We start from the raw sequence: 1153433 nt of genomic DNA, 5'->3' as shown, positions 1-1153433 counted from the left end.
GCTGACCCTCGCTGGGTCTGATCTCTGTATTATTATTATTATTTATGTATATATAGCACCATTAATTCCATGGTGCTGTACATGAGAAGGGGTTACATCAAAATACAAATATCACTTACAGTAAACAAAACTAACAATGACTGATACAGAGGGAAGAGGACCCTGCCCTTGCGGGCTTACATTCTACAGGATTATGGGGAAGGAGACAGTAGCTCCGATGGTGTTCAGGTGGTCGTGTGGTCATTACAGGCTGTAAGCTTCTTTGAAGAGGTGGGTTTTCGGGTTTCTTTTGAAGGATCCAAATGTGGTGGATAACTGGATGTGTTGGGGCACAGAATTCCAGAGGTTGGGGGATATTCGGGAGGTCTTGGAGGCGATTGGGTGAGGAGCAAATAAGCGTGGAGGAGAGAAGGAGGTCTTGGGAGGACCGGAGATTACGTGAGGGAAGATATTGAGAGATTAGTTTGGAAATATACGGAGGATAAAGATTATGGATGGCTTTGTAGGTCAGTGTTAGTAGTTTAAACTGGATACGCTGGGAAATTGGGAGCCAGTGAAGGGATTTGCAAAGAGGGGGGAAGCAGGAGTGTAGCGAGGAGAGAGATTAATTAGTTGGGCAGCAGAGTTAAGGATGGACTGGAGGGGTGCGAGAGTGTTAGAAGGTAGGCCACAGAGGAGGATGTTGCAGTAGTCGAGGCGGGTGATGATTAGGGCATGCACAAGCATTTTGGTAGAGTGAGGGTTGAGGAAAGGACGGATTCTGGAAATATTTTTGAGCTGGTGGCGAGAGCTTGGATGTGCGGTTTGAAGGACAGGGCAGAGTCCAGGGTTACTCCGAGGCAGCGGATTTTGGGGACAGGGGAAAGTGTGATTTCATTTATTTTGATAGATCAGGTAGGGAAGATATGCGAGATGGAGGAAAGATAATTAGTTCAGATTTGTCCACATTGAGCTTGAGGAAGCGAGAGGAGAAGAAGGAGGATATGGCTGATAGACAGTCTGGGATTCTGGAGAGCAGAGAGATGACTTCTGGGCCAGAGAGGTAGATCTGAGTGTCATCAGCATATAAATGGTACTGGAAGCCATAGGACCTTATGAGTTGTCCCAGGCCGAGTGTATAGATTGAGAAGAGTAAGGGCCCAAGGACAGTGGAATGCTGGGGACGGAAGCCAGATTGTAGGTTGTCGAAGAGAGAGTTAGGCTGCTTTCACATTAGCGTCGTACGGCGCACGTCGCAATGCGTCGTTTTGGTGAAAAAAAGCATCCTGCAAAGTTGTCTGCAGGATGCGTTTTTTCCCCATAGGCTTTCATTAGCTACGCATTGTGATGCATTGCCACACGTCGCAACCGTCTTGCGACGGTTGCGTCGTGTTGTGGCGGACCATTGGCACCAAAAAACGTTACCTGTAACATTTTTTGGTGCGTCGCAGCCGGAACTCCGCCCCCTCCTCCCCGGACATCACAATGGGGCAGCGGATGCGTTGAAAAACTGCATCCGCTGCCCCCGTTGTGCTGCGCTTTCACAGTATGCGTCGGTACGTTGGCCCGACGCACTGCGACGGGCCGACGCTAGTGTGAAAGTAGCCTTAGATGCAAAGTGAGAGGAAAGTTCAGCATGGACGTGCTGCTAAAGGAGTTTGGATGCAAATGGGAGCAAACATATGGGGCGATAGCTGGACATAGCGCTTGGGTCAAGGGATGGCTTTTTGATGGGTGTGATTGTGGCATGTTTGAAAGCAGAGGGGAAGGTACCAGAAGTTAGTGATAGATTGAAGAGGTGGGTTAGGGATGGGATTAGTTTGGTGGTGAGGTTGGGGAGGTGATGGGATGGGATGGGGTCAAGTGCACAAGTGGTGAGGTGTGATTTGGAGAGAAGATGAGCAAGCTCCCCTTCAGTGATTTTTGGAGAGGGAAGTTATGGGGTTAGGGCATTGGTCTGGTATACAAAGGGGTTGTGGTGGTTTGACGACAAAGATTTGCCTTGTTTGGTCGATCTTATTTTTGAAGTGTGTGGCAAAGTCCTCGGCAACGATTAGGGAACTCTGAGGGGGCAGTGGGGGGCAGAGGAGGGAGTTAAAGTGTTGAACAACTGTTTGGGGTTGTGGGATAAGGAAGATATGAGGGTTGTGAAATAGGCCTGTTTAGCGGACGTGAGAGCTGATTTGAATGCCAGTGTTGCTTGTTTGAGTGCAGTGAGATCATCTTGCGAATGTGTTTTCTTCCGACGCCGTTCTGCAATTCTGGATACTTGCCGAAGCTTTTTAGTGATGTTATTGTGCCAGGGTTGTCTATTGGTTCGTCGCACTGCTATGCATGACAGGGGCGACCATGTCAATAGCTGATGCAAGAGTGGCATTGTAGAAAGCAGGGTCTGTGTCGTGGAGTGAGGATATGGATGCCAGTGGTAGGATAGTCAGAGAGTGTGTGGGTGTCTAGGTGTGCGAGGTTCCTGCGTGGGTGCGCATGTTGCTGGCCATGGGTGACAGGTGAGGAGTAGATGTTGCTCAGATAGAGGGAGAAGGGAGGTTGTGAAGTTAGATAAGGAGCAGAAATGGGTGAAGACAAGGTCTAATGTATGTCCGTCTGTGTGGGTGGCTGAGGAGGACCACTGAGTAAGTCCAAAGGATGAGGTAAGGGACAGGAGTTTGGAGACTGTTGACTGGTGGGTGTCAATGGGGATGTTGAAATCACCCATGATGATGGTGGGAATGTCAACAGACAGAAAGTGAAGGAGCCAGGTGGAGAATTGGTCAATAAAGGCAGTGGTCGGGCCCGGAGGTCGGTATATGATGGCCACTTGGAGGTTGTAGGGGGAGTACATGCGGACAGTGTGGGCTTCAAAAGAAGGGAGTATAAGGGAGGGTAGAGGTGGGACTGGATTAAAGGTACAGTTGGAAGAAAAGAGAAGGCCCACTCCTCCACCATGTGTGTTGCCAGGGCGAGGAGAGTGGGTGAAGTGGAGGCCACCAAAACATAGTGCAGTGGGGGAGGCTGTGTCAGAGGATGTCTGCCATGTTTCGATGATGCCCAGAAAGAAAAGATTACGAGAGGTAAAGAGGTTGTGAATCACATGGAGTTTATTGCAGATGGAGCGGGCATTCCATAGTGATCGAGAGAGGGTGCAAGGGGGTGGGTGTCATGGGCACAGATTTGAGGTGGGCAAGATTTTGGGTGTTTATATTGGGTTGGGAGCGATAGGAGGGGGTAGTAATGGGAGGTATGAGCTGTGGGGGTGCAGGATTGGGAGATATGTCTCCAGCAGTGAGGAGAAGCAGAGAGAGACAGAGCAGGTGGGAGAAGGAGAGTGGGCGGCTTGTTTTGTGTTTTATTAGGAGAGATCTGAGGTTGAGGAGCAGGTCAGCAGAGGAGGTCAGGTGGAGAGGCAGGAGGGAAGGAGAGATTATTACTTCGCTAGGGGGTGCTGGGGTTTGGGGATAGCGAAGGAGAGTGTGGAGTAATGGAGCCAAAACTGTTAGAGCGTATGTCAGCATGATGAGTAAGTGTGGAGGAAGAGCAAGAAATTCAGTACATTTATTAAGTGGTTAGTCTTGCCTTCTGTTCACTTCTGGCTCATTTCTGGCATATTTCTGCTGTCATATTTGCTGTTATCCTTTTTAGAGACATCCTTCTAGAGACAGACCACGGTCCAGACAGACCTGTGTCTCTATATGAGCGAGGCCTCAGCTGACGCTCGCTGGGTCTGATCTCTGTGTGAACGAGGCCTCAGCTGCCGGACACTCAGTTTATGGCAGATTTAGAACAGTCGTCGTTGTTTTCCAGAATACCAAGGCCCTTTCTTCCCAGCTGAAGGACAGCATACCGATCACTGAGCTCTCCACAGAGTATGGGGGCTATGGAGTCCAGGACACCCTCCGAGCCGGGTACGTGCATCACTGCATCACACTTCACAATGTACAGGGGTCATGTACACACAGGTTTAGGGGTATCGGGCTTCATTATAGGACAGATAGAACTCGTCCCCATTATAGTTTATGGGTCTGTTCATGTGACCATTTTGCACTAAAAGGCCGCTTCATCAAAGCTTTTATTCCTGAAAACTGGCATAAGCGCTTTCAATGGGAGCATATTTTTGTGCAGTGTAGACCTGTGTGACTTGGGGTTTTCACTCAATTTTAAGCAGCTTCACCAAAATTGGCAGAAGCAGACACCCAGAATTCAGGCCCAAAATAAATTTGTTGCGTAACTGAAGCAAAAGAAAACAGCGCCCAGTGATCATTCTGAGGGTCTCTCTAAAAACTGACACATGACAGATCTGTCAGACCCCATAATAATCAATGGGGCTCTTCTGCTTCTGTATAACTCTGTTACCCAACACTGTAGTGGCTGTCAGGAGCTGGGAGAAACTAAAATATGTAAATGTATTGGAAAGTCCTATATAGTCGTGGATCGTGGACAACCTCTTCATTAGTGAAGAATAATATCTCCATCTTCCTCCATTGCAGGTTTAGCAGTGTGCAGAGCGACCTCCTGCCCAGTCATTCACTAGAGCTGTCAGAGAAAAATGTAAGTATCCCCTAGAAGGGGCGCCGTCCGGTCTGTGTACCCCCCACAGGAGTACTGTAGGGCAGTGTCAGAGTATGGGTCACCTCCAGAGCAGCCAGAGCGCTGCAGACTGCTGACTCCAGTCCTGTGTGTACTGTGTGTGTCCGAGATAGGAAAAGTAGGGTTCATTGTGAGCCTCAGTCGGGATTGGTGTAAGAGGCACGGCTCTGTACATCACGGTCTCCTCTAACCACCATTATATTACCATCCATATGCCTTAATACTTTCTGTCCTACAGATATTACTAATGTATTGATCTTGTTTAGTTTCAGATAAACCAGGAGAACGTCAATTTCTCTTCTCTGAGAAACATCCAAGGCTTGCACGCTCCTCTGAAGCTGCAGATGGAGTTTAAAGCAGCAAAGCAGGTACATATACATATCTAGGTATAAAGGTGTGCGTGCTCATATGAAAAAATGGGCATGAAGATGGCGGGAATTCTAGAAATGCTTTAACCCCTTCATAATGTAGGATATGCATGTACGGCTGCCATTGAGAGGGTGAATGGTGGGCTCAGCAGCTGAGCCTGCTCCTTAGGCTAGGTTCACATTGCGTTAACAGCAGCCCGTTCAACACATGCGTTAACGGGCTGCTGTTAACGCAAGTGCCGATATGTCATATCGCTAGCGCAGATAGAGCACCTGCTAGCTCCATCTGCGCTAGCAGTGACAGACCCGGAAACGTTGCAGCCCGCGTCCCAGGGTCCGTCACTCAATGATGGCACATCGCTAGCGCACACCCATTTTGGGCGTGCACTAGTGATGCACCTGAAATAGAGCTAAATGGCAGCGTTAACGGACTGCTAAAACGCAATCTGAACGTAGCCTTACACAGTGGTTGTTGGCTGTTTTGCACAGCAGGCACCTCAGTGAGCAGTGATAAGAGCTGACGCTAATTGCTGCTGATTAACCCTTTAGTTGCCATTGCCAGGATCTTAGGGCCGCATTTGAATGGTTCCCCTGCGTGTGCACCCCTGTTTGGGCTCCTATCGGCTAGTTCCGATAAGATCTTGTGGTGTCAGTGGGTTACAGCCAGGGGCTTTCTGCAGGCCGGTGTCATCACTATCTTTGTGGTTTGGCTTTGTAACACCAGGTTCACACAAATGTGTAAAAAAAAAAAAAAAAATTGTCCGTTTCATGTAGAAAATGCAAACTTTTTTTTTTTTTTTTTTTACTTGTCCGTGTACATGCATATTTTTTTTTTTCTCAACAGCAGCTATTAATAATTTACAAGACCATTTTACAGATTCTTATTTTAACCCATCCCACGGCTGTTTTCCATTTTCCTTTTTTTTTCTATTCTTCCAAGAGAACAGCTTTTAAATTTTTTTTTCCATCGACCTAGCCATCTGAGGGCTTGTTTTTTTGTGGGACAAGTTGTACTTTAAATTGTCAACATTTTTTTTTTTTTTTTTTTTTTTTTTTTAAATCATACAATGTATTGGGAAAAAAAAAATTCCAAGCATGGCGAAATAAAGAAAAAAGTTAAATTCCACAATTGTTTTGGGTTTACTGTGTTCACTGTATGGTAAAAATGACCGGGCAGTGTGATTCCCCAGGTCAGTACGATTACAGGGATAACAAACATTTGTCACCATTTTCTGAGACCTGTAACTTGAACGTGCGACTCTCATCCGATTTACAGAAAAAAACGGTCCTTGCTGTGTAATTTTTTTTTTTTTTTTTTCTTTTTGACACGGATCCGGTCATTGAAAAAGATTGTTCATCTGCACTGCCCTATAGAATAACCAAGTGCAGTCCAGGTGTTTGTTTTTTTTTTTTTGTTTTGTTTTTTTTTTTTTTTCAGACAGCATTTGGACCAAAAATATGGTCGTGTGAATAAGTCTAAAGAGTAGTTTTTTGTTACTTTTTTCCCCCCACTGTATATAAAAAAAAAAAAAAAAAAAAAAAAAAAAAAAAAATTTGATCCCTTGCTGATTTTGTAAGTTTGCCCACTGACAAAGACATGAACAGTCTATAATTTTAAGGGTAGGTTAATTTTAACATTAAGAGATACAATAACAAAAATAAAATCCAGAAAATCACATTATATAAATTATACAGCTCTGGCAAAAATTAAAGAGACCACCACATCAAAACCCTGTTATGGGCAGCCCAATCTCCAGACCTGAACCCCATTGAAAACCTCTGGAATGTAATCAAGAGGATGATGGATAGTCACAAGCCATCAAACAAAGAAGAACTGCTTACATTTCTGCGCCAGGAGCAGTGTGAAAGACTGGTGGAAAGCATGCCAAGACGCATGAAAGCTGTGATTAAAAATCATGGTTATTCTGCAAAATATTGATTTCTGAACACTTCCTGTGTTAAAACATTAGTATTGTTGTAAATGATTATGAATTTGTTTTCTTTGCATTATTTGAGGTCTGAAAACACTGGGTTTTTTATTTTCACCATTTTTGTCAGAAAAAAACCCAAAATGTATTGCTTGGAAATTCGGAGACATGTCAGAAGTTTGTAGACTAAAAGAACAATTTACATTTTACTCAAAAATATACCTATAAAGAGAAAAATCAGAGAAACTGAACATTTTGCAGTGGTCTCTTACATTTATACAGCTCTGGCAAAAATAATTTGCATTTTGCAGTGAGAAATAAGTATTTGATCCCTCTGGCAAACAAGACTTAATACTTGGTGGCAAACCCCTTGTTGGCAAGCACAGCTGTCAGACATTTTTTTGTAGTTGATGATGAGGTTTGCGCACATGTCAGGAGGAACTTTGGTCTACTCCTCTTTGAAGATCATCTCTAAATCATTAAGATTTTGAGGTGGTTGCTTGACAACTCTTAGCTTCAACTCCCTCCATAAGTTTTCTATCGGATTAAGGTCTGGAGACTGGCTAGGCCACTCCATGACCTTAATGTGCTTCTTTTTGAGCCACTCCTTTGTTGCCTTGGCTGTATGTTTTGGGTCATTGTCTTGCTGGAAGACCCAGCCACGACCCATTTTTAATGTCCTGGAGGAGGGGAGGTGGTTGTCACTCAGGATTTTACGGTACGTGGCTCCATCCATTCTCCCATTGATGCGGTGAAGTAGTCCTGTGCCCTTAGCAGAGAAACACCCCCAAAACATAATGCTTCCACCGCCATGCTTGACAGTGGGGACGGTGTTCTTTGGGTCGTAGACAGCATTTCTCTTCCTCAAACACGGCGAGTTGAGGTAATGCCAAAGACCTCAATTTTAGTCTCATCTGACCACAGCACCTTCTCCATTCACTCACAGAATCATCCAGGTGTTCATTGGCAAACTTCAGATGGTCCCAGCTGCCTTGAGATCATTAACAAGTTCCCACCATGTAGTTTTAGGCTGATTTCTCACCTTCCTCATGATCAAGGATACCCCATGTGGTGAGATTTTGCGTGGTGTCCGAGATCAATGTCGATTGACAGTAATTTTGTATTTCTTCCAGTTTCTTACTATTGCACCAACAGTTGTCTCCTTCTCACCCAGCGTCTTACTTATGGTTTTGTAGCCCATTCCAGCTTTGTGCAGGTCTATGATATTGTCCCTGACATCCTTATATAGCTATTTGGTCTTGCCCATGTTGTAGAGGTTAGTCTGACTGATTATTTAAGTCTGTGGACAGGAGTCTTTTATAAAGGTGACTATGTAAGACAGCTGTCTTTAATGCAGGTAACGAGTTGATTAGGAGCGTCTAACTGGTCTGTAGGAGCCAGAACTCTTAATGGTTGGTAAGGGATCAAATACTTATTTCTCACTGCAAAATGCAAATACATTTATATAATTTATACAATGTGATTTTCTGGATTTTATGTTTGATATTCTATTTCTTAATGTTAAAATTAACCTACCATTAAAAATATAGACTGTTAATTTCTTTGTCAGTGGGCAAACTTAAAAAATCGGCAAGGGATCAAATACCTATTTCCCCCACTGTATATACTGTAATATATGCTATAAGCAATTGCAGGTTCATGTCTCCTAGGGAGACTAAAAATAAATGTGCCCCTTTTTTTTTTCTCCCAGTTAAAAAGTAAAGAAATAGGAAAATTACTTGATGTCTGCAATTTATTACAGTATAAAGTTAATCTACAAAGAAATAAATGTTATGAATAAAAACTTTCTTTTTCGGTTATCTGGCATCACAAACGAAATGAAAGGCTATCAAAATGGTACCAATAAGGATTACATGATGGGTTTTTGGAGCTGCGCATTTTCCCTCTGTTCTTCTTACCCATCAGTGTAAAGTGACCTGTGCTGCGTGTTCCATATCTGCAATATGTCGCTTTCTCTTGCGAGGCCGAGTACAGTGAGTTATGTGTTCAGATTTTCTCCATAGGCCTTTGATTAGATGTTGGGAAATCCACAGGTAAAATTGCACATGTGTGGATTACATGCATTTCTGCAGCAGGAACGCCTGTAACCCACACTTGGCTGTATCAATAAAATTTTGTCTAAGCCAAACAGCAGAAAGTATGAAACCAAAAATGATTTATTTTAAAACGTGACACCTCAAGAAAAGACAAAAAAAATCGCAGCGATAAAAGCGCATATAAAATGCACACTCAAAAACGCAAATAACCTGATTTACATGACATAAACTACAGTTCAGAGTGGAGAAACAAGTCCTCGCACAGCTGCATCACTGGAAATATATCTCAAAGTGGAGACTTTATAAAAAAAACAAAACAATAAAGTTTAGAACTTTTTCAACCACTAAAATCTAAATGTTTGGAACTGTAGCAGTTATACTGACCTGAAGAACTTACCATGCCATTGTCACTGCACAGTGAATGCTGTAAAAAGAATAAAAGGCATGTGTTGTTTGTTTGTTGTTTGTTTTTTTTTTTTTTACTATTTTGAGTAATTAGATGTCAAACCAAAGTGAAAAACTTGGTTCCAACAAGAAGGGGTTGAACTGCATACTCTAGAAATGTGACCGTTCTCTTGACTGGGCTTAGCAGTCATGATCATTTAGATTGCACAAAACGTCTGAGCCAAGTGATTGGCTGCAGCGGTCGCGTGCTGTATTCATGACATCAGCGTTGTTGCAGGGGGATAAGAGGATGATTCTTGTCTTTAGACAGCGCAAGCCTTCGAATTGTGGTAGGAAGCCTGTGATTATTGTACTAATTGTTGTCCTTTTGTGATTAGATTCAGCGCCTCCCATTCCTGCAGAGCTCTAACATCGCTCTGGACACCTTGAGAGGGAACGACGAGTGTATCAGCTTTGAAGATATTCTTAATGGTAAATCTCTTTCTGCATCCGTCTGTACTGTCGCCTCTCGTCACATTTACATTGTGGTTTCCAACCAAAAAAACCCCATAAAGCTCAACTGAATGTGAAGACTGATGAGAGGCCCGGTGCCCAGCAGACCTTGGGTAGCAGTGGGATACGTCTGGGTCTGCCGAGGGATCGCTCATATTAATGAGACAATAGCGCTGTTTTCTTGTAAGATACTTCTCCGATCGCAGAGGCTCTGGTAGCCAAAAGTTCCGTTTGCTATTACTCCCCAGCCTCCCCACTTCTGCTTTCTGGGGAAAACGTTGCATTTCCGCTTCAATGACCGTTCGGACCAGCGGCATTGCTGCACTGATGGCTTGAACTGTGTAATCTTGAGGTTGCCAGACCCCACGGTTACATCCACCTCGTCATCATAAGAGCAGCACTTTGTAGGCACTGGGTCTATTTGGCCACCCCTGCTAGATCAAAGCAGTGGCCGGTAACCTAGACCACAAAATAAAAATAAAAAAATCACTCCATTTTGAAACAGAATTTTTAACATAAAGTTGCTTGTTTTTACAAGTACTTGGTGATTGTATCTAATATAAGGTACGTGGGAATAGCTCTAAGGAGATCTGCAGGACTAATAAACAGGATGGCAGAATTACCCACTGATAACAAAACAGTAAATTCCCAATATGTGTAATAAGTAATTAACGCCATGGTAGATAACCAGTAATATACAAGAAAGAATAAAGAGAACACCGAGAAGGTGATGATCCATATATACCAGAGTCGCAGTGCAATGATGCACATGGATACTACCAGGAGTCTGGGAACCAGGAGAACATCATCTTCCATATTTATGCATCATAGCCATCCAATAGATACGTCGGATGAGCTGTGATCTACCCATAAGATATGACTTAATTGCTGATTTTGGTAAAACCCCTTTATCACTTTACAGAACAGGTGATTAGTGCCTGATTTCTGGGCGTCCAGCGTCCCCTTCTCACTGCAGTGACGTCCAGACCTATCCCCCGAACACTTGGGCGCTGTACTCTCCTATCTGTCAGTCCCGTAGACTGAGAGGAGCTGCAGTGACTGAGCTCAATAACTGTGAACTTTACTTTTGTAATCTGTGTATTCTGGATCCCAGTTATTTCTTCTTGCAGAGGAGAACATTGGGGTTTTTTTTGACCAGCTTCTATTTTTGTTTTGCAGAGCCTTCTCAGTGTGAGATGATGGGAGAGCCGCACATGATGATGGAGCACAAGTTGGGCTTGTTGTAATAAATTATTCCAGCTACTTGAATAAAATGTTCAGAATCTTTTGTAAAAATCAGAGGGACTGTGTTTTTGTAAGGTTTTATTTCAGGTTGTCATTTTAGCCATTATTTCATTTATTAATAAACCAGTAATAATTATTTCAAAATCTTTTGGTTTTTCCTTATATTTGGTCCTTAACAGTGGTAAGGAGATACTGGGAGTTGTTACCAGCCATCATCAGACTGTGGCCCATACAGAAAACGGCACAAGTTGTTTCTCTCTCGCTTCATTGGGGGACACTGGAAACTACTGAAAAAACGTTAGCTCCTCCTCAGTATTATACACCCACCAACCGGAACCAAGACGATCAGTTTAGCTTGGTGTCAGTAGGAGGCAGACATGGGTCTTTCATTAGACCCCATATCTACCTCGGTTTTCACCATTTTTCAGGTTTCCTCTTCTATTCCTTGGAGGGAAACAGTGTGAACATGAACAGTCACTCTGTTACCCCACACAGAAACAGAATACAGCGCAGACTGACACTCTCTTTCCTCATCTGTCTATCTGGCAGAATCCTAACACACTAGATGTGTTCAGGTGATCCGAGGAATGATCCCGGCCCCCCACTCCTGCCTGCTTGTCTACCAGAGCCAGACTGTTTCAGGAGCTAGACGTCCTGCAATCCAGTGAGTCTTGGCCGTCTGACCTTAATCTCTGACATCTTCAGGGTTGAAGGGGTGCCTTTTTTTTTCTGCCGCTGCCGCCCCTTTGGCGCCATTTCCCCCCCCCCCCAGATGTCTGCACCAACCGTTATATGAAGAAAGGTGAGCTGCACTATTAGTGTGTGGGCCGGTTCCTGGCTGACTAAAAGCTCTTTATTCTCAAACAGTCTAATCCATATTAGATCTTGCAAGAGGCCTTGAGCGTTTTTCATCACCTCAGCTCCTTGGCTGTTTGCCCGTACTTACCCCTTCTGTCAGATATCTGCTTGTTAGTGATGAGCGAACGTGCTCAGGTGTTATCATAGTATCTTGGACGTGCTCATATATTATGTTCGAGTCTTTGCACCTGCATGATTTGCGGCTGTTAGACAACCTCAGAACAGGCGGGGATTGCTTGTTTTTTTAGTGAATCTCCACATGTGTTGAAGCTGTCGTAACAGCCACAAATCATGCAGCCACTGGGACTCGAACATAATACGAGCACGCCCAAGATATTCGGATAACACCCGAGCATTCTCGGATAAGACGTTATCCAAGCACATTCGCTCATCACTACTTAGTCCTTCGCAAGCTACAACCAAGAGTACGATAACCTCTTCAGCCCTGGGATGCGATGCCGAACGTCATGTAAAGCAGTTTTCTACTCTCCGACATCGCAAATTACAGCCATAGTTTGAGAGCTGCTTCAGTCCTAGATCCGATGTTTGAGCACCACAAAAACAAGTTACTTCCATCAATAATTGTAGCCTTCTTGGTATTTAGAGTCATAATTTATTTTCCTCTCCCAGTTATTACATTTTGACTCCACATCTGGTGATTAACACTTTGCAGTGTTTTGTTGTCTTAACATCATTTTTTTTTTTTTTTGTCATCTCGTTTCATGGAAGGTTCTTTCGAGAATGATCTCTCCACCCCAGTACTTTCGCTTTCCCTTCCTGACTGCTCTGGTGGTACTGATTTCGGTTCTCTTCCTTTATTGTGGGAGATAACCTTTTCTGGCTCCCGTTTTCTTTTTTTTTTCTCTCGTCCCAATATATTGTAATTGGTTAGTGCTCGTCTCTGAGCCGGATCTGTCGAGAACAGTTTCTTCAGATGCTCAGATTCCCCTTTGCGTCTGGGGAATCATCATAGGATCTGCACTACATTTCTGGAAGCACATTCACAAGGGACAGAGCTCCATCATGGTCTTCCTACTTTTCATCTGGGCCTTCCACACCTATCTTCATCAGGCTTCTATTAGCAGCTCTCTAAGCAGCTCTGTTATCAGTTTTATCCTTTTCCAGGTTCAACAGAATATTCACTTTCTTCCATCTCCTGGCATTTTCAGGCCTGGGCAGAAATGTTTTGCACATTAGTGGCCGGTCTCCAAACTGAGATTCTCGCCTCTGCTTATACATTTGACCAGCACTTATTTTTTCTTCCCACCATTGTCGACTGCTTTTGGAGGTCCCATGGTTACCTGTGTCCCCCCAAGATTTTGGGTTCTTACTGTAAAATGTTTCTCAGAGCCTTCATTGGGGGACACAGGACCCGACCTTTCTTGATGTCTGCATTTTATCTTTATTTGCTTCTCCTAGTGTAAAAAGCAGTAACTGATCGTCTTGGTTCCAGTCGGTGGGGTGTATACTACTGAGGAGGAGCTAACTTTTTTTTATATTTCCTAGAGTCAGCCTCCTAATGGCAACAGCATACACCCATAGTTTCCTGTGTCCACCAATGAAGGCTCCGAGAGAGATTTTAGAGTTGACATTCTGCAGGTGTTTCCCTCATCGTCGGTCAGTATCTGGATGATTTGTTCATAGTGGAGAATATATTGCAAAGTTTTTCCCATTATTTGTTATATACTGGACAAATTAGGAAGAAAAACAACTTGTGCCGTTTTCTGTTTTGCATGGACTATAGTCAGTTGGTGGGAGCAACTGCTATGCGGCTATTATAGATGTGGGACTCTAGCATTTAATAAGCCTTTTTTTTTTTTTTTTTTTTTTTTTTTTTTAAACTATTGGACCATACAGGAACCACAGCACTGATGAGGTGCAGTCAGTATCACAAAAAAAACAAAAAACATTCAGGTACCTTTTATAAGTGACATCTTATGTGATCATTTCCACCATCTTGTCTCCATTTAGTATAGATGTCATGATGAGAGTTCATGCCTAGTGCTCTTCTCTGCAGTCTTCCCTCTTCTCCGGCTTCAATAGCATTTACCAACATGATGGCCTTAAAAAAAATTATACTGTCCATAACTATAAATATTTCCTATGCTGCGCCCCTGGACAAATAATTGCCCCCCAGTGTGCTTCCTGTACAAAATATCCACCCCTCACTGCCCCTCCGTACTGTCCTTAAAACACCATACCTCTCCATCATATTCCCCCTCCCACGGCTCCTCTCCATTATTTATATATAACACACACACACACCTCTACTTTATATCCCCCCTCTCTAAAACTCTTGTAATATTTCCCCACACACGGCTGCTAAATCATATTTCTCTCCCCCCCCCTTCCCCCCCCAAAAACATACACCTAGCTACTTTCCTTCATACCCCACCACCACAGATGGCTCCTGTCATACTCCCTCCCCACACACGGCTTCTTTCCGTCATATTTCCCCACACAGACACACATCTTCTCTGTCATTCCACCCCCCCTCCCCCCCCCGCTCTCCATCATATTCCCCCCACAAACTCGCAGCTCCTCTATATCGTATTCCCACCCCACACACACACAGCTCCTCTCATCATATTCCTTTCTACACATAGCACCTTTCCTTCATATTCCCCTCCCATACACAGCTTCTCTCCTTCATACTTTATCCCTCCCCACGCCACACAGCTCCAGTCATATGCCTTCACCCACACACAGCTCCTCCGTCATTTTCCCACCCACACACAGCTCCTCCATCATTTTCCCACCCACACAGCTCCTCTGTCATTTTCCCACCCACACAGCTCCTCCGTCATTTTCCCACCCACACAGCTCCTCCGTCATTTTCCCCACACACAGCTCCTCCGTCATTTTCCCCACACACAGCTCCTCCGTCATACTCCACCCACACACAGCTCCCCTCCATCATTTTCCCACACCCACACACAGCTCCTCCGTCATTTTCCCACCCACACACAGCTCCTCCGTCATTTTCCCCACACAGCTCCTCCGTCATACTCCACCCACACACAGCTCCCCTCCATCATTTTCCCACACCCACACACAGCTCCTCCGTCATTTTCCCACCCACACACAGCTCCTCCGTCATTTTCCCCACACACAGCTCCTCCGTCATTTTCCCCACACACAGCTCCTGTCATACTCAACCCACACGCGGCTCCCCGCTGTCATATTTCCCTCCCACAAACACAGATCCTCACCGCCATACCCCCCCCCCCCACACAGCTCCTGTCATATCCTCCCCTCCCCACAGCTCCTCTCCCGAATATTCACCACCACACAGCTGCTCTCGATCATATCCTCCCCCCCTACATTCACATAGCTCCTCTCCAACATACCCCCCACACGCGCCTCTTCTCCGTCATACACCCCCCACACGCGCCTCTTCTCCGTCATACACCCCCCACACACGCCTCTTCTCCGTCATACACCCCCCACACACGCCTCTTCTCCGTCATACACCCCCCACACACGCCTCTTCTCCGTCATACACCCCCCACACACGCCTCTTCTCCGTCATACACCCCCCACACACGCCTCTTCTCCGTCATACACCCCCCACACACGCCTCTTCTCCGTCATACACCCCCCCACACACGCCTCTTCTCCGTCATACACCCCCCACACACGCCTCTTCTCCGTCATACACCCCCCACACACGCCTCTTCTCCGTCATACACCCCCCACACACGCCTCTTCTCCGTCATACACCCCCCACACACGCCTCTTCTCCGTCATACACCCCCCACACACGCCTCTTCTCCGTCATACACCCCCCACACACGCCTCTTCTCCGTCATACACCCCCCACACACGCCTCTTCTCCGTCATACACCCCCCACACACGCCTCTTCTCCGTCATACACCCCACACACGCCTCTTCTCTGTCATACACCCCCCACACACGCCTCTTCTCCGTCATACACCCCCCACACACGCCTCTTCTCCGTCATACACCCCCCACACACGCCTCTTCTCCGTCATACACCCCCCACACACGCCTCTTCTCCGTCATACACCCCCCACACACGCCTCTTCTCCGTCATACACCCCCCACACACGCCTCTTCTCCGTCATACACCCCCCACACACGCCTCTTCTCCGTCATACACCCCCCACACACGCCTCTTCTCCGTCATACACCCCCCACACACGCCTCTTCTCCGTCATATTCCCCTCCCACGCGCGCACACACGTTTTCCATCACATTCTTGCCCACACGCACACAGCTCCTCGCCGTTATATTCTCCCCCACACACCCTGCCCCTCTGCATAACTTTGTTATCCTTACAATACTCTGCCCCTTCCCCATAATGTGCCCTCATAGTAACAGAGACCTCTATCCTTCCTCCTTTATAGTATATTTAATCCACGGCTTCTCCAGCACTTTCTGGTGTGTCCTTGCCTCTTCTGCGCTGTGACGCTGGCGACAGCAGCCGTGCGATAAGGTCACAGTGTGGAGTGACGATCTCCTCATGCTGCTGGGGCAGGGGCTGCCGAGCGCTTTGCCTCTGTTCTGGCGCCAAAGTGTCTCTGTATTCACATCTGACAGAGGTGAATACAGCTGAACACAGGACGGTGACGGGCCGCACCACATCCTTCAGTGGGCCGTATGTTGTGTGACCTGACATAGCAGCTAGTCTTCACCCACCGGCTCAGTCAACTTATAAGTAGGGAGTCTGCAGAGGGGAAAACTGTTGGAAATGCAGAATACAAGCTGTGAAATGGCCAGAAATATCGTTATTCTTCATATACATACATGACCGCTTATTCTGAAAAGTCACCTGAAATGACAGATTCTTCTAACTAGTGTGAATTGTTGACAGTGGCGATGCTGGCATGCTGTTGGTGCGGGGCTGCTTGTTTTTGTTATGAGGATCAGACAGATCGTTGGTTTTATTTGCTGAGAGTCATCACTTCGCTCCCATGAGAAGAGCACTCTGTTTACCCTGCAGTTTTTGGCTCTGGAGCTCGTGATTCTGCAGGTTTCTTTTGTGCAAGGTCTGAGTTTTTGCGCCCAGAAACTGCTTAGTCACTAGTGGGGCTGCTGCGCGCTGGCTGGAGGCCTCGGCCGCTGTGTATGGGAAGCAGGACTTATTTCTCACTGTCGTTAATCAGGGAAAAAGGCTGCAGTAAGCAGATTTCATTCATTTCATCGCGGAAATGTATTCTGATCGCTTTATGCTGCTGGTGCCTTTTTCAATTTCAAGTACGGTAGATTAGATGCTATAAAACAATGCTGAAAGTATAGTTGGCACACACTGGGCGTCTGACATTATGTGGTGCAGTGTATGGCAGGGATGCACAGCCTGGTCTACTCTCGAGGGCCACGTCCGTGAGGTAAATGTTGACAGGTTCGAGTCCTAAAAGCTGAAATGTGCATGGAGCGGAACAATGGAGGATCCCTTCATCCCAGAAAAGAGAATTGCCTGCAGCTCTCTCCATTGCAGTTTAGCAGTGTGGTAACAAGCACTTGCCCTCTTAATCTATCCTGTTCTGGAGTGACAAGCGCCAGGAGAACATCATTCTGTTGATATGAGGATCCTAGAAATGGCAACACATCACGGTTAAGTCTCTCTCCCACTTGCGATTAAATCGGATGAACGCAATCTGATGAAAAATCATATTGCATTTGTACCAATTCAATCCTATGGTTTTATTCTCAATTGCGTTTTTTCTCCCTACTCCGATCGAATCGCGATAATACTGGAAAAAAATCGCACGCCACCATATACCGGTAAGTCTATGGGTGCGTGTGAAACATCGCACCGCACTAGGATATCACCCGAGTGCAGCCCCATTCCCGCCGACGCCAATAACAAGAGGATGGAGACATTTTTGTCTACTCTGCTGCAATTGTCTCATGCAAGAGGATCAGAGCACAGAGCGCTGACACTCGGCTCCCGGTCGCAGCAGAGCAGGAGCGCTGACACTCGGCTCCCGGTCGCAGCAGAGCAGGAGCGCTGACACTCGGCTCCCGGTCGCAGCAGAGCAGGAGCGCTGACACTCGGCTCCCGGTCGCAGCAGAGCAGGAGCACTGACACTCGGCTCCCGGTCGCAGCAGAGCAGGAGCACTGACACTCGGCTCCCGGTCGCAGCAGAGCAGGAGCACTGACACTCGGCTCCCGGTCGCAGCAGAGCAGGAGCACTGACACTCGGCTCCCGGTCGCAGCAGAGCAGGAGCACTGACACTCGGCTCCCGGTCGCAGCAGAGCAGGAGCACTGACACTCGGCTCCCGGTCGCAGCAGAGCAGGAGCACTGACACTCGGCTCCCGGTCGCAGCAGAGCAGGAGCACTGACACTCGGCTGCCGGTCGCAGCAGAGCAGGAGCACTGACACTCGGCTCCCGGTCGCAGCAGAGCAGGAGCACTGACACTCGGCTCCCGGTCGCAGCAGAGCAGGAGCACTGACACTCGGCTCCCGGTCGCAGCAGAGCAGGAGCAGACTGTCATTAGCATCTCTCATCGGATGTGATTCGCTAATGGCACCCCGGCATTACTGTCCCAGCTCTACTCATCAATCCGCTCTCATATGGAAAATGCTGTAAGCAGACAAGCATATGTCTATGATCAGGTGCTCGGGGGCCACACACAATGGCATTACAGGATCAGCACCCCTGAGCACCAGCCAGCCTGTGTTAAACAGATCTGACGTGGCAGCCATAACAGCAATATTGCAGGCCATAAATTGGTATCCACATGTGGTAACAGATACGGATGAGCAGTTATAACGTTAAACTAGAGACAAGCAAATTGTCACATTTTGGTTGGAAAATTCTATCAAAAGTGCCCCTATTGCCATTAAAATACTTTTCTTTGTTTCAAGGTCCCTACAGACCCTAAGGTTGAAGAAGCTCTTCCAAAGTTTTTATCGTTTTTATATATTGCAATCACATTATATAGCACTTTGCTCTTAAAATTGCTCACTTTTCCTATCTACCCAGTTAATTCTTCTCTTTTCCATTAGGCCTAGGACATCAAGTGATTAAAAACAGACTAGCTGAATCTTGTGGCTCTGTGTAGAAACAGGAGGTCTCTTTTCCCTGCAAGAGTCATCATTAGGCTAAGGTCACACTATCAGTATTTCACATCATACAGAAGTGGTGGAAGTGTTTCTATTATACACTGGGAGCACTGAAACTACACAATGTATCTCCAAGTCAATCACACTTCTGCTGTTCTGCAAATGGAACATGCAATAGGTAGAAATGATAAAGCAATTAGCAAGACAACCCCTACAAAAGAGTGGTTCTGCAGGGGGTGACCACAGACCATTTCTCTGTTCTCATCCTTTTTGGCTGTTGTGGTCACTTTTGCATTTTGTCTTTGTTCTCACCCCTAGATGGACTGTACAGTAGCATGATGCAATGTCTACAACCCACAGAAGTTGCTCAGGTAGTGCAGCTCATCCAGGATGGCGCATAAATTTGATCTATGGCAAGAAGGGTAGCGGTGTCTGGCTGCACAATGTCCAGAGCATGGAGCAGATACCTGGAGACAGGCCAGTACACCAGGAAACATCGAGGTGGCTGTAGGCAGCAGGACCGCTACCTCCTCCTTTCTGTAAGGAGGAGCAGTGCCACAGCCCCATAAAATGACCTCCAGCAGGCCACTAACATCCATGTGTCTGCTCAAACTGTCAGAAACAGATTCCATGAGGGTGGTATGAGGGCCAGATGTCCACAAGTGGGTGTTTTGCTTACAGCCCAACACTGTGCAGGGTAATTGGCAGTTTTGACATTGGCGCCCTGTGCTCTTTACGGATGAGAGCAGGTTCACACTGAGCACATGTGACAGACATGACGAAGTCTGGAGACGCCAAGGAGAACATTCTGCTGCCTGCAACATCCTCCAGCATGACTGGTTTGGCAGTGGTATCCAAGCAAATCAAGAAGGACCGCGCCACAATGGATAGTGATGAAGCACAGCTCACATTTTATTCTGCCTCCTGCAGCAACGTTTCGGTCAATAGACCTTTATCAAGCACCGAAACGTCGCCGCAGGAGGCAGAATAAAATGTGAGCTGTGCTTCATCACTATCCTATATTGCGCTGTCCTTCTTGATTTGCTTGGATATGGTATGCTATCTGGGATGAACTCCCCGGTTTTGGTACATGTGCTCTGAAGTCCTTGGAGACTGAATGCCTTAAGGGTGCTGTTTGAATTTTCTATTTTTCTGACATTTATGGTTTGGCAGTGGGTCAGTAATGGTGTGGGGAGGCATTTCTTTGGAGGGCCACACAGCCAGAGGTACCATGATTGCCATTTGTTAGCGGGATGAGATCCTCGGAACCATTGTGAGACCATATGCAGTGGGATCTGGATTCCTTCTGATGCATGACAATGCTAGGCCTCATGTGTGTCAGCAGTTCCTGCATGATGAAGGTATTGAAGCTATGGACTGGACCGCCCGTTCCCCAGATCTGAATCCAATCGATCACATCTGGAATATCATGCGCTATCCACCAATGCCACGTTGCACCAGACTGTCCAGGAGTTGACTGATGCTTTAATCAATGACTGGGAGCAGATCCTTCAGGAGAACATACACCGCTTTCAACAGGACCATACCCAGGCGTTGTAGGGAGATCATACAGGCACGTGGAGGCCACACACACTGCTGAGCATCATTTCCTTGTCTTGAGGCATTTCCACTGAAGTTGGATAAACCTGCAACTTGATTTTCCACTTTGATTTTGAGCATCATTTCAATCCATGGGATATTAGTTTTGATTTACATTGGTCATTTTTATGTTTTATTGTTCTCAATGCATTCCACTATGTAATGAATAAAGATGTGCAATTGGAATATTTCATTGACAGATATCTAGGATGTGGTATTTTAGTGTTCCCTTTGTTTTTTTGAGCAGTGTACTTTTTCCTGGTTTTAGCCTACAAATACGGATGTAAATACTGATTAAATACTAATACTGTGGCTGCTGCCTTAGAACTACAATTCTACATCAGTGCACAGTCCTTGGCAGGGAAAGAGCAGGAACAGTTGGGTCAGGAGTTGAAGAGGGGCTGGAGCTGGGCTGCCAGGGACTTTGCAGTGATGAAGGATTGTAGTTCCAATGATGACTCATGTACTGAAAAGAGACTTATTGTTTCTACATAGAGCTTAGAAGGATTCAGCTAGTCAGTTTTTAAATAATGTGATGCTATAGACCTAATGGAAAAGAGATTACAATTGCTCCTTTTACCTCTCTACCAAGTTAATTATGGTACGTACACAGTGCCATATAATATGATAATGAATATATTAAGGATATAAACTTTGATGGGGGGGAGGAGGAGGAGGAGTGCTTCAAGTTTGGAACTGACAGTGTAACCCAACATAGACCCTAAAGTACGGCCGCTATATGGTCTTGTGAAAAGAGCCTGACGACTAGTTGGAGTTTGAGTGTCAGTAATTGGGTGAGTTTTATGTCCTTTTTGCTTTGTTATTTTATTCCTGGAAGAACAACATTAAAACATGATTTTTTTTTTTTTAATGATTTAATGAGAATATTTTCTTTGCGTATTTACATATAAATTACAACTATCGCCGGCTGGTGGTATACATCCGCCTTCACAATATTTTGTATCGTATGACATAATTTACTGATTTTTTTTTACCAGCCTTTCCTTTATTTTTAATAAATATACATTTATCCCAGAGATATTTATAGCCAAAAATACATTTGATTTAAAAGAAAATATACATCTGTTATAGAAAAAGCATTACAAATATTTGGCAATAAATACAATTACTGTCCGAGACCTCAGGACAGACATAACTAGTGCAAAGAAATCAGGAATCCCTTCTGTTTCTAAGAAAACAAAGTTTTATTATTATTAAAACTGTATTTTAAATGCCTTGCCCTCTTTATGATCTCTGTTTGCTGTCAGTGAATAGAAGCTTTCTCCTCTACATCCACAACCAATAGGCTCATTAGTGATTTCTCTACATTTGTTTCTAGTTCTGATAGTTTGCTACAATGTATCGGCAGAGGATGGTCTACTCTGTGTGCAAAGGTGTACAAATCTAGGAAAAATGTGTCCAGATGAATGTTAACATTCACTGTCAGCAAGCGGAGATCTAAAAGGAGAGGAACCGGAAATAAATGATAAAATAGGCACTGTTACATGTAACCACAAATCCCTTTGAAGTTCATGTTCTACAGTTTTATGTAGAGAAATTCGACATCTACAAATACTGTAATTACTGCATTATAAAACCTTCGCAGGCTTCAGAGCTGAAATCTCCCAGCTTCTTCACTGTGCATGAAGCTGGATCTAGCAATGTTTTGGTTTTTTTTTCTACACTAATATCAACAATTTCGCAACCAAAAACGCTTCCAAAATGCTCAAGATATGTCCAGGTATGTGCACACTATGGCCCAGATTCAGCCTTTAGGATCCGCAGCGTTTTTTTCCCGCGAAGAAACGCTGCAGATCCGCAAGTGAGATTTACAGAACAATGTAAATCAATGAAAAAAAAAATAAATGCTGTGCTAATGGTGCGAAAAATTCCGACGGAAAACGCTGCGGATTAAAAGAAGGAGCATGTCATTTATTTGTGCGGATCTGCAGCGTTTTTGTACCCATTCCATTATAGAAAGCCTCCCTAAGAGACTACAAGTCTCTGTAACTCTCTCGTGGTGCCGTAATGTATGATGGAAAAACACGGGTATTACATACCTGGTAATGTGTTTTTTCATGAGACATGACGGCACCCTTATATTATATTATTATATTCCCGCCCTTTTTTTCACGTCATTAGTTGGGTGCATTATTAGCATTATACACTCCCTCGGGTGTTGGTAATTAGTGTACACATTAATAATACATCCTTTATTATTCTAACATGCGGAGTTCCTCTCGTGCTCTGTAAAACAACTGATGTGGAGAGAGGAGCAGCCCCTTTTATCTTGAAGGTTTTCTGTCCCCTGCGGATCCCCTATCTCGTGGTGCCGTCATGTTTCATGAAAAAACACATTACCAGGTATGTAATACCCATCTTTCCTCTGTTTCCCACGTTGTTGGTACAGTTCTGTGGTTCCAGGTGTTTTCACCTGATTTATCAATTGCATCTTTTTAAAAACTTGCACCATTTTTTGCACAACTCTACTTCAGTCCTCCGCAGGAGTAAATTTCTGCACTTAAATCGAAAAGTCGCATCTTTTTACCACATTTTGAAAAAGTTGTGACTTTTTCCTCAAAGTCACAAAAATGATAAATGACAAAAAAAATAAATAAATAAAACAGAGCTTTTCCTAACTTTCATCAAATGGCACACATGGTACATGAATTTGGTGCAAAGTGGGGCAGTATACATCAGCAAAAGCCACAAGGGAAAAAAAAAAAAAAGTGACAACCCCCCCCACAGGGCCAATGTCATTTTCAGGCAGATTTTGCCAGGAACCCACTTGAATAAGCGCTAAAGCCATCCTCAAAAATGCACATCAATGTAAAAGCGACCTCCTGTTTATATGTGTGTAGCCAAAACCCATGCCCATCTGTAAGGGCAAAGGAGCGCACTAATTTGCAGGTAACTCCTGCACGCTACCGCCAATCTCATGTGCTCGTTGGTAGGAGGGAGCCTGCTGAATGTGGGGAAGCTCAGCCTCAGGGCTCATTCAGATGGCCATTTTTCAGATAGCACTCATACCAATAATAGTGAATTGGGCCAAGCGTTGGATCAAAATTGGCCATGGAAGTCGGTGGGACTGTGGAAAAATCTGAGTGCGGTCCGATTTTCACAAACTGTGAAAAAAAAAAAAAAAAGTTCCTCCTTTCTGATAAACAAGAAAAACTGCTAACTTGTACCAAACCCTGATAAATCTTTGTTCCTTTTTCATATGGTTTCATACGTCAGGTTTTTTTTTTCTCTTAAGTGAAAAATGGTCCATGATTTTTCGATGTGCAGGACCCATTTTTAGTCCATGTATACATTTTTACAATCCATGCTGCTTCAGTTTATCTAGTATGAAGAAGAAAAAACAGTAATTAGACTTACTGGTAATTGTATTTCCAGGAATCCATCCTGACAGCACACTGGAGGACGTCCTTCTTAGCCATGATGGGACAGGAAACACGAGAGGTTAAAAGGACCCTCCCCCTACCACCCTTCAGTGTTTTTCCAAAGTAACACATCTGGATGGATGCAAAAACAAGTTTTATTACAACAAGATAATCAATCATACAAATGTTACATCACATAAGTATAAAGATCAAACCATAGGGAGGGAACTAACAGTGCTGTCAGGATGGATTCCTGGAAATACAATTACCAGTAAGTCTAATTACTGTTTTCCAGGTCACCACCTGACAGCACACTGGAGAAATACCAAAGGAGAATGGTATTCAGGGTGGGACCACTGCTTGAAGTACCTTCCTACCAAAAGCCAACTGAGGCGAAACTACATCTAGTTTATAGTGTTTAGAAAAGGTACTAAGATTAGACCATGATGCAGCTCTACAGATCTGGTCTGCCGTAGCCCCCCCTTTCTCCGCCCATGATGTGGCCATGGCCCTAGATGAGTGGGCTTTAAGATTAACCGGGGAATTTAGACCTTTAGCTTTGTAGGCTAAATCAATTGTAGATTTTATCCACCGTGCGATAGTCGCTTTAGACGCTTTTTTCCCCTTATTTGAACCCCTGAACTGAACAAACAAGTTATTGTCCTGTCTCCAGGGTCTAGATAGATCAAGGTACCTGAGTACTGATTCTCTTACATCAAGGTTATGAAAAAATCTTTCTTTTTGATTTTTAGGGAATTGGCAAAAAGACGGTAAAACAATCTCCTGATTCATATTAGTATCAGAAACGACCTTAGGGAGAAAGGCCGGATCAAGCTTTAGTACTATTTTATCATCGAAGATCTGTAAATACGGGTTCTGTACCGAAAGAGCCTGTAGTTCCCCCAACCTTTTTGCCGATGTGATCGCAACTAAAAACGCGGTTTTAAGAGAGAGTTTGTTGATGTCTATGTCTCCCGATATATCCCAGGACTGATCACAGAGAAAATTCAGGACCAGATTAAGATCCCACGGTGGGACTGATTTCCTAATAAATGGCCTTAGCCTCTGGACTGCTCTAGAGAATCGACTAATCCAGGGGTGAGTAGATAAAGAAAAATCAAAAAATACACTTAGGGCCGCTATCTGGACTCTTAATGTACTTGGTCTGAGACCTTTCTGAAATCCTGACTGCAAGAAGTCAAGAATTTTTGGGATATCTGGATGGTCAGTATCAACTGTCATCTTCCCACAGAATCCACAGAATGTTTTCCATATTTTTGTGTAGATGGCAGATGTCACCGGCTTCCTGCTGGCTTGAAGGGTAGAAATGACGTCATCTGAAAGACCTTTTGCCCTCAAGACCTTCCGTTCAGGATCCAGGCTGCCAACTGAAGCGCTCCTGGGTTCTGGTGTAGAACTGGACCTTGTAGAAGAAGATCCTCTCTGTCTGGTAACCGGAAGGGTTCTTCCACTGATAATCTCTTTAGCATTGGAAACCAACTTCGTTTCGGCCAGTGAGGAGCTATGAGGATGACTTTGGCCCCGTCCTCGCAGATTTTCCTGAGTGCTCTTGGAATCAATGCCAGAGGTGGAAACGCATACAGAAGACCGTCGTTCCAAGGCTGTGACAGGGCATCGATCGCAGCTGGGCTTTCCCAGGGGTTTAGGGAGTAAAAGGTCTTGACTTTTGCGTTTTGCTTTGTAGCAAATAGATCCACAGCCGGCTTCCCCCAACGATGACAAAGATCCCTGAATACTTCGTCGTTTAGTTCCCACTCTGTAGGGGATACACTTTTCCTGCTCAGGAAATCCGCCAACTGGTTCTTGGATCCCTCCAGATGTACCGCCGAGATTGACCGCACCGACTTCTCTGCCCACTTGAAGATCTGTTCTGCTAGATCTTGCAATGCCAGATGTCTTGGGCCCCCCTGGTGTCGAAGGAAGGCTACGGTCGTCGTATTGTCCGAGAAGATCTTTACATGCTTGTTCTTCAGCAAATGTTGTGCCGCCGTTAAGACCTTCCAAACCGCATGCAACTCTCTGTGGTTTGATGACTTCTTGCTGTCCTTTCTTTCCCAGCGACCTTGGAAATATCTTCCCAGGACATGACCTCCCCAACCTTCCTGACTTGCGTCTGTCGTGACTGACACACTCGGAGTTTGGAGCCATGGTACTCCCAGCCGGAGATTTTTGGAGAGAGTCCACCATACCAGAGACCTCTTGATCTGAAAAGAAAGATTTAGTCTTTGATTTAGAGAATTTTGCGTTCTGTTCCAGCTCTTCAGAACTCCCTGCTGAAGCTGTCGGGAATGAAACTGACTCCATCTCACGCAAGGGATACAGGCCGTCATTAGCCCCAGTATTATCATCCCGTCTCTGATCGTATTTCGGCCTCGGGAGAAAAGATGGACCTTTTTTACTATACCCTTTAGCCTGTCTTCCGGAAGGTAGGACATTCTTGTTTCCGAGTCGAGCATGACTCCTAGGAATTTTATTCTGGATTTTGGTATTAGATCTGACTTCTCCCAGTTTATGATCCATCCGAGACTCTCTAGAGTGGATATGAGGAACTGACAGTTGATCCTGAGCTGGTTTACTGACTCTGCCGCTACCAAAAAGTCGTCTAGGTAAGGGATTACCAACAAATCCTGATTTCTCAGATATGCGACTACCTCTACCATAAGTTTTGTAAAAACTCTGGGAGCCGACGCCAGGCCGAAGGGGAGACAGCGAAACTGAAAGTGATAGATTTTCCCTTCCATGTTTACCGCGAACCGCAGGAACTTTTGGTGGTTTAAGTAAATGGGAACATGGTAATATGCACTCTTTAGGTCCAGAGTGCACATCACCATACCCTTTCCCAACAGAGGAATGGTAGACCGAATCGACTCCATTTTGAACCTTTTGTATACCACCCAGTTGTTTAGGTGCTTCAGATTTATAATTGTTCTCGACTCTCCTGATGGTTTTGTTATTGAGAAGAGATTCGAGTAATGACCTCTGTACTCTTCTTGAGAGGGGACCGGAACAATTGCTGCCATTTTTAGGAGGTCCTGTATATCCGACCACATGGGGGACGATGATTTTAGATGTGTACTGGACACCAGAAATCTTTCGGGCGGAAGGGAGGAAAATTCGATTTTGTACCCCTGGGACACCACTTGTAACACCCAAGGACTCGTTGTTATTTCCCTCCAACCTTCTAGGAATCCGGCTAGACGACCCCCTACTCTGATGGCGTCATTTTCTATGGTAGCTGGACCTTGGACCTGAGTAACTCGAGTCCTTGGTTTTGGGTCTACTATCTCCCCCTTTCTGGTAGCTCCATCTACCTTGCTTCCCTTTACCCCTGTAATCCTGTTTCTGATTATAGCGGGGTCTCCGAAAGGGCTGGAATTTTTTAGGCTTTTCTTCGGGGAACCCCTTTTTTACATCTGCGGCTTTCTCTAAGATATCGTCGAGGACTGGTCCGAAGACCCTGCCCCCAGAGAAGGGTATGGAACATAATTTATTTTTGGAGTGCATATCACCCGACCAGCTTTTGAGCCAGATAGCTCTTCTGGCTGCATTAGAGAGAGATTGCCCTCTAGCCGCAAATCTAACAGTCTCTGCGGACGCGTCTGCTAAAAAGGTGGTTGCCAATTTTAACAGAGGCAGAGATTTCAGGATAGTATCTCTAGGAGTTTTGGCTATTAATTGATCCTGAAGATCATTTAGCCACAGGTCCATGGAGCGAGCCACTGATGTTGCTGCAATATTAGCTCCGATAACCGCCGAAGAACTTTCCCAGGCCCGTTTCAAAAGTCCATCTGCCTTTCTGTCCATGGGCTCTTTTAAGTTGGAAGAGTCCTCAAAGGGGATTGAGGTTCTTTTGGACACTTTCGCCAATGGAATGTCTATTTTAGGAACATCGACCCATTCTTTAACATCCTCCGGGTCAAACGGCAAGCGGAGTCGGAAATCTTTAGGAATAGTCAATCTCTTCTCCGCCTCCTCCCATTCATCCAAAATCATGGATCTAATATGGGAATTTACAGGAAACACCATCGCAGTTTGTGAGCGCAGGCCACCAAACATTTCATCTTGAACCGAACAAGATGGTTGTGGATCCTCAATCTGCATAGTATGCCGTACAGCTTCCAACAGTTCTCCTGTGTCTGCTGCGGAGAATAAGTATTTCCTCCCTCTCTCTGGAGGGTCTCTGCTCTCCTCTTCCTCCCCTATATCCGATACCGCAGATAACGAGTCTCCTGAAGAGTAATCGACCCTCTGCCTTTTGCTCGGTCTCTCTGAAGGTGAGGCTTGCGGTAGTACCAGACTTGATACCGAAGCCTGGACCTCCTCTCTTATCATGGCTCTCATATTTGACATAAGAGAAGCCTGCTCCTCTCCTATGATTTTGCAGGTGCACGCTTCACATAGGGGTTTCTGCCAGGTATCTTTCAGCTTGGCTGCACAAATAGGGCACTTCTTGCTTTTGCCAGGTTTCTTTAACGGTTTTTCAGGTAATGAGGCAGCCTATAGAAAATAACAAACTCTAGGATAATGCCCCATTTTTTTTTTTTTTTTTTTTTTTTTAAGATATCCATAACAAAGAGCCCTGCTCTACTTACTAGCGCTGTGGACTCCTGCCCCTCTGCTCTAGCTGCGTCCTCCATGTTACTGCACTGGAGATCGCTTACTGCCCCTGCACATACCTTTATACTTCTGTTCCTCTTTTCATCTGTACAGCGCTCCCGCGCTCACTACCGACTGCAGAGACGCCGCCCGCCCCCCTCAGCCGCAAACCGGAAGTGACGCGCGGCCGGAAAGAGAGGATGGTGCAGCGAGGGTTTCCATCCCCATGCCGGCCGCATGGAGACGCCGACATCAGCAGAGGCCGCCGCTGGGATCGCATGCACCAGGGGGCGTGACGGAAGGATCGAGAGCCCCCGGCAGGGGGAAGCGATCCTCATACCAGGAGCAGCGCTACACTGGTAGGCAGAGGGACCCTCGGTCGGGTGTCGGCCAGCGGGCGCCTTATGGAGGGAAGGGTGAGGCAAAGCCCCCCCGATCCACATCCCCCCGCACAGAACGGTAGTTTCCTCTCGCCGTTCCTATCCATAATGGGACAGGAAAAACACTGAAGGGTGGTAGGGGGAGGGTCCTTTTAACCTCTCGTGTTTCCTGTCCCATCATGGCTAAGAAGGACGTCCTCCAGTGTGCTGTCAGGTGGTGACCTGGAAAAAATCTTTGCTTCTCCTTCTCCCTAAAGCAGTAAAATACTGACACACATGACATCTATGTGAGATCCATTTTGTCTTCATGACTTGCGTTTGGGGGGGGAAACAATTCAACTTCCCCTGCTCTTTTTACGTTTGCAAGTGTGTATTTTTTCATGCACTCAAAGTTAGATCATGTCTGCGCTTCAGAAATGAATCCAGCAATTTTGTTCACAAGTCACTATTTTTTTCCAGACAAAAAAGCCTTTTGTTTCTTTTAACGCATTCCTTTTGTTTCTCCTGACTCAAAGCATAGTGTAATTCAATTACTGTTAATTAAATTAATGAAGCGTATCGAATAAACAATGCCCTACCTAATAAACATAAAAAGCAGAACATTTTAGTTCATTTTTCTTTAAACTTGATTAGTAACGTTCAAAGAAGAAACATTGACTCAATGCAAGATGTTAAACGTAATACATGAAAAACAAGAAATCTAGTTCCAGCTTGTTTTACTTCCCTTTAAGTAGGCTTTTTAAAGGGAATGTGTCATCAGAAAACGACCGGTTACATCTTTTTTTTATTGTTACTTCTATTTTTAAAAAGTTTGGGCAATGTTACGATTTTTTTCGTATTATATTAGTTAATACAATAAGGAATCTTACAGGTTTCACACTGGCCACTGGGACTTTTATATACTCATACTTCCTGTCCTTTCACAAAGTTTTCAGCAGACTCATTGTCATCAGAGGCAGGACTACACTGACAGGTAACACCCTAATACACAGCTAATTCTGTGATTGGTGGATCATGTGTTAAGAGATGTCACACCTTATTCTGCTCCCCCTTTCCTTTCAGACTTACCATTGCACACGCTCATTAGATACTTCAATACAAAGATATGGTCAGGATACAACCACTGTGGCTATGGACATGTGTTGTTTCCTGAAACAATGGGAAGCTGAAGTCGTAAAATACCCACAAGCCGGTGTGATAATTGCAGGATTTTTTATTTTTAATAGTGACCAAACTAATTGTAATTATATTTTTGTGCCTATGAGACTGTCTAGTCCTAGTCAGTAGAACCACAGCTAGTCCATGCACCGTGGTGGAGCAAGAAAGATTAGTGAAATAGACCCAATTTATGATTTATTGAAATCCTGCTCATTGTGGGTTTATAAACTGATTACAGATGGCTTGACTTACTCAATACTTGATAGCTGCCTTCCTTTTATGATCCATAGACCATTATCAATTTCGGATTAGGACCGCCTACTGGACTCCTTAGACTTACACAGGTTTTAGTTAATATTTCTCCACAAAACTATACATAAATCTGCTCTTGATCTATAACCTGAAGCCTATGATGGGACAGTATGTTCAACATTACATAATCTTACATAAAAATAGTCAGTTAAATAAAACCTATTTTGGGACAGGGAAGTTAGGACGGCTGAAGTTCCTCTTCATGGTCGTTTCCACTTCACTACACTGTATATATGTTACAGTTACCGTAGATTCTTATTTTGTGTCTGGGAAGACCTGCAGATATCTCTCGACCATTACTGAATCTGACGAAAAATCAAAACCAAGCTCATGTTGAGAAGAGCAGTAATACAATAATTCATAGCACATTTCCCCCAAGAGTGAAAGATTCACCGATTCTCCTAAAGGTTTCCGACGTTGTGTTACGATTCTCCTTCAGTGCTGGATTCCTCATTAATCAGGAGAACGTGGTCCCGTTCTTGATACCCGATGCACAGCAAAAGCCTGAAGTAAGAGAAATAAGATCTTAGCTGGAGATGTGGCTAACAGAGCCGACATGATAGACCCACAGGAGTGATGTAGGCCGTAGTAGGAGACCACAGCCCACAAGAGCACTTCAAGGGGTATTCCACTCTACATAAATTACAGATTAAAGTGGTTCCAATCACCAGAACAGGGAACTGTCCTCTCTTGGCCACAAGACTGCAGGAAGGAGCAGATTAATGGAACGGCTGCTCTCGCATGCGCCCTGCCCCTTCATTCTAAGTGTATGGAGTGCTGACCAGGAGCTCCATTCAACTACTCCTGGCCGCAGTCTAACATATACCTCTAATTGAATAAAGGCACGTATAAATACAAATGTGAGGGCTGGTTTGCTTCTATATAAGTGCAAGAAACATGTAGTAGTCTGAAATCCCTGATAAAGGGCACTGCTGAGGTTCCCAGATATTTGGAGTCTTCACGTTTCCTCCTATCCGAGTGTCTGCACGCAGTGAATGACAGTTCTGCCGTTCAATCTAGGAATGGGGCGTGCTGAGCGGTGTCTCTTGACTGACAGCTCTGACGTCCAATAGGATCCTGTCGAGTACTCAGCTGTCAGTGTTTGATAGTTTAGTCGTCCAATCAGGACCAGGGTGTGCCGGGACTTCATCCAGGTCTCTTGTCCACAGAAATTACTCTGCCTTTGATTGCTGCCAGTTGTAGCTTTGATCATTAGGCGAGTGCTTGCTCTGTGCTCCTTGTCTGGTATTCTGATCTTTGCTGCTCGACCTAGGATTTGTCTCGACCATCCCTTTGCCTAGCTCTTTTGTTGTGATCCGCTACCTTCTTGGAATAGTAACCTCAGACGGTTTCCTGACTACGCCTTTGTCTCACCCCTTTGTCAAGGACCTACCCTCCTGGCTTTTGATCTCAAACCTCTTCACTACCCAGAATCACAGTTTATCCATGATTAGTGACCAGCTTCTCAGCACTGAGATCTCATCTCCCGAGATCTTGGTGCCAAGATCTCCATCAGCGCATGCACCGCCCCCTGGCAGCCATTTTCCCCAGAGTCCACCGCATAGGAAACGATGTAAGTGCGGGGGCTTTGGGCTTTCACAAGATGTCGGCAGAGCCCCCGCAGCACCGAACACCGGCAACGACGCACTGCACATCCGAACACCCCCTCATCCCAGCCTGCAGCAACGCTCCACTCTTGCCACCTCCAGCAGCGACCCTGGGACCCAGCTCCACCGTGGCCACCACATCCGGTAAGCAAGAAGACGCATGGATTTTAAAAAAAACACCATCATTTTATTAAAAAAAATTTTTTCCCTATTTTTCTCCTCAAAATTTGGGGTGCGTCTTATAATCCGGTATGTCCTATAACCCTCAAAATACGGTACTTCTCCCAGCGATCGAGGAGTACTTTGGTGATGAACAATGATTTTTCCACTATGATGGACACTAAGTTACAAGGCAAAAGTGATAATTAAGTGAAATTTTGGGACCATGGTCAGGAGTCTCCCCAGAGCTCAGTCCCATTGAGAACCTGTGGTCAATCATCAAAAAGCGGGTGGACAATCAAAAACCCAGAAACATTTGCAGCAGAAATCTCTGCATCTCTTGGCAGGAATAACGCTGCGTAAAACAAGCAGGTTTTTGCCACGTTTTTGGTACAGATTTTTCCCCACTTATTAGATCTTCAGCAAAATGCTGAAAGAAGGACAAATAAGCTCAAGATTCTCATTCAATTTACTGGTACAAGGAAATCCTTCAGGTTTTGTGTCATATCTGAGCACAACAAACTGCAACGTGTGCACAGCCCCTTTAAGATCTAAATCTCTGAAGTAGCAAACTTTTTGAAAACCAAAATTTGCATCAATCTCACAATGTTTGGCCACAGCTGTACCTGCCTCCAAAAATAATTTTGCATATATTTTTAAAGTTGTCGTGTTGTTTTGGGAATGGTATAACTTGCTCACGCTAATCACAGGCCTGGATGTTCATCGACGATAGAGCTGCCGAGGGTGTGCAAACCATAAAGGCCATGCAGAGGTGGGCCAGATGGTCTCCTCACTTTTAACTGTGCGAGGACAGCAGGTTTCACCAGAGGAACAAATAAATGGATGTGAAGAGAACGAGAGGTCATGAAAAACAGGATACAAAGTGAAATGCACCTAGATCCATCTTTTCTTGCCATAAATCTCTGCATATTCATAATTTCCTACGCTAATATAATAAGGTTAATGTACGGCTCGTGCTCACTGCCCATCACAAGCCAATTCTGCTATCTACAGATCATTACATTACGGTAACGCAATTATGGAAGATTAGATTATCATTCAATTACTAGGGAGAAATTAAGGTTACATAGAAGAGATGAAATTCACGAAGGTTTCTATATTCTGTACAAAGGTTGCTCTTACCACACCAGGCCAAACGGGACCAAGCTGAGGACGGCCGATAACAGGAAGGAAAACCCAGGAAACCACAGCACCGTGGCTCCATAGATGCTGTTAAACACGGCAACGGTCAGGCTTCCTGTTAGACTCTCCAGACAGGCGATGCAAGCGAACAACGCTCCTGTAACACAGGAAGGAGCTCAATTAGGGAGGAAGTTCAGAGGTTCACAACCGTAATACTCAGGCGAAGGACCTGCACATGCCACCATTATTATTACAAGGGGTCTTCACATGCCACCATTATTACAAGGGGTCTGCCTTTGCCACCATTATTATAAGGGTCCTGCACATGCCACCATTATTATTACAAGGGGTCTGCACATGCCACCATTATTATAAGGGTCCTGCACATGCCACCATTATTATAAGGGTCCTGCACAGGCCACCATTATTATAAGGGGTCTACACATATTCCCCCGCAGACACACACACAGCACCATTCGCCTCTCTGTTCGTTCTCCAGCAACATCTTCGTTGCCAGTAGCTTCCTCTCCGGCACAGCCGCGTGCTGATCGATGACGTCATCCAGCCGCGCTGCTGTATCAGGCAGGAAGCACCAGGTTGGAAGCAGGACGGATCCCTGCAGCTTCTCTGCCATTTTCTCCGGTAGGCAGCGGAGCTGCAGGCATCGCTCCCTGCCCACCGCATATGAGGGCAATCTGGCCAGTGGCCCCCCCGAACCGGATAAACAGGCCAGATTGCCCTCAGTGTTAGCTGCCTGCAGGACACCCCCCCCCCCCCCTCCACCTCCGATGCAGCCACACTGGCATTACATGCAGTATGTTAGCCGCAGTCTGTGGCTAACAGTGGCAGCTATTACAGTGAAATTAATATTCACCCCTCTCCACGCCCACGGGGGTGTGGGGAAGAGTGAATATTAATTTCTGTTTAGCCTCCTATCTCCTGCTGCTGCTCTGCTGGCACTGGGCGGGTCCCATGACTCACGGGCCCCATAGCAGCTGCATGGTGTGCCGCTATTGGAGACACGCCACTGGCTGGGGGCCCGTGGAGCAGCGGGGGCCCTAGGCAGCTCCTAGCCCGGTATGCCAGCTGGTGACAGTGCCTGGGCCCACCGGAGAATCCTCCAGTTCTCCAGTCCAACCCTGCATATAAACTTGCTGGGGCGGATCTATGGTCGTTTCTGGAATTCCATTTTTTACCTTGCTCATTTTCCAAAATCACTTTGGACATCATTGACCTCAGGACAGGAAGGGGCATTGCAGAAAACAAGAAAGGAAGTCTCACTGCAAAACAAAATCGGAAAACTCAAAGCTCATAAAATGTACAAAAAAAAAAAAAAAACGACAATATACGTGCATCCGTTTCTTCAAAAAGTGCTCATCTGGGACTTTTACATATCTGAACGGCTGGGGACCTGACACCCGGCACACCCTCCATTACGATGTTCTCTATGCACAGCTCCATCAGTGGTATAGTGGCCGCGCCCGGGGACTGCACATCCGCCACCTATTCAAATCAATGGGGCGGATGTGCAGTACGCGGCTGTGGCCGCCATCCAGCTGACAGAGCCGTGCAGCTCCACAACTGGGCGCTTCCGACCACTGCCGGCATCGGGATCAGCTGATCAGCAAGGGTGCCGGATGACACACCCTCAATCAGATATTGATGACCTATCCTAATGGCCATCAATGTAAAAGTCTTGGACAAACCTGTAATTCTAGGTGTCTCATATTGCTATTAAACTGATATATGAAGTATGTAAATAAATCATCGCTGTCTCCGGATGTCCTCCTCACTGTCCTGTGTGTGGCGGCAAAAGACTAAACTCCGCCAAACCCACCAAAATCTAAATGAGCCGACAGTCCAATGAGAGAGAGAAGGCTCTGGCCTGCTGAATTTCAGCAGCCGATTCTTTTGTTTTCTGGCAGCGGCTCATCAACACAAAGAAGTCCGACAATGGCTGTCTCAAAGAATACAAGGGCCTTTGGCCAGAGTGAGTATTGTGGATATGGAGGAGTCTGGAGAAATTGCTGTCTGCCGAATGATCTTTTAGCAGGCAGCTATCTAATGTATATGGAGGGTTTTAAGACAAGTGGCTGCAGCAGGAGCCTCCCCCCACTCATGTGGTCTGTCTGCAGTAGATTGCTAAACCATGCTCCTTGGATACGGAGGCAAGTCTTCATTTGGCCACCAGCTGAAGATGGAACTAATCATCAGATTAATCTCTTGTTTTCTGCAGGATTTCCACAAGACTGAACCTTTCAGGACTCCAAATTCTACAGACAGTGAAGGCAACTTATTATTTAATTTGGACATTTAAAGTTTAGTGTTTCTTTAAATTATATTTTCACCTATGTTTGCATTGTCAGGTTGCTGGAGATACTGGCATAACAAACTGGAAATGGCCACTGTGGGGTTGTCGCTCGACTTTCTCAGACTCCTGAATATCTGCAGAACCATTGGGAAGAGCCATTTTAAGACTGGCTAGTCTAAAGGTTTTATTTATTATGCATTGATTATATAGAGCCATTAAATCCGCATCACTTTACAGACCTTATCGGCACTGTCCAGATTGGGGCTTGAGATCTAAATTCCCTATCAGTAGGTTTTTGGAGTGTGGAAAAAGAAAAAAGTAGAACCTGGAGAAAACCCAAACAAACATGGGGAGAACATACAAGCTCCTTGCATATGTTGTCCTTGGAATTTGGAATTTGAGCACAAGACATCAGCACTGCAAAGCAACAGTGCTAACCACTGAGCCACCGTGCGGCATGATGTGCTAAGAATTAGGCTGCACTTATACGTCCATGTACAGACTGCAATGCACAGACTGGCGGTGGGTCTCCAGACCTGAAGCCAGCAGCCTTATATTTGCCCATGACGCTGCCAAGTTCAGGTCAGGAGACCTGCGGCCCCCAATCCGTGCATCGTGATCTGTACTTGGACAAGGTTTCTCAAATGTCAAAATTATCCCTGAGATAGTATTGACAAATATGCTTCAGTGACTTTAAATCTATAAAAAACCTCACATCTCACAAACATGGAATAAATCAATAGATAACTAAATATTTGGTGTCTGTTTAAAAGTCACAAGGCGCTGGAAGCCAGCCAGTGACAGCTAAATGTCAACTAAACACAGTATATTAAAATGATGTAAAATAATAGTTCTAATATCACTTCTTGTATAAATACACAGTGCTGTGCAAAGTTTTCGTCAGGTGTGTAAAAAAAACAATGCAAAGTAAGAGAAATCTAAACACATCAGATCAATATTTGGGGTGCCTGCACTCTGCCTTGTAAATAACACCACAGCTTGTATTCTTCTAGATACACTTGACACAGATTTCGAAGGGACTCGGCAGATATGTTGTTCCAAACATCTAAACATCTTGGAGAACCAATGGTAGATCTTCTGTGGATGTCGCTTGTGCAAATCCATCCAGTCTTCATGTAATCCCAGACAGACTCAAGGTTGAGATTCTACACACAGAAGATAGTTGCTAATGACATTGGCTCCAAAACATACAACCAATCAGATGCCTCCCTGATGGTATTACATGATGGATAAGTATCTGCCATTATTTCATACCATTGTGGAAACTATCAACCTTGACAAAATCCAAACTCCACTAGCTGAAATACAACTGCAGAATTGCAAGGAGCCTCCACCATGCTTCACTGTTGCTTGCAGACACTCCTTATTATACTGCTCTCCAACCCTTCGGAGAGCAAACTGCTTTCTGTAACTGCCCAGAGCACTTGCTCTCATTTTTCTCCATCCCAGTTCCTATGCGTTTGTGCACAGTTGAGTCATTTGGCCTCGTTTTATGCAGAAGATGTTAGGCCATCATTCTTCTATGAAGACCACTTCTGATCAGACATCTTGAAACAGTGGATAGGTGTAGCTGGGTTCGACTGGTTGCTGGACATCTTCCGCTTTCAAAAGGGAAGTAAGCGTGATGTGTTTGTTGTTCATCTACTGCGCTACGTTTCTTTGGCCGACTGCTGCACATACGGTTCTGTGCAGCATTCTTTTCCACGCCTGTCTAAAACTTTTGCACATTACTGAGATAAATCTATAACACCCATCCCCCCCCCCCCCCAGTTAACAAAAACTTGCAATACCAAGTAGAAAGAGTTGTGGGAATTATGAAAATAAAAGGATAGACATATTAGTGATATACAAACAACATTTTTGAAACATCTCAATTTATTCAGTATGGAGTATAAGCGTCATATGCAGAAATCCCCGTACTTACAGCCTTGGCTGCTATTAATGTGATTATTAATGGTTGTCTAAGAAATGTTCTGCTGTGCTGAATGCACTTGGGCAAATCATCAAAATCTGCCGTTGGCAGCTTCCTGTGCAATTCTGGAATAATGACGTCCCAGATGTGATCGATGGGAGACAAGTCTGGAGACGCTGCAGGTCATGGTAGCACATTAGGCAGGCTGCTCAGAGAAGCACAAGCAACATGCAGCCTGGTGAGGTTGTGTTGAAACACATCTCCTGGTGGGACACGTTCACGTTTCTTCCTGAAGGGTTCTTCATAGCGTTGTCCACATTCGTCTCCAGACCAAGTATGATGTCCAAGACAAAAGCAGGACCCGCAGCTGAAGTGGATAGTGGATAGTGTTCTCCATCATGATAGCTTCTGAGAGATATGGTCAATGAAACACTTGTAACTTTACGTCTGGCTAATAGCCCAATTTTGTGAAGATGCCTTGTGATGGTTTGTGTAGACACTGACACTTTGGATATCTAATTTTACTTGCAGTACAGAATTGAGCACTAGTCGCCATTCTCTGAATCTGATGAGACCACATGAAAAAAGCCATAAAGTGGGAACATCGCACTAATTCTACTCTGTGGGCAGCATGGTGGCTCAGTGGTTAGCACTGTAGCTTTGCAGTGCTGGGGTCCTGGGTTCAACTCCCACCAACATAATCTGCAAGGAGTTTGTATGTTCTCCCCGTGTTTGCGTGGGTTTCCTCCCACATTCCAAAGACATACTGATAGGGAATATAGATTTTGAGCTCCATCGGGGACAGAGATGATGATGTTTGTAAAGCCCTGCAAAATTAATGGCACCAAATAATAAGCAATACATAATATATACTCCCATGGTTATGGCGTGGGGTGGCATAATAGATGGTAGCCGGACACCTGTAGTCTTCATTCCACTAATAACTCAGCAATACATGGGTTTGGTGGTGGAACCAGAGGAACGGCTGCTTCTCTAAAGTGTCCATGGAGCCATTTTTCAAATATGACTACACCGGGCCACATGTTGCTTATGCTACTTGGGCAGATCTTGATGATTTGTATAAGTGCAGATCATTTCTCAGACAGCCATTAATAACCTAATTGATATCACCAAGGCTGTAAATGCACAGACTTCTGCGTGTGGCGCTCATACTCGATATTAAAAAAAGAAAAAAAAAAAAAATAGGTGGAGAATTTACAAAAAAAAAAAAAAAAATAGATTCTATTCTCTGATTTTCCCAATTCCAATATTTTTTTCTTGCAATTTCAAATGTAGAATATATATACAGATATATTACATATCTCCGATTTTGGTGGAGATCTTTAAATTTCCACCCAAGCTCCTGTGAAAGTCACTATTATTATAAAGATATAATATAGTAACCGGCGTAAAGAGTCTTGTGGGTGATAGGTGACTTATTTGTACTTTGCTTTAAGTCTTATTTAATCCATAAATGTTCAACTGGAAAATCAGCAGAAAAACAGAAAACAGAGTCGGTGCTTATCTGGAAAAATGGGAATAAACTGCACTATAGATACAGAGAGGGCAGATTTCGGATTTCTGTTTTGAGTAAATTATGAATAACATAAGAGTCAGCAGTGATCAGCTACCTGCAGCTCTGGCTACATTACATACAGGGGATATCTTCTTGAAATAGCCCCTTTGACTAGCTAACCTATGGCGTACATTTTCTTGGTGGTTGAACAAAGTATGTCGCTGGCTCAGGAGCGGAGCCTGTTTCCTACATGGCTGTGTCACATAGCCGGCACCTGCCTGTAGATGCAGTGACAGGAGCCTGCACCGATCGCTGCTGTTTAACCATTTCACTGCCGCTGTCAATCTTTGGGGACTTAAAATCATTTTCTATCAAGGGAAAACATATTTAAAAGCTTCTATTCCAAATACAGGAGACTGATCAGAGAACACTGCCCTATAGTACGTGTCACACGGTAATGCCGTCTCTGATCTCTAGATAGGTAAAGGCAACTTGTGGACGTTTCATTTGCCAAAAAATACAATCACAGGTAGGGAATTGCAACATATTTGTGAATTCATTTTCTGATAACCTCCCTTTAAAATGATTAACTGACCCATGGTTTAAACCAGGTGTTCGTTTTTTTTTTTAAATTTGACTTTTTTTTTTTTTTTTTTAATCATGGTAATAAAATATCGCTATGCGAATAAGGTGGACCGCGCTCAGGGGTTCGTGTACTATGATAATGGACAGTGGGAGGCTAATGATAGCATACGATAAATGGTGCTTAAATCGCTACTTAATGCATACACCTGCTGTAGATGACATACGAGTCAAAATGTATTAGATGTACATGCCAGTGTCGGCTATGCAGAAGGTGCTTACTTGTGATTGCTGCGCTATTCCAGCGTCCTGAATGGACCCCGATCTGGAGTCCGCTGTGAGGTGAGATGCGGCGTCCGTGCAGGGCGGGGGGGTTGTTGAAGGAGGACTCGGCAGCTGTAGCGGTACCTGGGAGCCCCGGCCGAGGCGTCCCTGGCAACCGCGAGGAGAAAAAAGATGGCCGCTAGCGCCGGCTCACTGTTGCCTACAAAGTGACGTCACTAAGGTACGGAGCGTCAGCCCTGACGAAGAAGGCCGAGCACCTTCGAAACGCGTTGGTTTGTCGCCACCTTTTTGGCTCCAACGCCGCTCCGTACCTTAGTGACGTCACTTTGTAGGCAACAGTGAGCCGGCGCTAGCGGCCATCTTTTTTCTCCTCGCGGTTGCCAGGGACGCCTCGGCCGGGGCTCCCAGGTACCGCTACAGCTGCCGAGTCCTCCTTCAACAACCCCCCCGCCCTGCACGGACGCCGCATCTCACCTCACAGCGGACTCCAGATCGGGGTCCATTCAGGACGCTGGAATAGCGCAGCAATCACAAGTAAGCACCTTCTGCATAGCCGACACTGGCATGTACATCTAATACATTTTGACTCGTATGTCATCTACAGCAGGTGTATGCATTAAGTAGCGATTTAAGCACCATTTATCGTATGCTATCATTAGCCTCCCACTGTCCATTATCATAGTACACGAACCCCTGAGCGCGGTCCACCTTATTCGCATAGCGATATTTTATTACCTACATTTCCTTTCCAGGATAGGCACAGATCCTGGGTGGTTCCAGCAGCTAGGGGTATTCCATTCCACTGCCCACTCTCCCTGCCACCAACTTGTGTCCCCCCCCCTTGTGGCGAGCGCCATAGTGTGTACAGTTCTCTCTCGCTTTTTTTTAATCATATGATCTTTATAAAGAAAAAACAAAAACAAGCTACATTTTTAATCTTGCAGTTTTCACGTTGGCCTGTGGAATTTTGTGAAAAAGTTTTTTTTTCTTTCAATACAGACTGATATACAGCTCTGGCAAAAATTAAGAGACCACTGCAAAATGTTCAGTTTGTCTGATTTTTCTCTTTATAGGTATATTTTTGAGTAAAATGTAAAATTGTTCTTTTATAAACTACTGACAACCTGTCTCCAAATTTCCAAGCAATACATTTTGTATTTATTTTCTGAAAATGGGAAATGGTCAAAATAACAAAAAAAATGCATTGCTTGCAGACCTCAAATAATGCAAAAAAAACCAAGTTCATAATCATTTAGAAACAACAATACTAATGTTTTAACTCCGGAAGAGTTCAGAAATCAATATTTTGTGGAATAACCATGATTTTTAATCACAGCTTTCATTCGCCTTGGCATGCTTTCCACCAGTCTTTCACACTGCTTTTGGGTGACCTTATGCCACTCCTGGTACAAAAATGTAAGCAGTTCTTCTTTGTTTGATGGCTTGTGACTATTTTCCTCTTAATTACATTCCAAAGGTTTTCAGTGGAGTTCAGGTCTGGAGATTGGGCTGGCCATGACAGGGATTTGATGTTGTGGTCCTTCAGCCACACCTTGATTTACCTAGCTGTGTGGCATGGCACATTGTTCTGCTGGAAAAAAAGAGTCCTCAGAATTGGGGAACATTGCCAGAGCAGAAGGAATCTACTGTTTTTCCAGGATAACCTTGCACGCGGCTTGATTTGATTCATACGTTCTTCACAATGAACAAACTTCCCTATTCCAGCCCAATTCCAGCCTTGCTGAAGCATCCCCAGATCATCACCGATCCTCCACCAAATTTCACAGTGGGTGCAAGACACTGTGGCTTGTACGCCTCTCCACGTCTCCGTCTAACCATTAAATGACCAGGTGATGATCTGGGGATGCTTCAGCAAGGCTGGAATTGGGCCGGTTAATCTTTGCGAAGGACGTATGAATCAAGCCGCATACAAGGTTGTCCTGAAAAAAACAGTTGATTCCTTCTGCTCAGGCATTGTTCCCCAACTCTGAGGACTGGTTTTTCCAGCAGGACAATGCACCATGCACACAGCTAGGTCAATCAATGTGTGGATGAAGGACCACCACATCAAATCCCTGTCATGGGCAGCCCAATCTCCAGACCTGAACCCCATTGAAAACCTCTGGAATGTAATCAAGAGGATGATGGATAGTCACAAGCCATCAAACAAAGAAGAACTGCTTAAATGTTTGCACCAGGAGCAGTGTGAAAGACTGGATGAAAGCATGCCAAGACGCATGAAAGCTGTGATTAAAAATCATGGTTATTCCACAAGATATTGATTTCTGAACTCTTCCGGAGTTAAAACATTAGTATGGTTGCTTCTAAATTATTATGAACTTGTTGGGTTTTTTTTTTGCATTATTTGTGGTCTGCAAGCAATGCATTTTTTGGTAACTTTGACCATTTTTCATTTTCAGAAAATATATATTGCTTGGAAATTCGGAGACATGTTGTCAGTAGTTTATAGAATAAAAGAACAATTTACATTTTACTCAAAAATATAACTATAAAAGAGAAAAATCAGACAAACTGAACATTTTGCAGTGGTCTCTTAATTTTTACCAGAGCTGTATATGAAAAAAGCCAACTTTTTTTTTTTTTAACTACATTTAAAAACAAGAAATAAAAACACAAACCAGATATACACAAGTAATTTTCTCATGATAGCCTCTTCAGACACTTTCGGGCCTTTACAAAAAAATTAAAAAAGTTGTTTTTTTTCTTCCCAGCAAGACCTTTTTTCTGTTGACAAAGCAAGGAGCACATTTCACACTCCATTTTAGGGTCCAAATACGTGTTTCAGCTTTTGGTAATTTTTGCTTGCTTTTCCTTAAGGCTATGTGCACACGTAGAATAATACTCTGTGGATTTTTCCGCAGCGGATTTGATAAATCCGCAGGGAAAAAACTGCGCGTTTTTTCCTGCGGATTTATTGCGGATTTACCACGGCTTTTGTGCAGATTCCACTGCGGTTTTACATTTGCGGTTTTCTATTATGGAGCAGGTGTAAAACCGCTGCGGATTCTGCACAAAGAATTGACATGCTGCGGAATGTAAACCGCTGCGTTTCTGCGCGTTTTTTTCCGCAGCATGTGCACAGCGGATAATGTTTCCCATAGGTTTACATTGTACTGTAAACGCATGGGAAACCGCTGCGAATCCGCACCAAAATCCGCAGCGTGTGAACATAGCCTTATTTTTCATTTCCATTTTAATGTATTTATGAAAAAAAATTTTAATCAACCTCTATTTTTTTATGAGAGCAAAGGGGTTTTTTTTGTAATTAAAATGATAGTAAATTTATTTATTTATTTTTTTTTTTAAAGATGGGAACCTTTGTTTAGACATTGATATGGAAAACATTATAAAGACCCAGGTGTAATATGAGAAATAGAAAAAAAAAAAAAATAATAATAAGAAGAAGTGGCCCTGTGTCTGGTGAAGTCCAAAGGGATTATGAAAAAAAACTCATTGTCCTCATGATCAGTGGGTTTCCCAGTGGTCAGACATACAACAACCAACTATTGATGGCACATTAATTGCAAGTAATCATGGGACGCATAATATCATGTGGGAGGTAATATTTTAGAAAAGCGGGAAAACCTTACCTAACATCATGGTGACTGTTGTGGTAGCAAAGGCCGCCATAGTCATGCCTCCAATGCAGGACACTATTCCAATCAGGACAATGTAGGCATCTTTCAGACAACGGGTAAAGAGGACAACACCTAGAAAACTAAAAACAAAGCAGAACATGGACAAGGCAGACCCCCATCCAACTCGTACAGGATCCCAACAAAGCGGAGAGTCCAACTCATAAAGGGTGAAGAGACCCGCGGCTCCAAGATTAGAAAACAGATAGGCCATGAAAGCGAACATGAGCATGCTAATGGCCACCCGCTTCTTGTAGGACGCATGCTTAAAGAGCAGAAAAACTCCAGAGAAAAGCTCCTTGAAGCCTTCTTTACTCATCACGTTCTGCTGAAATTCCGATCTTTTCACAGTCTCTTCTAGTATAAAAAGGATATATAAAATATTCAGGGTGTGTAGAAGAGCTGGAAGCAGAAAGGACCACTTAAATCCCAAAGCTCTGAGTATATACCCAGACGTGATCCCCGCCACTCCGCTCGACACCCCGAGGATCATGTCAACAAATGCAATGCGTACGTTCTTCGTCTGCATGTCTTTAGCTATGTCCGCTATATAAGAGAAGCATCCACCAACAAATGTAGCAAATCCACCCAAGAATCCACTGAAGACAGAAGCTACGTATAAGATTTCAAGGGGCAGGCCAAAGAAAGAGGCTGAGCAGTATGCACTGATAGTCAATAAGGCACCTATGGAGGGAAGCAGCAGCGATGCTTTGCGCCCATGTTGATCGCCGTAAGACACCAGGATTAACGCCATTAACAGACTTGGGAAAAGTGCAGTTAAATCCAGAGTTGTGTAGAACGTGGACGATTTCTTCTGGACCTCCTGAAAGAACATGAAATGAAAAGGATTCTTAGTGTTAAGACTTCCCAAAAACCATCCACAAAAATCAGCAACTCAGGACTACAACTTGCATGTATATGAGATATCATCAGGTAGAGTTCCAAACACATGTACGTTTTGTCATGGATACCAGACCCTTCGCTTAGGGGCCACAACAATCATGCTTGGGTCTTATTCACACGTGTAATTCCAATAAAAAAGAAACCATAGCGTTTTTCAGTTTTTTGTTTTTTTTTACCACCTGGGTTCATTCGTTATTCATTAAAAAAAAAAAAAAAAAATGCAATGAGGTGCAAGAGGGAGCCCCCGAGCATCTGGTAGCAACTGGTTCGAGATGGCTTTAGGGTGTTGCGTGTAATTTTAGAGGACTCTTTCTCGGGTCCTCAAACCATACCGGAGTGGGACCTAAAGACAGTCGATGAGTAGCCCCAAGATTTATGATGGGCACAAGTGCGGTCTGTGGAAAACACAGACGGCACACACTTCCAGAAGAGAGCGCTCCTGATGAGTGACAGTTCAGGCCCGCGGCATGGTTGGGCCACTGACCCTTACTGGGAACTGTCCGATGCTGCACGCAGAAGCAACTCCGCTTCTTCAGCATCAGAGGAGCTCAAGGGCACAAACTGTCCAAATCCAGCAGTATGGCCTGCTTCAGAGCAGCATTCATGTGTTTTCTAGCAGGAGGATAGAGAAGCCGCCTCACAAGCTCTGGAGGCAGCTTAACTCCTCAGGAGACGTGATCTGATCGGACCATGTTCCTGCACGGTCAGACACAGCCATTACACAGTACACCTTTACAAAAGTATCTCAGCACAGGAACATATTAAAAAAAAAAAAAAAAAATCACATCCAATTATGTAAATTATTTTCATTCAAAGATCTAGTGAATGATCTTTTGTTCACGGAAAATCCCCTCTAAATATTAACCTTTCAGTCATCATCCTGAGAGTTGGGAGATCCCTGTCCAGTCCCACTGTCCAATATTATTTCCAAATATGATGTGAGCAAGTAGAAAGACAGCAAGCAACTTATCGGTGGATGTTGTTGGTGATGGTGTTCCATAACGGTATGTGCACACGTTGCAGATTTGCCTGTGGAATTTTCAGCACAGATTGTTCCTCTCTTGACAGAAAATACAGTTGAAAATCCACGCGGATTTTCATGCATTTTTTTCATGCGGATTTGTAAGATAAATAAAGATTTATTATTTATTTAACAAAAAAAAATAATTGTGATGTCATTTTTTGTCCAACCTCTTCATTTACATACTCCATTGAAGAATGATGTTTACACACACAGATAGATAAATAGATTGAAAGATAATAGATAGATACAGTGCCTACAAGTAGTATTCAAACCCCTGCAGACTTAGCAGGTTTAATAAGATGCAAATAAGTTAGAGCCTTCAAACTTCAAACAAGAGCAGGATTTATTAACAGATGCATAAATCTTACAAACCAAACAGTTTTGTTGCTCAGTTAAATTTTTATACATTTTAAACATAAAAGTGTGGGTCAATAATTATTCAACCCCTAGGTTTAATATTTTGTGGAATAACCTTTGTTTGCAATTACAGCTAATAATCATCTTTTATAAGACCTGATCAGGCCGGCACAGGTCTCTGGAGTTATCTTGGCCCACTCCTCCATACAGATCTTCTCCAAGTTATCTAGGTTCTTTGGGTGTCTCATGTGGACTTTAATCTTGAGCTCCTTCCACAAGTTTTCAATTGGGTTAAGGTCAGGAGACTGACTAGGCCACTGCAACACCTTGATTTTTTGCCTCTTGAACCAGGCCTTGGTTTTCTTGGCTGTGTGCTTTGGGTCGTTGTCTTGTTGGAAGATGAAATGACGACCCATCTTAAGATCCTTGATGGAGGAGCGGAGGTTCTTGGCCAAAATCTCCAGGTAGGCCGTGCTATCCATCTTCCCATGGATGCGGACCAGATGGCCAGGCCCCTTGGCTGAGAAACAGCCCCACAGCATGATGCTGCCACCACCATGCTTGACTGTAGGGATGGTATTCTTGGGGTCGTATGCAGTGCCATCCAGTCTCCAAACGTCACGTGTGTGGTTAGCACCAAAGATCTCAATCTTGGTCTCATCAGACCAGAGAACCTTGAACCAGTCAGTCTCAGAGTCCTCCAAGTGATCATGAGCAAACTGTAGACGAGCCTTGACATGACGCTTTGAAAGTAAAGGTACCTTACGGGCTCGTCTGGAACGGAGACCATTGCGGTGGAGTACGTTACTTTTTGTATTGACTGAAACCAATGTCCCCACTGCCATGAGATCTTCCCGGAGCTCCTTCCTTGTTGTCCTTGGGTTAGCCTTGACTCTTCGGACAAGCCTGGCCTCGGCACGGGAGGAAACTTTCAAAGGCTGTCCAGGCCATGGAAGGCTAACAGTAGTTCCATAAGCCTTCCACTTCCGGATGATGCTCCCAACAGTGGAGACAGGTAGGCCCAACTCCTTGGAAAGGGTTTTGTACCCCTTGCCAGCCTTGTGACCCTCCACGATCTTGTCTCTGATGGCCTTGGAATGCTCCTTTGTCTTTCCCATGTTGACCATGTATGAGTGCTGTTCACAAGTTTGGGGAGGGTCTTAAATAGTCAGAAAAGGCTGGAAAAAGAGATAATTAATCCAAACATGTGAAGCTCATTGTTCTTTGTGCCTGAACTACTTCTTAATACTTTAGGAGAACCAAACAGAATTCTGGTGGGTTGAGGGGTTGAATAATAAATGACCCTCTGAAAAGACTTTTCACAATTTAAAAAAAAAAATAAACAAAGAAATAACATTCTTTTTTGCTGCAGTGCATTTCACACTTCCAGGCTGATCTACAGTCCAAATGTCACAATGCCAAGTTAATTCCAAATGTGTAAACCTGCTAAATCTGCAGGGGGTTGAACACTACTTGTAGGCACTGTAAATACCAAGCCCGATGTTTAGTAATGGACATAATAAAATGGTACATAAAGTGTTAAATAAAGACACACACACGATCCAGATATGCAGCGCTTTGGGCACAGCAGATACCCGCTCCGTCCAAAGCGCTGCCGGCTTTTATACGTGCTGTGATTCCGCAAGGGTTCATTGAACACATGTGGAATCACCGCATTCTATAGGCTGTCAATAAAGTAACGTTTATTAAATATCATTAAGTATTAAAATTTAGGAAACTCATTGAAACAGAACATCCAAAAAGGGTTTCTTCAAACATAAAGAATACGGGTAACAGTGCCCACACATAACACCTATGGTAAACGATTTAAGGTCACAGGTTCATTAAAGTATGCATGCTGCCGATAGAGTACTACTTGTCCCACAGTGGAACATCCCTGATATAAATATGTTAGACAATCTACGACTGGACCTTACCCATATCAATCGTGGTGTATGCGTGGTATACCAGCCCCTACGCGCGTTTCGCGTAGGCTTCTTCCGGGGGCCGTATAGCGTGTGTCACAAACATGATATATAAAGAAATACCGCACCTGCAGCTAATAAAGGACTTGGTGGTCGGCGCATGCGCTAATGACGTCAGCGCCGGAACTAGCATCGCCGCACGGCACTCCGGGTGCGGCGACAAGCCAGGGTGCCATAACCATGGCAACCATGACTCACACGCCTAGCCCAATGGAGGCCGGCCATGATGCACCGTCACGCCGACGTCACAGGCATGCGCACAAGTCCTGGATGAGGAGACACTAAGAGCGGAGAATCGTAAGTAATGTGTGATAGAAAAAAACTCTACAAAGTGAACAAGTGCTAAAGTGCATTATATTATACCTATCACACATTACTTACGATTCTCCGCTCTTAGTGTCTCCTCATCCAGGACTTGTGCGCATGCCTGTGACGTCGGCGTGACGGTGCATCGTGGCCGGCCTCCATTGGGCTAGGCGTGTGAGTCATGGTTGCCATGGTTATGGCACCCTGGCTTGTCGCCGCACCCGGAGTGCCGTGCGGCGATGCTAGTTCCGGCGCTGACGTCATTAGCGCATGCGCCGACCACCAAGTCCTTTATTAGCTGCAGGTGCGGTATTTCTTTATATATCATGTTTGTGACACACGCTATACGGCCCCCGGAAGAAGCCTACGCGAAACGCGCATAGGGGCTGGTATACCACGCATACACCACGATTGATATGGGTAAGGTCCAGTCGTAGATTGTCTAACATATTTATATCAGGGATGTTCCACTGTGGGACAAGTAGTACTCTATCGGCAGCATGCATACTTTAATGAACCTGTGACCTTAAATCGTTTACCATAGGTGTTATGTGTGGGCACTGTTACCCGTATTCTTTATGTTTGAAGAAACCCTTTTTGGATGTTCTGTTTCAATGAGTTTCCTAAATTTTAATACTTAATGATATTTAATAAACGTTACTTTATTTATAATTGATTGACAGTTTGTTGACTCCTTTTTTCGTATGAGATATATTGCTGGGGAGTTGTTTTCTCTGTCCGTATGAGGACCTTTATGTGGCTCTGGTCTAATTTGTTATATCCTATAGGCTGTGTAATTTATCTGAGCGTCTCTGCAAGACAAATAGACATGCTGCGGTCTGTAAAGACGAGCCGCATGTGCGTATACGCAGGTCTGCCACCTGCATCTTTGACTGCATAGTGGAGATGGGATCTCATAAAATCCCATCCACTATGCTGTAACTGACGCTGCGAATTGGATGCTGCGGCTGTACATAGCAAATACTGACTGTGGAAACATACCCTAAGGCCGGGGTCACACTTGCAAGAAACTCACGCGAGTCTTTTGCATCAATTCCCGGAACTGCCGCCAGCACTTGGACCAGAGCGTTGAGCTGCATAGAAATACACGCAGCCGCACACTCTGGTCCCGAGTGCCGGCAGCAGTGCCGGGTATTGAGGTGCGAGACTCGGGCGAGTTTCTTGCAAGTGTGACCCCGGCCTTAAAACACAATATGTTTAATTTAAAAAAGGGAAAAAAATGTTTGCGTAGTTTATAGATGTCCAGAGCTGCATTTACAATTCTGCATACTTCAGAGCTGAGATCGCCCAACATTCACTGCTGGATCCATATTAGTGGAAAATATGTAATGCAATTATTTACCAAGGAACACAGGTAAAAGCGGGATTCAGCAGTACTGGACCGCAGTGATCATTCAGTCACCATCTCCCTGGGTTCAGTGCTTTTATGATGAGATAGTTGTGGTTGTTGTTGCTGTGTACTCTACATGTTTACTTCAGACTTTCCCAAGAACACGAGATCGGCCCTAGGAACGCGCTGATCTTCATGTGTACAGATGCTTAGTATAAAACAGAATTGTTATAGAGTCGTTTGCTATCAGATTCCACACACTGATATGAAGCAGATAAGGTAACAATACATGAAGGAATTGGAAGGGATGAGCGCACAACACAAAATTATTAGTAAAGGGACACTCCGGCAACAGATATAAAGTCCTATTAAAATTATTTGGAAGAAGTCTTTATTAACTTTTTCAATGTTTGTGCAGAAGTTGTTTGTGCCTCTATTCAGCCACAAGCAATGTGAGCGCCCAGAAGACCACAGCGAACCGCCATCCTCGTTACATGCTCTCTTGTCTGGATGAACAAAGTGATGAGAAAGTACAAAAATAACAAAAACTGGAAATAATAAAAATTCTCCAAAAAGGTGGACATTTATTTTAAGCCTGATATTTACCCCTTCTATCCCCAAGCCTGTTTTCACCTTTCATGACCAGGCCCAATTTTAAAATTCTGACCAATGTCAATGTGGAAAATAACTCTGGAACGCTTCAACGGCTCCCACTGATTTTGATTTTCCGTGACATACTGTACTTCATGATAGTAGTAAAATTTGTTCGCTAGGACTATCATTAATTTGTGGGGGGGGGGAGAAATGAAATTTGGGGAAAATGTTTAAATTTTCAAACTTTTAATTTTTTTAAAAAACCACAGGGATACGTCACACAAAATAGTTAATATATAAAATTTCCCACATGTCTACTTTACATCAGCACAATTTTTGAAACATAACTTTTAATTGTTAGGAAATTAGAAGGGTTAGAAGTTGACCATCGATCAATAATAAGACTTTTATGAGGGATAACTTTTGAAGTGACTTTGGGGGGGCCTATATGACAGAAAATACCCAAAAGTTACACTATTCTAAAAACTGCACCCCTCAAAACTAAATTCAAGAAAATGATTAACCCTCCAGGTGCTTTCCAAGAATTAATGCAATGTGTAGGGGGAAGAAACTACTGTTTGAACGCATGGCAAGGCTCAGAAGAGAAGGAGCACAGTTTGACTTTTTGAATGGCTGGAATCAAGAGCAGACGCCATGTCCTGTTTGGAGAGAACCTGATGTGGTTAAACAATAGAATCCCCCACAAGTAACCCCATTTTGGTAACTAGACCCTTCAAGGAATGCATGTAGATGTGTGGTGAACACCTTGAACTTCCAGTTTAGAACGTTGAACTGTGAAAATTAAAAAAAAAAAATATCTCACAAAAATGTTGGATTTGCCACAAATTTTTCAATTTCACAAGGATAAGAAGAGCAAAATGGACCATACAATTTGTTGTGCAATTTCTGTTGAGTACATCGATACCCCATATGTGTTCGAAAAACTACTTTTGAGGCACACTGCAAGGCTTAGAAGGGAAGATGTGCCATATTGACGTTCAAATTTTGCTGGAATGGTTTGCGGGTGCCATGTCACATTGGCAGAGCCCTGATGTGCCAGAACACCCCCCCCCCCCCCCACAAGTGATATCTTACAAACTACACTTCTCAATGCATTCATCTAGGCGTGCAGTGAGCATGTTGACACCACATGTGCCTCACAGACATTTATACCATTAGGGCTGTGAAGAATAAATAATTACATTTTTACTGCTAAAACGTTTTTAGCATCAAATTTAAAATTTTTATAAGGGCTAATAGGAAAAAACTGGACCTATTAGTTTGTTGTGAAATGTCTCCTGAGTACACAATACCATACATCTAATCGGGAACTACTTTTGAGGCACAGAGCAAAACTCAGAAGGGAAGGAGCGCCATAATTTAGTGCAGATGTTACCGTAATGGTTTGCGAGTGCTATGACCCACTGGGAAAACCCCTGAGGTGCCAGAACACAGAAACCCCCCCCCCCATGAGTGACTCCATTTTATAAACTACACCTCTCAATGAATTCATCCAGGGGTGCAGTGATCATATTGACACCACAGGGGTGTCACAGAATTTTATACCATTGCGCAGTGAAGAAAATTACATTTTTATCATAAAAATTGTTTTAGTCCCAGATTTTACATTTTCCCAAGGGGAAATAAGTTAAAATGGCACCAAAATTTGCCACAATTTCTGCTGAACGGCGAAATACCCAACAAGTGACTGTTTAGCCACACGGTGATACTCGGGAGGGATGGAGCACTATTTGCCTCCTGGAGTGAAGATTTTTCTAGAGCAGTTTGCAGACTCCATACACAGAGCCCCCCAAGTGCTAGAAGAGCAGAATCGCCCCTCAGATGACCCCATTTTGGAAATTAAACCCCTTTGGGAATTTATATACAGGTGTATTGATGATGTGTCCCAATGGGTGTTTCCAGAAACAAGCAGCAGTGAATGGTGGAGTGAAAATTGCAAATCTGCTATTGTACTGCCCTGTACATTGTGCCCAGCTCATGCACCGGTAAATTAGGAGGGCTCTCATCACTACAGATATGCAAAACATGTGCAGGCTAAATGTGGGTTAGGCACACTGGGCTCAGAACTGAGGGGGCATTTAATTTGGGAGTGCAAAATTCGCTGGGTTTCTATAGTGAGGAGCCATAGTGCTTTTCCAGAGCTTTTGTACTACCAGTAACGTGTGCCCTCCTATTTTTCCATTAACAGATTGCAGATCTGAGTGGGGATTTGCTTTTTTTGTGGATTGAGTTGAAGCTTTTATTGGAAACATTTTACATAACATTTGGGATCACATTTATCCTGCGCTCTACGCTGAGCACTTATATCGGGGTTTCCATTTAATTTCCTAATTGCATGATTCAGATTAAACCCCCAAGGGATCCATTCAGTATAATGGAGGCAGAAGAGTTACTCTTGACTCCGTCTGGCCTCTGTTCAGTGGTGCCCTTTTCTGAAGAATTGTGGCCGACCACACTTTTATGCACACCTGAACAGACAAACACCGCCGTATCATAGGTCACAGTGCCTCCATCTGCTTCATTATAGGGAATCTTCTGCCGGGGGGGGGGTTTGTTTTGTTTTTTTACACGAAAACCTTGGTGTAAATGCTCAGCGCAAGATAAATGTGAGCCGAGCCTTACTGCGATCTTTGGGAGGCAGAATGATCAAATCAACAGCAAGTAAAGAATTGGTTTTATTTATCTTTTACGTCGTTCCTCGTGCAGTGTAAGCGATTAGACGACTTTACTCTCCGGGTCGGTGCGACTACAGTGATACCAGATTTATATTGGTTTTTGCATCACTATAACTTCTCTATATTTCAGCTGACAGTCATGTGAGGGCTTGCTTTTTGCAGGACAAGTTGACGCTTTATTGGTACCAATTTCTACTACATGACATTCTTTGATCGCTTTCCACTCTGATTTGTGAGAGGTAGAATGAACAAAAAACAGAAAGTCAGGAATCTTTTTTTTTTTTTTGGGGGGGGGTGGCTTATGCCATTCCGCATGTCGTAAAATTGATAAGGCAGCTCTATTCTTCAGGTGAGTACGATCACAGCAATACCACATCTATATACGGTATTTTTTAATTTTTTTTATGTTTTGGCACTATTACACAAAAACTTTTACGGAATAAAAAAAATATTTTTGCATCGCTTTATTCTGAGCTATAACTTTCTGCAAATGGAGCTGTATGTCAGCTTATTTTTTGTGGAACAAGATGTTTTCAGCTGTACGTTTTTATTAACATTTGTCTTTTTGATCGTGTCTTATTACATTTTCTGCTTGTCTGTATGATGAAAAAGGATCATTTTTTGCTTTTCTTTTCCCTCTCTTTTATGGTGTTCTCTGAAGGGGTAACTAGTGTGACAGTTTTATAAGTCGGATAGTTCCAGACCGAAATTTATGTATTTTTTTTTTACCACAATAAAAATACTTATTCATGGGTAGTTACCGTATAAATGTATTTTTTTTTTTTTTTTTTTTAACTTAGTCCCTCTCTGTGACCCTTCAGTTTCATGTGCCTGATCGCTGGTATAATGCATGAGCACCGACACAAGCCTCTTAGACCCTGCTCTGCACATGGTCTAAAGGGGCTTGGTGTAGCCTGGTGACCCAGACCACCATGTTCACATTGGCCATTAAACAGACAAAACTTACAAGAAACAACATGAGCATATACCCTGATGTAACTAAATAAGTGAAAAGCAAAAGTGCATTTAAATAACATTGGGTTCTTAGTAACACTGTTTTTTTATTTAAAAAAAAAAAAAGCATAAAAGCCATCCTACCAGCGTCAAGGTGACCCTATTCGGGACAGTCCTACACTGTCTAATATTAAAAGCTTCCCAAGGCTAAGTAAGGTGTCCAGAGTTTGAGACACAGTCCTTTGCCCTTATTCACACAGGTCATGTCTGACATATGGTAAGGCTTTAATATTAGACAGTGTAAGACCATGGGTCATGTATGAACAGGGTCACCTTGCCGCTGGTGGGATGGCTTTTATGCTTTTTTGATAAAAAACAGTGTTACTAAGAACCAAGTGCTATTTAAATGCACTTTTGCTTTTCACTTATTTAGTTACAGCAGGGTTAATTCTCATTTTGTTTCGGCTTTTTACAGTATTCTGTACAGTGTGTGAATACCAACACTAGCAGAAAACCCTGTTATCAGCCATCAACAGCCTCTCCTCCCAGATGACCTACAGTAACCCTTAGTGTTACCTTACAGGGTCCTAGTTATATTACCAATAAACAGAACAAAAAGTGTCTAATGCTATGTGCGATCATTACACACTGACAGTGAATTATAATCATGTTTTCCTCCTCCACATCTTCCAATGACTGTAGAGATGCAGAAAGTATAGCAATCACAGGAACTACAGTTATTCTAAAGCTTGTGATTTACATGGAGAGGTTTATATATGTAGGAGAGATGGCCGCCCTGTACATTGCACATTATGTATATGGACTCCATACAGACCACACTGGAAGGAGGGGGGTGTACTGTACCATATATTATATGGCAAAATATCTTATTCAAGACTAAAACAGCAAAAATTGCAGAAAGCCCTTTAATGAAGCCATATCTAGGGGTACATCAGTATTATCCTGGTACAGAATGTAATAGGAAATCATGGATAGAACTTTGCAACTTTCAACATCCAGTCCTGTGGCACGACCCTGTTTTGTAGGATGGCCGACATGGTACATGGTATATATAAGAAAGGTAAAAAAAACAGGGAACTACCGTCTTGTAAGCCTGACATCAGTAGTGTGCATAGTTTTTGAGGGCCTTATAAGAGAAGACCTGCGGAAATATAAATCGCAAAAAATAATATAGTCATGGCTTAACCCCACAAATATGAACCCCACGTGCCACCACTGCAGGGAAAGGGGGAAGAGCGAGGCTAAACGTCAGATTTGGTGAATCTTAAAGATGCGTCTTTTCTGGGGAGGCTGAGAGCTGATGTTTTTAGTCTGGGAGGGACCAATAGCCATGGCCCCTTCCTAGGCTATTAATATCAGCCCCCAGTTGTCTGCCTAGCCTTTGCTGGTTAGACTTTATAGGGGGACCCTATGTCAATTTTTTTCTGGGGTCCCCCTGTAAACTAGCCAGTAAAGACTGAGCAAACAGCTGTGAGCAAGATACTAATGGCCTGGGAACCTTTATGGTTATTGGTTCCTTCCCAGAATATTAAGACCAGCCCTCAGCCGTCGGCTTTCCCTCTGCTAGCTATTAAAATTACGCGGGAGCCCACACAAATTTTTTGTTTCTTTAAAATTAACAGTTGCTGTCTGGTTACAGCCTATGTACTTTCGTTCTGTTAACGCTCCTATATAGGCTGATGACAATGTGTGCGTTTGTGTTTACTTATCTGCTTAGTGATGAGGGTGTCTGTCTGACACCTTTTCATTACTAAATGTACCTTCACACTAAGCGACTTAACAACGATAATGATAGCGATCCGTGACGTTGCAGCGTCCTGGATAGCGATATCGTTGTGTTTGACATGCAGCAGCGATCTGGATCCCGCTGTGATATCGTTGGTCGTTGCTAAAAGTCCAGAACTTTATTTGGTCGTCAGATCGCCGTGTTTGACAGCAAAAGCAACGATGCCAGCAATGTTTTACAATGGTAACCAGGGTAAATATCGCGTTACTAAGCACAGGGCCGCGCTTAGTAACCCGATATTTACCCTGGTTACCATTGTAAAAGTAATAAAAAAAACACTACATACTCACCTTCTGATGTCTGTCACGTCCCCCGGCGTCCGCGCTGCTGCTCAGAGCTTCCTGCACTGACTGTGAGCGCCGGCCGTAAGGCAAAGCACAGCGGTGACGTCACCGCTGTGCTTTAGGGGCTCACACAGTGCAGGGAAGCTGAAGGCGAGGGACGCGACAGGCACCGGAATGTAAGTATGTAGTGTTTTTTTTTTTTACATTTACACTGGTAACCAGGGTAAACATCGGGTTACTAAGCGCGGCCCTGCGCTTAGTAACCCGATGTTTACCCTGGTTACCCGGGGACTTCGGCATCGTTGGTCGCTGGAGAGCTGTCTGTGTGACAGCTCTCCAGCGACGCTGCAGCGATCGGCAGCTGCTGACACCAAGCCATAATCCCATTATCCTGATGTCACTGCATCAGCATGAAAAAAGGTGGTGTTGAACCAAGAAATTACATCACAAAACTTTTTTTTTTTAAATATCCTTATTTAGCTAAGAAAAAAAAAAAAAAAAAGCATTCATTGCTGTACAAAAATGCAAACTAAAAACGTGCATTTTTCCTGCCAAGAAATCCAGCAAACCCTAAGGGTATGATCTTTTTTTTTTTTTTTTTTTGAATAGCAGAAAATGCTTAGAAAACTCCTTTCCTCTGGGAGTTTTGGCAAGCTTAAGAGTCTTTTGCTAGCCATTTTTTGGTAATTTCCTGAGCAATCTTTCCTATTTTTTTTTTTTTTTTTTGGGGGGGGGGGCAGTATTCTCCAAACTGTTTTTGAACTCCATAAAGCAACCAAAAAAAATGGTAACGAAAAAACCAAAAAAAAACCCCAAAAAAACAGGCGTCCTTTTAGCCTTTTCATATTCATTTGTATTGCAAGTATTTAGAATCTTCCTAACGGAAAACGCTTGAAGAACGTACATTACTTCTTAGAGGCGCATTGTGTGTTTTACAAGGCCGGAATGTTTAAAAGAAGCTCAAAAGCCTGAACATGTGAACAACAAGTCGTTTTTTTACACAGAAAATAAATAACTTCATTATTTTGATCATTTTCTTTACAGTTTTTTTTTTTATTTTTTGTAGTTTTTCCCACACCCAAAAAAAATTGCTGGGAGTAAATATAACAACAACAACAAAAAAGGAGTGAGAATATACCCCAAAGTGCAAATACGATAAAAATCATTGACCAATGAAGCAAAATGAGTCGTCTACTCCCGAGATCATGATTGACGGCAGTCTTTATGGACACAAACAATCGCCTCCATGTTTCGCACACAGATCAGAGTGTTCGGTCAGCTGTAATATCGAATGATAGGACCAGTATTAACTGTAATAACACAAAACACTTAATATACAGACCATACACTTACCAGCTGTAATGCGGATCTGTCATATAGGACAATAATTGTGATACACAGAAACCCGTTCCTGCTCCTGATGGGCTACAGGCAAAACATGGCACCACTGCAAAGGATCCTGTCCTACCGCTCAGCAAGGGACTGGCAGATTGGCAATGGTGCTGCTAGGACCAACTACTCCTCTGATGACCCATAGTGACCCTTATTCCGCTGATGACCTATAGTGACCCTTATTCCGCTGATGACCTATAGTGACCCTTATTCCTCTGATGACCCATAGTGACACTTACTCCTCTGATGACCCATAGTGACCCTTACTCCACTGATGACCCATAGTGACGCTTACTCCTCTGATGACCCATAGTGACCCTTACTCCTCTGATGACCCATAGTGACCCTTACTCCTCTGATGACCCATAGTGACCCTTACTCCTCTGATGACCCATAGTGACCCTTACTCCTCTGATGACCTATAGTGACCCTTAATGCTGCCAATATATGGTCCTAGTTATACTCCATGTACCCAACAGCGAACCAAGGTGTCTGATGCTGTGTGCAAACATAATTATTCACCAACTACGCACCAAGTAAACGAAGCCTAAAGAGAAATATAATCACATGGTTGTATCCTATGACTAAGGATAGAAGAAAATAGTAATTAAAGGAACTGGTCTTACTAAAGGTATTTTTACTAAATGGATCATCCTTTTTAAAAAGTTAGAAGTTTCCAGTATATGTAATGACTATGGTGGCCCTGAACATTGCGCACACTATAAAGGAGGAGGGTAATGTATGGACTCCGTTCAGTTAGCACTGGGGGAGGAGGATTATATTTTACCATATAATATATTGCAAAAGCACCTTATTTTTTCAAAAATGAAAGAGCAGCATTTGAGAAAGCCCTTTAACGAAGCCATAAACGTTGGTCATAAGGTTTAGATCTACACTATCGCCGTGACCCAGTGAGGGGTAAGCCACATCCTGGACACTCGTGAAATATCCATTGGATATAACTGAGACTCACCTTGTGAACGAGGCCCCATCTCACGGCTGCTGGGAATGGCGGGGTGTCCACACACGGCGTCTCCATTTACTCCTTTGAAAGTTCCAAAAAGTCTTGCACAAATGTGCTAGGCTGTTGTGAAACTCCCATAGGAATTAATGGATCAAGGCCCCAAAAATAACAGGGCAAGGATAAAAGCAGGTAGAGAGCCATGCATGCCTGGCCACCTCGCAATTTCCAGAGATGGGGTCCAGTGATTGAAATAAATACAAGTCCCAGTAGTAGGATTCACATCTATCAGACATTTATGGTTATGCCATGGATTTCTGAGACGGGAATATTCCCAAAAGCCACATTCAGACATCAGATTTTCATGTACGAGGGCCAGCTTTGGTTTTCGCAGATCGCACATGTACCTGTAACAGTCTATGGGCTCATTCACAAGTCTGGGATTTTTGCTTGGTCCCCAAAAAATCATGGACACATGTCCGATTTTGATATGAGGAGCGGATCAAAATCAGCAATGCAAGGCTATGGCTCTATGAAAAATAAATATCAGACCGTACTTGGATGACGTCCAAGTGCGGTCCGATTTTCACAGACTGTCAGAAAGGAAAAGGTGAAAAATACTTTTTGCTCCATGTATGAGAAAAACTGATGCAACTTGGACCAACCACACTCTGATCAGGAGAATCGGACAGTTTTTCTTGTATGTGAGATAATCAGACGTCTGAATGAGGCCTAAGACCTAGACAGACTTAGCACTGAAGAGAAAATGAATTCTGCTGTTTATGTACAAAAGTTTGGAAATGTTGTAAGGGCCATTACAGGCCAAGTGCTCTCGGACTTCCCGGTAGATCCTGAGCCTTGTCTTTTGGCCATACTGGATGCCTGCACCCCTGACGGGAACAGAAGGGTCAGGGCTTAATGAGGAGAGCCGGCGCACGTCCCTGGCCCCTATCTCTACAGTACGTGTCTGCACATATCAGTCAGGGCTCTACTCAGGGCCATTGCTCTTAGTGTACAGGGGACAAATGCCCCGGCAGACTTCTAATATGGAGGCACTTTCCTACATTCTCACCTTCTGATGTGCAAAGTTGGGGTTAGTTTGGTTCGTCTCACAATGTGATATGTTGTCGCTGTAGAAGACCGTGGAGTTGAACTCTTCCTCCCAGAACCTCTGGTACACGAACTGCTGCATCAGAGGGTAGCTGGCAAAGCAGGCGAAGCAGTAGAAGGCCATGACTGGCTCCACCAAGTACACGAGGCCCATCTTTACTTCCGATTCTTTCACAGGGGAACCATCACATGTCTACAGTTACTGCTGGAAAAAGAAAGATCTGTTATTCTGCGCCTTATGAATGCAGAACCTTTTACAATTTTTGGACACATTTACAAACATTTCATTTTTTTGCCACTTTTATTAATGTTTGCAGATTTGCATCACAACTGAAACAGTGACAGATGGTCGTCATATACAGCCAGAGGTGTGAATTCCCAATTAAACATGTCCCACTGCTTTGTATCTGCAGCTGCTCTGCACATCCGTGTCTCCATGGTTACAGACTACACACAACCCGTGTAGTCTGATCCCCTGTGTCTCCATGGTTACAGACCACACACAAACCCTAAGTAGTCTGATCCTCCGTGTCTCCATGGTTACAGACTACATACAATCCCTGTGTAGTCAGATCCTCCATGTCTCCATGGTTACAGACTACACACAACCCCTGTGTAGTCTGATCCTCCGTGTCTCCATGGTTAGGCTAGGTTCCCATTGCGTTAATGGGATAGCGCTAACGGACAGCGTTGCACGGCGAAATTAACGCAGTGCACCGCGTCCGTTAGCGCTCCCATTGCCGGCAATGTTAGAGCGCATTGCTAGCGCGTGTCATTTTCGGCACGCGCTAGCGATGTGCCGGTCTTTTGTAGCGCGCCTCGGACGCTGCTTGCAGCGGCCGCGGCGCGCCAGAGGTCCGTTCCCCGCTCTCGCAGATCGGGGATCTGCGAGAGCGGGGTCGTTAACGCGACCCCTGAACGCGGCCCCGAAAAAGACATTGCGTTAGCGCAATCCGCTAGCGCTCGCGCTAAACGGATTGCACTAACGCAATCTGAACCTAGCCTTACAGACTACACACAACCCCTGTGTAGTCTGATCCTCCGTGTCTCCATGGTTACAGACTACACACAACCCCTGTGTAGTCTGATCCTCCGTGTCTCCATGGTTACAGACTACACACAAACAAATACATGCAATAAGTTAAAGAGGATGCCCACGACTATTTTATTTATTTTTTACTATGGGCCTAAAAGCTAGCAGGCAGGTACAGTAGTTGCTCACGGAGTCCTGTTTTACCAGGCATCAGTTCAGAGCGGTCACTAACCGCTCCTGCTGGAGATTCAGCTGCTCAAAGTCAGCAGACAGCTCTTTTTCTATCAGGCTGCTGTGTGGATGGGGGCGTGACTGCTGACGTCATGCTGATTGACAGCCGGTTCCCCACAGTTTGGAAGCCAGATCCCTGCCGCCTATCAGCATGACATTGGCAGTCACTCCCCATCAACACAGCAGAGGGGAAGAGAAGCCACTGCTCTGTAGACATGACGTCAGCAGAAGCTGCAGAATCACAAGCAGGAGCGGTCTGTGACCTCTTAGTGCCGGGCAGAGATCGCCGGGCACAACAGGCAGGTAGGGTAATTAGAAACTACCTCCCTTTCAGTGCTTATACCCGTAGTAAAGAAATTAAATAGTCCTGGATAATCCCTTTAAATGACAGACAGTGAAGCACACCCCATACATTACAGGGGGTGATATGTAGTACTATCTTCATATTTCAGCCCAGCAACCAGATTGCCAACCCCAGAAAACCACTTTATTGTCCCTATCACTGATCTCCATAGGTTTATTATCCAATTATTGAGGGTATACGTGGGCCCAGTAATACCAAGACCCAAAGCCAAGAATCACTGGGGGCACCTGATAGTAGCATCCTTCTATATGACTGGTGGGACCTCGCTACCACTTACAATGGAGAAGACATTATAAAAGCATTCAAGGACAAGAAAAGCATAAAAAGGTGGGGCTGACATATCACTAAATCGGAATACTAACCATCTTAAAGGGATTGCCCAGGGCAGAGACTGTTGCAATACTCAGACACCCTATAGCTCCCCATCTCATACTGACCCAGTCCGTGCAGGTCTCATCGTTCTGCAGACAGTCATCCAGAATCAATCACTGGATAAGTGGGGCGCCCAGGTTTCAATTAATGATTTGTTAAGTGGGCACTTAACCATTTCCTGTTTGTCAAGATAGGAACAAGGAGCAGAAACCAGCAGGAGCAGGGTAAACATCAGAAGGGGAGCTTCAGAGAATTGATGGGGGTGAATATTACTTATTTAAAGGGAATGTGTGTCTGGGATTTTGCTTTCCCAAATGAGAACAGCATAATTTTGGGGCAGAGACCCCGATTCCAGTGATGTGGCACTTACTGGGCTGCTTGCTGCAGTTTTGATAAAATCAGTTTTATCAGCTGCAGATTTAGCAGTTCTCTTGAATGCCCAGCCCTGTAAAACTCTGCACACACCACTGATTGGCAGCTTTCTGTGTACTGTGCGTAGGCAGAAAGCTGCCAATCAGTGGGGACGGGGTTATACAGACCTCATCAATATTAAGGACTGCATGGTAGCAGGTTTACTAGATCTCTGGTGATAACCTCCTGCTGATCAAACTACAGCAAGCAGCCCAGTAAGTGACACATCGCTGGAATCGGGGTCTCTGCCCCTCTACATCATGCTGCTCTCACATGAGGTGCCAAAAAACTTCCCTTTATTTAGTTTGTGCCCTTTAAACTTTAAAACATTTTTTAAATCTCCTTATAACTGCTTTAAATTAAAAACATAAATGTAGGTCATCCAAAGCATTTGCAGAACGCAGACTATTGAGAAAGATCACATTGTAAAACTGGCGAGTCACACACACATATTCGCTTCTCCACGCTGGAAATTTAATACAATGCAGCAAGAATTTTTTTTCCTGCTAACTTGATTTAAGCGTTATAACAAATAAGGGGAAATTGGAAATTAATTTATACTTTATTCAGTAAAACAGAAGAAAAATATGACTGCTTTATATCAGAAACAGCGCCACACCTGCCCGTGGGTTGTGTCTGGTATTGCACATCAGCCCCAATGAAGTGAATAGACCTGAGCTGCAAAAACACTTATAACCTGTAGACAGGTGTGGGGCTGTTTTTCTAATAGTGTATAACCCCTTTAATTTACTAATACCGATGCTATCAGAACAGATGGACTGAAATAAGCCGATTCCATTAGGCAGAAATGACTGTATACATGAGATCCTTATGTGTAGTATTATGGCAGAAGGAATCACGATAAACCGGTCCTTCCACTTTTGCTCTATTATTTGCCCTGATTCATGGGTATAAGTGATCTAGGTAGAATAAGAATCTTAACTCTGCATACAGATTAAATCTTCTCACAAACGAAATAATAACAACAAGGGAAATAACAGTGGTTTACGAAAAAAAAGCCCCCGTAAAAATATATAACCTTTATTAACATTACAGTACAAATACATAAAATACCCAAACGTAGAACAGCCTATATGTTAGGGCTCCAGAAGATAGTAGGGAAATATCCACCACTGATGGGACTAGGGTAATGTCTACTATAAAAAAGGTAAAGAGGTAAGCCCACCTTCACATAACATATAGAAGTGCCATAGATGTGCAGATACAGGCGATATATCCCTAGACACTATATTCTAATATTATGCCTACCTAGAGGCGGAGGTTGGCACCCTAAAAAATGCGAGAATGGTGCCCCTGCTCGTGCGATGGCTATCCCCAATCTCCTGATTATGCCCTATAAGATGATAATTAGAAATAGAAAGCCAGACGGCTTGTCATAGCAATGTACTAATGTGTTAGATTTTATAACAAAGATGGGGTCAACCAAAAATGTGACGTAAGTAAGGCGATAGAAAGTATCACTCTATACATGTCTAGTCGGAATGTGCCCGGGAATATGTATACAACTCCGTCTCACCTCTAGCATGCAATGCGAGGATTCAGAAGTCTGCAGTCACACAGAGTAACTGCAGACTTTCGTGCCAAACCTGGACAACTTCTGTAAAGGGTTCTATCCCATCAACTGGAGATGAAGCTACAGAAATCAGATGAGGGTTCCGGAATCAGAGCAGCTTCCTGAGAGTTGCAGGTCGCACCCTAGGCCGATTCTACAGCTCCATCTTCGGTGGTCGGAGTTCTTCCCATTCCCAGAGATAGTCGGGCAGGGTCCTCTCTCCTCCTGTAACAGTTATGACTTGTATGATTATTGTACTTGTTTTTATTATGTACACCCCTCCTCACATGTAAAGCGCCATGGAATAAATGGCGCTATAACAATAAATAATAATAGTGAAGAGAGCAGAGTACATGGCTTTTAGGTCAGGTCAGTAAGTTAGATGTGAGCAGTTTATGAGCGGCTGGTTATATCAGTAAGAACTGAGGAAGTCAGGAGATGAGCAGCTACCAGAGGTTTCGGGCTTATTCCCCTCTCACCTCAGAGTACATGCACACCCCACCGAGCCAACAGTACATGTACACGGGAAAATGGAGGATCAGCTGTTGTCCGACAGCAATCTAAGGGGATTTGTTTTGATCATTTCATACATGTGAGTGGGGAGACTTCTTCAGCGGATGCATGGATTCCCATAAACTTTAAAAAATTTCTGCGCAAAATTTGCCGCGTGTGTATACATCCTTACACGAACCACCCTTGTGACCCAAGGTGCCACCGAGTGCTCATCTCACATGGACGTTGCCCCCATCATTGCTCAATTTTAGACAGCAAAGGAAATGCTTTGTATCTAACCCTAAAATGCAAATGTGATAACGATCCTGGACCTCCAGGACAACGTTAGTACGACTGAATGCAGAAGATGAAAACACAGCGCCGATGTCTCCAGAACTAATATATCTAATTATAAGGCTTGTAACAAAATACTTGTAATCACAAACAATAAAACACGATCCCGCCTAATATAAAGCGCAGGTCATACAATTACCAGCTGTAATGTGGACCCGTCATCTAGGACAATGACTGGTAGCCTGTGACTCGCCTGCCGCTCAGGGCTGGAAGGTGACATCCGTAGCTTCTTGTGCTAGGTACAGCTCTGTACACACAGTGGGGGGTTACATTATGGAGAAGAAAGAAGTTAGAAAACACTCCTGTACCCCATCAGGGAATTCGGAGCTCGTGTTTGTGCACATGGAGGGTTTTCGCGGAGTCTGTGGAGCAGAACTGTGCAGAAACTCCCAAGTTTTCAAAGAGGATATAGAGAATTACTGCTCCAATTCAGTGTGCACATACCCTTAACATATATTTTCTCATCTTATTAAATGGGTAAAATTACAAAGTGCTTGTAAAAACAAGAAACTTTTGCAATTTACGGTACTTCTTATTAAAAATCCTCTCCATTGTTGGCATTTTTCATTTCATTGTGTACTGCTCGTTGCCAAGGATCCCGGCCACCTGAGCGGTGGCCCATTTCCTAGGCCAGGAGCGCCCGCCTGCAACGCTGCTCTGAAGCTGGACAGATTGCTGGATCCGAGAAGCCTCAGAGTACAAATCTCGGGAGAGTGGGCACAAGCGATCAGACGATCGCAGCTCCAAGTTCCCTTAGGGGACTATTAAATACAGTAAAAGAAGGTTTTTTAAAAATATTAAAAAAAAAAAAAAAGTTCAAATCAGCCCCATTAAAAAGAAACAAAAAAAAAATCCATACATTTAGTATCGCTGCGCTCGTAAAAGAAAAAAATATAATCTATCAAACTATTAAGTAAATTAATCTGATCTGTAAATGGTGTAATGATAAAAAAAATAGAAAGGTCATAATTATGTTTTTTGGCTGCTGCAACCTTGCAATAAAATGCAATAAGAGGCGATCAAAACATTGTATGTACCCTAAAATGGTATTGGTCAAGAAATCAGCTGAGGGAGCAAAACATAAGCCCTCACACAACCCCGATCCCCAAAAATGGAAATATTATCGGTCTTAGAATATAGCAACATAGGCACTTTTTTTTTTTTTTTTTTTTTTAAACCATTTTCCAATTCTTTTTTCACCACAAAAAAAAAAAACAAACAAACAAAAAAACAACAAATAAAAAAACAACACTATTAATGTATGGTATCTGCGCAATTGTACTGACTGGGAGAATCATATTACCAGGTCATTTTTACCATATAGTGAACATAGTAAATAAAAAAAAAAAAAAAAATCATTGTGGAGTTGCACTTTTTTTGGCAATTTCAACGCAACTGGAATTTTTTTCCCCGCTTTCCAGGGCATCACGATAAAATTAATGAGGCAATTAAAAAATACAACTCGTCCCACAAAAAACAAGTCCTCATACGACTATGTGGACGAAAAGAGAAAATAAAATAAAAAAAATATGTCGCTCTTGGAAGAAGGGGAGGAAAAAACAAAAGTGAAGCAACGGAAAATCACCCAGGGTTGAAAGGGGTTATCTCAAGTTTGGAAGTTATTATTGATAGGGGATAATGTCTCGGTCATTTGGGATTTAACCACTGATCCCGAGGACCTGGGGGGTGCGACTGGAGCAGTGCTCGAGCATGTGCTTATCCATTCCATTCACACTTGGGCTCATTGGGGACCCAGCAGTCAGACCCCCAGCAATCAGTAAATTACCCCATGGATAGGGGATCACTCCAACCTTAAAGGGGTTGTGCCATGAACAAAAGTTTATTTTAATCTACAGATCTTGGAATAATAATAATAATAATGTCCACAATTGGATGTGATAAAATAAAATGTTGCTTTGCTGAGATAATCTGATAAATGTGCCCCTGCTGTGTACTGTGTAATGGCTGTGTCTGACTGTGCAGGAACATGGTCTGATCATACCACAGCTCCTGGGCAGGGGAGGAAATAAGAGTATACAGACAGGACAGCATGGGAATCACAAATGATTCATTGTGGTAAAACAGTTTTTAAAAATAGACAGAGAAATACTTTATCTCACACAAATAATTAGATGTGACCCCATTCTGTCCTGTCTGTATACTCTTTTCTTCCCCCCTGGCCAGGAGCTGCGGTATGATCAGACCATGTTCCTGTACGGTCAGACACGGCCACTACACAGTACACAGCAGGGGCACATTTATAACATTATCTCAGCACAGCAACATTTTATTTAAACAAATCCAATAGTGGAAATTATTATTATTATTCCAAGATCTATTGATTAAAATGAATTTTTGTGGCACAACCCCTTTAAGACAACTCGATTAAAAAGGAGGGTTTTTTTTTATAAATTTGTTATTTAAAAAGGAAAATAAAAGATAGTAACCAGGGCTGTGCAGTCGGTAACCCAAACCACTGACTCCGACTCCTCAGCACTGGTCACTAGGGTTGAGCGAAACGGATCGGTCATTTTCAAAAGTCGCCGACTTTTGGCAAAGTCGGGTTTCGTATGACGCTTTCCCCGCCATTTTTTCAGCCAATGAAGGAGTGTGGGCAGCGTGATGACATGGGTACCGGCTCGCTTTGTGCGGCGTCACAGGGGGTAAAAGCGCCATCTTAACGTCTGGGATATAGCGATTCCCACAGTGAAACACAAATTTTGCAGGGACGGGAGAGAGGGAGAGAGAGAAAAAAAAAAAAAAAAAATATCCTCATAGACTTGCATTGGGTTTCGTGTTTCGGTCGGCCCCCCGACTTTTCCCAATAATCGGCCGATTTCACAGGATCCGACTTTCGAGACGGTCGGGTTTCACGAAACCCAACTCGATCCTAAAAAAGCAAAAGTCGCTCAACCCTACTGGTCACTACTGAGCATGTGCATAACGTGCAGCACAGATTCATCTCAGCTAAAATCCTGAGACCAGGAACAGAACTGACATTTATTGGACATTTCAGAACTTTCCCAAATTCTTAAGAAACCTTTACAGCACATCCTGCACTGAACTACTGCACCCAATGTATTATATATTTTAGGAGTCGGAGTCGCTCCATTTTATACCAACTCCACAGCCCTGACTGTAACATAAAACAACTCACTAGGATACGTACCCGAGCACCCACGATCCCGGATACGTAGCCGAGCCCCCACGATACCGGATACGTAGCCGAGCCCCCACGATACCGGATACGTAGCCGAGCCCCCACGATACCGGATACGTAGCCGAGCACCCACGATCCCGGATACGTAGCCGAGCCCCCACGATACCGGATACGTAGCCGAGCCCCCACGATACCGGATACGTAGCCGAGCGCCCACGACACTGGATATGTACCCGAGCACCTAGGATAATGGATACGTACTCGAGCACCTCGTTGTCACTCAGGTGGCGGGCGCGCTCGCCCGTCACTATTGGACACTCCTGATTTAAAACACGACAAAGCTAAAAGTGACAAAAAAAATGCAAGTAACCGAATTTAGCTAAAAATGCTGCAAACAACAAAGTCTCACAAAAACCTTGCCTGAAGCAAAACCCTACTCTAAATTCTAGTGACCGCTGCAGACAATCAGAAGCGACGCTGGCACGTGATCTGCAGCAATGAAGTGAACAAAGACCAATAGGGACCATGAAAGCCACAGTGCCGGGGGCAGCGACCTGCGGGACGCACAGATCACCCACACAGGCATTTTAAAGGGGAGTTATTTAGATTAAGGAACTCCCTTTAAATTGTTCTCTCGGTCACCCCTTTAACGTGTATCTGATAGCCCTGTTCCTACAGATACCAGCCCGCGCTGTGCTGCAGACCCCGGGCGGCCACTGTCACCCCCTAACCACTTCCCAGCCATCTTCTTTCACTTTCTGTAAGTTTCCTTCCTCTGATCATTTCCACCCGGTAATAAGTGACTCCCGCAGACAGCACGGACACTGCGGTACCGCGTGTGACACCGCAGACATGTGAATGCATAAGTCGCCCAGCAGCCGGTAATACCTGTATGGGGATCCCAGCGCCGCACTGAGCAGAGGCCGGTCTCACAGCAGCGCGACCCGTAGTGACACAAGCCGCCAGCACCGAGCACACTGGCACACTGAGCCGCTGTCACGCAACCTGACTGTTGTTGTCCCGCGGGTCCCCGCCCCACGCCTGTGCTCATTGGTCCCTGGTAATCCCCGCCTACTCAGCTCAGCAGGAGCTGCGAGCTGATTGGTGGCGAGCAGTGTCACTCTAGTGACGCGGCGTGTGTCCTAATTTCGAGGGGTAACTAACTAGAGAGGCCCCTATAGTGAGGGCAGAGGTGGAGAGTCACGGCGGACACGGCCGCGCTGAGGTGACGGAATTGCACACATTGCAATTTTGATCCCGTTTTTTTCAGCGCAGTTTTAGCTCAGAATCTGAAGTATCTCCTTGTACCAGCAGAATATTGAATTTCTGTCGATTTACTTTTCGTTCATTCATTCAGAGTTGTTGCAGCCAGAATTTTATCATTTTACCGAAGTTTCACTACATGCGTTATTTTGTGAGATGAGGTGTAGTTGTATTACAGTGGCATCTGTAAGGCCATGTTCGCACATAGCGTAATGCTAACTTTTTTTATTTAGTTTTTCGTGCAGATGTGAAGCAGCGTTTTTACTGCTTTTTTTATAGCACAGAAAAGCTTTGATACTTTGGTTCTTTATGCAGCGCCCCAGAGTCCTGGTCGTTGCAGTACTGATGCTCCGCCGCTATGGGGAGCTATGGTACGTCTGATGGCACTGAAGGAGTTCTTCTGACCAGGTATCACAGTCACCAATACACTTCACAGTCTGGCCTCCAGGGGGAGCTAAGGGTGCTATGTATTAGGCCACTCCTCACAGTCTGGTAAAACTGGGGGTTAGGCAGAAAGCTGACTGGGAATCGAACAGGCAACATCCAGTGGCAGAGGGTGTTGCAGGGAGAGACTCAGGGGGGGGTCCCTGTCAGGGGTGGGATCCTGACAGAGGCCTAGCGAACAGAGAGAACGCTACGGGACCGCGCCTGCCCTAGATAGCGGCGGTGCCCTAAGAAAGGATAAGAAGCGAGGTTTATTGTGCTGAGTGAGAAACGAGATCAACGCAACAAGGAGAAATACCAGTAGGAGTCGTGCTGTAAGACCGAGGCAACATCCTACTGAGGCGCATAACCGGTGGCCGGAACACCGAGGAAGTATAGAGCTCCAGGCCTAACTTCAAACCTACGGCAGGACAGTCAGTTATAGGCGGTGTTGTGAATTTGGATTCTGGGCTCCCCCGGTGGCTACTGGTGGAATTGAACTGGTGTCTTCATCTTCTCTGTTCACCTGTTCCCATCAAGATGTGGGAGTCGCTATATAACCTTGCTGCTTTGTTAGTTGCTTGCCGGTCAACAATGTTATCAGAAGCCTCTCTGTGCTTGTTCCTGCTCCTAGACAACTACTAGATAAGTTGGACTCTTGTCCATGTTTGTTTTTGCATTTTTGTTCCAGTTCACAGCTGTAGTTTCGTTACTGTGTCTGGAAAGCTCTTGTGAACAGGAATTGCCACTCTGGTGTTATGAGTTAATGCCAGAGTTTTAAAGTAATTTCTGGATGGTGTTTTGATAGGGTTTTCAGCTGACCATGAAAGTGTTCTTTCTGTCTTCTGCTATGTAGTAAGTGGACCTCAAATTTGCTAAACCTATTTTCATACTACGTTTTGTTATTTCATCTTTATTCACCGCCAATACATGTGGGGGGCCTCTGTCTCCTTTCGGGGTATTTCTCTAGAGGTGAGCTAGGACTAATATTTTCCTCTGCTAGCATTATTTAGTCCTCCGGCTGGTGCTGGGCATCTAGAATCAACGTAGGCATGCTACCCGGCCACTGCTAGTTGTGCGTTAGGTTTAGTTCATGGTCAGCTCAGTTCCCATCTTCCAAGAGCTAGTTCCTATATATGCTGATGCTATGTTCTCTTGCCATTGAGAACATGACAGTTTGACCGGCCCACAAAGTGTTAATTGTTTGGGCTGAAGCAGGAGATAGAGAAGTGTTTAAGGGAAATTTTTTTTTTTTTTTTTTCCCTTCAGAGTTTTGCTGCCTAGCCCTTAATTGCTGTCTAGCTGCTTCTTACCTCCTCTTAACCCTTGAATGGCTCTGTGTCCACCTGTTTGTAATGGATCTTCAGAGTGTAACTGCAGGTTTGAATAATCTCGCCACGAAGGTACAAAATTTGCAAGATTTTGTTTGTTATGCACCTGTATCTGAGCCGAGAATTCCTTTGCCGGAATTTTTCTCGGGGAATAGATCTGGGTTTCAGAATTTTCGAAATAATTGCAAATTATTTTTGTCCCTGAAATCTCGCTCTGCCGGAGACCCTGCACAGCAGGTCAGGATTGTGATTTCCTTGCTCCGGGGCGACCCTCAAGACTGGGCTTTTTCATTGACACCAGGGGATCCTGCGTTGCTCAATGTGGATGCGTTTTTTCTGGCCTTGGGGTTGCTTTATGACGAACCTCATTTGGAGCTTCAGGCAGAAAAAACTTTGATGTCCCTATCTCAGGGGCAAGATGAAGCGGAAATTTACTGCCAAAGATTCCGTAAATGGTCCGTGCTTACTCAGTGGAATGAGTGCGCCCTGGCGGCGACTTTCAGAGAGGGTCTCTCTGATGCCATTAAGGATGTTATGGTGGGGTTCCCTGTGCCTGCGGGTCTGAATGAGTCCATGACAATGGCTATTCAGATCGATAGGCGTTTGCGGGAGCGCAAACCAGTGCACCATCTGGCGGTGTCCACTGAGAAGTCGCCAGAGAGTATGCAGTGTGATAGAATTCTGTCCCGAAGCGAGCGGCAGAATTTTAGACGGAAAAATGGGTTGTGTTTCTATTGTGGTGATTCTACTCATGTTATATCAGCATGCTCTAAACGCACTAAAAAGCTTGGTAAATCTGTTTCCATTTGCACCTCACCGTCTAAGTTTATTCTATCTGTGACCCTGATTTGCTCTTTGTCATCTATTACCACGGACGCCTATGTCGACTCTGGCGCCGCTTTGAGTCTTATGGATTGGTCCTTTGCCAAACGCTGTGGGTATGATTTAGAGCCTTTGGAGACTCCTATTCCTCTGAAGGGGATTGACTCCACCCCATTGGCTAATAATAAACCACAATACTGGACACAAGTAACTATGCGTACTAATCCGGATCACCAGGAGATTATTCGCTTTCTGGTGCTGTATAATCTACATGATGATTTGGTGCTAGGATTGCCTTGGCTGCAATTTCACAACCCAGTCCTCGACTGGAGAGCTATGTCTGTGTTGAGCTGGGGATGTAAGGGGGCTCATGGGGATGTACCTGTGGTTTCCATTTCATCATCTATTCCCTCTGAAATTCCTGAGTTCCTGTCTGACTATCGTGATGTCTTTGAAGAATCCAAGCTTGGTTCGTTACCTCCGCACCGAGAGTGCGATTGTGCCATAGATTTAATCCCGGGTAGTAAATACCCAAAGGGTCGTTTATTTAATCTGTCTGTGCCTGAACATGCTGCTATGCGAGAATATATAAAGGAGTCCTTGGAAAAGGGACATATTCGTCCATCGTCATCTCCCTTAGGAGCCGGTTTTTTCTTTGTGTCAAAAAAAGACGGCTCTTTGAGACCATGTATCGATTATCGGCTTTTGAATAAAATCACTGTTAAATATCAATACCAATTGCCGTTGCTGACTGATTTGTTTGCTCGCATAAAGGGGGCTAAGTGGTTCTCTAAGATTGATCTCCGTGGGGCGTATAATTTGGTGCGAATCAGGCAGGGGGATGAGTGGAAAACCGCATTTAATACGCCCGAGGGCCACTTTGAGTATTTAGTGATGCCTTTTGGTCTTTCAAATGCTCCGTCAGTTTTCCAGTCCTTTATGCATGATATTTTTCGCGATTATTTGGATAAATTTATGATTGTGTATCTGGATGATATTCTGATTTTTTCGGATGACTGGGACTCTCATGTCCAGCAAGTCAGGAGGGTTTTTCAGGTTTTGCGGTCTAATTCCTTGTGTGTGAAGGGTTCTAAGTGTGTTTTTGGGGTACAGAGGATTTCCTTTTTGGGATATATTTTTTCCCCCTCTTCCATTGAAATGGATCCTGTCAAGGTTCAAGCTATTTGTGATTGGACGCAGCCCTCTTCTCTTAAGAGTCTTCAGAAATTTTTGGGCTTTGCTAACTTTTATCGTCGATTTATTGCTGGTTTTTCGGATATTGCTAAGCCATTGACCGATTTGACTAAGAAGGGTGCTGATGTTGCTGATTGGTCCCCTGATGCTGTGGAGGCCTTTCGGGAGCTTAAGCGCCGTTTTTCCTCTGCCCCTGTGTTGCGTCAGCCTGATGTTGCTCTACCTTTTCAGGTTGAGGTCGACGCTTCTGAGATCGGAGCTGGGGCAGTGTTGTCGCAGAAAAGTTCTGACTGCTCCGTGATGAGGCCTTGTGCCTTCTTTTCCCGTAAATTTTCGCCCGCTGAGCGGAATTATGATGTTGGGAATCGGGAGCTTTTGGCCATGAAGTGGGCTTTTGAGGAGTGGCGCCATTGGCTTGAGGGGGCCAGACATCAGGTGGTGGTATTGACGGACCACAAAAATTTGATTTATCTTGAGACCGCCAGGCGCCTGAATCCTAGACAGGCGCGCTGGTCATTATTTTTCTCTCGGTTTAATTTTGTGGTGTCATACCTACCGGGTTCTAAGAATGTTAAGGCGGATGCCCTTTCTAGGAGTTTTGAGCCTGACTCGCCTGGTAACTCTGAGCCCACAGGTATCCTTAAGGATGGAGTGGTATTGTCAGCCGTTTCTCCAGACCTGCGGCGGGCCTTGCAGGAGTTTCAGGCGGATAGACCTGATCGTTGCCCACCTGATAAACTGTTTGTTCCTGATGATTGGACCAGTAGAGTAATCTCTGAGGTTCATTCTTCTGCGTTGGCAGGTCATCCTGGCATTTTTGGTACCAGGGATTTGGTGGCAAGGTCCTTCTGGTGGCCTTCCCTGTCACGAGATGTGCGAGGCTTTGTGCAGTCTTGTGACGTTTGTGCTCGGGCTAAGCCTTGTTGTTCTCGGGCTAGTGGATTATTGTTGCCCTTGCCTATTCCTAAGAGGCCTTGGACGCACATCTCGATGGATTTTATTTCAGATCTGCCTGTTTCTCAGAAGATGTCTGTCATCTGGGTGGTGTGTGACCGTTTCTCTAAGATGGTCCATTTGGTTCCTCTGCCCAAGTTGCCTTCTTCTTCCGAGTTGGTTCCTCTGTTTTTTCAAAATGTTGTTCGTTTGCATGGTATTCCTGAGAATATCGTTTCTGACAGAGGGACTCAATTCGTGTCTAGATTTTGGCGGGCATTCTGTGCTAGGATGGGCATAGATTTATCTTTTTCGTCCGCTTTCCATCCTCAGACGAATGGCCAGACCGAGCGGATTAATCAGACCCTGGAGACATATCTGAGGTGTTTTGTGTCTGCTGACCAGGATGATTGGGTTGCTTTTTTGCCATTGGCGGAGTTCGCTCTCAATAATCGGGCCAGCTCTGCCACTTTGGTGTCCCCGTTTTTCTGTAATTCGGGGTTTCATCCTCGATTTTCCTCTGGTCAGGTGGAATCTTCGGATTGTCCTGGAGTGGATGCTGTGGTGGAGAGATTGCATCAGATCTGGGGGCAGGTGGTGGACAATTTGAGGTTGTCCCAGGAGAAGACTCAGCTTTTTGCCAACCGCCACCGTCGTGTTGGTCCTCGGCTTTGTGTTGGGGATTTGGTGTGGTTGTCTTCTCGTTTTGTCCCTATGAGGGTCTCTTCTCCTAAGTTTAAGCCTCGGTTCATCGGCCCGTATAAGATATTGGAGATTCTTAACCCTGTTTCCTTCCGTTTGGACCTCCCAGCATCCTTTTCTATTCATAACGTTTTTCATCGGTCATTGTTGCGCAGGTATGAGGTACCGGTTGTGCCTTCCGTTGAGCCTCCTGCTCCGGTGTTGGTTGAGGGTGAGTTGGAGTACGTTGTGGAGAAAATCTTAGACTCTCGTGTTTCCAGACGGAGACTCCAGTATCTGGTCAAGTGGAAGGGATACGGCCAGGAGGATAATTCTTGGGTGAATGCATCTGATGTTCATGCCTCTGATCTGGTTCGTGCCTTTCATAGGGCCCATCCTGATCGCCCTGGTGGTTCTGGTGAGGGTTCGGTGCCCCCTCCTTGAGGGGGGGGTACTGTTGTGAATTTGGATTCTGGGCTCCCCCGGTGGCTACTGGTGGAATTGAACTGGTGTCTTCATCTTCTCTGTTCACCTGTTCCCATCAAGATGTGGGAGTCGCTATATAACCTTGCTGCTTTGTTAGTTGCTTGCCGGTCAACAATGTTATCAGAAGCCTCTCTGTGCTTGTTCCTGCTCCTAGACAACTACTAGATAAGTTGGACTCTTGTCCATGTTTGTTTTTGCATTTTTGTTCCAGTTCACAGCTGTAGTTTCGTTACTGTGTCTGGAAAGCTCTTGTGAACAGGAATTGCCACTCTGGTGTTATGAGTTAATGCCAGAGTTTTAAAGTAATTTCTGGATGGTGTTTTGATAGGGTTTTCAGCTGACCATGAAAGTGTTCTTTCTGTCTTCTGCTATGTAGTAAGTGGACCTCAAATTTGCTAAACCTATTTTCATACTACGTTTTGTTATTTCATCTTTATTCACCGCCAATACATGTGGGGGGCCTCTGTCTCCTTTCGGGGTATTTCTCTAGAGGTGAGCTAGGACTAATATTTTCCTCTGCTAGCATTATTTAGTCCTCCGGCTGGTGCTGGGCATCTAGAATCAACGTAGGCATGCTACCCGGCCACTGCTAGTTGTGTGTTAGGTTTAGTTCATGGTCAGCTCAGTTCCCATCTTCCAAGAGCTAGTTCCTATATATGCTGATGCTATGTTCTCTTGCCATTGAGAACATGACAAGGCGGGCTGTCTCACCCAAATCACCTAAGAAGACATAGGGGGCAACATTGCAGAGGGGCGACTCTAGGGTCCCGGAAGAACTCCGAGCCTACCCGTCATACGGGTGCGTCCTAGCCATATCATCTGGGACGAAGAAGAACATCATAATACAGTTGTGAGGGAACACGAGAAACAGACACAACAGTTGTGGGGACTATCCCGTAAGCACAGCAGGGGAGGACCGCAACACACAAGCGCTAGAAGGTAGGCACAGATTTCCACCTGCAAAGGGAACTCTGGAGGTGCCATCGGACCGGCCGGACTTGCGCAGCCTGGTGAACCGTATTCCGGATTGAGGAGCCTTCAGTAAAGAGGTAAAGAGACTGCAACCTGTGTCCTCGTTATTCACTGCGACCGGCACTTCATCACACCACCATCACCCACACATTGAACTGTTATCCCTTCATTGTGCGCCCCTCAGCAGGGTCACAGACCGGGTCTAGCCACCGTGACCACCCCAGAGCAGAGACTCAGAGGCCCGGTACCGGGTACCCATCGGCCCTGCGGCAGTGGGGGCGCTACATTTACCTACATTTTTTCATGTTCCACACAGAAGCCTCTATGTAACAAACCTGTGACCGTGACTGCAGTGTCTTGTCCTCTGCCCTGCAGAGTGAGTAAAAGTCGCCAAAGCCCTGACCACTGGGATCCATCCTGTCTCATGGGATCCAGGATGGTTGGGAGCTATGAGGTATGATGGGAGATGTTTCACAAACTGGATTACTACCCAGATAGTACTGTGACTGCACAAGAACAAGAAACAATGACACTGTGTGACTTTATAGGTGACATTGTGAATTATTTTTTTTTCTCCATCTGCTACTGGCCTCCATGAAAACGTCTCCTGGGTAATGGCTTACTCCGGAGTGTGCTGCGTGATGGACAGCAAGGTGCATGGTGGATGAAGAGACAGGGACAGCGAGGCACGTGGCAGACAAAGAGACATTACGGTGTCAGCCAGGTTCGTGGCGGATGAAGAGACTTGGGCAGGGAGGCACATGGCGGATGAAACATTAAAGGGAGAGTGAGGCACGTGGTGGATGAAGAGACATTACAGGGGCAGAAAAACACGTGGTGGATGAAAAGGCGTTACAGAGGCAGGGATGCACATGGCAGATGAAGAGACATCACAGTGGCAGCGATGCACATGGCAGATGACACATTACAGCGACAGCGCGATGGATAGCAGATGAAGAGACATTACAGGTGCAGTGAGGCGGGTGGTGGATAAAGAGACATTATAGGACCAACGAGGCGCATGGGTGATGAAAAGACATTACAGGGGCACCATAGCGCGTGGCAGATGAAGAGAAATTTCCGGGGCAGTGAGGCAGATGCCAGATGAAGAGGCAATACAGGGGTAGTGAGACGCGTGGAAAAAAACTTGACAAGTCAACAGCCCCATTGACTATCATAGTTACGACGACTATCCATGAAAAAAGGATAGCACTCGTACCTGAAAAACTGACGTGTGGATGAGGCCTAGGGGTAGGTTCACAAGAGCATTTTGAAAAGAAAAAAATCACTCAGAGTTTCATTTAGAAAAGTGGAACATATTTTTATCACTTGTCATCCATGTGTAATCTGCTTTTTTTTACATCAGCTATTAATCATTTACAGTTTCCTATGTTAAAGGATTGAAATATATCCAAAATAATTTATTCTATTTTAACCTCATCGGTCCACAGGACTTGTTTCCAAAGTGCATCAGGCTTGTTTAGATGTTCTTTTGTATACTTCTGAAGCTGAATTTTATGGTGAGGACGCAGGAGAGGTTTTCTTCTGATGACTCTTCCATGAAGGCCATATTTGTGCAAGTGTCTCTGAACAGTAGAACAATGTTCCACAACTCCAGAGTCTGCTAAATCTTTCTGATGGTCTTTTGCACTCAAGCGGGGGTTCTGATTTTCCTCCCTAGCGATGTAACGAGCAGCTCTCATTGAAATTTGCATTGTCTTCTATACTTTATCTTGACCTCCACAGTTCATGTTAACTGCCATTTCCTAATTACATTTCTAACTGAGGAAAGGACAACTTGAAAACACTTTGCTGTCTTTTTATAGCCTTCTCCTGCTTTGTGAGCCGCCACCATTTTTAATATCAGAGTGCTAGGCAGCTGCTTAGAAGAACCCATGGCTCCTGTTTTTTCGCACAAGGTTAGAGGAGGCTGGGTTTATATAAAGCTAGGAAATCTGCATCACCTGTCCTTTCCTAACGATGATAGTGAACAAGCCATAACCCTAATTCGCTAATTAAGGACTGAAACCTTAGTCAAAGTTATCTGAGCACACAGGTCTCCACGGGTGCCCAAACTTCTGTATCTGCCAATTTTCCTTATTCTAATTTCTGTATATATATTTTTTTTTCCTAAAATACAAAGGAAATGTCTCATCTTTAACTTTAGGCCTTTTAGAGATCATTTCATCTTCAATTTGCCTATTCACAATAACAGTAATTTTGACCAGAGGTGCCCAAACTTTTACATGCCACTGTATACCATACATGCTTTGGGTAAAATGAATAATGGAAGTATTTACAAAGATATCCACAAATTAAAAAGTCCCAGCGGACTCTCAGTAATCACAGAAACCAGATATACTTGACAGTAGTGGATAAATATTTAGACGTAAAGACTACTTGGCGAGTATCAGGGTAAAGGACTTGCATTTTATAAGGAGCTCTTGTGATCCCCACATGCCATGGCTCTAGACGTCTGACAAGTGCCACTCGTCTGCCATTCTTATGCTTTCAGAGCTATACATTGACATAATTCTGCATTCCTGCCCACATTACTAAATAGACTTTCCTGTAAAAGTCAAGGTCAAAAGGGTGTGGAGTGTTTTATGTGACGCCTTCCGTTACTTTTGTAAAGGTAGTTTATAATGCATTTACCGTAGTTATTTCAGTGACAATGGAATTTTGAAGCATTAATCTAAGTCCCCTGTCCTTAGTCTTATACTTACCGGTCGCTGTCCTGTTCTGTTCTTCGCTCCCCTCCGGTCATCTTCTGCAGGTTCTGACCTGTCGGATCTCTCCAGTGATTGCTGTACGATCTGGAAATCACAACTCCATGTAAGTGTATGAGGCCAGACTGAGGATCTCATGGACTTACACTGAGAGCTGATGACTCTTACCTCTGACATCCATGCAGTCAGAAGTTGCAGTCACAGGATGTATGATCGGGACTGGGATGAGCAGAAGACTTTATCTGTTGAGTATAATACTAGGGTCAGGGAACTTATATTTGTGGTACCACTCCAGTGCAGAAATAATAAAAAAGACCTCTGGAGTGCTATCCCTTGATGTAGCCAATATTTTTTTTCCCATTTTTTAATTTCCTCCTCTTCTTCCAAGACCCATAACTTTATTTCTCGATCAGCATAGCCATGTGACGTCTTGGTTTTCTTTTTGCGGAATGAGTTGTAATTTTGAATGATGCCATTTATTTTTCCATAAAATTAACTGAAAAGCGTTAGAGTTAAAATGGTGAATGAAAAAATCCTGCCATGTTTTTTGCCTTTCGTTTTTACAGCGTTCATTGTCCAGTAATTATGACCTGACAACATGATTCTCCAGGTCAGTAAAATTACAGCAATACCAAACTTGTATAGTTTTTTTTTTTTTAGATTTTACTTAAAAAAAAATTCAAAAGTTTGTAAAAAAAAAAAAAATAGTGGTTTGTGTTGCTACTTTTCAAATCCACATAAAATGAGGCTTCAAATACGCTTTGAATAAGCTTTCTATTATGGCATGTGCTTTGCACTTCTTTTTCAGGTAGGCGAACCCGCTGAGTTTTTCAAGAGGAAGACGTTTCAATAAACACTGCCGTTTTGTTTCCTGAGAAGTCTTTTTTAACTGTTTTATTTTTCCCATTTCCTGAATGCATTTTTTACCACTGTATTAAAAAGTAACCTTTATTTAGATGCCATTAAAATACTGTATATAGAGTGCAAAAATAGTGCCGTGAATATACAGACAAACGAACAGGTAGTGAGATAACTGGTAAGTTTATATAACAACGAGCTGGGTAGATTGTTAGTTGAGTAAGATGCCGCCTTTGTCTGTACATAGTATATTGTGCCAAGTACTTCTCATATGAGAGGGTGGTGGCATACTCTTGCACAGGGGCCCACCGGAGGATTCTCCTGTGGGCCAGTCCAAGCCTGTGCATGAGTATCACCTTTGTCACTCTCTTTGTACGGATAAATAGCTGAGAATATGTCTATCAGTCAGTATGAACTAAACAAGTAGCTAATTCTAGATATTGGATCCAGAAAACGTTTAATGATCAACCAGGGTATCAGCAGTTTAAGTGTATTCCCAAGTAGTCATTGCATCAATATACCCAATCTCACCTACCCTTTCTGTATGTAATTTGCGGTAAGGAGTTAAGCTCATTCTTTATATCAGTGTCCATGAGTAGGACCAGACAACGCTTCTTCAGAATTGTTCTAATTTTATTTGCCCTATTAGAATATCTTGTGATAGAACGAAGAGTCATTTCTTCTGTACTCTGTACTACTCCATCCCTCATGAGAAGGGCCTGATGGCTGTGGACCATTATCTTAGTACTAGGGGTCGCCAATTTGACCGGCACAACAAATTTGTCCTAAAGGTCTTGGAATTCTGTTTACCAAAAAAAAAATATTTCTCTTTGACAAGAAGTACCTCCACCAGCTCAGGGGCACAGCTATGGGCAGCCCATGTGCCCCTTCATATCCTAATTTGCTCCTGGGCTGGTGGGAGGAAAATATTGTCTTTGGCGATTTCCCTGTGTGTCCCGATGACAAGATTGTATTGTGCTAAGCTACATTCCCAATATTTTTGTCATATGGAAGTTGAGAACAGTGGAATTTGGGGGGTTTGTTTATAAGCTTAACCCAAATGACATTGGACTTCACTTTACATTTGAAGTGAATACATCCAAATGTGCCTTTTGGGTTATTTGTATACAAAAGAATTATAATGTCGCCAAAACCTATCATAAACAGACGGCCACCACTTCTTTCCTGAGGTGGGAAAGTAACCACCCTGCCCTCCTCAGGAGAGGAATTCCTAAGGGACAGTACTTAGGAATATGTCGCAACTGTTCCACCTTGGAGTCTTTCAAAGAGTAAGCCGATGATCTACAAAAAAGGTTCCAAGAGAGGGGATATCCCACAAAAAGTTTTGGGAGAGGCATATAAAGAATCCCTTTCAAAAGAACAGAGACAATTACAGATCCCTATCTTGAAAAAAAATAAGAAGAATCGACTCTTTTTTCTATCACAAGATATTCTAATAGGGCAAATTAAATTCGAACAGTTCTGAAGAAGCGTTGGCCGGTCCTTCTCATGGATACTAATGTAAAGGATGAGAATATCCCCTTTTGCAAATTACATACAGAAAGGGTAGGTCCCTTAAGGATAGGCTGGTCCATAGCCATCATCAGTCCACAGGTACCTCCACCTGACTTGATGTGCAGACAATGGGCAGTTTCAGATGTGGGGGCTGGAAGGCATGCAATGGCAATTCTCCGTGGAAAGGACTTTAAGAGCAACATCACAGGAGCTACATACTCTATTAGACACTTCATAAACTGTCGCACTAAGGACATTGTGTACAAAGCCAAATGTGAATGTGGTATAGAGTATGTAGGAAAGACAAGAAGGGAATTTCACAACAGGGTGGGAAAGCATTTATGTGATACTATAAATAGGAGAGACACACCTGTGGTCACCCACCTTAATCAGATACATCAAGTCAATATGACACTCAGATCTACCTCCCAGGCCCAGAAGTCATCTCTCTGCTCTCCAGAATCCAAGAGTGTCTATCAGCCATATCCTCCTTCTTCTCCTCTCGCTTCCTCAAGCTCAAATTGGACAAATCTGAACTAATTCTTTCCTCCATCTCACATAGCTTCCCTACATGATCTATCTATCAAAATAAATGAAATCACACTTTCCCCTGTCCCTAAAATCCGCTGCCTCGGAGTAACCCTAGATTCTGCCCTGTCCTTCAAACCGCACATCCAAGCTCTCACCACCTCCTGTCGCCTCAGCTCAAAAATATTTCCAGAATCCGTCTTTCCTCAACCCTCACTCTACCAAAATGGTTGTGCATGTCCTAATAATCTCCTGCCTCGACTATTGCAACATCCTCCTCTGTGGCCTACCTTCTAAGGCTGCCGTCACACTAGCAGTATTTGGTCAGTATTTTACATCAGTATTTGTAAGCCAAAACCAGGATTGGAACAATCAGAAGAAAAGTATAATAGAAACATATGCACCACTTCTGTATTTATCACCCACTCCTGGTTTTAGCTTACATATACTGATGTAAAGTACTGACCAAATACTGCTAGTGTGACGGCAGCCTAACACTCTCGCACCCCTGCAGTCCATCCTTAACTCTGCTGCCTGACTAATTAATCTCTCTCCTCGCTACACTCCTGCTTCCCCTCCTTGCAAATCTCTTCACTGGCTCCCAACTTCCCAGCGTATCCAGTTTGAACTACTAACACTGACCGACAAAGCCATCCATAACCTTTCTCCTCCGTATATTTCCAAACTAATCTCTCAATATCTTCCCTCACGTAAGTCCTCGCAAGACCTCCTTCTTTCCTCCACGTTTATTCGCTCCTCACCCAATCGCCTCCAAGACTTCAACCGAATATCCCCCATCCTCTGGAATTCTGTGCCCCAACACGTCCGGTTATCCACCACATTTGGATCCTTCAAAAGAAACCTGAAAACCCACCTCTTCAAAGAAGCTTACAACCTGTAATGACCACACGGCCACCCCAATACCATTGGAGCTACTGCACTCCCCAACCTACTGTCTCCTTCCCCACCATCATGTAGAATGTAAGCCCACAAGAGCAGGGTCCTCGCCCCTCTGTATCAGTCTGTCATTGTTAGTTTTGTTTACTGTAAGTGATATTTGTATTTTGATGTAACCCGTTCTCATGTACAGCACCATGGAATTAATGATGCTATATAAATAAATAATAACATTAACAAGATAAGGTTTGTAGGAATAGACAAGATCATCCCCTACTCCATCAGAGGTGACAACTGGCACAGACTCTTATTACAAGGGGAGACTCACTGAATATTTAGATTGAGCACCACCTACCCCCCAGGATTAAACAAGCAGCTCTCCTTTACCCCATTCCTATAATGTGTAGGAAAAGGGTCAGTTATATTAAGGACAGCCGCCATTGAGTGGGGGCGCCACTTTGCGCAGGACTTTAGGGTGCCAACTACCGCAATTGGTAGGGCTCCTTATAGAATAGACTTAACACAGGGTGAATTAGACTCTCCTACCCCCTTTTACCTGCCCCATCTAGATTGGTGCCGTGACATGTATTTACTGATTGCTTCTAACCCCCACACATCTGTTCTCTCGTTTCTATTGCTCACCCAATGAAATTGCAATCCCATTGTGTTATTATCGAGTGATTTGTTCTTTTTCACCGAATCGGAAAACATTGGTGCATTACTTCCTTGTGCAGATTATTTCTGTACTGTTTATTTAGGGTATGACATGTTGGATCTCCTAATATGGACTAATGTCATTAGGATCAGAAATTTATCAGTCTCAGCCGAAATATCAATCAATGTTCCGGCACGACTACTACGCTAAGAAGTTGGTCCTCTGGATGCAACTACCGGAGGTGACGTTTTGTGTGTCACCTTTAGCATTCTTTGAGTTCTGGCGGCCGGATGTGCAGGTCAAATGCCGGATATACGGTCCTCTGACCAAGCCATGGGTGGAGACATTATGGCCTGATGGGTTTAAAGAGAAACAGGTTGGTGAGTTCATCACTACAGCATGCATGAGGTTTTTGACCACCTATAAGCATTATAGGTCCTTGAGTGATGGACTGTTTGCTTGGAAAGCTCCCCTGATGGATCAATGAGTTTGAGGAAACCTGTCAGTGGAGAACTCTTGCGTTTGATACCAGTGTGGTCAGACTTATATACATATGGTTCTGAAAAGAATCACTAGATAATTGAATGAGATCAATCCTTTATTTAGGATAATCATATGTTTACACAGTGTGACATCCTCATGCTTTTCATAGTATGATATCCATACTTGGTTTAAGTAGATAAAACGGCACTGTTTATGGTGTGCTCATGTTTATATATCTTTGCTGTATAAAGCTGTGTGTCCTTTGGGGATTAGCAGCTTGTTTTGTATAATCTTAATCTGTGAGATTGGGTATATTGTAGCAGTGACTACTTGGGAATACGCTTAAACTGCTCATACCTGGTTGATCATTAAACATTTTCTGTGTCCAATTTCTACAGTCACCTACTTGTTTAGTTAATACTGAGTGATAGACATATTCTCTGCTATTCAGCTGTACAAAAAGAATGACAAAGGTGATACTCATGCATGTACCCGTTACTATCATTTAGATTGGGCGATATACAGTACAGACCAAAAGTTTGGACACACCTTCTCATTTAAAGATTTTTCTGTATTTTCATGACTATGAAAATTGTACATTCACACTGAAGGCATCAAAACTATGAATTAACACATGTGGAATTATATACTTAACAAAAAGGTGTGAAACAACTGAAATTATGTCTTATATTCTAGGTTCTTCAAAGTAGCCACCTTTTGCTTTGATGACTGCTTTGCACACTCTTGGCATTCTCTTGATGAGCTTCAAGAGGTAGTCACCGCTCCCAGAGATGCTTAGCACTTGTTGGCCCTTTTGCCTTCACTCTGCGGTCCAGCTCACCCCAAACCATCTCGATTGGGTTCAGGTCTGGTGACTGTGGAGGCCAGGTCATCTGGCATAGCACCCCATCACTTCTTGGTCATATAGCCCTTACACAGCCTGGAGGTGTGTTTGGGGTCATTGTCCTGTTGAAAAATAAATGATGGTCCAACTAAACGCAAACCGGATGGAATAGCATGCCGCTGCAAGATGCTGTGTGTTATGACCCCAATGGCAGAGGGTCTCAAAAGTACATACCAAGTCTGCAAACATAAAAAACCAGCTCATAGGGCAGTGGTAACTGGGCTAACCGTATATCTAATCCTAGCACCACAAATAGCAGCAGCCGGGGAACGTGCCTACGTTGGTTCTAGACGTCTCGCGCCAGCCGGAGAACTAACTAACCCTAGAAGGGAAAAGATAGACCTTTCTTGCCTCCAGAGAAAAGACCCCAAAAGTTGGATACAAGCCCCCCACAAATAATAACGGTGAGGTAAGGAGAAAAGACAAACGTAAGAATGAACTAGATATTTAGCAAAGAGAGGCCCACTGACTAATAGCAGAATATAGTAAGATGACTTATACGGTCAGCAAAAACCCTATCAAAATTTCCACGCTGGATATTCAAGAACCCCCGAACCGTCTAACGGCCCGGGGGGAGAATACCAGCCCCCTAGAGCTTCCAGCAAAATCAGGAATCACATTTAGTACAAGCTGGACAGAAAATAAGAGCCATACAAATAACCAAAAAAACAAGGAAGCACGACTTAGCTTAATTTTGCAAGAACCAGGACCAGCAGACAGGAGCAAACAGAAAGGATCTGATTACAACGATGCCAGGCACTGGACTGAGAATCCAGGAAGCTTATATAGCAACACCCCTGGACTAACGACCCAGGTGGGTGCCAAACTGAGAAAGACAATCCCAGAGTCATATCACCAGTGACCACAAGAGGGAGCCAAAAAAGTCTAATTCACAACAGTACCCCCCCTTTAAGGAGGGGTCACCGAACCCTCACCAAGACCACCAGGGCGATCAGGATGAGCAGCGTGAAAGGCACGAACTAAGTCGGCCGCATGCACATCAGAGGCAACCACCCAGGAATTATTCTCCTGACCATAGCCCTTCCACTTGACCAGATACTGAAGCCTCCGCCTGGAGAGACGAGAATCCAAGATCTTCTCCACCACGTACTCCAACTCGCCCTCAACCAAGACCACCACACGATGCTTAGCACCCTCGAGCCAATGACGCCACTCCTCAAATGCCCACTTCATGGCCAACAACTCCCGATTGCCAACATCATAATTCCGCTCAGCAGGCGAAAACTTCCTAGAGAAAAAGGCACATGGTCTCATTACAGAGCAACCAGGGCCTCTCTGCGACAAAACGGCCCCTGCCCCAATCTCAGAAGCATCCACTTCAACCTGAAAGGGCAGTGAGACATCAGGCTGGCACAAAACAGGCGCCGAAGTAAACCGGCGCTTCAACTCTTGGAAAGCTTCCACGGCTGCAGGAGCCCAGTTAGCAACATCAGAACCTTTCTTGGTCATATCCGTCAAAGGTTTAACAACGCTAGAAAAATTAGCGATAAAACGACGGTAGAAGTTAGCAAAACCCAAGAACTTCTGAAGACTTTTAACTGACGTGGGCTGAGTCCAATCATGAATAGCTCGGACCTTGACTGGGTCCATCTCCACCGCAGAAGGGGAAAAAATAAACCCCAAAAAGGGAACCTTCTGTACTCCAAAGAGACACTTTGAGCCCTTAACAAACAAAGCATGCTCACGCAAAACCTGAAATACCATCCTGACCTGCTCTACATGCGAGTCCCAATCATCAGAAAAAAACAGAATATCATCCAGATAAACAATCATAAATTTATCCAGATACTTCCGGAAAATATCATGCATAAAGGACTGAAACACTGAAGGAGCATTAGAGAGCCCAAAAGGCATCACCAAGTACTCAAAATGACCTTCGGGCGTATTAAATGCAGTTTTCCATTCATCTCCCTGCTTAATGCGCACAAGGTTGTACGCACCACGAAGATCTATCTTGGTGAACCACTTGGCACCTTTAATCCGGGCAAACAAGTCCGACAACAGAGGCAAAGGATACTGAAATTTAACAGTGATTTTATTCAGAAGCCGATAGTCAATACAAGGTCTCAAAGATCCGTCCTTCTTGGCCACAAAAAAGAATCCTGCACCAAGAGGGGAAGAGGATGGACGGATATGCCCCTTCTCCAGAGACTCCTTGATATACGAACGCATTGCGGTATGCTCAGGTACAGACAGATTAAATAGTCTTCCCTTAGGAAATTTACTACCTGGAATCAAATCTATGGTGCAGTCACAGTCCCTATGAGGAGGCAGAGCACTGGACCTGGACTCGCTGAATACATCCTGATAGTCAGACAAATACTCAGGAACTTCCGAAGGAGTAGAGGAAGCAATAGACACCGGCGGGGAATCACCATGAATTCCCTGACAGCCCCAACTTGACACAGACATTGCCTTCCAATCCAAGACTGGATTATGGGTCTGTAACCATGGCAGACCCAAAACGACCAAATCATGCATTTTATGCAGAACAAGAAAACGAATCACCTCCCCATGTTCAGGAGTCATGCACATGGTTACCTGTGTCCAAAACTGCGGTTTATTTTCCGCCAATGGCGTAGCATCAATACCTCTAAGAGGAATAGTATTTACTAACGGTTCAAGAACAAAACCACAGCGCTTGGCAAATGACAGATCCATAAGACTCAGGGCAGCACCTGAATCCACAAACGCCATAACAAGGTAGGAAGACAATGAGCAAATTAAAGTCACAGACAAAATAAATTTAGGTTGCAAATTACCAATGGCGACAGGGCTAACAACCCTTGTTAGGCGCTTAGAGCATGCTGATATAACATGTGTAGAATCACCACAGTAAAAACACAACCCATTCTGACGTCTATGATTTTTCTGTTCATTTCTAGTCTGAATTCTATCACATTGCATTAAATCAGGTGTTTGTTCAGACAACACCACCAGAGGATTAGCAGTTTTGCGCTCCCGCAAACGCCGGTCAATTTGAATAGCCAGCGCCATGGAATCATTCAGACTTGTAGGAATGGAGAAACGCACCATCACATTCTTAATGGCTTCAGAAAGGCCATTTCTGAAATTTGTGGCCAGAGCACACTAATTCCACTGAGTAAGCACGAACCATTTCCGAAATTTTTGGCAATACACTTCAGCTTCATCCTGGCCCTGAGAAATAGCCAGCAAGGCTTTTTCTGCCTGAATTTCAAGATTGGGTTCCTCGTAAAGCAATCCGAGCGCCAGAAAAAACGCATCAATATTTGCCAATGCCGGATCTCCTGGCGCTAGCGAGAAGGCCCAATCCTGAGGGTCGCCCCGTAAGAAAGAGATAACAATTTTAACTTGCTGAGCTGAGTCTCCAGATGAACGGGGTCTCAGAGATAGAAACAATATACAATTATTCCTGAAATTCCTAAACTTGAATCGGTCTCCAGAGAACAGTTCAGGAATAGGTATTTTAGGTTCAGACATTGGACTACTGGTAACAAAATCTTGTATGCCCTGCACACGAGCAGCAAGCTGATCCACACTTGTAATCAAGGTCTGGACATTCATGTCTGCAGCAAGCACAAGCCACTCAGAGGTAAAGGGGAGGAACAAAGAGAGGAAAAAAAAAAAACTCAGAATTTCCTTTCTTATTATCCCACTTCTGCAATGCATTAAACATTCAACTTTGGCCTGGCATACTGTTATGACCCCAATGGCAGAGGGTCTCAAAAGTACATACCAAGTCTGCAAACATAAAAAACCAGCTCATAGGGCAGTGGTAACTGGGCTAACCGTATATCTAATCCTAGCACCACAAATAGCAGCAGCCGGGGAACGTGCCTACGTTGGTTCTAGACGTCTCGCGCCAGCCGGAGAACTAACTAACCCTAGAAGGGAAAAGATAGACCTTTCTTGCCTCCAGAGAAAAGACCCCAAAAGTTGGATACAAGCCCCCCACAAATAATAACGGTGAGGTAAGGAGAAAAGACAAACGTAAGAATGAACTAGATATTTAGCAAAAAGAGGCCCACTGACTAATAGCAGAATATAGTAAGATGACTTATACGGTCAGCAAAAACCCTATCAAAATTTCCACGCTGGATATTCAAGAACCCCCGAACCGTCTAACGGCCCGGGGGGAGAATACCAGCCCCCTAGAGCTTCCAGCAAAATCAGGAATCTCATTTAGTACAAGCTGGACAGAAAATAAGAGCCATACAAATAACCAAAAAAACAAGGAAGCACGACTTAGCTTAATTTTGCAAGAACCAGGACCAGCAGACAGGAGCAAACAGAAAGGATCTGATTACAACGATGCCAGGCACTGGACTGAGAATCCAGGAAGCTTATATAGCAACACCCCTGGACTAACGACCCAGGTGGGTGCCAAACTGAGAAAGACAATCCCAGAGTCATATCACCAGTGACCACAAGAGGGAGCCAAAAAAGTCTAATTCACAACAGCTGTGGTAGCCATGCTGGTTCAGTAAACCTTCAATTTTGAATAAATCCCCAACAGTGTCACCAGCAAAGCACCCCCACACCATCACACCTCCTCCATGCTTCACAGTGGGAACCAGGCATGTAGAGTCCATCCGTTCACCTTTTCTGCGTCGCACAAAGACACGGTGGTTGGAACCAAAGATCTCAAATTTGGACTCATCAGACCAAAGCACAGATTTCCACTGGTCCATTCCTTGTGTTCTTTAGTCCAAACAAGTATCTTCTGCTTGTTGCCTGTCCTTAGCAGTGGTTTCCTAGCAGCTATTTTACCATGAAGGCCTGCTGCACAAAGTCTCCTCTTAACAGTTGTTGTAGAGATGTGTCTGCTGCTAGAACTCTGTGTGGCATTGACCTGGTCTCTAATCTGAGCTGCTGTTAACCTGCGATTTCTGAGGCTGGTGACTCGGATAAACTTATCCTCAGAAGCAGAGGTGACTCTTGGTCTTCCTTTCCTGGGGCGGTCCTCATGTGAGCCAGTTTCTTTGTAGCGCTTGATGGTTTTTTGCCACTGCACTTGGGGACACTTTCAAAGTTTTCCCAATTTTTCGGACTGACTGACCTTCATTTCTTAAAGTAATGATGGCCACTCGTTTTTCTTTACTTAGCTGCTTTTTTCTTGCCATAATACAAATTCTAACAGTCTATTCAGTAGGACTATCAGCTGTGTATCCACCAGACTTCTGCACAACACAACTGATCGTCCCAACCCCATTTATAAGGCAAGAAATCCCACTTATTAAAAATGACAAGGCACACCTGTGAAGTGAAAAACATTTCCGGTGACTACCTCTTGAAGCTCATCAAGAGAATGCCAAGAGTATGCAAAGCAGTCATCAAAGCAAAAGTGTTGTGAATTCTGCTTTTGGGTTCCCTCCGGTGGTAGTAGGTGGTAATGCAGTTGTCCCTGGGTTGCAGTCCTGGTCAGGTGTGTCTGCTGATTGCAGTTCTGACTGGGGTATTTAGGTGTGTAGGATTCATTAGTCCTTGCCAGTTGTCAATTGTTGTTGGGAGGTGTTGGACCTCTGCTTGGTTCCTCCTGCCTTTCTGCCAAATCAGCAAAGATAAGTGTCTGGTTTTGTTTCTGTGGCACACATGCTGTGTGCTTCATAATTCAGTGCTATTCTTTTGTGTTTTCTTGTCCAGCTTAGATTGTGTCAGTATTTTCTCAGTCTTGTTGGATTCTCTGGGGTTGCAGATATTCATTCCACGTCTTTAGTTAGATTGTGGAATTTTTTGTATTATCTGCGGTGGATATTTTTGGAAGGGTTTTATTACTGACCGCCTAGTATTCTGTCCTATCCTTTCCTATTTAGCTAGAGTGGCCTCTTTTGCTAAATCCTGTTTTCTACCTGCGTGTGTCTTTTCTTCTCCTACTGACAGTCATTATTCGTGGGGGGCTGCCTATCCTTTGGGGTTCTGCTCTGAGACAAGGTAGTATTCCTATTTCCATCTATAGGGGTATTTAGTCCTCCGGCTGTGTCGAGGTGTCTAGGGTTTGTTAGGCACACCCCACGGCTACTTCTAGTTGCGGTTTTAGTTCAGGATTTGCGGTCAGTACAGTTTCCACCTACTCCAGAGAAAGTTTAATGCGGCTCCAAGGTCACCGGATCACAACAGTACAACTGGCCCATAATGAGTTAAATGCATCTCAGAAGAAGGGAAGAAAGGTGTTGAGACATTTTTTTTTTTGCAGTTTGCTTTGTCTTTTCTTCCCTCTTTATCTATGGGTGGCTGAGGAGTCTTGTGCTAGCATGGATGTTCAGGAATTAGCTTCTCGTGTAGACCAGCTTGCTGCTAGGGTACAGGGTATTTCTGATTTTATTGTTCAGATTCCTGTTTTGGAGCTGAAGATTCCTACTCCTGATTTGTTTTTTGGTGACAGGTCTAAATTTTTGAGTTTTAAAAACAATTGTAAACTTTTTTTTGCTCTGAGACCGCGATCCTCCGGTGATTCCATTCAGCAGGTTAAAATCGTCATCTCCCTGCTGCGTGGCGATCCACAGGATTGGGCATTTTCCCTGGAATCTGGGAATCCGGCCTTGCTTAATGTAGACTCCTTTTTTCTGGCTTTAGGATTATTATATGATGAACCGAATTCTGTGGATCAAGCGGAGAAGACCTTGTTGGCCCTGTCTCAGGGTCAAGAGGCGGCAGAATTGTATTGTCAGAAATTTAGAAAATGGTCTGTGTTGACTAAATGGAATGATGATGCTTTGGCGGCAATTTTCAGAAAGGGTCTTTCTGAATCCGTTAAAGATGTTATGGGGGGGTTTCCCACGCCTTCCGGTCTGAGTGATTCTATGTCTCTGGCCATTCAGATTGATCGGTGCTTGCTTGTGCGGCGAACTGTGTGCGCTGTGGCATCGTCCTTAGAGCAAATTCCTGAGCCAATGCAGTGTGATAGGATTTTGTCTAGAACAGAACGACAAGGATTCAGATGTCAGAATAGGTTGTGTTATTATTGTGGCGACGCTTCTCATGTTATTTCAGTCTGCCCTAAGCGGTCAAAAAGGATCGCTAGTTCATTTACCATCAGTACTGTACAACCTAAATTTCTGTTATCGGTGTCCTTGATCTGCTCATTGTCATCATTTTCTGTCATGGCGTTTGTGGATTCAGGCGCCGCCTTGAACTTAATGGATTTTGAGTTTGCCAGGCATTGTGGTTTTCCCTTGCAGCCTTTGCAGAACCCTGTTCCTTTAAGGGGGATTGATGCTACACCTTTGGCTAAAAATAAGCCCCAGTTTTGGACACAGGTGACCATGCACATGGCGCCAGCCCATCAGGAAGATTGTCGATTTCTGGTGTTGCATAATTTGCATGATGTTATCGTGCTGGGTTTTCTGTGGTTGCAGGTACATAATCCTGTGTTGGATTGGAAGTCTATGTCTGTGACTAGTTGGGGTTGTCAGGGGGTTCATAATGATGTTCCTTTGATGTCAATCTCCTCTTCTTCCTCTTCTGAAATTCCAGAGTTTTTGTCTGATTTTCAGGATGTATTCGATGAGCCCAAGTCCAGTTCCCTTCCACCGCACAGGGACTGTGATTGTGCGATTGACTTGATTCCAGGCAGTAAGTTTCCTAAGGGCTGACTTTTCAACCTGTCTGTGCCTGAACATACCGCCATGCGGAGTTATGTTAAGGAGTCTTTGGAGAAAGTGCATATTCGGCCATCTTCTTCACCGTTGGGAGCAGGTTTTTTTTTTGTTGCTAAGAAGGATGGCTCCTTGAGACCTTGTATTGATTATCGCCTCTTGAATAAGATCACGGTCAAGTTTCAATACCCTTTACCTTTGCTTTCCAATTTGTTTGCTAGGATTAAGGGGGCTAGTTGGTTTACGAAGATTGACCTTCGGGTGGCATATAATCTTGTTCGTATTAAGCAGGGTGATGAATGGAAAACTGCGTTTAATACGCCTGAAGGCCATTTTGAATACCTTGTGATGCCATTCGGGCTCACTAATGCTCCATCTGTTTTTCAATCCTTCATGCATGATATCTTCCGGACTTATATTGATAAATTCTTGATTGTATATTTGGACGATATTTTGATTTTTTCTGATGATTGGGAGTCTCATGTGGAACAGGTCAGGATGGTATTTCAGATCCTTCGTGACAATGCTTTGTTTGTGAAGGGGTCTAAGTGTCTCTTTGGGGTGCAGAAGGTTTCTTTTTTGGGCTTTATTTTTTCTCCCTCATCTATGGAGATGGATCCGGTTAAGGTTCAGGCCATCTATGATTGGATTCAACCCACATCCGTGAAGAGCCTTCAGAAATTTTTGGGTTTTGCAAATTTTTATCGCCGTTTCATTGCTAACTTCTCCAGCGTGGTTAAACCCTTGACCGATTTGACGAAGAAAGGCGCTGATATGGCGAATTGGTCCTCTGCGGCTGTCTCTGCCTTTCAGGAGCTTAAATGCCAATTTACTTCTGCTCCGGTGTTGCGCCAACCGGATGTTTCTCTTCCATTTCAAGTTGAGATTGACGCTTCTGAGATTGGGGCAGGGGCCGTTTTGTCTCAGAGGGATTCTGTTGGTTCCTTGATGAAACCGTGTGCCTTCTTCTCCCGCAAGTTTTCGCCTGCTGAACGCAATTATGATGTCGGCAATCGGGAGTTGTTGGCTATGAAGTGGGCGTTTGAGGAGTGGCGACATTGGCTTGAGGGAGCTAAGCACCGTATTGTGGTCCTGACCGATCATAAGAATTTGATTTACCTCGAGTCTGCCAAACGGCTGAGTCCTAGACAGGCTCGATGGTCCTTGTTTTTTTCCCGTTTTGATTTTGTGGTTTCGTATCTTCCGGGTTCTAAGAATATTAAGGCTGATGCCCTTTCTAGGAGTTTTTTGCCTGATTCTCCTGAGGTCCTTGAACCGGTCGGCATTCTGAAAGAAGGGGTGGTCCTTTCTGCCATTTCCCCTGATTTATGGCGGGTTCTTCAGGAATTTAAGGCTGATAGACCTGACCACTGTCCTGTGGGGAAATTGTATGTTCCTGACAGATGGACTAGAGTGATTTCTGAGGTTCACTGTTCTGTGTTGGCTGGTCACCCTGGTATTTTTGGTACCAGAGATTTGGTTGGTAGGTCCTTTTGGTGGCCTTCTTTGTCACGTGATGTGCGTTCTTTAGTGCAGTCCTGTGGGACTTGTGCGCGGGCCAAGCCTTGATGTTTCCGTGCTAGTGGCTTACTTTTGCCATTGCCGGTCCCTGAGAGGCCCTGGACGCATATTTCTATGGATTTTATTTCTGATCTTCCGGTTTCCCAGAGGATGTCGGTTATCTGGGTTGTTTGTGACCGGTTTTCTAAGATGGTTCATTTGGTGCCTTTGCCTAAATTGCCTTCCTCTTCAGAGTTGGTTCCGTTGTTTTTTTCAGCATGTGGTTCGTTTGCATGGTATTCCGGAGAATATTGTGTCCGACAGAGGTTCCCAGTTTGTTTCTAGGTTTTGGTGGGCCTTTTGTGCTAGGCTGGGCATTGATTTGTCTTTTTCTTCTGCATTTCATCCTCAGACAAATGGCCAGACCGAGCGAACTAATCAGACTTTGGAGACTTATTTGAGATGCTTTGTGTCTGCTGATCAGGATGATTGGGTGGCCTTTTTGCCATTGGCCGAGTTTGCCCTTAATAATCGGGCTAGTTCGGCTACTTTGGTTTTGCCTTTTTTTTGTAATTTTGGTTTTCATCCTCGTTTTTCTTCTGGGCAGGTTGAGCCTTCTGGCTGTCCTGGTGTGGATTCTGTGGTTGACAGGTTGCAGCAGATTTGGGCTCATGTGGTGGACAATTTGGTGTTGTCTCAGGAGGAGGCTCAACGTTTTGCTAACCATCGTCGGTGTGTTGGTTCCCGGCTTCGGGTTGGGGATCTGGTTTGGTTGTCTTCCCGTCATGTTCCTATGAAGGTTTCTTCCCCTAAGTTTAAGCCTCGGTTTATTGGTCCTTATAGGATTTCTGGGATTATTAATCCGGTGTCTTTTCGATTGGCGCTTCCGGCCTCTTTTGCTATCCATAATGTCTTCCATAGATCTTTATTGCGGAAATATGTGGTGCCTGTTGTTCCCTCTGTTGATCCTCCGGCCCCTGTGTTGGTTGATGGGGAGTTGAAGTATGTGGTTGAGAAGATTTTGGATTCTCGTTTTTCGAGGCGGAGGCTTCAGTACCTTGTCAAATGGAAGGGTTATGGCCAGGAGGATAATTCTTGGGTTTTTGCTTCTGATTTCCATGCTGCTGATTTGGTCCGTGCCTTTCATCTGGCTCGTCCTGATCGGCCTGGGGGCGCTGGTGAGGGTTCGGTGACCCCTTCTCAAGGGGGGGTACTGTTGTGAATTCTGCTTTTGGGTTCCCTCCGGTGGTAGTAGGTGGTAATGCAGTTGTCCCTGGGTTGCAGTCCTGGTCAGGTGTGTCTGCTGATTGCAGTTCTGACTGGGGTATTTAGGTGTGTAGGATTCATTAGTCCTTGCCAGTTGTCAATTGTTGTTGGGAGGTGTTGGACCTCTGCTTGGTTCCTCCTGCCTTTCTGCCAAATCAGCAAAGATAAGTGTCTGGTTTTGTTTCTGTGGCACACATGCTGTGTGCTTCATAATTCAGTGCTATTCTTTTGTGTTTTCTTGTCCAGCTTAGATTGTGTCAGTATTTTCTCAGTCTTGTTGGATTCTCTGGGGTTGCAGATATTCATTCCACGTCTTTAGTTAGATTGTGGAATTTTTTGTATTATCTGCGGTGGATATTTTTGGAAGGGTTTTATTACTGACCGCCTAGTATTCTGTCCTATCCTTTCCTATTTAGCTAGAGTGGCCTCTTTTGCTAAATCCTGTTTTCTACCTGCGTGTGTCTTTTCTTCTCCTACTGACAGTCATTATTCGTGGGGGGCTGCCTATCCTTTGGGGTTCTGCTCTGAGGCAAGGTAGTATTCCTATTTCCATCTATAGGGGTATTTAGTCCTCCGGCTGTGTCGAGGTGTCTAGGGTTTGTTAGGCACACCCCACGGCTACTTCTAGTTGCGGGGTTAGTTCAGGATTTGCGGTCAGTACAGTTTCCACCTACTCCAGAGAAAGTTTCATGCGGCTCCAAGGTCACCGGATCACAACACAAAAGGTGGCTACTTTGAAGAACCTAGAATATAAGACATAATTTCAGTTGTTTCACACCTTTTTGTTAAGTATATAATTCCACATGTGTTAATTCATAGTTCTGATGCCTTCAGTGTGAATGTACAATTTTCATAGTCATGAAAATACAGAAAAATCTTTAAATGAGAAGGTGTGTCCAAACTTTTGGTCTGTACTGTACAATCCCTTAACTTTATTCGTTTTTTGACATTTTTCCATTGCTTCATGGAACATCTTTTACTACTGTTTTCTGAATATTTTTTAAATTCCATTCAACAATGATGAAACTGTGACTGCTCAATAAGACATCCGGTTGCCTTCTCAGTTTTCCCATTGACCTGTATTATAAAATTTGGAGAATCTTAAGGGCGGAAAACGCCAGGAGAATGATCACAAAAAACAATCGGTGATAGAACATCCTGTGCTCAGAGACTGCCATTGTTCTCGGCAGCGCATGCGGTTTACACAAAAGAATGTGTTGCCGAATATGATGATTTTTTTTAAGCTTGCTTATAAATAATTTCCCTCAATGAATGAGCATTTTACTCATTTAGTGAGTGATTGGCAGCCTGTTTACACTGCATAATTATCTGGAGATTGTTACTTTCATCAGCGCCTGTTCCAATGGGTGAGGGCGAGTGTCGATGCTTTTCTTCAGCTATGTGCACATGTTCAGGATTTGCTGTAGAAAACTCTGCTGGAAATCCTGATGTGTTGGCAGGAAAAACGCTGCTTAAAATAGGCACACTTTTGCTGCGTTTGTGACATGCGTTTTTGTTGCAGATTTTTCCCGACTCATTAGTATGTGCGAAATCTGCTGCAAAAACGCTGAAAGAATTTATAGGCTGCAGATCTGAATCTGCTGAACATCCGCAAGAAAAAAATAAACAACGTGCGCATGAGACTCCAGGAATTTTATTTTCTTTGCTTGTATTGTAAAACAATGCGTGTGGAAAAAACGCAACAAAAACACAAAATAAAAGCAATGTTTGCAAATAGCTCTATGCTGAGCCCTATTAAAGAATTTTTATTTTAAACCAACATTTTTTTTACCAAATCTACAGTCACTATTTTCTGCTAGCTACTGATCCCTTTTCAAGGCTGTTGATAGTCACATAAAATAACTGCTGTATTGTTTTTTTTTTAATTAGATGGTCGCATATGTTGGCAATAATTAGCAAGCTGTTCGTGCCAAAGAACAGATATGTGCCCCATAAATAGCAAAAATAAAAATAAGAAGGGAAGAGGGGATATGGAAAGTCAGCTCACCATGTCCAGATGCACCTTCTTTAGTAGTTTTTCTCCAGCAATGACAAAAGCAAGTAAACATTAAAAACTTGCTTTTATTGATCCAATATTAGTACATGAATGTACTGGTCATCATGAGTTATCTGTAGCAAACAAAACAACGCATTTCAGCTAAGAGCCTTAATCGTCTCCTGATTCGTGTTTTGAGTGGTTCAATGGTGCAATCAATATATTGTATATTACATTCTACACATTCAACATTGTAAATGACTCCTGTTGTGTTGCAGTTAATAAAGCTATGTATAGGAAATTTTCTTGATTAGTAGTGCTCGGTTTGAACTTGTATTTTTTATTGTCCGCATTAGAACATGCCTTGCATGCATGGTATATGTTTATAAAACACTTTAAGGGAGAGCCATGTAGATTGATTGGATTTTTTATTTTGTTGAAAATAATTGGGGAAAGAATATTCCCTAATGTGGGTGCTCTTTTTGGCCACAAACCTAATCTCTTATTTTTTTTAGGACCTCCGAAAGCTTACTATCTTCATTCAATATTGGTAGATATTTTTTTAGGATATTTATAATATCCAAATACTATGGGCTGTACTGGGTTGAAAATGTTATGGAAGTTCCATTTTTATTATCCTTGGTATGCTCTGATAAGAGGTTTTTCCGATCTATATTATTCACTATGGTTTCAGCTCTTTTGAGGGTGCGATTTGTGTAACCTCTGTATTTGAGTCTGTTCACTACTTTATTAGCCTCTATAATATACTTTTCCTGAGATCAACAGTTCTAATTAATTCTCCGATTGGAATGTTTTTTACTACATAGTCAGACGAGGTGGGTGAGGGATCGGCGTAGGGCCCCTTTGCTGGGAGCCCTGATACCACATGCAACACCTCTACCTGCTTTCAAGCTGAGCAACACTCAGGTGGCACAAATATCAGTTTTCTAGACTACCATTGCCAGAAAAATTTAAGGATAATAACAGGAGTAGTGGAGTCCAAGGAAGTGGAGGCCTGACGGTCTTGGAGGCAACACGCATGAAGGAGACACAAACACGATAAAACCTCCGAGGCATGTGAGGCGAGCTCAGGCCACTCATCAATTATGGAAGACCAAAATGTGAAAGGGTCCAAACCCTCCCTGAGTGTATTGATATTTAGTTCTAGATACTCCTGCACCATCCTCTACATTCGTTCACCACGTGTAAGACTTGGACTCTGTTGTGCTCGTGCATGAGTTGGTCTAAAAAAAGTGTCAAAGGACTCACAGAAATTGCTTCTTCCACCGCTGCTGCTGCTAATGTTTTGGCGTTGACGAATTGATGTGCCGGAGGTTGGAAGTCTATACCTGCGATGCGAACTGTGTGCTTCACTGCTGTCTTGTGGACATTGTAAAAGCGTGTTTCGATACTCCACCATTCGTGGGTCCCTTTCTAGGGCAGGAATCATCTGCCAAAATTTGGTTTTATAATGTGGATATAATAAAGTGGCAACCCAGTAGTCAGAATTATTCCTAATCATAACTATATGGGGATCATGTTGCAGCAAGAAGGAACTCATATGTCGGCCTCTACCATGAGATCCGAGACCATGCTGTGTTGGTGGCTGGGTAACAGTGAGACTTGTTTCCTCTGTCCCCTCCAGCCAACCACGAACAACAGAGGGGGGGGTTATCCTCTTCATGTGACAGTTGCTTTCCCATCACCTCTTCCTCTATTTGTTCCTCGGCTCTTGCACCTTCCATAACAGTTTATCACCAGCCCCCTCGATCGCAGTAATCCACCCTCCCTTGGCACCCACCTGTGTGACAACAGTCTTGAACTTAGAGATAGTGTTATACCTTCTGCATCATCCTCTGCTATATCCTCTTCTTCTGGGACCACCATCTCCTCCCCCAGGCTATTCAAAGTCTGCTTCAGCATATAGGTGACCGGAATAGTGATGCTGATGACACCGGCATCAGCGCTAACCATCTTAGTAGCCATTTTGAAACTGTGCAGAAGGGTGCAGAGGTCTTTAATCTGTGCCCACTCTGTAAATGTGATATGCACCACGTCCGTAATGCATTGGCCCAGGCTATACGACATGACATACTGCGTCAGGGCTCGCTGCTGCCACAGTCACTGCAATATGTGCAGAGTAGAATTCCACCATGTCGGCACATCGCATATGAACCTGTTATTTGGCATGGACAAAGACCTCTGTATCGATGCAAGTCGATGAGTGGAGGAGTGCAAACGGCGGAAATGAGCACACAGCTTATGTGCTTTCTGGAGCAGCTCCCCCAGGCCAGGATAGTGTCTGAGAAAACGTTGTACCACCAGGTTGAGGATGTGAGCTGTGCAGGGCACGTGTGTGAGCTTGCCTCGCCGTAGGGCCGCCACCAGGTTGCACCCATATCGGACAGGGTCTTTACTGGATGCAGGTTCAACAGAGATAGCCATTGATCAAACTCAGCCTGGAGAGCTGTCCACAACTTTTCAGCTGTATGACTGCGATCTCCAAGGCATATCAATGTTAAGACGGCCTGATTGCGGTGAGCTCTGGCTGCGTAGTACGGAGGTGGTGGGGGTTCACTCTGCACTGTTGGAACGAGTGGCTCGTTACGGCAGACGTTGAGGGTGCAGATGGAGGCCCTAGAGGAGATAGAGGAGGCAGAAGCAGTTGAGAAAGTGTTAAATGTAGAGGTTTATCCTGCAAGCCTTGGGGATTCCAAGACCTGTGGAGCAGTGCATGACCCCAGAGCTTCCAGTCGCCCAGTGCCCAGTCAGAGAGCTGTAACGCCCTTGGCCCATGCTTACTTGTCCAAGTGTCTGTGGTGATATGCACCCTGGCAGACAGAGATTTTGTCAAGGAATGGGTGATGTTGTCTGCTACATGCTGGTATAGCATAGGTACAGCTTTCTTAGAAAAGTAGTGGCGACTGGGTAATTGGTACTGGGGGACTGAGACGGCCATCAGCTTTCAGAAACCGTCTGTATCTACCAGGCAGAAAGGTAGCATTTCTATGGCCAACAGAATGGAGATGGTGGAGTTCAACCTCTTAGCTTTGTCAAGCGTAGCAGGATACAGTTTTTACGTGACCACAACTGCGGAACCGTGGGCTGGCTGCAGTGTGTGAGAATACAGTGAATAGTGAATTATGTAATGCTGTAGATAAGCCCCCCGATGTTACCTGAAAGAGGAGAAAAAGAGGTTATAATATACTCACCCAGGGGCGGTCCCGCTGTGGTCCGTGGTCAAATGGGCGTCTCAGGTCTGCTCCGGCGCCTCCTATCTTCATTCCCTGATGTCCTCTTCTGGTCTCCGCGCTGCTGCTTCGGCGCAGGCGTACTTTGCCCTCACCGGGCCTCTCTGACCTTACCGGCGCCTGCGCACTGCAGTACTTTGCTCTGCCCTCAACAGGGCAGACAAAGTACGCCTGCGCCGAAGCAGCGGCGCGGAGACCAGAAGAGGACGTCATGGAATGAAGATAGGAGGCGCCGGAGCGGACTTGAGACACCCATCGGACCCGGACCGCAGCGGGACCGCCCCTGGGTGAGTATAATATAACGTCTTTTTCTCCTCTTTCAGGTAACATCGGCGGCTTATCTACAGCATTACAGAATGCTGTAGATAAGCCCCTGATGACGGTGAGCTTACCTCACCATCGATTTTGGGGGTGACAGGTTCGCTTTAAATAAAAAATACTGTGGTAGACGCCGAATACTACAGTATATTTTTCCTGTCCCTAATCTAGCCCTATTAACTAATCTAAATTATTTTTTGTATTTTCTTTATATACTTTACTATCTGACACAACCCTTACAATATTCAGTAAACAATACTGTAGTAGACGCCGATTACTACAGTATGTTTTTACTGTCCCTAATCTTGCTCTATCAACTAATCTAAATTTGTATTTCTATTTGATTTTTTTTTTCACTGATCAATGCTTAGCGGCTGTAGAACGCAAGCACGGATTTGGTGCAAAAAGGGGGAAAAATGGACAGGAAAAAGAAAAATTCCTGGCCAGAAGCAAGCATGGATACCAATCAGTGATGTGCATCACTGATTAGTAGGGTTGAGCGAAACGGGTCGATCATTTTCAAAAGTCGCCGACTTTTGGCTAAGTCGGCGTCTCATGAAACCCGATCCGACCCCTGTGCTTGTCGGCCATGCGGTACGCGACTTTCGCGCCAAAGTCGCGTTTCAATGACGCGAAAAGCGCCATTTCTCAGCCAATGAAGGTGAACGCAGAGTGTGGGCAGCGTGATGACATAGATCCTGGTCCCCACCATCTTAGAGAAGGGCATTGCAGTGATTGGCTTGCTGTCTGCGGCGTCACAGGGGCTATAAAGGGGCGTTCCCGCCGACCGCCATCTTACTGCTGCTGATCTGAGCTTAGGGAGAGGTTGCTGCCGCTTCGTCAGAAGCAGGGAGAGCGTTAGGCAGGGTCCACTAACCACCAAACCGCTTGTGCTGTAGCGATTTCCACTGTCCAACACCACCTTCGGTGTGCAGGAACAGTGGAAGCTATTTTTTTTTTTTTTTCCTCAGCGCTGTAGCTCATTGGGCTGCCCTAGAAGGCTCCGTGATAGCTGTATTGCTGTGTGTACGCCACTGTGGAAACCAACTGCTTTTTTCAAAGCACATATCCTCTTGTTCCTTTCTGCACAGCTATCTTTTTTGTTTGTCCACACTTTTTATTTAATTTGTGCATCAGTCCACTCCTATTGCTGCCTGCCATACCTGGCTTAGATTACTGCAGGGAGATAGTAATTGTAGGACAGTCCCTGTTTTTTTTTTTTTTTTTGTGGGAGATTAAGATTGGCATTTCTGCTACAGTGCCATCCCTGTGTGTGCCATCTCTCACTGAGTGGGCCATAGAAAGCCTATTTATTTTTTCCATGATTTGTGTTCTAAATTCTACCTCAACACAAAAACACTACATCAATCAGTGGGAGAAAAATATTGGCCTCAGTCAGGGCTTGTGTGCCACTGCTGTGTGTGCTATCTCTTATTCAGTGGGCTATAGAAAGCCTATTTATTTATTTATTTTTTTTCTTATTATTTGGTTTCTAAAGTCTCCCTGAAAAAAAAAAAATAAATAAAAAAACAGTGGGAGAGTAATATTGCCCTTTCAGCTTGTGTGCCAGTCTTGACTCCTTGGTGTGCCACCTCTCTCTCTAATTGTGGGCCATAGAAAGCCTTTTTTTTTTTTTTTTTTTAAATATTATTGGGTTTCTAAAGTCTCCCTTAAAAAACAAAAAATACATAAAAAAACAGTGGGAGAGTAATATTGCCCTTTCAGCTTGTGTGCCAGTCTTGACTCCTGGGTGTGCCACCTCTCTCTCTCATTCAGTGGGCCATAGAAAGGCTATTTATTTTTTTGGTTTTTTTAATATTATTTGGTTTCTAAAGTCTCCCTGAAAATAAAAAAAAAAAAACTTAAAAAAACAGTGGGAGAGTAATATTGCCCTTTCAGCTTGTGCGCCAGTCTTGACTCCTGGGTGTGCCACCTCTCTCTCTAATTGTGGGCCATAGAAAGCCTTTTTTTTTTTGTTTTTTTTTTAATATTATTTGGTTTCTAAAGTCTCCCTTAAAAAACAAAAAATACATAAAAAAACAGTGGGAGAGTAATATTGCCCTTTCAGCTTGTGTGCCAGTCTTGACTCCTGGGTGTGCCACCTCTCTCTCTCATTCAGTGGGCCATAGAAAGCCTATTTATTTTTTTGGTTTTTTTAATATTATTGGGTTTCTAAAGTCTCCCTGAAAAAAAAAAAAAACATAAAAAAACAGTGGGAGAGTAATATTGCCCTTTCAGCTTGTGTGCCAGTCTTGACTCCTGGGTGTGCCACCTCTCTCTCTCATTCAGTGGGCCATAGAAAGGCTATTTATTTTTTTGGTTTTTTTAATATTATTTGGTTTCTAAAGTCTCCCTGAAAAAAAAAAAAAACATAAAAAAACAGTGGGAGAGTAATATTGCCCTTTCAGCTTGTGTGCCAGTCTTGACTCCTGGGTGTGCCACCTCTCTCCCTCTCATTCAGTGGGCCATAGAAAGCCTATTTATTTTTTTTTTTTAAATATTATTGGGTTTCTAAAGTCTCCCTTAAAAAACAAAAAATACATAAAAAAACAGTGGGAGAGTAATATTGCCCTTTCAGCTTGTGTGCCAGTCTTGACTCCTGGGTGTGCCACCTCTCTCTCATTCAGTGGGCCATAGAAAGCATTTATTTTTTTTTTTCCTTGATTTGTGTTCTAAAATCTACCTCAACACAAAAACACTACATCAATCAGTGGGAGAAAAATATTGGCCTCAGTCAGGGCTTGTGTGCCACTGCTGTGTGTGCTATCTCTTATTCAGTGGGCTATAGAAAGCCTATTTATTTATTTATTTTTTTTCTTATTATTTGGTTTCTAAAGTCTCCCTGAAAAAAAAAAATACCTAAAAAAACAGTGGGAGAGTAATATTGCCCTTTCAGCTTGTGTGCCAGTCTTGACTCCTGGGTGTGCCACCTCTCTCTCATTCAGTGGGCCATAGAAAGGCTATTTATTTTTTTGGTTTTTTTAATATTATTTGGTTTCTAAAGTCTCCCTGAAAAAAAAAAAAAACATAAAAAAACAGTGGGAGAGTAATATTGCCCTTTCAGCTTGTGTGCCAGTCTTGACTCCTGGGTGTGCCACCTCTCTCTCTCATTCAGTGGGCCATAGAAAGGCTATTTATTTTTTTGGTTTTTTTAATATTATTTGGTTTCTAAAGTCTCCCTGAAAATTAAAAAAAAAAAAACTTAAAAAAACAGTGGGAGAGTAATATTGCCCTTTCAGCTTGTGCGCCAGTCTCGACTCCTGGGTGTGCCACCTCTCTCTCTCTAATTGTGGGCCATAGAAAGCCTTTTTTTTTTTTGTTTTTTTTTAAATATTATTTGGTTTCTAAAGTCTCCCTTAAAAAACAAAAAATACATAAAAAAACAGTGGGAGAGTAGTATTGCCCTTTCAGCTTGTGTGCCAGTCTTGACTCCTGGGTGTGCCACCTCTCTCTCTCATTCAGTGGGCCATAGAAAGGCTATTTATTTTTTTGGTTTTTTTAATATTATTTGGTTTCTAAAGTCTCCCTGAAAAAAAAAAAAAACATAAAAAAACAGTGGGAGAGTAATATTGCCCTTTCAGCTTGTGTGCCAGTCTTGACTCCTGGGTGTGCCACCTCTCTCCCTCTCATTCAGTGGGCCATAGAAAGCCTATTTATTTTTTAAAAAAAATATTATTGGGTTTCTAAAGTCTCCCTTAAAAAACAAAAAATACATAAAAAAACAGTGGGAGAGTAATATTGCCCTTTCAGCTTGTGTGCCAGTCTTGACTCCTGGGTGTGCCACCTCTCTCTCATTCAGTGGGCCATAGAAAGCCTATTTATTTTTTTGGGTTTTTTAATATTATTTGGTTTCTAAAGTCTCCCTGAAAATAAAAGAAAAAAAACTTAAAAAAACAGTGGGAGAGTAATATTGCCCTTTCAGCTTGTGCGCCAGTCTTGACTCCTGGGTGTGCCACCTCTCTCTCTCTAATTGTGGGCCATAGAAAGCCTTTTTTTGTTTGTTTGTTTTTTAATATTATTTGGTTTCTAAAGTCTCCCTGAGAAAAAAAATAAAATAAATTAGGTGGGAGATTAATATTGACATTAGTGCTTGAGTGACAGTCCTGCGTGTGTGTCATCTCTGTGATTTTGTGCCACAGAAAACAGAGTGTGTAACATTGTGCCTGATTTTCCTTGTGGTCTCACCAACCTGTTAAGGGATATTGAAATCATACTGAAGTTATAGCTCACCGTGTAAGTTGTTTGACAGCAACAAATAAAGTTACTTTGGTTAAGATTTTAAAACAATGAGGAAGTCTGGTGCAAGAGGTCGTCGTGGGCGTTCATTGTCAGCTGGTAATGATGGTAGTGGTAGTGGAGCATCAGGTGGTCGTGGGGATAAAAATATTCCACCTAAGTCTGGAGCTGTGGAGCCAGTTTCGTCGTCAGGCTACACAAGGCCTCGAACGCTCTCTTTTCTGGGAGTAGGAAAACCGCTTTTAAAGGCGGAGCAGCAACAGCAAGTTTTGGCTTACATTGCAGACTCAGCCTCTAGCTCTATTGCCTCCTCTTCCGAAACTGGTAAATGTAAAAGCAGCGCGTCGCTTGTGGATGTTCACGGTCAGGGACAAGTCGCTTCCTTGTCCTCCTCAGCAAAAACTACAACAAGAGAGAAGGATGCAGCAGGCGACACAACGGGTCACTCCATGGAGCTCTTTACACATACTGTCCCTGGCTTAGAAAGTGAAACATTTAACAGGCCATGCCCATTACAAGTAGATTCTGACATGGAGTGCACTGATGCACAGCCACAGCCAGAGTACTATGCTGCTCCTTTGACTCAGACCACCACATTGCCCTCTCAGGGTACAGATCCACAATCAGACCCTGATGAGACTATGTTGCCCCGCCACGAACGCTATACCACCGACCGACACAGTGACACAGACGAAGTTGCACACGAGCTCGAAGAGGAGGTAATAGATGACCCAGTTATTGACCCCGATTGGCAGCCATTGGGGGAACAGGGTGCAGGCGGCAGTAGTTCAGAAGCGGAGGTGGAGGAGGGGCCGCAGCAGGCATCAACATCGCAACAGGTTCCATCTGCCGGGCCCGTATCTGGCCCAAAACACGTGTCAAAGCCAAAACCTGTTGGAGGACAGCGTGGCCATCCGGTTAAAGCTCAGTCTGCAATCCCTGAAAAGGGATCCGAGTCTAGGAAGAGTGCAGTCTGGCATTTTTTTAAACAACATCCAACTGATCAGCGCAAAGTCATCTGTCAAAAATGTTCAACTAGCTTAAGCAGAGGTCAGAATCTGAAAAGTCTAAATATTAGTTGCATGCATAGACACTTAACCACCATGCATTTTCAAGCCTGGACTAACTACCAAACGTCCCTTAAGGTTGTAGCACCCTCGGCCAATGAAGCTAGTCAGCAACACAACATCCCTTCCGTCACTGTAAGGCCACCATTTTCCGCACCACCGGCAGTATCTGTGCAGGTTTCTTTGCCAGCCAAAAGCAGTCAGGGTCAGGGAACCACCAGTTTTGTAGGAGGAAATATTGCATCTAGGGCACCGGCGGAAACAATACCGTCTCCAACCGTCTCTCAGTCTGCCATGTACACCGGCACACCCGAAAGTTCCACGATCTCCAGCTCTCCAGTCCAGCTCACCCTACATGACACTCTGGTTAGAAAAAGGAAGTACTTATCCTCGCATCCGCGTACACAGGGTTTTAACGCCCACATAGCTAGACTAATCTCGTTAGAGATGATGCCCTACCGGTTAGTTGAAAGCGAAGCTTTCAAACCCCTGATGGAGTACGCTGAACCACGATACGAGCTACCCAGTCGACACTTTTTTTCCAGAAAAGCCATCCCAGCCCTGCACCAGCATGTTAAACAGCGCATCGTCCATGCACTCAGGCAATCTGTGAGTACAAAGGTGCACCTGACTACAGATGCATGGACCAGTAGGCATGGCCAGGGACGTTATGTGTCCATCACGGCACACTGGGTGAATGTGGTGGATGCAGGGTCCACAGGCGACATCAATTTAGGGACAGTTGTGCCTAGCCCACGGTCTAGGAAACAGTTGGCTGTAGGCGTTCGCACCCCCTCCTCCTCCTCCTCCTCGTCCTCCTGCAGAAGCTACAGCTCTTCCACAGAACGCAGTCTGCCAACCACTCCATCGGCAGATGACACTGTTGCACACCAGTTGTCCCATTATGGGCCAGCTACTGCCAAGCGTCAGCAGGCTGTATTGGCTATGAAGTGTTTGGGTGACAACAGACACACCGCGGAAGTTCTGTCCGAGTTCTTGCAACAAGAAACGCAGTCGTGGCTGGGCACAGTAGATCTTGAGGCAGGCAAGGTAGTGAGTGATAACGGAAGGAATTTCATGGCTGCCATCTCCCTTTCCCAACTGAAACACATTCCTTGCCTGGCTCACACCTTAAACCTGGTGGTGCAGTGCTTATTGAAAACTTATCCTGGGTTCTCCGACCTGCTCCTCAAAGTGCGTGCACTTTGCTCACATATCCGACGTTCGCCTGTACACGCCAGCCGTATGCAGACCTATCAGCGGTCTTTGAACCTTCCCCAGCATCGCCTAATCATAGACGTTGCAACAAGGTGGAACTCAACACTGCACATGCTTCAGAGACTGTGCGAACAGAGGCGTGCTGTTATTTATTTGTGGGAGGATACACGGGCAGGCAGTAGGATGGCAGACATGGAGTTGTCAGGTGTGCAGTGGTCTAAGATACAAGACATGTGTCAAGTCCTTCAGTGTTTTGAGGAATGCACACGGCTGGTTAGTGCAGACAACGCCGTAATAAGCATGAGCATCCCCCTAATGCGTCTGCTGATGCAAAGTTTGACGCACATAAAGGAGCAGGCGTCTGCACCAGAGGAATAGGAAAGCCTTGATGACAGTCAGCCATTGTCTGGTCAGGGCAGTGTACAGGACGAGGTAGCGGGCGAAGAGGAGGTGGAGGACGAGGAGGATGATGGGGATGAGTATATTTTTAATGCCGAACCTTTCCTGGGGGCACAGGAAATTGGTTGCGTGTCACGGCCGGGTTCTGGTTTTTTGAGGGACACAAGTGACGTAGATTTGCCTGCAACTGCCCCTCAACCAATCACAACCGGAGATTTGACAACTGGAACTTTGGCCCACATGGCGGATTATGCCTTACGTATCCTAAAAAGGGACACACGCATTATGAAAATGATGAACGATGACGATTACTGGTTGGCCTGCCTCCTTGATCCACGCTATAAAGGCAAATTGCAAAATATTATGCCACATGAGAACTTGGAACTAATATTAGCAACCAAACAATCAACTCTTGTTGACCGTTTGCTTCAGGCATTCCCAGCACACAGCGCACGTGATCGTTCTCACACGAGCTCCAGGGGGCAGCAGACTAGGAGTGTTAGGGGTGCACACATCAGAAGTGGCGTTGGACAGAGGGGTTTTCTGACCAGGTTGTGGAGTGATTTTGCTATGACCGCAGACAGGACAGGTACTGCTGCATCAATTGAAAGTGACAGGAGACAACATTTGTCCAGTATGGTTACTAACTATTTTTCATCCCTTATCGATGTTCTCCCTCAACCGTCATTCCCATTTGATTACTGGGCCTCCAAATTAGACACCTGGCCAGAATTGGCAGAATATGCATTGCAGGAGCTTGCTTGCCCGGCAGCAAGTGTCCTATCAGAAAGAGTATTCAGTGCTGCAGGTTCAATATTAACCGAAAAAAGGACTCGTCTGGCTACCCAAAATGTTGACGATCTAACATTCATTAAAATGAACCACAACTGGATTTCGAAATCTTTTGCCCCACCTTGCCCGGCCGACACCTAGCTTTCCTATGAAAAGCTCTTGCCTGTGAATTACTTTTCTAATGTCTAATTTGCTGCAGCTGATTGTACAGCATACGACATGTTTACACCTCCCTAAATGGCAAAACTCCCCACACGGGGCCGTGGTATCGCGACTTGGCGCAAGCACCCGTGAGACTGCTGTTTGTCTGAAGAGGTGGGTGTGCTCGCTTTTGGTTGACGGCATTGCTACTGGGTCCCTCATAGTACAATGTAGTGTCTCTGGCGGTGGTGGTGCGCACCCAACGTCAGACACACCGTTGTAACATGAGGGGCCCTGGGGCGGTCCCGCCGGCCTCAAGAGAGTTCCCCCCTACCCCAGCTCAAAATGTGCTCTACCACGTGCAAAATTATGTCGCACAGCTCCACCAATCTTTAGTCTATTCGCTGACATCATTCAATGTCTGGCACTGACAATACAAATTTGTAGACATCTATGATGCAACTTAAAGTAGTCTGTGTCTGTGTCCTATATTGGCACCATTAAATAGTTACTGCCAAATTACTATGTCAGAAACTCAGTAGATGAGCCCACCCCTGTACCTAAGTATGCCACCTTTTTTTTTGTTTTGGTTGTTTTGCGAGACATTAACATCTATTTATATTTTGGGAGTACTGGGACAGACACTCCTTGCACTACTCCTCCACTCACCACCAAGCTGCCTGTGTATCCATGTAACCGCTGTAAAGCTGCCATGAGCCTATTGTTTGTTATTTTAGGCCTTTGATAGCCTGTCTGCGGTCCCTACTTTAAATACTCCTCCACTCATCACCAGCTGCCTGCCCGTGTATCCATGTAACCGCTGTAAAACTGCCATGAGCCTATTGTTTGTTATTTTAGGCCTTTGATAGCCTGTCTGCGGTCCCTACTTTAAATACTCCTCCACTCATCACCAGCTGCCTGCCCGTGTATCCATGTAACCGCTGTAAAACTGCCATGAGCCTATTGTTTGTTATTTTAGGCCTTTGATAGCCTGTCTGCGGTCCCTACTTTAAATACTCCTCCACTCACCACCAAGCTGCCTGTGTATCCATGTAACCGCTGTAAAACTGCCATGAGCCTATTGTTTGTTATTTTAGGCCTTTGATAGCCTGTCTGCGGTCCCTACTTTAAATACTCCTCCACTCATCACCAGCTGCCTGCCCGTGTATCCATGTAACCGCTGTAAAACTGCCATGAGCCTATTGTTTGTTATTTTAGGCCTTTGATAGCCTGTCTGCGGTCCCTACTTTAAATACTCCTCCACTCATCACCAGCTGCCTGCCCGTGTATCCATGTAACCGCTGTAAAACTGCCATGAGCCTATTGTTTGTTATTTTAGGCCTTTGATAGCCTGTCTGCGGTCCCTACTTTAAATACTCCTCCACTCACCACCAAGCTGCCTGTGTATCCATGTAACCGCTGTAAAACTGCCATGAGCCTATTGTTTGTTATTTTAGGCCTTTGATAGCCTGTCTGCGGTCCCTACTTTAAATACTCCTCCACTCACCACCAAGCTGCCTGCCCGTGTATCCATGTAACCGCTGTAAAACTGCCATGAGCCTATTGTTTGTTATTTTAGGCCTTTGATAGCCTGTCTGCGGTCCCTACTTTAAATACTCCTCCACTCACCACCAAGCTGCCTGCCCGTGTATCCATGTAACCGCTGTAAAACTGCCATGAGCCTATTGTTTGTTATTTTAGGCCTTTGATAGCCTGTCTGCGGTCCCTACTTTAAATACTCCTCCACTCACCACCAAGCTGCCTGCCCGTGTATCCATGTAACCGCTGTAAAACTGCCATGAGCCTATTGTTTGTTATTTTAGGCCTTTGATAGCCTGTCTGCGGTCCCTACTTTAAATACTCCTCCACTCACCACCAAGCTGCCTGTGTATCCATGTAACCGCTGTAAAACTGCCATGAGCCTATTGTTTGTTATTTTAGGCCTTTGATAGCCTGTCTGCGGTCCCTACTTTAAATACTCCTCCACTCATCACCAGCTGCCTGCCCGTGTATCCATGTAACCGCTGTAAAACTGCCATGAGCCTATTGTTTGTTATTTTAGGCCTTTGATAGCCTGTCTGCGGTCCCTACTTTAAATACTCCTCCACTCATCACCAGCTGCCTGCCCGTGTATCCATGTAACCGCTGTAAAACTGCCATGAGCCTATTGTTTGTTATTTTAGGCCTTTGATAGCCTGTCTGCGGTCCCTACTTTAAATACTCCTCCACTCACCACCAAGCTGCCTGCCCGTGTATCCATGTAACCGCTGTAAAACTGCCATGAGCCTATTGTTTGTTATTTTAGGCCTTTGATAGCCTGTCTGCGGTCCCTACTTTAAATACTCCTCCACTCACCACCAAGCTGCCTGCCCGTGTATCCATGTAACCGCTGTAAAACTGCCATGAGCCTATTGTTTGTTATTTTAGGCCTTCGAAGCCTGTCTGCGGTCCCTCCTTCCACTAGGCCTCCACTGACCAGACCACTGCTGCCCGTGTACCCCTGGAACCAATTTTAAAGTGCCTACAGCCAGCCCATTTTATTGTGTTAGGCCTTCGAAGCCTGTCTGCGGTCCCTCCTTCCAATAGGCCTACACTGACAAAGGTACACCTGACAACAGACACATGGACCTGTAGGCATGGCCACGGAAGGTTACGTGTCCTTTGTGGCTCAATGGGTTAATGTATTGGATGCATGGTCCACACAGGGGACAGCCTGCTAAGTCTGTATGCAGTCCCTAATTCAAGTTGTCCTCAACTGAATAAAGCTGAGCTTCTACCTTCTGGCTCTCATTAAGTGTTTTTTAAAAAACAAAATGGTGGTTAGGGCCTACTAACGGCTTCTGCCCCTCCCTGGTGTTGCCCTCAACTGAATAAAGCTGAGCTTCTACCTTCCGGCTCTGATTAACTGCTGTTTTTAAACACATTGCTGGTTCCGGCCTACTAACCGTGTCTGCCCCTGCCTGGTGTTGCCCTCAACTGAATAAAGCTGAGCTTCAACCTTCTGGCTCTCATTAAGTGTTTTTTAAAAAACAAAATGGTGGTTCCGGCCTACTAACGGTGTCTGCCCCTGCCTGGTGTTGCCCTCAACTGAATAAAGCTGAGCTTCAACCTTCTGGCTCTGATTAACTGCTGTTTTTAAACACATTGCTGGTTCCGGCCTACTAACGGTGTCTGCCCCTGCCTGGTGTTGCCCTCAACTGAATAAAGCTGAGCTTCTACCTTCCGGCTCTGATTAACTGCTGTTTTTAAACACATTGCTGGTTCCGGCCTACTAACGGTGTCTGCCCCTCCCTGGTGTTGCCCTCAACTGAATAAAGCTGAGCTTCTACCTTCCGGCTCTGATTAACTGCTGTTTTTAAACACATTGCTGGTTCCGGCCTACTAACGGTGTCTGCCCCTGCCTGGTGTTGCCCTCAACTGAATAAAGCTGAGCTTCAACCTTCTGGCTCTGATTAACTGCTGTTTTTAAACACATTGCTGGTTCCGGCCTACTAACGGTGTCTGCCCCTGCCTGGTGTTGCCCTCAACTGAATAAAGCTGAGCTTCAACCTTCTGGCTCTCATTAAGTGTTTTTTAAAAAACAAAATGGTGGTTAGGGCCTACTAACGGCTTCTGCCCCTCCCTGGTGTTGCCCTCAACTGAATAAAGCTGAGCTTCTACCTTCCGGCTCTGATTAACTGCTGTTTTTAAACACATTGCTGGTTCCGGCCTACTAACGGTGTCTGCCCCTCCCTGGTGTTGCCCTCAACTGAATAAAGCTGAGCTTCTACCTTCCGGCTCTGATTAACTGCTGTTTTTAAACACATTGCTGGTTCCGGCCTACTAACGGTGTCTGCCCCTGCCTGGTGTTGCCCTCAACTGAATAAAGCTGAGCTTCAACCTTCTGGCTCTCATTAAGTGTTTTTTAAAAAACAAAATGGTGGTTAGGGCCTACTAACGGCTTCTGCCCCTCCCTGGTGTTGCCCTTAACTGAATAAAGCTGAGCTTCTACCTTCCGGCTCTGATTAACTGCTGTTTTTAAACACATTGCTGGTTCCGGCCTACTAACGGTGTCTGCCCCTGCCTGGTGTTGCCCTCAACTGAATAAAGCTGAGCTTCAACCTTCTGGCTCTCATTAAGTGTTTTTTAAAAAACAAAATGGTGGTTCCGGCCTACTAACGGTGTCTGCCCCTGCCTGGTGTTGCCCTCAACTGAATAAAGCTGAGCTTCAACCTTCTGGCTCTCATTAAGTGTTTTTTAAAAAACAAAATGGTGTTTAGGGCCTACTAACGGTGTCTGCCCCTCCCTGGTGTTGCCCTCAACTGAATAAAGCTGAGCTTCAACCTTCTGGCTCTCATTAAGTGTTTTTTAAAAAACAAAATGGTGGTTAGGGCCTACTAACGGTGTCTGCCCCTCCCTGGTGTTGTCCTCAACTGAACAAAGCTGAGCTTCCACATTCTGGCTTTCGGCCTATACTATCAGATATTAAACTGCATTTGGCCTACTAGTGTGGTTAGGCCCTTGAAACAGTGTCTGCTGCTCTTGGGTTTGCTACTCCACTGAACAAAGCAATGCCGCCTGTTTAGTCCTGTTACCAATTTTGATCTGCATTTAGCCTACTTTATTCTTTGGCCCTATATCTGTTTCCTCATCATCCTGCCCATTGCCCAGCCACTGCTAGATGAGTCTGCTGGTACATTGACCTAGACCACTACATTCCCCTTGTACTCTACACAGCCAGAATCTGACCCTGCTGAAAGTAAGGTTCCCCTTCCCGCATATTATACCACCTTACACAGGGACAAAGAGGAAGGTGCAGATGAAAGTGCAGGTTCCTTCATCAGGTGGGGGGGCATACTCGTTGGCGACGTCACTGGCACAGGGCCACTCAGAGTACGCAAAAGTGTCGCTGCTGGTGGGAGGCGCCCCCGCCATGCAAACACACCGCCGTACTTTGAGGGGCCCTGTGCCAGTGCCAATGCGAACGAGTGGGCCCCCCCTGCTTGCTCAGGATCACAGCACTTGCAACGTTGAAATACTTACCTCTCCCTGCTCCACCGCCATGACGTAGTCCATGTTTCCTGGGCCCACTAAAACCTTGAACCAGCCCTACCCCCACAACTTTTGCCAAATGACCCCCAATTTCCAGTGCCCAACTATTATTATAAAGTTAATTAAGATTGACAAGCTTCAGAAAACAAGAATGGATGTTTTTGGCAGTAAAATGTGCACTGTAGGTGTTTTCCTGGCCTCCACTCACTGCCGGCTATGCTTCCCCATTGACTTGCATTGGGTTTCGTGTTTCGGTCGATCCCCGACTTGTAGCGATAATCGGCCGACTTCACTCGACTCGACTCTGGACTAAATCGGGTTTCACAAAACCAGACTCGATCTTAAAAAAATGAAAGTCGCTCAACCCTACTGATTAGCGCTCAGAGGCTGCAGGACACACACACAAATGTGGCGCAAAAAAAATTGCCAAAAAGCAAGCAATCAAGTACTGATCAGCGCTTGGCGGCAGATGGGGGTGGGGAAGAGGTTAGGATGAGGGAAATGGGGCGAAGGGTAGAAAGGGGGGAAAGAGGGATTGGGGTGGACTGGAAAAAGCAGGGAACAGGAACAATACAAGAACAGAAAAATTCAAAGTGTGGTGAAATTGCAAGAAAAGTGCAATTCCACAACAATGTTTTTTTTTACCATGTTTGCTAAATACTAAAACTGACCTGCCATTATGATTCTTCAGGTCACTATGAGTTCGTAGATACTGAACATGTCTAGGTTCTTTTTTATTTAAGTAGTGAAAAAAAATCTAAAGTTTGTAAAAAAAAAAAAAAATCGCCATTTTCCGAGACCCGTAACATCTCAACTTTTTGTGATCTGGGGCTGAGTATGGGCTTATTTTTCGTGTGCTGAGCTGATGTTTTTATTGATACTATTTTGGGGTAGATACAATCTATAGATCGCCGTTATTGTATTTTAATGCAATGTTGCGGCGACCAAAAAAAAAAAAAAAACTATGGCGGTTTGATTTTGGTTCTTGTTACAGCATTTACCAATTGGATTAACTCTTTTTATATAATGACTAGCTGTTTCCAGCCAGCTAACGCTTGGCATGCTCATTGCTATCTAATTAACGCTGCTAGTGATTAAACTAAAGTAAATAATGACAACATTCAATAGCACTTACGCAGGTGGTAAATTAGCTTAAAATGAAGTTAATAACAATAATAATAATTAAAAATCAGAATAATACTAATACATATTATTCACAGTGTAAAATCAAAAGCAAACTGGATTCGTGTGGTAATGTGTGGGGACGAAGCCTTGTGTGGTAATGTGGAGAGACGGAGCCTCGAGTGGTAATGTGGGGGGACGGAGCCTCGTATGGTAATGTGTGGGGACGGAGCCTCATGTGGTAATGTGTGGGGACGGAGCCTCGTGTGGTAATGTGTGGGGACGGAGCCTCATGTGGTAATGTGTGAGGGCGGAGCCTCGTGTGGTAATGTGTGGGGACAGAGCCTCGTGTGGTAATGTGTGGGGACGGAGCCTCGTGTGGTAATGTGGAGGGAAGGAGCCTTGTGTGGTAATGTGGGGGGCGGGGTTATGTGTGGTAATATGGTGGGGGGGCGGGATTGTGTGTGGTAATGTGGTGGGGGTGGGATTATGCGTGGTAATGTGGGGGGACGGGATTATGTGTGGCAATGTGGGGGGACGGGATTATGTGTGGTAATGTGGTGGGGGGACAGGATTATGTGTGGCAATGTGGGGGGCGGGATTGTGTGTGGTAATGTGGTGGGGGGCGGGATTATGTGTGGTAATGTGGTTGGGGGCGGGATTATGTGTGGTAATGTGGGGGGCGGGATTATGTGTGGTGATGGGGTGGGGGTGAAGCTACTGCGCAGGGTGCGGGATTATCTGTGGTAATATGGAGGGGGGCGGGATTATGTGTGGTGATGTGGTGGGGGGCGGGATTATGTGTGGTAAGTAATGGGGGGGCGGGATTATGTGTGGTGATGTGGTAAGGGGGCCGGATTATGTGTGGTAATGTGGTGGGGGGGCGGGATTGTGTGTGGTAATGTGGTGGGGGGCAGGATTGTGTGTGGTAATGTGGTGGGGGGTGGGATTGTGTGTGGTAATGTGGTGGGGGGTGGGATTGTGTGTGGTAATGTGGTGGGGGGCGGGATTATGTGTGGTAATGTGGTGGGGGGGCGGGATTATGTGTGGTGATGGGGTGGGGGGTGAAGCTACTGCGCAGGGTGCGGGATTATGTGTGGTAATGTGGTGGGGGGTGGGATTATGTGTGGTAATGTGGTGGGGGGTGGGATTGTGTGTGGTGATGTGGTGGGGGGCGGGATTATGTGTGGTAATGTGGTGGGGGGCGGGATTATGTGTGGTAATGTGGTGGGGGCGGGATTATGTGTGGTAATGTGGTGGGGGGCGAGATTATGTGTGGTAATGTAGGGGGGGCGGGATTATGTGTGGTAATGCGAGGGGCGGGATTATGTGTGGTGATGTGTGGGGGCGGAGCTACTGTGCAGGGGGCGGGATTAGCGAGTAATCTCGATGCCTCTTATATATATAGATAGATCAGGCAGTTTTGAACTCGACAATACAAAGTATGTGCATTTTTTTTTTTTTAAATGTTTTATTTTGAATCCCCCATTCAAAATAAAACATTTAAAAAAAAAAAACTTTTGTATTTTTTTTAATTTTTTAAATATTTTTAAAAAACATTTTTTTTTCACTTTTCACTTGCTTTAACCCCTTAACCCCCAAGGGTGGTTTGCACGTTAATGACCAGGCCAATTTTTACAATTCTGACCACTGTTCCTTTATGAGGTTATAACTCTGGAATGCTTCAACGGATCCTGATGATTCTGACATCGTTTTCTCATGACATATTGTACTTCATGACAGTGGTAAAATTTCTTTGATATTACTTGCGTTTATTTGTAAAAAAAATGGAAATTTGGAGAAAATTTAGAAAATTTCACAATTTTCCAACTTTGAATTTTTATGCCCTTAAATCAGAGATATGTCACACAAAATACTTAAGTAACATTTCCCACATGTCTACTTTACATCAGCACAATTTTGGAACCAAAACTTTTTTTTGTTAGGGTGTTATAAGACTGCCGTTACACTATCAGTATTTGGTCAGTATTTTACATCAGTATTTGTAAGCCAAAACCAGGAGTGGAACAATTAGGGTGAGTTTCCACGGTCAGGAAACGCTGCTTTTTTTACGCTGCGCAGAGCTGCAGCGTCAAAAAAGCAGCGTCCAGATGTTCCAGCATAGTGGAGGGGATTTTATGAAATCCCGTCTCCACTATGCGTGGAAACCCGCACGCGGCGGCCCTGCGACTCCGGACATGCTGCGCGTCTTTTCAGATCGCAGCATGTCCGTACACCTTGCGGGGACGCAGCGTCCCCGCAAGGCATATCACAGGGCGCTATGGGAGCGAGCGATCATCCCGGATGTGAAGAGTTAACACATCCGGCATGATCGCGTCCCAGAAAGGGGGCAGGGCTTAGCGCCGAGCGGCTTCGCCGCTGCGGCGATACCGCCGGCCATCCTGAACGTGGAGACATACCCTTAGGGTATGTGTCCACGTTCAGGATTGCATCAGGATTTGGTCAGGATTTTCCATCAGTATTTGTAAGCCAAAACCAGGAGTGGAACAATTAGAGGAAAAGTATAAGGCCGGCCTCACACTAGCGAGTTTTACGGACGTATGAGCGCATAAACTACGTCCGTAAAACTCGCAAAATAAACTGCACAATTATTCTCAATGGGGCTGCTCCTATTAGCCGTATATTACGTTTCAGTATTATACGGCTTTCTACGGCCGTACAAAATCGCAGCATGCTGCGTTTGTCACCGTATTGCGCAAAAAAATCGCCAATGAAAGTCTATGGGGGCGAGAAAAATACGGATTCCACACTGACCAGCAGTGTGACTTGCGAGAAATACGCAGCGGTGTTAGTGAAAAGTCGGTAATTCAATTGCCGGCTTTGCATTTCTCCTTCACAAACCCGACAGGATATGAGACATGGTTTTCATACAGTAAACCATCTCATATCCCCTTTTTTTTTGCATATTCCACACTACTAATGTTAGTAGTGTGTATGTGCAAAATTTCAGCGCTGTAGCTGCTGAAATAAAGGGTTAAATGGCGGAAAAAATTGGCGTGGGCTCCCGCGCAATTTTCTCCGCCAGAGCGGTAAAGCCAGTGACTGAGGGCAGATATTAATAGCCAGGAGAGGGTCCATGGTTATTGGCCCCCCCTGGCTACAAACATCTGCCCCCAGCCACCCCAGAAAAGGCACATCTGGAAGATGCGCCTATTCTGGCACTTGGCCACTCTCTTCCCACTCCCTGTAGCGGTGGGATATGGGGTAATGAAGGGTTAATGCCACCTTGCTATTGGAAGGTGACATTAAGCCAGATTAATAATGGAGAGGCGTCAATTATGACACCTATCCATTATTAATCCAATTGTTGGAAAGGGTTAAAAAACACACACACACATGATTAAAAAGTATTTTAATGAAATAAACACAGCGGTTGTTGTAATAATTTATTGTTCTCTCAATCCATCAGGAACACCCTCGCTTGGAAAAATAATAAACGCACAAGATACATACCTTCTGGTGAACCGTCTCGTCCCACGAAGTAATCCATCTGAAGGGGTTAACTAATATTGCAGGCAGGAGCCCTGCTAAATGCAGCGGTGCTCGTGCTTGTAATTCCCCAGCGAATTAATGAAATGTAGGTCATTGACCTACATTTCCTACAGTCGCGGTGATGCGCCCCCTGGTGGATGTTCTCATGAACTGCAGCCTGGGAACTTTTTCCCACGCTCCAGGTCATATGAGGACATCCACCAGGGGGCGCATCACCGCGACTGTAGGAAATGTAGGTCAATGATATATAGGTATAAGAAACTTCTTAATGATCTATCCTAGATCTATTTAATCAATATCTTAGTCCTGCACAGCCCCTTTTGTTCCTTTTTTTCCACTTTCTGTATCTATATAATGATGAGATATGACTATGTTCTCAGGTGGAGTAGCTGTCCAGCCGAGTAAAAGGTTAAATACAAAGCAGCAATCAAGATTATAAATTATGATGAATGCTCTAAAAAAGCAAAAAAAAGTAAAAATAACATAAAAATACAAAAAGGTGAATTTCCATACATCCTGTATGAACAGATGTGCTCCTAAAGCCACTACTATTCCATATGATTAATTCTGGTTGTGATATGTTATTTCACTGTGTTGTGAACTGTGAATAAAATGTCTGAATTATTTAGAAACCGGTTAATGTGGCTTTTCCAACCAGAAGAGGAGACCTATAGTCCTTGGCATGAGTGACTTCTGCCTCACATCTGTTTCAGAACTGATTCAATTTCACCTAAATTAATTTAAGGTTGTTCTTGGTGAGTAGAGGGGCTTTTCTACCCTTTTCGGAGACTTACCTATGACTTGACTCTTATAAATCCTTAATAGAGTTGTCACATAACATTTCCAATGTCAGTATTTCCTTGAAAGGGCTCTAGGAATTGTCTGATCTTTTTCTTCAAAGCCACAATAATCTCAGTGTTCAAACAGTCCTTTTGCTTGGATGATCTCTCATGTAGTTTTAAGGGTCCTTTTCCCCCAAATACTGCCTGACGATACTAATACTTTCCAGCCCACTGCTTTGAAATGACGTGTTTGTTCTGGCATCTGCTATGGGGCCTCGATATGTTAATTCAGCAAATATTAAATCAAATAGTTAATGCAGAATCAACATAGAAACCTGAGAATTATTATGATGTATCTCACATATCTTTTTTTTTACATAGTACATAGGTACATAGTTGCATAGTTAGTTTGATTGACAAAAAAACACTAGGGATGAGATGACCCATGGAATCTCTCTCTCTCTCTCTCTTAGAGAGAAGGAGTAGAACATTTTTTTTTTTGATCAGTGAAAAAAACTGATGAAACTCTGATCAAACTCTGATCAAAATCAATGGTAAAACTCTTTCCTGGGTAGGCTTTCTTGTAATGTCCAGATTCTCCATAATTGGGTACTAAGATTGTTGTTGCTTGTCCCTTTGTGGTTGATGGGAGAATGTCATCCCGATCTGCATCTGCTCCTCAGTAAGGGTAATAGGAACACAAGTTTTAGTTGGAGGTACAGAGTCAGCGGTGGGTTCTAGTCTGCGCTTGCGCAACAGCCTGTCGAGATGAATTGCCAGTGACATGGTTGTATCAATGTAGTCAGGAGACGGGGACTGAACTAGCATGTTCTTAACTTGGTCATAAAGGCAAGTATAAAACCGATGGCGTAGGGCCTGGTCATTCCACTGTAAGTCTGTACCTCAATGCCAAAATTCAGTGCAGAAATCCTCAGCAGTACATAAAACCTGATGGAGAGTAGTTAATTTACTTTCAGCTAAATCAACTTTGTCAGGTTCGCCGTAAAGGGTCCTAAGACCTCAAAAAAACAAGTCAACTGTGGAAATTTTTAGACCGTCAAAGGGTAGAGGATAGTTCAAAGCCTGGGAATCACCCTGCAGCAAGGAAGTGATGAAGCTCTCAAAACCAGGTGAATTTGGATTGAACTGGAAATGACAGCTTTCTCCAAAACAATGTTCCTCAGCTCCAGTCCTCCTCCACCAACAGATCATGTTATTTGGTGATCACCTGTATTATACTAAAGAAATCCTAAAAATATGACCTATTAGTGGGTGTTGAGGACTGGAATTGAGGAACACTGCAGGTTAATTCTAGATTCAGAAATTATCAAAAATGGTGTTGCAGAGGCTTGGGCCTGAATGGTTTCATGATGCTAAATCTGCTTTACTGTTTTGAGGGCACTGTTCGTGGTCACATGACAGCTCTAAACATCGCTACCACAAACAAGCTTGACAATAGGTATTGTTTACCAGCTCCCAGGATTTGCACTGGTATTCACTTTTTAATAGAAAGAGATTAACCAACTCACCCCAGCTAGGTGTCCCTGGAGGAACGGATCTGCAAGGAACCACTTGTAGGAATGAAGAGAGGAAATGATGCAGCTTCCAAGCTTGCAAAAATTTAATGGATTAAAAAATATTCATATATTCCATCAGGAGTGTAGACACAGCTATGCGTTTCGAACATCCATTGCGTTCTTTGCTTTGTTAAAGAACGCAATGGATGTTCAAAACCCGTATGTATGGTGTTCTGTGAAGCCTGCAAGCTGTATTTTGGGCTTCGTCCTCATTCATTGGGGTGGGATTGTTATTTCTCTCCTTCAAGGAGATCCTCAAATCTGGGCCTTTTCACTTCTGGCAGACTCACTGTCTCTTCAGTTGGTTGATGGTTTTTTTTGAGGCTCTAGGCCTCGTGTATGATGATCCGGACTGTGTCTCCTTTGCTGAGTCTAAGCTACGTAAGCTCCAGCAGGGAGACCAGCCGGCAGAGGAATTCTGCTCAGGGTTCCGTACATGGGCCACTTACACCCAAAGGAATGATCTTGCTCTTAGGAGTCAGTTTTGTCAGAGCCTGTCTGAAACACTAAAAGACGCACTAGCGGTTTATGACATTCCTGAGTCATTGGAGGCCGCCATGGCTCTGGCCATACGCATTGCAAAACACATCAGGGGTAGACCTGTTGTGACTCCGCCCCCCATAGTGCTCCCTAAAACCAAGTTTGTCCTTGTGTGCTCTGAAGAACGATGCAGTTAGGAGGGCCTCCCCTCGATATGAGTCTCTTATGGTTCGCCGCAATACGGGGTTGTGTTTTTCTGAGGTAAAAATGGTCATTTCATTGGGATCTGTCCTTTACCTACAGCACAAAAATCCATTGGAAAACTTCTTACCCCAAGTTGTGTGGAGGATAACAACCTGGGGGTATATAACTCCTCCGCATGTGTATCTCAGTTTTTCATACCCGTAGAAGTGGTTATTGGTATGAAAACTGAGAAAATATCCATCCTGTTGAATAGTGGGGTGGGAGCCAATATGGTGAATGCTCGGTTCACACAGGACCCTGATCTTTCCTGTAGTACTCTGGCAAAGCCCATCCCCATAATTAGAATTGACTCTGTGTCTCTTGGTCAGGGAAATTTTATGCAAGTAGTGCATGGTGTGAACTTGCGTGTAGGAGCTCTTCACAAGGAGCTCCTTTCTTGTTATATTTTGAAGTATCTCCCTACTCCTATTGTGCTGGGTCTTCCCTGGTTGACTAAACATAATCCGGTCATAGCCTGGCAAGCCAGAGAGATTATTAAGTGGAGAGATTATTAAGTGGAGTGATTTTTGCAAAAATAATTGCCTAGGTGCTATTATCTCTAGTGTTTCCACTAAAATTATTCAATTTTTCCTGTCTGATTTTGAGGAAGTGTTCTCTGAATAGGGGTGTCAAGAATTGCCTCCTCATCATGTGTATGACTGTCTTGGGATTAAGAGCGTCAAAGTGAATGTTTTCTCAGAGTTTCCCTGGGGGGGGGGGGTGTACTGACGATGCTGTCCTTATTTTTCAGGAAGGAGTGATCATCTCCACAGTGTGTTCTGAACTTGAGGGTGAGGATTGAAGGCTCAGGGGGACGCCCCTGCTGATCCTTCAAGGAAATTGTTTGTACCTGTTCAAATGCGCCTTAAAATTTTGAAGGCACATAATGACTTGGCTCTGGCTGGCCACCGAGGCGACCTTGAAGCTCCTTTCTCATAATTTTTGGAGGCCAAGGTTGCGTGAGGATGTAGGCGACTTTGTGTTTTCATGTTTGTGCGCATTCCAAGACCCCGCATACTCGTCCATCTGGGGCTCTTTTGCCATTGACCATTACTGACCAACCATGGATTTTTCCTTGGATTCCATTACAGATCTTCCTTTGTCCTCTGTTAAAACTTATCTTAGTTGTGGTGGATAGGTTTAATAAAATAGCGCACTTTATTGCTTTACCTGCTCTCCCTGGCTCAGGTGTTTATCACTGAGATTATGAAGTGTCACAGGGTTACCAGATCCTTGATTAATTGCACAAAGTGCATCTGACGCTAGCGGAAAGGCAGAGCGCTGAAACTCAAGCCCAGGAATGGTTGGCCAGTCACATGGTGGATTTCTTTAAGGATCCGTGTTCTCATTGTTATAGCGCTATTTCTTCCTTGGTGCTTTACATGTGAACAGGATATACATAATAAAAAACAAGTACGATAATCTTAAACACTACAAGTCAACGATTTGTACAGGAGGAGAGAGGACCCTGCTAGCTCAGTCTACAAGGAATGGGTGATGATAGAGTAGGTGAGGGTGCAGGTGGTTGTGCAGTGGTAGAGTGGAACGAGGGTTACATGGAGATGGAGAGGTAACCCTCTATGATTGAAGGAGAAGGTATGGGTTCATCCATTTGCATGGGGCCAGTGATGAGATGTATGTCAACAGGCATGTGGTGAAGGAGTACTTACCCCATTGGCGATATGATCTCTTCCCAGGTGAACGGGAGACTTTCTTAAATCTGTTCAGATTCTGTGGGTGGTACTTTGTTGGGGTGACTCCGCAGTGTACGACAGCTGAACTGGAAGGGTGGAAGGCAGAGTAGTAGCTAGAAAGCGCTTGCACCCACAGAAGAAGGGCCACGGAAGGAAGACAAAGTGGAGACTGGGTTCCACAGCCATCTGTTAGGCCTCAGGACCCTTGATATGGGATCAGTAGAGTTTGTGAAACATCTATGATGTAAAGGGGAAGCTGAGAGCCGCCTACAACTTCTCAGGGGTCTGTTGCAGTTCAAGTAACACATGGGGCTTTAGCTTATATGTACATGCACTGGGCTATTCCCGCACCTGTCATGGAGAATGGGGTCCACAAAGTGGACAAAGATTATACTCTATTGCTTCAGTGGAGGAGGAGGAAGTAAGACCAAAAACAGACCCCTGAGTGAAACTAAAAGTGAGCCGGAAGCTGTAAAAGCTAAAATTGTTGTGCTTATTGCACCCCTATGCCTGGAGTAGTTCAAGGCTCCAGAATACTGAAAACCAGCAGACCTACAGTGGGGAAAAAAGTATTCAGTCAGCCACCAATTGTGAGTTCTTCCACTTAAAAAGATAAGATAGGTGTCATGGTATAGGACATGGTTCATGTCCTGCTCTCCCCGGGTTAATATTACTGGCATCTCTTTGGATCTGGGAGGGGTATTTATACACACTCCAGACTAGGATTCCCTGTCAGCTATACTTCCATTTAGTCTGTGTGTCTGACCCCTTGAGTGTGTGCTTGGTTTGCATTTGCTTGTTTTGCTCTCCGTGCTTTACGCTGCTTGTTTGTTCGGTTGGCTTTCTGACCTTTGGCTCCATTTCTGACTATTCCTCCATCGCACCCCTCGGTTACTGTGTTACCTCCTGGTTTTGATCTTGGCATGTTTAACTACTCTCCAGTGTTTATCGTCTCCTCGGCACCCCGGCGTCTGGCGCCGCCCTCGACCACCTCCTACCCAGTCACGTGGTTCAGGTCCTGTTTGCTACCCGGTGAGTTCCCCGCCGCTCTGCTCTCAGCTCCCTTGCTGCAGCGCCCAACTCTCCCCGCAGCAGTATACCTGGGAGCCATGACAAGAGGCCTGTAATTGACATCATAGGTAGACCACAACTATGAGAGTCAAAATGAGAAAACAAATCCAGAAAATCACCGTGTCTGATTTGGCAAGATTTATTTTGCAAAATATGGTGGAAAATAAGCATTTGGTCATTAACAAAAGTTCATCTCAATATTTTGCTATATATGCTTTTTTGGCTTTCTGTAAGTCTTCTCAAGGTTGGCACACACTGTTGTTGGTATGTTGGCTCATTCCTCCATGCAGATCTCCTCTAAAGCAGTGATGTTTTGGGCCTGTCGCTGGGCAACACGGACTTTAAACTCCCTCCAAAGGTTTTCTATGGGGTTGAGATCTGGAGACTGGCTAGGCCACTCCAGGACCTTCATATGCTTCTTACGAAGCCACTCCTTCATTGCCCTGGCGGTGTGCTTGGGATCATTATCATGCTGAAAGACCCATCCATGTTTCATCTTCAATGCTCTTGCTGATGGAAGGAGGTTTGCACTCAAAATCTCACGATACATGGCCCCATTCATACTTTCATGTACAGGGATCAGTCATCCTGGTCCCTCTGCAGAGAAACAGCCCCAAAGAATGATGTTGCCACCCCCATGCTTCACAGTAGGTATGGTGTTCTTTGGATGCAACTCAGCATTATGTTTCCTCCAAGCACGACGAGTTTTATTTTTACCAAACAGTTCTATTTTGGTTTCATTAGACCATATGACATTCTCCCAAAATTCTTCTAGATAATCCAAATGCTCTCTAGCAAACTTCAGACAGACACGGACATGTACTAGCTTAAGCAGGGGGACACATCTGGCACTGCAGGATATGAGTCTCTGGCAGCGTAGTGAGTTACTGATAGTAGCCTTTGTTACGGTGGTCCCAGCTCTATGCAGGTCATTCACTAGGTCCCCCCATGTGTTTCGGTGATTTTTTGCTCATCGTTCTTGTGATCATTTTGACCCCACAGGGTGAGATCTTGCGTGGAGTCCCAGATTGAGGGAGATTATCAGTGGCCTTGTATGTCTTCCATTTTCTTATTATTGCTCCCACAGTTGATTTCATCACACCAAGCTGTTTGCTAATTGCAGATTCAGTCTTCCCAGCCTGGTGCAGGGCTACAATTTTATTTCTGTCCTTCGACAGCTGTTTGGTCTTCACCATAGCAGAGTTTGGAGTGTGACTGTTTGAGGTTGTGGACAGGTGTCTTTTATACTGATAACAAGTTCAAACAAATGCCATTACTACGGGTAATGAGTGGAGGACAGAGGAGCCTCTTAAAGAAGAAGCTACAGGTCTGTGAGAGCCAGAAATCTTGCATGTTTTTAGGTGACCAAAAGCTTATTTTCCACCATTTTTTGCAAAATAAATCTTGCCAAATCAGACAAGGTAATTTTCTGTATTTGTTTTCTCATTTTGACTCTCATAGTTGTGGTCTACCTATGATGTCAATTACAGGCCTCTCTCATTTTTTTAAGTGGGAGAACTAGCACAGTGGCTGACTAAATACTTTTTTCCCCAATGTATAGTCCAATAATCTGACTGCAGCATCTGATTTCTCCTGCTCCTGCACTGATTAGAAGCACTTCGCCTTCATGTTAAACAGTGTAATTTTTGGGGCAGTGCAGGGGTTAATATGATCCTGGAGCTAAGATTTTAGCTGTGCACTGTTAGCCACTCCTATCTCCTATAAAATCTGCCTCCTGGCTAGCACTCATTGTCTGAGTTAACAAATGCTGCATGACTGGAGGTTGTTATTGGTTATTATAAGAGAAGGCGTTTAGTGGGTTTATCTGTGAGTGTTGCTAGGTTTTGATTGTGTAATAATTTCCTTTCTTCTCCTACTTTGGTTTAACCCCATTCTCCACTCCCCGATAAATTACTCTGTTATATGTGTAAGTATATTTGTATGTTTGGTATTTTCCTTTATCCCTGTTCGTGTTTCCTTGTTAGTTTGGTTGGAGTAGTATAGTATACTACTACTCCCCTTTTCCCTGGGTGGGGGAAGGGTGCAGACTGAGGGCAGATTCAGCAGCTAAGGCAAGATACATGGCCCCTGCATCTTCATCATAAGTAATTCGGGGAGCAGGGCGAGCTAGCGTGCCCCCTAGCGTTAGGGACAGGGAAGGAGCCCCTGGTTCTGAGACTCCCGACAACAAAGTCGTGACACCAAGTACTGAACGTGTGAATGTGGTCTTTAGAGATGTTAATTCATGAAATTTTGTGGGCAACTTTGTCTTAATAGTTTTTTTGCAATAATTGGATACCATATCTACTGCCTTATTCATTCCCCACAGTTCACTTCTCCACCCTTTAATAAAACCTGACCTCTTACCTACCTACACATTTATTTTCTGTTTAGGCTTTCCCTTGTCTCTAGTTGAAATGCTCCATCGCCTCTGCTAGAATTGCCTCCTACAGCACAGCAAACCCCCTTCCATTCAGCTGCAATTCATCTTCTGGCTACACCTTGTACCCCAATGACTAATAAGCCCACTGTTCTAGAAGCCCAAATCTTTCTGCACTGTTCCAAGACTTAAGCCCAGCAGTTAACTCTTTATGTTCTCGCTGTCTCCTGTGTTGCACATGGTACAGGCAGTATTCCACAGAATACTACCTTGGAGGTCTTTCCCTTCAGCTTGCAGCCCAAGGCTTTACAATTATTACTAAGGATCCTTCGTCTAGCTCTTATTCTGTCATTGGTTCCCACATGGACCATGACAGCTGGGTCATCACCAAACTCCTTAGTAATTTATGAATCCATTCCACCACATGCCTTACCTTGGCACCAGGAAGACCACAAACCACAAAATTGGCGACATACTGTACAACGTAGAATTGCCTATAACCACCAACTGTCTTTACCTACCTACATTACCATCCCTAGGTTACTCGCTTGGCTATTCTGGCTGTTAGGGAGTGGAGTATGCACTAATATTGCCATTTATGAGACTGTCACCTTTATATCTTCACCCAATTTGGTAATTTTGCTTGGAAATACAGAAACAGGAGCTGCCTTCCTTTTCTAGATTAACTCAGCTACTTACGTGCTCCTTGTGACTCACTTCTCCACCATCTATGTCTACCCCATTAAATACCTGCTCAGTGAGTAGCATGCAGCTGTCAATAGCATTCAGCATTGCATTTTACTCCTCCCGATCTTATACGAGCTCCCATGTGGGAAACATGCTCATATCTGCTACAGCAATATCAAGCCTGGAACTCCTGCTCCACTTGTGTAAACATATGGTATATGGAAGGAAACCTGGAATCCTGCTATCCTTTATCCACTCAAACAAAAAACTGTAAAGAATAATGAAGCGAGGGGAAAAGTTGAGTACGGTAATTTAAGATCTTGGACTCCTACTTTCAAACCCTGTTTTTTAACTCCCACTCTTTCCACAAACTGTTTAGTTTAACAATTGTATATATAGTCCCCAGAGCATTTTTATCAAAATATATTGCATTGTATAAATTTGCATATATATACTAATTGCATATTCTGAGAAAAAAGCGACTCAACAATATATTGCATTTTAAGAGGAAAATGAGTTGATGATAATTATCAAACATATGAAACACTTTATTTAAATCGATTAATCACACATAAAATATTGGAAATTTTGTTAAAACAAGAGCAATTTACAGAGCAACCGATATATAAACATGTAAATTATGGGTTAGTGACAAATAATCCAAATAGATGAGTAGCGGTCACAATACCAAGGCACAGAGGGCAGACATTAAGTCATAGTTGCTGCAATAGACAAAGTTTCATATTAGGGCAGATAATGGTTCATTAGGTCAAGGGAAGTTCTGCATCTATCAGGATAATGAAAAAAACCTAGCAGTCAACTGATGCTTATGTGAAATTTTATTGTAGTACCCAACAAACGTTTCGGTCCATCATACGGACCTTCATCAGTAACGTACTATACTTCAGCTTGGGCAAAGGAGACAATAATGTCTCGGGGTACTTATACCTGCAGCGTCTTATAAGAACGCTGGGCCGGGTTACAGACTGAAGAGGATAAGGCGTGCTGTGCCACTGTCAGACGCGGAATCCACCGCTGGTCTGCATCTATCAGGGTCACAAATAAATAAATGCCTATGTAGGCTTTATTTTGAGGGTTGAGGGTGTAAGCAAATTCCTGAATGTAACACACAGACAAAGAGAAGGCGGAAGTAACCAATTTAACTACCGTATTTATTTTCCTAACACATATAAGGAAGGGTGGTTTGAACAGGAAGTCAATTGTGTGAAAAATAGAATATATACAGCATACAATATTCACAAGGTTGATATTGAACTCTTGCGGCATGAATCCTCTACACTATGTAGCTAATTTTTAGTGGGTGCAATGTTCACTGTCGCTATAGTGCTCCCACTTAAGTTACAGGCAATAACGGGGTCATTTCCCGCTAAGCCACAAGTCCTTCTAAGAGAGTCTAGTAATGCTCTCTGGGCCCACCCCACACTGGTCGGCCCCCATCCCATATCCTGCAGAACCCTGGACCGAACCTTGTACCTTACGTCAGTGTTGGAAGCAAGAGCCCGGCTCACTTGTGCATCCTGATCACCGCAGCGGACATCTACTTCCAGATTGGGATCCACATCCAGTCTTCGGTGCTTGACCTGCGACGGTCATCTATCAGGCCAGAATGAGTGAGAGCTGGGGCTTGCATCTTGGCCAGCGTAGTCTGGTTCGTGGGTCTTGCTTGGTGTGCAGCTAGGCCTCAGGTATTGACCGGCATAGTCTGGTTCTCGGGTCTTAATCAGCATCGTCTGGATCCCGCTCACTGGCACACAACGTTCTACGGCATCTGCAGCAGACATCCTGTTCGTTTCACTTATTGGTGTCAATCTGCTTCCCGTCTTGTCACTTCGGCCTTTTATATCGGGGGGCTGCGTTACAGAAGTCACCTGACCCAGTGCTCCTTTTAAACTTGTCCTTCCTGAAACAGTTTCCCCTTCCTTTGGTTCCACTGGGTTTTGGTTGAGCAGTAGGTGGCAGACTCCCGTCACAAATGCTGCACAGCGCGGAGGAATCTTATTTTCCATTGCAAGCCCTCCCACATGAGCACGTAGAGAGGTGAACTACAAGAGTTAGGGGCCATCCTGATTGGGTACACTTTGTCGCGATGGATTGGCTTTTACACTTTTTTGATGAAAATAGTGTCAACTAAGTACTCTGTTATTTACATGTACTATTATTATTTACTTATTGCAGGGTATTTGCTCATTTTGTTTTTATCCTAGGTTATGTTTGTTAATGGCCACAGTGTGAATGTGCACCTACACATTGCACTTCATTAATTTCTTTGGTTTTGCTTAGTTTAATAAGCCTACACTGTCCAAGCCCACACGGAGTCCTCTGGTTTAATTTAGGCACAATTAACTCCTCCTCCTAATTAAGTACACAACATACAGGAAAAAAAGTTTGTAAATTGTGTCATTAGTTATAAAGCAAACAAAGCCTTGCTGAATGGTATAAACAAAATAAAACTCTGCTAAATGTGGCGCTCAACCAGCAGCATATTCTGCAGCAACTCCTGTTTTTAAACTCCCTCTTTGTTACAAATCATTTAGTTGGCAAGCCCAGACTGAGGATTGCATAATGTACAATTTAATTACACGATTCACACAAGGAGTTATTTTAAAGAGTTTAGTGGAGAAGGGCTGCTCCAAAATCCTCTTCAAAAACCAGCTTCTAAACCACTTGGATAAAAAAGTTCATGTCACTTCTATGAAACAGATCCTGATAGAATCCTCTCCAAACTAGGCACTGGCAGATCATAGGGACACAAATAATGCTTTTTGAAAAAACTCTTCAAAACTACTTCAGAAACTCCTCAGGAAAAGAAAACAACTCCAAAAGCTCCCTAAAAAGAGGTTTTCTACTTAAAGGGCCACTGTCACCCCCCTCCAGCCGTTATAAACTAAAAGAGCCACCTTGTGCAGCAGTAATGCTGCATTCTAACAAGGTGGCTCTTTTAGTTTTAGGTTCAAGTATACCCCAAATAAAGCATTTTTATACTTAGCCACAATTCCTGTCTCTAGCCACGTAGGCGGGTCCTCACTCCCCAGCTTGGCCAGCTCCTCTGCCGTCACTCACATCTTCCTGCGCTTTCGGTGCCGCCCCCTCAGCGCTGTTATCGTTTCAAACCGGCGCCTGCGCTGTGTACTGGTGTCCTGCACAGACGCAGTAAGCTCTGGCCGTCTGATGTAATGGCTGATACCAGAAAACAAAAGACATCCACAGAACACCAGGATGGATCTGCTGCACAGCAAATAGCTGTAGGACCTGCGATGACGTCACTGCCATGGCAGTGACTTCATCGCAGGTCCTACAGCTATTTGCTGTGCAGCAGATCCATCCTGGTGTTCTGTGGATGTCTTTTGTTCTCTTATTGATTTTCTTTGCAACTAATGCATGCTGTCTTTGCTACCGAGTGTTCATCGCAAATGGGTTTCACCCAAACCACACAAGACTTTCTAGTCTTGTTTTCGCCTCAGGTCTCGGCAGACATAGCAACTACCAGCAACAGGGGAGGGTCCACGACTACCATGAGGTATTTGAGGGCCAGCTGCTGCTTGCGATGCTACCAGAATGCATCATCCAAGCACCATTTCTACTGCACCTCGAAGAAAATGGTTTCTCATCATCATTCGGTTTGTACTACGATCTTCAATTGCAGGCATACACAGCTGATTTGCGAGATCTTTCAGGAACTTTCTTCGTTGATCCTTTGTCCTGAAGCTTGGATTGTGTTCTCTGTAGATGATGTAGGATGCTAACCCAGTGACGTCAATCATATTGTAGAAAAATGCCAGAGGCCAACGTAATGTTCGTCGTTTCACAGTGTACTCTCCCAACATTTTATCCATAACATAAACTCCGCCTTTTGTTTTGTTGTAGTATTTTATTATCTCTGGCTTGGCTGCTAGTGTGTCTTCAACTTCTCCCGTCATGTGCATAGATGATAGAAGCACGACTGATTTGTTCTTCTTTGGTACATATGAACAGACTGTTGCATCATGATTGTAGGCAAAATTTGTCGAGTTTACAGGCCTTTCTTTGGCAGGCTGCATGTTGCTAGGTAGGAACCTTTTGTTTTTTCTCACTGTACCAACTAGTGTCATGTTCCAGGAGTTCAATACCTTAGCTAGTTCCATGGTTGGAAAGAAGTTATCGGTGGTGACATTTCTTCCACAGCCTTTATACGAGCTCACTAGGTCCAATATTGTTCGTTCACCACTGTTTACTTGTCGAGGACCATCAGTTGGTTTCCCAGTGTAGAGCTGACCTTGTAATGGGTAGGCGTTTGACGAGTCACAAGCCCAGAAAATCTTTATGCCATATTTAGCTGGTTTTGAAGGTATATACTGGGTAAATTTAGTATGGCCTCTAAATGGAAATAATTGCTCGTCGACGGTGATACAATTATATGGCTTGTAGGCTCTCTCCAGATTTCTGTTCAGCATTGTCCAGATGTCCTGTATTGGTGCAGCTTTATCTGTTTGCACACGTTCTGCACGTGTATTTTCGTTGTCAAATCTGATAAATCTGAGTATCATCTTGAAGCGGTCACGAGACATGGCTGCACGTATAAGAGGTGGACCAGCAACATACCACATTTCCTCCAGATTCTCTTTGTTGTCTCTGTGCACACCAGCAGCAATCAGTATGCCCAAAAATGCATGGCGTTGTTTCAGTAAATTGCTTGAATGGTTTTTGTGGTGGCCGTTCAGAAGAATCAGGAAAACGTACCAGTTCGTTGTTGTAAGCATCACAAACTCTCTTGGCCTTTCGATTCGTTTCTCATAATATGATGTCACACATCTTGGGAGTCATGATTGACTTGAATAGCTCTTTTGCTGTATACAGGTTGCTGATTGCTGCAGGGCCACCTCTTTGTCGTAGGACATTACGAGATTTTGTTTGTGCATTTGGCAGTGGATCACTACACCATTGAGTTTTATCCTTAGCAGTCCAAATGTCGCCTGCGCTTTGAGGCACAGACTCATCCTCAACACTTTCGTCTGAGTCGTATTCTTTTTCCTGCTCTATGACCATTTCTTGTTCAATGTCTGAATCTTCTTCAGTAACATCTAGTGTTGAGCGATACCGTCCGATACTTGAAAGTATCGGTATCGGAAAGTATCGGCCGATACCGGCAAAGTATCGGATCTAATCCGATACCGATACCCGATACCAATACAAGTCAATGGGACTCAAGTATCGGACGGTATCCCTGATGGTTCCCAGGGTCTGAAGGAGAGGAAACTCTCCTTCAGGCACTGGGATCCATATTACTGTGTAAAATAAAGAATTAAAATAAAAAATATTGCTATACTCACCTCTCCGACGCAGCCTGCACCTTACCGAGGGAACCGGCAGCCTTCTTTGCTTAAAATGCGTGCGTTTACTGCCTTCCGTGACGTCACGGCTTCTGATTGGTCGCGTGCCGCCCATGTGACGGCGACGCGACCAATCACAACAAGCCGTGACGTAATTTCAGGTCCTGAATGCCTAATTCTAGGCATTCAGGATTTGAAAATTACGTCACGGCTTGTGATTGGTCGCGTCGCGGTCACATGGGCGGCACGCGACCAATCAGAAGCCGTGACGTCACGGAAGGCAGTAAACGCGCGCATTTTAAGCAAAGAAGGCTGCCGGTTCCCTCGGTGAGGTGCAGGCTGCGTCGGAGAGGTGAGTATAGCAATATTTTTTATTTTAATTATTTATCTTACACATTGCTATCAATCCCGATACCGATTCCCGATATCACAAAAGTATCGGATCTCGGTATCGGAATTCCGATACCCGCAAGTATCGGCCGATACCCGATACTTGCGGTATCGGAATGCTCAACACTAGTAACATCCACTTGTGGTACATAGTTTTCATCATCAGATGCAACATATGGTTCTTCCTCATGCTAAGAATCAGATTCTTCTAGCATTCGCATTATTTCGTCAGACGAAAATCTGTAAATATGAAAAAATGAAAAATAAATAATTTTCTGAAATACTACACAATACTACATTATTGGCTTTTCACAAAATGATACTAACCTGCAAACACGTTTTCTTGGATTATGGCGGAAACTAGATCCAGCATCACTATCACTCATGATGATTTGGTAGATGAATTTTGGCTTCGTAATTTAGTTCAGTAACACGTGGCAAGTAGAATGAAACTCGATTCTAAAGTGCAGATAAAAAAGTACATTATTTCTAGTGATAATTATTTATAAATGTCATTTATATATTATGTAAACCGTATACGGTTTCAGAATTTTCATTCCATCTTCGACTGTTTTTTCGACCAATAGGAAAATTGTAACAGCCACCATCTTTATTTTGTGCTGAATATAAGTAAAACATCGTAAAACAATATGTAGATACTAATTATTATCCATTTTTTGTATAAAAATCATACATATAGTGATAAGTTTCATACAAAATATATCTGGAGTGGGGTCTAAGGGGTAACGTTTCTCCTTATGGAGAGTGACATACCATCTCTGGCTTGTCAAGGTAAGGAGGCTTATTCGCCGTGCAATGCTCCTCTGGGAATTTAAATATGCAAATTGCCTCTTCTGAGAAAAAGAGGACTTTACTCTATAGCGCCACCTATTGGAAGTAGCGATCCTACAAGTCACAATCAACCCTTTAACGAGTCGTGCAATATGACTTAGGATAAAAGCCAAATCAGTATCTCAATTCGCAAATGCGAATTGAGATACTGATTTGGCTTTTATCCTAAGTCATATTGCACGACTCGTTAAAGGGTTGATTGTGACTTGTAGGATCGCTACTTCCAATAGGTGGCGCTATAGAGTAAAGTCCTCTTTTTCTCAGAAGAGGCAATTTGCATATACAAAATATATGTAAGCCAAGTCCAGGCTCAAAGACAATTTCTGACTGTTCTGTACCCACATAAGGCGAATGAAGGTATAACTGGCTGTTAGATGCTGTGAGACTTTCCTACCTTCGTATCCAAGAAATTGAAGACTTCACAAGCCTAGAAATGTGTGTGCTCACAGCAATGAGATGAACAGCAAAATGGCTACTGAGAGGAGGGAGGCAGGAAGAGAAGTAGAAGCCACTCCCAGTTTGAATCAACTTTTGACAGCAACATAAGTGAGCAGTAACAACACTGGCCAATAGATATCAGCATAACATTTGTAGCTGAATGAACTTTAGTTTCTGAAACCAAGTAAAGGAGAAAGTCTTCCCACAGTGGAGGTATATATGAAGGTACAATTGTACCTCTGCAGCCTGTTAACGTTGTAAAATTATGCAGCCTGACGAAGGTTAAAATCAGTGTCAAAATTGCCTTATTGAAATATTCTCAAAGGTGTTGCACAAAAAGAACTTTTTTTCTATATGACCTATTCAACCATATCCACTTCACAGAGAGTGGTCCGCCATCCAAGATTCCCCCCTATATGCAAAAATGGAGAGCGACTATGTTTCTGATCTGGTGAACCAGGTGTATCCATGCATTTGAATGGCTAGGCACTTACATTTGCATATGGACAAGCCATAAAGCTTCTGGGAGAATGTCCTTTGTGCACAGATGAGTCAAAACTGAAACTTTTTAGCAAGTTACACCAGCTCTATGTTCATAGATGCAAAAATGAAGCATACAAATAAAAGAACATTGTACCTACTGTGAAACATAAAGGAGGCTCAGTTATGTTTTGGGGCTGCTTTGCTGCATCTGGGACAGAATGTCTTGAATCTGTGCATGGTACAATGAAACCTCAAGACTAAAAGAAATTCTGGGGGAAAATGTGCTGTACAGTGTCAGAAAGCTTGGTCTGACTCACAGGGCATGAGTCCTCCAACAGAATAATAACCCAAAACACACAGCTGAAAACATCCAAGAATGGCTAAGAGCAAAGCACTGGACTATGCTGAAGTGGCTTCTATGAGTCCCAATCAAAATCCTATCCAACATCTGTGTAAGGAGCTGAAGCATGGAGTCTGGAGAAAGCACGCCCTTCACACATGAGACACAAGGTGCAGTTTGCTCATGAAGAGTCGGCCAACATACAGTTACGTCTATATATATTTGGACAGAGACAACATTTTTCTAATTTTGGTTATAGACGTTACCACAATGAATTTCAAACAAAACAATTCAGATGCAGTTGAAGTTCAGACTTTCAGCTTTCATTTGGGGGTATCCACTTTAAAATTGGATGAAGGGTTTAGGAGTTTCAGCTCCTTAACATGTGCCACCCTGTTTTTAAAGGGACCAAAAGTAATTGGACAGATTAAATAATTTTAAATAAAATGTTCATTTCTAGTACTTGGTTGAAAACACTTTGTTGGCAATGACTGCCTGAAGTCTTGAACTCATGGACATCACCAGACGCTATTTTTCCTCCTTTTTGATGGTCTGCCAGGCCTTCACTGCGGTGGTTTTCAGTTGCTGTTTGTTTGTGGGCCTTTCTGTCTGAAGTTTAGTCTTTAACAAGCGAAATGTGTTATGACCCCAATGGCAGAGGGTCTCTGCAATAAATACCAAGTCTGCAAACACAAAAAACCAGCTCATAGGGCAGTGGTAACTGGGCTGACCGTATATCTAATCCTAGCACCACAAATAGCAGCAGCCGGGGAACGTGCCTACGTTGGTTCTAGACGTCTCGCGCCAGCCGGAGAACTAACTAACCCTAGAAGGGAAAAGATAGACCTTTCTTGCCTCCAGAGAAAAGACCCCAAAAGTTGGATACAAGCCCCCAACAAATAATAACGGTGAGGTAAGAAGAAAAGACAAACGTAAGAATGAACTAGGTATTTAGCAAAGAGAGGCCCACTGACTAATAGCAGAATATAGTAAGATGACTTATACGGTCAGCAAAAACCCTATCAAAAATATCCACGCTGGATATTCAAGAACCCCCGAACCGTCTAACGGCCCGGGGGGAGAATACCAGCCCCCTAGAGCTTCCAGCAAAATCAGGAATCACATTTAGTACAAGCTGGACAAAAAATAAGAGCAATACAAATAACCAAAATACAAGGAAGCAGGATTTAGCTTAATTTAGCATGAACCAGGACCAGCAGACAGGAGCAAACAGAAAGGACTGATTACAATGATGCCAGGCACCAGACTAAGAATTCAGGAAGTTCATAGAGCAACACCCCTGGACTAACGACCCAGGTGGGTGCCAAACTAGGGAAAGACAATCTCAGAGTCATACCACTAGTGACCACAAGAGGGAGCCAAAAAAGTCTAATTCACAACAGTACCCCCCCTTTAAGAAGGGGGCACCGAACCCTCACCAAGACCACCAGGGCGATCAGGATGAGCAGGGTGAAAGGCACGAACTAAATCGGCCGCATGCACATCAGAGGCAACCACCCAGGAATTATCCTCCTGACCATAGCCCTTCCACTTGACCAGATACTGAAGCCTCCGTCTGGAGAGACGAGAATCCAAGATTTTCTCCACCACGTACTCCAACTCGCCCTCAACCAACACCGGAGCAGAAGGCTCAACAGAGGGAACCACAGGTACAACGTACCGCCGCAACAAAGACCTATGGAACACGTTGTGAATGGCAAACGACACCGGAAGATCCAAGCGAAAGGACACAGGATTAAGGATTTCCAATATCTTGTAAGGACCGATGAAGCGAGGCTTGAATTTAGGAGAGGAGACCTTCATAGGAACAAATCGAGAAGACAGCCATACCAAATCCCCAACACGAAGTCGGGGACCCACACCGCGGCGGCGGTTGGCAAAACGCTGAGCCTTCTCCTGTGACAACTTCAAGTTGTCCACCACATGATTCCAAATCTGCTGCAACCTATCCACCACAGAATCTACCCCAGGACAGTCAGAAGGCTCCACATGTCCCGAGGAAAAACGAGGATGGAAACCAGAGTTGCAGAAAAATGGCGAGACCAAAGTAGCGGAACTAGCCCGATTATTAAGGGCAAACTCAGCCAACGGCAAGAAGGTCACCCAATCATCCTGATCCGCAGAAACAAAACACCTCAAATAAGCCTCCAAAGTTTGATTAGTTCGCTCCGTTTGTCCATTAGTCTGAGGATGAAAGGCAGACGAAAATGACAAATCAATGCCCATCTTAGCACAAAAGGATCGCCAGAACCTGGAAACAAACTGGGATCCTCTGTCAGACACGATATTCTCAGGAATGCCGTGTAAACGAACCACATTCTGAAAGAACAAAGGAACCAGGTCGGAAGAGGAAGGCAGCTTAGGCAAAGATACCAAATGGACCATCTTGGAAAAGCGATCACATACCACCCAGATGACAGACATGCCCTGAGACACCGGAAGATCTGAAATGAAATCCATGGAAATGTGTGTCCAAGGCCTCTTCGGGACAGGCAAGGGCAAGAGCAACCCGCTGGCACGAGAACCGCAAGGCTTAGCTCGAGCACAAGTCCCACAGGACTGCACAAATGATCGCACATCCCGTGACAAGGAAGGCCACCAAAAGGACCTAGCCACCAAATCTCTGGTGCCAAAAATTCCCGGATGCCCTGCCAACACCGAGGAATGAACCTCGGAAATGACTCTGCTGGTCCACTTATCAGGAACAAACAGTCTGTCAGGTGGACAAGAGTCAGGTCTACCAGCCTGAAATCTCTGCAACACACGTCGCAAATCCGGAGAAATGGCTGACAAGATTACTCCCTCTTTAAGAATACCAACTGGTTCTGCGACTCCAGGAGAGTCAGGCACAAAGCTCCTTGAAAGAGCATCAGCCTTCACATTCTTTGAACCTGGTAAATACGAGACCACAAAGTCAAAACGGGAGAAAAACAATGACCAACGGGCCTGTCTAGGATTCAGGCGTTTAGCAGACTCGAGATACATCAGATTTTTGTGATCAGTCAAGACCACCACACGATGCTTAGCACCCTCGAGCCAATGACGCCACTCCTCAAATGCCCACTTCATGGCCAGCAACTCCCGATTGCCAACATCATAATTCCGCTCAGCAGGCGAAAACTTCTTAGAGAAAAAAGCACATGGTCTCATTACAGAGCAACCAGGGCCTCTCTGCGACAAAACGGCCCCTGCCCCAATCTCAGAAGCATCCACTTCAACCTGAAAGGGAAGTGAGACATCAGGCTGGCACAAAACAGGTGCTGAAGTAAACCGGCGCTTCAACTCTTGGAAAGCCTCCACGGCTGCAGGAGCCCAGTTAGCAACATCAGAACCTTTCTTGGTCATATCCGTCAAAGGTTTAACAACGCTAGAAAAGTTAGCGATAAAACGACGGTAGAAGTTAGCAAAGCCCAAGAACTTCTGAAGACTCTTAACTGACGTGGGTTGAGTCCAATCATGAATAGCTCGGACCTTGACTGGGTCCATCTCCACCGCAGAAGGGGAGAAAATAAAACCCAAAAAGGGAACCTTCTGTACTCCAAAGAGACACTTTGAGCCCTTAACAAACAAAGCATTCTCACGCAAAACCTGAAACACCATCCTGACCTGCTCTACATGCGAGTCCCAATCATCAGAAAAAAACAGAATATCATCCAGATAAACAATCATAAATTTATCCAGATACTTCCGGAAAATATCATGCATAAAGGACTGAAACACTGAAGGAGCATTAGAGAGCCCAAAAGGCATCACCAAGTACTCAAAATGACCTTCGGGCGTATTAAATGCAGTTTTCCATTCATCTCCTTGCTTAATGCGCACAAGGTTGTACGCACCACGAAGATCTATCTTGGTGAACCACTTGGCACCTTTAATCCGGGCAAACAAGTCCGTCAACAGAGGCAAAGGATACTGAAATTTAACAGTGATCTTATTCAGAAGCCGATAGTCAATACAAGGTCTCATAGATCCGTCCTTCTTGGCCACAAAAAAGAATCCCGCACCAAGAGGGGAAGAGGATGGACGGATATGCCCCTTCTCCAGAGATTCCTTGATATACGAACGCATTGCGGTATGCTCAGGTACAGACAGATTAAATAATCTTCCCTTAGGAAATTTACTACCCGGAATCAAATCTATAGCGCAGTCACAGTCCCTATGAGGAGGAAGAGCACTGGACCTGGACTCGCTGAATACATCCTGATAATCAGACAAATACTCAGGAACTTCCGAAGGAGTAGAGGAAGCAATAGACACCGGTGGGGAATCACCATGAATTCCCTGACAGCCCCAACTTGACACAGACATTGCCTTCCAATCCAAGACTGGATTATGGGTCTGTAACCATGGCAGACCCAAAACGACCAAATCATGCATTTTATGCAGAACAAGAAAACGAATCACCTCCCGATGTTCAGGAGTCATGCACATGGTTACCTGTGTCCAAAACTGCGGTTTATTTTCCGCCAATGGCGTAGCATCAATACCTCTAAGAGGGATAGGATTTACCAATGGCTCAAGAACAAAACCACAGCGCTTGGCAAACGACAGATCCATAAGACTCAGGGCAGCACCTGAATCCACAAACGCCATAACAGGGTAGGAAGACAATGAGCAAATTAAAGTCACAGACAAAATAAATTTAGGTTGCAAATTACCAATGGCGACAGGGCTAACAACCCTTGTAAGGCGTTTAGAGCATGCTGATATAACATGTGTAGAATCACCACAGTAAAAACACAACCCATTCTGCCGTCTATGATTTTTCCGTTCATTTCTAGTCTGAATTCTATCACATTGCATTAAATCAGGTGTTTGTTCAGACAACACCACCAGAGGATTAGCAGTTTTGCGCTCCCGCAAACGCCGGTCAATTTGAATAGCCAGCGCCATGGAATCATTCAGACTTGTAGGAATGGAGAAACCCACCATCACATTCTTAATGGCTTCAGAAAGGCCATTTCTGAAATTTGCGGCCAGAGCACACTCATTCCACTGAGTAAGCACGGACCATTTCCGAAATTTTTGGCAATACACTTCAGCTTCATCCTGGCCCTGAGAAATAGCCAGCAAGGCTTTTTCTGCCTGAATTTCAAGATTGGGTTCCTTGTAAAGCAATCCGAGCGCCAGAAAAAACGCATCAATATTCGCCAATGCCGGATCTCCTGGCGCTAGCGAGAAAGCCCAATCCTGAGGGTCGCCCCGCAAGAAAGAGATAACAATTTTAACTTGCTGAGCTGAGTCTCCAGACGAACGGGGTCTCAGAGAAAGAAACAATTTACAATTATTCCTGAAATTCCTAAACTTAAATCGATCTCCAGAGAACAGTTCAGGAATAGGTATTTTAGGTTCAGACATAGGACTACTGGTAACAAAATCTTGTATGCCCTGCACACGAGCAGCAAGCTGATCCACACTTGTAATCAGAGTCTGGACATTCATGTCTGCAGCAAGCTTAAGCCACTCAGAGGTAAAGGGGAGGAAGAAAGAGAGGAAAAAAAAAAAAAAAAAAACTCAGAATTTCCTTTCTTATTATCCCACTTCTGCAATGCATTAAACATTCAACTTTGGCCTGGCATACTGTTATGACCCCAATGGCAGAGGGTCTCTGCAATAAATACCAAGTCTGCAAACACAAAAAACCAGCTCATAGGGCAGTGGTAACTGGGCTGACCATATATCTAATCCTAGCACCACAAATAGCAGCAGCCGGGGAACGTGCCTACGTTGGTTCTAGATGTCTCGCGCCAGCCGGAGAACTAACTAACCCTAGAAGGGAAAAGATAGACCTTTCTTGCCTCCAGAGAAAAGACCCCAAAAGTTGGATACAAGCCCCCAACAAATAATAACGGTGAGGTAAGAAGAAAAGACAAACGTAAGAATGAACTAGGTATTTAGCAAAGAGAGGCCCACTGACTAATAGCAGAATATAGTAAGATGACTTATACGGTCAGCAAAAACCCTATCAAAAATATCCACGCTGGATATTCAAGAACCCCCGAACCGTCTAACGGCCCGGGGGGAGAATACCAGCCCCCTAGAGCTTCCAGCAAAATCAGGAATCACATTTAGTACAAGCTGGACAAAAAATAAGAGCAATACAAATAACCAAAATACAAGGAAGCAGGACTTAGCTTAATTTAGCATGAACCAGGACCAGCAGACAGGAGCAAACAGAAAGGACTGATTACAACGATGCCAGGCACCAGACTAAGAATTCAGGAAGTTCATATAGCAACACCCCTGGACTAACGACCCAGGTGGGTGCCAAACTAGGGAAAGACAATCTCAGAGTCATACCACTAGTGACCACAAGAGGGAGCCAAAAAAGTCTAATTCACAACAGAAATGCTGCTCAATTGGGTTGAGATCAGGTGACTGACTTGGCCTTTCAAGAATATTCCACTTCTTTGCTTTAATAAACTCCTGGGTTGCTTTGGCTTTATGTTTTGGGTCATTGTCCATCTGTAGTATGAAATGACGACCAATCAGTTTGGCTGCATTTGACTGGATCTGAGCACACAGTATGGCTCTGAATACCGCCGCAGCCCACATCAATGCAGGGGATCTGGCCTCGGACGTACTATCCTGTACAATGTCTGCATAGCCTTTGCTGGTTCTTAATTATGAGGGGACCCCACGTCATTTTTTTGAGGGGTCCCCCATTTTAATAGCCAGTAAAGGCTAAGTATACAACTGTGAGCTGATATTAATAGCCTGGGAAGCTCCATGGGTATTACCCCCTTTCCAGGCTATAAACATCTGCCCCCTGTCGCTGGCTTTCCCCCTGCTGGTTTTTGAAAATTGCGTAGGAGCCCACACCATTTTTTTTTTTTTTAAATAATCTTTTATTAAATACATACATGTCCCCTAATTTGCACACACACTGTACTAATTGTATTTATCACTGAAATCTATATATCTACCTATTCTATATGTATTTACTGTATGTAATCCATCACTTCTATCCTGTCGGCTCCTGCAGTGAATTTACAGAACCCGACAAATGAATTACCGGCTATATATATACAGTATGTCTGTCACTGACATGTATATACTGTATATATGTATTCTACAGTATGTGTATATATCTATTCTATCTTTTCTATTGTAATCTGTCAGTGTGATTTTTACAGTAGCCAAAAATGAATTGCCGGCTTTTCAAAGGACACCGGTGCATAAAAATCGACATTGGTCCAAATTCAATCTGATTTTTTATCGGATTGAATTCTTCCGATTTCATTGCAAGTGGGCATGAGCCCTTATTGTGACATTCACCAGACAAGAGCCATCAGAGAAACATTGATTGCCCCCTCCAGCAGTGATTGACGGCTGGTTCCCCATGATGTATATAGAAAGCAGCCTGCAATCAGCGTGAAGAGGGCGAGGGAAGCTGAATAACATGAATACGCTGGACTCAAAACAGTAAGGTTGCAGATGTGATAAAACATAGTGATTTAAGATTTAATAATATTTTCAAAAAGTTTAATTCCATAGAACAATGCACCACCAAAGAGACCAAAAACGCAATAAAGATAAAAGGAAAAGGTATTATTACCACTGACAGTTGCATGATCACATTGCCAATGTACACACAAAACACTACTGTTCTCATATTTATGTGGCTGTACTTACAAGCACCTTCAGATTAAAAGGGGCCCAATGGCCCCACTGCTGCACATATAGAGACTGTGAATAAGGGGGTGTTTACACCATTTGGTGCAGTAGATAGGAGGCCCACTTTTATATTTGGCACTCAAGGGTGCGGATATTCCTGGGCTTGGATCTAGAAACGACATTGAGCTCCCCCTTTTTCTATGAGGAACATAACTTTATGTGGTTTGCTTGTTGATTATGTGACATAATGAAAGACGATATTTGCTTCCTCTTCTCTTTATCATTTGGTTCCTGTGAACGTTACAGTTCCTGTGAGCACGGCAGATAAATCAGAAATGTCATATACAACCATATTGTTGAGAGATCATAAAAACAACAGGCAAACACAGTAGGAAGCCGAGGTTATTCTAGCATCTAGTTCCTTGCTTTTTGCCATTAAAAGCATTGCCCGGCTTCGGCTTCAAGTCTGCAGTCGTTATATATCACTTCAGACTTGTGTAACCTCAAAGCACGAAGTGTGTTCGCTGTCAGGATTCTCCCATGCTGGTGCCCAGGACAAGGTGCATGTGATTTGCATTAATGCGGTCACGTGCCGACTAGACGTGCATGTCCTCTCTCAATGCAGGTGAAATGAGCGAGGCCGGACACGTCTAGATGGAATGTGGCTCGAAGTATGCACATAGCTCGCTACTGCTGGCACCAGCGAATCCTGACAGTGCACTCTGTTCACGCTGTGAGGATTCACAAGTCTGCAGTCACATAAAGTAAAGTGCCTGCAGACTTGAGTTCCAAGCCTGGACGACCCTTTTAATTACATGAGTCAATGGTGAGGATGTGAATATGTGTGACCACCACTCCAGTAGGCAGTGAATATAGCAGTGGTCACACATGCTCACTAACACTCCATTCACACAAAGGACTTTGTGACCCCTATTCTCGTGATCTATGGGGACCCCGGTGATTACTGATTATATATTTAGTTGTTACAAGTAAAAAAAAACTTTTATTGTAAAGGCTATATCCACTGACATAACTAGAGTCCGATGGACCAGGTGGAAGATTTGGACAAGGGCTCCATGCCCCCATCCCATTGTGTATAGTTATATGTCCTTCATCCTGATATATAAATTCCCCATCATGGTATATATATCTCCCATCCTGATGTATGTCCCTTATCCTGGGCCCCATCGTGGCATGTATATCCCCCATACTGGCATATATACACCCCATCCTGGTTTATGTCCCTAATATTCGGCCCATCCTGATATATATATATATATATATATATATATATATATATATATATATATATATATATATATATATATATATACATACAGTATATATATATCTACTTATATATTCACCAACCTGGTATATATATGTCCCTTATCCTGGGCCCCATCCTGGTAATATGTCCCTTATCCCCTTATCCTGGTATATGTCCCTTATCCTGGGCCTGTCATTACGCCCCTGGCTATTGCCAAGAGGAATGATGAACGTAACATATTGCAGCACATGCAATAAAAGATGTGTTTTGAAAAATAAATGTACTGAGTCAAGTGGTTCCTGCCACATATAGAAACAGAACAGTGTAAGAAACTTATCTACAGCAATTACACCATAAAACTATATGGTGAAGGTAGAAAGAGCTGGTCCCATGATGCTGTTACTCACAGATGATTCATTGGGCAAAGGAAGTAATGGTGTTACTCATCCAGTTGCAGATTTTTTTTCCTGGCTTGTAATGTTTCATGCAATAGTTAACTCTGAGGCGAAGAGCAATGAGGAAAACCAGGAGACACAACTTTGGAGGTCAGAGGGATTCATATCATATAGAAATCTAATCAAGTGTGCCCCATAACACTGTGTATAGGGGCATTGCCATAATAAATGGTAAGATGACTTCAATTTCAGCTCATATTTGGGGTAAATATCTGTTAGATCTGACCAGTAAGCCTGATGTATATGTAGCTGGGCAGCTTTGTGATGGTATTGGGAGGAGATTTTCATTGGTACAGTGAACATTTCCTCCTAATCATCTTTGATTATTTTTTCGACCACTGCTGCATATTTGGATTAACTGTTTCCAATTAGTAAACCCAAGAAAAAAAAAAAGTAAATGAATGAGTAAATAGTAATGGTACATGTAAATAACATTGGGTTCTTAGTTAACGCTATTTTGATCAAAAAAGCATAAAAGTCATCCCACCACGTCGCAGTGTACCTAACGGGACGGTCCTAATCTGACTAGTATTAAAACCTTACCGTATGTCATTGACGTCATGAATAAGGGCAGAGCAGGATAGAGCCCCGAATAAGACACCTTTGTGACTATTTTGAGATCTACCACATATTTTCAATGATGTTCAGATCAGGGGACTGTGAGGGCCATTGTGAAACCTTCAGCTTGAGCCTTATGAGGTAGTCTATTGTGGATTTTGATGTGTGATTAGGATCATTATCCATTTGTAGAAGACATCTTCTTTTCAGCTTCAGCTTTTTACAGTATTATGTTTGCTTCAAGAATTTGTTGAAATTTTCCTAGGGATTCCTTTTAGTCAATGTTAAATATATGACCTCCAAGAGATGGCTATAACTAGGTCATAACATTCCACGTCATTCCCCCCCCACCCTTTCCTTTTGTCTGAGTCTGTGTGTTTGTTTGTAAAATTTTACTCTTTATCTACTTGAAAATGTTTAACTATTCCTATAGTATAAGGCTGGTTGTTATCCTATAAATGATAGTGGAAAAATCTAAAATGCTTAATTATTTTTTCTTTTCCTGTAAAGTTTGAAAAATTTTCAATAAAAATTACAATTTTGAAAAAAGAATTTGTTGAAATTTCATTAAATCCATTCTTCCCACTACCCGTGAAATGCTTCCCCTGCCATTGGCTGCAAAAGAACCCCAGAGCATAATTGATCCACCCCCATGCTTAATGGTTGGGGAGATGTTTTTCTAATGAAATTCTGTGCCCTTTTTTCTCCACACATACCGTTTGGTCATTGTGGGTAAAAAGTTCTATTTTAACCACTGGACATGTTTCCAAAATACATCAGGCTTTGGTTTGTTGTTTTTTGCATACTTCTAATGTTAAATTTTATGGTGAGGATGCAGGAGAGGTTTTCTTCTGATGATTCCTTTGTGAAGGCCATATTTGTGCATGTGTTTCTGAACAGTAGAACAATGTACCACAACCCCAGAGTCTGCTCAATCTTTCTGAAGATCTTTTGCAGTCAAGCTGAGGTTCTGAATTGCTTCTCTTGCAATGTAACGAGCAGCTCTCACTGATATTTTTCCTTGATCTTCCAGATTTTATCTTGACCTCCACTGTTCCTTTCAAGTGCCGTTTCTTAATTACATGTCATACTGGGGAAAGGACAACTTGAAAACACTTTGTATCTTCTTAAATCCTTCTCTCGCTTTTGGGACTCCACCACTTTTATATTCAGAGTGCTAGGCAGCTGCTTAGAAGACAGCTACTGTTTTTTGAAAGCACAAAGTTAGAGGAGGCATTGACACAGTCAGGATGTTCTGGCTCACTTAATCTATAAAGCTGGGTCCAAAAGCATCTATTGTGACCCATTCATATGGGCATTCAAGCAAGTTAAAAGCACTTGCTGTGTCTGATAATGCAACTACCCTAGTTCCAATGTTGTCCTGTCTGGTCTGTATATTAAAGTACAGGCGCCTACCACTAACAACGTGGCTTTAATGATCATAAATCCTGTATGGTTGTGTTGAATCCAGCAGAGTATTAGGAAAATATGTCGGTATGAGTTGCATGTTGAGGGATTTTTTCCTGGTTCAGGTATAACAATGATAGGATAGACAAAAGTAGAAAACCCAGCTCACGTGTTAGGCATGTGTTGTGGGGAAGCACGGATATCGTGTAGTCATCACGTGGAACAAATGTAGCAAGGAAAGGAAAAATCCAGTTTCCAAAAAATTCAAAATTTATTGTGAATAAAATAGAGAGTCCAGTCGGATGAATTCACATGATGATGAGTAACATATTACTCATCATCATGTGAATTCATCCGATTGGACTTTCTGTTTTATTCACAATTAATTTGGAATTTTTTGGAAGCTGGATTTTTCTTTTCCTTGCTACATAACAATGATAGAGTCCTCATAATGAAGGGGAAAAGGTTCTCAATTCTTTGGGTATGGGAACACACCGCATAATTGAGGTATTTGAGATTTGTCAAATTTTTTTAATAAAATTTCTTAGGAAGGCCATTTGGGCCTGGTGATTTGCCATTCCTTAGAGAGAGCCTCCTGGATTTTCATTTCAGAAATTGCTCTTTATTGAAGAGTAGGTTTTGGCCTTCACTCTGTCACATAGCGAGGTGCTTGTGTAATGGGCCAGATGACCTTTAGTACATACAGTCAAAATTCACCGTGTTAGGGTTGGCTGAACGCACCGAGTATATATATATATATATGTATTAATAGGTGCGTTCACAACCCGGGGTCCACCGTGCAGGAGAGGAACCTGCTGCTGGCAAATGGCGGCGCTATATGGAGGTATAAGCGAACTCTGTTAACTCCACAGATTCGCTAGAAACAAGATGCTGTGCCCTGTTAACCTCACAGAGGTACACAGCTACCAAACAGAGCAAAACTGTGGTCATGCAGTCAGAGAAACAGGCAAACAACTCCTCACCGGAGGTGCTGGAATTCTAGCGGCTTATTTCAGCCAAGGCCCTGAATACACACATACAAACTCCTCACCGGAGGTGCCGGTATTCTAGGGGCTTATTTCAGCCAAACCCTAACCACATCCAGACATGACCACACTGGCGCTGAGCTCATAGACTTTGGTTTGATACTAGCGCATGGCCGTGCGGCCATGCAAACCTTTTATAGCTGCAACAACTTCAGGACCTTCCTAGAGGACCAATGGGAGCTGCTGCAGTACCTGAGCATGTGACCCCTGACCTCCAATGAGAGGTCTTACCTTGGGCATGCTCAGAAGGGGAAAAGCAGGACTTAGTCCCAGAGACGTCTGCTCGCCGCTGACCAGTACTGGCTACAATGGCTGAGCCTGAAGAGGCAGCAGTAACCCTTTGCTGAGCCAGATGCTGGGACTGACGTCTCCGCTGAGCAGGCTCCACTGCGGCTGAAGCAAAATGGGAGACCACAGCAGACATGGCTCGAGATTCCCCCTGTGCAGCGGCGGGAACTCGACTCCTAACACACCGCACACTTTAATGTTTAGGTGATGCAAGGAAATCATATTTATTATAGTCCATGAAAACAGGAAACAATAGGCAAGATGAAGGAAAACATTACAGAGCGACTATACTCAATTGTAGACCTTTCAAATGTCCTAGGTATTATTCATTACGTCGCTGTAAGGAAGAAAGATGCATAAATGACATGTTCATACAAAACATAAATATAAAATGATCATGATACTGAATGACAACTGAAGTCAAAAGGTATTAGATATATTACAATCCCTGATTGTAAATGCTAAAACAGCATAATTGTAATGCAACTGCAGAGCAGTTGAGCTCAGCTACAACCAGGGGGTGCTTTAAATGGGAAAAAGGGTTGCACTTACTGTGTAGCATTATGGTGCAGAAGTGCAGGCTGCCACCAGGAGGCGGCAGAGTAGTCTGACAGGCCGAAGTCAGCAACAAACAGGGAGATGAAGTACCAGAGGTCACAGCAAAGTACGAGGTCAGAGACAAGCCAAAAGACAGAGCCAGACTGGAGCGCGGTATCCAAAACATGAGATGAAAGAGGAGTCAAGGTAAAAGCCAGAAGGTCAGAAGCCCGTCTGTGAACGCAGTAGCAGAGACAGAAAAGCCGGAGGCAGAGGTCAGAGTTCAAGCCAAGTCATACATTGTAGGGAAATCACTAAGCGTACACATTGTCAGGGACACACACACGGGAAGTCAGAGGAAGAAGGATCACTAGGGTATATGGATCAGCTGCTCCAGCCAAGGACCAGAACTATCACTAACAAAGGCTACCTAAAATGGCACCAATAAATAGCCACCCAAGAACCAAAGAGAGGCAGGAAAAGTTAACCCCTCCACAACCAGGCCGGGGAAAGAGAAGCAAGAAGCAAACCCCAACCTGGATCATGACAGTAATGACATATGTGGAGTATAAGGTGAACCTGATGTGTCCTCAATGGGGTGGGGGAGGTTAGTAGGGATGGTCTACAATATAGAGTCAACCTGTCCAGGTGTTGTGAAGAAGGTAATGGTCGCCGACCTATAGTTATGAAGAGAGATTACTTGTATAACGTTGGAGATAAAGGAAACTGTGGTCTGTAATGGGACACTCCCCAGAATGCAAAATAGTGCGTGCAAAGCTGCAGAGAAAGCAGAGGTTTAGAGGCAAAAACTGTAGGATTTCATGGGATAAGTAATGCCATTTAATGAAATACCTGTACAGTCTTCAGTTCGTAAGGGAAGTTGTGGTTAGCTGTAGGAAGTAAGGTAATAAAGTTAGAAGATGGAGGCAAGCACATGTCCAGAGTAGGGTTGAGCGAAATGGGTCGGCCATTTTCAGAAGTCGCCGACTTTTGGCAAAGTCGGGTTTCATGAAACCCGACCTGACCCCTGTGTGGGGTCGGCCATGAGGTCGGCGATCTTCTGAATCTGGTATCGGAATTCCGATACCGAGTTCCGATATGTTTGCGATATCGGAACTCGGTATCGGAATCCACATTTAAGTGTAAAATAAAGAATTAAAATAAAAAATATTGATATACTCACCTCTCCGACGCAGCCTGGACATCGCCGCTGGTAACCGGCATCTTCCGTTCCTAAGAATGGCGCTTGAAAGACCTTTCGATGACGTCACGGCTTGTGATTGGTCACGGCGGCCCACGTGACCGCTGAGCGACCAATCACAACAAGCCGTGACGTAATTCTCAGGTCCTAAATTCCTCATTCTAGGAATTTAGGCCATGAGAATTACGTCACGGCTTGTGATTGGTCGCTGAGCGGTCACGTGGGCCGCCGCGACCAATCACAAGCCGTGACGTCATCGAAAGGTCCTTCACGCGCTGATTCTTAAGAAGGAAGGCTGCCGGAAAGAAGCAGGGTGCGTCCGAGGGTGAGTATATACCTAATAGGAATATACTCACCCTCAGCTTCTTTCCGGCAGCCTTCCTTCTTAAGAATCAGCGCGTGAAGGACCTTTCGATGACGTCACGGCTTGTGATTGGTCGCGGCGGCCCACGTGACCGCTCAGCGACCAATCACAAGCCGTGACGTAATTCTCATGGCCTAAATTCCTAGAATGAGGAATTTAGGACCTGAGAATTACGTCACGGCTTGTTGTGATTGGTCGCTCAGCGGTCACGTGGGCCGCCGCGACCAATCACAAGCCGTGACGTCATCGAAAGGTCTTTCAAGCGCCATTCTTAGGAACGGAAGATGCCAATTACTACCAGGGCGCGTCAGAGGGTGAGTATATCAATATTTTTTATTTTAATTCTTTATTTTACACTTAAATATGGATCCCAGGGCCTGAAGGAGAGTTTCCTCTCCTTCAGACCCTGGGAACCATAGTATCCCATTGCACTGCATTGGGTTTCGCGTTTCGGCCGACCCCGACCCCGACTTTTTTATAGGATCGGCCGATTTCACTCGACCCGACTTTTGAGAAAGTCGGGTTTCGTGAAACCCCGACCCGATCCTATAAAAATAAAAGTCGCTCAACCCTAGTCCAGAGGTATGCTCCGGCGTTGGTATGGAACAGCGCTCCTGTACCTGCTGATTGAGATAATGGCGGCGCTCCCGCACCTTGCTCCCTGTTACTGGTGTGTCGCTTTTGTGGATCAGGGGATTTTAAATACTGATGCTAGGTGCCCTTGCCGGAAGTTCATCACTGGAAGTGATGTGGTGCCCATACCTCGGCGCCAGTATGGAGGACACTATGGGTTGGAGCCCTAGACCGGAAACGCATCACCGGAAGTGACGCGGGGCTGGGAGTATCATATGTAGCGCTGTGTGCTGTGGTGGTTGCCAAGGAGACCATTGTCATGGAGGCTTCTCCTGCTTAAGTCTACTCTGCATCTATGAACCCCGTTTTACATGGGATATGTATAGAAAAGTGGAGAATGTATAGCAACGAAGTCCCGTTGAACTGTTATAGTGATAAGCATTGTAAAGTGGGTAATTTATATGGAATAAAATGACTTGGACACCTAATGCCCAATACTACTCTCCCTGACAGAAGTTATGTTGCTTATCCATGTTATGTAAATAAAAGCTTATAACCTGACATTAAATTCATCCTTTGGTTGTATAAATAATTCTTTTAAAATCTGAAACCCTCCGAAATGTGGTTTAGGTTAAGAAAATAAATTGGCATCAATGCAGAAATATTGATCAGTTAATGGACACAGAATGGTCAGATTTTGGCAAGACAAAAGTTTTGTCGCCTGGTCATATAATGCACCCAATCCTAGTTTACATCCTCATCTGTGCTCAGTAAATGAACGGTTAATTAGTGTGTGTGTGTGTGTGTGTGTGTGTGTGTGTATGTGTGTGTGTGTGTGTGTGTGTGTGTGTGTATAAAAAAAAACAGCACCCCAGACCTTCACTTGCAACTTGAGCTCTGACAACATGCCAAAAATCCACCCTGTGACCAAAGCCTGGATTATCAAGAGGCTGAAGACTAGATCCACTGCAGAGGTGGCTGGCACCTTTAATGTGTCTCAGCGTCAAGTACAAAGAATTAAAAAAAAGATTTGAAGAGACTGGAGATGTGTTTTACAGGCCCAGGTCTGGCAGACCCCGCAAGACAACTGCTCAGGAGGAACGTTTGTTGGTTAGAAAATCCAAAACAAGCCCCTCTTCCACTGCAGCAGAGCTCCAACAGACCTGGTCACCTCAAGTCCCTGTGTCAACTAGAACAGTTTGTAGGATTATGTCTCGAAATGGCGTCCATGGTCGAATCAGTGCCCAGAAGCCAGCACGAAACAAAAGGCAAATAAAAAACCGTGTGGCATTTGCAAAGTCCCACAGCCTGCTAAACAGATGAACGCTGGAAAAGTGGCAGAAGGTGGATTTCTCTGATGAATCTTCAGTAGAATTACACCACAGCCGCGGGAAATACTGCAGGAGACCTACTGGAGCCCGTATGGATCCAAAATACACCCAGAAAACAGTTAAATTTGGTGGTGGAAAGATCATGGTCTGGGGTTACATTCAGTATGGGGGTGTGTGAAACATTTGCAAGGTGGAAGGCAATATCAATAGCCTAAAATATCAAGAAGTATTAGCTACCCCTTATATTCCAAATCATAAAAGGGGTCAAATTCTGCTCAGGATGGTGCTCCATCTCATACATCCATCTCTACAACAAAGTTCCTCCAGGCAAAAAAGATCAAGGTGCTCCAGTACTGATCCGCCCAGTCACCAGACATGAACATCATTGAGCATGTTTGGGGTAGGATGAAAGAGGAAGCTTGGAAGACAAAACCAAAGAATCTAGATGAACTCTGGGAGGCATGTAAGACTGCATTCTTTGCTATTCCTGATGACTTCATTAATAAATTGTATGAATAGTGATGAGTGAGTGTACTCGTTGCAGCATGATTTACAGCTATTAGCCTGCTTGATTACATGTGGGGATTACCTAGCAACCAGGCAACCCCCACATGTACTCAGCCTGGCTAATAGCTGTAAATCATTCAGCTGCCTTGATGAAAACTAAATCTCCAAACACTATCAAATACTCGGAGGTCACGCGAGCGTGCTCGGGAAAACCTGTGCAACGAGTATACTCCCCTATCACTATGTATGAATCATTGTTGAACTGCTGGGAGGCAGTCCTTCAAGCTCATGGACGTCACACAAAATATTAAATATGACTCTAATAGCACCACAACTTCATTCACCAATATTATGCAACATATATTTGTATTTTAAGTTAATTATTTGTTTGAATATCAGATTACTTTCTGTGGGTGACAAAACTTTTGTCTTGCCAAAATCTGACCATTCTGTGCCCATTAACTGATCAATATTTCTGCATTGATGCCAATTTATTTTCTTAACCTAAACCACATTTCGAATGGTTTCAGCTTTCAAAAAAATAATTTTCAGGGAGTGTAAGGATGGACAACCCCTTTAATCCCTTTACACTGCAAGATAACTGTGAACGAGTGTTATTAAAAATACTCATTTCCCAATCATCTCAGCTGCCAACCACCAGATGAACGAGCAAAACGCAGCACAAAAAAATCCTCGTTCTGTGCGGTGCGTTGTCTTGTTTAAACAGGACTTACACTGCGGAGAACTATGACATCGTTCACTCTGGTCTGCCTGTGTGAACAGACATTTAAATAACCACCGATCAGTAAAAGTTTACCAATCAGCGCTCATATTGTGCCACCGATCGCTCCATGTAACATGGACCCTTACATTAGTCGGTCATATGAGTGTCCTTAGGACAACCTCCTGGTCTGCATTTACTGGTACAATCAGAGATAATGTGTGCTGCTGTAAGGCCAGTCTCACACGTCCAGCTAATTCTGGTACCGGAATGGGAGGTGGAGCCGCATATTCATCACTGTAATGAGCGGCACCTCGTGACCGCTCACACAGGACAAGCTGCCAGCGCTGAGAGGAAGCATCGTGGGAGCTGGGTGAGTATTTTAATGCAAGCGGGCGGGCGCACAGGGGGTGGGAGGCAGGAGGTGACCACAAACTTTATTTTAAACACACACACAAAAAAAAAACACCTTGATTTTTCATTCCTTCTCTCCAGCGAACGCTGCTGGTGAGAAGGAATGAATGCCGGCTTCAACACCACAAGCAGGGGGGACAGCGCTTACTGTAGCGCTGTTTCTCCTGCGGCGGTACGTGCACACAGAGGAGAGTGCACACTGTTCTCCGTGTGCACGTGTGTGGGATGCTTTGCGGACCGTGTTTCCGGAGAAAAACGGACATGTCTCCGTGTTTTGCACGCGGACACACGGTCCGTGAAAACACGGAGACATGTGCATAGACCCATTCATTTGAATGGATCTACGTGTGTCAGTGTCTCCGGTACGTGAGAAAACTGTCACTACACGTACCGGAGCCACTAACGTGTGAAACCGGCCTAAGGGGGTGGCAGTTGCGCCCTCTCCTCCTTCTGTGTGACCCCCGTGCCCTTCATATATATATATATATATATATATATATATATATATATATATATATATATATATATGTTATGCACTTGAATATACTATGTATTATGTGGATGTTCCCTTCAATGTGCTGTGTCTGCCATGTATGCAATACATCTAATAGAAGCAGGGACAGCAACAGTTAATATTGTGGGCTGGGCCAGCAGCAGAGAGGGAACAAGAAACTGCTGCTTCCTAGTCAGAACTGCCCTGCTAATTATGTGGGACAGGGAAGATGTGTTTCACAGACAGGGCACTGCCAGACCCCCCAGACAGGAGAGGTCTGTTGCCCCGGACTTCAAGAACTCCCGCCGGGACTCCTGGGACTCAGGAGGGGTCCTGAAGATTACAAGGCTAAGGACTGCAACACGGGCCTCAGGATTCTGAAAGGGTCCCCGCTTCTGAAGGGGTTATCCCCGGCATGTGGAATTCCACTAAACCTTGGCTGCTGCAACTGCTGTGGGTGCGGTTGGAAAGCGTGACAGGGAGAGAGTAGGAAAACCAGTGTTGTACTTGTGCCCTAGTTCCTCATCACTGTTCAATAAAAAGTTATTTTCCTTGTTGGACAATGGCCACCTTTCGGATTCTTATTCGTCTGGACCGCTGTGACCAGAGGAGAAGGTAATTTGTGGGGAAAGATCTGTGTTGGTCCCGTCTGCCTTTGTGCAAGGGACCGGGGGTGCTCGCTGATAGTGTGCTCAGTGTACTCTGTTGGTGAACTGTGCCTTTAAATAGCTCGGCCACAACTACCTCCCTGGTTGCCCTTGTTACACTGCATTTAATGTAGCTGCTTCTTTATTTAAAGCATTTAAATAGTAGTTTTTGCTGACTTAGTTAATTGCTATAAAGAGTTTACCAAGGATGAATGCTTTAAGCAATGTCACAATACAAAAAAAAGTCTGTAGTGACACTGTTTTCCTGAAAAAAAGAGGGATATCTAAATACAACGAGAAAAACCATCTGAAAAAAAAAGAAATCAGTCTAAGTTTACATGCTTTTCCTGCACCATCGGCCTATTGATTCAATGCATCTCTAGTAACTGACCAAACCGCTGCATGACCAGCTCTATCCTCGCCTACTGTATTCTCACCCATCCCTTGTAGATTGTGAGCCCTCGTGGGCAGGGTCCTCTCTCCTCCTGTACCAGTTATGACTTGTATTGTTCAAGATTATTGCAATTGTTTTTATTATGTATACCCCTCCTCACATGTAAAGCGCCATGGAATGAATGGCGCTATAATAATAAATAATAATAATAATAGTATTCTGCAACCGAGTTAAAACACCACTGTAAACATCTGTTTTATGTAATGTAAAAAAGTCTTACCAAAAAAAATCATTACAGAACGTTTTCAACCTTTAATGTCTCCCATAATCTGTATAAATCCATTGAGAAAGATAGAAAGATACTAAAATCAGTTTAAGAGGCAAAATAACAAGACTAAAATAATGTAGTTGCATAAGTGTGGTCGTTTTCAGAATTAGGCAATCAAATGTAAACTGATGTTAAATTGTATGGTAAAGAAGTATGGCACTCCTAGCAATGGTTGGTGCTCGCAGGCTTGGACTGGCCCCAGTTGTGGCTCCAGGTTTTCGTGGGCCCCGGGTGAAAAGGTTTCAATGGGCCCCTTTAACATATACCACGATTCATGATGCATAGATACAGCAGAGAAATATAGGTATAGTACAATGTCAAAGATTTCACTTACTTCTTACATTACATGAGTGATAACTATTGTACATTCTACAATAGCTCAGAAACCAGACAGTATAATCCTCTATACAGTATTATGGGCACCACATAGTGCTCCATACAGAATAATGAGGCCCATATATCGCTCCATACATTATAATGAGCCCCATATATTGCTCCATACAGAATAATGAGCCCCATATATTGCTCCATACAGAATAATGAGCCCCATATATTGCTCCATACAGAATAATGAGCCCCATATATTGCTCCATACAGAATAATGAGGCCCATATATTGCTCCATACAGAATAATGAGCCCCATATATTGCTCCATACAGGCTAATGAGCCCCATATATTGCTCCATACAGAATAATGAACCTAATATATTATTCTATACAGTATAATGGGCCCCATATAATACTCCATAAAGAATAATGATCCCCATATATTGCTCCATACATAATGAGCTGCATATATTGCTCCATACATAATGTGTCCCATATATTGCTCCATACATAATGTGTCCCATATATTGCTCCATAGAGAATTGGCCCCATATAATGATCCATACAGAATAGGCCCCATATAATGCTCCATACAGTATACGATGGGCCCCATATAATGCGCCAGTATATGATGGGCCCCATATATTGCTCCAAACAGAATGGGCCCCATATAATGCTCCAAACAGGATATAATGGTCCCTATATAATGCTTTAGTATATGATGAGCCCCAGATATTGCTTCAAACAGAATGGGCCCCATATAATGCTCCATATATAATGGGACCCATATGATGCTCCAAACAGTATATAATGGGCCCTATATAATGCTCCAGTATATAATGGGCCCCAGATATTGCTCCAAACAGAATGTGCCCCATATAATGCTCCATATATAATGGGCCCCATATGATGCTCCATTTTTAATGGGCCCCATGTAATGCTCCATATATAATAGGCCCCATATGATGCTCCAAACAGTATATAATGGGCCCCATATGATGCTCCATATCTCCACATATAATGGGCCCCATGTGATGCTCCATATATAATGGGCCCATATAATGCTCCAAACAGTATATATGGGCCCCATATAATGCTCCAGTATATGATGGGCCCCAGATATTGCTCTGAACAGAATGGGCCCCATATAATGCTCCATATATAATGGGCCCCATATTATGCTCCATATTAAATGGGCCCCATGTAATGCTCCATATATAATGGGCCCCATATATTGCTCCAAAAATAAAAAACTGAAATCCTCACCTCTCCTCGCTGGCCGCTGCTCTGCTCCAGACTCCTCAGCATCACCATCTTCCAGCTCTCTGCACTGTGACTGTTCAGGGAGAGGGTGCACACTAGTCACGTCATCGCGCCCTCTGACCTGCAACGTCACAGAAGACACGGAAGACGTGGCAGTGGAAGATTGAGGAGAGTTAAGTATCGCAAATTCTAGGGCCCTGAGCATGCGGAAAGGAGGGGGCGCTAGCACTGGCACCAGGCTCTCATAGCACGCTGGTGTCCCCAATGGCGAGTGGGCTCTTGCACTTGCTCAGGTGCACTGTGTGCTGACCCAGACCCTAACTGGCTCACAGGAGAACAGGAGAATCCTCCGGTGGGCCCCTGGGCCACCACCCTCTTATATGAGCAGTACTTGGCACTATATACGTGAGTCACTATGTACAGACAAAGGTTGTATCTTATTCATTTTCCAATCTCCCCAGTTCAGTGTTATATGAATTTGTGATTAAAGATAATGTCAGATTTGCATGCAGTTGAAAAGTGGGGCCTTGGAGTTGGTTACTGGTGGACCCTTGGCACTTCAGTCCAACACTGGGTACTCAGATAGGGTCCAATCCTTGACAATATTGAATAAAAAATCCAGCAGTTAAAGTGGAATGTTGTTAAGAAATTCTTTGTAATGGTGTGGTCCAAAAAACAACGTAACAGTCAATGACATTTGGGTCAAGCAGATCTTCCTGAAACATACACTGTAAATTTTTTTGAACCACGCCATTAAAAATAATTTCTTCACAACATGCCCCCCTTCCCGACCTTTGACGCACCGTATGCGTCATGAAAACCAGTGCCAATCCAACCTGTGACGCAGCATATGCGTCATGGCCGGATCGCGTCCCTGCAGGCCGGGTGAAAGGGTTAACTCCAATTTCACCCGACATGCAGGGACAGGGGGAGTGGTGCTACAGCCCAGGGGGGGTGGCTTCGCCCCCCCGTGGCTACAATCGCTCTGATTGGCTGTTGAAAGTGAAACAGCCAATCAGAGCAATCTGTAATATTTCACCTATGAAAATTGGTGAAATATTACAATCCAGCCATGGCCGATGCTGCAATAGCATCGGCCATGGCTGGAGACCTCGATCTGGCCCTCCCACCGACTGGCGGCGGCGATCTGCAGCCGCCGTCAGTGTTCCCTACCCCTCCGTCCTGTTCTAAACGCCTTCCTCTCACCTCCTCCCCTCCGTCCCCCCCGCTGTCCGATCGCACCCCCCCATACTTTCCTAGTCCCAATGTCCCTCCCGGTGTCCTCCGTCTTCTCGCATGGGTGCCGCCATCTTGGAAAATGGCGGGCGCATGCGCAGTGCGTTCCCTGTACATTTTGATCGCTGTGATAAGTTCTATCACAGCGATCAAAATAAAAAAAATAGTAAATAAACCCCCCCCTTTATCACCCCCATAGGTAGGGACAATAATAAAGTACAGAAAATATATTTATTTTTGTTTTTCCATTAGGGTTAGGGGTAGGGTTAGGGTTGCACTTGATAGGGTTGCACTTAGGGATAGGGTTGCACTTAGGGATAGGGTTGCACTTAGGGTTACACTTAGGGTTGCACTTAGGGTTAGGGTTGCACTTAGGGTTGCACTTAGGGATAGGATTGCACTTAGGGTTGCACTTAGGGATAGGGTTGCACTTAGGGTTGCACTTAGGGATAGGGCTGCACTTAGGGTTGCACTTAGGGTTAGGGTTGCACTTAGGGATAGGGATGCACTTAGGGATAGGGTTGCACTTGGGGTTGCACTTAGGGATAGGGTTGCACTTAGGGATAGGGTTGCACTTAGGGTTGCACTTAGGGTTGCACTTAGGGTTGCACTTAGGGATAGGGTTGCACTTAGGGTTGCACTTAGGGCTAGGGTTGCACTTAGGGCTAGGGTTGCACTTACGGTTGCACTTAGGGCTAGGGTTGCACTTAGGGCTAGGGTTGCACTTAGGGCTAGGGTTGCACTTAGGGCTAGGGTTAGAATTAGGGTTACAATTAGGGTTAGAATTAGGGCTAGGGTTGGAATTAGGGTTAGAATTAGGCTATGTGCACACGGTGCGGATTTGGCTGCGGGTCCGCAGTGGATTGGTCGCTGTGGATTCGTAGCAGTTTTCCATCACGTTTACAGTACCACGTAAACCTATGGAAAACCAAATCCGCTGTGCCCATGGTGCGGAAAATACAGCGCGGAAACGCTGCGTTGTATTTTCCGCAGCATGTCAATTCTTTATGCGGATTCCGCAGTGTTTTACACCTGCTCCATAATAGGAATCCGCAGGTGAAATCCGCACAAAAAACACTGGAAATCCACGGTAAATCCGTAGGTAAAGCGCAGTGCGTTTTACCTGCAGATTTTTCAAAAATGGTGCCGAAAAATCCGCCCACAAATCCGCAACGTGGGCACATAGCCTTAGGGTTAGGGTTGGAATTAGAGTTAGGGTTGGAATTAGGGTTAAGACAAGGGTTAGGGGTGTGTTGCGGTTAGGGTTGTGGTTAGGGTTAGGGGTGTGTTGGGGTTAGTGTTTGAGTTAGAATTGAGGGGTTTCCACTGTTTGGGCACATCAGGGGGTCTCCAAACGCGACATGGCGCCACCATTGATTCCAGCCAATCTTGCATTGAAAAAGTCAAATGGTGCTATCTCCCTTCCGAGCCCAGACGTGTGCCCAAACAGTGGTTTACCTCCACATATGGGGTACCAGCGTACTCAGGAGAAACTGGACAACAACTTTTGGGGTCCAATTTCTCCTGTAACTCTTGGGAAAATAACAAATTGCGGGCTAAAAAATTATTTTTGAGGAAAGAAAAATTATTTTTTATTTTCACGGCTCTGCGTTATAAACTTCTGTGAAGCACTTGGGGGTTCAAAGTGCTCACCACACATCTAGATAAGTTCCTTTGGGGGTCTAGTTTCCAAAATGGGGTCACTTGTGGAGGGTTTCTACTGATTAGGCACATCAGGGGCTCTGCAAACGCAACGTGACGCCCGCAGAGCATTCCATCAAAGTCTGCATTTCAAAACATCACTACTTCACTTCCGAGCCCCAGCATGTGCCCAAACAGTGGTTTATCCTCACATATGGGGTATCAGCGTACTCAGGAGAAACTGGACAACAACTCTTGCGGTCAAATGTCTCCTGTTACCCTTGGGGAAAAAAAAATTCAGGGCTAAAAATTTATTTTTGAGGAAAGAAAATGTATTTATTATTTTCACGGCTCTGCGTTATAAACTTCTGTGAAGCACTTGGGGGTTCAAAGTGCTCACCACACATCTAGATAAGTTCCTTCGGGGGTCTAGTTTCCAAAATGGGGTCAATTGTGGGGGGTTTCTACTGTTTAGGCACATCAGGGGCTCTGCAAACGCAAAGTGATGCCTGCAGAGCATTCCATCAACATCTGCATTTCAAAACGTCACTACTTCACTTCCGAGCCCCGGAATGTGCCCAAACAGTGGTTTACCCCCACATATGGGGTACCAGCGTACTCAGGAGAAACTGGACAACAACTTTTGGGGTAAAATTTCTCCTGTTACCCTTGGGAAAATAAAAATTTGCAGGCTAAAAAATCATTTTTGAGAAAAGAAAAATTATTTTTTATTTTCATGGCTCTGCGTTATAAACTTCTGTGAAGCACTTGGGGGTTCAAAGTGCTCACCACACATCTAGATTAGTTCCTTGGGGCGTCTAGTTTCCAAAATGGGGTCCCTTGTGGGGGAGCTCCAATGTTTAGGCATACAGGGGCTCTCCAAATGCGACATGGTGTTCGCTAACGATGGAGATAATTTTTCATTCAAAAAGTCAAATGGCGCTCCTTCCCTTCTGATCCTTACCATGTGCCCAAACAGTGGTTTACCCCCACAAGTGAGGTATCAGTGTACTCAGGAGAAAATGCCCAACAAATTTTAGGATCCATTTTATCCTGTTGCCCATGTGAAAATCAAAAAATTGAGGCTAAAAGAATTTTTTTGTGAAAAAAAAGTACTTTTTCATTTTTACGGATCAATTTGTGAAGCACCTGGGGGTTTAAAGTGCTCACTATGCATCTAGAAAAGTTCCTTGGGGCATCTAGTTTCCAAAATGGTGTCACTTGTGCGGGAGCTCCAATGTTTAGGCACACGGGGCTCTCCAAACGCGACATGGTGTCTGCTAAAGATTGGAGCCAATTTTTCATTAAAAAAGTCAAATGGCACTCCTTCCCTTCCGAGCCCTGCCGTGCACCCAATCAGTGGTTTACCCCCACATATGAGGTATCAGCGTACTCAGGATAAATTGGACAACAACTTTCGTGGTCCAGTTTCTCCTTTTACCCTTGGGAAAATAACAAAATTGTTGCTATAAGATCATTTTTGTGACTAAAAAGTTAAATGTTCATTTTTTCCTTCCGTGTTACTTCTGCTGCTGTGAAACATCTGAAGGGTTAATAAACTTCTTGAATGTGGTTTTGAGCACCTTGAGGGGTGCAGTTTTTAGAATGGTGTCACTTTTGGGTATTTTCAGCCATATAGAACCCTGAAACTGACTTCAAATGTGAGGTGGTCCCTAAAAAAAACGGTTTTGTAAATTTTGTTGTAAAAATGAGAAATCACTGGTCAAATTTTAACCCTTATAACATCCTAGCAAAAAAATTTTGTTTCCAAAATTGTGCTGATGTAAAGTAGACATGTGGGAAATGTTATTTATTAACTATTTTGTGTCACATAACTCTCTGGTTTAACAGAATAAAAATTAAAAATGTGAAAATTGCGAAATTTTCAAAATTTTCGCCAAATTTCCGTTTTTTTTCACAAATAAACGCAGAAATTATCGACCTAAATTTACCACTAACATGAAGCCCAATATGTCACGAAAAAACAATCTCAGAATCGCTAGGATCCGTTGAAGCGTTGCTGAGTTATTACCTCATAAAGGGACACTGGTCAGAATTGCAAAAAATGGCCAGGTCATTAAGGTCAAAATAGGCTGGGTCATGAAGGGGTTAAAAATAATTTCTTCACAACATGCCATCTCATGTTAAATAGTAGTCAGTGCACAGCTGCCAACATTTATAGTGATTCTGATTATTCCCATATAACGTTTTGTTGTTCTAGGAGGATTTTACTGACATTTTCTTAATAGCATTTTCCAGCAAACTTCATGGTGAGTAAACAGCATACAACACAGCAAAGGGATCTCATTACTGAAAGCTTTCAGTCAAGAGAAGGGTACAAAAAAATCCCAAGGCATTATATATAACATGGAACACAGTGAAGGTGTTTATCAAGAAGAAACTTACATTTAACACAAAAATGACATTACCTAAAACTGGAAGTCATTCAAAAATTAATGAAAAGACAAAAAGAAAATTGGTTCGGGAGGCTGACGAGCGGTCTACTACAACATCAAAGGAGTTCCAGAAATTTCTGGCAAGTACTGGTTATGTACTGCATGTGACAACAGTCTTGATATATTCTTCATATGTCTGGCTACTGGGGTAGAATGGCAAACAGAAGGGTTTTCTTACAAAGAATAACATCCAAGCATGGCAATGTTTCGCTAAAACCTACATGAAGTCTGCTAAACACTAGTGGGAAAACGTGTTAGGCCGGCGAGTTTTATGGACGTATGAGCGCAGAAAATACGTCCAGAAAATACGCATTGCACACGGCCCAATGATTCTCTATGGGGCACCTCCTATCTGCCTTATATTACGCATCCGTAATATACGGTATGTTACGGGCGTAGAAAATCGCAGCATGCTACGTTTGTCAGCGTATTGCACAAAAAATACGCCAATAAAAGTCTATGGGGCAAAAAAATTACGGATTACACACGGACCATGCGTGTGACTTGTGAGAAATACGAATCAGTGTTTTATAGAAAAGCCGGTAATTCAGTGCAGTGTACAGTAAAATCACACTGACAGAATAGAATAGGTAGAATAAATGTGTACACATAGAATAGGTATATATATATATGTATATATATATATATATATATATATATATATATATATATGAGTGTGTATATATATATATATATATATACATAGAATAGGTATATACAGTTAGGTTCATATATATTTGGACAGAGACATTTTTCTAATTTTGGTTATAGAAATTACCACAATTAATTTTAAACAAAACAATTCAGATGCAGTTGAATTTCAGACTTTCAGCTTTCATTTGAGGGTATCCATATTAAAATTGGATGAAGGGTTTAGGAGTTTCAGCTCTTTAACATGTGCCACTCTGTTTTTAAAGGGAAAAACAGAAAAAACCCATCCGAGAAATTGCTACAATATTAGGAGTGGCAAAATCTACAGTTTGGTACATCCTGAGAAAGAAAGAAAGCACTGGTGAACTCATCAATGCAAAAAGACCTGGGCGCCCATGGAAGACAACAGTGGTGGATGATCGCAGAATAATCTCCATGGTGAAGAGAAACCCCTTCACAACAGCCAACCAAGTGAACAACACTCTCCAGGAGGTCGGCGCATCAATATCCAAATCTACCATAAAGAGAAGACTGCATGAAAGTAAATACAGAGGGTTCACTGCACGGTGCAAGCCACTCATAAGAATCAAGAATAACAAGGCTAGACTGGACTTTGCTAAAAAACATCTAAAAAAGCCAGCACAGTTCTGGAAGAACATTCTTTGGACAGATGAAACCAAGATCAACCTCTACCCGAATGATGGAAAGAGAAAAGTATGGCGAAGGCGTGGTACAGCTCATGATCCAAAGCATACCACATCATCTGTAAAACACGGCGGAGGCAGTGTGATGGCTTGGGCATGCATGGCTGCCAGTGGCACTGGGTCATTAGTGTTTATTGATGATGTGACACAGGACAGAAGCAGCCGAATGAATTCTGAGGTATTCAGAGACATACTGTGTGCTCAGATCCAGCCAAATGCAGCCAAACTGATTGGTCGTCGTTTCATACTACAGATGGACAATGACCCAAAACATAAAGCCAAAGCAACCCAGGAGTTAATTAAAGCAAAGAAGTGGAATATTCTTGAATGGCCAAGTCAGTCACCTGATCTCAACCCAATTGAGCAGCATTTCACTTGTTATAGACTAAACTTCAGACAGAAAGGCCACAAACAAACAGCAACTGAAAACCACCACAGTGAAAGCCTGGCAGAGCATCAAAAAGGAGGAAACACAGCGTCTGGTGATGTCCATGAGTTCAAGACTTCAGGCAGTCATTGCTAACAAAGGGTTTTCAACCAAGTACTAAAAATGAACATTTTATTTAAAATTATTGAATCTGTCCAATAACTTTTGGTCCCTTTAAAAACAGGGTGGCACATGTTAAGGAGCTGAAACTCCTAAACCCTTCATCCAATTTTAATGTGGATACCCTCAAATGAAAGCTAAAAGTCTGAACTTCAACTGCATCTGAATTGTTTTGTCTAATATTCATTGTGGTAATGTCTATAACCAAAATTGGAAAAACGTTGTCTCTGTCCAAATATATATGGACCTAACTGTATATATATGTATATATATATATATAATATATAGATATATGAGTGTATATATATATATATATATATATATATATTGTCAGTGAGACACATACAGTATATTCTGATTAAAATATTCTGATATTTTCCCACGCTCGAGTTCATATGAGTTCATCCAGCAGAGGGCGCATCACCGCGACTCGAGGTAACTACAGTACATTCCCCTGCATTCCATTCATTCACCAAGTTTTACAGTCAGGAGCACAGCTGCATTAGCACAGCTCCTGGGTGTAAAATGATTTAACCCCTTCAGATGGATTTACATCGTGGGGCAAGACTGTAATGACGGAAGGTATGGAATATTGTTGTTTGTTTTTTTTAACTTTATTTCAGGTGACAAGGGTCTTCAGGTGGATTAAGAGGATAATAAAATATTAAAACACCATGTGTCTTTATTTTGATAAAATACTTTTTAATAATGTGTGTGTGTTTTATTAACCATTTCGTACTATTGGATTAATAATGGATAGGTGTCATAATTGACGCCTCTCCATTATTAACCTGGCTTAATGTCACCTTACAATAGCAAGGTGACATTAACCCTTCATTACCCCATATCCCACCGCTACAGGTGAGTGGGAAGACAGAGGCTAAGTGCCAGAATAGGCGCATCTTACAGATGTGCCTTTTCTGGGGTGGCTGGGGGCAGATGTTTTTAGCCAGGGGGTCCTATAACCATGGTACCTCCCTAGGCTATTAATATCTGCCCTCAGTCACTGGCTTTCCCACTCTGGCGGAGAAAATTGCGTGGGAGCCCACGCCAATTTTTTCCGGGATTTAACCCTTTAATTTAATAGCTAGAGCCCCAAAATTTTACACAAAAACACTTCTTACATTAGTAAAGGGGAATATGTAATAAAAGAAGGGATATGAAATGGTTTACTGTATGTAAACCATGTCTCATATCCTGTCGGGTTTGTGAAGGAGATAGGAAAAGCCGGCAATTGAATTACCGGCTTTTCTGCTATCTAGCTCTGAATTAAATATAAATATATATATACTAGATGGTGGCCCGATTCTAACGCATCGGGTATTCTAGAATATGCATGTCCACGTAGTATATTGCCCAGTAACGTAGTATATTGCCCAGTGACATAGTATATTGCCCAGTGACGTAGTATACAGCACAGAGCCACGTAGTATATTGGCCAGTTACGTAGTATACAGCACAGAGCCACGTAGTATATTGCCCAGCGACGTAGTATACAGCACAGAGCCACGTAGTATATTGCCCAGTTACGTAGTATATTGCCCAGTGACGTAGTATATTGCCCAGTGACGTAGTATATTGCCCAGTGATGTAGTTTATTGCCCAGTGATGTAGTATATTGCCCAGCCACATAGTATATTGCCCAGTGACGTAGTATATTGCCCAGTGACGTAGTATATTGCCCAGTTACGTAGTATACAGCACAGAGCCACGTAGTATATTGGCCAGTGACATAGTATACAGCACAGAGCCACGTAGTATATTGCCCAGTTACATAGTATATTGCCCAGTGACGTAGTATATTGCCCAGTGACGTAGTATATTGCCCAGTTACGTAGTATACAGCACAGAGCCACGTAGTATATTGCCCAGTTACGTAGTATACAGCACAGAGCCACGTAGTATATTGGCCAGTTACGTAGTATATTTCCCAGTGACGTAGTATATTGCCCAGCCACGTAGTATATTGCCCAGTGACGTAGTATATTGCCCAGTGACGTAGTATATTGCCCAGTGACGTAGTATACAGCACAGAGCCACGTAGTATATTGCACAGCGACGTAGTATACATACAGCACAGAGCCACGTAGTATATTGCCCAGTTACGTAGTATACAGCACAGAGCCACGTAGTATATTGCCCAGTTACATAGTATACAGCACAGAGCCACGTAGTATATTGCCCAGTGACGTAGTATATTGCCCAGTGACATAGTATATTGCCCAGTAACGTAGTATATTGCCCAGTGACGTAGTATATTGCCCAGCCACATAGTATATTGCCCAGTGACGTAGTATATTGCCCAGTGACGTAGTATATTGCCCAGTTACGTAGTATACAGCACAGAGCCACGTAGTATATTGGCCAGTGACGTAGTATACAGCACAGAGCCACGTAGCATATTGCCCAGTTATGTAGTATATTGCCCAGTGACGTAGTATATTGCCCAGTGACGTAGTATATTGCCCAGTTACGTAGTATATTGCCCAGTGACGTAGTATATTGCCCAGTTACATAGTATATTGCCCAGTGACGTAGTATATTGCCCAGTGACGTAGTATATTGCCCAGTGACGTAGTATATTGCCCAGTTACGTAGTATATTTCCCAGTGACGTAGTATATTGCCCAGTTACGTAGTATATTGCCCAGTGACGTAGTATATTGCCCAGTGACGTAGTATATTGCCCAGTTACGTAGTATACAGCACAGAGCCACGTAGTATATTGCCCAGTTACGTAGTATACAGCACAGAGCCACGTAGTATATTGGCCAGTTACGTAGTATATTGCCCAGTCACGTAGTATATTGCCCAGCCATGTAGTATATTGCCCAGTTACGTAGTATATTGCCCAGTGACGTAGTATATTGCCCAGCCACGTAGTATATTGCCCAGTGACGTAGTATATTGCCCAGTGATGTAGTATACAGCACAGAGCCACGTAGTATATTGCCCCGTGACGTAGTATACAACACAGAGCCACGTAGTATATTGCCCAGTGATGTAGTATACAGCACAGAGCCACGTAGTATATAGCACAGAGCCACGTAGTATATTGCCCAGCCACGTATGTCACAGGTTAAAAAATAAAAAATAAACATATACTCACCTTCCGAGGGGCCCCTTGTAGTTCTGTTGCCTGTGTTCGGTTCAGGCGGCAGCTTCCGGTCCGAGGGTGTGATGACGTCACGGTCACATGACCGTGACGTCAAGGCAGGTCCTTGTCGCACGCCAACCTTAGCACCGGAACCTGCCGCTTGCATGGACCGGTCACCGGAGCATCGGAAAGGCGGCGGAAGGTGAGTATATAATGATTTGTTACTTTTTTTTATTATTTTTAACATTAGATGTTTTTACTATTGAGGCTGCATAGGCAGCCTCAATAGTAAATACTTGGTCACACAGGGTTAATAGCGGCGGTAACGGAGTGAGTTACCCACGGCATAACGCGGTCCGTTATCGCTGGCATTAACCCTGTGTGAGCCGCGGGGAGTATGGAGCGGGCGCCGGGCAGTAACTGCAGGGGAGTAGGGAGGGACTAATCGGACTGTGCCCGTCACTGATTGGTCGCGGCAGCCATGACAGACAGCTGGCGAGACCAATCAGCGAATGAATATCCATGACGGAAGTTGCCAACAGAAAGACAGAAGTACCCCTTAGACAATTATATATATAGATATGTGTCTCACTGACATATATATATATATATATATATATATATATATATATATATATATATATACACATCTGTATATATGTTTTTAAGAATATTTGCACCGATGGATCCATGATATGTCCATTTTGCAAGCCTGCGAGAAAAGAACGCCGTACGGAAGCTATACGGATGCCATACGGATGACACACAGATAAATTTGTGCGTAAAAATCGCATTGAATACGGAACAGTGTTTTGAAATAATTACTGCGTATTACGGCCGTAAAAAACGGACCGTATTTACTTACGCCTAGTGTGACGCTGGCCTTATGGTCTGATGAGATAAAGGATGAATTCCAAAAGTTCTGTCTGGTGCAAAGCCTGGTATGTCTGGTGTAACTCCACCGCACCCAAAAGCACTACAAGTTTGGCTGATAAATAAAATGAAAGAAAAGACAATGTGTGCATATACCCAAATGAAAATAAATAAGTGAAAAAGCAAGTACATTAAATAATTAACATAGGTTATTTAGTAAACACTGTTTTTGATCAAAAAAAGCATAAAGTTGTCCCACCGTGACAAGGTATACCCAATTGGGGCAGTACCTACACTCTCTAATGTTAAAACCTACCTAGTGTGAACAGTGGCAGAGAGTTACCGGGTCCCAACCAGACACCCAGCTTTGGAGGAACTATATATGAACTACCCAGCTCAGTGAAAAGGGGACCATAACCTGTTTGTACTGAATACAAAAATACTGAAGAAAAACAAAAAACTGAGCCAGAGTATGACTTGAAAACATGCATGATGTAAAGGCATGTTCACACTGGCCATGGAAACAAATAAAACCAAACATGCATGATGTGAAGGCATGTTCACACTGGCATGGCCAGTGTGAACATGCCTTCACATCATGCATGTTTTCAAGTCATACTCCGACTCAGTTTTCTGTTTTTCCTAAATATTGGATGATGAATAGCTCATGCAGTCTTTAGCTATCCACAATTCTCTCATGATGGCTGGACCATCATGGTAAATAAGCACCTGTACTTTGTGTCACCCCCACCTCATTGTAGAGTGTAAGCTCTTACGAACAGGGTCTTCATTATTTTTGCTTTAATTATTGTATTATCTTTAACTTTGTTACTTATGACTGTTGAATATGGACCTCTGAATTGTAAAGTGCTGCAGAATATGTTGGCGCTATATAAATAAATTATTATTATAAAGCCAACACTGTGGATCACCAAAAGAATGCAATACCCACAGTGAAGCATGGAGGAGGCAGCATTATGCTTTGGGGCTGTTTGTTGGCAGCTGGAAATGGAGCTTTAGTCATGATGGAGGGAAATATGAACAGTTCAAAATATCAGTTAATTTTGCATCAAAACCTTCAGGCCCCTGCTAAAAAAAAGAGGATTTTCACTTTTCAGCCCAATATTGACCTTAAACATACTGTACTTAAAATCAACAGTGTTTGCCAGAAGGAGATTAACGTTTTGGAATGGCTCAGCTAGAGCACACACCTGAAACCAATTGAAAATCTGTGGATGACCTGAAGAGGGCGCTGTACACAGGTGATACCTTCGTAAGCTGACAAATTTAGAGCGCTACTGCAAGGAAGAGTAGACAAAGATTGCCAATCCTAGATGTGTCATGCTGATAGACTGATAGTTTGTTTTTCAATCGATTTGCACAGATTATGGGCGACATTAATGGTGGATAAAGTTCTGAAATTTTTCTTCTTGGCATAAGTTTTTTACATGACAAAAGTCTGATGTTTTGATAGGAGTGCGCAAACTTTTAATATACAATGTGTGTTACTTTCTGCAGTGACGAGTCCTGGCTGAATGAAATCATAGTAATTAGTGATCAAGCGGTAAAATGCTTGAGTACTCAGAACCCAAATTGAGCTTGTTGGACGCTCAAAACCGTTCAATTCGAGTACTGAGTATAATAGAAGTCAATGGTAAACTCTAGCATTCTTCCAGCAGGCCCTAACAGGAGGGATGGGGGGGGGGGAAAGAAAATCGCTGAACTGATTTGAAACAATACTCAGCCGCGATGCCCAGATAAACAAATGTAAATTTAAAAAAATTCACTGTTCACTTTTTGACATCTAAGAAGATTTTTACCATCACTGACCCAACGCTGAGAGAGGGGCATGGGGAGCAGTGAATCTTCATTTTGAATTTACATCTACTTAACTATTCACCGCGCAGCTCTCATTTATCCGGTGCTAACAACAAGAAAACCAGAGAAATGAGAGCAATAAAAGTTACATATCCTGAAACGGCTGCCCAAGGTCTATTTCAGGATATCATTAGTTTAATTAAAAAAAAAATCATCTGACAGATTCCCTTTAACGTATTAAGTAAATAAATAAGTACATAAATAAAGAAATCAATAAGTAAATTTTGAAAAACGACGCGCATCCCCCTTATTTTTAATAACCAGCTAAGGGAAAGCAAACAGCTGTAAGATTGTATTTTTAGGCTAGGAAGGGCCAGATAGACATGGACCTTTACAGACTATTAATATCAGCTCACAGCTGTCTGCTTTGCTTTTGCTAGTTATAAAAAATGGGCAAGGGTCCTAAAATAATTACATGCCCCCATTTTTTATAAATGGCAAAGCAGACAGATGTCAGCTGACATTAATACACTCGGAAGATTCCTGGTTATTGTGACCTTCCCAGCCTAGAAAGAACAGCTCGCAGCAGCACATAAGTGGCGCATCACATTAGATGCACCAGTTCAGGCGCTTTGTCTCAGCTCTTCCTGATTTCCCTGGTGCAGTGGCAATAGGGTAATGGTTTTAGGTTTGATGTTAGTAGCTAATGTTGACATCAAGCCCTGGTGTTATTAATGGAGAAACCCCCATTACTATCCCAGTAGTAAAAACAAATGAACACACACACAATCAATCTTTATTTTGCAAAAAAAATCCCCAACAATTTCCCTCGTTCACCAATTCATTAAGATAAAAAAAACACGGTCCACCATAGTCCACATAGAGGTCCCACGATGATCCCTAACTCTGCCATCCAAAATCTATGGAGCTGCATTTAGAGAATGAAGCTCCTTAGATTATTGCAGCAGTCACTGCCGGGTCTCCCGCTGCACTACACGAGACCTGATGGCTGTGATGAGCGGTGACATCAGTAGGGTTACCGGATTTCACAGCCACCGGGTCACATAAAGGGCAGTGCGAGAGCCGGAATAATAACATTACATCACCGCTTATCATTCCATCTCATGTGCTGCCCTGTGTGTGACCTGTTGACTGTGAACTGTTACATAGTTACATAGTTATTACATAGTTATTAAGGTTGAAGGAAGACTGTAAGTCCATCTAGTTCAACCCATAGCCTAACCTAACATGCCCTAACATGTTGATCCAGGGGAAGGCAAAAAAAACCCATGTGGCAAAGAGTAACTCCACCATGGGGAAAAAAATTCCTTCCCGACTCCACATACGGCAATCAGACTAGTTCCCTGGATCAACGCCTTATCAAGGAATCTAGTGTATATACCCTGTAACATTATACTTTTCCAGAAAGGTATCCAGTCCCCTCTTAAATTTAATTAATGAATCACTCATTACAACATCATATGTTATGATTTTCCCAATGGCAGGGAAATCAAAATAACAAACGGACTAGCTCTCGGGTGATGGGAACTAAAGTGACCGTGACCTGAACCTGACACGACACTGGAAGTAGCCGGGGAGTGTTTCCTACGATGCCCTAGACACCACGCGCCAGCCGGAGATCTAACTACCCCTATCAGAGGAATATACAGGCCTGCCTTACCTCCAGAGATGAACCCCAAAAGGAGATAGCAGCCCCCCACAGATATTGACGGTGAGTCAAGAGGAAAAGACATACGTAGGATGAACAGCAGATTTAGCACAGTGAGGTCCGCTTACTAGATAGCAGAAGTACAGGAAAGAGTCACTTCACGGTCAACTTCAAAACACTACTCAAAAACACCATCCTGAAATTACTTTAAAACTCCAGTGACAACTCATGCCACTGGAGTGGCAATTTCAGTCCACGAGAGCTTCCAGCTACAGAGAGTCACATTGCAAATAGCTGGACAAAAATAGCATAAACTAGAAACAAAATTCAACTTAGCTGAACAGGATCTTGAGGCAGGAGAATGCAACAGAATGCTACTGATACATTGTTGGCCGGCATCAGACCAGCAGCCAAGCAGCCTTAAATAGGAAACTCCCCTAATGGGTGTCAACAGGTGATCAAGGATAGAAGAAGGCAAATAAGTGGCACTACCATAAAACACCACCGGGGGAGCCCACAAACAGAATTCACAACAGTACCCCCCCCTTAAGGAGGGGGCACCGAACCCTCACCAGAACCACCAGGGCGATCTGGATGAGCACTATGAAATGCACGAACCAAATCAGGAGCATGAACATCAGATGCTGTCACCCAAGAATTATCCTCCTGACCATAGCCTTTCCACTTAACCAGATACTGAAGTTTCCGTCTGGAAACACGGGAGTCCAAGATCTTTTCCACCACATACTCCAACTCACCCTCAACCAGCACAGGAGCAGGAGGATCAGCAGACGGAACAACCGGCACCTCATACCTCCGCAACAATGACCGATGAAAAACATTATGAATAGTACAAGATGCTGGGAGGTCCAAACGAAAGGACACAGGATTGAGAACCTCCAGAATCCTATAAGGGCCGATAAACCGAGGCTTAAACTTAGGAGACGAGACCTTCATAGGAACAAATCGAGAAGACAACCAAACCAGGTCCCCAACACAAAGACGAGGACCGACACGCCGATGACGATTAGTGAACTGTTGAGTCTTCTCCTGGGACAACTTCAGATTGTCCACAACCTGTCCCCAAATCTGATGCATTCTATCAACCACAGCATCTACTCCAGGACAATCCGAAGACTCCAATTGACCGGACGAAAAGCGAGGGTGAAACCCTGAATTACAAAAAAATGGAGAAACCAAAGTGGCAGAACTGGCCCGATTGTTAAGGGCAAACTCTGCCAATGGCAAAAAATCAAGCCAATCGTCCTGATCAGCGGACACAAAACACCTCAAGTAAGTCTCCAAGGTCTGATTAGTACGCTCAGTCTGGCCATTAGTCTGAGGATGGAATGCAGACGAAAAAGACAAGTCGATGCCCATCCTGGCACAGAACGCCCGCCAAAATCTAGACACAAACTGAGTACCCCTGTCAGACACTATATTCTCAGGAATACCATGCAAACGCACAACATTCTGAAAAAATAGAGGGACCAGCTCAGAGGAGGAGGGCAATTTGGGCAAAGGTACCAAGTGAACCATCTTGGAAAAACGGTCACACACCACCCAGATGACGGACATCCTACGAGAAACAGGAAGGTCAGAAATAAAGTCCATAGAGATGTGCGTCCAAGGCCTCTTAGGAATAGGCAAGGGCAACAACAACCCGCTGGCCCGGGAACAGCAGGGCTTAGCCCGAGCACAAACATCACAAGACTGCACAAAAATACGTACATCTCGAGACAAGGAAGGCCACCAGAAGGACCTAGACACCAGATCCCTGGTGCCAAAAATTCCAGGATGACCTGCCAACGCGGAAGAGTGAACCTCCGAAATAACTCTACTGGTCCAGTCATCAGGGACAAACAGTCTACCAGGCGGACAGCGATCAGGCCTATCCACCTGAAACTCCTGCAAAGAGCGCCGCAGGTCTGGGGAGACAGCTGACAATATCACCCCATCCTTCAGGATGCCAGTAGGTTCGGAATCACCAGGCGAGTCAGGCTCAAAACTCCTAGAGAGGGCATCCGCCCTCACATTCTTAGACCCAGGCAGATATGAAACCACAAAGTTAAATCGAGAGAAAAACAACGACCAGCGCGCCTGTCTAGGATTCAGACGCCTGGCTGACTCAAGATAAATTAGATTTTTGTGGTCAGTCAAGACCACCACCTGGTGTCTAGCACCCTCAAGCCAATGACGCCACTCCTCAAATGCCCACTTCATGGCCAAGAGCTCCCGATTTCCAACATCATAATTTCGCTCAGCGGGCGAAAACTTTCGAGAGAAAAACGCACATGGTCTCATCACTGAGCAGTCAGGACCTTTCTGCGACAAAACTGCACCTGCTCCGATCTCGGAAGCATCTACTTCAACCTGGAACGGGAGCGAAACATCAGGCTGGCGCAACACAGGAGCAGAAGAAAAGCGGCGCTTAAGCTCCCGAAAGGCCTCCACAGCCGCAGAGGACCAATTAGCAACATCAGCACCCTTCTTGGTCAAATCAGTCAAAGGTTTAGCAATGGCAGAAAAACCCGCTATGAATCGGCGATAGAAATTAGCAAATCCCAAGAATTTCTGAAGACTCTTTAGAGAAGTAGGTTGTACCCAATCACAAATAGCCTGAACCTTAACAGGGTCCATCTCCATAGATGAAGGGGAAAAAATATATCCCAAAAAGGAAATTCTCTGAACCCCAAAAATACACTTTGAGCCCTTCACAAATAGAGAATTAGCTCGCAAAACCTGAAAAACTCTCCTGACCTGTTGAACATGAGATTCCCAGTCCTCCGAAAAAATCAAAATATCATCCAAATACACAATCATAAATTTATCCAGATATTCACGGAAAATATCGTGCATAAAGGACTGAAAAACGGAAGGGGCATTCGCGAGACCGAAAGGCATTACCAAATACTCAAAATGGCCTTCAGGCGTATTAAATGCGGTCTTCCACTCATCCCCCTGCTTAATCCTTACCAAATTATACGCACCACGTAGATCGATCTTAGTGAACCACTTCGCCCCCTTTATGCGAGCAAAAAGATCAGTCAGTAAAGGTAACGGGTACTGGTATTTAACTGTAATCTTATTCAGAAGTCGATAGTCGATACAAGGTCTCAATGAACCATCCTTTTTACCCACAAAGAAAAACCCTGCCCCCAGTGGAGACAAAGAGGGGCGAATATGACCCTTTTCCAAAGATTCTCTGATATACTCCCGCATAGCAGTATGTTCAGGTACAGACAAATTAAACAAGCGACCCTTAGGAAATTTACTACCGGGAATCAACTCAATAGCGCAGTCACACTCTCTGTGAGGGGGGAGAGAATCAGTTTTAGGCTCCTGAAAGACATCATAAAAATCTGACAGAAATGCTGGGATCTCAGAGGGAGTAGATGAAGAAATGGGAACCAAAGGTGCATCCCCATGAATCCCCTGACATCCCCAGCTCAGCACAGACATTGATCTCCAGTCCAAGACTGGATTATGAATTTGTAACCATGGTAATCCAAGTACTAATACGTCATGTAGATTATATAACACAAGGAAACGAATAATCTCCTGATGGTCTGGGGAAAGATGCATAGTCACTTGTGTCCAATATTGTGGTTTATTGCTAGCCAAAGGTGTAGAATCAATACCCTTTAAGGGAATAGAAACCTCCAGAGGCTCTAAATCAAACCCACAACGCTTGGCAAAGGACCAATCCATGAGACTCAGAGCGGCGCCAGAATCCACATAAGCATCCACAGTAACAGATGATAAAGTACAAATCAATGTCACGGACAAAAGAAATTTAGACTGCAAGGTACCCATAGAAAAAGATTTATCAACCTTTTTATCAACCTTCTTTATGCGTTTAGAGCATGCTGATATAACATGAGCTGGATCTCCACAATAGAAGCACAACCCATTTTTGCGCCTGTAATTCTGTCGTTCGCCTCTAGACAATACACTATCGCATTGCATATGCTCTGGTGCCTTTTCAGAGGTCACCGCCAAATGATGCACAGGTTTTTGCTCAGAAGATACCGCCATATGGTGCACAGGTTTTTGCTCAGAAGATACCGCCATATGGTGCACAGGTTTTTGCTCAAAAGATACCGCCATATGGTGCACAGATTTTTGCTCAGAAGATACCGCCATATGGTGCACAGATTTGCGCTCCCGTAAACGCCGATCAATCTGGATAGCCAATTTCATGGCATCATTCAGACCTGTAGGCACAGGGAACCCCACCATGACATCCTTCACGGCATCAGAGAGACCTTCTCTGAAATTAGCTGCTAGAGCGCACTCATTCCATTTAGTAAGCACCGACCATTTACGAAATTTTTGGCAGTATATCTCAGCTTCATCTTGCCCTTGGGAAAGAGCTATCAAGGCTTTCTCAGCCAAAATCTCTAAATTAGGTTCTTCATAAAGCAACCCCAAAGCCAGAAAAAACGCATCTACATTTAATAACGCAGGATCCCCTGGCGACAATACAAATGCCCAACTTTGTGGGTCACCCCGCAATAGAGAAATAACAATTTTAACCTGTTGCGCAGGATCACCAGCAGAGTGAGATTTCAGAGACAAAAACAATTTACAATTCTCTCTGAAATTCAAAAAACGGGATCTGTCTCCGGTAAAAAATTCAGGCATAGGGATCTTAGGTTCAGACATTGGAGCACGTATAACAAAATCTTGTAAGTTCTGGACCTTTGTAGCCAGGTTATTCAGACCTGCAACCAAACTCTGTGGATCCATGATTCAAACAGGTGTAACCAAAGCCATTCAGAGATTAAGAGGAGAGGAAAAAAAAAAAGGCTGAAGACTGCAGTTTAAGCAAGGAGTACAAATAAGCACTAAGGTGCACTTTCCAAACACAGAAGGAAAAAAAACCTTTTCATATCCTTTCCTGCTTTAGTGCATAGTTTTAACACATGTGGGCCGGCCAAACTGTTATGATTTTCCCAATGGCAGGGAAATCAAAATAACAAACGGACTAGCTCTCGGGTGATGGGAACTAAAGTGACCGTGACCTGAACCTGACACGACACTGGAAGTAGCCGGGGAGTGTTTCCTACGATGCCCTAGACACCACGCGCCAGCCGGAGATCTAACTACCCCTATCAGAGGAATATACAGGCCTGCCTTACCTCCAGAGATGAACCCCAAAAGGAGATAGCAGCCCCCCACAGATATTGACGGTGAGTCAAGAGGAAAAGACATACGTAGGATGAACAGCAGATTTAGCACAGTGAGGTCCGCTTACTAGATAGCAGAAGTACAGGAAAGAGTCACTTCACGGTCAACTTCAAAACACTACTCAAAAACACCATCCTGAAATTACTTTAAAACTCCAGTGACAACTCATGCCACTGGAGTGGCAATTTCAGTCCACGAGAGCTTCCAGCTACAGAGAGTCACATTGCAAATAGCTGGACAAAAATAGCATAAACTAGAAACAAAATTCAACTTAGCTGAACAGGATCTTGAGGCAGGAGAATGCAACAGAATGCTACTGATACATTGTTGGCCGGCATCAGACCAGCAGCCAAGCAGCCTTAAATAGGAAACTCCCCTAATGGGTGTCAACAGGTGATCAAGGATAGAAGAAGGCAAATAAGTGGCACTACCATAAAACACCACCGGGGGAGCCCACAAACAGAATTCACAACAATCATACGGCAGAGAGTTCCATAGTCTCACTGCTCTTACAGTAAAGAATCCGCGTCTGTTATTATGCTTAAACCTTCTTTCCTCCAGACGTAGAGGATGCCCCCTTGTCCCTGTCTCAGGTCTATGATTAAAAAGATCATCAGAAAGGTCTTTGTACTGTCCCCTCATATATTTATACATTAAAATAAGATCACCCCTTAGTCTTTGTTTTTCCAAACTAAATAGCCCCAAGTGTAATAACCTATCTTGGTATGGCAGACCCCCCTATCCTCTAATAACCTTGGTCGCTCTTCTCTGCACCCGCTCCAGTTCAGCTATGTCTTTCTTATACACCGGAGACCAGAACTGTGCACAGTATTCTAAGTGTGGTCGAACTAGTAACTTGTATAGAGGTAAAATTATGTTCTCCTCATGAGCATCTATGCCTCTTTTAATACATCCCATTATTTTATTTGCCTTTGTAGCAGCTGCCTGACACTGGCCACTGAATATGAGTTTGTCATCCACCCATACACCCAGGTCTTTTTCATTGACGGTTTTGCCCAGAGTTTTAGAATTAAGCACATAGTTATACATCTTATTACTTCTACCCAAGTGCATGACCTTACATTTATCCCCATTAAAGCTCATTTGCCATTTATCAGCCCAAGCTTCTAGTTTACATAAATCATCCTGTAATATAAAATTGTCCTCCCCTGTATTAATTACCCTGCAGAGTTTAGTGTCATCTGCAAATATTGAAATTCTACTCTGAATGCCCCCTACAAGGTCATTAATAAATATGTTAAAAAGAAGAGGGCCCAATACTGACCCCTGTGGTACCCCACTGCTAACCGTGACCCAGTCCGAGTGTGCTCCATTAATAACCACCCTTTGTTTCCTATCCCTGAGCCAGCTCTCAACCCACTTACACATATTTTCCCCTATCCCCATTACTCTCATTTTATGTAAGAACCTTTTGTGTGGCACCGTATCAAAAGCTTTGGAAAAGTCCATATATACTACGTCCACTGGGTTCCCTTGGTCCAGTCCGGAACTTACCTCTTCATAGAAGCTGATCAAATTAGTCTGACATGAACGGTCCCTAGTAAACCCGTGCTGATACTGGGTCATGAGGTTATTCCTCTTCAGATACTCCAGTATAGCATCCCTTAGAATGCCCTCCAGGATTTTACCCACAGTAGAGGTTAAGCTTACTGGCCTATAATTACCGAGTTCAGTTTTTGCTCCTTTTTTGAATATTGGCACCACATTTGCTATACGCCAGTCCTGTGGTACAGACCTTGTTATTATGGAGTCTTTAAAGATTAAAAATAATGGTCTATCAATGACTGTACTTAATTCCTGCAGTACTCGGGGGTGTATCCCATCCGGGCCCGGAGATTTGTCAATTTTAGTTATTTTTAGACGCCGCTGTACTTCCTGCTGGGTTAAGCAGGTAACATTAAATTGGGAATTATTATCACTAGTCATATTGGCTGCCATGGGATTTTCTTTTGTAAATACTGATGAAAAAAAGTCATTTAGCAGATTGGCTTTTTCCTCATCCTCATCCACCATTTCACCCAGACTATTTTTAAGGGGGCCAACACTGTCATTTTTTAGTTTCTTACTATTTATATAGTTAAAGAATATTTTGGGATTATTTTTACTCTCTCTGGCAATGAGTCTCTCTGTCTCAATCTTTGCTGCCTTGATTTGCTTTTTACAGAATTTATTTATATTTCTGTATTTATTTAATGCCTCCTCACTACCTACTTCCTTTAATTCTCTAAATGCTTTCTTTTTGTCCCTTATTGCGCCCCTTACAGCTCTATTTAGCCATATTGGTTTCCTCCTATTTCTAGTATGTTTATTCCCATACGGTATATACTGTGCACAGGTCCTATCCAGGATGCTAATAAATGTCTCCCATTTTCTTTGTGTATTTTTGTGTCTCAGGATATCGTCCCAGTTAATTGCACCAAGATCCTCTCTCATCCGTTGGAAATTTGCCCTCCTGAAGTTTAGTGTCCTTGTCACCCCCCTACTACCCATCTTATTAAAGGTTACATGAAAACTTATTATTTTGTGATCACTATTCCCCAAGTGACCCCCAACCCTTATATTTGATATGCGGTCTGGCCTGTTGGTTAATATTAGGTCTAGCAGTGCCCCCCTCCTTGTTGGGTCCTGAACCAGCTGTGAAAGGTAATTGTCTCTCATAGTTGTCACAAACCGATTACCTTTACTGGAACTGCAGGTTTCTGTTCCCCAATCTATTTCAGGGTAGTTGAAGTCCCCCATAATAATGACTTCTCCTTGAGTCGCAGCTTCATCTATTTGCTTTACGAGGATATTCTCCATTGCTTCCATTAGTTTTGGAGATTTATAACAAATCCCTATCAGTAATTTATTATTTTTTCCCCCTCCCCTTATCTCCACCCACAGGGACTCTACATTTTCATTAAATTCACCTATATTATCACTCAGGATGGGTTTTAAGGAAGATTTTACATATAGACACACCCCTCCCCCTCGCTTATCTGTACGGTCATTTCTGAACAGGCTATAGCCCTGCAAGTTAACAGCCCAGTCATGGCTCTCATCCAGCCACGTCTCAGATATCCCCACCATGTCATAATTATGCTCCAACAACATTAGTTCTAATTCATCCATTTTGTTGGCGAGGCTTCTGGCATTAGTATACATGCACTTTATGTATTTCTCTGTACCTCTATTCTTTCTTAAATTACTAACTGTTCTAACCCCACCCCCCATGCCACCGCCACCCCCAACTTCCTTATTTGTGCCCAGGTCTCTATCAGCAATATCTCCCCCTCCTATAAAATGAATACCCTCCCCCCCAATCCCTAGTTTAAACACTCCTCCAACCTTCTAGACATTTTCTCCCCCAGCACAGCTGCCCCTTCCCCATTGAGGTGCAGCCCGTCCCTAGCGTAGAGCCTGTAGCCAACTGAGAAGTCGGCCCAGTTCTGCAGGAACCCAAACCCCTCCTTCCTACACCAATTCTTGAGCCACTTATTAACCTCCCTAATCTCCCGTTGCCTCTCTGGCGTGGCACGTGGTACAGGCAGTATTTCGGAAAATACCACATTGGAGGTCCTTGCTTTCAGCTTGCAGCCTAATTCCCTGAAATCATCTTTAAGGACCTTCCACCTACCTCTAACTTTGTCATTTGTGCCAATGTGCACCATGACTGATGGGTCCTCACCAGCCCCTCCCAGTAATCTGTCCACCCGATCAGCGATGTGTCGGACTCGAGCGCCAGGTAGGCAGCACACCGTCCGACGATCCCTGTCTTTGTGACAGATTGCCCTATCTGTTCCCCTAATAATTGAGTCCCCCACTACCAGCACCTGTCTGGCCTGCCCTGCTCTCCTATTTCCCTCCTTACTGGAGCAGTCACTCCTCCGGCTTTCAGAGGACATGCCTGGCTGCAGCAGTGCTACCCCTGTACTGGCAGCCCCCTCATCTGCCAACTTAGCAAACTTATTGGGGTGTGCCAGATCAGGACTAGCCTCCCAGGCACTCTTCCCTCTACCCCGCCTTCTATCTGTCACCCAGCTAACTGCCACACTGTCCTGCAGCTCCATCCTACCATCCCCCTCCTCATCTATCCCATTGAGCGTCTGCTCTGTGAGCAGAAGACTCCTCTCCATATTGTCTATGGATCTCAGTGTTGCCAGCTGCACATTTAGATAAAGTATCTGGGTTTCCAAATGCACAATGTGCTCACATCTCGCACAGCAGTATGCACCCTCGACCGGCTGGTCAAGGACTGCATACATGTGGCAAGATGTGCACTGGATGGCATTAACAATTGTGGAGCACATTTCCTAATGGGGATTGCACCACACAGAAACGTTAATTAAAAATAAATACAAAGTATTAATTAAACCAAAAAAACACAAAAAAACCCAGAAGCAATTCCTCCCTTGGAAACTCCCTGATTCCAAAGTCACTGAATCACAAGTCACACTTACCGCCAATCACACTTACGCTCAGGTCACACTCAGCTCGCTCACACTCGCTGTGCTGAAGATTTATAGATTTTTTTTTTTCTCTATCTCCCCTCAACAGCAATTCACCTTGCTGTTCAGATGCACTTCCAAAAAGTGTGGTAACATTACTGATGTCACCGCCCATCACAGCCGCTGAGTCTCGCGGAGTGCAGCATGAGACCCAGCAGTGGCTGCTGCTAAAGCTATAAAGCTTTGTTTTCAGAACAAGGCTCCATAGGTTTTGGACAATTTGGGACCTCGTGGTAATCCATGGACTACGGCGGTGCAGCGTGGCAGTTTTTTTTCTTTAATAAGTTGGTGAATGAGGGAAATTGACGGGGAGTTTTTTGTGTGTGTTTATTTCTTTTTACTACTGGGTTAGTAATGTGGGTGTCTGACAGACATCTCTCTATTACGATAACCAGGGGTTGATGTCAGCACCAGCTGCTGACATCAACCCCAAAAACAATACCTCGATAGCCACCACACCAGGTCAATTGGGAAGAGCCATGGCAAAGCGCCAGAATTGGCTCATCTTATGAAATGCGCAACTTCTGGGGCGACTGCAGGTTAATATTTTTAGTCTGGGAAGGGGCAGATAACCGTGGACCTTCCCAGCTTCATAATATTAGCCTGCAGCCATCTGCTTTGCCTTAGTCAATCAAAAATAAGGGGACCCTTCATTGTTTTTTCATTCATTCAGTCATTCATTCATTCATTTATTTATTTATTTAATCATAAAAAGCTGCCGGGGAAGTTTCACATACAAGTCACTAAAGGGTACAACGTTATAATGTGTTGTGGAGTTGTGAAATTATCTATCTATCTATCTATCTATCTATCTATCTATCTATCTATCTATTTATCATCTATCTATATTTTTATATGTTTTTTTCTCTTTTTTTTCATCTAACTTTAAGCTACAATAGCGGTCATTGCTTTTCAAAAACACTTAAAAAACACAGGTAAAAATGCACACAAAAAAGCGTCAAAAACGCACATATTGTATGCCAAGAGATGCAGAAATGGTGCAGCACTTTCTGCAATCAAATGCAGTTCATAGCTGCTGGGTCACCCAGAGGCAGCGTGAGAGGCAGAATGATAAGCGACGACATAACGTTATGTCAACGCTCATCATTCTGGCTCTCACGCTCACTGCTCATCATTTCGGCTCTCGCACTGCCATCTATGTTTTTTGATCCTAATAAATTGGTAAATGAGGGAAATTGTCTGGGATTATCTTTTCAAATAAAGATTTTTTTTCTGTGTCTGATGAACACCTCCCCATTACTAGGATCAGGGCTTGATGTCAGTGCCAGCTGCTGACGTCGACCACAGAACCATTACCCTGATTGCCACCGCACCAGGACAATAGGAAAAAGCTGAGGCAAATCCCGCATCTAATGTGATAGCCACTTTCAGAGCACCTGTGGGCTGGTGTTTTCAGGCTGGGAAGGGCACAATCATCATGGACCTTCAAGCCTATTACTATCAGCTCACAGCTATCTGCTTTGCCTTTGCTGGTTTTCAAAAATGGGGGGACATCACAACATTTTTTTTATGGTACCCCCATTTTTTATAATCAGCATAGGCAAAGCAGACAGCTGTGAGCTGATATTAATAGGCTGGGAAGGTTCATGGTTATCTGGCTACAGGAGCCTGTACTTTTGACCAACATGGGGTCCAAATTTTGTATCTAGGCCCAAAGGACTCCACTGCAAGGACTTGTTGTGGACAGCAGGTTTGGAGGGTTGGGAGAATTGTGAAATATATCTGAAAGTTTATGAAATTGTGAATGATCCATTTAAATCATAAACTTGGCAGCATGTGTACTGAATCCTTCCTTCTTTGGATATTTGATTTTTTTTTTCATTTTTCGGTAAAAATAACAACAAAATATATTTATGAAATTTTCCCCCAAAATATGAACAAGAAAAAAAAAATGCTGTACAAAACAATGTTATGTCATATCAATGTACCGAGAGGCTGAGAAAAAATTAAAAGGCATAACTTTCTAAATACATGAGAAGCACTCTGAAGACCCCGTTTGAATGGAGCGTTGGTCAAGCACAGTCCTTCGCTATCTCAGGTGGTTCCATTGAGAATTGAGGGAGTGGAAGCGCCCAAGATTTACCACCACCCCATTCGGACGGAGCCCTTCAGAGTACCCGTTCTTAGGATCGGTGGGAGTCCCAGTAATCGGGAAGTTATCACCTATCCTATGGAAAGAGGATACCTTTTTTTCCCCGGTACATAGCCTTTGAAAGATAAGGGGACGCCATGCGACTCTATTGCCCACGTGTCTACCTAAACCCGGAGCCGGCGCTGGCTGTGTATCTAACCATGATGGAGTTGGCTCCTGAAACCCCGACGAGCAGCTGATTTTGCCGGTGATACAATTCCACTACAGAGACTAATATTTTTATAGTGGGTACAAGGCAACTGCAGACTAATGACCAATGTGAATGCGTTCCGATAAAATGGACAAAACCCTTTACTAAAGTACCACCTCAGTTGGTTTTATTTACAACCTGGATTTGATGAACCGGTGAAGACACCGGCATTGAACAAAACACATCTAAGTGTTTCCATCTGAAAGTGACAAGCATATTAGTCTCACAGCAGGCTCTCTTATATCTCGCATTTCTGAATTTTAAGCAGTCTGTAAGACATCTAAAGCAATTTACAGGCTTTAATGTCTGAGGTGTGCACAGTAAGATTGTGACACTTCTGGGATGGTGGTACGGGAGGACAATCATCTTCATGAGATCGGATATTCATTCATTTACCTGAGCTGAGATTTCTCTTTTATGCTGGGAAGACGTCTACATGAATAACAGAGCGGTGTCATGGGCATCCATCATAGATACGTCTATATCTATCTGTCTCAATGGGGCGATAAACATGAAGAAGGATGACAGAGAAGGGCAGATACAGTCAGATCTAAAGAAGAAGGAGGGCATCTTAAAATTTCGGGATGTGTTGTGATTGTGAAACATCATTGTCAGACTTTTTTTCTTATTCTCTTGCCTTAAAGAACCCTTCTCCAACAATAAAATGGGAGTCATTCGTTTTTTGCATACATGTTCTAGCCATAACACGTAGTTGTTAATGTCGATGAGGCTGTTCGTATTTCTATGTTTTTTTAGTAGACCGGCAAAAATGGCGGAGACGCGCGTTTTTTACCTTCATCACGGATAAAAAGTTCACATATAAATCTATCGGCTCATGAAAGTGATGGACAGCACACATGTATCGCATCGGTGTATAATCAGTGCGCTGTCCATGGCTTTCCATGATGTAAGGACACATTTACACATTCTGCAACAAATACAGAAGTGGTGACATGTTTCTATTATGCTTCTTCTCTGGTTGTTCCACTCCTGGTTTTGGCTTCCAAATACTGATGTAAAATACTGACCAAATACGGATAGTGTGAATGTGGCCTAAAGACATTTGATTTTTCTTTTATTCGGTGACATAATTGTGAAACTGAGGAGCATGTAAAAAAGAAATGAAAAACTGTTCCAGAATCAGTAATCCGCGCCATTTGGAGGAGCTACTCTATTTAAATTAAAAAGTCCAGTGAAAGCTCTTCTCTACATGGCTGATGACTTGTCGGCTTCCTGATATGTTACCTTTGGTAGTTTTGGACAGAACATGCTTTAGCTATATAAATGACAGTAGCAGGATACACATCCTCGTCTGGGGCGTACCTATAATAGGTGTAGGCAGTAGCGTAGCTACCGGGGGGGCAGAGGGGGCCATCGCCATGGGCCCAGAGCTCAGATGGGGCCCACCCGGAACTAAGCTACTGTAACTGTATCGGCATGATACAGTTACATTCTGCGGCAGAGTAGGGAGAATCAATCTCCCTGCTCTGCCACCGGCCGCTAGGGGCCCCTGAGCAAGCAGGGGGCCCTGCTGGGGGCCCCCGCCCATCATCGCTGGTTCACCTGTATCAGCTACATGCCGCTACAGCTGAAAGCATTGATGGGAGAAGGAGCGTAACACTCCTCCCATCATCCCCCTGTCAGCGTCTGATGTCGCCGACACTGACAGCGGGCGCGATGACGTCACTGCCCGGCGCCTGAAGTACGGAGGTGAGTGGGAGCAGGGAGCAGCGCAGGAACCAGGAGGAAGAGAGGTGAGTATTGATTTATTATGGGTGCTGCCTTATTACAGGGTCTGCCTATGAGGGTGCTGCCTTATTACAGGTTCTGCCTATGGGGGTGCTGCCTTATTACAGGGTCTGCCTATGGGGGTGCTGCCTAATTACAGGGTCTGCCTATTGGGGTGCTGCCTTATACTACAGGGTCTGTCTATGGGGGTGCTGTCTTATTACAGGGTCTGACTATGGGGATGCTGCCTTATTACAGATTCTGCCTATGGGGGTGCTGCCTTAATTCAGGGTCTGCCTATAGGGGTGCTGCCTTATTACAGGGTCTGCCTAAGAGCGTGCTGCCTTATTACAGGGTCTGCCTATGGGGGTACTGCCTTACTACAGGGTCTGCCTATGGGGGTGCTACCTTATTACAGGGTCTGTCTATGGGGGTGCTGCCTTATTACAGGGTCTGCCTATGGGGGTGCTGCCTATGGGGGTGCTGCCTTATACTACTGGGTCTGCCTATGGGGGTGCTGCCTTATTACAGGGTCTGACTATAGGGGTGCTGCCTTATTACAGGATCTTCCTATGGGGGTGCTGCCTTATTACAGGGTCTGCCTATGGGGGTGCTGCCTTATTACAGGATCTGACTATGGGGGTGCTGCCTTATTACAGGGTCTGACTATGGGGGTGCTGCCTTATTACAGTCTGCCTATGGGGGTGCTGCCTTATTACAGAGTCTGCCTATGGGGGCTGCCTTATGGCATAGAGTCTGCCTATGCGGGTTGCCTTATGCTATAGAGTCTGCCTATGGGGGCTGCCTTATGCTATAGAGTCTGCCTATGGGGGGCTGCCTTATACTATATTGAGGACTAGCTGGTGCATTATACTATGAGGAGTGCATTATACTATATTGTGGACTATTTGGTGCATTATGGTATATGGAGGCTATCTAGGGGGCCATCATACAGTATGAAGATTACAGTGAGGGGGTCATCATACAGTGTTGGAGCCATCAAACAGTTTGGGGGCTACTAAGGGGTCAGTATACTGTGTGGGTGGTACTATACACTGAGGGGGCATTATACTGTGTATAGAGGAGCTGTCCAGGGGGAGACTAAGGACATTATTAAATGTAAAGTGGGCACTTATTGTTATAGGGGAACTCAGGTTACTGTGACTAGCAAAGGGGCACACAGGGCATTATTACTTTCTAGGGGACAAAATGTGGGCAGTGTCTTCTAGGGCACTTGCACCCGGCATTGCTATATTCTAGAGAGTTGCTTTAGAATTTAGAGGGCACAGAGAACCACAAAGCAGGTGCAGTAATAGGGACACATACGGCAGCAGCGGCTCAGTATTGGGGTTTCAGGTGCAGTAATAGGGTCACATATGGCAGCAGTGGCTCAGTATTGGGGTATCAGGGGCAGTAATAAGGACACATACGGCAGCAGCGGCTCAGTAGTGGGGTATCAGGTGCAGTAATAGGGACACATACGGCAGCAGCGGCTCAGTATTGGGGTTTCAGGTGCAGTAATAGGGTCACATATGGCAGCAGTGGCTCAGTATTGGGGTATCAGGAGCAGTAATAGGGTCACATACGGCAGCAGCGGCTCAGTATTGGGGTATCAGGTGCAGTAATAGGGACACATACTGCAGCAGCGGCTCAGTATTGGGGTATCAGGGGCAGTAATAAGGACACATACGGCAGCAGCGGCTCAGTATTGGGGTATCAGGGGCAGTAATAGGGTCACATAAGGCAGCGGCGGCTCAGTATTGGGGTATCAGGTGCAGTAATAGGGTCACATATGGCAGCAGCGGCTCAGTATTGGGGTATCAGGTGCAGTAATATGGACACATACGGCAGCAGCGGCTCAGTATTGGGGTATCAGGGGTAGTAATAGGGACACATGGCAGCAGCGGCTCAGTATTGGGGTATCAGGTGCAGTAATAGGGACACATGGCAGCAGCGGCTCAGTATTGGGGTATCAGGTGCAGTAATAGGGACACATACGGCAGCAGCAGCTCAGTATTGGGGTATCAGGTGCAGTAATAGGGAAACATACGGCAGCAGCGGCTCAGTATTGGGGTATCAGGGGCAGTAATAAGGACACATACGGCAGCAGCGGCTCAGTATTGGGGTATCAGGGGCAGTAATAGGGACACATACGGCAGCAGCGGCTCAGTATTGGGGTATCAGGTGCAGTAATATGGACACATACGGCAGCAGCGGCTCAGTATTGGGGTATCAGGGGTAGTAATAGGGACACACACGGCAGCAGTGGCTCAGTATTGGGGTATCAGGTGCAGTGATAGGGACACATATGGCAGCAGCGGCTCAGTATTGGGGTATCAGGTGCAGTAATGGGGACACATACGGCAGCAGCGGCTCAGTATTGGGGTATCAGGTGCAGTAATAGGGACACATACGGCAGCAGCGGCTCAGTATTGGGGTATCGGGGGCAGTAATAAGGACACATACGGCAGCAGCGGCTCAGTATTGGGGTATCAGGGGCAGTAATAGGGACACACACGGCAGCAGCGGCTCAGTATTGGGGTATCAGGGGCAGTAATAAGGACACATACGGCAGCAGCAGCTCAGTATTGGGGTATCAGGGGCAGTAATAGGGACACACACGGCAGCAGCGGCTTAGTATTGGGGTATCAGGGGCAGTAATAGGGACACATACGGCAGCAGCGGCTCAGTATTGTGGTATCAGGGGCAGTAATAGGGACACATACGGCAGCAGCGGCTCAGTATTGGGGTATCAGGTGCAGTAATAGGGACACATACGGCAGCAGCGGCTCAGTATTGGGGTATCAGGAGCAGTAATAGGGACACATACGGCAGCAGCGGCTCAGTATTGGGGTATCAGGAGCAGTAATAGGGACACATACGGCAGCAGCGGCTCAGTATTGTGGTATCAGGGGCAGTAATAAGGACACATACGGCAGCAGCAGCTCAGTATTGGGGTATCAGGGGCAGTAATAAGGACACATACGGCAGCAGCGGCTCAGTATTGGGGTATCAGGGGCAGTAATAAGGACACATATGGCAGCAGCGGCTCAGTATTGGGGTATCAGGGGCAGTAATAGGGACACATATGGCGGCAGCGGCTCAGTATTGGGGTATCAGGTGCAGTAATATGGACACATACGGCAGCAGCGGCTCAGTATTGGGGTATCAGGGGCAGTAATAGGGACACATACGGCAGCAGCGGCTCAGTATTGGGGTATCAGGGGCAGTAATAAGGACACATACGGCAGCAGCAGCTCAGTATTGGGGTATCAGGGGCAGTAATAGGGACACACACGGCAGCAGCGGCTCAGTATTGGGGTATCAGGGGCAGTAATAGGGACACATACGGCAGCAGCGGCTCAGTATTGTGGTATCAGGGGCAGTAATAGGGACACATACGGCAGCAGCGGCTCAGTATTGGGGTATCAGGTGCAGTAATAGGGACACATACGGCAGCAGCGGCTCAGTATTGGGGTATCAGGTGCAGTAATAGGGACACGTACAGCAGCAGAGGCTCAGTATTGGGGTATCAGGGGCAGTAATAGGGTCACATAAGGCAGCGGCGGCTCAGTATTGGGGTATCGGGGGCAGTAATAAGGACACATACGGCAGCAGCAGCTCAGTATTGGGGTATCAGGGGCAGTAATAGGGACACACACGGCAGCAGCGGCTCAGTATTGGGGTATCAGGGGCAGTAATAAGGACACATACGGCAGCAGCAGCTCAGTATTGGGGTATCAGGGGCAGTAATAGGGACACACACGGCAGCAGCGGCTCAGTATTGGGGTATCAGGGGCAGTAATAAGGACACATACGGCAGCAGCAGCTCAGTATTGGGGTATCAGGGGCAGTAATAGGGACACACACGGCAGCAGCGGCTCAGTATTGGGGTATCAGGGGCAGTAATAGGGACACATACGGCAGCAGCGGCTCAGTATTGGGGTATCAGGTGCAGTAATAGGGACACGTACAGCAGCAGCGGCTCAGTATTGGGGTATCAGGTGCAGTAATAGGGACACATACGGCAGCAGCGGCTCAGTATTGGGGTATCAGGTGCAGTAATAGGGACACATACGGCAGCAGCGGCTCAGTATTGGGGTATCAGGTGCAGTAATAGGGACACGTACAGCAGCAGAGGCTCAGTATTGGGGTATCAGGGGCAGTAATAAGGACACATACGGCAGCAGCAGCTCAGTATTGGGGTATCAGGGGCAGTAATAAGGACACATACGGCAGCAGCAGCTCAGTATTGGGGTATCAGGGGCAGTAATAAGGACACATACGGCAGCAGCAGCTCAGTATTGGGGTATCAGGGGCAGTAATAAGGACACATACGGCAGCAGCGGCTCAGTATTGTGGTATCAGGGGCAGTAATAGGGACACATACGGCAGCAGCGGCTCAGTATTGGGATATCAGGGGCAGTAATAGGGACACATACGGCAGCAGCGGCTCAGTATTGGGGTGTCAGGTGCAGTAATAGGGACACATATGGCAGCAGCGGCTCAGTATTGTGGTATCAGGTGCAGTAATAGGGACACATACGGCAGCAGCGGCTCAGTATTGTGGTATCAGGGGCAGTAATAGGGACACATACGGCAGCAGCGGCTCAGTATTGGGATATCAGGGGCAGTAATAAGGACACATACGGCAGCAGCGGCTCAGTATTGGGGTATCAGGTGCAGTAATAGGGACACATACGGCAGCAGTGGCTCAGTATTGGGGTATCAGGTGCAGTAATAGGGACACATACGGCAGCAGCGGCTCAGTATTGGGGTATCAGGTGCAGTAATAGGGACACATACGGCAGCAGTGGCTCAGTATTGGGGTATCAGGTGCAGTAATAGGGACACATACGGCAGCAGCGGCTCAGTATTGGGGTATTAGGTGCAGTAATAGGGACACATACGGCAGTAGCGGCTCAGTATTGGGGTATCAGGGGCAGTAATAGGGACACATACGGCAGCAGCAGCTCAGTATTGGGGTATCAGGGGCAGTAATAGGGACACATATGGCAGCAGCGGCTCAGTATTGGGGTATCAGGTGCAGTAATAGGGACACATACGGCAGCAGCGGCTCAGTATTGGGGTATCAGGTGCAGTAATAGGGTCACATAGGGCAGCAGAGGCTCAGTATTGGGGTATCAGGTGCAGTAATAGGGACACATACGGCAGCAGCAGCTCAGTATTGGGGTATCAGGGGCAGTAATAGGGACACATACGGCAGCAGCGGCTCAGTATTGGGGTATAAGGTGCAGTAATAGGGTCACATACGGCAGCAGCGGCTCAGTATTGGGGTATCAGGGGCAGTAATAGGGACACATACGGCAGCAGCGGCTCAGAATTGGGGTATCAGGGGCAGTAATAGGGACACATACGGCAGCAGCGGCTCAGAATTGGGGTATCAGGGGCAGTAATAGGGACACATACGGCAGCAGCGGCTCAGAATTGGGGTATCAGGGGCAGTAATAGGGACACATACAGCAGCAGCAAAATGTGTCTTTGTTGTATTCTCTGCAGACGAGTCGTTGCTGGAAGAAGATGTCATGTCGGTCTGGGCCAGATGGAAAAGACGGGAAAAATTAACAATCGTCATCAGAAAGAACGTCATCGGTAAGTGACTATTTGTAACTGTGCTGTGATCACTTATCTGTTCCGTAGGACTGGTATTTACCACTGACCATATGGCGGTAATATCCATGTTGGTCTTTATATAGAGATTATCTTCAGTAATAGCGCTGTCATCTGCTGAGGTTCTCTTCCACTATCCGGGTGCGTCACCCAGTTGTAATCAAGGTTACCTCATTAGGGGCCCACTCAGAAGCTTCGCCCCCTTGAACCAAAGCCCTAGCTACGCCTCTGGGTGTAGGGTTTGCAATTGCAGCAGGGTCCTGGAGCCTGGAGGGGTCCTAAAGACCACTTTGGACCATATGAAAAAACAATACTATTAAAGATTTGCAATAATTGGGGGTCTCAGCGTTTGCCTTTGGGCTGGGCCCACATGTTTCAAGCTACTCCACCAATTCTAATGTTTTACGCTGCCTATAAATAGTTATTTTGTGATGGATTGAGTTAGATGTAATGGGTAAAGTTGCACAAATGAGCGCTTCAAAGTGGTCCCACAAATATTAAAATGAGCAGAGCTGCGGTACCGAGGATTCCCAGCAGAGGGAGCTGTGGCTCACTAATCCCAGTGTACAGAGCTCTGGGCTGATGCAGCCACTGGATGTTGCAAGCTTCCAAGGATGAGCATTATCTGCTGCGCTGCAGCTGCTGCTCCCTCCATCCTGTGGCCAAGGACAGCTGATTAGGAGCGTGCGAGGAGCTCACTGCTGGCAGAGCAGGCGCTCCAGGATCTGAGCAGGGTCTGTGCTGCCTGAAAGCATCTTGATTCCAGCCTCCAGGTCTTCTGCTTTGGTTCTTTGTCTGTGAATGGACGGTGACGCCTCCAGGTTAGGTCGATCCAGTCTGTGGTGCCATCACCCACAGGGCGAGCCTTGCAGGAGTGCGTGGGAGGATGCGTGGGAGAAGCCCCAGCTAAGGTGAGCTGAGAAAGTGGAGGAGCGAGACCCAATCTGGCTGCTGCCCTGTCATCGCCTCTGGTGACACTTCTTCCATCTCAATCATCCACTGTCTGCAAAGTTAGGAAGTTGTGTTCCTCCTGCACAGATCCTGGGCATGTATCTATAGTCTTATTGTTCTCTGTCTATTGTCATGGCTGCTCACGGTGGATGGAGCTCACTGCCAAGAGATGAAAGTTTTCTGAGTTGGGGGATGAAGATCTAACCCAAGATCTTGTGTGTTCCTCCAAGGCTGCCCTGGTGTCTGCAGGGCTGGGGAGGATACATGGTGGCAGTGTGGGAGGATGCTGTTTGTTTTGGCTCTTTGTGTTTTGTTTGTGGTGCATTGATTTAACCCTTCAGGGTAGAAATTGTATGGAGGAAGCCTCGGTGGGGACAGGGATTTATAGTGTCTACATGTCAAAAAATGGAAAGAGCAGGAGGCTGAGGAATTGTCAGCAGATAACCTTTATATGGAGGGATCATGGCTGGTGGGGTTATAGGAAGTTCGGGGGAGAAAGTGAAGATTTGAGTATGGTGAGACATGAGATAGATGATAGATAAATAGATATAAGATAGATGGATAGATAGATAGATAAATAGATAGATATGGGATAGATGATACATAGATACTGTAGATAAATACTAGCTATATAAATAGCAGCTATAGAATATTATACAGATTGATATGAGATAAATTAGATCTACTGTATAGATAAATGAGATATATATATATATATGCAAATATTGAATTTATAGACAAATATCTATTGAATAGTAAGGTACTAAATGTACAGAAAGAGATATTAGATATGGAAAGATAGATCTGAGGTAAATTATATCTATAGACATAAAGATAAATGTGACAGATAGATAGATTTTTATCTCTGTCACTTTTTCACCATTATTGATTTCTTCCTGTTTGTTAGTTCTGACTTGGATGCTATGGGGCTTGTTGTCGCTGTACTATGGGGCTTGTTGTGGCCGTAATAGGGCTTGTTGTGGCCGTACTATGGGGCTTGTTGTGGCCGTACTATGGGGCTGGTTGTGGCCGTACTATGGGGCTAGTTGTGGCCATACTATGGGGCTTGTTGTGGCCGTACTATGGGGCTTGTTGTGGCCATACTATGGGGCTTGTTGTGGCCGTACTATGGGGCTTTTTGTGGCCGTACTATGGGGCTTGTTGTGGCCATACTTTGGGGCTTGTTGTGGCCGTACTATGGGGCTTGTTGTGGCCATACTATGGGGCTTGTTGTGGCCATACTTTGGGGCTTGTTGTGGCCGTACTATGGGGCTTGTTGTGGCCATACTATGGGGCTGGTTGTGGCTGTACTATGGGGCTTGTTGTGGACGTACTATGGGGCTTGTTGTGGACGTACTTTGGGGCTTGTTGTGGCCGTACTATGGGGCTTGTTGTGGACGTACTTTGGGGCTTGTTGTGGCCGTACTATGGGGCTTGTTGTGGCCGTACTATGGGGCTTGTTGTGGCCATACTTTGGGGCTTGTTGTGGCCGTACTATGGGGCTTGTTGTGGCCGTACTATGGGGCTTGTTGTGGCCATACTATGGGGCTTGTTGTGGCCATACTTTGGGGCTTGTTGTGGCCGTACTATGGGGCTTGTTGTGGCCGTACTATGGGGCTTGTTGTGGCTGTACTATGGGGCTTGTTGTGGCCGTACTATGGGTCTGGTTGTGGCCGTACTATGGGTCTGGTTGTGGCCGTACTATGGGGCTTGTTGTGGCCGTACTATGGGGCTTGTTGTGGCCATACTATGGGGCTTGTTGTGGCCGTACTAGGGCTTGTTGTGGCCGTACTATGGGGCTTGTTGTGGCCGTACTATGGGGCTTGTTGTGGCCGTACTAGGGCTTGTTGTGGCCGTACTATGGGGCTGGTTGTGGCCGTACTATGGAGCTTGTTGTGGCCGTACTATGGGGCTTGTTGTGGCCGTACTATGGGGCTTGTTGTGGCCCTACTATGGGGCTTGTTGTGGCCATACTATGGGGCTTGTTGTGGCCGTACTATGGGGCTTGTTGTGGCCGTACTATGGGGCTGGTTGTGGCCGTACTATGGGGCTTGTTGTGGCCGTACTATGGGGCTTGTTGTGGCCGTACTATGGGGCTTGTTGTGGCCGTACTATGGGGCTGGTTGTGGCCGTACTATGGGGCTGGTTGTGGCCGTACTATGGGGCTTGTTGTGGCCGTACTATGGGACTTGTTGTGGCCGTACTATGGGACTTGTTGTGGCCGTACTATGGGGCTTGTTGTGGCCATACTATGGAACTTGTTGTGGCCGTACTAGGGCTTGTTGTGGCCGTACTATGGGGCTTGTTGTGTAAAGTGTTTCCAGTAATGCTAAAGTTGGAATTTGGTTTATAAGTGACCGAGGTCGGTGACTGGAGAAGCTCTTGTGACGCCCGGGAGACCGAAGTACCCAGCACCAGATCAATGAGGTCCGTCTCTTGAGGGGGATGTCACTAGTGGCTTGACCCAGTGCTGTGGCCTCAGGCGATGCACAGTGTAAGGGATATCATGAAGGAACAGACCCTTACTTGATTAGCAGCAGGTCCTCTCAGCTGTGATGACCCCGATCCTGGATCCAAATGAAAGACTGAGGCGCTGAAACGTTTAACTAATTTACTTCAACAAAAAGGGATTTGCCACTAATACTGTCACCGGAGTCTGTATAAGAACCCCGAATTACTTTGACCCTGTCAGGATTTCCACCTCTTATTATGCGCAGTTTCTGTATGGCCCTGCTGCTGTATGTGAACTGGCTGCCGACCCAATCTGTCTCTTCTGTGCTCTGGTTCGACGGACAACCCGAGTCCTTTTTGTCAGCTTACCCCCTCTGGGAGTACTGCTGAACTCTGTGTCTGTTGCTGCGTCTTACCCTGGTGAAGCTGATATCACCTCACTTCCTTCCGGTTGCTGTATTATGTATAATGAATATAGCCACGGATCCGGTATCCGTCTCTGCGCCTATTCTGGGTAGAGGTTATTGCTACCCGGTTCTCACAATGTCCTTTTTCTCTATTCCTCTTTTCCTACTATGGGTATTACGGGCCTATAATCCGTCATAGGGCTGTTAGGAGTTCAGTTACCTCTCACTTTCAGCTCCTCAACCCAACTGCCAGTCCGTCTCTCAGACCAGAATAGATCAAGGGGAGTCTCTGGAGCTCCCCCTTCTGGCCGGAGATGGTAGTGCAGTCTTGCTATTTTAGTATTTGTATTTGGTGTCAATAACTATTTTTGTGGCAAATACCCCTAGGGGCGCCACACTCTCAGTAAACGTCTCAGTAATTTTGCGTTATTTTGTTGTTGCAATTTACTTCCAGAGATCTATGAGGGGATGTTCCCATAATTACAACTTATGACCGACGTTTAGGATAAATGATGCTAATCTCTGTGCTGGAGGTGCCTGCACTGGAGATTGCACTAAATCACAAGGAAAGGATCGACATGTGAGAGAGTGCTGCCTCTCTATTCAAAGCTACAGGGGTTTTCCAGTCTACGAACAGTCTGCAGTCAGTCATTGTGACTGCAGATTGCTGAATCATAACCATGTGTGATGAGCATACAGTCACGATTCCCCTGTTTTCCCCATGTGGGTGGATGGTCATCTGACCCCATGTACACAATCTGCATACTTGCAGTCATGTGCTTATCTAGTCCCATTCGGCTTCTTTTAATTCTTTATAAGTATGAAAATCACATATATGTGATCACAGGATCGTCCAATCATGGGGAATAAAGGGAAATCGTGACAGTGTGCACATCCCACATGTCACGATTCATAAATGAGCAGCTACAAAGAGTGAGTGTAGACTTTTCTTCTTAAATGGGTTTTCCCACGAAAAAAAAGTTCATTTTAAACAATAGATCTTGGAATAATTAGAAGTTTCACAATTGGATGTATTTAAATAAAATGTTCCTGTGGTGAGATAATCTTATAAATGTGTCCCTGCTGTGTACTGTGTAATTGCTGTGTCTGATCGTACAGGAACATGGTCTGATCATACCACAGCTCCCAGGCAGGGGGAGAAAAGAAAAGAGTATACAGACATTACAGTGCAAGATCGCAGCTGATTCTTTTTGTGAGGTAAAACATGGCAGGGAAATGTTTTACCTCACAGAAATAACCAGCTGTGATCCCCTGCTGTAATGTCTGTATACCCTTTTGCTTCCCCCCCACCCAGGAGCTGTGGTATGATTAGACCATGTTCCTGTATGGTCAGACACAGCCATTACACAGTACACAGCAGGGGCACGTTTATAAGATTATCTCAGCACAGGAACATTTTATTTAAACACATCCAGTTGTGGAATTTATTACTATTCCAAGATCTATTGATTAAAATCAACTTTTGTTCGTGAGAAAACCCCTTTAAGACTGAAGAACCCCTTTTAGGATCTGACAAAGATAGTCATGGAATGCACTCGGCTATCCTGGTCATTCCCATAGATTGTGCATTCTCAACAGCAAGCTCTGTTCAGACTGGACACCAGACCCCCTTTTTCATGATTAGGGAGAGTTATGGCAATGAGACCTCCAGTAAGTAGATGCCAAGTCTAGCCAGAGAAGAGTGGTATTGTGCCATCATGAAAGATCGTTTGGGAGTGTGGAAGAAAATCAGTGTAAACACTACAAGCAAATATTTTCCTGGATTTAAACCTATATTTAAACCCATGATACCTTGCTAACCAGTGGGATGTTACTGTATATAGTAGAGGGGAGCGGATCATTTGAAATTCGATTTTGCCGAATTTTCTCCAAAAATATGATTAGCGGTTAATGCATTTGCATGAATCTCAATACTGCAAAGCTTGTAATTGTGCAGAAAAACATGTGGAGGAGAGGAGAGAGAGAGAGGACGCTGCTGACCATAAGAGCTTACAATCCACAGGAGAGAGAAAGAGAGAGAGGATCCCGCTGACCATAAAAGCTTACACTCTACAGGAGAGAGAGGACCCCGCTGACCATAAGAGCTTACACTCTACAGGAGAGAGAGGACCTCACTGACCATAAGAGCTTACACTCTACAGGAGAGAGAGGACCCCACTGATCATAAGAGCTTACACTCTACAGGAGAAAAGACCCCACTGACCATAAGAGCTTACACTCTACAGGAGAGAGAGGACCCCACTGACCATAAGAGGTTATACTCTACAGGAGAGAGAGGACCCCGCTGACCACAAGAGCTTACACTCTATAGGAGAGAGAGGACCCCACTGACCATAAAAGCTTACCCTCTACAGGAGAGAGAGGACCCCGCTGACCATAAGAGCTTACACTCTACAGAAGAGAGAGAGAGGACCCCACTGATCATAAGAGCTTACACTCTACAGGAGAGAGAGGATCCCACTGACCATAAGAGCTTACACTCTACAGGAGAGAGAGGACCCCACTGATCATAAGAGCTTACACTCTACAGGAGAGAGAGGATCCCACTGACCATAAGAGCTGACACTCTACAGGAGAGATAGGACCCCACTGACCATAAGAGCTTACACTCTACAGGAGAGATAGGACCCCACTGACCATAAGAGCTTACACTCTACAGGAGAGAGAGGACCCCGCTGATTATAAGAGCTTACACTCTACAGGAGAGAGAGGCCCCCGCTGACCATAAGAGCTTACACTCTACAGGAGAGATAAGACCCCACTGACCATAAGAGCTTACACTCTACAGTAAAGAGAGGACCCCACTGACCATAAGAGCTTACACTCTACAGTAAAGAGAGGACCCCACTGACCATAAGAGCTTACACTCTACAGTAAAGCGAGGACCCCACTGACCATAAGAGCTTACACTCTACAGGAGAGAGAGGACCTCACTAACCAGGAGAAAGACTTACCTAGTGACTCTTAAGATGGAAAACTACTCTACTATACAAATTGTGCTCTGCTGGAAACTGCTGATCTGTGATGGCCCAAGAACTGACCACCATTGTACTAGGTGTGATAATCCCCTAGATGTGATAGCTGCAGGGCATTATGAGGAAGCCCACATGGCCACACAAAGAGACATTTCCTCACTCTCTCATCTTCAGCAGTGTGGGAAATGGTGTCAGGCAACCTTTTTTTGTGAACCCTGAATTGAATCTCAAAGTGTTTGAATTTGCATGAAACCACAAATTTCAGGAAATTAATCTCTATCTGCCTCAGATCCATCCTCTCATCTCTGGTATCTAGCCGTTTGCCCATCTCAGGTTTGTATTTGCCGTCAATTATGGCACATGTGTAATGTAAGGTCACATTCTACATAACGATATCTCCAATCTGTGCATACTTTGTTTACTTTGTTATGAGACAACACAGGGCATATTGTGCATGTCTCAAGTTATAGGACACAAGGAAGCTCATGATGGAGATGTTGTTGTCATTCTTTTGGAATAAAATCCCTTCTCTCAGCATTAACACTAGCTTTTATTACAAACAGATGTTAGATCAACACTCCAGCCAAAAAACAATGCAAACTAGTTAGTGATCTGTATCGTCCTGGAGAAAGAGGGAGAAATCATGCTCCCGAGAGAGCTGTTAGCCCGGTCTCCTCCAGATGCATCCCCATCTCTTCAGAAAACTTTCCTCTCTACTCTGCTGGCAGCTCTCAGAATGCCGATGACGTGGGTGACGAGTGGAGTTCATTTGTAGCCGTGATATGCCTTTTGTACAGAGAGAGAAGGGTAGGAGAATGGAACATCCGTTTTGTGAGCCAGTGACACATCGTTTGTAATTAATTGTTCACAAATTAATTATCAAAGATGTTTCTAAAACTGAAGCGAGAAAAATATTTCAATTTTTTTTTTTCATTGATGATCACATTTGTTTCACTTTGTTTAGTGCCGCCATGAAGTATCTACTAATTATGCAGTAAATAATTTCCACCTAGTAATCCATTTTGTATATTCGGTGGGCAACTGAGGGCATCGCATGATCATTATGAAACATACAGATTTTGTCATCAAGAGGAGGAGTTGTCCATCAAGGCAAATATGGCAGCTTTAGGTGGCGCTTAGAGAGGAGAGTGGGGCTAGTTTTGTCCCTCGGGGGTTGGCCAGCCCATTGACGTATTACAACAAATTGGATTTTCTCGTCATTCTTGAGGCGTTTGGGTTCACATCATATTCTCTTTCTGGTTCTGCCTTTCATGGGAGATTTCCATCTGAATAACTGAAACGTAGTTGTCAGATATGTCATCATGTATCATATGATTTTTTTGAATCTTAAATATGAAACTTTGCTGTGTGTTTGACCTCCTTTCTGATGGTGTCCATTTGTTTTGCTAGAAGCACTGGCTAGTCTTCAATGCTGTTGTGAAATATGGAGTGCTGTTCAATGATGGCTGTTCATTTAGTATAAGTGTAGTTGAGCAAAGAGATCCCTAGTTTGGCATCCATTATAGTGTTTCCTGGATGGTGGACCTGGACTGTCTTTACCTTGGTGCCCCTGGTCCTTGGTCCGACATCCTGGGTGTTTCTTCTCCTTGTTAGGTCCTACAATGTCATGACATCATGGAGCTTAATAAGCACAAGAGGGACACAGGATGCCGAGCCAAGGATGCCAGAAGAGAAGACTGCCCTGGTCCAGGGTGCAATGGAGGGAGAGATAGTGACCTTTGCAGCCAGTCAGTGACTGTCCCTGCCTGTCTCCACCATTAGTGAAAGCAAGGGACCAGCGAGGAACCTGGGCAGAACTCTATAGAGGATCATTAAATGAGTATTTTTTATTAAATGAGCATTTTTTTATTTCTAAACACTGCTGGGAAACCCCTTTACATGGGCTTTTATTAACTACACTTTCTACAGTTGTGATTAGGAAAGTTAATTATATTGTCACTGTTCCTATTCATAGTATTTATGTTGTTCACAGTCTTGGTAATTGTGTCTATTGCTGAATATCATGTGTTATATAAAATAGGGATCTGTCCATGGTGCTGAAAGAGATTATCCCATCATTTTCCTGGGCAGAGCCTCTATCTTAAATTCCATTTTTCTCTCCGTTACTTTGACACTTCTTTGAGAAACTGCCAAATGGTTTTGCTAAAAATGTTCAATAAACTGGGCTGGCGGGTTTTGTCCTGTTCTATGCACCTTAAGACTGTAGGAGTATATCAAGGAGAAGACATATCTATTAAGCTTTGGCACTCGTAATCTGGCAGAAGAGAGCTGTAATCAATTTCTTATCTTGAGTGGCAGAGTATTCTACTTCTAGAAATTTGCATTGTTTACTGTCTACATGTGATGAGCGAATGTACTGGGATAAGGCATTATCGAAGCATGCTCGTGTGGAAGCTAGGTGTCTTCGGCGTGCTCGAAAAATATGTTTGAGTCCTCGCTGTTGCATGTCTAGACAGCTGCAACTCGTTTGTTAGGCAATGCCGGCATGTGTTGCTGGAAAAAGTAGAAGAAAAAAGGCACTCTCCGTCTTTCAAAGCATTTCTTCTTTATTGGAAAATCAAAATATATGGTTTGCAAGGGTGACTGCAATGTTTGCAGGACTACAGTCAATTCTCACCAACTGGTGCTTCAACAGGTCCTTGTGTAACGGTTGTCGAACAGCCATGAGAGATGCAGCCTCGGGGACTCGAGCATATTATTCGATCACGCCGAAGACACTGGGTTAGGACCTTAGCATTGCAGATAACACCTTATCCGAGCACGTTCAATCATCACTAGTGATGAGTGAGTATACTCGTTGCTCCCGAGCACTCTCGGGTGGTCTCCGAGTATTTGTTAGTGTTCGGAGATTTAGTTTTCATCACCTCAGCTGCATGGTTTACGACTGCTAGCCAGGCTGAATACATGTGAGAAAAGCCTGTTTGTTAGGGAATTTCCACATGTATTCAGCTTGGCTAGCAGCTGTAAATCATTCAGCTCAGGCGATGAAAACTAAATCTCCGAACACTAACAAATACTCGGAGATCACCCGAACGTGCTCGGGAAATCCCGAGTAACGAGTACACTCACTTATCACTAATCATCACTAATGTCTACCCATTTGACAATGTTATAATGAATGGCAGAAAGAGATGAAATAAGTAATTAAGCCCCCCATGCCAGGGTCAGACATATCATTGGTTCAACCTGTTGTCATGCCTCGGGATTCGATCCGGTGATCCTGTGCTCTTTTGTCGGCGTCTCTGTGCGCTGTGCCACAGCAGGTTCTGTCGCTGTCACCTTTTGCCTTTGTCCATTCCTTTCGGACAGCAGTTGTTTTTCATTTTCTATTTAGCCTGTCTTATCTCATTGCAGGTGCTACTATATAAACCTCCCCCTTCAGGTTTTCTCTGCTGGTGATAGTCTTTATTGGATCCTGCTTGGAGTTCTAGCCCTCTTCCTGAGGTTGAGTCCAGTCAGATGCATGTACTTCTGGGTTTCTTTCTGGCGCTGCATTCTCCCCTGGTTCCTAAGGAGGTACATGAAACACTCGATGGCCTTTCAGGGAGCCAGGTCTGAGTTGTGTTCTCTAGTTTTACTCTCAGGGTTTATCCAGGTCCAGATCCTTTAGTTTGAGCAAAAACTGTATGGGGTTTATGCAGTTTTTTCTTAGATTCTTCACCCCCGTGTTTACTACCACAAGTGCATAACACCTGTGTGGTCGCACAGGGGCCGAAAGGGTTAGACGGCCCACTTTTACCTCGGAAGCAGGTAGAATTATGCAATATGATGACATATAGGACTGGAAGAGGCCCATATATTGTTCTTGCACAGGGGCTCTGTGTCCTCCACTGCCCCATACACATTAGATGGTAATTAAACGAGACTTCGGTCGATCCTTTGGCTATCTGAGCCATTTCTCTCATACACAGGAGCACTCTGTGTTCTCTATGAGAGAGCCGAGAGCCACTGTCCGAAATGTTTGGGAAGGGCTTATCTCATGAGTACAAAGGGATCATCAGTCCAAAATCTGACATGTTGGATCCTTACCTCTCCTGACAATCAATTGTAAGGTGCTCCCATACACATCAGACTGACGGCCGAACTCGTTATTATTGGCAGGTTCAGTTGACATCAGTCCAATGTTTATAAGGGGTCAGTAGTGCAGAGAAAGGATGGTATCTTTCCAATATACCTACACAGCTGATACATCTCAATTCTCAGCTTCGTGAGTCTTTTTTTGAGAAGTTTTTTGGGGTCGGTCATCTTCAAGAAATGTCTGAATAATTACTGAAAAATTCTTGAAAGATTCTTCCTATTCAAGTTTATTATACTGCCTCTGCACAAATCCCTGGTTAGACTGCACATGGAGTACTGTGTACAGTGTTGTGCACCGGTGCTGGGCAACAAAATTAATAAAGGGGATGGGGGAACTACAATACCCAGAGAGATTAGCAAAATTAGGATTATTTAGTCTAGAAAAAAGACGACTGAAGAGCGATCTAATAACCATGTATAAGTATATAAGGGGACAATACAAATATCTCTCCGAGGATCTGTTTATACCAAGGAAGGTGACGGTCACAAAGGGGCATTCTCTGCGTCCGGAGGAGAGAAGGTTTTTCCACCAACATAGAAGAGGATTCTTTACTGTTAGGGCAGTGAGAATCTGGAATTGCTTGCCTGAGGAGGTGGTGATGGCGAACTCAGTCGAGGGGTTCAAGAGAGGCCTGGATGTCTACCTGGAGCGTAACAATATTGTATCTTACAGTTATTAGGGTCTTTAGAAGGACGTAGATCTGGGGATTTATTATGATGGAATATAGGCTGAACTGGATGGACAAATGTCTTTTTTCGGCCTTACTAACTACGTTACTACTGTGAAACCACTTTGCTGTTCCTATGTTCAGTCTTTTGAGCATTTTTTTGCTGCTTCAGGTTTTGAAAAATGCTTAGTCAGTTGCCAGTCAGTTCTTTGAAGCTGCTCCTGATGGGAAACACCCCAACCTAGGCACTGTCCAAACAGCTGCAAAATAATTCCAAAACTTCTTGAAAAACTCTACACAACCGCTTTCAGGTAATGAAAAAAAGAGAGAACGTTCACTGAAATGATTTCCACTAAAAAACGCGTCGTTTTTAGCCGTCTCAAGAAAACTTAACATGCACATAACCTAAAACCACACTTAGGGTATATATGCAAGATTTATGAGATGATCCATGGCAGAAATTCTAAGCCTATATTCAGATTCCTGCGGCGAATCTGCAGCTGATGTGCCATAGATCCAGTTGAAGTTTTAAAAGGAGTGAGATCTTCAATGGGTTAGTCTGCGTCTTTTCTTTGCAATAGAAAAATTAACATGCTTATTTTTGCCATGGATGTCACAGACATATCATATAATTTGTACTGCACAGTCAATTTAGCAAAACTCACCAAAAGTCTGATGATGTCCCCTCCTCAAAAATCAAAAAAAGTAAAATCAATAAGTAATATGTATTCTAAAATTATGACACCACCTACTACAACTAGTCCTGCATAAAAGAAAGATCACAAAATATACTTTTTTTGTAGATGAAAAAAATTAAATATTAAGCTCTCATAATGCGGGCGACACAAAAATTAATTTGCAAAATTTATGGTGCAAAAACACGAAAACATAACTGTAAATATTTCATACTGGTATCATTGAGACGAACCAAATGGAAGGATGGTCTCATGTTTATGCTGCATGGTAAACAGTGCACATAAATGAAATTGTGCCACAAAAATAATGAAAAATGAATGAATTATATATGGCAACCCAAAACATTTAAATCAGTCCTCATACAGGTATGGCAATGGAATAAAAGAAAAACTGGAATGCAGAAATGAAAAACAAATGAAAATAAGTAAGAAAATAAGCCATATCCTTCCCTGTTCTAATTTCCTACAATGACCACAAAGTTAATGAACTTGACAAACTTCCCGGTGAAGGTTATAGAGCTTGGAGCAGATTTATATGCCAGGTCCATAACGTTGCAGTGTACTTCATCTCGAAGGACAGCGCAGAGCTGAGCATATAGAGGGGAAAACTGTGTCTTATATCATCACGAGAAAGAACATATCTGATAATTGCTTATAATCCAAAGACAATGAAGGTATATGGTGGAGAACATTACACAAGACCTTCATCTGCGAGGAATAACAATTAACGACTCATCTGTATTCCACCTCCCTCTATTGTTAAAGGCAGATGAATAGAATCCTGGCTGTAAGAAATGTAATTTATCATTATACCTTTGTGTTATGCTTCCCAAATACAAGTCCTTATTATTGGAGCAATGACTTTAAAGATTTTTTGTATAGCGAATCTTTACCTCCGAAGCCTTTTTTTGCTTGCTAATTCTTTTTCATAAAAAATGAGGTTGTGGTTTACAGATGTAAAGATCCAAATCTTCGCTATATAGCCAGGCTTGGACTGGCCCACAGGAGAGCAGGAGAATCCTCTGGTGGGCCCCTGTGCACACATGAGCCACCACCCTCTTCACTATGTACAGACAAAGGCGTCATCTTATTCATTTAACAATCTACCCAGCTCATTGTTATATATATAAGTTTGTGATTGAGGATAATGTCACATTTGTATGTAGCTGAAAAGTGGGGCCCTGGAGTTGGTTACTGGTGGGCCCTTGGTAATCTAGTCCGACACTGTAATATAGCCATAAAGCCATGGGATAGGTCATCAGTTTCTAATGGCCAGACAGGGGTCTAACTGAAGGGACCCTCAGCAAATCTTGAGAACAAAGGTCCCTAAGTCCCCTGTGTAGATAGAATATAGGTCTTGCATGTGCTCTACTGTTTTTTTTATATTTTTTTTTGGGGGGGATGGATAAAAATATCCTTGACTATCTCCAAAAGTCCAGTCGAAAATCAATAGGGCTTTAGTACACGTCTGACCTTCCTTTTTTTCATACACGATCCCCATTCTCAAGATCGCTGGTGGTCGCAGTTGGGACTTCCCTCAATCGCAAACTTGTGATTTTTAACTTTTTATTTTAATACAACCACTTTAAATGTAAAAAAATTCTGCCCGCAGCTGGAACTAAGGGAAGGTTAGGAACTGTTTTCCTATCGAATTAGAAAAACTCCTGAACACTACTTACTAGCTGCCATGGGCAGACAGAACTTTATCATTTATTTTAGTAAAAAAACAAAAAAACGAAGCTATGAACGCTATAATATATTCTGAAAATGATGTAATCAATAAGGCACAAAAACAAAACGTGGATCATAGGTGGAAATTGACTTTAAAGCCTCGTTCTGATGTCTGTTTTTCATGTACATATTCTGACCGCAGTTTTCACGGATACCACGTATACTATACACAAATACAACCACACAAATAGACAAAAACTGCAATAAAAATTCATCTAACCTGATGTAGCCAATTCGCGCAGAAATGCTGCAGGATATCTGCACCAGCAGAATCTCAGCAAATTCTACATGTGAATTGGATTTTTCTGCAGCACGTGCTTGGTTTGATATTCTATGAGGATACCTCATCATAACCTGTGATATTCAATCCTCTGCTCTTTCTGGGATTTTGGGTTCAATGGTGGTCCTATCAGTGACTGACAGCTTTCTTTGCATAAGATTGTATACAGAGATGGCTGTCAGTCAGTAATAACACTGCCCAGTGGACTGAAAATCCCAGAAAGAAAAGCTTTAAATTATGAAAATCCAGGTGTACTTTGCTCCCCCTGCTCTATAACATGGTGACGGCATTTTCATGGTGAAAAGTTCCCTTTAATGCTTGTATCCTCCGTTCTTTGCCTGTATCCCACATTACCAATTAACCCAAGCATTGTATATTTGACAGTGTAAGGCCATGTGCACATGCTGAGTATTTGATCAGTATTTTACATCAGTATTTGTAACCAGGAGTGGATGATAAATACGGAAGTGGTGACGTGTTTCTATTATACTTTTCCTCTGATTGTTCCACTCCTGATTTTGGTTTCCTATTACTGAGGTAAAAAACTCATCAAATACTCAACGCGTCTTCTCTATCTTACTGATCAGAATAGGGGCAACCCTGGAGGCACTTACCGAGTAGGTGAGGGTCCTGTGTGGCCAGGCAGATGTCCAGACGTATGAATATGTGATGGACTCCAACATCCAAACAAAATGAATCCAACAGAAACACACAAATTAAATAGAGGAAACATTGAAATTACCGTAGGTGTCAAACGGTCACAACTTTATTAAAATTTACATGACACCAAAATGGCACAACCCCCGACTCAAGAAGAGTCACCCCGACACTCAGGAGAGGAAAACCCCTTGTGGAGGAAACCTCTAGGGAACCATGGCTGGAGGATCGCCCTTCCCTTGGGCTTAAAGAGTTAGTGCCGATATACCGTATAACAGATGTAACAGTGACGTTTTACAATTTGTACATTTTATCAGATTTACAAAGAACAATATAACAAATATAGACTATAAATGTGATATACCGGATGTGGGAGAGATCCGGCTGCGATAGATACTAGAACTAAGTTGGTTGATCTGATTGCCCAGGTGGATATACGAATTCTCCTTTACAGGTCTAGGTCCACCTCTCAAGAAGTTGGACAATTGGTTACAGGGGTTGTTCGTTATAAATTACCCCTAATAGGATAAATACCCCCTCTGCCCTTCCTCCCTCCCTAACACAGCACCCATTGAGTCATAGGTCCATCCATGAACTTCCAAAGGAGAGCTGCTCTTGGTGGAGGGTAACAGAAGGGGATCCTGTGCTGCAGACCCTCCTCTGTTACATTCACATGCTAAGGGGGTATCTAAAGTAGACAACCACTTTCCTGCTAGAACTTCCCAAATGCACCAAGGTCGGCACATTACATGGCGTGATCAAGCTCGACATCCTCAGGTGCATCAGTATAGGCGCTGATTGTGGCAGCGCGCCCGTGTTTTATGGAATCTTCTTTATGTCATACGTTTATGACCTCATAACAGTTGTCATGGTGATTACAGGGGCCTATTATTAATTCAGCGCCCATGTATTAACCTTTTCACCACTGGCAATTCGCTTTACTATAGAGGCAATTAAAGTTCTCTTTTTACCAAGTAGCACCTTATTGTTTTGGCATCCCTTAGGCATCCTAAGATATAAAGATAACATGTAAAGGGAGTTTAGGTGTGATATGGAATTCTGAGGTATTTTAACTAATACTGGTTCTGCATTAGGTATAACAGAGATTATTAAAATTGCAATCCAGTAAGTGATACATCACTGAAATAAAGGTATCTGCTCCTTCATCATGCTGCTCTCAAATAGGGTGGCAAAAACCTGCTGACAGAAACCTTTTAAAGGGGTTGTACCATGGGCGGACATACCGCCGGTTCAACTGATGTGGCTGCACCGGCGGGACCCGGAGGCTTGAGGGGCCCCCTGCAGGTTGGCTAATAATGAGGGCAATCTGGCCAGTTTATCCGGCCCCGAGGCTCTGGGGGGCCCCTGGCCAGATTTCCCTTATCCCTGCAGCTACGCTGCCTGCAGGAGAAAATGGCAGTGGAGAGGAGCTGCAGGGAATGGATCTGTCCTGCTTCCTGTCCGCGCTTCCTGTCTCATCTCACACAGTGGTTGAATTACATCATTCAGCGCCACGGCTGTGCGAGACAGGAAGCTGTCGGCGATGGTGCGGCTTCAGGATACCATGCGCAGAGGTATGTGTGTGTGTGTTTGTAGGGAAGTGAATGCTGCTGTGTGTGTCTGTGTGTGTAGGTGTAGGAGAGGGTAATGATGGGGTGATGGGGCAGAAGGCAATAATTGGGTTGACGGAGAGGGCAATGATGGGAGTGATGGGGCAGAAGGCAAAAATTGGGTTGACAGAGGGCAATAATGGGGGTGATGGGGCAGAAGGCAATGATTGTTTTGACAGAGAGGGCAATGATGAGGGTGATGGGGCAGAAGGCAATGATTGGGTTGATGGAGAGGGCAATGATAGGGGTGGTGGGGGAGAAAGAAATGATGGGGTGGTGGAAAGGACAGTAATGGGGGTGGTGGGGTAGGAGGATATGATGGAGGTGGTGATTGGGCAATAATGGGGGTGGTGGGGAGGACAAAATGATGGAAGCGGTGTAATGGGCAATGATGGGGGTGGTGGGGGAAAAAACAATGCTGGTGGTGGAAAGGGCAATGATGGGGATGGTGGTGGAGAAGGAAATGATGGCGATGGTGGAATGGGTAATGATGGGGAGAAGACAATGATGGCAGTGGAAAGGACAATGATGGGTAAGAGGCAATGATGGAGGTGGTGGAATGGGTAATAATAGTGGTGGCGGGGAGAAGGAAATGATGGATGTGGTGTAATGGGTAATGATGGGGGTGATGAGGGAGAAGACAATGGTGGTGGTGAAAAGGACAATGATGGGGTGGTGGGGGAGGAGGAAATGATGGAGGTGGAGGAATGGGTAATGATGGGGTGGTGGGAGAGAAGGCAATAATGCTGGCAGTAGAAAGGACAATGATGGGGGTGGTGGGGAGGAGGAAATGATGGAGGTGGTGGAATGGCAATAATGGAGTGGTGGGGAGAAAGCAATGATGGAGGTGGTGAAGAGGGCAATAACAGGATGCAGGGGGAGGAGGACAATGAGGGGTGTGGGGAATTGGGATTGGAGTGAGGGGGATTTTTAATGGATTTAGGAACAGGGGGAGGTGGAGGAAGACATTATTGATTATTATGTCTAACACAGGCGCTTAGCGTCTATCTATCTATCTATCTATCTATCTATCTATCTATCTATCTATCTATCTATCTATCGCTTTGTTGCCTTAAAAGGAGGGGGGGGGGCCCAGACACATTTCCTGACACGGGCCCCAAGCTGTCTGTGTCCGCCCTTGTTTTGTCGCCTTAAAAGGAGGGGGGCCCAGACACATTTCCTGCACAGGGGCCCCAAGCTGTCTGTTTCCGCCCCTGGGTTGTACACTACTAGGACGACCCCTTCTCAATCTCAATGTGTGCCTCCATTAAAATAAAAACACCTATACTCACCTCTCATGCCCCATATGAAATAAACACAACATATATTCACCTGCTGGATTGGCGCTATTCCAGCAATGTCAGCACTATAACTCCTGGTAAACATGTGACATTATGTCATATGAGACCTAAGTACTAACATAGTTACAAGACATTTTTTACCAAAATTTTGAAAAAGACCAACATGATCACTGTGTAAGCTCCTCCTAGACCCATGGGGGACCATACCACAGGATGAGAATCTGGGGTCTTGAGCTCCGTTATTGCCCCTCTTTTTTGGAGTAGTCCCTTCGTGGCAGTTGTGTTTTTTTACTTTTTGGTTTACATTCTTAACCATTTGCGGGTTCTTTGTCATTGGGTTTAAATTTTTGTCTTCCTAAATGTTAGATAATATTTTTTTTGTGCTGTTGACATTACAATAACTAAATCACTATGATGACAATATTGAATGATGTTGTATGTGGTGGACACACAATGAACATATTAAATTTGCTGCTGGGAGTTGACTCAGAAAAATCCTGATACCGTTATACGTAGTGAAGTGCGTGAGTGGGAGACGAATGACGCAAGGATTCAAAGACCACCAAAGACAGATTCTTTGTTGTGTGTCCTCCTCCAGGCCTGCTCTACATGTGTCAGTTTTGCCTGGAGTGTTCCCTTAAGAATTAAGGTAGGAACGAGGTCTGGTTGTTCTTTAATTACATGTCTAACCAGCACGTAGGCTGTAACCGGAGCAGAGATCTATGCTATGATTGTCCATCTGACGTTCCTGTAATTCCCGCAGACCATGCAGAAGATGATGTGATCATATTCCCATTGCTTCTGGGTAGGGAGCTGGGTTTAGTATCTTTCGGACGATTTCATATCTACCCAATAGCCTTTTCCAGAATTTGTTAACCTATTCTGTATACCATGGTCTGTCGGCTAGATCAAGGCCATCGAAGCACTACTTCTTCCTGTGCCGTGCGTTTCTTATGTCGGAGGCAGCAAGGCTGGCAGATAAACATGTCAGTTACTGAGTACGGAGGGCGATAATAGTTCATCACAGATAAGTCGTATTTCTCCTGCAATGTTTAGAAGGCTTGTCATTTCTATAAAAGATTATGGAAGTCACTAATGTCATGCAGCGTCCCTGGCAGAGTTAATAATGCTGACTTAATTAATTTGTAACCCCGAAGGTAGATGAATCGATACAGCGGTGAATGCTGCCTCAGAACAAAGCCCTGGCTAATTATGGCTCTTATTAGAATAACTGCAATAGACCGTGCAGCATTATATGAACACATATCTGGGGTTTGCACTTATTCCTCCAATTAGCCTCATATCCAGAGCCAATGAAAGCCTGCTATCACATAGGTATCATATTCACACTACAGTCATGGTGATAATGGTGATCATCAGAAGAAATGGAATACATTCATTTTCCAAGGTAGTTTTCATACCTACACTCTGTACAATTTAGATTCCGTGTGTCCACCCAGCAGCAGATATCTGATTCCATTTATGTAATAATCCCAAGGACATTATAGTTCCTTGTTGAATAATGACTCATGATCGCTATGGCCTTCTGCATGAGGCATAGATCCATAATACAGCACCCATACAATTATATAGACCCTGCGTAATCATTTACCACCATCGGTAAGATAAGAGAGGTAACAGAAAAAAATTATGAAGCCAAACAACCTTGTATATGGTGGAAAGCTCACACCTTCTATTTTTGTGGTTGTGTGCAAAAGGGATTGAGTGGCTCTGCTTTCTTCTCCTCGGTCTGCTGCCCTCTGTTGTGCTCCGCGCTGGGTTTTGCAGGTTGTCCAGCATGGATCAGTTATGTCGCTTCCTTCATACTATTTAAGGCCCACTAAGATGCACACCTGTGCCATAGTATTAAGACTCTAGTCTCCAGTATTTGGTGTGCTCAACCATTGTTCGGAGTCCCACGTTTCTTTCCAGCCTGCTTCACCGATGCCTTTGACCCATGTGGCTATTTGGACCTCAGGCTTGGAAGATCTACCTCACCATGTGAGCCTACACATTGAGCTTGGTGATATCATTACCACTTTGCAGTGCCATTTTGTTGTATATTTGTAAAGCACAAATGCTTGTCGAAAATTCAGCATGGCACCCCATATTCCCAACTATGGCACCAACAAGATCCTTCAGTGCAGCGGCACTGGAAATTCCAGGCTCCCTATCGCATCTGCAGGATCTTCCAAATAGCAGCCACAGTATCTTTGAGGCTCTAGACATAGAGGTGCTTCTCACAAAATTAGAATATCATCAAAAAGTTAATTTATTTCAGTTCTTCAATACAAAAAGTGTACGCTTGCAGCGCAATCACGTTAAATGCCGCTGTCAGAGATTGACAGCGCCATTAAATAAGTTAACAGCCACGGGTGGATTGTGATTCCACCCTCGGCTGTTAGAGGCACACGTCAGCTGTTCAAAACAGCTGGCTTGTGCCAGGAAAGATGTGGGCTCAGCGCCAGAGCCCACATCAGTGGAGGGATTCCGACTTGGGTGTACTATTATGCCCAATGTCGGAAAGGGGTTAAGAAAGCGACATCACTGAGCCATGCTGGACAACCTACAAAAACCAGCGCGGAGCACAACTTTTGGGTTTTCTTTGGCTGTAAGCCATAATCATCAACATAACAGAAATAAACACTTGAAATAGATCACTCTGTTTGTAATGACTCTATGTAATATAAGAGTTTCACTTTTTGTAGTGAAGAACTGAAATAAATTAACTTTTTGATGATATTCTAATTTTTTGAGAGGCACTTGTTTGATCCTTTACTCCCTCATCTCCCATTGTGATGGTCGCAGACACATCACAGGCTATATGTGCCAATACTGGATTTGTATGCTCAATAATGCTACTAGTACTGATCAGTGGCTGAAAAAAAAGATCCAACTCACCCGACAAGATTTTTGAATGTTAGTTGTCGGTCAAAATTGTCCTTTATTTCACCAAAACAGTCAACAATCATTTGTTACGGTAAGAAATCTGGCATTTAATTCTTGTTAGGTAATTTATATGGGCTCCTTAACACCATGGACTGTAAGCGCCACACAGTGGCCATTATGTTTTTTTTTAGAGTGCCGTTGTGTGCTGGAATGATGGCCATGTCCTCAGTTTGTTATTTTGGAACATGTAATAGTTATTTATACACATATTTGGCTACCATTTGCTCACTTTGTAGCTGTGATGTTATCGCAGTACAGTCCAAGGTTTCAGTGCTCTGCTTTTATAAATGTTTATAACTGTTGTAATCATGGAAATATTTGTGGTTTCAGCTGCGGCATCAGACGGTTGTAGCTCTACAGGTCCTTCTCAAAAAATTAGCATATAGTGTAAAATTTAATTATTTACCATAATGTAATGATTACAATTAAACTTTCATATATTATAGATTCATTATCCACCAACTGAAATTTGTCAGGTCTTTTATTGTTTTAATACTGATGATTTTGGCATACAACTCCTGATAACCCAAAAAACCTGTCTCAATAAATTAGCATATCAAGAAAAGGTTCTCTAAACGACCTATTACCCTAATCTTCTGAATCAACTAATTAACTCTAAACACATGCAAAAGATACCTGAGGCTTTTAAAAACTCCCTGCCTGGTTCATTACTCAAAACCCCCATCATGGGTAAGACTAGCGACCTGACAGATGTCAAGAAGGCCATCATTGACACCCTCAAGCAAGAGGGTAAGACCCAGAAAGAAATTTCTCAACAAATAGGCTGTTCCCAGAGTGCTGTATCAAGGCACCTCAATGGTAAGTCTGTTGGAAGGAAACAATGTGGCAGAAAACGCTGTACAACGAGAAGAGGTGACCGGACCCTGAGGAAGATTGTGGAGAAGGACCGATTCCAGACCTTGGGGAACCTGAGGAAGCAGTGGACTGAGTGGTGTGGAAACATCCAGAGCCACCGTGCACAGGCGTGTGCAGGAAATGGGCTACAGGTGCCGCATTCCCCAGGTAAAGCCACTTTTGAACCATAAACAGCGGCAGAAGCGCCTGACCTGGGCTACAGAGAAGCAGCACTGGACTGTTGCTAAGTGGTCCCAAGTACTTTTTTCTGATGAAAGCAAATTTTGCATGTCATTCGGAAATCAAGGTGCCAGAGTCTGGAGGAAGACTGGGGAGAAGGAAATGCCAAAATGCCTGAAGTCCAGTGTCAAGTACCCACAGTCAGTGATGGTGTGGGGTGCCATGTCAGCTGCTGGTGTTGGTCCACTGTGTTTCATCAAGGGCAGGGTCAATGCAGCTAGCTATCAGGAGATTTTGGAGCACTTCATGCTTCCATCGGCTGAAATGCTTTATGGAGATGAAGATTTCATTTTTCAGCACGACCTGGCACCTGCTCACAGTGCCAAAACCACTGGTAAATGGTTTACTGACCATGGTATTACTGTGCTCAATTGGCCTGCCAACTCTCCTGACCTGAACCCCATAGAGAATCTGTGGGATATTGTGAAGAGAAAGTTGAGAGACGCAAGACCCAACACTCTGGATGAGCTTAAGGCCGCTATTGAAGCATCCTGGGCCTCCATAACATCTCAGCAGTGTCACAGGCTGATTGCCTCCATGCCACGCCGCATTGAAGCAGTCATTTCTGCCAAAGGATTCCCGACCAAGTATTGAGTGCATAACTGAACATTATTATTTGATGGTTTTTTTGTTTGTTATTAAAAAACACTTTTATTTGATTGGACGGGTGAAATATGCTAATTTATTGAGACAGGTTTTTTGGGTTATCAGGAGTTGTATGCCAAAATCATCAGTATTAAAACAATAAAAGACCTGACAAATTTCAGTTGGTGGATAATGAATCTATAATATATGAAAGTTTAATTGTAATCATTACATTATGGTAAATAATGAAATTTAACACTATATGCTAATTTTTTGAGAAGGACCTGTATGTTCTCATCATCATCATTATAATACATTATGCAGCCTCCAAATTGCTCATTATTGATTATTTGCATAATTTCGAGTAATAGCAACAATTACTTTATCAATTCTGTCTTGTGTTGCTGGTGTTTATATCACTTTATACAGAAACAAGATTTCAGCTCCGTATCTGTTAATTAAAATGATGTCAGTAGAAGTTCCTCCTTGTTTAGAGATGATCTCCGGGTTTCCTCTTACTGGGGATTATTCTCCGTAAGATCTGGGTGACATTATCCTGTTATTCTTGCTTCTCTCGATGATGTTTTTTTACTTGTAGTTGTTCATATCTTTACAGATATTAGACTATGTTCTGCAATAAGTACTCCTGATCGGCCATTGGTCAGAGTTTAGGAGGTTCTTCAGAATGAATAAGCTATATCCAATATGTTCACAAGCTATATCCAATATGTGTAACTCAAAGCTCTTGAACACTAATTGACAATGTATAACAGGGGATTTACCTGGACAAAGCATCTATATGCGAAACGTACGTTGGATGTGGTGGATGCTCAAACTTGTGGCTACTTGAGGTATGAGCTATTGTTCATAATTTGATCTTTTACTTAGTTGGCATACGTGCTGGCATATATATGGCTTATGGAGGCATAGGTACTCTCTCACTAATATAGTTCACTCTAAATATTGGTAATAATTATCTGCACTATCCTTGTACTTTTTATACTCATTATATTTTATTATATTTCTACTATGGATTATTGAATATCTTGAGCACTTGCTTGGTTTATTTATGCTTGTTATCTTTCTCCTTATGATTTATTTACTATATTTATTGACATTGTCGTTGCACTAGCTTCTTCACTTTATATGTAATTTTCTGTATTTTCATGACTATGAAAATTGTACATTCACACTGAAGGCATCAAAACTATGAATTAACACATGTGGAATTATATACTTAACAAAAAAGTGTCAAACAACTGAAAATATGTCTGATATTCTAGGTTCTTCAAAGTAGCCACCTTTTGCTTTGATGACTGCTTTGCACACTCTTGGCATTCTCTTGATGAGCTTCAAGAGGTAGTCCCGGGTCAGAAACCAGCGAATTCCCGCAGCGCACAGTGCCTGCTCTGGGGGGGATTCATAAGTGTGCAGTCACACACAGAGTGACTGCAGACTTATATATTTGGACCGGACAACCCCTTTAATGTTGGTGTCTTGTAATTCGGCAGTTGCTTTGAATACGGACATAAACTCAATCATATACTAGAAATTTGGAGCTAAAATCCGCATTAATGAAATATCCAAGTGACCAAATAGAGCCTTATTTATTATCCTGATTCCATAATTAGGGTAAGGTTTTGGTAATGTATGTGAGAATTTGAACAATGTAGAAAACTTATAGCATTTTATATTGACCTATCAATATAAAATTTAAATTTTAAGAAAATTTAAGAATAGGCAAATCTTTTCTATACAGGTTTGGGTAGATATCTCTCTGGCCAACTGAACTGGATTGATATCAGACCATACCAGTATATCTCTGTAGTTGTTTCCATCATATCCAAAACTTTATGTGGCCGAAGTGACATATTTGTGTGCTCCAGTAACAATATTGCATTGGGTAGGATCAACAGTATGGTATCTACACTAGATAATGTGGGCGATGCATTAATCCCAAATATTTCAGAATTAACATGTTCTATGATGGATAAATAGTGAATATTTGTTTTTATGTGTACTATTTTGCAGCGTGATAAAGTAGGAGAAATTCATGGCTTATGACGCAATAACGATCTAATGAATAATTATTTAAAATTAAGTGATTCCTAGAGCATTGGGTCCATAGTTTTGGTAGTTACATAAATTTAGATTTATGTTGAACCCTCTGATACCCCCATGTTTGAAATCCAATTACCGTATTCATTTATTATGGAACATATGTAAAAATTTGGAGATGTCTCAAAGTGGGCCATCAAGAACAGTTGACAAGTGCCTTATTCTCACTGCAATGTGTGAAAATAAGTTCCCACCTAGACTGAGAACCAATGACAACCAGACTTGTCATTAACAACATGTTAGTAATTGCTTGTTAGCAGGTCAGGAGTTGACAAGTTACCTTATAATAAATTAGCATAAGGGATGTTTTCTTATTAGCACCTATAGATGAGACAGATGTGTTCATTTGGATTAATGTAGAGATCTTCTACCATTTGGACAGAATAATAAGGTATAATGTTCCTAGGGTTGTGAAGTGAGGGATTCTAGACTGCCAGAGGAAACAGTAAGTACAATGCCGGACTAGGGCTCCATGGGCGAGGCAAGTGAAAATGTTTCTGGGGTCTCATTTTCCATTACATAAAGCTTTCTACATGTCTACTTTTGACTTTGCAGTCATTTCACACACAGGGCATTTCATCAATACGATATTTATGAATCCCCCCAAAAACAAATAGACTATACTGGAAAATGATTGTTTGCAAAGATAGCACCACCTGGGATCACATTCTCCTGGAACTTTGGAACCCTGCTACATGTGGGGTCCATGGTTGCATCAGATCAAGCCATGTCTACTCTGGTGGGCCAATCCAACCCTACGTAAGTATTGAGTAGTTGTCGTGGAAGCTATACATTTTGTAAACTTTACAAACAATGCTATTAAGGTCACTGTCAGACGACTATATAAATCGGACCGAGATCGGACGGTCTGGCTGGTGGCTCTCTCGACAGGAGCTTGACAGCTTGATATATTTCCGCTGGAGAGCCGCGGCCAGTACAAGCATTGCGGTCCAATCTCAGTCCAATTTATACGGCCTTCTGACCGCTCATCAAGTTAGCTAAGTTGGTTACTTTTAATGTGCAACTTGAGTTATACAGAAAAACAGTTTTTGTACAAAAGTGTGCACAATAAGCATTTTTCTACACCACATTCATAACGAGTTGCTCTCAATAGCAGCATAGACTGTCTGTGTTGTCTCCAATGTTTCCATCCCCCATTGCTGTAGAATATGATGTGATTGTACAGCACTGGAGACAGAAACTTAGTATAGAGCTTGGACCACAGTCTGTATGTGCTGATACTGAGAGCAAACTAGTAATTAAAGTAATCTAGAAAAATAATTATTGTGCACACACCTGCTCTGCAATAATATATAAATGGAGGTATGTTTTAAAATGTATTTGCCAATTCTCCTAGAATGTTTCGGAGGCTCCTGAAAAAGGGACTGGGACTCCAGGAGGAGCTGATATGTCTCTCAAGTGGCTCTGAAAACTTCCCACAAACACTCGGAAAGCAGGTTTTGAAAGGTTTTGGCAGTGGCTTAATGAACGTTTAGGGTTCTTGACTAGAGATGAGTGAACCCCAAACTGTAAAGCGAACCCATACATCTAGTGTCCAGTGCTGAACTCCGAACATTGACTTCTCCTGGAAGTTAGTTTTACAGTTCAGGAGTCCGGAGAGGGAGAGGGAGAGAATTTTTTCCCATCTCCAAAGGATTTTGGGTATAGTTCTGGCACCCAAACTCAACTTTGGTCTAAAGTTCGGTCTGGTACCAGAACCCAGACTTGCACAGGTCCGCTCATCCCTATTCTTGACCAAAGCACCATGCATGTAGGAGATGCCGCAACAAAGACAAAAATTGGATAATGCACTTCACTCCCAGACAAAACTTCAAAAGTTGGTTTAAGGGGTTGTACTCTACTAGGACAACCCCTTCTTGATCAAAATGTTTGACCCAAAAAATAATAAAGCCTGTACTCACCTCCCATGATGGTGCCATTCCAGTGTCGACTGTCGCTCTCAGCGGGGCTGTTGTGCCCAATCAGCGCTGGAGTCACTGTCTCTGCCTTTGGACAAATTGATCATGAAAAGGAAAGAGAAAGGCTTAACTAACTTTGGATTTTTACATCTTTAATAAGAGACTTTGACAGTTTCTTTGGGGAATTTTTGCACCCATTTATTTTGTGCTGCTGTTTTTCTAGAGATATTTAAAATGAGGTCTTGGGCTATAATAAAACACTGTCCATTGGCAGCAATTGGAGCAGGGTAGACGTTTTTCATATAGATTTTTTCTCATTACGTTTTGTCTTTTCTTGCCCTACTTAGTCTGTCTTGAGGGTTCAGTGCTAGTAATGATCTACATACCCAAACACAAAGGAATAATTCATGAAAAACATAAAATTGTGAACACAGTACTATGCAAGGTTACCTTAAATGACTGTGCGATCCCACTAAGGAATCCATAGCTGGAGGTGTTTCCCTCTTTTCCGTATCTTAGGGAGAGGGCCTATTTCACAGAAAGGCAAAAATATGATAACTCTACACCTTCTTGGACTGTCCCACAGGGGTACAGTGGAATCCTTTGGTGGTCCCCTATGCAGGAGTGGGCCCCCACACTTGTATGTGAGCAGCAACAGGCACAATACACTTTATTGTCAATGTACAGACAAATGTAGCAAGCCATCATTTAGTTAACAAACTACCCCGTTTATTATTTATATACCGTATATAGAAGTCGAGGACATTTGTGAATGAGAGTAATGTAATATTTGTATATAAGTGAGAGGTGGGCCCCAAGAGTCAGTGTTACCAGTGGGCCCTTAGCACCTCAGTCCGACACATTCATTATCTGTTATTTATCATCGTCTCTCCACAAAATCTTTATTATAAAACTACTTGAAATGACAAATCATCTGACATCTAAACTCAGCCACTCCAGTGTATACAGTATATAATTGTGTTATAATCTGCCATATCATTTTATAGAACTGTCATCACTGGTTGCGTAACGACATGTAATGGCTGAAGTCTAATCCACTAGTGTTTTGTGCCTTAGGGTTAGTGACAGGACTTCTCTTTACATAGAATATGGAGAGGTATATCAACAAGCCTAAAAGTAAATCTGTCCTTGGTGCTCATAGCAAACAATCACTGAACTGGTTTCATTTCTAATAGTGCTGTAATATAATGATAGCTGTGCTAACACTGCACATCACCCTGAAAACACCATCCCCACTGTCTAACGTGGTGGCAGCATCATGTTGTGGGAATGGTTTTCTTCAGTAGGGACAGGGAAGCTGGTCAGAGTTTATTGGAAGATGGATAGGGCAATCCTGGAGGAAAACCTGTTATTGGCTGAAAAAGGCTTGAGACTGGGGTCTAGGTTCACCTTCCAGCAGGACAACGACCCTAAACATACTGGGAGATATATAATGGAATAGTTTATACCAAAGCATATTAATGTGTGTGAATGGCCCAGTCACAGTACAGACCTAAATCCCATTGAGAATCTGTGACAAGACTTGAAAATTACTTTTCACAGACGCCTCCATCCAATCTCACTGAGCAACGAGTGTGCAAAGAAGAATACAAATGCACGGCACAATTTACAGTTTTATGTTTTTAAAATATCTGGAAGACTATGTATAATTTCTTTTACACTTAGCAAATACTTGCTCTACTTTGTGTTGACATTTCACATAAAATCCCAATACATTTATGTTTGTGGGTGGATTGTGAAGAAATGTGGAAAAGTTCAAGTGGTATGAATACGTTTTCAGTGCACTGTATATGTGCGTGTATGTATATATATTCCATACAGACTTCTGAGCTCCTCTAACTGTCAGATGTCTGTGACTATGTTTTTATTTAGTTCTTTTGCACATTGTTCATGTAAGTAATAATTAATGCCCTGCATGTACTTCCACTAAGTTTTCATGTTAGGACGTGAGTTGCGGGTGTCTGCGAGCTGCTGAGTATCACACGTTTGATTCTCAGGGGTTATGATGCACAAAAGTGTTTCTATTTTCCAAGGCAGCATACTGTATGTTGTAATAGAAGACGTTGAGTAAGGCTAAGTTCACTTTTCCAATTATCTGATACAAATGGATGCAGAGGAAACGTACTAAGTATTATGGGGTCTGTCTGGTTTTTGTTTGGTGTCAGATTTTTTTTTAGGGCACAAAAAAAAGTTTTTATTGCTGCCCTTTTTCTTCCATTCTAAAAAAAAAGAAAACCAGACAGACCCTATAATAATTAGTGGGGCCCATCTGCTTCTGTTTGCATTAATTAGCTAAAGAAATCCATTTTGGGAACAAATTCTGTTTCTTCCAAAAACAGAACAAATTGACGGAATAGACAAATGACCATGTGAACAGAGCATGTACAAGGTTTGGGTTAAAGGAATTGTGTGGCTTTAGGCTACAGGTCTGCAGTCTTGTGAATCCTCACAGTGCGCGCACTGCACACTGTGAAGAGCAGGCATGTGACCACAAGTACGTAATTTGCATACACGCGGACACATGCTGACAGACAGCTGATAGGCTTTGCCTCGCTCAATGTAAGTACATCGAGTAAGGTCAGATAAGTCTAGTCAGAATGTGGGCGGAATGATGCAAATCGTACATTTGCAGTCCCGTTACTGCTGCTCCTAATAATTCTTAGAGTTCACATGCTGTGAGGACTCACAAGTCTGCAGTCACAAAGAGTATATACCCTACGTGACAGGGCACTGGCACTGTATGTAAGGGGAGTTATGTGTCATGAAGATTGCTTTCTTCCGTGATCTAAAACCAATAAGTTTCTCTCTAGCATGCTATGTGTTGAAGGGGTTAACTAGCCATGATAAGGGACTAGGTTTTTGGTGATTAGGTGAGAGATGGGCAAGACGCATACTCACCATATCTCCACCCCAAGGGTGTGACAGGGGAGTTAAATGTTCAGCGACTGTTTTTTTACTCTGTGTTGTGGGTTTGGAGAGGAAAGTCTCCAGACGTGGCTCCAGGAGGAGCTGAGGACTTTGAGTGTTCCCTGAGGGTGAATCTTGCAGGACTAAGGACTCTATTGCACTTTATCTCTGTTTTGCCATTAGGCCAGAAAGGCCACATTTACTTTGTTCAACCCTGCTACGGTTTATGCTTTGCTCTAATAAACCAGCAGGTTACCACGAGAAGCCTTCCTGTGTTTACCTATGCAAGCAGCTGAGTGAGTAAACCCCTCACACCTATTAGGGATTTCAGAGTTAATAGATGGAAATCTATCAGCCAGAGAGCATTGGAGCTGAAAGCAGTGTGTGCACCATGTAGACAATCCATACATTTCAACTGTGTAATACCTAATTTTGCCTGTGGTGGCGCTGCAGGGGCATTAAATACTTATTGCTAAATTCTCACAGACCTCTCCCTGTGGTCTGATTATTGTATGGGGTCATTTCTGACAAAACAAGACCTGAAGGGGTTGTTCAGTGAAATCGCATTATTGTCTATCCAAAGGATAGGTGATAACTTATTGATTGGTGATGGTACAACTGGTGGGACCTCGGAGAGCGGCAGAACAAGGCACTGTTGTCCCTGGTAGAATGAAGTGGCAGTGCGCTTGGTCTACCGCCGGTTTAATAATTTCCTATGTTCCTGTAAAAATGTGCTTCATCCTTATGGGCATAAAATTGCCCCCTTTTGTTGATTGGTGGGGTTCCAGGTTGTTGTGGAAAGATAATAACTTCTCTTCACCGGAAAACCCCTTTAACTATAGCAGACAAGCCTTTTAGGACTGTGCAGTTTAGGATTTTGTGTTTTCCACCATATATTTAACATTTATCCATAGGTGTGAAATGTATGATTGATGGGATCCCTACTTCTAGAATGGCCACTGATTACTATAAGGACCGTAAGGGTGCGTGTCCACGCTCAGGATGGCCGGCGGTATCGCCGGAGCGGCGAAGCCGCTCGGCGCTAAGCCCCGCCCCCTTTCTGGGACGCGATCATGCCAGATGTGTTAACTCTTCACATCCGGGATCATCGCCCCCATCCCATAGCGCCCTGTGATATTATGCCTTGCGGGGACGCTGCGTCCCCGCAAGGTGTACGGACATGCTGCGATCTGAAAAGATACACAGCATGTCCGGAGTCGCAGGGCCGCCGCATGCGGGTTTCCACGCATAGTGGAGACGGGATTTCAACAAATCCCCTCCACTATGCTGGAACATCTGGACGCTGCGTGTTTGACGCTGCAGCTCTGCGCAGCGTCAAACAAGCAGCGTTTCCTGACCGTGGAAACATACCCTTAGATGATAAATGTAGATGATGAGAAACCCATTTAAAAGGGAATTCCTCTTATATTCCCTTTACCAAAGTCAAAAGTGTGTTAGAATTTTTGATAATACTCTTCATTTAAATCAACATATTCCACAGTTCTTTACAATTGATGGACGCAGTAAGTATACAAAATGACTACTATAGCAAAACAACCATCCACTGGTACTGAAATGAATGGAGGGAGAACATTGACCCAAGTTTTCACAATCTGAAGGAGATAAGGGAGTAAAAAAATAGGAACACATTTCTGTTTTCATCTAGTGGACCAAAAGTTTTAATATAAACAGAAAACCTTAATAATTAGGTGTTGATCAGATGATGCAAGGCAAATCATTCCATAGCATATGTGCAGCACAGGAGAAGTCATGGAAACTAGAGTGAGAAGTTGTGATAAAGGGGATAACAGCTGCAGGGTACTGAGCGGGAGCGTTGGTGGGGGGTCGGCAGGGGTGTGATATGCTGGAGGTCATGTGGGATTCTCACTTAGGGATAGATAACATCTACAGTTAGATTTTGCATATCATAAATTACTTAGCACCTACAGTATTCCCACTAATTATGTACAATGTACCCTGTTATTATGGCAACTTTCCTATTTTATACTGGATTTTGTAGTTGTAGCTTGTGTATAGCTTTACGCAAATATACCCAAGCACATAAGAATGAATATATGAGTAATACATGGTGGGTAATATTTCTCTTATACACAGTGGGTAAGAATTTTAAATAGTGTTTCTGAATATGTCCCGAAGTGGATGTTTGGGCTGTTTTTTTGTTTTCCTGGGTGTGACATCATGGAGACTTTTTAATGCACTGGATATTGGGTTACAGGATAGCTGCCTACAGATGATTCTATAGAAACAGATCTTTTCCTTCTGGGTGAGCAAATTTGTACATTTTTTTCCCAGTAAGTATTGTCTGTAGGGTTCCCTACACCAGCTTTATGTCCTCAATAAGAAGTACATTGGAAGAGCTGCACTGCCATACAGAAACTTCTGGGGGATCGTGCTGCCATATGTAAAGAGTTTTATGGAGCTTATCATGATCCATATGTCTCTATTAGCCTTCTTACGGCTCAGGACAAAACAAAGCCATAATAAGGCTGTGTACACCAATACACATTGCATAAAAGTTGGCCAAACCCACAGATTTTGTCAGGATCAGCTGACCATCTAATATGTATGCAGACTTCCCCACTCTTCCCCAATAGGTGATTTAATGAGAGAGAAGGATCCGGCCTGGTGAATTTCAATGGCCAATTCTTTTCTTTGCTAAGCCACTGCCAGAAGTGGCTTTTTCATTAAGAACACAGGAACTCTAGGCCAAATAGGGGAAGTATGAGGGAATCCTTCAGCTGACCAACATCAAATGTGTATGGCCAGCTTAACGCTGACCCTGATATGTCCATGTATGTAACATGAAATGTAATGTAAGTGAATTGGGTAATTTCTCATCTGCCTATAATACATCAAATCTTTTACTCTACGTCTCAGGTGGTATTACATTTGCCATAACAGTAGAGAAGAGTTATATCTAAGTGTCCCATTATAATGCTCTTTGATTTTGCTCTAGAATTGGCTTTCCTCGACTAGTTCTACTCTTCCATTTTTCTCTTGTCTAATCCCAATTATCATGGCCATAAAGCCGTGAACAGCACAAACTCAGCCCTTCGGAAATATTTTACATTACATCAAACATAATGTGTGGGAGAGATGTTTTAAAGATTTACATTTAATTAAACAACAGTCCTGTATCTTCCATACTATGGATCATCAAAGCTCCAGCACAAGCGCGTTTGAAGTTTGCGATTTGTTCTCTGAAACACTAGATCGGCAGAACACATGTACATTATTGTTTTATGGGCAGGAATAATATGACACCTGTAGTTCGATGGGAAAATACATAGCCTGTCAGGCATTTTTTTTTACATTTAGCTTTAATATTTGACTAAGAGCAGAAGAACATCCATACAAAGAGTATATGACAATGTGTGTTCAGCATGTATGCTCATGTAAAGAAGACCTGTCTCTTCTTCTGACTTGTCCGTCTTGGTAAGTACTTCCCTTCTACTCTTCCTGTAATAATAATTTAGGCGTAGAGATGAACGAATGTCCTGAAATTTATTTAGGCCGATTCAATCATTTTGACGAGCAAATTCGATTTGGTCAAAATAAAATAAGTCCGAAATGAAAGTCCAGCAGTTGCCGTTCATTATTTTCTGGGGTCCTTCCAGAACTCAAAACGTAGAAAACACAGGGAAGGGGTTTAAAAAAATAAAATAAAACACACATTACAGTAAACTCTTCTGTCCTAGGCTCTTATCGAACTCCTCATTCCGTCTTCTCTGCACCTTGATCCATTGTGTGGTCTTCATTTCTTCCATCAATGAGGGCAATGATTAGTCTGATGAGATCGTGTTTGTGGGGAGGTGATACCCGTCTCTGATGTCAAGGACGTGCGTCACTTCCCCCCCACATGTTCTGTCCTGGACAAACTGATTTCCCATGGGGCAGGAGCGGCAAGAGTGGTGTAAGGAGGCAGGTAGGGCCTAGAACAGATGAGTAAAATGGTTCCGAGTTGGCCGAAATTTTGCTGGATTTGTGCAAATAAAATTCCAAAAATGTCAATTTTCGAAAGAATCTGAAATATTGGGGAAAGTCATAACATATTTGCTAATTTAAAATCAATTGAATCATCTCTATTTAGTAGCATATATTCTTAGACCTAAGCCGTTCCTCTGGGGCTGCTGTTTGGGATAGGGTATTAAAATGATTATACAAAAAAGTAATAAAATGTTAAAAAAATATATAACAATCTATAACTTGTTTTTTTTTACTTTTTGTCTAATTACATCAAAATGCAGGAAAAAAACTAGAGGGTCAGAGGGCAAACTATAACTATATCAGTTTTCCCCCCAGAATGCAATACATGTGCTTGAGGTATAAAGGGTTCAGTACTAGATTGGTGGAATGGACTTGGGTAATGCTAGAGGTTGCCCTGGTTGCTGGCAACCCATGCTACACCACTGCCTCTACCACCCAACCATTCAGCGGAACAAAGGTGATGCCGGTCTCTGGAAATGGCACCGCTCCGTACATTTTGTAGTGGCCATGAATGTTACTGGAAGCCCGCTCTCATTCCCTTTGAGCCTGCAGAACCAGTAATATACCCTGGAATACACCATGGATATTTTGGAGATCTATGAGCTTTCAGCTGAAGAAGATACATTGCCTCAAACATTCCTACACATATGAGATATCAGCACCAGGATTAAACAAGATCACTTCTATTAAAAGACAACGATAATGCATAAGAAACATATTAAAAATAAGTATAGAGCATAAAGTTTCAAAAATTTTCATTGTACAATATAAAATATTTACAAAAAAAAATTAAAAAGCCCCTTTAAGAAATTGATAAAAAATGGAAAACTCCAAAAAAGTAGATTTACTTATGGTGAAGACCATTATGAAAGTATTACCGGTATTTTAAAGTTTCTAAGTTATCCAATATATATTGTATAGGGGATAACATCGTGATTGCTGGGGGTCCGACTGCTGGGACGCACACCAATCCTGACAATCCGTTTGAATGGAGCGGTGTTCGATCATGCACAATATTGCTCCATTTATTCTTGTGATGGTGCCGAAGACCAGCTGACTCCAGTAATTGACTATCTGGTTGTCCCACTAAGGGCCCAGGTTCTCAGTATTAGGTGGGGATCCAGAAGTCAGTCTCCCATCGAACAGGAAGTTATCCCCTATGCCAGGAATAGAGGGATCATTTCCAAACTTGAGGATACCCTTTAAAGGACTCTGCACCCTCTCTCCTTCAGAATGGAGGTCACCACCCTTTTTTATCAGATACCACTATGGAGACCAAGCTAAGGTAATGGACGTCTTTGAGATTACGCAGAACACCCTTTGGTTAATTGGCCAGTGTTTTATAATGTTTTATAGAGGTAACAAGCATCATTAAGGAATTCTTTAACATTGCTTTCCATTAGAGATTTCACAGATTTGTCAGAACCATTCATTTCTACGTTCACCGAACATAACACATTGCAGATTGATGTGAGACCGTCCATACCTTTCCATGCCATCAGCTCATACATTATTCAAATGCATGCTCTAACTCATGATAAATACCATCTACCTAATTATCAGCTCTAATAAATTCAGTAATATAATAAATTAAATTAATTTAACTATATGAATTAAATGATACATGCTATGGCTAGTCTGAGGAAAGGTGATTCACTCAGTAAAGGTTTTACTCACATTATTCGTTAAACGGTCTTGCTAGCTCTCCTGGCATTCCCCCTGAATAACAATTATGGAGCATCTATTTTTTTTACTGCATTGAGTTTTTCCTCCTGGAAAAGTTTGAATAAATTGGTATTGGAGGTTATTATTTCCCTTAGGGCGCACTCGGCCATCCCTGCAAATCGGTCCAAGATTGGACTGTAAAGCACGGACTGGCCATGAGTCACCTGACCCGAGTGTGATAGCTTTAAATGAAGCTGTCACACTCAGTCCGTGCACTGGGGTCCGATCTCGAGCTGATTTGCACGGACGTCTGAATGTGCTCGTATTTATAGGTTAATCAGTGATGACAGTATCATACTGTAAAGTGCACACCCAATTGACAAGGAGACTGGTAACACCCATCTGGGAATTTATTTATACCTTTACAGGAGGAATAATAGAGGGATGGCATAATAACTAGAATGCAGTCTATCAATTCACCAGAAACTGGAGAGCGGATATAATGGATTCTGGCAGGAAAAAATCTACTTTCCCTAGGAAATTAAGTAGAAACATCAATGTTAAGTCACATATGCAGATATTTGGCCTTTGTACAGATATTTTACCCTTGGACAAAGCATTTCAGGGCGAAACTTGCGTAGTGTGAGGTGGGTTCTTGGATGTATATTCTTAAGATAATACTCTCCTGCATATACACTTATGATCATGTTATATTATATGTATCTGCAGGGGGTGGAGACTGACAGCATAAATAAAGAACCTCATCCACAACTACCACAAAAGACTTCAAGCTGTCATTGATGTTAGAGGGGGCAATACATGGTATTAAGAAATGGGGTATGTGAACTTCTGATCAGGGTCCTTTGGATGTTTTGGGTTGTCATTATGATTTAAAAAGAGAAAACACAGTCGTTTGACAATAAATGGCTTCACCCAACCACTAACCATGAGTGGAGACAAAGTTTTGGTGTTATCATTCATATTCTCTGAAAAAAGGCAAAGAAAGCAAAAATTCTGCCAAGGTATGTATACTTTTGAGCACAACTGTATTTATCTCATAGTCTCCTCTCATTATGTATAGCACTGTCCCTTATTACATGGTGCCCTCTTTTGTTATGTACAGCACTGTTCCTTACATATCAGATTTTCATGTTATTTATATCGCCCTGTATTTATTTCTTGTTAGATATAAACTGGCATCACGGCTGATGGACCATGGTAAAGCTTCTTTTCTGATGGACTGGTCTTCTGGTCAAGTGCTGCCCCATGAGCAGTCATTTTCTATCTAACAAGAGAAGACTACGTAATTAAGAGAGGGCGATGTGATTAATTCTATAGAACACATAAGTTGGCGTTTCACATATCTGTATAAAGGACTCCAATAAAGAAAAAAAGCGTATTCTCGTTATTATCTCGTTAAGAGGTTGTCCTCTACTTTATCAATGAATCATGTCCTTAATGTTTGATCAGTGAGGATTCCACACTCGGCACCCCCGCCGATCAGCTGTTCTCTGATAGTGGCCGTGGATGGGTGCTGCACATCCGCCTCCTATTCAAATCAATACTGACAGGCCATCAATGGTAAAGTAGTGGACATCGTCTTTAACATTCACTAGACAAATCGTGTAGACTTGAGAACAAATATTCGGCAGGCCAAGTAAATGTAGCACATGTAAAAAAATTGGCATGTACAAACTCTGTTTGTACAGTACAGTGTATACAGGGCATATGCTGCACACACTATGCACGTGTATATTCAGGAGAGTAGTATCATAAAGACAAATATAACATTGATTTCCATTAGGATGAAGCTCACTAAAACTTATCAATATCTAGTGTTCAGTGAGTGCAGAGACACTGAGTGCTGAACATTGATTGGCCTTGTTCTTCAACTTCATACATTATATGATTACTATCTCCCTTGGGTCTGGTTCACATAGTACAGATTTGGTACAGTTCAGATTCTTTTCCTGTTTATTTCTGTTTATACTGTGTAGATGAAACATTTGTGGGTGAGCCAGACAAGGAGAATTAACAATATGTAATTACTTTAATGCTGATCTTGATACACGGGCAAATTGTGCATGATCCGTGTTCTTGAACATCGAAGTCCTTTGGACGTCAAACCACGAGACACCTGAATTGTGCTCATAAATTTTTTTTGGCTGACTTTGCACTTAAAGTGTAGTCATCACCTACATGCAGTTGTTTATTTAAGAAAATACACTAATGGCTTGTCTTCTCAAAGTCTGGACACTAGCGGACACTAGGTCTAGCGAGAGTTGGTTCAGTAGTTCCAAGCTGTGCATGCATGCCACCACCCTCTACGGCTGTCTCTTGGTATCGGGACGCGAGATCTTGTGCTTTTCACCTTAGTTTACTGCTCTAATAATGTTACTGATCATTTACTCTTGTGTCAATGATGCAGACACTACTGGTATAGTCAAAAGCGCTAGATCTCGAGTTCTGATGGCATAAGGCTGCCTTGGTAGGCTGTATGATCCTCCTCAACATACCAGGTTCCCACAACCTGGAAATTTGGACGCAAGATTTGCTGGAGAGTCGTTCCTTTTAGAAGATGGGTAAGGACTATTAGTTCATTACTTTGATTATTACCCATATTTAGACACATAATTAGTGTGTGGCAGCCATACTTATCAGTACCTAGTAACATTGTCAATATACTAAGGATACAGCAGGCCCCTATGATAAATGGCAAATGCAGCATAGGTGTAAAATACTGACGAACAACCACTCCCCTGCCACTGATAATAGGGGGTGTGGATTGCTCAATATTATGAATGCACACAGATACGGCGTGTATAAGGTGCCCGTGCTCCCATGAATGGTAGACGAGTGAGTACTTTTTCATCAGTATTTTGCACATGTGCCCCCTATCATGGGTGACCTGTTGCATCCTCAGTATATTATCATTATAACCACGTTTTGGTAAGTATGGCTGTTTTTTTGTGAATTTTTTAATTTGATTTCCTTTTCAGTGATTTTTTTTTACATTTAAAAGACTACACTCAGAAGATGGGGAGGTTAAGGAGATAGCAGAGAACATTGGGGGCTAAATGGGTCAAACAAGGGGTATACTTGAATTTATACAGCTTGAAAACAATCACACCTCAGAGTAGACAACTTTTAGATTGCCTGGGTTATGGGGACATTTATGGGAACCAGTGCTTGATTAAAAACTGTGGAGGACCTTGGGCAGTTGAAATCTTGGGGCCCCACCAGCAAATTATTTCCTAATACTCTGTTAAATTTACTAACAATAATTTTAATACGCCAATAAAGTTTTATTAAACAGAAGAAAAATTAAATCAAACTTCAATACAGTTCAGAAATGGTATTTAACATGTACCTCGGGTATAGTCCTTTATATACTCCTCTGTGTTCCTAAAGCTTCTACTCATGAATGATCTACTGTGATCTATTCTAGAGTTGGTGTGAACTCCTGGCCACTTACCTCTCCTCCCCTCCCACTGCTTTTTCTGGCCAATCACAGTTGCCATGCCCTATCACATAGATTCCCTTCTCACTCAGGAATTTTGGAATATACCCAACAACAGCCGAAAGATAATTTCACTGCCGCTTGCTGAAATGTTCACATCGAAGCTTTGCTGCTCCTGCTGGCCTCCAGTGTCACCCGAGTCGGCACACCAATTGAAAATCTTCTTCTATATCAAATATTATTTTTCATACATTGCATGGGACCTCCAAAAGATGCATGGTCAAAAGACCAGTACGTACTATTCCTGTTTGGTAATCTTCCACTTGTAGTAGACCCAGGCAAGGAGATTCAAGTATTAACCGTAATGTGACTAAGGTACAGACGCAACGTAGTCTAAACTGGGATCAACTTTTTACTTTTTTTTACTGCAAGTTCTATATCTGATATCTGAATGCTTGATTGTTGACAGCTGTCTTTCCCGACTCCTAGATACACATGAACGGTTGGCTCAGCCAGGTGTCTGGGTATTCTCTATGGGAAGAGGGGAGTATGTTGCTGTCAGACATCACTGGCAACTGGTTATCTCCAGGAAGGACAAATGGTTTGGGTGTTTGAATTCAACATGTCGATTCTTGCCTCCTCTCACATCTGTCATGGCAGAGTTGGGAGGCCCCTATGCACATTAGATGGTGCATCTAATATTGATGAACCCAACCATCTTTGATCAACGTGTCTGGGTGGTGGGAACTTAACCTCTGGTCCCACCAATGTCTGAAACAAAGTGGGTGTGACTTTTTTGAATTAATATTCCATTTATTAATATTCCATAATGTACAAACTGAACATCGGTCTCTCAACCACAACTTACAGCCTCATATAAACCAATGAAACTGCCAAGTTCAGGTCAGAAGACTCCACCATACTCTGACCATGACACCACGCGCAACTTCAATATGTACCAGCATAACTCTACATCTTACCACTGCCCCCTCTGTACAATGCTTCATTCCCCAATCTGCAGTTTTTCAGATTCAAAATCATTTTTTGCTTGTGGTGGAATATGATTTCTTGTTGCCTGATTTAGACTGCCAGGCTTCATGGAGCTTTCTGTGTGGGAGCAAGTCTGTGCTGCCTGGAATCGTGACACAAAACCTAATGTTAGGAATGTCACATTTACATGGCCATAAACCTTCATTTTATTTTCGGGCCTTATATAAATTTACTAGAGATAAGTATCTCTGTGAAGAACGATATCAATAGTGTGATTTGTAGCTTCTTGGCAATGGCAGCATTCATTGTGTCGGGATTACTTATTTATTACTGTGAAACATATTGCAAAATGTGATAAAATACATGTTTATCACAGCTTGATTCCTGGAGGAATCTCCATCGCTCCGCTTTCTAATGTATGAAAGGAAGACAGTTCTAAGCATTACGCCATTTGTAGAGAAATTAGTATTCATAGCACCTAATGCATTAGTGAAAAGGGACCCAGGGCCGTGTAAGAGACAGCGTCGCCCTGGCTAGAATGGAAAGGTGGGGCACAAATGCTTTTGTTTTAATTTTTGTGTCCAAATATATGAGATTTAGGTTACCTTTACATATTGCAATTTTTGGTAAATTTACTTGCCTTCTTTTTTTTCCTAAGTCAGATGTTAGCTATCAGCCATTAGGGAATATTACATTGCAACGCAAACATTGTGGTGGTTTTGTGTCTTTTTGAGGCATTTGTACTTTTTTATTGTTTTTGACATTACTTTTCCTCATGCTCTAGGTGTACAGATTGATTTTGTCATTTTCCAAAGACTTTTGTATAGCATATCATATATAATGCCTGAAACAAAGTTAGAAAAATATGTAGAATTGAGAGTCCTCAGTGGCTGATACCTTATAATGGCTAACTGAAAAGATGGTAACAAATTGCAAGCTTTCGAGACTACTCAGGTCTCTTCATCAGGCATAGACTAATACAAAATCTGAAGAATCACATTTATACACAACACAGCACAGAAATAATGTGTCTATATGCAGCTCATAGACAAAACTGTCAATGTTTCTGGGGGGGAAAAAACACCAGATCCTTTTTTTCTAATCCTAGAAACTCTTCTAAATTGTACTCAAGTGGTTGGTACTAAAGGCCCCAATACTTATTACACCAAAAGGCTATCCTTATGTTAGTAAATTGATGAAGTTAAACAGCATGAAAATAAGCAAGTTTGCAATTGACTTGCTTTTTCTATCTGCTGTTTCTCTCTTGCTGTGTTTTTTTTTTTTTACAGAGGAGGATATTGCAGTAGTCGAGGCGTGAGGTAATGGGGAAATGCAAAAACATTTTAGTAGATTCAGAGTTGAGGAAAAGGATTTTGGAAATGTTTTGGAGTTGGAGGAGTTGAGTACTTGAATGTGAGGTTCAAAAGAGAGGTCAGAGTCAAGGATTACTATGAGACACTGGACTTTCTGACCAGAACTGCCATTCAAGGAGAAGCGTGCACCCCCCAGAAACAAGAAAGGCAAGAGGCTGAGGAGCGTTCACTTATAAAGACACGTGTTGAGACTACTTCTTTATTGTCTTCCGAACTCACTGTGTATGGGCGAGCCTCCCAACTCTCCCGCTCAGATAATGCCACAAATTTAAATATATTAACTGCTGCCAAAAGAGTCTGGCAGTGACTTTCCATAGAGAACTCATTGGCTGAGTTTAATGTTAATGGGTATTAGGGAATCAGGAAAAAGAACTGCCGGACATATAATGGTTCAGCCAACAAAAATCTAACCTGTATTGGCACTTTAAAGGGTAACTTTTTAGAATAGGCTGTCGTGTGTACCTGAGGAATAACACAATTTCTCAACATTATATTGCCAGTATGCAAAATTTTGCCATGAATACTATTCATTTCTTACATTGCAATTTACTCTGAACTGGTAGGCCGAGACTAGCTGCTATGTTGTCTCCCATACACAGCCCAAAACACAGGGATGGATTCCTGTTCATTCCTTAGCACACATAATCTGCAGCATCATGGAGGACTATATACAGCATTTCTGTACATTATATAGATTATATGTAGGGATAATGGTGTGCACTCAGGTCAGGGACAGGGAAGTGCTGGTAAAACAGACCGTGTGGTCTAGTCAATCATAAGGAGAAAATTACTGCACACTCAATACTGGTATGATGCAAAAGGGTATATGCCAAGTTTATTCAGAAGAACAAAAAAAAGTTGCCACATCGATATTTGTAGATAGAACCCAACGTTTCGACCCTCCCGGGTCTTATTCATGGGGTTGCTAGGAAAGCAAAGAGACAGTATAAATAACTGTTTGTCATGTAGCAACATTATAGACATTTTTAACTGAACCACAAGAAAAATTAAAAATTAAAAACAACAGTAACAATAACCAAAGAATTAACAAACACCAGAGAAGGAAGACAAAATTATTTACAACAAAAAACAAAAGAACAAAAGTAAAAAAGGCAACCAGGGGTGATGAAGGACTTGCGATCGGGAGCAGCGAAAGCAAATATTTAGCAATAAGGTAGGACAGGTAAATCAAGTAAGTAATGACAGGTAAAATGCACATTGTTTACCTCTGATCCTTTGATACACATACATAAGAGTGGCAGTAGTATAGGGTGAGCAAACGATCCCTTTAAAACATAACCTGTCATTATGATAAGATATCGATATTACATAGTGTAAAGATAGACAGACAGTATATGTACAGGAATCTTATTTGTATTTCGGGGTGTAGGGGTCCCAGACACGTGTAGTCATAGAGGATATGCTGTGTACATAGTCATGGTAATGGAGTCCCCATACTGCTGAAGAAATAGTGGTGTGCTGGGATATCAGGTATAAGTCCCATGAGATGTGCCCTTAGTAGTCTTGGATATATATGGCCGTACACCAAGGAAATAATGAAGCAGATTGTTGATAAGTGTGGCAGCTTAAAAATCCCCTCAGGTGTTAATTATGGTGTAAATGGTTAGGGTGCCACCGGATACCTTATTGTCGGGCCAGTAAAGACCTCTGTGTCCCGGGTGGAAGGAGCCTGGTTGAAGGGGGCCGTAACTTTAGGAATGGCCTGTAAGTCAGGTAGGTATCAACAAGTAAGTGAGCGGTAATGCAAGGTGACCGGAAAAGGAAGATAAGGGGCAAGCAGCTCGAGTACCTGTAATGTCCTGTGTCCTGTTCAGGAGTCAGCGGCGCTTCCCGCGCCCTGCTGTGCTGTCCTGGATGGGAGGTGAGGGTGGGCTGGAATGCCGCCCTGAAAAACCGCCGCACCTGAAGTGCATACTCCCGGACCGGAAGTGATTATATAGATTAATCCATCTCTGGGTTGAGGAAAAAGACTTGTCAGAAAGCTCAGCATGATTTTTGTATGTCTCCCTCTGCTTGATTTCTTACTCTGCTCCTCACTCCGCCTCCCCCCTCCTCTCTCCGTAGAGTATAATAAGAGGTGTAACCTGACACCTCACTGTTCTGGCTGTCATTGTTACATAGTAGCATAGGTTGAAAAAAGACATAGGTCCATCAAGTTCAACCTTTCTCCACCAAACATTTTGTCACTAATTTAACTATAACCCATAATGTTATGTGTATCGGAGAAATCGTCCAGCCCCCTTTTTTTAAGTCTGGCCTAGAGCAATACAAATTTGAACTGTTTATTTCAGAGTGAATTGTGAGTTCAGGAGGTGGGGAAGGGTAAGAGTGGCTCATAAGTGGAGAAAGCATAATTCTCAGATAAGATGTGACAAAGTGTCTTATGTTTGTATGTACTACTTATTTATGTAAATTTTGTTAAAAATACAGTTCTCATTTAAGTTTGATCATGGCCTTAAATATAGCATCTGAAAATAGAGACACAATGGGCAGACCACTTCAAATAGAGGCAGGTGCTGCGCTTTCTGACTGTTCTAGTCTTTATACATAAAGTGATTCATCTTTTTTGCATTTGCTAAATTTCTTGATCTATACTAATTGGCAGTCATTTCTTTTGTTTATTAATTTTGAATTTTGTTAACTGATAAAAATTAACGTTTAACCCTTTTTTAAAGTCTTAATTTGCAGCATTTATCTACACTTGCCTAAAACTTTTGCACAGTACTGTACTTCATCTTACCGGCTGCTGATTATCTTAGTGGTTCTGCACCTCTTACTTGCTAGAGAGGAGCATGAGGATGGAGGCAGTGTATAGAAGGACTGAGGAGCAATGTTCTACTGCTCGGTGCTCTGTATAGAGGGCTGAGGAGCAATGTTCTACTGCTCGATGCTCTGTATAGAGGGCTGAGGAGCAATGTTCTACTGCTGAAGGCTGTGTATAGAGGGCTGAGGAGCAATGTTCTACTGCTCGATGCTCTGTATAGAGGGCTGAGGAGCAATGTTCTACTGCTGGAGGCTGTGTATGGAGGGCTGAGGAGCAATGTTCTACTGCTCGATGCTCTGTATAGAGGGCTGAGGAGCAATGTTCTACTGCTGAAGGCTGTGTATAGAGGGCTGAGGAGCAATGTTCTACTGCTCGATGCTCTTTATAGAGGGCTGAGGAGCAATGTTCTACTGCTGGAGGCTGTGTATGGAGGGCTGAGGAGCAATGTTCTACTGCTCGATGCTCTGTATAGAGGGCTGAGGAGCAATGTTCTACTGCTCGATGCTCTGTATAGAGGGCTGAGGAGCAATGTTCTACTGCTGAAGGCTGTGTATAGAGGGCTGAGGAGCAATGTTCTACTGCTCGATGCTCTGTATAGAGGCCTGAGGAGCAATGTTCTACTGCTGGAGGCTGTGTATGGAGGGCTGAGGAGCAATGTTCTACTGCTCGATGCTCTGTATAGAGGGCTGAGGAGCAATGTTCTACTGCTCGATGCTCTGTATAGAGGGCTGAGGAGCAATGTTCTACTGCTGGAGGCTGTGTATGGAGGGCTGAGGAGCAATGTTCTACTGCTCGATGCTCTGTATAGAGGGCTGAGGAGCAATGTTCTACTGCTCGATGCTCTGTATAGAGGGCTGAGGAGCGATGTTCTACTGCTCGATGCTCTGTATAGAGGGCTGAGGAGCAATGTTCTACTGCTGGAGGCTGTGTATGGAGGGCTGAGGAGCAATGTTTTACTGCTCGATGCTCTGTATAGAGGGCTGAGGAGCAATGTTCTACTGCTCGATGCTCTGTATAGAGGGCTGAGGAGCAATGTTCTACTGCTGAAGGCTGTGTATAGAGGGCTGAGGAGCAATTCACTGCTGATCGGGGCTGTGTTTATAGGGGCTGAGGAGTGATGGTCTACAGATGTTCCTCTATGAGGAGCAATATATTGTTGGAGGGAGCTGTATGTAGAGGGGCTGAGGAGAAATATACTGCAAGAGGGGGCTTTATGTTATATAGCGGGCTGAGATGAGGGCTGTTCTGGCAGAGGGAGCTTAATGTATAGGCTTTGAGGAGGAGGCTGTATATAAAAGGGCTGCAATGAGTGATGTAATGCAGGAGGGGCCTGCATATAAAGGACTGAGATGAGTGATGCACTACACAAGGGGCTGTATATAGAGGGCTGAGAGGAGGGATGTATTGCAGTATGGGATTGTATATAGAAGGGGAGAGGAGTAAGTCACATGTGGCCACATCACAATTTGTAAGACACACTTAAGCAGCAACATGCCTGTACATCCTATCCGTCGCAATGCAGAGCTTGTGGGCTGGGAGATGCCATTGTCTGTGGCCGGCTGTGACACCAGGTGAGGTTGATCACTCATTCATTAGTACTCAGGTTGGTGAGCACCGCTGTCAGTGTGCCACTGGTTTGTGTGTATCCTGTTGTGCCACACTGGTGGCAGTGCTTAACTGGTTATGTAGATATTTAATGTAGCAAAGTGACAGTGCTCTGGGTCATTTGAGATGGTGGTTTGGCAATTGATTTATTATATCAATCTGTGGGAAAATAATTAAAGGATTTTTATTAAAAAATTAAGTTACTCACTATTGATAGAATAGAAGAGAACTTGTTGCTTGCTGTTCGGTGGAGATCTGACCACTGGGACCCCCTGAGCTCCCACAAGCATGGCTCTGGTTCCCCAAGAATGGCGCTCTTGCAGTGGCTCCTGAATGGCGGGAAGGTGCGCATGAGAGGCCTCCACTCGAATCACTGTATGTGGGGCTGCTGGAAATAGCCAAGCACTGTACTCGGCAGTCCCATGCACAAAACGTTGAGCAGATTCTGTACATGTGTATCTCCACTGTATTGAGGATGAGATTCCAGAGCCCCTCAGTGGTTGGCTCCCCAGCGATCACCATGTTATCCACTGTCCTATACATAAGGAATAACTTTTTGGGGAATAACCCTTTAATCATTATACTTCAGGGTGTGTGTTTCTTCAGGGTGTGTGATGGCTGCAGGGAGGTACGTGGTGTATGTTATAACCTGTGTGTAAGGGATCAATTATTACTATGGGTGGTCCGTGCAAGGAGGTATGTTATAATCGAGAGGGAGATTGTTTTCTTATTATTCTATGGGGGAATTATCACTGTTAGGGGCTTAGTGATTATGATGAGGGGATGATTCAAACTGTAACCTCTTTCTACTTTATAATTGGATATTTAGTGCAAATTGCTTTATTTTTAATGGCTGCATCATTTTGCTGAAATTGCCCTTAACAATATGTAAACCATTTGTGATTACTCTCTAAAAACACAGCAGAACGGGGCTCGGAGTTTTATGCAATGAACTGTTGTTAGACGCATCTCGGAGCGCTCTTTGAGGACCAAGCCTAAAGACGGGCTGCACCACTCATGGGCCAGTACTTTGGGCTTGCCCCCCAGGGTAAGATTTGCAGCCAGTCCTGCTTACACCACAATCTATAACAAGAAGGTCCCCTGTATTTCTGGCACAAGTGACTGTACACATGCCCAAGGTCAATATGTGAGTTTATATCTGAATGACATGCTCTTTCCCAACCTTTTTAATCATTTCTCTGCTGTTTTTTTTTTTTTTTTTTTTTACACTTTGCACCTTTGGTACCCAGGACAATATTTTTTTAAGCTGACCTGCGCAAAAATTCTTAATAATTAAAACAGTAAATCATACTAAACGCTCATACCTGTGAATATTCTGGAAGTAGACACCTGGCACATTGTCAAGATGCTACTCAGCACTTTATGCGCTCAGTGCACCTTCATGCAGTTTTGTGTTGATTTTGTGTGATTTTTTTTTATAAATAATGCATACAAATTGTTATTAGTGGCTAAAAGAGTGACCTTAGCAAAAAAATTTGAAACACAACACCTCCTCAAAATAAAAGTTGAAGAAGTGCCGATTTTTCTAAGCATCAGTTTGTCCACTTTCACATATCTTCATAAAATCACCATAACCAAAGAGATCAAAATCTAGTTTCAGGTTAGAAATTTAAAAAAAAAAGTCATAAGAAAAATAACAGTAATGACTTATCTAAAAAAAACTACATGTACCACAATCCCTTTATAGAATGATGGTTCCAGACATTGCAGTACATTTTTATAAAATTCAAATACAAATGGAGGCTTATGCACAAAAACAATGTAATAATAAAATATCAAGGTGTGTAACATTGATGTATGACACAATCATCTACACAAGGGGTGGGGAACCTTTTTTTTTTGCAAAGGGACATTTAGATATTTATACCATCTTTCGGGGGCCGTACAAAATTATCAACTTGAAAATCACCCTGATATATTTCTGCTAAATTTGTTCAAACAATTAATTAACTTACCCCTAACGTGATGGCTGTAGCTGCTTCCCTTTGGTGTGACATTTGATGTTAGGTGGTATAGATGATGTTGTTACTAGTAGCTGCTTTTCATGGGGCTGCATTATATACATCACTGGAGACACTGGGCTGGGGCATATGCATCACTGGAGACACTTGGTTGGTGCAAATACATCACTGGACTGGAAACACTGGGCTGGGGCATATACATCACTGGAGACACTGGGCTAAGACATATACATCACTGAGACATTGGGCTAGGCATATACATCACTGGAGACACAGGGCTAGGGCACAAACAGCAGTGGAGACACAGGGCTGGGGCATATATATCACTGGAGACACTGGGCTGGGGCATACACATCACTGGAGACACAGGATTTGGAGCATATACATCACTGGAGACACAGGGCTGTGGCATATACCGTATATACTCGAGTATAAGCCGAGAATTTCAGCCCATTTTTTTGGCTGAAATTACCCCTCTCGGCTTATACTCGAGTCATACCCAGGTGTCGGCAGGGGAGGTGGAGCAGCAGCTGTGTAATCATACTCACCTGCTCCTTGCGCAGTTCCTGGTTCCCCGGCACCGGCAGCTTCTTCTTGTTGTGAGCGGTCACATGGTACCGCTCATCACAGTAATGAATATGGACACCACTCCCATAGGGGTAGAGCCGCATATTCATTACTGCAATGAGCTGTACCATGTGACCGCTCACTACAGGAAGAAGCTGCCGGCACCAGGGAACCAGGGACCGTGCCAGGAGCAGGTGAGTATAACGCAGTGCGCGATATTCACCTGTTCCCCGTTCCACCGCCGCCGGCCACTGCTGCGTCTTCCCCATCCTCTGCATTGACGCTCAGGTCAGAGGGCCCAATGACGTGATTAGTGTGCGCGCCACCCTCTGCCTGAACAGTCAGTGCAGAGGACAGGGAAGATGGAGTGGCGGCCGGCGGCAGTGGAACGGGGAGCAGGTGAATATAGCAAGTGCCGGGGGCCTGAGCGACGAGAGGTGAGTATGTTTTTGTTTTTTTTTATCGCAGCAACAGCATATGGGGCAAATGTCTACATGGAGCATCTTATGGGGCATAATCAATGTTTGTGCAGCTTTATATGGGGCAAATATCTTTATAGAGCATCTTATGTGGCCATTATCAACGTTTGTGGAGCATTATATGGGGCAAATATCTTTATAGAGCATCTTATGTGGCCATTGTCAACGTTTGTGCAGCATTATATTGGGCAAATGTCTGTATGGAGCATCTTATGTGGCCATAATCCGCATTTGTGCAGCATTATATGGGGCAAATGTCTGTATGGAGCATCTTATGGGGCCATAATCAGCATTTGTGCAGCACTATATGGGGCATATTTTAATATGGAGCATCTTATGGGGCCCATCATAAACTTTATGGAACATTATATGGGGCTCCTGATTCAATATGGATATTCAAAAACACTTAACCTACTGATGTCTCAATTAATTTTACTTTTATTGGTATCTATTTTTATTTTTGACATTTACCAGTAGCTGCTGCATTTCCCACCATAGGCTTATACTCGAGTCATTAAGTTTTCCCAGTTTTTTGTGGCAAAATTAGGGGTCTCGGCTTATACTCGGATCGGCTTATACTCGAGTATATACGGTACATCACTGGAGACACTGGGCTGTGGCATATACATCACTGGAGACACAGAGCTGGGGCATATACATCACTGGAGACACACGGCTGGGGCATATACATCACTGGACACAGTGTTTGGAGCATATACATCAATGGATACACAGAGCTGGGGCATATACATCACTGGAGACCCAGGGTTGGGGCATATGCACCACTGGATACACATGGCTGGGGCATATACATTACTGTAGACACAGGGGTGGGGCATACACAGCACTGGAGACACAGGACTGGGGCATATATATCACTGGAGACACAAGACTGGGGCATACACATCACTGGAGACACATGGCTGGGGCATATACATCACTGCAGACACAGGGCTGGGGCATATTCATCACTGGAGACCCAGAGTTGGGGCATATACATCACTGGAGACACAGATCTGGGGCATACACATCACTGGAGACACAGGGGTGGGGCATATACACCACTGGAGACACAGAGCTTGGACACATACATCACTGGAGACACATGGCTGGGGCATATACATCAGTGGACACAGTGTTTGGAGCATATACATCAATGGATACACAGAGCTGGGGCATATACATCACTGGAGACCCAGGGTTGGGGCATATGCACCACTGGAGACACAGAGCTTGGACACATACATCACTGGAGACACTGGGCTGGGGCATATATATCACTGGGCTGGGGCATACACATCACATGAGACACTGGGTTTGGAGCATATACATCACTGGAGACACAGAGCTGGGGCATATACATCACTGGATACACAGAGCTGGGGCATATACATCAACTGGAGACACAAAGCTGGGGCATATACATCACTGGAGACACAGGGTTGAGGCATATACACCACTGGAGACGCAGAGTTTGGACACATACATCACTGGAGACACATGGCTGGGACATACACATCACTGGACACAGTGTTTGGAGCATATACATCAAGTGAGACACAGAGCTGGGGCATATACATCACTGGAGACACAGAGCTGGGGCATATACATTACTGAAGACCCAGGGTTGGGGCATATACACCACTGGAGACACAGAGCTTGGACACATACATCACTGGAGACACTGGGCTGGGGCATATATATCACTGGAAACACTGGGCTGGGGCATATATATCACTGGAAACACTGGGCTGGGGCATACATATCACTGGAGACACAGGGTTTGGAGCATATACATCACTGGAGACACAGGGCTGTGGCATATACATCACTGGACCGAACATCTCCAAAACTGCCGTGCATCAGCCTGGGATGGATGTGTAGGGGCTCTGGGATTTCCCAAAATGTCAGCGGAGCCCCCGCACCACCGAGCAGCTGCTAAACTGCCGTGCATCTGGAGCGCCCCCACACCGCCGCAGGGCCGAGGGGTACCCGGAGCCGGGCCTCTGGGTCTCAGTCCTGGGGTTGTCACGGTGGCTAGACCCGGTCCGTGGCCCTGTCTGTCAGTGGGGGACGTCCGGTGCAATAAGTGGTGGTGTAGCGGTGCAGTTGTGGGGTGCAGGTCGCGGTAAATAACGAGGACACCAGGTTGCAGTCTCTTTACCTCTTTACTGAAGATCTCTGGGTCCTCAGTCCAGAATACGGTTCACCAGGCTGCGCAAGTCCGGCCGGTCCAATGGCACCTCCAGAGTTCTCTTCACAGGTGGAAATCTGCGCCTTCCCCCTAGCGCTAGGTGTTGTGGTCCTTCCCTGCTGTGCTTACGGAAAGTACCCCACAACTGTTGTGTCTGTTTCTTAAGTTCCCTCACAACTCGATTAGATGATGTTCTGCTAATCCTCCGTCCCTCCCTGATGTTCTGGTTGGGACGGCACCCTGTTATGACCCCAATGGCGAGGGTCTCAGAGAAACAAGTAAGTCTGCGACGTACAAAAATCCAGCTCATAGGGCAGTGGTAACTGGGTTGACCATATATCTACTCCTAACGCCAACACTAGCAGTAGCCGGGGAACATGCCTACGTTGGTCGCTAGATGTCTCGCGCCAGCCGGAGGACTAACTACCCCTAGAAGAGGAAAACAAAGACCTCTCTTGCCTCCAGAGAATAGACCCCAAAAGTAGGATAGCAGCCCCCCACAAATAATAACGGTGAGGTAAGAGGAAATGACAAACACAGAGATGAACTAGATTTTAGCAAAGAGAGGCCCACTTTACTAATAGCAGAATATAGTAAGATAACTTATATGGTCAACAAAAACCCTATCAAAATCCACGCTGGAGATTCAAGAACCCCCGAACTGTCTAACGGCCCAGGGGGAGAACACCAGCCACCCTAGAGCTTCCAGCAAGGTCAGGAAACAGATTATATACAAGCTGGACAAAAATCCAAACAAAAACAAATAGCAAAAAGCAAGAAAGCAGACTTAGCTTAATCAAGCAGGAACCAGGAACAGAAGACCAGAGCACTACAGATTAGTTCTGATATCAACGTTGCCAGGCATTGAACTGAAGGTCCAGGGAGCTTATATAGCAACACCCCTGACCTAACGACCCAGGTGAGCATACAAGGGATGAATGACATACCCAGAGTCAAATCACTAGTAGCCACTAGAGGGAGCCAAAAGGTAAATTCACAACAGTACCCCCCCCCTTAGTGAGGGGTCACCGAACCCTCACCAAGACCACCAGGGCGATCAGGATGAGCGGCGTGAAAGGCATGAACTAAATCGGCCGCATGCACATCAGAGGCGACCACCCAGGAATTATCCTCCTGACCATAGCCCTTCCACTTGACCAGGTACTGAAGCCTCCGCCTGGAGAGACGAGAATCTAAGATCTTCTCCACCACGTACTCCAACTCGCCCTCAACCAACACCGGAGCAGGAGGCTCAGCAGAAGGAACCACAGGCACAATGTACCGCCGCAACAAGGACCTATGAAATACGTTGTGGATGGCAAATGACACCGGAAGATCCAGGCGAAAGGATACAGGATTAATGATTTCCAATATCTTGTAAGGACCAATAAAGCGAGGCTTAAGTTTGGGAGAGGAGACCTTCATAGGAACAAATCGAGAAGACAGCCACACCAAATCCCCAACGCGAAGTCGGGGACCCACACCGCGGCGGCGGTTGGCAAAACGCTGAGCCTTCTCCTGTGATAACTTCAAGTTGTCCACCACATGCCCCCAGATCCGCTGCAACCTATCCACCACGGAATCCACCCCAGGACAGTCAGAAGGCTCCACATGTCCCGAGGAAAAACGAGGATGGAAACCAGAGTTGCAGAAAAATGGCGAAACCAAGGTGGCGGAACTAGCCCGATTATTAAGGGCAAATTCAGCCAACGGCAAGAAGGTCACCCAATCATCCTGATCAGAAGAGACAAAACACCTCAAATAAGCCTCCAGAGTCTGATTAGTTCGCTCCGTTTGTCCGTTAGTCTGGGGATGGAAAGCGGATGAAAACGACAACTCAATGCCCATCCTACCACAAAAGGATCGCCAGAACCTGGAAACAAACTGGGATCCTCTGTCCGACACAATATTCTCAGGAATGCCGTGCAAACGAACCACGTTCTGGAAGAACACAGGAACCAGATCAGAAGAAGAGGGCAGCTTAGGCAAAGGAACCAAATGGACCATCTTGGAGAAACGATCACATATCACCCAGATGACAGACATGCCCTGAGACACCGGAAGATCAGAAATGAAATCCATAGAGATGTGTGTCCAAGGTCTCTTCGGGACAGGCAAGGGCAAGAGCAACCCGCTGGCACGAGAGCAGCAAGGCTTAGCTCGAGCACAAGTACCACAGGACTGTACAAATGACCGCACATCCCTTGACAAGGAAGGCCACCAAAAGGACCTGGCCACCAGATCTCTGGTGCCAAAAATTCCCGGGTGCCCTGCCAACACCGAGGAATGAACCTCGGAAATGACTCTGCTGGTCCATCTAGCAGGCACAAACAATCTGTCAGGTGGACAAGAGTCAGGCCTACCAGCCTGAAATCTCTGCAACACACGTCGCAGATCTGGAGAAATAGCAGACACGATAACTCCTTCCTTAAGAATACCCACAGGTTCAGCGACTCCAGGAGCATCAGGCACAAAGCTCCTAGACAGAGCGTCGGCCTTCACATTCTTAGACCCTGGTAAATACGAGACCACAAAGTCAAAACGGGAGAAAAACAATGACCAGCGGGCCTGTCTAGGATTCAGGCGTTTAGCAGACTCGAGATACATCAGGTTTTTGTGATCAGTCAAGACCACCACACGATGCTTAGCACCCTCGAGCCAATGACGCCACTCCTCAAATGCCCACTTCATGGCCAACAACTCCCGATTGCCCACATCATAATTTTGCTCTGCCGGCGAAAACTTCCTAGAGAAAAAGGCACAAGGTCTCATAGTAGAGCAACCAGGGCCTCTCTGTGACAAAACGGCCCCTGCCCCAATCTCCGAAGCATCCACCTCAACCTGAAAAGGAAGTGAGATGTCAGGCTGGCACAAAACAGGCGCCGAAGTAAACCGGCGTTTTAACTCCTGGAAAGCCTCCACGGCAGCAGGAGCCCAGTTAGCTACATCAGAGCCTTTCTTGGTCATATCCGTCAGCGGTTTAACAACGCTAGAGAAATTTGCGATAAAACGACGGTAGAAGTTAGCAAAACCCAAGAACTTCTGAAGACTCTTAACTGACGAGGGTTGAGTCCAATCATGAATAGCTCGGACCTTGACTGGATCCATCTCCACAGCAGAAGGGGAAAAAATGAACCCCAAAAAGGGAACCTTCTGTACACCAAAGAGACACTTTGAGCCTTTTACAAACAAAGAATTTTCACGCAGAATCTCAAAAACCATCCTGACCTGCTCCACATGCGAGTCCCAATCATCAGAAAAAACCAGAATATCATCCAGATAAACAATCAAAAATTTATCCAGATACTTCCGGAAAATGTCATGCATGAAGGACTGAAAAACTGAAGGTGCATTAGAGAGACCGAATGGCATCACCAAGTACTCAAAATGACCTTCGGGCGTATTGAATGCGGTTTTCCATTCATCGCCTTGCCTAATGCGCACAAGGTTGTACGCACCACGAAGGTCTATCTTGGTGAACCACTTGGCACCTTTAATCCGGGCAAACAAATCTGACAACAGCGGCAAAGGATACTGAAATTTAACAGTGATCTTATTTAAAAGCCGATAGTCAATACAAGGCCTCAAAAATCCGTCCTTTTTGGCCACAAAAAAGAATCCCGCACCAAGAGGGGAAGAAGAAGGACGGATATGCCCCTTCTCAAGAGACTCCTTGATATATGAACGCATCGCGGTATGTTCAGGTACCGACAGATTAAACAGTCTCCCCTTAGGAAACTTACTGCCAGGAATCAAATCTATTGCACAGTCACATTCCTTATGAGGAGGCAGTGCACTGGACTTAGACTCGCTGAAGACATCCTGATAATCAGACAAATACGCCGGAACTTCCGAAGGCGTAGAAGAAGCAATAGACAAGGGCAGGGAATCTCCATGAATTCCATGGCAGCCCCAACTTGACACTGACATAGCCTTCCAGTCCAAGACTGGATTATGGGTCTGTAACCATGGCAAACCCAAAACAACCAAATCATGCATTTTATGCAGAACAAGAAAACGTATTACCTCCCGATGTTCGGGAGTCATGCACATGGTAACCTGTGTCCAAAACTGCGGTTTATTTTTTGCCAATGGCGTAGAATCAATACCCCTAAGAGGAATAGGATTTTCCAATGGCTCAAGAACAAATCCGCAGCGCTTGGCAAATGACAGATCCATAAGGCTCAGAGCAGCACCCGAGTCCACAAACGCCATGACAGGATACGATGACAGTGAGCAAATCAAAGTTACAGATAGAATAAATTTAGGTTGCAAATTACCAATGGCGACCGGACTAACAACCTTAGTAAGACGTTTAGAGCATGCTGAGATAACATGTGCAGAATCACCACAGTAGTAACACAAGCCATTCCGGCGTCTATGAATTTTCCGCTCATTTCTAGTCAGGATTCTATCACATTGCATTAAATCAGGTGTCTGTTCAGACAACACCATGAGGGAATTAGCGGTTTTGCGCTCCCGCAACCGCCGGTCGATTTGAATAGCCAGGGCCATAGAATCATTCAGACCTGTGGGAATGGGAAAACCCACCATCACATTCTTAATGGCTTCAGAAAGGCCATTTCTAAAATTAGCAGCCAATGCACACTCGTTCCACTGGGTCAGCACGGACCATTTCCGAAATTTTTGGCAATACACTTCAGCCTCGTCCTGGCCCTGAGACATAGCCAGCAAGGCCTTTTCTGCCTGAATCTCAAGATTGGGTTCCTCATAAAGCAAACCGAGCGCCAGAAAAAACGCATCAATGTCAGCCAATGCCGGATCTCCTGGCGCCAGCGAGAAGGCCCAATCCTGAGGGTCGCCCCGTAAAAAAGAAATAACAATTTTTACTTGCTGAGCGGAGTCTCCAGATGAACAGGGTTTCAGGGACAAAAACAATTTACAATTATTCCTGAAATTTCTAAATTTAAATCGGTCTCCGGAAAACGGTTCAGGAATCGGTATCTTAGGTTCTGACATAGGACTTCTGATAACATAATCTTGTATGCCCTGCACACGAGCAGCAAGCTGGTCCACACTTGTAATCAAGGTCTGGACATTCATGTCTGCAGCAAACACAAGCCACTCAGAGGTAAAGGGGAAAAGAAAAAAAAAAAATGAGAGAGAGAAAAAAAAACTCAGAACTTTCTTTCTTATAATCCCGCTTCTGCAATGCATTTAACATTTAATTCTGGCCTGGCAAACTGTTATGACCCCAATGGCGAGGGTCTCAGAGAAACAAGTAAGTCTGCGACGTACAAAAATCCAGCTCATAGGGCAGTGGTAACTGGGTTGACCATATATCTACTCCTAACGCCAACACTAGCAGTAGCCGGGGAACATGCCTACATTGGTCGCTAGATGTCTCGCGCCAGCCGGAGGACTAACTACCCCTAGAAGAGGAAAACAAAGACCTCTCTTGCCTCCAGAGAATAGACCCCAAAAGTAGGATAGCAGCCCCCCACAAATAATAACGGTGAGGTAAGAGGAAATGACAAACACAGAGATGAACTAGATTTTAGCAAAGAGAGGCCCACTTTACTAATAGCAGAATATAGTAAGATAACTTATATGGTCAACAAAAACCCTATCAAAATCCACGCTGGAGATTCAAGAACCCCCGAACCGTCTAACGGCCCGGGGGGAGAACACCAGCCACCCTAGAGCTTCCAGCAAGGTCAGGAAACAGATTATATACAAGCTGGACAAAAATGCAAACAAAAACAAATAGCAAAAAGCAAGAAAGCAGACTTAGCTTAATCAAGCAGGAACCAGGAACAGAAGACCAGAGCACTACAGATTAGTTCTGATATCAACGTTGCCAGGCATTGAACTGAAGGTCCAGGGAGCTTATATAGCAACACCCCTGACCTAACGACCCAGGTGAGCATACAAGGGATGAATGACATACCCAGAGTAAAATCACTAGTAGCCACTAGAGGGAGCCAAAAGGTAAATTCACAACAGCACCCGTTTGACGGGTAGGCTCGGAGCTCTTCCGGGACCCTAGAGTCGCCCCTCTCCACAAGTTGCCCCCCAAGACTGCATAGGTGATTTGAGTTAGACAGCCCGCCTGAGACTGACTGTCCTGCCGCTGTTTAGAGTATTGCTTGAAGCTGGATATTATTATACTCCCTCGGCGTTCCGGCCACCGGTTATGCGCCTCAGTAGGATGTTGCTTTGGTCTTACAGCACGACTCCTACTGGTATTCTCCTATTGCTATGATCTCGTTTCTCACTCAGCACAATCTATCTCGCTTCTGATCCTTTCTTGGGCACCGCCGCTATCCTGAGCAGGCACGGTCCCGTTACGTTCGTTCAAGTTGCCAAGCCTCTGTCAGGATCCCACCCCTGACAGAGACCCTACTGTATCTTCCCCCACAACACCCTCTGCCACAAGGTGTTGCCTGGTTCCAACCCAGTCAGCTTCTGACTAACTTCCTGCCTGACCCCCAGTTTACCCACTATGGTGGGGAGTGGCCTAGTGAATAGAACCCTTAGCTCCCCCCGGAGGCCCGGCTGTGAAATGTATTGGTGTCTGTGATACCTGATCAGATGAACTCCTTCAGTGCCATCAGACGTACCATAGCTCCCCATAGTGGCGGAGCCACAGTACTGCAACAACCAGTACTCTGGGGCGCTGCACATCAGCCTGGGATGGATGTGTGGGGCTTTCACAAAATGGCGGAGCCCCCGCACTACCGAACCTGCTGCACCAGCCTGGGATGAGTCAGATCTTCGCCAGACCACCGAACACCTCCTGTGACCCTGCTCCACCAGTGCTCCCGATCACACCCTACCCCCCTCTCTGGGAAGCTGAATAATTCGGACTGTAAAACGGAGACTCATTTGAAGATTTTAATTTTTTTCCCTATTTTTCTTCTGAAAATTTGCAGTGCGTCTTATGGTCTGGTGCGTCTTATAGTCCGAAAAATACGGTTTATAAAGAAATGTTCTGTATGTAGTATCCCAAAAGATCAGACACATTCACCTTCCTACTTATAATTGTTACTCACCTGACCTGGCTTAGGTGCCAGCACTTGGTTCCTTCCCCTAGGGCAAGTTTTTTTTGTGCAAGTCCTTGGGTTACTCCTGTGACCCTCTTAACTACCTTTCACATGATCACCCAAAGCCATTTTAAAGTCAGATCAGTCAGCTATCTTCTGTTTGAGTATTTATTAAGCTTTTCATTTAGTTCCATGTGAACATCTGGAGTTTAACTCACCACCCAGTTTTCTAAGCTGTCTAATCATCTCTTCAGCAAACTCCTGCTTCATTTGCATTTACTTCCTGGCTCAGACTTGCAGTTAAACATTAATCTGCTGTAAGCATATCAAACTGCTATACTTGTGCTTTTCAGACTTTAACGCTTTTGCAACAGTGTGTAAACTTTCTGCAAGCAAGTATCCAGTTTGCCTGTTCATTACTCCTGCCTACAGTTAATAATTTGTTTGCTAATTGCTGGTCTCTGCCATTGACCATCTGTCTGCTAATAGTATACAACTCTGCAGTTAACCATTTATTTGCTGCCGGTCCTGGACTGATTATATATCTACATTTCCTCTGTATAGCCAGACTCCAGGCTCTGTGTCTAAAGGTGTTTCCTGCTGCACAAGTCTGCCTGCTAACGTGTATACCTTGCTGCCCTGGTCTTTTCTGAACTAAAAACAACCCACAAAAACCCATTCCCAGGCCTGTAGTAGAATAGATTAGGAGGACATGCACCTTTTTGTATTCTGCAGGTACTTTCAGTAACCAACAGAAAATTTTACAGGCTAAAAAACAATCATTCATTTTTAGGTTGGGAGGTTGAGGTTTTAAGTGATCCTTCAGCAGGTCATGGCACTTGTAATAATAATCGTACTCCTACACCATTATCTGGAGTTATAATCTTCAAATTTTTGAAGCACCTAATTTCAGCTTTTAGATAATGAGAAAATTCTGTTTTTAGTTACTTAGACATGCAAGAATATCCTAGTTGGCACATCTTATCAATTTTGTTTTCATTTTTCCAGTACGTGCCCATGATCAGTAATCTCTGCGGGATAGTCGCTGCGTCCAACCCGCAGCGTCCAGCTGCTACATCATAGTGAATGGGATTTCAAGAAATCCCATGTTCACTATGCGTCCACAGACGCCGGCGAGTCACCTGCGAAGACGGACATGCGGCGCGTCTCTCCAGACCGCAGCATGTGAATTTCTCTTGCGGAAACACGAGTCTCCGCAACCAAAATTTCACCCATACAATGTATTGGACGCAGTGAATCTGCACGGTTCAGTGAACACATGCGGATTGACCTGCGTTCAATAGCTGGCAGCACTTTGGATGCAGCGAACATGAGCTGCGTCCAAAACGCTGCCACTTCTGGTTCATGGGCACATACCCTAAAGAGTCAGCTTAACTCCAGGTGTAGTCACCTTGCTTCTTGGTTCCTCCTCAATCGCTGAAGAGCATTTGCTTTTAGACTTTTTTTTGGCTGCAGATGTAATGCCTTTCTGGGAGACGGCATGCCTTCATCTCCTTTACGCGGTTATCTTGGTAATGGCACCAGCTATGGTGACGTTCTGCCTATTTAAACTGGCTTGGCAGTGATGTCACATATGATCCACAGTCACACTCCACATTTTGATTTAGATTTTTTCTGCAACTTTTTTAGCCATACATTGAAATAAATCCAAAAACAAACTCTAACTAAGCTAAACTTATCTCTCTAGGCTTCACTTCTGTTTTTGGCTAATATAGGTGTGAACAAAGAATAAATATTAGAGTCACGACCCTCCCACGTGGTCTCATGTCTTACTGGTATCAATGTGACTGAATCAGATTATGTAAAGAACAAATATTCAGTATAAAACCTCCCAAGTGAATGATGAAGCCAAGCTGTGTCCTTACATAGAGAACTCTGCTCCTTCTCTCAGGTGGGCTATTTCTAATCAGTTTCTCAGGAGTATCTCCAGACTAATTCCTGGCATAAACCTGAGCATAATGAAAATGTGAGATTTATGTAAAATAAGCAGAAAGACATTTTCATTTGCATAGCAAGCATATATTTGCATAATTGAGATGCTGATCTGCTCTGTTTCTCTTGGAACCATCTGGGGTCTCTAGACACAAGTAGCATATGTCGCAGTACGGGTCCAGCCCAGGACCTCTCCTCTGCTGTGTAGAACACCACCACTTGTGCATTTATCATGGGCTTCATTGTTATATCTTGACACCTTGGTAAATAAAATAATTCTAAATTCAATATGTTATGTGTCTGGCTTCGCCCTGGCTTCACTTTGAACTGTTTTATTTCTAGACAGGTCCTCCAGGGACGTCTGCATCAAACGGACCCTATGGGTCTAAACTCCGGGAGTCAGCTGGAGAAAACAGTCTGTTGGAAAACTGTATATGATACTCTGGAGTTTTACTTAATTAGTCCCTTGGCTCTGTCACTGCAAGACTCAAAGTAAACTCTGAGCATCTAGTTGTCTACACATAATACTGTATAACTGTATACTTACATTTTCTGTATCATATGCAGGACACTGCTCTTAGTAACATGCCCAACATCAGAGGCTTTTAGCAAACGCACATCTAAAATGTAATCGAGCTCCTAGAACATAGCGGTAGCCCGTGTTTCCTACATTAGATTACCATTCAATGTCTCATTAGCTCTAGCGCCATACATCAGGAAAAGGGGCAGGCAGGGTAGCCACCAACAGAGAATGGGGTACAGCTAAGGCCTCTTTCACACTTCAGTCTTTTTGTTTCAGTCAAAATCTGTCATTTTGTGAAAAAAACGGATCCAGCTAATTTGCCCACTGGATCCGACTTTTTCTCATAGACTTGTATTAGCGACGGATTATGACGGATGGCCTCACGTTTCGTTCGTTGTGCGCTGGATCAGTCGGTATTTGTTTATCCGTCGTCTGGAGAGGACGGACAAAGTAAAGTTTTTTTGTCTGCGTCGAAAAGTCGGACAGCGATGGATCCAGCGGCGTCCGTTGTTGGCTAGAATGGAAGCCTGTGGGCGCAGGATCCATCACTGTCCGTCAAATGACGGAATCCAGCAACGGATTCCTTTTTTTACACTGAGCATGTTCTGTATTTAGTAGCAAATTGGCCAGACAGCCCCAAATCTATATAAACCTGCCATGTGGCTTCATTCCTCAATGTGCCAGCAAGAAGCATACAAGCAAGAAGCCTGCCAGCAACCTGCCTGATGGATAGATGCATAGATGGTCACAATATTTGCTAGAACTCCTTCCATTTGTGCCACTTGCTCTACAACCTCTCAAAGATGGGGTGTTAAAACACTCAATATATAGGTTTCCATTATTTTCCAGTAGCCAATCACATTTGGGAGCCTCCCATTTGGAGGTGTGGAAAACTGATCCGTCAAAAAAATGGAAGAAACGGATGGAAAAAACGGATAAGACGGATGTAACAGATCCAGTTTTTTGACGGAACCGTCTAGCGGATCCTTCGAAAAACTGGATCTATTGCATCCGTTTTACACTATTTTTGACGCATCCATCGATACGTCGCGCTGACGGATTGTGACGGCCGCCAGACGACGGAAGTGTGAAAGAGGCCTAAGAGTTTTCTGATGTTGGATACTTTCATCCAATACTACTTCTATAGGTTGAGATTAATATAATGCTCAACTTCAGCTAAAAGTTTGTGTTATGACTGTCAACAAGTTGAAAATTTCCAAAAGTAACCAGTAGAATTCTGAAATCAGCTCTGAAGTATATTGTAGCATGAAATTGGTTTTACGCAAAGCTACATCCACAATCCTATACAGTTTAGATTGCCGTCAGCCGATCATTTGTACGATCTCTCGGCTGACCGGTATCCCGCCTGATTCTTACATACGCAGGAGTGTTCGCTCTGCTGAGAGCTCCTGTGTTCTCTTTGAGAGAACTGCTGTCAGACATCTATGGTGACTGCTCATCTCTTAAAGAACAGAAGCATAAGCAGTCTGAGATCGGACAAGTCGGATCCTTCTCTCCCTCATCTGTCGGAGGAGAGTCAGGGGTTCCCCATATACATTAAACTGTCAGCCGAACCTATCGATATCATTAATCTAATGTGTATGGGGGCCTTTAACGCTCAAGAGCTGAACTCTCCCACCATTTACAGCTGTCTCAGAGCCTGTTCTGGTCATTTTATTTCTGGGATGTGTAGGCCAGAATCTTTAGATCAGATTGGTGTGGATTTATTTGTTTCTTAAATTTAACTTAAACTAAGACCAGACAGTCAAAATATATGCCAAATCGTTCATAGTTTCTCACCCTGTGTGATAGATTTGGCACATCTGGCTACAAATTTTAGAAAATTTTTTCTTACTTATGCCTCCCTTTGGCTTTCTCTCGTTTATTGTTTACAGCCAAATTTCTGATACATTTTTTGTGCGATTTGGAACATTTTACGTTGCTTCAAATTTCCTGTAAGACTCCATTTTTCACATCTATCTACAGTAGTGAGGCACAAAAGTGTCTCAACCACAAAATAAATCTGGTGTTAGGACTCTCCACCAAGTTTCTTTGGTGAAAATTGAGTAAAAATTCGGACACTTTCCCCCTCGCAAATATCCCCCATTTTGGTATAGCAGCCTCCCGACTGTACTATGAATGCTGCTCTGCAATAATATCGGCTATAATTCACGATCAGTCGGTAAAAGAATATAATAACTTGTTACTAATGTTGATTTATTCACATCTGACCATTGACAACGTATAAATGCAGTTCGTAAATCTTGTCTATCTTTACAAGGACATGCACTTATTGACTTGTGTATGTGTTTGTAAGAAGGAATTACGATTGTGGCTTCCACCAAGGACAGGGACTGATAGGAATGATTTAACCTCTGCGGAATATGTTGGCAGTTTATAAACTACAATATATAAACGAAAAAAAATATTTAAAGGGGTTGTCCAAGACTTATAAATTGATGGCCTCTCCTTAGGTTAGGTTCTCAATGTCTGATCGGCGGGGGTCCAAAACTGTTCATTTGCGGCACTGCACAACTTTTATCACCTATATAGCGGCTGCAGTTGGGACTGCGCATCTTCCCCATATTCTAACCAATAGGAAGCAGATGTACAGCACCTGGTAATGGCCACTATTCTGTTGATGGAGCTGTGCATCTCTGTAATTGAGCAGTTACGGCCACCTTCGACACTGAAAACAGCAGATCGGCGGGGGTGCCGGGTCTCACACCCTCACTGCTCACACATTAATGACCTATCCTAAGGATAGGTTACAGTTCTGGACAACCTCTTAAAGATGGTCTAAAATAAACTCACATGTATAATATCAATGCACAGTTGGACTGATTGGGTGTTGTTATTTTATCTCTTCTCTCACATGTAATAAATACCGTATGTTTTTTTCTTCAATCCAGTAAAATAATTAGATGCAAACTCATCTGTCCTCTCCAAGCAATGTCAGGCAGAAATAATTCTAATTGCAATTTTCATACAGAGAACTGTTTCTATACTTCATCTATTTTTCTTCCCATTTCTTGTTTATTTCAATGTCAGCTGAGATTGACCCGCCGGAATGTTGTGTGTGTCGGTTATCGCTGACCTTAAACTGTCATCAATCCTCCGAGCCTCTCTGGTCTTACATTACCTTGTTGTGGTGCCCTGCAGCCGAGCGCGCCGACACTCCTACACGTTACACTTACAACGCGCTTTGATGTTACAAGACTTGCAAAGAGCTCATCTTGTTGAGTGATCTCCATGCTCCTTCTGGTTTTACTTGGCAGCGTTTGTGTTCTTACGGAAATCAATCTCAGAATTTATTTCTGGCTTTGTCTATTTATAACGCGGTAAAGCAATCGGAAGTTTATTGTGCATGAAGTTATCCTATAGTATTGTGAAAAAAAACGTATTCATAAACCTTGGAAATGTTGATGATATGGTTATATCTAGTGATGAGCGAATATACTCTTTGCTCGGGTTTTCCCAAGCACGCTTGGGTGGTCTCCGAGTATTTGTCAGTGCTCGAAGATTTAGGATTTAGTTTTTGTTGATGCAGCTGCATGATTTACAGCTGCTAGCCAGCCTGAGTACATGTGAGGAAAGCCTGGTTGCTAGAGAATCCCCACATGTAATCAAGCTGTGTAGCAGCTGTAAATCATTTCGCTGAGGTGACGAAAACTAAATCTCTGAGCACTTACAAATACTCGGAGACCACCCAAGCGTGCTCGGGAAAACCCGAGCAATGAGTATACTCACTCATCACTAGTTATATCCTGAAGAAGATGCGTGTCAACTTTAAAACGCGTTGATAAAACCGCAGTAATACAGTTCTTGTGCGTCCTGGATCCTTTCCATCAGTCCACCAGCAGTTTGGAAAAATCCACTCATTTTCCTTCATCTATGGAAATGTTCGTGGCATATGTAATATAAAACTTTTTTTCTTAAAATGTTGAGATTCACTATGGGGGATATCAGAGACTTTACAAAAAACAAAGAATGCACCTAAACACCAACAGGCAGGTACCTGCAACTTACCTGCCTGTTGTGCACAGCGCCGTTCCTCGCCGGCACAGACCGCTCCTGCCAGGAATTCAGCTGCCTCTGCTGACGTTACATCTATAAATTGGTGGCTTCTTTTCCGCTCCACTCGGTCGACGGGGCAGGACTCCCGAGGTCAATATGATTAACAGCTGGATCCCTGCTGCCTAACTGGGGGAGCCAACTGTCAGAATCACATCAGAAGTCCCGCCCCATCACGTCAGGGGAGGTAGCTGAATCCCTGGCAGGAGCGGTCTGTGACTGCTCTGTGCTGAGGAAGAACTGTGCCATGTACAACAGGCAATTACCTGCCAGTTAGTGCTTAGGTACATTTTTTTGTTTTTTGTAAAGTCCCAGATACCCCCTTTAAAATATTGTGGATGCAATTAATCTGTACCTTGTTTCCTTTCTGAATTGTTATATGTAGGTATTGTTGTAATGATTTAGCTCCTCTAAAGCTTCTGAATCGTTGAGGCCGGACTCACGTGCTCCATAGGTGTAGTGGAGGCAGCTTTTAGAGAAGTGATCAAATGCCGCACGGTCCTTTCTATGGTCACAAAAATCTCTATTTTATCAACATCCCGCTCAAATTTTTCAACTCTGACGTGTCACTTTATGTGTCAATAACTCTGGAATGTTTCCATGTTTCTCAGTGATTTTGCAATTTTTTTTTTTTGTAGCATATTATACTTTATGTTAATGGTAAACTTACGTTGATATGTTTTGTGTTGATTTCTAAAAATTTCAGAAATGTGAAAAAACGACAACAAATTTGCAATTTTCAAACTTTTAATGATTTATTCCCTATGATCCAGATGGTCATACTAAACAAAATAGATAATAAATAACTTTTCCTTCATGTCTGTTTTATATCAGCACCATCTGTAAAATGTTCTTGTATTTTGTTAGAATTTTCGAAGACTTAAAATGAAAGCAGTCATTTTTCATTTTTTCAAGGAAATTCCAAAGACATATTGGCGGTCACTAAGGGGATATAATTGATCAGTTCTGTACTTATTAATGTTATAATGGGTTCAAAAGGCAGAAACAGTAAAATTAAGAGATATTTTGAGTATGGACTTACATACAGAAAGGGAGACCCCAGTAGAAAAAGATTGAGAAGACCTGGTTTAGGGACATGTAATAATGAAGACCGTGCTGTCCTTGGTGCTGAACTTCATTTCTCTTCACCTTCCTTCAATAGCAAATTTCCATCAATCGGATGATACTTTTAGGGTATGTGCACACGTTCAGGATTTTTCGTGGTTTTTTTAGATAAAAATGCAACAAAAACGCATAAAAACCGCATACATATGCATCCTATCATTTAGAATGCATTCCGCAATTTTTGTGCACATGATGCCTTTTTTTCCGCTAAAAAAACGCATCGCGGTAAAAAAAAGCAGCATGTTCATTAATTTTACGGATTTTTCACGTTTTTCCTGCTATTTAATGCATTGGGAAGCTCTGGAAAAAAACAAGCAAAAAAACGCGTAAAAAAAATGCATGTGGATTTCTGGCAGAAATGTCCGGTTTTTGTCAGGAAATTTTTGCAAGAAATCCTGAACGTGTGCACATACCCTTAAAGTTAAAATATTAAGATTCTGTATGTTATTGTGAGGCAACATGAAATATTTAGTCCCTTCTATAAATTATAGGTATATAACAGCCTCAGAGGTGATCTCATTTACATGTATAAATACATGTGTGGTCAGTACTGAGGACTGGCGCATGACTTATTCCAAGACCTTACAAAGGACCAGGGGACACTCATTACATGTGGAGGAAAGGTGATTCCGGCAGCTAAATAGGAAAGGGTTCTTTATAGTTAGAGCAGTCAGACTGTGCTTTGCCTTAACCACAAGTGGTAGTAATGGCAGAAAATATAACAGCTTTTAAAAAAGGGCTGCATGCTTTTCTCACATGAAATAGCATTGTGCCGGTAAGTAACGACTGCAGATGCAGCTGTTGCTGCTGCGACCGGGCCCTGCGGGTCAAGGGCCTGTCAACACCCCTCGGAGGTACATTCAGCAGAAGTGTATTGCACCACACAGACCCATTGGTCCGTGCACGGCAATACACACTGCCAGCCAATCAGAGGCCAGCAGCTGATGTCGATACACACAAGACCAGGGATCCATGGCAATGAAGTCATATGCTCCCATCACATGCTGAAGTCAGCTTCCAGCTGACTACGTGGCTGTGCTATATACTATGTGGCTGTGTTATATACTACGTGGGCTGTGTTATATGCTACTTGGCTGTGCTCTATTTCTCTGCTGTATCTGTGCATCATGAATCGTGCTATGTGTTAAAGAGGAGGGCCCACTGAGACTCTTTCGCCTCGAGCCCTCAAAAACCTGGAGCCGGCCATGGCTTCACTGATTGGTCACGCCCGGCCGCGAACAATCAGCGACAGTCGCAGTCCGCCCGCGAGTTGGCGCGGAATTTGAACCACGCTTCACTAATTGGTCCCGGCCGGCCGAATCTTGTGTATATATTGCATTATTCTGAAAACTTCATAAACTACATAGAATACCCGATGCGTTAGAATCGGGCCACCATCTAGTCTAGTATAAGTATAAAGTCTCAGGTTGAATAAATTTATACCAAGCACTCTGGGCACTTTATAATATTCTCTATCATGCACAGTAGATATTATTCCTCTATATAGACACATGAGCTCCTTCAGAACCTTTTTTTCAAGAGTAAAAGGAAAAATCAAGTTTACTATTGATGGACTGATATCACCCACCCTCATAATTGTATAAAAGAAGATCTGGAATTGCAATTGGTTTTATAGAGAGGTGTACTTTCTTCAAGGACAATGTCCTGGATCATAGAGATGTCATGGTTAATGAGTATAGACCGCAGTGTTAAACACAGCATTAGGTAATGCACACAGTGATGTCACAGCAAGTGGATACTAAGCACAGCACAATAATACAAGGATAATGCACACAGTGATGTCACAGCCAGTGGATACTAAGCACAGCATAATAATACAAGGATAATGCACACAGTGATGTCACAGCCAGTGGATACTAAGCACAGCATAATAATACAAGGATAATGCACACAGTGATGTCACAGAGCATGGATAATGGTCTAGAATATTGGTATATCCCAGTTAATGACTATAGATCACAGTGATGTCACAGCAATGGGCAAATACATTCAGCTACATAATACAAGGATAATGCACACAACAATGTCACACGATAGGGTCAATAAACCAACAATATAATACAAGAATGCTTTACAAAGTGATGTTACAGGACAAGGAAAACAAACCAAAGATAGTGAGTCCCTGATCACAGGGAGAATAAGGACAGCAGCACAATACAAAGACAATGCACTCAGGTATGTGGTCTGTTCACAGGAGTGTACATCCTGCTGTGCAACCGTGTGCATCAGGAGAAATTGCTGTTTTACTTCTTCAGATTGTGTCTCAGCCTGAAATCTTCTGCTTTTCTATAATAATAATAATAATGTTTTTTTTCTCTTAGTGTTAATTTATATACAGTACATACATCTAAATACATATCTAATTATCATATTTTCTCCTTATTCATCTTATTACCAATAATTAGGTTACTATACAAGCATAAAATGTAGATATTGCTCAGCTCGCTGCTCTGCCTGTAAGTCATCGTTATTTCATATCCTAAAGCTATGCTATTAATTTGCCTATATGTAGTCACTCTCACACACTATTTATTATGTGTTTTATTTTATTCTGATTTTATGCTACTGAATATATATATACACACATATATATATATAATATTTTATGTAGCGCGGCAGGGCTGGTTTAGTGCAACAGATAGGCAGGGACCACATAAAAGTTCAAAGTAAATGTCTTAATGTCCAAAGAAACTCACAAATGGAAAGCAAGTGGTGACCTCCGTATCACAGCCGGGGCGTCAAGACTGTCCGAGACGTGTCACACTGGGGGGTGCCACACGTATTTGCTTCCTTTGGCTCCGTGTTACTTCACACAAGCCAGCTGTTGCAGAGCCACCTGCTCTGCAGTTTGCAAACCAAGACTGAAACACCCAACCCTTTGCTGAAAGGTTTTTAAATGGAATCTGTGGCCATTGACCACTTGTAAGTCCCAGCTGGAGAGAGAGAACAGCCCCACTACCATCCTGTAGTTCACTCCCCCCCAAAAAAAAACCCCTTAACAGGTTTTCCTAAACATTGCCTTGGCCAAATAACTTGACCAGGTCCACACTTACTTTTATTTTGCACTGCAACCACAGCTATGCCTGTGACTGCAATTCACTATAACAGCCTCAATACACTTCTATTCTCATCCTGGGGGATACATATCAACCCTCGCTTATGATCCCCCTCACTGCCTCCCTATATATATATAATTTGTATGATTCCCAAATATTTTATCATTTATTACATTTATTGTTTATCATTAAACTTATGAAAATATATACGTTAAATGGTGTTGTCCACGGATTGGACAGCTCCTTCTCAATCCTTATGTTTCCCCCTTGTAAAATAATAAGACTTTTACTCTCCAGTGGTGTCAGCACTGACTCTTCCGGGGCTCTTGTGACATTATGTCACGCGATCAGTGTGGCCAATCAGCGCTTGCTTCACTTTCCCTTTATTTCACTCATACAATATTTTACTGGGGAGGAAAATGGGTTGCCCGACTCCAAAGTAGTGGACAACCCCATTAAAGTGGTGATCCACTACTGGACAACCCTAGCTTAATCATTTCAGGCCCCTAATTAAAATAAAAACAATACTCACCTACGGGAGCAGCACCGTTATAGCGATGTTGGCGCCGCTGTTCTCGGAGAGAGTGATGTGACTTGTGTGCCCTCTGCAGACAATGAGCAGCCGCTGTTTGGCTAGGTGTCACCAATATTCTGTCAGAGTGGACATCTGCTATGAAGAAATAGTAAAGGTGGCAGGTGTCGGAACAGCCACTCATTGGCTGCAGCCATCACTTGTCAGAACAAGTCATGTCAATCTCCAGGAACAGCAGCGCCGACATCAATTGAACAGTGCTGCTGCAAAAGGTATTGATCATATCTTAGCAATATGCCATTACTTTACAAGATAGGACTATCAATTTAAAGAAGCCCTCCTCCTCTCATCAAAGTTTTTATCTTCTTAATATATTGCAGTCATCATATTATATGGCACCGAGTACTTACAATTGCTCATTTTGCCTTTCTACAGAGCTAATACTTCTCTTTTCCATTTGATCTATGACATTACATGATTAAAAACTGACGAGCTGAATCCTTCTAAGCTCTACATAGAAACAGGAAAACTATTGCTTGCATGAGTCACCATTACACCATTAGAAGGTCAATTCTTCCCAACTAGAAGGTTCCCTGGCAGGGAGAGAAGCAGAGCAGCTAGGTCAGGAGATGAAGAGGGGGTGGAGCTGGGCTGCCAGGGACTTCGCAGTGATGTGGCATTGTAGTTTTAATGATGACTCATGCAGGTAAAAGAGAATTTCTGATTCTACATGGAGCTTTTCTAGGAGTCAGCTAGTCTATTTTTAATCACATGATGTCATAGACCTAATGGAAAAGAGAAGAATTAAGTGGGTAGAAGGGCAAAATGAGCAATTGTACGTACACAGTGCTGTATAATATGATGACTGCAATATATTAAGAGGATAAAATCTTTGATGGGAGGAGGAGAGCTTCTTTAAGCAACATAATTTCTATGTAAAAGTTTGGCTGGTTTGGGCACATGGAAAGTAGGTCCAATACCCCTAGTACACTTTCCATACAAATTGTTTGAAAATGAACTTTGTGTTTCATAGACGAAGAACATCTAGTTCCTTGGTTGACAATTGCTTGGGTAGTATAATGCCCTCACATACTGATAGGGTAATTGGCATCCTGTTGTGTATGTGGACTAATAAAATAAGATAAAAAGGCCGTACAGGGCCACGGGTCCTAGGGGTGGCCGACATGACGTGGTTAACGTGGGAATTAGTGAGCTAACTGGGGTTTGTCTCTGGGTTGGGATGATGAGTCTGGGGTTAATAATACAGTATGAGTGGGAAGGGGTAATGTTTAGTTTTGAAATCTTGAAGGAGGCGGGGTTAAGTTAAAGGGGAGGGGCAATATAAGAGGGGGCATCCATCTTTTGTGGGCAACCATTTTGAGTACCCAACTGAGGAGTAAGGAAGCTGTAGGATACTTTGGTGATGGAGGTTGAGGCCTTGCTTCAGCGCTTGAGTGATGCAGCAGGCTCCCAGGGTACAGAGTGGCTGCAGGCATCGGTTTCCAGCCTGCTGCAGGGGACAACAAATGGATCTTCTCAGGAACCTCCAGGGGGCGCTGGCGGCGGAGAGCCAGGCCTCTGGCGCGCTTGAGCCCCGACATTACTCCCTGGGTCCAGCGCCGAAATAGGAGCCCCTCCGTGGACCCTCCGGTTAGCGACGCAGGCCCCGAGCCTTTCACCTCGAGTCGCAATGCCGGGAGGAATCCGCAAAAGCGGCGGGGCCTACAACGAGGGGAGGAGCCAGCTTCCCCTTCGTCTTTGGTGACGCAGCGAGGAAGGACAGGAGCAGGAGCTGCGGGCACCAGCATGACGGCTGGGCCTGCTCTGCAGGGGAGACCACGTGAGTCTAGAAGGTGGGGGCCATATCTGGTGGCCCCTCAGCGCCGGGACGAATGCAGGCGGCAGCAGGCCTGCCCTGTTGTCAGTGCGCTGCCCGAGGTAGCGCAAAGTGCCAGGTATGGAGGGAAATAAATGGTTAAGGTGTCAGTCCATTTATGTTCGTGGCGGGGGGAGGTCCTCGAAGTCGGTGGAAGTGGAAAATGGCGGATTAATGGGGGGGATCTTGAGAGGTCCTGGACTCTCCCTGGGTGAATCTAAGTAGGCAGGATTCGGATATCCCGCTGGAGTGGTATTCAAGGGACCCTTGGATGGGTTTTTGGTTTGACCAGGTTGGTTGTTATCTATCCCTGAGCTGGTGCATAGCGGCTGGGGGTAAGACTTAACCTGAGGGGCGAAAGTGGGATTGGGATGTTTGAGGTTTATAATTTCGGGCATCGAGGACCACCCTCCTTTTTTGGTTGTTTATTGTTAAAATTGTTTTATACTTTAATTCAGTGGCCAGTGTCAGGCAGCTGCTACAAAGGCAAATAAAATAATGGGATGTATTAAAAGAGGCATAGATGCTCATGAGGAGAACATAATTTTACCTCTATACAAGTCACTAGTTCGACCACACTTAGAATACTGTGCACAGTTCTGGTCTCCGGTGTATAAGAAAGACATAGCTGAACTGGAGCGGGTGCAGAGAAGAGCGACCAAGGTTATTAGAGCACTGGGGGGTCTGCAATACCAAGATAGGTTATTACACTTGGGGCTATTTAGTTTGGAAAAACGAAGACTAAGGGGTGATCTTATGTTAATGTATAAATATATGAGGGGACAGTACAAAGACCTTTCTGATGATCTTTTTAATCATAGACCTGAGACAGGGACAAGGGGGCATCCTCTACGTCTGGAGGAAAGAAGGTTTAAGCATAATAACAGACGCGGATTCTTTACTGTAAGAGCAGTGAGACTATGGAACTCTCTGCCGTATGATGTTGTAATGAGTGATTCATTAATTAAATTTAAGAGGGGACTGGATACCTTTCTGGAAAAGTATAATGTTACAGGGTATATACACTAGATTCCTTCATAGGGCGTTGATCCAGGGAACTAGTCTGATTGCCGTATGTGGAGTCGGGAAGGAATTTTTTTCCCCATGGTGGAGTTACTCTTTGCCACATGGGTTTTTTTTGCCTTCCCCTGGATCAACATGTTAGGGCATGTTAGGTTAGGCTATGGGTTGAACTAGATGGACTTACAGTCTTCCTTCAACCTTAATAACTATGTAACTATGTTAATAAAAGGCTGCTGTGGCCATTTAAAAATCCAAATAATGCTTCGAGTGTTTATTGGGGTAGTGTATTTTATATTAGGTGGGTTGAGGTTGGAGTTTTGTCATAAAAGGTAAAAAGGAAGTTTATCTTTTGGCTCACAGGAGTCACGTATACGCTTTTGTCATGTGTGCCCATCGGAGACAGGGAATGATGTGAGCCATTATAATCTGTGTACGTTGCTTCAGAGTAGATTAGCGCTATATAAATAATGGGATTCTTTCCTCTATGGAAATTTATAGTAAGGGTACCGTCTCACATAACGATTTACCAACGATCACGACCAGCGATACGACCTGGCCGTGATCGTTGGAAAGTCGTTGTGTGGTCGCTGGGGAGCTGTCACACAGACCGCTCTCCAGCGACCAACGATGCCGAAGTTCCGGGTAACCAGGGTAAACATCGGGTTACTAAGCGCAGGGCCGCGCTTAGTAACCCGATGTTTACCCTGGTTACCAGCGTAAAAGTAAAAAAAAACAAACACTACATACTCACATTCCGGTGTCCACCAGGTCCCTTGCCGTCTGCTTCCCGCTCTGACTGACTGCCGGCCGTAAAGTGAAAGCAGATCACAGCGGCGACGTCACCGCTGTGCTCTGCTCCGGCCGGCAGACAGTCAGAGCGGGAAGCAGACGGCAAGGGACCTGAAGGACACCGGAATGTGAGTATGTACGTTTTTGTTTTTTTTTACTTTTACGCTGGTAACCACGGTAAACATCGGGTTACTAAGCGCGGCCCTGCGCTTAGTAACCCGATGTTTACCCTGGTTACAAGCGAACGCATCGCTGGATCGCTGTCACACACAACGATCCAGCGATGACAGCGGGAGATCCAGCGACGAAAGAAAGTTCCAAACGATCTGCTACGACGTATGATTCTCAGCAGGATCCCTGATCGCTGCTGCGTGTCAGACACTGCGATATCGTATGGATATCGCTGGAACGTCACGGATCGTACCGTCGTAGCGACAAAAGTGCCACTGTGAGACGGTACCCTAACAATGATTAAGCAGGGTTAAAAAGATGAAATGAAGACCATTCCTTTATTTTTTTTTTTTCTCTTTTCTCTTCGTTTTCTTTTTTTCGAGCTTCCTGAACAATAAATAGAGGAATGCTTTCTTAACACCTGGTTATGGGACACTCCATTCATATACAGACTAAGGCCACGTTCACACATTCAGTACTTAGTCAGTATTTTACCTCAGTATTTGTAAGTCATAATCAGGAATGGGTGAAAAATACAAAAGTGGTGACGTGTTTCTATTATACTTTTCCTCTGGTTGTTCCTTTCCTGATTTTGGCTTATAAATACTGATGTAAAATACTGACCAAGTGCTGACTGTGTGAACATGGCCTGAGACACTTGGGGTTTGTATGAGTGGTTGGTAATATTCATATTATGTCTGCAACACCCAGAGCTCCTGCAACTCATGCAAATTGAATATACATCACCATGGGGCTCTTTAATTATGGTATCTAAATTCATGCGGACCACAAGAGATCCAGGTACTATTGTTGTAAAAAAATAAGCTACTTGTTGTTACTGGTGCTACTAAGTTCCACTCAAGTCTAGAGATTTCATGAATCCATTTGCAGGAACCTGGTTCAACGGACAGGTTAATCATCCATGACCGCTGGACAGAAGCCCAGCAAACTGCCACTTACCTGATGGCAGTCACGCCTCCTCTTGATGGGTCAGCCTGGTGTGATGTTGTCGTTGGCCGGTTAATCCAAAAGAGGGACACTATATTTCACCGTAAATCTCCTGTTTGAAGTCATGTTTTTATTTTATTTTTTTCAATAAGGACAGGAGAAAAAAAAACTGTCAGACACCAAGGATTGGACGTATTGAAGTCCAACATGCCCAATTCTGCTTTACCTTGACATGTGCTGTTACAAGACAGTCATGAGACCACCATGCACAGTAGATTAGCATGCTGGTAGGACGTAAGTGAATCACCTCAAGTTGAATTGAATTAGCTTTAGATTTCACAAAAAGTTTTAAGTTCTCCAGAATTTGCCAAATTTGTACAAAGTTAAAAATGGTGAATTTAAAAGGGCCAGGAAAGTTGTTGTTTGGAAGCGCAGCAGGACAGGTGGGGGATCAGGTGACTATAATTTCTTCATTTTTTTATTAGATATGTTTTTACCCTGAGGTCTGGAGAGACCAGATAACAGAAGAATATATATTTGATTTTCATTGAATACATTTGCTGTAAATAGAATTTTCTGGCCAATTTTGAGCAAACTGTTGATTTTAAATTTTTGCGAATTAGTCCATCACCAATCCCGATCCTTCGGAAATTCGTTGAGTTTCCCAACTATTATGGCCAGTATGGAGCTGCAAGTACTCTATATGTCACCGAACTATCTCTCTATATATCACTGTATTACAAATATATTCAAGGGGAGAATATCTCTGTAATGCAGCATGGAAGCAATAGTATGTCCACATAGCGTGCCATGGATGCCTTACTGTCATCTGTTTGGCGGTCATACGGAGCTGTATACAACTGTGTGCATGATTATTATATTATCCGCATCTTCACACAGAGCCAAAAGTCTGCTTACAATATATCACAGTGGCTGTGGTCTTCTACACATGTTGTTCGCTCTGGTAATATATTAAATATTATGTTCTCATTATTCACCCACCCAGAAGTCATGTCGGGCTGGATGTGGCTTGGGTAGAAGTGTTTTTCTTCATGGCTTTGAGAGTTGAGGTTTTCCCTTCAGTGCCCACGTGAAAAAGAATAGCACTAGTGAGTTAGCATAAAAGGCTCGGCTGCCGCGGATCTGTGTAATTGCTATTCTCCCGTGACTTGCATTCTCCGTGAACTAAAATGTTTTTCTCCAGCAGAGTCGATGTGGTGAATGGTGCGGAGGGAGGGAGAAGAATGATTCGTTTCTTTAGCATTTCAGAAAAAAATCTGGTGCGTTTTGCAGCAGTTTGTTCTCGACATCATTTTTCTCCGCGTTTGCATGATTGATCTGAGCTCTCAAGGTCTCTTGTGGTCTTCCTTAGGGGTGTCAAACCTTGTCCGCGGCAACTGTGCTTCAGTTTCAATTGTTCGACATTAACATTGCATGAACTCGCAGTTTAGTGCCTCCCTAGATAGGTGGCCCCAATGCTAATGAGAAAGGAAATGGCTTCTGCATGCACGCCACACGTGCACGACGCTTCATGGTTCAGTTAAACAAGTGAGGACGCGGGAGACGGTTTGTTTACCGCCGACGTACAGAACATTTCTGTTGTGTCTTTGGCAATGACTGACTGCAGCAGCACCAGATACCCAGCTGTGTGTCAGTCAGAGATAAGCTGCACAACCAGGTAAGCGCTAATGTCCGCCTTCTGCAAACCATGCTCTCTGTTTCCGATATTGTCTGTAAATAATACCGCACCTTCTGTTATCCGGTGACCCCCGCTATACACCTGTGTTGGTGTTCCTTCTTCATCAGACATGTTTGACATTTTAATATTTTCAGAATAAGGAGCGGACATATCATTAGCACAACCTCTGCAGCCTCACAGGGGCCCAGGAGGTACGGGGGCCCGATTCCACCTCCGAAGCAGGTTGAATTGTGCATTATGATGAGCTATTGGACTGCAAAGGGCCCATATATTGTATGGTCTGTGTCCACCAGTATTGAGAATAATTGATATTTTAGCTTTACAGAACAAGCAAAACTGGTAAAAATATTACATATTCATCTGTGTACATATATATATACATGCTAATAAGCATTCCCTGACATTTAAGAGTGGCTACACTAGTTGGCGAACTCCACAAGGAAAAGACAGAGCCCCTGTTCTTGAGAAGCCATACATCCGCTATGGGGCACCAAGCAAAGCTGTAGGGAGCGCGCTTCAGCATCTGTTGCAACTGAACCTTAAAGCATATGGGGGGCGAAAGGACCCTTTGTTGCATCTTGTAAATTGATCAGTTGATGAGGGCTCTGGAGATTCAAATTGCCGCCTACTGCCCCTGAACCTAATTGGCAGCATCCTTATGTTTCTTGATAAGGCAAATTTTGCAGGCATCGCTTCTCCACAGTCCCTACCAGCACAAATCAGCAAGTGCAGAGGCCCAAAGCACCTGCATGGACCCCTTTACCCAAGTGTAAATTTGCGACATTTTCTGTATATGTACAGCGGATATATGTGTAAGGTGCCCAAGCGGGGTAGCCTTGGGCAAGCTGTGGCTCCTGAATGCTCTGCACCCTACAAGAAAACTGTGTCCCATTCCCAGTGTGTTGTTAAGTGTGCAATGCGTCACATTCACTTGTGGGTCATAGTCCTCCGCTCACTTCCATCTTCAGGAACCGCTGCACACAATCCAATGGGACACCAAATGCTTTTCAACAGTCAAACTTTTACTGAACAGTTCACTGTCATAACTGTGGAGCATGTGCGACAAAACAGGTTACAGTCTTTCCCTCAGGTACCGGACGTAACTTGAGCCCTATCACTCGTTCCTGCCATCTCCACTACCTCTAGGGATCCCTCTCCCTCCACGGCAATGCCCAAGGATTCCATCATCCTCTGACTTTGAAGATCCTTATCCATCTTGGCCTGCAGGTGTGATGTGTCCAATGTCCCTGGCGCCAATCTCAAGGTCCTGGGCTCGATGAATGGATCCGCATGAAGAAGTTGGCAATCCACTGACCCGAGTGATAGGCCCATGTTGGCCCTAGCAGCCCACTGCACTTGAACTCCACAGAGAACTTGCTTAAAACCTTCCACTTCTCCTAACATCTATAACCAGGAAGTACCTCTCCTTTTATCAACACCATTCCCCTCCCATCTGTGGGCCTGTACCTGACATTAACTATTCCTTATCTATTTCCTACCTCTACAGTATATTACTAAGAATCCTTGCTTCCTTTTATCTATAAAACACATCTTTATACACTATGATGGGGTTTCCAAATTTGCCCCGCTATTCTACACATTACCATAACATATTGCATAGGGATTATGCACATACACATTAAATGCATAAAACGCATAACACTGTTCACGTTACACATATGCATATGGCAGTTGTCTTTAATTATGCAGATCACTGTGATTTTTTTTTGTATTTCTATGTTACAATATTTTGACTTTCCATGATTGGTGTTGATTTTCAGCACCAGTTTATACGTTGCTAATATTTTTCTGTAATGAGCAGAAAGGATAATGTAATCATTATTAATAAAGAGGATTGTATCACCAGGGACAACCTCTTTCACCCACAGTCAATCAGACGTGAGTCCACCACCATAATGATGAGCCAATATTGCGGAGTAGTCCTTAGTTCTGGTTCATAAAGAGAGGTTCTGAGTTTCATAGGTATGGCAATGGGGTTAGACTGGTCACCTCTGGGCCAACCCATTGGACTGACCACCTCTTGGGCTAGTCTTTCCCTCTCTGTGGGCACTGCACATAGTTCACACGAGTAGTGATAATCGGTTGAAAAATACCCTTTGTGCTTTGATGTAACATGGCGTAGTGTGCACACCCAAGATGGGACCATCATTTAAATCTTTTTGTATCCTCTATGTCTAACCCTGCATTGTGAACTTCATATCCAAAATTCAATTTTATACTTCCTTTGATATCTGTATCATTGTCTGCCCTTCCTTTCTCCGCTTCTGCCGCCGTTGCAGCCTACGTGATTCAACCACTCTAGTTCTGTGTCCTCTGGCACTTGTAGTTTCATCTGGGCTGGGAAATCGAGAGTTAACTTCAATCAGTGTTTGCTTCCTGTTGTGTGGCTTGGGTAGGGCTGCAAACTATTTAAACTCCTGAAATCCTGCCATTTATAACTTGACTAGCTTCAGTGAACTTCTGTGTATTTTACATGTATTCCAAGAGGACGTTTCGGATTTTGACTTTGGTTCATGTTTTGACAACTCTACTGCCTTAGAATGTTATCCCTGCACCAACCTCCTTGATCTAAACCCGACTTCCAAGCTATTGTTTCTGCCAGCCTGCACCTCGTCCAGAAGCTGACTCTGTGAACCCAGCCCAGGGGCCCCTGTATAGTCCAGATCCCAGTACATGGGTTAAAGATTGAAGGCCAGAGCTGCTCCTGGTATCTGGTAGTGGCTTGCACCAAGTCTGTCAGTCATAGACATCCAGGTGACAAGTGAGATCCCGCATTGCACTTCCGTTTTATAGCAGATACTGTACATCATGATATCACAGTACTGTAGTGCATAGTATATATTGGTGATTGGGAGAGATATAGTTTTTTTCTTCAGTGCCCAGGAGTTTCATCCTCCCCTCTGGTATTCTTATTATCATTGGTAAAGACAAGATTAACTTGACCTGGATCGTGGGTAATGGGATCTTCATGTTCAAGGTTTGAACAATTGTGACAACTGTTTTGTGCATAGATCACGAACCTTCTCTTAGTATTTGCCTGAATAAACTCATTGCTGAGGACAGAATGAACTTTACATGGCCAGCTAGCTGGAAAGGAAGCAACGATGATCTCGTAACGTTCGCCTCTTACTTCACTGTGTGAGTCTGTGCTAATAATGCTGTAGCTTTAGCAGCAGGAAATCTGTAAAATTGATGCATTTGCAATCCAGTAACATGAAAAGGGAGATTTTAAAGGGGCTATAAAAAATATGTTGCGTAACATAAAACAAGCAATCCACTGCTGACCTGATGCTCTCCAGGTCCGTGCTGGTCTTTGCTCCTTGGTCCCAATCACTGGCTGAGGTGGGTCATTAATGGGCTGATCAAGAATTGCTCCTTCCTTGAGATGGGACCCAAACGCAGAGACAAGTGGGGAGATTAGGAGTGTGAAAAATCATTATGACATTTGTAACCTTCAAAATAGATTGACCAGACAGATCACTGAAAGGGTTTGTCTAGGAAACTCGTGAGTAAGGAGGATGATCTTTATTCGGTACACGCATTTATTAATATACATGGAGAGCAGCTACAGAGAGAATCTTTGGGAGACCCGAGATCAATGATATTTTGATGTCAATGATCATTGTGTAATGCATCATATCTCCTGTAGTGGCGCTGTAGCATCACAAGAACACCCTAATGACCTATTGCAGTCATGTGACTTGATGCTTCAATGGATGTGATGCCACTATTTGACGGACAAATTCTCTGAGGGGCAGTAGCACCAAATAAAGTCCTTTTCAGGTATAGCAAACAAATGTTTCTGTCGTCCTGTAAAAGAGTTTTTTTTGTATTGTTTGGAAATCTCTTTACTGCGTAAAATATCCTTTTTCTACATAGGGTTAGTATAGCAAGCTGTAAAATAGCACGAGCAATAACAGAACCATAGTAAAGAGAGTTTCTGCCTTGAACATCCTTGTGTATTGTGGTAACAACATCTGTAAACGTATAAGTGAGGTGCAGCAGGGGAACAGCGCTTCCTGTATGTTCAGACATCCTGATCTCATTTGTTAGATAATTTAATAAATAGACAATCTGCAAATCTCTTTATTTAAAAATTATGTTGGCCTGCATCCAAAGTGCCGGCCTCTAGGTGTCTCCCTTTACTCTAACTTGCTGCCCTCTGCCTGTTGTTCAGCGTAATCCGTCATCAGCCTTGCTGTCCTCTGCCTGTTGTTCAGCGTAATCCGTCATCAGCAGCACACAACCACAGAGACAGATTACAAGAAGATGGGGAGGGTTTTTGTCATTCTGTTCCTGCTTTCCTGTCTGTCATACTGCCATAACAAAGAGGTGGGCTTTCAGTCCAGCGCAAGCAAGCCACTGGGCAATAGCAGGAACAATGCATGCTGGGAAGAGAAGGAAATGAAGTTCCAGCATCAATAGTGCTGGATGAATGCCGATAAATATGAACTGCCCACTCAAAAAAAGAGTATGGCGAGTTTAAGAATGTGAAAATTGTAACAGTTCCTGGACACATTGGACCGGTATAGGCACCAACAGGGACGGAGGGCAGCAGGACTATAATTTTCTACAGATATTGTAAGAAAAGAAAGGTACAATTTAAATACAAAATAAGGTATCAAAGCCATGAATACTGTATATTAAGAAAATGATCCTAATCACTTATTTAGGTGGTTTATTAGAAAACAAAAAGGTATGTGCAGATGCATTATATGTTTTACTTCTACACAAGACAGTTTGAGTGGTGTAACATAAAATAATGCATTAGTTTGTGAAAGATGGCTAATGCTGATTCCTATGACATGTCAGGGAAAAAGAGCAATAACTGTACAGTGTAGAAGTAGGTGACGCGTCACAATGAGTACAAACCTACATTATAGTTAGAGATGGACGGACACCTGGATGTTCGAGTCCGGCAGGTTCCGTCAAACAGTTACAAAAAGTTCGGATTCGGGTACCAGAACAGCCCACACAGCGGGAATGCGCAGCTGTGATCGGAGGTATAAAGTTTACCTCCAGTCATTGGTGTCCGCTGATGGGACTACATCTCCCATCGGCCGACACCTGCTGCCGCTAATAACAGTGAGAGCAGGAGCGGCTGATGGAAGTATTCATTAGACTGTGCTGTAAATAAATATATATATTTTTTTTAATGGCATGGGTTCTCACAGCTGGGGGCTGAAACCCTCAGCCATCAGCTTCAGCAAGGCTGGTTATCAAGAATAGAGGGATCCCCATGCCGTATGTTTTACTTATTTTAATAAATAAGTTAAAAAAATGGCGTGGGGTCCCCCCCATTTTTGACAACCAGCCAAGCTAAAGCAGACAGCTGGAGGCTGTTATTCTCAGGCTGGTAAGGGGCCATGGATATTGCCCCCTCAGCCTGAAAATAGCACGCTGCAGCCGTCCAGAAAAGGCACATCTATTAGATGTGCCAATTCTGGCACTTTGCCTGGCTCTTTCCACTTGCCCTGTATCGGTGGCAAGTGGGGTTCATATTTGTGGGGTTGATGTCACCTTTGTATTGTCAGGTGACATCAAGCCCACAGATTAGTAATGGAGAGGCGTCTATAAGACACCTCTCCATTACTAATCCAATAGTTGTGTTGTAAATAAACACACAGCCGGAATAACCAGAGGAACACTTTTTACCTCCGGTCATAGCTGCGGGCTAACGCTGTAATTTGACAGCGTGGGAACTGCGGCTGTCTGACCGATGGTGATGATTTTACTGCAAATCAGAAGCAGTGTTTGCAGCTCTGTTATGCACATGACAGCGATACACTGGTAAAACTGACTTCCTGGTGAAGTCCATGTTCGATGTCCGTGCCCGAACAGTAAGTGTTCAGTACAGATGCCAAACTTTACTGTTTGGGTTTGTCCATCTCTAGTTATAATCACTGTAGAGGGTTGTCTTACTGTAATAATGCATTAATGGTTATGAATCCCATACAATGCAGACGAGCTGAAGGCTGCTATCAAAGCAACCTGGGCTTCCATAACACCTCAGCAGTGCCACAGGCTGATCGCTTCCATGCCACACCGCACTGATGAAGTAATTGATGCAAAAATAGTCCCGACCAATTATTGAGTGCATTTACTGAACATACATTTCAGTATGCCAACATTTCGGATTTTAAAATCATTTTTCAAGCGGGTGTTATAAAGCATTCTAATTTACTGAGATATTGACTTCTGGGTTTTCATTGGCTGTAAGCCATAATCATCAACATTATCAGAAATAAATACTTGAAATTAGATCACTCTGTTTGTAATGACTCTATAATATGAGTTTCACTTTTTGTATTGAAGAACTGAAATAAATAAACTTTTTGATGATATTCTAATTTTGTGAGAAGCACCTGTATGTCAAGTTAAAGGGACCTGCGAATTTGATAGAATGCAACTCAAAGTCGATCCTCTACTGATTGATAAAATCATCTCTAGTTATAGCAGGACAGAAAAGATGATGAATGCTTCATTATTTTGTCCTAAAAAGCGGAAATTCCAGTGTCACAATTGTTAACACCAGACGCAAAAATAATCCCATAGGGAATTATAGGATCAGTTTTATCACCATTTTTGCCTCCAATGTTTATCAGGCTGGCGAGAGCTATAATGGAACTTCAAATATATGTGATGCTTTATATAAATGAATAGATTAAAGGGGAATTCCAAGGAATGAAAGTTATTTTCTATTCGTAGATTCTGAGAATGAGAGCACAGTTGCGCACGCTCAAGTTATGCCCCATTCATTGTCTATAGGACTGTTGAAGAAAGATGAGAACATTGCTCGGCTACTGTGTTTCCGGCAGCCCCGAAGACAGTTTCTGCTCCATTTGAGATGCCCATTCTTGGGATCCAGAGCACTGTTCAATGGATCTTGGGTTGGAGTCTCAGCAGTCGGACGCCCAATGAATAATAATGGGGTTGTCTGACCTTAGAATGCAAGTCTGCTGTCACTCTGTTTCTCCATTGTAAGCGCCCTTTGCGTGAACACAAGTATGTGATTTGCATACATCAGATGCCGACTAGACGTGCACGGCATTGCTCAATGCAAGTATATTGAGCAAATGTGGACATGTCTAGTTGGAATGTATTGTATGCAACTCACAAACTTGCCGTCAAGTGACAGCCCACTTCCAGCACTGGCATAGAGTGACTGCAGGCTTTTATCTTAAGGCCGGACAACCCCTTTAATTTATCCCGTGTCCAATGGAAAGAGAATACATTTCAGTGCTGGGAATTTCATTTTAAATTCCAATCTATAAATCACAAAATATATACACAATGTGCTATGTGGAATGACAGACTCATCTTTGCTACATCTAGTCTGTTTGCCATTCAGGAAAAGATTGTCCTGCCGCTAATACTCACCTTTCTACCTCAATTAATCCTTCAGTATACGGGTTGCACACAATTCATGTTACAAATATTCTTGAATAATGTCAATCAGTGCTTTAGGTAGAAAACCCCTCTAAAAAATATTTCGGAAAATGTTCTTTTAGTAGATTGATTCCTTCTGTCTGTAGGGGTTTTTTGTCACACAGGGGTAATCTGACCGGAGCGCAGGATTATTCATCGCATTTCTTCTCAATAATTCATTTAGTGAGAAGGCGAATAAATGGTGTACAATGGTCGTTGGCTTCTGTTTCACCTTCTTTGTGGAGCTGAACACTCTCCCGTCTGATGAACATCTCGTCTGCAGTAGCACATGATGATGATGTTTATAGAAAATGCTTCATTCTATAAACTCAAATATGTTTCATAATAAGAACTGATTCACAGAAAAAGCAGAAGATCTTGTCTAGATGATGACGGTAGGATGTTTATCAGGCTCGGGTCACAGGACTGTTTTCTCTCCATATGCTAATCAGACTCTGATTAGAATGTGATCCGATTTTCTCGAAGGTGGAGAGAAAAAAATAAAAAAAGTTATTCCACCTTCTCTATCATTGCAGTCCATGAAAATTTGAATGCCATCAAAGTGTGTTCTGATTTTTTTCATAGACCCATATACCTGAATGGAATGGGCGAGTGCCATCTGATTCTTGATGGCAATTCGGGTATGCTGTAATTTTTTTTTTCATCGGACATGTGCACAACCTCATTGATGTACATGGGGACCGTGACACTGAGTCACTACTCACTGACAAGCTGTGAGACATGGTAGTCAGGATGTCAGAGGTCAGATAGCAGGAAAACATGTAGTACAGATTGGTCAGACAAAGGTGTCGTCAGGTAACAGTCCGGGGTCAAATGCTAGGAGGGTACGTAAAGATAAGGGAGTCAGACAAAGGGATGGTCAGAGGCCAAGTCCGGGGTCAGGTACCTGAAGTCAGAAAGCTTCAAGAGCAGAAGGGATAAACCACAAGAATAGTCACAACAAATCCAAACAGACACAATGCTAAGCACTAACATCACACAAAGCTAAAGCTGACACCAGACTGCTTACAGCTAAATAGCCAGCAAATCACTGAGGACAGGAAGCACCTGGGGAAACACCCGCAGGCTAGACCAGATTGAAAAGAAGGGTTGTCAATCAAAATGCTGACAACCCAGTATCAGATTGGATGACTCACAATACTGACACTCCAGGACACTCTAGATCCCACCGTCACTCAGAGCATCCCTAGGCCACAATGATGAAACTGTGACACAGACGAGTGCTATCCATGAAAACCACAGATAGCACTCATCCGATTTATACAGTTATCTGCATGAGCCCTTAAGGAGTTACTAAAACTTATCACCTATCCAAAGGATTGGTGGTAATCTGCAGATCGGGTCAGTGTGGGAGTCCCAATAATCCCGAGAACAAGGCTCTCAAATTCCCCATCAGGATGGAGTCATAGCCAATTACATACATTTTTATAATCAAATTTTTAAATGCTTAATTAAATTATTTTTAATGCTTACTGTAATTTTTAATGCAGCCAAAATAAAAAATGAAGAGACTTTACAAACTGCTTTGATTAAAAACAACCGTTTTGTGTTTATAGCTCCTATGCAGAGCAATGCGTCTCAATGTAGCCTGATCCTGCAGCCGTACCAAGTGTATAGGAGCAAATGAGAGACGGATGCAAGGCAATTATGACCCCATGATCAGACTACACAAGCTTTGCTTATATTATGGTGTGTAACGATGGTTACAAATAAAAGAGCCCTGTACATAAAATGGAAGGAAATTATTAACATTATTTTCCAGGTTGCTTCCTTTGTTAGATGCATTGGAATAACAAATTGGTTGGAAAGGTAGGGATTCTTTTTTATAACTGAATAATATGTCTTCTATTTTTGGTTCACAGCTCCTTTGCAGACCAATATGTCTCCTGGTAACATACTAAAGACAACTCTGTGCAGTCTGTTCCAGCAGTTACACTTCTGGCCTGTATTTTTCTTTCTGGAATGGAGAAATGATCAAAATTAAAAAAAAATCCCAGTGCTTTCAGACCTCAAATAATGCAAAGAAAACAAGTTCATAATCGTTTAGAAACAACAATACTATAGTTTTAACTCAGGAAGAGTTCAGGAATCAATATTTTGTGGAATAACCATGATTTTTAATCACAGCTTTCATGCGTCTTGGCATGCTTTCCACCAGTCTTTTCACACTGCTCCTGGCACAGAAATGTAAGCAGTTCTTCTTGGTTTGATGGCTTGTGACTATCCATCATCCTCTTGGTTACATTCCAGAGTTTTTCAATTGGGTTCAGGTCTGGAGATTGGGCTGCCCATGACAGGGTTCTGATGTGGTGGGCTCCTAATTTTTGCCAGAGTTGTATAATAGCAAGAATTAGGGAAAAGATACAATGCAGTATGACCACTGCAGGCTGCACTGCGGCAATTCACTTGTTATACTTGGTGCTGTTATGTGCTGATGGGTATTACAACAATTGTAGTGTACATCTGGAAGGGTGCGACAGAGACTGTGGTGTATCTGCCCCTGAAGACAACAATTTGTGGTGTGAACATTTATACGTGGTTTTATTGTGTAATGTGATTAATGCAAAGTGTTATAAATACTGATGCTGCTGTGTGGGTACTGTAAGGTAACGTCTAAGGTAACTGGTGCACTCATCTCGGGTAGGGAAAGTGTAGAATATAGGCTAGTGCTTAGGTAGTGATAGATAGGAACATTAGGTTGGATAAGCAGTGGCGGTCTTATTGGTGTACAGTAATAGGAATAGTGTGGAATATCATTAGATGTTTGGGGCAAGCCCAGCATGCGAGGGGATGGGACAAGTAAAGGAGAAACACTTCCTCATTTAGTTAGAGAGAGTTAGGGATGTAGTGTGAGGTTTGTGTGAAGATTAAGTTCAAGTGGCAGTAGGTTGGAGGCACGAGGTGTACATATCATTCTGACAGCATGAGGTTATACCAAATTTCCTGCATGTTTTTCTCTAGGGCCTATGGCCTGAACTAGGCACTGTGGAGTGTGCCATAATCTCTTCCATACAGAGGAAGCTGGATGGTGAACCGTGAGTGGGAGGTGTAACAGATCATGGGAATGCTGTGGTGCTGGACGGTAAATGCCTGGGGCTGACAGGAGGATGAAGCGTAGGGATAGTCCAAGCTGAACGTAAGCAAAGGCTTGAAATGTGCTGTGTAGATGTAACTGGAACCGGAGGGTGCTGGGGCTGAAACTGCATGTTTCGAGACTGATGTACTTGAACAGTCCAGTAAAGTTGATCTTGTCAAAATGACCCGAGTGTCCCCTGATGTATGCGGCTGATGCTGGAATCAAGGTCATGAATGTAGTGCAGGCGTCTGGCCTACAAGTGAGTGCAAAGCAAGCCTCACAGCCCAACACATATGGACCGAGACACTGTTTGTATGGAAAGTGCCAGGGCATGGAGAAGCATCAGCCTGCCCACGACTACCTCCCTTACACATCATCGATGCATTACAGAATATAGGCTGCCATTCTGTATTCTGCTGAATATGAATTCTCCTCTCTAGGCTTCATACCAGTGAGTATATAAAGGGGTTGTCCTCTTTCTGAAAAAAATTCACATACATTAGTAAACAAAAATATAATTGTGTGTGGGTTTTTTTTTCCCCGCCTGGGTCTTTGCTGAGGCTCCCGGTGTCTGCTGTTGTCCGCAGCTTTGACATCACATTGATGGCACCAGAGATAACTGATACCGATGTACCACATTATGGATTTCCTTTGTGGAGTTTTTCCTGGTTCTCACTTTTAGAATCTGTTTCAGTTTTTGGTTGAATAGAATCTGAAATGAAAGTTGTCCCCTTTAATCAATGGTGAGAATGTAGGTTCAGCGACAGGTACCGATGTATTATAAAGACCTCACAATGCAGAAAGATATCCTGACGTGGAAGAGTGTGTATGGATAACTAATAATGATGAGCGAGTGTACTCGTTGCTCGGGTGACCTCCGAGTATTTATGACTGCTCGGAGATTTAGTTTTCATCGCTGCAGCTGAATGATTTACAGCTACTAGCCAGGCTGAGTACATGTGGGGGTCGCCTGGTTGCAAATGCAATGGCTTTGTTATGTTAACCTAAAGTGAGCTTGACAGCTGATACAAGCTGTCCGATCCACAAGCAGCATGTATCAGACTCTGGCTGTATGATGTCAGCCAGGCATGTTTGAAGCAGCTCTCTGCCTATATGCCATCAATCCACGGCAGTGGGAGGGGAGACGTCTGACTAGTCTGCTAGGTTATTGCGCTGTGATAAGTTTCTTCTGGCTTAGATTAAAGAAGCACTCCTCCTTCCATGAAAGGTTTTACCCTATTAATATATTGCAAACATCATATTAAATAGCACTGTCCATTTACAATTGCTCATTTTGCCTTTCTACACAGCTAATGCTTCTCTTTTCTCTTCCATATATAGAAAAAGGAAGTCTCTTGTCCTTGCATGAATCATTACCTTCTGAGCAATTGTAAGTACACAGTGCTGTGTAATATGATGATGGCAATATATTAAGAGGAAACAAATTTTGATGGAGTGCTTCTTTATCCCCTTCACGCCGCAGTCCTTTTTCGGTTTTGTGTTTCTGTTTTTCGCTCCCCTTCTTCCCAGAGCCATAAGTTTTTAATTTTTCCATCAATATGGCCATGTGAGGGCTTGCTTTTTGCAGGATGAGTTTTACTTTTAAAACAACACATTGGTTTTACCATGTCATGTACACAAAAACGGGAAAAAAATTCCATTTGTGGTGAAATTGCAAAAAAAGTGCAATTCCACAACTGTTTTTTGTATTTCTTTTACCATGTTCACCAAATGCTAAAACTGACCTGCCATTATGATTCTCCAGGTCGTATGTCGTGAAGAGGTTAAGCATGCTACATCTGTATGTTCATACAGATCCGTACTGTTTATACTGTGTGTGTGTGTGTGTATACATATATAATGTATGTGTGTACATTTTTTCCTGTTTTAAATAAAATCACAGCACCTTGCTTTACTGTACCACTATCCTATTTCGGAATGACCCAGTTCCAGGTGCGCAGAACCAGTCAGTGCCAAAACTTTATTACAGTTCATTAGGCATGAAAATGTTTACAGATGTATCATGTTCTGGGGAGCAATTTCTGTCTTTAGTACCCAGTCAATTAGGTCCTAAAGCATTACAGTGTCATTAGCATTCACGTATGTGGCAATAATTACAGGATGTTGTTACTGGAACACTAATGGTTTAGCTTTGGTGAGATGTAGGGTGAATCCCTGAATGGCTGCTACTATTGAAAACTATGTCATCATTAATTTCACTAAAATCCTATCAGGGAAAAAATATATATATATACAGTACAGACCAAAAATTTGGACACACCTTCTCATTTAAAGTTTTTTCTGTATTTTCATGACTATGAAAATTGTACATTCACACTGAAGGCATCAAAACTATGAACACATGTGGAGTTATTTACTTAACAAAAAAGTGTGAAACAACTGAAATTATATCTTATATTCTAGGTTCTTCAAAGTAGCCACCTTATGCTTTGATGACTGCTTTGCACACTCTTGGCATTCTTGGCGTGTACATGAAAGAATGAATGGGGCCATGTATCGTGAGCTTTTGAGTGCAAACCTCCTTCCATCAGCAAGGGCATTGAAGATGAAACGTGGATGGGTCTTTCAGCATGATAGAGTTGGATCCTTCTTGCCCTTTATATTTGTACGGCTATGCCCAGGAGAAGTAAGTCTTCTAGTGTAGGGTCCAATTTGAAGCGGTTACTTTGTCATTGGCAGATGGGCTCACATAATTAGATAAAAATCTGTTCAAAGAACTTCAAATTTATGGGGAAGCATGGTGGCTCAGTGGTTAGCACTGTAGCCTTGCGGCGCTGGAGTCCTGGATTCAAATTCCACCAGGGACAACAACTGCAAGGAGTTTGTATTTTCTCCCCATGTTTGTGTGGGTTTCCTCCGGGTTCTCCAATTTCCTCCCACATTCCAAAGACATACTGATAGGGAATTTAGATTGTGAGCCCCATCGGGGACAGCAATGATGTGTGCAAATTGTAAAGCGCTGTGGAATATGTCGGCGCTATATAAATAAAAGATTATTATTCTTTTTTTTTTTATAAGTATAGCCTATGTACAGTAACGATATTGCAGTTCATATATTCAATATATACATACTGTATAGCCTAGTGACAAATTGCTATAAGGCATGCATAGAGTGTAACTTCGGTATGTGTAGAGTGCATGTTGAACATGTGTAAACGGCATGTACGGCATTTCGGGCATGTGTACACTGCATGTTGGCAGGGCCATCATCAGGGCATTACTGCTCTTAGTGGCATATGGGGCCCGGCGAGCAGAGGGAGCCCTCTCTTCTGCTCACCGGGCCCCAGCGACAGGTTTCTGCAGCTTCAGTAACTGATCGTACGTCCTCCCATACCGGTTTTGGGGGTGCATTATACTGGTATGAGGCTGCATTATACTGGGTTGGGGGTGCATTATACTGGTATGGGGCTGCATTATACTGGTATGGGGGTGCATTATACTACTATGGGAGTGCATTATATTACTATGGGGGTGCCTTATACCACTATGGGGTTGCATTATACTGGTATGGGGCTGTATTTTACTATGGGGGTGCATTATACTATGGGGCTGCATTATACTGGTATGGGGGTGCATTATACTATTGTAGGGGTGCATTATATTGCTATGGGGTGCATTGTATTACTATGGGAGTGCCTTAGACTACTAAGGAGTTACATTATACTGGTATGGGGCTGCATTATACAGGTATGGAGGTGCATTATACTACTATAGGGGTGTATTATACTACTATGGGGGTGCATTATACTGCTATGGGTGTGCAGTTTACTACTATGGGGGTGCATTATACTATATATGCCTATGGGGTGTATTATACTACTATGGGCGTGCATTATACTACTATATATGACTATGGGATGCATTATACTATAATGAATGACTATGGGGGCAATATGGAGAGACATGAGGCAGAATGGGAGGACACATAGGGTCCAGAATGTGGAATATTATCACTGTTGGGTGCTAATTTAGGATATTTATTTTTGAGGATACTGTTTTCAGTGTGGGGAGGAGAGGTCCTGTTGCTGTGCGGGGCGACACAGTCACTTTTTTTCTTCATCTGGTGTAGTGTGGATGTTGGGGAATGTGTTCCAGATAACTGTATTATTTTCTGCAGCTGGCCGAAAATGAAAAACGAAGATGAAGGACTTCAACTAGAGACGTCACCGGTGAGTCAGTGTGTTACCTTTACACGAACACTATACACTGTATACTATATACAGAGTTCCTGTGTATAATGTCACTGGTGATCACTGTATTACCTGTACACTGACACTATATACAGAGCTCCAGTGTATAATGTCACTGGTGATTACTGTATTACCTGTACACTGACACTATGTACAGAGCTCCTGTCTATAATATCACTGGTGATCCCTGTATTACCTGTACACTGACACTATATACAGAGCTCCGGTGTATAATGTCACTGGTGATTACTGTATTACCTGTACACTGCCACTATGTACAGAGTTCCTGTGTATAATGTCACTGGTGATCCCTGTGTTACCTGTACACTGACACTATATACAGAGCTCCGGTGTATGTCACCGATGATCACTGTATTGCATGTACACTGACACTAAATACTGTGTACTATATACAAAGCTCCTGTGTATAATTGCATATATGGTAAAATTAGTATTGTTTTTTTTATTAATGATCAGTATTGTAGTGATCGGTCAGTGTGTGGTTGTAATATGTGGTCTGGACATGGTGCGGTGGTATTTGTCCCTTATATGTGATATTATTCAGTCACTGTTATGGTAATATGTGGTCCGGCCATGTTGTGGCCATATTTGTCCCTTGTATGTGGTATTATAGGTCACTATGTGATGGTAATATGTGCTCTGGTCACGGTGTGACAGTATTTGTCCCTTGCATGTGGTATTATTGTTCATTTTAAAAATTGTATGTGGCACATTCTCTTAAAGAAAAATAGAGAAAAATATACTTAAAAAGAGTATTGTATATTTTAACAAATATTTAATAGGTTACAGTAGAATAGGGCAAGGCCAGAAGAGTCTACCTAGTCGTGGTGGCGGCTTATTAAAAATCTTTTAGCCAAAACAAAAGCTGCTTGCTATGTATATGATCTGGTGTTAGATAGGAACTGATAATGTGTGATTGGTGAGGACAGGGTGCAGAAGTGGAGTTTTTCTATGAGTGGGAATATAGGCTGAACTGGATGGACAAATGTCTTTTTTCGACCTTGCTAACTATGTTACTATGTTACTATGGGAGGTGGGAATGTGGAAAGTTCAAGGGTTGAAGGCAGAGCTGGGGTGGAGCCTGGGCGGAGTCTCAAGGGGACCCGAAAATTTTGCAAGCATGGAGCCCCGAAGATCCTAGTGGCAGCCCTGTATGTTGAGCCTGTGTAGAGTGCATGTTGGGCCTGTGTAGAGTGCATGTTGGGCCTGTGTAGAGTGCATGTTGGGCCTGCATAGAGTGCATGTTGGGCCTGCGTAGAGTGCTTTTTGGACCTGTGTAGAGTGCATGTTGGGCCTGCGCAGAGTGCATGTTGGGCCTGTGTAGAGTGCATGTTGGACTGGTGTAGAGTGCATGTTGGACCGGTGTAGAGTGCATGTTGGGCCTGCGTAGAGTGCATGTTGGGCCTGCGTAGAGTGCTTTTTGGACCTGTGTAGAGTGCATGTTGGGCCTGCGTAGAGTGCATGTTGGACCGGTGTAGAGTGCATGTTGGGCCTGTGTAGAGTGCATGTTGGACCGGTGTAGAGGGCATATTGGACCGGTGTAGAGAGCATGTTGGGCATGTAAATGTACCATGCCATTCTGTTCTCTTCATTAAAACAGTGGAGCGTCGTGGTGTGACGGGCGTAATACAAATGCTAAAATTAGCTGATAGTACTGCTGATAGACTATACACAAGACTATCTGCTGTACATGCCAGTTATAGGAGGCATCATTCTGTCCCGAAAGAGTAGGCATCATGCCAGCAGCAGATCTCTTGTTTACTCTGGCAGATGTGCTGCTGACAATGATGAGAATGTCCCACATAATTGAGCTGACAATTTTTTTGCCCTTCTGAATGCACATTTGTCCGATATCAGCCCATGTAAAGAGACCAGTACTCTCGGTCTATGGCATTTTTTAATGTAGACACGTGGAAGCAACATAAAGGTCTCCAGTTGATAAATGGATAAAAATCTGCCCTGGTTGCTCTATGTCCATTGAATAGCACTAACAATCACAATATTAATTTATTTTCAAATGAAAAAACCTCTTGAAAACTGATTATCTCACAATTTTGAAAGCAGAACATGCAGTTCAAGAGGTATTATTGTGTTTGATCATCAGGACTGTGATCCAGATATGGACAATAAATCTATAGCCATCTGTAATTATGGAAATCCAGACAGAACAGAGCAGTCAGTTTTAGTTATCTGTCCGTCTTTTTGCCTATTATTGATAATCTGTCTATAGATCATCGATCATCCATCCATGCATCCATCCATCCATCCATCCATCCATCCATCCATCTATCTATCTATCGCATTTATTTGCGGCCTAATGACGACATATCTTGCAAAACTATCGGACGGTTTTGTGTGTCTGCAGACACCAATCTTTCCATTTTACAGATTACATCTGGCAGTGAACAGCTGACAACTGTTGCTGCAGGGGAAAAGCAGAATAGGGCGGCATATAGGATAATGTAATAGGGATAATGAGTTACACATTATAGGACAATTTTAGCGGCTGTGCGTGAACCTTACCATACAGAATAACTATACTCTATAGAGATGCCCTAGAGCAGGAATGGGGAACCCTTTTTTGTGCGGAGGCCATTTGGATATTTATACCATCCTTCTGAGACCGTCCAAAAATTATCAACTTGAAAATTATCCTGCTATGTGTGGTCAAACATTTAATTAACTCACCTCTAATATGGCTGGAGCTGCTTCTCTTTGGTGAGGTGTGATGTTAGGTGGTATGGATGATGGTGTTACTTACAACTGATTTTCAAGGTTTTCCATCAGTCTGGAGTGCAGGCTATTTTTTTTTTGCAATTTGGTAAAGAACTTGCAGCAGTCATACCGAACACAGATGTTTATATCAGGCCTGGACTGGCCCACAGGAGAACAGGAGAATCCTCCGGTGGGCCCCTGTGCCACCACCCTCCTCTATGAGCAGTACTTGGCAAAATATACTTGAATCACTATGTACAGACAAAGGAGGCATCTTATTCATTTAAAAATCTACCCAGTACATTGTTATATAAATTTGTGATGGAAGATAATGTCACATGTGCATGTAGCTGAAAAGTGGGATCCTGGAGTTGGTTACTGGTGGGCCCTGCAGGTCTCCTCACAGTAATAAATCCATCACTGCTCACTTTAAATTTATAGAACTCAAGCAGTGAGATGTCTGCAGTCAGGGCTGGCGTCACCACCCGTCTCGCCCATACAAGTTACAGGGTCCTGGACAAACGAGAGGGCCCATTTGTCATAGGGGACACCGGCGTGTTATGGGGCACGTGAGGTCGGGTACCAAGCACCGCATACTGTTTCATATATCTCTTTGCATTCCACACTTCTTCTGTCTCCACTGCTCTGGTATCCGCTGCTCCAGTCTCCCCAGCTTTTTCTGACTCTCTCTGACGTCTCAGTGCAGAGGGCGCTATGATGTCAATACAGCGCGCCCTCTGTGCAGAGAGTCAGAAGACGCTGAGCAGACCGATACAGCAGATACTAGAGCAACGGGGAACGAGAAGAGGTGAGTATTTGATTTTTTTTATGAATGGAGCAATATATGGTGACCTTATACTGTATGGAGCACAATATGGGGCCATTATACTGTATGGGCCAATATATGGGACCCATTTACTATGTCTAGCACTATATGAGACATATACTGTATGGAGCAATATATATGACCTATTATACTATATTGAGCATTTTGTGGGGCCCATTATACTATATGGAGCACTATGTGGGGCCCATTATACTGTATGGAGCACTATGTGGGGCCCATAAAACTGTATGGAGGATTATACAGTCCTGTCTAAAGTGAAAACTCTGCGTGACTGCAGATTTTTGAATCCCTCCAGTGCATGCAGTGAGCGCTGCGAGGATTTGCTGGTTTCTGAGCTATTGCAGAACTTACTTGCAATAGATAGTTCTCTCCCAGGACTCGTTTCCAGAGTCACTATGTCTCTTAGTAATTTCTGCTCCAGATCTCGCTATCCCTTTTACTTCAGTCTCTTTTCACTTAGGGACACCACCACTACAGTATAGACATTACAGGATACATGGGGCTACGGTATAGACATCACGGGAGACTTGGACTGCGGTATAGATGTAAGGGCAGCTTATACCCTTGCACCTGTTTCTACGTTCTTGAATGTCTGCTATATACATATATATGATGTTATGTTGTATAATGCCTTGTATCATAATGCTGCTATGCTGTATAATATATATATATATATATATATATATATATATATATATACTAGATGGTGGCCCAATTCTAACGCATCGGGTATTCTAGAATCTGCATGTCCACTTAGTATTTTGCCCAGTCACGTAGTATAATGCTCCATGCAGTTATGGCCCCATAGATGCCCCATATAATGCTCCATGCAGTTATGGCCCCACAAATGTCCCATATAATGCTCCATGCAGGTCATTATGGCCCCATAGATGCCCCATATAATGCTCCATGCAGTTCATTATGGCCCCATAGATGCCCCATATAATGCTCCAAGCAGTTATGGCCTCATAGATGCCCCATATAATGCTCCATGCAGTTATGGCCCCATAGATGCTCCATATAATGCTCCATGCAGTTATGGCCCCACAGATGTCCCATATAATGCTCCATGCAGGTCATTATGGCCCCATAGATGCCCCATATAATGCTCCATGCAATTCATTATGGCCCCATAGATGCCCCATATAATGCTCCAAGCAGTCATGGCCCCATAGATGCCCCATATAATGCTCCATGCAGTTATGGCCCCATAGATGCCCCATATAATGCTCCATGGAGTTATGGCCCCATAGATGTGCCATATAATGCTCCATGCAGTTATGGCCCCATAGATGCCCCATATAATGCTCCATGCAGTTATAGCCCCATAGATGCCCCATATAATGCTCCATACAGTTATGGCCCCATAGATGCTCCATATAATGCTCCATGCAGTTCATTATGGCCCCACATAGATGCCCCATATAATGCTCCATGCAGTTCATTATGGCCCCATAGATGCCCCATATAATGCTCCATACAGTTATGGCCCCATAGATGCCCCATATAATGCTCCATGCAGTTATGGCCCCAGAGATGCCCCATATAATGCTCCATACAGTTATGGCCCCATAGATGCCCCATATAATGCTCCATACAGTTATGGCCCCATAGATGTCCCATATAATGCTCCATGCAGTTATGGCCCCAGAGATGCCCCATATAATGCTCCATACAGTTATGGCCCCATAGATGCCCCATATAATGCTCCATGCAGTTCTTTATGGCCCCATAGACGCTCCATACAGCATTGTGCCACATGTAATGCTGCTGCAATAAAAAAAAAATCACATACTCACCTCTCGTCGCAGCTCCTCAGCGTCCCGTCTCTCCGCACTGACTGTTCAGGCAGAGGGCGGCGCACACACTAATACGTCATCACGCCCTCTGACCTGCACAGTCACTGCAAGAGGAAGGGAAGATGGAGCAGCGCCCAGCGGATGGAATGTGGTCAGGTGAATATGAAATACTCACCTGCTCCTGACGTTGTCCCTGCCTGTCCCATGGTACCGCAGCTTCTTCGCGCCTGCGCGAGAAGGACCTGCCATGACGTCACGGTCACATGACCGTGACGTCATGCCAGGTCCTTCTCGCGCAGGCGCGCAGGGCCTGTGATGAGGTCACGGTCACATGACCGTGACTTCATGGCAGAGCCTTCGCGCATACTATCCTTGCCAACGGAAGGTGAGTATATAATGGTTTTTTATTTTTTTTATTATTTTTAACATTAGATTTTTTTTACTATTGACGCTGCATAGGCAGCATCAATAGTAAAAACTTGGTCACACAGGGTTAATAGCGGCAGTTACGGAGTGCGTTACCCGCGGCATAACGCGGTCCGTTACCGCCGGCATTAACCCTGTGTGAGCGGTGACCGGAGGGGAGTATGCGGGCGCCGGGTACTGAGTGCGGGGAGTAAGGAGCGGCCATTTTCTTCCGGACTGTGCGCGTCGCTGATTGGTCATGGCAATGGTCGTGGGCGTTTTCCCACGACAAATCAGCGACTTGGATTCCATGACAGACAGAGGCCGCGACCAATGAATATCCGTGACATAAAGACAGAAAGAAGGACAGACAGATGGAAGTGACCCTTAGACAATTATATAGTAGATATATATGTTCTGGTACTGTATAGATAGGCAAAGTGTAGTATTTGGATTAGCCCACTAGAGGGGGCACTTCTAGTTTGAGCATAGCTCCTTTGAGGTACGTGGAAGGAGTGGGGCTGAGCAGGGAGGGATGGACACACTCACAGCCTCCCTGTTTGCCTCAGCTGCTCAGTGCTCACTGCTGTGTTATTGCAGAGCGACAGATGCAGATCAGTGAGTAGTCGATGATGCCTTGTGTGGGGTCAGGTGTACAGTGTGGATGTAGCAGAGCCGTGTGTGTGTGCGAGGTGTATGGAGCGGAGCTGTGTGTGTACGAGGTGTATGGAGCGGAGCCGTGTGTGTGCGAGGTGTATGGAGCGGAGCAATGTGTGTACGAGGTAGATGTAGCAGAGCCGTGTGTGTACGAGGTGTATGGAGCGGATCCGTGTGTGTACGGGGTGTATGGAGCGGAGCCGTGTGTGTGTGCGAAGTGTATGGAGCGGAGCAATGTGTACGAGGTGGATTTAGCAGAGCCGTGTGTGTGCGAGGTGTATGGAGTGGAGCCGTGTGTGTGCGAGGTGTATGGAGCGGAGCCGAGTGTGTGCGAGGTGTATGGAGCGGAGCTGAATGTGTACGAGGTGTATGGAACGGAGCGCGTGTGTACGTAGCGGAGCCGTGTGTGCAAGGTGTACGGAGCGCAGCCGCGTGTGTAGGAGTAGCTATGTGTGGCCATTATATGGTACGAAGTATCATGTGCGGCCATTATACAGTATGGAGCATCATGTGCGGTCATTATACAGTATGGAGCATCATGTGCGGTCATTATACAGTATGGAGCATCATGTGCAGCCAATATACAGTATAGAGCATCATGTGCTGTCATTATACAGTATGGAGCATCATGTGGCCATTATACAGTATGGAGCACTGTGTGGCCATTATACAGTATGGAGCACTCTGTGGCCATATTTTTTTGTTTAGAATTATTGTATATGAAACAGTGTGATCAGCAGTGCTAAATGGGTGTGGTTGGGACGTGGATATGGGTGTGACTAATTATGAATGGGTGTGGTCAGAGGCGTGGCTTAAAATTTGCCGCGGCACGCATTGTGCGCCGCTAACTTTGTCCCTCTTTGCCATCTTCAAAAGTTGGGAGGTATGAGTAAACTACGTGGGAAGATGCCTAAATGTCTGGGGTGAAACGGACAAGGAACCTCTGAAGGTAGTTAGACTGGCCAGACAGAACGCTGCAATACCGGAGACAGCGGTATGACCCTGCGATAATCCTGGGGGTGTTAGGGACGGCACAGGGAAAGGAAAGGTTATGATGTGTGAAGGATCCTGTGTTGTACCTGTGGCTTAACTGGATGAACTGAGAAAAGAATTGAGTAAAGTTGTTTGTTTAAAACTGGATTTGAACTCTGCCTGTCTTTGCATGATATTTGGGAAAGGAAACCCCCAACAGACTGGAGAGGACTCTGATGTGCAAGTAAGTGAGCCATCCAATACACAACAGAAGGGACAATGTATTTATGTGACAGAGAGCCAGGGTGTTCAAGTACTGCCACTCTCAGCCATGACTACCCCCCTGGCCTCTGTTACATAGACATCACAGGAGACATGAGGGCTGAGATATAGATATCACAGGAGACATGGGGCTGCGGTAAAAACATCACAGGAGACATAGGGCTGTGGTATAGACATCACAGGAGACATGGAGGCTGCGGTACAGACATCACAGGAGACATGGGGCTGCGGTACAGACATCACAGGAGACATGGGGGCTGCGGTACAGACATCACAGGAGACATGAGGCTGCGGTACAGACATCACAGGATATACGGGGCTGGGGCATAGACATCATAGGAGACATTGGGACTTTGGTATAGACATCACAGAAAACATGGGGAGTCAGCATATACATCACAGGACAAACCAGGCTGCAGTATACCGTATAGATATCACAGGAGACATGGGGTTTCTGCTGTCTTGTTCTTTGCAACAAGAGCGCATCGTGCGCTAACTCCACCGACAGGGAATGTCCTGACGCCGGCACTTGCTTGTGTCAGGATGTAATATTTAATTGCATTTGAACCTACGGCCCAAACACTGCGGCCCTTTGGAATCTGCTCTACAGTACGATATATAGCACTGACAGTTTATTCTATCGCACACTTTCCTTCCGTAAAAAAAACAATTTAGTTCCATGCAGAGTTTATTTCATAACTGATCAACTGAAAACCAATTTGTGCACTCGTGTCTAAACTGAAGATTGAGCATCTCTTAACCTCGCTGTTTTCATTAAGTGTCTCTGTTTCCGCATTAATAAACCTGTTTTCTTTCCATTTTTATAGTATATTTAGTTTTTAACTTACATTATCAGTGTCACTTCTTCACTTCTTATTTGTAGACAGGGCCACCGTCAGGGCAGTACATGTATACCAGTGCCAGACAATACACCCAACCATGAAAGACACATCACATCAATTTATTTTACATACAAGGCAGTCCCCTGACCCTTCCACAAAATATAGTGGCATTAATGAAGCCTCTTAGTGTTCCTACACAGTTTACCACCCCTTATCTGGCCCCCATTACCCTGCAGTGACCCTCACATTAATTCCACAATAATTTTTTTGATCACTGGACGGATTGTAATGATATTTATGGTCCTTTGCATTTTGACACTGATAAGTCCTTCACTATATTTCCTCTTGGCTCAGTATATTCTGAGATAATTGGGTTGACATGACAAGCATAGAAAAAAACAAAAACAAACAAACATAATGTTGTGATATTCTGCCAGGAGATGTTTCTGCTATATGTATTTATATGTGGCCACCTAGTGGTTGTGAGGTGTATTACAACCTGTCAAAGGTTTTGCAACCGTTTAGTTAGAATGGATTGAATTTGTATTGTGAGAAAATTGAATCCTTAACAGAATTTGCAAAAAGGTAAGAGTGCGCAGGGACGGGCATAGCATTGGTTCAACTGGTGTGGTCGCACAGAGGTCCAAGAGGGAAGGAGGCCACTACCACCCTCCAAAGCAGGTGAAATTGTGAATTATGATGAGCTGTTGGACTTAATAGAGCCCACGTGCTGATTTTGCACTGGGGTAGCAGCTTTTACAATTTTTAATTACCAAAATTAAAGAGAAAAAAAAAATAAAGATAAATAAAAATATAATTCAAAAGAACGTGATCTCCTTTATATAATGATCCCGGATGTGTAATCTTCCCTGAAGTCTGACCAAAATCAAATAAATTCAAATTAATCATCTAGAATTGAATTGTTCATTATACCGTGGACACTTCAGCGCTCGGCAGCAGCAATTAGACAAGGCCCATGGAAATACATAGAAGAGATTCTCCTCTAAGCTTAAAATCAAAGGCTTGATGACCCAGATCATTCACCTACAAAGTATTCAGTCTACCTAGGGCATGCTTCAACAAAGGGAAACAATCCTTGAAATATGATGTTTCTTCTGAGCTTTTGGGTTGAGGTATTCTTACAAATAAATGTAGACGGCGGCGTACAGAACGGATCCTTATATTTCAGCATATTTTGTATATGGGATTGAAATGCAATTTACAATTTTGTCTGATAGATGCGTAATTCCTCTCCGGCCATGCCTGACAGATTGCTTGTGTACATATTAGCATTAGCATGGTGCTGGATAATAGCACCAATTTATTTACATGTCACCCACCCAGGCAGTGGTGGAACGCATGGACGCCTACGTTGTAGAGTGAGCGGATTAGATGATCAATTTATATTTCCGAATGTCAAGTGGGCAAGATGGATGGGTGATGCAAAATGCAAGGAAGACGGGTCTACTATAGAGAAAAGGCGCTACTCAGGGGTCCGTTGAACAACAATTCCTTTTTGGGACTACCAGCAATCAGCTGTAATCTGCTGGTAAACTTGGCATTATGGCCCCGATTCGTCATTTACATTTTTTTTAAGTCGTTTTTTATTTTGGCTTATAGTATTTGTTTCCGTTTTTAAAGGCAAATTCATTAAAATAGCGCACACGATTCATGAATTTGTCACAAAGCCCAAAATTATCTTTTTTTTTTTCCAGCCCGTTTTATGAAAATTTTTAGCGCAAAAAGTTGCACCTTTTAGAAAAAAAAAGTTTAAGAAAAAATGTGACTTTTTAAATGGCGTACATAAAATCACTCCAAAGGTGGACTGGAGTGCATAAAAAAAAAGTTGCATCTCATCAATCTGTCTGAAACACCAAGTAAAAGTACATCAATCTAAACACCAACAGACAACTTGAGAAAAAGGGGCAAATTGTTTGATGAATTTGTCGTAAAGATAAAAAAGTCAGTAATTGAGAGGTATTCTAGCCAAAAAGCAGGCGGAAGTGCAATGATGAATCGGACCCTGTGGGGTGATAATATATGGTCACGGTGTGGTGGTATTTATTCCTTGTCTGTGGTATATTGGTCTTGGTATAGTGGATGGGGTTCAGTAACAGGATGGTGGTTATTCTCAGACACTATACGGTGATAATATATGGTTAGTTATGAGCAAATATGTTCAGCACTATTCGTTACTTGCACGAATGGTACGGTATTCTGGCTATTTGTTACTCGGCAAGTAATTTGCTAATCGCCTGAGTATATTTGAGTGACTCGCTCAGCATGTTTGGCGCTTTATTTGCTTGCTAATCACAGTACCGGCACCATCTTTAGTGTGGCATTGCTGTGATTGGCTGCCCGAACACCGGGGGTTTATTGCTCTGTCATGTGCATGACAGCGCGGCAAACACCGCTTCTGATCGGCGGTGAAATCATCACTGCCGGTCAGAGAGCCGCTGCTCCCACGCTGTCAAAAGACAGCGTAAGCACGCCGGTGTGATCAGAGGTACAAAGTTTACTTCCGGTCACTGGTGTTACTGATGGGACTACTGCTCCCATCAGCCAACACCTGCTGCCTCTAATAACAGTAATAATTTTAAAAAACAGCATGGGTTTCCTGTATTTTTGATAACCAGCAAGGCAAAACTCACAGCTTGGGGCTGCAAACCTCAGCTGTCAACTTCAGCAAGGCTGGTTATCAAGAATAGAGGGTTTTTTTAATTATTTAAATAAATAATTTTAAAAAATGGTGTGGGGTCCCCCACATTTTTGACAACCAGCGCTGCTAAAGCAGACAGCTGGGGGGCTGGTATTCTCAGGCTGGTAAGGGGCCATGGATATTGGCCCCCTTCTAGCCTAAAAATAGCAGCCCGCAGCTGCCCAGAAAAGGCACATCTATTAGATGGATCTATTCTGGTGCTTTGCCCGGCTCTTCCTACTTGTCCTGTAGCGCTCTCCTCCACCAACTTTGGTCGCATGCCGCTCTGTGCTGGCGCACACAGGACATTTCAAGGTATCCAGGCAACTTAAAACCATTGGATCTGCAAACGGCAGGATATTGATAATATTGACTATACGAGTAAAATTGTTCTGATGAAGGTCCGGTGTTATGATCCGGTGACCTTGGAGCCGCATGTGAGACTTTCTCAGGAGTAGGTGGTACCTGTACTGACCGCAAACCCTAAACTAACACCGCAACTAGAAGTAGCCGTGGGATGTACCTAACACGTCCTAGACACCTCGACACAGCCGGAGGACTAAATACCCCTATAGATAGAAATGGGAATTCTATCTTGCCTCAGAGCAGAACCCCAAAGGATAGGCAGCCCCCCACAAATATTGACTGTGAGTATAAGAGGAAAAACACACGCAGGCAGAAAAACAGGATTTAGCAAAAGAGGCACTTCTAGCTAAATAGAAAAGGATAGGACAGAATTCTAAGCGGTCAGTATTAAAATCCTAAAAATATCCACAGCAGATAATACAAATATTCTACATCTAACTAAAGACATAGAAAGTATATCTGCATCTCCTGAGAATCCAGCATGACTAATCCAAACAAAGTCTAAGCTGGACAAAAATACAATGAATTGCACTGAATTGCAAAGCACACTGCATGTGTGCACAGAGACAAAAAACCAGACACTTATCTTAGCTGAATTGGCAGCAGGGCATGAGGAGCCAGAGAGAGATGCAATCCCTCCAAGTACAATGGACAACTGGCATGGACTCATGGATCCTGCACACCTAAATACCTAATAGAGCTGCAATCAGCAGAAACACCTGCCCGGATTACAACCCCAAGACAACTGCACTACCACCAACAACCACCGGAGGGAGCCCAAGAGCAGAATTCACAACAGTACCCCCCCCTTGAAGAGGGGTCACCGAACCCTCACCAGAGCCCCCAGGCCGATAAGGACGAGCCAGATGAAAGGCACGGACCAAATCAGCAGCATGGACATCAGAGGCAAAAACCCAAGAATTATCCTCCTGGCCATAACCCTTCCATTTGACAAGGTACTGAAGCCTCCGCCTCGAAATGTGAGAATCCAAAATCTTCTCAAGAAGATACTCCCCATAAACTAACACAGGAGCAGGAGGATCAACCGAGGGAACAACGGGCACCACATATTTCCGCAATAAAGATCTATGGAAAACATTATGGATGGCAAAAGAGGCCGGAAGGGCCAAACGAAAAGACACCGGATTGATAATCTCAGAAATCCTATAAGGACCAATAAACCGAGGCTTAAACTTTGGGGAAGAAACCTTCATAGGAACATGACGGGAAGACAACCAGACCAAATCCCCAACCCGAAGCCGGGAACCAACACACCGACGACGGTTAGCAAAACGCTGAGCCTCTTAAGGAGACAACACCAAATTGTCCACCACATGAACCCAAATCTGCTGCAACCTGTTAACCACAGAATCCACACCAGGACAATCAGAAGGTTTAACTTGCCCCGAAGAAAAACGAGGATGAAAACCAAAATTACAAAAGAAGGGCGAAACCAAGGTAGCTGAACTAGCCCGATTATTAAGGGCAAACTCGGCCAATTTCAAGAAAGCCACCCAATCATCCTGATCAGCAGACACAAAGCATCTCAAATAAGTTTCTAAAGTCTGATTAGTTCGCTCGGTCTGGCCATTTGTCTGAGGATGAAATGCGGAAGAAAAAGACAAATCAATGCCCAGCCTAGCACAAAAGGCCCGCCAAAACCTAGAAACAAACTGGGAACCTCTGTCGGACACAATATTCTCCGGAATACCATGCAAACGAACCACATGCTGAAAAAACAACGGAACCAAATCAGAAGAGGAAGGCAATTTAGGCAAAGGCACCAAATGAACCATCTTGGAAAACCGGTCACAAACCACCCAGATAACCGACATCCTCTGGGAAACCAGAAGATCTGAAATAAAATCCATAGAAATATGCGTCCAGGGCCTCTCAGGGACCGGCAAAGGCAAAAGCAACCCACTAGCACGGGAACAACAAGGCTTGGCCCGCGCACAAGTCCCACAGGACTGCACAAAAGAACGCACATCACGCGACAAAGAAGGCCACCAAAAGGACCTACCAACCAAATCTCTGGTACCAAAAATACCAGGATGACCAGCCAACACAGAACAGTGAACCTCAGAAATCACTCTACTAGTCCATCTATCAGGAACAAACAGTTTCCCCACAGGACAGCGGTCAGGTTTGTCAGCCTGAAATTCCTGCAGAACCCGTCGCAAATCAGGGGAAATGGCAGAAAGGACCACCCCTTCCTTCAGAATGCTGACCGGCTCAAATACCTCAGGAGAATCAGGCAAAAAACTCCTAGAGAGGGCATCAGCCTTAACATTCTTAGAACCCGGAAGATACGAGACCACGAAATCAAAACGGGAGAAAAACAGGGACCATCGAGCCTGTCTAGGATTCAGCCGCTTGGCAGATTCGAGGTAAATCAGATTTTTATGATCGGTCAAGACCACAATACGGTGCTTGGCTCCCTCAAGCCAATGTCGCCATTCCTCAAACGCCAACTTCATAGCCAACAACTCCCGATTGCCGACATCATAATTGCGTTCAGCAGGCGAAAACTTACGGGAAAAGAAGGCACACGGTTTCATCAAGGAACCATCAGAATTCCTCTGAGACAAAACGGCCCCTGCCCCAATCTCAGAAGCGTCAACCTCAACCTGAAACGGAAGAGAAACATCTGGCTGACGCAACACCGGGGCAGAAGTAAATCGGCGTTTAGGCTCCTGAAAGGCAGAGACAGCCACATGGGACCAATTCGTTACATCAGCGCCTTTCTTCGTCAAATCGGTCAGGGGTTTAACCACACTGGAGAAGTTAGCAATGAAACGGCAATAAAAATTAGCAAAGCCCAAAAATTTCTGAAGGCTCTTCACAGATGCGGGTTGAATCCAATCATGAATGGCCTGAACCTTAACCGGATCCATCTCTATAGATGAGGGAGAAAAAATAAAGCCCAAAAAAGAAACCTTCTGCACTCCAAAGAGACACTTAGACCCCTTCACAAACAAAGTATTATCACGAAGGATCTGAAATACCATCCTGACCTGTTTCACATGAGACTCCCAATCATCGGAAAAAATTAAGATGTCATCCAAATATACAATCATGAATTTATCAAGATAATTCCGGAAGATATCATGCATGAAGGACTGAAAAACAGATGGAGCATTAGAGAGCCCGAATGGCATCACAAGGTATTCAAAATGGCCTTCGGGCATATTAAACGCAGTTTTCCATTCGTCACCCTGCTTAATACGAACAAGATTATATGCCCCCCGAAGGTCAATTTTAGTAAACCAACTAGCCCCCTTAATCCTGGCAAACAAATCGGAAAGCAAAGGTAAAGGGTATTGAAACTTGACCGTGATCTTATTCAAGAGGCGATAATCAATACAGGGTCTCAAGGAGCCATCCTTCTTAGCAACAAAAAAAAATCCCGCTCCCAACAGTGAAGAAGATGGCCGAATATGCCCTTTCTCCAAAGACTCCTTAACATAACTCCGCATGGCGGTATGTTCTGGCACAGACAGGTTGAAAAGTCGGCCCTTAGGAAACTTACAGCCTGGAATCAAGTCAATAGCACAATCACAGTCCCTATGCGGTGGAAGGGAACTGGACTTGGGCTCATCAAATACATCCTGAAAATCAGACAAAAACTCTGGAACTTCAGAAGAGGAGGAAGAGGAGATTGACATCACAGGAACGTCATTATGAACCCCCTGACAACCCCAACTAGTCACAGACATAGACTTCCAATCCAACACAGGATTATGTATCTGCAACCATGGAAAACCCAGCACAATAGCATCATGCAAATTATGCAACACCAGAAAACGACAATCTTCCTGATGGGCTGGTGCCATGCACATGGTCACCTGTGTCCAAAACTGGGGTTTATTTTTAGCCAAAGGTGTAGCATCAATGCCCCTTAAAGGAATAGGGTTCTGCAAAGACTGCAAGGGGAAACCACAACGCCTGGCAAATTCAAAGTCCATTAAGTTCAAAGCGGCGCCTGAATCCACAAACGCCATGACAGAAAATGACGACAATGAGCAGATCAAGGTCACAGATAACAGAAATTTAGGTTGTACAGTTCCGATGGTAACTAAAATAGCGATTCTCTTTGTACGCTTTGGGCAGACTGAAATGACATGAGAAGCATCGCCACAATAAAAACACAACCTATTCTGATGTCTGAATCCTTGTTGTTCCGTTCTAGACAGAATCCTATCACACTGCATAGGCTCAGGCATCTGCTCTGAGGACAACGCCACAGCGCGCACAGTTCTGCACTCCCGCAAGCGCCGATCAATCTGAATGGCCAGAGACATAGAATCACTCAGACCAACAGGCGTGGGAAACCCCACCATAACATCTTTAACGGATTCAGAAAGACCCTTTCTGAAAATTGCCGCCAAAGCATCCTCATTCCATTTAGTCAGCACAGACCATTTTCTAAATTTCTGACAATACAATTCTGCCGCTTCTTGACCCTGAGACAGGGCCAACAAGGTCTTCTCCGCTTGATCTACAGAATTTGGTTCATCATATAATAATCCTAGAGCCTGAAAAAAGGCATCTACATTAAGCAAGGCCGGATTCCCAGATTCCAGGGAAAATGCCCAATCCTGAGGGTCGCCACGCAGCAGGGAGATGACAATTTTAACCTGCTGAATGGGATCACCAGAGGAACGAGGCTTCAGAGCAAAAAACAGTTTACAATTGTTTTTAAAACTAAAAAATTTGGACCTGTCCCCAAAAAACAAATCAGGAGTAGGAATCCTAGGCTCTAAAAGCGGAGTCTGAACAATATAATCAGAAATACCCTGTACCTTAGCAGCAAGCTGGTCTATACGAGAAACTAATCCCTGAACATCCATGCTAGCACAAGACTCCTCAGTCACCCAGAGGAAAAGAGGGAAGAAAAGACAAAGCAGGCTACAGAAAAAAAAATGGCTCTTTCTTCCCTTCTTCTGAGATGCATTTAACTCATTGTTGGCCAGTTGTACTGTTATGATCCGGTGACCTTGGAGCCGCATGAGAGACTTTCTCAGGAGTAGGTGGTACCTGTACTGACCGCAAACCCTAAACTAACACCGCAACTAGAAGTAGCCGTGGGATGTACCTAACACGTCTTAGACACCTCGACACAGCCGGAGGACTAAATACCCCTATAGATGGAAATGGGAATTCTATCTTGCCTCAGAGCAGAACTCCAAAGAATAGGCAGCCCCCCACAAATATTGACTGTGAGTATAAGAGGAAAAATACACGCAGGCAGAAAAACAGGATTTAGCAAAAGAGGCACTTCTAGCTAAATAGAAAAGGATAGGACAGAATTCTAAGCGGTCAGTATTAAAATCCTAAAAATATCCACAGCAGATAATACAAATATTCTACATCTAACTAAAGACATAGAAAGTATATCTGCATCTCCTGAGAATCCAGCATGACTGAAAAATCCAAACAAAGTCTAAGCTGGACAAAAATACAATGAATTGCACTGAATTGCAAAGCACACTGCATGTGTGCACAGAGACAAAAAACCAGACACTTATCTTAGCTGAATTGGCAGCAGGGCATGAGGAGCCAGAGAGAGATGCAATCCCTCCAAGTACAATGGACAACTGGCATGGACTCATGGATCCTGCACACCTAAATACCTAATAGAGCTGCAATCAGCAGAAACACCTGCCCGGATTACAACCCCAAGACAACTGCACTACCACCAACAACCACCGGAGGGAGCCCAAGAGCAGAATTCACAACAGTACCCCCCCCTTGAAGAGGGGTCACCGAACCCTCACCAGAGCCCCCAGGCCGATAAGGACGAGCCAGATGAAAGGCACGGACCAAATCAGCAGCATGGACATCAGAGGCAAAAACCCAAGAATTATCCTCCTGGCCATAACCCTTCCATTTGACAAGGTACTGAAGCCTCCGCCTCGAAATGTGAGAATCCAAAATCTTCTCAAGAAGATACTCCCCATAAACTAACACAGGAGCAGGAGGATCAACCGAGGGAACAACGGGCACCACATATTTCCGCAATAAAGATCTATGGAAAACATTATGGATGGCAAAAGAGGCCGGAAGGGCCAAACGAAAAGACACCGGATTGATAATCTCAGAAATCCTATAAGGACCAATAAACCGAGGCTTAAACTTTGGGGAAGAAACCTTCATAGGAACATGACGGGAAGACAACCAGACCAAATCCCCAACCCGAAGCCGGGAACCAACACACCGACGACGGTTAGCAAAACGCTGAGCCTCTTAAGGAGACAACACCAAATTGTCCACCACATGAACCCAAATCTGCTGCAACCTGTTAACCACAGAATCCACACCAGGACAATCAGAAGGTTTAACTTGCCCCGAAGAAAAACGAGGATGAAAACCAAAATTACAAAAGAAGGGCGAAACCAAGGTAGCTGAACTAGCCCGATTATTAAGGGCAAACTCGGCCAATTTCAAGAAAGCCACCCAATCATCCTGATCAGCAGACACAAAGCATCTCAAATAAGTTTCTAAAGTCTGATTAGTTCGCTCGGTCTGGCCATTTGTCTGAGGATGAAATGCGGAAGAAAAAGACAAATCAATGCCCAGCCTAGCACAAAAGGCCCGCCAAAACCTAGAAACAAACTGGGAACCTCTGTCGGACACAATATTCTCCGGAATACCATGCAAACGAACCACATGCTGAAAAAACAACGGAACCAAATCAGAAGAGGAAGGCAATTTAGGCAAAGGCACCAAATGAACCATCTTAGAAAACCGGTCACAAACCACCCAGATAACCGACATCCTCTGGGAAACCAGAAGATCTGAAATAAAATCCATAGAAATATGCGTCCAGGGCCTCTCAGGGACCGGCAAAGGCAAAAGCAACCCACTAGCACGGGAACAACAAGGCTTGGCCCGCGCACAAGTCCCACAGGACTGCACAAAAGAACGCACATCACGCGACAAAGAAGGCCACCAAAAGGACCTACCAACCAAATCTCTGGTACCAAAAATACCAGGATGACCAGCCAACACAGAACAGTGAACCTCAGAAATCACTCTACTAGTCCATCTATCAGGAACAAACAGTTTCCCCACAGGACAGCGGTCAGGTTTGTCAGCCTGAAATTCCTGCAGAACCCGTCGCAAATCAGGGGAAATGGCAGAAAGGACCACCCCTTCCTTCAGAATGCTGACCGGCTCAAATACCTCAGGAGAATCAGGCAAAAAACTCCTAGAGAGGGCATCAGCCTTAACATTCTTAGAACCCGGAAGATACGAGACCACGAAATCAAAACGGGAGAAAAACAGGGACCATCGAGCCTGTCTAGGATTCAGCCGCTTGGCAGATTCGAGGTAAATCAGATTTTTATGATCGGTCAAGACCACAATACGGTGCTTGGCTCCCTCAAGCCAATGTCGCCATTCCTCAAACGCCAACTTCATAGCCAACAACTCCCGATTGCCGACATCATAATTGCGTTCAGCAGGCGAAAACTTACGGGAAAAGAAGGCACACGGTTTCATCAAGGAACCATCAGAATTCCTCTGAGACAAAACGGCCCCTGCCCCAATCTCAGAAGCGTCAACCTCAACCTGAAACGGAAGAGAAACATCTGGCTGACGCAACACCGGGGCAGAAGTAAATCGGCGTTTAGGCTCCTGAAAGGCAGAGACAGCCACATGGGACCAATTCGTTACATCAGCGCCTTTCTTCGTCAAATCGGTCAGGGGTTTAACCACACTGGAGAAGTTAGCAATGAAACGGCAATAAAAATTAGCAAAGCCCAAAAATTTCTGAAGGCTCTTCACAGATGCGGGTTGAATCCAATCATGAATGGCCTGAACCTTAACCGGATCCATCTCTATAGATGAGGGAGAAAAAATAAAGCCCAAAAAAGAAACCTTCTGCACTCCAAAGAGACACTTAGACCCCTTCACAAACAAAGTATTATCACGAAGGATCTGAAATACCATCCTGACCTGTTTCACATGAGACTCCCAATCATCGGAAAAAATTAAGATGTCATCCAAATATACAATCATGAATTTATCAAGATAATTCCGGAAGATATCATGCATGAAGGACTGAAAAACAGATGGAGCATTAGAGAGCCCGAATGGCATCACAAGGTATTCAAAATGGCCTTCGGGCATATTAAACGCAGTTTTCCATTCGTCACCCTGCTTAATACGAACAAGATTATATGCCCCCCGAAGGTCAATTTTAGTAAACCAACTAGCCCCCTTAATCCTGGCAAACAAATCGGAAAGCAAAGGTAAAGGGTATTGAAACTTGACCGTGATCTTATTCAAGAGGCGATAATCAATACAGGGTCTCAAGGAGCCATCCTTCTTAGCAACAAAAAAAAATCCCGCTCCCAACGGTGAAGAAGATGGCCGAATATGCCCTTTCTCCAAAGACTCCTTAACATAACTCCGCATGGCGGTATGTTCTGGCACAGACAGGTTGAAAAGTCGGCCCTTAGGAAACTTACAGCCTGGAATCAAGTCAATAGCACAATCACAGTCCCTATGCGGTGGAAGGGAACTGGACTTGGGCTCATCAAATACATCCTGAAAATCAGACAAAAACTCTGGAACTTCAGAAGAGGAGGAAGAGGAGATTGACATCACAGGAACGTCATTATGAACCCCCTGACAACCCCAACTAGTCACAGACATAGACTTCCAATCCAACACAGGATTATGTATCTGCAACCATGGAAAACCCAGCACAATAGCATCATGCAAATTATGCAACACCAGAAAACGACAATCTTCCTGATGGGCTGGCGCCATGCACATGGTCACCTGTGTCCAAAACTGGGGTTTATTTTTAGCCAAAGGTGTAGCATCAATGCCCCTTAAAGGAATAGGGTTCTGCAAAGACTGCAAGGGGAAACCACAATGCCTGGCAAATTCAAAGTCCATTAAGTTCAAAGCGGCGCCTGAATCCACAAACGCCATGACAGAAAATGACGACAATGAGCAGATCAAGGTCACAGATAACAGAAATTTAGGTTGTACAGTTCCGATGGTAACTAAAATAGCGATTCTCTTTGTACGCTTTGGGCAGACTGAAATGACATGAGAAGCATCGCCACAATAAAAACACAACCTATTCTGATGTCTGAATCCTTGTTGTTCCGTTCTAGACAGAATCCTATCACACTGCATAGGCTCAGGCATCTGCTCTGAGGACAACGCCACAGCGCGCACAGTTCTGCACTCCCGCAAGCGCCGATCAATCTGAATGGCCAGAGACATAGAATCACTCAGACCAACAGGCGTGGGAAACCCCACCATAACATCTTTAACCCCTTCATGACCCAGCCTATTTTGGCCTTAATGACCTTGCCGTTTTTTGAAATTCTGACCAGTGTCCCTTTATGAGGTAATAACTCAGGAACGCTTCAACGGATCCTAGCGATTCTGAGATTGTTTTTTCGTGACATATTGGGCTTCATGTTAGTGGTAAATTTAGGTCGATAATTTCTGAGTTTATTTGTGAAAAAAACGGAAATTTGGCAAAAAATTTGAAAATTTCGCAATTTTCACATTTTGAATTTTTATTCTGTTAAACCAGAGAGTTATGTGACACAAAATAGTTAATAAATAACGTTTCCCACATGTCTACTTTACATCAGCACAATTTTGGAAACAATTTTTTTTTTTGCTAGGAAGTTATAAGGGTTAAAATTTGACCAGTGATTTCTCATTTTTACAACAAAATTTACAAAACCATTTTTTTTAGGGACCACCTCACATTTGAAGTCATTTTGAGGGTTCTATATGGCTGAAAATACCCAAAAGTGACACCATTCTAAAAACTGCACCCCTCAAGGTGCTCAAAACCACATTCAAGAAGTTTATTAACCCTTCAGGTGTTTCACAGCAGCAGAAGCAACATGGAAGTAAAAAATGAACATTTAACTTTTTAGTCACAAAAATGATCTTTTAGAAACAATTTTTTTATTTTCCCAGCGGTAAAAGGAGAAACTGGACCACGAACGTTGTTGTCCAATTTGTCCTGAGTACGCTGATACCTCATATGTGGGGGTAAACCACTGTTTGGGCGCACGGCAGGACTTGGAAGGGAAGGAGCGCCATTTGACTTTTTGAATGAAAAATTGGCTCCAATCTTTAGCGGACACCATGTCATGTTTGGAGAGCCCCCGTGTGCCTAAACATTGGAGCTCCCCCACAAGTGACCCCATTTTGGAAACTAGACCCCCCAAGGAACTTATCTAGAAGCATAGTGAGCACTTTAAACCCCCAGGTGCTTCACAAATTGATCCGTAAAAATGAAAAAGTACTTTTTTTTCACAAAAAAATTATTTTAGCCTCAATTTTTTCATTTTCACATGGGCAACAGGATAAAATGGATCCTAAATTTTGTTGGGCAATTTCTCCTGAGTACACAAATACCTCACATGTGGGGGTAAACCACTGTTTGGGCACATGGTAAGGCTCGGAAGGGAAGGAGCGCCATTTGACTTTTTGAATGAAAAATTATCTCCATCGTTAGCGGACACCATGTCGCGTTTGGAAAGCCCCTGTGTGCCTAAACATTGGAGCTCCTCCACAAGTGACCCCATTTTGGAAACTAGACCCCCCAAGGAACTCATCTAGAGGCATAGTGAGCACTTTAAACCCCCAGGTGCTTCACAAATTGATCCGCAAAAATGAAAAAGTACTTTTTTTTCACACAAAATTTCTTTTAGCCTCAATTCTTTCATTTTCACATGGGCAACAGGATAAAATGGATCCTAAAATTTGTTGGGCAATTTCTCCTGAGTATGCCGATACCTCATATGTGGGGGTAAACCACTGTTTGGGTGCATGGCAAGGCTCGGAAGGGGAGGCGTGCCATTTGACTTTTTGAATGGAAAATTAGCTCCAATCGTTAGCGGACACCATGTCGCGTTTGGAGAGCCCCTGTGTGCCTAAACATTGGAGCTCCCCTACAAGTGACCCCATTTTGGAAACTAGACCCCCCAAGGAACTTATCTAGATGCATAGTGAGCACTTAGAACCCCCAGGTGCTTCACAGAAGTTTATAACGCAGAGCCGTGAAAATAAAAAAATAATTTTTCTTTCCTCAAAAATGATTTTTAGCCCAGAATTTTTTATTTTCCCAAGGGTAATAGGAGAAATTGGACCCCAAATTTTGTTGTCCAGTTTGTCCTGAGTACGGTGATACCCCATATGTGGGGGTAAACCACTGTTTGGGCGCACGGCAGGGCTCGGAAGGGAAGGCACGCCATTTGGCTTTTTGAATGGAAAATTAGCTCCAATCATTAGCGGACACCATGTCGTGTTTGGAGAGCCCCTGTGTGCCTAAACATTGGAGCTCCCGCACAAGTGACCCCATTTTGGAAACTAGACCTCCCAAGGAACTAATCTAGATGTGTGGTGAGCACTTTGAACCCCCAAGTGCTTCACAGAAGTTTATAACGCAGAGCCGTGAAAATAAAAAATGTGTTTCCTTTCCTCAAAAATATTTTTTAGCCCAGAATTTTTTTATTTTTGCAAGAGTAACAGGAGAAATTGGACCCCAAAAGTTGTTGACCAGTTTCTCCTGAGTACGCTGATACCCCATATGTGGGGGTAAACCACTGTTTTGGCACACGTCGGGGTTCGGAAGGGAAGTAGTGACGTTTTGAAATGCAGACTTTGATGGAATGCTCTGCGGGCATCAGGTTGCGTTTGCAGAGCCCCTGATGTGCCTAAACAGTAGGAACTCCCCACAAGTGACTCCATTTTGGAAACTAGACCCCCAAGGGAACTTATCTAGATGTGTGGTGAGCACTTTGAACCCCCAAATGCTTCACAGAAGTTTATAACGCAGAGCCGTGAAAATAATAAATGTTTCCTTTCCTCAAAAATATTTTTTTAGCCCAGAATTTTTTATTTTTGCAAGACTAACAGGAGAAATTGGACCCCAAAAGTTGTTGTCCAGTTTCTCCTGAGTACGCTGATACCCCATATGTGGGGGTAAACCACTGTTTGGGCACATGCCGGGGCTCGGAAGGGAAGTAGTGACGTTTTGGAATGCAGACTTTGATGGAATGGTCTGCGGGCATCATGTTACGTTTGCAGAGCCCCTGATATGCCTAAACAGTAGAAACCCCCCACAAGTGACCCCATTTTGGAAACTAGACGCCCCAAGGAACTTATCTAGATGTGTGGTGAGCACGTTCAACCCCCAAGTGCTTCACAGAAGTTTACAACGCAGAGCCGTGAAAATAAAAAATCATTTTTCTTTCCTCAAAAAAGATGTTTTAGCAAGCAATTTTTTATTTTCACAAGGGTAACAGGAGAATTTGGACCCCAATATTTGTTGCCCAGTTTGTTGTGAGTATGCTGATACCCCATATGTGGGGGTAAACCACTGTTTGGGCGCACGTCAGGGCTCGGAAGGGAAGTAGTGACATTTGAAATGCAGACTTTGATGGAATGGTCTGCGGGCGTCACATTGCATTTGCAGAGCCCCTGATGTGCCTAAACAGTAGAAACACCCCACAAGTGACCCCATTTTGGAAACTAGACCCCCGAAGGAACTTATCTAGATGTGTGGTGAGCACGTTCAACCCCCAAGTGCTTCACAGAAGTTTACAACGCAGAGCCGTGAAAATAAAAAATCATTTTTCTTTCCTCAAAAAAGATGTTTTAGCAAGCAATTTTTTATTTTCACAAGGGTAACAGGAGAATTTGGACCCCAATATTTGTTGCCCAGTTTGTTGTGAGTATGCTGATACCCCATATGTGGGGGTAAACCACTGTTTGGGCGCACGTCAGGGCTCGGAAGGGAAGTAGTGACATTTGAAATGCAGACTTTGATGGAATGGTCTGCGGGCGTCACATTGCATTTGCAGAGCCCCTGATGTGCCTAAACAGTAGAAACACCCCACAAGTGACCCCATTTTGGAAACTAGACCCCCGAAGGAACTTATCTAGATGTGTGGTGAGCACTTTCAACCCCCAAGTGCTTCACAGAAGTTTATAACGCAGAGCCGTGAAAATAAAAAATAATTGTTCTTTCCTCAAAAATTATGTTTTAGCAAGTAATTTTTTATTTTTGCAAGGGTAACAGGAGAAATTGGACCCCAACAGTTGTTGCCCAGTTTGTCCTGAGTACGCTGGTACCCCAAATGTGGGGGTAAACCACTGTTTGGGCGCACGTCGGGGCTTGGAAGGGAGGGAGCACCATTTGACTTTTTGAATGCAAGATTGGCTGGAATCAATGGTGGCGCCATGTTGCGTTTGGAGACCCCTGATGTGCCTAAACAGTGGAAACCCCTCAATTCTAACTTCAACACTAACCCCAACACACCCCTAATCCTAATCCCAACTGTAGCCATAACCCTAATCACAAACCTAACCCCAACACACCCCTAACCACAACCCTAACCGCAACACACCCGTAACCCTAATTCCAACCCTAATCCTAACCCTAATCCCAACCGTAGCCCTAATCCCAACCCTAACCACAACTGTAACCCCAACACACCCCTAACCCTATCCGTAACCCTAACCACAAGCCTAATCTTAACCCTATTTCAAACCCTAGCCCTAATTCCAACCCTAACTCTAATTCCAACCCTAACCCTAAGGCTATGTGCCCACGTTGCGAATTCGTGTGAGATTTTTCCGCACGATTTTTGAAAAATCTGCAGGTAAAAGGCACTGCGTTTTACCTGCGGATTTACAGCAGATTTCCAGTGTTTTTTTGTGCGGATTTCACCTGCGGATTCCTATTGAGGAACAGGTGTAAAACGTTGCGGAATCCGCACAAAGAATTGACATGCTGCGGAAAATACAACGCAGCGTTTCTGCACGGAATTTTCCGCACCATGGGCACAGCGGATTTGGTTTTCCTTAGGTGTACATGGTACTGCAAACCTGATGGAAAACTGCTTCGAATTCGCAGCGGCCAATCCGCTGCGGATCCGCGGCCAATCCGCTGCGGATCCGCGGCCAATCCGCTGCGGATCCGCGGCCAATCCGCTGCGGATCCGCTGCGGATCCGCTGCCAATCCGCTGCGGATCCGCGGCCCATCCGCTGCGGATCCGCTGCCAATCCGCTGCGGATCCGCTGCCGATCCGCTGCGGATCCGCTGCCGATCCGCTGCGGATCCGCGGCCGATCCGCTGCGGATCCGCTGCCGATCCGCTGCGGATCCGCTGCGGATCCGCGGCCGATCCGCTGCGGATCCGCGGCCGATCCGCTGCGGATCCGCTGCCGATCCGCTGCCGATCCGCTGCGGATCCGCGGCCGATCCGCTGCGGATCCGCTGCCGATCCGCTGCCGATCCGCGGCCGATCCGCTGCCGATCCGCTGCGGATCCGCTGCCGATCCGCGGCCCATCCGCTGCGGATCCACGGCCGATCCGCTCTGTGTGCACATGCCATAACCCTACCCCTAATTACCCTACCCGTAACCCTAACCCTACCCCTAACCCTACCCCTAGTTCTAACCCTAGTTCTAATCCTAACCCTAGAGGAAAAAAAAAAAAAAAAAAAAATTCTTTATTTTATTATTGTCCCTATGGGGGTGATAAAGGGGGGGGGGGTTATTTATTATTTTTTTATTTTGATCGCTGTGATAGAACCTACCACAGCGATCAAAATGTACCTGTAAGGAATCTGCCGACTGGCAGATTCGGCGGGCGCACTGAGCATGCGCCCGCCATTTTCCAACATGGCGGCGCCCAGCGAGGAGACGGACGGACACCGGGAGGATCGGTAAGTATGAAGGGGTGGTGGGGGGGTGGATCGGAGCACGGGGGGGGGGAACGGAGCACAGGGGGGGTGGGTCTGGGCAAGGAGGGAGCGGACAGGACGGGGGAGCCGGCAGGCGGACGGAGGGGACCGGACCCCATAACAGAGGACGGGGGGGGCGATCGGTGGGCGTGGGGGGGGGGTACTTCAGTATTTCCAGCCATGGCCGATGATATTGCAGCATCGGCCATGGCTGGATTGTAATATTTCACCATTTTTTTAGGTGAAATATTACAAATCGCTCTGATTGGCAGTTTCACTTTCAACAGCCAATCAGAGCGATCGTAGCCACGGGGGGGTGAAGCCACCCCCCCTGGGCTGAAGTACCACTCCCCCTCTCCCTGCAGATCGGGTAAAATAGGAGTTAACCCCTTCACCCGATCTGCAGGGACGCGATCATTCCATGACGCCACATAGGCGTCATGGGTCGGATTGGCACGGGTTTTCATGACGCCTACGTGGCGTCATGGGTCGGGAAGGGGTTAACGGATTCAGAAAGACCCTTTCTGAAAATTGCCGCCAAAGCATCCTCATTCCATTTAGTCAGCACAGACCATTTTCTAAATTTCTGACAATACAATTCTGCCGCTTCTTGACCCTGAGACAGGGCCAACAAGGTCTTCTCCGCTTGATCTACAGAATTTGGTTCATCATATAATAATCCTAGAGCCTGAAAAAAGGCATCTACATTAAGCAAGGCCGGATTCCCAGATTCCAGGGAAAATGCCCAATCCTGAGGGTCGCCACGCAGCAGGGAGATGACAATTTTAACCTGCTGAATGGGATCACCAGAGGAACGAGGCTTCAGAGCAAAAAACAGTTTACAATTGTTTTTAAAACTAAAAAATTTGGACCTGTCCCCAAAAAACAAATCAGGAGTAGGAATCCTAGGCTCTAAAAGCGGAGTCTGAACAATATAATCAGAAATACCCTGTACCTTAGCAGCAAGCTGGTCTATACGAGAAACTAATCCCTGAACATCCATGCTAGCACAAGACTCCTCAGTCACCCAGAGGAAAAGAGGGAAGAAAAGACAAAGCAGGCTACAGAAAAAAAAATGGCTCTTTCTTCCCTTCTTCTGAGATGCATTTAACTCATTGTTGGCCAGTTGTACTGTTATGATCCGGTGACCTTGGAGCCGCATGAGAGACTTTCTCAGGAGTAGGTGGTACCTGTACTGACCGCAAACCCTAAACTAACACCGCAACTAGAAGTAGCCGTGGGGTGTGCCTAACCCGTCCTAGACACCTCGACACAGCCGGAGGACTAAATACCCCTATAGATGGAAATGGGAATTCTATCTTGCCTCAGAGCAGAACTCCAAAGAATAGGCAGCCCCCCACAAATATTGACTGTGAGTATAAGAGGAAAAATACACGCAGGCAGAAAAACAGGATTTAGCAAAAGAGGCACTTCTAGCTAAATAGAAAAGGATAGGACAGAATTCTAAGCGGTCAGTATTAAAATCCTAAAAATATCCACAGCAGATAATACAAATATTCTACATCTAACTAAAGACATAGAAAGTATATCTGCATCTCCTGAGAATCCAGCATGACTGAAAAATCCAAACAAAGTCTAAGCTGGACAAAAATACAATGAATTGCACTGAATTGCAAAGCACACTGCATGTGTGCACAGAGACAAAAAACCAGACACTTATCTTAGCTGAATTGGCAGCAGGGCATGAGGAGCCAGAGAGAGATGCAATCCCTCCAAGTACAATGGACAACTGGCATGGACTCATGGATCCTGCACACCTAAATACCTAATAGAGCTGCAATCAGCAGAAACACCTGCCCGGATTACAACCCCAAGACAACTGCACTACCACCAACAACCACCGGAGGGAGCCCAAGAGCAGAATTCACAACAGTCCGGATGTGGACCGAAAACGTTCAAACTTTTTGCTTTATGAATGCACAATAAGCAAGTTGTCTTTTAAAGCCACAATACCATTTGAGTGCCAAGTTCTTTTCAATTTTTGGGAGTAATAGTCCCATCAGCCACCGCCTGCTGTCATTGTTCTCACTTGAATACAACTCTCATCTTTCTCCCTGCTCGTGGTGATTGCCAGCAGAGCAGGGGAGAATGATGAGAGTCGTCTTCAGCACCCAGTGCCGGGGAATAGCGCTTATTGTACTGCTGCTTCCCTTGCACCCGCCATGTGGTACTCATGCGGCACACGGATGGCACATGGTTGCCACATAATACGCACACGGACACACACATCTCTGGTACTGATTTGACCTTAGTGTGAGCACCGTAAAAAATTTATCTTAGCACTCATGCTAATGTCAGATAGACGCTGCTCAGTGTCTTTGCTGGATGACAGGCTGTATGGTTGCATCATGTAACCATGCAGCCTGCCATCTAGATGTAGCAGAGTTAGACTTGTTGTGGGACAAATGGATTATTATTATCTTGTCTGCGGAAAGGTGAGGAATATCGTTTTTCTTTTAAACTTTTGCAGAAGACATTGGCGTCAATGGAATGGGCAATGTCGTAAGTGTGGTTTAATTAAGATTTATTAAAGGAGTCTGTCATTCTTTCAATTAAAGGACTTTTTTCTGAGCCTCTGTTTTTGTATACAGTATGGCTATGTATGGGGGTTAGTAATGGGGGCATCTTATTGGCGCCTCTCCATTACTAACTTCTGGGTTTGATTTCACGAGACAAAACAAAGGTGACATCAACCCCCCAACTATCACCCCACTTGTCACCGCTACAGGGGAAGTGGGATGAGCAAGGCTAAGTGCCAGAATTGGCACATCTTAGAGATTCACCTTTTCTGGGGCAGCTGAGAGCTGATATTTTTAACATTGGGGGACCAGTATCCATGGCCCCTTCCTAGGCCATTACTATCAGCCCACAGCTGTCTGCATAGCCTTTGCTGGTCATTAATTATAGGGGGACCATATGTCATTTTTTGGGGGTGTCCAGTATACAGCTGTGAGCTGATATGAAAAGCCTGGGAAGCTCCATGGGTATTACCCCCTTCCCAGGCTAAGAACATCTGACCCCAGCCATCGACTTTCCCTCTGCTGGTTAAGAAAATTACACAGGAGCCATTTTTTTCTGAAAAATAATCTTATAATATTTAAATACATGTACAGTAAGCTGCACACACACTGCACTAATTGTATATGTCACTAATTGTATAACTATCTATTCTATGTGTGTATACTGTATGTAATTCATCTATGCTGTCGGCTCCTGCTGTGATTTTACAGTACGTGGTTGCTGAGTGGTGGCTTTTCTTAGATAGATAAATAGATAGTAGTGTTGAGCATTCCGATACCGCAAGTATCGGGTATCGGCCGATATTTGCTGTATCGGAATTCCGATACCGAGTTCCGATATTTTTGTGATAGCGGAAATCGGAATCGGAAGTTCCCAGTGTATGGTTCCCAGGGTCTGGAGGAGAGGAGACTCTCAGGCTCTGGGATCCATATTTATGTAAAAAATAAAGAATAAAAATAAAAAATATGGATATACTCACCCCTCTGGCGGACCCTGGACCTTAGCGGTGTAACCGGCAGCCTCCGTTCCTAAGAATGCAGTGAGCGTAGGACCTGCGATGATGTCGCGGCTTGTGATTGGTCGCGTGAGCGGTCACATGAGCGGTCACGCGACCAATCACAAGCCGCGACGTCATCGAAGGTCCTTCACTCTGCATTCTTAGAAACGGAGGCTGCTGGATACATCGCTAAGGTCCAGGGTCCGCCGGAGGGGTGAGTATATCCATATTTTTTATTTTTATTCTTTATTTTTTACATGAATATGGATCCCAGGACCTGAAGGAGAGTTTCCTCTCCTTCAGACCCTGGGAACCATCCAGGATACCTTCCGATATTTGTGTCCCATTGACTTGTATTGGTATCGGGTATCGGTATCGGCGAGATCCAATCCGATACCGATACTTTCGAATATCGGAAGGTATCGCTCAACACTAATAGATAGATAGATAGATAGATAGATGTAATATACAGTACAGACCAAAAGTTTGGACACACCTTCTCATTTAAAGATTTTTCTGTATTTTCATGACTATGAAAATTGTACATTCACACTGAAGGCATCAAAACTATGAATTAACACATGTGGAATGATATACTTAACAAAAAAGTGTGAAAATACTGAAACTATGTCTTATATTCTTATATTCTTCAAAGTAGCCACCTTTTGCTTTAATGACTGCTTTACACACTTTTGGCATTCTCTTGATGAGCTTCAAGAGGTAGTCACCGGAAATGGTTTTCACTTCACAGGTGTGCCCTGTCAGGTTTAATAAGTGGGATTTCTTGCCTTATAAATGGGGTTGGGACCATCAGGTATGTTGTGCAGAAGTCTGGTGGATACACAGCTGATAGTCCTACTGAATAAACTGTTAGAATTTGTATTATGGCAAGAAAAAAGCAGCTAAGTAAAGAAAAACGAGTGGCCATTAGTGTTGAGCGATACCGTCCGATACTTGAAAGTATCGGTATCGGAAAGTATCAGCCGATACCGGCAAAGTATCGGATCTAATCCGATACCGATACCCGATACCAATGCAAGTCAATGGGACACCAAGTATCGGACGGTATCCTGTATAGTTCCCAGGGTCGGAAGGAGAGGAAACTCTCCTTCAGGCTCCTTCAGGCCCTGGGATCCATATCAATGTGTAAAAGAAAGAATTAAAATAAAAAATAGGGATATACTCACCCTCCGACGCAGCCTGGACTTTACCGCCGTACCCGGGAGCCGTTGTACCTAAGAATGAAGGGCCTTAGATGTACCTAAGCTTGAAGGGCCTTAGATGAGATCACTGCGCTCTGATTGGTCCGTAGCGGTCGCGTGACCGCTACGCGACCAATCACAAAGCAGTGACGTCACCTAAGGTCTTTCAAGCGCTTGAAATACCTTAGAAGACGTCCGCAGCTTCTGATTGGTCGCGTAGCGGTCGCGTGACCGCTACGTGACCAATCACAAAGCAGTGACGTCTTCTAAGGTATTTCAAGCGCTTGAAAGACCTTAGGTGACGTCAGTGCTTTGTGATTGGTCGCGTAGCGGTCACGCGACCGCTACGGACCAATCAGAGCGCAGTGACCTCATCTAAGGCCCTTCAAGCGCGCATTCTTAGGTACAACGGCTCCCGGTTACGGCGGTAAAGTCCAGGAGCCGCCGGAGAGGTGAGTATATCCCTATTTTTTATTTTAATTCTTTATTTTACACATTGATATTAATCCCGATACCGATTCCCGATACCACAAAAGTATCGGATCTCGGTATCGGAATTCCGATACTCGCAAGTATCGGCCGATACCCGATACTTGCGGTATCGGAATGCTCAACACTAGTGGCCATCATTACTTGAAGAAATAAAGGTCAGTCAGTCTGAAAAAATTGGGAAAGCTTTGAAAGTGTCTCCAAGTGCATTGGCAAAGACCATCTAGCCTTACAAAGAAAATGGCTCACAAGAGAACTGCCCCAGGAAAGGAAGACCAAGAGTCACCCCTGCTTCTGAGGATAAGTTTATCCGAGTCACCACCCTCAGAAATCGCAGGTTAACAGGAGCTCAGATTAGAGACCAGGTCAATGCCACACAGAGTTCTAGCAGCAGACACATCTCTACAACAACTGTTAAGAGGAGACTTTGTGCAGCAGGCCTTCATGGGAAAATAGCTGCTAGGAAACCACTGCTAAGGAAAGGCAACAAGCAGAAGAGACTTGTTTGGGCTAAAGAACACAAGGAATGGACATTAGACCAGTGGAAATCTGCTTTGGTCTGATGAGTCCAAATTTGAGATCTTTGGTTCCAATCACCGTGTCTTTGTGCGATGCAGAAAAGGTGAACAGATGGACTCTACATGCCTGGTTCCCACCGTGAAGCTTGGAGGAGGAGGTGTGATGGTGTGGGGGTGCTTTGCTGGTGACACTGTTGGGGATTTATTCAAAATTGAAGGCATACTGAACCAGCATGGCTACCACAGCATCTTGCAGCGGCATGCTATTCCATCCGGTTTGCATTTAGTTGGACCATCATTTATTTTTCAACAGGAAAATGACCCCAAACACACCTCCAGGCTGTGTAAGGGCTATTTGACCAAGAAGGAGAGTGATGGGGTGCTACGCCAGATGATCTGGCCTCCAGTCACCAGACCTGAACTCAATCGAGGTAGTTTGGGGTGAGCTGGACCGCAGAGTGAAGGCAAAAGGGCCAAGAAGTGCTAAGCATCTCTGGGAACTCCTTCAAGATTGTTGGAAGACCATTCCCGGTGACTACCTCTTGAAGCTCATCAAAAGAATGCCAAGAGTGTGCAAAGCAGTCATCAAAGCAAAAGGTGGCTACTTTGAAGAATATAAGACATAATTTCAGTATTTTCACACTTTTTTGTTAAGTATATAATTCCACATGTGTTAATTCATAGTTTTGATGCCTTCAGTGTGAATGTACAATTTTGATAGTCATGAAAATACAGAAAAATCTTTAATTGAGAAGGTGTGTCCAAACTTTTGGTCTGTACTCTAGATGTTAATGTGTGCAAACTGTAAAGCGCTGCGGAATATGTTGGCACTAAATAAAAATAAAGATTATTATATATACAGTGCCTTGCGAAAGTATTCGCCCCCCTGGAACTTTTCAACCTTTTCCCACATGTCATGCTTCAAGCATAAAGGATACCAAATGTAAATTTTTGGTGAAGAATCAACAAGTGGAACACAATTGTGAAGTTGAACGAAATTTATTGGTTTTTTTTAATTTTTGTGGAAATTCAAAAACTGAAAAGTGGGGCGTGCAATATTATTCGGCCCTTTTAACTTAATACTTTGCTGCGCCACCTTTTGCTGCAATCACATCTGCAAGTCGCTTGGGGTACGTCTCTATCAGTTTTGTACATCGAGAGACTGAAATTCTTGCACATTCTTCCTTGGCAAACAGCTCGAGCTCAGTGAGGTTTGATGGAGATCATTTGTGAACAGCAGTTTTCAGCTCTTTCCACAGATTCTCGATTGGATTGAGGTCTGGACTTTGACTTGCTCATTCTAACACCTGGATACGTTTATTTGTGAACCACTCCATTGTAGATTTTGCTTTATGTTTGGGATCATTGTCTTGTTGGACTCTAACAGGTTTTCTTCAAGAATGGTCCTGTATTTGGCTCCATCCATCTTCCCATCAATTTTAACCATCTTCCCTGTCACTGCTGAAGAAAAGCAGGCCCAAACCATGATGCTGCCACCACCATGTTTGACAGTGGGGATGGTGTGTTCAGGGTCATGAGCTGTGTTGCCTTTACGCCAAACATATCGTTTGGCATTGTTGCCAAAAAGTTTGATTTTGGTTTCATCTGACCAGAGCACCTTCTTCCACATGTTTGGTGTGTCTCCCAGGTGGCTTGTTGCAAATTTTAAACAACACTTTTTATTGATATCTTTGAGAAATGGCTTTCTTCTTGCCACTCTTCCATAAAGGCCAGATTTGTGCAGTGTATGACTGAGTGTTGTCCTATGGACAGACTGTCCCACCTCAGCTGTAGATTTCTGCAGTTCATCCAGAGTGATCGTGGGCCTCTTGGCTGCATCTCTGATCAGTCTTCTACTTGTTTGAGAGGAAAGTCTAGAGGGACGGCCGGGTCTTGGTAGATTTGCAGTGGTATGATACTCCGTCCATTTCAATATGATCGCTTGCACAGTGCTCCTTGGGATGTTTAAAGTTTTGGAAATCATTTTGTATCCAAATCCGGCTTTAAACTTCTCCACAACAGTATCACGGACCTGCCTGTTGTGTTCATTGGTCTTCATGATGCTCTCTATGCTTCAAACAGAACCCTGAGACTATCACAGAGCAGGTGCATTTATACGGAGACTTGATTACACACAGGTGGATTATATTTATCATCATTAGGCATTTAGGACAACATTGGATCATTCAGAGATCCACAACTTCTGGAGTGAGTTTGCTGCACTGAAAGTAAAGGGGCTGAATAATATTGCATGCCCCACTTTTCAGTTTTTGAATTTCCACAAAAATTTTAATAACTAATAAATTTCGTTCAGCTTCGCAATTGTGTTCCACTTGTTGTTGATTCTTCACCAAAAATTTACATTTGGTATCTTTATGTTTGAAGCATGATATGTGGTGTAGCGTGGCTAAAGGGTGTCTAATCGACGGGAGATATGTGTCGCATAGATGGCTTGCTGCTGTGATGTAGCCATAGCTAGCTATATGTCTGTCAGGACCTGTGGTGATGTCACAACCACATGCCTGATCATGTGATGGGTTCTGGGTGTGGTTAGACCTATAAAAGAAAGCCTAATACTTAACACAGTGGATATGTGTGGAGCTGCTAGCGTCCAGAGTGTGTTAAAGTTCCAGGTCTGAGCCTGGCGGACTGGACACTTTGTTTTTCCTTTTCCTGAACTAAAGGCTATTTGTTTGCTGTTATTTTGCCACATGGTTTATGATGTAATAAACCTATGAACTTTTTAAAGGAACGTGCCTCCTGAAGTGTCAGCCATCGCACCTGAGTGAGTGAAATCCCTACAATTGGTGGTAGACGTGCGGGCAGCGTTCCCAGTGGAGACGTAAGTCTATTTTTGAATGTCCTGGGTCAAGTCGGCTGTAAGCCAGCAAGCATTGCCGGGGAAAATGGAGGACCTGCTGAAACACTTGGTCCAGTTGCAGTCACAGCAGGAGCAACGGCAGCAGGAACAGCAAGAGACCAACAGGCTGTTGCAGTCACAGCAGCAGGAGACCAACAGGCTGTTGATGCAGCAGATACAACAGAGCCAGCAGGAGCAACGGCAGAGCCAGCAGGAGCAACGGCAGCAGATGCAGCTTCTGGCAACCGCCATCCAGGGCAAGATGAGTACCCCAACCCCAGGTTTGGCTGATGACACCTACATCCGGAAGACGGTAAGATGCGCATTGCAGAAAATGACCCCCGGGGATGATGTTGAGGCCTTCCTGACGGTGTTTGAGAGGGTTGCTGAGAGGGAAAAACTCCCGCCAGTGCAGTGGGCAGAGGTACTGGCGCCATACCTGACGGGAGAACCCTCAGAAGGCGTACTATGATTTGACCTTGCAGGATGCCAAAGAGTATCACAAATTGAAAGCCGAGGTTCTAGCAAGTTTGGGGGTGACACTGACTGTTAGGGCACAGCGAGTTCACTCCTGGGCTTATCACCGGGACAAACCGCCTCGCTCCCAAATGTTTGACCTGTTGCACCTGGTCCAGAAATGGCTGCAGCCAGAGTCCTCTACGCCTGCACAGATGGTAGAACGAGTGATGATGGATCGGTTTGTGCATTCCCTCCCGAGGTCCATACAGACTTGGGTTGCCCAGGGTGATCCCCAGAATGCCGACGAACTGATCGGACTGGTCGAGAGATACCAAGGGTTGGAAGGCTCCTCCGGGAGACAACCCATGCCGTACTGGGGGTCCCAGAAGAGAGCGGAGTCCCAAAAAGGGGTGGTGCGTCCAAGGTCACAAAGGGCGGGGGAGGTGGTGCCCAAGGTCCCTACGGGTGATATTATTTGTTGGAGGTGCCATGGGCCAGGACATATAGCTGCCCGTTGTTCCCAGACCACTGAGCAGATGGACTGCAGCATGGGACGCCGTTGTTCATACTATGCGTATCCAGCCTGCAGTGTGAACTCTCCGCCCAACGAGGGACCTCAAGCGTGTCCCGTAAAGGTGAACGGTCGAGCAGTAACGGCACTGTTAGACTCGGGGAGCCTAGTGACCCTGGTGAGGGCCACTTTCCCTCTCCACCTACTCCTGGGAAAGAAGGTCGGCGTGCGGTGCATACATGGTGATGCCAAGGACTACCCTTTGGCCAGGGTGGACATTGAAACGGCATGTGGCACTGAGTCCCACATAGTCGGCGTCGTGCAGGACTTGTTGCACCCTATAATTATTGGCCGGGATTTCTGTCTGTTTTGGGATTTCTGGGGAAAAGGTTCTGAGCTCCCTAGCAAGAGTAGGGAACCAGTGAACCCTGGAAGGGTGTCACCACACCCAGAGACAGACAGGTTTCCTTTTTGTGTGCTGGTTGGGGATGAGGAGGAAGTGTCCCCTGCATCTGACACTATGGAGTTAGAGGTAACCGGTGAAAATTTTGGGACTGCCCAACATAGGGACCCCACTCTGAGGGAAGCCTTTAATAATGTCACAGTTATTGACGGGGTGGTACAGGAGCTGGGGGCAGACACAAGGTTTCCCCATTTTCTGATGAGTGGGGAGCTGTTGTACCGGGTCACGAAAATAAGGGAGGAGTTGGTAGAACAGTTGGTAGTACCGGGTCCATATAGACGGAAGGTGTTGGACATGGCCCATTCACACATCTTGGGTGGACACCTAGGGGTGGAAAAAACGCAGGAACGGGTTGTGCAGAGATTCTATTGGCCTGGGTGTCACCGAGAAATAGTGAACTATTGCAGGTCCTGCCCTACATGTCAGCTAACTGCTCCCACTCCTCATTTCTGGAACCCCCTTGTGCCACTGCCCATTATTGAGGTACCGTTCGAGAGAATTGCCATGGACTTGGTTGGTCCATTAGTTAAATCAGCCCCGGGCCATCAGTATATATTAGTCATCCTGGACTATGCCACACGCTATCCTGAGGCAATTCCCTTGAGAAATTCTTCCTCGAAGAGTATAGCCCGCGAGTTGGTCCATGTCTTTTCCCGGACAGGTCTGCCGAAAGAGATCCTGACTGACCAGGGGACACCTTTCATGAGCAAGGTGATGAGGGATTTATGCAAAGCCCTGGAAATCTCCCAGTTGAGGACCTCGGTGTACCATCCCCAGTCAGATGGTCTTGTTGAGAGATTTAACAAGACACTGAAGAGCATGCTGAGAAAAGCTATAGAGAAAGACGGTAGAGACTGGGATTGTCTCTTACCCTATCTGATGTTTTCCATTCGTGAAGTTCCACAGGCCTCCACAGGGTTCTCACCGTTTGAGCTTCTATATGGCCGACATCTGCGAGGACTCCTGGATGTAGCCAAGGAAACCTGGGAAGCCGAAGCCACGCCCCACAGAAGCGTCATTGAGCAAGTGGCCCTGATGCAGCAGAGGATTGCAAAGGTGATGCCTATCGTGAAAGAACACCTCCTCCAGGCACAAGAAGCTCAGGCCAGAATCTACAACCGGTCTGCAAGAGTGAGGCAGTTCAATCCGGGAGACCGAGTTCTTGTGTTAGTTCCGACGGTGGAAAGCAAGTTCTTGGCCAAATGGCAAGGGCCATATGAGGTTGTCGAGAAACTTGGTGAAGTAAATTATAAAATTCACCAACCAGGAAGACGGAAACCATTCCAAGTATACCATGTCAACCTCATCAAGCCGTGGCAAGATAGAGAGCCGACAGTAACTCCATCGTTGTTAAGCAACCCAGAAGGTGAGGTTGGAGCGGTTACTATAGCGGAGACGCTATCGAAGACCCAGAAACAACAGTGTCGGGAGTTACTCCAGAAAAACAGGGACCTGTTTTCAGAGTTGCCAGGACACACGAAGGTCATAGCGCACGAGGTCCTAACAGAGCCACATATGCAGGTAAACGTGAAGCCCTATCGTATTCCTGAGGTTCGTCGATAAGTTATCTCCAAGGAAGTGGAGTGTATGTTGAAGCTTGGAGTCATTGAGGAATCCAAGAGTGGTTGGTCGAGCCCAATTGTCCTGGTCCCAAAACCTGATGGAGAGTGGAGGTTTTGCAACGACTATCGGAAGTTGAATGAGGTCTCCAAGTTTGACGCTTATCCCATGCCCCACGTTGATGAGCTCATCGAAAGGCTTGGACCTGCCAGGTACATAACCACCTTGGATTTGACGAAGGGGTATTGGCAGATCCCCATGGCACAGGAGGCCAAGGAGAAGACGGCGTTTTCTACACCAGATGGATGTTTCCAGTATGTCCGGATGCCGTTTGGCCTACAGGGAGCTCCGGCGACCTTCCAGAGGGCTATGGATAGAATCCTTGCACCCCATAAGGCATACGCTGCTGCGTACCTGGATGATATCGTCATCTTTAGCCCGGACTGGGAGAGTCATCTGGAAAAGGTCCAAGCGGTGTTTGATGCTATAAGAGAGGCTGGTTTTACAATAAACCCGAAGAAGTGTGCCTTGGGTAAAGAAGAAGCTAAGTACCTTGGATACATAGTGGGTCGTGGAGAAATAAAACCCCAAATCAGTAAAGTGGAGGCAATTCAAACATGGCCAAAACCAGTTTCCAAGAAGCAAGTTAAAGCCTTCCTGGGAATCGTGGGATATTACAGGAGGTTCATCCCAAACTTCGCCACGATGGCTGCGCCTCTGACTGACCTGCTAAAAGGGACAAAATCAGTAATGGTTAAGTGGTCCGAAGAAACAGAGTCAGCCTTCCAAGGAATGAAAGAGGCTTTGTGTAAGCAACCCGTTCTGATGGCCCCAAACTTCAAAAAAGAGTTTATTCTTCAGACAGACGCCTCAGATGTCGGGGTGGGAGCAGTCCTTTCCCAGGAGCTACATGGGGAGGAGCATCCTGTCCTCTATCTGAGTAGGAAGTTGTCCTCGTCTGAAAAGAACTACTCAGTCGTTGAGAAGGAGTGCTTGGCCATAAAATGGGCGGTGGACACATTACGGTACTATCTGCTGGGACGTAAATTTAGATTGATATCTGACCATGCCCCACTTAGGTGGATGAGGGAAACGAAGGGTATAAATGCTAGGGTCACCCGTTGGTTCTTAGCCCTTCAGGACTTCTGTTTCCATGTGGAACATAGGGCCGGAAAGCTGCATGGTAATGCTGATGCCCTGTCAAGAATCCCTTGTCTAGTGGGGGAAAGTGCCAAGCCCCACGGCTTTAGGCAGGGGGGGAGGTATGTAGCGTGGCTAAAGGGTGTCTAATCGACAGGAGATATGTGTCGCATAGATGGCTTGCCGCTGTGATGCAGCCATAGCTACCTATATGTCTGTCAGGACCTGTGGTGATGTCACAACCACATGCCTGATCATGTGATGAAAGCCTAATACTTAACACAGTGGATATGTGTGGAGCTGCTAGCGTCCAGAGTGTGTTAAAGTTCCAGGTCTGAGCCTGGCGGACTGGACACTTTGTTTTTCCTTTTCCTGAACTAAAGGCTATTTGTTTGCTGTTATTTTGCCACATGGTTTATGATGTAATAAACCTATGAACTTTTTAAAGGAACGTGCCTCCTGAAGTGTCAGCCATCGCACCTGAGTGAGTGAAATCCCTACAGTGGTTAAAGGTTAAAAGGTTCCAGGGGGCCGAATACTTTCGAAAGGCACTGTATATATACAGTACAGACCAAAAGTTTGGACACACCATCTCATTTAAAGATTTTTCTGTATTTTCATGACTATGAAAATTGTAAATTCACACTGAAGGCATCAAAACTATGAATTAACACATGTGGAACTATATACTTAACAAAAAAGTGTGAAACAACTGACATTATGTCTTATATTCTAGGTCCTTCAAAGTAGCCACCTTTTGCTTTGATGACTGCTTTGCACAGTCTTGGCATTCTCTTTATGGCATTTATATAATTCCAGATGTTTTAATTCATAGTTTTGATGCCTTCAGTGTGAATGTACAGTTTTCATAGTCCTGAAAATACAGAAAAATCTTTAAATGAGAAGGTGTGTCCAAACTTTTGGTCTGTACTGTATATGTACACTCACCGGCCACTTTATTAGGTACACCATGCTAGTAATGGGTTGGACCCCCTTTTGCCTTCAGAACTGCCTCAATTCTTCGTGGCATAGATTCAACAAGGTGCTGGAAGCATTCCTCAGAGATTTTGGTCCATATTGACATGATGGCATCACACAGTTGCCGCAGATTTGTCGGCTGCACATCCCAAAGATGCTCCATACAAGGCAGGATGGATCCATGCTTTCATGTTGTTTACGCCAAATTCTGACCCTACCATCCGAATGTCGCAGCAGAAATCGAGACTCATCAGACCAAGCAACGTTTTTCCAATCTTCTACTGTCCAATTTCGATGAGCTTGTACAAATTGTAGCCTCAGTTTCCTGTTCTTAGCTGAAAGGAGTGGTACCCGGTGTGGTCTTCTGCTGCTGTAGCCCATCTGCCTCAAAGTTCGACGCACTGTGCGTTCAGAGATGCTCTTAGGCCTACCTTGGTTGTAACGGGTGGCGATATGAGTCACTGTTGCCTTTCTATCAGCTCGAACCAGTCTGCCCATTCTCCTCTGACCTCTGGCATCAACAAGGCATTTCCGCCCACAGAACTGCCGCTCACTGGATTTTTTTTCTTTTTCGGACCATTCTCTGTAAACCCTAGAGATGGTTGTGCGTGAAAATCCCAGTAGATCAGCAGTTTCTGAAATACTCAGACCAGCCCTTCTGGCACCAACAACCATGCCACGTTCAAAGGCACTCAAATCACCTTTCTTCCCCATACTGATGCTCGGTTTGAACTGCAGGAGATTGTCTTGACCATGTCTACATGCCTAAATGCACTGAGTTGCCGCCATGTGATTGGCTGATTAGAAATTAAGTGTTAACAAGAAGTTGGACAGGTGTACCTAATAAAGTGGCCGGTGAGTGTATATATATATATATATATATATATATATATATATATATATATATATATATATATATCATTGACATCTAAATATCTATCTATTCTATGTGTATATATCTATTCTATTTATTCTATTCTAACCTGTCACGCTGTTTGTTGGGTCCAGGAGAAAAATATTTGGCTTTCCCATTGACTTACTTTGGATCCATTATTCGGTACAAATGCAGGGATATTAGAAATTTGTGCCGATTTTCCAGAATCTAAATATTTCACTGTTCGCTCATCACTATATATGGTCATGATGGGGTGGTATTTGTTCCCTTCATGTGGTTCATTATTGGTATATTAGTTACATTTTTACAAAGGTTGAAAAACAATCTAGGTCCATCAAATTCAGCCGTTCTCCACCAGTTGTACATTTTTTGTCCATAATTTAACTATAACCAGCAATGTTATGTGTATTGAGCAAATCGTCCAGCCCTTTTTTATAAGCTGTTATAGTGTCGGCCATTACTACCTCCTGTGGTCGGCATTCCACATTGTGACTGCTCTAACTGTAAAGAACCCTTTCCTATTTAGCTGCCGGAATCAGCTTTCTTCCACCCTGTAATGAGTGCCTCCTAGTCCTTAGTATGGTCCTTGGAAGGAACAAGTCATGTGCCAGTCCTTTGTATTGACCACACATATATTTATACATATATAGTCTTTTTTCTAAACTAAACAACCCAACTTTTCCAACCTCTCATCATATGAGTGGCCTCCATTCCTTGTAATAATCTAGTAGCCGCCTTTGACTTGACTCTAATTTCTGAATATCCTTTTTAAAATGTTTAGCCCAAAACTGGATCCCGTATTCTAGATTTGGTATAGTGGACTTGCCCAGTAACCGTATGGTGGTATTTGGTAACTGTATGTCTGCTATTGAGAGAATTATTACTTAGAAAACACGGCAATAAGACCATTTTCTATCAGATTTATACATTTTATCTGTAGTCTTTTTTTTAACGCGGTGGAAGAGCAAACACATTTGTCTTTATAGGATCAAGAACGCTTCTACAGCTCACATGTCTGAGAAACATGCTGGTGAGGACCCTCTTCCACATTTTGCACTGCGGCCCAAAAACACCATATGTGCCTTTCAATTTTTACCAACCTAAACCACCTGAATCAGGTATGATCTGCCCTAGGACATCAGGGATAATACCCCATAGCGTGCTAGATATTAGATATTATTAACCCTTCAATGTCTCTACGCTACAAAAAGGGAAAACCATCTTATCAGGCATTCTTGGCAAATAGAAGTGGGGGACCAATACATTTGGACACCACCCAACCCCTCGCTCAGTTTTCATTGTGTCCTACATTGCTGACAATTTCTCTTATGGGTACGCAGATTTTTCCATAAACTTGAATTAGATGCTGAAAAGCCATAGGTAAATAATGTTTTACAGTGGAAACACATCAAAATCACATGTGATCCACACCTAAGTGTATCAATAAAGTTTTATCAAAGAAAAAAAAACAGGATGCATCAAAAACAAAGCAGCTTTATTTAAATCATGACGCACCAAAAAAAGAGACAAAAACTGCAGCGTCAAAAGCATGAAAAAAACGCAATGAAAAACCACAAGTATCTTAATTTAAATAACAGGTGCACAAATGGTGCGGAAATTCTGCAGCGTCAAAAATCTCATCATGGGAACGTAGCCTTAGATGTTTATTAACTTTGACCACTTTTTGGGACACACAGCCTTTATGAAGCAATATTTCTGCTGCTGCCATAATAAACAGGTACATTCTTACTCTATCATGCAGAGGTTCTTGTTTGTGGTTTATGGACTGCTGAACAAGAGGAGGAAAAAAAGGAGAACAGGACTCGGAGAATTTCCACTGGCTGCTGGGATCCGTCATCGTACTTCTGCTGAGCTGAAGAGATAATAGAAAAAGCACTCGGGAAAGAAGCGAACAATCAAAAGGCGAGAAAGGAAGAACATGGTGAGAAATCCATCACATAGTTGATAGAAGGCGGATTTCTATATCACTAATTTGGGAATAGTATGCTGCATATCACTTCTGGCCCTTGGGATGAACTCAAGCCAGCAATCTATCCGTTTTCACAACATGCATATAAAACAATGAAGACTGGATAAATATAACCAGAAATTCATTGTGGAGTTCGATGAGATGACTGAAATCAAACCATGCAAAAAAAACAACTAAAAACAAATAATAATGAATTTAGCACCAATGGGAGCTGTATAAATCCTGATGCTGTGTGCTCCCTCTAGTGGTGGTTTCAGGAATGTAGAGTTTTACATTTTAAAGGGAACCTGTCACCCCTAAAATCAAAGATGAGCTAAGCCCACCATCATCAGGGGCTTATCTACAGCATTCTGGAATGCTGTAGATAAGCCCCCGATGTATCCTGAAAGATGAGAAAAAGAGGTTAGATTATACTCACCTGAGGGCAGTCCGATCCGATGGGCGTTGTGGTCCGGGGCCTCCCATCTTCTTACGATGACGTCCTCTTCTTGCCTTCACGTTGCGGCTCCGGCGCAGGCGTACTTTGTCTGCCCTGTTGTGCGCAGGCCCCGGGAAAGGTGAGAGAGGCCCAGCACCTGCGCACTGCAGTACTTTGGTCTCCCCTCAACAGGGCAGACAAAGTACGCCTGCGCCAGAGCCGCAGCATGAAGACAAGAAGAGGACGTCATCCTATGAAGATGGTAGGCCCCGGACCGCGACGCCTATCTGACTGGACCGCAGCGGGAACGCCCCTGGGAGGTTATAATATAACCTCTTTTTCTCATCTTTCAGGTTACATTGGGGGCTTATCGAAGATGAGCTAAGCCCCTGATGCCGATGGGCTTAGCTCATCTTCGATTTTGGGGGTGACAGGTTCGCTTTAAAAGGAACCTGTCACTTCATTTTTTTTTACTGCTCTAATCCACTAGCATAGTGTTATACTGCTTTGCTTTCTAATTGCTGCCTTAATATGTTCTTGTGTAACTGGTGCATTCTAGCTTTCAGTTGTAGAATATTAAAATCAAATAGGGCTAATTATCCTCAAGGCTGTGGGGTTAGCTGTGGCAGCACCCAGTGCAAGAGCAGTGGAGCAACGTTTACTGGCCCGAGCCTCAGCTACCCTCCGCATATGGCCGTTGCGCTGGATGCCACGGCAGCTGACCTATATTGATGTATCCCAGTGTGTAGGACATCATTTAAGCTCCCTGACGACTCTTGGAGCACACAGGACCACAGGTTATACTTGTTTGCAGTCTTTTGCCCTGCCACTATGATATTACACAGTGTTGGTAATTTAAAGCTTAGCAGTGAAGCGAACATGTATGTAACTGATTTGTAATATTAAATCACATTTTATGTTGTCCTCCATAGGATTACTCTGTCTCGGAATTGATGCTATTAATTAGTTTTCTAATTATTAAATTCAATAATTGTTTTATTTTATCAGACGTCATGAACCTTTTGCTTTTTCTTGATGGTATCTTCAGGACATCAATTAAGCCAGAAAGGGCATGGCACCCGAACAGCCCCACCCACATGACTCTTGAAGTGCAATTCAGGGGCGGACACAATTCAGACAGCTTGGAGCCCCTGTGCAGGAAATATGCCTGGCCCCCCCTCCTTTTAAGGCGACATATATGTATAGCCACACACACATACATGTATATATTACATAGTCTCCTTTATTATGTATATTGCTGTCCCTTATTTTACAGTGCCCTCTCTTGTTATGTACAGCACCATCCCTTACATATTGGATTTTATAGAGTCCTGTTTTTTATCACATACCATCCTGTCTTGTTAGCTGTATAATGCAATAATGGCTGATGGAGCATGGGAAAGCTTTTCTAAAAGAGGAGCTGATGGACTGGTAGTCTGGTCACTGGCTCCTCCATCAGTAGTCATTTTATATCGAACAAGTGAGGGGACTACGTAATAAAAGAAGGTGCTGTGAATAACAAAAATAACAAGAATACACTATGTAAGAGACAGCACTGTACAAAAAAGCAGAGGAAGCTATATAATAAGTGAGGGCATCATATATAACTACTGTAGAGAGTATGGCACATAATAAGGGACGGTGTTATGCATAACAAAAGGAAACTGTAACTAAGGATGGTGTTATACATAATAAGTGAGTACAGTATACACTAAGGGACTGTGCTATACATAAGTGAGTACACTATATACTAAGGGACTGTGCTATACATAATAAGTGAGTACACTTCATACTAAGGGACTGTGTTAGACATAATAATCGATAATCCCATTATTGCCCTCCCCACCACCCCATCATTGTCTTTTCCACTGCCATCATCATTGTCTTCTCCCCCAAAACCCCCATCATTGCCCATTCCATGACTTCCATCATTTCCTCCTCCCCCACCATCCCCACCATTGCCCTTTCCACCACCACCATCATTGTCTTTTCCCCCGCCACCCCCATCATTGCCCATTACACCGCCTCCATCATTTCCTCCTCCCCACCACCACCATTATTGCCCATTCACCACCTACATCATTTCCTCCTCCCCATCACCCCCATTATTGTCCTTTCCACCACCCCATCATTGCTTTCTCGAGCACCACCCCTATCATTGCCCTCTCCGTCAACCCAATCATTGCCTTCTGCCCCATCACCCCATCATTGCCCTCTCTGTCAACCCAATCATTGCCTTCTGCCCCATCATTGCCCTCTCCTCCACCTACACACACACACAGACGCACACAGCACCATTCACCTCTCTGCATACACACACACCTCTCCTCTGCGCACGGTATGCTGAAGCCGCACCATCGCTGGCAGCTTCTTGTCTCGCACAGCTGCGGCACTGAATGATGATGCATTCCCTGCAGTTCCGCTCCACTGCCATTTTCTCTTGCAGGCAGCGGAGCAGCAGGGATTGCTCCCTGCCCACCGCACATGAGGGTAATCTGGCCAGGGGCCCCCCGGAGCCTCGGGGCTAGATAAACTGGCCAGATTGCCCTCAATATTAGCCGCCCTGCAGGGGCCCCCTGGAGCTTCACGGGCCCCGGTGCGGCCACACGGGTTGAACAGGTGGTATGTCCACCCCTGGTGCAATTAACACATAGCACATGCACTAGTATACATTTTTTTACGCAATTCTTTGGAGGAGAGCACTGATTACCCATTGATGGTCTTGTATACTGAAAATGTACTTTATATTTACATAAAATTGTATTTTTTCCCATTAAAGTAGTGGACAACCAAACCTGTGCCAATGCTCCACTCTCATCCCTATGTCCACTGCCTGTCTCATGATATAATGTCTCGTGACATCAGCAGCTGCTAATCAGCTGCAGCCTTCACATTTTTGTCAGTGTTTCTTCAGCTCAGACATAAAGGTGAATACTGCAGCCAATCAGCCTCCGCTGATTGACTGCAGCAGTCAAGTGACAATGTTTATGTTAGTAGAGCGGCCTGGGAAACAGCAAAGCAGCGGAAGGTAAATAGAGTTTTTTACAGTATGCAGCACCCTGGGGACATTTATAAGGGATTGGACAGACAACCCCTTTCCTCAGGGCTGTGGAGTTGGAGTCGTGGAGTCGGAGCCCATTTTGGGGGAGTCGGAGTCGGTGTCATGGAAATTGAGGAGTCGGAAGTTTTGCTTACTGACACCACAGCCCTTTTCTATATATCATACCGGGAATAGCTGTCTCAAGCTCTAATTGCGTAAATCATGGAGCCTTATTTAAATACATTAACTTCAATTATACATGCAGGTCAACGAAGCAAAGCACAAATTACAGCCGGTTTTGCATGATCCCTTGCTATGCTTTCCACCTGACCTGTAAAACACTGGTCCTGAACAACAGAAAGCAAGCAAGGTCATCTGAAACACCTGGCTATAGAGATGTGTGTGCAGATCTGTAGTGGCGTGTGATGTCAGCAATGTGTACAGCTCGGACTATCCCCGGTGTATGCTTCGAGATTAAATCGGCCTCATTAGCTTTATTTTCAGCACAGTCCAGAAAGAGAGAAGAATTCAACATCTTCTAGAAATATTTCCTGATACATTCTATCGAGTATCTATGGAAAACCGTCAATGCACCGCAGAGCGGAAAAGAGGAAGTGAGAATAGCAGACACGGGAAGGATCTGATCTCGGGATCTGGTAAACAAATCTCTCCCTAGCAAGCACTTTCATGTCGTCTCAGAAGAACCGGAGGGGAAATAGTTTTCTATTTCTCTGATTTCCTCTGGTGAAATCATTAGTAACGCTCAGTTCATCTCATGAGTTTGGAAGTGCCAGATGCCACCAATTAAATGCATTTGTCACACTCTAAATTATTAGACATTTCTTCAAAGCACGAACAGTGAGAAAGGAAGAAATGATCCTAAATACCTTAAGATGATTGTGCCAATCCTCATAAGCCTTTTACTAGAAATAATATTCCCGTACAAATCTTGGCACAGCGCTCAGGCCACATTTCATTATTTTCTAACTAAGAGAAACATGAAAAGACAAAATAATGATAGTAATGGAAAAAAAGATAACTCTAATAATAACAATAGTAATAGAATGATGAAGTGTTATTCTTTTTTTTAGGAATATGTTGATTTTTTTCTCCCACTAAACCATGTTAATTAAAGGGAAAGGTACCTTCAAGCGGCTTGCCTGCTTTAAGCATATTTTTTTTTAGAAGAGCCCCCCAAAGAACACATTTCTCACATGCTATCACACCGATGGGGTCCCTAGCACCAGCTGTAATCTGCTTAGTACTCTGCACAATCTAGCCTTCTGCGCCCCCAGAGGGGAAATGAAGCATTACATTGTACTTGGGTAAATCTTTGTGCAAGGTCCTCCAGAGAGAGAAATGCTCTTTGTAGCTACTCTCTGCTTTCACTAAAAGGATCTTTTATTTTTCAGAAATGCTGTTGCTTTTGTCCAGACTTGTCCATGGGTGCATTGTGGGATTGCAGCTATACTTCACTCACTTAAAGAGAATCTGCCAGCAGGTTCTTGCTTTGTAACCTGAGAAAAGGATAATGTAGGGTAAAAGAACCTGATTCCAGGGCTGTATCACACTTAGTGGGCTTCTTGATGCTGTTTTGATAAAATCAAGTAGGTTGTCGTCCTTTAGGACTTCCAGTTGATCACCGTCCATCTTGAATGAGTGCAGGTCGTATCTGGCAGCAGTCAATATCTTTGTCTTCTTTGTGTTGAGTATCAGTCCCATTTTGACCTTTCCATCTTGACACTCCATAATAAGTCCTTCATTCCATCTACTCTTCTTAAGGTATGTGCACACGTCCGGATTTCTTGCAGAAATTTCCTGAAGAAAACTGGAAATTTTCTGCAAGAAATCCGCATTTTTTTTTTGCGTTTTTCTTCCTTTTTTTTCGCGGTTTTTTTAGCATTCTGCAAGCGTAATTAGCTTGCAGAATGCTAAAGTTTTCCAAGCGATCTGTAGCATCGCTTGGAAAACTGACTGACAAGTTGGTCACACTTGTCAAACATACTGTTTGACAAGTGTGACCAACTTTTTACTATTGATGCTGCTTATGCAGCATCTATAGTAAAAGATAGAATGTTTAAAAATAATAAAAAAAATAAAAAAAATGCTTATACTCACCTGCAGACAGCTGATCTCCTCAGCGGCATCCGTTCCTATAGATGATGTGTGTGTGCAGGACCTTCGATGACGTCGCGGTCACGTGAGCGGTCACATGACCGGTCTCGCGACCAATCACAGGACCGCGACGTCATCGCAGGTCCTTCACCGCACACCAGCTATAGGAACCGAAGCGGCAGCATGCACCTGAGAGGCGGGAAGACATCGAAGGTGAGTATATCACTATTTTTTATTTTAATTCTTTTTTTTTGACCAATTATATGGTGCCCAGTCCGTGGAGGAGAGTCTCCTCTCCTCCACCCTGGGTACCAACCGCACATAATCTGCTTACTTCCCACATGGTGTGCACAGCCCCGTGCGGAAAGTATACAGATCAATGCATTCCTAGGTGTGCGGAATCCCCGCAATTCCGCATTTTTAATGAACATGTTGCTTTTTTTTCCGCGATGCGATTTTTTTGCGGAAAAAAATGCAACATTTGCACAAGAAATGCGGAATACACTGTAAATAATAGGAGGCATATGTTAGCGTTTTTTTCGCGTTTTTATCACGTTTTTATAGCGAAAAAAAGTGAAAAAAACGCGAAAAATACTGAACGTGTGCACATGGCCTTACTGTCAATAATGTATCTTCTGCGTATTTAAGATTGTTGATGATTCGTCCAGCAATTTCTATTCCTTCTTTTTCGCAAGTCTAGCCTTCGTTATCTACAGCTATTAGACCACATGGCCGGTTCTGCTACATCACAGTAAATAAACCTTGGATCGTGTACTTACTTTTCTGCTATTGTACCTCATACCTGACTCTACTGGATGATGTAGGATAGCCTAGTAACAACATGGAAAATCCCATGTAGCATTAGGTAATACATAGTGACATAGTGATCATCACGCTTGTTATTACTAAGTATTATTAATTTGGACATCCTATAGAAAAGACAGCATTAGATTCCGAAATGTAATATAACCGAAGGAGAGTTTAATTAGAAAAATGTCATCCTCTTTATAGAGACAGTCAGTTAAATTGCAGCCTGGGTGTAAGAAAAGGTCTACTGTATAATCCTGCGCAACGTCTTATTGTAGGATGGAAGTCGATACAATTCTATTCGGAAAGATTAGACTTTTAATCATCATTGGACTAGCTGAGCCTTCAGTGTCTTAGAAAATGACCCGATATATTAATTTGCCATAAAGAGATTTTGACTGTAAGGAAACTTTCTATCAATTATCCTCTCCACCAGTGTTATATATACCGTATATCCTGATAAAAATGACATCACAATGTAATTATATTAGGAGTGGTGATTTGTGCCTTGAATTATTAAGACGTTGGAATTCCATCTAGTCCATGTAAGGATGTCTCTGAAAAGTCAGACTTGCATGCAGTTTTATATTACAGGGATTGGCCACTACATTTTTATTGATGGCCTCTGGGGACAATAATCATGTAGGCCCAGGGTTTGGGAGATCTCTCCAGCGACTAGGAGGAGAGAAAAGAGAGAGAGTAGGTGGTGCAATGATTTGTATTAACGTTTTGAGTGCTGTATGGTGGTTGTGGATGGTTTGGAGTGAGTGAGAAATGTCAGAGCCTCAAAGTTATACATGGGACAGGGGAGAAGAGAGGGCTGATGTGGAGAGAGTGCACAGAATGTGTAGAAGGGCGAGAGAGGTGAGAAAGCAGAAGTTAAAACTTACAACTGACCAAGAAGCATGTTCGTTTGAATGTCTGGTGCAGCTTACCTGTTTCCTGCCCTGTCCAACCGCCATGTATATCTGCAGATGCACATTAAGGCTATGTGCACACATAGGAAGGGTCCTCAGTGGGTTCTCCCGCAGCGGATTTGATAAATCTGCAGGGCAGAACCGCTGCAGTTATCCCTGCAGATTTATGACGGTTTGTCTTGCGGTTTCCGCTGCAGGTTTACTCTTGCACTTGTTTTACTATTGATGCTGCATAGGCAGCATCAATAGTAATGTTAAAAATAATTTAAAAAATGGTTATACTCACCCTCCGACATCCCGATCCCCTCGGCGCTGCACGCGGCGGTCCGGTTCCAAAGATGCTATGTGAGAAGAACCTTCGTGACGTCACGGTCATGCGACCGCAACATCATCGCAGGCCCTGCTCGCATAGCAACCCTGCGACCGGATGGACGCGTGCAGCGCTGAGAGGCGGGAAGACTTCAGGGGCCATCAGAAGGTGAGTATATCATTATTTTTTATTTTAATTCTTTTTTTTTTTACGCAAATATGGTTCCCAGGGCCTGGAGGAGAGTCTCCTCTCCTCCACCCCGGGTACCATCCGCACATGACCTGCTTACTTCTCGCATGGTGGGCATAGCCCCATGCGGGAAGTAAGTGGATCAATGCATTCCTAAGAGTGCAGAATCGCCACGATTCCGCACAAAGACGTGACATGCTGCGGATTGTAAACCGCTGCGTTCCCGCGCTTTTTTTCCGCAGCATGTGCACAGCGTTTTCGGTTTCCCATAGGTTTACATTGAACTGTAAACTCATGGGTAACTGCTGCAGACCCGCAGCTGCAGAAATGCTGCGGATCCGCAGCAAAATCCACAACGTGTGCACATACCCTAAAAGCATTGTACTTAAAATGTATTGCACACATGACCCAGAGCATGGCTCTCCTTAGCCAGATCTGAATACATAGGAGCTGTATGCTAGGGTCTAGCACCAATTGGCATCATTGAAAAATTAAGCAATTAGCACAAGACCAGAGCCGGAATTACTATGCAAGACAAGCAACCCCATGTTAAACAGAGAGACCATAAAACAGCAGTGAAAGAGATAACTTTGAACATAAAAAAAAACAAAAAACAACCACACAGGAATAATGGATAAATAAAAAAACAAAAATCTTGCAAAATGGTATGATGATGTTCACACATAGCAGATAAGACACACAAGCAGAAGGATGGATAAATACCTGTGTGAAGAGAAGAAAGATGAGTATTAGCTTCATGCCATGTATAACTGCACATACACTTTAAAAGTATTGCACTTAAAATGTATTGCACTGTGATGTACAGTACTGTATATACCCCAGCAATTCCTGTGATGTGCAGTACATGCCCCAGCATCTCCTGTGGTGTGCATGCCTCAGCGTTTCCTGTGATGTATATGCTCCCAGCGTCTCCTGTGGTGTGCATGCCTCAGCGTTTCCTGTGATGTATATGCTCCCAGCATCTCCTGTGGTGTGCATGCCTCAGCGTTTCCTGTGATGTATATGCTCCCAGCGTCTCCTGTGGTGTATATGCTCCCAGCGTCTCCTGTGATGTATATCCTCCCAGCATCTCCTGTGATGTTTATGCTCCCAGCTTCTCCTGTGATGTATATGCTCCCAGCATCTCCTGTGATGTTTATGCTCCCAGCATCTCCTGTGATGTTTATGCTCCCAGCATCTCCTGTGATGTATATGCTCCCAGCGTCTCCTGTGATGTATATGCTCCCAGCGTCTCCTGTGATGTATATGCTCCCAGCATCTCCTGTGATGTATATGCTCCCAGCGTCTCCTGTGATGTATATGCTCTCAGCGTTTCCTGTGATGTATATGCTCCCAGCGTCTCCTGTGGTGTGCATGCCTCAGCGTTTCCTGTGATGTATATGCTCCCAGCGTCTCCTGTGATGTATATGCTCCCAGCATCTCCTGTGATGTTTATGCTCCCAGCATCTCCTGTGATGTATATGCTCCCAGCGTCTCCCGTGATGTTTGTGCTCTCAGTGTCTCCTGTGATGTTTATATGTGAGGCGACCAGGGTGGTAGTTGTGGAGAGGTGCTGTGGTGATCCCACTCCCTGGCACCTCACAAAGGTAACACAATGTCCCTTCTGCCGTATGTGCAACGTGCGCAGTAGAACACTCACATTAATTGGCTGATTCCTCTCTGCTTCTGTCATTCCAGTTCCAGATTCACACGTCTCACAAACAACTCCAGACTCTGTCCATTCTTAACAGTTCAACTTTACTTATCAACAGGGTTTCCATTATAGATGCGGCACAGTGCATACACAGTGACATTCCTGGAGCTTTCCCTGTATTCCCGGCAATCTTTTCTTTTCCTGGCAATCTCTGCCTCCCTGGACAATACATGTCCCATCCTGGCAATCGCTGCCTCGCTGAACAATCTCTGTCCCGTCCTGGCAATCTCTGCCCCTTCTATGACATCCGTGCCTTTAGGTCCACCAGCTTCCTCCCATTCCCCTTGTCCGGTTTCAGAAGGAAAAGGTAAAAGGCTCGCCATCTCAGCTCTGCCTAATCCCAGCCATAGACTCTGGATCCTCCTTGGAATGGTTACCATTTAAGATAGTGACCGCCTACATGCCACTCAGCTTGGGGTCCCTTCTTGCCTAAGCAACTTCACCTCCAGGGCTATCTGTCTGTGTTCTTTCACTGCTGCATCACTACTCCCCACTAACCAGAAAGTACCTTCACTATATCCCATTGTTCTGTACTACACCTATCTGTAACTCCTCTCATACTGAAGAACTCCCTTATGCTGACTGTACTTATCCTAACACTCTCATTCCTTTCTCTATGGTGTCCCACTATTCTATGCCAACTATTGTACAATGCTGTCCCTAATCCTTTACACAACATATGTCAAGTACATACACATTACAGCAACATTACATGAATACATAAACAGTCATAAACACTATGGAACCGAACACATTCAATGTGAATATTGTTCAAAGATGGGGAGGCATATGACAGCCTTTGTCACCTCCTTACACTCCTCCCTCCTAAAATATGGTCATCCCTGACCATGACGGCACCTGTAAAACACCAATTTGTCAGATTTAAAACATTTAGCACATTTATACAGTCAATAAGTGTCCAACTTTTTGCTGTTGGTCAACCGTGACCTCGGTTCCACTCCGTTGGAACCCTGGAACATAAAGTTCAAGTTCCTTTTTAACATGGGTCCTACTGACCCCGGTCCCCTTGCTCCTAGGACCCATACACATATTGTGCTTACTTGCAACATTCCAGGCCCGTTGGCCAGTCCTTTCCTGCTCTGGGTACCCAAACACAGGAAATCAATATAAGCAACTCACCACTGCTCTGACAGTTCATGTAGTCCTGACACGGCTCGCCCCTCGGGTCCTCCTGCTTAGATTTCCCCCTCCCTCTTTTAACAGAGTATGGTCCTTTTAAAACAAGTGCGTTGCTCCTACACTCTCAGGGACAGTTCAAGGATAAAACAACAACAGTTCAGGGTTAAAATACAAAATTTAGAGCAGCCACACACAGTCAATTCTTGTTAGCAAAGGTGATTAACCCTTTTAGCATTGTAGTCCCGCAATCCAGCAGGAAATGCACAACCGTGCGCAAAAAAACTTGGAGGAGGGGGAAAAACAAAGTCACTCAACTGTGACCATTATGGTCAGTACCGACACCTGGTCCTGGTGCCGCTCAAGACTCCTTGCCCCCCAGGAGACACAGAACAGTCTCTCAATTCTGCTTGGTGCAGCTGGCCCAACACAAAAAGGGGTCGCCTCTATCCTGCACCATCCCTGCGACCAGAGTAGGGGGCGGCATGTCATCCGGCCGGCTATGGCTCCTCCACCGGGGTGCCGCAGCTCATCACGTATCTGACGCTCCCGATATTTCTTTTCCTCAATGACTTCCGTCACCCACTGAGCATCTTCTGCTGTGGGGGCCCCAGGTTCGTCTGGGTTGACGCTGCGGGGAGATACAGAGACCGAAGAAGGTGCCAGAACAGGAGTAAGTTCGAGGCTAGGGTGAGGGGAGGTGTCACACTCACTGCGGTGGCTGCATCCGGCTGCAACGATCCTCCACTTTGGCCACGCGAATTCGGAATCACGGCCGCGATGATCCCGCTTTCTGCTACTTCAGCTTTCCCGACTGCTTTCTTCAGCTGCTGTGACCCAGGACCCTCTGCATCCATGGTGCTCATGCTCTCGATGAGCTTCCTCACCGGCCACTCAAACAGGAACCGATCTTCTGGGAGCAACGACTGTCCGATACCTCCCCAGAACGACATGCTCCGCCACTGCATGGGGAGAGCGACTTCACTGCAATGACGTCTCTCTTCCGGACACGCCGTCCTGCCTTTTTGGACCCTGTCCATTCGTGGGTGGAGCCACTTCTGGCTTCAGACTCCTCCCATTCCTCACAAATCTGCTGCAGGGGTCAGGGCTTCTTCCTTCGCCGCGCCCATCTCACCATTCATCCGCACCAGTCACCAGGGAACGTGCCCTCGCCTCAGGCCACTGCTTCTGCCAAGCTTGTCTTCGCGTCCTCTTCTGTTAGGAAGCCCATGATGGGCGGCACCACTCCCATCCTTCGCGCCTTCTTCATGTCAGCGTTCGGTGCCATCTTAAAGTCTCTAATGGCCACCATCTTTGCCATTTTCGAAGCTTCTCCGCTCTCTGCACACAAGGAATTGCAATCCTGCCGACTGCAACAATTTTGTGAGGCGACCAGGGTGGTAGTCGTGGCGAGGTGCTGTGGTGATCCCACACCCTGGCACCCCACAAAGGCAACACAATGTCCCTTCTGCTGTATGTGCAACATGCACAGTAGAACACTCACATTAATTACCGGAGTCCCCTCTGCTTACATATGCTCCCAGCATCTCCTGTGATGTATATGCTCCCAGCGTCTCCTGTGATGTATATGCTCCCAGTGTCTTCTGTGATGTATATGCTCCCAGCACTTCCTGTGATGTATATGCTCCCAGCGTCTCCTGTGATGTATATGCTCACAGCATCTCCTGTGATGTACGAACCCCCGCATCTTCTCTGTTGTATGTGCCCCAGTGTATCCAGTGGTATGTATATGTTGCAGATGCAGTGCCTCTATGTGATGTATATGCCCCAGGCCCCAAACTGCTTGAGTTCTATAAATGTAATGTGAGCAGAGATTTCCCCGTGAGGAGACCTGAAGTGTAATATGCATCTGTGTTCAGAACTTACTGTTGCGAGTTCTTTTTAAAGGGAACTTATCACCCGCAAAATCAAAGGTGAGCTAAGCCCACCGGCATCAGTGGCTTATCTACAGCATTCTGGAATACTGTAGATAAGCCCCTGATGTATCCTGAAAGATGTTAAAAAGAGGTTAGATTGTACTCTCGTGGGGGGGCGGTCCAATCCGATGGGCGTCGCGGTCCGGTCAGGGGCCTCCCATCTTTCTTACGATGATGTCCTCTTCTTGTCTTCACGCTGCGGCTCTGGTGCAGGTGTACTTTGTCTGCCGGGACCGCAGCGGGACCGCCCCTGGGTGAGTATAATCTAACCTCTTTTTCTCATCTTTCAGGATACATCGGGGGCTTATCTACAGCATTACAGAATGCTGTAGATAAGCCCCTGATGCCGGTGGGCTTAGCTCACCTTCGATTTTGGGGGTGACAGGTTCCCTTTAAAATTCATCGCAAAGAGTCGACTGCGCTCCAGACCCACGCAAATCTGGAAAAGCACTTACAAATAGAACCATCATCAATACAACCTACCATCACAGCCGCACCACAGAGAAGCGGTTCTAGCCATTACATTAGGGGTAAGTTATTTCAGTGCTGTAACTGTGCACCTTCTTAACTTTATTTTCCTACAGAACCTGACATGTTCCATTTAACTGACTACTCTGTCTATGGTCCTTAATGTTGCCCATTTCTTGGTGCCTATTCAAAAGAGCTTGAACAGCACATCTAGAAACCTCAGTCTTCTTTTAAATCTTTCCCTAGGAGAGACCTTTGTGATGCAGTATAACTAAGTTGTGTCTCGTTGCTGTGGTCAGTCGTGCCATGGTGTATGACTTGTCACTTGAAACTGTTTTCCACAACCTCACCTTTATACCAGAGTTTGACTGTATCTGTTTCAGTAGATAACTGGTTCAACCTACAAATGAAAATGGTGATCATTATCACCTGTTTGGTATAATTGGTTACTTATACACTTACTTATACACTTCACTATAATCCTACGAAATCCTTGACTTTGTGCAACTGTACCTGGAAAAATGGAAAAGTGATTGTGTCCCCCATGCAGCTCTGATTTAATCATCGAGTCTTTCTGGAATTTTATGAAGAGACAGAAGGATTTACACAAGTGACATCGACAGGAGATATGTCGTTAGTTCTTCATGATGTTGATTCATTTTATATTTTGTTAATTGACAACTATTGATAACCCCAGTGATAGAAGGCAAGGCTGTAAAAGAATATATTTCTGCATGTAGCGCTCATATTCAATACAGAATAAATCAAGATGTTTTGAACAATTTGTTTCCATTTTTCATCTTTCGCATATCATTAACGTCTATCCATCCTGTGCTTGTCATAGTACAAAGACTTTTCCTTCTTGTTGTAGTAATTTAGATGCCGAAGAGTGTATTATTCATGAAGGCTGTTTTTTTTTTTTTTTTTAATCTGTCGGAATTTATATAATTATATATTACCGTACAAAATTTATAGTAAAAAGCAATAAATTATAGAGGTTACATTTACATTGTTAGATAAGTTACAATTAAGTGTAATTATCTACAACCGTTATAATATTGTAGACATAAAAGAAAATGAACTGACTATAGAATAGGCTAATTATACAGTATAACACAATTACGAAAATAACATACAGAAATGTAATTATGAAAAGTGTTTACAAAACAGGGTATCAGCCAGTGAATTCATTTCAATAGACAATGCTCTCTTAACTATTTCTGGATTGCCTATCTATATATATAATTGTCTAAGGGTCTGTTTGTCGGTAACTGAAATCCCACGTCACTGATTGGTCGAGGCCGGCCGGGCGCAACCAATCAGCATTCATAAATAAACTACATACATATACTAGAACGAGAATAACATGAAGGACAATCTGTGAGGGAAAGAATAACATGGAGGACAGTCTGTGAGGGAGAGAATAACATGGTGGACAGTCTGTGAGGGAGAGAATAACATGAAGGACAGTGTGTGAGGGAGAGAATAACATGGAGGACAGTCTGTGAGGTAGAGAATAACATGGAGGACAGTGTGTGAGGGAGAGAATAAGATGGAGGACAGTCTGTGAGGGAGAGAATAACATGGAGGACAGTCTGTGAGGGAGAGAATAACATGAAGGACAGTGTGTGAGGGAGAGAATAACATGGAGGACAGTCTGTGAGGTAGAGAATAACATGGAGGACAGTGTGTGAGGGAGAGAATAAGATGGAGGACAGTCTGTGAGGTAGAAAATAACATGGAGGACAGTCTGTGAGGTAGAGAATAACATGGAGGACAGTGTGTGAGGGAGAGAATAAGATGGAGGACAGTCTGTGAGGGAGAGAATAACATGGAGGACAGTCTGTGAGGGAGAGAATAACATGGAGGACAGTGTGTGAGTTTGAGAATAACATGAAGGACAGTCTGTGAGGGAGAGAACAACATGGAGGACAGTGTGTAAGGGAGAGAATAAAAATTTTCCCTGTTTTTAAGTTTATCATATGGTAAAATACATGGTGTCTTTGAAAACTATAAGTCATCCTGTAGAAAACAAGCTGTCATACAGCAATAGATGACTAATAAAGTTTTGACTCTTAAAATAAAGACAGGAGAAAAACAATGGCAGTGTGTCCAATGGGTTAAAACATAAATGTAAGCACCAATGTTTATATGAATTGGCCGCGACCAATCAGCGATATTGGCTCGGGATTTAAACCGCTTCACTGATAATGTATATATTTTACCCGGAAAATCCTGTGTATTCATTGCATTATTCTTAAATCTTCATAAATAAACTACATACATATTCTAGAATACCCGATGCGTTAGAATCGGGCCACCATCTAGTGGACTATAAACATCCCGCGATCCGTGTTGTAATCTGCTGTGATATTCTAAAGCATTCCTAAAAGAGCAGCTTCTTGCAATCATGCAGGAGCACGGATCCGGCTGACAGACACAGCCAGACTCCCAAAAGAGAAGGCAGAAACTGTTTATTACCATCTCTGCCTTCCCTACAGACGGTGCTAAACTAGTGCTGTGAATGCAGTGATAAACACATATGACGTTGCTTCATTTTCTTGACCCAGCAGTCATCTGGTCTCTGTGTCCAGGGAGGGATCAACTGGGTCCTAGCCCCAGTTCCAGTAAACTGGGTCCTAGCCTCATACTAGCCCAAGATAAAGTAGAAAAGTATTTAAATGTTGAAATGCCCCTCAAATGTCTTTTTTATGGGAAATAAATGAAAAACAGATAAATAAATTAAATAAAAAGCAGTTAAAAAATAACAAAAAAAAAAATCCAGTCAGTTCACATCGCTGTTAATAGCCCCGTCCTATTAGAAAATGCATATCTAATATATAAAAGTAATTGTTAAAGAAAGAGTAACACATTTGTAAATGTATTTTGGAGGTTTTTTTGTGGACATAAAAAAATAAAAAACGTGAAAAACAGTGATACAGTATATAATTTCTACATTTCACAATTTTTGCATCTTTTTTTATCTATTTTTTTATGATACATGGGGCTTCATTGTTAGTTTTTTTTTTCTTCATATATCAGGCAATATTAGTGGAATATTGCCTGATATATGGAAAAAAAAAATAAAAACTGTACCTTAGAAAAATGAAGCCCCATGTATCATAAAAAAAAAAATAGATAAAAAAAAACAGATGCAAAAATTATTTGAATATCTGAATGAGAAAAAACAATTACAGTTCTTTAAGCAGTTTGTGCGGAAAAAAACCCTGAAAATGTGCCTGGTCAGGAGCGGGGAAAAATGGCTTGGTCTTGAACTAGTTAATGGTAAATCTATCATTAATATGTTGTGAAACACAAAAAAGAAGATCTATGATGATATAGGAGATAAGTGATCAGGACGGGGTTAAGATTATATATATATATATATATATATATATATATATATATATATTAGAAATGAAAATCCCTTTAACTTGCTAATGTTCTTCCTACACGAAGGCGCTCCGGTAATTTCCTTACCTCACATAACCTCCCATGCTCTGCTTTAATTAAACATGTTGCAGGCTCTCTGCAGTACATGGAGTGGCCGCCCTGCCGGTAGCTGCTAATAGCGCCTGCTTCACTGCCCACGGGCCTCAATCCGACCTGACTGCTTTACTTCATTACTGTGTTATTACTAGTTCCCCAAATGACTTCAGCCTGGCTCTGTGCTCAGTCTATTCGGCTTTTTAGGCGCCTTGCAGAAAACATATCATTTTTTTTAGGATACAGCCTTATGTTTTCTTTTCTTAAGAGGTTTTGCTTATTTTATGTAACTGAGAATGTAAAAGTTCAACGTAGTGTAATGTAGATGTCAGGGGGAGAGAAGGATCTGGCCTTTGGAACTTCAACGCCCGATAATTAAATTTTCAAGGGAGATAAGTCGCTGCCAGAGATGTCTGGCGGCAGCTTTCTTCTCTCTCACAATTGAAAACACCTGAATCTGTGAGTGCGCCGAGTTCTCGTGTTTATGGGGTATCCAGGACTATTACATTTTTTCACTATGATCCTAAGAATTTAAAGACAGATAGTTCCCACCTAGCTGCCTGTCGATCTGCCGGCGCAGAGCAGTCACAGACCGCTCCTCCTGACGTCACGTTAACAGAGCAACGGCTTCTAATGTGCTCTGCTCTGTCAGCACAACGCGGTCATAGGGAAGACGGCAGTCAGTCAACACGATGTCAGTCACGCTCCATCATCAGGGCAGCTCAGAAGAAGAAGAGCTGCTCTTTTGATATGTAACAGCTGATATGCTGGTTGGAACAGTTACCATTCTGAACTGGCACCAGGTTGAGCAGACAGGTAGTTAGTTACCTGTGTTAGCAACTTCCCGCCTGTTAGCCTTTGTGCCCATAGTAAAAAAAAAAGATGTCCTGGATAACTTCTAAAAGGGGGAGTCAGTAGAGATAGCTGCCACCAGCAATGAATAGCCAACAGCCGATCTACTTTGTATGGCCAACGGGAGTGCAAGTGGAAGGTTGTTGACTTGGAGGTGGTGACTCTTGGCTTGTGAGAAGCGGTGATAGAGGATCTTTTGTAGAGGATCTTCTGTGGGATCTAGTGCTAACCTCATAATGAGGGATGGCTACTGAGTGGAAGGTGATCTTAATAATCTCTTAGTGAGCTCATGCCAATCAGGAGACTTAATAGCTGTCTATAAATATCTGATGGGATCTCACCATGTTGAGGGATCATCGTTATTCTCATTTGCACATGGAAACACGAGAAACAATGGAATGAAACTGAAAAGGAGAAGATACAGATTAGATATTAGAAAAACTTTTTGACAGTGAGGGTGATCAATGAGTGGAACAGGCTGCCACGAGAGGTGGTGAGTTCTCCTTCAATGGAAGTCTTCAAACGGAGGCTGGACAGACATCTGTCTGATATGGTTTAGTGAATCCTGTATTGAGCACGGGGTTGGACACGATGACCCTGGAGGTTCCTTCCAACTCAAAAATTCTATGATTCTATCCTATCTGTCACAGTAGTGATTGTGTCCTCATAGGATCCTGGACTAATCTTATACCATTCTTCTACATGGCACCTGAAGCTAACTTTTACCATCATTATGTGCTTAAAGTCACGGCCAACACTATCCATGAGGTTACTCCACCATTTACTATAAGCACATGCGTCAATATTGTGGCCATTTTAAAGAAACAGTGGACCAAACTGCAGCCAGTCGTTTATGGTATGTTACTACTACTACTAATTAACACAAATGGCCCTTTAAAGCTTCATATAACAATGCAAAATCTTCCATTTTCTGCAGATTAATAAAGGCACATGCAAAACAATTATCCAACTACAGTTTCATTATGGTAAAGTAAAATGCAAACAACAAACATAATAAAGCAGCTGTTATCGACCCCAATTTGATTTGAATATAATTTGTATATGTCGCATATTTGTCAAGATGCTTCTAGTTTTCTACATTTTTAAGGCATCAAATATTTGTGTGCAGATTTTTCTGCTATATTTTCATATAGGATCTATGATAATGTGAGTACGTAATATTCCGATCAGACATATATAATATGGAGATGTCACTTGTCACAAGTGCTTAGGATAAAGCAAGTTACAGGATTGTATACAGGTTAGGGAATTACTGCATGACCAGATCTGCCACTGTTTTCATTGGATGCTTCTAGGTGATGACATTATGGCAAAGAGTGCACATCTCCAGAGGAATAAGGCTCATGTCACTTTACATTTATGTTTTATAATGATTAGATATTACCTATGTTAAATCTACTCTTTACACTGGTATACAATCAAAGGATGTATGTACTTATCAGAAATGCTGCCCTATCAGTTGTATATAGCATAAAGAAAATCATAATATCTGCATTTTCAGCTATAAAGAATATTCTAACTTTTCAATTTTTATTATAGTGTGACTTAGTTTATTATCTATTGTATGTACTGTGACTACTCTGGTTTTTTTTATCCATTTAGGCTGGGTTCACTTTGGCATGTAGTAAGTCCAATGTCTGTTCTGTTTTACAAACAGATACAATCATGTCCAAAATAGATCACTTGCATAGCTAGTGCAAACAGAAGCGTGAGGACTCCACTGACTATAATGGGATTTGTCTGGTTTTTGTTACCAGTCAGTTTTTAGACCAGAAAAACAGCATATAATACAGAACTTTCCGTTCTGAAGGTTGACACATAATGAAACCCTAAGTGGTCAATGGGGCCCTTCTACTTCCACTCATATCAGTTATGTAACTTATTCTTTTTGAGCATGAATTTCGTTCGTCTGTTCTATTTCTAACATGGGACAAACAGCGTACTGAATGCAGATGTGAACCTGATCTAAAATGTGTGTCATTGGGGCTTTACCTCTGCATTGTTACTTCACTGTAAATATTCTCCAATTTCCATGTTTTGTAACTCTGTATTGTGACACTTTTGTAGTTTTATTCTTGTACTGTGGCTTCAAAATGTTTATTATCCCTCTACTGTGATATCACTGTATTTATTGTCTCTGTACTGTGACTTCATTCTGTTTATTTTCCATTTACTTAGTCCATCATCTCACTGTTCATTATTTCTATACTGGGACATCATCGCTCTATTATCCCTGTGCTGTGACATCACTGTGTCTATTATCCGTGTACTGTGACATCACTGTGTCAGGGCTGGCGTTATGGGCAGGCAGACCAGGCAGCTGCCTAGGGCTCCTGCTCCTCCAGGGGCCCCCAGCTGAGCCAGTGGCGTGCCACTAATATCAGCACACCACATGGCTGCTGAGGGGCTCGACGCCACCCCCCATTGCTGATTCAACTTATCGGCATCATAGACGCTGATACAGTTGAAAGCTGTGATGGAGGATAGAGCATCTGTTGACACTCACTCTCCCATCATTCCCCATGCCTGTAATTCATCATGTCACTATATTGTGACCCATGCTGTGCCAGCAGTGTAGACGATGAGACTGGAGCAGCAGAGCCTGGAGCAGCGTGGGGAACAAGGTAGAGGGGTGACTATTGTGCGAGTCTGTGTGTGTATGCATTTTTGTGTGTGTGTGTCTGCACTATACTGTGTTTTGGGGGAGCTGCACTATACTGTGTGTTGGGGAGGGAGCTGCACTATATTGTGTGTTGGGGAGCTGCACTATACTGTGTGTTGGGGGAGCTGAACTATACTGTGTGTTGGGGAAGCTGAACTATATTGTGTTTTGATGGAGCTGCACTGTACTGTTTGTTGGGGGAGTTGCACTATACTGTGTGTTGGGGAGCTGCACTAAACTGTGTTGGGGGAGCTGAACTATATTGTGTTTTGATGGAGCTGCACTGTACTGGGTGTTGGGGGAGTTGCACTATACTGTGTGTTGGGGAGCTGCACTAAACTGTGTTGGAGCTGAACTATACTGTGTGTTGGGGGAGCTGCACTGTAACTGTGTGTTGGGGGAGCTGCACTATACTGTGCTGGGGGAGCTGCACTATACTGTGTGTTGGGGAGCTGCACTATACGGAGTATTGGGGGGAGCTGCCCTATACTTTGTGCTGGGGGAGCTGCACTATACTGTGTGTTGGGGGAGCTGCACTATAGTTTGTGTTGGGAGAGTGTTATGACCCCAATGGCGAGGGTCTCAGAGGAACGTGGAAGTCTGCAGAATACAAAAATCCAGCTCATAGGGCAGTGGTAACTGGGTTGACCATATATCTACTCCTAACGCCAACACTAGAAGTAGCCGGGGATCATTCCTACGTTGATTCTAGATGACACGCGCCAGCCGGAGAATCTAGCTACCCCTAGTAGAGGAAAACAAAGACCTTTCTTGCCTCCAGAGAAAGGGACCCCAAAGCTGGATAGAAGCCCCCCACAAATAATGACGGTGAGGTAAGAGGAAATGACAAACACAGAAATGAACCAGGTTTAGCACAGAGAGGCCCGCTTACTGATAGCAGAATAAAGAAAGGTAACTTATATGGTCAACAAAAACCCTATCAAAATCCACACTGGAAATTCAAGAACCCCCGAACCGTCTAACGGTCCGGGGGGAGAACACCAGCCCCCTAGAGCTTCCAGCAAAGGTCAGGATATAGATTTGGAACAAGCTGGACAAAAATACAAAACCAAAACAAATAGCAAAAAGCAAAAGGCAGACTTAGCTGATATAACTGGAACCAGGATCAGTAGACAAGAGCACAGCAGACTAGCTCTGATAACTACGTTGCCAGGCATTGAACTGAAGGTCCAGGGAGCTTATATAGCAACACCCCTAACTAACGACCCAGGTGCGGATAAAAGGAATGACAGAAAAACCAGAGTCAAAAAACTAGTAACCACTAGAGGGAGCAAAAAGCAAATCCACAACAGTACCCCCCCCTTAGTGAGGGGTCACCGAACCCTCACCACGACCACCAGGGCGATCAGGATGAGCGGCATGAAAGGCACGAACTAAATCGGCCGCATGAACATCAGAGGCGACCACCCAGGAATTATCCTCCTGACCATAGCCCTTCCACTTGACCAGGTACTGAAGCCTCCGCCTGGAGAGGCGAGAATCCAAGATCTTCTCCACCACGTACTCCAACTCGCCCTCAACCAACACCGGAGCAGGAGGCTCAGCAGAAGGAACTACAGGCACAATGTACCGCCGCAACAAGGACCTATGAAATACATTGTGAATAGCAAACGACACAGGAAGATCCAGACGAAAAGATACAGGATTAAGGATTTCCAATATCTTGTAAGGCCCAATAAAACGAGGTTTAAATTTGGGAGAGGAGACCTTCATAGGAACAAAGCGGGAAGAAAGCCACACCAAATCCCCAACGCGGCGGCGGTTGGCAAAGCGCTGAGCCTTCTCCTGTGACAACTTCAAGTTGTCCACCACATGATTCCAGATCTGCTGCAACCTATCCACCACAGAATCCACCCCAGGACAGTCAGAAGGCTCCACATGACCCGAAGAAAAGCGAGGATGGAAACCAGAGTTGCAGAAAAAAGGCGAAACCAAGGTGGCGGAACTAGCCCGATTATTAAGGGCAAACTCAGCCAACGGCAAGAATGTCACCCAATCGTCCTGATCAGCAGAGACAAAACACCTCAAATAAGCCTCCAAAGTCTGATTGGTTCGCTCCGTCTGTCCATTAGTCTGAGGATGGAAAGCAGACGAAAACGACAAATCAATGCCCATCCTACTACAAAAGGATCGCCAGAACCTAGAAACGAACTGGGATCCTCTGTCTGACACAATATTCTCAGGGATGCCGTGCAAACGAACCACGTTCTGGAAAAACACAGGAACCAGATCGGAAGAGGAAGGCAGCTTAGGCAAAGGAACCAAATGGACCATCTTGGAGAAACGATCACATATCACCCAGATAACGGACATGCCCTGAGATAGCGGAAGATCAGAAATGAAATCCATGGAGATATGTGTCCAAGGTCTCTTCGGGACAGGCAAGGGCAAGAGCAAACCGCTGGCACGATAACAGCAAGGCTTAGCTCGAGCACAAGTCCCACAGGACTGCACAAATGACCGCACATCCCTTGACAAGGAAGGCCACCAAAAGGACCTGGCCACCAGATCTCTGGTGCCAAAAATTCCCGGGTGACCTGCCAACACCGAGGAATGAACTTCGGAAATGACTCTGCTGGTCCACTTATCCGGACAAACAGTCTGTCAGGTGGACAAGACTCAGGCCTATCAGCCTGAAATCTCTGCAACACACGTCGCAGATCCGGAGAAATAGCTGACAAGATAACTCCATCTTTAAGAATACCAACAGGATCAGCGACTCCAGGAGCATCAGGCACAAAGCTCCTAGAAAGAGCATCGGCCTTCACATTCTTTGAACCTGGTAAATACGAGACAACAAAATCAAAGCGGGAGAAAAACAATGACCAGCGGGCCTGTCTCGGATTAAGGCGTTTAGCAGACTCGAGATACATCAGATTTTTGTGATCAGTCAAGACCACCACACGATGCTTAGCACCCTCGAGCCAATGACGCCACTCCTCAAATGCCCATTTCATGGCCAACAACTCCCGATTGCCCACATCATAATTTCGCTCGGCAGGCGAAAACTTCCTAGAGAAAAAGGCACAAGGTTTCATAACAGAGCAACCAGGGCCTCTCTGCGACAAAACGGCCCCTGCCCCAATCTCCGAAGCATCCACCTCAACCTGAAAGGGAAGTGAGACGTCAGGCTGGCACAAAACAGGCGCCGAAGTAAACCGGCGTTTCAACTCCTGGAAAGCCTCCACGGCAGCAGGAGCCCAGTTAGCTACATCGGAGCCCTTCTTGGTCATATCCGTCAAAGGTTTCACAATGCTAGAAAAATTAGCGATAAAACGACGGTAGAAGTTAGCGAAGCCCAAGAACTTCTGAAGACTCTTAACTGACGAGGGCTGAGTCCAATCAAGAATAGCTCGGACCTTGACTGGGTCCATCTCCACAGCAGAAGGGGAAAAAATGAACCCCAAAAAGGGAACCTTCTGTACACCAAAGAGACACTTTGAGCCCTTGACAAACAAAGAATTTTCACGCAAAATTTTAAAGACCAACCTGACCTGCTCCACATGCGAATCCCAATTATCAGAAAAAAACAAAATATCATCCAGATAAACAATCAAAAATTTATCCAGATACTTCCGGAAAATGTCATGCATAAAGGACTGAAAAACTGAAGGCGCATTGGAGAGCCCAAAAGGCATCACCAAGTACTCAAAATGACCTTCGGGCGTATTGAATGCGGTTTTCCATTCATCCCCTTGCTTAATGCGCACAAGGTTGTACGCACCACGAAGGTCTATCTTGGTGAACCACTTGGCACCCTTAATCCGGGCAAACAAGTCAGACAACAGCGGTAAAGGATACTGAAATTTGACAGTGATCTTATTTAAAAGCCGATAATCAATACAAGGTCTCAAAGATCCGTCCTTTTTTGCCACAAAAAAGAATCCCGCACCAAGAGGGGAAGAAGACGGACGAATATGTCCTTTTTCCAGAGACTCCTTGATATATGAACGCATAGCGGTATGTTCAGGTACCGACAGATTAAACAGTCTTCCCTTAGGAAATTTACTGCCTGGGATCAAATCTATAGCACAGTCACAGTCCCTATGAGGAGGCAGTGCACTGGACTCAGACTCACTGAAGACATCCTGATAATCAGACAAATACTCCGGAACTTCCGAAGGCGTAGAAGAAGCAATAGACACAGGCAGGGAATCCTCATGAATACCACGACAGCCCCAACTTGAGACTGACATAGCCTTCCAGTCCAGGACTGGATTATGGGTCTGTAACCATGGCAGCCCTAAAACGACCAAATCATGCATTTTATGTAAAACCAGGAAACGTATCACCTCGCGGTGTTCAGGAGTCATGCACATGGTAACCTGAGTCCAATACTGCGGTTTATTTGCTGCCAATGGTGTAGCATCAATACCCCTAAGAGGAATAGGATTTTCTAATGGTTCAAGAGTAAATCCACAGCGCTTAGCAAATGAGAGATCCATGAGACTCAGGGCAGCACCTGAATCTACAAACGCCATGACAGGATAAGATGACAGTGAGCAAATCAAAGTTACAGACAGAATAAATTTAGGTTGCAAATTACCAACGGTGACAGGACTAACAACCTTAGCTATACGTTTAGAGCATGCTGAGATAACATGTGTAGAATCACCACAGTAGTAGCACAAGCCATTCCGGCGTCTATGAATTTTCCGCTCATTTCTAGTCAGGATTCTATCACATTGCATTAAATCAGGTGTCTGTTCAGACAACACCATGAGGGAATTTGCGGTTTTTCTATCACATTGCACCGAATTAGGTGTCTGTTCAGACAACACCATGAGGGAATTTGCGGTTTTGCGCTCCCGCAACCGCCGGTCAATTTGAATAGCCAGTGCCATAGTATCATTCAGACCTGTGGGAATGGGAAAACCCACCATAACATTCTTAATGGCTTCAGAAAGGCCATTTCTAAAATTAGCGGCCAGTGCACACTCGTTCCAATGTGTCAGCACGGACCATTTCCGAAATTTTTGGCAATACACTTCAGCCTCGTCCTGCCCCTGAGACATAGACAGCAAGGCCTTTTCTGCCTGAATCTCAAGATTGGGTTCCTCATAAAGTAAACCGAGCGCCAGAAAAAACGCATCAAGATCAGCCAATGCCGGATCTCCTGGCGCCAGCGAAAAAGCCCAATCCTGAGGGTCGCCCCGTAAGAACGAAATAACAATTTTTACTTGCTGAGCAGAATCTCCTGATGAACAGGGTCTCAGGGACAAAAACAATTTACAATTATTCACGAAATTCCTAAACTTAAACCTGTCTCCGGAAAACAGTTCAGGAATCGGTATTTTAGGTTCTGACCTAGGATTTCTGATAACATAGTCTTGTATGCCCTGCACACAAGTAGCCAGCTGGTCCACACTTGTAATCAAGGTCTGGACATTCATGTCTGCAGCAAGCATAGCCACTCTGAGGTAAAGGGGAAGGAGAAAAAAAAAACTCAGAATCTTCTTTCTTATAATCCCTCTTCTGCAATGCATTAAACATTTAATACTGGCCTGGCAAACTGTTATGACCCCAATGGCGAGGGTCTCAGAGGAACGTGGAAGTCTGCAGAATACAAAAATCCAGCTCATAGGGCAGTGGTAACTGGGTTGACCATATATCTACTCCTAACGCCAACACTAGAAGTAGCCGGGGATCATTCCTACGTTGATTCTAGATGACACGCGCCAGCCGGAGAATCTAGCTACCCCTAGTAGAGGAAAACAAAGACCTTTCTTGCCTCCAGAGAAAGGGACCCCAAAGCTGGATAGAAGCCCCCCACAAATAATGACGGTGAGGTAAGAGGAAATGACAAACACAGAAATGAACCAGGTTTAGCACAGAGAGGCCCGCTTACTGATAGCAGAATAAAGAAAGGTAACTTATATGGTCAACAAAAACCCTATCAAAATCCACACTGGAAATTCAAGAACCCCCGAACCGTCTAACGGTCCGGGGGGAGAACACCAGCCCCCTAGAGCTTCCAGCAAAGGTCAGGATATAGATTTGGAACAAGCTGGACAAAAATACAAAACCAAAACAAATAGCAAAAAGCAAAAGGCAGACTTAGCTGATATAACTGGAACCAGGATCAGTAGACAAGAGCACAGCAGACTAGCTCTGATAACTACGTTGCCAGGCATTGAACTGAAGGTCCAGGGAGCTTATATAGCAACACCCCTAACTAACGACCCAGGTGCGGATAAAAGGAATGACAGAAAAACCAGAGTCAAAAAACTAGTAACCACTAGAGGGAGCAAAAAGCAAATCCACAACAGGAGAGCTCCATTATACAGTGTGTTGGGGGAGCTGAACTATACTGTGTGTTGGGGGAGCTGCACTATACTGTGTGTTGGGGGAGCTGCACTATACTTTGTGTTGGGGGAGCTGCATTATACAGTGTGTTGGGGGAGCTGAACTATACTGTGTATTGGGGAGCTGCACTATACTTTGTTGGGGGAGCTGCACTATACTGTGTGTTGGGGGAGCTGAACTATACTGTGTGTTGGGAGGAGCTGCAATGTACTGTGGGTTGGGGCAGATGCACTATACTGTGTGTTGGGGGAGCTGCACTATACTGTGTGTGTTGAGGGAGCTGCACTATACTGTGTGTTGGGGAGCTGCACTATACTGTGTGTGTTGGGGGAGCTGCACTATACTGTGTGTTGGGGGAGCTGCAGTATACTCTGAGGGGGCTGCAGTATACTTTATGAGGGGGTTGCAGTATACTCTATGAGGGGGGCTGCATTATACTCTATCACGGACCATGAAGAGCTGCATTATACTGTATCGAACAACTTCAATGCCATCTATCGTGCTCGTTAAATGGCCTGAACGCTGCAACTGTAAATACAGCCGGAATGTTTGTGTGATGTGGAATATGTGAGCATTTGGGGCCCCTCTTTAAACTTTTGCCCAGGGCCCCACTTTCTCTAAAACCAGCCCTGCACTGTCTATTATCCCTGTACTGTGACATTAATGTGTACATTATACATGTACTGTGTCTATTATCCCTGTACTGTGACATCACTTTATCTATTATCCCTGTACTGTGACATCACTGTGTGTATTATCCCTGCACTATTACATCACTGTGTTTATTATCCCTGTACTGTGACATCACTGTGTTTATCATCCCTGTGCTGTGACATCAGTGTTTATTATCCCTGTACTGTGACATCACTGTTTATTATCCCTGCACTGTGACATCACTGTGTTTATTATCCCTGTACTGTGACATCACTGTGTTTATTATCCCTGTGCTGTGACATTAATGTGTACATTATCCCTGTACTGTGACATCACTCTCTCTATTATCCCTGTACTGTGATATCACTGTGTTTATTGTCCCTGTGCTGTGATATCACTGTGTTTATTCCTGTGCTGTGACATCACTGTGTTTATTATCCCTGTACTGTGACATCACTGTGTGTATTATCCCTGTACTGTGACATTAATGTGTACATTATCCCTGTAGTATGACATCACTGTGTACATTATCCCTGTAGTGTGACATCACTTTGTCTATTATCCATGTACTGTGACATCACTGTGTTTATTATCCCTGTACTGTGACATCACAGTGTTTATTATCCCTGCACTGTGATATCACTGTGTTTATTATCCCTGTACTGTGACATCACAGTGTTTATTATCCCTGCACTGTGACATCACTGTGTTTATTATCCCTGTGCTGTGAAATCACTGTGTTTATTATCCCTGTGCTGTGACATCACTGTCTTTATTATCCCTGTGCTGTGACATCACTGTGTTTATTATCCCTGTGCTGTGACATCACTGTCTTTATTATCCCTGTGCTATGACATCACTGTGTTTATTATACCTGTACTGTGACATCACTGTGTTTTTTATTCCTGCACTGTGACATCACTGTGTTTTGTTATCCCTGTACTGTGACATCACTGTGTTTATTATCCCTGTACTGTACAAATATAATAGTTAAAAGTATAGAAGAGGACTCATGAAAGACATTTTTTTTTCTTTTTCAGCATTGATGGAACAAATAGGTCCCAGTAGTTGAAAAATAGGAAGCCCTGATATAGAGAGAAATAATAATTATCTGTAGATGTGGAGAAACGGGATCAGTGGGTGCTCTCGTCCGCTGGCCCAGCTGTCTTTAGCAAGACTGCATGGACCAGGGCTCATACCACTGAACGCTCGCTCTATCTCCCTCTGGGCAATACACTACACAGACAACACAGGGTTAAGGTAAAACAGTGGCAATACTTTATTGAACCACAACACACAACAGCAAACAGAACAATCTCAGCAATTACCCCAAGATGGTGCACATTACAGGGCCTCACCCTTCCACTGACTCGCCAAGATAATGGTAGATGTTATATCAGAGCTCACAGGGTCGCTATTCCACCTGTGATATACACACAGAGAAGAGATATCGACAAGCGTAGGGAGATGACCAAGAGCTGTCCATAGAGTCCATACAAGGTCCAAAGCCAGTTGACACAAGAGTCACCACTTGGCTTATCTAACCATCCCCCTGGAACCAGGCGACCAGCGGGTCCCAAACCTGGCTTTCTCCAAACATATCCATGGTTCAGAGATGGTCACTGGATCAGATCTGTGTCCTTCCAACCGGAGCCGAAAACCCCTAGGTTGTTTCCTATAGAATCATAGATCAGTGTCCCTCGTGATGGTGCCATGATGAATTGGCTGCAGTCCTTTCTCTTGTCTGTTGGGTGGTTTGCAGAATGTCCGGCTGGTAGCTCTGTGTTACTTCAGTCTCCCAGGATGTGATCTCTGAGTCTTTTTATACCCAAGGCATGTAAGATATTTTTAGAATTACCCAGGGTCCTTCAGTCCAACATCAAGATAAGGTAAATAATGGTGTGTTCAAGGTAGCACTATTAGCATATCAGCACACATCAACAAACAAAGCTTAACACACCCTATGTACAGTCACTATTACAGACTTACACAGTATGTTAGATAGTATATCAGTTGGCAAGTCTGTCTTCTTGACCCACCAGACATAAACACTTAAATTCACAAGCCAATATACAGATAAAAAGCAAGTTCTTTTGGTTTGCAAAAACATGGTTGTCTGGGAAATTAAGATATAATCTGGTTTCTTCACAGATCTTAGAATGACTAAATGCATCTGGTTAGATATGTAGGACCTTATTTGGTTTATGCACAATTTATTATGGGGCTATAATTGTGAGCAGGTATCATGTACTTTTCTCTCTTTTGTCACAAATATGCAAATTATTAGTTGTTACCTATTAAGATATTTCAATGATTGTGGCAAACCCTCTACTGGACAGACATGATAATGGCTATCAATCCTAACAAATAGCTCACTCCCATCATAATATGTACACAGCAGAACTAGACTAAACAGTCCGAATATGCACCAAACACGTCTTTAGACACACTTGTCTAATCTTACCCATATTTTTAGTGTTAAAATGTTTTTGCAGGTCGAGGAATCTTAAATTATGCTAATTTCCAGCTGATCCACACCCTCCTTATAAAACCATACAATGTAATATGGTGAGGTGTGAACAGTGTTTTAAACACAAAAATGAAATGCGACAGTTTACTCCAAAAAATGTCTTAAGGCTGACTCATAATATTAAATGTACCCCATTGTGTTTGTGTATGTCTCCATTCATAAACATGGTTACATCTCGACCTTTTGAACATTGCTCAGAATTAATACGCAGTTTCCTTTTTTTATTGTAATCTTTAATAATCAAAGCAAATATAACATTAGCATTCCGAAACTTAAAGAAGAAAGGGAATGCAAAATCAATTATAATTTATTATCCTTGATGAATATATTTTATTCTGAATTCATTTGACCTAATTAGATCTTCCCAGGAGATTACGTCATATGAAGATAGTGTTTGCCCTGAGGAGTCTTTGATCATAAAATTAGGTTAAAATAAAAAATAAGTGAAATGCATATTATTATATGCAAGAAGCAGCTACAATGTATAACGAGGGTCTTCACAAAATACACAAATCCACTCCAGTAAACAATATCTCCTGTTCTTCAGAATTGTATATTTGCACACAGAACGAGTTCGAAAGTCATTTGTATCTTTCTGCAGCCTCTCAATGAGTTTTTCTTGCATGAAGATTAGATAACAAATCTAAAGTAAATGGGACCATTCCCTGGATTTTTGAATTACAACTAAGTTCCTCCTCCACTGATTCTGGAACAGTTTTTCTTTTTCTTCTGTGATCCTCCATTCCAAAGTTGTAACCCTCGGTAATAAAGAAGCTCATTTTGCCTTCAACCAACTGTTCGTAAATCACAGAACTGCCTTTTCTCCTCTATGACAGAAGTTCTATTGTTTAAGGCAATATTTGCTTCTTTATTCCTGCCGTGTACTGGGAACGGAGGGGCCCAGAATTACATTTTTAAATGTAAAAATCCAGTGAAAGCTTCTCTTTAACCCCTTCAGGACCTTGGGATTTTCCGTTTTTTGCATTTTTGATTTTTGCTCCCCTCCTTCCCAGAGCCATAACTTTTTTATTTTTCTCTCATGTATGGCCATGTGAGAGCTTGTTTTTTGCAAGATGACTTGTATTTTTGAGTGACACAAAGGACTTTACAATTTAGTGTACTGGTAAAAATTACAAGAGCAGTGAACTTGCCAAAAAAAAGTGCAATTCTACAATTGTTTTTTTTTTTTTTAACATGTTCCCTAAATGTTAAAACTGACCTGCCATTATGATTCTCCAGGTCATTACGAGTTCATTGACACCAAACATGTCTAGGTTCTTTTTTATTTAAGTGGTGAAAAAAAAATGCATAATTGGTAAAAAATAGAAAAAAATTGCTCCAGTTTTCAAGGCCTGTAGCGTCTCCATTTTTCGTGACCTAGAGATGGGTGAGGGTTATTTTTTGACGTTTTTATTGAAACTATGTTGGGGTAGCTACAAAACGACGTAATTGTGGCATTTTGATTTTTTTCTTATTACGCCGTTTACCGATTGGACTAATTCTTTTAAAATTTTTATAGATCGGGCGTTTCTGAATGCAGCGATAGCAAATAAGTGTATTTTTAATTGTTGTATTATTATTTTAGTTTGAATGGAGCAAAAGGAGGGTGATTTGAACTTTTATATTTTTAATATTTTTAAAATATTTTTAAAACCATATTTTACACCTTTACTTGATTGAATTTATAGAATTGAACCTGTGATCATCTGATCGCTTGCGCTACACATAGTAGGGCTTCAGCTCGGCTATGTGTAGCAGAAATGCTTATCTACTAAGAACGCCGACCCTGTGATCATGTGACTGGGGCGCCGATGGACACGCATCCGGGGCGCGATCATGTTAAATGCTCCTGTCAGAGATTGGCAGTGGCATTTGACATGTTAACAGCCGCAGGTGGATTGCGATACCAACTGTCATGTGCCTGAAAACATGCAGGCTCAGCGCCAGAGCCCGCCGTCAAACAGAAGAAAGTGACCTATGTTGTATATATACGTCATAGGTCTTAAAAGGGTTAACGGGAACCTGACAGCTGATTTGTGAGGCTATTCTGCCAAAATCAGTCAGCATGAATCAGAGGCTGGATCTGTTATTGCATCCATGTCTATTTCACGCTGAAATGTTGTGATGTTTGAGAGAAAACACAAAAAATGGCAAGGTATGTGTGACAAGGTTAATCCAAGAGACAGGTCCTCGGCGGTATGTCCCCTCCCTGCTCCCTTTGACTGACAGGTCTCTCCCTGTACACACCCATGAGAAGAGACCAGTCAAGCTAAAGGAGTGGAATGGGGAGAAGCTGCCGGTGACCTACCTTTTGAACTAGTCCTCCAAGTTGCATAGTCCCCGGACAACTTATAAAAATATGTTTATAAAAAAGTATGTGTCTACCCGTGGTGCAGACAACATGAATAGATTCCCTTTAAGGAACACTTAGAGAAATACTGATATACTGCGTTATGCCTAGTTAAGGGCTCGTCATGAGCTTCTCTGAATCAGCTTTACCTGGAATATATTTTCTTTTGCTGGAAACAATCTTCATTTTTGTCTAGCCTCCATACTCCAGAGCATGAATCTCTAGATTGTTCCCCGGTCTGATGTTATTCCTCCTTGTTCACACAATGTCTTTTTTAAGGGGAAATGGGAAAAGATTTCCCCAAACAGAATTCCTGCCTGTCGAAGTATAATCCCATTTTAATCATAGTCTATGAACTAAAAAATGACTGTTCAAACCAAGCACAGGCATTTGGTGCACCCCTGACCCCTGCCTTACAGTCCAGTGCACTTTAACACCTACTCGTTAACCATCGGTCTTGGTTTGAACAGTCATTTTGTGGTCACAGACTCCCTTTACTTTCACGTCAAAAGCAAATTAGCAAATTTGCGTTTTATAAATAGAGGACAATTCTGGGAATGTTCCGAACAAATAAATAAGTGGCTGCAGGAAAAGATTGAGGACAATCAGCTAATCCAGGATCCCAGGATTGTCTTGTAAATAAAAGCGACTTATTAAATCAATATTTCTGGCCTAAAGATCAGAAGGATGCACTGAAATTCAAAGCTTACTTGAAAGGAATTACCAAAATGAGATATTTTCAATGAAAAGTTGGTTTCTCATCAAGTTTACGATAATTAACTTCAGTCTTTGCTTTATTGTGTCAATATTTTGATTTAGAGCTATTAATTTTCCTTTGGATTCAAAAACATCAAATGTTCTTCTAAAAATAAAAAAACCTCAGAAACGCAAATGAAACATTGTATAGTGATAATAATAGTAATTTCCCTAAAGGGTATGACCACACGTTTGCTTTTTTAATCTAAATAGGAATTACATTTTGTGTCCAATTCATTTCTTATGTCTGTTTATCATTATTAATGAAACTGAAATCAAAATCCCTTGCGCTGTGCAGTATTATAGCATTCTCCCAAGTTAAGAACTTGTTGCATACTTTTTATACATTGAGCTCAATAATATGAGAGTATGCAGGAAGCTCCTTATCTCCCCCTAGTGGTGGCTGCAGCAGCCAGCATTTTATAATTTAGCTTTATGTTTATACAGGACTAGATGGTGGCCCGATTCTAATTATACAGGATGAAGCTGCCACCATTAGAATGAGATCAAACCCAAACACAACATGGGTTTTAAAGGGTTACATTCACTTTAAAGAGGACCTATTGTTTATGACTTTTTTCAAATATGTCATTAGCAAATCAGTGAGATTCACTTCTTTGGGAAATACCAACTGTGAGGAAGGAGCTGATTATATGCAGCATCTGAATGGTAGAAGTGGAGCTTTGTGCTCTATTATGGCAGAATTTGGTCTGTTTTATTGAATTTATAATCCATTGAATACATTGGAAATATCCACTCACCTGTTAGTCTCATTAATTCACCTAAAACTAAATCCGCAAAACACAAATTGAGCAAAAATGTACTTCAATCTTAATATTATTATTTATCAGCCATATAATATGACGCTCCTACATATATTGCAGCCCATATAAAGGAAGGAGACATAGCTGCCTCTAAAGTGTTAATCTGTAAAAGGAGGTCATTGCTGCTTGTAAAAGGTTAATCTCCAAAAGAATGAATTAGCAATTTGTAAAGGGTTAATCATAAATTTATTTACACTGCCCAATTATCGTGAAAGAATGGTCCTGTGAATGTTCACTTCCTAATAATTGTCTAGTGTAAACAGGCTGCCGTTCACCCTGATTCCAGCGAAATATTGCTTGCTGCAGTTTTGATAAAATCACCATTTTATTTGCTGCAGATCTAGAAGTTATCCAAGCTCTGTATAACCCGCTCATATACTTATTGACACCTGTCTGTGTACACTGTACACTCCAATCAGTGGTGGAGGCGGGATTATACAGAGCTCATGAATATGGAGGACTATATGGCAGCAAGTTTACTAGTCCTCTAGTGATAATTTCCTGCTGATAAAACAGTGATTTTATCACTGCAGCCCAGTCATTGACAAACTTCCGAAATAAGGTTCTTTGTGTCCACATTATGCTGTCCTCAGATTATGTCGCAAAAACCTGGTGCAAGATTCCCTTTAACAATCATTGTTCTCGGCAGAACATCACTTGCACAGGATAATGTGCTGCCAAAAAGGAGAGCAACATAATGTGGAGACAGAGACCCTAATTCCAGTATTTTGTGACATACTGGGCTGCTTGCTGTAGTTTTGGAAAAAACAACAATAGCCGTTTATACGCACTCTACCATCTATTTCTAATGAATCTGATCTCGTAGGAAATGCAGTATGCAGTCTGCCTGTGTAAACAGGCTATTAAATGACTGCCGATCTGCAAACTTGCAGCTATTCAATGGTTGCTTAATGCCACAAGTCAGGGTGAATGTAAACCTGACATTAAGGCTACTTTCACACTGTTTGGGTTGGCGGAACGCACCGAGTATAAATATATGTAATAATAGGTGCGTTTGCAACCCGGGGTCCACCGTGCAGGAGAGGAACCTGCTGCTAGCAATTGGTGGTGCTATATGGCGGTATTAGCAAACTCTGTTACTTCACAGAATCGCCAGGATAGGGAATCGCTGTGCCCTTTAACCTCACAGAGGAACACAGCTACCAAACAGAGCAAAACTGTGGTCATGCAGTCAGCATAGCATACAAACAACTCCTCACTGGAGGTGCCGGTATTCTAGGGGCTTATTTCAGCCAAGACCTGAATCCAAACACACAAAACTCCTCACCGGAGGTGCCGGTATTCTATGGGCTTATTTCAGCCAACCCTGACCTCATGCAAACATGACCACACAGTAGCAAGGCTCAAAACATAGGTTGATACTAGCGCATGGCCGTGCGGCCATTCAAACCTTTTATATCTGTAGCAGACAAGGACCTTACAAGTGGTCCAATAGGAGCTGCTACAGGACCTGAGCATGTGACCCCAGACCTCCAATGGGAGGTCGTCACATGGGCATGCTCATTATGGGAAAAGCGGGACTTAGTCCCAGAAAGACCTGCTCGCTGCTGAACATTGCTGGCTACAATGACAGAGCCTGGAAGGGTAGCAGTAACTAGTTGTCCAGTATTTGTTGTGAATTAGACTTTTTGGCTCCCTCTTGTGGTTACTAGTGATATGACTCTGGGATTTTCTTCCCTCAGTTTGCACCCAGCTGGGTCGTTACTTCAGGGGTGTTGCTATATAAACCTCCTGGAACCTTAGTCCAGTGCCTGGCTTCGTTGTAATCAGACACATTCTGTTTGCTCCTATCTGCTGGTCCTGGTTCGTGCAAAATTAAGCTAAGTCCTGCTTCTTTGTTTTTTGGGTTATTTGCTTGCTCTCATTTTTGTCCAGCTTGTACTAAATGTGATTCCTGATCTTGCTGGAAGCTCTAGGGGGCTGGTGTTCTCCCCCCGGGCCGTTAGACGGTTCGAGGGTTCTTGAATTTCCAGTGTGGATATTTTTGATAGGGTTTTTGCTGACCATATAAGTTATCTTTCTATATTCTGCTATTAGCTAGTGGGCCTCTCTTTGCTAAATACCTAGCTCATTCTTATGTTTGTCTTTTCCTCTTACCTCACCGTTATTATTTGTTGGGGGCTTGTATCCAACTTTTGGGGTCTATTCTCTGGAGGCAAGAAAGGTCTTCTTTTCCCTTCTAGGGTTAGCTAGTTCTCCGGCTGGCGCGAGACGTCTAGAACCAACGTAGGAACGTTCCCCGGCTGCTGTTATTTGTGGTGCTAGGATTAGATATATGGTCAGCCCAGTTACCACTGCCCTATGAGCTGGTTTTTTGTGTTTGCAGACTTAGAAATTATTTCTGAGACCCTCTGCCATTGGGGTCATAACAGTATGCCAGGCCAACATTGAATGTTTAATGCATTGCAGAAGTGGGATAATAAGAAAGGAAATTCTGAGTTTTTTTTTTTTTTTTTTTTTTTCCTTTCCTCTCTTCCTCCCCTTTACCTTTGAGTGGCTTGTGCTTGCTGCAGACATGAATGTCCAGACCTTGATTACAAGTGTAGACCAGCTGGCAGCTCGTGTGCAGGGCATACAAGATTTTGTTACCAGTAGTCCTATGTCTGAACCTAAAATACCTATTCCGGAATTGTTTTCTGGAGACCGATTTAGGTTTAGGAATTTCAAGAATAATTGTAAATTGTTTCTTTCTCTGAGACCCCGTTCATCTGGAGATTCAGCTCAGCAAGTTAAAATTGTTATTTCTTTTTTACGGGGCGACCCTCAGGATTGGGCTTTTTCGCTAGCGCCAGGAGATCCGGCATTGGCAAATATTGATGCGTTTTTTCTGGCGCTCGGATTGCTTTACGAGGAACCCAATCTTGAAATTCAGTCAGAAAAAGCCTTGCTATTTCTCAGGGTCAGGATGAAGCTGAAGTGTATTGCCAAAAATTTCGGAAATGGTCCGTGCTTACTTAGTGGAATGAGTGTGCTCTGGCCGCAAATTTCAGAAATGGCCTTTCTGAAGCCATTAAGAATGTGATGGTGGGTTTCCCCATTCCTACAAGTCTGAATGATTCTATGGCGCTGGCTATTCAAATTGACCGGCGTTTGCGGGAGCGCAAAACCGCTAATCCTCTGGTTGTGTTGTCTGAACAAACACCTGATTTAATGCAATGTGATAGAATTCAGACTAGAAATGAGCGGAAAAATCATAGACGCCAGAATGGGTTGTGTTTTTACTGTGGTGATTCTACACATGTTATATCAGCATGCTCTAAACGCCTAACAAGGGTTGTTAGTCCTGTCGCCATTGGTAATTTGCAACCTAAATTTATTTTGTCTGTGACTTTAATTTGCTCTTTGTCTTCTTACCCTGTTATGGCGTTTGTGGATTCAGGTGCTGCCCTGAGTCTTATGGATCTGTCATTTGCCAAGCGCTGTGGTTTTGTTCTTGAACCGTTAGTAAATCCTATTCCTCTTAGAGGTATTGATGCTACGCCATTGGCGGAAAATAAACCGCAGTTTTGGACGCAGGTGACCATGTGCATGACTCCTGAACATCGGGAGGTGATTCGTTTTCTTGTTCTGCATAAAATGCATGATTTGGTCGTTTTGGGTCTGCCATGGTTACAGACCCACAATCCAGTCTTGGATTGGAAGGCAATGTCTGTGTCAAGTTGGGGCTGTCAGGGAATTCATGCTGATTCCCCGCCGGTGTCTATTGCTTCCTCTACTCCTTCGGAAGTTCCTGAGTATTTGTCTGATTATCAGGATGTATTCAGCGAGTCCAGATCCAGTGCTCTGCCTCCTCATAGGGACTGTGACTGCGCCATAGATTTGATCCCAGGTAGTAAATTTCCTAAGGGAAGATTATTTAATCTGTCTGTACCTGAGCATGCCGCAATGCGTTCGTATATCAAGGAGTCTCTGGAGAAGGGGCATATCCGTCCATCCTCTTCCCCTCTTGGTGCAGGATTCTTTTTTGTGGCCAAGAAGGACGGATCTTTGAGACCTTGTATTGACTATCGGCTACTGAATAAAATCACTGTAAAATTTCAGTATCCTTTGCCTCTGTTGTCGGACTTGTTTGCCCGGATTAAAGGTGCCAAGTGGTTCACCAAGATAGATCTTCGTGGTGCGTACAACCTTGTGCGCATTAAGCAAGGAGATGAATGGAAGACTGCATTTAATACGCCCGAAGGTCATTTTGAGTACTTGGTGATGCCTTTTGGGCTCTCTAATGCTCCCTCAGTGTTTCAATCCTTAATGCATGATATTTTCCGGAAGTATCTGGATAAATTTATGATTGTTTATCTGGATGATATTCTGGTTTTCTCTGAAGATTGGGACTCTGTTATGACCCCAGTGGACAGGGTCTCAGAGGAACATGTAAGTCTGCGAGATTCAAAAATCCAGCTCATAGGGCTGTGGTAACTGGGTTGACCAAATAGCTACTCCTAACGCCAACACTAGAAGTAGCCGGGGATCATGCCTACGGTGATCGCTAGATGACTCGCGCCAGCCGGAGAATCTAACTACCCCTAGGAGAAGAAAACAAAGACCTCTCTTGCCTCCAGAGAAAGGGACCCCAAAGCAAGATACAAGCCCCCCACAAATAATAACGGTGAGGTAAGAGGAAATGACAAACACAGAAATGAACCAGGTACAGCAAAGAGAGGCCAGCTTACTAATAGCAGAATATAGCAAGATAACTTATCTGGTCAACAAAAACCCTATAAAAATCCACGCTGGAGATTCAAGAACCCCCGAACCGTCTAACGGTCCGGGGGGAGAACACCAGCCCCCTAGAGCTTCCAGCAAAGGTCAGGATACAGATTGGAACAAGCTGGACAAAAATACCAAACAAAACAAAAGCAAAAAGCAAGGAAGCAGACTTAGCTTGAAATACAGGAACCAGGATCATAGGACAAGAGCACAACAGATTAGCTCTGATTTCAACGATGCCAGGCATTGAACTGAAGGTCCAGGGAGCTTATATAGCAACGCCCCTGAACTAACGGCCCAGGTGAGGATATAGGAAAAGACAGAAGCTCCAGAGTCAAATCACTAATGACCACTAGAGGGAGCAAAAAGCAAAATCACAACAGTACCCCCCCCTTAGTGAGGGGTCACCGAACCCTCACCACGACCACCAGGGCGATCAGGACGAGCGGCGTGAAAGGCACGAACTAAATCGGCCGCATGAACATCAGAGGCGACCACCCAGGAATTATCTTCCTGACCATAGCCCTTCCACTTGACCAGGTACTGAAGCCTCCGCCTGGAGAGACGAGAATCCAAGATCTTCTCCACCACGTACTCCAACTCGCCCTCAACCAACACCGGAGCAGGAGGCTCAGCAGAAGGAACCACAGGCACAACGTACTGCCGCAACAAGGACCTATGAAACACGTTGTGGATAGCAAACGACACAGGAAGATCCAGGCGAAAGGATACAGGATTAAGGATTTCCAATATCTTGTAAGGACCAATAAAACGAGGTTTAAATTTGGGAGAGGAAACCTTCATAGGAACAAAGCGGGAAGAAAGCCACACCAAATCCCCAACACGTAGTCGGGGACCCACACCGCGGCGGCGGTTGGCAAAGCGCTGAGCCCTCTCCTGTGACAACTTCAAGTTGTCCACCACAAGATTCCAGATCCGCTGCAACCTATCCACCACAGAATCCACCCCAGGGCAGTCAGAAGGTTCCACATGACCCGAAGAAAAACGAGGGTGGAAACCAGAGTTGCAGAAAAACGGCGAAACCAAGGTGGCGGAACTAGCCCGATTATTAAGGGCAAACTCAGCCAACGGCAAGAAGGTCACCCAATCGTCCTGATCAGCAGAGACAAAACACCTCAAATAAGCCTCCAAAGTCTGATTAGTTTGCTCCGTCTGTCCATTAGTCTGAGGATGGAAAGCAGACGAAAACGACAAGTCAATGCCCATCCTACTACAAAAGGATCGCCAGAATCTGGAAACGAACTGGGATCCTCTGTCTGACACAATATTCTCAGGGATGCCGTGCAAACGAACCACGTTCTGGAAAAACACAGGAACCAGATCGGAAGAGGAAGGCAGCTTAGGCAAAGGAACCAAATGGACCATCTTGGAGAAGCGATCACATATCACCCAGATAACAGACATGCCTTGAGACACCGGAAGATCAGAAATGAAATCCATGGAGATATGTGTCCAAGGTCTCTTAGGGACAGGCAAGGGCAAGAGCAACCCGCTGGCACGAGAACAGCAAGGCTTAGCTCGAGCACAAGTCCCACAGGACTGTACAAATGACCGCACATCCCTAGACAAGGAAGGCCACCAAAAGGATCTGGCCACCAGATCTCTGGTGCCAAAAATTCCTGGGTGACCTGCCAACACCGAGGAATGAACCTCGGAAATGACTCTGCTGGTCCACTTATCAGGCACAAACAGTCTGTCAGGTGGACAAGAATCAGGCCTATCAGCCTGAAATCTCTGCAACACACGTCGCAGATCTGGAGAAATAGCTGACAAGATAATACCATCCTTAAGAATACCAACAGGTTCAGCGACTCCAGGAGCATCAGGCACAAAGCTCCTGGAAAGAGCATTGGCCTTCACATTTTTTGAACCTGGTAAATACGAGACAACAAAGTCAAAACGGGAGAAAAACAATGACCAGCGGGCCTGTCTAGGATTCAGGCGTTTAGCAGACTCGAGATACATCAGATTTTTGTGATCAGTCAAGACCACCACACGATGCTTAGCACCCTCGAGCCAATGACGCCACTCCTCAAATGCCCATTTCATGGCCAACAACTCCCGATTGCCCACATCATAATTTCGCTCCGCAGGCGAAAACTTCCTAGAGAAAAAGGCACAAGGTCTCATAACAGAGTAACCAGGGCCTCTCTGCGACAAAACGGCCCCTGCTCCAATCTCTGAAGCATCCACCTCAACCTGAAAGGGAAGCGAGACATCAGGCTGGCACAAAACAGGCGCCGAAGTAAACCGACGTTTCAACTCCTGGAAAGCCTCCACGGCAGCAGGAGCCCAATTAACCACATCGGGGCCCTTCTTAGTCATATCCGTCAAAGGTTTCACAATGCTAGAAAAGTTAGCGATAAAACGACGGTAGAAGTTAGCGAAACCCAAGAACTTCTGAAGACTCTTAACTGACGAGGGCTGAGTCCAATCAAGAATAGCTCGGACCTTGACTGGGTCCATCTCTACAGCAGAAGGGGAAAAAATGAACCCCAAAAAGGGAACCTTCTGTACACCAAAAAGACACTTTGAGCCCTTGACAAACAAAGAATTTTCACGCAAAATTTTAAAGACCATCCTGACCTGCTCCACATGCGAGTCCCAATTATCAGAAAAAACCAGAATATCATCCAGATAAACGATCAAAAATTTATCCAGATAGTTCCGGAAAATGTCATGCATAAAGGACTGAAAAACTGAAGGGGCATTAGAGAGCCCAAAAGGCATCACCAAGTACTCAAAATGACCTTCGGGCGTATTGAATGCGGTTTTCCATTCATCCCCTTGCTTAATGCGCACAAGGTTGTACGCACCACGAAGGTCTATCTTGGTAAACCACTTGGCACCTTTAATCCGGGCAAACAAGTCAGACAACAGCGGCAAAGGATACTGAAATTTGACAGTGATCTTATTTAAAAGCCGATAGTCAATACAAGGCCTCAAAGATCCGTCCTTTTTAGCCACAAAAAAGAATCCCGCACCAAGAGGGGAAGAAGACGGACGGATGTGTCCTTTCTCCAGAGACTCCTTGATATATGAACGCATAGCGGTATGTTCAGGTATCGACAGATTAAACAGTCTTCCCTTAGGAAATTTACTGCCTGGAATCAAATCTATTGCACAGTCACATTCCCTATGAGGAGGCAATGCACTGGACCTGGACTCGCTAAAGACATCCTGATAATGAGACAAATACTCCGGAACTTCCGAAGGCGTAGAAGAAGCAATAGACACAGGCAGGGAATCCTCATGAATACCACGACAGCCCCAACTAGACACTGACATAGCCTTCCAGTCAAGGACTGGATTATGGGTCTGTAACCATGGCAGCCCCAAAACAACCAAATCATGCATTTTATGTAGAACGAGAAAACGTATCACCTCGCGGTGTTCAGGAGTCATGCACATGGTAACCTGTGTCCAAAACTGCGGCTTATTTTCTGCTAATGGCGTAGCATCAATACCCCTAAGAGGGATAGGATTTTCTAATGGTTCAAGAATAAAACCACAGCGCTTAGCAAATGAGAGATCCATAAGACTCAGGGCAGCACCTGAATCTACAAACGCCATGACAGGATAAGATGACAGTGAGCAAATCAAAGTTACAGACAGAATAAACTTAGGATGCAAATTACCAACGGTGACAGGACTAACAACCTTAGATATACGTTTAGAGCATGCTGAGATAACATGTGTAGAATCACCACAGTAGTAGCACAAGCCATTCCGGCGTCTATGAATTTTCCTCTCATTTCTAGTCAGGATTCTATCACATTGCATCAAATCAGGTGTCTGTTCAGACAACACCATGAGGGAATTTGCGGTTTTTCTATCACATTGCATCACATCAGGTGTCTGTTCAGACAACAACATGAGGGAATTTGCGGTTTTGCGCTCCCGCAACCGCCGGTCAATTTGAATAGCCAGGGACATGGTATCATTCAGACCTGTGGGAATGGGAAAACCCACCATAACATTCTTAATGGCCTCAGAAAGGCCATTTCTAAAATTAGCGGCCAGTGCACACTCGTTCCAATGTGTCAGCACGGACCATTTCCGAAATTTTTGGCAATACACCTCAGCCTCGTCCTGGCCCTGAGACATAGCCAGCAAGGCTTTCTCTGCCTGAATCTCAAGATTGGGTTCCTCATAAAGTAAACCGAGCGCCAGAAAAAACGCATCAATATCAGCCAATGCCGGATCTCCTGGCGCCAACGAAAAAGCCCAATCTTGAGGGTCACCCCGTAAGAATGAAATAACAATTTTTACTTGTTGAGCAGAGTCTCCAGACGAACAAGGTTTCAGGGACAAAAACAATTTACAATTATTCCTGAAATTCCTAAACTTAAATCGGTCTCCTGAAAACAGTTCAGGAATCGGAATCTTGGGTTCAGACCTAGGATTTCTGGTAACATAATCTTGTATACCCTGCACACGAGCAGCAAGCTGGTCCACACTTGTAATCAAGGTCTGGACATTCATGTCTGCAGCAAGCTTAAGCCACTCTGAGGTAAAGGGGAAAAGAAAAAAAAAAAAAAAAAATGAGAGAGGGAAAAAAAAACCTCAAAATTTTCTTTCTTATAATCCCACTTCTGCAATGCATTAAACATTTAATACTGGCCTGGCATACTGTTATGACCCCAGTGGACAGGGTCTCAGAGGAACATGTAAGTCTGCGAGATTCAAAAATCCAGCTCATAGGGCTGTGGTAACTGGGTTGACCAAATAGCTACTCCTAACGCCAACACTAGAAGTAGCCGGGGATCATGCCTACGGTGATCGCTAGATGACTCGCGCCAGCCGGAGAATCTAACTACCCCTAGGAGAAGAAAACAAAGACCTCTCTTGCCTCCAGAGAAAGGGACCCCAAAGCAAGATACAAGCCCCCCACAAATAATAACGGTGAGGTAAGAGGAAATGACAAACACAGAAATTAACCAGGTACAGCAAAGAGAGGCCAGCTTACTAATAGCAGAATATAGCAAGATAACTTATCTGGTCAACAAAAACCCTATAAAAATCCACGCTGGAGATTCAAGAACCCCCGAACCGTCTAACGGTCCGGGGGGAGAACACCAGCCCCCTAGAGCTTCCAGCAAAGGTCAGGATACAGATTGGAACAAGCTGGACAAAAATACCAAACAAAACAAAAGCAAAAAGCAAGGAAGCAGACTTAGCTTGAAATACAGGAACCAGGATCATAGGACAAGAGCACAACAGATTAGCTCTGATTTCAACGATGCCAGGCATTGAACTGAAGGTCCAGGGAGCTTATATAGCAACGCCCCTGAACTAACGGCCCAGGTGAGGATATAGGAAAAGACAGAAGCTCCAGAGTGAAATCACTAATGACCACTAGAGGGAGCAAAAAGCAAAATCACAACAGGACTCACATGTGGAGCAGGTCAGGATGGTGTTTCAGGTTTTGCGTGAGAATGCTTTGTTTGTTAAAGGCTCAAAGTTCCCTCTTTGGAGTACAGAAGGTTCCCTTTTTGGGGTTTATTTTTTCCCCTTCTGCTGTGGAGATGGACCCAGTCAAGGTCCGAGCTATTCATGAGTGGACTCAACCCACGTCAGTTAAGAGTCTTCAGAAGTTCTTGGGTTTTGCTAACTTCTACCGTCGTTTTATCGCTAATTTTTCTAGCGTTGTTAAACCTTTGACGGATATGACCAAGAAAGGTTCTGATGTTGCTAACTGGGCTCCTGCAGCCGTGGAGGCGTTCCAGGAGTTGAAGCGCCGGTTTACTTCGGCACCTGTTTTGTGCCAGCCTGATGTCTCACTTCCTTTTCAGGTCGAAGTGGATGCTTCTGAGATTGGGGCAGGGGCTGTTTTGTCACAGAGAGGCCCTGGTTGCTCGGTAATGAGACCATGTGCTTTCTTCTCTAGGAAGTTTTCGCCTGCTGAGCGGAATTATGATGTTGGCAATCGGGAGTTACTGGCCATGAAGTGGGCATTTGAGGAGTGGCGTCATTGGCTCGAGGGTGCTAAGCATCGTGTGGTGGTCTTGACTGATCACAAAAATTTGATGTATCTCGAGTCTGCTAAACGCCTGAATCCTAGACAGGCCCGCTGGTCATTGTTTTTCTCCCGTTTTGACTTTGTGGTCTCGTATTTACCAGGTTCAAAGAATGTGAAGGCTGATGCTCTTTCAAGGAGCTTTGTGCCTGACTCTCCTGGAGTCACAGAACCTGTTGGTATTCTTAAAGAGGGAGTTATCTTGTCAGCCATTTCTCCTGATTTGCGACGTGTGTTGCAGAGATTTCAGGCTGGTAGACCTGACTCTTGTCCACCTGACAGACTGTTTGTTCCTGATAAGTGGACCAGCAGAGTCATTTCCGAGGTTCATTCCTCGGTGTTGGCAGGTCATCCGGGAATTTTTGGCACCAGAGATCTGGTGGCTAGGTCCTTTTGGTGGCCTTCCTTGTCACGGGATGTGCGGTCATTTGTGCAGTCCTGTGGGACTTGTGCTCGAGCTAAGCCTTGCTGTTCTCGTGCCAGCGGGTTGCTCTTGCCCTTGCCTGTCCCGAAGAGGCCTTGGACACACATTTCCATGGATTTCATTTCTGATCTCCCGGTGTCTCAGGGTATGTCTGTCATCTGGGTGGTATGTGATCGCTTTTCGAAAATGGTCCATTTGGTGCCTTTGCCTAAGCTGCCTTCCTCTTCCGATCTGGTTCCTGTGTTCCTTCAGAATGTGGTTCGTTTACACGGCATTCCTGAGAATATTGTGTCTGACAGAGGATCCCAGTTTGTTTCCAGGTTCTGGCGATCCTTTTGTGCTAGGATGGGCATTGATTTGTCGTTCTCGTCTGCCTTTCATCCTCAGACTAATGGACAAACTGAGCGAACTAATCAGACTCTGGAGGCTTACTTGAGGTGTTTTGTTTCGGCAGATCAGGATGATTGGGTGACCTTCTTGCCGTTGGCTGAGTTTGCCCTTAATAATCGGGCTAGTTCCGCTACTTTGGTTTCGCCATTTTTCTGCAACTCTGGTTTCCATCCTCGTTTTTCCTCGGGACATGTGGAGCCTTCTGACTGTCCTGGGGTGGATTCTGCGGTGGATAGGTTGCAGCAGATCTGGAATCATGTGGTGGACAACTTAAAATTGTCACAGGAGAAGGCTCAGCGTTTTGCCAACCGCCGCCGCGGTGTGGGTCCCCGACTTTGTGTTGGGGATTTGGTGTGGCTGTCTTCTCGATTTGTTCCTATGAAGGTCTCCTCTCCTAAATTTAAGCCTCGCTTCATCGGTCCTTACAAGATATTGGAAATCCTTAATCCAGTGTCCTTTCGCTTGGATCTTCCGCTTTCGTTTGCCATTCACGTGTTCCATAGGTCTTTTTTGCGATGCTACGTTGTGCCTGTGGTTCCTTCTGCTGAGCCTCCTGCTCCGGTGTTGGTTGAGGGCGAGTTGGAGTACGTGGTTGAGAAGATCTTGGATTCTCGTCTCTCCAGACGGAGGCTTCAGTATTTGGTCAAGTGGAAGGGCTATGGTCAGGAGGATAATTCCTGGGTGGTTGCCTCTGATGTGCATGCGGCCGATTTAGTTTGTGCCTTTCACGCTGCTCATCCTGATCGCCCTGGTGGTCTTGGTGAGGGTTCGGTGACCCCTCCTTAAGGGGGGGGTACTGTTGTGAATTAGACTTTTTGGCTCCCTCTTGTGGTTACTAGTGATATGACTCTGGGATTTTCTTCCCTCAGTTTGCACCCAGCTGGGTCGTTACTTCAGGGGTGTTGCTATATAAACCTCCTGGAACCTTAGTCCAGTGCCTGGCTTCGTTGTAATCAGACACATTCTGTTTGCTCCTATCTGCTGGTCCTGGTTCGTGCAAAATTAAGCTAAGTCCTGCTTCTTTGTTTTTTGGGTTATTTGCTTGCTCTCATTTTTGTCCAGCTTGTACTAAATGTGATTCCTGATCTTGCTGGAAGCTCTAGGGGGCTGGTGTTCTCCCCCCGGGCCGTTAGACGGTTCGGGGGTTCTTGAATTTCCAGTGTGGATATTTTTGATAGGGTTTTTGCTGACCATATAAGTTATCTTTCTATATTCTGCTATTAGCTAGTGGGCCTCTCTTTGCTAAATACCTAGCTCATTCTTATGTTTGTCTTTTCCTCTTACCTCACCGTTATTATTTGTTGGGGGCTTGTATCCAACTTTTGGGGTCTATTCTCTGGAGGCAAGAAAGGTCTTTATTTTCCCTTCTAGGGTTAGCTAGTTCTCCGGCTGGCGCGAGACGTCTAGAACCAACGTAGGAACGTTCCCCAGCTGCTGTTATTTGTGGTGCTAGGATTAGATATATGGTCAGCCCAGTTACCACTGCCCTATGAGCTGGTTTTTTGTGTTTGCAGACTTAGAAATTATTTCTGAGACCCTCTGCCATTGGGGTCATAACAGTATTAGCCTGACCAGACGCTGGGGCCGACATGTCCGCTGAGTCGGCTCCACTGCGGCTGGAGGAGAATGGGAGACCGCAGCAGACATGGTTCGAGATTCCCCCTGTGCAGCGGCGGAAACTCAACACCTAACACACACATTAGGTTTTCACTGTCAGGCACAATCTGGCGAATTTTGAAAAAACGTATCTGGCACAATTTGGCGCAGGATCCGTTTTGTTTCTCATAGACTTGTATTAGCGCTGGACGGCCTCACGATTCATCCGTTTTTCGCCAGATCCATAAAAAATTGTCAGTCCGGCGGCCGGAGAGAACGCACAGATGAACTTTTTTTGTGTCCGTCTAAAGAATGGCCAGCAACGGATCCGGCGCCATGCGGCTATTGCTATAATGGAAGCCTATGGCTCCGGATTCGTCAAATGAGTGAATCCGGCAACCAATTCCATTTTTTTACATTGAGCATGCCCCGTAGCTGCATTTTCCATTCTGGAGTTCGTTCTCTCTCTCTCTTCCTCGGATCAGCTAGTGCCCGGATATCAGCTAGTTGGATCCGGCAGAAAAACGGATCCGTAGCATCAGATTTTCACAATTTGCAATGGATCCGTTTTTTTCAAAAGTCGCCGGATTCAGCCTGACCGAGAAAACCTGATGTGTGAAAGTAGCCTAATCTGTCACTATATACGGGCAGACAGCCACAACGTAAGACACCAAGCAGAAGTTGTTGCATTATTGTGTAACATAGTAACATAGTTATTAAGGTTGAAGGAAGACTTTAAGTCCATCTAGTTCAACCGATATCCTAACCTAACATGCCTACATTATATTCTATGGGGGGCTGTATTATATTCTATGAGGGAGTATTGCATCATACTCTTTGATGGGGCTACATTATATTCTATGGGGAGGTGGGCTGTATTATATTCTATGGGGGGCTACATTATATTCTGTGTATTAAATGTATTCTATGTATTAAATGTGTTATATCCTATGAGGGGTGATTGCATCATACTCTATGAGGGGGCTACATTGTGTTCTGTGGGGGGCTGCATTATACTATATGAGGGGGGCTACATTGTATTCTATGGAGGGGCTACATTATTTCTATGGGGGCTGCATTATATTCTATGGGGTGCTGCATTATATTCAATGGAGGGGCTGCATTATACTATGTGAGGGGGCTGCATTATATTCTATGGGGGATTACATTATATTGTATGGTGGGGTTGCATTATACTTGGGGCTACATTATATTCTGTGGGGTGGCTGCATTATACTCTGTGGGGTGGCAGCATTATACTATATGTGGGCTGCATTATACTGTATCAAGGACTATGGGGAATACATTATACTATATAAAGAACTATGGGGTGCAGTATACTATGGGAAGTGAATTGTATTACATGGATGACTATGTGACTATGGCAGTGCATTATACTATATGGAGCACTATGAGGAGTGTATTACACTCATCAGTCCTCCATATAGTGTAATACACTCCTCATAGTGCTCCATATATTAAAATACACTCCTCAGTCCTCCATATAGTATAATACACTCATCAGTCCTCCATATAGTGTATTATCCCTAAGTGTTTATCTTAAAGGCCTTCATTGGTAAAGGGAGATGATATCATTGATCCACTTCCAAAACCTGACATGGAGCACATCATAGGGCAGCAGACCAAGGGGAAGGAAACAAAGCCTGGAATACCCAGGACAGGTGCGTAATATTATAGTGCCATTGTGTGAAATCTTATGGGGTCTTTGTGATAATGCATTATTATGTCACTGCTTCTAATGAGCGTATGAAAAAAAAAATATATATATATGAGACGCCTTGTGACATTGGAGGCTCAAGGAAGTGCAATATCCACAGGCTAATGGGGTTGAATTTAGGATCCGCACAATATAGGTCCATATAATACAATAGTATTGTGCATGAAACCTAATGTTTGTTTTTTTTCTTTAATTTTAGTGGAAATGCTTGTCAAAATTTCTGAAAAGCCTGTCATCCAAAGTAGCATATTGATGTAGACAAACGAAAACAAACTGGCAGTGCAAGTGAATGATCTGTCATGCGGGGTGTGTATCTCAGGCCATGCCATGTGTTTGCTGTGTGGATATATAAGCATTGCAGCCACTTGCCTGGATACCTTGTACATGGGTCCTGGCATATGACAGCTGCTGGCTTGGCACCGCAGTCTATAGAGAGCATAAGGCAGGATAAGAGGCTAATCAAAGACAAAAAGTGAAATCTGGAACTTCACTAAATATGCCACAGGGATCATTGTGACCTGCCAAATAACAATGAGGACGGGAGGAATGAACCATGTGAAGAATATGCCGAGTAATGTCACTGATTCATTTCCCGCATATTGTGATGGCATTTACTCTCTTATGTCGCAGTCAGATTTTTGTTTTCAGCTTTATTTTTGACATTTATATTCACTTTTTGCCCATTGCAAAATCAAAGAGTAGAGTTTGATGTGTCTTCAGAATTTCTGGCAAAGAAGCTGCAAAGAAGACAGTTTTGTATCCAGAGATGTCACATGAAGCTTCTGGACCCTAGTACAAAGTCTACAATATGGACACGAATTACCATGGACCATTTATAATAGTGGTGTCTATTGTGATAGAGGGGCCACCAGGCCCTCCTAGACCCCAGGTATGACTGTTCCATGTGAACCTCCTCATAGTTACACCCTTGTGTGCACTTCCAAAGTACTATTAAAAACTCCGGGTGAAGTATCACTTGACGCGCTACTGATGAGAATCGACGACCAGATGGTTTACTTGAAAACTTTATTTTAACAGGTTTATGAAGTCAACGCGTTTCAAGGTCAACCCAGGACCTCTTCATCAGGACAGAAACCTAATAGGTTTCTGTCTTTCTGTCCTAATAGGGTTCTGTCCTTCTGTCCTAATAGGTTTCTGTCTTAAGAGGTCCTGCGATGACCTCGAAACTCGTTGACTTCATAAACCTGTTAAAATAAAGTTAACCATCTGGTCGTCGATTCTCATCAGCAGTGCATCAAGTGATACTTCACCTGGATTTGTTTTTGCCTAAAGTCCTTTTGGACTCGTCTCCTGCAGCAGCTGAGTTATGTGATGTTCATGTCGCTTAGGTGCAACTACGTCAGGTGAGCTGACCCACTTTCCTGTATTTCCACGTTGTTACCAGTTAAGGCCCTACTTGCGCTTTTTTGTCTCCCAGTTTCTGCATTTTCCAAAGTACTATTGACTGAAGTATTTCATAGATAGTATGGAGCTGGCAAAGGTTAAACTTGTTTCTTTTTTGCATTAATGCAAAATCTGGAGGCTCCCATTGCAATAATATAGTGGGAAATCCGCTTAAAATCTGCAAAATTAATGAACATGCTACTTATTTTTCCGCATGCGTTTTTTTTTTGCTGAAAAAAACGCAACATGTGCACAAAAATTGCGGAAACCATTAAAAATGATGGGATGCTTAATGTAAGCATTTTTTAAGCCTTTTTGCAGCGGAAAGCCGCCGAAAAAACGCACGAGAAATCCGCAAGTAATCCGGAACGTGTGCACATACCCATATACATATTAACATTTATCATTAAAAATTTGGGTTATTTAATACCCTCTCAGTGGTGCCATGGAATGCCCACAAAGCACCACTTTTGGATGTTGTTTCGGAAATCCTCTATCTTTTCCGCAGACCACTTCACTGGACGGTCCCAGAAAAATTGGAGTTGTTAACTACCATATACCACTTACATCATGTTCCAAATTATTAAGCAAATGCGGTTTTATATTTTTTGGTTGATGCAGGTGAGTCAGTATAATGTTCAAATCATCAAGCATTAGATGATAAATCACTTTTATTGGACAAACCTCCCAATAAAATTTTTATTTTTTTCAAAACTAAAGAATCTCACAATGCACTGTTGCAAATTATTATGCACAACTAAATTTCCAAACATTTAGTTTGTAAAGAACTGAAAATGGTCATTTGCTGAATTTGCTGCATTAAGGGGTCACATTTACTGAAATTAAAAGCTTTTTCAATCAAAAAACATCTTAACAGGCCAAGTTACATGTTAACATAGGACCTCTTCTTTGATAATCATCTTCACAATTCTTGAATCCACTGAACTTTGGAGTTTTTGGATAGTTTCTGCAGAATGTCAGAATAGCCTCCCAGAGCTGTTGTTTTGATGTGAACTGCCTCCCACCCTTGTATGAACGACACCATTGATTGTAGCATATAGTGTACTGTAAAATGGGGAAAAAAAATTAAAGCGCGGTGAAATTACAAAAAAGTGCACTCCCACAGTTGCTTTTTGGTGTTTTTTTTACCATGTTCACTAAATGCCAAAACTGACCTGCCATTATGATTCTCCAGGTCATTATGAGTTCATAGACACCAAACATGTCTTGGTTCTTTCTTTAAGTGGTGAAAAAAATTCAAAGGTTTGTTAAAAAAAAAAAAAAATTGAGCCATTTTCCGATACCCATAGCGTCTCCATTTTTTGTGATCTGGGGCTGGGTGAGGGCTTATTTTTTGCACGCCAAGCTGACATTTTAAATGATACTATTTTGGTGTAGATACAATCTTTTAATCACTTGTTATAGCATTTTAATGCAATGTTGTGGTGACCAAAAGACCATAAGGCTACGTTCACATTTGCGTTGTGCGCCGCAGCGTCGGGCCGCAACGCACAACGCAAACAAAAACGCAGCAAAACGCATGCACAACGCTGCGTTTTGCGCCGCATTCGTCCTTTTTTTGATTGATTTTGGACGCAGCAAAAATGCAACTTGCTGCGTCCTCTGCGCCCGGACGCGTGCGCCGCAGTGACGCATGCGGCGCAAAACGCAAGTGCGACGCATGTCCATGCGCCCCCATGTTAAATATAGGTGCGCATGACGCATGCGGCGACGCTGCGGCGCCCAACGCTGCGGCGCAGACCGCAAATGTGAACGTAGACTAATTCTGGCATTTTGACTTTTTTTCTCGTTACGCCATTTAGCGATTAGGTTAATTTTTTTTTATATTGCTAGATTGGGTTATACCAAATATGTGTATATTTGATTATTTTTATTGTTTTATTTTGAATGGGGCAAAACGTTGGGGATTTGAACTTTTATATATTAGTTTAATATTTTTAAAAACTTTTTTTTAACTTTTCGCATGCTTCAATAGTCACCATGGGAGACTAGAAGCTGCAATACTTTGATCGGCTGTGCTACACTCAGGTGATGATCAGATCGCCTGTGTGTAGTGGAAATGCTAACTTGCTATGAGCATCAACCCCCGGGCTTGACAGCAGCATTTAACTAGTTAACAGTCGCGGGTGGATCTTGATTCGAGCCACGGCTGTTGTGGGCACATGTCAGCTGTATATATCAGCTGACATGTGCCTCAAAAAGCGCGGGCTTCGGAGGACGAGTCCGACATGGGCGTACTATTATGCCCAATGTCAGAAAGGGGTTACATTTTTTTCCACATCACTGTTATTCATGCCGCATTCTCATGGACCGTGATGCACGGACTGTCTGTGGGGCTCCTGACCTGAACTTGACAGCCTCCAGAGCATCACTGTCAGTGCTCTGACCATGACATACAGATATGTGAATGCGGCATTAGTCAAGTATCCATTGCTTTTTTTTGTAGTCTGCAGCACCAATGTTTACTCATTGAAAAGAGTAAAGTCGTTGAAAACCTGTTGGACCCAATTTTAGTTAGTTGTATTGTATGACACCATTATATACTCCTGGATCTTCCTTTTTTTAAGTTTGGCGGTCTCTCTCTGTTCGTCTACCTATTTTTTTTTTGCTATAGTCAGGTTGTGTCAACAAGAAAATGCTGTAAACCGTTCCAAAGAGCCATCCCATTGAGAAGACCATCCTGGCATCCAAACCAGATTTTCTGTGACAGATTTTCAGTTCCTCCATAATATTGGCTATCTTCGATGAGAAGAACCCATCCTTCCCATAACAATCAACTTATAAATCCATTTTGGGTGGTCATCTCAAAAAAGTTCTGTATTTAAGAGCTGAAAAATAGCAGTCAGACAGGAGACTGTCATATTGTCCCCATTTCCAACCAATACATACGTATAATGTCACCATCAGTTTCTGAGAAGCTAGTTCAAAAGTGATAGCCAATATGGCTGCACTTCTTGTCACTTTTCTTGTCACTTTTTCCAAAACTGCTTACAAGGACAAGAAAATAAGTCTTTTGGCAATGTAAAGGGATTTTCTTTCAACTTTTTTCCATGTGCCCTATTAGGACATTTGGATTTCACAAAGGGGGTTCAGTGCTTAGGACTCTTTTTTTTGTGAGTAAGATTGGTTCATCTTTTTGGCAACTCGGCCAATCCATGATATTACACAAGTGACTATACATTTGAAAGGTTAACATGGCGCAAGAATTGATGACTGGGTAGTCCCATATTCTAGCAGATCATTGGGAGTTTTTGAAGCAGGGGCAACAAGCATCAGATGATCTAATGACAAGTTAATGTCAAAAAGGGGTTGTCAAGAAGCCTCCAGTAAAATTCATGGCTTTCTTACTGTCGATCCCTCATTTCTGAGTTCAGGTGAAGCATGCACCATAACCAGACCTGAAGCCATACTTGACCATAAGCAAAGTACTGATTCAGGCTTGATCTTGGATTAGGAAATACATCCAATCTGTTCAAAACTTTTCCTAAGGCCGGGGTCACACTTGCGAGAAACTCGCACGAGTCTCGCATCTCAATATCGGGCACTGCCGCCGGCACTTGGGACCGGAGCGTTCAGCTGCATAGAAATACATGCAGCCACACACTCCGGTCCCGAGTGCCGGCGGCAGTGCCGGGTATTGAGACGCGAGACCCGTGCGAGTTTCTCGCAAGTGTGACCCCGGCCTAACTTTCCTACTAATTATATTCTAGGGAGCTGTGAACTGTTGCCCGATTTGCCTCCCTACTGTGTTCACCCTACAGATTAGGGGAGAGTATAATTAATAATTGTGTAATGTTATATCTTACTTTGAGCTACAACTGATTTTTAATCCTGATATTTCCATGTTCCATCTTTTCTAAACCCAGTAAAAAGGACATCCCACTAAATAAAAAATTACACATATCCTATATCCAACTAAAGCGGTCTTTACATTTTAATCTGACCTTCACAAGCGGCAGGAATTGTAAGGTATCACATACAACCTAATACAGCCTTTTGATTAATGCAAGCCAATGTTCTTTACAATAGGAGAGAAAAGAAAACGGATACAATATGTTCACTTCAATTAAAACCACTGGAAACTTTCCAGCTCTTGTAAATTAGTCAAGGATATAAATAATCTTTCAGACACAGGCACTTATTCCAGCCAAAAGGATTGGAGACAGTTTATCAACTGAAGCAGAGTTGTTTGGCTAGGCAATTATGTCCTATGGAGTGTTAACGTAAGTAGCGTGATGAACAAATTCATCTAAAAATGAGGCATAATAAATTTGTGACATTTTGTTTATTTTTGGAGTGTATTTCACGTAAAATATATATATATATATATATATGTATATATATACAGTCATATGAAAAAGTTTGGGCACCCCTATTAATCTTAAGCTTAATGTTTTATAAAAATTGTTTTTTTTGCAACAGCAATTTCAGTTTCATATATCTAATAACTGTTGGACACAGTAATGTTTCTGCCTTGAAATGAGGTTTATTGTACTAACAGAAAATGTGCAATCTGCATTCAAACAAAATTTGACAGGGCACCCTTATCATTTTCTTGTTTTAAATACTCCTACCTACTTTTTACTGACTTACTAAAGCCCTTTTTTTTGTTTTGTAACCTCATTGAGCTTTGAACTTCATAGCCAGGTGTATGCAATCATGAGAAAAGCTACTTAAAGTGGCCACTTGCAAGTTGTTCTCCTGTTTGAATCTCCTCTGAAGAGTGGCATCATGGGCTCCTCAAAACAACTGTCAAATGATCTGAAAACAAAGATTATTCAACATAGTTGTTCAGGGGAAGGATACAAAAAGCTGTCTCAGAGATTTAACCTGTCAATTTCCACTGTGAGGAACATAGTAAGGAAATGGAAGAACACAGGTACAGTTCTTGTTAAGGCCAGAAGTGGCAGGCCAAGAAAAACATCAGAAAGGCAGAGAAGAAGAATGGTGAGATCAGTCAAGGACAATCCTCAGACCATCTCCAGAGAGCTGCAGCATCAACTTGCTGCAGATGGTGTCACTGTGCATCGGTCAACTATACAACGCACTGTGTTTTTTTGCCGCCTTGCAGAACACCTTTTTGTATTACCAAACAACTCAATCTTGGTTTCATCAGTCCACAGGACCTTCTTCCAAAAAGAAATTGGCTTCTCCAAATGTGCTTTTGCATACCTCAGCTGACTCTGTTTGTGGCGTGCTTGCAGAAACGGCTTCTTTCGCATCACTCTCCCATACAGCTTTTCCTTGTGCAAAGTGCGTTGTATAGTTGACCGATGCACAGTGACACCATCTGCAGCAAGTTGATGCTGCAGATCTCTGGAGGTGGCCTGAGGATTGTCCTTGACTGATCTCACCATTCTTCTTCTCTGCCTTTCTGATGTTTTTCTTGGCCTGCCACTTCTGGCCTTAACAAGAACTGTACCTGTGTTCTTCCATTTCCTTACTATGTTCCTCACAGTGGAAATTGACAGGTTAAATCTCTGAGACAGCTTTTTGTATCCTTCCCCTGAACAACTATGTTGAATAATCTTTGTTTTCAGATCATTTGACAGTTGTTTTGAGGAGCCCATGATGCCACTCTTCAGAGGAGATTCAAACAGGAGAACAACTTGCAAGTAGCCACTTTGAGTAGCTTTTCTCATGATTGCATACACCTGGCTATGAAGTTCAAAGCTCAATGAGGTTACAAAACGAAAAAAAGGGCTTTAGTAAGTCAGTAAAAAGTAGGTAGGAGTATTTAAAACAAGAAAATGATAAGGGTGCCCATACTTATGCACCTGTCAAATTTTGTTTGAATGCAGATTGCACATTTTCTGTTAGTACAATAAACCTCATTTCAAGGCAGAAACATTACTGTGTCCAACAGTTATTAGATATATGAAACTGAAATAGCTGTTGCAAAAAAAACAATTTTTATAAAACATTAAGCTTAAGATTAATAGGGGTGCCCAAACTTTTTCATATGACTGTATACTAGCTATTGAACCCGTTCTACGCCCGGGTGGCGAGCATTTATATTGGTATATGGTCTCCATCCTGGTATGTGCTGCTCCCATCCTGCGCCCCCATCCTGTCATGTACTGCTCCATCCTGCATCCCCATCCTGTCATGTGCTCCCATCCTGCGCCCCCATCCTGTCATGTGCTGTTCCATCCTGCGCCCCCATCCTGTCATGTGCTGTTCCATCCTGCGCCCCCATCCTATCATGTGCTGCTCCATCCTGCGTCTCCATCCTGTCATGTGCTCCCATCCTGCGCCCCCATCCTGTGATATGCTGCTCCATCCTACACCCCCATCCTGTCATGTGTGTGCGCCCCCATTCTGTCATGTGCTGCTCCCATCCTGTGCCCCCATTCTGTCATGTGCTGCTCCCATCCTGTGCCCCCATTCTGTCATGTGCTGCTCCCATTCTGTCATGTGCTCCCATCCTGCACCCCCATCCTGTCATGTGTGCGCCCCCATTATGTCATGTGCTGCTGCCATCATGCGCAATCATTCTGTCATGTGCTGCTCCCATCCTGCGCCCCCATTCTGTCATGTGGTGCTCCCATCCTGCGCCCCCATTCTGTCATGTGCTGCTCCCATCCTGTGCCCCCATTCTGTTGTAATGTGCTGCACCCATTCTGCCTGTTCCTGTTTCCATTCTGCCATATGTTGCTCCCATCTTTCTCTCTCCGGCTCTACTGCCCGAGTGCGGCTGTGCTGAGTGCGGGAGGCTGTGCGTGGCTGTGCTGACTGCGGGCGGCTGTGCTGAGTGCGGGCGGCTGTGCTGAGTGCCGGCGGCTGTGCTGAGTGCCGGCGGCTGTGCTGAGTGCCGGCGTGCTGAGTGCCGGCGGCTGTGCTGAGTGCCGGCGGCTGTGCTGAGTGCCGGCGGCTGTGCGTGGCGGTGCTGAGTGCGGGCGGCTGTGCGTGGCGGTGCTGAGTGCGGGCGGCTGTGCGTGGCGGTGCTGAGTGCGGGCGGATGTGCGTGGCGGTGCTGAGTGCGGGCGGCTGTGCGTGGCGGTGCAGAGTGCGGGCGGCTGTGCGTGGCGGTGCAGAGTGCGGGCGGCTGTGCGTGTCGGTGCAGAGTGCGGACAGCTGTGCGTGTCGGTGCAGAGTGCGGACGGCTGTGCGTGGCTGTGCTGAGTGCGGGCGGCTGTGCGTGGCGGTGCTGAGTGCGGGCGGCTGAGCGTGGCGGAGCTGAGTGCGGGCGGCTGTGCGTGGCGGCGGTGAGTGCGGGCGGCTGTGTGTGGCGGCGGTGAGTGCGGGCGGCTGTGCGTGGCGGCGGTGAATGCAGGTAGCTGCGTGGTGGCGGTGAGTGCGGGCGGCTGTGCGTGGCGGTGGTGAGTGCGGGCGGCTGTGCGTGGCGGCGGTGAGTGCGGGCGACTGTACGTGGCATCGGTGAGTGCGGGCGGCTGTGCGTGGCGGCGGTGAGTGCGGGCGGCTGTGCGTGGCGGCGGTGAGTGCGGGCGGCTGTGCGTGGCGGCGGTGAGTGCGGGCGGCTGTGCGTGGCGGCGGTGAGTGCGGGCAGCTGTGCGTGGCGGCGGTGAGTGCGGGCGGCCGTGCGTGGCGGCGGTGAGTGCGGGCGGCTGTGCGTGGCGGCGGTAAGTGCGGGCGGCTGTGTGTGGCTGTGGTGAGTGCGGGCGGCTGTGCGTGGCTGTGCTGGGCGCCGAGTGCTGGGGGCCTGAGCAAGCAGGGACACCGGCGCGCTGTGGGGGTCAGGTGCCGGAGTCGCCGCTAGCTCAGGCCCCCGGCACTTGCTATATTTACCTGTCCCCCGTTCCATTCCACTGCTGCGCGCCTCTCTGTCTTCCAGGGTCCTCTGCCTGTGACTGTTCAGTCAGAGGGCGGCGCGCATTAAGCGCGTCATCGCGCCCTCTGAACTGAACGTCGCAGGTGGAGGACGGATTAGCACGCCTCGGTGGAACAGAGGACAGGTAAATATTGCATACTCACCCTCCTGGCTCGTCTCTGCTTCTCCATTGGAGATCGCGGTGTGCGTTCAGTGCTTACGCACACCGCGATCTCCTGGGAGCGTCGCTCTGTGGGGTCCAGACTGCGCCGGCGCTTGTGCTTGCACAGTCTATAAAGGCTTCGGACAGAGTGACGCTCCCAGCGTTATATTATAGATATACACTCACCGGCCACTTTATTAGGTACACCATGCTAGTAACGGGTTGGCCCCCTTTTGCCTTCAGAACTGTCTCAATTCTTCGTGGCATAGATTCAACAAGGTGCTGGAAGCATTCCTCAGAGATTTTGGTCCATATTGACATGATGGCATCACACAGTTGCCGCAGATTTGTCGGCTGCACATCCCAAAGATGCTCCATACAAGGCAGGATGGATCCATGCTTTCATGTTGTTTACGCCAAATTCTGACCCTACCATCCGAATGTCGCAGCAGAAATCGAGACTCATCAGACCAAGCAACGTTTTTCCAATCTTCTACTGTCCAATTTCGATGAGCTTGTACAAATTGTAGCCTCAGTTTCATGTTCTTAGCTGAAAGGAGTGGTACCCGGTGTGGTCTTCTGCTGCTGTAGCCCATCTGCCTCAAAGTTCGACGCACTGTGCGTTCAGAGATGCTCTTAGGCCTACCTTGGTTGTAACGGGTGGCGATTTGAGTCACTGTTGCCTTTCTATCAGCTCGAACCAGTCTGCCCATTCTCCTCTGACCTCTGGCATCAACAAGGCATTTCCGCCCACAGAACTGCCGCTCACTGGATTTTTTTTCTTTTTCGGACCATTCTCTGTAAACCCTAGAGATGGTTGTGCGTGAAAATCCCAGTAGATCAGCAGTTTCTGAAATACTCAGACCAGCCCTTCTGGCACCAACAACCATGCCACGTTCAAAGGCACTCAAATCACCTTTCTCCCCCATACTGATGCTCGGTTTGAACTGCAGGAGATTGTCTTGACCATGTCTACATGCCTAAATGCACTGAGTTGCCGCCATGTGATTGGCTGATTAGAAATTAAGTGTTAACAAGAAGTTGGACAGGTGTACCTAATAAAGTGGCCAGTGAGTGTATATATATATTCAGTGGATGCAAAAAGTCTACACACCCCTGGTAAGATGCCACGTTTTTGCCATGTAAAAAAAATCATACCAAGACGAATCATTTCAGAACTTTTTCACCTTTAATGTCATCCATAAACTGTACAATTCAGTTGAAACATAAACTGAAATCTTTTATTGTGGACTTAAATGATGTGTATGCATAAATTTGCATACCCTAAAACTTTGTTGAAGTTCACTTAGAATTTTTGACAGCATTCAGCCTTTTTGAGTAGGAGTCTGTCAGCATGGCACATGTAGAATTGGCAATCTTTGCCCTTTCTTCCCTTGCAGTAGTGCTCCAAATGAGGGCATCTCCTGTGTACTGTGCCCTCTTCAGGTCAGTCATCAAATTTTCAATTTGATTGAAGTTTGTGTTTTAACGGGGCCAGTTCAAAATTTCGATCTTCTGACAAAGCCATTGTTTTATTTATTTAGAGGTATGCTTAGTGTCATTGTTGTGTTAAAAAATGAAATTCATCTTCAGCTTTTTACCAGAGGTCTGAAGGTTTTGTTACAAAATTGATTGATATTTGTTTATAATTCCCTATACTGTGACTATTTATTGCCTCAGTTATAGCTGCTGACAAACGACCGCAAAGCAAAATTCTGCCTCCACCTTGCTTCACTATAGGTATGATGTTCTGTTATTGATGTGCAGTGTTAGCTTTGCGCCAAATATACTTTTTAGATTCACGGCCAATAAGTTCAAGCTCAGTCTCATCAGACCATAACACATTTTTCCATGTGCTTTTGGTAGACTTGACATACGTTTTGGCAAAACATAGCCCGGCTTCCATCTTGCTACCTTGTCCCACAGGTCAGACATATGAAGAATATGGGAGATTGTTGTCACATGCAATACTTGCCATAAATTCCTACAGCTCCTTTAATGTTGCTGTAAGCCTCTTGGACCAATTTGCTTCTTGTCTTTTCATCAATTTTTGAGGGATGTCCAGTTCTAGTTAATGTCACTGTTGTGCCAAATTTCATTATTGATAAATAACCATCTTCACCCTTCTCCTGACAGATAATTTTCAACAATGAGATCCATTTGCTGTGTTTAAAGCGGTTTATGGACCATGGCTTTAGCAGTAAATGGCGGCCAATAAAATGGGAAAATTCTCCTAAACCAGCAAAACTTTATGTGGGGTTAATCAGAATCAATGTAAATGATGGCAGCTGTGCACTGACTACTATTTAACAGGAGTTTATTGTGAATGGCTACTTCTGAACACAGCTACATCCACAAAAGAGAATATTCACACTTATGCAATCATATTATTTTTAATTACCGTATGTTATTTTGGTTTTGCCCCACCCCCCACCCCATACGATTTCAGTTTGTTTCTCAGTTGAGTTATACAAACTATGTAAAGGTGGAAAAAGTTCAGAAATTAGCTTTTTTGGTATGGACAAAAATATGGCATCTTAACTGGCGTGTGTAGACTTCTTATATCCACTATATATATATATATATATATATATATATATATATATATATATATATACACACTGCTCCAAAAAAGAAAAGGGAACACTTAAACAACAGAATATAACTCCAAGTAAAGTAAACTTCTGTGAAATCAGACTGTCCACTTAGGAAGCAACACTGATTGACAATCAATTTCACATGATGTTGTGCAAATGGAATGGACAACAGATGGAAATTATTGGCAATTATCAAGACACCCTCAATAAAGGAGTGGTTCTGCAGGTGGGGACCACAGACCACTGGTCACTTTTGAATGTTGGTTGTGCTTTCACACTCATGGTAGCATGAGACTGACTCTACAACCCACACGAGTGGCTCAGGTAGTGCAGCTCATCCAGGATGGCACATCAATGCGAGCTGTGGCAAGAAGGTTTGCTTTGCCTGTCAGCGTAGTGTCCAGAGGCTGGAGGCGCTACCAGGAGACAGGCCAGTACACCAGGAGACGTGGAGTGGGCCATAGGAGGGCAACAACCCAGCAGCAGGACCGCTACCTCAGCGTTTGTGAAAGGAGGAACAGGAGGAGCCCTGCCAGGACCCTGCAAAATGACCTCCAGCAGGCCACAAATGTGCATGTGTCTGCACAAATGGTTAGAAACCGACTCCATGAGGATGGTCTGAGTGCCCGACGTCCTCTGATGGGGGTTGTGCTCACAGCCCAAAACCATACAGGACGCTTGGCATTTGCCACAGAACACCAGGATTGGCAAATTCGCCACTGGCGCCCTGTGCTCTTCACAGATGAAAGCAGGTTCACACTGAGCACATGTGACAGACGTGACTGGAGTCTGGAGATGCCGTGGAGAGTGATCTGCTGCCTATAACATCTTTCAGCATGACCGGTTTGAGAGTGGGTCAGTAATGGTGTGGGGTGGCATTTCTTTGGAGGGTCACACAGCCCTCCATGTGCTTGCCAGAGGTAGCCTGTCTGCCATTAGGTAATGAGATAAGATCCTCAGACCCCTTGTGAGACCATATGCTGGTGCGGTTGGCCCTGGGTTCCTCCTAATGCAGGACAATGCCAGACCTCATGTGGCTGGAGTTTGTCAGCAGTTCCTGCAAGATGAAGGCATTGAAGCTATGGACTGGCCCGCCCGTTCCCCAGACCTGAATCCGATTGAACACATCTGGGACATCATGTCTCACTCCATCAACCAACGTGACGTTGCACCACAGACTGTCCAGGAGTTGGTGGATGCTTTAGTCCAGGCCTGGAAGGAGATCCCTCAGTAGACCATCCGCCGCCTCATCAGGAGCATGCCCAGGCATTGTAGGGAGGTCATACAGGCACATGGAGGCCACACACAATACTGAGCATCTTTTCCTTGTCATGAGGCATTTCCACTGAAGTTGGATCAGCTTGTAATTTGATTTTCCACTTTGACTTTGATTATCATTCCAAATCCACACCTCCATGGGATATTCATTTTGATTTACATTGATAATTGTTTTGTTTTATTGTTCTGAACACATTCCACTATGCAAGGAATAAAGAATTTGCAACTGGAATATTTCATTCCGAGATATCTAGGATGTGGTATTTTACTGTTCCCTCTATTTTTTTGAGCATATATATATATATATGTACTGTGCAAAATGTTTAGGCAAATGTGGAAAACTTGCTGCCAAGTAGGAATGCTTTAAAAAACAGAGTGTTACTGGTTCATTTTTATCAATTAACAAAATGCAAAGTGAATGATAAAACGAGAAATCTAAATTAGTTGAATATTTGTGAATATTTGAGGTGATTGTCTTTGACTGCAAAACAGCATAAATTCTTCTGATTGCACTTGAACACAGTTTTTCAAGGAACTTGGCAGTGAGGTTGTTCCAAACATCTTGGAGAGTTAACCACAGATCGTCTGTGGATGTCGCTTATGGTAATCCTTCTTTCTTTTTTATGAAATCACAGACAGACCTAACGATGTTGCGAGTCGGGCTCTGTGGGAGCCATATCATCACTTCCAGGACTCCTTGTTCTTCTTTTGTTGAAGATAGTTCTTACTGACACTAACTGTATTTTTTTGGGTGGTCCTGCTGTAGAGCAAATTTGGAGCAAGTCAAATGCCTCCTTGATGTTATTGCATGAATGATTCTCCATCATGCTGCATGGCTGCATGCAGACACTCGTTATTGTACCAATCTCCTGGCTTTCAGCAAACAAACTGTGTCGTGTTTCGGTCAAATATTTCACATTTGACTGTTCAGTCCAGAGAACCTGGTAGAAAGCGATGATATGGCCCCCACAGAACCCTATTCTCAACATTATCAAGTTTGTATGGGATTACATGAAGGGACAGAAGGATTTGCACAAGCAACATCCAGAGAAGGTCAGTGGTTAGTTATCAGAGATGTTTTGAATAACCTCCCTGTTGAATTCCTTCATAAACTGGGTGAAATCATTTCATGAATGATGAACGAGCATTTTTGGACACATTGTTCAGTCTGCCAACCCATTCACATTATTCAATTATCATGAATGAAGGGTCGTTACTAGTGATGAGCGAGTGTACTCCTTGCCCGGGTTTTCCCGAGTACGCTCGGGTGGTCTCCGAGCATTTGTTAGTGCTCGGAGATTTCGTTTTCATCGCCACAGCTGCATGATTTACGGCTGCTAGACAGGCAGAATACATGTGAGGAATGCCTGTTTGTTAGGGAATTCCCACATGTATTCAGGCTGTCCAGCAGCCGTAAACTAAATCTCCGAGCACTAACAAATACTCGGAGACCACTAGAGCGCGCTCAGGAAAACCTGGGCAATGAGTATATTACTATATGGACTATTGACCAGTGTAAATATCTCTTTAGTTTAAGTGAAGGGAAGTCTTAATGCTTTAGCATACCAAGATATTTTAGACAATTGTAAGCTTACAACTTTATCGGAAAAGTGCAGGTAAGGTCCTTTCCCACCCCAGCACGACTGTGTCCCAGTGCACCTAGTAAGATCCAGGGTTGGTGTGTGAAAGCACAGAGACCTGACCTAAACCCAACTGAACATCGTTGGGATGAACTAGAACGGAAACTCTTAGCCCGGCCGTCTCCTCCAACATCAGTATCTGATCTCACCAATGCTCTTCGGGATAAATGGGCAAAAATTCCCACAGACACCTCCAAAATCTTGCAAAAAACCTTTACAGAAAAATGGAAGCTATTGAACAGGATGTCGTAAAAGCTGCTGTATGTGTAATGTGGCGATGTCTTGGTATGTTTGTCCATATAGTGTATATGCAATATAGCTAGCAATACCCTCCTGCAGAATGCATTGGTTAAAACTTGAAAGTGCTGATAGCACATGAGCAACACTTATTTTTAGCAGCTCAGTTATACTGGTTTGCATCAGAGCTAGAGGATCCATCATGGTTACCTCTAGTGGCCTGCTGCTAGACATCCGTCTTAATTCATTTGACGGCTGACTAACAAGCTCAGAGCTCACGCAAATTATAATTTTTTAGGACTCCCTGGTGAACAATCAGCGCAGTAAATTCAATTGGGTCCATCAAGAGACAAATACACTTAGAAGAATATCTATAAGATGCTCATAAATAGTTAAAAAGGACTTGTCTCCACTCCTGACATATCTAGTTTAGTAAATACTTGTACTCCATATAAAATAGCAATCTTGGAGCAACTTTAAAGGGAAAGGTTTGGCAGATTAGAGATATGGCCATCACCCTTTAGGGCTGATATACAGGATTCTATAATGTTGTATATCTGCCCTCAACCCGACCTGAAAGAGAAGAAAAATAACTTTTATTATACTGACCTGTGTTGTGCGGTCCGGTCCAAGGGGTGTCACTCTTCCTGGTGCGGCGCCTCACTTCTTCTTGCGATGCCGCCCTCCTCCTTGCTTCGTGTGGTTGACCGTAAGAAATACTCCAACCAGCTGTGAGTTTTGTCTGGCTGGGTATGAAAAATACAGGGGAACCCACGTCATTTTTTTAAAATTATTATTTATTTACAGTGCAGGAGCCAGCAAATGAATACTCCCATCAGCCGCTCCTGCTCTCACTGTTATTAGCAGCAGCGGGCGTCGGATGATGGGAGCAGTAGACCCATCAGCTGATACCAGTGACCGGAGGTAAACTTTGTAACTCAGATCACAGCTGAGCGCTTATGCTATCTTTTTGACAGTGTGGGAACAGCGGCTCTCATCGACGGGGATGGTTTCACCGCCGATCAGAAGCATTGTTTGCAGCGCTGTCATGCACATGACAGCATGAGAAACAGCCAGTGTTCGGGCAGCTGAACCTGAACAGTAACAAGGAGTTCCTTGTGAAGTCCGTGTTCGGTGTCCGTGCCCAAACAATAGGTGTTCGGTACAGATGCCAGACTTTACTGTTCGGGTTCGCCCATTTTTTTTCACCACTTAAAAAAGAACTTAGACATATTTAGTGTCTTTGAACTCATAATGACCAGGAGAATCATAATGGAAGATCAGTTTTAGCATTTAGTGAACATGGTAAAAAAAATCCCAAAAACAATTGTGGAGTTGCACTTTTTTGCTATTTCACTGCATTTGTAATTTTATTTCCATTTTCCAGCACGTGATATGGTAAAATCAATGGTGCCATTCAAAAGGACAACTCGTCCCACAAAAAACAAGTGCTCACATGGCCATATTGATGGAAAAATAAAAAAGCTATGGCCGTGGGAAGAAGGGGAGCAAAAAATGGAAACGCAAATATGGAAATACCCCTGGTTCTTAAGGGGTTAAATAGGACCTGCCTGACAAAGTGAAGTAGACTAATTTGAGATCTATCAGTCTGGAAAATGTTATACAGCCATTTCTCAAGGTTTGGGACTCCAGCAAACCATAGAGAGAACCATTATCCACAAATGGCGAAAACATAGAACAGTGGCAAACCTTCCTAGGAGTAACCAGCCAACTAAAATTACCCCAAGAGACGAGCGAAAACTCATCCAAGAGGTCACAACAGACCCCACAACAACATCCAAAGAACTTCAGGCCTCACTTGCCTCAGTTAAGGTCAGTGTTCATGACTCTACCATAAGAGAATGGGCAAAAATGGCCTGCATGGTAGAGTTGAAAGACGAAAACCACTGCTGATCAATAAGAACGTAAAGGTTAGTCTCAGTTTTGCCAGAAAAAATCTTGATGTTCCCAAAGACTTTTGGGAGAATACTGTGTGGACTGACGAGCCACATGTTGAACTTTTTGGAAGGTGTATGTCCCAGTACATCTGGCATAGAAGTAAAACAGCTATTCATAAAAGGAACATCATACCAACAGTTAAATGTGGTGTTAGTGTCACGGTCTAGGGCTGTTTTGCTGGAAGATTTGCTGTGGTAAATGGAGCCATGAATACCCAAAAATCCTGAAGGAAAATGTCTGGTCATCTGTTCGTGACCTCAAGCTGAAGCACACTTGGGTTATTCAGTATGACAATGATCCAAAACACACCAACAAGTCCACCTCGGTATGTCTTAAGAAAAACAAAATTAAGACTTTGGAGTGGCCTAGTCAAAGTCCTGACCTTAATCCGATTGAGATTCTGTGGCATGACCTTAACTCCTTAATCCCATATGACGTACTATCCTGTCGAGGTGACCTGGGACTTAATTCCCAGTGACGGGATAGTATGTCATAGTCGATTGGCCGTGCTCACGGGGGGAGCGCGGCCGATCGCGGCCGGGTGTCAGCTGACTATCGCAGGATCACTCCAGGCACATTAACCCCCGGAACAGGGAAGCATCGCGCAGGGAGCGGGCTCCCTGCGTGCTTCCCTGAGGCCCTCGGAGCAACGCAACTCCTCCTCCCTGCAGGATCTAAAATGGCCACGGGGGCCTTCCGGGTCCTACAGGGAGATGGCTTTCAAGCGCCTGCTCAGAGCAGGCACCGGGAAGCCTCCCTGCAGTGCCTGTGTGATCGCTGATCTGACACAGTGCACTACAAAGTGTCAGATCAGCGATCTGTCACTATAATGTGATGTCCCCCCCTGGGACAATGTAAAAAAGTTTTTAAAAAAATATTCACGTGTGAAAAAAAAAAAAATATATATATATATTGTTCTAATAAATACATTTCTTTATCTAAAAGAAAAAAACAATAAAAGTACACATATTTAGTATCGCCACGTTCGTAATGACCCGACCTATAAAACTGTCCCACTAGCTAACCCCTTCAGTGAACACTGTAAAAAAAAAAAAAGAGGCAAAAAACGACGCTTTATTATCATACCACCAAACAAAAAGTGGAATAACACGCAATCAAAAAGTCGGATATAAATAACCATGGTACCGCTGAAAACGTCATCTTGTCCCGCAAAAAACGAGCTGCCATACAGCGTCATCAACGAAAAAATAAAAAAGTTATAGTCCTCAGAATAAAGCGATGCAAAAATAATTATTTTTTTATATAAAATAGTTTTTATCGTATAAAAGCGTCAAAACATAGAAAAATGATATAAATGAGGTATCACTGTAATCGTTCTAACCCGAAGAATAAAACTGCTTTATCAATTTTACCAAATGTGGAACGGTATAAGCGCCCCCCAAAGGAAATTCACGAATAGCTGGTTTTTGTTCATTGTTCATTCTACCTCACAAAAATCGGAATAAAAAGCGATAAAAAAGTCACGTGCCCGAAAATGCTACCAATAAAAACGTCAACTCATCCTGCAAAGAACAAGACCTCACATGACTCTGCGGACCAAGATATGGAAAAATTATAGCTCTCACAATGTGGAGACGGAAATCTATTTTTTGCAATAAAAAGTGTCTTTTAGTGTGTGACGGCTGCCAATCATAAAAATCCGCTAAAAAACCCACTATAAAAGTAAATCAAACCCCCCTCATCACACCCTTATTTAGGGAAAAATAATACAATTTTAAAAAATTTATTTATTTCCATTTTCCCATTAGGGTTAGGGTTAGGGTTGGGGGCTAAAGTTAGGGTTGGAGCTAAAGTTAGGGTTGGAGCTAAAGTTAGGGTTAGGGTTATGGTTAGGGTTGGGGCTAAAGTTAGGGTTTGGATTACATTTACGGTTGGGATTAGGGTTGGGATTAGGGTTAGGGGTGTGGTTAGGGTTATGGTTGGGATTAGGGTTACGGGTGTGTTTGGGTTAGGGTTTCAGTTAGAATTGGGGGATTTCCACTGTTTAGTCCCATCAGGGGCTCTCCAAACGCGACATGGCATCCGATCTCAATTCCAGCCAATTCTGCGTTGAAAAAGTAAAACAGTGCTCCTTCCCTTCCGAGCTCTCTCATGCGCCCAAGCAGGGGTTTACCCCAACATATGGGATATTAGCGTACTCAGGACAAATTGGATAACAACTTTTGGGGTCCAATTTCTCCTGTTACTCTTGGGAAAATACAAAACCGGGGGCTAAAAAATAATTTTTGTGGAAAAAAAAGAATTTTTATTTTGACGGCTCTGCGTTATAAACTGTAGTGAAACACTTGGGGGTTCAAAGTTCTCACAACACATCTAGATAAGTTCCTTGGGGGTCTAGTTTCCAATATGGGGTCACTTGGGGGGTTCTACTGTTCAGGTACATCAGGGGCTCTAAAAATGCAATGTGACGCCTGCAGGCCATTCCATCTAAGTCTGCATTCCAAACGGAGCTCCTTCCCTTCCGAGCTCTGCCATGGGCCCAAACGGTGGTTCCCCCCCACATATGGGGTATCAGCATACTCAGGACAAATCAGTCAACAACTTTTGGGGTCCAATTTCTCCTGTTACGCTTGGAAAAATACAAAACCGGGGGCTAAAAAATAATTTCTGTGGAAAAAAAAAGAATTGTTATTTTCAAGGCTCTACGTTATAAACTGTAGTGAAACACTTGGAGGTTCAAAGTTTTCACAACACATCTAGATAGGTTCCTTAGGGGGTCTTCTTTCCAAAGTGGTGTCACTTGTTGGGGGTTTCAATGTTTAGGCACATCAGGGGCTCTCCAAATGCGACATGATGTCCTATCTCAATTCCAGTCAATTTTGCATTGAAAAGTCAAACGGCGCTCCTTCCCTTCCGGGCATGCGCCCAAACAGTGGTTTACCCCCACATATGGGGTATCAGCGTACTCAGGACAAATTTTATAACAACTTTTGGGGTCCAATTTCTTCTGTTACCCTTGGGAAAATAAAAAATTGGGGGCAAAAAAATCATTTTAGTGAAAAAATATGATTTTTTATTTTTACGGTTCTGCATTATAAACTTTTGTGAAGCACTTGGTGGGTCAAAGTGCCACCACACATCTAGATAAGTTCCTTAGGGGTCTACTTTCCAAAATGGTGTCACTTGTGGGGGGTTTAAATGTTTAGGCACATCAGGGGCTCTCCAAATGCGACATGGCGTCCCATCTCAATTCCAGTCAATTTTTAATTGAAAAGTCAAACGGCGCTCCTTCCCTTCCGAGCTCTGCCATGCGCCCAAACAGTGGTTTACCCCCACATATGGGGTATAAGCGTACTCAGGACAAATTTTACAACAACTTTTGGGGTCCAATTTCTCCTGCTACCCTTGGTAAAATAACACAAATTGGAGCTGAATAAATTTTTTGTGAAAAAAAGTTAAATGTTCATTTTTTTGTTCAGATGTTGTTCAGAAAACGTTTGACCTGTGTCATTGCCAACAAAGGATATATTACAAAGTATTGAGATGAAATTTTGTTTCTGACCAAATACTTATTTTCCACCATAAAATGCAAATAAAATGATCAAAAAACAGACAATGTGATTTTCTGGATTTTTTTTTCTCAGTTTGTCTCCCATAGTTGAGGTCTACCTATGATGTAAATTACAGACGCCTCTCATCTTTTTAAGTGGTGGAACTTGCACTATTGCTGACTGACTAAATACTTTTTTGCCCCACTGTATGTGCAGTTTTTAGAATGGTGTCACACTTGGGTATTTTCTATCATATAGACCCCTCAAAGTTACTTCAAATGTGATATGGTCCCTAAAAAAATGGTGTAAAAATGAGAAATTGCTGGTCAACTTTTAACCCTTATAACTCCCTAACAAAAAAAAATTTTGATTCCAAAATTGTGCTGATGTAAAGTAGACATGTGGGAAATGTTACATATTAAGTATTTTGTGTGACATACAGTACAGACCAAAAGTTTGGACACACCTTCTCATTTAAAGATTTTTCTGTATTTTCATGACTATGAAAATTGTACATTCACACTGAAGGCATCAAAACTATGAATTAACACATGTGGAATTATATACTTGTAAAAAAAAGTGTGAAACAACTGAAAATATGTCTTATATTCTAGGTTCTTCAAAGTAGCCACCTTTTGCTTTGCTGACTGCTTTGCACACTCTTGGCATTCTCTTGATGAGCTTCAAGAGGTAGTCACCGGGAATGGTTTTCACTTCACAGATGTGCCCTGTCAGGTTTAATAAGTGAGATTTCTTGCCTTATAAATGGGGTTGGGACCATCAGTTGTGTTGTGCAGAAGTCTGGCGGATTCACAGCTGATAGTCCTACTGAATTGACTGTTAGCATTTGTATTATGGTAAGAAAAAAGCAGCTAAGTAAAGAAAAACGAGTGGCCATCATTACTTTAAGAAATGAAGGTCAGTCAGTCCAACAAATTGGGAAAACTTTGAAAGTGTCCCCAAGTGCAGTGGCAAAAACCATCAAGCGCTACAAAGAAACTGGCTCACATGAGGACCGCCCCAGGAAAGGAAGACCAAGAGTCACCTCTGCTTCTGAGGATAAGTTTATCCGAGTCACCAGCCTCAGAAATCACAGGTTAACAGCAGTTCAGATTAGAGACCAGGTCAATGCCACACAGAGTTCTAGCAGCAGACACATCTCTACAACAACTGTTAAGAGGAGACTTTGTGCAGCAGGCCTTCATGGAAAAATAGCTGCTACGAAACCACTGCTAGGGACAGGCAACAAGCAGAAGAGACTTGTTTGGGCTAAAGAACACAAGGAATGGACATTAGACCAGTGGAAATCTGTGCTTTGGTCTGATAAGTCCAAATTTAAGATCTTTGGTTCCAACCACCGTGTCTTTGTGCGACGCAGAAAAGGTGAACGTATGTGCTCTACATGCCTGGTTCCCACCATGAAGCATGGAGGAGGAGGAGTGATGGTGTGGGGGTGCTTTGCTGGTGACACTGTTGGGGATTTAGTCAAAATTGAAGGCATACTGAACCAGCATGGCTACCACAGCATATTGCAGCGGCATGCTATTCCATCCGGTTTGCGTTTAGTTGGACCATCATTTATTTTTCAACAGGACAATGACCCAAACACACCTCCAGGCTGTGTAAGGGCTATTTGGCCAAGAAAGAGAGTGATGGCGTGCTACGCCAGATGACCTGGCCTCCACAGTCACCAGACCTGAACTCAATCAAGATGGTTTGGGGTGAGCTAGACCGCAGAGTGAAGGAAAAAGGGCCAACAAGTAGTGTTGAGCATTCCGATACCGCAAGTATCGGGTATCGGCCGATACTTGCGGTATCGGAATTCCGATACCGAGTTCCGATACTTTTGTGGTATCGGGAATCGGTATCGGATCCATATTAATGTGTAAAATAAAGAATTAAAATAAAAAATATTGATATACTCACCTCTCCGGAGGCCCCTGCACCTTACCGCTGTTAACCGGCAGCCTTCTTTGCTTAAAATGAGCGCGTTTAGGGCCTTCCACGATGTCACGGCTTCTGATTGGTCGCGTGCCGCTCATGTGACCGCCACGTCATTCTCAGGTCCTAAATTCCTAATTCTAGGAATTTAGGACCTGAGAATGACGTCGCGGCTTGTGATTGGTCGCGTGGCGGTCACATGAGCGGCACGCGACCAATCAGAAGCCGTGACGTCATGGAAGGCCCTAAACGCGCTCATTTTAAGCAAAGAAGGCTGCCGGTTAACAGCGGTAAGGTGCAGGGGCCTCCGGAGAGGTGAGTATATCAATATTTTTTATTTTAATTCTTTATTTTACACATTAATATGGATCCCAGGGCCTGAAGGAGAGTTTCCTATCCTTAAGACCCTGGGAACCATCAGGATACCTTCCGATACTTGGTGTCCCATTGACTTGTATTGGTATCGGCGATATCCGATACTTTTCGGGTATCGGCCAATACTATCCGATACCGATACTTTCAAGTATCGGACGGTATCGCTCAACACTACCAACAAGTGCTAAGCATCTCTGGGAACTCCTTCAAGATTCTTGGAAGACCATTCCCTGTGACTAGCTCTTGAAGCTCATAACTAGAATGCCAAGTGTGTGCAAAGTAGTCATCAAAGCAAAAGGTGGATACGTTGAAGAACCTAGAATATAAGACATTTTTTCAGTTGTTTCACACTTTTTTGTTAAGTATATAATTCCACATGTGTTAATTCATAGTTTTGATGCCTTCAGTGTTAATGTACAATTTTCATAGTCATGAAAATACAGAAAAATCTTTAAATGAGAAGGTGTGTCCAAACTTTTGGTCTGTACTGTATCTCTGTGATTTAAGGGCACAAAAATTCAAAGTTGAAAAATTGCGAAATGTTCGCCAAATTTCCATTTTTTTTCCACAAATAAACGCAGGTAATATCAAAGAAATTTTACCACTATCATGAAGTACAATATATCACGGGAAAATAGTGTCAGAATCGTCAGGATCCGTTGAAGTATTCCAGAGTTATAACCCCATAAAGGGATCAGAATTGTAAAAATTGGCGTGCAAACCACCCTTGGGGGCTAAGGGGTTAAAAAGGCGGTTCATGCTCGGAAACCCTCCAATGTGGCTAAATTACAACAATTCTGTAAAGATGAGTGGGCCAAAATTCCTCCAATGTGTTGTAAAAGACTCATTGCCAGTTATCACATTCGCTTGATTGCAGTTGTTGCTTCTAAGGGTGGCCCAACCAGTTATTAGGTTTAGGGGGAAATTATTTTTTCACCCAGGGTACTGTAGGTTTGGATTTCTTATTCCCTTAATTATAAAGTTTTTTATGTAATAACTCCATTTTGTGATTTCTTGTGTTATCTTTTTCTAATATGTAAATTTGTTTGCTGATCTGAAACATATACAGTAAGTGCAACAAACATGCAATAGAAAAGGAAATCAGGAAGGGATAAAATACTTTTTCACACAACTGTATACTGTAGACTGAGAAGAAACAGCCGCATTCAGGATACGGATTTTCAAATGCGTAACTCAAATCAGGTTTTATTGGAGTCACCACAGTAGTAAAAAAAGTGTCAAGGTAGGTAACCTTTCAACCCCGTAATGGGTCTTTGTCAAACCTCACTTTTGATAAAGATAAGAGTAGGGAAAAGGAGCCGCAGCAGAGTATAGGGACTCACAGGTAGAGCTAGATGGCAATATTTGAGTGGATCCAGAAAGGCACGGAAAGAGATGATAGTCCTGGTGGGAGCTGCGGGTCCCGTGTGGCGAGTGTCTGTGGTGATGTGGCGCACGCCGTACCCGCATCTTTCCCTGTACATGATGGTAGATTAATCAGCCATCATGTGCTTTAAACAGCTGTGGGTGGAGCTTAGCTCTGCTGCAGCTATTAACCTGTTAAATCCAGCTGTCAATTTCTAATATTTCGTAATATGCGTCGACAGGGGCACACGTCTTGCTTTCATCGGCACGTCCATGATGTGATCACAGGCACTGATAGGTTGTCATGACAGCCAAGGGTCTGCTGAAGACCCCTGTACCTTTCATTACGATACTCCTGTGAACGTCAGCCCGTGGCTGGCATTCATAGGCGATCATGATTTCCACTGTACAAAGCACAAGCAATCAGATGGCTACAGCTTCAAGTTCCCTCGGGGACTATTGAATCTAGTATGAAGTGAAAAAAAAAAAAAGTTTAAAAAATCTGGAACATTTTTTTTTTAAAAGTTCAAATTACCCTCCTTTTGCCCCATTAAAAATAAAGCAAATAAAAAATATACATTTGGTATTGCTGCATTCATAAAAATCTAATCTATCAAAATATAAAAATGAATTAATCTGATCAGTAAGCGGCATAAAAAAAATAAATCAAAATGACAGTATTACATGTCTCAACATTGCAATAAAATGCAGTAAGTGACAATCAAAACATCATATCTACCCCAAAGTGTTATCAGTAAAAATGTCAGCTCAGGGTGAAAAAAATAAGCCCTCAAACAGCAAAATATCCCAATAAAAAAAAAAGGTATGGGTCTCGGAAAATCGCAACAAAAGCTTTTTTTTTTTCTTAAATAAAAAAAAAACTACATGTTTGGTATCTGCATACTGGTACTGCATGGTCCGTTTTAACATGGTAAATAAAAAAACAATAAAAAATATATATACAGGTGCTTCTCACAAAATTAGAATATCATCAAAAAGTTAATTTATTTCAGTTCTTCAATACAAAAAGTGAAACTCATATATTATATAGAGTCATTACAACCAGAGTGATCTATTTCAAGTGTTTATTTCTGTTAATGTTGATGATTATGGCTTACAGCCAATGAAAACCCAAAAGTCATTATCTCAGTAAATTAGAATACTTTATAACACCAGCTTCACGGGTGTCTCATCTACAATGACTGCTGAGATTGTGATCTGATAACGTTTAGACAAAAGGATCTAAATCGGCAGATCTTCCTTTATCCACTGCTGCTGAGCTTTCCAATACTTGGGGGCAGTAAATAGTATGCGGACACCTCTGAATTATAGTTGTGACATCTGTATGATTGGCACTAAGGGCTCAGTCAGACTTCATTGATTTCTTTTGTATGGAAAAAAACAAAACAAGTTTCATCAGTGTTTTTGATCATCAGAGTTTGGTCAATGTCAGTTTTTACCATCAGAGTTTCATTGGTTTTTCTCAGATGAACAAATACAAAAATACTGATGGAGGATTCTAGGTTCTCTTATCAAGCAGCCTTTGAAAAATGGATAGCATCTGAGTGTTGTTCATTTTTTTCACGGAGCCATAGACTTGCATTGGCGAGTTTGACACTCAGATCGATATCAGATAAGTCTCCATATTTTTGTTTCGACCACTCGGTCCAAGGAAAAATATTGTATATTTGAAGTACCCCATAGATTATAATAGGTATGAGTGCTATCTGTGAAAACCACAGAAAAAATAAGAAGTTAAGTTTCACATCTTTTTTTATTTTTTTAATTAAAATTGGCATCAGATCCATCCTTCATTTGAGTCCCAGAGGGCACAGATAGTTGGATTTCTGATTCAGTTTTTTGTCTGTTATGTCAGATGATTGTCCCCACATAATATGCTCATATGGACATATTAAAAACAGATACAAAATCACATATGTTTCCTAAACCATGAAAGATCAGTAATAAAAAAAACTGGAGCAGAACAGATGCAAGCGAAAACATATCAATTTGTACAGGGAATTAATTTTTTGCTAATTTGATATTTGCCTAGACGTGTTTTAATATCTTAAAATAGATTAGTGAAGCTGAATCAAGCTGCTACACATTAATGGTGGCTGTGACCAATACAAATTTCTAAAATAAATGGGTTATATAGAGCAATCAAACCCCTTAGGAATTCCATATGAAATACTCAGAAATGTGATTGCATTTAAGATTAGTTTTCTCCATCCTATAGAGGGTAGATTTTTGATAATAACATTGCTGATGAGGATTAATACTGACTCGATTACCCGCTTCTAAGCACTCCATATTATTCTCCACCAAAAGTTCTGATCCACTATATGTTAAATAACCGAGCCCTCGTGCCCTGTGAGATCCACAGAGACTCATGTTGTGGCAACTTCCCCGGGTAATGTCATATACTCAAAGGTTATTTATTTGGACATTGCCCCAACATACGTCTCAGAAAGTCTCTGTCAAGTGGGCATTGCCTCCACATAAGCTTTACAATGTGTACGCAGGTGGACTAAACCTTGGAAATTCTATACAGGTAGACAATGCTTTCTCATATAAGCATAGTAAAGTCTTTGCAGGTCAACATTGCTTACATATTTTAACATAACAACCTGCACAGATGCACAATGTCTGAAGGTAAGCCATGGGGAGTCTATAAAAGTGGACAATGTTTTCACAAAGGACTCAAAATCCTCAAAACGTGTTTATAAAGGTGGATGCTGCTTCCACATAAGTCTCAAAAAGTCTATAGAGGGGGACACTGCCTCCACATAAGTCTCAAAACGTTTGTAGAGCTGGACATCGCTTCAGAAAGTCTATGGAGGTAGATATTGTCTCTACGTAAGCCTTAGAAAGTCTATATAGGTGGAAACTGCTTCCACATAAGCTTCAGAAAGTCTATACAGGTGGACACTGCCACCACATACAATTGTGGCCAAAAGTATTGACACCCCTGCAATTATGTCAGATAATACTCAGTTTCCTCCTGAAAATGATTGCAATCACAAATTCTTTGGTATTATTATCTTCATTTAATTTGTCTTAAATGGAAAAACACAAAAGAGAATGAAGCAAAAAGCAAAACATTGATCATTTCACACAAAACTCCAAAAATGGGCCAGACAAAAGTATTGGCACCCTCAGCCTAATACTTGGTTGCACAACCTTTAGCCAAAATAACTGCGACCACCCGCTTCCGGTAACCATCAATGAGTTTCTTACAATGCTCTGCTGGAATTTTAGACCATACTTCTTTGGCAAACTGCTCCAGGTCCCTGATATTTGAAGGGTGCCTTCTCCAAACTGCCATTTTTAGATCTCTCCACAGGTGTTCTATGGGATTCAGGTCTGGACTCATTGCTGGCCACCTTAGAAGTCTCCAGTGCTTTCTCTCAAACCATTTTCTAGTGCTTTTTGAAGTGTGTTTTGGGTCATTGTCCTGCTGGAAGACCCATGACCTCTGAGGGAGTCCCAGCTTTCTCACACTGGGCCCTACATTATGCTGCAAAATTTGTTGGTAGTCTTCAGACTTCATAATGCCATGCACACGGTCAAGCAGTCCAGTGCCAGAGGCAGCAAAGCAACCCCAAAACTTTAGGGAACCTCCGCTATGTTTGACTGTAGGGACCGTGTTCTTTTCTTTGAATGCCTCTTTTTTTCTCCTGTAGACTCTATGTTGATGCCTTTGCCCAAAAAGCTCTACTTTTGTCTCATCTGACCAGAGAAAATTCTTCCAAAACGTTTTAGGCTTTTTCAGGAATTTGGCAAACTCCAGCCTGGCTTTTTTATGTCTCGGGGTAAGAAGTGGGGTCTTCCTGGGTCTCCTACCATACAGTCCCTTTTCATTCAGACGCCGACGGATAGTACGGGTTGACACTGTTGTACCCTCGGACTGCAGGGCAGCTTGAACTTGTTAGGATGTTAGTCGAGGTTCTTTATCCAACATCCGCTCAATCTTGCGTTGAAATCTCTTGTCAATTTTTCTTTTCCGTCCACATCTAAGGAGGTTAGCCACAGTGCCATGGGCTTTAAACTTCTTGATGACACTGCACACGGTAGACACAGGAACATTCAGGTCTTTGGAGATGGACTTGTAGCCTTGAGATTGCTCATGCTTCCTCACAATTTGGTTTCTCAAGTCCTCAGACAGTTTTTTGGTCTTCTTTCTTTTCTCCATGCTCAATGTGGTACACACAAGGACACAGGACAGAGGTTGAGTCAACTTTAATCCATGTTAACAGGCTGCAAGTGTGATTTAGTTATTGCCAACACATGTTAGGTGCCACAGGTAAGTTACAGGTGCTGTTAATTACACAAATTAGAGAAGCATCACATGATTTTTCAAACAGTGCCAATAATTTTGTCCACCCCCTTTTTTATGTTTGGTGTGGAATTATATCCAATTTGGCTTTAGGACAATCCTTTTTGTGTTTTTTCATTTAAGTCAAATTAAATGAAGATAATAATAACAAATAGTTTGTGTTTGCAATCATTTTCAGAAAAAACTGAGTATTATCTGACAGAATTGCAGGGGTGTCAATACTTTTGGCCACAACTGTAAGTCTCAAAAGTTTGCAGGGGTGGACATCGCTTCAGAAAGTCTATGGAGGTGGATATTGTCTCTACATAAGCCTTAGAAAGTCTATATAGGTGGAAACTGCTTCCACATAAGCTTCAGAAAGTCTATAGAGGTGGACACTGCCACCACATAAGTCTCAAAAGTTTGTAGAGGTGGACATCGCTTCAGAAAGTCTATGGAGGTGGACATTGTCTCTACATAAGCCTTAGAAAGCCTATAGAGGTGGAAACTCCTTCCACATAAGTCACAAAGTATATAAAAGTGGACACTACTGCCACATAAGTATCAAAAAGTCCTTAGAGGTGGACATCGCTTCCAAATACGCCTCAGAAAGTGTATAGAGTGGACATTGGCTCCACATAACCTTCCTCATGCCTTTTCAGCTTTGTTTTGAGGGTCTCCAGGTGACAGGCTGATTACAAAGAGCCATGTAGCTAAGATCTCCAGAGTTCTACACCTGTCAACAAGTGATCGATTACCCTGCAACACCACCGAAGGGGAAAAGCTTTAGATAGTGTCCCTTGAAATCACTTGGTTTTGTGAGTAATGCTTGAAAGTGAAATAAGTCTTTTGTAGCAGCTCCCTGCTGTGGCTAATTAATATTCTTAAATGAGAGAGTCTACCCTATTAACTTGAACCCCTCTAAGGTTATGTGCACACCCGGGCTCAGCCGCTGAGATTACCCAGGTGAAGTCGGTCCATGAAAACGCTGGCGGTCATTTTCCTGAAACGTCTTCGACAGTGGTTTTGCTGTCGGTCTTGTAGCAGGTTAATCGCTGACAAGTTTTACTCTGTACTTGTTTTAACCACTTCATTGTTTCTCAGCCTTGAAGCAGTTGAAAGATGTGACAGTAGACGGAATATATACACATCAATGGCATTTTGACATTGCTTTGCATCATGTCTATTTATCGGGGCACTTTTGCAGTGTCTTTTTAGGTCGGAATCCGTCTGGAAAGGCGCTGAGTGCATATAGCCTAGTAGAGTATGTAGCAATGGGTTTTCTAAAGCAGAGAGCCCCTCTAAATTTAGAACTACGTTTATAGGTGTAGCAGAGCTGACTTTCCTGTACTGTATGACACAACTGTGCCGTCTGTGGTTTTCCACAGGATTACAGGAAAACCTGCTGAGTTATCTAAACCTTGTGAATGATCACAGCACAATAAAGAAACAGTTCAATGACAAATCATCCAGCTACATCTGCAAATCGCGCGGTCCAAAATGCATCTCGGTTGGCTTTAATGCAGTCGCTTTTGCAGAATGGCTTCAACTTAAATGTTCAGCTTACTTGGAAAGCTTATTAAATGTGGAAATCTCCACTGTTACCCACTATGAGTTAGTGGATATGATTTTTTGGAGATTAGAAAGTAAGTAGACTTTAATAAAATAAATTGGATAATACTAATCTGTACAGTGCAGCTACTGAAAATGTAAAAGGAAAGAAGAAATACTGTATAAGGAATGTACAATATAAAGGGTTTACATCCAAAATACTAATCTGTATAGTACAGTTACTGAGAATGTAAAATGAAAGAAGAAATACTGTATAATGGATGTACAATATAGAATGTTTACATCCAAAACACTAATCTGTATAGTAGTTACTTAGAATGTAAAGGGAAAGAAGAAACACTGTATAAGGGATGTAAAATATAGATGGTTTATATCCATCATACTAATCTGTATAGTACAGTTACTGAGAATGTAAAGGGAAAGAAGAAACACTGTATAAGGGATGTGTAATATAGATGGTTTATATCCATAATACTAATCTGTATAGTACAGTTACTGAGAATGTAAAGGGAAAGAAGAAATACTGTATAAGGGATGTACAATATAGAATGTTTACATCCAAAATACTAATCTGTATAGTACAGTTACTGAAAATGTAAAGGGAAAGAAGAAACACTGTATAAGGGATGTGTAATATAAATGGTTTACATCCAAAATACTAATCTGTATAGTACAGTTACTGAGAATGTAAAGGGAAAGAAGAAACACTGTATAAGGGATGTGAAATATAGATGGTTTATATCCATCATACTAATCTGTATAGTACAGTTACTGAGAATGTAAAGGGAAAGAAGAAACACTGTATAAGGGATGTGTAATATAGATGGTTTATATCCATAATACTAATCTGTATAGTACAGTTACTGAGAATGTAAAGGGAAAGAAGAAACACTGTATAAGGGATGTGAAATATAGATGGTTTATATCCATCATACTAATCTGTATAGTACAGTTACTGAGAATGTAAAGGGAAAGAAGAAACACTGTATAAGGGATGTGTAATATAGATGGTTTATATCCATAATACTAATCTGTATAGTACAGTTACTGAGAATGTAAAGGAAAAGAAGAAATACTGTATAAGGGATGTACAATATAGAATGTTTACATCCAAAATACTAATCTGTATAGTACAGTTACTGAGAATGTAAAGGGAAAGAAGAAACACTGTATAAGGGATGTGTAATATAGATGGTTTATATCCATCATACTAATCTGTATAGTACAGTTACTGAGAATGTAAAGGGAAAGAAGAAACACTGTATAAGGGATGTGTAATATAGATGGTTTATATCCATAATACTAATCTGTATAGTACAGTTACTGAGAATGTAAAGGGAAAGAAGAAATACTGTATAAGGGATGTACAATATAGAATGTTTACATCCAAAATACTAATCTGTATAGTACAGTTACTGAGAATGTAAAGGGAAAGAAGAAACACTGTATAAGGGATGTGTAATATAGATGGTTTATATCCATCATACTAATCTGTATAGTACAGTTACTGAGAATGTAAAGGGAAAGAAGAAACACTGTATAAGGGATGTGTAATATAGATGGTTTATATCCATAATACTAATCTGTATAGTACAGTTACTGAGAATGTAAAATGAAAGAAGAAATACTGTATAAGGGATGTGTAATATAGATGGTTTATATCCATAATACTAATATGTATAGTACAGTTACTGAGAATGTAAAGGGAAAGAAGAAACACTGTATAAGGGATGTACAATATAGATGGTTTATATCCATAATACTAATATGTATAGTACAGTTACTGAGAATGTAAAGGGAAAGAAGAAACACTGTATAAGGGATGTGTAATATAGATGGTTTATATCCATCATACTAATATGTATAGTACAGTTACTGAGAATGTAAAGGGAAAGAAGAAACACTGTATAAGGGATGTGTAATATAGATGGTTTATCTCCTTCAGTTAATGCTGCTCCATTAAGTTTAACTTTCTTTGTGATATTGGTGCATTCTTTCAGATTTTTTACTTTTGTTTTATTAATGTATATTTGCATAATACATTTCCAACTATTTTCAGGTTTTGCAGATTAATTACCTACAGTGATTAATCACTAATAGATATGATTGAAGCTGTTATGTGAACATAAGGATTAGTACTGTAGACCTTTTATCAAAGCATAAATTTGAAATAATTATTAGGTTTTTGGGGATTAATTTTCCAAAGTCTTTAATCATCAGCAGTTCCAGTGTGAGAAGCGTGTGAATAAACCTGCAGATAAAAAAGCCTCAATGTCCCAAGAAGCACATGGTATTTTTCTCAACATTCAAAAAGGACCTATCACTTGCCACAAGTGAGAGCTTTTCTCCAGAATCTGGCCATGTTTTTTCGTACTTATCCCTGAGCCTCTTCATTGTTTAGATAAGGCGATAAGGCGCCATCTATGTAAATCTGTTTGTTTTTTTTAACCAATAGCATGAAGACTCTCATATATAAGAGTTTAAGAGTTGAGGATCCGCCCCCTTGACTAACAAGACTAGATACCTAAGTAATAGAGAGGCTCAATCATAAATTCAACAGAATTCAGACCGTGTAAAAATGTACATATTTATGGTAAGATTTGGAGCCGATAATTTGTAGTCGAAGACACTTCTTACGGTTTAATTGACTAATAATTTATTAAACGGAATCTATATATATATATTTTTTTTAATAGTGATATTTTTGCCCAATGTTTTATTGTTTTTGCATTGTAGAACATTTGTTCTATTTTCTGACCATAATTCTATTACAATAATCTATCATTGTGAGGGAGGATTCCTAGGAACATTCGTTTTTATCACCTTATATTGTGTTTGGTAATGGAGTGGTGACTGAAATGCCACAATTCTGGCATTTTGATTTTTCCTTTTTTTTATGGCGTTTACCATGTGGATGAATTCATTTTATATTTTGACTGTACTTTTATATATGTGGTGATATCAAATATGTTTACATTTTTAATTGTTTTTCCATTTCTATATTTTTTGATGGGCAAGTAGGAAGGTGATTCAAATTTTAGTTTTTAAATTTTTTAATATTTTTAAAATCTTTTATTTTTAGAACTTTTAGGTGACTTAGACCTACAAGCTTCTCACTGCTTGCACTGTATACTGAAATACCACAGTATTCCAGTATATAATGTAAATCGTAATTTGTTACGAAGGCCATGCGGCCATTCTGGATGACCACACTTTTGTCCTGACACCTCAGATGTTCTGCCAAAGAGACGTGGCATCCTCAAACCATTCCAGCAAGTCTGCTCTCCGATCTGACGCTTCTTTCCTTTGCACTGTCTTCTTCCCTGCAAGTTTGTGATTTACCTATTTGCGGTTGCGTGCCAACTACCTTCTAGTCCGCTTCTCTTTCTAGAACTTTGAGAGATGTCAATGAGAAGATACGTGGCACGTGCGTGTAAATTGTTATACCTGTTTCCAGGACCGGCGTTGGCACCCGGGCAAGTGCCGAGGCCCTGGGCAGGCGGGGGGTGCCTACTCGCTGTCGAGGACACTGGCATCTATGGGAGCCCAGTGCCTGTGCCAGTTCCGGTGCTTGCGAGTGGGCCCCCCACTTAACGCTTACTCAGGGCCCCGATACTTGCAATACTTGCCTCTCCCCGTTCCACAGCTGCGGCATCTTTCGCGCCTACTGACTGTGACGTTTCAGGTCAGAGGGCACGATCACGTCACTAGTGTGCACCCTCTGCCTGAGCAGTCACAGTACAGAGAGCCAGAAGATGGCAACGCTGAGGAGTCTGGAACAGAGCAGCGGCCAGCGAGGAGAGTTGAGTTTTTCTTTTTATATTTTTATGTTTGGAGCAATACATGGGGACCATCATATATGAAGCATTATATATGGAGCCCATTATATATGGACCATTATATGGAGCCCATTATATACTGGAGCATTTTATGGGGCCCATCATACACTGGAGTATCATATATGGGGCCCATTTTGCTGTATATGGAGCATCATATGGAGCCCATTATATAGGGAGCATTATATGGGGCCTTCCATACACTGGAGCATCATATATGGGGCCCATTATATACTGGAGCATCATATGGGGCCCATTATATATGGAACATTATATGGGGCCTTCCATACACTGGAGCATCATATATGGGGTCCATTATATACTGGAGCATCACATGGGGCCTATTGTATATGGAACATTATATGCGGCCCATTATATATGGAGCATCATATGGGGCCCATCATACACTGGAGCATCATATATAAGGCCCATTATATATGGAGCATTATATGGGGCCATCATACACTGGACCATCATATATGGGGCCCATTATATACTGGAGCATTATATGGGGCCCATCATACACTGGAGCATCATATAATGGGCCATTATATATGGAGCATCATATGGAGCCCAATATATATGGAGCATCTTATGGGGCCCATTAAATATGGAGCAATATATGGGGCTCATTATTCTGCATGGAGCAATATGTGGTGTCCCAAATACTGTAAGGAGCAATATATGGGGCTCATTATTCTGTATGGAGCAAAATATGATGCCAATAATAATGTATGGAGCAATATATGGGCTCATTATACTGTATGGAGCAATATATGTGGTTCATTATTCTGTATGGAGCAATATAAGGGGCTCATAATACTGTATGGAGGACTATACTATCTGGTTTCTGAGCTAATGTAGAATGTACAATGGATATCGCTCATGTAATGTAAGAAGTGAAATCTTTGGCATTGTACTACACCTATATTTCCCTGCCGTATCTGTGCATCATGAATTGTGGTTTGTGTTAAAGGGGCCACTGAGACTCTTTCTCCCAGGGCTCACAAAAACGTGGAGCCGGCCCTGCTTGTGGCCACGTGATAACTGCTCCAGCAAGCAACATAGCAAAATGCCACTTATTGTGCACTGTCACAATTCGGCAATCTGTAGTCACACAGAGTGTCTGTAGAAATGTATGTGGAGCGCAGAAAACCCCTTTAAATAGTAATATCTGTCATGTGATTTATGGAGGTGAAGCCAGTATAATCTAAGTTGTATTTTAACCATATTGTGCCTGAAGAATAATAACTCAGATGACAGGTCTTTGTCAATCTCTTCTCTCCACACAGGAAATAAATATTGTAGATATATCATGATTTATTTGTAAGCTATTTATCCCCAATTGCTACTATTGGCTTTTCTTAATAATGATGTAATGTTAATAATTAATAGCATATAAAATATCTGTCCAATAGTTGTCAATAACCTAATTTATAGTCCACCCACAATTCTCAGAAAGCCTTATGGCCGCCTTCTCTACACCAATTGGTTCATCATCTTTCAGCAGATCTGGTAGACTATAGAACCAGATCGCTGTATTCATTTGAGGTCTTTAAATTTACCTTTCTCTCCCAAATCATGACTAATACCATTATCTCCTGGTTTGTCACTTTGCCATTAATCTACTCTAGGATATACAGGTCTCTGTTCCAATATCTTGCAGTCCTGAGTATCAAGGCAAAAAGTCATGGATTGTTAATTTTAACTCAATATTTATTTTACTTGCCTTTATTTCCCCAGTGCTTTACAAACATCATTATTGCTGTCCCTGTTGGGGCTCACAATCTATACTCCCTATCAGTATGTCTTTGGAGTGTGGGAGGAAACCAGAGAACCCAGAGGAAACCCACGCAAACACGGGGAGAACATACAGAATACTTGCAGATGTTGTCTTTGGTGGGATTTGAACCCAAGACCTCAGCGCTGCTGAGCAACAGTGATAAGATAACCACTGAGCCACTCTTTGTGGTTTTGATTGCATTTGAATGGGCTTCCCAACCAAAAAATGCATCACCTATCTACAGGGTAAGAGATAACTATATTATCTGTTGGGTCTCAACCACTTGAACTGACATTAACAACAAGACCGGGTCCTCTCTCTCCCACGTTAATGAAGCAGCAATCACCCCAATTATTTTGTATTGTATTTGTCATGGTAATGTCATGTCGGACGCTGTTCAGACCAGGTTGTTCGACAGACAGCGGTAATTCCGCTTTTGACCACTATGTGCTCATTGGCGTCAGCTAGGTTTTATCTAGCTGGTCCTGGGTTAATTTACCTTATGCTCGGATTGGAAGCAGGGCCATGCCCATTGCCTTTAACCCCTTCACCCCCAAGGGTGGTTTGCACGTTAATGACCGGGCCAATTTTTACAATTCTTACCACTGTCCCTTTATGAGGTTATAACTCTGGAACGCTTTAACGGATCTTGGCGATTCTGACATTGTTTTCTCGTGACATATTGTACTTCTTGATAGTGGTAAAATTTCTTTGATATTACCTGCGTTTATTTGCAAAAAAAATGGAAATTTGGCGAAAATTTTGAAAATTTTGCAATTTTCCAACTTTGAATTTTTATGCCCTTAAATCACAGAGATATGTCACACAAAATACTTAATAAGTAACATTTCCCACATGTCTACTTTACATCAGCACAATTTTGGAACCAAAATTTTTTTTGTTAGGGAGTTATAAGGGTTAAAAGTTGACCAGCAATTTCTCATTTTTACAACACCATTTTTTTTTTAGGGACCACATCTCATTTGAAGTCATTTTGAGGGGTCTATATGATAGAAAATACCCAAGTGTGACACCATTCTAAAAACTGCACCCCTCAAGGTGCTCAAAACCATATTCAAGAAGTTTATTAACCCTTCTGGTGCTTCACAGGAATTTTTGGAATGTTTAAATAAAAATGAACATTTAACTTTTTTTCACAAAAAATTTACTTCAGCTCCAATTTGTTTTATTTTACCAAGGGTAACAGGAGAAAATGGACCCCAAAAGTTGTTATACAATTTGTCCTGAGTACGCCGATACCCCATATGTGGGGTTAAACCACTGTTTGGGCGCATGACAGAGCTCGGAAGCAAAAGGAGCGCCATTTGACTTTTCAATGCAAAATTGACTGGAATTGAGATGGGACGCCATGTTGCGTTTGGGGAGCCCCTGATGTGCCTAAACATTGAAATCCCCCACAAGTGACACCATTTTGGAAAGTAGACCCCCTAAGGAACTTATCTAGAGGTGTGGTGAGCACTTTGACCCACCAAGTGCTTCACATAAGTTTATAATGCAGAACCGTAAAAATAAAAAATCATATTTTTTCACAAACATTATTTTTCGCCCACAATTTTTTATTTTCCCAAGGGTAAGAGAAGAAATTGGACCCCAAAAGTTGTTGTACAATTTGTCCTGAGTACGCTGATACCCCATATGTGGGGGTAAACCACTGTTTGGGCGCATGGGAGAGTTCAGAAGGGAAGTAGCACCGTTTGACTTTTCAATGCAAAATTGACAGGAATTGAGATGGGACGCCATGTTGCGTTTGGAGAGCCCCTGATGTGCCTAAACATTGAAACCCCCCACAAGTGACACCATTTTGGAAAGTAGACCCCCTAAGGAACTTATCTAGATGTGTTTTGAGCGCTTTGACCCACCAACGGCTTCACAGAAGTTAATAATGCAGAGCCGTAAAAATAAAACAAAATTTTTTTCCCACAAAAATTATTTTTTTAGCCCCCAGTTTTGTATTTTCCCAAGGGTAGCAGGAGACATTGGACCCCAAAATTTGTTGTCCAATTTGTCCTGAGTGCGCTGATACCCCATATGTGGGGGGGAACCACCGTTTGGACGCATGGAAGGGCTCGGAAGTGAAGGAGCGCCATTTGGAATGCAGACTTAGATGGAATGGTCTGCAGGCGTCACATTGCGTTTGCAGAGCCCCTAATGTACCTAAACAGTAGAAACCCCCCACAAGTGACACCATGTTGGAAAGTAGACCCCCTAAGGAACTTATCTAGATGTGTGGTGAGTGCTTTGACCCACCAAGGGCTTCACAGAAGTTTATAATGCAGAGCCGTAAAAATAAAACAAACATTTTTTCCCACAAAAATTATTTTTCAGCCCCCAGTTTTGTATTTTCCCGAGGGTAACAGGAGAAATTGGACCCCAAAAGTTGTTGTCCAATTTGTCCTGAGTGCGCTGATACCCCATATGTGGGGGGAACCACCGTTTGGACGCATGGAAGGGCTCGGAAGTGAAGGAGCGCCATTTGGAATGCAGACTTAGATGGAATGGTCTGCAGGCGTCACATTGCGTTTGCAGAGCCCCTAATGTACCTAAACAGTAGAAACCCCCCACAAGTGACACCATGTTGGAAAGTAGACCCCCTAAGGAACTTATCTAGATGTGTGGTGAGTGCTTTGACCCACCAAGGGCTTCACAGAAGTTTATAATGCAGAGCCGTAAAAATAAAACAAAAATTTTTTCCCACAAAAATTATTTTTCAGCCCCCAGTTTTGTATTTTCCCGAGGGTAACAGGAGAAATTGGACCCCAAAAGTTGTTGTGCAATTTGTCCTGAGTGCGCTGATACCCCATATGTGGGGGGAACCACCGTTTGGATGCATGGGAGGGCTCGGAAGGGAAGGAGCGCCATTTGGAATGCAGACTTAGATGGAATGGTCTGCAGGCGTCACATTGCGTTTGCAGAGCCCCTAATGTACCTAAACAGTAGAAGCCCCGCACAAGTGACCCCATTTTGAAAACTAGACCCCCCAAGGAACTTATCTAGATGTGTTGTAAGAACTTTGAACCCCCAAGTGTTTCACTACAGTTTATAACGCAGAGCCGTGAAAATAAAAAATCCTTTTTTTTCCCACAAAAATTATTTTTTAGCCCCCAGTTTTGTATTTTCCCAGGGGTAACAGGAGAAATTGGACCCCAAAGGTTGTTGTCCTATTTGTCCTGAGTACGCTGATACCCCATATGTTGGGGTAAACCCCTGTTTGGGCACACGGGAGAGCTCGGAAGGGAAGGAGCACTGTTTTACTTTTTCAACGCAGAATTGGCTGGAATTGAGATCGGACGCCATGTCGCGTTTGGAGAGCCCCTGATGTGCCGAAACAGTGGAAATCCCCAATTATAACTGAAACCCTAATCCAAACACACCCCTAACCCTAATCCCAACAGTAACCCTAACCACACCTCTAACCCTGACACACCCCTAACCCTAATCCCAACCCTATTCCCAACCGTAAATGTAATCTAAACCCTAACCGTAACTTTAGCCCCAACCCTAACCCTAACTTTAGCCCCAACCCTAACTGTAGCCTTAACCCTAGCCCCAACCCTAGCCCTAACCCTAACTCTAATGGGAAAATGGAAATAAATACATTTTTTTTATTTTTCCCTAACTAAGGGGGTGATGAAGGGGGGTTTGATTTATTTTTATAGCGAGTTTTTTAGCGGATTTTTATGATTGGCAGCCGTCACACACTGAAAGACGCTTTTTATTGCAAAAAATATTTTTTGCGTTACCACATTTTGAGAGCTATAAATTTTCCATATTTTGGTCCACAGAGTCATGTGAGGTCTTGTTTTTTGCGGGACGAGTTGACGTTTTTATTGGTAACTTTTTGGGCACGTCACATTTTTTGATCGCTTTTTATTCCGATTTTTGTGAGGCAGAATGATCAAAAACCAGCTATTCATGAATTTCTTTTGGGAGAGGCGTTTATACTGTTCCGCGTTTGGTAAAATTGATAAAGCAGTTTTATTCTTCGGGTCAGTACGATTACAGCGATACCTCATTTATATTATTTTTTTATGTTTTGGCGCTTTTATACGATAAAAACTATTTTATGGAAAAAATAATTATTTTTGCATCGCTTTATTCTCAGGACTATAACTTTTTTATTTTTTTGCTGATCATGCTGTATGGTGGCTCGTTATTTGCGGGACAAGATGACGCTTTCAGCGGTACCATGGTTATTTATATCTGTCTTTTTGATCGCGTGTTATTCCACTTTTTGTTCGGCGGTATGATAATAAAGCATTGTTTTTTGCCTTGTTTTTTTTTTTTTTTTCTTACGGTGTTTACTGAAGGGGTTAACTAGTGGGCCAGTTTTATAGGTCGGGTCGTTACGGACGCGGCGATACTAAATATGTGTCCTTTTATTGTTTTTTTTTTTTATTTAGATAAAGAAATGTATTTATGGGAATAATATATTTATTTTTTTTTCATTATTTTGGAATATTTTTTTTTTTTTTTTTTTTACACGTTTGGAAATTTTTTTTTTAACTTTTTTACTTTGCCCCAGGGGGGGACAATACAGATCGGTGATCTGCCAGTTTGCATAGCACTCTGACAGATCACCGATCTGAGAGAAGTGCAGGCTGCTTCACAGTGCCTGCTCTGAGCAGGCTTCTGTGAAGCCACCTCCCTCCCTGCAGGACCCGGATCCGCAGCCATCTTGGATCCGGGTCTGGAGCAGGCAGGGAGGGAGGTAAGACCCTCGCAGCAACGCGATCACATCGCGTTGCTGCGGGGGGCTCAGGGAAGCCCGCAGGGAGCCCCCTCCCTGCGCGATGCTTCCCTGCACCGCCGGCACATCGCGATCATGTTTGATCGCGGTGTGCCGGGGGTTAATGTGCCGGGAGCGGTCCGTGACCGCTCCTGGCACATAGTGCCGGATGTCAGCTGCGATAGGCAGCTGACACCCGGCCGCGATCGGCCGCGCTCCCCCCGTGAGCGCCGCCGATCGCGCTGGACGTACTATCCCGTCCGTGGTCATGGGGGCCCACCCCACCTCGACGGGATAGTACGTCCGATGTCAGAAAGGGGTTAAATAGTTCTCCTGAACATTGGGCTTCGCCGATTATAGCTTCTGTCTTGTGCATTGTTATCTCGGTCTGGAGTGGTGAGCTAGTAGTTGGAGTATCGTTGCTGGTGGTGTATTTCCCTTTGTTTTATTTACTCCTTCCTATTTTTGTATTTATTTTGCCCTGGGCATTTATAGTGTATTCCTGAGCGACTGCGGCGTGGAGTATATTTTCCGTTATCCTTGTCTGTTCTAACTGTGGGTATTGGTGTATTATCTTTTCACAGGGTGGTGGGCGGTGGTTTCAGCCTAGGGTTGAAACAGGAGACAGGGCGAGGGTCGAGGCCTAGACATGCACACCATCAGTGTAAACTCTAGGTAGAGGGTCAGTCAGGATTTCCCTAGACTGAGGGAAATTGCAGGGGCCCGGGTTATTAGCTCTTGCCCACCTAGTCTCCCCGTGACAGGTATAGGACATGGTTCATGTTCTGCTCTCTCAGGGTTAATTTTGCTGGCCTCTCTTTGGGTCTGGGAGGGGTATTTATACTTACTCCAGACTAGGATTCCATGTTAGCTATACTTTCGTTTAGTCTGTGTGTCTGACCCCTTGAGTGTGTGCTCGGATTGCAATTGCTTGTTTGTTCTGCTGGCTTTCTGACCTTTGGCTTCCTTTTCTGAGTACCCCTCCGTCTTACCCCTTGGTTACCTCGTTATCGCTTATTTTTCATCTTGCCATGTTTAACTACCCTCCAGTGAATATCGTCTCCTCTGCACCCCGGCGTCTGGCGCCGCCCTCGACCACCTCCTTCCCTGTCACATGGTTCAGGTCCTGTTTGCTACCTGGTGAGTTCCCCATCGTTCTGCTCTCAGCTCCTTTGCTGCAGCCCTCACCGCAGCAGTAATACCCACGACTCGTGACAATATTGAAGCGGTGGTCACACATGCACAGTGCCGATCCCACAGACACATAAAAATGAACGTGATCAAGCATGTGGACTACCATTCCAATAACAGAGGATTTGAGCACCCCCATAGTTAGTATTAGTGGGAGTCCCAGTGTTCGGATCCCCACCCATAGTACTCCATAATGAGTTATGGATAGAGATTAACTGTAAAGTGTTCGGTGCTGAACTCCGAACATGGACTTCTCCTGAAAGTCCGTTTTACAGTTCGGGATTCCGGGGAGGAGAGAGTGGGAAAGAGAGAGATTTTCCTGCTCCAAAGTTTGGGTCACCATTGGTTCTAGGTTCTAGTTCGAATAAAGTTCTGCAGTAAAATTCCATCGAATCCGACGAATCCCAACTTTCATGGGTCCATTCATCTCTAGTTATGGATAGTAGCATGGATGCAGTAGAGTTATAGCTTAAGAATGGGAAACCTAGTTAAATAGTTGAGATGAAGTGTAGACATTTTGAGACTGCGGGGAGTAGAGGTGACAAAAAACAGGTAGACAGTTCAGGAAAGCAGTCATTGATGATGGTGTTGGCAATACAACATGATGGGACACAAATCACAAAATAATCTGCACATTTTAGTAAACTATCACTAGTTCTGGTACCCTAATAATGTCAGAGGTGCATCCTGCATGTATGAAGCGGTTAACATCACTGGCAGGTTGGAGGTGAGTTCATTACACTCAACTCACAGTAAACCAATTCCCGTGGTTTTCAAGTTGTCTTCTAGGTTGTGATAACCTTGTTTTTAGATGACGCTAAAAGCTTTTTCTACAAGTTTATAACGGATTCCAAAATCCAGACATATTCCAAAATAACACAGGAGACAATCAGCAGTGTACAAGAATAATAGGCAATCATGGCAACATTAGCGCTATTCATGCAAAAGGAAAGAGTCTTGTAGAATGAGCTGCTGACAAAGCAAAATCAAGATGTCAGATTGCTCCACGGCTTGAAATATGATCTTTCTAGAACAACCAATTTTCATTATTGCTTAATTTACCTTTTACATGTATTTAGTTGTTACCTTATCACCAGGTTAATAAACAACAATTATAGGTATGTAAGTATACTACAATATAGTAGAAGCGTAGGGGTCATCAAATATGCAAAATCTCAGTTTTTATGTGTTGTAAATAAATGTTACAGTCAATGTCCAAAAATGTTTCTGCTATGCAAATGTATATGTACGTTTCATTCACACAGCTGTAACATGGCGCCCGTAGAAGTCTATGACGCAAGGCTGTAATGTTATGTGGAATCAGTATATGTAATAAATGACTGCTAGGTGTTTTTTTTTTTCTTGAACTTCCGCTAAGGGCTTGCTCACACCACTATATACATCGGACGGCTTCTATTTGATTTTTCATCAGACTAATGTTATCCAATGACACAGTGCTGATGCACACATTTTTTCATTGAATGAATCTGTCAGTGAAAAAAAATGCTGCGATTTGATGCTGAAATCAGACACCACTCACCCATTCAAGTCTACTGGTGTGTGCAAAAACATTGGACTCCACTCGAATGTCAACTCCGAATTCCGCATAGTCACAAAACGGACAAGATAGAGAAATTTTGTTCTCCATCTTTTCCTCACAGTGTTCTCCGATTCTTTTATCCGAGAGAATCAGATCACATTATACTAACATTTGGATCAAAGTGTCATTTTTAGTCTCTTGGATGAGAGAATCTATGGCCGTCTGACCATGGCCTTATTAGGAGTATATAACTCCTTTACACTCCTGAGAGAAGAAATCACGGGGGACGCACAGCATCTTCATTATATGTTGGAAACCAAAAGTTTCACAATTGCCATAAAGTCGATGTGATGCCCATACAATACAGAAAAAAGCAACGCTAACATAGTTTGTAAGTCTAAAAAAAGTCAGTGAAGTCAAGACTGCTCTCCTCCAATGTTGACCTGGCTGTGACACACAGAATGCCATTGTGGGCTACAAATTTTGTACCCCTGCTGCATTGTAAAGAATGTTTTTGTAAAGTTATTTTTTTCAGAGAGCCCACCAACTGGACAAAGATTGTCAAAGAGGGCAATCTTCTAGGGGCTCTAGAGTGCATACCACCATACAGGCTCCAGGCCTACCCAGTGATGATTACACTATGGGCCGAAGTGAGACATCCTTTCACCCTACTCATGAATAACAGAGTAGAGGAAAACTCTCAGATGTCTGCACCTTTGATGGGAATACATTTTAGAGTAAGAAATATTCCTAGCCAACTAAAAGTGCATTTACACCACCTGATTTTGTGGCATTAAACAACTGCCAATAGGTGAATATTTACCAAGCAGCAGACGTTTAATCGCCTGATTACACATGCAGACCTTTGTAAGAGATTGTTCAATGCGCATAGGACGACATTGTTCTTGGCAGCTCGAGTTCTTTTTAGACAGGACGATGTGCTGCCAAGAATGATGATATTTTATGCATTAAAATATCATTTCATTAAATGAACAAGTGTTTTGCTCATTTGCAGGGTGATCAGCAGCCTGTTTAGTCTGCAAGATCATTGTGGACACTCATTCAAGGTAATTTTGTAGAGTAATTGGACCTTAAAAGTTGAAAAAAAATATTTAAATAAGTTCTCCTCAAAGGAAAGAAAGCTACCTAGCGGCTCTTAGTAGTAGATAACATGTAAGACACTGATAACTCTACTAAGTGGCACTAACAAGATCACTAGCACTAACTAGGAAAATAGAAGTCAACGGGGACCCAAACTTTGGTGCTGTAAAATGGTCATAGTAAGAGCTAGGGGTCTACCAAAACAAGCAGAGTACCCCCACAGAATCAATCTCTCTCTCTCCGAACACTAAAACTGACTTCCAGGAGACGTCCGTGTTTGGAATTCAGCACCTAGTGTCTGGTACGAACCCCGAACTTAACAGTCCGAGTTCGATTATCTCTAGTTACAATCTATAAAGGTATGGATGACATTCTATTACACCAAAATGTAGGGTTCATCGTTTGTCAAATGGAAATGAACAGTGCAGCAAGCCAGCTAATGCAAAACTTCATGTTACCGTCAATGCCCGCCTTCGCAACCAATTGTTTTATTGAGTTCATGAATCCTAAATAAGAAAACTAAGCAGTACTTCAAATAGTCTACATCAAAAAACATCTAGAGTTTTGTTTCTACAGCTCCTATGTAGCTACATATGTGTCTCCATGGTATCAGACTACAAACAAACTCCATGCAGTCTGATCTTGAAGTCAGATGCCTCGATTTTTTTCACCGTTTTTGATGAGTGGGCAAAGTGGAGTAGACACTTCTGATTACTCCAAACCCTGCTGGATTAATATTTTTAGTATGCTGGTCGTAATGAATTTGACCGTGCCCCGTCCCACCCTTATTCAGCCGCAAATTTGCCAACTTTGTCACAGCTTGGCAAAAATGTAGTAAAAATGGCAAAAGTCGCGAGGCACAAAAAAAATTCTAAGCTTTTTTCGTCACAAATCTGGAGAAAATGCTTTGATAAATTGCCCCCATACTTTTTTTCATCTGTCTTTTACTTCTCGTAACAAACCAAATGTAAGTTAACAAGACGTCAGGGTCAGATGGACGTCAATATGGTTGCAGGTCAGGTTATACAGAGTTCGTTACTAGTCTGTTACCGTGGAGACACATAGATTTGCATAAAAGCTATAGACACAGAACATTTTCAATAAAGCCCATTTTAATGAAGACAATTTAGCTTCATATTTTATGCATTGAAGTAACATAACATTGGTTTTACCCTACAAGAATATGTGGCTTGTTTGACAGCCCCATGCCCCTCTTCTTGCTAAGAAAAAATATATAGCAACCCTACAATATTAATGAAAGCTTATTCTGCAAGTGAGAAATTAGATTTATAGTGGACAGCGCACTCCATAACGAGTTGCTCCCATGATAATGAAATTCCTTGTAAATCCAGCCTTACACTTGTACCCGATGTATATGTGCTAAGCTCCAGTTGTATCATCCTCCATCTGTACCGCGATGATGGGAACACAATCTCAGCACAGCATGATTCAGTATTAAATCTGCCAAGGGGCGGCTTTTTTCCTGTAGAGTTATTATTATAAAGCGGCATATGTAATGTAGCACGGACAGATTTAATTACGTGTCTGGCCGACTTAAAGCCCATTTCATCCATTAAAAAAGAACATAATTGTTGAATACATCATAAAGCGAAAACATAATTTTCTTTATTTAAAGTAACCTCCAAAGTGATCCATCATTGATTCTGAGCATATGAAAGAAAAGGTTATAAGCCTTGGCTACTTACTGGTAAAAAAAAAAATCCTTAATTTGTAAAGTGCTACGGAATATGTTGAATTTTTATTATTCTGCACAGGACAGGACGATTATTGTAGCGGCAAAACGATTGTCCTGGGGAAAAAAACATTTACAGTGCTGAATGTTCTCAGGTGGCTTCCACCATTGGCCATTTGTGCCCTCGATGAGTTTTTGGTGAGTTTTTGTCACTGCGTATTTTTGCTGCATAAAAAACGCAGCAAAGTAGATGGGATTTATAGAAATCTCCTGCCCTCTGTGCATTTATTTTTACGCATTTTTATTTTCGGTGCTTGTTTCAAATCAGTTTTTCCCATAGAATTGCATTAGATGCAGAAAATCCAGAGGTAAAAACATACATGCGTTTTTAGTACTTTTTCACTTCAGAAACTCACTAAAACCACATGTAATACGCACATGACTGTACCAAGAAAGTTTTGGCAAATTCAAATACCAGGAAGTATTAAAAAACAAAGCAGCTTTGTTTAAAATATGACACCAACAAGAGACAAAAAAAAACGCAGCATCTAAAACATGATAAAAACCCATGTAAAAATAACACAATATCTAAATGAAAACCGCAAGTAACCTAATTGACCTAATATTTGTAGAAATTGTGCAGAAAATCTGCAACATCAAAAACTCACCAAATACTCATCATGGGAACGTAGCCTTAAATATTTGCAATATGATAATGGTGAAATATTATGAATTCCTTCTGTTTAAAGGGAATCTGTCACATGAAAAACATTCTATTAACCTGCAGATATCAGGCTAATAGCAATCTGAATCTGCCCGATACAGGCACTGAGAGCCCCGCTGCCTGGAGGAAATTAACTTTATTCCTCCTGCCCCCAACAGCGTTTGAATTTCAGTCATGGGGGAGGCGCTGTCATGTATTCAGTCATCTTCCTATGTATAGAGATCGGCGGCTGTGACCATGCCCCGGCATTGACTGACAGACGGCCCAAATACTGAGCATGCTGTCAGTCAATGCCGCGAGCGTGGTTACAGCAGCCACTTCCTATTCACAGATTGGTGATTGAACCCACTTCGGCACCACCCTCGTGACTAAAACCAGGAGGAATAAAGTTAATTTCCTCCAGGCAGAGGGACTCTTAGTGCCGGCTCCAGGCAGGTTCAGAACACTATTAACCTGCAGATTAACCCTTAATATCTGCAGGTTAATTGCGTTTTTTCATGTGACTGGTTCTCTTTACATTATCAGCCATGACCCCCAGACAGTGAGGATATTCTTAGCGTGGTCACTCTTTGGCACTATGGATAGGACAAGACTTAGTGCCCAAGGAAATGATTTCAAAGTATGTCTCCTCCTTGGGTCATTTGACAGGATAGCCGTCCAATGGACTGTTATCCCGCAAACAGAAACCAGCCCTGATGCACGGCTTAACATGCATGTCAAGCATAAAAGATTGATATCTCTAGCGTAAGTGTAATGCAAGTGAGCGGATGCAATGCACAGATAACGCAAGGCCAGAACAGTCAGTGAGCGATATAATTTTGTTTGAATACAATAGTAATTCACAGCAGTTCTAAACAGTTGGTAATGGTAACAAGGCAAATCAAACAATAAACCAGATACTTTTATGAGGAAAGTAGCACCGGAAGTTCTTCGCTATGCAATGCTAAAGTTCTCTTCACGAAGGTGGTCCACCCGTTCACTGGAGTTATCTCGTAGATTCTCTTGCTCTCTCTCTGGAAGGTGCTAGCAGGGGAGTCACCACATTTTCCTGCTAGGCAGCAAGTCTCTCTGATGCTGTTTATTAAAGGGCATTGAGCCTCACAAGCCCCAAACAGCCCCCTCCCAACCTGTTGTCCTGTCCCTGACCAACCCTGGTACCGTATGTCAAAGCTGGAAGTGACAGCCCTGTTCACTCGCGCTGTCCCTCTGTGGTCGCAGGTGTGCCTACTTTGTCGTCGCCTCCTTGCGGTTCTTCACTGCTTGATCATCCGGAAATATCTGATGGGTCAGGAGCGAAGAGGACTGGGACTTTGCTCTTGACTGGTGAAGCCTAGTCTCTGGTTCTTGACTGCTGTAGGGCACATGTCCTCGTCTTTACTGGTCCAGTCGGAACTCTGGGTCTGACCCTTAACAGGCGGTGTCCAGCACCCTGGTGGCACAGACTCCCTACTGAGGCATGTTACGCTGGCCTCAACACCATTCCTGGTCCACATCTCCTACTCTCTCTTTGGCTCGAAATCATTCCGTAATTTGGCGTGCAAGGTTTTTATATCCCGGGGCTTTTCCTTATAAGTCACCTGACCAGATTCAGCTCATGAAGCTGCTCCCCCTAAAATCCTTCCTGTACAAATTGTTTCCGACTGATTGCGCCTGACCAGTAGATGGCGTTCCTTCCTCACTATGATCACATCCTGCAAGTGCTCGTCAGGTGTATCACCACTTTCTCTTATACATGCAGGATTAGAAATGCACAAAAAAGGATGCCTGTATAAAACACTACACAACCAATTATAAAAAATTTAAAAAACTGTTTAAAAAATGACTTTTATTGACCTATGACTTATTACAATGAAATAATAATTAACACATATGGACTGGATTTAAAACATTTACAAATGTATGAAATATGCATCAACCCTGGTTGAAGATCAAGTCTGGACCCCCACAAGGATCCATAATGTAAGGCAGGAATAGTAAGATGAAATCATACAAATGAGTAATAGTAAAAAGTCTAAAACAAGTCATCAATAATAAATACCGTAAATATGGATATATAAATACTGAAGTATTAAAAGAGGATAAGAAAAATAGCTCGTCGTCACCCAAAAACAGACCCACGCATATTTTCCCATTCCCACACGACAAATGCAGGAATGTGTCTTTTCTTTGGTGACTAGATATTTTGTTACCTTCTGCATTATTTATGCATCCCTATTAAGGGAAATCTAATATTGATGAATTGTTCCAAGATTTTACTCTGTTACTGTTGTCATGTTTTAATCTTAACATTACGGATCCTTGTGGGGTCCAGACTTGACCTTGAATTTGAACCTGGATTAATAAATATTTAATGCATTTTTAAATGTTTTCAATCCTCTCTACCTGTCCATGTGTGTGGTGTATGTTTTCAGTAAAATTAAAGTCATTTTCTTTGGTATTTTAGGGTATGCAGCCTTTTACCTATGCATACTATTTTTTTGTGTATATTTGTATGTTGTTTTGGCCCTCATTTATTTACTTTGCACCCTATTGAGTACTTTTCAGTGCTCGGATCATTATCACTTTGTTAACAGTATGCATTTGGTTGTACAGATGTAGTAAGTGCCAAATGAACAAAAATGGCCCTCATTAGTAGCATAGTGTGTCATTAGTTTCTTTAGTGCCTTCACCATCTGTGGAAAGTAATCAAAAGGCAATGGCGTCCCCTTCACTTATTGGTTCCCTACTCTACTTTTCCTGACCATCAGCATTACTTTGGCTCACATTACTGTTCTTCTATACTGTGATATCCCCTTGAGGAAGCGGTACTCTGCTGCCGCGAAACGCGCGTCGGGGTCCATCTCCCGGCTGTTCCCCCACTCTGCCCCCGTAACTGGTAAGTCTCGCACCTATACCAACCACCATACCTATTGGTGATACTGTTGAGTCCGATCTTGGACACTGTTGTTTGGTAGATTGGTGCTTTTTGTAGGCTAGGCCCACTGTGGCCCCTTTTTTTGTATTTTGCACTTTATTACGTAAGATCTTCTTGGGGGGGCTTTTGTGTGCTTCCCGCCTGGGGAGCATTATGTGTGGGGTTTTGGGGATGGGGGTTCGTTTCAGCATGTGCTAGGCATTCATTTTTGCTCCAGTTACTGTATAATATTAATTGCTATTGAATTACACGTTTTTGAACTATTTATGGAATAAACATTGTTTAATAATATGTTCATCGATGCTCTGTATTTTTCTCTTGAATTAAATTATACTGTGATGGAGTGTAACATCGTAAAACGCATAGGGTTTATAACAGATAATATGGACAGATATATAGCACAGATGAGCAAATTGATTAGACTGGGAGATGTACTGTAGAGTTAACCTCGTTGTGCTTTTGGTTGGGCTGCAAGCTATTTAAGCTCCTGAAATCCTACTGTCCACTGCCAGTTATAATCTGACTAAATTCTGTGTAACTTATGCCTTGCTTTTCTCCCAGTGGGCATTTCTGACTTTTGACCTCAGTTTGCTTTTTGACTAATCTCCTTCTTTACGATTTTGTCCCTATTCTGACCTCCTTAATCTGACCTGGTTACCAGACTATTCTATTGCCTCTAGTCCTCTAGGTCGCTCCTCCAGATAGCAGCTCTTCTGTGGGAGCAATGCAGTGACCCCTTTTAGGACCAGATTCCTGTACAGATCTTAAAGAGTAAAATCCGGGGTTCCTCTGGAATCTGCCACATGGAGTGGCTTGCGCCAAGTCTGTCTGAGGAAACGTTTTGAGCCTGCGGTTTGGCTGGAACCAATAGCAGAAGCCATGTTGCGTTTGGAGAGCCCTAGATGTGCCTAAACAGTGGAAACCCCCCACAAGTGACCCCATTTTGGCAACTACACCCCTCAAAGAACTTATCTAGAGGTGTGGTGAGCACCTTGAGCCCACAGGTGCTTCACAGAATTTTATAAAGTTGAGCTGTGAAAATGAAAAAATAAATTTTTCCCGCAGAAATGTTGGTTTTCCCTGCATTTTTCATTTTAACAATGGTAACAAGAGAAATTGACCATACAATATGTTGCGCAATTTTTCCTGAGTACGTCGATACCCCATACGTGATGGAAAACTACTGTTTGTGCACACGGCAGGGCTTGGAAGGGAAGGAGCGCCGTTTGAGTTTTGGAGGGAAAAATTGTCTGTAATAGATAGTGTGCCATGTCATGTTTGCAGAGCCCCTAATGTGCCTAAACAGCAGAAACCCCCGACCCCATTTAGGAAGCTACAACTCTTGATGAATTCATCTAGGGGTGTAGTGAGCATTTTTAACCCTCAGGTGATTCACACGATTGTATAACATTGGGCTGAGTCAATGGAAAATTACCATTTTTTTTCTACTAAAATGTTGCTTTGGCCCCAAGTTTTTAATTTTGAAAGGGGGTAATAGGAAAAAATGAACCATATAATTTTAAGGAATGCCATATTAGAGTTCAGATTTTGCTGAAATGGTTTGAGGGGGCCATGTCACATTAACAGAGACCCTGAGATCCCTGAACCCCCATAAGTGACCCCATTGTACAAATGACACCCCCAAATGAATTTATCTAGGGGTGCAGTGAGCATGTTGACATCACATGTGCCTCACAGAATTTTATGCCATTGGGCGGTGAAGAATGAATAATTAAATTTTTGCCACTAAAATGTTGTTTTAGCCCCAAGTTTTTAATTTTTATAAGGGCTACTAGGAAAAAACGGACCTCTCAGTTTGTTGTGCAATTTCTCGTCAGTGCGCCAATACCTTACATGTAATCGGGAAGTACTTTTGAGGCACAGTGCAAAGCTAAGAAGGGAAGGAGCACCATATTGTAGTGCTGATTTGGCTGTTTGTGGGTGGCATGACTGAATGGAAGATCCCCTGAGATGCCAGAATAGCAGAACTCCCACATAAGTGACCCTATTTTACAAACTACACCTAGCCTGAATTCCCTTAAGGCTGCAGTGATCATACTGACGCTACGGATGTGTCATAGAGTTTTATACAATTGGGCAGTGAGGAAAAATTGATTATATTTTTACCACAAAAATGTTGTTTTAGCCCCAAATTTTGAATTTTCACGCCATGGATTTTTAAAATGTGCCCGCACGATCACCATGACGTACCCACCCATGCGTTAAAGGTCAGGAACCCCTTCCCATATATGACGTATGAGTATGTCAAATGTCGTGAAGGGGTTAAAGGGAATATGTTTTCAGAAACAACCTATTGTTTACATTAAGTTTTTGTGCTACATGGTTTTTTTACGTCTTTCTTTTTTTTATATATATGACCATTTTGTTATTAAAAAACAAAATTAGAAATCTAATCTACAGAGACAGGATTACAATGGCAAATAAACCTGTATACAGCATCCACCAATCATAACAGGTGATGCCACAGCTGACCCTGCTCCTCTTCTCTTTACAATGCCCTCTTCACATGCTCATCAGATGCTTCATTACGAAAGATTGTGTGGGAGTCTGTTTATTGTTCCTAATGTACATGTGAATTGAATGAAGCAATAGGCAATTAGAGTATTAAAAAACCTGATTGGCCAATGTGAAAACTGCAAGATGTCTAATTTTTCGTTTTAATAAAGTTTGTGATATGAAAAAAATTGACAAAAGTTTTTAAAAAATATAACACAAAAACCTTATTTAAAGAATAGGTATCTTTTTATATACATATTACCTTTAAGTATTTAAGGTGACAGAATTAACTCTATTAATGTCATATTTCACAATTTGTCTAACAATATAGTATATAAGGTCATTCTAAGAAATGTATCACTAATGTTCGTGAAGTATTTGTTCCTTATTGAAAGCACCTCAAACAATATCATCCATATTAAAATTACTTAGCAGCGTCACAGTCAGACCTCATATTAATTTGCAATTCAGCATGAAACTTCAAAAGTAATTTGCAAAAAAAAAATCGAATCAGTATGATCTTCGTTATGTACTTTTTCACGATCCATGGCAGAGAATGCCAAGAATACTCCCTATCATATAAAGTATTGGCGCTCCTTCCCTTCTGAGCCCTGCCGTGCGCACAAACAGTAGTTTACCACCACACATGGGGTATCGGTGAACTCAGGAGAAATTGCACAACAAATTGATTGGTCCATTTTCACCTGTTACCTGTGTGAAAATGAAAAACGTGAGGCTAAAACAACATTTTTCAGGGAAAAAGTTAAATATTAATGTTTTCCTTACACATTGCCTTTGTTCCTGTGAAGCACCTGAAGGGTAAATACAATAATTTAATGTGGTTTTGAGCACTTTGAGGGGTGTAGTTTTTTTTTAAATGTTTTCAGTTTTGGTTTTGTTCTGTCATGTGGTCCCTACAAAAATTAGTTTTGTAAATTTTAATTATCTTATGTGCTATAACTATCTGGTTTAAGGGCATAAAAATTAAAAGTTTGAAATTTTCAACATTTTTGCCAAAATTCTGATATTTTTACAAATAAACACAAAAAAATATTGGCCTAGTTTTTCACTTCCATGTAGTACAATGTGTCGTGAAAAAACATTCTCAGAATCAGTGGTATCCATTGAAGCATTCCAGAGTTATTACCACATAAAGTGACGCTGGTCAGAATTGCAAAATTTTGCCTTGTCAGGAACGTGAAGACAAGCTGGGTGGTGAAAGGGTTAGAGGTACTGTCCTATAAAAAACATATAGAACCTATTTATCTGATAAATGATAAATGTATGACTTCTAAAGTCTAACTTCAGGATCCCTCAACAATCACGGATATGAGGGTCCCAAAGTCTACTGTGTGAATAGAGTGATAGTGAGCATGTGCGACCACTGCTCCATTACCTGTTGATAGTAGTGGTGGTCACACATTCTCATTACTACTCCATTACATAGGGACTTTGGGCCTTCTGGAATTGTGGAGGTCTCAGCAAGCAGACCCTTAGCGATCTTAGATTTTTCATCATCCCGCATATAGGTAATTGCTTTTAAAGGGATAATCACTTTATTGCATGTGAATAAATACATAGTAAACTCATATAAGCCTGGATTCTTAGCTTTTTGCTTCCCTTTGTATGTGAAAAGCTCATACAAATACATTCACATGTTCCAGCAGCTGTGTGTGGACAAAGCCGCGTCAACATCCAGTGGGTGGGATATTCAAATAGCTTGTTAATCGGCGATACAATTCTGTCAATAATCAAGCCAATTGGAGGTAAAAAACACAGTTTTAATAGCAAAATTGTATGTCGACTGCACATTTCTATGTTTTTGTAAAATAATGATAGACTCATCAAATAAGTCGTACCCATTATTATAGGCTTGATGTAGATTTGATAGCACAATTCTAGGATATGTTGTATGATACATCAAATTATATTTCTTTCAAGGGAATCTGTCATCAGGATTTAATACAACAAACTATTTACAGTATTTGAGCATGTAGCTCTTTCAAAGACAAATCCAGCAATCCAGCAATACCTTTACATGGCTGTTGTGAATTCCGTTCTCGAACTCCCTCCTGTGGTCATGAATGGTACTTCGGCGAGTTCTGTCCATGGACTCCCTCTGGTGGCTGTGAGTGGAACTGCTGGTTCTTGAGGTTGCTTCCTCAGCTGCCCTCGTTTGCGGCTAGGCTGGCTTCTCTATTTAACTCCACTCATATCGTTACTTCATACCAGCTGTCAATGTATCAGTACTGGTTCAGATCTCTCTCGGATCTTTCTGATGACCTGTCTACTCCAGCAGAAGCTAAGTCCCTGCTAGTTCATTTGTTGTTCATTGTGTACTGAATATATTTCTTAGTACTTGCTAAGTTCTAGTCTAGCTTGCTAACATGATATTGCCTTGCTAGCTGGAAGCTCTGGGGTGCAGAGTGGCACCTCCGCACCGTGAGTCGGTGCGGGGGTCTTTTTGCACACTCTGCGTGGCTTTTTGTAGTTTTTTGTGCTGACCGCATAGATCCCTTTCCTATCCTCTGTCTATTTAGTGAAGACTGGCCTCCTTTGCTGAAACCTGTTTCATTCCTGTGTTTGTGACTTTCCTCTTAACTCACAATCAATATTTGTGGGGGGCTGCCTTTTCCTTTGGGGAATTTCTCTGAGGCAAGGTAAGGCTTTATTTCCTATCTTTAGGGGTAGATAGCTCTTAGGCTGTGAAGAGGCGTCTAGGGAGAGTTAGGTACGCTCCACGGCTATTTCTAGTGTGTGTTATAGGATTAGGATTTGCGGTCAGCAGAGATTCCACTTCCCAGAGCTTGTCCTGTCGTCTAGTTTAACCATCAGGTCATTCCAGGTGCTCCTAACCACCAGGTCCATAACACATGGCCAGTTCGTTTGAATTAATATGCAAATGAGGCTGAAGATCTGAAGCCTCTGTAACTGTAGCTCTATTCTCCCACCCAGCGGCATCCTCCTGCTTGACTGACAGCTCCTTTGCCTGGAGAAACACAGCGCAGAAGCTGTCAGTCAGGCAGGAGGAGGTGGTACTGGGCAGGGAATAGAGCTACCGTAATGGAATCTTCAGATCCACAAATACAGTTATATGAAAAAGTTTGGGCACCCCTATTAATCTTAAGCTTAATGTTTTATAAAATTTGTTTTTTTTGCAACAGCTATTTCAGTTTCATATATCTAATAACTGTTGGACACAGTATTGTTTCTGCCTTGAAATGAGGTTTATTGTACTAACAGAAAATGTGCAATCTGCATTCAAGCAAAATTTGACAGGTGCATAAGTATGGGCACCTCACCAGAAAAGTGACATTAATATTTCGTAGATCCTCGTTTTGCAAAAATAACAGCCTCTAGTCGCTTCCTGTAGCTTTTAATGAGTTCCTGGATCCTGGATGAAGGTATTTTTGACCATTCCTCTTTACAAAACAATTCCAGTTAAGTTTGATGGTCGCCGAGCATGGACAGCCCTCTTCAAATGATCCCACAGATGTTCAATGATATTCTTGTCTGGGGACTGGGATGGCCATTCCAGAACAGTGTAATTGTTCCTCTGCATGAATGCCTGAGTAGATTTGGAGCGGTGTTTTGGATCATTGTCTTGATGCGTAACTTCAACTTTGTCACTGATTCATGAACATTATTGTCAAGAATCTGCTGATACTGAGAGGAATCCATGCGTCCCTCAACTTTAACAAGATTCCCGATGCCGGCATTGGCCACACAGCCCCAAAGCATGATGGAACCTCCACCAAATTTTACTGTGGGTAGCAAGTGTTTTTCTTGGAATGCTGTATTTTTTTGCCGCCATGCATAACGCCTTTTTGTATGACCAAACAACTCAATCTTGGTTTCATCAGTCAACAGGACCTTCTTCCAAAAAGAAACTGGCTTCTCCAAATGTGCTTTTGCATACCTCAGACGACTCTGTTTGTGGCGTGCTTGCAGAAACGGCTTCTTTCGCATCACTCTCCCATACAGCTTCTCCTTGTGCAAAGTGCGTTGTATAGTTGACCAATGCACAGTGACACCATCTGCAGCAAGTTGACGCTGCAGCTCTCTGGAGGTGGTCTGAGGATTGTCCTTGACTGATCTCACCATTCTTCTTCTCTGCCTTTCTGATGTTTTTCTTGGCCTGCCACTTCTGGCCTTAACAAGAACTGTACCTGTGTTCTTCCATTTCCTTACTATGTTCCTCACAGTGGAAATTGATAGGTTAAATCTCTGAGACAGCATTTTGTATCCTTCCCCTGAACAACTATGTTGAATAATCTTTGTTTTCAGATCATTTGACAGTTGTTTTGAGGAGCCCATGATGCCACTCTTCGGAGGAGATTCAAACAGGAGAAGAACTTGCAAGTGGCACTGGCCACTTTAAGTAGCTTTTCTCATGATTGCATACACCTGGCTATGAAGTTCAAAGCTCAATGAGGTTACAAAACAAAAAAAGTGCTTTAGTAAGTCAGTAAAAAGTAGGTAGGAGTATTTAAAACAAGAAAATGATAAGGGTGCCCATACTTATGCAGCTGTCAAATTTTGTTTGAATGCAGATTGCACATTTTCTGTTAGTACAATAAACCTTGTTTCAAGGCAGAAACATCACTGTGTCCAACAGTTATTAGATATATGAAACTGAAATAGCTGTTGCAAAAAAAAAAATTTTTATAAAACATTAAGCTTAAGATTAATAGGGGTGCCCAAACTTTTTCATATAACTGTAGCTGTTCAGCTTAATTTTTTATCAATTCAAATGCAGATTTCTTAGTAACTGAGGGATGAATACCTCATACATCACTTTGGATACACTGAGACGTCTGTATATACAACACTTAGGATACACTGAGACTACTCAATATACATTGCATAAGATACACTGAGACTGCTCTGTATACACTACTGTTCAAAAGTTTAGGGTCACCCAGACAATTTTGTGTTTTCCATGAAAACTCATACTTTTATTAATCAAATGAGTTGCCAAATGAATGGAAAATCTAGTCCAGACATTGACAAGATTCGAAAAAAAGATTTTTATTTGAAATAATAATTTTCTCCTTCAAACTTTGCTTTTGACAAAGAATGCTCCCTTTGCAGCAATTACAGCATTGCAGACCTTTGGCATTCTAGCAGTTAATTTGCTGCGGTAATCTGGAGAAATTTCACCCCATGCTTCCAGAAGTTCCTCCCACAAGTTGGTTTGGTTGATGGGCACCTTTCGCGTACCATACGTTCAAGGTGTTCCCACAACAGCTCAATGGGTTTGAGATCTGGTGACTGCGCTGGTCACTCCATTACAGATAGAATACCAGCCGCTTGCTTCTTCCCTAAATAGTTCTTGCATAATTTGAAGGTGTGCTTTGGGTCATTGTCCTGTTGAAGGATTAAATTGGCTCCAATCAAGGGCTGTCCACAGGGTATGGCATGGCGTTGCAAAATGGAGTGATAGCCTTCCTTATTCAATATCCCTTTTACCTTGTACAAATTTCCCACTTTACCAGCACCAAAGCAACCCCAGACCATCACATTACCTCCACCATGCTTGACAGATGGTGTCAGACACTCTTCCAGCATCTTTTCAGTTGTTCTGCATCTCACAAAGGTTCTTCTGTGTGATCCAAACACCTCAAACTTGGATTCGTCTGTCCATAACACTTTTTTCCAATCTTCCTCTGTCCAATGTCTGTGTTCTTTTGCCCATATTAAGCTTTTCCTTTTATTAGCCAGTCTCAGATATGGCTTTTTCTTTGCCACTCTGCCCTGAAGGTCAGCATCCCGGAGTCGCCTCTTCACTGTAGACGTTGACACTGGCATTTTGCGTGTACTATTTAATGAAGCTGCCAGGATTGTGAGGCGTCGATTTCTCAAACTACAGTGTTGTGAATTTGGATTCTGGGCTCCCCCGGTGGCTACTGGTGGAATTGAACTGGTGTCTTCATCTTCTCTGTTCACCTGTTCCCATCAAGATGTGGGAGTCGCTATATAACCTTGCTGCTCTGTTAGTTGCTTGCCGGTCAACAATGTTATCAGAAGCCTCTCTGTGCTTGTTCCTGCTCCTAGACAACTACTAGATAAGTTGGACTCTTGTCCATGTTTGTTTTTGCATTTTTGTTCCAGTTCACAGCTGTAGTTTCGTTACTGTGTCTGGAAAGCTCTTGTGAACAGGAATTGCCACTCTGGTGTTATGAGTTAATGCCAGAGTTTTAAAGTAATTTCTGGATGGTGTTTTGATAGGGTTTTCAGCTGACCATGAAAGTGTCCTTTCTGTCTTCTGCTATGTAGTAAGTGGACCTCAAATTTGCTAAACCTATTTTCATACTACGTTTGTTATTTCATCTTAATTCACCGCCAATACATGTGGGGGGCCTCTGTCTCCTTTCGGGGTATTTCTCTAGAGGTGAGCTAGGACTAATATTTTCCTCTGCTAGCATTATTTAGTCCTCCGGCTGGTGCTGGGCATCTAGAATCAACGTAGGCATGCTACCCGGCCACTGCTAGTTGTGCGTTAGGTTTAGTTCATGGTTAGCTCAGTTCCCATCTTCCAAGAGCTAGTTCCTATATATGCTTATGCTATGTTCTCTTGCCATTGAGATCATGACAGTTTGACCGGCCCACTAAAGAGTTAAAATCCTTGGCTGAGAAAGGAGAGAAATAAGTAGTCTGCTGAAATTTTTTTTTTTTTTTTTTTCTCTCCTTCTAATCTTTGAATGGCTCTGTGTCCACCTGTTTGTAATGGATCTTCAGAGTGTAACTGCAGGTTTGAATAATCTCGCCACGAAGGTACAAAATTTGCAAGATTTTGTTTGTCATGCACCTGTATCTGAGCCGAGAATTCCTTTGCCGGAATTTTTCTCAGGGAATAGATCTGGGTTTCAGAATTTTCGAAATAATTGCAAATTATTTTTGTCCCTGAAATCTCGCTCTGCCGGAGACCCTGCACAGCAGGTCAGGATTGTGATTTCCTTGCTCCGGGGCGACCCTCAAGACTGGGCTTTTTCATTGACACCAGGGGATCCTGCGTTGCTCAATGTGGATGCGTTTTTTCTGGCCTTGGGGTTGCTTTATGACGAACCTCATTTGGAGCTTCAGGCAGAAAAAACTTTGATGTCCCTATCTCAGGGGCAAGATGAAGCGGAAATTTACTGCCAAAGATTCCGTAAATGGTCTGTGCTTACTCAGTGGAATGAGTGCGCCCTGGCGGCGACTTTCAGAGAGGGTCTCTCTGATGCCATTAAGGATGTTATGGTGGGGTTCCCTGTGCCTGCGGGTCTGAATGAGTCCATGACAATGGCTATTCAGATCGATAGGCGTTTGCGGGAGCGCAAACCAGTGCACCATCTGGCGGTGTCCACTGAGAAGTCGCCAGAGAGTATGCAGTGTGATAGAATTCTGTCCCGAAGCGAGCGGCAGAATTTTAGACGGAAAAATGGGTTGTGTTTCTATTGTGGTGATTCTACTCATGTTATATCAGCATGCTCTAAGCGCACTAAAAAGCTTGGTAAATCTGTTTCCATTTGCACCTTACCGTCTAAGTTTATTCTATCTGTGACCCTGATTTGCTCTTTGTCATCTATTACCACGGACTCCTATGTCGACTCTGGCGCCGCTTTGAGTCTTATGGATTGGTCCTTTGCCAAACGCTGTGGGTATGATTTAGAGCCTTTGGAGACTCCTATTCCTCTGAAGGGGATTGACTCCACCCCATTGGCTAATAATAAACCACAATACTGGACACAAGTAACTATGCGTATTAATCCGGATCACCAGGAGATTATTCGCTTTCTGGTGCTGTATAATCTACATGATGATTTGGTGCTAGGATTGCCTTGGCTGCAATCTCACAACCCAGTCCTCGACTGGAGAGCTATGTCTGTGTTGAGCTGGGGATGTAAGGGGGCTCATGGGGATGTACCTGTGGTTTCCATTTCATCATCTATTCCCTCTGAAATTCCTGAGTTCCTGTCTGACTATCGTGACGTCTTTGAAGAATCCAAGCTTGGTTCGTTACCTCCGCACCGAGAGTGCGATTGTGCCATAGATTTAATCCCGGGTAGTAAATACCCAAAGGGTCGTTTATTTAATCTGTCTGTGCCTGAACATGCTGCTATGCGAGAATATATAAAGGAGTCCTTGGAAAAGGGACATATTCGTCCATCGTCATCTCCCTTAGGAGCCGGTTTTTTCTTTGTGTCAAAAAAAGACGGCTCTTTGAGACCATGTATTGATTATCGGCTTTTGAATAAAATCACTGTTAAATATCAATACCCATTGCCGTTGCTGACTGATTTGTTTGCTCGCATAAAGGGGGCCAAGTGGTTCTCTAAGATTGACCTTCGTGGGGCGTATAATTTGGTGCGAATCAGGCAGGGGGATGAGTGGAAAACCGCATTTAATACGCCCGAGGGCCACTTTGAGTATTTAGTGATGCCTTTTGGTCTTTCTAATGCTCCGTCAGTTTTCCAGTCCTTTATGCATGATATTTTTCGCGATTATTTGGATAAATTTGTGATTGTGTATCTGGATGATATTCTGATTTTTTCGGATGACTGGGACTCTCATGTCCAGCAAGTCAGGAGGGTTTTTCAGGTTTTGCGGTCTAATTCTTTGTGTGTGAAGGGTTCTAAGTGTGTTTTTGGGGTACAGAGGATTTCCTTTTTGGGATATATTTTTTCCCCCTCTTCCATTGAAATGGATCCTGTCAAGGTTCAAGCTATTTGTGATTGGACGCAGCCCTCTTCTCTTAAGAGTCTTCAGAAATTTTTGGGCTTTGCTAACTTTTATCGTCGATTTATTGCTGGTTTTTCGGATATTGCTAAGCCATTGACCGATTTGACTAAGAAGGGTGCTGATGTTGCTGATTGGTCCCCTGATGCTGTGGAGGCCTTTCGGGAGCTTAAGCGCCGTTTTTCCTCTGCCCCTGTGTTGCGTCAGCCTGATGTTGCTCTACCTTTTCAGGTTGAGGTCGACGCTTCTGAGATCGGAGCTGGGGCAGTGTTGTCGCAGAAAAGTTCTGACTGCTCCGTGATGAGGCCTTGTGCCTTCTTTTCCCGTAAATTTTCGCCCGCTGAGCGGAATTATGATGTTGGGAATCGGGAGCTTTTGGCCATGAAGTGGGCTTTTGAGGAGTGGCGCCATTGGCTTGAGGGGGCCAGACATCAGGTGGTGGTATTGACTGACCACAAAAATTTGATTTATCTTGAGACCGCCAGGCGCCTGAATCCTAGACAGGCGCGCTGGTCATTATTTTTCTCTCGGTTTAATTTTGTGGTGTCATACCTACCGGGTTCTAAGAATGTTAAGGCGGATGCCCTTTCTAGGAGTTTTGAGCCTGACTCGCCTGGTAACTCTGAGCCCACAGGTATCCTTAAGGATGGAGTGGTATTGTCAGCCGTTTCTCCAGACCTGCGGCGGGCCTTGCAGGAGTTTCAGGCGGATAGACCTGATCGTTGCCCACCTGATAAACTGTTTGTTCCTGATGATTGGACCAGTAGAGTCATCTCTGAGGTTCATTCTTCTGCGTTGGCAGGTCATCCTGGCATTTTTGGTACCAGGGATTTGGTGGCAAGGTCCTTCTGGTGGCCTTCCCTGTCACGAGATGTGCGAGGCTTTGTGCAGTCTTGTGACGTTTGTGCTCGGGCCAAGCCTTGTTGTTCTCGGGCTAGTGGATTATTGTTGCCCTTGCCTATTCCTAAGAGGCCTTGGACGCACATCTCGATGGATTTTATTTCAGATCTGCCTGTTTCTCAGAAGATGTCTGTCATCTGGGTGGTGTGTGACCGTTTCTCTAAGATGGTCCATTTGGTTCCTCTGCCCAAGTTGCCTTCTTCTTCCGAGTTGGTTCCTCTGTTTTTTCAAAATGTTGTTCGTTTGCATGGTATTCCTGAGAATATCGTTTCTGACAGAGGGACCCAATTCGTGTCTAGATTTTGGCGGGCATTCTGTGCTAGGATGGGCATAGATTTATCTTTTTCGTCCGCTTTCCATCCTCAGACGAATGGCCAGACCGAGCGGATTAATCAGACCCTGGAGACATATCTGAGGTGTTTTGTGTCTGCTGACCAGGATGATTGGGTTGCTTTTTTGCCATTGGCGGAGTTCGCTCTCAATAATCGGGCCAGCTCTGCCACTTTGGTGTCCCCGTTTTTCTGTAATTCGGGGTTTCATCCTCGATTTTCCTCTGGTCAGGTGGAATCTTCGGATTGTCCTGGAGTGGATGCTGTGGTGGAGAGATTGCATCAGATCTGGGGGCAGGTGGTGGACAATTTGAGGTTGTCCCAGGAGAAGACTCAGCTTTTTGCCAACCGCCACCGTCGTGTTGGTCCTCGGCTTTGTGTTGGGGATTTGGTGTGGTTGTCTTCTCGTTTTGTCCCTATGAGGGTCTCTTCTCCTAAGTTTAAGCCTCGGTTCATCGGCCCGTATAAGATATTGGAGATTCTTAACCCTGTTTCCTTCCGTTTGGACCTCCCTGCATCCTTTTCTATTCATAACGTTTTTCATCGGTCATTATTGCGCAGGTATGAGGTACCGGTTGTGCCTTCCGTTGAGCCTCCTGCTCCGGTGTTGGTTGAGGGTGAGTTGGAGTACGTTGTGGAGAAAATCTTAGACTCTCGTGTTTCCAGACGGAGACTCCAGTATCTGGTCAAGTGGAAGGGATACGGCCAGGAGGATAATTCTTGGGTGAATGCATCTGATGTTCATGCCTCTGATCTGGTTCGTGCCTTTCATAGGGCCCATCCTGATCGCCCTGGTGGTTCTGGTGAGGGTTCGGTGCCCCCTCCTTGAGGGGGGGGTACTGTTGTGAATTTGGATTCTGGGCTCCCCCGGTGGCTACTGGTGGAATTGAACTGGTGTCTTCATCTTCTCTGTTCACCTGTTCCCATCAAGATGTGGGAGTCGCTATATAACCTTGCTGCTCTGTTAGTTGCTTGCCGGTCAACAATGTTATCAGAAGCCTCTCTGTGCTTGTTCCTGCTCCTAGACAACTACTAGATAAGTTGGACTCTTGTCCATGTTTGTTTTTGCATTTTTGTTCCAGTTCACAGCTGTAGTTTCGTTACTGTGTCTGGAAAGCTCTTGTGAACAGGAATTGCCACTCTGGTGTTATGAGTTAATGCCAGAGTTTTAAAGTAATTTCTGGATGGTGTTTTGATAGGGTTTTCAGCTGACCATGAAAGTGTCCTTTCTGTCTTCTGCTATGTAGTAAGTGGACCTCAAATTTGCTAAACCTATTTTCATACTACGTTTGTTATTTCATCTTAATTCACCGCCAATACATGTGGGGGGCCTCTGTCTCCTTTCGGGGTATTTCTCTAGAGGTGAGCTAGGACTAATATTTTCCTCTGCTAGCATTATTTAGTCCTCCGGCTGGTGCTGGGCATCTAGAATCAACGTAGGCATGCTACCCGGCCACTGCTAGTTGTGCGTTAGGTTTAGTTCATGGTCAGCTCAGTTCCCATCTTCCAAGAGCTAGTTCCTATATATGCTTATGCTATGTTCTCTTGCCATTGAGATCATGACACTACAGACTCTAATGTACTTGTCTTGTTGCTCAGTTGTGCAGCGGGGCCTCCCACTTCTCTTTCTACTCTGGTTAGACCCTGTTTGTGCTCTCCTCTGAAGGGAGTAGTACACACCGTTGTAGGAAATTTTCAGTTTCCTGGCAATTTCTCACATGGAATAGCCTTCATTTCTAAGAACAAGAATAGACTGTTGAGTTTTACATGAAAGTTCTTTTTTTTCTGGCCATTTTGAGAGATTAATGGAACCAACAAATGTAATGCTCCAGATTCTCAACTAGCTCAAAGGAAGGTCAGGTTTATAGGTTCTCTAATCAGCCAAACTGTTTTCTGCTGTGCTAACATACTTGCACAAGGGATTTCAAGGGTATTCTAACCATCCATTAGCCTTCTTACACAGTTAGCAAACACAAAGTACCATAAGAACACTGGAGTGATGGTTGTTGGAAATGGGCCTCTATACACCTATGAAAATATTGCATTACTAACCAGATGTTTGCAGCTAGAACAGTCATTTACCATGTTAACAATGTATAGAGTGTACTTCTGAATCATTTAATGTTAGCTTCATTGGAAAAACTGTGCTTTTCTTTAAAAAATAAGGACATTTCTAAATGACCCTAAACTTTTGAATGGTAGTGTACATCATTTAGGATACACTGAGACTGGTGTATATACATCACATAGGATACACTGAGACTGCTGTATATATATCACTTAGGATACACTGAGACTGCGATATATACATCACACAGCATACACTGAGACTGCTGCATATACATCACATAGGATTCACTGAGACTGCTCTGTATACATCATATGGGATACATTGAGGCTGCTGTATATACATCACATACGATACACTGAGACTCTGATATATACATCAGGGGATGGCAACTTTTTGTCACTGATCTATTAATGGCAACCATGACACATGAACAAGATCATTATGAATAGACAATGGTATTATGTGGAACCATATTAGAGAGGAAAAGGGAATCAAGATGGTATAAGGTTTCCTATGGTTGAGTGTTGTCTTCAGCCCCTCAACAGCAGTGGTAAAGGTGTTGTGGCTCAGCTTTTACCTCACACTGTCTATACTGCTTCCTTGTGCATCAGGGGCCTAAAGAGTGTGATGGTGGAAGCTGCAAACACGGAAGCAAGACAGGCCATTATATTTAAAAGAAAATCGATTCCACTTACCGTACTTTTGAAAAATGAACAACCGAAACAAACAGTAGGGTCAATACTTGTTACTTCTCACATCTGACATTGACAGACGTTTCACTCTAATGATTACATTTGGCAGCACATTACATAGATTCTTCATCGCTATCTCAAAGTGATACAGATCTGGCACTCACATGTCACTGCTTGACACTTCTAGCAATCCTTCTACGACAGCTACTCTCCCAGATGCTCCCATGAGAAAAGATTTAGGATTCTTTCTCTTTATTTCTACACTTGTCGGGCACCTATCAGCTCACCACTGTTACAGGGCGACACTCTCACCCACAGCAGTGTCAGGACTCCCAGTAGCACTGCTCTACCGATGCTTCACTTAGATCCCTGTTATGATCCTAGTGGCAAGGATCGCAGGTCGGACTAGCTAAGTAACTGAATAGACTACTAGCTCTGGGGAAGTGGTAACTAGATTGACCGCAACCTGATCCTATCCGCAAACAACTATAGGCATCCGTGGAACGTTACCTAAAAATCCTAGACGTCTCGTCACGGCCTGAGAAACTGACTATTCCTGGAGGGAAAGTAAGTCCTCACTTGCCTCAGTGGAAGACCCCAAAGATATAGAATAGCCCCCCACAAATATTAACGGTGAGTTAAGGGGAAAGCACAAACGCAGAGATGAAATCAGATTTAGCAAATGAGGCCCGCTAATACTAGATAGCAGAAAATAGGAAGGAAACTGTGCGGTCAATAAAAAACCCTATTCAAAATATCCACGCAGAGATTGCTCGAGCCCCCGCACCAACTAACGGTGCGGGGGAAGCAACTCCGTACCCCAGAGCTTACCAGCAAAAAGAAATCACATGTTAGCAAGCTGGACTAGACTCATCATACACAGAAATCATATTGCAGGCAGATGAGCAAAAAATATTCAAACAGAACTTAGCTTATCCTGAAGAGGCAGAAAACGAGATAATCAGGAGTAATCAGAATAGCACTTAATACATTGACAGCCGGCAACAAGTGGAAGTGAAGCAGAGCTAAATAGGAGCCTCCCTGGTGAATAACGAGGCAGCTGATCCAGCAGACCCGCAGGATAATAAACCAAACCACCAGGGGGAGCCAAAAAACCAAAGTCACACAATACCATCTGTGACCACAAAAGGGAGCCTGAAAACGGAGTTCACAATAGTACCCCCCCCTTGAGGGGGGGTCACCGAACCCTCATCAAAACCCCCAGGGCGATCAGGGTGAGCCACATGGAAGGCACAAACCAAATCGGCCGCATGAACATCAGAGGCGACAACCCTGGAGTTATCCTCCTGACCATAGCCTTTCCACTTAACCAAATACTGAAGCCTCCGTCTAGAAATACGAGAATCCAAGATCTTCTCCACCACGTATTCCAATTCTCCCTCAACCAGCACAGGGGCAGGAGGCTCAACCGAAGGAACCACAGGCACAACATACCTCCGCAACAACGACCGATGGAACACATTATGAATAGCAAACGATGCCGGGAGGTCCAAACGAAATGACACAGGGTTAAGGACTTCCAAAATATTATAAGGCCCGATAAACCGAGGCTTAAACTTAGGAGAGGAGACCTTCATAGGAACAAAGCGAGAAGACAACCACACCAAATCCCCAACGCGAAGTCGGGGACCCACACAGCGACGGCGGTTGGCAAAGCGCTGAGCCTTCTCTTGTGACAGATTCAAATTGTCCACCACATGATTCCAAATCTGATGCAACCTATCCACCACAACATCCACTCCAGGACAGTCAGAAGACTCCACCTGACCCGAGGAAAAACGAGGATGAAACCCTGAATTACAAAAAAAAGGCGAAACCAAAGTAGCAGAACTAGCCCGATTATTAAGGGCAAACTCGGCCAATGGCAAAAAAGTCACCCAGTCGTCCTGATCAGCAGAAACAAAACATCTTAAATAGGTTTCCAAAGTCTGGGGAGATGGCAGACAAAATCACCCCTTCTCTGAGGATACCATCTGGCTCTGAATCACCAGGAGAGTCAGGCACAAAACTCCTAGAAAGAGCATCAGCCTTCACATTCTTCGAACCAGGCAGGTATGAGACCACGAAATCAAAACGAGAGAAAAACAACGACCAACGAGCCTGTCTAGGATTCAGCCGCTTGGCCGACTCGAGATAAATCAAATTCTTGTGATCAGTCAAGACCACCACACGATGCTTAGCTCCCTCGAGCCAATGTCGCCACTCCTCAAATGCCCACTTCATAGCCAACAACTCCCGATTACCAACATCATAATTCCGCTCGGCAGGCGAAAACTTTCTTGAAAAGAAAGCACATGGCTTCATCACAGAGCCATCAGAGCTTCTCTGCGACAAAACAGCCCCCGCTCCAATCTCAGAAGCATCAACCTCGACCTGGAAAGGAAGGGAGACGTCTGGCTGACATAAGACCGGAGCCGAAGAAAACCGGCGCTTCAGCTCCCGAAAGGCCTCCACAGCCGTAGGAGACCAATTAGTAACATCAGAACCCTTCTTGGTCAAATCCGTCAATGGCTTAACAACACCAGAAAAATTAGCGATGAAGCGATGGTAAAAATTAGCAAAACCCAAGAACTTCTGAAGACTCTTAACAGATGTAGGCTGAGTCCAGTCATGAATAGCCTGAACCTTGACTGGGTCCATCTCAATAACAGAAGGAGAAAAAATGAAACCCAAAAAAGAGACCTTCTGGACTCCAAAAAGACATTTTGAGCCCTTCACAAATAAAGCATTGGCACGCAGGACCTGAAACACCATCCTGACCTGCTTAACATGGGACTCCCAATCATCCGAAAAAAACAGAATATCATCCAGATACACAATCATAAATTTATCCAGATATTCACGGAAGATGTCGTGCATAAAGGACTGAAAGACAGAAGGAGCGTTAGAAAGTCCAAAAGGCATCACCAAGTACTCAAAATGGCCTTCGGGCGTATTAAATGCAGTTTTCCATTCATCACCCTGCTTAATACGCACAAGGTTATACGCACCACGAAGATCTATCTTGGTGAACCAACTAGACCCCTAATGCGAGCAAACAGATCAGATAACAATGGCAAAGGATACTGAAATTTGACCGTGATTTTGTTTAGAAGGCGATAATCAATACAAGGTCTCAAGGAACCATCCTTCTTAGCCACAAAAAAGAACCCCGCACCAAGAGGGGAGGAGGAGGGGCGAATAAGTCCTTTCTCCAAAGACTCCTTTATATAACTCCGCATAGCAGCATGCTCCGGCACTGACAAATTGAAAAGTCGTCCCTTAGGAAACTTACTACCAGGAATCAAATTTATAGCACAATCACAATCCCTATGAGGAGGTAGAGAACTGAGTTTGGGCTCATCAAATACATCCTGGTAATCTGACAAAAACGCAGGGACCTCAGAAGGAGTGGATGAAGCAATTGACATCACAGGAGCATCGCCATGAATTCCCTGACAACCCCAACTTGACACAGACATTGCTTTCCAATCCAGGACTGGATTATGAGTCTGCAACCATGGCAGGCCCAACACGACAACATCATGCAAATTATGCAATACAAGAAAGCGAATCACCTCCTGATGAACAGGAGTCATGCACATGGTCACTTGTGTCCAGTACTGAGGTTTATTCGTAGCCAATGGTGTAGCATCAATTCCCCTTAGTGGAATAGGGAATTTTAAAGGCTCCAAAACAAAACCACAGCGCCTGGCAAATGACAAATCCATCAGACTCAGGGCAGCACCTGAATCCACAAAAGCCATAACCGGGTAAGATGACAGGGAACAAATCAGGGTAACAGACAAAATAAACTTAGGCTGTAAAGTACCGATGGTGACAGATTTATCAATCTTTTTTGTGCGCTTAGAGCATGCTGAGATAACATGAGCTGAGTCACCACAGTAAAAGCACAACCCATTTTGCCGTCTATAATTTTGCCGTTCACTTCTGGTCAGAATTCTATCACATTGCATAGACTCAGGTGTCTGTTCAGAAGACACCGCCAAATGGTGCGCAGGTTTGCGCTCCCGTAAACGCCGATCAATCTGAATGGCCAGAGTCATTGACTCATTCAGACCTGCAGGCGTAGGGAACCCCACCATGACATTCTTAATGGCTTCAGAAAGACCTTTTCTGAAATTTGCAGCCAGGGCACACTCATTCCATTGAGTAAGCACCGACCATTTCCGAAATTTCTGGCAGTACACCTCTGCATCATCTTGCCCCTGAGAGAGGGCCAACAACGCTTTTTCAGCCTGGTTCTCAAGATTAGGTTCCTCATAGAGCAATCCAAGGTGTTGTGATCCGCTTTTTGGCTCCCCTGGTGGTGGCTGGTGGTACTGGAGACTTGTGTGTGCTTTTCTTCCTCAGCTCACCTGCTTCCATCAGTTTTGGGAGTTCCCTATTTAGCCTTGCTCTCCAGTCACTTCCTTGCCGGTCATCATTGTAACCTGAGTCATTCAGTTGCATGTTCCTGCTACTAGTCTGCTGATCAGCTAAGTGGACTCTTGTCCTTATTGTTTTGTTTTTCTTGTCCAGTTTACAGTTTTGTCATTTCCTGTTACTGGAATCTCTTGTGGACTGAAATTGCCACTCCTGTGTCATGAGTTGACACAGGAGTCTTAAAGTAATTTCAGGATGGGTTTTTTGAAAGGGTTTTTCAGCTGACCGTGAAGTCCTCTTTTGTATCCTTCCTCTATCTAGTAAGTGGACCTCGCTTTGCTAAATCTACCTTCATACTGTGTATGTCTTTTCCTCTGAACTCACCGTTAATATACGTGGGGGCTACTATCATCTTTGGGGAATTTCTCTAGAGGTAAGCCAGGTCTGTTCCTTCCTCTTCCAGGCGTAGTTAGTTCTCCGGCTGGCGCATGGCATCTAGGCAGCCGTAGGAATGCTTCCTGGCTACTGTTAGTTGTGTGGTAGATTTAGGTCACGGTCAGCTTGAGTTTCCATCACCCGAGAGCTAGTCTGTTATTTTTGTGTTTCTTATGTTCCCATGCCATTGGGGAATCATGACAGTATGACCGGCCGCTGTTAAAGTAATTGGCAGAAGAAAGGAGAGTAAAAGAAGTCTGTAGATTTTTTTTTTTTCCTCATGTTTGCTACTTAGTTGGCTCAGTTGTATTTCTGCTCTATTTACAGCCTTGCCTTTCTCTCCTTCTAATCCTTGAATGGCTCTGATCTCTCCGGTTTAAGGATGGACCCTCAGAGTTTGGCTGCAGGTTTAAATAATCTTGCTACGAAGGTTCAGAATTTGCAAGATTATGTTATGCGTACTCCTATTTCTGAACCTAAGATTCCTACACCAGAGGTATTTTCCGGAGATAGATCTCGGTTTTTGAATTTCAAATGTAATTGTAAATTATTCCTTTCTCTCAGACCTCACTCCTCTGGAGATCCTGTTCAGCAGGTTAAGATTGTGATTTCTTTGCTGCGAGGTGACCCTCAAAATTGGGCATTTTCATTGACACCAGGGGATCCTGCGTTGCTCAATGTGGATGCGTTTTTTCTGGCTTTAGGGTTGCTGTATGAGGAACCTAATTTGGAGATTCAAGCCGAAAAAGCTGTAATAGCCCTGTCTCAAGGGCAAGATGAAGCTGAGATATACTGCCAAAAATTTCGTAAATGGTCTGTGCTTACTCAGTGGAATGAGTGTGCCCTAGCGGCAAATTTCAGAGAGGGCCTTTCTGATGCCGTTAAGGATGTCATGGTGGGGTTTCCTACGCCCACAGGTCTGAATGAGTCCATGACAATGGCGATTCAGATTGATCGGCGTTTGCGGGAGCGCAAACCCGTGCACCATTTGGCGGTATCTTCTGAAGGGACGCCAGAGAAAATGCAATGTGACAGAATTCTGTCAAGAAGCGAGCGGCAGAATTATAGGCGCAAAAATGGCTTGTGCTTCTACTGTGGTGATTCCGCGCATGTTATATCAGCATGCTCTAAACGTACTAGGAAGGTTGACAAGTCTGTTTCTATTGGCACTTTACAGTCTAAATTTCTTCTGTCTGTAACTCTGATTTGTTCATTATCAGTTATTACCGTGGATGCCTATGTGGACTCTGGCGCCGCTCTGAGTCTCATGGATTGGTCCTTCGCCAGGCGCTGTGGGTTTGATTTGGAGCCTCTGGAAGTTCCTATACCTCTGAAGGGTATTGATTCTACACCTCTGGCTTGTAATAGACCACAGTTCTGGACGCAAGTGACTATGCGTATGACTCCAGACCATCAGGAGATGATTCGCTTCCTCGTGTTGTATAATTTACATGATGTTTTAGTGCTTGGATTACCATGGTTACAATCTCATAACCCAGTACTGGACTGGAAAACTATGTCTGTGTTAAGCTGGGGATGTCGGGGGGCTCATGGGGACATAGCTTTGGTTCCTATCTCGTCATCTATTCCCTCTGAGATTCCTGAATTTTTGTCGGATTTTGGGGATATTTTTGAAGAGCCTAAAATTGGTTCTCTCCCTCCCCACAGAGAGTGTGATTGCGCCATAGATCTGATTCCAGGCAGTAAATTTCCAAAGGGTCGTTTGTTTAACCTATCTGTACCTGAGCATGCTGCCATGCGAGAATATGTTAAGGAGTCCCTGGAAAAGGGACATATTCGTCCTTCTTCATCACCTTTAGGAGCTGGGTTTTTCTTTGTCTCTAAAAAGGATGGCTCGCTGAGGCCTTGTATTGATTATCGACTCCTGAATAAAATTACTGTCAAATATCAGTATCCGTTGCCGCTGCTTACTGATTTGTTTGCTCGCATAAGGGGGGCTAAGTGGTTCTCCAAGATTGATCTCCGTGGGGCCTATAATTTGGTGCGAATTAAGCAAGGGGATGAGTGGAAAACCGCATTTAATACGCCTAAGGGCCACTTTGAGTATTTAGTAATGCCTTTCGGCCTTTCTAATGCGCCTTCAGTTTTTCAGTCCTTTATGCATGATATTTTCCGTGAATATCTGGATAAATTCATGATTGTGTATTTGGACGATATTTTGATTTTTTCTGAGGACTGGGAGTCTCATGTTCAGCAGGTCAGGAGGGTTTTTCAGGTCTTGCGGGAGAATTTTCTGTGTGTAAAGGGTTCTAAGTGTGTTTTTTGGGTTCAAAAGATTTCCTTTTTGGGGTACATTTTTTCCCCTTCTTCTGTTGAGATGGACCCTGTCAAGGTTCGGGCTATTTGTGACTGGACGCAGCCTACTTCTCTAAAGGGTCTTCAGAAGTTCTTGGGCTTTGCTAATTTTTATCGTCGATTTATAACTGGTTTTTCTGGTGTTGCTAAGCCTCTTACGGATTTGACTAAGAAGGGTGCTGATGTTGCCAATTGGTCCTCTGCCGCTGTGGAGGCCTTTCGGGAACTTAAGCGCCGCTTTTCGTCTGCCCCTGTGTTGCGCCAGCCCGATGTCTCTCTCCCCTTTCAGGTTGTGGTCGATGCTTCCGAGATCGGAGCGGGGGCGGTTTTGTCGCAGAAAAGTTCCGATTGCTCAGTGATGAGACCTTGTGCGTTCTTTTCTCGAAAATTTTCTGCCGCCGAAAGAAATTATGATGTCGGTAATCGGGAGCTTTTGGCCATGAAGTGGGCATTTGAGGAGTGGCGTCATTGGCTTGAGGGTGCTAGACATCAGGTGGTGGTTTTGACTGATCACAAGAATCTGATTTATCTTGAGTCTGCCAGGCGCCTGAATCCTAGACAGGCGCGCTGGTCGTTGTTTTTCTCTCGGTTTAATTTTGTGGTCTCATATCTACCAGGTTCTAAGAAGGGTGAAGGCGGATGCCCTTTCTAGGAGTTTTGAGCCTGATTCCCCTGGTGATTCGGAACCTTCAGGTATCCTTAAGGATGGGGTGATATTATCCGCTATTTCCCCAGATCTGCGACGTGCTTTGCAAGAGTTTCAGGCGGATAGACCTGATCGCTGTCCACCTGGTAGACTGTTTGTTCCTGATGATTGGACCAGTAGAGTCATCTCGGAGGTTCATTCTTCTACGCTGGCGGGTCATCCTGGAATTTTTGGTACCAGGGATTTGGTGGCTAGATCCTTCTGGTGGCCATCTCTGTCTCGTGATGTGCGTGTTTTTGTGCAGTCTTGTGATGTGTGTGCTCGGGCCAAGCCTTGTTGTTCTAGGGCTAGCGGGTTGTTGTTGCCCTTGCCTATTCCGAAGAGGCCTTGGACGCACATCTCGATGGACTTTATTTCTGATCTTCCTGTCTCTCAGAGGATGTCTGTTATCTGGGTGGTGTGTGACCATTTTTCTAAGATGGTTCATTTGGTGCCATTGCCGAAGTTGCCTTCCTCGTCTGAGTTGGTTTCTTTGTTTTTTCAAAATGTGGTTCGCCTGCATGGTATTCTTGAAAATATCGTTTCTGATAGGGGTACCCAGTTCGTTTCTAGATTTTGGCGGGCATTCTGTGCCAGGTTGGGCATTGATTTGTCTTTTTTGTCTGCCTTCCATCCTCAGACTAATGGCCAGACGGAGCGAACTAATCAAACTTTGGAGACATATTTGAGGTGTTTTGTGTCTGCGGATCAGGATGATTGGGTTGCCTTTTTGCCGTTGGCGGAGTTTGCTCTTAATAATCGGGCCAGTTCTGCCACTTTGGTTTCCCCTTTCTTTTGCAATTCGGGGTTTCATCCCCGTTTTTCTTCTGGTCAGGTGGAGTCTTCCCATTGTCCTGGAGTAGATGCTGTGGTGGATCGGTTGTATCGGATTTGGGAACAAGTGGTGGACAATTTGAATTTGTCCCAGGAGAGGACTCAGCGGTTTGCTAACCGCCAGCGTCGGGTTGGTCCTTGCCTTCGTGTTGGGGACTTGGTGTGGTTGTCTTCCCGTTTTGTCCCAATGAGGGTTTCTTCTTCTAAATTTAAGCCTCGGTTCATCGGTCCCTATAGGATTTTGGAGATTATTAACCCTGTTTCCTTTCGTTTGGACCTTCCGGCATCTTTCGCTATCCATAATGTGTTCCATCGGTCGTTGTTGCGGAGATAAGAGGTGCCGGTGGTTCCTTCTGCTGGGCCTCCTGCTCCTGTGCTGGTTGAGGGTGAATTGGAGTACGTTATAGAGAAGATCTTGGACTCCCGTATTTCCAGGCGGAGACTCCAGTACCTGGTTAAATGGAAGGGCTATGGTCAGGAAGATAATTCTTGGGTAACTGCCTCTGATGTTCATGCCTCGGATTTGGTTCGTGCCTTTCATAGGGCTCATCCAGGTCGCCCTGGCGGTTCTTGTGAGGGTTCGGTGCCCCCTCCTTAAGGGGGGGGTACTGTTGTGATCCGCTTTTTGGCTCCCCTGGTGGTGGCTGGTGGTACTGGAGACTTGTGTGTGCTTTTCTTCCTCAGCTCACCTGCTTCCATCAGTTTTGGGAGTTCCCTATTTAGCCTTGCTCTCCAGTCACTTCCTTGCCGGTCATCATTGTAACCTGAGTCATTCAGTTGCATGTTCCTGCTACTAGTCTGCTGATCAGCTAAGTGGACTCTTGTCCTTATTGTTTTGTTTTTCTTGTCCAGTTTACAGTTTTGTCATTTCCTGTTACTGGAAGCTCTTGTGGACTGAAATTGCCACTCCTGTGTCATGAGTTGACACAGGAGTCTTAAAGTAATTTCAGGATGGGTTTTTTTAAAGGGTTTTTCAGCTGACCGTGAAGTCCTCTTTTGTATCCTTCCTCTATCTAGTAAGTGGACCTCGCTTTGCTAAATCTACCTTCATACTGTGTATGTCTTTTCCTCTGAACTCACCGTTAATATACGTGGGGGCTACTATCATCTTTGGGGAATTTCTCTAGAGGTAAGCCAGGTCTGTTCCTTCCTCTTCCAGGCGTAGTTAGTTCTCCGGCTGGCGCATGGCATCTAGGCAGCCGTAGGAATGCTTCCTGGCTACTGTTAGTTGTGTGGTAGATTTAGGTCACGGTCAGCTTGAGTTTCCATCACCCGAGAGCTAGTCTGTTATTTTTGTGTTTCTTATGTTCCCATGCCATTGGGGAATCATGACACCAAGGGCCAGAAAAAACGCATCCACACTGAGCAATGCAGGATCCCCTGGAGCCAATGCGAAAGCCCAATCTTGAGGATCGCCATGCAAGAAAGAAATAATAATCTTAACTTGCTGAACAGAATCCCCAGAGGAACGAGGTTTCAAAGAAAGAAACAACTTGCAATTGTTCTTAAAATTCAGGAACCTAGATCTATCTCCAGAAAACAACTCCGGAATAGGTATTCTAGGCTCTGACATAGGACTGTGCACAACAAAATCCTGAATACTTTGTACCCTTGCAGCAAGATGATCTACACTGGAGGCTAAACTCTGGATATCCATATCAGCAGCTGAACTCAGAGCCACACCAAGATTAAGAGGAGGAGAGAAGCCAGACACACAGCAGATAGACACACGGCAGCAAAAAAAAAAAAATATCTCCAAGCTTCTTTTCTCCTGCTTCTGCCATGCAATTAACACTTTATAGGCCGGCTGTACTGTTATGATCCTAGTGGCAAGGATCGCAGGTCGGACTAGCTAAGTAACTGAACAGACTACTAGCTCTGAAGGGAAGTGGTAACTAGATTGACCGCAACCTGATCCTATCCGCAAATAACTATAGGCAGCCGTGGAACGTTACCTAAAAATCCTAGACGTCTCGTCACGGCCTGAGAAACTGACTATTCCTGGAGGGAAAGTAAGTCCTCACTTGCCTCAGTGGAAGACCCCAAAGATATAGAATAGCCCCCCACAAATATTAACGGTGAGTTAAGGGGAAAGCACAAACGCAGAGATGAAATCAGATTTAGCAAATGAGGCCCGCTAATACTAGATAGCAGAAAATAGGAAGGAAACTGTGCGGTCAATAAAAAACCCTATTCAAAATATCCACGCAGAGATTGCTCGAGCCCCCGCACCAACTAACGGTGCGGGGGAAGCAACTCCGTACCCCAGAGCTTACCAGCAAAAAGAAATCACATGTTAGCAAGCTGGACTAGACTCATCATACACAGAAATCATATTGCAGGCAGATGAGCAAAAAATATTCAAACAGAACATAGCTTATCCTGAAGAGGCAGAAAACGAGATAATCAGGAGTAATCAGAATAGCACTGAATACATTGACAGCCGGCAACAAGTGGAAGTGAAGCAGAGCTAAATAGGAGCCTCCCTGGTGAATAACGAGGCAGCTGATCCAGCAGACCCGCAGGATAATAAACCAAACCACCAGGGGGAGCCAAAAAACCAAAGTCACACAATACCATCTGTGACCACAAGAGGGAGCCTGAAAACGGAGTTCACAACAGATCCCCCCCTTACGTCCCTGCTTCCCGTTGAACTGTATCTCATCTCTGAATCTCACTATTCTCTGCAGGATTTGCTGACACTAACACTTCTCTGAACTTCAGCTATTGGCGCTCTGGCTCCGCAGGCCCCTGTAGCCCCTTATATAACCTAATCCACTATCCAACCTGGGAGAACCTGCATCTCATTTAACTACACATTCTCTTCTAGCTGCAGGGTCTGGAATAACTGTGTGATGGGCAGGCCGCAGCCTTGCCCGATGTCCGCATCATCCGCGCCTCGCCATGCTACAGGAAAATGGAGTCCTGACTGGTTGTGCGTATGTGCTGATACCCCTCTGCAGACCACATGCTGCTGCTTGACTTGGCCGGCCAGGACCAGATGGAATGGAGATGAATGAGGGAGACCACCACAGAGTCCAAAAATAAACTTTCTTCGCTGAACAACTTGATAAGAAGTATATACATCAGATAGCATGCACAAAACTTAAAGAATACTTCACACAATCCAGAGGCAGGAACTTCACAGTTACATTTGGTGGTACATTACTTCCATCACTCCAGCAAACCATAATGGGAAGCTCAGTCTTCCCCTGTGATGACCACACGGGTTGAGGTGTTTTACCGCGGCCCTTCACAGCTAGTCTCAATACCTAGTTGATTCATGAGCACCTCACTGACTGAGGTACCTCAGTACAACTCCACACTAGTACTTACAAAGTCCATTCAATGAGGGCCACACACTCCTTGCTGTGCCACTGCATCTTCAGAACCCAGTAGGGGAACTCTTGACCCAGTCTGACCATCTTCTCCTCTATGACCCTCAGGCATGGCTACACACTAGACAGTTTTTCCACTCCTTTACAGCTGTATAGCTCTGCCCTCATCATCTGAGCATCTAGTGTCTCATCTACTTCTCCACAATTCCTTTACATTCTAGAAACAGCGTACAGTAGAGCAATTGCATTTGCCATAAAATCACAGTAATTGCATTAGTATAATAGGCACTTATTAGTCTACAACAAACAGTTGCATCAAACATCAATACAAAGACACTGCATTAGTGCAACCCGTCACAGCGCTAAGTCATAATAGCAACATCTTCGGGGGGTGCCAGCCATCCTTTACTGCTTTACAATGGATGAAATGCCAGACAAAGCGTATGATGAAATGGGGCGTACACACGGCATACACAAAAACCTATTCAATAACAGCCTATGCCGCTCTATATGTAACAAAGAAATCTGGATGGCTTTTTTATTTTTTAGAATGTGTACATAGAATGCCTAACTTGCCATTCATTCTTACATTTAGCGGTTTGCCATCTTTCTACTTTTCAGTCTGTACGGTAAGGAGTCAGGACAGCTCCAGTGTTTCCTCATGTGTTCAGGAACTCAAAACCCTGCAACTGATAACAAGATAAAATAAGACTTCTGGTCAAAAAAAAAGCCTTGTGAGGCGTAATATTTCCCACCGCTGTCTATATGGATAGGACTCAGTTTATGACCTGCTTTTTTAGACATCTCAGTTTTGGCAGAACAAAGCTTACACGGCCATAATATTCTGCATCTGCTTCGAGCGAGCAGATTTCAAATTAAGCAAAAACTAGTTAATATCTTCAAAGAGATACATTTCTTTAGTTTCCAAGAAGTTAAGAAGGTTTCCTCTGGTCATCTTTTAATGTTTAAGATGCGGCTGAAGACAATGAGGCCAATTCATAAAAGTCTTTACTCAGGAAAACTAGAGATAAAGTTTAAAAAAGTGGCAAAATTCCTGCGCAATGCGGAGATGGGGAGGGACAGGGCGAAACGGGGAGTGCAGGTCATTAAAAATGTCGGCGTTTTGTATGCCAGAAATGATACTCCAGTTCCTGAGTGGAGCAGCCTTTTTTACGCGGTGGTTGGAGGCACACGAAACGTAGAAGATGCAGCGAATTTAAGTGACATACGCTTCTTGTACTCTGGGGTACACTACACCGGTCACAGTCATAACAAATTGTCCCCAAAGCATGAAGGTGGATAGGTAGTAGGCAATACTATTTAGCCAGGACTAAGGATGAGCGGAACCATGGATGTTCGAGTTCGTCAGGTTTGAGCCGAACTTTAGTTCAAAGTTCATTTCAGATATCAGAACTCTACCGAACTTGAACCCAAACCCCATCCAAGTCAATGGGATCCACATTTTGGTGCAGTAAAATGGTCATAGTAAAGGCTAGGGGGCTGCCAAAGGAACCAGGGTACCCAAACAGAGAATCTCGCTCTCTCTCTACATCCAAACTCTAAAACGGACTTCCAGGAAAAGTCCACGTTCAGAATTCAGCACCTACTGACCTGTACGAATCCCAAATTTTACCGTTCGGGTTTGCTCATCTCTAATCCTGACCTAACTTAGACATAGAGTATGTGCCCACAATGTCGTATTATAGCGAATTCCGCCTGGAACCCTTCTGAAAAAACGCTAAAAAACAAAAATAATGATCACAGGCACAGCAACATCAAAACAACTTGCTGTTCGTATGTTTGGTTTTATTAAACTTCTTTAATTGCTTCAAGCATCAAAAAATCAACAACATGGTTAAAAGATGTGACCTGACAATTTTTTTGATGGCTTGGAAGCCAATCACTTTTAATGAAGAGAATTAAAAAAATGCCAGTGGAAAAGCTGCCGCGACAGTCATCAGAAAAGTACTTACAATTGCTCATTTTACCTTTCGACTCAGCTAATTCTTCTCTTTTCTCTGCTTTATGTAGAAAAAGGAAGTCTCTTGTCCCTGCATTTATCATCCCCCTCTTCAACTCCTGACCCAGCTACTTCCTCCTCCCTCCTGCCAGGGACTTTGGCAGTGACTTTTAGGGAAAATTGACCTCCTGTTTCTACATAGAGCTTAGAAGGATTCAGCTAGGCAGGTTTTAATCACGTGATGTCATAACCTAATGGAAAAGAGAAGAATTAGATGGCTAGAAGGGCAAAATGAGCAATTGTAAGTACACAGTTCTATATAATATGATGATTGCAATATATTAAGAGGATATATTTGAAAGGAGGAGGAGGAGGAGTGCTTTTTTAAGGATTTGTTAAAGTTTTCCAATGCATCAAATGTTAGCCATCCATGACTTTTTTTTTAATAATAATTAATTTTTTTTAATAAGCTGTCTATAAATGATACAAAATCAAGTTGGCAACTTCGATCCCGACAGTTCGCCAGAGTAAGGGGCTTGGGTGCCTCATTTTCTCCTTGCTGCTCTTGTGCTCTGCTGCATTTTTCAAGTCTATGTTCACTTAAACCCTCGATTCATCATAACTGGATGAACACGGGGGGGACCCAGTAATCATCAGAATGGAATATCCCTCTAAGCAGCGAGAAAATCTCTGGACTAAGAACTTGGTAATCTTCCATTGTTTCTGCAGGTATAATTAGACTAACGGATCTGCATCGTAATTTAGCTTCTTACTCTTCCCTTTCAGTGTTAATGATAAGGATAGACTAGCCAAGATGCACTTACAAATCCAAGTGCAGTTTTAATTGTAAGTGATATTTTATTAAGCAGTCATTGTTAGGGAAATGTGGACGACTGCGCAGAGGAACGCCATCTACAATAATGCACACAGAAGGAAAGGATTTACGGTATTTTTCTGATTCTTGCCCTATTGTCTGAATTAAGTCTTACTCTATTCACAGCACTTTTGAGTGACAGGTCTGGGGAAAGAGGTATTGCAAATACGGACCTGGATGTCGAGAATTGTCAGTACGCAAAATGCTGTAAAGAATTTAAAGGAGTAGAATGGTTTATCAAATTAACGTTATCTATTATGTGATGACAAGATGTACAGCTTTCCAGCATACTTTCTGCATCAATTAATTTCTCAAATTTTTTGACCCTTTTTTTTTCCGCACGTTTTTTGAAAAAGCGCAGCATTTTACAGCATCGGCAAAGACGATGAGATTTGTAAAATCTCGGGCACGCAGTACCTTTATTTTCATTAAGTATTTCCAGCTGCGGTCCTTTTTTTTTTTTTTTTTTCAAATCTGCATAAGGTTGATTCTTTCAGTATTTTTGCAGCGCTTTTTACCCATTTAATTGAATAGGAAAAAAAATGCATACAAAATTCATGTAAAATTGCGTCAAAAGCACTGTGCGATCCACGCAGCATTTTTCCTGCCAAGACACTAGTTTTTGGTGCAGGAAAATCATCTCAATACTCAAAGTGTGCACATAATCTAAGGGTAGGTTGACACATGCCCAACTGGTGTAGCATCTTGAAACCCCCCAAAAAATATATATTCATCTCCCATGTTATTCTGTGCAGCAGGGAACATGTACAATTTTTTCCTCCAAACGAGTCGATCCGAGGAAATAATCGCAGTAATCCCCAGCTGCATCCTATTATCTGATCACACTCGGCCATTTACTCTGTCCTTGGAAAGGATTGGACTGTGTTCTGATGAGGTTTGATTTTCACTGACAGACTGAATGGAGAATATGGAGAATTTATTTTTCTTTTATTCTCCTTATCCAAGAAAATCGGATCGCACTCTGATCTAACTCTGGTCAGCGTAAAATTAATATAATTAACCTGCTTCTCTCAGATGAGAGAAAAATGGTCATGAAATCGTAGCCTTCAGGTTATAGGGATGTTAAGTTCAGGATGGTCCAAATTAGCCGGGACTAATAATCTGAGACAGTCTCGGAAAATTCAGGACAGTTGGCAAGTGTTAGGGGGTCGAGATGACTTGTCAGTGCCGGAGGTTGGGAAACAGAGACCGGAAGCATTGTCAAGGAAGAGTCAGGCAGGGTGAGTATTGCTGGTAATTCACAACAAAATTCTCAACCTATGGGTTTGTTATTCCTTTTTCTAATTCAGTGAGAATATCTGCAACAAATCAGTTCCTTTCTTTACAGAATAAGCTTATAGGCAAATTTCAGTTGTAAAATTTTGTAGCTTGTTGTTCCGATTTGTTTAGATCTCACACATTTTACTGTTACTGCATTCCGATGCGTATTTCCTATCCATAGAAAATTGATGGAAAACCCACAGCATATGGGTAGCAATGCAACTCTTATGGGCCCCAGGTATGCTCAAATTAGGATATCCTATATTTTTTTCACCTTCCATAGACTAAACATGGATAAGTCACTGGGGGCTCAACTACAATGAAAAGCCATATCCTAAAAGTCTGTAGGCAATGAGATGAACCGTCAATAAGAGTGGACCCCATTTTGCTCATACTATGAGGCTCATTTTCCTCTATATTTGTATGTGACATAACCAGGTGAAATTTCTTTTTCCCCTAGTAAGGGTAAATTAATTTCCTACCAATGTATTTTTGCCATGTTTTGCACCCTGTTTATAAAATATGTTAATATTTCATCTTTTGTTGCAGGTTTTCCAGAAGTTCATAAATGCTGCGAATAAAACTAGAAAACTGATGACTACAGTCAAAAAAATCCAACAGTCTCCAGATCATGGACCACATTTACTCCTTATCTTAAACCTGGGGAAGCCTTTACGACTCTAGACACATTATCATGAGTTTCATTACTATTTTATATACGTAAAAAAAATTGCCTCAAAGATCTGAACAAGTGCTAAGGAAAGTGACCTACAACCATGAGTATCCCACTGGCACCGAGTAAGGCTTGTTGCACAGACCAAGAGGACAACAGCAATGAAGAGAAAAATGATAACGAAAGTGTGACCGGCTTGGGTGATACTAATGCCAATCAGATTTTCTCCACAATCACTGGTGAAAAGGATGAAATATATAGCAGGGAGGATAAAACAGGGATGTTGTGCACTTGGCAGGCTGAAAAACTTGCATCGTTGAGTAAGGAGTCGTCTAGGTGGGAAGTAAACATCGGCCAAGAATCTCCTTCCAGACTCCATTCACCAACCAACAAGGACATGACGGATGATGCCAAGGACAGTTTGAAGTCTATGACTCATGGGCAATCTCCTTTAAATTCGAAAGTCGGCTTATATGAAAGAAGCTTCCATGTTCCCATTAGCAAAACACATGACTCGTCTATTAACGTCCATAGTAATAATGTCAGTAACATAACCCATGGTGAACGTTCCAGGATAAAATCAAGTATCCCTTCACCTAAGACAGACACTTTTGTAAAAGAACATATTTCACCTACAGCACCAATAGATTCACATCTTAGGTACTTGCAGTATGCTGATACATCTCTTTGCGGGATCAGGTCCACTGGTACATCTTCGCCAACTGACCATCTATTTGGACTATCCTCTCATAATATCAGTAATACCTCAGAGGAAAAGACGATTGTATTTTATTCCAAACCACCTACCTCAATTATTACCGGGCCAGATTTTTCAACAGGTGATGGAACCTTAACCCATATTAGCAAGCAAAGCACATTGTCACATCCCGTTCATCTGGAGGATCACTCTCGTCTACCTTACAAACCTCAGGTAATTTGTACCATACCAGAAGCACAATTGTATCAGGGTCAAACAATAAAACCATCTGAAGTGACAGATCCAAAAAATATTCAGTCTAAGTCAGCATCTCCCCACAAACTACAGATAATATCTGTTGAGGTTGCTGGATCTAAAAGGGCGGACGGAGTATTTGAAACCAGAAGATCTCCATTGTCTTCTCCATGTGGTCTGGCTTCTGTTTCTCAGCCCAACCAAGCAGGAAAGCAGCCTGGGACATATCTTTCTACCAGTCCTTCCAATACTAAGCAACATGATTATAAACTTGATGTATATTACAGTGAAATGAAAACTCAAATCTCTCAGGTCTCTGATTTTCAAGCTGGTGATTCCCAAGAAGTGGAGTCTTCAAAAAACAAAGAGCCGAGCTACAAGCCTGCGATCAGAAAAACAACATCACTCAGTGACTCTCTGGATAATAAGATCCATGCGAGTAAAGACAGATTTTCTGTACAAGATTATCTTTGTCAGGACAGTGACAATAATTTTCTTTCAAGCAGCAATGTGACTTCTTTGAAAGATAAAAATGCTTTCGTTGACAGTAAAAAGACATCTCTTGGTCGAAGACATCAGTCGGATATTCTAAAAAGCAATTTGAAAGAAAGCCATAAGGACCTAAGTGATTCTTTTTTTTTTACTTCTTCTCCCACATACCCGGTGGTTAATATTAACGATCAGCGCGTAGCCTCACCGAGCAGCTTTAAGGATCTTAGTGCTGCTCATGTTGACAGATTGTCACCTTCCTCAGTGCTACCTCCAATTGAGAGTACACAGTTGTTTAACATATCCCCTAAAGCGACTAACAAGACTCTTGCTAACAGTTGCATCCCGAAACCAATACTGGTACATTCCAAAACTTGTCCTACAAGTCAGGATGAAACAGAAACAAACCATAATGTAAAAACGGAGGAGACCATGGAACCTGCTATCATCGTACCCAAACCTAAGCAAGTGCGACCTAAGATCATCACCTACATTAGGAGGAACCCTCAAGCAGTTGACAGAATGCCATTTGGACAAATGAGCATGCCATATGGACCCCCAGCCTGTAGTGTTCCTATACCCAAAGAACAGGATGCAATAAGTAGTGATATTAAACCCACAAACGTGCTAGATAAGTATAAAGCCGACATACACAAACCCAGGATATACAGTGCTGGACTGATGGTTTCTGGAATCAGACCTCCGACACATCATTCATTAGAAGAGGTAAGACCACTTTTGACAATAAATTGACACTTTTCTACTTATATTTAGTATTGCTAATTGTGCTGAAATGTATGGTTTCCTTAAAGGGGCTTTGTCATGTTGTATATGTCAAAAGCATTGAATGGAGAAGAACGAGCTGAGCAGAGTGATAGATACTTTTCTGGGAAAAGATTTAGAACAATTGATATATATAAATTTCTTTTTAGTCTTAGTAGTCCAGTGGGCGGTCCTGCATTTTGATTGATAGATATAACTGGGTAGAACTACCCACTGGACTCCTAAGCAAGAAAAGTAAGGAATTAAATGTATAAAATACAAGTTATACAGTATATATGAATCTTTTCCATAAATCTATATGTCAGTCTCTTGCTTTATAACATGCCGTCGTCAGAAATCATGTTCAGTTTGATAATTTCCCTTTAAAATGTATTTCTTAAAAATGGTCTACTTGTTGGGAATTATTAGCTAGATTACAAAGTATTTTTTAAGTCTAGAGTTGTGGCTTCTCGTGATGATCCATACAAGAAGAACATATAGATAACATGGAAGGGCATCAAACTCCTTCCAATGACACTAAGCTGCAGACACAGACATATCACACAGAGAAAAGTGCGTCTGTCTGGGCCCTGAGTTCTCGTGATTGGAGAGGGTTCCATGTTTAGCACCAGCGACAATCACAATCAAAGACTTATGCTAAAAATATAAAAGTACAGGCAATTTCCACTCTCCGCAGGTTATAAGGTTTCACTTGACTTGAAGGGATGGAAGCAATGAAGGAGGTTGATAAACTGTAGCACATAATGAGGTTTGGATCACGTCTCTTTACTTTATTCTTCTTTCATGTAATATATACAGTCCAGATTTCATTTAGTTTTTTCTGTACATTTTATGAGGACTAATCTTACAGTGTATAGATACTGTCTGCATATAATGTAAAGTAACTTTGTAAATGTATGACATGACTTTACTTTAAGGAAACCTAAGTTTTGACCTTTGTGCTAGGACTGAGCTGCGCTCTATTGGCCATTATTGGAGACTTTTCACACCCTTGTTGTCTGCAAACCGAGCTTTGTGCAACAATACGTGTAAGACTCCATACACCAGCTTGATTTCCACAAGGAGACCTGCATCAAAGGCATCTCACCTAGCAAAGGGAGCCTCAGTGTGTACCGATGAGGAGCCAAGGCTCTAATGCAGCTCTGTCTACACATCTGGCTTGGCTGATATTCCTAGACATGTTTCGAGGTTCTTTAGAGAAAATCTGTCACCAGGTTTCACAATGCAATCTATATGCTCATCGTGAAGCAGAGCTGATGATGCTGGTGTATTTACCTTAAAAATCCATCTCAGCATCCATCTTTTTTTTTTTTTATTAACCTTTTAAAATCTCAATAACATTTTAAAGGAGTATTCCCATCTCCAAGATCCTATTCCAGTATGTATTAGGTGTGATAATAATAATATTAGCAAATACCTCCAATAAGAAAAGCAGCATAGTTCTTCTGATTCACTATGTCTCTTTCCTATGTCCAGGGCATTGCAGTAGCTTAGGAATGCAGGTCAGAGTTGAACAAACTTCTTCAGGATAAAAAAAAACACATACAAATGCGTAGATTGATAGAACTGCTCTTTGTTCAACACCATCATCTCCATTTCATATCTTCTTGACCAGCGGAGCAGCAGATTTATCCGTATTTCCCTTTCTACTGTTGCATTTACAGCTGGTTTTATTCCAGCATACGGAGCAGCAGTATCTGCTATTAGTGATGAGCGAGCTCGTCACTGCTCGTTACTCGCTCGAGCATCAGTGTGCTCGAGATGCTCGTTACTCGGCGAGTGTTTTTGAATGATCGCTAGCAAGTTCGAGTCCCTGCCCCGCATGTTTAACGCTTGCTAGACAGCCAATAAACATGCGGGGATTGTCTGCCAGTCACTATACATGCTGTAGCCATCTTGGTTGTGGCATTACTGTGATTGGCTGACCGCATGTCATCAGGTCTATATAAGATCCATGACACCATGCTCAGTACAGGGTACCAACGGACACAGGCAGAGCAGGGAGAGGTGCTGCGCTGCTGAGTTAGGGACAGAGTTTTAGGTGTGTTTAGGCAGGGATTAGACACCATCAATATTTCTTTCAAGTTCAACAATATCCCTTATCAGGGCTAATTATGATCAATATTCATACTGCTGTTAGCAGCACTTAGGGAAAGATTGTGCCAAAGGGATAGTGTAGGACAGGATAGGGTTAATTGCACATCCTTTCTGCTGCAACTAATACCAAATGGCCTTCTCAGGGCTATTAATATTCTTTTTGCTCTTAATTCTGCAAATTGTTCTGAGCAGGGAAATATTATACAACATTTATACTGCGCCAGTTGTGCGTCAAAAGCATACAGCCAAACGTGGCTGGTTATTAATAGCAGCACTATATTGCTACTGCAGTGTAACAAGTGTTATGATCCTTGGTGGCTGAGGATCACAGAACTGACTAGCTAAGTAACTGAACATAGGACGAGCTCTAGGGAGGTGGTAACTGGACTGACCGCAATCCTGATCCTAACCGCACACACTAAAGGTAGCCGGTGAACGTGCCTACATTCCTAGACGTCTCGACGCAGCCTAAGAAACTAGCTACCCCTAGAGAGAAAGTAAAGACCTCACTTGCCTCAGATAAATAACCCCAAAGATATAGAAAGCCCCCAACAAATAATAACGGAGAGCTAAGGGGAAAATACAAACGTAGAAATGAAACAGATTCAGCAAATGAGGCCCGCTAATACTAGATAGCAGAAGATAGATAGGAAACTGTGCGGTCAGTAGAAAACCCTATACAAAATATCCACGCTGAGAATTCAAGAACCCCCACACCAACTAACGGTGTGAGGGGAGAAACTCAGCCCCCTAGAGCTACCAGCAAGCGAGGAAATCACATACTAGCAAGCTGGACAAAGACAAATAATAAACCAAGAAACATAATGAACACTGATGAGCAAAAAATGAACAAACAGAAACTTAGCTTCTCTTGGAGAGACTGATAACGAAGGTAGTCAGGAGAGATCAAAATAGCACTGAAAACATCGACAGCAGGCAACAACTGAAAGTCCAGGTGAGCTAAATAGGAAACCAACTAGCAGATAACGAGACAGCTGATCCCAGCCACAGACCCGCAGAATGACAAAAAGAGCCACCAGAGGGAGCCCAAAGATAGCACTCACACAGTACCACTTGTGACCACAAGAAGGAGCCCAAAAACAGAGTTCACAACAGTACCCCCCCCTTGAGGAGGGGTCACCGAACCCTCATCAAAACCCCCAGGGCGATCAGGATGAGCGACATGGAAGGCATGAACCAAATCGGCCGCATGAACATCAGAGGCGACAACCCAGGAATTATCCTCCTGACCATAGCCCTTCCACTTAACCAAATACTGAAGCCTCCGTCTAGAAATACGAGAATCCAAGATCTTCTCCACCACGTACTCCAATTCGCCCTCAACCAGCACCGGAGCAGGGGGCTCAACAGAAGGAACCACAGGCACCACATACCTCCGCAACAAAGACCTATGCAACACATTATGAATGGCAAACGACGCTGGGAGGTCCAAACAAAATGACACAGGGTTAAGGATTTCCAAAATCTTATAAGGACCGATGAAGCAAGGCTTGAACTTAGGAGAGGAGACCTTCATAGGAACATAACGAGAAGACAGCCATACCAAATCCCCAACACGAAGTCGGGGACCCACACCGCGACGGCGGTTGGCAAAACGCTGAGCCTTACCCTGTGACAACTTCAAATTGTCCACCACATGGTTCCAAATCTGCTGCAACCTATCCACCACAGAATCCACCCCAGGACAGTCAGAAGGCTCCACCTTGACCCGAGGAAAAACGAGGATGAAAACCAGAATTACAAAAAAAAGGCGAAACCAAAGTAGCAGAACTAGCCCGATTATTAAGGGCAAACTCGGCCAATGGCAAGAAAGTAACCCAATCATCCTGATCAGCAGAAACAAAACATCTTAAATAAGTTTCCAAGGTCTGATTAGTTCGCTCGGTTTGGCCATTCGTCTGAGGATGGAAGGCCGACGAAAAAGACAAATCAATGCCCATCTTAGCACAAAAGATCGGCCAAAATCTGGACACAAACTGGGATCCTCTGTCAGACACAATATTTTCAGGGATGCCGTGCAAACGAACCACATTCTGAAAAAATAGAGGAACCAAATCGGAGGAGGAAGGCAACTTAGGCAAGGGCACCAAATGGACCATTTTAGAAAAACGATCACACACCACCCAGATGACAGACATTCTCTGAGAGACTGGAAGATCCGAAATAAAATCCATGGAAATGTGCGTCCAAGGCCTCTTAGGGACAGGCAAAGGCAAAAGCAAACCGCTGGCACGAGAACAGCAAGGCTTAGCCCGAGCACAAATCCCACAGGACTGCACAAAGGAGCGCACATCCCGCGACAAAGAAGGCCACCAGAAGGACCTAGCCACCAAATCTCTGGTACCAAAAATCCCAGGATGACCTGCCAACACCGAAGAATGAACCTCGGAAATAACTCTGCTGGTCCATCTATCTGGGACAAACAGTCTCTCTGGTGGACAACGGTCAGGTCTATCCGCCTGAAATTCCTGCAACACTCGTCGCAAATCTGGGGAAATGGCAGACAAAATCACTCCCTCTCTGAGGATACCAGCCGGCTCTGAAACTCCCGGAGAGTCAGGCACAAAACTCCTAGAAAGAGCATCAGCCTTCACGTTCTTCGAACCAGGCAGGTACGAGACCACGAAATCGAAACGGGAGAAAAACAACGACCAACAAACCTGTCTAGGATTCAGCCGCTTGGCAGACTCGAGATAAATCAGATTTTTGTGATCAGTCAGGACCACCACACGATGCTTAGCTCCCTCGAGCCAATGTCGCCACTCCTCAAATGCCCACTTCATAGCCAACAACTCCCGATTACCAACATCATAATTCCGCTCGGCAGGCGAAAACTTTCTTGAAAAGAAAGCACAAGGCTTCATCACAGAGCAATCAGAGCTTCTCTGCGACAAAACAGCCCCTGCTCCAATCTCAGAAGCATCAACCTCGACCTGAAAAGGAAGAGAGATATCAGGCTGACATAAGACTGGAGCCGAAGAAAACCGGCGCTTCAGCTCCCGAAAGGCTTCCACGGCCGCAGGAGACCAATTAGTCACATCAGAACCCTTCTTGGTCAAATCCGTCAAGGGCTTAACCACGCCAGAAAAATTAGCAATGAAGCGACGGTAAAAATGAGCAAAACCCAAGAACTTCTGAAGACTCTTAACAGATGTAGGCCGAGTCCAGTCATGAATAGCCTGGACCTTGACTGGGTCCATCTCAATAGTAGAAGGAGAAAAAATAAAACCCAAAAAGGAAACCTTCTGTACTCCGAAGAGACATTTTGAGCCCTTCACAAATAAGGCATTGGCACGCAGGACCTGAAATACCATCCTGACCTGCTTCACATGGGACTCCCAATCATCAGAAAAGACCAAAATGTCATCCAGATGCACAATCATAAATTTATCCAGATATTCTCGGAAGATGTCATGCATGAAGGACTGAAACACAGAAGGAGCATTAGAAAGTCCAAAAGGCATCACCAAGTACTCAAAATGGCCTTCGGGCATATTAAATGCTGTTTTCCATTCATCACCCTGCTTAATACGCACAAGGTTATATGCACCACGAAGATCTATCTTGGTGAACCAACTGGACCCCTTAATCCGAGCAAACAGATCAGACAATAATGGCAAAGGATACTGAAATTTGACCGTGATTTTATTTAGAAGACGATAATCTATACAAGGTCTCAGAGAACCATCCTTCTTGGCCACAAAAAAGAATCCTGCACCAAGAGGGGAGGAGGACGGGCGAATATGTCCCTTCTCCAAAGACTCCTTTATATAACTCCGCATAGCGGCATGTTCTGGTACAGACAAATTAAAAAGTCGTCCCTTAGGGAACTTACTACCAGGAATCAAATTTATAGCACAATCACAATGCCTATGAGGAGGCAGGGCACCGGATCTGGGCTCATCAAATACATCCTGGTAGTCCGACAAAAACTCAGGGACCCCAGAAGGAGTGGAAGAAGCAATTGACACCAAAGGAGCATCGCCATGAATCCCCTGGCAACCCCAACTTGACACAGACATAGCTTTCCAATCCAGGACTGGATTATGGGCCTGCAGCCATGGCAGACCCAACACGACAACATCATGCAAATTATGCAGCACAAGAAAGCGAATCACCTCCTGATGTACAGGAGTCATGCACATGGTCACTTGAGTCCAATACTGAGGCTTATTCTCAGCCAATGGCGTAGCATCAATTCCCCTCAGTGGAATAGGGAATTTTAAAGGCTCCAGGACCAAACCACAGCGCCTGGCAAACGACAAATCCATCAGATTCAGGGCAGCACCTGAATCCACAAAAGCCATAACCGAGTAGGATGACAGAGAACAAATTAAAGTAACAGACAAATTGAATTTAGGCTATATAGTACCAACGGTGACAGATTTAGCGATTTTTTTTTAAGCGCTTAGAGCATGCTGAGATAACATGAGCAGAATCACCACAGTAAAAGCACAACCCATTTTGACGTCTATGACTTTGCCGCTCAATTCTGGTCAGAATTCTGTCACATTGCATAGACTCAGGTTTCTGTTCAGAAAACACCGCCAGATGGTGCGCAGGTTTGCGCTCCCGCAAACGCCGATCAATCTGAATGGCCAAAGCCATTGAGTCATTCAGACTTGCAGGCGTGGGGAACATACCACCATAACATTCTTAATGGCTTCAGAAAGACCTTCTCTGAAATTTGCAGCCAGGGCACACTCATTCCATTGAGTAAGCACCGACCATTTCCTAAATTTTTGACAATACACCTCTGCTTCATCCTGAACCTGAGAGAGGGCCAGCAAAGCCTTTTCTGCCTGGTTCTCAAGATTAGGTTCCTCATAAAGCAGTCCAAGCGCCAGAAAAAACGCATCAACATTCAGCAATGCAGGATCTCCTGGCGCCAGGGAGAAAGCCCAATCTTGAGGGTCGCCACGTAACAAGGAGATAACAATTTTAACTTGCTGAGCGGAATCACCAGAGGAACGAGGTCTCAAAGAAAGAAATAATTTACAATTATTCTTAAAATTCAGAAACCTAGATCTATCTCCAGAAAACAACTCAGGAATAGGTATTTTTGGCTCTGACATAGGACTGTGAACAACAAAATCCTGAATGCTTTGTACCCTTGCAGCAAGATGATCCATACTAGAAGTCAGACTCTGAATATCCATGTCTGCAGCTGAACTCAAAGCCACCCAGAGATTAAGGGGAGGAGAGAAGCTGGACAGACTGCAGCAAAGGAAAAAAAAAAATTGTACTCAGGACTTCTCTTATCCCACTTCTGCGATGCATTAAACACTTTATGGCCTGCTGTACTGTTATGATCCTTGGTGGCTGAGGATCACAGAACTGACTAGCTAAGTAACTGAACATAGGACGAGCTCTAGGGAGGTGGTAACTGGACTGACCGCAATCCTGATCCTAACCGCTCACACTAAAGGTAGCCGGTGAACGTGCCTAAATTCCTAGATGTCTTGACGCAGCCTAGGAAACTAGCTACCCCTAGAGAGAAAGCAAAGACCTCACTTGCCTCAGAGATATAACCCCAAAGATATAGAAAGCCCCCAACAAATAATAACGGTGAAGTAAGGGGAAAATACAAATGTAGAAATGAAACAGATTCAGCAAATGAGGCCCGCTAATACTAGATAGCAGAAGATAGATAGGAAACTGTGCGGTCAGTAGAAAACCCTACACAAAATATCCACGCTGAGAATTCAAGAACCCCCACACCAACTAACGGTGTGAGGGGAGAAACTCAGCCCCCTAGAGCTACCAGCAAGCGAGGAAATCACATACTAGCAAGCTGGACAAAGACAAATAATAAACCAAGAAACATAATGAACACTGATGAGCAAAAAATGAACAAACAGAAACTTAGCTTCTCTTGGAGAGACTGATAACGAAGGTAGTCAGGAGAGATCAAAATAGCACTGAAAACATCGACAGCAGGCAACAACTGAAAGTCCAGGTGAGCTAAATAGGAAACCAACTAGCAGATAACGAGACAGCTGATCCCAGCCACAGACCCGCAGAATGACAAAAAGAGCCACCAGAGGGAGCCCAAAGATAGCACTCACACAGAACCACTTGTGACCACAAGAGGGAGCCCAAAACAGAGTTCACAACAAACAAGTCCATCTGAGGTGGGCAAATTTTCCTACAATACTAATCCTGCAAAGTTTAGGATGGGAAAAGTTTTGGAAGATGGAGAAATATAGGTATAGAACAATTCCAAATATTTCACTTCTTACATTACATGAGTGATATCTATTGTAAATTCTACAATCCCTCAGAAACTGACAAATCCTTGGAGTGCACAGTGTGTCACTGGGGGTATTCAAAGGTCTGCAGTCACACAGAGTGACTGCAGACTTTTCATTTTAGACTGGACAGTATAGTCCTCCATACAGTATTATGGCCACCAAATAGTCACTCATACAGTATTACGGGCACCTCATAGTCCTCCATACCGTATTATGGGCACCACATAGTCATTCATACAGTATTATAGGCACCACATAGTCCTCCAATACAGTATTATGGGCTCCACATAGTCATTCATACAGTATTATGGGCACCACATAATCCTCCATACAGTATTATGGGCACCGCATAGTCATTCTTACAGTATTATAGGAACCACATTGTCCTCCATACAGTATTATGGGCACCACATAGTCCTCCATACAGTATTATGGGCACTACATAGTCCTCCAATACAGTATTATGGGCACATGGTCGTCCGTACAGTATTATGGGCACCACATAGTTCTCCATACAGTATTATGGATACTGCATAGTCCTCCAATACAGTATTATAGGCACCACATTATCCTTCATGCAGTATTATGGGGACCACATAGTGCCCCATACTGTATTATGGGCATCACAGTCCTCCATAAAGTATTATGGGCTCCACATAGTTCGCTATACATTAAAATGGACCCCACATAGTGCTTCATACAGTATAATGGGCCCTGTCATGATTAACAATGGCAGGGACTTAGGCAAAAAACGGACAAGCTCTAGGAAGGATGGTATCTTAGGTAACCGCGATACTGAACCTAACACGCAACTAAAAATAGCCAGGGGGTGTGCCTACGTTGTCTCTAGACACCTCGCGCCAGCCGGAGAACTAACTACCCCTAATAGAGGAATACACAGACCTGACTTGCCTCCAGGGAAACCCCAAAGGTTATAGTAGCCCCCCACATATAATAACGGTTAGGTAAGAGGAAAACACAAACGCAGTATGAATATAGATTCAGCAAAGCGAGGCCCTCTGACTAGATAGCGGAATATACCAAAGAGGACTTCGCGGTCACCTCAAAACCCTGAACAGCCATCCTGGAATTACCTTAACTCCGTTGTCAACTCATGACACCGGAGTAGCAATTCCAGATCACTAGAGCTTCCAGCCGCACGAGATATGAAAATGCATGCTGGACAAAACAAACACAAAAGCCAAAGATTCAACTTAGCTGACTTGCAGACTTGGAGCAGGAAGCAAGCAACAAGGTGCTCTGATAACATTGATTGCCGGCACTGCAATGACTGGGAAGCCAGACTAAATAGGAGACTCCCAATTTCCTAATGGAAACAGGTGGACTGGAAAAAACAAGACACCAGTCAACCAGTACCACCAGTAACCACCAGAGGGAGCCCAAAAACAGAATTCACAACAGTACCCCCCCCTTAAGGAGGGGGCACCGAACCCTCATGAGAACCACCAGGGCAATCTGGATGCGCCCTATGAAAGTCGCGAACCAAATCCGAAGCATGAACATCAGAGGCAGTCACCCAAGAATTATCCTCCTGACCGTATCCCTTCCATTTAACCAAATACTGAAGTCTCCGTCTGGAAATGCGAGAGTCCAAAATCTTCTCCACAACATACTCCAATTCACCCTCCACCAGCACAGGAGCAGGAGGCTCAACAGAAGGAACAACCGGTACCTCGTACCTCCGCAACAACGACCGATGGAAGACATTATGAATGGTGAAAGATGCTGGTAGATCCAAACGAAAAGATACAGGATTAAGAATCTCCAAAATCTTATAAGGACCTATAAACCGAGGCTTAAACTTAGGAGAGGAGACCTTCATAGGGACAAAACGAGAAGACAACCACACCAAGTCCCCAACACGGAGATGATGACCCACACGACGATGACGATTAGCAAACTGCTGAGTCTTCTCCTGAGACAGCTTCAAATTGTCCACCACATGACTCCAAATCTGGTGCAGTCTATCCACCACAGTGTCCACTCCAGGACAATCCGAAGATTCCACCTGGCCAGATGAAAAACGAGGGTGAAACCCTGAATTGCAAAAGAAAGGAGAAACCAGAGTGGCAGAACTGGCCCGATTATTGAGGGCAAACTCTGCCAACGGCAAAAAGGCGACCCAATCATCCTGATCAGCAGACACAAAACACCTCAAATAAGTCTCCAAGGTCTGATTAGTTCGCTCCGTCTGGCCATTAGTCTGGGGATGGAACGCAGACGAAAAAGACAAATCAATGCCCATCCTGGCACAGAACGCTCGCCAGAACCTGGACACAAATTGAGATCCCCTGTCAGAAACGATGTTTTCCGGGATACCATGTAAACGAACCACATTCTGAAAAAACAAAGGAACCAACTCCGATGAAGAAGGCAATTTGGGCAAGGGTACCAAATGAACCATCTGAGAAAAACGGTCACACACCACCCAAATGACAGACATTTTCTGAGAAACCGGGAGATCCGAGATAAAGTCCATAGAGATGTACGTCCACGGCCTCTTCGGAATAGGCAAGGACAACAACAATCCACTAGCCCGAGAACAGCAAGGCTTGGCCCGAGCACAAACGTCACAAGACTGCACAAAGGTACGCACATCCCGAGACAAGGAAGGCCACCAGAAGGATCTGGCCACCAAATCTCTGGTACCAAAAATTCCAGGGTGGCCTGCCAACACAGAAGAATGAACCTCTGAGATGACTCTACTGGTCCACTCATCTGGAATGAACAATCTCCCAGGCGGACAACGATCAGGCCTATCAGTCTGAAACTCCTGCAAAGCACGCCGCAAGTCTGGGGAGACAGCAGACAAAATCACTCCATCCTTAAGGATACCCGTAGGCTCAGAATCACCAGAGGAGTCAGGCTCAAAACTCCTAGAAAGAGCATCTGCCTTCACATTGTCTAGGATTCAGACGCCTGGCAGACTCAAGGTAAATCAGATTCTTGTGATCAGTCAAGACCACCACCTGATGTCTAGCACCCTCAAGCCAATGACGCCACTCCTCAAATGCCCACTTCATAGCCAAGAGCTCCCGATTACCGACATCATAATTTCGCTCGGCGGGCGAAAATTTTCGAGAGAAGAATGCACATGGTCTCATCACTGAGCAATCGGGACCTTTCTGCGACAAAACCGCCCCTGCTCCAATCTCGGAAGCATCAACCTCAACCTGAAAAGGGAGCGAAACATCAGGCTGATGCAACACAGGGGCAGAAGAAAAGCGGCGCTTAAGCTCCCGAAAGGCCTCCACAGCCGCAGAGGACCAATTGGCAACATCAGCACCCTTCTTAGTCAAATCAGTCAGAGGTCTAACCACACTTGAAAACCCAGTTATAAATCGACGATAGAAATTAGCAAAGCCCAAGAACTTCTGAAGACTCTTCAGGGAAGTAGGCTGCGTCCAATCACAAATAGCCCGAACCTTGACAGGATCCATCTCAACAGAAGAAGGGGAAAAAATATACCCCAAAAAGGAGATCTTCTGAACCCCAAAAATGCACTTTGAACCCTTTACAAACAAAGAATTGGACCGCAAAACCTGAAAAACCTTCCTAACCTGTTGAACATGCGACTCCCAGTCATCCGAAAAAATCAAAATATCATCCAAATACACAATCATAAATTTATCCAGGTATTTACGGAAAATATCGTGCATAAAGGACTGAAAGACTGAAGGAGCATTAGAAAGACCAAAAGGCATTACCAAATACTCAAAATGGCCCTCGGGCGTATTAAATGCAGTTTTCCACTCATCTCCCTGCTTAATCCGCACCAAATTATACGCACCCCGAAGATCGACCTTAGAGAACCACTTTGCCCCTTTAATACGAGCAAATAAATCAGTCAATAGTGGCAAAGGATACTGATATTTGACTGTAATCTTATTCAACAAGCGATAATCAATACAGGGCCTCAGGGAGCCATCTCTTTTACCCACGAAAAAAAAACCTGCTCCTAAAGGGGATGAGGATGGATGGATATGTCCCTTTTCCAAGGACTCCTTAATATACTCTCGCATAGCAGCATGCTCAGGCACAGACAAATTGAACAAACGACCCTTGGGAAACTTGCTGCCAGGAATCAATTCTATAGCGCAATCACAATCCCGGTGAGGGGGAAGAGAACCAAGTTTAGGCTCCTCAAAAACATCACAAAAATCAGACAAAAATGCCGGAATTTCAGAGGGAGTAGATGAAGCAATGGAAACCAAAGGTACTTCCCCATGAGCCCCCCAACATCCCCAGCTTAACACAGACATTGTTTTCCAGTCGAGGACTGGATTATGAGTTTGCAACCATGGCAATCCAAGCACTAAGACATCATGCAAGTTATGCAACACAAGGAAGCGAATCACCTCCCGATGGTCAGGAGTCATACACATAGTCACTTGTGTCCAGAATTGTGGTTTATTCCTAGCCAAAGGTGTGGAGTCGATACCCTTCAGAGGGATAGGAACTTCCAAAGGCTCTAGGCTAAACCCACAACGTCTGGCAAAGGACCAATCCATAAGACTCAAGGAAGCGCCAGAATCCACATAGGCATCCACAGTGATAGATGACAATGAACAAATCAAAGTTACAGACAAAATAAACTTAGATTGTAAGGTGCCAATTGAAAAAGACTTATCAACCTTTTTTGTGCGTTTAGAGCATGCTGATATAACATGAGCAGAATCACCACAGTAGAAGCACAACCCATTTTTGCGCCTATAATTCTGCCGTTCACCTCTGGACAGAATTCTATCACATTGCATAATCTCTGGTGCCTGCTCAGAAGACACCGCCAAATGGTGCACAGGTTTGCGCTCCCGTAAACGCCGATCAATCTGGATAGCCATAGTCATGGATTCATTCAGACCTGTGGGCGTAGGAAACCTCACCATGACATCTTTAACGGCATCAGAGAGACCTTCTCTGAAATTCGCCGCCAGGGCGCACTCATTCCACTGAGTAAGCACAAACCATTTTCGAAATTTTTGACAATATATTTCAGCTTCATCATGCCCTTGAGAGAGGGCTATTAAGGCCTTTTCAGCCTGAATCTCCAAATTAGGTTCCTCATAGAGCAACCCCAGTGCCAGAAAAAAACGCATCCACACTGAGCAGCGCAGGATCCCCTGGTGCCAATGCAAATGCCCAATTCTGGGGGTCACCCCGCAACAAGGAAATAATAATTTTAACCTGCTGAGCGGAATCTCCAGCGGAGCGAGATCTCAGAGAAAGATACAATTTACAATTGTGCTTAAAATTCAAAAAACGAGATCTATCTCCAGAAAAGAACTCGGGTATAGGGATCTTGGGTTCAGACACAGGAGCATGCATAACATAGTCTTGGATATTTTGAACCTTAGAAGCGAGAGCATTTAGGTTTGAAGCTAAACTCTGGATATCCATTTTTCAACAGCAGAGATCTGAGCCATTCAGGGGTTAAGAGGAGAGGAAAAAAAAAAAAAAACAGCAGACTGCAATTATGGCTAGGAGAACTTCTGAGCAAAAAAAAAAAAAAAGTGTCAGAAACTTCTTTTTACTCTCTTTCTTCAGCCAATACTCTTAATACATTAGGCCGGCAATACTGTCATGATTCCCAATGGCAGGGACTTAGGCAAAAAACGGACAAGCTCTAGGAAGGATGGTATCTTAGGTAACCGCGATACTGAACCTAACACGCAACTAAAAATAGCCAGGGGGTGTGCCTACGTTGTCTCTAGACACCTCGCGCCAGCCGGAGAACTAACTACCCCTAATAGAGGAATACACAGACCTGACTTGCCTCCAGGGAAACCCCAAAGGTTATAGTAGCCCCCCACATATAATAACGGTTAGGTAAGAGGAAAACACAAACGCAGTATGAATATAGATTCAGCAAAGTGAGGCCCTCTGACTAGATAGCGGAATATACCAAAGAGGACTTCACGGTCACCTCAAAACCCTGAACAGCCATCCTGGAATTACCTTAACTCCGTTGTCAACTCATGACACCGGAGTAGCAATTCCAGATCACTAGAGCTTCCAGCCGCACGAGATATGAAAATGCATGCTGGACAAAACAAACACAAAAGCCAAAGATTCAACTTAGCTGACTTGCAGACTTGGAGCAGGAAGCAAGCAACAAGGTGCTCTGATAACATTGATTGCCGGCACTGCAATGACTGGGAAGCCAGACTAAATAGGAGACTCCCAATTTCCTAATGGAAACAAGTGCACTGGAAAAAACAAGACACCAGTCAACCAGTACCACCAGTAACCACCAGAGGGAGCCCAAAAACAGAATTCACAACAGGGCCCCACATAGTACTTCATACAGTATAATGGGCCACACATAGTACTCCATGCAGTATAATGGGCCCCATATATTACTCCATACAGTATAATGGGCCCCAAATATTGCTCCATACAGTATAATGGCCCCTCATAGTGCTCCATACAGTATTATTGGCCCCATATATTACTTCATACAATATAATGGACCCCATATATTGCTCCATACAGTATAATGGGACCCATATATTGCTCCTTACAGTATAATGGCCCCACAAAGTGCTGCATACAGTATACTGGCCCAATATATTGCTTCATACAGTATAATGGGCCCCATATATTGCTGCATAGAGTATAATGGCCCCACATAGTGCTCCATACAGTATAATGGGCCCCATATAGTGCTCCATACAGTATAATGGGCCCAATATAGTCCTCCATTCAGAATATTGGCCCCACATAGTGCTACATACAGTATAATGGGCCCCCTATATTACTCCACGTAGTTTAATGGGCCTGCTGTATTGCTTCATACAGAATAATGAATCCCCTATATTGCTCCATACAGAATAATGGGCCCTATATATTGCTACATTCATAAAAAATAAATAATCAAGTACTCACCTCTCCCCATTCCTCGCTGCTCCTGTCACTACCACTCTGGTTTCCTCAGCATCTTCTGACTCTCTGCAAAGAGGGTGTGCTGTAGTGATTGCACCCTCTGCACTGAGACATCACAGAGAATCAGAAGACGCTGAGGAGACCGGAATAGCAGAGACCAGAGCAGTGGAGAACGGAGAGAGGTGAGTATTGTAAACAATTTATGGTGCGGGGGTGGTGGTGCCAGCTCTGGTACCGGGTATCCCCAACTCATGGGCTCCATAGCTTGCCAGTATTCCTGCCGGAGAGTGAGCTCCCCAACTGACTAGGGCCCCGGCACTTGCATGGGTGCGTTGGGTGGTGACTATGGCTCTGCTCTTACACCTTCTTCTAACTGTTATCCAGCTACCTCTGTCATAATCTCTGCAGGCAGAGATCATAGCAAGCCTATAGAGGGACAAGCTCTCGGAAGATGGAACTATACTGACCATGAACTAAGCCTGCCGCGCAACTAGAAATAGCCAGGTAGCATTTCCTATTTATCGCTAGATGCCCAGCTCTGGCCTAAGACCTAAATAGCTAGCAGAGGGAAATATAAGACCTGGCTCACCTCTAGAGAAATATTCCAAAGAAGACAGTAGCCCCCCACATATAATGACGGTGAGTTCAGATGAAACAACAAACGCAGCAGGAAAATAGTCTTAGCAAATTTGAGGTCCGCTTACTAGATAGCAGAAGACAGATAGTATACTTTCATGGTCAGCAGAAAAACACTAACAAAACACCATCCAGAGATTACCTTAAACTCTGGCATTAACTCATAACGCCAGAGTAGCAATCCCTGATCAACGAGAGCTTTCCAGACACAGTAACAAAACTTCAGCTGTGAACTGGAACAAATAGGCAAAACAAAACATGGACAAAAGTCCAACTTATCTAGTAGTTGTCTAGAAGCAGGAACAAGCACTGAGAGGCATCAGATAACATTGTTGACCGGCAAGAAACCACCAGAGAAATGAGCTTAAATAGCGACACCCACTACTGATGGAATCAGGTGAAACAGGAAAGAGGATGACAAGTCCAATTCCACAAGCGGCCACCGGGGGAGCCCAGAATCCAAATTCACAACAGTACCCCCCCCTCAAGGAGGGGGCACCGAACCCTCACCAAATCCACCAGGGCGACCAGGATGAGCCCTATGGAAGGCACGAACAAGATCAGAAGCATGAACATCAGATGCATTGACCCAAGAATTATCCTCCTGGCCGTAACCCTTCCAGTTGACCAGATACTGGAGTTTCCGTCTGGAAACACGAGAGTCCAAAATTTTCTCCACAACGTACTCCAACTCACCCTCAACCAACACCGGAGCAGGAGGCTCAACTGAAGGTACAACAGGTACCTCATACCTGCGCAATAACGACCGATGAAAAACGTTATGAATGGAAAAGGACGCAGGGAGGTCCAAACGGAAAGAAACAGGATTAAGAATCTCCAATATTCTATAAGGGCCGATGAACCGAGGTTTAAACTTAGGAGAAGAGACCCTCATAGGGACAAAACGAGAAGACAACCACACTAAATCTCCAACACAAAGCCGAGAACCAACACGACGATGACGGTTGGCAAAACGCTGAGTCTTCTCCTGGGACAACTTCAAATTGTCCATAACCTGCCCCCAGATGTGATGCAATCTCTCCACCACCGCATCCACTCCAGGACAATCCGAGGATTCCACCTGACCGGAGGAAAATCGAGGGTGAAACCCCGAATTACAGAAAAACGGGGACACCAAGGTGGAAGAACTGGCCCGATTATTGAGGGCGAACTCTGCCAATGGCAAAAAAGCAACCCAATCATCCTGGTCAGCAGAGACAAAACACCTCAGATATGTCTCAAGGGTCTGATTAGTCCGCTCGGTCTGGCCATTAGTCTGAGGGTGAAAAGCAGATGAAAAAGACAAATCTATGCCCATCCTAGCACAGAATGCCCGCCAAAATCTAGACACAAATTGGGTACCTCTGTCAGAAACAATATTCTCAGGAATACCGTGCAATCGGACAACATTCTGAAAAAACAGAGGAACCAACTCAGAAGAAGAAGGCAACTTGGGCAGAGGAACCAAATGGACCATTTTAGAGAAACGGTCACAGACCACCCAGATGACAGACATCTTCTGGGAAACAGGCAGATCTGAAATAAAATCCATCGAGATGTGTGTCCAAGGCCTCTTAGGAATAGGCAAGGGCAACAGCAGTCCGCTAGCCCGAGAACTACAAGACTTGGCCCGAGCACAAACGTCACATGACTGCACAAAGACTCGCACATCTCGTGACAGAGAAGGCCACCAGAAGGATCTTGCCACCAAATCCCTGGTACCAAAAATTCCGGGATGACCTGCCAATGCAGAAGAATGTACCTCAGAGATGACTCTGCTGGTCCAATCATCCGGAACAAACAGTCTATCAGGCGGACAACGATCCGGTCTATCCGCCTGAAACTCTTGCAAGGACCGCCGCAGATCAGGAGAAACGGCCGACAAAATTACTCCCTCCCTAAGGATACCTGTGGGTTCAGAATTACCAGGAGAGTCCGGGTCAAAACTCCTAGAAAGGGCATCTGCCTTAACATTCTTAGAACCCGGTAGGTATGACACCACAAAATTAAAGCGAGAAAAAAAATAAAGACCAGCGCGCCTGTCTAGGATTCAGGCGTCTGGCAGTCTCAAGATAAATCAAATTTTTGTGGTCAGTCAATACCACCACCTGATGCCTAGCCCCCTCGAGCCAATGGCGCCACTCCTCAAACGCCCACTTCATGGCCAAAAGCTCCCGATTCCCAACATCATAATTCCGCTCTGCGGGCGAAAATTTGCGAGAAAAGAAGGCACAAGGCCTAATGACGGAGCAGTCGGAACCTTTCTGCGACAACACTGCCCCAGCTCCGATCTCCGAAGCGTCAACCTCAACCTGAAAAGGCAGATTCACATCAGGCTGACGCAACACAGGGGCAGAGGCAAAACGGCGCTTAAGCTCCTGAAAGGCCTCTACAGCATGAGGGGACCAATTAGCAACATCAGCGCCTTGTCTGGTCAAATCAGTCAGTGGTTTAACGACATCCGAAAAACCAGCAATAAATCGGCGGTAAAAGTTGGCAAAGCCCAAAAATCTCTGAAGACCCTTAAGAGAGGAGGGCTGAGTCCAGTCACAAATAGCTTGCACCTTGACGGGATCCATCTCAATGGAAGAGGGAGAAAAAATATACCCCAAAAAGGAAATTTTCTGGACCCCAAAAACGCACTTAGACCCCTTCACACATAAAGAATTAGACCGCAGAACCTGAAAAACTCTCCTGACCTGCTGGACATGAGAGTCCCAGTCATCAGAAAAAATCAGAATATCATCCAGATATATTATCATAAATTTATCCAGAAAATCGCGGAAAATATCATGCATAAAAGACTGGAAAACTGAAGGGGCATTAGAAAGACCAAAAGGCATGACCAAATACTCAAAGTGGCCCTCGGGCGTATTAAATGCGGTCTTCCACTCATCCCCCTGCCTGATCCGCACCAAATTATACGCCCCACGAAGATCAATTTTAGAGAACCACTTAGCACCCTCTATACGAGCAAACAAATCAGTAAGCAATGGCAATGGGTATTGATACTTAACAGTGATCTTATTCAGAAGCCGATAATCAATACATGGTCTCAAAGAGCCGTCTTTTTTTGAGACAAAGAAAAACCCAGCTCCCAAGGGAGAAGAAGATGGACGAATATGTCCCTTTTCCAAAGACTCCTTTATATATTCCCGCATAGCAGCATGTTCCGGCACAGACAAATTAAACAAACGACCCTTTGGATATTTACAACCCGGTATCAAATCTATGGCACAATCGCACTCACGGTGCGGAGGTAACGACCCAAGCTTGGGTTCGTCAAAGACGTCTTGATAATCAGAGAGGAACTCAGGGACTTCAGAGGGAATGGACGACGAAATAGAAACCAAAGGTACGTCCCCATGAATACCCTTACATCCCCAGCTCAACACAGACATTGCTCTCCAGTCCAAGACTGGGTTGTGAGACTGCAACCATGGCAATCCCAGTACCAAATCGTCATGTAAATTATACAGCACCAGGAAACGAATAATCTCCTGGTGATCCGGATTGATACGCATGGTTACTTGTGTCCAGTATTGTGGTTTATTATTAGCCAATGGGGTGGAGTCAATCCCCTTCAGAGGAATAAGAGTCTCCAAAGGCTCTAAATCAAAACCACAACGATTGGCAAAGGACCAATCCATAAGACTCAGAGCGGCGCCAGAGTCAACATAGGCGTCCGTGGCAATGGATGACAAAGAGCAAATCAGGGTTACAGACAAAATAAACTTAGACTGAATGGTGCCAATGGAAACAGACTTATCAAGCTTCTTTGTACGCCTAGAGCATGCCGATATAACATGAGTAGAATCCCCACAATAGAAACACAATCCATTCTTCCGTCTAAAATTCTGTCGCTCGCTCCTGGACAGAATTCTATCACACTGCATACTTTCTGGCGTCTTTTCCATAGACACCGCCAGATGGTGCACCGGTTTGCGCTCCCGCAGACGCCTATCAATCTGAATAGCCATTGTCATGGACTCATTCAGACCTGCAGGCAAAGGGAACCCCACCATAACATCCTTAACGGCATCAGAGAGACCTTCTCTGAAAGTTGCCGCCAAGGCGCACTCATTCCACTGAGTAAGCACAGACCATTTACGGAATTCCTGGCAGAAAACTTCAGCTTCGTCTTGCCCCTGAGATAGTGCCATCAAAGTTTTTTCTGCCTGAAGTTCCAAATGAGGTTCCTCATAAAGCAAGCCCAAGGCCAGAAAAAACGCATCCACATCGCGTAACGCAGGATCCCCTGCTGGCAATGAGAAGGCCCAATCTTGAGGGTCACCCCTGAGCAAGGAAATCACAATCCTAACCTGCTGAGCAGGGTCTCCAGCTGAACGAGACTTCAGGGACAAATAAAGCTTACAATTATTTCGGAAATTCTGGAAGCTAGCTCTATTCCCTGTGAAGAACTCCGGCAAAGGAATTCTCGGCTCAGATACCGGAGCATGTACCACAAAATCTTGTAAATTTTGTACTTTCGTGATGAGATTATTCAAACCCGCAGTTACACTCTGGAGATCCATTATTGTCAGGTGCACACAGAGCATACAGAGATTAGGAGGAGAGAGAGAAAAAAGACTGCAGCAAGGCAGACTGGAGGGAAAAAAAAAAAAAAAATTCCAGCAGACTTCTTATAACTCTCCTTTCTCAACCTGGGTCTTTAACACTTTATTGGCCGGTCAAACTGTCATAATCTCTGCAGGCAGAGATCATAGCAAGCCTATAGAGGGACAAGCTCTCGGAAGATGGAACTATACTGACCATGAACTAAGCCTGCCGCGCAACTAGAAATAGCCAGGTAGCATTTCCTATTTATCGCTAGATGCCCAGCTCTGGCCTAAGACCTAAATAGCTAGCAGAGGGAAATATAAGACCTGGCTCACCTCTAGAGAAATATTCCAAAGAAGACAGTAGCCCCCCACATATAATGACGGTGAGTTCAGATGAAACAACAAACGCAGCAGGAAAATAGTCTTAGCAAATTTGAGGTCCGCTTACTAGATAGCAGAAGACAGATAGTATACTTTCATGGTCAGCAGAAAAACACTAACAAAACACCATCCAGAGATTACCTTAAACTCTGGCATTAACTCATAACGCCAGAGTAGCAATCCCTGATCAACGAGAGCTTTCCAGACACAGTAACAAAACTTCAGCTGTGAACTGGAACAAATAGGCAAAACAAAACATGGACAAAAGTCCAACTTATCTAGTAGTTGTCTAGAAGCAGGAACAAGCACTGAGAGGCATCAGATAACATTGTTGACCGGCAAGAAACCACCAGAGAAATGAGCTTAAATAGCGACACCCACTACTGATGGAATCAGGTGAAACAGGAAAGAGGATGACAAGTCCAATTCCACAAGCGGCCACCGGGGGAGCCCAGAATCCAAATTCACAACATACCTCCTTCTGTGTCCTGATCTTCCCCACCTCCACCCTCCTCCTTATCACTGGCACCAGCCAACGCATGCACAGTGAGCTGTAAACTCATCTCCAGGTTTCCGATTTTCCTGAGTGTTGCAAGTTGCACATTTCGATTCATTATCTGGGCTTCTCAACATGTAACTCGCTGACATCGAGCGTAGATATATTCACCCTCAAACAGCTGTTCAAAGCATGCATACATCTCACAAGATACAGACCTGGTAGCATTGTCCATGGAGCACATACCAAATGGGGATAAACAGAAAAAGCAAAAAAAACAATGGAAAACTAGTAAGTAAAATACCAAACTATGCTCTTGTGGTAAACTATGATTTTGTGTTTAACTAGGCACTTATCTGCAGTTCCGCACTTAAAATGCAGCCCTCGCTCTGCTCAGCAGCCTCACTGAGAATCCCTGGATTTTGTAGTCCTCCGACCAGAAAAGTTTGGGTACAGTTCTGGTACCTGAACCGAACTTTGGAATAAAGTTTGGGTCAGGTACCAGAACCCAAACTTCCACAGGTCCGCTACACAGGAGCACTCAACATCATTCAGCCAAAAGGTGTATGGAGGGGGCTTTAGGATTAATTCAAGATAAATGCGGTATTTTGCTTGCAGGTTTTGTCACTGATAACGGCACTGTAACAAACAATGCACCTCTGTGATTATCACATGATCAGAACAGACTTTTAGCCTATGGAAAAATGCACTAAAGATTTCTATTCAATAAATGCAGAGATTGTGCAGGAAGATATTAGAAAATTGTCTAACTTTCATAATACCATAAGTAATATGTATGTGCTGAATCCAGAATTACCCTTTAATACCCCTTGAAATGTGCTGTCATCCTTTATTATAATATTCATTATAGAAATCCATTTCTGGCTTACCGCCATCGCTGAACATTGCTTGAATGTTAATTGCAATGTTATTTTAACTCAGCTAATCAGGGGAAATGGCTGACAACACCGACTAAATACATAATACTCCTGAAATAAATGAATGTGGGAGTGCAGGAAACCCCACCAATTATTTGCCCCTTTATTTAGCCTGAGGCGCAAGTGTTGTATTATTTTCAGAACAGTTTTGTACAGCCTGGGAAGCAAACAGCTTGATCTGTCATTTCTATTGTCTGTTTGCCTTCTGGCACATGAAGAAACAACTTACTCCGAGTTACTAAACCATGATACCGGTGAAACAAACTCATGACATGTTTCTTACTTAGAAACAGTCAAGAACAATCAGGATGTAGCAGTCGCATGGGTCAGCAATCTCAGCCGATTTCCATTTTACCAGATAAATAATTGGAGAGAGACGCGCATGCGGCACACAATGAGCCCTCTTCTTGAGACCGATTCCTGTCCATCCGTAGGGATTATGCCATAAATGCACAATGGTATGGAAAGTATTCAGACCCCTTTAAATTCTTCACGCTTTGTTTCATTGCAACCATTTAGTAAATTCAAAAAAGTTCATTTTTTTCACATTAATGTACACTCTGCATTTTTTGTAAATTTAATAAAAAAGAAAAACTGAAATATCACATGGTGATAAGTATTCAGACCCTTTGGTCAGACACTCATATTTAAGTCACGTGCTGTGCATTTCCTTGTGATCCTCCTTGAGATGATTCTACTCCTTCATTGGAGTCCGGCTGTGTTTAATTAAACTGATTGGACATGATTTGGAAAGGCACACACCTGTCTATATAAGACCTCAGAGCTCACAGTGCATGTCAGACCAAATGAGAATCATGAGGTCAAAGGAACTGGCCAAGGAGCTCAGAGACAGAATTGTGGCAAGGCACAGATCTTATCAAGGTTACAACAGAATTTCTGCAGTACTCAAAGTTCCTAAGAGCACAGTGGCCTCCATAATCCTTAAATCGAAGAAGTTTGGGACCACCAGAAGTCTTCCTAGACCTGGCCATCCAGCCAAACTGAGCAATCATCGGAGAAGAGCCTTGGTGAGAGAGGTAAAGAAGAACCCCAAGATCACTGTCGATGAGCTCCAGAGATGCAGTAGAGAGATTGGAAAAAGTTCCACAAAGTCAGCTATCACTGCAGACCTTCACCAGTCGGGCCTTTATGGCAGAGTGGCCCGATGGAAGCCTCTCCTCAGTGCAAGACATATGAAAACCCACATAGAGTTTGCTAAAAACACATGAAGGACTCCCAGACTATGAGAAATAAGATTCTCTGGTCTGATGAGATGAAGATGGACCTTTTTGGTGATAATTCTAAGAGGTATGTGTGGAGAAAACCAGGCACTGCTCATCACCTGTCCAATACAATCCTAACAGTGAAACATGGTGGTGGCAGCATCATGCTATGCAGGGTTGTTTTCAGCTGCAGGGACAGGAAGACTGGTTGTCATTGAAGGAAACATGAATGCGGCCAAGAACAGAGTGCTCTGGACCTCAGACTTGGCCGAAGGTTCGCCTTCCAACAAGACAATGACCCTAAGCACACAGCTAAAATAACAAAGGAGTGGCTTCAAAACAACTCTGTGACCATTCTTGACTGGCCCAGCCAGAGCCCTGACCTAAACCCAATTTAGCATCTCTAGAGAGACCTGAAAATGGCTGTCCACCAACGTTCACCATCCAACCTGATGGAACTGGAGAGGATCTGTAAGGAAGAATGGCAGAGGATCCCCAAATCCAGGTGTGAAAAGCTTGTTGCATCATTCCCAATTAGTCTCAAGGCTGTACTAGCTCAAAAGGGTGCTTCTACTCAATACTGAGCAAAGAGTCTGAATACTTATGACCATGTGATATTTCAGGTTTTATTTTTTAATAAATTTGCAAAAATGTCTACATTTCTGTGTTTTTTTTTCAGTCAAGATGGGGTGCAGAGTGTACATTAATGAGAGAAAAAAAGAGAGAAAAAAATGAACTTTTTTGAATTTACCAAATGGCTGCAATGAAACGTAGAGTGAAAAATTTGAAGGGTATGAATATTTTCCATACCCCAATCTGTCAGCAATCGGATGCCATCTGTGTGCTGTCCATTTTTCATGGATTGTTTAACAGGAAAATCTTCCATCAGGTTTTTTTTTGTCCCCCAAAACAATGGTGCAGCTTTGACCAAACTCTGATGGCAAAATGTGACACTGATCAAACTTTGATTTAACTCTGACCAAAAACACTGATGAAACGCTGACCATTTTTGCGCATGAGAAAAATCACTCGTGTGAATGAGCCCTAATGTTCCAGGAGTGAGCATAGGAAAAAAAGGACCCATTTCCAAGGAAAGTAGATGGGCACATTGTTCTCCAGGAACCCCACCTGAGAGGACCTCTACCTCATAGCTTCCCTAGCAGTAGAAAACATTGGTAACAGTAGGGAACAGGTGGAGGGAGATGCCTGAACAGGTGGAGGGAGAGGCCTTACCGATTGCATTGATATCTAGCAGCAATCAGTAGCAAAGCTACCAGGGAAGCAGAGGGAGTGGTCACCCCGGATCCCTGACTTCCCGGACCCTGAGGGGCCCACCTGGAGCTACTGCCACTATTAAGTGTATCGGCATGTTATGTGAAATTTAAAGGACATGATACATGGTTTTCTGAATATTTTAAATTGTAACATTCATTTGTATTCAGCCCCACGGAGTCAGTACTTTCTAGGACCAACTTTTGTTGCAATTGCTACCTTAAGTCTTTTAGGGTATGTCTCTACCAGCTTTGCATATCTAGATTTTGATTTTTTTTCCCATTCTTCTTTACAAACTAGCTCTAGCTCAGTAACATTATATGGAGGCGTCTGTGAACGTTAGTTTTCACGCCTTGTCACAGATTCTCAATGGGATTTAGGTCTGGACTGTGATTGGGCCATTCACCCTCATCAATATTGTTAGAACGTAAAACCTGGAGAACTAGATCGAAGGGTGAACCCACTGGACCGCGACAGCGAACCTCCCCTGGGCGAGTAGACCAGGTAGACCACCCCCTATACAGGGAGCGTTAGGAGCAGGACCAGGGGAGACTACTGCCACGGCAGCTGGTACCCAAGAAAGGAAACGTGGAAAGACAAACCGGAATGCGAGGTGAAAACAAAGGAAACCAGACAAGGAAGAGACAGCAGACTGGAACAGCAGGGACTCAGGTACACAGGAGGAAGGTAGATGATGGGAAACCCGGACGGAGAGCTGGACAAGGACACAGGATCACTGACAAGGATGAAACGGGCAGCAGGAACAGCAGGAACTCAGGAGGGACGGAGGTAACGGATGACCAGAACTAAAGAAATAACCAGAAGAGAGACTAAGGTCAGGTGCAAAGTAAAACAGAAGGCAAAACGGAGGGTACTCAGGAGACTAAGCAGCGAGACAAACAGGCCAGAGACACTTGCAAAATATAAATGATAATCAGGCACCGCCAGGAGGAAGAGGCGGCCTGATAAGCAGAGCGGCAGCATACCTTCCGGGTCAGAGTCCTCCAGAGGAGTAGAGCGGGGCGGAGGGAACTGAAGGAGCGACTCGAGTCATAGAGATGAGGATGCGAGTGCGCGGTGAAACCCAGTGCGTGCGCGTACCCGGCCAGAGGCAGAGGCCTGCCGTGCAAGCAGAAGAGAAGACGCCGAGGAAGGAGCGGTGAGTATAAGAAGACACCCAGGAGGGCGGCGGTGACGGTGTAACAAATATGCTTTGATCTAAGTTATTCTATTGTATCTCTGGCAGTATGTTATGGATGTTGTCCTGCTGGAAAGTGAACCTTCGACCCGTTTTCAAGTCTTTAACCAGAGCTTCTCCAGCATTGCCCTGGATTTAGCTCCATTCATCTTCCCATCAACTCTGACCAGCCTCCCTGGCCCTGCTGAAGAAAAGTATCCTGATGGCATGATGCTGCTCCCACCATGTTTGACGGTGAGGATGGTATTTTCAGCTTGATGTGAATTGTAAGTTTTCCTTGGTGTATTCCTTGGTTTTCATGATGCTGTTGATTCCTAATTTTCTCAAACAAATCTCTGAGGCCTTCAGAGACCTTATGTAGTTATACTGAGAATAAGTTACACACAGGTGGACTCAATTTACTAATTGTGACTTTTGGAGGTAATTGGTCACTCAAGATTTTATATAGGGGTATCAGATTAGAGGGTGCTGAAAACAAATACATGCCACAATTTTCAGGTTTATATTTTTAAAATTATTAGAAAACCATGTATCATCTCCTTTGCACTTCACAAATACTTACTACATTGTGTTGGTATATCAAATAAAATCTCAATAAAATACATTTACATTTTGTGGGTGTAATGTGAAAAAATGGAGAAAAGTTCACAGATTCTAAATACTTTTTTAAAGCATTGTACAAATCATCCCGCAAGACAGTTTCAAGATAACTTTTGCCAGAAGGCAAACAGACAGTAGAGAAGGCAGCTCAAGCTGCTTGCTTTCCAGGTTGTATACAATGCTTACACCTAGGGCTAAATATAGGGACAAATAATCTGTGGGATTCTTCCTGCACACCCCGCATTCATTAATCTCTGTGACAGTATGTATTAAGTTGGTGTTCTGAGCCATTTCCCTTGATCACCATAGTAAAAATAACATTGCAATTTAGTTTGAAGCAATGCTCAGTTATTAAATTACTTTATTTCAGGTCATTTAACAGCATATTACCTATTAATAAATGCAATGATCTGATATCTTGCTATTGACTATAAGTTTATTTTTGTGTATTTGGGTCAACGCCCTTGTCATGTTGTGCCCTTTACAGACCCCCGATTCCAGTGATGTGTCCCTTAATGGGCTGCTTGCTGTAGTTTAGATTAAATCACAGTTCTCTCGGAAGAGTGTCTCTCTCTGTAATATAGGCTGGATGTGAGGTCTATCAAGTATAGTTCTAAAACTCTGTGGTGCTACAATTCCAAACTATAAAAAGTGTTGTGGTTCAGTGATGGCAAACATTCACCACCAGGAGAAAATTAAATCCAAGCAAATCAAGACGGGCTCTGCTTTTGTTCTATCCGGATACGGCCGCGTTAAGCATATACAGTGTATATAATTCCCATATCCTGCTCTGGTACGGATGGTGTCTATTGCTCCGTACAGAATGTAAAGAGGTTACCTGTCTGGTGAATTAAATAGTGCAAAACCACCAAATATAAGGTAAAAATAATAGTGTATTAGTAATACAAAAAAAATGTTAAAATGGACAGAATAATAAAAAAAGCCAGAGACAGCCACCTTGTGGAAACAGTGATCACTTTGTCCCACCCGGAGCTTCGCCAACAATATCGGCTTCTGTCAGTCCGTGAATCTTTAAAATCATGTAGTAAATTAAACATGATTTAAATAAAACATAAAATATACATAGTGTGCTGTTCAGCGTTTGTCCCAGTCCAACATTTTACTTAACCCATTACTTGCCAAATTAGCAATTTTAATTTATTTATTTATTTATTTTTTTAATGATTTGGGTCCTAATGAATCAGAAACATTATTTGCAAAAATTTTTCAAGTACGGATTTTTCAGAAAAGGGCGTCCCAATATTCAATTAAAAATGACAATGACATGATTTCCTATTTTGTAAACATTCATTTTACAAACACAACACAAAAAATTGGACCTAATTATAAAAATTATAAAATCTTAGTTGCTAGAAGCTAAAGATTAGGCGTCCCCAAAAAAAGGACATTGGTAGATAATGGGTTAAAAACTTACATTAAATACGGTAATACAAAAATGATGAAAATAAACATAAAAATAAATTCTTATTTAAATGGGAATGTTGGTTTATAGCCAAATAATTATTGGGACATTTCCTCAATTAATAGGATAAAGATCAGGAATATAAACATAATAATGTAGCATTCCAATAGCAACGTGAAATAACACCACGTAAACACATGTCTATAGGCTAAAGTTGTGTGGTTCGGTCATACTTTGTGAACACATACCGAGATATGTTACATAAATCGTCAGAACACGTGAAAATAAGAAACTGTGTAATATATCTAATCAGAACAATACATGAGAAAGCAGTCGATAAGTAATTGCGAGAGTACAGATTGCACATGAGTGGTTATAGTACGCGTATTGGAATCTGGAACGGAGTCTGATCCTAAGGGATCGGGCACATGGCATTGTTTGGGGTTCCAGTTCGATCAGACAAATCATCAAATCGCACTTAGACAGATGTTATTCTATGGGGGTCATGCACATGGTCCGAGGGAAAAAAAATTCTGCATGCTCGAATTTGATCCAATATTCAGATTGCACTTGGCTATGCAAGCTAATGAACCATTAGACTGCACTCGGATGACATCTGAGTGAGTCCGATTTCCGTGGACTAACAGAACGGAGAAGATGGAGACATTTTTTCTCAATCTTCTCCCCATCCTACAGAGTTGGATCACACTGTGATCATACTCTGACCAAACTCTGATTAGAGTGTGATTTGTATAATTGACCTGATTCTTTTGGATGAGAGAATACATGGTCGTCTGCACCGAGCCTAACACTGAGTACATTACACACTGCAGGTTATAATCCCTCACAATTTTTTTAGCTGTGCTAAACAACCCCTCTATATTCCTCTTTTTAAGGCACCGCCTGTGAGATTGTATGACTTTTTTTAGGAGCACCTTTTCTACCAGCCTCCTAGACATTCGGGAAGTTGGCAAATATGAAGATAATGTATTTACAAAGTTACAAACATTTTATGTAAACTAATTTTTCATTTCCACTATATTTTATATTATACATGTTTCCCAAACAAGTCTCCTCATTCTAGAATAGCAGAGACAAGCATCAGGAACCACCAGTATACGTCTTACATACAGACTAGCACATACAGAGCTATTTATTTCATCTACCCTTGAGCTGTTCCTGGCTTATTAACCTTCATCAGTGCAAAATGATAAAAAAAAATTGAACTTTGATTAAATAATCAAGCTGTAAATTTTACCTTATTTTGCCTTAAATGCTTCATGTTTGCAACTTTACAGAAACATAAGTTCAGTTCTCCTTGTTTAATGGTAAATGGTATCAACATCTGTGCTATAATATCATGAATATTCCGTATGGACAAAATTGGCAGGAGCTGCGCAAAGTAAAGAATAAATTTCAGCTAAAAGGGAAACTGTCACGTCAGGAAACGCTAGTTACTTGCAGATATAGATGTACGGTAATTAATTGTGGTTAATCCTGTTTAGCCATCTTACTGGAGCAGCGGCTACAGGGAGAAAACGATGTTATATTTTCCCTGCAGCTGTTCACTTCTAGCCATCTATGTGGTGCTGGAGGCAATAAAGTACAGTGAGCAGTTCAGTAATCACTCCCCCTGCACTCTGATTGCCTGCTCTCAATGTGTGTGTCTTGGCATGTGTGTGCAGAGCAGGCTGTCAATCAGTGTGTAGGGGAGTGATTACAGTGCACTGTTGTGAATTTACCTTTTGGCTCCCTCTAGTGGCTACTAGTGATTTTATTCTGGGTATGTCATTCATCCCTTGTATGCTCACCTGGGTCGTTAGGTCAGGGGTGTTGCTATATAAGCTCCCTGGACCTTCAGTTCAATGCCTGGCATCGTTGATATCAGAACTAATCTGTAGTGCTCTGGTCTTCTGATCCTGGTTCCTGCTTGATTAAGCTAAGTCTGCTTTCTTGCTTTTTGCTATTTGTTTTTGTTTGCATTTTTGTCCAGCTTGTATATAATCTGTTTCCTGACCTTGCTGGAAGCTCTAGGGTGGCTGGTGTTCTCCCCCCGGGCCGTTAGACGGTTCGGGGGTTCTTGAATCTCCAGCGTGGATTTTGATAGGGTTTTTGTTGACCATATAAGTTATCTTACTACATTCTGCTATTAGTAAAGTGGGCCTCTCTTTGCTAAAATCTAGTTCATCTCTGTGTTTGTCATTTCCTCTTACCTCACCGTTATTATTTGTGGGGGGCTACTATCCTACTTTTGGGGTCTATTCTCTGGAGGCAAGAGAGGTCTTTGTTTTCCTCTTCTAGGGGTAGTTAGTCCTCCGGCTGGCGCGAGACATCTAGCGACCAACGTAGGCATGTTCCCCGGCTACTGCTAGTGTTGGCGTTAGGAGTAGATATATGGTCAACCCAGTTACCACTGCCCTATGAGCTGGATTTTTGTACGTCGCAGACTTACTTGTTTCTCTGAGACCCTCGCCATTGGGGTCATAACAGTGCACACACTGAGAGTGTTGGGTTCTCTTTAAAGTGTACCTGTCATTTCAGGAGAACTTGCAGCAGAACATCTTTATCTGTCTCCAGCTCCTCCCCGCTTCATAGAACTTTATGAGCTCTAACTATCTTCTGGTTTCTCTGTAATGGGAAAATCACTATTATTCACTGAGGACAGATTTTACAATATTAAAGTGAACCTGTCACCCCCAAAATCGAAGGTGAGCTAAGCCCACCGGCATCAGGGGCTTATCCAATGGGCGTCGCGGTCCGGTCCGGGGCCTCCAATCTTCTTACGATGATGTCCTCTTCTTGTCTTCACGCTGCAGCTCCGGCGCAGGCGTACTTTGTCAGCCCCGTTGAGGGCGGAGCAAAGTACTGCAGTGCGCAGGCGCTGGGCCTCTCTGACCTTTCCCGGCGCCTGCGCAGTGCAGTACTTTGCTCCGCCCTCAACAAGGCTGACAAAGTACGCCTGCGCCGGAGCTGCAGCGTGAAGACAAGAAGAGGACATCATCGTAAGAAGATGGGAGGTGCTGGACCGGACCGCAACGCCCATCGGACCCGAACCACAGTGGGACCACCCCCAGGTGAGTATAATCTAACCTCTCTTTCTCATCTTTCAGGATACATCTGGGGCTTATCTACAGCATTACAGAATGCTGTAGATAAGCCCCTGATGGTGGTGGGCTTAGCTCATCTTCGATTTTGGGGGTGACAGGTTCCCTTTAAGTACAAAAGATCAGTCCTAGAAGAGAAAGACACATATTCATCTGATCAATATTTAGGACAAATAAGAGTCAGTTGTTGGTTACTCTTTTAATGAAAGCTTGATATAGATATACGTATCTCTCTACGTGTGCATGAATATATAGTATACAGCATATGCAGAGATGTAGCCAAATTTAATTATACAAATAACACACTATCTCTAACTTTTCTCAGAAAATGAATTTATCTTAAACCACTTAAGTAAAATAACAGTGCAAAGTTGTCTGATCTCAAGTCAGGTATCAGATTGTACCTTGATCTCTCAGTGCTGTGTGATCTGCGTTCTTCTAACCATCGGCTAACCATGGCTACATCCAGTGTTGGACTGGGATGCCAAGGTCCCACCAGTAACATCAACTCTGGGGGCACCACTCATTCACAAATGTATAAATGATGAGTTGCCGCCTTTGTTTGTATATCGTGAATCAAGTGTATTCAGCCAAGTTCTACTCATATAGGAGGGTGTATGGCATATTCATGAGTGGGGCCCACCGAGGGATTCACCTGTTCACCCGTTGGCCAGTCCGAGCCTGGCTACATCTGTATATATATATATATAACTGTACACAGTATATGCATAAAAGATACGTGATTATTTCTCCAAGATGTTTAGAACAATCTCTCGGTTGAGTCCCTTCATAAACTGAAGACAAGGTTGGTTAAACCAAATAGTGATTGAATTTAGATTTCATTCACTTTACATTTTGTTAACTGATAAAAATAAACTCTCCTATTTTTGAACGCATTCTCAATTTCCAGCATTTTTTTCCGCAACCTTCTAAAAATTTTGTACAATATTGTATTTTTTTTTCTTTCATTTCTGATGCTGTTTGCAGTTGAGTCGAGACGCAGGGACGAGTTCCTTCATGCTGGAGCTAAATAACCTAATGGTCACCAAAATTGTAGAAGATGAGATCTAGCCCTCTGTATGTACCCCATAAAAGTAACGATGAAATATAAGACATTCCACAAAATAAAAAAGCAACACATTTATTTTAAGGTGATGAAATATATTTCACGTATCGTCCATGTATCATACTGAGAGAATGTTCAGCAACTTTTCCTTTTCAACTGTTTTGACCATTTTTTTCCAACTAATATCGCAGTCTAGTTTTTATTCTATTTGTGGCCTCTATCGGGTAGTGTTAAGTTCATGCTCCCGCTGCTTAAGATATCTTACAGAAAAGTATGGTGTAATGCCTAAAAGAAATGTGATAGAATCGCCCCAGTAGTCTCCTGACACCGGGTGACTTCAGGGAGGAATGAAATGTAATGTTCTTTTACGTGGGCTTTGGATGCATTACTCTGTATTCTTTGTGTCTCTTGTATGCAGACAGGTGAAAGGCAGAGAAAAGATGACTTCTGTCCCTCAACATTTACCCATTATGAAGTTCCACCGAGCTTCTATAGATCCACCATGATCCTAAGACCGCAGCTCGGGTTGGGCGCAGTCACCAGATTGCCGTCGGCAAAGAATAGAATATTGATTGCGAGTCAACGTGCATCAAGTACCTCAATACCTCAGCAAGAACTGGTTACCGCTGTCGGAGCGCTGAACAGCTCAGAAACGTCAGGTACATTTTCGTTATTTATGACCATAAAAAGCAGAACACATACGAGCAAATATAGAAAGCCGAGGAAAAAAAATATTAATTGAATTAATGAGGTGAAAGAAATCGGAAACTTCTAGTGCCGGTGTCGCGTCTTTTCTTATTTTTTCCTACACCCTAAATCCTTTAATAAGGGATTATCCTGTATTGAATAGCCTCTTTTTGTATTATATTACGATACTTTATATTCTCTAGGGGAATACTGCTTGTCATTATTAATACCTAACTGTGTATGAAGACTTAAAGGGAATCTGTCAGAAGGTTTTTGCTATGTAATGTAAAGTCAGCATGAGGTAGGGGCTGAGGCACCGATTTCAGTGATGTGTCACTTATCAGGCTGTGTGCCGTTGTTTTCATACAATTAAGTTTTTATCACCATAAGATTATCACTGCCTGGACTACAGCGTGCGTCAGCACTTGTCCGACCACGCCCCCTCCTGTGATAAGCAGCTCACTGTCAGTAGACAATGTACATTGAAAGGAGAAAGCTGTGGTGTGGGTGGGGTTAGCTTTCTCAGCTCTGCTACATGCTATCATTAAAAACTCTGATTATCACTATTGATGCACCCAGTAAGCTAAGTAATACATCATTGGAATCAGCTACTCTTTGCCCCATCATCAGTAGACTGTTGGCTGAACCCGTAGTTACTGACGGAGTCAGTCGATGTTAGTCCAGTTTATCTGAGGGGCTTTACTTACAGGCATGTGGGACAAGGTATACAAATCAGCTCTCCTCTAGAAGAGAGAAAACTATCTCATATTAAACAAAGCAAATTAGTATTCTTCTTTCTGGACCTAATTTGCATTTTGATATACACATTTTTCTAATTCGGGACATGTCTGCATTATCTTCTTGGCCGACTCTACTTCTGCAATACCAGACACAGTGAGTACCAGATAAGGTGTACAGGACCATTATACATACACATCGTTTGCACCTTTGTACCATCTTGTGCTTTTATATATTTATAATATTTTATATCAATCTTTGGCACTTTGTGCTTAACTTTCTATCCCCCCTAAATGTACACTCCCTTCGTTAGGGCGGGAGACACTACATGGGGCACGACAGGGTTAGATAGCTTCTCCACCAAACTACCAGCTACTCATGGGGCTACATGGACTTCTACGTCCACGTCTGAATTGGGTGAGATCTAAACAGTTATTACATATTTGGCACTTTATGACATAGCATCCATGTGACAAACATTATATATCCAAGCTAAGGTCTTCTTTGTGTTCACCTGTGCGTTTTTTGAGATTATCTTCATGATTTTAAATACTCAATTAAAAGTTATATTTTGATGGGGTCACTCTATGCTGCTAAGATGCGATCCCCCAATTCTCTGAATACTGTCCCTTTATAACCCAGAAAGCTGCCCATTATTGGTGGGGTCATTTTTATACACAGCAGGGCCACTAGGAGGTAGGAGACACCTAGTCATCTAGTGATATCTAGTGATAATCTCTTGCTGATAACACTGATTTTATTAAAACATCAAAACACAGCCTAGTACGTGACATATGGCTGGAAGCAGACTCTCAGCTCCTACATTATGCTGCTCTCAGATTATAGAGCAAGAACCTGATGACGGATTCCCTTTAAGCAAATTGAATCACAGAAAAATAAATAGTAGATGAAATGCATAAAAAGGTTATTACATGAATATCCTTAATCCTCTATCTACGGGAGAGACCAAACATGGCCTAGCTTCTGGTGGTTATATGGCCCCTATGGATTTGGGGTCCATTAGTGGGGGTTCTAGTTCTGAGAAATATATGGGTATTTGTGACTAGTTATCCTGGTGTCAACAATATACGTCTCATAAATATTGGATGTATAGAAAATCCAATATTCCAGATTTTCTCCCAGAGACATACTGTGTGTTCTCTCATTGTACTGCTGTGACCATGGCTATTTGGAAAGCGTGTCAGATGTTCTTTGATCCACCTCAGACTCTCATAAGACCTTTCCTGACTCTCTCTGTGTGGACAATACCCATCCTCTTTAGTCACCTGGACATAAAGAGGAATCTTCGCATTTTAATTAATCTGCTTCACTTCATTTTACATAAAGGCGTCCACCATTTGTCTCCTCAAGACAAATGGTAGATGAAAGAAAAAAAGGGATGGGGTATGTGAGGGACCTCAACAATTTTTAATATTTTCTATGACAGTGGCGCTCATCGTCCCATAAAAGGTTCCTTTTTCCTGTACAGTACAGGACCCATTGAAGCACAGGAGGAGCGAAACGGCCATTGTCTGACTCTTCTGCACCCAGGTTTTAATGTGAAACAATAAAGGAACTTTTTATCGGATGGTGAGTGCCACCATTATCTTTTCTTCATGGACATTGATTGATTTGTTTTTCCTTGGTGGGCACCCACAATCCCAAGGGTCTGGCATTATTTGCTGTCCCTTAATTATAAAAGATTCTGGCCAAAGTTGTGAGAGTGGTGCCGGTTTCATTTCTTGTAGTTCGTCTCCATTTTATTTAAAGACGACCTTGAAAAACACATGTATCACCCATCTACAGGACAGGATATGATTGTTGGGTTTCTGGCTGCCAACTCCTTCACTCAACCCCATAATAGAAGGGGAGCCAAAGTCCCCTGTCGAAATGGAGTGATAATGAGCATGTGCGACTACCACTTTTATAGACCCTTGTCGCTCATGCTAATTTCCACTCCATTCACACAGGGAATCAGGTGATCAGTGGGGGATCCAGCACTTTAAGGAATAATTCCCATACAATCTCTTAGTAATGGTGTGTCCTATTTCTACAATAATAGTCACAAACATTGCTAGGTAATTAAAAATGCATGTTCTGCATGGATAAAGGATGGGACTTTAGAATGATTTTCCTCTGGTGGACACAAGCTACCCCAGTTTTGCAATAATAATCTTCATAAATATTAATATGGCAGAAGAAGATACTAAAACATTAGTGATATAGGAGAAGTTTAGGAATTCTTCTTCAAGAGGTAGAACTGCTGCAGGGTCACAACAATTACGATCTTCCAGAATAACGGTTAAAACGTGGTACAATGCGGCAGATTCTTACTGACCGGTCTGACCGCTCGGAATGCTGTGTACAATACAGAAGCCGCAGATATATAGGCAATAATGATTATTGCCATTATTACAGGCACATACTGTAAAATAAGAGGTGATTATTTTTCGCTCAGTATTTAGGCAATGTTTATGCTTGGAGGGAAAAGTCAGGTATACTTGCACTGATAGTCTTTTAGCATTTATCACTCCCAGACCTGTGTTCATACAATTGCTCTTTCTGGCATAATTGTAATATGCTGAGCCATTAGGTGTCGGGCTATATTGTACCCTATAGATTTCTAGCTTGTAATGGCCCTATAGACTTCATAGGAACCATTTAAAGATGTAGGAAAATATTTGTTCAGATGAACTGCCTATCTTTTACTTTTTATGGAAACTTTACTGTGTATGGAAGATAGCAGAGTATATGGCTTGGAATGGTGAATCGAGATGGCATAGACATGGCAGAATCTACAGACTGGTTTACAAGCTGATGAAGCCACTCTATAACTGGGGTCAAGGATCTCCAGAGTCCCCTCCACTTTGGTTAATCCAAGGTGAAGCCAAGATTTGAAGCCTATTCTACCATGCTTGTCAAAGTTCATGAGGGGTCATTCTCTATCATACCCTTAACTCGTAACCAATAATTTCGATGGCCAAAAGGAGGAATTGTGCCTAAAAATATGGCTCCTTGCTAATCCCCCAGATTACTCACGTAGGTCTGTTTTACGTGTCCAACATTCAACACCTTCATGATATAGGTGTGTTTGAGCCAAGAGACTCATGCTGAATTCTGTGTCTTCCATGCTTCTTTTTGAGGAGTGTGGCCATTGTGGAAATCGCCACTCCAGCACCTTCCTCTCCCTTTTATCAGGTGTCCTCCATCCATTCTCTGAGTGTAATGGCTCACCACAGGGCACTGCAACACCAGCCAACACATCAGAATTGGGCACATTCTGGTGCCTAGCACATGCTTCTTCTGCTAGGAAACAGCATGTCCTGGCTGCAGTGAAACCTTAAAGGGAACCTGAAGCTCATTGACTTATTGCAGCCATGTCTATTTTGCTCTGAAACACTGCAACATTTGGGAGAATACACATCATACTTTAAGACTGAGACTTAGGACAATGCGACAAGGTTGACTAGTCCAAGCAGCTGGTTCCTGGCGACTTCCCACCACCCTGCTCTACTGGTCTCCCTCTGTGTGAAACTTACCTAGGTTGCAATAATGTAGCCTGTACCTGATTCATTCTGCAATGGATTGGGCACCATAGGTCAGATGACAGGTTCCCTTTAAAGTCCTCAGCTTCAATGCTAAGTGCCACAGCATGACTAACAGGGCAACAGCAGAACCGCAAATGGACAGGGACAGATTGGGAGAAGCACTGAATGTAGAGTACCATGTTGTAGGGAGTCTTGCACTTCATACGCGAGACAAGTGGTTACTTAATGTTTTCTCCTTTCTCTTGTATATGAGTTTTCATTGAGTTCACAATTAACGGAAATTAAAATTTGTATTTTGTTGGATTTTTAAGCAATATTCTCTACGTGTTCTTCAGGGCCGCAATGGCCCCAAACTTCCCAGCTTCCAGGGTTATGTCGGGCTGTGCGCTTCTGCTTAAAACAAAGACAGAAACATAATAAGTAAATACCCTGCAGTAAATATACAGCAATAGTGCATGACAATAATATAGGGTGCTTAGTTAACATTTTGCATTTTTTTTAATCAAAATTATGTTAACTAAGTTCCCTTTATTATTCTCATGCACTATTGCTGTATATTTACTGCAGGGTATTTACTTATTATGTTTCTGTCTTTGGTTTAAACAAGAGGTAATTTACTGACGAGTGACGACGCAATCCTCCTTAAAAGGGGGTGGGATAATAGGAACCTTAATTGTTTACTCTCAATGATGGAAATCTGTCCTAGACACAGTCCTGATAACTGTACTGTAACTGTAACAAACCCTGCACCTGTGTGTCCATCACATGACCAGGACAATACACACTTAGTGATAAACCTGATGTGGAGCCAAAAGACCGCAGCATCTGATTGCTCCTGCTCCGGCGCTGAGAAGAAGCACTTCTTCATTTTAAATGTGTTTATTTCTTCTGGCAGAACAGGGGTTAATCGGCCATGTTGGAAATCCCTGTGCTCACAGCTGAGCTCGGTTAGCCACTCCTTTACCCTTTATAATCTGAGCTCTGTTACAAATCCTTGTCAGAGCTAGCATTTGCTGCATGGCTAAGGGTGGGAGGAGTTCATATGAGAAGGAGAGTTGGAGAATTGTCTGTGACTGTTGTGCGGTTTGTAAGTGTTGTAATTTCCTTCCTTTCTCTCATTTTATTTTTCCCCTACCTCCACACCTCAGTGCATTCCTCTGTTATATGTAAGTGAATATTTTGTATGCCTGGATGCCTGGAGTTTTTTATCACCACTTGTCAGTGGTGCCTTGTTTGTTGGGGTTGGTGTACTACGGTGCACAGTAGCGCCTCTCTTCCCTGAGTGGGGGAAGAGAACAGACGGAGGGCTAACTCAGGAGATAAGGCAAGGGCAGAGGCTCCTGCATTTTTGCCATCTGAAGTATCGTGGTTAGCAGGGTGAGCTTGGACACCCCCTAGTGTTAGGGACAGGGAAGGAGCCCCTGGTCCCGGGTCACCTGACAGCTGTGTCGTGACACCTGTCAGTCAAGCAAAGCATGCAGGTAGTCACTGGAAAGTATCTGCCTCCACGACTAGTCCTCTTAGCCACCTCATTCCCTGCATCGCATCCTGTACAGAGTATGTTCTCTGTGAAACACTAAAGCCTTTAGAATACATAGTGATGTAGCCTGCATAGTTTGGGCAGCACGAATCTCCTGCAATGTTTATTTTAAAGGAACTCAAAATATAAAAAAATTGTATAAATAAATATCATCCATGCGGTCACGTGCCAACTTGACGTACGCTGCCTTGCTCAACGCAAATGTAGTGAGTGAGACGACACAGCGTAGTCTGAATGTGGCCGGAAGTATGCAAATCACATACTTGCAGTCACATGACCTCCACTCCCGAGGAGAATCCTCACAGCACCAAGTGCACCCAATGTGAGGATTTACAAGTCTGCAGTCACACAACCCAGTGTCGGACTGGGGTGACAAGGGCCCACCAATAACGTTGACTTTGGGGGGCCCACTTTTCACCTGCATGCAAATATTACACTACCCTCGTTCACAAATTTACCTATATCTCTATATAATAATAAACTGGGTAGTTTGGTTAATGAATGATGAGATGTTGTTTTTTTTCTGTACAGAGTGAATCAAGTGAATTATGCCAAGTACTGCCCATACAGTGGGGTTGGGGGCCCACCGGGGGATTCCCCTGTTACCCTGTGGGCCAGTCCGAGCCTGACACAACCCCTTTAATGACTGACTGAATCAGGAATATGCAGAAAATGCTGTTTTCTTATAAGATTTATTGCTTGGTTTAGTCTTCCTTTAAAGGGGTTTTCCCACGAACAAAAGTTCATTTTAACCCCTTTATCCCCAAGGGTGGTTTGCACGTTAATGACCAGACCAATTTTTACAATTCTGACCACTGTCCCTTTATGAGGTTATAACTCTGGAATGCTTCAACGGATCGCGGTGATTCTTACACTGTTTTCTCGTGACATATTGTACTTCATGATAGTGGTAAAATTTCTTTGATATTACCTGCGTTTATTTGTGAAAAAATGGAAATTTGGCGAAAATTTCGCAATTTTTCCAACTTTGAATTTTTATGCAATTAAATCACAGAGATATGTCACACAAAATACTTAATAAGTAATATTTCCCACATGTCTACTTTACATCAGCACAATTTTGGAACCAAAATTTTTTTTGTTAGGGAGTTATAAGGGTTAAAAGTTGACGAGCAATTTCTCATTTTTGCATCACCTTTTTAATTTAGGGACCACATCTAAGTTGAAGTCATTTTGAGGGGTCTATATGATAGAAAATAACCAAGTGTGACACCATTCTAAAAACTGCACCCCTCAAGGTGCTCAAAACCATATTCAAGAAGTTTATTAACCCTTCAGGTGTTTCACAGGAATTTTTGGAATGTTTAAATAAAAATTAACATTTAACTTTTTTTCACAAAAAATTTACTTCAGCTCCAATTTGTTTTATTTTACCAAGGGTAACAGGAGAACATGGACCCCAAAAGTTCTTGTACAATTTGTCCTGAGTACGCTGACACCCCATATGTGGGGGTAAACCACTGTTTGGGCGCATGGCAGAGCTCGGAAACAAAGGAGCGCCATTTCACTTTTCAATGCAAAATTGACTGGAATTGAGATGGGACATGTTGCATTTGGAGAGCCCCTGATGTGCCTAAACATTGAAACCTCCCCACAAGTGACACCATTTTGGAAAGTAGACCCCCTAAGGAACTTATCTAGATGTGTGGTGAGCACTTTGACCCATTAAGTGATTCACAGAAGTTTATAATGCAGAGCCGTAAAAACAAAAAATCATATTTTTTTCACAAAAACGATCTTTTCGCCCCCAATTTTGTATTTTTCCAAGGGTAACAGTTGAAATTTGACCCCAAAAGTTGTTGTCCAATTTGTCCTGAGTATGGGGGAACCACTGTTTGAGCGCATGGCAGAGCTCGAAAGGGAAGGAGCGTCATTTGGAATGCAGACTTAGGTGGATTGGTCTGCAGGCGTCACGTTGCATTTGCAGAGCCCCTAATGCACCTAAACAGTAGAAATCCCCCACAAGTGACCCCATATTGGAAACTAGACCCCCCCAAGGAACTTATCTAGATGTGTTGTGAGAACTTTGAACCCCCAAGTGTTTCACTACAGTTTATAATGCAGAGCCGTGAAAATAAAAAATCTTTTTTTTTCCACAAAAATTATTTTTTAGCCCCCAGTTTTGTATTTTCCTAAGGGTAACAGGAGAAATTGGACCCCAAAAGTTGTTGTCCAATGTGTGATGAGTACGCTGATACCCCATATGTTGGGGCAAACCCCTGTTTGGGCGCACGGGAGAGCTCAGAAGGGAAGGCGCACAATTTTACTTTTTCAACGCAGAATTGGCTGGAATTGAGATCGGACGCCATGTCGAGTTTGGAGAGCCCCTGATGTGCCTAAACAGTGGAAACTCCCCAATTATAACTGAAACCCTAATCCAAGCACATCCCTAATCCCTTACCCCAACGGTAACCCTAACCACACCCCTAACCCTGACACACCCCTAATCCTAATCCCAACCCTATTCCCAACTGTAAATGTAATCCAAACCCTAACCCTAACTTTAGCCCCAACCCTAACTTTAGCCCCAACCCTTACTGTAGCCTTAACCCTAGCCCCAACCCTAACCCTAGCCCTAACCCTAGCCCTAATGGGAAAATGGAAATAAATACTTTTTTAAATTTTTTAATTTTTTCCCTAACTAAGGGGGTGATGAAAGGAGGTTTGATTTACTTTTATAGCGGGTTTTTTAGCGGATTTTTATGATTGACAGCCGTCACACACTGAAAGACGCTTTTTATTGCAAAAAATATTTTTTGCATTACCACATTTTGTGAGCTATAATTTTTCCATATTTTGGTCCACAGAGTCATGTGAGATCTTGTTTTTTGCGGGACGAGTTGGCGTTTTTATTGGTAACATTTTCGGGCATGTGACATTTTTTGATCGCTTTTTATTCCGATTTTTGTTAGGCAGAATGACCAAAAACCAGCTATTCATGAATTTCTTTTGGGGGAGGCGTTTATACCGTTCTGCATTTGGTAAAATGGATAAAGCAGTTTTATTCTTCGGGTCAGTAACGATTACAGCGATACCTCATTTATATCATTTTTTTATGTTTTGGCGCTTTTATACGATTAAAACTATTTTATATAAAAAATAATTATTTTTGCATCGCTTTATTCTGAGGACTATAACGTTTTTATTTTTTCTTTGATGACCCTGTATGGTGGCTCGTTTTTTGCAGGAAAAGATGACATTTTCAGCGGTACCATGGTTATTTATATCCGTCTTTTTGATCACGTGTTATTCCACTTTTTGTTCGGTGGTATGATAATAAAGCGTTGTTTTTTGCCTCGTTTTTTTTTTTTTTTTTTTTTTACGGTGTTCACTGAAGGGGTTAACTAGTGGGACAGTTTTATAGGTCGGGTCGTTACGGACACGGCAATACTAAATATGTGTACTTTTATTGTTTTTTTTTATTTAGACAAAGAAATGTATTTATAGGAACAATATATATATATATATATATATATATACATATATATATATATATATATATATATATATATATATATATATATATTATTATTTTTTTTTTTTTTTACATATGTGAATATTTTTTTTTTACACTATAACATTGCCCCAGGGGGGGGGCATCATGTTATAGTGTAAGATCGCTGATCTGACACTTTGCTGTCCACTGTGTCAGATCGGCGATCTGACGTGCACAGCTCCAGGCTTCCCGGCGCCTGCTCTGAGCAGGCGCTGTGAAGCCACCTCCCTGCAGGACCCGGATGCAGCAGCCATTTTGGATCCGGGCCTGCTGAAGGGAGGAGGAGGTAAGAGACCCTCAGAGCAACACGATCACATCGCGTTGCTCCTGGGGTCTCAGGGAAGCCCGCAGGGAGCCCCCTCCCTGCGCGATGCTTCCCTATACTGCTGGAACACTGCGATCATGTTTGATCGCAGTGTGCCGGGGGTTAATGTGCCGGGGGCGGTCCGTGACCGCTCCTGGCACATAGTGCCGGATGTCAGCTGCGATAGTCAGCTGACACCCGGCCGCGATCGGCCGCGCTCCCCCTGTGAGCGCGGCCGATCGCTATGACGTACTATCCCGTCGGTGGTCATACGGGCCCACCCCACCTCGACGGGATAGTATGTCTAATGTCAGAAAGGGGTTAATCAATGGATCTTGGAATAGTAGTGACTTACACTATTGGATGTGTTTAAATAAAATGTTCCTGTGCTGAGATAATCTTATAAATGTGCCCCTGCTGTGTACTGTGTAATGGCCGTGTCTGACCGTACAGGGGCATGGTCTGATCATATCACATCTCCTGGGCGCGGGGGGGAAACAAAAACAAGTATATCAGATCTCGTCTAGGGACTGTAACTGGTATTACAGCTTACTCTCTTTTACTTAAAGGGGTTGTCTATTACTAGGACAACCTCTTTTTAAACTAAATGTTCTGCCTCAATAAAATAATAAAGCCTATACTCAACTCCAGGGCCGGCTCCGTTCCCGCGATGTTGTACCCTGCTCTCACCGGGGCTGTGAGGCGATGTTCTGCTACGTGTTTTCCGGCGCCCAATAAGACACAGGTTTTACCATTTTAGAACAAAAGACAGTATTGTCGGGTATGTGATAGTAGTAGCTCAGCCTGGTAAATATTGGCTCCAGCAAGTTGGCAGAGGCAAAGGACTTTGCATCACAAAAACAGAAGGTTGGCATGGCCTTCACAGTCTCCTACTCATAAATATATAGAAACCATGAAAGTGACATTTACACACTCGATAGATTAAGGTTCTGCTCAATATGCAGACGCGCTGAAGTAATCCTATTTATTTCATCCAAGCAGCTGCCTTATATTAAGTCTACATTTGGCCAGTAAGTAGGTTGTCAAGTCTGGAGAGAATGCTTTTGCCTTTTTTTTCACAGTAGATTCAAACCTAAAAGGACAGGTTGGGCTTTAGAAAATAATTGAGAACATTGGCTCCGACTGTATCTGTAGGAACTGAACATTTCCTTATAGTTTTTTAATTTCTTTATGGAAATGTTTAATAATATAAAAAAAGAAATCAGTGAATAAGTGAAAAAATGAAGAAAGAAAAGAGACAAAAGTAAAGAAAAAGGAAATGTTTCATTACAAGGATTAGAAAATGGAAAAGGACTAAGGTAAAATAACAAAGGAAAAGTAGTGATGTTTCTGCAAAATGGCAAACCCCTTCCAGTCTCGAATAACTCCATTAAATTGATTTTCTCAATACAAAAATCTTGTGTATGGCACAGAGGGGGTATTGTGCTTGTTAGCGCCCTGTAGTGGCTCTTGTTCAGGTAGCCTGAGCCAGGTCACCTATAACATTGTTGGCCTTTTTCATCAACATCCAGCACATAATACTACATTTTTCTTGAAGTGGCCACTTTAATGAAAATCTATGGACAGCCTCTATACCTCAGCCATCAGCTGATCACAAGAATAGGATGAAACAGTAAAGGCTCATTAAGACCTCCATAGATCTCGGTCCAATTTCAGACCACAATGTATGGACTGGCCGTGGCTCTTTCAACCCGAGTGTTACAGCTTCATATATTTTTATGAGACTGTCATGCTCGGTTTGGGAGACCTGCAGCCAGTGGTGTAACTAGAGTCCAATGGGCCCCAATGCAAAATTTGGACCTGGGCCACCACCTAGATGTAGGCCAGATGTATTAGCCCTTGAAGTGTTCTAAATCCTGTAAAACATATGTGTTGCCCCCTCCATAATGTAATAATGTCCCACATCCTGTGCTCATGTCACCCATCCTGGGTCCCTTGCTGGTATCATGTCCCCCATTCTGGGCATCTTCCAGTAACAATGTCCCCCATCATGGGCCCATTTCAGTAATAATGTCCCCCATCCTGATGTAATGTCCCCATCCTGGTCCCTTCCAGTAATATATTTCCCATCCTGGGCCCCTTCTAGTAATAATGTTCCCCATCCTAATGTAATGTCCCCATCCTGGCCCTTTTCAATAATATATGTCTCCCATCCTGGGCCCCTTCTAGTAATAAGATCTATATGATAAACACACCCGCGCTTGTTCGCATAGATAATATCCTTAGCAGCTGGACTCAAAGCAGGTAGACGCCACCCCTGACATAAATGATGCACAAGAAAAAGGATTGAGACCGCGCGTAAGGGAATACACTAAAAACAACAAACAAATGAATAGAAACTATATGCAATGCCACAGTACGTGAAAGCATATGGTGAAACAAGAACCCCTTAGAAGCCGTAAACTCCTCTGGTCAATAAATCCTTCCGATCAATAGATGGCGATGCACATACAAACTAAGCAGACTCGTTAATGTATATTGATATATGACCATAAAAGTGAAAGGAAGTGAGCTACTCAGCATAAATGGTAAACGTACCTGTGACCCGTGTATTTCACATGGGGAGACTGTGGGTGTGCCAGTGGATGTGGCTATGGCGTAAGCCGGAGTTCAGGTACCACGGTGCCCGATGCCGAGCTGAGCGTGAAGCCTTTAGGCAGAATGTCCGGCGTCAGATATATGGTTGCGGTGGTGGGTCGGCAAGTACTGCTGCACAAGGGCGCCGCAGGGAGGCTGCGTAGAGCCAGGGAAAGCCCCGGCCAGTGGCGTCCCTGGATACGAGCATGAGGGGAAACGGCGGACAGGGAACTGAGCGTGTGACGTCACAGCTGGGGAACTACGGAGCGGCACTAGGACAAGGTAGTAACCAACGCGTTTCAAAGGAACAGTGTCCTTCTTCGTCAGGGTTACCAGTCCCTGATAGCTCCGGAGAATATAAACTAATCCCCTTTCAATCACCCCAGAAAGAGGCCCCGCCCATCCACCCAATTAAGTGAGTGGCGCATACATGCTCCCAATGGTACCTCATAATACATCTACCAGCGTATGGGATTATGGTCACTGGAAGTGTATTGTACGTGGTAGAAACGGACTTGGTACAGACTGGGGGCAGTTTTTCATATATGTTGATGGCAAATATAGACCAAACATGATGAGAATATTCGTATAGAAATTTTGCAAATGGGAGAAGGATGCATAAATAAACAAGGATAATGCAGCACACATCGGATAAAAGATGCAAATACGATAAGAATATATAAATATATAAATACCTAAAAACAATTTTTAATAATTAGCTCAATAAAAGAAGAACACCTAGTGTGAATACTAATGTAAGAAACACTATTAAAAACATGACACTGAAAGTAAGAGAAAAAAAAAAATATAAAAATAATAGTAGTAATAAAACATGGAAAGCACCCGTATTCACCCATATACCAAATTAAAAAGCATACAATTCTAACCCATAATTAAGGCCCTTTGGTGCAAGACAGTCCAAGGAAAAAATCCATTTGGATTCGGTCCTGGACATGACCTCTATTAGGTTTCCCCTTCTTATATTTTGTTGAATTTTTTGGATCCCAAGAAAACGCACATTCTTTATGGACTTGTTGTGTTTTTCACAAAAGTGCCGCGAAAGGGGGTGGCCAGCAAAGCCTTTTTGGATGTTCATCAGATGCTCCTTGATTCGTACCATGAGGGGCCTCTTAGTACAGCCCACATAAAATTTCTTGCATGGACACTCAATTAGGTAGATGACCTTGGCGGTGGAACATGTGATACTTTCCTTAATCCTAAACTCCTTCACAGAATCCGAGTCTGTAAATGTAAAGTAGCAAGTCTTTTTGAAGGAGGTACACCTACAACCATAACAGTTGCCACACGGCGTGAATCCAGGCCTTCTGTTGATATGGGTGCCAAGGCGTGGTTCCTGGTGGGCAAATGATTTAATCGTGGGAGCTATTAAACTGCCCAATGAGCGGGCCTTCCTGAATATAAATGTGGGGACACTCGGTAAATGGTCCCCTATAATCTTGTCCCCTTATAGAATGGACCAATGTTTGCGGATGATAGACCTAAATTTAAGGTGGTCCGCATGGTATTGTGTAATAAAGGGTAATTCGTGAATTTGGTCACGCATGCTCATAGCGGTTGAGTTGGTGAATTTTTCTCTATACAGCAGGGATTTCCTTGACGTGTTCCTCACCTCCTGTTTTGCTCGTGTCAACAATGAGCATGGATAGCCTTTTTCAAGAAATTGCTGGGTCAGAACTTCTGATTCCATATTATAATCCTCCAGGGTCGTACAGTTTCTTCTGATCCTTGTGTACTGACCCTTAGGGATGTTAGTGAGCCACACGGGCAAGTGGCAGCTGAGAATATTGATAAAACTATTCGTGTCCACTTCCTTATGGTAGCATTTAGTATATAACTGTGAGTTTTCTATGTACACATTAAGGTCCAGAAAATTGACGCTCGTGGTGTTGATCGTTGGTGTAAATTCCAACCCGAAATTGTTGTCATTCAAACTGGCGATAAACCGATCCAGATCAGTCCTAGGGCCATCCCAAATGAACAATACGTCATCAATAAATCTGCGCCAGAGAATTAACCCTGGGTGCAGATGTCCAGAGGTATAGATGTAGGACTCCTCCCACTCGGCCACAAACAAGTTAGCGTAGCTGGGGGCAAAGCGAGTCCCCATCGCAGTGCCCCAAACTTGTAAAAAGAACTCCCCTTCATACCAGAAATAATTATGTTGTAGGATGAAATCCATACATTCCTTGATAAATGACACCTGAGTTTCAGGATATGTGCCCAATGTTTGGAGGAAGTCACCTGCAATGCGACAACCCATCTTTTGGTCAATGACCGTGTATAGAGATTTTATATCCAGAGTCCCTAAAATATAGTTGGATTTCCACTCGACCTGCTCCAGAACTTTTAAAATATGGCCTGTATTCTTCAGGTAGGCTGTTATAAGCTGCATGCATTTTTGTAAATGCTTGTCCACGTATCGTGACAAGTTGGCTGTAAGGCTGTTGATCCCTGAAATAATAGGTCTGCCCGGAGGGCATGTAGGGTTCTTATGTATTTTAGGAATGTGGTAAAAGATAGCTATACTGGGGTCCCTGTTGAACACAAATTGGAATTCTTTTTTGTTTAGGATCCCAGGGACTGGCCCTTAAGGCACAGGTTTCTTAATTTTTTAATGTAATATAATGTCGGGTCACATTTTAGTTTTTTGTAAGTGACCTTATCTCCAAGGAGTCTGACAGATTCCTGATGATATGTGGCACGATCCAAGATGACGATGCCCCCTCCTTTGTCCGCGGGGCGGACAATAATGTTTTTGTTTTCCTGTATGTCTTTGATGGCTATCTTTTCCTGATGGTTCAAGTTCTGAGGCATAAACTTGAGTTTCTTTCTTTGGAGTCTCCTGATATCATTAGTGACTAGCCTATCGAAAGTTGAAAATGACTCTGATTGTTCCTGGACGGGGTTAAAGGTGGAGGGGTTTGCCAAAGAAGTATGGATGTAATGCCCAGAATCTTGATTGACAGACTCCGTTGTAATTTTACTCTTTTTGTAAAAATATTTTTTGACAGACAAGTTTCTCAGGTACTTCTTCATACATATATATAGGTCGAACGGTTTCCCGCAGGCAGTAGGTGCGAATTTTAGCCCTTTTTGTAGAAGTGAGATTTCGTTGGTTGTCAGTTCATGCAAACTTAAGTTAAATATCTTTTGTGGATTGTTGGGCACTGAATTCACTTTCGCTTTGGTGAGTTTCCTCCCCCTCCTACCTCTTTTGGTTTTGTAGGTTTTGCCTGAAAAAAATCCCGGTTAATTGGCACGCAGGCCTTCGGTGCTATAGTGTTCGTAGTGCTTGGCCTCTTGCTTCTATCGGGCATAATAGTTTTCGGTCTATTTGTGGGTAATTTGTTTCTACTAGATCCAGAAGCCGGGACAATATCGGTACTCCTTCCAGATGTAGTATGGGTTCTTCCTATAAATTTGTTCACAGGTCTCCTCTGGGGGGATATGTACTGTTGACTGGCGGACTGTTTATGAGCCACCCGTGGTGTGGTGGACTCAGTACCGCCATCGCCCACAGATAGTGGGGAAAATCTATTAGAGGTGTGAATAATAGCTGCAGGGCAGGAGTCATTATCCTCATGTACATAAGGCGGGGTACTGGGGTATATTGAGATCTCTAAAGTGTTGTCCTGGTTTGAATCTTTGTTAGGAGTAACTGGTGGTCTAGAATGGGTTCTATTTCGGGTGACCACAGGTGTATACTGCATGGAGTTAGACTCCGCATACGTAGAAAATACTAGGGAAGAATCCGCCTTATTAGGTGTGGGTGTTACATTATATTCATCCAACACCAATAGATCATCTGATTTTTGTTCTATATTAGTGTTGGTTGTATTACCCAACCTAATTGGTGTTGAATAATTCATGTATGCTCCCTCCGATATGTGGTCTCTTTGAAATTTTCTAATTTTCTTCTTAATAATTTCCTTCTCTCTTTCTTTAAGTCTATATAAAATATTATCGGCCAAATCTTGTGACTCCTTGGTGGATTTACAGGTGCGGAGTTGTGCAAATATTTGTTCAATCAGACGACTTGTTTTGGTAATATTTTCTAGTCGCTTATCTATTATAAATTGTAGCGCTCTAAGTGAGAAGGATTGGAACATGTCGTCCCATTCTTGTAGTATGGAGGGATCTCCAAAGTCCCCTGCTAGTGTCTTATATATATTCAGTCCCTTAGGAACAATGTGGGCTTGGGCGTACTTCTCCAAGGAAGCCACCTCCCACATGTCCCGCATTTCAGTATGGAGTAGTTTTTCTAGGGATTTCAATAGATCCCTTATTTTAATGCTATCAGGTGGAGATGGGCCATGGAAAGAAAATCTGTCCTTAATAAAAGTCATACGGTGATCACGGTCCATCCATAAAGCATGAATGGCCATTGGCAAGCTGCTATGGCGTGAGGCGCCAAAAGAAGTAGAAAGATCTATATGATAAACACACCCGCGCTTGTTCGCATAGATAATATCCTTAGCAGCTGGACTCAAAGCAGGTAGACGCCACTCCTGACATAAATGATGCACAAGAAAAAGGATTGAGACCGCGCGTAAGGGAATACACTAAAAACAACAAACAAATGAATAGAAACTATATGCAATGCCACAGTACGTGAAAGCATATGGTGAAACAAGAACCCCTTAGAAGCCGTAAACTCCTCTGATCAATAAATCCTTCCGATCAATAGATGGCGATGCACATACAAACTAAGCAGACTCGTTAATGTATATTGATATATGACCATAAAAGTGAAAGGAAGTGAGCTACTCAGCATAAATGGTAAACGTACCTGTGTCCCGTGTATTTCACATGGGGAGACTGTGGGTGTGCCAGTGGATGTGGCTATGGAGTAAGCCGGAGTTCAGGTACCACGGTGCCCGATGCCGAGCTGAGCGTGAAGCCGTTAGGCAGAATGTCCGGTGTCAGATATATGGTTGCGGTGGTGGGTCAGCAAGTGTAAAAAATACTATTAAAAACATGACACTGAAAGTAAGAGAAAAAAAAATATATAAAAATAATAGTAGTAATAAAACATGGAAAGCACCCGTATACACCCATATACCAAATTAAAAAGCATACAATTCTAACCCATAATTAAGGCCCTTTGGTGCAAGACAGTCCAAGGAAAAAATCCATTTGGATTCGATCCTGGACATGACCTCTATTAGGTTTCCCCTGAGCTAATTATTAAAAATTGTTTTTAGGTATTTATATATTTATATATTCTTATCGTATTTGCATCTTTTATCCGATCTGTGCTGCATTATCCTTGTTTATTTATGCATCCTTCTCCCATTTGCAAAATTTCTATACGAATATTCTCATCATGTTTGGTCTATATTTGCCATCAACATATATGAAAAACTGCCCCCAGTCTGTACCAAGTCCGTTTCTACCACGTACAATACACTTCCAGTGACCATAATCCCATACGCTGGTAGATGTATTATGAGGTACCATTGGGAGCATGTATGCGCCACTCACTTAATTGGGTGGATGGGCGGGGCCTCTTTCTGGGGTGATTGACAGGGGATTAGTTTATATTCTCCGGAGCTATCAGGGACTGGTAACCCTGACGAAGAAGGACGCTGTTCCTTTGAAACGCGTTGGTTACTACCTTGTCCTAGTGCCGCTCCGTAGTTCCCCAGCTGTGACGTCACACGCTCAGTTCCCTGTCCACCATTTCCCCTCGTGCTCGTATCCAGGGACACCACCGGCTGGGGCTTTCCCTGGCTCTACGCAGCCTCCCTGCGGCGCCCTTGTGCAGCAGTACTTGCGGACCCACCACCGCAACCATATATCTGACGCCGGACATTCTGCCTAAAGGCTTCACGCTCAGCTCGGCATCGGGCACCGTGGTACCTGAACTCCAGCTTACCCCATAGCCACATCCACTGGCACACCCACAGTCTCCCCATGTGAAATACACGGGTCACAGGTACGTTTACCATTTATGCTGAGTAGCTCACTTCCTTTCACTTTTATGGTCATATATCAATATACATTAACGAGTCTGCTTAGTTTGTATGTGCATCGCCATCTATTGATCGGAAGGATTTATTGATCAGAGGAGTTTACGGCTTCTAAGGGGTTCTTGTTTCACCATATGCTTTCACGTACTGTGGCATTGCATATAGTTTCTACTCATTTGTTTGTTGTTTTTAGTGTATTCCCTTACGCGCGGTCTCAATCCTTTTTCTTGCCCTTCTAGTAATAATGTCCCCCATCCTGGTGTCTAAGGGGTATGGCTTGTCCTTGTGAAGAGTGCCATACCAGCTCTGGCTTGTCAAGGTAAGGAGACTTATTCGCCGTGCAATGCTCCTCTGGGAAATTTTATCTGCAAATAGCCTCTTCGGAGAGAAAGAGGACTTGAACTCTATAGCGCCACCTATTGGAAGTAGCGATCCTACAAGTTTCCACAATCAGTGATGGTTTGGAGAGCCATGTCATCTGCTGGTGTAGGTCCACTGTGTTTTATCAAGACCAAAGTCAGCCGTCTACCAGGAAATTTTAGAGCACTTCATGCTTCCCTCTGCTGACAAGCTTTTTGGATATGGAAATTTAATTCTCCAGCAGGACTTGGCACCTGTCCACACTGCCAAGGGTACCAATACCTGGTTTACAAACAACAGCATCGCTGTGCTTGATTGTTAGCAACCTCGCCTGACCTTAAACCCATAGAGAATCTATGGGGTATTGTCAAGAGGAAGATGAGACACCAGACCCAACAATGCAGATGAGCTGAAGGCTGCTATCAAAACAACCTGGGCTTCCATAACACCTCAGCAGTGCCACAGGCTGATCTCCTCCATGCCACGCCTCATTGATGCAGTAATTTATGCAAAAGGACCAAGTATTGTATTCATTTACTGAACATACATTTCAGTAGGCCAACATTTCAGATTTTAAAATCATTTTTCAAGCTGGTGTTATAAAGTATTCTAATTTACTGAGATAATGACTTTTGGGTTTTCATTGGCTGTAAGCCATAATCATCAACATTAACAGAAATAAACATGTGAAATAGATCAATCTGTTTGTAATGACTCTATAATATGAGTTTCACTTTTTGTATTGAAGAACTGAAATAAATAAACTTGTTGATGATAATCTAAATTTGCGAGATGCACCTGCAGTTCACACAAAAGGGACACGTAAAGTAGTGGCCAACCCCTTTAAGTAAAGCCAAGCTGCAATACCAGACACAACCAATGGAAAGCATGGCACTATTGGTAGAAGAATTCAGTCATGGTGTTCTTATCTCTTCCAACCCTTCAACCTATTTTGTTTCCAAATATTGTCTGGCAGACATACCGAATCTACAGAAACGTCCTATGTAGATTACTGCAAATGACAAACAACATCAACAATTGTTACACGCTACATTTGTCAGTGTTTTCTCGCTCTTGCATTCTATAAATATCCAATGCCAATGTCTCTTTATGCTCATGTGATAAATACACCTTGGCTCTAGCACAGGTTGACTATAGTAATGACTGCTGCCACGTACGGCACTAACACCTGCCCGCCATCTGCTGCCAATGTTGCATCCAATAAAAGTGAAATATTACAAAAACAGGTTTACTCTATGTCTGCACTAAGATTTGGAGGCATTTCTAACCAACTTTTCAAGGCTGAGCATGAGGTTATTCATTGTTTGCTTCTTGCCAATTCCTGACACCGACTGAAATGACTAATTATAATGCTCTATGGAAAGCGGTCACCAGAAGCGGACATATCATTGGTGCAAAATGTGCGGCCACACAGAGGCCCAGGACGTCAGGGGGCCACTGCCATCTACAAATCAAGTAGAATTGTACATTTTCATGAGCTATATAGAAAACTTTGCACAAAAAGGGGATAATATCAGACAATAATCTTTATTGGAAATTCAAATATAAAAACACACGTTGAGACAAAAAGGCACACTTGCTTTTTCTGTGATCATTTACTTAAGTTTGGCATAGCATTATCCTCTCTCCTGCGGCTATGATGAAGTGTCACCTCATAGCATTCCTTTTTGTCTCAACGTGTGTTTTTATATTTGAATTTCCAATAAAGATTATTGTCTGATATTATCCCCTTTTTGTGCAAAGTTTTCTATATAGGGTTTATATGCTGTGATTGCATGGGATCTTCTTTTCTGCTATTTATCCCCTCATATGGGCACAGGTATTTCTTGTGATACTCTGTGTATTGTTTATCAATATTGGCTTATATTTTCATGAGCTATTGGACTGAAAAGGGGCAAAATATTGTTGGCGTGGCATGATGGCTCAGTGGCTAGCACTATTGTTTTGCAGCAATGGGGTCCTGGGTTCAAATCCCACCAAGGGCAACATCTGCAAGTTGTTTGTATGTTCTGAACCACTTTGAAAGGTCCTACAGACTTCGGCCCCAACTTTTTAGAAGGGATCTTCAAACACAGATTCCTAGAGGACAACCAAACCATATCCCCAACAACAAACCTCTCCTCCCTTCTACTCTTGTCAAAAAATTTCTTAGACCTCCTATTACCCTGTTTAAGATTATGGCCCACACTGGTCCAAATCCTTTCCAAATTTCCAGAAAAACACTCCTCCTCAGGCACCGCCACCCCAATCCTAGAAAAAGATGGATTCTTCCCAGTACAGCAAAAGAAAGGAGAACACCCAGCCGAAGAAGACGTATGATTATTGACAGCAAACTCAGCTAATGGTAGATATTCCGACCACATCTCCTGATTGTCCGCTACAAAACATCTCAAAAACTGCTCAAACGTCCTAGTTCTTCCTCTCGGTCTGTCTTGGACTGCGGATGATAGCCTGACGAAAATGACCAATGAACCTTAAGTCTGTCACAAAAGGCACACCAAAAGCGAGCCACAAACTGTGGTCCTCTTTCAGAGACAATTCCGTGGGAACACCAAGGAGTCTGACAATCTCTTTCACAAATGCCCTGGCAAGTGTCTTAGCGCAGGGTAATTTATTGAACGGGACCAAATGACACATCTTACTAAACCGGTCCACAACGACCTAGATAACAGAAAAACCCTCAGAAACCCTGCCGCCGGAGCATGAGAAGACTTAGACCTAGCACACACGGTACACTGAAGCACCCACTTGACAATTTCTCTTAGCCACCCCAGCCACGAGAAACTCCATCTGATCAACTTTCTTATTTCGGCAATCCCTGGATGACCCACCAAACAAGACTCATGACATTCCGTAAACAATGCTCTCCTCAGGGCTTTAGGCACAAATAATGTCCCATACGGAGTGTTAGTTGGTGCCGCATCCTGGGCTTTAAGAATGCTATTTTCCAACTCAGAACCTAATGCTGCCACCACCACCCCTCTCTGCAGAATAAATTCCTCCTTTTCAGTATTAACCGCTGGGGAGAAACTTCAAGACAAAGCATCAGCTTTAACATTTTTTGTCCCAAGGATATATGTCACAGAGAATTGGAACCGGGCAAAAAACAATGCCCACCTAGCTTGACGGGCATTCAAATGTTTAGCAGCATCTAGGTAGATCAGGTTCTTATGATCAGTAAAGACTTGTATAAGATGTCTAGCGCCCTCAAAAAAATGTCGCCAATGCTCAAACGCAAGCTTAATAGCTAGCAATTCTCGGTTCCCAACATCTTGGTTGAGCTCTGCCTCTGAAATTTTTTTAGAAAAGAAAGTACAGGGATGCACCCCATCCTCCCCCTCCTGGGACAGAACAGCCCCCACTCCTACTGATGAGGTGTCCACCTCTACCAGAAAGGGCTTAGTCTCATCTGTCTGGATCAAAACAGGAGCAGAGGTAAACCTCTCCTTGAGATGCTCAAAAGCCTTAACAGCCTCAGGGGACCATTGGACAGTATTGGAACCCTTCTTAGTACGATCAGTAAGGGATTTTGTGATAACAGAAAAATTCTTCATGAATTTTCTATAATAATTAGCAAACCCCAAAAATCTCTCAATCGACTTCAAACATTCAGGTCTAGGCCACTCCAATACCGCCTGAACCTTCACCGAGTCCATCTCAAAACCATCACTGGAAAAAAAGTACCCCAAAAAACTAATTTTCTGTACCGCAAACTCACATTTCTCCAGTTTAACAAAGAGTGTGTTTTCTCTCAGAATCTGCAGAACCTCACGGACTCTCTGCCAATGCAACTCCAGATCGGGCAAATAGATCTAAATATCATCCAAATAAACAACCACACTCCTACCGATCAACGGCCTCAGGATGTCGTTAATGAAATTTTGAAAGAACGCCGGAGCATTTGTAAGGCCGAAAGGCATAACTAGACACTCAAAATGACCTTCCGGGGTATTAAAGGCTGTCTTCCATTCATCGCCTTCTTTAACCCACAGCAAATTATATGCCCCACGGAGATCGATATTAGAGAACCACTTGGCTTCAACTAATTGGTTAAACAAATCCTGAATTAGCGGCAAGGGGTAAGGATTGCGCTCAGTGATTTTATTAATCTCCCTGAAATCCAGACATGGCCTAAGACCCCCATCTTTTTTTTTTTACAAAAAGAACCCCACTGCCACAGGGGACTTAGAGGGTCTTATATGACCTGCAGCAAGACTAGTCGGCAGGTATTCCTTTAAGGCCTCCCTCTCGGGAATAGTCAGATTAGATAAACAACTCTTAGGGAGAGTAGCACCTGGGATGAACTCAATAGCGCAATCGTAATCTCTATGAGGTGGGAGAGCTTGTGACTCCACTTCTGAAAAGACTTTCCAGAATTCCTGAATTGCTTCAGGTAGCTCTTTTTTCACAACAGCAGCAATGTGTACATCACAACATTTCCCATAACACTCCTGACCCCAGGATCTTATCGTACTTGACGATTCAGTCCAGTACAGGATTGTGCATTTTTAACCAGGGTAACCCCAGGACAACTGGAAAAGGCAATTTATCAAGTACAAACAAATCTAAAGATTCCTGGTGTTCCATATTCACAGTGAGTGGAAACCCGGTGACCTTTCGAGAAACGCACCCATGCTCTAGAGGAGTGTTATCAATCGCCACTACAAGAAAAGGGCATGATAAAGGTACAGAATCAGTTTTATACTTGTCTAGAAATTGTTGATCAAACAAATTAAGTGCAGAACCACAGTCCACCATCACTTGAAAATCAATTGAATGACCACGACAGGTAGAACTACCAGAAAAAGAAATTCCCGCTGACCATAAAAATGCAATGTGAAAGGGAGGGTTATTCTGATTGACCTTTTTTTCTCTTTTCCTTGTCTATGCTTCCTTCACATTGCTTAATAAAATGGTCCGCCTTACCACAATAAAGACATAGTGTAATAATTATAGGGGATAACTCAGGAGACTCTTTGCGTGGAACAAGACAACTACAGGACACAGTTTTATAAGTGGTAAAGTCTATATTATCACACGGTGATTCAAACAGGTGCAGAGAGAAACTCAAGTCCACAACACTTGCAAATAATAAACGCAGCTTAGCAGTCTATAGGAAACTTCAGAGGAAAATGCAATCAAGCAGAAAGTCTATGAAGCACAGTTATTCTTGAGGATACTTGACACAAATAAATCCTTGTCTTAGTCCAGGCACAGATAGATATGCTTATTAGGCAGTTCAAATCATATCTTAGCTCAACCATGGAGGCCTGGTTAATTGTCTCAGGTTATTGCAAAGCAGAAACAGCTTATATGTCCAGCAAATGCAGATGGAAGTAAACACGAACAGCAGATGAAGGAGGATTACTGGAAACTTGTGTATGCAGTAGGAACTCAGAGCAGAGTAGCAGGATCACCACACAGGTTCACAGGAGCAGGTGTATAGCCAGGGAGTAATCAGAGGTCAGGAGCTGGATGCGAGGCAGAATACTCTAGTACAGACTGAAGGCTGGGGTGGAGTTTTATAGCAGGAAGACACAGTGCACATGAGACCAAAGACGCCATCTTGGAAAAGGGCAGTAATGCACAAAAGGTAAAACATGTTCAGAGTCCTGACACATAGCCCCTAAGAGAATCTTCTCTGCCTTTCCTGGGAACAAGAGGACATCGCCCCAAAGTTGCATTGGCTCCCCACAGTCAACGGGGCTCTTCAGGAAAATTGAAACCTTCTCCTAATTCTGTCTGCTTTTTAATCTTCTATCCACCCGGATAGCTAATTGCATAGCAGCCTCAAGCGTAGCAGGTGCAGGATATGCAATGAGAAAATCTTTTAACCCTGTCATTCAAACCTGCTAAAAACTGACTCTTGAGTGCTGGATCATTCCAGCTGACCTCTGCAGACCATCATCTGAACTGGGTACAACATCTCTCAGCGTCGCCAGGACCCTGTTTCAGCCGCCTGAGTTCTGCCTCGGCTTTAGTGACCCGATCAGGATCCTCATATAACACCCTCATAGCAAAAAAAAAACGCTTCTACAGACATCAAACAAGGGTCATCCGGATGCAATGAAAATGCCCAAACTTGTGGCTCACCTCGCAATAACGACATAATAATCCCCACACACTGTAATTCAGCCCCTGAAGACCTGGGTCTAAGCCGAAAATAAAGTAAACATGCATTTTTAAATGTAAAAAAAATTCCTCCCGTTTACCAGAAAAACATTCAGGCAAACCCACCTTAGGTTCTTCAGAGCGGATTCCAGGGCAATTACTCACGTGCTGCTGTAAGCTGGCAACTTCCAACGTTAACCCTTGCAGACACTGAGGAAGATCTTGAACGCTGTTCATGTTGCAGAAATCCGGGAGGGTTTTTTGTTTTTTTTTATACTTTCTTGCTGGGCAAACTGTTGCGGATCTGCAACACAGAACTAAGGTAGAAGGGGGAAAACTGATCCTGCACTATGACTAGGCCGAAACCCTACGATGGAGTGGGCAACCCATTCCTTGCGAATAGACCCACGGACGATCCTAGGTTAATCTCAAGCAAAGACCTATAGATAAGGGGAAGGGGTACCCTAAAAACTAAGGGCTGGGTACAAAAACAGGTCACCTCCTAGTAGAAAACACAGAGAAGGCTACAGATACCAATAGAAAACAGAAACTAAGGCTTGCAGAACCAGAGGTACCAGCACTGCACAAATAACACACACAGAACACTAAGCAAAGCACCAAGCTAGAGCTCAAGCAGATTAACACTGTTGTCCAGCAAAGACTGGGAGGCAGGTGCTGGTTAATAAAGAGTGAAACAAACACCTGACCCAAGACAAACCCGGCACCAGAGGAAAAAGACCAGCAGCCAGAACTCCACAAGAAAATGGCGGATAGTAACAAACTAACCAGATTCTAACACATAGAGTGTAGAAAAGAGAAGAATTAGCTCAGTAGAAAGGCAAAATGAGCAATTGTAAGTACACAGTGCTCTATAATATGATGACTGCACTATATTAAGAGGATAAAAGCTTTCATGGGAAATTTTTTTTAGTAAATATACCCTAATTAGAGATGAGTAGATCTTTTGAAATTTGAATTTGCCAAGTTTTTCCAGAAAATTTGATTTGCGGTGAATAAGTTTCTGTGGATCTCTGTATTGGAGATAAGGGTAGGGGAAGTGAGACCATAAGAATAATACATATAAACCATTTACCTGATGAATCTGGAGATGGAATTCAACTCTGCCGTACATACTACCAATCTTTCGCCTGACTATGAACTGCTGATCTACTGACCACGATTTTACAAGGTGTGAAAATCCGCTTGTTACACTGGGATGTGATGTCATAGTTGTAGGACATTATTAGGAAGCCCGCTCAGTCATGCAAAATGATATTAGCCCACTCAATGATGCTTCACCTGTGTGAAAAATGGTGGTGGGCAACTTTTTTTTTCGCAAATCAAATCTCAAAGTGTTCAATTACTTGCGGAACCATGAATTTGACAAAATTTGACTCGAACTCTATTCTCTGTGGATCTGTTCGCTCATCTATATCCTTAATGTGTATATGGGAACCAACAGATTCTTTTTTTCTATAGTAATAAGCTAAGCTGACAAATTTGTTACACAAATCTCTGCCAATATGAAAAACCATCTGTGCAAAACAATTATAATCCTCCTATTTTTTTATCCTTTTTCTTTAACATATGTCCCATCAAGAAACACTGTAAAAAATAACTAGAAAGCGTCATTGCATAAATCAGTCTCCCAGCGATGCATGGCGCCTGGTCTGCCTCTCATTTGCTTAATGCAAAGTGTTTGGTATGTTAAGTTTAATTGTATGATTAAATGAGAAGCTTTTGTGCTGCTCACATCATACCTGGCATAGAACAATTACCGTAGCTTGTTTATGATGCCATGTTTTTGTTTGACAAAGAGGTAATGGTGGAATATTTGCCCTGGAGGCATCTTGGAATATGATGTCCGGGAAAGTTTTAGTGCTGCCTGCATACTAATAGCAGGCATGTAATTAGTAACGTTTAACTATCCTGTGTTTAGGTCTTAGGCACCCTTTAATGATGTGATGACTCTGTCCCAGCCTATTCAGTGAAGCCAACTAGCTAGCTACAGAAAACGAAAAGTAAAAAACATATTTTTTTGTAGTAAAAGCAGTAATTAATATTATTTTTCTGATGATACATTTTCTACATCAAAAGAAAAATCACATTGGCACACATTTTTGAAAATTGTATAGGATTATATACAGTATTGCCATAAAGGGGTAGTGGAGCGCCCCCAGTAGGGCAATGGGGTACTCGGTACCGGGTCCTTCGGTTCTCGGCGGGGATGTCACGGTGGCTGACCCGGTCCGTGGCCCTAGGGGCGTCCGTTAATAAAATGGGGGGAAGGTCTTTAAAGGGGTAATGTTCGTGGCGCCACCTGTGGTATTCGGTCAGGGTGACCGACGCTACTTAGGGGTCCGCTGGGGTGATGTAATGGCAGCTAGATGGTATACCTTCCCACAGGTGAAGTGTATCCCCAGGGCTTCCCAGAGTGTAGATGGTGAATGGTGTGAGGCGCAGTGAAGAATGAGGACACAAGGTTGCAGTCTCTTTACCTTTACTGAAGGCTTCAGTGTCCACAGTCCAGGGTACAGATCACAGGGCAGGCAGAGTCCGTCCGGTCTGAAGGCAAATCCAGAGTCCCCTTATCCAGGTGGAAATCAATAGCCTTCCTCTAGCGCCTGGGTGTTGTAGTACCTCCCTGCTGAGCTTCTCGGTAAGGTCCTCATAACTATTGCAGATGTTATGTCTCTTTCTCTCTGTCCCCCTGATGGATAGGATAGGACAAACCCGTATGACTGATGGCCTGAGGCTTTTTACAGGGACTCTAGCATGCCCCAGCCCCCACAAGTTGCCACCGTGCCTCTTGGGTATAAGGTCGGGCAGCTAACGTGGAATTGTCTGTCCTTCCAGTCTCTGAAGTAAAGCGTAGAGATCCTTACTCCCTCGGTATGCTGGCTACCGGAATTCCTGCGCCTCAGAGAGAAGCAGCTTGCTCCTGGCTGATTTCCCTCTGATATTCCTCTCCTGTGCTCTGCTTTCCTGCACACTCTCTGCAATATGTTCTCTTCCCAGGAGCTGTAGCACTTCATGACACAGGCTCCTCTTCCTCTGTCTTCCTGACAGGAACTGAACTCTGAACCCCTTTTCCATCCAGATCAGGATGTTATATATGAGAGTTCACCTTAAACAGGCTTAGAGCTCCCCCTTCTGGTCTGGAGTGTGAACATGTTGCATGCATTGTGTTACCTGATAAAGAGATCTCCTTTATTGCCTTCAGACGTAACATCACTCCCCCTGGTGGAAGAATGACATTGCTGGAACGACCAGAACTCTGGGGCACTGCACTCCCCCCCCCCCGTTAAATCCAGTACTCCCGGACTGGGAAAAGAAAACAACAATACATTAGCAAAAAGACATACATATTTTGAAAAACATTTGAACAATTACGAAACTTTGGCTTCCCTCTATGGGAGGTGAGGACACTTGAACGTTGCAAGAAAACCAGTTTGTAAAAGTGCATCTGTGTTGTCTTTAGACAGATGAAGTCAAGAAAAGGCTCTTTCCCAAAGTGGGCAGAACCAGAGTGCACCTTGGAGGTGCCAAATTATTTACAAAGAAAGTCTTTGAGTAAGCATTGTCCATTACCGCAATGTCCATTTTTAAACCTGTAACAAAGCTAGGCTAACAATTCAAACATATAACAACAGTTATTAACATTTTTCATCTTTGTACCTGGCTGGAATTTGGCCTTTGGTACTACGTGTAGACCTGCATAGTTCCTGATCTACTGTGTCTGTTGCAGTGTACCCACTAGTGCATGTACTATGTGTAGGTATACTAGGTAGTCGTCTGCGTGGTCTCAGATTCACCATGGGTCTAACAGTTTCACCAATAGCAGAGGGTGGATTTGCCAATTCGACTGCTGGCATGACGTTTTCTGTCGGAATCTGCTGTTGCTGAGTCACTGTCAAGGTGACGGTTACTGCTTGAACCTGTTGGTGCGGAGTCTTTTCAGGTTCTGGATGGCTCTGAGTCGCATTTTGTTCTGGTGTTCCCAGCTGGGGAAAAGTGAAGACAGGTATCGCAATGGCCTGATTTATTTGAGTCCAAGACTGGGGAATATCTCCAAGAACAGTACGTATCATCTTCTATTCCATAGGTGGAGATGTTCCTGGATCCGCTTCTCTGTTCCTCAATTTATCAGGGCATTTCTTGAGATGGTCTCTGGATACTGCCGTCGAAGTTTCTCCTCCATCTTTGCTGATAAGACAGACTTTAGTATTGTCAAAGTTGGACGGTAAGATGGTATATGCCTCTGCTTCCCACTGATCATCAAGTTTGTCCATTCTTCTTTTACGCTTTAACACTTGCTCACCTGGTGACAAGGGAATTGCAGGAGCACGTTGGTTGTAGTCTTGCTCTTGTTTTTGTCTGGCTTGAGATAGACTTCTTTCAACACACTCTTGTACTTGACGGTACTTTTGCTGTCTTTCTGTATCCCAATCTGCATCAGATGATGGATTTTCTGGGGTTAGAACTCCCATGTCCAGATCAACAGGTAGCTTGCTGGATCTTCCTCTCATCAGATATGCTGGAGTACAGTTGGTTGAATTCACTGGAATGTGGTTGTACAGATCTACCAAGTCTGGCAACTTTTCTGGCCATAAGTTCCTTTCTTCCACAGACAAAGTCTTCAGTAAGTCGATTACCACTTGGTTCATCTTTTCGCACATTCCGTTGGTTTGTGGGTGATACGGTGTTGTTCTGATCTTTTTGCATCCGTATAAGTTGCAGAACTCTTGGAATACCTCTGCTTCAAAGGCTGGACCTTGATCAGTAAGGACCTTCTCTGGGTATCCGTGTGGCCTGCAAAAGTACCATTGAAAGGCCTTGGCTGCTGTTCTTGCCGTCAAATCCTTGACAGGTACAACCACCAGGAATCTGGAGTAGTGGTCTACAATGGTCAGAGCGTAGACATAGCCAGATCGGCTTGGTGTTAGCTTCACATGATCTAGCGCGACCAATTCAAGCGGCTGTTTGGTGACTATGGGCTGTAAAGGAGCCCTCTGGCTGTCACGGTCCTTCCTGCGTAGGCTACATGGGCCACACTCTCGACACCACTTTTCAATGGTTTTCTTCATGCCAACCCAGTAGAACCTTCCACGAAGTAGACTCTCCAACTTCCTCCATCCGAAGTGTCCTGCTCCATCGTGGTACGCTTCCAGAACCATTGGCGCATCTTGTCTTGGGACTACTATCTGCCATACCAACTCATGAGTGCGTGGGTCAATGCTTCTTCGGCACAGTTTACCATCGTAGATAAACAGTTTGCCTCTCCCCTTCCACAGTTGTTGCGTCTCTTGTGGATCATCCGGGCCAGGGTGTGAACCTGCCTGCATCAGGAGCTCTTTCACCCGACGGACCGCGGGGTCACTGTCCTGGGTCTCTGCCCACCCATGGTGGGGCAGGGGATTCAGCGTGGCATCCTGCTTGTTCTTGCACCTGTTCCTCACATGATGGGAATACTGAGTGGCCTTGGGGAGATGGAAAGCTGGCAACTCTATTTCTTTGAGTGTTTCCGAGTCTTCTCCCGTTTCTGGCAAGTTGGGCATCCTGGACAATGCATCGGCATTCGCATTCTTGTGCCCTGCCCGGTACTTGATGGTGAAATCATAATTGGACAACCGGGCCATCCACCGCTGCTCTAAGGCACCGAGTTTTGCTGTGTCCAAGTGTGTCAGTGGATTGTTGTCCGTGAAGATGGTGAATTTTGCTGAGGCCAGGTAATGCTTAAATCCCTCCGTCACTGCCCAGATGATGGCGAGGAACTCCAGCTTATAGGAACTGTAGTTGTCAGGGTTCCTTTCAGTGGGACAAAGTTTCCTGCTGGCGTAAGCAATTACCCTCTCTTTGCCTTTCTGGACCTGGGACCACACGGCTCCCAGTCCCATGTTGCTGGCATCCGTATACAGCACAAACGGTTGGTCATATTCAGGGTAAGCCAGTACCTCTTCTCCCGTCAGCGCCAACCCAACTTCAAACAAGTGAAGGATCAAATGGGGTATTCTTACCCTTGGTTTTCTTGGATTGGCCCAATAACAGGTCTTGCAATAGCACGGCTTTCTTGGTGAAGTCTTTGATAAACCTCCTGTAGTAGCCTACCAATCCGAGGAACTGCCGGACTTCATGGAGGTTGCAGGGCTTCGGCCAGTCTCTGATCACAGTGACTTTGTCTGGGTCTGGGGCCACTCCTTCGGCACTCACTACATGGACCAGGTACTGCACTTTGGGCTTTAACAGATGGCATTTGGACGGTTTTACCTTTAGGCCGAAGTTGGACAGGGCTTCGAACACCTCGGCCATGTGCTCCAGATGGTCCTCATAAGTCTTGGAGAAGATAATGACATCGTCCAGATACAGCAATACGGTTTCAAAGTTCTTGTGTCCAAGACAGCACTCCATCATCCTCTGGAACGTTCCTGGGGCATTGCACAGACCGAATGGCATGTAGTTGAATTCACAGAGACCCATCGGTGTGGTGAAGGCCATATTTTCCTTGTCCGCCTCTGCCACGGGAACCTGCCAGTACCCACTGGTGAGATCCAAGGTAGAGAAGTAGTTAGCAGATTTTAAAGCAGCTACGGACTCTTCTATTCTAGGCAGTGGGTATGCATCTTTATGTGTAACGCGGTTTATCTGCCTATAATCTACACACATCCTCATCGTGCCATCCTTCTTCCTGACAAGGACTAATGGAGCTGCCCAGGGGCTACAACTGTCTCAACTACCCCAGCCTCCTTCATCTCTCGCAACATGTCTTTGGCACACTGATAATGAGCTGGAGGGACAGGACGGTACCTCTCTTTAATGGGTGGATGGTTTCCCGTGGGGATATCATGTTGAATCCCTTTTACCTGCCCAAAATCTAGGGGGTGTTTGCTGAATACCCACTCATACTCATGAACCACCCTGTAAGCTCCCTGTTTTTGGTGTGATGGGGTAGAGTCAGTGCCCACATGTAATTTCTGACACCAATCTTCCATTTGTCCTGCAGAGCCATTGTCCTCCGCCTGGTTGAACGGGACCAAGGGTTCTGTTGCCTGTATCACATTATTATCAACAGCAAACAGTTTGGCAAGTGTGGCATATTTGGTTAGGTGGACCTCTTCCTCTCCACAGTTAAGGACACGCACTGGGACCCTCCCCTTGCAGACTTCAACCACCCCTCTGGCTGTCAGGATTGTGGGCCTGCTGTCTGAATACACAGGTTCTACCAGGGCCTGATAGTCTTTACCTCTGAGGCCTATTGCTGCCCAACTCCATATTAACATTTCACTTCTAGGGGGTATTGCAATGGGGATTGATTCACTCACTGTGGCACGGCCAATTTCTCCACCAGATAGTTCTACCTGCTGTCTCTGCACTAGAGCTTTGATTTCTTTCTGCAGGACACGTTGCTCACTGGAACCAGCAGTTTCAGCCACCTGTTGCAATAAGACAATAACCTCTGCAAGACAATTTTCTATGACATTAGTACCAATGGTCATCATGGGGTTACATTCACGTCGGTCAATATCAACAATTACAATTCCTTGGGCCTTCAATTCTACCTGCCCCACTTAAATGGTGACCTCTTTGTACCCCACTTGTGGCAATGTCTGACCGTTACTGGCTACTATGGTGAAATCATTATCAGGGCCACGAGTAATGTCGGTGTCTTCCCAATAACGTTTATAAAGGATGTAAGGCATAGTTGTCACCTGAGAACCAGTGCCCAACAGAGCGTTCATGGGGATACTGTCGATCACAATGGGGAGAACAGGTCGTCCTCCAATGTACTTCGCTCACCAGTTGTTTGGGCCTGGTCGTCCTACTCCTGGGGGTTGGCCCGCTGCCCAGGGGTTGCTCGTTTAAATGGCAGTACCTTGCGATGTGGCCCGCCTGTTTGTAGCGGCGGCAGATGGGTCGTCTGTCCTGATGATAGCAATTGTCGTCCGTTCCTCTGATCGGCTGAACTCTCCTCTGTCGTCGCCAGGGAACATCCTTCGGTTTGGAAGCCAGCTTGATCTTCTCCTTGGGGGCCTCCTGCAAGGACTGCACGGTCCGAGCTAAGGTTGCAACGCTCTTGGTCAGCTCCTGCATCTGGAGGCATAGTCCTGCAGGGGAATTGTCTTCCAGGATCTGGGCATTGTCCACAGCAGAAACTTGAGGATCTGGCGCTACCTCCTGGTAGTACGTGAGGGCTTGACGCCTAGGAAGTACTGCACTGCTGGGCTGTCGCTCCTGTAGCACTTGGATGGCCTTGTCTTTAAATTGCGCAAAGGCCAGGTCAGGATTCTGCATGGCCAGGAGGTGCAGTTGGGCCCTTTGGTTATTGCACAGGAGCCTCTCAATGAACCGCTCCTTTAAGAGTTTATCTTCATCTTGCACGCTGTTAGGATCAACCTGCTTGATTGCCCGCAGTGCCTCCTGGAGATTAAGGGCATAGTCCCGTAGGCAATCCTGCGCTCTCTGCTTGCACCCATAAAACTTCAATTTAATTTCCGTAGCGGTGCGGGTGTCAAAGGTGGTCTTAAGCTTGGCAAAGACCCGCTGCACAGTCTCTTTATCCGCAGCTGGCCAGGATTTCACCTCGCTCTGGGCCGCTCCAAGCAGTTGGCCCATTACAATGTGAACTTTCTGATGCTTTGTCAGGGGATAAACTTCAAGCAGGCTGCAGAGTCTCTCTTTAAAGTCAGCTAACATATGCGATTCCCCGGAATATTGCAGGAGCCAGGCTGCTCCAGGTATGTATGGCATGGAGAAGGGCATGATGGCCGCTGTAGTTGAGGCGGCGCCTGGCTGGCTGATAGGAGCGGAGGGCTCTGCGGCTGCGCCTATCGCAGGGCCTGCGGGCACGTCCGCTGCGAGGCCTGGGGGTGCTACTAGGTCTGCTGCTGCGACCGCCGCCGACTCCCCTCCCGGCTGAGACATGGCAATTTCCCCTCGCTAACCTGATAGAAGCCGGCGTCTCCTCTCCGGAATCGGCACTTTGCAGCATCTCTTCTGGCGGCTCTGCTGCACGGCGTCTCCACCTCCGGCTTTCCAGGCAGCAGCACGGTACCCGTCTTCTTGCTTTGCGCTCTTTTCGGCTGGCTCCGCCCACGAAGGTATGGCTCCTCCCCTCGCGCTCCACACAGCGCGGCAATGGCGAATTTTGGCGGCAAATTGCAACAACAGTCTCTCAGCACAAAACAGTTAGGCACAGTTTTTTAGGCGCACATGACCCGATTTTCAGGCTTAAGTAGATCCTGTTCGTGACGCCAAAGTTTGGAGCGCCCCCAGTAGGGCAATGGGGTACTCGGTACCAGGTCCTTCGGTTCTCGGTGGGGATGTCACGGTGGCTGACCTGGTCCGTGGCCCTAGGGGCGTCCGTTAATAAAATGGGGGGAAGGTCTTTAAAGGGCTTCAGTGTCCACAGTCCAGGGTACGGACCACAGGGTAGGCAGAGTCCGGCCGGTCTGAAGGCAAATCCAGAGTCCCCTTATCCAGCTGGAAATCAGTAGCCTTCCTCTAGCGCCTGGGTGTTGTAGTACCTCCCTGCTGAGCTTCTCGGTAAGGTCCTCACAACTGTTGCAGATGTTATGTCTCTTTCTCTCTGTCCCCCTGATGGATAGGATAGGACAAACCCGTATGACTTGTGGCCTGAGGCTTTTTACAGGGACTCTAGCATGCCCCAGCCCCCACAAGTTGGCACCGTGCCTCCTGGGTATAAGGTCGGGCAGCTAACGTGGAATTATCTGTCCTGCCAGTCTCTGAAGTAAAGCGTAGAGATCCTTACTCCCTCGGTATGCTGGCTACCGGAATTCCTGCGCCTCAGAGAGAAGCAGCTTGCTCCTGGCTGATCTCCCTCTGATATTCCTCTCCTGTGCTCTGCTTTCCTGCACACTCTCTGCAATACGTTCTCTTCCCAGGAGCTGTAGCACTTCATGCCACAGGCTCCTCTTCCTCTGTCTTCCTGACAGGAACTGAACTCTGAACCCCTTTTCCCTCCAGATCAGGATGTTATATAGGGGAGTTCACCTTAAACAGAGTGTGAACATGTTGCATGCATTGTGTTACCTGATAAAGAGATCTCCTTTATTGCCTTCAGATGTAACATCACTCCCCCTGGTGGAAGAATGACATTACTGCAACGACCAGAACTCTGGGGCGCTGCACTAGCAGCCGGCAGGGCTGGTTTTATGTTGGAAGCGACCTTCTGGAGGATTCTAATTAATGATACCATATAGTGGCTAATCACAACCACCATACAGTATCATGTCCTAAAAAGCTTTCACATGTACGCTAAGTGACATTTTTATATGGTTGCTGAAATAACATCGTTAAGCAGTGATACCCCCATAATACCCTGGGAAAATCTAGCTATATAGTGTACAGTGAATGAGAGGCAGTGTTACACAATACCCTAAGTACCCCCATTCAGTACATAACATAACCTAAACTATTGATAGTACCTTACAGTGCATTGTCTAAATAATACAGCCCATAATTGATATTAACTTTTATGGTGGTTGGAGACCTCAATAATAGGCAATCGTTAGCGCCTTCTTCAGCAAGCATGGCTGATATGCTCTTTACCATCTTACAGATGGCACACCCCAAGGGTCAGCCTTGCATTCTGTACTATGAATCACAAGATGGTCCTAAAATCATAGAATCATAGACTGTTAGAGCTGAAAGGGACCTCCAGAGTCATCGTGTCCAACCCCCTGCTCAATGCAGGAGTCACTAAACCACCTCAGACAGATGTCTGTCCTGCCTCTGTTTGAAGACTTCCATTGAGGGAGAACTCACCACCTCTCGTGGCAGCCTGTTCCACTCATTGATCACCCTCATTGCGAAAAAGTTTTTTCTAATATCTTTTCCGTTTCAGTTTCATTCCATTGCTTCTCGTGTTTCCATGTGCCAATGGGAATAATAATGACCCCTCTACACTGCGACATCTCTTCAGATATTTGTAGACAGCTATGAAGTCTCCTCTTAGCCTTCTTGTTTTCAAGCTAAACATTCCCAGATCCTTTAACCATTCCTCATAGGACATACTTTGCAGTCCGCTCACCATTCTTTTCGCTCTTCTCTGAACTTGCTCCAGTTTGTTGATGTATTTTTTAAACTGTGGTGTCCAGAACTGGACACCATATTCCAGATGAGGCCTGACCAAAGAGGAGCAGAGGGGGATGATGACTTCACGTGATCTATAGTAAAAAACTTTACAAATTTTCCCTTAAAGGAGATAAAGTTGGAATTTTAGATCTCTACTTAGACTTGTCCAAGTTGTTTTCTCGGTAATGGTGAACTAGTGAGGAAGAAGAGTATTTCCATTCACTAAATACTTGAGTTTCAACACTTGTGAGTTGCAGTCAACTGCCTTTAGGTTTGCATAGTAATAAATAAATCCGAAGCTTTCTCATTCGCTTTGTGTTTTCCTTCTAACAGTTCCTGTGGGGAGGATGATCTTTTTTGAAATGCTCAATGCCTGCAGGCGGAGATCATTCTGTCCTGGATTTTTCGAGCAACAAACCCTCTTTACATCTTCTGATTTTACTATTCCCTTCACATTTTCTGATCATCCATTCTCAGTTGTTTTTCCTGTGAATACAATTACATGCAGATCGTCAAACAGTCATGAGAAAAGTTTGCATAAATCCCACTTGTCTTCAATAGGAATTCTGCAGATGATTACATTGTCTTCTGAAATAAAGTTACGGGATAAAACTGATGACTGTCTCCGTGCCTGGGCTAAATTTTTACATTTTAATATAAATTGTAGTTGGCAAGTAGCTTGCTATTTTCTATTTTACTACTTTCTTGCAGAAGCTGAACTACCATTCTGTAATGTTACTCTCAACAATTAAAATAAATATTATATTGGAACATAATGGAGGTTATATTTTACCGGAAAAATTATTTATTAAATACAGTACAGTTGTCGGTGATCATCGGGGGTCCTAAACCAGGCACTGCCACCGATGAGTGACTGGATGGAGGGGAATTGAATAGGTGGTCCTACTGTCACTGTACTAATATACCCAGCGATTCACCGCACCTAGGGCTCATTCAGATGAGCATAAAACCGGTCTGTGTGTTGTCTATAGACAGAACCCAAGAAAAAAACAAACTGAGAATATGCCCTATAGTAAGTACATAGTAATAGTGCATGTAAAGAACACACGGTACTTACAGTAGGTAACATTATTTTGATCAAAAAAGTGTAAAAGCCATCCCACCGCAACAAGGTGTTCCGGGCCTATCCAATCTCTAGTATTAAAACCTTACCTTGTATCAGCCGACCTCACTGTAGATAAGGGCAGAGCAGGACCCAGGGCCCACTGTTCAGACACCTGTCTATGGGAAGCTATATAGATGAAATGCCTAGCTCAGAAAGGGGGGCCACAGTACTGTTTGGCTGCATATTGTCAATGTACGCCACAGACCTCACACATTGCACATGGACCCATTATATCCAATGGCCAATTTTGCACTCGGACTATGCATGGAAAAAATCAATGCATGCACTACTTTGGCCCGTTTTCAGAATCAGAATAATGCATGCAATGAATGACAGCTCTGGAACACGTCCGCAATGCTGACGAGCACACGAAGCTACACACAGAGTCAATCATGTCTGCAATTTTCTTTTGCAATTGGCCCAATTTTCAATATGGTCGTCTGAACCTGACTTAAATATGTAGCAGGTGTAATAATAATATTAGCAAATACCTCCCATTAGAAATGTAGTATAGTTTTCTGGATTCGCTATGTCTTTTTCCTCATGTGCAGGCATTGCAGGACCATGGGTAGGTAGGTATCAAATGATGGTCTCTCTCCTTGACCTGTCCAACATCTGGTCCTGGCAAACCAGCAACATAATGCCCCACAACACAAATCCACACACCCAGAGAGAAACCTCACATTCATATAACGTGCCGGGCACAAGAGACGAGTACCTCACCCACAGCTACCGCCCCGTGCCACATTACAGCATACGTCGCACCAGGTGCCAAATCTCAAAGAGGAGGCAGGATACTGAAAAGTCATTGACTTGTCATTCAAACACCAGAGGCTGGCAGAGGGGCAGGAGGAGAAAGCTCAGTGCTCAGTTCTGCCCCTGAAATCTCACTAGTAGAAAACATCAAATGCTGAATAAACAAAAAAAGTTGATTTCTTCACGAAAATATTAATGTAATCTGTGTTACAGCACCATAACAATAAATTGTCAACTTCGGCACTCAAAATTATATTTATTGAAAAGTAATCAGATCCACGAAAATACAGATAGCAATATTTTCAACGTTTCGGCCAATTTATGGCCTTCCTCAGGAAAAATCTGTATGGTACGGGATTACATTATTGAACATTATGACAATTTTTAAGAAAGACTGAGATGTGATTTGCCTATTTAGTGAATTCAGGATAATCCAATGTTCCCAGGAACCAGCTTTAAATAGAATCTCCAGAGATTTTTGGTTTGTGTCCGAAATCAAATCCTTTTAGTGTCTTGATGTTTGCTGAAGTAGCTGTGTCATTTTATTCTGTAGTGTTCGTCTCTGTTTTCTTCTAGACGATGGCAAGACCTGATTCACCTGTCAGCTGCAGCTAAAGGAGAATAGTCCTAGCTCATCTCATCTATGATCTAAGGAAATGTTCAGGAAAGTGATGTAGAGCAGTGATGACCTTTGATGTAACCATTAAACATACTGAAGCTTCTCTCCAAACGTCACCTCCAGGTTGACATGCTAACTGGATTCCTAGACACGTGATGGGCACAACATGCGCTATATTCATATATACCCAGTTATATTCTGGACCGTAGAAATCACAACCTTTCTAGCAGAACTTTAATGTGTCCTTCTCGGGTTTATAAAACTGTGATGAGCCTGACAAGGACAGCGTGGCAGTTTCCTGTGGCGTCAGACGTAGGGTAATAGAGCAATGTTTCATGTGTAGAAGATAAAACAATTGCTATTGCAGGATGAAAAATAGCACATTATTTTTTAGATTGACAGTTGGCAGGTATAACTGGTGGGTACTTGCGACAGGCTGCAGTCCAACAGCACAGCAGGCAGCACAGAACTGTGACAGCAGCACAGCGCCACAACACCGGGACAGCACCACAACACCGGGACAGCACCACAACACCAGGACAGCACCACAACACTGGGACAGCACCACAACATCGGGACAGCAGCACAACACCGGGACAGCACCACAACACCGGGACAGCACAACAACACCGGGACAGCACCACAACACCGGGACAGCACCACAACACCGGGACAGCACCACAACATCGGGACAGCACCACAACACCGGGACAGCACCACAACACCGGGACAGCACCACAACATCGGGACAGCACCTCAACACCGTGACAGCACCACAACACCGGGACAGCACCACAACACCGTGACAGCACCATAACACCGTGACAGCACCTCAACACCGTGACAGCACCACAACACCGGGACAGCAGCACAACACCGGGACAACACCAAAACACCGGGACAGCACCACAACACCGGGACAGCACCACAACACCGTGACAGCACCTCAACACCATCACAGCACCACAACACCGGGACAGCACCACAACATCGGAACAGCAGCACAACAGCAGCACAGCACCACAACACCGGGACAGCACCACAACACCGGGACAGCACCACAACAGCGGAACAGCACCACAACACCGGGACAGCACCACAACACCGGAACAGCACCACAACACCGGGGCAGCACCACAACACCAGGACAGCACCACAACACCGGGACAGCACCACAACACTGGGACAGCACCACAAAACTGGGACAGCACCACAACACCGGAACAGCAGCACAACTCTGGGACAGCAGCACCGCACAGTCTACAAGGAAACAAAAGAGTGTGAGACTGGGCAGAGCAACATAGTAATTGAAAAGTACACACATTCAAACTAACACAGGGCCACAAGAGCAATCCACGACAGGTAATCCAGTACAGGCAGGAGCAATCCAGGTAAGGAAGAGTCCAGTACAGGAACACGTCACAGTCTAGAAGGAACAGAAAGCAAAACAGACAGACATTTTCAAAGCTTCTATACTTACATCCAGAGTCTGGAGAGTAATGGACTTCCAGTATCCAGAACCCCATTTATAAAGCTGGGATTTTGCAGGTGGTGAAATTATTACCTGGACATGATTAGTCTGAAGTACGCATGTATAACAATGCGTTCCCATGGACAGCAATGCCTTGTTTTGACTCATCCGCATGCGTATGTCTGCGCTTAATGGACGCATCAAAAATTCCAACATGTTGCGTTCACCGCACACCAACCCATGGGTACGCATGTCCCTGTGTACACAATGTTAAATATATGTACGCAAGATGCATGCGGATCAGTATGCAGGTATAAGCTGCACACACATACGCTAATGTGAACCCGGCCTAAGTCTTGAGCTTTGTATATTGTTCTCTGTGATCCTCCCTAAACCCCGCTGTAGTGCTCTTAATTCCAACTACTGCTCACTACCACTTGCTAGTTAGCTTTAGCGCAAGTGTTTGTCTGCTGCTGTATCCTCTTCTTGTGCACGCTCCCGCACTGGTCCTCAGTACACAGTGGGTGGAGCATGTGCAAATTGAGAGCATTGCTTTCCGATAGATACTTCTGCACATATGTCACCTACACCATTTTTTCGAGTAAATTTTTTTTTTTAGAAGATCCCAATATTAAATGTACAGGCGCAGTATTTGAAGTAGGAGGCAGGTCACTGACGGTTCGGTGACCTGTCATTTAAGCCCAGAATGATGACAATGAGGCCAGAGCACAAAAAAGCCCCACCCACAGGCCGCCCACAGCCCTGTCAACAGGTCGCCCACAGCCCCGCCCGCAGGCCCCCCACAGCACTGCCCGCATGCCCCCACAGCCCCGTCAGCAGGCCACCCAGAGCCCCGCCAGCAGGCCGCCCACAGCCCCGCCTGCAGGTCACCCACTGCTCCGCCCGCAGGCTGCCCACAGCCCTGCCCGCAGGCTGCCCACAGCCTCGCCAGCAGGCTGCCCCTGAACTGAAAACTACAAACAGATTAGACAACAACCTCAAAACGGATTTCTTCAATCCAGGTATCATTTTAATCAGTATAACAGCGCCAACCTGACACTGTCTGTAGTTTACTGAGCACCATGCTGATGACAGGTACTCTTTAAAGAATACACTTACATTCTGTCTTTGGTTATCTTTGGATTCTAGAGCTTTAAGTTACAGAATACCATTTTTTTTGCACTCAGGAGATTTTTGCGACAAATACATGTTTTTGTATAGAATTTTTCTATAATGATAGTAAATCTGAAAAAATCAGAAGTGATCATTTTTGAGCTATGAAATTAACAATATCTAATCATTTGCATTAATATTAATTTTTACTTTAATTAGCAAAGAGAATTTTACATACTCCAGCGGCTGCGTGATATCATCTCTCCCGTCTGTTGATATCAGACTGGAGATGTGATAATAAATAATATTCTACAGCTAGTTATGAGTCTATGAGCCGTTCTATGAAGATTATAGCATTCACAATATCAAAGGATAAATATGTGAACTTATTTTGAGGTGGTTTTCTGAGCGCCTGGAGAGAGCACCGACGAGCAATCAATACCTGAGACCGACATAATGAAGTCTAAGAAAAAGTGTGGAGATGTCAGGAAAAATGAGTCATCTGTTTTGTGGGATAGTAGCGCTACTCTTAATCACATGGTCACATCCTTTCAGCCCTCCATGGAGCTCTCCTAGTATGTCTTCATATTTCTTCTGTGTCTCCCACTTACATTTCTTGATTCAATTACATAAATTGTGAAACAGTGCTGTGCCCCATGGCGCTGCCAATTAAAAGCTACAGGGAATATCGATAAAACCTAAAAGAAATTAGTGACATGTATCTCGGTTACAGTGACTTAGAACGGTGACTTTGCTGCTTTGTGTCATTGATCGGCTTCGCTGGCCTTATTGATGGAACATTAAACCAGTCAAGGCTATACGTAGTGTATGTGGTGAATGTTATACTAGACATTTTCACAACATTTTCTTTTTAGTGTCTTTGTAGAGTTTATGGTTTACCCACATAGTTTTTTTTTTTTTTTACATAATTAGAAAGTAAGCAAAAATAGGGTCTACCAACTCTGAAGGTGCTAGAGCTACCATTTTAATGTTCCTAATGGTTTATCAGCCAGTAGAAGTGATATATAATACTACTTTTCCATAAATGTTCAGCGTGGGCATTCACAGATTACAGACTGTCACTGTTCATTTTGGGAGAGTTTACTGTTAAAGGGAAACAGTCATGTTAAAAATGGTATCTGATCTGCAGGCAGCATGATATCAAGCAGGAGGAGATGATCAGATCGATAGACATATTTATGGGAAAAGTTTCAGAACAACTTGTGTTTTTTTCATTAAAATCCCTGGTGTTTGTACATGTGAGTCCAGTGGGTGGTCCTGTTCATTGATTGACAGTCTTACCTGTATGATTGTACAAGTAGGAGCACACATTGGACTCGTACAGGATGTATACAGACACCAGGGATTTCAATGAATAAAATAGAAATGATACTGAATCTTTTCCAACAAACCTTTTATATCTCTCACGAATTCTTAAGGAATTCATGGCAGCTCTGGGTCTGCTGGAATTAAATTTTTCTTTTCCTTTGGTCCAGCAAGAGTTAATGTCAGTCTCTTGCTGGCAGCTTCTTTTAGGCTGGTCAGCTGATGTTGGTTGGTAACCACTCCCACCTCCCTGTATATAGTCACGTGACCCATCGGAATGATCGTTGGTTATAGAGTTTTCTTCTATGCAGACCAGCTCGTGTGTGGAGCTCGCCTGTGACTGGGGTATTGCCGCTGTTGGAGTTCTGTTATCCTCGTGCTGTTTATTCTATTGCTGTGGAGCTTAGCTGCAGATTGTGAGCTGAGTAGTTTCCTTTTTGTCTGTCCCTTGTGTGTCTCTTTCCCTCTGTAATATCATCTGTAGTGGTGAGGCTAGAGTTTTTTTACCAGCCAGTACACTAGCCAGGGTTAGTAGAGGTGACAGGGACTAGGTATGTGACGGCGGCAGGGAAAGGACACGTATAGGGCGTTAGGGAAGCTTAGGGACAGGCACAGGTTGGTGTCAGGTGGTGTCCCATCCCCGGCTCCAGATCGTTAGGGCCTTCCTCTCCTTTTTTCCATCCCGTTGTACTTTTATTCTGTGTCGTCCGCTGGACATACCCATGTCCAAGCGTGACAATATCATTCTGCTCAGCTTCTCCTTTATACCATGCTGCCCACAGATCGAACTGTGCTTACAAAGTGACAAGTAACTTTTAAAGGGAAACTGTTACCATGTATTTGCTATCCAATCTGAGAGATACATGATGTAGGGGTTCAGACCCTTATTCCAGTGATGTGGTACTTAGTGGGCTGTTTGATAAAATCACCTTTTTACCTGCTGCAGATCTATAAGTTCTCTGAATTCTAAGCTCTCTATGACAGCTTTCTGTTTACACTGTGCCTAGGCAGTAAGCTGCCAGTCAGTGGTGGGGGTGGGGTTATACAGAACTTATGAGCATGGTGTGCTACCTGGCAGCAGGTTTACTAGTTTTTTTTAGTGATAATCTCTTGCTTATAAAATAGTGATTCTATCAAGACTACAGCAGGAAGTCCAGAAGGTGACACATCACTGGAACCATGCTCAATGTCTCTACAATAAGCTGCTGTCAGATTAGGTGGCAAAAAGCTGTCACCAGGTTCCCTTTAACATGATTTTCTGGGATTACATAACCCAGGGGTGAAGAGCTTCAGGTCCGCAGGCAATGTCGGACTGGGGTGCTAAGTGGCCCACCAGTAACCAACTCCAGGGCCCCGCTTTTAACTACATGCAAATAAAATTTTTCTCAAATTTATATAACAATGAGCTGGGTAGATTGTTAAATGATTAAGATGCTGCCTTTGTCTGTACATAGTGATTCAACTTTATTGTGCCAAGTACTGCTCATATAAGAAGTAGTGGACAACACTTACACAAGGACCCACTGGAGGATTCTCCTGTTCTGCTGTCGTCCAGTCCAAGCCTGCCCCCAGGCCATGTAGTGCTCGCAATGGCCTTTTCTCCAGCCCCGGGCAGATTCCTGGGGATCACTGTGCTCGGTCCGGCAACTGTGCTTTTCTGTGTTGTGAATTTACTTTTTGGCTCCCTCTAGTGGCTACTAGTGATTTGACTCTGGATATGTCAGTCATTCCTTTTATGCTCACCTGGGTCGTTAGGTCAGGGGTGTTGCTATATAAGCTCCCTGGACCTTCAGTTCAATGCCTGGCAACGTTGATATCAGAGCTAATCTGTAGTGCTCTTGTCTACTGATCCTGGTTCCTGCTTCATTAAGCTAAGTCTGCTTTTTTGCTTTTTGCAATTTGTTTTTGTTTGCAATTTTTGTCCAGCTTGTATATAATCTGTATCCTGACCTTGCTGGAAGCTCTAGGGCGGCTGGTGTTCTCCCCCCGGGCCGTTAGACGGTTCGGGGGTTCTTGAATCTCCAGCGTGGATTTTTGATAGGGTTTTTGTTGACCATATAAGTTATCTTACTATATTCTGCTATTAGTAAGTGGGCCTCTCTTTGCTAAACCTGGTTCATCTCTGTGTTTGTCATTTCCTCTTACCTCACCGTTATTATTTGTGGGGGGCTTGTATCCTACTTTTGGGGTCTTTTCTCTGGAGGCAAGAGAGGTCTTTGTTTTCCTCTTCTAGGGGTAGTTAGCTCTCCGGCTGGCGCGAGACATCTAGCGATCAACGTAGGCATGTTCCCCAGCTACTTCTAGGGTTGGCGTTAGGAGTAGATATATGGTCAACCCAGTTACCACTGCCCTATGAGCTGGATTTTTGTACTTCGCAGACTTGCTGATATCTCTGAGACCCTCGCCATTGGGGTCATAACAGTTTGAAAGGCCGGTATTAAATGTTAAATGCATTGCAGAAGTGGGATTATAAGAAAGAAAGTTCTGAGTTTTTTTTTCTCTCTCTCATTTTTTTTTTCTTTTCCCCTTTACCTCTGAGTGGCTTGTGATTGCTGCAGACATGAATGTCCAGACCTTGATTACAAGTGTGGACCAGCTTGCTGCTCGTGTGCAGGGCATACAAGATTATGTGACCAGAAATCCTATGTCAGAACCTAAGATACCGATTCCTGAACTGTTTTCCGGAGATCGATTTAAGTTTAGAAATTTCAGGAATAATTGTAAATTGTTTTTGTCCCTGAGACCCTGTTCCTCTGGAGACTCCGCTCAGCAAGTGAAAATTGTTATTTCTTTTTTACGGGGCGACCCTCAGGATTGGGCTTTCTCGCTGGCGCCAGGAGATCCGGCATTGGCTGATGTTGATGCGTTTTTTCTGGCGCTCGGTTTGCTTTATGAGGAACCCAATCTTGAGATTCAGGCAGAAAAAGCCTTGCTGGCTATGTCTCAGGGCCAGGACGAGGCTGAGGTGTATTGCCAAAAATTTCGGAAATGGTCCGTGCTGACCCAGTGGAACGAGTGTGCATTGGCTGCAAATTTTAGAAATGGCCTTTCTGAAGCCATTAAGAATGTGATGGTGGGTTTTCCCATTCCCACAGGTCTGAATGATTCCATGGCCCTGGCAATTCAAATTGACCGGCGGTTGCGGGAGCGCAAAACCGCAAATTCCCTCATGGTGTTATCTGAACAGGCACCTGATTTAATGCAATGTGATAGAATCCTGACTAGAAATGAGCGGAAAATTCATAGACGCCAGAATGGCTTGTGTTATTACTGTGGTGATTCTGCACATGTTATCTCAGCATGCTCTAAGCGTCTTACTAAGGTTGTTAGTCCTGTCGCCATTGGTAATTTGCAACCTAAGTTCATTCTATCTGTAACTTTGATTTGCTCACTGTCATCGTATCCTGTCGTGGCGTTTGTGGATTCAGGTGCTGCCCTGAGTCTTATGGATCTGTCATTCGCCAAGCGCTGCGGTTTTGTTCTTGAGCCATTAGAAAATCCTATCCCTCTTAGGGGTATTGACGCTACGCCATTGGCAGAAAATAAACCGCAGTTTTGGACACAGGTTACCATGTGCATGACTCCTGAACATCGGGAGGTGATACGTTTTCTTGTCCTGCATAAGATGCATGATTTGGTTGTTTTGGGTTTGCCATGGTTGCAGACCCATAATCCAGTCTTGGACTGGAAGGCAATGTCAGTGTCAAGTTGGGGCTGTCATGGAATTCATGGAGATTCCCTGCCCGTGTCTATTGCTACTTCTACGCCTTCGGAAGTTCCGGCGTATTTGTCTGATTATCAGGATGTCTTCAGCGAGTCTAGGTCAAGTGCATTGCCTCCTCATAGGGAATGTGACTGTGCAATAGATTTGATTCCAGGCAGTAAGTTTCCTAAGGGAAGACTGTTTAATCTGTCGGTACCTGAACATACCGCGATGCGCTCATATATTAAGGAGTCTCTGGAGAAGGGGCATATCCGTCCTTCTTCTTCCCCTCTTGGTGCGGGATTCTTTTTTGTGGCTAAAAAGGACGGATCTTTGAGGCCTTGTATTGACTATCGGCTTTTAAATAAGATCACTGTCAAATTTCAGTATCCTTTGCCGTTGTTGTCAGACTTGTTTGCCCGGATTAAAGGTGCCAAGTGGTTCACCAAGATAGACCTTCGTGGTGCGTACAACCTTGTGCGCATTAAGCAAGGAGATGAATGGAAAACCCCATTCAATACGCCCGAAGGTCATTTTGAGTACTTGGTGATGCCATTTGGGCTCTCTAATGCACCTTCAGTTTTTCAGTCCTTTATGCATGACATTTTCCGGAAGTATCTGGATAAATTTTTGATCGTTTATCTGGATGATATTCTGTTTTTTTCTGATGATTGGGACTCGCATGTGGAGCAGGTCAGGATGGTTTTCAAGATTTTGCGTGAAAATTCTTTGTTTGTTAAAGGCTCAAAGTGTCTCTTTGGTGTACAGAAGGTTCCCTTTTTAGGGTTCATTTTTTCCCCTTCTGCTGTGGAGATGGACCCAGTCAAGGTTCGAGCTATTCATGATTGGACTCAACCCTCGTCAGTTAAGAGTCTTCAGAAGTTCTTGGGTTTTGCTAACTTCTACCGTCGTTTTATCGCTAATTTTTCTAGCGTTGTTAAACCGTTGACGGATATGACCAAGAAAGGCTCTGATGTGGCTAACTGGGCTCCTGCTGCCGTGGAGGCTTTCCAGGAGTTGAAGCGCCGGTTTACTTCAGCGCCTGTTTTGTGCCAGCCTGATGTCTCACTTCCCTTTCAGGTTGAAGTGGATGCTTCGGAGATTGGGGCAGGGGCCGTTTTGTCGCAGAGAGGCCCTGGTTGCTCTACTATGAGACCTTGTGCCTTTTTCTCTAGGAAATTTTCGCCGGCTGAGCGAAATTATGATGTGGGCAATCGGGAGTTGTTGGCCATGAAGTGGGCATTTGAGGAGTGGCGTCATTGGCTCGAGGGTGCTAAGCATCGTGTGGTGGTCTTGACTGATCACAAAAATCTGATGTACCTCGAGTCTGCTAAACGCCTGAATCCTAGACAGGCCCGCTGGTCATTGTTTTTCTCCCGTTTTGACTTTGTGGTTTCGTATTTACCAGGTTCTAAGAATGTGAAGGCCGATGCTCTGTCTAGGAGCTTTGTGCCTGATGCTCCTGGAGTCGCTGAACCTGTGGGTATTCTTAAGGAAGGAGTTATCCTGTCAGCTATTTCTCCAGATCTGCGACGTGTGTTGCAGAGATTTCAGGCTGGTAGGCCTGACTCTTGTCCACCTGACAGATTGTTTGTGCCTGCTAAATGGACCAGCAGAGTCATTTCTGAGGTTCATTCCTCAGTGTTGGCAGGGCACCCGGGAATTTTTGGCACCAGAGATCTGGTGGCCAGGTCCTTTTGGTGGCCTTCCTTGTCAAGAGATGTGCGGTCATTTGTGCAGTCCTGTGGTACTTGTGCTCGAGCTAAGCCTTGCTGTTCTCGTGCCAGCGGGTTGCTCTTGCCCTTGCCTGTCCCGAAGAGACCTTGGACACACATCTCTATGGATTTCATTTCGGATCTTCCGGTGTCTCAGGGCATGTCTGTCATCTGGGTGATATGTGATCGTTTCTCCAAAATGGTCCATCTGGTTCCTTTGCCCAAACTGCCTTCCTCTTCTGATCTGGTTCCTGTGTTCTTCCAGAACGTGGTTCGCTTGCACGGCATTCCTGAGAATATTGTGTCGGATAGAGGATCCCAGTTTGTTTCCAGGTTCTGGCGATCCTTTTGTGGTAGGATGGGCATAGAATTGTCGTTTTCGTCCGCTTTTCATCCACAGACTAACGGACAAACGGAACGAACTAATCAGACTCTTGAGGCGTATTTGAGGTGTTTTGTCTCTTCTGATCAGGATGATTGGGTGACCTTCTTGCCGTTGGCTGAATTTGCCCTTAATAATCGGGCTAGTTCTGCCACCTTGGTTTCACCATTTTTCTGCAACTCTGGTTTCCACCCTCGTTTTTCCTCGGGACATGTCGAGCCTTCTGACTGTCCTGGGGTGGATTCTGTGGTGGATAGGTTGCAGCGGATCTGGAATCATGTGGTGGACAACTTGAAGTTGTCACAGGAGAAGGCTCAGCGTTTTGCCAACCGCCGCCGCGGTGTGGGTCCCCGACTTCGCGTTGGGGATTTGGTATGGCTGTCTTCTCGATTTGTTCCTATGAAGGTCTCCTCTCCCAAATTTAAACCTCGATTCATTGGTCCTTACAAGATATTGGAGATCCTTAATCCTGTATCCTTTCGCCTGGATCTTCCGGTGTCGTTTGCCATTCACAACGTATTTCATAGGTCCTTGTTGCGGCGGTACGTTGTGCCTGTGGTTCCTTCTGCTGAGCCTCCTGCTCCGGTGTTGGTTGAGGGCGAGTTGGAGTACGTGGTGGAGAAGATCTTGGATTCTCGTCTCTCCAGGCGGAGGCTTCAGTATCTGGTCAAGTGGAAGGGCTATGGTCAGGAGGATAATTCCTGGGTGGTCGCCTCTGATGTGCATGCGGCCGATTTAGTTCGTGCCTTTCACGCCGCTCATCCTGATCGCCCTGGTGGTCTTGGTGAGGGTTCGGTGACCCCTCACTAAGGGGGGGGGTACTGTTGTGAATTTACTTTTTGGCTCCCTCTAGTGGCTACTAGTGATTTGACTCTGGATATGTCAGTCATTCCTTTTATGCTCACCTGGGTCGTTAGGTCAGGGGTGTTGCTATATAAGCTCCCTGGACCTTCAGTTCAATGCCTGGCAACGTTGATATCAGAGCTAATCTGTAGTGCTCTTGTCTACTGATCCTGGTTCCTGCTTCATTAGGCTAAGTCTGCTTTTTTGCTTTTTGCAATTTGTTTTTGTTTGCAATTTTTGTCCAGCTTGTATATAATCTGTATCCTGACCTTGCTGGAAGCTCTAGGGCGGCTGGTGTTCTCCCCCCGGGCCGTTAGACGGTTCGGGGGTTCTTGAATCTCCAGCGTGGATTTTTGATAGGGTTTTTGTTGACCATATAAGTTATCTTACTATATTCTGCTATTAGTAAGTGGGCCTCTCTTTGCTAAACCTAGTTCATCTCTGTGTTTGTCATTTCCTCTTACCTCACCGTTATTATTTGTGGGGGGCTTGTATCCTACTTTTGGGGTCTTTTCTCTGGAGGCAAGAGAGGTCTTTGTTTTCCTCTTCTAGGGGTAGTTAGCTCTCCGGCTGGCGCGAGACATCTAGCGACCAACGTAGGCATGTTCCCCGGCTACTTCTAGGGTTGGCGTTAGGAGTAGATATATGGTCAACCCAGTTACCACTGCCCTATGAGCTGGATTTTTGTACTTCGCAGACTTGCTGATATCTCTGAGACCCTCGCCATTGGGGTCATAACATTTCTGGTCGCCGTCCCTTTAATTTCTTCTTGCTGTATGAGTAAATAGCATTCACTGCTGGATGTAGAGGCATGTGCAATGAAAGATAGCGTCCAGACACAAGGCAGTACCAGTGTCTGGATGTACACCATGGGCAGAGTTAGCGTGCGATTTGCTCCCACAGGAGATAGCAGCGCCAGCCTGTCATGTCTTTACCGCAGTCCCAGCATCTCCTGTGATGTCTATACTGCAGTCCCATGTCTCCTGTGATGTCTATACTGCAGTCCCATGTCTCCTGTGATGTCTATAATGCAGCCCTATGTCTCTGTGACATGCATTCTGCAGCTGTCTCCTGAGACACCTAATCCACAACCTCAGCGTCTCCTGTGATGTCTATACTGCAGCACCATGTCTCCTAAGATATATATGCCGCAGCCCCCATGACTCCTGTGACGTATATGTCACAGCCCAGAGGCGTAGCTAGGGTTTTGGTTCGGAGGGGGGCGAAACTTCTCAGTGGGCTCCTAAACAGGTAACTTGATTACAACTCGGTGACGCACCCTAATAGTGGAGGAGAACCTCAGCAGATGACAGCGATGTTGCTGAAAATAATCTCTATATAACGACCAATATTGATATTACCACCATATGGTCACTGGTAGGCACCAGTCCTACAGAACATATAAGAGATCACAGCACAGTTACAGATAACTTAACGCTGATGTTCTTTCTGATGGAATCATTCACTTTCCCCATCTTTTCCATCTGGCCCAGACCGACATGACAACTTCTTCCAGCCACGACTAGGCTGCAGAGAATATAACAAAGACACATTTCACTTCACATATTCCAGCCCCGTCACCATCTATTCCCAACCTGCACAAACTCTTCATCCTGCTGACACCCCAATACTGAGCCGCTGCTGCCGTATGTGTCCCTATTACTGCCCCTGATACCCCAATACTGAGCCGCTGGTGCCGTATGTGTCCCTATTACTGCACCTGGTACCCCAATACTGAGCCGCTGCTGCCGTATGTGTCCCTATTAATGCACCTGCTGTGTGATTCTCTGTGACTTCTAAATACTAAAGCACCCCTCTATAATATAGTAATGCCAGGTGCAAGTGCCCTAGAAAACAGTGCCCACATTTTGCCACCTAGAAATAAATAATGCCCTCTGTGTGCCATTTTGATAGTCACAGTAACCTGAGTTCCTCTATAACAATAAGTGCCCACTTTACATTTAATAATGTCCTGAGTCTCCCCCTGTACAGCTCCCCTATACACAGTATGATGCTCTCTTATACACAGTATAATGCCCCCTCAATATATAGCACCACCCACACAATATACTGACCCCTTAGTAGCCCCCAAACTGTTTGATGGCTCCAACACTGTATGATGGCCTCCTCACTGTAATCTTCACACTATATGATGGCCCCATAGATACATAGATAGCCTCCATATAGTATAATGCACCAGATAGTCCTCAATATAGTGCAATGCACTCCCCATAGGCCTCCACATAGTATAAGGCACCAAATAGTCCTCAATATAGTATAATGCACTCCCCATAGGCCTTGATATAGTATAATGCACTCCCCATAGGCCTACTCTATATTATATAATGCACCACCATAGGCAGACTCTATAGCACAAGGCAGCACCCATAGACAGACTCTGTAGTATAAGGAAGTCCCCATAGGCAACCTCTGTAGTATAAGGCAGAAGGCAGCCCCCCATAGGCAGACTCTGTAGTTAGTATAAGGCAGCCCCCTGTTGTGGATTCTGTTTGTGGGCTCCCTCTGGTGGTTACTGCTGGTACTGGGTGACTTTGGTGGGTTGCGGCCTTTGGTTTCCACCTGTCCATCAGAGGCTGGGTGTTTCCTATTTTACCTGGCCTTTCTGTCATTTCCTTGCCGGCTATCAATGTATTCAGATGTGCTCTGTTTTGTTCCTGCCTACCTGCTCCCAGATCTTTCAGGATAAGCTAAGTGCTGATTTTCAGTTGTTTGGTTTTTTGTCCAGCTTGCTTATTATGTCTCTATGCTAGCTGGTAGCTCTAGTGGACTGAGGTTCTCCCCACGTGCCATGAGTTGGCACATGGGTTCTTGTAATCTCAGGATGGTTTTTTTGATTAGGGTTTTTTGCTGACCGCTCAGTCCCCTTTTGTATCTTTCTGCTTTCTAGTTTACAGCGGGCCTCTATTTGCTAAACCTATATATATCATCTCTATGTGTGTGCCTTCCTCTTATTTCACCGTCAATACATGTGGGGGGCAACTATACCTTTTGGGGTTCGTTCCTCTGGAGGCAAGTGAGGTCTTTATTTTCTCTGCAGTACTAGTTAGCTCTTAGGCTGGTGCGTGGCATCTAGAACCAACGTAGGCACGCTCCCTGGCTATCTCTAGTTGCGTTTGTCAGGCGTAGGGCAGCGGTCAGCCCAGGTTCCATCACCCTAGAGCTCGTCTGTTATATATTTGTACTTTGCTTGTCCTGTGCTATCCCTAGCCATTGGGGATTCATAACTGTATAGCCGGCCCACAAAGTGTTAATATTTTGGGCTGAAGCAGGAGAAATAGAAGCGTTTAAGGGAAATTTTTTTTTTTTTTTTTTTTTCCCTTCAGAGTTTTGCTGCCTAGCCCTTAATTGCTGTCTAGCTGCTTCTTACCTCCTCTTAACCCTTGAATGGCTCTGATCTTAGCTGTATAACATGGATGTCCAGAGTTTGGCTTCCAGCCTGAGTAATCTCGCGGCAAAAGTTCAAAACATACAGGATTTTGTTGTTCACACTCCCATGTCTGAACCTAGAATTCCTATTCCAGAGTTCTTTTCTGGAGATAGATCTACCTTCCTGAATTTCAGGAACAATTGTAAATTGTTTCTTTCTTTAAAATCTCGCTCCTCTGGAGACCCTGCTCAACAGGTCAAGATTGTAATATCTTTCCTGCGGGGCGACCCTCAGAATTGGGCATTTGCATTGGCACCAGGGGATCCTGCATTGCTCAGTGTGGATGCGTTTTTTCTGGCATTGGGATTGCTCTATGAGGAACCTAACCTGGAGATTCAGGCCGAAAAGGCTTTATTAGCCCTCTCTCAGGGGCATGATGAAGCGGAAATATATTGTCAAAAATTTCGGAAATGGTCGGTGCTTACTCAGTGGAATGAGTGCGCCCTGGCTGCAAACTTCAGAAATGGTCTGTCTGAGGCCATTAAGGATATTATGGTGGGGTTCCCTACGCCTACAGGTCTGAATGAGTCTATGGCTATGGCCATTCAGATTGATCGGCGTTTACGGGAGCGCAAACCCGTGCACCAGTTGGCGGTGTCTTCTGAACGGGCACCTGAGACTATGCAATGTGATAGAATTCAGTCCAGAAGTGAACGGCAAAATTATAGGCGGAAAAATGGATTGTGTTTTTATTGTGGTGATTCAGCTCATGTTATATCAGCATGCTCTAAACGCACAAAAAGGGTTGATAAATCTTTTGCCATTGGTACTCTGCAGCCTAAGTTCATTTTCTCTGTGACTCTGATTTTTTCACTGTCTTCCATTTCCGTCGATGCCTATGTGGATTCGGGCGCTGCCCTGAGTCTTATGGATTGGTCATTTGCTAAACGCTGCGGTTTTAGTCTGGAGCCTCTGGAAGTTCCTATTCCTCTGAAGGGAATTGACTCTACACCATTGGCTATGAATAAACCGCAGTACTGGACACAAGTGACCATGCGCATGACTCCCGTTCATCAGGAGGTGATTCGCTTCCTTGTACTGTATAATTTACATGATGTACTAGTGCTTGGTCTGCCATGGTTACAAACTCATAATCCTGTCCTGGACTGGAAAACAATGTCTGTGTTAAGCTGGGGATGTCAGGGGGTTCATGGTGATGCACCTCCGATTTCAATTGCTTCATCTACTCCTTCTGAGATCCCTGCGTTTTTGTCTGACTATAGGGATGTTTTTGAGGAGCCTAAGCTCAATTCGCTCCCTCCTCATAGAGAGTGTGACTGTGCTATAGAATTGATTCCTGGCAGTAAGTTCCCTAAGGGTCGTTTATTTAATCTGTCACTGCCAGAGCATACTGCTATGCGGAATTATATTAAGGAGTCCTTGGAAAAGGGACATATTCGTCCATCTTCGTCCCCTCTGGGAGCAGGTTTTTTTTTCGTGGCTAAAAAAGATGGTTCCCTGAGGCCTTGTATAGATTATCGCCTTCTGAATAAGATTACAGTCAAATATCAGTATCCATTGCCATTATTAACTGATTTGTTTGCTCGCATTAAGGGGGCTAGGTGGTTCACTAAGATAGATCTTCGCGGTGCGTATAATCTGGTGCGGATAAAACAGGGTGATGAGTGGAAAACCGCATTTAATACGCCTGAGGGCCATTTTGAGTATTTGGTAATGCCTTTTGGACTCTCCAATGCTCCGTCAGTCTTTCAGTCCTTTATGCACAATATTTTCCGTGAATATCTGGATAAGTTTATGATTGTGTATTTGGATGATATTTTGGTGTTTTCTGATGACTGGGAGTCTCATGTTCTACAGGTCAGGAAGGTGTTTCAGGTTCTGCGGGCCAATTCTCTGTTTGTGAAGGGCTCAAAGTGTCTCTTCGGAGTCCAGAAGATTTCTTTTTTGGGGGTACATTTTTTCTCCTTCTACTATTGAGATGGATCCCGTCAAGGTTCAGGCTATTTGTGACTGGACACAACCTACATCTGTTAAGAGCCTTCAGAAGTTCTTGGGGTTTGCTAATTTTTATCGTCGGTTCATTGCTAATTTTTCCAGTATTGTTAAACCTTTGACTGATTTGACTAAAAAGGGTGCTGATGTTGCTGATTGGTCTCCTGCGGCTGTGGAGGCCTTTCAGGAACTTAAGCGCCGGTTTTCTTCTGCTCCTGTGTTGTGTCAACCAGATGTTTCACTTCCTTTTCAGGTTGAGGTTGATGCTTCCGAGATTGGAGCGGGGGCGGTTTTGTCGCAGAGAAGTTCTAATGGCTCGGTGATGAAGCCATGTGCATTCTTCTCTAGAAAATTCTCGCCCGCCGAGCGCAATTATGATGTGGGTAATCGGGAGCTTTTGGCCATGAAGTGGGCATTTGAGGAGTGGCGTCATTGGCTTGAGGGTGCTAAACATCGTGTGGTGGTCTTGACTGATCACAAGAATCTCATTTACCTTGAGTCTGCCAGGCGTTTGAATCCTAGACAGGCTCGTTGGTCGTTGTTTTTTTCTCGTTTCAATTTCGTGGTTTCATACCTGCCAGGTTCAAAGAATGTAAAGGCAGATGCTCTTTCCAGGAGTTTTGTGCCTGACTCTCCTGGAGACTCTGGGCCTACTGGTATCCTTAGGGATGGGGTAATATTGTCCACCGTATCCCCAGACTTGTGACGTGCATTGCAGGAGTTTCAGGTGGATAAACCGGATCGTTGTCCACCAGAAAGACTGTTTGTCCCGGATGATTGGACCAGTAGAGTCATCTCCGAGGTCCATTCTTCTGTGTTGGCTGGTCATCCTGGAATATTTGGTACTAGAGACTTGGTGGCCAGGTCTTTTTGGTGGCCTTCCTTGTCTAGGGATGTGCGTACCTTTGTGCAGTCTTGTGAAGTGTGTGCTCGAGCTAAGCCTTGCTGTTCTCGGGCCAGTGGGTTGTTGTTATCCTTGCCCATCCCGAAGAGGCCTTGGACGCACATTTCCATGGATTTTATTTCTGATCTCCCGGTTTCACAGAAAATGTCCGTTATCTGGGTTGTGTGTGACCGCTTTTCTAAGATGGTTCATTTGGTGCCCTTGCCTAAGTTGCCTTCCTCCTCTGAGTTGGTCCCTTTATTTTTTCAGAACGTGGTTCGTTTGCATGGGATTCCGGAGAATATAGTTTCTGACAGGGGATCCCAGTTTGTGTCTAGATTTTGGCGGACATTTTGTGCCAAGATGGGCATTGATTTGTCTTTCTCGTCTGCATTCCATCCTCAGACGAATGGCCAGACGGAGCGAACTAATCAGACCTTGGAAACTTATTTGAGGTGTTTTGTTTCTGCTGACCAAGATGACTGGGTTGCTTTTTTGCCACTGGCCGAATTTGCTCTTAATAATCGGGCTAGTTCTGCCACGTTGGTCTCTCCTTTTTTTTGTAATTCGGGGTTTCATCCTCGTTTTTCCTCTGGTCAGGTGGAGTCTTCGGATTGTCCTGGAGTGGACGTGGTGGTGGACAGGCTACATCAAATTTGGAATCAGGTGGTGGACAATTTGAAGTTACCTCAGGAGAAGACTCAGCAGTTTGCTAATCGCCGTCGCCGCGTGGGTCCCCGACTTCTTGTTGGGGATTTGGTGTGGTTGTCTTCTCGTTTTGTCCCTATGAAGGTCTCTTCTCCTAAGTTCAAGCCTCGGTTCATCGGTCCTTATAGGATCTTGGAGATTCTTAACCCTGTATCTTTTCGTTTGGATCTCCCAGCATCGTTTGCTATTCATAATGTGTTCCATCGGTCGTTGTTGCGGAGGTATGAGGTGCCCGTTGTTCCTTCGGTTGAGCCTCCTGCTCCGGTGCTGGTGGAGGGAGAATTGGAGTATGTTGTTGAGAAGATCTTGGATTCTCGTGTTTCCAGACGCAAACTCCAGTATTTGGTTAAGTGGAAGGGTTATGGTCAGGAGGATAATTCCTGGGTGGTCGCCTCCGATCTTCATGCGACTGATTTGGTCCGCGCCTTCCATAGAGCTCACCCTGATCGCCCTGGGGGTTCTCGTGAGGGTTCGGTGACCCCTCCTCAAGGTACTGTTGTGGATTCTGTTTGTGGGCTCCCTCTGGTGGTTACTGCTGGTACTGGGTGACTTTGGTGGGTTGCGGCCTTTGGTTTCCACCTGTCCATCAGAGGCTGGGTGTTTCCTATTTTACCTGGCCTTTCTGTCATTTCCTTGCCGGCTATCAATGTATTCAGATGTGCTCTGTTTTGTTCCTGCCTACCTGCTCCCAGATCTTTCAGGATAAGCTAAGTGCTGATTTTCAGTTGTTTGGTTTTTTGTCCAGCTTGCTTATTATGTCTCTATGCTAGCTGGTAGCTCTAGTGGACTGAGGTTCTCCCCATGTGCCATGAGTTGGCACATGGGTTCTTGTAATCTCAGGATGGTTTTTTGATTAGGGTTTTTTGCTGACCGCTCAGACCCCTTTTGTATCGTTCTGCTTTCTAGTTTACAGCGGGCCTCTATTTGCTAAACCTATATATATCATCTCTATGTGTGTGCCTTCCTCTTATTTCACCGTCAATACATGTGGGGGGCAACTATACCTTTTGGGGTTCGTTCCTCTGGAGGCAAGTGAGGTCTTTATTTTCTCTGCAGTACTAGTTAGCTCTTAGGCTGGTGCGTGGTGTCTAGAACCAACGTAGGCACGCTCCCTGGCTATCTCTAGTTGCGTTTGTCAGGCGTAGGGCAGCGGTCAGCCCAGGTTCCATCACCCTAGAGCTCGTCCGTTATATATTTGTACTTTGCTTGTCCTGTGCTATCCCTAGCCATTGGGGATTCATGACAGCCCCCCATAGGCAGACCCTGTAGTATAAGGCTGTACCCCATAGGCAGACCATGTAGTATAACGAAGCCCCCATAGGCAGACCCTCTAGTATAAGGCAGCACTCCATAGGCAGACCCTGTAGTATAAGGCTGCCCCCCATAGGCAGACTCTGTAGTATAAGGCAGCACCCCATAGGCAGACTCTGTAGAATAAGGCAGCCCCTCATTGGCAGACCCTGTAGTATAAGACAGCATGCCATAGGCAGACCCTGTAGTATAAGGCTGTACCCCATAGGCAGACCCTGTAGTATAAGAAAGCCCCCCATAGGCAGTCCCTCTAGGATAAGGCAGCTCCCCATAGGCAGATCCTGTAATATAAGACAGCACCCCATAGGCAAACTCTGTAGTATAAGGCCGCCCCCCATAGGCAGACTCTGTAGTTTAAGGCAGAAGGCAGCCCCCCATAGGCAGACTGTATTGTAAGGAAGCCCCCCATAGGCAAACTCTGTAGTATAAGGCAGAAGGCAGCCCCCCATAGGCAGATTCTGTAGTATAAGGCAGCCCCCCATAGGCAGACTCTGTAGTATAAGGCAGCCCCCCATAGGCAGATTCTGTAGTATAAGGCATATAAGGCAGCCCCCATAGGCAGACTTTGTAGTATAAGGAATCCGTCATAGACAGACTCTGTAGTATAAGGAAGCTCCCATAGGCAGACTCTGTAGTATAAAGCAGCCCCCATAAAAATAAATAAATACTCACCACTCTTCTGCCTCGTTCCTCAGCTGCTCTGAGCGCCCGCACATCTCCGGACTACAGGCACCAGGTAGTGACATCATCACTCCCGCTGTCAGTCTGTGACATCAGACGCTGACAGGGGGATGATGGAAGGAGCATAGTACTCCCTCTCTCATCAATGCAGTCAGCTGTATCGGCATGTAACTGCGAAGACAAGCGGCGGGGGCCACTGCTGGCACCAGGCCCCCGCCTGCTCAGGGGCCCCATAGCATCTGGGTGGCAGAGCAGGGAGATCGATTCTCTCTGCTCTGCCACAGAATGTAACTGTATCGGCACGCTGTGCACACGCCGATACAGTATCGTAGCTCCGGGTGGGCCCCCTCAGAGTGCAGGGCCCAGGGCGATGGCCCCCTCTCCTCCCGGGTAGCTACACTACTGCCACAGACCCATGCCTCCTGTGATGTATACGCGGCAGCCCCATGTGTTGTGAATTTGGATTCTGGGCTCCCCCGGTGGCTACTGGTGGAATTGAACTTGTGACATCATCTTCCCTGTTCACCTGTTCTGATTAGATCTGGGTGTCGCTATATAACCTGGCTTCTCTGTTAGATGCTTGCCGGTCAACAATGTTATCAGAAGCCTCTCTGTGCTTGTTCCTGCTCCCAGACATCTACTAGATAAGTTGGACATTCGTCCATGTTTTGTTTTTGTATTTTGGTTCCAGTTCACAGCTGCAGTTTCGTTACTGTGTCTGGAAAGCTCTTGTTGATCAGGAATTGCCACTCTGGTATTATGAGTTAATGCCAGAGTCCTAAAGTAATTTCTGGATGTGTTTTGTTAGGGTTTTCTACTGACCATGAAAGTATGCTTTCTGTCTTCTGCTATCTAGAAAGCGGACCTCAAATTTGCTAAAACTATTTTCCTGCTGCGTTTGTTGTTTCATCTCATATCACCGCCAATATATGTGGGGGGCTTCTGTCTCCTTTTTGGGCATTTCTCTAGAGGTGAGTCAGGTCTTATATTTCCCTCTGCTAGCATTATTTAGTTCTCCGGCCGGCGCTGGGCATATAGGGATAAAAAGTAGGACATGCTACCTGGCTACTTCTAGATGATGCGGTAGGTTTAGTTCATGGTCAGTATAGTTACATCTTCCAAGAGCTTGTTCCTATTGAGGCTTATGCTAGTTCTCTGGCCATGGAGATCATGACAGTTTGACCGGCCCACTAAAGGGTTAAAATCCTTGGCTGAGAAAGGAGAGAAATAAGAAGTCTGCTGAAAATTTTTTTTTTTTTTTTTCTCTAGTAGTTAGTGTGCTCTTAATTGGATCACTTGCCAGTCTGTCTATGCTGCAGTCTTTCTTTTTTTTCTCTCTCCTTCTAATCTTTGAATGGCTCTATGTTCACCTGTCTATAATGGATCTACAGAGTGTAACTGCAGGTTTGAATAATCTCGCCACGAAAGTACAAAGTTTGCAAGATTTTGTTGTTCATGCTCCGGTATCAGAGCCGAGAATTCCTTTGCCGGAATTCTTCTCAGGGAATAGATCTAGCTTTCAGAATTTTAGAAATAATTGTAAGCTATTTTTGTCCCTGAAATCTCGTTCTGCTGGAGACCCTGCACAGCAGGTTGGGATTGTGATTTCCTTGCTCCGCGGCGACCCTCAAGATTGGGCTTTTGCATTGGCACCAGGGGATCCTGCGTTGCGCAATGTGGATGCGTTTTTTCTGGCCTTGGGCTTGCTTTATGAGGAACCTCATTTGGAACTTCAGGCAGAAAAAACTTTGATGTCCCTATCGCAGGGGCAAGATGAAGCTGAAATTTACTGCCAAAGATTCCGTAAATGGTCTGTGCTTACTCAGTGGAATGAGTGTGCCTTGGCAGCTACTTTCAGAGAGGGTCTTTCTGATGCCATTAAGGATGTTATGGTGGGGTTCCCTGTGCCTGCAAGTCTGAATGAGTCCATGACAATGGCCATTCAGATCGATAGGCGTCTGCGGGAGCGCAAACCAGTGCACCATCTGGCGGTGTCCACTGAGAAGACGCCAGAAAACATGCAGTGTGATAGAATTCTGTCCAGAAGCGAGCGGCAGAATTTTAGACGGAAAAATGGGTTGTGTTTCTATTGTGGGGATTCTACTCATGTTATATCAGCATGCTCTAAGCGTACTAAAAAGCTTGATAAATCCGTTCCCATTGGCACTTTACAGTCTAAATTTATTTTGTCTGTGACCCTGATTTGCTCTTTGTCATCTATTACTACGGACGCCTATATCGACTCTGGCGCCGCTTTGAGTCTTATGGATTGGTCCTTTGCCAATCGTTGTGGGTATGATTTAGAGCCTTTGGAGACTCTTATTCCTCTGAAGGGGATTGACTCCACCCCATTGGCTAATAATAAACCACAATACTGGACACAAGTGACTATGTGTATTAATCCGGATCACCAGGAGACTATTCGTTTTCTGGTGCTGTATAATCTACATGATGATTTGGTGCTAGGATTGCCATGGCTGCAGTCTCACAACCCAGTCCTTGACTGGAGAGCTATGTCTGTGTTGAGCTGGGGATGTAAGGGGACTCATGGGGACGTACCTTTGGTGCCCATTTCATCATCTATTCCCTCTGAAATCCCTGAGTTCCTGTCTGATTATCGTGACGTCTTTGAAGAACCCAAGCTGGGTTCACTACCTCCGCACCGTGAGTGCGATTGTGCTATAGATTTAATTCCGGGTAGTAAATACCCAAAGGGTCGTTTATTTAATCTGTCTGTGCCTGAACATACTGCTATGCGAGAATATATAAAGGAGTCCTTGGAAAAGGGACATATTCGTCCATCGTCATCTCCCTTAGGAGCCGGTTTTTTCTTTGTGTCAAAAAAAGACGGCTCTTTGAGACCATGTATTGATTATCGGCTTTTGAATAAAATCACTGTTAAATATCAATACCCATTGCCGTTGCTGACTGATTTGTTTGCTCGCATAAAGGGGGCCAAGTGGTTCTCTAAGATTGATCTCCGTGGGGCGTATAATTTGGTGCGGATCAGGCAGGGGGATGAGTGGAAAACCGCATTTAATACGCCCGAGGGCCACTTTGAGTATTTGGTGATGCCTTTTGGTCTTTCTAATGCCCCTTCAGTCTTCCAGTCCTTTATGCATGATATTTTCCGCGATTTTTTGGATAAATTTATGATAGTGTATCTGGATGATATTCTGATTTTTTCGGATGATTGGGACTCTCATGTCCGGCAAGTTAAGAGGGTTTTTCAGGTTTTGCGGTCTAATTCTCTGTGTGTCAAGGGTTCTAAGTGCGTTTTTGGGGTTCAGAGAATTTCCTTTTTGGGATATATTTTTTCTCCCTCTTCCATTGAGATGGATCCTGTCAAGGTTCAAGCTATTTGTGATTGGACGCAGCCCTCTTCTCTTAAAAGTCTTCAGAAATTTTTGGGCTTTGCCAACTTTTATCGTCGATTTATTTCTGGTTTTTCGGATGTCGTTAAGCCATTGACCGATTTGACTAGACAGGGTGCTGATGTTGCTAATTGGTCCCCTGATGCTGTGGAGGCCTTTCAGGAGCTTAAGCGCCGTTTTTCTTCTGCCCCTGTGTTGCGTCAGCCTGATGTGACTCTTCCTTTTCAGGTTGAGGTCGACGCTTCTGAGATCGGGGCTGGGGCAGTGTTGTCGCAGAAAAGTTCTGACTGCGCCGTGATGAGGCCTTGTGCCTTCTTTTCCCGTAAATTTTCGCCCGCTGAGCGGAATTATGATGTTGGGAATCGGGAGCTTTTGGCCATGAAGTGGGCGTTTGAGGAGTGGCGCCATTGGCTCGAGGGGGCCAGACATCAGGTGGTGGTATTGACTGACCACAAAAATTTGATCTATCTTGAGACCGCCAGGCGCCTGAATCCTAGACAGGCGCGCTGGTCATTATTTTTCTCTCGGTTTAATTTTGTGGTATCGTACCTACCGGGTTCTAAGAATGTTGGGGCGGATGCCCTTTCTAGGAGTTTTGAGCCTGATTCACCCGGCAACTCTGACCCCACAGGTATTCTTAGGGAGGGAGTTATCTTGTCAGCCGTTTCTCCAGACCTGCGGCGGGCCTTGCAGGAGTTTCAGGCGGATAGACCGGATCGTTGTCCGCCTGATAGGTTGTTTGTTCCTGATGATTGGACCAGTAGAGTCATCTCTGAGGTACATTCTTCTGCATTGGCAGGTCATCCTGGAATTTTTGGTACCAGGGATTTGGTGGCAAGATCCTTCTGGTGGCCTTCCCTGTCACGAGATGTGCGAGGCTTTGTGCAGTCTTGTGACGTTTGTGCTCGGGCCAAGCCTTGTTGTTCTCGGGCTAGTGGATTATTGTTGCCCTTGCCTATTCCTAAGAGGCCTTGGACACACATCTCGATGGATTTTATTTCAGATCTGCCTGTTTCTCAGAAGATGTCTGTCATCTGGGTGGTGTGTGACCGTTTTTCTAAGATGGTCCATTTGGTTCCCCTGCCCAAATTGCCTTCTTCTTCCGAGTTGGTGCCCCTGTTTTTTCAAAATGTTGTTCGTTTGCATGGTATTCCTGAGAATATCGTTTCTGACAGAGGAACCCAATTTGTGTCTAGATTTTGGCGGGCATTCTGTGCTAGGATGGGCATAGATTTGTCTTTTTCGTCTGCTTTTCACCCTCAGACTAATGGCCAGACCGAGCGGACTAATCAGACCCTGGAGACATATCTGAGGTGTTTTGTGTCTGCTGACCAGGATGATTGGGTTGCTTTTTTGCCATTGGCGGAGTTCGCCCTCAATAATCGGGCCAGCTCTGCCACTTTGGTGTCCCCGTTTTTCTGTAATTCGGGGTTCCACCCTCGATTTTCCTCCGGTCAGATGGAATCCTCGGATTGTCCTGGAGTGGATGCGGTGGTGGAGAGATTGCATCATATCTGGGGGCAGGTGATGGACAATTTAAAGTTGTCCCAGGAGAAGACTCAGCTTTTTGCCAACCGTCACCGTCGTGTTGGTCCTCGGCTTTGTGTTGGAGATTTGGTGTGGTTGTCTTCTCGTTTTGTCCCTATGAGGGTCTCATCTCCTAAGTTTAAGCCTCGGTTCATCGGTCCGTATAAAATATTGGAGATTCTTAACCCTGTTTCCTTCCGTTTGGACCTCCCTGCATCCTTTTCTATTCATAACGTTTTTCATCGGTCGTTATTGCGCAGGTATGAGGCACCGGTTGTGCCTTCCGTTGAGCCTCCTGCTCCGGTGTTGGTTGAGGGTGAGTTGGAGTACGTTGTGGAAAAAATCCTAGACTCCCGTGTTTCCAGACGGAGACTCCAGTATCTGGTCAAGTGGAAGGGATACGGCCAGGAGGATAATTCTTGGGTCACTGCATCTGATGTTCATGCCTCTGATCTGGTTCGTGCCTTTCATAGGGCCCATCCTGATCGCCCTGGTGGTTCTGGTGAGGGTTCGGTGCCCCCTCCTTGAGGGGGGGGTACTGTTGTGAATTTGGATTCTGGGCTCCCCCGGTGGCTACTGGTGGAATTGAACTTGTGACATCATCTTCCCTGTTCACCTGTTCTGATTAGATCTGGGTGTCGCTATATAACCTGGCTTCTCTGTTAGATGCTTGCCGGTCAACAATGTTATCAGAAGCCTCTCTGTGCTTGTTCCTGCTCCCAGACATCTACTAGATAAGTTGGACATTCGTCCATGTTTTGTTTTTGTATTTTGGTTCCAGTTCACAGCTGCAGTTTCGTTACTGTGTCTGGAAAGCTCTTGTTGATCAGGAATTGCCACTCTGGTATTATGAGTTAATGCCAGAGTCCTAAAGTAATTTCTGGATGTGTTTTGTTAGGGTTTTCTACTGACCATGAAAGTATGCTTTCTGTCTTCTGCTATCTAGAAAGCGGACCTCAAATTTGCTAAAACTATTTTCCTGCTGCGTTTGTTGTTTCATCTCATATCACCGCCAATATATGTGGGGGGCTTCTGTCTCCTTTTTGGGCATTTCTCTAGAGGTGAGTCAGGTCTTATATTTCCCTCTGCTAGCATTATTTAGTTCTCCGGCCGGCGCTGGGCATATAGGGATAAAAAGTAGGACATGCTACCTGGCTACTTCTAGATGATGCGGTAGGTTTAGTTCATGGTCAGTATAGTTACATCTTCCAAGAGCTTGTTCCTATTGAGGCTTATGCTAGTTCTCTGGCCATGGAGATCATGACACCCATGTATCCTGTGACATCTTTGCTGCAACACCAAGTCTAATGTGACATATATGCCTCAGCCCAATGTCATGTATGTGCTGCATCCCCATGTCTCCTATGATCTATATACTGCAGTCTCTGTTTATCCCATGTGATGTATATACAACAGTCTCGGTATCTCCTATGTTATGTATATACAACAGTCTCGGTATCTCCTATGTGATGTACAGTGGCTTGCAAAAGTATTCACACTATGTATGGCACCAAACCAGCACAGCTCATCACCCCAAGATCACCATCCCCATTGTGAAACAATGTTGTATCAAAATCATGCTGTGAACATGTTTTTCAACAGCAGGGACAGTGAAAATGGGGAAGATGGATGGTGCGAAATACAGGGATAATCTTGAACAAAACCTGTTTCAGTCTGTCAATGATTTGAGACTTGGATGGAGCTTGACCTTACAACAAGACAATGACCCAAAACATATTGGTAAAGCAACAATAGAGTGGTGCAAATCTCTCACTGTTTGAGTTCTATAAATGTAACATGAACAGTGATGAATTTAGCACTGTGAGGAGACATATGTAATATACAGTGTGTCCGTAAAGTCATGGTGCACTTTTGACCAGTCACTGGAAAGCAACAAAAAACTATAGAAATGTTAAATCTGCTCCAAATAAAAACAAACTCTCCCAGTTTCATACCTATTCAGTGCAGTTCGATGTGGGCTCCATTTGTTGCCCTGCACACAACCAAATGATAGCATAAGCTTGTGGGTGCATGATGTCACAGACCTGGCAGTGTATTAATCAGAGTTAAGTTTATCAGGGGTTAATCTGACTGGGGGCTCAGCAACAGCTTAAATGAGTTTGTGTTGTTTGATTGGTTCTTGTTATCTCTCTCCTCATAAACAGGTCTGATATGATTGAGCCAGAGAAAGGGCACCAAAATGTAAACTATAAAAGTGCACCATGACTTTACAGACACACTATACATCTGTGTTAGGTTCGACTTACTGCTGCAAGTTCTTTACAAGACTGATCATCGCGAAGTGTTGCCTGTGAGCCAGACCCACGTAAATCTGGAAAAGCAGTTACGAGTAGCAACATCATCCATACCACCTAACAACACACCAAAGAGAAGCCGTTCCAGCCATCAAATTAGGGATGAGTTAATAAATGTTTGACCAAATATAGCAGGCTAATTTGCAAGCTCATAATTTTGTATGACCCTTGAGGGATAGTATAAATATCCAAATGGCCCTTGGCAGAAAAAAGATTCCCCACTACTGACGGCTCAACAATACTTGATCAGTTAGGGTCTAATTCCGTATACAACTTTGCCTGGAAAACGAAGAGACCCAGGAAATGCTTCTTTCTACATATAGTGTCATCAGATGGAGTATGCCACATTATTTTTTTTGTAATACAACAGAAACAAACTTTTATATGCCTCCTAATTAATTTAGAGGCACATAGCGGTACACAATAGGGTTTGTGCACCTCCCTGGCAGTTTTACTATTTACTGTACCTCTTTAAAAAAAAAAAGAAAAAATGAAAGAAAAACATAAGTCAGCCATGTGCAAGAATTCAAACTTTCTATAAAAAAAAAAAGGCCTGTCGGACAGTCTAATGTGTATAGGGGCACGGTTCCACTGATGGTTGGGTGAGATGTTGATCATCCGTATTTGATTTCAGACTTTCAATTGCATTGTTCTTCCAGAGATAATCTGCTGGCCCATGTGTCAGTCGGTGGCTTTATCAAAGAAAACACGAACGCTCTCCCGAATGAGTACTCCTGTGTATGTGAGTGTTGGCGTATATGGACGTGGGACAATCAGGCAAAGCATAATTCGTCTGACAGCCATCTAATGTGCTTGGCCTAGTGGAGCTCTAATGAATTTTTAACGGGGTAAGAGGAGAAAGTCGCGTCAGATACCTCTGAAAAACAAAAGACTCAACATTGTATTTCCAAAGCTTGAATCTTTCTCTCCGCAACATTATCTTATGTATTAAATGGTCATCCTGTCGCATCTAACTTCCATCTAATGTACATGGAGGCTTTAAAGGGACTCTGTCACCTGAATTTGGAGGGAACAATTTTCAGCCATAGGGGCGGGGTTTTCGGGTGTTTGATTCACCCTTTCCTTACCTGCTGGCTGCAATATTGGATTGAAGTTCATTCTCTGTCCTCCGTAGTACATGGCTGCACAAGGCAATCTTGCCCCTATGGCTGAAAATTGTTCCCTCCAAATTCAGGTGACAGAGTCCCTTTAAGCCCTCCTGTCACCATGTGTGTTGTGCTGTGGTCGGCACAAGTACTAAGGTGACGTGAGGGCATTATTTACTATCCGTACGGTCAGTTGTGTGTGGTTACTTTCTGCATTTTATGTTACATTTTGTTTGCTCAGTTTTCAGCAGAAATGAAAAAGTATTATTTAAGAGCATAGCGTAGCAAATCCTCAATGTGCTCTCAGCCGGCCTTCAGGGACCTGTACTTCCTGAACAACTTAAAAATGAAAGGTTACTAAATCCTACATCAAAGAGCAAGAACATCTCTGTCTGTCTTGCTTTTCCTTTATCTTTTTTGTTGTTACTCTCCCTTGTACGTCTCTATCACGCCGTAGCATATGCTCCTCTCGTAGTTCCCCTCTAAGCAATCTTCAGGTCTATAACTGGACTGTATTCCACCACAATCCATGTCTAAATAATTTTGCTATTTGCATTATTAGACCTGTCTTCCCAGATCGACTTCTACACGCATCGTAGAAAAGTATCTATGGCAGATTATTCCCAGGGACACATTGCTGCAGAACAGATTTACATATGGTCAGTCAATGAAAAAATACATTTTAAATATAAAACGTGATTTTTTTTTTTCATTTTCCTTTCCTTTATATTATATATATGCACATATATGTCTGTTTTTACTCAACGTCAAGGAGACTATTTTTCTGTAAACTCTTCCCATAATTAAAGGTCACGCTAAGATAATGTCAGCTAAAGTGTTTCCAATAATAGCTTCATCGGGGTGACCCCAAAAACAGGCAGAGCAGTGTACCTCTATACATATACAGGGGCATAGTAACTTCCAAAAACAACAGTGATGCTGTCACAACACAGCTGTCAGGTAACCCGAGTCCAGGGCCTCCTTCCCTGTCCCTAACACTAGGGGGCACCCTAGCTCACCCTATTATCCGGGATACTTCTGAAGGTGAAGATGCCGGAGCCTCCACCCTTGCCTTATCTCTTGAGTCAGCCCTCCGTTTGTTCTCTTTCCCCACCCAGGGAAGAGGGGCGCTACTGTGCACTGTAGTACACCAACCAGACAAACAAGGCAACACAAACAAGGGTTAACAGAAAACTCCAGGCATACAAAATATTGCCTCACATATAAACGAGGAATCCACCAGGGAGTGGAGGTAGGGGAATGCATCATGACATTGTGCATAGACATTTACCAAAACAGCATGGATTATCAGGCACTTGTGCATATCAACCATTTGCAAACAAACACAAACAGGATGCAGCGACGCTCATGTGGAAATTACCAACCAATATATAATGAAACCGCTTATGAAATGAATCTAAATTCAATCATTAAAGGGACTCTGTCACCTGACTTTGGAGGGAACAATTTTCAGCCATAGGGGCGGGGTTTTCGGGTGTTTGATTCACCCTTTCCTTACCCACTGGCTGCATGCTGGCCGCAATATTGGATTGAAGTTCATTCTCTGTCCTCTATAGTACACGCCTGCGTAAAGCAAGATTGCCTTGTGCAGGCATGTACTACGGAGGACAGAGAATGAACTTCAATCCAATATTGCAGACAGCATGCAGACAGCGGGTAAGGAAAGGGTGAATCAAACACCCGAAAACCCTGCCCCTATGGCTGAAAATTGTTCCCTCCAAATTCAGGTGACAGAGTCCCTTAGAAGCATGCAAAATAGTTTGTCATCCCTCTGCCCTGATGCACAGGGCGAAACATCAAATCACACTGCCGGTATTCTTAGGGGTTTTCACCTATTTTGGTAACTCCTGAGCAAGCCATGAGTAGACATGTCTGCCAATAAATATTCATCGCCTAGGGAGTGGGGTGGGCACAGCACAGTTGGATGAGTATATGGAAAGAAGAATCAATAGTGTTTGATGGAGTAAGATAAAAGATGTCAGTTTTTATCATTTGTCCAATAATGTACACCAACAATACTGCGGCCAACAAGTGGTTGTGTCTATCAAATGCTGCATGCCTCCAGTCTAAAGGAAGCCAAACACATAACTGAATGTCATCCAGAACTGACGATTTTCACGTGACTGGTCAACTATCAAATCTAATTTATGAATGGATGACTAGCGTGCTGCATTTGTGGCCAGCCATTACTAACCCTGGCATTATTGCTAATTGTTTCAGTATCCAGTTCCATGGTGTTCATGCGATCACCTGGACAGTTTCATTTTGGAAAAAGTGAATATCTTGTTGCGAAAACATCATTTAAAGGGTTTTTCCCACAAACAAAAGTTGATTTTAATCAATAGATCTTGCAATAATAATAATTTCCACAATTGGATGTGTCTAAATAAAATGTTCCTGTGCTGAGATAATCTTATAAATGTGTCCCTGCTGTGTACTGTGTAATGGTTGTGTCTGACCATACAGAAACATGGTCTGATCATACCACAGATTCTGGGCAGGTGGGGGAGAAAAAAGTGCACAGACATTACAGCACGGGATCACAAATGATTCTATCATTAAAGTAAAACATTGTTTCAAAACTGGCAGGCAGGGAAATGTTTTACATCACAAAAAGAATCAGCTGCGATCCCATGCTGTAATGTCTGTAATCTCTCTTTTTGTTTCCCCCCCTGCCCAGTAGTTGTGGTATGATCAGACCATGTTCCTGCACGGTCAGACACGGCCATTACACAGTACACAGCAGGGGCACATTTATAAGATTATCTCAGCACAGGAACATTTTATTTAAACACATCAAATTGTGGAAATTATCATTATTCCAAGATCTATTGATTAAAATGTGTTTTTGATCATGGGAAAACCCCTTTAAGGGTATGTCATTTCAACTATTACTTTAGTTTTATTACTTAAAGGGAGTCTGTTACCCCAAAAATGTATTTTAAATGGATTATGCAGGATAGTGGGGGACTTAGCCCCTCTAACAATCATACTAGCACTGTAAGTGTTACTGGTGCAGTGCCTGAGAAAATAACTTTTCAGTCATATGCAAATGAGATGACTCCCGTGCACTTTAGGTTCGGCCAAGAGTTTGGTGCATCGGTGCTCCCCCTCTTGTATATTTCCATTTCATTGAAAAGGGAAATATTAAATTGAAAAATTCTCCTAATGACTCATTAGTAGAGATGAGCCACCTCCCTAGTGTTCGGGTTCGGTTCGGTTCGTCGAACAGGGAGATGTTCGACGAACTGTTCGTCGAACTGTTCGACGAACACCGTCGAACCCCATTGAAACCAATGGCAGGCAAACACAAACACATGGAAAACACATAGAAAACACCTTAAAAGGTGTCCAAAAGCTGACAAACTGCTCAGAAGACACAACAAACACATGGAAAAGTCACAACTACACATAGTCATGCGAAAAGAAAAGAGGTGGAGGAGTAAAAGGAGGAGGAGACACAGATATAGGCATGTCATGCCCTTCTAAAGTTAAGAAAGGCTGGAGTAAAAATCTAAACTCACTCTACCAACACCCAGACGTCTTGACAAAAAAAAAAAGAAATATCTTTAGGTAGAATGGTGGCGGGTCCATTGAGAACACTTTCCTTAGAAGACGTAGTGGTACCCCCGTTGGGAGTTGTGCCAAAAAATGAACCCAATACATTCAGACTAATCCACCATTTGTCACATCCAAGGGGCAGGTCAGTAAACGACAACATCGACGCGGAACCAAGTACAGTACTGTGTACTGTACCTCCTTTGACGAGGCAATCAGGTGGGTCAAGAAGTTGGGAAGGGGCACCCTAATGGCCAAAACAGACATTGAGGGGGCGTTCCGTTTACTACCTGTGCCTCCGAATAGTGTCCTCCCATTGGGCTGCTTCTGTGAAGGAGCATACTACATAGATCGCTATTTGCCCATGGGGTGTTCCATATCCTGCTCACTATTTGAGGCATTTAGTTGCTTCCTCGAATGTTTTGTCATGGACGTTTGTAAGGCGGCACATATTATCCATTACCTCGACGACTTCTTATGCTTGGGCCCAAAAGATTCGCCACAGTGTGAAAACACGCGGTAGTCCACCTGTGAGAAGGAGAGAGCTGGAGGGAGAGTGGACACCCCAGAGCCACGGGTTAGATTGAGAAAGAAGGAAGGCGGTGTAGCTTGCTTCATGGGTGGGGTACTCTGCTGAGTAGCAGAAATTGCTACTAGGCCCAAAAGGATTTCCTTGGCCAAATGCCATTAAAAAATAGTAGTTAGGTAAACAGGCGGTGTAGCTTGCTTCATAGGTGGGGTACTCTGCTGAGTAGCACAAAATGCTATTAGGTACAAAACGATTTTCTGGGCTAGATCAGTTAAAAATTAGTAATTAGATCAACAGGCGATGTAGCTTGCTTCATGGGTGGGGTACGCTGCTGAGTAGCACTAAATTCTACTAGGCCCAAAAGGATTTCCTGGGCTAGATGCCGTTACAAAATAGTGGTTAGGTAAACAGGTGGTGTAGCTTGCTTCATGGGTGGGGTACACTGCTGGGTTGCGCCAAATTCTACTAGGCCCAAAAGGATTTCCTGGGCTAGATGCCGTTACAAAATAGTAGTTAGGTAAACAGGTGGTGTAGCTTGCTTCATGGGTGGGGTACGCTGCTGAGTTGCACCAAATTCTACTAGGCCCAAAAGGATTTCCTGGGCTAGATGCCGTTACAAAAGAGTAGTTAGGTAAACAGGCTGTGTAGCTTGCTTCATGGGTGGGGTACGCTGCTGAGTTGCACCAAATTCTACTAGGCCCAAAAGGATTTCCTGGGCTAGATGCCGTTACAAAATAGTAGTGCAGCGCCCCAGAGTCCTGGTCGTTGCAGTACTGATGCTCCACCAATAAGGGGAGTGATGGTACGTCTGATGGCACTAAAGGAGTTCACCTGGCCAGGTATCACAGTCACACATTACACTTCACACTCCGGCCACCAGGGGGAGCAAAGGGTTCTATGTATTAGGCCACTCCTCACACTCTGGTAAAACTGGGGGTTGGATAGGAAGTTAGGCAGAAGCTGACTGGCTTTTGCCCAGGTAACATCTAGAGAGAGAAGAGCGTTGCTTGGGAAGATCCAGGGGGGTCCCTGTCAGGGGTGGGATCCTGACAGAGGCCTAGCGAAAGGACAGATCGTTACGGAGCCGTGCCTGCACTTCATTACGGCGGCATCTTAAGAAAGGACACGAAGCGAAGTATATTGTGGAGAAGTGAGAAACGAGATCACAGCACAAAGGCGATAGAACCAATAGGAGTCGTGCCCCGAGATCGGCAACATCCTACTGAGGCGTGTAGCCGGTGGCCGGAACGCCGAGGAAGTATTGGGCTCTATGCATTACTTCAAACCAACGGCAGGGCAGTTAATTTTAGGTTGGCTGCCTCACCTTAATCACCTAATGAAGACAACGGAGGCAATTGTGGGAGAGGGGTGTCTCTAGGGTCCCTATAAAATAACTCCAGGCCTACCCCGTCATACGGGTGCGTCCTATCCATATCATCTGGGGGACGGAGAGAAAGAACAGAAACATACACGACAGTTGTGAGGACTATCCCGTGGTGCTCAGCAGGGAAGTACTACAACACCCAGGTGCTAGTAGGTAGGCACTGATTTCCACCTGCAAAGGGAACTCTGGATGTGCCTTCGGACCGGCCGGTCTCAGCCAGCCCTGTTAACAGTGCTCTGGATTGTGGATGCCGAAGCCTTCAGTAAAGAGGTAAAGAGACTGCAACCCTGTGTCCTCATTATTTACTGCGACCTACACCGTCACCTACATCTTTTATTGGGCGCCCCTTAGCAGGACCGCGGACCGGGTTGGGCCACCGTGACATCCTCAGAACCGAGAGACCCAGTACCGAGTACCCCGTCGTCCTGCGTCTGGGGGCCACTCCAGTAGTTAGGTAAACAGGCGGTGTAGCTTGCTTCATGGGTGAAGTACGCTGCTTAGTAGCACCAAATTCTACTAGGCCCCAAAGGATTTCCTGGGCCAGATGCTGTTAAAAATAGTACTTAGGTAAACAGGCTGTGGGTGGCTGGGCTACTCTGCTGACTAGCAGACACTGAAGCGTTGGAGCAGACCTCTGAATCCCTGGCCATAGTATGAGTAAACAACTCTGCAGACGACCCCACCCACCTGGAATTGACGATGGCAACGTCATGTAAAACTCAGCAAGGAGACTAAATCAAAGAGTCTCCATTTTTTCCAAAAATTCGGCCACAGACACCACTTAAGTGGCATCAATTTCGCCAGAGTTTTTAAGAAAACGGTTGGTGAGGTGATTATCAAAAATCATCAAGCTTTTAGTCTCCCCAAGATGACACAGGGGTAGAAAAGTCCTTGCGAATCCAGGATTTGTTTATCTTGATGAACGTTAGTCTGTCTACATTGTCACTGGACAGCCGCGTGCGCTTATCTGTCAGCACACCACCAGCAGCGCTGAACACACGTTCAGAGAGAACGCTGGCTGCGGGGCACGACAAGATCTCCAAGGCGTGAGTGGCGAGCTCAGGCCATTTTTCAAGATTGGAAGCCCAAAATGAGCAAGGGTCCAGTTCCACAGTCATGGCATCGATGTTAACTTGGAGATACTCTTGTACCATCCTCTCTAGGCGTTGGCTGTGCGTCAGACTTCTTGTCTCCTGTGGACTTGCAAAGGATGGTCTAAAAAAATCTTGAAACGATTGGAAAAAATTGCTGTTACCACCAGATACGATGTTACTGTTACGGTTTGAGTGATGATTCGATAGTCCCACGGTTGGCAAGTTAGAACTCAGAGATTCACTACGTGCACCACTGGTGTTTTGTGGAAAAGCAGATGTTAGATTCTGTAACAGTCTCTGCTGATACTCCTGCATGCGTGAATCCCTTTCTATGGCAGGAATTATTTCACCAAATTTGCTTTTGTATCGGGGATCTAAGAGTGTGGCAACCCAGTAGTCGGCATTACTTCGGATTCTGACAATCCGAGGGTCATGTTGCAGGTAGTGCAGCAAGAAGGCACTCATGTGTCTTGCGCATCCAGGAGGACCAAGTCCTTGTTGTCTTGGTGGTGGCGAGGTGAGAATCATGCTTCCATCGTCTGCCCTCTCCCCCCAACCTCGCACAACAGAAATTTGATCAAGGTCTCCCTCATCTGATGAGTCTTCCATGCCCAGCGCCAGTTCGTCCTCCACTTCTTCCTCGCCTCCTGCACCTTCCTCAACAGTTTGGCTGCTACCATGCGCCCTCGGTAATCCCTCTCCCCCAGCCTCCAATGCCAGCCACCTTGGTGCTGCCAACCTTCTCGACCTTGGAGATACGATCCCTTCTGCATACGACTCCTCCTGTTCCTCCTCCTCCTCTTGTTCCACCACCTGACTCCGAACACTGTGTAAGGTGTGCTCCAGCATGTAAATCACCGGAATGGTCATGCTGATAATGCCATTGTCAGCACTGAACATCTTCGTTGCTATTTCAAAACTGTGCAGAAGGGTGCATAGGTCCCTGATCTGAGACCACTCCTGCAGCGTGATTTGCCCCACCTCTTGAGCTCGTTGGCCCAGGCTATACGTCATAACGTATTGCACCAGGGCTCGTCGGACAGTGCAGACACTGCTCCTAGGCCCAAAACTATTAACTGGATTAGATGCCGTAAAAATTGAGATACACAGGCGGTGTAGCTAGCTACACAGGCGGGCTACTCTGCTGACGTGCAGACACTGCTCCTAGGCCCAAAACTATCAACTGGATTAGATGCAGTGAAAATAGAGATATACAGGCGGTATAGTTTGTTTCACAGGCGGGCTACTCTGCTGACGTGCAGACACTGCTACTAAGCCCAAAACTCCAAAACGATTTACTGGGTTAGATGTCGTAAAAATAGAGATACACAGGTGGTGTAGCTAGCTTCACAGGCGGGCTACTCTGCTGACATGCAGACAATGCTACTAGGCCCCAAACTATCAACTGGATTAGATGCAGTGAAAATAGAGATACACAGGTGGTATAGTTTGTTTCACAGGCGGGCTACTCTGCTGACGTGCAGACAATGCTACTAAGCCCAAAACCCCAAAACGATTTACTGGGTTAGATGCCGTAAAAATTGACATACACAGGCGGTGTAACTAGCTTCACAGGCGGGCTACTCAGATGACTACCAGACAATGCTACTAGCCCAAAAGGATTGGCTGAGCTAGATTACACCAAATGCTATGAAAAACACTTGCACAGCACTGGCTCAGACCTGCCTGGCAAACAGTGCTATGAACTGCTGTAACCTACCCTGAAAAGGGCTGATATTACAACTAGTCCCAACTCCCGACTCCCTAAACCTATCTCTCAGAAAATTTGCTGGCAAAAAAAGACTCTTTGACTGTATAGCGCCCACAGCAGCAGCGGTGCCGTCTAACACTAAGCTGCAGCAGTGAGGAAATGGTGGCGATGGGGAAAAAGGCTAGTTCTTATAGGGCAAGGAGTGACATGTGACATACACAGCCAATGACACATGCCCATGCTTGTGTGCATCACATGCACATTGCTGTGTGTGTGCACTGCTGATAGGCTGAGAGACTGCACCGCCGCTCTGTAAATGCGGGAAAGAAAAAAAAAATGGAGATCGGCGTTATTTCAGCACAGATCTATCCCCCCCCCCCGCCCACTATACACTGAAACAGTCCATTACCAATGATAGACAGATCGCTCTGTCCCATAGGGCCCTGTGATATGCCTTGCGGGGACGCTGCGTCCCCGCAAGGTGTACGGACATGCTGCGATCTGAAAAGACGCGCAGCATGTCCGGAGTCGCAGGGCCGCCGCGTGCGGGTTTCCACGCATAGTGGAGACGGGATTTCATAAAATCCCCTCCACTATGCTGGAACATCTGGACGCTGCTTGTTTGACGCTGCAGCTCTGCGCAGCGTCAAACAAGCAGCGTTTCCTGACCGTGGAAACATACCCTAAATGTGCAAATCAAGCTGGGCTTTTGGTGAACAAACAGTTATCGAACAGAAACTCGAACAGCCAAATTTTAAGCAAATTGTTCGGGTTCGTCGAACGACTCGAACACCGCCCAAAACAGCTCGAATTTGAAATTGGCGAACAGTTCGACTCGAACACCGCTCATCTCTACTCATTAGTTACTCAATAATCCATTGAAAAATCTTCAACGTTTTCTTTATTTAGTTTATTTGTATTATTTATTTTTTATTTTTTCAAATTACAAATAAAAAAAAAGCAAAACACAGAGACAAGGTGCAAGCTGCGTTTATGGACCCCATTGGGTGCATTTTTCCTAGGATGTACTTTATATGGCCAACATTGAAGTGGGTGCCTAGAAATGCATCCACTTAGACAGTAATTGGATAAAAGTTTCTAGCCAGGTAATTTTTTTTTTTTGCGGTAGGAAAGGGCATATAGTTCAAACAACTGGTATGTATGTATTGGATATAGGCTAAACGGAGCCCATTTGGTTAATGTGGGCCTATTGGATCATTAAAGTATGCATCAGCAAAAGATCTTGATAAAAACTCTCAGGTAAACGCACAAGTGAGACCACAACAGTTTTTATCTAAAAAAAATACAACATAAGACAAACACCACAAAACAACAACAACAAAAACACAATGAAATGATGTATGTGGATCCAGCCGAAGAAACAGGTAGAATTTATAAATGGCAGAATGATACTGATTGTTCTGGCAGCTTCATGTTATAGCCGTGTATTTTTTGTTTGCTCCTTATGGAACTTTCCGTGACCTTTTCATAATGGAGATTTAATTAATACTTCAGTAATAAGTGAGAGGTCACTGCGGAGGTTGATCGCTGCTATTTGCGCCATGAAAATGAATTGTTCTGGCAACTGGTAATGGAATATCACAGCTTTTCTCAGAGTGGTGTCATTTCTTCATTCACTTAAGCTTGTCACCACAATTATTAAGGTATAATTGTTAGCATTGGTGAACATCATGATCAGAGAATGCACACATATTGCGCGTCTGTTTTGTACCGAGCCAGAATAAGGCTTCCATTGGCAAAGATGGGGCTGGTACTATATCTTTCTAATGCTTCTGAGTTTCTGCACAAGTACATTTGCTTGGATTGTATATGAAAAAAAAAATGTCATATTGAGTAGGATTCCAAATGTAGGATTTTTGCCCCCAGAAGAATTGCTAAAAAAGGGACAAGATTTACATTGTGAATCGCACAATTCTAACCCACATAGTCCGATTTGTGCTCCCTTACAACCAGAGTGGCTCTAGTTAAGCCTCTTGGCGCTCTCAAACAGCAGTCTATCCTTTTCATGAGCCCCACACAGTATGACGACTCCCTACGGTGCCCCTCCACACAGTATAATGCCCCAACAGTGTCCCTCACACTGATGCCACCACACTGCCCTCACACAGACTGATGCCACCTATGTACCCTCACACATTGATGCCGCCACACTGCCCTCACACAGACTGATGCCACCTATGTGCTCTTACACACACCAATGCCCCACACACAGTTTGATGCCTTCACAGTGAACCCACAAATAGTATGGTGCACCCACCAACATTGATGCCCCCTCATTGCCCTTACACAAACTAATACCCACCACACAGTATGATGCCTCGAAAGTGCCGACACATCCTACATTGTCTTCAGAGTGCCCCCACACATGATCCCCCTTTCACAGTATGATTCCCCCAGTGTCCACCTTAAAGTATGATGCCCCAACAGTACGCCACCCTCACACACAGACACACTATGATGCCAAAGAGTGCACGCCTCCTATTATGGCATCCCTCCATCCCATCCCAATAGTGCAAAAAAAACAAAACAGTCACCTAGTCCTATTCCCGAAATAATCTCCTCTCTGTGCTGTGTGTGTCTTGGTGCAGATGATGTGATGTAGTGATATATAGGTATATTCAATGGTGGAATGTCACACTGGATCCGGGACGGTTGGGTGGCATGCTTAATATATTGCACAAAGATTGTTGTCCTATAATGACAGTCAATCCTTAATGATTCATCAAGGTTTTTGCCTTAAAAAGGTGTTTTCTAGTTTCAGGAAATTGGATCCCAAACACACTAAAATTCCTAAAATAACAAACACGACAGGGAGCAGGGTACTCAACCTCCCAGGGTCTAGTGCCTTGCTCCCGCCACTGCATGTGTCTCAATGTCATCACCGCTGTAGACAATCCGTGAGCTCAGTGACTCACGTCTTGTACCTCATCACAGCTTTGTGATTGGCTACAGCAGTAATGCGCTTTGCTGACGTGATGTCACCGGGAGATGGCACTAGAAAAAGAAAGAGTGATTGCTAATTATATTTGTTATTGTAGGTGTTTTATGGCGTTTGGGGTCCTTTAAATCTCCCAGGAAGGTCTCAACATACAGCTATAGATTTCAATGACACAGTTCTGGTTCCCTGCAGCTTCTACAAGAGGGAGCTCACTGCTTACATTTTATACAGGTCGAACTATACTACATACAGGTGTAGCAAAGCCGAGTTTGGGCTTGTCACATTATACTGCACTGTGCAAAAGTTTTAGGCAGGTGTGGAAAAATGCTAAGGAGTAAGAATTCTTTAAAAAATAGAATTGTTAATAATGTACTTTTATCATTTAACAAAATGCAAAGTAAATGAACAAAAGAGTAATGTAAATCAAATTTACAGTTTATTTTGAGTAGCTGCCCTTTACCTTCAAAACAGAATCAATTCTAGGTACACTTGTACAAAAGTTTTTGGAAGAAATCAGGGACGTTGTTCCAAACATCTTGGAGAACTAACCACAGATCTTCTCCTAGATCCTTCTGTCTTCACGCATTCCCGGCAGACTAGATGACGGAGAGATCAGGGCTCTGTGTGGGACCATATCAATATATCATCACTTCCAGGACTCAGTGTTCTTCAGTACGTTGATAGTTCTTAAACATTGGCTGTATGTTTGGGGTCCTTGTCCTGCTGTAAAATAAATTTGAAGTCAATCAGACGCCTCCCTGGTGGTACGTAGATGAATAAAGCTGACCTTAAAAAATGCAAGTCTTGCGCCTTTAAATAGCAGTAAATGCAGTTATTTACAAAAACTGCCTTAATCCAAAATATACAAAATACAGCACAAATTCAATATTCTTCAATTTCTTAATAAAATCTTAATTTTCATTAACCCCTTCTCAACACGTGCCATACATATACTGCTCTGTGGGAGGTGCATTCCCACAAAGAGCAGTATATGTATGGAGCTGCGATCGCGCAGACTCACGCTGAGCGCCTCGGTGATCGCGTGCAGGTGTCAGCTCTGTGTGAGAGATGACACCCCACAGCAACACCCACGATCAGTGCTAGCATTTTACCCCTCTGATGCCGCTGTCAGTAGTGACAGCGGCATAGAGGAGCATCCCGCCGGGAGTCAGCTTTTTACCCGGTTCTTCCCTCTTGCCATGTGGCGGTGGCAACTGGGGTAATGGTTGTGGGGTTGATGTAACCGTTTTTATGGCCACTGACATTAAGCCTACAGGTTCATATTGGAGAAGTGTCTATAAGATGCCTCTCCATAACTAGCTCCATAGTTTGATTGTAAAAAGCACACAGCCAGAATAAATTCCTTTATTTGAAATAAAAATAAAAAACACAGTTATACTCACCTTACACCTATTCCATTGAAGCCCTTGTCCCCTGTTAAAAAAAATAAAAAAAATAAACAATCATATCCCTCATCTGTCCAAAGTGAAGATTTCCCACGCCATAATCCATGTCTGCGATATGTGGTTTGTAACCTGGACTATGCCATGATGCAACTGTCCAGGCTGAAAACCACCAAAGAAGGTGCTAGCGATGACGTCATAGAGTTCACCGCCGGTCATTGAAGCTGTGTTCCCACACTTCAGTGTGAGTGGCCCAATGAACTCTGATGAACTCAAGTGAATCACCGTGAGAATCTAGTCTGTCATCTGACAACGTGGGAACCGCAGCTCTCTGACCGGTGGTAATAATCTTACTGCCGATCAGAACTGCCAGTGTTTTTCACGCTGTCATTCAGATGACAGCGTGGGAAACATCCGATGTTCAGGGTGCCGAACTCAAACAATAACACGGACTTCCTGGAGAAGTCCATATTTGGGGTCTGTTTTCGAACACTAGGTGTTCAGTACGGACCACGAACTTTACTGTTCGGGTTCACCCATCACTGCTAAAAATCAATAAAAACATCACTGAAAGAGAAAAAGCAACCATACTTGCAATACCATGTTCAGACACAAATAAAAAAAACAGGATACAGCAGGTCCCCCATGATAAAGGAGAGGGCAGCACAGGTGCAAAATACTAATAAAACACCCACTTACTAACCCACCAGACATCCCCCGGGTGACTGCCTAGTGTTCTAGTTGCATACAGACTTGCATAGGGCATCATTCACGCCCAGGGTCGGACTGGCATGCAGGGTGCCGGGGATTTCCCCAGTGGGCCCTTGGCTGTGGGAAGGAGGGGAGGAGAAGAAGAAAGAAGAAAAAAAAAAGTCTGCGGTTTTTAGGGGCACAGGCCCTTTAAAAGTGCAGGCCGCATATGTGCAGGGGAGCTCGCACGCAACGTTCATTACCTGAACCACTGCGGCGCACGTCCCGATCAACTGAAGAGTGTGCGCCCGTCGTCACTGGCGTATGACTTCAGTCGACGGGCACACAGATTCACTGCCAGCCCAGAGGAAGAGGATGTCACCGCCGGGAGCGCAGGAAGGTAAGAGGATTTCTTTTCTTCTCTTTCTGTGGGGGTGGCAGGATGGATACACATGGGTCCAGGGGCAGGACAAGGGGCCAAGTTGGATACACATACGGGGGGGCCCAGGATGGATATACATGGGGGTCAGGACAAGGGGCCAGGATGGATACACATATTGGGGGCAGGATGGATACACACACGGGGGGCAGGATGGATACACATACGGATGGGACCAGGCTGGATACATATGGGTGGCAGGATGGATACACATGGGGGGCCAGGATGAAGATATGGGGGCAGGACAAGGAGCCGGATGGATACATATGGGGCCAGGATGCAGATATGAGGGGGAGGACAAGTGACCGGATGGATACATATGGGGGGCCAGGATAGAGATATGGGGGGCAGGGCAAGGGGCTGGATGGATACATATGGGTGGCCAGGAATGGAGATATGGAGGAGCAGGACAGGGGGCCGGATAGATACATATGGGGGGCCAGGGTGGAGATATGGGGGCCCAGGATGGATATAGAGGGGGCAGGACAAGGGACCAGGAGGGATACAAATGGGGGCCAGGATGGATATATGGGGGTGGCAGGACAAGGGACCAGGGTGGATATATGGAGTGGCTAGGATGGATATATGGAAGGTTAGGATGGATATAGAGGTATATATATATATATATATATATATATATATATATATATATATATATATATATATATATGGGCTAGAATGCATATATGGGGGGCCAGGATGGATATTTTGGGAGGGGCAGGACGGGACCAGGATGGATGCATATATATGGTACAGCCAGGATGCATATACAGTATATGGGAGGCCAAGATGGATTTATGGGGGAGGGGGACAGGGTAAGGGACCAGGATGGATATATGGGGTGACAAGATGGATATATGGGGGTGCCAGGATGCATATAAATGGGAGGCTAGGATGGATATATGGAGGAGGGGTAGGACAACGGACCAGGTTGGATATATGGGGAGCCAGGATGCATATATATGGTACAGCCAGGATGCATATATATGGGGGACCAAGATGGATATATGGGGGAGGGGGGCAGGACAAGGGACCAGGATGCATATGTGTGAGGAGGCAGGATGGATATATAGGGAGGGACCAGGATGGATATATATGGGGGGAGCTTGCATATATGTGGGGCCATTTTGGATATATGGGGGGGGGCAGGACAAGAGACCAGGAAGCATATATGTGGGGGGGCAGGATGTATATATGGGGGAGCCAGGACAAGGGAACGGGAAGAATATATTGGGGTCCAGGAGAGATGTATGGTGGGGCAGGACAAGGGAGATATGAGGGCCAGTATGTATAGCTGGAGAAGCGGGATGGATATCTGGGGCCAGGCTGGACAAGGGACATAGGGGGCCAGGCTGGAGCATATTATAAAACGAAGGGGGCCAGGCTGGGTGAGATTATTAAATAAAGGGGGTATCGGCTGATGGAGCTACTAATCCCAGCATCCTATGCATACTGTCGCTGATAACAGCAAGAGCAGGCGCCAGCTGATGGGACTATTTGCCTGCGCTATAAAGAAACATATAATTTTTAAAAAACTTGGGTTCCCCTCTGTTTTTGATAACCAGTATGACAAATCTCACAGCTGTCAGCTTTATCAAGGCCGGTTATCAACAATGGAGTGGTCTATACACAATACACAGTTTTTAAATCATTTAAATAAATAATTTAAAAAACGGCGAGGGATCCCCCTTATTACTGACAGCCAACCAATCTAAAGCAGACAGCTGGAGGCTGGTATTCTCAGGCTGGTAAGGGGCCATAGATATTGTCCCCCAAGCCTAAAACTAGCAGCCTGCAGCCGCCCCAGAAAAAAATTCTGGTGCTTTGTCCGACTCTTCTCACTTGCCCTGTAATGGTGACGAGTGGGGTTAATATTTGTGAGGTTGATGTCACCTTTGTTTTGTCAGGTGATAGAAATGGAGAGGCTTCTATAAGACACCTATCCATTACTAATCCTATAGTCAGATTGTAAATAAACACACAGCCAGAATAAAGTCTTTTATTTGAAATAAAAATACAATAAATACTATCATACAATAAAAATAAAAAACAAAGTTATGGTCATCTTATGCCCAATCCATTGTAGCCCTGGTCTTCTGTAAAAAAAATAAAAATAAAATTACCGTATTTTCCGGCGTATAAGACGACTTTTTAACCCCTGAAAATCTTCTTAAAAGTCGGGGGTCGTCTTATACGCCGGGTATCGTCTTGTACGCCGGGTGTATATGGTGCGTGGGGGGGGGGAGTGGTCCTGATGACGACGAGGGGGCGTCTCAAAGGAAAGTGCGTGGAGTATCCCCCATTACCTCATCGTAGCGCTGCAGCGTGGGGTCTCTGTGCTGGGAGCGGCGGCTGCTGCTCCTCTTTGTGCCGCATGGGTGCTGTGCTGTGGGGCGGCGGCTCCTCTTCTGCAGTGTGGGGCCTCTGTGCTGTTGGGCGGCGGCGTATCTTCATGCAGTCAGTCGGGGCTCCTCCGGCATCTCCTTAAAGCCCGGAGGCCAGCCGGCAGCTGCATTGCTGCGATGCGGTGGCCTCCGGGAAAATGGCCGCTGCTCAGATTCAGATCTCGTCTCCCGAGATCTCGGGACGAGATCTGAATCTGAGCATGCGCCGCCCCCAGCGGCCATTTTCCCGGAGGCCACCGCATTGCAGCAATGCAGCTGCCGGCGGGGCCTCCGGGCTTTAAGAAGATGCCGGAGGAGCCCCGACTGACTGCATGAAGATACGCCGCCGCCCCTGCCCCACAGCACAGAGGCCCCACACTGCAGAAGAGGAGCCGCCGCCCCACAGCACCCATGCGGCACAAAGAGGAGCCGCCGCCGCTCCCAGCAGAGACCCCACGCTTCAGCGCTACGATGAGGTAATGGGGGATAGTCCACTCACACTTTCCTGTGAGACGCCCCCTCGTCGTCATCGGGACCACTCCCACCCAAAAGGCACATTAGTCACCGGCCCTATAAGATGACATACGGCGTATAAGAAGACCCCCGACTTTTAAGGAGATTTTATATTTTAACTGGAAAAGTTGGGGGGTCGTCTTATACGCCCAGTCGTCTTATACGCCGGAAAATACGGTATATCCCTCACCTGTCTGCAAGCACAGCATCAGTGACTAGCAGTCATAGAATCATAGAATGGTAGAGTTGAAAGGGACCTCCTGGGTCATCTGGTCCAACCCCCTGTGCAAATGAGAATAAAGATGATCCTTCTACAATGTGACAGCTCTTGCGATATTTGTAGACAGCTATTAAGTCTCCTCTCAGTCTTCTTTTTAGCAAGCTAAACATTCCCAAATCCTGTAACCGTTCCTCATAGGACATGGTTTGTAGACCGGTCACCATTCTGGTCGCTCTTCTCTTCTTGCTCCAGTTTGTTGATGTCTTTTTTAAAATGTGGTTCCCAAAACTGGACACAGTATTCCAGATGAGGTCTGACCAGTGACGTCATCGAAGTTACCGTAGGTCACAGAGGCTGTATTTCCAGCTCACATCAGTGTGAGCCGGGCAAATAAACTGCGGTGAACCTCAGTGAGAACACCGGTAGCAGTACTAAGCTCATTGAGTTCATCGTAAGAAATTTCTCACTGTGAAGCGCAGTAAACTCACTGAGCTCAAAAAATGTTTACTTTTGATTTAAAAATATAAAACAGTGTGTATTTTTATTTCAAATAAAGGACATTATTCTGTCTGTGTCTTTATTTACAATTTTATCAGCGACAGCAGACGTAGGCTGATGAGAGTAGTACTCTCTCATCAGCCGACGCCTGCGTGACCAGAGGTAAACTTTTTACTGACGGTCACAGCTGCTGGCTCATGCTGTTATCTGACAGAATGAAAGCCGCAGCACTCTGACCAATTGGTAATAATCTTACCGCCGATCAGAGTCTCCAGTGTTTCTCTTGCTGTCGTGCAGATGGCAAACCATGAATGTTCCAGGTGCCGAACCCAAACAGTAACACACACTTCCTGGAGAAGTCCGTGCCTGAATAGTAGGTGTCTGGTATGGACCTAGAACTTTACTGTTTGGTTTCACCCATCTCTACTGTTAAAGGGAAGTGAGATCAGCCCCCAAACAGCATATATGGGCGTGCAGATCTTTAAGATGTAAATCTATTGACACTTTCATATCTTCTACCTGTTGCTGCTTTCCTGAGTTTTTAGAATTTTAATTCATATGCGTTTGAGGCCATATGTGCCTTGCTCATGTCAGAGCAGTGGCTGTGTGACATCAGGTACAATCTGTGTGACATCAGGTGCCAGGCAAGGAAGTCAAGCAATAGGCTATTATTCAAGCTAAAGAGGCTGGTGTTGTGCTGGAAAACAACATTGGGAGGCAGTGTCTTCTTTAGAGTTCTGTTATGCCCAGGGCACTTAACTTGTAATTTGCATATGAATGAAAATTCTAATTTGTCGGGAAAGCAACAACAGATTGAATATATAAAGGTGTCAATGAATGTTCTTTTCAAGGACATACCCATATATATATACAGTTTGCCTGGTTTGATCTTACTGACAGATTCTCTTTAAGTTTACACATTAAATCATAATATACCAATAATTAATTCTGGGTTGTTTTACATTGTTCCTAGGGCTTCTGTATTCACATCTTTCTTTATACCTCTTACACCTCCCACCTTCCTAAATTGTCCTAGACCATAGACATTCCTTGAGACGTCATATTATATTCTATAAGAATACTTGTGTAATAGAGCATGTGTCTGTCTTGTAGCCTTACACTTTATTAGATGAAGTGGGCCTCCTTATTTATGAGCTACTGGGCCGACCCTCTCACTACCCATTGATGTGCATAGGGAGAAAGCTGTGAAAGACCCTGGTGGACAGAATTATTATACAGTTATTAAATACTGAGGCCTCCCCGAGACACGAGACAAAAGCGCGAACCAGAAGCAGCAGCAGCATGGAGGACATCATACTGATCGGCGTAGCTGTGAATCCAGCACTAGCGTGAAACATATTTTTAAAGCTACAGCACAAACTCCTTATGTCTGCTAGGTTTCACAATGAGCTGTGGTGTAACCTGGCACTTCACTGTGCTGGCAGTCTGTCTTTCTTTCACCAAGATGGAGCTGAGCTGCTTTGCCAGAGTGGATGATGAGTTCATGAGGCAGGAAGAAGGGAGAAGAAATGGCTCATAAGTGGAGAAAGAAGTTTCTTATATTCACTTGTACTGTTGGTTGATGCAAGCGAGAGGTGAAAGTACTTACCGTACATTTATGTTCCAGCAGAACATGTTAATAATAACAATGATATTTTCAGCTAAATTTCAAATCCGGTGAAAAGACATTGATACTGTGTTATCGTGGTGGTAACATAATTACATAACTCCCACCTTGGGATTCAATGCAGAATGTAAAATGCATTAAATTCCTAAAAAAATAGAAATGATTTTGAACAAGGTAAAGTAACTTCTTGAAATGTAATGTGCACAGCTGACTCATGAAGTCTCCGCTCGGCAGCACAAAGACAGAAAGAAACGTTCATTCAGCAAAACTTGTTTTTAATCACTAAATGAATTGATCTTCAGCAGTCAAGCATGGGACGAGAGCAGCAAATGAAAGACGACAATAAAGAAATGATGCCATGTAGAATGTTCTAGTAAAACAAATAGATTTGTTTTCCTGTCCTAAAGAGGCCCGAAAGACTGGCAATTCTGTTATAAACTACAGATGTTATTATGGATTATGGATGAAGAGTCTCAAATGAGAAACACAAAACTTTTATTTCATCATGTTTAAAGGGGTTATCCACTACTGGACTACAACCTCTTAAAGGGGTTGTCTGGTCTTGGGGTACTAGTTTGCAGTCACTCTTTGCGACTGCTGACTTATGAATCCTCATAGCGCAGCACACTGTTTGCGCTGTCTGGATTCTCTGGTGCCGTAAAATGCATAAATGCGGTCACGTGCCAACCAGACGTATGCGGCTGCACTCAATACAAGAGAATTGAGCACGGATATGTCTAGTCCAAATGTAACCAATATATAAGGTAGCATTCTGTAGCGCTATAGCATGCAAACATGAAATATGTGAAATTCAATTGCATTACTGCACTAGAAAATATTAAAATTTTAAAATACTTAGTGCATAAATTGGCCAATTCATGTGTACCCGGCAGCCACGATATGGCGATTCTCATTGCTGGGAACCTGCCTAATATGAATCCTCTCCTAGACTGATGTGGGAAGGTAGGATCCTGCTGTAATTAAAAACGCCTGAGGCTGAGGAGTGGAGTGCTCAGTAAGAGAGCCTAAGTATACAAGTATCAAATGACTGACCGTCACTTCCAAACAGAAATCAGGTGTGAACTGGTGCTTACTAATTACATATTTTAATTAAAAACAATTAAAATAATCTGTGAAGTCAGATTCTCAGGGAGATCTATGTCCGGTCCATAGAACTTAATAGCTAATTTACATATAACAAAAATGTGGATTTATCTGGAATAAGACATCAGATCACAGATATCAAGGTATTGTTTTATGCAACTTTCTATGCCCTACATGTCCATATAGACAGCTTAATATAAATTAAGCAACTGACAGATTCTCTGTAATATAGGAAAGGATTCTTTACAGTTAGAGTAAACAGACTAGAGAATGCCCTACAGCAAGAGGTCGTAATGGTAGACATTAAAACAGCATTTAAAAAAGGTCTTGATGCTTTTATCACAAGAAATGACTTTGTGGGTTATAAATAATCTAGCAATATAGAATGTATAATTCATTGAAAAAGGTTAAACTTCATTCAGTATCTTTTTTTCAACCTATGTAACTATATATGTGTATGTAAAAACAGCACTTATAGATACTTTTTTTAGGTTTTATATGATTTAAATAATCATTTTATGTAAATAGTTAATGCAGCATTATAAACTATGTTGTGCTTTAATTTCTGACCATTTCGAAATCTCTATTTGCTGTCAGTAAATGAAGCCATAATAGACTGTCAAACACTATTGCGATTTTTTATACTCCATTATAATACAGCGCAGATCCCCTTTAAACATGGCCGGGACCTGGCTTTTCTACAACCCAAAAGCATGCTGAGAAGATAAGCCTCGTGCCTGACGGCAAAATTTGACTTTCTGCTGGATCGAACTGAAGATCGCTCAAAATATTCACGATAAAGACTAAAGATTCTGATGTCTTAAATGTATAATTCAGTGTATTGGAAATATAAGAGTCTAGTGAGAATCACAGACTTTGTGTAAGAAGCTAGCAGGAAAAGTTACATTAGCCTACAGATAAGATTTGTAAAGTGGAGTGTTAAGCCTGAAAACTGTAAACAGGAATAACAGCCGTAGGCGTAATGGCATCCAGAGTTTCTGTGCAACTTTTGTAAATTTACTATGCTGAAATGCAAAATCAAAACTATGGAAATGTAGATGAACACTTGAGTATTTCTATATAAGCACACTCAGGGCAGAATGTGCAGAATGACCCCTGATAAACTAAGGGTTGGATGTAAACAGCTACTTGCCTAAGTGGATAAAAGTAATGACTTTTTTAGCTATCATAGTGACTACTACGCTAGTAGTTGGAGGCAGAGGTCATAAGGACAGTCAGGCTATCCTATCTATGGACTCAGATAGAGAGTAAGAAAGGTCCAATGGCTGGATGTTCTAAAGGACAGAAATATCCTAGAAGGATGCAAGATTTTGCTAATTGAAAATCTCAACGCACAATCAGTAACAATCCCGTAAAGAAGGAAGAATTTGAAGCATTTAAAGAGACCTGGATGGATGAACACAGAGCTTAAACCCTTATTAAAAAGGAAAAAAGAAATGTATATTAAATAGAAAGAGGGGCATATCTAAAAAAATATAATGCTGTTTGCAGGGAATGCAGGGCAAGCATTAGAAGAGCTAAAGCAATTAATGAAATTAGGCTTGCAAGGGAGATCAAAAGAAATAAAAATGACTTTTGGGGGTATGTCAAAAGCAAAAGAAAAGTCAAAGATGCTATACAATTTTTGCAGGACGAAAAGGGTGAAGTGATCAAAAATGATGTTGAGAAGGTTCTTTCAAATTCCTATTTTGCATCTGTGTTCTCTTAGAAAGCAAATGTAACATCAACTAATCTTCATGGTGCCATTGAAGAAATAAAAGAATCCACATTATATATAGCAGAGAGATGATGAGGGAACACGTAGCTAATTTACATGAATTTAAATCTCCTGGTCCAGATGAATTACATCCTAGGGTACTGAAATAGTTAGCAGAGGAAATTGCAGAACCACTAGCCAGAATCTTTGAAAAATTCTGGAGAACAGTAGAAGTCCCAGAAGATTGGAGAAAGGCAAATGTCCCTATCTTCAAAAAAGGAAAGAAGATGCAGCCAGAAAATTACAGGCCAGTGTGCCCTACTTCTATACCGTTAAAGATCTTTGAACTAATTATCAAACAGCTTGTATCTAAGTACTTGGATATGAATACAGTAATTACCTTATATACTCGAGTATAAGCCGACCCGAGTATAAGCCGAGGCACCTACTTTTGTGATTACACACAGTGTGGAAGTGGTGAGCGATGTGGGAACACAAGAAGCCATGCTTACCACTGGTTTCACAGAGACCATATTAAGACAGTATTAAGGATTCACATTCTAGCCTGTGAATACTCTTTTTAGGTATTGTAAGGATTAACAAAGTTTTTTGCCTTTTTTTTCAAAGTCTTTCCATTGCAGTTTATTTTTTTCAAATGCTATCCATTTGGAAATATTAAGGCAGATTTTTTTTTTTTAAATCTTTAAAATGGTGGCGCAAAGTATCACCGCTATTTCAAATTCCTGCAGCGATACCAACAAACCTCCACAAATGGTTTGTAAACGAATAAATCTGCAGTAGTATACACCTAGGTGTATGCAGGTACGCGCTGGACAAATAGCACAGAAAGATGAGAAATACAGGTGTTCTTTTAGGCTGAATGGCCACTTATATATGTCCCATTAGGTTGCAGTCTGATAACTGGATAGATACAGGTATATCCTCGATGTGCTAACTTCATATAACCAAGGAGTTAGTATAGTAGAATAGTAGAAGTCTTCCTACCTCCACTGATGAGTAGAAGACTGTAGCGTTACTCCTGTAGTTCCAAACGTTCTCGGGTAGAAAGGATAAAGTGAGCCGGTGGCTGCCCCGGCCGGCGGCAAGCCACCACTAACTGACCTCCGGGTGAAGACGAGATCCTGCAGAGCCGACACCGCGTGTGTTCTCAGCGGTGAGTGCGGGCGGTGCGCAGGACCTGTGTGACATAGTAGGTCACGTGACCGTTATCCCCGGGCAGTGAGTACGATGTGCAGCTAGGACCTAACAAAATGGTTCTTCAATGTAGTGAAGTGAAAACCATTCGGTGACTACCTTTTGAAGCTCATCAAGAGAATGCCAAGAGTGTGCAAAGCAGTCATCAAAGCAAAAGGTGGCTACTTTGAAGAACCTAGAATATAAGACATATTTTCAGTTGTTTCACACTTTTTTGTTAAGTATAGTTTTGATGCCTTCAGTGTGAATGTACAATTTTCATAGTCATGAAAATACAGAAAAATGTTTAAATGAGAAGGTGTGTCCAGACTTTTGCTCTGTACTGTATATAATTTTTTAGGCCAATATTATTATGTTTTCCAACAACCAGCACCAAACATCAGAAAAAGTTTGTAAAAAAAAGTGTTATGATTACGTTTATGATGGATAGTTGTTTTGCACATTGTAAATTGCATATTCTATACATAGATGAAATATTTTACTAAATATTGAGAATATGACTGTCACAGAAAAAACAACAACCATACATGCCGATATATGGTCAGAATACTAATGTACTGCAGGAATCAGCAAGCCAACACGGAAGCAGCGCAGGTGAAAAATACTGATGAAACAGCCACTCATACACCTATTGGAGGGGGTGGTTGTCTAGTACTATATATATACATGGGTAAGACTTGTATAGGGCGCCAGTCACACACGTATGAATAGTGCACAGTGTCTGGGTTATAGCCTATTGATTATATAAGGCAGGCTGTCCAGCACTCTATATAATTGTTCGCTAAAAGACAATGAGGTCCCATGCTCAGGGTTGCGAGATTGCGTATTTTGGTCAAAATATCAACCAATAACTAATGTATTTTTTCATCTTTTGCACATTTAGCGTTAGAGGGGGAATTGGGGTAAATGTCCCTGTGGGTTGCACTTATAAAGTACTGGGAAGCCCGCCTGATCTAATAGTATGGGCATCACTAATTGGCTGCAAGCTGGCATGGTGCACTACAGTGCTCTCTGAACGGTGATTTTATGGAGGGTGTGAAGGTCTGAACTTGTGGGTTGTAATAATCACCTAGGCAAGTTAACGATGCAACTATTTTTTATTCCTTAATGTCCATGGTTTTACAACAACTCCGGGTAGATGGCCGAAATACATTGCCCCAGTCCACAAGATCCCCTCCGTGGAGTCGGTAGTCCCACTGCCCCTGGTACTCACTGTCTCCTGACTTTTGGTCGGACCACAGATTTCATATCACCCTCCAGTATAGTCTGTAGTTACAGTCCACACTACTTCATACAACAGATAACACAACCGAAGCACATGTATCCAGCAGCAACAGTCCTTTAGGCCGGGGTCACACTTGCGAGTGCAATGCGAGAAACTTGCGTGAGTCTCTCACCTAAATACCGGGCACTGCCACCGGCACTTTGCCGCTGCATGTATTTCTATGCAGCTGAACGCTATGGTACCTAGTGCTGGGTATTGAGGTGAGAGACTCACGCAAGTTTCTCCTATTGTATTCGCAAGTGTGATCCTGGCCTAAGAAAGTTCCTCCAATCCACCCAACAGATCCCTAAACCATAGCAAACTACATAGGCCATCCATCCATAGGCACCAGGACCTCAGCCATCGATCCTCGCCCCTCGACATCTCTCTTCCAACTCCTCACTAAGCACGTGGTCTATTGTCCTCCCTCCCTGGGATCAGCCCCCTGAATGGGCAGAAGTGTTCACTCCCTCCCCCCAAAGCTAACTGTGGATTGGTGGAGGTATGTTCGTCAGAACGAACCCATTACCATGGACTGCATGAAAGAGCCCCTGTGGTGACGGATCTACTGGGTCTACTATTCCCATCCACAGAATGGGACTAGTGACTGGCAAAACAATGGAATGATTGCTTTCCTTGATTACCAATCTTGGGTCTGGCCTTATGTATGTATAATATCCAGCCTGCACATCTTCCTCTGCTTACTGCCATTGAATGGAAACATTGATTCCTGAGGCTGAACTGACCTCAAGCAAATCTCTAATAAAACAACAATAAGATCAATGTAACAATGCTCCACGCTGGAAAAAGTCTTCATCCCTTAGAGCCGTGGACTCCACTCTACGTGCATTGGTCCCATAGTTTTTAGAACAAGGCCAGTTCCTTACAGAGGGCATAGCCAGCAAATTGTGAGTGACTGGGGATGTGCACAGGGAGGGAAAACATATAAGCCACAGAAACAATGCAGACTCGACTGAAAAGAACAGTAAGAAGGGTGTAAGAAGGGATGGTGCTGCTGGCTGTTCTCATTGATCCCCTATAGTGCACTGAGCCTGTCTGGTGCCAGTTTCAGCCCCTGAAACATTATGGGCTGCAGAAGCTTCTCTGACTATCACATACTTGTTGAAGTTATGAAATGGCAGATTGTGCATTGATTTATCCACATTTAGCATGTACAGGAGTCTCAGCATGGTGGTCTATAGGTAGAGTGTGTGTGTGACAGAGAATCGTTAGGGCACTGCCTCCTGGGAAATGTAGTCTAAAGGCACAGTATAAGGCAGAAAGTCCGGAATGTGAACAGTAACAGATGATAAAGAGGGCTGTAAATGGCTGAAAAGAAGTTAAAAATTGTAAATAATGAAAACAGGAGTTTGGGGACCCATTACAGGGACAGCCAGGCAGTTTATTTTTCTTATTTATTGTGCCTGGAAAACCCCTTTAACCTTCTACATTTAATTTTGCGTATTTTATATTTTTTTCAGAGGATATTAAAAAAGGTTCCATACAAAATGGTGCAAAGTCAAATCTTCCAAAGCCTTGCCAATCTGGCCTTCGCCCCCCTGGCTACTCCCGGTTGCCCGCAGCAAAGCTTGCAGCTTTTGGATTTGTCCGGAGCTCCAGTGTGTCGTCACTGTCAAGCAATCAGTCTAATGACAGCGTCCAGAGCGATCACAGCAGGACAACTAACAGTAAGTTCACAATATTCTGTGAGATAGCCGGTGTTCTAGGTTATACACGCCAACATAAGGATGGAGCCACGATAGTCATTAAATATTTTTCTGATTGGTAAGATATTGCATAAAGCAGGAGGCTTTACCATATTAAAAATGTAGGTCTATACACGGATTTCAGCCAGGGTCACAAATTATTGTGTGAGCTGATGATTCAGAACAAAGTACCAAACAGCAGTGAGCTCTAATGAGCCAATGAGCCACCGATTGGGAAAGATATCTTGGTAATTAGAGATGAGTGGATCGATTTGTGGAGGATCACGTTCAAGTTGAATTTGCTGAAACTTGTAGTTTCAATCGAATTTGAACATTTTGAGATTTCATTTGTGGTTTTGCTGAAGCATCAGAGAGCAGGCTAACATCATTTTGCATGGCCTTACAGGCCTCCTCATAATGCCCTACAGCAATGATATGTCATACTTATACAGAGTAGATCAGTACCAGGGCCATCACAGACCAGCGGTCCCCAGTTCTACTCATTGAACGGCAGAGTTGTTTTCCATCTCCAGAGTCACTGGGTGAGTCTCTCCTGTACAGTGTAAGCTCTTATGGTCAGCAGTATCCTCTCTCTCTCTCCAGTAGAGTGTAAGCTCTTATGGTCAGTGGGGTCCTCTCTCTCTCCTGTAGATGGTAACCTCTTATGGTCAATGGGGTCCTCTCTCTCTCCTGTAGATGGTAACCTCTTATGGTCAGTGGGGTCCTCTCTCTCCTGTAGAGTGTAAGCTCTTATGGTCAGTGGGGTCCTCTCTCTCTCCTGTAGATGGTAACCTCTTATGGTAAGTGGGGTCCTCTCTCTCCTGTAGAGTGTAAGCTCTTATGGTCAGTGGGGTCCTCTCTCTCTCTCCTGTAGAGAGTAAGCTCTTATGGTCAGTGGGGTCCTCTCTCTCTCCTGTAGAGTGTAAGCTCTTATGGTCAGTGGGGTCCTTTCTCCTGTAGAGTGTAAGCTCTTATGATCAGTGGGGTCCTCTCTCTCCTGTAGAGTGTAAGCTCTTATGGTCAGTGGGGTCCTCTCTCTCCTGTACAGTGTAAGTTCTTATGGTCAGTGGGGTCCTCTCTCTCTCCTGTAGAGTGTAACCTCTTATGGTCAGTTGGGTCCTCTCTCTCTCCTGTAGATGGTAACCTCTTATGGTCAGTGGGGTCCTCTCTCTCTCCTGTAGAGTGTAACCTCTTATGGTCAGCGGGGTCCTCTCTCTCCTGTAGAGTGTAACCTCTTATGATCAGCAGGTTCCTCTCTCTCCTGTAGAGTGTAACCTCTTATGGTCAGCAGGGTCCTCTCTCTCCTGTAGAGTGTAACCTCTTATGGTCAGTGGAGCCATCTCTCTGCTGTAGAGTGTAAGCTCTTATGGTCAGTGGGGTCCTTTCTCCTGTAGAGTGTAAGCTCTTATGGTCAGTGGGGTCTTCTCTCACCTGTAGAGTGTCAGCTCTTATGGTCAGTGGGGTCCTCTCTCTCCTGTAGAGTGTCAGCTCTTATGGTCAGTGGGGTCCTCTCTCTCCTGTAGAGTGTAAGCTCTTATGGTCAGTGGGGTCCTCTCTCTCCTGTAGAGTGTAAGCTCTTATGGTCAGTGGGGTCCTCTCTCTCCTGTAGAGTGTAACCTCTTATGGTCAGTGGGGTCCTCTCTCTCCTGTAGAGTGTAAGCCCTTATGGTCAGTGTCGTCCTCTCTTTCCTGTAGAGTGTCAGCTCTTATGGTCAGTGAGGTCTTCTCTCACCTGTAGAGTGTAACCTCTTATGGTCAGTGGGGTCCTCTCTCTTCTGTACAGTGTAAGCTCTTATGGTCAGTGGGGTCCTCTCTCTCCTGTAGAGTGTAAGCTCTTATGGTCAGTGAGGTCTTCTGTCTCTCCTGTAGAGTGTAAGCTCTTATGGTCAGCAGGGTCCTCTCTCTCCTGTAGAGTGTAAGCTCTTATGGTCAGTGGGGTCCTCTCTCTCCTGTAGAGTGTAAGCTCTTATGGTCAGCAGTGTCCTCTCTCTCCTGTAGAGTGTAAGCTCTTATGGTCAGTGGGGTCCTCTCTCTCCTGTAGAGTGTAAGCTCTTATGGTCAGCAGGGTCCTCTCTCTCCTGTAGAGTGTAAGCTCTTATGGTCAGTGGGGTCCTCTCTCTCTCCTGTAGAGTGTAACCTCTTATGGTCAGCGGGGTCCTCTCTCTCCTGTAGAGTGTAACCTCTTATGATCAGCAGGTTCCTCTCTCTCCTGTAGAGTGTAACCTCTTATGGTCAGCAGGGTCCTCTCTCTCCTGTAGAGTGTAACCTCTTATGGTCAGCAGGGTCCTCTCTCTCCTGTAGAGTGTAACCTCTTATGGTCAGTGGAGCCATCTCTCTGCTGTAGAGTGTAAGCTCTTATGGTCAGTGGGGTCCTTTCTCCTGTAGAGTGTAAGCTCTTATGGTCAGTGGGGTCTTCTCTCACCTGTAGAGTGTCAGCTCGTATGGTCAGTGGGGTCCTCTCTCTCCTGTAGAGTGTAAGCTCTTATGGTCAGTGGGGTCCTCTCTCCTGTAGAGTGTAAGGTCTTATGGTCAGTGAGGTCTTCTCTCACCTGTAGAGTGTAAGCTCTTATGGTCAGTGGGGTCCTCTCTCTCCTGTAGAGTGTAAGCTCTTATGGTCAGTGGGGTCCTCTCTCTCCTGTAGAGTGTCAGCTCTTATGGTCAGTGAGGTCTTCTCTCACCTGTAGAGTGTAACCTCTTATGGTCAGTGGGGTCCTCTCTCTCCTGTAGAGTGTAAGCTCTTATGGTCAGTGAGGTCCTCTCTCTCCTGTAGATTGTCAGCTCTTATGGTCAGCAGGGTCCTCTCTCTCTCCTGTAGAGTTTAAGCTCTTGTGGTCAGTGGGGTCCTCTCTCTCTCCTGTAGAGTGTAAGCTCTTATGGTCAGTGGGGTCCTCTCTCTCCTGTAGAGTGTAAGCTCTTATGGTCAGTGGGGTCCTATCTCTCTCCTGTAGAGTGTAAGCTCTTATGGTCAGTGTCGTCCTCTCTCTCCTGTAGAGTGTAAGCTCTTATGATCAGTGGGGTCCTCTCTCTCCTGTAGAGTGTAAGCTCTTATGATCAGCGGGGTCCTCTCTCTCCTGTAGAGTGTAAACTCTTATGGTCAGTGGGGTCCTCTCTCTCCTGTAGAGTGTAAGCTCTTATGGTTAGAGGGGGCCTCTTTCTTGTCTTCCCCTCATGTGTCTTCTGAACAATTACAAGCTTTCCAGTATTGATATTCGTGCAAATCAAATTCTACGAGGAAATTCAGAGAAGCTGGCAAATCAAATTTCAAAAGATCCACTCATCTCTGTTAGTAAGGTATCTGTATGTAGCTAACATTTTATAAAATATTTTAGGGAATTAATGGTCTCCGGTTCAGTAGATTCTTATACTGATAGGTGTAAATTATGAATGTCTGAATTATGTCATTTAAGTAGTATATATTACAGATTTTCAATAGTACGGTCATTGCTTTGTGTAATAAAGAAAAGAGAAAGAAAATTTTCTGAGATATTACGATTTCTAAATGTGATTTATTACAATTGATTCCGCCAACTATATGAATGCTTTAAAACAGAAGATGATACACTTTATGTGGTTTTGGATATACAATGTAAGGCATATCCACGGGCTGTGCCAAAAATATCTGATATTGGGGGAATTTAACTTGTAGATCCTCAACTATAAGAAAGACAGTGATGTCCTGATCTCGCAACTCAAGCATACGCGAGGAGAGGTTTCGAAACACATTGTCCCAGATTCATCATCTGGGTTTTTTTTTTTAGTCTCTTTCCCTTTTTGTCTTGCAGCAATTATTGCTGACTTTGGCACCAAATTCATCAAAATGGCAAGTGTGATTTATGAATTTGATGCAAAGTAAAAAATGGGCTTTCTTCCTGTATTAAACTTTTTTTTATGACTTTTGCAGCCAGAAGTCGAACATTGGCACCAGCCAGAGGTCTCAAAAAAAAAGGTCAAAATGTTGGCATACTCAAATATACAACAAGGAGGCTGCAGTGAAATTGTGCCAAATTTTTCAACTTTTTAAAAAGTCGCAATTGATGAATCAGCCTAAAACATCTGGAATTGCTAGACTTGCCCCACAAAGCAAAAAATCAGATGATCACATAAAAAATAGAATTAAAAAAATGGCGCAGGTAGAATAACGAATTGGGTGCAAACAAAGAAAAAGGCGCCAAACACATAGAACTAGATGATAAAAAGTGCAACTCCAATAATGAATCGGGTCCATGTTGATTCGTGGGGGTCTCAGTAGTAGGATTCCCGTCTATTAAACTCCCAGCTTATCATATTGAAATGCCATGAATGGACCCTTTAAAAATACATTATTTCACATGCAATAACAATGTCATAGGGCCACCTTGTTCCTGTTGGGGTCTCCAAAGCAAGAGTTTCTCCACTGTGGCTAATAGAGGAAGGAAGGGGCAAAACTGAGGATTCCCTCGTTATTGCTTTTAGTCTTAAAGAGGACTTTTCACCATTTTTTACATGACAATATAATGATAATGTGGCTAAGGATCGGAATAAAACCTATTTTTTTTATTTCTCATCTCCATTGTGGAGATATTAGCTTGTAAATTTTATATGTTGATTTCTACTATAACCAATGGGGGCATTACCAGAGATTCTTCTTTGGGGGAGTGTTTACTTTTTCCCCTGCATGACATTGCCCTATCATAAGCTGGCAGCATTATACAGGGATAAAACAAAGCCCTCCCCAGGAGGAAAAGGTCGGAACCAGCTTTCTCTGTATGATCTGGTAAGACTGATGTTTCATAAATCAATCCTAAGCTCAGAATGAGTAGGAATTTAAAGGGGTTGTTCAGCCTTAGGGTACAAGACTGCAGTCACTCTTGTACCCTTGTCTGCATACTTGTACCCTAATGATAAACAACCCCTTTAAATTAATAAATGCAAACTTTAATATTTTCCCATAAAACTACTTAATGTATCAATCTAATCAGTAAATACTGCTCTAAAAAGTACTGCCTGCAACTCAGACTGTACGTTCAAGGTGACCGGTCCTCTTTAAAATGGATCTGTAACCAGATTCTATATTACAAACTGTGTACATTAATAAATAGAGCTTTTAGACTTGACAATGCTGGTGTATTTACTGTGATGATACAAGTGGGAATACCTGTATAATCCTGTATAAGTAGGATGAGCTTTTTATGAGTTTGGATACAGAATGAAATAGCTCACGAGACACAGTGCGTTCAGTCTCTGGCCACCCAGCCTGACAGCTGCAGCTTGTACTGAGCAGTGTGAGATCTCCACAGTGAGGAGGGACCCTGAGGAGCTGTTAATCAGGGAAGGTTGGAAGAGATTTAGTTAAACTTTCATAAAGGATTATGCAGCCATTCTCATTTTTTGGAGTAAATGTACCGGCCTCATCAGATTTAATGGATCTATTTAATAATTTATGCAGTTTGTATTGTGAAATCTGATGGCAGGTGCGCTTTCATCCTGGACCATTTCTGCCCCTGTCCAGGTAATACTGTAGATAAGTAAATTTAAAAGATATTGGCAGAAATAAAAGAGCAAATTTACCATAAAAAATAAAAGGATGCGTTGCTGCTGGGTTAGTGCTTGTTGTTACGATTTGCCCTTATACCTGATCCCTGGTCACACAGACAGCTCGTACAGGTTTATCTTTTCGCCTCTTTATCCTTAGTTCACTTTTTATTTAATTGCCTGCAGGTCTGACACATCAGAGACGCACATGTCATCTGGAATATTGAATGTAAAGCTTTCTCCTCTGACGGTGCGGCTGAGGATTGCTTCTTCTTGTCTCCTCCGGACATGTTTTGTAATGTCGATAACTTGAGTAATACATGCAAACTCTCATCTGAGAATTCATTTTGCATCAGAAAACGATTCTCTACCTTCCAATCACATCTTATATTATAACCTCTTTAGCCTATGCAAGCCCCTGCAGGAGAAGAAGGATTAATCCTTCCGCAGCTCGATAAAGTATTCTTGTCTATATAATAAGAAAAGAGAAATGATAAGAAAGCGTTCCCCTGAGTCAAGTATCTCTCCTGAATGGAGACATGGTTGTTTCAAGGTTTCGCTTAGCACTTTGCTGTGATACAAGTGCCACCTATAAGATTTATGATCAGGATGGGGAACAAGAAAATGCCTCTTGTCACATCGTACGGTACATGTATCTGCTGCTGGTTTCACTGGTCGGCTTATTCCTAATAATTATACCAGGCAGGTTTTTCCTATACGGCTTTACAATAAATGCAATGTTCCCACACATTGCCTGACACATACAGTTCAGGACCCCTGGGGGTTATAAAGCATTTTATGTCTCTCCATTTATATTATATGAAGCTTATTCTGTGCATCAACCAAACAGAGGGATTAAAGCCAACATGTGCAATAAAAGCTCCAATTAGTTGCTACCGTATGTGTTCACCTTTGGTGATGAAGGATAAAGACAGCAATGACGTACTGCTTTTACAAGATGTGGCTGAGATGTGGTCATTAACCCCGGCCGCTATCAAAAACTTATTAAAGGGCAAATAAAATTGGTGACCTATCTGTATGATAGATCTTCTATATCCAATCAGGGGATATCCGACACCCATCATCCCTACGATCTGCTGGTATTAGCTCCGGCAGTGGTAACCAATCTGTAGGATAGATCTTCTATTTCCAATCAGGGGATATCCGACACTCATCATCTCTACGATCAGCTGGTATTAGCTCAGACAGTGGTAACCTATCTGTAGGATAGTGTCACGGTGTGACCCGACCCAACCGGTGGTTGGTCAACGGACCGCACAACTCACAAACAACGGGATGGAAAAGGTGAGAGGAAGGCCCTACCCATAGGAAATGGGGGATGGTCACCACCTGAGCTCAAACCTGAGCCTGTCCCTGCACTCACCTAACGCCCTATGCGGGTCCTTCCACCCCCACCACCGTAATGATACCTCATCCCTAGTAGTCACCTATTGCTGCCCTGGATAGTGCACTGGCCGGCAAGGAGCACTAGGCTCACCTCTGCAGATAATACAGACAGGGGAAAGTGACAAACACCAAAGGGACCAGGTAAAAAACACCACACTTAGCTTATGTACACCGCTGCTAAGCTCCGCACCACAGATAACAAAAGCAACTGGACTCCAATCACCAGACGTGGCTGACACCAGAGAGCTGCTCCTGCTAGGCTGGTCTTCAGAAAAAAACTGTATCACTAACAGTCAGCTGATGCATCAGGTGATATTTTAAAGGATGGTGGGAGTGGTCACCACCTGCATCAGCTGACCCAGCAGTACTGCAGTAACATCAGATAGCCAGCAAGGGAAAAACTGACATTAACCCCCAATGGTCAAAAAGGAAAAAAGTTTTAAAACTGAGTGGAACCAGAGCTGCCACAAATCCAAAAATGGATCGTGACAGATAGATTTTCTATATCAGTGTTTCTCAACTCCAGTCCTCAAGACCCACCAACAGGTCATGTTTTTAGGATTTCCTTAGTATTGCATAGGTGATAGAATTAATGCTTGAGCAGGTGATGAAATTATCACCTGTGCAATACTAAGGATATCCTGAAAACTTGACCTGTTAGTGGGTCTTGAGGACTGGAGTTGAGAAACACTGTTCTATATCCAATCAGGGGATGTCCAACACTCATCATCCCTACGATCTGCTGGTATCAGCTTCAGCAGCTGCATGATTTGTGGCTGCTAGAGATGTGGGGATTTCCTAACAAACAGGCAACCCCCACATGTACTCAGGCTGGCTAGCAGCCGCAAATCATGCAGCTACGGCGACGGAAACTAAATCCCCGAGCACACCAAAATACTCGGAGATAACCCAAGCATTTTTGGGAAAATCTCGAGTAACAAGATAATGCCATCATAATGGCAGGCTGCATAAAGGGGCTTCAGCATTTTGGAAATCTCTACCCTAACATTACTGTCTCTGCTCCATCATCATATAGGCCGCACAGGTACAGGTACTGAGGATCATCCACTTACTGTATGTACCTACAATTCATAAGAGGGGTGACTGCTACACTGCTCAAAAAAATAAAAGGAACACTAAAATACCACATCCAGGGCCGGACTGGCCATCGGGCACTTCTGGCAAATGCCAGAAGGGCCGGTGCCAGTAGTGGGCCGCTGCACTGTTTCTCCCCCTCCCCCCCCCGCCAGTGCCGCCGCCGCCGCCGCATTTAACTATACCGGCGTCTATGACGCCGGTATAGTTCAATGCAATGATGGAGGAGAGAGCGTCACCTGACGCCCCCTCTCCCATCATTCCCCGCTCTGCCTCTGACACTGCGGGTGCGCGATGACGTCATATCATCGCGCACCTGCTGTGTCCCGGGCAGACTGCAGCCGCCGAGACAGGAGACAGGAGCCAGGAGCAGTGCGGGCAAAAGGAAAGGTGAGGAGAGTGTTTTGTTTTTTTTTAACTGGACTGTGGGGCCATTATCGGGGGGGGTGACGAGATGTGGACTCTGCTGTATATACCCCTGTGTGGGCTCTGCTATATACACCCCTGTGTGGGCTCTGCTGTATACACCCCTGTGTGGGCTCTGCTATATACACCCCTGTGTGGGCTCTGCTGTATACACCCCTGTGTGGGCTCTGCTGTATACACCCCTGTGTGGGCTCTGCTGTATACACCCGTGTGTGGGCTCTGCTATATACACCCCTGTGTGGGCTCTGCTGTATACTGTGTGGGCTCTGCTGTATACTGTGTGGGCTCTGCTGTATATACCCCTGTGTGGGCTCCGCTGTATACTGTGTGGGCTCTGCTGTATATACCCCTGTGTGGGCTCTGCTGTATACTGTGTGGGCTCTGCTGTATATACCCCTGTGTGGGCTCTGCTGTATACTGTGTGGGCTCTGCTGTATATACCCCTGTGTGGGCTCTGCTGTATACTGTGTGGGCTCTGATGTATATACCCCTGTGTGGGCTCTGCTGTATATACCCCTGTGTGGGCTCTGCTGTATACTGTGTGGGCTCTGCTGTATATACCCCTGTGTGGGCTCTGCTGTATACTGTGTGGGCTCTGCTGTATATACCCCTGTGTGGGCTCTGCTGTATACTGTGTGGGCTCTGCTGTATATACCCCTGTGTGGGCTCTGCTGTATACTGTGTGGGCTCTGCTGTATAAACCCCTGTGTGGGCTCTGCTGTATATACCCCTGTGTGGGCTCTGCTGTATATACCCCTGTGTGGGCTCTGCTGTATATACCCCTGTGTGGGCTGGGCTGTATATACCCCTGTGTGGGCTGGGCTGTATATACCCCTGTGTGGACTGGGCTGTATATACCCCTGTGTGGGCTGGGCTGTATATACCCCTGTGTGGGCTGTGCTCTATATACCCCTGTGCGGGCTGTGCTCTATATACCCCTGTGCGGGCTGTGCTCTATATACCCCTGTGCGGGCTGTGCTCTATATACCCCTGTGCGGGCTGTGCTCTATATACCCCTGTGCGGGCTGTGCTCTATATACCCCTGTGCGGGCTGTGCTCTATATACCCCTGTGCGGGCTGTGCTCTATATACCCCTGTGCGGGCTGTGCTCTATATACCCCTGTGCGGGCTGTGCTCTATATACCCCTGTGCGGGCTGTGCTCTATATACCCCTGTGCGGGCTGAGCTCTATATACCCCTGTGCGGGCTGTGCTCTATATACCCCTGTGCGGGCTGTGCTGTATACTACGCGGGCTGTGCTATATTATGCAGGCTGTGCTATATACTATGCAAGTTGTGCTATATACTATGCGGGCTTTGCTATATACTATAGGGGGTATATTATATTCTATGGGGGAGGCCATGTTATATACTATGTGGCTGTGTTATATACTATTGCGGGGGTATATTATATTCTGTAGGGGAGGCTGTGTTATACTATGGGGGTATATTATATTCTATGGGGGAGGCTGTCTTATACTATGGGGGGCTGCATTATATATTATGGGGAGGTGGGCTGTATTATATTCTATGGGGGGCTGTATTAGATTTTATGAGGGATGATTGCATCATACTCTGATGGGGCTGCATTATATTCTATGGGGAGGTGGGCTGTATTCTATTCTATTTGGGGCTACATTAAATTCTATTGGGGGGCTGTATTATATATATATATTCTATGAGGGGTGATTTCATCATACTCTATTGGGGGGGCTGCATTATATTCTATGGGGGGTTACATTATACTCTGTAGGGTGGTGGCTGCATTATACTGTATGTGGGCTGCATTATACTGTATCGAGGACTATGGGGAATACGTTATACTATATGAAGAACTATGGGGTGCATTATATTATGGGAAGTGAATTGTACTACATGGATGACTATGGCGGTGCATTATACTATATGGAGCACTATGAGGAGTGTATTATGCTCTGTGGAGGACTGAGCAGTGTATTTTAATATATGGAGGACTATGGTGCACATTATAATATATGGAGGACTATGGGGTATATTTTACTAAACAAGTAAAATGCTGCATATTCAGATTGTTTTTGCCGGAACAAAAATCATTGTTCTCAGCAGCACATCGCCAGCGTAAACTGTAGATGTGCTGCTGATAACATGATACTGTATGGTGATCTGTTAGTGATCGTTCTGTCCCATCATTCTGTCTCAGACGGTGGAAAGAGGCCGGGAAACAAGCATTGAACAACTTCAGTATGGTCGATCAAACTCATTTAGCGGCCTGAGATCAGCGCATGTAAGTAAATACAACCGAAATGCTTTTGTGTGATGTGCAATATGTCAGCATTTGGGGCCCCATTTTAAACTTTGCCTAGGGCCCCACTTTGCCTAAAACCGGCCCTGCCTACAAGTGTACAAAGGTATGATACAGTCACCGTGTGACAAGTGGGCCTGTGTAACTTCAAATGCCAGGGCTGAATTTTAGTCCCAGTCCGGCCCTGACCACATCCTAGATATCTCTGAATGAAATATTCCAGTTGCAAATTTTTATTAATTGCATAGTGGAATGTGCTCAGAACAAAAAAACATAACAATTATCAATGTAATTCAAAATTAATATCCATGGAGGTCTGGATTTGGAATGATACTCAAAATCAAAGTGGAAAATTAAATTACAGGCTGATCCAACTTCAGTGGAAATGCCTCATGACAAGGGAAAGATGCTCAGTATTGTGTGTGGCCTCCAGATGCCTGTATGACCTCCCTACTGTACAATGCCTGGGCATTCTCCTGATGAGGCGGTGGATGGTCTCCTGAGGGATCTCCTCCCAGACCTGGACTAAAGCATCCGCCAACTCCTGGACAGCCTGTGGTGCAACGTGACGTTGGTGGATGGAGCGAGACATGATGTCCCAGATGTGCTCAATCGGATTCAGGTCTGGGGAATGGGCGGGCCAGTCCATAGCTTCAAAGCCTTCATCTTGCAGGAACTGCTGACACACTTCAGCCACATGAGGTCTGGCATTGTCCTGCATTAGGAGGAACCCAGGGCCAACCGCACCAGCATATGGTCTCACATGGGGTCTGAGGATCTCATCTCGGTACCTAATGGCAGTCAGGCTACCTCTGGCGAGCACATGGAAGGCTGTGCGGCCCTCCAAAGAAATGCCACCCTACACCATTACTGACCCACTGCCAAACCGGTCATGCTGAAGGATGTTGCAGGTAGCAGATCGCTCTCCACAGCATCTCCAGACTCTGTCACGTCTGTTACATGTGCTCAGTGTGAACCTGCTTTCATCTGTGAAGAGCACAGGGCACCAGTGGTGAATTTGCCAATCCTGGTGTTCTGTGGCAAATGACAAGCGTCCTGCAAGTGTTGGGCTGTGAGCACAACCCTCATCTGTGGACGTCAGGCCCTCAGACCATCCTCATGGAGTCGGTTTCTAACCGTTTGTGCAGACACATGCACATTTGTGGCCTGCTGGAGGTCATTTTGCAGGGCTCTGGCAGTACTCCTCCTGTTCCTCCTTGCACAAAGGCGGAGGTAGCTGTCTTGCTGCTGGGTTGTTGACCTCCTACTGCCCCCTCCACATCTCCTGGTGTACTGGCCTGTTTCCTGGTAGCACCTCCAGCCTCTGGACACTATGCTGACAGACACAGCAAACCTTCTTGCCACAGCTCACATTGATGTGCCATCCTGGATGAGCTGCACTACCTGAGCCACTTGTGTGGGTTGTAGAGTCAGTCTCATGCTACCACGAGTGTGAAAGCACAACCAACATTCAAAAGTGACCAAAACATCAGCCAGAAAGCATTGGTACTGAGATGTGGTCTGTGGTCTCCACCTGTAGAACCACTCCTTTATTGAGGGTGTCTTGATAATTGCTAACTTCCATCTGTTGTCTATTCCATTTGCACAACAGCATGTGAAATTGATTGTCAAACAGTGTTGCTTCCTAAGTGGACAGTTTGAATTCACAGAAGTTTGATTTACTTGGAGTTATATTCTGTTGTTTAAGTGTTCCCTTTATTTTTTTGAGCAGAGTATTTGCATATACATAAGACTTCTATACTACATGTATATGTGTAGGGCACCATGATGACCACCCCCATATAACACTGTGGCTTGTCTGTATGGTGCATTGAATTGAAGCTACATTTTGATACTGCACATTGCTGTGACACTCTGTGGTGGTATTATGTATTTACACAGCATTAATACTTGGCAGGTATTGGCGGTATTATGTGGACTGTATATTCAGTATTATGTAGACTGAGAGTATTATTTTGGGATTGTATGTGAATGCGTGGCTCTGTATGGTAATAATATTTGAATAATGAGGTGAATAATTAATAATGCTTTGTATAAAGCTGTTATTCCTTAATTTTATGGTGCTCTTATTTGGACACTGGATATTCAGTTTTTTTCGCATTGTCAAGACATACGTATAAGACTCTTGCATTTGTGTTCCATAGTAGAACATACTTTCAACAAGTTTGACATAAATTAATAGTATATGTATGTGAATATAAGAAACTTTGTAATATTATCTTATTAGACATTTTTGCTCCTTTCTCCACTTAAGAACCTTGTCCCCTGAACTCACCATGCTCTCTGAAAAAACGCTCAACTCTGTCTTACTGTCAAATCACTGTTGTGTAAGGTTACATGCATTATTATACTTTATGTAGAGGGAAGGTAAAAGACAAGTAAGGAGTAGAGTCTGCCTATGGGGGGCTGCACTATTCTATAGAATCTGCCTATGGGGGGCTGCATTATACTATAGAGTCTGCCTATGTGGGGCTGCATTATACTATAGACTCTGCCTATATGGGGCTGCCTTATGCTATAGAGAAAACACAGAAAGATTGTGCTGAGCTTTCTAACAAGTCTTTTAGCTCTCCATAGAGCAGGATTCACATCTACACTGCTCAGTACTGATGTATAATTTTCTTAGTGCTGCTATTGCCACCATCAGTGTTCTATCTAAGGAGTGAAGGGCAGGAATCCCTCATGTCTCTGTGTGTGTTCTGTATGAGAGCCATCATAGCAACTAGTCTCTAGCCACCAGCTCAGAGCAAATTGCAAATTTAGAGAGAGAGCCTGCAGAGGGGAAAAAGGGTGAAAATGCAAGTCATATAGTAGCCAGAAATAGTGTTTACCTCATGTTTATATACATGAGAGCTTATTTTAAAAAGCTGCTTGAAAGTACGGTTACCCTTTCAAAATGTGTACAAATGGAGGGAATAGTATTTATAGGGTCCCATTTATTTATAAAACTGGATGGTGTTAACCTGCATGTAAGTTTGTGAGCATAGATGTAGAAGATAGATATGCCATGTACTATAGCAACAGCTATGTGGAAAAGTGTGTCATAATGATCAATCTACTGTAGCCATATGCTATTGTACTGCAGTAATGCACGTAGCACATAGACAAAGCCAAAAGTACAACTAGCAGTAATGTCACAGCTCTCTGCGAGGCACAGCTTATTCTCAGTTTTATTTTTCAAGGTAGAATTGAGAATACTATAAAGTTTTTATGCATTATCGATAATACTGAAGTTCTTTCTTGTTCTTTCTTGTTGCCTTCAGTGCAAATCCGATCACAGTAGACGCAAAGTCACAAAATTGTGGATCATTAAGTTTTACAGCAGGACATTACAGTGCAAGCGTTGTGTTATTTAGAAGGGGACGGGTGGAGGGATTGATAGCGGTTCTAGAGTGCACAGAAATGAATAATAAAAGTACCCACGACTGTCCAGCATTTGCCAGTCTGCAACTCCTGGAGTAAACAGTTTAGTATGTTGCAGAGAGAACATATGTTATTTATTACTCTTTGCTTATATAGCGCCATTAATTCCCCAGCGCTTTACAGACCTCATATTCGCTGTCCCCATTGGTTCTCACAATCTACATTCCCTGTCAGTATGTCTTTGGCGTGTTGGAGGAAACCCATGCAAACAGTCACCGTGCCACCCAAAAAAGTTTAAATTTTCCTGGATAACAAATTTATCAATAAGGGTAAGCTCTCATTTTATGTTCATGACGCGTTTATTTGCTGTGGTTTCCCAAATTAAAAAATGCATAATTTTTTGCCGCAATTTCAGAAAACTCAATATGAACACAGTGTGTGAATCCATCCTTATTGCATCTACGAAATGATAAATGTCAACGCTGGGACACCCCCGATCACACAAAGGGGTCTCGAGCACCCTGTTCCTCCAAACAAGAATTGCTTTCAGTGATCTTTCAACAACAGAGACATTGAGTAGATTGTAATGGCGAATACTCAAAAGGAGTCTCAAGTAAATAAGATTTATTGAAGTTACTGTCATTATATCATGATTACGCTGCCAGTGACTTCAATAAAGGAACTCCTTTTGGGTGCTGTCTGCAGCGTTTTTAGTTCTTGTTTAAGACCCAAACTGTCAAAATGTGACATTTACCTGCCGCAAACAAATAGGAACAGTGCTGTCATCCATCCTCCAATAGTGTCTACTATTGTTATTTATAGGCTGTGTTCTGTAGTACTGTCATCCATCCTCCAATAGTGTCTACTATTGTTATTTATAGGCTGTGTTCTGTAGTGGTGTCATTTATGCTCCAATAGTGTCTACTATTGTTATTTATAGGCTGTGTTCTGTAGTAATGGTCTACAATAAGGTTTGCCATTTTTTATAGGCTGTGTTCCATTCTGCTGATTTCACAGCAGTGTTTGTCTTTATTCTTTCTCGTGAAGCGCTCCATGGAATCAATGGTGCTTGTATAAAAAAAACATAACAATGATAATTCCTAGACTTTGGTTGTAGTTGTATCCTGATAGTGGATGTCCTTATTTGAAGGCTGTGGTCTCTTTTGATGAATTTCATAATATCTTCGTCTTTGTCTTCATTTCTAGGCTGTTTAATTCAAATTAAGTCACTATGTTTGTTTTTATATCTGCATTATATTCTGTTGTGAAAATGTCACAATATTAAGTGCAATAATTATTTATTAATTGTCTCTTTATTTAGAATCCATATTTTATTTTAAGTTTGTCACACCGCACTGTGTTTCTTTAATCTTTTTTCAATTGTGATTGTCTTTTTTTTCCTAGGCCATAACTCAATAGTTTGTGTATTAGTTTGTGTTTTACTTTACAGGCTTCTACAATAATGAACGCACAAGAGCAGAGGTGTCAAGCTACATTCCTCGAGGGCCGCAAACAGGTCATGTTTTCAGGATTTCCTTGTATTGCACAGGTGATAATTTAATCACCTGCACAGAATGATTCCAGCACCTTGTGGAATGCTATGGAAATCTTGAAAACACTCATGGTTTGCGGCCGTCGAGGAATGCAGTTTGACACCTCTGCACAAGAGCATTTATGTGTATTTCTATTCTGTATTCTACATTCATGATATCATAAAACTCTTTGGGGTTGTTTTTCAATAACTTTCCATCAGTCTTTTAGTGTAAAAAAAACTGGATGTGTGTGTGCGCATCCCGGCAGGCATCTGCCTATGCAGTGCAATCAATACTGCAGAAAAAAGCGCTGCCGGAGAACCTTTTTAAATTCTCTCCAAAGTCTCTAAAATGTTGTACTTACCGTACATATAGGTGCATCCCGCCCAACTACTGCAATGTCGGTGGTGCAAAAAATACAACAATGTTGGATTCCCGGTAACAGCTTGGAGGTCGCACATGACTTTGACAACATATTTTAACAGACTGGGTGGTGGAATCACTGTGCCTTGATCTGAAGAGAGCCTGGAGGGGCGTGACTAGGTACCTTACCAAGTCCGACCTCAGATAGCACGGCTGATAAACAGGCAGGTGGGCATGGCTGATAGGCAGGCAGGTATACAGGAATATGAGCACGGAGAAGTAGCAAGTATACAACGTTGCACAGGCACCTCCCAACTGACAGAGGTGCCTTAAATAATAAGTGTCTCCCAGCCATTGGCTGGGGACTCTTTAGGACGGCGCACTTTGCTGTCCCTTTAAGAGGGCGGGACCATGTGCGCATCCTAAGCACAGTGCCTGGGGTTCTGCGAGCCGTGAGAAGCAGCAAGAGGATGAGGGAGATGTGCAGGGGACTGCGGCGATGAGTGTGTCTGTGTTTCTGCTGGGGGAGGGAGACAGAGTACAGAGACGCTGGCGCCACAGGAGAAGGAGGGAGAAGTGCGAGACCACGGCGGTGAGAGAGTTGGTGTCTCTGCAGGGGAAGGGAGTGCAGAGACGCCGGTGCTACACATATATTTGTGACTTGCGTCCTGTCTGGGATTTGGCACAAATGGTTTTGCTCTGGTGATTTTCTCCAAGTGACCCATGTCACCTTTCCTTAATAAATTACATAGATTTGTGAGTGTAATTTTTGATCAGTTGCATCATCTTTGTCTTGAAAATATTTTTGCTGTATAAAAACATTTTTTTAAGTATATCACCTTTACTTGAGTTTTCCTTGCCTTTTTCCTATGGCTGTATCTTACACAGTGTAACGCTGCATAGATATATTCATAGACATATTCCCATTCCAACTTAGTTCTCTGACAGTCTCCCATCCCATTTCTACCACAGTCAATGATGTTCTCTATTTTCCTCTTTTGAGTTTGATAAACTCTTCATATTTGATGTGCTAATCTCCCTGACTTGATAATTGAATCTGATGAATGATATCCCCAGGGCATCGCTGGTAAAGAAAGACAGTGGCAGAAACTAGAACTAAGAAACATAATTCAAAACTAATTTAAAGCCATTCTGTAACATTTGTCAAAACAGAATACTTTGCACATGAAATATTAATGCTTCCTCAAAATAGAGGACGCCTCATACTGAGTAGCTATTATACAGAGGTAATCTAACAATAACAACATTATCTGAGTTAAAAAGACATTTGTTATGGTTCTCAATGGCAAGAGAACATAGCCCAGCATACATAGGAACTAGCTCTTGGAAGGATGGAAACTTAAACTGACCATGAACTAAACCTGCCGCACAACTAACAGTAGCCGGGTAGCATAGCCTGCGTTTTATCCCTAGACGCCCAGCGCCGGCCGGAGGACTAACTAATCCTGGCAGAGGAAAATATAGTCCTGGCTCACCTCTAGAGAAATTTCCCCGAAAGGCAGACAGAGGCCCCCACATATATTGGCGGTGATTTAAGATGAAAATGACAAACGTAGTATGAAAATAGGTTTAGCAAAATCGAGGTCCGCTTACTAGATAGCAGGAAGACAGAAAGGGTACTTTCATGGTCAGCTGAAAACCCTATCAATACACCATCCTGAAATTACTTTAAGACTCTAGTATTAACTCATAACATCAGAGTGGCAATTTCAGATCACAAGAGCTTTCCAGACACAGAAACGAAACTGCAGCTGTGAACTGGAACAAAATGCAAAAAACAAACAAGGACAAAAGTCCGACTTAGCTGGAAGTTGTCTGGTAGCAGGAACATGCACAGAAAGGCTTCTGATTACAATGTTGACCGGCATGGAAGTGACAGAGGAGCAAGGTTAAATAGCGACTCCCACATCCTGATGGGAACAGGTGAACAGAGGGGATGATGCACACAAGTTCAATTCCACCAGTGGCCACCAGGGGAGCCCAAAATCCAATTTCACAACAGTACCCCCCCCTCAAGGAGGGGGCACCGAACCCTCACCAGAACCACCAGGGCGATCAGGATGAGCCCTATGAAAGGCACGGACCAGATCGGAGGCATGAACATCAGAGGCAGTCACCCAAGAATTATCCTCCTGACCGTATCCCTTCCATTTGACCAGATACTGGAGTTTCCGTCTGGAAACACGGGAGTCCAAGATTTTTTCCACAACGTACTCCAACTCGCCCTCAACCAACACCGGAGCAGGAGGCTCAACGGAAGGCACAACCGGTACCTCATACCTGCGCAACAATGACCGATGAAAAACATTATGAATAGAAAAAGATGCAGGGAGGTCCAAACGGAAGGACACAGGGTTAAGAATCTCCAATATCTTGTACGGGCCGATGAACCGAGGCTTAAACTTAGGAGAAGAAACCCTCATAGGGACAAAACGAGAAGACAACCACACCAAGTCCCCGACACAAAGCCGAGGACCAACCCGACGCCGGCGGTTGGCAAAAAGCTGAGTCTTCTCCTGGGACAACTTCAAATTGTCCACCACCTGCCCCCAAATCTGATGCAACCTCTCCACCACAGCATCCACTCCAGGACAATCCGAAGATTCCACCTGACCGGAGGAAAATCGAGGATGAAACCCCGAATTACAGAAAAAAGGAGACACCAAGGTGGCAGAGCTGGCCCGATTATTGAGGGCAAACTCCGCTAAAGGCAAAAAAGCAACCCAATCATCCTGATCTGCAGACACAAAACACCTCAAATATGTCTCCAAAGTCTGATTCGTCCGCTCGGTCTGGCCATTAGTCTGAGGATGGAAAGCAGACGAGAAAGACAAATCTATGCCCATCCTAGCACAGAATGCCCGCCAAAATCTAGACACGAATTGGGTTCCTCTGTCAGAAACGATATTCTCCGGAATACCATGCAAACGAACCACATTTTGAAAAAACAGAGGAACCAACTCGGAAGAAGAAGGCAACTTAGGCAGGGGAACCAAATGGACCATCTTAGAGAAACGGTCACACACCACCCAGATGACAGACATCTTCTGAGAAACAGGAAGATCCGAAATAAAATCCATCGAGATGTGCGTCCAAGGCCTCTTCGGGATAGGCAAGGGCAACAACAATCCACTAGCCCGAGAACAACAAGGCTTGGCCCGAGCACAAACGTCACAAGGCTGCACAAAGCCTCGTACATCTCGTGACAGGGAAGGCCACCAGAAGGACCTTGCCACCAAATCCCTGGTACCAAAGATTCCAGGATGACCTGCCAACGCAGAAGAATGAACCTCAGAAATGACTTTACTGGTCCAATCATCAGGAACAAACAGTCTACCAGGTGGGCAACGATCAGGTCTATCCGCCTGAAAATCCTGCAAGGCCCGCTGCAGGTCTGGAGAAACGGCAGACAATATCACTCCATCCTTAAGGATACCTGTAGGTTCAGAATTACCAGGGGAGTCAGGCTCAAAACTCCTAGAAAGGGCATCCGCCTTAACATTCTTAGAACCCGGTAGGTATGACACCACAAAATTAAACCGAGAGAAAAACAACGACCAGCGCGCCTGTCTAGGATTCAGGCGTCTGGCGGACTCAAGATAAATTAAATTTTTGTGGTCGGTCAATACCACCACCTGATGTCTAGCCCCCTCAAGCCAATGACGCCACTCCTCAAAAGCCCACTTCATGGCCAAAAGCTCTCGATTCCCAATATCATAATTCCGCTCGGCGGGCGAAAATTTACGAGAAAAAAAAGCACAAGGTTTCATCACGGAGCAGTCGGAACTTCTTTGCGACAAAACCGCCCCAGCTCCGATTTCAGAAGCGTCGACCTCAACCTGAAAAGGAAGAGCAACATCAGGCTGACGCAACACAGGGGCGGAAGAAAAGCGGCGCTTAAGCTCCCGAAAGGCCTCCACAGCAGCAGGGGACCAATCAGCAACATCAGCACCCTTCTTAGTCAAATCAGTCAATGGTTTAACAACATCAGAAAAACCAGCAATAAATCGACGATAAAAGTTAGCAAAGCCCAAAAATTTCTGAAGACTCTTAAGAGAAGAGGGTTGCGTCCAATCACAAATAGCCCGAACCTTGACAGGATCCATCTCGATGGAAGAGGGGGAAAAAATGTATCCCAAGAAGGAAATCTTTTGAACCCCAAAAACGCACTTAGAACCCTTCACACACAAGGAATTAGACCGCAAAACCTGAAAAACCCTCCTGACCTGCTGGACATGAGAGTCCCAGTCATCCGAAAAAATCAGAATATCATCCAGATACACGATCATAAATTTATCCAAATAATCACGGAAAATGTCATGCATAAAGGACTGAAAGACTGAAGGGGCATTTGAAAGGCCAAAAGGCATCACCAAATACTCAAAGTGGCCCTCGGGCGTATTAAATGCGGTTTTCCACTCATCCCCCTGCTTAATTCGCACCAAATTATACGCCCCACGGAGATCTATCTTAGAGAACCACTTGGCCCCCTTTATGCGAGCAAACAAATCAGTCAGCAGTGGCAACGGATATTGATATTTAACCGTGATTTTATTCAAAAGCCGATAATCAATACACGGCCTCAAAGAGCCATCTTTCTTAGACACAAAGAAAAACCCGGCTCCTAAGGGAGATGACGAAGGACGAATATGTCCCTTTTCCAAGGACTCCTTTATATATTCTCGCATAGCAGCATGTTCAGGCACAGACAGATTAAATAAACGACCCTTAGGGTATTTACTACCCGGAATCAAATCTATGGCACAATCGCACTCCCGGTGCGGAGGTAATGAACCAAGCTTAGGTTCTTCAAAAACGTCACGATAGTCAGACAAGAATTCAGGAATCTCAGAGGGAATAGATGACGAAATGGAAACCAAAGGTACGTCCCCATGCATCCCCTTACATCCCCAGCTTAACACAGACATAGCGTTCCAGTCGAGGACTGGGTTATGAGATTGCAGCCATGGCAATCCAAGCACCAACACATCATGTAGATTATACAGCACAAGAAAGTGAATAATCTCCTGATGATCCGGATTAATTCGCATAGTTACTTGTGTCCAGTATTGTGGTTTATTACTAGCCAATGGGGTGGAGTCAATCCCCTTCAGAGGTATAGGAGTTTCAAGAGGCTCTAAATCATACTTACAGCGTTTGGCAAAGGACCAATCCATAAGACTCAAAGCGGCGCCAGAGTCGACATAGGCATCCGCGGTAATAGATGATAAAGAACAAATCAGGGTCACAGATAGAATAAACTTAGACTGAAAAGTGCCAATTGAAACTGACTTATCAAGCTTCTTAGTACGCTTAGAGCATGCTGATATAACATGAGTTGAATCACCACAATAAAAGCACAACCCATTTTTTCGTCTAAAATTCTGCCGTTCGCTTCTGGACAGAATTCTATCACATTGCATATTCTCTGGCGTCTTCTCAGTAGACACCGCCAAATGGTGCACAGGTTTGCGCTCCCGCAGACGTCTATCGATCTGGATAGCCATTGTCATGGACTCATTCAGACCCGCAGGCACAGGGAACCCCACCATAACATCCTTAACGGCATCAGAGAGACCCTCTCTGAAATTCGCCGCCAGGGCGCACTCATTCCACTGAGTAAGCACAGCCTATTTACGGAATTTTTGGCAGTATATTTCAACTTCATCTTGCCCCTGAGATAGGGACATCAAGGCTTTTTCCGCCTGAAGCTCTAAATGAGGTTCCTCATAAAGCAACCCCAAGGCCAGAAAAAACGCATCCACATTGAGCAACGCAGGATCCCCTGGAGCCAATGCAAAAGCCCAATCTTGAGGGTCGCCCCGGAGCAAGGAAATCACAATCCTGACCTGCTGAGCAGGATCTCCAGCAGAGCGAGATTTCAGGGACAAAAACAACTTGCAATTATTTTTGAAATTTTGAAAGCAAGATCTATTCCCCGAGAAAAATTCAGGCAAAGGAATTCTAGGTTCAGATATAGGAACATGAACAACAAAATCTTGTAAATTTTGAACTTTCGTGGTGAGATTATTCAAACCTGCAGCTAAACTCTGAATATCCATTTTAAACAGGTGAACACAGAGCCATTCCAGGATTAGAAGGAGAGAGAGAGAGGAAGGCTGCAATATAGGCAGACTTGCAAGTGATTCAATTGAAAGCACACTCAGAACTGAAGGAAAAAAAAAAAAAAAAAAAAATTTTTCAGCAGACTTCTTTTTTCTCTCCTTTCTCTGCCAATTAATTTAACCCTTTGTGGGCCGGTCAAACTGTTATGGTTCTCAATGGCAAGAGAACATAGCCCAGCATACATAGGAACTAGCTCTTGGAAGGATGGAAACTTAAACTGACCATGAACTAAACCTGCCGCACAACTAACAGTAGCCGGGTAGCGTAGCCTGCGTTTTATCCCTAGACGCCCAGCGCCGGCCGGAGGACTAACTAATCCTGGCAGAGGAAAATATAGTCCTGGCTCACCTCTAGAGAAATTTCCCCGAAAGGCAGACAGAGGCCCCCACATATATTGGCGGTGATTTAAGATGAAAATGACAAACGTAGTATGAAAATAGGTTTAGCAAAATCAAGGTCCGCTTACTAGATAGCAGGAAGACAGAAAGGGTACTTTCATGGTCAGCTGAAAACCCTATCAATACACCATCCTGAAATTACTTTAAGACTCTAGTATTAACTCATAACATCAGAGTGGCAATTTCAGATCACAAGAGCTTTCCAGACACAGAAACGAAACTGCAGCTGTGAACTGGAACAAAATGCAAAAAACAAACAAGGACAAAAGTCCGACTTAGCTGGAAGTTGTCTGGTAGCAGGAACATGCACAGAAAGGCTTCTGATTACAATGTTGACCGGCATGGAAGTGACAGAGGAGCAAGGTTAAATAGCGACTCCCACATCCTGATGGGAACAGGTGAACAGAGGGGATGATGCACACAAGTTCAATTCCACCAGTGGCCACCGGGGGAGCCCAAAATCCAATTTCACAACAGACATTACAGTCATGAATATCAGATCAGCGGTGGTCCGAAATCTGGCACCCCCTCTAATCAACATTGTAATGGGAACTGAGCTGCAGTGCCAAGAGCGGCCATAGCATATTGCGTGGCACGGTGCTGCTCTGGCTCTGTACACTGCTTTTCCAGTGGACGTAGGATCTGATAACAGCTGGTCAATGGGGTCACCAATATTGTAGTATCAGAAAACCCTTTTAATCTGGCCATCAAGATGAAAAAAAAATGGTGAGAAATGCTTCACTTAGTACCGTATATACTCGAGTATAAGCCGACCCGAGTATAAGCCGACCCCCCTAATTTTGCCACAAAAAACTGGGAAAACTTATTGACTCGAGTATAAGCCTAGGGTGGAAAATACAGCAGCTACCGGTGAATTTCAAAAATAAAAATAGATGCTCCATACCGTTCATTATTGCCCCAAAGGAGGTTCCATGTAAAGCTGTGCCATATATAATGCTCCATACCGTTGATTATTGCCCCATAGATGCTCCATATATAGCTGTGCCATATAGAATGCTCTGCACCGTTCATTATGGCCCCATAGATGCTCCTTATTAAGCTGTGCCATATATGCTCTGCACTGTTCATTATTGCCCCATAGCTGTGCCATATAAATCCGTGCCATATATAGTGCTCTGCACCGTTGCCCCATAGATGTGCCATATAAATCTGTGCCATATATAGTGCTCTGCACCGTTGCCCCATAGATGTGCCATATAAATCTGTGCCATATATAATGCTCTGCACCGTTGCCCCATAGATACTCCACATAAATCTGTGCCATATATAACGCTGCTGCTGCTGCAATAAAAAAAACAAAACACATACTCACCTCTCTTGCTTGCAGCTCCTCAGCGTCCCGTCCCGGCGTCTCTCTGCACTGACTGATCAGGCGGCGCGCACACTATATGCGTCATCGCGCCCTCGGACCTGAACAGTCAGAACAAGAGGACGCGAAGACAGAGCGGCACCCGGCGTGTGGAACGTGGACAGGTGAATATAAAATACTCACCTAGTCCCGGCGATCCTGGCGCTCCCCCTGCCTGTCACACTGTCTCCGGGTGCCGCAGCTCTTCCTCTGTCAGCGGTCACCGGCACCGCTGATTAGAGAAATGAATTTGCGGCTCCGCCCCTATGGAGTGAAGTCCATAATCATTTCTCTAATGAGCGGTCCCACGTGACCGCTGAACAGGGGAAGAGCTGCGGCACCCGAAGACAGTGTAACAGGCAGCGGGAGCGTCAGGATCGCCGGGACTAGGTGAGTATGCCTCAGCGCCCTCTCCCCCTCACCCGCCGACCCCACCGCCGACCGTGACTCGACTATAAGCCGAGAGGGGCACTTTCAGCCCAAAAATTTGGGCTGAAAATCTCGGCTTATACTCGAGTATATACGGTAAGTTATTTCAGTTAGTCGTATAGTTCCTATCTGACAAGTGCCCCAGTCTTCAGTTAAAGGGAATCTGTCAGCAGGTTTTTGCTACCTCATCTGAGAGCAGCATAATTTAGAAAAACAAACTCAATCCAGCGATGGCGACTTGATGGATGAACGATCTATAGAAGGATTGATCTTATGCAAGCCTAGAAAGGTCTACCAGAGTATTCTCAAGCCATTGGGTTGCTGGTCTTCCTCTTCACCTTGTTCCTTCTATTCTTCCGACCATGGTGTCCTTCACCAGTGATTGCTCTCTTTGCATGATCTGTCCAAAGTAGGCAAGTCGTAGCCTGGTGATCCTTTCTTCGGAAGACATGTGTGGCTTGATTAATTCCAAAATTGACTTGTTTGCTCTTCTGCCATATTTTGAAGGCATCGATTCTTTTTATGTCTTGTTTCTGCAGAAGTCCTCATACAAACCGTGGAAAATGGATGCCTGAAGAAGGCGCTAGTTGCACAAATTACTATGTTAAGCACATCTAACATTTTTCTCTTTAGCTGGTCTACCCCTTTTAAGGTCAAGGGTAGTCGCTAATAATTCATGCAAATTTGTTATTGAAGACGCTTCAGTCATCCAGAGGATGTGACTTTCCCCGGCTGTCGATCTGAACATAACCACTCATGTCTGTATAATGATGGCACAACTTTGCATAGCAGGTGTATAATTTAGTTCATCAACGCTCTAAGATTCATCTATAGCTTTACTTACTTTAATAGTGGCTAAAAAGAACATTCTGACCATCTGAAGGGCACATCATAATAAGTCGCAATTCTTGGAAATACCGACAGGTAAATAAATGTCCAGACTTTGTGAAATAAATTGCATAAGAATATTTTGTAGTAGCATTTGATTCTCCCCGGGAGAAAGGTCAGAGGAGCTTGTACTTACTCTGTAAGTCATCCCCAGCTGGGAGCGGGAGTATCATCGGGAGAGCTCACCTCATCAGCGGGCCGACTCGGGGTGAGGATCCCGCTGGAGTGGCATTTATAATTTGCAGCTTCGTGCATGTATTGTGCCGTCACATAGTAGCCCCAATCTGGCCATATCTTATTTTCCATGTTCTTGTTTGTTTTCTAAGATAAATTGCCTTGTGAGTATGATTGCAAGTACAAAGAAAAGGGAAATTGTCTTTCGGGAGCACTTCAAAATGCACACTTTAAAGTAATGGGATTTTCATGCCGCTATTATTTTATGCTATTGATGTAGTTTGTAGTAGAATAGGAAAATGCTGCATCGTTTCTAACCAAATGTAAACTTACAATTGTTCTCCAGCTAGATGTATTACGATTTTATGAACTATTCCATTCTGTTTTCTAAAGTCCTTCACTCTGTACTTAAATGGTAATTCCCATCTCCAAGATCCAATCCTAATACGTAGTAGCTATAATAATAATATTAGCTAAAACCTTTAATTAGAAATGTAGTATAGTTCTTCTGATTCACTATGTCACTTACCCCATGTGCAGGGCATTGCAGCAGCTTAGGCATCCATGGTCACTGCACCTTTCAAAGTTGAACAAACTCCTTCATCAGGAAAAAAACACAAATAGGTATTCCTTTTTGCGACTACTTGTATAGTGACAGTTAGGTAGTTGTTATTGATCTTAACCATGGATACCTAAGCTACGGCAATGCCCTACACATGGGGTAAGCAACCTAGCAAATCAGAAGAACTATACTACATTTCTACATACTATATACATATTGGGATAGGATCATATACTACATATTGGGATAGGATCTCGGCAGCACACAAAGGTGGTCACAGAAAACACTGTCTCCTTAAATCTCTAACTGGTTTATAAAGGGTGCTGCATAAGCCAGTGCAGAGTTAGCAAAAATAAACAAGGCCTTTCTGGCCTAAGGGAAAAACATAACATACAGCACAGTCCGTGTTGTTGCAGGGATCCGTCCACTCAGGAAGAAAATCAAGATACAATGGTTCAGCTTTCCTTATCAGGACACATAGCACTGGAGTTCCACTCTCCAAACCTACTGAACGCTGAATGCCTCAGAAGGCCGACTATTTATATCCTAAACCACATCCTGGGGTGGAGATATGGTGTGAACAGCTTCCCACCCACACATTAGCTGTCCACACAAAAAAAAGCTCATAAACATGGCTGATTAACTCCTCTCAGCACTTAGTGTGCTGGAGCAAAACTTCTAGGTTTCAAATCACTGAAGCTAATAGCCTCAGTGAAACATATCTTCCCTCCAGTACTTTGCCAGTGACTTTGTCACAACCCCTTTAAGGGTTAGTGCACACAACATCTTTTTCCTGCGGATTCTGCCTGGAAGCTGCCTGAAATAGTGCCGCAGAAAATGAACGTAGTGCACAGCAATATGAAATCAACATTGCTGCGCACATGCTCAGTCTCTTGTCACTTCTTTTAACCGCTTCAAGGTTTTGAAACCTCAAAGACGCTAAAAGAAGCATGTTTATTCCACACACTGTAAAGGAAAGTATAGAGAAAAGACACTGGCAGTGGAGTCGTTGCAAAAAAACGACAGCTAAGGCTACTTTCACACTGGCGTCGTGCACTGCACGTCGCAATGCGTCGTTGTGGAGAAAAATCGCATCCTGCAAAGTTGTCTGCAGGATGCGTTTTTTCCCCATAGACTAACATTACCGACGCATTGCGACGCAGTGCAACGGTTGCGTCGTGTTTTGGCGCACCGCCGCCACAAAAAACGTTACATGTAACTTTTTTTTGTGCGTCAGGACCGCCATTTTCGACCACGCATGCGCGGCCGAAACTCCGCCCCCTCCTCCCCGGACCTTACAATGAAGCAGCGGAAGCATCTTAAGACTGCTTTCGCTGCCAACGTCGGGCATTTTCTTCACAGTATGCGTCGGTACGTCGGGCCGACGCAGCGCGACGGACCCGTACCGACGCTAGTGTGAAAGCAGCCTAAGCTGCCAGTCGCTTCAGGAAAAAGACCACCATGTTTTCCCGAATTCATATTTTCCTAGAAAAAATCACTACTGGAAAAAGACTTCATGTTCACATACCCTCAAAGAGTTTGTCCAGGCTATAACAAATTTTTGGTAGCAGTGTGTAATGTGCACACTGTAAGGATTCAGCACTGCTTGCAGGTTAGAAGGGCCATTACTGACTGCAAGTGTGCAATTTGCATACTTGTGGACTTGTGAAGACAAGCTTCTCTTTCTGCTTCTCTCCATATTTATAGAGAAAAGCAGGAAAATAATCTAGCGGCACACGACCCTAACAGTATATATTACACAGTTATGATTCGGCATGATATACTTCTTGGAGAAAATTTGCCATAAACTGGAAAACCCATTTAAAGCAGAACAGTCACAATATTATACAATACGAACTGCATAAATTAATAAATAGATCTCTCAGACCTGATGAGGCTGGTGTATTTATAGTAAACATTCATGTCAGAATGGTTGTATAACTGGTTGTGTTGTTTTGTTTTCCTGCTTGGTATAAAAATGAGCATTGTTTGGATCAGTCACTTAGTAAATGTCCTCTGAAATTCATCACAATCTTTGCACATAGAAAATATTAGTGGATGTGTGAATCATTTCATTATAATTATACACTGCTGGCAATTGATTGTTTGGAAATGATGTTGTCTTTTGCTGGTGCTGTAGGGTATGGTCAGACAGTATAGCCGCAGTATGGTGGCAGTGCAGCTGATGTTCCACCAACTGGTGGTGGGCTAATACCCATGTCATTGTCCAAAAATATTGAGTGTAAATGTGCCATTGTGGTGTGTGGAGATTTGGCCTGTTGTGGCCTCCTGACCCTACCCTTAAGACCTGAGCTCAGCAGGAGACCCCCTGATGAACCAGTCTCGGTTTATGGGTCTACTTCCAAATTATCAACTGTTGCTGATGATACATCCTGTGTATACAATGAGAACTAGAAAAGACCTGTACTCTGCTTTTGACAAAGTCAACCACTTACTCCTACCACGGATCCTCTCTCTCCTTGGCATCACATGGCCATTTCCTAGATATCATTGGAGCGCCACCAGTAGGGCAATGGGGTACTCTGAGCTGGGCCCTTTGGTCCTCGATGGGGATGTCATGGTGGCTGACCCGGTCCGTGGCCCTAGGGGACGTCCGTTGAGTAAAATGGTGGGAAAGGTCTTTAAAGGGATAGTGTTCGTGACGCCACCTGTGGTATTCGGTCAGGGTGACCGACGCTGCTGTGAGGGGTCCGCTGGGGTGATGTGATGGCAGCTAGATGGTATACCTTCCCACAGGTGAAGTGTGTCCCCAGGGCTTCCCAGGTGTAAATGGTAGATGGTGAGAGGCGCAATGAAGAACGAGGACACAAGGTTGCAGTCTCTTTACCTTTACTGAAGGCTTCAGCATCCACAGTCCAGGGTACAGACCACAGGGTAGGCAGAGTCCAGCCGGTCTGAAGGCAAATCCAGAGTCCCCTTATCCAGGTGGAAATCAGTAGCCTTCCTCTAGCGCCTGGGTGTTGTAGTTCCTCCCTGCTGAGCTTCTCGGTAAGGTCCTCACAACTATTGTAGATGTAATGTTTCTTTCTCTCTGTCCCCCTGATGGATAGGATTGGACAAACCCGTATGACTGATGGCCTGAGGCTTTTTACAGGGACTCTATCACGCCCCAGCCCCCACAAGTTGCCACCGTGCCTCCTGGGTAAAAGGTCGGGCAGCTAACGTGGAATTAAGTGTCCTGCCAGTCTCTGAAGTAAAACGTAGAGATCCTTACTCCCTCGGTGTTCTGGCTACCGGATTCTGCGCCTCAGAAGGAGGCAGCCTTTTGCAGGGCAGAACTCCTTCTGGATTCCTCTCATTTTGCTATGACTTCATTTCTCACTCTCTGCAACGCAAATCCCTTCAATGTCTCTTCCTTTGGATGCTGCCGCACGTGGGGCAGGCACAGCTCTGTGGCCTTCTGTCTTGGCCTCTGACAGGATCCCACCCCTGTCAGGGTCTCACTACCTGAGCGGAGCCCAGATAGCAGCTCACTAGACCCAGCCCAGCCAGCCTCCGCCAGACTGGTGCTGACTGGGTGAAACCCAGCTTGCTTCTGCCTAACTTCCTGTCCAGACTACTAGTTTTACCTAATTGTGAGGAGTGCCCTAGTAGATAGGAGCAAGGCTCCCCCTGGCGGCCTGGAGTGTGAAGTGTGTTGTGTGGTTTGTGATACCTGGTAAAGAGATCTCCTTTATTGCCTTCAGATGTAATATTGCTCCCCCTGGTGGAAGAATAACATTACTGCAACGACCAGGACTCTGGGGCGCTGCATCATCATACCTTACTAACACACATTTTGGAACTCCCATTCCCAGATTATCTCCTCATCTCACCCTCTACCTTCCGGTGTCCCTCAAGGCTCTGTCTGGGACCCCTGAATTTCTCCATCTATACCTTTGTCCTGGGACAACTCAAAGTCCAAGGTCTTCCAGTACCACCTATATACTGATGTCTCTTTACTCTACCTCTCTTTCCCAGACGTCTCCTCTCTGCTGTCCAGAATTCCATAGGGTCTATCAGCCATATCTTTCTTTTTCTCTGAACCAGGGTTTTGGTTCAGGGGGGGCGAAGCTTCTGATTGGGCCCCTAACCAGGTAACCTTGATTACAACTGGGTGACGCACCCTATTGGTGGAGGAGAAGCTCAGCAGATGGCCGCGCTGTTACTGAAGATAATCTCTATATCAAGACCAACATGGATATTACCGCCATATGGTCAGTGGTAGATACCAGCCCTACAGAACATATAAGAGATCCCAGCACAGTTACAGATAATGACTTACCGAAGACGATCTTTCTGATGGAATCGTTCATTTTTCCCGTCTTTTCCATCTGGCCCAGACCTACATGACAACTTCTTCCACCCAGGACTCGTCTGCAGAGAATATAACAAAGACACGTTTCACTTCTCATATTCCAGCCCCATCACCATCTATTCCCAACCTGCACAAACTCCTCACCCTGCTGATACCCCAATACTGAGCCGCTGCTGCCATATGTGTCCCTATTACTACACCTGATACCCCAATACTGAGCCGCTGGTGCCGTATGTGTCCCTATTACTGCACCTGATACCCCAATACTGAGCTGCTGCTGCCGTATTTGTCCCTATTACTGTCCCTCATACCCCAATACTGAGCCACTGCTGCCGTATGTGTCCCTATTACTGCACCTGATACACCAATACTGAGCCGCTGCTGCCGTATGTGTCCCTATTACTGCACCTGATACCCCAATACTGAGCCGCTGCTGCCGTATGTGTCCCTATTACTGCACCTGATACACCAATACTGAGCCGCTGCTGCCGTATGTGTCCCTATTACTGCACCTGATACCCCAATACTGAGCCACTGCTGCCGTATATGTCCCTATTACTGCCCCTGATACCCCAGTACTGAGCCGCTGCTGCCGTATGTGTCCCTATTACTGCACCTGATACCCCAGTACTGAGCCGCTGCTGCCGTATGTGTCCCTATTACTGCACTTGATACCCCAATACTGAGCCACTACTGCCGTATGTGTCCCTATTACTGCACCTGATACACCAATACTGAGCCGCTGCTGCCGTGTGTCCTTATTACTGCACCTGATACCCCAATACTGAGCCGCTGCTGCCGTATCTGTCCCTATTACTGCACCTGATACCCCAATACTGAGCCGCTGCTGCCGTATGTGTCCCTATTACTGCACCTGATACCCCAATACTGAGCCGCTGCTGCCGTATGTGTCCCTATTACTGCACCTGATACCCCAATACTGAGCCGCTGCTGCCGTATGTGTCCCTATTACTGCACCTGATACCCCAATACTGAGCCGCTGCTGCCGTATGTGTCCCTATTACTGCACCTGATACCCCAATACTGAGCCGCTGCTGCCGTATGTGTCCCTATTACTGCACCTGATACCCCAATACTGAGCCGCTGCTGCCGTATGTGTCCCTATTACTGCACCTGATTCCCCAATACTGAGCCGCTGCTGCCGTATGTGACCCTATTACTGCTCCTGATACCCCAATACTGAGCCACTGCTGCCGTATGTGTCCCTATTACTGCACCTGATACCCCAATACTGAGCCGCTGCTGCCGTATGTGTCCCTATTACTGCCCCTGCTGTGCGGTTCTCTGTGCCCTCTAAATTCTAAAGCAACCCTCTAGAATATAGTAATGCCAGGTGCAAGTGCCCTAGAAAACACTGCCCACATTTTGCCCCCTAGAAAGTAATAATGTCCTGTGTGTGCCCCTTTGATAGTAACAGTAACCTGAGTTCCCCTGTAACAATAAGTGCCCACTTTACATTTAATAACGTCCCGAGTCTGCCCCTGTACAGCTCCCTTATACACAGTATGATGCCCCTCACTGTACAGTACCATCCACACAGTATACTGACCCCATAGTAGCCTCCAAACTGTTTGATGGGTCCAACACAGTATGATGGCCCCTTCATTGTAATCCCCACACTGTATGTACGACGGCCCCCTCACTGTAATCTCCACACTGTATGATGGCCCCCTAGATAGCCTCCATATAGTATAATTCACCATAGAAGGCAGCACCTCTATAGGCAGATCCTGTAGTATAAGGCAGCACCCATAAAAGATAAATAAATACTCACCTGTCTTCCTCCGCAGCTCGGGGCGCCCGCTCATCTCCCGACAGCGGGCCCCGGCTAGTGATGTCATCGCGCCTTCTGTCAGTGTCTGCGTCGGTCACGTCAGACGCTGAGAGAGGGATAATGGGAGGAGTGTAGCGCTCCTTCTCCAATCAATGTGATAATCTGTATCGGCTAAATGCCGGTACAGCTGACCATCCGATGATGGGGGGGGGGGGCCACTGCTGGCATCGGGACCTCCCGCCTGCTCAGGGGCCCCATAGCAGCTGGGCAGCAGAGCAGGGAGATCGATTCTCCCTGCTCTGCCGCAGAATGTAACTGTGCGTGCTGCGCCCGCCGATACAGTTACAGTGGCGTAGCTCCGGGTGGGCCCCCTCAGAGCGCGGGGCCCTGGGTGACCGCCCCCTCTGCCCCCCGGTAGCTGCGCCACTGCTCTGCACTCTTTCTGATTGAAATTCAATGTGGACAAAACTAAACTCATCAACTTTCCTCCCCCTCACTCAAGCCCCTACCAGATGTATGCATCACAGTAAATGACATTACGCTTTCCTCTTTCTTACAAGTCCGCTGTTTGGGTAAAAGGTTTGACTCTGCTTTGTCCTGAGAGCCACACTTCCTGCCACCCCCAACTCAAAATCATTTGCTGAATTCTGCCTTTCCTCATCCGTTTGTCACCAAATATGTTAGTACATAGACACATCATCTCCCGCCTTGATTAATGCAATATCTTCCTCTGTGGCCTCCAATCTAACACTCTCGCACCCTTCTAGTCTAAGGCCAGGTTCACATTGCATTAAAGCAGCCCGTTCAACGCAATAACTCTGTTGTTACTTTATTACCACCAGAGCTGTCTCAACCTCTTAAGGGTATGTGCGTGTGTATGACGTCTTTCCATTTTTCAAGTGGATGATGCTTCAGGAAACTCTCTTTTTCTCTGTCGTTTTGTAAAACAGAAGCATTAGTTTTTGGTACTTTCTGATGGTCTGTATCCTTGGATAGTCAGCTCTTACACTGATTGTCTGTAGTGGACTTATGGTATCGCAGATTTTTTTCTCTTTGTACTGGGAGATCACGCTTATTATCTACTAGATGGTGGCCCGATTCTAACGCATCGGGTATTCTAGAATATGTATGTAGTTTATTTATGAAGATTTTAGAATAATACATTGAATACACAGACTGCACCTGTCGCTGATTGCTCGCGGCCGGCCATGTAGTATATAACAGCCACCTAGTATATAGCACAGCCACGTAGCATATAGCACAGCCCACGGAGTATATAGCACAGCCACGTAGTATATAACACAGCCCACGGAGTATATATCACAGCCACGTAGTATATAGCACAGCCCACGGAGTGTATAACAGCCCACATAGCATATAACACAGCCACGTAGTTTATAACAGCCCATGTAGCATATAACACAGCTCACGTAGTATATAACAGCCCACACACGCAGTATATAACACAGCCCACGTAGTGTATAACACAGGCCGCGTAGTGTATAACACAGGCCACGTAGTGTATAATACAGCCCACGTAGTGTATAACACAGGCCACGTAGTGTATAACACAGGCCACATAGTGTATAACACAGCCCACGTAGTATATAGCACAGCCCACGCAGTATATGCAGCGCCCCAGAGTCCTGGTCGTTGCAGTACTGATGCTCCGCCGCTAAGGGGGGCTATGGTACGTCTGATGGCACTGAAGGAGTTCACCTGACCAGGTATCACAGACACCAATACACTTCACAGTCTGGCCTTCAGGGGGAGCTAAGGGTGCTATGTATTAGGCCACTCCTCACAATCTGGTAAAACTGGGGGTTAGATAGGAAGTTAGTCAGAAGCTGACTGGGTTGGAACCAGGCAACATCTGGTGGCAGAGGGTGTTGCAGGGGAAGATTCAGGGGGGTCCCTGTCAGGGGTGGGATCCTGACAGAGGCCTAGCGAACCGAAAGAACATTACGGGACCGCGCCTGCACGTCATTGCGGCGGTACCCCAAGAAAGGACAAGAAGCGAGGTTTATTGTGCTGAGTGAGAAACGAGATCAACGCAACAAGGAGAATCACCAGTAGGAGTTGTGCTGTAAGACAAGGCAACATCCTACTGAGGCGCGTAGCCGGTGGCCGGAACGCCGAGGAAGTATTGAGCTCCAGGCCTTACTTCAAACCTACGGCAGGACAGTCAGTTCTAAACGGGCTGTCTCACCCAAAATCACATAAGCAGACACAGGGGGCAACATCTGGAGAGGGGCGACTCTAGGGTCCCGGAAGACCTCCGAGCCTACCCGTCATACGGGTGCGTCCTAGCCATATCATCTGGGGGACGAAACAGAACATCATAATCGAGTTGTGAGGGAACTTCAGAAACAGACACAACAGTTGTGACTATCCCGTAAGCACAGCAGGGAAGGACTACAACACACAAGCGCTAGAAGGTAGGCACAGATTTCCACCTGCAAAGGGAACTCTGGAGGTGCCATCGGACCGGCCGGACTCACGCAGCCCGGTTAACCGTATTCCGGACTGAGGATCCTGGAGCCTTCAGTAAAGAGGTAAAGAGACTGCAACCTGGTGTCCTTGTTATTTACTGTGACCGGCACCACACCACAACAGCATCACTCTCCACCTTCATTGGACGCCCCTCAGCAGGGTCACGGGCCGGGTCTAGCCACCGTGACAACCCCAGAACTGAGACAGAGAGGCCCTGTACCGGGTACCCCTCGGCCCTGCGGCACTGGGGGTGCTCCAACTATTGCACAGCCCACATAGTACATTGCATAGCCCATGTAGTATATTGCACAGCCCATGTAGTATATTGCACAGCCCACGTAGTATATAGCACAGCCCACGCAGTATATTGCACAGCCCACGTAGTATATAGCACAGCCCACGTAGTACATTGCAAGCCTATGTAGTATATTGCACAGCCCACGTAGTACATTGCACAGCCCACGTAGTATATAGCACAGCCCACGCAGTATATTGCACAGCCCACATACTATATTGCGCAGCCCACGTAGTATATAGCACAGCCCACATAGTATATTGCACAGCCCACGTAGTATAATGCACAGCCCACGTAGTATATTGCACAGCCCACGTAGTATATTGCATAGCCCACTTAGTATATTGCACAGCCCACGCAGTACATTGCACAGCCCACGCAGTACATTGCACAGCCCACGCAGTACATTGCACAGCCCACATAGTATATTGCACAGCCCAATTAGTATATTGCACAGCCCACGTAGTATATTGCACAGCCCACGTATTATATTGCACAACCCACATATTATATTGCACAGCCCATGTAGTACATTGCACAGCCCACATATTATATTGCACAGCCCACGCAGTATATTGCACAGCTCACGTATTATATTGCACAGCCCACATAGTATATTTTACAGCCCACGTATTATATTGCACAGCCCACGTATTATATTGCACAGCCCATGTAGTACATTGCACAGCCCACATATATTGCACAGCCCACTAGTATATTGCACAGCCCACGTATTATATTGCACAGCCCATGTAGTACATTGCACAGCCCACATATTATATTGCACAGCCCACGTACTATATTGCACAGCTTACGTGTTATATTGCACAGCCCATGTAGTATATTGCACAGCCCACGCAGTATATAGCAATGTGGGCATCATATCCCTGTTAAAAAAAGAATTAAAATAAAAAATAGTTATATACTCACCTTCCGTTGGCCCCGGATCCAGGCGAAGCGGTTACCGATGCTCCTCGCGCGCTCCGGTCCCAAGAGTGCATTAGCATAGGCAGCATCAATAGTCAAAAGTTGGTCACACAGGGTTAATAGCAGCGATAATGGAGTGGGTTACCCGCGGCATAACATGGTCCGTTACCGCTGCCATTAACCCTGTGTGAGCGCTGACTGGAGGGGATTATGGAGCGGGCACTGACTGCAGGACGGAAGTAGCGGCAATTTGCCGCCGGACTGTGCCCGTCGCTGATTGGTCGTGGCCGTTTTGCCGCAACCAATCAGCGACTTGGATTTCAATGACAGACAGAGGCCGCGACCAATGAATATCCGTGACAGACAGACAGACGGAAGTGACCCTTAGACAATTATATAGTAGATGTCCTCTTCACATCAATGTGTTTATTATTCATTTATTCTACCCTCACTGTTTATTATCCCTGTACTGCGACATCACTGTGTTTATTATCTCTGTACTGTGACATCGCTGTGTTTATTACCCCTGCGCTGTGACATCACTGTGTTTATTATCCCTGTACTGTGACATCACTGTGTTTATTATCCCTGTACTGTGACATCACTGTGTGTATTATCCCTGTACTGTGACATCACTGTGTGTATTATCCCTGTACTGTGACATCACTGTGTGTATTATCCCTGTACTGTGACATCACTGTGTGTATTATCCCTGTACTGTGACATCACTGTGTTTATTATCCCTGTACTACGACATCACTGTGTTTATTATCTATGTACTGTGACATCACTGTGCTTATTATCCCTGTACTGTGATATCACTGTGTTTATTATCTCTGTACTGTGACAACGCTGTGTTTATTACCCCTGCGCTGTGACATCGCTGTGTTTATTATCCCTGTACTGTGACATCACTGTGTTTATTATCCCTGTACTGTGACATCACTGTGTGTATTATCCCTGTACTGTGACATCACTGTGTGTATTATCCCTGTACTGTGACATCACTGTGTGTATTATCCCTGTACTGTGACATCACTGTGTGTATTATCCCTGTACTGTGACATCACTGTGTTTATTATCCCTGTACTGCGACATCACTGTGTTTATTATCTCTGTACTGTGACATCACTGTGTTTATTATCCCTGTACTGTGATATCACTGTGTTTATTATCCCTGTACTGTGACATCACTGTGTGTATTATCCCTGTACTGTGACATCACTGTGTGTATTATCCCTGTACTGTGACATCACTGTGTTTATTATCCCTGCACTGTGACATCACTGTGTTTATTATCTCTGTACTGTGACATCACTGTGTTTATTATCCCTGTACTGTGATATCACTGTGTTTATTATCCCTGTACTGTGACATCACTGTGTTTATTATCCCTGTACTGCGACATCACTGTGTTTATTATCCCTGTACTATGACATCTCTGTGTTTATTATCCCTGCACTGTGATATCACTGTGTCTATTATCCTTACACTATGACATCATTGTGTCTATTATCCCTGCACCATGACAGCACTGTGTCTATTATCCCTGCACTATGATATCACTATGTGCCATTTTACTGTAAACTTACAAACATTTGTGCATTATCTGCATGTTTCATTTTCTGAACTTACCGCTATGGGTGGTCCTCACCATGCCAAGTTTCGTCCCACCGTTTAATGTTATTCATCTGAATACTGTACCATGTGTATGCAGCGCCCCAGAGTCCTGGTCGTTGCAGTAATGTCATTCTTCCATCAGGGGGAGTGATATTACGTCTGATGGCAATAAAGGAGATCTTCCTACCAGGTATCACAAACCATACACTACACTTCACACTCCAGAGCACCAGGGGGGAGCCTTGCTCCTATCTACTAGGGCACTCCTCACAGAAGGGTAAAACTGGTGGGCTAGATAGAAAGTTAGAGAGAAGCTGACTGGGCTCGGCCCAGGCAACACCTGTCAGGCAGACAGGGGGAAAGGAGGAACATCAGAGCTGCAGACAGAGGGTCCCTGTCAGGGGTGGGATCCTGACAGAGGCCTAGCAAGACAGAAAGACATGGAGCTGCGCCTGCCTCACGTGCGGCAGCATCCTAAGAAAGGACACAAAGAGAATTGTGTTGTAGAGAGTGAGAAACAAAGTCATAGCACAAGGAGATAACACCAGAAGGAGTTCTGCCCTGCAATAGGCTGCCTCCTTCTGAGGCGCATAGCCGGTGGCTGGAACACCAAGGGAGCAACCATCTCCAAGCCTTGCTCCAGAGACCGGCAGGACAGTCAATTCCAAGTTGGCTGCCCGACCTTAATACCTAAGAAGACATGGTGGCAACTTGTGGGGGTCGGGGCGTCTCTAGGGTCCCTATAAACAAGCCTCAGGCCATCAGTCATACGGGTTTGTCCTGTCCACACCATCTGGGGGACAGAGAGGAAGAAATAACATCTAGAACATCTACAAGAGTTGTGAGGACCTTACCGAGAAGCTCAGCAGGGAGGTACTACAACACACAGGCGCTAGAAGGAAGGCTACTGATTTCCACCTGGATAAGGGGACTCTGGATTTGCCTTCAGACCGGCCGGACTCTGCCTACCCTGTGGTCTGTACCCTGGACTGTGGATGCTGAAGCCTCCAGTAAAGGTAAAGAGACTGCAACCTTGTGTCCTCGTTATTCTCTGCACCTTACATCGTCCACCATCACCACCTACACTCTGGGAAGCCCTGGGGACACACTTCACCTGTGGGAAGGTATACCATCTAGCTGCCATAACATCACCCCAGCGGTCCCCTCACCGCAGCGTCGGTCACCCTGACCGAATACCACAGGTGGCGTCACGAACACTATCCCTTTAACGACCTTTCCCTTTGAATACGGACGTCCCTAGGGCCACGGACCGGGTCAGCCACAGTGACATCCCCCGAACCGAAGGACCCGGTACCAAGTACCCCATTGCCATACTTGGGGCGCTCCATGTATATAGATAACTGGCTATTTTTGCATGTTTTCCTTGCAGTTTTTAGTTTGGGGCCATAGTCCAATTTGTCACATGCTAAGCATGTGCAATATTTTGGGATCAAGTCACATGTGTTCATTGCAAAGTCACAGTTGAGGCTTTAATGAGTGTATACAAAATCTAGTACTTGCAGATTTGCCTACATATTTGCAATAATTGCGTCCATGTAGACCCCATCTAAAGAATTTTGCACTTGTACTTTGATTTTTGAGAAAGCAGATTATGAATGCCAGGCTATACTTTAAAGGGATTGTCCAGTGAAAACAAGTCATCACCTATCCAAAGAATAGACATAACTTTATGATGGTTTATAGAAAGAATCCATAAAAACGCACTTTGAAGCTCTGGAACAAAACCATAGAATCATACAATCATAGAATGGTAGAGTTGGAAGGGACCTCCTGGGTCATCTGGTCCAACCCCCTGCTCAATGCAGGATTCACTAAATCATCCCAGACAGATGTCTGTCCAGCCTCTGTTTTAAGACTTCCATGGAAGGAGAACTCACCACCTCTCATGGCAGCCTGTTCCACTCATTGATCACCCTAACTGTCAAAAAGTTTTTTCTAATATCTAACCTGTGTCTCCTCCCATTCAGTTTCATCTTATTGCTTCTAGTCTTTCCTTGTGCAAATAAGAATAAAGATGATCCTTCTACAACGTGACAGCCCTTGAGATATTTGTAGACAGCTATTAAGTCTCCTCAGTCTTCTTTTCTGCAAGCTAAACATTCCCAAATGCTGTAACCGTTCCTCATAGGACATGGTTTTAAGACCGGTCACCATTCTGGTCGCTCTTCTCTGAACTTGCTCCAGTTTGTTGATTTTTTTTTAAAACTGTGGTGCCCAATACTGGATACAGTATTCTAAATGAGGTCTGACCAAAGAGGAGTAGAGGGCAATAATGACTTCACGTGATCTAGACTGTATGCTTCTGTTAATACATCCCAGAATTGTATTTGCCCCTTTTTGCTGCTGCATCACATTGTTGACTCATGTTCAGTCTATGATCTATTAGTATACCCAAGAGTCTTTTTCATATGTGCTGTTGCTTAGCCCTATTCCTCCCATTCTGTATATGCTTTTTTCATTTTTATTGCATAGATATAGTACTTTGCATTTTTCCCTATTAAAAAACATTTGGTTAGTTGCTGCCCACTGTTCCAGTTTATTTTTATCTTTTTGAATCCTCTCTCTCTCTCTTCTTTAGTATTAGCTATCCATCCTAGCTTTATGTCATCAGCAAATTTAATCAGTTTACCCTCAATTCCTTCATCTAAATCATTGATAATGATGTTGAATAATACAGGGCCCAAGACAGAGCCCTGTGGTACCCCACTTGAGACATTCTTCCAACTGGATGTGCAGCCATTTACGACCACTCTTTGAGTCCGATCACTAAGCCAGTTATGAATCCACCTAACAGTTGCCTTGTCCATTCCATACTTAGTCATTTTTTCAATAAGGATTGTGTGAGATACTTTGTCAAATACTTTGCTGAAGTCAAGATATACTATATCTACAGCATTTCCCTGATCCACCCAGTCAGTGATTCTGTCATAGAAGGAAATTAAGTTAGTCTGACATGACTTATTAGTTACAAACCCATCTTTCCTGGTATAGAGGTCAGACTCACTGGCCTATAGTTCCCTGGGTCCACCTTCTTCCCCTTTTTGAAGATAGGAACAACATTTGCTCTTCTCCAGTCTTCTGGGACTTCTGTTCTCCAAGAATTTTCAAAGATTATGGAGAGTGGTTCAACAATTTCTTCTGCTTCAGTACTCTGGGGTGTAATTCATCTGGACCTGGAGACTTGAATTCATTTATGTTAGCTACTGTAAGTGTTTCCTCACTATCTTTCTGTTTATAGATATCCTAGATTTTTCTATTCCTTTAATATGACAGTGAAGATCAGTTGATGTTATATTTCCTTTCTGAGAGAAAACAGATGCAAAATAGGAATTTAAAAGTTTGGCCTTCTCAACATTCTTTCTTACCATTTCATCATTTTCATCCGGTAAAAATCCTTTAGCATCTTTGACTTTTCTTTTACTTTTTACATATCCCCCAAATCCTTTTTTATTGCTTTTGACGTCTTTTGCAAGCCTTGCATTGTCAGATTTAGCTAAACTGATTTGTGCCCTGCAGGTTCTGCAGACAGCATTATATTCTTCTTTAGATATGCCTCCCTCTTTCTATTTGATGAACATTTCTTTCTTCCTTTTTAGCATGTGTTTAAGTTCTGTGTTTATCTTTCCTGGTTTCCTTAAATGCTTCCTATTCTTTCCTCTTTTTGGAATTGTTAACGATTGTGCTTTGAGAATCTAATTTTTCCCATCCTTCCTGGACATTTTTATCCTTAAGGATATCCAGCCATTGGATCCCTCCAATTCTCCTTCTGAGTCCCTTAAAATCTGCCTTTCTGAAATCTAACCTTGAAGTCTGAGTCTTCACAGGTCTACCTCCTAGGGTCCCAGCCACTCTTACCTCCTCAACCATTTCCTCCCTGTTTATAAGGATTAAATACAAGGTAGCAGATCCCCTTGTTTTCTCATCTACCTTTTGGAAGATAAAGTTGTCAGCAAGAGAAGATAAGAATTTGCTTGACCTGATAGTTTTGCCTGAGAGAGATTTCCAACAAATTTCTGGATAGTTGAAATCTCCCATGACCACAATGTCATATTTTTTGGAGAACTTGGCCACTTGATGCATAAAGAGTTCATCCATATCTTCAGCTTGCACAGGCGGCCTGTAGTAAATGCCTACAATGGTGTCCTTTCCATTGTTCTGTCCTTATATTCTTACCCAAACAGTTTCCACAGAACTCCCAGTCTCTGACGCTTCAATCTCTGTGCAGATATACGCTTTTCTAACATACTGTATATACTCGAGTATAAGCTGACCCGAGTATAAGCCGACCCCCCCTAATTTTGCCACAAAAACTGGGAAAACTTAATGACTCGAGTATAAGTCTAGGGTGGGAAATGCAGCAGCTACCGGTAAATGTCAAAAGTAAAAATAGATACCAATAAAAGTAAAATTAATTGAGACATCAGTAGGTTAAGTGTTTTTGAATATCCATATTGAATCAGGAGCCCAATATAATGCTCCATAAAGTTTATAATGGCCCCATAAGATGCTCCATATTAAAATATGCCCCATATAATCCTGCATAAAGGTTAATAATAGCCCCATAAGATGCTCCATAGACACATTTGCCCAATATAATGCACCACAAAGGTTAATTATGGCCCCATAAGATGCTCCATAAAGATATTTGCCCCATATAGTGCTGCACAATCATTATGGCCCCATAAGATGCTCCATACAGACACTTGCCCCATATAGTACTGCACAAACGTTAATTATAGCCCCATAAGATGCTCCATAAAGATATTTGCCCCATATAGTGCTGCACAAACATTGATTATGGCCCCATAAGATGCTCCATACAGACACTTGCCCCATATAGTGCTGCACAAACGTTGATTATGGCCCCATAAGATGCTCCATACAGATACTTGCCCCATATAGTGCTGCACAAACGTTGATTATGGCCCCATACAGACACTTGCCCCATATAGTGCTGTCAAACGTTGATTATGGCCCCATAAGATGCTCCATGCAGACATTTGCCCCATATAGTACTGCACAAACGTTGATTATGACCCCATAACATGCTCCATACAGATACTTGCCCCATATAGTGCTGCACAAACGTTGATTATGGCCCCATTCAGACACTTGCCCCATATAGTGCTGTCAAACGTTGATTATGGTCCCATACGATGCTCCATGCAGACAATTGCCCCATATAGTACTGCACAAACGTTGATTATGGCCCCATAAGATGCTCCATACAGACACTTGCCCCATATAGTGCTGCACAAACGTTGATTATGGCCCCATACAGACATTTGCCCCATATAATGCTGCACAAATGTTATGGCCCCATAAGATGCTCCATAAAGATATTTGCGCCATATAGTGCTGCATAAACGTTGATTATGCCCAATACAGACACTTGCCCTATTTGCTGTTGCTGCAATAAAAAAAAAATCACATACCTCTCCGTCGCTCAGGCCCCCAGCACTTTCAATATTCACCTGACTTCGTTTCGACGCCGCTCCGTCTTCAGCGTCTTCCGCACTGACGTTCAGGCAGAGGGCGCGCACTAACCACGTCATCGCGCCCTCTGACCTGAGCGTCACTGCAGAAGACGCTGAAGACGAAGCGGCGCCGGAACGGGGAGCAGGGGCACCGTATGGGAGGTGGAGCCGCATATTCATTACTGTAATGAGCGGTACCATGTGACCGCTCAGTACAGGAAGAAGCTGGGGCGCCGGGGAGCCAGGGAACTGCAGGGACCGCGCCAGGAGCAGGTGAGTATAATTAGACAGCCCCCGCTCCCCCTCCCCTGCCGACCCCTGGGTATGACTCGAGCATAAGCCGAGAGGGGGACTTTCAGCCCCAAAAAATGGGCTGAAAATCTCAGCTTATACACGAGTATATGCAACTCCCCCACTGCCGCAGGGCCGAGGGGTACCCGGTACCGGGCCTCTGAGTCTCTGCTCTGGGGTTGTCACGGTGGCTAGGCCCGGTCTGTGACCCTGCTGAAGGGGCGTACAGTAAATGATAGATATGGATGGTGGTGGTGGTGCGGTGCAGTAAATAACAAGGACACCAGGTTGCAGTCTCTTTACCTCTTTACTGAAGATCTCTGAGTCCTCAGTCCGGAATACAGTTCACCAGGCTGCGCAAGTCCGGCCGGTCCAATGGCACCTCCAGAGTTCTCCTTGCAGGTGGAAATCTGTGCCTACCTGCTAGCGCTATGTGTTGCGGTCCTTCCCTGCTGTGCTTACGGAAAGTCCCCACAACTGTTGTGTCCATTTCTTAAGTTCCCTCACAACTCGATTAGATGATGTTCTGCTAATCCTCCGTCCCTCCCTGGTGTTACGGTTAGGATGGCACCCGTATGACGGGTAGGCTCGGAGCTCTTCCGGGACCCTAGAGTCGCCCCTCTCCACAAGTTGCCCCCCAAGACTGCATAGGTGATATAGGTGAGACAGCCCGCCTTTGACTGACTGTCCTGCCGTTGGTTTGAAGTATTGCCTGAAGCTGAATATAGTAATACTTCCTCGGCGTTCCGGCCGCCGGTTGTGCGCCTCAGTAGGATGTTGCCTCGGTCTTACAGCACGACTCCTACTGGTATTCTCCTCCTTGCTTTGATCTCGTTTCTCACTCAGCACAATATATCTCGCTTCTCTTCCTTTCTTTGGCACCGCCGCTATGCTGAGCAGGCACGGTCCCGTTACGTTCTGTCCAGTTGCCAAGCCTCTGTCAGGATCCCACCCCTGACAGGGGCCCTACCGAATCTTCCCCCCACAACACCCTCTGCCACAAGGTGTTGCCTGGTTCCAACCCAGTCAGCTTTTTCTCTCTAACTTCCTGCCTGACCCCCAGTTTTACCAGTATGTGAGGAGTGGCCTAATGAATAGAACCCTTAGCTCCCCCTGGAGGCCCGGCTGTGAAATGTATTGGTGTCTGTGATACCTGGTCAGATGAACTCCTTCAGTGCCATCGGACGCACCATAGCTCCCCTTAGTGGCGGAGCCACAGTACTGCAACGACCAGGACTCTGGGGCGCTGCACTCCTCCCCGGTTAAATCCAGTACTCCTGGACTGGGAAGAAAACAACAATACAGATTAGCAAAAAGACATACAATTTTGAAAATGCAATAACAATAAGTAGGCTTGTACAGAGCTTCCCTTTATGGGAGGTAAGGACACTTGAACGTTTCAAACATGGTTAAACATTATAAATTACAGGCTATAAACAACTCCTGTTACCCAACCGGGTATTCTACTCAGTGCAAACTTTTGAATAATAAGTTAACATTGCCTTTAAGGACGTATACTTCCTATCCACTAAAGACTTTACTTATAAACATTATAATATTAATTAACTCTTTCATTCTCCTTCGTTAAATCTGCAGGACCGCCTGTCCTAATGGCTCCAGACCTACTGCCTCTCCTTTCTTTACAGGACCGCCCCTTTCAGCCCGGGCCTACTGCCTTTTCAACTACTATACACAGTATAGAACATAACATTTACTTTCAGTTTAAGAGCACTGAGCCATCTCTATATGGCTCTAAGGAGGACTCGCCACTAACCCCTACGGGTTCACTTTCTGTCCTCATTTTTCTATCAACATTATCAAACATTAAACTTCCATCATTACATTTCTTACTGACAAACATGCAGGACGCTATGTCTACCCCTACGGGTCTGCTGCATCTTTCTTCTAGCTTTCACTTATGCAGGACTTTATGTCTACCCCTACGGGTCTACTGCACCGTTCCAATAATTACTTTATTCCAGAGCACATTATCAACATTTCTTATAATTGTCTAACTGACCACATATAACTCACTATATCAAAACATTATCACTTCTTCCTTCAAAACATTATTGCCAGCTAACTGTCTTAAGGCAATACTACTCGTAAGTGCGACATATGAACATCCCCTTTAAGAGGGGACCAAGTCTTTATGAGGTAGCACATCTTCTCAAGCTACCAGTCCGTACTCAGCAAAGGCTCTGGTGCGGTATCTTCGCAAAGAGTCCTTCTTTAAGTAAAACCAGTAGGGAGCACCTTTAAGAAGGTGCAAACTATTTACAAGAAGTTTGTATTATGCACTGTTCATGATTCCAGCAGTTCTTTCAATGACGAATAAACAGGAAACAAAAGCAAAAAGTAAAAGAAGGGATCCCGGGTAAACAAAGGGATCCCTTTAAGAGTTTAACCCTAGTCGGGTTTAAAGCAGCAAAAAGCAGGGAAGCAAACAGTTAACTATTTACAATCTTCGGTTCTCCGAGGTTTAGTTGGACGGCTTCCAGGGCTGCACCTGGCACTTAACCCCTCTTGGCCCGGGAAGGGTGAAGTCCAGGGTTGCACCCAGTGCTGGACAAACGCCGTTAATCCGTCTTTCATGTACAGTTAAATCATGCACAGCGATGGAGGTCTGCGCAGCTTGAGTAGGGGCATTTGCTGCAGCAGAGGTAGCTGCTGCTGCAAGATCAGTCACTGGAACGAAGTCAGCAGCTGTGGCACTAGCAGTCACGGGAGTGGTGTCAGTCATCAGGGCAAGGTCGTCCTTCATACCTGCTTCAGATGCGGTCCCTCCGGTGCCGATCTGCTCTGTCCCCGCTGGGATCTGGAACGCCGGTTGCAGGGCCTTGCGCTGCGGCGTTGTCATCTCCGTTTGCAGCATCTCGCTTTCCGGCAGGGCCTTGCTTTCTGGCTTCGGAGTGCTGGAACTTCTTTCCTGCTCCGGACCAGACGAGGCTGCCGACAGATGTCTGGTGAGGCTCCCGATGATGGTCTTCTTCCATCCGGCCTCAGTGCTCAGCTGCGTCTGCAGGAGTTGGTAGATCAGCTCGTCCGCTCCGGTCTGCAGGAGCTCAGCGTCAACTGTGGAGGTCTGGCTGCGGTGCCTCTCCGGGTAGCTGGGGGAGTCCTCGGCTCCGACCCCACACTCCGGGTGGCTGGCCATGGCGTCCTCCATGTCGCTGACTTCTTCTTCCTGGTCCTTTTCCCGCTTTCTCCTTCATGGGCGGTTTCGCTTTTTCTGTCTCCGCCCACCATTAAGGATCAGGAGGCAGATCTCTGCTGCTGACGGACACGTCCTCACGGTGCAGAAGTATTTAGCCTGGGCGGCCATTGTCCTTCGCGCTCTTCAGCTTGTCTACGCCCACTCCACGCCCCTCTTCTCTTCCTGCGCTCTCCTCAGCGCTGTAATGGCGGCGGATTTTGGCGGCAAATGGCACAGCACAGTCCTTGCAATAAAGTACAGTCCAAGCACAGTAAATCACAGTTCCAAGGCACACATGACCTGATTCTTCAGGCTTAAGTAGATCCTGTTCGTGACGCCAAAAATGCAACGCCCCCACTGCCGCAGGGCCGAGGGGTACCCGGTACCGGGCCTCTGAGTCTCTGCTCTGGGGTTGTCACGGTGGCTAGGCCCGGTCCGTGACCCTGCTGAAGGGGCGTACAGTAAATGATAGATATGGATGGTGGTGGTGGTGCGGTGCAGTAAATAACGAGGACACCAGGTTGCAGTCTCTTTACCTCTTTACTGAAGATCTCTGAGTCCTCAGTCCGGAATACGGTTCACCAGGCTGCGCAAGTCCAGCCGGTCCAATGGCACCTCCAGAGTTCTCCTTGCAGGTGGAAATCTGTGCCTACCTGCTAGCGCTATGTGTTGCGGTCCTTCCCTGCTGTGCTTACGGAAAGTCCCCACAACTGTTGTGTCCGTTTCTTAAGTTCCCTCACAACTCGATTAGATGATGTTCTGCTAATCCTCCGTCCCTCCCTGGTGTTACGGTTAGGACGGCACCCGTATGACGGGTAGGCTCGGAGCTCTTCCGGGACCCTAGAGTCGCCCCTCTCCACAAGTTGCCCCCCAAGACTGCATAGGTGATATAGGTGAGACAGCCCGCCTTTGACTGACTGTCCTGCCGTTGGTTTGAAGTATTGCCTGAAGCTGAATATAGTAATACTTCCTCGGCGTTCCGGCCGCCGGTTGTGCGCCTCAGTAGGATGTTGCCTCGGTCTTACAGCACGACTCCTACTGGTATTCTCCTCCTTGCTTTGATCTCGTTTCTCACTCAGCACAATATATCTCGCTTCTCTTCCTTTCTTGGGCACCGCCGCTATGCTGAGCAGGCACGGTCCCATTACGTTCTGTCCAGTTGCCAAGCCTCTGTCAGGATCCCACCCCTGACAGGGGCCCTACCGAATCTTCCCCCACAACACGCTCTGCCACAAGGTGTTGCCTGGTTCCAACCCAGTCAGCTTTTTCTCTCTAACTTCCTGCCTGACCCCCAGTTTTACCAGTATGTGAGGAGTGGCCTAATGAATAGAACCCTTAGCTCCCCCTGGAGGCCCGGCTGTGAAATGTATTGGTGTCTGTGATACCTGGTCAGATGAACTCCTTCAGTGCCATCGGACGCACCATAGCTCCCCTTAGTGGCGGAGCCACAGTACTGCAACGACCAGGACTCTGGGGCGCTGCATATATACGGTACAATGTGACACCTCCTCCTTGTTTATCAAGTCTGTTTCTTGCAAATAAGTTGTATCCTTCTAGCCGTGTATTCCAGTCATGTATATCGTCCCACCAAGTTTCCGTGATTCCAATTACGTATTTCTTTTCCTGCGTTAGTAATTCCAATTCTCCTTGTTTGTTGCCCATGCTTTGTGCATTTGTATAGAAACATTTTAGTTTGTGATTAGTTTCTCTTCAATATTTTTATTTAGATTTTTTTGTCTTTGTTCTTCCTTTCCACTTCTAATAGCAGAGTTCACAATAGTATTTGCAAGGTGTATGTTTTTTTTCTGGCCTTTTGCTTCCCTTCCCACATTGTTCTAGTTTAAAGCTCTCCTGATGAGTGTAGCAAGGCGACTTCCAAATACTGTATTTTCCGGCATATAAGACGACTGGGCGTAACGGATGACCCCCCAACTTTTCCAGTTAAAATATAAAATCTTCTTAAAAGTCGGGGGTCTTCTTATACGCCGTATGTCATCTTATAGGGCCGGTGAATATGTGCCTTTTGGCGTGGGGAGTGGTCCCGATGACGAAGAGAGGGGGCGTCTCACAGTAAAGTGTGAGTGGAGTATATCCCCCTATTACCTCATTGCGGCAGCGTGGGGGTCTCTGTGCTGGGAGCGGCAGCTCCTCTTCGTGCCGTGGGTGCTCTGTGCCGTGGGTGCTGTTGGGCGGCGGCGGCGCATCTTCTTGCAGCGTCAGGGCTTCTCCGGCATCTCCTCCAGGCCCGGAGGCAGTCCGGCAGCCCCATTGCTGTGATGCGGTGGCCTCCGGGAAAATGGCCGCTGCTCAGATTCAGATCTCGTCTCCCGAGATCTCGGGAGACGAGATCTGAATCTGAGCAGCGGCCATTTTCCCAGAGGCCACCGCATCACAGCAATGGGGCTGCCGGTGCCTCCGGGCCTGGAGGAGATGCCGGAGGAGCCCCGACGCTGCAAGAAGATGCGTCGCCGCCCCACAGCACCCACGGCACGAAGATGCGCTGCCGCCCCACAGCACAGAGCACTCACGGCACGAAGAGGAGCTGCCGCTCCCAGCACAGAGACCCCCACGCTGCCGCAATGAGGTAATAGGGGGATATACTCCACTCACACTTTACTGTGAGACGCCCCCTGTCTTAGTCATCGGGACCACTCCCCCCACCCACCATATGCACATTTTATCTGTACCCGGCGTATAAGACGACCCCCGACTTTTAAGAAGATTTTGAGGGGTTAAAAAGTCGTCTTATACGCCGGAAAATACGGTACATGTTTTCCAGTCTTTGTAAGGTGCACCCCATCTCTAGCAAGTAGTCCATCGTATATGCAATTCACTTCACAGTTATCATCTGTGTATATCTTCTTCTTAGATTACTGTTTTTCCTCTCTGGGAATCAGATTATATTTTAAACATGAGAACTAATGGTCCATTGTGTTTGTATAATACATTAACGTAGTCCTGGCTGCTAAGACATTGTGTCTTAAGGATATCAGCATGTCAGCCTCCTTACCGAGACACTTCTGGCTGGATAATTAATATATCAATCATACAGACATCTATACACTGTGAAAACAAAGATTTGTAAAACACAGACACAATAGGGAACCATTCGAAGGAATTGGTCATAACATAACATAACCATTTGCATCAAGTAATGTTTAGAATGGATGAGAAAATCCTCAGCAATTACAACAGAAGCTGCTCTGGAAGAATAAAGAAAGAAATCCACTCACATGAAGATATACTGTCTTATATCATAGATATATGATATATTTTCTCGACAATTTTCTAATAATATTTGCAAAATACTAGATGGGTGAGCCATAAATTATCACCATCTAACATCCTAGCTGTATGGCACTGCTCATAGGGGCACACTCTGGTGTTAAGCACAGTGTGGGAAGACTAAGTGCAACATGAGGGGAAGGAAGCCCAAAAGCTTGGAAAAGGGGGAGTGGAGACCCATAGACAAATCTAATACTGTCCCTATATTGGTTCCACATCAATCGCCGAGCAGGAACCTAATCCCTGTATAACTCTAGAGCTAGGCCCTGAATAAGGAATAAAGTGAGGGGGATATGCACTGGTCAGTCCCCACTGTACAGAGAAGAAGGAAGACAAGCAAGAGGGAAGCAACTTAGCTTGAGCAGACTCCGAAAGGTAACAAAGAACGTCCTCCAACAGCACCAGAGAGAAAATAAGCCAACTGCTATAGCTCCAAGCCTTCACAAGGGAAAATGAGAATATCACCGGTGACTCCCTGATGCAGACTGGGAGTCTATAAACACACAGGTCCAGGTTTGTCAATTAGAGCTGAAGGGAGGATGCCACTGGGTCCACAACTCAGAAGGATTAAGAAGGTGTCTGCAATGCCAAATGCAGAGACCATCTGTAGCCAGATGCAGAGTGACTGTCTGTATCATCTAACACATCTGTGAAACCTGGCTTGTATTGCTAATTGGTGCATAATCTGGATGGCACTGCTAATGAGGCCACTGTTGTAGGGTATACTTTATGGCCAGCAAGGTATATGGGAATATTTTCTGCCTGTTACTGTATATGACTACACACTCTGGCCTGGCTCACAATCTATGTTCTAGTCCATCCACACCAAACTCACCCCACCGTGCCTTCTCTAAACCGTTCCCAAAAATTTGGAAGCTACAATTTTCCAAAATGTCTTGGTATGGTGAAGCATTAAGATTTTCCTTGACTCCTTCACTGGAATGGAGTGGCCACTCCAACCCCAGAAAAATAACTCCATTGGATTTTCCCTCCTCTGCCAAACGTGCCACAATACAGTCAGGTGGGTAACGTTCTTCTGGCATTCACTGTCGCAGACTTGTCCACCATTTGTCAGATAGAGAAGTATAATCTGTCACTCCACAGAAAACTTTTAGAGTTCATTTATGGTGTCTTTACCCCACTCTATCTGCCACTTGGATGTAAGACTTTCATGCAGCTGCCTGGCCTTGAAGATCCCAATGCACAGTTTTGTGGTGATGTTAATGACAGAGGAGGTTTGGACTCTGCAGTTATGGAGTCAGCAGAACGTTGGTGGCTTTTCTGACCTCTGCTCCTCAGAATTGGGTGAGCCCGCTCTATAACGTTACGGGGTCTCTACTTTGGAAAACAGATTTTTTTCGTCTCTTGGAACAATTGTCATATACACTTTGAAACATGTTTTGCTTCATTACCAAAATCTATGTATGCAAGAAATATTCAACAGTAAGGAAAAATGTAACTCGTTAAGCTCTGCTCACAGTGGCCAAGAAAAAATATAAATTACTTTCTAAATTCTCTTTTTCCATTAATATTTAATCTGTACTTTGGAACATATTGTGGCAGAAATGATTTTATTAGCGGTAATTCTTTAAGTGCAACACAATTATTACTGGCGGCCCTGGAAGTGGGTTCTCTGCAGGAAATATGCTCTTTAGGTTTTTTTTTGCGCAAATCGAAAGTAATAAATAAATGGATGTAGGAAAGTAATTTGTGTTTAGCTTCTGGAAAGTCTATGCGGTGGCTAAAGTATTGTCCAACACACTACAGGAAAAATATGTTACACCCTGAACATTCAGATAAATGGCCAACCACCTGAATACGTAAGTAGGCAGGGTCCGCTTGAGCAAGACATGCTATTATTGTCCATCTCTTTTAGCTAATAGAGGGGGATTTTGAGCAGGGGCTCCCTTTCCTCTTATGACAACTACATGTCTTCATTGGAAATATGAAGAGGTGTACGAGTCGTAAGACAACCGCCTTTTAATGCTACCTGTCGTTGGGTTATTTGGTAATACCGTTCAATTAAAGTATTTAGAAATGTTGTATTTTTACTTTTTAGCTAATGTACAATACCTGCCTTGGTGGAAAAACAATATTTTAATGATCTTCTCATAGTCATTACCATTCGTATTCAGTTCATATGGTGTTCATTAACTATCCAGTAGCAGAAGCTTAGGAAACACTATATTACAAGGCTAAATTAGAGAAAAATAGATCCAATTAAATGTGAAATTGCTATTTTCATGTTCGGATGAGACTGTATTATACCTAATTTGAGCTGAGAATTTATCAACAGAACATATTTCCATAATTCCCATCAGCCCCTCCTCAAGGGTTTAAGTTCTCAAGTCCCATTTTCTAAAAGGCACATTTTTTTTTGTTCATTACTTAAAATCTATCTCAGATTGCTGCACAGTGTCTCACAACTTGAGCCTTCTTGCATGATTTCTTGTGCTATCTTCTGTGATATAAGCAGAAGGAATCTTTTGTGAGCACTATGATGTCCTCACCACGGCCTGAGCTGGTAATTTGTTCAAATTGTTGTTTGTGGACCACCCACTGGACACAAGACATGTACATTCCTCCATCTGGACTAAAACACATTATCCACCACCCTCCACCATGTACTCAAAGAGCCTCCATAACCTCTTTCCCCTTTTGGACCTCTTTTGTTCAGAAAGTATATTATCTTTCCTATTCAACCCTAATGACATCAGGTACCTTTCTACATTTGCTATCCCACTGTGCACGAGCAATAAACATTCACACTGAACAGCATGTAAGTCAACTACACTATTATTATGCATCTTATTGAAGGTCAAGCAAACTCTCTGACCCCCATCCCAATTGCATTGATTCTACAGCTCCTCTGCAGATATTTCCTTTTCAGTTGTATAAAATTCAGCCCCTCGCCATGCAGTCTGCCTTTACTGAGTGCTGAAGAACAGAGTGCATAAAAGTCACCAACACTCTGCTGACTTCATAACTGCAGAGTTAAAACCTTCTTTGGAGCTAACATCAGTCCGAAAACTGGAGCCTTGGTTGCTTCATTGCATGGGTTTCCGTTGCCAAGCAGCTACTGTAGGGAACATAAGTATTTGATACAATGCCGATCTTGCCAGTTTTCCCACTTACAAAGAATGGAGAGGTGTGTAATTTTTATCGTAGGTACACTTCAACTGTGACAGACAGAAGCTAAAAATTAAAAAAAAATCACATTGTATGATTTTTAACTAGTTAAGTTTCATTTTATTGCATGAAATAAATATTTGATCACCTACCAACCAGCAAGAATTCTGGGTCTTAAAGGACCTGTTAGTTTTTCTTTAAGAAACCCTCCTACTCTGCACTCATTACCTGTATTAATTGCACCTGTTTGAACTCATAACTTGCATGAAAGACACCTGTCCACTCAATCAATTACACTCCAACCTCTCCACCATGGCCAAGAAGAAAGAACTGTCTAAGGACACCAGGGACAAAATTGTAGAAGGAAAAATAGTGAAAAACCAGCTCACCTATTAGGCATTTGTTGTGGGGAAGCCCGGATACCGTGCAGTCATCACGTGGAACGATAAGGCAAAAGGAAAAAGAAATCCAGCTTCCAAAAATATCAAAATTTATTGAAGATAAAATCCAAAGTCAAATGACATGGTTCACAGGAGAATGAGTAGCAGCAGGCTACGCGTTTCGAACAATGAGTTATTTTTCAAAGCTTTGAAAAAGAACTCATTGTTCGAAACGCGTAGCCTGCTGCTACTCATTCTCCTGTGAACCATGTCATTTGACTTTGGATTTTATCTTCAATAAATTTTGATATTTTTGGAAGCTGGATTTCTTTTTCCTTTTACAAAATTGTAGACCTGCACAGGGCTGGGATGGGCTACAAGACAACAGGCAAAGCAGCTTGGTGACAACTGTTGGCACAATTATTAGAAAATGGAGAAAACACAAGATGACGATCAATCTTCCTCGATCAGGGGGTCCATGCAAGTTCTCACCTCATGGGGTAAGGATGATTCTGAAAAGGTCAGGAATAAGCCCAGAACTACATGGGAGGAGCAGCTCAATGACCTGAAGAGAGCTGGGATCGCAGTCTCAGACATTACCATTAGTAACATACTACACTTTGATGGAATAAAATTCTGCAGGGCAAGCAAGATCCATGATTTACAACAGAAACGAACCCCCATAAAACTGAATACTTTATTAGATAACCAACAATATAAAAAAAATATATATATATATTTTTTTTTATAGAAAAAAAGTTAAAAAACCCTATCTACTAAGTCAGTACTGTAGGGGAGAAAGGATATAATCCCCTATACCAATTGATAATTAGTTAAACAAACCCAAGAGGAAGAATAACCGTTTACAGTTCACCCACATTGCTCACAACCCCAGTGGGGGAGCATATAGATAGGGAAGAACAACAATGTATGAAAAGAGGACACTCCTACTACATTAGAAACCAAGAAAGAATTGGAGTATATGTCCAGAAAGAATCTACCAAATTTTATTAATATAAATAACACAAATGACACGAGCAAACAAATCACAACACATAATTACATATCACATAAATTCAATTGAGGTGGGTAGCACAGACCAAACGGCCGGTGCTGTCCATTGCTAACGCCATATATATACAACAAGTCACGTGCATAATGCAAAATTTGTACCAAGGCACGGGGACATATGTGGGGTCGTATATAAAAGACCGTGCAGCCCTGTACATAGGCTAACACTCTAATGACTATGTTCAAAACCCGTCCCAATGCACTTACCACAGGAATGGCGTCAGATCTGGACAGCACCGTTGCCCCAACGCGCGTTTCGCGTCGGCTTCGTCAGGGGGCAGTTAGTACAAAAAGACCAGTCACAGTAATAATGGTATACTCATCTATTGCAGTAGCGTCCACAGCTGATCCATAATCAAGGTATAGTGGCAGCCCTATCTTTTGAAATCTTTACACTGCCATGTTGTTATCCGTACTCTCCTGATGAACCCAAGTATGTGGGGGAAACGCATCGAGAGATGTTTTGGAGTTTTTGTTTCTCCCTAAGTCATTTCCTGAGCCACTATACCTTGATTATATGCATCTACCACTTTGCTGAATTTATCAGCTAATGACAATTATTTATTCAGGTGTATGTGGTGGCGTTTTATGCTATATGTATGGTATATGTATCGGATTTATGTAATTATCAGTCAGTCTTATATTAGTGTTGGTGGCACATTGTACATGTATTAGATGATCGGCTAGCTTAGGTCTGCAGCTTCAATTTATCATCATTATTTATAGTGATATTGGTATATATCTATCCTTGGTCTTACATCACATTTTTGGGGGGAGGGCCAGAGTTGCTATATAACTGGGATCACATATCATCACACGTTGTTATCAGCCATCTGGCCTTCTGTTTCCCAACCTATTCCTTGTAGGGAGAGGGTAGGAGTTAGGAGACCAGGGCTAGCCATCGTACGAGCGGGGGCGCCATTCTCGTTATCTCTCCTAGGGTGCCAACCTCCGCATCTAGGTAAGGCTGATTCTAGGGTACAATGTGTTGTGACTTGAAGGCATATTTCACCTATATCCGCACACCCTTTTAAGGAATATTGTATGTCATAATTATTTACCACCTTTATTATTGATACCTGAATTATTGTATGTGTGGTATATTTTTCCAGCACTAATTATCAATTGGTATAGGGGATTATATCCTTTCTCCCCTACAGTACTGACTTAGTAGATAGGGTTTTTTCACTTTTTTTCTATAAAAAAAAAAATAATTTTTTTTTTTTACATTGTTGGTTATCTAATAAAGTATTCAGTTTTATGGGGGTTCGTTTCTGTTGTAAATCATTCATTTTTCCCTTGACTTAATAGTTTGTTTAGTAAGCCGTGGGCAAGCAAGATCCCCCTGCTCACAACAGCACATGTCCAGGCCCATTTGAAGTTCACCAATGACCATCTGGATGATCCAGAGGAGGCATGGGACAAGGTCGTTTCGTCAGATGAGATCAAAATATAACTTTTTGGTATCAACTCCACTCACCATGTTTGGAAAAAGAGGAAGGATGAGCACAACTCCAAGAACACCATCCTAACCATGAAGTATGATGAGGCATACATCATACTTTGGGGGTGCTTTTCTGTAAAGGGGACAGGACAACTACTCTGTATTGAAGAGAGGATGAATGGGGTCATGTATCGCGTAATTTTGGCCAACAACCTCCTTCATCAGTAAGAGCATTGAAAATAGATCATGGCTGGGCCCAAAATGGCCCAAAACACACAGCCTGGACAACCAAGGAGTATCCCTGTAAGAAACATTTCAAGGTCTGTAGTGGCCTATCCAGTGTCAAAATATGAACCTAATAGAAAATCTTTGGAGGAAACTGAAACTCAATATTAAAACACCAAAAAAGTTTTTTTATTAAAGTATTCTTAAAATTGTAGACAAACATTTCATAAAAATATATATATGAGTGCCCCAACTAGGAAGGACACCGAGACTGGTTAGGTAATACACAAAATGGTGAAATAAAGCTATTGTGGAGCCTAAAGAACCATTATATACTGTCTGACACAGTATTCTATCTGTTCATAAATATATCGATAATAATAAAGGCAGGGATGCAAAGTGCGAGATATATTGTTGTCTAGTGACTATACACAAGTTCAAAGCAGTCCTAGCCGATATAACAAGAATAACATAATATAAATAATGAGGATCCTATATTATTTACCCGATTGTAAAGAGCTCCACAGAGTGGGAGATCAGCGTCCCTCCTCACCCCGATGCACGTTTCGCTTCCGCTTCTTCTGGGGGCGTGTCTATGGGTGGTTGGGCCGGAGTTATATAGTGTGCAGAAACCAATGGAACTCTCCGGGACATGTGCGGTAAAGTAAAATGCAAATAGCCTCTAACCGGATGTCTATCGGTGCATGGGTACCTCCTACTATTCTCCTGAGTAAAGTCCACTTCTGGACCTGCGCTCCCCGGAACGCAAGCTGAGACGCAAGCGGTTCGGTGTAGGATCGCATCCGAAAGTGCCTAGAGAAAGGGAAGCACGCATGCGCACCATCCTAGAGAGGTCACCATATCCTATTGGACAAAGATCGGAAGAAAGAGGAGGAGATATGAATCGGTAATCCTGAATGTGTGTTTTACGTATGTATAGTCTAAAAGAGGATATAAAACTTCCGCTATGGCTAATGCGAGCAGATAACTGAACTAACGGGATAAGCTCAATCTAGGCTATAAGTTACTTACAAGTGAATAAAAAAGGAAGAAAAAAGAGATGTAAGATAACCCCATGAGATTGTCTAATACTTCATTATAATACAAATGCATGATAGCAATCATCGCTTTTGTGCCATATTTAAGATTACATAAACCCCGTTATAGCACTAATGTGAGTAAACAGGTGAGCTGGCAGAAAGCTCGATAAAGTGCCTATAGGTGAATACGAGAAAAAGATAGAGTCACCCTGTGATGTTATCTAATCCTTTATTGTAATAAAGATACCCATATCCAGGATAACTTTTGTGCCATATTTTATCAAAATGAAAATTAAAAGGTTCTTATAATATCTATCTAATATATAAAGCTGAATGTGTGTGTGTGTGTATGTATGTATGTATGTATGTATGTCCGGGATTGGCATCTGAACCGTAGCAGCTACAGCCACAAAATTTTGCACAGTCACACGTCTGGACCCCGAGAGCGTCATAGGCTATGTTGTGAGGTGAAATTTTAACCCCGCGCTTTCCAATTCACCAAACAATTTTGCCCCTATCTACATAATGGGGAAAAAGTGAAAGGAAAAGTGTTGGAGGCGTCGCAGCTACAGGCACAAAATTTTGCACAGTCACACGTCTGGACCCTGAGAGCGTCAAAGCTATATTGTGAGGTGAAATTTTAACCCCGCGCTTTCCAAGTCACCAAACAATTTTGCCCCTATCTACATAATGGGGAAAAAATGAAAGGAAAAGTGTTGGAGGCAAATTAACAGCTGCCAGATGTGAACAAGGGGGACTTAAAGAATGACAGCGATGGCACCAAAGAGTATATACTGTACAGTTGCTAAGGTGGGGCCCCAACATGGGATAATCACACCACCACGGGGATATGAACACACACACAAAATGCGCCACACACTACCACGTGCTCGAACACATATACCACCCTCAGTGCACATTTCACCACACATACACCAACCTCGCCACATAAAAGTAGAAACACAAAAGTCGCCGCTCAAAACTCGCCACGCGCAAAACTCTCCACATGCAAAACTCGCCACACGTGCAAAACTCGCCACACGCAAAACTTGCACACGCAGAAAAATTGCCACACGCAGAAAAATTGCCACATGCACAAAAGTTGCAACACATGCAAAAGTTGCCTCACACAAAACTTGCACATACTCAAAAGGCACCACACATAAAACTCGCCACGCGCAAAACTCGCCATGCGCAAAACTTGCTGCACACAACTTGCTACACTAACCTGTCACATGCAACTCGACACACAAAAAGTTGCTACACGCATGTCGCCACACAAAACTCATCTCACAAAAGTCCCTACATGCATGTCGCCACACGCAACTCAACACACACAACTTGACACACGAAACTCGCCCTAAAACACACACAAGTCTGGTATCCTTCAAAAATAAAAATCTGATTAATAAGCAGACAAACTACAAGAGCAACAAATGTACCATATAGGAATCCGGCAGCTGTCAGTCACATGACCAGTCTATTATGTGTATGTGTGAGCTAATATATACTGCCAGGGGGTGGGCTTACTGTTGGCTGGGGATTTATCAGGCTGCCATTTTAGCTTACAAATACTGAGGTAAAAATACTGACCAAATAACGTGTGAACGAGGGCTAATACAGGAGGAGATGGCATACAGCTATATACTATATACAGGAGATGACACACAGGTATATACTATTTACAGGGGAGATGACACACAGGTATATACTATATACAGGAGGAGATGACACACAGATATATACTATATACAGGAGAGATGACACACAGGTATATACTATATAGAGGAGGAGATGACATACAGGTACATACTACATACAGGAGGAGATGACATACAGGTATATACTATATACAGGAGCAGATTACCTACAGGTATATAGTATATACAGGAGGAGATGACACAGGTATATGCTATGTATAGGAGGAGATGACATACAGGTATATACTATATACAGGAGATGACACACAGATATATACTATATATAGGTGAGATGACACACAGGTATATACTATATACAGGAGATTACATACAGGTATATCTAATATATAAAGCTGAATGTGTGTATGTATGTATGTGTGTATGTCCGGGATTGGCATCTGTACCGTCGCAGCTACAGCCACAAAATTTTGCACAGTCACACGTCTGGACCCCGAGAGCGTCATAGGCTATGTTGTGAGGTGAAATTTTAACCCCGCGCGTTCCAATTCACCAAACAATTTTGCTCCTATCTACATAATGGGGAAAAAGTGAAGGGAAAAGTGTTGGAGGAAAATTGACAGCTGCCAGATGTGAACAATGAGGACTTAAAGAATGAGAGCGATGGCGACAAAGAGTATATACCGTACAGTTGCTAAGGTGGGGCCCCGACATGGGATACTCACCACACACGGGGATATGAACACAAACACAAAATGCGCCACACACTACCACGTGCTTGAACACATATACCACCCTCAGCACACATTTCACCACACACACACACCAACCTCGCCACATAAAAGTCGAAACACAAAAGTCACCACTCAAAACTCGCTACATGCAAAACTCGCCATATGCAAAACTAGGCTCACGCAAAACTCGCCACACGTGCAAAACTCACCTCATGGAAAACTCACCTCATGCAAAACTTGCACACACAGAAAAATTGCCACATGTACAAAAGTTGCACCACATGCAAAAGTTGCCTCACACAAAACTTGCACATACTCAAAATGCACCACACATAAAACTCGCCACGCGCAAAACTCGCCATGCACAAATCTTGCTGCACACAACTTGCTACACTAACCTGTCACATGCAACTCAACACACAAAATGTTGCTACACGCATGTCGCCACACAAAACTCATCTCACAAAAGTCGCTACATGCATGTCGCCACACGCAACTCAACACACACAACTTGACACATAAAACTCGCCCTAAAACACACACAAGTCTGGTATTGTCCTTCAAAAATAAAAATCTGATTAATAAGCAAACTACAAGAGCAACAAATGTACCATATAGGAAATACGGCAGCTGTCAGTCACATGACCTGTCTATTATGTGTATGTGTGAGCTAATATATACTGCCAGGGGGGAGGGCTTCCTGTTGGCTGGGGATTTATCAGGCTGCCAATAGCAACCAATCACAGCTCAGCTTCTATTTTGCTACAGTTAATTAACCTGAGCTCTGATTGGTTAATATAGGCAACAAAGACATTCTCAGTATAACAAAGCTAATATATGTTGTGAAATGCTTCTATTTGCTTAGTTTTTGCCTTTTAATAATTACATTTCTATCTATTTGTTTTGTGGTTTTTGTGTGCAGAATAAATTTTTGTTAACACATTCTATTTTGCTAACAGCAGTCATTAACCCGGGCGAAGCCGGGTAGTACAGCTAGTACATATATAAAGTACATGTGCATTTAAAGAGCATATTCCATTCTTACAGTGTATACCATATTTATATTTACCATATTACATATAAAGTGCCTGTGCTATATTTACTGCTCAGTAAATTGATGTATCCATGTATCCTATGTTTTCCATTATAACCTCATACCCAATCTCATACCCTTATGTGCAGTGTCCCTTATAATAGTTCACATCTACTCGTTCCACACCACAAAACCATACCCTTATAAAACAATCTAGACCATGATAAAGTGCCAATATTGATACAAATAAAAGTGTATTTACACCAATAATTGGTTAAGATGAAAGTCCATCATGATAATAAGAACGACTCAGTCTTCCTCTCAAGAGACCTCCGAATGTTTTTCATGGAATCATATTTTTCTATAGGATCACATCCCGGAAATGTCCTCCATTGGATCAAAAGGTTAGACTATAGATAGAGAAAATTAAAATTAGCACATATCACATATAACAATATAGACACATATACACAGTAAATGTGTGTATAAATACTAATGGTATACTAATGCTAATTATGTTATTTTATATACTTATTATGTTATTGTTGCTATATCGGCTAGGACTACTTTGAACTTGTGTATAGTCACTAGACAACAATATATCTCGCACTTTGCATCCCTGCCTTTATTATTGTCGCTATAATTATATTGTCGATATATATCCTGGACCCGTTGAAGCGCAGTCGGTGCGAAACGGCCGTCGTCCTGTCTGCTCCTTGCACCTTCATGTATACCCGCCGCCCTAGAGGTATGTCCTCACTCCGCTAAGTGGGAGAATAAAAGGACTTTTAAATACATCGCTTGGTGAGTGCCACTATTTCTTCTTCTTCGCATTTTTCATTATGGATTACTTTTTGGTCGAGCACCACAGTGCGAGTTGAAACCACCACCGCTTCATGGTCACATGAGACATTTGTCTGTGTAGCATTTTTTGTTTCACCGTCTTCTGACTTTCGCCTTACCTAGTGCCGTTCTATCTTTCTCTTTTTGTGGAATATTTATTGAATAGATAGAATACTGTGTCAGGCAGTATATGAGGGTTCTTTAGGCTCCACAATAGCTTTATTTCACCATTTTGTGTATTACATTTGTGTTATTAATTGTTTAGGAAGTGCCAGTCTTCTGATTATTGGACTAAACCTAGTTATTCATAAAACTCAATATTGCCCAGTGACAGATCCATAACGTGAAAGATCTGGAGAAGGTCTGTATGTCGGAGTGGACCAAAATCCCTTCTGCAGTATGTGCAAACTTGGTGAAGAATTACAGGAAACATCTCACCTCTCTAATTGCAAACAATGGTTCCTTTACCAAATATTAAGTACTGTTTTCTTTTCTATTATATCAAATACTTATTTCAATAAAATACAAATTAATTTTGTAAAAATCATACAATGTGATTTTATGGATTTTTTTAGAATGTTGTCTCTCACAGTTGAAGGGTACCTACAATAAAAATTACAGATCATTTCATTCTTTGTAGGTGCGAAAACTTCCACAATTAGCAGTGTATCAAATACTTATTTTCCCCACTATATATGCTTTACCATGGCTGGTTATCAAGCATATAGGGGTCCCCATGCCATTTTTTTACATTATTTAAATAAATAATAAAAAAAAACAGCATGGGTTCCCCCTTATTTTTGACAACCAGCCAAGCTAAAGCAGACACCTGAAGGTTGGCATTCTCAGGCTGGTAAGGCCCTCAGCCTAAAAATAGCAGCATGCAGAAAAGGCACAGCTATTAGATGCACCATTTTCCCACTTGCCCTGTGGCGGAGGCAAGTGGGGTAATATTTATGGGGTAGATGTCAGCTGTTTTATGTCCGTTGACATCAAGCCCACAAGTTAGTGATGAATAGGCGTCTGTAAGATGCCTATCCATTACTAACCCCTTAGTAAGTTTTGAAAGAAACACACAGCCAGGATAAAATCCTTTAATTGAAATAAATGACAGACTCCTTTTATTTGAAATAAAAATAAAACACAAAGTTATACTGACTTTACAACCATTCCATTGAAGCCATTGTCACTTGTAAAAACAGAAAATAATAAATACCCATATACTCACCTTACACCTAATCCACCAATGTCCATGTCCCATGTAAAAAAAGAAAAATAATAAACAACCATGACTCTCACCTGCCCGAAGTGCAGCTAATCCATACTGTCCCATGACAATTTGGATAATTTGGAGAGCAGTCACATTAGCGACTGCCCTTCCCATCAACTGGCTTCGTGAGAACGTTCTCAAGCAGCGGGTTTGTGAGTGCCAGCCCCAGCTGTCTGCTTTAGCTTGGCTAGTTGTCAAAAATGGGGGGACCTGATGCTGATAATAATTTAAAAAAACAGCGTGTGGACCCCTCTATTCTTGACAATCAGCCATGATAAAGCTGACAGCTAAGGGTTGCAGCCCACAGCTGTCAATTTTGCCTTGCTGGTTATCAAAAATAGAACGGACCCCATATCATTTTTTTAAAAATGTATTTATTTATAGCGCAGGTCCTGGCTGATGAATACTCTCAACAGCAGGTGTAAGCAGATGGGAGTAATACTCACATCAGCCGATGCCTCTGTGACCTGCAGTAAACTTTTTACCGGTCACAGCTGCTGGCTCAGGAACCGCTCAGGAACCGCAAGCTCTCTAATATTCCGCCAATGAGAGGAAGTTTTTGCCGGGCTGTAATGCAGATGACAGCATGGCAAACAATGGATGTTCGGGCCCCAGATTCATCTTAATGGATTCGGGTACTGTTCTGGTTCTCGAACTGAACTTTATTTAAATGTCAGGCGAACTTGCCGGACTCGAACATCAATTGGTTCGCCCATCACTACTTACAATGCGATGTCATAAAAGTCTGAATTGGTATCATTCCCCCACAGTGACATATACAGTATGGTGACCTAACAGCCCTACACAGAGTATGATGACCCCCACAGTTACCCACACAATATGAAGACAACATTTTAAAAAAGTACTACTCATCTAGACCTGTTTCCCCTATGCACTACTCCGGTCTGTGGCTTCATGTATCAGGCATAATCAACTGTATATGTATCTTTGGGATGCAGATTCCATTGAAATACAAATGTCAGGCCGAGAGGGAGGTGCCGTTAAGAACCCCCCACCACACCACACTTCACGAACCCCCATAGTGGCCCATGGTCTACAGCTATAACTGGTACTCTATTGATCCTAGTCCAGTTCCTTTCACATAACATAAGGGATTGGGAACCATTATTTTTTTACATTACATTTTCTAATACAAGTTATATATGGAGTCCTGAATATCCAAGGTCTGTACTGGCTATATATGCATGGTTTTTCCTTTAGATCAGCATGTGTACAGAGGCATGAAACCATTACTAATGTGGGATAGCCGCCTTCACACATCAGTGCCGGTGGCTTTGCTGGGACTACAGAATTACATGCCTGGTTATGTTTTCATGATAAGACTAGCAATGTGATAAAGTTCATTTTAAGTTTATAACTCTAGGTCATTTCTGGGGTACGATTTGTTTCTCTGCATTTACAGCTTATATATACTGTATTCTGATGTACCTAAAAAAAATAAACTGCACAACATTTTCCTTTTATGAACTTGTCTTTTAATAAGTGTTATACTTACATCTAATTACCAATTTAGTAAATTAAAGTTGAAGACCTGTTTCATATAGTGATAATAAGGCCGTAGTTTATGGTCTGTATACACTATACACAACCAGTACTCTGCCGTGAACTGACAAGGGGCAGAAACCGCAAGACAAATGTATACAGATGCGAGTCTCCTTTTTGGAGAAGTTTCTTGTTTGCTTAGGTATCCAAATAATTTAGCAAGGCTTGTTAAAGTGTCAGACCTTGACATATTGGCTAACCACCCCTAAAATATTGCACTAGAGTGCCAGCTTTCTTCCTCCTGTTGCACATCTTCTTGCTGGAAGCACTGTCTGTCCTACGTGTCTACCTATGCCATATGGTGGTTTGCAGAAGGAGAAACTGTAAGGGTCACGAAAGTGAAAGACTGCTGAGAACCTTTACGAGGATGGTGACTGTGGCGAAAGCATGGTGCTGTCATATGGGTGCAAGTGAGATAAATCACATGCGCAGACTAGGCCTCAGAGAAGCGTACCTGATGTGTTTAGAAATGAGCAAAGGGATGTTCCATCAAAGCTTATATTGCGTTTGTTGTGCTACAAATCATGGTGATGGCGGTGGACTGACCAACCATAAGGCCACATTCACATGTTCAGTATTTGGTCAGTTTTTTACCTCAGTATTTGTAAACCAAATCCAGAAATGGAACAATCAGAGGAAAAGTATAATAGAAACACATCACCGATTGGAAATTTCTCACCCACTCCTGGTTTTGGGTTGCAAATACTGAGGTGAAAAACTCACCAAATACTCAACGTGTGAACATGGAGTTATGATTGTGGTGGGGATGTGTAAACCAACTGCAGCATGACTCTCTTATATTACTGCCACCTATTTGACTGTGACTTCTATGGAAAAACTTTACAGCATGTGTTGTGCCTCTTCAGGAGTACCATAAGGGCTTCTTGACATGTTGCGTTTTTGTCTTGTTTTTCCTGTGAAAAAAAAAAACGCTGCATTTTTCTGTACCAGGAAAGTTTTGAGGTTTCTGAAATCTCATGCACAAGCTGCTTATTTCTTCCTGCAGCATATCAATTCTTTCATTGTTTTTGCAGATTTTTTCACCTATTCAAATGAACAGGGAAAAAAGTGCATGAAAGATGCATGCAAACGTGTGTATTTTACACAGCATATTTCCTGCCAAGAGACACTTTTTTTGTGAAGAGATGTCTGTTGCAAATACTTGTCTTGTGCACATACCCTAAAGCTATGTTCACATTGTCTTTTAAGTGTTTTTTTTTCAAGAAGTTTTTTTAAAAACTCCTTGGCGGGGGATAAAAGAGTGCATATCCCCTCTATTCTGAAGCAATACTCTCCACACTAGGCACTGACCAAGCAAAAGGCTGCAACAACTCTTCAGGACAAAACTTTTCCAAAACAGCTTTAGGAAACACTTCAGAAAAAGGAACATTTCTCCCGCTGTCCACCAAACAAAAGGATGCATCGGCCCATTTTCCTTTTTGTAATAATTAAAATATAAATATGACTATATATATACAGTACAGACCAAAAGTTTGGACACACCTTCTCATTTAAAGATTTTTCTGTATTTTCATGACTATGAAAATTGTACATTCACACTGAAGGCATCAGATCTATGAACTAACACATGTGGAATTATATACTTAACAAAAAAGTGTGAAACAACTGAAATTATGTCTTATATTCCAGATTCTTCAAAGTAGCCACCTTTTGCTTTGATGACTGCTTTGCACACTCTTGGCATTCTCTTGATGAGCTTCAAGAGGTAGTCACCGGGAATGGTTTTCACTTCACAGGTGTGCCCTGTCAGGTTCAATAAGTGGGATTTGTTGCCTTATAAATGGGATTGGGACCATCAGTTGTGTTGTGCAGAAGTCTGGTGGATACACAGCTGATAGTCCTACTGAATAGACTTTTAGAATTTGTATTATGGTAAGAAAAAAGCAGCTAAGTAAAGAAAGGCCATCATTACTTTAAGAAATGAAGGTCAGTCAGTCTGAAAAATTGGGAAAACTTTGAAAGTGTCCCCAAGTGCAGTGACAAAAACCATCAAGCGTTACAAAGAAACTGGCTCACATGAGGACCGCCCCAGGAAAGGAAGACCAAGAGTCACCTCTGCTTCTGAGGATAAGTTTATCCGAGTCACCAGCCTCAGAAATCGCAGTTTAACAGGAGCTCAGATTAGAGACCAGGTCAATGCCACACAGAGTTCTAGCAGCAGACACATCTCTACAACAACTGTTAAGAGGAGACTTTGTGCAGCAGGCCTTCATGGTAAAATAGCTGCTAGGAAACCACTGCTAAGGACAGGCAACAAGCAGAAGAGACTTGTTTGGGCTAAAGAACACAAGGAATGGACATTAGACCAGTGGAAATCTGTGCTTTTGTCTGATGAGTCCAAATTTGAGATCTTTGGTTACAACCACCGTGTCTTTGTGCGACGCAGAAAAGGTGAACGTATGGACTCTACATGCCTGGTTCCCACCGTGAAGCATGGAGGAGGAGGTGTGATGGTGTGGGGGTGCTTTGCTGGTGACACTGTTGGGGATTTATTCAAAATTGAAGGCATACTGAACTAGCATGGCTACCACAGCATCTTGCAGTGGCATGCTATTCCATCCGGTTTGCGTTTACTTGGACCATCATTTATTTTTCAACAGGACAATGACCCCAAACATACCTCCAGGCTGTGTAAGGGCTATTTGACCAAGAAGGAGAGTGATGAGGTGCTACGCCAGATGACCTGGCCTCCACAGTCACCAGACCTGAAGCCAATCAATATGGTTTGAGGTGAGCTGGACCGCAGAGTGAAGGCAAAAGGGACAAGTGCTAAGCATCTCTGGGAACTCCTTCAAGATTGTTAGAAGACCATTTCCGGTGACTACCTCTTGAAGCTCATCAAGAGAATGCCAAGAGTGTGCAAAGCAGTCATCAAAGCAAAAGGTGGCTACTTTGAAGAACCTAGAATATTTTCAGTTGTTTCACACTTTTTTGTTAAGTATATAATTCCACATGTGTAAATTCATAGTTTTGATGCCTTCAGTGAGAATGTACAATTTTCATAGTCATGAAAATACAGAAAAATCTTTAAATGAGAAGGTGTGTCCAAACTTTTGGTCTGTACTGTATATATATATATATATATATATATATATATATATATAAATTTATATATATATACAGTGCCTTGCGAAAGTATTCAGCCCCTTTTAACTTCTCAACCTTTTCCCACATATCATGCTTCAAACATAAAAATACCAAATGTAAAGAATCAACAACAAGTGGAACACAATTGTGAAGTTGAACAAAACTTATTGGTTATTTTAAATTTTTGTGGTAATTCAAAAACTGAAAAGTGGGGCGTGCAATATTATTCGGCCCCTTTACTTTCAATGCAGCAAACTCACTCCAGAAGTTCATTGTGTGTCTCTGAATGATCCAATCTTGTCCTTAATGCCTAATGATGATAAATATAATCCACCTGTCTGTAATCAAGTCTCTGTATAAATGCACGTGCTCTGTGATAGTCTCAGGGTTCTGTGTGAAGCACAGAGAGCATCATGATGACTAATGAACACAACAGGCAGGTCCGTGATACTGTTGTAGAGAAGTTTAAAGCCGGATTTGGATACAAAATGATTTTCAAAACTTTAAACATCCCAAGGAGCACTGTGTAAGCAATCATATTGAAATGGAAGGAGTATCATACCACTGCAAATCTACCAAGACCCGACCATCCCTCTAAACTTTCATCTCAAACAAGAAGACTGATCAGAGATGCAGCCAAGAGGCCCATGATCACTCTGGATGAACTGCAGAGATCTACAGCTGAGGTGAGACAGTCTGTCCATAGGACAACAGTCAATCATGCACTGCAGAAATCTGGCCTTTCTGAAAGAGTGGCAAGAAGAAAGCCATTTCTCAAAGATATCCATAAAAAGTGTTGTTTAAAGTTTGCAACAAGCCACCTGTGAGACACACCAAACATGTGGAAGAAGGTGCTCTGGTCAGATGAAACCAAAATCGAACTTTTGGCAACAATGCCAAACGATGTGTTTGGCGTAAAGGCAACACAGCTCATCACCTGAACACACCATCCCCACTGTCAAACATGGTGGTGGCAGCATCATGATTTGGGCCCGATTGTCTTCAGCAGGGACAGGGAAGATGGTTAAAATTGATGGGAAGATGGATGGAGCCAAATACAGGACTGTTCTGAATTCTGCTCTTGGGTTCCCTCCGGTGGTTGTTGGTAGTAATGCAGTTGTCCCTGGGTTGCAATCCTGGGCAGGTGTCCCTGCTGATTGCAGCTCTGACTGGGATATTTAGGTGTGCAGGATTCATTAGCCCTTGCCAGTTGTCCATTGTTCTTGGAGGTTTTGCATCTGTCTGGTTCCTCCTGCCCTGCTGCCAAATCAGCAAAGATAAGTGTCTGGTTTTGTTTCTACAGCACACATGCTGTGTGCTTTACAATTCAGTACTATTCAATGTTTTTTCTTGTCCAGCTTAGACTGTGTTTGGATATTTCAGTCAAGTTGGATTCTCAGGAGATGCAGATATACATTCCATGTCTTTAGTTAGATGGTGGAATTTTTGTATTATCTGCTGTGGATATTTTTAGGGTTTTAATACTGACCGCTTAGTATTCTGTCCTATCCTTTCCTATTTAGCTAGTGTGGCCTATTTTGCTAAATCCTTATTTCTGCCTGCATTTGTCTTTCCTCTAATACTCACAGTCAATATTTGTGGGGGCTGCCTATCCTTTGGGGTTCTGCTCTGAGGCAAGATAGAATTCCCATTTCCATCTATAGGGGTATTTAGTCCTCCGGCTGTGTCGAGGTGTCTAGGATGTGTTAGGTACACCCCACGGCTACTTCTAGTTGCGGTGACAGTTTAGGGTTTGCGGTCAGTACAGGTTCCACCTTCTCCTGAGAAAGTCTCATGCGGCTCCAAGGTCACCGGATCATAACACAGGACTATTCTTGAAGAAAACCTGTTGGAGTCTGCAAAAGACCTGAGACTGGGACCGAGATTTGTCTTCCAACAAGACAATGATCCCAAACATAAAGCAAAATCTACAATGGAATGGTTTACAAATAAACATATCCAGGTGTTAGAATGGCCAAGTCAAAGTTCAGACCTCAATCCAATCGAGAATCTGGGGAAAGAGCTGAAAACTGCTGTTCACAAACGATCTCCATCAAACCTCACTGAGCTTCAGCTGTTTGCCAAGGAAGAATGGGCAAGAATTTCAGTCTCTCGATGTACAAAACTGATAGAGACATACCCCAAGCGACTTGCAGCTGTAATCGCAGCAAAAGGTGGGGCAACAAAGTATTAAGTTAAAGGGGCCGAATAATATTGCACGCCCCACTTTTCAGTTTTTGAATTTCCACAAAAATTTAAAATAACCAATAAATGTCGTTCAACTTCACAATTGTGTTGCTGATTCTTCACCAAAAATTTACATTTCGCATCTTTATGTTTGGAGCATTATATGTGGGAAAAGTTTGAAACGTTCCAGGGGGGCGAATACTTTCGCAAGGCACTGTATATGGGCTTAAAATACAAAGGAAATTTGTCATCTTAAAGTTTAGACCTTTTGGATATCATTTCATCATCAACTACTTCACAATAACAGTAATTTTGACTAGGGGTGCCCAAACTTTTACATGCCACTGTAGGTGAGAAACATTGAGGCCCAAGGGTGAGTTTTTGCTGAGATTTTGAGACCTAAACGGAGGAGAAAGTCCAGTTTATGGGGAAGATTTTGGAGGGATTCCGCTCAGTATATGCTTAAAAATTCCTCAAAAATTTCATTGAGAATATACCTGAAAATGTATGAGCATTGTGCTCATTAAAATATATCCATAAAGCTTTGTGCCCCATTTTTGGAAGCCCGTGATTGTGATCTGCATTTATCTCCTCCAAGTTGCAGTAAAATATTTGCTGCTTCTTCACCCGATGTCTTAGTCACGTTTCTCCTCCATCCTGCAGTTGGGTGAGGAACCTATCCATAGTACTTCTGCACATTATATTCTGCATTCTGCTCACAAAAACTGCAGAGGGCATTTAGGGAAATACTGCACACCAGGTCCTATCAGGGACCATTCATGGCTGCTCTATAAGTAAAGTAAAATTTACATGAACTTTCTAAAGCAGTAGCCCCAATAGAACTTTTTTTTACAGTATAATGGCACCTTATTTTAAAGAGAGCCTTATTAATATTCTAAACTATCAAAAAAAAAAAATATTTTAGGAGATATGCAAATAAGCATCCTTTATTCTGGAATTGTGTCTCTGGAGAAATTATACATATTTGAGTGTACTCGTTGCTTGGGGTTTTCTAGAGCACGCTCGGGTGATCTCCGAGTATTTATGACTGCTCGGAGATTTAGTTTTCATCGCGGCAGCTGAATGATTTACAGCTACTAGCCTGCTTGATTACATGTGGGGATTCCCTAGCAACCAGGCAACCCCCACATAACTCAGGCTGGGTAGTAGCTGTAAATCATTCAGCTGAGGTGATGAAAACTAAATCTCCGAACACTAACAAATACTTGACGTGCGGGCGCGCACCCGCACGTCAATAGCGCTAAACTGCCGCAGCGCCGGTAGGTGTTATGACCCCAGTGGACAGGGTCTCAGAGGAACGTGTAAGTCTGCAAGATACAAAAATCCAGCTCATAGGGCTGTGGTAACTGGGTTGACCAAATAGCTACTCCTAACGCCAACACTAGAAGTAGCCGGGGATCATGCCTACGGAGATCGCTAGATGACTCGCGCCAGCCGGAGAATCTAACTACCCCTAGGAGAAGAAAACAACGACCTCTCTTGCCTCCAGAGAAAGGGACCCCAAAGCAAGATACAAGCCCCCCACAAATAATAACGGTGAGGTAAGAGGAAATGACAAACACAGAAATGAACCAGGTTCAGCAAAGAGAGGCCAGCTTACTAATAGCAGAATATAGCAAGATAACTTATCTGGTCAACAAAAACCCTATAAAAATCCACGCTGGAAATTCAAGAACCCCCGAACCGTCTAACGGTCCGGGGGGAGAACACCAGCCCCCTAGAGCTTCCAGCAAAGGTCAGGATACAGATAGGAACAAGCTGGACAAAAATACCAAACAAAACAAAAGCAAAAAGCAAAGAAGCAGACTTAGCTTGAAAAACAGGAACCAGGATCAGAGGACAAGAGCACAGCAGATTAGCTCTGATTTCAACGATGCCAGGCATTGAACTGAAGGTCCAGGGAGCTTATATAGCAACGCCCCTGAACTAACGGCCCAGGTGAGGATATAGGAAAAGACAGACGCTCCAGAGTCAAATCACTAATGACCACTAGAGGGAGCAAAAAGCAAAATCACAACAGTACCCCCCCCTTAGTGAGGGGTCACCGAACCCTCACCACGACCACCAGGGCGATCAGGATGAGCGGCATGAAAGGCACGAACTAAATCGGCCGCATGAACATCAGAGGCGACCACCCAGGAATTATCTTCCTGACCATAGCCCTTCCACTTGACCAGGTACTGAAGCCTCCGCCTGGAGAGACGAGAATCCAAGATCTTCTCCACCACGTACTCCAACTCACCCTCAACCAACACCGGAGCAGGAGGCTCAGCAGAAGGAACCACAGGCACAACGTACCGCCGCAACAAGGACCTATGAAACACGTTGTGGATAGCAAACGACACAGGTAGATCCAGGCGAAAGGATACAGGATTAAGAATTTCCAATATCTTGTAAGGACCAATAAAACGAGGTTTAAATTTGGGAGAGGAAACCTTCATAGGAACAAAGCGGGAAGAAAGCCACACCAAATCCCCAACACGTAGTCGGGGACCCACACCGCGGCGGCGGTTGGCAAAGCGCTGAGCCCTCTCCTGTGACAACTTCAAGTTGTCCACCACAAGATTCCAGATCCGCTGCAACCTATCCACCACAGAATCCACCCCAGGGCAGTCAGAAGGTTCCACATGACCCGAAGAAAAACGAGGGTGGAAACCAGAGTTGCAGAAAAACGGCGAAACCAAGGTGGCGGAACTAGCCCGATTATTAAGGGCAAACTCAGCTAACGGCAAGAAGGTCACCCAATCGTCCTGATCAGCAGAGACAAAACACCTCAAATAAGCCTCCAAAGTCTGATTAGTTCGCTCCGTCTGTCCATTAGTCTGAGGATGGAAAGCAGACGAAAACGACAAGTCAATGCCCATCCTACTACAAAAGGATCGCCAGAATCTGGAAACGAACTGGGATCCTCTGTCTGACACAATATTCTCAGGGATGCCGTGCAAACGAACCACGTTCTGGAAAAACACAGGAACCAGATCGGAAGAGGAAGGCAGTTTAGGCAAAGGAACCAAATGGACCATCTTGGAGAAGCGATCACATATCACCCAGATAACAGACATGCCCTGAGACACCGGAAGATCAGAAATGAAATCCATGGAGATATGTGTCCAAGGTCTCTTAGGGACAGGCAAGGGCAAGAGCAACCCGCTGGCACGAGAACAGCAAGGCTTAGCTCGAGCACAAGTCCCACAAGACTGTACAAATGACCGCACATCCCTAGACAAGGAAGGCCACCAAAAGGATCTGGCCACCAGATCTCTGGTGCCAAAAATTCCTGGGTGACCTGCCAACACCGAGGAATGAACCTCGGAAATGACTCTGCTGGTCCACTTATCAGGCACAAACAGTCTGTCAGGTGGACAAGAATCAGGCCTATCAGCCTGAAATCTCTGCAACACACGTCGCAGATCTGGAGAAATAGCTGACAAGATAATACCATCCTTAAGAATACCAACAGGTTCAGCGACTCCAGGAGCATCAGGCACAAAGCTCCTGGAAAGAGCATCGGCCTTCACATTTTTTGAACCTGGTAAATACGAGACAACAAAGTCAAAACGGGAGAAAAACAATGACCAGCGGGCCTGTCTAGGATTCAGGCGTTTAGCAGACTCGAGATACATCAGATTTTTGTGATCAGTCAAGACCACCACACGATGCTTAGCACCCTCGAGCCAATGACGCCACTCCTCAAATGCCCATTTCATGGCCAACAACTCCCGATTGCCCACATCATAATTTCGCTCCGCAGGCGAAAACTTCCTAGAGAAAAAGGCGCAAGGTCTCATAACAGAGCAACCAGGGCCTCTCTGCGACAAAACGGCCCCTGCTCCAATCTCTGAAGCATCCACCTCAACTTGAAAGGGAAGCGAGACATCAGGCTGGCACAAAACAGGCGCCGAAGTAAACCGACGTTTCAACTCCTGGAAAGCCTCCACGGCAGCAGGAGCCCAATTAACCACATCGGAGCCCTTCTTGGTCATATCCGTCAAAGGTTTCACAATGCTAGAAAAGTTAGCGATAAAACGACGGTAGAAGTTAGCGAAACCCAAGAACTTCTGAAGACTCTTAACTGACGAGGGCTGAGTCCAATCAAGAATAGCTCGGACCTTGACTGGGTCCATCTCCACAGCAGAAGGGGAAAAAATGAACCCCAAAAAGGGAACCTTCTGTACACCAAAAAGACACTTTGAGCCCTTGACAAACAAAGAATTTTCACGCAAAATTTTAAAGACCATCCTGACCTGCTCCACATGCGAGTCCCAATTATCAGAAAAAACCAGAATATCATCCAGATAAACGATCAGAAATTTATCCAGATAGTTCCGGAAAATGTCATGCATAAAGGACTGAAAAACTGAAGGGGCATTAGAGAGCCCAAAAGGCATCACCAAGTACTCAAAATGACCTTCGGGCGTATTGAATGCGGTTTTCCATTCATCCCCTTGCTTAATGCGCACAAGGTTGTATGCACCACGAAGGTCTATCTTGGTAAACCACTTGGCACCTTTAATCCGGGCAAACAAGTCAGACAACAGCGGCAAAGGATACTGAAATTTGACAGTGATCTTATTTAAAAGCCGATAGTCAATACAAGGCCTCAAAGATCCGTCCTTTTTAGCCACAAAAAAGAATCCCGCACCAAGAGGGGAAGAAGACGGACGGATGTGTCCTTTCTCCAGAGACTCCTTGATATATGAACGCATAGCGGTATGTTCAGGTATCGACAGATTAAACAGTCTTCCCTTAGGAAATTTACTGCCTGGAATCAAATCTATTGCACAGTCACATTCCCTATGAGGAGGCAATGCACTGGACCTGGACTCGCTAAAGACATCCTGATAATCAGACAAGTACTCCGGAACTTCCGAAGGCGTAGAAGAAGCAATAGACACAGGCAGGGAATCCTCATGAATACCACGACAGCCCCAACTAGACACTGACATAGCCTTCCAGTCAAGGACTGGATTATGGGTCTGTAACCATGGCAGCCCCAAAACAACCAAATCATGCATTTTATGTAGAACGAGAAAACGTATCACCTCGCGGTGTTCAGGAGTCATGCACATGGTAACCTGTGTCCAATACTGCGGTTTATTTTCTGCTAATGGCGTAGCATCAATACCCCTAAGAGGGATAGGATTTTCTAATGGTTCAAGAATAAAACCACAGCGCTTAGCAAATGAGAGATCCATAAGACTCAGGGCAGCACCTGAATCTACAAACGCCATGACAGGATAAGATGACAGTGAGCAAATCAAAGTTACAGACAGAATAAACTTAGGATGCAAATTACCAACGGTGACAGGACTAACAACCTTAGATATACGTTTAGAGCATGCTGAGATAACATGTGTAGAATCACCACAGTAGTAGCACAAGCCATTCCGGCGTCTATGAATTTTCCTCTCATTTCTAGTCAGGATTCTATCACATTGCATCAAATCAGGTGTCCGTTCAGACAACACCATGAGGGAATTTGCGGTTTTTCTATCACATTGCATCACATCAGGTGTCTGTTCAGACAACAACATGAGGGAATTTGCGGTTTTGCGCTCCCGCAACCGCCGGTCAATTTGAATAGCCAGGGACATGGTATCATTCAGACCTGTGGGAATGGGAAAACCCACCATAACATTCTTAATGGCCTCAGAAAGGCCATTTCTAAAATTAGCGGCCAGTGCACACTCGTTCCAATGTGTCAGCACGGACCATTTCCGAAATTTTTGGCAATACACCTCAGCCTCGTCCTGGCCCTGAGACATAGCCAGCAAGGCTTTCTCTGCCTGAATCTCAAGATTGGGTTCCTCATAAAGTAAACCGAGCGCCAGAAAAAACGCATCAATATCAGCCAATGCCGGATCTCCTGGCGCCAACGAAAAAGCCCAATCCTGAGGGTCACCCCGTAAGAATGAAATAACAATTTTTACTTGTTGAGCAGAGTCTCCAGACGAACAAGGTTTCAGGGACAAAAATAATTTACAATTATTCCTGAAATTCCTAAACTTAAATCGGTCTCCTGAAAACAGTTCAGGAATCGGAATCTTGGGTTCAGACCTAGGATTTCTGGTAACATAATCTTGTATACCCTGCACACGAGCGGCAAGCTGGTCCACACTTGTAATCAAGGTCTGGACATTCATGTCTGCAGCAAGCTTAAGCCACTCTGAGGTAAAGGGGAAAAGAAAAAAAAAAAAAAAAATGAGAGAGAAAAAAAAAACTCAAAATTTTCTTTCTTATAATCCCACTTCTGCAATGCATTAAACATTTAATACTGGCCTGGCATACTGTTATGACCCCAGTGGACAGGGTCTCAGAGGAACGTGTAAGTCTGCAAGATACAAAAATCCAGCTCATAGGGCTGTGGTAACTGGGTTGACCAAATAGCTACTCCTAACGCCAACACTAGAAGTAGCCGGGGATCATGCCTACGGAGATCGCTAGATGACTCGCACCAGCCGGAGAATCTAACTACCCCTATGAGAAGAAAACAACGACCTCTCTTGCCTCCAGAGATAGGGACCCCAAAGCAAGATACAAGCCCCCCACAAATAATAACGGTGAGGTAAGAGGAAATGACAAACACAGAAATGAACCAGGTTCAGCAAAGAGAGGCCAGCTTACTAATAGCAGAATATAGCAAGATAACTTATCTGGTCAACAAAAACCCTATAAAAATCCACGCTGGAGATTCAAGAACCCCCGAACCGTCTAACGGTCCGGGGGGAGAACACCAGCCCCCTAGAGCTTCCAGCAAAGGTCAGGATACAGATAGGAACAAGCTGGACAAAAATACCAAACAAAACAAAAGCAAAAAGCAAAGAAGCAGACTTAGCTTGAAAAACAGGAACCAGGATCAGAGGACAAGAGCACAGCAGATTAGCTCTGATTTCAACGATGCCAGGCATTGAACTGAAGGTCCAGGGAGCTTATATAGCAACGCCCCTGAACTAACGGCCCAGGTGAGGATATAGGAAAAGACAGACGCTCCAGAGTCAAATCACTAATGACCACTAGAGGGAGCAAAAAGCAAAATCACAACAGGTAGGGGCCCGGTAAGCAGATGAGATGAGGCCCGATGAGGGCCCCCTCTGCCCACCGGGCCCATACGCCAGTCAGGGCAGTAATGCCCTGATGGCAGCGGTCAATCTGAGCGGTTGCCCAGGGCCCCCCCCACACCACTGGGTCCTGGGCTACCACCCAGATTGACCTCATTATAATCCACTACTGCTTGGAGATGACCCGAGCAACGAGTACACTATTAGTAAGTTTTGTATATTCCTACTGAAGGTGGCTCTCGACCTTACATAATGATGTGACTTTTTCTATGGTTTTGCGTGCCTTGGTGTTTTAAAGATGTTTGAATAAAACCAAGGATTTATTCCTCTCCATGGACCTTGGAGATAACTTATCTTCAACACTATACTGCTGACTTACACCTGGTGTTATTCTCACCTTCTGAAATGGACCCACTAAGCTCCAGGTCCAGGTGGGTACACGGCAGGATGGTACATAGAGAGCAAAAACGTGGCACACTCAGGAATCTTGGGAGCAGCAGGACTGATGAAATGAACGTCAGCAGGGATAGAAGCAGGTTAAGCATGGTATGCACAGAAGATGGACTACACCAAATCAGAGTCTGGAAACACAATCCTAAGACGCAGATGTGTGTCCTAAAGGGTCTTAAAATGCCTAGGGAGATGATGTCACTGAGCCATGGCAGGCAACCTACAAAACCCAATGTGGAGCACAACAGAGGGCAGCGCACCGAGGTGAAGGGAGCAGGGGCTTGGACAGGTGTGTAACTCCTGGCTTGGTGTCTCCTCTTGTGCATCCCACAAGAATACACAGTCTCTCAGTATTCTCAAAGTCTGTAAGGTGTTGAACTTACTCCATAGAGTGAGTAAGGGGCCGGTCAGATTTGTCTTTCATCCTATACACTATATAGCATATGCAGTTGGAAATCTTCCAAGGTATATATGCTGAACACATTTATTGGCCCCCATCGAGCCACTATACTCTGGTCCAGTACACATTGGCATAACTTTTCTATGCCGTATAAAATAACTTATTCCATACACATGGTTGAATACATATTTTTTCAACCATGGGAGCTTATTAATGATACATGTTAGTATATGCCTAAATAGTGGGATATGTTCAGCGATCACTAGAGGTGAGCGACTTTTACTTTTTTCGGATCGAGTTGGGTTTCGCAAAACCTGACTTTGTCAAAAGTCGGGTCGGGTGAAATCGGCCGATTATTGCGTAAAGTCGGGGGCCGACTGAAACACGAAACCCAATGCAAGTCAATGGGGAATCAAAGTCGGCAGTGAGTGAAGGACAGGAAAACACCTACAGTGCCCATTTTAATGCCAAAAACATCAATTCTTATTACTGAAGCTTGTCAATCTTAATTTACTTTATAATAATAGTTAGGCATTGAAAACTGGGGGTCATTTGGCTAAAGTTGTGGGGGGGTAGGGCTGGCTCAAGTTTTTCGTGGGCCCAGGAAACGCGGAATACGTCACGGCGGTGGAGCAGGGAGAGGTAAGTATTTCAACTTTGCAAGTGCTGTGATCCTGAGCAAGCAGTGGGGGCCCACTTGCTGGCGTTGGCACTGGCACAGGGCCCCTCATAGTATGGCGGTGTGTTTGACAGCGGGTGGCGCCTCCCACCGGCAGAGACACTTTTGCGTACTATGAGGGGCCCTGTGCCAGTGACGTCGCCAACGAGTATGCCCCCCCACCTGATGAAGGAACCTGCACTTTCATCTGCACCTTCCTCTTTGTCCCTGTGTAAGTTGGTATAGTATGCGGGAAGGGGAACCTGACTTTCAGCACGGTCAGATTCTGGCTGTGTAGAGTGCAAGGGAAATGTAGTGGTCTGGGTCAATGTACCAGCAGACTCATCTAGCAGTGGCTGGGCAATGGGCAGGATGAGGAGGAAACACAGATATAGGCCCAAATAATAAAGTGGGCTAAATGCAGGTCAAAATTGGTACTAGGACTAACCAGGCAGCATTGCTTTGTTCAGCGGAGGACAACTGTAAGGAGTGGCTGACACAGTGAGTAGGCCCAAATAAGTAAGTAGGCTAAATGCAGTTCAAAATTGGTAACAGGACTAAACAGGCGGCATTGCTTTGTTCAGCGGAGGACAATTGTAATGAGAGGCTGACACAGTGAGTAGGCCCAAATAAGTAAGTAGGCTAAATGCAGTTCAAAATTGGTAACGGGTAAACAGGCGGCATTGCTTTGTTCAGCGGAGGACAACTGTAATGAGAGGGTGACACAGTGAGTAGGCCCAAATAAGTAACTAGGCTAAATGCAGTTCAAAATTGGTAACAGGACTAAACTGGCGGCATTGCTTTGTTCAGCGGAGGACAACTGTAATGAGAGACTGACACAGTGAGTAGGCCCAAAAAAGTAAGTAGGCTAAATGCAGTTCAAAATTGGTAACAGGACTAAACAGGCAGCATTGCTTTGTTCAGTGGAGGACAACTGTAATGAGAGGCTTACACAGTGAGTAGGCCCAAATAAGTAACTACGCTAAATGCAGTTCAATATTAGTAACAGGACTAACCAGGCGGCATTGTTTTGTTCAGCGGAGGACAACTGTAATGAGAGGCTGACACAGTGACTAGGCCCAAATAAGTAACTAGGCTAAATGCAGTTCAAAATTGGTAACAGGACTAAACAGGCGGCATTGCTTTGTTCAGCGGAGGACAACTGTAAGGAGAGGATGACACAGTGAGTAGGCCCAAATAAATAAGTAGGCTAAATGTCTGCCCAAAATAATCTGCAGCATGTCAATTCCCTGTGCGTTTTTGCCCTGCATTTTTCACCATTGACTTCACTCAAATCAGGGCAAAAATGCATTAAAAAATGCACGTTTTTACAGCTGTGTTTTTCTTGCCAAGGGATGCAGAAATGGTGTAACAATTTTACTCAATGTGTGTCCTTACTCTGTATTTTTCAGTATGAAGGGTGTCTGTACATAATAACCTTACACCACTATATACTGTAGGTGTGTGTGATGAGTGCTGGGTCTTTTATACCAAGGCTCGAGGCTGGCATAATGAAAAAAAGCTTATCATGGAAAAGATCTACACAGAATGAGATGCGCCTTTGTAAGCATGTGGACTGTCTTACCCTGTTCCTGCCCCAGAAGACAACAGACGCATCATGTGAATACTGTTGTGCAGTTTACATGTAAAAGTGATGTGCGTCTCATGTAATGTATTATGGTGATGTACAGCATGTGAAGTGTTAATGCATAATGTGAGTATAGCATAGGATAAGCTTAGGATAGCAGGCTATTCTCTCTCTGTTGCCTGTTAAGTGTAAGCTCTTATGGTCAGTGAGGTCTTCTCTCTCTCTCTCTCCTGTAGAGTGTAAGTTCTTATGGTCAGTGGGGTCCTCTCTCTCTCCTGTAGAGTGTAAGTTCTTATGATCAGCAGGGTCCTCTCTCTCCTGTTGAGTGTAAGCTCTTATGGTCAGTGGGGTCCTCTCTCTCCTGTAGAGTGTAAGCTCTTATGGTCAGTGGGGTCCTCTCTCTCCTGTAGAGTGTAAGCTCTTATGATCAGCGGAGTCCTCTCTCGCCTGTAGAGGGTAAGCTCTTATCAGTGGTGTATCTAGGGGGGCAGCCGGGGCATGTGCCCCGGGCGCAGCTGGCAGGGGGGCTCAGTCGGGCCACCTAATGCGGCGGTCCGCAGTGTCTCCCCTGGCAGCAGCATTCTGCCGCCCCCCGGACTGGGAGTCGGCTGTTCTCTGTGCCGACTGTCAAGCTGACAGCCGGCACAGAGAAGCTGCTGCGCGTCGGCTCCCAGTATTCAATTATACTTGTATCTTACAGACACGAGTACAATTGAAGATCTGACTGCAGTGACTAGAACGGAGGTGATTTCGGGAGGTAATGATGTCACCGGAAGGGGCGGGGCCTCCTTCAGTCCAGTGAAGACAATAGCAGGAAGCTGCTGAGGCTACTGGAGAAAATAAGTGGGAAATGAGGGGTTTCACCTGCACCATGGAGCCGTGTGAGGAGAGGACTGAGGGTCTGCAGCATGGAGCCATGTGAGGAGATTACCGAGGTGTGTGGGGAATGGGGGGATGATGATGAGAGGCTGTGTGGGGAATGGGGGGGATGATGAGGGGCTGTGTAGTGGATGATAAGAGGCTGTGTGGGGAATGGGGGATGATGAGGGGCTATGTGGGGAATGGGGGGATGATGAGGGGCTGTGTAGGGAGAAGGGGGGATGATGAGGGGCTGTGTGGGAGAAGGGGTGATGATGAGGAGCTTCGGGGGAGAAGGGCGGTGATGAGGGGCTGTTTGGGGGTGATGGGGGGGCTGTGTAGGGAATGGGGGTGAGAGGCTGTGTGGGTCATGATAAGGGCCTGTGTAGGGAATGGGGGGATGATGAGGGGCTCTGTGGAGAAGCGGGGTGATGAGGGCCTTTGTGGGGAATGGGATGATGAGGGTCTGTATGGGGGATGATGAGGGCCTGTGGGGAATGGGGGATGATGAGGGGCTGTGGGGAATGGGGGTGTTGTATGGGGAATGGGGGGATGATGGGGGCCTGTGTGGGGAATGGAGGAGTGATGAGGGGCTGTGTGGGGAATGGGGGGATGATGAGGGGCTGTGTGGGGGTGATGAGGGGGAGATGGGGTTGATGAGGGGCTGTGGGGGGATGAGGAGATGGGGTGATGAGGGGCTGTGTGGGGAATGGGGAGATTTATTGTGTGGGGAGAATTAGAGTAGAGATGGGGGGATTTAATGTGTGGGGGAGATTTGAGGACATAAAATGAAGTGCAAAGGGGGAGATGGGGAGCATATATGAGGAAACAGTATAGGGGAACAGTACAAATGAATTCTTGCCCCGGGTGTCAGAAACCCTAGATACACCTCGGGCTCTTATGGTCAGTGGGGTCCTCTCTCTCCTGTAGAGTGTAAGTTCTTATGATCATTGGGTTCCTCTCTGCTGTAGAGTGTAAGCTCTTATGGTCAGTGGGGTCCTCTCTCTCTCATGTAGAGTGTAAGCTCTTATGATCAGTGGGGTCCTTTTTCGCCTGCACAGTGTAAGCTCTTATGGTCAGCGAGGTCCTCTCTCTCCTGTAGAGTGTAAGCTCTTATGGTCAGCAGGGTCCTCTCTCTCCTGTAAAGTGTAAGCTCTTATGGACAGTTGGGTCCTCTCTCGCCTGTAGAGTGTAAGCTCTTATGGCCAGCGGGATCCTCTCTCTCTCCTGAAGAGTGTAAGCTCTTATGGTCAGTGGGGTCCTCTCTCTCCTGTAGAGTGTAAGCTCTTATGGTCAGTGTCATCCTCTCTCTCATGTAGAGTGTAAGCTCTTATGGTCAGTGGGGTCCTCTCTCTCTCTCCTGTAGAGAGTAAGCTCTTATGGTCAGTGGGGTCTTCTCTCGCCTGTAGAGTGTAAGCTCTTGTAATCAGCAGGTTTCTCTCTCTCTCCTGTAGTGTGTAAGCTCTTGTGATCAGTGGGGTCCTCTCTCTTCTGTAAAGTGTAAGCTCTTGTGATCAGTGGAGTCCTCTCTCTCTCCTGTAGTGTGTAAGCTCTTGTGATCAGTGGAGTCCTCCCTCTCTCCTGTAGAGTGTAAGCTCTTGTGATCAGTGGGGTCCTCTCTTTTCTGTAAAGTGTAAGCTCTTGTGATCAGTGAGGTCCTCTCTCTTCTGTAGAGCGTAAGCTCTTATGGTCAGCGGGATCCTCTTTCCTATAGAGTGTAAGCTGTTATGATCAGTGGGGTCCTCTCTCTCCTTCCCCCATGTCTAGTTTCCAGCATTGAAATTAATGCAAATTAATTCCAAGGGAATTTCATTTTGGGGGGAAATTCAGCAGAATTGATTTTCAACGGATCTGCTCTTCTTTAGTTCTTATTTCTACGATGGGCTGTAGTGATGATAAACTTCAGATTACATCACAGAAGACAGCATTGTTACTATGCTCGCATTGCTGCTTTATCTCTTCAGTTATCTGTTCCTTATGCACTTAAAGTATTTACGATTTGTCACAGGTGTTTTAGGCAAATGGCTTCACCACAGGCATCAGATGTAATATGCGATCACTGTCAAGTGTTTGTATTTATTGTTCATATTGCATTAGCCCCAGTGTGAGACCGAGCATCTGTTCTATGCCTGGTGTTTCTTTTACATTTTTTAGGTTGCATAATTTAGGCTTGGAAGCATCTGCACCGGTGGCACAGCACATGGCAAAGGTGATAGCAGCTTGGCTTCTCTGCCGGAATGTGCCCTCAGCTTATACATTGTTGAATGCTCACATTTGATTTTGTTTGACATTTGCACTGACGTAGAAAAGAAATGGTAGAATGGATCCTTAATATCAACCTGTTCCAAAACATTTCTATGGGCTAACAGCGTCACATCAGAAGCATACGTAGAGGGGAAGGAGTTGGACTGCATCCAAATGCTGGTGAATGTCCGAGGCTTGTGGGTCTCTTTCCTTTATCTATACTTTCGTCGACTGAGAGGTAAAATGTAGCTCGTCCAGACAAATGCCGCCTCTATTCAGTAACGCCGAAATTAGCCATTTGCACCATTATGCTCAATCGGTAAATATAAGCATGGAAGCAGCAACTACACTGTGAGCAGAATTATTACACAAGTGAGTGTTATGACCAGATTATCATTTTTGTGCAGATTTTCCAACTCCAATCTGTATAAACTTGAATTCTTATTGGATGAAGCAGATCAGGTGATGTGTATTTGTGTAACGAAGAGGATGAGGCCTAAGGATACAACACCCTTTATCAAGGTGCGCAGAATAATCAGGCAGCTTGTTTTCCTCAGGCAAAATGGGCCAAAAAAGAGATTTCACTGACTCTACAAAGCCAAAAATTGTTACAAATCTTACAGAACCATCTAACGTTTTGTTGCAAATAGTCAACAGTTTCACAAAAAAATTTGTTGAGCAAAAAATATACACATTATCTGCTAAAGATTTGTGAAGAATTAAACGTGAAACAACAAGAAACCCGTTATCCTCCAGTGCTGTCATATTCCAGAGCTGCAGCCTCCCTAGAAGCCCAGAAGTACAGGGTGTTCAGTGCTCAGAGAGATGGCCGAGGTAAGGGAGGCTGAAACCGACCACCACTGAGCAAGTCACAGAAGCACAGAAGGACAAGGTGTTCAGTGCTCAGAGACATGGCCGAGGTAAGGAAGGCTGAAACTGACCACCACTGAGCAAGACACAGAAGAACAAGTTGTTCAGTGCTCAGAAACATGGGAGGTAAGGAGGTTGAAACTGACCACAACTGAATAAGACACAGAAGTACAAGGTGTTCAGTGCTCAGAGACATGGCTGAGATAAGGATGGCTAAAACTGACCACCACTGAACAAGACACAGAAGTACAAGGTGTTCAGTGGTGAGAGACATGGCCGAGGTAAGGAAGGCTGAAACCGACCCCCTCTGAGCAAGTCACTGAAGTGGAAATGTTAAGATTGAGCCAAGAATTATCTGAAAACAGATTTTTCAAAGGTTTTATCGACTGATGAGATGAGAGTGACTCTTGACATACCAGGTGGATGGGCCCGTGGCTGGATCAGTAACCATCACAGATCTCCACTTTCACTCGGAAACCAGCAAGTTGGAGGTGGGGTACTGCCATGGGCTGGTATTTATTACAGATGAGCTTGTTGGACCTTTTCAGATTGAAAATGGGCTCAAAATCCACTCACAAACCTACTACCAGTTTTAGAGGACACTTACTTCAAGCAGTAGTATGTGAAAAAGGCCTTGCAGAAGAAAGAATAAGGACATGGCTCTTTCCTCCACTGACCTAAGCCTTATTGAGAACTTGTAGGCCCTTCTTAAATGGGAGATTTATGGTGAAGGAAAACAGTTTCTGGAAGGCTGTGGTTGGAGCGGTCCAAAAAGTTAATTATCAACCGACTTGAAGAAGCGAACGCGAAAAGTGTGTCGGTGGCAGTGTGGCGCGTGTCCTGTCTGAACGGAGCATGGGTAAGCATTTAGCATATGGGGTAGTATAGGTTCCATGGATTATATGCGAACTAGGATGATGACTTGTTAAAAATATATACTTCCATCCCACCTACTCCCGTTATTGATTGACGAGCACTTAGCACTTGAATTATGCTTATGCTCGTTGTAGCCAGGACACTTCAGCCACTCTCTACCTCATCCTGTTGCTTTTTGTGTCTCTTCCACTATTTTTTGTACATTGTGTTGACTTTTTGAATTAATGTCTCTGTACTAATTATGTATTTAATTAAATTTATACCTTTTTATGTATTTTTGGACTTAGTACTCCGATTTATTTTGTTTATTGGCTGTATTTAGGAGTGTCCTATCTCTTGTGCTGCCTCAGACTTATCCACTTGGTGATTGGTCTGTTTGGCAATTTTCTACAAATGGTTCCTTGTATGGTCTATATTTATCACTGCGCCCCATGCAGCTGGCTGCCAGCGTCATCTCTTCATTTACTAGTGGTTTAGTTATAAGTATCTAGATTATTGATGTTGTGCCAAAGTGCAGAATATCCAGGTCACTCTGTGTTACAAGGGATACAAAGTTCATCTATCCAGTAGATGGCTTACTGTGAACGCTAAGAAAAAATTCAATAAAAATCTCTAGAAAATACTTCAATTTAAAAACTGCCCTTTTCACTTTATCCGCCATAAAGTGGAATGTCCAGCTCTATTGGCTCAGAAATAGAGTATTTTAATGAATGTTCCTCTTCATTGAACTGGTTGATGAGGAAGGTCAATGACCCCATCACCCGCTAAGTAATGTTTCTTTCCGTGTCAGTGGGTGAACGCACAACTTCTGCACTCATTTAAAGGTTTCAAGACAATAACCTGTTATGTGAATATCTCCAGGGTTCATTTACTTTGATTAAGTAGAAATCTTGCAGCGTTCTAAGGATGACTTAACAACAAATCAGAACCTATTTCTTACTTTCTTAATAAAGTTCTATAAATGAGAAACATAATGTGTTGCTATGGTTACCCTATTTGTTATCAGTGAATGGGTTGATAAAGGCAGTCAGCTATGGGATATGCAACCTCTGCTGCCACACAGGGTCCCGGACCCTGGTGAGGGTGGCACCACAGGTTGGATTTGGCTTCCGAGAATCCAAAAGCATTTGACAAATACTGGACAAACTCTTTTCAAAGACTGGCACAGTATCTACTATCTGAGCGATGTCCTCCCCGCCCAGTTAAATGTCAATGGCTGCAGGGCTCACATGACATAAACAATATCAGAAGATTGACAGGGGTCACAGCTCTTGCATACTTTTAATAGTTGCCAGGGACCAAGCCGCATGGGTGACTAGTCGTAAAGGTGGGTCCCCAGGAGCTTCTCCCCACCCATTGACACTCACAGGCAAGTTTCTGCCTACATCCACGTATAGGCAGGGGCTTGTCAGTCACTGTCAGTGGACAGAAAAAAGCCTCTGGGGACCCGCCTGTACAGACTGACTAGTGTACAGTGCGGCTTGGTCCTCAACGTCTATTTAAACCAGAGAATCTGAAGGAGACCCTGATAATCTTGAGCTGTGCAGTGATTAGAGGTCCACCACAGTGACAGCCTGCTACGAGATCTCGTAGATCCATTGATACAGCTGTGATAACCTGCAAAAGAGACTGCCACAGAGGGATTGAGAGGCCATTGTTGCATGAAGATCATCAGAGAAACTTTACTGCATGTGAAGAATTAAGGCGGTGTTAAACATCTGACAAATGCTGTGTTCCTTCAAGTTGCCATGTTTCCCACCAAATCAAGTTATGAGACATGGTAGAGTGAGGTGTCCTCCCCATAATAGGAGGCCAGCATAGGTGGATTGGAGTTCCCCCTGCCAGTTGCTGATTTTGAGGTCAAGGAACCTCAAGGTGAATATATGGTGATCCTTGGTACTGCAACTATGCACTAGAGACAGCGTCCATTAAATAGACTGTTGTGTTCCTCACCATAACCAATGGTATGTGTATTGACTTTGCACGTTGTGACTGCCAAAGTATGCCCGACCACTTGTGGACAGTCACCATGATCTGTATCTATTTCTTACTGCAAACTTCTGTTAAAATGTTGTTTTGCTATTTCTAACCATTGCTGTCTTCATTGCGCTGTACCTCTGCAGGATAGCCATCACTGCCTCTCACCTACTCTGGACCTGACACATTACACAGGATCCAATGAGGCAGTTCCAGTTTCCTAGTACTGTTCTGTAATGTTACACCTCTAACCTGAAAGAAGTGGCCAAACATAGTTCTGCTGATAGTCATCTCCAATGAGGGCAATTTGAGCTTCCACCCAGGGCTCTGGCTAATCCGCCCCTGAGCACAGGACTTTGTAAAGGAAAAGTGGGTGACATTGTAGAGGAACCGTAGCTTGCATATCTAGAGGCACTTCTGTGCCTTATACATACTGTATGGATGGTTACTGTTATACCTGGCTCATTTTTATTCATAATTTTTCATGTATTATATACTGTAGCATGAACTATAACATAGTAACATAGTTAGCAAGGCCGAAAAAAGACATTTGTCCATCTAGTTCAGCCTATATTCCGTCAGAATAAATCCATAGATCTACGTCCTTCTAAAGAAGCTAATAACTGTAAGATACAATATTGTTACGCTCCAGGAAGACATCCAGGCCTCTCTTGGATCCCTCGACTGAGTTCGCCATCACCACCTCCTCATGCAAGGAATTTCAGATTCTCACTGCCCAAACAGGAAAGAATCCTCTTCTATGTTGGTGGAAAAACCTTCTCTCCTCCAAACGCAGAGAATGTGACCGTCACCTTCCTTGGTATAAACAGATCCTCGGAGAGATAGTGCTTTAACGGACCCTTTCCTACAGGCACCAAATTAAGAAATATTTGCTTGGTGTCACCACTGTTTAAGGTATTTGGTTTTTGGTCCCCTGGTGAAGTCATTTCTGGGAAACATCAGGATAGACAGAATATTGACAGCTGTAATGGCCGATATGTAACCAAAGGCACTGAAAGCTGTTCAAGAGCAGAGATATCTCAGAAGAGCTACATGGCATGGCTACCAGTCAGGTCGGACAGAAGATCATTAAGTTACAATGATACTCGCCGGTGCCTACTCATTACTAATGCTGGTAATTAGACTGAGACTGAAATTTGTGCATTCCATTTGAAAGCACATCAGCCCGTTTACTGTATGATTGATGAGAAATCTATTCCCGCACTTGTGGACTATGACTGCAACAAAGCCATATGATTATACACCTTTAAATAGCACTACACAATAAGCAACACGTATTATCATCATAAAGACAAAACTAAGTATGCAAAGACCCATACCTCCAACAATACTGCCACACGATGGCCAGATTTTACCACCACATAGTGACTTGATAATACCACCATACTGATTATTAACAAATACCTCTTCATTAGGACTAATATCACAGTACCGCCATACTGTGACCATATAGTGGTAGATATCAGTTTCCCTGCATACTAATCAAATAATTATAGAACAGATAAATCAAGTAACTCCCAGGCGATGTCTCATAGGTGCCTTAAACAGTAAAATAACCCCACTTTTATGCTCCTTACTGTAATAGTGTCCTTAAAGCACTACTCCAGTATTTTTTTTTTACTGCACCACTTTAAATGTAATTCCCTTGTCCCGTCTCATACTCATCTGCCACTGCCTTCATCATTTTACAGCGTCGCTCCCTTTGGTCTCCTGTGAAAACTGACCAGCTCCAGTGCTATATGGAGCGCGCTCGAGGTCACTTTATAGTACATCTCTAGGAGAACCACGTTCTAGATCTCATAGACTTGCATTGAGCTCTTGTGCCGTAACTTTTGACTTCCGGACAGTCCGAACTTAAGGGTAAAAGATGGCGCTGCGGGACAAGAGCGGCGCCAGTAAAAGGGAAAGCCGCTGGAATGTGAGTATAAGAACTGGGGCAGGGGGCTTACGTTACAAGCGCAACTCCAGTGCCGAAAAAAACAACACTGGAGTGGTGCTTTAACTGTGCTCCATAGAGTAATAAACTCTGCACAGTAGTATCCTCACACAGTTATAGTGCCAATCTGTACCTCCACACGTCAGCAGTGACCCTTCTATACACCCACACAGCAATAATGCTCCCTACCTGCCTTCACACAGCAATAGTGCTCCTCTTTTTGCCTTCACATTGTTATAGTGCCTCCTCTATACCTTCACATAGTACTAGTGCCCCCTTCTGTGCCTCAATGTAGTTAAAGCTTCTCTGCCCCCATGCAATAGTAGTGCTCTCCATCATATCCCCCTCGAGTCTTCCAAAACAAAATAAACAGAAACTTGTGCCGCTCCCATAGTAAGTGTAGTGCTCTTGTTCTCCTCCCCGCACACTGACTTGGCGCAGGCAGCACCAGAGCCGGAAGCGGGCAGTTATGTGACCTTAAGTGCACAATTTGCATACTTGCAGCCACATTCCAACTGGACGTGTCTGACCTCGCTCAATACACTTGTACTGAGCGAACCTGCTCACGTCTAGTCGGCAGGTGACTACATGTATGCATTTGACATACTTAAGGTCACGCACACGCCACTCTTACCTCTCGGTGGTGGCAGTGGAGAATCTTCACAGCGAACAGCACGGATTCACAAGTCTGCAGTCACATAGAGTGAGGCTGGACAACCCCTTTAAAGCTTCCTGTGACTTACCAGAGTGGATGGCAGAGCAGAGAGCCAAACGCTCTCTACTCTGTCACAGTTTTTAACTGTAATCAAGTCCTGAGGGATATTTACCCATGTGGCCCATGTTGGTACTAGTCCATGTGACATTTGCAAGATTTTTTTTGCTAAAACTTGCCAGAAGTGGTGAAATAAATGAGAGTAAAAAAACTGCATGGCTGATGTTGTGCACCTCTAGAGAGGACAGTGTGGCCTTGTGGGTCTTGAGGTTGTAATCATGTGCTCTCACTTATCAATGGTGGTCCTATGTTCTGCTTGTATTTCTGTATTCAGTCCATCCTTTTTTGATAAACCATACATCGGCTTTGAATGGGTTAAAAATATATATATATCATTGGGTTTTTTTGTAACACGGTCCAGTTTTACAGAATAAAACTATATGGCTGGGTTCACATATATCTATCGCACCAGACTAAGTTTTTTGAGACTGATTCAACTCAATGGATCAGAACTGATTGAAAAACTGATAGAAAAATGTACTAGTTGCTGTCAGGATTTTTGACCATTTACCAAAGACTCTAATCCAGGGTCGGATCCCAACGTTGTATGAAATATTGCAATCAGGGCACTTGACTGGCATCTACCGGCGAAAATGCTGGATGGAAATGAGGACGGAGCACCGGCGGCATGTAAAAAGCCTACATTTTTCTCATGTTGTTTTTACCACTCGCAATTTACGATCCGTTTGATAGTATTGTGCTATAATAAAGTAATGACTATTTCCATCCTCACGGCTTGTCATCTTGTCTCCGTGATCCCTAATTCACCCTCAGATTATCTTGTCATGCGTTAACTCATTACATTGTATTATCTGCTGATCATAACCTTGAACCCCTCGGCACTTTCAACAATTTCAGCCATAAGTGAAAAATAAAGCCTCTTTGTGTGATACCACACTGCACAATCTCTAATGTCTTTTAAATATTTGATTTGATAAAAATCTTGTTTTACAATAAATATATGTTTTGTGATATAGAAATATATCAGACGCCAAACCATGCACAGTAAGCTGGCTGTCATTTAGTATTTTCTGCTCTCGTTTCAGCTTTGCCGTTTCGACTGGGGCAGGGTCAGTAGAGTCATCTCAATGTAATTATTCTTGGAGGTTAGGGGAATTTCAGTACAACTCTACTTTTAAAATTTAGAGGCAGGATAGTAACATTACAGGTATAGATAAAGCTCTATGTGAAGCTACTTTGTATGGAGATCACTCAAGCATGCTCGGAAATCTCGAGTAACAAGCATACTCGCTCGTCACTAGTACTCACCAAGCAACGCTATAAACACACGCACATATATTTACACGCAAACAAAAACCTCAATCAACTTTCCATTTTTGCATTATTCTCTAAAAGGCTTCTGAAACGTAATCCAGCAATCACTGACCCTCACCTTTCTCACATTAGAGTAGATAACAGCAGAAATGTGGCCAAAAATATTTCAACTGGTATACCAATCCTTAAAGGAAATGGCGCGAGCAGTAGCACAAATTTCCATTTGTACATAATAAATTCTTTCCCTCTAGATCACACAGCACAATCATGCATTCCATATATTGTCCATTGATTTCACCTATCAGGGCACTGAAGAATTGATATCATTTGCTATTAAATTCCCACACAGCTGATATCTGGCCGCTTAATGACATAATGTTAGGAGTGTATTTTTTGTGTGTTGGGGAGGGAAATTCTAATAAAAAGACATTTCCACTGGTTTAACAGCACCTAGAGTGGCATGTAACAGTTTGGGCACCACTGGCCAAAATTACTGGGAACAGTTAAGCAAGTTGAAGATGAAATGATCTCTAAAAGACCTAAAAGTTAAAGGTGACACATTTCCTTTGTATTTTAGAAAAAACCCTGCATGGTTAGTACCTAGTAGCACCCCCTTTTGAAAGTATCACAGCTTGTGAATGCTTTTTGTAGCCATACAATTGTCTTTCAATTCTTGTTTGAGGGATTTTCATCCATTCTTTCTTGGAAAATTCTTCCAGTTCTGTGAGATTCCTGGATCATCTTGCATGCACTGCTATTTTGAGGTCTAGTCACAGATTTTCAATGATGTTCAAGTCAGGGGCCGTGAGGGCCAATGTAAAACCTTCAGCTTGCGCCTTTTGAGGTCTTTTATTGTGGATTTTGATGTGTGTTTAGGATCATTATCCACTTGTAGAAGTCATCCTCTTTCCAACTTCAGCTTTTTTTTTTTACAGATGGTGTTATGTTTGCATCAAGAATTTGTTGAAATTTCATTAAATTCATTCTTCCCTCTACCCGTGAAATGTTCCCCATGCCATTGACTGTAACACAACACCAAAAGCATGATTGATCCACCCCCATTATTAATGATTGGCGAGATGTCCTTTTCCTGAAATTCTGTGCACTTTTTTCTCAACACATACCTTTGATCATTGTGGCCAGAGAACTCTATTTTAACCTCATCGGTACACAGGACTTGTTTCCAAAATGCATCGGGCTTGTTTAGGTGTTCTTTGGCATTAAATTTTATGGCGAGGACGCAGGAGAGGTTTTCTTCTGATGAATCTTTTATGTAGGCCATGTTTGTGCAGGTGTCTCTGAACAGTAAAACAATGTACCTCAATGCTGGAGTCTGCTGAACTGTTCTGAAGGCCTTTTGCCATCAAGCAGGAGATCTGATTTGCCCCTCTAGCAATCCAATGAGCAGCTCTCACTGAAATGTGGCTTGGTCTTCCAGACCTTATCTTGAACTCCACTGTTCCTGTTGTCTGCTATTTTCTTAATTACGTTTCAAACTGAGGAAAGGGCAACTTGAACATGCTTTGCTATCTTCTTATAGCCTTCTTCTGCATTCTGGGGCATTTTCATTTTCAGAGTGCTAAGCAGCTGCTTAGAAGAATCAATGGATGCTGTTTTTTTGGCTCAAGGTTAGAGGAGGCTGGGTTTTTATAAAGCAGTGAAATTTGCATCATCTCGCCTTTCCTAGCCAGGTTAATTAAGGTCTGAAACTTTGGTCAAATTCATCTGCGCACACAAATCTCCAGGGGTGCCCAAATATTTTCATAGGCCCATTTTTTTTTTTGTAATTTTTAAAATGTAAAAAATGACAATATATTTTTTTTTCCTAAAATGCGAAAGAAATGTGTCATCTTTAACGTTAGGCCTTTTAGAGATAATTTCATCTTCAACTTGCTTAACTGTTTACAGTAACAGTCATTTTGACCAGGGGTGCCCAAACTTTCACATGCCAATGTAAGAGTATGCTATGTTATAAAATAAATCCATAACCATTGCATATCTTTCAGTGGTTCCCACTGGTTCTGCAGTGATCACAAATTGTGCTTCATTCATGTGACTGCTTTAGCCTGTCACTGACCTTTAGGCTTGCATGTAAGGCACATAACTGTTGGTTGACTGTAACTGCGCCATTGCAGCTACATTAGCATTGAGGGACGCGGGATGTTGCTATGTCAGAAAGTAGCCGCAGTTCTCCCTTCTTCTGGATGTCAATTTTATCCAAAAGAAGAGAAAGTGAAGTGGACCATTAGCTGCCGCTGCAGTGCTCACTTGACATAATGTCACACAAGCCCCAGGAGATCTGGAGCTGATGTCACTGAATCACTGCCAGCACCAGAGGTGAGAACGGGCTTATTATTTTAGAAGCAGGAAGGCAGCAATTGAAAGGGGTTGTCCGAATAGTGGACAACCCCTTTAATTTCTGCAGGACTGATGGACACCACTGGAGAGATGGTGCAGGTGGATTTAAAGCACCACTCCAGCAGGGTTTTGTGATTGCAGTGCCAAAGTGGTGCTTCTAATTAGAGTTGAGCAAATTTGTTGGAGTCCCCTCTTACTTGGCAACCTATAGCGCTTACCGAATAAGCTGCAGAGGGAAACCCAGATACCTGGATCGCGCTGGCTGGACAGCTGATCGGCGCTGCAGCTGCATGACAGTCACAGCACATGCTTGGAGAGCCGGTTTGTTTGTGTATCCATGTATCTGGGTTCCCGCTGTAGCTTATTCGGTAAGCGATATAGCTTGCCGAATAAGAGGGAACCCGAACAAATTTGCTCAACTCTACTTCTAATGCCCCACCACTCCTGTAGGTCTCTGGCAGTTTGTGGACTGGCAGACTGCGCCTGTGTTTGCTGCAGCGAGCTGGAGGCTACAACTCACTATAAGTCTATGACAGCCTCGTTCTGGCTCTCATACACTTGCATTGAGAGCTTGTGACCATTATTTCTGAAAACCACCCTGTCACAGGGTGGAGCCGCGGGATCGGAGCAGGACCTACAAAAAGTGACGATGGCAGCAGCTAAGTATAATACTAAGGTCCCTAGAAGCACCACTCCAGCGCTGGGGGAAAAAAACCTGCTGGAGTGGTGCTTTAACTTGTTCTAATGAACAATTCTGGAATACCCCTTTAAACTTTCAATACCTTACAAAACTTACAATGTTCTCAATTATTTAATCTTTTAAATTTGTATTATTATATTAAATTATTTCTATTTTTATGTGTTCCCCAAGTAGTGGTAAAAAGCCAAGGTTTCTACTTTTCTATTCAAGAGCTTTGATGGCTACTATGTGACTGTCAGGGGTGAGCAGAACTCAGCGGCTGTGACACTACAGCGAGTGAGTCTGTTGCCATGATCTGGGTCATTGCTTTATGCCGCACTTACGTACCTACCGACACAATATTCTTTATGGTCAATAAACTGCACAGTCCCTCATGATATCAAGCTTCACAGCATTATTATAGTATTTCATTAAATGTGGAATAGGAAAAGGTCTATAGTCATTTATCTGCTGAATAGTCTTACAGCGAGCCGAGACATAAAACCAGATCCACACAGCAACGAGTTCCTAAAAAATAAGACATACTGCTATTTTTATAAAAAGGTTAACAATTGCTAAAATGGAAGTAAACTATTTATCACTTGCTATAAAAACAATGTAAAAAAGTATTTCCTTTGATCTTAAAGGGGTTCTCTAGGAATAAGAAAAAAGTGCATTTAAGTAGATAAAATGGAAATAAAAATGCAGACTTCTATATAGAGGTAAGAGGGCTATAAGAAATTACTAGCTACCTAAAATGAACATATACCAGCCATTAAAAAAGCACAGAATAATTTTTCAACAGGTTGAATGGTGCGTCCCTCTGCCCCAACATGCTTTTCTCACTTCTACGTCAGACACCACCGTCCTGTCTTCCATTCTGGACCCTCTTATATGAGCCAGAAGTGAGATCTGAATCCCGTTTTCCATCATAGATAAGTTAAAAAAATTCTGTCTGCCTATATCAACCACTAGAGGGCGCTCACCACATATAGATTTATACAGCTCCCATAAGGTTCAATGACTGCTGTGTGAGTCAGTATGCTGTAAGATTCCCTTTAAAATTCCCGCAATATTTTCGGGAATTTGAGTAGGTGTCCTCCATAGTTCGCGCTTGTGCAATTCAATATTGCCTTGCGCACGCGCAGTATGCTTTACCAAAACTGCGGGCAAAGCCGAAAACCATTACTGCGCATGCGCCGGCGCACTATATCCCGGAACACAGCGAAATGCTTCCGGGACATAGTACAGCGGCGCATGCGCAGTAATGGTTTTTGGCTTTGCCCGCAGTTGGGCAAAGCATACTGCGCGTGTGCAAGGCAAGATTGCGTTGCGCACGCGTGAACTATGGAGGACACCTACTTAAATTCCCAAAAATATTGCGGACAGCGGGGAAGGATGGGGTGGAGGAAAGAAGACGAAACACCGCCCATCTGACCAGACACAGGGCATTTACATAGCCCACCAATTTGAGGTGACAGATTCCCTTTAAGTGAATCTGTTACCAGGTTGTTGCTATGTGATCTGAGAGCAGCATGATGTAGGGGCAGAGACCCTGATTCCAGTAGCGTGTCATTTGCTGGTCTGCATGCCGTCATTTTGATACAATCACAGTATCTCTGCTGCAGATCTAGCAGTGCTTTAAATGCTGTTCCCTGAATAACCTCGACCATATCCCTGATTGAAAGCTTTCTGTGTACAATGTACATTGACAGAAAGCTGATAATCAGTGATGGGGGCGGGGTTATACAGAGCAGTTGACTAGGAGGCATGAGACACCTAGTCCTGTAGTGATAAAACACAGATTTTATTGAAACAATAGCACACAGCCCAGTAAGTAATACATCCCTTGAATCGGGCTCTCAGACCCTACATTGTGCTGCTCTCAGATTACATTGTAAAAACCTGACAAGATTTCCTTTAATGGCAGCTATAGGGAGTCAGAATTTTAGCACTAAGCTTTACAACAGGGTGATGGGACGTTGGGGACTTTGACTACCCACATAGTGATATTTCAAAGGTCACAAACAGGTATTTTTTAGCCAAAGCCATAAGTAGATTAAGTCGGAAGAAGAATCAGTCACTTTAGATTTTCCATTACTTGTAATGCTGGCTTTGGCTCAACAAATTGCAGCAAAAACTAGTGGTATTTAAAAAAAACAAACACTGGGACTGATTTACTAATCCAGTCTTTTAACACGCGTAGACTAGACAGTCTTACAGTGTCATATTTAGCAATGTTACACATGTTCTTTGCTAAATTTGGCCTTTAGATAGTCCACTTTACACCACATGCCGGCATTCCTTTGTTCATTTTGGTCCATGTACATACTTTTATGCCCCAAAAAGATAAAAGTACTCTAGGAGAGATGCCTTTATTGGCTAAGTATAAAACTTATATGTACCGTATTTTGTGGATCTCCATCTGCGCATGTGCTGCCTCCAACAGCAATTTTTCACCGTAGTCCACTGCATAGTAAACCATGTAAGTACAGGGGCTCTGGCCTTTCACAAAATGTCGGCAGAGCCGCAGCACCACCAAACACTGGCAGCGATGCACACCCGAACAGCCCCTCATCCTCAACGCTCCATTCTTGCCTCCTCCAGCAGCAACCCTGGGACCCCACTTCACCGCGGCCTGTAAGGTATATCCGCATTATAAGATGTACCCCCAATTTCCCCCAAAATTTTGGGGAAAAAAGTGTGTGTTATAATCCAAAAAAAGACAGTACAAGCTTTCAGAGCATAGAGGCTCCTTCTTCAGGCAGGTTTACAAATGAATTACATTTTGATCCAATATTTTAAGGCCCAAAATTTTGGAACAATATCGGTACATAGAGCCAATTAATCATTTGTTTTAAGCCAATTTTTTTCTGTCTTGTGTTATTCTGACATTTTCCTCAACATGGCAAACGCAGTTCATGAATTTTGAAGATCTCTGTTTTTATCTTTAACTTGTTTTGAGTCTTTTTAGTGTAAGAAGTCACATATTTTACTACAATTTTTGCTAAATTTGTGACCAAATTACAAATGTACATAAAATCACTCTATGGGGGGGACTGGAGTACATTTGCAACTAATTTTGTGACTTTTCGAAAAATGGCAAACAATGAATCAGCCGAAATCATCTTGAAACCCTAAACTCCGCTCACAATGGGGAACATAATAAAAAGGAGAAAGTGTATCACATAAACTTTAAAAAAAAACGGCGCAAATGAAAAAAAGAATAATGCGCCAATGCAAAACAGCCAAAAAGAACTAAAAACTAGTAAAGATAAATGTAAAAGTAATAATGAGCGGGTCCACAGTATCATAGTTTAGGCCAATGCCTAATTTCGTGACAAACCACGCTGCCATTTTTATTCACCATGTTCCCTTGTTGAGAATGTAGGAAATTACAAAATATAAAAATGTTGTACAAATCATGTAGACAGCGTACGACAAATAGATCTTTTTAACTCACTGGGTTCCAGTTAAAAAAACAAACCTTTGTTTGTTGTCCATAGCAACAAATCAGAGTTGCTCTTTAATTTCTTAAATTGGTCTGGTAAAATAAAAGCCTTGCTGTGATTGGTTGCTTTGTGACTCCGTTTTTGTATGTATGCATCCCATAATACAGCAGATCTATCTAAAAGAAAAACGGTCATTTTGTTGCCCTTAGCAACCAATCAGAGTGCATCTTTCATTTAGACAGCGCTGATAAAATGAAAGCTGAGCTGTGATTGGTTACTATGGGCAACAATGTCAGCTTTGATAAATGGGCCTAAAGTATATTGGATTACATTATATTATCATCTGTCACAATGTACAAGATGAGGTCAGGACAACGTTAACAAAAAAGAGCTTCAAATTAACAGTCATGTCCTCATAGGCATCTGTAGACTGGCATTGAGGATATACATTTTTACTTCTTTTAATTTCCTTTTTTTCTTTACCAGCTTTCTAAAAAATCTGTGTTAAGGATACATTAAATAATTCACACCTCTTTAATATTGGAGCAGGAAGGTATTCCACAAAGACCAGCGTATTTTCATGTTCATGCCCGAACACATTCCTGTTCATAAAATGAGAAGCTTTTACCAGGCACGCTATGGTACTTATACATTCGCACCATTTAAAGGAAAAAAATATATACATACTATAGATACAGTCATATGAAAAAGTTTGGGCACCCCTATTAATCTTAAGCTTAATGTTTTATAAAAATTGTTTTTTTTGCAACAGCTATTTCAGTTTCATATATCTAATAACTGTTGGACACAGTAATGTTTCTGCCTTGAAATGAGGTTTATTGTACTAACAGAAAATGTGCAATCTGCATTCAAACAAAATTTGACAGGTGCATAAGTATGGGCACCCTTATCATTTTCTTGTTTTAAATACTCCTACCTACTTTTTACTGACTTACTAAAGCACTTTTTTTGGTTTTGTAACCTCATTGAGCTTTGAACTTCATAGCCAGGTGTATGCAATCATGAGAAAAGCTGCTTAAAGTGGCCACTTGCAAGTTGTTCTCCTGTTTGAATCTCCTCCGAAGAGTGGCATCATGGGCTCCTCAAAACAACTGTCAAATGATCTGAAAACAAAGATTATTCAACATAGTTGTTCAGGGGAAGGATACAAAAAGCTGTCTCAGAGGTTTAACCTGTCAATTTCCACTGTGAGGAACATAGTAAGGAAATGGAAGAACACAGGTACAGTTCTTGTTAAGGCCAGAAGTGGCAGGCCAAGAAAAACATCAGAAAGGCAGAGAAGAAGAATGGTGAGATCAGTCAAGAACAATCCTCAGGCCACCTCCAGAGATCTGCAGCATCAACTTGCTGCAGATGGTGTCACTGTGCATCGGTCAACTATACAACGCACTTTGCACAAGGAGAAGCTGTATGGGAGAGTGATGCGAAAGAAGCTGTTTCTGCAAGCACGCCACAAACAGAGTCGGCTGAGGTATGCAAAACCACATTTGTAGAACCCAATTTCTTTTTGGAAGAAGGTCCTGTGGACTCATGAAACCAAGATTGAGTTGTTTGGTAATACAAAAAGGCGTTATGCATGGTGGCAAAAAAACACAGTGTGTTGTATAGTTGACCGATGCACAGTGACACCATCTGCAGCAAGTTGATGCTGCAGATCTCTGGAGGTGGTCTGAGGATTGTCCTTGACTGATCTCACCATTCTTCTTCTCTGCCTTTCTGATGTTTTTCTTGGCCTGCCACTTCTGGCCTTAACAAGAACTGTACCTGTGTTCTTCCATTTCCTTACTATGTTCCTCACAGTGGAAATTGACAGGTTAAATCTCTGAGACAGCTTTTTGTATCCTTCCCCTGAACAACTATGTTGAATAATCTTTGTTTTCCGATCATTTGACAGTTGTTTTGAGGAACCCATGATGCCACTCTTCAGAGGAGATTCAAACAGGAGAACAACTTGCAAGTGGCCACTTTAAGTAGCTTTTCTCATGATTGCATACACCTAGCTATGAAGTTCAAAGCTCAATGAGGTTACAAAACCAAAAAAAGTGCTTTAGTAAGTCAGTAAAAAGTAGGTAGGAGTATTTAAAACAAGAAAATGATAAGGGTGCCCATACTTATGCACCTGTCAGATTTTGTTTGAATGCAGATTGCACATTTTCTGTTAGTACAATAAACCTCATTTCAAGGCAGAAACATTACTGTGTCCAACAGTTATTAGATATATGAAACTGAAATAGCTGTTGCAAAAAAAACAATTTTTATAAAACATTAAGCTTAAGATTAATAGGGGTGCCCAAACTTTTTCATATGACTGTATATACATGAATAAATTTATATATCCGTATATATATTTATTTACACACCCACTTAGGGGCCAATAGATGAAATGGTCACTGGGTTTTCAACAATCGTTGCATTAATCAATAGCATGTCGAATAAAACTTTGAGAAAAAACTGGGGGAGGACAAACAAGCGAAACGGGGCATTATCCATATAACAGGGTTATGTGGTGAAGCCACAGTGCTCTCCTCGTATTGTTGTGAGAAAGCACAACACTTTGGGGGCTCAAGCTAGAAAATCAACTTCCGCTGCTCCGCAGGTTGGAGGGTCCAGTAGTAGGAGATGCGGTTGTGCTGCGCTACTAGTTGGTATGAAATAAGAAATATCCAAGGGTCCTGGGTATTGTAAACTAGTTGCTGTTTTAGTCTCAACGCGTTTGATAATATCAGAACTCCTTAATCAGGAGAAACCACCATTGTTTTTTCCTGATGAAGAAGTTCGAAACGCGTTGAGATAAGACCACAACTACTTTACAATACTCGGGATGCTTTGGATATCTCTTATTCCAATAAAACTTTGTAATATACACTCCTTAACATTGAAATTATGACACCAGGAAAGAAAACTAGTGGAGTTATTGAAATCACAGGATGGATAGACCTGTTAATGATTTGGAAATGATAAAAAATTGGAAAGAAATTTTCAAAATATCTTGATTTTCAAATTGTATTCAGTATAGTGTATGAGCGTCATGCGCAGAAATCCCCGTATTTATACAGATTTGCTGCTATTAATGAGGTTATTCATGGTTGGCTGAGGGCTGTCCTGTTATGTTGAATGCATTTGGGCACGCAGATCTTCAAGATCCACTGTTGGCAGCTTCCTTTGCAATTGCCGACCATTGACGTTCTGAATATATTCGATGGCAGTCAACTCTGGACACACTGCAGGCCACAGCAGCGTGTTTAGGCCACACAGGCTGCTCATAGTACAACAGGTAACATGCGGCCTGGTAATGTCCTGTTGAAAATTGGCCCTTTGGACACTTTGGAGTAGTGGTCATACCACTGGTTTCGTTAGAAGACTATGTTTTGCTGCCGGCCTCAACAAGGCTTATAAGGCCGAAAATTATGTACAACAGACCACACTGTGACTTAACCTGCATCATTACTGTCAATGTTCCTTCAGCAAATACATCAAGATTCCATTTTTGGGGGGTTTGGACGTAACTCGTGGCTGAGTCACTGAATGTGAGGTAAAACACTATGTGATCTTTTCCTGAATTTCAATGCAATGTTTGTTATTGGATATATTTTATACTGTACATCATCGTTATGTAGAGTGCTTGTCTCACTGTGACTAATAGGGTATATAGACCTCATAGAGGAGTGGGCTCTCTGTGAGAATCCCACTCCTCTTTTAGCCAGAGGTGATAGCCCCTAGTCATTCCTTCTGGAGGACCCGGTTTGTTCTTATCGTCTACTTCTCTGCAACTTCCCCCAGTGATATTAGCTCTTCTTTGTGGCTTCAGAAGCTGGCTTAATTTGATAAGAGGTTGTTTTTATGATAAAACCTTTTTAATCATCACTGTACTGTTTATACACAATATTAGGAAAGTGCCTTTTTTATATTTTTAGTGTATTTCTCAAAAATAGCCATCTGACTCCACTGAGTTACAATATAGAATTGTACAGATTGTGTTTCCTCATTTGCAAAGTAATTAAAAACAACGTAAAAAAGCCCCAACATTTTCACTATTTCTATAAATGACCAAGTATATTACCGGTGGATCAGTTCTCCGATGCCATAGCCCATGAAATGCATTGCGTTTACCTCAGATGACCCAGATATTTTGCTGTTTTCTAGCCGACTCCTGTATATAAATTAGAACAATATTATCCCTGCCTGATTTACTCCTTGATTGTTGCCATGAATTCCTGCCTGGAACATCACACACCAGACATGTATTGTTTCACTTCGGTATATTTTACATTCACAATGAAGCCTGACCTTCTCACGGTAAACATCTTTCGATGATCTTCTGGAGAGACAATCTGTTTTGATGGCTGCTTAGATCTCATATTGTTGTGCTCCGTCTTGTTTATTTCATTCCCACCTGACAGCTTGATAGAGGTTTGGAAGCCTGTGCCGGTGTAATCCGCTAACTATTCAAATATTGATGAAGTGCAGGAACTCGGAGAAGGACCTGATGCTAATTTAGGCCTCTTATTTGGATCAATAAAGTAATTTAGGTTAGCTTGAACATGGCCATGAAAAAGCTGCAGAAAGCTTTGATGATCCAGCTCAAATCCCAGGAAGACGTCTTCGTTTCTAATAGAGTTACTTTTCTTGAGTTTCTAAACAACTATCTAAATGTTAGATTGTAGAGCCGAGTCTGTGTAAAGCTTTACCATACATTTTCACTGGACACACTAATGGTATTGTTATTGATATGTTATAGGCAGCTCTGTCCTCTCTCCTGATATGTCAGGTCTAGTAAATAGTTCTATTCCCTATAAAACAACAGTTCTGGAGATCTTGTTCTTATAACTTTGTGTTGAGCCATTACTTTGTTATTCTACCTGAATCTATATGGGATATTACTCACCTGTCCTGGTTGCAGCACTGGGCTTTTGTTCCCTTCTACGGCTGGCTCCCCCTGTGCTAGTCCATACTGAGTTCCTGTGGTAACTCATCAAGCACCAACGATATCATCATCCAAAGCTTTTTAAGGATGGCTCATGTGGCTATGCACAGCCTGAGTATTGAGGTAGCAATGCAATCTTCTACCACGTGGTTTCTGGAGTCAAGTTACCTTTCCCACTTGGATCTATTCAAGCAAGGTGTCTGATTATTATCAGTTCAACTGCTCCATCCTGCTATGCAGCAACCAGCTACTAGTATCATGTACAGTGCAGCTATTGGTGTTCTTCACACTTTCAACTCTGCTCATTCATTGCACCTGATTAACTAATTAATCTCAGTTTCTACTGATGTTGTTCACACCTTCAGCTCTGTTGCGAACTCATCTCTGCTATCCTGATGTTGCAACATCTTTAACTGTGCTCTGTTTAGGTGGCTAATACCAAAGTCATCTTAACCGTCCTGGTGTTGCCACATCTTTACCTCTGCTGCGTCTAGTTTCTGATAACCAACTTGTATCAGCTCTCCTGGTGCAGCCACGTTCTCCACTTTGCTGTTCCTGTGCAGTGTGCACATTTTGCTCTACTGCATCTAGTGGTTCTAGCGGGGGGGCTGTAGGCACGTAGTTAACGTAAGCTCCCCATGACTGCGTTGCCAAGGGGACTGGGGGAGCAGTTTTTAAATTTAAAGCAGGGCCAGTGGGGATTGGCTTAGGGGAGGAGAAAAGGGGTGGCCTGTACCTTGTAGGGCGGGTTTTTGGGAATTGTGCGGGAAGGGGGCCATTACCTCATGAGACAGCAGAGTGAGAAGACGCACGATGTCCTCGGTGGATGCATTGGTGACGCAGCTGCGTGAGATGGCCCAGTCCAGGCACGGTGGCTGGCTTGAGGAGCAGCTGGCATCCCTTCTGGGCAGTTCCGGGGTCCAGGGGACCAGATCTCGGAGGGCCCGTCCCCCCCAGCGGTTGTCCCCGGAGCTCGGAACGCGCTGCAGACGACGGCCACGGAGCCCCTCTCGGGACCCTGCAGAGGGCGCGGGCCGCGGGTCACCACCTCTCCCTGGCCCGTCCTCTGGCAGGAATCCTCCGGCCGGCGCTGCAGGTGCTGGGCGGCGATCTGGAGCATCAGCGGTGCAGGCCCGAAGTGAGGCGCGGGCTGCACCGGAAGTACCTGGGTTAGTTCCGGTTCTCAGGCAGAACATGGCGGCGGTGAGCAGGAGCGTTACCCGGCGCGGAGCAGCACAGACGGCTGCGCCGGCGCCGGCGACGGCCAGGAGCCCTCAGGGAGCGGCGGTGGTGCGGAGGGCCAGCGGGAACGGAAGCAGTGGTCTGGCGGCGGGTACCATGGGGTCTGACCCATCCCTGGTGCCTGGCAGGGACGGCGTGGCAAGAGGCAGGGCGACGGGCAGGCGCACTTCAACCCCCCAGCCTGGCCCAGTTCGGAGGGGTCGCGGTTCGGCAGACGCTGGGGCTCGTGGCAGGGCCCAGCAAGAAGACAGGCATGGAGACGGGCTGGCAGCGGCCAGGTCCAGGTCGCCCAGAAGATCAAGGGAGATGTCCGTTTCGCCTGCTCCGGTCCCCCCTGGTGACGAGGAGGCCAGGGGCGCGGGCCAGGAGCAACACAGCAGCGCGGAGGAATCCGGATCCGGGAGTGACCCACGCGACTTCAGTGATCGTACGGCTGGCGGGGACACAGCACCTGCGCAGCTTCGTGAGTATGAGAATGATTCTTTTGTGGGGATTGATAGTGGAATACGGTCTGGGGATAGCTTGTATGGGGGGGTCAGTTTGGCAGGGAGAGGAGGGACTAGCGCTGTTGGTGTTCCGGGGGTCAGGGAGCTGTTGGAGGGTATGTCTCAGTTTTTGCGGAGATTGGATCAGGGGGGCTCGGATCGTGCGCGGTCATCTCCGGTAGGCGCGTGGTTGCCGGTGTCCGGCTAGGGTGCCGGGGTGGCAGTGGTATCGGGCGGTGTGAGTGGCAGTGAGCCAGTGTCGGCGGCAGGGGTGTCAGTGTCGGTTCAAACAGAAAAGGAAAAAGCGGATGCAATTAAATTGGATGATAGAGCTAAGGGAGAGGTTTATGTGTGTTTTGAGGGGCCGCTGGGGGCTCATTTAAAGAAGGAAATAAAGGAGAAAATTTGGAAAGATGAATATGTGGAGATTTTCTTCCTCTTGCCTTTGGAGAAGTTTAATCTAGATAAGGGTAAGAAGGAGGATAGTTAAAAGGAGGAGGAAGAAAAGAGGCGTTGGCGTTTAATACCGCAGACTTTTGTGAATTGGCAGCAGGCGTTTTCAATCTTGGCGAGTGTTATTGGGGAAAAGTTTCCTGAGAACTGTTCGGGCCTGTTTTGTTACCTGGATGCTATAGGGGAAGCGCACAGGGCGTACGGGGGCCAGGCGTGGCTACGGTACGATGAACAGTTTCGGCAAAGGAAGGCGGTCAGGCCCGAGATAAAATGAAAGCAAAAGGACATAGGGTTGTGGTTGAAAGTTATGGCCCCAACGCGGTTTGGGCAGTCCTTTCATGGGGGGGGGGAGCGGGTAGCGGTCAGCAGTCAGGGCAGGGAGCTGGGGGACAGGGGTCACAAGGGGCTAAGGACAAAACAGGGACGTGTTGGCAGTTTAATGACGGCCAATGCAAGTATGGCAGTTCATGTAAGTTCAAGAATGTCTGTTCTCACTGCAGCGGGGCCTCTCATGGAGCGGCCAAATGTTTTAAAAAGGCAAGGGGTAAACCAGCAGTGGGTGGCGGTCAAGGGGGCGACCCCAGTGAAGGTTCAAAGGATGGCCCCTTATCTAAGTAGGTATCCAGATCAGGAAAAGGCGAGGTTACTATGGGATGGTTTTTCTGAGGGTTTTCGGATTCCTCATCCGGCTCATCCTATCCCGTTTTCAAAAAAGAATTTGAGGTCGGCTACTTTACAGGCAGAGGTAGTTACGGCTAAATTGGCGAAGGAGGTCGAGTTAGGACGTATGGCGGGGCCGTTTAGCGTTTTGCCAATGGAAGGGGTGGTTGTTTCGCCTCTGGGGGTTGTCCCTAAAAAGGAGCCTAACAAGTTCCGCCTGATTCAGCATCTGTCGTACCCTAAGGGCCAGTCGGTTAATGATGGCATCACTGAGGAGCTTTGTTCGGTGGTTTATACTTCCTTCGATGCTGCGGTACAATGGGTGCGTAGGTATGGAGCTGGGGCCTTAATGGCAAAAACGGATGTCGAGTCGGCTTTCCGTTTGCTTCCGGTTCACCCCGATAGTATCCTGTTGTTAGGATGTTTTTGGAACGGGGGTTTTATTTGGATAGGTGTTTGCCTATGGGTTGTTCGATTTCATGTTCGTTGTTTGAGTCGTTTAGTACTTTTCTTGAGTGGGTTGTTCGGGATGTTTCCCAAATTCCATCTGTCATCCACTACTTGGATGATTTTTTGTTTGTTGGCCCGCCGGATTCGTTGTTGTGTGGAAATTTGTTGGCTAGCATGGAGTGGGTGGCGGGGCAGTTTGGTGTGCCTTTGGCGTGAGAAAAAACAGAAGGTCCTTGCATGGCTTTGAGTTTTTTGGGTATTCTCATTGATTCGGAACGGATGGAGTGCAGGTTACCTGAGGAGAAGTTGCTGGCGTTACGACAGGAGGTGCTGAGATGTGAAAAATTGCGCAAGGTTACGTTAAAAGAATTGCAGTCGTTGTTGGGGCGGTTGAATTTTGCGTGCCGTAACATGCCTATGGGCAGGATTTTTTGCAGAAGATTGTCAAGGGCGACTGCGGGTGTGCGGTCTGCACATCATTTTATACATTTGTCTAAGGAGCATAGGGAGGATTTAGTCATCTGGCGGCGTTTTTTGGATAAGTATAACGGTCGGGCGTTGATTCAACAAGAGGATGTGAATGACTTTGATTGCGAAATCTTTACGGACGCAGCTGGCAGTGTTGGCTATGGGGCCTATTGTGCTGGTAAATGGAGCGTTGGCGGATGGCCTGATTGGTGGTGTGAAACTGGTTTGACGAGAAATTTGACATTGCTGGAGCTTTTTCCGATTGTGGTTTCGGTGTTCATTTGGGGTCGTACGTTTCAGGATAGGCGTGTTCGTTTCCATTGCGATAATTTGAGCGTGGTGGCGGTGATTAATAGTCTTTCGTCTTCCTCTCCCCCGGTAATCAGATTGGTTCGGGAGTTAGTGTTGCGGTGCTTGGAGTTGAATACTTGGATCTCGGCGGTGCATGTGCCCGGCGTTCAAAACTCTATAGCCGATGCTTTGTCTCGTTTGCAGTGGCAGCATTTTCGGGAGTTGGTTCCAGAAGCGGAAGATGCAGGAACACCATGCCCTTCTCATTTATGGTGGATTGTTGCGGACGTGGAGGTCGGCTGATTCAGGCCTCGGTGTCGGGACGGACGTGGTCAGGTTACCAATCGTGGTATATGTGGGAAGGCTGGTTGGAGCAGTTGGGTTCGGTTCATTCAGATGGTGACAAGGTGATGGCGTTGTTGTTTTTGATTGGGTCAGCAAAGGAATGGGGTTGGTCGGTGTCACGGCTGAATAAATTTATAGCTGGTTTGGCTTTTGGTTTTAAGCTTCAGGGTTCTGTGGATGTTACTAAGGATTTCTTGATTCGGCAGGCGTTGAAAGGTTTTCGGAAGGGTTCGTCCACTTGCGATTCGCGGCGGCCCATTTCTTTTGGGACGTTGGAACGTTTTGGGGAGGCGTTGGAGGGTATTTGTTGTTCTCATTTTGAGGCTGTTTTGTTTCGGTTGGCGTTTTCATTGGCCTTTTTTGGGGCGTTGAGACTTGGTGAGTTAGTGTCCCCTAATCGGCTTGAAGTGGGGGGTTTGTTAGCGGAGGACGTGGAATTTTGGGCTGGTGGCATCGCGTTTTGGATTAGGCGGTCAAAGACCGATCAGTTGGGTAAAGGGAAGCGTGTGGTTTTAGGGAAAGTGGTTGGGGGTTTGATGTGCCCTCATCGGTGTTTGGAGGATTATTGGGGATTGTGGCCTGGCAGGTCTGGCCCACTTTTGCGGCATCGTCAAGGGGAGTTTTTGTCTCGGTTTCAGTTCACGGCAGTATTAAAAAAAGGGCTGATGTCGTTAGGCCTGGATCCACTTTCTTTTGGGTCACACTCGTTCCGGATTGGGGCGGCATCTGAGGCTGCTGGTTTGGGCCTGGAAATTATTAAGTGTATTGGCAGGTGGGCGTCTAATCGGTACCTGTCTTATGTTCGATATTGATATTGGTGTTGGTTTCGTGGTTATTAATTGTTGTTGTATTTTGCAGGACCCCACTTCTGGCCTGGATATTTGGACACTCTTTTGTGCATTGGGGTGCGATTCGTGCGGATGCTAGGCCTGATGGTAGGCAAATGGGGTTTAAGAGGAATGAGGTGTTGGTTCGTTGGTTGGGTTTTCGGGGCATGTTGTGGTGCAGGATACTATCCGAATTTGCCCGTGCTGCTGGTTTGGATCGTTCCCCTGACATTGTCGTGGTACATTTGGGTGGGAATGATTTGGGGTCTAAGCCAGTTAGAGAGTTGATTCGGGATATCCGCTTTGATTTCTTGAGATTGTGGGTATCCTTTCCAGGCATGGTGACAGTTTGGTCGGACATCGTGCCCAGGAAAACGTGGAGGGCGGTACGTTCGCTTAAGGGGATTAATAGGGCCAGGGTGAAGCTGAATAGGGCCGTGGTAAGTTTTGTCTCCCAAAATGGGGGTGTGTCAGTTCGGCACTTTGAATTGGAGGCTGGTGTTGGAAATTTTTGGAGGCGGGATGGCGTTCATTTGAACGATATTGGTATGGACTTGTGGATGTTGGCTATTCAGGAAGGTGTTGAGAGAGCCATGGCGGTGGTGGGGCACTCACGAGCATGAGGCGTCAGTGCTGCTCGTGGTTGGCGGGGGGCGGGGTTCTTGGAGTTGGTGTTTTTATGGGGCTGATCTGGCTTTGGTTTACTGGCTCTGGACGGGGAGTTTACCCCGGGAGCTTTGGGGTTTTGTTTGCCCGGAAAATCGGGTTACATGGTGCCCTCGAGCAGGTGGTTACGGCTGAGGGTAAAGAAGGTTTTTCGTTTTAAACTTGGTTTGGGCTTTTGCCTATTGGGGGCCAGGTTTTTATTAGCTTCAAGAACCCTCCCCTCAAGTTTTTATACAAATGTATAATTGGTTATTTATGTTGTTTGTTAATAAAATGGCCGCTGTGGCCAAATTATCCAAAAAGAATTAATTGTCGTGTTTTAATTGTGGGTAAGAAATATATTTTGGGGGAAGGTGGTCAGGGGTAGGCTTTATGCGGCCTCTTGAAGGACCAATCTTGGGATACACAGTCATGCTTCATTTATCCACCAGCTGTACTGTCCTCACTGTTCCGCATATTGTCTGTCAAGTCCAGTTCTACTATATCAACCTCAGCCATAATGAAAGCTTAGAGAATCCATCGCACCAGGGGAGCCCATAACATGGCTGTTGCCTTTACCCTAATCAAAACCCTAAAAGTGTTTCCCTACAAAATTCTGACATAGTCTTCTATGAGTGGACAATGTCAGACCATGTTGGGACATAACCCCAACTAGTAAAATCTCAATTTTCTGATGCGTTTACCTGAAACGCATCAGAAAAACTTTTCTGTATCTTCTATATGTTAATGAAATTACAATAAAGAATTTTGGAATTTAAACCACCATGTGCTGGACAACAAGCTATCACTGGGCTTTATAAAGTAAGTCTGGAATCTCACCAGCTTTGTCATGGAATTGGCACTTATCAACTGCAGGATGGATCAACATCAAGCAGCGGTGAACGGTATCTAATAGTATTATTCATCTACATGATAAAAGGTAATCTGCTCATCTCAGCTTTTGGGCTTGTGCAGATTGACGTATTATACGGATGTGGGCTGTCCATGTAAAAATCGGATAGCACGCTGACCAATCTAATTCAATAGGGCTGTTCACATGACAGAGTGTCCATGCGAAAAAAAAATTGTACCAAGAATTATTCTATTCCATAGGAAACTCTATTTGATCATGTGCATTTTAAACTCTTGCTGTATAAATGCAGATGCCACACAGATGTAACGCACGGACGGAACATGGATATAAAACACAGAAACACGGATGGCACGCGGATGTAAAATATGTGAATACTGATGAAAATCGAGTTTTCTGGATGAAAATCAGATGATTTTTCATACGCTCGTCTGTGCCCTAATTGTTCCTTTATAGCCGCTATTGAAATTCCTACACACAGCTTTCTACAACAGAAGGAACTATTTATCTGTCCCTTTCATCCATCTAGTCCCATAGCCAGAAAGCTGAATGCATGTGAAAGTGACAAGCCTTAGCTAAACTCGTCAGTCACCAGTAATCATCTACTCTTGCCATATTCATTTTTCATGAGCTAATGTTATTTTACAGCAGACATGACAAACACATGGCACCAATCTAGCATTAAAGTATCTAGCCACTTCGTTTTTCACAAGATGTAAAAACGTTCTATATTATTGTGACCCCATAACGTTTTCTCTAAATGGGGACATCAGTAAGTGCATAGATGATTGCGGCACTTGGTGAATGTCTGAGTGTCTTAATGGGGTTCTTCTTTGTGTATGTGCTTTGACAGACTGTCATTTTTTAATTGCTTTCTTTTTTTTTAAGTGTACCTTCTGCTTTAGGTTACTGAGCCGTCGTGTGTACGTATGGGGAATAACACTATTGCTGACTATTATATGACTTGCATCCTGCATTTTTCACCAGCTCCCCCCATGTAGGGTCCATATCTAGTTTCTAGCTGTCTCTGATATTAGAACAACTGATATGTCTCCAATGCACAGCACACACAGATATGGGGAACTCTTGCACCAATATGCAGCATGGACGACATTATAAAACAGTATTAAGCAGTGTAGCTCTGAATCCAGCACTGGACTGAGATAAACACTTACTAGAAAGCTGCGACAGGATCTAACTCTTGTCAGTGTACCTCTTTCAATTTCCCTATCCCTCCTCTCTTCATGGACTTTAACTCCTTTCTGCCATCGGATCCACCCGCACCTATTATCTAGTTAAATGCCACTGTCAAACTCTGACAACGGCATTTAACAAGCGTTTCCAGCCATCCGAACGGAAATGTGCGCATCGGTGACCCCGTCACATGATTGGGGGTCATCGATGCGTCAGCATAACAACCAGAGGTCTCCTGCAGACATCTATGGTTGTTGATGCCAGATTGCTGTGAGCGCCACCCTGTGGTCGGCTCTCATAGCAATGCTGTAATTCCCCTATGTAGCAGAGGCAAGCGGGTTGTTCAAAAGTCTAATCTCCCATGGAGGCTATAGAAGCATGCCAAAAGTTAAAAAAAAAAAATGTTTTTAAAAATATGAAAAAAAAGTTCAAATCACCCCCCTTTCGCCCCATTCAAAATAAAACACTAAAAAAAAAACCTACACATATATGGTATCGCCCGATCTATCAATAAAAAAAAAGGATTAACCTGATCGACACACAGCATAGTGAGAAAAAAATTAAAAACACCAGAATTAAGTTTTTTGGTCGCCGCGGCATTGCATTAAAATGCAATAAATAACGGGCGATCAAAAAAACGTATCTGCACCAAAATGGTATCATTAAAAACGTCAGCTTGTCCCGCCAAAAATAAGCCCTCACCCAACCACAGACGCTACGGGTATCAGAAAATTGCGCAATTCTTTTTTTTTTTTAGCTAAGTTTGGATTTTTTTTTTTCACCACTTAGATAAAAAAAAGAACCTAGACATGTTTGGTGTCTACAAACTTGTAATGACCTGGAGAATCACAATGGCAGGTCAGTTTTAGCATTTAGAGAACCTAGCAAAAAAGCCAAACAAAAAAACAAGTGTGGGGTTGCACTTTTTTTGCAATTTTACCGCAATTGGATTTTTTTTCCCCGTTTTCTAGTACACGACATGGTAAAACAAATGGTGTCGTTCAAAAGTACAACTGATCCCACAAAAAATAAGCCCTCACATGGCCATATTGACAGAAAAGTAAAAAAGTTATGGCTCTGGGAAGGAGGGGAGCGAAAAAACAAAAATGCAAAACCGAAAAAAGCTCCGAGGGTTAAGGGGTTAACAGAAATCTGATATCTAAACCCTAAGGCTATGTGCACACATTCAGGATTTCTTGCAGAAATTTCCTGAGCAAAACAGGACATTTTCTGCAAAAAATCCGCATGCGTTTTTACCGCGTTTTTGGTGCATTTTTTTTGCGGATTTTTCCAGAGGTTCCCAATGCAGTAATATAGTGTGAAATCCGCAAAAAATCTGCAAAATTAATGAACATGCTGCTTTTTTTTACCGCGTTGCGTTTTTTTCGTGGAAAAAAACGCATCATGTGAACAAAAATTGCGGAATGCATTCTAAATGATGGGATGCATAATGTATGCGTTTTTTTCGCGTTTTTATAGCGAAAAAACGTGAAAAAAAACGTGAAAAATCTGCAACGTTTGCACACAGCCTAAGTGAGCGGGCAGGCCATCATTTTTACCAAGATCAATTTTAGCAGTTTTGTGTGAATGATGAGTTTGGGAGGCAAGGGTGTGGAGGATTGGGAAGTAGTGGCTCGTAAGTGGAGAAAGTGGTGCCACTCCCTGGTTGACTCACTTTTTGGCCGGCGTCACACTCAGCGTATGAAAATACGCTTTTTACGACCGTAATACGCAGAAATGTTCCCAAAATAGTGATCCGTATGTCATCCATAGGCAGGGTGTGGCAGCGTATTTTGCGCATGTCATCATCCGTATGTAATCCGTATGGCATCCGTACTGCGAGATTTTCTTGCAGGCTTGCAAAACCGACATCTAATGGATTTATGTGCTCAAATGTTCGTTAAGACATATATACAGTATATATATATATATATATATATATATATATATATATATATATATATATATATATATATATATATATATATAGATACTGTATTTATATTTAATTCAGCGCTAGATAGCATAAAAGCCGGTAATTCAATTGCCGGCTTTTCATTTCTCCTTCCCAAACCCGACAGGATATGAGACATGGTTTACATACAGTAAACCATCTCATATCCCCTTTTTTTTTTTGCTTATTCCACACTACTAATGTTAGTAGTGTGTATGTGCAAAATTTGGGTGCACTAGCTATTAAATTAAAGGGTTAAGTCGCGGAAAAAATTAGCGTGGGCTCCCGCCAATTTTCTCCGCCCAGAGTGGTAAAGCCAGTGACTCAGGGCAGATATTAATAGCCTAGAGAGGGTCCATGGTTATTGGCCCCCCCTGGCTAAAAACATCTGCCCCAGCCACCCCAGAAAAGGCACATCTGTAAAATGCGCCTATTCTGGCACTTAGCCACTCTCTTCCCACTCCCGTGTAGCGGTGGGATATGGGGTAATGAAGGGTTAATGTCACCTTGCTATTGTAAGGTGACATTAAGCCAGATTAAAAATTGAGAGGCGTCAATTATGACACCTATCCATTATTAATCCAATAGTACGAAATGGTTAATAAAACACACACACACAGTCACTGGCTTTACCACTCTGGCGGAGAAAATTGCGCGGGAGCCCACGCCAATTTTTTCCGCGATTTAACCGTTTAATTTAATAGCTAGAGCGCACAAATTTTGCACATACACACTACTAACATTAGTAGTGTGGACTATGCCCCAAAAAAAGGGGATATGAGATGGTTTACTGTATGTAAACCATGTCTCATATCATGTCGGGTTTGGGAAGGAGATAGCAAAAGTCGGCAATTGAATCACCGGCTTTTATGATATCTAGCGCTGTATGAAATATAAATATGTATATATATATATATATATATATACATATGTCTCACTGACATATATATATATATATATATATATATATATATATACCTATTCTATGTGTAGACATTTATTCTACCTATTCTATTCTATTCTGTCAGTGTGATTTTACTGTACACCGCACTGAATTGCCGACTTTTCTGTGTAATCCGTATTTTTCTCGCCCCCATAGACTTTCATTGGTGATTTTTTTCCGCAATACGGTGACAAACGCTGCATGCTGCGATTTTCTACGGCCGTACAAGACCGATAATACGGATCAGTAAAATATGGCAGATAGGAGCTGGGCCATAGAGAATCATTGTACCGTATGCAATCCGTATTTTCTGCACCTCTCATATGTCCGTAAAACTCGCTAGTGTGACGCCGGCCTTTATGTATGCTTTTAACTGTTATATATAGTACATGTAGATAGTAGGCAGCTCATGCACTTGTCCACTACACGGACAGACACATGGTACAAATCAGCCCGGGTTTTACAACTAGTATCTGAGCATATGCAAAAATAAAAAGCACCTAGACACACACAGAACCATCATATTGAGTGATAATGTTGGTGTTTTTGTAACAAAAAAAGAAAAAAATCTAAAATTTTGCTCATAAATTCTTGTTACATTTGTTGGAGAAAAAACTTCTTGCATCTGTTGGAAACTTGAAATTCTAGAATGACATGTTAATAATAATCTGCTGTCATACTAATTCTTAATTCTGATCTTAGTGAATAAACTGCAGCCATGTATTTCAAAGCTAAAAATGAAAAATAATAGTTTTTTTTTTTAAGTAAAAATCCTATATTCATATGAGAAATTTTTTTTTTTTTTTTTTTAGGAAAAATTTTATTTTCAAAAGAGAAAATTGAGCAATGTCCTCCTCCTGTGCAGGCAAATGCTTAATTACACCGATGTGCTCACAGACTGAGAGTTGTCTGGCCCACTCCCCGCAGTGCCATACAGGCGGGTGGTATTCTCGATGGAAAATCAATGGTTCTAATGTAAAGTATTATCAATATTTGAACAGTCCCCAGGACACTGAGTTGGCAGAAAACTGATCTTTAATGTAACATTTTCCAGCATAACAAACCTGTAGTGCGCCCTTCCCTGCGCCAAAAATGTGCACTTTAATCTCTCCTTATTAAGGATGAGGTTTAGTTTGCTACTTAGTGACACTGGGTTTTTTTTGTCTTTTTATTTTCCAACTTTTTTTCTGTCCATGTAGCTGTATCCATCTTTTTTGTGTGTTTGGGATGAGTTCTATTTCTTAAAAGTAACATTTTGGATTACATGTAAATTGATTGTATAATTTATTTTTATTTTAGCTTTTATTTTTGAAATAAGAAAATGTCACCAGGTTTTAGCTACCTAATCTGAGAGCAGCATTATGTAGCGTAAGAGACCCTGAATCCAACAATGTGTCACTCGCTGGGTTATTTGCTGTTGTTTTGATACAATCACTGTTTTATTTATTTCTGCCTTTTCTGAGTGATATAAGGGATAAATGACATAACGTGAGAGATTTACTAAGATAAACATGCCGGAATTCTAGGGCAATTTGCACCCAAAAACTACTTCTCCTGTCCTGCGCAATATTTATTGTCATTGCTGAGCCTTGTCTGAAAAAAGGTGAGTCTTCACTGAAAACAATGTAGAATCATAGAATCACAGAATGTTAGAGTTGGAAGGGACCTCCAGGATCATCGTGTCCAACCCTCTGCTCAGTGCAGGATTCACTAAACCATCCCAGACAGATGTCTGTCCAGCCTCTGTTTGAAGACTTCCATTGAAGGAGAACTCACCACCTCTTGTGGCAGCCTGTTCCACTCATTGATCACCCGCACTGTCAAAAGGTTTTTTCTAATACCTAATCTAATCTTCTCCCTTTTAGTTTCATTCCATTGCTTCCCGTGTTTCTATGTGCCAATGAGAACAATGATGATCCCTCTACACTGTGATATCCCTTCAGACATTTGTAGGCAGCTATTAAGTCTCCTCTTAGCCTTCTTTTTTGCAAGCTAATCATTCCCATATCCTTTAACCATTCCTCATAGAACATAATTTGCAGTCGACTCACCATCCTGGTAGGTCTTCTCTGAACTTGCTCCAGTTTTTCAATGTCTTTTTTTAAAATGTAGTGTCCTGAATTGGACACAGTATTCCAGATGAGGCCTGACCAAGGAGGAGTAGAGGGAGATAATTGCTTCAAGTGATCTAGTGATCTATGCTTCTCATGATACATCCTAGAACTGAGTTTGCCTCTTTTGCTGCTGCATCACACTGTTGACTCACATGCAGTCTGTGATCAATTAGTATACCCAAGTCTTTCTCACACGTGCTGTTGCTTAGTTCTATTCCTCCCATTCTAAAGATTTAATTTTTCATTTTTCTGCCCAGATGTAGAATTTTGCATTTCTCCCTGTTAAATACCATTCTATTAGTTCCTGCCCATTGTTCAAGCTTATCTAGATCCTTCTGAATCCTTTCTCTGTCCTTTCTAATGTTAGCTATCCCTCCTATCTTTGCATCGACTGCAAATTTGATTAGTTTACCATCAGTTCCCTCATCTAGATCATTTATAAAAATGTTGAACAACACTAGGGCCAGAACAGCATTGTGGTACCCCACTTGAAACACTGTTCCAATTGGATGTGCAACCATTTATTACCACTCTACACTCACTGAGCCTGTTATGAATCCACCTAACCGTAGCCTTGTCAATCCCAAACTTGGTCATTTTTTCAATAAGAATAGCATGAGATAATTTATCAAATGTTTTGCTGAAGTCGAAATACACTATATCTACCCCATTTCCCTGATAGACCCAGTCAGTGATTCCATTATAGAAGAAAATTAGATAAGTCTGGCATGACTTGTTTGCAAAAAAACATGCTGACTCTGGTTAATTACTGTATTCTTGTCCAAATACTTGCTGTTTAATAATTTGTTCAAATATATTTCCTAGTATAGAAGTAAGGCTTACTGGCCTGTAATTTCCTGGCTCCATCTTCTTTCATTTTTTGAAGATAGGGACATCATTTTCCCTTCTCCTATCTTCTTGGACTCCTGCTTTCCAGGATTTTTCAAAGATTCTGGCTAGTGGTTCTGCAATTTGCTCTGCTAACTCTTTCAGTACCCTAAGATGTAATTCATCTGGACCAGGAGATTTAAATTCATTTAAATTAGCTATGTGTTCCCTCACCATCTCTCTGTTTATGAATAGAGTGGATCCTTTTATTTCTTCAATGGCACCATGAAGATCAATTGATGTTGCATTTGCTTTCTTAAAGAACACAGATATTAAATAGGAATTTAAAACTTCGGCCTTCTCAACATCATTTTTAACCACTTCACCCTTATCATGCTGTAAAAATCCTATAGCATCTTTGACTTTTCTTTTGCTTTTGACATACCTCCAAAATCCGTTTTTGCTGCTTTTGGTCTCCCTTGCAAGCCTTACTTCATCACTGGCTTTAGCTCTTCTAACTCTTGCCCTGCATTTCCTGCAAACAGCATTATATTCTTTTATAGATATGCCCCCCTCTTTCCATTTGATATATATTTGTTTTATAGTTTGTAACAAGTCAGTAAGTTCTGTGTTCATCCACCCTGGTCTCTTTAAATGCTTTCAATTCTCCTTTCATTTTGGGATTGTTACCAATTGTGCAGTGAGAATTTCATTTAGCAAAATCTCCCATCCTTCTTGGACATTTCTGTCCTTTAGAACATACAGCCATTGGACCTTTCCTACCCTCTTTTTGAGTCTATTAAAATCTGCTTTTCTGAAGTCCAACCTTAAAGTCTGAGTCCTCGCTGGTCTTCCTCCTCTTGTAATCCAAAAGTCGTTGAAGGTTTAGTGTTGAAGAAAAGTCCTCGTCTATAGAATCAGGTTTTGGCACAAAAAATGCAGCAAAACCTGATACCTGCATTTTTATTTCAATGGGTGAAAAACGCTGAAAGAAGTGACATGCTCTGTGTCCAGAAAAAGATGCAAAGCACAAAATACAAACAAAAACAACAGTATGCGAGCTTTGCTGGTACTGTAAAACGCAGCTGTAAATTTGTATAAAAAAACGCTGCAAAAACGCCTAGTGTGAACTTAGCCTTACAGTACTGATGCAGTCAATGATGTTTTGGGATTAAAATAGTTTCCAGGTTTTTATAAAGGTTCCTCCCTAATATAAGATTTCATGTTTATATCCAGAACATTATGTCTTATGGGCAGTTTTCAGGCTAGTTGTGTTCATTATCATACTACAATATGTTTCTGTAATAGTTATAGGGGATAACTCAGGAGACTCTTTGCGTGGAACAAGACAACTACAGGACACAGTTTTATAAGTGGTAAAGTCTATATTGTCACACGGTGATTCAAACAGGTGCAGAGAGAAACTCAAGTCCACAACACTTGGTGCAAATAATAAAGTAATAAAGCTTAGCAGTCTATAGGCAACTTCAGAGCAAAATGCAATCAAGCAGAAAGTCTATGAAGCACAGTTATTCTTGAGGATACTTGACACGAATAAATCCTTGACTTAGTCCAGACACAGATAGATATGCTTATAAGGCAGTTCAAATCATATCTTAGCTCAACCAGGGAGGCCTGGTTAATAGTCTCAGGTTATAGCTAAGCAGCAGCAGCTTACATGTCCAGCAAATGCAGATAAAGTAAACACGAGCAGCAGATGGAGGAGGATTACTGGACAGTTGTGTATGCAGCAGGAACTCAGAGCAGGATCACCACACAGGTTCACAGGAGCAGGTGTATAGCCAGGGAGTAATCAGAGGTCAGGAGCTGGATGCAAGGCAGAATAATCTAGCACAGACTGAAGGCTGGGGTGGAGTTTTATAGCAGGAAGACACAGTGCACATGAGACCAAAGACGCCATGTTGGAAAAGGGCAGTAATGCACAAAAGGTAATAAAAATGTTCAGAGTCCTGACAGTTTCCCTCACTTTATATAAAATCCTGATTAAAAAGTTTTTTTGAAGTGTCAGTGGGAAGCCGCGTGAAAATTAAAAAAAAACCATACTTACCATCATAGTCAGCCCTCCCCACTCGAGAGCAGCCGCTCCCACAGTCTCAACAGTCCGGAAACGATGACACGCCTACCACCAGTTTCATAACCTTGCAGCCAATCAGTGGCCTTCACAGCCACGTCAGCGGTGGTCAGGAATTCATCGGATGAAGCTGTGATTGGGGGCAGATTACTATGGTAAGTAGGCATTCTTTTTGTTTTACTTTCACCAGGGTATGTTCCCAATGATTACTTTACAAATTTTGTGGAAAATCCCTTTAAATTCTCCCCAACCTGTCGTTGGAAAAAATATAATGACAGAAAAGTCTCTGCACTTGTGTCATCCAGGCCGCTTGTGTTGCTAAGTGTGCCATGTGTGTCACTCAATAATGCAGCATGAATTTTAAATTACCAAGAGCAAAAGACTAGTAAATAATTCAGGGTCCACAATCCGAAGTGGGTGGCACTAATGGCAATTAGAGATAAGGCGTATAGCATCAGACAGTGGGAAAAGACAGGAAATAATTGAATATTATATGGAATATCGAAGCCTCAACAAATCCTGCAATGTGTTTTCTAAAAATAGTTTTTCTTAAAAAAATGTTTAAACCAACTAGTTGTATGAGTTGAGAAATACCTAGCACCTTTCTTCCAGAAACGGTGCCACTCTGGTGTTGTCGAGTTTTGCAGCCCAGCCGTAATCATTCTAAGGGCTCGTGCACACAACCGATTATATTGAACAAGGGCTATCCTTGGTTCTGACCAATAGCACTCGTACCCATGATATTCTATGGGGCTGTGCACATGTCCCATATTTTTTCCCAGGCCCAAGCTGTACTAGGAAGAAATTGGAGACATGTCCAACTTTGATCAAAATTGGCAATCCAAATCTACGAGTCTGTGAAAAACATCGGACCGCATTCGGATGGCATCCTGGTGTGGTCAAATTTTCACGGGCTGATAGAATTGAGAAGATGGAGAACCTTTTTTTTGTTTTATCTCCACCTCCTAGAAAAACTGATGCCACTGTGATCAAAGTCTGGAACAAGATTAAAGTAAAAGTGTGCATTTTGTTAGAATATTTGAATTTTATTCTATATATTGAACTGACATGCTATCAGGATACCCCAGTATTACCAATGGGGGCAAACAGTGATGTGACTGTGAAAATACGATTTGCATACATGCCGTGATGAGCCGACTAGACATGCCCGACTTCTCTCAGTTCACATGTATTGACAGTAGCGAGGCACATCTCGTCGGAATCGAAAGTGTGCACATTGCATATGCAACTGCCCACTGTCACTAAAAATACCGTTGCTGCGCACACTGCCATGTTTAAGATGTCTACAATGACATATGTAGGATCCTCCAGATGCTTGTAGTTGTGCATAAACTTACTATTCAGCCTCCCCTAAACAGTGCTCACAAGCAAAACCAGTTGCAGTGGGCCCAGACATACTTGAAGACTAATTACTAATGAGTGCCTGCAACCCTGGATGGTCCAGATGGATGGTTTGTGGATGGCCACCAACTATAAACAAGGCTGTTATATCAGCAAAGAGGTGGCGGAGTCATGTTTTGGTCCAGAACCATAGGGAGAGAGCTGGTAGGCCCCCTTTAGGGACCCTGTGGGTGTGAAAATGACTTCAGCAAAATGTATAAAGTTTCTGACCAACCACTCTTCCATGATCGAAAAAGAAGAACTGTGCCTTCAGGAGCAAAATCATCTTTATGCATGACAATGCGCCATCTCATGCTGCAGAATCTTTGCCTGCTATGGTCATAAATGGAGAGAAACTCATTGGTGGCCACCATCCTTCACTGACATCAACCCTATTGAGAACTTTTGGAATATCCTCAATAAAAATATCTATGAGGGTCAGAGGCAGTTCACATCAAAACAGCAGCTCTGGGAGGCAATTCTGACATCCTCGAAAGAAATTCAAGCAGAAACAGGTCCAAAAACTGACAAGTTCAAAGGATGCAAGAATTGTGAAGGAGATTATCAAAGAAGGTGTTCTATGTTAACATGTAACTTGACCTGTTAAGATGTGTTTGATTTAAAAGCTTTTGATTTTAGTAAATGTGACCTCTTAATGCAGCAAATTCAACAAATGACCATTTTCAGTCCTTTACAAACTATAATTGTTTGGAGACTCTACTGGCAGAATTGTTGCGTTTTGAGTTTTTTTTTTTTTTTTCGTTTTGCAAAAAAAAAAAAATACTGTTATCATTGGAAGGTTGTTCCAAGAAAAGGTGATTTATCCTCTAACAGTTGTTGATTTGAACATTATGCTGACTCATCTGCATTGACCATTTAGGAAAATCAGAAATAAGTATCATTTGCATAATAATTTGGAACGTAAAGTATGCATATAGATATGGAACTTATGTCCCAGCCGCACATCCAATATTAACTTTTTTCACTGATAGAACTTATGCTACAGAAAAAATATGTCTTTGTATCGGGTTATCCAGTAGCTAGAAAAATATTAAAATTTGAGAGTCCTCAGTGGTTGAAACCTTTTAATGGCTAACCGAAAAGATAACAAATAGCATGTGCTACCCCTCATGGTTTGCCAGCCTTTTTACATTCTATAGTCTGCAAAGAAAAAACAGACATGTCTGACTTTGATCCAACTTGTTGATCAAAGTGTGATATTTTTGTGAATGAGTGCACAACATTTTTTACAGCACAATGATGGTACCCGAGCTGCAGGCATATGCTGTCCATGTTTCACTGAGTAAACAACTCAGGAAACCTCAATTATTTTCTTTTCTTATACGAGAAAAACAGTTGACACTTGATTGGTAAAAAGGACACACTGACAGAAACTTGATGAAAATCAGTCTGTTGTTTCGTGTCTGAAAATAAAAAAAAAATGGTGTGTTAATGAGGCCTTGAAGGGGGTTCCACTACTGGACAGCTGTTTCTTAATAGTTCCAGGCTACTGCGCAAAAAATATATATACTTAACTCCTGGACCAACATTGAATCACAGAATGTTAGAGTTGGAACGGACCTCCTGGGTCATCGTGTCCAACCCCCTGCTTAATGCAGGATTCACTAAGTCATCTGTTATGATCTGGTGGCCTAGGAGCAGCATGAGACGTACTCTGGAGAAGGTGGTACCTGTACTGACCGCAGACCCTGAACTCAACACCGCAACTAGAAGTAGCCATGGGATGTACCTAACACTCCCTAGACACCTCAACACAGCCGGAGGACTAAATACCCCTAGAGATAGAAACGGGAAAACTATCTTGCCTCAGAGAAAATCCCCAAAGGATAGACAGCCCCCCACAAATATTGACTGTGAGAGGAGAGGGAAATAACATACGCAGACTGAAATCAGGATTTAGCAAAGGAGGCCGCTCTAGCTAAATAGAAAGGATAGGACAGAGTACTATGCGGTCAGTATTAAAACCCTAGAAAATATCCACCACAGAAAACACAAAATCTCCACATCTAACTAAAGATGTGTAGGGTATATCTGCATCTCCAGAGATACCAGCTTGGCTGAACAAATCCTTATACAGACCAAGCTGGACAAGACAAAACATGGAAATGAACTGAACTATAAGGCCCACAGCATGTGGACTGCAAAAAACAAAACCAGAACTTATCTTTATTGAAATGAACAGCAAGCTGGAGAGACCAGGCAGGGATGTGAATCCTCCAGGAACAATGGACAACTGGCACTGACTAAAGGGTCAAGCAAGACTAAATAGCCCAGTCAGAATTGCAATAAGTGGACACACCTGATGAATGCTGCGATCCAAAACAGCAGCGCTACCACTTATAACCACCGGAGGGAGCCCAAGAGCAGAATTCACAACAGTACCCCCCCCCCCTTGAGGAGGGGTCACCGAACCCTCACCAGAGCCCCCAGGCCGATCAGGACGAGCCAAATGAAAGGCACGAACCAAATCGTCAGCATGAACATCGGAGGCTACAACCCAAGAATTATCCTCCTGGCCATAACCCTTCCATTTGACAAGATACTGAAGCTTCCGTCTCGAAATACGAGAATCCAAGATTTTCTCTACCACATACTCCAATTCTCCCTCGACCAACACCGGAGCAGGAGAATCAACAGAAGGAACCACAGGCACCACATACCTCCGCAATAATGACCGATGGAACACATTATGAATAGCAAACGATGCTGGGAGGTCCAAACGAAATGACACAGGGTTAAGGATTTCCAAAATCTTATAAGGACCAATGAAACGAGGCTTGAACTTAGGAGAGGAAACCTTCATAGGAACATAACGAGAAGACAACCATACCAAATCCCCCACACGAAGTCGGGGACCCACACAGCGGTTAGCAAAGCGCTGAGCCTTCTCTTGTGACAACGTCAAATTGTCCACTACGTTGTTCCAAATCTGCTGCAACCTATCCACCACAGAATCCACCCCAGGACAGTCAGAAGGTTCAACCTGACCCAAGGAAAAACGAGGATGAAAACCAGAATTACAAAAAAACGGCGAAACCAAAGTAGCAGAACTAGCCCGATTATTAAGGGCGAACTCCGCCAATGGCAAAAAAGTCACCCAATCATCCTGATCAGCAGAAACAAAACATCTCAGATAAGTTTCCAAGGTCTGATTAGTTAGTTCGGTTTGGCCATTCGTCTGAGGATGGAAGGCCGACGAAAAAGACAAATCAATGCCCATCTTAGCACAAAAGGACCGCCAAAATCTGGACACGAACTGGGATCCTCTGTCAGACACAATGTTCTCCGGAATACCATGCAAACGAACCACATTCTGAAAAAACAGTGGAACCAAATCGGAGGAGGAAGGCAGCTTAGGCAAAGGCACCAAATGGACCATTTTAGAAAAACGATCACAAACCACCCAGATGACAGACATCCTCTGAGAGACTGGAAGATCCGAAATAAAATCCATGGAAATATGCGTCCAGGGCCTCTTTGGGACAGGCAAAGGCAAAAGCAATCCACTGGCACGAGAACAGCAAGGCTTGGCCCAAGCACAAATCCCACAGGACTGCACAAAGGAACGCACATCCCGCGACAAGGAAGGCCACCAAAAGGACCTAGCCACCAAATCCCTGGTACCAAAAATCCCCGGATGACCCGCCAACACTGAAGAATGAACCTCGGAAATAACTCTACTTGTCCATCTATCCGGGACAAACAGTCTCTCCGGTGGACAACAGTCAGGTCTATTACCCTGAAACTCCTGCAGCACCCGTCGCAAATCAGGGGAGATGGCAGACAAAATCACCCCCTCTCTGAGGATACCAGCCGGCTCAGAAACACCCGGAGAGTCAGGCACAAAACTCCTAGAAAGGGCATCAGCCTTCACATTCTTTGAACCCGGAAGTTATGAAACCATGAAATCAAAACGGGAGAAAAACAGCGACCATCGAGCCTGTCTAGGATTCAATCGCTTGGCAGACTCGAGATAAGTCAAATTCTTGTGATCCGTCAAGACCACCACACGATGTTTGGCTCCCTCAAGCCAATGTCGCCACTCCTCAAATGCCCACTTCATTGCCAACAACTCCCGATTACCAACATCATAATTCCGCTCGGCAGGCGAAAACTTTCTTGAAAAGAAAGCACATGGCCTCATCACAGCCATCAGAGCTTCTCTGCGACAAGACAGCCCCTGCTCCAATCTCAGAAGCATCAACCTCGACCTGGAAAGGAAGAGAGACATCCGGCTGACGCAAGACAGGAACCGAAGAAAACCGACGTTTCAGCTCCTGAAAGGCCTCCACGGCCGCAGGGGACCAATTCGTCACATCAGAACCCTTTTTGGCCAAATCCGTCAAAAGCTTAACCACACTAGAAAAATTTGTGATGAAGCGACGGTAAAAATTAGCAAAGCCCAGGAACTTCTGAAGACTCTTCACTGACGTAGGTTGAGTCCAGTCATAAATAGCCTGGACCTTGACTGGATCCATCTCAATAGTAGAAGGAGAAAAAATAAAGCCCAAAAAGGAAACCTTCTGGACTCCGAAGAGACATTTAGAGCCCTTCACAAACAAGGCATTGGCACGCAGGACCTGAAATACCATCCTGACCTGCTTCACATGAGATTCCCAATCATCAGAAAAGACCAAAATATCATCCAGGTACACAATCATAAACCTATCCAGATACTCTCGGAAGATATCGTGCATGAAGGACTGGAACACGGAAGGGGCATTAGAAAGCCCAAAAGGCATCACCAAGTACTCAAAATGGCCTTCGGGCGTATTAAATGCCATTTTCCATTCATCACCCTGCTTTATACACACAAGATTATAAGCTCCTCGAAGATCTATCTTGGTGAACCACTTAGCCCCCCTAATCCGAGCAAACAGATCGGACAGCAGTGGCAAAGGATATTGAAATTTGACCGTGATTTTATTCAGAAGGCGATAATCTATACAGGGTCTCAAAGAACCATCCTTCTTGGCCAAAAAAAAGAACCCCGCCCCCAAAGGGGACGAGGATGGGCGAATATGCCCTTTCTCCAAAGACTCCTTAATATAACTCCGCATAGCGGCATGTTCTGGTACAGATAAATTAAAAAGTCGTCCCTTAGGGAACTTACTACCAGGAATCAAATTTATAGCACAATCACAATCCCTATGCGGAGGTAGGGCACTGGATTTGGGCTCATCAAATACATCCTGGTAGTCCGACAAAAATTCAGGGACTTCAGAAGGAGTAGAAGAAGCTATTGACACCAAAGGAGCATCGCCATGAATTCCCTGGCAACCCCAACTTGACACAGACATTGCTTTCCAATCCAGGACTGGATTATGAGCCTGCAACCATGGCAGACCCAACACGACAACGTCATGCAAATTATGTAGCACAAGGAAGCGAATCACCTCCTGATGTGCAGGAGTCATGCACATGGTCACTTGAGTCCAGTACTGAGGTTTATTCTTGGCCAATGGTGTAACATCAATTCCCTTTAGTGGAATAGGGAACTGCAAAGGCTCCAAGACCAAACCACAGCGCCTGGCAAATGACAAATCCATCAAATTCAGGGCAGCACCTGAATCCACAAAAGCCATAACCGAATAGGATGACAGAGAGCAAATCAAAGTAACAGACAAAATGAATTTAGGCTGTACAGTACCAATGGTGACAGACTTAGCGAACCTGTTTGTGCGCTTAGAGCATTCTGAGATAACATGAGCAGAATCACCACAGTAGAAGCACAACCCATTCTGACGTCTGTGATTTTGCCGTTCAATTCTGGTCAGAATCCTGTCACATTGCATAGACTCAGGCTTCTGCTCAGAAAATACTGCCAGATGGTGCACAGGTTTGCGCTCCCGCAAACGCCGATCAATCTGAATAGCCAAAGACATTGACTCATTCAGACCCGCAGGCGTGGGGAACCCCACCATAACATCCTTAAGGGTCTCAGAAAGACCCTTTCTGAAAATCGCTGCCAGGGCACACTCATTCCATTGAGTGAGCACCGACCATTTCCTGAATTTCTGACAGTAAACCTCTGCTTCATCCTGACCCTGAGAGAGAGCCAGCAAAACCTTTTCAGCCTGGTCTACTAGATTAGGTTCCTCATAAAGCAATCCAAGCGTCAGGAAAAACGCATCCACATTTAGCAATGCAGGATCTCCTGGCGCCAGGGAGAATGCCCAATCTTGAGGGTCACCACGTAACAAAGAAATAATAATTTTAACTTGCTGAACTGGGTCACCAGAGGAACGAGGTCTCAGAGAAAGGAATAACTTGCAATTATTTTTGAAATTCAAAAACCTAGATCTATCTCCAGAGAACAACTCAGGAATCGGTATTTTAGGCTCTGACATAGGACTGTGAACAACATAATCCTGGATGCTTTGTACCCTTGCAGCGAGATGATCCACACTAGCTGACAGACTCTGAATGTCCATGTCTGCAGCTGAATTCTGAACCACCCAGAGATTAAGGGGAGGAGAGAGGCTAGACACACTGCAGAGGGAAAAAAAAAAAAAAAAGAACTCAAGGCTTCTCTTATCCCTCTTTTGCGATGCAAAGCTGTACTGTTATGATCCTGGTGGAAAGGATAACCAAACTGACCTGATAAGTAACCAAAATATCGGACTAGCTCTGGGGATGTGGGAACTATACTGACCGCAGCCCTGATCCTATCCACACACACTAAAGGCAGCCGTGGAGCGTTTCCTAAAAACCTAGACGCCTCTTCACAGCCTGAGAAACTAGCTACCCCTAGAGAGAAAGCAAGCCTCACTTGCCTCAGAGAAAACCCCAAAGTTTAGACAGCCCCCCACAAATAATAACGGTGAGTGAAGGGGAAAGCACAAACATAGAAATGAAACAGGTTTTAGCAAATGAGGCCCGCTAATACTAAATAGTCAGAAGATAGCAAGGGATCTGTGCGGTCAGTACAAAAGCTATCAAAAATATCCACGCAGAGAATACAAGAACCCCCACACCGACTCACGATGTGAGGGGCGCACTCTGCACCCCAGAGCTTCCAGCAAGCAAGAAAATCACATATAAGCATGCTGGACTGAACTCAATCATATAGTGAGAAACATGTTCAGGGAAACAATGAGCAAACATGAACAAGCAAGACTTAGCTTCTCCAGGAGGAGACAGGTCACAAGGGAAGTCCAAGAGAGATCAAACCAGGACTGAATACAACGACAGCTGGCAAAAAGTAAAGGTCCAGGTGGAGTTAAATAGGAGCCAGAGTGGCAGAAAAACAGGCAGCTGGAACCCAGATACAGACCAGCCGTATCGCTAAAGGCCACCAGAGGGAGCCCAAGAACAGAACTCACACAGTACCACTCATGACCACAGGAGGGAGCCCGGAAACGGAATTCACAACACAAGTCCCACAGGACTGCACAAAAGAATGCACATCCCGTGACAAAGAAGGCCACCAAAAGGACCTACCAACCAAATCTCTGGTACCAAAAATCCCAGGATGGCCAGCCAACACAGAACAATGAACCTCAGAAATCACTTTACTAGTCCATCTATCAGGAACAAACAGTTTCCCCACTGGACAGCGGTCAGGTTTATCAGCCTGAAATTCCTGAAGAACCCTGTTGTGAATTCCGTTTCCGGGCTCCCTCCTGTGGTCATGAGTGGTACTGTGTGAGTTCTGTTCTTGGGCTCCCTCTGGTGGCCTTTAGCGATACGGCTGGTCTGTATCTGGGTTCCAGCTGCCTGGTTTTCTGCCACTCTGGCTCCTATTTAACTCCACCTGGACCTTTACTTTTTGCCAGCTGTCGTTGTATTCAGTCCTGGTTTGATCTCTCTTGGACTTCCCTTGTGACCTGTCTCCTCCTGGAGAAGCTAAGTCTTGCTTGTTCATGTTTGCTCGTTGTTTCCCTGAACATGTTTCTCACTATATGATGAGTTCAGTCCAGCTTGCTTATATGTGATTTTCTTGCTTGCTGGAAGCTCTGGGGTGCAGAGTGCGCCCCTCACATCGTGAGTCGGTGTGGGGGTTCTTGTATTCTCTGCGTGGATATTTTTGATAGCTTTTGTACTGACCGCACAGATCCCTCGCTATCTTCTGACTATTTAGTATTAGCGGGCCTCATTTGCTAAAATCTGTTTCACTTCTACGTTTGTGTTTTCCCCTTCACTCACCGTTATTATTTGTGGGGGGCTGTCTAAACTTTGGGGTTTTCTCTGAGGCAAGTGTGGCTTGCTTTCTCTCTAGGGGTAGCTAGTTTCTCAGGCTGTGAAGAGGCGTCTAGGTTTTTAGGAAACGCTCCACGGCTGCCTTTAGTGTGTGTGGATAGGATCAGGGTTGCAGTCAGTATAGTTCCCACATCCCCAGAGCTAGTCCGATATTCTGGTTACTTATCAGGTCAGTTTGGTTATCCTTTCCACCAGGATCATAACAGTACAGCTGGCCTTAAAGTGTTAATGCATCGCAAAAGAGGGATAAGAGAAGCCTTGAGTTCTTTTTTTTTTTCTTCTGCAGTGTGTCTAGCCTCTCTCCTCCCCTTAATCTCTGGGTGGTTCAGAATTCAGCTGCAGACATGGACATTCAGAGTCTGTCCTCTAGTGTGGATCATCTCGCTGCAAGGGTACAAAGCATCCAGGATTATGTTGTTCACAGTCCTATGTCAGAGCCTAAAATACCGATTCCTGAGTTGTTCTCTGGAGATAGATCTAGGTTTTTGAATTTCAAAAATAATTGCAAGTTATTCCTTTCTCTGAGACCTCGTTCCTCTAGTGACCCAGTTCAGCAAGTTAAAATTATTATTTCTTTGCTATGTGGTGACCCTCAAGATTGGGCATTCTCCTTGGCGCCAGGAGATCCTGCATTGCTAAATGTGGATGCGTTTTTCCTGGCGCTTGGATTGCTTTATGAGGAACCTAATCTAGTAGACCAGGCTGAAAAGGTTTTGCTGGCTCTCTCTCAGGGTCAGGATGAAGCAGAGGTTTACTGTCAGAAATTCAGGAAATGGTCGGTGCTCACTCAATGGAATGAGTGTGCCCTGGCAGCGATTTTCAGAAAGGGTCTTTCTGAGACCCTTAAGGATATTATGGTGGGGTTCCCCACGCCTGCGGGTCTGAATGAGTCAATGTCTTTGGCTATTCAGATTGATCGGCGTTTGCGGGAGCGCAAACCTGTGCACCATCTGGCGGTATTTTCTGAGCAGAAGCCTGAGTCTATGCAATGTGACAGGATTCTGACCAGAATTGAATGGCAAAATCACAGACGTCAGAATGGGTTGTGCTTCTACTGTGGTGATTCTGCTCATGTTATCTCAGAATGCTCTAAGCGCACAAACAGGTTCGCTAAGTCTGTCACCATTGGTACTGTACAGCCTAAATTCATTTTGTCTGTTACTTTGATTTGCTCTCTGTCATCCTATTCAGTTATGGCTTTTGTGGATTCAGGTGCTGCCCTGAATTTGATGTATTTGTCATTTGCCAGGCGCTGTGGTTTGGTCTTGGAGCCTTTGCAGTTCCCTATTCCACTAAAGGGAATTGATGCTACACCATTGGCCAAGAATAAACCTCAGTACTGGACTCAAGTGACCATGTGCATGACTCCTGCACATCAGGAGGTGATTCGCTTCCTTGTGCTACATAATTTGCATGACGTTGTCGTGTTGGGTCTGCCATGGTTGCAGGCTCATAATCCAGTCCTGGATTGGAAAGCAATGTCTGTGTCAAGTTGGGGTTGCCAGGGAATTCATGGCGATGCTCCTTTGGTGTCAATAGCTTCTTCTACTCCTTCTGAAGTCCCCGATTTTTTGTCAGACTACCAGGATGTATTTGATGAGCCCAAATCCAGTGCCCTACCTCCACATAGGGATTGTGATTGTGCTATAAAGTTGATTCCTGGTAGTAAGTTCCCTAATGGACGACTTTTTAATTTATCTGTACCAGAACATGCCGCTATGCGGAGTTATATTAAGGAGTCTTTGGAGAAAGGGCATATTCGCCCATCCTCGTCCCCTTTGGGGGCGGGGTTCTTTTTTGTGGCCAAGAAGGATGGTTCTTTGAGACCCTGTATAGATTATCGCCTTCTGAATAAAATCACGGTCAAATTTCAGTATCCTTTGCCACTGCTGTCCGATCTGTTTGCTCGGATTAGGGGGGCTAAGTGGTTCACCAAGATAGATCTTCGAGGAGCTTATAATCTTGTGCGTATAAAGCAGGGCGATGAATGGAAAACGGCATTTAATATGCCCGAAGGCCATTTTGAGTACTTGGTGATGCCTTTTGGGCTTTCTAATGCCCCTTCCGTGTTCCAGTCCTTCATGCACGATATCTTCCGAGAGTATCTGGATAGGTTTATGGTTGTGTACCTGGATGATATTTTGGTCTTTTCTGATGATTGGGAATCTCATGTGAAGCAGGTCAGGATGGTATTTCAGGTCCTGCGTGCCAATGCCTTGTTTGTGAAGGGCTCTAAATGTCTCTTCGGAGTCCAGAAGGTTTCCTTTTTGGGCTTTATTTTTTCTCCTTCTACTATTGAGATGGATCCAGTCAAGGTCCAGGCTATTTATGACTGGACTCAACCTACATCAGTGAAGAGTCTTCAGAAGTTCCTGGGCTTTGCTAATTTTTACCGTCGCTTCATCACAAATATTTCTAGTGTGGTTAAGCCTTTGACGGATTTGACCAAAAAGGGTTCTGATGTGACGAATTGGTCCCCTGCGGCCGTGGAGGCTAGGGTTGAGCGACTTTCATTTTTTTAAGATCGAGTAGGGTTTTGGGAAACCCGATTTTGTCCAGAGTCGAGTCGAGTGCAGTTGGCCGATTATCGCTAAAAGTCGGGGATCGACCGAAACACGAAACCCAATGCAAGTCAATGGGGAAGCATAGTCGGCAGTGAGTGGAGGCCAGGAAAACACCTACAGTGCCCATTTTAATGCCAAAAACATCCATTCTTGTTTCTGAAGCTTGCCAATCTTAATTAACTGTATAATAATAGTTGGGCATAGGGAATTGGGGGAAAGTTGTGGGGGGAGTAGGGCTGGCTCAAGTTTTTCGTGGGCCCAGGAAATGCGGACTACGTCACGGCGGTGTTGCAGGGAAAGGTAAGTATTTAAACGTTGCAAGTGCTGTGATCCTGAGCAAGCAGGGGGGGGCCCACTCATTCGCATTGGCACTGGCACAGGGCCCCTCAAAGTACGGCGGTGTGTTTGCATGGCGGGGGCGCCTCCCACCAGCAGCGACACTTTTGCGTACTCTGAGGGGCCCTGTGCCAGTGACGTCGCCAACGAGTATGCCCCCCCACCTGATGAAGGAACCTGCACTTTCATCTGCACCTTCCTCTTTGTCCCTGTGTAAGGTGGTATAACATGCGGGAAGGGGAACCTTACTTTCAGCAGGGTCAGATTCTGGCTGTGTAGAGTACAAGGGGAATGTAGTGGTCTAGGTCAATGTACCAGCAGACTCATTTAGCAGTGGCTGGGCAATGGGCAGGATGAGGAGGAAACAGATATAGGGCCAAAGAATAAAGTAGGCTAAATGCAGTTCAAAATTGGTAACAGGACTAAACAGGCGGCATTGCTTTGTTCAGTGGAGTAGCAAACCCAAGAGCAGCAGACACTGTTTCAAGGGCCTAACCACACTAGTAGGCCAAATGCAGTTTAATATCTGATAGTATAGGGCGAAAGCCAGAATGTGGAAGCTCAGCTTTGTTCAGTTGAGGACAACACCAGGGAGGGGCAGACACCTTTAGTAGGCCGGAAAAGCCTATTGCATTTTTTAAAATGGTAATTTGGAGCAGAAGGTTGAAGCTCAGCTTTATTTAGTTGAGGGCAACACCAGGGAGGGGCAGAAGCCGTTAGTAGGCCCTAACCACCATTTTTTTTTTTTAAAACCACTTAATGAGAGCCGGAAGGTTGAAGCTCAGCTTTATTTAGTTGAGGACAACACCAGGCAGGGGCACACAGACAGACACCTTTAGTAGGCCGGAAAAGCCTATTGCATTTTTTAAAATGGTAATTTGGAGCAGAAGGTTGAAGCTCAGCTTTATTTAGTTGAGGGCAACACCAGGGAGGGGCAGAAGCCGTTAGTAGGCCCTAACCACCATTTTTTTTTTAAAAAACCACTTAATGAGAGCCGGAAGGTTGAAGCTCAGCTTTATTTAGTTGAGGGCAACACCAGGCAGGGGCACACAGAGAGACACCTTTAGTAGGCCGGAAAAGCCTATTGCATTTTTTAAAATGGTAATTTGGAGCAGAAGGTTGAAGCTCAGCTTTATTTAGTTGAGGACAACACCAGGCAGGGGAACACAGACAGACACCTTTAGTAGGCCGGAAAAGCCTATTGCATTTTTTAAAATGGTAATTTGGAGCAGAAGGTTGAAGCTCAGCTTTATTTAGTTGAGGGCAACACCAGGGAGGGGCAGAAGCCGTTAGTAGGCCCTAACCACCATTTTTTTTTTAAAAAACCACTTAATGAGAGCCGGAAGGTTGAAGCTCAGCTTTATTTAGTTGAGGGCAACACCAGGCAGGGGCACACAGAGAGACACCTTTAGTAGGCCGGAAAAGCCTATTGCATTTTTTAAAATGGTAATTTGGAGCAGAAGGTTGAAGCTCAGCTTTATTTAGTTGAGGACAACACCAGGCAGGGGCACACAGACAGACACCTTTAGTAGGCCGGAAAAGCCTATTGCATTTTTTAAAATGGTAATTTGGAGCAGAAGGTTGAAGCTCAGCTTTATTTAGTTGAGGGCAACACCAGGGAGGGGCAGAAGCCGTTAGTAGGCCCTAACCACCATTTTTTTTTTTAAAAAACACTTAATGAGAGCCGGAAGGTTGAAGCTCAGCTTTATTTAGTTGAGGGCAACACCAGGCAGGGGCACACAGACAGACACCTTTAGTAGGCCGGAAAAGCCTATTGCATTTTTTAAAATGGTAATTTGGAGCAGAAGGTTGAAGCTCAGCTTTATTTAGTTGAGGACAACACCAGGCAGGGGAACACAGACAGACACCTTTAGTAGGCCGGAAAAGCCTATTGCATTTTTTAAAATGGTAATTTGGAGCAGAAGGTTGAAGCTCAGCTTTATTTAGTTGAGGACAACACCAGGCAGGGGCACACAGACAGACACCTTTAGTAGGCCGGAAAAGCCTATTGCATTTTTTAAAATGGTAATTTGGAGCAGAAGGTTGAAGCTCAGCTTTATTTAGTTGAGGGCAACACCAGGGAGGGGCAGAAGCCGTTAGTAGGCCCTAACCACCATTTTTTTTTTTAAAAACCACTTAATGAGAGCCGGAAGGTTGAAGCTCAGCTTTATTTAGTTGAGGGCAACACCAGGCAGGGGCACACAGACAGACACCTTTAGTAGGCCGGAAAAGCCTATTGCATTTTTTAAAATGGTAATTTGGAGCAGAAGGTTGAAGCTCAGCTTTATTTAGTTGAGGGCAACACCAGGGAGGGGCAGAAGCCGTTAGTAGGCCCTAACCACCATTTTTTTTTTTTTAAAACCACTTAATGAGAGCCGGAAGGTTGAAGCTCAGCTTTATTTAGTTGAGGGCAACACCAGGCAGGGGCACACAGACAGACACCTTTAGTAGGCCGGAAAAGCCTATTGCATTTTTTAAAATGGTAATTTGGAGCAGAAGGTTGAAGCTCAGCTTTATTTAGTTGAGGACAACACCAGGCAGGGGAACACAGACAGACACCTTTAGTAGGCCGGAAAAGCCTATTGCATTTTTTAAAATAGTAATTTGGAGCAGAAGGTTGAAGCTCAGCTTTATTTAGTTGAGGACAACACTAGGCAGGGGCACACAGACAGACACCTTTAGTAGGCCGGAAAAGCCTATTGCATTTTTTAAAATGGTAATTTGGAGCAGAAGGTTGAAGCTCAGCTTTATTTAGTTGAGGGCAACACCAGGGAGGGGCAGAAGCCGTTAGTAGGCCCTAACCACCATTTTTTTTTTTTTAAAACCACTTAATGAGAGCCGGAAGGTTGAAGCTCAGCTTTATTTAGTTGAGGGCAACACCAGGCAGGGGCACACAGACAGACACCTTTAGTAGGCCGGAAAAGCCTATTGCATTTTTTAAAATGGTAATTTGGAGCAGAAGGTTGAAGCTCAGCTTTATTTAGTTGAGGGCAACACCAGGGAGGGGCAGAAGCCGTTAGTAGGCCCTAACCACCATTTTTTTTTTTTAAAAACCACTTAATGAGAGCCGGAAGGTTGAAGCTCAGCTTTATTTAGTTGAGGGCAACACCAGGCAGGGGCACACAGACAGACACCTTTAGTAGGCCGGAAAAGCCTATTGCATTTTTTAAAATGGTAATTTGGAGCAGAAGGTTGAAGCTCAGCTTTATTTAGTTGAGGACAACACCAGGCAGGGGAACACAGACAGACACCTTTAGTAGGCCGGAAAAGCCTATTGCATTTTTTAAAATGGTAATTTGGAGCAGAAGGTTGAAGCTCAGCTTTATTTAGTTGAGGGCAACACCAGGGAGGGGCAGAAGCCGTTAGTAGGCCCTAACCACCATTTTTTTTTTTAAAAACCACTTAATGAGAGCCGGAAGGTTGAAGCTCAGCTTTATTTAGTTGAGGGCAACACCAGGCAGGGGCACACAGACAGACACCTTTAGTAGGCCGGAAAAGCCTATTGCATTTTTTAAAATGGTAATTTGGAGCAGAAGGTTGAAGCTCAGCTTTATTTAGTTGAGGGCAACACCAGGGAGGGGCAGAAGCCGTTAGTAGGCCCTAACCACCATTTTTTTTTTTTAAAACCACTTAATGAGAGCCGGAAGGTTGAAGCTCAGCTTTATTTAGTTGAGGACAACACCAGGCAGGGGCACACAGACAGACACCTTTAGTAGGCCGGAAAAGCCTATTGCATTTTTTAAAATGGTAATTTGGAGCAGAAGGTTGAAGCTCAGCTTTATTTAGTTGAGGGCAACACCAGGGAGGGGCAGAAGCCGTTAGTAGGCCCTAACCACCATTTTTTTTTTAAAAAACCACTTAATGAGAGCCGGAAGGTTGAAGCTCAGCTTTATTTAGTTGAGGGCAACACCAGGCAGGGGCACACAGAGAGACACCTTTAGTAGGCCGGAAAAGCCTATTGCATTTTTTAAAATGGTAATTTGGAGCAGAAGGTTGAAGCTCAGCTTTATTTAGTTGAGGACAACACCAGGCAGGGGAACACAGACAGACACCTTTAGTAGGCCGGAAAAGCCTATTGCATTTTTTAAAATGGTAATTTGGAGCAGAAGGTTGAAGCTCAGCTTTATTTAGTTGAGGGCAACACCAGGGAGGGGCAGAAGCCGTTAGTAGGCCCTAACCACCATTTTTTTTTTAAAAAACCACTTAATGAGAGCCGGAAGGTTGAAGCTCAGCTTTATTTAGTTGAGGGCAACACCAGGCAGGGGCACACAGAGAGACACCTTTAGTAGGCCGGAAAAGCCTATTGCATTTTTTAAAATGGTAATTTGGAGCAGAAGGTTGAAGCTCAGCTTTATTTAGTTGAGGACAACACCAGGCAGGGGCACACAGACAGACACCTTTAGTAGGCCGGAAAAGCCTATTGCATTTTTTAAAATGGTAATTTGGAGCAGAAGGTTGAAGCTCAGCTTTATTTAGTTGAGGGCAACACCAGGGAGGGGCAGAAGCCGTTAGTAGGCCCTAACCACCATTTTTTTTTTTAAAAAACACTTAATGAGAGCCGGAAGGTTGAAGCTCAGCTTTATTTAGTTGAGGGCAACACCAGGCAGGGGCACACAGACAGACACCTTTAGTAGGCCGGAAAAGCCTATTGCATTTTTTAAAATGGTAATTTGGAGCAGAAGGTTGAAGCTCAGCTTTATTTAGTTGAGGACAACACCAGGCAGGGGAACACAGACAGACACCTTTAGTAGGCCGGAAAAGCCTATTGCATTTTTTAAAATGGTAATTTGGAGCAGAAGGTTGAAGCTCAGCTTTATTTAGTTGAGGACAACACCAGGCAGGGGCACACAGACAGACACCTTTAGTAGGCCGGAAAAGCCTATTGCATTTTTTAAAATGGTAATTTGGAGCAGAAGGTTGAAGCTCAGCTTTATTTAGTTGAGGGCAACACCAGGGAGGGGCAGAAGCCGTTAGTAGGCCCTAACCACCATTTTTTTTTTTAAAAACCACTTAATGAGAGCCGGAAGGTTGAAGCTCAGCTTTATTTAGTTGAGGGCAACACCAGGCAGGGGCACACAGACAGACACCTTTAGTAGGCCGGAAAAGCCTATTGCATTTTTTAAAATGGTAATTTGGAGCAGAAGGTTGAAGCTCAGCTTTATTTAGTTGAGGGCAACACCAGGGAGGGGCAGAAGCCGTTAGTAGGCCCTAACCACCATTTTTTTTTAAAAAAACCACTTAATGAGAGCCGGAAGGTTGAAGCTCAGCTTTATTTAGTTGAGGGCAACACCAGGCAGGGGCACACAGACAGACACCTTTAGTAGGCCGGAAAAGCCTATTGCATTTTTTAAAATGGTAATTTGGAGCAGAAGGTTGAAGCTCAGCTTTATTTAGTTGAGGGCAACACCAGGGAGGGGCAGAAGCCGTTAGTAGGCCCTAACCACCATTTTTTTTTTTTAAAAACCACTTAATGAGAGCCGGAAGGTTGAAGCTCAGCTTTATTTAGTTGAGGGCAACACCAGGCAGGGGCACACAGACAGACACCTTTAGTAGGCCGGAAAAGCCTATTGCATTTTTTAAAATGGTAATTTGGAGCAGAAGGTTGAAGCTCAGCTTTATTTAGTTGAGGACAACACCAGGCAGGGGAACACAGACAGACACCTTTAGTAGGCCGGAAAAGCCTATTGCATTTTTTAAAATGGTAATTTGGAGCAGAAGGTTGAAGCTCAGCTTTATTTAGTTGAGGACAACACTAGGCAGGGGCACACAGACAGACACCTTTAGTAGGCCGGAAAAGCCTATTGCATTTTTTAAAATGGTAATTTGGAGCAGAAGGTTGAAGCTCAGCTTTATTTAGTTGAGGGCAACACCAGGGAGGGGCAGAAGCCGTTAGTAGGCCCTAACCACCATTTTTTTTTTTTTAAAACCACTTAATGAGAGCCGGAAGGTTGAAGCTCAGCTTTATTTAGTTGAGGGCAACACCAGGCAGGGGCACACAGACAGACACCTTTAGTAGGCCGGAAAAGCCTATTGCATTTTTTAAAATGGTAATTTGGAGCAGAAGGTTGAAGCTCAGCTTTATTTAGTTGAGGGCAACACCAGGGAGGGGCAGAAGCCGTTAGTAGGCCCTAACCACCATTTTTTTTTTTAAAAACCACTTAATGAGAGCCGGAAGGTTGAAGCTCAGCTTTATTTAGTTGAGGGCAACACCAGGCAGGGGCACACAGACAGACACCTTTAGTAGGCCGGAAAAGCCTATTGCATTTTTTAAAATGGTAATTTGGAGCAGAAGGTTGAAGCTCAGCTTTATTTAGTTGAGGACAACACCAGGCAGGGGAACACAGACAGACACCTTTAGTAGGCCGGAAAAGCCTATTGCATTTTTTAAAATGGTAATTTGGAGCAGAAGGTTGAAGCTCAGCTTTATTTAGTTGAGGGCAACACCAGGGAGGGGCAGAAGCCGTTAGTAGGCCCTAACCACCATTTTTTTTTTTAAAAACCACTTAATGAGAGCCGGAAGGTTGAAGCTCAGCTTTATTTAGTTGAGGGCAACACCAGGCAGGGGCACACAGACAGACACCTTTAGTAGGCCGGAAAAGCCTATTGCATTTTTTAAAATGGTAATTTGGAGCAGAAGGTTGAAGCTCAGCTTTATTTAGTTGAGGACAACACCAGGCAGGGGAACACAGACAGACACCTTTAGTAGGCCGGAAAAGCCTATTGCATTTTTTAAAATGGTAATTTGGAGCAGAAGGTTGAAGCTCAGCTTTATTTAGTTGAGGACAACACCAGGCAGGGGCACACAGACAGACACCTTTAGTAGGCCGGAAAAGCCTATTGCATTTTTTAAAATGGTAATTTGGAGCAGAAGGTTGAAGCTCAGCTTTATTTAGTTGAGGGCAACACCAGGGAGGGGCAGAAGCCGTTAGTAGGCCCTAACCACCATTTTTTTTTTTAAAAACCACTTAATGAGAGCCGGAAGGTTGAAGCTCAGCTTTATTTAGTTGAGGGCAACACCAGGCAGGGGCACACAGACAGACACCTTTAGTAGGCCGGAAAAGCCTATTGCATTTTTTAAAATGGTAATTTGGAGCAGAAGGTTGAAGCTCAGCTTTATTTAGTTGAGGACAACACCAGGCAGGGGAACACAGACAGACACCTTTAGTAGGCCGGAAAAGCCTATTGCATTTTTTAAAATGGTAATTTGGAGCAGAAGGTTGAAGCTCAGCTTTATTTAGTTGAGGACAACACCAGGCAGGGGCACACAGACAGACACCTTTAGTAGGCCGGAAAAGTCTATTGCATTTTTTAAAATGGTAATTTGGAGCAGAAGGTTGAAGCTCAGCTTTATTTAGTTGAGGGCAACACCAGGGAGGGGCAGAAGCCGTTAGTAGGCCCTAACCACCATTTTTTTTTTTAAAAACCACTTAATGAGAGCCGGAAGGTTGAAGCTCAGCTTTATTTAGTTGAGGGCAACACCAGGGAGGGGCAGAAGCCGTTAGTAGGCCCTAACCAAAGTTGAAGGCCAAATGCAGTTTAATTTCTTATACTATAGGCCGAAAGCCAGAAGGTGGAAGCTCCAATTTAGACAGTGGAGGACAATTTGAATTAGGGACTGCAGACAGACTTAGTAGGCTGTCCCCTGTGGACCATGCATCCACCACATTAACCCATTGCGCCGTAATGGACACGTAATCTTCCGTGGCCATGCCTACAGGTCCATGCGTCTTTTGTCAGGTGCACCTTTGTACTCACAGATTGCCAGAGTGCATGGACAATGCGGTCTTCTACATGCTGGTGGAGGGTTGGGATGGCTTTTCTCGCAAAAGAAGTGTCGACTGGTTAGCTTGTAGCGTGGTACAGCGTAGTCCATCATGGCCTTATTAATAGTAAATAAAATATATAACTAGGCTCTATGAACTTTTAAATAGGTTCCAGGGGTACACGGGCAGCATTGGTGTGGTCAGTGGAGGAGTATTGCAAGTAGGGGCTGCAGACAGGCTATCAAAGGCCTAAAATACCAAACAGTAGGCACTCATGGCAGTTTTACATCGGTTACATGGATACACAGGCAGGCACTCCAGGCAGCATTGTGGTCAGTGGAGGAGTATTGCAAGTAGGGGCCGCAGACAGGCTATCAAAGGCCTAAAATAACAAACAGTAGGCAGTCATGGCAGTTTTACATCGGTTACATGGATACACAGGCAGGCACTCCAGGCAGCATTGTGGTCAGTGGAGGAGTATTGCAAGTAGGGGCCGCAGACAGGCTATCAAAGGCCTAAAATAACAAACAGTAGGCAGTCATGGCAGTTTTACATCGGTTACATGGATACACAGGCAGGCACTCCAGGCAGCATTGTGGTCAGTGGAGGAGTATTGCAAGTAGGGGCCGCAGACAGGCTATCAAAGGCCTAAAATAACAAACAGTAGGCAGTCATGGCAGTTTTACATCGGTTACATGGATACACAGGCAGGCACTCCAGGCAGCATTGTGGTCAGTGGAGGAGTATTGCAAGTAGGGGCCGCAGACAGGCTATCAAAGGCCTAAAATAACAAACAGTAGGCAGTCATGGCAGTTTTACATCGGTTACATGGATACACAGGCAGCTAGGTGGTGAGTGGAGGAGTATTTAAAGTAAGGACCGCAGACAGGCTATCAAAGGCCTAACATAACAAACAATAGGCTCATGGCAGTTTTACAGCGGTTACATGGATACACGGGCAGGCAGCTTGGTGGTGAGTGGAGGAGTATTTAAAGTAGGGACCGCAGACAGGCTATCAAAGGCCTAACATAACAAACAATAGGCTCATGGCAGTTTTACAGCGGTTACATGGATACACGGGCAGGCAGCTTGGTGGTGAGTGGAGGAGTATTTAAAGTAGGGACCGCAGACAGGCTTCAAAGGCCTAACATAAGAAAATGGGCTGGCTGTAGGCACTTTATAATTGGTTCCAGGGGTACACGGGCAGCAGTGGTCTGGCCAGTGGAGGACTAGTGGAAGGAGGGACCGCAGACAGGCTTCAAAGGCCTAAAATAAAAAAATGGGCTGGCTGTAGGCACTTTATAATTGGTTCCAGGGGTACACGGGCAGCAGTGGTCTGGCCAGTGGAGGACTAGTGGAAGGAGGGACCGCAGACAGGCTTCAAAGGCCTAACATAAAAAAATGGGCTGGCTGTAGGCACTTTATAATTGGTTCCAGGGGTACACGGGCAGCAGTGGTCTGGTCAGTGGAGGACTAGTGGAAGGAGGGACCGCAGACAGGCTTCAAAGGCCTAAAATAAAAAAATGGGCTGGCTGTAGGCACTTTATAATTGGTTCCAGGGGTACACGGGCAGCAGTGGTCTGGCCAGTGGAGGACTAGTGGAAGGAGGGACCGCAGACAGGCTTCAAAGGCCTAACATAAAAAAATGGGCTGGCTGTAGGCACTTTATAATTGGTTCCAGGGGTACACGGGCAGCAGTGGTCTGGTCAGTGGAGGACTAGTGGAAGGAGGGACCGCAGACAGGCTTCAAAGGCCTAACATAAAAAAATGGGCTGGCTGTAGGCACTTTATAATTGGTTCCAGGGGTACACGGGCAGCAGTGGTCTGGTCAGTGGAGGACTAGTGGAAGGAGGGACCGCAGACAGGCTTCAAAGGCCTAACATAAAAAAATGGGCTGGCTGTAGGCACTTTATAATTGGTTCCAGGGGTACACGGGCAGCAGTGGTCTGGTCAGTGGAGGACTAGTGGAAGGAGGGACCGCAGACAGGCTTCAAAGGCCTAAAATAAAAAAATGGGCTGGCTGTAGGCACTTTATAATTGGTTCCGGGGGTACACGGGCAGCAGTGGTCTGGCCAGTGGAGGACTAGTGGAAGGAGGGACCGCAGACAGGCTTCAAAGGCCTAAAATAAAAAAATGGGCTGGCTGTAGGCACTTTATAATTGGTTCCAGGGGTACACGGGCAGCAGTGGTCTGGCCAGTGGAGGACTAGTGGAAGGAGGGACCGCAGACAGGCTTCAAAGGCCTAACATAAAAAAATGGGCTGGCTGTAGGCACTTTATAATTGGTTCCAGGGGTACACGGGCAGCAGTGGTCTGGCCAGTGGAGGACTAGTGGAAGGAGGGACCGCAGACAGGCTTCAAAGGCTTAACATAAAAAAATGGGCTGGCTGTAGGCACTTTATAATTGGTTCCAGGGGTACACGGGCAGCAGTGGTCTGGCCAGTGGAGGACTAGTGGAAGGAGGGACCGCAGACAGGCTTCAAAGGCCTAACATAAAAAAATGGGCTGGCTGTAGGCACTTTATAATTGGTTCCAGGGGTACACGGGCAGCAGTGGTCTGGTCAGTGGAGGACTAGTGGAAGGAGGGACTGCAGACAGGCTTCAAAGGCCTAAAATAACAAACAATAGGCTCATGGCAGTTTTACAGCGGTTACATGGATACACGGGCAGCTTGGTGGTGAGTGGAGGAGTAGTGCAAGGAGTGTCTGTCCCAGTACTCCCAAAATATAAATAGATGTTAATGTCTCGCAAAACAACCAAAACAAAAAAAAAGGTGGCATACTTAGGTACAGGGGTGGGCTCATCTGCTGAGTTTCTGACATAGTAATTTGGCAGTAACTATTTAATGGTGCCAATATAGGACACAGACACAGACTACTTTAAGTTGCATCATAGATGTCTACAAATTTGTATTGTCAGTGCCAGACATTGAATGATGTCAGCGAATAGACTAAAGATTGGTGGAGCTGTGCGACATAATTTTGCACGTGGTAGAGCACATTTTGAGCTGGGGTAGGGGGGAACTCTCTTGAGGCCGGCGGGACCGCCCCAGGGCCCCTCATGTTACAACGGTGTGTCTGACGTTGGGTGCGCACCACCACCGCCAGAGACACTACATTGTACTATGAGGGACCCAGTAGCAATGCCGTCAACCAAAAGCGAGCACACCCACCTCTTCAGACAAACAGCAGTCTCACGGGTGCTTGCGCCAAGTCGCGATACCACGGCCCCGTGTGGGGAGTTTTGCCATTTAGGGAGGTGTAAACATGTCGTATGCTGTACAATCAGCTGCAGCAAATTAGACATTAGAAAAGTAATTCACAGGCAAGAGCTTTTCATAGGAAAGCTAGGTGTCGGCCGGGCAAGGTGGGGCAAAAGATTTCGAAATCCAGTTGTGGTTCATTTTAATGAATGTTAGATCGTCAACATTTTGGGTAGCCAGACGAGTCCTTTTTTCGGTTAATATTGAACCTGCAGCACTGAATACTCTTTCTGATAGGACACTTGCTGCCGGGCAAGCAAGCTCCTGCAATGCATATTCTGCCAATTCTGGCCAGGTGTCTAATTTGGAGGCCCAGTAATCAAATGGGAATGACGGTTGAGGGAGAACATCGATAAGGGATGAAAAATAGTTAGTAACCATACTGGACAAATGTTGTCTCCTGTCACTTTCAATTGATGCAGCAGTACCTGTCCTGTCTGCGGTCATAGCAAAATCACTCCACAACCTGGTCAGAAAACCCCTCTGTCCAACGCCACTTCTGATGTGTGCACCCCTAACACTCCTAGTCTGCTGCCCCCTGGAGCTCGTGTGAGAACGATCACGTGCGCTGTGTGCTGGGAATGCCTGAAGCAAACGGTCAACAAGAGTTGATTGTTTGGTTGCTAATATTAGTTCCAAGTTCTCATGTGGCATAATATTTTGCAATTTGCCTTTATAGCGTGGATCAAGGAGGCAGGCCAACCAGTAATCGTCATCGTTCATCATTTTCGTAATGCGTGTGTCCCTTTTTAGGATACGTAAGGCATAATCCGCCATGTGGGCCAAAGTTCCAGTTGTCAAATCTCCGGTTGTGATTGGTTGAGGGGCAGTTGCAGGCAAATCTACGTCACTTGTGTCCCTCAAAAAACCAGAACCCGGCCGTGACACGCAACCAATTTCCTGTGCCCCCGGGAAAGGTTCGGCATTAAAAATATACTCATCCCCATCATCCTCCTCGTCCTCCACCTCCTCTTCGCCCGCTACCTCGTCCTGTACACTGCCCTGACCAGACAATGGCTGACTGTCATCAAGGCTTTCCTCTTCCTCTGGTGCAGACGCCTGCTCCTTTATGTGCGTCAAACTTTGCATCAGCAGACGCATTAGGGGGATGCTCATGCTTATTACGGCGTTGTCTGCACTAACCAGCCGTGTGCATTCCTCAAAACACTGAAGGACTTGACACATGTCTTGTATCTTAGACCACTGCACACCTGACAACTCCATGTCTGCCATCCTACTGCCTGCCCGTGTATCCTCCCACAAATAAATAACAGCACGCCTCTGTTCGCACAGTCTCTGAAGCATGTGCAGTGTTGAGTTCCACCTTGTTGCAACGTCTATGATTAGGCGATGCTGGGGAAGGTTCAAAGACCGCTGATAGGTCTGCATACGGCTGGCGTGTACAGGCGAACGTCGGATATGTGAGCAAAGTGCACGCACTTTGAGGAGCAGGTCGGAGAACCCAGGATAAGTTTTCAATAAGCACTGCACCACCAGGTTTAAGGTGTGAGCCAGGCAAGGAATGTGTTTCAGTTGGGAAAGGGAGATGGCAGCCATGAAATTCCTTCCGTTATCACTCACTACCTTGCCTGCCTCAAGATCTACTGTGCCCAGCCACGACTGCGTTTCTTGTTGCAAGAACTCGGACAGAACTTCCGCGGTGTGTCTGTTGTCGCCCAAGCACTTCATAGCCAATACAGCCTGCTGACGCTTGGCAGTAGCTGGCCCATAATGGGACAACTGGTGTGCAACAGTGTCATCTGCCGATGGAGTGGTTGGCAGACTGCGTTCTGTGGAAGAGCTGTAGCTTCTGCAGGAGGACGAGGAGGAGGAGGAGGAGGGGGTGCGAACGCCTACAGCCAACTGTTTCCTAGACCGTGGGCTAGGCACAACTGTCCCTAAATTGATGTCGCCTGTGGACCCTGCATCCACCACATTCACCCAGTGTGCCGTGATGGACACATAACGTCCCTGGCCATGCCTACTGGTCCATGCATCTGTAGTCAGGTGCACCTTTGTACTCACAGATTGCCTGAGTGCATGGACGATGCGCTGTTTAACATGCTGGTGCAGGGCTGGGATGGCTTTTCTGGAAAAAAAGTGTCGACTGGGTAGCTCGTATCGTGGTTCAGCGTACTCCATCAGGGCTTTGAAAGCTTCGCTTTCAACTAACCGGTAGGGCATCATCTCTAACGAGATTAGTCTAGCTATGTGGGCGTTAAAACACTGTGTACGCGGATGCGAGGATAAGTACTTCCTTTTTCTAACCAGAGTCTCATGTAGGGTGAGCTGGACTGGAGAGCTGGAGATCGTGGAACTTTCGGGTGTGCCGGTGTACATGGCAGACTGAGAGACGGTTGGAGACGGTATTGTTTCCGCCGGTGCCCTAGATGCAATATTTCCTCCTACAAAACTGGTGATTCCCTGACCCTGACTGCTTTTGGCTGGCAAAGAAACCTGCACAGATACTGCCGGTGGTGCGGAAAATGGTGGCCTTACAGTGACGGAAGGGATGTTGCGTTGCTGACTAGCTTCATTGGCCGAGGGTGCTACAACCTTGAGGGACGTTTGGTAGTTAGTCCAGGCTTGAAAATGCATGGTGGTTAAGTGTCTATGCATGCAACTAGTATTTAGACTTTTCAGATTCTGACCTCTGCTTAAGCTAGTTGAACATTTTTGACAGATGACTTTGCGCTGATCAGTTGGATGTTGTTTAAAAAAATGCCAGACTGCACTCTTCCTAGACTCGGATCCCTTTTCAGGGATTGCAGACTGAGCTTTAACCGGATGGCAACGCTGTGCTCCAACAGGTTTTGGCTTTGACTCGCGTTTTGGGCCAGATACGGGCCCGGCAGATGGAACCTGTTGCGATGTTGATGCCTGCTGCGGCCCCTCCTCCACCTCCGCTTCTGAACTACTGCCGCCTGCACCCTGTTCCCCCAATGGCTGCCAATCGGGGTCAATAACTGGGTCATCTATTACCTCCTCTTCGAGCTCGTGTGCAACTTCGTCTGTGTCACTGTGTCGGTCGGTGGTATAGCGTTCGTGGCGGGGCAACATAGTCTCATCAGGGTCTGATTGTGGATCTGTACCCTGAGAGGGCAATGTGGTGGTCTGAGTCAAAGGAGCAGCATAGTACTCTGGCTGTGGCTGTGCATCAGTGCACTCCATGTCAGAATATACTTGTAATGGGCATGGCCTGTTAAATGTTTCACTTTCTAAGCCAGGGACGGTATGTGTAAAGAGCTCCATGGAGTGACCCGTTGTGTCGCCTGCTGCATCCTTCTCTCTTGTTGTAGTTTTTGCTGAGGAGGACAAGGAAGCGACTTGTCCCTGACCGTGAACATCCACAAGCGACGCGCTGCTTTTACATTTACCAGTTTCGGAAGAGGAGGCAAAAGAGCTAGAGGCTGAGTCTGCAATGTAAGCCAAAACTTGCTGTTGCTGCTCCGCCTTTAAAAGCGGTTTTCCTACTCCCAGAAAAGAGAGCGTTCGAGGCCTTGTGTAGCCTGACGACGAAACTGGCTCCACAGCTCCAGACTTAGGTGGAATATTTTTATCCCCACGACCACCTGATGCTCCACTACCACTACCATCATTACCAGCTGACAATGAACGCCCACGACGACCTCTTGCACCAGACTTCCTCATTGTTTTAAAATCTTAACCAAAGTAACTTTATTTGTTGCTGTCAAACAACTTACACGGTGAGCTATAACTTCAGTATGATTTCAATATCCCTTAACAGGTTGGTGAGACCACAAGGAAAATCAGGCACAATGTTACACACTCTGTTTTCTGTGGCACAAAATCACAGAGATGACACACACGCAGGACTGTCACTCAAGCACTAATGTCAATATTAATCTCCCACCTAATTTATTTTTTTTTTTTTCTCAGGGAGACTTTAGAAACCAAATAATATTAAAAAAAAAAAAAAGGCTTTCTATGGCCCACAATTAGAGAGAGAGAGGTGGCACACCCAGGAGTCAAGACTGGCGCACAAGCTGAAAGGGCAATATTACTCTCCCACTGTTTTTTTAAGTTTTTTTTTTATTTCAGGGAGACTTTAGAAACCAAATAATATTAAAAAAAACAAAAAAAAAAATAGCCTTTCTATGGCCCACTGAATGAGAGACAGAGGTGGCACACCCAGGAGTCAAGACTGGCACACAAGCTGAAAGGGCAATATTACTCTCCCACTGTTTTTTTATGTATTTTTTGTTTTTTAAGGGAGACTTTAGAAACCCAATAATATTTTAAAAAAAAAATAAATAGGCTTTCTATGGCCCACTGAATGAGAGGGAGAGAGGTGGCACACCCAGGAGTCAAGACTGGCACACAAGCTGAAAGGGCAATATTACTCTCCCACTGTTTTTTTAGTTTTTTTTTTTTTTTTTCAGGGAGACTTTAGAAACCAAATAATAAGAAAAAAAATAAATAAATAGGCTTTCTATAGCCCACTGAATGAGAGATAGCACACACAGCAGTGGCACACAAGCCCTGACTGAGGCCAATATTTTTCTCCCACTGATTGATGTAGTGTTTTTGTGTTGAGGTAGATTTTAGAACACAAATCAAGGAAAAAAAAAAAATGCTTTCTATGGCCCACTGAATGAGAGAGAGGTGGCACACCCAGGAGTCAAGACTGGCACACAAGCTGAAAGGGCAATATTACTCTCCCACTGTTTTTTTATGTATTTTTTGTTTTTTAAGGGAGACTTTAGAAACCCAATAATATTTTTAAAAAAAAATAAATAGGCTTTCTATGGCCCACTGAATGAGAGGGAGAGAGGTGGCACACCCAGGAGTCAAGACTGGCACACAAGCTGAAAGGGCAATATTACTCTCCCACTGTTTTTTTATGTTTTTTTTTTTTTTTTCAGGGAGACTTTAGAAACCAAATAATAAGAAAAAAAATAAATAAATAAATAGGCTTTCTATAGCCCACTGAATGAGAGATAGCACACACAGCAGTGGCACACAAGCCCTGACTGAGGCCAATATTTTTCTCCCACTGATTGATGTAGTGTTTTTGTGTTGAGGTAGATTTTAGAACACAAATCAAGGAAAAAATAAATAGGCTTTCTATGGCCCACTGAATGAGAGAGAGGTGGCACACCCAGGAGTCAAGACTGGCACACAAGCTGAAAGGGCAATATTACTCTCCCACTGTTTTTTTATGTATTTTTTGTTTTTTAAGGGAGACTTTAGAAACCCAATAATATTTTAAAAAAATAAATAAATAGCCTTTCTATGGCCCACTGAATGAGAGAGAGAGGTGGCACACCCAGGAGTCAAGACTGGCACACAAGCTGAAAGGGCAATATTACTCTCCCACTGTTTTTTTAGGTTTTTTTTTTTTTTTCAGTGAGACTTTAGAAACCAAATAATATAAAAAAAATAAAAAAAATAAATAGGCTTTCTATAGCCCACTGAATGAGAGATAGCACACACAGCAGTGGCACACAAGCCCTGACTGAGGCCAATATTTTTCTCCCACTGATTGATGTAGTGTTTTTGTGTTGAGGTAGAATTTAGAACACAAATCACGGAAAAAATAAATAGGCTTTCTATGGCCCACTGAATGAGAGAGAGGTGGCACACCCAGGCGTCAAGACTGGCACACAAGCTGAAAGGGCAATATTACTCTCCCACTGTTTTTTTAGGTATTTTTTTTTTTTCAGGGAGACTTTAGAAACCAAATAATATTAAAAAAAAAATAATAAATAAATAGGCTTTCTATAGCCCACTGAATGAGAGATAGCACACACAGCAGTGGCACACAAGCCCTGACTGAGGCCAATATTTTTCTCCCACTGATTGATGTAGTGTTTTTGTGTTGAGGTAGAATTTAGAACACAAATCACGGAAAAAATAAATAGGCTTTCTATGGCCCACTCAGTGAGAGATGGCACACACAGGGATGGCACTGTAGCAGAAATGCCAATCTTAATCTCCCACAAAAAAAACAAAAAAAAAACAGGGACTGTCCTACAATTACTATCTCCCTGCAGTAATCTAAGCCAGGTATGGCAGGCAGCAATAGGAGTGGACTGATGCACAAATTAAATAAAAAGTGTGGACAAACAAAAAAGATAGCTGTGCAGAAAGGAAGGAACAAGAGGATATGTGCTTTGAAAAAAGCAGTTGGTTTCCACAGTGGCGTACACACAGCAATACAGCTATCACGGAGCCTTCTAGGGCAGCCCAATGAGCTACAGCGCTGAGGGGAAAAAAAAAAAAAAATAGCTTCCACAGTCCCTGCACACCGAAGGTGGTGTTGGACAGTGGAAATCGCTGCAGCACAAGCGGTTTGGTGGTTAGTGGACCCTGCCTAACGCTCTCCCTGCTTCTGACGAAGCGGCAGCAACCTGTCCCTAAGCTCAGATCAGCAGCAGTAAGATGGCGGTCGGCGGGAACGCCCCTTTATAGCCCCTGTGACGCCGCAGACAGCAAGCCAATCACTGCAATGCCCTTCTCTAAGATGGTGGGGACCAGGATCTATGTCATCACGCTGCCCACACTCTGCGTTCACCTTCATTGGCTGAGAAATGGCGCTTTTCGCGTCATTGAAACGCGACTTTGGCGCGAAAGTCGCGTACCGCATGGCCGACAAGCACAGGGGTCGGATCGGGTTTCATGAGACGCCGACTTAGCCAAAAGTCGGCGACTTTTGAAAATGATCGACCCGTTTCGCTCAACCCTAGTGGAGGCCTTTCAGGAGCTGAAACGTCGGTTTTCTTCGGCTCCTGTCTTGCATCAGCCGGATGTCTCTCTTCCTTTCCAGGTCGAGGTTGATGCTTCTGAGATTGGAGCAGGGGCTGTCTTGTCGCAGAGAAGCTCTGATGGCTCTGTGATGAGGCCATGTGCTTTCTTTTCAAGAAAGTTTTCGCCTGCCGAGCGGAATTATGATGTTGGTAATCGGGAGTTGTTGGCAATGAAGTGGGCATTTGAGGAGTGGCGACATTGGCTTGAGGGAGCCAAACATCGTGTGGTGGTCTTGACGGATCACAAGAATTTGACTTATCTCGAGTCTGCCAAGCGATTAAATCCTAGACATGCTCGATGGTCGCTGTTTTTCTCCCGTTTTTATTTCGTGGTTTCATACCTTCCGGGTTCAAAGAACGTGAAGGCTGATGCCCTTTCTAGGAGTTTTGTGCCTGACTCTCCGGGTGTTTCTGAGCTGGCTGGTATCCTCAGAGAGGGGGTGATTTTGTCTGCCATCTCCCCTGATTTGCGGCGGGTGCTGCGGGAGTTTCAGGGTAATAGACCTGACCGTTGTCCACCGGAGAGACTGTTTGTCCCGGATAGATGGACCAGTAGAGTTATTTCCGAGGTTCATTCTTCAGTGTTGGCGGGTCATCCGGGGATTTTTGGTACCAGGGATTTGGTGGCTAGGTCCTTTTGGTGGCCTTCCTTGTCGCAGGATGTGCGTTCCTTTGTGCAGTCCTGTGAGATTTGTGCTCGGGCCAAGCCTTGCTGTTCTCGTGCCAGTGGGTTGCTTTTGCCTTTGCCTGTCCCGAAGAGGCCCTGGACGCATATTACCATGGATTTTATTTCGGATCTTCCAGTCTCTCAGAGGATGTCTGTCATCTGGGTGGTTTGTGATCGTTTTTCTAAAATGGTCCATTTGGTGCCCTTGCCTAAGCTGCCTTCCTCCTCCGATTTGGTTCCACTGTTTTTTTCAGAATGTGGTTCGTTTGCATGGTATTCCGGAGAACATTGTGTCTGACAGAGGATCCCAGTTCGTGTCCAGATTTTGGCGGTCCTTTTGTGCTGAGATGGGCATTGATTTGTCTTTTTCGTCGGCCTTCCATCCTCAGACGAATGGCCAAACCGAACTAACTAATCAGACCTTGGAAACTTATCTGAGATGTTTTGTTTCTGCTGATCAGGATGATTGGGTGACTTTTTTGCCAATGGCGGAGTTCGTCCTTAATAATCGGGCTAGTTCTGCTACTTTGGTTTCGCCGTTTTTTTGTAATTCTGGTTTTCATCCTCGTTTTTCCTCAGGTCAGGTTGAACCTTCTGACTGTCCTGGGGTGGATTCTGTGGTGGATAGGTTGCAGCAGATTTGGAACCACGTAATGGACAATTTGACGTTGTCACAAGAGAAGGCTCAGCGCTTTGCTAACCGCCGTCGCTGTGTGGGTCCCCGACTTCGTGTGGGGGATTTGGTATGGTTGTCTTCTCGTTATGTTCCTATGAAGGTTTCCTATCCTAACTTCAAGCCTCGTTTCATTGGTCCTTAAAAGATTTTGGAAATCCTCAACCCTGTGTCATTTCGTTTGGACCTCCCAGCATCGTTTGCTATTCATAATGTGTTCCATCGGTCATTATTGCGGAGGTATGTGGTGCCTGTGGTTCCTTCTGTTGATCCTCCTGCTCCGGTGTTGGTCGAGGGAGAATTGGAGTATGTGGTAGAGAAAATCTTGGATTCTCGTATTTCGAGATGGAAGCTTCAGTATTTGGTTAAGTGGAAGGGCTATGGTCAGGAGGATAATTCCTGGGTTGTCGCCTCTGATGTCCATGCGGCCGATTTGGTTCGTGCCTTTCATTTGGCTCGTCCTGATCGTCCTGGGGGCTCTGGTGAGGGTTCGGTGACCCCTCCTCAAGGGGGGGTACTTTTGTGAATTCCGTTTCCGGGCTCCCTCCTGTGGTCATGAGTGGTACTGTGTGAGTTCTGTTCTTGGGCTCCCTCTGGTGGCCTTTAGCGATACGTCTGGTCTGTATCTGGGTTCCAGCTGCCTAATTTTCTGCCACTCTGGCTCCTATTTAACTCCACCTGGACCTTTACTTTTTGCCAGCTGTCGTTGTATTCAGTCCTGGTTTGATCTCTCTTGGACTTCCCTTGTGACCTGTCTCCTCCTGGAGAAGCTAAGTCTTGCTTGTTCATGTTTGCTCATTGTTTCCCTGAACATGTTTCTCACTATATGATGAGTTCAGTCCAGCTTGCTTATATGTGATTTTCTTGCTTGCTGGAAGCTCTGGGGTGCAGAGTGCGCCCCTCACATCGTGAGTCGGTGTGGGGGTTCTTGTATTCTCTGCGTGGATATTTTTAATAGCTTTTGGACTGACCTCACAGATCCCTCGCTATCTTCTGACTATTTAGTATTAGCGGGCCTCATTTGCTAAAATCTGTTTCATTTCTACGTTTGTGTTTTCCCCTTCACTCACCGTTATTATTTGTGGGGGGCTGTCTAATCTTTGGGGTTTTCTCTGAGGCAAGTGAGGCTTGCTTTCTCTCTAGGGGTAGCTAATTTCTCAGGCTGTGAAGAGGCATCTAGGTTTTTAGGAAACGCTCCATGGCTGCCTTTAGTGTGTGTGGATAGGATCAGGGTTGCGGTCAGTATAGTTCCCACATCCCCAGAGCTAGTCCGATATTCTGGTTACTTATCAGGTCAGTTTGGTTATCCTTTCCACCAGGATCATAACAGAACCTGTCGTAAATCAGGGGAGATGGCAGAAAGAATCACCCCTTCCTTCAGAATGCCGACCGGCTCAAGGACCCCAGGAGAATCAGGCAAAAAGCTCATAGAGAGGGCATCAGCCTTAACATTCTTAGAACCCGGAAGATACGAGACCACAAAATCAAAACGGGAGAAAAACAGTGACCATCGAGCCTGTCTAGGATTCAGCCGTTTGGCAGACTCGAGGTAAATCAGATTCTTATGATCGGTCAAGACCACAATACGGTGCTTGCCCCCCTCAAGCCAATGTCGCCACTCCTCAAATGCCCACTTCATAGCCAACAACTCTCAATTGCCGACATCATAATTGCATTCCGCAGGCGAAAACTTTCGAGAAAAGAAGGCACATGGTTTCATCAAGGAACCATCAGAATTCCTCTGAGACAAAACGGCCCCTGCCCCAATCTCAGAAGCGTCAACCTCAACCTGAAATGGAAGAGAAACATCCGGCTGACGCAACACACGGGCAGAAGTAAATCGGCGTTTAAGCTCCTGAAAGACAGAAACTGCCGCAGAGGACCAATTCGTCACATCAGCGCCTTTCTTCGTCAATTGGTCAGGGGTTTAACCACACTGGAGAAGTTGGCAATGAAACGGCGATAAAAATTAGCAAAGCCCAAAAATTTCTGAAGGCTCTTCATGGATGTGGGCTGAATCCAATCATGAATGGCCTGAACCTTAACCGGATCCATTTCTATAGATGAGGGAGAAAAAATGAAGCCCAAAAAAGAAACCTTCTGTACTCCAAAGAGGCACTTAGACCCCTTCACAAACAAAGCATTATCACGAAGGATCTGAAATACCATCCTGACTTGTTTCACATGAGCCTCCCAATCATCGGAAAAAATCAAAATATCATCCAAATATACAATCATGAATTTATCAAGATAATTCCGAAAGATATCATGCATGAAGGACTGAAACACAGATGGAGCATTAGAGAGCCCAAATGGCATCACAAGGTATTCAAAATGGCCTTCGGGGGTATTAAACGCAGTTTTCCATTCGTCACCCTGCTTAATACGAACAAGATTATATGCCCCTCGAAGGTCAATTTAGTAAACCAACTAGCCCCCTTAATCCTAGCAAACAAATCAGAAAGCAAAGGCTAAGGGTATTGGAATTTGACCGTGATCTTATTCAAGAGGCGATAATCAATACAGGGTCTCAAGGAGCCATCCTTCTTGGCAAAAAAAAAAAACCTGTTCCCAATGGTGAAGAAGATGGCCGAATATGCCCCTTCTCCAAAGACTCCTTAACATAACTCCGCATGGCGGCATGTTCTGGCACAGACAGGTTGAAAAGTCGGCCCTTAGGGAACTTACAGCCTGGAATCAAGTCAATGGCACAATCACAGTCCCTATGCGGTGGAAGGGAACTGGACTTGGGCTCATCGAATACATCCTGGAAATCTGACAAAAACTCAGGAATTTCAGAAGAGGGGGAAGAGGAAATTGACATCAAAGGCACGTCACCATGAACCCCCTGACAACCCCAACTAGTCACAGACATAGATTTCCAATCTAATACTGGATTATGTACCTGTAACCATGGGAAACCCAGCACAATAGCATCATGCAAATTATGCAATACCAGAAAACGGCAATCTTCCTAATGGGCTGGCGCCATGCACATGGTCAGCTGTGTCCAAAACTGAGGTTTATTTTTAGCCAACGGTGTAGCATCAATGCCCCTCAAAGGAATAGGGTTCTGCAAAGGCTGCAAGGGGAAACCACAACGTCTGGCAAATTCTAAGTCCATTAATTTCAAAGCGGCGCCTGAATCCACAAATGCCATGACAGAAAATGATGATAATGAGCAGATCAGGGTCACAGATAACAGAAATTTAGGTTGTACAGTACTGATGGTAACGGAACTAGCGATTCTCTTTGTACGCTTAGGGCAATCAGAAATAACATGAGCAGAATCGCCGCAGTAAAAACACAACCTATTCTGATGTCTGAATACTTGTCGTTCAGCTCTAGACAAAATCCTATCACACTGCATAGGCTCAGGACTCCGCTCGGAGGACAACGCCATAGTGTGCACAGCCCTGCGCTCGCGCAAGCGCCGATCAATCTGAATGGCCAGAGACATAGAATCACTCAGACCAGCAGGCGTGGGGAACCCCACCATAACATCTTTAACGGATTCAGAAAGACCCTTTCTGATAATTGCCGCCAAGGCATCCTCATTCCATTTAGTCAGCACAGACCATTTTCTAAATTTCTGGCAATACGATTCTGCCGCTTCTTGACCCTGACACAGGGCCAACAAGTCTTCTCAGCATGATCCACTGAATTAGGTTCATCATACAATAACCCTTGCACCTGAAAAAAGGTGTCTACATTAAGCAAAGCCGGATTCCCAGATTCCAGGGAAAATGCCCAATCCTGAGGATCACCATGCAGCAGAGAGATGACAATTTTAACCTGCTGGATGGGATCACCAGAGGAAAGGGGTTTCAGAGCAAAAAACAGTTTACAGTTATTTTTAAAGCTCAAAAATTTGGACCTGTCCCCAAAAAACAAATCAGGAGTTGGAATTCTAGGCTCTAAAACCGGAGTCTGAACGATATAATCGGAAATACCCTGTACTCTAGCAGCAAGTTGATCCACACGAGAAGCCAATCCCTGAACATCCATGCCAGCGCCAAACTCCTGAGCCACCCAGAGGAAAAGAGGGAAGAAAAGACACAACAGACTACAGAAAAAAAATGGCTCAGCACTTTCCTTCCCTTCTTCTGAGATGCGATTAACTCATTGTTGGCCAGTTGTACTGTTATGATCTGGTGGCCTAGGAGCAGCATGAGACGTACTCTGGGGAAGGTGGTACCTGTACTGACCGCAGACCCTGAACTTAACACCGTAACTAGAAGTAGCCGTGGGATGTACCTAACACTCCCTAGACACCTCGACACAGCCGGAGGACTAAATACCCTTAGAGATAGAAACGGGAAAACTATCTTGCCTCAGAAAAAATCCCCAAAGGATAGACAGCCCCCCACAAATATTGACTGTGAGAGGAGAGGGAAATAACATACGCAGACTGAAATCAGGATTTAGCAAAGGAGGCCGCTCTAGCTAAATAGAAAGGATAGGACAGAGTACTATGCGGTCAGTATTAAAACCCTAGAAAATATCCACCACAGAAAATACAAAATCTCCACATCTAACTAAAGATGTGGAGGGTATATCTGCATCTCCAGAGATACCAGCTTGGCTGAACAAATCCTTATACAGAAAAAGCTGGACAAGACAAAACATGGAAATGAACTGAACTATAAGGCCCACAGCATGTGGACTGCAAAAAACAAAGCCAGAATTTATCTTTGTTGAAATGAACAGCAAGCAGGAGAGACCAGGCAGGGATGTGAATCCTCCAGGAACAATGGACAACTGGCACTGACTAAAGGGTCAAGCAAGACTAAATAGCCCAGTCAGAATTGCAATAAGTGGACACACCTGATGAATGCTGCGATCCAAAAACAGCAGCGCTACCACTTATAACCACCGGAGGGAGCCCAAGAGCAGAATTCACAACAGTCATCTCAGGCAGATGTCTGTCCAGCCTCTGTTTAAAGACTTCCATGGAAGGAGAACTCACCACCTCTCGTGGCAGCCTGTTCCACTCATTGATCACCCTCACTGTCAAAAAGTTTTTTTCTAATATCTAATCTGTATCTTCTCCCTTTCAATTTAACTCCATTGCTTCTCGTGTTTCCATGTGCAAATGAGAATAATGATGATCCCTCTACACTGTGACAGCCCTTCATATATTTGTGGACAGCTATTAAGTTTCCGCTTAGCTTTATTTTTTGTAAGCTAATCATTCCCAGATCCTTTAACTCTTTCTCATAGAACATCATTGGCAATCTGCACTCCATCCTGGTAGGTCTTCTCTGAACTTGCTCCAGTTTTTCACACTGTTGACCTCCAGTTCGCCTTCCGTTTCCTTATCTAGATCATTTTTAAAAATGTTGAACAACACTGGGTCCAGGACAGAGCCTTGTCGCACCCCACTTGAAACACTCTTCTACTTGGATATGCAACTATTTATCACCACTCTTTGAGTATGATCACTGAGCCATTTTTGACTCCACCTAACCATAGCCTTGTCAATCCCATACTTGGTCATTTTTTCAATAAAGATATTATAAGATATGTTATCAAATGCTTTACTGAAGTCGAGATATACCATATCTATCGCATTAGGAAATTAGATTAGTCTGTCATGACTTGTTTGCTACAAACCCATGCTGGTTCTGGTTAATTACTGTATTCTTATCCAAGTACTTACATACATTCTGTTTAATGATTTGTTCAAAGATCTTTCCTGGTATAGAAGTAAGACTCACTGGCCTGTAATTTCCTGGCTCCGTGTTCCTTCCTTTTTTGAAGATTGGGACAACATTTGCCCTTCTCCAATCTTATGGGATGTCTCCTATTCGCAAGAAGTTTTCAAAGATTCTGGCTAGTGGTTCTGCAATTTCCTCTGCTACATTTTTTAGCACCCTAACATTGATCCTGTGATCCCCCCTCATGATTCTTTATTTTATAGCAATCTCGACATATTGCCAAATTTTGAAAAATTCCATTAAGACCCCTTTAAATTTTGATGTTTAACAAGAGGGTCACTTTCATTGTTCTGTACTATTCACACTTTCTTTGTGTATTATTGTGACAGTTTAAGAGTCCTAATGGGGTCCATATGATTGATTGTTACTACCGCCTTGCATCAGATAGGACCTGAGAGCGCTAGCTTACATCTCCACAATGCAAATCTATCCACATGCCGCTTAGCAACCATTCAATTTGCTCTGGATCTGACTCATTGTCCATATGCAGATTTTTCCTATTTTCATTAAATAGAATCAGAATCCCTGTGACAGGGTTAAACCTGGAGAGATTTTGGTGACATTTAATGAGACCTGTGTCTTAATAGATCTGTTCGCTGCCCTTTCCTGCTATCTGAAAGGTATACGGGCTCTGGAGCACTTATCTCTCGGCGCCCGTACTTTCCTCCTGTCACTTAATGTTTATGGAGCTGCCTCTGACATTCATAGTGTGAATCATATCATGAAAATGCAGGCGAGAGATTATTTCAGAAAAAAGATGATTATTTCTCAGCCAATAGAATAGTTTATCACATTAGATGGCATGGGCACCGCTGATTGGCTTTTATGGGTGAAATAAATCCGTTTTCAGAGCTAAAGAATGGTATTATGTAGACTCGTGATACTAACCCTTTACCTTCTACACATTACTTGAAAGCAATCAAACTATATGTCTCCTAATTGCTAGAATATATAGGATTATCGATCGTTTTATATGACTAATTTATTATGTCTTCATTTTCCTTGATATATAACTTAATCTAAACTGCAGTGAGACCTTGGCAAACTCTGTATGCAGAATTTCACCGCCCCCAAACTATTTACATAGCTCTTTCAAAGACAAGTCCGGGAATACCTTTACATGGCCAGTCTGCTACTTCGTTACTGATAAATCTGGGTTTGAATGGGTATGCAAATGAGGCTGAAGATCTATTTGTATATCTGAAGCCTCTGTCACTCCAGCTCTATTCCTTGTCCAGAACGGTTTGGGCGAGGACGTATAACGCAGAATTATGTATGGACTACATACTTGCTGAAATAATTGTTACCGTACTTTGAACAGGCAAATTCTGCAGGAAAAGTTTAATCTTTGGACTTTAGCTTAATTAATAATTTTATTTTTTTTCACCCTAAGTTTTTTGTATATTTTTTTTTTATCTATGAAATCATCAATAATGAACAATAACAGAACAAAATGATCAACTTAACTATAAAATATGAAGGGGTGTTCTTAAGTTTTAAAATTATGTGCATGAGTGATAACTTTCTGATCACTGGAGGTCCAACTACAGTGGCCACCACGAATCCTGTGAACCGTGGCTGTGAAAATCTCTAGATGATTGGAGCGGAACCATGAGCACTGCTGCTCCAATCATTCTTAGACAACACGTACAAGTTCAGTATTTGGTCAGTATTTTACATCAGTATTTGTAAGCCAAAACCAGGAGTGGAACAATCAGAGGAAAAATATAATAGAAACATATGCGCCACTTCTGTATTTATCACCCACTCCTGGTTTTGGCTTATAAATACTGATGTAAAATACTGACAAAATACTGAACTTGTGAACAAGGCCTTAATGGGAACATAGAAGATCGTCAAGCGCTGGGCTCGGCTGACCTTCATCTTCGGTTCTTCCATTAGAATGAATGAAGCTGTGGTGAACATGATCGACCTCTGTTCCATTCAGCCTGGGATCTCCAGAGCCTGGTTTCTTGGAATTGGTGGTGACCATGGCAGCTGGACCTCCAGTGATTGGGAAGCTATCTTAAGGGGATAACTTTCAAATTTGAGAACAACCTTTAAATAACCTGTTTACTGAGCGTAGCAATAAATTCTGCATTATCCATAAAGCAAAAAAAATAAATTCCAAACGTTCCCTGTCCATGGTGCTGACCCTACAAGCACAGTATTTGTAGATCCATATTGGAAGGCACTGACCGTAACATCAGAGGGCAGGCTCCCAGTGATCTGTAATGCAGCCATCTGCTGATGAAATCATACAGCTACAGAATTATAATATGTCATACACTGGCCAACTCTGGAGACTGTATCATGTTAGGGTCTACTGGCAGAACACCAGTGACGGCTATGGGAAAATATTAGAAAGGCAGTGGGACACGGAGATTATTGGGTGGAAGTGTGCGCAGTATTGTTAGACATTCTATACAGACTAAATTATAGAAGTGTGTTATGTCAGATTTAGTTCCTACGGTACATTAAAAAAAATAGGTGGAAGTGGAAGTAACTAGAAATACAGTATGTTTTTATAGCATCTTCTAGTGTTTTTACTCTAGTTTCTGATCCAATTAATAATTTTCAAAGTCATGAAAGGTTGATAATAGCTGCGTTATAGATATTTACAGTGTTTCTAACTTTTTTATCCTTTTTACTTTTTTGGCCTCTATGATTTCTAATCTGTGCTACTGGGAATGGGCTTTGGTCAGAATCAGTCTCCTTCCCCTTCTGGCAGTTAAATATGTAATCCATTCTTTCTTCTCATCCAGGAGTGTTTCCAGCTGAAGTATAATGGTACTGCAAAAACTTTGCTCCTTTCTCTGATAAGTAGGATAAAAAGATATTTCTATTGGCTGTAGTGAATGGACAAAACACTAGGCGGAAACCAGGTTGGAGAGGAATTTACTGAGCACTGATGTCCATCAACTTTCTGCTCATATGACTTTCTGTTGAAACTGAGTTACAGTAGGGGTTCCTGGATCCATAGTGATCTGCAACAAGTTGTTCTTTAAACACTGTAATTACTCTGTAAAGTTTAGTTACTCTTTTTAAAGTCTGTGGAAAAAATATCAAAAGTTTTCTTCACTGAAACATTTAAACAGCATGTAAATGACAAACATTTTTCATTTTTATGATCTTTACAATTAATGTAATACTTAAAGGGATTTTCTGGGATTATATAAAATAACCATGGCTCACCGTTCACAAACTTCTCTGCTTCTGATGTTGACACTCTGGTGATTCCCACTTACTCCTGCAGCAGAGATGTGATGTCCATCATTCGAGTGACCACTGCAGCCAATCACTGACCTCAGTAGAGACTATGGCACCTGACATTTGAAGACAGTGATTGGCTGCAGTGGTCACATGAACAATGTAGGCGATATCATCACCACAGAGTGGTGGGTTTGAAAGGTGAGTTATCACGTTTCAGAAATTCCTTAAAAAGTTCTTTAGAGCAAATGTGTGATATAGAAAATTACTTATTGTTTCAGTAAAGCTCTGTTGTTTATATATATTAAACTAGATGGTGGCCCGAATTTAACGCATCGGGTATTCTAGAATATGTATGTAGTATATAGCACAGCCCACTTAGTATATAACACAGCCCACGTAGTATATAGCACAGCCCACGCAGTATATAACACAGCCCATGTAGTATATAGCACAGCCCACTTAGTATATAACACAGCCCATGCAGTATATAACACAGCCCATGTAGTATATAGCACAGCCCACTTAGTATATAACACAGCCCACGTAGTATATAGCACAGCCCACGCAGTATATAACACAGCCCACGTAGTATATAGCACAGCGACCTAGTATATAACAGCCCACGCAGTATATAACACAGCATTAATATATAGCAGTGTGGGCACCATATCCCTGTTAAAAAACAATTAAAATAAAAAATAGTTATATACTCACCTTCCGGCGGCCCCCGGATCCAGTCCAGGCCTTTAGCGATGCTCTTCGCGATGCTCCGTTCCCAGTAATGCTTTGCGGCAATAACCCGTGATCATGTAGCAGTCTCGCGAGACTGCTACGTCATCATCTTGCGAGACCGCTACGTAATCTCTCGTCATTGCCGCAATGCATTTTTAGGACTGGAGCGTCGCGAGGAGCGGGAAAGGGTGCCGCGGACGCCAGAAGGTGAGCATATAATGTTTTTTTTTATTATTATTATTTTTAACATTATATGTTTTACTATTGATGCTGCATAGGCAGCATCAATAGTAAAAAGTGAAGCGGTGTTTAAATCCCACCCCAATATCGCTGATTGGTCGTGGCCAGCCGGCCACGACCAATCAGCGACCCGGGATTTCTGTTATGGAAGTTACAGACAAACAGACGGAAGTACCCCTTAGACAATTATATATATAGATTGTGATATTTAAAAAAAAAAAAATCCATATTAATATCTTTATTTAAAAAAAATCGAAAGTCTTGCAATTTTAAAATTGGCCAAAAAACTTAATACTAGAGCCTTCTTTTCATCAGACATGTGGGCATAGGCATTAACTGACTGGCTCATTAATGTCTACATAAGTACATTCTGGGCATGCTCTGATCATTGTGAGCGCATGGGAGGAGGTGAGCTGTGACCATCACCTATTGTAGATCCTGGATAAACGAATGCATTTATAAGTGTTATCTCTTATTGTAGTCCTGTTTGTGATAATAATGATACTGCTGAAAAGTCATCCGTAGTTAACTTGAAAATAAGAAGCTTTGTTCTATATCTTATGAGAGGTATCTGCTTCTTTTTAATTTAGTCTCAAAAAGTCTCAATTTACAGGTAAAATCTGTCTTCAGTGAATACAGACTTTCCCATTACTCAGACAGGAGACCGCAGTTAGTGCTCATAAAGTTCTATGGAGAACTGTAACTGTCCTTTCAGCAGAATGTCTGTATCTGCCTCTAGCTCCTCCTCCTCCATAGAATTTTAAAAGCACTAAGTGCCATCTCCTATCTGAATAATGTGAAAATCTGTGTTCACTGTATACAGATTTTACAGATTTCCTTTATGAATTGAAAAGCAATTATCAGTCCAGAAGGAGAGAGAAGCCGATTTCTCTGAGAGATATTACAAATATGCCTATTTATATGTGTACAATTAATTTATGAAGTAACAATTAAAGTGAGGGTTCTGCTTTAATTTAAAACAATAGGTCATTTTCTAGTGGCACATTCCATTTATTGATGAGACAACTCTTTAAAGGGATGTGCAGAGTTGATATAAATAATAATCTATTATTAACCCCTTACCGACATCGGGCGTAATAGTACGCCAATGTTGTGAGGCCACATCTTTTCTGTGACATTTCAGCTATTTTGAACAGCTGACATGTGCCCGCAATAGCCGCGGGTGGAATCGCAATCCTCCTACGGCTATAAACTAGTTAAATGCTGCTGTCAAATTCTGATGCTAGTGGCATTTAAATTGCGCTTCCGGCCATAGGGCCGTAATTACGCGCACCGTGACCCCGTCACATGATTGGGGTCATCGGTTCGTCAGCAAGACAACCAGAGGTCTCCTTCAGACCTCTATGGTTGTCAGTACCGGATTGCTGTGAGCGCCACCCAGTGGCCCCGCTCATAGCAAGTCAGCAATTCTACTACTTATAGGCGATCTGACCATCGCCTCTATGTAGCAGAGCCGATCGAGACTATTGAAGCATGGCAAAAGTAAAAAAAATAGTTTTTAAAAATATTTAAAAAATATAAAAGTTTATTTCACCCCCCTTTTGCCCCATTCAAAATAAAACAATAAAAAAAATTAAACCTACACATATTTGGTATCACCGCATTCAGAATCGCCCGATCTGTCAATAAAAAAGGGATTAACCTGATCGCTAAACGGTGTAGCGATAAAAAAATCAAAACGCCAGAATAATTTTTTTTATCGCCGCAATAACGGGCGATCAAAAGAACGTATCTGCACCAAAATGGTATAATTAAAAATGTCAGCTTGGGGCACAAAAAATAATCCCTCACCCAGCCCGAGATCACGAAAATGGAGGCGCTACAGGTATCGGAAAACGGCGCAATTATTATTTTTTTAGCAAACTTTGGAATTTTTTTTCACCACTTAGATAAATAGTAACCTAGACATGTTTGGTGTCTATGAACTCATAATGACCTGGAGAATCATAATGGCAGGTCAGTTTTAGCATTTAGTAAACCTAGCAAAAAAAAACCAAACAAAAAATAATTGTGGGATTGCACTTTTTTTTGCAATTTCACCGGACTTGGAATTTTTTTCCCATTTTCTAGTACATGACATGGTAAAACCAATTGTGTCATTCAAAAGTACAACTCGTCCCGCAAAAAATAAGCCTTCACATGGACATATTGACAGAAAAATAAAAAAGTTGTGGCTCTGCAAAGGAGGGGATCGAAAAAAGAAAACGCAAAATCGAAAAAAGCTCCGGGGGAGGGGGGGTCGGGGGTTGAAGGGGTTAATGTAGAATTTACCTGTTTTTTTCTCCACATCAGTTCTTGGGTGGAGTTTCTCCCTTTAAAGGGAACCTGTCACCTGAATTTGGCGGGACCAGTTTTGGGTCATGTGGGCGGGGTTTTCGGGTGTTTGATTCACCCTTTCCTTACCCGCTGGCTGCATGCTGGCCGCAATATTGGATTGAAGTTCATTCTCTGTCCTCCGTGGCGTGCACGCAATATATGGCGTGTACTCCAGAGGACAGAGAATGAACTTCAATCCAATATTGCGGCCAGCATGCAGCCAGCGGGTAAGGAAAGGGTGAACCAAACACCTGAAAACCCCGCCCATATGACCCAAAACTGGTCCTGCCAAATTCAGGTGACAGGTTCCCTTTAAAGGATGACGATAATGATTTAAGTTGAGTTTTCAAGCTTTTGTCCTTTCCAAGTAATCCGGACAGTTTCTTCATGTGGCTTTAACGGAATCTATTAAGTTATCATGTCTCCTTCTTCACACTTCACACTTCATTCGAGACTTCTAATATCTTTATTTTTCGCTTCTTCTTTCAAGTGTCCTCTGCGGACATGTGCTAATAATCAGGCCTGAGCATCTAGATTAGAATCGCACGTTTTCGGAGAGATACAAGATAGTTAAGGTTACTTAACATTTCTCTGCAGTCTCCTGAAGACACTAGTATCGACCTTTAGGAATTAGGAGAGATTATTGAGAACATTGCCTGCCGTACCTCAAGCCTTTCCTATCACTTCATTCTCTGATGTGCATTATGAAACCATGATTGGGCATGTTACTATCATTTTTGTTGATGATTTTGATCAAAAGAATAAACTGCAGGGTTGTTTCTGATATTGGGAAAAAAGTGGATAAGAATAACAGCATTATTGATGAGAAATTAGGCCATATTAGTCTACGCCTCCCGCTATCTCTACAAATCAATGCTATTATAACCGCTTCCCATAAACACAAGCTCTTATCCCGGTGATCCGCTATTACTGCTGTGTGGTGTCCAAAAAAATTGCACAGTTGAAAGACAACAATCCTGTAACATCTGTGCCGGTTTCTCCTTCGGCCTCTAGGTGGCGGTGCGGCTTTGTTGTGGGTGAGGCGTAACAGCATCAGTCCTCTTTTGTTCCGGAGACTTTTTATGCCACAAGTTCAGGGAACTATGGGGTTAATTTTATGGTTTTGAAGGCTCCTTTCTAGTGATGAGCGAGTGTACTCCTTGCTCGGGTTTTCCCGAGCACGCTCGGGTGATCTCCGAGTATTTGTTAGTGTTTGAAGATTTAGTTTTCATCGCCTCAGCTGAATGATTTACAGCTGCTAGATAGCTTGCTTACATGTGAGGATTCCCTAGCAACCAGGCAACCCCCACATGTACTCAGGCTGGCTAGTATCTGTAAATCATCCAGCTGCGGCGATGAAAACTAAATCTCCGAACAATAACAAATACTTGGAGACCACCCGAGCGTGCTCAGGAAAACCCGAGCAACGAGTATACTCGCTCATCATTACTCCTTTCTAAAAGCCCTACGTGGGGCTGCCTGCTATTTAAATCCTTGGGTCACTGACTTCCACTGCCAGTAAATTAGTTTTGCTACCTGGCTAAGCTAGTCATTGCTTCTTTTGTTTTCCTTATGTCTCCTATTTTCTGAAGTTAGTGTGAATTTTGACTATCAATTCTGTTCCTGACGTGACCTCTTGGCTTTTACCCTGCTTGGCGACGCTTGTTGCTGTAACAGGGTGGCACAAGGTGGTAGTCATGGGCGAGTTCACTAAGCAACAGTCAGTGAGCACCCCGGCACCTTGTACATGAAAAGATAAATAAAGTCCCTTGTGCTGCATGTGCTGCATGTGCTGCATGCACCGCAGCACACTTGCAGGATCTGTCAGATTCCCCTCAGCTGCTGCCATGTTGACTCCGCATTCATGAGCTCCGTAAATCACTTCAGAGATGAGGTCTTTATCCAACAGCTTAACTTTACAAGACAGCAGAGACATCTTCTTATCTGCATTCTTCACATCAGCAGCACAGTTCACACAAGGCAACGTTTCCTGTACTTTCCCTTCCTCTGCCATACGGTCAGACTCTAGAATTTCTGTCATGTCTCTGTCTTTACTCTCGGCGTTCACGGCCGTACCTTTAGCCAGACTCTGTCCTGTCTGCGCTTTCCTTTCCTCTGCCATCCGGGCAGCATCTTTGGATAGTTTGTGTCCTATCTGTACCTTCAGCATCACCAGCTCCCTGTCAGCCCCTTGTCCAGTTCCAATAGGGAAAGGTGTCGGGAATGCCATCTCAGCTGCTCCTGCCCCTGTATTAGACCCCAGATCCTTCTTGGGGATGGTCCTGTTGAGTTGGTGCCCGACTGCACTATTCTTCAGACGGGGGGCGCCTTACTGCCATCTGCAGAGTTATCCCCCACAGCCTGTAACTGTCTCACTATGCGTTCTGCCCCTTGGGCAGACTGCCCGGGTGTCTGACAGAGCCAGGAAGTGTCTGTCCTATATCTCCCTGCTCTGTGCTGCTCTGCTCTGTGACTCCTCCCATCTGCTTAACCCCTATGCTGCCTGTATCTAACTAACACTTCTATCTATTCTTTTATTCTATGCTATCCTATGCTCTATCTCTACTGTGCCCCCTCTATTCTAATCCCCCTATGGTCCTGCACTACTTACTAATCTATCCCTAAGCTAAAGCACAATGCATCACATTATAGTACATGACAAATACATTACAGTGCACACCATAGCAAAACATTACTAAAACATCAGGGTGCCGCACGTGGCACATATGCTCGGTGTTCAGGAGAGAGGAAGCACATGAGGATCCCTGCCACCTCCTTACATTGCTTCTGGTTCGCTCTTACAGGAGGCTGCCCCTCTATGGAAGCAATTGATTGGACCCCATTGTAAGGCCAGATACCTATACAGGGGTTACAGGGTAAAGGTCTGGGTTCCTCTGGAATCTTCCTGACAAAATGGCTTGTGCCATGTCTGTGCGAGGCAGCTTTTCTGAGCCTGTGGCCTCTGACAGACTTGACAAAGCACAGATAATACTCACCTTCCCCAGGTCCAGCACTGGATATCTTCTGTTGTTCTGAGCTCTGTGTTTTGGCTGCAGCGGTGACATCACAAAAACAGCACACATCACCGCTGCAGCCAATCACTGATCTCAGTGGCTCATGCCTTCTACATCAGCGTAGCCACTGATAGCCTTTTTGAGCATGTTGCCTCTGACAGATGTGACAAAACATATAATATTCACCCTCCCTGGGTCCAGCACTGGCTATCTTCTGCTGCTCCAAGCATTGTCAATAAGATCATCAATAAGATCTAATTACATAGGCAATTCTTTCTAGAGGCAGGTGATTGTCTCTAAAGTCACCTCTAAATGGACTTGTCCTTCGCTGGACTCCTGAGGAATATTATAGTCTAGTCCCACAGAAGGATCCTTTGGTACTCCTGAGCATGCTAGACATAAAGGGATAATTTCTGATAAAGAAAACAGGAGCTGATTTTATAATGATGATGTGACACTGTTCTATTACACCATGTCAATTTGAGTAAATGAGCATACTGTAGTAGCATTTAGTTCTCTGGTGAAGTTGTCTCAACTTCAGTCCTTATGGTGCCCTAACAGGTCATGAGTTGAGGATCTCCTATAGAGACAACATTTGTCAATTTCTGCTGCCTTGCTAGTAAATCCATCACCTATGTAATATTAAAGGAGGTTTGCACACTACCAAAGTACATTTTAATGAAGATCAACTGCAATAAAAATTAGTTTCACAATTGGATGTGTTAAAAAAAAATGCTCTCTGCTCTCGGTCATAAAGGAGGTTCTAAACAGGTATCCCCTTTAATGATATCCACAAACCATAAGGGGCATGTAGAAAGGGGTTATCTAAATGGTCCAGAAAAAGTGATTCCAATGCGTTTGTGTGCATCTAAAAGGAGATTTCTTGACAGGACCAGTGACTTCATGTTGTATAACAACTCAGTTTAAAGGGAACCTGGCAGGTGATTGATTAATGCTGCACGAACCACACTGGCTTTTCAGAGAAAACATCATTTAAAAGGCGTCCAGGGGAAGATGTGACTCTAAAGACTAGTCCAAGAGGCAGGATCGCATGACTTCTCCCCGCCATGCTTCCCTAGACTGACAGGTCTCTCGCTATGTTGAGAGAGCTGACAACCAAGGGGAGAAGGGCAGGAAAAAGCCACCAAGGCCCTGCCGCTTGTGCCAGTTATCAGAGTCAAATCATTTTCAGCCGACTTTTAGATGTATGTTTTCTCCTCTGATATTCAGCAGTGTTTCACAATCAAACACATATGGCTGAAATAACAGATGTGGACTTTGATACATGCCTCTCATGGTCCGGGCAGCACGAATCAGCTGTCAGGTTCCAAGTTAGAATTTTGCATTTTGTATGAGCCTAGTTCTATAATATGTAAACATAAATGAGACAGATGTGTCCTTCCTTACTTTTCCTCTTAGCGCTACATATCGCTCTGTCGGGAGATGTCTAAGCTGTATGTGTCCATGTGCGGCCACCCAGTGGTTGTGACTCGTGTTGCCACCAGTCAAAGGTATTGCTCACACGTTGCAGCAATTCATATCCTGAGATATCGGAGTACTTTATGAAATTTAGAGAGAGGTAAGGGTGGTCATATCGATGAATTGGAAAGGACAGTGACAGATCATGGCTAGAAAGTTATTTGCACAGTATGACTTAGTAGTTCTTAGAAAATGAACTTTTGTATTTCACGGTGCTCCATGTAATAATTTAATTAGCATCCTCAGAGCCTGACATTGTCAGTTCGATGAAATGACCTTTATAAAACCAGTGTGTCGTCTCATCATTGATACGGAACAGTTTATTCAGTTGACTCTAATTGCCTTATGTGACTAAGCCAAAAAGCTCTGGGCTTAAAAAGTGCAACCGGGTGTGTAAATGTTAGCTTAACACCAAGAGCCACGCGGCAATAAATGACATTTTGAAGAGTTTCAGAATTTAGGTTTTTAAAAGTCATTTTAAGCATAGTAACTTATTTTATACAGACTGACATAGAAGCCAAGAGGAAAATTAATTTTACCCAGTGGGCCACATCTAGCTGCCATGTCAGCAACTAAAAAGAGTAATTTTAACCCCTTACTGACCTAGCCAATTTTGACCTTAATGACCAGGCCAAATTTTTTAAATCTGACCACTGTCACTTTATGTGGTAATAACTCTGTAACACTTCAATGGATCCCATTGATTCTGATACTATTTTCTCGTGACATATTGTACTTTATACTAGTGGTATAATTTGTTTGATATGACTTGTGTTTATTTGTGAAAATATCAGAAATTTTACGAAAATTGTAAAAAATTTGCAATTTTCAAACTTTTAATTCTTATGCCCTTTAATCAGAAAGTTATGTTACACAAAATAGTTAATAAATAACATTTTGCACATGTCTATTTTACATTTACATTATTTTTTAGGCAATTTGTTGTTAGGAAGTTAGGTTAAATGTTGAGCAGCAATTTCTAATTTTTCCATCAAAATTTACAAAACTATTTTTTTAGGGACCACATAACATTTGACTTTGGGGGGCCTTTAAGTCGGAAAATACCCAATACCATTCTAAAAACTGCCCCCCTCAAATTCCTCAAAATCACATCCAAGAAGTTTACTAACCCTTCATGTGCTTCACTGGAACTAAAGCAATGTGGAAGTTAAAATGAACATTTAACTTTTTTTTCACAAAAATTTTACTTTAGCCCCAAATTTATTTTTGCAAGGGTAACAAGAGAAATTGCACAACAGATTTTAGGGTCCATTTTCTCCTGAATATGCCGATATCCTATGTGTGAGGGAAATCCACTGTTTGGGCGCACAACAAATCTCAGACGGGGAAGAGCACCGTTTTACTTTTTGAACACAAAATGGCTGAAATCGAGAGAGGACGCTATGTCGCATGTGGAAAGCCCCTGATATGTCTAAGCAAGTGACCCAATTTGGGAAACTAGACCCCTTAAGAAATGTATCTAGATGTGTGATAAGCACCTTAAGCCCCCAGGAGCTTCACAGAAGTTTATAACGTAGAGTTTTGAAAATAAAAAATCACATTTTACCCACAAAAATGAACTTTTAGCTTCAATTTTTAATATTCACAAGAGTAATCGGAGAAAATGGACCCAAAAATTTGTTGTGCAATTTCTCCTGAGTACGCCGATAACCCATATGTGGGGGAATACTACTATTTGAGTGCACGGCAGGTCTCAGAATGGAAGGAGTGCCGTTTGACTTTTTGAATAGAAAAAATGGCTGAAATCGAGAACAGGCGCCATGTCGCGTTTGGAGAGTCCCTAATGTTCCTAAACAGTGGAAACCCCCCACAACTGCCCCCATTTTGGAAACTAGACCTCTCAAGGTATGTATCTACTGTACATATCTGGTGAGCACCTTGAATCCCTGGATGCTTCACAGAAATTTATAACGTAGAGCCGTGAAAATAAAAAATCATGTTTTACCCACAAAAATGTCCTGTTAACCCCAAATTTTCATAAGGGTAACAGTAGAAAATGGACCCCAAAATTTGTTGTGCAACTTCTCCTGAGTAAGCTGATACCCCTATATTTAGAACAGAGATCACAACAAATATAACAAAATATCCGGACTGAGAGGGGCCGAAGCCCTGCTCTCTCCGTATATACATAAATGAAACCACACTGGTCATGCGTGTACTACTCCTAAGAACATATAAATAAACTAGAGAACATGGAGTACAAAAACACTAGCATATTGAAAAAGTAAAACATTAATTTTATTGCTACATTTTAAAATATACATAATACAAAAACAGCCCAATAAATGGGCAATAAACAAATAAGAGGAGCTATACTGGGAACCTGCTAGCACAGCAGGCATAAATGGACCAAGAATAGTACAAAATAGGGATACGACCCCCAAACCCCCTACACAGCTCAATAGATTGCCATCACTCACCCATAATTACAGATGTCCTAGGTCCTCCTGCTGTGACCCCTTGACGCGCGTTTCGCGTAAGTGCTTCTTCAAGAAGGGGAGTAGCGCATGTTGTGTCCCCTTGGTTTAAATAACAATATCTTACATTGCCAACAGGTGCGGCGCATGAGACCCGAGGAGCACAAACCGGAAGTGTACATCTCATCATGTGGCCGTCAGTACGGTGTGCGCCTGCAGGCAAAAAGCTTGCCAGATGACATCATGGAGCAAGCGCACATCGTACAAGGAGATAGCCACAGGGATGGCTTGGTAATGTGCAGATCGAGCGGCGCATGCGCACTAGGGCATAAGTGATTATACGGGCTCAAACATCAGAGAGAACGTGAGGAGAAATAGAGTATTAATGTCCAGGTATGTGCGCCCACTCTAGAGGGGCATGTGAGAAAACGTGCACAAAACAAATTAAATCACCCCGCAGAGCGGATAGATAAATAAATAGTGTACTAATTAAACTGCGCATACGCGCCATGGTATCCATATTTGTAAAGCCCAAGGCAATAACCATATTGTTAGAGTGTTTAGGGGATAATGACAAGTGAAGGACAAAACACTAAAAAAGGATTAGGAGTGGTAGCATAATCAAAACGAAGGGGACGTGCACTATCAACTACAAAATTACAGAGGTCTGCTAAAGGACCCCCTGTGCAATAAACCTTCTAAAAGGTATATAATTTGAACGTATCATAAATAACATGCTACTATCAGGGTCAATATTGGCTAAGACCCTATATATAAAAAAAAAAAGTATAAAGTGCAAAACCTGTGAACGAATCCATGTACTCATTATGGACATAATACTCAATGTTTCCCACATAAGGACTCATACCATTCACAAAGTGACACAGTGCGTGACAAAATTACATACAAAAACATAAACATAAATAGTAAATAATGCAAATCTTGTCCGTACAATCACGATATATAAATAGTCTGAAATAATCCCGCTGCAATATATGGCATCGGGCGTCCACCCAAGAGTCCTGAACAACATATCTTTATCAGGGAAAATGCATCCAGCACTCGAGGTAAAGAGGTAAATCGGTGCTAAAATATCTCCAATGTTCCGCTCTCTCAGGCAGTCCTTCAAGGCATTAAAAGTCTGTTATTCCACTGGACTCATAATGTTCATATCAGATTCCATTTACTAATGTAACCCTTTAAGGACATGTTTGCGGCAAGGAAGATGCAAATCACCATATGCAGATAACCTGGAGTAATCCCGCTGAGATGTATAGCGTGGGGCATCATACAAGATGCACACTCAGTCTCCACAAGAAACGGATGCAACTGTAAAATCACCGTGTGCAGACATCCTGGACAGCACAGATTAATCGGGAGGCATGCGCCTAGCACCTGAGGCAAGAAGGTAGGTGAACACTAAAAACTGAAAACAAAAATTGACACAACATTAATAAAACGCAAATTAAAAAATAGGGTGGAAAAGACACCTACAAGAGATATATATGTGTGTATATCTACAATTAGGTATCTGCTGCACAGCAAACAAGGACAAAGGTGGATACAGATGCCAAAATACGAGATCAATAGCAGAAGATGGTGAACATAATAACAATCATAAGAAGGAGGCAAAGGACAACTTCTCGTTAAGTCCCTTTGGGGCCATGGTGTCCAAGATGGCAATCCACCGACACTCATGTTGTGCAAGAATTTGACTTAGATTACCACCCCTAATTCCACCGTGGATTCGGTCAATACCCCGCACCTGAAGGCCGCTAGGGTCAGATCCATGTAAAAATCTAAAATGTTTAGGGAGTGTCTTAAGAGACGCTAAAGCCTCAGCGTCTACTATATCTCGTGCTGCCCTAATGTCCCGCACATGCTCACGTGTCCTGACTTTCAACTCCCTTGAAGTCAGGCCGATGTAAATAAGGGAGCAGGGGCAGGTGGCATAATAAATCACATGGGTTGTTCTACATGATATGTAGTCACGGATTTTATACTCCCTGCTCCCATCGGAAGATTTAAACGTGCCACAGCGCAGGACATTAGGGCAAGCAACGCAGGATCCGCATGGAAAACAGCCAACTCTCCTAACACTAGAACCATAAACTGTGGGTTGTTTAGTAATGTGGTGGCTGTGGACAAGATAGTCACGTAAATTTTTCCCCCTACGCTGTGTCATCTGGGGACCAGACGATAAATGTGCCGCAAGGGCATTATCAGTACACAAAACGGACCAGTATTTGGATAAAATACCGCGAATCTGCTCCCAACGGCAATTTGAGGTGGAAATAAACCTGATCTTACTTGAATTTTCTTTGGGCATAACTCTTGGCAGCAAAAGGTCCTCTCTGTTCGCATATTTCGCTCGTCTGTACCCTCTCCTGATACAGCGACCGCTGTATCCCCTGTCTTTGAACCGGTCACTCAGTATGGCTGATTGTTGTTCAAAGCGTGTCTCCGTAGAACACACCCGCCTGTTCCTCAGGAATTGACCAACTGGGATGGCCTTAATGGTAGAATAACTATGTGCGGAGGAGGCGTGTAGCAAGGAATTAACCGCAGTATCCTTGCGGTACAAATCCGTCTCGATATTCCCATCCTCCCCCACAAACAAAGTGATGTCAAGAAAATCAATATGACGTGCATGGAATTTGTATGTGATTTTCAAATTAAATGGATTGTCGTTGAGGAACCGCATAAATTGAGAAAGGCTGGTTTCGTCACCCCTCCAAATCATGAGGACATCATCTATGTAACAAAACCAGCCCTCCACTGGGTCAGCGGCGTGCGCTCCATCTACTTGGAATATCTGGCGCTCCCAGTAGCCAAGAAATAAATTAGCATATGACGGAGCGCACGCCGCACCCATGGCCGTACCTTGAGTTTGTAAATAAAAACGATCTTTAAAAACGAAAAAATTATGTGTCAAAATAAACTCAAGTAAATCCAAAATAAATTCCGAAAAATGGCCATCCCAGTTGGTAGTCCCGAGGAAGAAGCGGGCTGCCCGGAGACCATCGCTATGCCTGATCGAAGTGTAGAGTGACTCGATATCAATCGTAACTAGGAGCATATCAGCTTCAAGAGAGAGGCCATTCACCCGGGTCAATACATCCATCGTATCTCTGACATAGGAGGGCAGCGTTTCCACAAGAGGTTTCAAATGGTGGTCTATGTATTTACACACATTCTCGCATAGCCCTCCTATGCCAGAGACGATGGGTCGACCCGGGGGATTCCGGAGGTCCTTATGTACTTTCGGTAGCATATAGAAAGTTGGTACTTTAGGATGTTTGGGCAATAAGCCATTCAAAACCTTCCTCGGGGCCAGGCCTATTTCGTCAGCGTTGGAGATAATATTCTCCAATTGACTGGAAAAACTTTCCAGTGGATTGTGTGGGAAAAGACGGTAGGTATTTTTGTCCCCAAGCTGGCGAAATGCCTCTTTTTCATATTGGTCAACAGGCCATACGACCACGTTCCCCCCCTTGTCTGCTGGTTTGAAGACCACAGTGTCAAGTGTCTGCAATTCTCTCAGAGCACGTCTCTGTGCTGTTGACAAATTGTCATCTCGCACAAAGCCAGAAATGCTCTTAAGATCCTGAGTGACAAGTTTACAAAAGATGTCCACCTGTGGACAAGTAGACAAGGGGGGGAAGGTCGAGGACTTTGGCATAATTGAACGCGGCAATGTACCTACATCTCCAGCATCCTGCTCTCTCAAAAGATCCTCCAAGTCAATGAGTGCCAGTTGTTCCGCCGAACTAGTAGTATTCGTGTCGGGATCTGTTTGCTGATGTAACTTTTTGAGGACCGGTTTGCAGCAAAAAAGGTGCAGATCCTTTAATGCTGTGAAATAATTGAAACCGTTACTGGGTACAAAATTAAGGCCTAGGCCCAATAAATCCAACTGCGCATCAGATAATGAAATTGAGGAGAGATTAATTACCTGTAAACCCGTATTTCTGGATTTGCGATCATATGTAGGTGAGGGAGTAAGCCTCCTTTTGTTATTACGTCGACCCCTCGTATTTTTAAATGGGGGTACACTTCTGGCAACATCATTGCCTAGATTCCTGGTCTGGTCGGATTTTACACTACCTCCATCCATTGAGGTAAGGGAAGAGACGGAGCCAGAAAGTGAAGGTGGTACATGACGGGATCTATTAGGTCTATTCCTCCATTTATAGACCCGATTTTCCAAAGCGTCAGTGTGGTCCCTTTGAAGTTTTTTAGTTTTATTAGCGCCTATCTCTTGCTCCCACTTAGTAAGATCCTTCTCTAAATCCCCGTTTAATTTCTCCAAAGCTTCACCAGTAAGGGTGTCTTTAATATTTTTTTGTATTTCATCAATCTCCTTTTCTAGATCACTCAATTTAGTTTCATCTAATTTCAAGAGAAGTTCCATAAAACCCCGTGAACACCCAGTAGCAAGATCTTCCCATTCCTTCTTAAAGGCATCATCATCCACGGTAAAGGCCGGGAAAATTTGAACACGTAGGCCCATAGGGATAAGACCTCAAGCCAAATATTGTCCCAATGAAGCCCTGTTCCACCAGAGTCTAGTTCGCTTGTGGAGCAGAGTCCTAAGCTGCGCAATCTTATCTCTAGTGTCACCACCACTATTGTTTAAAATACCAGCAGGGTCCTCTTTAAACACCTCTTGCAATTAAGACAACCAGGTTTTGTCTCTGGCACAGTAGTCCATTTGTTTGTGACTAGTAGCTGTGAAAAACACAGAAATCAAACTTAGAACAGAGATCACAACAAATATAACAAAATATCCGGACTGAGAGGGGCCGAAGCCCTGCTCTCTCCGTATATACATAAATGAAACCACACTGGTCATGCGTGTACTACTCCTAAGAACATATAAATAAACTAGAGAACATGGAGTACAAAAACTCGAGGTCTTATCCCTAGGGGCCTACGTGTTCAAATTTTCCCGGCCTTTACCGTGGATGATGATGCCTTTAAGAAGGAATGGGAAGATCTTGCTACTGGGTGTTCACGGGGTTTTATGGAACTTCTCTTGAAATTAGATGAAACTAAATTGAGTGATCTAGAAAAGGAGATTGATGAAATACAAAAAAATATTAAAGACACCCTTACTGGTGAAGCTTTGGAGAAATTAAACGGGGATTTAGAGAAGGATCTTACTAAGTGGGAGCAAGAGATAGGCGCTAATAAAACTAAAAAACTTCAAAGGGACCACACTGACGCTTTGGAAAATCGGGTCTATAAATGGAGGAATAGACCTAATAGATCCCGTCATGTACCTCCTTCACTTTCTGGCTCCGTCTCTTCCCTTACCTCAATGGATGGAGGTAGTGTAAAATCCGACCAGACCAGGAATCTAGGCAATGATGTTGCCAGAAGTGTACCCCCATTTAAAAATACGAGGGGTCGACGTAATAACAAAAGGAGGCTTACTCCCTCACCTACATATGATCGCAAATCCAGAAATACGGGTTTACAGGTAATTAATCTCTCCTCAATTTCATTATCTGATGCGCAGTTGGATTTATTGGGCCTAGGCCTTAATTTTGTACCCAGTAACGGTTTCAATTATTTCACAGCATTAAAGGATCTGCACCTTTTTTGCCGCAAACCGGTCCTCAAAAAGTTACATCAGCAAACAGATCCCGACACGAATACTACTAGTTCGGCGGAACAACTGGCACTCATTGACTTGGAGGATCTTTTGAGAGAGCAGGATGCTGGAGATGTAGGTACATTGCCGCGTTCAATTATGCCAAAGTCCTCGACCTTCCCCCCCTTGTCTACTTGTCCACAGGTGGACATCTTTTGTAAACTTGTCACTCAGGATCTTAAGAGCATTTCTGGCTTTGTGCGAGATGACAATTTGTCAACAGCACAGAGACGTGCTCTGAGAGAATTGCAGACACTTGACACTGTGGTCTTCAAACCAGCAGACAAGGGGGGGAACGTGGTCGTATGGCCTGTTGACCAATACGAAAAAGAGGCATTTCGCCAGCTTAGGGACAAAAATACCTACCGTCTTTTGCCACACAATCCACTGGAAAGTTTTTCCAGTCAATTGGAGAATATTATCTCCAACGCTGACGAAATAGGCCTGGCCCCGAGGAAGGTTTTGAATGGCTTATTGCCCAAACATCCTAAAGTACCAACTTTCTATATGCTACCGAAAGTACATAAGGACCTCCGGAATCCCCCGGGTCGACCCATCGTCTCTGGCATGGGAGGGCTATGCGAGAATGTGTGTAAATACATAGACCACCATTTGAAACCTCTTGTGGAAACGTTGCCCTCCTATGTCAGAGATACGATGGATGTATTGACCCGGGTGAATGGCCTCTCTCTTGAAGCTGATATGCTCCTAGTTACGATTGATATCGAGTCACTCTACACTTCGATCAGGCATAGCGATGGTCTCCGGGCAGCCCGCTTCTTCCTCGGGACTACCAACTGGGATGGCCATTTTTCGGAATTTATTTTGGATTTACTTGAGTTTATTTTGACACATAATTTTTTCGTTTTTAACCCCTTAACGACCGCCGATACGCCTTTTAACGGCGGCCGCTAAGGGTACTTAAACCACAGCGCCGTTAATTAACGGCGCTGTGGAAAAAGTGAATAGCGCCCCCCAGAGTCGGATTTTCTCTGGGGTCTCGGTTGCCGAGGGTAGCCGAGACCCCAGAGAACATGATTCGGGGTTTTTTTACCGACCCCCGAGTTGCGATCGCCGGTAATTAACCGTTTACCGGCGGTCGCAACAAAAAAAAAAAAAAAAACGCGATGTGCCGTTTAATTTCTCTGTCCTCTGATGTGATCGCACATCGGAGGACAGAGAAATAGGGTCCCCGATGGCCCTCAATAGCCCCCCGATGCTTACCTACCTCCCCCGGTGCTCCTCGTGGGTCCCCATGGGCGCCGCCATCTTTTTTCCGGGAAAAAATGGCGGGCGCACGCGCAGTACGCCCGCCGCCCGGCACCCGGAAGATCTTTGGGGTCTCGGCTGCCGAGACCCCAAAGAACATGATCGGGGTCGGTTTGCACCGACCCCTGTTTTGCGATCGCCGGTAATTAACAGTTTACCGGCGACCGCAAAAAAAAAAAAAAAAAAAGCGATCTGTATTTCTCTGTCCTCTGATGTGATCACACATCAGAGGACAGAGAAATAGGGGGATTCGGGGACCCTAACATACTCACCCGGTGTCCCTGGGTCCTCTTCTGTCTTCTCCTGCCAGCCGGCTTTTTCCTTATGGCGGGCGCATGCGCAGTGCGCCTGCCATCTGCTGCCATCTGCCGGCCGGCAGGAGAAGACGAGTTGGGGCTAAAATTAGGGTTAGGGTTAGGGTTAGGGTTAGAGTTAGGGTTAGGGTTAGGGTTAGAGTTAGGGTTAGGGTTAGAGTTAGAGTTAGGGCTAGGGTTAGGGCTAGGGTTAGGGCTAGGGTTAGGGTTGGGGCTAAATTTAGGGTTAGGGTTAGGGCTAGGGTTAGGGTTAGGCTACTTTCACACTAGCATTTTTTGGCTTCCGTCGCAATGCGTCGGAGAAAAAACGCATCCTGCAAAAGTGCTTGCAGGATGCGTTTTTTCTCCATTGGCTTGCATTAGCGACGGATTGCCACATGTCGCATCCGTCGTGCGACGGATGCGTCGTGCTTTGGCGGACCGTCGGCACAAAAAAAGCTACATGTAACTTTTTTGTGCGACGTGTCCGCCATTTCCGACCGCGCATGCGCGGCCGGAACTCCGCCCCCGCCTCCCCTCACAATGGGGCAGCGGATGCGTTGAAAAAACAGCATCCGCTGCACCCGTTGTGCGGCGCTTACAACGCTAGCGTCGGTACGTCGGCCCGGCACACTGCGATGGGCCGAGTACGACGCTAGTGTGAAAGTAGCCTTAGGCTTCTATCACACTTGCGTCGGTACGGGGCGGTCGCAATGCGTCGGCCCGACGTACCGACGCACGTTGTGAAAATTGTGCACAACGTGGGCAGCGGATGCAGTTTTTCAACGCATCCGCTGCCCAGTCTATGTCCTGGGGAGGAGGGGGCAGAGTTACGGCCACGCATGCGCGGAAATGGCGGACGCGACGTACAAAAAAAAGGTTACATTGAACTTTTTTTGTGACGACGGGGCTAAAGTTATGGTTAGGGTTGGGGCTAAAGTTAGGGTTGGGGCTAAAGTTAGGGTTAGAGTTGGGATTAGGGTTTGGATTAGGGTTGGGATTAGGGTTACGTTTGGGATTAGGGTTAGGGGTGTGTTGGATTTAGGGTTTTGATTAGGGTTATGGTTAGGGTTGAGATTAGGGCTGTTTTGGGGTTAGGGTTGTGATTATCGTTAGGGTTGTGATTAGGATTATGGATCGGGTTAAGATTAGGGTTAGGGGTGTGTTGGAGTTAGGGTTGGAGTTATAATTTGGGGGTTTCCACTGTTTAGGTACATCAGGGGGGTCTCCAAACACGACAGCCAATTTTGCGCTAAAAAAGTCAAATGGTGCTCCCTCCCTTCTGAGCTCTGCCGTGCGCCCAAACAGTGGTTTACCCCCACATATGGGGCATCAGCGTACTCGGGATAAATTGGACAACAACTTTTGGGGTCCAATTTCTCCTGTTACCCTTGTGAAAATAAAAACTTGGGGGCTAAAAATCTTTTTTGTGGGAAAAAAAAATATTTTTTATTTTCACTACTATGCATTATAAACTTCTGTGAAGCACTTGGGCATTCAAAGTTCTCACCACATATCTAGATAAGTTCCTTAGGGGGTCTAGTTTCCAAAATGTGGTCACTTGTGGGGGGTTTCTACTGTTTAGGTACATCAGGGGCTCTGCAAACGCAACATAACGCCCGCAGACAATTCTATCAAAGTCTGCATTCCAAAATGGCGCTCCTTCCCTTCCGAGCTCTGCCGTGCGCCCAAGCAGTGGTTTACCCCCACATATGGGGTACCAGCATACTCAGGACAAATTGGACAACAACTTTTGGGGTCCAATTTCTCTTGTTACCCTTGTGAAAATAAAAACTTGGGGGCTAAAAAATCTTTATTGTTAAAAAAAAAATATTTTTTATTTTCACGACTCTGCATTATAAACTTCTGTGATGCACTTGGGCATTCAAAGTTCTCACTACACATCTAGATAAGTTCCATGGGGGGTCTAGTTTCCAAAATGGGGTCACTTTTGGGGGGTTTCTACTGTTTAGGCACATCAGGGGCTCTCCAAACGCGACATGGCGTCCGATCTCAATTCCAGTCAATTTTGCATTGAAAAGTCAAATGGCGCTCCTTTGCTTCCGAGCTCAGCCATGCACCCAAACAGTGGTTTACCCCCACATACGGGGTGTCGGCGTATTCAAGACAAATTGTATAACAACTTCTGGTGTCCATTTTCTCCTGTTACCCTTGGTAAAATAAAAATTTGGAGGCAAAAAGATCATTTTTGTAGAAAAAATGCGATTTTTTTATTTTCACGGCTCTACGTTATAAACTTCTGTGAAGCACCTGGGGGTTTAAAGTGCTCACCACACATCTAGATAAGTTCCTTAAGGGGTCTAGTTTCCAAAATGGTGTCATTTGTGGGGGGTCTCCACTGTTTAGGCACATCAGCGGCTCTCCAAACGTGACATGGCGTCCGATCTCAATTCCAGCCAATTCTACATTGAAAAAGTAAAACGACACTCCTTCTCTTCCAAGCTCTGCGGTGCGCCCAAACAGTGGTTTACCCCCACATATGGGGTATTGACGTACTCAGGAGAAATTGCACAACAACTTTTGTGGTCTAATTTCTCCTGTTACCCTTGTGAAAATAAAAATTTGGGGGCAAAAAGATCATTTTTGTAGAAAAAATGCGATTTTTTATTTTCACGGCTTTACGTTATAAACTTCTGTGAAGCACTTGGGGGTTCAAAGTGCTCACCGAATATCTAGATAAGTTCCTTAAGGGGTCTAGTTTCCAAAATGGTATCACTTGTGGGGGGTTTCCACTGTTTAGGCACATTAGGGGCTCCCGAAACGCGACATGGCGTCTGATCTCAATTCCAGCCAATTCTGCATTGAAACAGTCAAACGGTGCTCCTTCACTTCCAAGCTCTGCGGTGCGCCCAAACAGTGGTTTACCTCCACATATGGGGTATCGGCGTACTCAGGAAAAATTGCACAACAAAATTTGTGGTTAAATTTATGTTTTTACACTTGTGAAAATAAAAAAAAATGGTTCTGAATTAAAATGTTTGCAAAAAAAAGTTAAATGTTCATTTTTTTCTTCCACATTGTTTCAGTTCCTGTGAAGTACGTAAAGGGTTAATAAACTTCTTGAATGTGGTTTTGAGCAGCTTGAGGGGTGCAGTTTTTAGAATGGTGTCACACTTGGTTATTTTCTATCATATAGACCCCTCAAAATGACTTCAAATGAGATGTGGTCCCTAAAAAAAAATGGTGTTGTAAAAATGAGAAATTGCTGGTCAACTTTTAACCCTTATAACTCCCTAACAAAAAAAAAATTGTTTCCAAAATTGTGCTAATGTAAAGTAGACATGTGGGAAATGTTATTTATTAACTATTTTTTGTGACATATCTCTCTGATTTAAGGGCATAAAAATACAAAGTTTGAAAATTGCAAAATTTTAAAAATTTTCGCCATATTTCCATTTTTTTCATAAATAATCGCAAGTAATATCGAAGAAATGTTACCACTAACTTGAAGTACAATATGTCACGAAAAAACAATCTCAGAATCAGTGGGATCCGATAAAGGGTTCCAGAGTTATAACCTCTTAAAGTGACACTGGTCAGAATTGTAAAAATTGGCTCGGTCATTAAGTACCAAATTGGCTCTGTCACTAAGGGGTTAAAGATCGTTTTTATTTACAAACTCAAGGTACGGCCATGGGTGCGGCGTGCGCTCCGTCATATGCTAATTTATTTCTTGGCTACTGGGAGCGCCAGATATTCCAAGTAGACGGAGCGCACGCCACTGACCCAGTGGAGGGCTGGTTTCGTTACATAGATGATGTCCTCATGATTTGGAGGGGTGACGAAACCAGCCTTTCTCAATTTATGCGGTTCCTCAACGACAATCCATTTAATTTGAAATTCACATACAAATTCCATGCACGTCATATTGATTTTCTTGACATCACTTTGTTTGTGGGGGAGGATGGGAATATCGAGACGGATTTGTACCGCAAGGATACTGCGGTTAATTCCTTGCTACACGCCTCCTCCGCACATAGTTATTCTACCATTAAGGCCATCCCAGTTGGTCAATTCCTGAGGAACAGGCAGGTGTGTTCTACGGAGACACGCTTTGAACAACAATCAGCCATACTGAGTGACCGGTTCAAAGACAGGGGATACAGCGGTCGCTGTATCAGGAGAGGGTACAGACGAGCGAAATATGCGAACAGAGAGGACCTTTTGCTGCCAAGAGTTATGCCCAAAGAAAATTCAAGTAAGATCAGGTTTATTTCCACCTCAAATTGCCGTTGGGAGCAGATTCGCGGTATTTTATCCAAATACTGGTCCGTTTTGTGTACTGATAATGCCCTTGCGGCACATTTATCGTCTGGTCCCCAGATGACACAGCGTAGGGGGAAAAATTTACGTGACTATCTTGTCCACAGCCACCACATTACTAAACAACCCACAGTTTATGGTTCTAGTGTTAGGAGAGTTGGCTGTTTTCCATGCGGATCCTGCGTTGCTTGCCCTAATGTCCTGCGCTGTGGCACGTTTAAATCTTCTGATGGGAGCAGGGAGTATAAAATCCGTGACTACATATCATGTAGAACAACCCATGTGATTTATTATGCCACCTGCCCCTGCTCCCTTATTTACATCGGCCTGACTTCAAGGGAGTTGAAAGTCAGGACACGTGAGCATGTGCGGGACATTAGGGCAGCACGAGATATAGTAGACGCTGAGGCTTTAGCGTCTCTTAAGACACTCCCTAAACATTTTAGATTTTTACATGGATCTGACCCTAGCGGCCTTCAGGTGCGGGGTATTGACTAAATCCACCTCTTGTGTCTCCCCTTTTCCTCATAGATTGTAAGCTTGCGAGCAGCAGGGCCCTCTTTCCTCCTGGTATCTGTTTTGAAATGTGATTTCTGTTATGCTGTAATGTCTGTTGTCTGTATAAGTCCCCTCTATAAGTTGTAAAGCGCTGCGGAATATGTTGGCGCTATATAAATAAAATTATTATTATAAAAATTATTATTATTAAATCCACGGTGGAATTAGGGGTGGTAATCTAAGTCAAATTCTTGCACAACATGAGTGTCGGTGGATTGCCATCTTGGACACCATGGCCCCAAAGGGACTTAACGAGAAGTTGTCCTTTGCCTCCTTCTTATGATTGTTATTATGTTCACCATCTTCTGCTATTGATCTCGTATTTTGGCATCTGTATCCACCTTTGTCCTTGTTTGCTGTGCAGCAGATACCTAATTGTAGATATACACACATATATATCTCTTGTAGGTGTCTTTTCCACCCTATTTTTTAATTTGCGTTTTATTAATGTTGTGTCAATTTTTGTTTTCAGTTTTTAGTGTTCACCTACCTTCTTGCCTCAGGTGCTAGGCGCATGCCTCCCGATTAATCTGTGCTGTCCAGGATGTCTGCACACGGTGATTTTACAGTTGCATCCGTTTCTTGTGGAGACTGAGTGTGCATCTTGTATGATGCCCCACGCTATACATCTCAGCGGGATTACTCCAGGTTATCTGCATATGGTGATTTGCATCTTCCTTGCCGCAAACATGTCCTTAAAGGGTTACATTAGTAAATGGAATCTGATATGAACATTATGAGTCCAGTGGAATAACAGACTTTTAATGCCTTGAAGGACTGCCTGAGAGAGCGGAACATTGGAGATATTTTAGCACCGATTTACCTCTTTACCTCGAGTGCTGGATGCATTTTCCCTGATGAAGATATGTTGTTCAGGACTCTTGGGTGGACGCCCGATGCCATATATTGCAGCGGGATTATTTCAGACTATTTATATATCGTGATTGTACGGACAAGATTTGCATTATTTACTATTTATGTTTATGTTTTTGTATGAAATTTTGTCACGCACTGTGTCACTTTGTGAATGGTATGAGTCCTTATGTGGGAAACATTGAGTATTATGTCCATAATGAGTACATGGATTCGTTCACAGGTTTTGCACTTTATACTTTTTTTTTTTCTTTTCTATATAGGGTCTTAGCCAATATTGACCCTGATAGTAGCATGTTATTTATGATACGTTCAAATTATATACCTTTTAGAAGGTTTATTGCACAGGGGGTCCTTTAGCAGACCTCTGTAATTTTGTAGTTGATAGTGCACGTCCCCTTCGTTTTGATTATGCTACCACTCCTAATCCTTTTTTAGTGTTTTGTCCTTCACTTGTCATTATCCCCTAAACACTCTAACAATATGGTTATTGCCTTGGGCTTTACAAATATGGATACCATGGCGCGTATGCGCAGTTTAATTAGTACACTATTTATTTATCTATCCGCTCTGCGGGGTGATTTAATTTGTTTTGTGCACGTTTTCTCACATGCCCCTCTAGAGTGGGCGCACATACCTGGACATTAATACTCTATTTCTCCTCACGTTCTCTCTGATGTTTGAGCCCGTATAATCACTTATGCCCTAGTGCGCATGCGCCGCTCGATCTGCACATTACCAAGCCATCCCTGTGGCTATCTCCTTGTACGATGTGCGCTTGCTCCATGATGTCATCTGGCAAGCTTTTTGCCTGCAGGCGCACACCGTACTGACGGCCACATGATGAGATGTACACTTCCGGTTTGTGCTCCTCGGGTCTCATGCGCCGCACCTGTTGGCAATGTAAGATATTGTTATTTAAACCAAGGGGACACAACATGCGCTACTCCCCTTCTTGAAGAAGCACTTACGCGAAACGCGCGTCAAGGGGTCACAGCAGGAGGACCTAGGACATCTGTAATTATGGGTGAGTGATGGCAATCTATTGAGCTGTGTAGGGGGTTTGGGGGTCGTATTCTGGTGGTAATATCCATAAGAGGCTTGTGAACAGAGCCTGGATGTTGGATCCATTTTGTATCTATTTATATTCACCTCCCCCCTCACTTGGTGCTGCCGTACCAGCCCCTATTTTGTACTATTCTTGGTCCATTTATGCCTGCTGTGCTAGCAGGTTCCCAGTATAGCTCCTCTTATTTGTTTATTGCCCATTTATTGGGCTGTTTTTGTATTATGTATATTTTAAAATGTAGCAATAAAATTAATGTTTTACTTTTTCAATATGCTAGTGTTTTTGTACTCCATGTTCTCTAGTTTATTGATACCCCTATATGTAGAGAAGCACAGCAGGGCTCGGAAAGGAAGAAGTGACCGCTGCATGACCAGCTCTATGCTCACCTACTGTATCCTCACCCATCCCTTGTAGATTGTGAGCCCTCGCAGGCAGGGTCCTCTCTCCTCCTGTACCAGCTGTGACTTGTATGGTTTAAGATTATTGTACTTGTTTTTATTATGTATACCCCTCCTCACATATAAAGCGCCATGGAATAAATGGCGCTATAACAATAAATAAATGGTCTGCGAGCGTTATGTTGTGTTTGGAGAGCCCCTGCTGTGCCTAATCAGTGAAAAAAACAACAAGTTAGCCCATTTTGGAAACTACACCACTCAAGGATATAGTAAGCACTTTGAACCTACAGGTACTACAGTAAACAGTATTTCATAACATTAGGTCGTCATATTGAAAATGTTCATGTTTTTCTCAAAAATGTTGTTTTAGCCTTAAATTTCAAATTTTCACAATGGATAGTGGGAAAAACGGACCTCAGAAATTGTTGCGCAATTTGTCCCGAATGCGACGGATACCTCATATGTGGTGAAAATTTTTGATTGGGCACATGGCAGGGCTAGGAAAGGAGAGAACGCTATTTGCCTAGAATAAATTGTGAATGCCATGTCACATTTGAAGTTCCTTTGACATGTGAAAACAGCAGAAACCTCCCTCAAGTGACCCCATTTTAGAAACTAGCCCCTCATGGAATTCACCTAGGGGTGTAGGTAGTATTTCAAACCCATATGTGCCTTACAGAATTTTATAACATTGAGACTTGGAAATATGACATTTTAGTGGTAAAATTGTAATTTTTGTATTTGCTGCAAATTTGTCAGGTAGACAAGGGTTCAGGCTCGGTGTGGTCTGGCGGGGTATCGGTGAAACCCCTGGTAGGCCCTTGCTGACAGAGAGATACATCTCCATTCCCGACACCTCCTGCAGTCAGTAGAGCACAGTGTCTTCCTCCTGCGGGAGGCACCAGCAGCAGCACATCCTGTGAGGGCGGAGCTATGGTTGCTTCACTCTCCGACTCCTCTTCTCACCCTGTATGCACAGTCTGATTAATACTGGAGACTCTGCAGACCGCTCTGTGTCTGTGAGCAGTGAGGAGTCTCCAGGCTCAGAGCAGCTGCACAGTGACCCGCCTGTGGCATAAACTTTTAAGAAGCGTGTTATAACTTCTTAAAATTTGTCATCTTGGGGCGGAACTGAGTGGCATTGGGGGTGGAGCTTACCATTTAGGGCCCACTACTATAAGTGCAGGATGCATCTTGGTGGAATTGAGACAGGATCGGATGAGGTAAGTAATAATGTGGCTTTACTGTCATATTTAGAATGGGTTTGTGCTGTGTATATTTGTGTGTACTGCACTTGTTTCATGTGAGCTTGTACGACGAGTGTGCATGGTGTTTGCGTGACGAGCGTGCATGGTGCTTGTGTGATGAGCGTGTATGGTGCTTGTGCGATAAGTGTGCATGGTGCTTATGTGACGAGTGTGCATGGTGCTTGTGTGATGAGCGTGTATGGTGCTTGTGTGACAAGCGTGCATGGTGCTTGTGTGACAAGCGTGCATGGTGCTTGTGTGATGAGCGTGCATGGTGCTTGTGTGACGAGTGTGCATGGTGCTTATGTGATGAGCATGCATGGTGCTTGTGTGATGAGCGTGTATGGTGCTTGTGTGACAAGCGTGCATGGTGCTTGTGTGACGAGCGTGCATGGTGCTTATGTGTATACACCTTGTCTTTATGGTGTGACGTGTTATTTAGAGGTGGGGACCCGTAAACATTTCTTACACAAGGGCCCTTTGCTCTCGGTTCCTGTTCTTGACCTCTGTGCAATATACATATTTAGAATTACTAACATTGATCTTCTGTCAAATTCTACAACATCAAAGGGTACGTGCACATGATCAGTAAACGTTTCGGATTGGACGCTGTGTACTTGTGCAGCGTCCAACCCGCAGCATCCAAATGTTTCAGCATAGTGGATAGGATTTCAAGAAATCCCATGCCCACTATGTGTGCACCGATGCCTACGGGTCACCCACGGAAATGTACATGAGGTGCATCTCTCCAGACAGCAGCATGTACAGTACATTTCTCTTTCTGATTTCTCCGGCCGTGTGAGCGAGGCCTTAATAAGATGCTGTATATGAATTGCATTGCAGTGCTTATACTGAGCAGAGGTAATATTTTGCTTGGGCTACTAGGCAACTTTGCCCATAATTCAGCGTGCGGCCAATATCCCATTATTGTTGTGTTTTATTTCATTAAAATACTTTATTCTGCATGTGTGTGTTTATTTAACCAATTAACAACTATAGGATTAGTAATAGATAGGTGTCTTATTGACGCCTCTCCATTACAAAGCCCGCTTGATATCACCTTACAATTCAAAGGTGACATCAACCCCACAAATATTACCCTATATGCCACTGCTACAGGGCAGTGGGAAGAGAGAGGCTAAGTGCCGGAATTGGGGCATTTTACAGATGCGCCATTTCTGGGGCGGCTGTGAGCTGGTCTTTGTAGCCGGGGGGCAATATCCATGGTCCCTTCCTAGGCTATGAATATCAGCCCGCAGCTGTCTGCATAGCCTTTTTGGCTAATAATTATAGGGGAACCCCACAATGTTTTTTTGGGGGGCCCTATTTTAATAGCGAGTAAAGGCTAAATATACAGATGTGGGCTGATATTCATAGCCTGGCAAGACCAATGGGTATTAACCCCTTTCCAGGCTATAAACATTGGCCCCTAGTCGCTGGCTTTCCAAAAAATTGAGCATGAGCCCGCGCCATTTTTTCAATTTTTTAATAAATTAAACAGATATTGCATTTAAGCCCGAGATCTCACTTGTGAGAAACTCGCACGAGTCTCTCCATTCAATACCCGGCACTGACATCGGCACTCGGGACTGGAGTGAGCGGCTGAACGCTCCGGTCCGAGTGCATGCGGCAGTGGCGGGTATTGAGGTGTGAGACTCGGGCGAGTTTCTCGCAACTGTGACCCCAGCCTAACGCAGATTTTGTGTGTGTGTGTCTTCATTAAACTCTTTATGTACCATTTTATTGTGTTTATTACTAAATATTGGGCTTGGTATTATCTATCTATCTATAGATATATCTATCTTATCTATAGGTAGATGTATCGATAGATAGATAGATCTATAGATCTATCTATCTATAGATCTATCTATCTATTATCTATCTTTTTCATTAATAGATCTTTATTTAGCTTTCAAAAACGCACACAAATCCGCATGAAAATCCGCATCAAAACCGCATAAAATCCGTGCGGATGTTTACCTGCGTTTCTGCCAAGAGTTGCTGAATCTGCACCGAAAATTCCACAGGCAAATCTGCAACGTGTGCACATACCCTTATAGTATATGGGCTGGTGGGGTTTGTGTGGCAGGGTGGCTTTTTTGTCCCGGTCTGGCCCAGTATGTGGACCTGCTGGACATCCTGTGCTGACAGTGCGACACTGGGCCCGGCCTCCTGACATGTACTTTCTCCGCTCCCTGCTTCTCGCACATGTGGCACGAGGCACACAGTGAGGACCCCCCTGGCCCACCCCCAGTCTGCAGAGCGCAGCAGGCTGTCACTGCGTGTGATCCTGGCTGACCAGAGAGGGACGTGCTTCAGGCAAGCTGGACTGCCGCCATACGGAGAATCTATTGCTAACCTTCACCCCTGAAAATTACAACTCCCAGCATGTCCTGTCAGATTCAAACCTTCAGGGCCTGCTGGGAGTTGTAGTTTTGTTACTGCAGTAATGATGCTGGGACAGGTGTTGCATCTGAACCAGGAACATCAAAAGTCACTCACACTGTAAGGCTACTTTCACACTTGCGTTGTGAAATCTGGCAGGATCTTCTGTCTAGGAAAAGCCGGATGGAATTAACAGGATCCAGCACTTTCCTGATGCAGCCAGATGCTCCTATTGACTATAATGGGAGGCCGGTCACGAGCCAGCAAAACAGGTGGCTGGAAATCACACCATGCTGAGGATTGGCCATTTTGTTGGCTCAATGCCGGATCCGGGTGGTCTCGCATTATAGTCACTGGGAGCAACTGGCGGATCCTGTGAAATCTGTCCGGCTCTTCCCAGACAGCGGTGCCTGCCGGATTTCACAACCACTATGATAACAAGGGCAGAAACAAACAGATAAATGTCAGACTAAAATGATGCAAATGTTCACCAGAGTCTTCAGATGGAAAAGTTTATTGGAGTGAATCTGCCTTACACCTCCACATAACGACTCTTAGGTCGGAGTCACAATAGAGAGGAATACGGACGAGTGCTATGAGAGAAAACATCACATAGCACTCGCACCGCTGTTAATCTATGGAGCAGCTCCCATCACCGTTTTTTTTTCTAGGGTGTATTCTATGTGCGAGTGAAATTGCAGCATGCTGTGATTGTACGTGTATATCGCCCGAGTCTCGCCAATGCAAGTCTATGGGTGTGAGAAAAAAATCGGACACCACACGGACCATCAGCGTGACTTGTGAGAAATCCGCACACATTTTCCTCATTTCGGCCCATTGAGCCATTAAATTCAGTGGGGGAAAAGCATTGAGAAATACGCATGTCATACGGATGCATAGGTGCGAGAAAATCACATCTTCGCATTGCAAACAGATTACATACGGATCACCGTACAGAGATTCTCGGCCGTCAAAATCGGACTGATTTTTTTGTACGTTAAGTGTGGCTCCAGCCTTATAGAGTATTTCCCAAGTCAGTTGTGAAAGCCCCTCTATGGATAGATGGCGGCAGAGGTGGATTCATTGTAGTGAACGTTTCCATTTGAAGTTGCTGGATAACATTTTGCTTCACTTTAAATATTGTTTAAATGGAACCTGTCAGGTCCCCCGATCCCCCAGAACCACCAGCAGTTGTGTCTACATACATAAATTCCTGGCTAACAGTCCCTTTATACATTACACACAAAAACAAATCTGTAAAAAAGTATTCCTAATGTCCGTTTATGATGAAGGCTTTGACTAGTTGATGGAGTGTTAGTGTCCCCAGACAATTCAGCCCTCTTAGATGTCATCACGCCCCTGTGCCGGCGTCATCGCTAGCTCTATACTTACCTTGCGCATGCGCGGCTTCTTTCCATCACTGCACTGATCCTCTGAAGTTGGGTGTGCACGTCCCGGCCTCAGAGAGGTGCACTGAGCATGATCGGGAGTGCAGGTCCCTCCATTATTATGGGGTCTACTGCATCCTGCTAGTGCATTGGTAATGTGACCTGGTGTTGGTAGGGCTGCTTTCTTCTCTGTGATGGTAATGATAATATTTCTAACAAAAAACTTAGTAATCAATAGAAGTTTACGGATAAATGCTGAATATCTCTAGTAGTGTAGATATGTGAGAAGGTTAATGGTTCCTATGGCTGTGGTTACATCCTTGGAGGGAGTACAGTCGGCACCTGGAATATATCCCTGCACTTCTGCAATGTAATCATCATATGGGGATACAAAGTTTAATGTGAAATAGTAATGTAACCTTAGAGCTGACATGAGTGAATGCATATTAATAAAAAAAATTCCAAGCGTGAAAATTGGTTCATTTACATTATGCACAATGATGCAGATATCTGACTTTATCCTGACAAATTAATTGAGGGCAGAAGGTGAAGTGCTTCTCTCTACGTCCTCTAGACTTACCCTGAGGGGAGCGAGGTAGAAAATAGCTGGAGCCATGGAGAAATTAGGTTGGTAAAAACAAAAAAATGTCAAAACTTCATGTCACACATCAGCAGCTGACTGGGAGATTTTCCTCCCCTGTTAATGAGCGGTTATTTTTCAGCATTATGAACGGGGGATGTGCTGGAAGTGCTAGTGATATGGAAATTTAGACTGTTTCTAGGAGGTCTCGACTGCAGAGGACATCATGCTTGGGACCTTGGATATGGGACGGACCCCCAATTCATGTTAAAACAACCATAACTACCGTACAGTACATAAACCTAGACACTGGAATAAACACACAAAACACATTATTTTGGTTGTCAAAATAGCCACAGCTTTATTTAAATCACAGAATTAAAACAATCACAGTAGGAATCAGGTGTAGTGCTAGTACATTGGGATTCACAAGTACTGATATCCCCAGCTATCTGACATACAGCACCAGGACAGACAGCCATAAAGGGGCGGCACGCACTGGGGGCCATTCAAGCAGAACGTTTTAAAATGTAATAATTTATTGTATTTATTTATTGCATAGGTGCCGGCTGATGAATACTCTCATCAGCCTCGCCTGCTCTTCCTGCTATCAGGGAGAGCAGGTGTAGGATGATGAGAGTAGTACTTTCATCAGCCGATGCCAACCTTTTTACCGCCGGTCACAGCTGCTGGTTCACATACTGTCATCTGACAGTAAGGGAACCACAGCGCCCTGACCAGTGGTAATGAAATTACCACCATCAAAGCAGCTGGTGTTTCTTGCTCTGTCACGTAAATGACAGCGTGGGAAATTACTGATGTTCAGGCTGCTGAACCTGAACAGTAACACAGACTTCCTGGAGAAGTCCGTATTCGGAATTCGTGCACAGAAAGTAGGTGTTCGGTACAGACCCCAAACTTCACTGTTTGGGTTCGCCCATCACTAGGTGTCACTTTACAGGAAAAAAGCAGTGAAGAGGGCATAATGTTAAACCAACAATACAACCCTTGACTGTTATGATCAGTGAAGGTAAAAAGGATGGACTGTCATCAGTTTCCGTATATATTTGAGTATAAGCCGAGATTTTCAGCCCATATTTTTAGGCTGAAAGTGCCCCTCTCGGCTTATACTCGAGTTGTTGTCCCAGGGGTCGGTGGGGGAGGGGGAACGACGGCTGTCACATCATATTCACCTGCTCCTGGCATGGTCCCTGCATGTCCGATGGTCTCCGGCAGCTCTTCCTTTGTTCAGCGGTCACGTGGTACCGCTCATTAAAGTAATGAATATGGACACATATTCATTACTTTAATGAGCGGTACGATGTAACCGCTAAACATAGGAAGAAGCTGCTGGCGCCCGGAGAACATCTGACAGTGAGAAGCTGCCAGGGACTGCGCTGGGAGCAGGTGAGTATAACGGGGGAGGGTGAGCATTGTACGATATTCACCTGTCTGCGTTCCACCACCGGGTGCCTCTCCGTCTTCCGCGTCCTCTGCCTGTGAGGTTCAGGTCCGAGGACACGATGACGTAGTTAGTGTGCGCCCTCTGCCTGAACAGTCGGAGAGCCGGAAGACAGAGCGACGCGCAGCGGTGGATTGGGGAAGGTGAATATCGCAAGTGCCGGGGGCCTGAGTGACGAGAGGAGAGTGTGGGATTTTTTTATTTTAGTCAGAGCAACAGCATATGGGGCATATTCTATAGAGCATCTTATGGGGCCATCAACCTTTATACATCATTGTATGGGGCATAATCTATGGAGCATCTTATGGGGCCATCAACCTTTATACAGCATTGTATGGGGCATAATCTATGGAGCATCTATGGGGCCATCAACCTTTATGCCGCATTGTATGGGGCATAATCTATGGAGCATCGTATGAGGCCATCAACCTTTATACAGCATTGTATGGGGCATAATCTATGGAGCATCTATGGGGCCATCAACCTTTATACAGCATTGTATGGGGCATAATCTATGGAGCATCTATGGGGCTATCAACCTTTATACAGCATTGTATGGGGCATAAACTATTGGCGCATCTTATGGGGCCATCAACCTTTATACAGCATTGTATGGGGCATAATCTATGGAGCATCTTATGGGGCCATCAACCTTTATGCCACATTGTATGGGGCATAATCTATGGAGCATCTTAAGGGGCCATCAACCTTTATACAGCATTGTATGGGGCATAATCTATGGAGCATCTTATGGGGCCATCAACCTTTATACAGCATTATATGGGGCATAATCTATGGAGCATCTTATGGGGCCATCAACCTTTATACAGCATTGTATGGGGCACTATGGAGCACCTTATGGGGCCATCAACCTTTATGCCGCATTGTATGGGGCAAATGTTTCTATGGAGCATCTTATGGGGCCATTATTATCCTTTGTGCAGCATTATATGGGGTTATGGGGCATATTTTATTATGGAGCATCTTATGGGGCCCATCATGAACTGTATGGAGCATTATATGGGGCCCCTGATTCAATATGGATATTCAAAAACACTTAACCTACTGATGTCTCAATTAATTTTACTTTTATTGGTATCTATTTTTATTTTTGAAATTTACCAGTAGCTGCTGCATTTCCCACCCTAGGCTTATACTCGAGTCATTACGTTTTCCCAGTTTTTTGTGGCAAAATTATGGGTCTCGGCTTATACTCGGGTCGGCATATACTCGAGTATGTACGTTATATCCTAAAGATATACCATAATTTTCTACTATAGAAGAAAATTCTTTAATCTAGAACTTGATCGTCCACTTTTAATACCATCGTACTGTGGTCAGTAGTTGTAATTTTTAAAGGGCAAAACTATGACTGATAGCAAAGGTTCTCCTATTAATCCACCCTTCAAACATATTAGTCAAACCAAAAACCTTAAGCCAACACTGGAAAAAAACCTTTCCGGAGCATGATCTGTTTCTATGTTGTTGATCTTCATCAGTACAGAGTAGAAGTCTCGTTAGTTGTGTGAGTTCTGCTCCATTTCATTCCGCTATAAATTCAGCTCCCACATTGCGGAAACCCTGACATGAAGCAATCAGTTTAACCATATAAATAAAAAATTTGTGGCAGATGGTTATTGATAACATTCATAAATAGTTTAAGAGACAATTTCACTGGACTTGCTCGCTATAATAAATGAAACCAGTTCCCAGTCTCATCTGCAATGCTGGTTGGTGAAATGTGTAATTTTAATAATAATTGAACTTTTATCTTACCCTGATCGCACATTTTGATAGCAGCGTAACTCATTGGTTTGAGAAAATATTTAATCACTTGTGATATTATCTGAGAAAATGTAAAATGCGTTCACATTCATTGTCATATGATACTAAGTGGCATGCTAGAAATAATGTCGAGATGTCCACTGTCAAATTATTAATGTTGAGCTGTCGAAAATAGTTTGAAGTTTGGCCTAACCTTTTTTTTTATATATAAAGAGCTACTTACCAACAAAAAAAGGAAGGGAAATTGTAATCCTTGCTGCTACCCTGAAAATGCATCTATAGGCTAAAGGCTGCGATAATGCACTGGAGGGAGAGCTGCGTTAAAGGGAACCATATATCAGACGCTTGGTGCATGATTTCAAAACATAGTTTAATAGCCACCAGGGTCGTGTTGTACGGGAGACTAGTTGGACAGGTGGGTCTCTGTGTGCACATATTTGGAGAGACCTGTTACTCCAAGGCCGCAGGCAGGGAGAAGCCACCAGGGATCGGCCTGTTCTGACAGAGCTGACTGTGCAGGCCAATAGTTCACGTCACAGCCCAAACTACAGTAAATGAAAAGTTGACAGTTGCAATGATTGAACTCTTTTAAGGACACCACGCTGCACACCGCACACTCTGCTCCATGGCACCAGACACCGGGAATGTATGTGCTCACTTTAGCCTCATCCTACTAGTGTGATGGCGCTGGAAATCAATGTCACCACGATTCATCTCCGAGTTAGTATTAGTATTTCATTCCTTGCCCGGTCACAGCAACATTAAAAACATAATAATGCAACATGTCACCAGTCCATCTTCCACTATACTGTATATAATAATAATAATTTTATTTCTATAGCGCCAACATATTCCGCAGCACTTTACATTACAGAGAGGACTCGTACAGACGAAACAAGACATAACAGAGTAACACATAGTTCAACAGATACCAAGTGGAGTGAGGGCCCTCCTCCCAAGATACAATCTATGAGGAAATATGGGAGACAAGAAAGGTAACTGGTAAAAAGTGTTTGTATTGTACGGTCCAATATAAGGTATTCATATAAGGGTACCGTCTCACTATACGATTTACCAACGATCACAACCTGCGATACGACCTGGCCGTGATCGTTGGTAAGTCGTTGTGTGGTCACTGGGGAGCTGTCACACAGACCGCTCTCCAGCGACCAACGATGCCGAGGTTCGCTGGTAACCAGGGTAAACATCGGGTTACTAAGCGCAGGGCCGCGCTTAGTAACCCGATGTTTACCGTGGTTACCAGCGTAAAAGTAAAAAAAAACAAACAGTACATACTGACCATCTGATGTCCGTCAGGTCCCTTGCCGTCTGCTTCCTGCTCTGACTGAGTGCCGCCGTACAGTGAGAGCAGAGCGCAGCAGTGACGTCACCGCTGTGATCTGCTCTCACTTTCCAGCCGGCAGACAGACAGAGCGGGAAGCAGACGGCAAGGGACCTGACGGACATCAGATGGTGAGTATGTACGGTTTTTTTTTTTTTACTTTTACGCTGGTAACCAGGGTAAACATCGGGTTACTAAGCGCGGCCCTGCGCTTAGTAACCCGATGTTTACCCTGGTTACCAGCGAACGCATCGCTGGATCGCTGTCACACACAACGATCCAGCGATGACAGCGGGAGATCCAGCGACGAAAGAAAGTTTTAAACGATGTGCTACGACGTACGATTCTCAGCAGGGTGTCTGATCGCAGTAGCGTGTCAGACACTGCGAGATCGTAACGATATCGCTAGAACGTCACGAATCGTGCCGTCGTAGCGATAAAAATGCCACTGTGTGACGGTACCCTTATGCTGCATGAACCGGTCATGGTCATGGTCATGGAGGGTGTGTGAACAGATGCTAAGAGGGATCAAGGCAAAACTGAAATACTTACATAAATAAGGTGAAGCTATAGGCCATTCTAAAAAAGTGCATTTTTAGGGAACGCTTAAAACTGAGGGTATTGGGAACTAATTGAATTGTCCTGGGTAGTGCACTGCAAAGAATTGGTCCAGCTCACGAGAAAATTTGGAGTGGGAGATCATTGGTGGAAGAGTAGGCACGGGTGGGGTGATAGAGATTATAGAGATGTGTGATAGTGCAGAACTGTGGAGCGCTTTGTGGGTGAGCTTGATAAATTTATATTGGACTTTGTAGCGGATGGGCAACCAGTGCAATGACTGGCACAGGGTAGAGGCATCGGTGTAGCAGTTGGTAAGAAATATGATTTTGGCTGCTGCATTCAGGACGGGTTGGAGAGCAGAGAGTTAAGTAAGAGGGAGACCGATTAATAAACAGTTGCAATAGTCTGGACAAGAATGAATAAGAGCAACAGTAAAGTTTCTGCAGAGGCAAAGGTAAGAAAAGGTCGAATTCCAGACATGTTTTTGAGGTGTAAGTGACTTGAGCGAGCAAGTGATCGGATGTGGAGAGTGAAGGAAAGATCTGAGTCAAATACAAATCCAGGCCAGTGGGCATACTGCTGGGCAGTAATGGTATAACCACACACGGAAATGGCAATATTGGGTTTAGGAAGCATAATAGATGGACGAAACACAAATTTAATTTTTGACAGATTCAGTTTTAGATGGAGGAATGGCACGATATCAGAGACAGCAGAAAGACAATCACCTACTTGGGGTTGTACCCTACTTGAGCACCATCTCTCAGGAGTGATGTGTCCAATTATGAGTCATCTTCCCAGAGGTCCCGCAAAGTAAGAACTGATGTATGAGGCAACAAAACACATATATAGGAATGAACACAGTGCAATAAATAAAACCTGGGCATTCTCTTAACATACTTTAATGGTTAAAGAGGATAGGCAAGAACAAAAAATAAGATACACAGTTGTCCATAATCTGCAACAAATGGGGGATTCACGTTACACTCTTCTGTCTTCTTCATTTCCTGTATTTAGTTGAAATAATTCTCTTCTCTAGCCTTTCATTTATGTTAAAAATATTCATAGTAACCAAGAAATGTTCAGTTAGTATCTGATTAATCTTTTATTCTTAAAGAACTTTTGGTTCCACTAATTAATTGGATTTAACTTGCAATGTATTTCCGTAATGGTGTGAAGAGGAATAATTTATACATTCACATATATTATGTTTTATGAACACTCACTGATCTGCAGTCTTTATTGCTTTACACTACTTTGCGGAGTAACGGCGGCTGTACAAATTCTTGTTTTCATGTAACGTCTTGACATACTTGTAGTTAGAGCTAATGAGCACTGTAGAGGGTTTTATCTCTCTTGGAAATGTAGGATACGGAGTTATGTAGAATCTGAAAATGCTTGATGATTGCTGAAGTCCATGTTAGTGAGACTCAGCTTATTCAGGACTATGTTAACCTACTAACCTATTAAAAACTTGTAGTAGATAAAAATGAACTAAATAAATTAGTGTAAATCAATAGTTTATTATTCTCCATATGTTACGATGCACTAAATATAATGTAACATTGACTTTTATGGTAGTAGATAGATTTTCTTTAGATTTTATGTTTTGCTTCTAGCAAGTATAAATTTTTAATGGAGTTCAGTGGCTACTGTTCGCATGCAGGAATCACTCACAACAAAATTCTATACAGTAATAGTCTTGTAATAATCTAGTGTAACCAGTATGCCACAACAGATTTGGCACTGAGAAAGCCATGGTCAAAGTCTAAAGCAAAACATACTTCACAATAATATTGGCCAAACTGGATTTGGTGGGTTCAGGACTATAATTTTGTCACTAGATTATTGACCCCACCAAAATTGGCAGGTTTGGCCAACATTATTTTTATGTGCTTGGCTTGCTTTACATTTTGACAGAGGCTGTAGTGCAATTCTCTCCAATCTTTCTTACCGTAAGAGCCATATTCAGCTCTGAGAGATGGTGGCAAGCCACATTCAGCACCCCTGCCATCACGGTATCTTAAACTTGACACGAACTTTGCACATTCGGATTTGTGTTCGGATATCCGAGCAGTTTCCTCAAAATTGTCCAAATTCGGTCAAAGTATGGTAAATGATTGAGTTTCCGCTAAGACTGTGAGCACACGGCGGCTCTGATCTCCTGCAATGTTATTGCCGATAAGATCGTTACTCACGCTGTAAGATGCTTACCGCAAGTCACAGGTGTCGGCTGATGAGAAACTACTATTCCCATCAGCCTATGCCTGTTGTCGCTGATAGAAAAAAAAAGTTAAAATAAAGAAATATATATTGAAATAAAAATAATAAACACAGTATATACTCACCTAATCCTTGAAGCACTTATCTTCTGTAACAAAAAATTAAAAAACATTTACTCACCTTAACACCTAATGCCCGTTACCCATAATACCTGGAAAAGAGTACAAATAATAAACCACCAGCTGAGCTGCAATGAGAAAATTTGCCGCAGTTCATCTGCTGATGAGCATCAGTGACCTCACTGCACCGCTGCGTGAGAAAGTTCTCACGCAGCAGAGGTGCTATAAGGGAGATCTCTGGGGTTTATCAGCTGATGAACTCTGGTGAACTCTCTCACTGCAGCTCAGTGCTACACACTGCAGGAGTGATTACACGCTCTTGTCAGTGAGTCGCCGGCTGCCGGATAGAGCAGTCACATTAGTGAACGCTCTCAAACTCATTAGAATCGTCATGGGACATTATGGATTATCTCTTCACTTCAGACAGTTGAGGAATATAGTTGATTATTATTTTACTTCATTTGCAGGGGACATTGGCTTCAGTGGAAAGGGCGATCATGTGGGTATGATTTAATTTAGAGTCAATAAAGGAGTCTATGTCATTATTTGAAAAAAAGAGCTCTTTAATTTAGGCAACAAGTCTATGGGATAAGAAGGGCAGCTATTTTTAGGATGAGGAGCAATATCCATGGCCTCTTACCAGCCTGAGAACACTAGCCCCCAGCTGTCAGCTCTAGCTTGGTTGGTCATCAAAAATGTTTAAATAATTAAAAAACAGTGTGGGGACCCTCCTGTTTTTGATAGCCTTGCTATAGCTGACAGCTGAGGGTTGCAGCCAGCAGCTGTCTGTTTTCCCTGGCTGGTTATCAAAAATACAGGGGAACCCACATCATTTTTTTTATTATCATTTATTTATAGTGCAATTGATGGGTCAATTGATGCCACTTTTCTTGGTGTCTGCCTCTAATTTGAGCTGTTTTGGTTTTGCCTCGAGGTGAGTTTAAGGGTGTTCGGTTATGTTCGGCGAACATCAGGAAGTTCACCGAACATAGCCGAACCGAAACTTAAAAGGTTTGCTTATCTCTAATAAAGAGAACCAAAGCTTCTGAATGAAAAAGCACACCAAAACCTTATAGGAAGTATGCTTTCATCCAGGAGTGCTCTCCCCATTCAGTATTCTCACATCAAGCATACTCACTGCACTATCGCATCTAGGTTCAAGCACCCCCAACTTCCAGCTTACCATGTTTATTCTCTCCATCCCACCACTCCCAGTATATGAGCATCCAGATATGCTCTTTTGTGCATGCCTACTCAGAAAAATCACCATCTGCAGATCTTCATTTCTGTTTGCTGGCAGGAAAATCCAAACCAAGAGGTCTTCCCTCGCCTCATTTAGAACATAGTCTCCAGCTTTTAACTGGTAACCTGCTGAATTCCAGGATTCCTTATTACAAAGAACAAAACATTTCTGTTTGAAATGGCACATAGTTAACATGGTTTGTATTGCTATTTAGCTTCAATGATCTACATAACTGAGATTTTTGGTCAAGGTCTTTATGTCATTCTTGTTAAATTCTTTACAATACTGACTCAATGTATCCAGATCTTGTACTCTTAAACCGACTACATACATCTTTAATATCTGGGGATCTCAGTAAGTTAGACCTATACTAATTGTATGTTGATCATTATTATGATCATCCACTGAAAAGCTCCAAAAAATAACCATCAGAGAGCATCACCATCTGCCAAGGACTCGGCGCACGTTTTCCTACTCCCCTGATGACTCTAGATTATAGAAGAAACGCGTCGGGTTTCGGGAGTCTTCGTGGACCCTGGATGTTCAGCATTAAGCTGACTCTGAGATAAGTCTATCTCCTCCATCTCCTTCTGATCTCCATCCTCACAGAAGAGTACTTTAGGAGCACACATGGACATTTTCACAAGAGTCTGGTGAGATTGTGCCTTATATTTTTATATCAATGCCATGTATGAATCTAATATTGCCTATACATTAAGGGATAATGTACCCAATTCTTAAAGATAAAATTACATATTGGGCGGTTTATACTATTTAGGAGCACCCACTGCCATTTTTGCAGCTGGTATTGAGGTGTCCAAGAAATTGTATGACAAATTATGCAATATGTTTTGCCTATTTCCTCTTGTGACAATGTAAAATCTTGGGCTAAAACAACATTTTTTTCAGTGCTGTAAAATTTTGACACATGGTGTCGATATGTTTATTGCATGGCTAGATGATTTAGTTAAGAGGTGCAGTATGTAAAAATGGGGTCACTTATGGAGGAGGGCTCTGCTGTTCTGACACCTCAGAGGCTTTGCCAATGTGATATGGTACCCGCAAACCATTCCGGGTCAAATCTGCACTTTGATATGGCACTCCTTTCCTTCTGAGCTTTGCACTGTGCCTAAAAAGTAGAAAAAGGTGGGGGAAGAAACCTCCTGCGATGAAATCAAGAAGGAAAGTTATATTTTTTTGTAAAAAAATGAAAAAACTTTTATTTGGTACAGTAGTACATTAAAAAAGATATGGATCCTGGTCACCACAACCTGGCATGAACAACCAACATGTTTCAGCTAAGAGCCTTAATCATGGTGCCAAATAAAAGTTTTTAATTTTTTTTACAAAAAAAGATAACTTTCCTTCTTGAATTCATGGATGGAGGTTTCTTCCCCCACCTTCTTCTATTTCGCCAACGTCCAAGACTGAGATAGCTCCGGGCGATGCTATTTCATCTGGCAAGGTGGTGAGCTGATGTTTTTTCCCAACTATTTTCCCTCTATTGTTTTCTATGGTGCCTGAAAAGTAGTTTTCAACCACATATGAGGTATTGCTGTACTAAGTAGGGTAACACATTTTGTGGTTCATTTTCTCCTACTAGACTTTTTGAAAATTAAAAACTTGGAACTAAAACACCTTTTAGTGGAAAAAAATTTAATTTTTCATTTTTATAGCCCAAAGTTATACAATTCTGTGAAATACCTGTGGATTTAAAATGCTCACCACACCCCTATAGGAATTTTTCTAGAGATCTAGCTTCCAAAATAGGGTCGCTTGTGGAAGTTTCTGCTGTTTTAGAAACCTTGGCCGCTCTCTAAATGCGACATGGTGTCCATAATCTATTCCAGACAATTATGCACTCCAAAATCAAATGGTGTTACTTCCCTCCAAGCTCTGACGTGTGCCCAAAAAAGAATTTATGACCACATATGGGGTATCCCTGTACTCACGAGAAATCGCACAACAATGCATATGGTCCATTTTATCCTGGCATCCTTTTAAAAATGAAAAATTTGGGGCTAAAGCAGCATTTTTGTGGGAAAAATTTAAATATTAATTTTTTCCTTCCACTTTGGTATAATTCATGTGATGCCTCTTAAAGGTTTAATAAAGTTCTTGAATGTAGTTTTGAGCGCTTAGAGGGGTGCAGTTTTTAAAATAGTGTACCTTTTGAGTATTTTCTGTCATATAGGCCCTTGAAAAATAACTTTTAACCCTTCTAACTTCCTAATTTTTTTGTCTAGTTTCAAAAATGATGCTGATGTAAAGTAGACATATGGGAAATGATATTCATTAACTGTTTTAAGTAGTATAACTATCTAACTTAAGGGAATACAAATTAAATGTTTGAAAATAGCGATATTTAAAAAAAAAAAAAAAAAAATTGTCGGTATTTTCATAAACAAACCCAACTTATATCAACCAAAACTTACCACTAACATGAAGTACAGTGTGTCACGAAAAAAATATTCTCTCAATCACTGGGATATGTTGAAGCATTCCAGAACTATTAGTACTAGGGATAACCCATCCCTAGTAATGACCCATTGAAGTTCGGGTTCAGGTACCAAATTTTAGTCCAAAGTTTAGGTCGGGTACCAGAACTGTACCCGAACTTGAACCTGATCCCGGACCTTATTGAAACCAATGGGGACCTAATCTTTGGATCTGGAAAATATACAGTATATGTCTCCTTCCAAACTGGAAAATGGACTTTCAGGAGAAGTCCATGTTTGGAGTTCATCAATGGACACTAGGTCTTTTAGTCATATATTACATTTGGATCAATATTATTCTGTGATAATAAAAAAATAAAAATATTCCTTATGATCAGAACCTTAAAATAGTATTGATATTATTTATTTTCGCAACTGTATCCGCAGCTGCCTTCATTTGCAGAGATTTCCTTTCTTCTGTGAAATAAAGACTCAGAATTCCAGCTTCTTTCAATATAAGTAATGCTTTCATTTAGATTCTAAAAAGCTGAAATAAATGTTAGTTTTCTTGCCATTTGTGCTTTAATTGATTCTGAAGTTTGCTCAGAATTTTGATCAGGCTAAATTGGCAGTAATATTGAGACAAGCTAATGCCTGGAAGATAAGAAGCTTATCCCCTCGGTACTAAACTTTTCTGTACACTACAGCTGTAATTTTCAGAGATTCTCACCCAGCTCTGTGTGAACATAATGATATTAACGTGATAACTTCTTGTATTTGCTCCTTTCCTCAGATTCATTTTGATGTCTTCTTGAATTATTAATCTGCTTAAAATTAAGTTAAAGCCGAACATTCTGAAACTTGTGTTGATCTTCAATAATTTCTACTTTTAGCTTTAGAGGATCAAAAAAACAGAGCATATTTCTTCTGAAGACTCCACACTAGTGATGAGCGAGGGTGCTCGGTTAAGTTGTTACCCGAGCCCGCTTGTGTCCTAATCGAGTATTTTCGCAAAAACTGCTCTCGTCGCCTCGGCTGAAAGTCCACTACTGTTCAACGGCCTCTAGTTCAATTCTGGTACTGTTTTAACCCCTTCACAACATGTGCCGTACATGTACTGCGCATGTTGTGTCTTTCCATCTTTCCATCTTTGAACAGCTGACATGTGCCCCTAACAGCCGCGGGTGGAATCACGCTCCACCCATGGCTGTTAACATGTTAAATGCCGATGTCAATCTTTGACAGCGGCATTTAATGTGATCAAGCTAAAATCGCATCACTAATCCCACCCATCGGTGCCCATGTCACATGACTGCGGTTCGCCGATGGGTTGGCATGACAACCCGGGATCTGCAGCAGACCCCTGTGGTTGTCATTGCTGGATTGCTGTGAGCGCCATGTTCAGTGCTCATAGCAAGTGAAGATTTCTGCTACACACAGGCAATCTGATCATCGCCTGGGTATAACAGAGGCGATCGGATTATAGCAGCTTCTTGTCTGCCATGGAGACTATTGAATGGTGAAAGGTAAAAAAAAATGTTTTTAAAAATATTTAAAAAATTGAAAAAAATTAAAGTTCAAATCACTCCCCATTCACCCAATTCAAAATAAAACAACTAAAAAAAAAAAAAAAAAAAAAAAACCCACATATTTGGTATCACCGCATTCAGAATCGAAGAATCTAGCAAGATATAAAAAGAATTAATCCGATCGGTAAATGGCGTAGCGAGAAAATAAAAGCAAAAACGCCAGAATTACTTTTTTTGGTCGCCGCAACATTGCATTAAAACGGAATAATGGCCAATCAAAAGATTGTATCCACATCAAAGTGGTATAATTGAAAACGTCAGCTCGGCACGCAAAAAATAATCCCTCACCCAGCCCCAGATCACGAAAAATGGAGACACTATGGGTCCCGGAAAATGACAGAATTGTTTTTTTCTCAACAAACTTTGGATTTTTTTCACTAGTTAAATAAAAAACAACCTAGACATGTTTGGTATCTACGAGTTCATAATGACCTGGAGGATCATAATAGCAGGTCAGTTTTAGCATTTCGTGAACATGGTAAAAAAATCCAAACAAACTGTTGTGGAATTATGCAATTGCACTTTTTTTGCAATCTCACTGCACTTGGAAATTTTTTCCCTTTTTCACTACACAATATGGTAAAAACCAATGGTGCCATTCAAAAGTACAACTCGTCCTGCAAAAAATAAGCCCTCACGTGGCCAAATTGAGGGAAAAATAAAAAAGTTATTGTTCTGGGAAGAAGGGGAGCGAAAAACAGAAACGCAAAAATGAAAAAGGGCTGCGTCATGAAGGGGTTAAAAAGCCTCTGACTCCAAAACTAGCAAGGCTATGCAGTTACTGCGAAAACTTACAAGGAGGCATTGCAATACAACCATCAAGACACATAGAGGGGAAACTCTGAATACATTTTTTGACATTTTTAAAAAGATTATCAATTGCAATGCATTATTTTGGGAACTTCTGTTTACACATGACCATAAAGTGACAGAATCGGGCAATGAATGTGTGGAAAGAAGGCCTCATGCTGTGGACTGTGGAAGAGTCCAAAACAAAGAAGGTGGCAGGTCTTGCCTGTAAAAGAATATTTTCTCAAGTCAGGAAACTGATCCCATCCCTTCTAGATCCATATGTAAATATTCAAATAAAAAGTCACATAGAGTTAATGAGAACAACTACCGAAGCGGAAAAAGAAGCAAAGAAGGTTCTTCTAACACTTTAGGATTTCTAATGCCAAAATTATCACAAATTTTGCAAAAAGCCCATGAAACAGATATTTAAAATCATTGCACCACTGTAAACTAACGTGACAGGAAATTATTCCTGCTTTCGTTACAGCTTTTGAAAGAAGCAACACTGCGTTTTAAAACGTTCACCCACACAGCCTGGTGCACAGTGCCCAGACGGAGGCTGTTTAACAATGACACCCACAGAGCCCGACAATGCCCCTACGCTAGTCAGAGTAGAATGCCGGCGCTGCCCATGACCCGGAAGCTCGACCTTCCAAAATTAGGAGTGAGAATTGTAAAAACAGTGGGACTCCTACACTGCTAAAGTCTATGCACTTACTGCAAGTCCTAGTAAATATTTAATATTGCAGTACACCCTGGAGAAGATGTAGAGGAGGGACTAATAAAACGTTGTTCAAACATTGGTAATGACGAATGGGACTCCTAGAGTGGTAAAGTCGATGCATTATGTGCAAGGCATGACAAAAATTAGAGGGAAGCACTACGATACACCATGGATCAGACGTTGAGGAGTGCCTCTGAAAAATTATTTCTACTATTAGAAAGGATTGAGGCGCCTAGATTAGTAAAGCCAACGCATCATGTGCAAGGGATGCCAAAAAGAGAAGAAAGCACTGTGATACACTCTGAAAGAGACATAGGAAAGTGCCTCTGAAAATGTATTTTTACCATTTGAAAGGAATGGAACTCCTACATTGGTAAAGCCAATACACTATGTGCAAGAGCTGAAAAACATTTACACCTGGGGGGTATACATATATACAGTTGAAACTAGAAGTCTACATACACTATATAAAAAGACACATGCATGTTTTTCTCAATATCTGACACAAAATCAGAATAAACATTTCCCGTTTTTTAGGTTAATTATGATGACCATAATTGTTAATATTTGCCAAATGCCAGAATAATGAGAGAGAGAGAGAATGTTTTAAGGCATTTTTATTACTTACTGCAAAGTCAAAAGTTTACATACATTGTAACTGTATAGCTTCTTCATCAGGAGAAACCACAGAAAGACTTTTGAAATCTGTCACCGTCATTGCCGTGAGCACAGATTGATTTCCCAGCTGGTCTGCAACAAAATGGCGTAGTGATCGGCACATGCACATTCGTCCCTAAAACATCATTGAGCCGAGATCTCCACCTACACATGCGATGACCAAGGCGATGATGGCATCAGCCAGAAGGCAGGTCACTTGAAAATCAGTGAGCCGTCATGCAAACACCAGAGGCAGTTGGAGGGTCTTGGGGCAGGAGGAGAAGACCCAGTGCTCAGATCTGTCCCTGGGTTCCTTAATCTCAACAGAAGAAAAATTCAAATGCTGATTAAATAAGAACAAAAAAAACAGATAAGATTCCTTTTGCTGATGCTATTTTGAAGACAAAGAGTGATCACACCAAATATTGATTTGATTAAGATTTCTCTTTTGTTCATTCACATTGCATTTTGTTAATTGAGAAAAATAAACTATGAACACATATTTTTTAAGACATTCTTGTTACACAACATTTTTTTCACATCTACCTAAACATTTGTAGAGCACTGTATGCACCGCAAAAATAAAATCTCAGTAGTCTAGTTTATTTTAACGTACTCCAAAATGGGTGTTTCTGTCTTGTTATCCAAGTGACAATTATAGGGGAGTGACTTACAGGGGTTGTCCTATAAAAATTGTTAATGTCTTATCCACAAGTAGGATGATAAATGTATGATTAATGTGGTTTGACTCCAACTAAGAATGAGTTAACCTAAGTCTTCTGTGTAGATCTAACAATAGAGAGCATGTCCAACCTCCTCTCCTATAGACATGGAATAATAATCTTTATATAGCGCTAACATATTCCGCAGCGCTTTACAGTTTGCACACATTATCATCGCTGTCCCCATTGGGCTCACAATCTAAATTCCCTATCAGTATGTCTTTGGAATGTGGGAGGAAACCGGAGTACCCAGAGGAAACCCACGCAAACATGGAGAGAGCATACAAACTCCTTGCAGATGTTGTCCTTGGTGGGATTTGAACCCAGGACTCCAGCGCTGCTGTGCTAACCACTGAGTCACCATGCTGCTCATGGAATGGATCAGTGGTAACAAATACTCATTACCACTCCATTCACACACTTTGGGACTTCCCTTGTGATGTGTGAAGGGCCAAAGTAATCTATGAGGGGCCCAGTAATCATACATTTGTGATATATGTAGTCTATAGGACAACCCCTTTAGGTGCCCCATGAATAGGGATCAAGCTGTTGGGAGGTACAATCATATGTGTCCCCATGGTGTTTCAGATGTAACAACAAGCTGTTTTATTAGATGTTGTACTAGCTATTCATTTAGTTCTTTACTTTCTTTACTGAAGGGTTGCTCAGGATGTTGAGTACCAAGGGTGTGCTAACAAGTTACTCTGCTTTGGCCAATATTCACATACAGACGTAGGACAGCAGAACAACTGTTAACTGTAGGTGAAAGAAAGCCAAGCTACAACTTTAGATTCAAAGGTTCTTGAAAGTATTATTCTTGTTTACTTATAACTGCTACTTTTGTGAATGGTATACATATGTATGGTAGTACACTGATCAGCAATGTCATTAAAACTTTTGACAAGGAAGTGAATGACAGCGCTTATCTTGTACCAGACCCCATTTTTTCTTTTATCTTGTTAAAATGGCAATTTTCAAGAGGTTGGATATAAGCATTCAGATCTGAATGGCTTTGACAAGCTCTAAATTGTGATGGCTACATAACTGGGTAAGAACCTCTTCAAAACAAAAATTATTATTCCAAAGACAACCAGCAAATCAGGTTCATGGTGGCCCAACACTATCTGATGCATGTTGTGAGAAAATGCTAACCTGTCTGGACCATACCACAGAGGAGCTAATGTAGCACAAATTGATGAAGAAATTAATCCTGGCTTTGACAGAAAGTTGCTGGAACATTGAAGAACAGCAGATGGGTGTGTACAGGGCTGTGTAATCGTAGATTGGTCAAAGTTGCTATGTGAACTCTTGTCTTCTGTCGAAAATACCTACAATGGACAAGTGAACATCCAATCTGGAGCATGAGAACAGTGGGAGAAGGTGGCCTGACCTGATGAATCACGTGTCTTTTATCTGTCACAATTCCACCCCTCAGTGTTTCCGGAATGTAGTTAATGATGGCTCAGCCATCCGATCTGGTACAGTTATCAGTGAAGTTATCAGCACTTTGACAGCTCAGTTGTCCAGTCTGGTGCAAGGGCTTGCTGAGCTGACAGTGTTTTGATTAACAGCTTGGTGATCCAATCTGAGACTGGGAGGTGCTGGCTGTCTCCAGCTGTTTATTGTCCAAGGTGATTACCTGGCTACTAAGCTGGGCTGTTAGCTCCAGAACTCTGCTGGACCTAGCGCCATCTAAGTGTGTTTTTTTTTATCTATGCCTAGTGTTTTACTTGATGATGTTTCACTGTCTGACCTTGCACCTAGTGCTGACCATCCGTTTGTTTAACCCCCTTGTTCTGATCTGCTATCTTCCTGGTATTTTGTCTCCTCCCTCTGTTTATGACATATTCTCCCAGCTTTTCACCTCAGACTCCTTGACTATTCTTCTGACTCATGACTTGTTTTTAGAAGTGACTCAGCATCATAATATCCAAGAGATGGCACATGTGTTTCATATGTGATGAATGATGAATACGAGTTGGTGAATGGAGTGTGATGATCTGGGTGATGTTCTGTTGGGAAAATGTGCTTTCTGGTTTTCATGTGGCTGTTGATGTGACATGTAACACATACCTAAGCATTTCTTCAGAAGAGCTGTACACCCCATCATGGCGTTGGTATTCCCTGATGGTGGTGGCCTCTTTCAGCAAGATAATATTCCTGCCAAATTGGAGAAACTTCATCGAGAAAGTTAGCAAAAAGTTAAAGGTTTTCAGATCTGAATCTGAACAGGCATCAGCGTAGATTATGCTGGAAATACAAGCTCAATCCCTGTAGGCTGCATCTTGTTACTTACAGGATTTACATGATCTACTGCTAACGTTTTGGAGCCAGATACCAGAAGACAACTTCAGAAGTCTCATGCTTTCCATGCCTGGATGGGTCAGAGCTGTTTGAGTGGCATGAAGGGAACCAATGAAATATTTAGGTGTCTTTTAAATGTAATGGCTGTTCACTTCAGTGTGTAATAAAATGTTATTTAAGATAATATGAATAATAATAAAAATGACATAAAATACACAGTGCTTGGGATAATGTGTGCCTTGCTTCTTGCTTCTACTGTTAATATTGTTAATATTATTTTTACACAAGGCCTTGAACTTCTATCTGCTCCCATTATCCACATAATGCGACCTTTATCTCTGGCTGACTGCTGAGCTGGAATAGATAGCTGCCCTCCAGCTATGTTTTCACAGCTTAAAAAATGGTTATATGCTGGAAATAAACTGCTCGGTCTAATGTCCAGAATACCTGAAGGAAATATTGGAAAGGATGTAATAACGGAATCCAAATTTAAATGTGAGGATTATATGTAATATGTTTCTGAGCTCTCACGTCATAATTCACATTTCACTGAATGCAAGGTTAAGGCTCCAGTTCCTTAAGATAATGATTAGGAGATTATGCCCACGTTATACAGAGTACTAATATGTCATGATCCATGCAAATTTCATATTGTGTCCCTCTTAGAGACATTGTTTCTTGGGAAAAATATTCTAGTAATATGGTATGAAAGTGGCATATTACAGTAAATTCTCTAGGGTTGGCCAAAATTGGACATGTAAGTAGCTCAGGTTTAAGCTGGGGTGGAGAGTCTGAAAGATCCCCTGGTCTTCAACGCTGAACTCCCAAGGAACTATGGATTTTACTGAATTAATATCATTAACCTGTGGTCCCCAGGGTCGTCATACATTGGTTCCACAGATGGAGTAGTATCACTGTCAGGAAGGGAGCCAAAGTTCATCACCAGGAGAGATATTAGGATGCAAAAAGAGAAGCGAGCATAGCCAGTATGAAAAGTAAGGGTCAGAGCCAAGAATAGAAGTACAAGTACCAGGCAAATAATTTAAAAGGCCTGACAGGAGCAATATCCAAATATTAGGTCATGATAAAGGTCGATCAGGATCAAGATCAGAACCACAAGGAACACAGTGCAGGAAAGGGATACGGCCAAAGATGCAGGCATGGTGACCTGGGTTAAGTTCCCTTTAAATTGTCTGCTATGTGCAAAGTCAGCTCTAGCAACCAATGAGGATTGAGCATTGATGAGCCATGGAAGGGTCCAGGAGGGCTGTGGAAGAAACAAAAGGTCATTGCTGGGTGTCTAGTTGGCTAGTAAGAAGATGTAACCAGCGTCTAGGTCTGCAGTAATTTGCGAGGCATGGCCCATAGTCACACTATCTTGTATGCTTGCCTTCAGAGCTTTGGCAAGTCCTTAGCTGCCAGACCCACTGGATCTTCACCTCTCCATTGTCTGGTAACATGGCACATTGTACATAATGATGTCATATTATACTAATGTACAGCCCCTCTTAGCCACAGATGAATTTTTGGCAAAGTGCTGTGAAGCCCATGGCAGTGTTTGGCCACCAATTACTCTGGGGCATAAACAGTGGAGCACCTGACCTACAGAGATCTGTGATTGAAGACCAATGCAAAGCATAACACTTTTTTTATGAAGATTTTTATGGTTGCTGTATTGCGGCTTTATGCAACTCTGAACTTGCAAAAACCGTAATGTCACAGTGTGTATGAGGCCTAAGCATGTTTTTTGGAGAATATTATCAATTAGAGTTCCATGGAAATATCCCAATAGTAAAGCAGCTGAGTAAAATTGCATCTTTCCTAAAGTGAAAATTGAATTTATAATTTTTTACGGTTGACGAGCGAGAACAGAGAGATGTTTTAACTTATAAGTAAGCAACTTTGTTAAGTGGTGTCTCTCAGTATGCAGCATATTCAGATTTGCTGCTCGTCTGCAGATGTCACTCGTCAGTATTGACAGCAATTAAGAGGCTAATAATTAAAAAGAGTGCGGATCTCATCAGTTGTTATCAGTGAGGGGCCATTAACCTGTAAATGAACCCAAAACAGAGTGTTACATCCCCATTTCTTAATTATCTGTAATTTCTCCCAGGAGAAGGAAGGATAAGTACTCAGCAGCGTGACTAGGAGAAAAGTATAAAAACAAGCAAGTGACGTTGGTCCAGATCAGCCAGAGACTTAGGCTACTTTCACACTAGCGTCGTGCACTGCACGTCGCTATGCGTCGTTTTGTAGAAAAAACGCATCCTGCAAAAGTGCTTGCAGGATGCGTTTTTTTCTCCATTGACTTGCATTAGCGACGCAGTGCGACGCATTGCCACACGTCGCAACAGTCGTGCGATGGTTGCGTCGTGTTGCGTCGGTGCATCGCCACCAAAAAACGTTGCATGTAACGTTTTTGGTGCGTTGTTCCCGTCTTTTCCGACCGCGCATGCGCGGCCGGAACTCCGCCCCCGCCTCCCCGCACCTCACAATGGGGCAGCGGATGCGTGGAAAAACAGCATCCGCTGCCCCCGTTGTGTGGCGCTTTCACTGCTTGCGTCGGTGCGCCGCAACGTCGCATAGCGACGTACAGTGCACGACACAAGTGTGAAAGTAGCCTTATTCATCTGCAGAAAAATTAAAAAAATTATTTCCAAAATATTACGTAAGGTTCCATTTACACAGCGTTTCCCTCTGCGCTCAGTGGCCCCAACGGAGCTTACGTCCGAACCCCCCGCAAAACTGGATTCGGGAATATGCCCTGATGGGGCCATTGAATGGTGCAGATGGAGTCACCGTATACTCTGTTCATCCGAACCCCGTTTAGCCAGGGGTTCGGATGGGAGCTTCGTGAGGACCAGCAAACCTATGAGAAAATGCTGTGTGAAATGACCCTAAAAAATACAATGTTTTTATTTCTGCATGATATTGATATACCCCATATTATAATTAAGGAAGTATCAATATGGAGTGTTTTTGACACATTTCTGTTGCTAAAAGCCTCACCAAAAATGTGGTCAAATGTGCATTTTGTTGGGATTAAAGCCTGTATCAGATGTCAGGAATTTGTCTGGTACTGAAAAAAACGGTACAAGTTTCATCAGTTTTTTTTGGACGGAGTTCATCAGTGTTCAATTCATGTGTCAGTTTTTCTAATCAGTGTTTCATCAGTGATTTCCTTGTATGAAAAATATATATAAAATGACAAAGCTTCTTCTACCAATTTTAATGTTAATCACGGACAGTATACGGACTGCTCACTGATGCACATTCACTTAAATCCCCTATCAGAGGCCTCTCACCCGGTCATCCAGTCCCGCTCCTTTGCCCTGATGAGTGGCAAAATCCTCAAACTACATGTCTGCAAAATGGAGTTTCTGGTTTGTCGTTAACAATCCGTATGTCAATTCTTTTACCCATATGAAAAAAAAATAAAACAGTTTATCCTATTAACTAAACAGTGAAAAATGGACAGCACTTGGATGGCACACAAATGACATCCAAGTGCTATTTGGTTTTTCATGGCCCGATCTCATCCCATGAGACACAAATCATAGCAGGGTGTCTGATTTTTTTTTAATTTTTTTTTTGTATAAATTGGTTAAAGGCACATTGATTGTAATGGGTCCTTGATGATTTGTTTAAAAACATGGATGGCACACGTAAAGAAGCTAAGGTGTAAAATAACCTTTGCTGTGATTGAATGCTTCTCATTTGGCAACATGGAAACCATCAGCAAGGCAGTTAACTCTTGTTGGTAGATTTTAATACGTATGGTTATTTATTATTGTACTAGAATGTGTTGTTCCCATAAGACCCTGTGTCTGACTAACTCATTAACAATTAATAATCCCTGCAGCCTAGATCAATAAAATATGAATGCCACAACATTAACACATAATTATCTGTATGGCCTGATTAAAATCTACATAACTAATACCAGTTATTTACTATGTGTTACTTAGAAAACTAAGATCTATCAACAGCAGCTAGACTAGACTTTGTACAAAATAAAGCATAAGTAAACAAACCAAAATATTATAATTCTATTCTAATACTACGTCCATCATAATCATAGTTGCACCCATCACAAAATTTGCCCTTATGTCGTCTTGCAGGTATCTAGCCCAAGGTTTATACTCACCTTTCACCTGACTGCTTTGCTGGTTATACTTTAACGTTTATGGTGTTATGCACACATGATAGTAAACACGGGGATAAAGGATCTAACTAAAAAAACTTCACAAACCCCACCCCTGTACAGACTATAGTATCCAGTATCTCAGACCCTAGCATTTTCAGCACAACCTAGCTAAACCTTGAAGGTAAAACTAAAGAACACAACTCGGACCTAGCTCCCTAAAAGGCCATCAAGTGTATCACTTACCTCATAAGAAATCGAGAGAGATTGCAGAGTAAGAAAGAAGCCCCAGCAGTAAACTGATCTGACTGACCTAGACACTCAGAAGTAGGACTAGACCTCCAAGCAGCACCCACTAAAGACTATCACCAGCAGGTAAGACCAGTAGGGGAGAGGTATAAATAGTGGCACCTGCAGTGCGATAGAACAGGCTAGATAACCAAATGAAAAACACCTGATGTCAGACAAGAATGGACAAAGGCAAAAGGTAATTAGCACCTGGACAGCAACAGAACCTGCTGTGGCTCATTAGACAGAGATGCCGACAGAAGAGCACAGGACTTCCCGATTCAATCCTGCAGCATAACACATGGGTGTTTAGAGTTCCAGCTCCTTAGTTAGAGAATATCTTGTTTTAGGTCATCTCAGTTGCCTTCTTGCAGTTTGTTTGTGAGTTATTCTCCCAGCACCCTATCCTTTCTTCCATATTTGGGATCTGGGATGTTTTCATTTACTCTGTTTATTTTTTGGTTCTCTTTATTTTACCCCTGTACATCCTGTGTGAATGTGTTTAGTTTCATACCCTGGGTTCTGGTGTCTCCCTGCACGCTCTACTTTCCCTTTACAGGATTTATGTGCAGCCTCCCCTCTGTCTCCTCAGAGGGGTACAAGAAACCCCTGAATGGCCTTTTAGGGAGCCAGGTCCGAGGAAGTGTTTTTTAGTTGTGCGGTTGTGAGGTGGCCAGGGTGATTGTCATGGTGAGGTGCTGCTGTTCCGGCACACCTGGCACCCCACAAAGAAAACACAATGTCCCATTTGTTGTGTGATTTGTGTGCAATGCAAGTCACTCACTTTTAGATTGGAGTTCTCCTCAGGTTGCACGGTCCCGATTCCAGATATCATCACACACTGATTGACAGAGTCCAAGTCCGTTTTTACCAAAACAACTTTACTGAGCAAGTTCAGTTCAGTCACAGTTATCGCACAGTAATGCTCACTGATCATAGATCCTTTCATCTGTGCTGTTCCTTGCTCTCCTGGTAATTTTTGTTCCGGTAACGTACCATCCGGTACCGCAGCTTCCTGACTAGCCTGACTAGTTCCTGCCTGGGGGTCCCTGCCCATTTTCCCCTCTGAGGGTGAAATAAAGGATGGCTCTTCAAAAGCTTTTCCAGACTATAAGGTTCGGACGTTCCGGGATTTCCCACTGAACATAGTCACAGACTCTCTCATGCTGCTCCTGTTTCCTCGTACTCATGTGACTTCCAGCCCTGAGGCCCTGAACTGCTGGACTCCTCTTCTTAAACTTGTTTCTGAAACAACCTTGCTGTTCTCCATCCAACTCTTCGACTGACTAAAATCAGGAAGTGTCTCAACTATTACTACTCTGGCGGCCCCTCCTAACTTGGAAATCCCCTATTTCCTTAACCAGTTCTTATCCTAACCTTATCTAATCTCCTAATCTACGGTGCCCCCCACTGTACTAAACCCTATGCTACCCATTACTATTGCTCTTACTAAATCCTACACTTCTACTGTAATTCCCTAACTCTTTCCCTAGTCCATAAAGATGCATAACTACACATTACACATGCATTATTACATCCCAAAGCATCTTACACGTAAAACATACCCGTTTTACTAGGAAGGAATGCAGGGCATGGCTTTACCCCAACACACCCTTACACGTTAAGGGACTTTTCTAGTCTGCACAAGGACCAGTTGGGTGCAGGTGCTGCATTTTCCTTTATTTGTTCTTTTCTTTCTCCCTTATTTTGTTTGAATGAGAACACGTTCATAACAGCGAGGAGGAGACTAAAGGAGAGCCCTTACTAGTCCGATGAGGTCCTGACAGTTGATTGACACGTGTCTGTCTAATGAGTGTGTACAAAGGGAGAGATCTTTCAATAAATTAGAAAAAAGGGGGAGAAGTCATCCGGAGTTATCACTGGACTAATCACGTCTCTCTCCATAGTCCCCAGTTGTCTTTACAAAATATGCTAACTCTGAAACACAGCATCGTTTCAGAGTAAAATATACCTGGTTGCAATCCCACAGCGAGTGTTTGATTAATGCTGCCTGAGGTTTGAGCAGCATGAATCTAATTACAGGGTTTTTTTTAAAGAGTACTTGTCATTTCAGATGACTTTTCAGAATAAGCCATCGTGTGTATAGATGAGAAATGTTGCTATTTCTGGCTACTAAATGACTTGTATTCTCCAGCGTTCACCTCACCAGTTTTCTCATCAGTTGGCTCCGTCTGTGATTTTCAGTGTTTTCTGAGCTGGATGGTGGAGACTAGCTGCTATAATGACTCTCATATGACAGAAGCAGCACAGCATGGAAAGCATTATACAGCAGTATTGATCGGTGTGGCTGTAAATCCAACACTGAAGTGAAAAGCATTTTCTGAAATCTACAGCACGATCCGTCTGTGTCTGTCACTCTAACTGTACTAGGTTCTCCTCACTCTTACTCCCTCCATCCCTCTCCATAGAGTGTAATCTGATACTTCAGTGAGCTTACAGTCCATCTTACTTTCACCAAGGCAGATTTGTGCTTTTTTTAAATTTAATTAGAGTTAAGCTCAGGAGGCAGGGGAGAAGATAAGTGCCTCCTAAATGGAGAAAAATTTTCTCAGATAAGATATATTACAAACTACTACTAGTGTATGCAAAGATTGTTGAAGTGGTAATGCCCAACTTACCGTGCCTACTGCTCCCATTCCGATGCTTTTTAAGCCTTCTGCTGGTTTCTGCATTTTCTACTCCGGCAGATTGACATATTGCCCCTGAAACCAATCATTGTCTGCAACAGTGACCACTATATCACATACAGCTACTGATTGGCAGCAGTGGTCACATACATACAAATCAAGCAGGAAGTGCAAAGACTGGGGGAGGAACCCTAGAGTCCATTGGTCAGGGAACAATGTGGAAATTGATCAGGTACTATTACTTATTTTATTATTTTACAGCATATGGACTTTCTTTTTAACCCATTACTTGCCAAATTTAAATTTTTACAAGTACGGATTTTTCAGAAAAAGGGCGTCCCAATATTCAATTAAAAATGACAATGACATGATTTCCTATTTTGAAAACATTCATTTTACAAACACAACACAAAAAAATGGACCTAATTGTAAAAATTATAAAATCTTATTTGCTAGAAGCTAAAGATTAGGCGTCACAAAAAAAAAGGACATTGGTAGATAATGGGTTAGTAAAGTAACCACACAATCCCTATAAAGTATAAATTAAAGGTTGTTATTGCATATAAAACAGCCCCCGTCATATTTTTTATGATCTGGGTCGATCAGCCGCATATTAAAAAGGGTTGCAAGAAGTGCCGCTACTGAACAATTAAGGTTTGAGAATAGTATATATTTTAGGATCAATTACTATGTTTTTTAAATAGATTCCACTTTTGGTTATTATAGCTGCATTTCCCTCTTCACACTTCCCAATACATATTTTATGATTGTCTAAATTCTACTGTTTTTATTTCCAGCAGGTACAAATGAAGAGCATCCTACTCAAAATACAGCTCTGCCTTCAAAGGAGATCCCCAAGGGTATGAATAGGACAATACTGGAAGTGTGTAGCAGCACCGTCGCACCCCGCAGGAGTTTGCTTCCAGCAAAGAAAACAGCCACATCACCTGCTGGTAAGCAATTCTATTCCAGATAACATCCCTGCGATAACTCGCCATCTGCATTATCCCAACAGGAAGGAAACAATTTCTCATTAAGTTAAATGAATGTTTCTCTTCCTCTTCCTATAATGACAAAGCAGAACCATCAGCCTGTCTAATGGCAACGGAGATCTAGAATTTACTACAGAATCTGCACGGCCATAAAAATGTCTTAGAAACAGATTTTGACGTTTTATAGTTTCTGAAATTCTTAAAAATATTTTTATATATATATATATATATATATATATATATATATATATATATATATATATATATTATATATATAAATAACTAATATAATAATAAATAATTATAAATTCAGAATACTGCACAACACATCAGAATTAAAGAGGTTTGTCACCTTTGGGGACATTTTTTTCTTCTTCATTATTATGCATGTATTTTGGGCTAAAATCCTTTTTTTTTAATTGGGTTTCATTAAAAATGTTGCCTTCTGTAGCCTGTCTATTGATGGCTGTGGAATGGGTTAAATGAGAATCTGTCAGTGATCTCATCCTGACGGTCTAATGGGAGAGTTTTTAATCTTTTTATTCTCAGCTTCTCTCAGCTAATTTATGCCCATTGACCACATCATAGTGGAATGTGCAGGTGAAAAAATGAGCTTGGAAAAGCAAAACTGTGATTATTTTGTAATCAAAATTAATTTAAAAAATAATTTTTGACCCCCAAATACATTCATTTAAGTTAAAAATAAAAATTGTCCCAAAAGGTGGATAAGACAACAGATTCTAACAAAAAAAATTTATATTATTATTATTATTATTATTAATAATAATTTATTATTATTATTATAGTTCATTATTGTTGTTGTGATATTATTATACAATTATTTTAGAAATACAATATTACATTAAACACATTATTATTTATAAATTATGTAATGATAATACTAATAATAATCATTCTTGCTATTATACAAATTATTCGTATTTATTATTTTATTATAAAACTACTGCTACTAATAATGATGTAATTGATACATAATGTTTATAATAATGCATTATATATATATATATATATATATATATATATATATATATATATATATATAAATATTTTTGTGTTTTGTTGAATTGACAGAAAATGGTGCCACCATTATGTGCAATTTATTTATTGGTATACTATCTGGCTTCAATTTTTTCCACATTGCATACCCTGTCAGAATTTATACTTGGATCCTGCTCAGAATGCAAAATCATAATACAAGGTCGAACCTCCTATAGATATGAAGTTATTCACCATAATGAGTAGTTTGCACTTTTGGACAAGGAGAATAGTGGCTTTGCTTTAGGAACAGTGTGAGAAAGTCGAAGGTCAGACGCGACCATAATCATTTTTCCGTCAAAAAGAGATGGCCTTGATAAAGTCTGTGGGGCCCTACGGTATTTCTGTACTTCGCTCACTTCATATTGAGGTATACAAAGATTATGTGTTGGATTATGCATTAATCTGCCACCCTCCCGAAAAAAAAACAACAGCCTTGTTCATTTGGATGCCCAATTACAAAGGATTTCTCATCTTGAAGCATTGCCTTAAGGAAGAATGTATGCTTTCACTATACAAACGGTCTATAAAACAGAGCAGCAGGGATTCTATGCCTCCATACTACTCCACCGTTTGCAGGAAACCATATGATATTAGCCAATTGCTAAGCCTTTAACTTTAGTATTCCTTGACAGGTTGGTGGCTCAGGGGCAAAAAAATATGGATTATTTTTTGCGCATAAATGAATGTAATTTTTACAATTTGGTGTTAGAAAAAATTTTGATTTGTTTGACTTCTATGTTCTTTATTTACTAAAGCACATGGCAAACTGCAGAGCGAGTTATCAGTAAATCCTTTAGTCTACTCATTTTACAGCAGAGTCTGTAAGGCTATGTCCCCACAATCAGGAAGAGCAACGTTTTGGATGCACCGTATTTTCATTGTGTCCAAAACCCTGCATTCTAATCGCCACACTTGTTTGTCAGTACATCTGGATTCACCGCAGGCTCGGACTGGCCCACAGGGTAACAGAGGAATCCCCCGGTGGGCCCCTGTGCAGATCTGGGCCCCAACCCCACTGTATGGGCAGTACTTGGCATAATTCACTTGATTCACTCTGCACAGAAAAAAACAGCATCTCATCATTCATTAACCAAACTACTCAGTTTATTATTATATAGAGATATAGGTAAATTTGTGAACCAGGGTAGTGTAATATTTGTATGCAAGTGAAAAGTGGGCCCCCCAAAGTCAGTTACTGGTGGGCCCTTAGCACCCCAGTCCGACACTGATTGACCGCATGTAATGACATTCAATTGGTCAAAATCCACAGCAGAGACTAGCGTCTATGGTACAAAACTTGACATGCTGCAGCTCGTAAACCCGCAATATGCCTACTTATACAAAGAAAGCTGTCAGTCACTGATAGTACCACCCACTGGACTGAAAGCCCCAGAAAGAGCAGCACATGAGGCATGAGATTTCTATAACTCCCATCCACTGTGCTTCTGGAACGCCCGCCCGTGCCGTGGGGTACCCGGTACCGGCTCCGGTACTTAAAGGGATGTGTCACGGCGGTTGTGACCCGGTCTGTGGCACCCATGTAAAAGGGAAAGTCTTTAAAGGGGTTTTATGAATAAAGTTTGTTTGACGCCACCTGTGGTATTCGGTCAGGGGTGACCAACGCTGCTTAAAGGGGTCTGCTGGGGTGATGTTATGGCAGCTAAGATGGTATAACTTCCCACAGGTGAAGCTGGGTCCCCAGGGCTCCCGATGTGTATGTCAAGAATGGTGAGGTGCCAGAATAAACAGAGGACACAGGTTTGCAATCTCTTTACCTGGTTTACTGAAGACTTAAGGCAGCCACACTCCAGGGCACCAGATCATGGGTACAGGCAGGGTCCGGCCGGCTTGGAAGCGAGTTCAGAGTCCCCGTTACCAAGTGGAGTTAGAAGCCTTCCTACTAGCGCTGTGGTGTAGTCCCTTACTACCTATGGCTTCTGTCAAGGTCCTCACAGTTCTCTCTGTCCTCCTTAAAGGTTCGACACTAACCCGTATGACAGGTGGCTCGAGCCTTTTTACAGGGTCTCTATCACGACCCGGGCTTTATACGCCACTGTGTCTCCAGGTGTTAGGGCAGACAGGTGACATGTAGTCCAGTTGTCCTGCCATTTTCTGTTGTGTGTCTTGGAGTCCCTCACAACCTTGATATTCCAGCTACAGGTGTCTGCACTCTGCAAGGAGGTAGCTCAGTCGCAGCGATTCTCCCCAGTTCTCACTCTCCTTAGCTTCACTTCTCCTACACGGTCACTACAATCCGTTCATCTTTCTCTTTCTCTAGGAGCTGCAACACCCTCGTGGCTGCACGGCCCCTCTGCTTCCTTCTCCTCTGTGTCTCTGACAGGAACTTTCTCTCAGACTGGCTGACTTTCCCTCCAGACCAGAATATATATAGGGGAGCCACCCATAAACTGGATCAGAGCTCCCCCTTCTGGCCTGCAGTGTGAACATATTGTATGCTTGTGTGTACCAGATAAAGAAGATCCTCCCTAGCTTCCAAGCGTGACATCACTCTCCACGTGAGGAACGCAATGCCACTGTGACAACCAGGAACCTGGGGTGTCACACTTCTAAAGTAGAACGCAGCATTTTGGATGCGGCACAAATGCGCTGCATCCAAAATGCTGCTATCCCTGCAGCCTAATTTTAATCTGTCCTACCCTTGAGCCACCTAAACTTTCAATTATTTATAAATTATTGTAGGAGATGATTCAAGGGAAGATAGATAAGCGTTACAGATTAAAACAGTCGTATGAGCTAACTGTCAGACTTGACTGTTACATTATTCACAGACTGCTATGTACAGTGATAAATACAGGATGTTGAAGCTAAATAGTTTAGCTATCATGTGTATACCACTACAAAGATGATCCAGAAAATCGCAGCGCTTGGTTTCACAAATTCTTACCCTGCTTAAAAGTATTTCACCATCTTATTAAACAGTGAAGCTGCTGGAGCTTTCCTACCTGGATTGTTTCAATTGTTCAGTGATGGCCACTTGCCAGTGTTAGTTCTTACTGCCTGATTTGGAGTTGTAGGTGGAGCTCGTGGTTGAAGTTAGCATTTGAAGTTTTGTTCAGGAGATTGTTGCTTGGATTTTTGTTGGTGTGCACATCCTCATCCTTTTTGGTTTATCCTTCCTTTAACTCCCTTGTGCCCAACTCTATTGTTTGGTGAGTGTATTTAGTGTGATTGTTATTCTCATTTATCCCTGTCCATCTTCCCTTGTTTGTCTGTTATCCTATACACTTCGACTTCCCACCTCCCTGGATAGGGGAGCCGACAGATAAGGGTTGATGGAGTAATCCAGGGGAAAGAGATATACTAGGGCGCCCCTAATTCTAAGGACCTGGTTAGTGCCCACCGTCCCAAAGTACTGCATGACATTAACTGTTGTGAAATTGGATTCTGGGCTCCCCCGGTGGCCACTGGTGGAATTGAACTTGTGTGCATCATCCTCTCTGTTCACCTGTTCCCATCAGGATGTGGGAGTCTCTATATAACCTTGCTCCTCTGTCAGTTTCATGCCGGTCAACAATGTAATCAGAAGCCTTTCTTTGCATGTTCCTGCTACTAGACAACTCCCAGCTAAGTTGGACTTTCGTCCTAGTTTGTTTTTGCATTTTGTTCCAGTTCACAGCTGCTGTTTCGTTTCTGTGTCTGGAAAGCTCTTGTGATCTGAAATTGCCACTCTGGTGTTATGAGTTAATACTAGAGTCTTAAAGTAATTTCTGGATGGTGTTTTGATAGGGTTTTCAGCTGACCATGAAAGTGCCCTTTCTGTCTTCCTGCTATCTAGTAAGCGGACCTCGATTTTGCTAAACCTATTTTCATACTACGTTTGTCATTTCATCTAAAATCACCGCCAATATATGTGGGGGCCTCTGTCTGCCTTTTGGGGAAATTTCTCTAGAGGTGAGCCAGGACTGTATTTTCCTCTGCTAGGATTAGTTAGTCCGCCGGCTGGCGCTGGGCGTCTAGGGATAAAACGTAGGCACGCTACCCGGCCACTGTTAATTGTGCGGCAGGTTTAGTTCATGGTCAGTTTAGATTCCATCTTCCAAGAGCTAGTTCTTATATATGCTGGGCTATGTTCTCTCGCCATTGAGAATCATGACAGTTTGACCGGCCCAAAAGGGTTAAATTATTGGCTGAGAAAGGAGAGAAAAAAGAAGTCTGCTGAAAATTTTTTTTTTTTTTTTTCTCTACTTCTGAGTGTGCTCATAATTGAATCACTTGCTAGTCTGCCTATACTGCAGCCTTCCTCTCTTTCTCTCCTTCTAATCCTTGAATGGCTCTGTGTTCACCTGTTTGAAATGGATCTTCAGAGTGTAGCTACAGGTTTGAATAATCTCGCCACGAAGGTACAAAATTTGCAAGATTTTGTTGTTCATGCACCTATGTCTGAACCTAGAATTCCTTTGCCTGAATTTTTTTCAGGGAATAGATCTTGCTTTCAAAATTTTAAAAATAATTGCAAATTGTTTTTGTCCCTGAAGTCTCGCTCTGCCGGAGATCCTGCACAGCAGGTCAGGATTGTAATTTCCTTGCTCCGGGGCGACCCTCAAGATTGGGCTTTTGCATTGACACCAGGGGATCCTGCGTTGCTCAATGTGGATGCGTTTTTTCTGGCCTTGGGGTTGCTTTATGAGGAACCTCATTTAGAGCTTCAGGCGGAAAAAGCTTTGATGTCCCTATCTCAGGGGCAAGATGAAGCTGAAATATACTGCCAAAAATTCCGTAAATGGTCTGTGCTTACTCAGTGGAATGAGTGCGCCCTGGCGGCGATTTTCAGAGAAGGTCTCTCTGATGCCATTAAGGATGTTATGGTGGGGTTCCCTGTGCCTGCGGGTCTGAATGAGTCCATGACAATGGCTATTCAGATCGATAGGCGTCTGCGGGAGCGCAAACCTGTGCACCATTTGGCGGTGTCTACTGAGAAGACGCCAGAAAATATGCAATGTGATAGAATTCTGTCCAGAAGCGAGCGGCAGAATTTTAGACGAAAAAATGGGTTGTGCTTCTATTGTGGTGATTCAACTCATGTTATATCAGCATGCTCTAAGCGTACTAAGAAGCTTGACAAGTCTGTTTCAATTAGCACTTTACAGTCTAAGTTTATTCTATCTGTGACCCTGATTTGTTCTTTATCATCTATTACCGCGGACGCCTATGTCGACTCTGGCGCCGCTTTGAGTCTTATGGATTGGTCCTTTGCCAAACGCTGTGGGTATGATTTGGAGCCTTTGGAAGCTCCTATACCTCTGAAGGGGATTGACTCCACCCCATTGGCTAGTAATAAACCACAATACTGGACACAAGTAACTATGCGTATTAATCCGGATCACCAGGAGATTATTCGCTTTCTGGTGCTGTATAATCTACATGATGTTTTGGTGCTAGGATTGCCTTGGCTGCAATCTCATAACCCAGTCCTCGACTGGAAAGCTATGTCTGTGTTAAGCTGGGGATGTAAAGGGACTCATGGGGACGTACCTTTGGTTTCCATTTCATCATCTATTCCCTCTGAGATTCCTGAATTCTTGTCTGACTATCGTGACGTTTTTGAAGAACCCAAGCTTGGTTCACTACCTCCGCACCGGGAGTGCGATTGTGCCATAGATTTGATCCCGGGTAGTAAATACCCTAAGGGTCGTTTATTTAATCTGTCTGTGCCTGAACACGCTGCTATGCGAGAATATATAAAGGAGTCCTTGGAAAAGGGACATATTCGTCCTTCGTCATCTCCCTTAGGAGCCGGTTTTTTCTTTGTGTCTAAGAAAGATGGCTCTTTGAGGCCGTGTATTGATTATCGGCTTTTGAATAAAATCACGGTTAAATATCAATATCCGTTACCACTGCTGACTGATTTGTTTGCTCGTATAAAGGGGGCCAAGTGGTTCTCTAAGATTGATCTCCGTGGGGCGTATAATTTGGTGCGAATCAAGCAGGGGGATGAGTGGAAAACCGCATTTAATACGCCCGAGGGCCACTTTGAGTATTTGGTGATGCCTTTTGGTCTTTCAAATGCCCCTTCAGTCTTCCAGTCCTTTATGCATGACATTTTCCGCGATTATTTGGATAAATTTATGATTGTGTATCTGGATGATATTCTGATTTTTTCGGATGACTGGGACTCTCATGTCCAGCAGGTCAGGAGGGTTTTTCAGGTTTTGCGGTCTAATTCCTTGTGTGTGAAGGGTTCTAAGTGCGTTTTTGGGGTTCAAAAGATTTCCTTCTTGGGATACATTTTTTCCCCCTCTTCCATCGAGATGGATCCTGTCAAGGTTCAGGCTATTTGTGATTGGACGCAACCCTCTTCTCTTAAGAGTCTTCAGAAATTTTTGGGCTTTGCTAACTTTTATCGTCGATTTATTGCTGGTTTTTCTGATGTTGTTAAACCATTGAGTGATTTGACTAAGAAGGGTGCTGATGTTGCTGATTGGTCCCCTGATGCTGTGGAGGCCTTTCGGGAGCTTAAGCGCCGCTTTTCTTCCGCCCCTGTGTTGCGTCAGCCTGATGTTGCTCTTCCTTTTCAGGTTGAGGTCGACGCTTCTGAAATCGGAGCTGGGGCGGTGTTGTCGCAGAGAAGTTCCGACTGCCCCGTGATGAGACCTTGTGCTTTTTTTTCCCGTAAATTTTCGCCCGCCGAGCGGAATTATGATATTGGGAATCGGGAGCTTTTGGCCATGAAGTGGGCTTTTGAGGAGTGGCGTCACTGGCTTGAGGGGGCCAGACATCAGGTGGTGGTATTGACTGACCACAAAAATTTAATTTACCTTGAGTCTGCCAGGCGCCTGAATCCTAGACAGGCGCGCTGGTCGTTGTTTTTCTCTCGGTTTAATTTTGTGGTGTCATACCTACCGGGTTCTAAGAGTGTTAAGGCGGATGCCCTTTCTAGGAGTTTTGAGCCTGACTCCCCTGGTAATTCTGAGCCCACAGGTATCCTTAAGGATGGAGTGATATTGTCTGCCGTTTCTCCAGACCTGCGGCGGGCCTTGCAGGAGTTTCAGGCGGATAGACCGGATCGTTGCCCACCTGGTAGACTGTTTGTTCCTGATGATTGGACCAGTAGAGTCATCTCTGAGGTTCATTCTTCTGCGTTGGCAGGTCATCCTGGAATCTTTGGTACCAGGGATTTGGTGGCAAGGTCCTTCTGGTGGCCTTCCCTGTCACGAGATGTGCGAGGCTTTGTGCAGTCTTGTGATGTTTGTGCTCGGGCCAAGCCTTGTTGTTCTCGGGCTAGTGGATTGTTGTTGCCCTTGCCTATTCCGAAGAGGCCTTGGACGCACATCTCGATGGATTTTATTTCGGATCTGCCTGTTTCTCAGAAGATGTCTGTCATCTGGGTGGTGTGTGACCGTTTCTCTAAGATGGTCCATTTGGTTCCCTTGCCTAAGTTGCCTTCTTCTTCCGAGTTGGTTCCTCTGTTTTTTCAAAATGTTGTTCGTTTGCATGGTATTCCGGAGAATATCGTTTCTGACAGAGGGACCCAATTCGTGTCTAGATTTTGGCGGGCATTCTGTGCTAGGATGGGCATAGATTTGTCTTTTTCGTCTGCTTTCCATCCTCAGACTAATGGCCAGACCGAGCGGACTAATCAGACCTTGGAGACATATTTGAGGTGTTTTGTGTCTGCGGATCAGGATGATTGGGTTGCTTTTTTGCCATTGGCGGAGTTCGCCCTCAATAATCGGGCCAGCTCTGCCACCTTGGTGTCCCCGTTTTTCTGTAATTCGGGGTTTCATCCTCGATTTTCCTCCGGTCAGGTGGAATCTTCGGATTGTCCTGGAGTGGATGCTGTGGTGGAGAGGTTGCATCAGATTTGGGGGCAGGTAGTGGACAATTTGAAGTTGTCCCAGGAGGAGACTCAGCTTTTTGCCAACCGCCGTCGTCGTGTTGGTCCTCGGCTTTGTGTTGGGGACTTGGTGTGGTTGTCTTCTCGTTTTGTCCCTATGAGGGTTTCTTCTCCTAAGTTTAAGCCTCGGTTCATCGGCCCGTACAAGATATTGGAGATTCTTAACCCTGTGTCCTTCCGTTTGGACCTCCCTGCATCTTTTTCTATTCATAATGTTTTTCATCGGTCATTATTGCGCAGGTATGAGGTACCGGTTGTGCCTTCCGTTGAGCCTCCTGCTCCGGTGTTGGTTGAGGGTGAGTTGGAGTACGTTGTGGAAAAGATCTTAGACTCCCGTGTTTCCAGACGGAAACTCCAGTATCTGGTCAAATGGAAGGGATACGGTCAGGAGGATAATTCTTGGGTGACTGCCTCTGATGTTCATGCCTCCGATCTTGTCCGTGCCTTTCATAGGGCTCATCCTGATCGCCCTGGTGGTTCTGGTGAGGGTTCGGTGCCCCCTCCTTGAGGGGGGGGTACTGTTGTGAAATTGGATTCTGGGCTCCCCCGGTGGCCACTGGTGGAATTGAACTTGTGTGCATCATCCTCTCTGTTCACCTGTTCCCATCAGGATGTGGGAGTCTCTATATAACCTTGCTCCTCTGTCAGTTTCATGCCGGTCAACAATGTAATCAGAAGCCTTTCTTTGCATGTTCCTGCTACTAGACAACTCCCAGCTAAGTTGGACTTTCGTCCTAGTTTGTTTTTGCATTTTGTTCCAGTTCACAGCTGCTGTTTCGTTTCTGTGTCTGGAAAGCTCTTGTGATCTGAAATTGCCACTCTGGTGTTATGAGTTAATACTAGAGTCTTAAAGTAATTTCTGGATGGTGTTTTGATAGGGTTTTCAGCTGATCATGAAAGTGCCCTTTCTGTCTTCCTGCTATCTAGTAAGCGGACCTCGATTTTGCTAAACCTATTTTCATACTACGTTTGTCATTTCATCTAAAATCACCGCCAATATATGTGGGGGCCTCTGTCTGCCTTTTGGGGAAATTTCTCTAGAGGTGAGCCAGGACTGTATTTTCCTCTGCTAGGATTAGTTAGTCCTCCGGCTGGCGCTGGGCGTCTAGGGATAAAACGTAGGCACGCTACCCGGCCACTGTTAATTGTGCGGCAGGTTTAGTTCATGGTCAGTTTAGATTCCATCTTCCAAGAGCTAGTTCTTATATATGCTGGGCTATGTTCTCTCGCCATTGAGAATCATGACAATTAACATTTCTAATGAATTGAGATGGGCAGACCCCTGGATGTTCGGGTCTGGTGGGTTTGTCTGAAAGTTAAAAAAAAGTTCAGGTTCAGGTACCAGTGTAAGAACAATAACGTATGAGCACTTTGACACACTCAGTGCAGGAATGAATGTGTCACATGGATTTATGTCTTTCTGCATCAACTAAGGAGTTTGCTTCTCAGACCTTATAGGATCATCACGACACAGAACCAGACCTCAATCAGAGGACAATAAAACTTTCACACTCCTAATCTATGAACTATTCCAATATTTATGGCCACCACTGTTTATCTCTCTTCCATAATGATAGTTCTGCTTCACGTCACTTGTCTTATCTATTGAATTATTTCTGTGCCCTGTTGTGTATAAATATGTGACTCTTCAGATTTTGCATTAGTCTATGCCTGATGAAGAGACCTGAGTAGTCTTGAAAGCTTGAAATTTGCTACCATCTTTTCAGTTAGTCATTAAAAGGTATCAACCACTGAGGACTCTCAACTCTAAATATTTTCCTGTCCACTGGCTAACACGGTGCAAAGATATATATTTTTCCTGTATAAATTTTATTTGAGACTGTTTCCTTGCAGGACTGGGGTTAGTCAGAGCCAATATAAAAGCAAAGGCACAGAATGCAGCAGCCATTTAATTTTGTTAAAGGCTATATAGAGCACATCAGAAAACACAGTTCAGCATTGGAGAGGAGCAAAAGTGCTTAAATATTGGACTACTACACCAGATATACTGTTGTGTACAACTGCAACACTGAGGAGAGAACATGGGAGTAGTAGTCTATGAATAATACATAGATGCCTTTGATGCGAGGAAAGATAGATAGGAGAGGTGCCAACAGCAGCAGTCTAACTGTGATTGATCAGTGATAAACTCAAGGAGGGCTTGGACCCTGCTGCTTGTGAATTGCACATCCTTAAAGCACTAGAAAGAAGGAAGCTAGTTCAAAGCCATCAGCACAATTTTCTCTGCTGAAGAAAAAAAGAGATCAGTGCTAGTCAGAGAAAGTGTAAATGCTAGCTTGTGACCAAAAACTGAGTGGCTTTTGGAAGTTTTTGCATTTCTTGTGCAATCCCTTTGTATGTAAAGAAGGAAAGGGATGAAACTTTTTTTTATTTTATTTAAAGACAAAATAACATTTCCAACAATTCTATGACCCAATTTATATGAGGGTAGCTTGAGACGGACATATTTTGACGAAAGCCAAACCTTATCCCCAGGGCAAAAGAGCGGCAGGTCCAGACATCTCTTGTCCACATGTCTCTTCATTCATTGGGAAGATTTCCTTGAAGAGGTGTTGATGTCCTCCCAGATCTTAGAAAAGTCCTTTAGGAGAGGTTCTGCTGCAGGAATGTTGGTGATAGCAGACACAGTAAATAAAATATTGGGGTGTGAGAGGCAGAGACAGGGCCTTAGTCATGGCTGAGATGCTATACTTTATCATGCCTTGGTCCCCCGTCACATGAATATAGTGTCCCTACTGCAGCATACCTTCCACTTCACCTTCTGCATTCTGCACCATCAGGGTCCCATCGGGCTGCCTGAAGATCCATTGCTGCCGTTGTTCCACATACAGACACAGAGTCTGTTTCAAACTTCAAATGCAAAACTTTACTTTCATAATTTCGCAGCACATCCATTTTCATTGCAGCATCAACATCAGATTTCTCATCATGCATTTCTTCCTCTTTCCCTGTACTCTCCTCCCTGTCACATAGCACGTGCCCGGAATGAACTGTATCATACGGTTCCTCAGCATCCTCCCTGCATTTGGGGATTCCCTCAGCCGTTTCGCACTGGATCTTAGGGCATCAGCCCATACGATGATCAGCCACATGGTGAGCAACCTGCCCTTCGTTACTGCTGTGACTTTTCCTGCAGCTCCAATTCACACTAAACGCTGTCACTGCTGCTGTTCTGCTTTTGGTCTGGTCTGCTGCTTGTGTGGTCTGCTGCTGGCCCTGGATGGCTGGGATTCTCCCTTAATGTTGCGTGGACACTGTGTTGTCCTGGGCATTTAGCCCGTCTGGACTGTCAGGGCACTCAGGCCCTCCTGAGCTGTTCAGCTCTCAGGCTACACTAAACTGAACAACAGGAAGCTCTCTGTCTTATCCCACAGTGGCTCCTCCTACATTAACTATTTACTATATAGTACTCCCATCCCATAATACGTACACTATAATGCCCCATCTAGTGACAAAACTGAAGTACTACACTTTCCCTAGAAATACTGCATAAACAACAGAGCAAACATATAAAAACAATTATACATTCAAGGCATATATAAATAGCAGACTACATATATACGACTATACACAAGGAAGGCTTTACAATTAGGGAGTGTTAACATAAGAAAGGGGAGTGGAGTATTACATGGTCGCGGTGCACCCTTACATGTGCACCATACCATATACATATGTAGCAACAGCTATGGACATGGACAGTTCATTTTTTTCATGACCCACTGGGTGTATGTTTTCAGTGGCAGCAATGCACCACCACAACCAGGACAGGCGAGGAAGCCTCCACAGTTGGGCACTTTGTCTGATTCCACTATATTCTACCTCCTCCAATCCCTCCTTTGCATCTTCCTCAGTGGACATGATCCCACTGCCATACAGCATACGTGTTGCTGCTCTGCATCAAGCAGAAAATCTTATAATAGCTCCCAAGTCCTGGTCAACTGAATCTAGACATTATTTTGAAAAAAACGCTCACGAGGATGCAGCAGGGAGTAGGGCTGTGTGTTGATGACCTTTTAAATTCATTGTTACATGCAGCAGGATAAGGAGGTGGAGGGGTAGCAGCAGTAGTTGGATGTGTAGATTGACACTGAGCTATCCTAGATGACAGAGTGAAAAAGAAGATCACAAAAACTTTCCTGGCCAAGAGGACCAACCATTGTGAGCCAATGTGGTCTTTGTTCATACTGGCGAGCATGACAAGCCTTATGCTGGATTGTCTGTGGGATGACTGGCCTATCATTAACATTAGGACATTTTTTCCAGCTTAAAAAAGGAGTCAAAATTGATGCATTACCAGAAGAAGCTTTATTCCCTTCTTAGCAAAACTTTCACCAAGCAAATGCCTGCCAACTGCATATCTGACCTGGAGACCTGCTCTGCTTCACACGGAAATAAGACTTCCCTGCCTGTGCCAGCACTAGGGCTAGAACAAGTAACAGAGGTAGCAGCAGCATTTGCAGTATACAGTATATGACATATGTTATAGATATTTATTTGCCACTGCACCAACCTGATGCACTTCAACAAATACTCACCATCTGAACTGCTAGGTTGATACCTGAACTCTGTCCTTTCTCCAGCAGATGCCATGATCCCATAGACTTCTGGGTCATAAGATTGGACTAGTGGCAAGAACCGGCCCAGTTTTTAAGGCATACTGTCATGTCCAGCTTGCGATGTACTGTCAGAAGGAGTATTCAATGAGGCAAGTGGCTTTACCACATTCACACTCACCAGATTGTTCTCCACAAGCAAGCAAAACTTTAAATTTGTCGAAATGAGTCTGCGAATTGAGATACTGATTTGGCTTTTATCCTGAGTCATATTGCATGACTCATTAAAGGGCTGATTGTGTCTTGTAGGATCGCTACTTCCAACAGGTGGCGCTATAGAGTTAAGTCCTCTTTTTCTCAGAAGAGGCAATTTGCATATTTAATTTCCCAGAGGAGCATTGCAAGGCAAATAAGCCTCCTTACCTTGACAAACCAGCTGGTATGTTACTCTTTATAAGGAGAAACCTTACCCCTTAGACCCCAGTCCAGAGCCTCTCACCTAGCCAAATCAGTTCTCATGCTTCGCACTGACGAGGGCCAACAGCCCGAAACACCGTGTTTGCGAATTGAGATACTGATTTGGCTTTTATCCTAAGTCATATTGCACGACTCGTTAAAGGGTTGATTGTGACTTGTAGGATCGCTACTACCAACAGGTGGCGCTATAGAGTTAAGTCCTCTTTTTCTCAGAAGAGGCAATTTGCATATCGAAATGAGTCAGGCATGAGTCAGTGCCCATTTTCATTCACCTATGGTTGATGTCACTTATACGATCGGCCACAGCATCTGCCTGACTGTCCATCATGTTCTACATTGTCCTGCTGCCACCAATCCTGATGCCTTCCATACAGCTTGACATCATCTGCTTGTCAGTCATGTTGCATCTATACTGTGCTGAAGCTGCCGGGTCTTACCAGTGTTACCCACACACAGCTGGACATCTCCTTGCCTGCTCCATCCTATTCTATGTAGAACAATTTATGCCACTTCCGATGCAGTCACACATCATCTTGCTGTCCACTGTGTTTTATAGCTATACTGTACTGCTGCTGAAGATGCCAGCCCCTACACTGCCAGACATTCCCTTAGTTGCCCCATCATTTTCTGCATTATATGTTTGCTGCTGCCACATCCTCTGCCAATGCCGATTGATGCCCACACACATCTACTGTTTCTCCATTGTTTCCTGGGAACCCTACCCTGTTCAGTGTAGAATGTAGATGAACCTGAAACTGCTCCTGCAAAAGGGATAATTTTTACATGACTTTTTTAATAAGTCATTGCTTTTCACTTTTAAAAGTGCAACTCTATTACTACTCCCAACTAAAAAGGGATAATGTTTGGATGATTTGGCATAAAGCCATTGCTTCTTTTCTTTCAAGGCACAACATATCACTGATCCAAAAAGTGGGATAATTTTTGGAAGGCTGAATAAAAAGTCATTGTTTCTTCATTTAACAAATAGCTAAATTTTGCTACTCACCAGGGACAATATTTGGACCACCGCTTGTCAAAAAGATATATGACTTCCAGCCTGTCTTCCTCCTTTGTATAATCACAAGCAAGATAGGCATCTAACACCAAAAAAGAATAATTTTTGGAACATTTTTACAATCTAAAAAGCCAAAAAAGTTTGTGAGTGTAGTGCATTGTTAAACAGAAAATCATACTGATAATCAGAATGTTGAGGTCACTTTGACATGTCTATGGCTATGTTTTCATTAAAGAACTCCAAGGGGATTAATAAAATCCTAGGAGACCTCATACTGTTTCACATTTTTCTGGGCAATTAAAGGCTTAGCAATACTTGTGATTCGCTGGCAACTGATTTGATTCAAACCAAGTTTTTTGGGAAAATTTAATTGACGCTGGCAAATTTAAATTTCATAAGGTTTGATCATGTCTAGTTAGCACTTTATAAGCAGAAATATTGTTTAATAACTACATGTTTTATAGGGAGTCTGTCAGCACAAGACTGTTCAAACCAAGCACAAGGCCCTTTTTGTACCCATGGAGTGGCTGAGCAGTTCAGTGCACCTTCCTATCTACTTGTTTGCCTTCCTTTGGCTCTTGTAAAGTCAGAGCTGTCAATCAAGGAAGGAAGATAGATGCAAAGCGAGTGGCAAAGTGAGCTGAACTAAAACAAATATGCCAAAGATGCACCGAGTACTTGTGTCTAGTTTGAACAGTCATTTTTCATTTCTTCTACATTGATGCGCCAAGATTTACAAATCTCTGCAAATGTCTTGGTTAATAAATCAATTCTAGAATCTCTGTTATCAGAACATTTCCTGATCAGCTGAATCAGAAGAAAAGTGAGAAAATGTTTAACAATTACTTTATTTTTATTGTCTCACTTTTGAAGTGCTGGCTGTTGTATACCAGTGTCGTTAACTGGTATTGTTTATATTAATGGGAAGCAGACCAGTTCATTACACACCTTCAATTTTCCAACGATTTTTCTAAATTACAGCACATGCTGTTTTTCCATCCATCTCTCCAGTTTTCTGTTTTATACGTTAGTTCCACTGAGTAAATTTCAAGGTCACTATCTGTTGTGTACTGGGATTATATGTCATCTCATGAAGCCATGAACCTGGAACTGAGATATCATGAAAATAACAGAATTTATCTTTGGAAGACTGTACATAATAATATCAACATAGAACCACAATATCACTGAAAAATTCTCTTTTGCCATAAGGATACAATGTCATGAATTTTGCTATCTGCTTCATGAGTATAACCAGAATATAATATGATCCCCCTCACTGCCTCACACCACCTTAGAGCAGCATGATGGGGTAGAAACCCTTATTCCAGCAATGTTTCACTTACTGGGTTGTTTGCTGTCATTTTGATAAAATTGCTGTACCAGTTCTCTGAATGCTGAGCACTGTATAACCTATACCACACCACTGATTGGCAGCTTTTTGTGCATACTGTGCATAGGCAGAAACCTGTTAATCAGTGGTGGGGCAGGGATATACAGAACTCCTGAATATGGAAGACTACAGGGCAGCAGGTTTACTAGACATCCGGTTATAATCTGATATAATAAACAGCAATTTTCTCAAAACTACAGCAAGCAGCTTAATAAGTGACACAGCACTGGAATCAGTGTCTCTGTCTGTACCTTATACCAGATTAGTTGACACAAATGTGGTGACAGATTCCCTTTAACCATACCAGAGCAACTACAAAGAGCATTTCTTGCTCTCGAGGACTCAGCATAACCATGCACTGCAAAGAGAGTACAATGAGTTCAATCACTAGAGCGTCATGCTTCTTTCTTTCTGTGGTGGCATTACAGAGAAATTAAACACTTTCCGTCGGAGCCCCCCATATTATACAGAAAAAAATGTAGATCCCAGCAGGACTCCATCCTCCGATCTACTAATAGTTGGAAAACAATTCTAACAACCATTTTATGTCAAGTTTGAATGCATATGTTACATATTTGCACATTTTTTTATGCAGATTTGCATACAGAACATCTGCAGCGTAATACAGTACGCTCTATGCAAGTATGATTTTACAAATCTCATCTACCTTTCGGTTAACTTTTCCACCATTTTTTAACTAAAAAAAATATTTTACAAATGCAAAATGAATTAATAAAATCTTAACAAAAATGCTACAAAAAAATTACAAAATTTTATGAAATTAAAAAAGTAAAGGGGTTATTTGAAACCAAACGTGAATTTCAAACTAAATGTCAATTTAATTTAATAATCTAACTGCTTTTCTAATTCTTTTCTAATTTCCTACCACTCCCTCCCTCCCCTAACTTCCTGTGTGATTTTTCTTATTTATACTTCAGATGACGTTTCATTTGAGTATCACATAAAAATGGGGATCCTCAAACGAGACATCATTATGTGGCTCAGGCTGTGATCACTTCCTCAGCTGCTGCCACCAGTCTCAAAGCATTAAGGACGTCCATCTCAGGGGCTGGGCTACTCCCTGCTCTACTGAGCATGTGTAAACTTGCCAAGAGCGGTAGTCATGACCGAGCTGCTGTCCAGTTATGCTCTGGCACTTTACAGGAAAACAGTGTCCCAGTCCCGGTGTGCTGCAGGCCTCCACTGTCTCCAGGCCTCCATCATCAGGAGCCATTGCACACAATTCAGGGGACACCAAGATAATTGCAACAGGCAGACATTTACTGGTCAGTTCAAGCTCATCAGGGTGTAACATGTGGGATAGTGCACAGCACTTCATGTTTCTTACTTCCTCAGTGCAATACATCTTCAGCCTTACCACTCTTTCATCCTGGACTATCCCTAAGCCCACTGACTCTGCCAGCCTCAGGAATTTCCTCTCTACTTCAGCAGTGCATCCAGGACCAGCCACCGGCCCTTCACGCGATTTAACGTCCACCGACCTTGAGAAGACCAGGCACTCGCTGTAGTACCTGAACTGAGCCCTAGGCTCCTGACATTGCAGGGATGTTCCCAAGGGATATCATTACGACCTCCCACTGCCTCGGACAATTGGTACATACTGGCCCTAGCACCCCACTGTTCCTGAACTTGACCTTGTCACTGTACTTCCCTATCTGATTTACTATCAGGAAGTGCCCACTTTTTACTAACACTAGTCTCCACCCACTGGGCTAGTTCAATCCATTAACTGTACCCTATCCTAATACTATTGTCCTTATCTTATTGTCCTTATCTTATGTCCTATGTCGTTGCTAAGGCTGGTTTCACATTTGCGTTGGGCAGTGCTGCGGAGGACTGCGGACTTCCTCTGTTAAGCCTCGCCCATTGCCGCACCTCCTCCATTCAGCTCCGCCTACGTCAGCATGGGTCCTGTGTACCTATCTTTAACATTGGGTATGCAGGGCATGCGAATGTATACGGATGCCTCCGAATGCGTCATTTTGATGCTGCGCTGAACTGCATCGAACGCAGCATTTTGTTGCGGTCGGTGCAGCGTGAAAACGATGCATGCGGAGGCATCCGTATACATTCACATGCCCTGCATACCCAATGTTAAAGATAGGTACACAGGACCCATGCCGACTTAGGCAAAGCTGAATGGAAGAGGTGTGGCAGTGGGCGGGGCTTAACAGAGGAAGTATGCAGCCCTCCGCAGCTCTACCCAACGCAAATGTGAAACCATCCTAAGCCACTTAACTACACACATGGTCAAAATTGTTGGTACCCCTCGTTTAATATCAGAAAACCCCACAATGGTCACAGAAATAACTTGAATCTGACAAAAGTAATAATAAATAAAAGATCTATGAAAATGAAAAAATGAAAGCCAGACATTGCTTTTCAACCATGCTTAGACAGAATTAAAAAAAAAAATAAAACTGATGAAATAGGCTTGGACAGAAATGATGGTACCCCTGAAAATAATGTGACAAAAGGGACATGTTAAATCGCGGTGTGTCCACTAACTAGCATCACAGGTGTCTACAGTCTTGGAATCAGTGAGTGGCCGGTATATAGGGCTACAGATACTCACTGAGCTGTTTGGTAACATGATGTGTAAAACACTCAACATGGACCAGAGGAAGCAAAGGAAAGAGTTGTCTCAGGAGATTAGAAAGAAAATTATAGACAAACATGTTAAAGGTAATAGTTATAAGACCATCTCCAAGCAGGTTGATGTTCCTGTGACTACATTTGCACATATTATTCAGGAATGTAAGATCCATGGGACTGTAGCCAACCTTCCTGGACGTGGCCGAAGCAGGAAAATTGATGACAAATCAAAGAGACGGATAATACGAATGGTAACAAGAGCCCAGAAAAACTTCTAAACAGATTAAAGGTGAACTTCAAGGTCAAGGAACATCAGTGTCAGTTCGCGCCATCCGTCGTTGTATGAGCCAAAGAGGACTTCATGGGAGATGACCAAGGAGGACACATTGTTGAAAAAAAATCATAAAAGAGCCAGACTGGAATTTGCCAAACTATATGTTGACAAGCCTCAAAGCTTCTGGGAGAATGTCCTATGTACAAATGAGACAAAAATTGAACTTTTTTTGGCAAGGCACATCAGCTCTATCTTCACAGATGGAAAAATGAAGCATATCAAGAAAAGAACACTGTCCCTACTGTGAAATATGGAGGAGGCTCTGTTATATTCTGGGGCTGCTTTGCTGCATCTGGCACAGGGTGTCTAGAATCTGTGCAGGGTACAATGAAATCTTAAGACTATCAAGGGATTCTAGAGAGAAAAGTGCTGCCCAGTGTCAGAAAGCTTGGTCTCAGTCACAGGTCATGGGTCTTGCAACAGGATAATGACCCAAAACACACAGCTAAAAACACCCAAGAATGGCTAAGAGGAAAACATTGGACAATTCTGAAGTGGCCTTCTATGAGCCCTGACCTAAATCCTATTGAGCATCTTTGGAAAGAGCTGAAACATGCCGTCTGGAAAAGGCAACCTTTATACACGAGACAGCTGGAGCAGTTCGCCCTTGAGGAGTGGCCCACAATACCTGTTGAGAGGTGCAGAAGTCTCATTGACAGTTACAGGAATCGTTTGATTGCAGTGATTGCCTCAAAAGGTTGTGCAACAAAATATTAAGTTAAGGGTACCATCATTTCTGTCCAGGCCTATTTCATGAGTTTTATTTTTTTTTTTATATTCTGTGGAAGCATGGTTGAAAAGCAATGTCTGACTTTCATTTGTTCATTTTCATAGATTTTGTATTTATTATTATTACTTTTGTCAGATTCAAGTTATTTGTGTGACCATTGTGGGTTTTTCTGTTATTAACCCCTTTCTGACCTCGGACGGGATAGTACGTCCGAGGTCAGATCCCCTGCTTTGATGTGGGCTCCGGCAGTGAGTCCACATCAAAGTCGCGATTTGTTTTGAACAGCTCACATGTGCGCTCAATAGCGGCGAGTGGAATCGCGATCCACCCGCCGCTATTAACTAGTTAAATGCCGCTGTCAAACGCTGACAGTGGCATTTAACTACCGCTTCCGGCAATGCGCTCATCGCCCACCCCGTCACATGATCAGGGGTCATCGATGCGTCAGGATAGTAACCATAGAGGTCCTTGAGACCTCTATGGTTACTGATGCCAGTTTGCTGTGAGCGCCACCCTGTGGTCGGCGCTCATAGCAAGCCAGTAATTAAGCTACATAGGAGCGATCTGATGATCGCTGCTATGTAGCTGAGCCGATCAGGCTATGCCAGCATCTAGCCTCCCATGGAGGCTATTGAAGCATGGCAAAAGTGAAAAAAAAAAAAAAAAAAAAAAAAAAATGAAATAAATAAAAAAAATATAAAAGTTTAAATCACCCCCCTTTCGCCCCATTCAAAATAAAACAATAAAAATAAAATCAAATATACACATATTTGGTATCGCCGAGTTCAGAATTGCCCGATCTATCATTAAAAAGAAAGGATTAACCTGATCGCTAAACGGCGTAGCGAGAAAAAAATTAAAAATGCCAAAATTATGTTTTTTTTGGTCGCTGCAGCATTGCATTAAAATGCAATAACGGGCGATCAAAAGAACATATCTGCACCAAAATTGTATCACTAAAAACATCAGCTCAGCAAGCAAAAAATAAGCCCTCACTCAACCACAGATCACGAAAAATGGAGACGCTACGGGTATCGGAAATGGAGCAATTTTTTTTTTTTTTTTAGCAAAGTTTGGAATTTTTTTTTCACCACTTAGATAAAAGAGAACCTAGACATGTTACGTGTCTATGAACTCGTAATGACCTGGAGAATCATAATGGCTGGTCAGTTTTAGTGTTTAGTGAACCTAGCAAAAAAGCCAAACAAAAAACGCGCATGGGATTGCACTTTTTTTCCAATTTCGCAGCACTTGGAATTTTTTTCCCATTTTCTAGTGCACATCATGGTAAAACCAATGATTTTGTTCAAAAGTACAACTCGTCCCGCAAAAAATAAGCCCTCACATGGCCATATTGACAGAAAAATAAAAAAGTTATGGCTCTGGGAAGGAGGGGAGTGAAAAACGAACACGGAAAAATGGAAAATCCCAAGATCATGAAGGGGTTAAACGAGGGGTACCAAAAATTTTGACCACATGTGTAAGTGATAAGATACAATAAATTGTGCACACTGAGATATCTGAGAAGATACAATAATCTTAAAAACAGTACCATTAATCATACGAGCCTATGAAGCCACCAATAATGTCTGAAGTTGCTTCCAGATTTTGTCCCATTTGTGTCTGCCTTAGGCTACTTTCACACTAGCGTTAACTGCAATACGTCGCAAATGCGTCGTTTTTGCGAAACGCCGCATCCAGCAAAAGTTTTTGCTGGATACGTTGTTTCGTCATAGAGTAACATTAGCGACGCATTTGCGACGCATTTGCGACGCATTTCCAAACGGTGAATGCGTTTGGCGGCGTTTGGGCGTATGGTAGCGGTCCGTCGGGAAAACAAAACGCTACATGTAACGTTTTTTGCTCCCGACGGTCCGCTTTTTCCGACTGCGCATGCGCAGTCGGAACTCCGCCCCCACCTCCCCGCACATCCCCGCACCTCACAATGGGGCAGCGGATGCGTGGAAAATATGCATCCGCTGCCCCCGTTGTGCGGCGGAGACCACACTAGCGTCGGGAACGTCGGCCCGACGCGCAGCGACGGGTTGTTCCCGACGCTAGTGTGAAAGTAGCCTTAGTTTGTCTGGGATCGGAGTGTCCCCGCAGTAATAAGTAAACATCCAGCTCCATCTTCTATTGTGTAACCTTTGGATGCGTGATTCTCAGCCCCATTAAAAATGTAATTTTGTTCTGGAGTTTTTTCTAATTTATCACTTAACAAATGTCACAAACTGACAGGAGAGTCTTAACAATATTCGAGAAATGTCAGGAGCGTGGAGCGAGCTGGAGCTGTAACCACTTCTTCACTCTCTCGGTAACTCCACTCTTCAATCTTACTGTTCCACTGGGAACCTCTGTCAAAGATGGTGAGCGGCATGCACAAGGGAAGACGGGAGACAGGTTGCAAGATCACTTAGCCGATGAAAAGTTAATTATTTTAGCTTCCAAATATTGGACTCATTGTACGGGCTCAAGGCAAAAAGCAGTGAAAATCAGTAAGTTCTAGGAAAGAATGCTGTCAAGTATAAATGAAAATGTAGCACATGAAAGCTGTGTATGGTGCTCAGTGATGTCAGTCAATGCAATTTAGAGGCAGCGAAGAAGATTGTAAATCATGCAAACCACTCAAAAACCTATATCTGGGTCTACTGCCCACACATTGCCATATGATTTGAAGCTTCTGGGCCCAAGTCCAAAATCTGTAACAAAGCACCTACCTACTATATACAATGGGGAAAAAAAGTATTTAGTCAGCCTCCAACTGTGCAAGTTCTCCCTCTTAAAAAGATGAGAGCGGCCTGTAATTCACATCTTAGGTAGACCACAACTATGAGATTCAAAATTGAGAAAACAAATCTAGAAAATCACCTTGTCTGACTTGGCAAGATTTATTTTGGAAATTATGATGGAAAATAAATATTTGGTCATTATCAAAAGTTCATCTCAATATTTTGCTATATATCCTTTGTTGGCAATAACATAGGTCAAACGTTTTCTGTAAGTCTTTACAAGGTTGGCACACACTGTTGGTGATATGTTGGCCCATTCCTCCATGTAGATCTCCTCTAGAGCAGTGATGTTTTTGGCCTGTCACTGGGCAACATGGACTTTCAACTCCCTCCAAAGGTTTTCTATGGGGTTGAGATCTGGAGACTGGCTAGGCCACTCCAGGACCTTCATATGCTTCTTACGAAGCCACTTCTTTGTTGCCCTGGTGGTGTGCTTGGGATTATTATCATGCTGAAAGACCCATCCACGTTTCATCTTCAATGCCCTTGCTGATGGAAGGAGGTTTGCACTCAAAATCTCACGATACATGGCCCCATTCATTCTTTCATGTACACAGATCAGTCATCCTGGTCCCTTTGCAGAGAAAAAGCCCCAAAGCATGATGCTGCCACCCGTCCCCCATGCTTCACAGTAGGTATGGTGTTCTTTGGATGCAACTCAGCATTCTGTCTCCTCCAAACACAACGAGTTTTGTTTCTACCAAACAGTTCTACTTTGGTTTTATCAGACCATATGACATTCTCCCAATACTCTTATGGATAACCCAAATGGCTCAATAGCAAACTTCAGACAGACCCGGACATGTACTAGCTTAAGCAGAGGGACACATCTGGCACTGCAGGATCTGAGTCCCTGGTGGTGTAGTATGTTACATATGGTAGCCTTTGTTACGGTGGCGCCAGCTCTATGCAAGTCATTCACTAGGTTCCTCGTGCATAGGTCATCTTTTTAAGTGGGAGAACTTGCACAATTGGAGGCTGACTAAATACTTTTTTCCCCAGTGTATGTATATATATATATATATATATATATATATATATATATATATATATATATATACACATATATATATATATGTAAAAAGAAGAAAAAATGTAGCACTCACCCACTGTCTTCACCAACAATTATGTCCTTTATTTAGCACGATAAGCCATTATGGACGTGGCGCGGCAGCGGCAGGAGTGTACAGGGGAGCGGGAGAGTGCAGAGACGAGACGACGGCTGTTTCACGCACAGGCGCTTCTACGGGTCCATGTGAGTTGTACTGGTGATGTCATTTCCTTTTATAGGATTAAACTCACCACAATATACAAAACAATATATACAAATTAAAAACAACTAATCTCTGATTACTGACTGCATATTACAAGCAAATTAGATAAAAATTGCCATGTCAAGCTTATCATTAAGACCCCACGGTCCTTGTGCATTTGTTTTTAGAATCCATCTGGCTTCGCGTTGCAATAGTAATCTATTGTGGTTGCCGCCTTGCTGTGGAAATTTAACCACTTCTAAGCCTGCAAAGCGTTCGAGGAGAGACATGTCACCGGGCCCCAGAACCCATATCTCAAACACATACGATTATACTTGAGATTTGAGATTCTTTATTGGATGTGGATTTGTCAGTTAATGTGTTTTCATCGCACCTGAGCACGAATTAATAGCTGCATAAATATTTATTCCACCATGGAAATCAACATGGAAGGAATAGTGGATCTGGAAAAGGACGGAGAAGTTTCAAGTGGCTTATTGGCAGGTAGAGAGGGAGCGGTTGAGTTTTTTACGGACTGTAATTGCAAAGATGAATTAGATCAGCACTAAGACTTTGGAATTTAAAATTTATGCTTTGGCTGAAAGAGAAATTCGTCTGTATTGGACTATAAAATCATTAAAATCCTATGTGGTGGTTTGCACGTTAATGACCGGGCCAATTTTTACAATTCTGACCACTGTCCCTTTATGAGGTTATAACTCTGGAACGCTTCAACGGATCCCAGTGATTCTGACAATGTTTTCTCGTGACATATTGTACTTCATGATAGTGGTAAAAATTCTGTGATAGTACCTGCGTTTATTTGTGAAAAAAACGGAAATTTGGCGAAAATTATGTAAATTTCGCAATTTTCCAACTTTGAATTTTTATGCAATTAAATCACAGAGATATGTCACACAAAATACTTAATAAGTAACATTTACCACATGTCTACTTTACATCAGCACAATTTTGGAACCAAAATTTTTTTTTGTTAGGGAGTTATAAGGGTTAAAAGTTGACCAGCAATTTCTCATTTTTACAACACCATTTTTTTTTAGGGACCACATCTCATTTGAAGTCATTTTGAGGGGTCTATATGATAGAAAATACCCAAGTGTGACACCATTCTAAAAACTGCACCCCTCAAGGTGCTCAAAACCATATTCAAGAAGTTTATTAACCCTTCTGGTGCTTCACAGGAATTTTTGGAATGTTTAAATAAAAATGAACATTTAACTTTTTTTCACAAAAAATTTACTTCAGCTCCAATTTGTTTTATTTTACCAAGGGTAACAGGAGAAAATGGACCCCAAAAGTTGTTGTACAATTTGTCCTGAGTACGCCGATACCCCATATGTGGGGGTAAACCACTGTTTGGGCGCATGACAGAGCTCGGAAGCGAAGGAGCGCCATTTGACTTTTCAATGCAAAATTGACTGGAATTGAGATGGGACGCCATGTTGCGTTTGGGGAGCCCCTGATGTCCCTAAACATTGAAACCCCCCACAAGTGACACCATTTTGGAAAGTAGACCCCCTAAGAAACTTATCTAGAGGTGTGGTGAGAACTTTGACCCACCAAGTGCTTCACAGAAGTTTATAATGCAGAACCGTAAAAATAAAAAATCATATTTTTTCACAAAAATTATCTTTTCACCCCCAATTTTTTATTTTCCCAAGGGTAAGAGAAGAAATTGGACCCCAAAAGTTGTTGTACAATTTGTCCTGAGTACGCTGATACCCCATATGTGGGGGTAAACCACTGTTTGGGCGCATGGGAGACCTCGGAAGGGAAGGAGCGCCGTTTGACTTTTCAATGCAAAATTGACAGGAATTGAGATGGGACGCCATGTTGCGTTTGGAGAGCCACTGATGTGCCTAAACATTGAAACCCCCCACAAGTGACACCATTTTGGAAAGTAGACCCCCTAAGGAACTTATCTAGATGTGTGGTGAGCGCTTTGACTCACCAAGGGCTTCACAGAAGTTTATAATGCAGAGCCGTAAAAATAAAACAAAAATTTTTTCCCACAAAAATTATTTTTTTAGCCCCCAGTTTTGTATTTTCCCGAGGGTAGCAGGAGAAATTGGACCCCAAAATTTGTTGTCCAAGTTGTCCTGAGTGCGATGATACACCATATGTGGGGAGAGCCACTGTTTGGGCGCATGGGAGGGCTCGGAAAGGAAGGAGCGTCATTTGGAATGCAGACTTAGATGGAATGATCTGCAGGTGTCACATTGCGTTTGCAGAGCCCCTAATGTACCTAAACAGTAGAAACCCCCCACAAGTGACACCATTTTGGAAAGTAGACCCCCTAAGGAACTTATCTAGATGTGTGGTGAGCGCTTTGACCCACCAAGGGCTTCACAGAAGTTTATAATGCAGAGCCGTAAAAATAAAACAAAAATTTTTTCCCACAAAAATTATTTTTTAGCCCCCAGTTTTGTATTTTCCCGAGGGTAACAGGAGAAATTGGACCCCAAAAGTTGTTGTCCAATTTGTCCTGAGTGCGCTGATACCCCATATGTGGGGGGGAACCACCGTTTGGACGCATGGAAGGTCTCGGAAGGGAAGGAGCGCCATTTGGAATGCAGACTTAGATGGAATGGTCTGCAGGCGTCACATTGCGTTTGCAGAGCCCCTAATGTACCTAAACAGTAGAAACCCCCCACAAGTGACACCATGTTGGAAAGTAGACCCCCTAAGGAACTTATCTAGATGTGTGGTGAGCGCTTTGAACCACCAAGGGCTTCACTGAAGTTTATAATGCAGAGCCATAAAAATAAAACAAAAATTTTTTCCCACAAAAATTATTTTTTAGCCCCCAGTTTTGTATTTTCCCGAGGGTAACAGGAGAAATTGGACCCCAAAAGTTGTTGTCCAATTTGTCCTGAGTGCGCTGATACCCCATATGTGGGGGGGAACCACCGTTTGGATGCATGGAAGGGCTCGGAAGGGAAGGAGCGCCATTTGGAATGCAGACTTAGATGGAATGGTCTGCAGGCGTCACATTGCGTTTGCAGAGCCCCTAATGTACCTAAACAGTAGAAGCCCCGCACAAGTGACCCCATTTTGGAAACTAGACCCCCCAAGGAACTTATCTAGATGTGTTGTAAGAACTTTGAACCCCCAAGTGTTTCACTACAGTTTATAACGCAGAGGCGTGAAAATAAAAAATCTTTTTTTTTTCCCACAAAAATTATTTTTTAGCCCCCAGTTTTGTATTTTCCCAGGGGTAACAGGAGAAATTGGACCCCAAAGGTTGTTGTCCTATTTGTCCTGAGTACGCTGATACCCCATATGTTGGGGTAAACCCCTGTTTGGGCACACGGGAGAGCTCGGAAGGGAAGGAGCACTGTTTTACTTTTTCAACGCAGAATTGGCTGGAATTGAGATCGGACGCCATGTCGCGTTTGGAGAGCCCCTGATGTGCCGAAACAGTGGAAAACCCCCAATTATAACTGAAACCCTAATCCAAACACACCCCTAACCCTAATCCCAACAGTAACCCTAACCACACCTCTAACCCTGACACACCCCTAACCCTAATCCCAACCCTATTCCCAACCGTAAATGTAATCTAAACCCTAACCGTAACTTTAGCCCCAACCCTAACCCTAACTTTAGCCCCAACCCTAACTGTAGCCTTAACCCTAGCCCCAACCCTTGCCCTAACCCTAGCCCTAACCCTAACCCTAGCCCCAACCCTAACCCTAGCCCTAATCCTAACCCTAGACCTAGCCCTAACCCTAGCCCCAACCCTAGCCCCAACCCTAACCCTAGCCCTAACCCTAGCCCTAACCCTAACCCTAGCCCTAACCCTAGCCCCAACCCTAACCCTAGCCCTAACCCTAGCCCTAACCCTAGACCTAACCCTAGCCCTAACCCTAGCCCCAACCCTAACCCTAACCCTAGCCCTAATGGGAAAATGGAAATAAATACATTTTTTTTATTTTTCCCTAACTAAGGGGGTGATGAAGGGGGTTTGATTTACTTTTATAGCGAGTTTTTTAGCGGATTTTTATGATTGGCAGCCGTCACACACTGAAAGACGCTTTTTATTGCAAAAAATATTTTTTGCGTTACCACATTTTGAGAGCTATAAATTTTCCATATTTTGGTCCACAGAGTCATGTGAGGTCTTGTTTTTGCCGGACGAGTTGACGTTTTTATTGGTAACATTTTTGGGCACGTCACATTTTTTGATCGCTTTTTATTCCGATTTTTGTGAGGCAGAATGACCAAAACCAGCTATTCATGAATTTCTTTTGGGGGAGGCGTTTATACCATTCCGCGTTTGGTAAAATTGATAAAGCAGTTTTATTCTTTGGGTCAGTACGATTACAGCGATACCTCATTTATATTATTTTTTTATGTTTTGGCGCTTTTATACGATAAAAACTATTTTATGTAAAAAATAATTATTTTTGCATCGCTTTATTCTCAGGACTATAACTTTTTTTATTTTTTTGCTGATCATGCTGTATGGCGGCTCATTATTTGCAGGACAAGATGACGCTTTCAGCGGTACCATGGTTATTTATATCTGTCTTTTTGACCGCGTGTTAATCCACTTTTTGTTCGGCGGTATGATAATAAAGCGTTGTTTTTTGCCTCGTTTTTTTTTTTTTTTTCTTACGGTGTTTACTGAAGGGGTTAACTAGTGGGCCAGTTTTATAGGTCGGGTCGTTACGGACGCGGCGATACTAAATATGTGTACTTTTATTGTTTTTTTTTTTTATTATTTAGATAAAGAAATGTATTTATGGGAATAATATATATTTTTTTTTCATTATTTTGGAATATTTTTTTTTATTTTTTTTTACACATTTGGAAAAAAATTTTTTTACTTTTTTACTTTGCCCCAGGGGGGGACAATACAGATCGGTGATCTGCCAGTTTGCATAGCACTCTGACAGATCACCGATCTGAGAGAAGTGCAGGCTGCTTCACAGTGCCTGCTCTGAGCAGGCTTCTGTGAAGCCACCTCCCTCCCTGCAGGACCCGGATCCGCGGCCATCTTGGATCCGGGTCTGGAGCAGGCAGGGAGGGAGGTAAGACCCTCGCAGCAACGCGATCACATCGCGTTGCTGCGGGGGGCTCAGGGAAGCCCGCAGGGAGCCCCCTCCCTGCGCGATGCTTCCCTGCACCGCCGGCACATCGCGATCATGTTTGATCGCGGTGTGCCGGGGGTTAATGTGCTGGGAGCGGTCCGTGACCGCTCCTGGCACATAGTGCCGGAGGTCAGCTGCGATAGGCAGCTGACACCCGGCCGCGATTGGCCGCGCTCCCCCCGTGAGCGCCGCCGATCGCGTTGGACGTACTATCCCGTCCATGGTCATGGGGGCCCACCCCACCTCGACGGGATAGTACGTCCGATGTCAGAAAGGGGTTAATGATAAGCTTGACATGGCAATTTTTATCTAATTTGCTTGTAATATGCAGTCAGTAATCAGAGATTAGTTGTTTTTAATTTTTATATATTGTTTTGTATATTGTGGTGAGTTTAATCCTATAAAAGGAAATGACATCACCAGTACAACTCACATGGACCGGTAGAAGCACCTGTGCGCGAAACGGCCGTCGTCTTGTCTCTGCACTCTCCCGCTCCCCTGTACACTCCTGCCGCTGCCGCGCCACATCCATAATGGCTTATCGTGCTAAATAAAGGACATAATTGTTGGTGAAGACAGTGGGTGAGTGCTGCATCTTTTCTTCTTTTTACGTATTTGGATCACGGACTGTATATGTGGAGCACCACCCTAGTCTCTTCGGAAACGGAAACTAATCCCATCCAGCGTGAATAAGATCACACTTGTAGCGGCTCAATCAGTACACAGCTTTTTCAGTGCCGTTCTGTTTCTTTTTTCTTTATTAGATGTGGATATATATATATATATATATAATAAAACAGTGGCATTTTATAACACTGATCACACTGTCATTTATAACTGGTGCCTTATGTGACCTTAGGGTCCCCTTAGGCACCATGAGCTGATTATACTGCTACTTATACACCTTTTATACATACCAGCCTAAGCTGTGTAAGATCTACTTTACAGTTTAAGTTTCCATATTCTTAGGTTGAAGTATTTCAAATTCATATTTATCCTCTCCACAGATTCCATGTCGACAATATATAGTTTAAAGGGGTTGTCCAATACTCGGACAACCCTTTTTCAGTCTATATTTTTGCCCCCAGTAAAATAGTAACACTTATACTCCCTTCTAGAGGTTTCTCTCCCACTCTGCAACACCAAGTAAACGCTGCATGAATATAGCAGCAATGTCAGTTCTGTAAATGACTCCCTTCTCATCATCCCAAACTGACTGTACATTGTAAGAGATCCCAGTACATTGCACGTAGAGGCTTTTACCGCTGCAGTGGTGTTACCAATAGGGAAAGCAAAAAAAGCTTCCCCTAAATAACACAATTACCAAAAAGACTGTGCCTGCGATCAGGAATAGTAGCGTGATAGACGCGTCGTCCTGTCGCTGCGTCCTATTTACCGCTCTTGTGTTTAGGTACATGCAGGTTTACCGCATGTAATGACATTCTGTTGTTGAAAATACGCAGCATTTCCGCTACAGAAATTAACGTGCTGTGGCTCGTAAAACCCGTATCGTGGGTGAGTTTACGCAGCGTTAAAAAGAAGCACAGTGGGCACGGGATCTCTATAAATCCCATCCACTGTGCTTGTAATGCAAAACGCAGTGCAAGATATCACATTATCAGCAGGCTGAGAGCCTTTTTATCACCTCTGCTTGAATTGACCTCATTCTGCTTTTTTCAACACCTTTAAGAGGTTGTTAACCGTTTTGATATTGATGACATATTATTGGATAGGTCATCTATATGAGACCGGTGGTGGTCCAGTCCCCATTATACCCATTAATTAGCTGTTAGCAGCTCCAGCAGCAGCCAGATGTAAACAGTGCTTGGAGCAGAACAGCACAGCTCTGCGGAGAACTGAAGCTCATCTCTTATTACATTGGAGTCTATCCTCTTCAATTTGCTCATGTATGGCAAAAATCATTGCTATGTGTGAACTTATCCTTAGCTGCTGTCCTATGTGCGATTCCAAAACCTTACAATTTCATAAACATTATTAATTATTTTATTAGAGATTATAGAATCTTTTGAAATTCAAAATCACCGGGTTTAACAAACTTTTCCTAAAAATTTGATTTGCAGCAAATTGATTATCCACAAATCACAATACTGCAAAGCAAACAATTGCCTTTAAAGCATAGCTGTCATTTAAATTATTAGTTCATAAATAAATTATACATATGAAAATATGCAACCTTTGTAATATATCTTATCAGAAAAATTAGCTTTTTTCTAAGAAATTCTGAGGTAAATTCTGTATTCAGTGAAGATAGCCTTTCCTAATACATGAAATATGGCGCAGGGTGGTAACCGTGGGCGAGGTGCTTGAACTGCATGCCGCGAGAGGACTTTGGTTATAGGAGCACTATGCCTTTTTAGACCGCATGATGCCGATGACTCTGGCTGGCCAGGATCAGATATTGTAGAGTTCAATGAGGGAGGCCACCAGTCAAAAATAAACTGTCTTTTAATGAACAATAATGTAGTATGTATGTACAGGGGGTAGTGGGTACAAAACTTAGTGTAGGTTTCTTTTAGAACATATGACAATTTCATAGACATTTCCATTCCTTTCTGAGCTCGTTCGGCGCTCTATGTCCATTAGATTCTCTCTTTAGCTTCACAACCACCCACCACAACATTTCGGGAGTTTCCCTAGTCTCCAACAACAGCACCACTAACCAGTAAGGCCGGTTTCACACGTCAGTGGCTCCGGTACGTGAGGTGACAGTTTCCTCACGTACCGGAGCCACTGACACACGTAGACACATTGAAATCAATGCATCTGTGCAGATGTCATTGATTTTTTGCGGACCGTGTGTCCGTGTGCCAAACACGGAGACATGTCAGTGTTCGTGGGAGCGCACGGATTACACGGACCCATTAAAGTCAATGGGTCCGTGTAAAACACGTACCGCACACGGACGTTGTCCATGTGCAGTCCGTGTGCCGTGCAGGAGACAGCGCTACAGTAAGCGCTGTTTCCCCCCCACATGGTGCTGAAGCCGCCATTCATATCTTCTCTGCAGCAACGTTTGCTGTAGAGAAGATATGAAAAATCCTTTTTTTTTTTGTTTCTCGTGTTTAACATAAAGATCCATGTCCCCACCCCCCTCCCACCCCCTGTGCGCCCGCCCGCTGTTATTAAAATACTCACCCGCCTCCCTCGCAGTGTCCTGTCCTGGCCGCAGCTTCTCCTGTATGCGGTCACGTGGGGCCGCCGATTACAGAAATGAATATGCGGCTCCACCCCTATGGGAGGTGGAGCCGCATATTCATGACTGTAATCGGCGGCCCCACGTGACTGCTCATACAGTAGAAGGTGCGGCCAGGACAGGAAGCAGCGCCAGCGAGGGAGCCGGGTGAGTATTTTAATAACAGCGGGCGGGCGCACAGGGGGTGGGGACATGGATCTTTATGTTAAACACGAGAAACAAAAAAAAAAAGGATTTTTCATATCTTCTCTACAGCAAATGCTGCTGCAGAGAAGATATGAATGCCGGCTTCAGCACCACGTGGGGGGACAGCGCTTATCTCTAGCGCTGTCTCCTGCACGGTGCGTGTGGTACCCAGTCGGCACACGGGCCGCACACGTGTGCCGCACGTGTGCCACACTGATGTGCCACAGAAACGCACGGGCACACGGACACGGATAATTCCGGTACCAATTTTTCCGGTACCGGAATTGTCTGGACGTGTGAGACTGGCCTTAGGGAAAGTCCTCTTCTTCAACCCTTGGAATCCTTTTCACTTTAGGGGAGCTACTTCTGCCATTATAGCTATTGCTTAGCGTCTCTACTTGCCAGTACCTTGGAACTACCGCACGGGCACTCGCTCATCACCCCGCTATACTTCTCAGCACTGCTCTGTCATTTGACTGCCAGATAATTCCACATCATCCCGATAGGCTTCCTGCGCCAGACCATGTGTCCAGAGAATTACTCACCCCATCTAACACTTTTCCTTGCCTCCACTCTGGATCACACTATCCATTACGATGGTCTCTGCTCACTTTAGGCAGGGCCGGTGTTAGGGGCAGGCAGACCAGGCTGTTGCCTAGGGCCTCCACTCCTCCAGGGGCCCCCAGCCAGTGGCATACTGCCTGGTGCATCGCTAGGCACTTTGATTCAATGCCAAGGTCTGGATCAAAGTGCAGTGCCCCGTATCTCCCCTCCAGTTTTCATAAGTCCACATATCCCTGCCTGCTTAGCTCCTCCTCCCAGCCAGGACAGTTTCCCGCTCTCTGCTTCTGCTTCTGAATCTGCAGATGGAAGTCAGGGAACGTTGTGGCCTGACTTCCACCATCTGTCAGGCTTCTGCAGCTTCTCCCTGACTCCGCACTCCCAAGAACAGGTGAGGCCAGGCCAGAAATTGTTTTATGTCCCAGAACAGCAATAACAGGTCAGAGAGCAGTGATTTACTCCCTGTGGTCCCAGAGCTCCATGCAGATCGCTGCAGGATCAGGATTCACAGCCACATACAGCAGCGATCAGCATCAGCGCTGACCACAGTCACTAAATCACTGCTTGTAATCTGACAGGGCAACCTGCTGTCACTACTGTCTGGATGACACAAGACAGGGATATTGTCTGATGAATCAGGGTATTTATTATATAGAAATAAATGATTTCCCATGTGAAATAATAAGGGTAAACCATACACATATAGTACAGGTGTTCATAGGAATCAGCGTTTTTAGTGCATTTTTTTTTGCAGCCAAAGCCTGCTCTCTTGGCAGTGAAAAACTGCTTTCAAATCACCCATTTTTTAGGATATGTGCAGACGATCTGGAAATGGTAACACTTTGGACGCAGCGGACATGTGCTACATCCAAATCGCTGCCGGATATTGAACACAGGTGATTCCTCTGTGATCACTGAACCGTGCGGAATCACCGCGTCCAATACATTGCACGGGTGACAGATAAATTGGCATGCTGCAGTCTGGAGAGATGTGCCCCATGTCCGTCTCTGCGACATTTGCACCTTTTTTTTTTTTTTACTTTTTACTTTCTTTCTATGGGTGAAAAAAATGCTGGAAGAAGTGACATGCTGCACATTTAAAAAACGCTGCAGTTGTGAAATTCAGTCAGGAGAAAATAAAAGGGTGTGCAGGAGATTTCTGAAAATCTCATAGTTTTTGATTGTGCTGTAAAATGCAACCTCTTATTTTCAGAAAAGCTGCAAAAATTCTGCATATGAACATGGCCAAAGCTTCCATTTAAAGCGCCAGCAATACATAGGAGATTTCCGAAACCTCCTGCACGCACTTGGTTTTTTTTTTTGACTGAATTTTTAAATCTGCAGCATGTCACTTCTTTCTGTGTGTTTTCACCCGTAGAAAGCAATGAAAGAATAAAAAAAAGCAATGAAAGAATAAAAAAAGCTGCAGATATTGCAACAGCATTTTTTGCTGCAATTTTTTAAGTGGTTTTGGTGAATTAAACTATTAGGTCTCGTTCACACATTCAGTATTTGGTCAGTATTTTACATCAGTATTTGTAAGCCAAAACCAGGAGTGGAACAATTAGAGGAAAAGTATAACAGAAACATATGCACCACTTCTGCATTTATCACCCACTCCTGGTTTTGGCTTTCAAATACTGAGGTAAAATACTGACCAAATACTGATCGTGTGATAGTGACCTTAACCATACTGTAGACAAAGCAAACATCTGCACTCCAAAAAAAGCTGAAAAAAAGTGTAAAGAACACCACAAAACAAGATGAAAAACAGGTGTTTTGAACGCAACATTTTTACTGCCAATAAAACAGGTTTTGGCTACTGAAAAAAAAAACCCTGCATGTGAACAGTCTTACTCTGAAACACTATGGCTATCTGTGGTGTTACATAGGACTGCAGATGTCAACTACTACATTATCTGTACTCACAGAGTTATCATTGTGTTATCTGTGGTGTTACATAGGACTGCAGGTGAAGCTAGACAGGATTATCTGCAGTGTTAATAAAAAATTAGGAGGGGGTGGGGGGCAACTTTTTGTCTTGGAGCTTGGGCTCCCAATCTTTTCTGACCCTACCAACACCCCTGCGTACCGCTAATAGTGGTAGACCACTTGGCCGATATGACGCCCCTGAATATGGGGACCACAGTGCCAGCACTGGCTCCAGGCCCCTCCGCCAGCTGTATCCACATCCTACTCATGTAATGTAACCTAATTGTTTGTGTGATTTTGCAATGTTAGCATTTGGGCCCCCCACTTTAAACTTTTGCCTAGGGCTCCACTTTGTCCAAAACCAGCCCTGACTTCAGGGACACCCAACTCATGCGGCTCTGCTGACTAAACTGAAAAAAGGTCAGCTTCAACTGCAAGCTAGGCCCTATGTGACGTCCTGACAGGAAACGGTCTCTGTCCCTTCTCCTTATCCTTTCCCGCTCTGGGCTAGCCCCAAACATTAACCCTAACTTTCCCTACTGTCGGACAGAAACCAAGATTATCACCAATACTGCATATCGTGATTCACACTATACACCACAACAATACTAATCGCTTCAAAGGGGAGCATAGATAGTATGTTCATCTCCATCCAGAGAGATAGGAAGATAGGAGATGGCTGCTGCTATTGATAACAGGGGGAGAAGAGGGTGGAGCTCTGTAACTAGCTCCTCCCTCCTTCCATCTACATAGAATTGCGTTGACAGACTTTTTCTTTCTTTATTTAAATTAAAAAATGGTCTAAAAATTATCCCTCTTGGTCATTTTTAATTAGGCGGAACATTATTGGCCTTAATCCTTCCTGATTGGCTGCGTTGGTACGCCAGGGGTCATGTCAGCATTATGTGGCTGATGCAATCGTTCCTCCACACTGGAAGGAGCTGGGGCAGGATGGGGACACGGAGAGGGCATAACACCACAGCTTGTCTAATTCACGATGAGCTGTCGCATTCCCTTCACCAGACATCTTAGTCCACTCTCTATCTGAGACTGGAGTAACATTTCTGGCATAACGCATGGAGGCTCAAGTCACTCTCCAGATGTTCTTGATTCATTAAGAGGCATATGTCTGTTAATTAATCGGACTCCAACACGCCCCTTCATTAAGAAAATCGCCATTCTTGATGAATCAGGCCCATAGTATGTAATGCCCAATAGTATTTATTCATCATGGACGAGAGCTGCTAACCTCCTAATAATTAAGTGGTAAATCCATCAATACCTCCAACATATTTTATTATTTTATGTGATTAATAGTCTAGCGTCAGGCAGGACCTGGACACACAGTACGGTTTATCGGAAGCACATATTTGACCTACTTTCAATGTAGTTTTATACTTTTCCTTACAATGTTTTTAAGAGAAAACATGACAAATAGAAGTGATAGGAAAAGTTTCTAGCTTTCCATGGGTTGTTCCCAGACAAGCCTAAGGCTACTGCAGGGAAAGATGCTGCAAGCTCAAAGCAGCTTAACAGAGAGACGAGCGTTTCCTCAGATAACAGGTTATATGTCATTTCATAAGCTGAGAATTAAAGCTACAGGTGCCCTTGATACGCCAAGGCATAAAATGGGTATTTCTTACATGAAAATATACAGTGATGGTCCACATAAAAGATCTCAGAAGTGATCTAAAGACTCTAATTGCCCTAAAATAAATGACTGCAGCACGCGATGGTTTAGGGGCATACCATTTTTGCACAAAGCCACCGAAAGTTTCATGTTGATGTGTATCTCCGGCATATTGAGGCTGTAATTGTCTCCCTTCACTGCATCCCAAAGATGATCTCTTGGCTTGTGATCTGGCGATTGTGTTGGCCGTTAGAGGCTATAAATCTCTTCATGGTGCATGGTTCAAGTGAGGCCGTACTGGGCCACCTGCCCTTTAAAGGGAGGCCGGCACGGCATGACAAGGAGCGTTTTGGTTTTAAAAGTAAATAAAGGGTTAATGGGAATGCTGAGGTGATGAGATCACTGTTTGGGAGGGGCAGGGGGATTCAAAAAAGGCGGGTTTATAAATAGTGCAGCCATATTGGTGGGACAAACAGTCAGGTACCTATCTGTCAGAAGAAGCTCCCTATCACATGGCAGATATGGAGGTGGAAGCCCTGCTTCAAAGCTTGAGGGAGGCTGCGGGCACCCAAGGAACAGCATGGCTGCAGACTTCCATCAGCAGCCTATTGCAGGGGGCGGCAGCAGGAGGCTCACAAACCCCATCTATCGACAGACGGCCACGGAGAGCTAGGCCTCCAGCGCGCCTTAGCTTAGATGCCACCCCCAGGGTTCGGCGCCAAGTACGGAGCCCCTCCAGGGACCCTCCGGTTCCTGACACTGGCCGCAGGCAGCCCGCGCATCGTCAGAGAACCGTGAGGAAGCCGAGCAGACGGCGGGACCTGCAGCAGGGGGAGGCGTCCGCTTCCCTCACGGCGGTGAGTATCCCCCAGCGAGAGTCGGGACCAGGGACGGCGGGCGCTTGCGCGGCCTCAAGGCCTGCTCTGTGAGGTCAAGAGCGGGAGACCAGGAGGCGGGGGCCTTACCTTTCAGCCCCTCTCTGGGAGTCATAGCGGGCGGCAGCCGGCTGGCCCAGGCAGCAGCGCGCGGTCAGCGACGGCGCCACGTGGTAGGCAGAGGAGCAGCGCAGGCCGAGTTGGGGGATCGATTCCTATGGCCTTCCTGGGAGGCGGGCAGCGATCAGCAGCCTCGGGCGGCGATTCTGGATTCCCTGCACAAGCGCAGGGAAGCTCATGTGCGGCAGCACAAAATGTGACAAGAGACACTTACAGCACAGAATCAGCCTCAGGGGTCCCTGGCCTGGCAGCTACAGCACCAGCTGAAAATGTCCAGCAGCCGAGCCTACAGGTCGACCCAGCGGCTACAACTGGATCAGAGGATCTATCTATGAGTGCTACAGGACGTTTTCATCAGGATGCAGGATGTATGGCTGGTGGGGTCACAGCAACCAGGCAGCCAGGTGAGAGTGAGCGTATTTTTCCTGTTAATCCCTGCTTACCGCTTATTGAGAATACGGGGCGGGAGTTATTGTCTGGTGGAGTGAGCGGGGGCATGGGTTTATTGTTACACGGACTTAGGGATTTAGCCTTTTTACTGGGGTCTGGAGGAGGTGTGAGAGGAGCATCTCCATCGGCAGCTTGGTTGGGGGATGGGAATTCCGTATTAGGCACTAGAGGTTTTGCTGACAATGGGGGAATTTCAAATACAGTGGTTGCTGATGCTAGTAGTACTCAGTCCGTAACAGAGGGTGTAGGGCATCTGGAGGCAACACAGTTATGGATGACTCGGCTAGTACTAGTTTTAGCACAGGGGCGGGTGGTGAGAAAGAGAAGGATGACACGGTGCGCCTGGATGATGCAGCGAAAGGAGAGGTATATGTATGTTTCGAAGGCCCTTTGGGGGCTCACTTAAAAAGCGAGGTGAGAGACAAGATATGGAAAGGGGAATATATAGAGATTTTTTCTCTGTTGCCGTTAGAACGTTTCAACTTGGATAGGGTTAGGAAGGAGGATACTAAAAAAGAGGACGAAGAAAGGAGGAGGTACTGGTAAATACCTAGAACTTTCTCGAATTGGTTACAAGCGTTCACCATTTTGGCAAGTGTAATTGGGGAGAAGGCACCAGAGAATTGTTCAGGCCTATTTTGTTACATGGATGCAATAGGTGAGGCGTATAGGGTCTATGGGGGACAACGCTGGTTAAGATACGACGAACAGTTTCGCCAGCGTAAAGCGGTTCGACCTAGTATTAGATGGGACCACAAGGATATTGCATTATGGATGAAGGTAATGATTCCTTCTAGGTCGGGTCAGCCTTTTCAGGGGGGCACTGGGGGTTCAGGGCAGTCAGGACACTCAGTGGCTATGCAAAAAGGACTGTGTTTCTCCTTTAATGAAGGGAACTGTAAATTCGGGGGAAAATGTAAGTTTAGGCATGAATGCTCATCTTGTGGGGGAACGCACGGGGCCGCAAAATGTTTTCGGGGAAGCAGGCAGAAGGGAAGTGATACAATTGAAGAAAGGGGTGACTCCAGTTCAACTGGAAGAGATGAAAGCTTATCTAAATAGGTACCCTGACGTAGCGGCGGCATTGTTGTTGAGAGACGGTTTTAGGGAAGGTTTTAGGATCCCATTTATTGAACAAGAGATTAGGTTGTCAAAAAAGAATTTAAAATCGGCTTTGCAGTTTCCAGACGTGGTCTCGGAAAAGTTGAAAAAGGAGGTCACCTAGGGCAGGATGGCCTTTCCCTTTGAATCGGCCCCTTTCAGTAATCTGAGAGTTTCGCCACTTGGGGTAGTTCTGGAAAAAGAGCCAAATAAATTTAGACTTATTCATCATTTATCATTCCCAAAAGGTTCATCAGTGAATGACGGGATTGATCCTCAGTTGTGTTCGGTTTTATATACGTCATTTGATGCGGCTGTAGACTGGGTAAGATTATGTGGAAAAGGGGCACTGCTAGCAAAAAGAGATATTGAAGCAGCATTTTGTTTATTACCAGTGCACCCAGAGAGCATGCATTTGTTAGGTTGTTTTTGGGATAAAGGATACTTTGTGGATTGTTGTCTTCCGATGGGTTGTTCGCTTTCATGTGCCTACTTTGAAACTTTTAGTACATTTTTAGAATGGGTGGTTAAGGATGTTTCTTGTTTAAACTCCTGTATCCATTATCTCGACGACTTCTTATTTATTGGTCCAGCACAGGCAGCCGACTGTTCAATTTTATTGCATACCATGGCTCAAAAATTGGGGATTCCTTTAGCGGCTGACAAAACAGTTGGGCCGGTTGTTTCACTCAGTTTTTTAGGGATCGAGATCGATACAATGGCTATGGAGTGCAGATTGCCAGAAGAAAAAGTGACGGCTTTGAAGGCTGAGGTAGGGAGAGCAGCGAGTGCACGTAAATTAACTTTGAAGGAGGTACAGTCCTTATTAGGCAAACTGAATTTTGCGTGCAGGATTTTGCCGATGGGTCGTGTTTTTTGTGGGCGGCTATCGTTGGCGACGTCGGGGGTAAAATCCCCTCTGCATTTTATCAGATTAAAAAAAGGAGATGAGAGATGATTTGAAAGTGTGGGAACGGTTTTTGGAGAATTATAATGGTTGTTCAATTTGGATTCGCCCAATCGTGGATGCTGACGTTTTGGGTTTGTTCATCAAGGTAGATGAAGGCAGTGGTTTCAGTCTGTATTTTCACGGCGACTCGATGGTGTCGATGTGGCCTCAGTCATGGAGTGATTCGGTTTGGTGTCAAACCGCACATTGCTTCAGTTGTTCCCCAGGGTGGTAGTGCTGGCTCAGTGGGGGGGAGATGGTTCAAAACAGAAAAATCCGTTTTCTTTGTGAACATGCAGGTGCAGTGGTGGCGATAAATACTCTATCGTCGGCATCACCGGCAGTCGTGAAAGTACTGCAGCACTTGGTGTTTGTAGGTTTGAAATTTAATTTATGGATTGTAGTGGAAGTTGGTTTCGGCTCTTTTAACTCTGTTGCTGATTCTCTTTTTTGTTCACAGTGGGAGAGTCGCTCGGAGTCGGACTCGCAGGGCACAGAGTGTCCAGCGGAATTATGGAACATGCCTTGCGGGCTGTGAGGCATCTTTTTTCTAGGTCATTGGCAAACAGGACTTGGAGGCAGTACGGCCAAGCATGGAATATTTGGGAGGCTTGGAGGGCATCAATCAGCACTGAGATTGAGGACGAGAGTAAATTGTTGTTATTGTTGGGTCATGGCTGGGAGTCAGGCTGGTCAGTGTCCAAACTGGGTAAGTTTGTGGCGGGGTTATCATTTGGCTTTAAAGTTAGAGGAGTGATGGATGAAACCAAATTATTTTTGGTGCGGCAAGTGGTAAGAGGTATGAAGAGAGGGAGGAAGTCAGTTGATGGCAGGCGGCCTGTTTCATAGGAAGTGTTGCTGGTAATTGGATGAAAATTATCGGTCATATGCTCTTCTGCATGGGAAATTGATTTGTTTAGTGCCGCGTTTTCGTTGGCGTTTTTTGGCACGTTCCGCCTAGGGGAACTCATTAGCCCATCCAGATTTATGAGTGGGGGCTTGCTGAGGGAGGACGTGGACGTCTATGATGATAGGGTGGTGGTGTTCCTTCGCTCCTCAAAATCAGACGTGAATGGGAGAGGTTGTAAAGTTGTACTGTTTGAGGTTCGGGGTTCTCCCTTGTGTCCGGTGTTTTGTTTGAGGAATTTTATGCAACACAGGGGGTCCTTAAGGGAACCGTTGTTGGTTCATGCTGACGGCTCCTTTTTGTCCTGGTTCCAATTTATAGCTGTTTTTAGACGTTGTTTGGAGAAAGGGGGTTTACCAGCCGCGGAATATAATGGTCATTCGTTCAGGATTGGGGCAGCAACGGAAGCTGCTAGATTGGGTTTTCATGAGGATGTGATAAAGAAAATTGGTCGCTGGGAATCCGAGAGATTTCGGTCTTATGTTCGGCCAAACCTGATCTGAGATGTTTGTCTCCCCTCCTTTTTCTGTTGCAGATCATCATCATCGGTTAATTTGGATTATGGGACACTCATTTGTCTTCTGGGCAGCGTTGAGGGCCTGTGGTGCACCCGTCGGGGTGTCAATTGGGCTTTCCCCAGGAATCGGCAACCCTACGGTGGATTGGTAAAAGAGGGATGGTTTGGGGTCAGTTTTTGTCTGAATTTCATCGTTTCGTCCGGTTGGACCGTGTTCCTGACATAGTTGTAATACATTTAGGAGGGAATGATCTGGGTAAGAGGCCTTGCAGAGAGTTGATAAAAGACATTAAGTTTGACATGCTAAGGCTGTGGGTGATGTTTCCAAAAGTGGTGGTAGTTTGGTCTGATATTATCCCGAGGAAGGTATGGCGAGGAGCAAGATCAGTGGCGGGGGTTAATAAAGCAAGGATTAAGTTGAATAAAGCAGTCTCTCGTTTTATGGGAAGGAATGGCGTGGTTGTAGTTAGGCACGTGGATTTGGAATCCAGTGAAGGAAGTTATTGGAGAGCGGATGGCATCCATTTAAACGCAATGGGCACGAATATGTGGTGCTTGGCCATACAGGAAGGTATCGAGACAGCTTTGAAAGTGTGGGGGGACATGAATGTTTGAGTGGTCAGAACATTTATGTTGGTGGCGTGGGGGGGAAGGTTCTTGAAGTTGGTGGAAATGGTGGATTGGTGGGGGGGGATCTCACGAGGTCCTGGACTCCCCTAAGGAATTTCGGTTGGACGGGGTCTGTTCAATCCTATGGAAGGGTTAATCAAGGGACCCGTCAATTTTTTTTTTGGTTCGGACAGGTTGGTTATCATCTGCCCCCGAGCTGGTGCATAGCGGCTGGGGGTAAGATTTGACCTGGGGCCACGGTGGACTGTGGATACTTAAGATTAGGTTTTGGGGCTTCGAGGACCACACCCCCTCTTTTGGACTGTATTGTTAAATCTTTTTATTAAATGTTAATAAAAGGCTGCTGTGGCCATTTAATCCAATTTCAGTGTAAAGTTTTTATTCAGCAATGGTCACCGCATCAGGTATTTGGGCAAGGGTTCGGTGAAAGAGGTGGGTATGGTGGATGGATGGTGAGTAGGTTAACTAACATCTAAGCTACTTTTGACTCACGGATACCCTAATGTCATGGTAATGACATTAGGACATTATTCTGCCAGAATTAGCTTGTAGAAGATGACAACGAACCTATGTTCCTAGGAAAATATTCACTAAAGGTGTAAGAGGAATCATTCTCCATCAATGTAAAAAGCTCAAATATATACAGTTATGGCCGAATGTTTCAGCACCCTTGGAATTGTTCCAGAAAATGAAGTATTTCTCCCAAAAAATTCTAATTGCAATCACATATGTTTTGTTATACAGATGTTTATTTCCTTTGTGTGTATTGGAACAACACACAAAAAAAAAAAAAAAAGGCAAATTGGATATAATTCCAAACAAAACCCCAAAATGGGCCGGACAAAATTGTTGGCACACTCAACTTAATATTTGGCTGCACACCTCTTGGAATAAATAACTGAAATCAATCGCTTCCTATAACCATCTACAAGCTTCTACCACTATTTAACTGGAATTTTGGATCACTCTTGTTTTGCAAACTGCTTCAGGTCTCTCATATGTGAATGTGCCTTCTCCCAACAGCAATTTTAAGATCTCTCCACAGGTGTTCAATGGGATTTAGATCCAGACTTATTGCTGGTCACTTCAGAACTCACTTCTTGAAGTGTTTGGGGTCATTATCCTGCTGGAAGACCCATGACCTAGGACGCAAACCCAGCTTTCTGACACTGTGCACTACATTGCGACCCAAAATCCTTTGGTAATCTTCAGTTTTCATGATGCCTTGCACCCAGTCAAGTCACCCAGTGCCAGAGACAGCAAAACAACCCCCCAAAAAAACTTTAAACCTCCACCATATTTGACTGTAGATACTGTGTTCTTTTTCTTCTTCTTGTCTGTAGACCTCATTCTGTTTTCGGTTAACAGAAGAATGATGTGCTTTACCAAAAAGCTCTATATTGGTCTCATCTGTCCACAAGACTCTTTCCAAGAAGGATTTTGGCTTACTCACATAAATTTATGTCTCTGTAAAGTGGCATACAGGGCTGGTTTGATTTGGGCCGAAACAGAGTGTTGGTTGCCCTGAAACCCCTCTTATAAACAGGAGTCAGTTATATGTGTGGTGCAGTGGAGTTGGGTCTTTAGTCACTGTTCCTCCAGGAGTACTTTCTAGTTTCCCATTCATTGGATCGGCTCCGTCTGTAGCTTCAGACAAGACAGGAGACCTTGGGTCCAAGTTAACATGTTCAACTTTAATGTGTAATTCAGTTACATATGGTGGCAGCATACAGAATAAGACTGTTGCCATTACTTCTATGTACTTCTCTCAGCCTCAGAGGAGAACCACATTTTCTTCGCTTAGATACAGAAGAAATTGGATGACCTAATTTCTACTTATGCCATAAATGTTTAAAATGGGCACAATTTTTATTGTCCTGCAGCAGCCAACTAGTCAGAGTCAAGACATAAATCTAAATAAAAAAATGTAGTCAAACTTATTTACCTGGTGGAAATCCAGAATTTGAGGTCTGTAGGTGAAATAAATACTTTTTGCCTGGTTCCCTTGCTGATATCAGATTATTCTATGATCATCTTACTTTAGGCTTCTGTAGTAACAAAAAGAAGTGAAGATGGCATTTGACATTAGAAAATTCAATTCATTTCCACTGTCTTTGTACAGCTGGATCTCATGATGTATAACATGATAGTTAGACAATGTGATGAAAAATAAGTTCCAGCTCCTATAGTGCTGACAGAGATGGAACCACCCACTTCACCAGAGGAAGAAAATAGTGACAGTTCTTGGACATATTATGCTGGTCTGTACAACAAAAACAATTTTACCTTGTGAGGGTTGAGGACAGAATAGTTTATAAACCACATGTGCTAAGCCAGCCTGTTGTCCAGTCTCATCAGAGCAACTGACTAATGCAGGGGTTGGAGTCTTAGGTATCAGGTGGCTGCAAACAAGGACCACATAATCCTTCTTTCCAGTGATGCTATCACAATGGGGAATATGATCCCGAAAAATGGAGACGCAACGACTCTCTGAAAATGGCAACATTTTTTTTTTTTTCAAACTTTGGAGTTTTTTTTTCACCACTTAAATAAAAAAATAACCTAGACATGTTCAGTGTCTGTGAACTCGTAATGACCTGGAGAATCACAATAGCAGGTCAGTTTTAGCATTTAGTGAACACGGTAAAGAAAAAATCCAAAAAACAATAGTGGAATTGCACTTTTTGTGCAACTTCACCGCATTTGGAATTTTGTTTCCCATTTTCCAGTACATGATATGGTAAAACCAATGGTGCCATTCCAAAGTACAACTCGTCCCCCCAAAAACAAGCCCTCACATGGCCATATTGACGAAAAAATAAAAAAAGTTATGGCCGTGGGAAAAAGGGGAGCAAGAAATGGAAACGCACAAATGGAAATACTCCTGGTCCTTAAGGGGTTAATGCTGAAGCCATGACCGTCATATTGAAGCATTCTGGTAGTTGTTAGTGATGTCACATTGTTGTCCTCAGGTGCAGCAGAAATTGTCATTTTTAAAAGATTTACCGGCGCCCCTGCCCCATTGTCCTCGGACAGCCGAAACGTCCTGATAATGGTAAATGACTTAGGGATTGAAGTCTCAGTCTTTTTCTTTCACGTGAAGCCTGGCAGCTTAGGTCGGCTGTGTGAGCAAAGATTATATTTTTGTTGAGCATATTTTTTTTCAGACTGTAGCAAATTTCTGCTTTATATTATCTATAGTGGCAGGGATTTTATCTGTAGGAAAAAGTAAAAATATTTCCTCTCAAAAGCTTTTAAGTAAAATCATGAGTCACTTTCAGACCTGCGAGACCTTTGAAGCCAAAAAGTGTTTTTACTATTTATTTTTTGCTGTTTTCTATCTTTCCTGCAAAATAAGACAGTTAACTCTTACTTCCCTCATTTTAGATTGGTTCTTTTTGCAGTATTGTCATTGAGAAAACATACCGTACTGTCTGCTGCTGCTACAATTATTTCAGTAGTTACTGATTTATTATTGCGTTTAGTGGCAACTACTTTCTGCTATGTAGTTATAGTGAATATGACTATGGTTGTCTGTAGTCTATTTGGTCTATTTTTTACTATATTCACCTTGGTCCGATCTCAGCCTGTTTTCTGATTATTCTGCCCTGACTTTGACCTTTGGTATCGATCTCACGTAACAACGCTTCTTGCTGCTAGCTTGCTACACCGGCCAGCATTCAAATTCGTGGCCCCAACCCAGGGTTTCCACTGGTAATCCAGATCCCTCTACAGAGATTAAAGGGTAAAGGTCAGCGCAACCTCTGGGATCTGGTTGAGAGATTGACTAGCGCCAAGCCAGTCTGTGGAAGCCCTACTACCAGCTGACAGGCTGCCATGAAAAGGGCCCCTATTAAAAAATGCTACAAATTATCTGCAGGATATTGTCATATATTAAAGAGGCATGGACTCGCCGGACAGGGACATAATACTACCACTTTACAAAGCGCTAGCGTGACCTTATCTGGAATTCAGGTCAGTTCTGGGCACCAGTTCATAGAAAGGAAGCCCTGGAGTGAGAAAAAGTACAAAGAAAGACTTTGTACAAAACTAGTAAGAGGCATGGAGGATCTAAGTTATATGGAAACATTAAAATCATTATTTTTATTTAATCTTGAGAATAAACATCTAAGGGGGACAAGATTAACCTGTATGAGTAGATAAACGGCCCAGACGAAAAGTACGGTCAAAAGTTGCTTCATATAAAACTTCTTCAAAAGACAAGTGCATGTCCTCTGTATAGAGAAACGAAGATTCAATCTCCAGAGGAGACAACGACCTTCACCATGAGGACTATTAATCTGTGGAGCAGCAAACCTCAGGAGTAAGTCACAATGGGAACCGTTCATGATTTCAAAAAGAGCTTAGATGCTTTTTTTTAGAAGAAAATAACAAATTCTTATGTACATGTGTCAAATTTTTGTTCTGATTGTTGATTGAGTTGATTGATACTCAGGAGCAGGAAGGAAACCTTTCCTTTTTAGGGCAGATTGGTTCATGAATTAAGACTCTACCTGTAGCTCCTTTATTATCTCTCATCCCTCGATTGAGCTTGATGGTCCTGTGTCCTTATACAACCATACTAAGTGTGTAACTTTGTATCAGGATTTTGTGTAAAGGTACAAATGAGGTCTGTATCATAACAGCAGAGTTCTGACCCATTTTCTAAGGGTGCTTTTACATTGCGTTTTGTGTCCCCATCAGGGAATACATCTGAAATCCCCTGCAAAATGGGTTCCGGACGGATGCACCAACGGGGCTGTACACGGTAATGGTGATGGCAGAGTGAATGTGCGCTTTGCCTTGCATCATTTTTGGGAGTGTACACGTACAGGAGGCGGACACTCAGATGTTGTAGGTTGCGTCCTCCTGTTGGCATACACTCCCGAAAAAATGCACGGCAGAGCGAACGTGAGCTTTGCCGTCACCATTACTATGTTCGGCCCCGTTTTGCAGGGGATTTCTGATGTATACCCCAACGGGGACCCAGAATGTAATGTGAAAGCCCCCTAAAGGGGTTAAATAAAATGATAACTGGGAGTTACAATTCCACTTTTCACTCTGTTGTGTCCCTGCACAATTTGACCCAATCACCACTGTTTTGGATTGATTTTTTTAGGCCTGTTTCTTCCTCTGTAAGCCCTTTCGCATCCCAGCGACATCACCTAAAACTCGCCCCCAGGACTGATGTGTCATTGTAACATTGACAGGTTTAGTATATAACAATCCTGAAGTATTGCAATGTAATACAGACTTCATGGAGGGTCTGCATGTTTGAGTCCCACAGAGAGACAAAAATAATAAAGTTTACAAAATATGTCAACAAGTTTATAGAGAAATAGAAAATGCTTGGAAAAAAACCGATCATCTCACTTTATATAAGCATAAAATGTAATTGAAAATTCCTATGAGACCTAAAATTGTACCTGTTACCCAAGTTGTTTTGTAATTACAGTGGATATAAATAGTCTACACCCTCATGTTAAAATACCAAATTTTTGACATGTTTTTAACTGTTAATTGTTTTTACAATTTTAACAGGGGAGGGATGTGGGGAAAAGGGAAGGAAACAAGAAAGTGGGAGGAGGGGAAAGTATAACTGGGGGGGAGGGAAGGGAAAGGGCAGGAAGATGACAATAAAAAACTAGAAAACTCCAAAGATACATAATTCAATCGCATTTGTATATGGAATTAAAGCAAATATGGAATGCATCTATCTTACAATTCTATTATGATTTAGTAGTTCTTAATGACCAGTATATTGAAGTAAACTGGGATAAAAAAAATAAATAAATACAAAATGATGTGTTGACCAGATCGGCAAGTAATGTCTATCAGCCAGACATTGACTCTAAGTGTCAAGAATCAATTTGAACACCAAAATATATCTTAGGTTTAGGCAATAGCGGAAATTGATTTCCATTTATCCCATTTCTTAGAGTGTTTTTTTAAGTTACCGTTAGCAAAGCGTGACTCTAATGAGTAGTGTAATGATATTTTTTCCAAAATGTCTGAAAATTTTGGTACGTCTACTCTTTTCCAATACAATGCCAGAGAATTCATGAAAAATGTCAGATCAAGAATAATTGCAGAACTTTTTCCACCTTTTATGTTTCACATAAACTATATAATTCAATTGAAAAATAAACTGAAATCTTTTGGGGTCAAAACAGAAAAATAAAGAACTAAAATAATATGATTAAACATACTTTGCTGAAGAACCATTTACATTTGTAACAGAGCCCTCTTCAGGTCACCCACAGATTTTCAATTGTATTTAGGTCTGGTTGGGACATTCCAACACTTTTTTCTTCTGGAAAAGTCATACTTTTCTTAGTTTGGTCGTTGTCCGGCTGAGAGGTGAAATTCCTCTTCATATTCATCTTTTTAACAGAGGGCTAGAGGTTTTATTACAAAATTGACTAATATTTGGGAGTGTTCATAATTCCCTTCACCATAAATAAAGTGTCAGTTCCAACTGTCAAAGAATAACGCCAAAACATAGTGCTGCCCCCACCATGCTTCACTGTGGGTATGTTGTTCTTCTGGTGATGTGCAAAGTTGGCTTTGTGCCAAACATGCCTTTTAGAATTATGTTCAAAAAGTTCATCCTTGGTCTAAACATTTTTTCCACATGCTTTTAACCCCTTCATGACCACCAATATGTCTTTTTACTGATCTGCAATATAAGAGACTAGCATTTCCCGATGGGTGACAATCCTGCAGCTGCCAGTTGTACACTATAGCTGAGAACTTGTTGCATCAGCCACAATCAGTGTTGGTACCATCATAAACTTTTAACTCCTTAAATGCTGCTGTCAATAGAGACTACAGCATATAAATGGTTAACAGAATGCAGGGACTCCCTCTTTAACCTCATTGGCACTCTGAAATCTTGGTCATGTGGTCCTGATGTTTGCCAGGGCAATTCATGGCCAAATAAAGGCCTTAGCGTCTGCCGGCTATAGCAGCTTGTTAAGGAGTTATCAAAATTTAGATGGTAAAAATTTAATTCTTCATTCCTGTAATGCCATTTTGCATTAATTCCTGAAAAGCACCTGAAGGGTTAATGAAATACTTGAAACTAATTTTGAATATATTGAGGGGTTCGGTTTTTAAAATGGTATCTCTTTTGGGGGTTTCCAATATATAGTACTCCAAAAGTCACTTCAGAACTGAACAGGTCCCTATAAAAAATAAGTTTTGTATTCTTAAACCTTAAACCTTCTAAAATGCGAACAAAATAAAACATTTTACAAATGGTGCTGATGTAAAGTTGACATGAGGAAAATGTTATTTATTAATGTTTTTGTGTGATCTGGATTAAAGGGATAATCTGGATTCAAAGTTTGAAAATTGCTAATTTTTTTAAATGTGTCATTTGTTGTATTTTTATAAATAAAGACAAAACATAGTCACCTAACTTTAACATTATCATAAAGTCTAATGTGTCAAGAAAAAAACAATTTCAAAATTAATGGGATATGTTGAAGTATTCCAGAGTTACTACATAAAGTGACACATGTCATATTTAAAAAAAAATTGAATCTGTCACTAAGGGGTTAACAGACTTGATGTTTAGGCAAAACATAGGTTTGGATATTTTTCTTTGTAAGAAAAAGCTTCCATCTTGCCAACCTACTCCACCACCTGCCAGATATCCGAAAAATATGGGAGATTGTTAGCACAAGCAGTATGCAACCAACATTTGCCAGAAAATTCTGTAGCTGCGTTTAGTTCTAGGTAGTGTCACTCTTGTGCTAAATTTAAGCCACTTCTTGATGACTTCTTCACAGTGTTCCATTGTATATCTAATTCCTTGGAATTGTTTGTAACCTTCTTCCTTACTGATAACTTTTAACAAAAAGATTCCTTTGCTGTGTTGTAAGCTGTTGACCATGGCTTTTGGTGTAAAAGGCAACAAAAAAATAGGAAAATCCTACTAGAGCAGCTAAACTTTATATGGGGTTAATCAGAATCACTGTAATTGATGGCAGCTGTGCACTGACTAACTTAATGTGAGTTTAAATGTGATTGGCTAATTCAGAACACAGCCATATCCCCGCTTATAAAACAGTGTTCACACTTATGCAACCACATCATTTTAGTTTTATAATTTCTTTCTTCCTGATGAAAATGATTTCTATTTGTGTTCATGGGATTGCACACACTAGGGGGGATATTAAAGGTGGAAAAAGTCCTGAAATTATTCTACAGGGTGGGCCATTTATATGGATACACCTAAATGGGAAATGTTGGTGATATCAATTTCCTGTTTGTGGCACATTAGTATATGGGAGGGGGAAAACTTTTCAAGATGGGTGGTGACCATGGCGGCCATTTTGAAGTCAGCAATTTTGGATCCAACTTTATTTTTTTCCAATGGGAAGAGGGTCATGTGACACATCAAACTTACTGAGAATTTCACAAGAAAAACAATGGTGTGCTTGATTTTAACGTAACTTTATTCTTTCATTAGTTATTTACAAGTTTATGACCACTTATAAAATGTGTTCAAAGTGCTGCCCATTGTGTTGGATTGTCAATGCAACCCTCTTCTCCCACTCTTGACACACTGATAGCAACACCGCAGAAGAAATGCTAGCACAGGCTACCAGTATCCGTTGTTTCAGATGCTGCACATCTTGTATCTTCACAGCATAGACAATTGCCTTCAGATGAGTCCAAAGATAAAAGTCTAAGGGGGTCAGATTGGGAGACTTTGGTGGCCATTCAACTGGCCCACGACTACCAATCCACTTTCCAGGAAACTGTTCATGTAGGAATGCTTGGACCTGACACCCATGATGTGGTGGCGCACCATCTTGATGGAAAAACTCAGGCAACGTGTTATCTTCAGTGCATAAAGAGGGCAACACATCATCATGATGGTTGTCGTGGGAAAAAATAAAGTTGGATCCAAAATGGCCAACTTCAAAATGGCCACCATGGTCACAGCCCATCTTGAAAAGTTTTCCCCCTCCCATATACTAATGTGCCACAAACAGGAAGTTGATATCACCAACCATTCCCATTTTATTTAGGTGTATCCATATAAATGGCCCACCCTGTACTTGGCATTTTTAACAGGTACAGTATGTGCAGACTTTTTATATTCACTGTATGTTGAAACAAGCTGTGTCTAATGCATTTTAGTCCATGGTCTGTTGACATGATACATGCTTTATTTTCTTTGCTCCTTCTAATGAAGTCATAACGGCTGGTTATATAGATCAATCAGTCACTTGGCAACTCGGAGCTTCAACTCCCTCCATAAGTTTTCTATGGGATTAAGGTCTAGAGACTGGCTGGCCACTCCATGACCTTAATGTGCTTCTTTTTGAGCCACTCCTTTGTTGCCTTGGCTGTATGTTTTGGGTGATTGTCTTGCTGGAAGACCCAGCCACAACCCATTTTTAATGTCCTGCCAGAGGGAAGGAGGTTGTTACTCAAGATTTTATGGTACATGGCTCCATCCATTCTCCCATTGATGCGGTAAAGTAGACATGTGCCCTCAGCAGAGAAACACACACAAAACATAATGTTTCCACCTCCATGCTTGACAGTGGGGATGGTGTTCTTTGGGTCATAGGCAGCATTTCTCTTCCTCCAAACATGGCAAGTTGAGTTAATGCCATAGAGCTCAATTTTTGTCTCATCTGACCACAGCACCTTCTCCCAATCACTCACAGAATCATCCAGGTGTTCATTGGCAAACTTCAGATGGGCCTGCGCATGTCCCTTCTTGAGCAGTGGGACCTTGCGGGCACTACAGAATTTTAGACCTTTACGCCGTAATGTGTTACCAATGGTTTTCTTGGTGACTGTGGTCCCAGCTGCCTTGAGATCATTAACAAGTTCCCCCCATGTAGTTTTAGGCTGATTTCTCACCTTCCTCATGATCAAGGATACTCCACAAGGTGAGATTTTGCATGGTGCCCCAGATCGATGTCGATTGACAGACATTTTGTATTTCTTCCATTTTCTTACTATTGCACCGATAGTTGTTTCCATCTCACCCAGCATCTTATTTATGGTTTTGTAGCCCATTCCAGCTTTGTGCAGTTCTATGATCTTGTCCCTGACATCCTTAGAAAGCTCTTTGGTCTTGCCCATGTTGTAGAGGTTAGAGTCTGACTGATTAATTCAGTCTGTGGACAGGAGACTTTAATAAAGATGACTATGTAAGACAGCTGTCTTTAATGCAGGTAACGAGTTGATTAGGAGCGTCAAACTGGTCTGTAGGAGCCAGAACTCTTAATGGTTAGTATGGGATCAAATACATATTTCTCACTGCAAAATGCAAATACATTTATATAATTTATACAATGTGATTTTCTGGATTTTATTTTTGATATTCTATTTCTCAATGTTAAAATTAACCTACACTTAAAATTATAGACTGTTCATGTCTTTGTCAGTGGGTAAACTTACAAAATCAGCAAGGGATCAAATACTTATTTCCCCCACTGTACATACTAGAGCAAACACAACATTTAGTATTGGTGTAGAAGATTGTGGAGAAGACATGAAAAGTAAAGTTACCTGATCATTTATATGTTTGCTCTTTTACATTATGACCCAACAAAGATTATTAAAGGCACCATATATACCCTAAAGTGGTGCCCTTAAATGTTTGTCTACTACTTTCATATTGATGACTTTTCCCGAAGATAATTGGATCATGGTCTAGGTCAATGTGTGTGGAGTGGAACATCAAGGCTCCATGATTATCTGCCACTGTGAGATGCTGTAAATCAGCTACTACTGAAGGGAATAGGAGCTAAGATGCATTATCTGGCAGCAGCCACTAAATAGACATTGAAAAACTGGAGCAAGTTCAGAGAAGAGCTGCTAGGATGGTGAGCGGACTGTGTAAGATGCTAGCAGGTGCATAGGATGCAGTGACACACAGGAGGCAGAACAAGGGTTAACAGGTTCTTTATGTATAAGAACAGTAATGGTACAAGCAGGGGGTAAGGAATGTGATTGGAGGATACGGGGGAAGTCAAATGCACAAGAATATAACAGGTTAACTTATCAGTCTCTGTGCACTGGAGGAAGGTGGCTAGAAGATCCCACGGCGGCGCCTCAAGCGGAGCGAGATGTCTCCGATCCGGTCCCGCAGATGAGCTATGCACTTTCTCCATGCGACAACGAATCCCCTGGGTTCTTCGGCACTCGATCTCCTGATCCGTGCACATGGTGAGGTAGAGGTGATGGTCGGCGGCACAGAAGACGAAGCAGAGAGTACAGTGAGCAAGGCCGCAGTAGGAGCACACAGTCCAGCGGACACAGCCATAGGCACGTGCCAGTCCTCAGCAGGCACCGCAAGGATGGGACTAAGCGGTACCTCCGCGGTGGTGAGCCGAGAGAAGGTCTGTACATTATCCTGGTCACTACCCGGTAAGGAAGTCTCTCTGTGCTGAGTGTAGTATGTGTCGGCAGTCTGGCTAGCTGGGGATATAGGCACAGCTAGCAGGCATGGGTCTGTAAAGAGGGAGTTAACCATCTCACTACTCACAAGCTCGGTCCCCACCAAATGTCCCATCTTCCCGCTCAAACTGCTATTTAAGTCTTACCCGCCCCCATCAGTCAGGTGCCCTGTGCTGCCCCGGTCAGTAATCTCGTCCCCCTGCAACACTGGTGACAGCCCGACGGTTCCGGCCCAGATACGCAGGAGAGACCATCAACTTGGTTCTCCTCCCTACAACTGCATAGTATGTCCTACAAGGAACTGTTAAAGGATCTGGGAATGTTTAGCTTGCAAAAACAAGACTAAGAGGAGACTTAATAGCTGTCTACAAATATCTGAAGGGCTGTCACAGTGTAGAGGGATCATCATTATTCTCATTTGCACAAGGAAACACGAGAAGCAATGGAATGAAACTGAAAGGGAGAAGATGCAGATTAGATATTAGAAAAAAACATTTTGACAGTGAGGGTGATCAATGAGTGGAACAGGCTGCCACGAGAGGTGGTGAGTTCTCCTTCAATGGAAGTCTTCAAACAGAGGCTGGACAGACATCTGTCTGAGATGGTTTAGTGAATCCTGCATTGAACAGGGGGTTGGACATGATGACCCAGGAGGTCCCTTCCAACTCTAACATTCTAGGATTATATATTACTGACTTATGCTAAGGATAGGTTAGCAATATAAAAGTAGTGGACAGCACCTTTAAAGATATCCTGTAACAAACAAGCTTCTATATGGCAATACTAATGGAAAATGTTTTTAAATCTGAAAATAAAAGATAATAATATTGCTGCAGTTTTAAAATATTAAAGACAATAACCACCATTGTATCATAACCGATGCATAGAGATAGCCTAAATAACATTTGGTTTGTCCGTAGCCTCCACTAGGAGGAGCATATTGTATCCTGATTATTGTCTCAGCCCTATAATAATATAGTGTGTCGTAAACTCCTCCATAGAAATGTAAACCTCACTGAAAGCTCGGCAGGAGTAAAGCAGAGCATTTCTAGTCTTTAGGTTTGTGCCTACGTGTTACATTTCCATCGTTAAAAATGGATCTGTTAGAATATATTAGTGGCTGCCGCTGCAGGGGTGCATAATAATTATAGAGGAGTGAGAATATATTTTGTTATATTTAAGAGTCTTTTGATTTTATAATAGGTGATGAATCTTTGAGAAGAGGATCGTAATAATGAAGTGCACTTATAAAGTGCCTTATTAAGGAATTCAGACAGTCGGCAAGATGATACATTGATTACATTACATTCCTCAAGACTATCATTTTGATGGTGACTGAAGGAGAATCTGAATGGTCTGTAATATACTAAGAGCATTGATGTGATCGGAAGGGATTTGGTGATTTATAAAGGTTCAGACGTAGCGTCTGCAGCGCCCCAGAGTCCTGGTCGTTGCAGTAATGTCATTCTTCCACCAGGGGGAGTGATATTACGTCTGAAGGTAACAAAGGAGATCTTCCTACCAGGTATCACAAACCATACACTACACTTCACACTCCAGACCACCAGGGGGAGCCTTGCTCCTATCTATTAGGGCACTCCTTACAGAAGGGTAAAACTGGTGGGCTTGATAGAAAGTCAGAGAGACGCTGGCTGGGCTTTGCCCAGGCAACACCTGTCAGGCAGACAGGGGGAAAGGAGGAACATCGGAGCTGCAGACAGAGGGTCCCTGTCAGGGATGGGATCCTGACAGAGGCCTAGCGAGACAGACAGCTACAGAGCTGCACCTGCCCCACGTGCGGCAGCATCCTAAGAAAGGACACGAAGAGAATTGTTTTGTAGAGAGTGCGAAACGAAGTCACAGCACAAGGAGAAAACACCGGGAGGAGTTCTGCCCTGAAATAGGCTGCCTCCTTCTGAGGCGTGTAGCCGGTGGCCGGAACACCGAGGGAGTAATTGACTCTACGCATTACTTCAGAGACCGGCAGGACAGTCAATTCCAAGTTGGCTGCCCGACCTTAACACCTAAGAAGACACAGTGGCAAATTGTGGGGGTCGGGGCATCTCTAGGGTCCCTATAAACAAGCCTCAGGCCATCAGTCATACGGGTTTGTCCTATCCATACCATCTGGGGGACAGAGAGGAAGAAATAACATCTAGAACATCTACAAGAGTTGTGAGGACCTTACCGAGTTGCTCAGCAGGGAGGGACTACAACACACAGGCGCTAGTAGGAAGGTTACTGATTTCCACCTGGATAAGGAGACTCTGGATTTGCCTTCGGACCCGCCGGACTCTGCCTACCCTGTGGTCTGTACCCTGGACTGTGGATGCTCAAGTCTTCAGTAAAAGGTATAGAGACTGCAACCTTGTGTCCTCGTTATTCCCTGCGCCTTACATCGTCCACCATCACCATCTACACATCTGGGAAGCCCTGGGAAAACACTTCACCTGTGGGAAGGTAAACCATCTAGCTGCCATAACATCACCCCAGTGGATCCCTCACCGCAGCGTCGGTCACCTTGACCGAATACCACAGGTGGCGTCACGAACTTCCCCTTTAAAGACCTTTCCCAAAACCATAAACACTCTATTACTTGATTGGACGTCCCTCAAAGGGCCACGGACCGGGTCGGGCCACCGTGACATCCCCCGAACCGAAGGATCCGGTGCCGAGTACCCCATTGCCCTTGCGTGGGGGCGATCCACGTCCACAAAACACTTGATGAGTTCCACGCTACATTAACATTGTATTACATCGATTCTTTCCTCTATTTACTTAGCTTGGACTTTCCCATTCGCTTTAACGAGTTTGCCGATGTTATATCTGTAGATAAAGGGTATTTCAGCTCTGCTCAATTCTTCATTGGGAGCAAGGACGATTACGTCACATCTACCGATACCTGCTTCCGGTTATACTTTATTTACTTTACTTTAATGAATAGGACAGGAGCACAATGCCTGACTATCACGCATGTGACCAGGCAGTTATCAGTAGATGTGATGATAAAGAAATGAGCAGAGCTGGACTAACCATTTAACAGTGCTTCTTAGGCTACTTTCACACTAGCGTTAACTGCAATACGTCGCAATGCGTCGTTTTGCCGAAACGTTTTTTCTGCATTGACTAACATTAGCGACGCATTTGCGACGCATTGACACACGTCGCAACAGTCGTGCGACGGTTGCGCCGTGCTGTGGCGGACCGTCGGGAGCAAAAAACGTTACATGAAACGTTTTTTGCTCCCGACGGTCCGCTTTTTCCGACCGCGCATACGCGGCCGGAACTCTACCCCCACCTCCCCGCACTTCCCCGCACCTCACAATGGGGCAGCGGATGCGCTGGAAAAATGCATCCGCTGCCCCCGTTGTGCGGCGGAGACAACGCTAGCGTCGGGAACCTCGGCCCGACGCACCGCGACGGGCCGAGCCCGACGCTAGTGTGAAAGCCCGACGCTAGTGTGAAAGTAGCCTAACATGGCAAACTAGCCTTTTTATAAGAATTGCTTTCATGCTTCTCCCTCAGCGATGCCGTTAATCTATGCTTATTGAGACAAAGGCTTTTAACAGAAATCAGTCTCCTCCTCCCTCTGGCAGGTGGCATTATAATCCCTTCTTACTTATCCTGTAAAAGGACTCTTCTTATTTATACTGCCATGCTACAGCGAAAACTCAGAACAGAAACCTGTATTGGCTGCTCTGCAGCAAACCGTGGATCACTATGCAGCTCGGTAGCCGAGAAAATTGGTATGAACTTCGGGCATCAGGATGCACCATACTACTGTATATAAGTAAATTGCCTAACTCATCACTGGATCATTTTTTTTAAAAGCAAATAAAAGGAAAACATTATTTATTTTTTACCATTTTCATTGTCCGGATATTTGGCAGATTAATGATTCAGCGTTCAGAGGGATTCTTATTCCAAAGCTGGAAGAACAATAATAGGAGACACCTATCAGCACATTCCTGGCCGTTTATTAGGGTTGTATTGTTACAGTGCGATGTTCTGATATAAGTATGTAATATCAGAGAATTAAGACAAATTATTCCAATATTTCCCATCATTGTGTAACCGTCCTGTTAGTCACTGCTTGTGGCATTTTAGCTTTAGTGCACTGATGAGGGCCAACAGCCCGAAACACCGTGTCTGCGAATTGAGATACTGATTTGGTTTTATCCAAAGTCATATTGCACGACTCGTTAAAGGGTTGATTGTGACTTGTAGGATCGCTACTTCCAACAGGTGGCGCTATAGAGTTTAAGTCCTCTTTTTCTCAGAAGAGGCAATTTGCATATTTAATTTCCCAGAGGAGCATTGCACGGCGAATAAGCCTCCTTACCTTGACAAGCCAGCTGGTATGTCACTCTCCATAAGGAGAAACGTTACCCCTTATCATTAGTTGAAGAATTTTAAGATTAAAAGCTGTGTTAGCATTTGGAATAAGATCTAAGGGGTAATGTTTCTCCATGTGGAGAGTGACAAACCAGGCTTGGCATGCCAGCGTGAGGAGACTTGTACACCATGCAATACTATCTGGGAAATTAAATATGCAAATTGCTTCTTCAGAGAAAAGGAGGACTTGATCTCTAGCACCACCTATTGAAAGTTGCAATCCTGAAAGTCGATATCGACCCTTTCATGAGCCTTGCCATAGGACTTAGGAAAAAAAGCCAAACCAAAATCTCAATTTCCAGACACGGTGTTTCGGGTTATTGCCCCTCATCAGTGCAAAGTATGAGATCTGATTTGGTTAAGGGAGAGGCTAAAGACTGGGATCTAATGGGTAACGTTTCTCCTTGTGGAGAATGACAAGCCAGCTGTGGCATGTTAGCATGAGGAGACTTGTACGCCATGCAACACTATCTGAGAAATTAAATATGCCAATTGCATCTTCAGAGAAAGAGAGGACTTGAACTCCAGTGCCACCTATTGAAAGTAGCAATCCTGAAAGTCAATATCAACCCGTTAGTGAGCCTTGCCATAGGACTTAGGAAAAAAAGTTAAAAAAAAATTCTCAATTTCCAGACACAGTGTTTCGGGTTGTTGCCCCTCATCAGTGCATAGTATGAGATCTGATTTGATAAGCGTTTCTCTTTGTGGAGTTGTGGAGTGTGACAAGCAAGGCCTGGCATCTCAGAGTGAGGAAACTTATATGCTATGCATGCTCCTCTGGGAAATTAAATATGCAAATTTCCTCTTCAGAGACATCCTAAGTCATATGGCAAGGCTCATTATAGGGTCGATATTAACTGTTAGGATTGCTACCTCCAACGGTGGCAGTAGAGTTCAAGTCCTCTTCTTCACTAAAAATTCAATTTGCATATTTAATTTCCCAGAGAAGCAGGCATGGCGTATAAGTCTCCTCATGCTAACATGCCAGGCCTGGCTGTCAGTCTCCACAAGTCAGTCTCTTTGATCCCAGTCTTAAGCCTCTCACCTAGCCAAATCAGATCTCATACTTTGCACTGATGAGTGTCAACACCCTGAAACACTGCATCTGGAAATTGAGATCTTGGTTTGGCTTTTATCCTAACTCATATGACCAGGCTCATTAAAGGGTCGAGAGTAGCTTTTAGGATCGCTATTTCCTATAGGTGACGCTAGAGTTCTAGTTCTCTTCCTCTCTGATGAGACAATTTGGAATAAGTAACACTATCTGAATCATGATCTCCTCCTCCTGGCCCCTACTTTTTACTAACTTGTAATTGCCCCTTTTATCTCTACTACTTTGAAGTGGTGCGGGGAGGACTGACAAAGAAATTCTCTTTTCAGAAACATTTTTTTCAGCATTTTATATTCAATAATTTGCAAATGTTTTTAAATAATTTATTGTTTTCCAGGATTGAAGAAGGAGATCCAAAAAGATCAAGAAGGTATAAAGCCAGCGATCTCATCACCGAAAAAGCAAGTGACCAAGGTGCACTCACCAGGTAAGGTACCTGAAAAATAGCTAAAGTACAGGCAGAAAAAGCCATATCAGCGCCCAGAGCAGGGATTTCAGAGTGGGCATACCTTCCCCTAGCAAAAACTGGCCCCGTAAGCAGTTTAGTGAATATAGTCATTAAAGGGGGCATTAAAGTTTGGAAGTTATCCCATGTTCATGGGATTGGGAATAATGTTCCAATCACTTGGAGTCCAACCACTGGGCCTGCCACCGTTCCCTAGAAAAAGAGCCCCATGTGAATGGACAGGAGGTTGATCATGGGCCCTGCCACTCTATACATTCATATGGGAGTGCCGAATACCAGCCAATTTCCGGGCTATCTACAGTGGTCCCTTTAAGATTGAATGGAGTGGTAGGGCTCATGATTGACCTCCGATCTATTTGGTGAGGATGCCCAGAAATCATATGATGCACTGGAAAGCAGGAAAAAATAGTAGCAAAAAAAGTGAAATTCCACAATTTTTTGTTTGTTTGTTTTTTTTATTTATCATGTTCACGATATGGTAAAACTGACCTTTCAATAAGATTTTCCTGCTCAGTTCGAGTACGCAGATACCAAACATATATAGTTTTTTTTTTAAGTGGTGAAAAAAAATGTGTAAAAAAAACGTTGCTTTTGTTGCCTTTTTCCGAGAACCGTCACAATTTTAACTTTTGGGATATGGAGAAGTATGAGGGCTTATTTTTCGCTCTCTACGATGATGTTTTTATTGATACCATTTTGGAGTAGATAAAATGTTCTGATCACCTGTTATAGCATTTTATTGCAATGTTGCAGATGCCAAAAAAAAAAACCCCATAATTCTGGCGTTTCTAATTTTTTTTCTCATTACTCTGTTTACCGATTGGATTAATTTATTTTAGATTTTGATAGATGGGATTTTTAGGAATGCAAAGATATTAAATATGCCCTTTTTGTTTTATTTTTAATGGGGCAAAATAGGGTCAATTTGAACTTTTGTGTTTTGCTATATTTTTCATATTTTTTAAAACTTTTTTCCCTTTTTACTGTATTTATTAGTCCCTTTAGGGGACTTGAAGTTGCTATCATCCGATCGCTTATTCTATACATAGCAGTGCGTACAGGCTGGCTTTCACAGGAGGATTGCAGTGGCAGACAGGAAAGTATTCAGCAGCCCCCAGCTGTCATGACAATCCATAGACGCCCAGCGATCACATCAGGGGTGCATGGAATGTTCTGCCCTCCTGTTGGCATTTGTTACATGCCACTGTCAGCTCCACTGCACCCGCTGCTATTAAAGGCACATGATGGCTGATTAAATCAGCCATCATCTTCTGGGAAAGATGTGGGCTCACGATGTCAGGGAGCTGGTATGTCCTATGTCGGTAAGTGGCTAAAAGCAAAATGGTGCCACATTTTTTAATGAAATCTAATTTCATTTCTAATGTGGTGTCACTATAGGGAAATTGAAGGCTTGTTTTCCCACAGTTTACTGCTGAATAATAAAGCTATAAATTATAAAGCAATACTATATTAAATTGTAAAACAAAAATAACATTTGACTCATATTTTCTTCTTTGGATATTTCTTGCAATTTTTTTTTGTTAAAAAATAAAATGTAGGTCTAGGTATAAATCTCGCTCATGTCCTTGAAAAGCTTTTCTTCATTTCTGCAGTAAAAGTGTGATCACTTGAGCCTGACAAGTGGAATAAAGCAGCTGCGGGGACCTGAGCTTTATCTGTACTGAAGTTTTCAAATAAAAAATGTACACGGACAATTTAAGTATGACACTTAGCATAATGAGTGCTACCAAAACAAAGAGAACCATGAGCATCTGTGCCACGGGCGGCCTCCTCAGTGTGGCAGATGTGTCATTCTACCTGCAGTTACACTGTCACACCGTCATCTGTGTCCCCAATAACATGTAGAAGGACGGAGTCCCGTGAGCCGTCTAGAAAGATGTATATGAGTTTTACAGGAGGCCATGTATGCATGGTTGCCAACCGTCCAGAAATTCGGAGAAATAGGACACTTTTTTCACTTGTCCGTAAAAAGAATTTGATGTGTCAATGATTTTTTTTTAAGCTGGAGAAACTTGTACAGATTTTTATGACTGTATTTATCACTCTTATCGTTCACAGTGAATGCAGCTAATGTCTTCATATAGAATTTATGGTCTGTAGACAAGTACACTTATAATCAGAATGATTTATTATGGTCATCCAATTATGGAATTAATTTTTATTCCAATAGCTATGAATTAAAATGTACTTTGTTCGTGGGAAACCCCCTTTAAGTTTACAATGAGTAGAACCATATCTATCTCTCTCCTAAATGCTGTCTGTGGGTAAATGGGACCTCTATTATTCCCATAAGTGCAAGTTCCATTTTCTGGACTCGTATATATCAGGCATTTATTGCATATAATTTTGATATGCATGAAAGATTTCTGATGGTAATAACCCTCTAAACTTTACTGCGGCTCTTGGGAGGGATTCAACATGACAATGCAACCCTGGGACCCGAAAAGCTTGTGCTGTCCTGTTATACAGGATCCATAAATTATGTGTGTGTACAGTGGGGGAAATAAGTATTTGATCCCTTGCTGATCTTGTAAGTTTGCCCACTGACAAAGACATGATGAGTCTATAATTTTAATGGTAGGTTAATTATAACATTGAGATAGAATATCTAAAATAAAATCCAGAAAATCACATTGTATAAATTATGTACATTTATTTGCATTTTGCAGTGAGAAATAAGTATTTGATCCATCTAGCAAACAAGACTTAATACCAACCCATGATGACAAGCACAGCAGTCAGACGTTTGTTGTAGTTGATGATGAGGATTACTCACATGTCAGGAGGAATATTGGTCCACTACTCTTTGCAGATCATCTCTAAATGATTAAGATTTTGAGGCTGTCGCATGGCAACTCGGAGCTTCAATTCCCTCCATAAGTTTTCTATGGGATTAAGGTCTGGAGACTGGCTAGGCCACTCCATGACCTTAATGTGCTTCTTTTTGAGCCACTCCTTTGTTGCCTTGGCTGTATGTTTTGGGTCATTGTCTTGCTGGAAGACCCAGCCATGACCCATTTTTAATGTCCTGGCAGAGGGAAGGAGCTTGTCACTCAGGATTATACGGTACATGGCTCCATCCATTCTCCCATTGATGCGGTGAAGTAGTTCTGTGCTTTTAGCAGAGAAACACCCCAAAACATAATGTTTCCACCTCCATGCTTGACAGTGGGTACGGTGTTCTTTGGGTCACAGACAGCATTTCTCTTCCTCCAAACACAGCGAGTTGAGTTAAAGACCTCAATTTTTGTCTCATGTGCATACAGCACCCTCTCCCAATCACTCACAGAATCATCCAGGTGTTCATTGGCAAACTTCAGATGGGCCTGCACATGTGCCTTCTTGAGCAAGGGAGACCTTGCGGGCACTGCAGGATTTTAAACCTTTACGGCGTAATGTGTTACCAATGGTTTTCTTGGTGACTGTGGTTCTAGCTGAGATCACAAACAAGTTCCCCCGTGTAGTTTTAGGCTGATCTCTCACCTTCCTCATGATCAAGGACACCCCACGAGGTGAGATTTGGTGCCCCAGATCAATGTCGATTGACAGTCATTTGTATTTCTTCAATTTTCTTACTATTGCACCAACAGCTGTTTCCTTCTCACCCAGCGTCTTACTCAAGGTTTTATAGCCCATTCCAGCTTTGTGCAGGTCTATGATCTTGTCCCTGACATCCTTATAAAGCTCTTTGGTCTTGCCCATGTTGTAGAGGTTAGAGTCTGATTAATTGAGTCTGTGGACAGGAGTCTTTTATGAAGGTGACTATGTAAGACAGCTGTCTTTAATGCAGGTAACGAGTTGATTAGGAGCGTCTAACTGGTCAGTAGGAGCCAGAACTCTTAATTGTTAGTAGGGGATCGAATACTTTTTTCTCACTGCAAAATGCAAATATGTTGCTATAATTTATACAAAGTCATTTTCTGGCTTTTATTTTTGATATTCTATCTCTCAATGTTAAAATTAATCTACCCTTAAAATTATAGACTGTTCATGTCTTTGTCAGTGGGCAAACTTACAAATCAGCGAGGGATCAAATACTTATTTCCCTCACTGTATATATATATCTCAATAATTAAAAAGGTCGCTCCACTAAATGTTTGGTTTGTAGATAGGTGATAAATGTATGATCACTAGGGGTCCACCCACTGACACCTCTATCGATCCCTGTGTACATGGTTCTCCTTGCCTGAATAGAGTGATTGTGCACATACAGTATATGATCACTTTATGAATAGAATGATAGTGCATACTGACACAAGCAGTGTAGCAAGAAAACAATAACAGGAGAGAAGGCACAATAGCGTCCTTAGAGCAGAAGTGCAGCTACGGAGGTTACAAGTTGTAGCCGCTGATGGTTCCTGATGCATTTAGTGGGCTTAATTGTCCCTCTACCACATGACAACCTGACTATTATGAAAGAACATGTTGTAATTGCGGAATAGTGTAGTAACCTGGTGGTATAGTGGTAATCTGCAGCTAAATATTGTCTAAATCATAATAAATCTGAAAGAAGGGAGTCCCCATCAATTGCTACTCTGACATAATGACTAAGAAAGTCCTATTGGATGAATTCTACGTTTAATCCGGCAGAGATAGGGCGACCCAAAAGCAAAAGAGGTTCAATAGAAATATGAAAAGTTTACTATACAACAAACACATCAATAATATGCAGCAATATAATAATATGGACTGAGGGGAGAAGTACGACTAAAAATAGGGACTGATGGAAAAGGGGAGGTCCCTAGAAGTCATGAAGATATAGAGTCCTGGGGTGCTCCTGTGAGATGGTGGATCCCATATAGCCAGATATACCACTCAAGAATAAGCTGTAGTATATTGAAATAACCTATGTCCGAAATAGTCCAAGGGTTATAGGTGGAGACCCAATCAATATATGGATGTCCAGCTGGTAAAGAAGTGCAATAAATATAAATGACCAGCCATTTACATGAAAAGTCAACATCAATAAATATGCATGAATGATGCAGTTTGGCTAAATAACAAAAGATCTATAGAAAAAAAAATGTTCGTCTTTCTATAAAGTGCAAATAAGATTTGCACTTCTAGTTTCATCAACACAGTACATTTCAAGCCTTTGCTTACGTTCAGCTCGGTTTGTCCCTACACTTTATCCTGCTGTCAGCCCCAGGAATTTCCCATCCGGCCCCACAGCACTCCTGAGATCTGTTACATTTCTCTCCCTCGTGGTTCCTCTGTATGGAAGGTGTTAAGGCACACTCCTCAGTGCCTAGTTTCAGCCGTAGGCCCCGGACATTACAGGAAGGTCCACAGGAAATTTGGTATGACCTCATGCTGTTAGAACGATATGTGCTGTACGTGCCTCCAGCCCACTGCAAACTGAACCTGAACTTCACAGAACCTTTCACAAACTCAGACTGACTAAACCAGGAAATGATTCCCCTTCTATTTTACCTTAACCCAGAGTTTCCCAATCCTCCTCCCCACTATGGGGACAACCCAACTAACCGGAACAGCAGCCTAAGAGGAGGACAACACACATAAGGCAGTAACATTCGGTGCCATGTAATACGTCTTCACACAATAAAATGACAGGAGTTGACAGAGGAATGTAACGCCATCCTGACCACCCCAACAAAAGCGCAGGATAGTTTGTCAATGTTTGATCAGTGGGAGTTTGATCTTTGTGACCCCCTATGATGAACACAAGGTAGCGACACTTTATTGTTTACAGAGTGGTCAGGCACAATATATGTACTCATGTATAGATCTCACAGAATTCCTGTAGGCAGAATCGGGACTTGGGTCAAATAGGTGGACAGTAAAGCTTCGCTACCTTGTAGTTCCCATAGCTGCCCTCCTATATCATTAATATAGTTCCAATGGTAATATGAGAAATTCCAATTTGTTTTAATCCACGATTGTGCCAAAATTAACTGAAAACTATATTTTCTGCTACTGTGTATTCTATGCTGTTGAGTGTGAAGATATTTTATCAGTTGTCACGGAGAGGCTGAGGCGAGTGATTGCCGTCTCTGAATTCAGCACCACAGGCCTGGGCAGTGCTTTATAATCTGCCTTCGGGGTGCTGCTGTCTATAGGAGCTTGTTGGCAGCGGCAATACTGACCGGCCTATTTCATTTCCTGCAGGTCTGACTACCTGATTTTCAGTTGAGTTTTCATGGTATCACAACAGGCGCTGTGCAGTAGCCCTTTCAACAGCGTTAATTACCCCATTTTATCCTGTTCATGGGGCTCACAAGTAATAACTTGTATATGTCTGCTCCTGTGCAGGTAGCGAACATTTTGGGCACTGTGGTCACTTGACACCTTCTCCATCACTGCACCATAATAGGTTACAAGCTCCTCCATCCCACAGTGCCGGTTACAGATCTGTTGGAAGAAGCACAACTTGTGAAGACAACTACTAGGCAAAACAAGTGAAAAATGACAAGGCCTAACGCCTTAAAAACAAAGCAGCAACTTCCTTCTCTTAACATGCAATTGATTTCATGATCAATCGGAGGATTTACGGGGCCCACAGAGACTGCCAGAACAGACGGGGTGATCTCCTGACATTTGGTTGCTCACCTTCCCAATACTTTAATAACCATGTCCTTCTAGCATGAATTGCACAAGCTGTTTTTATAGGCTGAGTTCATATGAGGTGGAAGAGGGGTGTTCAAAAATGGTGATTGGCGTGGTTCTAAAAGCTTCCTAGCAGCAGTTTAATTCTCGGTCCTGTTTCCTAGTTCCAATTTTTGTATAATGTCTGTGTGTTAAATTATTTCTACCCTTCTTATTAAAGGGTATCTGTCAGTAGGCTCAACCCTCCTAAGCCGTCTATAGAGGCATTTAGAAAGTTGAATAAAATGATACCTTGATATCTTGGATCACATGTCTTATTCCAGAGAAATTCATGTTTTTCTTAATATGTAAATGAGCTGTTAAGATCTATGGGCCAGACATAGATCCCTGCCTCCAGAGATTATTGTAAATGACAGGGGGCGTTACTGGAACGCCCGCCAGGGCCATGGGGCACTCGGCACCGGGTCTGGTCGGCTCAAAGGGGGATGTCACGGTGGCGGCGATCCGGTCCGTAGCCCTGGGCATCCATGTTAAAGAGACAGTCTTTAAAGGGCATTGGAATAAAGTTTGTGTTCGTGATGCCACCTGTGGTATTCGGTCAGTAGGGACCGATGCTGCTTAAAGGGGTCCTCTGGGGTGATGGTATGGCAGCTAAGATGGAACAACTTCCCACAGGTGAAGTAGGTCCCCAGGGCTCCCGGTGTGTAGATGGAGAATGGTGAGTGGTGCAGTGAAGAACAGAGGACACAGGTTTGAAGTCTCTTTACCTGGTTTACTGAAGGTCTCAGGCAGCCACAGTCCAGGGTACCAGATCACAGGTACAGGTAGGGTCCGGCCGGCTTGGAAGCAAGTTGAGAGTCCCCTTTACCAGGTGGAGATGGAAGCCTTCCTACCAGCGCTTTGGTGTAGTAATCCCTTACTGCCTATGGCTTCTAGCAAGGTCCTCACAGTTCTCTCTGTCCTCCATAAAGGTGGGACACAAACCTGTATGACAGGTGGCTTGAACCTTTTTATAGAGTCTCTATCACGACCCGGGCTGTATGTGTCACAGTGCCTCCTGGGTGATAGGGCAGACAGGTTACATGTAGACCAGCTGTCCTGCCGGTTTCTGCTGTGCCACTTAGAGTCCAACACAACCTCGGTCTTTCAGCTATCGGTATCTGCGCTTTGCAGGGAAGGTAGCTCAATCGCAGCTGCCCTCCCCAGGTGTCACTTGCCTGTGCTTCGCTCTCCTGCACGCTCACTACAAATCTGTTCTTCCTTCTGTTTTCTCTCAATCCTGGAGCTGCAGCACCTTCTTTTGGCTGCATGGCCCCTCTGCTTCCTTCCCCTCTGTCTCTCTGACAGGAACTGACTCTCTGACTGACTTTCCCTCCAGAACAGAATATATATATAGTGGAGCCACCCACAAGCTGGATCAGAGCTCCCCCTTTCTGGCCTGGAGTGTGAACATGTTGCATATTTGTGTTTACCTGGTGAAAGATATCCTTCCTTGCCTCCAAGTGTGACATCAAACTCCCCGTGAGGAAAGCAATGTCACTGTGACAACCAGGACCCTGGGGCGTCACATGCCTGTGAGGCATGAAATGACTTACAGTCTCCTGATCTACGTGTCTCACACTCTGGAGGCAGAAGATTCTTAGGGAGATCTATGTCTGGGCCATAGATCTTAACAGCTCAATTATATATTAAAAAAAAGTAGATTTCTCAGGAGTAAGAAATCAGATCTCAGATATCAAGGTATCATGTTATTCAGCTTGCTATGACCTTCATGCTCATATAGATGGCTTAGGAGGGTTGATCCTACTGACAGATTGCCTTTAAGGTACATAAAATTGATATTTAATAATTATTTTGTTTCCTATTTTACATTTCAGGACATCCCAAACTAAAACCAACAATTGCAAAGAATGGTTATGCCGCCAAGACAGAAGTACAGACCCGAGACCAAGATCGTCAGACAGTTCAGAGGTTAAAAGAGAAGTGTGAGGAGCAAGCTAAGGAACTCTTATTTGTCCGGAAAGAATTAAAAAAAACAAGCTGTGGATTTTTAGTGTTTGCCGTGACCACGCAGTATTTCTTTAGTAAGGTAAGAAACTATCATACAACATGAATTTAGATAAAACAAAAATTAATCAAGATGTGCATTAAAACAACAAGTGTGGATGCACTATGGCAATACCATAGCCAGCAATGCAGTCGCCTAATGGCTGAGTATAATGAGCGGCTTCATGCTGATAAACATACATGTGAAAGCAGCAGCACGGGGAGTTACAGGAGTTAATGGTGAAAGCCCCTAAGACCTGGTCCTTCAATACAATGGGCCATGGTTGGCTTTGCACCTTTCAGGAGTGTGCAGTATCTTGTCCTTGGATAACATATGGTTGCAGCAGGTGTGATTATGTCACCGTGCCTGAGCTGTTCATTACCCATCAGTATAGTACTTTTCTAGGGAAAACACTGCTCTGAGACAATAAATGTGAAGTTCTCATAAAATATAATACTTTTGCATCTTTTCTGGCAAATGTGCGACTTATATAAAGGTAAAGGCATTTCATTTTAATTTAATTGATTACAGTACCTCAAAAACTTTTCTACATTTCTACATTTTTTCATGTTACACCCACAAACTTAAATGTGTTTTATTAAGATTTTATGTGATATAGCAACACAAAGTAGGAAGCATTGGTTAAGTGTAAGGCTATGTGCACACGTAGGTCGGGTCCTCTGCGGGTTCTCCCGCAGCGGATTTGATAAATCTGCAGGGCAAAACTGCTGCGGTTATCCCTGCAGATTTATCGCAGTTTGTTTTGCGGTTTCCGCTGCGGGTTTACTCCTATACTATTGATACTGCATATGCAGCAATATGCAGCATCAATAGTAATGCTGAAAATAATTTAAAAATGGGTTATACTCACCCTCTGACGTCCCGATTTCCTTGGCGCTGCACGTGGCGGTCTGGTTCCAAAGATGCTGTGCGAGAAGGACCTTAGTGACGTCACGGTCATGTGACCGCGACGTCACCGCAGGCCCTGCTCGCACAGCAACTGAGACCGGACGGCCGCGTGCAGCGCTGAGAGGTGAGTATATCATTATTTTTTTATTTTATTTTATTTTTTTACACAAATATGGTTCCCAGGGCCTGGAGGAGAGTCTCCTCTCCTCCACCCCGGGTACCATCTGCACATGATCCGCTTACTTCCCGCATCGTGGGCACAGCCCCATGCGGGAAGTTAGCGGATCAATGCATTCCAATGTGTGCAGAATCGCAGCGATTCTGCACAAAGAAGTGACATGCTGCGGAATGTTTTCCCGCAGCATGTGCACAGCGGATTGCGGTTTCCATAGGGTTTACATGTAAATGTAAACGCAATGGAAACTGCTGCAGACCCGCAGCTGCAGAAACGCTGCGGATCCGCGGTAAAACCCGCAAAGTGTGAACATGGCCTAAAGGAAATGATGCGTGGTTTTCTAAATATTTTAAAAGTATAAATCTGAAAATAGTGACGTGCATTTGTATTCAGGCTCCCTGATTCAATACTTTCAAGGGCCACAGATAGATCACTGTAATCACTGTGTAATAGAGTGCAGGGTTGAGTATGTCACTACGGAACAGACAGACCAACTGTTGAGGAGAATTTATTAACAGGAGTAAGATTCTCCTCGCAGGGAGTAAACAGGGGGTTAATAGAGGTAAATCAAACAGTAAACAGTTAAGCGAAAACAAAAGGGTTAACGAGTGTTCTTGTAACTTATCAGTCCAGGGAGGTCCTGACTGGAGGGTCCTAATTCCAGCATGGGTACAGTCACCAGCAGAGTCCTCTTTCATGTACTCACAAGATGCAGTCTTTAGCTTTTACAGCACAGCCAGGAATCAGGGGCTCCGCACTGCTATGTCTCTCACCAAGAATCACAGTCTCTGTACTGATACTGCGGGGACCAGGGGATCGAAGTCTCTTCTCTGTTTCCTGGGAACTGGAAAGTCCGGGGTTAAGACTTTTCTCCCAGTGAAGCTGCAAGCAGGAAGTCACACAGCCACTCTGCTGTGAGTCTCTGTATATTAAGCTGACAGTCTCTCTCTGCAGCAAGAATACACACACACTGAGCAGTTTCATTAGTCACACGCAGGGGTCCTGGCTTGTCAGTGCAGTCACCGGGGCTGCTCGCTCAGGACACTGTAAGGGGATACGTCATCTCTGATTATGGAGGCTTCCAAGTCCCCACTCTCACTCCAGCCTTAGTGCCCTCACGGGGAGCACTCTGTCATGGGGAGTGCAGCGCTGCAGCCTGCTTTCTCTCTGGCACGCTGTCCCCTCTGTCTGGCGCGCTCTGCTCTCCCGCACTTTTCTGACCACACCCCTCTCTCTTCCTCTCTACCCCCAGCCATCACATGGTCCCTTCTGTCCAGGGCAGAAAGTCTTCCCCCCGACAACTCAGCTGTCTGACTAAGTGGTTCCAGGTAAGGAGCAGGGAAAGCAACCTCCTTACAACTGCTGCAAGTTTTTGGGGGTATGTTTCTACCAGCTTTGCACATCTAGAGGCTGAAATTTTTGCTCTTGCTCAGTGAGATTGGATGGAGACATCTGTGTACAGCGATTTTCATGTCTTGCCGCAGATTCTCAATGGGATTTATGTTTGAACTGTGACTAGGCCATTCACACACACACTAATATGCTTTGATGTATACCATTTCATTGTAACTCTGGCCGTATGTTTAGGGTCATTATCCTTCTAAAAGGTAAACCTACTCCCCAGTCTCAAGTCTTTTGAAGCCTCTTGCAGGTATTCTTTAAAGATTTTTCTATATTTAGCTCCATCCATCTTCCCATTAACTCTGATCAGCTACCCTGTTTCTGCAGAAGAAAAGCATCCCCACAGCATATTGCTGCCACCACGTTTGATGGTGGGGATGGTGTTTTCTGGGTTATGTGTAGTGCTAGTCTTCCGCCACACAATGCACTCTGCATTTAGCCCCAAATGTTTAACTTTGGTCTCATCTGACTAGAGCACCATCTTCCACATGCTGTGCCCCCTAAATGGCATGTGGAGGAAGATGCTTTGGTCAGTTGAGACCAAAGTAGAACTTTTTGGGCTAAATGCAAAACGCTATGTGTTGCACAAAACTAACACTGCTCATTACCCTGAAAACTCCACCCCCACTGTCAAACATGGTGGTTGCAGCATCATGTTATGGGAATGTTTTTTTTATAGCAGGCACAGGGAAGCTGGACAGAATTTATGGGAAGAAGGATGGAACTAAATACAGGGCAGTCCAGAAAGGCCGTACTGGGCCTACGGCCCTCAGGGGAGGCCACCATGACAGGGTGACGTGGGACAATAGGGAGCTCATAAGAAGGTTGGGGGTTATAGGGTTAACAGGAGCCGAGGGGAGGGACGGAGTTTTTTGAATTTGAAAGGAAGGAGGGTTCGGACACAGGGCAAGGGGGAGGGACCTTATAAAAGGTAGTGGCCACGTGAAGGGGGCAACCATTTTGGGTACTCACCAGCCAGAGAAGAGAAGCTCCACAGTACCCAGGCGATGGATGTAGAGGCCTTATTGCAGCAGCTCCGGAGGGAAGCAGCCACCCAAGGGACGGACTGGTTACAGGCTTCGGTTAACAGCCTGCTTCAGGGGTCAGTAGCCGGAGCCTCCATCGCCCCTCCAGCAGGACCCCGGCCGCGGAGGTCCCATCCTCCGGCGCGCTTTAGTCCTGAGGCTACCCCCCGGGTCCGGCGCCGAATTCGGAGCCCCTCCAGGGACCCTCCAGCCAGGGCCGGTGGACGCATCCCCCCTGCTCCCCGCCTTCAGGCTGGGGGGAATCCAACTGCCAGGCGGGACCTTCAACAGGGGCCGGGTTCCCCCCCCCCCGCAGCACAGACACGACGGGATCCGGGACCAGGAGCGGCGGGTGTCAGCGTCCCTGCAGGCCCCGCTCGGCGTGGAGGATCGAGAGGAACCAGGGGGCGGGCCCCTGTGCGGCGACGTGCTAGCGGCCGGCAGTCGGCCGGCCTGTCTGCGGGCACACCTGATGGAGCGGTGTGCGGGAGACCCTCAGCCCGGGGAACGGTGGGGGCGGCTTCGGTGAACAGCGGGCGGCATTCGGCTGCCTCGGTCGGCAGCGCTGCAGCGTCGCAGCTCGCCCAGGACTTCATCCAAGATGGCACCGCTTCAGGAAGTGCGGTGCCTCGTGGAGAAGGTCTCCGGCAAGATGGCGCCGGCTTCTGGGACCCGGCGCCTGCGCACCAGCACCCGGGACTTCTCCAAGATGGCGGCGCGCTGTGGGGACCTCCCCAGGATGGCGGCGCTTCACAGATCACGGCGGCAGCTCCGAGGGGCCCTGCGATTCTTGCCGGTTCGCCTGCTTCTGGCGGTGGGCAGCCGGTGAGGCAGGTTGACCCGGGAGCTGCGGAGCCACCAGCGGACAGAACCAACCCGGGATTGGCACGCCTGCAACAGGACTCAGGATCTTCGGCTGCTGGGTTCACAGCGCCCAGGCAGCCAGGTGAGAGCCAGCACTTTACCAATTTTAACCCCTTTGTAGCTCCCGGTGATAGCAGGGAACGGGAGTCATTTATGGGGGGGGCTAGCGGGGGGATGGGATTGATATTACATGGCCTTAGGGATTTAGCTAGATTGTGGTATGGGGGCCCTTTAGGTGGGGGGTCACCTGCGTTGGCGTGGCTAGGAAACGCGGAAGGGCCAGCGGGGATAGGGGGGTCATCAAGGTCCGACGTTGTGGCACAGTGTGGGGGACAAAGTGCTGCGATTCTAGCTGCGTCTGGGGGGGGCAGCAGTGAAGCAGAAAGGGGGTCAGGGTCAGGCGACGCGGGAGACCGCAGTGAAGGGGCTGACAAAGATAAAGAAAATGAGGAGTCGGTGCGTTTGGATGATTCCGCTAGGACCGAGGTATATGTTTGTTTTGAGGGGCCGCTGGGGTCACATTTGAAGGTAGAGGTAAAAGAAAAGATCTGGAAGGGGGATTTTGTTGATATTTTTTCGTTATTGCCATTGGAAAGATTTAATCTGGATAGGTTAAGGAGAGATGACTCCAAAAAAGAGGACGAGGAGAGGAGGAGGTACCGTCTGATCCCTCGTACATTTGCTAATTGGCTGCAGGCGTTTGCTATATTGGCGAGTGTGATTGGCGAGAAGGCGCCTGAGAATTGTTCGGGTCTTTTTTGTTATATGGACGCAATTGGAGAGGCTTACAGGGTGTATGGAGGTGTCGGATGGTTAAGGTACGACGAGCAGTTCAGGCAGCGTAAAGCGGTACGACCGAGCATGCGTTGGGAACATAAGGATATAGCGTTATGGATGAGACTTACAGCACCGGTTAGAGCGAATCAGGGTTCTCAGCCATTTCAAGGGGGCGCCGGGAGTTCAGGACAGTCAGGACACTCGGTCGCAATGCAGAAGGGACTGTGTTTCTCCTTTAATGAGGGGGCATGTAGGTTTGGGAGCAAGTGTAAGTTCAAACATGAATGCTCAAGTTGTGGGGGCACACATGGGGCGGCTAGGTGTTTCAGGGGGGGAAAAACAAGAGGGGGAGATGGTGTTGAAAAAAGGGGAGACACCAGTGCGGCTGGACGCGATGGAAGCGTATCTAAATAGATACCCCGATGTATCAGCAGCGTCACTTTTAAGGGAAGGTTTTTGTTATGGTTTTAAAATTCCGTTTGTTGAGCAGGATGTTTGTCTGTCAAGAAAGAATTTAAAATCGGCTTTGCAATTTCCTAGCGTTGTGTCTGAAAAATTACAAAAGGAGATTGATCTGGGTAGGATGGCCGGACCTTTTCCAACAGCCCCGATTAGTAATTTGAGAGTGTCACCGCTGGGAGTGGTTCCAAAAAAAGAGCCCAATAAATTTAGGCTTATTCATCATTTATCCTTCCCAAAGGGTCTGTCAGTGAACGACGGCATTGATCCTCAACTGTGTGCGGTTTCTTACACGTCTTTTGATGTAGCAATGAATTTAATACGGCTGTTTGGTAGGGGAGCTTTGATGGCGAAAACAGATATCGAGGCAGCGTTTCGCCTGTTACCAGTGCACCCTGAGAGTATGCACCTGCTAGGTTGTTTTTGGGACGGAGGTTTTTTCATTGATCGTTGTCTTCCCATGGGCTGTTCACTATCATGCGCCTATTTTGAAACGTTTAGTACATTCCTGGAATGGGTTGTTAAGGATGTATCCGGTTTAAATTCTTGTCTACATTACCTCGATGATTTCTTGTTTGTAGGCCCGCCACAGTCTGCGGCTTGTTCGATTCTATTGCACACGATGGAGAGAGTAGCGAAAGGTTTCGGTGTTCCATTGGCAGCTGAAAAAACTGTCGGGCCAGTGACGTCACTAAGTTTCCTAGGCATAGAGATTGATTCCGTGGCTATGGAATGTAGATTGCCTGATGATAAGTTGGTTGCTTTTCGGGAGGAAGTTGGAAAGGCAATCACACGGCGTAAGATAACGTTACACGATTTGCAATCTTTGTTGGGCAAGCTGAACTTTGCTTGCAGAATTATGCCAATGGGCCGCGCATTTTGTCGGCGTTTATCCTTAGCGACGGCGGGAGTAAAGTCTCCACTGCATTTCATCAGATTGACTAAGGAGTTAAAACAGGATTTGAAGGTGTGGGCTCTTTTCTTAGAGGAATACAATGGCAAATCCATTTGGATTCAGTCAATTGAGAATGCGGTTGATCTAGGCCTTTTCATTACTGTAATTGAAAAGCGCGGTTTCAATCTGCGTTATCACGGCCAGACAGTGGTGGCGGAGTGGCCACTTAATTGGCGTGAACACGGTTTGTTACAAAATCGGGTGCTACTACAGTTATTTCCTCGAGTGGTGGCGTTGTCGGTCTGGGGCGAGGCAGTGAGGAATAAAAAGATCTGTTTTTCTTGCGAGCATATGAATGTCGTGGAAACCATCAATACGTTATCTGCGGCGTCTTCAGAAGTGGTTAGGGTACTGCAGCACCTGGTCTTCTTGGGCCTAAGGTTTAATTTGTGGATTGTAGCGGATTGTAAGTCAACCGGGCCTACTAATGCTGATGATGTCCTTTTCCATTCACAGTGGGATCAATTTCAGGGGCCGAGGCCTTACTTCGACTCAGCGTGCCGGGAGTGTCCAGTGGAGCTGTGGAACCTGCCTTTAGGGCCGTGAGGAATCTATTTGCTAGTTCACTATCAGACAGGTCTTGGCTGCAGTATGAGCAGGCCTGGAGGACATGGGAAGATTGGAAGGGGTCTTACGGGTCCGGCATAGACGACGAGGGTAGATTGTTGTTGCTAGTAGGTCATGTGTGGGAGTCGGGTTGGTCGGTGTCTAAAGTGAGTAAGTTTCTAGCCGGATTAGCGTTCGGTTTTAAGGCTAGAGGTTTACAGGATGAGACGAAGTCTTTTATGGTGATGCAAGTGGTAAAGGGTTTGAAAAAAGGGCAAAAGTCGTTCGACTGCAGACGCCCGGTCTCATTTGAGGTGTTGTTAACAATTGGTAGGCAATTACGGGTTGTTTGTTTTTCGGATTGGGAGGTGACTTTATTTCAAGCGGCGTTTTCATTGGCGTTTTTCGGAGCTTTTCGTTTGGGGGAGCTGGTCAGCCCCTCCAGATATAAAGGAGGGGGTTTGCGGAGAGAGGACGTTGATGTTACGTTTGACAAGGTGGTGGTGTTTATTAGGTCATCAAAAACGGACGTGTTTGGAAAGGGTTGCAAACTGGTGTTATTTCAGGTTCCAAATTGTTCATTGTGCCCGGTAACCTGCGTGGATAAATTGATGAGTAGGGGGGATGTATTATCCGACCCACTGTTGGTTCATGCAGATGGTTCTTTCTTGTCACGCTTCCAATTTGTTTCTGTGTTTCGGAAGTGTTTAATGTCCGGGGGAATTTCGCCCAGTAAATACAGTGGCCACTCATTTCGGATAGGGGCTTGTTGTGAATTTGGATTCTGGGCTCCCCCGGTGGCCGCTTGTGGAATTGGACTTGTCATCCTCTTTCCTGTTTCACCTGGTTCCATCAGTAGTGGGTGTCGCTATTTAAGCTCATTTCTCTGGTGGTTTCTTGCCGGTCAACAATGTTATCTGATGCCTCTCAGTGCTTGTTCCTGCTTCTAGACAACTACTAGATAAGTTGGACTTTTGTCCATGTTTCGTTTTGCCTATTTGTTCCAGTTCACAGCTGAAGTTTTGTTACTGTGTCTGGAAAGCTCTCGTTGATCAGGGATTGCTACTCTGGCGTTATGAGTTAATGCCAGAGTTTAAGGTAATCTCTGGATGGTGTTTTGTTAGTGTTTTTCTGCTGACCATGAAAGTATACTATCTGTCTTCTGCTATCTAGTAAGCGGACCTCAAATTTGCTAAGACTATTTTCCTGCTGCGTTTGTTGTTTCATCTGAACTCACCGTCATTATATGTGGGGGGCTACTGTCTTCTTTGGAATATTTCTCTAGAGGTGAGCCAGGTCTTATATTTCCCTCTGCTAGCTATTTAGGTCTTAGGCCAGAGCTGGGCATCTAGCGATAAATAGGAAATGCTACCTGGCTATTTCTAGTTGCGCGGCAGGCTTAGTTCATGGTCAGTATAGTTCCATCTTCCGAGAGCTTGTCCCTCTATAGGCTTGCTATGATCTCTGCCTGCAGAGATCATGACAGTTTGACCGGCCAATAAAGTGTTAAAGACCCAGGTTGAGAAAGGAGAGTTATAAGAAGTCTGCTGGAAATTTTTTTTTTTTTTTTTTTTCCCTCCAGTCTGCCTTGCTGCAGTCTTTTTTCTCTCTCTCCTCCTAATCTCTGTATGGCTCTGTGTGCACCTGACAATAATGGATCTCCAGAGTGTAACTGCGGGTTTGAATAATCTCATCACGAAAGTACAAAATTTACAAGATTTTGTGGTACATGCTCCGGTATCTGACCCGAGAATTCCTTTGCCGGAGTTCTTCACAGGGAATAGAGCTAGCTTCCAGAATTTCCGAAATAATTGTAAGCTTTATTTGTCCCTGAAGTCTCGTTCAGCTGGAGACCCTGCTCAGCAGGTTAGGATTGTGATTTCCTTGCTCAGGGGTGACCCTCAAGATTGGGCCTTCTCATTGCCAGCAGGGGATCCTGCGTTACGCGATGTGGATGCGTTTTTTCTGGCCTTGGGCTTGCTTTATGAGGAACCTCATTTGGAACTTCAGGCAGAAAAAACTTTGATGGCATTATCTCAGGGGCAAGACGAAGCTGAAGTTTTCTGCCAAAGATTCCGTAAATGGTCTGTGCTTACTCAGTGGAATGAGTGCGCCTTGGCGGCAACTTTCAGAGAAGGTCTCTCTGATGCCGTTAAGGATGTTATGGTGGGGTTCCCTGTGCCTGCAGGTCTGAATGAGTCCATGACAATGGCTATTCAGATTGATAGGCGTCTGCGGGAGCGCAAACCGGTGCACCATCTGGCGGTGTCTATGGAAAAGACGCCAGAAAGTATGCAGTGTGATAGAATTCTGTCCAGGAGCGAGCGACAGAATTTTAGACGGAAGAATGGATTGTGTTTCTATTGTGGGGATTCTACTCATGTTATATCAGCATGCTCTAGGCGTACAAAGAAGCTTGATAAGTCTGTTTCCATTGGCACCATTCAGTCTAAGTTTATTTTGTCTGTAACCCTGATTTGCTCTTTGTCATCCATTGCCACGGACGCCTATGTTGACTCTGGCGCCGCTCTGAGTCTTATGGATTGGTCCTTTGCCAATCGTTGTGGTTTTGATTTAGAGCCTTTGGAGACTCTTATTCCTCTGAAGGGGATTGACTCCACCCCATTGGCTAATAATAAACCACAATACTGGACACAAGTAACCATGCGTATCAATCCGGATCACCAGGAGATTATTCGTTTCCTGGTGCTGTATAATTTACATGACGATTTGGTACTGGGATTGCCATGGTTGCAGTCTCACAACCCAGTCTTGGACTGGAGAGCAATGTCTGTGTTGAGCTGGGGATGTAAGGGTATTCATGGGGACTTACCTTTGGTTTCTATTTCGTCGTCCATTCCCTCTGAAGTCCCTGAGTTCCTCTCTGATTATCAAGACGTCTTTGACGAACCCAAGCTTGGGTCGTTACCTCCGCACCGTGAGTGCGATTGTGCCATAGATTTGATACCGGGTTGTAAATATCCAAAGGGTCGTTTGTTTAATCTGTCTGTGCCGGAACATGCTGCTATGCGGGAATATATAAAGGAGTCTTTGGAAAAGGGACATATTCGTCCATCTTCTTCTCCCTTGGGAGCTGGGTTTTTCTTTGTCTCAAAAAAAGACGGCTCTTTGAGACCATGTATTGATTATCGGCTTCTGAATAAGATCACTGTTAAGTATCAATACCCATTGCCATTGCTTACTGATTTGTTTGCTCGTATAGAGGGTGCTAAGTGGTTCTCTAAAATTGATCTTCGTGGGGCGTATAATTTGGTGCGGATCAGGCAGGGGGATGAGTGGAAGACCGCATTTAATACGCCCGAGGGCCACTTTGAGTATTTGGTCATGCCTTTTGGTCTTTCTAATGCCCCTTCAGTTTTCCAGTCTTTTATGCATGATATTTTCCGCGATTTTCTGGATAAATTTATGATAATATATCTGGATGATATTCTGATTTTTTCTGATGACTGGGACTCTCATGTCCAGCAGGTCAGGAGAGTTTTTCAGGTTCTGCGGTCTAATTCTTTATGTGTGAAGGGGTCTAAGTGCGTTTTTGGGGTCCAGAAAATTTCCTTTTTGGGGTATATTTTTTCTCCCTCTTCCATTGAGATGGATCCCGTCAAGGTGCAAGCTATTTGTGACTGGACTCAGCCCTCCTCTCTTAAGGGTCTTCAGAGATTTTTGGGCTTTGCCAACTTTTACCGCCGATTTATTGCTGGTTTTTCGGATGTCGTTAAACCACTGACTGATTTGACCAGACAAGGCGCTGATGTTGCTAATTGGTCCCCTCATGCTGTGGAGGCCTTTCAGGAGCTTAAGCGCCGTTTTGCCTCTGCCCCTGTGTTGCGTCAGCCTGATGTGAATCTGCCTTTTCAGGTTGAGGTTGACGCTTCGGAGATCGGAGCTGGGGCAGTGTTGTCGCAGAAAGGTTCCGACTGCTCCGTCATTAGGCCTTGTGCCTTCTTTTCTCGCAAATTTTCGCCCGCAGAGCGGAATTATGATGTTGGGAATCGGGAGCTTTTGGCCATGAAGTGGGCGTTTGAGGAGTGGCGCCATTGGCTCGAGGGGGCTAGGCATCAGGTGGTGGTATTGACTGACCACAAAAATTTGATTTATCTTGAGACTGCCAGACGCCTGAATCCTAGACAGGCGCGCTGGTCTTTATTTTTTTCTCGCTTTAATTTTGTGGTGTCATACCTACCGGGTTCTAAGAATGTTAAGGCAGATGCCCTTTCTAGGAGTTTTGACCCGGACTCTCCTGGTAATTCTGAACCCACAGGTATCCTTAGGGAGGGAGTAATTTTGTCGGCCGTTTCTCCTGATCTGCGGCGGTCCTTGCAAGAGTTTCAGGCGGATAGACCGGATCGTTGTCCGCCTGATAGACTGTTTGTTCCGGATGATTGGACCAGCAGAGTCATCTCTGAGGTACATTCTTCTGCATTGGCAGGTCATCCCGGAATTTTTGGTACCAGGGATTTGGTGGCAAGATCCTTCTGGTGGCCTTCCCTGTCACGAGATGTGCGAGTCTTTGTGCAGTCATGTGACGTTTGTGCTCGGGCCAAGTCTTGTAGTTCTCGGGCTAGCGGACTGCTGTTGCCCTTGCCTATTCCTAAGAGGCCTTGGACACACATCTCGATGGATTTTATTTCAGATCTGCCTGTTTCCCAGAAGATGTCTGTCATCTGGGTGGTCTGTGACCGTTTCTCTAAAATGGTCCATTTGGTTCCTCTGCCCAAGTTGCCTTCTTCTTCTGAGTTGGTTCCTCTGTTTTTTCAGAATGTTGTCCGATTGCACGGTATTCCTGAGAATATTGTTTCTGACAGAGGTACCCAATTTGTGTCTAGATTTTGGCGGGCATTCTGTGCTAGGATGGGCATAGATTTGTCTTTTTCATCTGCTTTTCACCCTCAGACTAATGGCCAGACCGAGCGGACTAATCAGACCCTGGAGACATATCTGAGGTGTTTTGTCTCTGCTGACCAGGATGATTGGGTTGCTTTTTTGCCATTGGCAGAGTTCGCCCTCAATAATCGGGCCAGCTCTTCCACCTTGGTGTCCCCGTTTTTCTGTAATTCGGGGTTTCACCCTCGATTTTCCTCCGGTCAGGTGGAATCCTCGGATTGTCCTGGAGTGGATGCGGTGGTGGAGAGATTGCATCACATCTGGGGGCAGGTTATGGACAATTTGAAGTTGTCCCAGGAGAAGACTCAGCGTTTTGCCAACCGTCATCGTCGTGTTGGTTCTCGGCTTTGTGTTGGAGATTTGGTGTGGTTGTCTTCTCGTTTTGTCCCTATGAGGGTCTCTTCTCCTAAGTTTAAACCTCGGTTCATCGGCCCTTATAGAATATTGGAGATTCTTAATCCTGTTTCTTTCCGTTTGGACCTCCCTGCGTCCTTTTCCATTCATAACGTTTTTCATCGGTCGTTATTGCGCAGGTATGAGGTACCTGTTGTACCTTCAGTTGAGCCTCCTGCTCCGGTGTTGGTTGAGGGTGAGTTGGAGTACGTTGTGGAGAAAATTTTGGACTCTCGTGTTTCCAGACGGAGACTCCAGTATCTGGTCAACTGGAAGGGTTACGGCCAGGAGGATAATTCTTGGGTTAATGCATCTGATGTTCATGCTTCTGATCTTGTTCGTGCCTTCCATAGGGCTCATCCTGGTCGCCCTGGTGGATCTGGTGAGGGTTCGGTGCCCCCTCCTTGAGGGGGGGGTACTGTTGTGAATTTGGATTCTGGGCTCCCCCGGTGGCCGCTTGTGGAATTGGACTTGTCATCCTCTTTCCTGTTTCACCTGGTTCCATCAGTAGTGGGTGTCGCTATTTAAGCTCATTTCTCTGGTGGTTTCTTGCCGGTCAACAATGTTATCTGATGCCTCTCAGTGCTTGTTCCTGCTTCTAGACAACTACTAGATAAGTTGGACTTTTGTCCATGTTTCGTTTTGCCTATTTGTTCCAGTTCACAGCTGAAGTTTTGTTACTGTGTCTGGAAAGCTCTCGTTGATCAGGGATTGCTACTCTGGCGTTATGAGTTAATGCCAGAGTTTAAGGTAATCTCTGGATGGTGTTTTGTTAGTGTTTTTCTGCTGACCATGAAAGTATACTATCTGTCTTCTGCTATCTAGTAAGCGGACCTCAAATTTGCTAAGACTATTTTCCTGCTGCGTTTGTTGTTTCATCTGAACTCACCGTCATTATATGTGGGGGGCTACTGTCTTCTTTGGAATATTTCTCTAGAGGTGAGCCAGGTCTTATATTTCCCTCTGCTAGCTATTTAGGTCTTAGGCCAGAGCTGGGCATCTAGCGATAAATAGGAAATGCTACCTGGCTATTTCTAGTTGCGCGGCAGGCTTAGTTCATGGTCAGTATAGTTCCATCTTCCGAGAGCTTGTCCCTCTATAGGCTTGCTATGATCTCTGCCTGCAGAGATCATGACAGGGGCTGCAACGGAAGCAGCCAGAAGAGGTTTAGGGGAGGAAGTGGTAAAAAGAATTGGGCGGTGGGAATCAGAAAGATTCCGGTCTTATGTTCGCCCGGATCTGGTTTAATTTTGTGGGGGTATGTGTTCGGCAGAATTTTCTCGTCTTGATCGGTGTATTGTTTATTCTCTTACAGAACATGGAAAATTGCTGGTGTGGATTATGGGACACTCATTTGTGTTCTGGGCGGCGGAGCGGGCAGCGGTTCGTCCAGATGGCCGACAATTGGGGTTTTCACGGGACGTCGCGTCACTAAGATGGATCGGAAAAAGGGGGATGACTTGGAGTCAATTTTTGCCCGAGTTTCATCGTTTCGTGCGTTGGGATCAGGTTCCACAAATTGTAGTTATTCACCTGGGGGGCAATGACTTGGGGAAGAGGCCGTGCAGAGAACTTATAAAAGACATTAAGTTCGACATGTTGAGGTTGTGGGCAATGTTTCCAAGGGTCTTGGCGGTCTGGTCGGACATCGTCCCGCGGAAAGTTTGGCGGGGAGCCAGATCACCAGAAGGGATAAACAAGGCGAGAATCAAGGTGAACAAAGCTGTTTCGCGGTTTATGGCAAGGAACGGAGCGGTAGTGGTGCGGCACATAAATCTAGAATCCGGCACCGGAGGTTATTGGAGGTTGGATGGGGTGCACTTAAATGCAGTGGGTACCGATATGTGGTGTTTGGCGATCCAGGAGGGCATCGAAACAGCTTTGAGGGTGTGGAGGGACATAAATGGCTAAGGGGTTAGTGCATTTATGTTTGTGGCAGGGGGTGGTGGTCCTCGAAGTTGGTGGAGGTGGAAAATGGCGGTTTGATGGGGGGGGGATCTCAATAGGTCCTGGACTCCCCGGGGTGATTTGAAATCGGAAAAGTGGTATCTATAATCCCGTGGAGGGGATTATTAGGGGACCCACAAGCAGGTGTGCGGTTTTGGCCTGGCGGGTGGAGTTTGCCTCCGAGCTGGTGCATAGCGGCTGGGGGTAAGGCGGATATAAGGCCAAAATAGGTGGGACGGTTGGCAAAAACATTTAATACAGTTTTTTCGGGCTTCGAGGATCATCCACTTCCAGGGTTTATTGTTATACCATTTTGTATGTTAAATATTAAATAAACGGCTGCTGTGGCCAATTAATCCAACCTATTTGTCGTGTGTTTTAATAGGGGGTATTCTTGGGCCACATGAAAGGGGGAGGTAGCCGTTATCCCGGGGGTGTCATAAGGTAAGGTAAAAGGTTTTATTACAGCTCGCAGGAGTCACGGATACCCGTTGTCAAGAAAGGCCGTACTGGGCCTACGGCCCTCAGGGGAGGCCACCATGACAGGGTGACGTGGGACAATAGGGAGCTCATAAGAAGGTTGGGGGTTATAGGGTTAACAGGAGCCGAGGGGAGGGACGGAGTTTTTTGAATTTGAAAGGAAGGAGGGTTCGGACACAGGGCAAGGGGGAGGGACCTTATAAAAGGTAGTGGCCACGTGAAGGGGGCAACCATTTTGGGTACTCACCAGCCAGAGAAGAGAAGCTCCCACCCACCCTCCCTTTTTTGTAGTTACGGTTTTAGAGTTAGAATTAGTGATGGTTAGTACGAAGTCAGTGCTTGGTTTCTTAACACTATGTATATACTTATGTACAATTTTATATTGAAAATATTATGTCGCGGCAGCATGGCAGGGGGTGGTGGTCCTCGAAGTTGGTGGAGGTGGAAAATGGCGGTTTGATGGGGGGGGGATCTCAATAGGTCCTGGACTCCCCGGGGTGATTTGAAATCGGAAAAGTGGTATCTATAATCCCGTGGAGGGGATTATTAGGGGACCCACAAGCAGGTGTGCGGTTTTGGCCTGGCGGGTGGAGTTTGCCTCCGAGCTGGTGCATAGCGGCTGGGGGTAAGGCGGATATAAGGCCAAAATAGGTGGGACGGTTGGCAAAAACATTTAATACAGTTTTTTCGGGCTTCGAGGATCATCCACTTCCAGGGTTTATTGTTATACCATTTTGTATGTTAAATATTAAATAAACGGCTGCTGTGGCCAATTAATCCAACCTATTTGTCGTGTGTTTTAATAGGGGGTATTCTTGGGCCACATGAAAGGGGGAGGTAGCCGTTATCCCGGGGGTGTCATAAGGTAAGGTAAAAGGTTTTATTACAGCTCGCAGGAGTCACGGATACCCGTTGTCATGGAGGAATACCCACTAGAGGCTGCAAAAGACTTGAGAATGGGACATAGGTTCACCTTCCAGCAGGACAGTGACCCTACACATACTGCCAAAGCTACAATGGATGGTTTAGCTGAAAGCATATTTATGTGTATGAATGTCTCAGTCACAATACAGACCTAAATCCCATCTAGAATCTGTGACAAGACTTGAAAATTGCTGTTCACAGACACCTCCATCCAATCTCACTGAGCTAGAGCTAGGAAAGAAAAATGGCCAAAAATGCTGCCTCTAGTTGTACAAAGCTGGTAGAGACAGACCCCAAAAGACTTGCAGCAGTAATTGCAGAGAAAGGCGTCCGACAATTTATGAGACTATGAGGGGGCTTAATACAAATGCACATCACAATTTTAAGATTTATATTTTTAAAATAATTAGAAAACCATGTATCATTTCTTTACACTTCACAACTTACAACTTTATGTTGGTATCACATTACATTCCAAAAACATACATTTACGATTGTGGGTGTAACGTGAAAAAATGTGGAAATGCTCACGGGGGAAGGAATACTTTTTCAAGGCACTGTAGATTTAAGTCTATACAAGAGAAAAGTGTGTTTTTAATTGCTGTAGCTATTTATGCTATATTTTTAAAATCATCCCCAAAGGCCACCATATTAGAGATGCCCTTTCTTTCTGTATAGACAGGAAAGACAGGGTGTGTATACTTTTTCGCAGCTGAAATAAATAAAGTTGCATTTTTCAGAAATTATCACAGAATATTACTGTCTTTAGGAAGTAACGGGAAGCAGCCCAATACCAGGGAGTGATGAAGTAGATGACTACAGAATGTAGTGCATAGTGTTACTAGCTTCCCTTATGTAGAGCTGATCTTACCTCGCTCACGCGCTCATATTAATGAGATGACTCTGCACATTCTGTTCCAGCCTGTATAGCAAATCAAGGAAGCAAGATATTATGATATTTCCTGTATTGTCTGGTGGTTTCATGATTTTTTTTGTTTTCTCATTGTAAGTACTAAGTGTCTACTTTCTAGAAAGAGTTTATTAGTGAATGTGACTTCATGACATCAGATGTACGGTCTGTGGAGTCTCTATTAATCAAAAACACTGGCGGATAATTTATATGTGAAGTGTGAGGGATATTGAAGCAGACATTGCTGTGGCTCTAGAATCGGAAATCACATGACAGAAAGACAAATGAGTTTCCTGGGTAGATCAGCCTTCACGTATTTACAGGCCTTCTTGCTGACAGGTATTATTGTGTATGACAAGCTGCAGCTTTGACATCTGCTTGAAAAACAGACTACAATACAGCAAAAATTAAATCCGGTTTATCCAAGAGTTTTAGAAATTTTGAAAATAAATAAAATATCTAAATGTAAAGTTGCCTTCTTTTTAGACATAAGCTTTATTCCTGTATTATCTTTTATATTATGTGCAGTTAAATCATTTTTCAATACACTTCTTAGGCTGTGAGCACATGTAGCGCAACGTGGGTGGGAGACGCGGGCAAGACACTCGTCTCGTTTTATGTCCCAGCGAACTATATAAAAGTGGGGGTCCTGGCTGGGTGTGTGGACTTGTGCTGCGAGGGTCTTACATCCGTGCAGGACACATGTAGCCGGTGGTATGGACTGGCCAGGATCAGGTGTTTCACAGTTCAATGAGAGACATCCATTCCAAAACAAATTCTTTACTGAACGGTAACATGGTAATGGTTATATACAAGGGATAACGGGTACAAAGTCTTATGGCCGTTTACTTTTCAGTATGAAGCATAAAGGTACCTTCACACTAAGCGACTTTGCAGTGAGAACGACGACGATCCGTGACGTTGCAGCATCCTGGATAGCGATCTCGTTGTGTTTGGCACGCAGCAGCGATCTGGATCCCGCTGTGATATCGCTGGTCGGAGCTAGAAGTCCAGAACCTTATTTCGTCGCTGATCACCCGCTGTCCATCCCTGGATCGGTGTGTGTGACGCCGACCCAGCGATGTGTTCACTTGTAACTAGGGTAAATATCGGGTTACTAAGTGCAGGGCCGCGCTTAGTAACCCGATATTTACCCTGGTTACCATTGTAAAAGTAGAAAAAAAAAACACTGCATACTCACATTCTGATGTCTGTCACGTCCCCCGGCGTCCACAGGGTTACGCGCAGCTGCTCAGAGCCTCCTGCACTGAATGTGTCAGCGCCGGCAGTAACAGCGGTGACGTCACCGCTGTGCTCTGCTTTCCGGCCGCGCTGACACATTCAGTGCAGGAAGCTCTGAGCAGCAACGTGTAACCCTGTGGACGCCGGGGGACGTGACAGACATGAGAAGGTGAGTATGTACTGTTTTTTTTTTACTTTTACAATGGTAACCAAGGTAAATATCGGGTTACTAAGCGCGGCCCTGCACTTAGTAACCCGATGTTTACCCTGGTTACCCGGGTGCTGCAGAGGGACTTCGGCATCGTTGAAGACAGTTTCAACGATGCCGAAGTCGTTCCCCTGATCGTTGGTTGCTGGAGAGAGCTGTCTGTGTGACAGCTCCCCAGCAACCTAAACAGCGACGCTGCAGCGATCGGCTCGTTGTCTATATCACTGCAGCGTCGCTGAGTGTGACGGTACCTTTATTCCTCACAGTATCTCTCCCCTGTAGCTTATTCCAAGCCTAGTGACAGACACTATTTCTCTCTACTACGCCACAATTCAGTTTTAGGCCCCCTTCACACGTCCATTTTTTGTGTCTGTATGCGGTTCCTTTTTTTTAAAAAAACGCAAATACATACATACGCACGCTCATTGATTCAACGGTGGTGCGCACATGTCAGGTGTTTCACATGGACCATATCAAAGCCCCTCAGACATGTCCTTTGTTAAACGTGCTGCACACTGATGATACATGGATGACATCCGTGTGTCATCAATGTGACCCGTATCGGCGCTTGGGAAAAACCAGTATAGCTGTTCCCAGGCGCCAGGTGCTGGATCCTACCGTTACCGCTATCCATAATTTTCATAACCAGCTGAGGGATAGCCCACTGCTCGGGGCTGATGTTAATATTTTGGGAAAGGGCCAATAACCATAAAGGTTCCCAGGCTATTAATATCAGCTCACAGCTATTTACATAGTCTTCACTGGTTATTATAGTGAGTACCAAACCACCATGGATAGGAGACCACCAGAAAATAAATGAACTTGGGAATAAATTTAAAAGAATAGGCCTTTATTTTATAAAGTTGGCAACAATTACATACAGCAAAATATATGGTATTTAAAAATGAATAAAAAGTACATATGACTTGTTCGCAAGGTCAGGATTTAAAATATACTCAATTATAAAACCCCCAGTACAATATCTCCTTTCATACTATGCCTATCAAAAGGTGCAAAGGTTACAATATTAAGTGTTAAAAAAGGGAAACCGTGGATAAAAAATATATAATATTAGATTATGTGCAAAATAGATTTAAGTTTTATAACGCTGTGCAAATAGTGCAAAAAAAAGTGCATGATAGCAAAGGATTAGACAACCCAATAATGTGGAAGGTCCACATGTACCAGCCTCTATTCAGGCCAAACAATAAGTAACCATTTGCTCATAGGAGATAGCACAGCAGTATATAAGAAAAGGGTTTTTTATATATATATACCTGGGGGATAATAGAGACCTGGACCGGCGTGCGCCCTACGCGCGTTTCGGATGTATAGTCACCCCCTGACGAAGGAGATACATCCGAAACGCGCGTCGGGCGCACGCCGGTCCAGGTCTCTATTATCCCCCAGGTATATATATATAAAAAACCCTTTTCTTATATACTGCTGTGCTATCTCCTATGAGCAAATGGTTACTTATTGTTTGGCCTGAATAGAGGCTGGTACATGTGGACCTTCCACATTATTGGGTTGTCTAATCCTTTGCTATCATGCACTTTTTTTTGCACTATTTGCACAGCGTTATAAAACTTAAATCTATTTTGCACATAATCTAATATTATATATTTTTTATCCACGGTTTCCCTTTTTTAACACTTAATATTGTAACCTTTGCACCTTTTGATAGGCATAGTATGAAAGGAGATATTGTACTGGGGGTTTTATAATTGAGTATATTTTAAATCCTGACCTTGCGAACAAGTCATATGTACTTTTTATTCATTTTTAAATACCATATATTTTGCTGTATGTAATTGTTGCCAACTTTATAAAATAAAGGCCTATTCTTTTAAATTTATTCCCAAGTTCATTTATTTTCTGGTGGTCTCCTATCCATGGTGGTTTGGTACTCACTCTTTTACTATAGTGGTTCCCACTATTAATACTTCACAGCATATCCTGACCACGGCTCTACTCTGATTTATTAAGAATATTGTCTAGATTTATATAATTCTGTGGATCATTTTGGGTATTCTGTGTTTAACAACTGGTTATTATAGCAGAGACTCCTCAAAAAATGAGGTGGGGTCCCCACTATAATTACTAACCAGCAAAGGATAAATAAGACAGCTGTGAGGTAATACGACACCCCCATTACTAAACCCATAGACAAATGTAATGAAGACACACAGAGAAAAGTCCTTTAAGGGCTCATTCCCACTTGCGATGAAGTTGGATGAATGCAATCCAATTAAAAATCGGATTACATTCGGACCAATGCTATTTTATCATTGTGTGTTCAACTGCGATTTTGTTTTCAAGCCTGGATCGGATCACAGTTGGACTGGAAAATAATTGCAGCATGGCGATTGTAATCGGAAATTAGATCGCATTCGGCAATAGAAGTCAATGGGTGTGAAAAAAACAGCACAGCACTCGGACCATGCGAGTGCTGTCCGATTTTTACATATTGATGTCCTTTGAAAAGCCAGCAATTCATCTGAAAGAATAGATACAGTAGATTACATACAGTATATACACTGTTAGTACCATGTCGGATCCCTGCTCTGACAGGCAGGGTTGCCGGTGAGTCTCTTCACTCACCCATGCTTCAGACAGTTCTTTCCTCCCCCATGCTTGGGATGCTTCCAGCCGGTCTCCCCAGCCAATGGCTATGAGATATTATGTATATATTACTTTCTCCCCACTGGGGAGGTGCCTGAGCAACCTTCCTGTTTTGCAGTCTAAGTTGTGTAAGGTTGCATAACAGTCCCCACTGCGCTCAACTGCAGATCCTGCCTGCTGCACGCTAAAGCAGATCCTGCCTGCTGCACTCTAATGCAGAACCTGCCTGCTGCACTCTAATGCAGAACCTGCTTGCTGCACTCTAATGCAGTCCTTGCCTGCTGCACTCAACTGCAGATCCTGCCTGCTGCACTTCAATGCAGACCCTGCCTGCTGCACTCTAATGCAGATATTGCCTGCTGCACTCTAATGCAGACCCTGCCTGCTGCACTCTAATGCAGATCCTGATCCTATTAACTACTTTGTGTCACATAACTCTCTCGTTTAACAGACTAAAAATTCAAAATTTGAAAATTGCGAAATTTTCAAAATTTTCGCCAAATTTATTTTTTCACAAATAAACGCAAAAATTATCGACCTAAATTTACCACTAACATGAAGCCCAATATGTCACGAAAAAACAATCTCAGAACCGCTAGGATCCGTTGAAGCGTTCCTGAGTTATTACCTCATAAAGGAACACTGGTCAGAATTGCAAAAAACGGCCAGGTCATTAAGGTCAAAATAGGCTGGGTCATGAAGGGGTTAATATCAGCTCACAGCTGTATACTTAGCCTTTACTGGCTATTAAAATGGGGACCCCAAAAAATGGTGTAGGGTTCCCCTATAATTAATAACCAGCGAAGGCTAGGCAGCCAGCTATTGGCTGATATTATTAGCTTAGGAAGAGCCCATGGATATTGATCCCCCAGGCTAAAAACATCAGCTCTCAGCCACCTCAGAAAAGACGCATCTATAAGATGTGCCAATTCTGGCACTTAGCCTCGCTCTTCCCACTTGCCCTGATGCGGTGGCAATTGGGGTAATAGTTGGGGAGTGTTGATGTCACCTTTGTATTGTCAGGTGACATCAAGCCCAGAGATTAATAATGGAGAGGCGTCTATAGGATGCCCCCATTACTAACCTCAGTCTTATTGTATAAAAACACACACAAAAACACACACAAACGCAGTTCACCGTGAGGTATAAGCGATAGGGTGGATTTATTCTTGGGTTCAATGCGATTACAGTGCTATCTCATTTATATCGTTTCTTTTTAGGTTTTGCTGATATCACACACTAAACTTTTTTTTATAAAAAGTATTTTTTTTTTTCAAAGTATTTTTTTCCGTCTCCATATTTTGAGAGATGTAACTTTATTTTTTGGCTAACGGCACATAATATTTTCACCTAATACTTCACCTGACTAACGTCAACGCGAGTGCTGTTAGAAATGTTCTCACAGCACTCGCGTTGACGTCAGGTGAAGTGAGTTCATTGGCTGTAAACTTCCAGGACCTTTCTGACAGCACCGCGAGCGTGACAACTTTCTCACACTCACAGTGACGTTAGACAGGTTATAGGAGTTCACCGTGAGACACTGAGCAGCGGTAACATACACTGCTCAGTGACTCTTCTGGATGGCAGGCTGTGACCATACAACATGGAGCCTGGCATCTAGATGTAGCAGAGACCCATCGTGGGATAAATAGATTAGTATCTTCTCAGCAGACAGGTGAGGAATATTGTTGTTACTACTTTAATTCTCTTGCAGGGGACACTGTCTTCACTGGAATAGGCGATACTGTAAGTATGGTTTAATTAAGATTTATTAAAGGAGTCTGTGTTATTCTTTCAACTAAAGGATTTTATTCTGGGTGTGTGTATTTTTATACAATATGACTATGAGGTTAATAATGGGGTGTATTATAGACACATCTCCCTTACTAACCTTTGGGCTTGATGTCACCTGACAATATAAAGGTGACATCAACCTCGACAACTATTACCCCACTTGCCACCGCTTCAGGGCAAGTTGGAAGAGCAAGGCTAAGTGTCAGAATTGGCACATCTTATAGATGAGATATGATGTTTTAAGCTGGGGGGTAAATATCCATGGCCCCTTCCTAGGCTATTAATATCAGCCCACAACTGCCTGCATAGCATTTGCTGGTTATTAATTATAGAGGGCCTTCATATAATTTTTTTTTTGGGAGGGGTTCCCCCATTTTAATAGCCAGTAAAAGCTAAGTATACAGCTGTGAGCTTTGTATTGTCAGGTGACATCAAGCCCATGGATTAGTATGGAGAGGCGTGTATAAGATATCTATCAATTACTAATCCTATAGTTATATGGTAAAGAAAGACACAGCCAGAATAAAGTGTATTATTAGAAATAAAACACAATTTTCCAATTTTATTTAAAAATAACAAACACAGTTATACTCACCTAACGCCTAATTCCACCGAAGCCCTCGTCTCCTGTAATAAACCAAAAATAAAAAACAACAATATCCCTCATCTCTCCGTCCTTCTGTACCACACCATAATCCATGTCTGGGGCTAAATAGTTTTCAACCTGAGAACCACTGGTGAATGAGCTGCTTGGTGAACAGCGGCGCTTACTGTACCGATTCTTCCCTGGTGCAACTGCGTGTCACATGAATGACATCCATGTGTGTCATCTGAGTGCACGTGTGCGGGATGTTTTGCGGCCCATACTGACGGTAACAACTGGACATGTCAGCGTGTTTTGCCTACGGACACACGGTCTGTGGAAACACACTGACATGCACAAACCTATTCACTTGAATGGGTCTACGTGTGTCAGTGTCTCCGGTATGTGTGAAAACTGTCACCTCACGTACCGGACACACAGACGTGTGAAAGAGCCCTAAAGCAGTATTGGTGCACTCTTAAAAAATGTGCTTTATAATTAAATTTAGGAAATCCCTTTGCCTGAAATATGCAGTACATTTTTGGTGCATATCATGTTCTCTCCCTATTATATATTGATTTTTTTTTTACATTATTACTTCCGATAAAGTTATTGTGTACTAACGAACTAACGACTCTTAATGAATTCCATATGCACAGTGCTATTTGCTTAGGGAGACATAAGGCTTCATAGCCACATGAAATGATGGAAGTTGCCATCCCTTCCAGGGCTTCACCATCAAGATGTTTCATCGGCTTGGCCAGCCCTGCCTTTATTAAAACACAATTCACTCTAATGATCTCGCTGTATACATCGGAAGCCACGAGTCAATGGCACTTACTATGAAGTGCAATCCAATACAAAAGAAGGATTTTTCTAACTAATGACTAAAGATCTAAAGTTGCTATATTAAAGGTCATATACACTGTAAAAATCAGTAATTATGTATGCAATTACGCCCTCAGATTGTCATTACATTACACTTTATAAATGTGTGCACTCTATAAATGTTTGCTTTGTTCGCAGCCATGTACGCTTGGATTACTCATAAGGAGCTCTGCTGGAGAGTGAAGGAAAAATCTCCTGGATTAGAAGAAAGTTTACTTCTCTATTTGTTTCTTTTTAATTTAGAAGCAGCGCCGCCCTTGTTCATGGGCTGTGTCTGGTATTGCAGCAGTACATTTCAATGGAGCTGAGTTGCACTATGAGACGTAGCCTATCGACGACAATACCTTTGTTGGTGGACAAAGATTGGGCTCTTCTTTTCTTCTCAGAAAACCCTCAATATTTTTTATTAGGGCTCTGCATACTTATTACTTACATGTATAATGGATATGTCTGAAACTCAGAGCCCCGAAAAGATTCTTTTTTTGTTATTTTTTTTTAGTGGACACATTAGAAGTGTGTGCTTCTTAGCCATAGGGTGAGTGCCACAGTTTGTGTCTCTATTTTTGATGTTGCCTATCTCCTGTTGAGCACCACATGAGGTTATGTTATCACTGACTAAGGACTTAATGATATTTATCTCCATATCTTACTCCATTAATTTGATTGCAGTTACTAGTAGTGCCGATGTTACAATTCCTCCTATCTGAGTGTCTGGAAGCTGTGAGTGACAGTTCAGCGGTCCAATCTAGGAAAGAGGTGTGCTGAGCTGTCAGTATGATGATGGACTGCTCAGCGCAGCCGTCCAATCGTAGGTTGGGGAGTGTAGAGCTGTCACTCTGTTGTGTTATAGTTGAGCCACGCAATCAGGGTTGGGGCATACTGGGGCTTCTTCCATGTGTCTCCTATCCAAGTCATTACCTGGCTATTTAGCTAGCTCTCTGCCTGCAATTAGTGTCTGTTGTAGGTTAGTTCAAGTTGTATGTGCTTGCTCTGTATTCTGTTTTCCTGTATTTGATCTTTATAGCCTGACCTTGAACCTTGCCTTTGACCATCTGTTTGTCTTGCCCTTTTCTCTTGACTTTCAACCTTTCTGGAATTCTGACCTCGGACTGTGACCTGACTACATCTTTGCCTTACCCCATTATTTATGCTGAGCCCCCTAGGTAAATGATTCTGGACCTCTTGACTACCCAGCCTCACGGCTTGTCCGTGAGTAGACTCCAACTTCAACCATTATTTTCCATTATCTTCCTCTGCACCACCACATCCAATAAAACTCTTTGGGTCAGATCATTTGACCACAGCAGCTTTTATTTAACAAATATATTACAATTTTAAACAACTGTGTTGCATTGTCGTGCAGGCTTCCCCATAATAACCTGAAGCTATGACATTTAGTGGATTATCCTACCAGTGGTGGTCAGTACCTGGGACATCACAGATCAGCAGATACTAGTGGAGCACAATTTTCTCTCTCTCCTGTAGAGTGTAAGCTCTTATGGTCAGTGAGGTCCTCTCTTTCCTGTAGAGTGTAAGCTCTTATGGTCAGTGGGGTCCTCTCTCTCCTGTAGAGTGTAAGTTCTTATGGTCAGTGAGGTCCTCTCTCTCCTGTAGAGTGTAAGCTCTTATGGTCAGTGAGGTCCTCTCTCTCCTGTAGAGTGTAAGCTCTTATGGTCAGTGGGGTCCTCTCTTTCCTGTAGAGTGTAAGCTCTTATTGTCAGTGGGGTCCTCTCTCTCCTGTAGAGTGTAAGCTCTTATGGTCAGTGGGGTCCTCTCTTTCCTGTAGAGTGTAAGCTCTTATGGTCAGTGGGGTCCTCTCTTTCCTGTAGAGTGTAAGCTCTTATGGTCAGTGAGGTCCTCTCTCTCCTGTACAGTGTAAGCTCTTATGGTCAGTGAGGTCCTCTCTCTCCTGTAGAGTGTAAGCTCTTATTGTCAGTGGGGTCCTCTCTCTCCTGTAGAGTGTAAGTTCTTATGGTCAGTGGGGTCCTCTCTTTCCTGTAGAGTGTAAGCTCTTATGGTCAGTGAGGTCCTCTCTCTCCTGTACAGTGTAAGCTCTTATGGTCAGTGGGGTCCTCTCTTTCCTGTAGAGTGTAAGCTCTTATGGTCAGTGAGGTCCTCTCTCTCCTGTAGAGTGTAAGCTCTTATGGTCAGCGGGGTCCTCTCTCTCCTGTAGAGTGTAAGCTCTTATGGTCAGCGGGGTCCTCTCTCTCCTGTAGAGTGTAAGCTCTTATGGTCAGCTGGGTCCTCTCTCTCCTGTAGAGTGTAAGCTCTTTAGATCAGAGAGGTCCTCACTCTCTCCCACCTATAATAGGGCCAGTTCAGACAGTGGTATTTTCAGGTTGTGGCTGTCTGAACTGTAAATGGACAAAACATGTGCAGAGAGTGAATGGACCAATGTGGAAACATTGCAGCATGCAGGAGTCTCTACTGTTTAGCAGAACAGGGATTGCTGGTCTGAGTTGTACAAATAACCTAATGGCGATGCGGAAGAGGTCACTAAGATGCACAATGTCGTGGGCCTGGACTCAAATTTACAGATGTGACTGGTCCGAGAATTCACACATGAATTTGGCCATGTGGCTGCTATTCCTGACTTGACCGTGGAATCTCACGACCAGGAATAATAACATTATAGATTTACATAACAATACGGGGATCAGAGTCACATGCCAATGCTGCATCTAATGATTTGCAACCCATGATCAGACCACTACTTCACCATCACAAAGAATCCAAAACTGTTGGGTATTTGGTCACAAGTGTAAGTTGCATGTACCCTGTCTATAATTTACCAATTTGCTTTGACCAACAAGTCTCACTAAAGTTTTTCAGTATTTGCATAGTTTTTGCTGGGGGTTTATGGCTAAAAGCACTTGAAGATCTCATCCACCTTCATCCAAAATGTGTTCCCAGGCCTCCCACAACCGCGCCTGTATTCTCCTGGTGACACTTTTCCATTGATACCACATTAGAAGGGCTTGCCACATCCTTCTGTATTTCCTCCACTTTTATATGTGACCCAATTACAGCTGTGATCCCTGTATAGCCATTCATTTTGGTAGAATTTGGAAGTACTAAAGCAATTGTTTGCAGATTCCCACTTCAGTAAGAATCGCAGTTTCTCCCAATGCTCAATATATGAAAAATTGATTATTAATTATTTGCCTCCCATCACATACTCACATAGGAAATAAATGCTTTTGTAATGCATTTTCAACATACCAGCACTGCTCCTGGAGACTGAACACTGTCATATTTCCCAGAATCCAGAGTTTTCTGCTTTTCTTATTGCCCATAGCTTTGTTTGTTAGAGAAGAACTTTGGTGACATCTGCTGGTCATTATTCAGTATTGCATCTCACTATATTAAAAGGCGCATGTCCATAACTCAGAGCAGCATTTAATGTGAATTGTTAAGTGTTAAGTGATGATCATTAAAATATAAGGGTGAGGTTAACAAGTCTGCAGACACAGTTATTCCCAAAACTAGACTAGAGTGTATAGATTTCCAGAGACGACTCCATCTGCTACAATTAATCATGAATGTATTGTACTGTAGCTATTATGGACAATAGTAAAAGTTTACTATCATACAGGTGGGTCAGGGGTCCGGCGACGCCAGCAGAAACTTCAACTGGATGTGCGTCCTCTGATGCATGTATTATACTTTATGGATGACTATGTGCTGTGCTTTATGCTTTATGGATGTCTATGGACTGTGTATTATACTTTATGGATGACTATTGGATGCATTTATACTTTATCGATGACAGTGGGTGTGCATTATACTGTATGGATGACTATGGGCTGTGCATCATACTTTATGAAGGACTATGGGCTGTGCATTATTCTTTATGGAGGACTATGATCTGTGCATTATACTTTATGGAGGACTATTGAATGCAATATACTTTATAGGTGACTGTGGGTGTGCACTATACTTTATGGAGGACTATGGGCTGTGCATTATACTTTATGAAGGACTATTGGATGCATTATTCTTTATAAATGACTGTTTTGTGCATTATACCTTATGGAGGACTATGGGATGTTCATTATACTTTATAGAGTACTATGGTCTGTGCATTATACTATATGGAGAACAGTGGGCTGTTCATTATACTTTATGGAGGACTATGTGTCATGCATTATACTTTATGGAGGACTATGGGCTGTGCATTATTCTTTATAGAGGACTGTTGGGTGTATTATACTTTATGGAGGACTATTGGATACAATATACTTTATAGGTGACTGTGGGTGTGCACTATACTTTATGGAGGACTATGGGCTGTGCATTATACTTTATGGAGGACTATTGGATGTATTATACTTTATGGAGGACTATGGGCTGTGCATTATTCTTTATAGAGGACTATTGGGTGTATTATACTTTATGGAGGACTATTGGATACAATATACTTTATAGGTGACTGTGGGTGTGCACTATACTTTATGGAGGACTATGGGCTGTGCATTAAACTTTATGAAGGACTATTGGATGCATAATTTTTATAAATGACTATGTTTTGTGCATTATACCTTATGGAGGACTATGGGATGTTCATTATACTTTATAGAGTACTATGGTCTGTGCATTATACTATATGGAGAACAGTGGGCTGTTCATTATACTTTATGGAGGACTATGTGTCATGCATTATACTTTATGGAGGACTATGGGCTGTGCATTATACTGTATAGAGGACTATGGAGAGTGCATAATACTATATGGAGGATTATGGGCTATGCATTATACTATATGGAGAACTATGGGGAGTGCGTTATATTTCTGCCGTGTAGCCCCATGATTTCTATGTACGCTCCTGGTGAGTATATGGTGTATTTTTTTTCTATTCATTAAAGAACACTTGCAGAACGGGAGACATATACTAGGATGGGGATATCCTGTATATACCAGGATGGAGGGCAAATATATGTATGTGTAAAATTTTTATTTTATTTATTAAGGATGGAGGGGGGAGACTGGTACATATCTTGCAACATCAGACTCTAATTATGCCACTGAGAACAGATACAGAAAATATATTGGAAAATTGTGTAACTTATTTATTACAGAAAACCAGAATAGCCCTCATTTATGAAATGAATACATTTTATTTAAATGACATTTATGGTTCAGATATTCGTTACATCCAATATCAAGGATTTCTTTCTGATCACCGTGTTTTTCCCTTCAGCAGTGCCTCCATGCTTCTCGGTTGTCAGTAGTGTTCCATTAATGATAGATTGTGTCATTAGAGATTTTTGTTTCTTGAGTACACGGATACTTTTAGAAAATTAATTCTGTCTAATACCTCATGTAACCCCTCGCCTCACATGCTCCCTATAAACACCTCTATTTCTTTATAGTAAATGAGATTGGACAGGACAGGCAGTGTTTCTGATGTCCTGAGCTCCCAAGGGTATCACTCATGTCATGAAGAGGACAATGTGACAAGGATCCTGCACAATTACGGAGAAGCAACGTGCAGTGGATACTTTATTGGCCTCTAATCTGGTGAAAGGGCTTTTCTTTTCTACAGTATATCGCCTGGGACACAGAATAACCCGTATAGGCTGTGATTTACTTTCAGTACTTAAAGAGAATCTGTCACCAGGTTTCTGTTGCCTTACCAAAGATCAAATTAAAGTAGTGACAGATACCCTAATTCCTGCCGTGTAACATTTTACTTTTACTGCACTATAAAAGATCCTTATTCACTTGCCACAATGCGAGCTGAGTCATGTAGTAATAATAGTTCTGGTGATGTATTCATATATTAGTAGTTGTAGTGCATTCATGTATTAGTATATTGGTTATAGTTCTGTATTCCTGTACTGATGATTGATCCAGTGCTGTATCCTTGTACCGATGGTGGTTCTAGTGCTGCATCCCTGTGTTGATGATGGTTCTGCTGCTGTATTTGTGTACACCATTTGTGATGGTGGTGCTAATAGTGGTTCAGGTGATGTTTCCATGTACTGATGGTGGTTCAGGTGATGTATCCATGTACTGATGGTGGTTCAGGTGATGTATTCCTGTAGTAATGGTAGTTCCTGTATGGTATTTGTGTACTGGTGGATGATTCGGATCCTGTAATAATGTAGACGTAGTAATCCTACATTTGTTAGACTTGAAAATATATCATTATTGGGTCAGTGTGCTGGCAGCTGTACACATGGACAACACAAAGAATAGAAATACAGCCATCTGAACAAGGTCATGTATGTCAGCCAAAAAAGTATTTGCACTATGACTGTATAAGCACACTCACACGGGTAACGTACAAGCCAGGAGAGAGAAACACCTGACCCAGACAGGTCCCTGTTCAGACTAGGATAGTCCCTAATCTGACCCTGCTTTGTCCCTGCCTGACCATGGAGGTTGGCACCCTAAGTATATGTAATGGCACCCTCACTCAACATCAACTTACCCTGAATGTCATTAACTGCATCCTCTGTATAAACAATGTGTGCAACACTAAAGTACCGTAATAACAAATATATAGATAAATATGCAAAAACTGAGGAAAAGACACAGGTCTGTGAATGTGTTCGCACAGATACACTGGAAAGACAGAAGAAAATAAGAACCATACAACAAACAGATGTGGAAAACCTCCCAGACCAAAATGTAAAAGAAAGGAAAAGGTAACTAATCATAGCAAAAGCAAAAGAGATTAACCAGGTAAGACCACGCATCAAAAGGTCACAGGATCAAATCCTGAAACTGAGGCATGACAATTAGACTAAAGACCTATACACATTAGTCAGCTGTGAGCAGAATGGTGGTTTAGTCAAATGTTCAGCCTACAAATATCTTGCCCAACTCTACTGTACACAGTACCACTTACTCTGCCAGGTGGCTAATCTCTTAGAAAACAAAAGGATCGGACATGACAGAACCTTATCTCTTTCAGCATCATCTGTCAGGATTCATCATACGCATTAGACTATATGGCATCAGCATCCATGTGCTATTCCCATCTTCCTCTTCCTCCACCAGGGACGCCGACTCACTCACCGCTCTGGCCCTTGTCCCGCATTCCCTCCTGGGGTCTGCACACATCTGGAAGATCCCTGGACTCTGCACTTAGGGCATGCGCGTGTTCCCTGTCTTTTAAGGAGACAGTGTGCACCATCCTAAAGTGTCCCTAGCCAATTGCAGGGAGACTTATTATTTAAGGCACTTCCACCTGTTAGGAGGTGCCTGAGCAACGTGTTTACTCTTTTTGTCTGCATGCTTGCTAGTTCTCAGTTCCCCTGTCCTAGTATACCTGCCTGTGCCTGCCTGCATCTGCCATGCCTGCCTGTATACCAATTGTACCTGCCAGCCCCTGCCTTACCTGCCTGTATACCAGCTGTACCTGCCAGCACCTGCCATGCCTGCCTGTATACCAGCAGAACCTGCCTGCTTACCAGCAGAACCTGCCTGCTGGCCATGTCTCCCTGTATACCAGCCGTGCCTACCAGTACCTGTCGGGCCTGCCAGCACGTGCCATTCCTGTATACATGCCATGCCTGCCTGTACCAACTGAGCCTTCCCATTACTGGCCGTTCCAGGTTCTTGCACCTTTGGGGGTCAGCTGCCGAGTGTCCGAGGTCCACCCTTGTGTAACACCTGTTGTCCTTCTGGAGCCAAGTCTAACCACACCATCATGGGCTCTAATGAAGATTCAGGTGTTCACTTAGTTATGCCCCTACAGGCTCTCCTCCACGGCACAGTGGTTCCACTACCACGTATATTACAGACTATTTGCCGAACCCGTTGATATCAGTGGGTTCAGACAACATTATTCTAATGTATATGAGGGACTTAACCACTATCTAAAGGGTAATTTTAGCCCAATCTTACCAGTAGGTGTGTGACCCCTTAAATGGCCTAGGCCGGATGAATGCCAAATACAGCCCTGCTCATGGGAAAAAGTTTTCTGAAAGGGGACAACTCTTAAAAGTATAAAAATCATCCCTCCTGAAGCTCTCACAAGTTGGAGCTCACTTAATACATATTTCTACACACTGAGGCCAATGAGAGGAAATATACCAACACCTACAGCAATCTGCTTGTAGTGGGTATTGCCACAAGTCTAGGTTATTCATAATTTTAGGACAGATTTACCAAAAATATGGTATAGATAGAACTATTGTGCATAGCTACGCTCTAAAATGGGAAGCTCATCCAAAGGTGATAAAACAGCCATTATAGTTAAACGTTTTGGATCTATGAAAACAAATGGTTGACATAATAAAGAAGAGAAATCGTAAAATGACTCCTAGTAATGATTTACCGATATGTGGCCATTTCTGAATATTTAGACAAAGGAAGTATATATTTTCTATCTAAAAAAAAGGGCAGTGGAATTCACCGTATGACTCATGCTATATAGAGGTACAGGAGGTGAAGTCATTATATGAGGTTACTCATGGCCACGTTTTATATCTTCACATTTGCTCGGCTATGAACAAATGTATCTTCTTTCGGGAAATGTTTTTGAACAAGTTTCTGTAAATTGGTTTTGTCATTGTCCCTTGAGTCGTGTAGTAATAAGTGTAGAAGAGAGATAACATGACTCACAATAATGTCACCTAGTAATGAGATGCCTCTAGCCATACACAAACCGCACCCATGAGTGATGGAATCTGATTTACAACATCTCTAAACCATAGCACCTCCTATTCATGGCATTATTATGTTAAAATTGTGTTCCTCCCCCGCTCTCTCTCTCTGTGGCTGTATTGCTACCCTGGTAAAACTCCATAATGTCCAGTGTAAGGAACTCGAGGCATTGGGTATCTCAGTCTGTTATCCTACACAGAGAGCCACCAAAATCAAGGAGCGTTGCCCCTTCAGTCTTGTCCTTGGGAGTCACTAGTGATGGGCGCACCGATGGAAGTTTGGGTTCTGGTGCCTGAGCCAAACTTTTTAGCAAGTTCGGTTCGGGTACTAGAACAATACCCAAAGATCCACCAGAATAATGGATTCCCGAACTGCTAAGAAAAGAAGAAAATTCTCTCTCTCCCTCGTTGTTGAGCCAGAACACTGAGTGTCTGGTACGAACGCCCATCATTTCTTTTCAGGTTCTACCATGTCTGTTGGGGACACCATTGGCACACTCTTAAGGTCTGAACTTAATTTAAAGGGGGTTCTCCTTTACCTTTCACTCCCATTGATTACATTATGTCAGAAAATGCTTGCCAGGATGAACACTGGTTCTAGTCTATGCTACAGTGCTCAGCATAACTGAGTACATCCCTTTGAACTATAAAAGTTTAATCAATATCCCACTGAACACAAACACATTTTATTTCACCCATAACATGAAAGTAAGGTTAATAATATAACTCTCATTATAAAAAATCTTCAGTTTTACTCAAATTAGTTGATGCAAAAATTAATACACCCCACATCAAAACTAAAAAAAAAAAAGGAACTAAAAGAGACTAAAGGTTTTCTGACCAGTCTGTTGGGGTGTACTCATTTATGTTGAGCACTGTATGTTTGCCATTGGGTCTAAGTAAGTGTTCCAAATACTAATACAGTTTGTGAAATTTCTTGGTTGGGTAAGTATAATGAGGCTGCAGTAAATGCAAAAGTCTAAGAAGAAAAGGTTGATATTGGAAGCCCTTGGTCCTTTGCCTAAGGACCCATATTGGCATAGACTCTGTCTATAAAAACATATTTTTATTTTTTAATATTATTGTAACTTGTTTTGCTAACAGTGGGTTTTCTTTTGGTTATGTTTTATACTTGATGCCCATTTTATTTAATGTCTTCTCTTCATTAGACGGAACAGCAGCAGACATATTACATTTTCAGCCAGTAATTTATACATGAAGTCTGCATTCCCTTAGGCCCTTGTATGTCGTCTCTATTTAATGTGTGATAATAGAAGCATCGGTCGGACTTACGCGGGAGTATATGAGTGGTCTCTGCGCATCGACTACAAATATACAGCTGGGCAGTTAAATATCAATTACGATCAACGATGAGAAGTGATGTCATGTTTTCTCCATAAATCTATAGCTTCGGAAATCCTAGAGATGATATCCATGGAGAGGATAGCATTATCCATTATGTGTATCACGCTAATATCAATCAAAGAAATATGCAACATAGAAAAAGCATAGAATAACAAACGGGCAAGAAGCTGCCTGAAGGCGCCCCATGTTGTCATATTTATCGACAATAGCCCAAAAAATGGGCAAAATGTGGATGAAGAGACGGAAATGCCATGACACCCTCGTCCCCCCAATTTCTGGCCATATATATTCCCCATTTCCCACCACCCCATCCCCCATTCTCCATGCCATACTGCCTACCCCAATCAGCATCTGTTGCTGCAGGGTCCGCCGGCTCCCGCCTGTCCATTATACGTTATTTTTATACACTGCTCACTTTCTCCATCTAAGCAGATTTTCTCCACTGGGAAGTGCTGATTAGGTAAAAGGGCACTTAGGGGGGGATTTATCAAATCCTTGAGGCCAAAAAAGTCAAAAACATTGGCAAACATCTACTTTGCCAAATATTTACGTCTTTCTTACTACTTGTGGGAAAATAGTAATCTACTTTAATAAACTTTTTACAGGCATTACATAACCATAGTAAAAATAATGAAAAAAATATTGCATTTTTTGCCTAAATGAAGAAATTATAGGGACTCTGTCAGCACAGAATGACTGTTCAAACCAAGCACAGGCGCTCGGTGCGTCATGGCGGGGCCAGTCATTTATATGCACGGTCCCGCCTTCTTGGTTTCCTTCTATCTCCACCCTTCTCTGGCTCTGTGAAGTCAGAGCTGTCAATCAAAGAAGATGGGGGCGGAGATAGAAAACAAGCAGGTGGGAAGGTGCATATAACTGATGGAAGCACCGAGTGGCGAGGCTTTAGTTTGGACGGTCATATTGTGTTGGCACAGACTCTTTAACCATTTTTTATTCCTCTTGACACCTCAGTCTTACAGGATCTGAATTATGCAAATTGTCTCTTTAGAGAGGAAGAGGACTAGAACTCTAGTGCCACCTATTGGAAGTAGCAACTGAATTAAGATGACAAACCCACTCATGTGCCGAATAGTAGCCCCTCCCCCATCTCTCTGTGGGGACTCTGTCAGGCACAAAATGACTGTTCAAACCAAGCTCAGGTGCTCAGTGCTTGGCATTAACATACAGTTCAGCATGCTCCCAGCTACTTATTTCCAAAAAAGTAATAACAAAAATCCCGAAATCATATCAAAGGTCTGGGTGAAGACACATATGTATGGTATATCCCCAGATAGATTAAATCCGCTCCATATAATACATATGAAAATAGGAGGACAGGGAGCATGTGGTTTAAGATATATATAGACATTCTTTATTAGCACAAATATTAAACATAGACAACAGTAATACAATAGATGCACGTATTCCAATCGAAAACGGAAAGGGGAAAACCACCCCCCAGCCACCCCAATACTAAATAATAATTACACCAAAGGAGAGAACAAAAGACTCCATGTGTGAAGTAATAATAACAAGGCAAGCCTAGATGTCAATAATATGCCCAATAGTTCGAGCACATGCGCTGGACTCAAGTAACAGTAATAAATAATCCATACCGCGTCAAAATGGAAAAGAAATAGACTTACCAACACAGAGGGGGGGCAGAGGAGACGGGTCCCGCAGGTGAAATGGCCCCGACGCACGTTTCCCGGCGCTAACACGCCGCTTCCTCAAGGGGATATGGGATAGAGCGACTAGGACCTTCTAATAACCCCCCCTAACCCTGATCACATGTCAGCTGGCGGCCAATCATAGTGGCACTGGCGGCGCATGCGCGCTACGACTGGCAGGTCCGGCATGGGGGCAGGCAACTAGGACCTTCTAATAACCCCCCCTGACCCTGATCACATGTCAGCTGGCGGCCAATCGTAGTGGCACCGGCGGCGCATGCGCGCTGTGACCGGCAGGTCCGGCATGGGGGCCAGGCATCAACACCAAGTGCGCATGCCCCAGGAATGATTCCCGCAGACAGCGCACAGGGCTTACAGACGCCCGCCCACATGCCGGAGCCGCCCGCACACAGGGCGATGCGCACGGCCACAAGGGAGGGCATGTTGCAAACAACAACAGAGGCCACAAATAAATTGGCAACATGTGACCGCAAATGTTATGCCCAACATTATGAACAATAAAGGCAGCACCGAACGAGTATAATTCAGCAAGATGGCACAAATTACGGGCGGAAAGCCCTAACTCACATATAAAAACACACGTGAAGAGGCACATAGCCACCTAAGAAGGGAAGTTGCTCAAAGATACTGGCAGCTACACAAAAAATGATGATATATTGCCACATACATGCACATGGTATAAGTTGTATATTGGCCACTGTACACAGATAATAAAGTCCTGCAGAACAATGTATCAAGGGATCAATTTACATCCAACAATTATAGTCTCGCAGGGCAATGCATATAGCTCCATGTTCATCAGGCGGATGATAAGCTGCCGGTTCTTGTCCATAAGGGGCATCCATGCTTTTCAGGTGGCAAGGATAGTAATGTGTTAATTCCAACAAGAATAGAGGGAAGGGGAGAGACCAATGAAGGACCCGTAGATGAACAATATTACTGATAATAAAAGAAAAAAGACAAAGTTAAAAACAGGATAAATCTAAAAACAAAAACAAAAATTAAACCGGAAGGACGATGATGAGAGATAACATGAACAAATCAGAAAACCAAGGAAAGAGCATACTAGAGATAAGGGGCAAAACTCAAAAACTCGTTTAGACCTCTAGGGGTCATGGTATCAAGCAAGACAATCCATTTAGTTTCGATCTGTGCTAGCCATTTTTTGTTGTCACCACCTCTAACGCCCAAATGCAGTACATCAATCCCCCTGACTGAGAGCAACTTCTCATTGCAATTATGATGTGACCGAAAATGTCGGGGGATTGTTTTCAGGTCCGTCAAAATGGACACTGTACTGGCCGCGCCAATGTCCCGCACATGCTCCCGTACACGAACTCTGAGTTCGCGAGTGGTAAGACCAACGTATATCCTCGGGCACGGACAGGTGGCGTAGTATATAACGTTAGTAGTGCCACAGGTTATAAGTTGTCTGATCTGAAACACTCTAGAGCCGTCACTCGAAGTAAAGTCGGCGCAGCGCAGGACATTGGCGCAGGCAAGACAATGCCCACACGGAATACATCCCGGACGGGGACCACCTGTACCAAAGAAGTTGGTAGGGGCAGGAGTGTAATGACTCCTAACCAACATATCACTGAGATTCATACCCCTTCTTTGGGTCATGAGGGGAAAACTGCCCTGAGCGGCACACAGGGAAGGTTCAGTTTGAAGGACAGGCCAATATTTTTTGAGGATAGAGCGCATGCTCTCCCACTCGTGATTATAGGTGGAGATAAATCTAATACGTCCGTCACCACCCACAGCACGACGTCGAGTGGTAGAGTGCAATAGATCACTCCGTGGGGTTTTCCGGGCGCAGTCATAACCAGCTTTAATGGACCTGCAGCTATAGCCACGGGCCATAAATCTCTGTTTCAGGTCACCAGCCTGTGACTCAAATCTGGCCTCTGAGGAGCAAATCCGCCGCACCCTGAGGAACTGTCCGACCGGGACGGCCCTCACAGTGGCTGGATAGTGAGCAGAGGAAGCATGCAGTAAGGATTTAACGGCGGTTGGCTTCCTGAATACATTCGTCTGGATGCGCCGGTCAGAATCAACCTCCAGACGGACATCCAGGAAGTCAACCGTAAACTCATTAGAGATATGTGTAAGCCGTATATTCTGTATATTGTTGTTAAGAGTCCTCATAAATTCCTCGAGCTGGTGAGCAGATCCCCCCACAAAAACAAAATGTCATCAATATAGCAATACCAGCACAGCACATGGGCAGCAGACGGTGGGCCCCCGTCGCCAAAAACATCCCTCTCCCAGGCGCCAAGAAAGAGGTTGGCATACGAGGGCACACACGCCTCGCCCATGGCTGTGCCACGCTTCTGTAGTTAGAAATTGTCTTTAAAGACAAAATAGTTGTGGGTAAGGATGTACTCCACCAGCTCGAGGATCAGCTCACATAAAGGGCCGCCCAGGTTGGAGGCCCCCAGGAAGCGGCGAACAGCATCCAGCCCATGGGAGTGATCTATGCACGTATACAGACCCTTGACGTCGGCCGTAACAAGTATTGTACCCTGGTCCACAAGGATGCCATCGATCCTCGACAGGACGTCCGTAGTGTCTTTAACGTACGATGGTAGTGTCTCAACTAACGGTTTGAGATAGTAGTCAATAAATTGACACACAGGGTCACAAATTCCGTCAATCCCAGACACAATAGGACGTCCCGGAGGGTCAAGGGCATCCTTATGGACCTTGGGCAATAGGTAAAATGTTGGAACCCTAGGCGACTTGACCATCAATCCGTCAAATACCTGTTTGGTAATGGTATTTCCGTCAAAAGCCCCAACCAGAATGTTTTGTAATTCCCGCAAAAAGGGAATCGTGGGGTTGGAGGACAGCCTGAGATATGTGTTGGAATCTTTGAGCTGCCGGAAAACTTCCCGCTCATATTTCACACAAGGCCAGACCACCACATTCCCCCCCTTGTCCGCTGGTTTAAATACCACGTCTCTCATGGATTTCAATTGTTTTATGGCATGGCGCTGCTTAGATGTCAAATTGTCATATATCCGCCGTGAGGAGAGTTTTTTAAAATCCTCACCCACCAGTTTAGTAAAAATTTCTATGGCCGGAGACAAGGACAAGGGGGGGAACCTGGTCGATCTCGGGCGAGTGGAAGGAGGAAACTTACTTAGATCAAGTGTATATTGTTCTTCAAGCAGGTCCTCCAAGTCACGAAGGGTCTCCCTTTCGATATCGCTCATCTCCTCAGCGACATCTCTACTGGTGAGGAGCTTCTTAAGGATCAATTTGCGGGAAAATACGTGGAGGTCCTTCAATGCTGCGAAATAATCGAAAGAGTTAGTGGGAGAGAAGGTCAAGCCCCTACTAAAAACATCCACCTGATCCTCTGAGAGAACATGCGCAGAAAGATTTAGCACTTGTAAACATCCCTGTGTGCCTACCAGGGCAGTCCCCCTCCAGGTGTCTTGGTTTTATTGTATTGTCTCGTGACCATCCTTTTGTTAGTGGATCCTGAAGTAGACGAACCACTAGATTGAGAGGTAGTCATTACATCATCATCACGGGTTGATCTGTTGGAGCGTATAGAAGTAGATCTAGACGTGGATTGGTAGGTATTCCTGGATCGCCCAAATGGGTTTTGCCATCTATACACTCTGGAGAGTTGTTTGTCCTGAGCATCTCGCCGAAATTTCTTTGCTTTGGTGGATTGAATGTCACTAGCCCATTTTTTGGAGCTCCACATTGACCTTATCATTCAGTTTTTTAAGGGCATCTCCTGTCATATCTTTTCGTAAAATAACCTGTAAACCGTCAATTTCTGTCTCAATAAGTTCCAATGATTTCTGATTCATCTGTTTGAGGAGAGTCATAAAACCCTTTGAACAGGTATTAGCTAAGTCTTCCCATTTTTCCCATTTACCCCTGAAGTCCTCATCATCAATGGGGAAAGAAGGGAAGACTTGTATGCGGAGTCCCCTGGGGATAAGGTCTTTTTGGATGTAGTTATCCAAAAATTCATGGTTCCACCAAATGCGCGTTCTTTTGCACAATAAATCCTTAAAACGTATAATAACCTCCTGTAGTTCTCTGTTAAGCCCATCATTGCCCCCTTCTGTATTGTCATGGAACACCTCATTAAGTTGTGCACGCCGGGTGCGATCACGTGCACGGAAGTCCATAATTACAATGGGAAAAGCTGTGAAACACACAGAAACAATTAGTAATAACAAAAATCCCGAAATCATATCAAAGGTCTGGGTGAAGACACATATGTATGGTATATCCCCAGATAGATTAAATCCGCTCCATATAATACATATGAAAATAGGACAGGAAGCATGTGGTTTAAGATATACAGTATATAGACAATCTTTATAGACAATCTTTATTAGTACAAATATTAAACATAGACAACAGTAATACAATAGATGCTCGTATTCCAATCGAAAACGGAAAGGGGAAAACCACCCCCCAGCCACCCCAATACTAAATAATAATTACACCAAAGGAGAGAACAAAAGACTCCATGTGTGAAGTAATAATAACAAGGCAAGCCTAGATGTCAATAATATGCCCGATAGTTCGAGCACATGCGCTGGACTGAAGTAACAGTAATAAATAATCCATACCGCGTCAAAATGGAAAAGAAATAGACTTACCAACACAAGGGGGGGGGGGCAGAGGAGAGGGGTCCCGCCGGTGAAATGGCCCCGACGCGCGTTTCGAGGCGCTAACACGCCGCTTTCTCAAGGGGATATGGGATAGAGCGACTAGGACCTTCTAATAACCCCCCTAACCCTGATCACATGTCAGCTGGCGGCCAATCGTAGTGGCACCGGCGGCGCATGCGCGCTGCGACCGGCAGGTCTGGCATGGGGGCCAGGCGTCAACACCAAGTGCGCATGCCCCCCAAAAATCTGACCCCCCCTCTTCCTTAATTGTCAATTCTCTGGCATCACAGGAATGTAATAAGTTGCAATGAACTGTTTGGCTATGCCAAGGCTTCACTGAGTGGCTGAGCTTGGTTTGAACAGTCATTTTGTGCTGAAACACTCCCTTTAGGAGCAGCTCCCTCTCTAGCATACCTTGGGCATCCAAACATTACATAGAAAGTAATTTACTTAAAAGGAACTTGTCACCAGGTTTGGGCCATACAAGTTACGGCCACTGCCTTTCAGGGCTGATATACAGAATTCTATAATGCTGTATATAAGCCCCCGATCCGACCTGTAAGAGAACAAAATAACTTTTATTATCCTCACATGCGGGGCGGTCCGGTCCGATGGGTGTCGCTCTTCTTGGTCCTGTGCCTCCCATCTTCTTATGATCGCCGCCCTCCTGCTTGCATCATCCACACAGTCCGCTAGGCATCGCGCTCCTGCACAGGCGTACTTATCTGCCCTCAACAAAGTACCGCAGTACGCAGGTGCCGGGAAAGGTCAGAGAGGCCCAGCGCCTGCGCCCTGTCCTCAAACCATAGATGCCATAGATGCCAATGCAGAGGATTGCCAAACCATAGATGCCAATGCAGAGGATTGCCAAACCATAGATGCCATAGATGCCAATGCAGAGGATTGCCAAACCATAGATGCCATAAATATCAATGCAGAGGATTGCCAAACCATAGATGCCATAGATGTCAATGCAGAGGATTGCCAAACCATAGATGCCATAGATGTCAATGCAGAGGATTGCCAAACCATAGATGCCAATGCAGAGGATTGCCAAACCATAGATGCCAATGCAGAGGATTGCCAAACCATAGATGCAGAGGATTGCCAAACCATAGATGCCATAGATGTCAATGCAGAGGATTGCCAAACCATAGATGCCAATGCAGAGGATTGCCAAACCATAGATGCCAATGCAGAGGATTGCCAAACCATAGATGCCATAGATGTCAATGCAGAGGATTGCCAAACCATAGATGCCATAGATGTCAATGCAGATGATTACCAAAAGTTGCACCTGACAGCAACCAAAAAGTATCCAACCTAGCAGAAGAACTCTTGCACAAATATCATTGCTAAGGCCTCATGCGTCCGTTTTTCATCTACATGCTCATTACGTGTCATTCACAGGTAACGCGCATACAAACTATAGTTCACATCTGTATTTTTTGTGGACCAAATGTCCGGAATAAAATAGAGACATGTCCGTTACTGATCGGAGTCACCGACCAATCTCGCCCATTCACATCAATGTTTCAAAAAAGATTTCACACAAATGCGGTCAACGTGCTCCTATTTTTTACCATTTAATGGGTAAAATGGAAATTTGGAAATTATTTTGTTTTTGCATACTAGAAAATGAGATCCACTACATTGATGAAAAAAAAACAGTCTATTCTATTATGCAAAAAAACAAAAAAAAGAAACCTGGACATTTGAATGAGACTTTACAGTACTTTTAACGTTGGCCTTTAAGGTAGATTAACAGTTTTACTGTATAATCATCTTTAGGCCGGGGTCACAAATGCGATCGATCTATTATTGAAATGACTCTCTGATCACAGTTTGATCAGTGTCAGCATAGTGTGATCCGATTCCCTCGGAATAAAGAACATTGTCAGGAGAAGATAGAAAACAGAATTTCTACATTTTCTCCATTCTGTGAGTCAGCGGAAATTGGACTGCACTCAGATGTCAACCGAGTGCAGTCCAATGTGTAATTTCGCCATAGAATAACATTGTTCCAAGTGCTATGCTATAAAACATTGGATAGCTCTCGTCCGATGTATACGCTGGAGTGCTGGGACTAAAACATTAATGGCAGATTCTCCGTGCACTTCGCCTTTAGTACTTAGCTAGGCTGGGTGGATTTTCTGCCCCTGATCTGCAGCTCAGCCCGGCCTATTCCTGGGTCAGGGGCCCCTCTACCAGTATTGATGTAGCTTTCCTGTGGTCACTTTGACATAAGTTTGTATTCTGCCTACAGCACATGTCATCTCTAGATAGTCTGGGTCATGGGCTGGGTCAGCTCAGTGCAGAGTATGCAGAGATAACACCCTGCTGGCTACAAACACAGAAAAGGTCTTATCCAGAAGTTAAAGTTATTTTTTGTTGTCACAGACAGGTTTCACCAACCTCATTTCTGGACTAATCAAGAAGACTGGATTTTACTATTGCATAGGTTGAAAAAAAAAACACAGATCCATCAAGTTCATCCTTTTTCCACCAGTTATATATTCCCTATCACTAGATTATTTCTAACTCACAATGCCATTTGTTGTGAAAAAAGTTTACAGTCATTTTATAAATTCCGCCATAAAAAATAATTTAAAAAATGCCAAAAATGTCGCTTTTTCATCATACAACTCACAAAAAAGTGAACAAAAAGTGATCAAAAGTCATATGTTAAAAAAAAAAATGGTATAAATGAAAATACCAAACTATCCCGCAAAAAAGAAAGCCCTGATATGGCTCGAAAAATAAAGAAGTTACAGCTCTCAGAATTAGAGATGAGCGAACCTATCAAGGTTTGGTTTGGATCGGCGAATGTTCCGATGCATGATGAACATGTCCGATGAACCTACCCAAACCCCATTGACTTCAATAGGAGGCAAAACCAAACGCATAGACAACACCTTCAGGAGGGGCAAAAACACTGCCAAAACAGCTAAAATTATGGGCAAGCACGAGGAAAAATGGCATCAATTGACTCATCAATTACGCTATAAATAAATAATTAGAAAAAAAATGACATGGGTTCCCTTGTGTTTTTGATAACCAGCCAGGCAAAACTGACAGCTATGGGCTGCAACCCTCAGCTGTCAGTGTTAGCAGAGCTGGCTATGGAGAATAGAGAGGACCCCATGCCATATTTTGAATTATTTAAATACATAATTTAAAAAAATGGAGTGGGTTCCCCCCATTTTTGACAACCAGCCAAGCTATAGCTGACAGTTGGGGGCTGGTATTCTCAGGCTGGAATGGGGCCCTGGATATTGCCCCTCTAAAAAGAGCAGCCCTCAGCAGCCCCCAAAAAGGCGCATCTATCAAATGCGCCAATTCTGGCGCTTTGCACTATGGCGAGGGCCAGTGAGGTTCAAATTTGTGGGGTTGATGTCCTTTGTATTGTCCGGTGACATCAAGCCCAAGGGTTAGTAATGGAAAGGAGTCTATAAGATGCCTCTCCATTACTAATACTATAGTTATATTGTACACACAGCTAGAATAAAGTCCTTTACCCCTTTCCGACATTGAGTGGACATTTACGCCGATGTTGGACACCTTCCCTTTGATGTGGGCTCCGGCGGTGAGCCCACACCTTTCCCGGGACATGTCGGCTATTAACCAGTTAAATGCCGCTGTCAAACTCAGACAGCAGCATTTAACAAGCGCTTCCGGCAAAATACGCCCACCGGTGACCCGCGTCACGTGATCGTGGGTCACCGGTGTGTTGGCATGACAACTGGACGTCTCCTAGAGACCTCTATGGTTGTCAGTGCCGGACTGCTGTGAGTGCCACCCAGTGGTCGGCGCTCATGGCAAGTGAGTAATTCTGCTACATACAGGTGATCTGATCATCTCCTGTATGTAGCAGATCTAATCGGGTTATGGCAGCTTGTAGTTTTCCATGAAGGCTATTGAAGCATGCCAAAAGTAAAAAAAAAGTTTTGAAAAATATATAAAAAAAAATATATATATATATATATATATATATATATATATATATATATATATATATATATATATAAGTTCAAATCACCCCCCTTTCGCCCCATTCAAAATAAACAATAAAAAAAAATCAAGCCTACACATATTTGGTATCGCCGCGTTCAGAATCACCCGATCTATCAATAAAAAATAAAGATTAACCTGATCGCTGAACGGCGTAGCGGTAAAAAAAGTTAAAATTCCAGAATTATGTTTTTTTGGTCGCCGTGACATTGCATTAAAATGCAATAATGGGCGATCAAAAGAACGTATCTGCACCAAAATGGTATCATTAAAAATGTCAGCTCGGCATGCAAAAAACAAGCCCAATTTTTTATTAAACAAAGTTTGGAATATTTTTTCACCACTTAGATAAAAATGAACCTAGACATGTTTGGTGTCTATGAACTTGTAATGACCTGGAGAATCATAATGGCAGGTCAGTTTTAGCATTTAGTGAACCTAGTAAAAAAGTCAAACAAAAAAACAAGTGTTTGATTGCACTTTTTTTGCAATTTTACTGCGTTTGGAATTTTTTACCCATTTTCTAGTACACGACATGCTAAAGCCAATGGTGTCGTTCAAAAGTACAACTCGTCCCGCAAAAAAACAAGCCCTCACATGGCCAAATTGACAGAAAAATAAAAAAATTATGGCTCTGAGAAGAAGGGGAGCAAAAAACAAAAACACAAAACCGAAAAAAAGCTCCCAATGTTAAGGGATTAATTGAAAGAATGACACAGACTCCTTTAATGAATTTAAATTAAACCATACTCACTTCATTGCCATTCCACTGAAGCCATGGTCTCCACCACCGTTCTGTTCCACGCTGTAATCCATGTCTAGGGATAAACAGTTTTCAACCTGGATGGTACCAAAATGCGACCGTCCAGGCTGAAAACCACTGAGGAGTGAGCTGCTGCAAGGGCAGAATAAGTGACATCATCGAGGTTTCCGCCGATGACTGATGCTGCATTTCCAGTCGTGGCCATGAACTGCGGTGACCTCGGTGAGATCACTGCTAGCACAGTGAGAATAAGTCTCACGAACACATGTTTGGCATTATTGTAGTGGGCAGAGAGCTCTTAACAATTTACAGAGAGCCTTTCGCCAGAAGCACAAGCTGGGCACAATGTATGGGGCGCTACAATATATGAGAGCTCTACACTGTTTGTGGGAACAATGTATGGGAACTAAACTGCTAGATTTGTAAGGCTGCCCTCACACTAGCAGTATTTGGTCAGTATTTTACATCAGTATTTGTAAGCCAAAACCAGGAGTGGGTGATAAATACAGAAGTGGTGCATTTGTTTCCATTATACTTCTCCTCTAATTGTTCCACTCCTGGTTTTGGCTTACAAATACTGCTGTAAAATACTGACCAAATACTGCTAGTGTGACGGCAGCCTTATTCTTCAAAAAAAAAATCCTGGCATAGATGTTACAAAATAGTCACTGCAGCCATAGATTAATTAATTGAAAGGTACAATTTCTACAATGGGGTCACTTTTCCTTTTTTTTTTCTGCTGTTCTGGTACCTTAGGGGCTCCGCAAGTGTTGCTGGCAAACTATTCTAGCAAAATCTGTTCTCCAAAAGCCAAAGAGCGCTCCTTCCTTCTCAGCCTTGATGTGTGGCCTAAGGGTATGACTCCACGGTACGGATGGGCGGCGGTATCGCCGCAGCAGCGAAGCCGCTCGGCGCTAAGCCCCGCCCCCTTAATGGGACGCGATCATGCCGGATGTGTTAACTCTTCACATCCGGGATGATCGTGCTCTCCCATAGGGCCCTGTGATATGCCTTGCGGGGACGCAGCGTCCCCGCAAGGTGTACGGGCATGCTGCGATCTGAAAAGACGCGCAGCATGTCCGGAGTCGCAGGGCCGCCGCGTGCGGGTTTCCACGCATAGTGGAGACGGGATTTCGTCAAATCCCCTCCACTATGCTGGAACATCTGGACGCTGCTTGTTTGACGCTGCAGCGCTGCGCAGCGTCAAACAAGCAGCGTTTCCTGAACGTGGAAATATACCCTAAGGCCGGCGTCACACTCGGCGTAAGACAATACGGTCCGTATTTTACGGCCGTAATACGGCCGAAATACGGTGAAATGTTCCCAAAATAGTGATCCGTAGTCAGGGTGTGTCAGCGTATTTTGCGCATGGCATCCTCCGTATGTAATCCGTATGGCATCCGTACTGCGAGATTTTCGCGCAGGCTTGCAAAACCGACATCTAATGGATTTATGTGCTCAAATGTTCATTAAAACATATATACAGTATGTATATATATATATGTCATTGAGACACATATATATATATATTCTGTATTTATATTTCATTCAGCGCGATATCTGTGAACAGCCGGTAATTCAATTGCCGGCTTTTCATTTCTCCTTCCCAAACCCGACAGGATATGAGACATGGTTTTCATACAGTAAACCATCTCATATCCCCTTTTTTTTTGCATATTCCACACTACTAATGTTAGTAGTGTGTATGTGCAAAATTTCAGCGCTGTAGCTGCTAAAGGGTTAAATCGCGGAAAAAATTGGCGTGGGCTCCCGCGCAATTTTCTCCGCCAGAATGGTAAAGCCAGTGACTGAGGGCAGATATTAATAGCCAGGAGAGGGTCCATGGTTATTGGCCCCCCCGTGGCTACAAACATCTGCCCCCAGCCACCTCAGAAAAGGCACATCTGGAAGATGCACCTATTTTGGCACTTGGCCACTCTCTTCCCATTCCCGTGTAGTGGTGGGATATGGGGTAATGAAGGGTTAATGCCACCTTGCTATTGGAAGGTGACATTAAGCCAGATTAATAATGGAGAGGCGTCAATTATGTCACCTATCCATTATTAATCCAATTGTAGGAAAGAGTTAAAAAACACACACACACACACATGATTAAAAAGGATTTTAATGAAATAAACACAGCGGTTGTTTTAATATTTTATTGCTCTCTCAATCCATTTCCAGGCCCTCACTTGGCAAAATAATTAACGCACAATATACATACCTTCTGATGTCAGATCACGTCCCACGAAGTAATCCATCTGAAGGGGTTAACTAATATTACAGGCACGAGCTGCGATAAACCACTCGCTCGTGCCTGTAATCCCCGGGTGCTGAAAGGAAAGCAGGATCTGTACTTACATTGAGTCGCGGTGATGCGCCCCTGCTGGATGTTCTCATGAACTGCAGCCTGGGAACTTTTTCCCACGCTCCAGGTCATATGAGGACATCCACCAGGGGGCGCATCACCGCGACTGAAGGAAATGTAGGTCAATGACCTACATTTCATTCATTCGCCGGGGATTACAGGCACGAGCACACCGCTGCATTTAGCAGGGCTCCTGCCTGTAATATTAGTTAACCCCTTCAGATGGATTACCTCGTGGGACGAGACGGTTCACCAGAAGGTATGTATCTTGTGCGTTTATTATTTTTCCAAGCGAGGGTCTGCAAATGGATTGCGAGAACAATAAATTATTACAACAACCGCTGTGTTTATTTCATTAAAATCCTTTTTAATCATGTTTGTGTGTGTGTGTTTTTTAACCCTTTCCTACAATTGGATTAATAATGGATAGGTGACATAATTGACGCCTCTCCATTATTAATCTGGCTTAATGTCACCTTACAATAGCAAGGTGGCATTAACCCTTCATTACCCCATATCCCACCGCTACAGGGAGTGGGAAGAGAGTGGCCAAGTGCCAGAATAGGCGCATCTTCCAGATGTGCCTTTTCTGGGGTGGCTGGGGGCAGATGTTTTTAGCCACGGGGGGGCCAATAACCATGGACCCTCTCCTGGCTATTAATATCTGCCCTCAGTCACTGGCTTTACCACTCTGGCGGAGAAAATTGCGCGGGAGCCCACGCCAATTTTTTCCGCCATTTAACCCTTTATTTTAGCAGCTACAGCGCCCAAATTTTGCACATACACACTACTAACATTAGTAGTGTGGAATATGCAAAAAAAATGGGGATATGAGATGGTTTACTGTATGTAAACCATGTCTCATATCATGTCGGGTTTGTGAAGGAGAAGGAAAAAGCCGGCAATTGAATTACCGACTTTTCACTAACACCGCTGCGTATTTCTCGCAAGTCACACTGCAGGTCCGTGTGGAATCCGTATTTTTCTCGCCCCCATAGACTTTCATTGGCGTATTATTTGCGCAATACGCTGACAAACGCAGCATGCTGCGATTTTGTACGGCCGTAGAAAGCCGTATAATACTGAACCGTAATATACGGCTAATAGGAGCAGCCCCATTGAGAATAATTGTGCCGTATGTAATGCGAGTTTTACGGACGTAGTTTCTGCGCTCTTACGTCCGTAAAACTCGCCAGTGTGACGCCGGCCTAAGAGTACCATAATTTCTGATGACATGTAAGGCATCGCCACATTTGGGAGAAATTTTTCAATAAATTATGGGGTCCAATTTCACCTATTAACCCTTGTGTACCTGACAAATTTGCAGCAAATACAAAAATTTACACATCTCAATGTTATAAAATTGGTTGTGAGGCACCAAAGGGTTCAAAATACTCACTGCACCCCTAGATTAATTCCTTAAGCAGTGAAGTTTCCAATATGGGGTCACTTGTGGGGGTTACTGCTGTTCTGACACCTCAGGGGCTTGGCTAATGGAGCCCATAATCTATTCAAACTACGTGTTCCCTTCCGATCCCTGCTGTGTGCTCAAACAGTAGTATGGGGTACTGCCACATTCAGGAGAAATTGTATAGCAAATTGTGGGGTCAAATTTCTTCCATTACCCCTTGTGGAAATTATAAATTTGTTCTCACATCTAAATGTTATAAAGTTTTGTGAATCACTTGTAGGTTAAAAATGCTCTCTACACCCCTAGATGAATTCCTTTAGGGTCTAGTTTCCAAAATGGGGTCAATTGTGGGGGGTTTCTGCTGTTTTCTCATGTCATGTCCAAATGCTACATGGCATTCACAATCTATTCCAGACATTAGGCAGGAAGCCCAAAGCCAGTATATATAGAGGGAGTAAAAGATAAGCAGTTGCAGCTGAGAACAACCAGGCTGTATTGTCTCAGCCAGCATGGAAAGAGTCCTTAACCCTCTCAGCACTGAAGGAAAGGAAAGCCATATAAAATATGACATGAGTCACACCATTTCTAAGGAGGACTGCGATTCATTACCTGATGTGACTTTCTAACTCCAGGTCTTCCAGAGTGATGTGACACCCTCGTGACAGTCATGGTGCATTTGCAGAAGGGCATATCTCTCAACCTTTAAACACAGGAAAAAGGGCATGTATTGCAACACATACACAGAAATAGTGCCCCTGCTGAAGCCCTAAAGGTACCGTCACACTAAGCGACGCTGCAGCGATAGCGACAGCAATGCCGATCGCTGCAGCGTCGCTGTGTGGTCGCTGGAGAGCTGTCACACAGACCGCTCTCCAGCGACCAGCGATGCCGAGGTCCCCGGGTAACCAGGGTAAACATCGGGTTGCTAAGCGCAGGGCCGCGCTTAGTAACCCGATGTTTACCCTGGTTACCAGCGTAAAAGTTAAAAAAACAAACAGTACATGCTCACCTGCGCGTCCCCCAGCCTCTGCATCCTGACGCTGACTGAGCTCCGGCCCTAACAGCACAGCGGTGACGTCACCGCTGTTGCTTTCACTTTCAGTTTAGGGCCGGCGCTTTAGTGTCAGGAAGCAGAGGCTGGGGGACGCGCAGGTGAGTATGTACTGTTTGTTTTTTTAACTTTTACGCTGGTAACCAGGGTAAACATCGGGTTACTAAGCGCGGCCCTGCGCTTAGTAACCCGATGTTTACCCTGGTTACCAGTGTAAAATATCGCTGGTATCGTCGCTTTTGCTGTCAAACACGGCGATACACGGCGACCTAGCGACCAAATAATGTGCAGACCTTCTAGCAGCGACCAGCAATTTCACAGCGGGATCCAGATCGCTGCTGCGTGTCAAATACAGCGATATCGCCATCCAGGTCGCTGCAACGTCACGGATTGCTGGCGATATCGCCTAGTGTGACGGTACCTTTAGTGTTCTAGCCCACTGCAATACCCATTTCATAGCCTCCATACAGTATGATTCCCAAAAAATTCCTTCATATGCACAGTATGATGTGCCAACAGTTCCTCACACACACACACTGTATTATGTTCCCACAGCCACCATACGCACAGTATGATGTCCCCCCATAGTCCCATACATAGTATGATGCCCCCTAAAGCCAACCTCCCACACACAGTTTGATGTACCCTGCAGACCCTCATACAATATTATGCCCCACATCCTCCATACAGTATGACGGCTTCCACAGTCCCACTCAATTTATGATGGCATTCATGGTCCCCTCACTAAATAGTTTGATTGCTCCCCATACAGTATGATCACCCCCACAGTCCCACACAGAGTATGATGGCTACCACTGCCTCGATACAGTATGATGTCCATACACAGCATCCATACAGTACAATGTCCCTGCACAGTCCACCAAGCAGTATGATGTCCCCTCTCACAGCCCCCTACATAGTTTGATGTCTTCTCATAGCCCACCACACAGTATGAGGTCCGCATCAGCCCACACACACACACACACACACACACACTATAGGTTGGCCCCTCATAGCCCTCCATACAGTATTTTGTCCACACAGTGCCCTTCCAAAAAAAAACATTATTTTGCTCCTCATCAACCTCTCAAATTTATCTGGTATGTTAACTATTTACAGTAGAAAAACTGTAGGGGAACAAAAGTGCACAAGACTGGGTTATTTCCTTATGGGTGCAAAGGAAAGTAAAAACAAGGTGGTCATCTGAACAGATTGTGTGCAGGCACAACTCCTATGAACACCTCAACATATCAGCTGCTGCGGCCTCGTGGTCAGAGGATGATCTCCTCCTGGATAGTTGACCAATTTGGAAGATACAGCGATGTCCTTTCAACACACGTGGATTTTTTTCAGAGTTTTCCAGCACAGCTTGTATTAGATTGAATGGTGTCATTCTAAAGTACAACACAGAATTGCAGGAAGGATGAACGGAAGTGCTTTCTGTCCCATTAAAACCTTCTTTATTTAGGCAAATTAAAGCATGGCCGTTTCGAGTCTAACTGACGCTTCAACGGGTCCAGGTACGGCAAGACATGGAAAGACATCCCCTCTAGTGATGAGCGAATATACTCGTTACTGGAGATTTCTCGAGCATGCTCGGGGGTCCTCCGAGTATTTTTTAGTGCTCGGAGATTTAGTTTTCATCGCCGCAGCTGAATGATTTACATCTGTTAGCCAGCATAAGTACATGTGGGGGTTGTCTGGTTACTAGGGAATCCCCACATGTACTTATGCTGGCTAACAGATGTAAATCATTCAGCTGCGGCAAGAAAAACTAAATTTCCGAGCACTAAAAAATACTCGGAGGACCCCCGAGCGTGCTCGAGAAATCTCCAGTAACGAGTATACTCGCTCATCACTAATCCCCTTCATAGAGGACTCAGCTGTCTTTACACATCACAACAACATAATTATGACATGAAACTGACATATAGACAATTATCTACATCCATAAGAAGGGGAAGGCAGGACATATGCTCATGAATAGGTGAATGCTGCTGGGTTGGAGGGCATAGGGGACCTGACAGGTTCCCTTTAAGGTGAATCCCCTCAGGGTAAGAGCCATCATACACCAAGTCTCCAATTTCATCTCCTGTAAAACTCAATTTGTTGTATATTTAACTTTTTGTCCTTGTGGAATGTATTATATTAGGAAACCAACTAGACCACCCTATGTTGGATTCAGGGAACACTTTAAATCCATTGCATCTGGGAAACATCCAACTAGACTTAATGAACATGTCTGAAAGGTGCACCATTCAGACCCTGAGGAACTCAGGTTTGCAGGATGAGAGAGGGTTATCTTACCTGGGCATTACCAGTGTGAGACATGTAATGACTGACCTTCTGCTCTCCTGTACTACATGTCTCACACTGGTAACTCCCCCTTTCAGGACCGGATCCAGCAAGTTATCACAAGCTCAACGGCCAACTGAGAGAGATAATTGCCTTAAATTCTGAATCTAAATTTACAGCTTTTAGCACAATGAGAAGACTCTATGTCCTATTAAATGTCTGGATAGTTAAAATCCCCAGTAAGAGCCTTATAATTATTTGCTGACATTTCCATTTGTTTCAGCATTTCATCCTCCACCTGTTCAGCTATGTTAGGATAACTTCCCTCACTGAGGTTCTACTGAGTTTTTGACACTGTACTTTCACTGTTCAAAAAAAAAACAGCTTTGATCAGAGTGGCATCTGATTTTCTTAGAGGTGGACAGAAAAAGAAAAAAAAAGCTTCTCGACCTACTCTATTATGTCGGTCGGTGAAAATTGGACTGCACTCGGATGTCATCCAATTGCAGTCTGATTTTTTTTCCCATTGATATGTGTGAGTGAGTGCCACCAGATTCTCAGCAAATCAGAGGCAAATTGTGAAGAAATTGGACATGTGTGCAGCTCCATAGAATATCATGGGTACGAGTGCAATCCGTGGTTTGTCCGATTAAACCGCTTGTCTGCACAAATCTTCACAAAAATGGTTTGTTTTGTCTTGTAAGCAAAAAACAAACATGTCTGAATGATGCCTGACTCCCATGTTTCATCAGAGGTCATTGTAGGACATAGTACCCCATTATTTCACTAGTAAATTCAATCTTGATAAATTGGGGGTCGTGTATGACTCGTTGTACAAGTCTATAGACATTTGTGGAGAATGTATCTTTTATGAAGGCTGATGCTAATATTACTATCTACTTACCATCTAAATAGAAGGGTTCCCTTAATAAACAGACTCTCTCATGCTCCCTCCTTATTATATACTGCCTTTTACAGCAATTTCTTGCAACCTTGTACATTATCAATAATTTACTGATTGTTGCTGTGGGGGTTTCTGCCTGAGTGAGCTTCTCTGGTCGGGGGCTGCCCTCTCCATTTTTGTGTCTGGCAGAAAGTGGGTCTTCTATTAAAATCATCATATGGTTCACAGAGCAGAGCGGCCGGCTGCTTCTTATCAGACATAATGAAGTCACCAGGAACATGGAGGGTGTGTACAGTGCGCTATCACAGGACACAGTATTCTCCGTCAAACTCCAAAAAAACCCCCAACATTTTCTGCTAAGAACTCAGGGTCCGGCCTCATTCAGACGTCCTTTTTCATGAACAAGTTCTCATTTCTCACTGTGTATTTCTCCTATATATTGTTGAGTCCACTTGGTTTTCTCGTCGCTCAACTGGGCTACTCTCCTTTTCTCCCTTTATCCACCTTTTTTTATTCTTTTTTTCTTTTCTTTCCTTTTTCTGTTTTTTTCTTTTCCCTCTATTCTCCTTTCACTTTTTTCGTTTGTTTTTCCTTTTTCTATTTTCCTTTTCTCTTTCTTCTTTCTTTTTTTTCTGTTACTTTTTGTACCCGTGACCCCACATTGTCCTTTTTGTATCATTGTTTTTATCTCTACGATTTTTTGTGCCTCACCTTCAGTTTATTTTTATCATTTGCTCGCAAATATTCATCATGTTCACTAATTTCATATTGATTTTGGCTAATGTGGATACAATTATGAATCATCTGATGTCTATCTCTATTTATTTCACCTTGATTTATTTAGAAACATCCTTTCTTGAATTTTCAGGCAATTTTGTTTTCAACTCTGCTTATATTATACTAGATGGTGGCCCGATTCTAATGCATCGGGTATTCTAGAATATGTATGTAGTTTATTTATAAAGATGTCAGAATAATGCAATGAATGCACAGGATTCGGTCGGCCGGGCGCGACCAATTAGCGAAGTGTGGTTCAAATCCCGCGCCAATTCGCGGCCAGACTGCATCTGTTGCTGATTGTTCGCAGCCGGTCAGGCGCAACCAATCAGTGAAGCCAGGGCTGGCTCCAGGTTTTTGAGGGCCCCGGGCGAAGGAGTCTCACAGCCCACGTAGCATATAACACAGCCCACGTAGTATATAGCACAGCCACATAGTATATAGCACAGCCACGTAGTATATAGCCCAGCTACGTAGTTTACAACACAGCCCATGTAGTAAATAGCACAGCCACGTAGTATATTGCAAAGCCACGTAGTATATTGCACAGCCACGTAGTATATAGCACAGCCACATAGTATATAGCACAGCCCACGTAGTATATTGCACAGCCACGTAGTATATTGCACAGCCACGTAGTATATAGCACAGCCCACGTAGTATATAGCACAGCACACGTAGTATATAGCACAGCCCAAGCAGTATATAACACAGCCCATGTAGTATATAGCACAGCCCACGCAGTATATAACACAGCCCACGCAGTATATAACACAGCCACATAGTATATAGCACAGCCACGTAGTATATTGCACAGCCAAGTAGTATATAGCACAGCCCACTTAGTATATAGCTGTTATGAACTGGTGGTTTAGGAGCAACATGGGACGTGCTCTGGAGGAGGTGGTACCTGTACTGACCGCAGTTCCTGAGCTTAACACAACACTAGAAGTAGCCGTGGGATGTTCCTGTCACTCCCTAGACACCTCGTCACAGCCGGAGGACTAACTACCCCTAAAGATAGAAACAGGAAAGCTATCTTGCCTCAGAGAAAATCCCCAAAGGATAGGCAGCCCCCCACAAATATTGACTGTGAGTGGAGAGGGAAATGACATACGCAGAATGAAACCAGGATGTAGCAAAGGAGGCCAGTCTAGCTAGATAGATAGAACAGGACAGAATACTGTGCGGTCAGTATTAAAAACTAGAAAAATCCACCACAGAGTTTACAAAAATCTCCACACCTGACTAAAGGTGTGGAGGGTAAATCTGCTTCCCAGAGCTTCCAGCTTAACTGAATAAATCCATACTGACAAGCTGGACAAGAAAAAACATAGAAAGTGCAGAACGATTAAGTCCACAACAAGTGGACTGCAAAATAACAAAGCAAGGACTTATCTTTGCTGAACTGGTCAGAATATCAGGGAAATCCAAGCAGAGATGTGAATCCAAGCAGGAACCATTGACAACTGGCACAGGCTGAAGAATAGAACCAGGTTAAATAGCCGAGCCAGAAAGACAATCAGTGGAAGCAGCTGCTGACTGCTAAATCCAAGGAGCAGCCGTACCACTTAAAACCACCGGAGGGAGCCCAAGAGCAGAATTCACAAAAGTGCCACTTACAACCACCGGAGGGAGCCCAAGAGCGGAATTCACAACAGTACCCCCCCTTGAGGAGGAGACACCGAACCCACACCAGAGCCCCCAGGCCGATCAGGACGAGCCAAGTGAAAAGCACGAACCAAATCGGCGGCATGGACATCGGAGGCAACAACCCAAGAATTATCCTCCTGGCCATAACCCTTCCACTTGACAAGATACTGAAGCCTCCACCTCGAAAAACGAGAATCCAAAATTTTCTCAACCACATATTCCAACTCCCCCTCAACCAACACCGGGGCAGGAGGATCAACTGAGGAAACAACGGGCACCACATATCTCTGCAACAAAGATCTATGGAAAACATTATGGATAGCAAAAGAGGCTGGAAGGGCCAAACGAAAAGACACCGGATTGATAGTCTCAGAAATCTTATAAGGACCAATAAACCGAGGCTTGAACTTAGGGGAAGAAACCTTCATAGGAACATGACGAGAAGATAACCAGACTAAATCCCCCACCCGAAGCCGAGGACCAACACACCGACGGCGGTTAGCAAAAGGCTGAGCCTTTTCCTGAGACAACGTCAAATTGTCTACCACATGAGTCCAAATCTGCTGTAACCTGTCCACCACAGAATCCACACCAGGACAATCAGAAGGCTCAACCTGCCCCGAAGAAAAACGAGGATGAAAACCAAAATTACAAAAGAAAGGCGAAGCCAAAGTAGCCGAACTAGCCCGATTATTAAGGGCAAACTCGGCCAACGGCAAGAAAGCCACCCGATCATCCTGATCAGCAGACACAAAGCATCTCAAATAGGTTTCCAAGGTCTGATTAGTTCGCTCAATTTGGCCATTTGTCTCAGGATGAAACGCCGAAGAAAAAGACAAATCAATGCCCATCCTAGCACAAAAGGCCCACCAAAACCTAGAAACAAACTGGGAACCTCTGTCAGACACAATATTCTCCGGAATGCCATGCAAACGAACCACATGCTGAAAAAACAATGGAACCAAATCAGAGGAGGAAGGCAATTTAGGCAAAGGTACCAAATGGACCATTTTAGAGAACCGGTCACAAACCACCCAGATAACAGACATCTTCTGGGAAACAGGAAGATCCGAAATAAAATCCATGGAAATGTGCGTCCAGGGCCTCTCAGGGACCGGCAAAGGCAAAAGCAACCCACTAGCGCGGGAACAGCAAGGCTTGGCCCGGGCACAAGTCCCACAGGACTGCACAAAAGAACGCACATCCCGCGACAAGGAAGGCCACCAAAAGGACCTAGCAACCAAATCTCTGGTACCAAAAATCCCAGGATGACCAGCCAACACTGAACAATGAACCTCAGAAATTACCTTACTAGTCCATCTATCAGGAACAAACAGCTTCCCCACTGGACAGCGGTCAGGTTTATCAGCCTGAAATTCCTGAAACACCCGCTGTAAATCAGGGGAGATGGCAGAAAGAATCACCCCTTCTTTAAGAATGCCAACCGGCTCAAGGACTCCAGGAGAATCAGGCAAAAAGCTCCTGGAGAGGGCATCAGCCTTAACATTCTTAGATCCCGGAAGATACGAGACCACAAAATCAAAACGGGAGAAAAACAGGGACCATCGAGCCTGTCTAGGGTTCAGCCGCTTGGCCGACTTGAGGTAAATCAGATTCTTATGATCGGTCAAGACCACAACGCGGTGCTTGGCTCCCTCAAGCCAATGTCGCCACTCCTCAAATGCCCACTTCATAGCCAACAACTCCCGATTGCCAACGTCATAATTGCGCTCCGCAGGCGAAAACTTTCTGGAAAAAAAGGCACGCGGCTTCATCAAAGAACCATCAGAATTCCTCTGAGACAAAACGGCCCCTGCCCCAATCTCAGAAGCGTCAACCTCAACCTGAAAAGGAAGAGAAACATCCGGCTGACGCAACACAGGGGCAGAAGTAAATTGGCGTTTAAGCTCCTGAAAGGCCTCAACAGCCGCAGAGGACCAATTCGTCACATCAGCGCCTTTCTTCGTCAAATCGGTCAGGGGTTTAACCACACTGGAAAAGTTGGCAATGAAACGGCGATAAAAATTAGCAAAGCCCAAAAATTTCTGAAGGCTCTTCACCGATGTGGGTTGAATCCAGTCATGAATGGCTTGGACCTTAACAGGATCCATTTCTATAGACGAGGGAGAAAAAATAAAACCCAAAAAAGAGACCTTCTGAACTCCAAATAGGCACTTAGACCCCTTCACAAATAAAGCATTATCACGAAGGATTTGGAATACCATCCTGACCTGCTTCACATGAGACTCCCAATCATCGGAAAAAATCAAAATATCATCCAAATACACAATCATGAATTTATCAAGATAATTGCGGAAAGTATCATGCATGAAGGACTGAAATACAGAAGGAGCATTAGAAAGCCCGAAAGGCATCACAAGGTATTCAAAATGGCCTTCGGGCATATTAAATGCCGTTTTCCATTCGTCACCCTGTTTAATACGAACAAGATTATATGCCCCTCGAAGGTCAATCTTAGTAAACCAACTAGCCCCCTCAATCCGAGCAAACAAATCAGAAAGCAAAGGTAAAGGGTATTGGAATTTGACCGTGATCTTATTAAGAAGGCGATAATCAATACAGGGTCTCAAGGAGCCATCCTTCTTGGCAACAAAAAAGAATCCCGCTCCCAATGGTGACGAAGACGGCCGAATATGCCCCTTCTCCAAAGACTCCTTGACATAACTCCGCATGGCGGCATGCTCTGGCACAGACAGATTGAAAAGTCGGCCCTTAGGGAACTTACAGCCAGGAACCAAGTTAATAGCACAATCACAGTCCCTATGTGGAGGAAGGGAACTGGACTTGGGCTCATCAAATACATGCTGGAAATCCGACAAAAACTCAGGGACTTCAGAAGAGGGGGAAGAGGAAATTGACATCAAAGGAACGTCACTATGAACCCCTTGACAACCCCAACTAGTCACAGACATAGATTTCCAATCCAGCACCGGATTATGTTCCTGTAACCATGGAAAACCCAGTACAACAACATCATGCAAGTTATGCAATACCAGAAAACGGCAATCTTCCTGATGTGCTGGAGCCATGCACATGGTCAGCTGAGTCCAATACTGAGGTTTATTCTTGGCCAACAGTGTAGCATCAATGCCCCTCAAAGGAATAGGGCTCTGCAAAGGCTGCAAGGAAAAACCACAGCGCCTGGCAAATTCCAAGTCCATTAAGTTCAGGGCAGCGCCTGAATCCACAAATGCCATGACAGAAAAGGATGATAATGAGCAAATCAGGGTCACAGATAAGAGAAATTTAGGCTGTACAGTACTGATGGTAACAGATCTAGCGACTCTCTTAGTACGCTTAGGGCAATCAGAAATAACATGAGCAGAATCACCACAGTAAAAACACAGCCTATTCTGACGTCTGAATCCCTGCCGCTCTGCTCTAGTCAAAATCCTATCATATTGCATAGGCTCAGGACTCCGCTCAGAGGACACTGCCATATGGTGCACAACTTTGCGCTCGCGCAGGCGCCGATCAATCTGAATTGCTAGAGACATAGATTCGCTCAAACCAGCAGGCGTGGGGAAGCCCACCATAACATCTTTAAGGGCTTCAGAAAGACCCTTTCTGAAAATTGCTGCCAGAGCATCCTCATTCCATTCAGTGAGCACAGACCATTTTCTAAATTTCTGGCAGTATAATTCTGCCGCTTCCTGACCCTGACATAGGGCCAACAAGGTTTTTTCTGCATGATAAACAGAATTAGGTTCGTCATACAATAATCTGAGCGCTTGAAAAAATGCGTCTATATTAAGCAATGCCGGATCCCCTGATTCAAGGGAGAATGCCCAGTCCTGAGGGTCACCATGCAGCAGAGAGATGACAATTTTAACCTGCTGAATGGGATCACCAGAGGAACGGGGTTTCAAAGCAAAAAACAATTTGCAGTTATTTTTAAAGTTCAAAAACTTGGATCTGTCCCCAAAAAACAAATCAGGAGTAGGAATTTTAGGCTCTAAAGCCGGAGTCTGGACAACATAATCTTGGATACTCTGTACCCTTGCAGCAAGTTGATCCACACGAGAAAACAAACCCTGAACATCCATGCAAGCGCCAAAATCCTGAACCACCCAGAGATTAAGAGGAAAAAAAGACAAAACAGACTGCAGAAAAAAAATGGCTCAGAGCTTTTTTTTTCCTTCTTTTGAGATGCATTTAATTCATTTTTGGCCAGTTGTACTGTTATGAACTGGTGGTTTAGGAGCAACATGGGACGTGCTCTGGAGGAGGTGGTACCTGTACTGACCGCAGTTCCTGAGCTTAACACAACACTAGAAGTAGCCGTGGGATGTTCCTGTCACTCCCTAGACACCTCGTCACAGCCGGAGGACTAACTACCACTAAAGATAGAAACAGGAAAGCTATCTTGCCTCAGAGAAAATCCCCAAAGGATAGGCAGCCCCCCACAAATATTGACTGTGAGTGAAGAGGGAAATGACATACGCAGAATGAAACCAGGATGTAGCAAAGGAGGCCAGTCTAGCTAGATAGATAGAACAGGACAGAATACTGTGCGGTCAGTATTAAAAACTAGAAAAATCCACCACAGAGTTTACAAAAATCTCCACACCTGACTAAAGGTGTGGAGGGTAAATCTGCTTCCCAGAGCTTCCAGCTTAACTGAATAAATCCATACTGACAAGCTGGACAAGAAAAAACATAGAAAGGGCAGAACGATTAAGTCCACAATAAGTGGACTGCAAAAGAACAAAGCAAGGACTTATCTTTGCTGAACTGGTCAGAATATCAGGGAAATCCAAGCAGAGAAGTGAATCCAAGCAGGAACCATTGACAACTGGCACAGGCTGAAGGATAGAACCAGGTTAAATAGCCGAGCCAGAAAGACAATCAGTGGAAGCAGCTGCTGACTGCTAAATCCAAGGAGCAGCCGTACCACTTAAAACCACCGGAGGGAGCCCAAGAGCAGAATTCACAAAAGTGCCACGTACAACCACCGGAGGGAGCCCAAGAGCGGAATTCACAACAATAGCACAGCGACATAGTATATAACACAGCCCACGCAGTATATAACACAGCCCACGCAGTATATAACACAGCCCACACAGTATATAACACAGCCCACGCAGTATATAACACAGCCCACACAGTATATAACACAGCCCACGCAGTATGTAACAGCCCACGTAGTATATAACAGCCCACGTAGTATATAGCAATGTGGGCACCATATCCCTGTTAAAAAAAGAATTAAAATAGTTATATACTCACCTTCTGGCGGCCCCCGGATCCAGCCCAGGCTTTTAGCGATGCTCCTCGCGACGCTCCGTTCCCAGTAATGCCTTGCGGCAATAACCCGTGATGATGTATCAGTCTCGCGAGACCGCTACGTCATCTGGGGTCATTGCCGCAATGCATTCTTGGGACCAGAGCGTCGCAAGGAGCTGGAAAGGCTGCCGCGGACGCCGGAAGGTGAGAATATAATGATTTTTTTTTTTTAATTATTATTTTTAACATTATATGTTTTTACTATTGATGCTGCATAGGCAGCATCAATAGTAAAAAGTTGGTCACACTTACAGGGTTAATGGAAGCGTTAACGGACTGCTAAAACGCTATGTGGGCACTGACTGGAGGGGAGTAGGGAGGGGTCGATTCGCTTCTGGACTATGCCTGTCGCTGATTGGTTGCACCCAGCCGCCTGCGACCTATCAGTGATGCGGGATTTCAGTTACAGACAAACAGACAGACAGACGGAAGTTACAGACAAACAGACGGAAGTGGACCTTAGACAATTATATATATAGATGTTACAGGCATCAAGATAAGTATACTGACATGTATATTCCTATGTGTATCATTTTTTTGTAGGCCGGGATCAAGGTATGATGACCGAAACGTTGTCTGAATCCCGTAACGACACTTTTCCAGCATTAAAATACGCTTTTTTCACCTGCATTTTGTCTGTACCATGGTACTTCATACTACTTTGTGTCTTTTTCTACCACTGTGCACCAAAACTCACTTTGACTGTTCAGTGCGCACCATGACGTCCTCTAGTAAATTCATAAAGACTTAATAAATATGTCTGCAATCTGTGGCCCTCCAGCTGTTGTCAAACTACAAGTCTCAGCATGCCCAGACAGCGACGACTTTTAGACTATTTCCGAGAAATATTCCATGGGAAGCGGAGATTTCTGAATACGTTAGATCATCATCAGATCATTTACTCTGATGGATGTTTCTGCACATTAGTAGTAAGTAGTTCAGATGAATTTAAAAAAAAACCTAAAAAAACCCACTGATAGTAAAAAGTGATAGAAGGACTAAACACTGATGAAACTTGGATCAGTGTTTGCAAAAACTGGTACGAGATTCCACGATGTTTTGATTCTGACTTGTAAGTGTTTTTTTCATACGTGACCCTGATAAAAAGAAAATCATGTCTCCATGATTTTTTTTTATTTCTGAGGGAGCTTGGGGCAGTAGCTATGGGCGATGGACTCATTTTTACTGCCCTGGCCGCTATAGAAAAACAGGGCTCAGTTTCAGAGTGTGTATTCGGAAATGTTTCAAATACCTACCAGCTCTGGTCGGCTACACAGAGTGCGGTATCGGCTCCATGAGACCCCATGACAAGGAGACCAGACCAGTCTATTAAAACAATCAGGCTTGTGCCCAGAGAGTAACAGGAGATAATGTTGTCATGTTCCTTTACAAAAAACAGTGGTTTCCAATGATACCAACAGCGTCACCGTTGCTGAAATAGGGTCTATCACAGTACTGCAAGTTAAGTCAGGAACCTCCATTCTTTTCCTGGTTAGCGCCATTTTAAATAACGAAGCGTCACTTGTTATCACCTTACTCAAGGTGCCTTGCTGAATGCAGCTTCCAAGACCTGGCAGACAATAGTATGTTCTAGTACCAGTACCAGAGTCCATTAGCTCCTTGCTGAATAGTTGCCAGACTTGCCTGCTTATTGAAGACTCCTGCCACTGTTTGGTTCTTGTCTTGGTGGTTCTTGAGCTTCCTGCTCTCTTCGCACCACACACACACCCAGTGAAGATCACCTTTTTTTTGAGTGTGTCCTAACTTCTGCTTCTGATGTGTTGTTCATGAACTATCCAAGTCAAAGAGCCGACTCCCTGCTGTGAACGACAGGAGCTGGCACCTCAATGAGAGCCACTAAAATCCCTGAATGGCTCTTACTGGGCGTAAAATCCCCGTGTTCGGCAGACCTAACTCCACCCACCTGAACAAAACTCCACCGACTCATCAATTTAATTAGCTATTTGCAAGTGGGCGGAGTTTCTGACGTAGATTGGCGGGGTTTCAGACGCCTTACATCAGCATAAACATGTGTTCACAATATGTGAACACATATTTACTAGGGATCCATTTAGGATCCAAAAAGAGCCGGCTCTTTTTGGTGAGCGGAGCCATGAGAGCCAGAAAAAGCTGGACTGCCCATCAGTACTTCTTTCTCTCTCCTTCCTACCTGACTGCAGAAACTGAAACTATCCCACAGTTCCCTATTGCTCCTCCCCAACCCTGGGCAGGCCTTACAGTTAACCCTTGTCACACCCTTTTTAAAGCACAGTACATTTTCACACATATAAAACATCAGGAGATGTCAGGGAAGTGGAACGTCATTCTCTCCATCCTCATAGACACGCGGTCCATAAAAAAATGGATATGTGAAGAACGCCATAGACTATAATGGGTACATGTGCTATCCGTGAAAACTATATAGAGAACACGTAGATAAAAAATGAACGTCTGAATGAGGCTTTAAGCCTTTTTAAAAAAAGAAAATATTATTTCTCATCGGTGTGTTCACTGATTCTGTTCCTAAGGTTCGCTCACACAAGTGTGTAACATATCGGTCAAATTTTGGACGCTCACTTGTCATCCGTGTGTTGTCCGTATACAATCGTTTTTTTTACTCATCAGTTATTAATCTTTTACAGAACCATTTACAGTTTCCTATGTTACAGAATTGTAATGTATCCGTAAAATTCGGATACCATATAATTTTTTTTTTGAACACCTAGAAGATTTCGGAGTAAAAACGCTGCGTTTTTTTTTCGTCAGGCCAAATACACCTGAGAAATAGTACATAGATCAGCACCGCCTGATTGATTAACATTGGTCCGAGTGCAATCCGATTTTTTTCCTTGCATTGCACTATTCCGATTCATACGCAAGTGTGAGCGAACCCTAAGCCAAATAAAGAGGAAAAGATGGAGGTTTCTTAAGCCTCTCCCCGAAACCAGAGAGTGAAAAACACCATACAATTATTATCCATGTGCTGTCCATTTTTGCTTTTACTAAAGATTTTTACATCTTGTATCACGGACCTGTAGGGACCCTTTGTGTTGTCATGCAGGGTCCTCACACAAAGCTATGCCCTATTGTGACACATGTCATTGTTTGCATTATTTTCGGCATTGATCCTCAGACCCCTATTGTTGGACGGTCTCCTATCTGAGTACATTTACTGGATTTTTCCGCAAGGACGAGACATCAGTAATTTATGTTACTAAATTACAGTGTAAGAACGAGGCTTTTAAACACTAAATTCAATTTCTTTGTGTTCCCATTAAAGCCAAGTCACCGGTAAATGATGTCAGCAGCGACATCCTATTATACAGTCGCATCAGCTGGTAAATGCTCCTCATTATGCAGCTATAGATCAGCTGCTTGTCAAAGGAGCAAGGTCCCTCCCATCCAGCAGTGTGCACAGTGCTGTATGTGCCTGGGTTCCTGGAGTTACCCCCAGCTCAGGCATCAGAGCAGACGCTCAGCTCCTGGAGGAGACAGCTGCCTTCCTGTAGGACCTGACCCCCAACCAGACCCTCTGAATGAAGCTGCCTAGGATGCCAGGATGGGCCAGTGCTGCTGCTGCTGCTGCGGTGTGGACAAGACGGTACAGTCTCCCTATTTCCCCATCAGCCAAGGCGCAGGCGAGATGTAATGTCTCCTTTATTGTCTAGCAGTGTGCGAGGAGGGGCTGCCAGACAACCGGTGGTTTGCACACAAAATGCATGGATCATAATAAAGAGGGAGCTGGCGGCTTTGTGAGGACACTTTGTAGCTGTAGGATCCGGCTCTCATTATTAATCGATGTATTAGATCCTCATAAATATACGATAATAATATCCAATGTTGCTTTTTGGGCTTACGTTCAGATACTCGACTTGTATGATGCCGTGCAAGACCCTCACTCCACTTTTCGACAGAAAGAGTTAAATCCCAATTGTTGCCGTGTCACGTCAGCGTCCCAACGTTTGGCACTGGTCTAGGGATAGTTGCCGCCTTACTCTACACTGTGCCGTGTAAGGGGTTAATGATTAAAACACTTTTATTAAATGGTAAATGTGCGCCAGCCCTTAGATTAGCACCGTATGGATTATTTGGGGAGCTGTCGTCTGCACCCGCACCACATCTCGTGTTAAAGTTCTGCGCTATGTATAATATGATAATGATATGTACAATATATCCTTCCATAGAGGCTAGTAATTATGGGATGGATACATTATAACTTATGGTAATGATACACTTCATATAACGATCAATTTTCATTTCTTATCAATGTGACACTTAAACATGCGGAGCGGAGATTATCCCCCCAGTTATACGTGAGGGTGAATTGCAGAATTTTGTTTTTTGGTGCAATCGTTCACAACCAAGGAGAAATGTTGTGATGTGTAGATCCAGTTCTATTGATTCCGTAGGGTTCCCATTAATTTACGAGGTTGCTATGGAGCAGACCGTCACGTGCCGGAGAGTTCAGGTCTTCTACTGAATGACCTCTCCTCCAGACCTGTCACGCTTTAATCCTCTGATGTATTGCATCCATGCTTCCTCATACATTATAGCAGTCACATGAGAATATAGAGGGATTGATTTTGGTTATGAAGTGCGTCCTTCATTTTTTCCTAGCTAAGTTTTGATGGAAAGTCATATTGTGTCCCCTCTAATACAATAATGAGAGTAGGAGTAGGAAAATCTGCTACGTAGTGGAGCTAGCACCGTAATAGTGACTGAAAGCATTCAGCGACAGTTGTCCCAACTACTAACTGGGCATAATATATAGTAATCTCCATAGTACACCTGAAAACATAGCAAGACTGCCCCTGACCCTATACATAGACCTGTGTCAGAGCAAATTATTATTGCAATGCAACATGACCCTAGCCTAAACTGGCCAGGGGTGAAGATAAGGGGCTTAAAAGAGCATGCCCCTGCCAAATGTTAGGTGCCAGTGAGGGGTAAGGATTAGGGTTGGCAGCAATATGCTCTTGCGTATTGCTCCTGGGAACCTGTCAGGTCAGATAATGCTATTAACCTTTATTTCTCCTAGGCACCGCCGGCTTTCAGTCATGCAGGCAATTACAGTCATCGATCACAGCACTGACTGACAGCAGTCTCTGCACTGATGCACTCTAGTGTGAGCTGTCATTCAGTGCCGGAGCTTGCCCCTGCCAAATGTTAGGTGAGAGTGAGAGGTAGGGTTTAGGGTTGGCAGCAATATGCTCTTGCATATTGTTCCCGGGAACCTGTCAGGTCAGATAATGCTATTAACTTTTATTTCTCCCGGAAGCCGCCAGCTTTCAGTCATGCAGGCAATTACAGTCATCGATCACAGCACTGACTGACAGCAGTCTCTGCACTGATGCACTCTAGTGTGAGCTGTCAGTCAGTGCTTGAGCATGCCCCTGCCAAATGTTAGGTGAGAGTGAGGGGTAGGGTTTAGGGTTGGCAGCAATATGCTCTTGCATATTGTTCCCGGGAACCTGTCAGGTCAGATAATGCTATTAACCTTTATTTCTCCCGGAAGCCACCAGCTTTCAGTCATGCAGGCAATTACAGTCATCAATCACAGCACTGACTGACAGCAATCTCTGCACTGATCCACTCTCGTGTGAGCTTTCAGTCAGTGCCGGAGCATGGTTACAGCCGTTGCTGTGAGCAGTGACTGTAATTTCTCTTGGGATGCCTGTATGACTGAAAGCTGGCGTCTCCCGGCAGCACTAAAGTTAATTTTCTTCTAGGTGGCACACTTTCAGTACTACAGCAGGGGACTTCCATAACGTTAATAACCTGCAGATTAACCCTATATCTGCAGATTAAGATTAATGGCATTATCAGACATTGAATATTCCCTTTAAGAAAGAATACTGTACAGTAAGGCTTACCAGATCCCAAGAAACGGTTACTTGATGCAAGTAAAAGTGCGCTTCTAATGACTTAACTCTTGGGTTGATTTGTATTGGTGTCTATAAAGTCCTTAATTCTTAAAGAGTAAACATCGTCTTAATTTTTATTTCATAGATCAATAATACACATGAAATGAAGAAACTTTGTAATGTATCTTATCAGACAGATCTGCTTCTTTCTCCTACAGGACTGATCTTTATTCTTAAAATTCTCAGTGCTGGGGTTAAAATCTGTATTCAGTGAAGACAGATTTTTCCATTATGGAGAGAGGAGATGAAAGTTTCTTCTGATAAGATTCTATGTAGGAGGAGGGATGATCTCTGCCTCTAGCATGTCCCCCCCCAACCCTTCCCCGACCGCTTCTCCCCACCTCCCCCTACATAGAATCAGATTTTACCCCAGAATTGAGAATTTTAATAATGACTGATCAATTCTGACAGAGAAAAAAGCAGATTTGTTTGATAAAATATACTGCAAAGTCGCTTATTTTCATGTGTACTATTAATTTATTAAATACAAATTAAAACAACGGTTGCTCTTTAACTTCTACTAAAAGAAAAAAAATCATCAAACTGGTTTCTACAGTGGTGTAATTTGCTTTAAAAATGTACAATTATTTTTTCTACCCCTGTCCCATAACATTGTGGATTTCCCTATACTGATAAATTAATACACAGGAAACTTTCTGTGCTTTTTTCACGAAAAAATTAAGTAGGAAGTTTTTTCTAAATTTTAAGAATTTAGGGAAGGGATGTTCCTACACCTATAGTGCTGATAGAATGTTGTTGAAGATGATTGAATAACCATCCACTGATGAAAAAAAAGTGGATGGCAAGTTACTGTTGATTGGGAAAGCAGAACCATGTTTTTCTACAGTCTTTATGTTAAAGGAAAAAAAAGGCGAGAGCACTCTGGACAAAGCAAACAGAACTTAAAGAAGTTGTCCGCTACTTTTATATTGATGCCATATTCTTAGAAGAGTGCATCAATGTCTGATTGCCCGGCACCCCGACAATCAGCTGTTATCGCTGCCGGCCGGAAGTACTTTCTTGCGGAGCTTGGGTGTCTACTTGTAGTGATCGCCATGGGGTACGACACATCAATTTAATAGGAGGCGGATGTGCAGTAGATGGCCAAGCTCCGCAAGTAAGTACACTCCGATAACAGCGGATCGGCGGGGGTACCAAGTGCCGGACCCTGGCCGATCAGACATTAATACCCTATCCGAAGAATAGGGCATCAATATAAAAGTAGTGGCCAACCTCTTTAATCATATAATAAAGCTCATATATGGATACATATGCACGATACACATTTTGGAGAAATACTGAGAATACAGGAGTGCTCATGTCTGATCATTATCCTGGGGACGGCAGCTGCAACATAAGAATTTTCCTTCCCCCGGGGGGCTGCACATTAGGCACATACCGGCCCCTGCATCATTCGTGTATACCATTACTGGTTGAAACATGTACGATTTAAGATTCTGTGCCTGAAATGAACAAGGCAATGGGCCTGATTCGGGGGGCACATGGAATCTAAGCTGGATTCCAGTGGGGATCTATAGTAAATCTGTTCTTCAAACTGGAGCCACAAGCTTCTTACTTGAAGAAAGCGTCATTATGATTCCCAAGGCTTACCGCATTCTTCCCTGTATTTCTGAAAGGATTTTATAGATTTCCAAATATAATCTGTCATCTTGTAAAAAGCATATTCAAGCAAAATTGTATTATATTATGACAGTCCAGGCTGATAAGTTATCTATTTTCATTCTTGTGCATATTCAGAGGGGTGTAGTAGAAGTAGAATCATTCATAGATCGACTAAATGAGATGAAAATGACCATTAAAACAATGGAGACCACCCTTAGAAGACAATGGAGGTGACAACTGAAAAGTATGACACAGTGCAAACACAAGGGTGGACTTAATGTGGCTTGAGTCATCCTGTACGCCAGTGTTCCCCAACTCCAGCCCTCAAGAGCCACCAACAGATCATGTTTTCTGGATTTCCTTAGTATTACACAGGTGATGGAATTTTTGGTCCTCCAGCTGATGCAAGTATCACCTGTGTAATACTAAGGAAATCCTGAAAACATGATCTGTTGGTGGCTCTTGAGGAGCGGATTTGGGAACACTGCTATACACATTGCATGGTAAAGTTGGCTATCTAGCTCTAGAGCTGGATGACTACATTAATTACATGGTATCGTTCATCTATTGCTTCAACTTGGCCTTCAAAGAAGTTGTTAGTAAGGGATAGTCTTTAAGCTCCCTTTCTGGTAAAGAGGCTACATGTTTCATTTTAGAGATTCTGGATTGGGGCTCGCTTGCTTCAGGTCACATCACTGGTGTCAAGCAATCCTGCTGTTGGCCTATGTTAAGAGTTAGACCTGGGGCATGTCCATCTGAGTGTCAGTGAACTGAAGGCCAAAGTAGGCTTGTTCTTCAGGGGAGCCGACTAGAGGCCGAAGAGTGTAAAGTGGGGCCTATGGAGATGCTGCAGTGGGTGAAATGTCACGAGTTGGGAAACCTACTGGGTGAGAGTAGTCACCTGATAGTCACCAAGAAGTAGAGGAGTGAGCTGACCTATACATTCATTATTGGAAGAGAGCTACTTGTGCATGTTGTTGGCCTAGAAGAGATAAGTTCTGGAGAGTCTGCCGAGGCTGTGAGGGATGTCCATTCAGAACAGGGCTAAGGGAAGTTGAGGGGTGCTAGTGCTGGAGAAGGCTAGCGCTAAGTCCACGATATGCTCTGTGAGATCAGACATGAAGGGACTGATGTCTAATGATGTGTAATGAGACGTTGGCGTTGGCCTTCATGAAGCCTCTAGTTCTGTGGACATTAGGGGCAAAACAACCAGGTCACATTAGAGTATTTGTAATGAAGTTACCTGTGATTTGAAGAAGGGGTCTGTGTTTTTCACAAGTAGCACCACTCCTGTCCATTGACTGTTTTCGGTATTGCATTTTTGCCATGTCTTAAGGGGTTTTGACTGCTGAATGTGCTATTGTTAAATTAAAAGGGAAATTCTAAGACTAATCTGGTAATAGACGTTAGTCTACGTAATGCAGATTTAATGAGATCCTTCGTGTTCATAGTGTGGGCCCTGACTTCTTTGTTGCTAATGGTAGACATGGGACATTATTAGCATTCTCTTCAATCTTGATTATCTGTTAGTGGTATTTTACGCCTCCTGCATCTTTGATCCAATGAGTTTCCTTTACCCGGCTGCGGTGTTGCTATAAATAAGCTTAGCATCGTATTCTTTTAGTTGTGGGTCTACATAATGTAATTGCGTTTTAGATGTTTGTGAACTGATGATGATAGAGAAGATACAACAAAATATGCTACAAATTACATCGCCTGACTGTAGAGGAGTCAGAAAATGATCCAGACTGATTGATTTTTTTGTTTTTGTCTTTTCTATCTAACAATAGGAAATGTACGGAAGTCAAGTTGTAAGCTACGTGATAGGAATAAAAACTTTACTGCCATGCTATTTTAAGAAATTCTATGTGGGAAGAACTGGATAGATAACTGTTGTCTCTTAAATACATTTATAGCAGAGTTGGCTTTGTCAAGTTTGAGTTAATGGAAATGTTTTGCAGTATATATTTAATTTTAAATTCAACCAAATTGGTTATCTGGGACCTTTTTTCCCCTATGGGGGCTAAGAACTTTCCTGCAAGTAGTTGCTAAGTACCAGCCCGTTCTGCCCTTCGATGATCTCTTCCAGCTCAGAGTAGTCAAAGAACACCGCTCCTGACAACAATTCTACTGCTTCCTGCGACATCACGTCGACAGAGCATAGCCTTCTCTTCTGCTCTGTTTTGTCAATGGGGTGTCACTGCCTATGTCATGCTGCTTGACAGCCAGGTCCCTGCAGTTAGGCAGCGGTGAGCCGGGTGTCAACTGCAGGGAACTGGCTATCAATCAGCATGACGTTACAGTGATGCTCCATCGACAGAGCAGGGTGGAAGAGGAAGAGCAATGAGAATGTCAATGAGAGGTCAAAGCAAGCAGGAGAATCTCCACCTGAGCTGGGAGGGATCTTCATAGGGCAGAACAGGCAGATAGATAGCAACTACATGCTGGTACGTTCTTAGTCCCAGAGGATGCAAATAAACAAGGTCCTGGATAACCCCTTTATTGAAAGTCTGAAGAAGAGAAATAAGGCCTGCCATAGAGCAGTCAATCTCCCTCACTGTCCATGCATCGTCCGTGACAGAGAGGGGACTGACTTCGTAATTGAAATTATCCACCTTCTCTTATCTTGAACACAAACTGAAAGTGGAACTGTCTGGACCAGTGGTGAAACACTAGACATTGGTGGAGCTTTTGTTACTACAAGTATATTGGTTATTTGAATTGATCAAAAAGTCTTTCAGGACCCTGGTAGCCCATGAAAGCCAGACTGGAGCCCTTCGAGCTTCCACCTACATGCCAGCATCCATGGTGCCTCTTGTGAGTAGAAGAACCACACGTGACATCATCATTGCAGCATGTCACCCTCATGACATAATTTGGGGCCTTCTAATCAGAAGATGGATGATGTTCTGCCACTTAGGAGGAGGTTCACAGGGCTATGGTCCCGCAGTCCTGCAGCTGCAGATGACTGAAGTGGCCTATGGACCAGGGTCCAGCAAATCTTTTTTTCTTAACTTTTATGTATATATATATATATATATATATATATATATATATATATATATATATATATGTATATATATATATATATATATATATATATATATATATATATATATATAATCATAGAATGTTAGAGATGGGAGGGACCAACCCCCTTCTCAATGCAGGATTCACTAACCCATCTTAAACAGATGTCTGTTCAGCATCAGTTTGAAGACTTACATTGAAGGAGAACACCATCTCTCCTGGTAGCCTGTTCTGTTCATTGATGACTCTCGCTGTAAAAATATTTTTATAATATCTAATCTGTATCTTCTCCCTTTCAGTTTACTTCCATTACTTCTCGTGTTTCCATGTGCAAATGAGAATAAGGATGATCCATCTACACTGTGACATCCTTTCAGATATTTGAAGACAGCTATTAAGTCTCCTCTTAACTTTCTTATTTGCAAGCTAAACATTCCCAGATCTTTTAATCACTCCTCATTGTACATAGTTTGCAGTCCGCTCCCCATGTTGGTAGCTCTTCTCTGAACTTGGTCCAATTTTTCAATGTCTTTTTTGAAATTTGGTGCCCAGAACTGGACACAGTATTCCACATGAGGTTTGACCAAGGAAGTGTAGAGGAGGATTATTACTTCACGTGATCTACACTCTATGCCTCTCTTAATACATCCTATAACTGTGTTTGCGTTTTTGCTGCTGCATCACACTGTAGACTCATGTGCAGTCTGTGATCTATTAGTATACCCAAGTCTTTTTCACATGTACTGTTATTTAGTTCTATTCCTCACATTCTGTAGATGTAATTTTTTTACATTTTTTCTTACCCATATGTAGAATCTTGCATTTCTCCCTGTTAAATACCATTCTGTTAGAGCTTCCCATTTCTGTCCTTTGGAACATCCAGCCATTGGACCTTTTTGTACCCTCTTTCTGAGTCTATTAAAATTTGCATTTCTGAAGTCCAACGTTAAAGTCTGAGTCCTCTCTGTTCTTCCTCCTCTTGTAATCCATAGTTTGAGGATAGCATGATCACTGCCTCCTAAATTTTCAGACACCTTTACTTCCTCAACCATTTCCTCCCTGTTGGTAAGAATTAAGTCCAAGACGCCGAAACTCTTGTTGTCTCTTCTACCTATGAAAGACAAAGTTAACAGCTAGAGAAGATAAGAATTTTCTAGACCCAATACTTTTTAGAGATTCTTGACAAATTTTTGGATAGTTAAAATCTCCCATTTTCACTATGCCATACTTTTTTGCGAACAAAAAACATCTGATGTAAAAAGAGTTCTTCCATATCTTCAGTCTCTCCAGGTGGCCTATAGTAAACACCTACAATAGTGTCCTTTCTGGTGCTTTCTGTTCTTCTCTCTTTGTATTTGTATCCAAGCAGTTTATGCAGAGTTGCCACTCTCATATGCTTGGATGTATGTAGAGATATACATTTTCCTAACTTATATTGTAGCACCTCCTCCCTTCTTTTTAATCCTGTTTCTAATAAATAAGTTGTAGCCTTCAAGTTTGTATTCCAATCATGTGTATCATCTCTCCAAGTTTCAGTGATGCCTATGACATCATATCTCTCTTCTTGTGTTAGCCACTGCAATTCTCCTCATTTGTTTCCCATGCTCTGTGCATTTGTATACACACATTTTAGTAGGTAGCCTGTTTCTCTTGCTCCTCTATTTTCATTCAGAGTTTGTTGTCTCTGTTCTTTATTTCCACTTCTAATTGAAGGGTTCTCAAAAGAATTAATTAGCTTCATATATTTCCCATTCCATATTGTTCTTGTTTAAAGCTCTCCTGATGAGTGTAGCAAGGCATCTACCAAATATGTGTTTTTCTGCTTTTGTAAGATGCAACCCATCTCTAGCAAGGAGTCCATCATACAGGTAATTCACTCCATGGTCAAGAAACCTAAAACGTTGTTCATGATACCATCGATGTAGCCAGTTGTTCACCTGTAGAAACCTGTTCAATCTCCTTGGCCCATGTCCATCCACTCCTGTTCAATCTCCTTGGCCCATGTCCATCCACTCCTGTTCAATCTCCTTGGCCCATGTCCATCCACTCCTGTTCAATCTCCTTGGCCCGTGTCCATCCACTCCTGTTCAATCTCCTTGGTCCATTATTTATATAAGCAACACATCATAATTTAAATGGATATCCCAACTGAGAATGAAGGCAAGAGTTGCTGTGAAATTTGCACCTCAGTGTAGCCATAAGCGAAATGATATTGCTGATGAAAACTTCCAGTGTCCTGCCTAGAAAAATATATTAAAGACAAAATGATGCACTTCTGAGTCTATATCTCAATTATTAGACTCATAATTACATATCTGTTTTTTTGCAACATGTTCATTTTTGAGGGACACAGTGGTTCATATATATAACTACTCTGAACACTTTCTCCACAGAATGAAGCTGGGCTTATGAAAGAAAGAGAACTATCACTTGAACTTGCAACCATCAGAGATGAAGTGGGTAAGTAACCTAGATCAAGAACCTCAAGGTGTATATGCTCGAGTGTATTTCATAGTGATGTAGCCGACCTGAGTTTGCCATAAGATCCCAGTATTTGAGATATTACTTTAGACACAAGGGAAACTACTCCATTATCTCAATGTATGAACATCAAAACATTAAACTTCTCATTAAGATCTCTTGTATCTGTACATTCAAGAGATGTTCAAGTCCGATAAAATCCAAATTTTGCCATGAACCTTTGGCCATTTTTCACCCTTGTTCTTACTGATGAAGCCTAAGGAGAGAAATAGCGCCAAGTGGATGTTCGATCTGCATTAGGATTAGAAGACGAGGCCTTTATATGTAGTTCACAACTTAAGAAATTGTTGTGACGTAAGACTTGAGCTATAGTGTTTGCATAGGATTCGTCTGTATGAAAATAATTGACTGTTTTGTTCCTTGTGAAAAAATAATTTCTAAAATCTGATTTCTCCCAGACTTAAGTTGATGTCAGAGGACATTGGCATATGCATCCTGTGCCTTTGAAACTACTATGCATGACTTTGTAATTTCCCTTCTACCTTTCTTATCATTTATTAATAATGCACGTTAATGTTCTAAATGCTATTTTGTTATACGGATGTGTCTGAAGTACATTACGTCATTTAACAGATTCTTTTTTTATCAATTTTCATTTGTAAACTTTGCATTATTTTTCCATGAAACTTTATTTTGCCCATAATACTAAACTGATTACCATAGTTTCCGAATATATGTTTATTAGTGTCAGAGCTTCCTTAACCCCTTTCCTACATCGGGCGTAATAGTAAGCCCACGTCGGACTCACCCTGTTTGTGCGGGCTCCGGCGCTGAGCCCGCATATTCCGGGCACATGTCAGCCGATCTATACAGCTAACATGTACCCGCAACAGCCGCCGGTGGAACAGCGATTCACCCGCGGCTGTTAGCTAGTTAAATGCAGCTGTCAATCTCTGACAGCAGCATTTAGCTTGCGCTTACCAGAAGTGCGTCCTTTGTCCCGCCCATAGGTGACTCCGTCACATAATCGCAGGTCACCGATGACAACCAGAGGTATAGTTGTCATTGCCAGATTTCTATGAGCGCAACCCGGTGGTCGGTACTCATAGAAAGAGAGCATTTCTGCTACACACAGGTGATCTGATCATCATCAGTAGTTGCAGCTTCTACTCTCTCATGGAGACTATTGAAGCATTCAAAAAGATAAAAAAAAGTTTTTAAAAATATAAAAAATAAAAAAGATGTAAAAGTTCAAGTCACCCTACTTTCGCCCCATTCAAAATAAAACAATTAAAAAAAATCAAATATACACATATTTGGTATAGCCGCTTTCAGAATCACCCTATCTATCAATATAAAAAAAGAATTAACTCAATCGCAGTAGAAAATTAAAAATGCCAGAATTACGTTTTTGGTCACTGTTACATTGATATAAAATGCAATAATGGGCGATCAAAAGATCTTACGCTGGGGTCACACTGCGTTATGGCAGTCCGTTAGATGGACTGCGTTACACCGCAGCATAACGTGGTGTAACACACCCATTAACGCTGCCATTAACCCCTATTATCAGGCGCATCGCCAACGCATGCCATAATCAGAGTGACGGAGCCTCGGATGCGGGCTGCAACGTCTGAGGCTCCGTCACCGCTAGTACAGATGAATCATCTGCACTAGCGGTATAGCATAACACGATGGCATGTATGCTATAGCGTTAACACAGCCCGTCAACGCTATGCGTTGAACGGGCTGCTTTAACGCAGTATGAACCTGGCCTTATCTACACCAAAATGGTATCAATGAAAGCTTCAGCTCGGTGAGCAAAAAATAAGCCCTTGCCCAGCCCCGTATCACGAAAAATGGAGACGCTACAGGTCTAACAAATTTTGTAATTTTTTTTCACCACTTAAATATAAAAGAACCTAGACATGTTTGGTGTCTATGAACTCGTAATGACCCGGAGAATCATAATGGTAGGTCAGTTTTAGCATTTAGTGGACATGGTTAAAAAAAAAAAAAAAAAAAACTGTGGAATTGCACTTTTTTTTGCAATTTCACCACACTTGAAATTTTGTTCCTGTTTCCGGTACATGATATGTTAAAAGTTAAAACCAATGGTGTTGTTCAAAAAATACAACTTGTCCCGCAAAAAACAAGCCCTCACATGGCCATATCGACAAAAAAATTTAAAAGTTATGGTTTTGGGAAGAAATTGAGCAAAAAACAGAAATTTAAAAACTGAAATACCCCGGGTCGTTAACGGGTAAAAGACGACCTGGCAACAGGTCAAAAGCACACAGTTTTTGTTCCTATTTTATTCCCAATACTCCTCTGAGTATTTAGTTTATTTTTTATTTTTACTTTTATTTTTTTACATCAGTCATATGGTTCCAGAGATATGGGCCATTTTATTTGGTGCTAATTAGAGATGAGCTGATCGCTTCGCACAACCTTGGTCTACTGTCCAGGTCAGGACTCTCTAACCCTAACCCTAACTGGGCTTGTCTTATAATTTGCTGTGATGGCAGATCGTCACCTATGCTTCACACAAGATAACTCAGAAGGTCAGGAAATTTACGCAGCTCTTATCCATGGCCAGAGAGCACTGACCCAGACCGACCGTGGTTGCATGAAGTGATCTGTTCAACACTGATGCTAATTCTTATGGGTTTTACCAACAGGGCATCGCTCAAAGGATTCTCTGGGGATGTGTCTTTAGTCTGCTCTACATAATTACCCTGTGAGCAGCGCCCACTTGGAGAAGACCGTAAATAAGTAGCAAAATAAAAAGCCTGTATTTGAAGGTGGATTTTTTTTTTTTTTAAATAGAGCCGAAACTCGACACTTTTGGCCTGGGGGCAGGTCATCTTTAAATCTGATATTAGGCGGATTTTTCCTTTTCTGTAGAGATTACCATTAAGTAGTCACCTCAGTAAACGGCAGCATCTATACATAGATAGAACAGAATCCATCATCCACATTAGGTAATGGCACAGCTCGCCTCTTCCATCTTCCTGCAACATCACTCTCAAGAAGAAGTCAAAGATCATCTTTAAGCTATTAATAATAATCTTTATTTATATAGCTCCAACATATTCCGCAGCGCTTTACAGTTGAACAGTTTCAAACACAACAATCATAAGTAACAACGTTAACAATACAATATATAAAGCAAAATAAGAGGACCCTGCTCGTGAGAGCTTACAATCTACAATGAGGTGGGGGAGATACAAAGTGCAGGTGTGTATTTACAATGAGGTATTTACAATGATGGTCCAGCCATCTTCAGGGGGTGGGGGATAGATGGAGATAGTGAATGGGCTACACACACACACAAGTATAAAATGAGTTTGATTAGTGAACGTGGTAGGCCGCTCTGAACAAATGTGTTTTGAGGGAGCGCCTAAAACTATGCAAATTGTGGATGGTCCTAATATCTTGGGGCAGAGCATTCCAGAGGATTGGCGCAGCACGGGAGAAGTCTTGGAGTCGGGAGTGGGAGGTATTGATTAGTGCAGAGGTTAGTCGGAAGTCATTTTCAGAGCGCAAAGGTCGGTTAGGCCGATAGACAGAAATGAGGGAGGAGATGTAAGGGGGTGCCGCACTGTCGAGAGCTTTGTGGGTGAGAACAAGTACTTTGAATTGTATCCTGTAATGAATGGGCAGCCAGTGTAATGACTGGCGAAGAGCGGACGCGTCCGAGTAACGATTAGCCAGATGGACGACACTGGCTGCTGCATTAAGGATAGACTGGAGAGGGGAAAGTCGAGTGAGGTGGAGGCAAATTAATAGAGCGTTACAGTAGTCCAGGCAGGAGTGGATCAGGGCGACAGTGAGGGTTTTTGTTGTTTCCACGGTGAGAAAAGGGCGGATTCTAGAGATGTTCTTTAGGTGTAAGCGGCAGGAGCGGGCAAGAGATTGTATATGGGAGGTGAAGGAGAGATCGGAGTCAAACATAACACCCAGACAGCACGCCTGCTGCCGGGGTGTTATTATGGTGACCCCCACGGAGAGGGAAATGTCAGATTTAGAGAGGTTAGTAGATGGCGGGAGCAGAAGAAGTTCAGTTTTGGAGAAGTTGAGTTTCAGATAGAGAGCGGACATGATGTTGGAGACTGCAGACAGACAGTCAGTGGTGTTCTGTAGTACAGCGGGGGTAAGGTCAGGGGATGACGTGTATAGTTGTGTGTCATCAGCATAAAGATGATACCGAAAGCTAAATCTGCTGATGATCTGTCCAATTGGGGCTGTGTAGAGGGAAAAGAGAAGGGGGCCAAGGACTGAGCCCTGAGGTACCCCAACAGTGAGAGGAAGAGGAGATGAAGTGGAACCAGAGAACAGAACACTGAAGGAGCGGTCAGAAAGGTAGGAAGAGAACCAGGAGAGAGCAGTCTCCTTAATGCCTAGTGACTGGAGCCTAGAGAGTAGGAGAGCGTGGTCAACAGTGTCGAAAGCTGCAGAAAGGTCGAGAAGAATGAGCAGAGAGTGGTCACGTTACGTTTTGCTGTCAGAAGGTCATTGGTCACTTTGATGAGTGCAGTTTCAGTCGAATGTAGGGGGCGGAAACCGGACTGTGAAGGGTCTAGGAGGGAGTGAGTGGAGAGGTAACGGGTAAGGCGGGATTAGACCAGGTGCTCCAAGAGTTTAGAGATGAAGGGGAGATTGGAGACCGGTCTGTAGTTATTTGGGCAGGATGGGTCGAGAGCGGGTTTCTTTAGTAATGGAGTGTTATGATCCTTAGTGGTTGAGGATCACAAATTACTCCAGCTAAGTAACATACATAGGACAAGCTCTAGGGAGGTGGCAAACTGGACTGACCGCAAACCTGACCCGAGGAAAAACGAGGATGGAAACCAGAATTGCAGAAAAAAGGCGAAACCAAAGTAGCAGAACTAGCCCGATTATTAAGGGCAAACTCGGCCAACGGCAAAAAAGTCACCCAATCATCCTGATCAGCAGAAACAAAACATCTCAAATAAGTTTCCAACGTCTGATTAGTTCGCTCGGTTTGGCCATTAGTCTGAGGATGGAAGGCCGACGAAAAAGACAAATCAATGCCCATCTTAGCACAAAAAGTCCGCCAAAACCTGGACACAAACTGGGATCCTCTATCAGACACAATATTCTCAGGAATGCCGTGCAAGCGATCCACATTCTGAAAAAATAGAGGAACCAAATCGGAGGAAGAAGGCAACTTAGGCAAGGGCACCAAATGGACCATCTTGGAAAAACGATCACACACCACCCAGATGACAGACATTTTCTGAGATACCGGAAGATCCGAAATAAAATCCATGGAAATGTGCGTCCAAGGCCTTTTCGGAATAGGCAAAGGCAAAAGCAAACCGCTGGCACGAGAACAGCAAGGCTTAGCCCGAGCACAAATCCCACAAGACTGCACAAAGGAACGCACATCCCGCGACAAGGAAGGCCACCAGAAGGACCTATGTTATGATCCTTAGTGGTTGAGGATCACAAATTACTCCAGCTAAGTAACATACATAGGACAAGCTCTAGGGAGGTGGCAAACTGGACTGACGGCAAATCTGAACCTATCCAAACACACTAGAAGTAGCCGGTGAACGTGTCTAAAAATCCTAGACGTCTCGAGCCAGCCTGAGGAACTAACTACCCCTAGAGAGAAAGAAAGACCTCTCTTGCCTCCAGAGAAATAATCCCCAAAGATATAGAAGCCCCCAACATATAATAACGGTGAGGTAAGAGGAAGGCACATACACAGGGGTGAAAACAGATTTAGCAAATGAGGCCCACTAATACTAGATAGCAGAAAATAGTAAAGGGGTCTGTGCGGTCAGTAAAAAACCCTTACAAAATATCCACACTGAGATTTCAAGAACCCCCGCACCAACTAACGGTGTGGGGGGAGAAACTCAGTGCCCTAGAGCAACCAGCAAGCGAGGAAATCACATTTTAGCGAGCTGGACTAAAAACATAATAAATGCTGATAATCAAAAAATGATCAAACAAAAACTTAGCTTGTCTTGGAGAGACTGGGAGCAAGGTAGTCACAAGGAATCTAAAGAGCACTGAATACACTGAGAGCAGGCAAGGAACTGAGTATCCAGGTGAGCTAAATAAGAAACCAACCAAGGATAACGAACCAGCTGATGCTGCCAACCTGCAGAAAGACAACACTACACAGTACCGCTTGTGACCACTAGAGGGAGCCCAAAAACAGAGTTCACAACAGTACCCCCCCTTGAGGAGGGGTCACCGAACCCTCATCAAGACCCCCAGGGCGATCAGGACGAGCCGCGTGGAAGGCATGAACCAAATCGGCCGCATGAACATCAGAGGCGACAACCCAGGAATTATCCTCCTGACTATAGCCCTTCCACTTCACCAAATACTGAAGCCTCCGTCTAGAGGTACGAGAATCCAAAATCTTCTCCACCACGTACTCCAATTCGCCCTCGACCAGCACCGGAGCAGGAGGCTCAACAGAAGGAATCACAGGTACCACATACCTCCGCAACAAAGACCTATGGAACACATTATGAATGGCAAACGATGCTGGGAGATCCAAATGAAAAGACACCGGGTTAAGGATTTCCAAGATCTTATAAGGACCGATGAAGCGAGGCTTGAATTTAGGAGAGGAGACCTTCATAGGAACATACCGAGAAGACAGCCACACCAAATCCCCAACACGAAGTCGGGAACCCACACCGCGGCGGCGGTTGGCAAAGCGCTGAGCCTTCTCTTGTGACAACCTCAAATTGTCCACCACATGGTTCCAAATCTGCTGCAACCTATCCACCACAGAATCCACCCCAGGACAGTCAGAAGGCTCAACCTGACCCGAGGAAAAACGAGGATGGAAACCAGAATTGCAGAAAAAAGGCAAAACCAAAGTAGCAGAACTAGCCCGATTATTAAGGGCAAACTCGGCCAATGGCAAAAAAGTCACCCAATCATCCTGATCAGCAGAAACAAAACATCTCAAATAAGTTTCCAACGTCTGATTAGTTCGCTCGGTTTGGCCATTAGTCTGAGGATGGAAGGCCGACGAAAAAGACAAATCAATGCCCATCTTAGCACAAAAAGTCCGCCAAAACCTGGACACAAACTGGGATCCTCTATCAGACACAATATTTTCAGGAATGCCGTGCAAGCGAACCACATTCTGAAAAAATAGAGGAACCAAATCGGAGGAAGAAGGCAACTTAGGCAAGGGCACCAAATGGACCATCTTGGAAAAACGATCACACACCACCCAGATGACAGACATTTTCTGAGATACCGGAAGATCCGAAATAAAATCCATGGAAATGTGCATCCAAGGCCTTTTCGGAATAGGCAAAGGCAAAAGCAAACCGCTGGCACGAGAACAGCAAGGCTTAGCCCGAGCACAAATCCCACAAGACTGCACAAAGGAATGCACATCCCGCAACAAGGAAGGCCACCAGAAGGACCTAGCCACCAAATCTCTGGTACCAAAAATCCCAGGATGACCCGCCAACACCGAAGAATGAACCTCGGAAATAACTCTGCTGGTCCATCTATCCGGGACAAACAGTCTCTCTGGTGGACAACGGTCAGGTCTATCCGCCTGAAATTTCTGCAGCACTCGTCGCAAATCTGGGGAAATGGCAGACAAAATCACTCCCTCTCTGAGAATACCAGCCGGCTCAGAAACTCCCGGAGAGTCAGGCACAAAACTCCTAGAAAGTGCATCAGCTTTCACGTTCTTCGAACCAGGCAGATATGAGACCACGAAGTTGAAACGGGAGAAAAACAACGACCAACGAGCCTGTCTAGGATTCAGGCGCTTGGCAGATTCAAGGTAAATCAGATTTTTGTGATCAGTCAAGACCACCACACGATGTTTAGCTCCTTCGAGCCAATGTCGCCACTCCTCAAATGCCCACTTCATAGCCAACAACTCCCGATTACCAACATCATAATTCCGCTCGGCAGGCAAAAACTTTCTTGAAAAGAAAGCACATGGTTTCATCACAGAGCCATCAGAGCTTCTCTGCGACAAAACAGCCCCTGCTCCAATCTCAGAAGCATCAACCTCGACCTGGAAGGGGAGAGAGACATCTGGCTGACATAAGACTGGAGCTGAAGAAAACCGGTGCTTCAGCTCCCGAAAGGCCTCCACGGCCGCAGGAGACCAATTAGTCACATCAGAACCCTTCTTGGTCAAATCCGTCAAAGGTTTAACCACGCTAGAAAAATTAGCGATGAAATGACGGTAAAAATTAGCAAAACCCAAGAACTTCTGAAGACTCTTAACAGACGTGGGCTGAGTCCAGTCATGAATAGCCTGGACCTTGACTGGGTCCATCTCCACAGTAGAAGGAGAAAAAATAAAACCCAAAAAGGAGACCTTCTGTACTCCAAAGAGGCATTTTGAGCCCTTCACAAATAAAGCATTAGCACGCAGGACCTGAAACACCATCCTGACCTGCTTCACATGGGACTCCCAATCATCAGAAAAGACCAAAATGTCATCCAGATAAACAATCATAAATTTATCCAGATATTCTCGGAAGATGTCATGCATGAAAGACTGAAACACCGAAGGAGCATTAGAGAGTCCAAAAGGCATCACCAAGTACTCAAAATGGCCTTCAGGCGTATTAAATGCTGTTTTCCATTCATCTCCCTACTTAATGCGCACAAGGTTATACGCACCACGGAGATCTATCTTGGTGAACCAACTGGCACCCTTAATCCGAGCAAACAAATCAGACAATAGTGGTAAAGGATACTGAAATTTGACTGTGATTTTATTCAGAAGACGATAATCTATACAAGGTCTCAAAGAACCGTCCTTCTTGGCCACAAAAAAAAATCCTGCACCAAGAGGGGAAGAGGATGGGCGAATATGTCCCTTCTCCAAAGACTCCTTTATATAACTCCGCATCGCGGCATGCTCTGGTATAGACAGATTAAAAAGTCGTCCCTTAGGGAATTTACTACCAGGAATTAAATTTATAGCACAGTCACAATCCCTATGAGGAGGCAGGGCACTGGACCTGGGTTCATCAAATACATCCTGGTAGTCAGACAAAAACTCAGGGACCTCAGAAGGAGTGGAAGAAGCAATAGACACCAACGGAGCATCGCCATGAATTCCCTGACAACCCCAACTTGAAACAGACATAGCTTTCCAATCTAAAACTGGATTATGAGCCTGCAGCCATGGCAGACCCAAAACGACAACATCATGCAAATTATGCAGAACAAGAAAGCGAATCACCTCCTGATGTACGGGAGTCATGCACATGGTCATTTGCGTCCAATACTGAGGCTTATTCTCAGCCAATGGCGTAGCATCAATTCCCCTCAGAGGAATAGGAAATTCCAAAGGCTCCAGGACAAAACCACAGCGCCTGGCAAACGACAAATCCATCAGATTCATGGCAGCGCCCGAATCCACAAAAGCCATAACCGGGTAGGATGACAAAGAACAAATCAAAGTAACAGACAAAATAAATTTAGGCTGCATAGTACCAATGGTGACAGGTTTAGCGATTTTTTTTAAGCGTTTAGAGCATGCTGAGATAACATGAGTAGAATTACCACAGTAAAAGCACAACCCATTTTGACGTCTATGACTTTGTCGCTCAATTCTGGTCAGAGTTCGGTCACATTGCATAGACTCAGGTCTCTGTTCAGAAAACACCGCCAAAGGATGAGCAGATTTGCGCTCCCGCAAACGCCGATCAACCTGAATGGCTAAAGCCATAGAATCACTCAGACTTGTAGGGGTGGGAAACCCCACCATAACATTCTTAACGGCCTCAGAAAGACCTTCTCTGAAATTTGCAGCCAGGGCACACTCATTCCATTGAGTAGGCACCGACCATTTCCGAAATTTTTGACAATACACCTCTGCTTTATCCTGACCTTGAGAGATAGCCAGCAACGCTTTTTCTGCCTGATTCTCAAGATTAGGCTCCTCATAAAGCAATCCAAGAGCCAGAAAAAATGCATCTACATTAAGCAATGCAGGATCTCCTGGCGCCAGGGAGAAGGCCCAATCTTGAGGATCGCCACGCAACAAGGAGATAACAATTGTAACTTGCTGAGTGGAATCACCAGAGGAACGAGGTCTCAGAGACAGAAATAACTTACAATTATTCTTAAAGTTTAGAAACCTAGATCTATCACCAGAAAACAACTCCGGAATGGGTATCTTTGGTTCTGACATAGGGCTATGAATAACAAAATCCTGAATACTTTGCACCCGTGCAGTCAGATGATCCACACTAGAAGTCAGAGTCTGAACATTCATGTCTGCAGCTGAGCTCAAAACCACCCAGAGTTCAAGGGGATGAAAGAAGCTAAACAGACTGCAGCAAAGGAAAAGCGGGAGGAAAAAAAAATGTACTCAGGTCTTCTTTTTATCCCACTTCTACGATGCATTAAACACTTTTGAGGCCTGCTCTACTGTTATGATCCTTAGTGGTTGAGGATCACAAATTACTCCAGCTAAGTAACATACATAGGACAAGCTCTAGGGAGGTGGCAAACTGGACTGACCGCAAATCTGAACCTATCCAAACACACTAGAAGTAGCCGGTGAACGTGTCTAAAAATCCTAGACGTCTCGAGCCAGCCTGAGGAACTAACTACCCCTAGAGAGAAAGAAAGACCTCTCTTGCCTCCAGAGAAATAATCCCCAAAGATATAGAAGCCCCCAACATATAATAACGGTGAGGTAAGAGGAAGGCACATACACAGGGGTGAAAACAGATTTAGCAAATGAGGCCCACTAATACTAGATAGCAGAAAATAGTAAAGGGGTCTGTGCGGTCAGTGAAAAACCCTTACAAAATATCCACACTGAGATTTCAAGAACCCCCGCACCAACTAACGGTGTGGGGGGAGAAACTCAGTCCCCTAGAGCAACCAGCAAGCGAGGAAATCACATTTTAGCGAGCTGGACTAAAAACATAATAAATGCTGATAATCAAAAAATGATCAAACAAAAACTTAGCTTGTCTTGGAGAGACTGGGAGCAAGGTAGTCACAAGGAATCTGAAGAGCACTGAATACATTGAGAGCAGGCAAGGAACTGAGTATCCAGGTGAGCTAAATAAGAAACCAACCAAGGATAACGAACCAGCTGATGCTGCCAACCTGCAGAAAGACAACACTACACAGTACCGCTTGTGACCACTAGAGGGAGCCCAAAAACAGAGTTCACAACAGTACCCCCCCCTTGAGGAGGGGTCACCGAACCCTCATCAAGACCCCCAGGGCGATCAGGACGAGCCGCGTGGAAGGCACGAACCAAATCGGCCGCATGAACATCAGAGGCGACAACCCAGGAATTATCCTCCTGACCATAGCCCTTCCACTTCACCAAATACTGAAGCCTCCGTCTAGAGGTACGAGAATCCAAAATCTTCTCCACCACGTACTCCAATACGCCCTCGACCAGCACCGGAGCAGGAGGCTCAACAGAAGGAATCACAGGTACCACATACCTCCGCAACAAAGACCTATGGAACACATTATGAATGGCAAACGATGCTGGGAGATCCAAATGAAAAGACACCGGGTTAAGGATTTCCAAGATCTTATAAGGACCGATGAAGCGAGGCTTGAATTTAGGAGAGGAGACCTTCATAGGAACATACCGAGAAGACAGCCACACCAAATCCCCAACACGAAGTCGGGAACCCACACCGCGGCGGCGGTTGGCAAAGCGCTGAGCCTTCTCTTGTGACAACCTCAAATTGTCCACCACATGGTTCCAAATCTGCTGCAACCTATCCACCACAGAATCCACCCCAGGACAGTCAGAAGGCTCAACCTGACCCGAGGAAAAACGAGGATGGAAACCAGAATTGCAGAAAAAAGGCAAAACCAAAGTAGCAGAACTAGCCCGATTATTAAGGGCAAACTCGGCCAATGGCAAAAAAGTCACCCAATCATCCTGATCAGCAGAAACAAAACATCTCAAATAAGTTTCCAACGTCTGATTAGTTCGCTCGGTTTGGCCATTAGTCTGAGGATGGAAGGCCGACGAAAAAGACAAATCAATGCCCATCTTAGCACAAAAAGTCCGCCAAAACCTGGACACAAACTGGGATCCTCTATCAGACACAATACTTTCAGGAATGCCGTGCAAGCGAACCACATTCTGAAAAAATAGAGGAACCAAATCGGAGGAAGAAGGCAACTTAGGCAAGGGCACCAAATGGACCATCTTGGAAAAACGATCACACACCACCCAGATGACAGACATTTTCTGAGATACCGGAAGATCCGAAATAAAATCCATGGAAATGTGCGTCCAAGGCCTTTTCGGAATAGGCAAAGGCAAAAGCAAACCGCTGGCACGAGAACAGCAAGGCTTAGCCCGAGCACAAATCCCACAAGACTGCACAAAGGAACGCACATCCCGCAACAAGGAAGGCCACCAGAAGGACCTAGCCACCAAATCTCTGGTACCAAAAATCCCAGGATGACCCGCCAACACCGAAGAATGAACCTCGGAAATAACTCTGCTGGTCCATCTATCCGGGACAAACAGTCTCTCTGGTGGACAACGGTCAGGTCTATCCGCCTGAAATTTCTGCAGCACTCGTCGCAAATCTGGGGAAATGGCAGACAAAATCACTCCCTCTCTGAGAATACCAGCCGGCTCAGAAACTCCCGGAGAGTCAGGCACAAAACTCCTAGAAAGTGCATCAGCTTTCACGTTCTTCGAACCAGGCAGATATGAGACCACGAAGTTGAAACGGGAGAAAAACAACGACCAACGAGCCTGTCTAGGATTCAGGCGCTTGGCAGATTCAAGGTAAATCAGATTTTTGTGATCAGTCAAGACCACCACACGATGTTTAGCTCCTTCGAGCCAATGTCGCCACTCCTCAAATGCCCACTTCATAGCCAACAACTCCCGATTACCAACATCATAATTCCGCTCGGCAGGCAAAAACTTTCTTGAAAAGAAAGCACATGGTTTCATCACAGAGCCATCAGAGCTTCTCTGCGACAAAACAGCCCCTGCTCCAATCTCAGAAGCATCAACCTCGACCTGGAAGGGGAGAGAGACATCTGGCTGACATAAGACTGGAGCTGAAGAAAACCGGTGCTTCAGCTCCCGAAAGGCCTCCACGGCCGCAGGAGACCAATTAGTCACATCAGAACCCTTCTTGGTCAAATCCGTCAAAGGTTTAACCACGCTAGAAAAATTAGCGATGAAATGACGGTAAAAATTAGCAAAACCCAAGAACTTCTGAAGACTCTTAACAGACGTGGGCTGAGTCCAGTCATGAATAGCCTGGACCTTGACTGCGTCCATCTCCACAGTAGAAGGAGAAAAAATAAAACCCAAAAAGGAGACCTTCTGTACTCCAAAGAGGCATTTTGAGCCCTTCACAAATAAAGCATTAGCACGCAGGACCTGAAACACCATCCTGACCTGCTTCACATGGGACTCCCAATCATCAGAAAAGACCAAAATGTCATCCAGATAAACAATCATAAATTTATCCAGATATTCTCGGAAGATGTCATGCATGAAAGACTGAAACACAGAAGGAGCATTAGAGAGTCCAAAAGGCATCACCAAGTACTCAAAATGGCCTTCAGGCGTATTAAATGCTGTTTTCCATTCATCTCCCTACTTAATGCGCACAAGGTTATACGCACCACGGAGATCTATCTTGGTGAACCAACTGGCACCCTTAATCCAAGCAAACAAATCAGACAATAGTGGTAAAGGATACTGAAATTTGACTGTGATTTTATTCAGAAGACGATAATCTATACAAGGTCTCAAAGAACCGTCCTTCTTGGCCACAAAAAAAAATCCTGCACCAAGAGGGGAAGAGGATGGGCGAATATGTCCCTTCTCCAAAGACTCCTTTATATAACTCCGCATCGCGGCATGCTCTGGTATAGACAGATTAAAAAGTCGTCCCTTAGGGAATTTACTACCAGGAATTAAATTTATAGCACAGTCACAATCCCTATGAGGAGGCAGGGCACTGGACCTGGGTTCATCAAATACATCCTGGTAGTCAGACAAAAACTCAGGGACCTCAGAAGGAGTGGAAGAAGCAATAGACACCAACGGAGCATCGCCATGAATTCCCTGACAACCCCAACTTGAAACAGACATAGCTTTCCAATCTAAAACTGGATTATGAGCCTGCAGCCATGGCAGACCCAAAACGACAACATCATGCAAATTATGCAGAACAAGAAAGCGAATCACCTCCTGATGTACGGGAGTCATGCACATGGTCATTTGCGTCCAATACTGAGGCTTATTCTCAGCCAATGGCGTAGCATCAATTCCCCTCAGAGGAATAGGAAATTCCAAAGGCTCCAGGACAAAACCACAGCGCCTGGCAAACGACAAATCCATCAGATTCATGGCAGCACCCGAATCCACAAAAGCCATAACCGGGTAGGATGACAAAGAACAAATCAAAGTAACAGACAAAATAAATTTAGGCTGCATAGTACCAATGGTGACAGGTTTAGCGATTTTTTTAAAGCATTTAGAGCATGCTGAGATAAGATGAGTAGAATCACCACAGTAAAAGCACAACCCATTTTGACGTCTATGACTTTGTCGCTCAATTCTGGTCAGAGTTCGGTCACATTGCATAGACTCAGGTCTCTGTTCAGAAAACACCGCCAAAGGATGAGCAGATTTGCGCTCCCGCAAACGCCGATCAACCTGAATGGCTAAAGCCATAGAATCACTCAGACTTGTAGGGGTGGGAAACCCCACCATAACATTCTTAACGGCCTCAGAAAGACCTTCTCTGAAATTTGCAGCCAGGGCACACTCATTCCATTGAGTAAGCACCGACCATTTCCGAAATTTTTGACAATACACCTCTGCTTCATCCTGACCTTGAGAGATAGCCAGCAACGCTTTTTCTGCCTGATTCTCAAGATTAGGCTCCTCATAAAGCAATCCAAGAGCCAGAAAAAATGCATCTACATTAAGCAATGCAGGATCTCCTGGCGCCAGGGAGAAGGCCCAATCTTGAGGGTCGCCACGCAACAAGGAGATAACAATTGTAACTTGCTGAGCGGAATCACCAGAGGAACGAGGTCTCAGAGACAGAAATAACTTACAATTATTCTTAAAGTTTAGAAACCTAGATCTATCACCAGAAAACAACTCCGGAATGGGTATCTTTGGTTCTGACATAGGGCTATGAATAACAAAATCCTGAATACTTTGCACCCGTGCAGTCAGATGATCCACACTAGAAGTCAGAGTCTGAACATTCATGTCTGCAGCTGAGCTCAAAACCACCCAGAGTTCAAGGGGATGAAAGAAGCTAAACAGACTGCAGCAAAGGAAAAGCGGGAGGAAAAAAAAATGTACTCAGGTCTTCTTTTTATCCCACTTCTACGATGCATTAAACACTTTTGAGGCCTGCTCTACTGTTATGATCCTTAGTGGTTGAGGATCACAAATTACTCCAGCTAAGTAACATACATAGGACAAGCTCTAGGGAGGTGGCAAACTGGACTGACCGCAAATCTGAACCTATCCAAACACACTAGAAGTAGCCGGTGAATGTGTCTAAAAATCCTAGACATCTCGAGCCAGCCTGAGGAACTAACTACCCCTAGAGAGAAAGAAAGACCTCTCTTGCCTCCAGATAAATAATCCCCAAAGATATAGAAGCCCCCAACATATAATAACGGTGAGGTAAGAGGAAGGCACATACACAGGGGTGAAAACAGATTTAGCAAATGAGGCCCACTAATACTAGATAGCAGAAAATAGTAAAGGGGTCTGTGCGGTCAGTAAAAAACCCTTACAAAATATCCACACTGAGATTTCAAGAACCCCCGCACCAACTAACGGTGTGGGGGGGGAAACTCAGTCCCCTAGAGCAACCAGCAGGTGAGCAAATCACATTTTAGCGAGCTGGACTAAAAACATAATAAATGCTGATAATCAAAAAATGATCAAACAAAAACTTAGCTTGTCTTGGAGAGACTGGGAGCAAGGTAGTCACAAGGAATCTGAAGAGCACTGAATAAAATGAGAGCAGGCAAGGAACTGAGTATCCAGGTGAGCTAAATAGGAAACCAACCAAGGATAACGAACCAGCTGATGCTGCCAACCTGCAGAAAGACAACACTACACAGTACCGCTTGTGACCACTAGAGGGAGCCCAAAAACAGAGTTCACAACAATGGAGTAATGATAGAGTGTTTGAAGGAGGAGGGGAAAATGCCAGAGGAGAGGGAGAGATAGATTAAAGATTGTAGTTAGGTGAGTTGTGACGACTGGAGACTTGAGGAGGTGTGAGGGAATGGAGTTGGTGGTGCATGTAGTCGGACGAGAAGAGGAGAGGAGCCTGGAGACTTCTTCTGTGATGGGATGGGAATGTGGAGAGTGAGCCAGGGAAATGCAGGGAGGGATGGGAGTCACAGAACTTTGTGATTGGGAGCGGATTTCCTGACGGATATTGTCTATTTTCTCTATAAAGTGGGAGGCCAGGTCATCAGCACAAATGTCTGTGATAGGGGCTTGTGCTTTTGGCCTGAGGAGGGAGTGAAAGGTGTCAAATAGTTTCTTGGGGTTGTTGGCTAGTGAGGAGATCAGGGTGGTGAAGTAGGTCTGTTTGGCGAGGTGAAGGGCAGAGTTATAGGTCCTTAACATAAATTTGAAGTGTATGAAGTCTTCTGGTGTGCGTGTTTTCCTCCATAAGTGGAGCGCCCCCACGTATAAGGGCAATGGGGTACTCGGTACCGGGTCTATCTCTCTCGGTTCTGGGGATGTCCCGGTGGCCCGACCCGGTCCGTGGGCCTTCTGAGGGGCGTCCACTTAAAGGGTGTAGTTGTTTGTACGGTGTTCGTGAAGCCACCTGTGGTATTCGGTCAGGGTGATCGATGCTGCTAGGGGTCCGCTGGGGTAATGGAATGGCAGCTAGATGGTGTACCTTCCCACAGGTAAAGTATGTCCCCAGGGCTTCCCAGATGTATAGGTGATGATGGTGGATGTCGTAAGGCGCAATGAATAACGAGGACACAAAGGTTGCAGTCGCTTTACCTTTTACTGAAGACTTCAGAGTCCACAGTCCAGAGTACTGTTCACACGGCAGGCAGAGTCCAGCCGGTCCGAAGGCACATCCAGAGTTCCCTTATCCAGGTGGAAATCAGTAGCCTTCCTACTAGCGCCTGTGTGTTGTAGTACCTCCCTGCTGAGCACCACGGGATAGTCCTCACAACTTTCGTGGATGTTTCTGATGTTCTCTCTCTCTCTCTTTCCCCCAGATGATATGGATAGGACAACCCGTATGACGGGATAGGCCTGGAGCTATTTTATAGGGACCCTAGAGACGCCCCTCTCCCACAATTTGCCTCCGTGTCTTCATAGGTATTAAGGTCGGGCAGCCAACTTGGAATCGACTGTCCTGCTGGTCTCTGAAGTAATGCGTAGAGCCTATTACTCCCTCGGTGTTCCGGCCACCGGCTACGCGCCTCAGAAGGAGGCTGCCAATCTTGGGGCAGAACTCCTCCCGGTATTATCTCCTTGTGCTGTGACTTCGTTTCTCACTCTCCACAATATACTTCGCTTCGAATCCTTTCTTAGGATGCAGCCGCAATGAAGTGCAGGCGCAGCTCCGTAACGTTCTATCTCGTGCTTGGCCTCTGTCAGGATCCCACCCCTGACAGGGACCCTCTGTCTGCAGCTCAGATGTTCCTCCTTCTCCCCGTCTGCCTGCTTGACAGGTCCTCTCTGGGTCTAACCCAGGCAGCTTCTGACTGACTTCCTATCCAACCCACCAGTTTTACTCCGACTGGAGTGTGAAGTGTAGTGTGTGACTGTGATACCTGCTCAGGTGAGCTCCTTTAGTACCTTCAGACGTAACATCACTCCGCCTGGTGGAAGAGCGACATTACTGCAATGACCAGGACTCTGGGGCGCTGAACTCCCCCCCCCATCCCCCCCCCGTTAAATTCAGTACTCCCGGACTGGGAAAAGAAAAACAACAATACATGTTAGCAAAAGACATACAAAATTTTTGGAATGCTGTAAACAAGTAAATATAACAATGCTTCCCTTTATGGGAGGTAAGAACACTTGAACGTTGCAAACAAAAACATATTTACATTGTCCAAAAGCAAATTGGAAACAGTTATTATCTATTTATGAAACCAATTACCCATACAGGTATTCTATCTATTAAATACTAACTGCAAGGACCCTCTGAGGGTGTATTATAAAACGTCTTTCACTTTCACGTATGCAGGACTATCTGTCTACCCCTACGGGCCTACTGCATTTCTCTTCTCAAGAGCTCAGCATTGTATTCTCAACATTATCACTATTTAACCTTTTAGCTACATACTATCACTATGTAAAACATTATTACTATCTATCTATTTAAGGCTACATTACTATACTTTGGCTAAGTGCAACAAGTAAACAGTCCCTTTAAGAGGAAATCTCAAGTCTCTTCTGAGGTAGTGCAAACAATCAACAAGTCAGTTATTAACTTTCAAGTAAGAACTTTTGCGCTGTAATCAGGAACAGTCTCTTCAAAAAGCTCTTCTTTGTAAAAACCAGTAGAGAGCACCTTTAAGAAAGTGCAAACTATGTACAGCAACAGTTTGTGAGCCATTCACCGTCCATGATTCGGCAGTCTTTTAAAGATGAGAAAACTTGTGCAAAAACATAAAACAACAGGGATCCCAGGTAAAAAAAGGGATCCCTTTAACAATTAACCCTAGACGGGTTTTAAGCAACAGGAAACATGGAAACAAACAGTGAACTATTTACAGTTTTCGGTTCTCCGAGGTTTATTCTTGCAGTCTCCACCAGGGCTTTACCTGACAGGTAGCCCTCTGCGGCTTAGGAAGGCTCAAATCCAAGTCCACTCCCGGTGCCAGGTGCACTCCATGCGTTTGTTCTCCCTGCACGGTCAGGTCGTGCGCGGCAATGAAAGTCTGTGTGGTCCGGTGGATGATGCCAGGGACGGTAGGGGTTGCTACGTCAGCGGTAAGTTCTTCTTCCAGGGTCCTGGATACCGCCAAGAGGGCTGTGCATCTCTGTACATCCCGGGCCCACCAGCTGTTCCCTCTTTGGTACCGGCGGTAGGTTACCGCGTCTCCAGGTTTCAGGACGGGGTTTTCTCCATCTCCACACAGGCAGGACTCTACTTCCTCCCGGGTGATGTGGACCCTCACCGACGACCCGATCTCTTGTACAAACCCCTTCACCTCTCTGAGGTTGGTAGACGATCACGACACCCCACTTCTGCAAAGAGCCATCCAGCAACTCGCCTCGAACTTCCCGCTCCACTTCCCTCGCGTACTCAGCAATCAAGTGCCTCCGGTATTCCCCCCATGGGAAGGACCCAAGGTCAGGCCTCCCCGGTGGTCTGGGGTCAGGTGACGGGAACGCCGGGACTCCAGCAGTCGCGGTGATGAGCGGATCAGGTGCGGAGGGAAGACGGTCCTCCTGATAGCCGCGGCAGCGGACACTTGCGCTTGAAATGATTCCTTCAGCGCCACTCCACTCTTCCGAGGAAGGCGCCAGGACTGGTGTCAGCGCAGGCAGCGGACTCCCCATAGGCAGCTCCCAAGGGTCCAGGCTCTCCAGCGGTGGCATGTTGGAGTAGTCCTCTGGTGATGGGGGTCGGTGCGGGGCCATTCTTTTTCGGAGGTCCCCTCTGGTCTCCAGCTCCATTCCTTCTGAGTCATGGTTTCGTTTCTTCGGGCTCCGCCTGCCATAGAGAATTAGGAGGCGGACCTCGGCTGTTGATGGACATGTCCTCAGGATACAGAAATATTTAGACTGGGCGGCCATTATTTTTCGCGCTTCTCAGTTCGTTCACGCCCACAGCTCCACGCCCTTCTTCTTCTCCTGTGCTCCTCTTGGCGCGGTAATGGCGGCACTTTTGGCGGGAACTTTGGCGGCAAGTGGCAATACACAGTCTTTATGCAAATCACAGTTCCAATACAGTTCTGACACAGTTCTTAGGCACACATGACCTGATTTTCAGGCTTAAGTAGATCCTGTTCGTGACGCCAAAAAGATGGAGCGCCCCCACGTATAAGGGCAATGGGGTACTCGGTACCGGGTCTATCTCCCTCGGTTCTGGGGATGTCACGGTGGCCCGACCCGGTCCGTGGCCCTTCTGAGGGGCGTCCACTTAAAGGGTGAAGTTGTTTGTATGGTGTTCGTGACGCCACCTGTGGTATTCGGTCAGGGTGACCGACGCTGCTAGGGGTCTGCTGGGGTAATGGAATGGCAGCTAGATGGTGTACCTTCCCACAGGTGAAGTATGTCCCCAGGGCTTCCCAGATGTATAGGTGATGATGGTGTACGTCGTAAGGTGCAATGAATAACGAGGACACAAAGGTTGCAGTCGCTTTACCTTTTACTGAAGACTTCAGAGTCCACAGTCCAGAGTACTGTTCACACGGCAGGCAGAGTCCGGCCGGTCCGAAGGCACATCCAGAGTTCCCTTTGCAGGTGGAAATCAGTGCCTTCCTACTAGCGCCTGTGTGTTGTAGTACCTCCCTGCTGAGCACCACGGGATAGTCCTCACAACTTTCGTGGATGTTTCTGATGTTCTCTCTCTCTCTGTCCCCCAGATGATATGGATAGGACAACCCGTATGACGGGATAGGCCTGGAGCTATTTTATAGGGACCCTAGAGACGCCCCTCTCCCACAATTTGCCTCCGTGTCTTCATAGGTATTAAGGTTGGGCAGCCAACTTGGAATCGACTGTCCTGCCAGTCTCTGAAGTAATGCGTAGAGCCTATTACTCCCTCGGTGTTCTGGCCACCGCCTACACGCCTCAGAAGGAGGCTGCCAATCTTGGGGCAGAACTCCTCCCGGTATTATCTCCTTGTGCTGTGACTTCGTTTCTCACTCTCCACAATATAGTTCGCTTCGTGTCCTTTCTTAGGATGCTGCCACAATGAAGTGCAGGCGCAGCTCCGTAACGTTCTATCTCGTGCTTGGCCTCTGTCAGGATCCCACCCCTGACAGGGACCCTCTGTCTGCAGCTCAGATGTTCCTCCTTTTCCCCCTGTCTGCCTGACAGGTCCTCTCTGGGTCTAACCCAGGCAGCTTCTGACTGACTTCCTATCCAACCCACCAGTTTTACCCGTGTGTGAGGAGTGGCCTAGTAGATAGAACCTTTGCTCCCCCTGGTGGACTGGAGTGTGAAGTGTAGTGTGTGACTGTGATACCTGGTCAGGTGAGCTCCTTTAGTACCATCAGACGTAACATCACTCCCCCTGGTGGAAGAGCAACATTACTGCAACGACCAGGACTCTGGGGCGCTGCATAAGCGTTCAGCACACCTAGAGCATCGCTGGAGAAATCGGGTTTGCGATGTGAGCCAGGGCTGTTTTACTCTGTGTTTGGAGGTTCTGAGGGTGAGGGGCACTACTTGGTCAAGGGTGCTTCTAAGAATGTAATTGAAGTGATGTACAACCAGATCAGGACAGGAAAAAGAAGAGATTGGGGACAATGATGAGTGTAGGGTTAATGGCATGTAGATTTCTGAATGTGCGGTAGGTAGGAGTTTGCTGGGGTGGGCGAGGATTTGTGAGTGTTAAGGAGAGAATGTTGTGGTCAGAGAGGAGAAGCGGTGAGTTATGTAGGTAGGAGATTGAGCACAGCCAGACAAAGACCAGGTCAAGGGTGTTACCTTCCTTGTGTGTCTCAGAGGTTAAGAGCTGTGAGAGGCCTAGAGAAGTGGTTAGTGATAGAAGCTGGGATGCAGTTGTGGACGTGGGGCTGTTTATGGGGATGTTGAAGTCTCCGAGGATAAGGGTTGGTAGTTCTGAGGACATGAAGTGCGGCAGTCAGGCTGAGAAGTGGTCCAGGAAGTGGGTGGGTGAGCTTGGGGGCCGGTATATGACCGCTACTCTGAGGGAGAGGGGACGAAAGAGCCTGATGGTGTGTACCTCAAAAGAAGGGAATGAGAGTGATGTCATCTATGGTCCACATGGCTGCTGTAAAGCATAGCTTTGAACTGCTATTCACAGAAATTTATGCAAGATGGCTGCTCTATAACTGGAGCACCCACTAGGACCGTTGGGTACCCGGCGATATTTAAAGGGATGGTCACGGAAGCGGTGACCCGTCCATGGCCCTGGGCGTCCAATTAAAGGGAATGAAGTGTGGTCGACAATAAAGTCTATGGGGAAATGTTCGGGATGCCACTTGTGGTACTCGGAAATAAAGGTGTTAGCCGATGCTGCTTCAGAGTCTGCTGGGGCTGATGCAGCAGAGTTGGTACAGCTCTCTACAGAGAGAGCTAAACCCCAGGGCAACTGTATGAATGAATGATGAGATGATGGTGGTTGTGGTAAACCGGGCAGGTGTTGTAGGAATAACGCAAGGACACAATAAGGCGCAGTTTCCACTTTTACTCACAGTTCTCCAATCCACAAACGTCAGCCTGATGCTGTGTTCTTCAGGTCAGTGGTCCAGCAAACTCCCAGGTAGATTGGAGTGCACCTTTCCAGGACTCCTTTCGTATGCCTTTCTCTGGCCATCTCACTACGCTGGCTCTCACCCTTCCGCCTTCACACACAGTGTCCCAATCCAGCAGCCTCAGATCTTGTCTGGTGACACTCTCTGTTGGACCCCTGGATCCTATGTGTCTGCCTTTTCAGCGAATGTGTCGGATGTGGCTGCAGCACATGCAGATGCTGCAGCCTCCGGCTTGCTAGCTGAGCCTTGTTGTTCTCCACTAGTCTTGGGGGGCCGGTTCCACCACTGCGACCTGGTCCCTCCATGTCTGGATACGGGTCCCACGGGTGGCTTCTGCACTTCCGTGCCCCTAGGACCCCTTCTGTCCTTCTGGGAGCTTCCTTCAATCTCTCTCTCACACTTCTCTGTTCTGTCTGTCAGGAGCTGCAGACCCGCACATCTGCTCAGCTCCACTCCTCTCACATTCTCTCTTTAGTTGTTTCTCTCTCTAGCTCCCTCTGACAGGGATCCAGCACGTCTTACTCCATTCAGCTGCTCTCACAATCTGACTAACTTTCTCTCCTAATTAGCTCCTTCCCTATTCTACCTTCCCCACCCACTCCCCAACACCCTTTCCTGTCCAGTCTGGGATTAGGCCTTCCTCCCTAAGGGTACACCCAGATGCCCTGACTGAAGTGGTGTGTGTTGGATGTGAGTGTTAGAGTCCTGGGTAGTGCTCCTTCCTTACCTGAGAGTGGGATACTACAGGTGAGGTGCAGTAACTCTGTAGCAACTGGACCCAAGGGGTACCACATAACCATGTTCAGAAATAGTAATAATCTACATTCAGAAATCATGAGCAGATTAAAGAAAAGAATATGCAACTATTTTTATTTTCAGTACTTAAAGTGTATATTTTTTTCTAATTTGATAATTGAACAACAAATGTCTTATATAGCTTTTAATGTATTTTCTGTGACCTGTGTAGATGTCACTGTGCAGGAAGGGGAAAGAAAGACTGAGCTATGACCTGTGCAGAGGTCACTGTGCAGGGGGGGAAGACTGAGCTATGACCTGTGCAGAGGTCACTGTGCAGGGGGGGAAGACTGAGCTATGACCTGTGCAGAGGTCACTGTGCAGGGAGGTGGGGGGAGACTGAGCTATGACCTGTGCAGAGGTCACTATGCAGAGAGGGGGAAGAAAGACTGAGCTATGATCTGTGCAGAGGTCATTGTGCAGGGGGGGAGACTGAGCTATAACCTGTGCAGAGGTTACAATGCAGGAAGGGGGAGAAAGACTGAGCCATGACTTGTGCAGAGGTCACTGTGCAGGGAGGGGGAAAGACTGACCTATGACCTGTGCAGAGGTCACTGTGCAGGGAGGGGGGAAGACTGAGCCATGACCTGTGCAGAGGTCACTACGTAGGGAGAGGGAAGAAAGACTGAGTTATGACTTGTGCAGAGGTCACTCTGGAGAGCAGGAGGGAAGACTGAGCTGTGATCTGTGCAGAGGTCACTGTGCAGAGAGGGGGAAGAAAGACTGAGCTATGACTAGTGCAGAGGTCACTATACAGGGAGGGGGAATAAAGACTGAGCCAAGACCTGTGCTGCGGTGACTGTGCAGGTAGGGGGAAGAAAGACTGAGCTATGACCTGTGCAGAGGTCACTGTGCAGGGTGGGGGAATAAAGACTGAGCTATGACCGGTGCCGTGGTCACTGTGCAGGGAGGGGAAGAAAGACTGAGCTATGACCTGTGCAGAGGTCACTGTGCAAGGAGGGGGAAGAAAGACTGAGCTCTACATTACCTATTGTCAGTGATGAACAATAGGTAATGGTTGACTTTGCTGCTGCTTTTGACATAGATTCTCTTCAATTCTGTTCTGTCGGTGTAATAGAGTGCAGGGTTGAGTATGTCACCACGGAACAGACAGACCAACTGTTGAGGGGAACTTATTAACAGGAGTACGATTCTCCTCGCAGGCAGTAAACGGGGTTAATAGAGATAAAGCAAACAGTAAACAGTTAAGCAGAATCGAAACGGTTAACAAATGTTCTTGTAACTTATCAGTCCAGGGCGGTCCTGACTGGAGGGTCCTTATTCCAACGTGGGTACAGTCACCAGCAGCGCTTGAAGATCCTGAAGTCTCTCCTCTGTCTCCTGGGAGCTGGAGACTCCGGGGTTAAGTCTTAGCAGGCTTTTCTCCCAGTGAAGCAGGAAGTAACACAGCCACTCTGCTGCGAGTTCTTGTGTATTAGGCTGGCAGTCTCTCTCTGCAGCAGCAATGCTACACACACACTGAGCAGTTTACTTTGTCACACTCAGGGGTACTGGCTTGTCAGTGGAAGCCGGCACACTCTTCACCTCAGGGGGCAACATCAGTGGTTCCTCCTTCTCATCGACTAGGACCTTGAAAACGAGCATCGCAGGAACACTTGGCACTTTTTCCCCTTCTCCTGGATATCCAACATTGTGGTACTGTCTTGCTCTAGGTGGGGCTCTTCTCTTCCTGCCGTACCACTCTCTCCAGGGGCGACGTTCCCTCCAGTTAGCAGGACCCTGAGGGGTGAGCGGATCTCTGTCACCGCTCTTCTCGGGTAGGGCAATTTCTGGACATGTGTCCCACCCATCTGCACAACCAGCACTCACATCTGCGTCTGTCTGAAGGGCGCTTCAGTCTGGATCGTCAACCTCAGCGGGGGACATCTCTCATCTGCGGTTGCTTTTCACTAGAGGATATGGAGTTACACTCTGGGGCCACCACTGAAGCCTTCTTCATGCTACGCACCTCTCCACTATCTCTTTCTGGCTGCTTCTGCACGTTACCTCGGGGTATGCCGCTGGTCCCCAAAACTGCAGTCAGGGCTTTCCCCAGACTCTCAATCTCTTCCCAGATTCTTCTTATCTTCAACCGGGAATCCCGGGTCCATGTCATCTCCTCTTCATTCTGACTGGGTGCTCCACAATTGTAGCATGTCGGCAGTCTTCTTCGCCGAGCGGCACTAGTCTCACTCTGGCTGGCGGTCTTTCTCGCACCGGAGGGCTGTACTCTGCAGCAGGGGTCTTCTTATATTCAGCCACTTCCTCACGGACCCGCTTAACCTCCTTCTTCAAGTCTTGTACCCATTGAGGGGCGGTTACCTCCCCGCTCCATACCTTCCCCACTGGCACTACCACCCCTTGCTCTTGCTTGCGCGTGCGTGCCTCACTCCTGACCTCAGAGAAAGTCATATCTGGCTTTATGCGCATGCGCTGTCCCAGGGCCTGTTTCATCAACACATCTCGTAAACCTGTCACCAGTTGGTCTCGCAGCACAATGTCAATTGCCCCCACACCTATGCCATCCTTCCATATGATAGCAGTATGAAGCTCCTGCAGGGCATTCATATATTGCGTCACGGTCTCCCCCTCTCGTTGTACCCGGCGAAACAGTCGCATGCGCAGCTCCCCTACGTCAGTGGGGTCCCCATGCGTCTCCTGAAGTATACGTAATACTTTGTCCAGGTTATCTCTCGCCTGTGGGGGTCTGAGCATAACAGAGTCCCGTGCATCCCCCTCTAGAGCCATCACAGCTATTTCTGCCTGCAGAGCCGGCATCATAGGATGCATCCGCATCATCCCTCCGATGCGCTCCGTCCAACTCCACAACATGACATCACTTCCTGAGAATTTTGGCAGGTTAATTAACATGGCTCCCAGGGAGATGCTAGACCTGGGGCCTCCCCCAACTGCTTGGTCTGCCCTTTCTGCGCTACCGTGTGACATCCTGCTGACTACGCCAAGTGTAATAGAGTGCAGGATTGAGTATGTCACCACGGAACAGACAGACCAACTGTTGAGGGGAATTTATTAACAGGAGTAAGATTCTCCTCGTAGGCAGTAAACGGGGTAAATAGAGATAAAGCAAACAGTAAACAGTTAAGCGGAATCTAAACGTTTAACGAATGTTCTTGTAACTTATCAGTCCAGGGCGGTCCTGACTGGCGGGTCCTTATTCCAACGTGGTTACAGTCACCAGCAGCGCTTGAAGATCCTGAAGTCTCTCCTCTGTCTCCTGGGAACTGGAGACTCCGGGGTTAAGTCTTAGCAGGCTTTTCTCCCAGTGAAGCTGGAAACAGGAAGTAACACAGCCACTCTGCTGTGAGTCTCTGTGTATTAGGCTGGCAGTCTCTCTCTGCAGCAGCAATGCTACACACACACTGAGCAGCTTACATTGTCACACTCAGGGGTCCTGGCTTGCCAGTGCGGTCACCGGGGCTGTGCGCTCAGGTCACTGTAAGGGGATACGTCTTCTCTGATTACGGAGGATTCCAAGTCCACACTCTCACATCCAGCCTTCACTACGGGTGGTATCTCAGCCTCAGTGCCTTCACGGAGAGTAGTCTCTTTCGGGGAGCACGGTGCTGCAGCCTGCTCTTTCTCTGGCGCGCTGTCCCCTCTCTCCCACGCGCTCTGCTCTCCCGCTCTTTTCTGACCACAACCCTCTCTCTTCCTCTCTGCCCCCAGCAGTCACATGTTCCTTCTGTCCAGGGCAGAAAGTCTTCCCCCAACAACCCAGCTGTCTGACTAAGTGGTTCCAGGTAAGGAGCAGGGAAAGCAACCTCCTTACATCGGTGTTACAGATAGACGCAGAAATAGGGAGAATGCTGTGAGCAGCAGACCAGATAGGAAACAAAGCATCTAAGTCTCAAGGGAGGGCAGTGTACAAATGATGTAATGTATCATAGTGTAGAGATGGAGGAGATCACACATGGCTGTCTGGAGCTGTTACAAGGGAAGGTGTGATCACGTGCTGTAGTCATACCTCCCAACTTAGAAGGATAAGAAAGAGGGACACGTACTGTAGCAGTAAATTGTTACTATACACTAGGCCAGTACCCTACCTGCGACCAGTTCTTTATGTGGGGCTTTTGGCGGGAATTAGAGGAAGACAGTGGGTGGCAGAACTAAAGGGAGACGGTGGTGAGAATGGGAGGGTAAGATTTGGAAGGAGACACAGGGTCGCAGAGGATCTTGGTTGGGATTAGAGGGGAGATAATTATTGATGCTGCTGAAGCATCCTGTGCCCTGCCCCTCTTCCAGCTGAAGTAGTGTCATCCACCCGACCTTCTGGGACAGTGGGACAGCTTCCCAAATTCGTGACAGTCCTGCTGGGTCCAGGACGGTTGGGAGCCAGGTATGCAATGTGTTGTATATCAGTATAGAGAAAGAGGAAAACACCAAGCACATTCTACAGGGGGAGAGAGGGGATTCACACATTTCTCATCATGGTTGTTTGTTGCTTGTTGGAAATCAGTACATAGATAAAGTTGTGATTTATACTGATAATTGAGAGCTAGTACAGGCAGCAGCATCCTGGACACATTCAGCATGTATTTCTGGAAGAGACACGTTCACAGGAGAACAGTCTGAAACTAATATGAATTGCAAACTGCACATCAGGGCATTAGAATCTGAAATAATCGATGAACATTGTAGCCTGAAACTTTTTTCTTTAAAGTAACCTCTTAGTTAAGTAAAAACTATTTCTTTCTCCAAGTCAAAGCTCCCCAAAGCCTTAACCTTCAAAACTTAAATGGATTTTCTTTGACTTTTAAAAATATGCAGTACATGTGTTAAAAGAAAACCTTATATATCCTTCACTGACCTAATCTCTTGCCTCTTCATCACAACCATCATTCACTTGACTGCTGCAGCTAATCAGTGGCTTCACAGAGACACTTGCATGTACGGCAACTGACCACTGAGGCCAGTGATTGGCTGCAGCATTCATGGTATTGATGGGTGTGACAGCACCATTGCATGACCAACAGAGACTTTTGGAGCAGTGGGGGGGATTTAATTTCTCAAATATACCCAGGGCAACACCTTAATTTATGCAGAAGACCGTTGTCTTAAGTTATGGACAAGAAATAAGCAGTGAGCAAAAAAATAAAAATATGTTTCATATGACCATTCGTATCCAATATTTGTGCTGTATCCCGGACTGCACAGATGAGATTGATTGTTGAGGAGAAAACTAAATAATTGATAGGTGGATATTTAGTGGTTTGACATCTGCTTAGAAGTCAAATTTCAGATCTCATCTTATTCAGTGATCATAAAGCTTAAATGACTAGAGTCAGTCTGCATACTGAATCGAGAGTTCTACTGTGGATCAGCCCTTTTGCAAATATCTGACAGTACTCGTTTCACTGAATGTACAGAAAGCCTTGGGATTAAACCCCCATGAAGTAGTATTAATGACAGCAATACAGCTTACAGCATGATTTTACTTGGAAACAGTTGCAAAAACAATGAGTCATATACCCTGAAGCCTATAAATTGCTCAATCCTGACGCTGCAGTCTTCACATTTACCTGATATGGCGCTTTTCGATTCCAAATATTTCTTTGTTTTCTTGTTTGTTCATCAAGTTTAACAAAGTTTTGCTTTTTCTCCAGCAATGTTTTCCGACAAGAAAAGTCAACCCCTGCTGGAAACAGGATGTCCGAGAGCTTTTAGTGACCACTGGAAAATGTCTGCGTATCTATGAAAAGTAGCCATGTAGTGATGGGCGGACCCTTGGATGTTCAGGTCCGTCAGGCTCAGACGAACTTTTTTAAAAAGTTTGGTTCGGGTACCAGAACGGTATCTGAGCTGGAACCTGAACCCAGACCCCAGTTAAAAAGAATGGGGTCCCCAAATATCCTGCGTTTACAATGCTGTTATCTGTGTGACAGTGTGGGAAACAGCAGCTCTGATCAGCGATACGTTTGGTACTGCCGGTCAAAGCACTGCAGTTCCCACGATGTCACACATATGCATCCATATATAACTGAGTTGGGCTCTTCATGGGACATATGGATTATCAGCGTACAGGTGAGAAATTCGATGTTTTTTAATTTTTATTTGGAAAATAATATATGGGTAAAAGAAGGTTGGACAGTTTTTATTTCAAATAAATGACATTACTGTGTGTGTGTGTTTTTAACTTAAACTTATGGGGTTAGTAATGGGGGCATCTGATAAACGCTTCTCATTTACTAACCCCTGGGCTTAAACAACTGACATTACAAAGCTGACCTCAATCCCAAAAATATTACCCCACTTGCCACCCCACCAGGGTAAGTGGGAAGATGCACCTTTTCTGCGGCGGCTGCGGGCTATATTTAGGTTGGGGAATGCCAATATCCATAGCCCCTTTCTAGTCTGAGAATACCAGCGCCCAGCTGTCTGCTTTAGGTTGGCTGATTATCAAAAATGGGGGGGACCCCACAAGTTTTTTTTTTATTATTTATTTAAATCATTAAAAAAAAACATGTACCTGCCAAGATAATGCTAAAAGCCAAGGTATGCAGCCCTCAGCTGTGTGCTTTAGCTTGGCTCGTTATCAAAAATGACGGGAGAACCCATGCTGTTTTTTTAAAAATTATTTATTTAAATACACTGGAGCTGCAGCATCTGTAGGGTGTCGTGGTGCGCTCTGCGAAACTCGGATGCTGGATGCTGGGAACTGAGGTGACGTCAGTAAGGTTATCTCAGTTCACAGCGCCCGGTTCTCATGAGGGCAGGGTCGCTGTGAACTGAGATAATCTGAGTTCATAGCAGCTGGTTCTCATGCTGCACAGCACCAGTAGCAGACAAATGAACGTCCGGCACTCGAGCTACCGTGAGACCCGATAGCTGTGAATTAGGTACCTTGAAAGGATACCAGAGTTCACAGCCATTGAGCTTCCCAGCAGCTGCGATGCCCGTAAACTTTGAGGGACACTTTAAGGTTACTTGTGTTTCTAGCTGCTTGAACATCTGAAGGCTGTGAACTAAGGGTATGTGCACACGTCCGGATTTCTTGCAGAAATTTCCTGAAGAAAACCGGAAATTTTCTGCAAGAAATCCGCATTTTTTTTTTTTGCGTTTTTTTTTTCGCGTTTTTTTTAGCATTCTGCAAGCGTAATTAGCTTGCAGAATGCTAAAGTTTTCCAATCGATCTGTAGCATCGCTTGGAAAACTGACTGACAGGTTGGTCACACTTGTCAAACATAGCGTTTGACAAGTGTGACCAAGTTTTTACTATAGATGCTGCTTTTGCAGCATCTATAGTAAAAGATAGAATGTTTAAAAATAATAAAAAAATAAAAAAAATGCTTATACTCACCCGCAGACAGCTGATCTCCTCACCGGCGTCCGTTCCGTATAGATGGTGTGTGCGCGCAGGACCTTCCATGACGTCGCGGTCACGTGAGCGGTCACATGACTGGTCTCGACCAATCACAAGACGGCGACGTCATCGGCAGGTCCTTCACCGCACACCAGCTACAGGAACCGAAGCGACAGCGTGCAGTGGAGAGGCGGGAAGACATCGAAGGTGAGTATAGGACTATTTTTTATTTTAATTCTTTTTTTTTGACCAATTATATGGTGCCCAGTCTGTGGAGGAGAGTCTCCTCTCCTCCACCCTGGGTACCAACCGCACATAATCTGCTTACTTCCCGCATGGTGTGCACAGCTCCGTGCGGGAAGTAAGCAGATCAATGGACTCCCAGGTGTGCGGAATCCCCGCAATTCCGCATTTTAATGAACATGTTGCTTTTTTTTCCACGATGCGATTTTTTCGCGGAAAAAAAGGCTACATTTGCACAAAAAATGCGGAATACACTGAAAATAATGGGAGGCATATGTAAGCGTTTTTTTCGCGTTTTTATCACGTTTTTATAGCAAAAAAACACGAAAAAAACGCGAAAAATACTGAACGTGTGCACATGGCCTAAGGTTACCTTTGGTGTGGATTTTAATGTACTTGTTCATGAATAAAAAAAAAATGAAAAAAACGGTGTGGGGTCCCCCGTAATTTTAAGAACCAGCTGGGAAAGGGGCAAATAGCCATAAAGGTTCCCACGATATTAATACCAGCTCATGGCTGTTCGCTTAGCCTTTACTGGTTATTATAGTTGAGACCCCAAAAAAATGACATGGGGTCCCTACTATATTTACTATCCAGCAAAGGCTAAACAGACAGCTGCAGTCTGTTATTAATAGCCTAGGAAAGGCCAATGGATATTGACCCCCTACTAGACTAAGAACATCAGCCCTCAACTGCCTCAGGAATGGCGCATCCATAAGATGCATAAGAAGCATATGAAAGTCCTGGAGTGGCCTAGCCAGTCTCCAGATCTCAACCCTATAGAAAACCTTTGGAGGGAGTTGAAAGTCCATGTTGCCCAGTGACAGGCCAAAAACATCACTGCTCTAGAGGAGATCTACATGGAGGAATGGGCCAACATACCACCAACAGTGTGTGCCAACCTTGTAAAGACTTACAGAAAGCGTCATTGCCAACAAAGGATGTATAACAAAATATTGAGATGAATTTATGTTAATGACCAAATACTTATTTTCACCATAATTTTCAAAATCTTGCCAAATCAGACAAAGTGATTTTCGGGATTTGTTTTCTCATTTTGACTCTCATAGTTGTGGTCTACCTATGATGTCAATTACAGGCCTCTCTCATCTTTTTTGAGTGGGAGAACTTGCACAATTGGTGGCTGACTAAATACTTTTTTCCCCACTGTAGTTCTGGCACAAGGGCCTTCTTTTGTCTGTGCATGCTCCTAGGCCAGTCTATTAATTTTATTGGCCACTGTACTTTATTTTATTTCCACTGTACTGGTGTGTGGGAGAATTGAACAATTACTGTCAGGTTCACCTATAGATTACAGCTAATTTCTAGGTATTCCAACTGCAGGACTTTGTGTGATTAGTGTATTAAATAGCTAAAAGTAAGGTCGGTAATTCACCTGTCAGATTTTCTGTAGAATTTTCTACATGTGAAAATCGGGTTCCATACATCTCAGTGATTTTTTTCCTGTAGCTTGAATATTGATTTCTGCAAGTTCGATTCAAATGCAAGGAAAAAATGCTGGAATTTGTGCAATAAATCTGCTATAATTATACCTAAGAATAACACCTTCATGACATATATACCTAATTCATTAAACTCATATAGGAGAATTTCCGTATTAAATCATAGGTCATATCTGAGGATTTATATGGGGTAATCGCAGATAATTACAAAAAACCGCAGCAAAACATGATCAACAACACCCGTTTTTATCAAAAGTGACTAACTTTATTGTTTACAATAAATAAGAGCATAAGAGGAGCACAGTTCATACCAAATGCACATGTCAGAAACGCAAGGGTGCACAACGTGGGTGATGATATATAAGTTCAGCAAAATTTATCAAACACAGTCCATCCGGTCCTAATGACACAGATGACTCCACATGGGACTCATATGGTTAATAACGCTAACTAATACACCATACACAGGCATAACCAACCTAAACGACTTATTTACAAATCAGAATCATATTCAATAATAGCGCAAGATATAGTTACCTGAATGGGTACGAAGATCGAACACACCACCGAGTGCACCCGCCCCGACGCGCGTTTCGGCGTGATGGCCTTTTTCAAGGAAAAAGGCCATCACGCCGAAACGCGCGTCGGGGCGGGTGCACTCGGTGGTGTGTTCGATCTTCGTACCCATTCAGGTAACTATATCTTGCGCTATTATTGAATATGATTCTGATTTGTAAATAAGTCGTTTAGGTTGGTTATGCCTGTGTATGGTGTATTAGTTAGCGTTATTAACCATATGAGTCCCATGTGGAGTCATCTGTGTCATTAGGACCGGATGGACTGTGTTTGATAAATTTTGCTGAACTTATATATCATCACCCACGTTGTGCACCCTTGCGTTTCTGACATGTGCATTTGGTATGAACTGTGCTCCTCTTATGCTCTTATTTATTGTAAACAATAAAGTTATTCACTTTTGATAAAAACGGGTGTTGTTGATCGTGTTTTGCTGCGGTTTTTTATAATTATACCTAGAAATGGAGTTTGAGGTCTGCTGGACTGTACATTTAGGCTTAAAGGGCATATATTTAGTTATCATGTCACCCATATTAGTTAACATATTCAGTTCTCATGATAGATTTTACCATCAATTTATAAGTATGATTTCTGTTTCATATTTTATTAATGAGCAGTTTATAGAACCTTATACTGGTTCGGAGAGGAGACACTTGACTTATACATTGCGCACATCAATAACAATTTCTACAGTTTTAAGGAGGATTTACTGAGGTTCTCAGGTTTTGAGAACATCCATAGATAAGATATGAATGGGTCAATGTTTTTTGACCTCAAACACTAGTGATTAAGAAGAGAGCAAAGATGCCAACACTTTCAATGCCATACCCTGGCCAACCCTGTTCGTGGGCTTGTGGCCCAACCCTTCCGTATTGGGCGGTGGACATGGAAAAGATGGATAGCAGTGTCAGGTTACCAGGTTTAGCAGGTTGTCTATCTCTTGGATAAGCTAAAATGACTTTCTGGATTTATGAAAAGTTGTATAACTTTCTAATATACTCCAATTAGAATAATGGCTCCTCCTAAAATAGTCAATCTACCAAGAATCCCACAGCAAGGTGTATATATGGATCGCAGATTATATGTAGTGGCTTCCTTTGTCTTGTAAATGACTTACAGGTTTGCATTTTATCTGGAGCAGTGAGTATACCCCTTGTGGAGGTGGCAGTGTATTTGTAATATTTAGAGACTTTGTAAAATACATTTACAATTGCTCACCACTTTCAACATTTATGTTTGGTGTTAGTGAACAAGAACCCTTTTTTTTTTTTTGCTTACGTTCAGAGGTTAAAAATCTGTAAGGATGGGTTTCCACACAAAAGAAATGCAGCTCAGAGAATTGCAGTTTTTGCAAATTTTTAGCAAAAGCATTGCGATTGAGCAAAAAACTCTCTGAAAATTTGGGAAGATGTTAGTGAAACCATAGGATGCTCATGCTGATCAGACATCCTAATTTTACTGTGCTAAAGTCAATCCTTAAACTGTTTCCGATAATACCAAACGTCTTTGCTCCATCTACTGCAAAACCTCCATAACGTGAACTATATTTTTTTAAACTGTTTAAATAATGTCTGCAATGGGAAAAGTCATGGGATTATGGAAATCATAGGATGGATAGACAGTAGTGATGAGCGACTATACTCCCCAAGCACGCTCGGGTGATCTCCGAGTATTTGGATGTGCACGGAGAATTAGTTTTCTTTGCCTCAGCTGCATGATTTATGGCTGCTAGACAGGCTGAATACATGTAAGGAGTGCCTGTTTGTTAGGGAATTCCCACATATTTTCAGGCTGTCCAGCAGCTGTAAAACTAAATCTCCGAGCACATCCAAATACTCGTAGATCACCCGAGCGTGCTCGGGGAGACCCAAGCAACAATGCTACTCGCTCATCACTAATAGACATGTTACTGATATACAAATGATAAAATAAAAGTGGAAACAACATTTTCAAATCATCTTCATATATACAATATCAAGTATGAATGTCAGATGCAGAAGTCCCGCACTTACACAGTTTGGCTGAGATCAATTAGGTTATTAATAGTTGTCTGAGGAATGTTCTGCCACTTTGAATGCATTTGGAAATGCAAATCATCAAAATCCGCTGCTGGCAGCTCTTTTGCAGTAGCTGACCAATGATGTTCCAAAGATGCTCGATAGAAGACAAGTCTGGAGACGCTGCAGACCATGGTAGCACGTTTATGCCTCGCAGGTTGGTTATAGTAGCACAAGCAACATGCGGCCTAGTGATGTTGTTTCAGAAATATCTTCGGGGACACTTTGAAGAAATGGTCATAACACCAATTCCACGAACAAATCAATGTATATTATATATTAATATATATTATATCAATGTAATATGGTATATTGTACCACACCTCACCATAATACCAGGAGAAAGACTGGTGAGACATTCTCTTGTAAAGGCCTCTCTTTGGCATTACCCACATTATTCCCAAACCAATCTATGGCTATCAGTACATCTACAAAAGTGTGACTTCGAAATGAAGATAGATCTTCATTCCAGCCTCTATTGCCATCTTGCTCTGTACCATGATAGCTTTTGAGTGCAATGGTGTTAGGTCAGTGGAACACCTGTACCTGGACGTCTGGCTCGAGGCTCATTGTCGTGCAAACGTTTTCTGATGGTTACAGACTGACACCGTGTGACAACTTAGGCTTGGCGCATGATGTCTAATTTCACTTGCAGTACAGAATGGAAATCTATGCGTCGTTCATGTAATCCAGCGATTAGTCGTGCAGAGGTTCGCCTCTGTGCATGTCTTGCTGTCATTCAAATTCGTAATTTTCAGGAACATCCAAGGCACCAAAGACTTCTCATAGGGATAAAAGGTAGCTTTAATTCCATTTTTAAAAAACACATGACAAAACTACAAAAGTGAGGTAGATGATGTGATGTTTCAGCCACAATAGGCCTTTTTCAAGTCAGAAATACAGATAATAAGAATTCAGTCATATCAACCATTTTTCTTGTTTGTATTTCTAGCTAGTTGAAAAAGTCCTATTATGGCCGAAATGTTGCATCATGTACCTCACTTTTGTAGTTTTGCCATGTGTTTTTTAAAAATGGAATAAAAGCTACGTGTTATCCCTATGAGAAAGAAGTCTCCAGTGTCTCAGATCTTCTTGAAATAGTGCTGGCTTGGACCTTGTGGGGGTTCACTCCGAGTTTTCAGAGTGGCCACTGGTGCATGACAAATATCCACTGGATTCAAGTTTGGCGTTGTTCTTTGTTCTAGGATACGCGACTAGGAAACGTAGGTATCAAAAGTTGAAAAATGTTTGCCCTTCTCAGGTTGCGACAAGTTGCAATAACTGAATGCAAGATTTTATCGGATTTTTGATGTTTCATGTGTCTACAAAAAATGTGTTTTCATTCCCCTCCCGTACGCCACAGATTGGAGCAAGGTGCTTGAAAATTTGATCCAAACAAGTGATAATTCAGCACCTTAGGTTAAAAGCTTTCAATTCTTTATCGAACCTTCTTTTAAAAACAAAACAAATTTTAGCAGCATCTCCAGAACATGTTATGAAGCGCCAATACGTTTCAGACTAAGTATGGCTCTTGATAACAGAATTTTAAACTTTTAACCCCCGGTGCTGGACTATCTCTTCTTTGGATCTTTATAGCCATGGACTGACTTTTCCATATGCACTCAGTATTACACGGCATAACTTTAAACATTTTCACTTGATTTATAAAACCCTACAGCTTGTCCTTCTTGGTATAATTTCAACATTGAGGAGAGCATATAATGTACCGTATAACTAGTGCAATCAACATGTAGCTGCGTCACCCGTAGAAAAAACCCAGAGATGCAGCCTACAACTAAAGGTACCTTCACACTAAACAACTTTACAACGAGAACGACAACGATCCGTGACGTAGCAGCGTCCTGGATAGCGATCTCGTTGTGTTTGACACGCAGCAGCGATCTGGATCCCGCTGTGATATCGCTGGTCGGAGCTAGAAGTCCAGAACTTTATTTGGTCGTCAGATCGGCGTGTATCGTCGTGTTTAACAGCAAAAGCAACGATGTCAGCGATGTTTTACATGGAGCTAACGACCTGTGAGAACGATAAGTGAGTCACCGTTACGTCACAGGATCGCTCCTGCATCGTTGTGGAGCTGCTGTGTTTGACATCTCTACAGCGATCTAAACAGCGACGCTGCAGCGATCGGCTCGTCTATATCGCTGCAGCGTCGCTGAGTGTGACGGTACCTTAAGTCCTCTTTCACATGTCCATGTTTGCAGTATGTGTTTGTTTTTTTTTTCACAGATTCCACATGTACCCATTATAACCTATGGTGCTATGCACACGTCAGTTTTTTCTGGAAGCATGGATGACAAAGGCCAATAAAAGTCTATGGGTCCATGAAAAACACGTACAGATGGTCTCCATGCAAAGCATAGGATAAGCTGTGTAATTCATTTCTTTTAATAAATATGCAGAGAAAAAGCACCCGCACTGTCCGTCACTGCCAATGAAACTCCTATGTGCGTGCTGCGGTGCTGCTCAGCTTCTGATCACGGGTGCAATAGCCAGGAATAACTGTACTGTCCAATGCAATTAAAGAAGAAAAGATGGCTGCACTCACCGATCTCTTGCAGGTAACTTTATTGATATAACATCTTCACGGCACGGGGGTGTACATAAAAGACCTGTGGGAGCCGAACGACGGCCGTTTCGCACCGATCAGGTGCTTCTACGGGTTCAACGGGTGGACGGAAGTGACGCCTTAAGACAGGTGCAGATTCCTGACACCTCCCTCTGCGTCCCTCCGCCCACCCCTGGTGACAGGTAAGCATAAAAGGATAAAAACATTTAAAAACAATAGTTGCAGAATAACCCTGGCACAGTTGTGACAAATACTAACATCATAATTGCCCTTTTCCCATAAACATGTGATGGGACCCTAACCGACTACTTCCGACCTCTCTCTATTATATCCTCTGGTAATCATCCTACCGGGATCTCATGCTCGCGCTCCTGCAGTCTCTATGTTAACGCACCAGATCTGTCTTGAGATATGCACTGGATATCCCGCCGTAGTCACGGCGATAATGAGACTATACTAGACATCACAGAGGCCCCGTCATCCTACAATCCCCGATATATTAATCACAAAGATAGGGACATTAATTCCTCACCACGCGGTCCTGTATCTTCTAATGGACAACTCTCCTAAGGGGTCTTTTACAAATATATTAACGCGTCTTTGTTCTAACGGGGCCACATTTATTTACAAAAATATAGATAGATCCACTTTATCATTGAGTCCTGCTGGGCCCATAGCCCCCGTACGTATAATCCACGACGCCTCACGCCTCAATAGTGCGTTGTTGCGATCTCCCCCTCTTTTTGGTTGTTCTACTACCTCTAGTCCAGCAAATGTCAGGACCCCTGCGTCACTGTTATGACTTGCTTGAACGTGGTCTATCAATCTTGGTGATCCCTTGCCTGTGATCACGGATCTACAGTGTTCCCTCACCCTTACACAGAGGCACCTAATAGTCTTACCAATATAAAACCGCCGACACGGACACCAGAGAACATAGACCACATATTTAGTCCGACACGTGATCAAATTTGTACATACATGTTTAACCGGACCAACTCGCAGCACTTTATCTGTAATGTGTTGCCCACACAATGAACAGTGCCCACACCTGTAGTTACCCCGGGGTGCACTGTTTTCCAGCCAATTATGAGGTTTATCCTCTTTCACCTGATTTTGTACTATGACATCTCTGATTCTCCTACTTCTTCTATTGGAGATCAAGGGGCCCCTGGCTGCCACTTCTACCAGGTCTCTATCACTTTCCAAGAGATGCCAATTGCTCCGGATCGCTGTCCTTATCTGTCTGTCCATAGGTCCATACTGAAAGCAAAAGGTAAACCTCTTACCCACAGTACGCAAATCACCTTCTCCATAATTTGGCTGTCCGTCCACCTTTTTACAAGCATCCTGCCAAACTCGATCTGGGTACCCTCGATATTTAAGCCTTTTTCCCAATTCACTAGATTGCTTACAGAAGCCCTCCTGGGTATTATTGGTCCTCTTAGTTCTCACCAATTGTCCATACGGTAAGCTACACTTCGTATGATACGGATGATAACTATCGAAGTGCATTAATGCATTTGTGGCTACCGCTTTCCGATACACTGATGTAATAATGGCTCCTTCTACTATGTCTACACTGACATCTAGGAAATCGAGATGGTGCCCCCCAAAAACTGAGGTGAATGCCATCCCCATATCGTTATCATTGAGTGACCTGACAAATTGGGAAAAGGCCTCCTCTGACCCATCCCATACTACAAACATGTCATCAATATAGCGCAGAAACATTTTTATGTGTTTAAAAAACACGTTTTTGGTAGAGTAGACATGCAATTCTTCGAAGTGTCCCAAATACAGATTTGCTAGAGTACATGCTGCCGGAGTCCCCATGGCAGTGCCGACCACCTGCTGGTACCAGATGTCCAGAAACGTAAAGGCATTATGTGTTAGAATGAACTTGAGACCACTGCAGATAAAATCTATGACCCCCTCACTTGTACGTGTGGTCCTCAGAATTTGGCGCACTGAGTTCACCCCCTGTTCCTGCGGGATGCGTGTGTATAGACTAGTGACGTCAATCGATGCCAGGTGGAAACCTGGCTGCCATGTAAACTGTTGAATCTGTTTCAAAAATCCACCTGTGTCTTTAATATATGATGGAATTTGCACCAGCAGTGGTCTCAGTAGCCAATCTACATATTTGGATAATGGCTCGGTGAGGGACCCCACACCGGAGACGATCGGTCGTCCGGGCGGGTCTACCTCTGATTTATGAATTTTCGGGACATAGTACCAGTGTGGCCTCCTGGGGGACTCCGGCAGCAACCTCTCGGCAGTCTTAGATGATAGTACTCCCATTTCTACTGTATGCCTTAACAAGGTACGTAATTCGTTCATAAATTTACGAGTGGGGTCATTCGACAGCCTGATATATGTGGTCTCATCTCCTAACTGTCTAAGAGATTCCTTTATGTACCCCTCTTTGGGAATTAAAACTGTTTTGCCCCCCTTGTCGGCCGGGCGAATTACTGTGTCTCTCCACCCCTTGATCTCTTTTAGTGCGCTATATTCCTCAGATGTCAAATTTGATGGGGCTTTTGGGTAGATTAACGCTTCTACGTCCCTTAGCACCTGGGCTTCAAACAAGTCTATGACATTCCCCGGTGACACTGGGGGCATGTATTTAGAGGGCACTCCTCCCGTGAATGGTGTTACCACCCTTACGGGATCTATTGAATATTCACGGGCATCCTCCGTGATACTCAATAGTAGTTCTGCGTCTTTGCGGACATCTGCTAACACTTCAAGGCTAGTACCCGCCATGAAACCCAGTGGTCCTATTTCACACGGACTCTCACCCTCTAATTTATTCTGTGTTTCTGGAACTTTCAAAAAATGTTTAAATAGATGAATCTTGCGTATGGACTTAAATAGATCTACCCTAAACTCAGCAATGTCGAAATCATTTGGAATACAAAAATTCAGGCCTTTTGCTAATAGTGATAGGTGTGCATGATTTAATACGTGGTCAGTCAGGTTTAATACATGTTGTTCGTGGGATTGTTTTAATGTTTCTGCCTCCACGAAACTTGCTTCCGCTTGCGTTCTTGAACAAAGCCTCCTCTTCTTGCCTCCTCGGCGCGTCCGCCTCCACCTAAAGGGAGATTGGTCTCCTGTACTTCCAAGAAACCTTGGCTTTCTACTGAGCTGACTGAGGCCGCTGCCCCTTCGCTCTGACTTGAGTCAGACTCAGTCGTGATGTAGTCCTTCTTTTGATATGCAGACCGTTTCCTATATCGCCTCCTATTCTGACCGTGATGTACTGTGTCTGTATATTTTCTGCCTTCAGCTATTTGTTGTTTTTGCCAGGTGAACACTGTTCCCTGATCAAAGTCTTTTTTGTCCCTCATAAACTTGTCTCGCTTGCGTTGTTTCACCTCAGCTTGAATTGGGATAAGTTTCATTTCAATCTTCTTATTTAATTGCGTCCACTGTTGTTCTGTTAATCTCTTCTGTAGTTCGATTTTAGTTTTTTCAATATCAGATTCTATACTCTCATAGTTCTGAATGTTTGAAGTCAGAACTAGTTGTAACAGATCTTGCGAGCACTTAAGCATAATTTGTTCCCATTTGGTACGGAAGCTCGGGTCCTGTGAAAAGTGCGATATCTCCTTCCACACTCTTAAGCCTCGTGGTACACGACCACTCTCTACATATGAGGCCAATGAATTATTCGTCCAAAAGACTTTCACCTCACGTTCAGATAGATTGAGCAATTTAAACTCCAGGGCTTTCGTGCTTGTGAGTCACAAGCTGCAGCAGCGAGTACAGGTTTACAAGCCGGCCGGGTGGGTGTTACTCAATACTTTAGAGACTGTGAGGTAGCCGATGAGGTGCAGACGTTAAGCACGAAAGCCCTGGAGTTTAAATTGCTCAATCTATCTGAACGTGAGGTGAAAGTCTTTTGGACGAATAATTCATTGGCCTCATATGTAGAGAGTGGTCGTGTACCACGAGGCTTAAGAGTGTGGAAGGAGATATCGCACTTTTCACAGGACCCGAGCTTCCGTACCAAATGGGAACAAATTATGCTTAAGTGCTCGCAAGATCTGTTACAACTAGTTCTGACTTCAAACATTCAGAACTATGAGAGTATAGAATCTGATATTGAAAAAACTAAAATCGAACTACAGAAGAGATTAACAGAACAACAGTGGACGCAATTAAATAAGAAGATTGAAATGAAACTTATCCCAATTCAAGCTGAGGTGAAACAACGCAAGCGAGACAAGTTTATGAGGGACAAAAAAGACTTTGATCAGGGAACAGTGTTCACCTGGCAAAAACAACAAATAGCTGAAGGCAGAAAATATACAGACACAGTACATCACGGTCAGAATAGGAGGCGATATAGGAAACGGTCTGCATATCAAAAGAAGGACTACATCACGACTGAGTCTGACTCAAGTCAGAGCGAAGGGGCAGCGGCCTCAGTCAGCTCAGTAGAAAGCCAAGGTTTCTTGGAAGTACAGGAGACCAATCTCCCTTTAGGTGGAGGCGGACGCGCCGAGGAGGCAAGAAGAGGAGGCTTTGTTCAAGAACGCAAGCGGAAGCAAGTTTCGTGGAGGCAGAAACATTAAAACAATCCCACGAACAACATGTATTAAACCTGACTGACCACGTATTAAATCATGCACACCTATCACTATTAGCAAAAGGCCTGAATTTTTGTATTCCAAATGATTTCGACATTGCTGAGTTTAGGGTAGATCTATTTAAGTCCATACGCAAGATTCATCTATTTAAACATTTTTTGAAAGTTCCAGAAACACAGAATAAATTAGAGGGTGAGAGTCCGTGTGAAATAGGACCACTGGGTTTCATGGCGGGTACTAGCCTTGAAGTGTTAGCAGATGTCCGCAAAGACGCAGAACTACTATTGAGTATCACGGAGGATGCCCGTGAATATTCAATAGATCCCGTAAGGGTGGTAACACCATTCACGGGAGGAGTGCCCTCTAAATACATGCCCCCAGTGTCACCGGGGAATGTCATAGACTTGTTTGAAGCCCAGGTGCTAAGGGACGTAGAAGCGTTAATCTACCCAAAAGCCCCATCAAATTTGACATCTGAGGAATATAGCGCACTAAAAGAGATCAAGGGGTGGAGAGACACAGTAATTCGCCCGGCCGACAAGGGGGGCAAAACAGTTTTAATTCCCAAAGAGGGGTACATAAAGGAATCTCTTAGACAGTTAGGAGATGAGACCACATATATCAGGCTGTCGAATGACCCCACTCGTAAATTTATGAACGAATTACGTACCTTGTTAAGGCATACAGTAGAAATGGGAGTACTATCATCTAAGACTGCCGAGAGGTTGCTGCCGGAGTCCCCCAGGAGGCCACACTGGTACTATGTCCCGAAAATTCATAAATCAGAGGTAGACCCGCCCGGACGACCGATCGTCTCCGGTGTGGGGTCCCTCACCGAGCCATTATCCAAATATGTAGATTGGCTACTGAGACCACTGCTGGTGCAAATTCCATCATATATTAAAGACACAGGTGGATTTTTGAAACAGATTCAACAGTTTACATGGCAGCCAGGTTTCCACCTGGCATCGATTGACGTCACTAGTCTATACACACGCATCCCGCAGGAACAGGGGGTGAACTCAGTGCGCCAAATTCTGAGGACCACACGTACAAGTGAGGGGGTCATAGATTTTATCTGCAGTGGTCTCAAGTTCATTCTAACACATAATGCCTTTACGTTTCTGGACATCTGGTACCAGCAGGTGGTCGGCACTGCCATGGGGACTCCGGCAGCATGTACTCTAGCAAATCTGTATTTGGGACACTTCGAAGAATTGCATGTCTACTCTACCAAAAACGTGTTTTTTAAACACATAAAAATGTTTCTGCGCTATATTGATGACATGTTTGTAGTATGGGATGGGTCAGAGGAGGCCTTTTCCCAATTTGTCAGGTCACTCAATGATAACGATATGGGGATGGCATTCACCTCAGTTTTTGGGGGGCACCATCTCGATTTCCTAGATGTCAGTGTAGACATAGTAGAAGGAGCCATTATTACATCAGTGTATCGGAAAGCGGTAGCCACAAATGCATTAATGCACTTCGATAGTTATCATCCGTATCATACGAAGTGTAGCTTACCGTATGGACAATTGGTGAGAACTAAGAGGACCAATAATACCCAGGAGGGCTTCTGTAAGCAATCTAGTGAATTGGGAAAAAGGCTTAAATATCGAGGGTACCCAGATCGAGTTTGGCAGGATGCTTGTAAAAAGGTGGACGGACAGCCAAATTATGGAGAAGGTGATTTGCGTACTGTGGGTAAGAGGTTTACCTTTTGCTTTCAGTATGGACCTATGGACAGACAGATAAGGACAGCGATCCGGAGCAATTGGCATCTCTTGGAAAGTGATAGAGACCTGGTAGAAGTGGCAGCCAGGGGCCCCTTGATCTCCAATAGAAGAAGTAGGAGAATCAGAGATGTCATAGTACAAAATCAGGTGAAAGAGGATAAACCTCATAATTGGCTGGAAAACAGTGCACCCCGGGGTAACTACAGGTGTGGGCACTGTTCATTGTGTGGGCAACACATTACAGATAAAGTGCTGCGAGTTGGTCCGGTTAAACATGTATGTACAAATTTGATCACGTGTCGGACTAAATATGTGGTCTATGTTCTCTGGTGTCCGTGTCGGCGGTTTTATATTGGTAAGACTATTAGGTGCCTCTGTGTAAGGGTGAGGGAACACTGTAGATCCGTGATCACAGGCAAGGGATCACCAAGATTGATAGACCACGTTCAAGCAAGTCATAACAGTGACGCAGGGGTCCTGACATTTGCTGGACTAGAGGTAGTAGAACAACCAAAAAGAGGGGGAGATCGCAACAACGCACTATTGAGGCGTGAGGCGTCGTGGATTATACGTACGGGGGCTATGGGCCCAGCAGGACTCAATGATAAAGTGGATCTATCTATATTTTTGTAAATAAATGTGGCCCCGTTAGAACAAAGACGCGTTAATATATTTGTAAAAGACCCCTTAGGAGAGTTGTCCATTAGAAGATACAGGACCGCGTGGTGAGGAATTAATGTCCCTATCTTTGTGATTAATATATCGGGGATTGTAGGATGACGGGGTCCTCTGTGATGTCTAGTATAGTCTCATTATCGCCGTGACTACGGCGGGATATCCAGTGCATATCTCAAGACAGATCTGGTGCGTTAACATAGAGACTGCAGGAGCGCGAGCATGAGATCCCGGTAGGATGATTACCAGAGGATATAATAGAGAGAGGTCGGAAGTAGTCGGTTAGGGTCCCATCACATGTTTATGGGAAAAGGGCAATTATGATGTTAGTATTTGTCACAACTGTGCCAGGGTTATTCTGCAACTATTGTTTTTAAATGTTTTTATCCTTTTATGCTTACCTGTCACCAGGGGTGGGCGGAGGGACGCAGAGGGAGGTGTCAGGAATCTGCACCTGTCTTAAGGCGTCACTTCCGTCCACCCGTTGAACCCGTAGAAGCACCTGATCGGTGCGAAACGGCCGTCGTTCGGCTCCCACAGGTCTTTTATGTACACCCCCGTGCCGTGAAGATGTTATATCAATAAAGTTACCTGCAAGAGATCGGTGAGTGCAGCCATCTTTTCTTCTTTAATTGTAATTCATTTCTTTCTTTAACCATACTGGAAAAAAGCTGATGGTAAACACGGGCACACGGATGACACATTAATTCAAAACACTGATGGCACTAGTACCGTGTTTAAACACAGACGTGTAAAGTAAAGCCATGTTCACACGTTCAGTATTTAGTCAGTATTTTACCTCAGTATTTGTAAGCCAAAACCAGGAGAGGAACAATCAGAGGAAAAGTATAATAGAAATGCATCACCACTTCTGTATTTATCACCCACTCCTGGTTTTGGCTTACAAATATACTGAGGTAAAATACTGAACGTGTGAACATGGCTCTAAGGTTGAGTATGAAAGTGAGTTACGTCTTGTTGGTGGATGTCACTTAAGAGGACGGTGACTATGTTGGGTTCTTAGGAAACCCCTAAATGGGAATCATTTGGCCTTTACTCTAATGGATGTTTGTAGTTGTCTTTTATGGGGAATTGTGGCTGTCGCTGTGGCACAGATAAAACCTTTCTTAAATTAACACTCAAGGAAGAGATCATGGCATCAAAAGTGAACGTAATGCAACAAAGCCATTATTTGTATTGTTAGGTAATGAATTAGACTCTTCCGCACCAGGATATCTTTTGCGTTTTAAGAAACATATAGTTAGTGATGTTCTTACAGCTTTCCTGTATCAGGGTCCTGTAACCAGCTCTCTGGTGGTCTTTAAATGTAATTGATGAGGTGGTCCCTGGTGTGCGTTCTCTGTGCTGCTTCCATAGAAGATCGGAAAGTTTTCATTTTGGAATCAGGAGCGCTCTGTTGCAAGGTGTAAGGTAATTGTGTGCAGACTTGTGGTTATGTGGTGGCCACTAATCTGTCACACCTTGGAGTATTATTCATGTCATTCATAGCATGGTATACCGTAAGTTGCAATTCTGTGCAGTCATAAGGGAAGAAGTCCTCCTGATTTTGTAAGCGGCAATCTGATGAAGTTTCTGGATAATCTCTCATGTACTCTGCTGTTCTTCTTTAATCTTTTAGCCTTCAACACAACGAGGTGCGAGAAATTACAAAAAGAGAAGGAGGAATTGGAAATCAAATTTGATAATGAAGTGAAGAAACTGGAACATCATCAGCAAGAAGAATTGCAGTCACTGAAGGAGCGACTACAGCATCAATATGATAGAGACATGGAGCACTTGCGGCTGGAGCAGAGCTCCCAACTACTCCAGATCCGCTCTCAACACCAAGGCCAGGTCAGTACAAGTCTGTTATTGTTGGGAATGGGACAGGTAAGGGGAGAATAGTCCTTACCTATAGGTATAAAATATTCACTTTGTACCTCTATGTCTTACTCAAGTCTAAAATTTGTCTGGCACATGTCTTCTTCCTGCCAGGACTCTACGGTGCAGAATGTAACAAGCAGATATCTATGGCTGATCACTTCTAGAGCTTTTTTACAGCTTTTCCCCTCACTTACGCAGTAAGAGTACCTCCATTTTGTTCAATCCCATAATAAGTGTCCCCAAAAATAATATATTACAGTTATATCCCTTTTTATACCCCCTGCATAGTAGAAATATCCCCCTTACAGCAGATATGCCTATGACCCCCAGTAAAGTAATAGAATTCCCTTTTGTGCCCAAATACCGTAGTAATGCCCTCCAATTCCCTAACACTGGCACCATATAGTAGAAATGTCTACTGTTTTATTCTCCTATACAGCTGTAATGTATAGAGTAAAAATGTCCTCTTTGTGGCCCCAAACATTAAGTGTCCCCCATGTGACACCCACACATTAATAATTTCCCCCAAGTGTCCTCTGTCCATTAACAATTGCATCCTTTGTGGCTCCCATAAAGTAGCAATGTCCGTAATTCAATAATAGTGGCTTCAAAGTGGTCCTTTTCACACAGCGGATAAAGAGGCCAATGTCACATCTGTCTCTGCTCCCTTGACACGTGGCTCGATGTTCTGTCTTCTTCTGGGGCAGGTGGCCGTGATGTCATTGTGCTGCCTGTAGTAGGATGGTGAAGTTCTCTATAGCTGCATAGGCCTGAGGCTTGTATAGGTAATGCCGAGCAGGGAACCAGTGGCTCTTTGCTCCGCAATAATTTTCAGCTGGATGTTCATCCTGACCACTATTGGAACCCATTCTTGTCCGGCTTTGACCATACTCTCACTCACTATGTCGACAATCTTTATTTCTCTGGTTATTCTACATATTCTACATAGTTAGAAACATTGAGCACCTAAACACCCACTAAGGAGGGTATTTGGAGGTTTGTGTCAGAAAATGAACCTCTGACCAGTGACCACTATTACCAATTACAACATTATTCATCAGAAAATTTTTAAACAATTTTCGAAAAACATCCAAAGTAAAATATCATCTTTGGTATGTATAAATTTGTGTCTTCTACTTTCTAAAGTACAAAAAAAACCTAGGGAAAAAAAATAACACTCCCTTCTTCTGTTCACTGCCAATCCAGTATCAGAAGTCCCACCAGTCCTTGTTTTCAAACATGTCGCTACTACAACAAATCGGTGTATAACACATCTGGCACCTCCCAGATATGAGGCGGGCTCAGCTCCATACATGAAAAAGAAAAATACTGATAATACTATCATTAAATTGGGGTGGCGGACTGAACACTTGGTCTGACATTTGTGTAATCCAAAGACCTGGTGGTGCTCAGCTAAAAGTCCCAAGCAGGAAAGACCAAGTATTCTGTCCGAAACAAAAGACGAAAAGGTTAGCGGCACTCACTGGTGAAGATAAAACAGACATTCTTTATTCAAATCTTTTAAAACATTGCAGCGAGGAGAGGAGTAGCGGGTGTGGCTGTGCAGACGACGGCCGTTTCGGGTCTGAGTATCAACATTTCCGTTTAACTCATAAAATTAAGATATCGTCAAAATGGACAATAAGAGAAATAACTACTATTCAGGCGATTCTGGTCTAACAGATCTTTCAAATTCTTGCTGCGCCCATACTATATTAATGGACTTTGGGACGCTACTTCCTGCAAGTCTGCATCACTACTTAAGAAACACCAGTATGTTTCATGGTTGACCATAGAATTTTCTCCATAGGACCATACTTAAAATTAAAGGTGAGTTATTTCTTTCCCCCCGCCCCACCCAATGCGTTCCCCACATCTTTTGCCTATGTGGGTTTTTCTACAAAGGAAAAATGATCAGACATCTATTCGTCAGGTTCAGGGATCATGTTCAAACAATAGAGACAGGAAAAGCATTTCCAAAATTTATACAACACATGCGAGAGATTACTCTTAGGCTATGTTCACACGATGCGGTTTTTGCTGCGGATCCGCAGCGGATTTGCAACTGCAGATCCGCATCCTTTTTCCATGCAGGGTACAGTACAATGTTACCCTATGGAAAAAAAAACCCGCTGTTCCCACGTTCCTTTTTTCCGCTGGAAAATCCACGCTGATTTTCTGCGGAAAAAAAGAAGTACCATGTCAATTCTTTCTGCGGATTCCGCAGCGGGTTTCCACCTGCACCAATAGGAAAATGCAGCTGGAAACCCGCAGTGGAATCCGCAGAAGAAAAAGGACTGAAAACCGCAGTGAAAACCACCGCAGGTTTTGCACTGCGGTTTTCACAAATCAGGACCTGAAAAATCCGCAGCAAAAAAAGGATCGTGTGAACAAGGCCTTTTTGTCCATTTTGATGATGTTTTAATTGTATGAGTTAAAAGGAAATGTTCTCACAGTTCATAGTTAAGGGGTTAAAACTACTTTCACAATGCTGATGCTATAAAACACAACTGCGTTTTCGCAAGTGAAAATATTCGGTGTCAGAAGCTGCATTTTTGCTATCTGGGAACGTGAACTAAAGGACCATTTAGCCTGCAAGATTAATGTGAACGAGCTTTCTTAGGAACCCTAGTTTCCCAATGATTGTGTAGTCTAAACAGGCTGCTGATCAATAGTTGAATGAGCAAAATGTTATTTTGTCAATTTGTGATGTACAAAAGATCGTCGTTCTCAGCAGCACATCGTTCTGTGTAAACAAGACCAGTGCTGCCGAGAACAATGGCAGCCTGTGTGTAATGAATGATCCATTATGGATTATTTAGTGTATTTCCGAAGCCACATCAGCCTGTGTAAACAGGCTTCTGAATGGCAGCAGACCAGCGAGCATGTTGTCTGTCGAATAAAACGGCGCATTATAAAATATCCTAAGGTTCTAAGAATCAAAGAAAATAATTTGATGCAGAATGAAGCAAGAGCTATGGGTGGACCCACAATTGAGCAACGTATATGAGAATCCACCACTTATGAGGTCTCCTCTATCCATTATTCTCGTTACACCTTATTGTTTCTGAACTTTTGGCAATGCCGTTCCTTGCAATGTTCTCAAAGTCAGAGCACAGTATCGTAACACTTTGACTTTCTGATGATCTCGGATCTAATCGACTGCCTGTGGTCCCTGCATTTAGGACTCCACATGATATGGTAGATTCTCAGAAGTCTTCATCATGCTCTCAGTAGGAAATAAGACTCGCTGGCCATAACAGTGACTTACTTGCCATATTTACTCATAATTAGCAGCATTCCCTGTGTAATTGGTAATTATGTGTTACGGTAGATTCTGCTTGTAACACTTGTATTGCCCAGAATGATGGATGTTCATTTCACATGTGCTGCACCCTCCCGGAGGAATATATAGCAAGCTTTTAATACCCGCACCTAAATCTATAATTTATAGACATGTCTAAATACTGATGCTATGTAGCTGCCAGCAGTTCATATATTACAGGGGTGAAATGCGTGGAGACATGCCTGTGCCCTATAATTGGAAATATCTGACATCCTGACAACGAGCAGATCTATTCGATAAGAGTTCAGTAATAATACAGCAGCAATTCATCATTGATTGATCCACACAGATATAGAGAATCAGATTACAGAACATTACGAACCCTTCCATACAACGATGCCGAACACTGAACAGATAACATCTGCATATGGCAAACATCAGCAAAACTCAAGCACCCACAAAACAATTCTCTTTTTATAAGCTACTAGTTCTTTATGTGAAATGAGTCTGAACCCAGAAGAAACCCATGAAAAGCGGAGATCACATAAACTCCTTGCAGATGTTGTCCTTGGTGGGATTTCAACACAGGACCCCAGCCCTGCAAGCAGAGGTGTAGCTAAGGGTTCAGCTCAGGGGACGTGAAACATTTAACTAACCGGTAACCCTGATTACAGCTATGGGGGTGCACTGATATTACCGCCACTTGTTAGGGATATTTGGCTTCTGATGCGACCTCGATGAGCTGGAGCATTATCGTCCATGAAGATGAAATTAAGTCTGTGTTGTTCGTGCAGAGGCACAATGACTAGATTAATGATGTTATTTAAGTAGTAGGGGCTTATCACTGTACTATTCATAAAGTGTAGGACAGTTTTGTATTTACTAGACACACCTGCCCACACTGTAATACCACCACCAAAGGCTCGTCCGTTGACAAAAGTGGCAGATGCATAGAGATCTCCTTGACATCTCCAATATAATTTCTGATCATCGTGAATGAACTTTCATCAGTGAACAGATTTGAGGCCCACTGGTCCCTAGTCCAGTGTAGATGCTCCCTGTAATGACGCCTGTGCCTGGTGTTGTGGTCAGGTACCTTTGCAGGTCATCTAGCCCACAGATTACGCTGATATGAATGGTTTCGTATGGTCTGCCATGACACTTGGGTGTCTACCACCTGCTTTAAATGTGCCTGGAGTTGTGTGGCCTTCATCAACCGGATCGGAAGGGAATTGTTCACAATGAAGCAGTCATCAGTGCGAGATGTGGCCAAAGGACATTCACTTCTCTGCCTTTCTGTGACACTTCTAGTCTATTTGTATCTCTGATACAACCTGCTGATGACTCTGTGACACTCTAAGCTCCGTGGCCGCTTCCATCTGAGAACATCCTGCTTGAAGCCTCACAATGGCCAGGTACTGATCATCAATTGTAGTCTTGGTCTCATACTGTCAAAATGTGAACAGCATGATGAGGAGGACAGTTTAAATACCAATTCTAATTGAACACCAAAATGTATTGGCCGATTCATGGATCAAACACCTGTTGTGAATTTTGCCAATAAGTTCCTTGTTAGAGAACAGCAAGTTGTGCAAAAAGTACTGAAACATTGAACAAGTGGACATGGGCATTCAAAGGTTTAGAGATGGTCACATTAAGTTCACTTTAAAAGGTTAGAGGGCATTTTAGGATCATTCTGAAATGTCACCATAAAGCCAAATGTCCCTAACTTTTTGTGAGTAGTGTATATATAGTGACTTACAGCTGATGTTTTTTCTGATGGAGTCATTCACTTTTCCCGTCTTTTCCTTCTGGCCCAGACCAACATTACAACTTCTTGAGCCAAAACTCGTCTGCAGAGATTTCAACAAAGACACATTTGACTTCTCACATTTCCAGCCCCACCACCATCTATTCCCAACCTGTACTAACTTAACTTCTCATCCTGCTGATATCTCAATATTGAGCCGCTGTCCCTATCACCTGCTGTTTGGCTCAATAATAGTGCTCTTCTTAGTTCCCCACATAAAAATACCAACCACGGTCACCCTTACATAGTAATAATGCCTCCTTATTGCCGTCTAGATGGTAAAATATCCCTCTAGAAAAAAATCCACTGTACATGTGCCCTAGAAAAGTGTTCACATTTTGCCCCTTTGACGGCCACAATACTGAGTGCCCCAATAACACTAATGCTTCTTAAATGCCCACTTAACATTTATTAATGTCCACTAAGTCCCCCCTTGATCACCTTCTCTACATACAGTATGATACCCCCACAGATCCTCTATACATAGTATGATGTCTCCACTGCTTCCCCAAAACACAACATAATGACCCCCCCAGAAGCTCCCACCGTAGAATCCACACTGTATAATGAACCTCACACTGTATATTAGCTCCAACACAGTATACTGTGTAATTGTATTTTCTCCCCATGTTTGTGTGGGTTTCCTCCAGGTACTCCGGTTTCCTCCCATACTCCAAAGACATAGGGAATCTAGATTGTGAGCCCCATCGGGGACAGTGTTGATAATGTCTGTAAAGCACTGCTGAATATGTTGGTGCTATATAAATAAAAGATGATTATTATTAATTGTATTAGTTAGTGATTGGGTGAAGCCATTTATTGTCAAACTACTGTGTTTTCTCTTTTTAAATCATAATGACAACCCAAAACATCCAAATGACTCAGATCAAAAGTTCACATACCCCATTTCTTAATGCCGTGTATTGCCCCCTCTAACATCAATGACAGCTTGAAGTCTTTTGTGGCAGTTGTGGATGAGGTTCTTTATTTTCTCTGATGGTAAAGCTGTCCACTCTTCTTGGCAAAAAGCCTCCAGTTCCTGTAAATTCCTGGGCTGTCTAACATGAACTGTGCGCTTGAGATCTCCCAGAGTGGCTCAATGATATTGAGGTCAGGAGACTGAGATGGCCACTCCAGAACCTTCACTTTGTTCTGCTGTAGTCAATGACAGGTCGACTTGGCCTTGTGCTTTGGATCGTTGTCATGATGGAACATCCAAGTACGTCCCATGCGCAGCTCTCGGGCTGATGAGTGCAAATTTGCCTCCAGTATTTGCTGATAACGTGCTGCATTCATCTTTCCTTCAACTTTGACCAAGTTTCCTGTGCCTTTGTAGCTCACACATCCCAAAATATCAGCGATCCACATCCATGCTTTACATTAGGAATGGTGTTCCTTTCATCATAGGCCTTGTTGATCTCTCTCCAAATGTAACGTTTATGGTTGTGGCCAAAAAGTTCAGTTTTGGTCTCATCACTCCAAATTACCTTGTTCCAGAAGTTTTGAGGCTGTTCTCTGTTCTGTTTTGCGTATTGTAGGCGAGATACTTTGTGGCTTTTGCGCAGTAATGGTTTTCTTCTGGTGACTCGACCATGCAGCCCATTTTTCTTCAAGTGCCTCCTTATTGTGCATCTTGAAACAGCCACACTGCTAGTTTTCAGAGCATCCTGTATTTCAGTTGATGTTATTTGTGGGTTTTCTTTGCATCCTGAACAATTTTCCTGGTAGTTGTGGACAACATTTTTGTTAGTCTACCTGACAGTGGTTTTGTTTTTACAGAGCCCCTGATTTTCCATTTGTTAATCACAGTTTGAACGCTGCTGACTGGCATTATCAATTCCTTGGATATCTTTTTATATCCCTTTCCTATTTTATACAGTTCAACTACCTTTTCCCATAGATCCATTGACAGATCTTTTGCTTTCTCCATGAATCACAATCCAGAAACATCAGTGGCTGGATGAAAGATGCAAGAGTCTGTCTGGATTCCAGAAACGCACTCAGCTTTTATGCACACACATTGATTACAAGCAAACTGGTCACAGATGAGGATGTTACCTTTAGTAGCCATTCAAACCCATTTGTGCCAACTTCTGTGCATCAGGCCAAAATCACCAGGTTATGTAAACTTTTGATCAGGGTCATTTGGATGTTTTGGGCTGTCATTATGATTTTAAAAGAGAAAATACAGTTGTTTGACAATAAATGGCTTCACCTAACCCCTAACCATGAGTGGAGATAAAGTTTTGGTGTTATCATTCATATTCTCTGAAAAAAGGCCAAGAAAGCAAAAATTCTGCCAAGGTATGTAAACAATTTTGAGCACAACTGTAGTATCTATTTTTGGCAGCAAGGTACAGTATCAGATACACAAATTAATCAAACGTATAGCTTCCTATTGCCTTCACTACTGTGTTGCTGGTAGGAAAGAGAGAGTGGATTTCTAATGTGGCTGCAATTATTCATAGTCAGTTATGCCAGCTCTGTGGGGTCGGCAGGCTCATTATCAATGGCTGTGCTGATATCTCCCAAAGTAATTAGACCAGCATACCAAGCATACTGCTTGCTTCTTCTTAATTGTATCTGTTCTACAGGATCGGAAGGCTCATTGTCAATGGCTGTACTGAAACCACCTTAATTCACAAAGTCAGCATATCACGCATGTTGCTTATTGTCAGTATCCTTACTGTCTACTTATCAACAAACTCAGTTCAAAATGTGTTAAAATAAAATTAATCAGCCATTAGCCTCCCCAACATGTTTCACCTTGCGGCGTCATCAGGGAAAAGAGGCTTTGACTAGAGTTGAGCGAATATGTTCGGAAACGGTCGCCGAATCTGAATTTGCCATATTCGTGACATATTGGTACCCTCTTCGTGCCGAATTTATGTTTGATGATCGGTTCCGAACATATTCGGTCATTTCTACTCCCATTAACTCCAGTGACATTCGGCTGTATTTGGCGAATATTGCACAAACAATATTTGCCGCCGTCAAAATCGGAATCGAATTTTGAAAAATACGCTCAACTCTAGCTATGACAGTGAAATGTGCACACCTCTGCTCCATTCAAGACTGGACACTACAGAGCCCCAATCTTGGGATTGCTGGGGGTTCCAGCAGTCAATCCCGCCACGAGCAGCATGTTATCCCCATTCTGTCGATACGGTATAATTGGCTGTATTGGGAATAAACTTTTAATAATGATCTGACATTTTTCTTAGTCAGTTGAGTTGTGATCTTTGTATTTTTGTTCTTTAATATCTGCATTTGCTTGTCCTGTAAATGCCTTAATCTTAAAGGGCAAATTCTTCATCTTTTATATCTAGAACTCAGTTGAAATATGTTCTCATTTCTAACAGATTGAAAACATGGCCGCGACGCATGAAGCTGCACTGTTAGAGATTAAGACCAGTCATTCAACCTCCATCTCTGCAATCCATGAAGATCATGAGAGAAGAGTTCACAGTAACACTTTTTTTTTAATATACTATTAAATAGACCTTCTAATTTATATATTTATATATCCTACTGGGGAATTCTGTATGAACACATGGAGGTTCCTCTTTTATTAGCCAAAGTAAAGAGTGGTCTTACAGAAGCCCCCTCATGATGGTTTTTACACTAAATCTGTGAAAGAACTGTAGTTTTAATATCTTCCGCCTTCTCCGGGATCCATTGCTGTTTTGCTCCTCTTCTCAGTTACGTCATCGCTCTTCAGAGTCTCCGGATCACTTTTATGCTTTGTGGATGTCATATCTTTTACATTTAAGACTATGGAGTCTCATTCTGACTCTCTATGAATTTACATTGTAAAAGCCACTGCGCTCAATTTGACCCAAAGAGTCTGAACAGCAGTGATGTCACTGAGAAGAGGAGCAGAAAGGTGCTGGTCACCGGCCCGAGCTGCAATAGGTGAAGATATGAATACACTGACACTACACTACATATATAGTGGGTACGGAAAGTATTCAGACCCCTTTCAATTTTTCACTCTTTGTTTCATCGCAGTCATTTGGTAAATTCATGTAATTAATTAATTAATGTACACTCTGCACCCCATCTTGACTGAAAATAAACCGAAATGTAGACATTTTTGCAAATTTAATAAAAAAGCAAAACTGAACTATCACATGGTCATAAGTATTAAGACCCTTTTCTCAGACACTCATATTTAAGTCACATGCTGTCCATTTCCTTGTGAACCTTCCTGAGATGGTTCTACTCCTTCATTGGAGTCCAGCTATGTTTAATTAAACTAATAGGACTTGATTTGGAAAGGCACACACCTGTCTATATAAGACCTCACAGCTCACAGTGCATGTCAGACCAAATGAGAATCATGAGGTCAAAGGAACTGGCCAAGGAGCTTAGAGACAGAATTGTGGCAAGGCACAGATCTGGCCAAGATCACAACAGAATTTCTGCAGTACTCAAGGTTCCTAAGAGCAAAGTGGCCTCCATAATCCTTAAATGGAAGAAGTTTGGGACCACCAGAAGTGTTCCTAGACCTGGCCATCCAGCCAAACTGAGCAATCGTTGGAGAAGAGCCTTGGTGAGAGAGGTAAAGAAGAACCCCAAGATCACTGTGGCTGAGCTCCAGAGATGCAGTAGGGAGATTGGAGAAAGTTCCACAAAATAAACTATCACTGCAGCCCTCCACCAGTCAGGCCTTTATGGCGGAGTGGCCCTACGGAAGACTCTCCTCAGTGCAAGACATATAAAAGCCCACATAGAGTTTGCTAAAAAACACATAAAGGACTCCCAGACTATGAGAAATAAGATTCTCTGATCTGATGAGACGAAGATAGACCTTTTTGGTGATAATTCTAAGCGGTATGTGTGGAGAAAACCAGGCAGTGCTCACCACCTGTCCAATACAATCCCAACAGTGAAACATGGTGGTGGCAGCATCATGCTATGGGGTGTTTCTCAGCTGCAGGGAAAGAACGACTGGTTGTCATTGAAGAAAACATGAATGCGGCCAAGTACAGAGATATCCTGGATAAAAACCTCTTCCAGAGTGCTCTGGACTTCAGACTTGGCCAAAGGTTCAGCTTCCAACAAGACAATTACCCTAAGCACACAGCTAAAATAACAAAGGAGTGACTTCAGAACAACTCTGTGACCATTCTTTGCTGGCCCAGCCAGAGCCCTGACCTAAACCCAATTGCACATCTCTGGAGAGACCTGAAAATGGCTGTCCACCAATGTTCAACATCCAACGAGACGGAACTGGAGAGGATCTGCAAGGAAGAAAGGCAGAGGATCCCCAAATCCAGGTGTGAAAAACTATCATTCCCAAGAAGATTCATGGCTGTACTAGCTCAAAAGGTGCTTCTACTCAATACTGAGCAAAGGGTCTGAATACTTATGACCATGTGATATTTCAGTTTTTCTTTTTTAATACATTAGTAAAAATTACTACATTTCTGTTTTTTTCAGTCAAGATGGGGTGCAGAGTGTACATTAATGAGAAAAAAAAATAATGTTTTTGAATTTACCAAATGGCTGTAATGAAACAAAGAGTGAAAAATGTAAAGGGGTCTGAATACTTTCTGTACCCACTGTACATATATGCATGTTTAGAAGGGAAAAGGGTTCTTAGGAGGACTTCTTTAAGAAACAGTACAGATGAGAGTAATGCCTATTTGTCTCTACATGTAATTTTGACCTTTTTTTTCCCAAAAGGGTTTGAATGAATAATTAATAATTTAGATGTTTCCAAGAAGTGTACATAAGGCTAGGTTCACATTGCGTTAGGGCAATCCGTTTAGCGCTAGCGCTAGCGGACTGCGCTAACGCAATGTTTTTGTAGGGGTCGCGTTCAGGGGTCGCGTTAACGTCCCCGCTCTCGCAGATCCCCGATCTGCGAGAGCGGGGAACGGACCTCGGGCGCGCCGCGGACGCTGCAAGCAGCGTCCGAGGCGCGTCACAGAAGAACGGCACATCACTAGCGCGAGCCGAAATAGGCACGCGCTAGTGATGCGCTGCAGGCGAAATTTACATTGCTGTCAATGGGTGCGCTAACGGACCCGTTGCACGGCGTTAATTGCGACATTTTCGCCGTGCAACGCTGTCCGTTAGCGATCACCCACTAACGCAATGTGAACCTAGCCTTATAGAGGAGTCGGTGTAGACAGTGCTTTCAGATCATGCCGTAAGGAGGTGGACCTGTGTTGGTGACCAGAGTGCATGATTCCTGGTAACAGCAGAAAGTGACCACTACATAACTGCTTTATAATGGTTGTCACCATCCTCCTCGCAGCCTTGACGTTAATTGTGTTTGAATATGCTGTTAGCCACAATGAATCTCAACAGTCAGTGAAGATAATTTATTATACATGGAAGTCAGCCTTCATCACTTGACAGTAGATGCTTCAGTATTTCACCCAACCCCTATGAGCTCGTAGACAGCTCATAAGATGGATGTACCCTACATCTACTCAGGAGGTCTCGGTGGATTTCAGTCTTTTTTTTTTCTTATACTAATCCTAAAATAGATTTTGTAAGGGATTTTCTGTACTTTTATGTAAAGTTATACAGAAATATGTCTTGTAGCAAGGAAGCCTTATTATAAGACCCTTTCCCATCCCAGATCTTATTCTTGATTTATTGAGAGGTTCAGAAATCTGATCTTAATGGTAGAAAACGAGTTGAGAATGTTATTAGGGTCCCCAAGTACCTGTGTTTAGGCATGTGGTTATGTCAAGCGGCTGCAGAAAGGGACCTAATTTTTGTCTTTTCTTATACACCTCCAGTATTCACCCCCTTGGCTTATTACCTATCTTGTTACATTACAACTTGTGTTTAAATATTTTTGTAATCCAATTTGTGTGTGATGCATCAGCACTAAATAATAGTTTCAGTTGGCGAAGTGAAGTGGGAAAAATATAAGCATCAATTAAATTTATGGGATCAAATAACTAAAAATTGGCATGTGCATATGTATTCACCCCTTTTGCTATAAAGCCCCCAAAAAATTCTGGTGCAAACAATTACCTCCATATATCACATGAGTATGCAATCTAAGTGTCACATGTCTGTCAGTATATACACTTTACCTTTTCTGAAAAGCCTCAGAGGCTGCAACACCATTAAGCAAGAGGCATCACTAATAGGGTTGAGCCTACCCCTGGAAGTTCCAGTTTGGCGGTTTCGGCCAAACATGAGTCCAAGGTTCGGTTTAAGAACCCGAACTTGACCCAAATTTGACCCCAAGCCCGAACCCTATATGAGTCAATGGCGACCCAAACTTTGGTGCTGCAAAATGGCTCTAAAGTGGTTGTAGTAAGGGCTAGGGGGCTAAAAAAGGAAGCAAAATGAGGGTAAGAACAGGACAATTGCCCTGCAAGCAAATGTGGATAGGAAAATTACTTAAAATAACATAAAATAAAAAATAATAATAATCTTGAACCAGGAGGTGAAGGTCCAATTGGAGGAGTGGAGAAGTGCCTTGGGGGTTTATTTTACTGTACTTGTTAATTAATAAATACAATAAAAAAGCGACTTGCGGTCCCCCCTATTTTTAATAATCAGCCAAGGGAAAGCAGACAGCTGTGATCTGGTCTTATTTTTCTGGGAAAGGGACAATATTCATGGACTTTCGCAGCTTATAAATATCAGCCCCCAGCTGTATGCTTCGCTTATGCCTTAAGTCCTTTATTTGAAAAAATTACTCTCCGACATTTTCCCTCTTTCACCCATTTATTAAAAACCTAAATAATCCATACCAGTCCACAGGAATCCAAATGGAGGTCATATGATGATCCCAGTCTTCTTCATCAAGTGTATGGAGCTCAATTCAGAGAATGAAGCTCCATAGACTATAGCAGCAGCCACTGCCGGGTCTCACGCTTCCATCTCTGAGACTCATCCGCTATGAATTGAGATGTCAGTAAGGTTACCTCAGTTCACAGGTGCCCATTTTCACAATGGCAGTGGCAGTATGATGAGCTGTGAACTGAGGTAACTTTACTGACATCACTTCAGTTCACAGTGGCCGGGTCTCGCGGAGTTCAGAGTGAAACCCTGCAGTGGCTGCTGCTCAAGTCAATGGTGCTTTGGATTATGGCGTTGTGGATTATTTTATTTATTTTTTTTATAAATGGGTGAAAGAGGGGAACTGTTGGGGAGGGTTTTTTTAAATTAAGATTTTATTTCTGTGTGTTTTTTTCTGCCTTGGGCTTGATGTCAGCGGACATTACACAGCTGACATCAACCCCCAATCCCCTTACTCTGATTGCCAATGCACCAGAGCAATCGGGAAGTTCCGAGTATAAGCACCAGACCTGGCGCATCTAATGGATGCACCGTTTTTGGGGCGGCTGAGGGTTGCTCTTATTAGGCTGGGAAGGGGTTATTACTTGGCATGGCTTTGATAGGGCTGGAGGTGCACACAGTCTTAAAGCTTGTAGATTGGCTGCACTGCAGCCTTTCACCAAGCTTTATTAGGCTGCTGTATCTGAATAGTAACACGGACGTACAGTAAGAGATCAGCATTTGGGGTTTGGTACCGGACACTAGGTTCAGTTGTGAACCCCAAACTTTCCAATTTGGGTTTGCTCATCCCTAACCACTAACCAAACAAACACCATGAAGACCAAGGAGATCTCCAAATAAGTTAGGAACAAAGTTGTTGAGAAGAACAAGTCAGGTTTGGGTAATAAAAAATATCCCAATCTCTTTTTAGTTTGCCAAAAGCCATGTGGGACACTCCCCAAATGTATGGAGGATGATGCTGTGGTCAGATGAGGCCAAAATGGAAGTTTTTTGCCTCCAAGGTAAACGCTACGAATGGCTCCAACACAACACAACACAGCTGATCACCCCAAGAACACTATCCCCCCAGTGAAACAAGGTGATGGCAGCATCATGCTGTGTGGAGGTTTTTTGGCAGCAGGGACAGGAAAAATGGTCCGAGTCGAGGTAAAGATGCATGGATGGATGGTGTGAAGTACAGGGATATTCTTGGACAAAACCTGTTTCAGTCTGTCAGTGATTTGAGACTGCAACAGAGGTTCATCTTCCCTCAAGACAATGACCCAAAGCATACTGCTAAATCAGCACTCGAGTGGTTTAAGGGGAAACTTGTAAATGATTTAGAGTGGCTTAGTTAAAGCCCAGACAGCAATCCAATTGAGAATCTGTGGTCAGGCTTGAAGATCGCTGTTCACCAGAGGAAAACATCTAATTTGAAGGAGCTGGAGCAGTTTTGCCTTGAGGAAGGGGCAAAAATCCCAATGGCAAGATGTGGAAAGCTCCTAAAGACTCATCCAAAGTGACTTGCAGCTGTAATTGCCGCAAAATGAGGCTCTACAAAATACTGACTTTAGGTGGGTGAATAGTTATGCACACTGAAGTTTTCAGTTAGTTTGTCCTATTTGTTGTTTGCTTCACAATAAAAAGAAAACTGAATGTTCACAGTTGTAGGCAAGTTCTTTACATGAACTGATGCAAACCCTAAAAAAAACTGTGAAATTACAGGATGTGAGGTAGCGAAACACAAAAAATGCAGCAAAGGAGGGTGAATACTTTCGCAAGCCACTGTAGGTTCCAATTCATCATTGCTACTTCTCCAGTTTATTTGAGCAATTTTCTCCTTCTTTGCGGCTTTAATATTTGCGTCTTTTTCTCTATATGTTTTGCTACACTTTTGAAGATTAATTTTTTCAAGTCTTTTTTTGATTACTCCTTGACAAGTTTGGTTATCCAGATGTTTTAGACAGATCCATCAAATGCGACTATCAAATTATGAATTTTTTGGGGTCGCATCCCACTCCCATCTCTGCCTGGAGTAAAGTTTCTGGGAGAGTTTTCAATTTTGCACATTTTTTTTTTTAGACAAATGTGCAACTTTTTAAAGGATATGTGATTTTTGGCACTAGAAAAGTTGCAGATACTGCTCAAAGGCAAAAATAAAAACTGTAAAAAAAATTTTTTGCACCGAATTCATGAACTGCATGCACCATTTTGAACAATTTGGCACAAAAATGTCAACGAATAATACAAGACAAAAAAAAAAAGAGTTAAAGAAATCACAAGTGGTGAATCAGGGCCTTAGTAGGATTTTATCCATGCAATTGCTCAATAATGAACCCCTGGGTGTGATCATTGGGATATAACTTTCTAATTTCTAGCACTGATCAAAATTGTTGGCTAATTTTGTCATAAAACACCAGTTTGCCTCAGTATTATTGCATGGCCTAAATGTGTGTTGTGTATGTGGCCCTTTTTTTTGTAGTTCACTTACGCGCATAATGTTAATGCTTTTGTTTTTTCGCCCTCTTGAGGAGAAAACAAGTATTACAGTGTTTTGAAACTTTATTTTTAATAACAACGCTCCTGTCCTGAGAGCTAAATAACAAATTTCTCCTTCGATTGTGCCACCAAGCAATTTAATTCAGTCTGATTCAAATTTTTTTTTTATAGATCTGCACATGCCTTTGAATTTCAGTTTTGATCTTTTCAGAAAGTAATAGTGGCTGGCTTATCATTTATTGAGCCGTCTGTATATTGTCTGGGGAGAATATTTGTGTCCTCCCGTTTCCAAATTGCTGTATATTAATTTAGCTGCCTGTTTATTATGTTCTTATGCTTGTTTTGTGTTCACTCTTTTTTGTTAGAATTGAAAGAAGGCCATGAGCTGGAAAAGAAAATGTTAGAAGATGGCTTTGAAAAATTAAAACTATCATTACAGGTAATATTTTGGTACAAATGTGTCACGACACAGCTGTTTGATGACCCGGGCCTCCTTCCCTGTCCCTAACACTAGGGGGCGCCCTAGCTCGCCCTTTTCCTCGGGATACTTCTGAAGGTGAAGATGCTGGGGCCTCCACCCTTGTCTTATCTCCTAAGTTAACCTTCCATCTGTTCTCTTCCCCCACCCAGAGAAGAGGGGAAGAGGGGTACTACTGTGCACCGTTGTACACCAACCTAACAAAAAAGGCAACACAAATAAGTGTTAACAGAAAACTTCAGGCATACAAAATATTCACTCACATATAACAGAGGAATGCACTGGAGCCTGGAGGTAATAAACCAAAATAGAGAAGGATAGGGAATTACCAAACATACAAACCAAGCAACAGTCACAGATAACTCCTCCAACTCTCCTTCTCATATGAACACCTCTCCCTCCGTTAGCCATGCAGCAAATGCTAGCTCTGACAAGGATTAGCAACAGAGCCCAGATTATAATGGGGAAAGGAGTGGCTAACCGAGCTCAGAGATTTCCAACATGGCCGGTTAATCCCTGTTCTGCCAGAAGGAATAAACACCATTAAAATGAAGGAGAAGTGCTTCCTCTCAGCGCTGGAGTAGGTGCAATCAGACGCTGCAGTCTTCTGGCTCTACACTGTTGCAGTAACACCGTGACAATATGCTTCTGGCATGCAGCATACAGCACACCCCTAAATGAATGCACAGCCCCAATAGGCGCCACATACCAGACCCTGAATAAACATCTAACCTGACCCCTTAAATACAGGCCCCAGACCAAAGGCGGCTGAGTGCAGCGCTCGGCTATCTCTGGCGGTGCCATAAAGAATAAACGGAGGGGCAGGGCACATGATCGACCACCACTTAATTTACACGAAGCTCGTCAGAGCCTTGTTTCCTGGGACCCCAGTAATTAGAAAGGTATTCCCTACCCTACAGATTGGGACCAGCTTTGAATCTTGATAATACCCCTTTAAAGGAGCTTTCCAGGATTAGAAAAACATTGCTTGTTATCTTTTATAAATATTCAGTCTCTCTTGGACATTATACTGTTTTTCATCAACACTTTTTCCGTCATTTATTTCAGGACCAAGTTGACACCTTGACGTTCCAGAATCATTCACTAAGAGATCGGGCCAAAATGTTTGAAGAGGCGTTAATGAAGAGCACTAATGAACAGCTAGAGGTAACCTCAGGGTCCTTGTACGTTACTGGATACAAATAGTGCTCACAACTGCCATAGCGCTGTATTATTATGGAGGTTCTGCACTAAACTCATTCTCTTAATTGTCTAAACTATCAAGACCAGGCAGCCATCTACAGCTGTCACTGGGGGGAACGTTCTGCATTCAAACACATAAAGGTTTCATTGCTGCGTGTATTAATCTCTGTCGATGGCTTCTCCTAGTGGTGACTTCATGCAACCAGAGTTATAAGGTTTCTTGAAAATCGGAATTAGAGCGCTCCTCTATACATCTCCATATTATAAAATAACAGAAACTGAAATTCAGCCGTGGCATATGAAAGCCCACAGGCCCATGCTGTCCTTACCCCCGAGCCCCAGATGGGGGTCTCTATTACTAATATTACCCTGCCTGAAGGAAATCAAGATTTAATACAGGACCAACATTTCTAGAGCTCAGCAGGCCAAATATGTGTACACCGTACAGGTTATCGTAGTCCTTAATTTTCCCTTTTCTTTCCAATCAGCCCCAACCACCATGATTTCTTCTTCCATGCATAACTCGTCCCGGCAAAATATAACAGAGACTTCTTTGGCTGACTACTTTCCAGCACCCTCCACCATTCGCCACAAACCATATAGTGCAATTAACAGTGTCCCAGACAGCAACAATGCCTCTTCTGTGCCCGGTATAGTAATAGTACCAACATAAATTGGGGAAAATTAGTATTTGATACACTACGGTTTTCCAAGTTTTCCCACCTACAAAGAATGGAGAGGACTATAATTTTTATCATAGGTACACTTCAACTGTGAGGGACAGAATCGAAAAAAAAAACAGAAAATCATATTGTATAATTTTTACATAATTAATTACATAATTAATTTGCAATGGCTGATGTTTATGAACATGTGCTGGTACAAGGCTCTTAGTGGTCAGGGCCCTGCTGATCTTGACATGACACAGATTGCAAATAATAATTTTTTGGTCTCAGAGCTCTCTTTAAAAAAGTCCCAGACTGGGGTACACCTAATTCATCGATGGGGAAATTCACAAATGTCGGTGCTCTGCGAAACAGTTTCCCGTCTTCTCAATCTGGTCACCCCACTGCCTCTTCTTGCCCGTTTCTGTGCTGACGACTAGAGATGGGTGAACCTAAACTGTAAAGTTCAGCGTACATACTGAACACCTACTGTTCGGGCACAGACACTGAATACGGACTTCACCAGGAAGTCCATGTTACTGTTCAAGTTCGGTGCTCACGGTGCTAGTGGGAATCTCACCGAGGTCACCAAAGTTCAACCCGGCTGGTAACGCAGTCTCAGTGACTGGAGGTAACGTCGATGGTGTCACCGCTGGTCACTGAGGCTGCACTTGCAGCAGTTCAGTCACCAGTGGTTCTCTTTCTGGACGGTCGCATCTTGGCACTGTCCACGTTGAAAACTGTTTATTCCCCAGACATGGATTACAGCGTGGGACTGAATGATGGACAGGTGAGGGATATTGTTGTTTTTTATTTTTTGTTTTCCTACAGGAGACGGGGATTCAGTGGAATTAGGCATTAGGTAAGTATAACTGTGTGTTTTGTTTTATTTTAAATAAAGGACTCTATTCTGGCTGTGTCTTTATTTACTGTACAACTATAGGATTAGTAATGGATAGGCGTCTTACTAAAGCCCCCGTCACACAAAGCGAGGTCGCTAGCGAGATCGCTGCTGAGTCACAAGTTTTGTGACACAACAGCGACCTCAGTAGCGATCTCGCTATGTTTGACACGTAGCAGCGACCAGGCCCCTGCTGTGAGATCGCTGGTCGTGTCGGAATGGCCTGGACCTTTTTTTGATCGTTGAGGTCCCGCTGGGTAGCACACATCGCTGTGTTTGACACCTTACCAACGACCTCGTTGACGACTCAGTCCCTCATCGAGGTCTGAATCGTCATCACGTCAATCGTTCTACAGGTCGCCGCATCGCTGCTGCGTCATTGGGAAGATCTCACTGTTTGACATCTCACCAGCGACCACATAGCGACGCAGCAACGATCCCTGACAGGTCGTATCGTGGTCGGGATCGCTTTAGCGTCGCTAAGTGTGACGGGGCCTTAGGCCGTGGGCTTGATGTCACCAAACAGTACAGAGATTACACCTCAACCCCACAAATATGAACTCCGCTACAGGGCAAGTGGGAAGATCCAGGCCGAGTGCCAGAATTGATGTGCATTTTCTGGACGGCTGCGGGCTGATTTTTTTTTGGCTGGGGGGTGTCAATAACCATTGCACCTTACCAGTCTGAGAATACCAGCCCACAGTTGTCTGCTTTAGCATGAATGGTTGTCAAAAATGGGGGGGACTCCACGCCATTTTTTTAAATTAATTTAAATAATTTAAATATACAACGTGGTGACATGTTTGTTCATGATAACCAACCTTGCTGAAGCTGACGGCTGAGGGTTGCAGCCCCCAGCTGTGAGTTTTGCCTGGCTGGTTATCAAAAATACAGAGAAATCAACACCATATTTTTAAAAAATTATTTATTTACAGCACAGGAGCCAGCTGGTGAATATTCCCATCAGCCACTCCTGCTTTCTCTGTTATTAGCGGAAGTAGGCGTCAGCAGATTTGAGCGGTAGTCTCATCAGCTGACACCAGTGACCGGAGGTAAACTTTATACCTCCGATCACAGCTGCACAATCACTCTGTCTTTTGACAGAGTAGGAACCACGGCTCTCTGACCGGCGGGGATGATTTCACCGCCGATCAGAAGGGGTGTGTGCCGCGCTGTTATGTTTATTAAGGGGTATGCACCTCTCAAGTTGTCTTGAACAGCACACAGCTCAATAGTCTCTTTACTTTATAGTTGCTGGGGTAGGTGACAGTCATTCGTCCTTGAGTGACAGTTCTAGTGAGCAACTCCCCCTGCTACTGTGACACATTAATGTCCTGTCATTGTTTTGAAGCATACACTGTCATCACTATATTGACATATATAGATAATATACTTTTGAAGAAGCCCATGGCTGGTGGAATTGAAAGCCCTGATCGGGAAAACTGCTTGAAAACTGCCAATGATGGAGACTGGAGGGATAAAGTGGTTAGCACTGTTGCTTTGCATCACTGAGGTCCGGGGTTAAAATTCCACCAAGGACAACATCTGCAAGGGGTTTGTACATTCTCCCTGTGTTTGCGTGAGTTTCCTCCGGGTACTACGGTTTACTCCAATATGTGAAAAATTTACTGATAGGGAACTTTGATTGTGAGCTCCGGTGGACACAGTGATGATAATGGCTGTAAAGCACGGCAGAATATCATGGCGCTATATAACAATAGCTTTAATAAATAAATAGTATAAAATAATAAATAATAAATATGCAAGACTGATAGCAGCATCTCAGACAGGAGCTGACACGGAATGAGAGGAAGGTGAGCATCCTGTCTAGGTAATATTACAAATTTAATACCATGAGAAAACTCCTTTAATACATTTGAAATGCCAGCCTTATTAAAGAGGTGTAATCATGTGCTATCTTGAGGACTACACTGTGTCTCTTTGTCCCAGCTTCCAGTCAGCTGGGGACACTGTGCCCCTGTACTGACTGACAGTTTGGACCAGTGGCATAGTTGCACCACTGATCTAAACAAAGCAATCACTGATGCTGCTAACTGAAGCAGTTATGCCTCTGCAGTATTAGCTGAGCTTATTCAGTGGGACCAGGGGCTTCTTCCCTGAGCCTAATGCTAGGGGTGCTCTTGCTTGCCCAGTTCCATAGATTACTTCTGATGGTGAAGACGCCGAGACCATGTACCTTGCCTTAGCTCCTGAATCTGCCCTTATTCTGTACCCCTCACCCATCCAAGGAACAGGGGAGTAGTAGTGTACCATAACACGCCAACCAGACTAACAAGGTAACACATACAGGGATAAAGTAAAATATCAATCATACAAATATACTCACACAAACAACAGAAGTATACACCGGGGAGTGGAGGATGGGACAAACAAAGTAGGAGTAGAAGGGGATTAGCACACACCCAAAACCTAGCAACAGTCTCAGATAAACCACCAAAGGCCTTCTCAAAAAATAACCACCAACTACCATCTCCAACCATGCAGAATAAGCTAGCTCTGGCAATGAGTTCTAGACAGGGCCCAGATTATATAGGAGAGGGGAGTGGCTAACAGTGAAGGGCTGAGAGCCTTAATGCAGGAAAGCTTCCAGGAGCTCTCAACTGAGCAGACTAACTCCTGCACTGCTAAAAGAAACCTGCACTGTATAATATGAAGGGGAAGTGATTCTAATTAGTGCAGGAGTAGGACAAATCAGATGCTGCAGTCTTCTGGCTCCTCTCTGTTGCGGTATACCCTGTGAGCTGTGTTTCTTGAACCCACAGTGGGCTGCACACAGCTACTGCCATCTTTGCTGACCCCAGGTGGGTTTTTTCTGCTATCTGTAGCAACCGGCAGAAAAAAAAAACACCAACCATGCTTCCATAGTTTGTACTCCCCATGCACTCAAAAGCCTGACAGAAGCAGTACAACATGACTTGAAAATAAAGAAGACGAAGAACATCAGCAATCACCACTAAGTAAGCGTTGTATACTCTTCCAAACCTCTGAATCCGACCTCCACCGTAGAAGCAGCTGTGACTGTATGTGTCATGGTGTATTGATGTATCCTATATGATGTATAAAGTAGTCTCAGTGAATCTCCTATAAATAATAACAAGTGACAACATGTTTACAGGAATTTATACCCTAGCCGTGAGAAAGGGGCTAACTTTCCAGTTGCTGAGGGTCTGATTCCCACTATTGTATAGAAAAATTTGCTAAAAGAGGAAAAGAAAATTAACAATATCACTGAGAGACAAAAAAACGCCATACTTGCAATATCATGTCCAGACACAAATGCACAAAGAGGATGCAGCAGATCCCCCAAAATAAAGGCAGGGACAGCACAGGTGCAAAATACTGAAAACAAGCCACTTACTAACCCACCAAACATCCATGGGGCGGATGCCTAGTATTCCAATTGCACACATGTCTTCATAGGGTGTAATTCACACCCTTACGTGAGATGCACCTCCATCCATATAGCAGCCTATTACGACGCCCCTACTATTACATCAGGCGGGCTGCCAATACCATAGGTGCACCCACAGGCTAGACATCCCACATTACCCAGCCATCGCTGGAAAGACCCGGCCCGCACCCTGCAAAAAAATGTGCAAAAAAGATGTAAATAATAAATTAGGTATTTGTCACCATTTTGGCCAAAATACACAAGCTTGCAACCCGCGTCAAGGGTCCTCATTATCTTGCGAGAACTACTGTATAGGATAACCATGGCTCTGAAGTCCTGTGTGAATGGAGCTGTGGTTGAACATGTGCACATCCACTCCATTCACATGTGGCTCTTAAGAACCCCTGCTGTCGCGATCGGTGGGGGTCCCAGTGGTCAAACCCCCAGCTTCTGGGACGTTATTCCCTAGGATATAACTTCCATACTGGAGATTGGTGTGGGAAATAACTGAGTAAAGTAAAATTTGCTTAACGTTACATTGCGCTTAGGGAAATGTGGGGGATTGTAGTTTGTGGGGGGTTTTTTGTGCCAGTGCTGCTTTTTTTCCTAATATGACACTGGTGCCATCATACTGTGTAGGGGCCATTTTACTGAGTGAGAACCATGATTCCGAGTGGGGGCATCAAACTCTGGGGGACCATTAATCTGTATGAGCAGATGGAGGTCATCATTCTGAGTGTGGGCTCATAATACCATGTGGGGCCATGAAACTGAGTGGGGGCAATCATACTGAGTGGGGGACTATGGTGGCTATTATACTGTGTTGGGGGACTGTGGTGGCCATGATACAATGTGTGGGGAAACTATGACAATATAATATTCTATGGAGGGCACTTAGTGGCATCATGTTATGGGTGTTATCATAGTGCAAACACTCTGCAATTTTAACCATTTACAAAGATCAGGCATTCCCTCTACCATAGACTGGTACATTGCTTCACTAATTGGCCCCAGGATCTGTTCTTGGTTTTGTGTGGCTGTAGTTGCTCCTAGAACTGATTGATATAAAACTATTCCCAGATTCACTTATAAGTAGGATTGTTACAGCTGCAAGTCCTTTATTGAGTGCATTTATGTTACCGAAATGTAGTAATATGAATAATTCAGATGTTTGTCGGAAAGTTACTGAGCACCAGCTGGGGAAAAGCAGCAGTTGTCATATTTCTGTATTTGATATTATTCAGTATGACATTCATACTATTCATTATTATTTATATTCTGACATATTGAAAGAGAAACTGTCATTAGGGTTTTGCTATCCCATCTGTGAGCAGACAAAACCTACAAGAAACAAAGTGAGCATACACGCGGCTGCAACTAAATAAGTAAAAAGCAAAAGTGCATTTAAACAACATAGGGTTCTTAGTAAACACTGTTTTTGAAAAAGCATAAAAGCCAACCCACCAGCTGCAAGGTGACCCTATTCAGGATGGTCCTACAATGTCTAATAACCTCACCATGTATGAGATGTGACCTTTTCTAAGAACCCCATGTTATCAGTGCTGAGTCTGCTGATGCATACTGCTGCATTATCTCATCAGAGGTTATAAAAGGATTGTCCCCTCCATATGCACTGATGCCATTGCACACCTCAGTGACAGTTCTTATTGGAGGCAGACAGTGCTTGTCTAGACCTATGTGTGCACAGTTTAATAAATCAGAGTCCTCTAGTGTTGATACTGCAGTCCTTCTTAGGGCTAATATTGTATTTTGCTGTTTGTATCAGATACATTCTGCATTTAGCCTAGGGAGGGACAGTTGCAGGAGCAGGGAGAGTGGTTGAATACAGTCTCTAGGCATGGCTGAGGGCTTTGCAGTCCATTCCAAAATATATAGCTGCCGCAATTGACCATATTCTTTTTTTTTGGGGGGTGAAAAAATGTACTATATTGTCATCTATAGAGTATTACATTCATTGTGGTACATTTCAGTAGTATATAATGGATCGCCCCCATGGGGCCGTGGGGTACTCGGTACCGGGTCCGGTGCTGTTCACAGGGGGATGTTACGGTGGGTGACCCGTGGCCCTGGGACGTCCGTGTAAAAGGGAAAGGTCTTTAAGGGAAATGTTCGTGACGCCACCTGTGGTATTCGGTCAGGGTGACCGACGCTGCTTTAAGGGGTCCGCTGGGGTGATGTTATGGCAGTTAGATGGTATACCTTCCCACAGGTGAAGTATACCCCCAGGGCTTCCTGGTGTGTAGACGGTGAATGGTGAATGGCGCACTGAAGAAAGAGGACACAAGGTTGCAGTCTCTTTACCTTTACTGAAGACTTTAGCATCCACAGTCCAGGGCACCAGATCACAGGGCAGGCAGAGTCCGGCCGGTTTGGAGGCAAGTCCAGCGTTCCCTTGCCCAGGTGGAAATCAGTAGCCTCCCTTTGCGCTGCAGTGGTGCAGTTCCTTACTGCCTATGGCTTCACATAAGGGTCTCACAAATGCGATGTTTTGCTCTCTCTGTCCTCCATAAAGGATAGGACAAAACCCGTATGACTGGTGACTTGAGCCTGTTTATAGGGTCTCTTAGATAACCCGGCTCTGTAGTTGTCACCGTGCCTCCTGGGTGTAAGTGCGGACAGGTAACTTACAAATAGCTGCCGGTCTCTGAAATAAGGCATAGAGGTCCTTATTCCCTCGGTGTTCCGGCTACTGGGATGTTGCGCCTCAGAAGGAGACAGCTTGAGCAGCGCTGGTCCACTTCTGGTATCCTCTTCTTTGCTGCGACTCCCTTCACGCTCGTTGCAATACACTTCTGCCTTTCAATGTCTCTTTCTGGGAGCTGCAGCTCTGAGGGCATGCACAGCTCCTTTAACCTTCCATCCTAATCAGACTCTGGTCTGGAACAAACTAACTGAGCAGAGCTCAGTCAGCAACTCACTAACTTTCCCTACAGACTACCAGTTATATATATATGGGGAGTGACCTAATAAATAGGGCCAGGGGCTCCCCCTGTTGGCCAGGACTGTGAAGTGTGTTGCATGTTTGTGATACCTGGATGCTGTTATCTTTCTTTGCCTCAAAACGTAGCATCACTCTCCCTGAGAGGAAAGCGATACGATACGATACAATACGATACACTTTATTGATCCCGAGGAAAATTATGGTATCACAGCAGCACAACTTACATCATAAGAATCATAAAATGAATTACTTAATTGACATGACAGTGTAGTTGACAGAAGGACATTATACATTAGAATAGGACATACACAGCGGGTGAACTGAAAAGTAGAGAAAATAAAGTAGACAATCACCTTTATGATTTAAGCCTAATGTTATTGTTGTACATCCCCATAGCAGTTGGCACAAACGATTTCCTAAATTTTTCCTTCTTACACCTCAGAAGTATTAGCCGGTTACTGAAGGTGCTCTTCTGTCTCATGAATAGCTCATATAGTGGATGTGCATTATTGTTCATAATTGCCATACACTTTTTCAGAGTTCTTCTCTCCACTACCTCCTCAAAAGAGTCCAGATTGCAGCCGACAGCAGAACTTGCCTCTTTGATACCACGACCAGGACCCTGGGGCGCCGCAATAACACTCCCAAAAAGTGTTGAAATTTTTTTCTGTATTCAATTACTCATTGATGAAGTATTTAGTGCTCTGTGGTAATTTTCAGTGCTAAGTGCTTAACAATTTAACTATGTAACTAAATAACTCCAAAAAAGAGTTGAAAATTTTTCCTGGATTCAAATACTCATCTATAGAGTATTACACGCTTTGCGGTACATTTCGGTAGTATATAACACTCCAAAAAAAGCATTGAAACCTTTTTCTGGATTCAAATAGTCATTCATAGTATATTAGGTGCTTTCTGTTACATTTCGGTGGTATATAACACTCCAAAAAAGCATTGAAGAATTTGTCTGGATTTAATTAGTCATCCATAGAGTATTACATGCTTAGTGGGCGACAAAGATGGCAGAATCCCGCTAGACTACCGAGGGAGTGACCGGAAGAATATTGGAGCCAGACCATGCTGGCACGACAGCGGAGATTGCAGGAACCTATGGTCCGGAACTGGCCCCTTTCCCAGAACCACCAAGGCCTGAACCAAGGCCACAACCTTCACCTCTGTGGTTCTTGCAGACTGCAGATGGGATAGTCAGGATCCAGCAACTAGTGAATGGACTGGGAGCCTAGGCAGGTCGGAAGAGAGAAGGAGGCAAGCCAGGCCAGGGCTGTAAACATGCTAGCAGGACCACAAGTCGCAAGGAACAAACAGTTGCCATCCCAGGGGGATGTCATCAAGTACGATCGGCAGCGGAGATGGGGGTCCATTGAAGAGTTTGGGACCTGTCATCACATTTCGTTCAGCCAGCAGGCAATAGAGACAGAACACTTGCCTTGAACACTGCAAGAGCTGACGGCTGGTATATAACACTCCAAAAAAGCGTTGAAATTTTTTTCTGGATTGAATTGGTCTTCCATAGAGAATTACGTGCTATGTTTTACATTTCATTGGTATACAACACTCCAAAACAAGTGTTCACATTTTTTATGGATTCAATTAGTCGTCCATAGAGTAATACATGCTTTGTGTTACATTACGGTGGTATATAAAACGAAAAAAAACCACAATCATCCATACAGTTTATTGCAGTTATTATTACACTATGGTGGTATCTAAAACTGAAAAAAGTTAAATTTTTTTTCCTGAACTCAGGCTGGTTTCACATTTGCGTTTTTTGACGCTGCGTTTTAGCACAAAAAAACGCATTTTTTTCCTATATTTAACATTAAAAACGCATGCTTTTTTTGTATGCGTTTTGCCGTGTTTGACGACGCATGCGTCTTTTCTATGCTTGCGTTTTGTTGCAGAAATGCAACATGTAGTAATTTCTAGAGGCGTTTTTTTGCCGCAAAAAAACATGCGTTTTTTTGCGGCAAAAAAACGTATTGCGGTCTATGTAAACGCATGCGTTTTTAAGCACATGCGTTTGGTTGCGTTTTAAACGCATGCATTTCAATAGAAGAAAAACAAGAATACACACTGATAAGCCACCCCCCACCATCAAGGTGATAAAGGGATCCAAACCCTAACCCTACCCCTAACCCTACCCCTAACCCTAAAGCCGGTAATTCAATTGCCGGCTTTTCATTTCTCCTGCCTAAACCCGACATGATATGAGACATGGTTTACATACAGTAAACCATGTCATATCCCCCTTTTTTTTTGCATATTCCACACTACTAATGTTAGTAGTGTGTATGTGCAAAATTTCGGGGCTGTAGCTATTAAATTTAAGGGTTAAATCGCGGAAAAAAATTGGCGTGGGCTCCCGCGCAATTTTCTCCGCCAGAGTGGTAAAGCCAGTGACTGAGAGCAGATATTAATAGCCTGGAGAGGGTCCACGGTTATTGGCCCCCCCTGGCTAAAAACATGCGCCCTCTGCTGGATGTCCTCATATGACGTTGAGCGTGGGAAAAAGTTCCCAGGCTCGAGGTCATATGAGGACATCCAGCAGAGGGCGCATCACCGCGACTGAAGGTAACTATAGGTCATTGACCTACATTACCTTCATTCCCCGGGGTTTACAGGCAGGAGCACAGCTGCATTATAGCAGAGCTCCTGCCTGTAAAATATTTTAACCCCTTCAGATGGATTTACATCGTGGGACGTTACAGATCTACGGAAGGTATGTATATTGTTGGTTTCTTATTTTTAATTTGTTACAGAACGAGGGTCTTCAGGTGGATTGAGAGAGCAATAAAATATTACAACAACCTGTGTGTTTATTTCATTAAAATACTTTGCAATATTGTGTGTGTGTTTTTTTTTAACCCTTTCCAACAATTGGATTAATAATGGATAGGTGACATAATTGACGCCTCTCCATTATTAATCTGGCTTAATGTCACCTTACAATAGCAAGGTGACATTAACCCTTCATTACCCCATATCCCACCGCTACACGGGAGTGGGAAGAGAGTGGCCAAGTGCCAGAATAGGTGCATCTTCCAGATGTGCCTTTTCTGGGGTGGCTGGGGGCAGATGTTTTTAGCCGGGGGGGGGCAATAACCGTGGACCCTCTCCAGGCTATTAATATCTGCCCTCAGTCACTGGCTTTACCACTCTGGCGGAGAAAATTGCGCGGGAGCCCACGCCAATTTTTTCCGCAATTTAACCCTTAAATTTAATAGCTACAGCCCCGAAATTTTGCACATACACACTACTAACATTAGTAGTGTGGAATATGCAAAAAAAAGGGGGATATGACATGGTTTACTGTATGTAAACCATGTCTCATATGTCGGGTTTAGGCAGGAGAAATGAAAAGCCGGCAATCGGCTTTTCTGCTATATCGCACTGAAGTAAATACAAATATATATATATATATATTTATGTGTCTCAATGATATATATATATATATATATTTATATACTGTATATAAAAAAAAACGAAACCCGACTTTGCCAAAAGTCAGCGACTTTTGAAATTGGCCGATCTGTTTCGCTCAACCCTAATTTTGATGATTGGCAGCTGTCACACACTTCTCAGCATGCGTTTCAAAAACGCAAACGCAGGAAAAAACGCATGTAAACGCGTCAAAACGCCACTTTTTTTTACCGCATGAGAAAACGCATGCGTCTAAAAAACGCAGCGTTTGCACGCGTTTACATGCGTTTTTTCACCACCTGCATTTGCGTTTTAAACGCAAATGTGAAGCCTCAATTAGTCATCCATACAGTTTAACATGCTTTGTGTAAAATTACCTGTTCCCTTACCAACGCACTTATTGGAAATGTCCATTTAACGACCGACATGTGGACAAGCACTTATGGCCAGGGATGCTACATTTCCCTGAGGCACACTAGTTGAGCGTTGTGGAGGCCGGGGCGAGTCCCAACCTGACACGGCATGTGTGCTATTGACGCCCAGGATTTCTAGCACTATTTCTATCAGGGTTTCCTCCACCTCATACACCAGTTCCTGCATCTCCTTCTGCACATCCTGATCCTCCATCTCCGATGTGCTATCTTTGAGCACTTCGTACACATCTGCAGCACTGCTTCAGAGAAGAAAAAGGTTATTGAAAGAAATAATAGACCAGACAGATCTGTGGCTTTCAGCGCTGAACCTACAACCAGGCATGGTCGTGTGTGATAATGGCCGCATCCTGGTGGCGGCTGTGAAGCTTGGCAATCTCACACATGTACCATGCTTGGCCCACATGTTCAACTTGGTAGTTCAGCGGTTTCTGAAAACCTAATCAGATTTGCTAGAGCTTCTGTTCAAGGTACCCCACGTCAGCGCCCAATTCCTCAAGTCAGCTACAGCTGCCGTCTCTGGTGGTGCTGCAGCAGCGCATGCAAGTGCCAGCTCACCGGCTGGTGTGCAACGTCATCACACACTGGAACTCCACACTACACATGCTGGCAAGGCTTTATGAGCAGCAGAGGCTAATTGTGGAATACCAGCTCCAACACTCCCGTCGGTATTCTGGTCAGCCTCAGCATATAACAACTGAAGATTGGGCATGGATGTCTACGTGGATGGGCTGAAAAGGGGAATGAGGAGATGGAGAGTATGATCATAGTGGAGACGGAATTGTTGGCTGTAGGGACCTTGGTACATATGGCCGACTTTATATACCACTGCCTTTCCCGTGACCTTCGCTTTACATTCATCTCGGCCAAATGAATGGTGCTATAACAGAAGGCTGTTGTGGCAAATATGTTGAAAAAATTCCGACAACACTAGCTGCAGGAGGCACGCTTCCTTGCCCAACCAAGGAGGAGAAGTGAGGGAGACACACACCAGGTACAGTTGAGTCAATGTCCACTGTCAAAGGCCTGGGCCAATTTTATGTCACCCTGCTAGCGTCTAGGCCCTGATGACCGGGTTTTTTTGACACAGAGGGAAAGTTTTTAAAGATGGTCAGGCAATACCTGGCCGGCAATACGAGCAAACTCCCTAGTTCCTCTGCAACATTCAGCTATTGGGTCTCAAAGCTGGACACCTGGCATGAGCTCTCCCTCTAAGGGTATGTTTCCATGGTCAGGAACCGGCAGTGCTTTGGACGCAGTACATGTCCGCTTTTGAAAGCGGGTGATTCTGCATGTGTTCACTGAACCATGTGGAATCACCACTCCCAATATATTGAACGGGAAATTTATCTTGTGGAGACGGAGCGTCTCCGCAAGATAAATTGACATGCTGCAGTCTCGAAAGACGCGCCGCATGTCCGTCTCCACAGGGAAGTCGGAGGCGTCCCTGCACGCATAGTGGAGATGGGATTTCTTCAGATCCCATCCACTATGCTGTAACATCTGCCCGCTGCGTTCATCTGCAGCATCAAACCCGCAGCATTTACTGACCGTGGAAACACACCCTAAGCTTTGGAGGTGTTGTACTGCCATACCGCTAGCGTCTTGTCTGAGCGGGTTTTTTGTGGTGTTGGGGGGGTCAGAACAGACAGGGCCTTTCTCCTGTCAACAATGCTAATAGGCTCACTCTGATAAAAATGAACAAAGCTTGTATTAGCCCCAACCTTTCCACACCACCAGATGACAGCAGCACATAAAGTGTTTTTAGTCTTCAATATTTGAATGAATATTGTTGCCTTCAAGGATCTATGGATGACTTTATTACCCTCCTTATCATTTTGTCATGGCTTTGCACTGTGTGTAGATCCTTTGATTGTAGGAGTACATGGAGCGCCCCCACACCGCCGCAGGGCCTAGGGGTACCCGGAGCCGGGCCTCTGGGTCTCAGTCCTGGGGTTGTCACGGTGGCTAGACCCGGTCCGTGGCCCTGTCTGTCAGTGGGGGATGTCCGGTAGAATAAGTGATGATGATGGTGCAGTAACGGTGGTGTAGCGGTGCAGTTGTGGGGTGCAGGTCGCGGTAAATAACGAGGACACCAGGTTGCAGTCTCTTTACCTCTTTACTGAAGATGTGGGAGACCTCAGTCCAGAGCGCTGTTAACTGGGTTTTCAGAGACCGGCCGGTCCAACGACACATCAGGAGCTCTCTTTACAGGTGGGAATCAGTATCTACCTTCTAGCGCTGTGTGTTGTAGTTCTTCCCTGCTGAGCTCCCGGGATAGTCCTCACAACTGTTTCTTTCTGTCTCTACTGTTCTTTTTCCGTCCTCCAGGTGATATGGTAGGACGCACCCGTATGACGGGGTAGGCCTGGAGTTCTTCCGGGACTCTAGAGTCGCCCCTCTCCCGCAGCTGCCTCCGTTGTCTGCTTAGGTGTTAAGTGGGACAGCCAACCTGTAGTTAGCTGTCCTGCCGTGGTTTGCAATGTACTTAAAGTCTCTTACTTGCTCGGCGTTCCGGCCACCGACTGTTGCACCTCAGAAGGATGTTTGTTGTGAATTTGGATTCTGGGCTCCCCCGGTGGCTACTGGTGGAATTGAACTGGTGTTTTCATCTTCTCTGTTCACCTGTTCCCATCAAGATGTGGGAGTCGCTATATAACCTTGCTGCTCTGTTAGTTGCTTGCCGGTCAACAATGTTATCAGAAGCCTCTCTGTGCTTGTTCCTGCTCCTAGACAACTACTAGATAAGTTGGACTCTTGTCCATGTTTGTTTTTGCATTTTTGTTCCAGTTCACAGCTGTAGTTTCGTTACTGTGTCTGGAAAGCTCTTGTGAACAGGAATTGCCACTCTGGTGTTATGAGTTAATGCCAGAGTTTTAAAGTAATTCCTGGATGGTGTTTTGATAGGGTTTTCAGCTGACCATGAAAGTGTCCTTTCTGTCTTCTGCTATGTAGTAAGTGGACCTCAAATTTGCTAAACCTATTTTCATACTACGTTTGTTATTTCATCTTAATTCACCGCCAATACATGTGGGGGGCCTCTGTCTCCTTTCGGGGTATTTCTCTAGAGGTGAGCTAGGACTAATATTTTCCTCTGCTAGCATTATTTAGTCCTCCGGCTGGTGCTGGGCATCTAGAATCAACGTAGGCATGCTACCCGGCCACTGCTAGTTGTGCGTTAGGTTTAGTTCATGGTCAGCTCAGTTCCCATCTTCCAAGAGCTAGTTCCTATATATGCTGATGCTATGTTCTCTTGCCATTGAGAACATGACAGTTTGACCGGCCCACAAAGTGTTAATTGTTTGGGCTGAAGCAGGAGAAAAAGAAGTGTTTAAGGGAATTTTTTTTTTTTCCCCCTCAGAGTTTTGCTGCCTAGCCCTTAATTGCTGTCTAGCTGCTTCTTACCTCCTCTTAACCCTTGAATGGCTCTGTGTCCACCTGTTTGTAATGGATCTTCAGAGTGTATCTGCAGGTTTGAATAATCTCGCCACAAAGGTACAAAATTTGCAAGACTTTGTTTGTCATGCACCTGTATCTGAGCCGAGAATTCCTTGGCCGGAATTTTTCTCGGGGAATAGATCTGGGTTTCAGAATTTTCGAAATAATTGCAAATTATTTTTGTCCCTGAAATTTCGCTCTGCCGGAGACCCTGCACAGCAGGTCAGGATTGTGATTTCCTTGCTCCGGGGCGACCCTCAAGACTGGGCTTTTTCATTGACACCAGGGGATCCTGCGTTGCTCAATGTGGATGCGTTTTTTCTGGCCTTGGGGTTGCTTTATGACGAACCTCATTTGGAGCTTCAGGCAGAAAAAACTTTGATGTCCCTATCTCAGGGGCAAGATGAAGCGGAAATTTACTGTCAAAGATTCCGTAAATGGTCTGTGCTTACTCAGTGGAATGAGTGCGCCCTGGCGGCGACTTTCAGAGAGGGTCTCTCTGATGCCATTAAGGATGTTATGGTGGGGTTCCCTGTGCCTGCGGGTCTGAATGAGTCCATGACAATGGCTATTCAGATCGATAGGCGTTTGCGGGAGCGCAAACCAGTGCACCATCTGGCGGTGTCCACTGAGAAGTCGCCAGAGAGTATGCAGTGTGATAGAATTCTGTCCCGAAGCGAGCGGCAGAATTTTAGACGGAAAAATGGGTTGTGTTTCTATTGTGGTGATTCTACTCATGTTATATCAGCATGCTCTAAGCGCACTAAAAAGCTTGATAAATCTGTTTCCATTTGCACCTTACCGTCTAAGTTTATTCTATCTGTGACCTTGATTTGCTCTTTGTCATCTATTACCACGGACGCCTATGTCGACTCTGGCGCCGCTTTGAGTCTTATGGATTGGTCCTTTGCCAAACGCTGTGGGTATGATTTAGAGCCTTTGGAGACTCTTATTCCTCTGAAGGGGATTGACTCCACCCCATTGGCTAATAATAAACCACAATACTGGACACAAGTAACTATGCGTATTAATCCGGATCACCAGGAGATTATTCGCCTTCTGGTGCTGTATAATCTACATGATGATTTGGTGCTAGGATTGCCTTGGCTGCAATCTCACAACCCAGTCCTCGACTGGAGAGCTATGTCTGTGTTGAGCTGGGGATGTAAGGGGGCTCATGGGGATGTACCTGTGGTTTCCATTTCATCATCTATTCCCTCTGAAATTCCTGAGTTCCTGTCTGACTATCGTGACGTCTTTGAAGAATCCAAGCTTGGTTCATTACCTCCGCACCGAGAGTGCGATTGTGCCATAGATTTAATCCCGGGTAGTAAATACCCAAAGGGTCGTTTATTTAATCTGTCTGTGCCTGAACATGCTGCTATGCGAGAATATATAAAGGAGTCCTTGGAAAAGGGACATATTCGTCCATCGTCATCTCCCTTAGGAGCCGGTTTTTTCTTTGTGTCAAAAAAAGACGGCTCTTTGAGACCATGTATCGATTATCGGCTTTTGAATAAAATCACTGTAAAATATCAATACCCATTGCCGTTGCTGACTGATTTGTTTGCTCGCATAAAGGGGGCCAAGTGGTTCTCTAAGATTGACCTTCGTGGGGCGTATAATTTGGTGCGAGTCAGGCAGGGGGATGGGTGGAAAACCGCATTTAATACGCCCGAGGGCCACTTTGAGTATTTAGTGATGCCTTTTGGTCTTTCAAATGCTCCGTCAGTTTTCCAGTCCTTTATGCATGATATTTTTCGCGATTATTTGGATAAATTTATGATTGTGTATCTGGATGATATTCTGATTTTTTCGGATGACTGGGACTCTCATGTCCAGCAAGTCAGGAGGGTTTTCCAGGTTTTGCGGTCTAATTCTTTGTGTGTGAAGGGTTCTAAGTGTGTTTTTGGGGTACAGAGGATTTCCTTTTTGGGATATATTTTTTCTCCCTCTTCCATTGAAATGGATCCTGTCAAGGTTCAAGCTATTTGTGATTGGACGCAGCCCTCTTCTCTTAAGAGTCTTCAGAAATTTTTGGGCTTTGCTAACTTTTATCGTCGATTTATTGCTGGTTTTTCGGATATTGCTAAGCCATTGACCGATTTGACTAAGAAGGGTGCTGATGTTGCTGATTGGTCCCCTGACGCTGTGGAGGCCTTTCGGGAGCTTAAGCGCCGTTTTTCCTCTGCCCCTGTGTTGCGTCAGCCTGATGTTGCTCTACCTTTTCAGGTTGAGGTCGACGCTTCTGAGATCGGAGCTGGGGCAGTGTTGTCGCAGAAAAGTTCTGACTGCTCCGTGATGAGGCCTTGTGCCTTCTTTTCCCGTAAATTTTCGCCCGCTGAGCGGAATTATGATGTTGGGAATCGGGAGCTTTTGGCCATGAAGTGGGCTTTTGAGGAGTGGCGCCATTGGCTTGAGGGGGCCAGACATCAGGTGGTGGTATTGACTGACCACAAAAACTTGATTTATCTTGAGACCGCCAGGCGCCTGAATCCTAGACAGGCGCGCTGGTCATTATTTTTCTCTCGGTTTAATTTTGTGGTGTCATACCTACCGGGTTCTAAGAATGTTAAGGCGGATGCCCTTTCTAGGAGTTTTGAGCCTGACTCGCCTGGTAACTCTGAGCCCACAGGTATCCTTAAGGATGGAGTGGTATTGTCAGCCGTTTCTCCAGACCTGCGGCGGGCCTTGCAGGAGTTTCAGGCGGATAGACCGGATCGTTGCCCACCTGATAAACTGTTTGTTCCTGATGATTGGACCAGTAGAGTCATCTCTGAGGTTCATTCTTCTGCGTTGGCAGGTCATCCTGGCATATTTGGTACCAGGGATTTGGTGGCAAGGTCCTTCTGGTGGCCTTCCCTGTCACGAGATGTGCGAGGCTTTGTGCAGTCTTGTGACGTTTGTGCTCGGGCCAAGCCTTGTTGCTCTCGGGCTAGTGGATTATTGTTGCCCTTGCCCATTCCTAAGAGGCCTTGGACGCACATCTCGATGGATTTTATTTCAGATCTGCCTGTTTCTCAGAAGATGTCTGTCATCTGGGTGGTGTGTGACCGTTTCTCTAAGATGGTCCATTTGGTTCCTCTGCCCAAGTTGCCTTCTTCTTCCGAGTTGGTTCCTCTGTTTTTTCAAAATGTTGTTCGTTTGCATGGTATTCCTGAGAATATCATTTCTGACAGAGGGACCCAATTCGTGTCTAGATTTTGGCGGGCATTCTGTGCTAGGATGGGCATAGATTTATCTTTTTCGTCCGCTTTCCATCCTCAGACGAATGGCCAGACCGAGCGGACTAATCAGACCCTGGAGACATATCTGAGGTGTTTTGTGTCTGCTGACCAGGATGATTGGGTTGCTTTTTTGCCATTGGCAGAGTTCGCTCTCAATAATCGGGCCAGCTCTGCCACTTTGGTGTCCCCGTTTTTCTGTAATTCGGGGTTTCATCCTCGATTTTCCTCTGGTCAGGTGGAATCTTCGGATTGTCCTGGAGTGGATGCTGTGGTGGAGAGATTGCATCAGATCTGGGGGCAGGTGGTGGACAATTTGAGGTTGTCCCAGGAGAAGACTCAGCTTTTTGCCAACCGCCACCGTCGTGTTGGTCCTCGGCTTTGTGTTGGGGATTTGGTGTGGTTGTCTTCTCGTTTTGTCCCTATGAGGGTCTCTTCTCCTAAGTTTAAGCCTCGGTTCATCGGCCCGTATAAGATATTGGAGATTCTTAACCCTGTTTCCTTCCGTTTGGACCTCCCTGCATCCTTCTCTATTCATAACGTTTTTCATCGGTCATTATTGCGCAGGTATGAGGTACCGGTTGTGCCTTCCGTTGAGCCTCCTGCTCCGGTGTTGGTTGAGGGTGAGTTGGAGTACGTTGTGGAGAAAATCTTAGACTCTCGTGTTTCCAGACGGAGACTCCAGTATCTGGTCAAGTGGAAGGGATACGGCCAGGAGGATAATTCTTGGGTGAATGCATCTGATGTTCATGCCTCTGATCTGGTTCGTGCCTTTCATAGGGCCCATCCTGATCGCCCTGGTGGTTCTGGTGAGGGTTCGGTGCCCCCTCCTTGAGGGGGGGGTACTGTTGTGAATTTGGATTCTGGGCTCCCCCGGTGGCTACTGGTGGAATTGAACTGGTGTTTTCATCTTCTCTGTTCACCTGTTCCCATCAAGATGTGGGAGTCGCTATATAACCTTGCTGCTCTGTTAGTTGCTTGCCGGTCAACAATGTTATCAGAAGCCTCTCTGTGCTTGTTCCTGCTCCTAGACAACTACTAGATAAGTTGGACTCTTGTCCATGTTTGTTTTTGCATTTTTGTTCCAGTTCACAGCTGTAGTTTCGTTACTGTGTCTGGAAAGCTCTTGTGAACAGGAATTGCCACTCTGGTGTTATGAGTTAATGCCAGAGTTTTAAAGTAATTCCTGGATGGTGTTTTGATAGGGTTTTCAGCTGACCATGAAAGTGTCCTTTCTGTCTTCTGCTATGTAGTAAGTGGACCTCAAATTTGCTAAACCTATTTTCATACTACGTTTGTTATTTCATCTTAATTCACCGCCAATACATGTGGGGGGCCTCTGTCTCCTTTCGGGGTATTTCTCTAGAGGTGAGCTAGGACTAATATTTTCCTCTGCTAGCATTATTTAGTCCTCCGGCTGGTGCTGGGCATCTAGAATCAACGTAGGCATGCTACCCGGCCACTGCTAGTTGTGCGTTAGGTTTAGTTCATGGTCAGCTCAGTTCCCATCTTCCAAGAGCTAGTTCCTATATATGCTGATGCTATGTTCTCTTGCCATTGAGAACATGACAGATGTTGCCTCGGTCTAACAGCAAGACCCCTTCTGGTATTTCTCCTTTTCTGTATTCCCATTGTTTACTGGTTAGTTCTGCTCTGAGGAGTCTGCCAGGATCCCATCCCTGACAGGTCCTCTCACTAGCTCTTCCCAGCTACTTCTCCCTCTCTTCCTGTCCAACCCCCAGTTTTACCAGAGTTGTGAGGAGTGGCCTACTAGATAGGACCACCCCCCCTGGTGGCCGGAGTGTGAAGTGTGGTGTGAGTGTACCTGATCAGAGAAACTCCTTAGTGCAATCAGACGTACCATAGCTCCCCGTAGTGGCGGAGCCACAGTACTGCAACAACCAGGACTCTGGGGTGCTGCACTCCCCCCCCCCGGTTAAATCCAGTACTCTGGGACTGGGAAAACAAGAACAATAATACATGTTAACAGAAAACACACAAATTTTTGAAATAGCATAACAATTGAACATAACAATGCTTCCCTTTACAGGAGGTGAGGATTCTTGAACGTTGCAAAAGTTAGGTCATGCACAGTTTATGACTCTCAGTTCAGTGGTTGAAACAGCGGGGACCCCGGGTAAACAAAGGGGCCCCCCTTTTTGAAAGTTTTTGAGCAATTCACCGTCCATTACTCTATTGTCCATTTAAAAACCTGTAACAAAAAGATATATATACAAACATTTTCAATTAAATAGCGGCCCTTATTAATACCTCCAAGGTTTGTAGCGGAGGGGAGTTTGATTTTGAGTGCTGCGTGTGGACCTTCGCAGCGCAGGGGTTGCTATTGGCCTAACAGGGCCCGCTATGCTTGCTACCGCTGGTGTAGTGCACTGTCTTCTAGCTACACTTCTAGTGAGTCTGGGTAGCACTGGCAGGTTAGGGCTCTCAGAGCTGCTGCTATCAACAGTGGGTACAGCAGATTCACCGATAGCAGAGGGAGGATTTGCCGGTTCAACGGTTGGCATGGCTTCATCAGGTAAGGCTTGTTGAGGTAGTGGGGCCGGATGCTCTGGTACCTCCATCGTTTCTGGCGGGTCCGGCTGTGGAAACGTTAGGACAGGTACCACGAGGGCTTGGTTTATCTGAGTCCAGGACTGGGGAAAGTCACCAAGGACAGTATGGAACACCTTCTCCTTTTCTACCGGCGGGGAGATTTCTGGGGCCGTGCCCCCCTCTTTCAACTTATCGGGGCAGACCTTAAGGTGATCCCTGGATACCGCTGCCGAGGTCTCCCCTCTGTCCTTGCTGATGAGACAGACCTTAGTGTTGTCGAAGTCGGATGGCAAGATGGTATACGGTTCCGCTTCCCATTGGTCATCGAGCTTGTGTAACCTCCTCTTTCGTTTAAGCACTTGCTCACCAGGTGACAGGGGAGTCGCAGGAGCATGTTGATTGTAGTCCCTTTCTTGTTTCTGCCTGGCCTGGGCGAGACTTCTCTCTACACACTCCTGTATTTCGCGGTACTTTCGCTGCCTTTCTGCATCCCAATCTGCATCCGGCGAGGTATCTTCGGGTACTAGGACCCCCATGTCCAGATCAATGGGTAACCGACTAGATCTTCCTCGCATCAGGTACGCTGGAGTACAGTTGGTGGAACTTACGGGGATGTGATTGTACATATCCACTAAGTCAGGCAACTTTGTCGGCCACAGGTTCCGTTCCTCCACCGGTAAGGTCTTCAATAAATCAATTACCACCTGGCTCATCTTCTCGCACATCCCGTTGGTTTGAGGGTGGTACGGTGTAGTTCTGATCTTCTTACACCCGTACAACTGGCAGAATTCTTGGAACACTTCCGCTTCGAATGCAGGCCCCTGATCGGTCAGTACTTTCTCTGGGTAGCCATGGGGCCTACAAAAGTGCTGCTGGAAGGCCCTGGCGGCAGTCCTAGCTGTTAGATCCCTGACAGGCACAACCACCAAAAACCTGGAGTAGTGGTCCACGATGGTAAGGGCGTAGATATAGCCCGACCGGCTAGGTGTCAGCTTCACATGGTCCAGCGCGACCAGTTCGAGCGGCCGTTTGGTGATGATAGGCCGCAGGGGAGCCCGTTGACTGTCACGGTCCTTCCTGCGCAGACTACATGGACCACACTCCCGACACCACTTCTCAATGGTTCTCTTCATGCCAACCCAATAGAACCTCCCTCGGAGCAGCTTCTCCAGCTTCTTCCATCCGAAGTGTCCGGCTCCATCATGGTAGGCTCCCAGAATCATGGGCGCATCTCGCCTTGGCACCACTATCTGCCACACCAATTCATGAGTACGTGGGTCGATGCTCCTCCTGCACAACTTGCCATCATGGATAAACAGTTTGCTTCTCCCCTTCCACAGCTGTTGGGTCTCTTGTGGATCATCTGGGCCAGGGTGCAAGCCAGCCTGCGTCAAGAGTTCCTTCACCTGACGGACCGCGGGGTCACTATCCTGGGTTTCTGCCCATCCGTGGTGGGGCAGGGGATTCAGCGTGGCATCCGGTTGGTTCTTGTGCCTGTTCTTCACATGGTGAGAGTTCTGAGTGGCTTTGGGGCGATGGAAGGCAGGCAGCTCCACTTCTTCAAGTGCCTCCGGGTCTTCTCCCACTTCTGGTAAATTGGGCATTCGGGACAGAGCATCGGCATTGGCATTCTGGTGCCCTGCCCGATATTTGATGGTGAAATCATAGTTGGACAGCCGGGCCATCCACCGCTGTTCCAAAGCCCCGAGTTTGGCAGTATCCAGATGCGTTAGCGGATTGTTGTCCGTGAAGACGGTGAATTTCGCAGAGGCCAGGTAGTGCTTAAACCTCTCTGTCACCGCCCAGACGAGGGCAAGGAATTCCAGTTTGAAGGAACTGTAGTTGTCAGGGTTCCTTTCCGTGGGACGGAGTTTCCTGCTGGCGTAAGCAATCACTCTTTCCTTGCCTTTCTGGACTTGAGACAGCACGGCTCCTAATCCCACATTACTGGCATCTGTGTACAGCACAAACGGTTGGTCGTATTCGGGGTAAGCCAGTACCTCTTCCCCTGTCAGCGCCGACTTCAAGCAGGTGAAGGATTCTTCCAGCTCCCCGTTCCAGTCAAAGGGGGTGTTCTTCCCCCTGGTCTTCTTTGGTTGGCCCACCAACAGGTTTTGCAAGGGTGCGGCCTTTTTGGTGAAGTCTTTAATGAACCTCCGGTAATAGCCTACCAGCCCGAGGAACTGCCGGACTTCGTGGAGGTCACTGGGCTTTGGCCAGTCCTTGATCACTGTGACCTTGTCAGGGTCTGGGGCCACTCCTTCAGCGCTCACCACATGGCCCAGGTACTGCACTTTAGGTTTCAGCAGATGACACTTGGACGGTTTCACTTTTAGGCCGAAGTTGGACAAGGCTTCAAACACCTCGGCCAGGTGCTTCAGATGGTCTTCGTAGGTTTTAGAGAAGACTATGACGTCATCCAGATATAGCAGCACGAAGGTTTCAAAGTTCAGGTGTCCCAGGCAGCTCTCCATCATCCTCTGGAACGTTCCGGGAGCATTGCACAATCCGAAGGGCATGTAGTTGAACTCACAGAGGCCCATTGGCGTCGTGAAGGCCGTCTTCTCTTTGTCCGCCTCCGCCACAGGAACCTGCCAGTACCCACTGGTGAGATCTAAGGTAGAGAAATAGTTAGCAGATTTTAAGGCAGCCAGAGACTCCTCTATCCTGGGCAGTGGGTATGCGTCCTTATGTGTAATGCGATTCAGCTGTCTGTAGTCAACACACATCCTCATTGTACCATCTTTCTTTTTAACAAGGACTAACGGAGCCGCCCAGGGGCTACAGCTGTCTCTCACCACCCCAGCCTCCTTCATTTCTCGCAACATGTCCTTGGCACACTGGTAATGAGCTGGGGGTACAGGGCGATATCTCTCTTTTATGGGTCGGTGATCTCCTGTGGGGATGTGATGTTGGATCCCTTTCACCTGCCCAAAATCTGAGGGGTGTTTGCTGAATACCTGCTCGTACTCGTGTACCACTCTGTAAGCCCCCTGTATTTGATGAGATGGGGTAGAGTCAGTGCCCACATGCAATTCCCGACACCAGTCTTTCAAGTGCTCGGCAGAACCTTTGTTCTCCGCCACGTTTGACGGGACCAAGGGTTCAGGTGTCTGTATTACACTATTATTGACAGTGAACAGTTTGGCGAGCGTGGTATACTTGGTTAGGTGGACCTCTTCCTCCCCACAATTGAGGACACGTATGGGCACTCTCCCCTGTCGGACGTCGACCACCCCCCGGGCTGTCAGAACAGTAGGCCTATTGTCTGAATATACAGGTTCCACCAAGGCCTGGTAGTCCTTACCCCTGAGGCCTATGGCTGCTCGACACCATATTAACATTTCACTTTTGGGGGGTATCGCGATGGGGTTTGAATCACTCACAGTGACACGACCAATCTCACCACCAGTCAGCTCTACCTGTTGTCTCTGCATCAGAGCTCTGATTTCCTTCTGCAGGGCACGTTGCTCACTGTGGCCAGCGGTTTCTGCCACCTGTTGCAACAAAACAATCACTTCTGCAAGACAATTTTCTATAACATTAGTACCAAGAGTCATCATGGGATTACATTCTCGACGATCAATATCTACAATCACAATCCCTTGGGCTTTCAATTCCACCCGCCCCACTTTGATGGTGACCTCCTTATACCCCACCTGTGGCAACGGCTGACCATTACTGGCGATTATGGTGAAATCATCGTCAGGGCCACGAGTAATATCAGCGTCCTCCCAATACCGTTTGTAGAGCACGTAAGGTATAGTCGTCACCTGAGAACCGGTGTCCAGCAAAGCATTCAAGGGGATTCCATCAATCACTACAGGGAGAACTGGTCGTCCTCCAATATACTTGGTTCTCCAATGCTGCGGGCCTGACCGTCCTACTCCTGGGGGTTGGCCCTTTGCCCCAGGGGTTGCTCGTTTAAAGGACAGTACCTTGCAAGATGGCCCACCTGGTGACAGCGGCGGCAGATGGGTCGTCCATCCGGGTGGAAGCGATCGTCGGGCCGGCTCCTAGTCGGTGGAGTCCTCCTCTGTCGCATCCAAGGGACATCCTCCGGACTGGAAGCCAACTGGATCTTCTCTTTGGGGGCCTCCTGTAGGGACTGCACCGTCCGGGCCAGGGCAGCAACGCTCTTGGTTAGCTCTTGCATTTGGAGACGGAGTCCTGCAGGGGAGTCGTCCTCGAAGCTCTGGGCGTCGGCCTCTGCGGCAACTGGGGTATCCGATGCCACCTCCTGGTGGTATGTGAGAGCGGGGCGCCTGGGTGGTATTGCGCGGCTGGGCTGTCGCTCCTGCAATGCCTGGATAGCTTTATCTTTAAACTGCGCAAAAGTCAAGTCTGGATTTTGCATGGCCAGGAAGTGCAATTGGCTCCGCTGGTGACTGCACAGGAGCCCCTCAATGAACCGCTCCTTCAGGATTTTATCCTCATCCTGCATGCTGCCGGGGTCACTCTGCTTAATGGCCCGCATCGCTTCCTGGAGATTAAGGGCATAGTCCCGTAAGCTATCCTGTGACCTTTGTTTGCATCCATAAAAAGTCAGTTTAATTTCTGTAGCAGTGCGAGTATCAAAGGTGGCTTTAAGCTTGGCAAAAATCTGTTGTGCAGTTCCTTTATCCTCAGCGGGCCAGGATTTCAATTCTCTCAGAGCCGCCCCAAAGAGTTGGCCGGTTATCATATGGACCTTCTGAGGCTCGGTTAGGGGATAGAACTCGAGCAGGCTGCAGAGCCCTTCCTTAAAGTCAGTGAACGTATGCGCCTCCCCAGAGTATCGTGGGAGCCAGGCCGCTCCGGGCAGGTAGGGCATGGAGAAGGGCATTATGGCTTTTGCATTAGCGGCAGTGTCCGACTGGCTGATGGGGGCAGCGGGTTCTGCGGCAGCCAGTGGTGGTATTAGGGCCACGGCTTCGCCCGCTGCGGGGACCGGAGCTGCCCCTGCGTCCGCGGCTGCGACCGCCACCTCCTCTCCTCCCGACTCGGACATGGCCGTCCCTTCCTCCCACTAACCTGCTGGAGGTCGGAGTTCCTCTTCCGGGATTGGCGTCTCACCGCGCTTTCCGTCCCGCGCTTCTTTTGGCTGATCCCGCCCACGTAGCTAAGGCTCCTCCCTCCGCGCGCGGCAATGGCGAATTTTGGCGGTAACTTTCCGCGGCAAGCAGTAGCACACAGTTCTCTCAATAAAGTACAGTCCAAGCACAATAAATCACAGTTCCAAGGCACACATGACCTGATTCCTCAGGCTTAAGTAAATCCTGTTCGTGACGCCAAATTTGGAGCGCCCCCACACCGCCGCAGGGCCTAGGGGTACCCGGAGCCGGGCCTCTGGGTCTCAGTCCTGGGGTTGTCACGGTGGCTAGACCCGGTCCGTGGCCCTGTCTGTCAGTGGGGGACGTCCGGTAGAATAAGTGATGATGATGGTGCAGTAACGGTGGTGTAGCGGTGCAGTTGTGGGGTGCAGGTCGCGGTAAATAACGAGGACACCAGGTTGCAGTCTCTTTACCTCTTTACTGAAGATGTGGGAGACCTCAGTCCAGAGCGCTGTTAACTGGGTTTTCAGAGACCGGCCGGTCCAACGACACATCAGGAGCTCTCTTTACAGGTGGGAATCAGTATCTACCTTCTAGCGCTGTGTGTTGTAGTTCTTCCCTGCTGAGCTCCCGGGATAGTCCTCACAACTGTTTCTTTCTGTCTCTACTGTTCTTTTTCCGTCCTCCAGGTGATATGGTAGGACGCACCCGTATGACGGGGTAGGCCTGGAGTTCTTCCGGGACTCTAGAGTCGCCCCTCTCCCGCAGCTGCCTCCGTTGTCTGCTTAGGTGTTAAGTGGGACAGCCAACCTGTAGTTAGCTGTCCTGCCGTGGTTTGCAATGTACTTAAAGTCTCTTACTTGCTCGGCGTTCCGGCCACCGACTGTTGCACCTCAGAAGGATGTTGCCTCGGTCTAACAGCAAGACCCCTTCTGGTATTTCTCCTTTTCTGTATTCCCATTGTTTACTGGTTAGTTCTGCTCTGAGGAGTCTGCCAGGATCCCATCCCTGACAGGTCCTCTCACTAGCTCTTCCCAGCTACTTCTCCCTCTCTTCCTGTCCAACCCCCAGTTTTACCAGAGTTGTGAGGAGTGGCCTACTAGATAGGACCACCCCCCCTGGTGGCCGGAGTGTGAAGTGTGGTGTGAGTGTACCTGATCAGAGAAACTCCTTAGTGCAATCAGACGTACCATAGCTCCCCGTAGTGGCGGAGCCACAGTACTGCAACAACCAGGACTCTGGGGTGCTGCATACACACATCTACATTTTGTTCACAATATTTGAACGAGATACTACAGTTGATGCCTTGAAGGGTGTGTGGATGACCCTGCTTTTATTTTTTGGCACACCTTGCACTATGTGCAGAGCTTTTTTGAGTGCAGGAGTACCACAACTACACTTTGTTCACAATATTTGACTGAGGCACTCCAGTTGGCGCTTTCAAGGCTGTATCGCTGACCCTGCTTGTAAGTTTTTGCACTTAGTGCATAGTCTTTAGAAGTCTAGTATACACCTGCAGCGCCCCAGAGTCCTGGTCGTTGCAGTAACGTCGCTCTGCCGCTAAGGGGAGTGATGTTGCGTCTGATGGCATTGAAGGAGTTCGCCTGACCAGGTATCACAGACACCAATACATTTTACAGTCTGGCCTCCAGGGGGAGCTAAGGGTTCTATGTATTAGGCCACTCCTCACAGTCTGGTAAAACTGGGGGTTAGATAGGAAGTCAGGTCAGAAAGCTGACTGGGTTGGAACCAGACAACACCTTGTGGCAGAGGGTGTTGTAGGGGAAGATTCAGAGGGGTCCCTGTCAGGGGTGAGATCCTGACAGAGGCCTAGCGAACAGAGAGAACGTTACGGGACCGCGCCTGCACGATATAGCGGCGGTGCCCCAAGAAAGGACAAGAAGCGAGATTTATTGTGCTGAGTGAGAAACGAGATCAACGCAACAAGGAGAATACCAGTAGGAGTCGTGCTGTAAGATGAGGCAACATCCTATTGAGGCGCATAACCGGTGGCCGGAACGCCGAGGAAGTATTAGGTTCCAAGCCATACTTCAAACCTACGGCAGGACAGTCAGTTAGAGGCGGGCTGTCTCACCCAATTGACCTAGGAAGACACAGGGGGGTAACAACAGGAGTGGGGCAACGCTAGAGTCCCAGAAGAGCTCTGAGCCTCCCCCGTCATACGGGGCGTCCTTCCTTAACATCTGGGGGACGTGGAAGAACATCAGAATCGAGTTGTGAGGGAACACGAGAAACAGACAGACAGAAACAGTTGTGGGGACTATCCCGTAAGCACAGCAGGGGAGGACCACAACACACAAGCGCTAGAAGGTAGGCACAGATTTCCACCTGCAAAGGGAGCTCTGGATGTGCCATCGGACCGGCCGGACTTGCGCAGCCCGGTTAACCGTATTCCGGATTGAGGACCCTGAAGCCTTCAGTAAAGAGGTAAAGAGACTGCAACCTGGTGTCCTCGTTATTTACTGCGACCGGCACTTCACAGCACCCCCATCTACACCTTTCATTGTACGCCCTTCAGCAGGGTCACGGACCGGGTCTAGCCACCGTGACAACCCCAGAACAGAGACTCAGAGGCCCGGTACCGGGTACCTCTCGGCCCTGCGGCAGTGGGGGCGCTACAAACTTGGCGTCACGAACAGGATCTACTTAAGCCTGAAGAATCAGGTCATGTGTGCCTTGGAACTGTGATTTACTGTGCTTGGACTGTACTTTATTGCAAGGACTGTGTATTGCCAAAAGTTCCCGCCAAAACCCGCCGCCATTGCAGCGCCACAGGGAGCGCAGAGGAAGAAGAAGGGCGCGCCATGGGAGGAGACTACCAAAGCGGCGCCAAAAGCAGTGACCGCCCCCTCCGACTCCTGCTGCGAGATGACGACCTGCCCAGTAGCAGAGGAGAACCGCCCCCTGATTTGCAACGGCGGGAACGCGGTGAAGAGGGAGCTTGACCTCGGAGAAATGGCGGAGCCAGGTGCATGCGTTGCCACAGAATGCCGGACAGCGAAGATGATCAGCAGGTGCCCGAGCGACGACGAAGTGATTCCGGCTTGCCCTCACCCATCAGAGGCGGACCCGCATCCACCGCAGCTGAAGGATCTGAACTCCTTGGAGCCGCCGGCGGAGGAGCCGAGCCTACCTGTCCCGACCACGGAGCCATGGAGAGCGGAGCCGCATCGAGAGACCACCCTGGAGGAGCCGCGGTCCGGGCTGCAGCCGATTCCAGTGTCCTTGTCAACGGAGGGGATCGACATTGGTGGAATCACATCAGGCGCAGGTATGGAAGATGCCCCTGCTCCCCTGACCGATCCCGCTCCCGCGACCGATCCTCGTCCCAACAGTAACCGCCTCTTCTCAGTTGAGCGGGTGATCCTCACCCCCGACACGATGGGGAAGCTGGTACCTCCACTACCGACCAAGATGGGAGAACCCATAGACGTGGGCCCAGACGGGGTGATCCTCCGGTGGGACACCCCCTGGATCGAGCCGGATGGAGCTCGGGGGGAAGGCCTCATCCTTGCTGTACTCACTTGGGAGCAGTATAAACAATGTCTGATCTTACATTGGAGAAACTGAAACGAGACAGAACAACCTGATGCGCCAAAAATGCAACGCAGAAAGTCTGCGCACGGCAGGAAAGACGTGGTAAAGCGGGGAACTGTGCTGGCCTTTCACCCAAAGAGGGGTTGGGGCTCCATACAGGAACCGGGACTGCCGGCTGACGTCTTCGTTACTAGTTACAACGTGAAAACTCCCTGCTGCAACCGAGATGGTGACCCATTGCAAAGGGGGGATCAGGTGACCTACACCCGCCACCGGAATGCCCAAGGATGGTGCGCTCGGAACGTCCAACGATGTGAGCCTGAGGGAGCGTCACCTGTTGCCTCGATCATGACTGATCCAGACTTGACAGATCTTGTTACTATCACCACCGTCCACCTTGTAGCGGCTACCGAACTTGCAAGCAGGGTTAGCCTTCAAATCCAGACACCGGGTGATCTGACGGCACCTGAGGGACCAACCACCGGTACTGACATTGCATCGGCCGGGGACCAAAGACCGCCCCCTGTGCTGCCAGAAACAGAGTAAGCAAGGATGCTTTATAAAGTGTAAATAGTTAACTGTTTGTTTTTCTTGCTTTTTGCTACTTTAAACCCGATCGGGGTTAACTCTTAAAGGGATCCCTTTGTTTACCCGGGATCCCTTCTTCTGCTTTTTGTTTTTGTTTCCTGGTTATACATCATTGAAAGAACTGCTGAATCATGAACAATGCATGATTACAAACTCCTTGTAAATAGTTTGCACCTTCTTAAAGGTGCTCTCTACTGGTTTTACACACAAAAAGGACTCTTTGCGAAGACACTGGTCTTGGAACCAGCTCCGGAGTCCTTACTGCGAACAGACTTGCAGCTTGAGAAGTTGCGCTACCTCATAGAGACTTGGTTCCCTCTTAAAGGGAATGTTCACATATCGCACTTATGAACAGTGTTGCCTTAAGATGGTTAAGTGGCAATAATGTCTTGACAGAAAAAGTTAAATGTAACTAACTAGTTGATTGTAAGAAATGTTTAATGATGTTGATAGAAGAATGAGGACAGAAAGTGAACCCGTACGGGGTTAGTCAGTGAGTCCTCCCAGGAGCCATACAGAGATGGCTCAGTAATCTTCAACTGAAAGATGGATGATATGTTCTATACTGTGTATAGTTGTAGAAAGGCAGAAGGCCCGGGCGGAAAGGGGCGGTCCTGTAACAGAAAGGAGAGGCAGCAGGCCTGGAGCAGTTAGGACAGGCAGTCCTGCAGACATAAAGAAGGAGAATGCAGAAAAGTTGCTTAGTATTATAATGTTTTATAGGAAGGTCTTTAGTGGATTCAGCGTGTACGTCCTTAAAGGTAATGTTAAATTATTGTTCGAAGTTTGCACTAAGTGGAATACCCAGTTGGGTAAAGGCAGTTATTTAAGGTAAGTTATTTTAACCATGTTTGTAACGTTCAAGTGTCCTCACCTCCCATAAAGGGAAGCTCTGTTAAAGTTTACTTGTTATTGCATTTCAAAATTGTATGTCTTTTTGCTGACATGTATTGTTTTCTTCCCAGTCCAGGAGTACTGGATTTAACCGGGGGGGGAGTGCAGCGCCCCAGAGTCCTGGTCGTTGCAGTAACGTCGCTCTACCGCTAAGGGGAGTGATGTTGCGTCTGATGGCACTGAAGGAGTTCACCTGACCAGGTATCACAGACACCAATACATTTTACAGTCTGGCCTCCAGGGGGAGCTAAGGGTTCTATGTATTAGGCCACTCCTCACAGTCTGGTAAAACTGGGGGTTAGATAGGAAGTCAGGTCAGAAAGCTGACTGGGTTGGAACCAGACAACACCTTGTGGCAGAGGGTGTTGTAGGGGAAGATTCAGAGGGGTCCCTGTCAGGGGTGGGATCCTGACAGAGGCCTAGCGAACAGAGAGAACGTTACGGGACCGCGCCTGCACGATATAGCGGCGGTGCCCCAAGAAAGGACAAGAAGCGAGATTTATTGTGCTGAGTGAGAAACGAGATCAACGCAACAAGGAGAATACCAGTAGGAGTCGTGCTGTAAGACGAGGCAACATCCTATTGAGGCGCATAACCGGTGGCCGGAACGCCGAGGAAGTATTAGGTTCCAAGCCATACTTCAAACCTACGGCAGGACAGTCAGTTAGAGGCGGGCTGTCTCACCCAATTGACCTAGGAAGACACAGGGGGGGTAACAACAGGAGTGGGGCGACGCTAGAGTCCCAGAAGAGCTCCGAGCCTCCCCCGTCATACGGGGCGTCCTTCCTTAACATCTGGGGGACGTGGAAGAACATCAGAATCGAGTTGTGAGGGAACACGAGAAACAGACACAACAGTTGTGGGGACTATCCCGTAAGCACAGCAGGGGAGGACCACAACACACAAGCGCTAGAAGGTAGGCACAGATTTCCACCTGCAAAGGGAGCTCTGGATGTGCCATCGGACCGGCCGGACTTGCGCAGCCCGGTTAACCATATTCCGGATTGAGGACCCTGAAGCCTTCAGTAAAGAGGTAAAGAGACTGCAACCTGGTGTCCTCGTTATTTACTGCGACCGGCACTTCACAGCACCCCCATCTACACCTTTCATTGTACGCCCTTCAGCAGGGTCACGGACCAGGTCTAGCCACCGTGACAACCCCAGAACAGAGACTCAGAGGCCCGGTACCGGGTACCCCTCGGCCCTGCGGCAGTGGGGGCGCTACACACCACTACATGACAATTTAAACGTAATGTATACAGGATGTATCTGAGTCCCCCTTCCATCTAACTTTTGGAAGTTCTTGCTTCCTTCTTAAATTACACTGACATTTCCATTTTTTTAATAAAATAATAAAAATCTATAAATTCAATTTTGGTTTACTTAAACTTTTTTTTTTAATCCTTTAAAACTGTTGCCTTATATACAAGTCATTATACAGGAAAGAATGTTTATTAACTTTTTTTTCCCAATAAACTCCAATTTCTGGGTTTGGAATATTTTATTGTCAGTCCTGTAAAGTGGAGAAAAAGGTGAGACAATTGTTTTCAGCAGTGATCTGGGAGTCAGAGATGCTTCCAGCGGTCTTCTCCATTCTGTTCTCCTTCCATTCAGCACTTTTTCCATCCATTTCAACATTTTCACTGTCCCCCCCCCAGGCTACCTTGTAGGGCCTGCTGGAAACATTCTTGGATTTCCCATTTTGTGTGTGTTTGTGTGTTTTTGTGGGTGTTTCTGTGTGTGTGGGCATTGACCTGGAAAGAATTTAGGAATCGGCACAGAGCAAGATTTAGTGGGTATGCACACTCTATGCTACATTTCTCATGATTGGCGCATCGGATCTCTACCAAAAAAGGTAACATTTTTATTGGGGTATCTCTACTTCCATGTGTAAAAGAGAAGAGTCACATTAAGGGAATATTCATCCAAAATATATCTATACCCATGTCATAGATACCACAGAAGAACAGATGAGACTCAGTCAGAAAATCTATGTAGAAATAACAAAACACCTTTATTTATCACACATGTTAAAAAATGACAACAGGTAACTGGAGAAGGTGTAGCACACAAGTAAATTGGTGCAATAAAAACAACATTGACGGGAGGCATGAAACAGGGAGTTACCAAATATACATCTAATAACCCTGATGAGATAGGCACCACAAGGGCAATGGATTCTAAATCACTTCAATAGTGAGGAACTATAGTTCAATACCCGCTAGTGGTGGGTCCCCATCCACAACAATATGCCAGACTAATGGACATGACAATGGCACACACGGTGAGGCTAATCATAGTATGTGACCATAATGGCGCCGCTATAGTGTAAAACAGTCAAATGAAGCAATAATCAATATATAAGGCAAAGACAGAATAATACCCACCGCAGTGATGCAACCCGCCTGGAACACGCCTCACCCCCGTGGGGGGAGTACCTGTGGGGGTTGCCTGGTTGCTAGGGAATCCCCACATGTAATCAAGCTGGCTAATAGATGTAAATCATTCAGCTGAGGCGATGAAAACTTAATCTCCTAGCACTATCAAATACTCGGAGGTCACCCGAGCATGCTCAAGAAATCTCGAGTAACGAGAATATTCGCTCATCACTAGTGCTTATCACTAAATTAGAATATCATCAAAAAGTTAATTTATTTCAGTTCAATACAAAAACTGAAACTCATATGTTATATTACACACAGAGTGATCTATTTCAAGTGTTTATTTCTGTTAACCCCTTTCTGACATTGGGCGTAATAGTACACCAATGTCGGATACCCTCCCTTTCATGTGGGCACCGGCAGAGAGCCCACATCTTTCCAGGAACATGTCAGCTGTTTTGAACAGCTGACATGTGCCCGCAATAGCCGTGGGTGGAATCGCGGTAACTAGCTAAATGCGGCTGTCAAATGCTGACAGCGGCATCTAAATGGCGCTTACAGCAACTGCGCCAGAAATACGCACACCAGTGACCCGCATCCCGTGATCACGGGTCACCGGTGTTTCGGAATGAGACCTCTATGGTTGTCACTGCCGGATTACTGTGAGCGCTACCCAGTGGTCGGCACTCATAGCAGGTCAGCAATTCTACTAGATAGAGGCGATCTGACCATCGCCGCCGGCACAGGAGGTGAATATAGGCTTTACTATTTTATGGGAGCACAACATTTAGTTTAAGAAGGAGTTGTCCTAGTAGTAGATAACCCCTTTAAGTCTCGGCAGAAATGAAATTATATTATTTTTAGTTGTAAGATCCTACATCTGCTGCCGGCGGATGCCAACCTTAGAGAATGTTTTAATGATTTTCTTATTCCAGACACAATATTTGTAGGCAGAAATCTCTGTGATTCTGTGCCAGAACCTTCCTGTACTGAATAATCTAGGACACTAGATAAATACAGGGAAAATCCTTGCAATCTATCTTTCACCGAGTGGCTGACTCTGATGAGGACAGCCATGCTCCTCTGCGATTTTGTGATTGCTTAATAAGTAGTCACTTGATTTTGCAGGTGATCAGGTATTACAGCCGCAAAACCATATGGCCCATTGTAATAGCTGCAAAGTTTTGGACATGAAAAAGCTGCTCCCCTGCAAAATCAAGTGATTATTTTACAAGCAATTTACAGACCGCAGCAATTTCAGTTCTTTATACAAAAAATTCTTTATACATCCTATTATATTATATTGGTATATGTATTTTAACACTTGTTTGGTTTTAATTAGGATATCAATAAAAATTGGTTATATCGTATCTTATTTTATGCAGGAATTGGTGGTAACTTTATGCACTTTATCCCACTTATTACAACAAATTAGTGCAAGCAATTGTCGCACACTTATACTTCCTTGTAGGGGTTAATTGGCTAATTTATTAATTACACTGGTATAGCATATATAGTGATCGGCAGTGAGGGGGCGGTAACCCTGACGAAGAGGGACGGAGTCCCTCGAAACGCGTTGGTTTAGCTTTTTGCCCTGTCCTACACGCCGTAGTATCTGTGACGTCACACGCTGCTTCCTAGCAGCGGCGGCCATTTTTTCATACGCGCATCCAGTATCGCTACCGGCCGGAGCGCTGCTGGCTCTGCGCGTCCCCTGACACGGGCATCCTGATATCCACTCCTGCCGCCGGGTGTCTAATATCTACAACCACTGACACCTACTACCAGCACCTCTATACCAGCCGTAACCTCCATCAAGCCACCCTTGGTAAGGAGCAGAGTTCACTTCTCTTTATAATATCTACACTGGTTCTGGTTTTGGCATTTATAGTGGCGGCAGTTTGTTGTTGTTATTATTATTACTTGTTATTATTACTATTTGTTATTATTACTATTGGTCTTTGTGTCTTAATTGACAGTTTCGAGTAAGACACATAGTGTTTTTAGCGCGATATCTCAGTTTTATATATACAGGTCCTTCTCAAAAAATTAGCATATAGTGTTAAATTTCATTATTTACCATAATGTAATGATTACAATTAAACTTTCATATATTATAGATTCATTATCCACCAACTGAAATTTGTCAGGTCTTTTATTGTTTTAATACTGATGATTTTGGCCTACAACTCCTGATAACCCAAAAAACCTGTCTCAATAAATTAGCATATCAAGAAAAGGTTCTCTAAACGACCTATTACCCTAATCTTCTGAATCAACTAATTAACTCTAAACACATGCAAAAGATACCTGAGGCTTTTAAAAACTCCCTGCCTGGTTCATTACTCAAAACCCCCATCATGGGTAAGACTAGCGACCTGACAGATGTCAAGAAGGCCATCATTGACACCCTCAAGCAAGAGGGTAAGACCCAGAAAGAAATTTCTCAACAAATAGGCTGTTCCCAGAGTGCTGTATCAAGGCACCTCAATGGTAAGTCTGTTGGAAGGAAACAATGTGGCAGAAAACGCTGTACAACGAGAAGAGGTGACCGGACCCTGAGGAAGATTGTGGAGAAGGACCGATTCCAGACCTTGGGGAACCTGAGGAAGCAGTGGACTGAGTCTGGTGTGGAAACATCCAGAGCCACCGTGCACAGGCGTGTGCAGGAAATGGGCTACAGGTGCCGCATTCCCCAGGTAAAGCCACTTTTGAACCATAAACAGCGGCAGAAGCGCCTGACCTGGGCTACAGAGAAGCAGCACTGGACTGTTGCTAAGTGGTCCCAAGTACTTTTTTCTGATGAAAGCAAATTTTGCATGTCATTCGGAAATCAAGGTGCCAGAGTCTGGAGGAAGACTGGGGAGAAGGAAATGCCAAAATGCCTGAAGTCCAGTGTCAAGTACCCAGTCAGTGATGGTGTGGGGTGCCATGTCAGCTGCTGGTGTTGGTCCACTGTGTTTCATCAAGGGCAGGGTCAATGCAGCTAGCTATCAGGAGATTTTGGAGCACTTCATGCTTCCATCGGCTGAAATGCTTTATGGAGATGAAGATTTCATTTTTCAGCACGACCTGGCACCTGCTCACAGTGCCAAAACCACTGGTAAATGGTTTACTGACCATGGTATTACTGTGCTCAATTGGCGTGCCAACTCTCCTGACCTGAACCCCATAGAGAATCTGTGGGATATTGTGAAGAGAAAGTTGAGAGACGCAAGACCCAACACTCTGGATGAGCTTAAGGCCGCTATTGAAGCATCCTGGGCCTCCATAATATCTCAGCAGTGTCACAGGCTGATTGCCTCCATGCCACGCCGCATTGAAGCAGTCATTTCTGCCAAAGGATTCCCGACCAAGTATTGAGTGCATAACTGAACATTATTATTTGATGGTTTTTTTGTTTGTTATTAAAAAACACTTTTATTTGATTGGACGGGTGAAATATGCTAATTTATTGAGACAGGTTTTTTGGGTTATCAGGAGTTGTAGGCCAAAATCATCAGTATTAAAACAATAAAAGACCTGACAAATTTCAGTTGGTGGATAATGAATCTATAATATATGAAAGTTTAATTGTAATCATTACATTATGGTAAATAATGAAATTTAACACTATATGCTAATTTTTTGAGAAGGACCTGTATTGATTCATCAAACAGTTTGGCCCACAAATGTTGCAGATGGCTCTTTTAGTTTATAACGGCTGGGGGGGGGGGGGGGGTGGCAGTGGCCCTTTAAGCCACAAAAGTTGCATGAATAATTACAGAAATATTAGAAAGTCTACATACGGCATACATTTCTGCCTCTGGCACAAGGTAGCTAAAAGATGGGCCAAATTCACTTTGAGGCACACACCTGTTGCAGCTGTCGATTAGCCACAAGACATGCAGGTGCGGGGACGTAGACATATTTTTCGGGCACACTGAAGTCACTCGGTAAGCACACGAGCATGCCCATAACATCTTATCCGAGCACTTTTATTCATCACTACTGGCCACATACACTACAGCTAGCTATCGGCTACATCACTAGCTGACCAGCCCAACCAATAAACAAGTAGAAACGGAAAGTCTGGCGCTGTCAAATCCCTTCTCCTAGCAGCATACCTAAAGGTTCTACAAACAGATTGGCCTTTGGGCATAACAAAATCCAATTGCTCATTCCTTCTCCCCTAAAATCTTCCAATAGCGGACAGTCTCAAGGGCCCTGTACACGTTAGACTTTGCAAAGATTCCTCCAAAATTGATAGCTTTGACTTTTATCTATGAGAGAAGTATAAGCATACAGTATTTACCAGGATTAGTGATGAGCGAATATGCTCGTTACTCGAGATTTCTCGAGCATGCTCAGGGGTCCTCCGAGTATTTTTTAGTGCTCGGAGATTTAGTTTTTCTTGCCGCAGCTGAATGATTTACATCTGTTAGCCAGCATAAGTACATGTGGGGGTTGCCTGGTTGCTAGGGAATCCCCACATGTACTTATGCTGGCTAACAGATATAAATCACTCAACTGAGGTGAGGAAAACTAAATCTCCGAGCACTAAAAAATACTCGCAGGACCCCCGAGCATGCTCGAGAAATCTCAAGTAACAAGTATATTTGCTCATCACTAACCAGGATCATATGTAAAATACACAAATATTCTAGCTGTTGATTCCTTCTTTTATATTAAACAAGCACGCCCATCAAAGTTTTTATCTTCTTAATATATTGCCGTCATCATATTATATAGCACTGTGTACTTACAATTGCTCATTTTGCCTTTCTACCCAGCTAATGCTTCTCTTTTAGATTAGGTCTATGAGATCACATGATTAAAAACTGACGAGCTGAATCCTTCTAAGCTCTATGTAGAAACAGGAGGTCAATTTTCCTTGTATGACTCATAAGTCACTGCAAAAGTAAAGGGCAGGGGGAGGAGGGAACAGCTGGGCCTGGAGTTAAAGAAAAGAATGATTTATGCAGAGACAGTAGACTTCCTGTTTTTACATAGAGCAGAGAACGGAGAAGAAATAACTGGGTAGATAGGCAAAATGAGCAATTGTAAGTACACAGTGCTATATAATATGATGATTACAATACATTAAGTGGATAAAAACGTTGACTGGAGTGCTTCAATAAGTATATAAAGCACATTTATTATATGCCGCATTCACGCCATATTGCTAACAATATCTAAAATTCTTGTCTTGCAGATTGCTCTGGCTCCATACCGGCATTTAGATGACGACTTGATCAGCATTAAACAAGTCTTAGAGATGAAAAACCAGTTAATCCATGAGCAGGAAAAGAGGATAATGGAACTGGAAAAGCTGGTGAGTTTTTATACAAGAGCACATTTAGGAAATGTAGTACATAACATTAGATTTTTTTCTTGGGTTCTATCCAACATGGTCCTCCCCTTGTACCAGAAACAGTAATTTGGAAGGGATGGTTACTTCTGAAATACACCTTATCCGGGATCTATCTCCTATACCTTATATGGGACTTACAGGGAAAATTGTGGAACTGTATGGAGCGCCCCCTAGAACCGTGGGATACTCGGTACCGGGTCGACACAGTTCTTAAAAGGGAAGTCACGGTGGCAGTGACCCGGTCCGTGGCCCTGGGCCTCAAGTTAATGGGGATGAAGTGTAGTGGCAAATAAAGTCTATTGTAGTAATGTTCGTGACGCCACCTGTGGTACTCGGCCAGGGATCGCCGACGCTGCTTAACCCCTTCATGACCGTGGGATTTTTCGTTTTTCCGTTTTCGTTTTTCACTCCCCTCCTTCCCAGAGCCATAACTTTTTTATTTTTCCGTCAATTTGGCCATGTGAGGGCTTATTTTTTGCAGGACGAGTTGTACTTTTGAATGACACCATTGGTTTTACCATGGCATGTACTAGAAAACGGGAAAAAAATTCCAAGTGCGGTGAAATTGCAAAAAAAGTGCAATCCCACACTTGTTTTTTGCTTGCCTTTTTTGCTAGGTTCACTAAATGCTAAAACTGACCTGCCATGATTCTCCAGGTCAGTACGAGTTCATAGACACCTAACATGACTAGGTTATTTTTCACCTAAGTGGTGAAAAAAAATTCCAAACTTTGCAAAAAAATAAAAAATAAAATTGCGCCATTTTCCGATACTCGTAGCGTCTCCATTTTTCATGATCTGGGGTCGGTTGAGGGCTTATTTTTTGCGTGCCGAGACGGCGTTTTTAATGATACCAATTCGGTGCAGATGCGTTCTTTTGATCGCCCGTTATTGCATTTTAATGCAAATCGCGGCGACCAAAAAAACGTAATTCTGGCGTTTCGATTTTTTTCTCGTTACGTCGTTTTGCGATCAGGTTAATGCTTTTTTTTATTGATCGGGCGATTCTGAACGCGGCGATACCAAATATGTGTAGGTTTGATTATTTTTTTATTGATTTATTTTGATTGGGGCGAAATGGGGGTGATTTAAACTTTTATATTTTTTTTATTTTTTTCACATTTTTTTTTAACTTTTTTTTTAACTTTTACCATGCTTCTATAGCCTCCATGGGAGGCTAGAAGCAGGCACAGCCCGATCGGCTCTGCTACATAACAGCGATCATCAGATCGCTGTTATGTAGCTAAAATGCAGGTGTGCTGTGAGCCCCGACCACAGGGTGGCGCTCACAGCCACCGGCGATCAGTAACCATAGAGGTCTCAAGGACCTCTATGGCTACAATATACAAGCATCGCTGACCCCCGATCATGTGACGGGGGTCGGCGATGCGCTCATTTCCGGCCACCCGGCCGGATGCGGTAGTTAAATGCCGCTGTCTGCGTTTGACAGCGGCATTTAACTAGTTAATAGGGGCGGGTGATCGCGATTTCACCCGCCGCTATTGCGCGCACATGTCAGCTGTAAAAAACAGCTGACATGTCGCGACTTTGATGTGCGCTCACCGCCGGAGCGCACATCAAAGCAGGGGACCCGACATCGGACGGTATAGTACGTCCGATGTCGGGAAGGGGTTAAAGAGATCCGCTGGGGCCGATGGTGATGCAGCTTAGATGGTTTTGCTCCCCACAGGTGGAGCGGAGGCCCCAGGGCTACCAGGACAGTCTATGAGGGGTTGTAGATGTTGGGGTGCAGGAAATAATTGGAGGACACAGGATATGCAGTCTCTTTACCTTTTAATTGCCAGTGCAGTCCAGGGTGCAGGTTACAGGTGATCTATGAAAATCTGGGGAGCCTGGAAGCGGTTCGGAATCCCCCTAACCAGGTGGGGTTGGAAGCCTTCCTTCTGCACTGAATTCTGGGTTCTTGATGTCTTGGCTTTCCTCAAGTCCCTCTCTCAATCTGTCCCTCAGGTGGAACACGACCCGCATGGCAGGCAGCTTGAGCCTTTTTTAGGTGTCCCTCTCTTGTGGTGACTCAGGGCTCTAGTCTGCTGCTGTGCCTTTGGGTGTCTGTTGTAGCCAGGAGAACTGCAATCTTCTGCCTTCCGGTTTCAGTTGTGGGGCCTACAGCTCCCACACAACCTCCCAGACAATCTCGGACTACGGTGTCCGGTTTCCTTTTGCGCTTAATCCTGGGGGTGAGCTCAATCGCAGCTCCACTCCCAGTTTCTCTCCCACTTGCCCCTTCTCCCTTCACTGTCTCACACAGACTGACTTCTAACTTCTCCTCCAGACCAGAACTTATAGGGAAGCTACCCTGAAACTGGGTTTAGAGCTAGCCCTTCTGGCTTGAAGTCAGGAAAGTGTTGTATGCTAGTGTTACCTGCCAAGGGAATTCCTTCTTGATTCCAGGCATGGCATCACCCTCCCCAGGAGGCAGGCAATACCACTGTGGCAACCGGATTCCTGGGGTGCCACATGTACATGAGAGTATCCTGGACATTTTGGAAAGAAAATGTTTGTTTAGAATTTGCACTTTTATATAGAAACATTTTACAGGAATTGATCATTTTGTGAGGCTGCTATGTCCTGCAAACCCAATGGGTGCATTTTAGACCATGGAGCTATGTAATATATAAACAGGCTGTGCTAACTAGAGCGACCGATTCTCAACATTAGCTTCACAAACCTTTAGCTTATACACAGTTGCAATCAACAATATTTGCACCCTCCCATCCTCCCCTTCTATTACAATTCAGGTTTTTTAGCCAAATTTACAATCTTTCTGCTGTTTGCAATCATTCAATAAGGAACAATGTAAATCACTCAATGTAACTAATATAACAGGTGGTTTCTCAGTTTTTGACTACTGCAGTCTCAGAATTATCCATCCCCGTCATTACAAGCATCTTTAGTACTTAATAGAGGCCTTTGGCTGTTATAACCTGCTGCAAAGGTGGTGCATAACCACACACTATAGGATTCCAGCAAAGCATCTCAAGAGCACTATCGAGCCACCACCATGCTTCTCTCTAGGCAGGGTGTCTTTTTCAGCAAGTGCTTAATTTTTTCTTCTCTAGACAATACTGTTGATCCATAGACCTTAAAAGTTCCAGTTTTGTTTCATCGCTCCAAACAATCCCAAAACTTCTATACTGTTAAAAAGCACTGCACACACAGTATAATGCTTCCATCATATGTTGTGACTGACACAATTAGAAAAAAATAAACAAAACTACTCCCCTCTCAATCCAGTGTGTGTACTGAGGCTCTGCACAGCCGGTGCAATCTGGTAATATCATTGTGCCTGCTGTGCTGAGATTCGGGTGCATCGGCTGAATGATGGAGTAGGTAATCCATAGCTCCTTGTTCCACCATTGAATTCAGCTGTTTAATAGCGACAGGCCACTGGTCTTGGTCAGTAGAAGAGTAACTCTTTGAGTTTGGGCATGGAGACCTACACCACTGCTCTTGGTTAGTAGAAGACTAACTCTTGGAGTTTAGGCATGGAGACCTACGCCACTGCTCTTTGGTCAGTAGAAGAGTAACTCTTGGAGTTTGGGCATGGAGACCTACACCACTGCTCTTTGGTCAGTAGATGAGTAACTCTTGGAGTGTTGGCATGGAGACGTACACCACTGCTCTTTGGTCAGTAGATGAGTAACTCTTGGAGTGTGGGCATGGAGACGTACACCACTGCTCTTGGACAGTAGAAGAGTAACTCTTGGGGTTTAGGCATGGAGACCTACACCACTGCTCTTGGACAGTAGAAGAGTAACTCTTTGAGTGTGGGCATGGAGACCTACACCATTGCTCTTGGTCAGTAGAAGAGTAACTCTTGGAGTTTGGAAATGGAGAACTACAGTGTTTAGTATGCTTTTTATTGTGCAAACTGAAACCTCGGTACCTGCTGCAACCAAATCTTGCAGCAGTTTTTTTGCAGTCATTCAAAGGTCTATCAATCAGGGATCTGATTGCAACCAGTGACCGCATTCTCTTTCTGCCACGTCCAGGTGGTGGGGTCAGTGTTCCAGTAACTTTGAACTTGAGAACTTTGCTTCTAACTGTATCTCTAGGAACATGCCATGACTTTACTATCTTTTTATATCCCTTTCCTCATTTGTGTAAGGTAATGATCTCTTCTCTTACCATTATAAACTACTTTCTTGCCATACCTCTAACATGAAAGGCCAGGTATGATGTGTTTTATCTCAAGTACACCTGATGCACCTCACGTGTGATTCATTTTATGAAATGCATCGATTGTGCTTGAGACAACACCTGATTTGCAAATGTGTCTTCCTATGAGAGATTCTGTTCAAAGGACGACTAAGGCTTCATTCACACTTCCGTCGCAGGCGTCCATCAGAATGCGTCACTGCGACTTATCGACGGATGTGTGAAAAATAGTGGAAAACGGATGCAACACATCCTGTGTCGTGTCAGATGCGTCGAATGAGGCGCTGCCTGAATTTCAATGTATAAAATTCTGAGAGAGAGAGAGATTCCGCTGACTAGAAAATCCTTCCAGGCATGCTCAGAATAAAAAACGGGATATGTCGCTGGATTCCAGTTTTTGACGGTCACCGATGGATCCACCGCCCATAGGCTTCCATTATAGCCAATGACGGACAGCGCAGGACCCATCGCTGACCAATTTTCCGACGTATAGAAAAAACGTTCCTCTGAACGTTTTCTCCGCACGACGGGCAGAAATTTTTCAACGGATCCAGTGTATGACGGATGAAACAGATGGCCATCCATCACAATCCGTCGCTAATACAAGTCTATGGGAAAAAATAGGATCCTGCAGAACAATTTTCAGGATCCTGTTTTTTCAAAAAACAACGGATTTCGACGGGAGCTAAATGACGGAAGTGTGAAAGAGGCCTAAGGCTGCTTTCACACATCAGCTTTTTGCCGTCAGGCTAAATCTGGCGAATTTTGCAAAAAACAGATCCGGCAAAATTTGCAGGCGGATCCGTTTTTTGTTTATAGACTTGTATTAGCGACGTATTGCCTCACGTTTCATCCGTTTTTTGCCGGATCCGTTGAAAATGTGTTTTCTGGCAGCCAGAGAAAACGGACATACAGTAGTAACGTTTTTTATGTCTGTCGAAAAAATGCACAGTAACGGATCCGGCGGCATCCGGCGTTTTATATAATGGAAGCCTATGGTGCCAGATCTGTAAAATGACTGAATCCAGCAACGGATTCCGTTTTTTTAAACTGAGCATGTTTTAAACATCTTCCATTCTGGTCTCTCTCTCTCTCGTCTCTCTCTCTCCTCCCCGGATCAGCTTGTCCCCGGATATCAGCTAGTCCATCCGTCGCATCAGTTTTTCACAATATGAGACGGATCCATTTTTTTCAAAATTGGCCGGATTTAGCCTGACGGCAAAAAACTGATGTGTGGAAGCAGCGTAATTTGAACACTGCAGTAGTCAATAATAGTGGCATTTTGTGCCCAATTTGGAGAAATCGCTTGTTATATTAGTTGTGGCCATTTAACTGGCCCACTATGACCATCATGATGATGTGTTGCCCTCTTTATGCACTGAAGATGGCACGTTCCCTGAGTTTTTCCAGCAAGATGGTGTACCACCACATTATGGGTGTCAGGTCCGAGCATTCCTACATGAACAGTTTCCTGGAAAGGGGATTGGTTGTCGTGGGCCAGTTGAATGGCCACCAAGGTCTCCCGATCTGACCCCTTAGACTTTTATCTTTGGGGTCATCTGAAGACAATTGTCTATGCTGTGAAGATACGAGATGTGCAGCATCTGAAACAACTGATACTGGAAGCCTGTGCTAGCATTTCTTCTGCAGTGTTGCTATCAGTGTGTCAAGAGTGGGAGAAGAGGGTTCCATTGACAATCCAACACAATAGGCAGCACTTTGAACACATTTTATAAGTGGTCATAAACTTGGAAAAAACTCATGAAAGAATAAAGTTAAGTTAAAACCAAGCACACCATTGTTTTTCTTATGAAATTCTCAATAAGTTTGATGTGTCACATGACCCTCTTCTCATTGGAAAAAATAAATTTGGATCCAAAATGGCCAACTTCAAAATGGCCGCTATGGTCACCACCCATCTTGAAAAGTTTTCCCCCTCCCATATATTCTAATGTGCCACAAACAGGATATATCACAGGTGATATCACCAACCATTCCCATTTTATTTAGGTGTATCCACATAAATGGCCCACCCTGTAGAATCAACTTCGGTCTTATTTTTGCTTACTTCCCAACATTTCCAAAAGAAAATTAGAAAATGTGTAAACTCTCGTTAGGTAATTGCACATTAACAAGCTTTATTTTAATGACTTGTTAATATTGTTCCATTTATAGGCTGAAATAAATGTTGTCTTGGAGGAAAGAATACAGGTTCTTCAGCAGCAGAATGAAGATATGAGGGCCCGCATCGATCAGAATGTTGCAGTTACCAGGTCAGATCTCTCAAGAATCACCCAATTATGAGATGCATTTTTTTTTAAGTTAAACATTAATCCCTTAGTGACAAAGCTAATTTTGGTGTTTATGACCAAGCCCCCTTGGTCATTATAGACACCTCTCTATTACTAAGCCATGGGCTTGATATTTCCAGACAATAAAAAGGTGGCATCAACCCCACAAATATGAACCCCACTTGCCACCCTCACAGGGCAAGTGGGAAGAGCAGGGCAAAGTGCCAAAATTGGTGCATCTGTGCCTTTTCTGGGCGAATGCAGGCTGCTATTTTTGGGCTGGGGGGTCAATATCCATGGCCGCTTACTAACCTGAGAATACCAGCCCCCAGCTGTCAGCTTTGGCTTGGCTGGTTGTAAAAAATGGGGGGGCCCCCACTCCATATTTTAAATTATTTATTTAAATAATTAAAAAAACAGCGTGGGGACCCCTCTATTCTTGATACCTAGCCTTGCTGAAGCAGGCGATGGGTGATGAATACTCTCATCATCCGCCGCCTGCTCTCACTGTTATTAGTGGCAGCAGATGGAGGCTGATGGGAGTAGTAGTTCCATCAGTCGCAGCCTTCTCTCATTGTTATCACTTGAATATAAATCTCAACATTCTACCCTGCTTGCACTGATTGCCAGCAGAGCAAGGGAGAATGATGAGAGCCATCTTCTGCACCCGGGACCAGGGAACAGCGCTTACTGTACTGCTGCTTACGTGTCAAACAGATGACATCCCTGAGTGTCATCTATGCGATAAAACATTGCACAGCACTCGGCCCAGTGTTATACAACGGGAAAGATCACATCTGCTATTATTTTCTCATGCTGATTTGGCAGCATACTGCGATTGGCAGCGAGACTCGGATCACGCGCACCCATGCAAGTCTATGGGTGCAAGTGAAACATCGGACTGCACTCAGATGTTATCCCAACACAGTCCGATACACAGCGAGTCAGGCCATAGAGGAGATGGAGAAATTACTTTCTCCGTCTCCTCCGTACTTGTGCTGCAAATCTCTCATCCAAGAGGATCGGAGCACAGAGCGCTGACGCTTGGCTCTCACTCGCAGCAGGGCAGGAGCGGCGGATCATCAGCATCTCGCATCTGATGCTAAACGCTCGTGTGATTCCGGCCATACACTAACAAAGCCTCGTCAGAGTTATACATTGGTTATATGCCTTAAAACTGTCATTGTTGGGAACTAAAGGCGTTGTCCTTATCCTCCCCAGGTCCAACACTACACAATCCGGGCAACATATATTTGTGTAAATGTAGGTTTCCCCCATGTGCCGCCTCCTGATCTGTAATATATCCAGTCCACATGGTGTGGACCTCTGCTATCTTCTGCAGCCAAAACTATGCATGCGCTCCACCCATCCTTCCCAATGACAATGTTTCCTTATCTGTACACGCCTGCTACAGTGTTTGTCAGCTGTTGCACGTGGTACATTTTCTACCTCCTGTTACATAACTTTATACATTTTATATAATGCATCATTCTCTAACATATGTGAACAGAAAAAAAAAGCAATTGTCAGCAGTGCCGCTATTGCTTGGTGTTCTCATCCACTCAGTAAATGGTTTTGAATGTATAATCATAAATCACTTGGCACTCAGAAGGTTATTTTTGCAAGATGAGTATTCCATTTATTTGTGCATCCAGTTTAAAGATTAAAGATTAAACGTTTTCGGTCCATACATCAGACCTTCATCAGAAAATCCCTTTTATCAAACTGGAAAATGATGCACGTGGGTATGTCTAGGCCAAAAAGGCCTAAGCTGGATGACCCGGGATACAAAGAAAGAGAAAGCCTAAGGTGTCTCTAGGTTCCTGAAAAGATTCACTGGGTAAAGGCGCGAGTCCGCCGCTATGAGTGGCACTTAAGACGCCAGATACGTGGCGTGAAGACAGGAGTTCCCGGGGTTTTGAATGTATAGTTAGAAGTCATTCCAGGGGTCTACACGGCTTTAGAAATATTTTTTCACATTGATCAGGGTGAGCCAACTTGTGCAAAATGGATGAGTGATTTTTTTTTCGGACTAGGATTTCTTGGGAATTAAATCTGAGCACCCAACCTCTATATAGAATATGTGTAATCGCATGCTGGTGTTATCATTGCATACACAGAACATATCTCTAAGGCCGGGGTCTCACCACCATGTTTTTTCACATCCGAGAGAATCGGGCCGATTATGCAAATCACACTCTGATCAAACTCTGAGTTCCCACATCGTGTGATCTGATTATTCTCCTACATGGAGAAGATTGGAAAAAAATGTCATCTTCTCCATTCTGTCAGTCCATGAAAATCGGACTGTGCTCGGATGTCATCCAATATTTTCCATGGACTCATTGCTCGGCGGAATATCAGATGCAAATCGGGCATGATGACATTTTTTCTTCTCCACTTGACAGACTCTCTCTGGGGAAAAAAATCTGACATGTGCATGACCCCATAGAATAACATTGGTAAGAGTGCGATACAATGTTTTGTCGGATTGCACTTGGACCAAAATACGGCCTTCTGTACCCCCTCCAATAGGGTCTAATAAGCTACTCATTAATCAACCAATCAGAACGTAATGGCAACATATTGTCTCCAAATGGGGTGGCATAAAAATCCTAAAATAACTTGTATTCACCTCCTAATTTCTTCACCCGTTATGTGCCACCACTGGTAATCCTGCCAGTCTTTGTTAACTGCCTGGAAATGTTTGACATCAATTGTGATGATAACATAGTCAGAGCGTGGCTGCTTATCATAGTGATTGGCTGCAGCGGTCATGTGCATGCAGTTGGAATGTCCAGTCTTCCGTAGAGTTTACTAACACTGACGGGACCATCAGATCAGTGGTCCGGGAGCGGAGGAAGAATTAGCAGGTGAGTATGTTATTTTTTTTTAATGTATCCCCCACTTTGTGTCCACTTTTAAGAGTTAACATTCCCTTTTTAGAGTACGTTGGGGCTGATTCGCCAAACAGTTGTCACCATTCTTGGCTTAAAAATGCTTGAAATGTCGCAAACTTAAGAATTGCACATAAAGTTTTCAACCTTTGGCATTTTACGCTCCTCCAGCTTTTTGAAAAGTGGTTGCCTCTCGGTCGGGGAATGACCGAGCTTGCCCACAAAATTCATCATAATTTATGCCACAAAAGTGGCCAACCTTTGGCTCGCACACATTTCTGGCTGATGCCCTCGTGATGCATCAGGCCATTCTTTGGAAGGAATTGGTAGTCAAGATATTTAACAATTTGTAAAATGCTATTTTCTGCCTCCTGGCTGACATAAGTATAGGTCAGAGGATGACCAGGGGCACGTGCTCAGGAAGCCAACAAGCCACCTAACTCCATAAGTAACTGCCATGAGACAAGGCAGCAAGCCAAACCTATTCCCTGCATGTAAGAAACCTTAGGTATAGGGTATTTTTATTATGTGTAATTGCAACAAATATTTAAGAAGGTGGTTGTTCATATAATTTAATATTTTACAATTTTCTAATATAATTTATGTATTAATAATACAGTTTCCAGGATCTCTGCTTATAGTCGTTCAATAAGACCCTTTGCATTAATTTTCACATTGCGGATTTGTATAGATATATTTAGATAAGAATCATATAAAAAAATATGGAATATAAATTGACATGCTGAGGACTTAAAATACGCACCACAGATCAGTTTCTGGAAGGAAAATATCATCTGTTTTGCCTCTCCTCTAATATGATATTCACATGTAATTCCAGAATTGCATATTGGATAAATAATACAATTAAATTATAACATAAAAATCCAATGAAATATAAAAAAGGAGAAATAGGTGTCCAAAAAGGTATGTAAAAATAATATTTTTTTACTACAAATATATTAAGGAGAACCTTTCACGAAATGTTTCATGTTGAACTGGACGAACGATGTAATGGTGGCTGCAGAGCATAATAAAACTTTTTTTTTAGTGGTGGAGACCACGGTGGAGATATTAGCAAAGTATGTGGTACCTTTTTTTAGTTCAAGTAGGTGTCATCAGACAATATTCACTGAGGATGTGTACTTCTTCCTACTGTAGGTAGCAACACTCAAAGCAAAGAAGAACAGGTCCACACCGTAACCTACAGCATATTTATCAGTGTGTAAGATATAATGGTATAGCTCTGATCCCCTGGTCTAACCTCCTGTATGATTAGAAAATACATATGACTAAGGGTGCTTTCACATTGCATTCCGGCAGCCATTCGCTATCCCCATCAGGGCTTGCATTCAAACCTCCCGCAAAATGAGATTCGGACAAATGCGTGATGGGGCCATAGACTATAATAGTGGCGGCAGAGCAAATGTCTGAGTGTATGCATCCAGTAGGCATACATGCCTGAAGTTGATGCACGATGTTTGCTCTGCCAGCACCATTATAGTGTATGCATATGTTGGCGCATATGTACGAATCCCGTTTTGCAGAGGTTCTAACACAAGCCCTGGTGGGGCCAATGAAATGGTGCCTGAATGCAATGTGAAAGCACCCTAACACCTTTCAGATAATGTCCCTGTGGAGGAAGGGGAAGTACAACTGAGTTTAGCTGTGTCAAATTACAAATCCTTCTATCAGCTCTCTTCCTCTCTTATCATGGTTATCTATGCTGTAGTGCCTCTTCCCCATACTTTCTGACTGGAGATGAAAACTCAGTGTGTCAGAATAACACTCATGACTGTTGTGCTCAACTTTTACTCACTCTACAATGAGATCAGAGCAGGGTCTCATTAGATCTCACACTGGATTAGTCCAGAATAGTGATGAGCGAGTGTACTCGTCGCTCGGGTTTCCCCGAGCATGCTCGGGTGGTCTCCAAGTATTTATGACTGCTCGGAGATTTAGTTTTCCTTGCCGCAAATAGATGATTTGCAGCTACTAGACAGCTTAATTACATGTGGGGATTCCCTAGCAACCAGGCAACCCCCACATGTACTCAAGCTGTCTAGTAGCTGCAAATCATCTATCTGCGGCAAGGAAAATTAAATCTCCGAGCAGTCATAAATACTTGGAGACCACACTCGCTCATCACTAGTCCAGAACAGACAGGCTGCTCCTGTGAGATGTAGTGACAGCCCTGATCTCACTGCAGAGGAAGTACAAGTTGCTTGAGCACAACAAACATAATTGTAATTACTGACTCAGTATTCAGGAGAGCTGAGAGAAGGGTTTGTAATGTGAAACCTCTAACCTCAGCTCCACTGCCCCTCTCCCCATCATGACTCATGCAGGAGATCAGAGCTGAATCCTTACATCTTGCAAACTGAGAAATCCGTTTAAAGCTATGGTGGGAGCGTGTACTTCTTTCCTTTGAGTGTTGCTGCCTGCTCTGGATTGGTCCGCATCATACAGGGAAAAGAGGAGAAGAAGTATACATCACCAGTGAAAACTGTCTGATAACACCCACTTGGACTGAAAGAAAAGTTTGCAAAAGATAGCAACAATAAAAAAGGAGTAGAACTCACTCGTGGTATGTGAATTAACAGCACTTTAGTTGGTCGTCACATGAGGAGAGGAGACATAGAAGAATGATTGAGCGAAAGCTGTTTCGAGTTAGAAAAATGTTATTTTACTAAAATACAAAGGATAACTGTCATCTTTAACTTTAGGCCTTTTAGAGATCATTTCATCTTTAATTTGTTTATCTGTTCACAATAACAGTAATTTTGACCAGGGGTGCCCAAACTTTTGCATGCCACTGCAGGTACAGTATTTCTTTCCTACTATTAATACAACCAAAATACCATTTGCTTATAAGGCTGACAAAACTGTGTATGATTAAAAGCAATTACTCGTATTATATCTGACTGGCCCGCAGTACACTACCTCACCACGCGTTTCACCTGTACAGCTTCCTCAGGGGACGTGGTTTACGTATCCTCATGGTTTCTTAGGTATCCGGTTAATCCAATCATCTGATTATGATTAAGCCTTTCACAGTGCAGTATTTGGCACCTACTCATCCGAGTCCACAGCTTCCAAAACCCTCCTCCACTAGTAAATTCTTTTCACGCATATCCGGGGTGAGTGATATCATGCCGCATTACTGGACATGTGTGGTTGGCATGGAGTCAACAGAGGATAGGCAGGAAGACACAGGAACAGGAGCCTACCCGTAATTCTGAAATGACATTACACATTTTCTGGAATTAAACAATGTGAGTTTCTATTGTATAATGACGGGCATAGTTTTTGAAAACTTTGAGGACCTGATAAAGTATATAAAAACATATTAAAAACCATAATTCCCCTTTAAACATTGTAAGGAAACTTTAAAGAAAAACTGGGTTCTGTTCAGGAGCAGAATTTCTTCATGTTGTGATTAGAGTATAACTTGTCAACCTTATGTTTTTATTTTTTCATACTTTAGGCAATTATCAGTTGAAAATGCCAACCTACAAGAGAGTGTTGAAAAAGAGAGCAAAGAGAAGAAAAGGTTAAGCCGTACCAATGAGGAGCTTGTGTGGAAGCTGCAGTCTGCGGACTCCATGAGTCCTATCAAGTATCCCTCCTCTCCCATCCATCAGTCAACGTCTTCGGGGCCACTGTCACCCTCCAAAGTCAACTCGGCTCAGAGATGACAATCCACGTGATGGACAAGCTCTGTTTTGGTTCCGTTACTTGCGGTGATCACTCTTTGGATTCCTCTGACTTCAGGTCCCTTTTGGGAAGACTCTATAAGAAGATCTTGTCTTTCACATGAACCTCAAGCCAAGGAAACAAACAAACAAAAAAAAACATTCCGCTAAAACAAATCCTCAAAAGTCACACCAATGTTTCAGGTCGCATCCAGTCCAATATGCTGGGGACATATACAATGTTGTATACCCGATTGCACACACTCTACAGGTTGATTTGTACATAGCGATGCAATGTACATACCAGAGCTTGTGTATTTTTTGTTTGTTTTTTATGTTGCTGACGTGTTTGATCAGCTGTTTTTAAAGCCGTGCCTCTGTCTTCTACCTGAACGGGACATGTTTCTGTCCATCTCGTTTTTACCGCTTATTAACACTAAATCTATACCGATGTAAACCAGAAAAAGCGCCTTCCAAAGGGTCCGGCACCATCACCAGCTTCCGACAGGTTAAGGCTGCCTACGCAATAATCCAATGCTTCGCCCGCATGTCAGGCATTCCTTCCCTCTCTGCGATTTCTTACATGGCTTCACTGGATCTTTGTCTTTTTTCGGATTTGATGTTTTTGACAAATAGGCTTTCACGGCCAATAGGGGGCGCTATGTTTTGGCCAAGACCATGAATGGAGGAGCCAGATCTTTCAATGTATATAACTTAGATACTACCTTCCGATGACTTTGCTTCCAACTCCGTCATACGACATAGACTCTGCCCACGTTACACGGACCTTGCTACATTGCGTCCCAAGGCATAGTTGTGCTTAGCTTCCGAATACTCTTCCTCTATGTGTAAGAACGTAGACTTTTTACATTTTTTTGTACATTTTTGTAATGCACATGTCAATATAGGACTCTGCCTGCAGATATGCACCCGATTTCTAGTTCGTTTTTATGGGAAAGTGTGTGTGTGTGTAAATTTATAGGTAAGCAATGCGCCCACCTGAAAATAATGGGGAGCTAGATAGAAAGATTTTATTTTGGAATGTAATATCAATTTATTACAATCATATTATTAAAAAAAAAAACCTGTATGGGCGTTCATTATGTCTTTCTACTAAAGTCGTTGTTTAGTTAGCCATGTTTGCTCATGTATGAAATTCACCTTTCCACTGTGATTCAATGCTGCAGGAAATCTGTCCTGGGTTTATAGCCCCAATCCTATGGCATATGTTCTTCAGCATGGTAGGCGCAAAGCAAAAATTGAGGGGTTAAATTAATATAAACAATATATAAAGATTTTAAATTGAATATGTCCGCAGGTTTTTGCTATGGAATCCGAGAGCAGCATTATGTGGGGGCACAGGGCCTGATTCCAGTGATGTGTCACTTATTGGGCTATTTGGTGCAGTTTTGATATAAACCCTGTTTTCTTTGCTACAAATGTAGCTGAGCTGTATGTAACCGCGCCCACACCACTGATTGGCTGTTTCTTACACTGCACATTGTTAGTAAGCTACCAATCAGTGATGGGGGTGGGGTTACACAGATTAGCCGGACTGGCCTGCATGTGAAACCTAGTCAGGCCGTGATAACCTCCTGCTGATAAAACATTGATTGTATTGAAACTACAACACGCAGCCTAGTAAGTGACACATCCTTGGAATATGGCTCTCTTGACTTATATTATGCTGCTCTGAGATTAAATAGCAAGAACCTTCTGACAAATACCCTTTAACAGGACATTGTATATAGTTTGGGCTGCAACTTTTAGTTGCAGTAAAATGTAGGTTGCCATGACCTCAAGGTTTCCCGATAGTGAAAAGTTACGTAATAATCGCAAGGATCCCTAAATTCAGAGTCCCAAATAATCCACAGAATTCTCCACTTGTAGGAAAATATGGAAATTGTGCCACAGTGTCATTGACATGAAATGTTACCATAACCATTATATGGGAGATTTATTAATGATACTAAAGGTTCTCAAGATTGTTAAACATATCAAAATGACACGAGACATGATAAAATTTAGGGAATCTTTTTATATTTGACAAACGTTTCTCATTTATGCCACTTCATTAGTACTGACTGCCAATAGGCTCTTACAAAATTGCTAAATTAAATACAAAAAAGTATCCAAAACTTAATAAATTTCATTCAAGGATGCATTACATTTCATAGTCAGAATTTGTGACCATTTTACATAGGAGAATAATTACAGTATAGTGGGTGTGGGTGTTGCAGTTTTACATGCGCCCTGCAACTTTTGGGGTCCAAAATGTCCAATTAGTAGACATGAAAAGCCAAGTACTAGAAAAGACCTATAGAAGGAGGCCCTGTTGAACATTTTGTATTGTAGCCCACGTTCTTCAAGTTACACCACTGGTTTTACAGCATTTTGCTTTTTTAAATATCCCCTCATTCATTGTTCTTAGACAATAGACTGAAATATACAGAGCTATCCAGTAATATCCCTACACAGAGGAGATAGAAATAGATTGAAAGTTATTGCAAAATGCCGCGGAACGTTACATGAAGGTGGGGCAGTGCTGTGAGGGCTCTACACCCATGCAACTGCATGTAACCAATGTTGCTGGTTTGCCAGGACCAGATGTTGCACAGTTATTTCAGGGAGACCAGTATTCAAAAATAAACTTTTTACTGAACAGGAACTTGGTAGGGAATATATACAAGTGATAGCGGCAACACAGTCTTATGAGCGTTTCCATCAAAACTCAAAGCATTTTCCACACAGTTTACTTCCTTCTGTTCACTTTTGTTCTCCATCTTCGCTTTTCCAATTTACTCTCTTTATTTGTCCTCTGTTTCCACTGTTTCTCACCAATTCACTACCACCAAACTTGACACCACCGTCCTGTTTAAGAAGAGTCCTTTACTCGATCCGTGGTTCCGCGTCTTCTCTCCCTATAAGGAAGCTATGGTGCCAGTATTGTCGGTTCTTCTTTAGTGCTGACACTCTGGAACTCCAGCATGGAGCATTCTACTCATCTCGCATACTCGGTCCTGTCTGGGCATGTTACCTTCAGGAGTTATAAACTCTGGGCCTTACTGCTAGGCATCCTCTCCCAGGTCTCCGGAAAATCACTCTGTCTCTCAGTCACTTCTGCTCCGGATCACACTATCTCTTTCCTTCAGTCTCCTCTGACTTTAGGTACACCACAGAATGCGGCACTGCTTACATTGGACCTTAGCTCCTCTTTCAATGAGTTTCAGGACCTATCTCCTGTTCTAACAGGAAATTCTCGCTTTCCCTTCAGCTTAGCCGCTCGCATTCTGGGCTAGTTCCAGTCATTAACTCTAACTGTCTCTGTTAACCACCTATTGCTAGGCAGAAAACAGCCTCGTCACCAACAACACAGACCATTACACATAAAAACATTAGGGTAAGTTCACACGGGCGTTTTTGCTGCTTTTTTATGCTAAATTTCAGCTGCTTTTTGCACACACATTGTTTTTTTGTGTGAGCAGTATTTTGTGCTTTGCTGCGTTTTTTGGACATAGAGCATGTCACTTCTTTCAGCGTTTTTCCAGCATTTTTTTTAGCGTTTTCCACCCATTGACTTGAATGGATGGTGAAAAAATGCTGTAAATATGCAGGTTGACTTTTCTTGCTCCCCGCCGGCCAGAGAGCCGCGCTTCCCACACTGTCAGAAGACAGCGGGAGTGCTCAGCTGTGATCGGAGGTATAAAGTTCACCTCCGATGACTGGTGACAGCTACAGCCGCTAATTACTGTGAGAGCAGGAGCGGTGGATGGGAGTTTTCATCTGCCGCTCCTGCGCTATACATAATTAAAAAAAAAAAAACTGGCGTGGGTTCCCCCATAATTTTGATAACCAGCCAGACAAAACTCACAGCTGGGGGCTCTAACCCCCATCTGTCAGCTTCAGCAAGGCTAGTTATTAACAATAGAGGGGTCCTCACGCTTTTTAAAAAAATTATTTAAAAAAATAATTTTTAAAAATGGTGTAGGGTCCCCCCTCACTTTTTACAACCAGCCTTGCTAAAGCTCACAGCTGGGGGCTGGTTTTCTCAGGCTGGTAAGGGGCCATTTTTATAGGCTCCCCCAGCCTAAAAGTAGCAGCCCGCAGCTGCCCAGAAAAGGCACTTTGCCCGGCTCTTCCCACTTGCCCTGTAGTGGTGGCAAGTGGGGTAATGAGGGGTCAATGTCAACTTCTTATTATAAGGTGACATTAAGCTGGCTTTGTAATGGAGAGGTGTCAATCAGACACCTATCCATTACTAATCCTATAGCAGGTAAAGGGTTAAATAAACATACATGCAGAAAAAATATTTTAATGAAATAAAACACCACACAGTTTTGCCATCTTTTTATTATTCTGCCATTCCAAGCGAAGCCCTCGATCTTCTGAAATAAAAATAAAATAATAAACCAAAAGTATACTCCCTGATCCGTCCTAGTCCAATATAACGAGTGTCCCATGATGGTATCTGGGGGAGATAAAGCTTAAACTTGTAGCAAAGATTAGACGCAGCACTGAGAGGGACAAATTTGAAGTTAAAAAAAAAAAATAAAAATTTATACTAGAAACACCATAAATTCTTGAATATCAAATGTCCCGAAAGGCTATGCAATAGGAAAACTTGGCACTCAGAAAGTTGCAGTGAATAAAAACAAGTTTAGTTGGCAATCCAAATGTCCTGAAAGGCTGTGGATATCTCTTTTAGAATGATTCATAAGATTATATTTTTCACTACAATGTATACACAGTATGCAACATCCTAGTGGTGGCTGCAAGCAACCAGAGCAGTTTTCCGAGTCTTCTCATCATCTATACATGAGGTTTGGTGTTTTCCATCAATCACTTTAATCTTCTCCAAACTCTGGAGGTCCACTCTTCATCACCATCTACACTTTTTATATCTAAATAGCTCCACTTTTCTTTTTTTTTCCCCAGCGATAGCAAGAAGCGTTCATGGACTTGCCCCAAAATGTTCAACACTCGCTTTACTTTAGCAACAACACCTTATCTCAGGGAGTGTCCATGTTTTATCCAAGACAGAAAACCCTATTTCTTACATTTTTTATTTTTTTAAGGTAACGTTCTATAAACTCACATTATATTATAGATGTACCATCAGCCCCCAAAATACTGATCAGTTCTAATTTAGATGGCATGAACCATCACTTTCCAAAGTGATGAGGATACGTCAGCTTGTACCTTACTAACCTCATCCACGACACTGTGTAACGAGGGTCCGCGCAGATCGAGGTGGTCCCTTGTTCTTCTTCTTACATAATATTATTAAATGTGTTAATAGATTTGCCTACCTTTCACGTTTCCTGTTCAATTTCCTTGTCTTTTTATTTATGGCATTAGAGAATAAAATCACTGTTCATAAAAAGGAAGAATTGTTTGCCCGAGTCAATGTAGCCTGTGTCACTATTTTCTGCTGTGTGGCTTATAAATGCTCATTTATCAGAAGGTTGGAAAGGTGGTCTAAGGCTAGGTTCCCACGATGAGCTTTTGATGTTGCAGATTTTCTACACTACGTCTGCGCCCATTAAGTAAAAAAGGTGTAAAAAAAACTCATCATGGGAACGCAGCCTAAGAGACAAGACTGCCATCCAGTGTGTCGTCATAAAATTACCTATTGTATAAATCAAGTTGTTTTTATTTTGTTAAATTGATTTTTTTATGTTGGTATGGAAATTTTAAAAACAGCAGCAAATTTGGAACTCTTGCAATTTTCACACAAGCCGTCTAAGGCTACTTTCACACATCAGTTTTTAGCCGTCAGGCTCAATTTGGCAAATTCTGAAAAAACGGATCCGGCAAAAGTTTCCACCCCATCCGTTTTTTTTCTCATAGACTTGTATTAGCGACGAATTGCGATGAGTGGTCTCACATTTCGTCCGTTTTTTGCCGGATCCGTCAAAAATTGGTTTTCCGGCGGCCGGAGGAAACGGACAGGGACGGATTCATCGCCGTCCGTCGGTTGCTAAAATGGAAGCCTATGGCGCCGGATCCGTCAAATGACGAAATCCAGCAATGGATTCCGGTTTTTTAACTGAGCGTGCTCCAAATTTTTTGGCATCCAATTAGCTGGATCAGCTAGTCGTATCCGTCTAAAAAACGGATCCGTTGCATCAGTTTTTCACAATCTGCAACAGATCTGTTTTTTTCAACATTCGACGGATTGTGCCTGATGGCAAAAACCTGATGTGTGAAAGCAGCCTAGGTATTATCCACATGCCCGGATGCTCACCGCGAGTGACTTCGGCATGCTCGAAAAATATGTTGGAGTCCCCGCGGCTGCATCTCGCTGCTTTTCGACACGTGTATGGATTGCCTAACAGACTATCCCTGCATGTGTTGCTTCTGTCTAACAGCCATGAGACATGCAGCAGCGGGGACTCGAACATATTTTTCGAGCACGCCGAAGACACTCGGTTAGCACCTGTTATGGCAGATAACATCTTATCCCAGCACGTTCGCTCATCACTAGAGGTCTGCTGTGACATCTTTTCTGAATGGTGGATCCTGTGCTTTCTGTCATGGTAATCCTACTTGTCATGATAACAAGATTGCTGTAAGGTCTCCTGTACAGAAGAGGACGTGCAAGTCAGATATTAGGACTAGTAAATGGGGTGAAAATAGCCAGATTTTTGGCTTCATTTTTTGTATGTTATTTTTTACTATTTTCTATAACTATTAGTGATGAGCGAGTATACTCGTTGCTCGGGTTTTCCAGAGCACGCTCGGGTGACTTCCGAGTATTTATGACTGCTCTGAGATTTAGTTTTCATTGCGGCAGCTGAATGATTTACAGCTACTGGACAGGCTGAGTACATGTGGGGGTTGCCTGGTTGCTAGAGAATCCCCACATGTAATCAAGCAGGCTAGTAGCTGCCGCGATGAAAACTAAATCTCCGAGCAGTCATAAATACTCGGAGATCACCTGAGCGTGCTCTGGAAAACCCGAGCAACGAGTACACTCACTCATCACTAATAACTATCAAAATTTTTTTAAGTACATTTAACTTAAAAACTAGTTTATAATAATAATAATAATAATAAATGTTATTTATAAAGAGCCAATACATTCCGCAGCACAATTAAGATTTAAACAATAGGACATTTTCTAATGATACATTCCCTTTCAAACACAATGAATTAAGGCGTCAGGCTGTGAGCTCACTGTGTCAGAGCCCCCAATTGAGCGTATCATCCAGGAAAGTCTCTGGCATAAATGGTAAATGTACACCAGCATCATAGAGGCCACCGGAGCCTTAGGGAAACATAAGTGCACATTTTTTGCTGACTGTAGAGGAAGGTGCTGCCGACTACACTTTCCAACACAGGGATCAACCACAAAAAATGTATTACGGTGAATACTTATGAACATCCATTGATTGCATACACAGTTGCGTATGTTAGGTTTACGTTGGGAAATTTCCCCATGGAATCCATCTAAAAAGCGCTTAAAAATGCTAAAAAGGATCAACATATGCACTGCAATGTCAAAATGACTTGCTTCTCTTGCTCAGTCTGTTTGAGCTCCTTTTAAAATGTTTCAGGCTTCCAGTAGTGGACAACCCCATTAAATGAGTATTTTAGAATTCTAGCTCTAGGTGGACTCATTGTAATAACCAGATTACAAAGTCATTCTGACATGGATTTTCAAAGTAAGTACACCAGTCTCATCATGTCTTTATAGAGCTATTTAATAATTTATGGAGTTTACATTGGAAATTCTGCTGACAGATCTACAGTGTTTTTCAGACTATAAGGCTCACTTTTTTCCTCCAAAAATGTGGAGGAAAATGGGGGGGGGTGTCTTATAGTCCAGATATACCTGCTGTGGCTGTGGATGGGGGGTGGGAGCGGCAGTGGAGGAAGAGCGGGACCAGGAGGCAGGAGTCGGCTGCTGCGGTTTAACACCTGTGCCCAATTTTAAAGAGAAATTAATATTCACGGCTCTCCATGCCCCTAGTCCCTCCCACCTCTATGCACTGAAGCGGTCACCGAGAGGTGGGAGGGACTATGGGAGTGGAGAGCTGTAAATGTTCATTTCTCTTTAATAGCGGCCACACTGTTGGCCGCAGCTGCTGGCTTCTTCCAGCTGCTGGGCGATCATGTGTGCCCGCTATTAAAGAAAATTAATATTCACTGCTCCCCACATCCATAATCCCTGGCGTTGGACTAGCAGTGAGTATTCTGGCAGCTGTCCTCAGCCTGTAAGCAGCGCATGACGTCACTGCTGGCATCATTTTCTGATGAGGCCATGCATACCCGGATGGGGATGAGAGGACCATGTATACCATGATGGGTATGAGGGGACTGTGTATACCAGGATGGGGATGAGGGGACCATGTATACAAGGATGGGTATGAGGAGGCCATGTATATCTGGATTGTGGACATATATATACCAGAATGGGGGATATTACTACAGAATTGGGGGACATTACCCTTGTAGCAGTGTCAGCAGCAGTTTCCCCCCATAACAGTGTGTCATGACCACATATTTTTTGCTTTAAATTTTATTTTCCTCCTCTAAAACCTAGGTGCGTCTTACGGTCCGATGCATCTTATAGTCCAAAAACATGGTACTTTAAAACTGGAAGAGCTTGCTACATCCTCACCTTTATGCTAGGGTCACAGCAGCATAGTGGAGTCTGATGTTTTCCACTGACTCAATGACTTGTATGGGTGAGTGCGATCCGAATATTGGATCCAACTAGGGCATGCTGCAATTGTTTTCCCTGGATCGGCTCTGTTCAAGGGAAAAATGTGCACGCCCCATAGGCTAACATTGGTCCAGGTGCAATCCAATGTTTTGTCTGATCGCACTCGGACTGAAAATACGGTCATGTGATCAAGCCTTTATTGTAGATATAGCAACACTTCTGCATGGCGATACCATGAAAGTAAGCGTCTGCCTGTACAGGATCTTCCCCCGAGAGGCCGGATCGGTTCCCAGCACAGCAGATGCAAGGTACAGTCTCATTATTGCAGTCATTGCATCATTTCTTTATATAAATGTTGCTTTGCAGGTAACTTTATAAATTCACAGTAAAATTCCGATAAGATAATTGCATAAAACACAAATGGAAGTTACAAAGTCCGATTGATTATGAGGCCATCGATAACATTTTGGTCTTCATTGGTCACTTTTACTACAACTTTGCTCCCATAGACAGAACAATGTGATGCAATGCTTTGAACATCGTTTTATACTATACTATAGATATGGAAGCTTTCTTTGTAAGTACGTTGTGTTTCTTATTTTGCTCTGATCCAAATTTAAGCCTCATTATTTGAGCTCCAATATTGTCCTGGAACAAAACCTTTTCCTACATCACGTCACTGTATATTGCCAGGTTTAAAGAGAACATTTTATAAAATGCATGAATAGCCATTGGAAGCACTGCCCATGCGTTGAACCAGAGCACTATACATAGAGATTACAGCTCTGAAGCCTCTGGAAGTGTGAATACAGCTAAGGATAATAAGGTTAAAGAAGTTGTCCGCTACTTTTTGAGCTAAATGGTGCTGATAAAATAAGCTTATACTCACCTCCCATGCTGGCACCGTTCCAGCGGTGTTGACACTCGTTCCGGGGGCTCACGTGCGGCTGGTATGACATGTGAGCCCGGCGTCCAATCAGAGCTGGCGTCACTGTCCCCGCCTTCGGACAAATTGAACATCAAGAGGAAGTCAGAGTGGCCGCCACAGCCCGGACTTCCTCATGATGTTCGATTTGTCTGAAGGCGGAGCCAGTGACGCCAGCTCTGATTGGACGCCGGGCTCACATGTCATAACCACACGAGTGCCAAGGGAATGCAAGTGTGACACTGCAGGAACGGCACCGGCACGGGAGGGGAGTATAAGTGTTTTTGCCAAATATTTAAATCAAGAAGGGGTTGTGCTAGTAGTGGACAATGTGTATTTTCTTTGCGCAAAAAACACAGCAAAGTGGATGGGACTTATAGAAATCTCCTGCCCCCTGTGCTCTTTTTCTTACTCATCACATCCATAAACATGCTAATTTCTCTCGAGAGTATGCTGAGTTTTAAAAATTGCCTTAGATGCAGAACATCTGCAGTTTAAAAAAGAAAGCATATGCGTTTTTAGTGCCTTTCGTGCAGATACATTAAGAATGTATATAACCACAGTGTCAAATCCGCAATGGAAAAAAAAAATGACACAAGGAACCTAATTTACATAATAGCTGCAGAACTGTTACAGAAATTCTACATCATCGAAAACTCACCAGATCCTCATTGTGGGAACATAGTCTTCTATAGGCTATAACTCCGGATCAGCAGAGGATGATTAACACAATGTATATACAAGATCTCTCACAGAATTGTATGGATTACACGTTATCTTATGAAGATCACCACTTCCTAGATCAAAGTGAACAGCTGGTCACTAGTGATGTGTGAACGTGCTCTGATGAGGCGTTATCCGCCATGCTCGGGTGCTAACAGAGTGTCTTCAGCGTGCTCAAATGATGTTTGAGTCCCCGCGGCTGCATGTCTCGCAGCTGTTCGACAGCCACAACACACGCAGGGATTGTCTGTTTGTTAGTTGATCCCTGCGTGTGTTGCGGCTGTTGAACAGCCGCTAGAGATGCAACCGTGGAGACGCGAACATATCATTTGAGCACGCGGAAGACACTCGGTTAGCACCCGAGCATGGCGGATTACGCCTCATCAGAGCACGCTCACTCATCACTACTGGTCACCACCACCGCTTCAGCCTTACTAGTCCCTGGAATCTGACTGATCAGCTATTAAGGCCACTCAATAACTGACTATTAGTGATGAGCGAATATACTCCTTACCAGGGGCGAACACAGACAGCTTAGGGCCCCTGTGCAAGAAATGTATCTGCCCCCCCCTTTCATCGCAACCAAGCTACAGATATACATATTTTTTTACAGTCTCCTCTCATATATACACTGTGTGCAGAATTATTAGGCAAGTTGTATTTTAGAGGATTACAGTATTTTTATTACTGATCAACAACTATGTTCTCAATCAACCCAAAAGACTCAAATATCAAAGCTTAAAAACCCTCCGTCACATACAATATTCGGACTAACGAGTTCACATACAATGTGCCTGTCAGGCGCCTGCTGGAAAAATGCCTATAATATCTAATGTTTGCAATTTCAGTGCTCTAAAAGTGATCAGTGACCATCATAGGGATGTAATAAAAGAGACTACACATAATCAGTTGCAAAAAAAAACATTTACTTAACATAAAACTAATAACTATGAAATACAAACTTTTCAAAACTCCCGCCAAATAGTCCCCAGTTCGACTCTCTCAAAAAAATGTACAAAGAAAATTTTTGAACACAAACTTAATTTTAAGGTACCTTAAGTACTATTAAAAACATATTCAATCAGAAGTAGATGCTGAGGTTTCCCCAGAAAAGTCACACTTGCAGAGCAAATAGCAAGAATTACACACCATTTTTGCATGTGTCAGGCAAATTGCTTTATGACATTTGAGACATTCATAATTTGAAAGCCTTCTGGTTCCGCTTTCCGTTTGGCAGGTGGTGCATCTCCTTCTTTTGTGAGGTGGTGCAGATGGTGACTTTTCACCATCATCTTCTGGGCGGAACCTTTTGAGCTGAACTTGAAGGCGAGAGGGGATACCGATTGTTTTCACGCTTCTCCTGCGTAGCTCTCCAAGTACTAGTTCATGGGCCAATTTTTTCAGATACAATCGTCTACGGAGTGGTTCAAGCTTGTTTTCAAGATAAATCACTTGTGAATTTATACCACCCAAATTCAACATAGCAAAAAATATGACCATTGGCCAGCGTTTGATGTTTCTGCGGACGTTGAAAGTGGAGCACATCTGATCTGCTGTATCCACACCCCCTTTGGTGGCATTGTAAAATGTAATTATCTCCGGTTTTTTTTCTGCCCCAGTCCCAGGATCGATGGCAGCATCATCATGAAGTGTTGATAGAAGAAGTACGATTTTTTTGGCATGTGGTACATAGGAAACTAAAGCCTTTCCATTATGGAATGCAAACATACTGCTGTACTGTTGTCTCTCTTTCACACTTACAAACTGTGGCGGCAATTCCCTTTTGTTTTTTCTTACAGTTCCCACATATGACAGCTTCTGAATTTTCAGATAATCAATCAGATCACAACTTGTAAACCAATTGTCAGCTGTAATATTGCGACCCGATTCAAATAAGGGTTCAGCCAGTCTTTTTACAACATCAATGGGTTTGTTGCTCACACAGTAAGGACCTTCTGGTTGTTTTCCTGCATAAACTTCCAGGTTGTAAGTGTAGGTCTTACTGGCATCAACAAGGGCATAAATTTTTATTCCATATTTGTTTGGCTTTGATGGAATATATTGACGAAAGGCACATCTACCACGAAAACCAGGGAGCATTTCGTCAATAGTGAGATTCTCTCCAGGGTAATAACTTTGTTTACAGTTTACAACAAATCTTTGAAATATATCACGAATTGGAGCAAGTCGGTCATGTGTTTTGCGTTCGGTTCGGGTAGTTCTGTCGTCAAACCGAAGGCAACGAATTAGAATCTTGAATCTGTTTATGGACATAACAAGGCTAAATTTTTCAACTCCATCCCCATCTTTACCCCAAAGTTCCTCCAAACTTTGTCTATTTGCCCTTTAAGCTCCTGCAAGGTACAGTAATCCAAAAAAAGCACGCAGTTCTATTTCATCTGTGGGCTTGATGGTTCTGTTGCAGATGTACTTGTCCTTTATAATGTCTATATATTGGTTGGTATATGTGACAATAGAGTCCAGAATGTCATCTGTAAATATTCTGTTCCAGCATTCAACTGCAGTTTTTGCATTACGTGCAGTTCCTATTACTGCAGGAAGGTGAGTAATAATGTTTAAAGGTTCCCTATGTTTTTTCTGGAATGGCTTCTTGTTCCATTTAGTATTTTTATCTTTTCCAATATAATATGATCCAACTTCTTCATCCTCACCACTGTCACCATCTTGCTCTGTTTCAGAATCCAGGACACATTCTTCCACCTCATCATGAGAATCAATCTCACTTTCCTCTCCTAAATCCTCATTCAGTGTGAGGTCTCTATCATCTAACGGCATGTTTGTTACTTCCTCAACATCAAGTTGTTTGGATAAATTGTACATTTTCCTCTCCATTTCAGCAGATAATCTGAAGCAAGAGAAGGAATATGTTAGGGAACTACTGTATATGCCTGAGCAGCACACTTTCTTTTATAAAATCTCCCTTATTTCTATGAAATATCCTCACATTTTGTGCTATACATTCATAAAACAAGCTAAATAAACTATTGTGATGAATAAAAACATAAAATACCAACCTTACTGAATGTGACGTATTCACATACAATGAGCCTGAGAGATCTGTGCAGCTATATCCTCTCCCCTGAAGCTCTGAAATCCAACTGTGATATCAGGTTTCACAGACCTTCAAGAGACAGGAGACTACCTGGAGGGAGGGGCTTTCCTCACAATCTGGTGAGGAAGGAGAAATGAAAGTAAAAGAGAAGCGCCTGTCAGATCAGTTGTATGTGACGGAGGGTTTTAATAAATTCGGAAGTTGGAGTGTTTTTTTTTTTTTAGATTTGGCTACCTTAGGAGGATATCTGTTTGTGCAGGTCACTATTAGGCCGGCGTCACACTAGCGAGTTTTACGGACGTATGAGCGCAGAAAATACATCCAGAAAATACGCATTGCACACGGCCCAATGATTCTCTATGGCCCAGCTCCTATCTATGGCCCAGCTCCTATCTGCCATATATTACGTATCCGTATTATACGGTCTTGTACTCTTGTAGAAAATCGCAGCATGCTGCGTTTGTCAGCGTATTGCGCAAAAAATACGCCAATGCAAGTCTATGGGCCACGGACCATGCGTGTGACTTGCGAGAAATATGCTAGACTATGGCAGGTGCCAGGAAATGTCCCAAGGCCTCAATCAGGAAGCTGAGACATGCTAATTAGCTGAAAAAGCCAGACAGAGATCCCGGAAGTCTGCCGCACGCCTCCACAGAGTCTGATTCAGCATGGCTACCATCATAAATGTTAACATGCTCATCATTTTGGTCCAGGAAAGGCCCGTAACTTGGGACCAGAGAGATCCCAACTATGCCAACAGGGCCCAAAAAGAGGCAGCATGGAGGAGTATATGTGGGTCCCTATTTCCAAATTATGATCAGCGGCCACGTGAGGCACAGACGCAAATAAGTAAGTACACTCATGTTTGTACATTGATATTTCTGTGAACCAGCAGGACCTAACTCCTTTTAAGTAATGTAAAAAAGTATTGCATATATTCTTTTAGATAACAACATTAATTCCATGTTGCTGTACATGAGAAACAGGTTACATACAGGGTTATTATAGATGTCTCTTACAGTGTCCAAATGCAAAAACACATACTGGGATAGAGGGGAGAGGACTCTGTCCTTGTGGCCTTACATTCTATGATGTTAATTTTTGTCTTTAAAAAAAAGGACCAAAACAAAACCCGGCTTCCTAGGCTACACTACAATCTGTGTAGTCAATTACACCTTGTGTGACCACTGTGCATAATGGCGTAATACATTATTTTGTTATATTTTGTTGCAGTGGATGATGTTATGAGAAGATGGTGGAGCATCCGCGATCAGTACAGGAGGGAGAGGCAGCAGCGGGACAGGAGTGGGTCAGGCACAGCACCTAAAAAGAAAAAATATATCTATTTTGATAGATTGACCTTTTTGAATCCCAGTATGGATCTCAGACCGTAAGTCCAAACCTCACAACACATTATACACGTATGTTTATAATGGTCAGACAATTTTTAAATATTTTTCAAACATACTTTCATAACAGAACACAGTCCAACCTCACAGAGAGGGAGACAGGAACCGATTCTGAGGTGGTCATAGACCCAATTGGGGAAGGAGAAGAGGTGGCTGGCCCATCTTATGATCCGTCATGCTCCATCCCTCCAGGATCCTCGTCATCTGGGCATCCAGCTCCAGCAGCACCTGGCCAAGATGAGGCCCCACCACCAACAGCAGCACAAGCAAGCCAGGATGATCCTGGCAACAGCAGCAGCCCTACTGTTCCCCTGGAGAACTCACCACAGGCTGCTGTGATGTCACGGCGTGCTCGCCAAAGGAGAGAGCTCATCCAAAGTAGGAGGAATGTGGATGCTGGGGTCCTGAACTATCTGTCAAGGGTTACTGCAGATGAGGGGGAGGAGGCCTATTCGAGGAGCCTGGCCCGGTACTTTCGTCCCCTAGGCCGTGAGGTCAGGCTACGTGTGAGAGGGTGTATTCAAATCCTTATTGATGCATGCACCCCCCCCCCAAATTACCCATATGAGCTGATGGAGTATATTGAGATGGCAGCTGTCATCACGTAACGTCTTGCGGCTGCCAAGACCTCAACAGGTGCATGCTCAACAGGGATTTGAATCACCTCCTCCACGTGAGCCTACACCTCAACCCCTACCCACAAAAAACCCACCATGGCAACCTCAGTACCATATGCCAGACTACCATCAACCTTCCCAATATGGCCACTTGTCCAGACCCAGTGCTGGAGGCTGGTCCCAACCTGGGTTTGCACGACATGGCCATATTGGGGGTGGATATGAGGCAAGGCCATATTTGCAACAACATGAGGGCTACAGTCAGATTCCTTATGGCCAATACACAACTGGCCAACATGATCAAAGGATGAATATTCCTCCGGCCCACACAGCATCCACACAGGGTCAAGGACAATTGGGCCAATAAATGCCACCTGAGCAGGACCCTGAGGTTCCCCCATCACCACCACCTACTTACAGAAACCTGTAATTTTTTTTTCTGTTTGTGGCAAATAACCATGTGTTCTATATGTTTGTGCTGTCATAGCACTTTGTTATGCTGTTAATTTTGGTTAAAAAATTAGGTCAACTTGAATTGGCTGAAAAAACCATATCTAAAAAATATGGCTTTGAGTTTAACAAAAAAGGCTTTTTCGGTAAAATAACATTTAATAACGGTAAAAGCCAAATAACGTTTGTGGACCAATCATTCTTACATCACACACATATGCTCTGTTCATAACCATATGTGAATTAAGTAAATACAACACACAGAGTTCAGATTTTAAATTTTTATGTTTTGGTAAACTTAATAGATAGTTAAAAAGGCAAAAATCACAAATGAGAAACAGCATAATCTTGCCAGGGAGTCGCACCCTGAGGAGAAACAAAATAATTGGTGAAAACATCCCTAACTTTTAGGCCAGAAAGGGGAAGGTGCGGAGGAGGGACATGTGGTGTAGGCCTAATCACATTGCTCAACATGTGTTCAGCAATATCAGCTGAGGAGCAATCATGTATGCGGGTAAAATTGTGCATAACACAGGCTTTTATTACTTCATTCACTGTAGCCTCATTGAGCTGAATGGCAGACTGGAGGACACGCCATTTGGCCACCAGAATACCAAAGGTGCACTCCACCAGTCTCCGCGCCCTGGAAAGCCGCAAATTAAAGACCCTCCGCCGGTGGTCCAGGTTGCGCCGGGGATAAGGCCTCATGACGTGCCTCGTCAATTGGAACGGCTCATCTCCAACAAGAACAAAAGGCACTGCTTCCGCATTGGAGCCTGGGTGTTGTTGTGGTGGTGGGAGGTCTAACTGGTTGTCACATAGCCGCCGACCCATAATGGACGAATTGAAGACCCTAGAGTCTCCAGTTCGCCCATAGGCCCCAATGTCTACAATTATAAACCTGTAGTTACTGTCAACTACAGCTAACAGAACTATAGAGAAAAACTGCTTATAATTGTAGAATTGGGAGCCAGAGTTCGGCGGCTTACGCACCCTGATATGTTTTCCATCCACGGCTCCAATGCAGTTTGGGAAGTCACAAGTGTCCTGGAAAGCAAGGGCTATTTTGAGCCAATCAGCCTTTTTTTGCTCAGGCATCACAACTTCCTGGAGTTTAGACCATATTTGACTACAGGTTGACCGCACAATGCCCGAAATTGTCGACCGGCCAATCAGAAACTCCAGGTGTAGTCCCGCATACGACAAGCCAGTGGACAGGAAGCTGAAAGTGAAAAAAAAAGAATATTAGGTAGGTAACAAGAGTTTACACAAAACAAAGAAGCAGAACTAGATATATTTTTAAAAACATGATTAAAGCTGAAAAATTATAAATTTACATAGGGTACTTAACTATAACATTAAACACACTTTTTTGGATCTGCTTGTGCCCTAATGTACACATAATTGAAAAAACCTGCTAGAACACAACACATAAAAAAAAAGATCAACATACATTATGTGAGGATGTTGAATACATACCGAAAGGTAAGGAGAAGATGCTCCTCTGCGGATATGGCTTTGCGCATCTTTGTGTCCTGATAGGTGATAGCTGGACGTAATATCTCCAACAATATATCAAAGGTTCTGATGGTCATGCGACAGTACAGATAGAACTTGTCAGGATGTGCCCTTAGAGCTGTATAGAGCCTCTCAAAATGTCCTTTCGTGAGGTGTTGGGTCACAAGAGGATGCACCCACAATCTTCTTCTCCTCCTTCGCGGATCGACAATCACGGGATATGGCTGCCCAAATCGACGCGACAAGACGCAGTGATACAACACCTGCTCAGTTGGGGTGAAAGACAGTGTCAGGACTCTGAACATATTTTACCTTTTGTGCATTACTGCCCTTTTCCAAGATGGCATCTTTGGTCTCATGTGCACTGTGTCTCCTGCTATAAAACTCCACCCCAGCCTTCAGTCTGTGCTAGAGTATTCTGCCTTGCATCCAGCTCCTGACCTCTGATTACTCCCTGGCTATACACCTGCTCCTGTGAACCTGTGTGGTGATCCTGCTACTCTGCTCTGAGTTCCTGCTGCATACACAAGTTTCCAGTAATCCTCCTTCATCTGCTGTTCGTGTTTACTTCCATCTGCATTTGCTGGTTGCAAAGAGTCTCCTGAGTTATCCCCTATAATTATTACAGGGGATAACTCAGGAGACTCTTTGCGTGGAACAAGACAACTACAGGACACAGTTTTATAAGTGGTAAAGTCTATATTATCACACGGTGATTCAAACAGGTGCAGAGAGAAACTCAAGTCCACAACACTTGGTGCAAATAATAAACGCAGCTTAGCAGTCTATAGGAAACTTCAGAGGAAAATGCAATCAAGCAGAAAGTCTATGAAGCACAGTTATTCTTGAGGATACTTGACACGAATAAATCCTTGTCTTAGTCCAGGCACAGATAGATATGCTTATTAGGCAGTTCAAATCATACCTTAGCTCAACCAGGGAGGCCTGGTTAATAGTCTCAGGTTATTGCAAAGCAGCAACAGCTTACATGACCAGCAAATGTTCAGAGTCCTGACAAACAGTAGGTCAGACATGGTTGTAAGGTAATACCAACACAACCAAGAGATGCACACCAACTAAATGGCCAGATGGGAGGGTCCCACCTGTTGTACAGGACTTAAATAGGGTTGCTGATGATGGCTTAAATTAATTGCAGCCCAGAAAACCGTTAAATGTCCATTTTTTGATGTTGCGTATAAAATACACATTACGGATCACATACGCAACATTACATGCGCAAAATACGCGACCACACCTTGGCAACGGATTACCAACGGAACACTATTTCTGGGTATTACGGCCGTAAAAAACGAACCGTATTGTCTTACGCCTAGTGTGACGCCGGCCTCACTGTGCAGAATTATTAGGCAACTTAATAAAAACCAAATATATTCCCATCTCACTTGTTTATTTTCACCAGGTAAACCAATATAACTGCACAAAATTTAGAAATAAATATTTCTGACATGCAAAAACAAAACCCCAAAAAATGAGTGACCAATATAGCCACCTTTCTTTATGATGACACTCAGCAGCCTTCCATCCATAGATTCTGCCAGTTGCTTGATCTGTTTACGATCAACATTGCGAGCAGCAGCCACCACAACCTCCCAGACACTGTTCCGAGAGGTGTACTGTTTTCCCTCCCTGTAGATCTCACATTTTATGAGGGACCACAGGTTCTCTATGGGGTTCAGATCAGGTGAACAAGGGGGCCATGTCATTATTTTTTCTTCTTTGAGACCTTTACTGGCCAGCCATGCTGTGGAGTAGTTGGAGGCATGTGATGGAGCATTGTCCTGCATGAAAATCATGTTTTTCTTGAACCATACTGACTTCTTCCTGTACCACTGCTTGAAGAAGTTGTCTTCCAGAAACTGGCAGTAGGTCTTGGAGTTGAGCTTCACTCTATTATCCTCAAGCCAAAAAGGTCCCACAAGTTCATCTTTCATGATACCAGCCCATACCAGTCCCCCACCTCCACCTTGCTGGTGTCTGTCGGAGTGGAGCTCTCTGCCCTTTACTGATCCAGCCTCTGGCCCATCCATCTGGCCCATCAAGAATCACTCTCATTTCATCAGTCCATAAAACCTTTGAAAAGTCAGTCTTAAGATATTTCTTGGCCTAGTCTTGACATTTTATCTTATGTTTCTTGTTTAGAGGTGGTCGTTTTTCAGCCTTCCTTACCTTGGCCATGTCCCTGAGTATCGCACACCTTGTGCTGTTTGTTACTCCAGTGACGTTACAGCTCTGAAATATGGCAAAACTGGTGGCAAATGGCATCTTGGCAGCTTCACGCTTGATTTTCCTCAATTTATGGGCAGTTATTTTGCGCCTTTTTTGCCCAACACGCTTCTTGCGACCCTGTCAGCTATTTGCCATGAAACGCTTGATTGTTCGGTGATCACGCTTCAAAAGTTTGGCAATTTCAATACTGCTGCATCCCTCTGCAAGACATCTCACAATTTTGGACTTTTCAGAGCCCGTCAAATCTCTCTTCTGACCCATTTTGCCAAAGGAAAGGAAGTTGCCTAATAATTAAGCACATCTTATATAGGGTTCTGATGTCATTAGACAACACCCCTCCTCATTACAGAGATGCACGTCACCTGATTTACTTAATTGGTAGTTGGCTCTCAAGCCTGAACAGCTTGGAGTAGGACAACATGTATAAAAAGTATCATGTGATCACAATACAACTTGCCTAATAATTCTGCACACAGTGTATTGCCCCTTATTGCACAGTGCTCTCTCTTTATGTATAGCACTGTCCCTAATCATATAGTTCCCTCTTGTTATGTACAGCACTGTCTCTTACATATCAGATTCTCATTATTTTTGTTATTTATACCTCCCTGTTCTTTATTACATATCATCCACTCCTGTTAGATATAAACTGAAATGATGGCTGATGGAGCATGGGAAAGCTTCTTTTGTGATGGATGCGGCTGATGGACTGGTCTTCTGGTCAGATGCTGCTCCCTCAGCAGTCATTTTACATTTTACAGGAGAGGACACCATGCAATAAGGAGAAGACTCTGTTAATTACAAAAATAATGAGAATACTCAATGTAATGGACGGCGCTCCACATAACAGGACGCTATTAGTGATGAGCGAATATACTCGTTACTCGAGATTTCCCGAGCATGCTCGGGGGTCCTCCGTGTATTTTTTAGAGCTCGGAGATTTAGTTTTTCTTGCCACAGCTGAATGATTTACATCTGTTAGCCAGCATAAGTACATGTGGGGGTTCCCTAGCAACCAGGCAACCCCCACATGTACGGATCCGTCGCATCAGTTTTTCACAATCTGCCCCGGATCCGGTTTTTCCAACATTGGCCGGATTGTGGCTGATGCAAAAAACCTGATGTGTGAAAGTAGCCTTACCAGGCCTGTTCCTGCCTGCACCAGGAAGAGAAGTTGGGGGCGTGTCCAGGGATCCCGGGCTCCTTCATCATATCAAAGAGCCAGCGGCAGCATCAACTCAGAGGAGAGGAAGGGGCCCCTCACTGACAGCAAAAGACTCGGGTACGGCCCCTTCCTCTCCTCTTAGTGTAGATGCAGCCACTGGCTCTATGAGAGAGTAAGATATTTGAGCATCTGATCGGGCCCCCTGTCCTCCTGGGCCCCTGTGCAGCTGTACAGGCTGCACATGCGGTGCGTCCGCCCATGCTCATTACTCGAGATTTCTCGAGCACGCTCGGGTGTCCTCCGAGTATTTTTTAGTGCTCGGAGATTTAGTTTTTATTGCCTCAGCTGAATGATTTACATCTGTTAGCCAGCATAAGTACATGTGGGGGTTGCCTTGTTGCTAGGAAATCCCCACATGTAATCAAGCTGGCTAACAGATGTAAATCATTCAGCTGCGGGAAGAAAAACTAAATCTCCGAGCACTAAAAAATACTCGGAGGACCCCCGAGCGTACTCGAGAAATCTCGAGTAATGAGTATATTCGCTCATCACTACTGACTATACTTTTTTTTTTTTTTTACCACTGAATGTACAGCCAACCATATAATGCATATACAGATCCAGTCTAGATCAGCTTTCTGTTATGGCTCATATAGGGGGACCCATAATAGCGGACCCCCCAATATGATGCCATATGCTCATTTACCGCAGGGGTTGTCGTTATGACACAGCCCTTTTAATTCCTAATGCTTGTGGTAAAATGACAAAGCCCGAAGATGTACATTAAAGTAAATCTACACAAAAAATCCCTCCCTGTTGCTAAGCAACCACTGAACATAGAACTAAATGATTGATCAGTCGCTATGGTTACATCACATATTTCCTCTGCACACTTTAATAAATGTCTTGCCTCTCAATGAAAGATTATTTGTTCTTGAGGTATTTTATTACAGCATTAATGCCCCGTGTTTCACCACAGCAGCTTCCAAATAAAAAATAAAAAAAGCAATAAGTGCGGTTGTTTTGGTACAAGATGTGTGTCGCCTGTGCACCCCAAATATACACATTGTATGATGAACCCTGTAATGATTCCATTTCCTTCTCATGGTTGTCTGTTTCATACAAGATTTGCATCTTTTCCTTTTTTAAACTACTGAAAATTTGGTGGTTTCCACTGTCAATAATAATAAAAACCGATCCCACAAGGTTATGCGGTCTTGTCTTATGAGATGGAAACTCCCAATGTTTTAGAGCTTAGTTCAGCGTAAACTGTTCATCATAACAGCAGGTGCAGACGGCCATGTATTCCCTCATCCGAGGGAATCGATCCAATGATGCCAAGTTCAGGAGTTTAATCCAAGTGTCACCATAGTGTTATCCGATTCTCGCCAAGGAGAAGATGGAGAAAAAAAATGTCTTCAGTCTGTAAAAATTGGACTCCACACGTCACCGGAGTGCAGTTCATTGTTTCCCACGCACTCATTGACTTGCATGGCCGAATGCAATACGAATATCGGCTCAAATTCGGCCATCTTGTTCACCTATCCGGAGCATGGAGTATGCAATTTCCTGTTTTCAGCAAATCAAGTTTCAGCTTTTGTGTACAGACTGGGAATGCATGATCAGAGTCATCTCATCATTAGAAGATAGGTGATTTAATAAGGGATGTATTGGAGGTCTAGATAAGTAAATTTAGTAACACAATGCACTGATAAAACTCTGAGTTCTTTGTCACTCCCTGGTTTTAGAGAATCGCTGTACTCCATCTCTTCCTGGACTCTGTAATGGGGCTCGTTCACACGTCAGAGTCCTATGCATGAAGCCATAGAGCTCCCTAGTATGCTACAGAAAGGCCTGCATGGGTTAAGAGGGAAAATACTCTTCTATTGTACACGGTATCTTCAGATAGGTTTTTGTACATTCATATCAGAGAAAAAACCTTTTTATGAAGTTGGAAGCATAAGGTCACACACCATGGCCATGTAGTGCGCTCCGTATAGGAAACGTGTACATCGACGTCTCAAGGAAAAAAAATGTCAAACAAAACTAATAATTACATAAAAAAAAAAAAAAAAAAGTCCAGTAGCAATAATAAAATGCCGATTAATTATGCAAAGCAGAGACGTTTGTGATTTTAAGAATGTGCGAGTTTTATTTTTACACACAGCCGATTTCACAAATGCACATTACTCAACTACCCTGACATCTTGCCCTAGGAATTTTCTTTACAAATACAAAAACTGAACTGAGAAGCAAGAAAATATCTAGCCAGTTACTTAAAATAAGATAAATATTAGAAACATATTTACAGAAGGAGGGAGAGACTTTAAAAATTGACACTACCGTAAAAACTCGCGGCTACAAAAAGTCGACGTCTGACGTAAAACGAAAAACAAACAAAAAAAACATTCACTTCACTAAAACTGAAAACAAAGTATAGTACAAGAATGGAAGGCACGGTTTTAGTGGGAATCGGGACATAAATATTATAGAATATGCAGCAAAATAGCTGAAATCTAGAAAGACTAATGATCCGACAAGATAGTGGAGATGATCTATACCGCGTACATTTTACACAATCGCAATATGGCCGCCATGTCACTGGTGAACAAAGGTGACCAACTCTTCAAATAGTATGGCCAATTTACGATGGACTGGTGAAATCTAACAATTTTACACCAGCATTCAAGAGGTCATTGGAAATAATTCATTGAAAATGTTGAGAGCATATGTCAGAGAAACTGAAGAGCTAAGGTAAGAGTTTCCTCCTTTCCTCTTCTAGGGTCACGTGGCGAATTACAGATGTGTCCCTCCTTACATTTATCTCAACATATCATGAGATGAAAGATGCGAAATTGACAGTTTTTAATAAAAAATAAATAAAAAAACATGATTTCAGGATACTCTGTTGGGAGTTGTTTATGCTATTGGTGTCTAGGTGTGGCCACCCAATGGTTGTGCTGTGCATTGCAGCCCGTCAAGCGATTCTCTCGCAAGTTACAATATTTTATCGAATTAGTTTAGTTTGTGAAAAATTGGAATTTTTATCCAAATTCAAGATATACTAAGGGTGGACACATCTGTAGGAGGAGCTGAGAATGTATCACCAGTGAATGGAGTCTTCAAGGGTCCTATATCTTCTTTACTTTAGACACCATTGTTCCCAAACTGCTAACGCTCCAACTGTTTCTAAGTCCCAGCTCTTAGCTTCACGTATTAGAACATGATGGGAGTTGTAGTTTTGCAGCAGTGAGAGAGAACAAAGATATGGAACCCTGAGGTATATAGTCAGATACTTGTGAATACACTTTGGTAACATTCATGATGAGACATTTTTGGGGGTTTTAATTAAATAACAGATTTTCTGTCCCTTTAAAAGTTAGACATTCAAGTGCTGTGAAACAAAAATGATATTTGTCATCCCTTATAGGATCCACATGGTGTGCAAATGGTGTGTGTTGATATGTACAAGATATTGGAACTGCTGCCGATAAAGCGATATTTCCAATAATATCATTATTCAAAAAGCACTATTCACAATTCCCTCATATAATAATGTGCCTCCAAACTGGAGCCTGGTTTTAATTCCTTAAAAGGGAATCTGTCAGCAGGATCTCACACCCTAAACTATCTCTATGTGCATGTAACTCTTTCAAAGACAAGTCCAGCAATACCTCTACATGACCAGTCCGTTCCTCCGTTACTGAGAAATCAGCATTTGAATTGGTATGCATAAGAAAAACTATTTGTAGATCTGAAGCCTCTGTCACTCCAGCTCTATTCCCCGCCCAGCACCACCTCCTCCTGCTTGACTGATAGTTCCTTTGCCTGCAGTCACGCAGAATAGTGGCTGTCAGAGAAAAAAAGAGGCACAACTGGGCAAGGAATAGAGCTAGAGTGACAGAGGCTGCAGTTCATGCAAATGAGGCTAGTAATTAACTCAAACACTGATTTCTCAGTAATGGAGAAACGGACTGGCCATGTAAAGATAATGTTGGACTTGTCTACGTGTGCATATAAATAGTTTTGGGGGGTGAAATCTTGCTGACAGATCCCCTTTAAGTCACGCCCATTTTATAATATACCATTCCTTTTATGATTGGTGGAGGTCTGACCCTTGGGCTCCCAAAAATCTTGATAATGACGGGATTCAGTGTTGGTTTGGTGCTCGAATAAACAGCAAAGTCTCTGAGCAGAGCACCAGGTTACATGATCTCATCAATAAGCAGAAAAGACCAATCAAAAACATAATGAATATTAGAAGAAATTTGCCTCCCACTAAGAAAATCCAAGAGATTTTATGGCTTTCATATAGGACAACTAAAAAGCAAATATTACATATATACACTTTATTTACATGATGTCCAGGAAAGCATCAGACGTAGAAACTTCCAGCATCGGATTATCACCGAAAACAGTTGCAATTTTACATACAACTGTTTTAGGTCAGTCCTAATAGTGTGAACATGTACCCCACGTAAAAGTTCGTTATCAGTTTGGAATAGTTAGAAAAAGTTATATCAAAACACTCGGCAAGGTCTCCTCTGTGCTCAGTTGGACAAGGTATTACCACTCGTGTTCTTCCAACCAAATTCCAAAATATTTAGTTAAACTACAGTGATCTCTGCCAATAAAATGGTGGTGATGAGTTCATCCTGTAACAAAGCCAGCTCAAAGATAAGAAATCTTTTTAAACTATTCTAGAATGGTAGATATAGGGAATCGAGAATCAGGAACGTCTGCCAGAAGTGAGCATAAAGCTGTAAGGGGTGTAGAGGTAGAAGTTGCATCTGAGCCCAAAGGTCTTCAGGAAAAATTAAAAATCTTAATGCTACGTGTGGGCTTAGTAACAGATTTTTTATATTGGTGCCCAAAAGCTTCAAGTAAGAAAGTGGTCACCCCAATCATTGACCATGTTATACAAACTAAATCATATAATTATAGTTATGTTTTCCCTATAAATTTGTCTCTGAGCAACTATTTTAAAGTGAGGGATCATGGTCCTAAAGCTCAGGCTACACCGCCACTCAACGTTCCATCTTTTAGACCAGTTATTCCAAGATCTGGAAATTCTAATTGTATATCCAGTATAAGAGTCATAATTTTCCTTTTTTACAAGACTATCAAGGTAGAGACAAAAAAAAACCTTTGAGTTTGGATTATGGTTTGATGGCTTGAGATATGATCACATATGACAGACAGACATTCTGTAGGTGTAACTCTAGAACCATTTGCGATAAAGGGTCCATGGCCAATTGTGGGCCTTGAGTGTATTTTGTTTTGATCATATTCCTAGGATTAGCACTGTCCAGCTGAGTTACAGAGTGAGCATGTAGCCAAAGAAAAAAAATCAAAAAAGCAGTTACAAGACAATATACATAGAAAGGAGAACATCTTCTACTTTAGGAGGATCCAAGTGTTGAGTTGAGTGTTATGTATCAGAGTTCCAGGCACTGTGGGAGGATTCTACCCGCGATTGTCTAACTTACAAGATGCCGATGAGCCACGTTGAGCGTCTGAGCCACTGAGCATCTTGATGGAGGATGATTAGATGTTACTTGGTTTTGCCCACGAGAAAGTAATGATATAAACATTGTGATAAAGTACCGTATATAACGATTTTTGATTTGTCAGTGACGAAGGCCCAATAATATCTTAACCAGTTAAACAATCCATTTTTTAGGGACCTGATCTCTTAGGAAAAACTACGGTACTAACTCTTTAAAGGCTGTGCTGACTGGTTCCTTAATTTATTAGCTGTAGAACTGTTCATTGCTTCAAGTTTTAGTCAACACGGATAGCCAGGTGGAAATTTCAGCCATAAAGTTTCACCCTATGTAACATAACAATGACTAATAATAAGCACTTAAATAAAAGTAGAATCAATAAAAAAAATTGAAAAATCACTCTGGGAGACAGATGACCGATGATAGGATGACATCTAGTATTACACGTCTGGCTATGTTCATGCTGAGGTTTTGTTTTGAGTTTTTGTAAGCAGAAACTGCTTCAGGAAACTCATTTTATGGAGGAGTTTTTAGAGAAGTTTTTCTTTCCCCTGAAGAGATTTTGTAAGAAATGGAGTCCTGGGTTCTAATCCCACCAAGGACACCATCTGCAAAGACTTTGTATGTTCTCTCCGTGTTTGCGTGGGTTTCCTCCGGGTACTCCGGTTTCCTCCCACATTCCAAAGACAATACTGATAGGGAATTTAGATTGTGAGCCTCATTGGGGACAGTGATGATAATGTGTGCAAACTGTAAAGCGCGGCGGAATATGTTAGCGCTATATAAAAATAAAGATTATTATTATTATGTTTTTTTTTGTAGACTTTTTGATTGGACAGAGCCATTTTGGAGACGTTTCTCTCAAGATCCACTTCAAAGAAACAACATGCACTATTTTCCATTAGGCATGTTTCAAAAATGTCTACAAGAAACAAAACAGGTTAAAAAACTCCTTTTGAACAGCTAAATGGATGTCCCATAGAAATGATTTGGAAGAGGTTTTCTTGAGGTTTTGAGCATCATTTTTCTGAGGATCAGCTCTGGAAAAACTCAGTGTGAACATACCCTTAGGATGCAATTTTGAGGAGGAACTTCACGTTACCACGTCCTATCCAAGTATACAAGGATGGTCTCACCGCTTGGCCCTCAACCTTGTTAGATGTTGTGATCACTGCCATGGTAAAGGGGAATGAGGTCAGTTCTGTGACCCCTCCCCAAACCTCAAGAAGCACCAGAGGCAATCCTATGGGCTGCCTCAGTAACCCATCGTGACCTGAAGATCTTTGTGGCCACACAACCAACCAACCATCTCTCCAGTGAAGATGTCAAATTGTTGGAAGCCATTAGGCTACAAACCCAAAGCTTAAATACATTTTTTTGTTGTTTTCAGAATATCATATAAAAATTGACTGGAATATCGGTAGAGATCTCCCTATTAAGTGCTCCGCAATACAAGCGTAAAATAAAAAAATAGATTAAAAAAATGTCTAAAAATAATAAATTAAGTTTTCTTCAAGGTATAAAATGAACACAATTTGTGCTACTTTGGCTGTAAACGCATTTCTCTGCAAGGATCATCTGCAGGAAATTATTTGCCCGAAATATCGCCCCCTTTTTCGCTTTAGTTCCCCACTTTCAGTGACTGAGTTCATGTTCTCTTTCTAATACCCACAACATTTCCACCACTGACCAAATAAAAAAAAAACAAAAAACAATGGACTAAAATTGTAAAAATCTCTCACGAGATTGTACGTGGATGAATGAGTTTCTACCGGACGAAGCGCAGGTCTGTTCTTTAAAGCAAGATCCATATTCGTGTTGTCAGAGAATAGCAGCATTAGGAGACGAGCGGCACTCTGGTTTGACCATTCGGAGGTGACGCCACTTGTCTGGTGTCGTATGGTTTGTGCAGGTTGCAAGCTTTGGGTACGGTCCTTTTTGACGATTACATGAATGTGGTACTGTTCCAAATTTCCGGCTCCGATTTTCAGGCAGTCACTGAGCTAGCAGCTTCTGGGTCGTCCAGAAAAGCTTGTTTCTCATTATTTAATACATTGGTCCTTTTGTAATCGCCTGTATTCTTGTCTGGTGTGGAGCCAAGAGCTTCGTTGCTGTGCGACATGCCATAGAAGAAGTAGATCAGCAAACCTGCAAAAACACAAACATTTTGAAAAATTGTTACTCGCGTCACAGGCTTACAACAAAAACATTGCTGCTTTCTTCCAAAAACAGCGCCACATCTGTTCACAGGCCGCATGTGGAATTGCAGCTCTGCCCCATAAGCTGCAATCCATGAATTCACCCACCATTCTCCTGAACAAGACTTGGCTCGTAACAGCTTTTACAGATCCTTTATTCGCATAGGTAACATTCTGCGCTACCTAATAGTGTGTTACCAGCATGTCCGGTTATACTTTGACACGATGTAATAATTATTGATTTGTGGCCAATTTTAGGCTTCCGTTTACCATAACAACCATCAACTCTCCACGACTGATCTCCCTCTGTCAATGTCGTTATAGGGCGTAATCATCGCTGACCACACCATGTAAGGAGTTCATTTATCTTGTTGTCTTGGTTACCAGCCACCCAGCGGTTTAACAGAGGGCTGAGCATGAGCAGTGCTTACAAGGTCTTTTCAATAGAGCACTGATCTGTAGCTCCCCGGATGGCTGGAGCACACGATCTGGCCCGCCTTAGTGTCCCTACGCTACATGCCGCTACAGTATAACTGAGCGCACAGTTCGGACCAGTAGCGCAACCACACCAGTGGTCCGAACTGTCAATCATCAGAAGCTCATAGCCCCCTCGTAATCAGGAAGCCGCGAGGCTAAAGAAGACGAGTGAGAACAACCCTTAAAAAAGAAACCTGACAACTGATACACGGGCAGTATGTATCAGACACTGGCAGCATGAGCTCAGCCTTAAAGATGTTTTCCCATCTCCAAGATCCTATCCCGAAATGCAGAAGGTGTAATAATAGTATTAGCAAACACATCCAATTAGAAATGTAGTATAGTTTTTTTTATTTTCTCTGGCTCTCTCCTGTGAGGCATTGCAAGACCTTAGGTATCCATGGTTACGACCACTGATATAGTGACAGTTAGCTAGTTGCTAGTGGTCGTAACCATGGATACCAAACGACCTGCAATGCCTGCACATGAGGAAATAGTGAATCATAAAAACTATTCTACATTTCTAATTGGAGGGATTTGCTAATATTATTATTATTACATCTACTACATATTGGGATAGGATTTTGGAGAAGGGAATACACCTTTAAATGTTTAACTCTGACTCGCTGTGGAGAAAAACTGTTTTGCAGCTTCACGGGAGACTTGTTGAACAGGCGGGTCCCTGGTGGCTTCTGCCTGTGGCTGAAAGGTCTCTCCCTGCATGAGCAAGTAGGGAGAAACCTGTCAATCCAAAAATGCGCTAACGACCCACCTGTCCGCCAAGTGCAGTTTATGGCTTTTAAGCTATGTTTTTCTCTAAAATTCTGCAGAGATGTCAGATTCCCTTTAATATAACCTGATGGGTTAGAGCAGTGTTCCAACTCCGGTCCTCAAGAGCCACCAACAGGTCATGTTTTCAGGATTTCCTTAGTATTGCACAGGTGATGGAATGCTTGCCTTTCCAGGTGATGCAAGTATCACCTGTGCAATACTAAGGAAATCCTGAGAACATGACCTGTTGGTGGCTCTTGAGGACCGGAGTTGGGGAACACTGGGTTAGAGCAAAGTGATAAGCCAAACGGTTAGTTGTCTACATCGTAACTTACCTATTACCATCCAAATGGCGAATCGAATCCAGGTGCCCCCTCCAAGCTGCATCATCAGGTATACATTCACAAAAATGCTCAAGATGGGGATAACAGGAACACACGGTACCTGTGAGGACACACAGATCATTACGGGGAGCTCACGGTTCTCCTGGGCGTAAGTCTACGTATCTGTCTATGGTAAGGTGTCGTTACAGGCAATGTTTTACCTGGTATCTAATGGCTTACGTTGAATCTCATGGGCGCCATTGAAAAGCCTGTGCCAGTCCGTCACCTACAGTGTGCCATGTATAAGACTAGTGTCTTATGTGGTAGAGGGGCTTTCTGTCCCCACCAGGCACCAGCACCTGGTCACGTCTGCCCCCACTAGAGCTGTCCCCGGACATATGAATCTGTGCTGCGTACCTTAAAGGAGAGTTTAGTTTTACTCTCTGGTTGTCTCCAAATGATGACGGTAAAAACTAAACATAACAGAAATGTGATCGCAAGTGGAATTATAATAGCGGCTTCTCCATTTATCAAGCAATCTTGACCGAAAACCATCAGGCAACAAAAGGTAATGATGAGTGCACCTGAAAAGAGAAATCGTGGAAAATGGAATCTTTTGTAGCAGGAAAATGCTAGCGCGAAGGTGCCAAGGAACGCCCCTGCAGGGTCTCAGATACTCAAGATCTTCTATAGATAGTATTAGAACTTTAAAGAAACTCTGAGAAACAGTCCTGGACTCCTATACAGTTCATACAGCTGAAGGGTCACAGATCCAGGGGTGGAATTCTTATCTCTGAACTGCCCGAGCAGTCAGCCCACACACGGCCCATGACCTGCTCTGTGATATATCCCCCACACGCCGCAGGTCTGGCCATCTTATAGCAGGACGCGGCTCGCTTGGCGGGACAGAGGTAAGAATCACAGATCTTAGAATCTATATAGTATGTAATATAGTAGCGCGCAGCCGTAGGAAGGAAAACAGCGCCAGGTTCAGAAGAACAGGGGCATTTACACTAGGCCAGAAAAAAATACATATCTATGGCAAGTCACCGGTCCCCTAATTCCTCTGTATATTACCCCGACATCCTAGAGGTGATTTTAGGATGACCTGCACCATTTGCTCTGTAGATACATTTTCTGACAGGACTGTTTAATTCTTGCTCATATTACGTGACCGTAAAACCCTCATTTCTATGATGGACTGATATCTTCCTACTCACCTACAATGCCAGCTGCAATATTGACCACAGACCCTGATATTCTGGTTGGTTCTTGGTTTTGTGGACAGAAGAGCATCTGAAAAGTGAATTTCTCATATTCACCCAGGATCGCATTTTGAGACTCACTGGTACTGACGGATTCATTTATATCTGCCTCATCATTAGTACTGGCCATTTGATAGGCAAGATTTGGCTGTTCTGGCTGATACCTGTGAAGCAACGACACAGCTGATAAGTAAACAGGTTCCGTATTGAAGAAAAAAGGGGCTAAAAGGGGCTGTACAGGATAATAAAGTCACATTTGCCTAAGTCCAAGTGTTATTTATTCTTGGGTTGTGCCTAGTTCCACGACTCAGCCCAATTTTACTTTAATGGAGTTTAGCTACACTCTTTGGACAGATAGGGAATGATTTTTGGAAGAAACCAGTCATGATTTCCATGATCCCATATAAGCCCTTTAAGTTTGAAACAAACATACCGTACAATATATATATATATACATACATACACACATACATACACACACACATATATACATACACACACACACACACTATATGTATATAAACACACATACATAAGGTATGTGTGTGTGCATATATCACGCAGAGAGAGATATGTATATAGAGAAAATGAGAGTACGGTATTGCTTGAAAATGTGAAGTGGATGATCAGCAACTTTCTCAGTGCAGAGCTGACAGTTTACACAGTATGGGGATGCTGCTGCATCCCCATACTATACAAGCGATCAGCCTGCAAAAAATGATCGCCCCATAGTGGGACAAAATAAAAAAAGTAAAAAAAAAAAATGTTTTCAATGATTGTAAAAATATAAAATAAAAAAATAAAAAGATATTGTATTTATAAATAAATATTTGCATGAAAAAAAATATAAACAATAAAAGTACACATATTTGATATTGCCGAGTCCGCAACAACCCGACCTATAAAACTGTCCCCCTAGTTAACCCTTTTAGTGAACACCATAAAAAAAAAAATAAAAACAATGCTTTATCATCATACAGCCGAACAAAAAGTGGAATAAAAGGGCGATCAAAAAGATGGATATAAACATAGTATCACTGAAAACGTCATCTTGTCCCACAAAATACAAGCTGCCATACAGCTACATCGGCAGAAAAATAAAAAGTTATAGCTCTCAAAATAAAGCAATGCAAAAAGAATTATTTTTTCTATAAATTCGTTTTTATTGTGTAAAAGCGCCAAAACATAAAAAAATATAAATGAGGCATTGCTGTAATTGTAGTAACCTGAAGACCTGTGACCTGTGATCCAGTGGTGTCCATCTTTTTAGGATTGCACAAAAGTGGGGGTCTCATCTGAAACGCGTCACTCAGAGATTTAGATGGAAACCCCAAAGTAAGTGCTCAGCATAGAGCGCCGGATAAATACGATCCAAAACATTAAGTAAAATGTTCCCAATAAAAGCTTCAACTCAATCCACAAAAAAAGCAAGTCCTCGCTCAGATCTGTCATCTGTTATCGGAATTATAGTGGGCTTCCTCCTTACTGGTAGTACAAAAGCTCTGGAAAAGTGAAACGGCTCCATAACCTTCCACAAGAAATTCAGCAAATTCTGTGTTCCGAAATCCAAATGCCTCATCCCTTCTGAGCCCCAGTGTACCTAAACCACATATAGCTTCCATATGTTTGTCATTTCTGAAGCGATGAGAGCCTGCCTAATTTATGGGTACATGTCTCCAGAAGCACAGGCTGGGCATAATGTATTAGTGATTACAACGTACCGGTCACTACAGTGTACTGGTCACTACAGCGGCAGTTTGCAATTTTCACTCGGCAACATTCGTTGCTGCTTGTTTCTGGAAAATACCCATGGAGTCAAAATCGGCACTACACCTGTTGATAATTTCCCAAAGGGGTATAATTTCCAAAATAAGGTCACTTGAGAGGGGATTCTGCACAAATTTTGGTGCCATTTTTACCCACTTCTGTGAAAATGTAAAATCTGGGGCTAAAACAAAATTTTGGTGGTAAACACGTAGTTATTTTTTCTTCACTGCTCAATAGTATAAAATTCTGTGACACACCCGTGGTGTCAATATGATCACTGCACCCCTAGATGAATTCATTGAGAGGTGTAGATTGTAAAATGGGGTCAATTATGGGGGGTTCTGCCGCTTTGGCACCTCATGGGCTCTCCCAGTGGGTCATGGCACCTGCAAACCATAACAGTAAAATCAGGCGCTCCTTGCCTTCTGAGCTTTGCACTGTACCTGAAAAATATTTCCCGATTACATGTAGGGTATTGGTGCACTCAGGAAAAAATGGACCTCAGTTTGTTGTAAAAAAAAAATTCTATTAGCCCTTAGACAAATTAAAAACTTGAGGTTGAAACAACATTTTTGTGAGGAAAATGTGATTTTATTATTTTCACAGCTCAACGTTATAAACTTCTGTGAAGCACCTGGGGGTTCAAGGTCCTTACCATGTATCCAAATACATTCCTTGAGGGGTCTAGTTTCCAAAATGGGGTCACTTGTGGAGGGTTTCCACATCAGGGGCTCTCCAAATGGGACATGACGTCCTCTAAGGATTCCAGGAAATTTTACATTCAAAAAGTCAAAATGACGCTCCTTCCCATCTGAGTCCTGTCGTATGCCCAAACAGTGGTTTTCTCCCTCATATGGGGTATCATCATACTCCGCAGAAATTACACATCAAATTTGGGGGTTAATTTTTTCCTGTTTCCCTTGTCAAAATGAAAAAATTTGGATCTGAAAATTTTTGTGTGAAAAAAAGTTAAATGTTTATTTTTTTTCCACATTCAAAAAAAATTCCTGTGAAGCACCTGAAGAGTTAATAAACTTCTTTAATGTGGTTCTGAGCACCTTGAGAGGTGCAGTTTTTAGAATGGTGTCACTTTTGGGTATCTGCTATCATATTGACCCCTAAGTGACTTCAAATGTGAGGTGGTCCCTAAAAAAAATGGTTTTGTAAATTTTGTTGGAAAAATGAGAAATCACTGGTCAAATTTAACCCTTATAACTTCCTAACAAAAAAAAAAGTTGGTTTCCAAAATTGTGCTGATGTAAAGTAGATATGTGGAAAATGTTACTTATTAAAGTATTTTGTGTGACATATGTCTGTGACTTAAGGGCATGAAAATTCAAGGTTGGAAAATTGCAAAATTTTAGCCAAATTTTAGATTTTTTTTAACAAATAAACGCAAGTCATAGCGAAGAAATTTTACAAATATCATGAAGTATAATATGTCATGAAAAAACACTTTCAGAATCACTGGAATCCGTTGAAGCTCATAAAGTGACAGTGGTCAGAATTGTGAAAATTGTCCTGGTCATTAACGTGCGAACCACCTTTAGGGTTAAAGGGATTAAATAGCCAGTGTGAACATGCTCTTATACATGGCATGTTTCCTAACTTATGCTCCGTCTCATTTCATTTTACTCTAATGCAGCAATGTTCCCAGACGATCCAAACGTGCAAATGGATGTTTTCTTTTAGAAATCAATCACAAGTAATCTGTACATATAATTGTATACATATATCTCATATGATCAGATTATTTGTGAGCAATAATTAATTATATATACATATAAACAAACATACATACACAACTTGGACAGATTTTTTTTTCTTTAATAAATTATTCACAAATTAAATATAGATTTAAAGATTACCTTAAAACCAGCACACAGGCGGCCACCAGTGAATAGGCCAGTAGCGTCCCAATGGACATTAAATCCACTAAGTCTTTTAAATCGAACAAGAAAGCCATCAAAGCTAAAAAGACATTAAAATAAATCATTTTAGATGAGGGAGAAGAAAATAATTTACCATGCTCTAAATGTGTAATTATCAGTACAGGTTAATTCCACATGATTTCGATTTTTTACCATTTTATTGTGATTGATTTTAAGCCCAAAATATGATGATTAGTTAAATGCTTGGTCTTCCTCATCAGAAGGACTATGAATACCAACATACAAGGAACTCAGCCAAGTGCCGCACTGTAATGCCCAAATAGGAGGTGTAGTACATTGAGCAACACTAAAAATATCTCCTGGAGGGCTCGTCATACTCTAGGATCCTCAACCCTTAGAAAGCTGTTTGTAAATCACAACCAGCGACCTCCATCTGCTTTATGATCACATAAAATCATGTGGAAGGCTGGGCCAAGTGTTCACCTGCCTAAAGGCAATTGGGTCTGGAGGGATTACTCAGAAAAAAAATCTTCGGGTTCGGGTTCACGTGGTTGAAATTTATGGTCCAAGTAGGAATCATGGTGTCCAAACTGACCCGAACTCAACAGCTTCTGAATTCCTATGAGCCTTTTGAGTTTGGGTTGAGACCCATAACCAGTCCAGACATCACAGAGTGGAATCAGACCATGAAAGTCTGATATGTGAAACCAGTCTAGAAATGCTATAAAATAATTCAGAATAGAATATCTTTATGCACTAACAATTTCATATGGACGTTGTAGCATTTCCAAATGAAATTTTTCAAGAGGAGATTAGATAAAGTGCCTGTGGGTCTGTAATATGGACTCGTAGGGACTCCAAGCAGCATCTACGTTTGGAAGCCATGTGCATGAGGCAATGGAGTAAGCTCTCACTGGTGATTTTGCCTTATGTATTTTCCTTCTTGAATTTCTTGAGGAACATCCATAGTAGCAGTAAAACAGATCAGACGTTAGCAAATCTCACCAACATCTGATGAAAAACGTAGTGCGGAAAATAACCTCCGGATCATATACAACAGCATATCTCTACATACAATGCCGATTTTCTCCACAGATCTCGCCCCTTTTGTTGAGCGGAGTGAAATCCACAATAAACTTCCAACACAATCCCAATGCAATACATGCGGATTTAGCTGCAAACCCACATTTTTGGTTTTCTGCCAATCAATCCCTTATGTCCTTACCCTATGGACTAAGTCTACTTTACTGAGAGCACAGCAGATTTTGACATGGTGAAAAAATTTTGCAATGTAAAATCCACGGCAGGGTTAATGTATGTTCAGCGTCAGTTCGGATTTCACCCTCTGTGGATTTTACAGTATTTTACATGTAGTAGAAATGCCACAAAGTTATCGATATCCAAAAATTAGAATATGATCCTAATAGTATCAGGAATGTAGTCAAAAGAAGCGTCAGCTGAGGGTCCCATAAAAGGCTGAACTGCTGACAATAAAAAATGTCTCCTCTATATGATCTCACACTGGTAACGATAAAGCATTTAATCAGATTACCACCTGCAACATTGCAGACTTATCAGTGCAGTCCAAGTGGCACATCACACCAGGGAAACCAACGTCCACACATGTCCGTACCTGCAACTGCTCCAGAGGACACGGTGGCTATTATTGGAGTTTTGCTCTTTTCACTGACTTTGGCTAAAACTTTAAATAGCAGTCCATCATCTGCCATGGCATAAATCACACGAGGCATGGGGAACATGGAACCGAGGAGACTAGAAAAGGAAAAAGGAAAAAGATAAGTCCAAAGACCAACACAACATTGGATGGTTGCATGAAGAAATGATAAAAAAAGGAAGGAATTACTGTATTCTTCAGACTATAAAACGCACTTTTTTCCTCCAAAAATATGGAGGAAAATGGGAGGTGTGTCTTATAGTCCAGGTGTAGCTCCTTTGGCTGTGGTGGGGAGAGGCAGCAGCGGAGCAGCAGGTCACATAGGCAGGAGTCAGCTGCTGCGGCTCATTCCTGTTCCCTCAGCTAAAGAGAAATGAATATTCACTGCATTCCACGCCCATGGGTGTGGAGGTCAGTGAATATTAATTTCTCTTTAATTAGGATCTTGGTATGTGTGGCCCAATCCTTATCCTGGTATGCTTGGCCACATCATTATCTTGGTATGATTGGCCTCCACCCCCATCCTGGTATGCATGGCCCCATCAGAAAAACAAAAAAACCAAACCATGACACTTACCATCCTGCACTCCATCGCAGCGTCTTGTTCCGATGCCAGCAACGGCTTTATGATTGTAAGCAGTGTGTGACAGTGACGTCATGTGCTGCTTACAAGTCGAGGACAACTGCCGGACTACTCACTGCTCTCCACACCGAGGCTATGTGTGTCGAGGGCAGTGAGTATTCATTGCTCTTTAGTAGCGAGCAGTGTCAGCCGCAGCCGCCGGCTTCCTGCAGCTGCCAGGCTTTTACGTGCCCTTGCTATTAAAGGGAATGAATATTCATGTGATCATCGGCAGCTGAAGTAAGCTGGCGGCTGACACTGTGCTCGTTACTGAAGACAAATGAATATTCACTGTGCTCCACGCACATAGTCCCGGCGTGGAGAGCAGTGAATATTCCAGCAGCTCTCCTTGGCTTGTAAGCAGCTGCTGGCATCGGAACAAGACGCTGCAAGGGAATGCAAGAAGGTAAGTAGGATGTTTTTTTTTTTTTATGTTCTTCGGATGGGGGCCAATCATACCAGGGTAAGGATGGGGCAATGCATACCACGATGGTGATGGGGATCAATCATAGCAGGATAATGTGGGGCCAAGCATACCAGTATGGGGATGGAGGCCAATCATACCAGGATAAGGATGGGGCCCTACATGCCAAAATGGAGGCCAATCATACCAGGATAAGGATAGGGTCATATATACCAGGATGGAGATGTAGGCCTTGCATACAAAGATAGGGATGGGGGGGGGGGGGACTATTCCTACCAGGCTAGGGATAAGGAGGGCATGCATACCAGTATAGGGATGAGGGTGCCATGCATTCCAGGAATGGGGGCCATGCATGTCAGGATAAGGATGAGAAGGCCATGAACAACATGATGGGGATGAGGGGGCCATGTATACCAGGATAGGGATGAGGGGGCCATGTATACCAGGGTGGGGATGAGGGGACCATATATACCAGGATAGGGGATATTAAGTACAGAATTGACCACATTTTTTGCTTCAAATGTTTTTCTAATTTCCTCCCCTAAAGCCTAGGTCTGAAAAATATGGTACATGATAAAGCAATATATTACATGTGTGATAATAAATAGAAAAATATAAGTAAACAGGTTTCTCCAAATTTGTAAAGACAAAGAATCCACAGAAAACCATGAAAACCCCCCACAACAGCTAAGAATTAAGGCTGCGTCCTCATGTGCAATAACTCTCTCCAATGAACTAATTTCACAATTTTACACTAAAGCATATAGCAGTTTTAATCAGACACCTGTAATGGTCTTTTAGGGGGTATTAGAGATGAGGAAATCAATTTGATAGAAATTAAATTTGTGCCAACATTTTCAGGAATTTGCTGAACCTGGTGAATTTGAATAATATATGATTTGTGCAAATCACCTAAATTGGCCACTGCCATTTTACACATTGCCAAAGACTGCATCAGCCAGCGAGGATTCACATGACCTCGGCATGGCCAGTTAGGCTACCCCATAATGTCCTGCAGCATCACATCACATGGTCTATTGCAGTCAAGAGGGACTTACGTAGACTGTATAAAAGCAGAAGAAGGAAATGCAGCTGCTATTTTATGGTGAATCTGGTTATGGCTCATAGCTCAGCAAGGAATGAGACAGTAAGTAGTAAAACACTGAAGAAACTGTACAGATAGTGTGAGATAGAAAGGTAGTGAAGACTGTGTGAGGAAAAGAGAATTATACAGATTTAATTGATAGGGAAAAGCGATAAGGTAGTAATTGACTGTGGGAGCGACAACGTTTGCTCTGGGAAATTGGAGACCTTGGGAGTACTTTCAATTTGGAGCAAAAGTCGATAAAGCTTGCAAATATCAAAATATTCGTTCATCTCTAAAAGCTATACCATGGGCTATGTAGGTATACAACAAGGAAGATAAGAAATACCTCTCCAGTGGAATTAATAGGATGTGGGGCAATCAGCTAAGAGGCCCCAAGATTGGAGGGGTCAAAATAAAATAAAGGAAAACGGTTCTACATTCCGATTATTGCCATCTTCTAAGTGTACACTTTGCACCAACACCAAAATCTACCTGGTAGAAAGCGCACAAAGGGATCCCACAGCCACAGCATATTTCGCACCGGACCATCCCACATAATTGAAAGCCACGGGCAATGGACTGTTTTTATCCAGAAGATAATAAGGCATCATGAGCGTGAGTGCAGCAGACACCCCAAAGTACGCCACAAAACAGATGAGGAGGGAAGCCACAATGCCAATGGGAATCGCTTTCTGAGGATTCTTTACTTCTTCACCTAAAATAAAAATAATACTTGGTTACAAATCCAGGATCATCACATACAAACATATATTTTCAGCAATAAACCAGCATACAGCCATACCGGTGGTGGCAATGCAGTCAAAGCCAACAAAGGCGTAGAAGCAGGTAGCAGCTCCAGAGAGGACTCCGGCAAAACCGTATGGCATGAATCCACCAGCGCCGTAAGCCCAAGTGTTCACCTCTGTAACACTGAAAAAAAAAGCAAACAAACCTTGTGAGTTACGTAACCAGACAAATCTGGCTTATTTTAGATCGGGCAAATCAAAGATTATGTGAATAAGCAAAAATCATAGAGACTATAAGAGGGTCCAACAACCATCTTTACTGTGACTGATTGGTGTGAATTAATTTCACAATATATCAGTGAAGCACTCTGAATTCTGATTTAGTGACTACAAAGTCCAAATTTCCTGCATTACAGTAGCTGAAAATGTTAAAACTATACTGTCTGCAGCCACCACTAGAGGGAGCTCAGCAGCTAATGGTATACAGGTGTTTTTTTTATTGCTTTTGACATTACACTCCCTCTAGTGGTGGCTTCAGGGAGATATAAGACTATTATTTAAAGGGCTTATACTGGAGCTAACAATGTGTAAGGATTGTCGTACATACATCATCATGACCACACTGCAGTCAAACATCAGCCTCTTGTACAAATACAAGACATGAGAATTCACAGACTCTTATTGTTACAAAAAAGTAAAGCCTAGGATTAGGGGCCCAAAAATAAGAAACTCAACTAAGGCTACTTTCACACTAGCATCGTGCACTGCACGCTGCAACGCGTCGTTGTGGATAAAAAACGCATCCTGCAGAGTTGCCCGCAGGATGCGTTTTTTCTCCATAGACTTTTATTAGCGACGCAGTGCCACACGTCGCAACCGTCGTGCGACGGTTGCGCCGTGTTTTGGCGCACCGCCGCCACAAAAAAAGTTACATGTAACTTTTTTTGTGCGTCGAGTCTGCCATTTTTGACTGCGCATGCGCGGCCGAAACTCCGCCCCCTCCTCCCCGGACCTTGCAATGGGGCAGCGGAAGCGTCGCAAGACTGCTTCCGCTGCCTACGTCGGGCATTTTTTGCACAGTATGCGTCAGTACGTCGGGCCGACGCAGCGCGACGGCCCTGTACCGACGCTAGTGTGAAAGCAGCCTAAGGCTGTGATGTTCACACCGGCCATACATGTTCTGACATGCTTGGCCTTTTTTTTATTTTTGAGTAGTGGAACAGAAGTTGGGAACACCGTACTAATATCATGAATGAAGGATTGCAAAGACTTGGTCATTCATCATCCACATCCGCTAAGAGGAGGTTGAGCCTGAGCGACATTCAATAGTTATGATTATCTCTTAACGGATTGACTTTGGCACACGGGGAAATGTCAGCACCGGTAGATTATTGAAAGGAGCTCACACAAATATTCAAAACTTCTCACTCGTACGACACCTGACACTGGACGGATCATTAGGAATGGTTTCTGCATTCACTAAGTGCGTAGCTGCCGCGCACATCACCCACTCATTGGATATCGAGGGCAACAGCTGAGAGTTTCCAGAACGTACTTCTCTGAAGAAATATTCACGGTCCTATTGAAGTCATGATCCGAGAGCTGCCAGTTCTTAATGGATCCTTTCACAAATCCGGATACGATAACAAAAGCCAGGACCAGAACATTGACACATGTGAAGACCTTGTTGACCATGGCTGATTCCTTCACCCCAATGGATAAAAGAGCTGAGGAAGAGAGAAGAAAATGGTGATGATACCAGATACGAAGACCGAGCCCTGAAGTCCCATTGAAAGAGTTTAGTAATGAGGCTCTAACCTTCAGCCCTTCCAGCCACATGGTCAAGTAAACCTGTAACCGAAGGAAGCTCCAGAAAGCACAGGGCAATACCAGTGCAAAAAAAACCTCCCTGCTACCCATGAATAGGATGTAGATAGTGGTCAGTGGTGGTATCTACGATGGTGGTGCTCACGTTATTTACCCACATAACTACTTCTCTGGCTGTACCCTGGGCACAGGTACAGGCATTACAATCTCCAGGTTTGTGCACAAGCTGGATGCCTTCATCCGAGGGTAAATCACATGAGCGCTGCCATCTGTTGCTTTGGACATGGAGACCGCCGCCATCCATTATTTACCCACCCTAGCCATTGGCAGCTGTGGAAAGGAACGAGTAGATTGAGTTTTCTGTGGCAGAGCACACTAAATTAAGGCATTTTAGAAATGCTATTAGAAAGTAGCCAAGGATCCATTAGCGCAGAAGTGCGTTTCAGTCTCCATTAGGGACACTTTGCAGACTTTTGCGTGATGGTTAGGGCTCGTCACACGACCAATTATGTCTGATGATTTCTTTGCATGGTTTTCACGGATAGCACTTGTACCCATGTTATTCTATGGGACTGTGCACATCTGATTTTCAGATATATGTCCAATTCTGATCTGAGATCAAAATCAGAAATGCAAGTCTATGGACCTGTGAAAAATACTGGACCGCGCTTGGATGACATTCAAGAGCAGTCCAATTTTCAATGGTGAGGGCGGAGAAACTTTTTTTTTTTCTCTCCTCCTCCAAAAAAAACTGATGCCACCTTGATCAAACTGTGATCAAAAGATCAAAATAATCGGATGTTTTTTCTCAGGTGTCATGCGAGTGTGGTCTGACATTTTCGTGGACCCATAGACTTGCATTGCCAATTTTGATCTGACACTCAGATCAAAATCAAACATATCTCTGATTTTTTCCTTGGACCAAGTAATTGGACATGCGAACAACCCCAAAGAACATCATGGGAACGAGTGAAATACATGAAGACCATGGATATAATCGGTCGTGTGCACGAGCTCTTACAGTCTTCTGAATGGCATTTGCAGAAATCCGTGCGTGTGCTGCAGAAACCACAGGGATTGTAGGGATTTTCAAATGCAGAAACTTCCTGCAACAAATCTGCCATGTGTGACTATACCCTAAGACCAGCTTCATGCAAAGTTTTTCGGAGGTGGAAAATATTCGAACAAGTGGCTATGTGAACACGGAGTCTATTTGGAGAGGAAACTGAGCAGCAACTGAGACGAGACTCCCAGACTCCTCCTTAAAAAATGCAAACACTTGATGGTTCTGCTCAGTTTTTGCTCTGAAAACTCAGCAACAAGCGTGCACATAGACAGTCTTTCAAACCCACTTCAAGAAATGCTACTATTTTTCTGTTTTTTTTTCCCCTAAAATAGTTTTAAAGGTTATAAGCACACCGTGTCTTGCAAAAGTGCCCTATAAAAGGAACATAATGCACAGCGATGTCAAAACAACATTGCTGTGGACACGTTCCAACTTATGTCGCTTCTATTAACAGCTTCAGGGTTCACAAGTGACTAGCTCATTCTTTGGGCATCTTCCAAGCCCGTCACTCTCTATATTTCACAGCGTAGTGTAGAAGATGCTGAGTGGGGCCACCATAAGAACGGCAGCAAAGTCCCTGGAATTTTCCTGAAGTGGCTCCCAGAAGGCTACATGTGCACATAGTCTTAAAACATGTTTTAGAGTGTTTGGCTGCATTGTGTTTTGCCTCAAAGAAGTGACATTCCACACTTGTGACCCGTGGCAAGATTTTCCAAACTTTATCAGAAAAAAAAAAACCCACTGAATGATGAAGAAAGTGGATTAAAAATCTTTCTAAAGAAAAAAACCATAGCCTAAACATATATGCACTGGATATACCTAAGGGTATGCACTGTGACTGGCTGTGGGTCTCCTGACCCGAACTCAACAGCTTCATATTTGCCTGTGAGGCTGTCAAGTTCATGTCAGCAGACCCGCGGGCGGTCTGTGCATCATGATCTGCACATTGATCATTTTTCACAAACGTCTATATGAGGTCTAAGGTTGAAAACATCTCTTCCCACAAAATTTGGGTAAAAAAAGCAGTAATTATGTAAAGTGTTTTCCCATGTGGAGCTTTTTGATCATAGATCCGGGTACTTCAGAATTTCTTACATGAAACTTACCTGTCAACACCACAATTAGGATGACAGAGAACAGGTCTGGATACTTGGCCAGTACACCTGGCATATTCATGGAAAAATGCTGCTCACAAAAGGTCTCAATATGTTTGCCAATAAGTTCGTCAAAGGTCGCACTCCACGCGCGAGCCACACTTGAGGTCCCTTAAACACAAAGGAGGAAATATTACAGGGGCAAATCCATCTTATTGTCACCCAAATTTGCCAAAAACAGAGATGACAAAGACATTTTAATGGGAAATGTTCTCAGCTTTGGCTTTTATTGATGTGAACTTGAGGATCAGAATATGAGATAGTGTGCCCATGGTCATACACTGGACATCTTGGGTATTTTTTCTTGAAAATGTCTTGACATTTCAGCAGAACCATTGGCTCTCAGACATTGTGGGAGAAAGAACTGTTTTACTTGGGTCGTTCATATTTATATCACCACCATATGGAGACTTACAGGAATTGACAAACTAAAGAGGTAAAACAGTACAGTATCAACAAACTAAAAATTAACACAACGCCATCTACTGAACATCAGTCTTTCCCGGCATAAGCTTGCAGCTGTTGTATACTTCAACAACTCACAGCTAGGTAATCATCTCATGGGACAAAAAATGTTGCTGAATTCTTGGGAATTGAATCTCCGAAATTTTAGATTTTGCATGAATTCAATTAATTACGAATTAATTTGTTCATCTATAGTTTTGATAAATGTGGCCCATTTAGTTGAGAAAGGCTCAACAGAGAGAGCGGAAACATAGCTGGTTCAGGTGAATAAAGGGTCCCGTCACTTTTTTCATCAATTTTGGATGTGCTGCTTCACTTTGGAAATAGGACACATATCCATTGTCTTTAGAGGAGGTTTGCTCCCAATTTGGCTGTGCTGCTGGTTTTTGTATAAATACATATGAGAGAGTCATAGCCTTTAGGGTGAGCGGAGGTAAAAGTGGCCCAGTGCCTTTGTAGCCAAAAGAGTCCAAGGGCCCTAGCAGTAGGACCCGCATTGATTTAACAATTTTCAACCTATACGGTGAATATTATGACCGACTTACCGATAACATATGACAAAATTAGATTCCATCCTGTTATAAAAGCCAAGAATTCCCCAACTGTGACATAACTGTACAGATAGGCAGAGCCAGTTTTTGGAACTCTTGCACCGAATTCTCCATAGCATAATCCAGCAAGGACAGAAGCAAGAGCAGCAATGAGGAAGCACAGAACTATAGCAGGTCCAGCATTTTCTCGTGCCACAGCTCCGGCTAAGACATATACCCCGGCACCAAGAGTACTGCCCACTCCCAAAGCGACCAAGTCAAAGGTGTTGAGACATCGAGCCAATCTGCTCTCCTTAGAGTCAGATCCCACGACCTTACGACGAAACAGTTGCTGTCCAAAACCGAGAAGAACGTTGCAGCTCATGTTGATCTGAAAAACAAAAAGAGAAGCATGTAATTACTACCGATATATACTTTCTACAGGAAATCGAGATTTTAAATATGGCTGATCATGCGAACAATACCACCAGCAACATGATAGGCAAAACTGAGCAATCAAAAAAACAAATAAAGTGGGCTTGCAAGAAGTGGTACAAGCCACATCACATTTTTAGTGGACTATAGTCTGTCATCATCAGCCATTGTAAGAAATAGTTTGCTAAAAGTTTGTGTGTTTGGGCAGCTTGAAAATTAGGCAACCAATTCATCACAAGAGCATGTAGACAGGCGCAGCCCCATGACCTTTCTCCCACAGGAACCAGAACTTTAGCACAATGGGACGTGGAATCTGACCCAATGGCTATCTAGCACTTAGATCAGGGTTTCCCAAACTCCAGTCCTCACAGTCCCCAACAGATCATGTTTTTAGGATTTTCTTAGTATTGCATAGGTGTGAGAGAACCTGTGGCAATTTCTGATGCATTGATAATTTATTCCATCACCTGTGCAATATTAAGGAAATCCTGAAAACATAATCTGTTGCGGGGCCCATGAGTCGCTGACACTTGGCCCACTCTCAAATACTTACCTCTCCCCATTCCACGCTACTCAGGTCTCTTCAGCATTTTCTAACTCTCTGATGTCTCAGGGCAGAGGGATGATGACATCACTACTTCACGCTCTCTGCCAAGCAACACAGAGTCAGAAGATGCCGAGGCGACCGCAGCAGCAGGGAACGAGAAGATGTGATATTTAGTTATTTTTTTTTATGTATGTAGCAATATATGGGGCTATTATACTGTATGCAGCATTATATGGGACCATTATACTGTACGAAGCAATATATGAGGACATTATATACTATATGGAGCATTATATGGGGTCATTATACTGTATGTAGCAATAGATGGGGCCATTATATACTGTATGGAGCAATATATGGGGCCATTATTCTGTATGGAGCAATATGTCAGGCCCATTATACTGTATGGAGCTCATACTGTACGGAGCATTATATGGGCCATTAAATACTGTATGGAGCAATATATGAGGAAATTATATAATATATGGAGCAATATATGGGGCCATTAAATACTGTATGGAGCATTATATGGGGCCATTATACTATATGAAGCAATATATGGGGCCATTATATACTGTATGGAGCAATATCTTTGGCCATTATACTGTATGGAGCATTATATGGGGCCCATTATACTGTATGGAGCACTATATCGGGCCATTATTCTGTATGGAGCAATATGTCAGGCCCATTGTACTGTATGGAGCACTATATGGGGACCATTATACTATATGGGGCACTTTATAGGGCCATTATATACTATATGGGGCAATATATAGGGCTCATTATACTGTATAGAGCATTATATGGGGCCATTATACTGTATGTAGCATTATGAGACCTATTATACTGCATAGAGCATTATATGGGGCCCATTATTCAGTAGGGACCATTATACTGTATGGAACACTATGCGCAAAGCCCATTATACTGTATTGAGCATCATATGGGCTCATTATACTCTATCCGCAATATATGGGGCTCAGTATTCTGTGTGGAGCAATATATGGTTCCCATTATTCCAAATGGAGCATTATATGGGGCCAATATACTATATAGAGGATTATAATAGTGTATGGAGGACTATGTGGTGCCCATAATACTGTATGGAGGACCATGTGGTGACCATAATACTGTATGGAGGACCAAGTGGTGCCCATAATACTGTGCGGAGGACCATGTGGTGCCCATAATACTGCATGGAGGACCATGTGCTGTCCATAATACAATGCAGACTTGTGAATCCCCCAGCACATGCACTGTGTGCTGTGAGAATTCGCCAGTTTCTGAGCTATTGTAGAATTTACTCATTTAATGTAAGAGTAAGTGAAATCTTTGGCATTGTACTATACATATATTTTTTATCTGTGCACCATGAATTTTGGCATGTGTTAAAGGGGCCCACCGAGACTCTTTCGCACGGGGCCCATGAAAACCTGGAGACGGTCCTGTCCAGGATGATATTTTTTCTCTTACTATGGGCTTCAGAACTAACAGGCAGGTACTTGCTTAGTTGCCTGTTGTGCCCGGTCCTGATCTCTGCGGGCACAGAACAGTCACAGACCGCTCCTGCTGGCGATTCAGTGGCCTGACAGAGAAGCGGCTTCTCTTCGACTCTGCTCTTTTGATGAGACATGACTTCCAACGTCAGCACAGCAGCCCGGAAGAAGAAGAGCTGCCCGGTTTAAGTGGAGCAGCTGAATCCTTGGTAGCAGCGGCTGGTGACCGCTCTGAACGAGCGCCGAGTAGAACAGGCGGGTAGTTGCCTCGGTTAGCAAGTACCCGCTAGTTGGTTTTTAGGAAAATAGTAAAAAAAAAAAAATACAATAGTCCTAGACAACACCCTTTAAGCAAGAAGAAAAAAAATGAAAGTGATCTATATAGTCACTATAGAGAATAAGAACACATCACGTCTAATGCCACAATTCTCAGGAACTGAGAGGAACAGGTTAGTTCAGTCTTTAAAGAAATATAGGCAGGTGAGATGTAAATCTGAAAAGCAGAAGTCAAGCCCAAAAAGCAAACATGAAATATGCTGAAGCTCTGAGGATTAATCATTTAACTAGAGCAAGTCAGTAAATAGTCAGATCTGCCATATTCCAAGGAGGAGGGAACTAGCTTACCGATGACAACTAGTCCGACAGCGGCGAAGGCGACCGCCAAGTATGAAGATATGGCCAATAAATTGGGAGCAAAAACCTTGTGCTTATAGTATCAATGTAATCTCCCATTCACTCAGCTGTATTACTGCTCCATTCAAGGACAGAACCCATAGAGGTCTATATGCCCCACCGCACTTCTGAATGCCTCCAATATCAGATTCTGCCTTATGTTCTGTAATGGCCCAATTTATCATATGTAATTTTTTTTTGTAAGTAACTTTCCTTTTTTGACTTGTGGTTTTCGCTGACGCTTTTTACACCAAATTTATCTAATCAGCAAGGCGATTATTAAAGTTTGCACTAAGTTGAAAATTGCCCTTTTTCGGTCATTAAGTGGTTTTGCGGATTTTTAGCTGGAAAAGTCACATGTGTTGCAACAGAATGTGCCAAAGTAGATGGCGTGCAGTACAGGAGAGGACTGAAGTAGAGCTGCGACAAATTTAGTGACTTTTTTTTTTCTAAAAAGCCACATTGATGTAAAAAAAAAAAAAAAAAAAATCGGAACACCAAACCACAAAAGACAAGTTTAAAAAAAAGACGCAAAACATTTGATGAAATTTGTCAAAATTCAAAAAGTCTCTAATTAAGAGGTATTCACTCCAAAAAGCTGATGGAAATGCAGTAATAATTCGGGCCCTATGTGTATTCCTTGAGAAACATTGGGGCTGATTCATTAAGACTAGTATTACCCGCACCTGTCTTACCAAAGGGCTCGCTGTAGTATGAAGCGCTGAATTCATTAAGAGGCCCATGCCTAAGTACATGTGGGGGTTGTCTGGTAGCTAGGGAATCCCCACATGTAATCAAGCTGGCTAACAGATGTAAATCATTCAGCTGCGGCAAGAAAAACAAAATCTCCGAGCACTAAAATAATACTCGGAGAACCCCCGAGCATGCTCGAGAAATCTCGAGTAACGAGTATATTCGCTCATCATCACTAGTCACAACCTGTTCCGGCTCCTTCTCAGCTTGACCCCATTTTGGCTGAGCTGCTTCCAATTGGCATGAAAATTTCAAAATTCACCAAAATTTGGTGCCAAATTTTGTGACTTTTAAAAAGTGATTTTGGTCAGTTATTTGGCGTCAGAGTCAAGCCCATTGTGTCTAGCGGAAAATACATCTGCAATACAGTGCTGTATGAGATGCCATACGCCAGCCCTTTGAGTACCTATGGTTCAGTAGCATATGTGCATGTGTTCAACTCCAGGTATTAGGTTTTATTAAGAAGACACCAGAGAATCTCAAAATATCCCATAAACAGTTTACTGTCAGCAATTTTCTGTTTCGCAGACTCTGCTGGACTCTCAGGTTATCAGAACATATTAGCAAGCAATAAAAATGATTGAAAATATTGATTTTCTGGAGGGTTTACTGGAAGACTGCAGCTATAAGTGCACTGAGATTTTTGAAGAAGAAACTCTTCAAAGTCTCCTCAAAAACTCAAAATTCCTTAAAACCTTGGGAACCTGGTTTCCGGTCCAAAACCGTAGGTTAGGTGCACACTGAATCTATTTTCCTAAGTCTCCTTCAGCAGTTTAAAGGAGTTATCTGGGACCATTAAAAAAAAATTGTTTTAACAATGTGCCTAAGAACTAACATGCAGATGGTTGCTAACTATCTGCCTGTTGTGCCCAGCACAGATAGATCAAGGACCAGTCCTGCCGTCTATTCCCTTCCGCTCTGCTCTGTTGACGGGGCGTGACTGCTGATGTCATGCTGATTGTCAGCAGGTTCCCCACTGCCTAACTGTGGGGTACTGGCTGTCAATCAGCATGACGCCGGAAGTCATACTCCATTAACAGAGCAGCCTGGAAAAAGAAGAGCTGCTTTGTTGATGTGTAGCAGCTGATTCACCGGCAGGAGCAGTTGGTGACCGCCAGGTACAACTGGATAGTTTGCTTTTTTTTTTTTTTTAATCTATAGGCCTACAAACTAAGTCCTCAACAACCTCTTAAAAGGCTATTTTGAGCCTGAAGAAATTATATATATATATATATATATATATATATATATATATATATATATATATATATATATATACTGTAAAGCTTGGGTCCGACACCTGAGTCTGAGCAGGTAGGGATCCGGTCCCCTGTTCTGGCAATTGGTAGGGATTTCAGTGGTTGGATCTTCATAGACCTAGTATTTTTTACATACTGAGCTAAGGTTGATAAATACTTCAGATTGGAAGACACGGCACTGTTCTGGATCCATTTCATGCTGGATCTCCGAGTTTCTCCACTGATTTTTACTGGGTTCCATTGTTTTGTTTTTTCCAACTCTCCATATTGCTTCTGCCAATCAAAGTGATGGAAATGTTGTCGGAAGCTCTGAATGAAATCACAGACAGCAGTGGGAACCACACAGGATTTCAATGCTTTCCATCTCTAACCCAAAATTAATGCACACTATGGGGGTTTCTACATTTATTTCACCATTCAAAGCCTGATTAATCCAGATCATGACCTGTGCTTCATAAAATATAGAAAAGTAAGAAAATTAAGACAGTAGGCCGTAAATTACATCCTGCCACTGCCTATATAAGCGATAGCATATTAATGCATGTATGACACTATAAGTAAAATCTCTTTTCACCATCTATAATTGCATTGAAAAATGGTCTCCTTTCAAAGAAGACAACTGCTATGTAGGGGTATAACTATAGTGGGTGCAGAGGTTGCTGGAGCCTAGAGGGTCGAAAAGGTCCCTTTGACCTGACCTATTTAAAGAGAAAAACACTATTAATTGATCCATGATTGTCGAGGGCCCTGTTTGAGACATTCTGCATTAGATCCTAAGAGCTTCTAGTTACGCTACTGCCGGTATGCAAAGTATATTATTATTTTTTATTATTATAGCACCATTTATTCCATGGCGCTTTACATGTGAGGGGTATACATAATAAAAACAAGTACAATAATCTTGAACAATGCAAGTCACAACTGGTACAGGAGGAGAGAGGACCCTGCCCGCGAGGGCTCACAATCTACGAGAAGGCTCACAAAAACCGGTCACAAAACATCGGGTTTAGACAAAGGGATGATCTTCTCAGAGTGGCGGTCTGCTGAGGACGCTTCTCTGTGAGCTGTTGGCAGGACAGGGTCTTTACTCTGCTGAGTTCACGGATATACACAAATAACTCTGCTCGTGTTACGCTCGGATTACTATTTCCTCCTGTCACTTCCTCTTTCTTTGCAGCTATCGTGGCTCGGAATTTACAGGTCAATCATGAATGGGATGACTCTGAGGGATATTACTATTGTAACACGATATCTGCAAAGGAATCCATTCTAAGATGCATTGTTTAGAGCCCAGAATCTCAGCCTGTGGAAGCGGGAGCCTCAGGGGGGTACATGCCATAACTTTAGGAGGTGCTGGCACAGCAGTACAAGGTAGTTCATGCGTGTTCTTCACTAATCTACTCATATATTACTCCACCCTCCAAATCCGTACATAGAACACACATAGTAAATGCTACCTGCCGGCTGTATGTCATGCCTGACGTCAGAGAATGTAAACCAGAGGCACAAATCTTACTCAAGTCGACAAGTTAAGCCGCATCACTACTCTAATGCTGCTAATGTTAATCTGCCAATTGGCAGAAGATAACAAAAACTGCGCAGCTTTGGCATCGATCATGTAGACATATGGGGGTCATAGATTTAGTATGTGATTTTTTTTATCGCCATAATCAAAGGTGTCTATAAACTCAGAAATTATTCACACTCGATATATATTACACACAGTGTGGTCCTATTTGAGCATGTGGAAGCTCTACCATCATGATAGTTGGTTCCTTAAAGGGGCTGTCCCATGAACAAAGTACATTTTATTTCATAGATTTGTAATAATAAGAAGTTTCACAATTGAATGTTTTTTAAAAAAATGTTCCTGTGCGGAGATAATCTTATAAATGTCTCCCTGCTGTGTACTGTGTAATGGCTGTGTCTGACCATACAGAACTGCTGCAGTTCATGGTCGGCAGGCACATACTACAGCTCCTGGCCAGAAATGAGTATACAGATGACACAGTGGAGATAACACATTTCCTTTTCTGTTTTATCACAGGAGTGTTTCTCCGGCTTCAGCAGTCCTGTGAGCTCATCATAAAATCATGTCACTGCCACATAGGAGCTCCATAGGCTGTCACTGTCTTGATTTATGATGAGCTGGTGAGAGCTGGAGACATTGCAGAAACTCTCACTCCTGTGATAGCTCAAACTTTGAAATGTGTTACATTGGAAAGCAACAGTTGTGAGCCCCTGTAGTTTTATCCGTATACTCACTTATCATAATTCACTTATGCTTCCCCTCGGGCAGAAGCTGTATGTGCTGGCCATGAACTTGAGCAGCTCTGTATGGTATGACACAGCAAATAACAATATACAGTGAAGGCACATTTATAAGATCATCTCAGCACCGAACATTTTTTTTAACACATCCAGTTATGGAACTTATTATTTTTCTAAAAATCTATTAATTAAACTGCATTTTGTTCCGGGGGGAGTCCCTTTAAGCTCTGACTGCTCCTTAAAAGGAAGCCATCATCAGAAAATGATGTATTGCTTTAATCAGGATTTTGAATTAAATATATTTTTAAATTTTTTGGACAATTTTGTTTTCCTCTCACAATCTTTACTAACAATTATAAAAGAAAAATAGAAATCTTGCCATTTTCACACAGATTACTTTCCAGCGTGATGGAGCTCCATGACACAATTCAAAAGTGATAAAGATGTGACGCGGTGAACAAAATATTGAAATTTTTTGGTCCATGGCAGGAAACTCCTCAGACCTCAATCCAAATGAAAACCTGTGGTGAGTCCTCAAAGGCGGGGGACAAACAAAAATACAGAGATTGTGATAACGCCAAGAATGACTGGTAATCTCTCAGGATTTGTCGCAGAAGCTAATATCCAAGATTCCAGGGCGAAGGGCAGAAGACTGGAGAAATAAGGGGTCAACCCTGTAAATATTGAATCTTAACATAAACTTGAAGTATTTGTCAAGGAAAGTTTGGAAACTTATGAAATTCCGATCCTTCAGTAACTTTTGAAATATCGGAATAAAGGATCTAAAAAAAACAGCAAAGCAACAAACTCTGAAAACCAAAATTTGTATTACTGGCAAAAACTTTTGGCCATGACTGAAAACTACACAAAGCTTGCCAAAAATTTGCACTGAGCCGAATAACCTCTGAACGTGGAAACACCCTAAAACTTCTCACTTTTCATTAATTCGACCTGGCGTCTCCATTCTATTATCTCTAGCACAGGGCATGTGAGATACTATAAGAGAACAGCGGAGCGCTGCTAGAGGAGTTTTAAATATTTTTTCTAGTCCTCCCACCATCGGAGGCATGTAGACGACCAACAAAACTAATATTTTCCTTCATGTTGTTCTTTAAGCAACTATAATAATGTCATGCTGTTTTAATGGATGATTTCCACATATAAAAATATTTGCAGTTTTTTTCTGAAATATTATGTGTTCCAGTCGCATCCCAGGGTGGAATTTTACAGCTTACCAAAGTAATTAGACGGCGACCAAGGCCGCCAAGCGCACAGATGGGAGTATCTGCTCCAGCCTTGTCTAAACAATTCATCAACTTTACAGTAGAGATGGCATACAGCAAGAAACGGGAGATCAAATCTTAATATTAATGTCAACAGAGCGAACAATTCAAGAGAAATCGGAACATGTTTACACACAGACAATACAGAACACTACTTTGGGAACTGGGCACTATCTACATGAGACGTAAGTGGATATCTATATTTACTAAGATATTATTTGTGTAAAACATTATTACCAAAAAATCTATTGCAGCCTACACACAAGGGAAATTCATCTAATTCAGCATAAATTGGATAATACACATGCCAGATCATCCCTGCCCCTATAACACTTTCACCTCCAAACCCCACAAATAGCATTTCAAAATAAGTTCTTTTTTTTTTTTTCTAGGCCAGTGTTCAGTTAGATGTGTGTGGTCCACATGTCCATTAAACCCAAAATGGCTGTGAGAAGGAATGGCTTTTTAGGCAGGTTCTGTCCATATGGCGGGAATCTGTAGCCCAACAAAGGATGGACAATAGTCTCTTCTATCAGATCTTCTACACAAAGGGTAGCCCACAGGGCAGAGCGGGGGTGAAAAAAGGTGCAATGGAGAACTATGAAAGCGATGTTCTTGCTGCTTGAACCAGACACGGTTTCCATCTTTACAAACATGTAATGGAAGCATGAGCCAGGACGGAAGTGACCAGTCAAAGTGGTATGTACATGGTTGTTTTCAGGGAACCAGTCTCACGATTCGTGCTGCCCAGACCAGAAAAGTTCACTTTAAATGCCAAAACCAGTACCGGCCTTTAAACTGACGTAAAGTGGGCGTTTTAAACCCACCAATTAATGGGTTGGGACATCCTGACTCTACCCTGAAAGATGATGTCCAGTTAAAAAAGGATCAGCCAGGAGGCGTCAGTCACCAGTTTACTCTACTCATCCCAAACAGGAGCCATGCATACTAGACATGAGCAGAGACAGAATTGTGTGGGAGGTTTGGAGACAAAAATGTTGAGAATTTCGACAACTGTAATGTTTATGGACTCGAAGAAATCACTTTCAAGCCTGACATACCATAATGAAGGAGGTGGGCAGAGACCTTTGACCAGGTTGGTTAGTAACAGATCCCATCCCACCCTTGTAGTAGAGCAAGAAGTTCTTCACAACCCTGAGGCCTCATAGCGTCTGGGAATTTGGGTAAATAGAAAGTTATAGGTAGAAAAATATCCTGTTTGTAGATTTACACAAAGGGAGTCTATCAGCAGAAAATGACTGTTCAAACCAAGATGGGCACTTGGTGGACCATGACATTGTCAAACAGTTTAGTGCACCTTCCCAACTACTTGTTTCCACTCTATCTCCATCTCCCTCTTTCTTTTGACAGTTCTAACTTTACAGAAACCATTGAAGGATGTAGATAAATGGAAAACAAGTTCAGTGCTGCTTCCCACCTTCTTGTTTGAGCTGTCAAACAAGAAAGAGGGGAATGGAGATAGCTGGAAAACAAGTAAGTGGCAAGGTGCACTGAATGGTTTGGCAATGCCATGGTGCATTGAGAAGTCATCTATAAAGTAATATATCACAATCAGTTTGTGGATAATACAGTCAGACATGTAATAATCTGAGCATATGGCACACATTTCTGTGGATTATCATCTATTGACACACAATCGTAATGAGGTTTTTCTAACAGGACATGGGAGAAAAATTTAAAAACCACCAAAAGTTTATACTCCTATCAATGACTAATATTTTACAAATCTCTGGAAAAATGGTTTCCTAGAGGTTCTGCTGCTTCGAGGAAACCTCTCTTTTTGTACTTCATACACGTGACCCCAGAGTCCTTGGAAATGTCTCGTGTGATGATCCTCTGCTCATGCCAAGAATTTGTCTTTTTTTTAAAAGACAAAGACGTTTTGTCCGGAATGAACGGGTTGACCGTGCAGAGAACTGTAGCAGATTCTTCTAAATGTTATGATTACAGAGAGTCCTAAAAATCAGGTATAACATAGAAAAATGACAGTAACTCATGTACAATAGTATGTGGTGTGGCGTGATATGTTGTATCTGGTCTGAAACTAAATCAAACCAGAACTACTTTGCACCAAACTAGTGTGAAACCTCCACCCCCGGACTTGGCTGGGCTCATTGTTCTGTATTTTTACCCCTGTATCTTCCGCCTTTGAATGTAAGTTAGTATGTGTTATAGAAACTGTCCACATTAAAAATAAGGAACTTTTTATAGACACATTAAGCTACATATCTTATACCCTGCTGAGCTATAGCCTGCATCATGCTTCAGAGCTGAATTCACAATTCTGTAGACTGTTAATAGCCTATGTTAGAGCACCAACTCGCAGTTTCTAAAATAGGCTATTAACAACCAACAGAATTATGAATTCAGCTCTGAAGTGTAAGTCCTTGTTATGACTCTCATAGACTTACATTGAGCAGTTCAGTGCCCCATTTGTTTTCCGTCTATCTGCACCCCCTTCAGGGCTCCTGTAAAGAGGAGGGCAGAGATCGATGGAAACAAGTAAATGGGAAGGTGCACTGAACCGTGTCACCACGCCAAGGGTGCACTGAGAGCTTGGTTTGAACAGTCATTTTGCGCTGACAGACTGGTTCACTTATGGCGAGTGCACATTGCAGTCCGCTGTGCCATTGCCTAGGAAGTAATAACAGATGACCAATATCTGGTACACATCTTCAGGTTTCAGAATCTTTCCTCACTTTAGTCCAGACACTACTCCTATATGGGTGAGAATAAAGGTGGAGAACCTAATCTTACACTAACATTAGTCTTAATACTCAAAGCTACTTTATTCTTATCCTTGGACACTTTTACCGTTCCATTGAAGGAGGTGTAAGCCATCAGGGCATTCATCCCATTCATCCACCCGCCATGGATGAGGGTACGTCACCTCTATGTAGCTCACCAAGATACACCCCAGCATCTACCCTACCTTTCCTCCATTTATGTGCTGCTCCCTTCATTGCCCCACAGCTCTTCTGGTCCATCAGGCCATAGATGGCCTTCATGGAGCAATTACCCACAGACACCATCAGCCATATAACCATCGGTTTCTAATGTTGGTCACGCTGGTCATTAGTATTCCCATTTCTCTCTACAGGATTTATGACACCTCCATGTTTAGCACCTGAACCGGTCACACAAGGCACCAACCCGTTCACTGCTAGGACTCAGCTCCCACCACGCTTGTGTTACCAGATCGGATGTCACAAGAACCACTAGCACTAATCACAGATTAACCGGTTGTAACCCGTATTTAGCACAGACGCCATCCTGGCGCGGGGTATCCTCACTATGTAAACATCCGTGAGGGAACAACTGACCTTATTAGCAGATTATAGGCTTAATAAGTCATATGTCATGGCCGGCGTCATGTGTATGAATCCCGAAAGCTGCTGCTGCCGCATGAAATAGCTACGAGGCCGAAGGCTCATAATAAGCACTGATTACTGGGCTCCATACATTATGGAAATTAATATGTCCATCGAACATCTAAAATATGATCATTGAAATTCATTGCCGAGATTTCTTGTAAATCCTAAATCTACAGTTAATGGCTCATAACATGCGGAGAGGAAATAATGGCTAAAGCATAGGTTTACCTGCAAAGAAAATACAGAACTACTTCACAGCCAAGGGATTTTTACTTCCTAAAGAGGACCTGTCACTTGCTATAAAAAAAAAAATAAAAAAAAATGATTCTGGGGTAAATGCCCCTGTTCTCCTGAAACTGGCATTGTTTTTCTTTTATTCTTATGCCTCTCCAATGCCGAGATATGGCCCCCTTATGCCTGTATGCAAATCTAGTGTTTTTAGCCAAGTGGGCGTGGTCATCAACTCTTCTCTGTTAGAGTCTTTATGATCACCATCAGTTACTGTAGATTACAAAAAATTATATTTACATACAGGAAAGAGGTGGCCATATCTAAGGAATAGAGAAGTGCAGGAACAAAAAACAAACAGCAGATTAAGGAAAACTGCCTCATTTAGAATAGGTATTAACAGCCTTAAAGAAACCAATGACCGATTGCACAGTCATGCAGAAAGAAGCCATTCCTATAACCGTGACCTCTGCAGGGAAATACTGTGTTATATGTATTATTACATGGTAGCCATTATAAATGAATTTTTGACCCTAAACAATACATGGATGGGCCAGGTCCACTAAAGTTAGAGTTTCTATAATGTGATGTCCATACACCTTAATAGAAGTTAGGGTTCTCCTGGAGAGGAGGATTAGCCATGCCACATGCCAAGGTGAACATAATGACTAGGATGGAGGGCACATGGAATAGCAAGCATTTGTACAACAGACTATGCTAGAGGCAGACACAAAAAGCAGGACACCCCAGAAGCCACGGAACAAGGAGGGCCAATGAAGAGAAAAATGGTAGGTCCAAAACAGAATTTAGATGTAGGTTGTAGAAGATTGCAGCATAATGTGAACAGGCTCTAATGACAGTTCGTAATGCTTACAGTAATTGATGGGTTAACCCGTAGTGCTCAGAAGAATGGAAGTTGTAGAAATCAGAGGATACTGAGGAGATGATAGCAACAAAAGAAACTTAATGGTGGCAAACTCCAAACAGCAGGTGGACACAGTCTCAATACTCAGACATTGGGGTGTGTCATGAAGGTCCTTAAAAAGCCTTGGGAGATTATGTCACTGAAGAAGATCGGACCACTTGCAAGACCCAACGTGGAGTAAAAAAAAGAGTGGCGTCTATAGGGATAGGGAGAGAAGCCTTGGTCCAGGAGATGAGACAAGTGTGTAACAACAGATTTATAGAAAGAGGTTGTTGAGATAACAGCCCCTTCATGGCTTGTGCTGGCAGTCACAGTTACACCACGTTCTGACTTTCATGGTCCATATCGGCTGTAGGTCTCCTGACCCAAACTCCACAGCACCATATATGTCTATCAGCCTATTGAGTTCGGGTCAGGAGACCTGCAGCCAATCTGTATTTTGTGGTCCATACCACGACTGTAAATTTCGGATTTATGAAACTAGCCTTACATTTAGTCTTGGATTAACAGTAAATATTCTTCTTTTAGTACATACTGTAGACCACACACAACATTTTGTCATTATATATGGCAGTGATGTCACCGGTCCGGGTATTTCATACCGGATTTCATCATTTCCATTGCGTTGAAGCCAGGACAAACATTCCTCAGCTGTGACCAATGAGATCAACGCAACAATCTTTCCGAATCCCACGTAAATGTTCCTGGAGGGATCAATATCTCTTATCTTATGTGACGTGTTCATGGCAAACCAAACACTCCTCATTCACAGAATGGTTGCGAGACAAAATGAAGTCTCTGGGGGGGTGCACGGGGGGGGTCCTTGCTTCCACTAAACTGATGTAAAACTTGAACCATCAGCCCTAACATTTGTGGTTTTGTAGCATCTATCAAAGCACAGGTTGGGGACCATAGTAGTATGGAATGGCAAGGAGGGAGTAGAGCTGTACATGGCACATGCGTAGAGCCGCGATGGTGGCCACTGGGCCAGGCACAACTATGAATTATTACAGGCACTAAGGTTGTATCGTCCAGCAGGACAATGATATAAAGGCACTAAAGTTACTAATTACTGAGATTTATACTAAGATGGGAGATGCACTGAGCTGCAGGGAGATGATGCAATATAAGGAAATACTTCATCAGCAGAAGGACATAAGATACACAAGAATTCAGTCTCCGACAAACAAGAAAACCATTCATTCACCGGCCAATTATTGCTCTATTCCACCTCCCGCCAATCATTAGTTCCCACAGAACCAGCTGTATTCCAAACCACAATGTGTTCTGCAATGTGGGACCCACTGGGACGGGACACAGTTTGCTCTTCTAGACTTTCGCATGATTTACTTGGACAACTTATTGAGTTAAATTGGGGAAAAGTGTAACCTTTCATTTCTCTTTCAATGGCGCCACAAGGAATCAAAATAGCCACAGATTAATGATAACTGCTCAGTGTTGGTCCCCATATTGAGACATTCAGTGATCAATTTATCATACAGAAGTTAGGGAAATCCAGCTGTTTTTTTGGATTAAAACAAAAAAATGAAAACATTGATATAAAATAGGAAATTCCCAGTACTGAAAAAATATGAGCTTAAACAATAATAATAATAATAATGGATTTGGATTAAGCTCATATTTTTTTTCAACACTGGGAATGTCCTGTTTTATATCAATATACAATAAAGTTTATGCATTTTTTTTTTTATAAAAAAAATGTCTGGACTTCCCTACCTTCTATTTGATTGCTGCCTCTCTGGCAGGAGTGTTTTTATTACCCGAGCCAAGGATCGCTGACAACTACAACCTAGGTGAGCCGGATTACTTCTTTTTTTGTATCAGTCTATCATACTTGGACCCTTGTAACTAAAAGGAACATTCCAAAGCCTTTAATCGCTCAATAATGCAAATATACTACTGATCGGGGGTGAATTCAAATTTTTTAACGACAGGTTCCCTACTTGGCTCACTAAGATATGAGTGCAGAGCGCATAGCTACCCAACATTGGCAATAGCACTTTTAGGACAGATTAGCTGAGCCTGGTTCTGCCCTCGATCCCACTTGGAAATGACCATTTGTGGAACCATAAAGTTACGTAAAGCAGTTTTCAAAGCTAATGAGCTAATGTTACATGCCATGTAAATGTAACACCCCAGGTAACCGGTTGTTACAGTGATGTTGCCTTCCTTTCGGGGAGGGTAATATCATGTTTGGAGGCAAGGAGGATTCCCTTTACCAGGTAACGCACCTACATACAACACATTCTGAATCCAGGCCAGAAGGGGGAGCTCTGAACCCGGATTCAGGGGAGCTTCCCCAGCATTAAGTATTCTGGTCTGGAGGAGGAGTTAGAGCAGTTTGGAGCAGACAGTGGAGGAGAGAGGAGTGAGAGCAGAGAGTGGGGCCGTGCAGCCACGAGTGTGCTGCAGCTCCAGGAAAGGGAGATAACCTGAAGGGTTGAATTGTAGTGAGCATCTGAGGAAAGAAGCACAGGAGAAGGAAAAGGGCTTAGAGGGGAACTGTGACCGGGCACCCTCTGAGCCGAAGCACAGGAACCGGGCACCGGGAGCCCGAGGCTGTGTTGTACTCCAGGTCGCACGGCAGAACCAGAGGGCATAGGACTTTATGTAATTTGCCCGCACCCACACCCGAAGGTGCAGCAGGACACTAAGAGCCTGGGTCATGATAGAGACCCTATAAAAAGGCTCACAATGCCCACCCTACAGGTAACTGTCCCAGGACAGGAGAGAGAGGACTTTGTCAAGGAGCCACAGGCAGCAAGGACCTCGCAAACTAGCATGAGTAGGAAGGATTACGGACCTCACCTGGGAGAGGGATCACCTTTGCCTCCAGGCTGGCCGGACCATACCATCACCTGTTCCCAGTACCCTGGACTGTGGCCTGCTACCACCAGTAAATCAAGTAAAGACGTTACAACTCTGTGTACTCCATTTATTTGCCGGCATACACCATCCTTGCCCAGCACACCGGGAGCCCTTTGCCATCTTTGCTGCAGTAACATCACCCCAGAGGACCCCTTTAAGCAGCATCGGTCCCCTCTGACCGAGAACCACAGGAGGCCTCACGAACACAAACTTTATCACAACTCCCCTAAAGGACCTTTTCCCTTTTACTTGGGCGCCCAGGGCCACGGACCGGGTCGCAGCCACCGTGACATCCCCTTTATGTGCGACCGGACCCGGTACCGAGTATCCCCACTGCCCTGGCAGGTGACTCATAAAGAGCCGTCCGGGCCCCCTAGACCCTATTACTGACCTATGACACATCAGCATTACGGTAATTTCTAGGACACTAATTTCCAGCACATGTATCTGTCCATATTCACCAGTGTTCCCTACAGCAAGATTAAGAAGGACACTGCCTATTTACATGTACTAAGGATTATTTCATGTTACAGGTCCCTTACAATTCCTACTAAACAGCACTTAAGAATCAATACCCTGTAGTAAGTTTATACTCCGTACCGTACGGTCTTGGGGTAGGAACAAACTCTGGCGGGTGTGAACACAGCTGTGAATATCCCAGATACTCAAACAACCCGCTATCTCAGTGATTAGAATTACTGGCCAACAATCATTAATGGAGAAAATAACAACTAAATATGACTGAGGCAGTGGAAAAAAAGCGTAAGGAAAGCCTCATGGCAGGTACAGGTTCTCCTTATGGAAATCCAGCTAGTTGTAGGCAATGCTTCCTGGGAAAAAGTATACAAATTAGTTCCCCACCAACAGGGAAGAACACTATCTAATGCCATCGGTAGCTAGCCTGTAAACCCATGTCTAGCATATTACAGAACCTTCAAAAAATAACTAGTGAAAACAGTCAGAGACAGCCATCTGTAGACAGTACTGTTTCTGAGTTTTTGCTCCTCATCAGTACAGGACAAGCTTTTGGTTCATTCAATATACCTATAAAACATCTTAATGAAACTATTTTTTGTTTTGTACATAAAAGAATAGTCGGTTTCTGCTGATACAATCTACCTCCCAACCAGAGATGAAATAGGCTAAAGCCTGTGGTTTAATGCCTCCAGGAATATATAAAAAGGTATCGTTTGCAAAGGTATACTACATGCCCCTATTTATCTAGATCAGAATGCAGTGAAAAGCACTTTTTTGCCTAAAATAAAGTGTTTATTTATGGTACATGCAGATGGCTGACTGGTGGTTATGAGGATTCTCTTGTGTGCTGGGACTCCGTGCTGCGAGAGGGAGGATAGAGCTTCTCCATTGGAATAGTTTGCTGATCATTTTGTAAAGGGACATTGAAATAAAATCAATGCATGCACTTAAAGGCACATGATTTGCATTGATACACCAGAATCTCTAAAATAATAGCATGTACAGTATTGGTATTTTAATTCATTGATAAGTACATAACTGCGATTCAGGAAGCAAAATAACAAAATACATTATACTTTAGGCTATAAAAATTCCAAAGAGGAACAATATTTTGGCCAACAGGCAGCAAGAATAATGGACTGTTCTTCTATGGAAGCACCTATTGGACTATGTCCACGTCTGAGCTAATCCTATCCGCTATCCCATGCACCCAATCTAATACAAATATCACAATGTCAAGGTATACTGAGCTTCTGAAGCGCTGATCAACGGGCGCATTGTTCAATTTGGGCATGCAATAGACTGGCCAAACAGAATAAGACCGGACCAGATTACCGCTCTCAGAGATTATTCACATGGGCGGAGAGCATGGCACAAAATCAAATGCTGCTTTTTGGCTGTGCGGTTTGTTTGGTAATTCTAGAGGGGACAAAACATTTTATGTAGGAAAAGTTGGTCTAATTTTCTGATATACTTTGTGCTTCATTTTTGCTATTTTTAAGGCCTCATTCCACCAGTCACAACAACAGGAGTCTTGATTGAATGGATCTGATACAAACTGCTGCGCCATTCAATGTATAGAAAACTGAGATGGCCACGTACAGTCTAGTCCTTCATTAGTTATTAGTGATGAGCGAATATACTCGTTACTCGAGATTTCCCGACCATGCTCGGGGGTCCTCCGAGTATTTTTTAGTGCTCGGAGATTTAGTTTTTTTCGCCCCAGCTGGATGATTTACAGCTACTAGCCAGCTTGATTACATGTGGGGATTCCCTAGCAACCAGGCAACCCCAACATGTACTTATGCTGGCTAACATGTAAATTATTCAGCTGCGGCGATGAAAACTAAATCTCCGAGCGCTAAAAAATACTGGGAGGACACCTGAGCGTGCTCGAGAAATCTCGAGTAACGAGTATATTCGCTCCTCACTATTAGTTATCCCATATATTATTGAAGCAACAAGACAGCACATATTTACATACAATAAGCCCAGTATGGATACAATTCCACATACAGTGGATATAAAAAGTTTACAGCCCCCTGCTAAAATGCTAGATTTGATTATCATGTAAAAATAAATCATACCAAGAAGATTCAGAACTTTTTCCAACTTTACTGTTACCCATAATATGTATAAATTAGCTGAAAAATAAACTGAAATCTTTTTGGCAAACATACAAATAAAGAACAAAAATAATGTGGATGCATAAATATGCACACCCTTAAACTAGTACTTTGCTGAAGTACCCTTTGAATTTTTGACTGTGTTCAGTCTTTTTGGGTAGGAGTCTATCAGCATGGCACATTTAGAATTGTCAATCTTTATCCACTCTGACTTCCAGTAGTGCTCCAAATCTGTCCAATTGCAATGGCATCTCCTGTGTACAGCGTCCTCTTCAGGCCACCCTAGAGAGCTTCAAGTAGATTCAGGTCAGGTCTCTGGTTGAGCCATTCCAAAATGTTGCTCCTCTTCCACTGAAACCATCCTTTTGTTGATTTGTAGGTATGCTTAGTGTCATTGTTGTGCTAACAGCTGAAATTCATCTTCAGCTTCTTAGCAGAGGCCTGAAGATTTTCTTTCAAAATTACCATTATTTTGAGCTGTTCATAATTTCCTCTACCTTTACTAAAGCCCCAGTTCCGTTTGCCGAAAATCAGACCCAAACCATAATGCTGCCTCCAACATGCTTCACTGAGGGTATGGTATTCTTTTGGTGATGGGCAATGTTTTTTTGCCAAACATACCTTTTGGAATTATGGCCAGAAAGCTCAGCCTTGGTCTCATACAACCATAACACATTTTCCTACATGCTTTTGGCAGACGATGTAGATTTTGAAAAAACATAGGTGGGCAGTGCTGTTTTTTCTTTGTAAGAGAAGGCTTCCATCTTGCTACTCTACTACATAGGCCAAACATATAAGAATACAGGAGATTGCTGCCACATGCATTATATAACCAGCACTTGCTAGAAACTCCTGCAGCTCCTTCAATGTTGCTGTACACCTCTAGACAGCCTCCTGGACCAATTTTCTTCTTGTCTTTTCATCAGGTTTTTGGGGATATCCAGTTCTAGGTAATGTCAGTGTTGTGCCAAATTTAAGCCACTTCTTGATGACCGTCTTCACTGTGTTCCATGGTATATCTAATGCCTCGGAAATTTTAGTACCCTTCTGCTGACTGATAACTTTCAATAATGAGATCCCTTTGCTGTGTTGTAAGCTGTTTATGGACCTTTTGATGTAAATTAGCAATTATTTCAAATTATTAAGAAGGTGTTCACAGTTATGTAACAACATTATTTTAGCTTTGTTATATTTATTTTTATTTACCACCCTCAAATTTATTTCATTTCGTTTCTCGATTAATTTTTACGGATTATGAGTGACGTTAAAGGTGGAAAAAGATCTGGAATTATTCTTCTTGGCATAATTTTTTACATGAAAAAAACTGGCATTTTAAAAGGGGTGTGTAGAGTTTATATCCTATGGCATCACTGCTTTGGGACAGGTAAATAATAATCACTATTTAACGTGTACAGTTTACCCTAACACCATTATACTGTAGTTTACAAACACGGTTACTGGAATAGGTCAACAGTACAACAACAGACACTCCTCACATCTAAGCTTGGAGAGATTTCTGAAAGAGGATTATAGTACAACTCCCATTATAGAGAAGACACTGTTTGGAATGCAAAAATCACTAAAACAAGCGCTGTGTACACACCAAACAAGCCAGGAATGCCGGGGATGCAGGCCCACAACCTGCAGAAGTAGGGGTGTAATACTAGATGTGTGTATGACCTTCAGTACTCACTTCATGGAATACGCTTATGAATTATAATTCACCATTCATAGAGTTGTTTATAGACAAGTTGGTACTTTCCATTAATATGGAATTGTTTTAGTTAGTCTCAATGCTGCTGTTCTGGATCTCGCAATGTTTTTTTTCCCTTCACTTCTCCATTCCTGAGATTTGGTCCCCTATTCTCTGCATGTAAATCTAGTTTTGTACGTCAACGGGGGCATGATCCCAAACTCTTCTCTATGGGAGCCTCTGTGAGGATCATGCCCTAGTTGGCTACTTAAAAGACATAATTTACTTATAGAGAAGGGACCGTATCTCAGGAATGGAGAAACGCAGAAAATAAAAGGAAAAAAAAAAATGGAATTCACTCCAAAAAGAATTACAATCCATCCATGATAGACATTACTGTGTATGAGGAGCTTTAGACTGATCTCATTTTTGAGAAAACTAGCAGATTTGCAGCAGAAAAAAAATGTGTTGTCATCAAAACTCCAACAAAAAGCCAGATTCATTGGATAGGGGAGACCGTAATTGTCTTATTGCTGGGGGTCTGACCATTGTGACCCCTACCGCTCCTAACGACGGCAATTCTGAAGAGCCCCGGCTGCACGGAGCGGAGGCCGATTCCGCTTACCGCCTCTACATTCATTCTAATAAGAAGTGGGCTCGGCACTTCCCGGCATTCCCATTAAGAACGAATGGAGCGGTAGAGCACATGATCGACCTTCGCTCCATTAGCCCTTGCACTTGGGATCGGTCAGACCCTCAGTGACCAGAAAAGTATCCCTTGCCTTCTGGATAGAGTATAACTTTTAAGCTTGAGAACGCCCCTTTAATTCTGACAGCAGTATATCCCTAATAGACATACAGGTCACCTCAATGTGGACAGTCTACCCCTTAAGTTTTGCATCTAAGAAATATCTTAATTTTCAAAATTAAAAATTTGGAAGATTGTTGGTGGATACAATGCATTGTTTGTGGGCGGCTAAATCTATCGTTAGACGATAAATCCCGGCTAGACTATTAAATCTGTTGAGTGCCCACAAGCTTTCTGTTTATAGTAAGCAAATCTCCAAGGTGAACAAATAGCATCACATTGACACAACATAGCCGCCCCGCCACCGTCACTAGGAGGGTGACCTTACATGTCCTCTCTGGGGTCAAGTTCTTACAATAGAAGCTACACACATAGGAAACGCTCCTATAGCTGGCGAGTCAGAAACACAAGGAAATATAATCCCTGGCATCAATATTGTAAATTAAAATATGGAGATTAATGCGTTTCATAATTCTGCTTATTACAGTTACATAACCATTTGGCATAATTATTCATGCACGCTGCAATTTCATCACAATCGTAGCTACTAATAAGATGACAACACGTCTGGACCTTCTCTCCTCCTACAAGTCAGTGTAAACTGTTAGCGCACAAATCACACGTGACAAAACAAAAATGACCCTTTGCTGGGCAGATTTCTATCAAGGATTGCAGAAGGGTTAAATGATGCCACCAGGTATGTTTGGCAGCGACTACGGGGCAACGTGACCCAGGAGGGAATGACGAGCGTGCACAAGAGAACACAGTGACTCCAGCACCAGCTGGGCACCACCGAAATAATCCGTGTCATATCCCCTTCTCTTTTTGATATATTCTTTTAATCTTGCTATTTTATTCAGCCCTCGGTATTATGGGAATAATTTTTTGTGGTTAAACATAGTAGAGGTTGTCAAATACCCTGTGCTACCTGGCACAGACGCGTGGGGTGATGCAGGTCGCACGGTGACGCACGCACGACTTTAATTTTCCATTCAAAGTTCCAGTCGGTAGAAACCTTTCAAGTCGCTCATGTTACACGACTCCGCTCATCTCAACAATCGGGGACAGAAACATTTACTGCAGAAGGAGCACCGTCCAGGTCAGAGTGTATAACGATGAGGCTGAAGATACCGGGACATGCCATATTCTTCAGGATCGGAATCAGCCCTCGATTATCGAGGACTTCTATCAGATGTTCCTGCAACTTCCAACCACTAAACTTTCAGAGGTGAAATCCGTGTAGATAGGTTTCACTCAGGTTTTCTTTTAAAGGACAGGCAGCAGATAGAGTCGGTGTATGAACGAACATGACATTTTTGGTAGGACCTCAACTAAGAAGAAAAATCCACAAGTGCTACAAGGGGCTCCTGCGGCATATTCACGGCGGAGTTCAGCCCTGGTAAATTGAATAGGGCGGACTTCTGCAATGAAAATCTCCAGAATTTCACTGTATATCAATTTTGACATGGGAATAGTCCACAATCTAGGGATGAGATTTGGAAAATCTTATGCACTTGCGCCTGTTTTGGATTATACCTGCACAAATCCACAGGTAAAATGTACAGCGATTCTGTATTACCAGTTACTACAGCATTCAGGATATATCTAATGCAGATACCAAACAGGGGCCTGTACAATGATACTGACTCAACATTAATTCTCCTCAGACCTGGTCGCAGCATTAGAAGTGTCCCAGGGTATTATGTTCTGTGAATTCATAGGGTGACTTTTCTCAATGAGGAGAGTGACATGCCAGTAAAAGGAGAATTTTAGGCCATTTAATGCTCCTCTGGGAAATTAAATATGCAAATTTCCTCTTCAGAGAGGAAGAGGACTATAACGCTAATGCCACCTATTAGGGCGCTGTCAGATGGCCCGCGCCGCGATCAGACCACAATGCACGGACTGGCAGCGGCTCTACTCGCCCGAGTGTGACCGCTGCAGAGAAATATATGAAGCTGTAATCAATGTCTGATCGGCAACATCTCCGCCAATCAGGTATTTTTAGCGCCAGGTGGGAGTGATATTGATTTTTAAGTGGGGGCAGATGTGCAGTACCAGCCGCGGCCACTATCAGTAGATGGAGCAGCTCAGTAACTGAGTCACTGTCCTCACTGAGACCAGCTGATACATGGGGGTGCCGGGTGACACAACCCTAACGATCAGAAATTGATCCCAAGGATAGGTCATCAATGTAAGGGTATGTTTCCACGTTCAGGAAACGCTGCGTTTTTGACGCTGCGTTTTTCCGCAGCGTCCAGATGTTACAGCATAGTGGAGGGGATTTCATGAAATCCCAACTCCACTATGCGTTAAAAAACGCATGCGTTTTTGCCGCGAAAACGCATGCGCGGTGCGTTTTTTCAAAACACAGCATGTTGCTACAATGAGCAAAACACGCAGGTACACCGCAGGTGACCTGCCAGTGACCTCAGGTGCAGTTTTGGTCAGGATTTTACTTGCATAAAATCCTGACCAAAGCCTGAAGCAAAACTGAACGTGGACACATACCCTTAAAGTAATGGACAGCCAGTTTAAGTGATATAGCAAAGCTCATTAAAGGGCCAGCACTGAGTTTTGGGATTCCTACTATTAATAGTTAAAAACAAACCAAGAATTTTTTTTTTACATGGGATTCTAGACAGCAACAAGAACCAGAAAAACAAGGATCCCTAAAATATAACTTTTAATCCATAAAGTTAAAAACAATTATTCCAAATTTGAAGACATTAATACACATAGGTTACCATAGGGAAAGTAAACAATTTATATGTGAACTATCAGGCCCTGTCGATCCCCTAATACTGGTCCCTGCCGGACTGGGGAGGAACCTCTACAGTCAGGCAGGGACCAGTATTTAGACAGGGCCTGATAGTTCACATATAAATTGTTTACTTTCCCTATGGTAACCTATGTGTATTAATGTCTTCAAATTTGGAATAATTGTTTTTAACTTTATGGATTAAAAGTTATATTTTAGGGATCCTTGTTTTTCTGGTTCTTGCTACTTTTAATAGTTGGCTCTGCAGTTCTTGTCCTCTTCCTCCCTGAAAATGCAATTTGCACTGTGAATCCAAAACAGACTTCAGGAACAGCAGTTCGGGTTTATGTGCTTAGTGGTATGTCCATGAAACCTAATAATCAAGCCTGAACTGATGATTTATTTAGTGTCCCCACATCAGTAGCCATGTGTTCCAGTGAAAGTCCTTGTAATTGGGAGATTATAGAAAACATGAGAACTGATGAAGGTGTCCCCTGCCAGTCATGGTGGTCTCAGCACAGGGACCGCACTGATGATTGATACCGAAGATGAAGAAATGACATAATAGTAGCACTAATAATAAGTCACCAAACAGAGCCCCAATAATAATAATACAAGTTACATCATATGATGGAGCTTCAGCAATCCATTCAGCAGAACCTAGGGTTTGGGCTTTTCTACAACTTGTCCCCGGATTCCCCACATCTCCTGTAATCATAGAACTAATATAACGAGGACAACGTGCTGCTCCCCACTCCATAAACGGAAATGTAGTGGGAGCCGTGACGTGGGGAGGTGGAGCTGCAGATGACAGGGGAGCTATGGCCGGACCAAGAGCCTACACATCCATACCTGTGTACAGAAATCTCCTGGAAGCCCCGAACATCACCACGTAGTCCTTACACCTACAGGGGCACAGGTGGTCTGAGGCTGGAAATACATGAAGAGCAGCCCGACAGATCACACAGCCATACTGGAGGGGGAAGGGCGGGCAGGAACCACCATAAATATTGCATCATGCTGCAATGTGCGGGAAGGAGCAGGATCCAGCGCGAAGATCTCCAGGGGTGACACAGGAAGCGATGGATGGGCGATAGACCCTGGGAGCTGTGTGCCAGGAATTCTACACACCTATGTGTGATACTTTATCGCCGGCATCCAGGCTGCCATGTGCTCAGAAGCCGGTAGGACGCATAGAATGGAGCCGGCATATCTGGGAGATCAGGGGAGAGGAGCCGGGAGAGGGACAGATACATTGTATCCCCAACGTTCTATGGCATCCCGACACGTGACACGAGGAAAAGATACATTTTAGCCCAACGTTCTATGACACGTGACCCGCTGTAGATACATTGTGTCACCGACGTTCTATTGAGGCTCCATTGTATCCGCTCCCGTTGTCAGGGGAAGAATATCCGCAGCGTGTATCGTCTCAGTGTGTACAGAGGTATAAGGCCGGTACTCACTCAGTAGATGCCGGAGCTGGGCACTGGGGTGGGCACGGTCTGGGGTGGGCACGGTCTGGGGTGGGTGTCCGTCCTCCTCCTCACACACAAGCTCTCTGTGTAGTAATAGTGAGGCAGCAGCGTGCTGGATGTTGCCGGCTCTCGCCACTCCTCGCCTGTGTTACATCAGCCACCCCACACCCCTCCTTCCCTCCTCCTCCTCCTCCTTGTGTTCTTGGCTGCTGAGACCCGTCCCTACAGATACATACAGGGGTGGTACAGCTGAGCCCAGGGTTATGCGGAGGGTGGTCCATGCCCCCTTTTCCTGCAGAGGTCACACTGACCATTAAGCATTCTGGATATACTATTACAGTCATGGTCAAGGTCTGGGTGTGTGACGTGGTTCCATACATCCGGGTCCTCAGGGAACAGAGGTGACTCACAAGTGTGACTGGTACAGACCGGAATGGTGAGAATAGACCTGTGCTGTGGGATCAGAGGAGGACCCCATTAGACTGGATACCATATAGGTCATGTGCGAATCCCTCCACAGATGACTTTATTATATGCACATACCAGTAAAACTGCGACCTCCGCACCAGGCCCACCAGCTCATGCGGCCCATAGCAGACGCATGGTCTGTCGCTATGGGCGTTTATGCCCCTGTCCTTCAATTACACGTACTAAACGCCTGTAATATTAAAAATAATTTTATTTATATAGCAACATCTTCTGCAGCACTTTACAGTTAAGAAAGGCCATACACAGACACAGGCTCGGACTGGCCCACAGGGTAACAGGGGAATCCCCCGGTGGGCCCCTGTGCAGATCTGGGCCCCCAACCCCACTGTATGGGCAGTACTTTCCATAATTCACTCTGTAGATAAAAAAGCATCAGCTCATCATTCATTTACCAAACTACCCAGTTTATTATTATAGGGAGATATAGGTAAATTTGTGAATGAAGGTAGTATAATATTTGCATGCAGGTGAAAAGTGGCCCCCCAAAGTCAGTGTTACTGGTAGGTCCTTGTCACCCCAGTCCGACACTGCAGACAATAAAGATATCCCAAAGTATCGCATAATTCATTAGTTACAGGGGGAGCCCGGACCCTGCTCACAAGCTACAATCTATGAGGAAATAGGGGGGACACAAAAGGTAAATGGTAAAAAGCGCTGGTATTGAATGGTCCTTTAGGGTTAGATTTAGTTTCCACTTAATGGGTCATGCAGATTTTTTTTTTTGTTTCTTTTTACCTTATTTTACCTTCTGAAATGCCAGTGGGAAATTGACAAGGTAATTAATCCTATAGTTAGTATATGGCCGGAGACACACTGGTGCGAGATACGGCCGAGTCTCGCCGGTTAAAAGCAAGCTGTGGCACCTGCACTCCGGAGCGGAGCGTGCAGCTGCATAGCAATACATGGAGCTGCACAGCTCCGCTCCGGAGTGCCGGTGCCACAGCTTGCTTTTAACCAGCGAGACTCGGCCGTATCTCGCACCAGTGTGTCTCCGGCCTATCAGTTGTTGTGCCTGGTTTCAGAGCCAGATCAGAAACACAGCATGTTATGATTTGGCTGTTGTCGATGGACCAATGAAGAACTTTAGATTAATTTTGTCCTGCTCTGTCATAAAAAACAAGCAGATCTGCACCAAAATCCTCTTCAAAAACAGCTTCCAAAACTCTCTATTTCTTTCTATGGGAAATCCAATTTGCTGATGAGTTTTTTTGTGTTATTTTATTTCCTAATACTACAATCCCATGATGAGGTTGTGTTGAATTTTTTATGTTGAAGATTTTCTGCATTTTTTTTATATAAAATTCATTACTTTCGTTTTTTTATTTAATTTTTAAGTGTGTTTTTATTGTGTTTTAGAAGCTGTGGTTTTTTTTTTTTTGTCTTCTTGGTTTCTCAACTTTTAAATAAAGCTGCTCTGTTTTTTATATTTATGGCATCTGGCTTTGACAAAACTGATGAAATTCCGCAAGTGAAACCCACTAAACATGCATGTGCATTTTTGATATGTTGATTTTCAGCAAGTCTATAGGAAAAATCTGCTCATAAAACTCAGTGTACCCGCAAAGGAAACTTACGTGCTGTGGATCTGAAACAGATCGCGGGTCAATTTACACTGAGTAAAAACAAAGTGCAGAGGGCACGAGATTTCTATAGGTCCCATCCACTTTTCTGGAACTGTTGCGTTTTAGACGTAGCGAAAATACCCATCATCAAAAACTCATTGTGGCCAAACAGCCTAAAAAGGTTTTGAAAAGCACTCGCTGGAAAAAATAAAGTAAAAAAGCTTGTCACTTTTTTTGAAGCAAGAGGAGAATCTCCTCCAAACAATAAAATGTTAAATCAACATTCTGTAAAACAAAAGAAACTTTCAAAACATCTTGAAAATTGCTTCAAGATAAACCGCAGTAAATTAAATACTTCCCCAGAGGAAACATTTCCTGACGCATTTTCCACTTGAAATACCAGATCAGATTTGTAAAAAAAATTATATAAACTCCATGTGAACATTGCCTTACATTGGAGGGTTGGAGGCAGAGTTCGATTTTTGCAATATTTTGTGCTGAGACATAACTAAGGTTCATTTCAATGACTAAACACTGTTCAATTGTCGACTCCAGCACTTGTGAGAGAATTAAAACATCCAAATTTTATTCTATGTCCTTTAATCCCTTTCCAGCCTTAAACATACCCAGTACATCATGGCCGGCTGGTACTTACTGACCTTGATTGCTCGATTTTTGGCAGTTTTATTTTTTTTTCATGCATCCTGCAGCCACCGAGCGCTGATCAGTGACGCAAATCACTGATCAACATTTGTGCTTGCTTTTTTCTACTACTTTTTTTTGTCCCTTGTCCATTTTTTCTCTCCCGCCCTTTGCACCACCTCTGTGTGTGCACCCCGCAGCTGCCGAGCGTTGATCAGTGACGCAAATCACTGATCTGCACTCATGCTCGCTGTTTCTATAACCTTTTTTCCCTAACTGCGTCCTACAGATGCCGAGCCGCTGATCAGACATACACCACTGATTAGCACCCGTGCTTGCATTTGGCAAGGACTTTTTCTTTTTCTTGTCTATTTTTTTCTGTAAGATATTTGGGTGTTCACAGCGCTCACCACATATTTACATAAATTCCTATAGCAATATAGCATTTGACAAAATTAACCACTTTTTGCATTTGCACATTATTCCCTCTAGTTATCATTTACTGTGCTGGTTGACACCTGATACCAGTAACATAGAGATGAAGTTAGCTATCTATGTGCCAATCCTCATGGACTTCACAGTATTATGTATGTATTGTATCTCCATTCTCAGTCTCTCCTTCGGACATTTGTCCGTTTCCCCTGGGTGTGCTCCCCTTGTTTTTATTATATTCTTTTAATTTTTTCTTACTTTGTTCTGTTATCCTTTTATTATCACCTGATTTAAATAAAGTAGTAATTTTAGTTCTCTATATCTGATATACTGGGACTTTTTTGGTCAGATTTGTACTCCCCCCTTCTCTTCCTTTGTTTTTTTACCCACTGTCCTATTATGGTCCGGTTGTTTGGGATGTGTGGGTAATATAATATTGATGTTTACAGTACTATAAGTTTATCACACAACTAGACCTACCCTCCTCCCTTGTTCCAGTTCTCAGTTGAAAACTATTGCAGACCAGAGAGCCACTGCCTCGCTGTTCCACACTTAGGCCCTTTTCACACATCAGCCTTTTGCCATCAGTTGCAATCCATCGAATTTTGAAAAAAATGGATTCGGCGACTGATGCCGCCGGATCCGTTTTTTTTCTCATAGACTTGCACTAGCGATGGATGGCCTCACGTTTCATCCATTGTTCATCGGATCCGTCAAAAATTGTTTATCCGGAGGCCGGAGAAAACGGACAAAGTAACTTTTTTTTGTGTATGTTGAAAAAACGGACAGTGACAGATCCATTGCTGTCCGTCGTTTGCTAGAATGGAAGCCTATGGGTGCCGGATTCCATTTTTTTAAACTGAGCATGTTCCGATTTATTTAGGATCCAATTAGCTGGATCAGCTAGTCGGATCCGTCGAAAAAACAGATCTGTCACATCAGTTTTTCACAATCTGCGATGGATCCGTCGATCCAACGGATTGTGACTGACGGGGCCTTACTCTAAAGTGACCCTGCCAACATGTTAACAACGCAGGCGGGGCTTTAAAACGGATGCTGGCATGACATCATTAAGCCCTTTGAATCTGTAGGCCTTTGATTGGTGTACAGCTGCAGCAGCAAAAACTCCCACACATGCGGGAGAATAGGAAGAAATCCAACACAAGTACAATTAAAATACATTTTATTAAATATATAGTATTGAAAACAAGGAATAAAAAAGAAAAATGCCATAAAGGGAAGCGGTAGGTGAAGTGAACCAAAAATGCACAAAAATATTAATAATAATAATAAGGGGGATAAATGCACATGTAAAAGCTCCCCCTGTGAAATAGCAAGATTATTTAGCTCAGGAGTAGAGTGCTAAATATACACAACAGCTCACTTATTGGCTCTGCCTGAGACCGGTAAGTAATATGACAGTAGGGCAATGTAAATCTCAAACACACAGAAACTAGTAGCTAGATGTAATGATAATGCTGTAATAGCTGATACAAAACTGCCTACTAAGTGCAAAAACAGGTAAACCTATGAAAATAAAGGTTATATTACCGGTAACAGGTGGCCATAGGGGTCTGCTCGGCGTCCCCTCACCCCGATGTGCGTTTCGCCGCCAGCTTCTTCTGGGGCGCACAGTTGTAGGGTAAGAGTGGGGCCGGGAGCCTATGAGGAGAAGGAAGTAGAGGACAGAGCCACTCAGCATGGGACCTGGGACAGGTCAGAGATTTGGTGTTTTTTTAACAGTGGTGGAGAACTGTGAGGACAAATGACAGGGTCACAATAGGGGCTACATGAGAGGGGCAATAGTGCTAACTGGGGCCAGAATTGAAGGACATTATTACTTTATGGGAGACACATATGGGGACATTATTACAATATTGGGGACACATGAGGGAGCATCATTATCATATCGGAGCCACATAGGACATTGTTACAATATGGGGGCCGCATAGGGGGATAATATTATTATTATTTATTTATATAGCACCATTAATTCCATGCTGCTGTACATGAGACGTTACATCAAAATACAGATATCACTTACAGTAAACAAACTAACAATGACAGACTGATACAGAGGGGCGAGGACCCTGCCCTTGTGGGCTTACAGTCTGCATATTAATTTATGTGTCCATAAAGTGAAATATTACTGCTTAGAGGTGTTATTAAAATAGGACATTATTATAATATGGGGGCTACATAGGAACACATTATTCTGATATAAGGGCCTCATAAGCGGACACTATTAATGTGTGAGGCCATAAAATGAAATATTACTACTTAGATCTGAGCGGATTAGGCAAAATTAGAAATTACCTGTTTGCAAGGATTTTTCTGGGATAATTTGCAAGGAAGTTATTCTCTGCTAATTTAATGTCTATTATTATTCTCTGGGGTCTCTTCAGACCCCAGAGTATAATAAACGTAAGATGTGAAAAATAAAGAAAATCCTTACGCAAGGGTTCTGTGCAAGTGGACGAAAGGTCATGCTGCGTACAGTAAGAGGGGCGCAGGAACATACTTAATCATTTTGGACAAAGACAGTTATTCTGTTATATGTCCTTTACCATTGAGGCTTTGATTTTCTCTGGAAATCAGCACCAAGTTATGTAGATTTTAGTGCAAGATTTTTTCCAAGTTGGACACTCGAGATGGACTAAAAAAATAAATATAAGCAAACTCACATTCCCAATCCACTCTCGTTGCGATGTTTGCCTGGTGTCCTGGCATCACCACAATCTCATGATGGCAAGATTTATCTGCTCCACTGATTCTCAGGAAAATATGCTATTACCAGGCTTAATCGCCTCTTCCGGCTGAGATTACATGCGCACACAATGCATAAATGTGTATGAAGGGAGTCAGGAGACAAAGCTGTTGGCTGGACAAGCATTTAGTCAATAGCTGTATAATATACACAATATATACACTGCTAGGCATCGACAACTAATGGCACCATGTGCTACCTGGCACAAGTATATGGTGTGACTTGGGTTGGGTGTGACTTTCATGCTAAGGAAGTCGTAAACTAACATTATCTTTCTATAGAAGTCGGTTGAATTGTTCTGCTATCAGCTGCTTATCTGTATCTGAGACGCCCACATTACACAGTTCTCTTCTCCCTGGTGCACGATAAGCATAGGTAAAGCATATGGCCCCGGACCCATGACCTCCATGCTACATGTTTGATCTGTGTAATGTTTATGCCACAGACCGCAGTCGCACAGTGTCCACGAGAAGAAATTATTCTGAGGTTTACCCTTCCCATCTATATTGAACGCACAGAAGTTTATTTTTAAAGAAAGGTAACGAGGATGATGATGGTGCATACTGTGCGCATAATCTCACAACAGTACTGAGGTTAACACACAATACCGCCCTCACCACTCACATACAGCCTTCTAATTTAATCTGAGTCCATGGCAGTCGGCTGAAGTTGGTGAAGTGAAGTGAGAAAAATATAGTCATAAATTAAACTTATGGGGTCAAATAGCTAAAAATTTGGTTTGATCACATGTATTCAGTCTTTTGCAATGAAGCCCCTAAAAATTTCTGGTGCAAGCAATTACCTTCATAAGTCACATGTCTAGTGACAGGGAGTCCATGAATCTAAGTGCCACATGTTGGTCAGTATATACACATTACCTTCACTGAAAGGCCACAGAGGCTATGTGGCACCCCAGGAGTTCAGGTACTACAGTGGTCCTGCCTTCCTCTCTGGGAGGGTAATGTCTTGCCTGGAGACAAGAGGGATCCCTTTGGCAGGTAATCTCACACACAACACCATCTGAATCCAGGCCAGAAGGGGGAGCTCTAAACCCAGTTTTAGGGGAGAGTTTCTCTCAATTTACATCCTGGTCTGGAGGAGGAGTCAGTTAGTTGGTCCTGGGAGTCCAGAGAGAGCACACGTGTGGTGCAGACGAGAGTTAGGGAAGGAGCAGAGGAGTGATTAGGGGCTTAAGGAGGCTGCGATTGGGTCTACTCAGAGCCAGGGCGCAGAAACCGGGCCCGAGGCTGTGGGGAGCTGCAAGCCCCACAGCAGAACCGGAGGGCATAGGACTATATGTAAACTGCCTTTACAACACCTGAGGTACAGCAGAAGTTAGAGCCTGACCCCAAAAGTTCAGCTCGAGCTGCCTACCATGCAGGTACTCTCCAAAGACAGGAGAGAAAGGGGTACCTTGCCAGCAAGCTACAGGGAGCAAGGGACCAGAAAACCAGCGCGTAATGGAAGGCTTCCAACATGACCTGCCAAGGAGATTACTACTTGTTTCCAGGCTGCCTGGACTCCTTCTGTACCTGTTGCCGGTACCCTGGACTGTGCACTGCAACCATCAGTAAACCAGGTAAAGACTGCAACCCTGTGTCCTCCGTTATTTACCGGCAGCCCATCATCCTTGCCATACACCTTTCGTGTCCTGGGTACCCTGCTTCACCTGTGGGAAGCGTCACCATCCAGCCACCATACCATCACCCCTTTAGGCGGCGTCGGCCCCTACTGATCGAGAACCACAGATGGCGTCACAAAAATAGACTTTATTCACCAAACCCTTAAAAGACTATCTCCCCTTTAGCTTGAGTGCCCAGGACACGGACACCGTGACATCTCCTTTAAGTGCGACCGGATGCGGTACCGAGTACCCCAAGCCCTGGCGGACGACTCAGCTGCAACACTAAAGAACACCATGAAGATCAAGGAGATCGCCAAACAAGTCAGGAACAAGTCAGGGACAAAGTTCTTGAGAAGTACAAGTCAAGGTTGGGTTATCTAAAAATATCCCAATCTCTGATGGTCTCTGGCAGAGTTGAGGATGCGCTTTGCACACTTGTTGTCATGTGCCAACTAGTAAAACAAATAAAGCAGCACTCTGTCGTGCCATAGCATGCAAATATGAAATATGAACATTGAATTGCATTACTGCACTGGAATATGAAAAATTGAGAATGCTTAGCGCATAAATTGGCCAATTCATGCTGAATGCTAACCGATATATTTATTACACTCACATACACAGTATATATCGCCGTCTCAGTGAAAAAATCTAAATAGATGTATTTTTTAGAGGTGTGGGGGCCCAAATAGAACTTTTGCTATGGGGTCCTGTGAATGTTATGTACCCCCCTGCTTGCAGGACAGTAATAATGAGGGCAATGTGTCTTGTTTCTCAGAGCCCGAGGCTCCAGGGGTCCCATTGCCAGATAGCCCTCATCATAAGCAGCGTACTAGGCGGGAGGGGGTCCAGACCCATTTCTTGCACAGTGGCCCCAAGCTGTCAGTTGCTGCCCTTGGACTAAGGGACCTTTTTAAACACTTAGGAAGCCTTTGCGGGTGCTTTTTGTTAATTATTCTAAAATCATTTTTCAAGCTGGTGTTATAAAGTATTGTAATTTACTGAGATAATGACTTTTGGGTTTTCATTGGCTGTAAGCCATAATCATCAACATTAACAGAAATAAACACGTGAAATAGATCACTGTGTGTGTAATGACTCTATATAATATATGAGTTTCACTTTTTGTATTGAAGAACTGAAATCAATTACATTTTTGATGATATTCTAATTTAGGTTATCTCCCTTAGTATACGCACATTCAGATTTGTTCTTCTGTGCAGGACTACTCACAAAAGTCACCATATGGCGACCTTTTATTTATAGCAGGTTGCTAGACCTGGTGCTAATGTGCCAAGCTGGCAGGCACACATAATGGACCCGCGAACCACATGTGCCTCCCGAGCCACGGGTTGGCGTCCCCTGCTCTTTAGATATGTGCAGTTGACTAGATGTCACTGCTAAGCCAAAGGTATAAGAGTAGCTGAATATCATGAAATGTCTGAGTGTGTTGCCTGGAGAATATGTGCTGCCTGGGAGACCTATGGGGAGCAAACCGAAGGGCCAAAGGGAACTAACCTGCAACTAAACAGCATCTCCATAGCTCAGCAGGGAAGCTGCATCACTGGAGAGGACTGCGGTTGAACAGTTCAGGTAGAGATACTCACCAAAGTAGGCTAACACGAGTGCCAGGGAGGAGATGAGACAACCCCTGTGGTACCGGCACAAGATGGCTGCAGGAGTGTGCCACAGATCAATGAGCTATTCCTGCAACCGCCTGGGTCATAGACAATCTAGGTTGCCGGTCCATGATAGTTACAACAGCCACACAGTTATTGCATGGCAGAGTGAGAGAGACTGCCGGTAGCTACTGTGGAGTTATCGATATTAAACACATCTCCATAATCTCTGCCGGAAAGAAATAGGCGCCTCTTTATCCCCAGTCCACCTGATCCTCTTCCATAGGACTCCTTGATATTGACCATGTGTTCGTTGTAGGCAATGTCTCTGAACACCCTTAGCGTATGTTCACATGCTGTGCTTTTGGAACTTTTATTTATGCGTTTTTATGCAAATTAAAAGCTGCTCTTTACAGTACAAGCAAAAGCTCTGACATTTCAGAAATCTCATGCACATGATTGCTTTTTTTAATTGGAAAACTTCTGCTTTTGAGAAAACTGAAGCACGCCAAATCTTTCAGCGTTTTTGCAGCCTTTTTTTTCATCATAGAAAGATTTGAGAAAGTGCAAAAACGCTGCAAAAAAAAACCCACAGCCGTGCATTTTTACTTCATTTTTGGTGAATGAAACTAACTTTATTAAACATCTACCGTAGACAAATACATCTAATCTGCTGTGAAAAAAAAAGGGAAAATCCAGCAACCGCAAAAGTCATAAGACATCACATTTATTAGTAGATTTAAAACATGAAAAGGAAAAATGTAAAAAGCATGATAACGGTCGCCATGTTTTGAGCTACACTAGCTCTTAATCTTGACCATCATGACTGTCATGATTAAGAGCTAGTGTAGCTCGAAACGTGTCGACCGTTATCATGCTTTTTACATTTTTCCTTTTCATGTCTTAAATCTACTAATAAATGTGATGTTTTATGACTTTTGCGGTTGCTGGATTTTCCCCATTTTTTTCACTGTTCATTTACTCAGGAAACCAGCCTGAAGTCTCCATGCACCGCACCCCTATTCTGGGAATTTCTCAACCCAGTGAGCTGATGGTTGCTCCATTGTGTTTTTCTACATCTAATCTGCACCAAAAACGTAGCAAAACTTACTTTTCTAAGCAGGGGTTTTTTTTTTTTACTGCCAAGAGAGCAGGTTTTGGCTGCAGAAAAAGATGCAGAAAAAAAGTGACGTGAACATAGCCTAAGGGTATGTGTCCACGGGCCGTATTACATCCGGAATAGCTGCGGATTGAACACTGCGTGGAGCCGCAGCGTTCAATCCGCAGCGTCCAGATGTTACAGCATAGTGGAGGGGATTTTATGAAATCCCGTCTCCACTATGCGTGCGAACACGCACCCGGCGGCCCTGCGTTTCCAGACATGCAGCGCGTCTTTTTAGAACGCAGCATGTCCGTTTACCTTGCAGCGACGCTGTGCCGCCGCAAGGTGAAACACAGGGCCCTATGTGTGATGATTCCGGATGTGTGCAATGAACACATCCGGCATCATCGCGTCTCCAGAAGGGGCAGGGCTTAGGGCGGAGCGGGTTTTCCTCTCTGTCCAAAGCACCGGCCATCCTGAACGTGGACACATACCCTTTGTTGTGTTGACCCTTGGCTATCTTGACCTACACATCTGTATTTATTGCCACATCCATGCAACTGCATCTGCTGCCAGTCAGTGATTATTCTAAAGGGGCCACAACCCACGGATCTGACTGGGGAAGTCCATACTTCCATAGATTAAGCTCTCTGATTAGTCCTCAATCCTGGTGTGATGCTAGTGATTCCACATGTGATAACACTGCTATGATACATTGCATGTTAACAATTGTTTTAGTCTTTTAATTGCTCTTTTTTAAAGTTGACTTACTGGAAATGGCAAAGCCCCTTTTAACTTCGGGGGGTGAGAGATGTTTGCAAAATCCTTGCGCTGACTTTTTTTCCCTTAAATCAAAGACTAATAATTTTGTGATTACAAAATTGCCTCTTTGGTCCTTGTTTCTTCTTGCTTTCCCTAAGTAAAGGATTATCTTCCTATAATGCCTGCACAGCCATGCTCTGTGCGTGCATTTTTTAAAGCCTGTCCCATCAGGTCCTTAATAAAAATCTCCTTACATATTTATTAGGACTGGAGACTTTATACGATATGATTCACTGGTTAAACTTGTACAGTGGAAGTTAGTATGAGATAGAACAGATTGGCACCAACGTCATTTTCATTCCATACTCCGTAATGAGGCTACCAAGCCCCTCAGGTTTGTACCTGTCGGCGCCTTATCCACACCGCTGGATGGTTTGGCATTCTGCATGGGCGGCAGAGAAAATTATAGTTTGATGAGTGTTGCATATAAATAAGATAAATGATCAAATAAAGGAAAGTGAGGAGTTATATTACTATTTTCTCCTTTTTTAATTTATTTGCATATTGACACACCAAGACCCAACTGTGACTTGCTACATAGAAGATGAAGCAGGAATAACAGGAAACAGACCTAAAACTTGTAATCTTCAATAGTATTGAGGTATCAGATGTAACCGTTGCGGTATCAGTACCAAGAGAGAATTGATTTTTTTCACTTTTTATATCACTGGCCTTACTTTGTAGGATCTAATCTCTCTAAACCAGTGAATAATAATTAAATACTGTCTAATATCAGATCACACAATATTTTACAATATTGATGATCTTAAATCAGTGGTTCTCCAACTGTTTTACAACTACAACTCTCATCATCCCCGGTAGCCGGTAGCAGACTGGAGACCAATGTTCCATGTACACTATGTCCTCTGCATATTTCCAATCCAAATGTCCCATGCTGGTGGTAAAACTAAAGTTCTTCAGAATATATATCAATGTGATGTTTGAGCAGAAACAAGGACGCACAGAACTATTTGGCAGCTATATTTACGATTTCACGTCTTTTGTATTATGGTCCATTCCTATTAGTTTGTCTTTAGGGTTTGTTGGTACTGTCTGAGAGCTGCACTTTCTGGAAGCATATCTGTGTCTCTGTTGTAGGTCACATTACATGAATATTATCTTGGAGCAATGTATTTCAGCAGGGAGCTGGGATGTACTCGGATAAAGAGAAACATTTCTTTTCCAAGAAAAACATTATGTTCAATTGGCAGAACATAGGAAAATAAGATGTACTAAATACTAAGTATTATTCTAAGCTGGCCACACACAATGTGAATTACCTTCCATCCAGCGAGCTTTATTTGCAGCCACATGTACAGCCAACGTCATTGCACAGCTATGTGCGAGAACATAGGGCGAATTTCACATGAACGTGATATGGCTACATTTTAATATCTATTTAACAGCACCAAAAAACGGACCCCAAAGGAAATAAACTAAGATCACCTTTGGGCTCTTGTCACATACGTGGTTTGTGGAACCACTGTGCCACTGTTTGGGAAGTGTCTGGAGGGAAGTAACTAAGTGAACACCTGGTTTTTCACTAGAGCCCCTGATGGTGTGATTAGACTTGAACCCTGGTGGATGCCAATTGCTACACCAGGACGGACCCACGGAGCCATGGCAGCTAACCCCCAAGGGGACAAGGAAGCAGGACCGGCCAGGAACTGGTTAGCAGGAAGGTATGACTAGTAGATAGGTGCGGATTTAGGCACAAACAGGACTAGTATAAGAACACGGGATGGCCCAGGAACAGGAACACAGATGCAGGTTCACAGGTGCAAGGTTCACAGGTTCAAGAAGCAGGAAGTACACTGTTTACTTGAAGTTGCTAAGGCACCTCCCAATAGGGGTAGGTGCCTTATATACCAGACGTCTCCCAGTTACGGCTGGGGATGTTTTATCTGCATGAGCGCTGGTCATCTAAGAGGCAATGAACGCGCACACACTAAGCACACTCCCAGGATACCTGGAGGAAACTGATGCCAAGGGAGTGTGGATGGGTAAGTAATCGAGTAAGAAAAATGTCTTTACTCTCCCCTTCTTCAATACTGGGATACTCTTTACTTCAAAGACATCTTCGGAGCTGATGGGAGAAGGCATGACACCAGGATCCTTGAAGAAAGGACTCAAAGTAGCAAGTGGGAAGAGTTGTGCAAATCTCCAGAATTGGTGCATCTAATGAATACACCTTTTCTGGGCAGCTGCGGGCTGCTATTTTTAGGCTGGGGGATCAATATCCATGACTCCTTACCATCCTGAGAATATCAACCCCCAGCTGTCTGCTTTAGCAAGGCCGTTTGTGAAAAATGGGGGAACCCATGCCTTTTTAAAAAAATATTTATTTAAATAATTTAAAAAATTGGAGTATGGACCCCTCTATTCTTGATAACCAATCCTTCTGAGGCTGACCACTGAGGGTTGCCCTCCCAGCTGTGAGTTTTGCCTGGCTGGTTATCAAAAATACAGTTGAACTGATGTCTTTTTTTTTTTTAAATTATTTATTTACAGTGCAGGAGCCAGCTGATGAATATTCCCATCAGCCGCCACCTGCTCTTGCTGTTATTAGTGGCAGCAGGTTTCGGATGATGGGAGCAGTAGTCACATCAGCTGACACCAATGACCGGAGGTAAACTTTATACCTCCGAACACAGCTGCGTGCTCACGCTGTCTTTTGACAGTGTGGGAACTGCGACTGTCTGAACGATGGTGATGATTTTACTGCCGGTGTTTGCCGTGCTGTCACTGGATGTTCAGGCCCCCCATTCAAGTGAAAGGGGTCCGGGTCTGGGCACTGTTTTGTTACCCAAACTTTTTGTAAGTGTTCAGCTGAACCTGCCCGACCCGAACATCCAGGTGTCCGCCCATCTCTACCTAGGACAGTTTATCCCCTGGGGTATACTCTGGCCTGGGCCTAACTATACTCAGGTTTAATCTGGACAGGGGATAATTTGTCCTGTAACATTGGGTCTAATACCCATCGTAATGCCATTTAAAAATCAGCAATCCTTTGTAACTTTTGGAAAACAATGCTGCTTACCCAGCTCATTAGCAGATAGAACAATTCACCTTTGAGATTTTACAGGAGTGTGATCTTGAAAATGGAAAGCGCAAATATTGAAAAAAGAGAAATGATGATCTTTTGAGTTGTAGCATTCTAGTTACTACCAAACAACAAAAGTAAGGTGCACTACATAATCAATAGCAATATTATAAAACAGGGATGCTGCAAGATGCATTGTGGGGTAAATGTCAAGAAAGGGAGCAAAGACAATAGCATACACAATGCGCACACCTGGATATCAAAGACGCATATACGGCAAATGGTTTTATTAAATGACCAAAAAGTGCACACAAGAATAAAACACTATGAAAAACAAAAGACAAAGATACAACACCAAGGTACCAAAATAGTCCACATGGCTGGTAATACAAGCAAAACCCAAATTGGCTGTACAGTTATAAATATGAAGTTTACACAACTATAGGCGAAGACTAAATCTGACATAGGCAATACACAGAAAGGGCAAAGCTCCATCCAAAGGGCATATATTAGACATGAATATAACAGCATGGAAGTAACAAAGATTGGGCGTCCCCAAGGTTGGTAAACAAGGACATTAGGCAAATGTAGATCAGGGGGTATAATAAAGCCCTATAGGGCTGACTGTGTAAAAATAACACAAGGGTGCAGTTGGACCAAGATGGCTCTGTAAACTGAGGCCTCTGTTCACACAGTATGCATTTTGCAGCACTGGGCGGCCCGCATGTATGTGCGTTACTAATAGGCTGTAAGCCAGATGCTCTGCATAGCCTGTGTGAATAGCGCCACATTATTATCTTTTGTGCACTAATATACATCATCGCTATTGCTGCACCTGTGTTGCTGCCATCATTAATCGGGTCCGCTGCACCCTGCCAGTGCATTTGTTTGGAGGCCTGAGCAGGTAATCAACTCTGATTTTTTTTCTCCGTGATTTTTTTTTTAATTTTTAGAGGATTTTTAAGTCCTCTTTTTGTGTCTGTGAGCTTTGTTATCATGGTGACTTCTGACAATTTTGGCCTCACAGCTTGACTGCTCCATATGGTGACATACCATATGCTTCCAAAAAGTGACACCATTTTGGAAACTAGACCCCTCAGGGAACTTATCAAGATGTGGATTGAGCACCTTGAACCTACATGTGCTTCACAGAAATTAATAACGTTAAGCTGTGAAAATTAAAAAAAAATCACATTTTTCCCAGATAAGCCTTTTTTTTAGCTCCAAATTTTGCATTTTCCTAAGGGTAAGAAGAGAAATTACTCCATACAATTTGTTGTGCAATTTCTCCCGATACCCAATATGTAGCGGAAAACAACTGTTTGGGTGTACCACAGGGCTTGGAAGGAAAGGTGCGTCATTTGACTTTTTGAAGGTAAAATATGCTGGAATCATTAGCGGATGCCATGTCGTGTTTGGGGAGCCCCTGATGTGCCTATACAGTGGAAACCCACCACAAATGACCCTATTTTGGAAACTAGACCCCTTATGGAACTTATCTAGATGTGTATTGAGCACCTTGAACCTACAGCTGCTTCACAGGAGAAAATGGACCCCAAAGTTTGTTGTGCAATTTCTCCTGAGTTCACAGATACCCCATATGTGGTCGAAAACTACTTTTGAGGCACAGTGCAGAGCTCAGAAGGGAAGTAGCGCCTTATTACAGTGCAGATTTTGCTGCACTTGTTTGAGGGTGCCGTGTTACATTGGTAGAGCCCCTGAGATGCCAGAACAGCAGAAGCCCCCCATACGTGGCCCCATTTTACCAATTAAACCTCTCAATGAATTCATCTAGGGGTGCAGTGATTATATTGACACCACAAGTATGTCACAAACTTTTATACATTGGGCAGTGAAGAAAAAATAATTTACATTTTTACCACCAAGATTCTGTGTTAGCCCCAAGTTTTACATTTTAACACTGTAAAATGGGTAAAAATGGCACCAGAATTTGTCCCACAATTTCTGCTGAATGTGGAAATACTCCATATGTGGCTGTACAGTACTACTTTGCCATACGGAGAGATTTGGGGGGGGGGGGGGGGTGTAGCGCTATTTGCCTCCCGGAGCGCAGATTTTCCTAGAGTAGTTTGCAGACTCCATATAAAGAGCCACTAAGTGCTAGAAAAGCAGAATCCTCCCCTCAAGTGACCCCATTTTGGAAATTATAACCCTTGGGAATTTATCTACAGATGTAGAGACGATTTTGACTCCATGGGTGTTTTCCAGAAGCAAGCAGCAGTGGATGTTGCTGAGAGAAAATAGCAAACTGCCGTTGTATTGACCAGTACGCTGTAGTGACCAGTACATTATGCCCAGCCCGTGCTTCTGGAGATACACACCTGTAAATTAGGCGGGCTCTCATCTCTACAGAAATGCCAAACATGTGGACTCTATATGTGGTTTAGGCACACTGGGGCTCAGAAGGGAGGGGGCATTTGGATTTGGCAGCGGAGAATTTGCTGAATTTCTTTTGGAGGGTTATGGAGCCATTTCGCTTTTCCAGCGCTTTTGTGCTGCCAGTAACGTGGATTTAGCTATAGCCAAAAAATGGGGATTATAAGGAAAACTCATAAAATATAGCTTTTATTTCTACAGGTTTAAAATGAAGACACACATACAGATAATTGATCCACCAAGGATCATATAGCTGAAAGGGAAATTGATAGTGTAAACCTCACTCCCTATAACCAGCAAATATTTGGCACAGAAACAGTAGGTGAATAAAAAATAGCACCAAAGAGTAGCTCACAATATCCACAAGCACACAAAAACATAGAGGGGCTCATGTATATTGCATATTAACTTATTAGAAAAAGTGTCTAAAGTGCAGGTAGGCCCATGTATTTGTGAACAACACAAATGTGGTATGGAGTCATACTCATATACAGGGTGAATATATATAAATAATTGGAACACTCTCACCCATAAGTGGTTTTGACGTCCGGTCGCTGAAGAAACACCTTGTGTTACCAGCCCATCAGGACCCGGAGATCACCTCACGTCTCCTACACATGTGTATTCTCAAGGGCCACAGAGGGAAATATATTACAGAAATCTCACTCCAGTCCCGAATTTCAGAATTAAACAACCATTCTGGGGGCGTGGCCTGACCGTGGATGGCATCGGGCGTGTGGACTTAGAGCTCCAGTCTCTCTCCTGCTGTGTAAGGGGCTCACATTGGCTATTTAAGCTAAGGCTGTCCCATTCGGTACCAGCGCATCTGGTGCGGAGAATGCCGAGGGGCCGGTCACAGAAATGAGGGTCTCCCATTAAGCTGACGGACTTTTTTGCCCAGGAAGAAGACCCAGCTCAGTCAGACAAGCTGGCGCCATCCCCTTCTTCTTCCTCCTCGCAATCCCCTCACAGAACGCTGGAGGCTGAAGCGGCGGGAGATGGTTCAGAGACTGCAGACATTCCCCTAACGGAGAAAACTGTGCAAAAGTTCCGCAGTTCTCTTAGATCTTCACTGCAGGCATGTTGGCTGTACTTAAAAAAAGTTTTGGAGGCACTAGGTCAACGCACAGCACATATTGAATCTAAAATGGCAGAATATGCCAGCTCTTACAATAACCTAATTGACGCTAACTATGCTCTGGAAGATGAGGTGTCCCTCCTGAAACCTAAAGTATACGACCTGGAAGACAGGACCAAGAGCAATAATGTGAGATTGAGAAGCATTCCTGAGTGAGCAAAGGATGGGGACTTACAAAAATATTTCCATGATCTTTTAAAGGAGGTACCGTAATATCGGGCGCTGATCCCAGAGAGCTCTTGGTGGGCAGAATACATAGAGTCCCTAAGCCCAAGAATCTTGATCCTTCACTATCTTGAGATACTTTGGCTCGCATCCTCTTTTATAAGACAAAGGAGATTTTTTTACATAACTGGAGGGGGAAACCTGCTCTTTCAACTCGTTTTCAAAACCTTGCAGAGTTTCCAGACTTAACTGCTGTGATTCTGGCTAAAAGACGAGAATTTGCAAGAGCAGCAAAAATATTAAGAGACCACAACATCCCTTACAGATGGGGATTCCCAGTGACAATGATCATTCATCATCTATGTTCCACTCATATTTGCCTCTCAAGTGGAAAAGCTGCTACACTTGTGGGGCCTGCAGTCTACCTTTCTGGATCGTCATGAAGGGGGAAACACAGCACAGAAGAAATTAAACATGGTCTGTGACTTGACTTGTCTTTCCTGTAGGCTCTTTTTCCCTCCTTGCTGTGTGCTCTGGTTAACTACGGCAAATTTCTCATTGATGGCTTAGTAGATTAAGAATTGAGCGGGAGGTTTCCGCGTTCTCTGCCCTGCAAACTGTGATAACACCAGCACTTATGTTCAGTGAGCATTGGTTTTTCTCTGGTCACAAATGCCTTGTTAGGCCTCTTTCACACTTCCGTCATTCTTTTTCCGTCACAATGCGTCGCTTTGTGAAAAAAATGGATCCAGCAAATGATTCTGCTGGATTTGTTTTTTCTGATAGACTTGTATTAGCGACGGATTGTGACGTATGGCCTTCCGTTTCTTCCGTCGTGCACTGGATCTGTCGTAAAGTCACTGTCCGTTGGGCGGAGAAAACGCCCAGAGGAACGTTTTTTGTGTACGTCAGAAAATCGCGCAGTTCCGTCGCTGTGTGTCAAAAGCAGGAATCCCGCGACGGATGCTGTCTTTTGAAACTGAGCATGTGTGGAGGAATTTACAGTCAGGGAAATTCTCGCTCACTCTCTTTTACTATTGATGCTGCCAATGCAGCATCAATAGTAAAAGATATATAATGTTAAAAATAATAATAAAAAAAATAAATCTTGATATTTTCACCTTCCGGCGTCCCCCGCAGCGTTCCCGATGCTCTCGATGCTCCCGTTCCCAGTAATGCTTTGTGAGAATGACCTCTGATGACGTAGCGGTCTCGCGAGACCGCTACATCATCGGGTCATTTCGCAAGGCATTACTGGGAACGGGAGCATCGCGATCATCACAAGCATCAGGAAGGCTGCGAGGGACGCCAGAAGGTGAGCATATCAAGATTTTTATTTTTTTTAATTATTTTTAACATTATATCTTTTTACTATTGATGCTGCGTAGGCAGCATCAATAGTAAAAAGTTGGTCACACTTGTCAAACACTCTGTTTGACAAGTGTGACCAATCTGTCAATCAGTTTTCCAAGTGATGCTACAGATCGCTTGGAAAACGCTAGGGATCCATCAAAAAAACGGATCCAGTGCATCCATTTTTTACAATCTGCACAGGATCTGTTTTTTCAACATTTTGACGGATTGTGACTGATTATAAAAAACGGAAGTGTGAAAGAGGCCTTAGGCAGATTTTTTTTTTTGCTTATTGTTGTTAACTTTTATGTATGTTTTTGTAATTGGTTTGTACCCTTCCCCATCCCTACACTTCCAGATCTTTAATTCACCTGGTTTAATAATGAGTATTCAAATATTGTCACCGAATGTTAAAGTATTGAACTCTCCTTTTAAGAGGTCAGTACTGTTGAAAGAATTGATTAAAAGTCACTGTGATGTAGCCTTTATTTAAGAAATCCATCTCAGCAAGGAGGATTACTGTCTCCACCACAAAAAGTTCCTGATCTCCTTTTTTGCTAATGGAGAGGGGAAGAAAGTGTGGGGTCTGTATTTTTGTAAATGATTCGGTGTCCTTCAAGCTAATTAACACTATTATTGATCCAGACAGGAGTTATATAATTCTCATGTGAAGTCTTAAAGGGAACCTGTCACCCCCAAAATCGAAGGTGAGCTAAGCCCACCGGCATCAGGGGCTTATCTACAGCATTCTGGAATGCTGTAGATAAGCCCCCGATGTATCCTGAGAGAAAAAGAGGTTAGATTATACTCACCTGGGCGGGCATTCCGATCCCATGGGCGTTGCGGTCCAGGGCCTCCCATCTTCATAGGATGACGTCCTCTTCTTGTCTTCACGCTGCGGCTCCGATGCAGGTGTACTTTGTCTGCCCTGTTTAGGGCAGAGCAAAGTACTGCAGTGCGCAGGCGCTGGGGCTCTCTGACATTTCCCGGCGCCTGCCACAGCGTGAAGACAAGAAGAGGACGTCATTGTAAGAAGATGGGATGCTCCGGACCGCGACGCCCTTCGGACCGGACTGCAGCGGGACCGACCCTGGGTGATTATATTCTAACCTCTTTTTCTCATCTTTCAGGATACATCGAGGGGCTTATCTACAGCATTCCAGAATGCTGTAGATAAGCCGCTGATGCTGGTGGGCTTAGCTCACCTTCGATTTTGGGGGTGACAGGTTCCCTTTAATGGGGTGGTCTACACTATAGGCTCGATTTATTCTCCAAATTCATCTCAGATCACATTTGCTAGGAAGTTTTTTCAGAAAGTGATAGCTGCCTCTAAGGGTTTTCAAGTTTTATGTGGAGATTTTAATGCTCCCTGTTCCACACTGCTTGACTGCTCCTCTCACAGTGCAGGCAGGAAGGGGCTGGGCCCTCTGGCTGGCGAATTCCATCTTCATGATGCTTGGCATTATCTGCATGCAGGTGAAAGGGACTACACCTTTTTCTCTAATATACACCGTACTTATAGCAGAATTTACTATTTTTTAGTAGATAGTAGGGTCTTACCCAAATGCAAAGATGCCCGTATAGGACTGATTTCTTGGTCTGACCATGCCCCTGTCTATTTGAGTTTGCAATCCTCCTCTTTCAATTGTAATCCTCCCTCCCGGCGGCTAAACACTCAACTGCTCATTAAAGATAGTGTCACTCATGCTCTCTCTGAGGAACTGGAGAATTGTTTTAGTTTGTTTTAGTTTTGACAATGGTGAAAATTCTAGTGAAACTTTGTGGTTAGCGTATAAGGCTTTCATAAGGGGTATTTTTATTAAAATTGCGCCCTTTATAAAAAACAAAACAAAAAGAAAAGGTCCTTGCTGACTTACAGGGGAGAATCAGGGATTTGGAGGAACTAAATAAGGCTGCCCCTTTGACTGCCACATGACTTCGCTCTATTCTCCTATCTTCTTATAAGAAAAATCTCAGGAAGACCAGATTCCAGTTTTATGCTATGGGAGACAGACCAGGGAAAATCCTTGCAAGGAGAGAGAAAAAAAAAACCCAAGAATTAAAACCCAAAACTGAATATCTCGATGGTCCCCATGATACCAAAATTTATAATCCAATTGATATTGCGGATGAATTTGCTAACTACTACTCGAAATGATATAATTTGAAAGATGATCCCTATGTTATACAACCAACATCTTCTGTAATGCAGAATTTTCTGGATAAATTGAAGCTTCCCAGGGTTTCTGAAGAACAGCTTAGCTTTCTTGATGACCCCTTCACTTTGCAGGAAATTCAAAATACCATTAAATCCTCTAGATTTAATTCAGTCCCTGGTCCTGATGGCCTTCCTGATGAGTATTATAAGCTCTTTAATAATAATCGTGCCCCATATTTGCTTAGATCTTTTAATTTCTGGCAGAGATCTGAATCTATTGCCCACGTGGGCCTGGAGGCCTTAATTACCACTATCCCGAAACTGGGGAAACCGCTCTCTAGTGCAGCCAACTTTGGACCCATCTCTTTATTGAATTGTGATGTTAAAAGTTTTTCTAAACTCTTTGCTTCCAGATTACATAAAATCCCACCCTCTTTAGTCGCTCCTGACCAGGTGGGTTTCGTTGTGGGGCATCAAGTTGGAACAAGGAGATTAATAGTCTTAATTGGAATCGCTGAGTTGTCTGGGGACCCTAGTGTTCTCTTATTGTTGGATGCTGAAAACACCTTTGATCGGGTGCACTGGGGTTTTTTAGGTGAAATCTTGTCTAAATTCGGGTTTGCTGGCCCAATCAAGTCTGCTATTTTGTCTTTATATCTTTATATTCTAACCCTAATGCATCAGTTGTAGCTTCAGGCTTTAGATCGCGGAACTTCTCTATCACTAATGGTACCCATCAGGGCTGCCCACTGTCCCCAAGTATTTTCGCATTAGTTATAGAGTCCATTCGTATGAATAGTAATATTTCGGGTTTTCAAGTTGGAGAGATCAACTATGTGATAGGACTATATGCTGTAATTATAATGTGTACATATATTGAGCGATCCTTTAGAGCAATTATGAGTGAGCTTGAAGATTTTGCTAATATTTCCTACTATAAACTGAATGCCTCCAAGTCTGTGATACTTCCCATTTCGGTTCCCTTATCATTAAAAAACGAGTTGGAGAAGCTATTTCCCTTTAAATGGATGGAGTAGGGCATTCCCTATTTGGGAATTCTGTTAACTTCATCTGATCTTATTCTCAAGAAAAATTTTGACAAGCTATATAATTTCTTAAGGGTCGAATTGGATAGGCATGTGGGGCTTCATCTGTACTGGATGACTCGAGTGCAATCTTTTAAGATGATCTTTCTGCCAAAGATTTTATATTTCTTTCGTTGTATTACTTTAAGACTAGGTCCTTAATTCAAAAACTCCAGTCTCTCATAGGGAAATTCAATTGGGCAAAGAGGAGGGCTAGATTTGAGTACAACTGTTTGTTTCATAGTTATAAGCAAAAAGGGCTGGGAACTCCTAACATTCTAGCGTACCAAAAGGCATCAATTTTGGAGGGCACTAAGGATTGGTGGTCTCAAAAATCTCCCCACAGATGGCTTCAAATCAAAAACTGCTTTGCATGGCGGAGATCTACTAGGAGACTATTGGAGGCAGAGGTACTTTCTCATCTACGTAATACACCCCAGTTCTCCCAATTATGATGTCCTTATCGCTTTGGAGGAAATGGGTGAAGACGGGAAATGATCCTTCCATTAAGGGAATCTCCATTAGAGCTTTGGAGGCTCGTGTTCCATTTCTCAATCTTTTCAGTTGGGTGGAGCTTTATATCACCTCCCTAGCAGATATATTCCAAAATAAGAGCCTTAAGTCCTTTGAGTCCTTAGTCAAATTACATAAGTTAAATTGGAATTTTTGTATCAATACCTTCAGATCAGGCATTTCCTTGGTCCTCTCCACTTATTTGCTAAAAGGCCTAGCTCACCACTCTTCGGGAAATTCCTTGACGAAAATGACAGGTCCTCTAAAGGCCTCTCCACTATTTATAAAATTATTATTTACTAAATTATTGCTATCTCCAGTCATGCAGAGCAGTGCCCGTATATGGTGAGATGGGAACGGGATTTTGACCTCTCCTTTTTGGCATCACAATGGCAAGAGGCTTTCGGCTGGATGCTTAAATCAACGCGCTGCATAAATCACTTAGAGCAACTGAAAAAGATTCCTATGAGATGGTATTTGACACCTGATAGACTGGCACATGGAACTCAGAGCATGTCTCCCTTATGTTGGAAGAATTGTGGTTCTGTTTAATTATTGGCACATAATTGGTGGTCCTGTAATTCCGTGCTTTTGGGTTCGTGAATTTGAGCTCATATCTGAAGTCACCAAGGTTAAAAGCCAGCCTTCCCCTGCTTTAGCAGTCCATAATATTGGTATGGAGATCGTACCCCTGGATAGTAGAGGGGTGCTGGTTCACATTCTCACTGCTGCAAGGCAACGTTTTTGCAGCTGTGTGGAAGTCGCCCTCTCCTCCATCCTTTGGTCAGTTATGCAACAAAATAAACATACATTTCCATCATTAATATTATCTTGCCTCAGACGGCTTTTCCAGATCGAAAATTAGTAAATCATGGAAGTTGTGGGCCTCCTCTAGTTTTGCCACTCCTTTCCCTGTTGGTTAACGATCGTCCTTTCTGTCTTGGATGGGAAAATAGGCTTTTTGGGAGAGCTTTGTCCTTTATTTTTGTGTGTTGTTTACTGGGTCCTATGTTTATCTATGCATATGATTATAAGATTATAATTTCTGGTGTCGGTCAGCAGACCCCATTCAGTGTTATTTTTTGTCTCTTGTTTTTCATTCTGTGTAACTGTGATGTTTGTCCCTGGAAATTTGGAAAATTTAAATAAAGATTGGAATAAAGACAAAAAACATTCTGACACCTTTTTAAAGCAAGTAAATCAGATCTAAGAGATCTATTATATGTGTGGTTGGAATTGTGAAATCCACTTGTAGGGTACGTACACTTGAACATTTTTCTGTTTTCAGAACGAGCCACACGTGGAAAGCACACAGACCAATGTTTTCTACATACTAGTGCATATGCCTGATTTCCCACACAAGCCTCAACTCTGTATAGAAAAAAATTGCAGCATAAGGCCAGACTTATAAACCAGTAATTATATATATCTTTTGTTTACTATTGGACTAAAAACTAACAGGCAGGTAGATGCTAACAGAGGCAAAAACTTGCCTGTTGTACCTGCACGGGCTCAGAGCGGTCCAGGTGCTAGTCAAGGACTGACCTTGTGTAGGTGGCAGCTGATCCCCTAGGAATGGGTAGCTGAGTCAGCCCGAGGGAATGTCCAACAGAAGCAGGCAGACGTAGTAAGGGTGCTTCTCACAAAATTAGAATATCGTCAAAAAGTTAATTAATTTCACTTCTTCAATACAAAAAGTGAAACTCATATATTATATAGAGTCATTACAAACAGAGTGATCTATTTCAAGTGTTTATTTCTGTTTATGTTTTATGATTATGGCTTACAGCCATTGAAAACCCAAAAATCATTATATCAGTAAATTAGAATACTTTATAACACCAGCTTGAAAAATGATTTTAAAATCCGAAATGTTGGCCTACTGAAATATATGTTCAGTAAATGCACTCAGAACTTAATCAGGGCTCCTTTTGCATCAATTACTGCATCAATGCAGTGTGGCATGGAGGTGATCAGCCTGTGGCACTGCTGAGGTGCTATGGAAGCCCAGGTTGCTTTGATAGCAGCCTTCAGCTCATCTGCATTGTTGGGTCTGGTGTCTCTCATTGTCCTCATGACAATACCCCATAGAGATCTATGGGGTTAAGGTCAGGCGAGTTTGCTGGCCAATCAAGCACAATGATACTGTTGTTTTTAAAGGAGGTATTGGCACTTTTGGCAGTGTGGACAGGTGCCAAGTCCGGCTGGAGAATGAAATTTCTATCTCCAAAAAGCTTGTGTCGGCAGAGGGAAGCATGAAGTCCTCTAAAATTTCCTGGTAGACGGCTGCGCTGACTTTGGTCTTGTTAAAACAGAGTGGACTTACACCAGCAGATGACATGGCTCCCCAAACCATCACTGATTATGGAAACTTCACACTAGACCTCAATCAGCTTGGATTGTGGCCTCTCCACTCTTCCTCCAGACTCTGGGACCTTGATCTCCAAATTAAATGCAAATTTACTTTCATCTGAAAACACCTTGAAGCACTGAGCAACAGTCCAGTTCTTTTTCTCCTTGGCCCAGGTAAGACGCTTCTGGCATTGTCTATTGGTCATGAGTGGCTTGACACAAGGAATGCGACACTTGTAGCCCATGTCCTGGATATGTCTGTGTGTGGTGGCTCTTGAAGCAATGACTCCAGCAGCTGTCCACTCCTTGTGAATCTCCCCCAAATTTTTGAATTGCCTTTTCTTAACAATCCTTTCAAGGCTGCCGTTATTCCGGTTGCTTGTGCACCTTTTTCTACCACACTTTTTCCTTCACCTCAACTTTCCATTAATATGCTTGGATACCACACTCTGAACAGCCAGCTTCTTTAGCAATGACCTTTTGTGGCTTACCCTCCTTGTGGAGTCTGTCAATGACTGTCTTCTGGTCATCTATCAAGTCAGCAGTCTTCCTCATGATTGTGGAGCCTACTGAAACAGACTAAGGGACCTCTTTAAATGCTTAGGAAGCCTTTGCAGGTGTTTTTGTTTATTATTCTAATTTACTGAGATAATGACCTTTGGGTTTTCATTGGCTGTAAGCCATAATCATCGACATTAACAGAAATAAACCCTTGAAATAGATCACTCTGTATGCAATGACTATATAACAAATAGAGAAATGGCTGCACTCAACTGTACTAAAGTAAGTGAATGTGTGATACATGAAATATGAATAGCATAATGGCTTGTGAAATCTATGAAAAAAACACATGAGATGCTTAGCACAAAATTTGGCCAAAACAATGTGACCCCATCCACCAACGTCAAGGTAATCTCATGGATCGGATGAGTCCCTGACCTAACTGCCTAGTGTGAACACTTACCTCTGGCTAATGTCTTGGTAAAGCACATGGGTGACATTAGGCACAAACGGGATACCCCCCTGGCTAGACATGTAAATGGGGTACACCAGGGTAATGTTGGTGCCTTTAGTATCATCAAAGTGGTCACACCAAATCCACGGGGTGGTAATCTGGATAGATTATTACTCCAAAAGGAATGTGCCTGGATTCATTGGTTCAATGCTCTGACCCCTGCAAGTATCAGTGAGAATCTTTCCTATGCGTGCTTTCTTTGAAGCTAATTAGGTTGGCATACTTGGTTATCATTACTTTGTTGTTCTGACTTGAGGATTATAAACATAAATTTCTTGCCTTTGCTTAGTTATATCTACATTTTCAATTGGGGTCACAAATTATTGTGAAGATTAATACAGTTATCAACCGAATTTTTAATATCGTGCATTTTAATATCGTGCTTGTTTTGTTCTTCTAATTAATATTCTTCATCCTGTGCTCCTTTTGTTAAATTTGAGTTGCAATCCATTATCATATGCTGGATCTTTTATAAATCTGATGGACACATGATCTATATTGTTTATCTATGCTACATTACCCATTTATTATAGTGAAATCGCGACTTGCGTTCCAGCATGGAGCGCATCGGACTGCAGGAGATGATCTATTTCCGGTACCTAGCTCTTCACTTCTGTGACTAAAGGTCTCGTGTCATAGTCATGCGCAGTAGGAATCATCTTGTACAGGAAATGAATATGCATTCCATGTGGAGCACACGCTATCCCTGCTAATGAAGCGCTTCCGGTGTTCCCCCTCCGGATCCGCTGATGGGTCAAAATACATCATTCTCGCGCATGCGCTATGATTTTGGCGCAGTTTTGGAAAATCTAGAGGCTAAACACCATTTTCTTGAAGCATCCGTTTATCAATGGATTATACCTGATGATGCATTGGTTGATGAATACCTCTGGTGATTAGTGAGAGTGCCATGAAGCATGCTGGGATATCTATATAATTGGGAGCACTGATGTTCCCCATGCAGCATCAACATATCTGACCTCCTGATGATCCTAACTGTGAAACGCGTAGAGGTCCTTCTGAACATCTGAACCCTAAGTACCCTTTGCTTGCTGTTATCGGATATTAGCTTTATCATGGCATCAAAAAATTCTTTATTCAGCAACTATGAATGTTTATATTTTCCTAGCTGATGTACCTGCCTTTACATTAGGTGATTAAGTCTTTGTTTAAATTATTGTGATTAACGCAAGGGACTGTGCAGGGTCAGCCGTCGTGGAGCGGGGGTGCCAATTCCGCTGACAAGTAGGGTGCCAACCCCCGCTGTCAGGCAGGAGTATCAGTAGCAGGGAACAGCATAGCAGGGTACCTTTTGATTATGCACATGTCACTTTAATCAATGTGACATTGGTCATTGTTTATAAGCACCTTCCCACATTGTTTCTCTGCCTTTGTATTTTTCCTTGTATTATGTTCCCTATTCTTTTATTCTCTATGTTTTGATTGATTGGTTCACCAGCATAGGGCCATTCAGGAGCTGCAGAGACAGCCACCGAGGAGTGGGGGTGCCATACTCATATCTTATTTAGGGTGCCAACCTCCGCTGATAGGCAGTGTTTGAGGATAGGGTTACTGGTGCAGGTTTTGTGTAGTAAGCACTATTGCTTGCTTTGGTTAATGTATGTCTTTTAATTAGATTCATTAAAAGGAATATTTTAATCTTTTGTGGGGTCAACACTTGTTAGCCTAAAGCCTGTTTGTGATGGGGTGTGCACTATTCTCTTGCTCTGTTGATTGTGTGATACCGGAGAAGGAATCCGTGACACTGTTTTTATAGGAAGGTCGGAACCAAATGTGTTTGGATGTAATTAAAATCACAGCATGGTGATTCACTTGCTTTAGTACAATTGAGTGCAACCATTTCTTTATTTGCTATGTTAGTTGTTTTTGGTTATGCACCAGTTCAGACTAGTTCTCTGTTCAGTCAGTTTACCATTACTTGCTATGTACTATTTTTTCTGACTTGGACAACCCGCCCTTCAACATGCTGTGATTATAATTACATTCAAACACATTTGGTTCTGACCTTCCTATAAATACAGCCTTTGCCAAGACATTAGCCAGAGGTAGGTGTTCACAATAGGCAGTTAGGTCAGGGACCCATCCGATCCATGAGATTACCTTGACGTTGGTGGATGGGCTCACATTTTTGGGCCAAATTTTGTGCTAAGCATCTCATGTGTTTTTTCATTGATTTCACAAGCCATTATGCTATTCACATTTCATGTGTCACACATTCACTTGCTTTAGTACAATTGAGTACAACTATTTCTCTGTTTGCTATGTTAGTTGTTTTTGGTACGCACCAGTTCAGACTAGTTCTCTGTTCAGTCAGTTTTCCATTACTTGTTATGACTCTATATAATATATGAGTTTCACTTTTTGTATTGAAGAACTGAAATAAATTAACTTTTTGATGATATTCTAATTTTGTGAGAAGCACCTGTAAGAGGACAGGAACCACGGATGCAAACTGGAGCGGCTGATGGAGAGATGGGAACTAGCAAGTGCAACTGGACCAGGTGATGTAGAGGTGAGCCATGGCAGATGTAACGGGTCCTGCTGACATAGAGATGAGGACTGGCGGGTGCAACAGGACCGCCTGATGTTGAGATGAGCACTGGCAGGTGCCACGGGACTGGCTGATGTTGAAATGAGCACTGGCAGGTGCAGCAGGACCAGCTAACATTGAGATGAGCGCTGGCAAGTACAGCAGGACCAGCTGACGTTGAGATTAGCGCAAGAGTATTAGGAAACAAACTCACAATATTGCACAGGCACCTCCATATTGGAGGAGGTGCCTTAAATAGTAAGTGTCCTCCAGCTATTGGCTGGGGACACTTTAAGGGAACATGCATGGCCCCTTTAAGAAAGGGGAATTGTAGGCACGCATGCCCTAAGCACAGAGCCCAGGGACCCACGTTCAGTGCACGCACCCGGGCAGCTGCAGACCTGGAAGGAGGAGACAGAGCAAGACGAGGGGCCGTGGTGGTGAGTACGCCGGCATCTCTGCAGGGGAAGATGGACCTCACGTAGAGATGCCGGCTCTACGATAAATAGTCCTGGATAACTTGTTTCCTATGAGGTTGAGCTAGTGGAGTTGCGCAGGTAGCCAACCACGTCCACAATTGGCTGACATGACTGATCCTCAAAGTTCATTGCGTGTCTGTACTGTATCTTAATATTATTTTCATAAAAGCTAAGAACTTCCCGACTGAAAATAAAGTGTATTACAACTGAACCTCAGGCAATCTAAACTTTATTGAAACTGAATCAATTGTTATATGAGGAAAAGCTACATAAAGGCACTTTAGCTGGAGGAATAATGGAATAACAAAACTCAACAGAGAATCAGCTGATCCAATGAATAAAACATCAGCTAACTAGTGTCAAGTTTCACCAACAGATATTGTACATCCTTTAGCCCAGCTTACTGAATGACAGAGGGAAAAGAAGAGAAAACATGAACAGTACAAAAAAAAGTAGCGCTGATTGTCAGATTAACACCTGGTACACAGGTATATTCTTCTCTGAAATGCCCGATGTTTCAGAGAACGTAAGCTCTAAATATCCAGCCTAGGACCACATCCAGAAGACAAGACTGAACCGGCGCCACCCCCAGCCAGTTCTGCTCAGTGCTGCTGCAGATGATTAACAGGTCTCTAGCTATGTGCACACACGAGGTTGAGACCTGTCGATCACCTGCGGTTTGGGCAGCATGAATCATGCGACCGGTTTTCTTTTAAGGATTTACTACCATCTGTTTATGAGAAGTTAACAATGTTAAATTCTAACCTTCAGAGCCAGCATATTCCACAAAGGAAAATAAATACGTCTCTATCCACAGGAAATATCTTTCCTAAATCACTGGAGTCACTGCCTTTTATAACCATTTTTTAGGCTGTACGCATTGTGAACTGTTTAGACTTTTTCAAAGAGTAATGCATAAAATGTCCAGCACCCAAAAAAAAAGATTTGTTCCAACATCTACAATCATTATCATAAGCAAATCAAGTACATATTGCCAGACCCTGGCCTAGATGTGGCTGGTATGCTGGAGTTAAATATCTCTGCTGTAACGTAAAGGTCAACCATAAATCCAGATCTTTCACTCGCTTTATGACCATCCTACCATTACTATACCATGCTATTAAAGTTATCATGTCTTAAACATGAGATCCAAATGTTGGATATCCCAGAGGAGAATGTATCTGGGATCCTTGCACCAGAACGATATGCAGAAGGCTCCTTGCAGCAAAATACGAAGATATCTGGACTCTGGAGGTTAAAGGGAACTTGTCCCCAGGTTTTCCCAATATAAACTGCGGCCACCACCGTGAATACTTCTTTTACAATAGTATAGCAACCTGTACATGAGTCCTTTTATAATCGCCCCATACAGCGCAGTCCAGTCTAATGGGCAT

General features: G+C 43.9%; 4 protein-coding genes and 2 long non-coding RNA genes across 11 annotated transcripts in view; 2 read left to right on the top strand and 4 right to left on the bottom strand.

The window, feature by feature from the left end:
* POMP (proteasome maturation protein) overlaps positions 1 to 11194 on the top strand; it is a 13090-nt gene extending 1896 nt beyond the window's left edge. The window contains exons 2-6 of the mRNA XM_077298280.1: positions 3781 to 3881; positions 4464 to 4524; positions 4830 to 4931; positions 9699 to 9792; positions 10993 to 11194. Coding sequence (XP_077154395.1) covers positions 3781 to 3881; positions 4464 to 4524; positions 4830 to 4931; positions 9699 to 9792; positions 10993 to 11060 — 426 coding nt within the window. The 3' untranslated portion in view covers positions 11061 to 11194. The remainder of the gene's footprint in view (positions 1 to 3780; positions 3882 to 4463; positions 4525 to 4829; positions 4932 to 9698; positions 9793 to 10992) is intronic.
* Positions 11195 to 28722: 17528 nt separating this feature from the next.
* On the bottom strand, positions 28723 to 68331 carry SLC46A3 (solute carrier family 46 member 3). Of its 4 annotated transcripts, none has more exons than XM_077298291.1 (6): positions 63266 to 63541; positions 59280 to 59522; positions 43549 to 44416; positions 34507 to 34590; positions 33311 to 33467; positions 28723 to 30905 (listed from the first exon to the last, which is right to left on the bottom strand). In XM_077298291.1, the coding sequence occupies exons 2-6, from the start codon at positions 59469 to 59471 to the stop codon at positions 30824 to 30826; spliced, it is 1383 nt and encodes a 460-aa protein (XP_077154406.1). In that variant the 5' UTR covers positions 59472 to 59522; positions 63266 to 63541; the 3' UTR covers positions 28723 to 30823. The 4 variants fall into 4 exon arrangements, with proteins under 4 accessions (XP_077154406.1, XP_077154404.1, XP_077154405.1 ...); XM_077298289.1 differs by lacking the exon at positions 63266 to 63541 and adding an exon at positions 68196 to 68331 and having other exon boundaries at positions 29164 to 30905; XM_077298290.1 differs by lacking the exon at positions 63266 to 63541 and adding an exon at positions 68196 to 68329 and having other exon boundaries at positions 29164 to 30905; positions 59280 to 59519.
* A 122279-nt stretch (positions 68332 to 190610) lies between these two features.
* Positions 190611 to 1057197, top strand: MTUS2 (microtubule associated scaffold protein 2). 2 transcript variants are annotated; one of them, XM_077298285.1, is made up of 16 exons: positions 190696 to 190960; positions 277281 to 277329; positions 453105 to 455395; positions 488045 to 488285; positions 580306 to 580512; positions 794872 to 795027; positions 854630 to 854719; positions 863224 to 863435; positions 937237 to 937303; positions 983464 to 983678; positions 992167 to 992272; positions 999430 to 999503; positions 1000611 to 1000709; positions 1039421 to 1039540; positions 1045934 to 1046031; positions 1052431 to 1057197. In XM_077298285.1, the coding sequence occupies exons 3-16, from the start codon at positions 453332 to 453334 to the stop codon at positions 1052639 to 1052641; spliced, it is 3960 nt and encodes a 1319-aa protein (XP_077154400.1). In that variant the 5' UTR covers positions 190696 to 190960; positions 277281 to 277329; positions 453105 to 453331; the 3' UTR covers positions 1052642 to 1057197. The 2 variants fall into 2 exon arrangements, with proteins under 2 accessions (XP_077154399.1, XP_077154400.1); XM_077298284.1 differs by lacking the exon at positions 277281 to 277329 and having other exon boundaries at positions 190611 to 190960.
* Positions 231795 to 233043, bottom strand: LOC143818548 (uncharacterized). Its single transcript, XR_013224600.1, has 4 exons — positions 232795 to 233043; positions 232628 to 232707; positions 232211 to 232284; positions 231795 to 231909 (listed from the first exon to the last, which is right to left on the bottom strand). It is a non-coding gene; the product is annotated as an uncharacterized LOC143818548 (long non-coding RNA).
* LOC143818547 (uncharacterized) lies at positions 322637 to 331512 on the bottom strand. Its single transcript, XR_013224599.1, has 4 exons — positions 330211 to 331512; positions 329457 to 330109; positions 327450 to 327549; positions 322637 to 322987 (listed from the first exon to the last, which is right to left on the bottom strand). It is a non-coding gene; the product is annotated as an uncharacterized LOC143818547 (long non-coding RNA).
* A 23466-nt stretch (positions 1057198 to 1080663) lies between the features above and the next one.
* On the bottom strand, positions 1080664 to 1123242 carry SLC7A1 (solute carrier family 7 member 1). 2 transcript variants are annotated; one of them, XM_077298278.1, is made up of 12 exons: positions 1122968 to 1123242; positions 1097248 to 1097623; positions 1096190 to 1096348; positions 1093746 to 1093917; positions 1092247 to 1092374; positions 1091937 to 1092159; positions 1089270 to 1089409; positions 1087613 to 1087715; positions 1083933 to 1084141; positions 1083130 to 1083296; positions 1082725 to 1082833; positions 1080664 to 1081091 (listed from the first exon to the last, which is right to left on the bottom strand). In XM_077298278.1, the coding sequence occupies exons 1-12, from the start codon at positions 1123109 to 1123111 to the stop codon at positions 1080931 to 1080933; spliced, it is 2091 nt and encodes a 696-aa protein (XP_077154393.1). In that variant the 5' UTR covers positions 1123112 to 1123242; the 3' UTR covers positions 1080664 to 1080930. The 2 variants fall into 2 exon arrangements, with proteins under 2 accessions (XP_077154393.1, XP_077154394.1); XM_077298279.1 differs by lacking the exon at positions 1122968 to 1123242 and adding an exon at positions 1122720 to 1122905.
* Positions 1123243 to 1153433: the final 30191 nt, after the last annotated feature.

Source organism: Ranitomeya variabilis, chromosome 3 (assembly GCF_051348905.1).
Source record: "Ranitomeya variabilis isolate aRanVar5 chromosome 3, aRanVar5.hap1, whole genome shotgun sequence".
NCBI lineage: Eukaryota > Metazoa > Chordata > Amphibia > Anura > Dendrobatidae > Ranitomeya > Ranitomeya variabilis.
Note: the sequence above shows the minus strand (reverse complement) of the source record. Positions and strands in the feature narration are given on the sequence as shown.

Excerpts from the sequence above, each read along its gene's own strand:
- MTUS2 (XM_077298284.1), top strand. The coding sequence starts at position 453,332 with ATGAGTATCCCACTGGCACCGAGTAAGGCTTGTTGCACAGACCAAGAG. Across the intron at positions 854,720-863,223 it reads GACCAAGGTGCACTCACCAG|GACATCCCAAACTAAAACCA; the intron begins GTAAGGTACCTG and ends TTTACATTTCAG. Across the intron at positions 1,046,032-1,052,430 it reads CAGAATGTTGCAGTTACCAG|GCAATTATCAGTTGAAAATG; the intron begins GTCAGATCTCTC and ends TTCATACTTTAG.
- SLC46A3 (XM_077298289.1), bottom strand. The coding sequence starts at position 59,471 with ATGGGCCTCGTGTACTTGGTGGAGCCAGTCATGGCCTTCTACTGCTTC. Across the intron at positions 44,417-59,279 it reads CCAACTTTGCACATCAGAAG|GAGGTCCAGAAGAAATCGTC; the intron begins GTGAGAATGTAG and ends ATGTTCTTTCAG. Across the intron at positions 34,591-43,548 it reads AACAGTCACCATGATGTTAG|TGAGACTTCCTTTCTTGTTT; the intron begins GTAAGGTTTTCC and ends TTTGTTTTGCAG.
- SLC7A1 (XM_077298278.1), bottom strand. The coding sequence starts at position 1,123,111 with ATGTATGGAACCACGTCACACACCCAGACCTTGACCATGACTGTAATA. Across the intron at positions 1,096,349-1,097,247 it reads AATTTTGTCATATGTTATCG|GGACCTCAAGTGTGGCTCGC; the intron begins GTAAGTCGGTCA and ends TTTGTGTTTAAG. Across the intron at positions 1,089,410-1,091,936 it reads CTTTGTGCGCTTTCTACCAG|TCTCCTCGGTTCCATGTTCC; the intron begins GTAGATTTTGGT and ends TTCCTTTTCTAG.